Source organism: Periplaneta americana, chromosome 3 (genome assembly GCF_040183065.1).
Source record: "Periplaneta americana isolate PAMFEO1 chromosome 3, P.americana_PAMFEO1_priV1, whole genome shotgun sequence".
Taxonomy (NCBI): domain Eukaryota; kingdom Metazoa; phylum Arthropoda; class Insecta; order Blattodea; family Blattidae; genus Periplaneta; species Periplaneta americana.
The window spans coordinates 110,639,964-111,586,362 of record NC_091119.1 but is presented as its reverse complement, the minus strand read 5'-3'; the positions used below and the strand labels follow the sequence as shown (position 1 = coordinate 111,586,362).

The window sequence follows — 946,399 nt, the reverse complement described above, 5'->3', positions numbered from 1 at the left end:
TCACTTAAAATAACATTTACAGTAAATCTAATTTGTATCTTAAACCTAAGTTCGAACTAAAACCCACGAGTATGATATGTTCATATCTGCACAAGTACCTTTCAACACTACACTCATTTCGCTGTCAACTCACTCACTGCACTGGAACTACGACACATTTCACTGATTCTATCCTGCTTTCACTAACACTTCAAAAACATTTCACTGTTCAAATACTTTGCACTGCCACTATAAACTATAAAGCTTCACTGACAGGAACACGTTTCACTTACATAATACACTTCACTGACACCACATAATTCTTTACTGATACAACACTTCAATAACAAAATATCATTTATACCCTTTAAATACTGTGTATAATTACCGTCTATTAGTAAATTCCTTAAGCCTATTTTTAAATACATTTTTGGTTGTTGGTAAAGCTTTTAGTAAGTCTGCAGGTAAAGCATTCCAGTCCCTGATAGTACGATTGAGAAAAGAAACTTTCCAGTGTCCGTCCTCTGTCTTCTTTCCCTCAATTTATAAGAGTGGTCGTTCCTTGAAGAGTAATTTGGCGGCTGCAACTTATTTTTTATTTCTCTCCAGGCAGGCTCACCTCTGTATGTTTTGAACAGTGCGCATAATCAAATTCGCGTTTTCCTGTCCTTGAGTGTGTCCCATTTTAATGGTGAATTTTTCCGACAACACTTAAGAGCCCGTTTTTGAATCTTTTCCAGTGTCTTAATATGTTCTAATCTGTAAGGATCCCAACATGCAGCACCATATTCCATTACTGGACGTACTAGTGATTTATATGCAATCTCTTTGGATTTATCAGAGCCTTTTCTTAGTACCTTCATCACAAAGTGTAACGCTCTCCATGCTTTTCCCGCTGTGTCTGTAACGTGTTCCCCCCAGCCGAGATCGCTGCTAAATGTTATTCTGAGGTATTTACATTTGTTAACTTCTGGAATGGTTTCACCCCCTAATGTATACGATGCGATTATTTTATTTCTTTTCCTTGTAAAGCTGATGGCTTTGCTCTTTAGAGAATTTATTTTCATTTTGTTGGCTATTGCCCAATCGTTTATTCTATTGAGATCATTCTGAAGAAGAGTAGTATCTTCATAACTTTTTATTTCCCTGTATACCATACAATCATCCGCGAATAAGCGAACCCTAGACAAGATATTAACTGGCAGATCATTTACAAAAGCCAGGAATAGAAGAGGCCCCAAGACACTCCCCTGTGGGACTCTTGAAGTAATTTCAATTGGGTTCGATAATTCCTCCCCTACCCGTACTCTCTGAGTGCGACAAGTTAAAAATTCCTTGATCCACTGGAGTACTCTGAAGTCAATCCCCGTTGATTGTAGTTTAACCACAATATATCGTGTGGGAGTACATCAAATGCGCGTGAAAAGTCAATAATCACTGCATCTACTTGGCTACTGGAATCTATTCCGTCTTCTAAATCCTGACATACAGTTACTAATTGACTCTCACATGAATAGCCCCATCGAAATCCATGCTGACAGTTATGTAACCAATTTGATCATCCCAATGCTGCCTTAGATAAGCTGAAATCAAGTGTTCCATCTGTTTGTAAACCACAGAGGTGAGGCTGACCGGTCTGTAATTTTTTGTATCTGAGCGAGACCCTGACTTATAAATTGGCACCACTATTGCATCTTTCCAATCTCGCGGGACAGTACCATTGTTAATTGATATTTCAAATATACGCACTAGATAGGGAATCATGGCTTCCCCTCCCAATTTTAGTACGTCTCCGGCGATACCATCAGGTCCTACTGATTTATGAGTTTTCAATTTAGAGATCCTTCTCCTTATGTCCCTAGGCTTGATAGAAAACTGACCTGTATTTTCCACAGAAGCTAAGTGTGGTATTATTGTCCTCATCCCAAAAACAGTGGCATAATAGGAATTTAATTTTTCTGCTTTTTCGCTGTCCTGTACGATAAATTGATTGTGGTCATTTTTTAGGGGGAGGCTCAAATAGTTTTCCTTGCGTCGTCTCTTCACATATTTATAAAATTTCCCCCACCCGTTTTGTTCACCTTTGAAAAGTTTATTTAGGTAATTTTCCTGCGCTATCTTCTTCGCATTAAGCAGTTCTTTCGATAGTTGTGTGAATTTTGCTTGTTTTGCAAGGCATGTGACATGTGGTGGACACAATTTTATGCAGCATTTTTTCAGGCATTTCATAATATCCTTAGTGTTATATTGCTGCAAAAGTTATACTTTTCGGCCAACTTCTTAACTTTTTTGTTTGTGTTCAGTTGAAGACTTTTTTCTTCAGCATTTGAATTTGAAAAGGAGAGAATAGTCAATGTAAAATTGGTCAATTTTTTTAAGGATTAGCCACAGAGGAATCTTTGTTCATAAACATTACCCAGAAATCACTGAATTTTAAAAGTATTTAGACTTTATTACATTCACATTATGCCACTGACTATGTCACTTAGTACCTATTTGAAAAGAGGTAAAACTGATTTCCTTGGCCGAATCGAAAATGGGACTTTTGTCAACATTCAGGCAGCTATTTATACAGAGTGATTCAGTGACTATGTTACACACTCTTAGGGATGATAGAGGAGACAATTATGAACAACTTTTATATAGGAACCTCTGTCAGGAAATATTCCATTTGGTAGTTATAAGCTTAGGTAAGTTACCAGTAGAAAGTGTAACCAGTTAAAATCGAACTCAAGGCCATCCTTTTGAAGTTGGGTTGCAGACGATCTGTTCCTGCAAACGTTGGTGATTTCTCATAAACATGGTATAAGCTAGTTGGCATCGTAAATGATATTTTGGCTGATTATACCTCGCAACTTTCCTTCCATTGTCTTTTGCTCTTCCATAAATTAAATGCATACTGTACCGGTATCAGCAAGTTGCGAGGAAAGTTGCAAAATTTAATCAGAATATCATTTACAATGCCAACTAGCTTATACCATGTTTATGAAACATCACCAACATTTGCAGGAACGGTCGTCTACAACGAAACTTCAAAACGATGGCCTTGGGTTCGATTCTAGCTGGTTACACTAACACAGGGCTGCCGAGAAGGGGGGGCAAATGGGGCAAGTGCATATGGGCCCGCCAGATTAAGTGAGTCTGATTACTTTTTATTATCACGAATAATTATTCAGATACATAGGCCTACCAGTACTATAAAATTTTGTAAGAACATTTGTTACATGAATCTGACATATTAACCAACAATAGTAGAATTAATACAAATTATCACTTCATTATGTAAATTTTAACTTTTATATAATAGAATATGGGTTTCCCACGTTAACAATCATCGACACGATAATTGAGGCCTCCGGGATTTGCCTGAAATATATTCCTGTCGCTTGTACCGAACATGTTCAATTGGTTTGTCCTCTTAATTACCAACACCTGCCAGCCCACCACATATGTTAGTGGACTCTCCCAAATCCAAGCTGCAGGATCACGTTTCCTTTTCAGTAAGGCCTATATAGTACCTTTCGTGTCGAAACTTTCGTCTTTTCATTTTCGTTTTTCTAGTAAATTCTGTTCATTAGTGTTACCATTGGACAATGGACAAGTAGAAGCATAAGTCGGAAGCTGAGAAGCGCAAGGAGAGACAGAAAAATTGGAAGATATTAAGAAAGGGAGTAGAACTTTGTTTGAAGTTGGTGTGAAATTGAGCGACCTTGGAAAACTAAAAAGTAGCAGACAAATTATGTCATTGAATGTGTTGTTCGAAAACAAGAGCCTTTTCAAAAACAGTATTACAGTATTTTCTAAACTCAAGAATGGAGAATGTGTTCCCAGAGACTGGCTAGTGTGGAGTGAAAGAAATCGGGGAAAATAGTAGAATGACTGATTTGTTTCACTCCACACTAGCCAGTCTCTGGGAACACATTCTCCATTCTTGAGTTTAGAAAATAATACTGGAAAGGCTCTTGTAGGCTCTTGTTCCGTCACTTAGAAGGTTATTAGGCAGGTTGGGGGTACTTTTTAGAACAACACATTCAATGACACTTACAATTTGTCCGCCACATTTTAGTTTTCCAAGGTCGCATGTTACTTGCCATGACTCAGAGTTAGGAACTGGTGTGGGTAAATTTGTTTCACTTGCACATATTAACACATCATTTTTACTATTGTTTGCTTGTTCTGATTCAATACTACTGTTATCAGAATTTTTTTCTAAACAGCCACAACCATCCGTATTCACTTCTAAGCATGAACTGTCTTCATTTTTGACAACCTGAACAGACGGGCTTGAGACTGGTTTATTTTCTGCACCTTCACTAGCAACGCTCAATTTCACACCAACTTAAAACAAAATGAAGGAAATAAAAATGTATTCAGAGTAACAACACAGTCTAGTAGTAGACAATGTGTCAAGAGAGACAGTAACCTTGGCCTCCTTAGTCTGGAGAGCGATCTTGCTAGGTCTTTAAATTTTGATGATATAATTGATGATTTTGCATCAATGAAGTCAAGGGGAGTTGTTTGTTGATGTTGGCCTGCAAGTCAAAAATTACAGCTGTTTAAGAATAATGTTTTATGAAAACGAAACGAAACAAACGACAACAAAAAGACGAAAGTTTCGTCACGAAGCATACTATGTAGGCCCTACTGAAAAAGTGTGATGAATATAACATATTGTGCTACTGTGAAGTTTTGCTAAAAGTTTTCATTGTAACAAAAGTGTATATTTTTAGATTCGTATCTATGTATGGGATTATCTTTTATTTATTTTGCAAATAATTATTATGGCAGAATAATTGGTAACTTGTCATTTTTTAACTTTTTTTTTCAACGGAGCCCGAGCACAACATTGCACAGGGGCACATAAAACCTGTCGGCAGCCCTGGACTAACATGTCTAGGTTTGTAACTACCAAACAGAGTGTTTCCGAACATAGGTTCCTATATGAAAATTGTTCATAATTGTCTCCTCTATCATCCCTAATAGTTTGTAACTGTCACTGAATCATCCTGTAGATATCTAGAACTTTTTTTTTTTTTTTAAGAAATTATTGAAGAGCTTTGGAGTTACTTGTCAACAATGTGACGCTGAAACTTGTGTTCAGGTTACTGCCCAATGACAGTCCTGATATATTGTATTTTACATTTTTGAAGATTGGCTAATTAATATTAACCTGGCACACTCACATTCATACAAATGTCCAGGCTCGACAGCCAGGCAATTTTTCTTCTTCAAGAAAAATTCACCAAGAGCCAAGCCTGGAATCTCCAGATTTGGAAGCCAGCATGTGGATCAGCAGACCACAGAAGCAAGAAGAGCTTTGATTTAGTTTTGTAAACAGGTTTTTTCTTGGGGAGGGGGGGAATTCCATACAATGTTTAGTGTGGTGTAGTTTCAACCATAATTATGATGTAAATAATGACATGAAATGCTCATACAAGCAGTTTTGCATTCAAATGCTGCAATGGGAATCCATTACATCATTGGAAATACAAATGCTGCTGGAGCTAATTCTTCTATAAAATAATACATAGAGGTATGATTTTTTGGTATTAACGATATGTGTGAAATGTGTTAAAAACTTAATTTTATGCATGGAAAATTTAAATCCCATAATGAAAGTCCAATATTAAGTGAAAATTAATATAGCCGCGAAATTTATAGAAATCCACGAAATTACTAGTATTTTATAATCACATTTGGAAAAAACCTCTAGTTTTATGGAAAATTCGCATAAAATAAATAAAACATGAAAATTTGCTGCATTATGAAATATACATGAACATTTCTACATATCTGATCATTCAGCATTACATGTGTGTGACATCTGGCAATGATGTATGCATAGCTTCAGGGACTACTTCCAGAGCAGCGCAAGCAGACAACAATCATTTCTCTTTCCTGCAAGAACTGCCATTGTGAGATCAAGAAGGCAATGCTGTCAACCCCTTACAGTCAAATGAAATTGAATTATGAATTGAATTAATGATACAAACAATTTTCTGTTAGTTTCAGAAATAATTTAAAAGAAAAAAACGTTGTTTTATTTTCTTTAGGGTGCGAAATATGCACGAAATTCCTTTTTCTTTTACAAAATATTCACTGAAATTAAACCATTTTAATTATCAGGGTAAAATTGTTGTTGTTGTTTAGTCAACTGTCCGAAGACAGACCTGAATCTCACAAATGATACCAAGAAGGCGCCATTTATGAGGCAACTAGGCCAGGAGATAATGGGGCAGGGTGGCCAGCTCCTTTCCCCCTCCATTGCATACATCAGCAATTAGCTACATATTACACTAATCAGGCTTCAGATGCATACAAAACAATTGTTCTTCCTCTGACACATACAGTCAAGCGAGATGTACTGCCTGATAATAGATGTACATATCAGCCAGAACCTCAATCAGAGGTGTATGATTTCATCAGAGTAAAATAATCATCATAAAATCACAGCCCTAATAATACATATTGTAATTAAAAAAATCATTGTTCTGATATACTTCTCTAACACACATGAACATTCACTTACATTCAGACTTGAAGCAATTGAAGCATCATTCTATGCTTAGTCAAAATCTGTAGTAGGGACTGGAATGTTTCGTCCATAGCTCATATATCTACTGTGTGAAGTGCATTGGCCAGCAAAAGTGAGATACTGTAATACATAGAAATGTATTCATCTGCTCTATCCATACTGTGAATATGGTTAAAGTATTATGTATTTTTTTTTTTTTTAAACTTTACATAGTGTTATTTTTTAAAATCTCTATGAAATAAAATATTTTAAACTATGTTTTAGGATCCATCTGGATTAACTGTAAAATCGTTATAAAAAAAGTCACTCATTACCTTCATGTAAAATTTGTTGTTAAATGATACCAAAATCTTCTAGATCTACAGATTTGTTCTTTGAAGTTGGTGACTCTAACTACCTCTATTAAATATAGAATATAATCTAAATTTAACAGAAGAAATACTGAAATCAGAAGTAAACACTGAAATACTGAAACAATTGTCTTTAGAGACAATTAATATTAGGTACCCTCCACAAAACTGGCTTCATTTATACACCGACGGATCCTTGATCTCCAGAGAACAAGGTGCCGGTGCAGGTGTTACATGCTGTCTCTTCTCACTTTATAGATCTCTTGGATATGGAACAACAAGTTTTGATGGAGAAATCGTTGCAATAAGTGAAAGTCTCAGGAATCTTCTATTTCACATCAATAAATTTAAGAATGCAGTTATATTGTCAGACTCCAAAGCAGCTATTCTATCAATAGTCTCTAAACACACACCTTCATCTCAAACAGCAGAAATAACTAAAATGCTCTCTCAATTAATATCACTCAATAAAAGAATTGTATTCCAATGGATACCATCCCATTGTGGAATCCTGGGAAACGAGAATGCGGATGCTTTAGCAAAGAAGGGCAGCACTGCTACTTACAGACCTGTTACTAAATCTACGTATTACTCTGTGAAGAGATTTATTAAATCTACATACTTAGACTTCAACAAACAAAATTTGATAACACAATCCCAAGGGAAAAAATGGAACTCTCTGCATCAAAATCCACAGTTAATTCCTGATTTACCACGAAAATCGTCTGTAGCTGCATTTAGATTGGCAACAGGCCATGATTGTTTGGCCAAACACCTGCATAGAATTGGAATATATCAGTCTCCTAACTGCCCATTGTGCAACTCAAACCAAGAAATGGATTCGGAACATCTCAAAATCTGTGCTTCAGTGGCTGGCCACAATAATATCTTTGAAAAATATTGGAGTGCAAGAGGTCAAATGACTTTATTGTCAAACACCTGGCATTAGAAAACAACAACATTTAATAACTGGTAAAAAATAAGAAATTTGTTACAAAGACACTTCTTCAGTTACTAAAGGGTATTTCATTTTGTCACTGTTATGTTTTCATAACAAAATTTGCATGTAAATTAAGTTATATTCATTTGGGACTTTTAAATCAGTTTAAAGATATAAATACTGTGTTCAGTTAGATATTAATAACATAAAATGACCTAATTACAGTGAAAATAGAGAAAAATAATCTAATACAACTTTTCAAAATCTGATACTTTTTCTTCCTGAAGTTAGTATAGCAGAGATCCTGTGACCTTATCATGTGCCATGGGTGTGGAGGGGGAAGATAAGTTTTAATCTGAGATGAACTGTCGTGTCAATAGATTCGTATAATATTAACAATCATGAAACAAACTCTCTTTCTGATAGCTCATAGCTTCCACATAGCTCACAGGTCTCGCCTCATCATCTATACCTACAGCCCAGTGGTGAAGCTTCAGGTAGACAGGGTAAGCTGAGCTTTCCCAAACATTTTCGAAGAAGGGACAAGATCAATTTAGAATTAGTTAATTAAAAACAGGAGCGATTCCGCATTTTGTTTACCTTTTAGCGATGTAAAACACGGCCTACATCACTATTTCTGAACCCCAGCTTACCCAAAAATTGTCACGCTTCGCTACTGCTACCACATAATACTGTTTAGTAGTCATTCTGATCCAAATTTAAGAATTTATGCAATCACAAAATGCACATTATTTTAAACTTCAAAACATCAAAGTCCCTATTACAATACTTTGGCGTGATTTGATAAAATTCCATTCATCAACGTTTACATTTTATGGTTGCACTCAATTTATGTTCATAGACCAATATGACACATGCCAGTAATACCAACTAAAGCAATGTTTTCCCTTAGAAATTTACACCACATTTTAAATTGATAGGTAGAACAAGTACAATGCAATGTATACGTATTTTGGTGCAATGACAATACAACAAAAATTTTCTCGATGTCACTGACTTCACAAAGGAATTATAGTCACATTTAATGTAGTACAATAAGGTTTATTTGTACTGAACATGATGCAAAACTAATATTTTTCATTACAGACTTTAAGATTATCGGCATTTGTACGTGAATGCATAGAAAAAATCATAATCAGCTAATGTTTAAAATTGAAAATGTCACAAAAAGTTAACTGCCATAATTTGACGTAATTTTTATAGGATTATATTTAAGAATATTTAATTAAAGTGTGAGGTATTACTTTTAGGTGCATAATTTTTTCTTTATTTATTATTATATAATATTAAACTTGGCTCTGATTGACTTAACAGTGTGACTTTTGGTGTTCCAAATAAGTACTTTAGTACGATTCTTGGCATCTCTCAGTGCAGTCCCTACCCAGAGATCCGATTGAGGGACTATTTTACCTCCAGAGAATTTTACACTGAGGGTCTCCATGATTCATAAGCAGTGAAAAATATAGTGGGACTGCGTTGGTGTTAATGCAGCTTCTGTGGGTACCTCTTTGTTACTTGTTAGCTTAAACAACAAGTTTAAGCCCCCTCACCACGTCAAGGTGAGTACCCATGAGGGGGTGCCCTAATGATGGGACATCAGGAACAGGGTATTATATTCCAAAATATCAAGAAAGTTACTTCATACCATGTTCAGCCTCCTCCAGTCTTGACACTGAATTGCTAGCTATTGATGCTGCTCTTCAGTGCGTTACTCAAATTTCTGAAAAATCTATTTGCAAACTTATCGACTTCAATGGAGGCTATATTTAATATAATCAAATATGTATCAAACTTATACCCACATAGAATTATTCCAATTCAGAAACAACTAAGTAACCTAAAAAAACTCCAAAAGGAAATAACATTTCAAAAGAAGCAACATATTTGCAACCTCTTCAAGTGATACCTCTATCCAGTGCCTTTGCTTCAGTAAGGTCTCATTTTATAAACCTATCGATTAACAATTGGCTCTCTTCTGACAAAGGAAACATTTTACAGTCCGTTCAAAAGAAATCAAATGACCTGGAAATGTACAAAAACTTGCCCAGACATGTTCAAACATTTTTAACAAGAGCCAGAACAGGTCACATTGTCACACAATTGTACCTAGACCGATTTCACATTTCTGATAATCTGGTGTAATAATCATGATGAAGATCTGGAACACATTCTTCTATACTGTCCATCCATAAACCACAAAAGAAGTAAATTAAAATCATCAGTACCAGTTGCAGAAGACACGGCTCTGCAGTATATATTGACTACACCCCAACTCTGGCTACTAGCAACAGGAATATACAGAATGAATACCGATCAAAATACCCTTAATTTCTCATAAAAAGCAAGAACTGAAAAGATTACAGTGGACTTTATGTTGTCAGCAAACAGTTGGATACATTAAGAAGATCGATTGATTACATAATATTAATTTAAAAATATTTTTAAATTTGTATATACTGGAAACATCTTTACTTATTTACAAATGGCTTTTAAGGAACCCAGAGGTTCATTGCTGCCCTCACATAAGCCCGCCATCAGTCCCTATTCTCAGCAAGATCAATCCAGTCTCTACCATCATATCCCACCTCCCTCAAATCATTTTTATATTATCCTCCCATCTACATCTCGGTCTCCCAACTAACACACTATATGTATTTCTGGATTTGCCAATATGTGCTACATGTTCTGCCCATTTCAAACGTCTGGATTTAACATTCCTAACTATGTCAGGTGAAGAATACAATCCTAAGCACCTTATTCTCAAACACCCTTAACCTCTGTTCATTTCTCAAAGTGAGAGTCCAAGTTCCACAACCATATGGAACAATTGGTAATATAACTGTTTTATAAATTCTAACTTTCACCTTTTTCGAGAGCAGACTGGATGACAAAAGCTTCTCAACCGAATAATAATAGACATTGCCCATATTTATTCTGTGTTTAATTTCCTCCCGAGTGTCATTTATATTTGTTACTGTTGCTCCAAGATATTTGAATTTTTCCACCTTCTCAAAGGACAAATTTTAAATTTTTATATTTCCATTTCGTACAATATTCTGGTCACGAGACATCATCATATACTTAGTCTTTTCGGGATTTACTTTAAAATCTCTCTCTTTACCTGCCTCAAGTAAAATTCCCGTGTTTTCCCTAATAGTTTGTGGATTTTCTCCTAACATATTCATGTCATTCGCATAGACAAGCAGCTGATGTAACCCGTTCAATTCCAAACCCTGTCTATTATCCTGAACTTTCCTAATGGCATATTCTAGATCGAAGTTAAAAAGTAAAAGTGATAGTGCATCTTAAGAACAAATTATGTTAGAAAGCTGAAATTTCGTGTGGACTTTGAGAACTCGCGTAAATTAGAAGCGGACTACTATTATGATGTCAATGTAAGAATTTTAAGATTTTTTACAGGACCTGTTAATTTTTATTAGAGTGACTTTTAACAACTGAATTTTTTTTTTTTCACTATTATAATAGCCCAGCTTGAAAATTATCTTATTAAGAACTACTAATATAAAAATAGTTTTTTACACCATTTAGTTTGAAATCTATGCACTCATATTCATTGCGAATTTAAAAATATATTTTATCATAGTGTGTTATAGTCAGTAAAGGAAAACCTATGCACCTATAAGGTATGTTTTGTCATATTCCTAAATTATACATTATAATGATCTAAATAACTGCATCAATTTGTGGCTACAACTTTTTGTGGCTCTGCAGTTTAAATATTAGTAAATTTATAATAATTTTTTCAAGTGTTCATGTATAAATCCTCTTCATACAATCTACTTGTGTAGCTGAAAGCAATATTTCCATGTCCAGGGACCAGTTTCATAAAAGTACTAATATAATACACTTTCTAAATTATAAGAGTTAGTAGTTAGGAGTGTAAACATTTCTGTTCCATAAACTCAGAAGTCCCCTGCTAAAAACCTACATTACTTTAGAACTATTATATTTCTAACTACTACCGTATTTTAGATTGTTAGTTTTATGAAATAGCATAGGTACAGGGGCGGCTCTACAATAAGAACTGCAGAACCGCCATTTAAATGGACCTGAAAAAATTAAAAATATGTTGTTGTTGTTTTCTGATGCCAGGCGTTTGACAATAAAGTCATTTGACCTCTTGCACTCCAATATTTTTCAAAGATATTATCATGACCAGCCACTGAAGCACAGATTTTGAGGTGTTCCGAATCCATTTCTTGGTTTGAGTTGCACAATGGACAGTTAGGGGACTGATATATTCCAATTCTATGCAGGTGTTTGGCCAAACAATCATGGCCTGTTGCCAATCTAAATGCAGCTACGGACGATTTTCGTGGTAAATCGGGAATTAACTGTGGATTTTGATGCAGAGAGTTCCATTTTTTCTCTTGGGATTGTGTTATCAAATTTTGTTTGTTGAAGTCTAAGTATGTAGATTTAATAAATCTTTTCACAGAGTAATACGTAGATTTAGTAACAGGTCTGTAAGTAGCAGTGCTGCCCTTCTGTGCTAAAGCATCCGCATTCTCGTTTCCCAGGATTCCACAATGGGATGGTATCCATTGGAATACAATTCTTTTATTGAGTGATATTAATTGAGAGAGCATTTTAGTTATTTCTGCTGTTTGAGACGAAGGTGTGTGTTTAGAGACTATTGATAGAATAGCTGCTTTGGAGTCTGACAATATAACTGCATTCCTAAATTTACTGATGTGGCATAGAAGATTCCTGAGACTTTCACTTATTGCAATGATTTCTCCATCAAAACTTGTTGTTCCATACCCAAGAGATCTATAAAGTGAGAAGAGACAGCACGTAACACCTGCACCGGCACCTTGTTCTCTGGAGATCAAGGATCCGTCAGTGTATAAATGAAGCCAGTTTTGTGGAGGGTATCTAATATTAATTGTCTCTAAAGACAATTGTTTTAGTATTTCAGTGTTTACTTCTGATTTCAGTATTTCTTCTGTTAAATTTAGATTATATTCCATATTTAATAGAGTTAAAGGGTTTGGTTTAATTTGTAGGTTTTCTTTTAAATTCGGGATATTGATTTTCTGTTTTAATTCTTGAACAATGGATATGAAACTTTTTTGAGTTTTCAATCTACAGAGAGGATTGTATGAACGCCAATTGTTTTCTGGTAATCTGATAAGTTTTTCATATTGAATTAGTGCTTTTTCTTCTATTGTCATTTTGATGCTGTTAATATTAGTGAGGAATCTCATAGAATCTATTGGAGTTGTTTTGGTTCCACCAGTAATGAGTCTGAGAGCTTGGTTTTGAACATATTCTATTTCGTTTATGAAAGATGAAGTAATTAAAATTTCTCCGCAGTATGTCAGCACTGGCTGTATAAACATTTTGTACGTAGTGTTCAAAGTAATCCTAGAGCATCCCCATTTCTTTCCTGCTAGTCTTTTTAGAAGGGAGAATCTTTTACGAGCTTTTTCAGAAATGTATTTCAAATGGTTGCTCCATGTTAACTTACTATCGAAAATAACTCCAAGATATTTGGATTCATAAGTCCTAGGAAGGTGTTGGCCATTGTATTGGATATTGAATTCTCTTTCTTTTTTACCAAGTGAAAATATTTGGTAGTTACTTTTGCTTAAATTGAGTGTCATCAAATTTGATGTATTCCATTCGTGTAGTTGATTTAGAGCTTTAAGAACAGAATTTTGAATTTTGTCTCTATGTCTGTAAGATCCGGAAGTCCACAAAACTATATAATCTGCAAATAGTGCTGTTTTCATGTTTGATTCCTCTAATAGGGAGGGTAAGTGAAAAATGGCAAGTTGTAGCCGATTTAAGTGAACACCATATTTTAACGTTTTGGTGGCTACTTCATTCACACACAACCCCCAGAATGTCTGGAGGACCACACCTGCTGTTGGTCGACGGGTCCATTGGACCTAGCTGGGAGATCTTGTTGATCACCAGCTTTCCCTCCTTAAGCCACTGGAGGACGATTTTAGTGCCATAGCAGGTCAGCACTAGGAACAGAAAAGTAGAAAGAGGAGGAAGGAAAGGGAAATGAACCCCTAGGCCTCAAATGCTCTAATGCCGTCAGGGTCGAAGAAAGTAAGAGTTCAGTCAGAGGACTGGATAGGAAAGGGTAAAGAGGGAATTAGGTATTGGTTAGAGGAAAATTATACCAAATTCAGTCATTAACTCATCAAGCTGACCAGTGCTAATTGATGAGTAGCCCCTCTCTTTAGTTCAGCTTGTAAAATTATACTTACTAACAGCTGCACCATGGGAAGGTAGGGATGGGACATTGGGTATTTGTCCAGGTTCGTTCCTTAAAGCCTTCAATGGGAAGGATTAATGGCTCTCCCCCCTGTATCCGACAGATACCCTTTTGCAGCCAAAAATTAAAAATATAAAACGTGCTTTTATGTAATCTAGTTCATTGTTTCATTTATTTTTCCAATTTATTCTCCTTCGATTTGAGATTTTACTGTCTGTAGAAGCCTTGAACTGCTCGAGAATTTGATCTGTAGTGTACTTTTTGGATCTGTGATTGGCAGTTCCTGAAGCTCAACGTAGGGTAGTCGCAAGAGGAGTAGAATTTTACTCCTCTTGGGTAGTCGGCAGCAGAAAACTGGTTTTCTTCACCATCCCATAAGACTGCATTAGAGCTGCAACCGAAGCAGCTCTCTCCGAATATACAAAAGAACCGTCAACACCCTCATCTCTTTATGACCTGCGTTAGAACACATAGGCTTCTGGACTACCGTATATCATTACGGTTCCAGTGTGTTAAGTAGTGTGGGTGGTGTGATGTGATTAGTCAGTGTGTCTAAGGAAATATTTTATATTAAAAATAAATGAAATGAAAACCTAATCGACCAACCCTTTTCGAAATTAAAAGATAAACTGCATGTTAACTTAAGAAATTAGGACGTCCTATACAAAATTTAAATATTAAAATTTCTGGAAAAAGTCGAGGAAATCATGTAGTCTACTAGTCATTTTAATACCCAAATGTGTAATGGAAATGATTGGTTTTTTGCTGCGCTCATGAAAACGCTTTCTCCTCCACCTGTCTAGGCCTATTCTGTTTAGAGGAGAAAATACATGGACAAACATCGGAGTGAAGGATTTAGTTAATTTGACTTAAAAAACTAGAAAAGCTTGTGGGGCACATCTCCACTACGTGACTAGTTGTACCAAGTGGGAGAGTGTAGCGCATGGATGGTTGGAGTACAATTTCGGATGCACAGTCAACTTCGAGAAGGGGCTGTAATTACACACGTTATCCGATTTAGATGCAATAAACAGCATGTGTTTGCTAAATATACTATTTTTCATGCAGAACTACCAACCTTTGTAACCACGGGCCGCTACTGCATAGGTATGAAACTAGTAGCTGGTTTCATTAATGATAACTACTAATTATGAGTCTTCTAACTATTACGAAACAGTGATTTGTAAAAATACAGAGTGTCCCAAAAGTCTTCATACATAGTAAATGTTAGTTGAAAATAGAATTGCCACATAATGTGGCAGCCTTCGAGAGTCAGACATAGGTAAATGTGATCCAACCAGTACACCTTTTACAACATGTCCAGCATCACACAATAACAGAAGTCGATGATACAGGCCTGCAAATGGTGCATGTCCTGGATTTTCTCCTAGTAGACCTGCAACTTAAAGTAACCCCAGAGGTAAAAATCAAGAGGTATAAGCTCTGGGGAGTGTCACATTATGTGACATTTATATTTGAAACTGCATGAATGGAGACTTTTGCAACACACAGAGGCAGAGAAATGTATATACTGTTAAGTCTGCAATACAATATAGTATAATAAATTATTAAGTACGAAACTGCATTATATTAAAAAGTAAATTTTCTCTTAAAACTGTTATATACAAATACATCTTCAAAAGACAAGACATGGAGGTAGGTGAAGGGGAAGGAAAGAAATGAAATATTTCAATGTCAAGTTCCATAAAGATTCTTCACCAAAAAAACTCATAATAGAGTTTCATATAATATGAATTACATATCTGAAACCAAAGAAATATGCTATCGGTTCAACAATTCCATTGCTAAAGCTACAATTGTAATACATGCATTTTTATGGTATAGTATAAAATATTTGTAACATCACATGGGTTTCAAGTTACAACTTCCTAAATTACACTTCTCACACTTCCTAGTGTGTAATTGCACAAATATTCTGTACTGTATTTTCTCACAAGTCTTACATATATTATATGTGTGTGTGTTAATAAATGTGAATCACTCTATACTTGTTTTATTTTTAAGATGGGACATGACAGTTAAGCGGCCGAGCTTGGAACTACAGTGTCATGTTGCCAATATGGAGTACCACACTGCCAGCTGATGGAAGCTATAGCAATTGTCGTTAAGTAGTTGACGTTAAAATATTCACTGACAATTACGCGAAGATAAGAAAACAATACAAAAATCGACAGAGAATCAAAGACAAAATGTACCAATGCTAACATTGTGTGCACAATAGATGTCGCCAAGAGAGCTATTAAGCACACACCTCGTGGGAATGGTAAGTTTAACAACTCAACCGTTGTTACCATAGCAACAGGCCTATCATGCTATGTGACATTCAGTTGTTTTTCCCATCGCAATGCTCCTGTTATGTCCCATCTTTAAGAAAAAACAAGTATAAAGAGATGAAGTGTTTCATTTTGTCAGTGATCTGGTTGCTTACTTATATAGCTACATAACTGATTCATCTGCAGTGATAGAAATACCATCACAGTATGCATTCTTGGAAAAAATAAATATAAACGAAACTACATAAATCCGTAAAAAGGTTTCCCAGAATAAACAAAATCCTGCTGAATCAAGTGCTGAAACAAGGAAAACTTCGACACTTGACCTAAATCTGTAAACCACCGCCTGCTTGATCACATCTGATGGCTGCTAATACTGCCTTCTGATAAGACCATTCTAACAATGCTTTCACTAAAATGGTAGGTGGCAGCACCAAATATACTATGTTCATCCATATGTCTGCTCCGAACTATGAAAAAAAAAAGTTCTATTTTGTGCCAGTGTGACATATTGAACTGTGTAAAGAATAATAACCATCAGAAACTCTTGTGGATAAATTCGTAAAACCTCTACTTAGTAATGTAAGGAAATTCAACACAAAAAATTTTCCAGTTTTCTTGTTCTTTCAAGAGCAAAGAACATAATGGATTAACTCGAAGAGGAAGAAGAAGCTATTAGAGCTGCAAAACAAAGTAATGCAACTTCACTGGCCAGTAGGAGCTGCCATCTACTAACAATTTCTTTCTATTCATGTAACATGTTTGACCACTGAATGAGCAGGCAGTATAAGCAGATGTATGGATGTGTTCAAGCAGGCGGTGCTGCAACATACTGTATATTTTTCTAGGCATAGGACACAGGGATTTAACATTTTCATAAGAAACCTATGTATAAAAACAAAACAATTAGTGGACCATGTTCAGAAATTAGCAGACTGTGACAATTTGTAAAACAAGAGAACATCAGGCTTTAACTTACCAACCATAAATAATGTCGCTTGTTTTACAAATCGTCAAGCCTGCTAATTTCTAAACATGGCCCACTGATTAAGTTATTTTCTTCATTGTATGTATATATAGGTTTCTTATGGCAATTTAAATACCTACGTCCTGTATGCAAAAGAACACACGGTGTATATATATTTTCGCAAACAACATTTACTAAAGCACTGAAAAGATTCAGAACCTCTTCTCAAGAATATAAACTGCTCTTCCAGAGCTGCTGGCTTTGCTATACATAGTTACTCAAGAAATGAGTGAGAGCAATTTTGATAGCATATTATGTCTTATGGATCTGATGGTGAATATTTTCCAAAACTTTTGTTAAAAACACTGTAGAAAAAAATATTAATATCATGCAGTATAGTTAGAAAATTTAGGATTATTAATATTTAATATATATATAATTACTTATCTTTGGAATCTTAAAGAGTGTTTTTTTTTTTTTTTTTTTTTTTGCTTTTTTTGGAAGAAATGGTACCGGTACTTTACACAGCATTTCTTAATGCAGGTTTCTCAAATTTTGCATGCAGACACACCAAGGGATAGTTTATGATATATGTACACAGGTTGTTGCAAAATCATGTGTACAAATTTTTATGGGAGATAGAGGGCACCAAGACAAACCGTTGACTTAAGAATGTAAACCTGCTAACTGCCAAAAAGAAAATTTTACAAGGGAAGCAAGAAACTAAATTTAAATTAACTCTGGAACTTTAGGACCAAATCCAAAGTACAGGTGGCATTTGTACCTTTACTTTAGATTTGTTCCTAAACTTTCAGAGTTAATTTAAACTCAGTTTTTTTGCTTCCCTTGTAAAATTTTCTTTTTGGTGGGTAGCAGGTGTACACTCTAAGCCGACGAAACATTTGTTGTTAGTGAGTGTATGTCTCTTGACGTCACCTTTCGGAGCTAGAGGACTTTTACAGAAACGGTGGTGCATTTGTTTACTACAGCTGAACAGGTGAACTCACAATGTTTGATGATGAAGTCACAAGAACGAATCTACAGTACAGTCCAAGTATGTACGTGACAAGTAAACAGAGTTAGTCCAAGTACTTACCAAGACTGGTTGTTTATGGACGCAGAATAGTGGTGTACTTTGTTTAGTCAGCGGCAATTGCGGGAGAAGTAAGGATGTCAGTATTCATAACGTGAACACATTAAACTCAACATGGAGTGTTTCATGAATGCTGAAATGGCTGATATGTATATGATGTACAGGGCTGCCATGGGAATGGAAGAACTGCTAAGAGACTGTATTGACGGCAAGAGACATGTGCCAAACTACCAAAAATTTGCGTATTTGCACCAGAAATTACGAGAAACTGGAACATTCTGAGCAAACATGCATGACACTGGGCGTCACAGAACAGTACATACTTCTGACATGGAAGAAGATATCCTATGGCAGATTGAGGACAATCCAACCATAAGCATGTGAGCTATTGCACATATCCTGAATGTGCACCATACCCTTGTGTGGAAGGTAGTGCACAATTAGCAGTTACATCCCTTCCATCTTCAGAGGATCCAAGACTTGCAACCTGCAGATTATCCTCATCACGTGGAATTTGTGTAGTGATTTCTGTAACAGACAATGTTGTAACCCGATTTTCCATCCTAGTTGCTCTTCTGTGATGACTCATTTACATGTGAGGGTATGTTTAATGTGCACAATTCTCATATTTGGGTAGAAGAAATGCCACAAGGATCCATGGTCATCAACAACAGTTCGTTTTAATGTTTAGACCATATTTGCTACCTCACTGAATCAATGAGCTATGTTATCTAGCATTCCTTCAACAAATGTTCCTGGAACTGGTGGAAGCTGTACCCTTAGCTGTTGACAGAAGGAGGGAAAGAAGGCTGTAAGGACTCATCTGCACAAAACTTGAGGATGGATAGGCTGGGATGAACATGTTGTCTGGTCACCAAAATCACCTGACTTATCATGCATCAATTTCTTCTTCTGGGGACACATGAAGAACCTCATGTATGAGACTCCCATTGATTCAGATGAGGATCTTATCACAAGAATCGCCTTGGCTGCTAGAACCATTTGTAACATGCCGGAAATCTTTGCACATGTACAGATATCAATGCTTCAACACTGTTGTGCATACAGTGTTATTGACAGTCGCAACTTTGAGATCTGTGAATAAACTTAGTCACATTCATTTCCATTCGTCATTGTTTTTTTTTCCTACTACGTCCATAATATCCATTTAAATGCCCCTGGTACCAGAAGGTGATGTCAGTGGACAAACACTCATTAAAAAATATTAGCCTTGATGTTCCCTAACTCCCATAAAATTTGTATAAGTAGTTTTGCATGTACATACATATAATTACTAAAATAGAAATATTGACTTTTTGTCGAATATTATTATTTCCTCCAAGACCTCCTATTAGGATAAACATTATTAATTAAGATTTAATTACTTAATTAATGTTTCAAGGAAATCTACAAAATATTTTACCTTAAATTTTAGTATTTTCTAAAATAGGAGAAGACTAAATGATTGTATAAAATGAAATGTATAAAAAACTCTCATTTTCACTTTGGCTATATTTACATAAACCTACTAAAAGTGTTATTGATTTAAAAATAAACAAAGGAGCTAGTTGAATAAAACAAAGAATGACGGTTAAATACAGAAGAAACAGAGACAACTGAAGGCATATGTTTTGTGCATATAAAATATTCAGGATAAGAGTAAATCCAGTTTTGTAATTTTGGACACTATCCACTGGTCAGTACTTCTATTTTTACATCTTAAATTCTGGCCACTATTCATTGGCTGGTAGATCTAACTGAAATAATACAGTCTGGTGAGATAAATGCATGTGAAGCAGGCGAACATGCCTACAATACTCACCACAACAAGGGCTCACAGCAACATGGGGACAGAAGATGAGAACCATATGTGCTGGTCCCAGAGACAGCTCGCTGAGTGGGGTAGAGTCAGCAGCGAGAGGTCTGCAACTGCATTCTTGTCAAGGACAGTCACCTCCCATTGCCGTGGTTCTGTGGGCCCTTGTTCTGGTAAGCGATGCTTTCTTTTTCAGCTGTTGCTGGTGAAATCTCTCTCAATAGTACTCTTGCAGGTTGGGAATGTGACATCTATTTCACCAGATACCTGTGAAGTGTTTGCTAAACCCATTAACTTCCTTCTCTTTGGTTTCACTGCTACTGGACTGTCCTCCCTGTTTGAAGAAGCTTCTATTCTCACTTCCGCACTATCTCCACTTGTCTCACGAGATTCACATTCCACAACTATGGACTTCTTTCCTCCAAGTTTTTCTTTTGACTTCTTCTTTCCTTCAAGTTCTTCTTCAGAACTCTCCCTTTCAAGTTCTTCTTCAGTACTTCCTCCTTCATCGAATTCTTCCCTGTCTTCAAATTCTTCGTCACTGGTTTCCTTTTCCCTAACATCTTCTCCAGTAATTTCTCTTTCTTCAGATTCTTCAACTACTGTTTTTCTTTCTCCAGGTGCTTCAGAGGCAGCTGCCCAACCTTTAAATTTATTATTTTCACTCATTTCATATTCTTCGTCAGAAGTTTCTCCTTCAAGTTCTTCCTCAGCAGTTTGTCTTGTTTCAATGTCCAGCTCTCCAGTTTCTCCTCCATCAAATTCTCTTTGAGAAAGTTCACTCCTTTCAAGTTCTTGCTCTGCAGTGCCCCTTTGTTCAGGCTCTGTCTCAGTAGTTTGTCTCCTTTTATGTTGTTCTGTTGTTTCCCTACAATTGAGTCCTAGTTCTTCATCACTCTTCCCTCCAAATTCATCGTCCTCAGTCTCCCTGTCCTCCTCCTCCTCCTCTTCTTCTTCCTCCACAGCATCCTGTGTAATTGCATCATTACCAACTTCAGTGTCTCCCCCTTCTTCCTTAGGTTGCTGGATGAAGCTATCAGAATGACTTGACCTTCTGTTCTGCTGGGTCAACTGCCTGTACTGCATCAACTTAGAGCGCGCATATTGCATCATCATTTGCTCTCCACCTGCTTGATAGCAGCGAATCATCTCTGGACCCAGGCTCTGCTGTATCCAGGGTGATGCACTTAGCAGCAGGTTACTCAGATGTGGTGGCATTTGCCATTCTGGTGTCACCACTTCCTCCTCAGCTCGCTCTGACTCTACCTCTTGCGGATGGCTCTGTTTCCTCTCCAGTTCACGAATGTCAGACAAGATTTCTATAGCCATCTGACTGTCTTCTGCAAATATTTGTTTAACCTGGAACAAGAAACATATTATAACCTCAAAGTAGTAGTATAATAATTTAATTCTAGAGACAAGACGTAAATAATCTAACAATAAACAGAGGAAGAATTTAACTCGACCTACACCTGCTGAACTGTAAAACGAAGAGCCACTAATCATTCTATCAGAGAGAAAACTTCATACTAATTAGCCCCAGGCAAATTGTGAAATACTTATTCACTCTAAAATTACACAAGAAAAATCTTAGTTTTGAAGCATATTTCTATAGATAATGTTATACTATCTGTGTATGAGTTTGAGAAGTATTGAAAATTTCCTTCAAAACACACAATACTAAAAAAGTATCACACTCCAAATGTGTGGCAATGATATAAAATATTAGAATTGAATTGAATTTAACGGAGGGGGGCACTATGGCCCAGCATTGCAACTTGTTCAGATCTATTGCGCTAGCCCTCTGGTGACACATTCCCAAACCTACACTGGCCGACCACACTAAGGTTCTCTGGTCCAGGTTTCGAGCAGGCAACCCCACTCGTCCATAGGCCAATCCCCTATATGCGTTGCTGGCTGGCGTTCGGGGAACACTACGGAAAGATAATGAAATGGAGAAATGGTGACGGAATGATGTAAATGCCTAATTTGGGGAAAAACAGGAGAATCCCAGGAAAAACCCCAACTGCGACCTTGTCCGCCACAAGCGTCACTATGGATTTTTTCAATGAAAAAAACTCCAGAACTGATAGGATTCGAATCCGGGCCACCTGCGTGACAGTATGAAGGCTGACCATTCAGCCACCACAGAGGTTGATATAAAATATTTATAGCATATATAAAAAAATTGATAGCAGTTAGAAGTAATACCCACACTCACACAATGGCAGAAAATGTATAGTGATGTGAGATAAGAGTTTGGCCTTTCACCATTTATGTATATGAATGGAATTATTCTGTAATAAAGACAGATGATCTAACTCTTGTAGAATTTAGTGAAGATAATATTCAGTATTTAGTACACAATTTAAACATTAGTTGTGAAAAATATGATATGGAAATAAATACGGAAAACAAATTATGACATTCTGTGAAGAATATCCTATTTTAAGTAAAATAGGCATAAAAATAAGTGAATTGAAAGGGTAAATCGTACTCCCAGTAAAATAGTGTCGTAACTCGAAAATTGTGATTTGTAAAGATATGCTATTTCCTAGTAAAACACTGGTGTAAAAATATTTTCATAAATAGGTACCAAAACCTTTCATAATTTACTATTTTATTATTTGAATTTCATATCTCCAACTAGTAAAACGGCATTGGAAATAATTTACGAAAGTAATATGTGATTTTCGACTTACAACAGTATTTTACTGGGTGTGAGAAATGCTTTTACATATTTCGGATATAACTACAATTTTTTTGATAAGTTAGAAAGTTCTCACAAAATTTACTAAATCAATTTTTTTTTTGCTAAATAAGTAAAACATAGGAATAATTAACAGAATATTGAACTTTTCCCTGATACAACTCACAAAAATATGATTATATGCAAAACTTATACTATGTTAAGGAAGTGAGGAATAGATAATGAAAAATAAAGATGTAAATCGAATTACAGCCAATAAAATGAACACACTGGACCCAAAAGTCAATAATTAAACATATCAGAACAATATGAAATATAACATACCAGAACACACAAACACCACATGTTTAATACACAATTAAACTTCAATTTAAATACATTCTTTGATATGATAATAATAAACAACGCAAAGACATCCCCACTACCTCCCATCACCACATCCATATACCTGCACCAATAGAAGACAGTGATCTGGAAGATACAAGACCAAAGCAATAGTAAGACCGTTGACAATGAAGCATACCACTTCGAAATGGCTGTATTGCATATTTAAGATATATTATTCTTTTTTTAGCATATTTTAACACTCTTGAGTTTTAAAAGTTTTATAAATATATTCGATAATCTGCGCAACAAAAATTCTAGCTCCCAAAAGAGAATTTGTAAAATTGACTTCTGATTTTACTGGCGTCGGCACACAATATATGAGGGTGTTTCAGAAAGTAACAGCAAATTAAAATTTTGAAAAAAAAAAAAAATATATATATATATATGTATAATTCAATTAGAGATATAAATAATATATAATATATGATTTTCGATATAATCTCCCCTCCTTTCAATACATCTCTCACACCATTGCACAGACTATTTATTCCATTGGAAAGAAAAAAATGTTTTTAGTTGTGTTGTACCAGGACTATAGCGCTGTTCATCAAAGATTGGTGTACACCTGCACTTAAATACATCTATCCAATTGTACACTCTCCTCTTGCTAATGCAGCTATCTCTGTACCTTTCCGACATGAATTTAATGAAGATTCTCGGCCTCTACCCACAAATATCTGATAACTGTTCACTATTCTTCTATGGTGCACATAACCAATGGTGCCAACATCTTTTTTAAATTGTCCTTCCCATTCAGCAGGGCTTACCATCTGTTAGAAGTGACAACGCCTCCTCAAAGCATGTATCTTCTCTTCGTGAAATTTCAAATATTTGAGATGTTTATTTCGTATAATAGTGTTTTTCATTTTCATTTCATTTATTATATTCCATAGGTCTTATATGAGCAATGAACCTTTAAGATATGGAACAAGTCAAAATTTTACAATATTACAATTTTTACAATATTTTACAATTTTTACAGTGTTACAATTTTGTACAATTTTTTACAATATTTTGGCGAGATGTAGTGAGATGAGGTGAGGCCTGAGGATTTGCCAAAAGATTACCCGGCATTTGCCTTTTGGTTGGGGAATATGTTGTTACTTTATGAAACATCCTCGTATTTTGAGCATGCAAATAGACCTTGGAAAAGGTCTCAACTGCTGGGAAGAAAAAGAAGCGTGGAAGACATATTTTAGAAAAATAACTTTATGAAGTCTGTGATATGTAGAAGAATGCATAAATTATTTACCAATGATTAACCACCAACAATTCAGAAAATTTTATCAGACGCTGAAGATATTACTTGTGTAAAATTAGGTTTCATAAAAATAATGGATGAAAATTATATCTAAATTAAACATTGATTAACAAATATCACACACTTTGAAGTATGAATTGATTCTACAAGGAAAACAAATCGAAATCAAGATCTTTCTATAAAAAATGATAGCAGATATGTTCAAAACTGGATAAAAATATTATGCCAAAGTTAAACTCATACTGTGTTATTATAATACCCAAAGATTCTTTGTAAAGGCAATACATAGTCTTAACTTTGATCCAGAAAAGTTAATATTGAAGATTCTGTGGTGAAAACTGAACTTTAAGGTTTAGTTACAAATATCAGGGGTAATTTTAAAAAGTATATTGGGAACAAACTGGCAGAAAATGTAGTCATACTGTGCTAGGACCATACCACTTCATACTTCACCCCACTGAGTTAGTTGAAAGATTATGCTGCAGAGCACAATGAAACTTACAACCTGCAGTCCATTCTGTGCAATGTTGAAACACATAGGTAACAGTAAATATGCATTTATAAAATGAAATGTGAAGAAGAAAAAATGTGAGAACTGGATGGCTTAAAATATATTGTTTTGGACAGGTTTCTTGTCAACATAACATCAGTTCAAGTGGCAAATCATCAAATTTAGGATAGTTATCCACAGAACAGAATTAAATTATTTTGCTTCTGCTTAAGCAGTAAGCTTATTAACAAAAATATTAATTTTGGTTCTGGAACAAGGTTTATCAAGTATTATTTTGGCCGACTTCTAAGACAGTAGCTACTGTCATTTTCCATAACTATGGTCCTGGAACACATCTATGGTCGATGATACAACCATTCAAAGAACATTGCAGAAGTAACATAGACTGTTTGTAGATAGCTGCAATGACTTGACTTCAAATTACAGTACAGCAAAAATATAGATAAACGAAGGTACTATGTTACGGAGTACAAAATTTGAATGGCTGTATTGTGGACCACAGTTATGGGAATGACGGTACTGATTCTTTGTTATATGGCTTCTGAAGTACCAGTATGTAATGCCAGCATTGAGCACTTCCAATTGCAGACATTCTTAAAATCAAATGTTATGTAAAGTCTTTTACTGTCAGAACATCAGTCCAAATTGCAATAATTTAGCAGTTTCAGGAAGTTGTTGTCAAAGTTTTACTTGATCTTTAGCTTATCTTTTATGCTAACAAAGCATGGTTTTAATCTATACAACTATATACAGTAAACAGTGGAACAGGAATTTCTAGAAAACTAGATATCTCAATATTATGCACGAAATCATGAATGGAGGACACTTACAGTACTGTCCCACTCTATCAAAAACTTCAGTGTGTGACTAATACTGGGAAGCAAAAGGTCTTATGGGTAGAGTCCTGTGAAAGTGGTTTTATTTTTAAGAAAAATTCGTTTTAAAATTTCAAGATTTCGGTGTTATTGTCAATTTGGCAGTGCTATTTTAAAATTATATACATACAAGTTTCATAATTTTGGCTTAAAATATTAAAAGCATTAAGAGTAGTATATGCAGCATTTTCAACATATATTTTCAGTTTTTAGAATTTGAACAGATTTTGATACATGGTTGCATTCATTTAAATAGGGGAACAAAATATGCCATAAAAATTAAAAGACCTGAAATTATGAAAATATTACTGTACTTAAAATACATTATTGTTAAGATTTCACGAATAAAATAACAAGTATTCTAAAAAAATTTCACAGATCTCTACTTATGGGTCAATGATGTATTTCAATATACCTGCTTCTGGAAAAATAAATAAATAAATATTAAGCATTAGTAGTCATTGCACAATATGAAGTACAAGATTTCTGCACTTCTATTTCCCAGAGAACATTTGGACCAATTTTCCAAAGGCTAAGTGAGTTTCACTTAAAGAACTTTATTTTATGCTAGTTTTATATAAATCTACAACACTATAGGCCTAAGTTACATTTTTTTTACAATTAAGATAACATTGTATGAGCTAAGTTCCTCCAGATTACTGGACTTGAACTGGTGTAAATTTTATTTGTGGGGAATGTTACAATGTTTAAAGAAAAAATGTATATAGACAATTCACATTCTTAAAAAAGTATAACATGAAATTTATAAAATTTTCAGTAAAAACTTCAATATGTAGCAATGAACATTTTTAGATGCACTTACAGGATTATATGGCCATTTCGAGGCATTACTCTGAAATATGGAGTAACTGTTTTTTAATTTCTGAATATCTAAATCACTAATACTCTGTGAGAAAGTGTACAGTCTCAATCAAGAAACTCAGTTCAGATACCAATCATGCTCCTGGTAGTAACATTGATGATAACTGTAATTAATGATGGATGGATAAAAAAAACCCACACGTATCCACTATGCTATCTCAAAAACAAAATCTTGACCTGGGCGAGAAATGGCTAGTAAATTTTGACTGGAATCCTATCATTCAAAAACAAGGTTCTTTTATATCCCATAAATCTACTATACAAGCCTCCCTGTTTCTCTTCACTTGTGAAGGAAACTAAGCTAAATATTTTCATCAACCTTAAAAATCAATTACCCTGCTGGGTATGAGGCACGAACCTCAGAACCAGTGATAAGGAAACCACTTGAACAGCAATGAACATGAGGTTTTGAATGACAATGACTATGAAACTTCTTCATTATAATGAAATTTCATTACTTCTTCTTCCTCCATATCAAGGATTGGACAAATCTCATTCCAAACCTAAAGAGAATAACATAAATTGCTGTTCCTATATTTTCCTCAGCTGTTCCATCTCCTCTGCCTCAAGGTTTATAAAAGTAAGAGTCCAGTGGTAGTCTATCAGGGGACATTCTTTTTATATGGTTGTACAATTTATTCTGATATTTAACAACTGCTTCTAACATATTACTTTTTTTTTTTTTCTCGCTGTTATTTATATTCACTTTAATATCTCTGGTCATATTGCGAGTTTATCTTTTGGGTGAAATCCGAAGGCCTGTATACTATTGTTGAGACTGGTTCTATTGTTGTGAACTAGATGGCGACTGTATATGTATTAGTGATTTGTTATGAATATGATTTCGCTGATGAATGAGGCTGATGATATTCAGGGATGTTATGGCCTGAATTTTCTGGCATTTGCCTTACAGTTGAGGAAAAACCTTGAAAAAACCTCAACCAGAAAATTCAACCCAATCGGGAATCGAACCCGGGCCCTCTGCGTAAGAGATCAGCATGCTGACCCCTACACCACAGAGGTGGTTAGCATATTACTTGTTACCATAAGTTCTTCTCTGATTTCATTACAACACAATAAAAAGGAGATAATAAAGTGAAGGGAAAGACAGAATATTTCGCATTTGTTAAAAAAATGTTTACCTCATTCTTGTAGTCCTTCATCATGTCTCTGACGAAGATCATGAGATCAGGCACAAGCTTCGAGTACTTCTCCTGCAGCACAGCTTTCAGATGAATGACAACAGGAACAACATACTCGATCATGTTCTTCTTCATACACTGTGACACATTATACAATTTCATAAACATAAGAAATCTTTTCACGACTACTGAGATGATAGGGGAGGTGGGCTACAGGTTTTCAAACTGGATTTACTCAGAGAGAGAATATGTAAGGGGCTAAGAACAGCAATGAACTCGAGTTCTGTAACAAACGGAAATCACAAGTTTGAATCAATTCATTAATATTATACAGGGTATTAAAAAAGTATCCAATATTTTAGGAGGTTATAGTATGCATCAGAACAAGAAAAAAATGTCTAATAAACATGGGTCCTACAACACATACTTTCTGAGATCTGAACACTTGTTCATAGGAGGTGCTCAATGTGACGTCCATTCATGGCAATGCATTTCTCTGCCCTACAATACAGCAGACTACCAGATAATCATACCATAGTTGACACTCCTGGTATGGAATAATGATAAGTTGCAAGGAATACTGAAAACAAAAGTTTGGTTACGGATATGAACAGAGTTCAGCAGAGTCGTGAATTTTCGTAATCAGCATGTATGGGCTGATGAAAATCCCCATGCAGTTGAAGAAACAAGGCATCAGCACCGATTCTCAATCAACATATGGGCAGGCATTCTTGGTCATAGATTAAGGGTCACACATGCTATCACAGAGATTAACTGGGGCTCATTTTCAGGACTTTCTTATTAACATATTGCCTACCTTGCTGGAGTATGTGCCATGTCAGCAAAGACTACAGATGTGGTTCATGCATGATGGCACACCAGCACATTTTTTTCGCAGTGAGTGTGAACACCTGATGCTGACATTTCAGGAATGCTGGATTGATTGGGGAGGCCCCACACCTTGGCCTGCTTATTTCCTAGACTTTTGGTTATCAAGAACAACCAGGTAAATTTCAAAGAGTGCGTGATTCCTTACGTTGAAGGGCAGAGGAATGCATTGCCATGAATGGATGTCACATAGAGCACTTCCTATGAACAAGTGTTTAGATCTCAGAAAGTATGTGTTGTAGGACCCATGTTTATTAGACATTTTTTTCTTGTTTTGATGCATATTACCACCTCCTAAAATATTGGATACTTTTTTTAAAACCCTGTATATGGCTATAGTGTTAAATGCTGAACATTTGATATGTTTCTACTATTAACAAACTAACCATCGAAAAACACTCTTCTGTACTGAACTAACCTCTGCAATGGCTTTGTTCCTCGCCTTGATAAGTAATGTGGTCGCCTTCTCCACATTGTCAGCAGCAGGGTCCTCATCACGACCCTGGTCCAAAGCAATCAGCCGAATCTCCTTGCTGTTCAGGACATGCAAGGCATCTAACACCACACTCTCACCATCATTATTCAGTTCTATCTTGCCCTCTGCTGCGCCATCTGCAAGTTGGCAAATTATTAAATTGCTGTCAGGTTTTCTGACAGGAAAATTTATATTTAATTGGATCTGTAAATTAAGCAGCAGGGACCAGTGAAATCTGAAGAATCTACTCACAACGAGAATAAGCAATCTTTGCCTTTGCTAAAGTGCAGATTAATAATAATGATGATGATGATGATGATGATGATAATGATCATTATTATTATTATTATTATTATTATTATTATTATTATTTTTATTATTATTATTATTATTACTGCCCCTGCACCCGCTACCACTTCCTCCATCAACCACCACAACTACTATTACTGTATTTGCTCGATTATAACATGCACTCATACCAAATATACACATAAGGTCTACTGTAAAAAAAAATGTTGAATTTTTGTCTACGCACCACATTCTGTCCTGTCCCATTTCCATGCTTCCATGTGCACAATCTGATGTCTCTGACATCATGTCCAAGTTGAAATCTCTTTGAATGTCATCTATTCAAAGCTGGCTGTCTTCACTACCATTTAAAGCATTGGAAATGCAGCACTTCTTTAAAAAATAACACGCACATAAGTTTCGATTTTACCACAAAAGGTGTATTTTTTTTAATAGGTTATCTTACAATGCTTTATCAACAGTTTAGGTTATGTAGCATCTGAATGAGGTGAAGGTGATAATGCTGGTGAAATGAGTCCGGGGTCCAGCACCAAAAGTTACCCAGCATTTGCTCATATTGGGTTGAGGGAAAACGCCAGAAAAAACCTCAACCAGGTAACTTGCCCCGACCGGGAATCCAACCCGGGCCACCTGGTTTCGCGGCCAGATGCGCTAACCTTTACTCCTCAGGTGTGGACCAAAAGGTATATCTTATAATCGAGTAAATACGGAAATCTAGACGAGAAAAAATTAGAAATACTGAGATCTGAAGAATGGTGCAGGCAGAAAAGATTATAATGGATGAAACTGAGCAAAGGAAATTGAGTTGGTATGACAACGTGAAAAGGATGGAGGACATAGAATACTGAAGACAGTGCAGAAATTGAAGATTGGAGGAAGGAATAGAAGAGTTGGGACCATAATGTGGAGAAATTCGGGATGACAGATGAAAATGTAGATAATAAAAACAGAAAACAATGTTTAATTGATGGACATGTACGGGCTATAACACAATATATTTCTCTGTCATATGTGGAATATTCACGTGAAAGAGAAAATGTATTTTTTTTTATATAATATTTGGTTGGTGAGAATAGAAAGGAAGCTATGGCAGCAGTTAGACTGACAACCAACAATGAATGTCTGCAGCACACCTTGTGTAAATGGCAAAATACTCAACATGTGATTGCACCATTTGCCATATCCAAATTCCATCATGGATGCTGACCATCTCCTACGCTGCACTGGACTCAACTGTATTCATAAAAAATAAAGAAACTTAGCTATAGTTTATTGGAATGCCAGAAGTAAAATGAAATAATTCTTCATGGAGCCATAGGAACAACAGGTATTTGGTTAGAGAGAAATCTCAGAATTGAATAAAATTATCAAATCATCATCATCATCATCATCCATTACTGTGGCTCAAGTGATATTATTTCTAGCTACAAATCTAGCAGATTAGGGTTCAATTCCAGGTAGGAAAATGGAAATACATTTCCTACACTAAGGAACAAGTGTATGTTCCTCATCTTTTGTTTCGCCTGTAACTTGTGAATAACTAATGCTGGTAATAGTTATTTACGTTACAGGAATGTAACGCTGTCGCTTGTTTAGTTAAATTCCATGCTCGCATGTTAAGTTCTTATAACAGTCGTGTACTGTATAACATTTTATGGTATTCTGAATTGTATATCTTAAGAGAAAATAAATTAATAACTGTATTTTGTATGTTGTTGGGACATAAATTATTGAGAATTTGTAGATAAAATACTTGAGAAACGTCTTAATCAGTTACTATGATAGGGAAAACATTATAATCGGTTACTATGGTATGAAAATAAAACAAAAGTGTTTACTAGAAATGGTTTTGTCTGAGATTAATTTGTAGAAATGGATTGCATTGAAATTCCTAACGAAATATTGGTAGAAGCAGAATAAGCAAGCCAAAATACCAGGAAAATCGCGGATCAATATTATAAGAAGCTATCACTATTTAATGAATGGCGAAAAAAGAAGGCAGTGAGTGAGATGTTGAATGAAACGATTGTGTAGTCTGTTAAGTGTAAAACAAAAGGTGCTAGCCCATTAGGTCGTACTTTACTTACATAGATGCACCTCTGTTAAACAATCTTTACGATTCAAAATACCATAAAATATTTTTACAGAACTGTGAATGGAATAGGTCAAAAAACCTAAATCTTGAAGTTAAATAATAATAATAATAATAATAATAATAATAATAATAATAATAATAATAATAATAATAATAATAATAATAATAATAATAATAATAATAATAACAACAACAACAACAATAATACAGTAATTTTTACTGTTTAGTACGCCTATTTTTGGAAGTCCCAGCCCCAATTCCATTAAACATACATTAAAATTACCCGTTTACACGTTTGACGTTTTCCACTTACTGTATTCAAACTTGGTAGTCGGCGGCCATATTGATGAACAATCACACATTGCATGTGTTCCAACACACATGACTTTTTTCTCCCACTCTCACCTGCGCCGCCTATGCCAACACAGGCACACAGTGAGCTGTTACTTCGTTTTCGTTAAGGAGCATATACATGTAGTGAAAGAATAACAAACGAATGACGAAACGAACCTTTGCCATTTGGAGCAACATACAAATAATCAGCAAATGGTCAGAGAACATTTGCATTTGCTGGTTATCCACAATAATGACAGACGAAGATTTATTATAGCAAGTTGCCAATATTTGCATAGTACAGGTATTATTTTGCTTTGAGATGGACGAAAAGAAAACGATCTGAAGTTACTGCAGAATGTATGGTACATACCAAGAACCTTGAGCACAAGATCTGTCCTTGTGAGCATCCGATGTTCATCATCCATGTTCTCCAACATGAACGCATATATGAGTTCTCTGCTTTTTCTGAACTGTTCTCCTTTCAACACAAAGTTCTCCCTTTCTTCTTTTGCCATTGAACATTTGCCGTATACTTCATGACCCTGTTGACAAGAATTTAAAATCAATCACGCTTACTATGGACAGTAAAAGAAATGATTACACAGCATAATTATCTTAAACCACGACTATAAAGTTTGCAGTAGTAAATGACAAAGAATAAATCAAACTACAAATTGAAGAGTTAGGCCCATATAATATAAAATTAATAGGGTTCTCACTTGGAGTCTACTTAAAATTGTAAAAATTAAAAAGAAATACGCATTTCACACTATCCCTAAATTAATTATTCTACCTCTTACGCATCATAGTGTTTGCAAGAAAAGAAGTTGTGACAACTCTACACTAATGGGTTGTGTCCCATTCTCTTATATTGATTATATTCAGAAAATTCAATATAGAAATGATGAAGTATTTTCATTAAAAAATAAAACTTGAATTGCAACAGGAGCAAGCTATGAATTAGTGTCCAAGAATCCTAATATCATGTATTTGGTGAATATACACACACATTGATATTTTTCGTAATAGTATATAATAAATGTATACCCGAAAAAATTCAGAGAGAGTGGAACCCCGTTCATCCAGATTTCATTAATCAGGATTTCTGGTTTATCTGGACTGATTTTGTAAAATTTATTAACTATTTTATTATGCCTGTCTAAGAAAAATAGACACATTCCATAAGCAAATGTGTTTTTCATGACGTATTATGCACTGAAGTATTCATTGTAGCACAGCCAGCAAATGTCATGCTAAGAGGAAACAAAAGAAACTCTGAGGTACACAACTGAAATAATGTACAGCTGTCAAAAGAAAAAGTGACCACTCTCTAGAAGCTAAGTTCCCTGCAGGTATCTTCAGCACAATTTGGAGACAGGCGATGTTACATTTGTTGGACCACATGGCCTGATGTCTACAGTTATATATCTGCATGCTACTATTGCAGCATAGTGGTAGCATTCCAGCCTGGTATGTATGAGGTTGTGCGTTCAAACTCAATCTAGTGCTTTTTTATGTTCTTTTTTTTTTTGTTTTTAAGAGAGAGAGAGAGAAAATATAAATGCTCCTGCCTCTTCATGACTCTTTTAGTAATTAACATCAGGTTCATGAATATATTATGCCATGATTTTATAATTATTTATTATGACATTATGGCTGCAAATGGAAAGAAAGAAAGAAAGAAAGAAAGAAAGAAAGAAAGAAAAAAAGAAAGATTTTATTCTCAAGAAAAATATCTTTCGTGGCACAAACAAAACATACTTACTGGCACCTACCTTAGAAAATCCAAACAATTAAAAGTTCAAAAAACAAAACATAAAACCACGATTCAATACTAAGTTCATCTTCCTTCCATCTCAATCACATTTTGCAGCTGAGTTGGCATGAAATCGACTAGTCTTTTCAAATAGTGACTGTTCTCAGCCATAACATCCCAGGCATTCTGAAGAACGAGCTTCCACAAATAATCAGGACATCTTGGAGGTGGATTGGGCCAATTATGCCGCATATGCTTCTTTACTTGTGCTCCTGTAGCTCAGTCAGAAGAATGTCAGAATTTTGATGTCAATGTCTCAGGTTCAAATCCTCGTCACTCCTTTTCATTTTATTGCGTTACAGCATAGTATAATGTAATAATATAAGAAGAAAAACTTAACACTAGTATTATGCAGTTGTATTGTTTCAAACCTAACATTAAATTTATATTATTTATATCACTAAAGAACAATAACAGAATATAAATGTTAACTTGAATATTATTTTTATTGCTAAAGAACAATAACAGAATATAAATAATAACTTGAATATTATTTATATGGCTAAAGAACGATAACAGAATATAAATGACTTGAATATTAGCCTATTTATACCACTAAAGAACGATAACAGAATACAAATGATAACTTGAATATTATTTATATCGCTAACGAACGATAACAAAACAAAATGAGAACTTGAACATGGTTCAAACTCACAACCTTTGAATCACTAAGCCAGCACGCTACCACTGCTCAACGAGACGCAGATATCAAATGATTCCTGCTTAAACACAGTAGTTCTGAAACTGCTTCAAGTGCAATTCTACAAGCACATGCATCATGTAACATTACCATGATCGGAAGTGGATTTAGAATATATTCACTGTTCACGAGTGCGGTCACTTTTTTTCTGACAGCTGTACAGTGACATAACTGAACTCAAACTTATATTGTATGTACTTATTACAGTTTCAATATACGTGTATCACCATCATCATATTCTAAACGGCTTGGGCCTGATGACCCATTCCGGCATCACAACTGGTCTCTCCATCATCTCCTTGGGCAACCCATGCCTCGTTTTCTGTTGGTGTGGAGTTGAAAAGTTGTATCGGGAGATGGCTTGGGGTTCCATCCTTAGTTTAGATGATTATATCAGTTCGATCTGTACTGATGAGTTTCGTCAATTATGTTGTTCATATACACATATATGTAGATAATTAATTTGTTCTGTACTGTATTTTAATAAATAGTGGTGCATTGTGAAATGCAATAACATGTATGCAGACAGTCTTATTTATGTTATTTAACCTGTTTTCTGGATTATCCTAATTACTCATATCAATAATCCAGATCATGCCTGGTACCATTTGAACTGCATAAATGGGGTTCCACTCTATACTGATTCTATTGTGGCATAAACAAACCCATCAGTGAAATAATTTCAAGTGTATATTTGTTGATTAAACTCCAAGAGCCCCTTCCTACAGAGCCACTGAGAAACACTTGCGCTATTTTGTGGCTTCATTTTTAGTTCTATCATGTATTCTGAGGAGGATGCCTTTCTTTTACTTATGTTACTGAACACGAAAACTAAAAGAAGGAAAGTAATAGTTAATTTTGGGTGCATCCTTTGTTAGAAGGAAGAATAGCTGAAGTTTTATTTCACATAATTATTATATGATGATCTTCTGAACAATGATGAAAGTTTTTTTTTTATTTCCAAATGTCACAACAATCATTAACGAACTTTTAACCCTGATACATGATCAGGGTGGATACAGATGTGAAGTACTTTGACTATATACGGTTTGCCTGCCTGCCAACCCAACACAGGAAGAAAAAAATTGGAAAGTATTCGTGAAAAATTAGCAGATTACTTTATGAATGCCAAGGGTTAACTACCATGCCAACTACAAAAAATCTGAGATCAAGTAGTCCAACATCTGAATGCTATTAAAATATTTGTTTTATATATATATATGTAATACCGTATATACATGAATACTCCGTGCACCCTAATTTTAGGAGAGAAATTAAATAAAAAAATAATAAAAAAAATTAAAAAGAGGCGAAGTGGTACAAACTTTATTTCAAATAATGCGTACACTCCAGTTTTTCTTCACTAAATTTCGAAAAAAATATGTGCAGAATATTCGCATATATACGGTATTTAATCAAACATTAACAATGGCGATGTAACAGAAAATTATAGTATTTGCTTAATCTGTTAATCGCTGATTATATGATTCACTTATGTGAAGGCAAACAATAATGGATACTGATGTTGTTGACAATAAATATCATATGAGTCACTTATGAACATTGGTATTGCAAGGAATAGTGAAGTGCTTTCCATAACCTCTCCTACTCAAATTCCATCCTCATCTTCCTGTGGCACAACCTGTTTTTAACAAACGAGGTTCTGGCAACAGTGCACAAGCATCCCCCTACATAATGAAGAGAAGATATAGTCGGTGGAGCTGTCTGACAATCCTTCTGGCTAGGTCATATGGACTTGCTAACCAAAGGCAGGTGTGGTCCTCCAAACAGTTTGGGGGTTTTATGGAGGTGATATAACCAACATAATATAAAAACATGATGCATAAGTTAAAACAGTTATATTTTTTGCTACAGATTGGAGAACAAGATAGTGAATGGCTTTATTACCAAGAACTCAGCATTAGTTAAGAATACTTATGAACACTGTAACATACTATTTATAAAGCATATTTAATTGCACGTTGTTTTTGTTTCAACAAATACATTGTTAAGAATGTGTGTGTGTCTAATGCCTACCTACTTCACTTATGTGATTCGGGTTCCACATATTCCGAATAGAGGTAGGACTATTACCCATTTTCAAGTTGCAGACCATTTCGGCAGGCCACATTATGCATGATGTGTATCTGTGAAGAGTTATGTCATGTACTAGGTTGATAAGAATGTTGTCTATTACAAAATGAAAGGAAATTTCAGAGGTAAAAATACAAGTGAAAAATTATGCTCACTAATTATTATTTCTATAAGGAAACTTGCAAATTACTGCCTCCCATGCTTTCATCGTCTCCAGTTCATTAGAATAGTCTTCACACTCCATATTCCATATTGATGGATGTTTTTCTATTCTAATAGTAAAATCTTCTGCATTCACGTCCATTATGCACATACAACTCTCTCTCAATAATGTAAAATTCCACGCAGATCATATACTTGGAAATGTTTACAACTCAGTATGTGGCACCTATTTAAAACAATGATCTGCTAATGATGGTGCAGCAGTGCTTTTCAGTTGCTGGTGACAAGAGTGCACTAGTAAGTACAACTGCAGCTCATTTGAGATGCACGTGTGAATACCACCATTCGAACTAATGCTTTTCAACAGAAATGCTTTTGAGAAGAGCTACTCAGTGGCTGTGTGTGAAGGGGCTCAAAGAGACAAAGAAAGTTATTCATGAAGAGTGAAGATTTACGCACCTTATACTCATTGTAGTGGAACAGGGCCTCAATGAGGTGTTCATACATGATGTTCTTGTTAGTTACAGCAAGACAATCACGCAGGAAGCATTTGGCGAGCTCAGTGATAGCTTCATCCTTGTCACAAAGTGCAGTCAGCAAGTGGAAGAACATGGCACCACGCAGCTTGACATAGTCCCCCTGCAGTAACTCCACCAGACACGTCAGTGCTGTCAAACGTACATCCGCACTTATGTCCTTAAGACACAGCCATAGCCGTGGTAGGTGGGGCTCCATTATGGCACCATATCTGCAGCAGAACAGGGATAGGGATGTGGTGAGAAGTAGAACTTATGGAAGAAAAATTGCAGGAATAAAGTGCATGCTATGGGTGTGAAGCATAGCCTGTGGCATAAACAAATCATCTTTCTTCTTTGTAGATGGGTCTGATAATAATCATTAGCACATAATATGAAATTCAGACATATGTGGAGCCATGATTTTTACTCACGACTCTATGTTACCGAGGCTTCACTTTTACACACCACAGGACACTACTACAGGAGCCACTGGCGCAGTTCAGGCAGCAGATATTTGTCTACTGATTCGAGGTCACGCTTGAGTGTGGGTTCGATTCCCACTTGGGCTGATTACCTAGTTGGATTTTTTCCGAGGTTTTCCCAACTGTTAGGCGAATGTCAGGTAATTACATGGTGAATTCTCCAGTTCCATCTCATCGGATAGCATCTTGCTATCACCAATTCCATTGGCGTTAAATAATAAAGCAGTTGACAGAGCACAATTAAATAAGTGACTTAAAAATTACCAAGTGTTAGCCAGAAGAACACTGTAGGTACATGACTATTTGAGAAATTTTGTTATGGTATTAGTTTGTAAAGGATTCTACAGTACTTACTTACAAATGGCTTTTAAGGAACCCGCAGGTTCATTGCCACCCTCACATAAGCCTGCCATCGGTCCCTAGCCTGTGCAAGATTAATCCAGTCTCTATCATCATATCCCACACTCCCTCAAATACATTTTAATATTATCCTCCCATCTATGGCTCAGCCTCCCAAAGGTCTTTTTCCTCCGGTCTACCAACTAACACTCTATACGCATTTCTGGATTCGCCCATACATGCTACATGCCCTGACCACCTCAAATATATGGATTTAATGTTCCTAATTATGTCAGGTGAAGAATACAATGTGTGCAGTTCTGCATTGTGTAACTTTCTCCATTCTCCTGTAACTTCATCCCTCTTAGCCCCAAATATTTTCCTAAGAACCTTATTCTCAAACACCCTTAATCTCTGTTCCTCTCTCAAAGTGAGAGTCCAAGTTTCAAAACCATAAAGAACAACCGGTAATATAACTGTTTTATAAATTCTAACTTTCAGATTTTTTGACAGCAGACTAGATGACAAAAACCTCTCAACCAAATAATAACAGGCATTTCCCATATTTATTCTGTGTTTAATTTCCTCCCGAGTGTCATTTATATTTGTTACTGTTGCTCCAAAATAATTTAATTTTTCCACCTCTTCGAAGGATAAATCTCCAATTTTTAATGCCAGAGAATCAGTCCCATTCTGAGGCTTATTGTACTGATTTGTAACAAGCTGTTTTTTATGGTGATGGGTTGTTAGCCATTCGCCCAACCCCCAAGCTGGAGGACCACCCCTTATTGGCTGTCCAAGACTGCTTATTCAATATATTCGCAGCTACTCTCCATATCTGGAGTCCGTCTCTTCTATCCGCAACCTGAGGATGCACCATGCCGTCGTGATAGGGACCCACAATACATGATTCTACTGTATGCCGCAAAATTAGTGTGATATAACAATCTCAGCTTTACTTCCCTTCCAGAGGAAGCCATACTTTGGATTTTTCCGCTTTCTGTTGGGTTTGAACCTGTAATATTGGGGTCCAGAGCCAATTAAAACAATAACAAGGCTACTAAGAATGAAATGACATACTGGATTTCTTTGCTCACTTTTATAACTGAACTAATAAACTGTAATGCTGGGGTCCAGAGTTAAGTACAATGGGAATGGGATGCTATTCTTGCTGCTGTTGTACACAATCCTAACTAAAGAAGACAGATTTCATTAGAGTTATGAAATATCAATCACTAAAAACATAAAACCGATGCCCTATTTTGTTAACCATAAATCAAAATTGTAAGTCTTTACACTTCGAACTTGAGGAAATGTATTGAAAAAAAGTGTAAGAAAACAGCTTGTAAAATTTGCATGGAATTAAAATTCAAGGGTGCTGCCATTTATATATTGCGTAATTTTTATGCTTTCGAGCGCTGCAGAGCATTAAAACTTGCTCAACATATAAATAAGATATTGCTGATTTATTTTCATAAGGAAACGAAAATGCTATTTATTTGATTGAAAATGACCAAAATTTCACTTGTCTTCGCCCTTAAATAGTATAAATGTAACAGATTTACACTTTTCTCTTCCTCTAGCATTGCCCCACCACCATCAACCAACATATGATCCTTAGATTCATACAGAGCCAAATAATTTAAATGCTTACACTTGGAGTAAGACAGAACTATATTAGACAAGGACATCCCAGAATCCTGTTCATGTGATGAACGGAACTTCTATTGAGCGTATTCAACCGTCAAAAAAGAATCTGTTTGAAGTATAGAAAATACCAATAACCCTTCTGATTACAATATATTTACTTCAGATTCCAGATATGACATGTTTGCTAATGAATGTCCGGTTGAAGACCCAGTCATTGAGAATCCATGAAAAATTAGATACAACAAAACCGGACTTTGCTTAATCCAGAAAGAAACGACCACTCGAGGCACCTCCGCGAATTATTAGCGAAGGAAAATTTCAAAGAATCCCAACAGAATATAAATAAATATTTTAAACCAATTTCTGCAGCAAGCATTTCGAGTGATGCAAAGACAGATCCATCAGACACGTTATCATAATTATCACGTATATAGTGTACTGTATTGCATTACTTTACATGTTATGTGTTTTAGGTCTATAATTTTAAATGTAGCTATCATAGATGTGAACTGTTGCTGTAAACGGAGTTTCAATGCACTTTCTACTGCTCTTTTAGATTATTTGAGTTAATCCGGATTTTCGTTAATTTGGACAATTCATCACCCCAATTAGCCCGAATTATCGAGCTTAAACCATGTAATAATAATAATTATTATTATTTATTTATTTTCCAATGACAGGTACTGAGATTTACATCTTTGACCTAAACACAACTTTAATATAAAAAAAAACTAAACTAAAATAAAAAAAATAAAAAAAGACATAGAATGCAACAAGAGAAGAAAATGTCCTTCATTGTCTCATTAAGTTCCTCGCCTCCCAGTATAGATCACACTCTTTTAATTCAGTTAAGGTTGGACAGTGAAGTAGGTGGTCCCTGTACAAATCTTCTTGTAGATCACACAAGGTACATTTTGGGTCTGGTAGTAACCAAAACGATGGAGGTGTTGAGCTAGGCAGTCATGTCCAGTGCATAAGCAGGTATAATAATAATAATAATAATAATAATAATAATAATAATAATAATAATAATAATAATAATAATAATAATAATAACAATAATAATAAATAATAATCCACCTCACACACAAGTCCCTGAGCACATATATGATGTTCACAATGGTGGGCAGATCCTGGGTCTTCTGCAGCAGCTGGACAAGGGGCTTTGCTGACAGGTGGGCCCAGACCTGGTTCAGAATGCATAACTTCCCCATCGTTACCACTGCAAGTGCTTTGGCAAATGGAGACGTGAACTCACCTAAAATACAAGAATAAATCACTTATTTTAGTTCAAATCGTCATGTCATGATATTTTTCCAAAATACCATATAATAATAATAATAATAATAATAATAATAATAATAATAATAATAATAATAATAATAATAATAACAACAACAGAAAGCCAAGGCATAGTCTAGTAACAAATGAATGAATAAATACATATTACTGTGTAGAATGGCCTCACATCTGAACAAAACTTACAAAATATGATATCACAAATGCGATCAATAATTTTCTGAGTAACTGTGCAATATTTACAGTTAAACTATTGAACATTTATATTTAATATTCCTTCCTCTTGGTGTATTTTTGAGTCTGGAGTTCCTCAGGAATCTGTACTAGCACCACTACTATTCACTATTTACATAAATGACGTTTTTGAGAAATTTGCACCTGTGCCATGTGTTATACATATTAATTGTACACATATATACTTATATATGTATACATATGCCGGCCACATGTGGAACATTCTAGTTTCGATTTGGAAGTCCAAGTGGAGTTGTTGGCACAGCATATAATATTAAATTTAATGACATGTTTATGCATTCTCAGTAATCTGGCACTCTCACTAATCAGGCACCCCTCTGTGCACAGAATGGATGGATTAGTAAGAGGCTCACTTACTTACAAATGGCTTTTAAAGAACCCAGAGGTTCATTGCTGGCCAAACATAAGACCGCCATCGGTCCCTATTCTGAGCAAGTTTAATCCAGTCCCTACCCTATCTCACCTCCCTCAAATCCAATTTAATATTATCCTTCCATCTATGTTTCGGCCTCCCCAAAGGTCTTATTCCCTCCGGCCTCCCAACTAACACTCTATATGCATTTCTAGATTCGCAATACATGCTACATGCCCTGCCAATCTCAAATGTCTGGATTTAATGTTTTTAATTATGTCAGGTGAAGAATGAAATGCATGCAGTTCTGCATTGTGTAACTTTCTCCATTCTCCTTTAACTCATCCCTCTTAGCCCCAAATATTTTCCTAAGCACCTCATTCTCAGATACCCTTAACCTCTGTTCCTCCCTCAAAGTAAGAGTCCAAGTTTCACGACCATACAGAAGAACCAGCAATATAATTGTTTTATAAATTCTAACTTTCAGCTTTTTTGAGAGCAGACTGGCTGATAAAAGCTTCTCAACCAAATAATAACACGCATTTCCCATATTTATTCTGCGTTTCATTTATTCCTGAGTATCATTTATATTTGTTACTGTTGCTGCAAGATATTTGAATTTTTCCTTTTTCTGATTTTTAGGATAAAAAAATTGGGATACGTATTATATTCGAGTAAACACAGTATATTTCCAATACATCGTTACTACATTCTCAATACTTGATATCAAATGTCATCCCAATAATGAATGGGAAAATTTCTGATAGAAAGGAGTAGAACATGTCAATGCATAATCTCTCTGGTCCAGCAACAATTACTACTTGTCTACATATTAGTACGAGTTGCACAAATTAAAAATGGGATAAATGAAGCTATACCAACTGAGAAGAGGCAATGACTTAATGTGAAGGGGTGGGCAATATTAATCAACCAGACATGATTAGGAATGGGTTTTGTATATCGTACTTTATTTTTTTTTTCATATCAGTTTAATAAAATAATACCAGCACACAGCTGAGATCAATTCTCACCATGTCTGTCCGACAGGAAGAGGAACTGATGCAACAGGACGAATGTCCTCTCATTCACTTGTCGTGGGTTATGAATTGCCACCTCCCCTAGCATGTGCACATGCCGCCCAAACAGGTCACCATCCAGTGCCTTTGTTGCATTATGTTCAAACTCTTTCTGGAGATACGTTTCACATTGCTGAAAAAAAAAAAAAAAAAAAAAAAAAAAAAAAAAAAAAAAACACAATGAAAGTACCCATAACTTAAGTCAATCATACAACACATACAGCACATAACGAAAATAGGCCTACAAAATATTTATAATAATGTTTAATTCACTAATAATAACGTTATTTGATTATAAATTAAAACTCCAATCTACAGCAAAAAATGTTTAATTTTATTTATAACAAAACGTAACACAGGATTACCACTAACCTGCTCAAATATGTAACATGCAAGGAATGATATTTACAAAATATGATCAAAGTAACAGAAGTAGCATGAGTACAATGCCATGGAACTCCGCACTGCAGGATGGGAGAAGGAATAAGGAAGTCCAGCACACAACTATTAACAGAATAAATAAATTAATTAATACATGGAAAACTCTATATAGACACAAAAAGAAAATCTCCCTTGAATAAGGGAGGTTATTTTTTATTACAGGTACTTACAGGTACTTCGATTATGCGCAATGTACAAAACATACAGAGGTGAGCCTGCCTGGAGAGAAGTAAAGAATAGATTGCAGCCGCTAAATTACTCTTCAAGAAACGACCACTCACATAAATTGAGGGAAAGAAGACAGAGGACAGACACTGGAAAGTTTTCTTTTCTCAACCGTACTAACAGGGACTGGAATGCTCTACCTTCAGACTTACTAAAGGCTTTACCAATAACCAAAAATATATTTACAAATAGCCTTAAGGACTTTACTAACGGACGGTAATATATTATGCACACTATTTTGTGGTTTTACAAGTATAGTGAGTAAGCAGAGAAACATAGTGAATCTCCAGTGATTTATATTGGTTGTGCAGTGTGTTGTTGTGAAAGCGCAGTGAGCTCAGTAAATTCTGAGAGTTGTAGTGGTAGTGAAATGAGACAGATTTATGGTGAACGGGTGTGAGTTATAGCCTAGATCACATATACCCAGATTGCTCAGCGTTATAGGTTTTGATGGTAACAACTTTTGTCAGGTTTACTATGCTGCCATCTAGTTGTTACATAAGGAGTCACGTCATAACTCCCATTTGAATTGTATTAGCGAATGTACTGCCATCTCATGTTCATTTACGGTGAACTGTTGGCGATCCTGGCGGTTGTTCTCTTCAAAGTGCAACTGATTTTACTCTAAATGATAACTTAAAGCAGTTGACCATCAGACATGTCGGGGCCCTTTCCTAAAGTTGAATTCAATAGAAGTTTTCCTGACATCACTTCATGTCATATCTACATCTACGGTCCATGGAAGGGGAGGAGGATAAAGGGGTAAATAGAACAATGGAAAAACGAACTCGATTTTGAAGATAATTTTTGGTGTCAAGTTTTAGACAGGTTAATCAACAATACTCCCGCTTGCAAAAAAATTAATTTATACTGAGGGACAAGTTCATTTGCTTGTTAGGCGTAAATATGTTATGAAAAAATTCCAGAAGGACATACACATAGAAGAATATAATATCAGTTGGTGCAGTGTATCTCCAGTGACCTACAGAAGAATGTACTAGTGAAGAAGATAAAAGAGTTCCCATTTTTTTTACAATAATAATACATATAGCTCAGAACTTCTATTTTAAAAAAATCAGATAAATGCTATTTGTCATGTAAATATTACTAATAAAATGTCTCGAGAAGATTTGAAGTCAATATTAATGAACTTTTCTCTTTTCTTTTTTTAATTTATTTGTGTAAATAATCACGGGAGAAAAGGGCTGAAAAATAACATTTTAGATAAGCAGAACAATAAATAATAGACTTGACATGAAATACTACAGAGGTCAGAATTGGGATGGGGATTCAATGATGTGCGGAGTAGACAGAGGTGTTCAGGAAATATTCTGGCGATTCAGCCAAAAACACTGTACACACATTGTGCTATATTATTAAAGATTTAACTGATGTGAAACCAGGAAGAATTTTTTTTTTTATTTTCGATGTCGTAGTTTTCAGTTCTAACGAAGCCAAGTATAATTTAGTTATTTTCCAATAAATGTTCCAGATTTAGATATACCATGCATTTTTTTTTCGGAGTTACTAATGATAGATTGCAACAAATAAATAAGTAAATAAATGAGTCATTAAATGAGTGAATGAATGAATAAATAAAAGCAGATGCATAGAATTAGCTGATACAATCTAAATAACTTTGGGACAAAGGTCCTTAAAAGTTCACTGCAAGAGGGCCCAAAAAGTCTGTTCGTAGTTACACTACTGCTCAACAAAACAGCTGGTTGATCAGTACATTTCTCTGTTACATAAACTCTGACAGCTACCTTACCTTCAAGATCTCGCCAGTCCATGATTTCACCTTCCTGGCTGCATCCTTCTTTGAATTTGACAGATGATATGTGAGCTCGACAGCAATTTCAACATTGAGTCTGATCAGCTCGCACTGTACAGTGAAGTTACAGAGTTTATCCAAGAATTCGTCCAACATGTCCTGCTGTATCTGGCGAGGCAAGTACGAGCAGCAGGACAGTAAGACCTCGAGTACTATTACCAGCAATGACGTGGAAATCTGCCAAAATAATACGAACTCACTGAGGGTCATGGCAGCAAAAAATTATCACATATTCACAAGGAACCCTATAAGATGAAAATAAAACTTGTTAACACGGGTTTCCATAAGAAACAATGCATATTAGGTTTGTTTCTATAAACAGTTGGAAACTGTTACAGAAACGAACTATTAGCATGGGACTCTATAAGAAGGAAGCAATATAGACTGACATCAGTGTGTACAAAAAGAAAACAATACATATTGCCATGAGACCCCACAAGCAACAATACAATTACCATAAGTCTCGTAAAAAAATTTTCATACTGAACCCTACCAAAAATAATAATACATAACACTTAGAATTTAACAGCCGGAAATAACATATATTCATATATAGTAATCTGCTAATAGGAAACATATATTCACGTAGAAGAAGAGAAAATGAAGAGAGACAATGCAAATAATTTGGCAATTCATATGTATCAAGTAAAAATTCCTTAGTCTACAGACTCAAGAAGACTATTTCTACCTGAGCTGATTCAAAACAGCCAGTTCAATGACTTCCCTATTGTGTGTATGAGAGGAAAAAAGTGGAAATACATAGTTAATATATTTTTCCTGTGGCATTATTCAGCACTAGATTCAAGTAGTCATGAGTCATGCAGGAGCAGTTATGTACACTGCTACCAAGACAACTCTTTCTCTTTGACATTATAATCTCACAATCAGATTGATTCACTTTTACTCTTCCCATATTTTCACCATTTGCTGAACATTCAAACGTTGATGTACGTATCTTCTTTCTAAGAAGAACAGCAAACTATAATCTAACCATCAACTATATTTAAGTCGTCGTTGTTTTTTCTCCACTATGTCAGCTATTTAAGTCTGTTCTATGTAGATAGTGAAATTACTTTGAGACTAATGATATAGAATGTGCAATGGAAAGAGTCTATGGCATAGATATACAGACCTTAACTTCTTTTGAAGCCACAGCCTCACGATAGTATTCAACAGCAAACAACGGCTTCTTTAAATCCATATGAGTCGACAGACAGTACAGAACAATCCAAGCAGGCAGATTGTTCTCGGTACCCACGTGGGTACACAATTCCTTTACCAAGGTGCTCCTGCATGCAAAATGTACGTAACAATAAGTTAAATAAAACAAGTAAATTCACACATAGAATAGAATGTTTTATTTTCGCTGGCAGAGTTAAGGCCATAGGGCCTTCTCTTCCACTCAACCAGCCTTAATCAATATAATAGTTACATACATATTTAAATTATGAATATTTATAATAAACTTAAAAGATTCTCCAGCAAAATTCTTCAGTAAGTTTTAACGACTAGTACATGTTATTTAAATTGAGATAAACCTATAAGATAAAGTAGTAATTTATGAGCTAATTTAATTCAATCCAGTCTATATGCAATATGTAAAGAATTATAATTAAGTTGAGATAGCTAGTTTGTTAAAATGATGAGAATTAATTTAATATAAGTTTACTGGAACTATGTTATAGGGAGAAAAAAATATAAATCACCTCATCTCACTACATCTCGCCAAAATATCGTAAAAATGTAATTGTAATATTGTAAAATTTTGACTTGTTCCACATCTTAAAGCTTTACTACTAACGTAAGATCTATGGAATATAATAAATGAAACGAAAAAAAAAAAAAATGAAATATATTTATATAACGAGAATATTAATATAATGAAATTTTGCCATTAGAGGTTTTGTATTCTATTTAGAGAAATTAATGATAATAATAAGAATGAACAGATGTTAGTTTCATTATATTAAGTACCGCAACAAATATTAATCAGTAATTAATCTGTTAAGTAAGAATTTATGTAATTTTGACCTAAATCAAGTTATTGTCCAACCATCACTGGGAAGAAAGTTCCAATTTATAGCAACTGAAACTGTATAGGATGAAGAATATAAAGATGTCTTGTGGTAGAGTATAATACACATAATACTCTTGTTCTACATGTAAGTATGTGTCTGTCCAGACATCCATCTGCTAGCCTATATACTTACACTCCAATTGAAACTATTTATTATTTCACACACTGCTATAAAAATAAACACACGTAACATAATACCTGCAATAAAAACGACTTTCAAAATTGCAAGAAAATACAGCAGAACTCTGTTTATCCGAACTTCGATCATACAAAACCCAGGTTAACCAAAAGGCTTTTTTTTTTTGTTATACACAAAATACATACTGCACTCATTCTTTAATTTGGGAAGGTCTAGGAAACTATAATATCTATATTTTATTACAGATTGTTGATTCCTTTACTTGTTCAGTTCAATGTACTGTAATGTAGTGGAAGGTTTGGGAATACCCAGCAACCACAGGGTTCCCAGTCAGTAACAGTACTCTCTAAAGGTTGCGGGTTCGATCCCGGCCCAGGTTGATGGCTTTTAAGTGTGCTTAAATGCGACAGGCTCATGTCAGTAGATTTACTGGCATGTAAAAGAACAAATTCCGGGACAAAATTCCGGCACACCAGCAACGCTGATATAACCTCGACAGTTGCAAGCATCATTAAATAAACAATTTTTTTTTTTTTTTTTTCTTGACCGTCCTATATTTCATCTTCCAGTAGGATTACAATACAGTGCTTGCCTTTGGAGGTGATTAGGTGGTATCCTTTTTACATGACTGTATTTTTTCCTCTGGTAGGTCCTAGTTTTCTCAAAAATAGTTGTCTCAGAATTTAATTCCCTTTTTAATGTTGTAACTTCTTACTTTCTCTCTTAACAATCAACCTCAAGAATGATCTCACGAACATCATTTGATCATTTTTGCAGTTTCTATTTGTTGGACGTCTCTTTCTGTCAATGTATAGATTTCATTGACGCATAAATGAAGCTTGTTCTGCTACAATATTATGAAGCCATAGCTTTATATCCTTCCTCACTGATTTTCTCAGGTATGTTTTAATACAAGTATTCATTGCATTACTGACCTATATTATATTTCATATCTCGATTCATTTTATGTATATAAATGCCTCATCCCAGATATCTAAGGCAGCTTATTTGCTCTATTATATTATTAGTCATCATTATTTTTGTTCTTCTATTGTACTTTCTCTCCACTGCCATAACTCCCCCTCCCCCTTCAACTCCCCCCAGTAGACATTTTCATGTTATAATCCTACAGGACTTTGTTTAATTTTGTTACATTTTCTTGTAGAGCATTTTTCTGAATCTGCAAGAAGCACTTCATCAGCTACTAAAACTGTATTAATAAATTTGTCTCTGCTGAGGTATATATAATATTCTCCTAAGATTACTTCATTTTTACTCTAATACAGCTTTATTATGTGCATATAGAAGAGAATTTGTGACAATTCGCATGCTTGCCTTAGCCCTTGACTTACATTAAGGGGAACTCCTTGATTGAAAATAATCTGAGTATCATCATATAGTGCTTTAATAGCATTCACCAAGTTTGAAGAAATATTGTAGTTAGTATAACTTTAATGACTTCAAAATTTTATAAAGTTCTGGTAGTCTCAAGATTATGTATGGATTTGAAAATTGGATTACGACTAGGACAGACAGAAGATTAAACAGAATCATCTGAAATTAAGTTCTAGAGATATGCCTCTCAATATGCCTTGTGACATCAATTTCATTGTCATGCTGTAAGACAGCATAATAATAATAATAATAATAATAATAATAATAATAATAATAATAATAATAATAATAACAATAATAATAATAATAATAATAATAATCCGTGGCGCTATAGCCTGTGAAGGGCCTAGACCGACCAGCCGGCTGCTGGCCTCACGCCCACATTCGAAGCAGAGGTGGACGATCATCCAACCAGAATGGAGGTATCGTGTGGTTAGCACGATGATCCCCCAGCCGTTATAGCTGGCATTTGCAACCGGATTTCGCTACCTATTGTAGCTCCCCAAGTGCATCACGATGCTGGGTGGGCACCAGTCCCATACACTGGCCGAAATTTCATGAGAAAATTTCTTCTCCCATGAGGACTCGAACCAGCGTGCATTCCGTAACGCGAGTCCTAGGCAGGATGCCTTAGACTGCAATGCCACGGCGCGGGATGCCGTAAGACAGCAGCTCAATATTTGTTTTGATTTTTACAGTAAAATAAAAGACAATAAACAGAAATGATTGAAACAAATCAAAAAGAATTAATGATACAGATTAACGAAAAAATCTATCAATACAGACTGATGCAGAAATGGTCTTCGATGATATGATGATGAAATATCTTTAATATTTACTTCATTAAATACAAATACGTTCCCTGTACAAATGCCATTTTCTTATATGTTAAATAATTACAAAATGCTACATATCTACTATCAGTTGTCAACTGTTTCTTTCTACCATAAGATGGAACCACTTACAAGTCTCAAAAGACTGTAGATAATACGCACTAAAATCTAATCTCAATTGAAAGTCTTAAATCTCACATCACAGTTCATAATCTATGGCAATGACAGAAAGATTATTCCAGGAAATAATTTTATTTGTGAATTTATTTCTTAAATGATTCATTTATATTTGCATATGTGCGCCAAAACATGTTAGGTGATTCCCTCCTTACATGAAATAAATATAAAATTTCATTACAGATAAACTATCTTGACAGTTTCAATTTTAAAAAGATTGAATATCTTCAGAATACCATAGTCTGGACATGCAAGGTAAATCAGACCTGATTTCTTTCGCCTTGACCCACACCTCGCAGGCCTTCATGAAACACATATGATGATTAAACTGGACAATGTGGGCCAGTAGCTGCCAGGGTAGAGCAGACCATACATCATTCTCCTGCTGACTGTACTCCTTCAGATTATCCAGGATCATTTGCCGCATTGCCTGGAACAAATTAAGAGTCTATCATTAATCCAAATGGAACTCACGAGGCCAATAAGTCAAATAGCATTCCTCTGCCCTCAGCATAAGTTGTAAACACATGTGAGATGTAATGTCCTTCCATGTTTAATGTACACCACCATTACCCTGTTACCTTCCCGCGAAAAAAAGTCTCAAACTTCAAGGGCATTGTTTTTTACCTATATTTATTTTAAGATGTGAATACATCTTTAAAATCAGACTGAGATACAGGGTAAAAGGATGGAAACTGTGATGTAACGATGTAATGTTTGCAGGGTGATTCATTCCAACACCATAACTTCGTGACTAATAACATGACTGAAATAAATGTGGTCTCTTTCGATCGGGTATACTATTATGATGCGAGCATGAACTTGGTGGGGCCCATGGCGAGCAATTTTTGGCGTGAGCGAAATTTTCGGGCAGTAAACCTACATCTAGTGACTCTAATGTCCTAGTGCCCTGATATTGGTGCCAAACGAAAGATCTCGTCTATATCTGCTAATTTAATACAGACATATTCACGCAAAACCTCCAGCTCTGTCCCTGACAAATTCAGCAATACAAAAAAGAAATTATGTTAATTAAATAAATAACCAAATATTCAAACATTCTATGATACAACTAGTTAAATCATACACCTAACTTTCAGACAAGCTAATATTATTTTCTGTGCATTGAATTACAGTTTAATTTGATTTCAATTAATGTTAAATCAACACTTGAGAAATTTTACTACAGATTTACTTACCTAATCATGAAAGGAATATCATGAATTAAACCTTTTTTTGTATATTTCTCGAACATCGACTTCAAGTTTTAAAAGCTAACTACAATACAACTTTTGTGAACTTACTTTCAGAACACATTCCTGAAGTTTTCCTTCTTGATCCAAAACCAATGGTACAACACATTTGGCCCAAATTCGTGCAAGTTCTTTGTCATCTGGATACTTCTGTAGTAAATCAGAAAGAATCTGCACCATCTCCTTCCGAATAGAAACAGAAGGGTCTCGACAACCTAACCCCATCATCTGTAACAGAGTATACCATGTACAGATACAGTAATAAAATTTGGAGCTCCCTTATTGTATAAGTTTCGCTTACAACACACTGCACGTGACCAATTCTCCAAAGTGGTAGTCCACACAGCAGCGTTTTGTCAGCAATTGAAATATATAATTTTTCTTTGATTCTTGTCACAATCTGAAAGGCATTTGAAATGATGTGATGAAAAGTGATCTAATATTAAGAGTAGATGGGTATTTATAAACATTGCAGTAAAATAGAATGACAGTAAATTAAATTTGCCTATGTACATTATGAATTAAAAAAAAAAAAATCGACATCACAATCCGAACACAGAGCCTTGTTCTTAGCAATCAAGCACGATGTCACAGAGCTATCAGAATGCTTGGAGACGAATGTCATAATCACGATTATCTTACCGTGTTCGTTTACTGAACGACTTTCAGTTATTAGTTTGAGTAATTTCGCGAGTTTATTAGTAGGGAAAACATATCTTCCTCTAATACCAGTAAAATAATACTGGATTGAACTATTCTTAAACCATGTTGTTGTCATCATTATTAGATGTGTATTTTGATTAATAGTAGCTATATCGATGTTTGTGGTGAAGCCATGTCTCATTAACATGGCAGACTGCAGAGAACTGAGATTTCAGCTGATTGCTCTGATCGAAAATGGTTTTTCAGTCCCAAAGGCAGATTGTAGACTGGAATTCCTTGTTCTATGGCTAAGGTGTGGGCTCGCCATTTTCGAAATCATGGGGAGGTCAGCAGATGTCCTGGTTCTGGACGTCTGCGTATTTTTACAAGGGAACAGAGCGGTTTCTGCAGATGCTTTCTGCTCTGCTCGTCACTGCAGGCTGTGCCTGGCTTTCCAGGTTGTTCTCCAATGGTTCATAACCATCTGAGAATAGATTATAATATTAGATGCTACAGGTAGCGACTAAAGAGAAAATGTCATTAGAACAAGCTGTAGACCTTCTTGCTTTTGTAACTGCCCTAGATGATGATTTCAATTGGGGGAGAGTTATTTTCTCTGACGAGACCAGCATTTAGACTGATTACGATGGGCCTGTTAAAGTTTATAGAGAGCCAGGTTCGAGGTATGATCCGCAACATGTGAACTGATGTAGCAGGTCAGAACGCATTAGCATAACATGCATGCTGAGCCTGGATGTCTCAAGACGGGGCAGGTGTCAAAGAAAGGGTATATGGCCACTTAGATTCAGCGCAGTACCAACACAGTTTGGAGAACGTGTTCCTCTCATCCGCTCGAGACATTATCCCGAAGGAACATTATTGTTTCAGCAGGATAACTTTGCTATGCATACAGTGAGAGATGTTCAAATCTGGTTTGCTGGGAGACTTGAGATCGAAGTGGTCAACTGGTCTCCTTTGTCGCCAAATTTGAAGGTAATAGAGAATGTGTGGGCAGAATTAAAAGAGAGGAGGCGCGAGAAATTAAAAAAACAATTCCCCTTGGAATCAGTGTGACCCGTGGAGTCAAGTTCTCGAAATGTGGGAAGACCTTGCCATGGATCGAGAACCCTTGTTCTGCAGTCTCGTCGATCAGAGCAGTGATAGAAGTAGATGGCTGGTGTTTTTTATTTTATTTTCTTTATTAAGATTAACCTCTTTTTTTTTTTAATTTTTTCATTAGGGAGACATCTTCCAATATATATTTTTATACTGTTCTTTCTGCAGGGTCAAGCCAAATACCGATGTGACTTGGGAAATAATTTATTCCACATAAAAAAACTAACTGAAACATCTGTCACAGTTGTCCGAAACAATATTATGTTAAGACAAAACAATTTGCCATCCATGGTGACTGAACCCATAATCTTCTGCATGTCGCTCAGACAACGCAAACAACTGAGCTATTCTGATGAGACACAAACTCTGTCATCTGCGTGGCGTGTTGATCTCCTGATGACAGTCAAGTTACAGCATTACATAGACAGGGAACATAGTAGTGTGCATCTGGCACTGTAAGCATCATCAAAAGTAGCTCGAAATTTAATTCCGTATCTGTACAATCTTAAAAATCATAGAAAACTTAAACTTCCTTCTGCAAACAAATAGATTACAAGATTACTGGATGGTACAAAGTTGTGCGATTTTGAAAAGCTTTTTAAAGGCATTGCTAGAAACTTAAAATTGATGTGAGAATTACAAGTAAACTTTTAGGTATTCCTCCATGTGTTAGAATCTAACATCCACAATATTTTGGGACTGTATATATAGGCCTTATTTTCAGGGTCCAATATACCTGGTTACTCCAAATAATTGGGTCCAGTTGAACAGCTGTCTGAAGCAGACAGGCACAACAGGTCAAATAAAGTACAGTAGATTTCCAATTATCTGGACTAACTGGGGATTGGAATGATCTGGATATGCAGAAATCCGAATGATTGCATCAAAAATGAAAATCAGTCTAGCAAGATGTTACTGTATTATGAAAGTGCAGTTTCTTTCTTCCAATAAGTTTATTCCAGGTCCTTTTTAAAGGCTAGGTTTTTACTAAATTCCAAGTATCAGCGATCATGTAGTAACAGTCCTTCAAATTTAGGGCTTTCTGAAATGCCCTGCACAACACAGCAGTAACTGGACCATGAGTCGTAACTCACAGTGTTCTAATAGAAAGTAGGGATGCTCTGCACCTAGCAACTGCAAAAAACAATCATATGGGGGTGAATACGTTCTGAAATATATTGCATAGGCCTAGTCTTTTGGAGTAAAGAAAAGTATTTTCTGTCACTATTCAGTGACCAATTTCTAAATTTCCTGTAAATTGATCTGGAAATTGGTGATCCAGATCAATTTACAGGAAATTTAGAAATTGGTCACTGAAGATGCAACCTGCGCGCAGTTCTAAAACATTAGAGATGTTGAAATACCCAAAAGTCTGCTTCTGAACACTGCCACTGTGAGAGCCAAAAATCTCATATGATTTGAGAATGTCATGTGCTTTGCTTACAAGTGAAGTGCGCCAAAAGGAAATGTAATCTATATCGAACTAAAGAGCAAATCTAAACACATAATGAATTATTAGGCATAGACAGTCACTAAACAAAACAGTAGGGCCTACTGCCATCAGGTATCATAACTTCCTATCAGTTACAGCTTTTTTGCTAATGTCAACGTAGCTGAACAGATAATAATGCAGACTGGTATAAGTCTTATATTTCGAATTTGTAGATTATTATTTTTCACAATTAAACACTTTAGGCCTATTTGTATTTATTTACTTGATATTCTTTTACAGAACACATTTCTTGCAGATACAAATCTATAAATTTCATAGGTCAATACAGAGAAATCTATTTATAATAATTTGAGAGCAGGTTTGACTAGTTTGTGAACATATTTGTTGCATTATTAAATTTAATTCTTTGGCATAACAGCGCAAGAAATGAGCTGTAGGACACACACACACATACACAATTAATTTATGCAGTTCAATAACTGCCTGAATTTCTGTTAGGCCTATATTCCATTAAGATAATTTGCACCAAACTTTCAGCATCATGTTTTGGTGGTAATAAAGAGAAATGTCCATAGCCGTTCTATTGGTACATCTTTGATATAACGGATGATAGGTAACAGAGAACTAAAACCATTTCATTTTAATTTAATTTAATTGTGATTTTGTGGCAGTGTCAGTTGTTACGTCGGCCATTATTGCAAGATAACGAGCTTCTTTAAGTTCCTTCCATAATTTTATTGCTATTCAGCAATTCATTTTGAATTGTTCTTGTAGTTCCTTTGAACTGTGAAGAGCTCTATAAATGATCTTTGAAAGTTTAATCCAAATGTGAAGTAAAAGCAGCTACTTGATGTCTGTTTTGAACAAATGAACAAAGTAAATGACTGAAGAAACTAAATTGGTCAAAGAAAACATAGGCCTACCCAACATTAATGTCACAGATCTCAATAATTAGACGATTGAATATTTCAGTAGGCCTATATGCCTCCTACTAATGGTAGAGAACAGTAGGGAAAATTAAGCTAAGTTAGGTTTGGTTAGGTTGGTCTAAGTGATGCTAATGAAGTAAATTAATAACAATAATAACAACCTTGAGTATGCTCCCTGTAAGCCAGCTTCTATTATGCTTGACAATGCTCTCCAAAGCTTGTAGAGCTGTCTTGCGGACGTTCACCTTGCTGTCACAGGCAAGTCGTTTCAACTCTTTAATGATGATGCCAGCACTCGGTAAAGGGTCCATACAAGTCTTCTCATTCAAAGCCCTAACAATCTGCTTGTACTTCAGAAACCCCTTCTCGTTCCTGTCTTCCTGCTGTGAGTTGAGTAAGAATATCTCATTCATAAGGCTGCGTACTACCATTTTGTCACTTGCCATGCACTGCCCTATGAGTGACAATGCCTTTGCCTTCACGCTCCCTGACGAATCACGAAACCGTGCGAAGATAACAGCCAGCATGCATTTGTGTAACAGAACATCTTCCCTGGCTGACAGTTCTGTCTCGCCAGAACAATTATCAAATGAGCATTCTGATTCTCTCTCTGTTGATTGTCCTGGTTCACTCGCTGTTGATTGTCCTGGTTCACTCCCTGTTGACTGTCCTGGTTCACTCCCTGTTGACTGTCCTGGTTCACTCCCTGTTGACTGTCCTGGTTCACTCCCTGTTGAATGTCCTGTTTTCAGGATGGAATAATTTCAATATAAATTACACATATCTCCCATTACAACAACAACAACAACAACAACAACAACAACAACAATAATAATAATAATTACGTAGTATTTATCAGCTTATACACAATTTCTTGTTGCATTAATATTACCATAAAAGCCCGAAATTTTCTGATATTCAACATTGAAAAATAAAAATATCTCAATAGTGTATAATACGACCTACACTTTGAAAATATCACAGAATGAAAATAATTATATTATTTACATTACAAGACCATTATGTAGAACTTAACATGCGAGAATAAACTATAACTAAACAAGTGACAGCAAGTTTAGTTAGGCCTATCTATGTGAGTATGTTGAGTTATATCAGTCGTGTATTGTACAATGTTTAATAGTATTTTGAATCGTGTATCTTAAGGGAAAATAAATTAATAAGTGTATTTTGTATGTTGTTGGAACATAAATTATTGAGAATTTGTAGATAAAATAACAATTGAAAAACATCTTAAGCAGTTACTATGATAGGGAAAACATCATAATCGGTTACTTTGGTAGGAAAATAAAACAAAAGTGTTTACTACAAAATGGTTTTGTCCGAGATTTGTAGGAACGGATTGTATTGAAATTCCTAACGAAATATTGGTAGAGGCAGAATAAGCAAGCCAAAGAGCTATACAAAGAAAACTGCGAGATCAATATCATAAGGAACTGTCACTATTTAATGAATGGCGAAAAAAGAAGGCTGTGAGTGAGATGTTAAAAGAAATGGTTGTATAGCCCGTGAAGTGTAAAATAAAAGGTGCTAGCCTGGTAAGTCGTACTTTACATACATAGTTGCAACTCTGTTAAACAATCCTTACGATTCAAAATACCATAAACTTATAAATTTAAAGCTATTTTCAAACTTTCAACTCCAGTATTTAGTAACATCCTATTCTACTTCTACAGGGTAAGTTAAACCCAAGAGACCAGCACTACTCCCATCTCACAGCGCTACTGAGACTAGTGATTCTATGTATAACTAGTAAATGATTGATTTAAGGACAGAATGTTATCTGAATTTCAGAGCAGTTCCTCATCTGTACTCCATTATGTTCTACGTACACAGGGTTCAGCGATATATGAAGTTCACATATATTGAATAATTTAACAGTACAATGTTTTGAGATTGTGTAGTTTCTGGAAAAGTGCAGCTAAAACTAGCATAAACACAACTTATACCGCTTGTTCTTCAGTAAAAAAGTTTCAATGAGAAAAATTCATTCTGTACTGTATACCTAACATCTCTCCTCAACAGAATTCAGACAGCTAAGTGCGAGCATGATGCAACAATTGATAAGGAAAACAAAAGCACTGAGTCTTGGATGGACCTTAAATTTATGTTGCTGACATTCTTACCAAGTTCCGAGATTGCTGTGTGGTAATTAGTGCATTTAGCTTTCCTGACTTCACAGAGAACTTCATACATGCTGCAACTTGAGTAGCATAGAACGTAATGGAGATATTTCGAACAACTGATCTGAAATTCAGAAGATATTCCCTTCATTTCCATAACTAATTTACTAATTAGGCAAAAGGTCACTTGTCACACTCTAGTGCTGTGAGATGGCAAAAATGTTATCCACTGTCGGAAGACAGCAGGAATACCAGTTCCTTAGGTTTAATTCTAACAACCCATCATCTTCATTTCTTCCTCCCTTCTATCACTTCACTTCTGAACTAGAATCTTCTTCAGACTGGTAATCCTCTCTCAATATGTCATCCCCACTGCCATCCATGTTATTAGAAACACAGCACTTCTTGAAACCCTTCACAATTGACTCATTGCTGATCCTGTGCCATGCTAGAATTATCCACTAGGCCAGCAACTGCACACTCTTTTTTTTAATTTGCTAGGGTCAGACTACAGTCCCCTTTTTAAGCACGTTCTACAAAGTAGGCCTAGACTTCTTTACAACTGAAAATCTGAGTTAGGCTGTGATTATAGCATGGATACAGTATTCCCACACCAGTAGCTATTCTTATGCAAAAGCGTACCAGATTAGGTCAATATGGTAATTTCAAATTTATTTAAGATACTAAATGTGTGATTCAAATTTAAAAACTGAAAGGAATTACTTCAATAAAATCCACTGCCTTATTCAACAGTGGTTCTTTACATAGTCTATATGAATATACTAGTTACATTCAAGAGGCTTAATTATTTTCTACAAAATCTCATTTACTTTATCACATCTACAATCCACAAAATTCAAATAGGGTAATTCCAATTTTCAGAATAGATTACCATTGTAGTCACACTCTTGAACGCAATCATTTACACGTTTCTTGTGGACAATAATTTCAACATATAAAAAGTAAATATTGCCTATATGACCGACGAATGTTCTCATATGGGTCATTCCATGTCAAATCAACACAGGTCATAACCCAACAGCTCTTGAACAGTCATGAAACTTTGCAGGTTTAAGGAAAAATATTTTGAAGTGTAGGATATGCTGAATGGTATTTTTATGTTATATTTCACCAAAAAGTCCCATGTGATGTTCTGATGAAACAATGGAACGTTTAGCTAGTCTACAAAGACCATACAGTAACATATTATGACTTCCCTTCAGCTGTATAACTGGAGTCTAGAAAATGTAAAATCATGTGACTTTGAATATTATAATTCACCTCTCAAAACAATGTAGAACAGCTAATTCTACAAGAAATATTCAGCAAACCAGGAACTCAAAGGCTTCATGTTCTCATTTCCATCAATGCAAAGAATGAGTTCCAACAATTCAAGGAAGAAAATATTGTCCTTAATGATGAGTTTGATTAGGCTAGGTATGTAAATTTATGGTCTCTCTTTGAAAGGGGCAACTGGTGGATTGGAAGTGTGTTACACAGCATGCCATTACAATCTTATACTCATCCTGCAAGACCTGACATCAGATATATAAGACTATCTAGGCTGTTGGTATTGATGCAAATTGATTTGCAAACGACTACAGTGAAGAACTTATAGTCTCTAATCTGCAAAAGTGAGAAAATAAAGATGTATCATCATTAAAAGAAACGGGATTCTTTTATTATAGGATATCGCTTAATTTTCGTCAAGTTTGACAAACGATGACGTTACAACATGGCGGTAGTTATACGTCACAACGCAGTGACGTCACATGGCCAATGTAAACTAACACGACAAGTAAATAAAACTATCTAAAAAGAATAATCACACAAATTGACAATATCCCATTCTGGAACAGAGCCCATCCGCTCTTATCCAAAATAGGATATCAGCAAAACAATTTCACAACATCCCATTCTGGAATACAACCGATCCGCTCTTATTCAAAATAGGATATCATCAACATGATCCCATTATCTAAAAAGCAATAATCACACAAATTGACGATAAGCCCATTCTGGAACAGAGCCCATCCAAAATAGGATATCAGCAAAACAATCTCACAACATCCCATTCTGGAATACAACCCATCCGTTCTTATTCAAAATAGGATATCATCAACACGATCCCATACATGAAATTTCGGCAATTCGACACTATACATGGCAGAGAAAACGCACTTATATAATTGAATTTACAGTATTCGACCTCATGTCACTGAGATATCACCTCAACTAACCCACTAACCTTCTCACATACGTCGACCTCATGTCACTGAGATATCACCTCAACTAACCCTCTAACCTTCCCACATACGTCGACCTCATGTCACTGAGATATCACCTCAACTAACCCTCTAACCTTCTCACATACATCAATCTCAAGGCACTGAGATATCACCTCAACTAACCCTCTAACCTTCTCACATACGTCGACCTCATGTCACTGAGATATCACCTCAACTAACCCACTAACCTTCTCACATACGTCGACCTCAAGTCACTGAGACATCACCTCAACTAACCCACTAACCTTCTCACGTAAGTCAACCTCATGTCACTGAGATAGCCTATCACCTCAACTAACCCTCTAACCTTCTCATATACGTCGACCTTGTTCAGCCCTCCGTTTCACTCCTCTTGGGCCAGCAACGCACTCCATAGCCAAACAAATCACCAGTAGCACAACTGCTCACGAATTGAACAAATAATAGAATGATTTACACACCATCCAAACACATGCTTTACCGGTACGCCATTCAAACCTCATCAGTACCAACCACCAATAAAATTTACACTTATACCAACCTACCCACCGGAATGCACAGCGACCTTTATATTTTTACCCGCAAACACAAACTGTAACCCTACTAACCGATGACGTCAATCTTATGACATCACCCCATTCCCCAATCTAGCCAACATATATTCTCAGAAACATACTACCGATATCCTATAGTCATATAGACCCAAAGAAACTTGTATATTTAATGTAGGCCTATAATATAAAAACTCCAAAAATAGTGAGTTCCAAGATCAAACTTGTATGGTGAGCTTATGTAAAACATATGTACTGGTAGAGCAATAATTTTTTTCCTTCAAAATTTTAAAATTGTACCTTTCTTTAAAACCTTGCGAAAATGTTTACAGTATTTTTCATGAGCACACTGTATTTTTTAGTGACATTACCGTGTATTTATATATTGAAGAAAGCTAGTTTTATAGGCTATGCTTTTCGGTAAGACCATCCATGTCTGTAGGCTATATTCACTGGTTTGGAAATTATGACATTTGTCAAAAGTACGTTTAAATTTCACTTTTTTTTTCTTTTCCAAGCATTAAGTAACTCAAAAACTCTTACATGTAGAACTCTATTATTTTGTACATGTTCATTTCTTACATAAAGTAATATGTTCACCAAACTTCACTGGAATTGAATTAAGATCTGGTTGAAAATTACGCATAGGCTAAGAGTGTTGATGTTCACTGCTGTGGAGTAGGTCTAATGGTTAACACGTCTGACCATGTAAAGAGTGGGCCCAGGTTCAAATTCTGTTTGGGTCAAGTTACCTACCTGGTTGAGGATTTTTTTCCGGGGTTTTCCCTCAAATCATTAAGAGTAAATGTTGGGTAGCTTTGGGTGCTGGACCGTGGATTTACTGGCAATATCATCTTCATCTCAATCAGACGCTAGATAACCATGTAGCAGTTGATAAAGCGTCGTAAAATAAAAAAGGTATTGATTTGACATACTTATTCCATAATGTAGATCTACCGGTAACAGACAGCATGCATTGTTGGTTTATAATATTTAAAAAATCTCAGACTACAATGGAAATCTAAGCCATGATTTCATAAGACAGTCTAATGAAATATTTTTCCACCTGCCTGGTTCACCATTTGCAGAACATCTTGGATCCCCCACAGAGTCCCGATTGACGACAGAAGATGGAAACTGAGGATTTTCGTGCAGGAGCTGGGATATCACCTCAAGCGCGAGGAGTCGGTATGATGGCCTGTCACTGTGGGCACAGTCGCACATCCATTTCACCAGATCCCTGTACTGCTGATAGGGCAAAACGCCCATGATACTCACAATGGTCTCCTTCCCTTTCTGCCGAACCTCAGCCTTCTCGCCTATCCGTGTGAAAACATGATGGACCAATATCGTGAGACCTCTATACATGATCGGACCCAGCTTGGAAAACATGAACTTTACGAAATGCAACGAATGCTCTTTGATCATACACTGTTCGCGAAACGAGAGGTCATGGTCAGACAGAAGAAAACTCGGTAGGAGATGTTTCAGCATCATAATTACTATGTCTTCTACTTCGCCGTTTAATGGAGAACACAAACACTCCAAAGCATCGTAACATCTTAACGCAAGAGATGTGACTGCTGCAATCTCTGATCTACTCGTCACAGGAAGTGTCAATAGAGGTGTGGTCACTTCCAATCTTGTGGTTTCTATCAATCTTTCAATAATTTCCTCTAGCAATTCTTCTTGAGACTCTAATGAAAATTTCAACAAAAATAATTTCAGTGACCCCAATAATAAATATAATTCTTCTGCGAGAAACAAAGCTTCATGTGAGCTCAACTGTACATTGTTCCAATCATCTGATGAGTCTAGATTATTCTTCCTAGATTTCTTTCGTTTCGGAGTAAGCATACTTGCAAATTTCAATACACTCATACATTTGAAACATAAAAACGGATGAAAAGCATTATACACTCGGCTTCCAGACACTGTTATAAGTTTGATATACAAACATGATGCTTTCGTAGCAAGAGTCCTAGAAACTTTTTCACATTTGTTTTTTTCTCCATCATTTATGAAATGCCATATAAGAGAAAGTAACGCCTTGTAATTCAAATTCAAATCAATCAATTGTTTCCAAGATCTACCTTCCTCTTCTTCATTAAGCCTACATTTAGAATCCGATGGTACAGTAAAATCATAATTTTGCCACTTGTCAACTGCAATAATAATTCTATTGAGAATCTTAACACCATTTTCCTGGTAATACTCTTCGCAGTAGTCTTGCAATAAAACATCGCCCATAAATTCCTGAGCCCACACAGATTCAACATAATCAGAATCCAGTGACTCTAAATTCAATTTATCTACAGCATTTACCACTTCCATTTTATACACACAATTTATGCATTGAGGTTATAAACATATCACGCAACAAAATAAGTGAATCTAATATGAGGAATAAGGATCAACTTCAATCATTATGATGCAACAGTAAAGAATTTAAATCACTTAATGTCAAAAATTTACGGTAACACAAATGTAATAGACATTATTCCACTTCTTTCTTTACATTTTTTGCGGTCATGTATTTTGAAATTCTTTGCGCTCGTTTGTGCTAATCTGTTCATGTGATATACAAACAGTCAGCATAGCCAACTGAAGTGTTCGAAAAATCGCTAGATTCCTTATCATCAACATTATCACCTAGAGTCTGATCATACATAACTATATACTAGTATGATCAAGGATTATCAAAAGATAAAGTATTATTTTTGTCGCTAGAGGGTGTTGAGAAAGTTGCTAAATTACAATTTAAGCAAAAGAAAACATATAAGAAATTGTCGCCGAAAACAGCTAAAAATCGCGATTTAGCTACAAAATGGCTATAGTGGCTACACTGCAAAGCAGTCCAAGTATCCATTGTAGCCAACGCAGCAAACTAAAAGTTCCAGCCAAAAAAGTTCAAACATTTCATTTTAACCCAGACGTTGTTATATGTATACCGTTGCTTACGTGATTACACAAGCTGGCGCATAGCACGATCGAGAGTAGGTCTCTGTGAGTCATGACAATTTCTGCCGCTAGGTTCGCCTCTCTGCCCTATGAAATGATGAATAGTACCATTACAAAGCATTGTGCATCGTGAAAATAGTTCGATTAATTGTGCATTACTCATTGAGTACGAATATTACAAATATGCCAAGCATATTACAGTGTTATTTGAAGTTTGTTCAGCTAAGTTATATTCGAAAATTGTCTGTGTTTTGCTATGTGAAGAACTCTGTACCAACAGGTCGTATATTTATAGGTTAAGGTAAATGTCAAAGTTCTCTCATATAACAAGCAATGCTATGTTAAAAGTGGCGAATTGCATTTTCCGATTCTCGAATGATGTGACCCGAAATGTAAAATAATTTCATGCATTGTTTCACTTACCAAGCATTACTGATATAGGCCTAATGAAAATGTGAACGACGTGATGTAAACATTGAAGATAATGTTGTTACTGTTTTCCCTTTCTCTTTTAGAAAATACCGACAAAAGTAATGAATTATTTTCATGCTGTACTTATTAGGTAATTAATGCGTATTTGTCTGTATTTTAGACCTGTGTATTGTTACGTAATTATCAGTGAATTAGGTAAGAGAACTTAACAAGGTTAGTATGAGATTAGGTAATGCACCTCAAACTGGCAACTAATGGCTGCTGCGAAATAGGCTGAGTGGTTATCGTGTGAATCAAATTATATCTAGTAGAATATCTAGTTTTATTATATACGGATACGTGAAGTTTTTTTTTTGTGTTTTTTTTTTTTTTTTTTGTTTTAGCATGTGTTTGTAATTTTGTGAGGTTATGTCTAGCCTAATTTCTTTTTATTCTTGTATCATTACCAATATATTAATTTATTTTATATTCATTTCAGGTGTTACGGAGGTGTTACATCTATGGTGGCAACTCTACTTATGTTAAGATATGAAGTAACAGTATATATTCAACTCCTTCATTTGCTAAAAATTAAAGAAAACTGTATGTCTTCGACTCATTCCATTGTCATTTCTTCTTATGTATGTGAACCACGTTCATTCTAAAAGTGCTACATTAAATGAACACTATAGACAACGTGATGGAACAATTTACAAGTTACTGTTAAAGTGCTCAACATTTTCAAGTGGTGCTATACCCATTGTTTCAAAATGTACATATATATTTTTACATTTCTATAAGAGGTGTCATAAATTATTTGAGCATATTTGTAAATTCTTCAAAATTAATTCTTCTAATTAAGACCATAAAGTAATGAAATAATATAGCCTAGGCCTGTATGTGATTTTATACTACCGGTATTGATGTTTATCTTGGTAAATTAATCCAATTTCACAGTGTTGTCTTTTGTATTGTGGTTCATAACAATTATAACAGTATGTACGTGGAAATGTTTTTAAAATAATAAATTCTAGCTCATGATTTTAAGTGGTCGTTTCAATGGGAGGTTATATTGGAAAGATGATCACAAATGGATCATTTACTGCAAGATACAAGAACTGAATATAAGTGAGTGTTCCGTTGAAAGTGAAAGTGAAAATTTCGTTTTACAAGAGCTAAGTAGGCGTAATATTTATTTTAGAAATTATTTGAAAGCTACAGAATATGAAGAATAGACCTGTAACCATAGAAATCAACTGCGAATGGTGAGTGGCCAGGTTTCATTAATAATTGAAAGGAAGTAAAAATTATTTTCTTCTTATCACCCTGTTTTCAATATTTAAATTTAAGCACCTTTCTCTTCCTTGTTATTTCGTGAGAGATTACTTTATACTATCACGTAAGCTAAATTTTTACTGTACAGATAATAAAAATTACATACACAAGTAGGCTACTTGAATACTGACGATACAAACTTCATATACATACCTCATCAGGTATATTCAAGAAGACATCTAATGTACTGTAACCAGCACATGATTAAAATACTGATCAGATGTCCAACAGTTTCTTACTGCACTCTTCACTTCAAAAGTTTGGCACATAGTTAATGAAAATCTTGATCAGGAAATCATTCATAAAAAAGTTAAATGTACACGTTTAAAACTTTCCTATATCATAGGGCATCCTCATTGTTACTTTTAAATTTTAGGAATGTGCGCTTATAACTGTATCACAATCTGAAATAATCATAATATTTATAACACGAGGGTCCTTGTAGATAGTCAGTTCCAGTGTTCTATATGTAATTAAGAAATGGCCCAGTTTATTGCACTTTCAGCACTTTTCTATTTAGGGGCTTCTGATTAAATTTCCTAATCACTTCGTATTTACTGGAAATATCTTTGGCAATATTGTCCAGTAGTGGCTTCACAAGTTTTCCCAAAAGAAAGAGGGACATTTCCTCATCTTTACATGTGTCGCACTTCAGTTCTTGCGAAAATCTTGGCTTCAGAAAAGAATACTACAGCGTTTACTATTACTATGCTCAATAGATTAATCAGTAGGCCTATAGAAATGTTTTCACCACTGCAAGAAAAAATCGCGTAATAATTATACTTCTCAATTATTGTGACGTTCGTATTTTTTTAAAAGAGAGGGAAAAGTTACGCCTTCTTGCAAATGCTTAATTATGAATTCAAGGAAATTAAAGATAATGCAGTACCTTAATTAGTTGCAATGTCTTAATTAATAACAATATTAATAATATTAGGTGAAAAGGGTAGGCTATAGTGCGTATATGTAAGATGTCAAGTTAATTTATTTCCGGAAATGTTTGGTGTATGAACTGAAGTACAGAGCAGACAGTCCCTCAGTTTATATGTAATATGTTTTAATATCAAGAATGACAGCCTTTTATTGTAATATAATTGAGGAGTAGAAGTTTGCAAATTACGTCTATTGTCCATAAAATATTGTACGAAGCATTTAATAAGCAATTGTGAGTCCTTTAAATGTCCCAAATGTCAATGTCTTTTAAGTGTTCTGCTATGAATATATAGGGCAGAACAGCGCTCCGAGCGGCGGAATTGGCATTACGAGGGAACCACTTCAGACTCGTTTTTCAAGCTCTATGCGCCAGCTTGTGTAATCTCGTAAGCAACAATGTATACATTAAATAAAATATTAAAAGATTTTGGGATGGAAATTTCAGCACAAAAATCAAAAGTTCAATTATCTGGGTTGTGAAATATCTTATCAAAATGAAAAAGATGTGAACAAGAAAATTACCAAATTTACACAAATTCTAGGAATAATAAACACTACATTAAAAGCTAAATTAGTACAAAAATCTACAAGAATAAAAATATATAACACATTAGCATTACCCTCCCTTTTATACGGAAGCGAGATTTGGACATTAAAGAAAAAAGACATGAACAGAATCAAAGCAACAGAAATGAAATTTTTCAGGAGGACAGCAGGATATACTCTTTTAGACCGAAAAAGGAATGAAGAAATTTTAGAACAATTAGAAGTAGAGTCAGTAGAAGAAAAAATCAGCAGATACAAATTCAATTGGCTAGATCATGTAAGAAGAATGGAAAATTCAAGAATCCCAAAAATTATGATGTAGTATAAACCTAGAGGACATCGTCGACCAGGAAGACCTTTAAGAAGACTACTAGATGGGGCCGAAATAGGTCTACAGAGGCCTAATTCGTGAAGAATGATGATGATGATGATGATGATGATGTTATATATCTAGATCATTGAGCTCTATACTAAAATAATATAATATAATGTTGAGATCACTGATCTAGACACACAATTGGCGCTGGTGTGCTGTACAAATTTGAACACACTCGCGCAGGTTCGCATGACGCCATGTTTTGGGAGCACAAAATTTTTCTATAAATGTGTTTCTATGTATAAAGCATTCGGAATTTAGAAAATATCACTGAATATATAGGCGTCTTCTTAGCGGACATCCTCCCTTCTTTATAATATAACTAAAGTAATTTATTTACATATTTTCTAGCTTGTATAAAACAATAGAAATACAAATAAATGTAAAAATTGTAACTATGATAAGCATTGCTTCTGATATCGCTTTATATTGCTCATAAATAGACTTATGTATTAGTTTATATAACGCATTTCCAGTAACCGAATACATGGAGTAGATTTACTTCTGTTATTTTTTATATACGTTAGGAAATACGTAAATAACTTACTGAAGTTATATTACAAAAAGCGAGTGTGTCCATTCAGAATATGCCCAGTGGTATTTTCTAAACTCCGAACTCACAATAATAATGATCTTCAGTGTTTTGAGAATCAGAGGCGATATGACTGTTTTTAACTTTCAACTGTATACAACAATTACAGCTCCCTCATTCTTACACCATTCTCAATGACAGAATATTCCGAGAATGTGACTGTATACATTGCTGATTTCGTTATTATATTAATAGGAAAATATGTTGTAATACATCTGAATAATCAATTTATGGTACCAGCAGAGAACAAAATCTCATTATTTTGACGAAAGAGTACTAGGAGTCTTGTCTTATACATCTGAGATTATAAAAATATGCTGCTTAAATGAAACAGCGATTGCGCAGATATGGATAGGTACTGGTAGAGAACAATGGTCTACCTCTCATGGGTTCTATGTTACATCGTGTGAAAAATAATGTGATCCAACAGTTGAACATTTGTACAATCTTTCCACAACACAGGAATATATTTTAGGAAACGAGTTCCTATAGAAAGACTTTTAAACTTGTTAAACTGACCATAAATATGTACATAAAGAACATATGTCAACACACAGCTAAAAGAACGCAAGTTTACATAAAAAGCAGTTTTAAGACAACTTTAACGAAGTCAATCTTATTAATTGTGAATCAATAGGGAAGATATTGTTTTGTACAGTAGACTTGAAGTCCATTATACAGAGTGTAAAAAATACAAGGTTCGGTAGTAGGTAGATGGGTACCATGTGATCATATTTTGTTAATAAACCCATGTCCAGAAACGCTTTGTTTACGTGCAAGCATCACTGAAATGTGGAGGAGGATGTAGGCAGTAAGAATCAAAAAAGCTAGGAAAGAAGTAAAAATGACAATTGAAATTGCACCCATGTCCAGAGACTCTTTGTTTATGTGCTAGAGCCTCCAAAACAGCAGGGGAATGACTGTAGATAAACAAATCATTAGACTCCGTGACAAGCAGTAGAGGTTGCATTCATTAGTTAAGAGTTGTTTACCAGTGGTACTGCATCAGGTGTTATGTGATGCACAGCAGTCCTTCGCCATATCCCACAGCCTCATACCTCTGAGTCTTAATGGTCCCAATTACCTAGTATTTCTGTGACAAGTCTTACCCAAGTTGCCTTTGGAAATCTGTTGTGCGATGTGGTTCCAGCATGATGGCTCTCCAGCACACTTCGATCATGAGGTATGTGGCCACTTGACTGACACCTTTGGCAACAGATGGATTGGATGTGGAGGTCCAATAGTCTGGACCCCTTGCTCATCTGACCTGATAACATTAGATTTATTTTTCTGGGGTATATGAAAACCCTGGTGTACGAGACTTCCGTGGAGACACAACAAGATCTTGTGGCACGAATTCAAGTAGCGGCTGGAGTCATCCGAGATATGCCGGGAATCTTTCCAAGAGTTCGACATGACATAACCAGGCGATGCACAAAATGTATCGAAGTTGGTGGCAGTCATTTGGAGCACCTTCTGTAGTTGATTAAAATGCTATTTATTTACAATATTTCAATTGTCTTTTTTACTTCTTTCCTAGCTTTTGTGATCCATACTGCCTATGTCCACCTCCACAATTCAGAGACACTAACTCTGCAGTGGCTGAATGGTCAGACCTTCAGACTGTCACGCAGGCGGCCCAGGTTCGATTCCCGGTCGGGTCTGGGATTTTTTCATTGAAAGAATCCATAGTGACACTTGTGGTGGACAAGGTCGCAGTTGGGGTTTTTCCCAGACTTCTCCTGTTTTTCCCCAAATTAGGCAGTTTCATCATTCCGTTACCATTTCTTCATTTCGTTATCATTCTGTAGCATTCCCTGAACGTCGGCTGGCGACACACGGAGGGGGCTGGCCTAAGAACGAGTGGGGTTGCCTGCTCGAAACCTGGGCACACAGAGAACCTTAGTGTGGTCAGCTGGTGTGAGTTTGGGAATGCGTCACCAAAGGGTTAGTGCAATAGACTTTAACAGGTCGCAGTGCTGGGCCATAGTGCCCCCCTCCATTAAATTCAATTCAAACAAAGCTTTTATGAACATGGACTTATTAATAAAATATGATCACATGATACCCGTCTATCTACCACCTAGTCTTGTAACATATATTTTTTTAGACCCTGTATGTGTTCAGGTTTATTTGACGGAGTAATTCATGCATGCTACTACTGTGATAATAAGCTAATGAATGGTCGGTATACCTATATTTTCAAACTGAAACATTAGGCCTACATTTATTTTATAAGACAGTGTATTATAATTATGTGATATGGAAGTAGATAAATAATGTTCGTTTCTCGTTCACATCAAAGTGAACATGTGTTCATAATATAATATACTGTATTGCTTTATGCTGGCAGTGTTTTACTAATAATAGGAAATACTAATAATTTTGTTTTCATCTCAACTATTGCTACAATATGCATTTGTATTTCTATTCACTCTGCATGTTATCAAATAACTACCACGTCTCTGGTTATCAAATTGTTCCAGTCTTCTTTAATTTCATGTATAAAACTAATGGTAACTAAGCTTTAATTATGTCCATAACATTGTCGGTTTGAATGCTAACAGGATTTGTTTCATTTATCCATTCAGACTGATTTATAATATACACCAAACATACTTCAACTTTGCATAGTACAAATGTCTGCTAGCCAGTGCTTTTCCCAAATCATGGTGGCAGGCGCAACCAATTTGTCCCGACTCTAAACTTCTGCACAGCCTCAGCTATAGGGGCTTGATTTTAATAAGGTTTTTTCTACCTATAAACGTATTTCCATAGCAATATTAAGATCAAAAGAAGCGGGAAAAAAAATCATTATCCTGCCAGTAATTATCGCGACACACTCATTAACATTCGGAGCACAGATCACAATCAGCAAAGTGGCAGGTGAAGGAAATGTGAAATTACTCGAAAGAAATGCCGAAATTCCCCAAAATAAAAATATTCTAGACAGTTTTTCCAAAACACTTATCCTATTATTATTATTATTAAGAATAAAGTGCTACCGGTGTAGCTCAGTCGGCTAAGGCGCTTGCCTGCCAATCCGGAGTTGCGCTCGGGTGCGGGTTCGATCCCCGCTTGGACTGATTATCTGGTTATGTTTTTTCCGAGGTTTTTCCCAACCATAAGGCGAATGTCAGGTAATCTACGGCAAATCTTCGGCCTCGTCTCGCCATCTCCAATTCCATCGACGCTAAATAACCTCGTAATTGACACAGCGTCATTAAATAACCAAGCAAAAAAAACGAATAAGGTTACCAGATTTTTTACCAAAAATCCGAAGACAAGTGTCAACTCCACAGTACAATATATCTACTACAGCATTGCTCGTATTGTTGTTTCTGTTACTACTGTTTTACTATTATTATTATTATTATTATTATTATTATTATTGTGAGGTCCTATTATTATACTTTTGCGTGTATGTCCAATGCCTAGACCGGCATTTTTCAACCTTTTTCAACATGTGGCACACTGAAGTTGTAATTTAAAATTTTGCAGCACACTCACATAATTTGAACCAATGGTTTCTAACTATGGGAGAGATTTTTTTTCATAAAAACATGTAAAATACCGTGCGATACTTTTTAACCTTGGTCCATAGTGACACTAGTGGTGGACAAGGTTGCAATAGGGAATTTTTCTAGGAGTTCTTCTATTTCCTAATGTTAGGCATCTAACAGAGATTAGGATGTTTGAAAATAAGGTTCTTAAGAAAATATTTGGGGCTAAGAGGGATGAAGTTTTGAATTTATGAAGGATGAAAGTCGCCATACAGCCAACAATACAATCAGAAAGTGAGCATTTATGAATCATAGCCAACTACACCAGATAGATGTGTGTCTACCAGTAGCAGCCGGTGACCGAAATTCTCGGTGAAGCCAGATGAAATAATTAGTTTAAGTGCCTCCAATAGGAAATGTTTATTCATGATATTAATTAGTATTGTTATTATATTATTAATATCATAAATAAATAAATCTTTCTCAACTTGGTGAGGTTGCCAAAGACAAAGAATGTTAAACAGTAACGTTTAAAATGACATTAAAAATTTCTTACAAGAAATTTGTTTAACAATTTCATATTGTGGTATGCCGATAAGCTATTAATATTTGACTATAATTATTTATTTACTGTGCCACCTTTGCTTAAATAAATAATTATAGTCAAAAAGAAATTTGTTTACAAGAAACTAAAATTTGCAATAGATATATTTCACATAATGAAAATTTATAAAAATACAGACAAAAAAATGGACTGAGAAAATTCAACTGTAATTTGAATTAAAATACAAATGTCGCCGTAAAATCTGCAGAGAACCCTTCAAAGCTATAATAGAAATTTCCTTAATTGTTGTTATTGAGACTCCAAATTTATGACAGAATGACACAAATTGTTTTGTTATGGTCCCTCTAGCGCCCACCATTAATCCGATGACTTCTATATCCCTGAGTTTATATAATGTATTATTATGATTATTATTATTATTATTATTATTATTATTAATGAAAAATAATAATGTCACTCACCAAATAAGTTATGCTGTGAATTTGTTTCAATGATTGTTTGAGTGTAATGAAGCAACCCATATTATGCTCAGCTGAAGAAGTATATGTTGAAATTCTCTTGGAAATATTTTTCAGATCGCTGAAGCTCTCAGTAGACACACTTTTCTTTCTTTCTTTCTTTCCTTTTTATTTTTTTCCTTTCACAGCAACAAACAAGGTTTATTTTTATTTAAGTTTGTTTTGCACCACATTACTACTTAACCATTTATGTAGCCCATATCAGGATGCAATAGAAACTTGCGTTTTAAGATTATCTGCTAGAAAAATTGTCAGTGATGGCGTAGGTTTCTAGGTAAGCTATATCTTTATTTAAAACTTCCTTTCTTTCAGTATCATTTCTTCTCGAAAAAGGACACTCTAACAATGGATTAATTACATCATTATTTCTCGCATCTATTTCTGTTTATAGTTTCCCGAAACACATAACATTGAGCCACACTCACTACTGTACTATGAAGTACAATAGTACAACACCCTCACTTAAGTCATAAATTAAACATACTGTAAGGGGAGAGAACAGTGTGGGTCTCTGCCTGCTAAACAGCGGGAATTTTTATGTCATTTATGGACTATCTAGGAAGATAAATCACCACTGCTATACCCACTCCATTCCACCCTTGAGACCGGTCCATGGATGAGAGGAGTGAAAGCTGACCAGGCCACGAGGCCAGACGAATTGTGCCTCAGCTTCAACATTTCAAGCACAATCTCAAAGCCCCTCGAAAACATACGAAATGCAGAAGCCAGACCTAGCACGAGCAATCCTGGCCTCAGGAACAAATTTTACTGCAAAACAGGTCTATATACATCACAAAGTTTCCAAATACTTCTACAGCGATATATGCTTCATTCAAATGACTAATATATTATATAAAACACAAAATTTGATTTCAGTTAAGCCAAGTGACCAAGGCCTGGCCTCACTTGCCTCAGTTAATCAGCTGCCACTGCTGTCTACACATGTGTGCTTTAATGTCACATCCATTTCCAAATTCCTCAGAGAAGTAAGAATTAAAGTACACCACCATCTGAGAGATTTCGATTACACAATGAACCTTTCCCCTCTAATTAAGGATAACAGATTCTATTTAAAAAAAAAAAAAAAAAAAACATATATTTCCCATTCCAGCATTAGTGTTGTTACCATCCCATGCATAAAGTGCCGTTAGAAGGAAAGGACATTAGGAGACTTTGTTCATAGGTGACAAGAGAGAAGTACATTGCTTGTGTGACAATTTATTATACAATATTAATCTGCCTTATAATCGGTGTAAAATAAACTATTCTACACCACAATACAATCATGAAGTAACATTCTTTGGCAAGAAACATACTTTCAACACAAAGTTACATCATTAATACATATACAGTATTTATAAATAATAAAACTGAGGCAGAAAACAAATGAATGCCTTGCATTACTTGAAAGCCTGTACAGTTCCTTTCATACGGTGCATTATCTGTCCCACATATTATTATTATTATTACTCTACATAAATATTCCATCTTTCTTATTTTACATTCCTTATGCATCCAAGAGGCAGCAGACACGTCAACTTATCTGGATGCATAATATATATTTCATGAGGCATGAGTTAAGCAATAAAATATAAGATATTCATAAATAATTATTAACTTTATTATGGAATAGACAAACATAAATTAAAACAATTACTGCTCTCTTGACATGCTCATCTGTAATCTTAACATGATGATAATAATTGATTTCAACAATTGCTGGTATGTAATGACTATACGGAATGTAAACAAAGCATATACCACTGAACTTGGTCTTGTGTTAAAAGACAATTACGAAGAAGAGAGGAATTTACTTTTTTACAGTGAGAATTGCAAAATGTCTAAGGCAGTGGCAATGTAACATAAAAGCGATGACTTCTGTATTAACTTATTATCACAGAGGCTGTGGGGAAGAAATAATCGAGATAAAAGCATCACAAGTCACCTACCAGTCCCTGGTGCTTGCGTGGAACTAGAGGGAAGGTGGTGATAGAAAATCTCTTCACTTCTTCTTGGTCTTGGGTGAGGTAGACTGAAACACGCTAGAAGCAGACATCAGGTTCTCGATGTATTGCCCCAATACCTGGTTCTCAGAGCGCAACTTCAGGTTTTCCTCTTTCACACTATCAACTCGTTGTGAGAGATCTGCAATACCAAGTAAAACTTGTCAAAATATATGACAAAGAGCACCAACTTTTTTTTATAGGATGGGTATTTTCCGGGCTAGAGGGCCATGGTCTGTTGATGTTACAACCAAACGTTTCGTCCACTACTCCGGTGGACATCTTCAGTGGCGTGGTACACGTGTGCGGAGAGATCTGCTGTGTGTATCAGGAATTGGCATTGAGACTGGTAGCACGTCGATATTTAAGGCGTGGGACGGTTGTGGCTTGTCATTGTCACCGCAGTCCGCACCAGTGCACAGTGGGCCAGAGTCGACTCAAAATGGGACAAAATTATTTTATATCTCCATTGTTTTCTTGGATGCATAAAATCAATAGTTATTCAATAGTTTTCACTTTTTCTTTAAGTTAAAAGCACTTTCACAACATAATAGTTTTTTTTATTCAATATCTGAGTCCTCATCATTACATTTTCATTACTGACATTTTCTTCATGAATGACACTTTCTTCTTCTTCCTCACTAGAGTCTTTCAATAGCTGTAATCCTTTCTTCCACAAGGGAGTTTTGTGTTTTTATGTGACTTTCTGATATTTGAAATGAGAGGATCGGAAGATATGAGAAGGTTGTTGACTAAATCTGTCATTGTGTTTTTGCGAGAACTTTTCCTTGTGTGGGGCTCTCGATATATTATTTTAATATCTTTATTATGAGCCTCGTGAGCTTCCTCAGATAACTGTGCAATTGGAAGCAGAGCTGAGTTAATAATCTGAGACCCATGGATGAGAATTTTGTGTACACTAGCTAGGAGGTTAAACTAGGGATACTTCTGAATGAATAATTTTGCATTTTCTAGCGCATATTGATTGAAAGAATCAATTTTACTGTCTCTTCTACTAGAAATTACTCGAAGAACAACTGCAAAACGTATAATTAAGTCTTTATCTATCCCGGTTATGGATATGTTAATTCGGAATTTGAGAAAAATCTTCTAGGAGTATTCCCGTTGTTTGAGGTTCCACTCTCTCCTAGTTTAGGTTTGTCCACAAGAAGTCCCATCTCATTTGGAAACAGACTCTGAATTTCTTCCTTTCTCCTTTTCATAAATTCGTCTGGCTGTATGATTTGACAGACTCTGTAACTTCACTTCTGCACTTATTTCTGTCAGAGTAATATCACATGGATAGCAATGCAGCTTTGCTTCTCGAACTTCATTGTATGCTGATATAAATCTACATTTCTACATTTTGCTTGTAGTCTCAATAAAGTTTACTGGGTACTTAGATAATTTCGTATCCATTATCAGGGCTAAAACGTCATCACCACTATATTTTTCAACATTTTTGCAGGAACCACTATGCTCATTATATGCAGTTGGAATTTTTGCCGCACGGGTTGGTGTACTTACAGCATTTTCCATTAGCTTAGCTGCTTCTGTTTACCAGAAGCCTTCAGACTTATCTGAGTAGCAAGAACAAGCGCAGTAGGATCAGCAGCTTCTCTATGTTCAGTTTTCCTCCTCTTGGTCTTCTGAGATGATTCAGAGAACAATTTTCTTGGATGACCAGAATGACTATACAACTATGAACATCCAGCCACATGTTCAACATGAAATTTATTATATGGGAGCAGCTTAAATTCTTGATCCAATGAACTGCCGTATTTTTCTTCCTATTTATTTTTCATGCTGTAGCAATTCTGCTATCTTTTATTCAAATTACTGCAGAATGAACTATTTTTTTTCTTTAGTTCTGAGAAAAATCTTGTCGACAATTTTCAAATAATCCTAATTATGAAATAACAAACTCATGAACAGCTGTCTTATCAATATTATTTTGTAGCAAGGCTTCCATGATTTCACAGTGTAAAAAAATAGCGGTCATCTGGAATAGTAATGAATAATACTGTACGTAGGTATCTGAATTTTCACACATTAAGCAGAAAAGTGCAAGTAGCTGCAGCTGAATAAGACTTTTCTGCAATCTATAGGGTCTGTTTAAACCATCGACACAAAAGTTTTCGTAACATCGAGTGACATGCTCTTTATAACCCTCTTTAAATATTGAAAACTAAAATATATTAGCTTAAATTGCATTCCTCCGAGTTATCACAAATATTTACACTCTATATAAACCAATTCAAAATTACATGTATTCCTAATAAAACCTACCCTTTGTTCTAACATTCTCAGCCATTGTTATTTCTTTATTCACGAATATGACCACGTAACACACACCACTGTCTCAAGCGCACGGCCTAGGACTGACTGGTGCGCTATCGTCTGGTTACAATAGCTCTCTTTCAAGGCTGTAGCCACAGCTGTTAAAACATGTTATCGATGATGCATCATGAGTTTAGTGCTCACCAGGATCCCTACTATGAGTATACACTGTCAAAAGTATTGTAAAAAAAAAAGTTCATTTTTTTCAATTTTGTCCCATTTTTTACTCAGTCTGGCCCCCTGTGCAGTGGCTTCGGTGTTCTGATTGTTTGTCATAGTTACAAACTCTTTCCCCGATAAGGGTTTGATGTGTGTGCTTCTGAGGGCTGGATACCAAGCTTTGTTAACCGACAGACCACGGCCTTCTAGCACGGAAAATACCCATCCTATCAACGCCGGCTGTGAAAGCCTACATTCTAAGATTTTTTTATAGGTTTTCCTCTGCAGACCACTATGAAAATAATACAAATTAAGAAGTTTTGGACATTCACAGAATCTGGTCGTCTTGGTAACCAACATTGTCACTATGAATGATGGAAGATGGGTAAGCATGGAGATTCAAAGACAGATATAAATACTTTGTGTCACTGCGAGAATAATATCTGCTCATACTTCCCTGCAGGCTTAAAAATGTCACTACTAGATTAAGCTGTGCATTACTAAACTTTGGCAACATCTGCTTCTTGCTTAAAACAGATATACATTCTTTGCATCCATGTTCTGCCATGTTTACACTAACACTAATATTTTACACGCTGTATAAAAAAACAAATATCAAAACATACTTAAATCTTTAAATTTGTTGGCATGTGGCATAGAGATGCAGTTTACAAAGAGCACTTCAAATCTAATGACACTGATGGGCTGTTATACGCAAGTTATTCTCACAAGGGAAATACTCGAGTTGTCAGAAAGAAGTATTGGATATTTCTACATCATTAGCAAGAACTACTGACGTAATTATCGAATATAAAAAGAAACATCTGATTTTTTACTTTTACTTTATACTGAAATCATACTTACACTTTGGCACGTTTTGTATACAATTATGCTATGTAAATGTTACAATAGTGAGACGTTAGGTCAATCCAAGTATCATCATCCAGAAAATGTTTCAAACAACCAGGAACATCGAATTTGTGCCAGTGACTCGCAATTAGGGTGACCAGACGTCCTCTTTTGTCCGGACATGTTCTCCTTTTTAGGTCTCTGTCCGGGGTCTGGGCGGATTTAAAAAAAATAAAGAAATGTCCTCCTTTTCGTAACTTGTATGCCTGATATTTTGAAATTATTTGATTTGACGCCTTTTTCAAGTAATTTGCCTGTGGGTTGCAGCAGCATCGATGGAATATACTCTTTACGAATGATCATAACCATCTTTGCTGCTCCTTGTTATGGTCGTTGCTGGAGGTAGCTAGTAAATCGAGAGATTGAAGTGCGAATATAAATCTAAATCAAAGATGTTCTGATCTAAATAGATATTTTCTATCCTCTTTAATAATAATTATACTAGTTTTCTTGACTTTCATTTGTAGCTAATTGTAAAATCATTATTATTAATTTTTTTCATAATTATTATTTTGTAATAAGTAGATATTAACATAGTTTTAACTATGCTATAAGCATAAATCTGTACTGTAAATATTTTGTAAAAAAAAAAAATATTGACGCAATTTAAAGTATAATAAGTCCAAATCTAAGTACATATTTTCTGACTTCCTTTTTCGAACAATGTCCTCCTTTCTGGAGCTTTGTGTCCTCTTTTTTTATCAATGTGAATCTGGTCACCCTACTCGCAATGAATACATTCTCGCAAACCAAATCGAAAGCCGAACTTGTTTGGCAATTCGAACACAATATAGTCCTCTGACCTCATGCCTCATTTGAAGAACGAATACTGCTGATTGGAAAGATATTCGACGAAGACAATGAGAAAGCAATAGATACAAGACCATCTTCACAATCAGCCAAGTCTGTTGAAGACAAATGCAAATTGTCCCAATTACAATATGTGTCCTCGCTGGAAAAGAAATATAGTTTCATCTAGATATATTTTATGTTTATAATTTTCTTGGTTTATTATATATTCCTTTATTAGTAAATAACTTTTATATTAATAATTTGTTTTATTAAGGCCTAAAATGGTGACAACAATTCAAGCTCAATTCAAATACAGTAGCTTGCGACAAATTCATTGCTGGAAAAAGCAACTCCTCGTTCAAGGTGACAATAGAGGAGATTTGTTGAACAGGTTGCACTATTTGGTACTCTCGGACTTCTGGGTCATCCAATTCACGAGTCCCACATTCAAATTTGGGCCAGAGAATGAATGTAGTGTAGACCAGTCTCCTATGACGCATCCCAGGCAAAGACTCTTGTCGGTAAACTGGAGTATTTAACTGGCTTGATATTGGTGAATGACGAATAGTTTAGTACCTGCCATGAGTATAAAAATAAGTAAGTGTATTTTATGACAGCTGTCGCAAATGATGACCTTTTCAATGTTTGGAGTCCTATGTTGAAAGCATGGATGTGAACAAATGGAAATTCTTTATACGGTATATTACGATTTATTTTGTATGTAATGTAACAAGTGTAAAGGTCGCCTCTGCTTAAACACACTGGAAAATCAGACGCTTCTTCTTAGGTTTGATAACTACATCACTAGTTCTTGCTAATGATATAGAAATATCCAATATTTCTTTTTGACAACTCAAGTACTTCTCCTGTCAGTAGTACACAGCATATAATAGATCACGTTGTCACTTGTGGCAACGAATATATTGGTTACTATTTGTCTCTGAATCCAAGTATTGTGGGTTCAAACCCAGCCTAGAACAGTGCATTTTTGAGACAAAATTTTGAAGAATGACTTCCTTTAGAAGAGAAGTGAAGTTTAAGATCGTGTCAGACTATGTTTGTGATACATAAAAGAAACATATAACATTCAATCAATTAGTGTTGCAATAAGAAATTCTCAAACTGGTACATATTTTTAATGTCAAACTACAGTTCTTACTCTCAGATGCAGGTACTATATGAGCATACTCGTAAACAATGTAACATTTCTTTACTAGTAATTCTCCTCTATTAGAGAAAAATTAATGTGTCTTTATTAGAAATCATAACCAAACAATAGCACTAAACTTCAAGAATCATAGTGTTCATATTTTTGAAGATGCAGAAAATTCAAAGAGGTACCATACACAAATACATTGTTTTCTGGCTTATTGTCAAATAGTGAAAAACAATATCCATATTTTCAACAAGACTTTTTCACAGGACGTACTGCTCAGGATTCATAAGGGAGGTTTTTTATGGCAGAATTATTTCTAAAGGATTATGGCCCACGTTCCCCAGACCTTACCATGTGCAATTATTATTTGTAGGAACCATAAAAAATATAGTCTTCAGAAATAATCCTCACACTACAGAAGAACTTCAAGATAATATAAACACAGAAATTATACGAGATACAACATGAAATTACTAGAAGAATACAGTATAATGGTAGATGTTACCAACAAGTGAAAGTTTTACTATGGAATGGAGACATCTGAAAAGTGCAAGAAAATAATGTATAATTCATACTTAAAACCAGTCTTAATATATGCAGCAAAAACTTAGACTATGACAAAAAAAGATCAGAGCAGAATTCAGGCAACAGAGATGAAATTAGAAGTATAGTACAGAAAACACGAAGAGAGAGTTAAAAATGAAGCTATAAGATATATTTTTGGAATTGCAAAATTGTAGGACAACAACAGAAAAACAGACTTAGATGATTTGGACATGTTATGAGGATGGGTGAAGAGAGATTACCAAAAAAGGCACTAAAACTTAAAGTAAAAGGGAAAAGCTAGAAGACACAGAACAAGATGGGAAGATCAAATTAAGGACATTGAAAAAAGAGGAAAAACGTGGTGAGAAGTAGTGGAACAGAAGAACTGAGAGGACCGTGACAGATGGAGGATGCTATCTCATACTTGACTCCATAGCCACGACATGAGTCTAGCTGAAGAAGACAGAAGGAGAATGTGCGTACACAAATAAAAATTTTGTCAAAAGATGTCACGAATATGTGAATGCAGACAGACACCACTTTGAACAACTCCTATAACACGGATTTGTACTCATTATGAAATAAAATATAAATGTGTGCATGCTATTATCAATCGAAGTTACATGACTGTATGCAGCAGATTGTTGTTTAGTTAACTGTTCGAAGACAGGTCTGAACCTCACAAGTGATACCAACAAGACACCACTTATGAGACAACTAAGCCAGGAGATAATGAGGTAGTGTTGCCAGTTCCTTCCCCCCTCCATTGCATACATCGCTGATTAGCTACATACTACACTAATCAGTAGGGCTATGAAAAATGAGCAGTTAAAGCTAGTGATGGTACAGAGTATAGCTGCAGCAGGTGGAAGGGGGTGAATTTCCCCTACAATTTGACATAAGCAGCAGTACAGACTGTACGCTGCTCGCATCAAGTTGCAGGGGAAATTCACCCCATTCCACCTGCTATATTCGGTACCATCACTAGCTTTAACTGCTCCCTTTTCATAGCCCTACTAATCAGATTTCAGATGTACAGTATACAAACAATATTGTTTTTCCTCTGACACATAGTGTCAAGTGAGATGTACTGCCTGATAATAAGTGTACGTAGCCAGAACCTCAATCAGAGATTTATCAATTGAAAATAGTGCAACCTAGGCCAGCCACGCATACATGGCTTATGCACACATTCCCAGCCAGGAGCTGAATGGATGAATCACATTTCGTTAAAACGGATCATGCACTTAGAAGTAACACACATGAATGGTCATCTCTGCTTCTTTGAACGAGGTTCGAGAAAAATGATACTAGCAGTCAATTTAATTCGGAATAAAAAATCCAAAAAGCTTTGGATATACTGAAATATAGTATTAAACACAGTTTTTAATTTTTTTTCGAAGATTACTTCTTACAGTATTGTCTAATTGGCATAGGAAATAATCACATGTCTAGAAGTAATGGTCCATCTTATAACATTTACTTTTATTTTGGGAAGTGTTCAATGGTAAACTCCTACAGTGTTTGTGCAAAAATCGGTTTATGAGAAATATACTATAACATTAAAGAAAGAATGCCTTTACAGTATATTTAAAGGCTAATCTGATATGGAACCTCAAAGTCTCTTCTTTCTAGTGAGTAACTGTCATACCATCCAAAGTGTTCTGCAACTCCAGCACCTGTGAGATGAGGCGAGCTTTCTCTTCCTGCTCGTCAGGACTGATATCAGGGTCAAGACCTGGAACACACAATACATGCCTGCAGCCAGCGTAATGCAATTCATTCACAATTTTAATTTAATGGAACACAACATAGAACTTGCTAAAATCTTGCTTTCAGCATTTCTTAAATAAAATTTCTGGAAAATTTACGTGGATGTATGTAGAAATTTTTCTCTATAAGAAACTTTACTGAACATTTGCAGCAGAACAAGTAGCATTTTCCAATTCATCACCTGGCATAAGCTGTAATGGTAAAATATCTTTGAAACAGACGAATGACATAAAAGTTATTACAGAAAGTATGTTGTATTATGCAGAGTGTATAGAAGTGATTTTACTCTAAAACTAAAAGAAGTGTAAATGAAAACTAAATGCACTGTAATTGGTTATAATATAATACTGTAAATTTTGTTCTACTTTAACCACCATACACCCGACAACAATGTGACTTTTATTCTTAATAATTCAACCTACAACAATGGGTATTCCACTCAACACAGCAACACAATAGTCGTTATTGCACTTCACATAGAGACAATGACAATATACGATGTGTATTATAGAGAAGAACATGTACTCCTAATTTCAATTAATGTTCGCAATGCACTATGTGCAGAACAGAACTGTCAGTTATCAGTTCACAGTTTGCTTGCCTTAACTAGTTCTTCTAGCTCACCGCTCAAGTTCACTACACGTCAAACTCAGGTCTCCCGAACTGCATCACACTAGTCTGGTGGACATGGTCACAGTCACAGACTCACTCACTCCAGTTCACTGCACGTCGAACTCAGGTCTCCCGAGCTGCGGTCCAATGCACATCAAATCCAGATTTCCCACATGCGATTCACTGCACATCGAACCCAAGTCTCCCAAATGCGGTTCACTGCACGTCGAACTCGCCTGCTGTCCAAGACTGATTCTCTGTTAGCAACTCTCACTTTTATTACTACACCACATATTCTGGAATCTTTGATTCGTGTGGTTTTGTAGATTTTCGAGAGCAATCTGCTTCTAGATGTTTCCCTTGCTCTCTCTGCTCTGCGCCGTCACAGTAGCCTTCTCCCCTCGCTCTGTACCGCGATAGCGTCAGGGGTTCGAGTTTCCATTTCCCCGTGCCTTTCTTCTCGCTAGATGTGCGCGCACACTCCTGAGGCAACCAAAACAATTCAGACTGGTGCCACAATATAAACTATAACACACATAATATTTCCGTCATTATTGTGTAGAAAATCTGGAGGTGCATTAAATTAATAGAGAATGAAGCAAGCTGGAATGTGTGAATAAACCACTTACACTTCTGGTCTTCTGTTTCCATGGCACCATGAGTGATGTCAGGGTAAACTTTTCATATCAAAACATTTTAATTTTCTAGTATTAACACACATATCGACATTTCCTTAGATAATATTAATCAAATAATCATTTAACCTTTCGACTCCTAACATCGACCTTAATCAACAGTAAATGTATCACAAAAAAATAAAAGTCGGCTTTAGTAGTTACACATGTCTATTAAAATGGGATAATACGGCAGTTAAATCCTGGTCAGCTACTTATCACAAAGGTGTTTAAATTCTGGCACCAAAGGGTTAAGTAAAACTCTTGGATATGTGACAACTCTATCAATACATAGTACACGTACTGTTTGGTCCTGGACTGCTGCTGCCATTGGTGAAGGTAGAGGGAATGGAATCCAGACTACGACCATGAATCATTGCATCAGATGCATGTGACATATCTGTTGCTTCAGTATCATCTTGAATAATAACTGTAACAGACCAAGATTGGGTGTCAAAAGGTATACAACAATTTAACAGGTACTATGCTCCAAGATGAACTCTGCTATAAAGAAGGCTACAGAATGATGTATCTGAGAATTATAGTGCAACCTACTGTAACTGTATTAAATGTCCATTGTAATATTTCTGTCAACATAGAAACAAATTTATCTTCATTCTCAAGACATGTGGATGAAATGTGTAAGGAATCATACTGGAATTACCAACAATGAGAGTGACTTGAATAATTTCAAGGTAAAAATTGTTCCAGGGCCGGGTATCAAATGCTCTACAAACTGAGCTACCCAGGAACTACACCCAACACCATCCCAATTTTTCCCTTTATATCCACACAACTCAAGTGAGCTGACAAGGCGCCAGAAACCCAATTTTGAGTGCACACAAACTCTGTGGGACTTGAATTGTGGTTTTCTGTTAACATATCTACAGTGACGTATTTAGAGTATTCGTGTGCTAAGTGATGGGTCGGTACCCGACCTCGGAACAATTTTTCTTTTGAAATTATTCAAGTCTGCTTCATAGAGAGCTTTACCTGAAAGCCAGATTTGCAATGAGAAAGACTGTTATCCAAACCTGTGATTAGGATAAGTACTTGTTATACTTATACAAAATGTGCAATGTCATCTGTCAAAAAAAGAATCGAAGAGGTAATTGAAAATTAAATTGATAATAGATGTGAAGTGTTGATGGCTCTGTTAAAACAAAAAACTATTTTCCAATAATTTCTCTGCAAATTATTTAGGCCAGACTTGGTAATTACTCGATCTGCATCTGGTTAAGGAGAATGTCTTATTCTTCTTCGAATGTTTCAAAATCATCTTCTTCTTCTTCTTCTCCTTCTTCTTCTAATTTAAGGGTGTATATTTCAACTGTAGCAATTTGACACAAATGACCCATTGTGCACTCTATGAGCTGGAAATCAGCCCAGAAGAATACAATGCAAACTACTGGCTTTAATATGTTAAAATCAATAATACAACAAATGAATATTTATGCAAATGTGAAGTGCAAACATAAAAAAACTTACTCTTTAAATGCCCAATTTTATAACTAGAACATTATATAGGCGACTTCTCTGGTCTTACCTTGATGATGCAATCTGTATGTAGTTCTGAAACATTGGAAATGTCAAGTTCCAGGACACGGTGAATTAACCAAAAGCCTAATTCTAATCATAGTCACTGTGAAAGTTTAAAAACTCATACAGAACGTTAAGTGTTAAAATTTTATCTAAATACCATTAGCAGTTTCTGTGGAGAAAATTATAAATCCATGGTATGACAGTCCATGAAGAGCTAAGGTTAATCAGCTAATTGCTGACATGATGTCCACATGCCACAGCAGAGTTAAATAATCATCCAACCTGTTATGGCAGTAATGTGTAGTTTCCCTAGACATTACAGTTGGTGTGCGAAACCATATTTTGCTACTCACTGTAGCTCTCCAAATTCTTAACTACTGTATGCTAGGTGGCACCAGTTCCATGCACTGACCGAAATTACACGAGAAAATTTCTTCTCCCATAACGACTTGATCAAGTGTTCATTTCATTAACTGTACACAGTCATACATAAATTTATTATGATTAGTAACTACAAATTACAATCTTAACACCTCAAAACTACGATATTTCTGGTTTTAAAATAAATGAACAGGTCAACAAACTACAGCAATTAAGCTGCGATATTTCTTCTTTAAAATACAGATACAGAAGAAAAACTAATGTGCATGAAACAATACCGATAGGTGTCTGCAAAATAAAAATGGTGAAACAGCCTAAAAATACGTTATAAATACTGCAAATGACAACACTCAAGTCTATGTATAGTGCAGAGATAAGGATATTAACAGAAATAAATAAAAGAATTCAAGCTCCTCCCGAAATAAACTACTCAAAAATGAATAGGGATACTTACAACTTACTTTTAAGAAACCCGCAGGATCATTGCCGCCCTCACATAAGCCCGTCATCGGTCTCTATCCTGAGCAAGATTAATCCAGTCTCTATCATCATATCCTACCTCCCTCAAATCCATTTTAATATTATCCTCCCATCTACGTCTTGGCCTCCCCAAAGGTCTTTTTCCCTCTGGTCTCCCAACTAACACTCTATATGCATTTCTGGATTCGCCCATACGTGCCACATGCCCTGCCCATCTCAAATGTCTGGATTTAATGTTCCTGATTATGTCAGGTGAAGAATATAATGTGTGCAGTTTTGAGTTGTGTAACTTTCTCCATTCTCCTGTAACTTCATCCCTCTTAGCCCTAATATTTTCCTAAGAACCTTATTCTCAAACACCCTTAATCTCTGCTCCTCTCTCAAAGTGAGAGTCCAAGTTTCACAACCATACAGAACAACTGGTAATATAACTGTTTTATAAATTCTAACTTTCAGATTTTTTGACGGCAGACTAGATGACAAAAGCTTCTCAACCGAATAATAACAGGCATTTCCCATATTTATTCTGCGTTTAATTTCCTCCTGAGTGTCATTTATATTTGTTACTGTTGCTCCAAGATATTTGAATTTTTCCACCTCTTCGAAGGATAAATCTCCAATTTTTATGTTTCCATTTCATACAATATTCTATTCACAAGACATAATCATATACTTTGTCTTTTCAGGATTTACTTCCGAACCTATCGCTTTACTTGCTTCAAGTAAAATTTCCGTGTTTTCCCTAATTGTTTGTGGATTTTCTCCTAACATATTCACGTCATCTGCATAGACAAGAAGCTGATGTAACCTGTTCAATTCCAAACCCTGTCTGTTATCCTGAACTTTCCTTATGGCATATTCTACAGCGATGAATAGGGATATTGCAATCAAAATAAAAAATCTTAATTACATGTTATTTATTCTTACATGTAATTAAATAATAAACTAAGTTGAAGGTTTTCTAGGGTATTTGTTACACAATACTACCAGACAGCAAAAAAAAAAAAAAAAAAAAAAAAAAACCAAGGACAAAAGTTGGGATATATCTGTGTTAAGTATTTATTACAATAAGAACAAGACTGACAGGTTTTTTTGTCACATTAGTAAAGATCCTCGGACATTTGCAACAGCTTGACATCTCTCTGGCATGCTTCGAATCCAATTATCAATCTGGTCTTGTGGTATTTCATTGAATGCTATGAGTATTATCTCTGCAAGTTCTCTGATGGTAGCTGGGTGTGGTAGATGGTTGTCAAGTTACCTCTGAAGCAAATGCTAGACATGTTCAATTGCATTTAGGTCTGGTGACCGAGGTGGAAGTGGAAGATGATTTATCTGAAGATCTTCCATGATTACTGCAGCTTCATGTGGACATGCATTATCATAAAGAAATATAAAATTCTCTTGACCAACAGCATCACGTCTGTTCGAAATGCACTTCCTCACCATCTCCTCTGCGTACCTTTGACCTCTCAGCACTCCATTGATTATATGAAGCTCAGTTCACCAGCCTTATGGACACACCTCCCCAAACCATAACACTTCCTCCACCATGAGGAACTACTTGTTGGACATATTGCGGCAAACTGAGATTACCAGCAGACCTTAATACTCTCTGACATCTGTTCTCATTAAAGAAGCAGTATCTGGACTCGTCAGTAATAAGAACATTTCTCCCAAAACATACCTTCTTCGATCCTCTGATTGACCCATGCTAATCTTTATCTGCAATGGATTGGTTCAAGTGCTATGCATTACAATGGTCTATAGGATGTCAAACGGTCTATAGGACGTCAAACCTTCTTCCCAAAGTCTATTTCTAATTGTATGATCAGATACCAAAAGGTCAGTGGCGTTCTGAAGGTCTTGTTATATATGTCTAGCTGTAGCAAATGGTGTTCTTCTTGGTTGAATTGTGATGTGATGGTCCTGTTGAGATACAGATGCCTCAAACTAGGAAGCTGCCTGGAAAGGGGAAGTAGTAGAGCTAACGGAGGGGGCCCACCTAGGCTCCGTTACCCAGATATAGTCATATTATCTGAAAAGTTGACCTCTTGACAATGTATTCAAGATGTACCCTCCCTATGAAGCCTTCTCAACTGTTATTAGAATTGAGCTGTACCGTTCTAGTCCACAGTGCACAGCAGTAGGCGGACAGTGGTAGGGGAGAAGTGCTCTATGCGCCTGCGCGAACGAGGCAGCTTGCTAGTTTGAGGCATCTGTACAGTCTTATGATTTGATCCACTACTAGGTCTTCTGGTTACCAAACATGTCTCCCGAAAATGAGAAAGTACGCTAGAAATCACACACTGTATGAGAGATGATGTCCTGCACTATTGCTGTGTGATCTAAGATATACCTTGGACTAGCAAACGAAATGCGAGCTAGTTCGAGTCTTCATGTGAAGAGAGATTTTCTCATGAACTTTCAGCCAGTGTACGGAACTGGTGCACATGAAGCATCATTATGAATTTGGGTAGCTACAGTGAGTGGCAAAATCCAGCTTCGTAAGCCAGGTGTAACAGTTGGGGGAATCACTGTGTGGTGCTGACCACATGTTACCATCATACTGGTTGATGTTCATCTCTGTTGTGACATGTGGACGTGAAGCCAATAGCTGACTGTTCTGCATGGGCTGTCGTGCATATGATTCCATTTTTTTAAAAAGAAATGATAGCTACCTACAAAACATCAGTTCATCAAGTTTCGTGATTTCCTCTAAGGTGTGCTTGCTTGTGTGTGGTCATGCATTGTGATGGTGGAATAATTTTTTTTACATCTTTGTGGGGACAAGCGTGCAAAAATATGTCTTCAGCTTCCTAAGAGTGGTGACAAACTTCTGATTTGATAATTTCACCACAAGCCAATTTGTTAATCAGAATTACTCCTTCAGAGTCCCAGAAGGCTGTGGACATGACATTGCCAAGTAAGGATACCGTCTTGAACTCTTTCTTCTGGGAACAATTTATGTAATGCCACTCCATGGATTGTCTGTCTCAGGTTCGAAATGATGAATGCATATTTCATCCTCTGTGACAATGTTGGATAAGAAATCGTCACCATCAGCCTCATAATGAGCAAACTGCGTTAAATAGATGATTCTTCTTTGTCCTCTATGGTCCTCAGGCTTCGAGGGACCCATCTGGTACAATTTTGGAATATCCCAGCTTGTGGATAATTGTGTTGACACTGCTCGTGGAGACATCAAATTGTACAGCGAGTTCTATGGTTGTAATTATCAATTGCTCTGAATAAGACTATTGGCACATTCCATCTGCAGGTGTTACTGTTGTGTGCAGCCAGCTGCATCATGGAGATCAAATAAATTGCCTCGCCCTGCTTCTGATGATAACAGATCCAATGACTCATGGTGCTTTTATCCAGTACCATAACTCCATAGATATTTTTGAAATGCCTGTGAATGATGGTCTCATTTCCAGTCAAAAGAAATTCAATCACTACGTACTCTCGGTTTTGCATGCACCTCACTCACATACTCATTTCTGAAAATTAACTATACTGGCTGCCACATAATGGAACATAATGAAACTACATGAGGTAGCACAGGAAGGTTGAAAGATGATCTACATAAAACGTAATTATTGTTTTTCAACAGAAGTTGAAAGAAAAAAAAAAGTGTTGCGTTGGTGTTTATTGAAAGCCCTTTGTATTACATAAATAAGATTTTCATAATAAATCAGATTTACGATATATTCAGCTTTTAAAACCACCTGTTCCTAGACTCTGCGTTGTTCCTTAGGTAGCATTGGGTCTCTTCAATATTTTGTTCATTCAGATAAAAGATTCTAATTTACTTACTCACATACTGTGTTTATATTGCTGTACTCACCCTGAGGATCGTCATCAGCCAGGGGGATGTTATTCATTTCCTCCTGGATCTTGGCTCCAGCCATGACGGACATATTTGATGGGATCTGTAGACTCAGCTGCAACAGAAAACTGTTTGTCATCATAGGATGGAGTCTCCAACATCGACAAATACAAGTTATTTTCAGGACTAGTATTTCGAACAGCTAAATTTCGATCCCACACTGACTAGTCTATAATCTTTTCACTGTAAGAAAAATCCTAATGTAAACAATAGCACGTGACTGAAGTGAGGCTTCACTGGCCACTGTTTGGCGCCATAGATTCTTAGTACGTGTTCCCGCCTCCTGTTGTAAATTCTGTTTCATGTTAAACAATTACCGTTCTCATCAAGTAGGCCTAACCTCACTACTATGCATTTGTTTGCTTAGGAAACATTTACTTTATAATTACTGCAATTAAATCATTTTTAAATCTTATGTCTTCACAATGGACAGTTGAGGATACAGAAGCCATACTTCAGTACCACGTGCTTACGTGAACAACTACGAGCTCAAGTGATGCCAGCTTGTTACAAGAACAGACTACCTCGGTATTACTATTGGTATTCATCCGCGTTCATAGTACATAACAAAATATAAAAGTAGCTTTTCTTTTACATAGCATTTTACACATGAGTGAAATTAAATGTTTCATCATGTTTAACAACTAGAATTCAATTTTTTATTTTCAAATAATACAAGATTGTGGTTTCCAAATACGAACTATATTTTCCTGCGTCATGTGAGTGTTTCGACTGGGAGCCAATCACGAGTATGACAGCAACGTGCTTATGTTTACATTAGGATTTTTCTTACAGCGAAAACAGTATATGTTGTGCTCTACAAGAATGGGCTAAAAATATCTTTCAGCTGGCCATAATTACATGTTTTCATATCTCTTTTTGGTCATAAAACAAAATCATCTTGTATTACTCCTGTGTTTGAGTTACAGTAATCATAAAATAAATATGAAAAATGTACCATTTACAGTACAACGACACACATACTTACTGCAACTGGCAGTATAGCAAATCTATATCTTTCAAGCAATAACTATAATACTACAATGTAATTATTTTCAAGATGTAAACAGCATAACATTGGAAACGGTTCTCTTCATGTTTTGCAGACATCATCCAGCAGTTTTCAAACTTAATGTGAGTGGGTGATCGGGTCAAAAGGGGGGGGGGGGGAGGAAGAAAGTAAAATGAAGAGAAAAAAGAAGAAAAGAATAGAAGTGAGAAAGAAGAATAGGAGAGAAGAAAGAACGAGTCACAGAAAGGTGTAACAGAAAGCTAACCCACAATCCTTTTAGCACACCATATGTATTACTCTTACTTAAACGGGCAAGTGCTGCACCTGATGCTGATTGTCAGTTCTATAGATACATCACAGTGGCAGTACAACTTGCTTATCTATTTAATTTTATAAGCAACAATGCTTAAAGTAATAACCAATAAAATATACACTACGTAACTAACAACTGTCACTAATTTAAAAGTTGCATCTGATATGATCATCGGACCTGTGCCTTGCCAATATATAGACCAAGATTATTTTCGGACAATGTAAGAAATAAATACATGAATTAATTCCTGACAAATCAACAACCAGAAGTTTTGCAAAATAACTAATGATTGATGTCCCCAAAAATTTCAATTCTGTAATTTTGTTTCAGAAATATCTTTAATTTCTAACTCCTAATTTGGTGTGAATAGACATGAAATTTTAATTTAAATTTTGCTGACAGTACAGTCCAGTTGAATGTTTAATCACCTCGATTAAGAATGTAATCCTCAGATTCTATAAACAAAGCTGTTTTGAAACGTATTTTTCTTATGTGTTTATCAGTAGAGGATTAGGTGGGTGGAAATGTTAAACAAAAACACGTCTTCACAGTGGCATGTAGCGCTCCAGCTAACTGGGCAACAGTGCTTAGAGGTAATTGGGTAAAACAGTTTTCCTTATACACCTTCACATGTCATTGTACAATCCAGTATTCTCCAAAATTCTTCTCGAGAGTATGTCCCTAAATTTACGGAACTGAATCCAAGATATAATGTACTGAGTGCACTCTATCTCACCCATCCCCGTCTGTACATGTTCAATGTTCTTATGTAAAGGGAGAGCAGCGGTGGACTGACTTCATCAGTGTGTTATTCAGAGTGTTCAAACATTTTCACAATGTCTTCCAAGCATGAAAATAGTCTTAGAAAACATAGATTTAGCAATGGATGGGAAGAATGTTACAGTTTTAATGTGTTTTAAGATTAGTAACGGTGTCTCACAATATAATATGCGACGACATTACAGTACTTGTCTTGTCACATCATACAATTAGTATGTAAATCAGGTAGCCTATGTTCTAAATTAATTTATTTTGAAAAAAATGTATAAAACTGTTGATTACATGTTACTTACAAGCGGCTCTTAGAGAACCTGGAGGTTCATTGCCATCCTCACATAAGCCCGCCAATGGTTCCTGTCATGAGCAAGATTAATTCAGTCCCTAGCATCATATCCCACCTCCCTCAAATCCATTTTAATATTATCCTCCCATCTATATCTCGGCCTCCCCAAAGATCTTTTTCCCTCAGGTCTTACAACAAACACTCTATATGGATTTCTGAATTCACCAATATGTGCTGCATGCCTTGTGCATCTCAAATGTCTAGATTTAATATTTCCAACTATGTTAGCTGAAGAATACAAGGCGTGTAGTTCTGTGTTGTGTAACTTTCTCCATTCTCCTGTAACTTCATCCCTCTTAGCCTCAAATATTTTCCTAAGCATCTTCTTCTCATACACCCTTAACCTCTGTTTCTCTTTCAAAGTGAGAGTCCAAGTTTCACAACCATATAGAACACCAGTAATATAACTGTTTTATAAATTCTAACTTTCAGTTTTTTTTTTAAAGTAGACTGGATTACAAAATCTTCTCAACTGAATAATAGCAGGCATTTCCCATATTTATTCTGAGTTTAATTTTCTCTCGAGTGTCATTTATATTTGTTATATTTGCTCCAAGGTATTTGAATTTTTCCATTTTTTCAAAGGATAAATTTCCAATTTTTATATTTCCAGTTCATACTATGTTCTGATCACGAGACAATCATATACTTCGTTTTTCGGGATTTACTTCCAAACCTTTCTACTTACTTGCATTGCTGTGGTTGGGCCAAAGAATCAGCCCCATTCTGAGGACTATATTGGGGTTTTGTAACAAGCTCTTTTTTATAGTGATGGGTTGTTAGCCCTTCACCCAACCCCCAAGCTGAAGGATCAAAACTTAACAGCTGTCTGCGACTGCTTATTAAATATATTCACAGTTACCCTCCATAACTGGAGGCAGTCTCCTCTATATGCAACCTGAGAACGCACCATGCCATAGTGATAGGGACTTACAATGGGCTGGTTACACGTAATTCTATTAAACTTAATGAGTTTGAACTGTAATGTGTTTCCAATAAGAAGTGCATATATTGATACTATAATTATTACAGACCTTGTTTTTTTTTTTAGCCTATTTTAGGACAAATGATGCGTGCTAATGTATTGAGAAGTTACAAAAAAAAAATAAAAAATAAAAAAAAATAAAACGACACAAGTGTCAAACTTTTAAACAAAAACAGTTTCTTAAAAGATTTTCAATATTTTTTTGTCTGAATTCCTCCTCCCTTAAACAAACATGCACAGAGATACCATAAAAGTGCCAAATTATTCTTAAATTATCACTTCGTTGAAAATGCTTTCTCCATTTCGAATTTTCATAACAGATAATGTGGCAATAACTGTACCCAGAAAACTTGGGTATTACAACAATGTGCCGGGTAAATATAATGCCCTCACTCTTTTCTTCGCCCATGCTGCCTCAAAAGACAAATTGTTAGCATCCGAAATTAAAATAGACTATAGCCTCCTTATAAATTGAATCAAACTTCAGGGCAAAGAGAAAACTATGGAGAAATGATAATTATAGTATGTAAACATTCTCCAAGAAACTTGAACTCTGGAAGAAGGAACTCAGTAGAGAAGATTTAAAACAATTTCCTTGCTTTAAAGAACGTACTGAAAATGAGAATGCTTCTAATTAGCACACTGGTGTCAGTAATCTTGAGATTCTCTGCACTTTGAGAAGATAGTTTCAGCATCGGGTTTCAACTCCTTTAATGAACATTGATGTTGAATTTTCTAATCATGTCACAGAGATGTTTAAAGAAGACATCACAACCCTGGAAATGGAATTGATAATGTTTTAGAGTGACTTGTCACTGAAGAGAGTGGCTGCGTCAAGTTCAGCGTTTGTCTGGTCCCTTGTGGCAAAAGAAAAATATCTCGTTTTAGTGCGCGTGACTTTACAAATAAGTAGTGTCCTCCATAACCTATGTGAGTAATCTTTTACTACCACGAAACACGTCAAAAACAAGTGCTGAAACCGATGATTCTCACCTGGACAACTACATCAGAATGGCAGTCATAAGCTCTAACCCACATAAATTTAGAAAAAAATAGTTAATGAGCAGGAGTGTCATTCCCACTAACAAGGGCATGTTCATCTTAAAAATTTTTCATTTTCCTTACCAGAATGTTCATTTTCCTGTAATCTAAGGGAATAATATTTTTTCTAAACCCATTGTAATTATTATTTGTGTTTTCAGAACATTTTTCTGCAGTAGATCACCAGTCAGATGAAAGCTTTCAAAGTAAGCTAGGTCAAGACAGTCTGGGGACCACTGCTCTGTACAATAAACCAGGAAGAAGAATCTTGGTAGTACTGATGATGTAACTAAGTAGGCTATATGAAATTAATTACAGTAAAATAATTTTAATTTCTAATTTTTAAATATGAATCATCATCTCCTAATAATAGACGACATTAAGATAATATGGACAAAGAGGAAAGCAGAAAATAGAAAAGATTGGAGAAAGCTGGGTTTGCAGTGAAAGACCTACACTTGGGCAGAACGCTGAATGAATGACGATATATGGATTATATGCAGAGACTTAAGAGGAAGGCAGAAAATAGGAAAGATTGGAGAAAGCTGGATCTGCAGTGAAAGACCTGCCCTTCCATCAATGGTGTAATTTTCACCAGCCTTTATTAAATTGAATAAGTCGAATATCGATCATTCAAATGCTTCTAACATTCTTCTTTAACAGTGTCCAGTAAGGGAGTAATAAGTTTCATTCAGTTGATGTGTATGTATTTTTACATTGCACGTATAAAGAATTTCGTCTTTGATATGTACACCAAGTAAATTGCAGTAGTCTACATTTAAAAAGTCCCCTTTGTCACAATATTTACAGTAAATTAATATGCCTAATTTTTTTTCATTTATAGATGCCTAAACCACAGTATCAGCAGAAATTTTGTTCTGATTGGTTGCATGATCCGTTGCTTAAAAGAATAGTTAGATGTGTGTCAGAGTATGGCTAGTGAAATAGCAAGATGCAAATTCTTTGACAAAACACAATCCAATAAATTAAATGACTTAAAGGCACATTCGACTTGAAAGAAACACGCTGAATCAGATAATATTCTGAATTCCACATAAGAAAAATATTCAGTGAAACAAGAGGATCAGAATATAAACAAGTTCAAGGTGTTATAAATTCCGCAAAGACTTCAGCCATTGAAAAGTCAATTGAGGAATGTTAGTTCGATATTTCTGAATAGTGACGTGGTGTCAGGGTAGACATCATCTACTACATGTTCTTTTAAATTTCTAAACAGATTTCTTTTAACTTCTGATAAAGTTAATAAAGTTCTGCTTAATCTATTTTAGGCTTCTCAGAAAAGTTCCTACAGCCATGGTGCATGTAGAATAGACAGAACACGATTTGTCTCTCCCACCCGCTTGTCTCTTGTAGCTGCACCAGACTAGCGGTTCTGACTATGCTTTAAAAACATGCATGCGCAGAAAAAAAAAGCACGCACGTGCGCGCACACACACACACACACCCCCTCCCCCCTACTCGCAGGTGGCTAGACTTGTCTATCCTGATTCCTTCCTGTGAGTGTTTTTTTCTTGTGATGCAGTTCTAACAATCTCTATCAAGCATGTAAAGAGATCAGGTGATGGTTGGCATGAAAAATGTGACTTCTCATTCTGTTAGTTTCCTTAAAAGCAATTCTTTGTTGTCTTCTGTTGAACAGAAGCTGACCTTAAGTCTAAAATAAATAATTCTCAATTAAATTTGTCCCTGAAAGAAGGAAATGTGATTAGAAAATGTCAAAGTACTCTTTGGTACTCTAAAAAGTGGCTATGTGGTTCTGAGCAAGTGAAGAATCTTAGAGACGTACTGGTGTTCCCGCAGTAAAAAAATTTTGAAGTAAAAGCTATAAAGTATGCAGAAAAAAAAACATATTAAAAATGCAGAAATGGTCCACATGTTGAGAAGAAACAACAGAATACTAGCGGAAACATCATTAGGAATTGTTAAACGAATATTTGGTCACACTGTTGATGTAGTAATGACACTTCGGATGACAAGAATAAATTAGGCATTAGAGGAACTCAAGAATGCCAAGGATCAATAAGTAAATACAGTTTATTAGAAATCATAGACTTAATGGCAATAGAAGAAGCCTTCCATGAAAGACCAACTTGAAAGCATTTCTGTTTTCTGAAGACATATAACCAGATATTCAGAAATATTTGATCCAGTCTGTCACTAATGCTTTAAGGGAAGAGATATTATTGTCCTCAGAATGATTCAGATATTTTGTGTCTACTCATACTTTTTTTGTTACCCTTTGCTATTATTGCTGAACATGGTAATATTCAGAATACTGATCATTTTACTACAGTACAATGTGCAAAAAATATTCCCTGGTCAAGTAAATGAAAACATTCAGCCTAAAAGACAAAATGCTCAGTAATTGTTCAAAATGTGTTAGGTCCATTCTTTGTACAATTTTTTTTTCTTTCTCCCCCCCCCCCCACCACTTTATTATACTTTCCGGCTCTAAAAGCATTACAGCAGTACAAGAATTGACAGACGATATTCGTCATATGTAGTCCATATAGTCTATTGTTGGACGAGTCAACTCAGTACATAAATGTAAAGTTTCGTTGGTTCAGGTTTATGGTATGCCTACCAAAAAATGTATAATATGCAAGGCAAACCAAAAACATGAACAAACAAAATCTAACCTGTCACTGATCCTCAATGATGTCCGCCATATTGACCAACGCTCAATTTTGCACAGAAATAAATAATTAGGCCTACCAAAAAAGAGTTGTGTATACAACAAGACAGAATTTTCTAAATGTGGCAGATATAATAACAAGTTTGTAAGATTAATCTGGCAGGTAGGGCACTGCGAGAGTTGGCAACATTGGCTATTCCTGGTAGAAGGCTATCCCGCACAACATGGCAAGGCACGGTCACTAATGCTGGTGGAGTTTGGTAATCTGTACTTTGCAGTAATTTCTAAATATTTGCCTTGACTATGCTTCTTGTCTATGCAGATGACGTGAATATGTTAGGAGAAAATCCACAAACAATTAGGGAAAACACGGAAATTTTACTTGAAGCAAGTAAAGCAATAGGTTTGGAAGTAAATCCCGAAAAGACAAAGTATATGATTATGTCTCGTGACCAGAATATTGTACAAAATGGAAACATAAAAATTGGAGAAGTGGAAAAATTCAAATATCTTGGAGCAACAGTAACAAATATAAATGACACTCGGGAGGAAATTAAATGCAGAATAAATATGGGAAATGCCTGTTATTATTCGATTGAGAAGCTTTTGTCATCTAGTCTGCTGTCAAAAAATCTGAAAGTTAGAATTTATAAAACAGTTATATTACCGGTTGTTTTGTATGGTTGTGAAACTTGGAGTCTCACTTTGAGAGAGAAGTAGAGATTAAGGTGTCTGAAAATAAGGTTCTTAAGAAAATGTTTGGGGCTGAGAGGGATGAAGTTACAGAAGAATGGAGAAAGTTACAAAACGCAGAACTGCGCGTATTGTATTCTTCATATGACATAATTAGGAACATTAAATCCAGACGTTTGAGATGGGCAGGGCATGTAGCACGTATGGGCGAATCCTGAAATGCATATAGAGTGTTAGTTGGGAGACCGGAGGGAAAAAGACCTTTGGGGAGGCCGAGACGTAAATGGGAGGATAATATTAAAATGGAGGGAAAAAATGTTATGTTTTATTTAATGACGCTTGCAACTGCCGAGGTTATATCAGCATCGCCAGTGTGCCGGAATTTTGTCCCGCAGGAGTTCTTTTACATGTCAGTAAATCTACTGACATGAGCCTGTCGCATTTAAGCACAATTAAATGCCATCTACCTGGTCCGGGATCGAACCCGCAACTTCGGGCATACAAGGCCAGCGCTATACCAACTGCGCCAACCAGGCCAACTATTAAAATGGATTTGAGGAAGGTGGGATATGATGATAGAGACTGGATTAATCTTCCACAGGATAGGGACCGATGGCAGGCTTATGTGAGGGCCGCAATGAACCAGTGGGTTCCTTAAAAACCATTTGTATGTAAGTAATAAGAATTTACTCTCATAGCAATATTAATAGTGTAGGGCACAAGAAAGATGGGTTGTCCTCATTAATTTCCCTCTCAAAATTAAAAATGACATGAATAGCCTATAGCCTACCAACTAACTTAAGAAATACTAATAAAACTATAGGCCTAATAGCTTACATGACTGCTGATTGTGTACACCTCTGAGCACTGATTGAAATTATCATCACAGGATATCCTATCGAATGAGTATGCATGCTGCAGTAATATGAGTTAATATTTATTCAAGCATTATGTATTAATCTACACAATCTACTGTTTAACTAGGCCTAGGCCTACATCAAGAAGTTATCTCAGCGGAGATAATGCAAATTCACTTCAAGTCTAGAGTAGCCTGATTTTATTGCTGTTGTACAGGAGGGCAAAATACATGCAACTCACAAAAGTCTAGAACTCTTAAGCACAACCTGCTGCCGTCATCCAGACTGTAGCGAGCTTGAAACACTTGGACACGTGCTTGGACAATGACCTAAAGGCGAGCTGCTGATCAATGGTAGACATCATCGTGTACGACATGCTTTGGCGACATTGTTAAAAACTTTAAATTGGGAGATTCATGAGGAAGTACATTGTGTATCATCAGATGGTTCTTTCAGATGGGCAGACATTATTGCTATTAATGGACACTTAAAACGGGCTCTTGTTCTTGACCCTACTATCCATTTCGAAAGGAACCTAAATCAAGCCACCGAAGTTGATACTGAGAAGAAGTCTATTATATGAACCCTATCTGCCTTATCTTTCTCAAAAGTACAAGGTCCCTCTTAAACAATGGTCTGTCATTGGTTTGCTGTTTGGCAGTAGAGGTTCAATTACAAAATTCACATGGAATTATCTTAAGGAACTTCACATTCCTTTTGATTATGTAATGTCTATTCTTATAAATATTATCAAGGATTCTCTTCAAATATTACTTCATCTCCATTTCAGTTAATCCACTTATATTATTTGCCTTCAACAATTAACTTTCTTTTTTCTTTAATATTTCAAATCACATTATAACTTACTGTACATGTTTATTGTATTCAGGACCCTTGTGGTCACTCAAATTCTTTGAGCTGATGTCTTTAATGAATAAATAAAAATATCTCGCTTTTGACTAACTATGCAAAATTCAACATCCCTTTCTTAAGATATTATCCTATTACAATTTCCCTAGTTTCAATGCTAGAACATAAGTGAATCATCGCTGTGACAATGGAAATTAAAATCATCCTTATTGTGTCTACATGATTCCTATTTCTACTTTCTAACATTGCACTTCCCGTGTAAATTATGTTCTTATATTCTATCAGATACATACAACATGTCTACTTTATAATATTGTTCTATCTGTTTTTTGTATCGTCTGACAAGGGCTGCAGCTACTGCTATTACAGGAGACTCAGGAGAACTATAACCTATGCAATCTTGGACTATTAAATGCAGGGTATACCCGCAGAGCTAAGACAAAACGTAAAAAATTGAAACCAGTATGATATATCAAGTTCAATCGTGCTCTACATTAACATACGAAGCAAAGTAATTGCTTGAAATGTCATCTGAAGTAAGCCATTAGGCAGAATACATAGTTTCACTGTTAATATCTAAAATACCAAGGGCCATGCACATACACGTATTTATTGATTTGTAGAGTTCAAGAAAAGCGTTTCCGTCAGGTCATCGAACACTAGAACGACACATTCGATCTAGTCTTTATACTCACATTTACTCTCCACGACTATTATAGTGCTATTTTCTAACTCCGTACAATTTGTACAATTGAAATATTGAATTCATCAGTGCACACAATCACAATACAAATTCTAGCATTAGTAATACATTTACCATGTTCACGGTCTTCTGGAAACTTGCTGCAGCTCTACGTCAATTTCTCTAAAATACTTTTCCACTTCCTCAGCCTCTTTGATACAAACATAAATTTAAAGTTTTTGAATACTATACGTATTATTTTACTCCAAAATATTTCATAGACCTGTTTGTAATTAGAACATCTCGAAAAAATAAACTAGATACATCCCACCAGTATGTTAAATTCACAATGCCAGTACGTGATGGAAAATTTTGTTACACTACGCATGATCAACGACAGACGCAGTACGGGATGCGCAACTAGGAGTGGGAGTGTTCGTTTTTCGTAATAAAACTCCCCTCTACATTTTTTTTGTCATTCTGTGAATTTATTATTATTATTATTATTATTATTATTATTATTATTATTATAGTTTATACACAGTAATTTATTCATATTCTGAAGTTAGGCATAAAATAACTCCAGAAAAGGAAATACATTTTGTAAAAAGCATAAATGCAGTGGTGTCATTCAGTTGATTTTCACCAGTTCGCCCAACCGCTTGTTAAATTTGTTGCAGTTTGTAGAATCAATCTTTTAAGATGCAGGTTTTTCACTGCAACCCCAGCTTTCTCCATTCTTTCCTATTTTCTACCTTCCTCTTCGTTTCCTCATATATCTTAATGTAGTCTATCATCTGATATCTTCTTCTACCCCGAACTCTTCTCCTGTTCACCATTCCTTCCAGTGCATCCTTCAGTAGGCAGTTTCTTCTCAGCCAATGACCCAACCAATTCCTTTTCTTTTCCCTGATCAGTTTCAGCATCATTCATTCTTCACCCACTTTTTCTAACACAGCTTTATTTCTTATTCTGTCTGTCCACTTCACACATTCCATTCTTCTCCATATCCACATTTCAAATGCTTCTATTCACTTCTCTTCACTTCATCGTAATGTCCATGTTTCTGTCCCATACAATGCCACACTCCATGCAAAGCACTTGTTGGCCTGGTTGGCACAGTTGGTGTAGCGCTGGCCTTCTATACCCGAGCTTGCGGGTTCGATCCCAGGCCAGGTCGATGTCAGTAGATTTACTGGCATGTAAAAGAACTCCTGCAGGACAAAATTCTGGCACACTGGCGATGCTGACATAACCTCGGCAGTTGCGAGCATCATTAAATATAACATTTACAAAGCACTTCACTAGTCTCTTCCGTAGTTCTTTTTCCAGAGGTCCGCAGAAGATGCTTCCTTTTCTATTAAAAGCTTCCTTGGCCATTGCTATCCTCCTTTTGGCTTCCTGGCTGCAGCTCATGCTATTGCTTATAGTACACCCCAAGTATTTGAAGCTGTTCACTTGCTCTACTGCCTCATATAGAATTCGTAAGTTTATCTTCTGTATTTTTCTTCCTATGACCATGCTCTTCGTCTTATTTGCATTAACTTCATCCCATACTGCTCACAGCTGTCATTTAGCTCCAGTAGCATATTCTTTACTATCATTTCCTCTTCTGCTAACAACGCCATATCATCAGCAAATCTTACGCACTTTATTCTTCTTCCTCCTATCATGCCTCCCATATTCTGAAAACAGTTCTTTACTAAATCCTCCAAGTAGATGATGAACAGGGTAGGTGATAAAGAATATTCTTGACGTACTCCTCTCCCACTTTCACTTCCTTCTGACATTTCTTCTCCTATCCTGACTTTAACTCGTTGTTTCATGTAAAGATTATTGAACAGTCTTCTCTCTTTCCAATCCACACCAATTTTCTTTAGGATCCCAATCAGTTTATTCCAGTCCACTCTGTCAAAAGCCTTTTCTAAGTCTACAAATACTACATACACTTCTTTATTCTTCTCTAGGTATCTTTCACTGATTGTCCGTAATAGCCCAATTGTATCTCTTGTACCTTTTCCCTTCATGAAGCCAAACTGCTCTTCTTCCAACTACTGTTCTTCCATCTTAGAATATAAACGCCGATTCAGTATTCACAAGAGAATCTTTGCCGAGTGCGATATTAGACTGACAGTCCTGAACTTGTTACATTTCTTGGCATTATTTTTCTTTGGTGTGTGTATGATATATATATATATATATATATATATATATATATATATATATATAATTTCAACACGAAATTCTCCATCTTTTTAATATCGAAGTAAACATAATGCAAACATGAACAATACACCTACAGTAAGTGATCATAAATATTATGATGTTATTTCCTGCCCAAGTGTGCAGGGACAGGAATATAATTATACATGCAACCTTGAAACCCATCTGCGATTACTTCGGCAGTCGTCTAACCCTTTCCTTTCTAATGTTAATACCCCGTACATGGTCCACGGCTGTGGTGTAATGGTTAGTACGTCTGACCGTGCAACGAGCAGTCCCAGGTTTAAATCCTGGTTCGGATTTTTTCCAGGGTTTTCCCTCAACCAATTGAAGCAGAATTACTGGGTAACTTTCGGCGTTGGACCTCGGACTCATTTCGACATCATTAATCCAATCATTATCATCATTATCATCATCCTTACATACAATAGCCTGGGTTAAGTTCATGGTGCAGCATGCTGTACTTGTACAAGAGCACAGCTGTTCGGTTACCCAATCACTCACAGAATAGGAGTGTAAGCACAATAAGCCTCAAGCTGCAGAGCAAGCCTTCAAGTCCATCCTCCGTACAAAAGAAAAAAAAACAGTAGACTGCAGTGGTTCCCAAAGTGAGGGTTGTATAAAGAGCTGTGGGGGATCGCAAAATGATTTACAAAATAAAACAAAAAAAAAAATGTTTCAACATACATTTATTTTGTATTTAAAAACTTAAAGATAACAAAGTTTAACATAAAAATAAAAAATTTCAGTAGTTTTAGGCTAAAGTAAAAAAAATAATTGTGATAAATTTGCCTGCTTTTCAGAAAGTTGCTTCTCATATCTGGATTAAGTATTCGATACACACATAATTATATCATTTTCAAGTTCAAGGAGATTTCTCGCTTTTGTTTTGATGGCAATTGTAGACGAGAAACTTAGGTTTTACATAAATACGAGGTTGCAAATGTTATAAAAAATATATGAGCTTTTTTTTGCAAGCTCGAAGTATTCTTTTATCTATTGCTACAAAACTTGCCTATGTTCTGCGAAAAGGGTTTAGTTTCAACATTCTATCAGTAGTTACTTGTTTGAATGGGTTTTTCCTTTCCCTTTTTTTAAAATTCAATTAGTTGAACACAACTGTCTAAAAGAGTAGTAGCCATTTGGACTGTCACATTGTTTTGAGTTTCTTCCGGAAAATACTCAAAAACCTGTTGTTTAAATCGTACTTTGGGTGGTATCCAGTTGCAGTTGTTTGCAATTTTACATGTAGCCTATCTGCATTTTTTGAATGGGGTCAAAGAACTGGTATAATAGTAGGGGGTGGGTCACAAAGAGAAGTCTCGCTCAAAAGTGGGTCACACCTTCCAAAATTTGGGAACCACTACAATAGAAGATGTAAGTGTGTGTACAGATGCATATTCGGATGTTTCAGACAAATGTCGGTATGGTGAGATACTCAAAGCTATTAGTTGGTATTGTGAATATTCCGTACTTCTCTTCTTCTTGATGCAAGTCAGCATTAATGAGTTTTTAAATTACTCTACAGACATTCTGCAATAGTATTTGCATTGCAATTTCCCTTTGTAGCCGCTTATTATTTCCTTATTTAATACATCTGATATTAAAATTATGAAATTTCAGTCATTAGCAGACAGAAGCTGTTGTTGAAACGGTAGAATGACACTGCTGTTTAAATGTAAATATTTTATTAGTGAAAAACGAGAAAGACTTTCTTGAAGATAATTTGAACTTAACACTACTCTTATAATACGTTTCTGGATTATTAATTAATGAAAGACATGTTTCTAAATTTGGTATTTAATTAAGTTACAACAGAAAAATACAATCGAAACTGCATGTAATAATATAAAATCCCTATGCCTAACATAATTATGCTTAATAACAATAAAGCAGTTTTCTTTTGTAGAAGAGATGAAAATAATTTTCGTATTTTTGGAAATTATAGTTCTCCTTCCTTAGAATTTCCTGTTGTTTGGTCTTTTCTTTATTTACACTGTTAAATTATTTTATATTCATTTGACACTTCTTTTTAAAGTACCTAGCTGGAATTCCTTTGCATCTTCTTGCTAAGAATGTAACACGACCATTACCTATACGACACCTCGGATTTCTTCTCAGATAAGACATTATTATGGTCCTGCACCTGCGTCTAATTATGACATCCAATTCTTTGTAACATTCTCTTATTATCTCCAGTTTCACAATGTCTTCCTCCCCCTCCACATTCATCTCTTGCCAAGCATCTTGGAATTTAGAAGTGCGTAACTCTTCTATTTGTTTTTCAAAATGGTTGGTAAATTCTCTTTCATTTTCAGCTTTGTTTTCATGAATGGCATGGTTCGAAGATAGTGCATATTGAACTTCATCTAAAATCATATTCTTAGCTTCCGAAATACAGATTTCCTGGTATGGTAATTCTTCATCAAGAAATTCTTTTAATGCATTTTTATAAAACTTTGACTGTTTTTCACGAGATTTCAAGATGTAAAGAACGTGGTTAAGATCCATATTAAAAGAATAAGCTAAATGAGAACTGTAAATTTTTATCCGAATTTGAAGTTGTCATGGTAATAATAACAATCATGCTCTATCATTTATTAAATTTTTGTTAACAATCTAATACCTGTGAAGCTTACAAGGTCAAAGAAGTATCTACTATGCTTTAAAAATATATGCACTGATATCACGTAGGTAATCCATGAAAGGAAAAATGAAATACCTAGGAATAATGCTGGACAGCAAGATGGACTGGTAGCCCCACACTTAGTACCTAGAAGACAAAGTATTACGCCTTCGAAACAACTTAGTTTGATACTCCAAAGCCACATGAGGTATCTCCTACTATAATTTGATGACCATCTACAAATATACCCTCCTTCCAATCATCACACACACACCGCAGAAGCCTGTTATAACTCAATAGTAGGTTTTTTACGACACTTTATTAACATCTTAGGTTATTTAGCACTTGAATGAGCTGAAGGTGATAATGCTGGTGAAATGAGTCCGGGGTCTAGCACCGATAGTTACCCAGCATTTGTTCATATTGGGTTGACGGAAAACCCCGGAAAAAACCTCAACCAGGTAACTTGCCCCAACTGGGAATCGAACCTGGGCCACCTGGTTTCGCGGCCAGACGCGCTAACCATTACTCCGCAAGTGTGGACTATATATAACTCAATATCCAGAAGAACAAAACTCAAAGTGAAATAAATCCAAAAAGCTGTCCTCACCTTTATAACAAAAGCTTACAAAAGTCTCAAATGAGGCTCACAGCCACAATGCCCTTAGATCAAGCTTTACTTTTATATGAAGATGTTAAAGTCAGCTATAGTGGATATCAGTCATCATAGAATTAAAACACATAGAACTCCCTACAGTAGTGAAGAAAACCCATCCAAAAGAAAACAATCTAAAGGTAATTATGACAGGAGAAGAAGGAAAAGCAAATATCATGATCTACACTGACGGTTCCAAAACAGAAAACCATGTTGGAGCAGGAATGACAGTTTTAAGAGATTCTAGAGAAATCCACATTGATTCGCGATGTCTAAGTACGGAATGGACAGTTTTTCAGGCGAAACTCTATGTGCTCAACTGGATACATAACCAAGTGAAGAATTTTTCATCCTTCGTAATTTATGTCTACTCCAAGGCAGCCTTGTTCGCCATTAAAACAAAGCATACAACCTATCATCTAGCGTGTTATTACGAACTAAGGCCTCTGAACTAAGAAACTCAGCTCGACATTTCACTGGGTCAGAGGACATGCTGCCACATACAAAACTGACATCGCTTAGGCCTACCATGTAATACCAAGATTTCGAGGAAATCAGATGAAGACTACTATGTAAGACTTTGGAATGCTACTTATATTAATTCAAATAATGCCATTCAGACCAAACTATTCATTCCCACAATCTACCATCGACTTTCCTTGTCTCTATCACCAAAGCACATCATCATTCAGATCCTAACCAACCATGGCCACTTCCATTCCTACCTGTACAAAATGAAAATAATTCCCTCGCCAATCTGCAACTGCTCAGAGAACTCTAAACAAACAGCAAGTTGCCTGACGGAATGTACCTTGTTCTCGAGAGATCGACCAGCTGTGCTTCAAAAGCTTCTCCTGCATCAAGTGCTGAAACATCACTTCCACATCATCGACATAACAGACTTCCTCTAGAACATTTTCTGGAAGCTCCAGGATTAAAAAAACTTAAACTCTATAAAAATATTGTAACGGATGTTTTAACTTAGCTAATTCTCAACATATATTCCGCCAAATTCAGGTTCAAGAAGTGTTATACTGTTTTTTTTTTTTTTTTTAGTACCGTATACCAAACTCTGTAAATACTCCGTGATGTACCTTTAGGTAAATCACGAGTTTATAACTCAACTTGTTAAATAAAAAAATCCATAAAAGGAACAGGACTTCATCCCCTGCTAACATGAACTCTCACGAAGTTATTAATTTTTAAACTAGCTATTACTTTTTGTTCAACATAAAAATTTTAAATTATGGTTTATTTAACAACGCTCGCAACTGCAGAGGTTATATCAGCGTTGCCGGTGTGCCACAATTTTGTTCCGTAGGAGTTCTTTTACATGCCAATATATGTACTGACATGAGCCTGTCGCATTTAAACACACTTAAATGCCATTGACCTCGGCCGGGATTGAACCCGCAACCTCGAACATAGAAGGCCAGTGCTATACCAATTATGCTACCGAGGGTGACTATTCAACATATATGAGTTAGAATATAAAAATATATTGTCGTGTGACACTAGTGCAGACAGTTCTCGACTTCTCAGGAAAGGAAAGGAGGGTGGAGTTTGAACTTGGACAAATCCTAAGTAACTAGGGAACTTCGATTTCCTCTGCCATTCCTGTTCCACTATTGCCATATATTATTATGATTTCATGGTCCCTGATTAGTTTCTCTCGTTGAAAAGGAACATTATATACTGAATAATCAATAAAAATATTAGTGACTGTGGAAGTACTGGTGCCTACCAGCATTTAAAGGTTACCAGTATGATACGAATTTATTTTTATCTGAACTATTCTTCTTTGTGTATTCACCTATGAAATACATATTATGGCTTGCAAGCAGAGAAGTGGCATGCCAAAAATCATTAGCACTAGTTTGTTGGAAACTCATCTTCGTCCAACTTACCTTATGCTGTTCTGAGGAAATCTTCGTCTTGTTTCATCTTATTTATAATTTTTATGGTGAAATTGTAAGAATTGTCATTAATGACAGGAAACAATATAGGTGTAATAGTTATGCTAGTAATAAAAAAAACTAGAGATCGATTATGTCACTAATAAAAAACAAGAAATAAATTCTAATCTTTGAAGCAAGAACAGCAGTGGTATCATTCAGCCGGTTCACACTGGATCTCCTGAACTGCCTGTTCTATTTGTCACAGTTCATAAAATTGATTTAGTAAATGTTTTAATTAATTGATGAACTAGTGGACTTACTCGTGTTAAATATGTAATATTTGTCCGGCTTAATTATATTCAAGTGTTAAAAGTGGTGTACGCAAGATTCAAAATGGATTAAATGCTTTAGTTAATTTTTTTTTTTTTTTTTTTTTTTTTTTTACAGAAAGGAAGACATTAATTTAATACGAAATTCTGTAGCTGTTGTAGTGAATATAATGCAAAAATAAACGACAATACAGCTCGAAGCAATCATATTTATTATTAAATTATTGTTTCCCTCCAAGTGTGCAGGAAGTAGTCAGGACAGGAGTATGGTAAGCCTACAACCTTGACACCCATCTGCAATTAGGTCTACTTCAGCAATCATCTACCTTTTTCCCATTCAGCGTTAATGCTGAATACATAAACAATGCAACATAGTATTGAAAGACATAATTAAAAAACATGGAGTTTCAACTATGAAATAAATTATTGAACACATTAATTAAATACTTCGTCTTCCTCTTTTAAAACTTCCCTACAAATTTAATTTAATTTGAATTGAATAAATTATTTTTCTCATTAAGAGTATTGACTGTATTGAATGCATTCTTGGTCATTGGGTCGGTAGCCTTCGGTATCATTTAAACTGCGCTTATGTTTGAGTCTAATTTGCAGGGAACAATCTGTGTAGTGAAATGAAGTATTAAACATTCAATCAAGTTTTTTTTAGTACTGGTAGTAGTAGCAGCAGTATGTCTAAGAAAAGTAAAATAGATGGCACAGTGATTGACATTTCGGAAAGTGAAAAGTTGAATTGGTAAATGTTCAGTACTGTACATCACCACTACTTCGTAGCAACGACATATTGTACTTTTGGTCAAGGGAAAAGACTCTTCTCAATATTTTTCTAGCTTTTGTTGGAAAAAGGTAAAGCTTTACAATCAGATGGCAGAGATGGCTGTGTCACTGTTTCATTCAGTGGCCATATAGCAGATGTTTCTTCCCTTACCCATCATTCCAAAATATGTGCCAAGAGGTTATGGCAACCATGCGTGCAAGTGAGAAAGTGAGTATTTCTTTCTTTTTCTAAATATTCTGTGCCAATTTAAACCAACTGGACTTTAAAAAATATTAACTATGTAGGTATTAGTAAAAAATAATTTCGGAAAACGTATTATGTGTCTTTCTCGTGTTAAATTTTACATTGCCTCGTTAACATGTTTCAGCCTGTTATCGGCCATCTTCTGAACTAGTTGTTGTTGGTCTTGGCGCCAAAAATAATTGTTTGTAGGTACTAGTATCTCTCTTTTTTATAGAAATTTAAAGTTATTTATATTTTAGAGTAGATTTAAATTCATACTTCAAAATAGGCATGGTCAGCACGGGATTTTCTAGCCTTTAAACAAGGTGCAACAGTGATGTAGAATCTCAGAATCGCATGCAGACATATGCTTAAAAGATATTCTACTTCACTGTTGCACCTCGTTTAAGGCTAGAAATACCCACGCTGAACATGCCTGCGTTAAAGTATGCAAAAGAGAGGCACATCGTTAGCTGAATGGCTAAAGCATCAGCTTTCCATTCTGGTAATTCAGGTTCGAATCTCGGTGGGTCCAATTGGAATTTGTAGTGGACAAAATCTGTACTTGGTGGTAGGTTTTCATGGGGTATCCTGTCTCCCATACCGGAATTTCACTATAATGTGGTGCTATACAGTTCGCCTTCCATGTTGCACCACTATGGTTGCTAAAAGAATACAGTTTTGGTACATCATTCCTACATGTGGAGTTTTGGGTGAATGATGCAGAACCAAGTATCCCCCTTGGATAAAAAAAATTGCAAAGAAAGTATTCTTGAATGTAGATTTTGTGAAAAATAATATGGATTCCACTTATATCAAATAATAAAGTTCATTAAATAAATGAGATTTCTGTGGAAAGTACAGTGTGTACATGACGAATCATTACAGAAGAGAATGTATTTTGCAAGGAATTGTAGGGCAATTAGTGAGAAGGAAGTATTAGACACCATTATTTTGGGGAAAATTGTATTTAATTAGATGTCAGTTATGGTATACTCTGCCTTCAGTCCCATGTACGGGCAATTATAAGTCTGACTGAGATAATAACTCTAAGAAAACATATTTGAATAACAGTTTCTAAAGTATATGAGATTAAAACAATAACAAAATGCATTTTAACTTACATTATTTTAATTGAACTATGTGCATTGTTAGGACATAATTATTACACTACTCTTACATCAGAAATTATTGTGTACTGTTTCCTGTAATGGGCGGTTACATTTAACTTGAATATACGGAAACAAATCTCGAGAGGTACAATAAGTGAAATTATGGTAAAAATAAACATGTATAAAACATGACTTCGATATGTCGGTTTCAATGTAATAGAAGGGCCTAAAATTACAATACTCTAATTGGCAATCCGTGAAAAGAGCCACTATTGAAATAGTTGGCAGTCTTATAAATATTACATCAGTTTTGCAAAACACGATCCTCGAAAACATCTTCCACTAGGTAAATTTTCTCTCTTCTATTTACCATAACGTAATCAAGGAGCATGGTTGTTCCACTTTCGCGGTTTTCTTTGGAAAGTCACAGGAGAGCCAAGATGCTTGCTAGAATATATAATATCTTGCTTGCATGATAATAATTTAGGAACTTTTCTTTGATGATTTGGTCATGTGATAGCATTTTCATGAGGGAATGGTAAGGTATAAATTACAAACATATTGGCTTGTGCACAAGTGCTTAAAATTTACAAAATGGTCTTGGCTCTCCCTGACAAGAAATAATGACATAAGACATCAAAATGTAATGTTTTTAATGTAATGAAAATGAAATACTCGGGTTATCACCGTAAGTACAATGAAATCTCCGTGCTTGCAATATCACTGAAATGAAACCATGCTCGTTAGATTCAACAATTTACCATTACTGGTAATCATGCGGTTTTGTCATCAGTCTTTGATTTGGTCTCTTTTTATATGTAGATATGTACCACACACAGGATATGTTACAGAACTGCTGACAACTCACACTTTTACAATTGACAACATGCAAATTCCACTCAAGTTTTCTGGGCCCCCTTAATCAGTATACAATTTAGTGCCATACATACAGAATCTACTGACGTTACAACGCAATCTTTGTATTACACTATAATCAGCACATTCTCTCAAATTTGCTTCAGTAACAATTACAATAATTCCAATTAGTCCATTGTTATATCAACCAAAAGAGCCAATATACCAGTAGTGTTGTCTACGTTATTATACACACTGTATTACTATTATAGTGCATATAGTATAATAAGGTAGACAACGAATGAGAAAAAGAAAAAAAATCAATTGAAATACGTAATGGAGCTATCTTCATTTGCCTTCAAAACTATTATTAAAAGTTTATAATATCCACATGACTTTGTTTACGAGGAATTTACTAGACATCTGCATTGTTTTAATAGGTAAAGATTTATGAGTATAAACTTTCTAGCATGCTGCTCAACATAGCAAATAGAATATGAAGTTGCTAGCTCTAAAAATTGCTATTAAAACCAGTACGATGACGTTACTTATTATTCAACCTTTTAATTTCATCTGGTGTGAAAATTACTATTTCATATCTTGTCCAGCACTGGAATGGATAAAAATAAATTAAAAATTAATGAAGTGTACAATATACATATAACATCACTGTACATCATATTACTGTAGTATAACTGCATTTTGGGTAACAATACTAATCAACGAAAATTTGCTTGAACTCTCAGACATCTATTCATCTGTTTCAAGATTGGGATTTATGTTTTCGGAAGAACTAACATATAAAGTTATGACATGGATTATTACTGCATAATGTAAATTATAATTTCTATTATAAACAAATGTCAAAGGATAATCTACTTTACTAAGAGTTGATAAAAATCTCCAGAGAATACCAAATCTATTTTAATAGTTCACGCAATTCAGTATTCCATTTAAAATAGCTTATTTAATTATATTACTTTTCAATTTAGTTATAGAAATAATATAGTGAACTAACACGATCATGTACCAGATTATTTCCATGCCACATTAATATATTAGCTCTTTGAAGAGAAACTGAATTGGAACATCTAGGCATCGCTGCTGTCATGTTTCTATGGACAAACATCGAAGCTTAAAAACTTTAAGAAGTGCACGTCATAGTTGAAGAAGGTTGAGTGGCTGTGGAATTTGTCACCGAAATTAAATTACATCACTTGAGACTTCTGGAACTGTCATACAGCAGCATTCATTCGAAATAAAAAAAAAAAAAATAAAAAGATTACTTTATTATAGTATTTATCAAAATACATAAACACTCTACAGATATGTTATATATATTTAAACTACGACTAATCCAGACTTGCTGTCATTATTTGACAATGGCTTTTATATATCTCTGTTGGTATCAAGAATGCATACCGTATTACAGTTTTTCCTCATTGTGAACCATGCCATGAAACACATAGTCGATCCACAGTTTCTAGGATATGAAGATCAGCTGGGGGAAAAAACTGTTCTCCAATCTGTCCACTATGAAATAATGGTATTGTGTTATTAACCTAAGAAGAGAAACCACACAAAGTCTATTTTATTAAAAACGAATTCTGTGTTAAAGTTTAGTTTTGCAACTTTAATGTTCAATTCTTTATGTAGGGTATTTTAAAGTCTAATTTATTATTTATCTTTAATTTATTACTAAATAGAAAGTTACTAGTCAGAATTGTTGAATCTGTAGAGCGGCTGGTTATGGACTGGATGGGTACAGGTCAATTCCAGGTTGAGCCAAAAGATTTCTCTCTTCGCTATAGCTTCTAAAATAGTTTCGAAGCCTGCCCAGTCTCCTATAAAATAAGCATCGAGAATTATTTCCCAGATTTAAGGTGGTCAAAGCAAAACATTAACCACCCATCTCTCTCATGTTTCAAAGTCAACTTTCTGTATCCAGTATCTTTTAATATATGAGAATACTCAGGAATACATCTTGTTTTTGTAGTTCGGTTTGATTGCATTGTAATAGATTAGAGAAGATATTGGTATAATTTGCATTCATTGGAAAGAAAGTGACGGGGGATTCACAGAATCATATTATTTTATTTTGATACTGAAAGATGTTTCCAATATATAAACATTTGTATATGAAATAGGCTATTATACTTCTATGCACATTGCGGCATCTAGTGGAGTCTTTTTGAACTTCGTGTTACTGGTAGGTATGCTAAAAAATGTTAGATTTTCTCATCAATACCTCTAACAAGGACGTATTCACGTCAAAAAGTTTATTTTTTCATTTGAAAACTACTTAAATATTTATACAGTATTAGTACAGTACCGTACCATACACTCAAAGAATAATCACAAATCCACTGTTGATTTGTATGGAATATAATGTACTGATATGGTACCGGTACCTAGTATAGGCAGGATACATAGATAAAGTGTATAAGATAGGGTACATAGTCCTATCTAAGTATTTAAAGACAAAGTTTCTGTAGAATAACTTGAAAACATAATAGAAACATGACGTGGTTTTTAATTATTTGATTACTGTTAACCAAGCAGACAAATGCTTCAAGAATGTGGCATATCCAGATATCAGATCGATAAAAGGAAGTATGGAAACTGTAGAATATTTTAATAAGTGACACTCAAACAACGTGCAAGATTTATTGCCCCAGAACAGCTGAGATTCCCTGCCTTCCCTGCGGAGCTGACAGAAGGAAGACTGGAAATTTACCTCTGTGCTATAGCAACATGGCGGCTAGAGTAGTAAGTAATGAAAGTCGCTACTCTCCAATATTTGCTCAGAAAAGATGTGAAAACGTAGGCAAGAGATGAAAATCATGCGTATTCCTGGAGGGAGAAAAGAAAAGAAGTGAAGCTCAGGTCAGTGTGGAAAATTATAAGAATGCTTCAAGATGACGCAAAATCGAAAACTTACGCCACACTACTAACTGAGCTTCTCTGTGTTGAACAGTGAAGATACAGAAAAGACAGAAATGGTGAGAAGACCGGAGAAAAAAGTAGGCCTAAACGGAAAATACTGGCAAACAGGAAAAAAACACAATGTCATCATAACTGGAGATAGCCATGCCAGAGGAATGCATCTGATCTTCTACAGATTATCGATGATAGTGAAGTGTGTACGTTCTTTTATGCAGCCAGGAGCATCATTGAAGGAAATAATCAAAATAGCAGAATAGGAAATTAAAACACTGACAAGAAGCGAGTAGTGACAATATGGAGGGGAGTAATTGATATTAGCAAGAACAATACAGTAAGAAGATGGACAAAAGTGTTTAAAAGACTTTGTCGAAAAAATCGTCAGGTAAATGTAGTGATAATGCGTGTGCCTGACAGACACAACCTAAATAGTAACTAGCATATCAGACAAGAAATAAGTATTCAATAGGAAACTTAAAATACGAAAGAAACTGTATGACCATGTTAACGTTGTAAATTTTTTGTTTGAAAGATCACATTTCACCAAACAACAGACTAAGCTTACTGGTATCTAAACTACACAGGGAAGGAGTTAATGGCAAAGAAAATTGTTAAAGAAATTGAGACTTAATACTGGATTTAAGATAGTTTAAGTGGAAAAACTAACATTTTCGAATAGGGGTTAGAAATTATGGCTGGATTACCGAAGGGATAAAGATCTCTAGTAGAAAAACCGGTTCAATAGGAATCAATCAATCTTCTTAATGTATCCAGCTGTTTGCTGACAATATAAAGTCCACTATAGTCCACTGTAGTCTATTCAGTTGTTTTTCATGAGAAATGAGGGGTATTTTGATGCCTGTTGCTAGTAGCCAGAGTTGAGGTGTAGTCAATATATACTGCAGGGCTGTGTCTTCTGCAACTGGTACTGATGATTTTAATTTACTTCTTTTGTGGTTTATGGATGGACAGTATAGAAGAATGTAACCTGGTAAAGTGTGAATTCGACATAAAGCAGTAAAATAAGTGGACAACTTCAAATGCTTGGGGTGTACCATAAGCAGTAACATGAGCTGCTGCCAGGAAGTCAAAAGGAGAATAGCAATGGCCAAGGAAGCTTTTAATACCAGGTGGACGAGACGAAATGCTACCGAAGCTACAGAAAACTAGTCGCTGGAGTGCCACTACCTGTTCCCGGGTTTATGGCCCTGTTATTCTCGGACTATATCCCGCGCAAAATACATATGAATTAGTTCGCAAGATCTAATTGAATGGTTAACAGAAATATAGCAATAATTCATAATTTTTTAAACCGTTCTTGTGCGTAATAATGAGTCCGCCAATTTACTCAGACGTGTGCAACAATCAAGAGAATATTCTCGGACTACCAGATCCTGCGCAACAAAATATTGCAGAAAGCAGTTTTCAGTTTTGTGCTGAGTGCCGAGTGTGTAAGTTGTGTCATGAGGTACAGTACAGAAATGAAGAGACACGACTATGCTCCTTTTCGAGTGACTTAATTCATTGAGGGCGCGGCTTTCTAGCCATACAGAACAAGACGAGCCATTCACGCATATGCAACGATGTATGGTTGTTTTGTTAAGACTCAGTGCTGTCAGTGGTGGTAATTTAATACGTGTCCAGACAAAATACTGTAGGCCTACCGACGAAGAAGATGGGACATGTGAACTAAGCCACATGAAAAACATTATAGAAGCATTTGAAATGTGAATATGGAAAAGAACAGAGCATGTGAAATGGACAAACAGAATAAGAAATTAAATTGTGCTAGAAAGAGTGGGTGAAAAAAGAATAATGCTGAAACTGATTCTGGAGAGAAAAATAAATTGGCTGGATCACTGAAGGATGGACTGGAAGGAATGGTGAAAGGAAGAAAAGTTCGGGGCAGAAGAAGATATCAGATGATAGACATTATTAAGATATATGGATTGTATGCGAAGACTAAGAGGAAGGGAAGATTGGAGAATGCTGGGTTTGCAGTGAAAAACCTGCTCTTGGGCAGAAAACTATGAATTAATGAAATAAGAGGTGTTGCAAACTCTTGGTTTGAATCATATCTAATAGGAAAAACAAATCATTTGGCACTGCCCATCAAACATTAAGGAACAGGATATTTACATTATCACCAAAGGAAATGACACAAGGTATTCCACAAGAAGCAGTCGTCGGCCCCATTATTTTTCTACTTTATATAAATGATCTCCCCACAATTAGTCAGGAAGCTGATGTACTGTATGCAGATAACACCAATATTCTGCTAAAGGGAGAAACTGAAGAAATCATACAAAAAAGAGTGGATATAATAATGAGAGATTTGACAAATTGGTCTGATGGAAATAAATTAATCATAAACAAGGAAAAAACATAGCATTGTCCTTGGACAGTCAACAGAACAGAAACTCAGCAAAACCAGAAATAATGTGCAAAAATATAGAGGTGCCCTAAAACGGGCACAAAATTCTTAGGTGTCCACATTATATAAAATATTAAATAGAGTACTCATATTCAATAACTGGCTTTTAAATTAAGTTTAGTTTGTTGCATTATATGCTGCCTTAGAGAAACAGTCAGTCAACAAGTGTTAAAAAACATATATTACACACATTTATAATTTCATTTGAAATACAGAGTGATATTTTGGGGTGGAAACTCAGAAAGCCAGGCAGAATTTCAAATTAAAAAAGAGAAATTAGAGCAATATGTGGGGCTAGTAGAGAAACATCATGCAGATCTTTATTACAAAAGCTTGATCTGCTCCTACTTACCTGCAACTATATCGAAGAATTGATAACATTCATAAAATGTCACGAGGAAATCTAACAATTCAGAATTATATGCTTACAGTACACGACAGAAGCATGACCCACATATATAATACTGTAGAACAGAAATTGGCAAGAGTAGTGTAATTAATTCTGATACCGGATTATATAACAGACTCCCACAACAGATTAAAAAATAAAAAACATTTGACAAATTCAAACAAGATGTAAGATTCTTTCTACAGTTACAGTACATACCTTTTCTACAGTAAGTGAATAAATGTGTAAGACTAGTTATAATCAAAATATAGTTATCTAAATTTCATGATAGATTCCAAGCTATGTCCATGTAATGCCTTGTAAAATGACATTATTATTATTATTATTATTATTATTATTATTATTATTATTATTATTATTATTATTTTAACAGGAATTATTCATAAATAATGGTTTTCCTTCACCCAAACTTAATTTTAGTTCTCCATAAATCTCTGTCTGCCATATCTTTCTCTCCAAGCCCACGATTGTGGATGCTTTTCTTTACTCTGTCAATTCATTTTTCTTTTGGTCTTCCTTTTCGTCTGTTGCCTTCTGGATCCCAATTTAACATTTTCTTTGGTATTCTCTCTTCTGACATTCTCATAACATGTTTATTATTATTATTATTATTATTATTATTATTATTATTATTATTATTATTATTATTATTATTATTATTATTCATAAGGATTCTTGTTTAAGTATAGGAATAGACGTAAAACAAATATATGCATTAGTAGTCTTTATTATTATTATTATTATTATTATTATTATTATTATTATTATTGTTGTTGTTGTTGTTATTATTATGTTTGTAGTCTTAATTAGTCTAGGTCTTCATACTAAGTGATGTGTCTGATATCAATGTAAATTGATTCAAAGAATGAAAATAAATCTAATCTAATAAAGATTTGTTCTTTTTTGGAAAGGAGATTAATATTTTCCCGCAGATCTTGCATTCAAGATAGTTTATAGATCGGAACCCTATGAAAGGAGTGAGGAATATTCGAACTTTTGCTTAAGTGAGCATATACATTCTGCGCCACGACACCAACTGGGATATGATTTCAGCACCAGTTCCTCTGCCACAGCAAAATCACTGTATGAAAAATGTCTTTCTAAAATCCAACTTGCATTTTTAGTTAAACATTAGTGAAAGCTCACAAAACAGTGCTGCCAGTTGTTGAGGATATACCATTTCAATCATTCATGCTAATCTTTTGTGAATTCGTGTAAGAATTTGTAAAGAAAATATCTGAAGTAACTTGCAACTCTATGTTCCGAGTAGATATAGCTAGGGATTTATCCTGTTACAGTAATCGACTTTCTATGGTTTATTTATGCCTTTTCATTGCGTGGTTTCCCAATGAGTTGAAGGATAGCGTAATGTTCATCAAACAGATGGTGCACTGGTTTTCCTTACTGCAGACTTAAGTTCAAATCCTATTAAATTAAGCTGAAATTTGTGACAGAAAAGGATTGTGTTTATTTGGGATATTCCCTTCTATTGTCGGACCATCGGATCTATGCCCCTTCAGCGCTGTCGTCGTTCTTGGAAAAGTTAACGTCTCTACTCACCCCATTCCACCCGTTTCTTTCCCACTACGTCAAACAGCAGACCACGAACCTTGCCGAATAGGGATGTTGCCAAACTTCCGTCAAACAGTGTCATGTCTCTTGAATATTGCTTATAATAATGTAAGGTTAATTATTACTTATTCATAATTTAATTTAAGTAGGTCTAATGACGCTGATTGACTTATGGAAAATGCTATTACTTGCTTAATAATATTTCTTTCACCACTCCGTACTACAGTATCATGTTGAGTTGACAACACTGGACTGCAAGTGTAAATAAACTGTCCCGCAACAAGGCTAAAAATTGTGAGTAGTGGGGGAGAGAAAGAGAGAGGGATAGAAAAAAGAGAAATAGGAATACAGGGAGAGAAATTAATTGCCGAGGCTGAAAAGGAATTAAGGTTCAGTTCGCATATCTTACGGGGGCACAGATCCGATGGTCGGACTATACTGTACAATTGCATCTGTTCTTCTAAGCATCTTATTATCATCCCATAAGAAAGCGCAAGACTCTGCAGTCAGAGCTGGATTATATCTTCCATAATATATCTGACCAGCTACGTGAACTAAACACAGAGTTAGAGAAAAAGAGAGTTGGGATTTTGTATGTAGCATGAGACAATATTAAAATAAACTGGAAGTAATATGACATTAAGACTTTTAACTTCTAAAAGTCTTTGAAGAATTAGAAGGTATGATAATAAAATTAGTAACTTTCTTATATGTAATGGTTCACGATTTACAAACTTTTTTTCTCGCCTAGTTTTTAAAGTCGGCAGCCTCAATTAACAAGCCATCACTGAGAACTGAAATCTTGCTTACCTTGCTCAGAATTCCATTTGAACTTCAGTTCGCAGAACACAAAAGAGCTGAGACGTGCAGTATGGACAGACAGCACACAGACAAAGTGAAGAAGTCAAAGAGTTAGAGCACTACAGCACTAAGAGGAACACCAACGTCTGAGTAGAGTAACGCTAGTGCAACACGAATGAAGAACCGGTAACACCTCTATAAATAACATATCACTTGGTTCTCCATAGCTGCTATCAAATCTCATTATAATTATATTAATATAACTATCAATATGGCAAATATCTACTGTCTCAACAATCATTCAGTTAAACTCTGCAAGCCAACAAACCAGAGCCTCATTCAACTCTATTTTTTTTTCATCACAGGTACCAGAGTCCCTTCTCGATAAAAGTGAAAGTTTAGCGGATTCTATATAATACTTCTTTGGACTGTTACATGCATTAGTGCATAAGTGTGTTTGTTTGGGTGCGAGAATGTGCAAATGTATTGCAGGTGGTATAAAACTCGGTTTGATGCAATGTTCACATATTTACTCTATAGCCAACTGCTGCTGCCGATAACTTGATAAGCATTGTGTTTTGTGATGATCACAGAAACCTGTGTTTTTCTGCATTACAGAGTTTATCTTATTACTTTATCTACCAATACCCTTGAACTTCTGAGTTAATAATATGGACTGTGAATGACAGAGAATGTGGAATAATGGGAGAAACTCAGTCCCATGGCTTTGTCCACTACAAATTTCTAAGGAAATGTCCGGAATCAAACTGCAGTTTCTTTTATGACATGTTGTCAGCCAAAAGAGCTACAGTTGGGCCTAACACAATGAAAGTAACACGCTCGTCATGAAACTGGCAGACGAAACAAAATTTTAGAGAAAATCATTCTACAGTTGCTTTGCCCTGCCCACCATTCTCTCAGGGTTTCCCTCCCTCCAGTTTGAGGACCCATCCACTATCCAGCCAAGCATATCCAGCAGCTTATCGATTTGTTGTGCTTGCCTGCACATATTCTACCTTTCTTTCCTACTTTGTTCTTCAAAGCCTTTTTAGTATCTATGAGACATTGGCCTGCAGACATTTCTCCGTCAAGTAGAGAACTGTGTGGGAAATAGCTGGTTGGTGAATTTTGCCTGAATCCACTCGGTTCTCTTTTATGTGTCATAAATCTACAACACAGGCCCCAGAGTCCCTTCCTTTCTTCGAAGAAATTCTTATTGGCCATTAAAATGCATATCGTGGCTGGCCTTGAACTTGCGAATCTCAGATCTAAAAGCATAGTAATGCTCGGCCAACAATGAGGGCATCTCACACTGAATCCTGATCTCTCATGTGAGGAACTATTAATTAGCTGGGGTACTTACAGCTTGGTCACATTACTCTCCTTGGTAAAAAAACATATCTATGGTGAAAAACAAAGAAGCTCTGTGATGCAGAAAATCCCAGACAACTGAAATCTGTACGGAAGTGGCTATATAAATTTAAGCCAACATTGAGCTTGCTTCTGAAGCCATTAAACTGACGGCTCATTAATAAATGATAACGGGATAGCATGGCAATATTGATCATTGTTGAAATGACTAGTGAAAACCCGTAGATATCAAATGTGGTGTTTTCAGCTGCTATAGAATGATTAAATTTAATTATTGCTTCAAATAATCACGATATTTATACATGATCTAGCGTTAGTGACCAAAGAAAGATTATATTCTGCATATGTAATAGTATAATATATTACATTATTATTAATATTAAATGAAATGATTTGTTTATTAAGAGTCGTGGTCATGAGAAATGATACTGACATTGTCACCAAAATGCACTGTAGTGCGACAGACATGAATACACGATATTTTTCTGTCTTCAAACAATTTTTTGTTTCATAACTTATGGCTGTGTAACAGATACACAAGGGAGAATGAATTTCTTTATATATTTTCTCAGTAAATGACACGTACTGATAAGTCTGCATGAGCTATAACATAGAGTAAACATGGAGATATTGTTCAACAGGGTCTTCCATTAGGAATGCGACTGGAGCCTGCAGTCCACATAGTCTTTCCATGTTATATCGCGGCTCCCTTTCATTGGTAACTCAAGTCCAGTTGCATTCCTAACAGAAGACTCTGGACTTTTAAAAGTGAGAAATTTTGAAATAGCTGCAAACACTGCATTTGTGGTGTAATTTCTTGGTATAAAAGCAGTGTTTTGGAGGATACTTCACAACATTTAGGATCTCCTTACTGATTCTATTTTTACCAGTCATATCTATTACAATTACCACATAGGGCAATGGCCTTCTGAGTTGGATTTACAACATAATGTATACAGCACTACCAACTTTTATATCTTGGTAAGATTATTTCCTCAAGATGTAATTAAAAAAAAATTTTCTTAACTGTCTGTATAATTTGGCTCAAGGCGATCCTATATTTGTATATTACCTGTATGCATGTCATTCTCCTACGAGATTTCACATGTCTAGCTCACATTTTACTATATTATGGTACATACCAAGTATATACATAACCGCGGATGCTGGCACAAATTTTACCAATAATAAATCAAAATTACCAAATCAAATTCCCCTCATCGTGCAGTTCCAGTACCATAATCGTGTATAACAGAAATTAAAGTTATTTTTAAACCCGTCTATTAACAGGGTTAAAATTACAAGCTATTATTTAGAAAAATTACGAAAGTTCAAAATCTTCTTAAATCTGTGTTTAAGAACTGTGAAGTATCACTCTTAAAGTTATATAAAAACTATTTCAGAACAGAAAGAGTAGAACAAAACTTGTTTATGTAAAAAAAAAAAACTGTAAGTTATTACTCTGTAAAAACAATTATTTATCAATGAATTAAATACTATTATAGTCACAATCATGCCATGGTATGAAAGAAAAATTTCATAACCTGGAGCGGGAATCGAACCTGCGACTTCCTGTTCTCCGGTCAGGCGCTCTACCACTGAGCTATCGAGTTCGTCTCACGCCAAAGGCTCGGAATTATCCTTTCATACTGACGACTCTGTTATAGAGTACTGTCCATAGTGTCTGATCTAGTCAGCACTGCTTATGGGTGGAAAGAAACTTTACAAATGTAATCTTCATCTTACGATGTTTGGATGACGTATATACGTCCGTTGATGTGACAGTGCTGACTAAGATCAGACGCTATGGACAGTACTCTATAACAGAGTCGCCAGTATGAAAGGATAATTCCGAGCCTTTGGCGTGAGACGAACTCAATAGCTCAGTGGTAGAGCACCTGACCGGAGAACAGGAAGTCGCAGGTTCGATTCCCGCTCAAGGTTGTGAAATTTTTCTTTCATACCATGGCATGATTGTGACTATAATAGTATTTAATTCATTAATATGTCACATCAACGGACGTATATACGTCATCCAAACATCGTAAGATGAAGATTACATTTGTAAAGTTTCTTTCCACCCATACGCAGTGCTGACTAAGATCAGACGCTATGGACAGTACTCTATAACAGAGTCGCCAGTATGAAAGGATAATTCCGAGCCTTTGGCGTGAGACGAACTCGATAGCTCAGTGGTAGAGTGCCTGACCGGAGAACAGGAAGTCGCAGGTTTGATTCCCGCTCGAGGTTGTGAAATTTTTCTTTCATACCATGGCATGATTGTGACTATAATAGTATTTAATTTATTAATATGTCACATCAACGGACGTATATACGTCATCCAAACATCGTAAGATGAAGATTACAATTATTTATCGTAGACATGTCTGTCACAGAAAAGTGCACAAATAACAACATAGCTGAAAGCAAGCAAATAAATCACAATAGGTCCTGGATTTTCCAACGTTGATTCGTTTTGCTAAGTGTGAATTATACATTTAATCTTACATTTACTTGTAATATCTCATACAAGGAAGATGAACGAAATTAAATATAAAGTAAAGTATCATTCATCGAAAATTCCTTCATTAAGTGAGACTCATCACATTTACAGAATTTTACTGACATGTTTATTCGACCAAGTATAAATGTTAAAACCAACACAATGTGTGAAGTATTCTAGTAGAGTAAATGTGTTAACATTACTAATACTTAATCTATTTTGAGAATTAAAAAAAAAATGTTATTAATGGCAAGTGATGTTGATATTACAAGCTTTCATCATGGTTTGGGCGAGTCACACTGGAGTGAAAAGTCGTATGTCATAAAATGTTTTAAAATGGAGAACTGGCAAGTTGGAGGATTTAAGCATAAAATAATACCAATATAAGAGAGCTCTAAAAACTTAACCCTCACTTCTCTGGTGTGAGAACGTATGAGAAGAACTACAGGTTACTTATTGTAGTTTACACAACTTAGAAGAATTACAAAAGCAACTGGTTTTATAATTTATTCAAAATTACAGATTTAATTGGAAGCTTTCTATCAAAAGAAGAGGAAACTACACATATACTTATTTTTAAGAAATGGTAAAATACACACAAGGGGACGTAAGTTTAGACCAATTTAATGGATTGAAACCACAATTGGTGATTCCAAAGACAGTTCAGTACTTGTACTGTATTGTACAGCTGTACTGTAAATGTGAATATGCCTTTCCTCACCTAAAATTTTTACATTTTTTATGATTTTCAGAATATGAGACGTATTGTGGAACAAAATTTTCAGATGGTCAGATATGATGTGTACCGTATTTTGTATGGATATAAAAACCTGAGAAGTTTTTCATATTTATGAAATGATGTTATCAAAATAGCTCGATCAGCAATTCACAACGTGAACTGTCAGTTTTAATGACATTAATCAATCTTGTATGCATTACACAAATCGAAAAATACGAGTATATTAATGTAATATTGAAATTGAAGGAACAAATTTAACGCATTTGAATTGTAATGATTCATGATTCATTTATGAAATTTATTAAAATTATGCCTTATATTTCTCGATAAATATATATAAATTCTTTGTAAACAATAATTAGAAAATATTATACAACTCATAACCTGTGGCATTTAGTTTCCGAGATACAAGTCACCATCAAATGAAGCAACACATTTCTTAACAGGAGAGCCTAATATTTGTAGAGATGTCTTTAGGTTGTGATCGAACAGTCTGGAGTGCACACAAGAATGAGTGATATGCTCCAGATAAGTAGTTGAATGTGACACAGTTAGAAGGTTGGAATGGACGTGGAGGACTGGTCACATGGACTCCCAGTTTGCCATATGTAATTGCAATGAATTTTTTTTCTGTGATGGCACCTAAGAGGTATTCGTATGCAGTCCATTTTACGACTGTCGAAGATCTGGTGAAAAGGCTTGAAACAGCTGTAACACCAGCCATCACTGTCAACCTGTGACTATGTTTTCGAAAGAATTATGTGGAGATCACTTCTTTCTGCCTTCAAATGAAAGAGCTCACTTTGAACGCCTACTTAACGGCAAGGTATTCACAGTTTAAAAATTTGCTCCATTTGATGGATATTTATAAATTGAAAACTACAGCTCATTCAACATAAGTTGCTTAACGTTTTCATTTGCTGTTGATAAACAAGCTACTCAGGCCTTGTGCGCGAATTTGTAGGTACTCGCTCTGTATATACAATAACTAAGATAGAATATGTTTTTGTATATACTGGTATTTCTGAAATGTCCCTTGAAACTATGGCTCAGACAATCATTTATAGCAGGAAAAGTTCTCACAGATTCTGATCCTGATTATTAATACTGTTCCCCATTTGAGAACTTCGTTCTGTGTAAATGAAGCAGCAAAGATATAGATTCAGAATTACTGACATATAATTAAACTGTGGTCTGCGGACCCCTGGGCGTTCGAGAGTTAATAGTCAAGGGTCCGCAAATGAGTTTTCAAATTAAAATTTTATTTATATTATGAAAAATATAATAAAAATACCATGCAATACCAATTAATAATTTCGTTACATTAACTGACTGATCAAGGAATGCATTTCATTGCCAAGAAACGCAGGACATCAAAACCTTGATTTCTTCAGAACAGGATCACCTTGCGGAAATATCCAATCAATTTGCTTTCAGGCAGAATAACCTTTCTGACTTTTAGTTGTGCATGAGGACTATATACCCACAACTGGTAGAAAAATCTGTCACACTATTACGTCCTTTCTGTGCAACATATTTGTGAGAAAATAATTTTTCTAGCCTTACATACATTAAAAACAAGTACTGTATCATATTTAAAATGTTGTACTAGATATTGCACATCTAGTAGTAAGAAAACAGCACCATCTTTCCCATAACAAACAACAATAAATATATCAGAATTTTCGTGAAAGAATGTTGTAATCATAAATATTATTATTATTATTATTATTATTATTATTATTATTATTATTATTATTGATAGGGACTGATGGCGGGCTTATGTGAGGGTGGCAATGAACCTTCGGATTCCTTAAAAGCCATTTGTAAGTATTATTATTATTATTATTATTATTATTATTATTATTATTATTATTATTATTATTAACAAATCTAATATTTGTAAAGTGTATAAACTGAACTTGAGTTTCTAATAATTTGTATAGTGAAAAATAAAGAGATTTTAATACCGTTCATTAAAAGTTTTTTTTTTATTTGTATTAAGCAAAAGTATAAAAAGAATTGTTCCAGTCTTACATACATGAAAAACAAGTAGTACTGTATCATGTTTCAAACATTGTACAAGGTGGACCAGAAAAACGGGAGATTTTAAACCTCAGTCCTTTCCTGCTAAGCTCAGTTGGGTTTGGTTTGGTTGCAAATATTCTCGTCGTGTCCAGGAGTTATACTATTTAGTCAGGATGGAGATTTGGATGGTAGACAACGTGCATATGCAATCAATGCTTATTACAAATAGCGATAGTTTCCTGATTGCAAAGCACTTGTTTCAGCAGAATTACAATATCTGTCACAATGATCCACTGTCATCTGTGCATGCTATCGAAATATGGGTGAAAAATTCGAAGAGACTGGATCTATTCTAACGATAAACCTACAGAGAGAATAAGAAGTATGCGAACATCAGAGAATATCATTGCTGTAAGAACTGCATTTGAAGGAAGCCCTAAATGTTCCGCTGGACGTCATTCTGTTTTTCTTGGAGTATCGCATTTTAGTGTGCTGGATAAAGACTTAAATTCTATTCACAGAAAATCGAAATGTTCCGTGCATTACAGGAAGATAGATGTCCAGATGGCACTGGATCATTACGGTGGATATTGTAATGTTGCCAAAAAAAGCACTGTGCAGTCACGAAACTGTCGTCATTCGATGTGCACCACTGCAATTCTCCATCTTAACTAAATGGTATACACTTCTAAACACAACGAGAATGTTCACAGCCGAACTCAACCGAGGTTAGCCGGAAAAAGCCAAGGTTTAAAATCGCCCGTTTTTCTGACCCATCTTGTACTAGATATTGCACATCTAGTTGCAAAGAAACAGCATCATCCTTCCCACCTTCCCATAGCAAACAACAATAAATCATAATTTTCATGAAAGAATGTTGTAATTATAAAATAATAATAATAATAATAATAATAATAATAATAATAATAATAATAATAATAATAATAATAATAATCAGCATCATCATCATTATTAACAAATCTAATATTTGTAAAGTGTGTAAACTGAAATAATTTGTATAACGAAAAATTAAGAGATTTTAATACCGTATAGTAAAAGTAATTTCTTTTATTTGTATTGAACAAAAATATAAAAATATGCTAATGTAATATGGGTCTGGCAAAATGCACATCATACGAAAGGGATCGTCCAAGTTACAAAGTTTAAGAACATTGTACTAAGTTACGCAATAGTATGTTATATATATTTATACATACTTTTAATAACTTTGTCTAGAAATAAATATAGATAAAATGACTAATCCAAGAGAAGTATACGATTTTATCACCCATACCATGATGACAGCAAGTATTAAAACAATGGTAACATTGCCGTGTTGTTTCATGTCACCTGCATCTCTCGTGTGACGAAACAATACATCGAGACTATATAAACATATACAACAAGTGTAACTAATGACTAGGAAAACAAATTCCATCCAGTAAAAAATAAATCCAAAATTATACAAACAACAATTTTACCTATGTACTGTTATGTCACATTGTCAAAAAACGTATGTAGCAAACTTGGTGAATATATTTCTTCTTCTTCATCTTATTCTTTATATGTTGTTATAAATGAGGTTGTAATTTATGACTAAAATATTCTGTGATCTCTATAAAAGGATGGCAGTGGAAATAAATAGACTATGTAAAAAAATATATATAGACCTACATACATCATCAAGACCTAGACAGTCATCCGTCTCGAAAACAGTATATTTTACTTCAAATTATTTTTCTCTCTCACCACAGATAACTAGTTAACACTCTATCAGTAGTTGATTTTATTATATAATTTTTTTACTTCACAAAATAGTAAATACAAATAATTTATGGTCACATGTAACAACACCAGAAAGGAGTGATACCAAAACTGGAATATTTGCTGACTTTGTTTATGGTTAAGCCATTCTCCTTACACCTGTGCTACATAGCAATCGGACAGTAAATGTAAAATGGTTTGTGTGTTCGTCGAGTCACCAGAATAGAGCCACAAATGCATACGAGTACAAGAACAGAAATATGGAACATGTAATTAACGGCAGCACCAGCACTTGTAGTTAGGAGGAGGAGGGGACGGGCAGAACGTAATAGAGGAGAACAATCTCTCCTTTCTTATAATCTACATCAGTGAAATCATTATGGAGTTGATTACTATATCTTCTTCTTCTTTCTTTTATTCTTGGGGTGTTATAATGTCATATAGATGGTTTGGCCTTTCTCTGGACCAACATTAAACTCTCTCACATGGAAGGCCCCCCTAACATTGTGGTCAGCAGGATGCATGGCCACTATGGGATACCTAGGGTGGCTGAATGGTCAGATCTTCGGCATATCACTCAGATGGTTCGGGTTTGAGTCCTGGTCTAGCCTGGAATTTTTCATTTGAAAAAATCATAGTAAAACTTGTGACGGACAGATTATACAGGTTTTAAAATATGTAAATACATCTTTCTGTGCCCAATCTTCATAGAGTTTATTGAAATTTTCTTCTGCCATCTATTTCCATCTTTACAGTCACTATCCTGGTAATCCTCTTGCTTCCATCATACCAATAACATTCTCCAGTCTTCTTTTCTTTACAGTTGGAACTCATTCTAAACTTCTCTTTGGTAACCTATTTGCATCTATTCTTTTCGCATGTTCAAACCATTATACTTCTCTCTTCCAAAATATGGTATAGAAAGATATTATTTATTCCGTTCCAAAATACGGTATACGTTTGTTAAAGTACTCAGTAATATAATGTAATTTTAATACATCTTCTAGATAATGTACTTATTTGTTTGATAAATTAACATATGAAAAACTAGCAAATAAAGTACAAATGTGATCTTCATCTTGCGATGTTTGGTGACGTATACACGTCCGTTGATGTGACATATTAATGAATTTAAATACTATTATAGTCACAATCATGCCATGGTATGAAAAAAAAAATTTCACAACCTCGAGCGGGAATCGAACCTGTGACTTCCTGTTCTCCGGTCAGGCGCTCTACCACTGAAACAGAGTCGCCAGTATGGAAGGATAATTCCAAGCCTTTGGCGTGAGACGAACGCTATAGCTCAGTGGTAGAGTGCCTGACCGGAGAACAGGAAGTCGTAGGTTCGATTCCCGCTCAAGGTTGTGAAATTTTTCTTTCATACCATGGCATGATTGTGACTATAATAGTATTTAAATCCATTAATATGTCACATCAACGGACGTGTATACGTCACCAAACATCGCAAGATGAAGATTACATTTGTAAAAAGTTTCTTTCAACCCATAAGCAGTGCTGACTAGATCAGATGCTATGGACAGTACTCTATAACAGAGTCGCCAGTATGAAAGGATAATACCAAGCCTTTGGCATGAGACGAACTCGATAGCTCAGTGGTAGAGCGCCTGACCGGAGAACAGGAAGTCGTAGGTTCGATTCCCGCTCGAGGTTGTGAAATTTTTCTTTCATACCATGGCATGATTGTGACTATAATAGTATTTAAATTCACAAATAAAGTACGTTTCATCCTATGTAATGTCAAATTAATAAAAGAAAAAACAAACTTTGTTTTGAGAGAGGCAAATTAACACAAAACTGCAATAAATTATAACCCGTTTTTTTATGACTGTTGTGCCTTAGACGTTCTATTCAAAATTGTCTGGGTTGGTGTTACATTTTCTGCAACAGGAGTACTACAATGGGTGCCCATTTGATTTCTGTTCATAATGAACTATTTAAATATTATTGTTTGATGCACTACAGAAGACTAAAACATTCACAACTGGACTGTCTGATAGTCCCTTCACTACTGAACAATATATCACATCATGAAACATTTCGTGCGTGCATTCGCAATAATCAAACTTGTTTTGTTTGTTACTCTACCATATTTTGGAGCGGAGGGAGTAACTGTTTAGTTTCCACAAACTGTATAACAGAATTTTTGAAGTTAATCTTTTCTGTTATCGTATCATTTCTAATTCTATCTAGTTTACAGCATCATGTTGACCTGACCTTCTAAAGAATCCTTTTGTTGACTGAAATTTTTATTTTAATTTTGCATTCATAGTCCATGTTTCTGCACCATACATTACTAACATTTTCACTATGATTTATAAATATGTATTTTATTTTATTTAAATATTTTTTACCACAAAATTCCATCAAGCATTACTGTTACAGAACGACCCAAACAACTACTTATATTTAGTAATATTTTACAAAACTAGTTTGTGGTTTGCCAAGTCATCGCACTCTCCATAACCAGCATGTGAGAATGTATAAGCCTAATAGTCATGTTTATGCTTCAGTAGTTAGGGGATAATTACTCATCCAGTATAATGCAGTGTTTCCTGTTGCTTATGACCTCGTGACAATCTACAGTGAATTATAGAAACATGATTGCAAGGTTATAGTGGAAATGGAAGCATATAAGATCTATATTCATCGCTAATTTCAATTCCTGTCCAAAAGAGAATCACTAGCATGTAAAGCTATTCAAGTAACTGTAGCATTGTGTAAAGGTAGATATTTTAGGTAAATAATTAATTTACACTGTAACCCTTTAAATGACACTGTTCATGATAGATTTTCCAATACTAGTGCCAATATTGAGTTTGATACGTTACTTTGTGTAAGCCTGGAAAAATATGGAAATAAATTACTATCGCACAACAGAAAATGTATGTCTGGCATAGTTCAATGTAAAGTCAACTAAAGAATATGAGCGCAATTGATCGTGGAACTGATACTGTGTATTCACCAAATTGGCAGAAAGTGTTCGCTCATATTTCTATGGTGATCAATAAGCTGTTGCCGTAAATGCTGACGTTTCACATTTGACAGATATACCTTTTTCTGCAGTCGAAAATTACTACGATCTTAACATGCTGATAACAAGCAGTTACATCGACATACTAAAATGGGCCGCCAGTTTATTCGTCATATGGAAATTATTGCAATTCGCTCATTATAACAGACTAATTTAATCAGATGAATGAAATAAAGTTCTTACGTGAGTTGTTCCCTTCAAACCTTTTTCCACACAAAAGTACATCATCGAAGGACAGTAGTCACTCAGTCGTCTATCACTGAACAATGCTTACAATTTTTTTTACTATCAATGTTATCTCATGTCTAAGCATTTAGTCCTCTGTCTGTGTATTGTGGAGTTATGGTGATTTATGTTATATCATTTATCTGTCCATTACAACAGGAATTAGATTAAGTGGGGCAAGGAATACTACATTATTCCTTTTGTTTATGTTATGTTTTATTTAACGATACTTGCAACCGCCGAGGTTATATCATCATCACCGGTGTGCCAGAATTTTGTCCTGCAGGAGTTCTTTTACAGGCCAGTAAATCTACTGACAGGAGCCTGTCGCATTTAAGCACACTTAAATACCATCGACCTGGCCTGGGATCGAACCCGCAACCTCGGGCATAGAAGGCCAGTGCTATACCAACTGCACCAACCAGGCCAACTTATTCCTTTTGTACTGTCTCATTAGTTACCGATATGTTTCGAAACCGATTAATATTTAAAAAGTTTATCTGACAGTAACTGCTGCACCAGTAAAGTGAAGAATGTCATAATAGCAACGCAATCACAGAAAGGATGTCGTACACATTTTCATATTCTGGCGAACCGAGTTGCAGTGAAACCAAATGCATTTGTCTCTAGCTGCAAAATGAACTGAATATTCTGCTCTTATAATGACATCTACTGATCAAAGTCCGGAAAAAAAGCTGCTTCTTTTACGCTGCATAGCTAAGAGAGTTGCCAGGGAATGTAAACTAGCATTCTGGTTATGAATTTAAAAATTATCAGTACAGTCCAGTTTTTAGAAGATTGAGTAGGTCTTCAAGTAATGTATGTAGGTTTATGTAAAAACAGAAAAAATGTAATGATGACAGAAGAGAAATCATTTACACAATGACTTTGTACTTATTGTAACTGCAGATTCATCGTGTTGAGCGTCATCAGGGGGAGAAGACGCGGAGGCTCCTGAGCAGGGCAGCAAGTACACTGGCGAGTCCCTCGGCCCTCTGGAGCAGCACGGCCTCCTGCACATCGCGGTCCAGTGCAGAGGCCAAGGTCTCACGGAACACAACAGCCACGTCGCGCACCTTGAGCACCAGGTTGCGGGTGTGCAGTGGAGCTGTGGTGTGGGCAGTCATGTCCGCTGCGAGCTCGCTCAGCCGGTGCAGCAGCTGCAGACAGCTGGCCAGGTTGCTCGGCAGTTCGTGCCGTGTGCTGGCATCTGTCGCACTCTTCACCAGCAGCTTGGATGCCGTCACCAGTTGCCGCGCCTCGTTTGTAAGTGCCTCCTTTGAGGCCTGGAAGCGTGTCTCGTCCATATGGGCGCCTCCTCCTGCCGCTTGTGCCCTCGAGCACTGTGCTACCACCTGGTCGAGTCGCTCCAACAGCCCCACCATTGTCGCATCTGACTTGGAGCTCAGCACCTCCCTGCTATGCTGTGACGATGCTGGGACCTCCGAGAAGATGTGCCCATTCCTTAGCAGTGAGCCCCCATCTACCAAAACTTTCTGCTGAGCGGTCCTTCTCAGCACGTCCTGGAAACACGAAATCTCGCCGTTTCATTTTTGCGGCCTAAATTCATGAGAAGAGTCTCTTGATCTAGAGTCTCATTCCTGAAGGCTGAACTGTTTTGAAACTCTTAGATCACGTTTTTTGTGAGACAGTGAAATTCATCACTTAAAAGAACAATAGGCTAATGAACTCTGTTCCGTGGAACTATTATCACTTTAACACCAAGAAATAGGAGATCCTTGTGGTGAAGTGGGAATATTACTTGCCGACAGATCCAGAGGCTCAATTCCAGATGAAATAATGGATGTATAAAAGTGAGTAAAAGATCTTAGCATAATTTAATTCGAAAGAGAAACATCTATGGTCGCATACCTTACATTTAAAAAACCTCTTCGAAATGATAATCTACAAATGTTTGCTACCCCTGAAGCTAGATCTAGTGATTTTGAAGGTACAACATTTATGTTTAACATCACCGAAGCTTGGTATAAGTTCAATTGAAAAATAGAAGGGAAAAGAATATAACTCAAGCTCAACTGGTCCATCTGCCAGTATTTGGCAGTAGGCCATCCATCCAGGGTTACGTAGACGGACAGAAAGTTTATTACTTGTGGTGAAAGTAGTCCCTTTTTAGGAGATTCCTAAATTAAACATCTGGCTCTTCCGGTTGGAAATTTTGCTTTGGATTAATTACTATACTATGGGTTCTATCACATCTCGTGCCATCTCTTTCTTTGGACAAAATATCACATCACTCAGGTCTGTTGGCTCTCATACAGCCCAGATTTGGCTCTCTGTTACTTTTGAATTTTCCCAAGCTAAAATCGTCGTTGAAAGGGATGAGACTGCAGACTGTGGCTGAGATTAAGAAGAATGCGACGGGGCAGCTGAAGGCAATCCCGAAAGTGAAATTTGTAGACTGTTTTGAAAAGTGGAAGAGCACTGGGATAATTGAGTCAGGTTTCAAACGGAGTACTTTGAAGAAGACTAATGCCCCACTATCTTATAAGCTATTTTTTTAAATATAAAATGGCTGGTTAACTTCTGGATAGATCATATGCAGGAATTAAGTGTGCAGCCATAAAACTGCGTGGAAACCACATTGTGGATTCGAATACCACGATAACAGATATTTGTTGTCAGTGTGATCTCCTGTATTTTATTGTCTTAAGTGGAGACTTGGGACTGTATTGAACCCATGTCATGGAAATCCTACCATGTGTTCATCTAATGTGACGTCGACAGGGATATACAAAGCCTAGATTAGATCAATGATAATGATAATGATAATAATAATGACGATTGTCTTAACTGTGGCAGGAGGACATAACCTTGGTGATCCTGATCCGGATTTGCTTGGCGTAATGAGCTCAACAGAATAGATGACATCTCTGGTCTTACTTATCTGCCCTGATGATGGAACCTGTATGTAGTTCGCAAGTGTTGGAAATGCCAAATTCCAGGACATGGTGGATTACCCAAAAGCCTGTTTCTGAACACAGTCACCGTGAAAGTCTAAAAACTCATTTAGCTTCACGAGTTTTGAATGCTACATGAAGAAACCTCAAAAAAGAAATGTTGATGATAACAACAATAATAGCAATATCAATAACAACAGCAATAATAATAATAATAATAATAATAATAATAATAATAATAATAATAATAATAATACTGATGATGATGATGATGATGACGACGACGACGATGATAATGATAATAAACCTAATACAAGAACATTAACACTACATAGAGATGATAATTGCAGCCTGTTCACCTGTGATGGTACTGGAGGCAATGGAGGCTTCTTGTGTGGCAACCATGTGTGGGCGTGGATAGAGTCACTTCGAGGTGGCAGCGACGGGGGTTGGCAGTCCTGCTGCACCCCAGTCAGAGAGTTGCTCCGCTGATGTATGGTCGAAGCATGGAGATGTTCAGCAGATTTTGGTGGTCGCGCTGGCGGTTTCAAGCTCTCTATACCTGCGCGGGGTGGTGGTTGAATTCCCTCTGCTGTGCTCTTCTCGGGGCTCTCTCGGTACTTCCCACAACACGAGAAAGTTCCACCTTTCCTGTTCACAGTCGGGTACTCTATGACTCTCGATGAGCCACGGACACTACCTGGAGCTTTGCTGGGACTACCCATGCCTCGTTCATTTACAGGCGTGTTGTCGAGCTCACCCTGGAAAAGAAAACGTCCATATGTAACCAGATGCCAACGAAGAGACAAAATTAATATGGAATTAGAAAACTGCATTACATCATACTCTATTCCAAACTGAGGTTCGCAAGACTACTTATGATTTACATAGAGGCAATGGTAGATAGAACTTCTGTGCTCTTGTAATTTCTACACTGGAAATAAACAAATTACGTCATAGCTTCGTGAAAATTGTCACGTCTTGCTAGGGATTAAATCTGTTTCCCTCCATAATCAGTGCTCTACCGTCTGATTTATCTTGTCATCCGATATTATAAATCATTTATATAAGCTGGCAGCTTCAACTCCAAACACTATTTAGAATCAGTGTCCATCTAATAATAATCAATCTGACTCATCTTGTCATCTGATATTATAAGTCATTTATATAAGGCGTCTTTAACTCCAAACACTATTTAGAATCAGTGTCCGTCTATAATCAATCTGACTCGCCTTGCCATCTGGTATTATAAGTCATTTATATAAGGCGTCTTTAACTCCAAACACTATTTAGAATCAGTGTCCGTCTATAATCAATCTGACTCATCTTGCCATCTGGTATGATAAGTCATTTATATAAGGCGTCTTTAACTCCAAACACTATTTACAATCAGTGTCCGTCTAATATCAGACTCATCTTGCCATCTGGTATTATAAGTCATTTATATAAGGCGTCTTTAACTCCAAAGAATATTTAGAATGAATGTCCATCCATAATTGGTAGCTCTACCATCTGACTCATCTCGCCAGCTGGTATTGTATACCGTATATGGCTGCTTTAACTCCAAAGACTCTTAAGTTTTGGTGAAATTATTAAGAATAATAAATTAGTTAAAATAAATGAATTTAGAGGAATTCTAATGTGGTGTATTTTGAAGTACCTTCGAAGCAGATACTTGGAAGGATCAAGAAAAAATACAAACTACTCGGTCACATTAGACAGTGCCAGAATAGGATCCCTTACCTCCAGCGTATGAAGCCTAATATTATCCTCTAGCTAAATTATTTGGGTCAAACAGTCCATGATCAGTTCTTGCTCCAACAATGAAAGTGAAATATTCGAGGTCTGATTTTATCATAAGTCGACTTTTAAACGTAAGATTATAACGAATATAATAAACTAAATAGCAATAATAATGTGTTCTTACTGGCCCAGCAGTTATCATGACTGTCATTAGATCAAAGGTTTTCGGCTTCAAATCCAGCCTAGAGCAATGGATTTACAAGGGAAATACAATCCGCAGCACAGCTTCATTCAGAAGGGAAAGAAATATCGTTTGTTATACAAACGTAAATTTACGGCACGTAAATCAACTCTTGACCTAAAGGAGAGGGCTCCAGCAAAAATTTACTGGCAGTTGAATTCTGCTAGTTGTCGCCTAACTGTCATTCTATCTCCACCTTACAAGCACTCCAATCTCAGAAATAGAATAAAACTGTAATATGGAAAGTACAGATATCAAACCAGAATAGTGTGAAGGAATGATGATCAGCATTAAAATATAGACTACGTACTGAGTGTAAGTGCTTGTATTGGATCTTATAAGTTTGGATAGATAAGAAGTTTCACTCTGCTAGCGTGTTTAGAACACTACCATGATAAACAGTTGTATGTACACTTTATCCTTTTCTGGACAGAAAACCTGAATTTATTGAAACAAGATAGAGATAAAGCAAGAACCAAAGCAAACATAGCAAAACACCAGAAGATACTCAAGATTGGAGGAAGAAGATTGCCATTCTTAAAAAAGCAATCATAACAGCAAAAAAGAACAGTTTCAATAAATTTCTTGAAAATATTAATTACAGAACCGATAGCGCTAAAACATATAAATTTCTGAAGAATATTTCCAAAACACAGGAAAATACTAGCCAACCTATTTTTCATAATAACAAAACACTAACAGATAGTAGAGATAAAGCAAACACATTTAATAAACACTACTCAAACTCTCACAGATTACATCCCAATATCAAAAGAACTGACAAATTTATCAAAAGAGAATTACATAAAAATAATAAAAACAATATTACTAGTACAAAACCTGAAATATTTCATCAAAATTTTACTTCCAAAGAATTAACTATAGCTATACAAAATTTAAAAACCAAGAAATCTCCTGGCCCTGACAACATTCATTCCGAATTTTTAAAAAATCTGGGAGAAAAAGCCAAGTCTGTACTCTTATCCATTTTCAATTTATCATGGAACACCTCAATTCCTGCAGCTTGGAAAAAAGCAATCATTGTACCAATTCACAAAAAAGGGAAACTTGCTCATGATGTTAATAGTTATCGACCAATAGCACTATGAAACATGATAGCAAAAACCATGGAGATCTCCAACAGATTAACTTGGTGTTTAGAATCCCAAAATCTTTTATCACCAAGACAAGCCGGTTTTCGACAACTACACTCTACCAATGAACAAGTCATACGCCTCGGCCAAGAAATAAAAGACAGTTTTAACAAGAAAGAAGATACCTTGGCAATATTTATTGACTTTCAGTTAGCATGTGACTCTGTTTGGAGAAATAAATTATTACTAAAACTCCACAAAATTAGGTATCTCCAGCAATATGTTCAGATGGATATCAGAATTCCTTAGTCAAAGATTCATTGCCATTAAATTCAATAACTCACTTTCTAGTTACAGACAAACATATCCAGGTCTACCTCAAGGCACTGTCCTCAGCACAACTTTATTCAATATTTATATAAATGACTTAACCTCCCTATTAGAGGAATCAAACGTGAAAACAGCATTACTTGCAGATGATATAATTTTGTGGACTTCCGGATCTTACAGACATAGAGACAAGCACTGATTCAATATGAAAAACTTATCAGATTACCAGGAAACAATTGGCATTCATACAGTCCTCTCTGTAGATTGAAAACTCAAAAAAGTTTCATATCCATTGTTTAAGAATTAAAACAGAAAATCAATATCCCGAATTTAAAAGAAAACTTACAAATTAAACCAAATCCTTCAACTCTATTAAATATAGAATATAATCTAAATTTTAAACAGAAGAAATACTGAAATCAGAAGTAAACACTGAAATACTGAAAAAATTGTCTTTAGAGACAATTAATATTAGGTACCCTCCACAAAACTGGCTTCATTTATACACCGACGGATCCTTGATCTCCAGAGAACAAGGTGCCGGTCCAGGTGTTACGTGCTGTCTCTTCTCACTTTATAGATCTCTTGGATATGGAACAACAAGTTTTGATGGTGAAATCATTGCAATAAGTGAATGTCTCAGGAATCTTCTATGCCACATCAATAAATTTAGGAATGCAGTTAAATTGTCAGACTCCAAAGCAGCTATTCTATCAATCGTCTCTAAACTCAATAAAAGAATTGTATTCCAATGGATACCATCCCATTGTGCAATCCTGGGAAACGAGAATGCGGATGCTTTAGCAAAGAAGGGCAGCACTGCTACTTACAGACCTGTTACTAAATCTACGTATTACTCTGTGAAGAGATTTATTAAATCTACATACTTAGACTTCAACAAACAAAATTTGATAACTCAATCCCAAGGGAAAAAATGGAACTCTCTGCATCAAAATCCACAGTTAATTCCCGATTTACCACGAAAATCGTCTGTAGCTGCATTTAGATTGGCAACAGGCCATGATTATTTGGCCAAACACCTGCATAGAATTGGAATATATCAGTCCCCTAACTGTCCATTGTGCAACTCAAACCAAGAAATGGATTCGGAACACCTCAAAATCTGTGCTTCAGTGGCTGGTCATGATAATATCTTTGAAAAATATTGGAGTGCAAGAGGTCAAATGACTTTATTGTCAAACGCCTGGCATTAGAAAACAACAACAACACTTTATCTTTTGGTGGCAACGTCGATTCTTTTTCTTGGTAGGAAAGGTAGAATCTGGAAGGAGAGCGCTGAATAACAGATATATGTGAATAAAGCTTGTTTTTTGCGTCTTGTGAAAAGGACAGAGATAGTACATATCGATGGCTCAGAACGAGACTGTTACAACTCAAAAATAGAGATTTTTCAGTAGAGCCATTTAAAGTTTTCCATTGTAGATGGTAAATCAGAGAATCATGGTACAACAATGAAAATTGGTATATATAATCATTATTGTTATAGAAGTTTATTAAAATATTAATTTTGTCGGTATTTGCTTTATGTAACTTGTATGTGACATTTTTTTGAGTTGTAACAGTTTCGCATTAAAATATTGTGACAAAATTTCTCAGATATAACTGTATTCCATAATATATTATTACTTGCAACAGATTTTTCCTTACATCACCGTATAATACATTTAGATAATACAATGGAAAAGTATGTCAAATGTAGATAAAGAAACACAAAATATTGGTTGATATCGGGATGACTACAACAGTAAAAGAAATAATACTGTACATCTTTATTACACAACTTTTAACACTATATCACTTCGGAATATATATCATATGCCTTTCTCGTGTTAAATTTTAACACGAGAAAGACATATAATACATATTCCGAAAAGAAATAAATTACACCAACCAGGATGACTACAATAATAATAAGAAATAAATTGCATCATGTAGCTTAGTTGCCTCTTGAGTGATGCCTTATTGGTGTAACTTAGGCCTATGAGGTTCAAACCTGTCTTCGGACAGTCAACTAAACATCAATATGTAGTGAGAAAAAACATGTTTGGTTGTTATTGAAATGTAGCATTATTTTCTTCAACACCAATGCAAACTTTCAAACTTTTACACAGATCAAGCAAATTTTCCCCCCACATCTATCCCTGGAGGCGAAGAAAATACTGGCTTTCGTATTGCTAGAGAAGACTTGCGCTTCCTTCTCTGTCGACTACTTATTTTTTCGAAATCATCTTGTTCATAGAAGTGCTTATTGAAGATGGCGAAAGGATCCTGTTTTCTGACCTCCACGACCTTCATAGTAGACTAGTTTATATTATCACCATTTTTGTTTCTGGAAAAATTATTTCCCATTTGTTGTGTTAAGACTTTCAAATCTAAGATACCTGGTGTATCTAGTTAATTGACTTTGTATATATTGCCTTTTATTCTTGGGCAATTTCAGTACTGGTACCCATTCCGTTGGCAGTAATATAGGTCCTTCTTTAATAACTCTTTTTTCCACCCGTTCAACAGTAGAATGCATAGAGTCATTCTCATTCTAGGTATGACTTGTGACTAAAAATTTCTGTGTTATGACATAAACACAGGTTAGTTACGCAGTACAGAAGTAATGAGGCATTGAATTTGTTCTTGTTTTGCCCAACACAATTGTCTGAAAACATAATTACCTAGTTTGTTACTGTGTTGGGCAAAGACATAAGAAATTATAGAGGCATGTGTCAATCTCATTTGAACCTCTTTTGGCCAAGCCCTCGTGCCAAAAATAACAATGGCCCTGGCTGTTTGCGATGTCATATATTGTGACATTGTAACAGGACAGTTTTCTTTTACAATATTAAGAGGAACACTCACCACAAAGTGAAGGAAGAACTGCCTGAAGATCAAAGTAGCACACAACTTTGCTTGGAACCTGTTTTCTGATTCAATATATTTAGTCTTTGTAATTCTTGATGTTGCTTCTTCTTTTATACTGTATGTCTATTATAACTTTCTTGCAGGTTTAATTTCTCTGTTTCTGTATTATTCTTACATCCAGTATATATACAATATTAATCTTTCTTAGAGATATAAAATTAAATATTAAGTGAATTGAATACTGATGTATAACATTCACGATGATTAATATTTCAATACTACGTTGATGGTGAAGACAAAATTAATAATAATATTGTTTTTAAATAATGCAGCCAACATTATGCTATCATTATTGTATGAACTTATTATCAGATATGCCAAATCTAAACTCGAAGCATGGATATTTTCAATGCGAAAGTGTTACAAGTCAAAATGGAACATTGCTTGTAGCAACAATGTTTGCAGTTGAGAATGGAAAACTGTTACAACGCAAAATATAACACTTTCCAATTGAAAAAAAAAAGACTAAATATCATAACTTTAAAACTGTTATATGTGCATTTATGTTCCATTAGGAAATTTTTAGAGTTGTAACACTTTCACATAGCATAGTTCTCAATTCAAGTGTTCAAATGATGGTAATAACTGAGCCCTCGATATATTAGTAATTTATTTACAGACACTTTAGACTGATGAACTTATTCGTCATCGAAATTCAATGTCGGGGAGAAATGGCCAAAAATTTTGTCTGGAGTCCTCTATAAGGGACAGAATCGTTTTACATGTCGTAAATCTACGACACGAGCCTCCCAGATTTACTGTCATTCCGAGGATAGGTACGCTAAAGATTTTATCACTTTTAAAATCTATCGTCCTGTGAAGCATGCAGGGAAGACAGTATTTACAGATAATTGATTTCACTGTTAAATCCCTATGTGTAGTAAACTGTTTATATACATAAAAAAGGATATGCGCTGGGAACAAACAAACAAATAAAATACTGCTTAACATTCATTCTAGTATGCAGTCATCAGTCGTCAGAATCTAATACAGCATCTAACATCCTACTCATTGAGTCTTAAATGCACAGCTCTTCACCCTTCATACATTATGCCAACACTACCGCTCACTCCTACCACTTATAGTGCAGGATACCTGTTTTAAATGATGGCAAATACTTCCCTGACGTGTTAATGTTAGTGAGTGTACACATGACAGACATGAATGAAAGGAAAATCTTACACAGAAATGCATAACCCATTTCTGAGAACAAAAGAGGAGGCTTAACAGGGAATTATATGTAAATTAGGAGGAGACTGTAATCAACAACATCAATGAAATCATTATGATTAAGATGGGTCATGTGGTCAGAAAATATGATGTAAAACACATGAGGTTTTATTAAGGAACCTGGGGAGACAGAGAGGACGTAAAAACAGAGAATGATATGGAGAATACTGAATATTGAAACTGGAGTACTAAAGCCTCCAAAGTAGAGACGAATGGTGAAAAATTATGAGGAAAGACAAGGTCCACCACCACAGACTGTGGCGCCAATGAATTGATATGTGCAATATGTGTAACATTATCTGAATTTATTTGCAATGAGACATTGTTGCTACCTGTATATTCAAGAGAGGAATTATGAAGGTTTGAAACAAGAAGTCACATCGCATAGGAGGTCCTGGCACAGTGTTACCCGTACATTCAAGGCGTCAGTCCCACTGGCAGGAGGGGGTGGAATGATGAACGAGGAGATTTCCTCGGGTGTTAGCTCCACAGATGGGGGCGCTTGCTGCGTGGGTGGTGGGACTGTCACGGTCGCAAGGAATGCTTCGAAATCCAGGTTCAAGTCAAGGCCCGGCATCAACAACGCGTTGGGCTCCTCCCCTGTCGGAGTCTTGTTTAACTCCAGACCCAGAAGCTCGTCTGAAACGCAGATAAGCAAGATATCATCGAGCTATGTTCTTACAATAGACTAAGAAAAGAATGTATTTAATAATATAGCTATGTACGATAGTGGCAAAAAAAACCGGACCGACCCTTGTAGCTGATTTCAGAGCCTTGTTCACTCCAGAGCACGATAGACTGATAAGTAAGACTTTCGTGGTTTGATATTTTACTACTTAATTAGCTTATTATTCCCAGAACATGAATTTTACCAGCAATCAAAAAGAATTGGGAATAAATTTGAATAAGGAAGAAAAAAAAGTTTCCTTCCCAAGCAGGATTCGAACCACGAAAGTCTTAGTTACCAGTCTATCGTGCTCTGGAGTGAACAAGGCTCTGAAATCAGCTACAAGGGTCGGCCTGATTTTTTTGCCACTACTGTACATACTTCTTCATAGCACTTACGTTTTCTATAGCTTCTTACTGATATTTTTTACCTACCTTTTCTTCAAGAAAAATTAAATCTTATAAGTATAACAATGTAATGAGCTTGAGCTTCGATTTGTTGTTTACGGCAATGATTGTCAGACCTGTTATCGATCATGGTTCCTAGAAATTACATTTAATGAGACTGTTTTTTCCACATTTAAAAAGGTCAGCGCAGATTGCTAGTTTCAGTGATCATTGCTCTTGATCTGAAGTAATTTCACGACAGTGTGCTTCACGTACTAACCAAATAGATGTGATCATGTTGTGAGAAAGCCATAAAAAAGACTACGCTCAAGCATTCCTGAATTAATACCAATTGAACATGTATTAAAGCACAGCACCCATCACGACAAGGCTTCAATCAGTACAAACACGACATTAGAAAAGAATTTATCTAGTAAATAGTTGCAAAATTCAACGATAATAATATTGTAATAATTTTTTCATATATGGATTTACGTAATATTTACAACACGACTTTTACGAAATATTTTAACAACAATATTATTTCTAAATACTATAAAAGTTACTAGTTCTTCTAATTATGGAAAGCTCTTTGGCAATTTATTACAAATTAAATGCCATTACTTTAACAGTATATTTCCATAATGGCACATAAATATACAGAGTCTTTCATAAGTAACGAGTCTATCGAAAAATTAATTATTTTGGATAATTTTTTGAAATTATGTTCATCCTCACGAAAAAGAACCCTTCCCGGTGCCGTACAGTCGATTTGGAAACAAACACCCCCTCCCCTCACCGCCAGAGCTATTAAACGAAAGAATGGTTAGTGTTTTAACCTTTATTAAAACACATAAATGTAAAAAACAGTTTCAATTGTTGAAAAATTATGGTGTACAGTTTTCAAAATGTCTTCCATTCTGCTGAATGCACAAATGTAAGCGATGTATCAACTCTTCATGGACTCTAGTGAGCATAACATTTGTATCATGTTTTCAATTCGTTCCACTAATTCAGGAATGGTGCGTGGCTTAGTCGCATAGACACGATCCTTGATGAATTCCCAGAAAAAGAAGTCCAGAGGAGTCAAATCAGGTGATCGTGGAGACCAATGGACTGGGCCTGTGCGACCATTCCACCTACCTGGAAACACTTTGTCTACGGAATAAACGCTTAATTTGAGCGACACTGTTTCCACATTCAAACCAGGCAGCAATTTTTCTCTTCTGCAATAACGTTAAGTGACTGTGTGGCATTTATCATTCCAGTCTATCACAACAATGCATATAGGTATGGCCGTGTGCCATTATGCTTGGCGTATAGAAGGCTATGCTCCAGGTCATTTTAAGTTGGCATCAAATGCACATTACACATGAATAAATAGCTTCCTCTGGTGGTGGGGAGAGGGAGTGTTTGTTTCCAAATCGACTGTACGGCACCAGGAAGGGTTCTTTCTCGTGAGGATGAACATCATTTCAAAAAATTATGCAAAATAGTTGATTTTTCGATAGACTCGTTACTTATGAAAGACTCTGTAACAAAAGGGATAACAATCATCACCATGAACAAACCAAAGCTTTACTGATGGGCCACCATACCCCTGCTCATGTAGAAAATAGGTAACAGGATGAGGCTTTATCAGGGAAATCCTTAACACAAAGTGTAATCATTGTGGCTCAGAACAAGAGACCACATAATAGGCCTATGTATGTGAATCATTAAGTTTTAGAAAACATACCATAAACTTGTTCGGTAAACTTCTGAAGATGATTAAAATTTAATTAATTTCACACTTTTAATGTTAAAGAGTTAAGTCCAATGGAGTCACCAGTGTTGAATTGCTCACAGCTAATCTAACCCACTTCTAAATAAATTCTAACTCTAATATTTTCTTAAAATCTATTTCACTTTATAGGTGCTGGATCTATTAATATGTTCATTTGAAAAATCATATTTGAATCAGTTTTCATAATCGTGATGTCTTATCAAAGATCCGACAAGAGTGTCATTAAATCTTAGATAAAGATTGACAGGTCCTATTGCAATAACACATTTGAAGTTCCAACATATTTAATGACTCATATGGAGGATCATTATATGAATATAGATAATGTAAGTATTTGGAGAAAACTTTCCCCCAAGAGTCGCATTAATAACTTACCCAGCAGAGAGTCTTGCTCCAGGTCCAGGATGCAGCTGCTCATGGCGTTCCTGTGGTTAATCAGCTGCTCTGTGTGCGTCTGTAGCTCTGTCTCTAATGGTGACTGATCGGCAAATGGAGTGGGGGGAAGGCTCAGCTGGGGAGGCAGAGCGTAGACACCATCCTGCAGCAATATGGAACCACAGTCGAAGCTTGCTCATCATATCTCAATGGACTGATTCTGGACGGACTCCAGACAACCTCAGTGAAGAAAATAACCTTGCCAGATTGCCAGTTTCTAATTTTTACTTTCAGTATAAAAAAGGCATAAAATGAACTATGTAACGTAAATATACTTGCCAAGTATAACAGAGGTTTTTTTTTTTTTACCTTTTTATGATAATGAAAATTGGATAATAAACCAGACTGGTAGGGGCGTAGATTAGTTTTGTAGAAGAAGCAACGGTTATTTCACTTTTAGAAACATACCTTCGTGATAGAAAGATGTTAGAAATGATTACAATATATGAATAGCTATTTTATGTGTGTTTGTGCAAAGTTAATGGCATACATTTACTCAAACCATATAATCTTTTAATAAAGTCAAATATCTTAACTTTTTGGGATTGTAAAAATGCCTTGCAACAAGAAAAAAATCACCTCATACCAGAATCAATACAAAGTTTTAAGACATAAAAGGCGGCCACCCAACACCAACCACCATAAAAAGCAATCATCCAACACCAACCTCTGAAGGAAGCAAAGAGAGAGGTTTAGGGTGCTCTCTACAAGATAATTCACATTATGAATTTGCAGAAGTGTAAATTGAAAAAAGAAGAAGGTAGTGGAAATGTAATGGTGGTGGTGTGAGGCGGCGATGGTAGGGTGGCGGTGGTGGTAGTGGTAGATGGTTGAGATGGTAGCAGTTGAGAAAAAGACAAAAAAAAAACACCCATGTTACGAAAATTAATATACTTTCTTTCTCATTACAAGTTCTGTTGAGTTTTGCAATGATACAGTTTTTTATCATATTTTATGGTTACCGGTATGTCTATAGGACGACGTTGTACCAGCTACTGTCCAAATTTCACGAGAAGATACCTGTGAGGGGGTATGGTTCTTGCGGGTTGAGAGGAGAGTTCAACTAGTAACTCAGCTCCTCTGAAGGGCCAGGTGGATGGAGATGGTGTCATTGGCCGGCTGGTTCCATGTTGGAGAGTTGGTTGTACGAGAAGGGGAAAAACTCACATTCCTTGCTCGGATCTTCTCCTGAAGTGCGGATTGTATACTCCTATTTAGGTCCATGAAATTATGGGTAATAGTGAGATGGTATTTTGGCGAGACGAATCCGAAAGATTCGTTATGGAGTTACCTGACATTCACCTTATAGCTGGACAAAACACAGGGAAAAAAACTCAACCAAGTAATCAATCCAAGAAGAATTCGAACTCAAGGCCGAGTGCTACACACAAACCACATTGGTGGCATTATCATGTTCTGATGATGCAAATAATATCCCGTCCATTGTTCATTTTTTAAACTATCAATCAAAAGGTATAAATTAATTAATTTACTAGCACCCAAATAAGATACAGTTTTGCTTTCTGAATTGCACAAAATAATGTATAGGCTAATTCCAAAATGCAAATATCTAATTTCATTTGCAAATTGTATGATTTTAATAGATCTATGGCAGTAAATTTAAACAAATTCACAAAAATAACCATTTATATATTGTAATCATTTTAATATAAATATTTCTATTTACAAAAACCGTTGTATAAATACTCAAGAGAGCATATTAGTGGCTTACAAAGAAATTCTAAGTATATTTCTTTCTAGTCGAAAAGCTGTGAAACTACTTCTATGAACATTCGTTCACTCTTGCTAACTAGTTATCATCGATCTCTCAAGAAAAAGACTCAGAATTATTGTTAATCTGTCTGTCTTTTCTTATCTTCACATCACGTGGACTTTTGTGATGATTCTTTCGTGGTGGAAGCAGTGGAACTCTTAAATCACAGCAGAAGAATATAAATAATTCTTGTTATTGTTGTTCTTCTTCTCCATTTTTTGGGCAGTCTATATCCCGTTTACGAGCAGGGTAATAAAATATGCTTGTACAGGTAGACGTTCCAAGGGTATTCTTCTTGGGTTAAATTACTAATTGTTCTGACATTCTTTCATGTATTCTACAATATTTCTTACTTTCCATATTTCTCGTATATCAGTACTTTTTATTTTGTCCAATACTCTGACAACTGCTACAGATCTAATGAATCTCATTGGTGCTACCTCTAAACTATTTTAATCTTGTTTATTGTAAAACTCGCGTCTCATTACCACATAACAGCACTGGTTTTGAGAGGATACTGTGAAATCTTATTCGAATATCTTTTTATATGGATTTACTTTAATGTTTTCTTATAAAGCCATATATAAATACTTAAATTCTCTGAAAAATAATTCTTCGATATGATCCACGCTGTTTCGTTCTCCAATACAAAAAGCGGGGAAAAAATCGTTCTATTTAATTTGGTATATATTGCCACAGTTTGTTGTCGTTTTAAAATAAATATTCATCTTTTTTTTTACTAAAAGCTATTACATTTCATGTATGTAAATCATTCCCAAATAAATTGATGCGAAGGTACCAGTACTGAACATTAACAAAATCCGTCCAACAGTTTAGGAAAAATCGCTGTAGACAAAGAAACAGACACATAGATGGAATCAATATCAAAAATGTTGAAAACTGTATTTCTCTAAAAATCTCGATATGTTTTTTTAGCAACATCACAATACTTTCTCCTTATACTTGTTATAAAGAGAAAGTAAAGTAGAAGAAGGCGAGGGTGAAAAACGAGGAGAAAGAAGTTTAAGAGGGAGAGGGAAATGAAAATGAAGAGTAGAAGCCTTGATTATTTCGAAGTATAAAGGATGCATTACTTCGAATTCTAAAATCGCAGGTATGTAAAACGTCTGAGAAATCCAAGAATCGAATGCAGATTCTAAAAATTCTGGATAGTATGGAACCAGGACCAGAACCCACCTCATCTGGTGTGATAGGTGGAGGGATCATTGTAAGGTCGATTATGTCAGGATCCAAGTACAATGTCCCTTCTGCGAAGTTGTATGGGAGAGTGCTGTCCTCTTGCAGTCTTTTAAGCAGGTCCTGCAACATCACATGCATTTTAAAGATAATATCACGTCTTTCGAGCAGATACTTTCAGCAACGGATCGACATATAGTGTATTCTTACCTGTATATTGCGATCACTGGGACGGAAGCCGACAGGCAGTAGACTGTCTGGACTGTGCAGTCCAAAGCTGGAACCGCTGGGCTTGAGGACTGAGCTGCTGTGGTATGGTCCACCATGGTCCCTGCCTGCAATAGAAACCGACAGAGGAACATCATTATGCGTCATTCTCATCTTGAATTATTTGGTACTATGTTTTGCTTATCACATTAATTCGAGAGAAGGTAAGAAAAAATGATTACTAAGCCACATTTACATATGCGTCTATGCAGATGATATTGTAATCATTGCCAGAAATATCACTGAACTTAAGCTGACTTTCTCAGAAATGTATTCAGCCGCCAAGAAAATGGGCTTAGAAGTAAACGAGACCAAAACTAAGTACATGATAATGTCAACAGATGAAAGAAGAAGACGGAATACTGGTGTCACCATTGAAGGGATGAATTTTAAAAATATCGAAAGATTTGTGTATCTTGGTACAGAAGTTAACAATTGTAACAAAGTGAACAGCGAGATACAACGTCGAATAATGGCTGGCAACAGAGCTTACTATGCTAATATCAAGCTCATCAAATCACGATTTCTGTCAAGAAACACTAAGCTGAAAATATACAAAATGCTTATTAGACCTGTGGTAACTTATGGTGCCGAGACATGGAATATATCAACTAGTGACACAAATAGACTTCGAATTTTTGAAAGGAAAATAGTAAGAAGTATCTATGGTCCAGTCTACGAACAAGGTTTTTGGAGAATAAGAACAAACCATGAAATCAACGAAATCCTTGATAATGAGGATATAGTACATTTTGCTAAAGCACAGCGCCTTAGATGGATTGGGCACACAGAAAGAATGGCTGAAGATCGAATGCTCAAGCGCATTTATAAGTCGAGCATGACGGGAAGACGACTAAAAGGTAGATCACGCAACCGTTGGAAGGACGAAGTCGAAACAGACTTGAGAATTCTGAATGTTAGAGGATGGAGGAATGCTGCATCAGACCGAGGGAACTGGAGGAGCGTTGTGAAGCAGGCTAAAACTCACCCAGAGCCAGAAGAAGAAGAAGAAGAAGAAGAAGAAGAAGAAGAAGAAGAAGAAGGAGATGAAGAGAAGACACATTTAGCTCCTGGACGTGAACACGCACACGAGCCATGTATGAGTGACCAGTGTAAGGAGCGCAATTATCAATCCATAACCTGCTTCACATTTCTACTCATATAACTTTGATTAAAAATAGTATGCACACAATTATATTTTTATTTCATAATGAGTAGAGTACTAACCTGTGTTAAAGTAGTTGTTCAGAGTAGTGTTTGTCTGCATTCACAGTCCCGACATTTTTTATAACATTTTCATTGATACGCGAAAGTTCTCCTTCCATAATTCTAATCATTTTCTCGGTTTAGGCATGGTTTTATTTACGCGATCATGTTGCGACACAAAAACGACAGGATATATGGAGGCACAGACAATCCCCGGTTAATACAAGAAATTCGTAGCACGATAAAAAAATTGGCTGTAACTGCTGGCAGAATAATAGGATCTATCTTTTTTGAAGATATGGGAAAATTCAGAGAGGTACCGCACGCAAATATTCGCACTATTTTTTTAATTATTGTCAGATAATGAGAGTAACACCTCTGATTGAGGTTATGATTCATACATACATGTGTCAGAGAAAGAACAATTGTTTGTAAATGTCTTAAGTTTGATTAGTGAAATATGTTACAAGTCAGTGATGTATGAAAAATGAAGGAGGGGAAAGAAACTGGCTACCATTCTATCTCCTGGCTTTGTTGCCTCATGAGTGATGTCTTATTGGTGTCACGAGGTTCAAACTTGTCATCGGACAGTTGACCAAACAGCAACAACAATGAGATCAAAAGCAAATTTTCAATAAGATTCTGTCACAGCACACATTGCAAGGAATGTTTTTGGAATTATCAGGGAAGGTTTTTGATAACAGGATCATTTCTAAAGGGTTATGGCAAGTATGTTCCTCAGATCTTAACATGTGCGACTATTACTTTGTGAGAAACCCTAAAAGATAGGTTTTCAGCAATAACTCTCACACTACGTACGATATATAAAGAACAGAATTACGGAAAGAGAACTTCTGCGTGTGAGTGAAAATTTTATGGAAAGATGTCGGAAATGTGCGTCTGTAGATGGACAGAACTATTAACAACTCTTGTTAACACCCAATAAGAAACAAAAATATAATTGTGTGCTTACCATTATTATTTAATGTTAGTTATATCATATGTGACTAGAACTACACAGAAGGTTTTGGATCGATAATGGGGCAATGCAGGCCAGCATTATTTTAAGTATGAAAATTATGTACGAAAATAAATTTTTCACCATTTGGCAGGAATTCAAACTTAATACAAAGAAAAAATTGTCAGTCAGTGAATAAAACATTAATATCATGTTATATATCATTATATCAAATATCATTATATCTTATTATATCATGTTTTAAGCTCTACGCAAAATGTTCTTCATTAATCATGTTGCAGGTGACACTTGAACTATCATCTTCAGAACGTATTCAAATTAAATAATTTAAAACACACACAAACTAAGAGATAATAAAACTCGATATCTGTATTGCACGCGAAAGGAATTTCGTATGTTCTTTCTCAGTTTTTCACAAATTCAATTCGTGTATTGCAATAATGCCTAATATTATTCTTCTATTTACGAACATCAGTACGTTAAAGTGATATATAATGTCAAAGGAGTTAGTGGGTTTTAATCAGATACCGTAAGTAGCCTATACCGGTATTAAGTATATATATATTTTTTTTCAAATTCAACAATACTGTCATCCAGACAGACCTTTGAAACGTTAATTGTTTCTGTATAAATTAACCTATGCCTAACAAATTTAATTTAAATTATTAATTATAATCGTCAATCCTTTAAAAAGGAGGGAACCCATCTATTATAGGAGACTAATCTGGCTGGAAAGCATGTAAACTCAGACTAAAATCGCAACGAAGAATATAAATCAAGTCCACACCTGTGGAGTAACGGTTAGCACATCTGGCCGCGAAACCAGGTGGCCTGGGTTCGATTCCTGGTCGGGGAAAGTTACCTGGTTGAGGTTTTTTCCGGGGTTTTCCCTCAACCCAATATGAGCAAATGCTGGGTAACTATCGGTGCTTGATCCCAGACTCATTTCACAGGCATTATCACCTTCATCTCATTCAGATGCTAAATAACCTAAGCTGTTGATAAAGCATCGTAAAATAACATACTAAAAAAATATGTAAATTAATCTGTATAATAATAATAATAATAATAATAATAATAATAATAATAATAATAATAATAATAATAATAATAATAATAATAATAATAATAATAATAATAATAATAATCCGCGGTGCTACAGCCCGTGAAGGGCCTAGACCGACCAATCTATATAGGCCTACAATAATTTCTCTTAGGAAAACATCTTGGTATTAACAGACGGTTTCATTCACCAGTTTATTCTATGTAATACGAATAATTATGAAGAAAATAGTTGGCTTTGCTTTGAAATTGATCGCCATTTTTTTTCGATTTGTAATAAAGACCCTTAGGCTAATTTTCTATTAAAAGTTATTTTATTTCATATGCATAAATTCAGAATAAATAGACTTGTATATATCATATATGAACAAAATTCTTCCATTAGTTTAGAAGAAATCACTGAACATATATATCATGATCAAATCAATATTTTCGGTATCAGGGATCTAAAAACTTGTATATAGAAGAAATCACTGAACACATATATCATGATCAAATCAATATTTTCTCGGTATCAGGGATCTAAAAATTTGTATTTCCATGAAACTCTCGAAATCAATTTTCTGCAGCACCAATTCCTTTACATTATACTTTGTATAATGAGAAAGTAAAAATAATCACTTTAAAATTAAATTTATAAAGCAATAAAAATTCGTTATCTCTGCACTGCAATCAGTACAACAGAAGAGAGAAGAAGTTGCCGTCTCTGTAAGGAAAATTGTACTTTCGCACATCTAGCGCCTTGCTGAAGTAGCAACCAGTGATACAAACATGTCAGTGAAGTGGCCGTCAAACAAAGGAATATCGTAGTTCAGAACCTTTACTTTTAGTTTATTCTCGTAGACCTACATAACAGTCAACAATATGACAATATGACTTTCAAATGTGTATTGGTAAAGTGCAGAAGATACGTATTTCTTTTAGATACCAAACACTGAAAGCTACAAGTTGTACCATTTTAAAGCACAAACAAAAATTAAAAAGGATGGATCAGCTGATAAAACTGCACACTATCTCATTCAAGGATAAACTTTCTTTGCATACCAAGAACCCACAACGCGGGAACTTTTACTTTACATTGCGTTCGGGGCAAACAATAATAAGAATTTTGCCACCTTTAAAATACCATCATTGGAGATAATAACCCATGACTGGTACACAAAATGGAAACTTGACACGAATAGTATTTGATGACCAGAGAAGGAATCATAAAACGAACAACAAATGACATCCTTTGAGCGACAGGCCATCAAGGACCAAGGTCTATCAGCTGACTGCTGGGCTCATGTCGGCATATTCTAGCAGAGATGAACGATCATCAAACCGATATGGTGGTGACATATAATTAGAATGATTATTCCCCCAGCCGTTGTAGCTGACTTGCAAAACCGGATTTTGCTACCCACTGTAGCTCCCCAAATTAATCACGGTACAGGATGGGCACTGATTCCATGCACCGGCAGAGATTTCATGGGAAGATTTCATTCCCCACAAAGGCTCGATCATTCCATAACTCTAGCCCAAGGCATGACGCCTTCGACCACACAGCTACAGTGTGGAACAGTGATATCATATACAAGGTGCAATCAATGTATTTCCGAACTGCACTTATATTTATCGTTAAACATATAAGTGCATGTCACTGAAGATCATTGCTTCCATGCCTGTTGAGTCAGCCTATCAAACAGCGTCACATGTCTTTAAGAACTGAGCTTCTACACGTGATTTTGTTAAAACATGTGAACCTATTGCGATTTTTCCTGGAATCTCTCCATATACACCTTATGGCTAGTCTTCTTTTCTGCCTTTCAAGTGATGCATTTAGTACAGATTCCAGGCGTTTCCCTGGTTCCAGATAACTTCTCCGTTTCCTATGTCCTGTTTGTTGCCTACATTCAGGTCAGTCCAGGAACTCATTGATTGCGCCTTGTACAATTAAAAATACAGTAGTTATGTATTACCTGTCGCAGGGCGGTGAGAAGGGCTGTTGGTAGGAGTGCTCATGGAATCTGTGTCACTCTCTGATGGCTCATTATCGCCAAGATCGATGCCACGAACAGCATCGTTAACAGCTTCACTTATCAATTTCTGTCCCTGCAAGTAAGATGGGTAATCTGTGTTATTATAATAATCGAACAAAGGAAAAAAAAGTAAGTGACAATATGTTTATTATTCAGAATTTTATGTGCAAGTGTATAAATTACCCAGTGTTCAATATCGAACTAACAGAGTGATAACAATAGCAATAAGAACACTAAGGCAAGATAAGCCTGACATCGCGTCTTTGTTAAGCTGTACAATAATTACATTGCAGTGTTGGCTGATGACCAGGCAGCACATTTTTGTTTCCAAACAAGTTAGGGAAGTTATCGGTTAGTACATCCTGGAGGTTCACTGTTCAAACTTTGATTCTAAATCATGGGTGTCCAAACGCCTACAGAACCAGGAGATATTGCACCCCAAGCTTGCTCTGCTAAGGTCAATAAATTTCCATATAAAATAGGAAAAACAACCTTAAAGAATATGCGCTGTAGTTTGCTTACACCAGGGGTTACCTCGTACGAGTTACAATTGGACATCTATGCTCTAAATGCTTACGTCAGGACACTATACTTCGGTACATAATAATAATGGCGCGTAACAACTGTAAGTGGGATTGCTACTAAATTGAAATGATCTGTCCAGCTACTTTTTAACCACATAAACGCAGTAACACTTCGAAACTAGCACTCTACAAAATATCAGTGCTACATATGACAGAAAATATAATTAGATCGATAATAATACTGAACTAGTATACAGAATATATATTATACAACATAATAGTAAATATGACACACATTAACTGTGTAAGATACTCTATATACAATATATACAAATAATTCATTTAACAAAACAAGTTCTGTTTCGGTGAACAAAAAGGAGCAACAATGCGACAAACTGGCGTTCAGAGACGATCCCACTTACAAAATTATAAAAAAAAATACAGATCAAAATGAAATACAATATAACACAGATTGATAAATTAAAATAATATTAACACAAAAGTCTGAATGAAAATGCAACTTACTCAGTGTTAGAATCAGATCACAATGTAGTAGTAACTTGGTGTTTTACATAAACAACATTGATGATGGAGAGCCCATATTGTATTATGATTCATAGTCTATACGTATCTGCTTGCAATTCTATCCTGCTTATGAATTTACGTGATGTATGATAACAGATGTACCAGAAGAAACTACTCAATCTCACTCGAGTGAGTGATTAGTCTGAATTTCATATTAATAAATATTTTCCCCTCCTGGACATATCTCACTTGTGACTCTGAGTTGTTACTCACATTTTATCGCCTAGACATGGCTGTGTAAGTTATCAATGTTTAGACTAGAGCTCCTTGCAGAGGCAAGTCTTCGTCACATTCGGTTTGTAAATATACTTTTGTTTCGATCATAGAGGAGGAAAGTGTGCAGTTTCAAACTTCATTTGTTAATGGTGTGTGGATAAGCTTCAGGGCTTCTACCGCGTTGTCTTGGTGTTATTGGCTGACGTTTCGACTGCTGTGTTGTGGCCATCTTCAGAGCAGCAGTCCAACAACTGCTCTGAAGATGGCCACAACACAGCGGTCGAAACGTTAGCCAATAACACCAAGACAACACGGTAGAAGCCCTGAAGCTTATCCACACACCATGTACACCAGCCGCGGAAGCCTACGCAAACGCTTCATTTGTTAATATTTTGAAATAACACCACATATTATTCACTAAATCAGTTACCGGAAATGAGAAGTAGGAAGTATTTTCCTGTCATTGAAGACTTGAAGACAAATGCAAAGGAATTTGCAACATGATATTCACTGAAGCACAAAAAAAAAAAAAAAAATCTTATGAATGTGTAACATAATGTAATGATAAACTTACCTATGTATATGTGTACGCTGTATATTATTATTATTATTATTTCCTTTCTAATGACTCGTCTGAGTGATACATACAACCTGTTCGGTAATTCTACTCTATCTTCCTCCACTTCGTCGTCCTACAGTAATGAAACTTCATAATCTTCAAGTAGGTGTTTAGTTACATTGTGCGATATAACGCAGCACAATATGATCAAAGACATTTTCCATTGCAACTCTTATTTTGCTTCGGAGAATTGGAAATTGTTGCTTCACTTGGCCGAAACATCTCTATAATCGCACTTTCTTTCGTTACCGGTATATATTTATTGTAGGCTCTTTGCTGTGGAGTGATGGTAAAGTAATAAGCCAAGGAGCAATTCTGTGGCTCCAAGGCAAAATGTGTTAGGCCTCTATGTCATTTCTTTCACTTTTCAAGAGCGAGCATGTACAGATATAATTTGAACAACCTTATAAAATCGTAGGAATCATGTTTCATAACAATAGATTAGACAAAAAATAATAGAGATATACATGTTACCTTTTGCCACAATAAAGATACCAGCAGGATGCACACCATATCGCAAAATCTCATTTTCAACAAAAATTTAAATATCATGTTTTGCCTTGGAACCACAGAATTCCATAGTCTATATCACCTAGAAGAAGTGCATTGGCATTATTGCCAATCATTACTCTAGAAATATCCGAATTTCTCCATATAGGCCTAATATAGAAATAATTATCCACACTTGTGACTTCTTCCTTGACATTGCAGGTAGTTCGTACATTAAGGCTCGCAACACCTTTTTGTTTTGCTAAAATACTCATCGGCATGTTCATTTTTTTAAATAAAAATATTGGTATAATTCACAGCTTCAATGGCATCAGGAAATGAATACTTCCTTTTTGCATTCTGTAACTCTTGGACAGTTGTTGGAAATTGAACGCAATTAAATGCTTTTAATTTCAAAGAATCTGCAAATTCCCAGCAGTTAGAATTTGTTTTATAAAAGAAAGCTATAAGGATAATGACTGGGGTACATAGAAGGACATCATATAAAAAGATATTCCAAAATTTAGAAATCTTTACTGTACATTGTGAGTAGGTCTACACTCTTTCACAGAGTCCACACCTGTGGAGTAATGGCTAACGCATCTGGCCGCAAAACCAGGTGGCCCGGGTTCGAATCTCGGTCGGGGTAAGTTACCTGGTTGAGGTTTTTTCCGAGGTTTCCCCTCAACCGAATTTGAGCAAAAGGTGGGTAACATTCGATGCTGGACCCCGGACCCATTTCACAGGCATTATCACCTTCATCTCATTCAGATGCTAAATAACCTGAGATGTTGATACAGCGTCGTAAAATAACCTACTCCAGGGTAACTTACGTTAGTCGGCAGACTCGATAGCTGTTGATCAGGAGCTGCACTGGGCTTGGGTTAGATTTTTCCTTGGACTGATTACCTGATTGAGTTTTTTTTCCGAGGTTTCCCCAAACGTAAGGCAAATGCCAAGTAATCTATAGCGAATCCTCGGCCTCACTTCATCTCACCAAAAAGTTGTTTAACTCTTGTTTCATATCTTGAAGCTTTAATGCTAACACAAGATCTATGGAATACAATGAAATGAAAAGTGACACGGTAGCATGGGAAATATCCCATTTGAAAATCTGGATCCCCCACATAAGAAAATTCTCATTTTCAGTTCATTATCGAGAGCTGTTCCTCTTCTCCCATTTGAATCTTGCAAGAAATTCCGCGCTAGTCACTGTACATTCTCCTTCTTAAATTTGTACAAATCTTTGTAACTATGTTACAAGCTTCTCTGCGATGTTTATACCTTTTCTTCTGCGTTATACAACAATAATATACCTCGTCATTACGATTTTTTAACTTCACTCAACCGCTTTGAGTCACCTATTCAGTTAACTCAGAAAGTTGATAGTATAAACTCAATTATATGAGTGAGTAGTAACGTTTATTAATATAGAATAGTGACTTGTCTCTCGTCTGTTGCGTCATCGAGAGTTGTTACTCAAGGATCAAAGGTCAGTACCAGACTGATTGAGAGATAAGTATGTTTATTAATACACAAGCGAGTTAGAACTCGGAATTGTCGAGTGATAACTAACAACTCAACATTATTAATATCTCCCATTGTAACCAAGGGATTTACAGCTGTAGCTATCTCAGCCAAAGAAGCAACTTCTGACGTCTCTAGCAAAGCACGTGGAATGTACATGGCAGAGTGCAGCATTCTCATCCTCTCCCTTCCCCTCCACAGAGGCAGACAGTAGCTAGCATTACATAGAAGAACCACCCCTCTTACATTATCTTCGTCACTGCTGTCAATGCTCGAAATGGGCCCGAATGAACCAATCAATTTCTTTCCACTTCTGAATTTAATACTAGCATTTTATATTAATGAAAAAGTGTATTAATATACTTAGAAATAACTGCTTTGGTAAGATTAAAAGTTACGGCCGTTAGTTTATATCAGACAATTAATTATGAAATCATGCACTCACCTGGGTGAGCAGGAGCAATGAGTCACTGTGCTTGAGCTGACCAGGTGCATCTGAATCGAGAGAAGAAATGTGAGAACCTTCGGAGTCACTCTCCTCCTTGCCATGCTGCTGCTGTTGCTGTTGTTGAGTTTGTTGCTGCAACTGCTGTTGCTGGTGCTGCTGCGTCAGATATTGTTCCGAATTCTGCACCAGCTCCTGCATCTCCGCAACTCTACGCAACACCTGGAATAACCGTGCCACATTATAGTCTTCACATAGAGATCTTTCATGCATGGCGAATCTTGGCCATGGATGTTAATCGTGCTCTATAGATGAGGTTGGGATGGTGTGATGAATTCATGACTGATCTTTCGAGGGTTTTCCATTACCACAGCAGAGTTTATTCTAAACTCATATTTCAACTTTCATCGACTTGAGATTTCTTCATGGATGTTCTCCATGGAAGTCTTGTAAACCCTTACTTAAACAATTATCCATATTAACTCTTCATAGTTTATATATTTGAATATATAAAATATTTAGGCCTACATTTGAATAATTTGATGTACCAAAGAACTGAAGATATACATAATTATAACACAAGAACTAGAATTAACTTGACAATTCCTGCTTGCACTTGATAATATTGTTTTTTTGGGTGTTCAATTTTATAACAAATTACCAAAACACTTAAAAGAAGCTATTAATTTTAGTAATTCTGTTAGGACTTTTCTAATTGAAAATAGTTTTTATAGCATAGATGAATTTTTTAATACTTAATGTTTGTTTGTCATGTAATTCAATAATGACGAAGCCTATTATAATTGTATTGTTTAATGGCTAATAAAGATTATTATTATTATTAAAAAAAGAAGAGATTTAATCAAACTAATCCTCCACACTGCATAATGAAGAAACTCAGAAAATGTCGAACGGAAAAAGACCCTACATCCAATGTATTTCTGATATTTACTGTCTCGCTGATGTAATCTTGAATGGAAAAAGCTAATAATTATGTCGTAACTTAACATATCTAGCTCTAGAATAATGTTGATGTATCTGCAACAACTGCTTTCCTTATTTTAAAGGCAATAAATAATCACTAAATATGATATGAAGTATGTAAAAATACATCTTTCAGAAATCTCCAAAATCAAAATTTATTTTTCATAATTACAATACGGTATATAGCCTATAGCAAGAAAGCGAGATTGACAGAAGGGGGTATAAAGATAAGAGAACAAAGACTGAGGAAAGAGGGATACTGAAAATCTTTGTACTTGTTTCATCCCAATCTCATTGAAGTTAACGAGTTTCACCAACCTCTTCATTTCTGGCCTCAACATAAGCCAAGTCGCTCTCCAAGATCTCCATGGACACAACGCTCTGCAGGTCAAACGTGGCTGCACTCAGGTCCAGCAGTTTCTGGGCAACTGTTGCACGTCGGTTGTCGTCCAGGTAACCATTGCAGTCCCGAGCCCCTGCACTGCCATTCAACAGTGCAGACCTATGTGTACAAATAAAATGTTAGCTGTTTTCTGGTCACATCAGGTTAAGTCACTATTTTGCGAGATACTGCAATTGCTGCACAAGTGGGACCGAATGTTTCCCAGTGCAGAGAGGTGTAAGTTAGAGCTTATGAAAGGAAACTGCAGTTTTGGGCACGTTTCCTTCTGTTACTCTGCTTTCTCTTTCAACCTCAGAATACCAAAAAGGGCAGTAAATATTGTGAAATAATGTGTCATAGCATATTATTAAACAATGCCATTATCTGGAAATGGCGACAACTCGTCTGATGATACATTTCCAGCATTATCACATAAGAAAAAAAAAACATGGTCATAGGAAGAAAAATAAAAAGGTAAACTTGAGAATTCTAAAGATACAGTAGAGCAAGTGGACAGCTTCAAATACTTGGGGTGTACTACAAGCAGTAATATGAGCTGCTGCCAGGAAATCAAAAGGAGGATAGCAATGGTAAAGGAAGCTTTTAATAGAAAAAGGAGCATCTTCTATGGACCTTTGGAAAAAGAACTAAGAGACTAGTGTAATGCTTTGTATGGAGTGTGGCATTGTATGGGGCAGAAACATGGACATTACGACGAAGTGAATAGAAGTATTTGAAATGTGGATATGGAGAAGAATGGAACGAGTGAAGTGGACAGACAGAATAAGAAATGAAGCTGTGCTGGAAAGAGTGGGTGAAGCAAGAATGATGCTGAAACTGATCAGGAAGAGGAAAAGAAATTGGTTTGGTCACTGACTGAGAAGAAACTGCCTACTGAAGGACATTGGAAGGAATGGTGAATGGGAGAAGAGTTCGGGACAGAAGAAGATATCAGATGATAGACGACATTAAGATATATGGACCATATGAGGAGACAAAGAGGAAGACAGAAAATAGGAAAGATTGGAGAAAACTGTGGAGCAATGGCCTCAAGGAGCACTGCAACTCTTTGCAGCATTGCAACACGTTATATTTCGGATTATCAAAACTATTGAACATATCAAAAACTTATTTGACAAAACTTGTTCGCATTGACTTGATCTATTACCTCTGTGAATTAATGTAATATGCGCGCGCACGCACGCACGAACGCACGCACACACCCCTTCTTCTATTTTTTTACAAAACAAAGTCCAGTCTTCTTGGCTAATTTTTTTTAGTTTGTTAACAACATCTTAGGAAGAAACTGATATCACGATGGATGTCAAATCAAAAGTGTTATGTACATGTACGTGATCCATTTCGGTGAAATTATAGATAACGGAATTATACGCTATCAATGCTTAAAAATTCAGTAAAAATGTTACAACTTATCACTTTGAGAGGGGGGTCCGGATCCGACGGACCCCCCCCCCTCCACATCGGTGCGTCCTTGTAATACACTACTCTCGTCCACACCTGTGGAGTAACAGCGCGTCTGGCTGCGAAACCAGGTGGCCCGGGTTCGATTCCCGGTCGGGGCAAGTTACCTGGTTGAGGTTTTTTCCGGGGTTTTCCCTCAATCCAATATGAGCAAATGCTGGGTAACTTTCGGTGCTGGACCCCGGACTCATTTCACCGGCATTATCATCTTCATCTCATTCAGACACTAAATAACCTGAGCTGTTGATAAAGCGTCGTAAAATAATCTACTAAAAAAAAGACACTACTCTCTTAAATTGACTGAGCATATTGGGAATTAATTCAATAGCTTTCCCAAAATATGCTATGAAATGTTTCATATAAAATAATTTTTTCCTTCAAAAGGAAGCACAAACAAGCAAAATTGTATGGAACTTTTGGGTTTTAAATATCTCAAAGAATAACCCCTTGAAATTAATTACATTACTTACGGTTCACTCTGTATATGAAAGAGGAATATCATGATCCTCGCAAAGGGTTAAATTTCGGATCATTAATCAACCCTCTGAACAAACAAAAAGGCTCTAGAACTCAAACTAAGCAATTTGGATGAGAAACACTGTCCTTGATGCTTTGAAACAACATATTTAATGCAATGTCTACATAAACAGTATGTATAACAGAAGAAAAGTGCGTTATAAGAAAGTAACTTCAGATGTGCTGTACGAGTAGTAATGAAAACAGTTCAACTCACATGTTGTTCATGTTGCTGTCCACTCCAAATGCTGATCTGTTATGGGCGTCTAATGGAGCAGACTTATTGCGGGGAGATGTGAGGTGACCATTTGACTTCGCCTGCTAACAATACACAAGCCATAATGAAGAACATGTTGCAAATGAGACATGATGAATAGTTCAGCCAAATAAATAGGAAAGTCACAAAGAAAACAATTACATTCCCTGCTGTCTCCTCATTCATGACACACTACAGCACAATAGGTAGACTGAGTCCATGTTAGGCTTAATTAGTTATGATTTATACTTATAAGAAATTTATGAAATTGATACCTTTTCCGACTGCAACTTTATCTTTTACACACAAATTAAATTAATCATCTAGTCACGTGATCCTATTTCATTTCCTCATTCTGCTCAATAACACTTTATTGCTTACAATCTTAAATCATTAAATCATTTATTTTAAGGTAGCATAGATACTTTTTCAAAACACAATTGTGTAATAAAAAAAGAACATTAACAATTGTATATAAGTGGACAAAGGTGTAATTTAGGTGGAAATAGGGGGAGTGGTTACACAAATTTAGGAATCTCCCTCAAACTTCCAAGTGAATAATTGGACATTTTATTAATATGAGGAAACTTATCGGTATGTTTTGGTAAGCATTTCTGGAGTACATTATATTTTTAGTCACACTCAACTGGTGCTCTTACCGAGCATTTTCACAACAAATGATTTAAGAAATATATCTAACAAGAATACATTACCATTTAAAGAAAGTTTTACATAATTAACATTACCGGTATACATTTGGGAGAATGTCATCCAAGGTTATTCCAAATACATGGTCAAATTCGATCGACAATACAATAGTATCACTAGCAACAGACATCGCCAGCTGCAGCTGAACATATTACTGTATATTGTTAATTTTGTTTCACAGTTTCTCCTTTGCTTCTCTGATCTTCCTTCTTTTGACTTCAGCCAGTTATTTTTGCACATTCATACAATACGATGTGCGAAAGTTTCTTCGTAGTTAGAAGTGTGATAAATATAAGAAAATGTAAGATATTCCTATTTTATTAAACAAAAATTGGTGTTAGTGGTTGTGAACGAGAACTGTAAGTGTTAAAAACGACAGAGATTGGGGAGAAAAATGAAATCTGCATATTACTGTAACAAACCGTGTCACAATCAAGAGAATATCTTAAAACAATTCCAGTGTTATATAACAAAGTTTACATATCAACACTATACAGTACGTACATTAAATTTAGATTTTTATTCCAATACAGTATTGTTATCACACACACAAACACACGCACGCATACAAAGTGTTCTGCCCAAGAGTAAGTCTTTCACTGGAAACCCAGCATTTTCCAATCTTTCCTATTTTCTGCCTTCCTCTTTGTCTCCACATACAGTATGATCCCAATATCTTAATGTCGTCTTATCATCTGATGTCGTCTTCTGTCTCGAACTCTTCTACTGTTTATCATTCCTTCCAGTGCATCCTTCATTAAGCAGTTTCTTCTCAGCCAGTGACCCAACCAATTCCTTTTTCTTTTCCTGATCAGTTTCAGCATCATTCTTTCTTCATCCACTCTTTCCAACACAGCCTCATTTCTTATTAAGTCTGTCCATTTCACATGCTCCATTATTCTCCATATCCATATTTCAAATGCTTGTAGTAACTTCTATTCATTTTGTCGTAATGTCTATGTTCCTGCCTCAATACAATGCCAATGGCTTATTAATTCAATTTGCATAATTTCAGTATTAGTATTTACGGGGAATATTTTCAGTAGATCTACTCAATTGATCTGAGTTTTGTGATGCAGCAAAGATAATATGGTATACATATTTTACGATCTTCAGGAAAAATATAGTTTTGTGTACAGTAGCGTGCAAATTAACCCGAACACGACATATTTTTACATTTTCTGTCATTTTTGGCCTCACAGCTGCTCATACCACTTTAATTGACATCTGTAATACGTGTAATTACATTGTGAAAGGTCTGTCATTATTTTTTTTATAATATGTGACATTTTGCCTGTCGTTTTGTACTTATAAGCATTTCAGTTGTTTTGAAGACTTAATATTGTAGTCCTGTGTACATTCTGTCGTCTTCACAAATGGATACAACTCCACGAAAACGGTCTAAAATTATAACATTAGCAGAGCATTCTTCTATGACACAGAGGTAAATTGCTGCAGAATGTCACATCGGTTTGGCTACTGTTAATTCGATCATAAAACGATACAGGGAGATTGAATCCATCACACCCCAGAAAAAAGGAAACTGTGGCCGGAAAAGGAAGACTTCACCTGCAGATGATCGTTTAATTGTCAGGAAAAGTAAATTAAATCCTAGACTAACTGCTGTCGACTTAACCCGCGAGTTAATGGCTACCACTGGGGCGAATATTCACGTCACAACAGTGCGGCGTAGGCTTTTGGAAGCTGGACGAAGGGTTCGTAAGCCTATTAAGAAGCAACTGCTAACCCCTGTTATGTGCAAAAAACGCTTAATGTGCGCAAAATTACATCAACACTGGACAGTGAATGACTGGAAGAATGTACTTTTTTCCGATGAGTCTCATTTCGAGGTCCACGGCCACCGTGTTTCTTACATACGGAAAGGATCCGAAAAAGTAACAGCAGCTCATCTCCAACAAGCACCCAAATACCCCCCTAAAGTAATGTTTTGGGGTTGTTTTACACATGAAGAGCCTGGAGCATTAATACTGTACATATCAAGGGAATGATGAATTCTGACAAATATATCCACTTATTGGAAACCAGAATCGTACCCGAGCTGCAAAAATCATTTCCAGATGGCAGAGGTGTGTTCCAACAAGACCTGGCACCATGCCATACGTCTCGAAAAACTACAAAATTCTTCAACAAGAAGAATATTCAGGTACTCCCCTGGCCAGGCAACTCACCCGACATCAACCCCATTGAGAACTTGTGGTCAATTTGCAAAAGAAGAATGCAAAAAATGGACTGTTCTACAAAGGAAATGATGATTTCTGCCCTCATTGGTATATGATTTCGCGATGAAGAAATGAAGAATATTTGTGGGAAATTAGTGGAATCCATGCCAAATTGTCTCAGAGCTGTTATTAGGAACAAGGGAGGCCACCTAGATTACTGAGGTATGTCTTAGATCCTTTTTTTTATCCCGTTTGAGTGTTTTTGCATAAGTAATTACATTGTTCGGATTAATTTGCACGCTACTGTATGGTTACTGTAAAATTAGCTCTTCCCAAAATTTTGCTCAAACTGTGCTCATGTAGGTAGGAAACAAATAAATTCCATTCGGATTCCAATTTTCGTTTTTAGTCTGCCAAATATGATAACGTTTTCGCCAAGTTGGCAGTCACTTACAAACAGACACCACTATAGCAAGAGTGGCATATGGCATAAGAGGAAGGAGGTTTGAAAGTGGAAAAGCCCAACTGGGATTTGTGCTGTGATATCAACACAAAATACAGTTCTTTTATTGGTTATCAACTAGCGAAATGATATTTGGTAAGATGAGGCCTGAGGATTCTCCAGGAGATTACCTAACATTCATCTTATACTTGGGGAACACCTCGGAAAAAACGGGTAATAAACCCAAGTGGGATTCGAACCCACACCAGGGCACTGTTTTTGAACATGAGTCCCACTTGTTACCCATAAATTACATCAATGGCCCGAAATGCTGCATTGAAACGAACACTGCTTACATGGTAATTTTTTTTTTCATTCTTATAAATAAAAAATATCCTACCATTCCGAAAAAAACGAGATAATGAAACTGACACTGAATAAGCCTACTTGCTTATTTTTCACTTTTGCCCTATTTCGGCGATAAGTTTCTTAACTTTTGGTTGTGGGCTGAAGACTCAAGATTGATCACAAGGAAACATCAGAGATGAGTATTCGGTCCTTCCTGTTACATGATTTTCTTAACTGAAAACCTGCAACAATTGAAGGGTTCAGAACCATAGTGGGCCAAGCGCCATTTACTAAATCCGTAGAAAACAAGGGTTAAAATCACCATAATTCAATGGAAACATATAGCAAGTAATATAAAGTATACACATACAAACTAAATGATATATCAATCTTCATTAAACTATAGTATTCACTTAACTTTAACCCTTGCTTTTTCTGTTTTTAATAAATGGTGCTTGGCCCACTATGGCTCTGAACCCTTCAATTAAGTCGATGCAAAAACATACAACATTTTTGCTTCTCTTATCTCGTTGTCTATCTGCATCCTACAGGAAAGTCAATACTCTAATTTCATTTACAATGACTATTGCTGCGGAAAGAGAGCTGTTTGCACTTACAAGTTCCATTATACCATTCAAAATGTTTATATTTATGTATTAAATGTAAAATATATAAATAAAAAAAGTAAAGAAAATCACAACTCACGTGTATTGGTTGATACGGAGGCGGCATTGAGAACGTAGCATAATGCTTGCCATTGTCTCGACTCATGTAGCTCCACTTGGCAGGCAAGACCTGATGCTGTGAATGATATGGTGGTGCTGAAACAGGCATCAGAGTGTTTTAATTTACCACACACATCATGTAATTTCAAATGGGGGGGGGGGGGAATATGATAGGAAAATATGGTAGATTTTAACAACTTAAAATAAAAAATTTAGCACTTTAAAAATCAGATGTAGCAATTTATAATACTTTTAATGTTAAAATCTAGCATTTTGTAGCATTTTGGGGTGGAAAAATTTTTATCAAAAGTTGTTGTTTTATAAAGCCAGGCATTTGATAATAAAGTCATTTGACCTCTTGCACTCCAATATTTTTCAAAGATATTGTCATGGTCAGCCACTGAAGCACAGATTTTGATGTATTCCGAATCCATTTCTTGATTTGAGTTGCACAGTGAGCAGTTAGGGGACTGATATAAGATGTTTGGTTGATTCTGTACCATTAAAGTAGTTCCCAACCGGAGATCCGATTGGGGGACTATTTTACCTCTGGATAGCTTTACTTTAATGCTACTCGTTGCAAATTGGAGTGGTTAAATGGCAAGGTATAGCCAATTTAAGTGAACATCATATTTTAACGTTTTGGTGGCTACTTCATCCACACACAACCCCCAGAATGTCTGAAGGTCCACACCTGCTGTTGGTCGACGGGTCCACTGGACCTAGTTAGGAGATCTTGTTGATCACCAGCTTTCCCTCTTTAAGCTACTGGAGGACGATTTTAGTGCCATAGCAGGTCAGCACTAAGAACAGAAAAGTAGAAAGAGGAGGAAGGAAAGTAAAATGAACCCCTAGGCCTCGAATGCTCTAATGCTGTCGGGTCGAGGAAAGTAAGAATTCAGTCAGAGGACTTGAAAGGAAAGGGTAAAGAGGGAATTAGGTATTGAATAGAGGGAAATTATACCAAATTCGGTCATTAACTCATCAAGCTGACCAGTGCTAATTGATGAGTAGCTCCTCCCTTTAGTTCAGCTTATAAAATTATGCTTACTAACAGCTGCACCACGGGAAGGTAGGAATGGGACATTGGGTATTTGTACAGGTTGGTTCCTTAAAACCTTCAATGCGAAGGATTAACGGCTCTCCCCCTGTATTCGACAAATACCCTTTTGCAGCCTTTTTATGAAAAGTTTGGTAGTAGAAATTCAATGTTATCAATGTGTTAACAGGTGCATTTACTACATTTTTCTCTGGTAGAACTAGACAATGGCTCTGCATTAGTCAATTAATTAAATTATTTATCAAGATTCTTAGTTATACCTGCGTCATCTGTCCAAGAAAGGTCTCTGTCCTGTTCCACTGCCAGAACCTCGCCTGTCAGCAGCCGGTAATAGCCCTGCAACACCAGCACCAGCTCTTCTGCATCTCTGTCCTCCATGCTCAGCACCAGTTCCTGCATTACAACATCCAATCATACAATTACAATCCAGTTCACATTCAGCATAATTAGTAGAAAACAATTGAAAAACTAATAATATTAGGCAACAGAATATCTTCCGCATTTTTAGACTTCTGTCACGGTGATGATCACTCAAACAGTAGATTAATTAACTGAAGCTATTCTCCTTTGAAATATTTATTCAAATGTTTGGACACACTATTTTTATTAACATAACGAACATATTGAAAGATCTAAAGCTTGAAGACACCACAATTTCAATAGTAACAGACCAATATTATTCCGATTCAAGATAATGTAATAAAATTTACATTAATTGTGGATGCAATAATCTGAATATTAACTAGTGGCGCACGCATAAACCTGTTCCTGTTATTCTTAGGGCTTTTATATTGTATGTGTGTTTTACAGTTTAAGTGATTACTCAATTCCAAACCAAGAACTTTGTGTTCTTGTGCTTATAAATTATTTGAGATCACTTCTATTTAATCTAATATAGAAGGAAAACTGACTACTATTACGTGTATTAAATTTGATTATACACTTATTATAGAGGTAGAAACATCCACACTTCAAAACTAAGGGTCAACTTCGCAAAGGCAAAGAATTGGAAACTTATTTATTCGGTATCTTACCAGGAGGTAGACTTCAGAAATTCGTTTCTTCATCTATACTGTATAAAAAAAGCATTATTTTAAGATTATAGGGGAACTGAATAATTTTTTTAGTATGTTATTTTACGACGCTTTATCAACATCTTAGGTTATTTAGCATCTGAACAAGATGAAGATGATAATCCCAGTGAAATGAATCCGGGGTCCAGCACCGAATGTTACCCAGCATTTGCTCATATTGGGTTGAGGGAAAATCCCGGAAAAAACCCCAACCAGTAACTTGCCCCGACCAGGAATCGAACCTGGTTTCACGGCTAGACGCGCTAACCGTTACTCCACAGGTGTGGACACATTGAATATAAAAAAATATTTTTTCATACATTGTAAACTCAAAATATCAAATAGTTCTCAATATATCAGCGAAAGAATTTTATCCACCACTGCTGCTGACGTCACACTATTACACCCATGGCTTGTGTTGTGTAAACCCGCAGCTGCTTAAAGCTTTGTTATGAAAAGAAAGGTATTTTTCGTGATTTGGACATGAATTATAGTGAACGCAAAGTGATTAACTAAAGCAAGAATGACTTGCTGTGGTGCAAAGCAGCAGCATCGCCAGTATCCACGTTTAGAAGTATGTTGCTTGGGAACCATTAGTCGTAGAAAGGTCTAGTTTGCGCCACTGTGTGTATAATTAAATGCGTGTTGTTTAGAACGTATCATCCCAGAATGTGATTTTTAGTTCAATACCCTTTTAAATGATCCCACGCTGTGGCGTCGTGGTCTAAGGCATCCTGCCTAGGACTTGCGTTATGGAATGCGATCTGGTTCGAGTCCTCGTGAGGAAAGAAATTTTCTCATGAAATTTCGGCCAGTGTACGGGACCAGTGCCCACCCAGTATCGTGATGCACTTGGGGAGCTACGCTAGGTAACAAAAATCCGGTTTCGCAAACCAACTATAAAGGCTGGGGGGATCATTGTGCTAACCGCACGATACCTCCGTTCTGGTTGGATGATCGTTCACCTCTGCTTCGGCATGTGGACGTGAGGCCAGCAGCCGGCTGGTCATTTTTTTATCCTTTTAAATTAACTTAACTTCTTTCGCATATTTAGATTCTATAGAACCAAGTTTAATCTTATGAGTTACTTCAGAGAATAATCTAAACTTCATTAAAATGGTAAATATATAACATGGAGAATGTTCTGGAATTGTTACTTTGCTGTATTATTGTAACTCACAGTACCTTCTCATCTGAAGATGGAACGTGTATTCGGACACAACGTGATAGTTCATCCTCTCGTGTCACAGTGACTAGACTTGTCTGCTCTATGTCAGCTAGTGGAACAGGCTGAAAAAAAATTAAAGGAAGTGCGTCAGTGACATTATTGTTCAACATCCGCTGAAACAGACGTTTGTTACGCAACATCTCTTGAATTCTATTAATCAGACTGAACAATGATTCACAATAGTAAAAACTAGTAAGCCTACCGAAGTGCATACAAATGTTGTACAAGAATTAAATTTGAAATGTTATGAGTGCCTTTGTTTCTTGATCCCTTACCACACTGTTGCGAAGTCCTGTTATCTGGCTGATACCGAACTTAGGGCTGACCAGTATGACTCTCTCCATATTGCTGTCCTGCAATACAAAAGACATAACTCTCTAAGAACTTATATTCACAAATATTCTCAAAATGGCGTGTTTTCCTTTGTGTTACTTACTCGTACTGGTACTGTATTAATAATGAATTACATATTCCTGACAAATGTCCTTAAACATTGTAATAATATCGTCCTGAAACGGTATCATCAGGGTCACTGTCTGTGGGAAAACATTCTAAGCCTTACTGTTGTACTATATTGCATATTGCAGATGGGCCCAAAATATGCCAGAATAGAATTTGTGCCAGGCTATAATGATTGTTACAGTTCCACCATTTCTATTTCCAGTGTGACCCCACGTATGTCATAACAGAGTATGTGTCCTGGTATAATGGCTGTTACAGCTCAGGGATTCGTATTTCCGGTGTGACCCTGTTCATTGCATTTTTATATTTTGACGCGACTTTCCTCTATGTGGTTGAATGTTGACATATTCTCAAGAGTTTAACTGGTAGCAAAATTCATCAGTGAACGTTACTGAGTCTTCAATTTGTATTGTCTTCTATTATGAGTGGTTATTAATGGAAAAAAATTCGCTTCGGTGCTAGGGATCGAACCCAGGACCCCCAGTTCTACGCACTGGACGCTCTAACCACTGAGCTATGCCGAAACTCAATCCGCAGTATCGGATCGTATCTTTCTCCTTTGGTATTTTCTCTTACTGGCCTTACTCCATATTCGACATACTTATATAATATACTGTATTATATTGACACGTTTAGTGTAATGTTAATGCCCGGTACTTATGCAACTCGTCAATCACCAATGTACGGCGTGACGCCTGTATATACGGATTGTCTTGAACTTTCAAAACTAGAATGCTCTGGTGCGGTTGCAATTGCGTTACTTTACGGTAGGTCTGTAACTGCTAGACTCTCTTGAGATAGGCCTAACAGTGTTTACATAAATGTGCAGTACAGCTATGGCTCACTGACCACACCGGTTACAATCCCTTCGCTATTGTGAAAATTCTGAAGGAGAAAGTTTGGCATGATTTTCAATTCGTCATTTTGACAGACGCACTGCTGAACAATTGTTTGACATCTTTTTGCGTTATATACAAATGAACGGGGAAAGGAACTGGCCACCCTACCCCATTACCTCTTGGCCTAGTTGCTTCATAAGTGATGCCTTCTTTGTATCACTTGTGAGGTTCAGACCTGTTCGGACAGTTGACTAAACAACAACAAGGTAATTGCGCTGTGAATGAGGAGCAGAGCCTTTGGTGTGACAGTAGTGTAACAGAGAACGGCTCTTCAAATACAGAAGAAACATGCACAGAAACAACTTCCGGGGAGGAGTAGCCAGATAGTTCAAGTTCTTACGATATCTTCTTCTAAACATTCATGGCGAAGTATAAGTGAACAGTTTTCAGAAAACAATAAATTCTGTATACATAGCTGTAAAAGAACAAAAGAAGACTATAAATGCGACTATAAGGAAATATAAAATTTCGCGAGAAAAGGTGCGTCAGATTATAGACTTTATGGATAAAGGTGGAAACAAGACAAGTAAATACAAAAAAGAAAAACATTCACGTTTTCGAAGTTCAGGGAGGTACGTGATGCTGGTGGAACGGTCCATAATTGGCATTTACGAAAATAGGCCCCTTCTTTTCAGTGTTCACTTATACTTCGCCATGAATGTTTAGAAGGAGACATATGGTAAGAACTTGAACTATCTGGCCATTCCTCCCCGAAATTGTTTCTGTGCATGTTTCTTCTGTATTTGAAGAGCGTTCTCTGTTGCACTACTGTCACATCAAAGGCTCTGCTCCTCATTCACAGTGCAATTACCTTGTTGTTTAGTCAACTGTCCGAAGACAGGTCTGAACCTCACAAGTGATACCAAGAAGGCGCCACTTATGAGGCAACCAGGCCAGGAGGTAATGGGTTAGGGTGGTCAGTTCCTTTCCCTATCCATTTGTATATAAAGCAAAAAGATGTCATACAACTGTTCAGCAATGCGTATGTCAAAACTGGATGACTGTATAACGACGAATTCAAAATCACGCGAAACTTTCTCCTTCAAAATTTTCACAATAGCGTAGGGATTGTAACTGGTGCGGTCAGTGAGTCATAGCTGTACTGCACATTTATGTAAACACTACTAGGCCTATCTCAAGAGAGTCTAGCAGTTACAGACCTACTGTAAACTACCACAATGCAACCGCACCAGAGCATTCTAGTGTTGAAAGTTCAAGACAACCCGTATATACAGGCGTCACGCCGTACATTGGTGACTGACGAGTTGCATAAGTACCTAGCATTAACATTACACAAAACTTGAACAATTAAAACAAATTAATGTGTCTTACATATGACTGCGAAACGTAATACGCAACATATCGTCTTTTCCTACTAATTGTTACCTTCTGTGAAAGTGGAAAGTGTTATAGTAATTGGAGGCGGGAAAGTGACAGAGTTCCCTTGTAAGATAAGGTTGCTATATTTTTCTCATAATTTCCGGGGACAGATACCGACATAATTATGGAAAAAAAGATTTCGATGCTGTTGAGGTAAAAGGTTTAACCCTCAATTTTTAAATGAGACTTCTTTTTTTCTGTAATTAGTGTAATTTGTTAAAATTTAATTACAAAACGTGAAGATAAATTTTTTGACAATTATGTTTACATTCTTTCATATAACTTACAGTAACAAATAATAATGTGCTAAAATTTAGTTATAGCTGTTTCTGAACAATGTTTCTTTTGTGGAGCAAGCCCTTTTACCTGAACACCGTCGATTTGTTAGTTTGCCATTCACTTGTGTTGTTTTTACATACTTTAAAGAATTAAATGCTCATTCTACGAAAAATATTCATTTTGCTTTACTACTAAAATTACTGATACTTTTCAGAAGAGTGAATTTTTTTAAGCAGGTCTTCTCTGGTTTCCAATTTTGCAACAAATTCCTGACAGGTTATGTTTGAAGTTGTTTAAGTTAGCAAGCATGGCTCTAACAGTTTCTAAACTCATTCTGGATTTTTGAGCTATCCACATTATTTTAACTGAAACATTACTTCTAGGGAGACACAGAGCTAATTCATCAACTTCTGGAGCTTCTCAGAAAAAATGTAAAACTTTCAGTCGATTTTGAGCAAATATCAGCATTTTCTTCATTCTACTTTGCTATGTTCTCTGGTCAAATATTTCTTCAAGGAAAAAATTTCATAAAATAAATTATTTCATCCAGGTCAATTTCGTCTACATTTGAAGAAAAATAATGGACTGTCAATTTTTTTCTTTCTGGAGATCTCAGCAATATACTTTCCACAGTAATTTATCTTACAAATGAATACCCTAAGCAGTGAAATATTTAACAGCATTTTCATAAAATTATAATTAACACTGAAAATCCTGGGATCACTAGGAACAAATTATTACATTTGGTGACATTCGGCAGAAGAATTTTGTATGGGAATAAGAAGAAAAATTAGGAGAATGTCCCCAGAAAACTGGTAACTTTATCATAAGACAGAAAATTTATTATTAACATTAGATAACAGAGTAATTCCAATCGAGATCGTACTTCAACACTAAAATTCTACGAATCGCTGAATATAAGAAGTGTCGGGCAAACTTGCCCAGTACAGTCGAATTCTTTCATTTAGGCTGCTGTCAAGTTAACAACGCACCCTGATGTTGGTGCTGAAGCACTTTGCACCGTAGCTGGGAAGCTCGCTGATGATGTTGAGGTAGTACAGCTTGGCCTGCAGGCTGGTCAAACTCTTCTGTCCAGTAGGCGACAGATTGTGGTTCAGCTTCAGGAAGTGACCAATCAGTTTCCTCAGCTCCTTTCTCTTCATTGTGCTCATCAGAGACACTGGCACAAACCTCTCCAGGCCGAATTCCCGCCTATAATGTAACATATGATTACATAAAACAAAAGAACCGAGCAAATGATTTTTACGTAAAAGTTTGACTGCATAGTTTGTTTGTAGATGCTAATAACGAAAACCTGTCTGGCCCTGTTTGCCTTGCAACGTACAAAATTCCATTTCTGAAGTTAAAGCACTTGTGAGATAAAATTCGACAGCCCCAAAGATAGTAGACCTATTCTGTTTAGAGTTTAGTTCTTCATGAGAATCTCCTACGATTAAAGGCTGGTTCACAATAAACCGGGAACGGAAACGACAACGAGAACGAGAACGGAAATAATGTTAAAATAAATGTATTTAAATGTGAGCATTCACAATTAACTATTGCCAATGCTCACATTTAAATACATTTATTTTAACAATATTTCCGTTCTCTCTCTCGTTGTCGTTTCTGTTCCCGGTTTATTGTGAACCAGCCTTAAGTCTCTTCCAAATACCCACTGGTATTATATTGCAAGTATTTCTGAGTGAAAGGGTTTCACACAAAATTACCAGTCATTTTGCCAGGTGCATCTGATTCATAAGTGGATGTCTCCGCAGGGTCTTTGAGAATACAGAGTCCTAGTGTCCGAATCAGGGGGACGGAAACACAGAAAAATAATGAAGAATTACAAGTAATGGTCCCATTCGGAATTAAATGGTCACAGTGAATCTAACTCACCTCTAGAACAAGTATACCATTCTATCATATACAGTAGTCTTAGATAAGACGTAACATTAAACTCTTCACATTTCATTATAAAAACATCTATGTATAAAGAATTATCAATTTTTGACTCATGAGCCGTCAAATTCAATTCTGTTAGAATAGAGATTTTCCTCCTTGCTTTATAATGAAAAACAAGGCCTTCGTTAAGATACTATCACTATATAGCAGTTTTTTTATAGTTTCTGCCCATCTTGAATTTGGTTATCACAATTTCTGACTAGACCATCGGCAAGCTAGGGTTAACAAGCTGGACTCGTGTTACGCTCAGGAGTGGGTTCGAATCCTTCTTAGGCTGGTTTGGTTTCCAGAGGATTTCCCCAACTGTAAAGCGAATGCTTCGGCTTATGTAACCAAAATACTATCTCCCTATAACCAATTCCGATGCTGGTCAACAGCGTAATTTATACAGCGTCGTTAAATAACCGATTAAAAATCTGACGACTTTGCAGTACACGGATTATAAAAGTACAGCAAGTTGCGTTCGGATTACACTTCTACTTACTCTATAGCTTTGACTGTCACTTTGCTCGTCATATTGTTGGATATGGCGTGCTGGTGAATGTGCAGTGCTGCCAACCTCAAGGCAATATCGTACTTCAGTTCTGGGGCATAACGTTCCTGCACAACGTCGTTACAACACTGAAAAGAATTAACATTAAGATGAACCATTAATTTCACAGAATACTAATTGTTTGTTTGAGGTTAAAGGTGACAAGCACCTAGGGCTGACAAATCCTACTGCTACCAATGTAGTTGTCTGCAAAGATGGGGACCTTATCGTCCTGTCATCCTGTTGCCCTCTCTGGCCTACAATAGAGATGACCAGTGAAGTTTAATGGTAAGTACAGTAAATTTTGTATCATACAATAAATGCACACGTTTTAACTGGTTCAGATATAGACTGTGTGTGTATGTATGTGTGGGAGGGAGGATACAGATGACAAAAGTAGGTCAGTTTTATAAGACCGTGAGTAGGCCTACCTCTAATGGACGGATAATTGTTAAGCCTATTGTCAGTCAGGAGAATCATGGCCACAAGATATTGGCAGTATGATTTTACCCATCTATTTCACTTCATAGATAAAAAAAAAAAAAAATGTGAAATTTTGGAAGATAAAACGGGATAACTCCGACAAAACCTATCATAATCTATTCTGCCCACCACAAAATTTTCCTGGTCGTGATGGAACACGAATATAAGTCTTTACGAACAGTTGAAGTTCTAGGGATTTGGCATGTGGTGAACGTGTATGTTACAATGGGTCCACTAAAAATTCTTACGGACACACAAATACAACATTGATATTACAAGGAACGTGAGGTGTATACTTAGAATTTATGGATAGAGTAAGCAAATTATTAGGAATTTTCTTCAAAGGTACATGTGGTAGTCTCCTTCACTTTAGCTAACTTACATTCATTGTGATACACTTCAAATAATTTTGAACTTATGTTCATCTGTATTACTTTAAGGGACACTGGACTGAGATTTGAAACTTCTAAAGTTTTTGACCAATTGCTTTCAAATTCGATGGGATTGTTGTGTCTGTGCATTTAAGTAGCAGTGCCAAATTTCATAAAGTTTCATGTATTAGTTTCTTAGATATTAAAATTTTCACTTGTTTTAATACTATTAAATTAAGTGTAAATTCAAAACATCTCTGACGGCTGCAGAATTGTTACTGAATTTTAAAATGTTCTGTGAAGGACTTACATCTCGTGATTAAAAAAAAAAACTGCGCATGCATTTTTAATTTTGAGCATTTCTTAACGAGATAAAAATTTTCGTATAGATCATAAATTTTGCTTGATAATTTTGTGTAATTTTTAGAAGTTAAACATTGAAGACATGAAAAGTTTTCAATGATGAGCTGATTCCATGCACTATTTTTATATTGGAGTATGCTGAGTATTCTTGCAAAGTTTCATTTAAATCAGAGCAAATGGAAGCCACTAGAGACCTTTTTATTGACCAAAAACGTAGTTATGAGAAAACGCAGAAAGGTAGAATTAAAAAATTTGCCCCCACACCTTTAAAAACAGCGGGCGGGCGCTAAATATAGGACAGAATTTTAACAAATGTTTAAGGAAACTATTTAGAGAGAAAAAAAAAAGTTATTTTTACTATTTTGGCCAAAAACTCTGTCCTAGTGTCCCCTAAATCAAAATAAAATTATTACAGACATATGGACAAATAAAACTTATTACAAATTCCTGCATTTTCTTGGAAGAAAAAAAGACGCAAGGGAGAACTGGAAGGCTAAAGAAAGGAAAGAAAACAATACTGTGAGACTGTAAAACGAAAATTTCATTATGAGGGTTTAAGTTTGCTAGTGTCTGTAACAATTTCCCACGAATAATCTTAATATATAAAATTGAATGTGGGTATGTATGTATGTATGTATGTATGTATGTATGTATGTATGTATGTATGTATGTATGTATGTATGTATGTATGTATGTATGTATGTATGTGTGTGTGTATGTTCTCTATACAAATCTACACGCTTTGACCGATATGTGCCAAAGTTTGCACATTTAACCTTCATAACCAGGAGAAGAACATAGGCTACATTAAAATTGTGCAAATGGAAGTTGAATTAATTAAAATTATAAAAAATAAAAATAAATATATCAAATATTCATGTATAATATTAAAATGCAAAATCTTCTACAGTCAATTGTTTTTTATTATTGTCTGTTGTATTCAACATCGACTTTCACGAAGCCATGGAAATTTTAACACGAAATTAAATTACATTGTTGTTACACATCATGAAGGCTAAAACTAGATAATTCATGCAATAAGTATCTTTACTCAGTCTAGGACCGTATTATGAATTCCTCGATGCAGTTTTGTAGATAGTGAGCAGACTGTTTTATACAACTGAATTCTAGAATTCTTTGAAACTACAAGGATTGCTACCACATAATTTATTTAATATTGAATAACCAATAGTACTACTGCGAAATATTGACCCACCAAAATTATGCACGAAAAGAATTGGTGTGAAAAATTCATACGAAACATAATAGAATTGGCAATATTAACTGCTATAATAAAAGGAGATGTTTTTATTCCACATATTGCTAGGATACTCATTCAATTTTAAGCAACTGCAATTTCAATGCCACTAGCATTTGTAATGGCCATATTAAAATTAAGCTTAAGGACAGTCATTCAAAGTTGCAGACATTAACTTAAAAACTGCGTGTTTTTCACATCCTCGACTATATTTCATACAAAGAAGTGAAAAAAAAAAAAAGATTTTACACATATCAATAAGCAATTCAATGATGTCATGTTGATAATGTAGTATGTGAATGTACAGTTACCCTTAAAAAGAATGAGACGATTCTTGGTCGTCGGAAGTTAAAGTTCTACAGCGCGGTTCACTCGATATCGACGTAACGATACATACCATGACAAATAGTACAAGAATTGTTACAAGGACCACAACAAGGACAAGGACCAGAATAAGGATCACGAAGAAGACTGCCATTTAAGGCCAGGATTTCACAACATAGCTCGAGTCACAAAATATCATTGCTTCACTGTACCGAATGGCAAATGCCTGCTAAGGGATCTACATTCTGGACTGTTGCTGTCACTGTCTTGTTTCAGTAGCTCATATAGTAGCGTGTTGGTTCCACTGTATAACCGAAACGTCTCGTGTTCGATCCCGGGTAAAACTTTTTTTTATTGAGGTGTAATTAATTTGTTCAGAGTTCTTCGACTGTCTAATTTGTCGAAAAATATGGAATAATTTATGCCCAATTTCTGGGTTTTACAAGTTGGCTGAACCTCATCAAAAAAAAAAAAACTTACTTGGAAGTTAAAAGTATTCTTCCTCAAACAAAAATCATAAGAAACAAAAAGAGACCTGTTAACTTAAAATCTTGTCCACATGCCATCAGCTTCTATTACAGCTCTAAGTCGATCCGGCATGGATGTCACGAGATTGTGGAATAAGTTCTGATCCCCGGCGAGATCTTCCCAGGTGTCAACAACTTGATCCCACAATTCATCTCGATTTCGAGGGCGTCGGTGGGCATAGGGGCTATCCTTCTCTTTTTCAATTCCGCCCATAAATTTTCGATGACATTCAAATCAAGTGACTTCGGAGGCCAATTAATGATTTCGATCTCGCGTCTCCTTTGAAACCATCTTTGAATGCTTGCAGCATAGTGCACAGGATGGTTATCCTGCTGGAACAGCAATGTTCCTTCGGGAAAATGTTCTCGGGCGGAGGGAAGGAATATATTTTCCAGAATGTGCTCGTAAGTTCCCGCATTAAACCGGCCATAGATGCGTTCTATAACGCCAGGTCCATCGTAAGACATCCACCCCCAACACGATATGCTAAAGCGCCCCGATCTTTCACGTCGGTGCACATAGCGCTGGTCATGTCAGAGAGCATCCTCGCGATAGACACGGACAGGACCTTCGTAATCACTCGAGATGGTTGTTTCGTCGGAGAAAATTACATTTCTCCAATCGAAATCCACTCGATTGGTAGCAAAGGCAAGATGGTCGACGGCTTGTGCTTCCCCCAATATTTCCATTTGCGCAGCTCTCCGGCTCCTAATACGGCGGTTCCTCAACCTTCTGATCACAGTCTGTGAAGAGCCGGGAAAGTTAGATACTGCTCTTATTTCGTTAGCAGTCAGAAAGGGGTCCTGTCGAACTGTCTCGAATAAGAGAGCATCCTCTTCCAATGAAGAAATCCGCGGATGCCCAGGAATAGGGCGATTTTCGACCTCCCCTAAATTTTGGTAACGATAACCCACCTCGCGGCTGTACTTCCAGGAACACCGACCAAACGGCCAGCAGATCTAGCCCCATATCCAGCCTCAACTAGAGCTATAACTCGCTGTCTCATGTCACGTCGGTTCGCCATTACGATGAGAAATGAGGGATGACGATAATACTTTAGTGTAGACAATGACTATTTAACGTGATATAGAATTATTGAAATAAGAGGCATCTTGCATAGTAAGAGTTAATAAATCAACCCTAAATTAAATATCTAAATAACAGGAAGTCCAATTGTTGCGAAACTAATCAAATTAAATCTAAGCTGAAGTAGCACAGCCATTGATAAATGTTTTGCACACAGAATTAGACTGAATTTCTATTCGACAGAACCTATAATCAATGGCTTGTCTGAACATGATAAACAAATCCTAAGTGTTTCCAATGTCACTGAACAATTTCAAAATATTAATTTAAAAACTAAGAAAGGATCGTAAATGTTGTATCTAGTGATTATTTACATTTATGTCTACAAAATGAATCTTGGAAAAACGTATATGATACTGGTACTACTGATATTAAGAGTTAATGTATTGCATTTTTCACTTAATTTCATAATCACTTCAGTGGATGTTCTCCACTCAATGTTGTGAAAAAATTCAAAAGTTAAAACATGTAGATAACGCAGGGACTTCAAAATCTCATGTATTAAAAAGAAGAACCTATATGTAATGAGTTGCAATGTAATGATCCTCATGTTCTTAAATACTGCAAGGAGTACAGTGTAATTTATCAAAAATTATGAAAGAGGGAAATAGAATATATTTGAATAGAAAAGTACAAAATTCAGATAATGCAATTGAACCTATTCGGAATATTATTAAATTTAAACTTGTAGATATCCTAAGAAAGAAAATATTTTTTCATTAAAACCAATGATTATAAAGTAGAGGATCCCAAATCTATTGCAAATTCTTTTAACGTATTACAGTATATAGTACAGAAATATTATTGACAACTTAAACATTCAAGATTTTGCAAAAGATACTGCAATTGGTAACTTAACAGATGCATTTAATAATTAGTATTAATATATGTAATTAGTCAATAACTGCAACAGTGCTTTTCCATTCAATCATAACATGAATAAAATTGAATGCATACTAAATTAAACACTATTGCAAACACGTAGATAACATAGTTAAAATTAACTGAAGGTGTGAGAATGAAATAATCCAAAGCCATACTTTTAACAAAAATTGTTTTGTGCGAGTGCATTTCTTACACATATGGGAAAGCTATTAATAAAATATTGTAATAATTACTCAACAAATGACATAGCCTAAGGACTCTAAACCTTTGTAAAAGTTTGTCTATTATTATATATATATATATATATTTTTAATTTCATTTTAATTGTTAGTTTTTAATATATATGCATTTACATTGTGTATGTGTGTGTATAAATGCATTCATTAGATTAACGTTTATAATATTATAACTTGTAATTTTGTATTGTTTGCGATCATTAACACTTAATCTCAGGACTTTATAAAACTCTATTTCAACGTTACTTAGCTATTTCAACGTTATTTAGACAAAAAAAAAATCGTTGTGTAGACTAAGAATCGAACTCGCACTCTTCTACACAACACGCAGAAGTCTTACCGTCTGAGCTATTGAAACGACATGAAAGCTTTCCTTTCTGTGTGGAGTGTCGATCTAGTCATGAAGGTCCATTGTCGATTTAACTACACGATTTATGTATATATTTATCTTTCATTTACGTAATATTATCATATTTTTTGCAGTTTTTGAAGTGAATTTCGGAACGATGCTAGTAACAAACCAAATAGCCTGAATTTAAATAACTCAATATTCGTTATCTTGTGTATCAGTGCTCTGGTCTCCGATCATGCGCAGTGTCTTACATCTGAGACTTAGGAATATTCAATCGTCTCATCCTTTTTTTAGGGAAACTGTATGTACATAAGCCCACTGAAAATAACACTATTAATTCTCAAAATATTGTTGTTCACGTCCGAAAATGTGTTGCTGCGAAATTATATCTGCATAATCACGTTGCAAATTTACTATGTTAAGCGTTGTGGAAATAAAAATCTCTTAATTTCTAAAATACCGGTAGACCTATATGTTACTCAGAATATTAGTCTTTATGTTAAAAAATGACTTATTGCGAGTTTATATTATATCTGTATTCTGTGTATAAAATTAGAATTAATATACAATGTTCTGAATTTATGAGATATAGTTTCAAGTTATATTAAAAAAAAACTGGGTATGATATAAGTGGGTGTACAGCAGTCAAGAGGTAAAAAATCTTCCAATATAAATTAAATTATATATGTAAATAATTTGGTTCGATGCTGAAACTGATCGGAAAGAGGAGAAGAAATTATATTTTCGTTGGGTTTTACTTTGTTTATAGTTTGATTTTTCTATTACTTTATTTGTATTTCTGGCGGTGTGGAAGAAAAGGCCTAATGACCTTAACTATACCAGAATAAATAAATCAATAAAAACAAATAAATAACAATAAATAAATAAATAACAATAAATAAATAAAAACAAATAAATATATAAATTTAAAACAACAGTTTAACGTCAGACACATGATGAAATGTTTTCTTTTCGGTGCCTGATTTACAACCCTGAGTTAACCCTGGCAGACATTTGGCTAAGGAGTGCATTAATTCATGTAAGTGACATTAAGTAAAGATTCATCTTTATGGGCGAGGAAAGCTTAGTAAAGAAATTCGTTTTGGTTGTCTATAGTTAGGTTTCCGAGATTTCCGAAAATTTAATAACCAGTTTAATTAAAAATAGAAGCAGAAAGGAAAACCTGGGCAATGCCGGGTGCTTTCAGCTAGTACTAAATAATGTAAAATGTGCAATAACTTTGTTCCAACATGAGCAGATCTCGTAAGATCTAATCTTCCAAAAGACTACAAGCTACCAAAAGATTGTCATTAGCAGAAGACAAACGAATAAATATAAACATTCAGTAATAAAAATTAACTTTCTACTTCGGCGTAACAAATTTTGAATGTAATTCATAACCGTAACTTATTACACATAATTTCTTATGTTGGCATTTCCATAGTAGTATTTGCCACTGAATTTACACAGTAATTAAAATTTATAATTCAACTATATTTGCTTCAGAAATAAACCTACTTTAAAATGATTCCTTTTCATTGTAAATAGATCACTTAACGTGAGTTGGCATATTTGTGGCAAACATACAATATATTCCGCATATAATACACTAACCTCAGTCTTCGTTATGTGAATTTCTAGCCCAATGCTCACCTGCATGTAGAGGTACTCAAATGCAACCAGATCTCTTTGTGCCAAGTCGCATGCATCTTTGGGTACGAATGCAACCCTGAAGAGACATCTCAAGTTATGAGAACCTGGCCTCGCAGCTATCTGTAAAATTAAATAAGAGAATTCAGTTGAGAGAGAGAGAAAAAAAAAAGAAAGAAAAATGTTTGACTCAGGAGAGTAAATTTTCTATCTTGCTTTATGCTATGTTCTACCCAAATCGTGACAGATGTAATGTTCTGTATTTATCATGTGTTGCAGTGTTAATCATAAGACGTCAGACTACAACTACTTACTAACTTCTTAATATTTCAAATGTTAGCGCAAAAGTTTCAATTCTTCAAGAAAATTAAGAACAAGATTATGATGATGATGAGATTGATGCTGGTGGTGATGACAGTGAAAAAAAACGTGAGGAGCAGAAGGGAGAGGAAAAGCAACAGGATGAAGAAAAAGTAAAGTACGAGGGAAAACACTAAGAAGTGGGAGAGAAGGACGAGTAGGAGTAACAGAAGCAGTAGGAGGAAGAGGAGCAGTAAGAAGAGGATAGGAAGAAGAGGGAGAGAGAGGAAAGGAGGATGAAGAGAGGAAGGGAAAAAACTGAAAGATGAGGGAGAGGAGAAAGAAAAGAGAAAGAAGGAAGGAGAGGAGAAAGATGAAAGGGATAGGAGGAGAAAATAAGAAAGGAGAGAGAGAGGAACAGTAGAAATGAGAAGGGCGAGGAGGAGGGAAAGTAGAAGGCAGAAGAGAGGAAAGAAAACTAAGTGGGAGAGAAGGAGGAAGTAGAGGAAGAGGGATACGAGAAAGGAGTGACGAGGAGAAAGGAGAGAAGGAAGAGAAGAGGAAGAAGTGAGAGGAAAAACGAGTGAAGAATAGAGAGAAGGGAGAGAAAGGAGTGAAAGAGAGAAGGGAGAGTTGAAGAACAGGAGAAGGGAGAGGAGAAAGAAGAGGGAGAGAAGGAAAAGGTGGAGTGGAAAAGAGAGAGATGAAGGAGGAAGAGAGAGGAGAAGGAAAAGGTGGAGTGGAAAAGGGAGAAAAAGGAGTGGAGGAGAGAAGGAAGAGACGAAAGGGAAGGGAAAGGAGAAAGAAAAAGGAGAGATGACGGAGAAGGGAGAGGAGAAAGAAGTGGGAGAGAAGAGAGGTGGAGTGGAGTGAAGAAGGGCGAGATGAAGGAGGGGAGAAGGGAGAGGAGAAAGAAGAGGGAGAGAAGGGGATGTGGAATGAAGAATGGAGGGAAAGAACTGGTGGAGAGAAGGGAGAGGAGAAAGAAGAGAGAGAGAAGGGAGAGGTGGAGGGGAGGGAGAGGAGAAAGAAGAGAGAGAGAAGCGAAAGGTGGCATGGAGAAGAGAGAGAAAGGAGTGGAGGAGAGAAGGGAGAGGTGAAAGAGGGGAGAAGGGGGAGGAGAAAGAAGAGAAAGAAGGGAAACGTGAAGTGGAGAAGAGAGAGAGATGAAGGATGGGAGAAGGGTGATAAAGGAATGGAGGAGAGAAAGAAGAGATGAAGGAGGGGAAGGGAAAGGAGGGAGTGGTGGAGTGGAGAAGGGAGAGATGAAGGAGGGGAGAAGGGAGAGGAGAGATAAGAGGAGGAGAAGGGAGAGGTGGAGTGGAGAAGGGAGAGGAGAAAGGAGAAAGAGAAGGGAAAGTTGAAGTGGAGAAGGGAGATAAAGGAATGGATGACGGAGAGAAGAAGGGAGAGGTGTAGGGGGAGAAGGAAAAGAAGAGATGGGAGGGAAGGGAGAGGAGAAGAAGAGAATGGAAAAAGGAGGAAGAAAGTGACAAGGAAGAGGAGGCAGAGGAGAAAGGAAGAGGAAAAAGAACTGATGGAGGAAGAAGAGAAAGGAGAGAAGGAAGGAGACGAGGAAAAGAAACTAGTGGAATAGGAGCAACAGGAGTAAGAAGATGAGGACGAGCAAGAGAAGAAACGGAAGGACGGGAAGTAGACGGAAGAGGAGATTATCAGAGGCAGCAGGGGAACGAAGGACTAGAGCAAAGACGGCGATGATTTTTACGGTATACTAATGAAATAATTTGGAATGCTGAACGTCATATTTACCCTGGCAAGAGGCTCCTGCGGGTCGAGGAGGGTCAACTTGTTCCTGCGCAGGCTCTTGACATGCTCCACGACCAGCGAGAAGTGCTCCATGGCCTTGATGCACAGCTTCTGCTGCAGAGACTCCACCACGTCGCGCACTGTCGTGTTCGAGTCGTACTTGAAAGACTTGGTTTGTCCATTTTCCAGGAACACCTTCAGAACATTCGGCATGAACGGCACCGACGAGTCGCCCAGCGAGAATGTCGATGGCTGCGCACATAATTACATCCTTTAATTAATTTTCATTTGTGGATGAAATAAGCATAGCTAACAAGGAGAAAACCATACGGGGCTAACAAAATCCGACCTAATGGGTGCTCCAACCTCAGAACAGGGTTATTCATCATAATCACCAAAAAGTAAGCAGAGACGCCAATGGCTACACGTCAATATGAGCGGGTTAGCAAAAAAAAAAAAAAAAAGTTTCGAATTTGAGGTATTTAATCCGTGTATTGTCATTATGTCTCGGAGGACACAAAACACTACTACACTATTCCAACTTTCTATCAATAGTTGTTCGCGAAATTATTGTAATTTAAATATTTCACGTAAGTGTTTTTATTTAAAAAAAAATTATGACAGTTTTCAGAACTGAAACTTGGAAAAGATTTGTCCCAAAACTAAGAAATCCCAATAGTCTTAGCTCCTGTTACCTAAGTACCTGGTAAGTGTTAATGACTTTTAAGAATGTTTAACTGAAGGGATGAAGTGTAAAATCCTACTAATAAAAAATGAACGGTTTTCTCAATATCAAGGAAAAATGATACATTATTGAAATAATTTCGTTTTTCTTTTTCTCGCATAAATAAATATGTCACAACGAAACATCTGTTTCGCGAAATGGAGAAAAAAATTGTATATTTGATATTATTGCACACATTTTACATTTTTTTAATTCGCGATTTAATAGCATTTATACGTATATTTTCTAGGTGTATTAATTTCGTTACAATATATTGCGGGGACAGATAATCAGCACAGAATGTTACTAAAAAGTTTAAATGACCGAAAAAATGACTTGTCCCTATTGAGACAAAACCTTCGGGCTCTCCTGATTGACATGAAGTTATAAGTTTTTAAAAATAAGTGAGATGTAGAACTACATATATTATCCAGTAAAACTATGGGAAAATGAATAATTAAATTGTATGATCTGTGGACTAATAAAGAAAATTTAATTAAATATCTATGGGAATTCAATAATATTGGAACAAGTTTTACAATAGTTTGGCATCATGTAACGAGCGTTATTTCTAACAAAACAATCTTTAACAGCTCTGACTATGTGTGGATTGTGAACGTTTTATGACGTTTTACTTCGGTTTCTAATAACTTTATTGTGACCAACAATCAGTATGCTATTAAATGGGGTTGGTTGTTTCCAACTCATATTCCGCGTAGTAAAATAATAATTAATTCCTGTTTCACCAGGAAGTGTGTGGGTGGCAATGAAATGTACAAGTATGTCCTTTGTTTTGAGTGAGCTGTTCGAACAAAAGAGCGAAAACGTTTGGATATGGTATGCTAAAAGCTATTATTGCAGTGAATATAGAGTTTCTGTTGAAAAATTGCAAGCTATGAAGCCAGATTCATGAATCTGCAAATACAATTAACAGTTTTCACAATCTGTAAAGGAAAAATCCTTGTGTGCCCAGTGTTACAAATAGCAGAACCATTTGAAACGGTAAATGTTGTGTTGTGTTGTATATACGAGTATAATTTCGAATTTTTTTTTAAATCTGGAAACTCGATGCTAATGTTGGTAACAGATGACACAAAATATGTATATCTAGGCTTTACCAGTTTTTTGCATTAGGTATTTACCTGCCTATGTAATAGGTATTACGAGTTCTTAATCACATACCCCATACTCAATTCAGGGAGTGGCCCGTGTGAAAATTCCATCTACTTTAAATTAGTTATTGCAAGTTTAAGTTCAAAAATCAAAATTAAAAATTAATTAATCAAATGTCATTTTGGTATTTAGATAACAGTTTAGCCGAAAAAATAATTTGTGTCTGAAGTTTGAATCCCATTTATGGTAAAACTATTGGGTACTGAGACGTATCAGTGGTAAGATATCAACGCGAAGAACAAGCCGAAAAAATATAACGTACAAAATTAACCGATTAAAAACGCATTTACAGTGTGACGGAAATTTAATCAGTTAATTTTGTACGTTATGTTATTACACAAATAAAATGTTTTTCGAAGAAATGACAAAGGAATAATTTTTCGGCTTGTTCTTCGCGTTTATATCTTACCACTCATACGTCTCAATACCCAATAGTTTTGCCATAAACGGGAGTCAAACTTCAGACACAAATTTTTTTTTTTTCCGGCTAAACCGTCATTCAAATACCAAAATGACATTTGACTGTTTGGTTACTTAGACCTATAACCTAAAGATTCTGTTCTTAAAATTAATGCGGTTATACCCCTTTCACCATGATAAGTTAAACGGTGGTGTAAGATACTTGAAGAGTAACTTTCATAACGGTTGTTACACATTAAAATTAGATTGCTATATTTATGACATTTGCTATGGGGGCACTTATAAAATACTGGAAGCCTAAGGAGGTATGTTTACCCAGAGATTGGGAAACACTGCTCTAAAACAGAGTATTAGATGTAAAAACATCCAACGTTTCGGAGCTACATTTCGGCTCCATCGAATGGAGTCTAACTCTTGATAACAAAATAACGGACCAAAAAAATATGTTTTCCTTTTTCTTTTTCCTTGTCGTGATAATAATGCGACACATAGCTCCGATGATTGAATTTTCCTATATGTATGAAAAGGTTAAAACAAATTCTGACTACGCTACATACTGTGAAAGTATTACCAAAATCTAGTATACGAGTATATAGTCACGAAGCTTAATACGTAGTAAATATGCATCCACAGATAGTTGCTAACCACTAGGATCGCTAATATCGCCTCATTACAGACAATGCGAAATAGTACCTGCACAGTCTATTGTTACTAGCACCCTCAACAACTCAAGCTTCGTGACTGTATATACTAGACTGTGAAAGTATTACATAATACGCAAAATAATATACACTGCGTTCTGATGATATATGTGGAGATACTTACAGGGAAGAGGGGGGAGCCGTTGACCACAACGCCTTCTGCGAACCTCACGCGCGACGGGTTGGACTTGAGCTTGGCCTTCTTGGCGGCACTCAGCAGCGCTGACTTGCGGGCCGACTGCAACACAGGAGTCCGTCATTTGCAAATCGTGGCTTTCGTGACTGTTAAAATGTCAGATATGACGGCGATCCAGTTCTGAGCACTGATAATCACGTTGCCTCATGAATCTGTCAGTAATGGTCAATTTTTTTGGCGCTGAAGCAACTACATCGGTTGTATTCTGGCATAAAAATATGCACGCCATTCTTCTAACTAGCTTGTATATGTACAGTCTATACTTCATACGTTGGCTTTATTTCAACGCAATTTTAATATAATAATCACAATTGTTGTAAAAAGTGATATGGGATTTGAGAAAATTCCTATGATTATGTATAATGTCTATACAGGAATGAGGGTAAATAAATGCTATTTGCTGTAAAATTTAAATGTGTCTAATGATAGAAATGAAATAAGCTATGTATAACAGTCAATTCTATAATAATAATAATAATAATAATAATAATAATAATAATAATAATAATAATAATAATAATAATAATGCATTGAACAATGTATTATTAACAGGACAAGTAAAGAAATCTTTTTGAGCCATAGAAAATTAACAATGTACTGATATATTGTAGCTATTTAACCCTTAAATTGACAAAGTATCCTATAGGATACAACAGGTCAATAGGCTATCTTAATATATAAAATTGAATGTGGGTATGTATGTATGTATATATGTATGTGTGTATGTTCTCTATACAAATCTACACGCTTTGACCGATATGCGCCAAAGTTTGCACATTTAACCTTCATAACCAGGAGAAGAACATAGGCTACATTAAAATTGTGCAAATGGAAGTTAAATTAATTAAAATGATAAATAATAAAAATAAATACGATCAAACATTCATGTGTAATACTAAAATGCAATCTTCTATATTGTCAATTGTTTTTTATTATTGTCTGTTGTATTCAACATCGACTTTCACGAGGCCATGGAAATTTTAACACGAAATTAGATTACATTGTTGTTGTTACAGATCATGAAGGCTAAAACTAGATAATTCATGCAATAACTATTTTTACGCAGTCCAGGACCGTATTATGAATTCCTCGATGCATTTTTGCAGATAGTGAGCAAACTGTTTTATACAACTGAATTCTAGAATTCTTTGAAACTACAAGGTTTGCTACCACATAATTTACTTAATATTGAATAAGCAATAGTACTATTGCGAAATATTGACCCACCAAAATTATGCACGAATAAGAACTGGTGTGAAAAACTCATACGAAACGTAATAGAATTGGCAATATTAACTGCAAAAATAAAAGGAGATGTTTTTATTCCACATATTGCTAGGATACTCATTCAACTTTAAGCAACAGCAATTTCAATGCCACTAATGGCCATATTAAAATGAAACTCAAGGACAGTCGCTCAAAAGTTGCAGACATTAACTTAAAAACTGCGTGTTTTTCACATCCTCAACTATATTTCATACAAAGAAGTGAAAAAAAAAAAATTACACATATCAATAAACAATTCAATCATACTTTTGTCATGTTGCTAATGTAGTATGTGAATGTACATACTCCCACTGAAAACAACATTGTATTAATTCTCAAAATATTGTTGTTCACGTCCGAAAATGTGTTGCTGCGAAATTATATCTGTATAATCACGTTGCAAATTTAGTATGTTAAGCGTTGTGGAAATAAAAATCTCTTAATTTCTAAAATAACGATAGGCCTATACGTTTCTCAGAATATTAGTATTTACGTTAAAAAATGACTTATTGCGAGTTTATATTGTATCTGTATTCCGTGTATAAAATTAGAATTAAAATAACATGTTCTGAATTTAAGAGATATAGTTTTAAATTTTATTAAAAAGAACTGGGTATGATATGTGGGTGTACAGCGGTCAAGAGGTAAAAAATCTTCCAATAAAATTAAATTATATATGTATATATTGATTCGATGCTGAAACCGATCAGAAAGAGGAGAAGGAATTATATTTTTGTTGGGTTTTACTTTGTTTATAGTTTGATTTTTCTATTACTTTATTTGTATTTCTGGCGGCGTGGAAGAGAAGGCCTAATGGCCTTAACTACACCAGAATAAAAATAAATAAATAAATAAAAAATAATAAATAAATAAATAAATAAAAATAAATAAATAAATAAAAATAAATAAATAAATAAAAATAAATAAATAAATAAAAAATAAATAAATAAATAAAAACAAATAAATAAATGAATAAAAACAAATAAATAAATGAATAAAAACAAATAAATAAATGTAAAACAACAGTTTGTCAGGCACATGATGAAAAGTTTTCTTTTCGGTGCCTGATTTGCAACTGTTTTAAATTAAGTTAACCCTGGCAGGGATTTGGCTAAGGAGTTCATAAGTTAAGTAAAGATTCATCTTTATGGGCGAGGAAAGCTTAGTAAAGACAATTCGTTTTGGTTGTGTATAGTTATGTTTCCGAGATTTCCGAAAATATAATAACCAGTTTAATTAAAAATAGAAGCAGAAAGGAAAATCCGGGCAACGCCGGGTGCTTTCAGCTAGTATGGTATAATTTTAATAGAATAGAAAAAAATTGGCAGGAAAATTAAAATTTCACAATACTAATATTGTACAATATGTAAAATATGGACATTGCGATAGTTGTTTTCTTTACAGTCCGACAAGGTTTAATAAACTATAGTCGCGACGCTGTTATTCCCGGCGTGACTCCTCCTCTTTGCTTACGTCTTAGGAAGTGAAGGCTCTATAAAGACTAGGTAGGTAGTATCGTTCGCCATTTTTTGTTCTTTTGTTGCCGAGCTACGAGACGAGGAATCTATTTGCCACACCGTTAAACATTATCATGTCGTAGTTCCTATGATAATAAATCAAGTGCACTGTAATTCAGCAAATAATTGAGTGGCAAATAACGTCCTCGTTGCTTTCTGCGATCGCCAACGAAAGAGCTAAAATGGCGGGCGATTATATTAAGTATTTATAGAGCCTTAGGAAATGCATAACGTCATCATCACAAGACGCACACGTTTAAATATAGCCGACCTGCAAGTGATTGGCTGCCGGAAATACAAGCGACGGGACTATAGTGAGAGAAATGAAGTTTTGCCAATTTAAGGGTTAAATTCCGTAAATATTATTGTTTCATTCATTTGTGTGCGAATAATAGTGCGTATACTAACTCGCTCCGCAGGAGAAGTGGCAAGCAAAACGCGGGGACTCGAGGACTTGTGTTGGTAACAGTGCAGATAGTGAGTCAATGACCTTGGCCGCATTGAATGGCTTAGGGAAGGAGCCAGTGGAAAGACATGTAATATTCCTTCGTTCAAATCAGGCGCTTCATAGTACCATCTTTACATCGCTGCCGGATCGAATATTGCCGCTTGCTTCACTACGGAGCCAGTTAGTATACGCACTGTACCAAGGTTGTATTAACTTTCTATATTGCGCATATATGTCAAAGGGCAACTACATAGCACTTTTAAAAATATATTACAACCCCCTCCCCTACGGGTTAATATAATAAATTCTTCCAAATAGGTTATGTGTTATGCGGACTCCCATTGTGTATAGGTATGGAGTCGTTTATACTGTTGACGTAAGTACTATTTCTATGGCAACCGAAGTCGAACGACATCAGTGTAATTTAAATTCCACAAAATTCTTTCATTTGTTCTATTCATGTGGACGAAACAGGCGTTACACGTCAAAAAAAAATAATGAAGCAGGACTAGAGATAGTCGCCAGAAAATTACTTTTTGTAGTAGACAGAATAATTACCTCTGAACCCTATCAATTTTATTATTTTTTTCCGCTTTATTACATTAGGTATCCCACTATCAAGGTTGTTTGATTTGTAAACTGAATTATATTTATTCTTCTGTTATTTTAATTCTTCGTGCTTTCTTTTTAAAATGGTCTATTTTGTATACAAAAATGCTGCGGGCAGGCATAACAGACATGAAGTCGAGTACACCGACTGTTCATTCCATCCACGTTCTGGCCAGAAGTTGTGTAACTTCACCTTGAACAAATATGTACCATCCAAGGTCCGACCACTCGATTTACAGCTTAATCCGGAGAAGAGCCTCTCTATCTTTGCATTAACTTTGAACAGACGTACAAACGTCCGTCCATTCCTTGACCTTGAACAACGTGCAAATATCCAAGCAGTAAGCATGGACGCTGGCCATGATGTCCTGCTGATCCATTTAATAGAGTTACAACGTATCAACCTACTTTCAGATTAGAAAATACCTCTAAAAATGATATAAGCAAATTATTACTGATTAACATTAACATAAAATCGATAGTCGAGCGCAATACAATCGATGTGGTTATTTCATTAAGCAACAACACTGTCTAAAGCTGAATAGCTTCAGGTGACTGTTCTGAAGGCGTAGTTCGTATCTGACAGTCTTTGCACTAAGAAGGCTACTTCAAAGTCGGTACACTGGCGTTCAAAGATATCTGATCTCTAATTTTATGATCGTGTAGACTGTAGACAAACTTTGAAATAGTTCCGCTAGTTCTCAATAGGTGACCCCATTATTGGGACGGGCAAAAAAGTATTTGGAAAAATGTTCATGTAGATTAAGTATACATTATTTTCATAATTATTGACAGCTGTTTTCCGCTAAATCTAGTCTTTTTTCAAAATCTTAAGAGGGGGATGAAATTTTGAATTCTGTAATGCGGGTATATCTATGTAGGCCTACTATTGGCGACACTGACTTACCCTCGCCATCTATTCATAGAAGTAATAACTAAAGAAGCGATACTTACACGAACAAATTATCGAACACTATCTATCAGTGGGGTCAAGATCTTTGAACGTCAGTGTACATTCGTCATACGTTAAAAATGGAACAATAGTGGAATGCCAATGGCTGGGGAAATTGATGTGCTCGGAGGAATTATTCTTCGAGACTCCTTTACTTATCTAGAATGCGCTGTGGATCTAGTTTATTTAGTGAAAAAGCTGACTGAGTCACACGTAGATCACATTATAGAATTATATTGTATTTATCGCATTTCAATATGAATTCAATATGAAGTTCAAAAGTTAGTTTTTTAACACAACCTTTTTCTTGTTATGGTGAACAGAGATATCGCTGGTCGGACAGAGCTATTTCCTTATAATACAATACGTACAATACATACACTAATGCTGATTACGTCTTTCTCAAATCCAGGCATGGCATCTCGAAGCTTGAAGTGTCTAGGTTTGCAGATCTTCAAGCTTCAAGTGTCTGGGTTTGCAGATCAAGACTTTCACACTGTATTGTCTGTGACTTACATTGTCGAGAGGAGGTTGGCACACTGTGAGCCGCACAGTCTCCTTGCACGAGCGCACCAGCTGTATCACATGGTCACGGGGAGCCTTCTTAACATCCTCTCCGTTTATAATGAGGATCTGGTCTCCGGGCTGAAGCTTGTCTACGCTGGGTCCCCCCTCGGTGACAAATCTGCAAAGTTACACTTATAAAATGTCAAGCCAACAACCATCACAATTCAAGTTTCCTCGTATAAATCATGTATTTTTATTACAATCATTGTTTATTTCCTCAAGCCAGTGATTCTAAATTGGAGGAAAGACGCAAAAAATCTTACAACATATGATAATATAAACTAAACCAATAATGAAAATGAAAAATAGAAAAAAAAAGTCTAATTTTCAGGGTTAAAAAATTGCAACATTGATTACATTCTAACCAGGCCTTTGTTTTCTAAGCGCCGACAGTATGGAAGCACTTGTTTTAATTGGTACTGAGGTTTGCAGATGGCGACACTGACTTAAGCAAAATAGGAAGTAAAACAGCCACGCTATCCCCCCTCCGACCCGAATACTATTGTCGGATACTCCAACGCTAAACATGTGTATATTAGGGTGGCCCTTAGCTATAGGTAATTTTCCGAAAGTTAAAATTGTGCTGCTCCCATCCCCTTATCCTGTTCCAATCAACAAAAAAAAAAAACGATCTGTGCAAATTTACAGCTCAATCGGACAACTGCTTGGCGATCCTCAAATGCTTTGAAGTTGGAACATAGTATAAGCAACGATTAATTCCATACAAAAGCGGTATGTTTAAAACTTTTCTGAACGAAATTTCCCAAAAGTTAATTCGAAAAATTCCTGAAATAAAATGAAAAATTTAAGAAATATTAGGTTTTCTTAGTAACGCACACGACTTCTATAAGAGAAACACATTTTTATTTACAACAATAATTTTTACAGAATCGCAACATTATGTAAACGAACGAACATTGAACATTACTTTTTCCTAAAGGAGGATTTAGTAGCAGTTGGGTATTTTTTACAATGTCAGGTAACAATCTGTAAAACAAATTGTTTATCAGTTTCATCTTTTGTGAGAATATTATTGTAATCCTGAATGAGTTTGACTTCTCTTTCTGCAACGTCATTCACAACTACAGTATCTTCTAAAGTGTTTCAATTCCACTTTTGTAAACAGGATCATCCTTCCAAGTTGAAGGGTCTTTGTCGAGGAAATCAGTGCTGATAGAAAATCTCGTGAAGAAAATTTTAGTACTAGGAGTTACAAAAAGCGAAAACTCAATATTTGTAAAGGAAGAAAAATCATTTTGGTGCAGAATGTAGCTATCTCTTCAGTTGATTTTCTTCTTTTTTCTCTTCTTCACCTTCGTCTGCTTCCCAGTATAACTTGAGCGATATTTGCTTTAACCGCTGTTGGAACATAGTCATCAAATAAGGACAGAACCACAGTTTCGGGAACTAAGTACCAGAGATGGTTGGAAAATTTATTTGCAGCAGCCTGATTTCTGGATCAATATCCTGGTAATTTATCAGTTCACGCATCATTAGGAAATCATGATCAAGTGCTTTAATTGCTTCTGATGACAAAAACGAGGCTTCAACATATACACGAGCAAGAAAAATACATATTCTTCTTAAAGAGGTATTCTCCTTATGAGGTAACTGAAATTGATCTTGAAACAAGTATATCTTGAATGCAAAAATTGCTTTTGCACAACTCCTAGTATATGAAACGATATCCCGGTCTTTGGAATGCTGCCAAGAAAAATCAGCGTTAAAAATTTGTATCCTCTTCATTTCTAATCTGCCCCAAAGCATTTGAATGGGCTATGTCAAAGAGATCGTCCATAATTTCGGCAACAATATCTCTTTTTTTCTTTTTTCCTTGCCTGCAGTTCTACTCAAATATTTCTATAAACCCTTTAATTCATCATAGAGTTTGAATAACTTATGAACTTTTTCTAGTAGGGATTAGTACTTTTTGCCAAAAAATGAAAACTTCTTGAATCACCAATGCTATACTTTCCTTTGTTGTAATATTTACAACTTATACATTGTAGAAGAGAATGCTTAAAACTTGCCGGTTTGAAGGTAGTTTGATTTGATTGAAGATGTTGCCAACAAGAGAAACATAAATGTATTGTCTTAACTTGTGTGACGACCTACCTGAAGAGGTTGATGGCATTTTACAACTCTAGGAAAAAAAAGTCTTGAAAGTCACTTTACACGAGCAGTCAGCAGACAGTTCTGAATCAATAATAATAATAATAATAATAATAATAATAATAATAATAATAATAATAATAATAATAATAATATAGGTTTATCTAATGATATTAGAAAAAAATATTTTCCGGGCTAAAATTTCAAAATTTCATGGTCGATGAGGGTCACCTTGCAGTTGTCCGATTGAGCTGAAAGTTTGCACAGATCGTTTTTTTGTTGATTGGAATAAGATAGAGGGGTGGGAACTAAACTCTTAGAAAGTTGAAAAATAAGGGCCATCCTAGTGTACATTCACTATAAAATGGCATTCGTAGCAGGTAAAAGTCTTTCTACGTTCTGCTCGCACATTAAGCTCCTACAAATGATAACGGTTATTCGAATTTTATCTAAGATATATCTAAGGGACCGGCACTCTTGCTGCCTCTTCGTCTCTCGGCACTACAGTTCTCGCCGATAATTAGTAGCAGTAGCAGCAGTAGTTTTATTTTGCCTGGCAGAGAGTTAAAGACCTCTTCCACTCAACCAGGTTTGAATCTTAGGCAATACATGAAATACATAAGCAGAATACAAAGCAATATAGGAGTAGACACTTAAGAGATTACATACAATAAAGCAATTACATAATATATCAATATCAGTTACATAATATAATACAAGGCGGATATATAAACTTAAAAGACAAGGGAAATGCTCTAGACTACACTTGATGATTACATATACCAATAATAAACGCATAAGACACAAAATAAAAATATGAACAAATTCGATTATACAGAAATAGCTTGAAATAGACTGGAAAAATTATATATATACAGGGTGTTAAAAATTATCCAATATTTTAGGAGGTGCTAGTATGCATCAAAACAAGAAAATAATGTCTAATAAACATGGGTCCTACAACACATACTGTCTGAGATCTGTAGACTTGTTCATAGGAAGTGCTCAATGTGACGTCCATTTATGACAATGTATTCCTCTGCCGCTCGGCGTAAGGAATCACGCACTCTTTGAAATTTGTTTTACTACGTTAATAATTAAGTCCTGATAACGATCCCCAGTTAATCTCTGTGGTAGCACGTTTGGCCCTATTAATCTATCACCAAGAACGCCTGCCCATAAATTGATTGAGAATAGGTGCTTATCCCTTGTTTCTTCAACTACATAGGGATTTTCATCAGCCTAAACATGCTGATTACGAAAATTCACAACACCATCTCTACTGAACCCCGCTCATATCCGTAACCAGCCCATTGTTTTCAGTATTCCTTGCGACGTATCATTATTCCAAGTCAGAGGTGTCAACTACGGTATGATTATCTGGTAGTCTGCTGTATTGTAGGGCAGAGAAATGCATTGCCATGAATGGACGTCACATTGAGCACCTCCTATGAACAAGTGTTCAGATCTCATAAAGTATGTGTTGTAGGACCATGTTAATTATAAATTATTTTCTTGTTTTGATGCATACTATCACCACCTAAAATATTGGATACTTTTTTTTAACACTCTGTATATGTATGTATGTACAGTGTGTATGTATGTATGTATGTATGTATGTATGTATGTATGTATGTATGTATGTATGTATGTATGTATGTATGTATGTATGTATGTATGTATGTATAATACCCTACATAGACAGAATATGAACAAGTTACTGGATATAGGAATTACTTGAAATTACTTGGCCATTCACGTGCCCAGTGAAATATTTTTTTTTAAGAAACTGGAGAGAATCTTACCTGAATTTCCGAACAGTTCCTCCTCTAAGTGTTCTCCATTACGTAATATACACATGGTTCAACAATGTATGAAGTTCTGTTACATTCGCTGGAGCTCATTCTCACTAATATTGCGTATTATTATTATTATTATTATTATTATTATTATTATTATTATTATTATTATTATTCTTGTTACTGCGATGAGTTTTCCAGACGTGTATAGAGCGTCGCTAAAACATGTGTATAGAAGATAGCAAAGGACATTTTGAGTAATTGGTCCGGAATACAGGTGAGATTCCCTTCATTTCCATATATACATAATTAATTAGTTACGTGAAAGATCACTTGCCAGACTGTAGTGTCGTGAGACGGCAAGAACGTTATCTGCGAGAACTGGCTATCTGCTTGCCAGACTGCAGTGCTGAGTTATAAGTCGTTCTTGGTAGTCTAAAGGTTACCATGTTTGCAAATAGACCCGATGATAGCGGACTCAAACCCAGTGAAATCCGATAAAAATTCTTACAATGCTAGTTTTCGATAGGAAATCAAAGCAGGGAGTCCCTTAGTATTACTTGCATCACGTAAAGAACATCTACAGGGTTGTTTCCGATCTCTGATAACGAATTTGAATGACATCATGTGCGTCAGGAGTCACACGACAGCTTAACTGTGGCGCGAGGTGACAGACTAATAGTGAGTGATCTCATAGTCAGAGTGCACGGCGGCTCACAGCAGAAATTCCCAAGAAAATCGAGCCTTTTTGGGATGGGCACATAACAACCCTTTTCGATGCCAAGTACAGTTAAGTGAAAATAAAAGAAGCCTGCAATTAACGAGGTTTCGTTATTTCCAAGAAAGGTATCTTCTGTGTACTTAATAGGATTGGTAAACCTCGAATGGAATTAATTTGCATCATTTCGTGGGGTGCGGCGACTTGTGACGGGGAGTGGATTGTTTGCTTTTTCCACTCTGGAATTAATTCCATCTGAGCTCTGCCAGTCTTATTAGGTACACACAAGATGCCTTTCTTGGAAATAATGAAAGCACGGTTTTTTGCAGACTCCTATGATTTTCACGTAACTGTAATTGACATCGGAAAGAGGTGGTATTTACCCCTCTCAAAAAGGATCGATTTTCTTGGGCATTGCTACTGCGATACACCGTGCACTCTGATTATGAAATCACTCACTACTGGTCTGTCACCTCTCGCCGCAATTCAGCTGTCGGTGTGATTCCTGACGCACATGACGTCATTCAAATTCGTTATCAGAGATCGGAAACAACCCTGGGTGTCCTTCAATGACAGGGCTTTAGGAAAACCTTACCGGAAAATTTTAGCCCAATCAAATTCAAATCTGCTACATATCAGTCATATCAACCTATCATTGATGGTAACGAATTTCACCTTATAGGTGCTCCCATCTCAGAAATGAAATTACATTCTGTTATACTATAGGAATTAAGGAAAGATCTGATGGCAATGAAAACCAAATAGCTGTTACTTTATACATACAAGACATTCTGAATGTAAAAGAAAAAATGCATAGGAGCTGCACGATGAAAAGGAGCTTTATCTTTGAAAGTTTTACAAATATTAGCTTAAACTCGGGCTGCTAAAAGTAGTGCAGAACACAAGTCGGTTGTTCTCTGTTCTATATAAAAACAGTAACTTTTAGAATGAGTGCTTTACTAATGGTATTCACATCATAACAACAAACTATTTTAGTACTTAGAAATACAAATAGATCCAATGCAATAGTTTGATTGCAGGAAAATGCTTTATTACTAGCTTACAATAACATTACTTCGCACAAACTTTATAAAATTGAAATGAACGCTGAGACATAATTAGTTAGTGGCCACTTAAGTGAAATGGATACTAAAAATAACAACAGACCAAATCTTTTGTTTTTGATCTTAAAAATTCAGCATTTTAAGTAGTGTATGTACGAGTTCATATTGTTTCAAGTATTTTAAGTCCTAAAATTCTGTCCATTTAAATGACAAGTAAGGTAGTTTTAAATTACATTGTTTTCCTAATACTTTTAGAAACGAATGTTATCAGGATACTCGTATGCGATTAGGATCAGGGACTGAGGTAGGATGGTCCACCTGTCAGCGTCAGATTCACGAATGCCACCCAGTTACCCTGTCGGACTTCGGGGCGCACAATGGTTCAAAGTATGCCTAAATGTAAGAACCCGTCCAGGATCCAGCCCTCTAAAATCCAAGCCAAGCCAAAGCTTGTAATGCTGGCTGAATTGTTTCGTCTATTACAAGTCGTCCGATATGCGACATGTTTCTAACGTGAATGTAAGACATGAATGCTGACCTCGATCCTTTCCCTCCACTGATCCAAAAGGCTGAGTATAGTATTATCATTTTCGGATGAATTGATTGTAGAATACTGAATACGAACCAAATACTTGCAATAATTGAGGAGAAGTTGATGTAGACAGGAAAGACAGGATATCAAAAACCAATATTTCGGTATCAGGAAAGAGAAAAACCTGCAATTTCATGAAAATATGGAATTTATATTTTGAAATATTACAATACTTTCCCTTTAAATTTCGTATATTAAGGAAGTTAATTAGAAACTGCAATCTGACAGCAGACTGAGGCACAACTACATGAACAAATCCATTATCTCTAAGATAACAAGAAATAGCTAACTTTCTGATTTTTCTCTTTCACACTTTCTCTCTCTCTCCCCTCCCTCACTCACTCATATATACACAACACATAGCAGAAAATACGTAGCAGAAAGTATGCCCTACTACTAAACACGTAGCTATGTACAGTAGTGTCGTGCATTTCAAGCGCTATGTTCGGTTCAAGTTTGTCGAGCGTGACAAAAACCGAAGAAGAAGCGGATCTGTCCAGCTCGTTCGAACTTGGCCCTTCAAGTTCTCTGCCCTCTCCTACCCTCCCCATCTCTCCCCTCCTCTCCCTTCCGATTCCTTCATGCTTTTAGCTGCGTTAGGATTTTAGAACAAATCTTGTAAAGTTTTATTTAGATGTAAGGGCAGGCAATTTTTATTAAGTTACAAAAATGTGATTAAACATCCACAGAAATATATGTAAATAGCCTATAGATAAATCACATTATGTTTTGAAAATACATGACAGTTTTTACTACGAGTATATCAATTACTGACAGAAATTAGCTATAATTACATTCTTCACACAATATCCAAATAAATCACAGTTGCTCGTAAAAATAGATATGTAACTATACGGATGGTGAAAGTATTAGCGTCGTGCCTTACAGGCGTTAGTTCGGTTCAAGTTTGTCGACGAAGTTGGATAATCGCTAAGGTTCGCTCTGTAGAAGAAGGCCTGTTGTGATTGTTTCACCTTGTTATACAAATATTCGCTGTCCTCCACTCCCAGCCCTTCATGTTTTAACCACTTAAGGATTTTAGCACAGATGTTGCGATTAGTGTTTCATATGAAATAATACCAAGTTTGTAATGTCTTGGTTGCCGTTCTCATGTTTGAACGTTTGAACCGCTTAAGGATTTGATCACATAACTTATGATTAGTTTTTAATATTGAATAAGACGAAGTTTGTAATGTCTTCGTTTCCTCTCTCATGTTTGAACATTGCACAATATTGGGTACTATGAACATATATGTTTTTAAATATATTTTGTTTGATTTATTTATACGTATATTTTGTTGTAAATATTTAGTCATATTAATAACAACAAAAATTACCTATACACATTACTGTGCGTAACTTCGCAAGATATGTGCCTGACATCGTTATGCAGCTAAATCATAAAAGCGCAGGAAGAGGAGAAACTAAGGAGAAAGGCACCGAACATATGTAAGGAAGGGAAAGATTGAACAGAAGCAAAGGGATCTTCGGTTCTACAGAAACTCGAAAACATGAACCGAACATAAGGTCTCTTACCGGGTTTCTACGGACTCGGTTATTTTAGTTTACATGCTTCACTTCCACGTATTGTTGGATGCCTAAGGAGCAGGGCGAAGTTTGTAGTATCTTGATATCCCCTCTCATGTTCGAACATTGCACGACACTAATGTACAGCATAAATTTATCAAAATGTTTCTGTTTATATATTGGTACTGGTATGTTAACATTAAGAATAATATCGACTACGTAACTATGAGTAATTATTCTTCGTAACTTTACCTCACTATGACGGGTTTCTCGCTGCCGGCCACAAACCCGAATCCCAATTCCGGGTGTCTGGTGAGCTCCACCTGTCGGGGCTGTGGAGGTTCCTCCGTCCAGTCCTTCCGTGGGTCCTCATAAGTGGTCGTTTTGTTGAGGTGACTGTGACAGAAATATGTCCAGTTTAACAAGGGTCAAAATATAACTGAAAACTTTTGCCATTACTGGAAATAACATGGCGATCATTTTGTGTAAGAACGACCGTAAGCAGAATACTAAGCGCAAGTGAAAGCGTGTTTGATTCTTGTCTGCTCAGTTATAGGTGGTTTCCTCTTTCATTCCTTCCTGAGCTAACACAATCTAGTTACATCAATAGTTAGCCAATAAGGAGACAAGTTCACTCTTTAAGGAAAAGTTTGATTACTTATGTAGGCTACTATTTAATTTTCACAAAATGATCTTTTCTGTTACATATTCCACGTAACTAATAAATAATTTTAAATACTTAAAGACCTGAAAAATACTGAGACTTCACGTCTTTTTTATAAATGCAATTTCTTTATATTTAACGTTATATACGATATTGCATGTTTGGTACGGAAAAGAGAATATGGTAAATGCAGATGAAAATGCATACCCATACTCTTTATGTTTATTTCATAAATTACATTTATTTATACTATAATTACATGAATATTTCTCCCATTCGCAAACCGTCTGAGAGCATGGGACGGTTTGAAACAAACTTCTATTACATTAGAACGTCAGTGCGTGGAAATAAAAACATACCTAATTTTGCGCGGAATTACGAAAATAATATGGAAACAATCTCGTCAGATAGCTTTCAAAATTCCAATAACTTCAATTTTATGAATACACGCTCCCGATGAGACTAAATGTTACAGCAAAGGCATATTACGATATAAAATCGTCCTGTTCACTTTATCTCCTGATAAAATTTCAAACACGAGAGTTTCATTTGCGTAAGTATTCCTTCCTGCCAAAGTAAAATATGTAATAATAGATAACGCTGACATGCAAAAATTTCTTAATCAGATCTATACTACTATAAAAGACGCAAAAATTCAAAGTGTTAAGTAAAATAAATAAGCACAGAACAGGAAGAACGTATATGAATAATATTTTATGTATTAATATAAATAAGTTTATTTTTTTCAACATAACGTTCTAGAAAGAACAGAGAAGACTGATAACGTGCAAACTATTGCACTATAAACAGAATAAGACCATTGAGTGCTTCTACGTTAATGGGTGATACAACAGTGAAACAGAACTAATACACTTTTTTTTATCTATGTAGTGGTTTTGTTGAAAACTGTCGTTTTGTAAAACAGCCATATTTTCTGTGCACATAAGATATTCGTATATTTTGTTAGTAGAAATCGCTTGTTCAATCTATCATTGGTATTAATATAAGAAAGGGACTGCGACCTCAAAGAACTTTCATGTATCCCTCCTACTAGTCCTAACCCTATTAAAATTTGTCCCGATAATGCTTTTGATAGGTCACTCAACGTTGGAAAGAAAAATCCATAAGAATGGCCTCTTAGATGTGAGAGTTTTTTGCAGTCACATAGTAGTCTATATGGAAGACAGTTTCATCTGTTCTGTTACAACTCAGACAAGTTGGATCAAGTACAGTACAGTACCTATCTTGTATCGATGTTCTTTCAGAAGGCAGAATCCTGTCAAAAAGATCCACTGTCCATGATAATTGTTTACTATTTGAAGGGTTCAGAGCCATAGTGGGCCAAGCGCCATTTATTAAAAACGGAGAAAGCAAGGGTTAAATTTAAGTGAATACCATAGTTTAATGAAGATTGATACATCATTTAGTTCTAATGTGTATACTTTATATTACTTGCTATATGTTTCCATTGAATTATGGTAATAACTTCATTTTAACCCTTGTTTTCTACGGTTTTAGTAAATGGCGCTTGGCCCAATATGGTTCTGAAGACTTCATTTAGAGTAAGTAGTTTCCTAGATCTACTTCTGCTAGATCTCTCCAAAAAGTCTGAGTAATTACATTCAATGACAGATTTCCAATACTCATGTTTCCTGAATATTCATGCATTGATTGCTTTCTTTATTGGACCATATTAATGGCTTAATGGCTTATTTCTAGCAGCTATCATATGTAAATCATATTCAGCCTATCCCACCACGGGCGAAGGTATGTCTTACTGACAAATGGCTTAAGACCAAATGATTTCTACCAGCCATTCTCTTTATTCGATCAGTGAATGCCAATCTAAAGAAACAGTTGTTGTTCAGTCAACTGTCCGAATACAGGTCTGAACCCCACAAGTGATACCAACAAGGCACCACTTATGATGCAACTAGGCCAGGAGATAATGGGGTAGGGTTGCCAGTTCCTTTCCCCCCAAAGAGTATGTAGTATAATTTCTGTAATGGAGTTTCCCCTAATCGAATTTGTTAATAAAAAGAAAATATGAAAACATTACTGTTTTGGTTCTTGAAATGAAATTTAAAAATACATCAATATATTAAAGTTTTTGTTTCAAATATCATCCCCTACCACTTTTTAACGTAAATGCACTCAATGCACTTGCAGATTGTATAGTTCTTAGTCCAAAGCTTCGTGATGCGAAGGACATTTGTGTAGTAAATTGTATCTTGTACTGGTATATAATGACTATAATGCCATTCCTAAATAATTTACAGTGCTGGGTATTATCTCATTCAAGCTATACTCAGAACAGTAATGAATATATAACAATGTTAATGAAATCCTAAATTATTACAATATTGGAATCCTTCTCTAGAAAACATGACTTCAAATTCTAATTTTCCGTTGGCTAGCTTCTTCAAGAAAATGTATTTTCTGGAATAGTAACAATAACCAACAAACACAGAAAGGGAAGGGGAGAGTTTATATTCATGTAAATACAGTACATACATCGCAGACAGTAAGAGGAACAGAGCTGAATCGAAACCATAAAGACAGACGGAGAAGAGGACACAAATTTATGCTCCAAACAAAAGAAGGCAAACATGCGTCGTGCAAATCAAACATACTCTTTTGTTGCAGAAACCAATCCAAATGTCAACTAAGTGAGAATTAGCACATAAATCAGATCGCAGCCTGGACGACGGTGTTTACCAGTTTCAAGGAAATAAAACTGATAACAACAATGGTAATACAATTCTGAATATTGTAAAATTGGACATTTTCAATGTTAGTGGTAATATATTTAATTAACATATTTTAATTTTACAACACTATGTATCAATATTACCCAAATCTATAAATACCAGTACAAGATTATTAATTCAATCTGAAAAGATTCGTTATAATTACATCGGATGCTTTATTTTATCAGAAAATAAAAGGTATAACGCATAAAATCAGCCGACTTCCTATTTAGGGTCCCTTAAGTATGGTTACAAATTATTAATTACTTTTAAGGTAAATCCTTTATATTTATTTGTATTAAACTACTCTCATTTCAGAATTACTAGTGATTTTAACAGTATTCTCTTCTTTATTTACAACATTTAATTGTATTCAATGAGAAGCACTACTCTGTATATATTAAAACGTATAATGTTAAAGTAATTTAATATATAATAAAAATAAGTGCTGCATTACAAAGAGAAACAGATATAAATTAAGACAAAGACTGCAAGAGAAACATCACCAACATTTTAGAAAGTTCTGATAAAAATAATTGATGCAGAAAGAAAGTTACAATTATGTGATTTTTATTCTCTCCCTCATGTTAATTACGAAAAATTAATCCCTTTGATAGCATGTTACTTAATTGATAAAGAAGCATCAGATATAATCATAACAAAGGGTATTTTAAATTTTACACGCAGGAAGAATTCATAACATAATGACTGCATTTTCTTACACATGGCAATATTTATAAAAATAATTACTACGAAAGTATTCACGCCAAACAAGCTTCGGTAAATACACCTAGTCAACACGCGAAATGAAGAGACTCTCTGATGTTGCACTTTTTGCCGGTTGTGTTTCGTCAGAAGAATAAACAAAAACAACTTCAAGTGTTCAAAATAGTTCCAGAAGTTGTGTAATCAAACAGGACTTTCCAAGTCTGGGCCATTACCCTTTAGGAAAAACAAGCACACAAAAAGATCTGCAACTGTGTGTGCTAGAACATTGTTTGAAGTGTTTACTCTTTCACGTAAAGAGAACATTTGTACGCCAGTTAACATTGAATAATATATTGTTTCTATAAAGCAGACAAGATTACAATCAGAAAATTACTTCGCTTAACGTGTTCACATCAAGGGCATCATCCCAGGAGGATGTATCATTATTAACACATAAAAAGCTGTTATAATTGGCGTCTCAAGTTGAGTCCATAAACGCCGCAATCCTGAGGAAAACTAGAGACATCTGTCAGGAATTAATATCACGCAAAAGAATACGGTATCAGGAAAAACTGTTAATCGACTTTACTGTTTCTTACACTACAAAGAAGTCTCAATCGAGACAACGAAGACCTGTGTCGAAAAAACACGAAAAAAATATATATGCCCAAATGACACACAACTGCTGGATTAAAACACAGCAGAAATTTTGGGCCCAGAATATATAACGCATTAATTAGAGCTTATCCTGAACTAAGTACATTGAACACACATGGATTTAGGAAACAAATTAGATTAATTATTTAATTGTTTTGTCTTTTATTGAGTTGTATGAGTTTAAAATAATTGTAATCTAATACTAGCGTACTTTGTATTTTCTATATTCGTATATGTCATTACATGGTCTGTATTTTACTGTATATTAATATTGTAGTGCTGAATGAACACTCTTCAATTTTATATAACTAGATTGAACTGCGCCCGAGCACGAGCTTCTGCTTTTTCGGGCTGCGATGCTTAACGTAGTGTAAACCTTGTGCACTAAATAAATTTGAATTGTAAAATTTGAGATAGATAAGTTCGAACAAAGGTTTCGTCGTTGAATGAACCTAGTAGATCAATATTATAATTTATTCGATTTGTATGACAGATAAAATAAATAAATACACAAGAACCAAATTAACTGTGTGGTCCCTGGGGCGGCTGCGAACAGATACAGAAAATTGTTGCGCTATTTTTCAACATATTCCAAATCAAAATTAAGACATTTGTCATACCGTGGGATCAACAGAGATGCACAACACGACACAAGGATACAAATATTGATCCCATATGACAAATGTCTCAATTTTAGTGGGGAATATGTTGAAAAATAGCGCAACAATTTCTGTATCCGTTTCAATAAATCTTTCCATGAAACGACCCCAGGGAAAATCACTTTCTGGAACGGCCTCGTAATTTGCGGTGGAGTGGCCAAAATTTGTATATGCACTTGTTTTGACATTATTAACATGGTGGAAGGAAAAAATCCAACTTTTTTTATCTGCCCCCGTGAGAATGTTTGTTTCTTAGAGGCAGTACAACCGAAGTCAGACCAGGATAAAATGTCTCAGAGAGAAGAAATAAAATCAGAGCTAATGCGAGGACGCTGAATTTGAGAGTCTCTTCTTCACATGATGACAGCTGTATTATATATTTCTTAGTATTAATTTTCAGAATACTATCTTTCACCGTAACCTACAGGAAGTTTATTTAGTGTCTATTGCATAATCTATTCAAAACACAATATTCAGTTATCAGATATATATATATATATATATATATATATATATATATATATATATATATATATATATATATTAGTACTACAATACTGCATGCAGTAATGTCAGGCTTACCAAAATACAATTCGTCCATCACTGCACCCTGATTTATGTTTTCATAAAAGAAACAAGCAAAACAAGAGATGAGGTGTTAATAATTCAAGCCGCATGGTCTCCCAGTTTCACAGTTTCTGTACTTATTTAACTGGAAACTGAGGCACCGTGGGGCGTCGTGGTTACTACCTTGGTCTGTGAAGAAAGAAGTGACGAAAGGCATTCTGATTGGCGCAAGGCTGACGCTTGCCACCCTCTACTCTAGACATCACCATGTGCGTGCGCCCAATACCTACAGTCACACCAATACCATCACACCACACAAGTTACCCTACTACGGGCTTGACTGCACATGGCACATGACAAGTCATAACAACAAGGCAGTATCCTTTCACTGTGACCACTTCACCAATAGAGTGTAGGAATCCGTTGAATTTCAACAATCACTGCAATATTGCTGACTTCTTATTGTCACTTTTGTCTTATAGCCGACGATTCGCAATTATTATTTCCACAAATCAATGAGGAACACTATAAGATAATTATCAATAAACTCAGAAATAATCAATTTTCTCAGCATCAAGTACACCCAATAATTTACTTTTATAGAATGTCACTTTCATAAGTTTGTTTTACATTTAATTAATTAAATTTCCATGTATTAACATTTAATTGTGTTTATAACAAAAACGAATATTTCCATTATTCCGTTTTACTTTTAGTTAGAATAACTGACACTAGATGGCGCTAGTCGTATCTGTAAATACGTATGTTCATTTTTCCTTTACAAATTCTAATGAAATATGATGTTATGTACAGTACTGTACGTTGACCTAAATAGCAGCCTAAGCGTATAAAGACCCGATTTTTGCGATTTTTTTTCAAGAATTTCTGCTGAGTCAGAGTTAAAATTGTTATAGGTATGAACGAGATTCGTTCTGTAGTCTCGAGAGTCTTGTGAAAAAATCATTCGCGAAAATCGGGTATCCCTATGTATGCGTCATTATCCTAATTTATTTATTTATTATTTCATTCAAGAAAATTTCTTATTAAATATCACGTGAGATTTATATTTACTTTGGTTAAATTCTCTCGCGTTTAGCGCTCGTCAATTAATCGACAAAATGAAAACGGCTTATGATATAACCTATGAGTGACTATTTTGCTCAAGTATCAGTTCACCAATGGAGTGTAAGAATCCGTTAAATTTCAACCAATCAGAAACATCTACTGTATCACATGAATACAATGGATTTAATATTACCAATTTTGTCTTTCGCTGACGATTCTCAATTGTTTCTATAAATCAATGCTGGACATCACAACCTAATTATCAAAACTTCAGAAATAATTAACATTATTTCCCCAGCTTCAAATACGCCCAAAAATTTAATTGTAAGCAAATGTCACTTCCATGATAAAATTAAAAAAGCAAAGTTATCCGTGTCACAAGCTAAGGAGATCCAATGGATAGCAGGAGGTTGAGGTTCCCATCTTTGCAGACAATCGACATTACTAGCAGTAAGGTGTCAGTTCCATGTGTTTGTCACCGTCACCTTCAGTAAAAGAACACTGGTACTCATTTACGTCGTTGGCTGAGTACCAGGACCGCAGTGCGACCAGAAGGATTATATCAAAGGAGAAAATCTACAATCCCATCGAGAATCAAACTTGCTTGGAACATAACGCCTTATCTCCGCGACCCCGTTCCATATTTGTAAATTTAATTACATTTCTATATCTTAAATTAATTGTGTTCATAACTTAATAAAGTAAATATTTCTATTATTTCATTGTTTTTTACTTTTATTTTACTTGGTTATTTAATGACGCTGAATCAATTGCTAAGTTATTTAGCGTCGATGGGATTGGAGATAGTGAGATGGTATTTGGCGAGATGAGACCGAGGATTCGCCACAGATTACCTGACATTCGTCTTACGGTTGGGGAAAACCTCGAAAAAAACCCAACCAGATAAATCAGCACAAGCGAGAATCAAACTCATGCCGGAGCGCAACTCTGGATCGTCGACAGACAAGTGCCTCAGGCGATTGAGCTATGCCGGTGTCTTATTCCGTTGTAGTTAGAGTAGTTAACACTAGATGACTGTAGTAGTACTTATAAAAATATTTTCTTTCGTCAAGAATTAGAATGAAATATGGTACGAATAAGTAAATAGTATGCGTTATTAACCTAATCGATTTATTATTCTATCTGTGTAATACAGTATATCGTTTTATTAAATATCATGCGAGATTTTAATTTTTTGGATAATTTTTCTCGCGTTTCAAGCTGGTGAATTTATTGACTAAATGAATTTATATCTTATGATATCTACGACAATCAATTAAAATGCTATTTATTGACATATAATGTCTCAATTGACAAAAAATAATACACTCCGAAATCTGTTTTTCGCATATGTTTAAAAACGATATCCGATACAGAAGCTAATTCACAAAAACGAAAACATAGTGCAACCACAGTCTAGTATATACAGTCACGAAGCTTGAGTTAATGAGGGTACTAGGAACAATAGACTGTGCAGGTACTATTTCGCATTGTCTGTAATGAGGCAATAGTAGCGATCCTAGTGGTTAGCAACTCTCTATGGATGCATATTTACTACGTATTGAGCTTTGTGACTATATACTAGACTGTGGTGTAACTAACAATAGTTGTATAGAACAGAAATGGAATGTCATAGACAGGATCCGATGAGATGAAGTATTATGATAAATAGTTTTAATAATCCAATGACAGGTACTTGACTTTTCGTTATTCATCCAAGTGTCCCCATTTAGGAATGACGCGCCGAAACTATAGTTGTTTTTGTCTCCGTAGTAGGAGCACCATTGGAAACGAATTACATAGCACCGCATGATGCTTAATTGGGCATGGGTAGAATGCCGACCTAGGAGACAAGGAAGTACTCTGCGAAAACCTACCACCAATCACTTTTTGTTCTCCACAAATTTCATTTGATACTCCGGAATTCGAACTCAGGTTATAAGAGTGGAAAGTCGACGCTGTAGCTGTGCGGTTAACGGTACACCATTATGATAAATTGAAGAATGAAATAAGTTCGTTTAATTAAGACGTTTGATTTTATACGCGAGAAAAATGGGGAACTATTCAAAAGTAAGCAATTTTATTTTAATAATAGTATATTGCGATACAAGCGAGATAAGTGCATTATAATAGAATCGAGGAAAAGTTAAAGACGAAGTCCAGTCTTCTCTATTTCCAAGATTCTGTTATGCACTTAACACATGTAGGCTATTGTATACTATTTTTGGACCATCTTAATAAAAAATGGATTATTATTAATCATTTTAAATTTAAATAGTTCGTTTTTTGACGCTAATATTTTCGTGTGTCATCGCCGTTTGTTATTTTGTCGATAGGTGTCATTCATTTGTTATTATTCGTATTTGTTGATAGGTGTTATTCATTTGTTATTATTCGGCGACGATTGTGAAAATGTTGTAATAAAATAAATTGCAGAGAGTTTAGTTTTGTCTTCAAAGAAGTAGGTAGGTGACACATTAATTATATATCAATATAAATAAATAGCATATAGGAAATGTTTGTAGGTGACAATTATACATTAGTGTAAATAGATTGCATACCGATATAGGTTAATGCTTGAATACGTATTTTATTTCAGGGATGTTTTCGCGCTCAGCCACGATCCCACGAGTGAAGCTTAGAGCAATAACCGGAAGTCGTCAGAAATGGTTTTCACGCTTACATCTTACCTACATTAATCAGTGGCGGCTCGTGATCATTTTTTTTTGGAGGGGTCAGATATTTCACAAATTTTGCGTTAGCCGTGCGATTGTTTACCTCTTTGAAAGAATCTTTCCACTAGTTTACAACCTTTATGTACCTCAAAATAATAACAAATTGGCTTTTGGAGGGTATGTCTGTTGTTTCGTCAGCCTGCACAGCAACAAAATCTGTACGATTGTCCTGCTTCAGATCTTCGATATATACCTCATACATACTGTCTAATAATTCATTTTGTATAGTGTGTGGAGTATATTTAAAAAGACAAGTACTGTTTAAGTGTTCATCCAATACATTATCAAGACTGGCAAGTAAAGATAACAAGTCTAACAAATTTCCCGGATTTGCCGATCCCTGATTTTCGTTATGATCTCTTAGTGATAATTTGTGAGTTCAGCAAAATACTAAAGAATCAATTAGCCTAGTATATGCCTGTTTTTGTACCTGTTCTTTGTGTTTCTGCATTGAAATTTTGGCTGCGATATTTACTGTCCCAAATATTTTAAACTTACAAGCGTTTTCTAGAATTAACTCACTGCGACTCACAGAATAATAAATATCTGCGACATTTCTTTCAGTCCGTCAGGCGGCCCAGCTTGGACGGGCCCCAAACGACGCATATATACTCCTAACGGTAACTTAGTAACACTTCGTGAATTTCCGTCGGTAGCAAATGCGGCATTGCACGCCACGCACCATGGCAGTTGAGTGCTAAAGTGATTCAAGTTGTGGGGCCCTTTAACGCAAGCCCAAGCTCACAATATTTAGTATCATACAATCTTTGACGTTTTACTGACACATCGCGTAATGTGATGGAATTTATTGAAACAATTATGAACCCAGTACACTGTCCTGAACAAAATTTATGCATTTTAAATGCGAAAATAAATTTATGGGGGATGAAATATTGGTGGGGCATGGCTCCGGTGGCCCCTAAGGACCGGCCGCCCCTGGCATTAATTCCTGTTTTCTTACAAATCTCCACTCCTATAAATTAATTTATAAAGAGTACAGGTATAATAAGACATTTAGTTATTTCTTCATAGCACATAGTGGTGCGCGACACTGATAGTTCGTTACTTTTAAGTAAATAAATAAAAGTTGATTTGATGTATTTACTTACCGCACGTGTGTTATAAGTTTAACTTACAAGGCTTACCAACAACATCGGTAAGGTTGTTAAAAAAACACGATCGGCCAAAAAATAAATATACCTGACGTCGAGGTTTAAAGAACACTGGGATTAAAATTATCCAACACGCTCGCTTTTTCTAATCTTTTATATGTATGAAACGAAAGTAAAAGGTTACCTACCTAAAGGTAGAAGAAAATGAAGATTGATGAAGCGGCTACTGGAGTTCTGATGTGAGACCGGGACGGTTTAATGAATGAGTTTATCAACATGATGTTAATATTGCTTTCCTATTTGCTCCTAATCTTCGAACCTCTGATGGAACTATCCTTTTAACGCCCTAATGCTAAAATGTCAAATTATACACAAAAATATCTGCGGTTTTACTTGCAATCTTTCTTTATAGGCCTATATTATGTCCTCCTCTCTGTGTGGCATTATTAGAACCAAAGTCTGACAAGCAATGTAAAGCCCAGTCACTTGTGTTCACTGCGTCCAATTTATGTTCTCCATCCCTTTAATAATCTTCCCTATATACACTATCCACTTTTTCTTTGGCATAAGAACGCATCTCTTTCCACCTGGCCTTCCTTTATACACCGTTTTCATTACGGATGCCTCTTCACTTATCTCAATATCTAAGTCAGAAACCTTTAATCTCTTCGACGATCTGTAGACGTTCTTAGAGCTCATAAAGTTTTTGTTTTTGTTTTCTAATATTATATGTTTCCCATTTTGAATTTAGTTCATTCCTAGATTGGAAACTGTATTGTTCTGTATTCCTTGTAAATTAAGTTCTTTATCATTTAGTCTAAAGTTTATGGTAGAATTTTATGCATTCAAGAAAAATGAGTGTTATTAAGACGTCACATATTTTCTCATTACGCGTTTTGTATGTTTCACTATAATCCAGTTTTTATCATACGCGAATGATATTAATACTATTACCGTTTAAGTTATAGTTTAATTTCATTAACTAAGTATGATTCGAAACACACAGACACACATATAGACCTATATATCATTTAATATGTACCCGAATAAAAACATGAACTTTTGTTTTCTGGTTTATACCTGAAAGGCACTGTTATCCAAAAAGTAACACATTTGTTTCATTTATATATTTTTCCATTGAAATAGGTATATTATGATTCATTTTGAGTCACCGGTGTAGCTCACGCGGCAGGCGATGCTTTCGAAGAAAAATAACAGTTGTTTACATAAGACACTCATATTCCAGTATTACAATGAAATACAGCTGTGGAATGGTATGCGGAAGAAAAGATTAGGGCAGCAGAAGATATCAGATGATAGACAACATTAAGATACAGGGATCAAATGCGAAAACTAAAAGGAAGGTGGAAAATAGGAAAGATGGGAGAATAATGGATGTTCAGTGAAAGACCTATTCTTGGAATGAATGAATTAGCTCCGTAGGTCCAGAGTTCAATCCCGGGTGGTGATTTTTCTCGTTGCCAAAACTTCACAACGGTCCCAAGGTCCGTTCAGCCTCCTGTCAAATTGAGTACCGAGTCATTACCGGGGGTAAGGGCAGTCGAAGAGCGGTTCCGATCACACCACCTCATTCTACAGACCGATTTAGTCCTGACAGCTCAGCGACGCGAAAGAGGGGAAGTAATAGGAGCAGTGGGCAAGCTACGGAGTAGAGATAAAAGCGAGCGGCCAGTAAAGAAATGCAGTATAGCTTAACTCCACTGAAAATACACCGCTCTACCGCACGCGTGACATCCGATCGCTCTGAATGCAAGCGACTGACTAACCCGAACACCCGTTGGTATAACTTAATGGACTCGCCTCACCCAGGCGCACATTGTCGGCGACTGTCAGGACTAAATAATCGTACTGTACTTAGACAATGAGATCATGAAAGCATGGAGCCTCCCATACGCCTTCATGGTCCTTATCAATTCCGTGATTAGTCAGCGTTAATAGAAATGGAGGTAGAATGATAAGTGATAGGATTCCCTTTAAAGTTGGGGAAAGCTTCGAAATAAATGTAAACAATCAATGCGGGATTCAAACCCATGCCCGAACAACTTAGCCTTAGAGCCAAGACCATTCCGGTGGCCGTATCGATTGTTATTGGATTATTTCTGTGGAGAATAAAGAGATACGGCTGTGGGATGATTCTAATCATTCATTTCTTTGTTGTACTGAGATCAGATCAGGAAACAATGCGATATCTTCTTGTAAGCAGAGTAGCTTTACCCTTCCAGAGGGGGGAGACCAACTGATTCAATAGGCCTACTTGGGGTTTTGTATTCAAACAGTATTCTGCATAAGACCTAGGCAAGACTCACACTGCGGCAAACAAACTGTTTCCGGCTGCTCGAAACAAATTGTTTGTTGCTGTTTCAGACATCTTCAATACACATTGCAGCAAACAGATCATTACCAAACACACAGTCCCTGTAATACTTCAAGATAAAATTGTAATTATTTCTTAAATTTACTATATAAACAACTTGTTATTAACACAAGGAAGTCCATCGATGTGGAATAACAGAATATATTTGACTGTGAAACGAGCGGGCCCGGGTTCCAATCCTGGTTGAGACAAGTTACTTGGTCGAGGTTTTTCTCGGGGTTTTCCCTCAACCCATTAAGAGCAAATGCTGGGTAACTTTCGACGCTGAACCATGAGCTCATTTCGCTAACATTATCGTCTTCATTTCACTCAAACACTATAACCATAGCAGTTGATAAAGCGTCGTAAAATCACCAATTACAAAATACAAGCTGCGTACATCAATTAACGGAGATGATGGGCAGAGAATATCTTCGGATTAATACACTCATTAGTGAACCATTATATAAATTTTAAACATGTTTTTTTTCAATATAACATTTAACTTATTGAGCCAAACTTTAAAAATAAAATAAATAAAATTGTTAAAAATAGAAGTATGCAAATTTCAGAAAAATATTAAAGAACAAGTTAAAATGTTGCTACAAAATTTAGAGTAAAATATCGCGAGGTATTAATGGAAATAAAGAATATTTATGACCTGGATGTGCCATGTGTGTAGTCAAACTTGAATCAACAGCAGCCCTCCTAACTGTGTGTGGGTGAACAATGCAACAAGCAGTGTTATGTACACCTCGTCCCCAACACACTCGCACAACTTCATGCAACCATTCAGGACGCAAGATACCACAACATTGCTGCACACAGAGCTATCTTTCCACGTAGTCCTCACTCGTCCAACTGCAAAGATTCTTTCTTCTTCACCAGATTTCTCTGCATGCACATCCGGTTTCTGTGCGTGAACGCAATATATAATACCTGCTGTAACTGCACTCGTTAAAATTTCCGAAGTATTCTTAAGAAAATTCCTCTTACAGTCTATCTGTTTTCAATCCTTATAAATGTAAATATGCACATTCAATATGTAAACATTGTCGCTGTAAAATAATGCAGAAACGATAATAATCATAAAGGCATTCGTAGACAGACAAATGTATGACAGGGTATCTCTAAGAACTTACAGAGAAAGCGGCACATGTGATTTAGAGTTTACACTGTGGTTTTATGTTTATATTGTTATGTAATATATTTCAATTTCCCATCAACTATTATTTATTTTGCTCAAATATATTGTCGTATTATATAATTATGTATACACAAATCACCTAGCATAATGTGGTAATTACTTTCAAGTATTCTTTTCGCAAATAGAGTTAACACAGTTGGCGTTCAGAAGCGGACTTTTGAACATTTCACTGTGTGCTGTAACTTAAAGTCACCAAAGTTCCAAAGTATATACGCAGGTTCCATCTTCGTCGGATATTAGTAGGTCATGAAGGGTCACCTACTCTGTTGTGCCAGGTGGCTTGGCTGGCTTGGCCTTTTGAGGATGGATCCATGCACGTAGGCATTCACTGGCCCATTGTGCGCTCTATATATGCGATGATTGTTCCATGTCCGACGGACGGTATCGGTTGGCAATCGTGAATATTATGCTGACAGATGAGCCATACTGCTCCATACAAGCATATGATAAACTCCAGAACATCAAGTCCTTATATCCTACATCAGTATCAGAGACCCGTACTAACCCTAAGATTTCACCCCAGACTGTCATTAACTACTGCAGATGACAGATGAAATGAGGAGAGAAACGGGAGTACCTCGAGAAAAACATCCTGCAACGTCTGCTCTGTCCATAAAAAATTCCATCACGACCAGACACGGGTTCGAATCCGAGACAGCTAAATAGATGACCAATGCTTAACGTTGAGTCACAAACGTGGTGGACGGGCCCGGTATGTCCGCCTATTCCAAACAACTGAACATGAGGCCATACACTCCCTCTGAGGGCCAACGACACGGAAAGAGTGCATGTGACCTTGCGTGTCTGTTTACATTCTGCAGATATCCATTGCACCGAATGTACATGCTACCCCTCTATATAGTATTGGTACACAACTATTGAGATTGAACAAGCCACCTGAAGAAACATGAAAACTTTTATATTATGAATGTTTGTAATAAAGAAAAGTATATTATTTATACGATATTAGCACAGTCTAGTATATACAGTTACGAAGCTCAATATGCAGTAAATATGCATCCATAGACAGTTGCTAACCACTAGGATCGCTAGTATCGCCTCATTATAGACAATGCGAAATAGTACCGGCACAGTCTATTGTTCCTAGAACCCTCACAACTCAAGCTTCGTAACTGTATATACTAGACTGTGATATTAGATTATATTAGACTGTATATAGAAATATTTGTTAATACAAAGAAGAACAATTTGAATCTTTAAGTCTCAGTACTGATGGAATATCCAAACGTCTGCTTCTGAACACAATCACTGTAAAGCCCTGCACTGCAATCTTATATACAGGTCATTCAGCTCGACTGCCAGCCTGGAACACGTGCATCAGACATGCTTGCATTGTCGGCATAGTGAATATCGATGCGTAACCTTCTGAGTAGGCCTATTTCCAGTAATGTGGTGTTGTTTAATCAACTGTCCGAAGACAGGTTTGAATCTCATAAGTGACATCAATAAGGCATCATTAATGAGGTAACTAAGCCAGAAAATAAAAAGAGGTAGGTTGTCCAGTTCCTTCCCCCCTACATTGCATATATCTCTGACTAATAAAATATTACACTAATCAGACTTCAGATGTACACAAACAATATTGTTCTCCCTATGGTACCGCACTGCTAGAAAAGGTGGGTGGGGTAGAAGGGGTAGTAAGGCAGTCGCTCTGAGGAGCTACAGTTCTGCAGGTCTGGTATAGGCGAACTTCGAGACAATATAAGAACAGAAATTTAAAGCATTACGGAAATAAGTAGAATCTTTGCGTTTAAATAACGATTACATCAATTATCGGGTATTTGTGAATTCAGATGGACACCACTTTGAAGAACTCCTGTAACACAGGTTAATACTCATTACGGAATAAAAATATAAATGTGTCCATGCTATCATTAAACAAATTTGTATGAGTAAAAACACGCGGGAGTTTACTTATCGATAATGCGCAGAAGACACCGGCCATGAAAGCATGTCTAATACGCGTTCTCAGCTGGAGCCAGCTGGACTTATTCAAATGAATTACAAGCAATGTTTGGGAGGTATCTCAATAGGAGCCTTCCTGACTGTTACGACTAACATTCCACAGTGACCTTTGATTTGTTTCTGTGAACACATTTAAAATGTGTGTCTTATGATATTGGAGATTTAATCAAATCGAGAAATGGTAGCTAAGTGTATCTGATGTGCGCAATATTAAGCAGTTAGAGCAAGTTGTCTGTATGCAGATACCTCCTCTCTAATCACTGGTCATTTGTTTCACAGGATAAACGAATGCCTTTCAGAAACTAACTTAAAATCGCCCGGCGAAACACTGCTGCCATGCTCGTAGCATCCGACAGACACTAGACATCGTTGAGGAAGTGAAGAGATCCATGTTTTGATTAGGTATTGTCAGATATGAGTTGAGGCCAATGGTGGCCATTTAAGCACTTCCTGCAAACGGAGGCATAACAAAGATATCGCTGTACGAATAACTTTCAAACAAGACGAAATGAAATCAACGTTTATATATGAACTTTTGGCTATCCTACAGTGAACCGTGGTAATACTGTAAAACAGTAAATAAAAGACGAGTGCTCTCGTAAGAGACGAGTATTTTCCATGGACCAAATTTGTGATAAAACGGTTCAAGTACACATTACCGTGGCTCACCTCTATTCCGAACTCTTTTTTCTGACCCTCAAGTCATATCTGAAGTAACTACTTCAGATTATGACACATCTTTATATAACTATAATATTTTCATTAAAATGACACAATGACAATACGTGAAGTTTTTTTTTTTTTTTAGATTTAATTCAGTATGTTAAAATAGGCCTCAAAGAAATGAAACCTGAAAAGATAATTATTAATCCAATTACTTGTCCAAATACATACTCAACAGAGGACAAAATATAATTTTATTGTACAATAGAAGGCACAGACTACATTGAAAAATAACCATGATTACAGCAATGTTACGGCGACTCCTGTGTGTGTGAATCACATATTTCAATTCACTAGAGAAAATGAATTAGCAATTACGCATCATCATCATCATCATCATCATCATCACAATAATGACTATTATTGCTATTATTATAAGATATTTCAGAAAGGCAAAAGTAAAGTGTTTTGAAAGGAAAATGTGGTAGCACATCACTGCGTTCTTTCAAGAACTTCACATTAATAAATTCATAAACACTCTAAGGTTGTACTTAATTCGTCTAGAATTACGTGTGTTTTAAATCTATATTATTAATCTTGAAGTAATAATTAATTCTGTTAAAGAGGACACCGGCTATCGAATGACATTTTGAACCAGTGTGTAACAGAATGCTTTCGCACCTCAGCTTCCACTCAATAGAATCGTATTTCCATACCCTCAGTCTGTATTTTTAGCTTCCATGGAATCATGTCTAAAAACAGGCTGAAGAGTCGTTCAGTCTTTTACAGGATTGTCTCTGTTTGAACGAAGTATCCAGTTATACAAAAAAAAAAAAAATAATAAAACTGGACACAAAAGAAAAATATGTTCTTCATCAGCGCTGCTTCGTTAAAAGCTTAAAACTCATTCTGGAAGTCCCTTTTGTCAAAGCTAGTACTAGTCCAGTTATGGACTGTTCTCTGTACCAACCCACTATGAACTGGGGGGAAGTTAAGTCTTTGCCTTGCTCCAACCTTCAAAGTGGTGCTATTAATAGTAACAATAGCTCGTTGTGCGAAACTTCTGTGCATAAATTTGATTACAAGAAGGACGAATCACTTTTTAAAAAATGTGTTCATCTATGAAGTGCAAGGCATCAGGAACTCAACTCAAAATTATATAAACATCCGCGACTAAGAATACGGGACTGACTGTTGTACATTAAACTTCACAGATAAATGAATCTTGTATACTATGTAATTAATTACACACTTTACTACTTTTCATCTACTGATTTGGTCCACACCTGTGGAGTAACGGTCAGCGCGTCTGGCCGCGAAACCAGGTGGCCCGGGTTCGAATCCCGGTCGGGGCAAGTTACCTGGTTGAGGTTTTTTCCGGGGTTTTCCCTCAACCCAATACGAGTAAATGCTGGGTAACTTTCGGTGCTGGACCCCGGACTCATTTCACCGGCATTATCACCTTCATTTCATTCAGACGCTAAATAACCTAGATGTTGATACAGCGTCGTAAAATAACCCAATCAAATAAAATCTACTGATCTGAAAGCATAAATCTTTATCAATCAGAATATTATCTTTGGCGTTAACATTTCATATTGCAAATTTTTACATGATTATATTATATAAATTACACATTCTCATGGAATTATCCGTAATAGTAGTCTATATAATTTGTTTTTTTTTTTTTGTGTGTGTTATTGATTTTTAAGCTCTTAATATAATTATAGCATATAATTTAGTAAAGTTACGCGAACATTTTCTAGATATGAAAAAAGAAAATGAAATGCTTAGTACAGGGAAGAAAAAGTTTCTGTTCCTTGCAATAGTATATATATGTGGAAACCATCTGATTTCGAATGGAAATACAATTTAGAAATTTTAAACTATGATAATAAGAACAAGTTTCTGCGTTTATATCGGAAATTAAATATACAGATAACAATATGAGAAGATAGGCCTATCTCGTTTTCTTGCGAATTCGAAGTCAATATATTTTACTATTAGGTGATAGTGAAAATTCTAAAGTTGCTTTTAAAAACTCATCTTCAGAGGCAAGAATTTATGGTGATACTTATTTTAAAAATTCTCATTAATTTCACGCTAATTTTCGGATAAAACGAATAAAGGCTGGTCCACAATAAACCGGAAACGAAAACCAGAACGAAAAAGAGAAGCGGAGGATGTGAACGTGAAGGTTTTTTTTATTGATAATAAACCGAGAACGGAAACGGCTATGCATATCGATATGAATGTCAATAACGATATGTAAAGTCTATATTACGCATTCTGATGTTATTAGTACAATTGACCAATGGCGTTCTCTCATGAGTACAAGCTAACCAACATGAACACAGGTTAACCAACTTCAGAATTTATGGCAAGGAATATTTAAGAATTGAATTCACGTGGTAATCTGGTCATATATACACGTAGCATATCTATTGTAAGTGATTCTACTGAAGTTGTCGGTTAGTTGCAAGCAATGAATGAAGAAGAAATTATGTCACGACCTCCTTGCTACAAAATTTACGACGAAATAGCTTTTTGATGACAACAGAATGAATCTAGTAGGTTGTGATCGAAAACGAGAACGGCAAAGTTAAAAGTTCGCTAATCTTCAAGTTCACATTTTCGGGTTCCGGTAAGCTTCTCGTTAATTATAAATGCTCACATTTAAATATATGTATTTTAACAATTTTTCTATTCTCGTTCTCGTCGTTTCCGTTCCTGGACCAGGCTTTTAGCCATTTTCGTTTCCGATCACAGCCTACTAGATTCTATCTGTTATCACCATTAAGCCATTTGGCCGTCGTATACGACGAGCACAGAATACATAGAGTAGACACTAGCATCTTAATACCATTGGACGGAGTGAAGCCGGTTTGATGGACCTGACGCCATCTTGTTGCTACCAAAACATTGAAAAATAGCTATTACGTTATAGAAGATCTTATGATAATAAGAATTCCATATGTTCCTAATTTCCTGGAGGACTCACACTTTCTTGTTTGTTTCGTAATACAGGATCGCTAGGCACGTATTTTTAGCAAAAATTACAAAACTATCATCGATAAATCACATATATACAGGTCATTTAAATTGACAGCTCTTCAAATTGCAGTATGGTATTAATAGGTAATCTGGAAGGTTAAACAAACAATAATGATAAAAAAGGAAGCTAACAGTTTGACCTTATTTTGTTACTAGTCCAATAAAAATGCTACCCTATAATAATTACTTTTATAGGTTGATCCATTTGCTTCGATTTAATAATGCAACTTGCTTCTTAACGCAAATTAGCATTCTCTTCCTTTTGCCAGTATTTCGTATAGATGTCCCGATTTTGTTTAGAGAAAAAGTGGAATGCTCTTAACCATAAAATATTTGATAGGCTCTTCGTTTATAGTATATAATTAGATTATAACGGCGAATAAAAGTGAAGTTTTATTACCAAGTGGGTTCAGTTAGTTCACGACCGAGTTAATGAAGCTACTAAGTCTGCAAAGCATAAGTCTGATTTCGTGATTATAAAAATTAATTACAATAATATTAATACACTATTTCTTTTTCATCAAACGAATAGGCCTACGTGCATTCGGTTGAAGAGAAACCTCGGTACACCCATTTTCTGTAGCATGCGACATAAACTTCCAACTTGGGTTGTTAGGTTAGCTTCGCTCGTAAATGCTAAGTTTACAAAGCGTGTCTGATTTAGTGATTATAAAAATTAATTACAATAATATCAATACACTAATCCTTTCTCTTAATCAAACACATACGTGAACAATACGAATCTAACCGACTAACCTAGGCTAAATCATTCATTATCTACCGGTAATAAGTACATTTCACACATGCATATTTACCTGTGAAAAGTTATTCCAGGAATTTTTTTGAAAACCTGTTTGTTCAGCAATACGCAGCACATGTAGGCATATTGAAATTACTTCATTTATTAATTAAAACAACGATGCAACATCACAATCAACTGTCCATATGCTAACCGGGAGCCCAATGTTTTGGTAGCATCATAATGGCGACGGTCTACAAAAGCGGCTTCACCTCCAAGCTGTTCATGTCTACTCTATGCATTCTGTGCTCGTTGGTCGTATATTTTGTAGCAGGAAGGCCGTGATAGGATTCCTTCATCCATCATTTCTAACTAACCCAGAAATGTAGTAGAATCACTTTCAATATAATGCTACGTGTATGTGACCAGACTGATACACGTGAATTGAATTCTTAAATATTCTGTGTCACAAATTTTTAAGTTGGTTAACCTATGTTTATGTTGGCTGACTTGTACTCACGGGAGAACGCTATTGGTAAATTATACACAACTAACATCAGAATGCATTAAATCGACTTTATACATTGTTATTTACATACATGTCGATATGCATATCGTTTCAGTTCTCTGTATAATGTGAATAAAAAATCTTCACGTTCAGGTTCTTCGTTTTCCGTACTCTATTCGTTCTCATTCTGGTTGCTCCCGGTTTTGTTATGGGCCAGCCATAAGCAATGACTGAAATGAAAGGTGACATATTAATTAGGTAACAGGTAAGTAAGGTAACTCTGATGAGTGGTGTTCAAAACCTTCAACGCCGAATTGCAAAATTTATTTTACGTCACAGCAGTATCACCAGGCGTATCACCAAACTGCAACATACAAGTTGTGACATTTTTGTTCATCATAGTATTGGCCTCCTGTCCGTTCCAGGTCATTATGTCCGAAGCAAAATGTCCAAAACAAAAATGTCCGAAGTGTAAAATGTCCAATACAAAAATGTCCAAAGTGCAAAATGTCCAAAGTGTAAAATGTCCAATACAAAAATGTCCAAAGTGCAAAATGTCCAATACGAAAATGCCCAATACAAAAATATCCAAAGTGCAAAATGTCCAATACGAAAATGTCCGAAGTGCAAAATGTCCAAAACAGTAATGTCCAAAGTGCAAAATATCCAATGTGTAAAATGTCCAAAGTGCAAAATGTCCAGTACAAAAATGTCCAAAGTGCAAAATGTCCAAAGCAATAGTGTTCATCACAAAACTCTCCGAAGAAAAATTCTTTGAGCAAAATGTCCAATGTGTAAAATGTCCAATACAAAAATGTCCAAAGTGCAAAATGTCCAATACGAAAATGTCCAAAGTGCAAAATGTCCAATATAAAATGTTCAAAACAATAATGTCCAAAACAATAATGTCCAAAGTTTAAAATGTCCAAACCATAATGTCCAAAGTGCAAAATGTCCAAAGCAGTAGTGTCCAACACAGAAGTCTCTGAAGAAAAAGTATTATTCTTTAAGCGAAATATCCAATGTGTAAAATGTCCAAAGCAATAATATCAAAAATAATAATGTCCAAAGTTTAAAATGTTCAAAGTGCAAAATGTCCAATGTGTAAAATGTCCAAAACAATAATGTCCAAAGTGCAAAATGTCCGTACCAATAAAATCCAAAGCGCAAAATGTCCAAAGCAGTAGTGTCCAACACAAAACTCTCTGCGAAACCAGGTGGCCCGGGTTCGATTCCCGGTCGGGGCAAGTTACCTGGTTGAGGTTTTTTCCGGGGTTTTCCCTCAACCCAATATGAGTAAATGCTGGGTAACTTTCGGTGTTGGACCCCGGACTCATTTCACCGGCATTATCACCTTCATCTCATTCAGACGCTAAATAACCTTAGATGTTGATAAAGCGTCGTAAAATAACCTAATATAATAAAATAAATAAAACAAAACTCTCTGAAGAAAACTGTATTATTCTTTAAGCGAAATATCCAATGTGTAAAATGTTCAAAACAGTAATGTCCAATTCAAAAATGTCCAAAGTGCAAAATGTCCAATACAAAAATGTCCAAAGTGCAAAATGTCCAAAGCAATAATGTCCAATACAAAAACGTCCAAAGTTTAAAATATCCAATGTGTAAAATGCTGTAACTGTTCTAGTTGCATCTACAGTAAGTTATTCCCTTCATGCAAATGTGCCACAGTCGCATCGTATAAAATACTTATTAGCTCAAAATTATCAATTGTGCAGCGCGCATTGCATTCATTCCCTTTATACTACGCCAGTAAATGTTGTTTTTATAATGAGATTACTTGTGATATAAATATCTACGGTAATGATTGAACTTTTTGAGACAATTATTTGAACCAACACTACTAACCTTACTCTGATAAGAGTCAAGAGTCAACAAATACTGTTAAAAATTTAAAATGTGTAACTGCAACTGTTTTGCGAGAATTAAAAATTACTTTGTTCCACTGTTGAAGAATTGCCTCAGAAATTTCATTCACAGCTGGTGTTAAATTTTTGTTGGTGGTATTTAAGTAGTATACCGTAAATTTTCGTTTCGAACATTTTTGCTTTGGAAATAGTTTTATTATATTTGGACATTTTTGTTTTGCAACTTATTATTATGACCGCATTTCATGATAGGCTACTTAATCACTCGTGAATGGCTCAACCGAGTATGTAACATGAATTACTTCTCAAGTTTGTTTATTTGGACCATTTTCGCTTGGAGGTTTTTGATTTGGACATTTTACACTTCGGACGTTTATGCTTTGGAAAATTTTCAGTTTGGACATATTTGGTTTGGATATATTTGTATTGGACCTTTTTGTGTTTGGACATTTTACCCTTTGGACATTTTTGCTTCGAACATTTTCATTTGGACATTTTTGGTTTGGACATATTTGTGTTTGGACATTTCGTATTTTAGACATTTTCAGTTTGGACATATTTGTACTGGACAGTTTTGCTTCGGACATTTTCATTTGGACATTTTTGAGTAGGGCATTTTTGTATTTGGACATTTTAGTTTTGGACATTTTTGTGTTTGGACATTTTAGCTTCGGACATTTTTGTGTTTGGACATTTAAGCTTCGGACATGTTTGTGTTTGGACATTTTTTGGTTTGGACATATTTATATTGGACATTTTTGTTTTCGGACATTTTACACTTTGGACATTTTTGCTTCGGACATTTTTATTTGGACATTATGACTGTGGCTCCTTCTGTCTGTTACAATTGAGCTATATTTAAAGATAAATCTCTCGCTGTTAGCATTTGATATGGGTAACCAAACACATTGAAGGGAATTTTCACAAAAAAGTGGTAAAGGCCACCTTTTGCATTCAATGCTAATTGTGCTGCTACAATACCAAATTTGTTATCTTCATTATGATGGCTTAACTGTTCAACAATGGTACAAAGTTCTTTGTAACAAAGAAACAAACAAAATTAGCATTTTAAAATGCATTTGGTTGAACACTCTCATTATATTATATAAATAGCAGATACTTGATTTAGCAAGTACTCTTGAAGGCTCAAACAAATTATCTAAAGCTTTAATTATTATTATTATTATTATTATTATTATTATTATCATCAGTGTTTTTCATCATCATGGAGTTCAATTTAGATAACATCATGCGACAGTTAATTTCATGGCATGAAACAATGTTTAATTTAAGTTTCATTTGTAAAGTGCTGATCTTTTGCAACTTGAAAGAACTGTATATTTTTTTCTAGCCAAAATGAAAAAATATAGAGATTTCTAATTTATCGCTAGAAAAAACAATACTCTTGAAAAAAGGCAAAACACTAAAAAAAAATTTGCGAAAAAATCACGGGTGCTCGTGTAAAGGGATTTAAGTATGAATTGGCTAAAGCGGGATAAGTAAAGATTTGAACCCTCCACGATTACTTCTGTCTTGTGTTAAAACATTCTTCCATCCATGATGCAGTTACAGTGCTCCGTATTTTGTGACAAAGGGGTTTTGTTCAGTACCAAAGGAGAGAAGTTTACATACCTTGCAATTTGACTTAACCCCCTTTACACGAGCACCAGCGAATTCATACACCACTTCAAAACCATGTTTTTTGAAAAATGAACAACTTTCTCATTTATCGCTATTAACAAAAACTCTTGTCCCTGCTCATCATATTAATTCAAAGTAAGTTACATTAAGTCAACTTTCGTTACAAATTTACAAATATAATTAGTGCATTTTGAATGCTACCTACATATTTTGTTACAGAAATCGAGAATTTTTTCTACATATTTATGTATATAATCCCACGTTAAGATATCTCATAAAATCTGAGTTCCACTGATAAAATATGTGCCCCGATTTTTATAAAAAAAATACGTTTGTAACCTTTACGCGCGACAGAAGTGAAACTTCTTTGGCTGTAAATTTAATAATAAACTTTTTAAATCTCCGTGAAATGAGACGCAATGAATTTGGGTTAAATGTAACACTTTTATGCTCAATAATCTTCAGAACTTAAAAATGAAATAATTAGTTCATGATAGGTCTAAGAGGAGAAGATAATTTGCCAACGCCTTGAGAAGCTTCAACAATTCACAGGGTATCCACCTGAATACTATACAGAGCCTCGAGAAGCCATGAATGATTGAAGAACAAAACAACGTTAACATTTGAATTTTTTATTATTTCCATTTTATATAAGTAAACCTTATTTTTCTATTATGCAAAATATTTTTAGCAGTTTAAGCTACCTCAGAAGTACCCGGCGTTTCAATAGCCCAATGTATTCATATTAACTATGGTACTAGTTTTCTATTTTTTTTTTTCGTGCAGAATGAAGCAAATCTCTTTCGGCAGGTGTCAGTGGGCAAATTTAAACAAACGCTGCAAGCGCAGGTCTTAATTTTAGCAAAGAAATACATAGTTTATTAATACATCTGCCTGTCATAACAGATGACCATACAGGTCCGGAAAACAATAAAAAAATGCTTATATATGAAATAGAGAGATAAATCAATACAATAGAAATCGTAGTACAATATGCAATTAAACATTATATAAAAGATTATGTAAAATGCCTATGGATTTCTTTAAGATATTTAAACAAATATTTTAATATCTTGGGATGTCATATCATATTGCTTCAAAATGTCAGTAGTATATTTACATGCCGATCCGCGGGCACCAAAAAGCGAACTCCTCACCTCCCATGTTTAATCAATAGCATTATACCTCTCACTCAAGTGAGGAACACATAGGAGGTAAATGACTTGTTTTTCTTGATGAACCGCTAAGGCTTGGGACACATCCTTTTCGAACCATACAGTTGGGTCCAATATTACAGCCTTTTTCGTCTATCTATTAAGAGCAACTACAGTATATCCGCTTGTCTGTTACTGCCTCCCCAGATATACAATGTACCTCTTCATGTACTTCAAGATTTTTATTTTTCCTTAAATGTGAGGCAATATAAGAGCGAACACTATGATGACGTACACTGCGCAATAAATCTCCTTTAGGACATAATCCTAGCACATGACCAAGAGTCTCAGTCGCCTCACATCCTGGAGTTCTATACTGTCGTGAAGTCGTTATTCGCTCCGGTACTGATCTTACTGCTGCAGTATTGCATGACATTTTAATGGCAGTGGTCCATTCTGATGACGATAATCCTTTTCTGTCACTCATCCAAGAATTTACATTTGGTTCATCTTGGAAAACTGATACTCATTTTCCTTTATCCTGAAGACTAGCCCAAGCATTAAAGGCTTCCTTTTGTAAATGTTTTCTAATTTGACGTCGAATTTGTGGAACAGAGTTGTTGTTATTATATTGGATTGCTAAATTTCGTAAAGATTCTTCAATCTCAGACATTAAATTTCTACTAATATGAAAATGTTCATCAACAACTTGGAGTAATGTCTTAACAATATTAACATGCTGAATATCAGTCTCAGTTTCCTTGCCGTACTACAAACCGACAACAGAATCACTAGGTATTTTCTCGAAGGTACAGCCCGACTAAAGCGTCCGTCATAGAATTTTGTTTCACAGAGTTCGATTTATACCATGCCTAAAGAAGATTCTCTTCCAAATGAGTACTCAGCATAAAATGACGATTTTTCCTTTCTTCGTCAGGTATTATTTTTCATCTCTCCCGTTCATACAGACTTGCAATCCAATATGATGTAGAAGACTATATATACCGGAACTATATATCTGTGAACCTCACTTGACAGGTACACACTGCGTGGGCGTACGGCACAGGACCACCGCTGAGACAATATAGGACAGCACAATATGACAAGGGATATAAGCTCAATCTCGTCGACGGAAGATGAGTATTTTCCATTGCCCACACCGGAAATTGAATCACAGACCACTTGAATAGGAAGCATGCGCTATTCACTGAGCCAAGGCGACGGAATGATGCTAATTTTCACTTGTTAATATTAATTAAACACTCCGCTGTCTGTAGCTCAAGATGTGGCGTTTATAGCGGATTCTAGTTCTAATTCTGGCAGAGAAGTAGAGATTTGTCTGTTCCACAGGAACGAGATGTGTGTCCCTTGTCTTCTGTTGTTTTAAGTGGTGGCCTTGCGCCATGTTGATCATACGACCAGGGTGTCAGTCCAGTTACTTGCGAATGAATGCCTAATAATTCATAATTCTTAGAATAGAATGCGAAAGGACTAAATATTTGAAGGGGTGAGAATGATATAAGCCACAGAGACAAGATTTTGCAGGAGAGCGTACTCAAAGTTCAGAGTTCAATGCTATTAAGTGCGGTGTCATAATTTCTTCATCGTATGTCTTTATTGGGGCGCGCGGTTAAGGCGTAACGCTACAAAGCGGGAAGGTCGCCGATTCGTTTCGGTCATGGATTTTTTCCATGGATCTAATCCTTCCAGCCGCACTATGGCCCTGGGGTCTACTCAACCTCTAACAGAAATGAATACCAGGGACATTTCCTTGAGGGTAAAGGCGGCGACACCCCTACTGCCATTAACTTGTCGATTGTCTGTAAAGGAGAAAACCTTATCCTATCGCCCCCACTCTCTGGGCCGTTCTGGCCTGTAATGGGGTTGCCTTTATCTTTATGTCACTTATTGAGTAAATTTTATAATATTTACTAGTAGCTTTCCCATATGTGTAAGAAATTAATTCGCTCAAAAATATTTTTGTTAAAAGTATGGCTTTGAACTATCTCATTCTCACCCCTTCATTTCATCATCACCTATCTTCAATGATAAGATGCAAGTATTTCCAGTTACGCATGAAAATGTCAAGTCTAAGTCAGGAAACTCCTTACACACATTTATAAAAAATTACAACTTTTACAAAATATTGAAGTGTTCATATTTTGGTGCTAGCTTTCTGGATCTCTATGCCGAGCCAAAGATATAGGGTGTGGCAGTGGGATAGGACGGTTTTTATAGCCCTGTGGTGGGACACTCAGAACGAATTAAAAGAAATCCCGTATACTGGAAGTAATTTAGTACAATGCAATGTATTAATGTCTGATTACTTTTTAAAAACTACGAGTACATTTCGTAAGAAGCTTCCACGACAACGAATACATTCCTGCAATCTGCTATGAAAGTTTTGCATAACTCGCCTCAACAAAATAGGTTCGATGACACTATTTTCGTTCCTTATGTTTTGTTTCAGCTGGATGATGGTGCGAGGCTTGTTGCGATACACCCTACTTTTGAGACAACCCTAAAGGAATTAATCAGCGCACACTGCTCATGGTTCAATGAACTGTCTGCGAAACATGTTTCCAGGACGAATAATTTCACGATTTGGAGACACTGCCTGGCCGCCAACATCTCCTGACCTGACTGCAGCTGAATACTTCCTATGGAGTTATCTCAAAAGTAGGGTGTATCGCAACAAGCCTCGCTCCATCATCCAGCTGGAACAAAACGTAAGGAACGAAATTAGTGCCATCGAACCTGCTTCGTTAGGACGAGTTATGCAGAACTTTCATAGCAGATTGCAGGAATGTATTCGTTGCCGTGGAGTTTACTTACGAAATGTAGTTTTTAAAAAGTAATCAGACATTAATAAATTGTATTGTACTAGACTATTTCCAGTATATGTTTTCTTTTAATTCGTCCTGAGTGTCCCACAACAGGGCTATAAAAAACGTCATATCCTACTACCGCAACCTATAGCAGTTGCACATTCAACATTTCAGAGCTGTACTGGCTCCATCATGAAGAGAAAGAGGGGCAACGTATCTGTTGGATCCGTTATTAAGAGCTATTCACCAGGATTGGACAAGTCTAAGAGATAGGTTTCCATTTGGCTTGTCTTCCGTGATGATTGCGCTATACATTGCACCGGAAAGTTGACTATATCTTCATCTATGTCACTGTAGAAACACCATAATTCTCGCCCCCATACTGAGCACCGTGAAAGGCTCAAATCATAAGTTAGTTAATACTTTATTAAGAAGCTTAAGTTTTCTGTTTTAGAACACATTTTATTTCTAGTTAAGAAGCTGAAGCAGTAACAAAGCATTAGGCATCCTAACTTCGTAACACTTCATATAATATACGAGTAATTCACTTTTGAGTATTTTGTTTAGCCTATCAAAAAGTGATCACATGGAGTTACGTGAACAACGTAGTAAAAGTCCATCAATAGTATGCTTGCTACTCTTGTGGATTTCTTTGTTGTGTCTTATACAAAGAGAAGAAACATCCCATGCAACTACTAAATTTAAAAGAGAAAGAGATAAATAAAAAAGTAGCTTATTGAACAACCATAGGTTTGAAATTAGTCCTTCAAATGGTGCAAGTATTTCCGAAAGTACCTGTGCGTTTGCTGCCAAACTTGGCGTTTAGCAACGCCTTGTATGGTACATATGCATAAGCCGCGTTTTCGCATTTTTCGTTTCTGGGAGAATGGTCTGACTTGGTCTGAAAGTTCTTAGAATCTCTCCGTATTCAACTTCTTCCTGTAGGGCTACATGGAAACTTTGATTTATTTCACGTCGGTTTATTCGGAGATGAATTTTTTTGAACGCATAGCTAAAGTACTCATACATGCAACTGTCAAGGAGGCGCTTCACACTGTCCATCGAACACAGTATCAGTTGTGTCATTTCTGTCTTTGTAAGGAGATTATGGCGTTAATTTGAACATTTATTGTAAAATGTATAATATTGTGTATCTCACTTACTTACAAATTACTTTTAGAGAACCCGGAGGTTCATTGCCGCCCTCACATAAGCCCCCTTCGATCTCTATCCTGACAGTGAGCAAGATTAATTCAATCCCTACCATCATAACTCATCTCCCTCAAATCCATTTAACATTGTTCTCCCATTTACGTCTCGGATTCTGCAAAGATCTTTTTCCCTCAGGTCTCACAACCAACAAGCTATATGCATTTAAGGATTCACCCATACGAGCAACATGCTCTGTCCATCTAAAACGTCTGGATTTAATGTTCCTAATTATGTCAGGTGAAGAATACAATGCGTGCAGTTCTGCGTTGTGTAACTTTCTCCATTCTTCTGTAACTTCATCCCTCTTAGCCCCAAATATTTTCCTAAGGACCTTATTCTCGAACATCCTTAACCTCTGCTCCTCTCTCAAAGTGAGAGTTCAAGTTTCGCAGCCGTACAGAACAATCGGTAATAGAACTGTTTTATAAATTCTAACTTTCAGTTTTTTTTAAGACAGACTAGATGACGAAATCTTTTCAACTGAATAACAGTAAGCATTTTCCATATATATTCTGAGTTTCATTTTCTCTCGAGTGTCATTTATATTTGTTATACTTGCTCCAAGGTATTTGAATTTTTTCACCTTTTCAAATTATAAATTTCCAATTTCTGTATTTCCATTTCATACTACAAGTGGAGCAAAATGTATGGTACACGAAGAACAATGAATTACAGAAGGATGTTTTCAGACCTATAAATGCAGTTTATTTGCCAACAATGTAGGGTAAAGTTGCCTAATGCCGTGATATCCCTAATCCCGTGATACTTTTTTTTTTTTTTAACTGAATGTCAGTCAAAGCTTTGCCGTTCGATCATAGCGCCAGACATCTTTCTCGAAAGGGTGCATCTTTCAGTTACTTTTGAGACATCGGTGAACTTTCAAGCAAAATACCCAATCCCATGATAGTAAAAAAAACGTATCACGAAATTAGCGGTATCACGGCATTAGGCAACTTTAGCCTATATATTTGGCCATTTACTTTAATGCCAAATATTTATTTATATTTTTTAAAATTTCATCCGGTAAATGCCCTCCTTCATCACTTCACAAGTGTGTAGTTGACTCAGGAAACTATCCATCACGTGTCGGCATGTCGCGCGGAATGGCTGCAATTTCATCTTGAATGGAAGCCTGTATTTCCGTAATTGTCTCATGCGAATGGAATAGACCTTCTTGAGTTAGCTCCGAAGAAAGAATTCTAGAACTGATAAGACCGGGGATCTGGAGGGCCAGTGGATGTCACCAAAGCGAGAAATGAGTCGGCCCGGAAACAGTTGTCGCAATCTGTCCATGCTGATATTGGACAATAGCCCCATTTTGCTAGAATCATGAGTCAAGATGTCCTATCCTTCTTAATTCAGGTACCAGGAAGGTGTTGTTGAGCATTTGAAGATATCGTTCTGAGTTAACAGTAACGGGTCTGCCCTGGGAATCCTCGAAAAAGTACATGGGCCAATAATTCCAAATCTGGCTACATTGCACCACACTGTAACTTCAGGTCTGTGCAGTGAGGGTTGGTATCTGACCATTACCGGAAATTCTACTTTTGACGAATCCGGTTAAATGGAAATGTGCTTCATCCGACATCGGACATAAGCAAATTAAGCAGAATATTGTTGTTCTCAGCAATCATTTCTTGAAGATGGGCACAGAATGCTATTCTCGTCTGCCGGTCAATTAGATGTAACTAAAAAACATGCAGCTTATAAAGATGGAATTTCAAATCTGCTTTCACTATCCGGTGAAGCGATCGCCGTCTGATTTGCATTGTCAGCGAATTTCGACGGGCTGAGCGCTGTGGACTTCGCTGCATTTCTGCTCGAACACGATTGATATTCTCAGGCGTTCGGACGGTTCTTGCCGTACCTGACGATTTCTTGTTTTCCGCTTTTCCATGTTCCCTCCAACACTGGACCCATCGCACAATTGTCCGTCTGTCAGGAACACGATGATGACGATGTCCTTGGCGAAAGAAATGTTGAACTGCATTTACACTATTTAAACGAATAAAAGCTTCCACAACCTGAATGCATATTTCTATGGACCACTAATTCATCGCGAATGAAATGGCACATCTCCTGGAATAAACAAACAATTCCAAGGCTGCCGTTGCTATGCTATGCATTGTTTTACAGCGTTGTATTATGTAAATGTGCCATATATTTTGTTCCACCTTATATGTTATGGTCATGAGACATAATCATATACCTACTTTGTTTTTTTTTCGGGATTCATTTCCAAACCTACCTCTTTACTTCCTTCAATTAAAATTCCCGTGCTTTTCCCAATCGTTTGTGGATTATCTCCTAATTCACGTCATCCATATAAACAAGTAAACAATGTGTATCACTTGTTTGTTTTCTGATTCCCAATCATAACATGTGACGCGTGCCTCATACCACAACAAACAACAGTCAAACGTAGTGTGAAGTAGGCTACAGTTCGAAATCAAAATTGAAATCATTAACGTTTTTCATAATCGTGCATGTTGTTTTTCAATGGTATTTGGTACTTTCTTGTGTTTTATTTTACATTTTCTGTTACGAGGATTTAATAGTAAGTGAGCGATGACAAGATTCGCAATAGGCGGCGTAGTAGAAATATATTACTGCGCTGATGACGTCTCCAATGATAATTATGGTGACTCTCTTCATCGCTCACTTATCATTAGTTGTACACAACAAAAGATATAAAATAAAACACACGAAAGTACATATAATTAACAAACAACATGTACGATTATGATTAGATTAAAAACTTCAATTATTTTAATTGCGAACTATACTTCACACTACGTTTGAGTTCTTAAGTTGTGAGGCACAAGTCACGTGACTTTTGTTTACATGAAGTTCGGTTCTAAACGTGACTCCAGTTATAGTTGGTCCTTGCCGGTTCAATGGTCTGTAGGGCTTCAAGGGCGCATTTGATAGGCCTATCTATTATTGTTTAACAAAAACTTCGTCTTGGTCTCTTCTATTAGTCCTGACAGTATGCGCTAAGTAAGACAAGTTATTAAAGTCTTTAAAACGCTAACGAAGTAATTTCGATGTGTATCTACAAACAAGAGGAAACGTTGTAATTGCAGTTGTCATTCATATGCATTAAGGCAAGGTAACATAACATCTAAATAATTACACACATAACACCTTGAAAAACAATACAGAAATACACAAAAGTATTAAGTCACAGGTGGTACCAAAAAGTACCGAGTGTGCTGTAATAATGCAGTCAAATGATAAAAGAATAGTCTTGATTTTAATTTTATATTCATGTCTTAAAAGACAAGAAAGCAAGTATTAATATACAAGCCTTTGAACTAGATATTAAAAACCTTTCATGACACTTCAGTGTCTTTGAAAACATCCTTCCTCAATTCCACAAAACTTCTGATTACTTAACAATTTCCATTCTTTCAGCCTATGACTCTCTGCTTTTCTGTTATTCTATGTTATGCGATCATGAGTTTCTTATTGTTTATTGTCTTCTTTCCTAATTGATTCTTTGTTTTGCATCCTTTGTTAGATCTTGCAACAGTAAATAACACACCATTACACTTGCACATATAACAGAGAACACTCTTTCTAGAACACACAATAGTTATATAATATTTACACACACAAAACTGTCAACAATTGAGCAACAAATGGAAACGTCTCAGTTTTAAACGCTACACATAACAAGAACCATAACTTATTACTTTAGATTCTTAATCGCTAAATTAAGAACATCAAATCTTGAGGCATGCAAGATTTCACAAAATAGGATGGATCGATATTTACACTTCTCACTTGAGGCATGATTTCTGAATCTTCTACATCTCTACAGACAATTTCTACAGAATGCAATTACAAGGGAACTAGTGTATTATAAGAGTTGACAAGAATCTAAAATACAAATAAATCGCTTACACCAGTTAATGTGTACCCAATGTAATAAGTATTTAATTTTAACAAACAGATATCTAGTACCTATAAATTTCTCCGACTTTCACGATAACTGAGATAAGAGAAATTGTATGATTTTGAAATAAAAGTTGAGATTATTTATCTCTACGTTACTTGGGAAATAGTTCTGCTGAATGGGAAGAGTTAAATCTCAGCATGCGGTTGCAAAACTGAAAATCATCTTCACAAATTATGCTAGTTATTCTACACACTAGGAAGTATTCGATAACTACAATTACTATTACAACAATATAATTAATAACAAAGAAAAGACAGCTTAGTAACGTTAGTTATTTGAGTAATCAATAAATCAGCAACTGACTGAACTTGGCAAATATCTTACATGAACGCTGCGACAAAGATTTAAAAGCGTTTACGAATAATAATTTTCCAGATTGTCTCAATACCTAAGAAGGTTTAAATAAAAATATTTTAATGATAATATCGAGATTATACGAATGACATTTTATATAATAATCTTGGGCGAGACAGCCGATACAGGCCAAGGCCGACGAGCCGATTGCTAGTTTCACGTGCACATGCCTCAGCAGAGACGAACGATAACATAACCAGTGCGGAGGTATCATGCGGTTAGCATGATGATTACCCCCAGGCGTTCAAACCAACTTAAAGATTTATCATGTGGTTTTAAACTATTTAGGACTAAATATAATATTGTCATATGTTGAATTAACAATTTTAACTATAGATCGGAACTCTCAGCTAAAATGATATAGATTGTAATGTAAATCTATATTTAAAGTGATTTCTTTGTTAAAGGTCTATGTATGCATTAATAAATTTAGATGAGGTAATATAAAGCAAATTATTCCGCTACAACACTTTGTAATAATTTAAAATTATTTTTGGTAAATTGTTCTGAAGTATCCTGCAGCAGGAGTTCATATTGCAAGTTCTGATTCGAGGCCAAGTACAAAGAATTGGGAGCATTTCATTGTTGTATATGTTACTTTGGAAACTCTTTAAATCGAAAGTAACAACATAAACAGACATCAGCACTGATGCAAGGAAAAAATAATAAACTCGAATTTAACGGTTTTTGTATATACTGTAGATTAAATTATTAATTATAGTCAAATTTTTACTGTATGGGGTATTTGATTAATTTTTAGAAATAGTCTTTGTGTTGTACTTTGCGTATAAATTTATTAAATTACAGTATATATTTTTTGTTACTAGATTTTAAAGAATTTAAGACATTATTTTAGTTATTGAATTACTGTTTTATAAATATTAGTAACATTTATTCAGTAGTAAAATATTGTTGTTGTTTAGTCAACTGTCCGAAGACAGGTCTGAACCTCACAAGTGATACCAAAAAGCACCACTTATGAGGCAATTAAGCCAGGAGATAATGGGGCAGGGTAGCCAGTTCCTTTCCCCCTCCATTGCATACATCTCAGACTACATATTACACTAATCAGATTTCAGATGCATACAAACAATTGGACGGAGTTCCGCAATAAGAAACCAAGCGCCAAAAACCTGTTTCGAGATATTGGGCATTGAAATAAATGTTTTTTTTATAAAACATTTTATGCAAGAAGTATTATAACATTCATACTATTACAAAAAAAAATAGCACAAATAATACCAAAAAAAGCAAACCGATTTTTAATAAGAGACCAGAAGTTGAATTAATATTTCAAAGCAAAATAAATAAATTAATTTTTAGCAATAAACGAATTTTTGCTTTTAAATAGCGGCAAAATTCAGATATCGCATTCTTGATTTTTTTTTCCGAGTTCAATTAGCTTGCCATCAACAGATTTGTGCAAATATCTCATTTTTTTCTAATTGTCGGTTAGTCTATTATTGCGTAACTCCGTCCACTTGTTCTTCCTCTGACATATCAGTGAAATGTTATTCGGGTTTAATTGTAACTGTCTGTGTTACGAGAAATATCAGCCTTGATTTACACGATGTTTAAAAAATATGCTAGAAGCTGCGTGTAACGAACGGCTATAGGGTCAGTATTCATTTTCACGTATTCTATGTTATTTTTATATGTGATTTGCAATGGAGATGACTCCAAGTTTTGGGAATCTATAAGAACACAAAAGTTTAAAATGTTTGACAAAACATAATATCTAAATAAAATTAAGCAAATGTTTTTTTATATATTTTCTTATAAAATAGGAACTTACGAAATTTGTTATAAGCAGAGTCCATGACAGTTATTTCGGTTGGAAATAAAATTCTTGAAATCTAGTTCCTCAACGTATCAGAATTCTTATGGACTAATTCAGATATAAATTATAATAAAATTCTTAGAATGTACTTTTTCTCTGCGAATTACAATTCTAAAAATCCATATCCTTTAACTATTGCAATTCTTCACACTTTCTGAAAATTAGAATTGTTGAAAGTAGCTTCTGTGGCAATATATAGCTCTTAAACTTCATTTTTTCTTGCAAAATTATAATTCTTAGAATGTACCTACTTTCCGTGTAAATTAGATTTCTTAAAACAAATTTTCCTGCAAGTAAGAATTTCTGAATTTATTCAAATTAGAATTCCTGCAATCTATTTCTCTGCAAAGAGATTCTGGGATTTAATTTCCTTGAGAAATATAATTATTCGCATCTTTTTTCTTTTCTCTAGTAGTTGGATCCTACTTTTCCTACAGATTAAAATTTTTCTCACTTCCCTCGTAAATTATAACTCCTGAATGATCATTCAAAATTGCTTCTACACATCTCTTACTAAGCCCCTTTTACATTTTTTGTGACGTAGAATAAGATGTGTTTTAATTCATACTGAGTGTAACAGTAATTCACCTACAAACTTTGGGGAATGATAAATCACAAAACGAGGATCATTTTTTTTTTGTAACGAAAAAATGTTCGATTGACAAATCCTTCATGAGTTATGCGTCTTTTCCAGAAACGCATTCCACATCACGCATATTGAATACCTGTGCTCCTTATGTCCTTATCGTCTCTCTTAAACTGCAGTAGTTTGCTTATTGTCTGCGTGGCACACCTTCAGTCAATCTTATCATTCCTATCACACTGTTGTACGTATTGGACATTTAATTTGAACAATTTACTGTAATTGTCAGAACATGCATGGAGAATTAAATTTGATTTGCGCAAAAAAAATTACCGGAGATCTGACTTTTTTATGCATCGATCCTTAAACTGACAAAACTTCATTTCTCACATTAGTTTATTAAACCGTGTCGGACTGTAAAGAAAACAACTATCGCAATGTCCATATTTTATATGTTGTGGAATATTATAGTATTGTGAAATTTTAATTTTCCTACCAATTTTTTTCTATTGTTCTATTAAAATTATAGCATATAGCCTATTAACCTGTTGTATCCTATAGGATACATTGCTAATTTAAGGGTTAAGGACGTATCATCGGGATTATGTCCCTTAACAAAGAATGATTATCTTTGTGTGACGTATCTTTCCTCTAATTTGTCTGTGAGATCCTATCATATAGTACTCTGTATAAAGATTCCATGATTCTTTGTACTTGGCCACAGATCAATACGTAATAGAGACATGAGCTGCGGAAGCATATAGCCTAGTTTATGAAAGTTCAGTCACATGGAAACCAAAGATTAATTTACACCAACTTAATTACCGTACCTTAGAGCAACAGTAAATTCAACAATTCGGTTTTGTATATATTTACAAGAAAGAAGTACAATAATATAACGTAAGGTGACGTGAAAATGGTAAAATTTGCCTTAAGACACGCAGTTATTTTCGGAATCAGAATTGTTTGTCTCCTTATGGAAGCAGTCTACTGTACTGCCAATATTCGATACAATTAATCACGACTGTATTTACGTTAAGATCACTGTGAAACACTCGTCTTACAGCTCCGATCTTGTACACAGTAACTTTGAACCTCTTTCTTCAATTTTGAATACGGAGTACAAATCCAAAAGAAAGCTATGTTGACCTCAAACCACCTGTTAAGAATGGCGGCAGATATTTTTGTCCAGAGGTTTGAAACAAGTAGGCTACTTATGCAGGGATATTGCGTGTGTTTCAGTTTAGAGAACGAATATTTGGAAAAGAAGCTAACAGTGTGTGTAAACTTGCGGTAACAAAATAATATTGAAAATTAATGCAAAATAGAATTTAAGTACATCAGAAATTATTATTACAATACATAGTAAGGAGCAATACAATATATTGTGCTATAAATTCGTTGTTATTTCATTCATTCTGTACTTATTAAGTCCTAGGAATTTAGATATGGCTTTAATACAGACTTCTGTTGGCTGAAACAAGATCTTAACTCGGAATATCTTAAGGTAATGCTATACTAAGTTAATACAAAAGGATATTAAGAAACAAATGTAGCATAAAATAATGTTAGGCCTATAGTCAGTGGTGTAAGCTGTGTTTATATCGCCTACCACCAAAATAAAGCCGGTGCATTTGTGACATTTTAAATCTATGAAGATGCCGCCATTGGTGATTGATTAAACAGGGGACAGCAAAGGATACACGACAGTGCATCACTACAGAGTTGGTGGACATGCGTCATAGCGTAAGGTAACAGTGGGGGAGAGGGATAGTGTGAGAAGTGACATAGCTGGGCACTTACTTGATAAAATACGGCTTGCCATCACTGTCGGCAGCTTGTTCCCAGCCATAGGGGAATCCTCCACTCGTGTCTGCCCAGGTTTCGACCGGCGGCAACCAAGATGACGTCTGGGTTAAATGGCTGCAAGCAGAAATAAATTACTCTTACTCTCCAATGATACACTTACACAGAAACTACTAGACAGTTGGCTTTGTAGAATTTTTTGATGGTTAACTGCAAATTTTGTAAACGGTAGAAGCTACTTAATATCTGAAATAGACCATATAGTATGAACTTTGTGGTTATCATTTCAAGTCTGACAAGCAAATATTCTCATGGGGGAAGATAAAAAAAAAATATATTTTTTTTTCTTTCACCATGTTAATAATATCAAAACAAATGCTTATACAAATTTTGTCCACTCGATCGCAATTACGAGGTCGTCCAGAAAGTGATTTTCCCTCCGGCCGTTTACAAAAAAAGCACAATTTCATGGAAAGATTTATTGGAGCAGATACAGCAATTGTTGCGCTATTTTTCAGCATATTCCCCATCAGAATCAAGACATTTGTCATACCGTGGGATCAACAGAGTTATTCAGCACGACAAAAGGATACAAATATTGATCCTATGATATGGCAAATGGTCCACACCTGTGGAGTAACGGTCAGCGCGTCTGGCTGCGAAACCAGGTGGCCCGGGTTCGAATCCCGGTCGGGGCAAGTTACCTGGTTGAGGTTTTTTCCGGAGTTTTCCCTCAACCCAATACGAGCAAATGCTGGCATTATCACCTTCATATCATTCAGACGCTAAATAACCTAGATGTTGATACAGCGTCGTAAAATAACCCAATAAAATATGGCAAATGTCTCAGTTTCAGTGGGGAATATGTTGAAAAATAGCGCAACAATTGCTGTATCCGTTTCAATAAATCTTTCCACGAAATTGTGTTTTTTTCTGTAAACGACCCCAGGGGAAAATCTGGATGACCTCGTAATTGTGGTGGAGTGGCCAAAATTGTATATGCACTTATTTTGACATTATTAACATGGTGGAATGAAAAAAATTAACTTTTTTATATGCCCCCACGAGAATGTTTGCTTGTGAGTTAAGAAGAAAAAGACATGGGATTTAAACCGATCAACAGTCACAATGAGAGCTGTTGAAAAGTTTATGTTGAAAATAGGCCAAGTTTATGAAGATGTTACAGTAGAGGATAATGTAATTTGAAGGGTTATTTAATAAATTGTAGGCCGTAAAATTTGTGGTCACTATGATCTCAATATTAATGCACCAAAATCCTTCATATTCGGCAGTCTGTGGAAGACTATACTTCGTTCCATAAAGTCTGACAGGAGAAGAAAACACTGCCGACAGAGGAGGAGAATCTCCTGTCAGATATTATGGAATGAGGTATAGTTTGATGATCACTCTGTGATTTTGGCGCTGATTTTATAACTTGGAAACCTGAGCATAAATTTCGGCTAAATGTTGTCAACAAAGATGGTGTTGGTCAGGTTTCATTCAGAAATTTCCTCTTTCTCTGAGTACCTACATTCAACTGTTTCGCCAGAAATCATAACATCAACGGTTCATTTAACTACGTTATTTCTTCATTTAAAAGTTCACTTTAAATTAAATGGCCATATAATGTCAAGATTATGTAACACAGTGAAAACAGAATAATGGTGGTTGACAAATTATTGTAGACGAAGTGAAGTGTGCAGTAGTGACAAAAAAAAACCGGACTGACCCTTGTAGCTTATTTCAGAGCCTTGTTCACTCCAGAGCACGATACACTGTTAACTAAGACTTTCGTGGTTGGAATCCTGCCTGAGAAGGAAACTTTTTTTTGTTCCTTATTCAAATTTCTTCCCAATACTTTTCGATTGCAGCGATATTTTACTACTTAATTAACTTATTATTCCCAGAACATGAATTTTACCAGCAATCGAAAAGTATTGGGAATAAATTTGAATAATGAACCAAAAAAAAAAAAAGTTTCCTTCCCATGCAGGATTCGAACCACGAAAGTCCTGGTTACCAGTCTATCGTGCTCTGGAGTGAACAAGGCTCTGAAATCAGCTACAAGGGTCGGTCCGGTTTTTTGTCACTACTGTACACCACAGCCACTATGTCACATACTGTACGTATAACAGGATCTGTCCGGAATCTAATATCGATTCCTTGGTGAGAAACCGTCATATGACGGAGAAGAAAAGACAGAAAACAATACGAAATTATTGAACAGTATCACATCTCGAGGATGCTGACATCACTAGTTTCAATGGTAAAATACGTCTGCAGATTTGACACAGATCTTTTAAATTTGACGTATCGTATTATGTAAGAGTTATAAAGAAGGAATTTTATGAACATTATACTCCACTATATAGGGCTATAAATAGATTTTTCAATGAACTCGGTGGAATTGCGGGGAATACCTGCTTTGTACTTGTTCATATTAGTCCAGAGGAGAAACATCAACCACACACACACAGACAAAGCGACTGGTATCACTGCATATAATTTCTGTGCTATAAATAGTAATTAACTTCCAACTTTTATGTTCTGTGCTGCTCCGCCTTCTATTAAGTACAGAACTAATTTATTCTTTAAACAATAATTAAGTAGGGGGGAAATGAGTGCGTGAACTTTCGAAGTTTTGAGTTGAAATATTCCCTCGGCGGTACAAAAACTTCCCATTTCATACAATTAATTGTAGTGCTGTCTCCATTTATGGGACAGCGTACACTCTCATCCATAATGGTAATTAATTTAATGAGCCATAAGCATTACAACTGCAGTTGTATGAAAAACAGAGTTCTCATTATACACAAACTCTTGAAAACTACTTCCCTGCATACTAAAATCATTGCAACTTCATTTACAAAATTATGACTCTTGAAATATATCTTTGGATGCTAGTAATCCTGAAGGCTACTTCTTTTCTTAATTCAATATTGTAGTAAACCAGAATTTATAAAGTCTACTTTCTTTGAAAATCACAGCTCCTCTTTTCTATTTTGCTTGCAAGACAAAACCACTGAATTCATTGTTATACTAACTTATTTCAATTTCAGCTCGATTATTTTATAAGACGAAGAAATAGATAACAATACTAAGATACAGTAAATATGATGCCTTTTAATAGAGCAATTTTGTCTCGCAGGCATCTTATCAGCCGTTACGTCATGACATAAAGGATCACGAGACGTATTTGAAATACTATTATCTGTGCATTTCGAACTGGCGGAAAATGTCACGTACAAATGTACATAAGTACAAATCACGCATGAGTCACTAAACTGATAACTGTGAACTGAAACACTGGTAATTCCAGCTGTCCCAGCTGACTTTAGTTAAGAAGAATTGGGCAAGTGCAATCCATTGCTTGACCTAGAGCCGCCAGTTCGAAATGCACAGATCTCTCATTTTAAAAGTAATTAAACTATATATTTTCATGCGATAAATTAGTGTTTTACTTGGAAAATAGAACTGTACAAACAACACTGTTATATACTGTATGTGCTAACCGGTCTAAGTAACATTGTAGGGAATGCTAGCATGATGATGTTTGGAAACATTACAAACTTCATGCGAATAGTTACGAAGCCTTATTTACAGGGTACATAAATAAAGCCATCTGGCATCGAACTCAAGGCCAGTGCACTGAAACCTAACCTCTGTTTAAATGTAGCTACCCTTCTTGCATGATATTAGACTTATTTGGGTCAAGCATTATGTACAGACAATTTTCGTTTCTTTCGTATCTTATCACGAGAAAACTCATATCAAGACAACTTATTGATGTGCAACTCACTTATGGAAGCGCAATGGGAACTATAAAAGCATTTATAAAAGAAATGCTACAATTTTAGATAAAATATCATTTACGATGCAAACTAGCTCAAACAATGTCTAAGAGAATTTACCAACGTTTGCAGTAAAGAGGGAGTTTGTCATCGAACTTCAGAAACATGACCCTAAGTTTAATGCTAGCTGGCTACACTGACTACACATAATATTATGAAGGCTTGTAAGTACTAAGTAGAATGTTATCAGATATGGGTTCCTATAATGATGAAAACTGCTCATATTGATTACCTCTACTACACTTAAAAGTTCGTAACAAAAGCACTGAAATACCGGTACTCTGTATATTGTACTACATGGTTTTGGAACATCAGTGTTAATACCAGTAAATTAAAAAATTCGAAATACCGGTATTAAGATTCTGGTGGATAATGAGGTTAAGCTGCAGGTCCTGCAATACGGTTTCTTTTACACTACAACTGATAGCCATAACTTCTGCTGATAATGAAATTCACTTTTGTTCGGTCTAAATCCGTACTACCAGTTTACTATTTTTCGAAAGCAATTTCCGCCCCTACGAACACAATATAAATCACTTTCAGAGCGAGTTAACTTCACACCACGATCCCAGGATTAAGTGCGTGGCCACAGCATTTGCATGCATTAGCATAGCGGTGCGGCAGTCATATACAGACACACTCCCTTCCGCCTAATCGAGAAACATTAACTCAAGTCTTATTTTGAAACCAGACGGTTGCCTCTTGAAACAGGGAACGGTCGAATGCACTTCAGAGTCACGGAGCAGTATGCAAGCAAGATAATACTGAAATCTATGTTAATAATTATATAGGGTTGTTAGGATACGAAGTCGTGTCAATACTAAGGTGTTGAATTCATTTTATGTACTACGTTATTAATTAAAACTAAGCCCTCTAGTCTATATTAACTCTATGCGGTAGCTACGCTATGAAAATGTGGTAGCAGGCTACTAAAAATGTTATGAAAAACTTACTTTGGAATATTTTCTTCAAAGATTGTATTCTTTATCAGTCTTGCCGACATTGATCATGTGCCATGTAAGGATTTAGGCTATACAAAATAGTGTCGTGCATTTCATGCTGTATGTTCGGTTCAAGTTTGTCGAGCGTGACAAGAACCGAAGTCTGCTTTGAAGAAGCGGATCTGTCTCGCTCGCTCGGGCTTGCGCCTTGTATGATCTGTGCTCTTGTAGTTCCTCTCCCAACCCTTCATGCTTTTAGCTGAGTAAGGATTTTAGAACAAATCTTGTGAAGTATTATTTAGTTGTAAGGACAGGTAATTTTTATTACAAAATATATTATTAAATTTTGACAGAAATATACGTACATATAGGTACATCACATGTTTTTCAAATACATGACAGTTGTTACTATACCAATTACCGAAAGAAAATAGCTATAATTACATTCTTCACATAATATTCAAATAAATCACAGTTGCTCGGTATCAATATTTGTGTGACTATACGGATCACGAAAGTATTACAGGCACTATGTTCGATTGAAGTTAGTTGAGTCTGACGAAGTTCGACATTCGTCGATGTTAGCTCTGCAGAAGAAGGCTTGTCGTGTTTGTTCCATTTTGTTATAAAAATATTGGCTGTCCTCCACTCCCACTCCTTCATGTTTTAGCAGAGACCTTGCGATTAGTTTTTCATATATAATAAGACGAATTTTGTAATGTCTTGGCTGCCTCTCTCATGTTCGAACATTGCAGGGCACTATTTTAAACCGCTTAAGGGTTTCAGCTCATATCTTGCGATTAGTTTTTTTCATATGGAATAAGACGAAATTTGCAATGTCTTGGTTTTCTTTGTAATGTTTGAACATTGCACGTACTAGTCGGTACTTTGACAAATACTTTTTAAAATATATTGTTTGATTTATTTATACGTGTATTTGTATGAATGTTTAGTCATTAATAATAAGAAAAATTACCTATTCTCATTACTATTCGTAACTTCGCAAAATATGTGTCTGATATCCTTAGGAAGGTAAAGCATAAAGGCGCAGGGAGAGGAGGAACTAAAGATAATGGCACTGAACATATGTAAGGAAAGGGAAATACTGAACAAACGCAAAGGGCGCTTCAGTGCTACAAAGACTCGGCAAACATGAACTGAACATAAGGCCTCTTACCGGTTTTCAATGGACTCGGTTATTTTAGTTTACATGCTTTACTTCCACGTACTGTAGGAATGTCTATGGAGTAGGGCGAAGTCAGTGCATAGTCAAGACGTCATGAGAGGCAAGTAGTAGGCTACAATCTAGTCGGGTGCATTACCTAGTATTGCATACTGGCGTGTTCGGTTCCTTTCGATGACGATACGTGGTTAAACAGGAATAAAAAGGGGCAATATATTCTCTTCCTCAAACAAGTAGCTAAACACAACTGTTTTTACCTTTCTTTAAATACTTTTTGCGTACTTTAATTGGTTGATTGGAATTTCTCCTTACAATGGCGAACATGCCGATGACACGAAATGCAAAACGTTCTGCGATCACTACAGTTGAAGAATAATTCCGTAAGAAATATTTTTTTTAATGTTCCATGCAGATATGAGAGAGAAAAAAATACATTTAATCGAAAAGCACTTTAACAGCAAAAGACACTAGCAACGTTAAGATCAAAAAGAATAATGAAGACATAGTCTCAACTTCAGGATGACACTCATACAGCAGAGTAACGCACGGTAGCTCACAGCTCAGCAATGCCAGCCCGCACGCGTCACCATCCCAGTCCATCCAAGACCAACATTGTTTGGCGCGGTCGCTTCCTAGCCCATCGCATTGGGCTTCGAAGCCCGCCGTAGCCCATCGCACTGCTCAGCACTGCACTGACATCACTCTACCAGTTGGTTGAATTCTATTGCTTTTCCGTGTGTGCGCATCGGTTGTATTACTTTCGCTCTGCATGTGGCATGAGCATACAGTTTCCCGCATACCAGACAACATACAAAATTAAATTATTTTCCACAGCTGTCGAACACAGATTTAAAAACTGTCTCAATGGTAATTTTTTAAATTTCTGATTAAGAGCAAATGCAGCTAACTTTCGGAGCTAGACAGCGGACTCATTTCTCAGGCACTATCGACTTCATATCATTCAGACGCTAGATAACCACAGCAGTTGATGAAGCGTCGTAAAACAACCAATAAAAATAAAAATAACATATGTATATGTATATACATAGTGAACCGTAAGTAGTGCCATTAATTTAAGAGGGTTATTCTCTGAGGTATATATATATATAAAAAAGAAAATAGTTCAATGCAATTTTCCACGTTTTTGCTTCCTTTTCGAAATAAAAATTGCTTTATATTAAACATTTTATTGCGTGTTTTGGGAAAGCCATTGATTTAATTCCCAATATGCTTAATCAGTTTAAGAGAGTAATGTATTACGAAAATAAGCGATTGAAAGAATTTTAGCTTTGTCCTTTAAATGTGGAGAAATTTTATCCGAACAAATGTAACTTTTCGTTCCAAAAAGGAATTTTAAAATGTTACATTTGTTCGCATCAAATTTCTCCACATTTGAAGGATGAAACTAAAATTCTTTCAATAATTTATTATCATAATACATTGCTCTCTTAAACTGATTGATCATATTGGCAATTATATCAATCGCTTTCCCAAAAGACGCTATGAAATGTTTCGTTTGAAACATTTTTTCTCAAAAAGAAAGCAAAAGCGATCAAAATTGTATTCAACTTTTTTGTTTCAAAATGTCTCAAAGAATAACCCCTTGAAGTTAATGACATTAGAGAGCATTAGATGTGCCCAATCTCTGAACATTGTTCCAGAAGATGCCTTATTTCATAAGAATGAACATTTCTTAAATGTTACAAAGATTCGTAACCTTCTGAGGAACAGAGAATTTGATATTTGGTGTCGTCATCATCCACAGAAAGGGAAAGGCGTAGTTTTATTTAAACAATATCCTGGTGCCAACAAATGGATTTGTAAACAAGAAGGACTCTCCAACAGCGAATGGCGCGATGGCATTAAAATAGTTGGAAATGTTGCTGCAGTACGTGCTGTGCCGGGAAGATCTCAGGACAACCGTTGTAGGCATTGCCACAACGAGGTTGAAACTCTTGCACACGTCCTGGGATCCTGTCCGCACGGCGAAGCTCTGCGAAACGCTAGACACCACCAAGTACGATCAATTATAGCCACTGCCCTTAAACATGCCGAATACAACACCTTCGAAGAAGTACATGGTCTCTTCGTCACTGGCAGTACACGGCGCATAGATATAATAGCTTTCAAGGAATCTACAAGATCTGGATACATAATTGATCCCACTGTGCGTTTCGAAACGGATGAGGAACAGCCAGCAAAAGTGGATAATGAAAAAAAAAAAAAGAATATTTACAATCCTGCCATTCCCTATTACCTCAAAAAATACCAGCTTAAAGAGCTTGAAGTAATCGGACTTCTGGTTGGAGCAAGAGGTACCGCTACTCTCTTCATGAAAGATATGTTTAAAAGGCTTGGAATACCCACATGTATTATTCCGATTGTAACCTTAGCTGCATTGAAAGGATCAATTGCTCTCCTGAAGAATCACCTATATTCGAAATCAAACTAAGTTCAGTAGCATTCTTTACTTTTTTTGTAACACTTACCTTTCTAAAAATAGGTATATTTTCACTAATCTCGTCGACCTGGTTGGCAAGTTGGTATAGCGCTGGCCTTCTATGCCCAAGGTTGCGGGTTCGATCCCGGGCCAGGTCGATGGCATTTAAGTGTGCTTAAATGTAACAGGCTCATGTCAGTAGATTTACTGGCATGTAAAAGAACTCCTGCGGGACAAAATTCCGGCACATCCGGCGACGCTGATATAACCACTGCAGTTGCGAGCGTCGTTAAATAAAACATAACATAACATTTCACTAATCTCAAAAAAAAATGTAATTATGTACTTGTAGGAATTTCATTGTTAAAACAAAATCAATGGTTTTTCATGAACTTGTAAAAATTTCTATGGTTAAGTACTTTTTGACCCTTGTGGCAGCCCACGAATGGTGAGAAGATATATATAATTTTTTTTGTTACTTATATCACGTTATACAAACTATATCTTGTTCTATTAAAAATAACTAAAAATAAAAAGTTCTTTGTATGAAAGAAGTGTAAGAACTGACTTTCAAATCCCATATTGAATCGCCAATGCTGTTTCACATATTTGAACACTTAGATTTTATAATATTGCCTATGCAGTACGATACTGCTATTAAATTTTATATTGTTTTGAATACAAAAATCTAATTGCTATGTTGAATCACCCTGTATAATATATTTTATTTATATAACAGTTATCCAGTATCCTGTTACTAACTCAAGCAGTGTACTGTAACGTTTCGACATATCTTTCTGAAAGCAGTCGCTTATATTCTTCACGACTATCAATAAAGACGCCAATATTGAAACGGACAAGCTTTGTTGTATCACGTGTGAAAGACAAAAGGCGGAGTTTTATTTTTTTGTAAGTGACAGATTCTTTCAGTCGCAAATGAAAGTTGAATATTTACACAAACTATCGCACCGTTCGTCCCTCCGGACACTGCAACGAAAATCTATAAAACACACGTTGGGAGACAAAAAGTCCTCTGGGACCGAAGAAGAGCTCTCTGAAAGCAACACCATTGATTAAACTGCACAACTGAACAAAAAGTCTACATCCAGCCGGCGCTATTAATCGTTAGTGGTGCCGTATTACCCATGAAACAGGATATATGGAGCACTCAGGGGCAGAGCCTTCCGACATTTCAGCGATTGTGGCAGAAAATATGTCTGTAGCCACGCATTAATTAAAACTCACCGGATGACTCTGTTACGCAATACCAATTTGTTCCCTCTTTGTTAGATGGCCTTGTATTAAGAATCCATTGCTATGGTATCTTCCCTAGCTTTTGTCTTCCTGTTGCTGATGCATCCACAGTAACCATACATACTTTGCGTTGTCAGATATTATTGCGTAAGACTTAGTTGCTATGCCTACGATATAAAATTAATTATAGACAGAAACCAACCTGGCTCTCGACGGTCTGAACTCAGAATCATGTACGATTTTAAAGGTCGAACAGATCTAAACAAATTGAAATTCTACACCCAAATTAAATCTTACTTTAACAAGAAAATATATGTATTGTAATACATTAACAATGAGTGTCTGGTGTGGGTAACAACTGTAACGTTAACTCTTCCAAAACATAGAGTCTATTTTGTAATAAAAATTGATGATGTGATAGTTTGGAGACAATGAAAAAGAGATAAGAATAGGCAGGGAAACTGAAGTAGGCTACTGGAAAAAATACATAGCCTATACATGCATACATACATGCATACATGCATACATACACGCACAGAGTGGAAGTGAAATAGCCTTGCAGATTTTCAGAGCGAATAGCTCAATTTGTATGTAACAAAAAACTGTAATTTCAAGGAAAAATTGTTCCGGGGCCGGATATTGATCCCGTGACCCTTCGCTTAGCGCACGAATGCTCTCCCAACTGAGCTACCCCAGGAACTATACAATTTTTCCTTTATATCCACACAAGTCAAATGGGCTGACAAGATGCAAGAACCCAACTTTGAGTGCATACAAATTCTGTGTGACTTAAATTGTGGCTTCCTGTTAACGTACCTTCAGTAACGAAATATATTATGCAAATCTGGCTTTCAGGTAGTAGCTCCCTGTAAAGCAGGTTTGAATAATTTCAAGGAAAAATTGTTCCGGGGCCGGATATCGATCCCGGGACCCTTCGCTTAGCACACGAATGCTCTCACGACTGAGCTATCCCAGGAACTATACACGACACCGTCACAATTTTTCCTTTATATCCACACAACTCAAATGGGCTGACAAGACGCAAGAACCCAACTTTGAGTGCACACAAATTCTGTGTGACTTAAATTGTGGCTTCCTGTTAACGTACCTTCAGTAACGAAATATATTATGCAAATCTGGCTTTCAGGTAGTAGCTCCCTGTAAAGCAGGTTTGAATAATTTCAAGGAAAAATTCTTCCGGGGCCGAGAGCTACTACCTGAAAGCCAGATTTGCATAAAAACTGTAATATCATATTGGTGGAAAGTTCATAGTTTTTTCAGATTTTTTTCCAAATGTTTAACACCCTCTTTTTCGATAACTACTGCGAGTAGGATCTTCATATTTGCCCATATCGATAGGAAATCTAATAAAGAATAATTTATCTCTCTGACGTATTTTAATAGCGTGGATGATTTTCGTGTAAATTTAATTAAAACAAACTAATTTCAAGCCACTGCACATGCGAGAAAATTGCAACGTTATGGCGCCAGAGAGCTGCTCACCTACCGAGACAGATCTAATTAATTTATCTCTTACATCTGTATTACGAGAACAGTGTGTTAGCGGCGATGTTACCGGAATGCTGAAGCTTCAAACATTACCTTTAATCACAAAATGTAATATAGGTTTTTTAATTCATTTAAGTGTACACTATCGTTCCTTTTAATCCGGAAGGTTATTTCACTTCCACCTATATACACATATTTATTATTTAGGGTTATTAAAAAGTCAAATACTATTTTACTTTCACAGAAACTTCTGTTTCAACTATTGTTTTTCTATTGCTAATACAGCAAATGAAATAAATAAACAGTAATTTAAGCTATTCTTGAATGACTTAATTTATTGTTTTTAGCAAATTCATACGAGATAATAATAATAGTTTTGCCTCTACAAATGTGAATTTGCTTTAGAGCCCGCGAGCACTAAACTGCCAGGTCGTCGCGACACCTATTACTATGACAAATAAATGGCAAAACGCGCACCGCAGGACACCACTAAGCGGTCGCAACGGCCAATGAGAACCCGGTGAATGCACGACGACCAGAGAGTCGCTGCGACCAATAATTTACACTGTTTGAAATTGGAAGTAACGCATTTGAACGGCCAGATCATTGTGTACATGTCCATAAATACAAACAAGCTGCTACTTTAAAGTTCATTTTGCAAATCAGAAAAAAGTGTGACTGTACAACTGGTCGCAAAAATAACCGCCTCTTCCTTGGCCGCTGTGATGCGACGTGATCGTTGCGATCTGGCCGTCTAGTGCGCGCGGAGTTTGTTACTATGAATGTATACTGTTCCCGCGCACTAAGAAGATTTAGAACTCTAAATGAAGGGTTCAGAGCCATAGTGGGCTAAGCGCCATTTATTAAAAACGGAGAAAGCAAGGATTAAAGTTAAGTGAATACCATAGTTTAATGAAGATTGACATATCATTTAGTTATAATGTGTATACTGTACTTTATTTTACTTGCTATATGTTTCGATTAAATGATGGTGATAACTCTATTTTAACCCTTGTTTCTAAGGTTTTAGTAAATGGCGCTTTGCCCACTATGGTTCTGAACCCTTCAAATGGACTGAGATATGATGGACCCTGGAATTTCTTGTTATTATTTTGAGAAGCTTATTATAAAACTTTGAAGGTATTCTGTAAGATTTTCTTCTGAATGTTGTTCATTATTTAGAAGAGAGGCTGTTAATAATACAGGAAAAAATGACGACCATTCATAAATGTTTTGAAATTGGTTCATACCCAAATAATTCCTGTTTCTATAAAGAAAACTTTATTATTTTTATATTATCTTACTTCTTAAAGTTAGAAGACTTCAAAATCTTTCATGTGTTTTTAATAACTCTGTACACACATACACAACTCCTATCAGGATAAAACTTCAGGCCGTACTGAAACCAATTTTTATTCGAAACACGACATAATATTGAGATCTTCTGGTCTTCCACAATGTCGGTTGTATAGGAGGTTGATAACCTCTCTACATAAATATAGTGTGCAAAGTCCATTATTACTTGAATGCGCATGACAGGCAAGTGAGTTACTCTTGCAAAACAATCGCAAACAGGTACAGGTTTCACAAACAGAATATAATCATTACATTTGCTAAGAAAATTCGCCAACGTGTCAGATGTCGACATATTTCTATTGTGTAACATATAGGTCATCCGTTATCTCGTGAAACCAAATACTTGCATGCGCCGTAGCTTATAGTAAGAACTTTATGGTGGGGATACTACAAATAGAAGCGTAGCGAGGGAGGGAACCTACTCAATCCACTATCTTTTTCCCCTGACGCGCAAGTAAGTTTCACGAATGGCCTATACATGCTGTCCTTTCTCTGTGCCCACAATATCCGCATAGTGGTTGTATACACATTAGAGCCGCTGAGCTTTGGCACTCGCGTCAGATAACGGTAGACTCATAAGATTCTGAAGACAAAAATCTATTACCTTTCTTTGGATGTGAATCGTCGAAACCCGCATAGTAATAGTAAAATAAACAGTCGACAATATTACTGAGGACCAGTATTAGGTTTGATGCAACACTCCTTTGGATAAAGACGCTGTTAAGATTCTGAATTTACGATGTAGTATGGCTCCATCTGCGAGCTCTTACCGGTGTCAAAGCGACGTAATACATCAGAAACGAGTCTGTATAGAGTCTAGCCTCAGTGCGAGCTTTTCTTTCCAAGGGCTGAGTACGATTCCAAACTTTTCCCCTAAACTTTTCCCTTTCTGCTCCGACGAACATTCTCTCTCTCGTCTCAACCCCACTTTTCTCTCTCAAAGCGAGGGCACTTTCGCCTTGTAACTTTGCAAATTCTAAATCATTTCCGAGGCCCTACACGGGCGCATGCGTACTTCAGTTTATGTTAAATCGCTCGTGAAATCGACTTCTCCAAGCTTTGAACACCGGCAGTTTCCAGTAATGACTTGCAGGTAGAGGAAGAGCTAAAATAAGACAGGAGACACTAGCTGTGGTCGTAGGTTCTATTCCTGTCACGAGCTTTGTGTGGGCATAAAAATTGTTCGAAACAGTTTAAACAGATATTTTTATGAATAATTTCGAGGGAAAAATTGTTCCGGAGCCGGGTTGCTTGACGGTTGTCAGCCCACTTTGAGGTTTGTGGATATAGAGGGAAAAATTGGATCGGTGTCGGTTAGAGTTCCCGGGTAGCTCAGTGGTAGAGCGTTGGTACGTTAAACCAAAGGTCCCGGGTTCGATACCCGGCTCCGGAACAATTTTTCCCTCGAAATTATTCAAATCAACTTTACAGGGAGTTATACCTGAAATCTTGATTTGCAGATATTTTTATGTTACTAAGCAAATCTTTTAACTTATTTATTTTGCTAAGTTTTATAATAGTATTGATACAATTGACTGTTCGCGAAAAAAGGAGCTAACCCGATTTTAGGAGTAACTCCCTTTTTTTTCACTGACCCTTCTAATTATTATTTTTTTTTTTGTTAAACATGTTCTCCTTATTAGAGAATGTGTTTTAGCCTCGTCTATTTGCTACGCTTTATAATAAATTGTACTGATATGTTTATAAATTTTCCTGAAAATATTTCTCCTTATTAAGTATTTCTTTAGCTTACTGATTTTGCTAATCTGGGCCTATAGGCATAAAGTTGTATTAATATAAATATAAAATTGTACTACCGTAATATAATTATACAATTTTGTGAAGCTTTTCTCTTTATTAAGATTTTTTTTCAGTTTATTGATTTTGACGTCTTAAAATAAAACTGTATTGTTATACATTTTACTGAAAAGTTTCCCCTTATTAAGCAATTTTTTAGTTTACTGATATTGATACAATTTGTAAGGTAAATTTACAATTGTACTGATATAAATAAATTACCCTGAAAATTTTCCCTTTATAAGTATTTTTCTTTTAGCTTTTTCTAAGTTTTATATAGTGCTGATATGATGAATAATAAATTTATTGCTAGCAGAAAACACTTAATATACAAATATGGACAAGAACGCATGTTCTAGCGTATCCCTGAAAATGTTCCCTGATTAAGTAATTTTTACATTGATTTTTCTAAGTTTTATAATTGTACGGATATAATATAACTTTCGTTTGTTAAGCGATTTTAACGCTTCCTTATTTTGATTTCATAATAAAATTGACTTATAATTAAACATTTTCTTGAAATTTTACCCCTATTTAAATTTTTTAAGCTTATTGAGTTTCCTGATTTTATGATTGTATTGATATAATTATCAGTCACTTCTTATCCTCATTGGCAGATGCAGTAATTGCTGCTCAAATAGCTACGATTTACACAACACATTTTTGTTGGAGTCTCATGAAAACTAAACACGCGCAAATCAAAATGGATCAGAATTTCAAACCAAATTATATCTGGAAATTAGCTACACAATACAATCACAGTTCACTTTCAATACAACGCAGAATTTCGCATTTGCTATGGATATAGGTGGTTGATTGGGCTGTGAATGCGTTATATAAATAAAATAGTGGGTCTACAGACGTAATGAATTTGGGGAGTCACGAATCACGTACCATAATGTTGTTTCCCTCGGACAACAATAACTAATTATTTTAAAATGACAGGCACACGTCAAGCCCATGCGGAGCAAATACTGTTGTGGTAATTTAGATTATATTAGAGATGGGCGATAGTCTCTTGCAGTAGTATCGATTGTACTATCGACTGTAGTTCCTACAATCGGTAGTCCTATCGATAGTCATTATCATTTTTTTTAATTGGTTATAAACTGCATATATATTTAGAATTAATATCTGTACAGGTACTAAACTATTAATTTTATAGTATATACTGAATTGAATCTGGATTACAGAATTCTTACATACCATTTACATACAATTTTACGATTCTCCTTCAATTAAGTCCCAACATTAGGCATCATTATATGTTTTAAACATGTGACCAGAGTGCGAATTAAGATTTCTGATGTGGGTGGATAGAATCCTAGATAGGGAATACCATCCATAAAATTATTATTATCCTCATTCGATACGGCTCAAAGCTTGGTCGCACTGAGTTGCTTGTCTTGCATCTTGATCGTAATAATAATAATAATAATAATAATAATAATAATAATAATAATAATAATAATAATAATAATAATAATTATTATTATTATTATTATTATTATATCCGTGAACCGGCTTAAGATAAAATGTGTAATTCCTAAGTTATTGTTTGTTGTCAGCTTGCCAGTGATGATAATACAGAAATATTATTTTCTTTGCTTACTTTATACTTTATAAAGTACGTATACTCGTATTAAAACAATTATATTTTGTGAGGGGGGATAAAAGTTATCCCTGACAGGGATGTTAATATGAATTTATGAGAGAGGGGGATAACTTTCCAACAGGGGGGAAATCCCCCCCCCCGTTAATTTGCACCCTGCATGTGACTATTGCTCCATGGATAAGTTTCCCATTAAAATAATCATTTCCAATTTGTTGGCATGCAAACAGTTTCGCTTTTCATTGACTAAGTTTCCAGTTTTGGATAACAGTCTTTCCGAGGGAACTGAAGATCCCAGTGAACACCGATGCTGCCTAGCCAAATTACTTAGTTGTGGGTGAATGGTGTATCATAAAAGAACAAAATACTGGATTTGTTTAGTTATGAGAACGTGCCTGAAATTTGCGTAGTAATTAAATAGGGATGTAATGCAAAATATGTCCTTGATAGTAAGGTTGAGTTTATAAATTCTAATTAAGACACACTATCTTGCACAATTGTGTAGATTAATGAAGGTCATGAAAACTAGTTAAAGCTCAGAAAGAGACCGTCCAATGTCTCAACTCATTGTAAAGGGGCTCTATCCTTTCCGAGCCTACTCTGTCATCTATACGTTTGTAACAGCGTAAAGATGTAAAACGTTTTTATTCTTCCCTTGATAGCAAAGGGAAGAATCGTGAGAGTTGTTCGTTTAAGATTCAAAAGAATACTTTAATTCATAGACTGGGATGAATTGTGAACGATGTCTGGTTGAATCGTTGGAATCGACTCCTGGAAAAGAATCGTGTTGGTTAGCTCCAGTTTGAAACCCTTATAATACAGGATTATGAACTTTTTTTGATACCATCAATAATCGCCTGATCTATTGATAGTATTGGAAATAATTTGACAATCGATAGTTTCGATACGTGAAGTCGTAACTATCGACTATCGCCCATAACTAGATTATATCAGTAAAGATCTCAGCGCTTGATTCTTAATCAGTATGAAGTACGTTATTTTACGACGCTTTATCAACATCTTAGGTTATTTAGCGTCTGAATGAGATGAAGGTGATGATGCCAGTGAAATGAGTCCGAGGTCCAGCACCGAAAGCTACCCAGCATTTGCTCATATTGGGTTGAGGGAAAACCCCGGAAAAAACCTCAACCAGGTAACTTCCCTCGACCGGGAATCGAACCCGGGTCACCTGGTTTCGCGGCCAGACGCGCTGTTACTCCACAGGTGTATACTAATCAGTATGAATGTTATAGTAAAGCAAACATGATAATGGCGCATTTAGGAGTCAGTACTGACGCAGTTATCAAAGAAAGATTGGACGACTTATAATTTACATTTGATAAACCGGTGGCTAATGAGAATACTGAATGAGCAATAAATGTGCAGCTCTTGGGGCTAAAAGCAAGGGGACGAAAAAAATTCGGTTAGGTGAAAAATCTCCCGGAAAAATAAAGGAGAATATTTTCCTTCTCACATCAGTAGCTCAGAGTCCACTCAGCCTTCGAGGGATAAAACGCGCGAAGCGTGACAGTAAAGCCTTGGTTTTTATGAACCGACGCATGCGAGGTGCGAGACCCGCCTTGCACAAATCCGGACTACACGAGAGATAGTGAGTGGCTCGCAGACCTCGCATCTCGCAGCCATAGAAACCACTCACTATCTCTCGCGTAGTCCGGATTTGTGTGAGGCGGGCCTCGCACCTCTCACGTCGCATGTGTCGGTTCAGAAAAACCAAGATTTTATACTCCTTTCTATAGTTACTATAGTGCCGTGGCTCTGAAATGGCAGCTTCACCTCCGTGTTTTTCATTGATTTCCTAGTGTAAACGGAACATCTTCATATTTTCTTTACGCATTATGAAAATAACCCTCATGCATTCGGAATGCAGGAAATACTGTATTTGCATATTCCGGAGTTGCTGAGAAAAGAATTTATATCTTTCTTTGTTTCCATCGTCTACCTTGCTTACCGCTCTCGTTTTTTCATCCTTTCCCTTCCTATTCTTTGCTACATTTTCAGTTTTTATTTCAATCTACAGAGAGCATTATAAGCTACAAGAAAGTATTAAACCATGTAACATGAAAACCTCTATCAATAAAACACAAGTAATGTCGTTCAAGGGAAGATGGATAGTAAGAACTAAAATTTTAATAAATGATCAAATGATAAAGCAGAAAAGTAAATTTCAATGTTTAGGATATTATGTCATATATGATTTTGATGTGACATTGATAGCAATATTCGTAAATTTCAAGCATTGTGTTGAGAAATTAAGAACACTTCAACAAAGAAAATACTAATAGAGAGATAAATGGAGTTTTGTAAAGTAATGGCAATTCCAATGTTATAATGTTTGATCTAAAACTAGGATATGCCTACTTACACAGAAATATTTGAACCAAATTCTATCATTTTAAATGGGAGTTATAAGATATGAAGAGTCCACTGCAAGAATGATGGATGTCACTTTCTTGTCAAAAATGAACCAAGACTGTCAATGCATAGCTTAAGACATATAGAATGTACATAGAGAATTATATGGCATTAACACTGATAGTCATTGTCCAATAATAATCAGAAAATCACAGTTAAGCTTTGAGCGCTAAGCATTTCAAACTTTCAATTGCTTCTCCTGAAAAATGTATTCCAAATGACATCCATCATTCTTGCAGTGGACTCTTCATATGTTAGGGGATGCACGTTAGAAGAGCATAAGAGAAAATAAGATCACTAGATATGAAATAACATTTCTACTGTTCCCTGACAAAATATAGGAATACAGAAATAATTGGAGAATTATGCAATAAAGCATTCTGTCGAAACAAATAATTACAGACCAAAAGGAAATACAGACATAGGAAGACAAAAGAAGAGATTGCTTGACCAATGAAATCGGAACAGGTGCATAATCCAAACATTAGAAAAAATAAGGAATTGGTTTTGGATTTGTAACTTATTTTCTTGTAATTGATTCATTTTCATAATACATGGTATACAACCAAAGCATTGTAAGGATGGAAAAAATATATCTGGATATTTTTAAAGAATCAATCAATCAATCAATTGTTTATTAATGTTTGTTACAGTAGACATAAAATATACTAAATTACAAAAGGTATAAAATAATATTTGACATAAAATGTAAAAACAGATGAATAAAAACCATACTTAATGAAATAACAATACTGGCAATAATAATAACAATAAAAATACTAATAATCATAATACAGGCCAATGCAGCTTAAAAATTTAGAATACATTTACAGTGGTGTCAAGAAATTCACTAATGCTATAGAATGGATGGTTGACTAAGGTAACACACATATTCAGTACCCCGAACACCGAAAAATTGTTTGTGGAATATCGTGTGTTTATTCTACTGTAACCAGTTTTCTGCCAACCTAACCTATTTTAATTGGTTTATTTTACGACGCTTTATCAAATGAATGATATGAAGGTGATAATGCCAACGAAATGAATCCTGCGTTCAGCGTCGAAAGTTAGCCTGCATTTCTTCTTAATGGGTTGAAGGAAAAGTGCGGAAAAACTTCAACCAGGTAACTAGCCACAACCAGGATTTGAACCCGGGCACGCTCGCTTCGCGGTCAGATATGCTAACCGTTACTCCTCAGCGGTGGACACCTAACCTATAAAACGAATTTTGTTCACAGACAAATGTAATATTTCCAAATCGATCTTCACTATGTACTTTTCTTAGATCTCACCTCTGTTTAATTACTATGATTATTTATTTTCTTTTACTCTTTTCATACAACTCCTGTGACCAATAAAAAGGTCTGCTAGTGAACTGTGGTCACCCATCCACACCTTGACCACATACCTCGTTGTTGCACTGTTCTCGCTAAAGTCGAATCAAGAGAGACAGAGCCAGAGTGATATATAATGACAAGCAGAGTATTATCTCATGCCTCCATGTTAATTTTTAAAACCGTGCATTCATTAGAATCAGGTACCCAGCTGCTGAAGTTGTTAGCTCTGTGAAATTGCAGTTTATTTAGTTTCCCTATGCATTAAGTTGCTTCAATATAAAACACCAAGCTTTCGTAATATAGATGTAGTTAATGAGTAAACACGTGCGGAACAGTCCGCTTTTCTTAATTTATTATGGTAGCATTTATTAAGTGAATTATTATGATTTTTGTAATTTTAATACAATTTGCGTCTACATTTTGAGCACGTATAAGAGTCTAGAGAGGACAGGAAGTCCAGTAGACATCAAGATTCACAGAGGAGATCGGTTCGAAGAAGTGAAAGCCCAGCGAAGGACGTGAACTTCAGTAATTTAGAAAAATATGCTAAGAAATGTACCGTTCAGAAAAACTTTGAAGGAAGGGATTAGGTACGTGGCCCACTTAATTTTCATCCCGACAAATTGTTTTAGTGCCCGAGGGAAACCCCGGAAGTCACCGGCGCTTGGTTACCGATCAGAAATTGTGCTCGGCGCGGCTTCGATTCCCGCTTGGGCTGATTACCTGGTTGTGTTATTTCCGAGGTTTTCCCCAACCGGAAGGCAAATGTCAGGTAATCTATGGCGAATCCTCGGCCTCATCTCGCCAAATATCATCTCACTATCACCAATTCCATCGACGCTAAATAACCTTGTAGTTGATACAGCGTCGTTAAATAACCAAGTAAAAAACACGGAAAAACAAAGACCCGGATGAGTTGTCGTAGTGACGACAAGGCAATAATTTTCTTACTGTGTTATTCTGGTGATTTCTAGGGGATGACATCAAATTGGCCCTTATGAGGGATTTCTCATTTTATTATCAAATAGTACTACAAAAATGTACTTTGTTGCAACGACGCTTGATGAAGATCTGAAATATATAGACGGAAAGTTATTTTTTACTGAAATGCACTACGCGGTCCATAGCACAGTGACTTTATGTATACCCTTTGACACGGAAAATGGTCACTCTCCTGTAGCATGGATTTGTCTAGGTGTCGTTCGGGTTAACGCGAGTTTCACATGGGGAAACATTAAGCGCCGAGGTCCGAGGATGAAATAAAATCGTAGCACCGACGTATCAGTATGTCACGAAAGACATATTCCCTACGAAGCCTTTATGGCTTAGTGATAAGAGTTTTTTCTTCTCGTTACAAAGACCGGGCTTCGAACCTCTCTATGTAAAATTAGCGTGTGTAAACATAGCGCACATGATGATTCTCGAGCTATTCCGAGGTGGGACTCTGCATTTGTGCGCATTCATGGACGTTGTCGTTCCATGCTAGTATGTGCAAGGTACTTTTTGGCCGGGTCTTCATCCCACTATGTTGCCGCATTGTTTTGCGAGTAGGACCGTCGCGCGTCGTGAAAACAAGCTAGCCAATGATATCTTCTCAAATAATGATGGATTTACATGATATTTTATGTACAGAGGTTATTAACCTTCTACATATCGCCATTGTGGGGGACCAGAAGATGTGAATTCCGCATAAAATTGGTTTCTTTGTGGCTGTGAAAAATCTATCCTGATAGGTTTACTCTCGCCCTCTGTGTGTGTGTGTGTGTGTGTGTGTGCGCGTGACGTACGTATTCAAATATAGTTTTCATAGATATTCTTTATTTCATATATTATTTACCATTTTTTCCCACATTTTAATCAATTGATTTTATTAAATAGGCTATACCTATACCTTTATGTTTCTTTCCTGTTAACTTAATAACTTTTGTTTTGTTTAGTTACGTCCCTTTATGTAGTCAAGTATTTACATTCTTGTATTAAGTTTTGTTATTTACAACCTTCATTCAATATATTCCTTTATGTTTCTCCCTTCCTTTTTACCCAGCCTTCCTTCGTTTTCCTTATTTGAAGGACTAATTTACTTTTGTTCGGTTTCATAGCTTTCCATTATGCACGAATAGTTCAATTCTTTGTATTTTTATTTATCTTCTACCTTCTCTTTTTTCATTTATTCCTATTTTTAGTTGGTTATTTAACGACGCTGTATGACCTACGAGGTTGTTTAGCGTCGATGACATTGGTGATAGCGAGATGGTATTTGGCGAGATGAGGCCGAGGATTCGCCATAGATTACCTGGCATTCACCTTATGGTTGGGGAAAACCTCGGAAAAACCCAACAAGGTAATCAGCCCAAGCGGGGATCGAATCCGCGTCTGAGCGCAACTTCAGACCGGCAAGCAAGCGCCTTAACCGACTGAGCCACGCCGATGGCCTTTATTTCTATTTATTCCTATTTAATTTACTTATTTCCCTTAATTTCTTTTATATTATTTCTTTTATATTTAGTTGCTCATTTTCCCCATATTTCTTTAACCTTCATTCTCACTTTGATTTGTTTTTCTTATCTCATTCTTTTCTTTCCCTTCGTTTTTTTTTCTTGTTATATTTCCGCTCTTTATTAGTTTTCTTGACTTTCCACCCTAACTGGTCAATTGAGTACGTTATACCTCTTCATAAACTGTTACGCGTACTAGTCATAATAATTTGTACCGGTACTATTAAATACCTACATGAGATACAGGTTATTATGTGGAGAACATCACTTCGGATTAGCCGCAGCCACTCACCAGCCAGCCCCTCTATGAAGTCGTCCCTCCACTCCCTCGCACCTGGGACGCGTCTCGCCCTCCCTCGAGTGTAATAGCACTCTTACGTCTTGATGCCAACTTGCAAATTACAGTTTGAGTTTCAAGCCACCCTGCGAGAGACCCGCAGTATCGACTCGCCGCTTTTTGGTGAGATGTCACAGGTACCGCGCCAAATTAAAGAGGAGGGGGGGGGGACCCGCAACATGTCCATTTTCTTGCAGTTTTCTGGATATAGACTTCTCTAGCACTCATTCAAGTACAGCAGTGGCAAAGAAAATGTGAACTGCTTTGGCAACTGAAAGACATAATCTTGGAAAGAATTAAGATGAAAGAGTAGTGGAACGGAGAAAAATTCTCTCCGGCACCGGGATTTGAACCCGGACATTAGTCCTACGTTCATAGACATCTATGACGTAGTGCAGAGGGCGGCCACCAGAGGGAACCCAAGAGGTAGAACTTAAACTGAGAGGATTCGATCCGACACCGGGATGGGAATCCGGTGTGGCTTAGTGGATAAAGCATCAGCACGTAGAGCTGAAAACCCGGGTTCAAATCCCGGTGCCGGAGAGAATTTTTCTCCGTTCCATTACTCTTTCATCTTACGATGACGCAGAATATCTACATGGAAACATCATATCGTCACCTGAATGCAAGAACTAGGTAACTTGATTTTTCATATTTTGAGATATTGCCTATTTACTTATTTATTGCACTAAGGAATATGTCTCGTTTTCTTTTACCTATTTGTTACATTGGAAAATAGATGTTGCTGATATCGTTCGATCAGTTACCTAGCTCTTGCATTACATTCTGTGCGATTTTTGTTATGCTATAACAGAGATAACTAAAAAAATGCAAATATCGAGTTACCTAGTTCTTGCATTCAGGTGACGATATAATCTTCGGTACATTAAATAATATATTGGAAAGAATTAGTTTCCGTAGCAACTTATAATTATATTATTATTATTATTATTATTATTATTATTATTATTATTATTATTATTATTATTATTATTATTATCGTTAATAGAAACCTTTATTGTATAAACTCATGCAGTACAGTTTTATTTAGCAAGATAAAAAGGACATTAAACATGTTTTCGGGAGCTATCCAAATTCAATACAGGTTATATTCATATGTGGGGTTTTTTCCTAGATGGATACATTGGATGATTTTCAGGAATTTAACATAGTGGATGTTTAGCATGACAGTTAATGTGCAGTAATATATAGCTCATGCTAACATGATGATGCGACAAAAAGCAACTAAAAAGTACGCGAATGCTCATCTTTGCAAGGGCTTTTGGAACTGTTAGGAAGAAGCTAAATGAGCTCCAAGACTATAGGTTCAAACTGTCTCACTCCATGTGTAGCCGTTCCATTGAAGGAACCTAAACAAATTTTTAACTTCAGGACGGACGTACCATCTAAAAAGAGGCATGCCGCAGAACACAATTAGAATTGAGATTTTGCAGCAGGAGAGTAACGTCAAAGGTGTCAGTCGAGACTTTGCGAGAAGTAGCATCGCGATGGTCAATAGTCAAGGAAAGTAAGTCCTTAGACTGAGTGAAGACCAAAACTAGTTCGCTCAGAAGTAGGTCTACTATCGAAAGTAAGCTTAAATTAGGAAAATGTCAAAATACGTATATGATGGGGTGGACTACATAGGTGCGTAGCTCATTTCTTTTAGGGACTCATCCCTACGTTCGTCTTACAGCTTTAGGAAAACCACAAATAAGATGAGACTATCGAAGTGGCCGTATGGCGACTAATAAAATATGACCCAATCGATTTTGAGGACGTAACAAAGCAAGGTTGGATAATATTATAACCATAGTGAAGTGGTTATGAGTGATTCTGGCTTACGAGCGTGATTGAGGGTGGGACATATTTGCTACCCTGCTACAGAGTGAAAGGAAAAGTACTATATTAATTTCTTTAATAGGTTATTTAACGATGCTGTATCAACTATTACGTTATTTAGCGAAATGAGACCGAGGATTAGCCATAAGATTACCTAATTTTGTCTTACAGTTGGGAAAACCTTGGAAAAAAGCCAACCAGATAATCAGCCCAAGCGGGTACAGAACCCACATCCGAGACAAGCTCCGGATCAGCAGGTAAATAAATAAATTCATATGAGTCAGGACGTTGTGAGAAAATTTTGTCGAATAATTTTGATACGAGCAATAAATCTATTCGGAATCTCTATTTTACAGAGCGGTGGGTGTACTCTAGCTGCAGAGTTGCCGACTTGCCATAGTCATGTTACTAGAGCTGAGTTAAATTTGCAACTGATTTTTAGATGTTTAATGAAACTTGTATTTTTATGACTAAATTACTATTAAAACTTGGGCATTAACAATTCATGTTAAAACCATCATACAAAAACAATTCGTATATCAGACAATTTAAGGGATTCAGCAATCAAAATTTAACACAACATGATTTTACTTTACGAAAACCGTTCGCAAAGAAACAAAATGTTATACATTTCTGCTAGTCGTACTTTCAGACAACCATATCTGAGTAGGAATGTAATACATTCCATTCAAATCTGTATGTGACTCAGTCGCTGATAGCAACATCCGTGGCGGGTAGGGATGCCGGCTAGCCGTGCTAATTTCAGCATGCAAGACGGAATTTTTCAAGTACCAAGGTATGTCTGTTGTTAGTCTGAGGCATAACGATGGAATAATTTGCTCTTTATTTGACAGTAACAATCATAATCTCATATAGAATCATAAAAGTCTATTGTAGCCTATTACTGGTTTCATATTCCCCCAAAAAGCCTTAGTGAGTACAAAGAGCTCTGAATTAATTTTCAAAGGTAATACATTCCCGATAACATGAGAATTGGTTTCATGCAGACGACACTCATTACGTCTTCTATAACGTGCTTCGTCAATTCATACGGATCTAATCACCGCCGTTTATACGCAGTCCAAAAGTGGTGGAAGTGACGATAGAGTAGGCTATGGCTTTAAAACTTCTGGAAACTCACTCTCCCAGTTTGGTGGATATAGCCTCATTCTCTAGAACAGATGGTTTATCTTCAAAGCTTAGGTTTCCATCACTGAATAGCTTAAACCAGTTTCATACTGTAACCTGGTTGAGGTTTTTTCCGGGGTTTTCCCTCAAGCCAATATGAGCAAATGCTGAGTAACTTTCGGTGCTGGACCCCGAACTCATTTCACCGGCATTATCACCTTCATCTCAATCAGACGCTAAATAACCTAAGATGTTGATAAAGCATAGTAAAATAACCTACTAAAAAGTTTCATAGTGTACACTTGTTATTTCTTCAGCTGCTGATTGTGCACTCATGCCTTTTATTTTAAAGGAAACACAGAAACACTCTAACTGCGACTGAGTCGTAAAACATTTGCAATAAGTAACTTCCTTTCCTCCCCTATCATCTTTTCATTCATCATCCCGTTACTTGCAGTCCCAGTATGCAGTTTGAAATATTATAGGCTTATATTATAAATTATATGAATATAAAACCAGTATGTGCCATACCTGTCCCAGAATGCGGTAAGGGGTTAAGGGAGTCTTGAGGGGGTTGCCGAAGGAGTGGTACATGGACTCTGTTGGCTGTAGGGACCGGTCGTTAAGAGAGTCAAGTGGTTAGGTCGGTGCGCGTAGAGGATCGGTGGGCACGCAACTCATCCTATATCGGGGGGTTGTACAATAGACCTCAGGTCGTAGTGCGTGGGATGTTCCCTCCCTCCCTCCCTCATAACAAGTACAAAAAAAAACTGAAGTTAATATGGATAGTGTTGAACAGCAACCTCAAATGTCAAAAATTCAATTTTACAGGAGAGTGAATATCTTGAAAACTAACAAATGTCTCATATAAAATGATATTTAAATATCTTCTTCTGAAGTTTATATCCATGCCTTACTTAAAATGTATTTGCAGAAGATTCAACAATATTTATTTGATAGGAATCAAGTGAAGTCTTATTTCTTTCATATTTTTTATATAAGATGTTGCTGTTCAACACCATCGATATGTAGATACTATATAGGCCTAGCCTACCGCAACAGCAGTGTAATTAAATGTTTCTGGAATAATGTGTTTCAAACAATAGCAACAACAGATATGAAAAATCTGTCCGTTGTCTTAAAACTCAAAGCCAAACGAGAATAAAATTAATATAGGAAAAAACTTCTGAGATGATCTAGTACTTCGTCTCCAAAACTGTAAGTTCTGCTCTTACAGCTAGCATGTTGGTTATTCTTTGTGAACCTACATCTATATCTACGTATGTTTTGTGGCGTGTTAAGAGTAAGTTACATACTCGTGAGCAAGTCGAAAGTAAAACGTACAATCTCCAATTAAAACGCTAATGTATTAAGGTTTATATAAGCCCATTCCTAGAATTAGCAGAAAGAGTAACAAGTAGGCCTACTGGGTAATTATCTTAACTTGGCTCATGCAATATACTCGTCTTAGAACACAAGCTTATCAGCGTTTCTACGAATAAAGGAATTCAAAATATCCGGAGAATTACCGTTGTTACAGGTAATACATTGGTTCCACAGGACACACCAAGTTCCCAAGTTCCGCATGAAGTTGATAAATTACGTCATGTAGTGTATTTTCTTCAGGATGGAAATACCTGTGATCCAACATGGATTTTTTGCTGCTAAAGTCCCCTACATGTTTGTAATCAGTTTTAACTTACTGTATTATTTTCCAATAGCCTGATACTATGAGTTTATTTATTGGTACTTAATAAAAATGTTCATTTAGAACATTATTACAATATAATTTAAATTGAATAAGAGGAATTACTGATGGGAGATCACGATGAACCTAATACCTTCTTTTTTGTGAAATACTGATGAGTAGGTCAGGATTTATACGCACAAAAAAGTCTGGTATATGCAAAATAAAACTAGAAATAAACAAAAACATGCAAAATCAATTTATGTAATATATCAAGTATCGGTAACAATTTTGTCGAAGTTCCAGATTCAACACTGTGCGCATGTGCAATGGTTGTAGTTTGGCAATATGGGAATATATGTTTGGTGGTAATCCCGGGAAATGATACTGACAAGAGATATTACGCTTATAAGAAAGTTTGCTAGAGTCGTCACCAGTCAATGTCGTCTGGAAGAAGAATTACTTGCAATTTGACATGTAAGGGACAATTTTCCTTATAGTTGACAGTATGATCTTCTTCGCAGTTTTCATACATTGGGGTTTCATTGGTAGGCTTAGTGAAACGAGCAGGTGGATGTCGTCCATGACATTTAACTTAGCGGCCTCACAACAATTTCTAGTTATTTCCATATTCTTGACAATTAAAGCTTGCCACACAAGAAGAGATCTGCCTCGAGGCATATGACAAGACTGTCTTATATAAACATTTCTCCTATAACATGAAGTTTACAGACGGACGCTTCAGTATATATCAGCATATTAGTACAAAAATAATGTTTCAGTGTCTGCACAAGAAAAAGAAATATTTAAATTCATATAGCAATTGCTTTGTGAACTGAAAATGTAGAAATAGTATCGGGTAAGAAATGAAATTGGTGAAATCAATATTGAAGAAAGGAAGAAATTTTGCGCCAAAAATAGACAAGAAAATTCCTTAAATTACCTACGTATGAAGGAAGAAAATTTCTACTTTCTTGAGGCATTGAACTACTGTTGGGCGTTATGTTTTAGGGTTAAATTTTGACAACAGCGTAATACAATCTTCTTCATTGGTTTATAGATGTACTCCAATTATTATGGTTTGGTTTCAAGTGTACTAAGAAGATAAGTAGTGACATTTTTTTATATCTGAATGGTAAACATAAATAATTTGTGTTGGTTCACAGCCTTTCGTTTATAATGTTTTCTTTACAGGATCTGAATCACATAAGAGGGAAGTAGACTTCGAATAACTTCGAATTTATGTTCTAGTTTAACTTTGTAGGAATGTTTTTTTTTAATTAATGGCGGACACTTGACTTCCGTCATTCGCCCAAGCGCCGAAGCTTGTAGTTCTTTCAGCCGCCATGAAGGCGTTATCCTTGGTGCACCATAAGGCGAATTACGTAACACCGTATGGTGATGATCATGGTTGGTGGAATTCCGATAGGGGAAAGGGGAGTACCCCGCCAAATACTACCACCAAAGCACCGTCCTTGCCCATCAGAAATTCCAATTGAAACCGTCGAGATACGAACCAGGGTTACCAGCGCGGAAAGCTGAAGCTCTAGTCGTTTGGCTAACGGTACGCCTTTGTATGAATATTACCATACATTATTAATTTTTTACAGTTACTTGCTTTCCCACATCTCTCAATGGATTCAAAACAAAATATTACTTTATTTTCATCTTACGATGTTTGGTGATGTATATACGTCCGTTGATGTGACATATTAATGAATTTAAATACTTTTATAGTCACAATCATGCCATGGTATGAAAGAAAAATTTCACAACCTCGAGCGGGATTCGAACCTGCGACTCGTCACCAAACATCGTAAGATGAAGATTACGTTTTTAATGTTTCTTCCCACCATAAGCAGTGCTGACTAGATCAGACGCTATGGACAGTACTTTATAACAGAGTCGTCAGTATGAAAGGATGATTCCGAGCGTTTAGCGTGAGACGAACTTGATAGCTCAGTTGATAGAGCGCCTGACCGGAGTATAGGAAGTCGCAGATTCGAATCCCACTCGAGATTGTGAAATTTTTCTTTCATACCATGGCATGATTGTGACTATAAAAGTATTTAAATTCATTACTTTATTATTATCTATTGTAACGAATCTGTGAACGCAAATGTTTTCTGTATTGAGTTCATTCGAAATTAGGTTTATATTGGTAATACTATGTAGTCTACATATTATATTGGCGGTAAAAGTTTCGAACATTTTTGGTTATCGGTGCTTTAATTTATTTCACTCAAATTTTGTTCTGCTACTTCAAAAAACTTGTAAAAGCTTCGAAAGATTTCACCACAGTTATATTCATTTTTGTTACAAATATGCTTTCTTCATTATAATCCATGACAGAAAGTCTGGTTCAGTAATTGTAAGTCAAATACATTCTAAAGGCAATTAAATTCTCCTACCAATCGTGTAGAGAAAATAATAATAATAGCAATATACTCAGAATAAAGTGAGAAAAGATAAATTAGCTGTCCATCTCAAAGGAAATACAAGCTTCGAGGTTTGCTGGGCGTATTTAAGGGATTATCTCAAATCCTTAGAGGTCCTATTTGTGTGTACCGGTAGCCGAATTTTATTGCAAGTGGTAGATACATGATAAACCAAATTTTAAATTATGGGATTTTGAAACTTCAAATAGATTGTCCACACAAAATTAGTTGAGAGTGAACTCATGTTAATTTCAACAAATAACATGTTTCTGATTAACGTAAATAGCTAAATTCTAAAAACTACAATTTCTTTAATTGAATACAGTTAAGTTTGAATGATAATAATTTGTTTCTTTTAGTACAGATTAATTCTAAATAATAAACACTTTTTGATGAATACAAGTCTAAAGACTGTTTCTTGCAAGCATAATATGTCAATTATGAGAAATAATATTTTTGTTTCTGGTAAATATTTTCAAGCGAATGCTGATCGGATATAAACACATTTTTTGTTAAATATTCGTACAAGTGAATTATAAAAGTTAAACTTTAATTTAGGCATGTAATTTCCATGCGTTATTTTTGTTAAACACAAGTGAATTCTAAGGACTTTTGTAACTGGTCATTTTACGTCTACTTTTTATTTTTAAATATACTATTTAATGACATGGTACCCCATACGAGATTATCCAGCGTCAGTAGAATTTATGATCGCCAGACGGTAATAGCCCAGATGACACAGAGAGTTCGCCATGAGAATACTGACATTCGCCTCACAGCTCGGGTAAATAGCGATAAAATCCAGCCACGTAATCAGTTACGTAGAAATCGGATTCATGCCTCATCGCATAATTAGACGAGTTCAGCTCGCTATCCCCGAGTTATTTTTCTTTTTTGTTAATTGGAGGCGAATTTTGATGACTGTATGTTCTCTTGAACAGAGATAATATTCTCAGAGCACTTTCTATAACACAGGTTACTTTTTACTTGGTTATTTAACGACGCTGTATAAACTACTGAGCTATTTAGCGTCAATGGAATTGGCGATAGCGAGATATTTGGCGAGGTCGGAACGATAATTCGCCGTAGATTACCTGATATTCGCCTTAGGGTTGGAGAAGACCTCAGAAAAATCCGAACTAGGCAATCAGTCCAAGCGGGAACCGAACCCACGCCCGGGCGCAACTTCGGATCAGCAGGTGGCAAAAACATAGATTAATTCTAAAGGCTAAAACGTGTCAACCAATTATAAGGAATAAAAATATTGTCTTCTGTTTTAATATACTTCACCCGGGTCAATTCTGAAAACAGGTGAGTTGTATGATTTGATCTTAAATATTGTTCATCGAGATGTTATGTTTATCTTAACAAGGATGTTCAATTTTCAAGACAGTGGAAAGAAAGCATTCAATGGAAAGACGTCTGTTTATACAAATATGTCATATTATGTTTACCAAGAAAATATATAAAGCACAAGCAGACAAACAAGGAAATCGTAAAAGTACTTGTTACAAAAAAAAAAAAAAAAAATCAGACAAGAACAGGGGGATCGATTGCAGGACTGCACGCAACCCGCAACAGTTTATTTTATTCTCTCTCTCTGAATTTCACAAATTTCTTCCAGACAATTACCTCAAATCATTTTCCTTTAGTCACGACATAATCCTGAACTCGCTCGTGCTGCAATCTGGATTACACTAGAGTCGGACAAGTTGCCTATGCATCGCGGCGCCAGCAGATATTGCAGACACGAAAGGCCTGAACACGTCAGGAACTTGGTTGGCTAAGTCTCGACAGCGCAACGCCAAGGGCACATTATAATAGCGATTCTCAACCACTGTGCTACGATGGAACCTCGTATGTGCCATTGGAGTTTGGGGAATGGCCGAAAATAAAAGTAAAAAAAAAACAGCAATAATAATAATAATAATAATAATAACAACAATGATAATAATAGGTATAATAAATACATAAATAAAATAAATTGATTTCTGTACGGACAATGGCGACTCATAGGATAAAGGGAGGTTAAGGCTTCCACCTTTGCACATAAATCGTCACACTTATCCCAAGGAAAGCTTCATGGTATTCCTTTCTGTTAGACCTAAGTCACCTGGAAAACTCCATGACTGTCGGGAATCGAACCCACGATCTTCAGTTTTGCAACGTAGTGCCTCAACTACTACCATACTGCAGCCTCCAGGGATAGAGTCAGGAAAATATTTAGAAAAAAAAAAATAAATTAGTCGAAATGAATTTCAAAAGCAGTGCATAATTGACATAAATCGTATCAAAACCATAACTTTTTAGCGAAAAATAGCAAAACATGCCATCAGTAGCAGTCGTAGTATTTTATTTAACGATGAATTAAACTGCAGAATTTAATGAAAATCTAAATTCAACGTGCGCGTGAAGTAACATGGCGTTATCAGGGATATACTTATTTTACGTGTCATAAATCTACAACATAGGCCTCCGAGCTTTAATTTTCTACCGCAAGAAGTCATGTCTAAGGATTTTTCGCCCTTCAAAATTCACTGCCCTTGGTTGGGATTAAGCCTGAACGAGGCCGACGAATTACATGCCATCAAAATTTGTAATTGTAGCGTAATGTATGTATGTATTTATTCACACTGCAAATGGGTATATACCCGGTGGCGGAGGTAACTAATTACACTCAACAATAACAATTAATAATAAACACAACTAATAAAAATACAATTAATAGTAAATTAATAATAATAATAATAATAATAATAATAATAATAGTAATAATAATAGTAATAATAATAATAATAATAATAATAATAACAACAAGGAGCATCCTGAATTAAATGAAGAAATGAAGCACGATCACTTGAAATAACATTTAAAGTAAATCTAATTTGTATCTTAAACCTAAGTTCGAACTACAACCCACAAGTAGGATCTGTTCATACATGCACAAGTATGTTACCTCTCAGCACTAAATTTATTTCGCTGTCAACTCACTCACTGCACTGAAACTACGACACATTTCACTGATTCTATCTTGATTTCACTAACACTTCAAAAACATTTCACTGTTCAAATACTTTGTACTTCACTTACACCACTTACACAACACACTTCTTCACTGATACAACACTTCAAATAACAAAACATCAATTACACCCTTTAAATAGCGTGTATAATATACTGCCGTCTATTAGTAAAGTCCTTAATCCTATTTTTGAATACATTTTTGGTTATCTGCAGGTAAAGCATTCCAGTCCCAGATAGTACGATTGAGAAAAGAAAACTTTCCAGTGTCCGTCCTCTTGTCTTCTTTGCCTCAATTTACATGAGTGGTCGTTCCTTGAAGAGTAATTTGGCGGCTGCAACCTATGTTTTATTTCTCTCCAGGCATGATGCTACAATGTAAATTTTTTAATCTTTAAACTTATTCTGTTCTATCTTAAACGCATAGAAATTTTAATATTATTTTAGAAACTGCTATTAATCAAAATGATTGGATTAGGCATGAGCTACACAGTACCGTACAGTAGTAACCTCTGCTGGTCAATAAAATTTGTTAACAACAGGAAAGGCGCGCCGTGATGAGAAGCAACACAGTTTCGTATACATCGAGCGAAGAAGAACACTAGACAAACATTCGGAAGGTCCAGGGTTCAAATCCGGTGGTCGGCCAATCTGATCGGGGTTTTTAGTGGTTTTCTCGATGATAAATAAGTAGGAATCTTGTTATTTCAAAAGGCAAATGCCGAATTGGTTCCCTCTTGCACCACAGCAAAGATACCAATACTGATTCATAAGACCTTAATCCATAGTGTTGTACTCAATAGCACGTACATGGCAGCAAAACGAAAATATAATGTATCAACAATATACAATTCTCAACAGATCTCACAGATAAAGCGACCATAAACATACGGCTTGGAGCTAGATTTTCGTATTTCAATTACTTTCGTTTCAAGAAATTGTACATGTTGCAAAATTAAAAACGGATCTAGTCCGCCACCTTGGTTGTTAAATGAATCTTAATAATTGTGTCCTTTTTGTCAGATATCAAAAGACATTTTTGTCCTTTTTTATTTTGCACATACAACGATTAGAATTAAAAAAAACGAATTTTTATACTCTATCTCAATACTAGTTTTCGGTAATAAAATCTACAAAAGTAGAGACCGGATTCTAAGCCACTACTCTTTGAAGTTGAGTACGATGTTTGTGCAAAGATCGCGGCGCCTTATGATGTAAACATTGTAAACAGACTACTTCCGCATCAAGGACAACAACCACAGTACACAAATAAAAGAATGATTTGAAGAGTAGGGCCGTGTCGTGTTTTACTAATGAACGAACATATAGTCTTTGCTGTGAACTTTAAATTAAAATGTTACTGTTTCACAGGCACTACTCTTAATAATACTGCAACAATCTTTGATATAAAATTTTAACTTTAAATGTTACTGTATCAGAGACCCTACTCTTAACAACATGTTTAAGGCTATACTTCAATCATCTTTGATGTAAAATTTTAACTTAAAATGTTACTGTTTCATAGATACCGCTCTTAATGCAATGTTTAAGTCTATATTACGATAATCTTTGTTGTAAATTTTCAACTTAAAACACAGGTATAGGCCTAAATGTAACACAGGTACTGCCCTGAATGAAATGTTAAAACCTTTATTAAAATAATCGTTGCTGTAAAATGTAACTTAAAATACCGGTACTACTACAACACGGATACTGTCCCTGTGTACGAGTGTACTTAGGTAAAGTTAGGTTAAGTTAGGTTACGGTGGCTACGGGCGACCCTTTGCACGTAGGCCATACTGAGGCCTATTGTGCACCCCGAAGTGTATGGGATGAATGAGAACGAGGGTATACCAGCCCACCGGGCGCATGTGACCCCTTATCCGCTCACCCAATGGGGGCATCCTACCCTTCCCCGCTCTAAGTTCATACAAGTGTACTTTCCAACAACATTTTTAAAGTGCTTGTCCTCAACTTTGTTGAATGTTGGCATGGACCACCATTTCATACAGATCTCTGCTAAATTCGTCCGCTGACACTGAATTACTAATTGAAGGTAGATCGTCAGACTCATTTTCTTCTATAAATTTCAAACCATTTATATACTTCTTTAATTACAGTGCTGCTGTAAACACCTCTTTTAGAACAGATTATGTCAGCCTTACAAAATTTACATACAATTATGTCACCGAATTCCTCTACTCATTCCTGTACTTTCGCACTTGTTTTAGGCACCTTTATTTTAACTAGTAGTACATAATATCATAAAAATTGCTAAACTGAAGCACACTGTACTTGTTTAGGAGTAAGGAACTTGTTTTAGAGTGACCCTGTAGAGAGCGTTACTTGTGTTTGTGAGCATGGTGTCTACTAAAGAATACGTGACATAATGTATACCGCGTGAACACTTATACTCATTTCAATGTTGTTGGCCTAAGAAAACGGTCTTTAGTAATAAGTTATAGGGGATTTGTGAAACTCTTGAATTTCGTGAAACGTCTTTTGTTCTTGGTATGTAATTTAGGTCTACGGTAAAGATGAATTTAAGGAATTTGTATACTAGCCCACAAGTACGATGAGTACACCTTATACAGTAATGAGATAATGGAGCGAGTTGAACCATGTGGAAAACTCAAGGCACATTAAATAGATAGGCTAATGGAGCAAGATCAATCGTGTAGAAAATCACGAGGCACCAAGTTTATCTTACACTTCTGATCCCACGGTAATTATTACGTTACGTACATTTTCGGCTTTTTCCCCTTCAAAATTTCCTTAAATTTCTTCGACGTAACGATGAAATACGGAACGAGACAAGTGTCCAACAGGCTTAGAGCTCACATAGATTCCTCTTCATAGTCCCAAATTTCCTTTCAAGGACGTGTGGCCGCGTACTCTTTAATTATTTCTTTTCACATTTTCTCTTCTTTCACTGCAATTCATTGCATGATATCACAAGTGACGTCAGAGATTATAAACAACTTTTACGTAAAAACGCTACAAGTTCTCTCTCCTTGTGGGCCTAGTATAGACGTTTAACGTCAAAAGATGCTGATTATGTGCCTTGATGATTTAGTTCCTTGTTCAGTATGTAGTTAGTTGAGAGAGTGTAAAGCGAGAGATGTAAAACAATTTGTAATCGCACCATTACCAAGAAATGAATAGGTACTGTTAGTTCATTGATGTTTTAGCTAGTGGGAAGGGTTAGTATCTGTTCAGGTTGGAGTCAGTGAAGCGTATCGTCACACGACAGTTACAGAAACCAAAGCGCAGTTGTAACACATTACTTGAAGAGGAGGCTAGTTAGTATTTTTCGCTCACGAGTTGAAACTACTGTAAGTTTCGTGTTGGGATTAAAGTGTAAACAGTTGTTATTTATCATGTGGCATACTTGGAAGTCTGTGTCTCGAAATATTGATAGCGATGATGAAAATGAAAATTGTATGTCACCAATTGGACGCGGTAAACTCATACCTACACAGTCAGATAAAATCATTTAAAATGTATATATAATTTATTTTGAGTAGGGAGGAAGATAATGTCATGATCCACTTGTAAAAATATTGGCTGCGACAGGAGTATCGCGCTCAATGTGTTTCAGTGGTTCTGTGGTTTGGCAACTCATGGTTGTGCTGTGGAGAGCATTAAGAACTCGGTCTACAGACTGGGCGGTTTGATTTAAACACTGATATTCGAATTAAGTTACGACTAAATCGATTCTACATAAGTCTGTTCTCCTGTATTGTCCTTACCCCAGCTTAAAATATTTCCTATATATTTTTTATGATTTTAGCTACTGTTTAACTGTTTTCATCACTAAAAATATTTCGAGACACACACTACCAAGGACGCCACATGATAGGTAACTGTCTTACACTTCAACAACGAGTAATTACAACACAAAACTCACAGCAGTTTCAATACGTAAGCGAAAAATATTAACTAGCCTTTTCTTCAAGAAACGTGTTACAACCGCGCTTTGATCTTTGTAAATGTCATGTACCGATACGCCTCACTGGACAGATATTATCTTCCCACTGGCTAAAACATTAGTGAACGAAGAGTACGACGTGAAGGAATATCTCGTACCCGCTTTGAAGACATATGGAAGATAGGGAGATAAATTTCTCATACCGTCTTAATCCAGGCACTAAGAAAAAGTGGTTAGAATTACGTTCCTAGTCCCGTAAAGAAATTGGTGTACTTGTCATAAAGGTATTATTTTTTTTTATTTTAGTAGATTATTTTACGACGCTTTATCAACATCTTAGGTTATTTAGCGTCTGAATGAGATGAAGGTGAAATGAGTCCGTGGTCCAGCACCGATAGTTACCCAGCATTTGCTCATAATGGGTTGAGGGAAAACCCCGGAAAAAGCTTCAACCAGGTAACTTGTCCCGACCGGGAATCGAACCCGGGCCACCTGGTTTCGCGGTCAGACGTGCTAACCGTTACTCCACAGGTGTGGACTATAAAGGTATTATGGGGAGGCAAAATCGTCCTCGGTGGTCTAATGGTTACCATGCTTGTATACTTACTTAGATCCGAGCGCGTTCAAAGCCAGCGATAGCGATGAATTTTTAAGGACGATAAAAGTTCGTATAGTTTTCTTCGGAAGTTTAAGTAACGGTGAGGGGCCTGTGCCATAGTTTTATGGCACGCACAAGGATCCTGTCTCTGTATGAGAGGGCTCCAGGAAAAATTTACCGACCATTTCTCGACCATGTTCAAATGTTGAGATAGCGCAATCACTCCATATTAGTGACTTAACGCGCGTGGACTTACCCACCCCCATCTAGATAGGTGAGGCAGGGATATCGTGTCAGTGTTTACTGGAATGAAACCATATTCAAAGCATAAGGCACTATTAGGATATTCCATTATTTTGATTTGCATACCTCGAAGAAGTGGTATAATTGAAAAATTTACATAATTATACGACTCGACCCCACATAAAATCCTGTGCCTGCATTCAGTGCTACCACAGCTTTATATATCTTTGTCATTTTGGATTGAAATATCAATTAAGGCATTGAAGGGCCGCAAATGACATTATGTCCTTATCAATTTTCATCAAAACCGTGTTGTTGGTTGAAGCTTTGCTAAAGAGAGTTCCATGCAGACAAAGAGACGACGTGAATGAAGGCCTAATATGGATCTCCAGGTTTGTACGAGCAATTACAGAGTCTTTTCTATTCGTAATTTTCACTTTTCATTTATTAAAACATGTCAGAGTAAACATTTGGTTATTACACGAGTGAAACCAGAGAAGCGTCAAACATTTCACAGTTAGCGATTTCTCCTTGTCACTTTCAACGAGCACAGATGCAACTCGACTGGATCTTCTAGTTTCCATTCAGACTCCGTTATCAAACTTCGCTCTGAAATAGTTACAGTTCGTGCAGCCGTAACGAAATGCGGAGCAGGGAAGGTACGCAGACAGAAGCTTGTCTAGCAATGCGGGAACAAGTGTACCTACTTAAAAATAACTGCTTAATTGTAGACACCAACAGAGCGTAATGAGAAATTAAAGTGATCGAAATGTAAATTTATTAACACGTTCTCATTCACTTTCTCTTAATGCACATCATTGTTTAGATAGTCTGCTACTGCACAGCAAGGATTTCTAATGAAAGAACGTTAAAAATGCTGAGACAATTCTCAACATTCGTTACTAACAAATATATTCATAGCAAAGGATTTGTGTTATACGTAAACGCTCGCTAAAAGATAAACAGCCAAATTTTCTGTCGATTTCGTGGAAGTGCCTGGCCATCCCTGGAGTGTATCATGCAAGCTGACGGCCGAGACATCAGCTGTCAGGTCTGGAATTATTGAAAGATGGAGATGGCGCGGGCGAGAGCAAAAAGTGGCTCGGGAATTTATTACTTAGAAGAGGACTGGATATTGCGATTTGATTTTCTCGAAAAGAATCTCTGTCGCTCGTTATTACTGCATATATAAACAAAACGAGAGAAGTGAAAACATGGCAGCCGATCATTCGAGACACGCACACGAAGTGTCACTCTCACCAAGATTTACCTAATAGCTATGCAGTCTTATACTGCAAGACGTAGCAGAGTACAAGGAAGGAAATAAGGTAAGGTTACAAAGAAAATAACTATATACAGTAGAACTTGGTTATAGCGACCTCGTTTTGTGCGACACCTCGCCTATAACGTCAAATATTCTGTGGTTTCAACTAATTCCCCATAAGACATATGCTTTTCTACCTTGCTTATTACGACAAACGTACATGCGTCTACCTCGCATATAACGTCATTTTCAACTTCAGTTTAGAATACGATTTTCTAGGAACCAAAGTATTTTAAGAAATATTTTGTTGAAATCTAGTAACCTGGCATATGCTTTACTCTCTCCTTCTGTCATAGATTCGGAAGATAGGCAGGTTCCCCATCCCACTGCAATCTGTCCAAATTCTTGCGGTATTAACGGTATCTGTGTGCGGTCAGTTTCGACAGGAAGTTTTCACGAAGTGCACGTATTTTAACGCAGTATGGCACTAAAAGAAAAGTTTTAACGTTTGAAGAAAAAGTCGAAGTAACTCATCAAATTGAGAATGAAATTAAAAAAGCTTAAGTCTGTCGTGGGTTTGGCCTAATTAATTTCACAGTCCAAATGATTTGGAAGAGCAAGGATAAAATTTGAACAGAATGGATCGAAGCTAGGGGAGGGAGCAGTGAAATTGTAACTGAAATAATGAACATACTCGTAGAACGTAATTTATAAAGTGTGTATTGGGCAAGTAGGAGACAACAGAGTAAAATGACTGATTACTTCACTCCTAAGTAAAAAAGTTTGGTGAGTACTGAACAAACAATTTTAATACACAATACTGTATTTATAATTGCACGCGTATTTTATTAAGTTCATGGTAGGCTTAAAAGCGAATACATAAATCTGAAATAAGCCTATTTAAATTTGTAAGTTTTCGTTTTCCACCTCATTAGACTGATAATATGAATCTCGGTTACTACGACACTCGTTTATAACAACATAATTTTTAAGGTCCCTTGGATGTCGTTACAACCAAGTTCTACTGTAGTTTTATTATACAGAAAGTAAATACCAGAAACAACGCAAAAATAAAGGAAAGTTATAAAAGTAGGAAAAGAAAGCAAGGCAGAGAGGAGAGAATGATAAAGTAGAGAAATAATATGTAAAGACCGAACAGGAAAAATATAATATTGAAATTAAAAAAGAAGACTACAGAAGAGAAGACAAAAATAATTAATTGGGAAAGAAACGAAAGGAAGAGAAAAAAGAAGCACAAAAAGAAGTGGCAAGAATCCCTACGATTGCTGAATATGTTTTTGTTTTATCATTTTTATTTTATTGTTATTTTTCAATATTAGAGATATGGGTTTTAGTTGTTTATTTTCTACTGTATTTTCTTTTTAGGTTATTACGAATATGATTGAGGTTCTCTTTTGTAAATATAAATTATTAACATATTATGCCTGTACTCGTAGTCTTTTATTTTACATAGACTACCCAAAAATGTTTTCAATACATAAACGTTTGTACAAGTAGATTACACATCATTCGACAGATGACAGCACGCGTATATTACATGTGCAACATCTAGCGGAGACTCCCTGAACTTAATGTTATGCTAAAAATGTTAGAATTTGTCATCAATTGTACCTCGAACAAACACGTATTTCTGTCAAAATACAGAGTGAGTAAAAAGTATGGAACAATGCTTGTAACTTTATTTCCAATTTTATGAAGAAACTATTTACACAAAAGTTGTAGAGTATCATAGAAAGAATATTCTGAACATAGTTTCAAATACTATGCCTTTCATTTATAGAGTGTGTGCCAATGAGTGTTTTTTTTTAAATGGCACCATGTACTTCTTTCTCCATTTTTGGATTCTTCAGATCTCAGTACGTATAAAATCATTTTTTTTGCCATTTATATATAAAGAAAGACACTCTTTCAGCTTTCCCAATAACGGGACTGCCTCATTGCACAAAGCATAACACACAGAGTGAAAACAAAAACAGACCACAAAAGAGAAATGTGGGGAACGAACAAAAAAGGGAAATTAAGTACAGGAAGGATAATAACATACATATAACAGGCCCAAACATAATAAACAAACAGATTAGATGTTCAAACAAAAGTTCTTCCTTTTTAGGAAACAAAGTGCAGGTGGTATTTTAAAATGGCAAGTGATCCTCTTATAGCAGTAAGGGAAACATCACGAATGAAGTCGTTGTTCAGCTGGAACTTCTTGCAGAAACTGACAAAGAGGCGAGGTATTGTGCCCCTAGCGCCAACCATTAGCCCAGCTACTTCAATGGAGGTGAAGTGATATTTCTCCAAATAGAATGGAACTGTGGGCTCATAAATTTACTGTTTTGTAAAAATTACCTCTTTTGATGACAATGTATGTGTATTGAACGAAAGGAAATTTTAATGTTTCGTAGTGAACTGCTAGTATTCTTATGACATTAATTTCTACCTACAAGGGAAACATAACATCATTTTTATCACGTTTGATTAAATTTCATCTTCAGAAATGAAAGTAGAATTTTGTAAATCTTATGCAGAAATGTAAAAGTTAGGCTGTCTTCCTACTACGAACGAATTCATGACAAACAAAATCTACTGTCCCCGACGAATTTGAAGCAGCAGCTTACAGCACATGTACGAGACTTGCAGATGCCCTTACCAAAATATGTTCATATGAACGGTGAAGACAATTTCTTGCGAACAAAAACCATTCATAATTACTGTACGTTCAAGTCTGTCAGTTTTACTATAACTTATCATGAAAGTCTACAGCAGTGGTCTCGACTGATTTGCACTATGCATCTCCCTAGCTCGCTCGCTTGCCCCGAGTGTGGTAACAGAGCAGAGGTTCCGTCCAGTGGCGGTGTGCCTGTTTTTTTAAGCGCTTGATTTGAATAAAGAACATTAACTTTATTATTGCATTAGAATATTTATATATTACATATGCAAACAGAATAACATATTAAATAGCAGCAGCACAATTGTTATATATTACTGGCACAATTTCAATTAAATGCTTAATATTCAAATTAATACAAAACCTTGCATGTATTTCTAAATTAAACACTGATTGCCACTACATGCATAAATATCCATTAACTGAACCATGAACATAATGAATGCTACTATTTCAGGTTTGAAAAGAGATAAATAATTGAAATGGGAAACTGTAAGTTGTTTATGAAAGAAACCATGTAAAATAAATATTGATACTATTTGTATTACTCGACCGAGCCGAGTGGAGCCGCGGGCGAAATGTGAACTAACGCGATGCGGTATTACGAATGCAGGAGCAGTAGCGCCACGGCTCCGGGCTGCAGGACTCCACTGACCTCGGTCGAGTAATAAAACACGAATAGAAGTTCACTCAAGAATGGCAGCGATTTTTCGGGATTTTTGGATCCTCTTTTCACTCACCAATCATAACAGTTCCGGCCAAAGTGTTGTCCTTGAATGTACAGTAATTTCTTCACAGGTGAGTATGATGAGGGAAGGGAAAAATTAACTCCAATAAATTTGCAGGACGCGTTTCATTATTAAACATTGAGTCTGGTTGGCTAATCAGTTTCATTTTCATCGTTTGTTATTAATATAGTAACAAGAATAAATAAAATTTCAAATTGTAAGATTGTGTTTATTATTATTTTTTCCAAAACCATTGTCTTATTATATCCAATTAAGAAAGAAAATTATACAAATTTATACAGCGAATCGTATTGTATTGTGTTACAAAATTTGTATATGGTAACATAACAGTGCAAATGTGACCCAACTAACCTCAATGCTTATTACAAATAAAATAATGAAGCTTTAATACAGACTAATATCACGTAGTACTGCAGTAATTTCCTTTCTTTAACAGAAGGAATGATCAAACCATTGCGATGTTTTATAGTATGTCTAAATTACGACACTTACTATAACAGCTGCCGTGGTTCGAATTGCATTATGGTCTAAGATTTTTGGAAACACAACTAGTTCCGAAACAATATAATATTTTGGTGATAATTATGTTGTGTCAGACGCTTGCTGTTATTTCGGAATTGTTCCGGAAATAGAACGACTTTTCCCAACACTATGTTATGAAAATCTTAAAATCGACTCCGTATGTTCAAGTCTTAATAATAGCGAAATACGCGCAAATTGCGCGGGTGTTTGATTTGAATCACTTCACTTCACTTCACTTCACTTCACTTCACTTCACTTCACAGAACTCGATTATTGGTTTTCCGCGTTTTTTGCAGGTAATGACGTGGTATCTCTCGCAGGCCTGTTTACACAGTTCGCAGATGCATTGTGTTCAAGTTTTGAAATCGTGAATGAAATTCCTCCCGAAGGAGACGACGACATACTACTTCTATTCAACACTGCAGCTAGCTTCTGCCAATAGTCGCTACTGAATGGGAGATAGGGTTGCATAATTCCCAGGATGCGGTAATACCCGCTTGCTCTGCACGGGAGCAGTGTTGAGCACCCATGCTCGCTTTCGGCCGAGTTGATGATCACTGGTCTACAGTAATTGACTTGATTTCTGATCATGATATAAAGCAGAAGTTCAAAGACCTTCCTCTGAATGATTCTGGTGCAGTCTAACATAAGAGTATATTAATACTGTTTAACAAGCGGTACAAATACTCCTTCCTTTATAAAATCTATTTATACGAAACAGGACTTCCATATTACGATGGAACAAACACAAAGTATAGAAATAGATTTGATGCAACACCTGACTTAAGGTTCCAATAAAATTATCATCCATAAGAATATTAGAGAAATATATCAGAGTGAATAGCAAGAGCGTCAGTCACATTACATTTGCACGTTTATTTTTAAAACTGTCGAGAAGTTTGTTGTATTTGTTTTGTTATTTGTATGTTATTTGTTTAAAAATGTAAAATATGTTTCTGTGCTGTTTAATATTGTGTTGATAGAAAGCCTAAATCTTGAGAGACATCATCATCATCTCATCATCATCATCATCATCATCATCATCATCATCATCATCATCATTCTTACAAAATTTCGATCAGTTGGTCTGTTTCGGCTAGCAAATTAAAGTCATCTCTCAAACGCTTTAAAGATCTTCCAATTTTTCTCTTCCCTCTCGTCTAGTGATTCAAAATTTGTAGAGATATTCTCCTTACATATTGCAACATTTTGTGAATGATATTTGCGTACATGTATAATTATTCCGTTTATATTTCCTTAAATAAAAATGTTCCGGGAGAAAACAATTTTGGGATATGTTGTTTCAACCAAATAAGGCGGAAAAACTAAACGAAATAAATAAATAAAGTAAATAAATAAGTATATATAGATAAACAAAATAAATAAAACGAAGAAATTTTCTCTCCGTTTGGCCTCCAATATTTCTTCTTCCGAATTAAATACGAGGACTACAAAGTGGGATGCCATCGATTGATTACCTAGACATGTGCTAATGCTAAACTCTTATTTCTTGATAACGGTTACACAAAAGTATCGGTTAAAAGTAGCAGTTATAAGTAACGTCTATCATTTAAAATCTTCGATTCAACTGATTAAACAGTATTAAGTCGATTGTAGAGTTGTGATAATTTCACTCAAAATACGTTCGCTGTCTTTCGTGCTTTTAGTCCACAAGGATAAAGCTGCAACAAGAATTCTCTCTTTAAACTGCATTACAAGACTGAGTGTAAATGTTTAATGAAATTATTGTAAGACACTTAAAAGTTGGAAAAATTGATTAACAGTGCATACAATTATTTAAATCACTAATTAGTGACTTCATTTGTGAATTTGTTTATGGTTACACAATTAATCCCAAAATTATTGTTATTTCTAGCATTTTAATAGTAGGACCTACATATATCTTAATGTCACGACATTGTTAACTGAATACTTTATTACCCATAATTGAATAACATTCATCAGTCTTCAATCAATAAAATTCATTCGATGATTTCTAACCATATTTTGTGTTTCTTTCATTAGGTATTCTATTTAAAGTTGAATCTGAGGAATTTTTTTCCCGCTTGTAATGTCAATAGAAATGTATTTAATATACTAAAATTAGTAATAATAATAATAATAATAATAATAATAATAATAATAATAATAATAATAATAATAATAATAGTAACCGATTTCATACAAATAATTATTTGGAATATTCACCGGTTTAAGGAATTATTACACTCGTGTATTGGGTTTTTCCTTTCTATTTCAAGCACAATCGACGGACGTAAGTTCGGATGTACTCTGGTATTGAATAAAATCGTTTCTCCTAAGAGAACTCTGCAAATGACATGCCAGTTCTAGATGGAATTTATAGTGAACAAAGCCTACAGAGGGCTTTCACGGGGTATTCCAGTTTCCCCTCTTTCATTCCACCAACACTCCAACGCCCCTCCATTTCAACTATCATATGCAATACGTAATAGATTGGGATGAAGACTAAAGCGGTCGTATGAATCTCCGATGTTCATATAGGATTTAAGGGCTAAGGACTTAGGGCTTAGGGCTTAGGGCTCTGGGGTTTATCAGGTACTCGTCCGGAAATGTGACCTAGCTCTGTCAGGGCTAAGGGAAGATGACTCGCATGTGACAGTCGAATTCACGAATGCCAACCATGTTTTAACAATCACAGCATACTCTTAAATATGGGGCGCAATAAGTCAATGTCAGCCTAAATACACGGCTCTAGCCCGGGTCCGGCCATTGAAAAGCCAGCAGCAAGCAATGACATGCAGTACAAAAAGAGAGGAGTCTGTACGTGCTGAAATGTCTAACCGAATCCCACACCATGTATGAGTATGCGCGATATATAGCCTATGTACGCTCCTAAAAACTTCTACAGCTTAAATTATGAAGACGTTACTCGTTATCAGTTCCTGTCTGCGTTATTTTATGTAGGCCGTTATAAATAGTACTATTAATGGAGAAAAATTTGTTTCGACATTGGGATTCGAACCCAGGACCCCTCAGCTTGGCGCGTTGAGTGCTCTCAATCATGATACGAAGGATGAGAGTTCGGCCGGATACACAATGTTCAATAGAGGTCGGCGAGGTTCTCAAATAAGGATACATAGGTTACATATAAGTGAATCGGACAAAGTACCTGCTACGTTATATCTCGCTCATCATAATGACTGAGATCGACGCATTCCGGGATTCCTCACAATACAACAGGACATCATATTGATAATGATCGTAGGTATATGCAAGGTAGAAGTGAAACAGCCTTGCAGATTTTCAGAGCGAATAGCTCATGTTGTATGTAACAAAAAAAAAAAAATGTAATATCACATTGGTGAAAAGCTCATAGTTTTCTTCCAGAAAAAAAAAAAATTCCCCCAAATGTTTAACACCCTCTTATTGCGAGTAGGATCGTGATTTTTGTCCGTATCGATAGGAAATCCAATAAATAATAATATATCCCTCTGGCGTATTTCAATAGCATAGACGGTTTTCGTGTAAATGTAATTTAAAACAATCACTAATTTTAAGCCACTGCACGATGCAAGCAGATTACAACGTGTTGAGCCAGACAGCAGCTCACCTAGCAAGACAGACCAAGTTCATTTACCTCTTTCATCTATATTACGAGAAGAGTGTGTTAACGGCGTTGTTGCCGGACTGCTGATACTTCGAACTTAATTTTCTAATTAACCGTGAATATAATCACAAAACGTAATATTGGTTTTCTGTTCATTTAGGTTTACCGTATCGTTCCTTTCAATCTGAAAGATAATTTCACTTCCACCCTGTATATAAAGACACGCATACAGATGAGGAGGCAAGACCTAGCATGTGAGCTGCGCGAGAGCGGAAAGAATGAGCATTCAGAAAGAGAGTTCGTTTCAGGATGGTTGATTTTATACGAATCTACCGACACGGAAGTTAATTTCAGACTGAAACATATCTCCCCCCTCCATACCCATTAGTGATATAGCCACGGCACATAAGGACACAGAAAAAGTCCTGCCTCCTCTACTATACATGCATACAAACATAGATGCATACATACATACATACATATACATACATACATACAGTCGGCCTGGTTGGCGCAGTTGGTATAGCGTTGGCCTTCTATGCCCGATGTTGCAGGTTCGAACCCGGGCCAGGTCGATGGCAGTTAAGTGTGCTTAAATGCGACAATAGATTTACTGACATGTAAAAGAACTCCTGCGGCACAAAATTCCGGCTCACTGGCGACGCTGATGACCTCGGTAGTTGTGAATGTCGTTAAATAAAAGAAGAAGAACAATAATAATAATAATAATAATAATAATAATAATAATAATAATAATAACAATAATAATAATAATAATAATACATACATACATACATACATACATACATACATACACACATACATTACATTACATTACCTACATTGTATCAGCTGGGTTCGAGCCAACGAAAACTGCTATACAACGCACTGCCTGCATCCAGTTGGCAAATAAACAGGACAGAAAACAACTGGTAATTATTTGAAGAAAAGCCGCAGAAATCAAAACATCGGCTGTGGTCATTGCGTCGCTGTGGTTGTGACTCGCAATATTTCTGTACGACATCCGCCCTCATAATTCGAGCGAACAGCGCTGGCCGCCGGGGAGCTGTTCCATTAACAGCCCTGATACCGCACTTACATTAAACGAGCACCACTTTCAAGTCCTGTGAAAGGGACGAGTGTCCCGTGAATCATAATGGGGCGGCGCACCCCCGGGATGCTGTCAGCAGCCCCGCCTCGTTCAGACAGAATAGCGTAAAGGAGCTATACGCCCGGTACATAGCCCACTCTTACTTGACGGTCCTTCAATAGACTTCAACATGACTTTCAGGCGTTTCAATAATTTATATTTAACATAAGAGTTGATTTTATTATATCGCTTATCTAACTTCGCATCACGGTGGGAGCTCGTTGCTAAGATACAACTGAGAATATACCTACCTTATTTCATCATTTAGCTACTTTCGGATTCTTAATTTTTCTTAATAAGAAAAGGCTTCTCTATCAAATCACGAAAGCTGGTAATCCAACCCAAATACTGTAGTTTACGAGAATCTCTTTGTACAAGTCAATGTCATTCTTGGAGCACTAAGAGCGAATGTGGATATCAAATTTCAGAATTCACAATAATGTTATTTTCATGGACAGCCGCCTAGATAACATGGACGACCGCCTTTATGGTTAACAGTTTTCTTCACGTACATAAGATGGTAGTCCATAATCAATTTAATTATTTTTTTTCCTTCCCTGAAGACCTTATAATTATTGTGACAATTGCCCCTAGTGAAATAAGGTATGGTTTATTTCAGTGGACTACGAATAATAGCCTACAACAAAAGATCTCTGTATACACTGTATTCCATTACCTTTGCACACTCCCATAATTAGGGTATTTTAGTGTATCTAAGAATAATTCTGTGGTGTTGGGATAAAGGAGGTTAAGTCATTTTTATGCAGATGGAATTTTGTTTTCCAGATGAACACACAAGTTAAATTATACGAGTGTGCAAAAATAAAAAAAAAAAAAGAATAGTAGCACTTGATGTATTTTGTTTGTTTAGAAAATTATTTGCAATAAGGGTCCGAAGTTTAATTTTCATTATATATCAAAACTCATTTTCATGACTTGTCTCTATTTACCCAAACAACACAGAATTATTTATTTACATTATAGAATTGACCAAATCCTACTGTTTGGAGCAGTTGGAACTTATACACGTATTACAGAAATTCAATGGGAACCGTAAGCTATATTTCATTCCATAACTTTGTTGCAATATTCTGCTTGACTGAATTGATATAACTACCACAGCTTTGTATTCAGATCATTAACAAAATAAAAACAATTTAAAGATCATATGTACATTTTACCTATTTCGTGGAAAACATCTCTAATACAAATCCTGGGTGGGAAATGCCATGATGTTGCTTTGGCAACAAAAAATTTGTTTCCACAGCATTTTACTGTTTGTTAGGGTACTTAAGGATGCTGCAACTTATTTTCAAGCAATTAATATGTGCATATGATCCTTATTTATGGATATCGCAGGAAAAATTCACGAGATAGTTGCAGACTGTATCTTGAACGTTATCACAACAAAGATAGCCTTTAAAAAATCTTTAATCATCAGACTTGAATAAAAACTTCGTCGTAATAAAAATGATCAAATAAACAATCAGGATAGAAGAAAAAAGATTTTTATGATGACTATTACACTTTTACTACGTCACACTACTTTCGACCAATAAAACGGTATGAAAGGACGTCTTTCAACCAATCATGGCTGCTTATCGCACAATTTATCGCGTCCCTAGCATTTGTTTAATTTTATCGCGTACCTAGCATTTGTTTATTTTTATCACTACCCTAGCATATGTTTCTTTGTTTGCCAACATTTCAAACTGCACTGATCTGGACGTCAAAAAACAGAAAATTACAAACCACTCCAGTCGATGCACACCACTTTCAAATATGACTCGCATTGGCATTCAAGAACAAGAATTAATAAAGATCTCTGGTAATATATGAAGAGCACCATTCGGAAATCCTGAATAAGTTGAGGGATACACCCCATGTACAGCTGTCAAAAAAAAAAGTGGCCGCACTCGTGAACAGCGAATATTTTCAAAGTCCACTTCGGGTCGCGGCGATGTTACACGATGCATGTGCTTGTACAAGCAGTTCCGGAACTATGAAAGTGTTCCATATCTGCTCCTCGCAGACCAGCGGTAGAGTGCTTGTTTAATGATGTAAAGGTTCTGGGTTCGCGCCTTCTTCAAGTTTTCATTTTATTTTTTAATCGTTCTTTAGCGATGTAAATGATATTCAAATTATCATTTATATCCAGTTATCGTTCTTGATGGATATCACGTTATTTATATTTTGTTATCGTTCTTTAGAGATATGAATAAAATTCAAGTCATCATTTGTATTCTGTTATCGTTTTATAACGATATGAATAATAATAATTATTATTGTATCTCCAATGGGGGGTTAGCCCTATTTTACATATGTATGTTAGGGCTATAGTTTTATATACAAAAAAAGATAAGCATAAAGAGAAATGGAAAAGAAAATTAAATTAGCTTACGCGATGTAAACAAAACATAAACAATCCGTAAATTAGGCATTGCGATTGCAAAACAAATATCAGTTATCAATTTGAAACATACAAAAACATTAACAACACACATACATAACACTTCTATAACACAAATATGCAGCTTTCCGTACCATACATAATAAATTAATACACAATAGTCACACAAACACAATCAAACTATAATTACGACATTGCGACGACATCAAGCATTCCATAACTGACTCACATACATAACAAATCAAGCATCCGTTGCAACACATACACTTCAACATTGTAACCACACTTTTAAAAGTTACAAATTTGGCTCCAAGAAGAATAAATAGGACACTGTTACTAATTACTATTCTTCTACAATTTATTAAATACATCTGTAATAAATCTGTGAAATTCCGATATGAATAATATTCACGTTTTTTATATTGTTATTGTTCTTTAGCGATATAAATAATATTCAAATTATCATTTATATTGTTTTCCTTCATTAGCATTATAAAATAATATTCAAGTTATTTATATTGTTATTGTTCTTTCGCAATATAAATAATCTGTATTTTATGTAAGTAATTATTATAACACAAATAAACATCTTTCTTTGTAAAATAGGTTATTTTATTTAGATAATTAAATACGTATTATATAATATCTTATATTAATTAAACAAACCGATATTTATCATTTATATTGTGTTATCGTTCTTTAGTGATACTATATAAATAATATTCAAGTTATTTATATTGTAATCGTTCTTTAGCGATATAAATAACATAAATTTAATATTAGGTTTGGAAAAATCCAGTTGCATAATACTGCTATTAGTTTTTCTTTTTGTATTATTACATTATACTATCTTGAACCACAATAAAATGAAAAGGAGTAACGAGGAATTGAGCCTGAGACGTTGACATCTAAATTTCGACGCTCGTCCGCTGAGCTACGAGGGCAAAAGTATGGAAACATTTTCGGAAAAATTGGCCCAATCACACTCCAAGATTTTCTGATGATTCGTAGAAGCTAGTCCAGGATGCGGGGGGCAAAGGCTAATTGAGATTTCCCGATCTCTGATAGGGTCAAACATCCTGATAGAATTAATATTTAACCCTTGCCGTGACTTTCGGTGAAGTCCGGAGGGCCCAATTAGTCAAATCCACTCTCCTCATCTCCACGCTTGGGCCCCCTGGAATTTAATAAGATGCGAAAGAGATAGTGGTGTGCGGAAAGCAACGGGATGTTACCGCATTTAGGCCTATCCTTCCCAAGAAAAACTGCAAACATGAACAAAGGAAGCTTTTAATAGAAGAAGAAGGATATTCTGCGGACCTCTGGAAAAAGAACTAAGGAAGAGATTAGTGAAGTGCTTTGTGTGGAGTGTGGCATTGTATGGGGAAGGAACATGGACATTACGACGAAATGAAGAGAAACGAATTGAAGCATTTGAAATGTGGATGTGGAGAAGAACGGTGCGTGTGAAGTGGACAGATAGAATAAGAAATAAAATTGTGTTTGAAAAAGTGAGTGAAGAAAGAATGATGCTGAAACTGATTAGAAAGATAAAAAGTAATTGGTTGGGTCTCTGGTTGAAAAGAATAATAGACGACATTAGGATATGTGGAACATATGCGGAGACTAAGAGGAAGGCAGAAAATAGGAAAGATTGGAGATTGCTGGGTTTGCAATGAAAGACCTGCCCATGGACAGAACACTTATGTATGTATGTTCAGAATGCCTGGAATATCGTGTCTAAAACAGTCGCTATTTGCAAAGACTAGTCAATTCCATGCCCACTCGACTGCAAGATGATCGAGATAAGAGGAAGATAGACTAAATATTGAATTGTGGCTTTTTGTTTTGTTTTTTGAACGCTTAATTGTTTGAATGTTTTAAGGCCGACGCCAGTAAATTTGTTTTGTTTATGCCACGAAAGATATTTTTATTGAGAATAAAATATTTTTTCTTTCCATTTGCAGCCACAATATCATAATGATAAAGTCATGGCATAATATATTAATGAACCTGATGTTAATTACTAAAATAATCGTAAAAGAGAAAGGAGCCATTATGTATAGTTTGTCTCTCTCAAAAACAGAACAAAAAAGAACATAAAAAGCACGTGGTTGTAGTCGAACGCCGGACCTCATGAATAAGAGGCCTGAACGCTACCATTATGCTATCGATAACACACAGAATGCTTCAATTATAACTGTAGATATCAGGCAACGTCGTCCAACAACATGTAACATCGCCTGTCTCCGAATTGTAGCGAAGATACCCGAAGGGAACTTTGTTTCAGGAGAGCGGCCACTTTTTCTTTTGACAGCTGTACATCAACGAGTTCACTTCTTTTACGCACACGTTCAATATAACATCAACTGAACCACCAACCACTAAAACATTCAAATTTGAAAATTGTACTTTCAATAATTGTTTTTTTTAATTATTCATGTTTATTTTTTATTTCATCATCGTTAATTAAAACGTTTCTTGTTTATTTCATCATCCCTAATTAAAACTGTTCTAAAACTTGTTTATATTATTTAGGTTATGTTTGTTATAGGTTCTGCTATATGACATTATGGATAGTCACGTATCAGAGATTGTTTAATACTAAGATTTATTGAAAATCATCTGTCAAGTGACGTTGATTACTGGGATCCGGATGATTGAAGTGGAATGCAAATGTTTTAACAAAAATGAAACTGAATCAACAAACCCTTCTTGACTAGTAACAGTCCACAGAGTTCAATGATGATTCCATAGTTGGCACAACTGATGCCGGTTAACAAGAAAACATAATCATAAAACACTACTGCCATCTAGCGTAATGTTGAGATGATACAATAATATATTTGAAGACAGTTGTATTTTCGTAAGCCAATTAATATTTTATTGTATTGGAGTACTTTGTTACTTCTAATCTTTATATACTTTCTTCTAATCGTGTAATAGTCAATTAAATCCAACTCGAGTTTTGATTTTCTCTAGATAAATCAAAACCTCTAGTGAGATTACTGTTGATAATTCAGTAGCAGTACTGCATATGTTAATCCAGAGGTCTCCAAAACGCGTATAGTCATTCGTGATCCCGATGCTGCCTGCCGAACACAGTGTGTTGTAGAGAAGGGGGAGAGACTCGTACCTCAACAGATGGGAGCGGTCAGTGAGGGATTGCGGCAACGATCTCCCTTATGTTTACAAATAATGACATCGAAAAGATAAATATCATACGTTTGTATATTATTTTGACATACTAGGAAGCTTCTACTTTTGACTGGGGAATATTCAATAAAGGAATAATTCATTCCGCATTACATCTAGAAGACATTCTGTATGCATGATTTTACAAATGCTCATTCTGTAAAGGGCTTCATTGATTTTCCAATATTCCAAGTTAGAACATAGCTAGCAAGAAGATTTTTTGTTTAAGACTGAGGATACGTGTGTGATTTGTGTTTGTTTTTTCTTGTTTCAAATTTATCAAAATATTTGTACGTATTTTACCTAAAATGAAACGAAAACTGTAAGTATATCGTGCGAAACTGAGTGTAAACGTATCGTAATATACTTATTACTATGATAACCAACAGTTATACAGACGTCCCAAAATAAATCATTTTCACATGTTGAATTTTAACACAGTCTTAAGATTTTTCGAACAAATTAAATATTTCATATTCTTCCCACTAACACTAAAATATATTTCTCTTCCCTTTCATCCTTCAATGTACTACGTCCATGATTAGAAGACATTGTGAAACGGTCGAACACTCCGACTAACACAATGATAATGGCAGTCCACCACTGCTCTTCGTTTGCGCATAAACATTGAGTACAGTACAGGTAGAGATGGGTGAGGCGGAGCGCGCGCATTACGTACTGGCTTCGGTTCCGTTCAGGGGTTTACTCGCGAGTACGCTTTTGGAGACGTCTGTGTTAATCAGACAAAGCCCATAGGTATCCGTAAGGGATACTTCAAAAGAATAAGGTATATCTAAAAATTTAGTATCGGTACATCGAATTTGGAACAACATAAACTGCATTTATTCAAGTTGCATTTAGTGCAGGGCCTTAGAGATATAGAATAATATAATACTTTAATAATAACACTTTATTAACAGATACAAAGATACATATTGTTTATATATATATATATATATATATATATATATATATATATATATATATATAAGAACTCTCCAGCATCTCCAGAAAGAGTAAGTTACATACTCGTGCTCAGGGGGCATTACACGTAAGTTAATGTAAGAATATAAGAGACGTTTGAATTTTGCTTTTGAAGTGATGGTTAAAATGATTATGACCCCAGTTTTCTATACCGGTATTGATGTATGGTGTGGGATTTTAGATTCAAGCTTGTTAGGTCCACATTTCATCGAGGAACTGTAAAGGTCGCTATGTATCTATTGTTTCTTGAGAATTCTCTAGTTGATTTCTAAGTCAGAACTACCTCTTCAATACATACTTCAAATGTTCTTCCAGCAAGATTGTGCGCCAGCACACAAAACAGCAGTTACCGTATTAATAAATATCTGGGCAAGGATTCCCGCAAAGATCGATTGGAACCAACGGAACAATAAGATGACTAGTAAGCTATCCAGTTATGACATAATTCGATTTATTTTTATGGGGACACTTAAAATCAGAGGTCTGCGATACATAACCAGAAAATGTAGAGAATCTGAAAAACAGGATTTTAAAAGCATGCAGAAGTATTCCTTCCCCAACTATTGTGTAATGACACAAGGGTACCTACACATAAAAAATAATTTTGAAAGGTGTACTGCAGAAGAGGGAAAGCAATTTGTATAATATGAATTGAAGTTTACATTTTCAAACATATTTTTTTATGAAATAGCTAAAAAATGTACACAATACATGACCTGAATACTGCTTTTGTTTTGCTATGATACTTCACGCTTATATAATAGAAATTAGGCTGATGAGGCAAAACATTTATGGAAGGAAGTATAGGGTGTCATATTAAAAAAAACATAACTTTGTATTACTGCGAATTTTTGTAACATCTGTGTATTTGGCAACTACTCCAAACGGTAGGCTTTGGTGAACCCTATAACATAAATACAAAATTATTTTGTGCGAGATCGTGCGTATTTGCTTGCTTTCCGCACAAAACCAATACGCGGTAAGTGTGAAATACTACATTCAGTATTCCCAACGTAACACACGTAACAATTTCACTCTTCTTACCGCTTAAGCGCCATATTCATTTTACTGCTTTAGGCTTTTAACATATTATTTTTAGAGACGTTTAACGTAGTAATAATTATAAATTGGAAACTTACCGCTGCAATTTCACCTAAATTGCACTGTTAATTATTGTTTTTAAATATTTGCAAAAATTAAGTAAACTCTACAACACCACAAAAGTTACTGCATTTGTAATGCAAGTAACATTAAGGAAGCCGTGAAAAAATCAACAAGATTCCAGATGCCGATGTTATTACTGCAATATGGTATATAAATAATATTGTTAAAATATTAAAATGAAAAATAAATCATTACATAACCTTACCGTTTGTTTTAAGTTCGCATTTATAGACTGGGGGAAAAAAAGACAGACGTATATCACGGCCTGCTGGAATATAGTAAACACAGAAAACATTTTATAGCAACAATGTTGAAGATAGATATTTTAGTTTTTAAAAGTTGCCGTCATTGAACAGAAACCAAGATGGAGATTTCATTGCAATTAATCAGAAATTCCTCTTTCAGGTATGTAATAAACGATCTTCGCACAAAATAATGTACGATACACGAGCGGTATGTTTGTTTTCATGTTCTCGGAAATTAAAAAATCTCAACTACGTTTCGCTTTTTCAATCTTTTCCTCGAAGATGAAAACGTCAACATACCGCTCTTGTAAAGCATATTGCTATTTAGGCACACTTAGATACGCTAGTTACGGAACACCCAGTCTATAGTGTTCCAGACAGTTAATCATCTAATTGGTTGCTTTTTTCACGTCAGAGTCTAAAGGATGGTTAATGCGGGATTCAGGAGGAGGCAAACCGATAATATAGAAAATGTAAAGTTATCTACGGTAACTATTTTCGTAAAACAGAGTAACTGCCTCGTGTTCGCAAAATTCAAGAAGCCAAGGTCATAATATAAGCGGCGCTAGTGTGAACTATTCCTGAACCATTAATTTTTATTACTGATGTGATTTATTTAAACGTTTATTTCCAATTAATTCTAAAGTGCTGGCAAAGAAAGATAACCGGCATTGATTGCTATTGAATGCGTCCAAGTCAAGCGCGAAGATGTTAAGTGTCTTGCGAAATGCAAAATGCGTCATAAGCACATATAACAAGAGCGATATATTATTGCACTATAGCACAGTACACTCTTACACATAAGATTTCTTCACGTTCAAATTTTCAACAAAGAAAGGTGTCACAGTAAATTTCTATAAGGAATGACGAATAAGCAATTGATAAGAATGAAGAAGGAGAACGTAGAAAAAAAATTGATCCACCGCGTCCAACATGAAAACAGCTGTTATTATTAATAATACTGTAATGGTCACATCAATGATATAGTGTTTTCAAATGACGAGATATTAAAAAAATGCTGATTGCATTTTTATAGAGGAGGATGAAGTTTCTTAAGTTTCTGAATAGGCTACGTATTCTGCGGTTATACAGAGTGGAAGTGAAGAAATCTTTCAGATTCAAAGGGATGATAGGGTGGGTACATTTAAATGAGAGAAAAGCTTCGTATATTACGTTTTGTAATTAAATGCACGGTTAATTAGAAAATTAAGTTTGAAGTTTCAGCAGTCCGCCAACATCGCCGCTAACACACTCTACTCGTGATACAGATGTAAGAGGTCAACGAATTCGGTGTGTCTCGGTAGGTGAGCTGCTTTTTACCTCGACGTTGCCACTTTTCACATGTGTAATGGCTTAAAATTAGAGATTTTAAAAATTAAATTTACATGAAAACCGTCCATGCTATTGAAATACGCCAGAGGGATTAATTATTCTTTATTAGATTTCCTATCGATATGGACAAAAATCACGATCTTACTCGTAATAGCTACCGAATAAGAGATTGTTAAACATTTGAAAAAAAAAAAAACAACTTTTTTTCTGGAAAAAAAAAGAAACACTATGAACTTTCCAGCAACATATTAGTTTCTTGTTACATACAAGAACTATTCGCTCTGAAAATCTGCAAGGCTATTCCACTTCCACCCTGTATAGTTGCCACTAAAAGAGCCAACTTTCGACAGGAAATAGGCTAAAATCAATGCATGTTCCTATTCTCAGTACTTCGATTGTGTGTTAGAATCACTTTGCGTGTCGTATAAGGTATATTATGATAGATAGCACACTTGTAAATACAAATACATAGATTTTATTATCCATCCAAAATAGATTCTTCTAATGAAAACATTTCATATATTATAATCTCATGAGTATTCGAAAAAAACTTTTTCCTTTCTTAATAAAAATGGAAACAAAATACAATAAGAACCAAAAGACTGACATGGCTCGAAAACGCAATTTCATTGTTTGGAAGTCATAATATATGATTTTACAACAGCTTAATGAAGCTGTAAGCATTTGGTGCTCTTAGTTAACTTAATCCTGCTCGTTGCTTCTTAGTCATCAATCGCAGAAATTTACTATGATGTACCTTTCTGCACATGAAAAATATATGAATGGGGCTGCTAACGAAGTCGCTCCAGATCAGGGGTGGTAAGATAGGAAAGTTAACTGAAGTCACTCCCACGCGGAAGTTGTTTACCTTCCTGAGGCGTCCCAAACTGTTTATGAACTCACTCCAGCCCCCCTTCCTCTCGAAGGTCGTGGACCTGTTAAGCCACTCGTCACTGAGCTTGTGGTACGACGGAAAAATGAACCCTATCGTGTTTAGTCAACGTGGAAGAAATTTGTTAGTGATTTCAGGTTTCAAATTCAGTTTTCAAAAATGTCTCGCAGATGGAACTGAAATACGGACTTGTTGTAATGATAAATGTGTTTCGTAAAGGTAAGTGGAAAAAAAGGAAGTGATAGACAGTTTTCCACAAAATAACCATGACAAAATCAGTGAAAGTGTACTGAACAGACAGAAGTTAAGCAACTCTGTGAAAAAAGAATCCATACATGATTCATGTGAATGGCCTATAAAAATTTTACAGAGAGTTGATGAAAGCAGGCGTATCTACACTGACATCATATGACGCCACTCTGATAAAACGTATGTCGAATTATTTAAACATACGGTGAATGAGTGCTTGAAATACGGACAAACGTTTTCACCAACATATGTTTTTTGTGACTTTGAACAAGCTATTCATACTGGTGTGTCTAGAGTTTGGTCTAACGCCAATATTAAGGGATGTCGATTCCATTTAGCTCAGAGTTGATGGAAGAAAATTCAACAATTGGGTTCAACCAGTACGTACAAATAAAATAACAGTGAAATTAGTATTTTTCTCAAGAGCGTTATTGGATTGCCACTGTCGTAACCCGAATAAATAGATAACAGTTTTGCTGAAGATTTTTGTTCCACAATGCCAAATGACAAACGCGTTGAAGCTTTCTGTGATTACATACTACAAAATGACATATTTGAAAACATTACTTTCCCTTCAGAAATGTGGGCACAGTTCTCAGAAAGCTCCGTCCGTACTACAAATAACTGCGAAGCGTTCCATGCATAAAATGGGAAGAAAAGTATTTATACGGGAGCGAGCTCATGCGGGCAGTCTTAAGTCTGCATAAAATGGGAAGGAGAATGTTTATACTTGGACGGGAGTGAGCCCATGTAATCAATGGAGATGGCTTCATGTATAAAAGGAGTACTTAGGACCGACTTATGAAACCCCATGTATGGCACACTGCAGCAATGTGCAAAAACACAACGTTCTCTTTACCTGTACTCAGGAGATACTTTGCGTTTTATATGTATTCGCGCCTGACTTTGACACATACAACAGTATTGTTCGCATAATTTTCCCTAAGAGCACTGTTTAACTTTAGAAAAACACAAATATTTAAGCAAAATAACATAGCAAAACAAAATCAGTGAAACAGTCCATACTAGTGCTTACTTTGTGGCTTTGGTGCCAAGGATTTCGGTGGACTGAAGCTGTCTTATCCTTCATTAAAGTAACTACCATATAAATTTACACGTGGAGGTAGATAATCAGCGCTTCTTCCTAATTCCTTCATAAACCATCTATTTAGTTTCCCTCGTAAGAAAAATGAACAACAGCCACGTATCAAACTAAACATCCTACACATTATAGACTTCTGTGTGCCGTAACGTCACATCCGTTTTCTGATGCCTTACAAAAAATGAAATATATTATTTTCTGCAATAAATAGACGTTTTAATTAAACCATGTAACTTCATGCTCTAAATAAGGACAATAGATATATGGATAGTTGAGCTCGGCTCCTAGCAGGGAACACGCGCATCAGACGTGCTTACGTTCATGTAATCGACATGAAGCGTCATTCTACGCTCAAGGTCAGAGTAGGCAGGTGTTTAGGTCAATTATTGATTCCAGCTTGAAGCCTAATAAGTTGATAATTTACATTTAAAGCACAATTGTGTGTTCGTTAAATTTTACGGTAATTAGCTAGTTGATATGTCACCCTGCTAGTTCACACTAGAACACAGAATTATGTAGGCCTATGAATGTAGAGATAATATGCAAATATAAACCCCAATAATAATAAGTATAACTTCTACGTGTGAACAACAATTTCATCAAAAGGTGTCGGGAATGTGTGAATACAGACGAACTCCACTACCAACTACTATAACTCGAATTGACACTTATTATGAAATAAAAATATAATTCTGCGCATGCTATCATTAATGAAAGTTACACGAGTCAAAACACGCGACAAGTTACATATAGATTATGGCATAGTGTACGCCGACCATGCAATTGTGTCAGATGCGCGTGTTCTCAGCCGGGAAACGAGATGAAAGCTCTACAGCAATGGTGGTGAAAATGAAACTTATGTCCGATACATTCGAACGCAACCTGTCAAGTAGCAGAGCGGGATCTACAGCAAGAAAGTTCTCCGTCAGTGGCGGATTTTAGAATTTTCCGTAAATATAATACACATACTTTTGTTTTTATTTTGCGAAACTTTTTATGTACAATATTTCACTTCCATAAATTATCCAGATTCTAGAACTGTCACTGCTACTCTCTAAATCAACTAATGGCATTAATAAATTTGTTTTACATATTTTATTGGCTTTTTTAGCTTAGGATAATATTAATATGCTTTCATCTTTATAATATGCACAATACACGATAAGAACACAGGGAGTGACATGAGAGTAAAGTGAAAGACTATTGAAACTTATGTAGGGCCTATACATAATTATGTAGGTTGTATTGTAAAATTAGGTATTTTATTTATGTTTTATTATTATTGTGTTAAATTGTATTGTGTATTCTTATTGTATTGGGTATAAAATTTTATATGTATTGTAAAATTGTACTGTGTACTGTAAATTTTTATTGTGTATTGCTTATAATTTTATTGTGTATAGTTTATATTGTGTATACCACTGCCACCGGGTGCTTGCCCACTTGCAGTGTAAATAAATACATACATACAAATTAATATATATTAATATAGGCTATTTTAGTCTCTCAGAATCAGTGACTGAAAATCGCAATTACATCAGTTACTGCAAGAAAATGATTGTTTGTCAGTCGAAATCTATATCTGGATTTGACATGTTTTCATTGCACTAATAGTTGCTCACAAACATACGTTTTAGCGAACATAGCTTCAATGGAATAGGCAAAGTAACGAAGCTTTTGATATTTGTTTTAACACAAACTATTGACAATTTAAGCACTAGTTAATTCCTTACATCTAGTTCTAGTGATAATACCATGTTGAAAATCAGTAATTTCTCTTTGAAGATCTATTCTAGCCTTTTTTAAATATCTACAGAGAAATAATCAACATAAGTTAGAAAGAAATGCCGCGCTCCAAATGTCTTAGTCTAAGTCATAAAATCTGTGCTCACAAAATTTATCTCTTAGAATTTACAAGGACAACACAATTATTCAATTTATTATAAGATATGTTAGGAAGAAAATTCAAGCATATTTTAAGTGTTCCAAGAAGACAGTTTGTTTATGAATGCCTGAATTATACTAGGCCTATACATTTCGATAATATCTAACATTTTATTTGTTTTAATGCTAAAAAATCATATAAAAACTGATATATACTTACTTACTGGCTTTTAAGGAACCCGGAGGTTCATTGCCGCCCTCACATAAGCCCGCCATTGGTCCCTATCCTGAGCAAGATTAATCCAGTCTCTATCATCATATCCCACCTCCCTCAAATCCATTTTAATATTATCTTCCCATCTAAGTCTCGGCCTCCCCAAAAGTAAAAAGTAAGTAGGCCTAACTGGTATATGCCCATATAAAAATAAATAATTACTCGTGAATAATAATAATAATAATAATAATAATAATAATAATAATAATAATATGCCTAATTGTAACAACAAACCTTGAAATTTCCCATACTTTATACTCGTATGAATTGTAATGACGTTTTATATTGCACCATAACGCTCTAAGTAACACTTCTGAGCAAATTAGGTAGGTACTACTTTATGTTTTCGCCATATTCAGAACAAAAAACTCGTTCCCTCTCTTCATGAAATGCTCACTTTTTAGAGGCACATAATTTGAAAGCGACATTGCAATTCGTCACGTATGCAGCTAATAAGCAACTGCAAGCGCTTAGACTCTGCACGGCCAGCAGCAACCACAAATTTTTAACGTCTTCATATATTTCTAAGTTATCTAAATATCGACTTTGTTTTCCCCAAGGCCTGCGTGCATGTGGTAGTTTTTCCGAAATTCTCTTAATTTTGTTTCTTTCTGGGCTGTTACTACATGTCCTACCACTTTAGCATTAACTTCGATTTTTACAACAATGTACAGTTCCTTCTTCATTTCAAAATATCTCAGTCGAATACTGCACCAAATATTTTTTTCTAAAAATTTTGTGTCCAATGCTTTGAAGTGTCTCTTTCATTTCTTTTCGTGACTGTTTAGGTTTCAGAAGCATAAATCAGCATGGAAGCAATGAGCGATTTGTATATACGCAATTTTCCTTTTCTTGACATTAATTACGAGAAAATGGGTCCACAGCCTCTTTGTCAGTAGCGAAACTCGGGATTAGTCCAAGTTCTCTTTACGAGAGGGAAGAAACAAATGGGAACCCTTGGATTTGGCGCCGAGGCCCAAATCAGGCAGAGTAGGCACTTGAAGCTTGTCGAAGATGCCACAGCCTCCAATAGCTCCCAAGATCGACATCAGGGAGGTATGGACGCGCCCGTGGTGATGAACTCTTGTCGCTTCTGCACTGAAATTTAATGACGCTATAAGAATGCAAATTCCTTTAAATAGTTTAGCAGCTTCGTTTTAAAATGCTCGGTTACTTTGTGACCTAATTTGCAACACTGGGCTCCTGCTTGCGCTTTGGAAACGTGTAGACTGGCTCTATGGGATCCTGGTGTACCACAATGCTCCTCCGCAGTGCTTTCGATGTACTAATTTATTCACATACTACACCAAGTTGGCTCTTGTTTCTCAGAAAATGTAAGAAGGTTATCTGCGTTGTCCTGTAACCAGTGTTGAGTCCAGCCAATTTAAGAACTATTTGTTTTCTTCAGTATAAAGAATTCAATTACCTAATTGTTATATCCAGGTAAGGATTTCGTAATGTTAAAAACATTGCTTAATATGGCAGATTTATTATATTTTACTTGGCAGCATATTTTTTAGTGGATTATTTTACTACGCTGTATCAACATCTCAGATTATTTAGCGTCTGAATGAAATGAAGGTGATAATGTCGGTGAAATGAGTCCGGGGTCCAACATTGATAGTTACCCAGCATTTTCTCACATTGGGTTGAGAGAAAACCCTGGAAGAAACCTCAATCAGGTAACTTGCCCCGACCGGGATTCGAACCCGGACCATTTGGTTTCGCGGTCAGATGAGTTAACCGTTGCTCCCCAGGTGTGGACCGGTAGCATATTAAAATACAAAATGATTAATACCTAAAGGCTTATTTTATAAATAATGATATAAGCCTGCTCGAAAATGGTTTAGGAACGAAAGTAGGCCTACTTTAGTACTGAAACATTTATTTCATATTTTAATATTCTGTCAAAATAAAAATCATATTTTGGCAAATTGTTCTTCACATTGGGTCGGTCTCTGCACATAAGTTTATTCATGACAATAAGAAATTCAAGTTTTGCTGAAATACACTGGTTAGTTTCTGAATAGTCCGAATTTGTGCGCTCATACATACATACATACATACATACATACATACATACATACATACATACATACATACATACATACATAACATTACATACATACATACATACATACATACATACATACATACATACATACATACATACATACATACATACATACACCAAAATCATTTCATCGTGTCAAGTGCTGTATTGAAACTCGTATATCTGTCAACATCTGTAAATAGATTTCACAAACGTAACAGTTTCTGTAAACGTCATAAACCGAAGAATAAAAAGGAATAGGAAGGATATGGTGAGGAGAATGCTGCAGAATAACTCCTGCCTTTACTGGCACCCTGGAGATGCAACCCACTGCGCTCGGGTTGTGACGTCATGGAGACGATAAACCTGCCTGAGGATGTGTGAAAGGAATGTGGCAGAAAATGTGTCATAAACGGTAGAGGTCGTATAAGAGATTTATACTTCCCGACCCACGAGTCTTTTTTATGGTCATGTCTGTCAGCAGGTTTAATCTCCGAAACTACTCGAGAGGTTCCGATTGTGAGGTTTCCCATATCTACTGGCCGTCCGTCCGCCTGTATAAATCATTGGTATTACCTCGAGAGCGCATGAATATGCTTCGACAATATTGTTACCATAGCCACTGTCACAACAATGGAATCTTTCATTTATTCTGAGATGTTGCTCGAGCCACGTTCTAACAGTTTCCAACTCGGATCATAGCTAGTTGCGCCAGTTAAAATTCATGTCTGATCGATATTTTACCACCAACAGCACTATCAACTGCGGCGAGACGACTATTCGACGTAGTGAATGAATTATGCGTCATAATATACTCCAATGAATTAACCCTTTTGTTTGATTCCTTCTCATTTTCGTGCCACATTGCTTTTCGTTCTCCATAAATTATACTATTTTGGGACTGTATAAATCTGCATCGACATTACTGTCCACAATTTTGTTTAAGGCACGTTTTCCTTGATTGATAAATAGATATTTTACACGCAGTTGTAACATGATTTTAAGGGGTTAGGTACAGCTTACAGGAGTAAAATTTTGGAAATATTCAACATTTTTTTCCTCAATTACTGTATCGTGTACAATAATGAAAATTAGTATGTGTAAAACACTGTCCTTCTGCTATATGACAAAAATATTAAGCATCTTATTTGTAGACATTACAAAGAAGTTGTTTTGTATTCAATTCAGAAAGCCAAAATGAGTCATGTTATTTGGGAGAATATTAAATAGGTATCTTATTTGCATATGCCCACATTATAAAGAACTACTTTTGTGTGCAATTCAGAAAGCCAAGTGTGTCATGTAATTTAATGCTGCGTAATGTGTGAAATGCATGACATGAGAGTACGTGCCAACTTCATAACACTTATTTTTTTATGAATGATTTCAAAGTGAACAATGTTTCTGAGCGGAATCTACCTTTCGTAAATTCATTTTGACACTAAAATAGAAAACATCCCACTTGTGTTTTCATTATTTCATTTCAAATTCTACTGCATAATTAATATTGTCTTTCGGATTTCCAGATACCCCTATAATTTTCAACATTTTATATAGGGATTACTATAGGTATAATATATTGGTTCTCCATTGAACAGGAAGAGTAATAATAATATAATTTAAAACGTAAAGATAAAACTTTGGTTATTGATAAACGTAGCAATACTATCACATAGCAATGCCATACAAAAACAAAGCAGAAAAAAACTATAACATAAAAGACAGAGTATAAAAATTCAACGAATGTGGAATATGAAATGTTTTGTGTTATCAGTAATTAACATTGGGATCACAGTACGTGTTACTCAGTACTGTGCAGTTCATTGAAAGCGTATCAGAAAAACGATGAATACATCCACTATAAAAACACATGTTGATAAAATCGCACAAAATAAAGAAAACACTAACGGCACTGTTTGAAATTAAAGTCTGATGCGGTACACTGAAAGTTCATAAAGTGAAGTTCTAGAAAAAAATTATATAATGAAATGATGCCGATAATGATGCTAAGAAGAACACGGACAATTACATATAGGCTACACCGACTGAAGTAAGTAGGCCTTTATGGAAATACTCTACCAAGAAAGAAATATATTGAATCGTAATGTCAGAACCGGTAGGACCATGAACACTAATAGCAGTCTGGGCATTCTGCTATACAACAAGAAGAATAAAATGCTTAAGTGTCTGGTGCCTCAGAACCATAGCATACACTCAACACAAGCTACAAAAACTAGCAATGTATGCTTAATTCAGTAAAGAAATTAAACAGATGTGTGAAGTCAACGATGTACATACACGTCCCAAAATAATTTCAATCACAGACGTAATTTAAAATTCACCATTTCGGCACCAAAAATACTGGATTTAAGACACAAGACTTATTGATAGCTGCCCTACTAAGAAAAACATTGCGTAACATTATTATTATTATTATTATTATTATTATTATTATTATTATTATTATTATTATTATTATTATACGGCGAATATCATTTTGTAAGAATGAGCAAATAATATAATTCTAACGGTGAATGAATAATATAAACAAACAAATGAAGATCACAAAAATCAATAACAAATACAGATCTATTTTCTATTTTTAACGTCGTTTTCAAATATTGAGTTATTTATCGCTTGTGTGGTATAGGTAGTATTAGTAACTATAAAAGTAAGATATAATGACATGCTTACAGTCTATTTCAAGTACATATAGGCCTACCTAATACAGCTCAGGCATTTTGTCAAGACACTCGCGATGTGCAGTACGGGAATAACGTTTCTGTGGAGGGGGTAGTAGTAGAAGGGAAGGTCGGACGTGTGTCTACCGAGTTAAAGGCAAAGGCTAATCCAATCATGTCAATTAATGCCCATAGGCGCAAGCGCGCGCTTTAGAGCTCAGGAGAGCCTGAGCGCTTTACAGCGGAAAGGAAAGAGACAGACGAAAAAGGCAGTATATACCGCTTGCTCGGGCTTTATACAGGGATGGCCAGCACTGATTCAATGGATAAAGGGAAGAGAACTTATTAAAATTGAATCCATGTTAATTTTTAGATTTATCTGAGAAGTATAAGCGCATTATAAAAATGTAAGTTTTAATGTTAATGCTCATTTTTCGCAAGGTTGCTTTTTTTTATTCAAAAGGAATATTTTCTCAACTTTTGTTTTTACAGAAAAGTGAAATTTTCAGATATGTTTATTTTGTAGCCTTACAGGTACTGAAGCAAAGTTTTCGTAAATCTAATATATCGTAAATACGTATTACTGAAGATACGTAGTATATTGAGAAATGTTATGGTCATAATTATTACAGTGATCATAATGAAGGTAGTGTATTAAAATTTTTGAAAATATTTGCATGGAAAATGTTTGTAAGGAAATGAATTAACAAAGTAACTACTGTTACATCATACACAAAAGATATATGCCGATGTGTTGTAAAAAGAAGTCAGTTCTATAGCTTCAGCAGATTTCGAAAAAAATAATTTAATATTCCGATGATAGGAAGTTGCGCATCACCTTAAAAGCATAATGCGATAAGAGTTTTGTTACGTAATGTTAGTTACAGTTAAAACATACAGTACCTAGGTAAACTTTGCCTTGTACTGTAATATTGTTTTGATTAGTTTATTGATTACTTTTATAAGGCTAAAGATACCATCAATATCAATTCCAACTTACCATGTCATACTCAATTTCTTTCTTTTGAATATCACTTTCTTTAAGAATGATGTGTTTCATTCACTTAGTACAGTATAGTTGTACTACTATGGAATTTGTGTGAATATTCCTTCTTAATTCTTTATTATGTTATTAACGTTTAAAACACAATTGCAATATTAAGAAATTGGTATTAGTAAGCTACTTTTGTTTTACATATAATATAGAAAATAGTTTGTACACCACTGTTTTCATCATGCTTATTCATACACGTCAGCCGTGGCGAAAATGTGATCGTGCGCCGAGCCACTGTCTAACCTGCAACGTGCATAGCACCTATAGAGGGAGGCGGACACTCGAAGGGGAAGTGAAGCAACTGTCTGACATTAACGGATTTTAATTTTCCTCACGTCAAGCACTTAAATATAATTTTATACTGTATAAGGTTACAAACTAATGTTTAGTACGTGTAACGAAGAAAGAAATGAACAAGAAAACATAGGACACATTATCACAACCTACTAACTGACTTCAGAATGTCTCTGCGACAGAGTTTCAAAATCAGGAATTATGTCACTTACTGTCAGTCGTAGTTGATCACGAAGGTATTTATCTATCAGTCGTGATCTAAATTTGGTTTTTACTATTTTCATTGTTGAAAATATTTTTTCACAAACGTAAGTTGTAGCGAACATGGTTTCAACAGAGCAAGCGAAAGAACGAAGCTTCGGATATTTATTGTTTGGCAAAGATTTGAAAAGTACAACATTTGTCAAGTCCTTACATCTAGCTTTCATGTAACATCACATTGTAAATCTGTGCGTTTAAATTGAAGATCTAACCGCATTATTCGTACATCTGCTAAAAAAAGGATCGACGTACAGAGATAATAATAATAATAATAATAATAATAATAATAATAATAATAATAATAATAATAATAATAACAATTAATCTTTTAATGTTTCATGAGTGACATGTAGTATAATGCCGTTTTATGTTACACAATCGTTTTCCTCGTAATACGTGTGAACAAATCATACATTTAATATTCTCATCATATTGGCAGCAAAAAAATGCGTCCTCCCATCCTACTTGAAACTTTCGTTTTTGTAGAGGTACATGGTTTCGAGAGACACATTGCGCCGATGCCACTCGCAGGTCAGAGACAAATATAAATGGAACGGAGTTTGACTCCAGTGAGTGAGAGGGTGGGGGATGGGGGAAGTAGGAAGCAAGAGAAATGCACAGCTATCATTGCGAGCCATAATGTGCTCGTGAGTCACATTTTCGCCACGGCTGATATATGTAATCCTTCCTCCTTCTATATCCAGCGCTTAATCCCCGCGCACGACGTCAAGGTCAGAAAAATCCGCTTGCTTTGACATCACTGGGCTAACCCATTCCCCTTTAATTCGTAAGTAGACTCATCCGATCTAGTGCGCAGCTCTGTAGGAAGAGTGGGGGAGTGTCTTGACTAAATGCATGAGCTGTACATGTGCAAACATATTCCGGCAATGTCCAACAATTAAGTACCGGTACGGTATTCTAGGTTTTCTGATCGCAGCCTTTATGCTACAGCAGTAACTACATCAGATAAGTCTGCCAAGACACGATTTCCTGAACATTTTGTAAGGCGACGTAGTGTAGACCGGTGGACCGGGGCCTTTTCGGGGGGGGGGGAAGAGCAGTTAAGGAAAGAAATGGGAAATATTCTATTTCCTACATTTTTTTAAGCTAAATACTTTTTTTTTCTATACAGAAACTTCGTGTTATATATTAATTTACCCAACCTTCTTTAGTATCAATTTAATACTTTTTGAGTTATTACGTATGTCTTTTAATTTGACTTTTCGAAATGTATATCTACTCCCACAAAATATAAGTTACAGATCTGAAAAAGAAATTGTACATCATTAACATGCATATAATTTAACAGCAGAGCCATAATTTAAATTTTGAATGTATAAGTAACTTACAAGTCAGTTAAAAATTAATTTCTTTAGTCTCCGAATAATATATTTTATTTTTACTTGTTAAAATATTTACTTTATCCAAAAAGAGGCTCTGTATTTTTAACCACGCTTTTCAAAACATACAGTAAAAACGTGTACTTCTTAGCTTGAAATCTGTTACGAGCCTATTGTATATCAATTAGGGTAAATGTAGCAAAAATAAAAGTGTAGAAATAGACTATTACTTTAAAATGTCGATTTTCCATCACGACAACCTGATTGTAATTATGAAATATAACTAAAGCCTAAATTTTGAGGACGATTATGTTGATAAAATTGATCAACATGTGGTGGTGGTGGTGGTGGTGGTGGTGGTGGTGGTTGTAGCAGTAGTAGTAGTAGTAGTAGTAGTAGTAGTAGTAGTAGTAGTAGTAGTAGTAGTAGTAGTAGTAGTAGTAGTAGTAGTAGTAGTAGTAGTAGTAGACTAGCAGTAGTGATTTACTTAACCTGGCAGGGTTGACGCCATACGGCCTTCTCTAACACTCCACCAGGATGAAAGGTCAATGATTAGACCTATAGACCGGGTTCGATGCCCGGCCCCGGAACAATTTTTCCCTCGAAATTATTCAGACCTATTTCTTTTTTCTGCAAAAATCGAAAATGGGCTTTTTCTCGAAAAATGACCAGTTTCATCCGCTCTTCTCCTCCCATAATAGGGTATTATTGCAACTTTTAAATTTTAATATAACATTGTTTAATTATTTAGATGATTAACGATTTAAAATACAAGTTATTCCAGATGTACATTCATTAACAATATCCTAATGACCTAATCCTTTTACATCGTTGTAATGTTTTTAAAACAAACCAAATTTCACACTACTATGTTCTACATTCTACATCTCAAGCCAGGGAGCCGCTCTAAAGTAATGCGAGGAAAAAGACGGGGGTGGGGAAAGCTCTTCCAAAGGGTTGAGAAACAGTGGAGCAGAATGTAAAATGAGTAATATGAAATTTTGTATCACTTTAAAAAAGAAAACAATAATTTAAATTATGTCTTTTTTAATGAAAAATAGTCGTATGTTTAAATTCTCATAGAACAACCTTAAAAATTATATTATTATTATTATTATTATTATTATTATTATTATATAATTTTATTTTTGGTCCCTTGTTAACTGCTCTGCGGACTCCGCTTGAGAAACACTGGTATAGACCATTCAAACGAAAATTAATTATTGCGGTAAGACCAGCATCGGTTCACGAACCACTAGCATGCGACCTGCGGCTAGTGGGGTGCCAAGGACTAGATCCGCTCTGTCTTTCAATAAATCACGACGTGTGCATTTTTTAGACGATATCCCACGGACACGCGAGGGCTTGCTGTGTACAATCGATTTATCGAGATGTACCGCCGCTGCTTAATCCAGTCGAGTGTACAGACCGATAAACAGATGCTGGGGTTTTCTGTGCGGTTCGACTCGAGGGCTAACTTTTCGCGGCCATATTGAATCGGAGTTACAAGAGGCATTAACAACTGAAGAGAAGGGAATGTTCTGGCCTATTCATGCCTCCCTTCTTTAGTTGCCGCTCTCCTCTGCCATTTCTCTTTCGCACATCATTCTTATTTAGATTTACAATATTTTTCGTTTTCATTTTATCTCTACATGTTTATTTTTTTCCTCCCATTTATTATGTTTAGTTTCTTTTCCTCTTTTTCAGTATATTTTTGGGGTTTAGCCGCTTAAGTACGAGGTTACATCGCGACTATTTTAGGTAAGACACACTGTTGATACACTATATTTTATTCTGCTGCCATCTACCCGCCAGTTCATAGATGTGTATTTCCGACGTGTTGACGTCTATCGGCATGTGCAGTACTTGGCGTCTCAGCTCATGGCTCCCTATTAATACAATGTCATCCAGTGACCATACCTGAGTAGTATGCAGATATGTCCACCATGTGTAACTATGGATTCAGATCTTGCGAATGAGCATCTGTACCTTTGTTTGTAGTGGAAGTGGAAACCAATCCGGCATTTGCTTTCCTAGTTATTTATGAATGAGGAAAAAACTAAAAGCCATAACCAGATTGATCGACCCCAGGATTTGAATGTGCGACCTCTCGAATGTCAGTCTAGTGTTTTACCGCTAAGCCATCTAGCTCAGTTATTTATTTTTATTCACCTTCTTTTATTTAATCACATACACATCATGCCTTTTTTCTATTACCTCAACCCAGTAACTTGTCCCATCCAGAATTTGAACCCGGGCATACTAACCGTTAAGGCTGGTTCACAATAAACCGGCAACGGAAACGACAACGAGAACGAGGACGGAAACAATGTTAAAATCAATGGATTTAAATGTAAGCATTCACAACAGTTAATTGTGTATGCTCACATTTAAATACATTTAACATTATTTCCGTTCTCGTTTCCGTTTCCGTTCCCAGTTTATTGTGAACCAGCCTTTACTCCACAGCGGTGGACGATTTCCCTTTTAAGCATGATTTCCTGGAAATTTTGTACAGTAACAGATCATCCAAATGAAAATTACTGTTGTCGAAGTCACTCGACTAACGAAGGAAACCAGAAGACCCCAGAGCAATCAATTCTCTTGGATTTCGAACAAATGTCAGGCGACGGGAAGACGGGATTCCCCTTTGCTGTGGTTACATAACGACAGCGGGGGAAGTCCGGAAATATCTCCTCTCATTTCACGAGTTCTCACCGTTGCATGGCACCCCTCTAACCTAACTTCTACTTCACGATGTCAATGCCACTTACACAATACAAACTTTCACACCGGCTTATGCTAAAACAAACGCCATCAACTTTCTTCGTGATGTAGAAAATATTGCGGACTCAGCCGTCTCTGTGCCATCTGACGACTTCTCATGAAAGAGCCTAAAGTTCAGTCCCCGGCAAATAAAGGATGAATTATTATGGTTGTTGCGATAATAGCTGGAACGTAAGGAGTTCAGAAAGGGAAACGAGTTTAAAAGCGCAATTAAATAAAGAAACATTCCACCTGCCATCCCAGAAACATACTTTATATTCATGAGCAAATAGAAAGGTGTAAGTCGACCATTTCTTGATGCGTGGTATACTTGTTTATTTATTTATTTTTTTATTGGGTTATTTTACGACGCTGTATCAACATCTAGGTTATTTAGCGTCTGAATGATATGAAGGTGATAATGCCGGTGAAATGAGTCCGGGGTCCAGCACCGAAAATTACCCAGCAGTATACTTGTTGTAATGCAACAGAATTCCGTGATGAGCAGGTACAAACAACATAGACAAGATGCACTCATTAGGATCAATAATTCAAGCCGTTATTAAGCTAATCGTTAACCACGTATAAGCTTCCCCCGCAATATTTTTACAGTGGACGTAAACACAGCAGTATCACCACTGAGATCAGGAGCAATTAAAAGTTGGGTAACTTTCACTAGGAATCACTAAAACCCGCGTTCTGAAGACAGAATACGAAACCTTCGATTCGAACTCCACCGACTTGGTCACAAAATCTAATCATTTTTATTAACAACGGTAAATCAACGACAACGAATAATCTCTTGAGTCATTAAATAATATGAAACTCTATAATGCAAAACTTTATCTCTACAACTTTTCCAGTAAGACGAAAACTTACTTCGCTAAACTCTAAACAGTGGTCGTAAGTACTAAATAAGCGGTATACATTTGTTACTTAATTTAATTGGTTCTATTTCATCAATGGCTTTCATTTTAATTGTATACAGAAACCTGCACAAGAAAAATTTGACGCCACTTTTAGATCATATATGTGTTTTGTAATTTCTGTTGGCAAACGATTTTAAACTCTTCCAATCTTTCCCCTTTCTAGAACAGCTGCGCTCTATTAACTTCGCCCCGGTGTTACCTAAGCCAATTGGATTTTGATGTAGAATTTTCAACCATTCCCCTCCGGACCAGCTTGATTTACTGCTGCTATTCAATTCAATCGGAACTCCTTTATTAAATTACTCTCATTTTAATTTATACAGGCGTCAGAGGCTACTTGAAAAGAAAATTCTGTGAGTTATATTAATCAAATTAATTAAAACCGCATATAAAATAAAGAATTCGGTTCAAAAATGTTTACACTAAACCAATACAGATCTTAATCAACACAGAAGGCTCTGTGATCAACGTTGCAGATAAGAATTTCATCAGATTATCTCGTCAGAAAGCATCATATTTACTGCTTCCATCCCATCATTATCGCTATCAAATGTATTTATTTTTAGTTCTTGTTTGAGGTTAGGAAAGAGCAAATAGCTTGACGGAGCTAAATCTGATGAATATTTCGTATGGCGACGACAAAAGTTCTGAACCGCAATTTTACAATGCCACGTGAGTTGCAAGCGCTCTGTTGAAGAACGAGTCTTCTACTCAGCTTCTTGAGCCTATGAGCTCCGACTCTTCCCGCAGTCATCTTAGAAGGATAGAATATTCGGCATTGAGCGTGGTACCACAATCTAGTATATACAGTCACGAAGCTCAATACGTAGGGAATATGAATCCAATGACAGTTGACTAAAAAGTTGCGAGCCAATAGGATCGCTAATATCGCCTCATCACAGACAATGCAAAATAGTACCGGCACAGTCTATTGTTCCTAGTACTCTCGCGAAATGCAAAAAATCACCTCAAGCTTCGTGACTGTATGTACTAGACTGTGGTGATACTGTGTTTCAGAAAATTAATAACTATAATTCCTTCTACATCCGAAAAACTGAAGCAAGAACTAATCTCATAAGTTATGTCGGCGCCTCATGGCGAAAGAGGCTTAAATATACCAGAGCAATGGTTTTCAACCTTATGATGCAATCAGAGGCTATTTCATTTTGGCGCACCCCTAAAGTCTTTTGTATAGTTGAGGTTGATACTCTTGTTCTACTCATTAAACATTTGCATTATGTATTAATTAAATCCCTTATTAAACTGACAACGATATTATATTTAATTGTTAGCTTTTGAATATAATATAAAATTCATTAGTACAAAGTTATTTTACATTATACTGTATCATGTCTTTTCTGTGAAAAATTAAACCATTTTTTTAGACCTACCATAATATCAGTGGAATGGTTGATGTTGCTTTGCGAAGTCTAGCACAATTTGTAGACAGACTATCAAAGTCGCAAGTCTACCTCAACATTACGTTGTCCACATCTGTGGAGTAACGGTCAGCGCGTCTGGCCGCGAAACCAGGTGGCCCGGTTTCGATTCCCGGTCGGGGCAAGTTACCTGGTTGAGGTTTTTCCGGGGTTTTCCCTCAACCCAATATGAGCAAATGCTGGGTAACTTTCGGTGCTGGACCCCGGACTCATTTCACCGGCATTATCACCTTCATCTCATTCAGACGCTAAATAACCTAAGATGTTGATAAAGCGTCGTAAAATAACCCACTAAAAAACATTACGTTTACTTCTGTATTTGTTCTTCAAGAAGACCAGAGCAGAAAGTGTACTCTCACACAAGTATGCTTATGCAAATGTCATTAAATGTTGTGCTGCAAATTCGGATAACATTGGGATAAATTGGTGGTACCGGTACATGAAATCAAGATTGCAACAGGAACGTTGTAGGAAATACGACTTTAAGCTCGAATCAGAAGATACTCGTATTTTAACATGTAAGTAAACAGGCATGTAAACAGTGACGAAGGGATGGTGAAACAATTTCTGGCAACTAAAGCGCACAAATTTTCAGGTATCACAAGTTAGAACAAACAGGAACAAAAATTCGAACAATATTGATAACGCTATTAGATTAATAATTCTATCTAATAGCTTTCCATGATGATGATGATGATGATGATGATGATGATGATGATATAATAATAATAATAACAATAATAATAATTTACTTAACCTTCCTATCGTGAATGGGTCTAACTGACCCATTGCACTTACTAAAATTAACACAAAACGTACAAAAACAGCGATAATGTGACAGGGCTTTGAGTAATCCTAAAAAAAACATCATTACGAATATTTCCTATTACTTTTATCCAGAAAAATATAGTACTTCGTCATATATTTCACTTTGACACATCTATTGTGATTGGGTCATTTAGACCCAGTCACGGATTTTGATTTTAATTATGAGTTACGTACTGTTGTTGTGTTCTGATACATTTCCGATACACGCTCTCACCCTCTCACACACTCTCACACACAGTCACACACTCTCACACAGTCAATCTCACACACTCTCACACACAGTCAATCTCACACAATCTCACACACTCTCACGCACTCTCACACACAGTCACACACTCTCACACACAGTCACACAATCTCACACACTCTCATACACTCTCACACACTCTCATACACTCTCACACACTCACTCACTCACTCACACTGATATTAGCCGGTATGTACAGATCTGTTGGATAATTACTTCAAGAACTGTGGGACAGTATGTATGGTAGGCCTGTTTTCTGTGCAACAGCATCACTTCAATTTTTCCATACTAGTAGCAAGTTTCTCAGGTTTGACAACAAATCAGTCCGACCAATTAGATAACGTCATGATAAATTAGCTGCTATTATATATTTTTTCTCCTGTGTTTGTGGAACAAATGCCAAAAATGTTCTTACCCTACCAAGATGTCACAGTATGTGAGCAGTTGGAGCCATTTCGAGACAAATATCCCTTCCGCCAGTACACACTTTCAAAACCCAGAGGGTAGTATGGTATAAAATTGTGATGTAAAAACAGCATAATATGTTTGTGCAGCAGAAGTTTACAAAGCAAAGCCAGAAAGTGGACCACGAGAAACAAACCAAGGCAGAAATGTTGGTAGCATTGAAAAGACTGATCGAAACATCACCACGGGCAATATTTTCACCGGCTATATTTTGGCATTTCCCACACATTGGCGTCGTGGTCTAAGGCATCCTGCCTAGGACTCGCGTTATGGAATGCGCGCTGATTCGAGTCCTCATGGGGAAAGAAATTTTCTCATGAAATTTCGGCCAGTGTATGGGACCGGTGCCCACCCAACATCGTGATGCACTTGGGGAGCTATGATAGGTAACGAAATCCGGTTACGCAAACCAGCTATAACGGCTGGTGGGATCATCGTGCTAACCACACGATACCTCCATTCTGGTTGGATGATCGTCCGCCTCTGCTTCGGCATGTGGCCGTGAGCCCAGCAGCCGGCTGGTCGGTCTTGGCTCTTCTGGGCTGTAGCGCCACGGATTATTATATTTTGGCCGAGGAACTTCTCAAGAGGAAACTAACGTTAGTCAGAACTCTGAGAAAAAGAAAACCATAAGATATGCAGCTAAACTGTACGAGACCAGGATGTCCAAGCATTTTCGGATTTCAGACCGACGTAACTATGGTGTCGTATGTGTCTTAGAAGAATAAATCAGTGATTTTGCTGTCCACAGTGCATCACGAGTGCAGTCCATCATCAGAAGAGCACAGGAAGCCTGAAATCATATTACATTACAACAAAACGAAGGGAGGAATTGTCACCACACATAAACGTGCCAGTACCTACTCTTGCGAAAGGAGTACCAAAAGATGGTCTGATTGTATGTTTTATAATGTACTCGATATTGAAAGAATAAATGCTTATGTTTTCTATGCTCATGCGAGTACAATCCATATAAATTGTACAGATGAAGATTGTTCCTGAAGGAATTGGACTAGGCCTACAATTAACACACGCAATGCGAGAAAAAAAAAAAAGGATGACAAGAAGTCTGCCTTAGAAGATAAACTAAGTTTGGAAAATGTTCCAGGGACGAGTTCAGGAGAAAGTGCAACAAAAAGGAATGTAGACCGAAGAAAGACCAAAAGACTGTCAAAAATGCAATAGATGCAAAGCATTTCTCTGCCAAGATCATGAAAGCATTTTAGGCCTAATGCAACATTTTCATAGACTAAATTGGTAATTATTTTGTGTTCACACATTGGAAAATAAGACATTAATTGCTTTTTTTGAAACAAGACATAAATAAAAGTAGATGTTTTACTATTATATCCATTTTTCAAATCCTGGGTCAAACTGACCCATTCACAACATGTGTGACAAAGTTTCGAACATAATAGGAAGGTTAAAGAATTTGGTTCTTTCGTTCGTTTCTTCCTCACTCATTGTGATTTGAATTAAAAGAAATACTTACAAATAGCAGAACATGTTTATCAGATAATTAACATAGAACAAGGCCACTGAATAAAATAACACAAAAATCCCAGCATGAGATAATGTCCACCCACTTCCCTGTTCAAATGGAATCCAGGTCCACTATCTTTGTAGAAAGGAGAGAGCACTTGATTTGGCTTTTTGAAGAACGGATCCTGTACGAATCAATACACTTAGGCTTACAATGACCCTTTGTGTTCCCAATATATGTGATGACTGTTGCAAGACCCAATTGTGGCCTATGTGGCATTTGTTAATCCGACACTGACAGGTGGGCTACCTTGCCTCAGCTCTGACAGAGCCATGCTCCATCCCTAGACGAGTATCTGATAAGACCTAAAGTCCGAAGTCCCAGTATATCCGTATGGGAGACCCGTACTACTCTCAATAGTGTCCTGCAATGTTCGAACATGACAGAGGCAACCAAGACATTACAAACTTCGTCTTATTTCATATGAAAAACTAATCGCAAGATCTGTGATAAAATTTTTAAGCGGTTAAAACATGAACAGCTGGGAGAGCAGAACAGCGAATATTTTTATAACAAGGTGGAACAAACACGACAAGCCTCCTTCTGTAGAGCGAACATCGACGAATATCGAACTTCACCATACTTCGCGAACTTGAACCGAACGTAGCGCATGTAATGCACGACGCTAACTCCCAACAGTTCACCTCAGCCTATTTCAAACTATTACAGATGATAAAAGAGATGAGGGGGACGTAAAGTGTGTTGGTAGAATGAGAGAGGGAAACGGAAGAAACCCGAGAAAAGTCCTCTTCGACATTTGATTTATCCACAACAAATTCCATCATGATCATTTAGGGATCGATCCCGGATCGGCTGGATGAAAGGCCAGCCTGGTAGTGGCAACGGAGAGATTAAGGATTATTTTTCATGTCGTTCCAGAGAAAATGTTAATTTGCTCACAAAAGACAACACTGGTTCAACATCCTTGCAACGCGACGTATCCCAACACCTAGCAACACTAAACGATTTATATTAATTACGACTAGAGAGCGTCGTGCAATGAGTAATTTCCCTTTCTTATTAAACTGTTTAGCTCTGACGAAATTTCGCTTCGCGAGATGTGACGGTGGATTACTTCCTCAAGAGACCGCCCAGCACGGATTACACCCCAACCCCGTATTACAGTAGATGACAATCTTACTCGTACTTCTTTGAAGTGGAAAAGGGTTTCCTTGGCGGGATCGATGGGGGCGATGGTATCGAAATCAAGACCCTCTCGCGTGAAAGGAAAGGATTCAATGACCCCGATCACGAGAGCCAGTTAGCGTGAGGTCGCCGACTACAAATTTCTGTCATCTGCAGGTTGGCATGACTACCGACCGGCACGATTGGCAACTGTTTCGTGAAAAACTCTTCCTCCAGAAAGTGACTGTGAATTGTAGCACACTTTCCTTCGGAAGGTAGAAAAATTAAGGTAATGAAGTCACATTCTTGTCTGCATGTCTGTTACAGACAACCTTCGCAGCCTGAGGCTCATTAACGTAGGAAATTCTATGCCATCTTTTCTTGCAACTAATAACAATGCGGGTCAGCCACTATCCTTTTCACGTGAGATTCAGGAATTCATATTCACAGAATAAATAAAATAGCCTTTCGGAACAGTGTATTGACATCTCATTTGTCCAACTTTGAGAATAAGTATACAAACTGCATTCTCAGGTTAAAATCACTATAGATCAAATATGATAGACCTACAGAGTAGATGATCCCTCCAACATTCAGGATACTATCTTCAGAAATGCACACGTCAAACAGGTACAAAACGCTGAGAAATATTCAACATACGATTGCAAAGACCAAAATCTTGATAACATTTTTTTTCACGTTTATCATTATAATGAGAAGAAAATGAATGAATGTATATACTGTAGGTACAAGATGATTCACGAAGATTGTGCAAAATTCTAGGAACTGATTCATACCAATTTCAAGACAATAGTTCACATACACGGTGGAAGTGAAATAATCCTACAGAATGAAAAGGAGGATAGAATGTACTTAATGAACAGAAAACCTGTACTATGTTTTGTGATTAAATGAACGATAAATTAGAAAATTGAGTGGAAGTTTCAGTAGTCTGGTAACATAACCGCTAACACACGCCTCTTTCTTCTCGTAGTACAGATGAAATGGTCAACGAACTTTGCTCTATATGCCTTAATGAATTACCTCCCATCTCCCTTTCTAGCTACAATCACAGTCTACTATATACAGTCACAAAGCTTGAGTTTTGAGGGTGCTAGAAACAATAGACTGTGACGGTACTATTTTGCATTGCCTGTAATGAGGCGATATTAGCGATCCTAGTGGTGAGCAACTATCTAATGTTTGCAACATATTTACTACGTATTGAGCTTCACGACTGTATATACTAGACTGTGCTACAATGTTGCAAAGTTGGTCGCATGGGTCAGTAGCTTAAAATTAATGGTTTTTAAATTAAATTAACCCGAAAGCCTTCTAGGCTATTGAAATAAGCCAGAGGGATAAGGCCAATTCACACGGGGATAGTTTACAGGAATCAAGTACATGGAGCAAGTCGACTTTCCTCCAACTTTCCCCGTGTGATATAGTCGAGACAGTCAAGTTGTGACTTGGTGGTCAAGCAGAATTTGAGTTGAAGACTCGTCAACTTTTGTGTCCACTTTCCCGTCACGTGATCAACTTGACTTCACCACTTTCCTCATGTGAATGCCAACTTGTAGCAAGTAGCAACTTGCAAACGGATATTGTGGCTAGTGTGTGACTGTTTAAATCAACAGCTAATTCATTTAGGTATCTAATTTGAGATTAATTTAACTTTCAAACCCCACATTTTAACAATTACTAATTCTGCTTACAAATCACTTGGATTTGTAATTCGAAATTATTCAAGCAACCACCTGTTTTTAGGTTAGGCCTACACCTGGTTAGAAGCAAGTGGAATGTGCTACATTAATTTGAAATACTCGTTTCAAAAACAACGTTCATTCTATCGAGTTGATGCAGAATAAATTCCTTTGATTCCTATCTTATAAGATATTCAAAATACCTTGTCCATTCCCGATCCCAACTACGAGTACTTATATTATTGAGATGAATTTTTGGTTTACATACGTTCAATGACAGAAGAACGACTTACTCGATGATATTTATCAGAAAATTAAGAACAAAAATAATACAGATTCCACTGAAATACTCTAACTTCCAGTTTATATCCCTCCAAATATATATAGAATAAATTTGGCATTTAATATCTCTAGATCGAAAAAAATATCACAATTTTGCCCTTCTTTTGGCCCTACAATTTATTACCAGCTTATAAAATGTCTTATTTTTTGTCAATACCTGAATAATTATAAGCTACATCTCTTTCATGTTTTCACTTCTTTTATTTCTATTGCTAATGAGTTGCATATACCTATTTTGTAACTGTAAATAAGTTAAATTGTCCATGTATATTTTATGTGAAGAAGGTGTTTCGATGGGCATCTAGCCTTAAAAACAAAACAAAACAAAAAAAAAATATATATATATATAAATAAATAAATAAAAGATTCAGTATATATACACCTCATTGTAACATTTTTAGAATTGCATGAGATGTACGAGCTTCCGTGAAATATATACAGCAAGAGAAATACTTCAATAATGATAACAATTAAAATTAAACAAGAGGGAATTATTTCAGAAACTTGTTACTAAACTTAAATAACAAAGTGTCCATAACATTAATGTAGAAGTGGTTCCCAAAAAGGTAAAAAAAAAAAACTTAAAAACATTGTACCTCCAACTATACAACATTCAGCGCGCGTTTTTTACGTGTCTCCATGTGATCACAAATATGGCGTCAAGTTTAGAGGCTTCAAGCCCTTGACTGCTGTATACTATACCCGTGTGAATCAGGTAACAAGTTAATTTTTATTAGATTTTCTATCGACATGAACAAAAATCACGATCCTACTCGCAATAGTTACCGAATAAGACAGTGTTAAACATTTCGGAAAAAACATTTTTTTTCTGAGAAAATTATGAACTTTCCACTAATATGGTATTAAACATTTTTTTTTTGTTAAGAGACAACATGAGCTATTCGCTCTGAAAATCTGCAGCGTTATTTCACTTCCACCCTGTATACGTGCCAGATTTTGAATATTTTTTTTTTATCACAGTTCTTGCTTCCTTAATACAGGCCTTGTGGACTTTGCTCGAGCGTTTTAGAATTATACTGTACTGTAATAACTCACACTGCTTGGAACAATGGCCAGAGAATTCCATAAAAATTAATATTTCATAGCAAACTGCGAATTAGACCCACTGTTGACAATTTTGTGTGATTTATTACTAATATACGCACTACAATGATGCGCGCACTTCACTCCCGGATGACTACGTGCATTGCTGAAGAAGGTGAGGTTCTTTGAAAACCAGCTTTAATATAAATTGATAAATAATCAAATAAATAATACATCCGGTACCATTTTCTTGTGTATTTTTACCTTCATAATTTCCACTTCAATGTTCAACTTTCAGAAGCCCGTACCTCAGTCAATTTTAAAATTATGACATACGTTTACATTAAATTTTTATCACAATTTTATCAGAAATCAGTTTTTAGAGCAATGCACGATCTTCGCGAATCATCATGCATGTATGGATGGATGGATGGATGGATGGATGTATGTATGTATGTATGTATGTATGTATGTATGTATGTATGTATGTATGTATGTATGCAAGCATGCATGCATGCATGCAGTTATATTGGTATGAATTTTAAGTGATTTGCAATAGTTCAGTTCCTTTACCATGTTGCAAATATTAATGTTCATAGTTCACTTTTCTGAACTATCTACCATATAAAACAGGAATTCCTAAGCCTTTTTAGCCTAGCGCCCACTTCTGACGTGACAAAAGGATGCTCCCCACTGCCTCCCTCCAAAGCTAAATTCATAAGTAAAGCACGGTCTTCGTTGCCCGCGTTCATAAGTTACCCGCGTTTGGATAATGTGGCGTATGCCTATGCCTAGCTTGATGTGTGATGGGAGGGGAAGATACGGACGTTCCCTCCGTTGTACTGGTTCAGTGCGGTGAAGGACAAAGTTGCACCTTCTTTACATGACAGCGTTGTTGTAAATAAATGCATTGTAACACATCCTTAGAACTTTAATAACATTATATTATTAAGAGAATGCAATACTGTACAACAGATTTCATTTATGATTCACCTATTGATGCGTCCACAGTTCCATTACAATAAAGAACAATACATTTCCGTAAAGTGTCGAAAAAAAAAACCTCTTCGCCTATCACTTAGAAACATTTTGAACTGAGAAAATGTGCGTTCCACATCGCAAGACGTGAGTGGTGCGAAACGAAAATATAAGCTGACACATGTATCATCTGAGGGCTCGCCATTAACCGACAAAATATCTCTTATTTCACACATTGCTGAAAATCCACAGTTCTTTTTCAACACGGTCCCAAATTTCGTCTTAACCGGTTCCAAACTTGGGTGTGGTTTTGCTTCACACAGACTTTGGTATAAATGTTCTACGAGTTGGAGGCCACTGGACATTTCGAGGGTTGACGATTCTAGTTGTTTTATTGTTGTGGGAACATCTTTGTAAACATCTTTTATATACAACACATCTTCATAGAGTGCTTCCGAAAACAACGACTTTGCACTCTTTATTGACGTACTCGCTTCATCATCAAATGTTTGTATTACACCACGGACTTCCTTGTAGTGTTCACAATAGTACAATGCCGCCTTCAACCAAGTTCCCCACCGAGTTAAAATGGGCTGTGGTGGCAAAGAAATTCCTGGTATGATATCTTTGAATTTCTGTTTTCGAGACGGGGACTTCAAAAAGATTTTCTTTCCGTTGGAGATTAAGCTGTCAATATCAGGGAATAACGACCTAATTTCTTCAGCTACCCTATGCAGACCATGGGCCAAGCAAGTTAAATGTAGCAGGTTTGGATATCTAGTCCGGATTTATCGTGCTGCTTTTAACATGTATGCTGTAGCATCGGTCACAAAAAGGACATTTTCTCTTTGTATTCCATCAGGCCACAAAAGATTCATAGCAGTCTCAAAGAGAGTGTCAATTGTGGAACTGTTTACTGCAGTAAGCACCTCGGTTGTTAACAAGTATTTTTGTGAAGGTTTGTCCGGAGATAATATTCCAACAATAACATTGCCAATAGACCTTCCTTCCACATCTGCCGTTTTGTCTATAGAAACCCATATTTTATTATTTGCGACAGATTTCCTAATGCTGTTGATGACATGATCATAGCACGGGGATAAATATCTTTTGCGTAGAGTTGACTCGCATGGAACGTTTCGTCCAGTATATTTCTGCAGAAATGATTTGAAAGTAGCATTTTGTAACTTGTGTAACGGAATATTGCAACTTACCATCATATTGCAGAGGTCGTTACAAAACTCTCTCTGAGTAGGCTTATATGAATTTGGACTCGATGGTGTATCATGTCTGCCAAACAGCGTTATACTTTTTTATGTTGTTTAGACTTACAGTGCTTCTGGATGAAAATTTTTCTATGGCCTTTAAACTGTATATGGCATACTTTGAAAAATATATTTATTCCTTGTATAGTGAAATACTCACGGCCAAATTCCTCCACATATTGTAACAACTTCTGTTTCTTTACGCCTGACATTACTGGCACTCTTGTTTACAACTCTGCACGGTCTACACGTGCCCGACCGACTGCTGTACGTATTGAGAATGCGTCGAGACGCCGTACCCATCGCGAGTGATGTGACGTGACGTCAGACTCTCGGTATAGCCTTTGTGCAGATAACTTATATCGCGGCAGCAGGCAATGAAAAGGCAACGAGGTCCGCGCTTTATTCATAAGCATGTTAAAATCAGCAATCAACCTTCAATTCATGTTACGCTGTACTTTAATTGTAGTTATTTGAAATTAAATATGCCCAAATAAAAATGAAAAAATCAATTGATAGAATTTTATTAAATAAAACAGAAGAACTAATATAAATTTATTATCCGTCACACATACAGTTTTAGAAACAATTCACACCAGTGCATTTGTATGTGTGCTTTCTCCTTTGAGTTCAAGTCGGGCAGATGTAAGCCTCTCTTCGTGCCGTCGCCTCGGTGAAACAGTCAGTAACATGCTGATTTGCGACGTCGGGGGCTCCGATTCAATTCCTTAAGTGAAACACCTCATACCCAAAGCCTGTGGGTTAATACTTGGTTCGACTTGGAGAATAAAAACCAAATATATATATAGCGCCTGATTCCCATGCATTTGGTCGACTCTATGCCTGAAAATACCAGGCTATTTAAATGCCGGTGACATGTGGACAAGGTATTACATGTTTTTTTTTTATTTGTACATTAATTTGTTTGTTTGTCTTTATTTTATTTCTGGAAAGAAATTTATCTCCCAAGCAGTACTTTATTATATATATATATATATATATATATATATATATAAATAAAGACAAACAAACAAATTAATGTACAAATAAAAAAAACAAGTAATACGTTGTCCACATGTCCCCGGCATTTAACATAGCCTGGTATTTTCAGGCATAGAGTCGATCAAATGCATGGGAATCAGGCGCTCTCTCCACTAGACTAAAATCGTCCGTGATAGAAATGGTCTGTATGAAGCAATATAATACTTCATGACTTCCTTAAATAATGGAATTGGATATTAACTTGATCCAGTTTGAATTAATGAGACGCGTTTTGCATTAATTGTGGAAATAAACCATCTTGCTTTTATTTATCTTTTTCTTCTCTTTTTGTTTTATTTCATTTACAGTATTTATCATACTACTTATTTACGCTAAATTCTTTTCCCTGGCACTTGTTCTAGCTACTTAAGGACAACTTACAACTAAACAAAACGAATGTTATTACCTCAACTAGTGATTCGCTTGTGAATCTGGTCGCTTGTCCTCTGATCATACGCAGTGCTTCCTTTGTGGGACATAAAATATCTGTGTGCCATTAATTGTTTCTAAAACTGTACATAATTTGTCCGCGCTTCTAATCAAAGGCTGTCTGATCACATCTTCGCGCAAATGCTATGTTGACAGATGGACAATAATTACATTCCGGCTTTTCAAAAAACATGACTATAAAATAACTGCAATTTATTGGTGGTTTAAGGTATAATTCACATGAATCAAACACATGTTAAAACATAACCTATGTTGGAAGTTTATAAACTTAAATAGTTAAACGTACTTACTATCAAAATTATATAACAAACAATTTTTTTTAATAAATTCAACCCCTATGTTCGATATTTCGTAGTCTACTATTTTAAAATAAAATTATTTATGTAACATCCATACAAAACAACGCACCCCGTCTGCCACCTTACAACACAGAAACGAAATACAACGAAACAAAACAATGTTATTACCTCAACTAGTAGTTCGCTTGTAGGCCAAGAAGCCCTACTGAAGGATGCATTGAAAATAATGGTGAACGGGAAGAAAGCTCGGGGCAGAAGAAGATATCAGATGATAGAAAAATACAACATTAAGATATATGGATCGTATGCGGATACGAAGAGGAAGGCGGAAAAGAGGAACGACTGAAGAATGCTGGGTTTGCAGAGAATGCATCTTGGACAGAAAACTATGAATGAATGAATGAATATTTACAAAATTATGTATCTAAGAGACAACTTTTTCATGCAAAATTGAACACTTAATTTCCATACGTAAGTGGAAAATATTAATCTGAACTGTCCAGAGATACCGCAAATGCGGCATAAGGACATAATGCTAGGAGTGTTATAAGTACCACAGACTGCTTCACTCACAACATTCTCATGCCATTAGTAAACAAGATTGTCAACACTCATCACCAAGACTAGGTAACAGGCTTGTTGTCCTGGAGACAAGTGTGGTGCAGCTCAAATTGCTACAATCTGCATGAGGACTACACTCCTGTTGTTACATGCAGCAGTAATAGTACTTTCATTTAATGACGCTCTCAACTGCAGAAGTTATTTAGCATCGAAATTAAATGTAGGCTAGAAATTTCCGACAAATTTTGGTGTGAGTACTCTATCAGGGAAAGAGTTCTTTTACGTACACACAGTAAATATAGGACAACTTCACTCCCGAAGGAAGAATTTATTCTCTGCCGAAGGGAGCCTTTATTTCATTGCCGAAGGAAATCAAGCTAAGGATTTGATAAATCTTAAAAATTCATCGTCCTGGGTCGGATTTGAACCCGCGACCCTCAGACCCAGCAATGAGCACGGTTAAGACCACCGAGGACGAATGCTGTGTTATACATAATCTAATATATGGTCATACAATAGGAAGAAATCTTGGGTATTTGACATTTGAGAGTTTAAAAAATAGAGACGAATGTGTAAAAATACGACTGTGAATAAATCGTTTCATAAAACTACCTTCCCCCCCCCCCTAATGGCGAGTATTTGACTTTTCATCACTCACCTATATCCAGCCAGTTGTGTAGAGGCTGATCTACGCTACACCCACGATTAGACGAGATGCTGATGGAGATTTGTTGGGATGTCACAGGAGAACCAGAGCTCCCAGAGAAACCTCTATTACCTGGACCATGGGTTTTCCCAACACAAGTTATAAATCAGGGGTACAATGGGGATTGAACCCCAGTCCAAAGGATTGTACGTCAGGCGTTCTAGCCACTAGACCACCGTAGCGGCTCATAAAACAACTTACACAGTAATTACTTCAATGGGTAATATGCGAGGATTAAATTTTTCGTCAAAAGTAGCTTCTGTTAGAGGGAAATAGCCTACACAATCTCGGAATATATATTCGTACACTAGAGAAATTATTTCTCTGTGATAAAAATTTAATAAAAGCAAAGCAAAAGGAAAAAAAAAATCCAAAGCGACTTTTCTTTAATGTGATGTGATGCTAAACGTTATAGTCCAACAGCATTCATCATTTTCAGGAGAAGTGAACTTTTCCTGCACTTTTTATACAGGACCGTCCTGCCAGTTGCTTGTTCGTTAACCCTATAACAAATTTATTACGACATTATGACATCTTTCTGTTGAAAATACGCAATTTAAGAAATCTCTGTGTACTGTGCCAAGGTGCACCATACCGCGTGGTATTTATTACGATTATTTTGCGAATTAAAGTAATACTGTAAATCAATTACTAAATAGGAGGTAATATGAAAATAAGAAATGTCAGTTATTGCTTAATTTACCAATATAGTATTATATTTCACTAGCTGGCATGGCCTAATATATACTTAAAGGAAGAGAGGAAGTAATTATACATTATAAATTTATAAGTAGCTATAAAATTGCTCGGCTTTTGTTTCTATTATATAGTCTTGCACTTTCAATAAAATTGTTCTGTGAATGTCTTCCTCGGAAGCTTCATCGACTCGTTTTGAAACTTCAGCATTCTGAAAATATTAATTTTATGTAAACCAGCCATGATTTCCTTAAATTATCTGACAATACGTAAGAGAAAATAACTGCTAAGCAATACTGATAAAACAAAATCGGTTAGATGGCTCTGGCTGGTTGAAATTCAACGGATTGTTGCACTCGATTGGTGAATAGGTACAAGAGTGAATCCCTATAATATGTCAACTGATCATCCTATCCATTATCTCTTGGCTTAGTTGCCTAATGAGTGGCGCCTTGGTATCACTTGTGCGGTTAAGACCTGTCTTCGGACAGTTGACCAAACAACAATCCTGTTTATGAAGTTAGGCGAAAACAAGTTTTAATAGCCTCTCATTATAACATTACCTCTGATTTGCCTCATATGTAGGCTACATCTATTATCAGGAAGTTGCTGTTGTTGTTTATTGACATTTCTGGCTTTGAGCCAGAGGCCGATTTAGTGTCTTATACGCGCAGGACGCCCTCTCCAGCCATTGTACATAAATAACCATATAAATATATTTACACATATGAAACTATTTCTGGCATAAGTGCCAGTAGGTGTGTGAGTGCAGTGACTGATTCCTTTTATTTTGTGTAGGCCTAATTTGTTGATTTGCTATATTTGTAGGGGATTAGTTAGTATTAATATAATATACATATGGTACATATCAGGAATTACATCTCACTTGATGATATGTATCAGAGGAAGAATTGTTTGAATACACCTGAAATCTGATTAGTGTAATATGTAACTAGTCAGTGATGTATGCAATGGAGGGAGAAAAGAACTGGGCACCCTACCCCATTATCTCTTGGCTTAGTTTCTTCATGAGTGATATCTTATTGGCGTAGAAGGCAGCGAGCTAAACCTAACGATGTGTTCTGGCGAAAGTGCGGATAATTTTTTACTTTCCCTCGAATAAATTATATAATCATCACAGTTGATGTAAATACTGGTTCACCATAGAATAATTGACTAATTGTCTTATCCTGACAGGAGGAAATACCAAATCTTATTTTCTTAACTTTTGATTTTACTGTAATCACATTAACTGCAATATAATTTCAGAAGACATGTCTACTCTGTAGCCTATCTTTGTAGTAGAAATGGAAACTAGTCCTGGAGTTACCTTTTAAATAACTACATCTTAGTTACTTTATAATTGAGGAAACCGCTAAACACCCCGATCAGATTATCCGGCCTCAGGATTTGAACGCATAACCTCCCGATTGCAGGTCCATTGTTTTACCACTAAGCCTCCTCGCTCGGAAAATATGAAATCTTGTTGGGATGAAATATAATTATATTTATACAAGTGCTCCGGTATGATAAGTGCAAAACCATAAAACAAATTTCTAGTATAAGTTAATTTACATGGCTTTGAATGCTAGAGTAGCCTAAAATAGTGAATTTAAACGGATTAATAATAATAATAATAATAATAATAATAATAATAATAATAATATGTAGAAAATTAGTGAGATCTGAAAATGAAATGTACATAAGAAACAGACATAATAGCGAACATATTGGACAATGGTGTAGTATGTTTTAGTAACAAGTATTAGTAGAAACAGTGTGTGTTCGATAAAGTCTAAGTGAACTGAAAATCTAGAACGGAGTGATAAAAATGTCAATTCTGAATGAATTAGAGGAGTGTAATAGGAAGTTAAGTAGATCGATAGAGATAATGAAAATAGGTGAGGAGTATGGCGGGGGAGGCTAGCTAGGATAGTGAAGTATAATATGTAGAAAATTAGTGAGATCTGAAAATGAAATGTACACAAGAAACAGACATAGTAATGAACATACTGGACAATGGTGTAGTATGTTTTTAGTAACAAGTATTATTAGAAACAGTGTGTGTCCGATATAAGTGTACTGAAAATCAAGAAGAGTGTAAAAGTGTCAATTTTGATTGATCTTCATGGGGTCGAAAGTTAAATTATAAGAGCGTCTACAAAAGGTATATCTGTAATGATTGTAATTGTTGCACCGGATACAAATTGTGAGGTCCACATTACATGGATGTAAATGTTGACAGCAAATATATAGTAATAATAATAATAATAATAATAATAATAATAATAATAATAATAATAATAATAATAATAATAATTGGTACAACATTCAAGTTTGGCGTCGGCATTCCAAAATGTTTTATTCCTAACTCCTGCACAGAAAAAAAATCGATAACACGCCGACGAATGAAGTAGGACAGTCTTTGCTTTTAATAAATAAATGCTCAACTCATCATAATTTAAAATATGAAATAATTCAGATTCCTTCTCGAAAAAGTCTAAAGAAGTGCGCCTGGTTTCAGCCAAACGTATCACTAATCCGTCCAACACATTACATTACATCTATAAGCGCATCAGAAACACAGCAAGCCGCTGAAAATACACGCAGGTCGCAGTGGGGTTGCAGTATAAGTCCCTCCCCTTAAGTGTTGACTGTTTATCTTCTCTCGCTGCAGGCGCATAGAAAATACGTGCAAAACAAGAACCTCGACAGTTGCACTACGTGAGCAAGCAACCAAGCACAGAATCGCAGGATTACTAACTACAAAATTAACGTTGGAAAAATTATATAAAAACATGGTGTTCGAAAAATACAATTCAAGAAGCACAGGACATAATAGAGGGGATCATGACATGTAAAATCATCATCATCTTCTTCTTCTTCTACTTTATTTTAAAATTTACCTTAATTAGTATTTTAAAACTAGGCTAAACGTCTGTTGAAATCAGTCAGACCATCTCTTTCTCGGTCCACCCACCTTTCTATGTCCTCTAGGCGATCTATCTCTTGCTGTTTTTACTAGCCTGTTATTGTTCATTCTGCTTACATGTTTGTCCTATTCATTCCTCCTAACATTTACCCCATCAATAATAGGCTGAATTTTACACAATTCCCTTATTGTCTCATTTCTAATTTCTAATACGGTCGAAATATTTCTCTGAACGAAGTTCCTCGCTCCTTCTGAAATTGCCTTCGTTATGTTATGAGTTGATTCTTTAGAAGTTAGATAAACACAACTGTTGCCCGGTGGTTCATACACTACACTGTGGGAACAAGTACAGCAGAAGAAAACAGTGTTTTACCAGAGCATGACAAAATATAAGGATAAGCAAACGTCAAAGTTTGACTTGGCTTGGCTTGGCTCGGCTTTTTGATGCATTTCGGCATGCTTTGGCCCATCGCGTACCCTACACATGCGACGATTGTCCAAATCTGACAGGTAGTCTGGGTGGCATTCCTGAATCCGAAGCTAACAGGTTATCAAAGACTGGCAGGCAGGTAAAACACTCCCGGAACCACAGTATTAAATCACTTGTAGTTGTGAACAGAAGTTCATTAAAATAAAATAGCATCGTAATGCAAACCGCAATATAGGATCAACACTATCTCCTATAATCAATTTTTCTTTGTTTCCACAAGGTGTCTCTTTAGACTAACAGATATAACCACGATATATTTCAAAAGAGTGATAGTGAAGTACGATGAAAGAGTAATGCAACGGAGAAAAATTCTCTCCGGCGCCAGGATTTGAACCCGGGTTTTCAGCTCTGATATGGGTAAATCACTTCGTAATTTAAGACGGCGCTTATTCCGTCGGATCCCGGCCAACTAGTCACTCATAACGAGTGCACCTCAGCACATGTGTGGACTTCAGTCCTGCGTTCATAGACATCTATGACGTAGTGCAGAGGGCGGCCACTAGAGGGAACCCAAGAGTTGGAACTTAATCTGAGACAGTTCTGTTGGAACTTAATCTGAGACAGTTCTGTCCGACGCCGGGGTGTGTATCCGGTGTGGCTTAGTGGATAAAGCGTCAGCAGCACGTAGAGCTGAAAACCCGGGTTCAAATCCCGGCGCCGGAGATAATTTTTCTCCGTTCCATTACTCTTTCATCGTATGATGACGCAGAATATCTGCATGGAAATATCATATGTACTTCGGTACATTAAAATAATATATATGATAGTGAAGTGTTAATTTCTATACTTATGTTAACAAGTATTCTGTTCTTTAGCTTCAAATTATGTCCTTGAATGACATTTTTCAAACACCCTTTACACTTCGTGGAATTGTCAAAGAAAGTCGTCTGAAGTTGCTCTCGGATGTGGATTCGAATTCTTCTTGAGCTGACTGAGGCTTTGAGAGGTTTTTCCATACTTAAACTGCCATTGACTGATGTACATTAACGTTCAAAGGTATGTTGACCTACGATTTTATGATCGTGTAAGGTAACGTTCTACTCAAAGGATAAATCAAAGATATAAGAAACTGACAAACTTTGAAACAGTTCCGCTATTTCTCAATAGGTGACCCTATTATTGGAACGGGTAAAAGTATTTGGGAGAATGTCCATGTAGATTAAGTATAAATTATTCTCATAATTAGAGCTCGGATTCGTATGTAGTAAAAGCTAATATTTTTAGTCGATATAGTTTATAAACATGTAAGCCATGCCCCTCACTCCTTATACTTGTCATTCTTGTCATTCTGTACTTCCATTAGCGCTAAAGGTCTTTAATCCTCTTAACCACCACTTACAAAACAGCGGGGGGTTTAAAAACTGCATTGTCTAGTCCTCATGTTTTTTCTTGCATTTCGAGTCTTGTGAACCAGGCTTAAAACCTTCTTAACCGGCATCACATCGACTCAACTATACTCGGCGTCATTCTTAACTCTTACTACGTATAAATCCTAGCTTTACTCATAACTGACATTAATTATCAGCGGTTTCCCGCTAAATGTAATGTTTTTACACAATCATTGGGGGGGATGAACTTTTGAATTTTACACTGCGAGTATATTTATGTACTATTGGCGACAATGACTGTTACCTTCGCCATCTATTCATAGAAGTAATAATCGACACTTACACGAACAAGTTATCGAAAACTATCGATTAGTGAGGTCAGATACCTTTGAAGGTAAAACAGAAGCTAGAATAATATGAATTACTTGAATAGGACTTGGGGAAAAAAATCTTATATTACCGAAAATAAAATTAAACCTAAATGTTCACTGTTTTGATGCCTTTGAAGCAAATGAGAGATTATTCTCAACTTTAGTCGTTGCTAGGATACCCATTCCAAGTTAAATTAAACGAGACATAAGAAAGAAAGTCGTCGCCCACGCTGGAATGTCGTCTCATGAAATATTTACTGAATAAAGTCGAGTACAGCGAGACAGTCTCGCTTTAAAATTACATATTAGTTCTCGTTATAACAACAGATGGCGCTGTGCATCCTGAGAACAATACTCCTTGGGAAAGAAGAGACAACTTGCATAATGCCAACACATGGTGCAAGAAAACAAAAGAACGGATGCGAAGACAGCGGAAAAGTTGAAAGAAGAGTACTATTCTTGGCCTACTTTCTTACTCAATTACCAATTAACATTTGATCATCATAATCATTACAGAAAACGTAAATTTCAGAAAACTCTAACTTTTAGCAATATCATTGATTTCTATGCGATATTTCTAGTGTAAAAGTCGGAGGAAAAAATACATAATTAAACTTAATTTAATGATCGTCCAGTAACCTACATGGAAGCGTGATAGGCCTGCTATGAAGAAAATCGGAACATAGGGCTATTATTATGATTACCATATTATATTAGTTTAGTGAAATCTGGACAAATTTTAACTGGGTTGATCTTTAAATCTGTTATGCATGAAGAAGGGGATAATGTATACTAAATTTGACATATATGTCAGTTTTAGTCTGTTATTTAACGACGCTATATAATCTACTAGATTATTTAGCATTTATGGAATTAGTTGTAACGAGATGAGACCGAGAATTCGCTATGAGATTACCTCATATTCGCCTTACAGTTGAGAGAAGTCTCAGGAAAAACCCAATCAGTCCAAGCTCAGCTCCGTCTCAGCAGGCTTCGGTAATGGCTTACATATTGTCAAGTAATCATTTTCAATTAATGGAGAAGAGGAAACACGTATTCTACGTAAAAAAAAAAACAAGAAATGTTAGGTGGCCAAGAAAAATGCGTAAAAGAGAAATAAAGAGGAAAGTAAACAAGTGTCAGACAGGGAAATCAGAACAAAAAGGAGGAAAGAAAAATACAACACCAAGAAGGAGATAAGAAAGAGACCGAGGAAGAGGCAAGAAGGGCAGAGAGAATTAGAAATGAGTAGAGAGACTCAGAGAGCAGTGTTAAGAAGAAGAAGAGGGAGAAACAACGGCATTGTACGATATGAGAAACAATCAATAAATGTCAAAAGCGGTTTTACCCTTGGACTCTCTTCAGTGGCAATTCTCATACATTTCTAAACCAGTACTGTTGTTCAGCAAACAGTAAGGAGGCGTAATCAACACGATGGTGGTAGGTTTACATTTTCCAGTAATATTTAACACGCATTCGTATTCAGTCACAACTTTCATATTTAGTATCATGGCATGATATTGATTTCGCAAAGAACATAGCCATATCTGCGTAGTTGGCATTCCGGCATTCTTGTTACAAATCTCAAAATAACACAAACTGAAACTGATGTCATGTACATGAGATTCGATTCTACAAATCCTGCCCCAAAAGAGATATTACTTTAATATGACGTCGTAGGTTTCTGTTAACGGGAACGTTCACAATATCAAGTCGAAGCATCATTTAAAAGTTTTTACACAGAAAATACCGAAATCTACAAAAAAAAAAAATGCAAACTATAGACCAGAAAACATTGCTTCGAAAATAAAGTAAAATGTGTTCTTGTACCAGTACTTGAGTAAGCTTCCTAATATCGCTAGCGAAAGTACATCTTAAGATATGACACAATGCAATTATTATAGATCAATCACTGCTAGGAGTTATGTGTTGTGCTCCAGTTCAACACTTGTAGAGAAATCCCTCGTTCCCGGACAGTTTTCCCAAACCATTTTTCCCAATCTGATAGTCCCAATTATGCATTATCCCAATGTCCATTTCTCCCAAAACATTTGTAACAAGGACAATTTTTCCAAACCAATTTTCCCAATCTAATATTCCCACTGTTAAATTGTCCAAATGGCTATTTCTCCCAATCCATTTTTTCCAAGTACATATTGTAGTGAGTATCCATGGTAATGCTATTTAGGTGTAGGTAGTATTAGGGGAAACTGGGCTAATTCCGCAGTACGGGTAATTCCGCGGTAGTTCATATATGATTTTACTGCGGCTTTACAATAGCGTCAACGTAAGTTTTGAGAGGCTGTCAACAGGAGGCATGTCCTCTGCAGTAGGCTACTATAGAAAAAAAATCAAGGATATTGGTAGACACTTCTGTCGGCAATACAGTGAAACATCGAAAGTTGGCTGTTTTTCGTGTTTTGCTACACAGCTGTGAAGAAAGTGAGCATTGTTACATATAAATTGTTCCTTTTATGTTACTTTCATAATGTACTCGTATTTCATAATTATTTACATACAGATAATACAATATAATATTTGTTTTATTCAGTCTTATGACAAATCAATTATTAAAACAATGACATATATTTCATAACATGTAGTCATTGAGTTTTATACAAAGTAAGTTACGAACGTTTTCGCCCATTCAGGCATCTTCAGGTTCTGTGTACAATATCTCATTATTAATCTGTATGATAATTACAATGATAGTCGATGAGATGGACTGTTTAAAATTGATTTTGATATACATAAAATGTATAAACATATGCATAATATGTAATCATGTTACAAGGTCATAAAATTGTGAAAATTGTGAACACGTAGTGTTTTACATTTTAAACTTCATAATACTCAGTGTAGGTCTTGTTTTGTAGATTCCATTAAAATGATGAATTGTATCTGAAATATATAATTATGAAATAGAAAAGAGCAAACCTTCAAACTTAAGAGTGTGATTGGATTGAATTATCAAATGTACTCACGTTATTAAAACGTGGCAACTGCACAGGCTGTTGTGATATGTCATTATGATCTGAAGTAGTGTTTATCTACAAGACCTACACTGAGTATTATGAAGTTTAAAATGTAAAACACTACGTGTTCACAATTTTCACAATTTTATGACCTTGTAACATGATTACATATTATGCATATGTTTGTACATTTTATATATATATCATAATCAATTTTAAACAGTCCATCTCATCGACTATCATTGTAATTATCATACAGATTGATAATGAGATATTGCACATAGAACCTGAAGATGCCTGAATGGGCGAAAACGTTCGTAATTTACTTTGTATAAAACTCAATGACTACATGTTATGAAATATATGTCATTGTTTTAATAATTGATTTGTCATAAGACTGAATAAAACAAATATTATATTGTATTATCTGTATTAACATTGACAATCTGAATATTTACAACATGCTTTCTAAGTTAATAATTATTTACGACTGCGGAATTAGCCAAATCCTATTGCGGATTTATCCGCACTGTTGCGGAATTACCCGAGTTGTTTCTTTCAACTGTAATGTATGTAGAAGTAAATATATTTGCATTTTAATAGATCTCTTTATCTCATTTGGTAATGAAAGATTTCGTCCATGTCTGCATACCTTGATAATATTTTTCAACAAACATTTTGATAAAAATATGATAGATTTACTTCTTAATATGGCGGAATTAGCCGAGGCTCCCCTATACAATATTTCAGTATAATTATGGCACAAATAATAATTTCACCTGCAGGAGAAAAGAAATTACTACTTAATGGACACATATACTATACAAGGTACACAAAAAAATGACAAAGATTACTGGTATTGCTCTCGAAGACAGGAATGCAGAGATACTGTCCCTACACAAGGGGTTGGAGAACAAATTACCGTACTGAAAGAAAGTATTCATTCTCATGCTCCAAACCAAGAAAAGGTCAATGCAGAATTGGTGGCTCAACGACTGAAAAGAATTGCAACTGAACACCCAGAAATATCTCCTGCACAAATCCTTCGTACAGAATTTACAAGAGTTGAACCGAGAATTTTAAGTCAGCTTCCAGATGGAGAAAATCTCAAGATATCTTTACGCCGTGTTAGGAGAAGGGAACTGCCTACAGAACCAATTAATTTAGAAGATTTAAGGGAAATTGCAAACTGTTATAAGATGACACCAGCTGGTGAGTTTCAAAAGGAACAGGCAGACAGCGAAGCATCCGTTGCTCAACTGTCACTGGGCCAGTCTGTTAAGGTAAAGCCTAAGCAAACGTGGGTTCGTATGAACGAAAGAATAAGAAATATTGTGCTTGATTACAATCAGTATAAAGAAGATAAAAAAAAAAAACTTTGGAGTATCTAAGATCCACTGGTCACAACTTCTGTTTGTAGCTGATCATCTTTCATTTCTAAGTAAACAATTTCGGAAAATTGTATGTTGTTTGAATTTTTTGGGAATGAAAATGCAAATTACTTTTGGGGAAAGTGGCCAATTTAAGAATTTGGAACTTTAGTCTTGGGAAATTGCTGTTTGGGAAAAATATCTTTAGAAAGAAAACACTGGGAAAAATTGTCACTGGGAATTATAGATTGGTAAAAACGTACGGGAATCGAAATTCCTAACCTATGTGTCAGTATACATTCAGTACGATAGAGAAGGTCGAAGACAGAAATTTGGTCAAGCAAGTAGGTCCTAATTGGGAGAAGTATCACGGAAAGGTATGATTAGCACGTGTACTCCAACAGTCTGATAAAAAGGCACCTGAAATGCACATTTTAAGTTATTTTGGAGCTTTTCTTGTGCTTTACCGCCCTTACTGTCATTTAATTCTTTGAATATAACTCTTCCTTTGCAACGAATGACCATGTACCATTTCTCAAGGAGGAAGGTATTTACTTGATGGCTTTGAAAGTACCTTTTATTAATACAATGCGATAGTAATTTTGTAAACAACGCAACTGATTAGCAGCAGATTTTTGGGTATTCTACCGTGTGCTGGAACTCAATACGCCAAAGTTTTGGCACCGCAAGCAGGTTCCATTTTCAGGGCAAATTAGTACGACCTGCAACTTCACCTACTCGAGCCCGTTATGTTTTCTTTTTTTTCTCTTTAATTGGTTATTTAACGACTTTATACAAACTACTAGGTTATATGGCATCGATGGAATTGATGACAGCGAGATAACATTTGATGAGATAAGGCCAACGATACGCTATTATATTACCTGATATTCGCCGTATGGTTGAAGAAAACCTCGGAAAAAATCCAACCTAGTAATCAGCCCCAAGCGGGAATCGAACCTACGTAGGCAAACGCGCTACTGTCTGAGCTACGTCGGTGGCCGTCGTTATATATGGCTACTTTGAGAAAATAATCCTTTAAAAAAATATATGATTTATTTAACGACGCTCGCAACTGCCGAGGTTATATCAGCATCACCGGTATGCCAGAATTTTGTCCCGCAAGAGTTCTTTTATATGCCAGTAAATCTACTGACATGAGTCTGTCGCATTTAAGCACACTTAAATGCCATCGGCGTGGGTCAGGATCGAACCCGCAACCTCGAGCACAGAAGGCCAGCGCTATACCAACTGCGCTACCGAGGCCCCGACTTCTTTTTTATGTGGTTAAGAAACAGATTCAGTTTCTCCTAACAATTTGGTCAAACTATGTATGCCTGGACTTCTAGGTTTTCACGGTGAATGTGTTCAGAAGTACACTTTCGGATGTTCTACTTGTCCTGCAACATAAAACTTAAAATGTTGAAACTACATATAGGTTTCATTACAAGAGCAGATAGGTATGACCAGACAGGTTACCTACACTGTTAGGATAGTCATATCTGGCTACTTCAAACATATGTGTCGTCTACACATCGTAACCAACAACTGGATATAATTTTATTGTAGATGAACGAAAACACATGACAGTATGATCTGTCTGTGCACAATAATTTTCAATAAACGAGGGAAATGAAGAATAACTAAGACATAATGAAATAATAATTGTATTATGATAATATTTTCTGGTAAGTTTAGAGTTTTTGTATAGGAAACCTGACAAATAGCCATATATCGTCGAAGCTAAGCAACAGACTAGATTATTTTAATTTAAGTTTATTTCAAGACGAGTTCTTCGAAGTGGTCTAACAGAGTAGGTGACGTATTAATTAGCCCTGAAGATAGAACTTGTATGCAACAACGAAACGTTGGAGATGTTAAGTTCAGCATATGGTGGATATTAAAAAAGTCTATTTCTAAACACAATCACCGTGAATGTCTAAAATCTCATAACGCTACTGATATGTTGGTTACAATTGGTAAAATAACACAATAAAACCGTGATATAAATTACGAGTACATTCAATCTAAGAAACCCTGCTTACTACTCGTACAATACGCCTCATTTCCTTTAAGTGTTTATTTGAATTACATTTATCATAACCAGGCCTGAGAAATATATGCCGTTATACAACCAGTGCGCTTCGTGCGCCTCTAACTTTGAGTACGTCTCAGAGTTGGGGTGAGTTAACGCAGTGTCTTTCGTTCGTTTGAACTCATGCTTATCATCACGGTAAGTTAGTCCTCAGCATTTGGGTGGTTGAAAGCCACTCCTTTGACTTCGAAACACAACTACCTTCTAAAGAAAAATTTAAAGACATCATTTTCTTTGTTAAGAAAAATTACACTGCACTATTAAAAGACATTTTATTTTCTGTCTGTAGAAAATACACCTAATATAACATTGACAAGTATCAGCCTTATTATTTCACTATGTTAATATGATGATATATTATACTTTTGTTTTACATAATTTTTCATTTCATATATTTTTGCAGTGAATAACAAACCACATTTTCAAATTTTCAAAGGAGAATGATTGCCTGTTGCTAGAAAACACAGCCTTACATCTAGAAAAAAAACTTCGTTCCACTTCTGCAGAAACAATAAAGACATATTTGAAATATTTTACACAAGCATTATTTATCTCAAAATCTGTATCATTATTATAAATTTCCTCATTTGAAATTGTCAAAAATTTTACATAGAGCTAAATATCCATAATATTTATCCCGTATTTTTTCACCTTGTTTGCTAAACTTTTGTCCTATTTCGTGTTCAAACTATTCGGTTCGTCACAATATCATTGACTACATGCTATTTTATGGCAGTAGAAATTATACCTAATATATCATTGACAAGTATCAGTCAGCCTTATTATTTCACTATGTTAATATGATAGTGTGTTTCGTTTTTGTTTTACATAATTTTTCATTTCATATATTGTTGCAGTAAATAACAAACCACATTTTCAAATTTTCAAAACAGGATAATTGCCTTTTGCTAGAAAACATAGCCTTATTTCTACAAAAACTTCGTTCCACTTCTGCAGAAACAATGGGGGGAATATTTGAAATATTTTACACAAGCATTATTTATCTCAAAATCTGTATCATTATTACAAATTTCCTCATTTGAAATTAAGTCACAAGTTTCGTCCTCGGCATCTTGTTACTATTCTTCTTTACAGGACGTTGAATGTTGCTTGTTACGAATAGCAGTATTCGGTCGTAATGTAACCGATCAACTATAGTTCACTGCTGAACGAAACACACTGAAATCCCCCACCCCAAAGCAATTACGAGTACGTACCGGTACCTAAAGTCAGAGGCGCAATGTAACAGCATACAATTCTTAGCCCTAATCATAACTATCAACTAAGAATGTTCGAAGAATTCGAACATTGAGCTTTTTATGTTCTTACTTACTGTAGGTCTATGTGATGTTATGAACTAACTAAATTATTAAGCCTACATATACACAGATAGCTGGACTCTCTGATAATCATTATGTAAAGGAGGACAACAAAAAGAGAAGGGACACATATCCAATCCCTACGAAGAGATAATCCCTCCAATACCATGTCAAGAATCGAACAGAGGTCCGCTATACTTTTAGACAGAAAAATCAATACTTAAATCATGGTGAAGGACGAAGCACATTTACAAATAAATAAATAAATTCAAATTATTTGATATATCACTCAATGAAATAATCCCAGGTATCATTGTTGCCTGTAAGATAGTGGGCTACACGGGTAAAATTAGAACACGTCACTTTAGAAACTAACGGCGTGAGACAATCGGCAGGGCTTGAATATTTCATTCTCCAATTGGAGTGGGAATTGAAATGATCGATCACAGATGGAACCCACACGTGTCTACTTTTCATTACCATGAAGAATAACCAAAGGAGGCGACATTGTGGCTGGAAATCGTATAGATCGTTTTACGTGTTGAACAAGAATTCGTACTAATACTGAAACTGAATAAGGATATCGTTAAGTTCATTTCTCTAGATTATTAATTACAATAGAATCTTGTTCTGTGGCATTAGCACATTATGTCACTGTTAGGAAATACATAAATCGTTATTTACGACTCAAGTGTAAAAAAATTAATTTGATTTTATGAGTGGGGATATTTGCGAAACAAGATAGCAGGCAGCAGGCCGAGTATAGCAATCCTACGAACAAAATAAAAGAATTTTTAACATGTGCGTCATACAGTGGTTTTTTTTTTTTTTTTTTTTTTTTTTTTTTAGAGAGACGTTCGTCCGTGCTGATATAGAAACTATTCCTTCGACTTCTCCACTGCTATACGTCATCTCTCATTGTAATAGTTAAACTTTATCGTGTTAAAAATTGGTGGTGGTATAGCTTACTGGTAGAGAATTCGACTTCAGATTGAGAGGTCCCCGGTTCAAATCTGGATGCACTCTAATTTATTTAATTCTTATTCCATGTAGTTATCAATAAAGTAATTCTTCAAACTATTTAATTTGTGTAAGTTTCTTAACCAAAGCAGCCAATTTTTAAATGGTACCCAGCGTTAAAAGATGCACTTTTAGGAATGACCCTTTAAAAATAATATATTATTAAAACGACATAAGAAAATCGCTATTAAATTCACTTAAATGAATCTTCACTTTAAATGTTACGTGGCGCTTACACTATCTCAAGTGCAAGTGCCTGATCGGAGAAGGAAACGTTTTAATACTATACTGCAATATGGAAATCGCTGTTTTGTTTACAATCTGTACATTAACTACAATTTAACTTTAAGAATCAGTCTTCTAATGGAGTTAGCATTATTATCTGTGTTAATTATTTTAAGTAGTTGCTATGATATGTAAACGAATAAATACTTAAACTGACGAAAGAAAATCGCTATTAAATTTATTTATGTGATGGAGAAACCAATAGTGTTGTTTGGCAGAGGCGTCAATTCGAAATTTTCGATTGCTAATAAAAAATACGTTTCAAAGATTGAAAGACGAAGATGCAGACATTCTTCAAAACGATGTTAAATTCATTTTATGTGCATTATTAATAGCAAACGAATCTTATAATCAGACTTGTTATTACTCATTTGATATATTTCTTCAAACGGACGTTAATGCAACTAATCCATCGCTGTGCATGACAAATTTTGGTCGCCTTAGAAACACACTGTTCGCACTCTCCTTGAAAAGTACATTCATGTATCAAATGACTAATATGAGGCATTAGCACAATCTATGTTGGGAAACGAAAATATATTAATACTAAAACTGACAGAAAGAAATCGCCAATTAATCATTCATAATATTATGAGCACTATAATTACAACAGTGGTTAAAATTTGACTTGAACTTCATTCTTCTTTGGATTAAAAATAACACTCATAATTAAGTCAATTATATAAGTTTTTATTTTCCATTATCCAACTTTCGGTCCTGTCGAGAATTAGCGGGACAAAAGAAACATGGAACATTTCTATGTCTCGAATGCTGTTGGACAGTATATTATCAAGTTACTCAGTGTGGAAGAAACCGGTGGTGCTGAAATTTATAAAAGGCTTCTAGCAGAGTTCCGGGAAAACTGTCTCATTCGGTAGTCTTCGTGTGGTGTAATTAGTTCAAAGGGGAACGCTATAGGTTCTAGGACGTCACATACTGCACGTCCCTCCATTTCTATCAACAAACAAAAGATTCAAATGCACAATTTTCTATTCAAAGGCCGTCTAGGCTTATCTACCTTATCTTACATTAGATAAGCATACAAGGCCTTTAAATAGAAAACTGTACATTACGGTAATGGCTTATCGGAAAACCCAAAATGTTTATAAAAGATTCAAAGCTTCAAGAACTTATTAAAAAAAACCGACGAATAAGTATCTTTGAATTGATCAAGAAACGAAATATCAAGAGTAACAGGATGGAACAAATTATTCCTCCACATCTGAAGTTTTCAAAAGTGAGTCCAACAAAGTGCGCAAAAATCTGGCCGAAAGAGAAGCAAGACGAATAGATTTTTGTTCACGAGTTACTGGACTGAATTATTGTGACAGCCGATGAGACGCTACATTTAAACGTGTGCGTCTTGTCATTCGCTGCTGATGACGTTATGGACTTCCTAAGGCTCGCTAAATACTTAATATAATCGCCCGCCATTTTGGCTCTTTCGTTGGCATTCGTGAAAAGCACACGAGGACGTTATCTGCCGCTCAATTATTTGCTCAATTACAGTGTGTCTGATTTATTATCATAGGAGCTACGACATGGTAATGTTTAACGGTGCGGCAAATAGATTCCTCGTCTGGTAGCTCGGCAACGAAAGAACAAAAATGGCAAACGGTACTACCTACCTAGACTTTATATACAACCTTCACTTCCTAAGGCGTAAGCTAAGAGGAGGAGTCACGCCGGAAATAACAGCGACGCGACTATAACTTTATGAATCGATCATTCAGTCGCGATAGCGTTACGCAATTTATGTCAATAATGTGATGTTGCGAGGGTACAGGGTGTTTCAAACGGTTATTTAACGATGTTGTATCAACTGGAAGATATGTAGCGTCGGTGGGATTAGTGGGAGTCAAATGGTTGGCGAGATAAGTATACGATTTTCCATCTGATACTTGACTGAGTTAATTAGTTAGTGGGGTTTAAAAAGGGCGCGTCAGCTACTATGGCTATTTGCGCCCTTCACTAGACTGAAAAAATCTATTAAAAAAAAAAACAGAGATTCGAACCCACGTCCGAGTAGTCTCAGGGCACGATATCGCCTAAGCTAGGCCGATAGCTTTGATCGTGTTAATAGTGCGTATGAAACAGACATAAATCGCTGTTTCATCTTATTCTTCCATCATGTTTTAGGCTACGAGCCTCTAGCATTAGATATTGTTCTCTCACCTATTCTGTGAGAGTCCTATGTTTTGTTTATCCCTGATGATCTTTAGTTAACTACGAGCGTAGGTAGTCTAGTGTTTGCTATTCCTTTCATGTGCGCTATCCATTTATTTCTGTATTCCTGTATTCTTTCACATAAGCTAGTCGTTATAAGCTCCCGCCTAATTTAATTATTGAGTCTATCATCTATTCATGAGTAAACAGCTACTCTTCCAAAGAAAATTTATTTCATTTGCATGGTTTCTCTATCATGAAGTAAGTATAAAGAACTTATTTTAAAATTTTCACGTAAATACGTGTTTTCATCATCTCTGATATAGGATGAAATGTAATTGGGCTTGCAATCTATCTGTGTACAGCGATTTCTCCTCAACTACTGAATGGATTTTGTTCATATTCAGTATCCATGAGTTAGTTTATTCTGAAATGATGCCCATGAAATATAATACAAATTAATGGACCCTCATTTGAAATCAAAAACATATAATAGCCATCCATTCCAATTGAAGTCAGAAGATTTTCACGTTTTATTTTAAATTCCTTAGAATAAAATGACAAACAATACTGTCGGTTTAGCATAAAGGAAATAAATGATAAGTTTCATTTATCGTTGCAATTTAAGTCCAAGATTTTACTTCCTTCGGCCAGGAAGAGATTCAATATTTCTTAGAGAATTAAAGACTACCAAATGCAAACCCCACTCGTTTGAGTGTGTAAATCTCAACAGAAACAATGTGTTACAAAAGGTTGTCTGCTCACATAATCCGGTTAAATCGTATAATTTATAAATGAAATCAAATATCTGACTTCTGGGAATATAAAGAACACCGTTTGTGTGAATTTAACAAAAAATAAAGTGTACAGAACACGATGGATTGCCTGCATGTAAATAATGCATGTAAAATGGCTATTGTGGACGATAGATCAACAAACAGAATATGATGGATTGCCTGCATGTAAATAATACATGTAAAATTGCTGTTGTGGACGAATAGATAAACAAACAGAACATGATGGATTACCTACAGGTAAATAATACATGTAAAATGGCTGTTGTGAACGATAGATCAACAAACAGAACATGATGGATTGCCTGCATGTAAATAATACATGTAAAATGGCTGTTGTGAACGATAGATCAACAAACAGACATGATGGATTGCCTGCATGTAAATAATACATGTAAAATGGCTGTTGTGGACGACAGATCAACAAGCAGAACATGATGGATTACCTACCTACATATAAATAATACATGTAAAATGGCTGTTGTGAACAATAGATAAACAAACAGAACATGATGGATTACCTACATGTAAATAATACATGTAAAATGGCTGTTGTGAACGATAGATCAACAAACAGAACATGATGGATTGCCTGCATGTAAATAATACATGTAAAATGGCTGTTGTGGACGATAGATCAACAAACAAACTATGATGGATTGCCTGCATGTAAATAATACATGTGAAATGGCTGTTGTGGACGAATAGATAAACAAACAGAACATGATGGATACCTACATGTAAATAATACATGTAAAATGGCTGTTGTGAACGATAGATCAACAACAGAACATGATGGTTTGCCTGCATGTAAATACTACATGTAAAATAGCTGTTGTGGACGATAGATCAACAAGCAGAACATGATGGATTACTTACATGCAAATAATGCATGTAAAATGGCTGTTGTGGACGACAGATCAACAAACAGAATATGATGGATTGCCTGCATGTAAATAATGCATGTAAAATGGCTGTTGTGAACGATAGATCAACAAACAGAACATGATGGATTATCTGCATGTAAATAATACATGTAAAATAATACTAAATGTAAATAAATGTAAATAAGCCTACTAAATGTTGATAGACGTCATTTTGAGTAGTATCTGTTGTGAGGTATAAAATTGTACGCTAACTCAGATTTGTAAATGATATGAAAATAATCCTACTGTAGTTACTACCTGAATTGCTGAATTGGCATTTTATGTTCATTGAATATTTTTCAAATTGTTCGTACATTAATTTTGTCAAAAGCTTTTACATAACCGAAAAATAAAATTTGTCTCTTTATTTAATTCTAGAATCTCCACTTGTTTTCATAGTGTGACAGTCTACTAGAAACTTTATTCTGTCTACTATTGCACTGAAATATATACTTTTGCAAAACTTGATATGTACTGTAAGTTAATTATTTTTAACATATATTTTTGGCAGTGAAAGTAAAATTTACAATTAATTTCTTAATTTCCATGGCAACAATTTCTGAACAGGTCTGAAATACAGTACGAGTTGGAAATGACGTAACACCCAACAGAATAGTAACCTAACAACCAAATCTTGAATTAATGGATCTTTACCAAAATCTACAAATGCACTGATTACTGACTGTAATGTGACATGTGCAATTTGACATGTTATTAACATTAAGAACAGATTTAATTTAAAGAGATAGTTAATCATAACATTGAATAATCGCACCATAAGCTTGTTGAAGATATAATTTTTTTTTCAGATTTCTTAAGAAAAATGTCAATAACACAGCCTCACTGGTATGAATATTAACGTTTTTATCTAAACACCACTTTCGAAAAACATTGTAAGCTACTTCATAATTTTCTTTCATTTTTCCGGTAAAAATTATGCATATGCTATACCCGTAGCTTCTTCAATACCAATTTCATTCATTTCTTCATTATTTTAGTCAAATTTTACTGCTTCATAACTATTAAACATTCTAACATTAAATTCCGATATATAAACAAGTAACATAGCAACCAAGTCATGTATTACTTGAATTAATGAATATATTGCAAAATTTAGAAATGCAATTTTAATTTACTGTTACCTTTACATTTTTTCAAGTATTGCAAAAAGTTATTCACTAACTGCAAACTGTAAGCGACTTATCTGATCTCGAATGCTTGGAAACCGAGGCCCGAAACCGAGCATTCTCGACCGGATAAGTTTCACAGTTCTCGGTACGTAATATACTATATATGCAGAAGTTTATTTCACGTACAGTACATTATTAAATATGTTAAGGGTGTTTGAGAATAAGGTGCTTAGGAAAATATTTGGGGCTAAGAGGGATGAAGTTACAGGAGAATGGAGAAAGTTACACAACACAGAACTGCACGCATTGTATTCTTCACTTGACGTAATTAGGAACATTAAATCCAAACGTTTGAGATGGGTAGGGCATGTAGCACATATGGGCCAATCCAGAAATGCATATAGAGTGTTAGTTGGGAGGCCAGAGGGGAAAAAGAAATTTGGGGAGGCAGAGACGTAGATGGGAAGATAATATTAAAATGGATTTGAGGGAGGTGGGATATCATGATAGAGACTGGATTGATCTTGCTCAGGATAGGGACCTATGACGGGCTTATGTGAGGGCAGCAATGATCCTCAGGGTTCCTTAAAAGCCAGTAAGTAAGTAAGTAAGTAAGTAAGTAAGTAAGTACATTATTAATTAGGACTACAAATGAAGCTTAGAGTCAGTATTGTTACATTGCAGTAGTACAATCTGTTATACGATTGCCACTAAACGAAACAACTTAAACTGCGCTGTTGAGCTCACTTATATGCTTTATTAATCGCACTTTAACCTTAGGGTAAGTTTTTATTATGTTGAGCTCCGTAATACTTCGAATATCGTTTGACGACCGTCTAGGAACAAGGAAGCCGGTCTGAAGGATCCTGACGTGGGGGACTGTGACATGGCTTAGCCGCCGGTTACTACAACTCGCTGACAGACGGAATAATGAACTTGTTGCTGCCACGCAGGCCCTGCAGGTGTGGTGTGCGGCGTCCAAATTCTGAGCATACCAAAGGATAGAGCTGATGCTCGTCGCAAAGAAGGCTTTGTGCGGCCTGCACAGGGAATGATGGACTATACAAAGTGTCCTACAAATTTGACGACACAGATTTAGCCGTTGTCTAATCTCATAGAGTGCAATGCATAGACATTTCGCTAGCCCGCGCTACGAGCATGCTAAACTAGCTCCTGCTATCAAGTGATTACTTGTACAGGATTCATATCATATCGCTAACACTGGTTTATGAATATGAAAAACGTTAGTTCGCTGATCATCCACCGGAAGCCCCCGCTAAGAATGTCTATGAATATAGCCCATAGAGTCCACAGAGGCCTACAATCGGACTTTTTCGAAATACTTTGCTTTTCACTCACTACAACCATTCCAGCATTGCTTTACTATTGTCATATCTTTGTAATCGACTCTGAACAAATGTTGTGTCAGATAATTCAAAGTACTCTGTGACAATATAGAAACTTAAAGTGTGGCTCTATTCATTGCAGTAAACAGCATCAGCTGCTCTATTAAATACCATAAAATCAAATTCCTTCATTTGCTTCTCAATATATATAGGCCTATATATATATAGAAATACCTGTTATTATTCGGTTGAGACGCTTTTGTCATCCAGTCTGCTGTCAAAAATCTGAAAGTTAGAATTTATAAAACAGTTATATTACCGGTTGTTCTGTACTGTATGGTTGTGAAACTTGGACTTTCACTTTGAGAGAGGAACAGAAGTTAAGGGTGTTTGAGAATAAGGTTCTTACGAAAATGGACAAAGTTACACAACGCAGAACTGCACGCATTGTTTTCTTCACCTGACATAATTAGGAACATTAAATCCAGACGTTTGAGATGGGCAGGGCATGTAGCACGTATGGGCGAATCCAGAAATGCATATAGAGTGTTAGTTGGGAGACTGGATTAATCTTGCACAGGATAGGGACCGATGGCGGGCTTAAGTGAGGGCGGCAATGAACCTGCGGGTTCCTTAAAAGCCATTTGTAAGTAAATAAAAGAAAGCTATAAGAATAATGGCTGGTGTGCATGAAAGAATATCATGTAACAATATTTTCCAAAATTTAAAAATTATGACCTTACCTTGTGAGCACATTCTTTCTCTAATGATGTTTCACATTAAAAACTAAGATACATTTAGTACTAATCAAGACATTCATAATTTCAATACAAAACATAAACCAGATCTTTATCTACCCCTCTGTTAGTCTAAGCTGTTATAAAAAATGGAGTTCACTATACATCTATTACAATCTTCAATGCACTGCCTAATTATCTTAAAGCTTTGAAGGACCATGAGAAAAGGTTTAGAACAGACTTAACCAAATGTCTACATACTCATACCTTCTACACAACTGGGGAATTGTTTATGCTTGTAAATTGAATTAATGTAATGGATATGAATTGCACAATTTTGTATAGTTCAACTAAAATATGCTTGTAAATTGAATGATCTGTTTACTATGCAGTGCATATTTTTGTATAGCTTGGCTGATGAATTGTATATGCTGTAAATTGAATAGTAATCTATATAGCTCAACTGATGAATTGTTTATGTTTGTAAATTAACGTAATTTTCATGGTATGTATTATCAGTTTTTGTATATCTGAACTGATTGAATTGTCTATGGTATTAAATTGAATTAATTTTCTTGCTATGTATTATATTTATATAGCTCAACTGATGAATAAATGTTTAGGTTTGTAAATTGAATCATCTGCTTGCTATGTAGGCCTACTGTATATCTTTAGGAGAGCCACCAGCGTGGCTCAGTCGGCGGACTCGTTGATCTGCTGATCTGGAGCTGCGCTCAGACTTGAGCTGGATCCCCGTTTCCGCCGATTATACCTGGTTGGATTTTTTCCAAGTTTTTTCCCAACCGTAAGGCGAATGCAAGACGATCTACAGCGAATCCTCGACCTCATTTCATCTCGCCAAAAAATTGTAACCTTGTAAAATGTTGACATGTTCCACATCTTAAAGCTTCAATGCAAATGTTAGATCTATGGAATACAATAAGCGAAATGAAATAAAATGAAATCATATATATCATTAGCCGATACATTTATTCGTAGGTACTGAATATAAAGAAAATATTCGGAGGAAAAAAAAAATTAGTAATTTTTCGAAAATCTCGAATTTCAATTTTTGCAGTAACATACGAGTTTCGTAGTTTCTATAATTTTTTTAGACGGTTACTAAAGGTATTATAACACGTCGCTACGTTTACTGCAGCTGAAAAGTTGCGCGCCGTGTTCTCACACAAGTCAAAAGTAGTGTGCAGCGCGCTACTTTTCATGTTGCGCAACCTGAGAACTGCAAAAGTTGCGGCATGAAGTTACGATATTTTCTGCATACAACGCGCTATTTTGCAGCCGCAATTTTACGCAGCTTTGCATCTCTGTGTGCAATTTATTTTTATCATTATCTTCTGCCAACTGCATTGCGCTGCATTATCTATTTCAGCTAAAGCCGACCACCTTTTATTTTTTTTGTTATAACAATTGGCATATTTTACAAATTCTACAAGCACTGTCTGGTTTAAGTATGTCTACGAGTATTGTTTATTTGTCTGTCGTAACTAGTATACAAAATTAACATCATTTTTGTTATAAAACCGTCAGAAAAAATGCCAATATACTTTAATAATAATCAACAGTACTATTTTAGTAAACAACGTTAGCAACTTGATTCCATGTCCTCTTCCCACTGTCGTTTGCCTCCTGCAGTTTAACTACTCGTCACTTTTGCATTGCACTATTTGAAACTATGTTACGGAAAGTTAAAAAAATTAATAGAATATCATCACCACCTATCCTCTACCAACATTGTACATTTAGCAAATGCCAAACATCGTTAATTTTCATCACGTCAAAAGCTAAAATACATAGAAACAATACTAAGTAGGCCTACGCTTAACAGTGACACATTTGGGTGGCAACACTACTCCCAACTGCTGTAAAAGTTTCAACAAAACCATTACCAAAACTGCTGCGGCTGCAGCTCTGTTCACACGTCGCTATTTTCAAGCTGCGCTCAGCATGAAAAAGTTGCGATCAGCTGGTTCAGTAGCCGCCACTTTCCGAGCTGCACAATTGTTCACATGTCCCAATACACGAGTTGTGCGGTATGTCGTACTGCAGCGCTACAAAAGTAACGACATGGGACCGTAATTTAACTACGCTGTATCAACTACTAGGTTATTTAATGTCGGTGGAATTGATATAGCGACAGATGCTATTTGGAAATATGAGTCCAAGTATTCGTAAAGAGATTATCTGAAATTTGCTTCACAGTTGGAGAAAACAACGGAAAAAAAACCAACCAGGTTTGAGTCTAAGCAGGAATCGATCCCACGCCCAAGGGGAGTGTTGCATCAAGAGGAAAGTGCACCTATCGTCTGAGCTACGTCGGTGTCACTTTCTCTATTGAGAAATTAAAAAATGTCTGTAATTCAAGCGGAAAGTGTAATAAGTTATCATTATAAGAAAGAAAATATTTCACTGAAGAGAAATAAAGGAAAAGTCTCTTCTTCCAATATAGAAAATAGAGGATAACACATTGACAGTTGTTTTTTAACAGAAAAACATACGCCACGTAGGTTTATTTACGAAAGCAGTTCAGAAGTCGCCGTTGAATTTATTTCAGATAGCAGTATTCCGCCTTCGACGAAGCGAATTCTCTCACCACAGGAAAAGTCACGGCCGTAAAAATCTGTGCACATAACGAAGTGTTGCAGTGCACAGCTCTACCAACAACAGAAAGATTAATATGTATGAAGTTTATGTGGAAATAAATATTTCTTTACGGCGACACAACAAGCCTTCATCCACCTCCATCCCGCAATTCATTACACCTTTTAGACGCACCGTATACACCGACTGAATGGAAAATTCCCGCTTTCCACCGAGGGAAAAAGCTATGCGGGTCCCGTATCTAACAGGCGTGCAGTCAACCGTATTATCCGCGGTTTTCGGTCACTTCCATGGAAAAGGGTTTCACCCCAACCCTCGTCGCACACAGGAATGTGTGCGACCTCAGGCACGGATATTATTCCGATAATATTCAAACGAACGTATGAAATGCGTTTACGTAATTCAGTTACTCAACAGACGGCTTCTGACTAGAGGTAACGAGGTTCAATCGCCAGCAAAGGTATCAGATTGTTTATGTATAAAAAAATATGATCTAGGTTCTCCTCGGGTACTTGTTTCTATTGTCATTTTTGTTTTACCGTTGCTCCACCACTAACATCTTATCAAGTAATCAACACTGAGTACATCAGAGATCAATGTTGTAGATTTTGCTGAATATGCAGAGAAGAAGAAAATGTAATATAATTCACAAGGGTTAATGGATAAAATAATTACGAACAAATGTTCTTAATGTTATTTTTACCTACTGAGAAATTTCGAGTTTTCTTTTAACGTGGAAAGTTTTTCTGCGTACCACTCGAGAAAAATTGTAATTAATAAAGATTACAACATTGCATTATTCCACCCGCAATGCGCAGCCTGTACTTATTATGTTGGCGGATTCACCCTAATTTATTTCTGTATTTTAAGAGGTTATGAAGCATTTCCTAAAAAAAAAAAAAAAAATATCCGAGCTGTCTCTTTATATAGGCGTTTCCAACAAGAAATATGACGTATTAATTAATAAATAAATAATATATTTTGCATTTTCTTTATTTTAGTGATTTATATATTTATACAGTAGAGGGGAAGGTGTTACAAACAGTTGCTATAGGTTTGTCATTTCGGTATCAGATGGACTTGGTAAAGATTTACGTGAATTGTTTCTTAACGTGTAAAAACTTACTTTAATTCAATAAAAAAATATTATTCGTACACAAATGGGAGTGATTAATAAATACGAGGAGTGTAAAGACAAAAACAAATAATTTAACATCGTATAATTGTATTCTAAAGTAGTCAACTATAGTATTAATTTCCAAACGAATCTAATCCTCTGTATTAACATTATTCATTACGATAATATTATTTCAAGCAACTCATTGGCGACTATCAATTACAATGTTACTTCGAAACTAGGCCTGATGGAATGAGGAAGAAATTATGAAGTGCGTAGTTACGAGAAGGCTTTATCTTGTTAAATTTAAATGCGGGAAGTATGAATACAGAAATGAAAATAAATATCGAACTTTTATTTCACATCCCAAAATCCTTACAATCCCAACAATGCTCACAATAATAATCACGAAGAGCATACATTTTTCACGTAATTAATAGGAATTCGATTAATCCCCTGTCAGTTTCTAAGAAAATCAGATACAACATGTAGTCACGCTGCAGAGGGGTAAATACATATAATTCTACTTGCGTTACCCTGGCTACAGCGTTGTCGATTTTCTACAGCCACGTTACTACAGATGAAGAGTGAAATTTCTCAATTCCTTTGTAGGAGATTAACATTAATCTGTAGGCCTACTTTTAATGACTAAATAAACATGGTCATAATAGCTTAGTCTACATTACCCTACAAAAACAATTCGTATTTTTAAACAATTTCACAGAATCCGCAATAAAAATTCTGACACAGAAGTCTACTTTTTTTACGAAAACCGTATGAAAAATACTAAAATCTTGTTATACTTTTGTTCGTCATAATTAGTTACAGAAAATATTTGACAAGTAATGCCATGTATTCCTTTCCGTGTTGTATAACTAGTGGTTTTGATTCCTGATATTCGTGTGAATGTCACCAATCTCTAGACCCATAGGATCATGTCCTCAAGCATCCCTCATAGACGGATAGTTTGGGTATGGATAATATTAATTAATTATTATAAAGCTATTATGAGTGTAGGAAAAATTTATTGCTGATTATATTATGATTAAAAGATGGGAGTTTCCATAATTATATGACAATCAACAATGAATAACCTGAAAGGACAAATGAAAATCGTAGATAATTAAAATGGCAACTACAAATCAACAGCGGGCACAATGTGTTCTTTGGTATGCTAAATTTGAGAGTATTAAAAGAGTTCAAAGGGAATTTCGACGTGAGTATGGTGTGTGTAATGTAACTAAATACGATTCCATAATGTTGTGGTATCGAATATTTGTAGAAACAAGTTGTGTTAAAAAAAAAATGCAGGAGGTCGCAGGCGAAACTCAGTATGAGAAGAAACTATCTCTTGGCTTGGTCCCCAAACTCCTCAGATCTAACCCCTCCCGACTTCTTCGTGTAGGGTTTTGTTAAAGACATTGTCTATTCACAGAAACCCAGGTACATTGATGAACTGAGAGTAAAAATTACTCAAGCTTTTCAACAAATCACCTCTCTTATGTTACAACGGACATGGGCTGAATTGCATCACCGTTATGAGTTGTGCAGGGTGCGCAATGGGGGTCATGCTGAGCTCTGAGGAATTTCCCATCTTTCAGAGTTGTATGCACAAAGTTTCAACAAATAAAGTTCAGTAGTAAATGTTTTACGGTGTTTTTATTTCATCCATACCAAAACGGATCACCCTGTAGATCCTATCGTTAGGCCTAATCGTCAGATCCGCCACACATCAATGGCAGTACAACTTTGTCATTGTATTTCACTTCATGAATGATAGCGAATGTGGAAATGGTGCAATGACGACATAAAAAGTGAAAGTAATCCATGATACCCTGTTCCAAAACTGCATTAGTTCATCACAAATTTCACTTGAACTCTCAGTATTTGAACCTAGGACTCCTGAATGATAAGCGAACGCTGTAGTTGTATGGCTAATTGTATACAGAAATACAGACATCCTTCTCTGTTTAATAGCCTATATGGATATAATAAAAATGAAGACGGTGACCATAATATGAATGAAGGGGAATGAAGGTGATGATAATGATAGTGGTGACGATGACAGTAATAATGACAATGACGGTAGTGACAATGAGAACAGTGGGTATGGAAATAATGATGGTGGTGGTGGTGATAACTGGAATAAATACACCTGAAATGGAGATTGATAAAAAAAATAGCAAATAGATTTATTAGTCTCCTAACAAGATGCTACACCAAATAACCCTCACTAGGATCGCTGCGCACAGGTTGCCAGTCCTAATTCTCTTATCGACTACCCACGTGATTTGCCTTTTCAATATACGTCATTTGCTTCATGCAACAAGATGAATATAGCTTGTATGTAGTATCATAGCGAAACTGATTTGGAAATTACAGTATTGGTAGAGAACAAGCAGTAATGAGGGAATATTACGTTTCAGATACCCACACGACGGACATACGGTTCCAGCTATGCATATTTATGATGTCCATATCGTCTCTCACAGGAGTATCCTAGCAACGAGACGCAAACCTTGATATAAAGTTTCGGTAAAGTGAAATAAAGTTGTTTCGGGTTTCAGTCACAGACACATTTGTAGCATTTTCCTACTTGACTTCTAAAAATGCGATTAACTTTCAATGTAAATGTGCAAAAATGCGACAACCACATTGAACTTGAGAAAACTACGAAGATGATTATGGAGAAAATGAAATCGGAGATATGTACGAATTAACTAGTTCTGGAGAATCTGTAGATTTAAATTAAATGTTAACAGAATAGGAAATGCTAAGGAACAGGCAATGTTCAAGAAGGCATTGAGCAATAATGTTCTGAAATGGATTTCAGAGTTGGTACAATTGATGTAAGTTAAGAGAACAGTTTCCCTAATCTAATGGATTTAGTTATACAGTATGCTACAATAATAGCATACTGTAAATTGTGAGCGAGGATTCAGTTGTATGAATTTTGAAAAAGTGAAATTAGAAATATTTTTCCAGTAAAAAAGAGTTAGCACTCTGCTAACAATAAATCTTGAAAGAATCTTGCCAAAGAATTTGATTTTCCAAGTGCTTGGAGTATTAATGAAAATATACGTACTTTAATGTGATATAGGACATTCAGTACTAACTGATTCCAAACACAGGTGTAATGATTTACTTACATATAGGCCTACCTATAATATGGTAAGATGAATTCAAAAAGTAAAACAACTCCAAGAAACAAATGACGTATTTTTTTGTTTATGCAAACATTATTAATTTTAACTTTCTGTACAATTATTTAGAATATTTCAGTAATCTGCACAAATATAATTTGTTATTTGTGCATTTTTGCGACAATTATCTAATTTATAGCTTAAATCTTGGTTTCAGTATGCATAAATAATCCTAACAGACAATTTAAATGCTGACAATTATGTGTTATCCATAATGTTCTTCAATAGGACACAGTCCACTTATAATTCCCAGTAATAATGACTGAATCTTTAGCCCATATTTTTTTTTACCTTCATTTGACACAAAATAGAGACAAGAGTTAGCACGTAGAGCTGAAAACCCGGGTTCAAGTCCCGGTGCCGAAGATAATTTTTCTCCGCTCCACCAATCTTCATCATATGGTAATGCAGAATTCCTGCATGGAAATATCATATGTACTTCGGTACATCACAATAACTTTAGTAGGCAGTTTTTTCTCAGCCACTCAAGGTTATCACTTAAATATAGGCCTACTCTTACGTATTTGAAATTTTTTCATGAGCAATACTACATCTTCAATCCTGTAATTAATATCGTTTGTTTCTCTCTTTTTAATAAGGCTACCGCTATACCGTGTTTAATTTCATTTTGTTTACCCTGGCCCATTTACCGACTTCAACCAGAACTTTTATATTTCTTTGTTTGCTCGTCAACATCGAACTTTTTGTTCCAGAAAGTTACTGTTGACGAAATATGGTGGCATTATATCAACATCAAGGACAGAAAAGAATAGCTGAGTTCTAACAAGAATGCAGCTCCCCATGCAAAAGCTGGTGTCCATCCACGCAAACTCATGCCGTGCATCTAGTGGGACAAAGAAAAGTCATCAATCATGAATTGCTTCTGAGGAATGCAACCATCATTGCTCAGATTTATTGCCAACAACTCAGTCGCCTTAAGGGCGAAATTCAAGAAACAAAACGGTTATCCAAGAGCTCGATTGGGAGGATACTCTACATGTGTACATCCATCCTATTCTCCTGATCTTGTTCCATCAGATTTTCTTCTTTTTCGCTCTCTATCCAAGAAGCTCCGGAAAATATCCTTTAATAACAAAGCTGTTCTTCAAAATTGGCTCGACGATTTCTTCAACTCCAAACTACCGGAATTCTTCAGGCGTGGGAATCGACATGCCACTCAGTCACAAACAATGCATAAGAATATCGTTGGCTTACTTTTAAAATCTTGTAATTGCATTTGAGGAAACTGTACACGAGAACAAAATAACATTCTTTTTATACCCCAACTAACAACCGCTACGGATTTGTTATTTACAAAATATAGAAAAATTTGCAGTTACGAGGTGTTAACAACCGACGCATTTTTTAAATATACACAGATTTGGACATTCGGAAAAAACTGGACTTACAGAGTTTTAGGAGTAAGCCGACGATATATTATTTATTACTTATATACAGTAGCCTACTGGCAAAAAAAACCGGACCGACCCTTGAGCTGATTTCAGAGCCTTGTTCACTCCAGAGCACGATAGACTGGTAACTAAGACTTTCGTAGTTCGAATCCTGCCTGGGAAGGAAACTTCTTTTTTTGTTCCTTATTCAAATTTCTTCCCAATACTTTTCGATTGCAGCGATATTTTACTACTTAATTAACTTATTATTCCCAGAACATGAATTTTACCAGAAATCGAAAAGTATTGGGAATAAATTTGAATAAGGAACAAAAAAAGTTTCCTTCCCAGGCAGAATTCGAACCACGAAAGTCTTAGTTACCAGTCTATCGTGCTCTGGAGTGAACAAGGCTCTGAAATCAGCTACAAGGGTCAGTCCGGTTTTTTTTTTGCCACTACTGTACTTTGTTTATGTAAAATAAATAGTTTTGGATTTAATAAAACCCGCTAGGAATTTATGTATCAATCTATTCTTTTATTATTATTTACTTGGTTGCAGTACGTTACAATGTTGAATAACAGCATTGCCATCAAGCATTCAGCTAATTCACGTATCAATATACAATAAATACATATATACGCAGCTCCACTTACATTTTATACATACATTTTAAACATTACTTTACATTTCTTTTAACTTGTTTATTTTATTCATTCGTTTTTCTCGTACTTTCCGGAAATATGTTCCTAACGATTTTATTACCGGTATCTGTTCATTTGTAAGTCTTGATCTTTTGGCTAATATTATTTCATTACTAAAACGTAGCCATTCCTTTTTCGTGCAAATGCGTTCACTTCAATTTGTTTTAACACAAATGTTAATATACGCTTCGTACCTTCTACTTTCACAGAGGCCAGTGGTCGTCAGCACTTGCTGAAATGGGTAAAATGCAAGTAGTGCAATGAAATATGCTCCGTCGTGCAGAAGGGATAGGGAGAAGCATACCCGCCAGCAGCCACGGATGCACCCTAGTGCAATGTCATATCCGCGGGTAAGAAACGCTAGCCCGAGAGTGCACTGTACTGTTGACCGCTGACATAGGCCCTTATACACATGACATCTTCTATTACTCCTAAAATATTTTCAATTTCCACACTCCTAACCTAATCCATGCAAAATAAATTCCAGTAATTCTATCGCATATCGTTATACAGTATATTATATAGTTCTTGACTCCGCATAGTTTTACAAACTTCCCTGCAAATTTGTTGTGAAGTCTTGTTACTGATGTCGCTACACATAAGACTTACTTGTTCTTTTCTATATCGTTACTTCTTCGTCCAATAATATTTACAACATTGTTTTCACTTTCGTGATTTTCTCTCCACAGTTGTCCCAGTCCAATTTTATACAGTTAACTTTTATAAGCGGACGCCAAGGTGGTATAGTGACTAGTGTGTTGGACTTACAATCTTGTGGACCCGGGTTCGATCCCCGGTGTACCGATTTATAACGTGTTGGAGAAACCCGTGGTCCAGGTAACACAGGAGTTTTCTCTGGGAGCTCTGGTTCCCCTGTGGCATCCCAACGAATCTCCAAAATAATCTCATCTCAACGCGGATGTAGAATAGACCAGGCTCCTATGGCGCACCCTCGGCAACTACTCTGTCTGTAAATTGGTCTACATAATTGGCTTCATATGGGTGAATGATGTAAGTCAAGCATGAAAAAAAATTTAAAGCGGTAGCCCAATTTAGTATATTGCAATCCATTACCAAATATCTATAACAAACCTTAATAATGACGTCATCTTCCATTTTTAAAATTATAAACCAAAATTTGTTCCCATAATTTCTTCTCTACCACATTCCAGTATTGCTGTTCTCTTGGTCGCTGAATTAGGGAGCTGTAAAATCTGTTTTTGTACGATCGTGTTTTTTGTTATATTTACAGCTATTGTTGTTAGGTCTTGAAAGTTAGAATTCCCACACAGGAACTTGTTGCTGGGGAAACTATTCTTCATAACATAGAATTATAGACACATTACAGTGCATTTATTATTACTTAGTTACCATTACAGTGCAGTTTTTCGAGAGTTTTGGAATAATATTGCTCTAAGTTTTCAATGCAAAATATATTGTATTTATTTTAAAAATATGATCGTGCAAAAAATTTTGTACAATACACGTTTGTGTAGTGCATTACAAAATCTCGGAAACTGAAAAACTCGTTCTGCTCGTTTTTCAAACTTTTCCTCGATTTTGTAGAAAGCACTTCTGACTTTGTATCGTAATATACTATTACAATATTTATCCTGTATTACATCAAAATTGTTTCCCAAATATCATTAAAATGCCTCCATATCTCAATTACACAGAACAACCTGGATTCCAGCACTGAAATGTATATAGTGTATTTATTAAGTATGAAATATTGCTAATAACTCTTTATATATTCATTTTATGAAAAAAAAATAATAAAACTTGTTGGAGATATCTACCTAAAACTTATGGCTGTGATCTCACTAAAGTATTGATTCATGTACAGGGTGTGGCAAAAAATTACACTTTTTTAAATGGCACCCTATATTAAATTTTACATATTTCAAATCTCCATTCAATTTTAAACACAAATAGAAGTTTGACTCAGCATCAATGATGAATACTCTCTTGTAAATGTTGTGGGTCTTTCAAAAATGCTTTGATAATGTAACACGAAATAAATGTGTGTATTCATATGGAGTAGGCCATGAAACAAACAAAACAATAACATAACTGTTTCAGAGAATGTTTAAAATTATAACAAATGTTCAAAATGATAAACATACCGCTTGTTGATTTCTCTTTCTGTCACCATAACCAACCATCATTAGGATTTCTATCCTTTCTCTTTCGGAAAGGTCTGCCATGATGGACAATTTTAAAATCAGGAATGAAAAGGAGTCATTGTTGGTTTATGTTATTATTCTGTTTGTTTCATAGTCTACTCCATATGAATACACACATTTCTTTTGTGTTACATATCAAAGCATCTGAAAGAACCATAATTTTAAACATTCTCTGAAACAGCTATGTTATTGTTTTGTTTGTTCCATGGCCTACTCCATTTGAATACACACACACATTTATTTTATGTTACATTATCAAAGCATTTGAAAGAACCATAACATTTACAAGAGAGTATTCATCATTTATGTTGAGTCAAACGTCCATTTGTATGTAAAATTTAATGGATATTTCAAATATATAAAATTTAATATAGAGTACCATTTAAAAAAGTGTTATTTTTTTCCACACCCTGTATATGAATCAATACTTTTGTGAGACCACAGCCATAAGTTTTAGTTCGATATCTCCAACAACTTCTGTTTTTGGTTCTTTTTTTTCTTAAAATGAATATATAAAGAGTTATTAGCAATATTCCATACTTAATTAACACATTGTATATTATTAAGATTTTATGTCAATGTTTGGTCTTTGTACTGCTAACAATACATGCCCACCGTTCGAAGTTGCTTTTCACAGTTGTGAATCTAGTACTGTATTACGCTCAGATTACAGATTTCACTTTCTTATATATTCCAAAGCAGTATTGTTTAGGAATAATTTTTCTTCCTCCTTTAGTTTTATAACCTCCTTAAAACACAAGACTTTTGTTTCCTTTACGTTTACCCGTAATTTCCATTCATTACAATATTCTTCGCTATCATTTAGTAACTTCTGCAATCCCATTACTGTTATCGCACCACATATCAAATCATCGCACCAATCTAATACAATATTATATTACTTCAAAAAATGTAGGTAGCTACAAGAACATTAGGCGTTGCTGGGATACGGCGAGAATTATGAGTATGCTACATCATCCGTGATATTCTCAGTTATATTTTATAAGTAGTATCTTAGCGACGAGTCTTTCCCTTAAAATGATAAGAAAATCGACTCTCAGACCTAATTAAATTGTATAAAAGTGTTGGTAACAAACAGAGGAAGGGCTGGGGATGTAGATGGCGGCGCAGCCCTGCTGTCCCGGGGCAAGGTGTGGCGACGGCACCAGCTGTCGGCAGGCTTCCTTGGAAATTCGCTTCCGAGACCTGCATACAGATTACGCCGAGCCGAGCCGTTAATACCCGGGATCAAGCAGAATTAATGGTCCATCGCGATGGACTAATTGGGAACTGTAATTGAAACGCGGACGAATGGAAGGCGATTCTTCTGCAGGGTTAGTAACACTAATCAAAGCGACTGCTCTACACATCAATGGTTCGTGGTGAGGAAGGTCCACACATTTGTTCTCTGTAAGTCTGAATTGCTCCCAGACAAATTATTTATAATCACGGCAATTGCTGCGAAGTATGACAACGCAGAAGAAAGAAGATTGTAATTCTGTCATCAACCGAGATAAAAACTGGGCAATACAGTGAAAAGAATTATATATTTCATTGAAGGGAAGGACTCTACAGAATCCTAGTAAAGCCGTGAACAACAATGAAACCCAATGAGCCTTTAAGGCCACAAAGTATTAGGGTTCAAAAAGAATATCGATATTTTTTTGAAAATGTTGTTCAAATTTCCTCCGTTATCTATATATATAATTTGAACTGGTAATGGAAATTACGGGAAAACGGCTGAACGGATTTTAATGAGTGACCCCTCATTTTCATGCCTGGCATCCAAAGTTTTTCGGAAAAGTAGTAGTTTTCAGTGAAATGTGAATTTTCCTACATAATTTTCCTATTTTCCAAAATCCATCTGTTGACAATTTTGAGAACTAATTTTATCGAATCACGGCCGACTTGATTGAATTTCAGATCAAAACACACACTACAATAAACAATAGGCTATTACACGAAGGCCATGACCTGCAGGATTGCCGACATATTTAGAGCTCAATTCAATTTGTTATTAAAAAAGTGATTCTGCAATGTATAATTTTCTGAGTACAGCTGTGTATTGGATAATCAAATCTACGAAACTTGAGGTGGTTTGATGACATTATTACCATTAGAAATTAAATATTATTATAGTTAATATCATGATGCATCTATTTTTCATTAATTGTACATAATATTGATGCTATATTGATGACATAAAAGTGTAACGTTTTATGGTTATGTAAGTAAATGTAGAGAATATCTTAATTTAGATCTTCATTTCTATTACCGAGTGGCTGCTATATACAATTACAAAACTTAAGTAAGATAATAATATTGTTATTAAAAATCAAATATTTTTATAATTATTAACCCAGTGGGGTTGGATCTTTTTCATATACTTAATGGCGGTGTAGTGTAGATATTGATATGTGTCATTGTCTTCAGTATTGGCTCGAGAGAGCGCAAAAATTACAGTTCCTAAGGAAAGATCAAAATGTATTACTTACTGATAAAATAAGAGGCCTAGAAAATTTTGTAGTCTCCAGATCATTTCAGCAAGATCTCTTAGTAGGATAAAATGATTTTACGCTCTACATTTCAAGTTCTACATGCAGCAGCTATACGAAAATGCTATTGTTCGAAAGCTTAGCAAACCTGACATTTTTTTAACTTTTGCCTACAATCCACAATGACCTGAAATAGCTACTGCTATCGTCCTGACATTGATACTTGCGTTTTCGCGTTGAAACTCAAAAACTGAAGTTGGTTAGGTTCAAGAAAAAGTATTTGGCCTAAAAAAATCCATTCAGAGGGAGTATGTTTCATTATTATGGAAGCAAATAACTATCAAAAAGACAAGTATTCTTCATTGAAAATAAATCTGAAAAATTTTTATTTGAACGTCTAACGAACTTAGTTTGCAGCAGTATTTGCTGCACAAGCCACTAGTTAATAACTAAATGTCTCCCATATAATAAGGAGTCTCATTAGCTTCTTTTCTTTACACTAGGGAAATTCTTTAACGAAAAGGAAGTACTTCAGGATAAATAAACAATAAAAGTGTTGAGGTCATCAATAGATAGAAGGGAAAGTGTTAAAGAGGTTAGACAGTCAGTAGAGGGATAGCCTATATTATACAGAGCTATTATTATCATAGGTCCCAGAAAAGAGCGGCCGGCCGGCCCTGCGTGGTTTCCGCCGCGCTCTAACCGTTTGTCCCGCGCAATCGAGCTCCAGTAACCATATGGCATTCAATGTGCTTAGAAGTCGTGTAATGAAACTCTCGATATTTCAAGTATACAATGTTAGTGTATAAAGTTTAGTGATTATTGTGTATTTAGGTAATGCCTAGCAACAAATTCTCATTGTGTGAACTTGTGTATATGTACAATACGTACATAAAAGGCAGAAGGTCGTGTGGTGCGAAAACAAGACGAAAATTTCGAATAAAGTTTACAAACAGACCTGTGCCTTCTGCCAAAAAAATTAGACAACTCACTAAAAGATTTAAAGGAACAGGCTCAGTAGAGAAACGAAAATCAAGCAGAAAACGTAGTGTTCTGAAGCGGAACGATTGTAAGTTTATTTCCAACAAGATTCCGCTACTCCTCATACAGCTGCCGTGTCAATTAGGGAATTGAGACCTATTTTCGGTAGGACACTAATCAGTAATAATTTGAGGCATTCACGAAGCCCGGATATAACACCCTGTGACTTTTATTTATGGGGAACACTAAAAGGTAGGGTTTATAGGAAAAGTCCTCATTCTACAAATGAACTAAAAGAATATATACGAGAAGAAATCCAAGGGCCATTCCATGTCAAATCAACACAAAAAGCGGACTTTTCAACCCGACCACCTCAGATTTTCATTAAATTTGGTGGGATGGTAAAGAACCTTAAGTTAATTAATTATGTAAAATTTTAGTCCTCAATAATGCACGATATCCATACAGCAATTCTGTCAATATGAGTAAAAATGTAAAAATGTCGCATACTACGTCAACAAAAATAATTCATAACTTCTCTTCTAATTGAGGTAGAATCTTAAACTTGGGCTTATTTTAAAGCTAAGGGATGATACGTTTCAATAAAAATAGGTTTGCATCAAAGTAATGAATTCTTTATTCAATGGTCACGTGAAACACATTTTAACATTGAATGTCTATAAATGCGGGTCATAAATTATTTCGCGAAAAATGTATGTTATAGAGGTATGAGTATTCTCCCCTTGGTGTAAGTTTCATTTTGGAAACGTTTCAGGAATATCAGTAAAAAAAAAAATATATCAGTGTATTGGTTTAAACCCATCTTACACCAACACTGCATGCGCGCGAGTTCGTACTTGTCTGATTATCTGCGTCGTCGGTCTGTCAGGCCGTCATGAGTAACAGTTTATACAGACTTCAATTTATACAAAATGTTCGATCTGTTTCAAGTGCAGTGTCGTTAGTTTTTGTAGTATGTGGTAGTTTTGTGCAATGTAATGGAGTCGCGTTTTAAGTTATAGGCCTATGTTTTCTGCAATCCCTTCGAGAAATCAGGGCATTGTAATTAGAGGAACAATTTAAAAAGTGTTATATTGTGGATACTTAATGTACTTCCTGATTTAAAACAGGAACAAAAGGTGTGCCCTATGTGTCGCAAAGAAAAAAAAATATAATATGATGCTATTACGCAGAATCCTCAGAATGACTCTAGTAATGAAGAATACGTCGATTCTACAGCAAATGTAAGTTAATTAAATACAAGTCTTTTTGACCAAGATGTGTTCCTTATTAAACAAAAAAGGCTACAACAAGACAAATATGAGAGACAGAAATTTGAAAATATTGTAAAAGATAAAGTCTTCGATATTAAAGACGCCGAGGAACCAGGACCTTTCTGATTCTGAAATTTTGTCTCAGTTGCAGGAAAATTTCCAAAATTCAGGTAAAAGTGAGAAAATCATCATTTTAACACTACTACCTAAAAGCTGGAGCGTAAATAATATAAAAAAGAGTTTCTTTCAGCTTTCGAATATATAATTCGGAAAGCAAAAGTCCTGGCAAAGGGAAAGGGAATTTTGTGTTCACCAAATCCGAAACCTGGAAAACCCTTGCTCGCGGCTCTTGCCGGTAAAGTTAAAGAATTCTGTTGTTCTGACGAGATAAGCAGAATGATGCCTGGTAAGAAATATTTGTTGTGATTAAAGAATCAGGGAGTAAATCACATGAGCAGAAATGAATTAGGTATATGCAGTGTTTAAAAATTCTAACCCTGAAATGAAGGTAATATTCTCCAAATTTTCAGCTCTTGGACCAAGAAATTGTATTCTAGCTGGAGTTAGTGGAACTATACTGTCTGTGTTTGTGTCCTTATCAGAATGTAAAACTTATGCCGGAAGCAATTTATTAAAGTTTCAGGTCTACGTGGATTTCTAGAAAATTTTTCTTTATACCTTCCAAATTATCAACATTTGTTGGCTACTATGGTGTGCAATCCTCCTCATATAAATTTCTTCTTCAGGAAATGTACAGAATGTCCTTAACCATTCAAAATAAGAGAGGGTTTAGAAAAATGTTTCGAATAAAACTTCAGCGAATCAGTGACCTACAAGCAGTGGATGACAACTGACCGATCAACGCTAGAGACCATAATGAAACCCACAGACAAATTTTTCGACTGTCTCTTGGAGAAACTTGGTGATTTACTGACTCACTCATTTATATCATCTGAACAAAGTAAGTTTCTACGTGATATGAAATCATTTCTACAGCCATGCCAGCTTCTTGTGTTATGCGACTTCGCTGAAAACTATTTCGTAATCGAAGATGAAATTCAGTCATATCACAGGACTAATGTGCAGACAACCATTCATACTTTCGTAATATATCATAACGAATCGTCATCCGATACAGTCTCTATTTAAATCTGGTAATAATTTCACACTGCCCGAAATATGACACTACAGCTGTACATCTGTTTCAAAAATATCTAATGGAGTCATTAAAACAAACATCTGTAATTCACCACAAAAATTATGTATTTCTCCGATGGATTCTCTGCTCAGTATAAAAATAGGAAAAAATTTCCTGAACCTCACATTACATGAATAAGATTTTGGATTTCCAACAGAATTGCATTATTTTTGCATATCGCATGGCAAAAGAGCATGCGACGTTGTAGATGGGACCTTAAAAGGTTTGCGGCTTGTGCTAGTTTGCAGAGACCATCCGATAAACAAATAACTACACCTAGGGAATTGTACGACCGGACAAGGGATCATCTCCCAAACATTACTACCGTTTATGTGACTGAAAAAAGCTATACTGAAGAGGAAAAAATGCTTGCTCTTCGATTTGCAAAATCCACCGCAGTGCCTGGAACAGAAGTTTCATACAGTCCTGCTGTTTAGGATGGGTATTATACTTGCTAAGTAGTTTTAAAATGCAGCTGAATCAACGCAGCATCCTGTCTGGAAAGATGATCAGGCTATTTCATCTCAGCAATGAAATATAAGCATTTCTTACAGAACTTCAGGTTTAACAAAATACATGTGACAATAATTTATTTGAGGTAATAATTAAAAAAAATCGAATTATGTACTACATGTTAAATTACATAGTGGCATTCAAGAATATGATCAAATATAATTAAATACAACTAATGTGTGGGACATAATTATCGCGACTTATACGGTTAGCTTACGCTTGCAGTGACATAATAATTTTTATCTTTGTAACCTATGATGATTCCAAGTTGAAACTTATCAGTTCATTATATCACTAATTGAGGCGTTCTATATATATTTTTTTTCCTTAAAATAGAACCCCCGCATTTTTAAATATGAATATATGAAAATTGTTTCACCATGTTTTTTTAGTATAATTGAATAGATGCAGAAAACAATATAAGCAATAAAAACTATCACATATTAAGAATGTATCACCCAATTTTTGTAAATTTATCTGGAGACGTTGTTGAGATATATAATTTTAATTGAAGCGGCGTGCTTACAAAAATATGATTTTTCTTCATGTTTGAAACGCCACTGACAGAAAACGAAAAGCACAGGACATATGAAACTCGGCAGTTTTAGTTAGCGTGGCAGGTAAAACAAACTCTCAAATTTTGAAAGAAATCTGAGTCGGTCGGGTTGAGCGCCTTGTTGATTTGATATGGAATGACCCCCAAGCTATCAATGATGTGGAACTTCAGAGTGTTGTTCATTCGTTTATCAGAAGATGTCATTATGTGTGGCGGCAAACGGGGGCTATATTCAACAACGACTGTGAGCATAGTAAGTCCAAATTATTAAACATTTATTGTTAGTACTGTTATATACTGGAGAAGCGCCGGAGAAATGGTTATGCGCTCGGTGGAAACCATGCAGGGCGCGGCCGACCGGCCGGCCGCTCTTTTCTGGGACGTATGATAATAGCTCTGTAGTAGTACGAGTAGTAAAGGAAAATAAGCAGACTGCACACGTCGATTAAAGTTACAGGAATGTGAATATTGTAATTACAAGATGGGGGATGCCGAGACGTAGATGGGAGGGTAATATTAAAATGGATTTGAGAGAGGTGGGATATGATGATACAGACTGGATTAATCTTGCACAGGATAGGGACCGATGGCGGGCTTATGTGAGAGCGGCAATGAACCTGCGGATTCCTTAAAAGCCATTTGTAAGTAATACATTGCTCTCTTAAACTGACTGAGAACACTGGAAATTAATTCAATAGTTTTCCCAAAATACGCTATGAAATGTATGACATAATTTTTTTTCTCGAACAGGAAGTAAAAAGGAGCAGAACTGTATTAAATTTTTTGTTTGAAATATATAATAGAATAATCCCTTGAAATTAATGGCATTATTTTCGGCTTTATATATATATATATATATATATATATATATATATATATATATATATATATATAACAACGCATTCAATTGCAGCGGTTAGGTATACTCAGCGTCGAAATTTAATGTGAGAGAAAAGTCTGACGAATTTCGTCTCCGGTCCCTTTATTAGAGAAAGGGTTCTTTCATCTGCAATAAATCACATAAGATTCACAGTTTTATCGCCCGTTAAACTCCATCAACCACGGCAGGATTTGAACCCGCGAAGATCGGATCCAACGGCCAGCATGGTAACAGCACAGTCTAGTATATACAGTCATGAAGCTCAATACGTAGTAAATATGCATCCGTAGATAGTTGCTAACCACTAGGATGGCTAATATCGCTTCATTACAGACAATGCGAAATAGTATCTGCACAGTCTATTGTTCCTAGCACCCTCACAACTCAAGTTTCGTGACTGTATATACTAGAGTGTGGTAACAGCAAGAGCATTGAAGATGACGCGTCGTGGTGTGATATTTCTCTGAATGAATGAATGAATGAATGAATTTTTAGTAGGTTATTTTACGACGCTTTAACAACATCTTAGGTTATTTAGCTTCTGAATAAGATGAAGGTGATAATTCCGATGAAATGAGTCCGGTGTCCAGCACCGAAAGTTACCCAGCATTTACTCATATTGGGTTGAGAGAAAACCCCGGAAAAGACCTCAACCAGGTAACTTCCCCGACCGGGAATCGAACCCAGGCCACCTGGTTTCGCGGCCAGACACGCTAGCCGTTACTCCACAGGTGTGGGATGAATGAATGAACGACGATGAATGTTTGCAGCTTATAGTTGACTGATTGATTTAATCTGGGTGTGTGGTAAATTAGGCGAGTGCAAGTTTTTTTCTTTCCATGTCTGCTGTTGCATTACTGATAGTCAAAGTAACGTGAATGCCCAGTAAAAAAAAAAAAAAATCCCACCCGTCATCTTTCCCAGCCGAAAATTTCACTCACCCGGATTTCAACGTGAATATGCATTAAGAAAATACAGCGCTTTAGCCGTTTAAATAAAAGTGTGCATGAATGAGTGGAGAAGTACTTAAAACTGTGTAATCAGCATTACGCTTCAGAGGCCGGAGGTCAGAGATTTTTAACCCTTTAAAAAAAAACTCTTGATATTCGTTCTGAAAGGCTGATAACCAGTGCCAGGTATTTATGAAGATCGCGAAAATCACGACATAATAGATATACAATAGATTTTTGCTGATCTTTACGAATTAAATGGTTCTGATTAATAATATGCCGGTAAAACAATAGCGACAAATCGCGAAATAGAGTTCTAATAGCGAAATATGAACACATTCGCGAATTATTACTCTTGCGTCGTTTTATAGCGAATTTCACGTTCTGAGGTCTTTTTTATTTTATTTTTTGCCTTGAATTTGTTATATATCCAAGTAATCTAAATTACATAGTATTCCAGTATTCTGATTACGTTAGTGAACTCAAAAGACGGAGAATTCAACATTTCACTAATATTTTGAAAGTGTTAATTTGAGGGCTGCAAGTTTTTTTTTTTTTTTTTTTTTTTTTCGTTTTTAATGAATGTGTGTTAAATACAGTCTCAATCCAACAAATATTGTTTATTGGCCATAGCGCACCTTTACCAGAATCCAACGAACCTTTAATGTTAATTATTTGGAAAGTAATAATTCATACTGAGTTAATACTCGAATTCCAAAATAATAATAATAATTTCCAAAATTTCCATTAATCTCCGCTAAAAGTACAAATCAGTCTCCAACAAATCTCCGCCGACAACAATATTAAAAACCACAAATAATAAAATTAATGTCCATAAATACCTGTCCTGCTGATAACGCTGCAAAATCCAACTTTAATCTACAAAGAAGAGAAATTTCCTTACTTCCTCCTAGTACCGAATCGTTGTTCTTTCATTTACTATAGCCTACCAACTGAGGTAACTCGGCTCTTCACACCGTTTGGGAGAGTCTGCCTAGAAATTTCAAAGCTCAGCATTGTGTAACTTTCTACATTCCCCTGTCAATTCATCCCTTTTCGCTGCGTCTTGTTTTCAAACACTTCCTTCCACCCCTATCTTCCCTCCCAGAGACAGAGCCACTGCCGTGTAGAACAACTGCCGGTCTAACTCCATCTTCTGAGCGTTGCTAGGATACGGAACTCCTGTGTAACACTGATAAATGTAGTGTAAAGGAAAAGTCTAAGTTTGAATATACTCAGTAAATCCAATGCAACTGGACTTACTGGGAAGCGACTTACACCAGTGTATCACTAAATCCAATAATTGTCCAAGAAGAGAACAGACCTGCTTATAAATTGTGTTAGCAGATTTTCACTTCAATAGTTGAAAGAAAGCACTGTAACAAGTGGGTCAGACATAAGTACTAAAACATTCTGAAATATGCACTATATTTTACTATGCAAAGTTTCCGAAAGTGTACTCCATAGAAGTACAATAAAAATTCGTGTAATTCTGTTAAATTGATTCGAAAGTAATTAAGCTTAAGTTGAGTATGATTTCTGAAAGACTCCTGACCTTTCACAAATCTAAAATCTCATATTTTATATGGATATTTATTATTTGAACCAGGTCAGTCACAGTCTTGTTGCAACAAAAATACGATTAAATTTGAATATCTGGACCCTAGAGCTCATTTCACCAATACTGTATTAATTTCAAGTTTAATTACAATCATTCAATAGTGTTCCAGGTACATAGTGGTGTATTTCTAAAATAAAAAAAGAAACATAAGCAACTGGGCCATTCTGTTTGAACAGAACCGGTTGGTAACATATAAGAAAAAAATTCTGGCGACATCCTGATAGCAAAGACAAAGAGGCGAAGTTGACTTCACCATGAAATTGTTTAAATATGAATGAAATATGACTTTTTATAAATAATGTAAAATTAGACAATAATACGAAAAGCAGAAAATTGTCCTGGCCCCGCGTGGGCTCGACAAAATAGTATTTTGGCGTCACCATTGAAATACAACCATGACATGGAATATATACAGGTTGATCCGTTTGAGTATGGATAAAATAAAAAACATTTACTACTGAACTTTATTTGTTGAAACTTTATGCATACAACTCTGAAAGATGGGAAATTCCTCAGACCTCAACATGATCCCAATTGCGCACCCTGCACAACTCATAACGGTAATGCAATTCAGCTCATGTCCGTTGTAACGTAAGAGGGATGATTTGTTGAAAACTTGAATAATTTTTATCTCAGATCATCAATGTTTCTAGATTTCTGTGAACAATGTCTTTAACAAAACCCCACACAAAGAAGTCAGGAGGGGTTAGATCTGGGGAGTTTGGGGACCAAGCCAAGAGACAGCTGCTTCTCGTACTGGGTTTCGCCTGCGACCTCCTGCATGTTTTTTTTTTTTTAAACACAGAACCTGTTTCTACAAATGTTCGATACCACAACATTATGGAATCGTATTTAGGTACATTACGCACACCATACTCACATCGAAATTCCCTTTGAACTCTTTTAATACTCTCAAATTTAGCATACCCAAGAACATACTGTGCCCGTTGTTGATTTGTAATAGCCATTTTAATCATCTACGAGTTTCATTTGTCCTTTCAGATTATTCATTGCTGATTATCATAATTATATGGAAACTCCAATCTTTTAATCATAATGTAACCAGCAAGAAATTGTTCCTATCATAATAGCTTTATAATAATAAATTAAAATTATCCATACCTAAACGAATCAGACTGTATAATTATTCATCCATGTCCTTGGTTTCAGATCGAACAAGAATGCAGCAGAAAGTAGTACTGTTAACTTGCATGCAGACAGCATAGTTTTCTGATGAAGTTGCAGAACTCTCAGGGGGAAAGATAAGCATTAAACGCGGACTTGTCTGAATTGAGTGTTGTGTAAGCTGAATCGATAAATGATAGCAAATCGTGAACGATACTTACAGGAATGCGGTCCTACGGACTTCAACAATCATCCTTATCATTGATGTGGTAAACACAATTATAAGTCTTGAGCTACGGTGTAAGCCATCGGGTTTCTCCTCTGTGCAGGGAAAAAAATGAATATTGGAATTTCTGAATGTGTGACGAAAAATGGAAATTCTTGTGTTTTTGTGATATTACTATAAAAAACAACATTGAAGTACAAAAACAACTGCATAAGACGATTTCGTTTATATGACGTCATTTCATTTTCGGCCAGTGAAGTGTAAAGAAATTTTGAATTCCAACCAATCACAGTCATACATCGCGATAATTTCTGCACCTCGATTTATCACTATCAATTTATCGCATGGTCATTCTTTTGTTTAGTCAGTGTCGCCAACTGTTTTCCACGTAAATCGATGAGCATTAATCCATGTACTAAATACTGTAAAGTGCGAAATCCTACTTCCACATCTACATGATCTAATTCTATGTTCATTGTATCTAAAGAAAATGACACTCCTTCATAACAATTGTTCATTTAATTAATATATTAATCAAGTTATTTATAATTATACTATAAAATGTTCAAATTAAATTATGTATTCAGCAGATAATTAAAAGGTATTTTTGTTATAAAAACAAGAGAAAAGCGCAGTATATGTAATTAACATTTTTATACCTGTATTTCGCTTTTCTCAATTGGCATTACTGAATAACATTCAATTTCTTTCTTGCAGTAATCGTTATTCATCTATTTCGACTTCACAATGTCTGAATAGTTTAAGTATTCATAAATATACAATTATTAACGTTTTGTGAGCGAATTTTAGGGATACATTTTTTAATTTGAATGGGTTATTTATGAAAGGGCCTAAGTCGCTAATTTTGTGAAAATGAGTTTGTAATGTAATACTGCTCTTTGGGTGTAGATACATCGATTTAGATATGAAGAGGATTAAGTTTCACACTCTATAATGCTTAGTAGAATTTATGATACAATTTTTATTTCAGCCTTAATTTCAAAATTTCGGCCAGTAAGCAGTTTTTCTTAAACTGCTAACAATTTGGTATTCAAGACTTAGACCCTTTCATAAATAACCCATTCATTTATTCACGAAATAATCCTAATAAAAGTCACTCGAGGTCTGAGATTACTATAGAAAAGTTCCTAACCAATCTTTCGAACTTTATACGCCTGCGTTATCCCAGTAATTTCAAATTCGTTTCTTATACTCTCATTACGAAATGTACCATTCATAAAGCAGGCTTTCATAAGTCTTAGAAATAGCATTTCTACTGCTGTTGGAGAACTTCGTTCATGTTTTATTTGCACACGTTTTGCTGGCATGTAGCAAGCTAGACGCCATTTTCACTCCGTAGTCCCGTAGAACTTCATTTCAGTTTATTTTCAAGTCTTGCCTTTCAATGTGCTTGCTATTGTGCGACATATAAATGTTACAATCTCCACCTATTCTGACTGCGCCTACAGACATGCATAACTTAACATGCCAGCCGTAGAGGGTTGATATGCAGCTCCCCGTTTGAAAGCTTTATTCACAAAGACGACAAATCATAAAGCTGAACTGTCTAAGCACTCTAAGCTTCCGTATCCACGCGGCGGAGCAGCCTGTCCTCGAAGCAAGGACCGCTGATCATTTGCATCGTGGATGCAGTCTTCCATATCACGGATCTGTGTGATATCCAGCGTGAGTGTTTACTGACCTTACACGAAGGGGCATCCTACAGTGAAAAAAAAAGAGTCAGCTGGCTGTGGCGTTACGACAGTGATTCAACACGCATCCAAGCAAAATATAATATCAAGGACGTTCAGAAAAACTCGCAATTAAAACGATGGGTAGTGTGTGAAAAGGAACGAAAACATTGCATCCTGCTTTGACTCTCGCTTATAATTCTAGTGATCTGGATGCGATGCACGACAAGGAAATTTACCTCTTTTCCCTAGAGAATGATTATGTCTTTCTTTTGTGTTTGTGCTATGTAGTCTTAAGAGGGTGACCTTGAACGATGCTAATCAGGAAGTTACGCTATTTGTAAATGTCTTGTGTTTACTGAAAATCCTTCCAGAAATAAGAACGGAAATGGGTCGAAAGTTTAATTCTTTTAAGATGATGTTGCCGTGACGACGAAGCTATTCATTCTAATACGTAGAGCATCGAGAACTTCATTCCTTCGAATTTCGTTAACGAACGTAAGTCGGGTTTTTGTATGGACGTCTTGCCGTAATAGAGGGACAGTTAATGAAAACCAGTTATCAGACAAGCAGGAACGCAGCAACGACAATTTTCATGGCCCCTCACTACCTGCATTTACATAACTTCCCGTTACTAATTATTTTACACATTAAATTTATTATTAATTAGGTTTACTTAAGCAATCGTTAAATAATAAAAAAGATAATGATGTAAGGTTGATTAAAAACCAATTTTCTTTTAAATGTCATATAATTATGTCTTATGTTTTAAGTAGCCTATAACAGGCCTATTCCATCAATACTCATTTCATATTATATTAGTCCCGGCGAACATTTCCGAAACTAACCTACCTCTCTGTATGACAGTATTTGGTCGCCATAGAAACACGCTACTGCGCCCTTCTCTGAAAATATTGCATTTGCATATATACAAAAATAAATAAGACACTAATTTAATCAGTGTCAAGCGAAGAAAACTTAAATACTTTCCACGTGATTACCTTATTTACTTTATTACATTATTTTGTACATAGTAGGCGTTTCATACTTGTAACCAACTACTCGAGGTGAACACAGTTGATTTTTTCCCCTCTAAATCAGTGGTCGTCAGCACTCGCTGAAATGTGCAAAGGGTACGCGGTGCTGTCCCGTGTGCACTGTCGTGCAACAGGGAGAGATAGAGAGCATACCCGCTAGCAGCTACGGAGTGCACCCTAGTGCACTGCGTTTTCCGCGGGTAAGAGAGACTAGCCCCAACGTGCTCTGTGCTGACGACCCCTACTCTAAATGATTCAAATCGACTTTACAGAGAGTTATACCTCAAAGCTTGATTTGCATAATATACGTCACTGTTCGTTAACAGAAAACCACAACCACCACAATTCAAGTCACACAGAGTTTGTGTGCTCTCAATGTTGGTTGCTTGACGATTGTCAGCCCATTTTGAGTTCTGTGGATACAGAGGGAAAAGTTGGATCGGTGTCTGGTAGAGTTCTCGGGTAGCTCAGTTGGTAGAGAGTTGGTATGTTTAACCAAAGGCCCCGGGTTCGATACCCGGCCCCGGAACAATTTTTCCCTCTAAATTATTCATATTAAGGGAATGTTCGTGGACAAGTTTCTACACAAAACCCGTCCTTCTCTCGCTCAGTAAAATTGCAATAAATTCTCAAAAAGAACTGTCACAATATTACTCGTATCACAATATTATGGACTGCATAATATCGCTTGAATACTTGTACACTAATTACCAAATCTCTCATAAAATTGCAATGTAGTATAACATAGAACATGAAAGAGGACAATATCTACAATATTAATTAGTCCCCAAGGCTAGAAGATGAGGGGAAGTAAATGACCATAGAAAACCATGTCACGTATACATACTTATGTTCAACATTTTGACAAAAAGCTAACTCAAACAAAAGCTTCATGCTACTTTTCAAAGATTTTTTTTGTACGTTACAGTTCGTATTCAAATATATATGTATATAATTTAACTTTTCCTTTACGGTATTACACATAGTACACATTTTTAAGGCAGGTTTCCACCCGAGAGATTTCAAAGATTTTATCGTAAGGTAGACAAAAATACATTATCGAATGAAATGCAACCAAATACATTGCCGATGAAATATAACCGATGCAACACAGTGCTTTTTAAGCGATGAACCAATCTTCAAACTCAGGAATGATGGAAGAGAGATAAAGGTGGTCACAAAGTACAATTAATTCTGGTTGAAGTTACGAGGAAAGATAAAACCTGGAAATAATTGTATCATATTGATAGTACCATATTTCCAGTGATAAGGCACATACGGCAACATCAAATCGCTTCTGCGAAACAAGTAAGATCTCGAAGTATTTGTAGGAATTTTTAAGTTTCAACCAATCAAAAAAAATTTAATTATGTTTATTCGCCTGGCAAGAAGAACTATGCCAGAAGAGGCATTTGTGTAGATTATTTTGTATTGTATAGTGTTAAACTGGTTTCTCAAACATGGCTGTTCAGTCCACTGTCCGAAGACAGGTCTGAACCTCAAAGGATACCAATAAGTCATTATTCATGAGGTAACTAATTCAGGAGATAATCTGTACTCGAATAAAATTACATAGTAGTCGTAGTCTAAAGAACCAAAATAAAAGAATACTTTTAAATACGACTTTAAAATATGTTTATTATTAAGTTGGGCGAAAATGAACTTACAGCAGTGACTCCATTAATTCCTATTACATCGTGCAAGTTATGCTCGAAAATTAATGAAAACTAAGGCAAATTCTTTTCCCAGTAACAACATGCTTCTATGACAACAAATTCCCAAGACACGGTAAAATAAAAGGGGAAGAAGTATTTAACTGAAACATAATGCAGAATCGATAACAGTATACGTACCGTACTGAAAGTTGCAAACAACACGCAACCTTTATTATTCTTGGGCCAAGAGTTACTGTTACTGTTATTATTATTACCATCACAATCATACACATCATCATCATCATCATCATCATCATCATCATCATCATCATCATCAAGAATTAGATGTTCTTGCGCTTGTCAGGATTCTGAGTTCGATCCCTCACATTAACTGGAATGATAAGATCAGATGAGTGCTTTCGATATTTACATTTTTCTTCTGAACTTTTAATATTTACATTTTCAGTCACTCTGCATTTCGCTCACCTGTCATTTTATTTTATACACTCACAATTTATTCAAATGTATTGAGCGTATTATGAAGATTAAGTTAATTAATATCAAGCCCTGTTGTAGATGATGCTATGTTACATACAAATAACATACGTAGACTTACGTATATTAGAGCAATAAATATGCTTAGTTAATTTATATTTTAATTACAGAGCAACTTGAACATTCTTCCCACGTATGAGATGGACTCGTCCTATACTTTCATTTGTTTTTGACGATACTCCGTATGACATGAACTCGTTTTACTGAAAATCATGATGATGGTTACTGTTGTACGTATAGACTCTACCTCCAATAAAGACCTAGGTAGCCATGTTTATAATATTGTTAATACGATACACAGTGTAATGACTTGGTGGTGCCTATGATGTTCTGTAAGATCTGGTGACCAGTAGAAAGTGTAAATCCACCTACTCAGTTTTCTTATCTTATCTCTTTTTCCTACTTATAGTGATAGATTTACTGATATTTGTTCACAAAAGTACGAAACTTAATAATTTTAAAAAATATATACAAAAGTAGTTATACATAATAAATATACAATTTCCTAAATTAATCAATTTTTTCCTACTTATAAGATAAATATTAATAATAACTGCAGTACGTAAGAACTTCCATCCGTTTCATTGTAGACAAGAAAGGCATTCACAAATACCGGGAGTTATTGACCATAAGACCGCCACTAACGACATGGGCCAAACTTGAGATATACACTCAATCCATGTGCAATGGAGGTAAACCCACATTTTTCTACCAGGAATCGAATATGGATTCATTTAACTACTTCAGTCGACATAAAGAATATGGCAGATAGTGATAGTCCTCGGCTTTTTCTATTAAGACTCCTTCATTCTGAAAATGAAAGTACATAAAGAAATAACCGTGTAGAACTGTATATAGTCTGCCACTAGGTTACTATGCACAAAGAATCAGATTCTTACGCAAGGCCGTCTAACAATGCGGGAAAAAGTTATAACGATGCAGTTGTTTTCATGGTAACGCCTCCGTGGGAATAGTGGAACAATGAAAGAGTGACACCGTAATTATTGCAAAGGATACAGAGTATGCGTCTACGAACTTCATGCGCTGACTTTTCGACACAGACGAGCTGGTAGAAAAAGCCGAGAGAAGTAACAAGATGGAAATGTGTACGCATTCATGTGAGAAATCAGATGCGTTCGCATTTATCACACGTAACTCAAAGCACCGTTCTTTTTATTTCATTAGATAACCATGCATAATTTATACCAAGTCTGAGAATAATTTATAAAGTTATGATTTCAAGTGCCTCAGTTGTAGCTTACACAGCCATCTGCTGGTTTCTCACCAAAGGAATCGGCACATTCTACGAGATTTTCTACGTCGTCAAAGAGGTTGTAGAATGAATTTTCTTTTGACTTTATCACATAATTCTGCGAATGCATCTTCATCAACACAAAGCTACCTTTGCCGACGCCCTACAGCCTCTTCAGTTGAGAAGAGATTTTAATCAAATAAATAAAACTTGTTTTGCATAAAATAACGACTTCCTAAATTGGCCACCATTAAAACGACAAATTATATAAGCCGCATCGCTTCCTAGAAATTACAAAATGTTTCAGCGTTTTGAGCATAACCCCATTTAAAGGGTTTGATTTTACGGTATGCAATATTAAAACATGAACATTACAAATTCGAGCGAGTAAACTGGACATTTATGCTTCGTCTACACCGCGTCTGTGGTTCAGGTAGCGTGCTGGTCTTTTATCCAGGCGGTCCGAGTTCGAACCCCAGCCTGGTCATGATGGAATTTGTATTGGACAAAGCAACGTTGCAGTTTTTCTTAGGGTACTCCTGTTTCCTTCTCATTCCACTAACACTGTCCACCGTTCTTTTTATTTCATTAGATAACCATGCATAATTTATACCAAGTCTGAGATTAATTTATAAAGTTATGATTTCAAGTGCCTCAGTTGTAGCTTACACAGCCATCTGCTGGTTTCTCACCAAAGGAATCGGCACATTCTACGAGATTTTCTACGTCGTCAAAGAGGTTGTAGAATGAATTTTCTTTTGACTTTATCACATTAATTCTGCGAATGCATCTTCATCAACACAAAGCTACCTTTACCGACGCCCTACAGCCTCTTCAGTTGAGAAGAGATTTTAATCAAATAAATAAAACTTGTTTTGCATAAAATAACGACTTCCTAAATTGGCCACCATTAAAACGACAAATTATATAAGCCGCATCGCTTCCTAGAAATTACAAAATGTTTCAGCGTTTTGAGCATAACCCCATTTAAAGGGTTTGATTTTACGGTATGCAATATTAAAACATGAACATTACAAATTCGAGCGAGTAAACTGGACATTTATGCTTCGTCTACACCGCGTCTGTGGTTCAGGTAGCGTGCTGGTCTTTTATCCAGGCGGTCCGAGTTCGAACCCCAGCCTGGTCATGATGGAATTTGTATTGGACAAAGCAACGTTGCAGTTTTTCTTAGGGTACTCCTGTTTCTTTCTCATTCCACTAACACTGTCCACCTCCCTCCATTTCATATATCATCAGCAATATTGAAATCTTGGGGGCAGTACGGGTCTCCGATGCTGACAGAATTTATGGGCTTGGGGCTCGGGACGCTGGGGTTCACCAGGTACTCGCATGGGGATGGGACCTTTCTCTGTCAGGGTTGAGGCAGCGTGACCCACATGTCAGCATCGAATTAGCTAAAGTCACACATATCGGATTCGTGGCTAACGAGAAAGACAGGCTTCGGCACGAATTGGAGTCATGTGATTATCATGGTCTAGTCATGGCCATCTTGACAATCGCTAATATAAATACATGTTCAAAGTTCTAAAAAACAAAGGAATTGCTATATTAAACTCATGTTAAACGTGCATTTATATATAAACTTGTTCAATGTTGGCCATGTTATGACTAAGAATGTGACGTCACGCCGTAGCCTGTCTTTCTCGTCATTCACGTGTCGGACTAGAACAATCATCGCCTATAGGGTGCATAATGGGCCAATGTAAGCCTAAATGTATAAAACCATTCCGAGTTTAGGTCTCAAAAAAACCAGCCGGCCAAGCCTCATGTACCAGCGAAAAGCGAAATGGTCAATTCAGGATAGGCCTACATATTTATCTCACATCATTCAATCTTTAAATGTTTTCAAGTAGATGTTGTGTTTAAGGTTTTTATACTATGTGCAACTCTCAACGGACTTTCTTCATGTGGATTAAGTACTACGGTCGCATCTAACAGCCATTCTACCGCTTATTGCTGATTTGAAATTCAAATACTGAATGGCAGATGCAAATTTTCATTATAGAATGTCGAATAGTTTTTGAGTTATGAGGGAAACGCTTTATCACTGCACAGTGAACTGCCAGCATTTTTAATTTAAAAAAAAAATTGTTTTTAATCGTAAAAATATTTTTATCATGTAGCAGAAGGACAGTGTTTTACATATGCTAATTTTCATTGTTGTACAAGATATAGTAATGGAGGAAAAAATGTTGAATATTTCCACAATTTTACTGCTTTAAGCTGTACCTACCCTTTAAGTGTGCATGTAAAAACCCATTTAATAACTAACGATTTCGCCATTGAGATTCTTTACTTACCGCCTCTTAAAGACTTCAGAAACGATGAGACAATGATATGGCAAGGGAACCGAAGTATTCCGGGAGGGGGGAGGGTGTGAAAAAACAGAGTCGCAAATTTTATACGACCACCCGGGAATCGTCGAACTTCGGTTATTCTTTGTGAAACTTAAGAGGCTTTTGAAGCTCAGTGACATGGTGAAATGTTTAAGGGGAGGAAAGAGGATATGAAAAAAAAAAAAAAAACTAAATAATCGGAGAAAATCTTTCCTACATCACCAAAAAATGTTTTTTTTTTCTGGATTAATTCTGTGGCGTTTGATCAAAACATGATAACTCCAAAAACCTGTTTTGAGATACAAGCATTTTTATTTTCACTTTTCCTATCCAAATCATAATTCTACTTTAGATACAAATGTGAATGAAAATAACATAATATTGGATGGAGCTATCACGGCTATACCAAACTAAAGGGAACTGTTTTTATATAGAGCTGCGCTTTCAGCTAAAAGAGGCCATTTTTGGAGTTAACATGTTCTGACCAAATACCACAGAATTTATATTTGCAAATACGTACAATGTACACACAGTTTTCTGTGCCAAAAGTCTAATCTTTCTTCTCCACTCGTCCCTATCTATCCAATTCATTCGTCCATTCCTCTTTCTCTCATCCCTATTCCGACCTCTTGCATCCATAAGCTTCGAGGCCTACCTATATTTCTTTTACCCAGGGCACCATTCCAATACCTTTCTGTGTAACCTTCTCTTCTGCATTCTTCTCACAAGTCAATTAAATTCTTACAGGCTAACTCACGTAACTTAATCCTGCATCTGCATAGAATCCTTAACACTCATTTTATCGCTTATAATTGCATTTCTCTTTTATAATTTCGAATGTCTCGCTGATCGCCATAAAATCCATTTCCATTGACAGCAGTTGTAATTTTAAACTGTGATTTGGTTTCAATGTTTTAGCCTCATATATGTAAATATACTTCTCACTACTGAGTTGCATATTCGCACTTAATTTTTCTGTTCATTTTTAGTAGCAGCAGCACCAGCACCAGCAGCAGCAGCAGGAGCAGGAGTAGTAGCAGTTGCAGTAGCAGTAGCAGTAGTAGTAGTAGTAGTAGTAGTAGTAGTAGTAGTAGTAGTAGTAGTAGGGTTTAAAAAGGGCGCGTCAACATCTATGGCTATTTGCGCCCTTATCTAAAATTCTTTACAGAACAGAGACTATACAATAATCAGAATGCTTAAAGAACTAAAAAACGTTGTCACGATTAAAACGAGGTATACAAATGCAGTTTCAACAGGGTGATGCATAAAACATTATAAAAATCTCAGACCTTAACTAGTATTTAAAAAGAGACAAAATAACAATACAAATGCTACCATAAATAAATTATCTGGCGTATTTCTAAAATACTCGGATATAAAAGGTCCGAATGTCAAGTTTGTTAAAAAACTTATATACTAAATAACAAGTGTAACCTCCGGATGTAAAGGGTCCTGTCCAGTCCAGTACTCGATAAAAATCTCAGAACTGCATTTGTACAATTAAAATCATTTCCAAGAGCGTCACGAAGAGTCGGCCGAATTCCATATTGCCGACGGATACGGACATACTTTCTACAATGCAATAAAAAATGTTCCACCGTAAGTGGAACACGGCACATATCACACTCCGGCTGAAGCTCGCCACGTAGCAGATGGCCATGTGTCAGATAACAGTGGCCAATCCTCAACCGGGTGAGTAAAACTTCTTCGTGTCGTGACGCTCTTGTGGACGAATCCCAAACTCGAACAGTATTCTTTATTCTTCGTAATTTGTTTTCCTCTTGTGCAGACCATTCTCCTTCCCATTGCCACCATATTCTACATTTCAAATAATTTTGTAAGTCTTGCCACCTCTCGCGCCAATATACCAGAGTGCCATTCGTGGCACCATCTTTGCCTGCAGCATCTGCGGCCTCATTCACACGAATTCCGACATGGCCAGGAATCCACACTACTCCAATCTCAAAGTCAGAGCTTAGGAGTGTGTGGAACAGCTGCTGAATTCTTAACACAAGGGGATCCTCTGAATAGAAAGACTGCAAAGATTGAATGGCACTTAAAGAGTCGGAGCAGATTAGATATCTGCCCCGAGGTTCTCGAATTAAAAACAATAAAACTCTGTAAAAAGCATATAATTCTGCAGTAAAAACACTGGTATATTCGCTCAGTTTATATTTAAATATCTGTCCATTGCAACGAAGGAGCAACCAACACAATCATTAACTCGGGATCCGTCAGTAAAAACTAAAGAATAATTTGGATATCGGGATAAAAGTTCACTAAAACGAAGTCTATAAACAAAAGCTGGTGTAAAATTCTTAAAACTTTGGCTCAGGCTTACATCAAACATGGGGCGTCGCATAATCCACGGTGGATTCGTGGTGTATTCTAGTGTGCGAACGGATGGTAAATGGACGTCGAGCTCAGAGAGCAGTTCACGGAATCGCACACCTGCTGGACGAGGTCTCCGTGGATTTTCACTGTATCGGCCGTAAAGAGACGAATGATGGAAAGAGTCGAAAGAATTGTGCTCAGGCTGCGAGCGGAGTTTAACCGCATATGAGCACAACAGGGCATTACGTCGCCGATACAGTGATGGTTCCCCCGCTTCACAATACAGGCTCGCTATCCGACTCGTTCGGAAGGCACCTGTAGCGAGTCGTATCCCATGAAAATGGATAGTGTCTAAGAAACGTAGCTTAGATTGATTTGCTGAGCCTTAGATAAAACAGCTATAATACAGCTTTGAACGGATAAGAGCACGATATAGACGTAAAAGCACTATGCGGTCTGCACCCCAGCGAACCCCTGACAAAAGGCCTAAAATGTTTAAAGATTTTTCACAACGCTTTCTCAAATCACGGATATGCGCCTCCCACGTTAATTTATAATCAAAGATAAGGCCCAAAAACCTCGCAGTGTCTGTATATTGCAACTCCACTCCATTAAGACGCAGTTCAGGATGTGGATGGAATCCACGATGGTTGTAGAAGTGGACACACTGCGTTTTTGAGTGGAGAATTTAAAACCATTGCGAAGAGACCACTCCGAAAGCACATTGATGACCAGTTGCAACTGTCGACCGATAGATGGGAGGTATCGGGAACTGTAATATAGACTGAAGTCATCAACGTACTCGGTTACCTACACAGTGGGTAATGCCATTGATCGCAATGCAGAAAAGAAGAACACTTAATATAGACCCCTGCGGAACGCCATTTTCTTGAAGATGTTCGTTAGAAAGTGTGGTGCCTACTCGAACTCGGAAATACCGCTCTGCCATGAACTTCGCAATAAACGTTGGAAGACTGCCACGAAGTCCCCAGTCATGCAGGGTTTGCAGAATTCCATAACGCCACGTGGTATCGTAAGCCTTTTGTAGATCAAAGAAGACCGCCACAAGATGTTCCTTCTTAAGGAAAGCATCTCTAATGGCGGTCTCCAGCCGAACAAGATGGTCTGCGGCGGATCTGTGCTTGCGAAAACCACATTGGATATTAGATAATCGGTTTCCCGATTCGAGTACCCACATCAGGCGTTTGCTTATCATCTTTTCCATAACCTTGCATACACAGCTGGTGAGACAGATTGGCCTGTAATTTCCAGGTAAAGAAGGGTCCTTTCCCGGTTTCTGGACTGGAATTACAATGGCAGAACGCCAAGCAGATGGAAATACACCCTCAGTCTAGATTCTATTGTACATAGATAGAAGAAAGGATTTTCCAGCTGGTGGAAGATGACGAAGCATGCGGTTATGGATGTTATCAGGGCCAGGGGAGGTGTCAGGGGATGTGTCTAGTGCCGCCTCCAGCTCCTCGGATGTGAACGGTGCATTGTAGTCTTCAGTGTTGTCAGATTGAAAATTTAGGTTTCGTTTTTGTGCAGTGTCTTTGATTTTCAGAAAATCCGGGTCATAATTATTTGAGCTGCTTATTTGTGAAAATGTGGTAGCAAATATTTCAGCAATGTCTATTGGACTGATGGTCGTTATTCCATTGTTTAGAAGGCCCGGAATTACAGAACTACGTTTCCCCATTATTCGACGGACTTCGTCCCATATGGTGTTAGCTGGGACGTTGTGTTTCAATGAACTGACGTAGTTTGTCCAGGACATCTTCTTAGCATCGCACACAATGCGACGAGCTTTGGCTCGAAGACGTTTAAACTGGACAAAATATTCTTGGGTCGGATGGCGCTCAAATTGGCGTAAAGCACGTTTGCGGTCACGGATTGCATCTCTGCAGGCATCCGTCCACCAGGGGACAGAGAAGCGTTTTGGCCTGCAGGACGACCGGGGGATAGATAATTCCGCTGACTTTATAACCACATTTGAGAAATGTTCCACTAAGGAGTCCACATTTTCTTGTCGGTTATCATCGAACGATATGGACTCCGAAAATCCGACCCAGTCCGCCTTTTTAATAACCCAGTTTGGAGAGCGAGATTCCGCAAGACGTAAAGCGGACATACGCTTTCTGATGGGGTAGTGGTCACTACCATGTAGGTCGTGAATCAGAGACCATTCGAAATGCGTGAACAAAACTGGGCTACAAATGGAGATATCTATCATGGAGTATGTACCGTAAGCTAAGGAGAGATGTGTTGCTTCCCCTGAATTCAGGGTAACAAGATTTAGACGGGTACATACCTCTGCTATTTTATTTCCTCTGTCATCATCGGAATTTGAGCCTCGTGAGTGGTGGGATGCATTAAAATCCCCCACTACCAGATATGGAGCAGGTACCTGCGAGAAAATGTCTTCAATGTCATGCACTGTGAAAGGTGTGTCTGGGGGTATATATACAGAGACTATTGAGAACTGGATGGAAGGTAGAGTGACTCGAGCGGCTATGCATTGATGTGGGCTGTTGATGTTGATAAAAGAGGAAAATATACTTTGGCGGAATAGGAGGGCACAACCTCCGTTGGCACGAATACCGGCAAGGTGATCGTACCGGTGAACGTAGTATCCCGAGATGCTTAGGGAGTTTTCGGGCCGAAGGTGTGTCTCCTGGAGACATAAAATAGCAGGGTTTTCATGATAGATCAATTGCTGTAGTTCTGTATATCTGCTGCGTACACCGTTCACATTCCATATCAGTCATCAAGAGGAGCTATATCATGTTGGTGGCTTAACAGGGGATCTTCTCTTCTTTTCCTTTCTATGGGAAGATGCTTTTGCCTGCGACTGCTTTGTCTTCGACTCTGGCGACTCACTTGCAGTTCGTCGCACTCCTGATCGCGATCTTGATCGAGGACGTGATCGAGAACGTAATCTCGACCTGCCACCCGAACTAGGAGTGCGACGTTCTGGTGTTCTACTAGGCCTACAATCCTTCTCTGCTGTCATAGCAATAATTTTCTTAGGGACGTAAGGCCTGATCTCAAGTCTACAAGTGTCGTCTGACTCAGCAGTCCGAGTAGCGGCGTCTACATATGTCTGGGTTGCGATCTCAATTCGCTTCCTAGGTATGTTTGTAAGAGGTGGCGTTTGTGTGGTGGCATCGATTCCCTCTGTTGCTCTCTGCAGTACAGACGCATATGACTTTTCAGTTGCCTTCTTTTCTTTAACTAAAATACGCTTACGTGCCTCAAAGAAGCTAATAATTTCCCGGACTCGAAGCTCTTGAATCGTCTTTTCCAGCATATACTTTGGGCAGTTTTTAGAATTAGAAGCGTGGTCCCCAGAACAGTTCACACAGTGCTCGGCGCCGCTACATGGGGAATCCCCATGGTCAGCGCCGCCGCATTTTTGCACAGATGATATTGTTTGTGCAACGTTTTTGCGTATGTCCGAACCGTTGGCACCTAAAGCACCGCATTGGGTTTGGCACATACGCACGCACAGGGACACGCTCGTAGCCGACAAAGATATGTTCTGGTAAAAGAGACGTCTCAAAAGTCAGAAAGACTGTGCTTAGGGGTTCAGTCCGTCCGTCCCGCTTCCGTAGTAAACGGTAAGCCTTGGACACGGACTGTTCCGCCAGCTCTAGTTGGATCTCTTCATCTGATAGACCATCTAGAGAATCTGTATGCACAACTCCTCGCGTGGTGTTGAGCGAGGAGTGACGTTCGACTCTGATGGGGTATGACCCCAGCAACTTTGCTTTCAACAGCGTCTCACTCTGTTTTGCAGATGCAGTCTCAACGAGGAGACTACCGTTACGGAGCCGAGTTGCATTTCTGACCTTGCCAACGAGTCCATCGAGCGCACGTCTCATGTAGAATGGACTAATGTTTTTCATTGTTTTTTCCGTTCCATCCAAGGTGATACTGATGAACTTCGGAGGCGGCACTTTAACTGTTACTCTCTCAGGGTCCAAAACCATTGCATTGTTCAGCATATGACCACCAGTCGCATTGTCTTTTCCTATCTTTTGTTTTTTGGGTTGTTTCTCTAATGGAGGGGAAGAAGAGCGCGAAGACATTTTGAACTGGCCCCCCCTACGGAACCGTCGGCGTCAGCCTGCCACCGGGGGGGGCGGAAGAAAAAGACACCTAAAATTCTTCTCGGTCTGTGCCGGCCGTGGGGACCCCCCCCCCCCACAGCCCGATCCCAAGCAACCCACTTCACGCAACTTACCCTTCAAACTGGTCATTACACACCTAATGGCAAGTCTTACACCAGAGGCGTGTCGCAGTTTTATGCCCCTACCACGGGAATAACCGCCCGTGGCTCCCCACTCTACATTGAATACAACCGCTAGACCACTCGGCTAACTCCGACCGACCCTCCTAAAGCCGGAGCAATCCGAGACCGCACGCAGCTTCAGGGGACTTGTGGTTGATTACACTGCGACACCCATAAGCGAGCGGTAACACGTCGGGGCGATATATTCGCCCCGGCGAGCAGAGTCGGTCACCGGGACGTTTAAATCGCCCCGGGCCCCATTGGGGCTCTACGTGAGTGTACTTGACTTCTGGTCCGGGCTCGGCACCTAAACTTGCATATAGGGGCAGTATGAAGGGTCCACTATTGCTTCGTTGCTGGGCGCCATGTCGGGCCGCACAAGTTGGAAGTCGCGCTCGAAACCGTGGGACAGGACCACGGAGATAGGAAAGATCCCCGTTGGTGAGACGGGAGTTGTAAGCCTAAGATACTTAACCTAATAATGTATATAAAAACTAGAAGAGGAAGAAGAATGTAACCTAGCAAGGCATCCTTAACAAATCAATCCCGTCATTATGGCGGACGTGGCAAAACAAACAGCGGGGATGGAGAGGTGAAAATGGCTATGATGATGTGGTGGGCGTTCCGCATGCAATGGTAGCCGGCGAGGAGAAATACAGCGATGAAAAAGATGAGAGAATGAAAAGGGCTGGGTGGTGATAAGGCGATTAATGTTCGAAAAGAAAAGCACGAGAGCCACCATTGCATCCCCCGGTCACCTGTTCATTTTTATACCCCACAAAATATTATTTAGCATTGCTATTATTGTTTTACCTTTATTACTTTTATTCTTATCATAATCTTTTTGTATATCTCCTTTATCAATTCGAACTTCGAAAAAATTAAATTCTTTACCGTCACTTAAGCTTAATACAAATCTATCTGATCTTCCAATTTTAAATCATCAGCAGGCCTATCTGTTCCACATCTCATATAACACGTCTTATTCATATTTACATTCACACTTCATTTATCAAATTCCTCAAATAATTTTATCAACTCAAATTCTTGCGCAATTACCAACTGATTGTCTGTAAATAACAACGTACCGGTATATACTGATATATCTTCAACAGGTATTTCCACATCTAAGCTTTTTTACATCCAACATTGTAACGTTCTCTGTAGATATATCTTACAAAATACAAGGGACGTCCTACAATCTTGACGAAGGCCCTTTATGACTCTAATTTCCTTCGATACAAATTTTCCAATTTTTACTTTGGATACAGCGCCTTTGTATAAATTTGTACTGCAATTATAATTATATTATCTATTCCCATATCATGTAATGTTTCCCCCAACTTTTAGTGGTACAATGTCGTAAGCTTTTTCTAAATCGAGAAATGTAAAGTGAAGCTAATGTGTCAACTTATTTGATTTTTAATCAACTGTTACATCATACATATATGATCTACAACAGATTGCCCAGATCTAATACTTGTCTATATTTAATTCTCTTCGCTTTTGTAATCCTCTTCTAGATCCTTCTCCACAAGCAGTTACATTTTTTAAAGAGCCAATTGCCATTTTCCTGTATGACACAATTCAAATAGCCCTACTCAAAAATCTCACACACCGTTATAACCTTGATAATGTCAAATCATACTTAAATAGAATACCTACTTTCTTTCATTCCCATTTTTTTATTTGAAGGCGAACGTAAATTAAACCTTCTAAATGTGACATTTTAGCTGTAGCTATTTCATAATTCTGTTTTTTCAGCAATGGAAATCCAAATCGCTTCCGAATAATTCAACATTGTTTTTTCCTCCATTTACGATACTAATAATGTCATGCCTAAAAGTGGCTAATTCTGAAATGCAAAACATTAGTGGACTGGAATAAGCACCACACGAATTTTTTTAAAGTATGATTAACTATAGGCCTATAACGTCCAACGCATAATGAAAAGCTGTGGCGATGATGAAAAGCGTGGAACCATGAGACTGTGACAAATTATATTTAATTACGTGGGTCGTTCAATAAGTAATGCACCACATTATTTTCTCATTCATGATTTGTTTCATTGTAATGCATGGTCCAAAGCCCTTTATTGCAATACAAGCACTGCGTTAGAAATTAAGTGAGCAATTACAGAGAAAGAAATTACAACTGAACCTGTGGCGAGTTACCCTAAAATTGTTGAAAACGTGACAGATCTGTGTAGTAACAAATGGACACAAACGCTGAAACGGTATGGCCAGTAACGTGGAGTGTATAAAGTCATCAAATTAGGACTGTGGAGAAGAAAAACAATGCAGATAGTTACAGATTGCACACAGTAAAAATGTGTCAAAAAGATGGCACATATGAGCTTTACTCTTCTCGGAATAAGTCAACTCCATTATGCTGCGATTGATATTTGTAGTTTATTTTCTTGAAAAATTACTCAGTAAACATATCTAGATGAAATCATTTACTACGCTCCGAGATAAGAAGAATTTTTGTTTTCTGAATCACACACTAATGGCACTGTCTACAACACTTAAATTGAAAAATCTAACTTCATTGTATATTGCTTTTTAAAAAACTTAAGTACATTAGACTAATAATTCAATTCAATTCAATTCAATTCAATTCAATTTATTTGGCCATTAGACATACAGTTTTAGGCTTCGTCAGAATACATTGAAAAAACATATAAATACATTTTAAAAACACTAATAAATGAAGCAGTAAAATTTAAGTAATACAATGAAAACATGAAATAATTTGAAACTTTTAAATTGAAGAAAACTAACTAAATTGCAATTAAACTTATTTATTAAAATACAATTTCATACAAATTTGTGTTGAAAAACTCAGCAATAGAAAAATAATTGTAACTAATCTAAATAACTCTATTTATTAAAAAACAATTTCGTGTGAATTTATGTGAAGAAACTCATCTACAGAGTAGAAAGAATTAATTAAAAGCCAATTATAAAATCTAGCTTTGAAACTATTGGCTGGTAACTTATAATATTGACTGGGAACCTCATTATATAATTTCATCCCCATGACAGAAAAATTTGTACTAGTTTTATGTAATCTACAGTATGGAATATTAATTTGTTCACTATTTCTAATTTCATGATCATGTATATTGGCTATTAATGAGTAATTGTCTATATTTTGTTGAGTGTAAAGGGCTAGGTCGTATATATATAAATTTATGACAGTTAATATCTGTGATTGTTTGAAAAGAGTTCGACAATGTTCAAGATAGTTTGATTGACATAGAATTCTAATGGCTTTCTTCTTTTGTGCATTATAATAATTTCTAATATTATTTTGATATTTGTGAAAATCAGCATTTAAAAGTGATGTATGTACTGGATATGTATGTTAGTCAGCAGTCCGAAGGCTGGTTTCGGAACTTCGTGACTACTCATGAGTACACATCGGATTTATATGCAAATGCATATTTAGTTTGTTTTTTACTTGTGATATGGAATTAACTTTTGCATTATGTTTCATGTTCTCTTGTTTCCGTTTGTGAAGTTGTGCGTATAATTGCACATTTCCGATGTTGCTGCTTATTTCATCATTTTTCCATGCATCGAGCATATAGGCCTAATACATGTATTTTCTAATTTTTAATTATAAAATTAATATTTAAACACATTTCATGAGCAGGGCCGGGAAACAGCCGCTCTCGGAGAGCTTAGCCTCTCCCCTTACCTTAGATACTGTTATGCAGACTCCTCTATTTACAATATAAGTTTCCTGCCCCTGCTCATGAGGCAACTAAACCAGTAGATAATAGGATAGGGTGGCCAGTTTCTTTCCTCCTATATTGCATATAAATCTGACTACTAACATATTACACTAATCAGACTTCAAGTGCATATAAACAATTGTTCTTCCTCAGACACATATCGTCAAGTGAGATGTACTGCCTGATACCTACATATCGCACGTCCAGTAAAATACTATCGCATGTCGAAAATCACATATTATTTTCATAAATAATTTCCAACGATGTTTTACTAGATGGAAGTATGAAATTCTAATAATAAAATAGTAAATTATCAAAGGTTTTGGTGCCTACGTATTAAAATATTTTACAGTAGTATTTTACTAGGAAATAGCATATCTTCACAAATCACAATTTTCCAGTTACAACACTATTTTACTGGGAGTCCGATATCAGCCAGAACTTCAATCAGAGGTAAATGATATGAATATTTTTTCCTAAAAGTTATGAAAGTATTGAGGGATTGCACTTTTTTTTTTAAGTTATAAAAGTATTGAGAAATTGCAGATATAAAAACCATTATTTAAGGGAATCAGGTAGTATGAATCATAGCCAGACCGAATTTGTAAGTTAAACAGTCATATTTCATCAACTCCTGCATGGAATTTGATAGAATGTTTTACACATGATCCTAAGAGTATGAAAATTAAGAATTCAAATTTTATAATTTTAGCGACTACAGTTTTTTTTTCAGAATCAAAATTTTATAACAAAATCTTCCATTGTTCCTATCTCTACGGACAAGATAACATTTATTCTATTTAGATTTTAATCATATGTGAATAAATAGGCCCATTCAAACATCAATGAAGGCTTGTCCACATACGTATTGCAGCACTTAAGAGATAGGCTATACAGTATGTAGATTTAACTATGGAGCGGGTGAAGGGTCACATGCGGCCGGTGGGCTGGTACACCCACACCCTCATTCATCCCATAAATTCGGGGTGCACAATAGACCTCAGTATGGCCGACGTGCCAAGGCGTCGTCCTAACCCGCCCGTAGCCACAGTGACCTAACCTAACCTAAGTGACCTAACTATGTCTGAGAAAACGGGACATAAGTTCCTAAAAATATTAAATAAAAATATATAATTTAAAATTGCTTATAATAGCTTGAGCGTAAATGGACACGTTATCTATTAAAAATACGTGTTTAGGTCTAAAATATTCGTAAAATATAAACTCCATGGCTGCGTGGTCTAGGTCTAAAGTAGACATGATCAGTGCGGGCACTACTAACCATTAAATAAGGTTCAACAGTGACGTAAAATATCTTTCAAGCGTATGCCTGCATGCGATTCTGAGATTCTACGTAACTGTTGCGCCTCATTTAAAGGCTAGAAGTGCCCGCGCTGAACATACCTGCCTAGGTCTAGGCGGTCCAGGTTCGTAGGAGGACAGAATTGCAGTTGGGGTTCTTTCTCGGGGTCTGTATAATTTATTATGAAACAAGGTGTAACTTCTAAAGACCGCACTTTAAAAAAAAAAGTTTCAAATAAAAATTGTCAGATTTGTTGGAATCAGAATATCCAAAAACATTTCTATCATGTCATTCAAAATTTCAGATTTGACGCCTATGCCTCATGAGCGGGGCCCAACGGAATGCCGTCCATGACGCAATTTAAGAGAAACTAACTTGTAACACTTTATGTGGGCCACTTTGTGTTGTTCTACAGAAAATACTGCATATTTTAAGGCCATGTATAGTACCTATTTCCTTCAAAATTAACTAATAATACGAGTATGCCTAGGAAGTGACCAAATTAAATTTTATTGTGACAAAACTATAGTTTCCAAACACGTGATAAATAGGAATATATTAACATCAACAAAGAGGAACTTGTGCTGATAACAATGTGAGCAATAAATAATGTGTCGACTACTGTATAAGCGACTACGTATAAGTGAGACGGAAAAGCTAGCGACGAGTTCTGATGTAACTGCGAATAGAGTGATCGGAATAATTGAGAGTTATCTGCATAATGGGGTGCGAGAGACAACCCCGCCGCATTAAAGGAAGCCGCCGCTCTGGAGGCTGAATGGAGTCGTCATAATTGCTATCGATCCAGCCTTCAAACGTTTCCTGTCTCCGCATAAAGACGATGCATCGGTGACTTCGAATCGAAGGTGCGGGGTTCGACTATAGCATGTGATACCTTGTCTCACTCGTTATGTTCTGAGAATCTGTATAACAAGAGCAGACCTACATGAACTGAACCCAATCATTTATTCCACTGTCACTCCTTCGAGGATTATGAACCAAACACCAACTCCACCACCGCAGTCATAACATACCTTCTTATTTACGTATCTGAAGTTCTTCATGCTCCCTGAGGTCTTATTGTAGGCTTAAATTTTGAACATTTTAAAGCCTACATTTGTTCAACACATAACAGGACTTCCGTCACATGGGGTCCACTCGATGCTGGGACACCCAACACTACAGTGCACAACATCACGTTGTTAGGAGGCAGACTTCCACATACTACGCGAGATTCGCACCACGATCGTGGTTTACATGTAGACTAGCGTTAAAGCGGTAAATCTTAGTGATTATGGTAACTGCAAAAGTCACTATAAATAAGCACCAATTTCAAGGATCTTCCTCCTCCTTCTCTCTTGCCTCACAATTTCTCACTTCTTTTTTCTCTTCTCGTAATATTTTCTTCAATCTCTTCCTTTCTTTTCAACTTATTATTTTGTTTTATTATTTATTTCTTTGCTTAATCCTTCCTTTTACATGTTTTATCCGCTTCCATTTCTTTTCGTTTCCATTCTTCTTTCACTATTATTTATCTCTTCCTTCCTTTCTTTTTCTTGTTCCCTTTCTTCTTCATTCCTTTTTCATTCCCTATTTACTTCCTAATATTTCTCCCTCCATTATTCATTCATGCCTCATTTATTTCTCGTTTATTTCCTGCAATTTTAGTTCCCATTCCTTCCTTTCCCCTTCCCTACCTTTCTACTCACCACCTTACTTTCCTTCCTCCGTACTTTTTCCCCACTCCTTTCCTTCTATCCTTCTTCCTTCTCTCCAATCCCTCCTCCCTGTATTTCCTTCCCCTTCCTTCCTCCTTTCCTTTGCCCAGTTTTCCCTTCTTCCTTCTCTCCTCTTCCTTTCCACTTTCAATCCTTTCCCTCCTCCCTATTCCCTTTCTTTCACTTTTCGTTCCTCATTCCCTTATTTCGTTCCTTTCTTCCTACGTTCCTTCTCCTTCCTTCCTACGTCCATTCTCCTTACTTCACATTTCTTTCCTTACTTCCTCCCTTCTTGCCTCCATCCTTCCTTTTCTCCTCCTTATTTCTCTCCTCTTTCTTTTTATTTTCCTTCTTATGACCTCCTCCTTTCTTCCCTCCCCTCTTTTCTTCTTCCCTCTTCCCCTTCCTTATTCCCTACCCCCCTTCCTGTTTCCTTCCCTTCTACCTTTTCTACTCCTTTTTCCCTCCTCCTTCCTATTTCACTTCTTAACCCCTTCCTTCTTTCTTCTCTCTTCTTTCCCTTCACCTTCCTCCTCTTCCTCCTTCCCACTGATTTCTTGCCTCTTTCCTTCTATTTCACTCCTTACCCTCTTCTTTCCTCCCTCCATTCTCTTCTCCTCCTTCCTATTTCAGTCCTTTTCACTCCTCTTCCCCTCCATCCTTCATTCCTATCTCATTCTTTACCTTCTTCTTTCTTCCCTTCCTCCTCTTTTTCTTCTACCTATTTCACTCCTCCTTAGGTCTCCGTCTTTCCTTCTTCCCTCCGTCCTCCTTCGTTCCTACTTTCCCCCTTCTTACGTCCTTTCTTCTTTCCTACTTTCTCTTCTTCTCCTTCCTCCCTACTTTCATCCTCATCTCCTTCCCTTCCTCCTGTTTCCTTTCTCCTTCCTTCTTCCTCTCTTTCGCTTCTTTCTTCTTTTATTTCTTTCCCAACTTTCTCATTACTTCCTTTCGTTCTTACATGCTTTCTCCCACTCTTCCTTTCTTTCTCTTTTCTGTCCTTTCTATCATTCTTCTTTCCTTTCTTAGACATTTTACTCTTATCAGGACTTGTCTTTTAGGGCAATTCGAACTTCGTACATCGAACAGATACAGTCACTTAATTCCCATGATATGGAATCTTCATTCAACACATCACAGGACTTCACTCTGTCAATTGATAACCACCCATACTCGAGGCAAGATTGTTGCTCCAAAGCTGTCACCGAACCGATGCGTTATCATTCCTTGTGGTGCCCACAACAAAGTTCTCTCGATTCGCAACACTAACATCCCTTTTAATACAAAAAGCTACTCAGAGACTGAGATGATCGAGAAACAGTGAAGCGGTAACAGCGGGGAACACTGACGTATTCGAGCGAATTGCGTACAACAATCACTCATTATCTGCAGGAATTTAACCTTAGTGTTACAGTAAAACCCGGATGAAGATACAAAACAAGCTGGCATATATGTAATTTGCCTAGCACACAGTGACCGCGAGCCTCCCAAGACACCTGCCTGTTCCGCGGACGGAAGCAGCATCTTGAGAGACAGGTCCCACGACGAGAAACCGAAAGTGGTGAGAGTGGAGCCGGCTAATTAGAGCGGTGGGGAGGCTTCCGCGGATGCGGGTGAAAGTCTCGGGGAACAGGCTCTGCCTGCAGGGAATCCTCTGTTCACGGTCCAGCGTCTGTTTCACAACTCTTCCTCACCAACACCTTCAAACAGAGCTGCACGCATCCACGCCCACCCTCCCTAGCAAAAGCAACAGCTATCTCATTTTATTACTAACACGATTTCGTATTTAGCAACCACAACATTTAAAAGGGATTGTAGCAACGCCCCATAAACAAGAATGACTCCAAGGTTCAGTGAGAACACATTATATATAGGCTAGCTGTTTATTTATTTTACCTATTCACTTATTTATTTCTGTAAAACCTTATTAAGCCGAAAATAAAATTTAATACATAAAACATTGAAATATATCTGCAATCCCTCCAGGCGAGGCTTACGCTTTCGTCGCTACATCACCCCAACATACACTTCGGCCCACCTTCTCCCGTCACTCCCGTTTCCCCTCTCTATACCTGTGACCACAGCATTCAGCAGAGGGATGTCAACGCAGACGGACGCACGACAATTGGCGCCCAACGCGGGGCCTAACATCGTTCCATCATCACCCCCCTAAAACTTCGGCTCATCTTATCCCGTCACTCCCGTTTCCCCTCTCTACACCTGTAACCACAGCAAGCCGAGGGACGTCAACGCAGACCGACGCACTACATAAGTTCAGATATAGTTATGTATAATTTGAACTAACAAATTTGAAGGTACAAGCTTGAGTGGAAATGTCTCTAGACCAGCAGTGACCAAAGCGGGTTTCGTGATTGCATCGTGTAATCACAGACATTCAAACGGGTACGAAGAGTTTCCCGTACATTGTTGTGTGTTTCATTCACGTACTGAAGGCAAGCAGTGGCGGTATCATGTCGCTCTACAAACTTTGTCTCTACAGCAATAAGAGTTGGTTTCGTAAAGAATGAGAAGGAGAACTTTTTTGTTTTTCTGTTGGAAAAATGTAATATGTTTACTTTGATCAACGGTTCAATTAGGAGTAGGCCTATATAGAAACGTTAATTGCCACGCTGAATAAGGTATTATTATTATTATTATTATTATTATTATTATTATTATTATTATTATTATTATTACTGACCACTGTGTGTTTCTATAATTCTTCTATTCGTGCATGAATATTGATATTTTTAGATCTTCTCCCTAAAAGGATAAAATTATTAGGTTTTATCTCAATTTTAATCTTCTTAATCTTCAGATGAGGGTAACTATTTATCAGTTATTCCTTTAATAATGATATTGTAGAAAAAACTGATTTAATATTATGTGCCATCGAACTGTTAAACGCCAGGAATTGACATGTCTTAAATCATAGCCAGGAAGAGAAAGACGAGATAAATAAATGTAAGGAAATCAGCTACCTAATGGGGTTTGAATTTCTCAAAATAGTAATGACTAAAGTACCTTAAATAATTTGTCCATAAGAAGTTTTTAATTTTGAAAAACTACGAATTTCTCGACCAAGTATCGAGAGAGAAAATTCCTGATTATATTCAAGAAAAAAAAAAAAAAAGAAAACAAGCAAGAAAACTCGTATATTATTCACTGGCTCTTGATGACAGCAGTGACATTACTGATACAGCAAAGCTTGAGATTTTTATTCGCGGAATTGATCAGATGTTATTACAGGAATCACAACTGGTTGTAATTTTCATGACAAGTACCTTTCCTACGTCTCCTTACTTCATAGGCTGTCTGTCGCATGTAATCACTGCAGCTCAAGTTTTGGTCACCGCTGCTCTAGAGGCACGTAGAGAATAAAGGTTGAATACCACTGTGTAGTTCATACCTCCAAATCAGAAAAAAACTAAGAAAATTGAAGTTAAAGAAAATTGCAAGAATGTTACACTCTTTGACGCGAAAAATGATCGCTCTGCTGTAGTATGAATTTGTGTGTGTCCTTCGGATTAACGCGAGATTCACATAAGGAAATATTAAGCATCGAGATCCTAGGATGAAATCAAGTCGTAGCAGGGACGTATCAGTATATCACAAAATGACATATTCCCTACGAAGACTTTACGGCTTAGAGATTGAGATCTTTCTTCTCGTTACAAAGACGGGACTTCGAACCTCTCTATGTAAAACGCACGCATTTAAACAGAGCGCACATGATGATTCCCGAGCTATTCCGAGATGGGACTTAGTCTTTGAACAGCGACCAATTTCCGTGTCAGAGGGTGTACATAATGGTAATGCAGTATGTTGTAATCTCTCTTCTCTCTCTTATGCGGATACTTTGGTCTACACAAGTCACAATAAGGGGGATGATAAATAAAAGATTTAGATCTGTATTAATAACATTTTCTAATTAGTTTAGGGTTATAGGGTTCTTGCACTGAACCACAGAATAAAGGTCGGTGATATTCAATTTTGCGGCTGAAGTGACCGAAATAGCACCATCAACATTGGTCAATGCATGGAAGAAAATGTTTATAACAATGTTAAAGTCGAGTGTGCAAATACTGAAAACAGAGATTACCATAAGGGTGTTAAAAGATCCGTCACAGCAGAAGAAATCGAGGATTGGCTCGAATATGATGATGATCCAGGCTCTTTGAATGAAAAAGATATGAACGAGACTAGAGACTTTGATGGTGCATCTGAAGACGAAAGTACTCACATCCGAAACCCAAAAATTGAAATTGAGGTTAAACAACAATAGAATTTACTATGTGATCGATTTAGTGAACAAAATTACAATAAGGAAATTTATGAATATACGGTTATATTATTTTTATTACGAAAAGGACTGTTTGCTATTCCTGTTAGTCCGGACTTCTGCTAATCCGGACAATTGGTTCGGATTAACAGGGTTATACAATATTACACTTAAATTCAAATAGATCATATGATCCTTGATTACAGAGAAGAAAGTACATTGTTTAATCAGAACATCACTTCCTTGCAAAAAAGAAAGAAAAGGGAGAAAAAAAGGTACTGTAGTCTATCTCTCTTCGTCAACTACATAAAAAAGATGTGACGTCACAGCACACATTAAGGTCTGTGAAGGCACAGCCAACTAGAATCTGGCCAATTTAGGTTCTAGTTGGCCGTAAGTCAGGCTGTGCTATTTTAATGTATTATTGGCTGCATCAATTGTTAATGAAATTATTAACGCACCCGAAACCAGGATAAAGGATTTAGGATAATTTATCTGTAGTAATGTCACGAGAGGTCTGAGATCTGCCGATAAATCCACGAGCGAAGCGAGTGGATTTATCTGGGAAATCTCAGACCTCGAGTGACATTTATTAGGACTATTTCGTGAATAAAATAAAAATTTAAATAATATATCCCTAAAATTCGATCACAAAATGTTAATAATTATATATTAACGAATACTTAACCTATTCAGACATTGTGAAGTTGAAATACTCGTAGATGAATATCGATTACTGCAATAAAGAAATTCGATGTTATTATTCAGTAATGCCAATTACGAAAAGCAAAATACAGGTTTAACAATGTTAATTACATGTACTGCACTTTTCTCTTATTATTAGGCCTATAACAAATACATTTTCATTATCTGCTGAAATCATAATTTAATTTAACAGTAACAGTGGGGACAGCTATATACCAATGCTTATGTATTCACAGCGAGACATGTTGCTACACAGTGAAGCCATCTCTGTATAGATAGGCTTAATTAAAACACGAATTTTATTACACCATACGAAAGGCAGTTTGATCAAAGACATTATTACTATGCAAGGTCTATGAGTTTGATATGCGATTATGTTACATAAATTTGAACGTCTATTAATTGTTTAATTTCAATACAAATGTTATAGGATACAATTTTATAGGTTATGTTACCTGTGGAAGCAGGACCAATGTCAGCTGTGACTTGTTTCGACTGTTACTTACAATCAGTGCTACACGAAAGCATTTTTTATAGCTCGACAAACGCATTCTCGCTGTAGTGTGTAACGGAACTAAAGCTGCATCTACACAGTTCAATATTCCAATCGCGTATACGTGCAATCTGGGAAGAATATTGAAAGAATCAAGTTTAAAAGGTACGTTCAATTAAGATGCATAAAGATTTTGTGTCTACATGGTGCGCCGTTTTGAACGTGGTCTTCATTGCGTAAATATATTAATTAATATTAAATATCAATCTTGCATTCATTACTTTAAAGTTGAAAGAAAAGTTTAACCGTGTAGTTGCATCTTAATGTATTCATGATCATCAATTTACGGGGAAACAGTTGGCGACAACGACTAAACAAAAGAACGACCATGCGATAAATTGATAGCGATAAATCTAGCTGCAGAAATTATCGCAAAGTCTGACTGTGATTGGTTGGAATTCAAAACTTCATTACACTTCATTGGTCGAAAATGGAATGACGTCATATAAACGAAATAGTCACATGTAGTTTCATTCTTCTGCGTAAAAAAGGACAACTGCTTCTGCTTCGTAACGGCCGAAATCCAAGGCCACAAAGTAGAACTCGGTTTGGTTTGGTTTCTTCTTATCAGAATGTCCTGATATAAAAAAGAATTATTTCCTTTGATTTTTAAACAGTGCTGGACAAGAAATTTATGAAGACAATAATGTAGACACGATACGTCCAAGTCAAGCACGAAAGTGGCGAGTATAATGAGAAGTGAAAAGTGTACCCTGAACAAAGCTGACGATAACAACCGTGTTTTTGCACACTAACATAATACGTCAGACAGAAGAATTCGTGTACATCTTTTCAGCAGGAACTGATGTGACAGCAAATTTGTACAACGGATAACGAAGAAGCAACTGACAGGAATATAAATATGAAGCGCACGATAGTCTCACCACAGCGAAAAATGCTGTAGTAATGTGTGCTATCATGTCACAACAGTCAATTTCGCTCTAGTTACGACAGTACATTTTTTTGTATTTTATTTGTATTTCAATCAGCAACAATAAAAGCTTCTTAAGATACTAAAAATCCATTTTAAGCTAAGAATAAAATGCAAGTATGTTGTCCTTTTCTTATTAATACACAAAAAGCTGACATAACGGCAATTCTTACGAAGTTTATAATTAGCACAATTTCGTAACATAATAGCCTCGTATTGATATTACATAACAAGACTGATAACATTCAACCGTAACCCATAACGTAAACAAAATGAATTTCAAAGTAATTTCCATGCATTAGCTAATTCATTTCATTCATTTAATCCATAGTTTCGGAGTTGGAACATAGGTACCTTCTTAACGAAGGTTTCAATACTACAAGGAATTTAGTTACACTTAATTTTCGACAGGGGGCAGAGGGACAAGTGGTCATATAATGTGTATACAATATAATAAGTAAATCAAACTCAGAAATAGTTTTATTTATCGTAAGAAAGATACAAATCCAATAACAACAAACCGTTGCCCAGGAGAGCTATAATTTTCATGGCCCACTCAGTTGTGTATTGAACACAGGCGTAGGCCAGTCAGTCGTAAATGCAGAACTCAAAGAGTCCTACAGTAAGTTCATTGCCTGAAACGCCACCTACTATGCAACTTAGGTATTACTAGGACGCGAGATAGGAGAAATTTAGTCCAGAGACCATAATTTAGATTTGGAGATCTTTAACGTGCCAGAAAACTCCCACACGCGACACACGACTTAAGTTCTTCCCGGAGGATTAATTAAAAATAAATTCACATTTACTAAATGTGAAATTCTTACTTTGTATAACTTTAAGAGTCAAGTGTCTTTCCTGCACATTGACAATAATGTGATAGTTGTAACTGGCAACAATCAATCTACGACTATCGCCTGGTCAAGTCCATTTACCATTGATACAGGGGTGTTCAGGTTTAAGAGTTTATCTGTAACATATTCTGCTCTGTAGTTCAAGAATCACCAACCGTCGGGTATAAGCTTTAAGTGCGTCTTCAGTGTGGTTTATATATTACATTTATTCATTCGGAGTATTAAGCAGTTAAAATGTCACCAGAATGTCAGTAAAATTACAATCTTAGCCTATGTAAGTATGAAAGATCTTATAGAAGCATGAAAATTTGATACAATACAGATATTCTTTACATTATTTTACATCATTTTTATAAAATTTTAGTGCACATTTTACCTCTTCCTTACTTACAAATGGCTTTTAGAGAACCCGAAGGTTCATTGCCTCCCTCATATAAGCCCGCCAATGGTCCCTATCCTGAGCAAGATTAATCAGTCTTTACCATCATAACCCACCTCCCTCAAATACATTCTAATATTATCCTCCCATCTACGTCTCGGCATATTTTACTCCAAATTTTGAAAATGTTTAGCTCATACACAGTATATGTACATATTTAGCCATTTTATTACATATAAATCCTAGCTCTAGTGATAAGTCTTAGTTTTATGTAATTATGTATCTGTGTAGTTATAAACTACATTTTACTGAATGTTTTGGGATAACAATTTTACTAGAGTGAATAGTAACCGGTAAAAATAAAAGAAAAACTGTAAAAATGTATTTAATGTAAGTGTAACTTGCTCGAATAATGCATAATACATATATTTTACTAAGGCAAACATATATATTTTATTGTACTCGTATGTTCTTTGATAATGATTTTATTTGTGCGAAAGTAATAGGTGCAAACAGAAAAACATCTTAAATAGGAATGATACTTGTTGAGATAATGGGTAACGCATTTGATATTTTTAATATGGGTAGCATAGGAATAAGGCGAAGACTAAGAGCACAGGATATGAAAGAGTGAGCCGGATTAAAGGGAGGCTAAGACAGGCTATAAAACCAAAGAAACAGCATAGGAATAATTAACTACTCTTGAAAAAGTTTTAATTGCATCCGCTTATTAATAGTCTATGACGTCCCTTTGCTTCAAATCATGCAATATCACATTCTATAAACCACATAATACATAGTATAGGTAGTGTGATTTGTGCAAATACTGTATAACTGTTGTGTTTTTTATCGTGTCGTTCTTAGTAAGTATCGACATGAAACAAACTGTTATTGCAGTTATTTTACGCAACTTACTGTCGACTCTTTCAGATAATGGAGTTTCTGAAATTCCATTCCGATATTATACTGCAAGTCACACCACATCGATATCAACATGCGGAAGGACGCTTCGGAATCTCTAGTCAATTGTCCAACTGCCGGGAAATATCAGCTCTTATGCTATAAGTAAACCAATTGTTTATTTGGCGGCCGCTTCTGTGGTGCAGCGCTAGCGTACTGGTCTTCCTTCCATGCGGGCCGAGTTCGATCCCGGGTCTTGTCGTCATGGAATTTGTGGATGACAAAACAGACGTTGCAGTGTTTTTTTTTTCGAGGTACTCCCGTTTTCCTCTTCCGTTCCACTAATACTCTCCATTTTCTCCTAATTTTATCTATTATCTGCTATAGCCTAGTTAAAAACTGGCTGGAATTGTCCTGGGGATAGTCGGGGTCTCTGATACTGATACAGTACTGGGCAGGAGCGTACGCAAGGGGCAGGAGGGCGTTACCGGGTTTAAATCTTCCTTGAACTTAAAAAAATACATATATTTCAATATATTTTATTGTTTCCATGGATTTTTCTGTTATGTAAAGTAACTGTTGACTATACTGTATATATACACAGTGGGCCCAAAAAAAGGCACAAAATTATAAATACTCTCTTTTATTATTGGATTATTTTACGACGCTGTATCAACATCTAGGTTATTTAGCGTCTGAATGAAATGAATGTGATAATGCCGGTGAAATGAGTCCGGGGTCCAGCACCGAAAATTTCCCAGCATTTGCTCATATTGGGTTGAGGGAAAACCCCGGAAAAAACCTCAACCAGGTAACTTGCCCCGACCGGGATTCGAACCCGGGCCACCTGGTTTCGCGGCCAGACGTGCTGACCGTTACTCCACAGGTGTGGACTACTCTATTTTCGGACATACATAACATTAATTTATAATGAATATACTGTTGGAAAGAGTAGACTTTAAAGACGAGCAGGACTTTTTATGATGTTTTTTGAGGCTCAATTAAAATCTTATGGCGCCCAATACAAAATGATGCGAAAAACGTGGTTTTTGAAGACAATCTATTAGTTCAAAATGCAGAAACTGAATGTTGGTAAAATTAATAGTCTAATAATAAATTAATGATCTTTCAAATAATCAAAATTAAAAATGATGTTCTATGTGACCGCCATTTGCCCGCACAACCATTTGTAGGCGTTTTATCCATTGTCCAGAGGCACTGGATATCTGTCTTTGATCAAGCCGGTCCCAACATTAACGAAGGCGTTGTCTTAAATGTTCAATATCACGAATTCTTGTTTTGTAGTAAACTACTTTTTGTAGTTGACTCAATACAAAAAGTCTATAGGATTAAGATCTCCTTTGAAACTCCAGCGAAAACCATTAGAGAATCTGAGAAATGCGATCTTTAATGCAATAATCTCTTAGGAGGGATATTATATCCGTATCTTGCTAATCAACGGTTGTATACATGAAACAGACCATTCTCGCTGAGCGTAGTTCCTTACAATTTAACGGGCAGATAAATTATCATACTGGTGCAAATGTTTAATGAAATTCTTGTCTTCGTTCGTTAAGCGACCCATTATTCAGAAAATGAGAACTCAAAACAGAAGAAAACAAATTATGATAGCACAACAAATGGCTTGGCCTGCTGAACTCGTAAGATCATAATGCTTAGTTCAGCATAAACGATCGATTTTGCACTGCCTTACAAAAAATAAACAATGTTTAATAAATGGCAAAAATTAAATATCACAGTACTTTCATGGTCTACAATGACTATGAAATTTGCCTGTGAAATAAACTTTCAAGTGAAATCATTAGCTACTGGAATATAACCATTTAAATTTTGTGCCTTTTTTTTGGCCCACTGTGTATATATAGTTATTATGTGAGTGTAATAATGACACAAGCATTTTTTTTTGTTATACAAAATTAAAAACAAGTTAAAATTTGTTAAAAATTGGACTGTGATAAAATTACGTTTCAAAGGTTTTATAAAGATATTAATGAATATGTTCTATTAGAATATAGGCCTAGTATAATATTAATAAAACATATAATAATAATAATAATAATAATAATAATAATAATAATAATAATAATACACAAAATTTAAAATACCGATAACGTAAATTATAACCAATTTTAATAATGACCCCCCCCCTTGACAAAATTCTGCGTACGCCACAGGTCCTGGGGTTTATCAGGTACCCGTCTGGAGATAGCACCTGGCTCTGTCAGGAATGAGACTAGAGAGCTGCAGAACAGCGCTTAGAACCGGATTATATTCGACCGATCAGAGAAAAACCGGCGAGGTTGAACATCCGACCGAATATCCGACTTTCAAGCGATTGCTCCTATGTTTTGCAGGCTAGACAGAACACCAGGCGCACTTCACCACACAAGAACTCTAATGACAATTTCTGACTACATAACAAATGAGTAACAATTGAAGGAAATTTACTTTTCCTAATTAAAAAAGTGTTAGCTTGAAATAGGCCTATAATTGATTGGACACTTTGATACATTTATCTTCATAACTAATAAACAAATTAACTAATGGACACCGGTAACAACGAAGAAAATAAGCGTAACGCATAGATGAAATCTGACATGTAAACAAATACAAGAATAAAATAAATTACAATTACTTACAAAATAGAATAGCAAATAGGTACACACTTACTATTGTAACGTTCATACTTCAAACTCAAAATGCATAGGTTACCTCTGAAAGAGTAGTTGTTAATATAGCCTATGTATTTTAATTATTCTAAGTGGATGTATTATTATTTCATTAATAAATTATTTTTAAGGAGCTAAACAGTTATTAACAAAAATAAAAAAACACTCTCCAGCTATAATGATAGTAGCTTCCTAATGCATGCTGTTGCTTCTGACGATACCTAACTGCAATATCTGAATGAATGAATGAATGAATGAATGAATGAATGAATGAATGAATGAATGAATGAATGAATGGGGAGAGAGGAGGAAATATCAATTGAATGGTACACGATGATAATCGCGTCCTTGCAACGATTCTTGAAACTCTTGGATGGCTCAATATCCTCTGCCTTTCATGACCCAAATCCGTCCACAGGAGAAAGACTTGGACATTCGTTAAACCGAACATTAGACCATTCTGCGAGGCGGAAGAGCTTTTCATACTGGCTATAGCGCCAGGCGTTCTGTAGCAATATATTATCATTTCTATTTTTCGTAACCTGTTGTGCACGATTCTAATTCAGACACGATGACACAATTGTCAACATCGGATTCACGAATGACACCCGTGCCATTCGTCGGATTGGAACAATCATCGCATATAGTGCGTATAATATGTCAAGTGAGAGAATCCATCCCTGATCCGGATCATGAAGAGTCATATAGTAAATGCCATTTAGAACCAATCAGATGGTTGGTCGTACAACAGTATTATTAAGATAGAACGAAAATAGCTGTAAAAATAGAGATTTCAAGGAATTTTCCAGGAATCGAACTCTGCCTACTTCTGCGGCATCATCTTTTTCTTCCTTCTTCATTTGCTGCTTATCGGTAGTCTGTTCTAAACTCACTAACTCACTTGAAAGGTTTTGCAGGATCTTGTCTTCCTCTAGACACACAATTAAAAGCCGTTTTTATTAAAGTCTGACGTAATCTCGAAACGACTTATCCATTTACTTCTGCATTAATTTTATCTTTAATGAAGAACATGTTCATTTCTTTTGTTGTATCGTCATTTCTTAACTTGTCAAGTGCAGTACAGTTCCCAGTTTTGCAGACTCGATAAAAAGATCTATGCTTTCCTAGGGTTGAGGCTAAAGGACGGCGCCTGCGAAACACGCTATGGAACACGTTGGGTTACAGTATACAATATCAATAACTGATCTCTCAGTCAATGCTTCTAAAACATGGTAATATACCATGCAGACAAGTGGGTATGATAGAAAGACAAATATTCAGAAAAGAGTGGAGTTTTTTCAGAAGCAACAGGCAGTATACTCGTAACTAGAGACCGTATTTTTGGCAATAACAATATGCGTTCAACTTTCCACAATTACTTTCTTTGTTACATATACTCTTCTAGATGTCTAAAATGCAGCATTTAAGCAAAACAAACTCGCAAAGTTACGCTAAATTTGGATCATGACAATAAACACGAAATATAACTTACCCCCGCTAACGCTAAAACTACTAAATATACATCGTAATTTTATTCAATATTGTTAAAAAACATGTTTGTGACTTCTATTTCAATTAACTTGTCGATCTCTTGGTAACGCCAATACTGTATTTCTGTATTTTGTCTATGGTTATTATTGGGCTAAGAATTGTATGCCGTTACATTGCGCTTCATGCGCCTCTGACTTTAGGTACCAGTAAGTAATTGAGTTGGGGAGGGGGATTTCAGTGCGTTTCGTTCAGCAGTGAACTTTAGTTGATCAGTTACATTACGACCGAATACTGCTATTCGTAACAGACAACATTCAACGTCCTGTAAAGAAGAAGAATAGCAAGATGCTGAGGATGAAATTTGTGACTTCATTTCAAATGATGAAATTTGTAATAATGATACAGATTTTGAGATAAATAATGCTTGTGAAAATATTTCAAATATTCCCCCATTGTTTCTGCAGAAGTGGAACGAAGTTTCTCTAGATATAAGGCTGTGTTTTCTAGCAACAAGCAATCATTCTCCTTTGAAAATTTGAAAATGTGGTTTGTTATTCACTGTAACAATAGCCTATAGGAAATAAAAAATTATGTAAAACAAAAACGTAATACACTATCATATTAACATAGTGATATAATAAGGCTGATACTTATCAATGTCATATTAGGTGTATTTTCTACAGACATAAAATAACATGTAGTCAATGATATTGTGACCAACCGAACAGCTGGAACTCGAAATAGAAAAAAATGTAGCAAACAAGATGAAAAAATACTGCATAAACATTATGAATATTTAGCTGTATGTAAAATTTGTGACAATTTGAAATGAGGAAATTTATAATAATGATACAGATTTTGAGAAAGATAATGCTTGTGGAAAATATTTCAAATATGTCCTCATTGTTTCTGCAGAAGTGGAACGAAGTTTTTCTAGATTAAGGCTGCAACAGGCAATCATTCTCCTTTGAATATTTGAAAATGTGGTTTGTTATTCACTGCAACATTATATGAAATGAAAACGTAATACACCATCATATTAACATAGTGAAATAATAAGACTGATACTTGTTAATGTTATAATAGGTGTATTTTCTACAGACAGAAAATAGAATGTCTTTAAAACAGTGCAATTTTTCTTTAACAAAGAAAATGATGTTTAAATTTTTATTTATCAGATAGTTGTGCTTCGAAGTCAAAGGAGTGGCTTTCAACCACCCAAATGCTGAGGACTAACTTACCGTGATGATAAGCATGAGTTCAAACGAACGAAAGACACTGCGTTAACTCACCTCAACTCTGAGACGTACTCAAAGTTAGAGGCGCACGAAGCGCACTGGTCGTATAACAGCACATATTTCTCAGGCCTAGTTATTATATACACTCACTTGTACTACCTCTATGGCTGGAAAAAGATAGATTTCTCTAGTCGACTGCAGGAAAGATTAAAGAATGTTCTATGTAGCAATCATTGCTGCAGTATGTTATGCACCGGAGGCTAAATTTTGATGCTAAGAGATTAATTAATAGAGGACCACATTGAATTTGGTGTAATTGTTTGCAGGCAGTACGGTTCCCTACATCTACTCTATGTGAACAGTGAGAGGGGCTTTTTTGCGTAAACGAAAATACTCAAAATCGCATAAATCTTCGAGCGGATAATGTAGAAACCATGCTTAGTTCATATTTAGATGATACTGTTTTGTGTTATGTACATGCAAAAATAAAAAGTTACAAACATTTTATATTAAATATAACATAATTCATTTAATTGAAAAATTATTGCACGAAATACGTATCGAATAGGTAACTTATTTCACGAAATACCCACTGGAATATTGACAATTTTGACATCGAAATGACCCATTTTATTTCACCAAAAAATACGATCCCCAAGTACTACAGCCATATTGTTCTGACGGTGGTAATCAGAAGCGCTGCAGTTTTGAAACTTTATCAGAGAATGCGAATAAGCAAGATGGCACACATATGATGTTGCTTGCATTAATCCTTAGGAGCCGTGCGTCCATTATAGTGGCCAGCTAGTATTGTGGTGACGTGATGTAATATGTTATAAATTGTACGTTATATATAAAATACGTTGATATTATTTAATTTTATGTAACATTAAGGACATTGCACTTGACTCAAATAAAAAAATTGTATTTTTTTTTCTTAAAAAAGGAGCAAAATCATTTCAACTGCAGTCAACTGAAACCCCGTCAGCTTCCAAGCGTACCATTACACCGATTGTTTTACATGGGCCCTCCCCATCCTTTACCACAGGCTCAATTGACTGCAGTTGCAGTGGCCCGAACGCGAACCTGCGATCTTAGACACGATATACTAAACCTATCGCTAAAACTATTAAATATGCATCGCAATTTTATTCAATACTAGCCGTACCCGTGCGCTCCGCTGCACCCGTTAGAAATAAATATCAAGTAATTACATAATTAAAATAGGACGTTTGATCCAGGGAACATTCGTATTTGATAGAAGGATAAATCGTTTAATATGTTACTTAATTTAAATTGTATTTAAAATATTAAAATGCGATCATTTTGATCCAGAGACCACTCATTTGGTGCAATGACAATTCCTTTAACATGTTTCTTAATTGTTATTACCAATTATTTTTGGAAAAGCAAAAATTAACAGAAAAATTTTGGCTACAGATTTATTATTATGTTTATATTATATTATATTATGAAAAAGTGTGTTGATAACGGATGTACTCAAATTAGAAAATTTTTAATTTGTTGTGGGAGCTCTTGAATCTCAGGAGGAACAACTTTTACAACAGCGCAACATAATCTGCTTGGCTCATTACCCAATTTATTTGCATTGCATTTATTGCATATGTATTTTAACACGATTCAATTGAGCATAGTTAAAATTTGAATTATAAAATAATGCATTGCTAAGCTAACGCACTATTACTGCATACTAAATCAATACACTCTCGTTGTTCGTTAATTCTCTGAGATAAAAATGAATATGTTCATAAACATTATTATAAGGAATACAGGAAATGAATATACAGAATAACCTATCAAGTTTTCTGTGCATAAGAAGCTATTTTAATCTTACCTGTCCTCAATTCACTCAAAAGTTACTGTAATAACATTACAGAATTATGTCCATCCAGAGAAACTACACTTTCCAATGATGAAATAATGATTAATCATGCAAATCGGTTAATTTAGCTTCCGATATTACCATACAAACAGAGAAACATTGTCTGTAGGCTATGTTTCATAGCTTTCGATTGTTGTGTACAAGGCCCCTTATAGACGAAGTCATTTGTTTTTTTATTTCAATACACCGCCTTAGATGGCAGTTATTTTAATATTAAAACTCATTTATCTCATTAAATATCAGTCCTATCAAACTTTTTCAGAGAATAGAACTTATCAGAAATCATTTTTAAAGAAACTTTTGTTATGTAACATATTTCACAAAAATCAATAATAAGCGAGATATTTCGATTTATTTAATTCAGGTCCCCTTATAAACCCCCTTTTAAATAACGTATTTTGAATGTAATATAGCCTATAATCTAAGTTACAACGAACTTAATTTATATTCCAATTTTCATCGAAATCGGTTCAGCCATTATCGCGTGAATAGGTAACAAACATACAGACAGACAGACAGACAGACAGACATACAAACAAAAATTTCAAAAAAGCGATTTTCGGTTTCAGGGTGGTTAATTATATATGTTAGGACCAATTATTTTTTGAAAATCGAAAATTACCAGAAAAATTTCGGCTACAGATTTATTACTAGTATAGATTGTTAAAAAAACATGTTTGTGACTTCTGTTTCAATTAACCTGTCCATCGCTTGGTAACGCCAATACTGTATTTCGGTATTTTGTCTATGGTTATTATATACATTCACTTTTAATATCCCTATGGCTATCGAAAAAAGATGAATTTCTGTAGTCGAATGCAGGAAAGATTGAAGAATGTTCTATTATTATTATTATTATTATTATTATTATTATTATTATTATTATTATTATTATTATTATTATTATTATTATTATTATTATTATTCTGACGGTGGTAATCAGAAGCGCTGCAGTTCTGAAACTTTATCGGAGAATACGAATAAGCAAGATGGCATACATATGTTGATTGCATTAATAATATATCTGGCTCATCCTTTTCCACAGCGAGCCAATTATACCCACTCTTGGAATCTCTTTCGGTGATACATACCAAAATAAGTCAAGGAACCCAGAACTCAGAATCGGACAGTAGAGAGCATTTTTATCATTACTTTTGTGAACGTCTGCCCTTATGGCACAGTGGGTAGCCCGATGTAACTGAGCGGTCCTTGGTTCGATTCCCAGTGTAGGCAGAGATTTCTCTCTATTCCACGGGAATGCGTGTTTGTCCCTTGTCTTGCTCATACCTAGTCTCTGAAGTCCTGCATCGAGGTGACCGTACGAACAGGAAGGCTCGCACTGTGAAAGAATCTGGTGTCTATACAGAAATATGCTCTCCTCTAAACCGCAATGGAGTTTTAAGCGGAGTTTACTAGTTCGGTCCCATGGTCAAAATATATACTAGTTCGGTCCGGAGCCAAGAAGTAAACAATACTAGTTCGGTCCCGGGTCACTAAGTTAACAGTACTAGTTCGGTCTCAGATGGAAAATAGAGCAGTACTGGTTGCAAATAAACATTTTTCTTCCTATTCTATGCAGGCTTAGGACTCTCACAAGGCAGGAACGGATAAATTCGTGACTCGAAACAACAAACTACAAATTTACCTGTCCCTTCCTAAAGGCATTGGGTTTCCCTTCTCACTACAAACAACACTTTCTTCTTGTTCGGTCATCGTTATGAAGATTACTGAAAGAATGTTTACCAGTGACTGAAATGACAGATACAACTACGCCTAATTATGAAAACAAGTTCGATTCGGTATTACTACAACATCAAAACAATTCAGGATCGATATCATACCAACATGAAAACATGTCGAATCTGATACGACAGCTAGCTACATGCTGTACCAACATCAAAGCACATCAGTATCGATATCATACAAACGGATTCGATACGACAGCTAGTTCATAATATATACTGGAGCATCTCTTTGATATATATATATATATATATATATATATATATATATACTGTATATATATTATATACACACATACATATATAGGCTATATAAAACTAGTCTCTTTGAAATATATATAACTTTCCTATACCTGCATAGTTCGGACCGAATTAATACTGTATATTTCAAGTGCGTATCTGACGGGACCGAACTAGTATGCACATGTTTTAAGCTGGTTAAAAAAAATTCTCATCTAGGACAGTTTATTTTCGCGCTCATCCTTTTTTTTTATTAGAACCCAATTTCCATTGCTTAAAAATTGTTAAAAGACTGTACCGTCTCTCGTGCTGTCGTTTAAGATCCAATTAGCATTTCCACAAATAGATCGGTATTCAAGTGTTTTGTACTGATGCCACTGTTACAATTAAATGACACGCTACGACAGAAATGATTGAAGATTACTTTTAAGTGGCATGTAGGATAATTGTAATTGTACAAATTCAGCAAAAGTTTATGCTGGCACTATACAGTACTAGACATAAACCTTACACGATGCTTGTCAACCAGCATGAGTTCCGACAAAAATACTACTAATTTTATGAATATGGGCTCGAATTTTGCTCCCAGCATGGATCTGTCCCTACGAGATTAGCTCAAGAATTTGTTGTGGAATAACATGGCATTAGTTTTACAGTTAGGAAAACTCGGAAGAAGTCAACTAAGTGATCAGCCCAAGCTGGATTCGAACTCATGCCCGAGCGCAGCCTCGCTAATCCCTGGAACACGCTGGTAGTCCAATCTGGTGTCGCGTTAATCTTAAGCCATGAGAGTTAGGCCACTTTATCACTTATCGGTAATATGTAAGGTTGAAAGAGCCTGAAATGGCAAAATAGTCTGACAAAAGAAAACGCCGAGTATATAAGAATAGTTGTAGAGTTGAGAAGGTTCGACAGCATTACGTAGAAACGATATCTTGTGTCATTCAGATTTAGGTCATTAATGTAATATGTCAGACTCGGGCGGCAGAGTCCAGAAGTGGACTTTTTTCTATTGATCTTCAGTTACAAACAAGTAATTGAGAACATATCATACGTATACAATAATCCCACACTAATTAGAGCCCAATCCCGTATTTACTCTGCATTGATCCTTGTATTCTCTCAATAGCCCGCTTCCCCGTTCTCCCACATCCCTTCTATCCCTCCAGTATGCATCGCGAGCAAACGGGTCACTGTTGGCTTCTCACGCGGCAAGTTCTCTGTTCGAGCCCTCTGGCTGATAACGAGTGTTCATTTAACGTATTTCCAAACTACTAAGCTTTTCAGAATTAGTATTACTTGTAAAAATGCAGTAATAGGAGAGAATGGCAGGAAAAACACGACGAATAAACGTCCAGATACATATATAAGACGTGCTATTCTCTCATTTTTTTCCAAATAGCAGGAGACTTAACTTGTTATTCACCCCGATTACTCTACGAGCGTGGCTCATAGCTGTCGCCAGTACAGAGAAGCGCAGACCATTTGTTCGTCGTAGGCTGAGTGTACCACAGGTGGTGGATATGTAAAGATTAATTTTTGGTCCTACAGAATATTTCTGTTATGGTAACAATAGTTATTAGAGGAGAAAAATTCGCTCCGGCGCCGGGGATCGAACCTGGGTCCTTGATTCTACGTACCAAGTGCTCTAACCACTGAGCTACGCCGAAGTTCAATCCACAGCTCCGGATCGAATCCCTCTCCTCTAGTGTTTTTTACCTTGTGGCCTAGGAGAGGGATTCGATCCGGTGCTGTGGGTTGAACTTCGGCAACCCTACCCACAGCGAGCCTTAGTAAATATATACTGGTGTCGGTGAGAATGCGCCTAGCTGGAGATTAGTACAATGGACCAGAGAATTACTGAAGTGCTCAGTCATCATAACTCCCCACATCAAATAAATCCGTTGCACAACAGCCCCTGGTAGGCGTAGGGCTACAAGCAGACTGCTGACCTCACACATCTCAGTAGAAGTGAACGATCACCCAACCAGTACGGGGGTAATGTATGGTTACCATGGAGATCTTCCCAACTGCTAAAGCTGACTTGCGCTACTCACTCTTCCCAAATTTATCACGATGCTCGTTGGACACGGCACTACCCAGTCCTGTAGATGGTAAATACATTTCTTCTAGTGCCTATGCCGGGAATTGAACCACGGACCGCTTGGATCGACAGTGCGCACGTAACCTCAGAGCCACAGCAATGGAGCCTATTGAAATGTTGAGATAATACTTTGATTATGAAAATTCTAACCCTAAACGTTTATTACCTAGCTATACGACGAAGTTGAAGTATTAGATTGACAGAATTTAACAGAGGTGAACTAGGGCACATAAAATATGTATCTGCTAAACACACGACACTTCCCACACGAAATATTATTTACCGACTAACTTTCTGGTTGAAATTGATTTAAATTATTGGTACCTGCCAGCACTGGAAAAACTTTCAGTAAAAAAAAAAAAAAAAAATCAATTTTATCTTTCATTAGAAATACTTCCAAGGTGAAAGTAACTGTTGGAGAAAAGCTATATGTTTGCAGTAACGAACTTTTGTCCTTTTTTTTTTTTTCAGAAGACTGTAGCCTGATTACAAAACTATACGTATTAGAGCGCTTCACACTGGAACTTTTCTAATAACATCGCTATATATTTTCACCGAAATAACATATAGGGCACGAAACATGTAATTTACAATGCTTACAGCTTGTACAGTATATGAAACTTTTTCCGGTCCGATAGACATTCAGTGAAACTGGATTTGGTCGATAACTCTCACGGAATGGATACACACTGACACTAAATTTACTGGTTGGGTTTGCATCTCGCGCTTAGTAAATAGTAGCACGCCTATCTACTTAATTCTTCCCAGTAAAGATACCAATGTTCGAATCTTTATAAGATTTTTAATGGAACAATGCTGTTACGAAACAGATTTTTTTTTTACAAGTAAGCCTACTTCGGCTTCCCTCAAATGGTATTACGCCGACTCTTCAGAAGCGTCTTCTAAATTCTCTTCGCTTTGCAATAACTTTCGGGGATACGGATTCGGTTCGATTCTCGGTAGGTTATCTGAATTTTGTGAGGGTCAAAAGGGCTGTACGATAGGCTTAAACCAAGCACTTCGTTGTCTCTTGTTATGTTTGTAACCAATATTGCGTTAAGACCACGTAGCACTTCCATCAAATCTCTTCATGCCGGATTCGATCTCGGTAGACATTTTATGTGAGCAGAGTTGCTATAGGGCAGGTTTTCCAGGTTTTCCTGCGGGTGTTTCGGTTCCCTTTGCGGTTCTGATTCCCCAGAAATTTTTCATGTCCATATAAAGTACAGTATCCTCAGAATATGAATATCATCTAGGAACATGATTAGACCCTTTGCAGGTCATTACAAAATGTAAAGGCCAGAAAACTGTTCCCAAATTATATCGCATACAATAACTCTGCGCGGAGACGGCCTCCAGATATGGAGGGTAGCTGCGAATATATTGAATAAGCAGTCGTGGACAGCCGATAAGGGGTGGTCCTCCAGCTTGGGGGTTGGGCGAAGGGCTAACAACCCATCACCGTAAAAAACAGCTTGTTACGTATCCCTATAATAAGCCTCGGAAAGTCGAAATTGCGATAGAAAATCTGAAAAAGTACAAGTCTCCAGGTATCGATCAAATTCCAGCAGAATTAATACAAGAGGGCGGAAGCGCATTATATAGCGAAATTTATAAACTTGTACTTGCTATTTGGGAAAAGGAAATTGTACCAGAACAATGGAAGGAGTCCATAATTGTACCTATTTTTAAAAAGGGGGACAAAACCAACTGTGGTAACTTTCGAGGAATATCACTTTTGTTGACGTCGTACAAAATTTTGTCCAATATTCTTTTGAGAAGATTAACTCCGTACGTAGATGAAATTATTGGGGATCATCAGTGCGGTTTTCGGCGTAATAGATCGACTATTGATCAGATTTTTTGTATTCGACAGATAATGGAGAAAAAATGGGAGTATAAGGGTACAGTACATCAGTTATTCATAGATTTCAAAAAGGCATATGACTCGGTTAAGAGGGAAGTATTATATGATATTCTTATTGAATTTGGTATTCCCAAGAAACTAGTTCGATTAATTAAAATGTGTCTCAGTGAAACATACAGCAGAGTCCGTATAGGTCAGTTTCTATCTGATGCTTTTCCAATTCATTGCGGGCTAAAGCAGGGAGATGCACTATCACCTTTACTTTTTAACTTCGCGCTAGAATATGCCATTAGGAAAGTTCAGGATAACAGGCAGGGTTTGGAATTGAACGGGTTACATCAGCTTCTTGTCTATGCGGATGACGTGAATATATTAGGAGAAAATACACAAACGATTAGGGAAAACACGGAAATTTTATTTGAAGCAAGTAGAGCGATCGGTTTGGAAGTAAATCCCGAAAAGACAAAGTATATGATTATGTCTCGTGACAAGAATATTGTACGAAATGGAAATATAAAAATTGGAGATTTATCCTTCGAAGAGGTGGAAAAATTCAAATATCTTGGAGCAACAGTAACAAATATAAACGACACTCGGGAGGAAATTAAACGCAGAATAAATATGGGAAATGCGTGTTATTATTCGGTTGAGAAGCTCTTATCATCCAGTCTGCTGTCCAAAAATCTGAAAGTTAGAATTTATAAAACAGTTATATTACCGGTTCTTCTGTATGGTTGTGAAACTTGGACTCTCACTCTGAGAGAGGAACATAGGTTCAGGGTGTTTGAGAATAAGGTGCTTAGGAAAATATTTGGGGCTAAGCGGGATGAAGTTACAGGAGAATGGAGAAAGTTACACAACACAGAACTGCATGCATTGTATTCTTCACCTGACATAATTAGGAACATTAAATCCAGACGTTTGAGATGGGCAGGACATGTAGCACGTATGGGCGAATCCAGAAATGCATATAGAGTGTTAGTTGGGAGACCGGAGGGAAAAAGACCTTTAGGGAGGCCGAGACGTAGATGGGAGGATAATATTAAAATGGATTTGAGGGAGGTGGGGTATGATGATAGAGACTGGATTAATCTTGCTCAGGATAGGGACCGCTGGCGGGCTTATGTGAGGGCGGCAATGAACCTTCGGGTTCCTTAAAAGCCATTTGTAAGTAAGTATAACTCTGCGCTAGAGTAAATATTTATTATTGAGTGAATTGGTTTCGATCCCTGGCGTTGACCCTAATGATTTTCTTGAGATTCTCTTATTTCTCTCAACAAAACTGCCCAAAAGATAGTCTTCATTTCAAAGTGCGAGATATTTTAGAATTGCATTAGGTTATAGATGCAAAAATATCTAACTATGCTTTAGTTCCAAGAGAAGACAGGAAAAGAGATTAGCTCTCTTGTATTCGCCATAAAGAACTAATCTCCAGGACTCGAATGAAGTGTTAAAGTATAGGCTTAATCATCATTTCACTTGCTTTTTCCCCACATTTAATTTTGAAAAGTGCATGGTACACAGAGTGGAGTAAAGTTTAAGTCATATCAGTTGAAGATGTTTAGAGACAGACTCAAAATTTTCTGCATGTAGCGTTCAGGACCAAGGTGCGGGTAGCACAGGATCCGTCGAGGACGCCTAAGTGGACGTCTGTAGATCTGGTGAATTTTAAGTAACTGACTAATGCAATTTTCGTAGTATCTCCGAACTGCATATCCACCCATTACGAGTAATTTTATCTCGTCTCAAACGTTTCTCCCAGGAAAACGACGCATAACAGACTTATACAGTGTGAGACTTTCCTTTCTCCCTCCACAGACAGAAAAAAATTAAGGCCCATTGACAATGAAAATTAAGCGTAAATGTAAGGACATAAAACTCAAATGCGGAAAATTACTGGGACGTAGGCATTCACAATGAAAGACGTAAACGTATTAGCCAATCAAAAAAGAGAACAAGTTGAATAATGACAGCTGATTCAAAATGGCTACTTGTATCCTTCTTGTTACAGTTTCATTCTTGACCGATAAACATCAACTGTAAGAAAATACAGAATTTCATTATAAAATAAAAGTTACAATTTCAAAGTATTTTCTGATTCCACGACATTTATGATAGACGCAATAATAAACATAAATAATTAAATCGTTGCAAAATGTTACAAAAAGAAATTAGTGCGTTATATCCGCACATTAATAGAATTCATTAATCAACATTGATGTAAAATATATTTTTATTTACTTTGACAGTTAAATTCAAGTGAAATTGAATCTCATAATACATAAGCTTTAAAGCTGCATCTTTGTAATGACTTGATTTTCTTGTCATACAAACAGGAATGTGTCTGATAAAACGCAACCAAACATTTCATCCAACGACGCCATTGAGCAGCTGCGAACAACAGCGGTGTGTTCTGATTGGCTGATTTCTTACGTTTCACATAACCGTAAACGCAAAATCAAGCTTCTATATTAACGTTTAATTGGACGTTTATGTTTATATTTATATGTTCCATAGTAAACGGCTCCATTATATTAAATTATCATCTAGCTTTTATGTTTACGTTTAATTTTCATTGTGAATGGGTCTTTAGACTTAAAATAGTCTCTGCGGACAGAGATTCGTTTCCCATAGGTATCGTATGATATAAGGAAAGCTATAATGCTATCGATTTTCTGAGTGCTTCCACCATCTTTCACATATTCTTTCTACTACTGTTAAAATAACACCATGTTTATCTGGCTCTGAACCTCATCAGTGTGCCGGATGCTATTACATTTATTCTGGATATGTTTTATTAGGCTTTTCCTGCCATTATCTTTATCGCTTTCTCAAAATATATTCGATATATTCGACTCTACAACGTCTCTGGGGATTATAATCCGATTTTAGACAGTTCCTTTGAAATGTATGGCAGACATCCGGGTTGCCCCAGAAAAGGTTGGACAGGCAGCTGATGGAGATGGATGAGATGAAGATGATTGTGACGACGGTATATTGACTTACGTATCGATTTTCGATTCAGATGGGTTCAATGAGATTTGTGGTGGACAGAGTCGCTCAGAGGCAGGTTTTCTGCGAGTGCTTCGGTATCCCATACCATTTGTTTAAAAATTCCGCTCATTGCAGCTATGTAATCTTCCCTCAACAATGCTATCAAAGGGTCTACCTTCAAAAATCGATAAAATGAGGATGATATTTTGAGCCCTTTTGTCATGAACTTCAAAATCAAGGTAGATGCAGAGGAAGGAATTCTTTATATAGAGATCTGTCATTTGTATATTTCTGGGAATGCGTATAGATTAGAGATGAACAACGATCGAGAAAGCAAGACAAACAGCGCCCACAAAGTCGAAAACCCGCACGACAATGTTCTATACTCGCGTCCTTGACGTAAAGACTGCTTGTGAGTATTTCGAAACGTCGAGATTGATCACTCCCGAAGTCCCGAACGTCAAGCAGCCTGAATTGCCACAGTTGTTTATACCTGACTGAACTTTTGTCTACTTTGGCAACTGTTATATATGTATAAACAATCAACTAGCCTATTTGAAACATCATCTCTACCTTTCAGCGTAGGCTATAATAATACGTTCCCCAGTCTTTATTTAGTTACTAGGCCCTTATGAAAAGAGTAGGAATTTTCTTTTCATATGTTTAAGATAAAGTGTGCAATCTGAAGTAAAAAGATATTAATGTTATGTTTTATGTTTCTTAAAAATGCAAATTTATTTGAGAATTTTTTTTTTCATTTATATAACCATATGTAATACCATATAATAGAACCAGAACATTTTGGTAACTAAGATACTGTTCTGTTTTGTCTTTTTGTCTCATTTAAACATTTATAATGTTATTTATTTCAGTGATGTATGTTATTCAGAGTTACGAAATCTTTCCACGCCGATCAAATACTATTTCGAGAATGATGTTCGAGATTCGAAGCGCACGAGAATGACGAGACTCGAAAGGCAAGTGCAAGGAACACAGAGGGCGAGAGCGGCAGTTAGTTTTTGTTCATCTCTAGTATAGAATTTCATGTCATAAATGGGGAAGAATATCAATTTCATATCCCTCGCACAACTTACCCCTCTGCCTAGAACACTTAATTCTTTCTTAAAACCGAGGAAACTCTCCAATCTTTGTTCGGCAGAAAAGACAAACGCTTCACATACGAACCGCTTGTTTTCTAGTCTCACGCTTGCCTGTCGTCTGAACAGTAGGAAGATACTGAAAGGTTCAATGTAAGGCTACACAAGCCTATAACAGATAAGAAATTGTCTATGATCGCCAGTATTGCCAATCTTCTTCTTCTTCTTCTTCTTCTTCTTCACTTCAGGTATTAGACATTCCAGCCTGTTCATCTTCGCATTTTGTCCATTGCTCCCTTTTCTTCTGGGACGTCCGATGTTTGCTTTTCGAATGCGAAGATTATGACTTATGAATCATATTGATTTTACATGGTGGGATACCAGCCCGTCGCATGTGACTCCCAACTTGGAGGATCACGGTTTTTTTTGACAGGATTCCATTTTTTGCGTCACAAATTCAGAATCGCCTCATAATTACATCAATATTTTATAACCAATGAAATCGAATAATCGCCACACGATTTCTTTGCTTATGTCATGTAATTCCCATTTGATGAAAATGAAGTTACGGGGAGGCCTTATCTCCAAACACGCAATCTTTCAAAACTCGGACCATGAGGCAATAATTAAGTAACTTTCCAAAACGTAAACAGCAAGTATTGGATTACAAAATTACGTGTTTATGACAGTCAGCTGTGGGAGAGATAAGAAATTCACATTCATTTTCAACCGAAATCATGAAGTACGAAAAGCATTTTCAGGAATAAAAAATGTCAGTTGAGAACATTTTTTGAACCTCACATTAATTTTCAAGGCTCTCTTCACGCATAAATACTGTGTACCGTATGCACTACACATGTAAGCATATAGTGTAATTTAATTTCCATTACACACATGCATACTAATTGAAAAATAGTAGTTACGAAAAAAAAACAGAACAGGAATACAGTCGAGATTTTAGATATTTACAAGCAGTCTTGCAATTAGATAGACGTTGGTAAAATAATGTACACAGTAGGCCTAGTATATTTGCTTCCTCGAAATTCAAGGCTGCCTCTTGACAAACCTTGACAGTCAATTTGATTTACGAAATTATTAACAAATGAATTTATGTAGAGATATCAATAACAAAGGTATAATCGACATGAATATCGTACTCGAAGACAAAAGTCTACTTTCCCATTAATTCAGCCTAAATGTTCCACAAGTGCAGCACTTAAACATGGTGTTAGCTTCGGCCCAAGACTTTAGAATACAATTACAAACCATTTGCCAAATTTGAAATATTTTAAAATTGAACCTTTTAAAAAAGTAATTTATAAAATTATTCATGATATACAGTATAATACTAACAAATGTGTGTATTTTTTACCTTTTTATTTCTGTAGACTATATTCATGTTTTTATTGAATATCATTGGCTTCTGTCTGATTATCAATATATATTATATGTGTTTTTTCCTCTCTTTTTCTTTTTTTTTTTTTTTTTTTTTTTTGCTCTTGTGTGTTACCGGTTTGAATTAAGTTAATTACTGTATTTAGTAAACTGTCTTTGTAAATTTTATATTATATTGGCTAAGACCTCATCGTACACGAGCCTGGCTCTTACGGTAGTGGCTAGAAACATTTTTGTTTTATAAATTTAATTTGTACTCACTCACTTTGTTAGCAAAATAAATAAATAAAATAAAAATAAAATGGTCAAGATTGTTGGGATTAGCGAAAATGTTGTATGAAACAAAAAATATATTTTATAATAAACATTGTTGGTAAAGAGAAAATGATTTTCTAGTTAATGAGAGTATAAATGATTTTTAAAATATTTAGAGAGCCTTCATACTCCGATATCAGAACTTTTGTGGTAGCAACAGTTCAGTTATATTTGCGTTCCGCCATATTTGTTTCACGGTATAGAAATCTTTTATCAAAGATAACAAGCTGCACTTACATTTTATAAAAGATCTTTTATCAAAGGAACTTTTATAAAAAAAACCATTACACTGTCATATATTGTATAATATGTATTTTATGAAAAGATCTTTGCCAAAAAATTTTGATAGTGTAATAGCAGCCTGACGAAGGTTTTCCGGGCTGAGATGCCGTAGTCTACCAGTCTACCAGTAGACCACGGCATCTCAGCCCGGAAAAACTTCATCACAGACACCGGCCGAGAAAGCATACATTCTAAAATATAATCTATCTAGAGAAAAAGTAGTGAAGGAGAAAATCGCTGCTAGACAGTTTAAAAATACAGAGTCAAATGGAAATTTTGAAAAAGTACCAAAGGGACAGATTTTAAATCTGTGTTCGACAGCAGTGGAAAATATTTTAATTTTGCAATGTGTCCGGTATGCTCATGTCACACGCCAAGCGAAAGGACAACCAATGCGCGCAAGCAGGAAAGCAGGTAGAATGCAATTAACTGGTTGGATGAGGTCAATGTAGTGCTGAGACGAGTGCTGAACAGTGCGGTGGGCTAAGGTGGGCCCAGCGGGATGGGCTAGGAAGCGGCCGCGCCAAGCAGTGTTGGTCTTGGATGGGGTGGGCTGCTTACGCATTAGGACTGATAGTGCTGAGCGGTGGGCCAGCCTGCAGGACTCTGCTTGTACCACTCTCATCCCTGACCCATATCATACCACGCCGTCATTTGATGTAACTTGCAAACAAAATGTATTATCGAAAGTTTGATGAAGAAACTGAAGATGTACAACTAATTAAATGTGGTGGAAATGCCATCAATATTTATTCCAGTGAATAGGATGGAGCATTAACGACTATTATTAAAAGCTTCTGAATATGGATTACATGTGAAGCACTAGCTAGTAGGTTAATACATTTAGTCATTAAAAATTCCTGTAACATGATGAAGAAGATGATAATAATAATAATAATAATAATAATAATAATAATAATAATAACAGCGAAAGTAGCTACAGGAACAATTACCAAGACTGTAGTAATAGAGACAATCATTCCCCCACGAAGGACAGCCGATAACCAAGTGTAATCCGGCCTGGTACTGCAGTGCCCGAAAATCGCACTTGTTATGCGAGTCTGGCACCAGCAGGTGACCCAATGGCCGACATAACCGTCACGGTAGAGCACTAGTCCGTGACATCGGCCGAAGCATCCTCCTCGCTAAGCACCGATCCATCGATCCATGTGGCCACAAGGTAGTCAGCTGACGCAGCTGTTATACTGCAACATCGCTAATGGACAAAACCTGGTTTCCTCAGAGAACTTCGGTTACTCCTCAATGTAACATTACTCCATGTCAACGTCAGCAGTCCTAGTTCGGTCAACTAAGGGCACACTTCGAATCCCGTCAGATCTTCGGAGATTTATGAACAAAGAGGCTTTGTTCTACAGTGTGAAATAATCTGCCGCTTCCATTCTCATACCGCTATTGTTCTACAATCAATGGCATTGTTGTGTCCGTCATATTGGAGGACGGACCGTAGAGCTTCAGTGCGTTTGTTCATATGATGTTTCAGCTCCGGCCTTAGGAATGACTGACTGAAAGTAAAACTAGAGTAGAAGGTTTCCAGGCAATTGCAAGCGCGTACAGTTACAAATAAACAAACACATACAGGGGTGTGCTCGTGCCAGGGCGCCGCCCCGTTACTTTTTTCTACAACCTGGGAGCGCCTTGCTTCTATATTTTTACTTCTTAAAATAAATAAATAAATAAATAAATAAATAAATAAATAAATAATAATAATAATAATAATAATAATAATAATAATAATAATAATAATAATAATAATAATCAACTCCATCATCAGACATTGGCAACTAACAATTCATGGAAACATCCCGCTCTTCCGAAATTGTACTCTAGATACATTATTATATGGAGACGATCAGGTTCTTTTTGCTACAAATGAAGACGAGCTGCAATACTCAATATATCATCTGAATATAATAGCACAAAATTTCAATATGAAAATTTCCCCAAACAAAACAAAAATTATGGCGTTCCAAGGTAAACAGCCAGTTAGGAGTAAAATTTGCATTGGAAGCTATACGTTAGAACGGGTAAACTTATTTAAATATATATAGGTTATAATTTGACATATTTACCTGTTACTGATATATCTGAAAATATTCAACACTTTAATGGAGCTTTAAGAACCATCAACCAGGTTTTCACAACCACGAAAACCCAAAAGCATACCAGGTTAAAAGCATATAAAGTTCTAGCAAAACCTGTCCTCATGTATGGTAGTGAGGCCTGGACTGTCCGAAACTCATATGTTCAACGCCTAACAACTGCGGAAATGAGATTTCTAAGGAGGACTGCCGACTACAGCTTGCTTGACCACAAAAGGAATGAACTAATTACAAAAGGATTGAAAATTACACCTATTTATGAACATCTCAACTGCTATAGACAAAAATGGCTTAACCATGTCAATAGGATGGACCGTTCCAGACTCTCAAGGCAAATTCTCCGGTATACCACATGGAAGACGATCTTAGGGATGCCCCCTGAAAAGATGGACGGAGACCTTAACAGGCCACTAGGCCTAATACCTGCAAGGACGATGATGATGATGATGATGATGATGATGATAATAATAATAATAATAATAATAATAATAATAATAATAATAATAATAATAATAATAATATAGTATTCACCTGCTCACTTAAGTCTACACAAAACATCCCACCCTCTTTTCTGGCCCTTTACTGCACGTTTAAACCTACATACAGGTAGTTACATACCCTTTTCCTACACCCTCCTCAAACAACTTTCTTCAGTTGGCTTGGTGGAAATTTTTGCAGCTCAGTTTATTTTCTTTGGTGTTTCGAAGTCTCTGTAACTGTGATTCTGTGAATGTCCCTGACGTATTGCATAATGGGGTAATATTATACTACTGTCCATAGTAGTTGTAATTCAATAGGAAAACGATAATAGAAATACTTTATATGAGTACAAGTCAAAATTAGAATAATCGCCTAATATGCAGTCCCTGTAAATACGCGATTATACGCGGTTCCTTGAAGAGCGTCTTGTCGGCATTTAATGGTAATAGTATTTACTTACTTACAAATGGCAGGTTCATTACCGCACACCCCTGCACATATACACTGTTCTACATCCCTTCGTCCACACCTGTGGAGTAACGGACAGCGCGTCTGGCCGCGAAACCAGGTGGTCCGGGTTCGATTTCCGGTCGGGGCAAGTTACCTGGTTGAGGTTTTTTCCGGGGTTTTCCCTCAACCCAATATGAGCAAATGCTGGATAACTTTCGGTGTTGGACCCCGGACCTTCATCTCATTCAGACGCTAAATAACCTCAGATGTTGATAAAGCGTCGTAAAATAACCTACTAAAATAAAATAAAATACATCCCTTCCAGACACTTGGTTCGATTTTTAGAATCAATATTTTACCAATAGTTCTGTATTAGACGAATATTTTATTTCATGTATATTATGCCTTTTATGCATATTATGTCTTACGTCAACAACTGATCGTAATGTTCTATCACCTCCCTGTTTTACCGGCCTCCTCTCGTTCTTATGGCTTGCAGTGTTACCAACGTTAGTTGTTTCCCCCGTGATGTGAGTATACCCTCACGAAATCTGAAGACTTTTAAGTTTTTAAAAATAAATCCGTCATGAGACAGCACATGAAGAGTCAAGACCGAACAGCCGACTGCTAGCCTTACAAATCAGCACAGATATAACGTTACGAAAACAGATTTCGCTACTCACTATAGGCTACCTCCCCAAATTTATCATGATGCTGCGTGGGCATCGGTTCGGTTGAGATTTCATGAGAAAATGTCGTCTTCCATGCGAACTAGAATCAGCGCTCATTCCACATCACTAATTCAAGGCATGACGCTTTAGGCCATGCAACTACGGTGCGGAACCTTTGAGTTGTTAATAGAAATGGAGAGTTGTTCTTCCTGAATTTTCCTTTCTTTTTTCTTTATTTATTTCTAAAATGTGTAATATAGCTTATGCTACATGATGTAATCACGTGAGCGAGCGAGTGAGTAAGTGAATGTGACATTTAAATCTGAATTAGAGCTATTGAACATTAACATTGCACTGTCATGAAAATTGTAGAGGATACTAATTAATTGCTTTCGATTTCTCAGTAATTAGCGATCTTAACTTGTAATACAAAACTCATATGGTTACCTATATGTAAACATAGTTTTCTTAGTCCAACAACATTTGACTGAGAATAAGTGTGCACGGGATATATATTACGTCACGTGTCCTTCAGCAGACATTCTGCTCACAAACACAAGTAACGCGCACTAAAGGTCACTCTAAAACAGATTCCTTACCCCTAAACAAGTACAGTATGCTTCAGTTTAGCAATGTTTACGATATATGCACTACTAGTTAAAATAAAGGTGTTTAAAATTGTGTGTAATTCATGTAACACCTGCATAATCTGTTCTAAAAGATGGTATTTACAGCAGCATTGTAATTAAAAAAACATATAAACCATTTGAAATTGATAGAAATTCAGTGTCAGCGGACGAATTGAGCGGAGATCTGTATGAAATGGTGATTATTATTATTATTACCATAAGTAAACGGGGAAAGGTTGGCTTAAAAGAGTTTCATTCCCCTGAAAATGCACAAATACCGAACCCGACCTTATGCGTGACCGTAAAAATATCTGAAACGCATACGAGTGTTGTATTTCTCTTTAACATGGTGTAGGCGTCCCAGAGAATTATATAACTGAATAAATGAACATCTAGACGTCTCAAATAACAGCCGCTAGGTTCCGCGAAACCCGAGTTGGGAAGCAGAGGTCGCGTTGGGTATATTTTCAGAGGAGAACAATACAGAGAAGATTTCTGCAACGTGAGGGAAATTTTATGAGGGATAAGCGGGATACAGACTGACGGGGATATCGGTATCAGCGCGACACAGACGCCGCAAATCCGAGGGACTCTGTTCCCTGAATCCTATTGGTGAAGGAAGGTTTTTATGAGAAGCAAAGATACAAGCACGGGAATGCATATGTTTTCTCGTGCGATAAACTGTACAAAATATTATGTACTTTCTCGCTATAAAAATGTATACAGAATGAACAAGTATGGAATATTACTAATAACATCTTAAATTTTAATTTTACAAAAAAAAGTTTTATACAAAAGCTTTTGGAAATAAACCATATAATATTATGCCAGTGTTCGAAAAAAGTTAATCAGGCATACAGGGTGTGACAGCGCTTTATTTTATTACATGACACTTTATATTAAAATTTACATATTCCGAATCTCCATTATTTTACGAATGTATGTGTAGAAATGTTATCAATTTCCAGTTTCATGTCTTTTAACTATTTATTAAACTTGTTTCGTGGGCTTCAAACTTGGGATAAGTTATATAAAATCATGTTGAGTAGGCCATAAAATTAAACAAACACTATAATTAACCACAGTTTACCACAGATCCTCAAAATGACAATCATTCACAGCCAAACAATGTCCCAGTCTACTACGGAAACAGACCACTGTCTTTCTCATAATTACATGACTGATCTGTTCCATCTCGTATCTACAATGGACTGTTTTCGTGACAGGCTGGGACTTTGTTTGGCTGTAAATGGTTCTTATTTTGAGCATCTGTGGTAAAGTTTGGTTAGTCACAATGTTTTGTTTACCTTTATGGCCTACTCAACATAATTTTACATTGATCTGAATGAAGGGGGGGGGGAGAGCAACGGTGAATTGTTCAATGGTATAGTTCACGTTACAACAGCTTATGACATCGTGTGTTCCATCTTTATATTTCGCACCGACCTGACCGTCGTCGATTAGTCAGACAGGCTAGCTGTTTGTAACGATCCCCACAGTAGGTTTTCACCTGACGAGAAACGTTGTGCTAGAATTTAGCAATGGAAAACGTCCAAACAGCTCAATCATTGAATAATTTTACATACTTATTCGGAATATCTCAATTTTAATATAGAAGTCATTTAAAAAATGAAGTTTGCTGCTACACCCTGCATGCCTGAATAACTTTTTTCGAACACTGGTATCGTGTTGCATGGCTTATCTTCAGTAGCTTTTGTATAAAACTGCTACCGGCTACTGGCCTCACGCCCACATGCCGAAGCAGAGGTGGACGATCATCCAACCAGAATGGAGGTATCGTGTGGTTAGCACGATGATCCTCCCAGCCGTTATAGCTGGCTTTCGCAACCGGATTTCGCTACCTAGTGCATCACGATGCTGAGTGGGCACTGTACCCATACATTGGCCGAAATTTCATAATAAAATTTCTTTCCCATGGGGACTCGAACGAGCGCGCATTCCGTAACGCGAGTCCTAGGCAGGATGCCTCAGACCACGACGCCACGGTGCGGGACAATGTGTCACATTAATTGCGTAAATATCGACATTCTTTCTTCTATTTATACCCTACGACCTTCTCTTTTTTTCTTCTCTCGTTTCTTCTCTACCACACATATTCTTCTTCTCCCTACTTCTTCTACCGTCTCATTACAGAAAATAGTTACGTACTACTACTAAAATCGATTTCGAGATTGTGACGGAAATACGCGTTTTGGCATCACTGATACCGAAAAAGTAAGTTTTAAGCACGCCGTTCGCATTAATATCTGTGTGCAGTGATTTCTTTTCAACTATTTCACTATTTTTATTCACATTCACTATCTACGAATCAAATTAGGTCTACCCGATAATGTTGCCTATGAAATACAATAATTTTCAGTAAGAAATTAATAAATGTTTATTTGAAATCAAAAACACAAAATGTGGTTTAATTAGAAAAATCTTGGTAGCCGGTGGTAATGGTGATGGTGGTGGTGGTGGTAGAGGCAGTGGTAGCAATAATAATAATAATAATAATAATAATAATAATAATAATAATAATAATAATCATAACGATAATAATAAATTACATGACAACCTATGCCAAATTGTCTAGCTTCGTTGATAACAACGTATTAGAATTGACGAAGTGAGTTTTGACTTTTCTCGTACATCGTGCCGCACAAGTCTGGACTTATTCAAACGTGAACACGTCCTATTTACCAGTGCCTGAAATAAAATAAGCATTGAAAACAATAATTACTCGTATTTTAGCGACTTATATGTAGAAAGAGCTTTTCGTCTATGCAAGCACTGAAAACCTAATACAGGAGTTGTCTGTTATCGTTTGAAAACAATTTGATTTTGTGATTTTTAATATGGAAGCACGTACAGACACATTTTAAAAATAAAAAAGGATCCATCACATTAAAAATATGAACTTTAGACTGTAGCTTTTAATAAATGTGTTTTATGAGGACAAATCGAAAAGTATTTGTCCACTTCCTCCCCCCCCCCCCAACCACAATAATAAACATACAAGAAAATCAAAATACAGAGTTCCAAGTACCTTTGATTATTTTTCCACGTAGTCACCAACGCGGTTTAGGTATTTGTCCCATCGCATCACTTGTTTTGAGATGCTCCTGTTGTAGATTGTAGAATTCGGTCAGTCGAGCGCGGAACCATCGCCGGACAGCGGTCTTCGCGTCGTCGTCTGGTCTGCCAGGAACTTCTTCAGTGACTGAACACGTGGTAATCACTGTGGGCGAGGTCTGGACTGTACGGTGGATGCTCCATAATCTCCCATCCGAATGAGTGCAGTTGGGCGGAGGTCCTGTTTGCCACATGAGGCCTGGGGTTGCCATGGATGAGAACCTCACTGTTCATTGTTCCTGGCAGGCCAGAGGTTTATTTTCGACGACGACGCGAAGACCGCTGTCCGGCGGTGGTTCCGCGCTCGACCGGTCGAATTCTACAACAGCAGCATCTCCAAATTAGTGGTTCGATGGGACAAATGCCTGAACCGCGGTGGTTCAAAGGTACTTAGAACACTGCTCTGTATTTTGATTTCCCTGTAGGTCTATGTTTATTATTGTGGCTGAAAAAAGGCAAAGACTTTTCAAATCGCCCTCGTATTATTAGGCCTATGTGTCTAATAAAATGTGTTTTAGTTGGTTATTTAACAACGCTGTATCAACTAATGGTTTTTTTAGCGTTGATGGGACTAGTGATAACGAGATGAGGCCAAGGATACGCTACAGATTACCTGACATTCGCCTTACGGTTGGGGAAAACCTCGGAAAAAACCAACCAGGCAATCAGCCCAAGCGGGAATCAAACGTACGCCCGATCGCAACTCCGAATCGGTAGGCAAGCACCTCAGCCGACTGGGCTATGCCGATGACCTAAAATGTATTTTTAATATAGATATTCGTTTTTCTCAGAAAATGTGTTTTTGGCAATGCCTTTTATACACGTTAAGTTATTGTTAGTCCACACTGTGGAGTAACGGCTAGCGCGTCTGGCCGCGAAACCAGGCAGCCCGGGTTCTATTTCCGGTCGGGGCAAGTTATCTGGTTGAGTTTTTTTTCGGAGTTTTCCCTCAACCCAATATGAGCAAATGCTGGGTAACGTTCGGTGCTGGACCCCGGACGCATTTCACCGGCATTATCACCTTCATCTCATTCAGACGCTAAATAACCTAAGATGTTGATAAAGCGTCGTAAAATAACTAACTAAAAAGTTATTTTTATTTCGCAATCCCGTAAATGACAACACGACTCACCTTGGAGGTCGTGACCGCCCAGTTTGAGAACACTGCTGCAAGTTATTGGTCTCGAAACAGCTAAAACTGGGCACAACAGGCTTAAATAATTTACTGTCAGACGGAGATACTGAAAGTTTTTCTTACATCTTCATGTGACGTCAGACAGCACTAGATTCGAATTGCCTGACGTCACGATGCTCGAGCAGCTATTAATTTCAAATAAGAAATTATTCTTTCGTTCCACAAAATCCCGAAACTGAATTGATTCACTTCTTTTTTTCCAGAATTTTTCAATACCTCTTGGGTATTCAAGCTGCAACGTAGGTTCAACTGAACAGATTAAATGTCAATTGATATTCAAAGTTGAAAGATCGTCTATATACGGATCGGCCACCTTTCTTCTCCCCTACCCTCCTATGGTTGTCTGCGCTCATGTACAGGCACACGAAAAACTTCGAGGCCAGCGCTTCAAGGTATAATATAGTTTTAATATGTATTCACTAAATGTTATTAATTTAAGCAACGTGTAAAGCTCAGGTTCAACTGAAAATCATGGTTTTGGGTCTGAATCCTGCTAGAGTATACACATTTATACTTTCAGAAGTAGACTTCTGGGTATTTACCCGTGAAGTGAAATTTAACATTTCCAACGCTTCGGAACTACATATGCCTACAAGTTCCATAACACGGTTCGACAATGAAATATTTGTCTTCAAATAAAACGAAGTGATTCTATGTATTTCGATGCGCTGATCTCAGATACAGGTATGATATCTGTTTTGCGATATCACCTAATGTTAATAGAAATACACATTATTTTGTAAGTATAAAGTACTTCCGGTCGAAGCAATCAGTCGGACGAACTCAAACAAAACGACTATTCTACTGAGTCTGGGAATTTATAGCACTTCAACATTACTGTGCAGGAGTAAACATCTTTCACTTACAGGCTATGTAGGCTATAAACAACTTTCATCAGTTGGTAAATATCGATCTTTGAGAAGGTCAAAAGCAAAAGGGTATAAATGCACTTTAGTTACTTTTGAGAAAATGTGCTTGAAAATGTTTAAACTTTCGTAATTCCGTAAAGTTTTAATTTTATTTTAAATTTTAGTGTGTGTTGTTAAAAGATAATATCCCTTTGTAACTAATTTTTTTTTATACTTTAGTTTGCCCTGGATGCACTTAACTCATTTTTTTAGAAACATCACTTGTACTCTAATAATTTCCAGGGAAAAATTGTTCCGGGGCCGAGTATCGATCCCGGGACCTTTGGCTTAGCGCACCAACGCTCTACTGACTGAGCTACCCAAAAACTAAACTACACCCGACACCGCCTCAATTTTACCCTTTATATCCACACACATCAAGTGGGATGACAAGACGCCAGAACTGTGTTTCCAGATCGCTGGATTGGCCCTGGATCACCCTTCTTACCAGCTCCAGCCCTGACCTCACACTTGTGACAATGCGCTGTGGGGTTTCATCAAGAGCATTGTTACACAAGAATGGTACGACACCATTGATGAATTGAAAGACGTCGTGCGACGCGCTTTCCAACAGATTACACCAGCAATGCTGATTTGAATAGCACACCGAACCTGGCGACGCATAATTTTGTGTGAGGAGAATAATGGGAGACATACTAACCCTTTGAACCCTTAGGACACACAGTTAGTGTAAAGTGGATGTATGTCTGCATTATGACCGGAATTACATAGTGTCTATACTTGAGGTATTTATAGGGGGTAACGAGAATTTGTGCCCACTCTGTACATTGACATAGTTTTTTTTAGTTGGTTATTTAACGACGCTGTATCAACTACGAGGTTATTTAGCGTCGATGAGATTGGTGATAGAGAGATGGTATTTGGCGAGATGAGGCCGAGGATTCACCGTACATTAACTGGGATTCATCTTACAGTTGGGGAAAACCTCGGAGAAACCCAACCAGGTAATCAGCCCAAGTGGGGATCGAACCCGCGCCTGTACGCAACTTCAGACCGGAAGGCACGCGACTTAACCGACTGAGCCACGCCGGCGGCTTTGACAGATAGACATAAAGTATATCCTAAACCACTTTCTCAATTTCTTGGTTACTGAACGCCTTTATTTCTGCAAACAATCTCCAAATCGAATGTTTTCAGTATAGGATCACTTTCTCTTTACAGTTTGTATACAGGGAAAAGTAAGAAAAGGGATATAAGCAGAAGACCTAGCAGTGATACAAAGTCCTGAAAATTATTGAAGGAACTAAATAAACTTGACAAGTTTAAGTATCCATAGAGATAAAAAAAAGACACCAAAAGGACTTACGAACGAATAAACTAAGGTTTACCCTGATCGTAAAATGGAATCAAATGCAACACAGCACAGGTCTCGAAAACCACCTCCAGTTCATATTCTGCACTAACATATTTCTCTTGTACGTTTCCTTCTTTTCACTTTCTTCTATTTATATTTTATTTTTAAAAGAGCTTAATAACAGAAGAATATGATTATTTGGTTTTATGAATCTTACTCCTTCTCACTTTGGTATCTCTAAAAACATGGCAGAGAGTGTCGATGCTTGAATTCAGAGGGTCTTTTCTAGAGCAAAGAATGTTGAATTATGCATAACGCATACTGTACTAGACAGAGGTTTTGAATGCGGGTCACACGTACGCCCCTAGCTGTTTGCTCTGTTTATAAGACTGAAAAATGAAAGAAAAACAATTTCAAATACCGCTTTCGGAGGAAAGCCACCAATTCAAATCAAAGCTCGTCTCCAAATACGAATCTCACACGCATACATGCTACGACATTGCTCATTCTTCCTTCTTAAAATAATAAACAATTTTATCTTTAAATATAAATTACACCTTCAATAATTATATCGTATTCTTTTTTAGTTTAAGATAATATGTATAAGACCGTAGTGGATGCTTATGATTAGGTCTCCTTTAAAGACAAACGACGTACCAAAATTAAGTGCATTTGAAGGAGAGATGTCAAGAAGAATTGGCAGTCTCATATCCAATAGTAAAAAAATGTAGAATTAAAATCAAAATAATGAATTTGTAAATTGCATAAATAATCATTTTTAAATCAAAACGACTTAATGTCTTCTTGTACAGCCTTACACACAGAAAATGACCGTTCTCCTCCTGTAACGTGCATTTGTCTAAGTCCACCTTCGGACAACGCATGGTTCATATGACTAAGGAAAGGATGTTTATTTTGCACCTAATTTTATGGCAGCTGGTCTTTTTTTGTCTAAGACGGTACTGATAACTGATGACGTGGTGACATTACCATAATTAAGGAAAATGAAACTAATCTTGGACGAAAGGCTCATGGAAAAGGCCATGCTAAAACCCACATTAAGATATACAGGCAATGCTGAAATAATCCCAAAACTCTATGGTAGCGGTCATCAGCACAGAGCACCCTCGGGCTAGCGTCTCTTATCCGCGGAGAAGACACTGCACTGTGGTTCATTCGTAGCTGCTGGCGGGTATACTCTCTACCTCTTCTTGCTGCACGACGAGGAACAACATGTTACTCGGCTTACCCTTTACCCATTTCAGCGAGTGCTGATGACCACTGCTCTATGGCTTTTAAAACTAATGGTGATGTAATTATATTACTGTATACAAAACAGTACATAGCTTACTTCCCCGTTACTAAGATATTTTGTCTTTGAATTATAAATATATAGTTATCTCAATTGTAGTCCCCGTCATATTAAAAGACAATTGGCGCACAGAAACAGGGTAGAGATACAAAATGTGCGATTACAAAAAAAAAAAATAAATAAATAAAAAGAAGAAGAAGAAGAATAAGGAAAGAAAACTTTAAGACTCATTCCAAAAACTTCAGTTGTAGATTCCTGTACTCTGACAAAGTTGGTAGAACCTACATACTGTACATAGTGTTCTGCCAAAAGCAGGTCTCTCACTGCAACTTAGCATTCTTCAATCTTTCCTATTTTCTGCCTTCATCTTAGTCTCCGTATATGACAACGTTGGTAAGAGAATAAAATAAAATTAGTCTATGAACTAATTCCGCAGACAAGCGAAATTTCACAAGCGATGTACGCGAGATGAAAACTGACAAGTGGCTACAGTTGATTGCGAAACAACTCCACTTCATCACATGCACAGGAACGTTCTAAAATGTGAAGTCTCCCAATGTTAACGGACACATCAAATGTTCTAATAACTTCTTTTTCTTCTCGACGTGTAGCTACTATATTCCATCTGTCTTGTTATGGTATAGTCAAACCCTAGTATATACAGTCCCGAAGCTCAATACGTAGTAAATATGCACCCACAGATAGTTGCTAACCACTAGGATCGCTAATATCGCCTCATTACAGACAATGCGAAATAGTACCGGCACAGACTATTGTTCCTAGCACCCTCACAACTCAAGCTTCGTGACTGTATACATATATAGACTGTGGTATAGTCTCTCTATTGTTGAGGTTTCGTAAGGAGCGTTGTCAATGCGGTAGTAGATGAAGGGGTTATGTTACAAATATTACCATAGATAAATGACACTTTCATACACAAAAACCCACTTGCATCTGTAAAATATGTTCTTCATTCTCTTTGTATTTCTATATACTATTAGGGGCTTATGCAGCAAATGCTGCAGAGTAAGTTCGTTAGAAGCTTAAATAAGTATGTTTCAGATTTATTTTCCAGGCAGAATACCAGATATTCTGATAATTATTTGCTTCCATAATAATGAAACGTACGTAAAAACTCAATGAAGTGTAATCTTGCCAAAAAAAATTGTCTTTTTAAAAAACTTCCTCTGAATGGATTTTTATGCCATGTATTTTTTCTTTGACATCCATCTTCATTCCTTTAAGTTTCAATGCGAAAATGCAAATAATAATGTCAAGACGATCAGCTGTTTTTTCATAGCTATTTCAGGTCATTGCGGATTGTTGCAAGAATATGACATTTTGGAATGTGTTAGATATCAATAAATGCTGGACATTATTTGGCCACGTAAAAACGTTAGCATAATATTATGTTCAATCAATGACGTATTTATTGGCCATAAGCTCGTACTGCACTACTACCTAGGATAATTAGAAAATCACACATAAATATTTACACTGCACCGCCATTAATATTCGAAGAAGATTCACACCACTTGATTTATAACAGCTATAAAAGTATTTAATTTTTTTTAAACGATGATGTCTTACGTAAGTTTTGTAGCTTTCAGTAACATTACATGTATAGTCGTTAGGCCTACTCAGAAAATTATAGAAATGAAGATTCTAATGTAAGATATTCTCTACGTTTAGGTACTTACATAACCCCAAAAGATTTCACTTTCATATCATCAATAATAGTATTAGGCCTAATGAGTATCAATAGTGACAAATATTCACACCATGAAATTACCTGAAATATTTCATTTTTAATGGTGATAATGTCAACACAACTTCTTGAATTTCGTAGTTTTTTAACAACCTATTACACAGCTGTACTAATAAAATTACACAACAGAAAATCAGATCTGTAAATTCATGATAATATAACCTTCGTAATACGTTTTGAAGTTGAAGCTCAGAAAATGACACAAATGAAGATCGGCTTACTTGGCATTATGATGTCAGAGAGTCTGTTGACAATCCTGGAGTCATGGCCTCCATGATAATGTTTATTTTATTCTTTTGTCTTATGCTGAAAAGCTTTTAGTTCTCAAAATTGACGACAGAAAGATTTTGGAAAATAGGAAAATTATGTAGGGAAATGGATATTTCACTGAAAACTGCTACTTTCCCGCACATCTTTGGATGTCAAGCTTCAAAATGAGGGGCATTCATTAAAATCCGCTCAGCCGTTTTCCCGTAATTTCCATTACTAGTTAAAATTATATACATAGATGACAAGACAAACTGACATAAGGTGCTATGTGAAAGAACATTACATAGCTCACCACCTTCATTCACCAAGAAAACTCAAATGTAACATACCCTTTCATCCACTAATGCTTTCATTTGTAACTTTGGCTTTAAAAAGGTCTTATAGAATCGTCCTTGTGAAGCGCAAATCCCAAAGCGTCATTCAGCTCACAGTAGTATAACTTTTAATTTTTGAAGAATGTTTATATTTCTTTAACCCCTTATATAGGCATAATGCTCTTTTACGGTACTCAATTTTATTTCATTGACGAAAAGCATTTTTCAACTGACAAGAATTATCCAAGTTCCACTTGTTCCACTTCCAGAAGTCAACGAAAGTCAATAATATTTAGAGAACACTCATATAGTATATTTACTGATCTACTTTAAAATTAATGTTAGTTGGTCTCTCTTTATTTCCTTAATAAATAAGGAAACGTATACAATACGTGAATGTTTCTAGGTAACTCCATCACATTACAAATCTCCATAATAATTATACATCCGCAGACGCTATTTAAGTATTTATGTAGTACAAACGAGGTTTTCATAAAACAAGATACGCATTGTTTTCAGTGTCAGCAACTCTCTCTACATTTAAGACCATCATATTTCTATTGGTTCTTCAGTAACGGTATCCGTAACGTTTAATATTGTAGTACTGTTTTCAATCGAATAATGAAGGACTATTATAATTCACAGAATTTATTTTCCTTTAACGTCAAACGTTTATGCGCTTGACATTCGAGAAATCTGGTCACACTTTCTGTTAATATGGTGACGTTATCTAAGTATAAGTTTTATGTGTAACAACATGTGAGGTGTCTCGTGGTTTTCCATTCGGTTCGTCTCACTGAATTCTGTATATAATGTGTCTCGTGGAAATGAATGGCGAAACTCGGAGACAAGTGCCTACAGATTTGGAGCTCATATATGCAGTTTTCTTCATCCCAACATTCCGTTGCAAGGACGCTTTTCGCGTACGTTTTAATTGTTTAGCCTTCGATTTCCCCATTCACATTGACATTGATGCGGGGAGTATAAAGACAGAAATGAAAAGAAATATCAAAATTGTATTTTAAATTCCAAACATCCCCACAATTCCAAGTTCCAACCATACTCACAATAACAATCACGAACAGCATAAACGTTTCGCATAGGGATTCGATGAATCCCCCTATCACTTTGTTTGTAAACAAAGATATGAGTAAGACGTCCTAGGATTATGTATTTCACTAACTAGTAGTAGTATTGGTAGTAGTAGTAGTAGCAGCAATAATACTAGTAGTATTATTACTAGTATGAGTAGTGTATTAGTGCAGTTGTAGTAGTAGTAGTAGTAGTAGTAGTAGTAGTAGTAGTAGTAGTAGTAGTACTAGAAGTAGCAGCAGCAATATTACTAGTACCAGTAGTGTAGTAACAATAGTAGTAGTAGCAGTAACAGCAGCAGCAATAGTACTACTACTAGTAGTAATAGTAGTAGCAGTAACAGCAGCAATAGTACTACTAGTAGTAATAGTACTACCAGTAGCAGCAATAGTACTAGTAGTATTATTACTAGTATTAGTAGTAGCAACAGTAATAGTACTAGTAGTACTATTACTAGTACCTGTAGTGTACTAATTTAGTAGTAGTACTATAAGTAGCAGCAGCATTACTTGTAGTACTATTACTAGTACCAGTAGTGTACTAGTGTAGCAGCAGTAGTAGTGGTAGTAGTAGTACTAGTAGCAGCAGCAATAGCACTAGTAGTGTACTAGTTCAGTAGTAGTATTATAAGTAGCAGCATTACTAGTAGTACTATTACTAGTACCAGTAGTGTACTAGTGTGGTAGTAGTAGTAGTAGTGATAGTAGTAGTAGTAGTAGTAGTAGTAGTAATAGTAGCAGGAATAGTACTAGTAGTATTATTACTAATACTAGTAGTGTACTAGTGCAGTAGTAATAGCAGTACTAGTAGTAGCAGCAGCAATAGTACTAGTAGTGTATTAGTGCAGTAGTAGTAGTAGCAGCAGCAATGTACTAGTAGTACTATTACTAGTACCAGTAGTGTACTAGTGTAGTAGCAGTAGTAGTAATGATGGTAGCAGTAGCAATAGTACTAATACTATCACTAGTACTAGTAGTGTACTAGTGCAGTAGTAGTAGTAGTGATGGTAGCAGTAGCAATAGTACTAATACTATCACTAGTACTAGTAGTGTACTAGTGCAGTAGTAGTAGTAGTAGTGATGGTAGCAGTAGCAATAGTACTAGTACTATCACTAGTACTAGTAGTGTACTAGTGCAGTAGTAGTAGTAGTAGTAGTGATGGTAGCAGTAGCAATAGTACTAGTACTATCACTAGTACTAGTAGTGTACTAGTGCAGTAGTAGTAGTAGTAGTAGTAGTGATGGTAGCAGTAGCAATAGTACTAATACTATCACTAGTACTAGTAGTGTACTAGTGCAGTAGTAGTAGTAGTAGTAGTAGTAGTAGTGATGGTAGCAGTAGCAATAGTACTAGTACTATCACTGGTACTAGTAGTGTACTAGTGCAGTAGTAGTAGTATTAAAATTTAACGACCATTGCAACTGGAAAGTGTAGTCAGCCTCGAAATTCAACGTGGACAAGAAATGACTAATTCTTCCCAGAGCTCTCTATCAAAGACAGGGTTCTCACATGTCGTATCTACAAAACTGTACACACAACTTTACTTCCCTCCCAGTGGAAGCAATGTTAATAATTTTATCGTCCTTTAAAATCTATCGCTCTTGCCCGGTTTGAACCCGCGAATCCCAGATCAAACGGCTAGCACAGTAACCAATCACCGAGAACGACACGTGTTTCAGAATATCCCATTAGAATCAGAACAGTAATACAGGGCATTCGATAAGTAATGACAACAATGCTGTAAATCAGTGCTCCTAGCGGTGACCATTGAAATATTGTACTACGTAATAGAGCAGCGATTGTTTCATAAATTTGCAACATTGAAAGTTTCGAAGTACCGGTAGTCATATTTTGTAAATACAGTGGCTATTTCTGATTTATAGTAAACAATACAGCCCTAAAGGTACGAACAAAGGTGCTTCATAAAAATCCAAGTTGTAAGAGAAAAACATGCAACCCAGGCTTTAGAGCATTACAAGAAGCCTGTGGGAGAGAAGTCCTACCATACTGAACTATTGCAAGTTGGGTGGAAGCGAGGCATTCGCTTTCAAACAAGAGCTGACATCCGAAGAGCTTTAGATTGATCAGTGAGGGAGATATCCAGCAATGTTGCTGCAGATGAAGTCTGCCGTCTTCCAAGAATTTGGCAATGTATTGTTGACATGGCAAGAGACTATATTTGAAGTATGTAATGTCAAAAGTAATCTAAATAAATTTAGTGTGAAGCAGTAACTATGTTGCCGTTACTTTTCGAATGCCTTAGTATAAAACAATGCACAACTTGTTCAATTAATAATAAATAATACTTGTTTATTCAGTTAGGTACTCTTTTATTGTTTTACTTACTTTTATGAATTTTGTTACTTGCATTATTTTAATACTTGCCTGGATTGGTTATGTTGCCATTTTCTAACAAGTGTATATTACTTTACAGCTTGGCGCTAAAGTCCGTAGCACTTACCTGAAATAAAAGAAAATTCATTGTTATTACTTATCTACGAATTATAGACATTAGAATAAATAAACCTGAAATATATTTACAATCAACAGAACTAAAATTAGATCGCAATAATTAATATTATTATAAATACCAATTGAGCTTATTATTTTCTGAAAATGAGGTTACAAGTTTTATATTGTTCACAGATACTGCATGAAAAGGGCCATCAAGAATATTCTCGTTCATCTTAACGGCTGTTTTAATACATTTCTTATTACGCCTGCCCTTTCTTTCTTTTCACTTTCTCTCTTTCTGTTCCCCTATTCTACCCCCCCCCCCTACAAGGGGAGGAAGTCACAGGAGAGCAGATTTCATTTGCTCAATACCAGACATTTCCGTATCGCAGGTCTCAGTGGCCATAGGATCTGCACGATGCGGAACCGACGGGGAGATATTACAGAACGATCACAAGTCAAGGTACAAACACCCAGTCCCAAGGAATGGAGACAAATCTCCACCCACGCTGGGAATCGAACCTTGCGTATGCTGTTCACAGAGTCACAGCGGTGAACTTCTTTTATGTATTTGCCTCATTTAACGGCAGCGCCGAGTTTCAGAAGATATACGTTGAGAAAGAGAGGGCAGTGACTGAAACTGATAGTCTGAGAAACTATTCTGTCACAATAAAATTATTATATCTCCAATTTCTGTCAACTTCGTTGCTGATATTTTTGGATGTTAAAATATGTTAAGGCTCGACGTCGTGCTGATGCCATGTTATGGGAGTGCCACCGAGTCTATATGGTATAGGTGGGAAAAGTTGAAATTGTGAATTCAGGATAAACAACGCAAGTCATCTGATAAAGTCTTTACGGTAAGTAATCACAAGAATTCAGAAAAATCTGATAGTACAGGGTAAATTGATAGCGTAGAGAATGATTTCAGAGAGGGATGGTAATATGAAGAAAACTGCTGAGTTTGCAATATATGTCCAACAATATTTGTACAGATTTCACGAAATCAAACGAATCAAAGAGAAAACAAAAATGGCCTGGAATAGAACAACAAGGAACAACATCTAATTACTTTGAATCAGAAGGCATTCAATAGTCAAAAAAATGGCGCTAATGACTAGGAAAGCGGAATCAATCTGTAAGTCCCAAAGTTGATAAGCGCTACTGCAGTGCTAACTGTTAGCATTTTCGAAATTATAAGTATCCACCACAGCCGGTAAGTTTATTAAGACATAACTTTATACCTTAATTCGATAACAGGACTATCAGTCAGTATTTATAGCTAACATACGAGGCCTGTCTAAAAAGTATCCGACCTTTAGCCAGAAAAAATATTTCAAATACCTGACGGGGTTGGGACCCTAATCCCCTTCAAAGTAGGCCTCTTGTGCTTGCACACACTTAGCCCACCGATCCTTCCACTGCCGGAAATACCTCTGGAAGTCTCCTTTTGGAATGGTGTTCAGCTCCGTCGTCGCGTTCCGCATTATCTCTTCTCTACTCTCAAAACGGGATCCTTTCAGTGGTGTCTTCAATTTTGGAAACAACCAGAAGTCGCAAGGAGCCAGGTCTGGAGAGTAGGGAGGTTGGCGAACGTTTGTAATTCCATGTTTGGCCAAGAAAGTGTGGATCAATTGGGATGAATGTGCGGGGACGTTGTCGTGATGCAAGTGCCAGTTGTTCGCCGTCCACATGTCTGGTCTTTTGCGCTGAACTGCATCACGGAGTCGCCGGAAAACATCGTGATAGTACTCCTTTATCACCGTTTGTCCTTCCGGTGCGTATTCGTGATGCACAATTCCATGGACATCAAAGAAAACAGTCAGCATCACCTTGATTTTTCTTCGCACCTGCCATGCTTTCTTCGGCCTTGGAGACTCGGGATGCTTCCATTGCGACGACTGTCTTTTTGTTTCTGGGTCGTACCCGTACACCCATGACTCATCTCCAGTTATCACGGTGTTCAGAAACCCAGGATCAGTGTTGGCGGTGTCCAGAAGGTCCTGTGCAATGTCACGACGGAGGTCTTTTTGTTCCGGGGACAACAACTTTGGCACGAATTTCGCAGCCACTCGGTTCATGTTCAAATCATCACGCAAAATTGCATGTGCAGAATCTTTACTCACTCCAACCTCTTCGGCAATCTCCTGCATGGTCAAACGACGATCTGCCATCACCAAATTTCGCACCCTCTCAACAACAGCTGCACTCCGAGCAGTTTGGGGCCTGCCACAACGCTGCTCACTCTCCGCTGATGTGCGGCCATCTTTGAATCGGTTGAACCACTCCTTAATTTGTGTTACACCCATCGCATCTTCCCCAAACACCTGCTGAATCTTACGAATTGTTTGACTTTGAGAATCATCAAACTTTTGACAAAATTTGATGCAGTATCTTTGCTCAATTCGTTCAGTCATCTTGCGAGAAAACTAAATCCGACAAACACTTAGAACAGCACCTTACTTGGCGACCACCAGCCAGTGACTGGCACAAGCGAATGCGGTGAAAAAATTCAAGCATGCGCATTACGGTTCCTCCTTCCACCGTGCACAGTGGCGCCACCTTAGAGTCACTACTTTGCGCGGGAAAATTTAAGGTCGGATACATTTTAGACAGGCCTCGTACTTCGAAATTACGAGTGCCAACTACTACTGATGCGTTCCGGTATTGCAATTATCAGCTATACCTGATATATTTCGATATTGCGAATATCGGCTATACCTGGCATGTTCTGATAATGCGATTACTAGCTATACCTGACATATTCCGATATTACGAATATCAGCTAAGACCTAGTATGTTTCGATATTGCGATTGTCAGTTATATCTGGCATATTCCGATATTGCGAATATTAGCTATACCTGGCATATTCCGATATTACAAATATCAGCTAAGACCTGATATATTACGATATTGCGAATATCAGCTATACCGGTACCTAGTATATATTCCGATATTGCGAATATCAGCTAAGCCTGGCATATTCCGATATTGCAAATATCAGCTATACCTGACATATTCCGATACTGTGAATATCAGTTATACCTAGCATATTTCGATACTGCGAAAATTAGCTATACCTGAAATATTCCGATACTGTGAATATCAGCTTTACTTGGCATATTTCGATATTTTGAATAGCTGCTATACCTGGAATATTCCAGTATTATGAATATCTGCTATACCTGGCATATTCTGAAGTTATAAATGAGCTATAACTGACATTCCTATATTACGAATATCAGCTATAAGTTAACTGGCATATCCCGATGTTACGAATTATTTAGCTGGTACAACCCGTTATTACGAATATCAGCTGTAACTGGCACATTCCGGTATTATGAATATCGCTATAGCTAACATATTCCGATATTAAAAATATCAACTATAGCTGGCACATTCCGGTGTTACGAATATTAACTATAGCTGGCATATTCAAACATTACAAATATTTATAGCTGGCACATTCCAATATTGCAAATATCAGCCTATAGTTAACATATTCCAATATTACGAATATCATGTATAGCTGGTACATTATATTCCGATAACTTATTACGAGTATCCATGATAGCTTGTATACTCACACATTTCTATTATATCCGCTGTACCATTTATTCTGATCAGATTTGTGAAAAATGCAGATTTTTTTAAAGAAGCCCAACTCAGGTGGGTTTTATTTTGCGGTTATTTTTTTAAACTAATCCAATTTATTTTATATAGACCTTTTTATAGTGTACTTGTGTGTGTGCATTGTACATTGTGTTCTACTGCAATTACAAATGAAAAACTGTTTTCTCCTACAGTGAACATCAACGTTATTCCTGCTTAATTTAGTCCAATAATTAATTGTTGTTTAATTATATTTTTTTATATTTTTGGTTGCAAGGTGGGGAGATTAGGTACTGAAATACTTTTCTTTTGGTCAGTTTGTAACATTGCACTGATTAACTTGGTCTGCATTCATCGCAAATTACAGTTAACAGAATTTATAGAATGATAGTGAACAAAAAACAGGGGAAGTATGTTATTATGCATAGTTGTGGATCATATCAATGAATTTTGAAATACATGTAGGCCTAAACATTTTTTATAGAACAAAAATTACCAGAAATGTGTTATTAAATTACAATGTGCTTGTTTGTGTTACTTTTGTAACTATCACTTTCGTATATTATGAATAACAATTGGTATCACAAACATAAGTATAAACTGAAATAAATAAATAAATAAATAAATAAATAAATAAATAAATAAATAAATAAATAAATAAATAAATAAATAAATAAATAAATAAATAAATAAATAAATAAATAAATAAATAAATAAATAAATAAATAACGACATAAAGCTGTAGCTGGTTTCCTTTTTTTATTCCTTATTTTACTTGTTTCAGTCAAAAACTAAAATAATATTACTTTGGTGTTTTTACCATTTGTTTGACATTCAAGATTTGACATTACATAGTGGGTTTTCATGTGGGTTTTATTTTTTTAGCCAAGTTTATTTAAACAACCTGAGCAGGTTTTTTTAGTTAAGAGTTAAATTGGAAGATTCTGAAATGACTTGTACCTAAAGTAATATAAATTAAGAGACACTGCGTTTCCTCCAAATAGAAGTCTTCTGCCAAGAATGTGTCCATTCTAGGAGTCTCGTAATTAAGGAAGCAGATTTCTCAGTCTCTTTTAGTAGTAGGCCAAGTTCCGGTACGATAATGTGTGCTTGGAGGTCATATGACCTCGCGGAAGTACATTCCTGCACACAGTAGCGATAGCGTAGCGGTGTCTCCCGCGATAACCAAGTCACAAGTCGCGGAGTCCGTTACATAATTGGCAGACAAGTGAAGGGCAAGGAAATGAAGAGCAACTTGAGGTGTTGCTCAAACACTGGCAGTGAGAAGTTCGTCCAACTACAAGAGAACTGCTCTGCCCTCTCCATCTCCTTGTGATTCTATTGTACAACGGCTTATTTTGTGCTCTACTTTTTTCCTCTTCCTTTCCATTTAACTTTCATTCTATTCCACTCTCAAGTTTATCTACTTTCATTAACTTTTTTCCTTCCTTTGATCACTTTTTCTTTATTACTTGCTATTTGTTTCTTCTTCCATGTACTTCTTTCATTCATTTCCACGTCATTACATCCTTTTCACTGCAATTCTTTCCTTTTTTCTCTTCCCTTTCTCCTTTCTGTGCATTCTTCTCTCCCCTCTTTCATTGTTTCATCGCGTTTTCCCCTCTTACTTTCTTTTCTTGTTCTTTCCTCTAGTCATTTTCTTTTTATGTATTTTGTAATTTTAAATTCCTTCTTTCCTTTTATTAATTTTGCATTTTACCTTTCTTTTTTCTTCCTTCCGAACTTTCGTCCTTTCGTATTTTCCTCTCATAAAATTATTTTCTCACCTCCTTCCATTCATTCTTTCTCCCCATTTTTAAATTTTCTCTTCATTGTTTATTGCTTTCCTTCCTCACTTGCATTCTTTCATTCTTCATTCATTATCTCATTTCTCTTCCATGCATTCCTATCTTTCCTATTTTCTTTAATATTATTATTCCCTGTCTCTAATACTCTCTTTCCTGCATTCTTTTATGTTTCTTTGTTTCCTCCTTCCTTTTATATTGCTTCACTTCCTCTTCTTTGCTACATATGTTTATCGTCTTTCATTTATATAGGGTTACCATTCGTCCGGCGAAAGGAGAACATGTCCTCTTTTTTAATCATTTTATCCTGTCTGGCAGGCATTTAAAAAAATTTGAAATGTTCGGCATTTCGTATTTCAACTGAATTAATGTGAATATTGAATAATGTGCGATATTATGCATAGAATATCTAAACAAATGGTGAAAACCTATGAAAGAATTTAACTGCTTTCAATGGTTGAAGCTGGAGCAATAAAAAAACATAACATATGATGACCTATTGACATGCATTGAATTCTTAAATTTTAAAAATGTCACTAGTCATGATTCTAAACTATTTTATCAATTTTATTCTTCAATGTACAAAGATATGCCAATCAAGTTAATTTTGACAAAGATTTAAGTTTAGATAAACAATGGTGCAAATTCTTCAATTCCAATAGTTCTGCGAGCACTGAAACTTTCTCAGAACTCTTAAAAATATGTCAATTCTATTCATTTATCCCAGTCACAATGGAAGTGCTGAGAGAGTATTTTCCTTAATATCTGCTCAATGGACAAAAGAACGAAATCGCATGCTAACGGAGACAGCAGAGGTATCATAATAGTGAAATATAATTTCAAAGACATGTCCTGTGAACAGTTCCATAGTTATTTGTTACAAGATAGAAGTTTGTCTCTTCCGGCTCTTGTGTACAAAGTGGGCTCTACAGATAAGTAGGGTATAGATGTAATACTGATCCAGCAACTAGTGAGAAAACTAAATTGAGCCAATGTTTTTATCTTTAATTTCGTTCATACCAATTTTTAAAAAGTCCTCCTTTTTTCAGCAATGTACTCTTATTTTAGTTTCCATGTCCTCCTATAGAATTTCTTCTCATGGTAACTCTACATTTATATATCTTCTATTTCTTATTTTCTTCTACCTTCAATTTTAACTTTCTTTTTTTTTTTTTCCTTTTATAGGCATACATATTTCCACCGTTTCTTCCCTCTGTTTTTACATTCTTTTGGTCATTCATTCATTCATTCATTCATTCATTCACTTCCTCATTCATATTTCATGTTTCGAGGAAGGTATTGCGGGAAAGAAGAAAATATATTTCAAGATTTTCTTTCTTTCGTTCTCTAGCTCATTCATTCATTCATTCATTCATTCATTCATTCATTTTTACCACCATTTCTGACGACTAATGATATCTTGATGGCTTATAACCAAGGAATCTGAGCACACCATGTCATCAGCTTTAGTCTAAATTATTGCATTTAAGTGGGCATTTTTCCCCTGACAATTGAACAGTCTCAAAGTTCGAACTCGTGACCACAGTGCTGGCTACATGCTCGGCGTGAATTTCCATTTAATTCAATTTGTTCTCTGCTCCTCGAGGAACGCAAAAAAAGAAAAACCGTCCAAAGTTGCTGTTAATTGCAGAGGGAGTTCTTCTGTTCGATTGGTGCTGGAGGGCGGCCAACCGGGGGAGTTGGCAACAACTATAAATTAATAAAGCGAATATCAGATGCGCTGCTGATACAATGTACCGTGCCCGGAAGGAGGGGCTGTGCCCTGCAGTTCATTAAACAACTTGGGGAGGACCAAGAATATACAGGGTGTTAAGTTCTCAGTCTCTCTTTTTAAAACAAGAGCAATAATTCAGCGGAATGACGGTCATAAATTATTCGAGATGCACGTTATATTAAACACTGCGGAGCAAGGTAGCATTCTGGTGCGTCATTAACAAGCCCACTTCTGAATAGAACTCACAGCTCACACTCCTAAAATACCGACTGCCACATGAACAAGTGCATGGACAAACCACCTTTCAGTCAGTTACTGGGCGTTCTTCTAGCTAAACGGGACTGGGATTCGAAATCTTGCAGACCCTTGCACGCTTTCAGCATACAAAACCGCTGCCAGGCAAGTTTTCTCAGAGTGCTTCCGTTTCCCTTGTCATTCTTATCGTCGTATTATTTCATCGATTCTGAATTTCTCCTAAGAATTTGGAAGATGAATGAATGAATGAATGAATGAATGAATGAATGAATAAAAAATTAATTAAATAAATTAAATTTAATTTAATTTAAATTATCTATACTAATAATAAATCTGTAGCCGAAATTTTTCTGGTAATTTTCGATTTTCCAAAAATAATTGGTCCTAACATATATAATTAAACACCCTGAAACCGAAAATAGCTTTTTTGAAATTTTTGTTTGTATGTCTGTCTGTCTGTCTGTCTGTCTGTCTGTCTGTATGTTTGTTACCTTTTCACGCGAAAATGGCTGAACGGATTTCGATGAAAATTGGAATATAAATTAAGTTCGTTGTAACTTAGATTTTAGGCTATATGGCATTCAAAATACATTATTTAAAAGGGGGGTTATAAGGGGGCCTGAATTAAATAAATCGAAATATCTCGCTTATTATTGATTTTGTGAAAAATGTTACATAACAAAAGTTTCTTTAAAAATAATTTGCGATAAGTTTTATTCCTTGAAAAATTTTGATGGGACTGATATTTAATGAGATAAATGAGTTTTAAAATTAAAATAACTGCCATCTAAGGCCGTGTAATGAATTAAAAAACAAATGACTTCGTCTATAAGGAGCCTTGGACAGCAACAATCGAAAGCTATGAAAGATAGCATACAGAGAATGTTTCTGTGTTTGTATGAAGTAATATCGGAAGCTAAATTAACCGATTTGTATAATTAATTATTATTTCACCACTGGAAAGTGTAGTTTCTCTAGATGGACATAATGCTATAATGTTATTACAGTAACTTCTGATATAATATAATATAATATAATATAATATAATATAATATAATATAATATAATATAATATAATATAATATAATATAACATAATATAACATAACATAATATAATATGTAATATTATATTATATAATTTAAGTTATTTGAAGGGTTCAGTACCATATTGGGCCAAGCGCCATTTACTGAATACGTAGAAAACAAGGGTTAAAATTAAGTTATTACCACAATTCAATGGAAACCTATAACAAGTAAAATAAAATATACACATTAAATCTAAATGATGTCAATCTTCATTAAACTATGGTTGCATGTAATAAAAATTAAGAAACATGTTAAAGGAATTGTCATTGCACCAAATGAGTGTCTCTGGACCAAAATGGTCGCATTTTAATTATTTGGATGCAATTTAAATTAAGTAACATATTAAACGATTTATCCTTCTACCAAACACGAATGTTCCCTGGATCAAATGTCCTATTTTAATTATGTAATTACTTTATATTTATTTCTAACGGGTGCAGCGGAGCGCACGGGTACGGCTAGTATATATATATATATATATATATATATATATATATATATATATATGTTTTAACTGTAACTAATCTATACTAATAATAAATCTGTAGCCGAAATTTTTCTGGTAATTTTCGATTTTCCAAAAATAATTGGTCCTAACATATATAATTAACCACCCTGAAACCGAAAATCGCTTTTTTGAAATTTTTGTTTGTATGTCTGTCTGTCTGTCTGTATGTTTGTTACCTTTTCACGCGATAATGGCTGAACGGATTTCCATGAAAATTGGAATATAAATTAAGTTCGTTGTAACTTAGATTTTAGGCTATATGGCATTCAAAATACATTATTTAAAAGGGGGGTTATAAGGGGGCCTGAATTAAATAAATCGAAATATATCGCTTATTATTGATTTTTGTGAAAAATGTTACATAACAAAAGTTTCTTTAAAAATAATTTGCGATACGTTTTATTCCTTGAAAAATTTTGATAGGACTGATATTTAATGAGATAAATGAGTTTTAAAATTAAAATAACTGCCATCTAAGGCCGTGTAATGAATTAAAAAACAAATGACTTCGTCTATAAGGGGTCTTGGACAGCAACAATCGAAAGCTATGAAAGATAGCCTACAGAGAATGTTTCTGTGTTTGTATGAAGTAATATCAGAAGGTAAATTAACCGATTTGTATAATTAATTATTATTTCACCACTGGAAAGTGTAGTTTCTCTAGATGGACATAATGCTATAATGTTATTACAGTAACTTCTGATATGATATAATATAATATAATATAATATAATATAATATAATATAATATAATATAATATAATATAACATAATATAATATAATATAATATGTAATATTATATTATATAATTTAAGTTATTTGAAGGGTTCAGAACCATAGTGGGCCAAGCGCCATTTACTGAATACGTAGAAAACAAGGGTTAAAATTAAGTTATTACCACAATTCAATGGAAACCTATAACAAGTAAAATAAAATATACACATTAAATCTAAATGATGGCAATCTTCATTAAACTATGGTTGCATGTAACAAAAATTAAGAAACATGTTAAAGGAATTGTCATTGCACCAAACGAGTGTCTCTGTACCAAAATGATCGCATTTTAATTATTTGGATGCAATTTAAATTAAGTAACATATTAAACGATTTATCCTTCTATCAAACACGAATGTTCCCTGGATCAAATGTCCTATTTTAATTATGTAATTACTTTATATTTATTTCTAACGGGTGCAGCGGAGCGCACGGGTACAGCTAGTAAATAAATAAATAAATAAATAAATACATACACAAATAAACAACACTTACATAAATAAATAAATATATATGTAAACGAATAATCTTCATTATGAACTTACAGGAAAGACTTCTGGAAGATTTCTGCCGCAATTTCTCTACCAGGAATTGCGTTCCGTAACATTATTTTACGTTTTCCACTATCATAATTAAGTAGGCTATAGCCCTATCACTAATCAATTACTTTAAATTTGAATTGTTTTTAGATCGCAAATAATAGCAAAATAGTTAATTTGTAAAAATGTTTCTTTTGTATAACAATTCTATATCTGGAACACATTACTTGCTCTAAGAACGGAAAAGATTATAGGCCTCTACAGGGCATTAAAAAGCATTCAATATTTTGAGAGATGGTAGTATTCACCAATACAAAAAAAAGTTCAATAAACTTGGGTCCTATAATTAATATTTTCCGTGGTACGAGTACTTTTCCATTAATAAGGGAGATGTTCAATGTGATTTTTAAAAAATTCAATATTCTGAGAGGGGTGTAGCAGTCATCAGAACAAGAAAAAATAGTCTCATAAACATGAGTTCTAAAATTAATATCTTCCGACATATCGGTACTTGCTCTTCAATATCACAGGAAATTCTCAATGTTATTTCCATAAAAAAAAAACAATATCCTGAGAGATGGCAGTGTGCATGAAAATAAAAAGGTCTAATAAACATGGGTCATAAAATTAAATTTTGCATGAAACAAGGCCTTTGAAATTGATAGATCTATTGTTACAACAGCTGCATATCTTCTAACGGTCCACATCTGCGGAGTAACGGTTAGCGCGTCTGACCTCGAAACCAGGTGGCTCGAGTTCGAATCCCGAAGGGGCAAATTACCTGGTCGAGGTCTTTTCCGGAATTTTCTCTCAACCCAATACACATCGATTAAAAAAGAGGACACAAAGCTTCAAAAAAGAGGACACTGTTCGAAAAAAGAGGACAGAAAATATGTACTTAGATTTAGGTTTAGGCTTATATTACACTTTAATTTACATCAATATCTATTTTATTACAAAATATATTTACAATACAGATTTACGTTTACATCGTACATTAAAAATATATATATATATATATATTTACAGTACAGATTTAGGTTTATATCATACTTAAAAGTATGTTAATATCTATTTTATTACAAAATAATTATGACTATTTCGTTTATATGACGTCATTCCATTTTCGACCAATAAAGTGTAATGAAATTTTGAATTACAACCAATCACAGTCACACTTTGCAATAATTTTTGCAGCTAGATTTACCGCTATCAATTTATCGCATGGTCGTTCTTTTGTTTAGTCGTTGTCGCCAACTGTTTCCCCGTAAATTGATGATCATGAATACATTAAGATGCAACTACACGGTTAAACTTTTCTTTCAACTTTAAAAGAATGAATGCAAGATTGATATTTAATATTAATTAATATATTTACGCAGTGAAGACGACGTTCAAAACGGCGCAGCATGTAAACACAAAATCTTCATGCATCTTAATTGAACTTACCTTTTAAACTTGATTCTTTCAATATTCTTCCCAGATTGGACGCAAACGCGATTGGAATATTGAACTGTGTAGATGCAGCTTTAGTTCCGTTACACACTACAGCGAGAATGCGTTTGTCGAGCTATAAAAAATGCTTTCGTGTACAACTGATTGTAACGATCGAAATAAGGCACAGCTGACATTTGTCCTGCTCCCACAGGTAACTTAACCTATAACTGTAGCCTTTAAATTTGTATTTTGTGAATGAAATGAAACAATTAATATAAGGTCAGATGTTCAAATTTATGTAACATCATCGCATATCAAACCCAAAGACCTTGCATAGTAATAATAAGGTCTTTGATCAAACTGCCTTTCGTATGGCGTAATAAAATTCGTGTTTTAATTAGGTCTATCTATATAGAGATGGCTTCACTGTGTAGCAACATGTCTCGCTGTGAATACATAAGCATTGGTATATAGCTGTCCCCAGTGTTACTGTTAAATTAAATTATGATTTCAGCAGATAATGAAAATGTATTTATGTTATAATAATAATAATAATAATAATAATAATAATAATAATAATAATAATAATAATAATAATAATAATAATAAGAGAAAAGTGCAGTACATGTAATTAACATTGTTAAACCAGTATTTCGCTTTTCGCAATTGGCATTACTGAATAATAACATCGAATTTCTTTATTGCAGTAATCGATATTCATCTACGAGTATTTCAACTTCACAATATCTGAATAGGTTAAGTATTCGTTAATAAACAATTATTAACATTTTGTGATAGAATTTTAGGGATATATTATTTACATTTTTATTTTATTCGCGAAATAGTCCTAATAAAATGTCACGCGAGGTCTGAGATTTCCCAGATAAATCTCAGACCTCTCGTGACATTACTACAGATAAAACAATAATAATGATTTTACAGTTAGCTGCATATAGAAGTCAAGGAAACTATAATTATTAAACAGGACAGAAAATATCTAGTTAGATTTACATTCGCACCTTGATTTCTCGATTTACTAGCTACCTGTGAGCAACGACCATAACAAGGAGGAGCAAAGAGAGTTATGATCGTTGGCAAAGAGTATATTCCGTCGATGCTACTGCAGCCTACAGGCAAATTAGCTGAAAAAGGCCTTAAATCAGCGGTGACCAAAGCGGGTGTCGTGATTACATCGTGTAATCACAGACATTCAAACGGGTACGAAGAGTTTCCTGTACATTGCTGTGAGTTTCATTCACGTACTGAAGCCAAGCAGTGGCGGTATCATGTCGCTCTACCAACTCTGACTCTACAAGCAGTAAGAGGTGGTTTCGTAAAGATGAGAAGGAGAACTTTTTTGTTGTTCTGTCGGACAAAATGTAATATGTTCACTTTGTTCAACGGTTCAATTAGAAGTATATAGAAACATTAATTGCCACGCTGAATAATATATTATTATTATTATTATTATTATTATTATTATTATTATTATTATTATTATTATTATTATTGTTATTAGGCCTATTATTATTACTGACGACTAAGTATGTGTTTCTATAATTCTTTTATATGTGCATGAATATTGATATTTTTTTATCTTCTCCCTAGAAGGATAAAATTATTAGGTTTTATTTAAATTTTAATCTTCTTAATCTTAAGATGAGGGTAACTATTTATTAGTTATTCATTTAATAATAATATTGTAGAAAAACTGATTCAATATTATGTGCCAACGAACTGTTCAACGCCAGGAATTGACATGTCTCATATCATAACCAGGAAGAGAAAGATGAGATAAATAAATGTAAGGAAGTCAGCTACTTAATGGGGTTTGAAATATCTCGTGCCCTAAAGACTTTTAATAGAACAGAATTTCTAAAAAAAATTAATGATTAAAATAGCTTAAATAACTTGTCCACAAGTTTTTAGTTAAAAAAAAACAACGAATTTCTCGACCAAGTTCGAGAGAAGAGTCTAGAAAATTCCTGATTATATCCAAGAGAAAGGTTAAAAAAAGAAGCAAGAAAAATCGTATATTATTCACTGGCTCTCGATGACAGCAGTGACATTACTGCTAGGCTACAGCAAAGCTTGACATTTTTATCCGCGGGATTGATGTTAGTACAGGAACCACCACTGGTTGTAGTTTTCATGCCAGCTACCTTTCCTCCGTCTCCTTACTTCATAGGCTGTCTGTCACATGCAATCACTGCAGCTCGAATTTTGTTCACCGTTACTTTAAATCATATAATTTCAAAATATCAAGCATACATAGAAGTTACGAAAAGGAGGACATTCCTTGATTTTTTTAAAAATCCGCCCGGACCTCGGACAAAAGTCTGAAAAGGAGGACATGTCCGGACAAAAGAGGACGTCTGGTCACCCTACCCAATACAGTATGAGTAAATGCTGGGTACCTATCGGTGCTGGACCTGGACACATTTCACGGGCATTATCATCTTCATGTCATTCAGGCGCTAAATAGCCTGAGATGTTGATACAGTGCCGTAAAATAACCCACTATATATCTTCTAATATGAGCTCTATATTTATTTCTTATTGTGTAGGCTATACAAAGGTGTGAGTCCCTATAAGACGTAGGACAGAAGACGAGTTACAATGAATGGAAATCACATTGAATATCTCCTATGATGTTAATAAATAAATAGCCTACTCATCTCGGAAATTATTAACTTTAGAACCCTTTACTAGACTTTTTTTGTCTTGTTTTGATGAATATTAACAGCGTTCAAAACATTGAAAGTTGTTTTAATACTTAGGCTACTTACAAATGGCCTTTAAGGAACCCGAAGATTCATTGCCGCCCTCACATAAGCCCGCCATCGGTCCCTATCTTGAGCAAGATTAATCCCGTCTCTACCATCATATCCCACCTCCCTCAAATTCATTTCAATATTATCCTCCTATCTATGTCTTGGCCTTCTCAAAGCTTTTTTTCCCTCCGGCCTCCCAACTAACATTCTATATGCATTTCTGCATTCGCCCTTACGTGCTACATGCCCTTCCCATCTCATACGTCTGGATTTAATATTCCTAATTACATCAGGTGAAGAATACAATGTGTGCAGTTGTTTTAATGTCCTGCATAAAAATGGTCGCAGAAAATTCATTTCATACAATTTTCAGTACAAGAGCAGTTTCGAATAACTCTTCTCGGGTTCTCAGCCAGGTGAGTTGGAGATTAGCTTCCAAGCTTTCGACGGCTAGCTCTGCCATCTTCTTCAGGGATGAAGAAGATGGCAGAGCTAGCCCTCGAAAGCTTGGAAGCTAATCTCCAACTCACCTGGCTGAGAACCCGAGAAGAGTTATTCTGTATCAAACGCCGGGAAAGCCTCAAGTCATACAAGAGCAGTTTCGTTTTTTAGTTACTACGTAAAACATATTATGTTCTATATTCTATTACCTAAAAGAATTGCACAACAGACGTAATAGGCTAATATTCTTTCTTTCGCAACTTTCATTTATGAAGACGTCAAAAATTGTCGGGAAGAATGCGTTCCAGGAATAACTGTTAGGAAAGTAGCTATAATATGTATGTTCCATACATAAATCCCATACATAAACGAAAATACTCGTTATGAAATCCTTACAACATAAATTTTATGAGCATAACCGGCACGGTCACTAGAGTTCAAAAAGTAAGCAAACTCTTCAAACTGTGCATTGAAGTATTTTACTGAACTGCCTGGACTCGATGTTGGTGAACCGAGTGTAAGTCAAATCTGGTGACCCTAGCCCTAAAGTATATTAAAGGACCAAACATTTTCGGCAACGGTATTTCAATATTAACACATGGGTATCAGCCAAATACATTTTTGTACGGTCTTATTTTTATGGTGCGCGGTAAAAAGAGGGTAAGTCAGAAATTGGTGGTTCTGAGTTATGACCTCCATGTGAATACAAAAAATGAAGCCTACTTCTTCAGATGGTATAAAAAGCATAATATGTCTATCCTCTTTCATAATGATGTAGTGTCTAATTTCAAGCTCATCACAATGCTATTGGTCCTCATTGCTAACTTTGCTTTTGTTCTACTGAAATAATGCAATTTTTATGCAATAGTGCAATACCATGCACCATGCTATTTTCTCCACATTACGGACAATGTCTATACGCCATACATGTAGATATTAGAAAACAGTACCTGAATTTTATAGGAACTCAAAAAATAACAGTCCAGTTATAGCTTACAGCCCAACATAGGCTAACATTTAAGTTTTAGAATTGCCTTAGCTTACATAATTCCGTAGCAACAACACGCAAAGCACTAAAACATTGCTTAACGAACAAAATATAGGGGAGAGTCGGGTAGTATCGGACATCGGGTAATATCGGACAGTGAGTTTCTTTCATCTACCACACGATGATAGTACCTGATTGACGTGGTTACGTTTCTGTGATGTCGCATAGAGAAACGTAACCATGTCATTCAGGTACTACCATATGGTGGTAGATGAAAGAAACGCACTGTCCGATACTACCCGATGTCCGATACTACCCAACTCTCTCCTAATCCTTCAATTTAATGTCCAATGCAAAAAAAAATACGATAGTAAAAAAAAAACATTACTGTATATCACATGTTTATAAGTGCTTAAAACAGAATCTAGGAAATACAAAAAGCTCGACTTTGTTTTCCTTCTCCCTCCTCCTTCGATTCTGTTATATGGCAGCTACTGAATTTATAGTAGGCCTATAATATACTTACGTTTTAAATTAAAGTATCTGGGGACTTAAGATTTCATATATGGAGATATTTCGGAATAAGAATTTTAATAACTTTCTGGATTGAAAGAATTAAAAAAATAAAACGCCAATCGTGAATTATTACAACATTGGTAGTAGCATCAGTATTAGGAATAATAACAGTAGCAGAAGCAATAATAATAATAATAATAATAATAATAATAATAATAATAATAATAATAATAATAATAACAGTCTAACGCTGTGAAGTAACAATTAGCATATCTGACCGTGAAACGAGAGGGCTCGGATTCAAATCCTGATTGGGACAAGTTACCTGGATGAGGTTTTTTCAGAGGTTTTCGCTCAACCCATTGTGAGCGAATGCTGGGTAACTTTCAGCGCTGGACCCTGGATTCATTTCGTTGGCATCGCCTTCATTTCAGTCGGACGCTAGGTAACCGTAGCAGTTGATAAAAAGTCGTAAAACAAACCAATAATAATAATAATAATACATTTATGTGATTATGCCGACCAACTTATTTCACTGCAAACCCAGCTTTCTCCAATCTTCCCTATTTTCTGCCTTCCTCTTAATCTCCGCTTATGATCCATGTATCTTAATGTCGTCTATCATCTGATATCTACTTCTGCCCCAAACTCTTGTCCCGTTCACCATTCCTTCCAGTCCATCCTTCAGTAGGTAGTTTCTTCTCAGCCAGTGATCTATCCAACTCCTTTTTCTCTTTCTGATCAGTTTCAGCATCATTCTTTCTTCACCCACTCTTTCCAACATAACTTCATTTCTTATTCTGTCTGTTCACTTCACATGCTCCATTCTTATCGATATCCACATTTCAAATGTTTCTATTCGTCTCTCTTCATTTCGTCGTAATGTCCATGTTTCTGCTCCATATAATGCCACACTCCACACAAAGCACTTCACTTGTCTCTTCCTTACTTCTTTTTCCAGAGGTTCGCAGAATATGCTCCTTTTTCTATTAAAAGCTTCCTTCGCCACTGCTATCCTTCTTTTGACTTCCTGGCAGCAGCTATTGTTACTGTTTATAGTACATCCAAAGTATTTGAAGTTGTTCACTTGCTCTACTGCCTCATTTAGAATTCGCAAGTTTACCTTTTTTATTGTCCTTGCGACAACCATGGTCTTCGTCTTGTTTGAATTTATCTTCATCTCATATTACTCACAGCTGTCAATTAGCTTCAGTAGCATATCCCTTAGTATCGTCTCCTCTTCTTCTAACACCACCATATCATCAGCAAATTGTATCCACTTTATTCTTGTTCCTCCTACCTTTACCCCTCCCATGTTCTAAAAATAGTTCTTCACCAACTGTTCCAAGTAGAGGGTAGATGATAAAGGGCATCCTTGTCGTACTCCTCTCCCTATTTCACTTCCTTCAGACATTTCTTCTACTATCCTCACTTTGACTCATTGTTTCATATATAGGTTACTGAACAGCCTCCTGTCTTTCCAATCAACACTTATTTTCTTTAAGATGTCCATCAGTTTGTTCCGATCCATTATGTTAAGCGCCTTTTCTAGGTCCACAAATATTATATACACTTCTTTATTCTTCTCTAAGTATCTTTCGCCGATTGTTCGTAGCAATCCAATTGCATCTCTCGTACCTTTTCCTTTTCTGAAACAAACTGCTCTTCTTCCAACTGTCCTTCCATTTTAGAATATAAACGTTGATTTAGTATTCGCAGGAGAATCTTCGCCGAGTGCGATATCAGGTTGATAGTCCTGAACTCCTTACATTTCTTGGCATTATTTTTCTTCGGTATTGGTAGCAACACCGTCTCCGTAAATTCTTCAGGCCATTCACCTTTCTCATATAGGCCTATTTCGTTGCATAATGATAGAATTTCCTTCTGTCTTCACCCAAGCATTTCACTAACTCAATGGAGATTCCATCAACTCCTGTCGTTTTTCCCATTCTTCATTTCCCTAAGCGCTAGTTCAACTACTTCTCTTAAAACAGAAAATCCTTTTTTGTCTTCTGATACGGTTGCTTCGTCTTCTATGGCTCACTTATCTGGATGATTCCCTGTACATAATCAATAAATACGTATAAGTAGTTTTCGTGATTCTGTTCGTCCATCTGGCCATACCATAGCGCCAAAGTTATTCAAATAATTTCATTCATATTTACAAGCACATCACGGATATTTTAACTAAAAAAAAAGAATACGTAAAATGTAACATTTTGAAATAGACTCCAAAATACTTCTTCTCAGGTATTTTGTAGAAACATCAGATGAGAACAGGAATTGAGGATCGAACCCGCAACCTCGGGCACAGAAGGCCAGTACTATACGAACTGCGCCACTCAGGGCGACTCGTGTATATGTAGCTGCTCAAGCCATTAGCAGTATCTTGAATGTAATGCATAAATGATGATATTCAAACTTCATTTATTTTTTTCAATAATGATATTGTGGGTTGCATCTACTTGCTGCTGCTAAGGAGCAATGATATACTGCGGATTATATCGGCGTGCTCAGACTAAGATGTAAGAGGCGCGTAGAATAGGGGAAAAGCAGGCACATTTGAACATAATTTTCATTAAGTTGCCGGTACTGACAGTAGAAGGCAGCCCTTCTGATGTACTGGCTGCCATTTTCCTTCCATTTAATTTATTGGTGTGAATTCAGTGAATGAACTTGTGTTGAGGTGTTTATAATTTTTTCCCCCGAAGTTCGTAAGGATATTCTGACAACATGAACGTTTCAGAGATGAGTTTCATCATGTAGTAATACTATTAGAGTCTAATGAATTCACTTTTCGAAAATTACTGTAGATCACTAATATTTACTTCTTGTTCCTTTTAATGGATGATCGTACTTGATAGGGTAATGTGGGGCACTTTTAAACAGTTTCTTGGGGGAACATATGAACACTGTTGTAAACTGTCCCACAATATGAATTTAACAACACTGTAAAAACGTTTTAAAAGTTTTATATAACGAATTTATTGATGATATTATATTTGTTTTTAGGGCGTAAAATTGTTCGGACATATTACAAAGAAAAGAACAAAGATTAATTATCCGATGTAGTTATTCAGGAAGCAGCAAGTCTGCCAGTGAAGGAAAACTCTAAGAGATGCAGCGTCCAAGTAGGACATGTCTCACACGTCATTTTATCAAATGAAATTTAAGAAGGCGATGACAGAGGTCAGAGCTGGGCATCAAGAGCGAATTCTACTCTCTTACGGGAGCCATATGACTTCTCTTGAACCCCTTTCACTCCGCCGAACACCGCGTAGCGTTGATGCCGTGACAGATGAATTTTAAGCATCCCCGTTTCGAGTTTGGATTCGCTCCCGGTGCCCAGTCCTGACATAGGTGGAAAATATGGTTCGCGACATATGAAAAAAAATGTTATGCCAGTAAACCTACTGACATGAGCCTGTCGCATTTAAGCACACTTAAATACCATCGACCTGGCCCGGGATCGAACCCGCAACCTCGGGCATAGAAGGCCAGCGCTATACCAACCAGGCCGACGCAATATACGAATCCAACAGCAAGAGTCCCAATTAATTAATTATATTATTAAATGCACTAAGATTAATAAAATTATGGTAAGACTTACACAAATATAGCTACGTCAATTAGCATATGATTTTTGTTTAGTCAACTGTCGGAAGACAGGTCTAACATGGTACTACTTATGAGGCAACTAGGACAGGAGATAAAAGGGTACGGTGACCAGTTTCTTTCCCCTCCATTGCATACATCGCCGATTAGATACATATTACACTAATCAGACTTCAGATGCATACAAACAATTTATTGTTTTTCCTCCGACACAAGTGAGATGTATTTTTTGATAATAGATGTACATATTAGCCACAACCTCAATCAGAGGTAAACATGTGATTATGCTCGTATGCTTGCAAGTACAGGGACATCACTTTATTTTTACCAACATTTTTAACATTAACCTGGCTATACTCGGAAACACTGTTGCCCCCTTCCATTACAGGAGTTTGATGTTACTAGTGCAATATGTAAACAAATCATTTTACTAGGTATAGGAGGAGAGAAAAGTAGTATATCCATTTATGTTGTAGGGAAATACGATATTACGATTTTCAGTTTGATCATCACTTTTACGGAATTTATCAAAACACAGTAGAGTAGTAACATTTTTTTTTTTTTCAAAAACTCAACTTTTCAGGCGGCTATGTTCGTTATGTAATGTCTACTTTATTGAGCATATTAATTATTGATGTTAACATACAATATAGAGAGTGCATTTAAATTGAGGGGCTCATATGTAAAGGGCTGTAAGTGCACTTAAGTTACTTTTGAGAAAATGGGGTTTAAATATTTAAGCTTTCGTAAAATCGGTGAAATTTTTATTTAAATTTTAATGTGTGATGCGATTAAAATATCCCTTTGCCACTAAAATTTTAGATACTTTTGCTTAAACTGGATGCACTTAATTCATGTTATTACAAATGTCACTAGCATTCCTTTGCTTCTAGCCACCTCAATTCAAAAAAAGCTAATCTGAATTTTTAAACAAGTTGCTGAAAATGGTTGCCGTTCATTACAATGCAGGCTTCAATTCAGTACGCACATTATTAAAAACATTTTGAAGCATATTCTCTGAAATTGAATTTATCGTTTCTTGAATATAATTTTTAGTACGATATTATTAATATACAGTAGGTTCTTTCTTCTATAGAAAACGCAATCATATTTATGAAACACACTATACACTGCAGTGTTTACTTCACTGCTTGAAGACTTCGAATGCAAAAGCGGCCGTAAGTTTGTGTGTCTGACGGGAGCAAGGACATTAGTGAAGGGGTGGGAGTGAGGTACATTCTGAAATGCAGGTACAATAAAAATGCAAGTAAAAATAAAATGATGTCCCTGTATATACATATTGAACTATTAAATTATAAGGAAACTCGCGTGTTTCGATGGATATTGTGATGGATAATTATAATTCAAAATAAGAATGTCTATTAAAGAAATCATTTTAAAATAATAGATTGTGCATTATAAACGATAATGTAGGACTGTTAGCAGAATATTACTATTATTTGTTCAAACAACATGATTCTTAATTCCTGTTGTAAAATTTTATAAATGAAGTATAAGAATAATTATACTGAAAAACAAGAATTTTGCTCCAACTTAAAACAATGTGTCCGTTATGGTTTGATGTGCGCTGAATCCGAAAATGCATCTATTTTCTTCGTATCACGGAGTTTTTAAGATATACTATGATTTCACTTTTCGATAAGCGCTCTCCTAGGAAACATCTAGCGCGGGTTGGGGTTGTAAACCAAAACAAAAGCTAATGCATTTTATGAGTTTATGACCTATTTACGGTTTTTATGTGTTGTTGGCATATTCTTTTGTACTTCCAATAAATAAACAGATATTGGTCCATTCTATTAAATAAATTTCATAACAGTTCAAACAGTTCATTCTACGCAATGAACAAACAAGGATGTGGTTTTCAGTATTTAAAAGAAACATTTACCATTTGAGTGAAGGAAAATTAAAAGAGGGCATTTTCATCGGTCCAAAAATTCATAAAGTTATGGCTGACTATTTGTTTGAGGAAAAACTTTCCGTTACAGAAAAAATGGCATAGCACGCTTTCAAAGATGTTTGCTCAAATTTCCTTGGAAATTCTAAGGCAGACAATTACATCGAACTTGTGGAAACCATGTTAAGTGCATTTGACAAAATGGGGTGCAAGATTTCTCTCAAATATACACTTTTTACAGTCTCATTTGGATTTCTTTCTTCCTAACCTTGGAGCGGTAAGCGACGAGCATAGAGAAAGATTTCATCAAGAAATATCTGAAATGGAAAGGCGATATAAAGGAAAAACATCATCCAGCATGCTTGCAGACTACTGTTGGTTCCTTGTAAAAGACAATCTAGTTATAAACGGAACTCATCCAGGAAATTCTTTTAAAAGTTAAGTTCAAATTCTGAGATTTTTCTCATTATATGTATGAAATACTTTTATTGTTGTCGTGTTTTGTTGTGTTTTAAACTATGTAACATCATTTTTGTATCCAGTACACATTTTTTAAATATTGTTAGGCATTTTGAATCCCTAGTGTGTTGTAGTTTTATCAGTAGCAGTGAAAAATGAAGAAAGAAGTAGGTTTTTCATAAAAAAAAATTCAGTTCACTTTCCCCGAAAAATGGTGTGTGATGGGACAATTTGGATTTTAAATTCAGATTTAGGCTACACATATAAGTAATATTCACCTATTTTTATTTCGGAGCAAGACAAAAAGTAAAAATTTGTTGTTCAGTTTTACCACTAACTTAACCTTGGTTAGGTTGCTTCCCCAGTTTCGGAAGCCACACTACACCACCGACAGGCAGATAGGCATACATACGTACAGTACATACATACATTACAATACAATACATTACATACGCCTACAACTTTGTATTGCTATATGCAAAGACACGCTATATGAATAGAAACGCTATACTCGGGCAGACTTCGTATTTGACGGTTACTATAATATTAATGGCATAGGCCTATTTATCTCGCTTCCAACGGAAAAGGGAGTAGTTTGTAATAGAAAATGATGGCAGTGCAATGTTTCCATCGTTCTGAATCTGTGCGGGCCACATATGAGGAAATATTATGTGACACGCTACGCACTGTTTATTCAAGGCATTTGTACAATGTTTCAGAATCCCAGTGTTTATTTCAACACAACACAGCTCTCATGAAAATGATACTGTGAGACGAATGCTATATATCACAGAACTGGGGAAGGTAATCCCACAGTCACTGGAGCAGCACCATTACAACACCGGAAAAATCGAAACATCTGACAGTAGAGGTACTCTATCTTCCCGAAACACAAATGTCGGCTATCTATTTCTCTCGAAATATGACTAATTATATTTGAACGAATATGTGACACAACGCAAGGAATATCATGAAAATAAAACCAGAATATTTAAATTTTACACATTTCAAAAATGTCAGAGAGACTATTAGTTTTCTTTGACTCAGAAACATATGTAAACTGAAACGTTTGCATTAAACCCAAACAGTAGAAATGAAGTTTTAAGGGCGGTAAAAGAGTGTACAAAATGAGATACAATAAGGAATAAATTATTCTGCATTAATTAAAACATTCTTTTAATGATATAACAGATTAATATAAGAACTGAAACTACTATTGGCATATACGAAAATGGAAACGAAAAACTGGTTAAAGAAAATCCCAGTTGTCAAAGAGGAGAAGAGACTGGACTTCCGAGGAAGGGATGAGGGAAATCTGGACAGACAACAGTCTAATAATAATAATAATAATAATAATAATAATAATAATAATAATAATAATAATAATAATAATAATAATAATAATGAAGACTTTTGTTGATGAATGAAAATGTTAGATTGTTCTATTAATACACAATGTTTATCAATCCTTTATGTCTCTCTCTATAGAGAGTTCGGAATATCACTATGTACCTACATATGAGCCGTTCAGAGCAAAAGTGGTGTAAGTCAAAAATGGGTAATGAGGGTTAAAGTAAACAACCTGTAAAATACAGTGCATAGTAGCAATTAATATTCAATTTATTTAAACTATTAGTAGTCAGTGGATAACAAGAAAGACATATTAATTGCTAATTTGCGCTGTATTTTACAGAATTTTTACTTTAAACCTCATTACCCAATTTTGACTTACACCACTTTTGCTCTGAACGGCTCATATATAAATCAAGCCAGAGACTTCTTCTTCTTCTTCTTTTTTTTTTTTTGCTACTTTTCAACAATAACACTGTCACATATCGAGTGAACGCCATGGGTCTTTTTTGACAACTTGTTTTTCTTGTCGAATATGTGCTTCTGGAAAGCGTTAGGGAATAGAGCAACAGAAATTTCCTGACGAATTTCCAGAAACACCAGTTCCACAACGCAATGCAGTTCGTGCACTTATCAATAAATTCCGTGAAACAGGCTCAGTGGAGGACTCAGAAAGGAGTGGGAGACCATCTCAACTGACCGAGAACAAGCTACTGGACATTTCTGACTTCGATGCAAGACCCGTCAAAATCATTACGTAAGTTAGCACAACAGAAAGTCATTCAAAAATATTTAAACCTTTTCCCATATAAAGTAATGGCAATACCATGAAAGGCGATTAAGCTGTTGGGAATGAATAAGGTTGCATTCGTCAGAGTAGTGTTAATTTGCCTGATGTTACTTTCTACACGAACGAGGCCTGGTTTTGCCTTTCCAGCTACATAGATTCATAAAACACACGGTAATCCTCACAGTTAAATGCCACAACACCACATAATCAGGAACTTTAAGTTTGGGTTTGCATTTCCACACGTCGCATTGTTTGTCCTATTTTATTTCATGAAAAAATGAACAAGGAATATTACTCTGATATTCTGTACGATTTCATTGTTCAACATGAAAAAGATGAAATCAAGTACGCATGGTTGCAATAAGATTGCGTCATTACACACAAAGGACAGTTCTCGAGAACTTTTGACCGAGATTTTTGGAGAAAACATCTCTCAAATCTATGGCCCCCACGATCCCCAAATCTGATACCACAAGACCTTCATCTAGAGGTAGCAGCAAAATGTGCAGTATATGGAGATCGCCCACATTACTCTTGATGAACTGAAAGCTTTAACAGTCTCATATACGGGGAGTATTCCACAATAAAATAAAACGGATCCACACCTGTATTGAAGTTCATGAACATTACTTTCAAAACATCTCGTAGTTTCATATGCTTTTCACATAGGCCTAAATAATTGATAATATATCTTAATCGTGGTCTTTGACATTCTTTTTCAACAGAAGTTCTGACTCTAAATATTTAATTTTCTTTGCAATTGACTTTACTTTAGTGAGTCACATGATTCCTGTAAAAATGAGTAACATTTATTTAAATAGAGCATACGACGTCGATGGAGCAACAGTGGAATGACAACTGAAGCGGGAACGTAATTAACCTGAAAAGAAAAAGAAAACTTGTCTACTAATCCCTCTGCTCATGACGAATCTCATGGGTTAATGCTTGTAACAATCGGTGCAGCACTGAATAGAGGATTGCTACTGGGAAACTGTGCTAAAAAGTTAGAGCACGCGCGTATATCACCTCGTAACAAGCCGCTAATAGAGTAATTTGCAAGTGGACGGCCATTCGTTCCAATGTTTGCGGTGGGAAGAGGGAGAACGTGAGAGCCCAGATATTGAAATTGTAATTTCAGTGAGTGGCTAAAAGGGTGCTTGTCAGCCACATAAGGGGTAAATGCGTCAAGTACGCAAACAAACGGAGGGAGCCTGTTTCAAATTATGCAGCTTTCAAGGCAATGCGAGTTGTTTCTATGTTTGTGTCCCACTGCAAAGTTTATGGAAATTATGCGAAAACAGAAATGTTTACTAATAGTTTTCCATATAGCCTACATTGTAAAATATATTTCTGAGATATACAGTAAATAGTAAATAATCACAGAATCAAAATAAAATAGACGGCAAAAAACTGTAGCTAACAGACGCAGATCACTGTTAAGTTCATTTTGCATGCATTATTAACAATAAACTAACATAAGGGATTATTCTTGTTGACTGGGAGTAAATGGTTGCTAGGTAACGTAAGTGATATAAGGAAACATCGCATCTATGGCTCAAGTTCTAGCGCGCTGGTCTTCCATCCAAGAGGCCCGGGTTCTATTCCTGATCAAGTCGTGATGGAATTTGTGGAGGGAAAAGCAGATGTGGCATAGGGTTTTTCTCGGGATACACTCCCGTCTATCGTTACACCAACAACCTCCACCTCTCCCTAATTCCATCTATCTGCAATAGTCGAAATAGACTGGGGTGAAGTCTTCGGGATAGTACGGATTTCAGATGCTGATATAGGAAAGTCTAAGGTTCCGGGCCCTGTGGCTATTAGGATACTCGTCTGCGAATGGAACCTGATAGCCCACCTGTCAGCGTCGGATTTCAGAATGCCACCCAAGTCATCTGTCGTACTTGGACAATCATCGCATATCTAGGACGCACAATGGGCCAAAGCATGCCTAAATGTACGGACCAGCCCTCGAAAAGTCAAACCAAAATGTAAGGAAATCGCTGTTCACTTAATGCAGTTGAACCTTCCATTTACTCGCGGGTCTCCTTTCGACACACAACTACGTCCTTCCTCGAGTATGGGTGAGGGGGTACAGTCTTAGAAAAAATGTTTTGTCGCACAGATAATTTTTACATGCCAGAAAGTAGGCAGTGCGCATGATTAGACATACAACGAAACAAAACTAATTTTATTATCTCAAATAGTCCTCCTCTTGTGAATCAGGTCGCTCATCCTCAGATCATGCGCACAGCCTCCTATCTGAGAAAGTATCTGTGCGACAAAACGTTTTTTTTAAGACTGTACATCATAATATTATGAAGTTTCGGATGTCCCAAAAGAAAAATGCAACATTTGAAACGCTTACTGCACGGAAACTATAAGACCTAGGTGAATTATTTATTTATAATTGAGTAGAGGACAGATGTTGCTTCTTAATAATATGTACCCATGGGATTAGATGTGTGAAGAGCTAGCGGAGTGCGGCGAAAATGGCCGTCTTTAGCGACCTCGGCGTGGAGCAGCGGTGTGAGTCAAGGCCATTGTGTTAGTGCGACTTGAGATACGGAAGCAGTCAGTACTTCGCTATCACTGGATAGAAATATCATTTATCTTCAAATTAACCCTGTTGTTCTGTTCGGGTCTATATGACCCGAAGTGAATATTGTTTTCTTAATATTTTCTTGAAATAATGAGATATGCTTATAGGACTCAGTGACTTTGTCTAATAATGCAATATGCATTTGTGATTTAAAAATAATTTAAATTTTTCGAATAGATTTGTCATAATCTGTAATTGTTACTTATGTAACGTTCGGATCAATATGACCCAACATAAGATTTTATTATTTTCTAATGTGGTATTAACATTTTTCAAGAATTTGTATCATGCTTTTATTATAATGAGTAGAAATTGAATTATTACCAACAATCAGATACACTAATTTACAACAATGGACTGGTTTCCTGTTGTTTTTCTGAATGAATTTCTTCTAAACTCTTACATTTTATCTGGATAAATATTTCAATGTTGTTTCTCAGTTTGAGGTCGGACACCATCACGGAGAGACCATTGAGTAATGCTCAGTATCAATTGTGAATTTCTCCGACAGTGAAGAGTTTGTTTCAGAATTTTAAAATAATGTAAGTTATGAATCTGAAAGTGAAAATGATGACGATTTTGACAGTCAACAACCAGTCAATATTGTTCAGTCAATTCTTTCAAGAATAAAGCTATAGAATGGAAGTTGAATCCACCTCCACAACAGGGCCATCTTTCTGCCTCGAACCTCATCAGGATTACACCAGGATTTACAAGGTGTGCCACCATAATATGCCATATGCCAAACATAGAAGGACGGCGAGTTTATGGCCAGCAATGGGCAAATATTGACTGTATTGTTTTCCAGGCTTATGTGGGACTCTTGCTTCTTGCTGGTGTTACTCGATCTCATGGGGAGTCAACAAAAAGTTTGTGGGATCAGAAAACGGGCAGAAACATTTTGTGGGCAACTATGTCACTTGAAACCTTTTGAAAGATATCACGTGTCTTTCGATTTGATAAGAAATCTACTAGAGAATAACGAAGACGCACTGATAAACTTGCTGCTATTCGTTGCATTTGGGAGAAATGTCTGGAGGTCCTTCCTAAATTCTTCAATCCTGGCGAAAATATAACTGTCAAACAGTTAGTAGGATTTTGAAGTCGCTGTCCATTCAAGGTGTATATTCCCAGCAAACCATCGAAATACGGAATAAAAAATATGGGCGCTTTGTGACAGCAAAACTTCATATGCATTGGTAGCACAAGTTTATACAGGGAAACAATATGGACCATCAGAAAAAAGTCAGGGTATGAGGGTAGTGTGTGATCTTTCCAGTAACCTAAGGGGTCAAAATGTAACTTGTGACAAATTTTTCACTTCTTACAATTTGGAACAATACTTAAAAAAAATGACAATGTTGGGGACTATACGGAAAAATAAGCCAGAACTTCCACAGCAAATGAACAACAAGGAAATACACAGTTCTTCATTCTATTTCACAAATGATACTACTGTGGTTAATTGTGTCCCAAAGAAAAACAAAAATGTTGTGCTAATGAGTACACTGCATCATGTCAATGAAGTCAGCAACAGGAATGATAAGAAGCCTCAAATGATTTTAGATTATAATACATCCAAAGAGGCTGTAGACACACTGGACCAAGTAACATATACATATACTTGCAAAAGAAAAACAAACAGATGGCCAGTGATATTTTTCTACAACATTCTTGATGTATCTGCTTACAATGCATATGTCTTGTAGACTTCGATAGACCCAAATTGGAATGAAAATAAATTGACTAGAAGGAGATTATTCTTAGAGGAACTTGAAAAATTACTGACAAAGGAACATATTTCATCAAGAAAGCACTTTTCAAGAACAGAGGAAGCAATCAGAATTGTCAAGAACATTCAGAAACCTAAAATTGTGACTACAGTACCGGTATCAGAGTCTACAAGAGGAAAAACTGTAAAACATGAACGCTGTAAGTTCTGTCCATCAAGCAATGACAAAAAACGAACATGTTGTATGGAAACTACAGCAAACATATTGTAAAGGTCATGTCACATATTTGTGTCACATAATTGTAAGCAATGAGAAAGAATTGTGATTAAGTACATCATGAGTGTTACACAAAACATAAGACAGAAGTTAATCATTATAACATAGCACAAGCGTTTAGTTCAATCTATAATTATTTCAAGGCCTATTGTTGTATTATAAGTTAAACATTTCATTCAAACAAGTATGTTTCTTCAATTTGTTGTTATTAATTTTTAATAAGAATGTAGAAAAAAACAAATGAATAATATAGCAAAATAAAATATCACAAACGAATAATAGTAAAAAAAAGCAAAATAACGTAAGATTATAATAAAATAAATAAATAACAGTAATATTAATAACAATAATGATAAACTATGTTATTGTAGTCATACAAATGTTCACAAACATGATTTTGTAATTTTATATGCATTTATAATAGGTCGGGTCATATTGACCCGAACAGCACATTCGTATAGTAAAATGTAACAGAACAGCAGGATTAAATTATAAGTGTTACGAGACCCAGTTTATGTGAATAGTAGTGAAAATTTGAAACATGCCCAAAAACTTTGGAGCAAAATACCATAGCGACCGGCGAAACGCACTGAGAGGAGTGGACGAGGGTACAAGGATTTAGAAAAGACCATATAATTATGTCAAAAGTGAAAATAAAGGGATAGTACACAATCCGGTTAAGACTGTGCGCGAGAGTGGAAATTCGCTTCCGTAAATGTAGGTGACTTTGACATGACGTGATATTCAGATGTTTCTGTGATTCAGATTTTTGTAGTTATTGTTTTATATCAGGCATGTCAAAAATCAGACACTGAAAGTGCAGTGTATGTGCGCGGAACGCCGGTCTGTGCAGATTGCGTCATTCACGTGTTGCTCTTACCAGTTCTTAGCGGGAGGGATGTATAAGAATCTATTCTGCGCTTCTAGTGTTCAATTAAATTGACATTTGGACATTATAAACATACTTAGCAGAAGGAAAAACACAATTATTGTCAGTTTCTATATCTGACAATAATTGTAACACAAGAAACAATAGACTTACTCAGTTACAATTCACAATGCAGTCGTTTGTAAAGAATAATTTATTTACATGATTTGTATACGGTATTTGAAGAAAATATAAATATTGCAGTAATTTCGGAACAACAAAAAAGGACACAATATTTCATTTTACGTAGTAGGTACTGATTATTTCAAAGTAATACTCTTTCATTGTTCCTCAAGCATTATTGGGACCATTGGTGCACAAATGCTAAGAAAGAAAATATTTTACTCCCAATTACATGCAATAGGACATTGTGAGGCTTTTACACTGGAATCATTTCCTTGCTGTATATTAATATAAATTCACATTATTATTAATAAATTGGATAAATTAAGCTTGAATTTAAATTTATATATAGTTTATTTGGAAAACGTTGAGAGCAAGTATTAGAAAGTTGGGAGCATTATTGAATTGAGTGAAGCGAGGACATTTTCTTTATGTCAGGTTTAAAGATTTATTAACGTAAGTATATTAGATAATATAGTAACGTGAGGTGGAAAATTAGCCATTATGTATTATTTTTCCAGAAAATTTTTCCGCCTTACAAATAGTTGCTTTCTTCCTTCCCTTACAACCTCAAGAGCCTCACATGTATTACTCACTATATTCTCATCACTTATCAGCTTATCAAATAAAAGTTGTAAGTCGTCTAACCATTGATGGCTGTGTTAGTACAGACTCCAAAACAACATCATTTTCATGTTTATCTTGCCGTGAGAGTACTAATTAGGAAATAAGAGCAGGCGAATATCATATTTTGAGAATTTTACTAATATGATTTAAATTCTCATATCACTATTAGGTCCAGATGATATGATGAAAGCCTTTCATTTTTAAATAATTACTATTGGCTGAGGAAAACATCATAACAGTTATGTTATATGAATCGTGATTTCTCTTCTTCGTTATATCTGTGGATTCCTCACTTTATTTTCAATAACGCATTCACAATCACAGTTCAATGAGCACCCGTATTGATCTGTGTTACTGAAACAAAAGCTGATCTGCTACTATAGGTACTGTACAGCCCTGTCACGTTCCCCTCCAAGCCGATTCACTCCCTCCAGGTAGGGGAATTGGAACTGCACGTTGCACGCAGACCAGTGCACAATGTGCGCGACTGCACAATGTGCAGGGTTTTGATATGCCTGTTTTATATTATGTAGCTTTCATTCCACCTATACCTGTAGAAACCGTAACTAAGAATAACAAAACAAAATGAATGTATAATCTATAATAAGTTGGCATACACATACTATGTAGCACCAGATGTAATTCTCCGTTCAAAAGCTTGCAGCACAGCATAGCTATGATTCGGAAATTTTTCAGCGTTATGATAATAGTCTATATGTTAACTACAGTGGTTGTTGTTAAGAAAATGAAAGTGACATATATGGAAATTGCTGTTTATTTTATTTTATGCTCATTAGTAACAGACGAAACTCAAGAGTTAGTCTTACGATATGATGTCTAAAAAATTTCAGTTGGAAATATAGACTGTATGGTTTCTAGGATATAAAATTGTATAATATTAAAACTAACACAGAAATGGCTGTTTACTTCATTTTATAATTCGGAGTAGTCTAATATTAGAGCAATCTATGTTTGCAATAGCTCTGTTGTCGCTAAGATGCAAAATCATGTAAATTCCGCAATCAACATATAGAAATAGTTTCTCACTTCATTTTATGTGTATTATTTATTACAGACGAAAGTTAGTGTTAGCTTTTGTGCGTCGCGTCAGTACATTCTACATGAGGTTGCTACGATACAAAATTGTGTGAATTCAAGAAATGACACAGAGAAATAGCTGTTCATTTATGCGCATTATTAAATAGAGACGAAACGCACAGAGTTAATCTTAATGTGTGGCGTCAGTACAATCGTGCTCATAATACGAGCAGATCCCACATACTGCAATATAAGGTGTTCAGAAGCCAAATCGACTAACTCCACTTTCTGTGTAATTGAATTACGCGGTTGAACGCATCCTATGGACAAAATTGATCAGTTCCAAACAGTCTAACTTCGGCTACAATCATGCAGATCGAGCATCTGTTTTGTTTATTGATTACTGTATCGAAACTTAAACATTTTCAACTTTAGTTTCTATTGTGTTAGAAAACGTAGTCGAAGTAATCGGTTTGGATTCTGAAAGCCTCAATTGAAAATACGAATCAATCTGAATCCGAATAAATGAGGGAAAAAAGGGGTAAAAATAAACTAAAAGGTATATTTTATATATATATATATATATATATATATATATGTCAATCTATGTGAACTCCAAGCCAGTAGGTCACTTGTCTCACCCCTTTTTCGCCGTTGTGTTCAAGAAATCTAGAGAAATTTTGAAAATAAAATGCCGAAATAGACTAACCCAGTAGGTTAGACAGATGTAGCAGAGCACTATCTGAAACCTGGCTCAACAGCAGCATGACAGGGTCGCCTGTTTACTTCATTTTATAAGCTTTAACACCGCTTGAGCTTCAGAGTTAATATCCTCATGTAGCATTAGAACAATCCACGTCGACTACATGCGGTTCCTAGGATACAAAATCGTGCCAATACTGTAACTGAGAGACGCAAATAACTTAACTCTATTTATGTGTATTATTAATTTCAACTGAACCTCAGAGTAAAAAGAAACACGCATAATCTAAATCGCGGTTAACACAAAATACATCGAATAATAGTGTAGTGTGCTAACTTGCCGCGCGATTAAAATAAGGTTATCATTTTTTTTTTCCAAAGTTAAATATATATGCTCGACAGTCAAATGAACGAAATGTTACGGAAATTTCAACATCTAATGTCACTTGCTTAACAAAGGCAATGAGTTACGCCACACTCTTCTGACACACTTGTTTAGCAATGGTTCAGAGTGTTACACTGTTATGGTGTTTGGAAGAGGAATATACTTACTTTCTTGCATGAATTACTTTATTACTGTATATTTCTTACTTCTTTTAACATAGCTCTACAACAATGGTCGGCATTTTATACCTTCAGCTGTTCTACAGTGATCGCAGCAAACTAGAGATGAACAACGATCGAGAAAGCAAGACTAACAGCTCCCGCAAAGCCGAAAACCCGCACGACAATGTTTATACGTCCCGTCGTTGACGTAAAGACTGCTTGTGAGTGTTTCGAGACGTCGAGTTTGATCACTCCCAAAGTCCCGAACGTCAAGGAACCTTGAATCGCCACAGTTGTTTATACCTGACAACTTTTATCTACTTTGGCAACTGTTATATATGTATAAACAATCAAGTAGCCTATTTGAAACATCATTTTCACTTTCAGTATATAATAATCCGTTCCCCAATTTAATTACTAGGCCCTTATTAAAAGACTAGAAATTTTCTTTTCATATGTTTGAGGTCAAGTGTGTAATCTCAAGTAAAAAGATATTAACGTTATGTTTTATGTTTCTTAGATATGCAAATTTATTTGAGAATTGTTTTTTTTTTTCGATTTATATAACCATAAGTAATACCATATAATAGAAACAGAACATTTTGATAACTAAGATACAGTTCTGTTTTGTCTTTTTGTCTCATTTAAATATTTATAATGTTATCTATTTCAATGATGTATGTTATTCAGAGTTACGAAATCTTTTCACGCCGACCAAATGTTATTTCGAGAATGATGAGAGAGACTCGAAGCGCACTAGAATGACGAGACGAGACTCGAAAAACAAATGCAACGAACACAGCGAGCGAGAGCGGCAGTTAGTTTTGTTCATCTCTGCAGCAAACCTACTTAGCTCATTCACCTCGTATGCTAGACCCTGTCTGGTGAACTAGAGGGTGTGGGTTGAGAAGTCGCGTTCTACTTGTACTAAATAAGCTAATTTGCCAACCGCTGACCTACAACATACTAATTCAAATGGTATAGTAATTCCATTATAAATACTTGTGTATATATATATATATATATATATATATATATATATATATATATATATATATTCAATAAATAAACAAATAAAAGAAAAATAATACCACACATAAATTGCATTAAATTTATTTCATTTTCAATCACAGCCACAATCGATAGGCTACTTATAAATAACAACCAATTCCTTGAAAAATCTAAATATTATAATAAAATTCAAGCGAGAGCTTAAACATTTTACCTTATTATAGGGATCCTATGAACCCCTGTCCTTTTTTAATATCATGTATTACCGGTTCACCAAAATCGTATGTGAGACTGACTTCATTGCACTTCCTTACCCACTTTTTTCAGTTTATCTGATGTTGCTAAAGCAACTATCTTACGTTTTAAAGGCACTGCTTTCTATATAAGGTTGTAACACTTGACACCTATTAACAAACACGGTAGCAAGGGACGAATATCTACGATATGTACGTACTACCCTTCCATTTTTCAAGATAGGAGTGATCGGGGATGAAGAGAAAGCTGTTTGCAGGAGGAGAGAAAGAGTCCTGTTGGGACATGTTATCTGGAAGGAGAATAAGGCAATACTTGTTCTCTGTCATAGCAGTCAGAGAAACAATGTAAGACTATTTAAAACTCAGATATATATATATATATATATATATATATATATATATATATAGAGAGAGAGAGAGAGAGAGAGAGAGAGAGAGAAACTACGGCTAATCCGCAACACGGATAATAGAGAGAGAGAAACTACGGCTAATCCGCAACACGGGTAATAGAGAGAAACTACGGCTAATCCGCAACACGGATAATCGAGAATGAACTGTGTGTTATAAATATTATGTGCATTAGGCTTAGACATGAGATAGAGAATAGAGTTTCTTCTGTTCCTATGTAGCCCTATAAAGTGAATTCAAGAGAGAAATTAAGCCATAATACTGAATAATAATGTACCTTACTGAAATTTTTAACAGTTAATTCGCGGACTGTTATACCGGATTCCCGCAATCTCCCGTAAAGTGGCCGTAATTCTTTGCGGAGGTTATCCTGGGTAATGTGTTCTCTTTACAGGAGGAGGGGCCCGAACCCAAGACTGCGTGACGTGTGTTGTCTCGCAGAGCTCGCAGTATCGACCAAAGAGCCGCCCGGGCCCGGAGCGAACCGCTCTCCCAGTGTGGCTAGTGAGTGTGTGATCACGACACCCTAGAGGCGCGAAACACATCGATGAATCAAATAAGCCCGGAGGAGTGTCAGCTTCTTAATATTATGCTGAAATTGTGAAATTATGGATGAGAAACTGCGTCATTCCGAAGAAACATGCCGCAACACATTCCGCAACTATTAATTCCAGCCGGGATTTGCATCTGGACTTCCGACTAAAGATCGAGTAAATGCAGAATATTTATTGTTAAAAGAAATGTAGTGATAGTAGCCAATGTAAATAAATAAAATATTGGACAAATAATTAATTAAGGTGAAATAAATAGTGACAGGAAATGAAAGAAGATACAATCAATATAGTAGACACAAGACAAATTGTATTGTATACTTATTAATTTCAATTCAGGAATCCGCCCCTGAGCACGAGTTCTACTCTTTCAGAGGCGAGCTAATGTTTTTTCTGTATATATTATATTTTATGTTACAATTATTAGCAAAATAAATAAATAAATAAATAAATAACATTCATGTAAAAAATATCCGTAGCACGACAGCCCATTATTATTATTATTATTATTATTATTATTATTATCATCACCATCATCACTATCATCATAGCTATTTTCAGGACTGCGTCCTTTTTCTTTCCCACTTGTATGAGAATTATAAACATTAGATATTCAAATGTAGAAGGGCTCAATCGTCATGTAGTCAGAATTGAAGACCAACGCTTGAAATAACACAAGACAAACACAAAATAAAGGACAAGTGTCCAGTTTAGAAAGAGGGTTACGTCTCAACGGTTTTTTTTTTTTTCTTGCCGAAAATGTAATTCAGGTCTTCTATATTTCTGGTCATGTATAGATACAGACATACAATTTTGAGCTCCCTTATTGTATAAATTTCGCTTACAACACACTGCGTATGTGCAGTAAACAAGAGATCCTGTATATAGGGTAAAGTTACCTAATTCCGTGACATCTTTCTCGAAACAGTGCATTTTTCGCCTACTTTTGAGACATCGGTGAACTTCCTAGCAAGATATCCAATCCCGTAACATTCAGTGAAAAAAATGTATCACGGAATTAGGGGTATCACGGAATTAGGCAACTTTACCCTATGCTATATTTGTGGAAAGTCATGCGAAATTGTTGCTTACATACAGGTGGACTCCCATCAAGACTTGCTTCAAATTTTAATTCCGTATCTGTACCATATATATATATATATATATGATTGCAAGTGTTGGTGACGAGGAAAAAACGGTGTTCATAACCCTCACAATCTTGACTTTTCTAATACAAATATAACTCCGCCATCGACGGGATCTGAACTCGGGTTCGCGGTTGACATTAAGTCAGCACTCTGTCAATTAAGAAATGAACTATCACGGCGGCTTGTGATCATGAATGTCACTATTAACAATATGTTACGACACTATTTTACAAAAGGAACATAACGTCGGCTTAGAGTGTAAACCTGCTAACCGCCAAAAAGAAAATTTTACAAGGGAAGCAAAGCACTAAGTTTCAGAGTTAATTTAAACTCAATTTTTTGCTTCATTTGTAAAATTTTATTTCTGACGGTTATCAGGTTTACACTCTAAGCCGACGATAATGTGTGATAGAAGAAGAAGAGTAAAATCCACAAATTGTGGCGTAAAATGGTCCAGGAATGCAAAGAATAAAACAATTATACTTGGTTTCTCATTATACGTTTTAAGCGTTTCGCAACAATTCAGTTCCTTTATCCGGTTGAGAATGACAACACCGTTTATCAGCAATTTTTCTTTATTAATCAAAGACACAAATGAAGTAATGTAGTGTCTTTGCATGCCTTGAAGACGCATGGATGATATATGTAGATAGAGGTCCAAGATTTTAATGACTTCGGCAATAGACTGGAGTGGTGTGGTCGTCAACGCGCTTTGATTGTCTTTTACCAACGAGAAGACCCGGCACTCAATTTGACAAGAGAATTAGTACACTCAGGGACGTTTTGGAGGTTTGGAAATGAGAAAAAGTCCGCCGTCACCCGGGATCTTCCAGTACGTAACTGTTTGTTCTATAAACTGAGCTACCCGGATATTCAAAGGACATAGGCCTACTTACTTACAAATATATTTTAAGGAACCCGCAGGTTCATTACCGCCCTCACATAAGCCCCCCATCGGTCCCTATCCTGTGCAAGATTAATCCAGTCTCTATCATCATAGCCCACCTCCCTTTAATCCATTTTAATATCATCCTTCCATCTACGCCTCGGTCTCCCCAAAGGTCTTTTTCCCTCCGGTCTTCCAACTAACACTCTATATGCATTTTTGGATTCGCCCATACGTGCTACATACCCTGCCCATCTCAAACGTTTGGATTTAATGTTCCTAATTATGTCAGGTGAAGAATAAAATGCATGCAGTTCTGCGTTGTGTAACTTTCTCCATTCTCCTGTAACTTTATCCCTCTTAGCCCCAAATATTTTCTTAAGAATCTTATTCTCAAACACCCTTAATCTCTGTCCTTCTCTCAAAGTGAGAGTCCAAGTTTCACAACCATACAGAGAATCGGTAATAGAGCTGTTTTATAAATTCTAACTTTCAGATTTTTTGACAGCAGACTAGAAGACAAAAGCTTCTCGACAGAATAAAAACAGGCATTTCCCATATTTATTCTGCGTTTAATTTCCTCCCGAGTGTCATTTATATTTGTCATTATTGCTCCAAGATATTTGATTTAAAGGACTTACCTAAATAAAATCATTTAACAAACGTCTGAATAATATGAACTGCATTGCAGACAAAATACAGTCTTTATAAATTTTATTTCAAACGAAGTCGACTTCATTAATGCAATAATAATAACAATAATAATAATAATACTAATAATAACAATAATAATAATAATAATAACAGTAATCATCATCATCATCATCACCACCATCATAATCCATATAGTGCAGTAGGTACAGTCATGATTCCCGTCCAATTTTCTTCCTTCATGAAGATGAAAAAAAATTATGCGAAGTAGTTACACATTTATTGAAATTAATTATCTATATTTTTATATTTATGAAAATTGGCAATTTAAAAGTGATATGATCGTTAACATAGTTACCCTCTTCAGTGGTTCATTTACAACGAATATTAATACAAGAACGACACTTCCTCTGCTATGCTTTGTATCTTAACTGGTGTGACCTGAGGCGTTTGACAGACATATGGCCGGTTTCACCAACCTTCGTTATCATTATAACGTCTCGTTAAATAATTTAATGACACGTTAGTCATTTTTTGTGTTTCACCAAGTATCATTATTGCTAACGCATCTTTAAATTCATCGTTAATTTATTAGGACCTATTCGTCGCGTTAAAACAGTGACGATGCGTTAAGAAGTCAACAACATGGCGGACGTAATTATTCGGTGATGAAGTTCTTTATTTAGAGCTTAAACATAACGACGAACTTATATGTTGTAATAACACTCGGAATAATCATTTTGAAGATTTAAGTGATAAAGAATTCCACGAAAGCTACACATTAAGGAAATAAGTAGTAAGAATGATTCTAGAAGAAACTGAATACCACTGTATAGGTTAGAATACGACAGATAGAAATCACCCACTTAACGCCTCTTCAACAGATTCTTCTTGCTTTAAGATAACGTTGCGGGAAGTTTTGAAATAATAATTGATGATATGAACGGGGTATCAAAAGCTGTATTGTCTAGATATGTGAATAAAATATCAGACGTGCATCAACATTACAATAGTCATTATTTCTATAGGCCTAATAAGCTTATAGCTAAATTTTCTGTTGTCACAGACAACATAGATTGTGTACAGTACATGTCTCAATCGTATATTCTGGCAGTAATATAGCCAAAAGATTCTGCAATAGAAGATCCTGTTTTTCCTTCAATATTCAAACAATTGCATAGGCCTATGTAAAGCTCCGCATAGAAAAATTGTGGCTAAACTAGCGCTGAGGTAGTTTCCTTCGTACTCTGCTTATACACCTTGCACATAAGAATCTGTGACAGGTTACGTTTGATTAGTTTAGGTTTTTGTTGTGCCTTGCATATACGATCAACTGCATTACCACACACAAAAAAATCCCTTATAAATTCAACGATTTTCACTTCTGAAACCAGCAGAACTACCTCAGCGCTAGTTTAGTTGTAATAGGTTAGAATACGTCAGATAGGAATCACCCACTTAACGCCACTTCAACAGATTCTTCTCGGTTTAAGATAATGTTACGGTCTACACGGATAGCACAACATTCCAAAGGAGGATGCCTTTTAAATGAAAAGGGTGCAAAGAGATTTTCTTTTAGGAGACAATGGATACCCTTTAAAATCCAATTTAATGACACCTCTCCTGAATCCTGCCACATAAGCATAGCAAAATTGTTACAGGGTACTACATAAATCTGCATGAAATACAGTGGAAAATTGGTATGCAATTTATGGAAGAGCGATTTCCCGTCCTAAATTTAGGCCTAATATAACTGCTTAGAATGCTTTGTATATAATTAATTGTGCCATCAGTTTGAAGCTGTCGGCCTTATAGTCCGCTAAATTTTCTTAGATTTCCTTTAGAAGTTACAATTTAACTGCTCTACATTCCTACTATTTACATTTGGAAGCATCTGTATTTTTGTTTTTAATTGCGGTATGACAACATGTTGTATTTAGGAAGATGTTCTTAAAATTACTGCCTCTTACCGGTTTGCTTATGATTATTTCCTCATACCAAACAAAGTCAGCCATGATCATATGTAACCAATGAAATTCGCGATTTCGAAGCCATGGTCGTATGAAAAACAAAACATGCAAGATACATGTACAAAATCCCCTCGTTAGTAAACGCCTGTTAATTTTAAAGATACGAGGCTTGGTGAAACCGTCAACTTTTAAAGATCCCGTTAAAATTAAACGATCCATTTGTTGACAAGTCGTTTGTGCTGATTTAAAGAAGCTTGGTGAAACCGGCCAATAGAATATTCGCAATGAAACGTAGAAATAGGTCTAATTCTGTGAAGGTAAAGGTATCCCCGTAACTTGCCATGAAGGCACTTGGGGGGCATGGAGGTAGAGCCCCATGCTTTCCATGACCTCGGCACTAGAATGAGGTGGTGTGGTCGGCACCACGCTTTGACCGCCTTTCACCCCCGGGAAAGACCCGGTACTCAATTTTATAGGAGGCTGAGTGAACCTCGAGGCCGTTCTGAAAGTTTGGCAACGAGAAAAAATCCTGTCACCACCTGGGATCGAACCCCGGACCTTCCAGTCTGCTGCTCTACCAACTGAGCTATCCGGCCGCTGTACCGGTACATAGGGCTTTGGGGACACATTGCCTGCCGTATTTCGCTTCTCAGTCCAGCGCCGTAACTACGTAGAGTGTCATGCCTTGGACTAGCGTTAGTTCGAGTCTTTATGGGGGAAGAAATTTTCTCATGAAATTGTGGCCCGTGCACGTGGGACAGATGGCAATTCCAGCCGGAATAAACTATGATAGCCTACAAGTAAAAGTCTATTAAACTGTCTAGATTTGGCATGTTTGATTCAAGTAATTATGAAATATGAGTAATTAAATTACAGTTGTTATGTAGCACATTACAGAAGCTGTAAAAGAACGAATAATAAAAATACATGCAGCTACTATACATGGAGAAATTCAAAGTAGTTCCATATACGAAAATCTTTTACTACACATATATTGAAATTATTAGATATAAAACAAAAATAAAATACAGAATAAAAATATAAATTTCTGATATTTTGCTTAACGTACATCGCATTTGGAAATCTTTGTCGTTCACTGTACTAAATAATCTTTTCTTGGGAAATTATCCTCGCCCGTATTGGTAAGAAATCATCTTCAAACAAGAAATCAGCATCTTTAAATATCAAGTCCATCATTCTCCCTGCCATGATGAAAATTATCGTCGTTAATGCAGGATTATTTAAATGGCCAAATATTGACCAATTAACTTAAAATGCAGTTTAATGAGAGCTTAAAGCCCATTTTGTGTTGGTGAAATGCATGTCCTTTTAAGTGTCAATTAAACTTAAATGTGTTTGGTGAAATCGGCCCTTAATGGCAAGAATTAAGGATAGGCCTAAGTGTTAATATTTTTATTTAGGCCTACTTATATGATTCGCAAGAAAATCGCTCATTTTATTGAAAAATGTGCATTCATTCCGTTTCAGTTTCTCTGATTATAAGAGTAAAAATCAGCATCATTCGGACAGTACTTACCGAGCAAAACATTTTAACATTAAGGGAAAAATTCTATTTTTTTCTGAGAGAAATATTAATTTCAGACTAATATGGTATTAGAATTTTTTGTTGCGCTCTATCCAAGAAATAAGCTGTTAAAAATTGTACAGTTATATTACATCCATTCTGTATAGGTGCAGGGTATAATTTGAAAATACTTCGACGTCCGTAAGAAACACTGCATGAGACTACGAAGAATTTTTGTTAATAAATTGCTATTGCTTAATCAACTGTCCGAAGAGTAACACCGGTAAGGCTCTTCACTGGAATTTAAAGAATTAAAAAGATATGAATGTCAAATAGGCAGGCAAAACTTGCAAGCCAAGGTAAATCCTTAGGCGATTTCATTACTGAATAATTTCAAGGAAAAATTGTGACGGTGTCGTGTATAGTTCCTGGGGTAGCTCAGTCGGTAGAGCGTTCGCGCGCTAAGCGAAGGGTCCCGGGATCGATACCCGGCCCCGGAACAATTTTTCCTTGAAATTATTCAAACCTGCTTTACAGGGAGCTACTACCTGAAAGCCAGATTTGTATAATACATTTGTTACTGGAGGTACGTTAACAGAAAGCCACAATTTAAAGTTACACAGTATTTGTGTACACTCACAGTTGAGTTCTGGCGTCTTGTCAGCTCATGTGAGTTGTGTGGATAAAAAAGGAAAAATTGGGGTAGCTCAGTCGGTAGAGCGTTCGCGCGCTAAGCGAAGGCTCCCGGGATCGATACCCGGCCACGGAACAATTTTTCCTTGAAATTATTCAAACTTGCTTTACAGGGAGCTACTACCTGAAAGCCAGATTTGTATGATTTCGTTACTGTTAAAATATGCGTTTGGAAAGTCTGACATAAGCAAAACCTATTCCAACAATCTGAGAAAAAATCAGAGAATAATAAAAGTTCAGCTTAATTAAAATATAATTTGAAAACACGCCTTGGTTCCGTGGACCTCTTTTGAATCACTCGCAGACCCCTAGGATTCCGTGGACCACAGGTTGAGAACCGCTGGTCTAGACCAATCAATGCCTTGTGTGTACAAATAAAGCTAAAAGTTGGGGATGACGATATCCCTTTGGGGGTTGTGCAGTCTAAAGTCAATGGACAGCAGCATTTAAAGTGCAAGCTTTATCAATTCGCCCTCTACTATCGTCAGCGAGTGTCTATCTGATAGGAAACATCACAGTGTGATATTCTATAATTTCTCATGACAAGGTACTCTGATTCTGCAATATATCTATTTAGAGGTTTTCGCGGAAATAAAAGTTTACAGCATCTCTGATTCTTCTCTCAAAAATTAGAGGCCGATGAACAGCGTTTGTATCGACTCGCACAAACTCAGTTATGTTTTGGGTGTGATTTTGTGGTATTAACGATATACGCGAAATGTGTTAAAAACTTAATTTTATGCATGGAAAATGCAAATGCCTTAATGGAAGTACAAAATGAAGTGAAATATATCCACGGTTTTTACACGAAATTGATATAAATTCACAAAATTACTTCATAATCATGCTATTGTCAACAAAAAAGACAGGTTTTATTTTTATTTGTTATTGAACATAACAGGCAAAGCCCAATTACAATACGCAAGAAAAACGACTCTCTCTTGCAAATAAAATGTAAAAATTTCCTTCGTTACATTAACATTTCTACAGATCTGATCGTTCAGCATTACATGCGCGTAACATTTGGCAACGATGTACGCATTGTTTCAGGGACTAGTTCCAGAGAGCAGCGCGAGCAAGCAATGGTTATTTCTCTTTCCCGCAACAACTGCCTTCGCTAGATCAAGAAGGCAGTGCCGTCACCCACTCACAGTGAAATGGAAGTGAATTATGAATTTAAGTAACGATGCAAACAATTTTCTGTTAGTTTCAAAGGGATTGTTTCAATAATACAGTAATTTTAAATAATGTTATTTTATAATTTTTATGTTTCTTTAGAGTGCGAAATATGCATGAAATTGCTTGTCTTTTAATGAAATATTCACCGAAATTAAACCATTTTAAACACCGAAATCAGGATACATTAACTCCAACACCACCATTTGTTTCGGTTCACAGTGAACGAAAAAAACCACTAATATAAAATCGTGACATCAGGTTTCACTTCATGCACCCAGTACGGAAGTGATTTTAAAGACTTTTTTTGTTAAAAATGTTTTCGGGTATGTCATTTATCCCTAATATGTATATACAGCGATTTCTCCTAAATTACTGTATGGATTTTGTTCATATTATGTATCTGCGAATCGGTTCATCCGGAAATTATGAACATGAAATATTATAATATTAATAAAAAAATAATGGTCTTTGTTTGAAACCAAATGATGATAAACTCAAAGTGATCTAAAAGTTCTTTTCCCCAACATAGCATGATGATATAAATGAAATGTGTCTAGATTCCTATGTATTATAATGCAGAATCATTTCTACTTTTCGTTGCGAATATTATTTTAAGTCCCACTAACCTTCAGGTCAAGATATCTTTCACTGTCACAAACACATTTGTATTAAGAGAGTGGATCAAAGCAAAGTGTAATGTATTCTGAGATTCATGCCACTTTTAAATGTCTATTTTAACAGAAACGTGTTACTTTAAATTTAATTATTACAATATAGCCTACATATATGAAGACTTGGGAAAAATTAACTATATTACATTATACAGGGACATCATTTTATTTTTACTTCAATTTTTATTGTACCTGAGTTTTGGAATGTACTTCACTCCCACCCCTCTACTAGTAAACTTCCAACACTTCACGACACAGAGCCGAGACCGCGTAAGCAGTACTGAGTTATTGAGTATAGTACGTTTCAGAAAAATGTTTGCGTTTTCCAGTGACGAAAGAGCTTTCAATATTGAATCATATTTTCGTACGGGTACTGTCGTCCGTTTCTCTATGTCGCATCCCGGTTTCCCCCACCTGCTTCTGTTCGCCCCTCTGTTAAGTCTAGTAGCTGGGCTATCTTAGCTCTTTTCTGAAAACATTAATTTCTGTTAGGAATTGGACGTCTACGTAATATTATACAAGTGTTTAAAATAACTTTAATAAAAAGGCCTCCTTAAGTAATTAACTGTCACGTGATTCCCCCCCCCCCTTTCTACAAACCTGCCACAAAACCACTTGAACGGACAATAGATAGCATTTCTGAGTGATTTTATCTTTTCGGATCGGGCAGAAGTGAAGATTGAATTTACAGTACGTAAGATACTCTTTTATAGAGTAGGTACAGAATTATTTCAACATGAGTTACTCGTACGAAGGACGAAACTGGTAATTGGAATTAGGTACAATAGTCTATAGTGCGATAATATGCAAAAAAGAACTGAAGCCTGTATCGAAATGAACGGCCACCATTTTCTAAAATGTGTTTAAATATCCATATTATGATTATTTTTTCAATTTAACTTCATTCTCTATATTGTACGCTAATTTGCTGTAACAGTACAATATACAGTACACTGTATAATTAATACTTCCGAATGGATAGCTGAATTCGTGTGTAAAAACACTAAGTGTTAATAAGTACTGTATTTTGATTAAACAAAAACCTAATGAAAATTATCAAACTCAAAATTGCGATATTTCCTAGTTTACATAAATGGATGAACTACTTTTCTTCCCTCCTATACCTAGTAAAGTGATTTGTATTTTACGCCAGTATCATCGAACTCCGTCGTGGAAGGGGTAGCAAACGGTGTTTCCTGTTTCAATCGTTAATAGAAAGGTATAGCCAGGTTAATATTAAAAATGTTAGTAAAAATAAAATTATGTCCCTGTATAATCCATTACCCTGACGTGGCGCTCCAGCACGAAGCTCCTTGTGGTAGTTTTGAAACCCAATCTCGCGTTATCCTGCATGAAGACAAGTGCAGAAACGACACCATAATATATAGGGCGTTTCAAAAGTCAGTTCAAACATTAAACCGCTATAAATATTATAATATTTGAGATAGGGGAAAAACAGAAACATCACAGTGTTGGGCAAACAACGGGATTTACAAAACATTGCGAAGATGTCCGCCGTTCTCTTGTTCAACGTACAGCATTCTGTCTGCGACACCATGCACAGCATTTTGCAGATAATATCTTGGAATAATGACAATTTTTTTGCGAGATGGCATCTTTCAGTTGCAGTAGGGTTGTTGGATGTGTCAGGAAAACTCGTTCTTCAAGGTAACCCCACAACCAAAAGTCTGCCGGATTGAAATCTGGAGACGCGGAGACCACATTGTTGGAAAGTGCCTACTGATGACACGATCGCCAAACATTCATTTTTAGTAGGTTATTTTACGACGTTTTATCAACATCTTAGGTTATTTAGTTTCTGAATGAGATGAAGGTGATAATGCCGGTGAAATGAGTCCGGGGCCCAGCACCGAAAGTTACCCAGCATTTGCTCATATTGGGTTGAGGGAAAACCCCGGAAAAAACCTCAACCAGGTAACTTGCAACGACCAGGAATCGAACCCGGGCCACCTGATACAGAATGCTGTACGTTGAACAAGAGAACGGCGGACATCTTCCCAATGTTTTGTAAACTCCGTTGTTTGCCCAACACTGTGACGTTTTTGTTTTTTCCCCATCTCAGTTATTATAATATTTATAGCGGTTTAATGTTTGAACTGACTTTTGAAATACCCTATACATTGTACAAATTATAATTATGTGAAGTTAAATGTAATTTTGTATGTAATCCGGGGATACGAAAGTTCAGCTTCTTATTCGGGTACATATTAAATAATAACTTAGTATTTTGAATAGTAGTTCAAGGAGATAAACTATAAACAGTAACAACATTCGCGCACTATATACATAATAAAATTGTTGTGAAACACGTAAACTTCGTGGGAAATTGAAGACGAGACTTATAGTTAATGAAGTTAAAGTTGCACGAGATGTCTGGCATAGTTAGGTGACGGACGCACCATGTGTTACTTCGCAAACGAGTTTCACGTCAGTTCCTCTGTCACCTACAGGCTCTGTAAATAATACCAGGACACACTGGTACCGGTATTCCAAAAGACTTGGACAGGATCGAAAATAGAGTAATGTTTCATCCTGTTCGGTATATGGTCACATCAGCCCTACGTAAATGCTGCCACCGCTAGAAACCTGTAAAATGACCTTAAAATGACAAGACACTGGAAATTTCTAATCAAATGACCTGCAATAAACTGAAGGATAATAATATGCGATCATGTGGTATTTTTCTTTGAATCTTTAGCAGTTTTGAGGCAGTTTCAAACCTGTATAAGTTGTATGACTTGTAAATGAAAATATACATTTACGTTCACACAGTTAATTTGTTTGTCGTGAAAGACTTTATTAAAAACCAAACTCTGAATATGGGTTTGGTGCTCGATACGTGTTACATTACACCGGATTACAGTTATAAGTAAAGATACACGAATGCTGATATTTCTGGACAATCTCTGTTACAATATTGTGGAAGCCTCAAGAAATATTACATGAAGGAACGGTATTTCTGAATCTTCATTAATTTCAACTCTTATTGTGAACCAGTCACTGCCATGTTTGATCCGAAGATTCTGTTTGCAATTTTTGAGAAGTATAACGGTATAAGGGCTGAACTTGACGCATAGAATGACACTGAGTACGCATATATAAATATCGATAAAATCAACTGATCAAAGAGTGATCTTTCTAAGTTAAGAACTGAAGACTTCAGTAAGGGATGCAATCACTAGCAGTCACATTGATGTGTTTGTCAGAATAATCTTTTGTCTATGTAGGTTGGCTCTATCTTGTTAGAATAACAAATTATCTGTCTATTCCAGTGATGTCAAAGCAAGCGAATTTTTCTGACCTTGACGTCGTGCGCGGGCAGCAAGCGCTAAGTATGGAAAGAGGAAGGGTTGTGTATATGAATAAGCAACCTGTTGGATTAAGAAAACAGTGGTGCACAAACTTCAAACGAAACGTGAAATTTTATGTCGTTATTTTTATATGGCTTCTTTCTGTTTAATATTATCTATATTGTCTGTAAAACAAAAGTACTAACACTGATTTCTTAATATTGCACTTGTGTTTTAAATCTTAATAACATAATAGAGAGTTAAGAAGGAATATTCACTTAAATTCCATAGTAGTATAATATTATACTGTATTAAGTGGATGAAACACTTCATTCATAAAGAAAGTGATATTCCAAAGAAAGAGATTGAGTATGACATGATAAGTTGGAATTTATATTGATGGTATCTTTAGCCTTACAAAAGTAATCAATAAACTAATCAAAACAACATTACAGTACAAAGCAAAGTTACCTAGGCACTGTATCTGTTTTAAGTGTAACTAATATTACATAACAAAACTCTTATCGCATTATGCGTTTAAGGTGATATTTGTGAGCAACTTCCTATCATCAGAATATTAAATTATTTTCTCGAAATCTGCTGAAGCTATAGAGCTGACATTTTTACAACACATGGGCACGTATCGTCTGCTTATGATGTAACAGTAGTTGCTTTGTTAATTAATTTCCTTACAAACAATTTCCATTAGAATATTTTCAAAATTTTCAATACACTATCTTCAGTAATACGTATATAAGGTATATTAGATTTACGAAAACATTCTGTAAGGCTACTAAATAAATAGGCCTATACCTGAAAATTTCACTTTTCTATACGAAAAGTTGAGAAAATATTTCTTTTGAATAAAAAATCAAACTTGTGAAAAATGAGCATTAAAATTAAAACTTACATTCTTATAATTCACTTATACTTCTCAAGCAAATCTAAAAATTAACATGGATACAGTTTTAATAAGTTATCTTCCTTTTATCTATTGAATCAGTGCTGGCCATCCCGAATATAGCTCGACCAAGCGGCATATACCACCTCTTTCGTTTGTCTCTTTCCTTTCCGCTGTAAAGCGCTCAGGCTCTCCTGGGCTCTAAAGCGCGCGCTTGCTCCTGTGGGCATCAATTGACATGAGTGGCCTATTCAATGATACAATGATAAGTTTTATTTATAAATTTGGTTCAATAAGATATTTTGTTATATATAAAGACCATGATCATACGAAGAAAAAATAAAGAAGGTAAACTTGAGCATTCTAAATGACGCAGTAGAACAAGTGGACAGCTTCAAATACTTGGGGTATATTATAAGCAGTAACACGAGCTGCTGCCAAGAAGTCAAAAGAAGGATACCAATGGCAAAGGAAGCTTTCAATATAAAAAGGGGCATCTTCTGCGGACCTCTGGAAAAATAACTAAGAAAGAGACTAGTGAAGTGCTTTGTATGGAATGTGACATTGTATGGGGCAGAAACATGGACATTACGACGAAGTGAAGAGAAGCGACTAGAAGCATTTGAAATATGGATACAGAGAAGAATGGAGAGTGTGAAGTGGACAGACAGAATAAGAAATGAATGAAAGAATGTTGGAATGTTGGAAAGAATGAGTGAAGAAAGAATGATGCTGAAACTGATCAGAAAGACGAAAAGGAATTGGTTGGGTCACTGACTGAGAAGAAACTGGCTACTGAAGGATGCACTGGAAGGAATGGTGAACGGGACAAGAGATCGGGGCAGAAGAAGATATCAGATGATAGACGGCAATAAGATATATGGCTCATAATATGAGAGAAAGAAGAAGGCAGAAGATAGGAAAGATTGGAGAAAGCTAGGTTTGCAGTGAAAGACTGGCCACTGGGCAGAACACTATGAATGAATGAATGAATGAATGAATTAATTAATTTAAAAAAGTTATATTTTATTTAACGACGCTCACAATGCCAAGGTTATATCAGCATCGCCGGTGTGCCGGAATTTTGTCCCGCAGGGGTTCTTTTATATGCCAGCAAATCTACTGACATGAGCCTGTCGCATTTAAGCACATTTAAATTCCGTCGACCTGGCCCGGGATCGAACCCGCAACCTCGGGCATAGAAGCCAGTGCTATACCAACTACGCCAACCAGGCTGACTGAATCAATGAATATATATTATAAATTGTCGGATTTTGTTCTGTATTAAGTTGTATTCTCCAGCAAAAGATATTACCTATTTCCAAAAACCTGTAGGCCTATATGAATGGACGCTACTGCATGATTAGGTTCTAAGGGCCGCTTTAACGCGCTATAAAACAATTAGCTCTCCATATGTTAGCTGGAAATCATGTTTAATAGTAGCTTCGAAAATGAAAGTCCGTAGTCTTTACAGGAATTCCGATTTCGTGTAGAGCGCATAGAAAATGGAGCCTGCGTGTGTACAGACGATCAGATCAGCAATATACAGAAGCAGTTAGAGGAAGGCAACAGGTTAGGAGGTGGTTCCGTGACAGTTTGGACAGGAACTATCCCCCAGTAGTCGCATTGATCTTGTCCTTCCCGAGCGTCCATGCCCAGTTTATACTCGTACTAACAACATATTGGTGCATCAATGGCGCACCTGCTAATTATGGTATCGGACCTGCACTTGTCTTCATGCAGAATAACGCGAGATCGCGTTTCACGACTATCAGGAGGAGCTTCGTGCTGGAGCGTCAGGTCAGGGTAATGGATTAGCCTACCATGAGCCGACCTGAATCCCTTAGAGCACGTATGATGGACAACGTGTTCGCTAACGTCCTGCTATACCTCTGACACTGCAACAACTCACCGAGATTCCTCCTGGACAATGAAATGAGATACCCAGCAAGGACTTCGAAGACTTGTGTCAAATATTGGCATAGGTGTCAGACTGTCATTTCTGCTGGTGGAAACACACCTTTCTAGACGTGAAAATCAGGACGGTAGCAAAGATTAAAATGTTATTTATGCTAATGGAAACACACCTTTCTAGACGGTAGCCAAGATTAAAATGTTCTAACTATACTTTTTTCTCCGCACTGTTCTGAACATTCAGATTCTTAAGAAAACATTGTAAATATTGCATTGTCTTTATAAATAAAGAGTACTAGTATATGGATAATTAATTTTCGGTAATGGTTTATATCCCATGTATTTGGGTCCCTATCGCCACGGCATGGCGCGTTTTCAGGTTGGGGATAGAGGAGACGCCTCCAGATATGGATAGCTGCGAATATATTGAATAAGCAGCCGCAGACTGCCGATGAGGGGTGGTCCTCCAGCTTGGGGGTTGGGCGAAGGGCTACAACTCATCACAGTAAAAAAACAGCTTGTTACGTAACCCCAAAATGAGCCTCGTAACTTAGGGTCATATTCTTAGACATTCTTAGCGCGGGCTTCCGGTGGATGATCAGCGAACTAACGTTTTTCGTATTCATAAACCAGTGTTAGCGATATGATATGATATGAATCCTGTTCAAGTAATCAGTCGATAGCAGGTGCTATCGTAGCGCGGGTTAGCGAAATGATTATGCAAAGCACCCTTAGACTCTAACTTTGAGAGAGGAACAGAGGTTAAGAGTGTTTGAGAACAAGGTGCTTAGGAAAATATTTGGGGCTAAGAGGGACGAAGTTACAGGAGAATGGAGAAAGTTACACAACGCAGAATATTCTTCACCTGACATAATTAGGAACATTAAATCTAGACGTTAGAAATGCTTATAAAGTCTTAGTTGAGAGGCTGGAGGGAAAAAGATCTTTGGGGAAGCCGAGACGTAGATGGGAGGATAATATTGAAATGGATTTGAGGAGGTGGGATATGATTATAGAGGCCGGATTAGTCTTGCTCAGGATAGGGACCGATGATGGTCTTATATGAGGGTGGCAATGAACCTCCAGGTTCCTTAAAAGCCATAAGTAAGTGGTTTATATCTGACATATTTAAAAAGTGACAGGCACTCAAAATATAAGTTTCCCTAGTTCTTTTAACCAGTGAGACTTACTTTCTATCCTCTCAAATTCTATTTTCGTCATTCTAATCACTTGTTCATTCATTCACATTGATGTTTCTTAAATATTATATTTCTCACAGACTATGCGGTAACCAGCGAAGAATTCATTCATGTAAATTAAATTAATTAAATATTTTAAGATAAGATCTTTTCTTCTTTCATATACGGTACAGAACAAACGTCATTTCCTTCCTAACATGACAAACATACGATTAAGTAACAAAAATACATTTAATATGAATATATTAATTACTTCTGTCTGTAATAGTGTTCAGTGTATAAATACTTTCTACACTCACTGTATATTAAAACCACTAGTAAGCACTGTAACCTTGTTTTAGGGACAGTATTACTTGCACTATTTGTGATCACAATACCGCATAATCTCCCGAGGTATATGGTTTACAATACTCAGACATTTTAAAGCAATTTTTCTTCTGTAATTTCAAATCGGATAGAACAGTACGTTTCATTTAAACAAATGTATCCTTATGGTTTTTACATAACATTTTTCCAGTTATTTAAGAGTTTAAGGGACGTCATATTTTCATGCCTCTTCAGGTGTTTAAAATATGTCTAAAAACAACATCGTGATGTGCTGATTCATATGGAAAATACAAGTTGCAAAAAAAGTTACTGTACTAGTCTGTAGCTGTACACGTAAAAACGCCAGTTAACTTGCGTGACATATTAACAGTCTCAAACAGTAAGTTTCCTTATTCAATTACCGCAATCTGTCCAGAGTCAATTTTCGAACAACATTCAATCCACACTAGCCTAATAGGATGCGGGGTTTCATGACGTAGGCTAGGTGAAATGACGGCTCCCCTTCAAACCACGGCAACACGGGGTTGTAGTCTATGACCCTGAGTTCCACTTAAAGGCCAAGTTACGCCTTACCTCTGTGCGGACGATAAATGAATTCGGCATCATACTGTGATCCTGGTAGTCTAAATATATACAAATACATAATAAATATCATTATATTTTTATAGAACGATGCTGATGCACTTAAGATGGTGTTTATCAGGTAATTATGTAACAAAAAGAATAGAAATAGCGATCGTGTTAGTAGTATTAAAAGTGGTATATTTTATTTTAGTAGGTTATTTTACGACGCTTTATCAACAGCTTAGGTTATTTAGCGTCTGAATGAGATGAAGGTGATAATGCCGGTGAAATGATTCCGGGGTCCAACACCGAAAGTTACCCAGCATTTGCTCATATTGGGTTGAGGAAAAACCCCGGAAAAAACCTCAACCAGGTAACTTGCCCCGACCGGGAATCGAACCCGGGCCACCTGGTTTCGCGGCTAGACGTGCTAACTGTTACTCCACAGGTAAAAGTGGTATAAAGGTAAGCGTTCATTACATCGTATCGCACTCATCGGACGAATAGCATGGATCGGAAAAAGACAATCTTTACTGTAATTGTTATGTAACCGCGTTCACTACATCGTATCGCACGCATCGGCTCTCGGTAAATCCGTCTACGTTTCTCGGATGAGCAACTTTTCCGATGCGTGCGATCATGGCCTTCTTTAATAAATCAATTTTAATTGATCAACTGTTACTATTATGTTGTTCCATGTTCAATGTCGCGCCAAAATGGCAGACGGAAAACTTATTTCGCTTGTAGAAAACTGCGAAGAATTATATAATTTGAGGCATTCCTATTACAGTACTCAAGTCGTTTCTTACATATATAACCAATATTTCTTTCGTTTCTTCCTCTTCAATTAAGAAGCATGAAACAATTCCAAATTCTTATTCGCTAACACTCATGATTAATAGACCTAACCTCAAAACTCGCTGTTTTCAACAATGTCAATATCGTACGTCATATGTTTTAAACAGCTGATAGAGAATCCGATGAGACGATGAAGTAGAGCCGTTACAGTAAACGCACTGCACTTAAAATGTCCGTTGCGTGCGATTCGTACGAGGAGTGCGATACGATGCAGTGAACGCTTACTTTTAATCGGCCATTATTTCAGTTTGCATATATGAATTCCGTATTAATCAGATACAAGCAACATTCAAACATATAATTTTCAGGATCAACAGCTGAGCTGTGGAGATGTTTGAATAACTGTACCTGGAAATCTTTCCCATCATCTTTTTCCCCGTAATAGCCATGCAATGGACGTTAACACAACACTACAACTGCGATTGGAGACACCCAAATGATATTATTACTAACCAGCTCGCCGATGTATGCAAGAGGGAGAAAGGAACTGACCACCCTACCCCATTATCTCTTGGCCTAGTTGCCTCTTAAGTGGTGCCTTGTTGGTATCACTTGTGAGGTTCAGACCTGTCTTCGGACAGTTGACTAAACAACAACAGCACGATGGCGTATTGATCATCGCTACTGCCTTATATTCGGGAGATACGAGGCTTGGTCCCAGGGCCTGGCTATCCTAGCTTGGGCTTTTCGTAGTTTCCTAAGTAACGTCAGGTGAATGTTGGGGTAACACCATTTAGAAAGGGCCACAATATTCATCTACTTTCCAATAATTCTGCCTAACCATCATCACATGCCATTTATATAAAGTCATCTAGTTAGGAAGTAGTGCATGCAATATTTGAAGTTCCAATGTGATAAATTTTCCTACAAAGCTTCATTTGAACCATTACATCAAATTCACATTATTTTTCATCACTAAGAAACTGGCACTATAGTTTCTTCTTCTATATTTAAACCTAGTTGATTTCAAGCTCAGTTCTCCTCTAATTTTGTCTCTTACTTTCATGGTCAATTTTCAGCATTCAAATATTTTTCCTGAACATAAAATTGGAAACTTACCTTTATACCTTGATACGGAGGAGGGGTCGGAAGGCTTGAACCGAAGCTTGAGGCTTATTGTGCTTACCACTTCTTTTGTGGGAATGGTTGTTGAATTCCGAACAGTCGTTTTCCTACAAATATACTGACTCAGCTGTGTGGTGCTATTTGTCGATTTCAGCCATGTAGGCCCAAGGTTCCTCTAGCATGTGCCCTTTCACTCCCCGAGTAGCATAGCTACTAAGCCTTCCCAGACTGATGTCATCTATACGTCAGTCACAATATAATATATCCAGCTGCACCATGGCAGCAGATACTATTGAAATGATAATGAAGAATACTGATATGGAGAGTGACGGTGGAATGAAGGGAAATGGGAGAGCCCCGAGAAAAATCTCCACGAACCTACCACAAATAGAACTCCGCCATCGTCGGGATCTGAACCCGCGTTCGCAATCATAGTAAGTCAGTGTTCTACCAAGTAAGCTACCTAGACGGCAAACTGGAGACTTGCTCTTAGGACATCGTCAAAATTCGTTTTGGAATATTTTTTTGTGATCAAGTAAATGTCTGAAAATCCTTTTCTGAGAAAACTTTGCTTATCTACATATTCGTTCCATTGTACGTCAGTTCTTGAGGTTTCGAAAAGGCTATTCTCTCACGAATTTCCTTTGATGGAAGCTATTTCATAAATGAATGAACTTTATACATGATATTCCCGCCTAGTCCTTTTAAAACTCTCTGATATCATAATTAAATTGTGCTCGCACGAGTCAAAATGAGTTTCAAAATTAAAACCACACGCACTTCGGTCAGAAATCGAGAGAGTTCAGAAAATGTCGCCCAAAGCAAAATATTAGTCTATTCTACAGGAAATAAGAACATGTAAAAATATGGGAGAGGAATTATTTTGCCAATTTACCCAAAAGTCAAATGGGGTATATCATATTTCTGCTCGTTAACGTAATCTTAACCAAACTATGGTCAAAATATCACTCCAAGTTACCCCTGCGGTGGCTGAGCCGTCAGAGCTCCGGTCTGTCACGCAAGCGGCCCGGATTCGAGTCTCGGTCAAGTCTGGGATTTTTCCATTGACTATTACACTTTTACTACATCATATTACTTTTGACCAATAAAACGGTACGAAAGGAAATGTTGCAACCAATCACGACTGTTTATCGCTACAATTTTATCACTTCCCTAGCATTTGTTTGCTTTTATCACTTAGGCCTACCATTTATTTCTTTGTTTGCCAAGATTTCAAACTGCAAATTTTTTACGGTACTATAAAACATGTTTTGCGATCGTTATTTGATTACCGCATAGTCAACTGAAAATGGCGGCTTCATTCAAACTTTTGGTGAAGCTAAAATAGTGAAACATAATTTTAACAAGTCAATTAATATAGTACTTTATTTCTTCTAATCTTTATATACTTTTTTTCTAATTGTGTAATAGTCAATTAAATCTCACTCGAGTCTTGATTTTTTTTAGATAAATCAAAACCTCTAGCGAGATTACTGTTGAAAAATCCAAGTGACACTTGTGGCGGACAAGGTCGCAGTTGAGGTTTTTCACCATTTCTCCATTTCATTATAATTTCTATTCTTAAAATAAAACGCCCTCTCATACTTTTGGTCGGTATTTTGGGAGGTAGCGAGCTAGATAAATTATGCTTTATGCATGAGGACATGTCAGCTGTATTTAGCCATGTGAAATGTTATGCACTCTACATTCAATCTTTGCAGAATATCCTTCTTTCATTTTGAAATCTAATTTTGTATAGTGGAGAACATAATTTGCTGAGCGGACTAAAATGTTTCTAGATCTGTAGCGCGGTCCATAAAGAGCTACGGTTTTAATTCCGCCTCAACAAAGATGCAGCATGTAATACTTATACAGAAAATAGCAGTGAATATTTCATCATCGTAGAAAATACTCTAATCGCTCAACTATTATGTCCTCCATTTTACATTCCTCAGTCTTTCTTAAAAACTCGTCTCACTGGTCACGATGTTCCATGTTGTCCCACTTACGTATGGTCTTCCATAACGTTATACATTTTCATTTATGTGTATTTCTCAACCATTAAGGTTTAATACTAGAGGAGTAATATCTGCCTTTAAATTTAACGAGTCGGATATTGTAATTCTTAATTTAGGTAAGAAATCCTGCCAACTTATCGATGTCGCTATTCTCGATATTTAAGGAAGCTGAAACTAACTAAAATATAAGAAAGCTGTAAGTGAGGTGCGCCGAAGTTATGCTAATTAATTATAAATGGATCGCTTACGAACAAAGATTATCGCAAAATTTGTCAAAACGGCCGGTACAGGGGAGAAACTAGAAAAAATACGTCCTATTTGGAACTGACCATAAAAGAGTGCTGTAGAAGAAAGACAAGCTTTCCGAATCTCCTCCTGAAAGAGCTAGACACAACTCGGAGAGGACCTTCGATACATAAATCAACAAATTATACTTGTCAAGAATAAGAAACGATTGTTATAGATGATAATGATAGAAAACAAATCTGCCGTCTGCTTCACGTCAAGTGAAAATGGATATTTTTCTTCTTCCAAAGGCCGTAAACTTCTGCTAAAGCACTTCGGCATGAATGACTCATTGCGCGTCTCATAAACTACTCCAGAAATCATCCCAGGAGATCGCAGTGGGTGACAGTTTTACGATGCCGCTGGGTTTGATTTTCTGAATTCATCGGGAGACACGTTTCTCTCGATGGTTGATTTGGCTTAAGCCTGGACAAACCAAAAGAATGATGATGTGATGACGCAACATCCATCCACATTTTCTACAAGTTGGGAGATCCATTATACAGTATGTAGAATCTTAATTATATATCAATGTCCGCTCACAAGGCCTGTTGCCCATCTTAAACTTGTCCTTTCTAGGCTAGGAGTTGTTCGGTTAAGGTTCTACAACGGCTTTGGCCTACCCCATAACTGGTGTAGAACTCCAATCTTCCAGTGGACTTCTCATCAGATTGGAAATTCTGACACAAGGTTCCCAGCCATAGCATTGTATAGGCATTGTCTGTGCATTTCGAACTGGCGCGGCGGCTCAAGGTCAATCAATTGACTGCATTTGCCATGCATGCTTACTTCATTCCTGGACCATTCTCCTCAACTAAAGTCAGCTGGGACAGTCGGGATTACCAGTGCTTCAGCTGACAGTTTTCAGTTCAGTAATTCGTGTGTGGTTTGTACGTAACCTTGAGCCGCAATTCGAAATGCACAGACAATAGTAATAATAGTTCTAGTTCCATGTGTGGTCAATTTATCGGATTGTTCATTATTACATTACAGGATTGACAGGATTTCCAGAGTAAGGAAAGGAGGATTACTGGGGAGGATTAACACCGTCCAAAGGTTCTGGTGACCCGGCTGACCGTATCCTGAAAGAGGCTCCTCCTAGGATACGCCCTCATGTTTTCTTATACTTTGGTATTGGTTACCCAAAAGTAAGACGAAGAAAATATCTAGGCCCTAACACAAATGATGTGGTCATCCACGTTGGGAGGCTGGAGCAATGTGTTAGTGTTCTATCGGTTTATAAAATATATTAATGCTGAAGAAGTTAAATAAACTACAGTAGATGGAATGTTTTAAGATTATCCAAGAAACGAGCATGGTCGATCAATATTGGATTTTTATTGCATAAGTTATAGCAAAGAAACGCGTATACCAGCCTTTCAAATCGAAAAAAAAGAAAAAAATAGGATCTAAAACTTTCATACTCTTTAAATATTAGAGGAAAGAATGTAGGGAAGAAGTCCTCGAAAACTAAGCTATTTACTTACACTTCAGAAGCCGCAAGAGCTAAATCAGAAGTATCGGTAATACTTACTAAAGTAAAATTAGCTTTCCGTAAAGAAAGCTATTTTCTGTAGATATGCCTTAATATAATAATAATAATAATAATAATAATTATTATTATTATTATTATTATTATTATTATTATTATTATTATTATTATTATAACAATAATAATAATAACAACAATGAAATTATGATAATATTTTTCCTCCAGTATTACCACCACCACCATCATCATCATCATCATCATCATCATCATGTCCTGTAGCCCAAACGGTACCAATTCTTGCTACGATGGTGAGTCAGTAAGTTACAAACTGAAGTAGCGACCTATTTTTTTTAATGAGACGTCTGGAGCTATCAGTACTAGATGGCAGTATTTTCGATGTGCGTAAAAGCGAAACAAAGAAGCAGCAGTTGCAAAGTAGCGGTTCCTCTGCACGGGTGTACCATTGGCGACTTGATTCGAGTATTGAGGAAGCTTTGTAACAAGCTGGTATCAATGCATGTGTGACCAAGGTTGCAACCCGTCCCAATTCTCGTGGGATAGTCCTGATTTAGATTTTGTTCTCCCAAGTTCCGCTATGACGTCAATCGAGACTGTTATAATCTCATTTTTTTTTAATTTTTGTAATTTAATGTACCACAGTAATTTTCCTCGATTTAACATACATAATTTATTTTAACGCATATTTGAATATTCTTCTTTATAGACCACACGTACTCAACGGCAGAAGCAAAGCCGACTCCAATATTATAAAATCATCCGAAATGAAAATGCCATCTTCTACCTTCAGAGGAACTTTGATTTCTCTGAAAGAAAAGCCCCTCAACAGAAACTTGAATCATCATCTCCATTAAACGGTGAGATTTCTTTCAAAAACGTTCAAGAAGCAGTTTCTGCGCTTGGATTTAGTGTCAATGTGGATGCTCTGTTTGTAGACTACAATGTCTTAAAAACATATTGCCACAATTTTTATGGAGTCAATAAAAGTGTGAGCTTGAAGTGGGTGGGGATTTTTAAACAGTGCAGTCTGCCTGTTTTGACAGAGGTGGTGCCATATGCCCTGGCCATGCCAATCTTCATTGCCTTTTGTCTTATGACTTTAAAGTGAACTAATGTTGGAAACAAGTGTTCTGTTAATTTGATCAAAATATAACTTCTTATCAATATGAACATTAATTTAACTTGTTCAGAATTTGTATATAATGTATGTTAAAAATGAGAAACGAATATTGAAATCTGCTATGAGCAACAAAAAGTACATATAAATGGAAGCGCTTTGAAATGGACATAATATTAATGTCTCTCATAATGATCTTTGCATTTGTCATTAGAATTATTTTGGCGTATGCTAGGTAACTTTCATTTCATTTATTCATTTATGTTACTAAAACAAGGTTAATTTAATTAGGTGTGTGAGTATAATATCGTACTAAGTGTTATGGTACTAAGATTTGTATGAAACAGCAGGCTGTATTAAATATTTTGTCCCAAATTCTGAAAAATGAAATATGGTAACCCTTCTAGTGACTATCCGGCATAGTATATCGTCCCCTTCATCCTGTCTGCTAGAGTATAGTCACCAACCTGTTGCACATTTGCCTCCGTGACAATCTCCACTGGCCGACCGACTCGGTATTCCATACTTTCCACACTTCTGTTCTCAATTATACGGCTTGACGTGGCAGGCAATACCCACCATACACGGGCAGCATTTCTATATGAATAGCCTGTGCTGCCAGACTTTTTATCCAGAAAAATCACACAACGGAGCGCTGTTCGACAATGGTACAATCGTACATAAGTGCCGCCATCCTGCAACTGCTGCTTCTTTGTTTCGCTTGTACTGCTTGTGCGCACATCGATTACCTTGGCACTTGGATAATACTGTCATCTATCGGTGATAGCTTCAGGTTCTTCATTCAAAAATATTGATAGCTATTTCGAGTTTTAACTTATTCACTAACTCAACTATGTATAAATAAATTCAGAGAACACAGTTTCGATTTCAGGAAGAGAAGTGAAAACTGATCTCGCTCGCATAGGGACTTGTCTTGTGTGTATCTTGCGTTGTCTTAAGCGGTGATCTTATGTCATAATGACCACATGGCCAAGGAGCGCCGCTACTTTTGAATTCTATTATCTTTGAATGCAGATATTATTATTATTATTATTATTATTATTATTATTATTATTATTATTATTATCATCATCATCATCACTGCTATGTAGTTCTACGACGTTGCAATTATAAAAGCTTGGCGATCTGAATAGAGAAGTCTGAATCTGACTGAGAATGACAGTCCTACATAGACTGAAAAGTATTGGTAATGACATAATATAGTCTGACACTGACTGACAGGTTCAGAGATATATTGATTGAAACTGAATGAGCGATATACGGATTGAAACTGACTGATAGAATGACAAATATAGAGAGTAAAACTGACTCTCAGAATGACAGATATAAAAATTGACATACATACATACATACATACATACATACATACACACACAGACTGTAGCTGATTGACAGAAAGACAAACTTATTGACAGAACGACACAAATACAGACTGAGAACGACAAAAATAAACTGTAACTGACTGAAAATTACAGACATACAGAATGACGCTGACTGACAGAATGATACGAATATAGACTGAAACTGACTGAGAATAACAGAAATAGGCTGAAATCGACTAAAAATGACAGAAATGCAGACAAACAGAGTGAGAGATACGACCGAAATTACTGACAGAATGACAGATATGACCGAAATTGACTGACAGATTGGCATATATAACTGAGAATGACAAAATATACCTTATACACACTGAAACTGAGAATGACAAAAATAATACAGACTCAAATTGACTGACAGACAGAAATGCATATACAGACAAACTGACAGAGGATAACAGAGAGATTGTCTGAAGGAAACAATAAGCAGTGCGCCTTTTGTAGCAGTGTTGCGGGATCGCATAAAACTTCAAGTCGTGTCCATGCTGCAGTATATCTATAGATTAACAGATACATGATGCTGCCCTCCATAACGGAAATCCATGCAGAGATCCCAGGTGCGGTTGTAGTAACAGATGCGACTGCATACCCGCGAGTTCGTTTCAAGATACGAGAAATATACATCACGTTACCATCAGCAATACAGGCGTGTCCACAATTAAAAAAGTGAAGTTTAGATAAAACGACTTTCGGGTTTTTTTATTACTATTACTATTGTTTTTGCTATTGTTGCTATTATTACTATTAGACCTATGATGATGATGATTATTATTATTATTATTATTATTATTATTATTATTACTATTATTGTTATATAGAAGTGATCCTGAGAGAAAAGTCACGAACTGAGAATTATTTTATTTTTTGTTAAGCTTATTTATACACGCTTTAACATCTGTGGTCATATCGCGTGTTCAGAATCTGTGGGTATACCAGTAGGTTGTTTTTACTATTGTTGAGTTCCTGTTTCTATTGTGTGTTGTAGATGGCTTGTGTTCAAGTACAGTAGAGAAGGCAAGACCTGTCCTGTGACCTCGTGTGCCGTGGCACCTATCACAAATAAGTATGGAAGATAGTTTTAGTCTGAGACGAATTTCCGTGTCCTTTAAATTCGTATAATATTAACCACCATGAAACAAACTCTCTTTCTGATAGCTCATTCTTTCCCTTCTCGCACAGATCACATGCCAAGTCTCGCCTCCTCATCTGTAACTCATTATAGATTTGTATTAGACCTAATGTTTATGATATTGGTGACTGAGGCGGTGATCAATCATGGCATGTATATTCTCAATCCGGAATGTGTTTGTGACTGAGGGAAACCAGGAAAAGCTCGAGTCAGATTGACCGGCCACGAGGTTTGAACCCGAGACCTCCTGAATGCGAGTCTCAAACGCTACCATCTGAGTCAACTCGCTCGGTGAGAATTACTGTCTGTTAACCAGCATGTTACTGAATACGACAAAGCCCACTTACACTTCTCAGTAGATCCTAGTCACAGATCTTAATAATAGAGCTAAATAAGGCGACACAAGAAAATTATAACCGCACAAAAGTAATTCGTTGGAGATAATAACTGAATAACTACGTACAGTAGTGGACCACAATTCCCTTACGTGGTAATCTTACTTCATAATAAAAAAATGTGAAGCACACGGCGATTTTCAAACAAAAACCCAAGGGATGGAGATTACGACGCTAATTAGCAACAACTTGGCAACTACGAAACAAGAATGAAGGCAGCAGTTGTGAAGTTACGGAACAAATAAGCAGAGCAGACGGCGCTACCAGATCGTCTTATTTAATATTGATTAGCAACTACTATAGTGCCTTCGCGTGATATGAATCGCTCAGTGGCGGCTCGTCGACCGGGACGAAGACGTGCAAGGTACAGAGAGATTACTTTGTTTACTTATACTGTTACATATCCCCAGCAACACAAACAAGCGTAGGCCTACTATGAGGAAACTCCAACATATTCGAAGATAAAAGGTTTCTAATTACAAATTCGCGGATATACGTTTTTAATTACGATTTAAACATTCAAGAATACAGCTTTTTAATTACGATGTCAATACTCACAAATAGCCCTTTTTAATTACACTGTAAATACCCGCTAATAACCCTTTTAATTACGACGTAAATATTCACTAATACCCTTTTTAATTACAATGTAAATACCCGCTAATATCCCTTTTTAATTACAACGTAAATACTCACAAATACCCTTTTTAATTATGATGTAAATACTCGCTAATAGCCCTTTTTAATTACGACGTAAATACTTGCTAATAGCCCTTTTTAATTACGATGGAAATACTCGCTAATATTTCTTTTTAATTACGATGTAAATACTCGCTAATAGCCCTTTTTAATTATGATGTAAATACTCGCTAATAGCCCTTTTTAATTACGATGTAAATACTCGCTAATAGTCATTTTAATTACAATGTAAATACTCACTAATAGCCCTTTTTAATTACGATGTAAATACTCGCTAATAGTCATTTTAATTACAATGTAAATACTCACTAATAGCCCTTTTTAATTACGATGTAAATACTCGCTAATAGTCTTTTTAATTACGATGCAAATACTCGCTAATAATCCTTTTTAATTACGATGTAAATACTCGCTAATAGTCCTTTTTAATTACAATGTAAATAGTCACCAATAGCCCTTTTTAATTACGATGTAAATACTCGCTAATAGTCTTTTTAATTACGATGTAAATACTCACTAATAGCCCTTTTTAATTACGATGGAAATACTCGCTAATATTTCTTTTTAATTACGATGTAAATACTCGCTAATAGCCCTTTTTAATTATGATGTAAATACTCGCTAATAGCCCTTTTTAATTAAGATGTAAATACTCGCTAATAGTCATTTTAATTACAATGTAAATACTCACTAATAGCCCTTTTTAATTACGATGTAAATACTCGCTAATAGTCTTTTTAATTACGATGCAAATACTCGCTAATAATCCTTTTTAATTACGATGTAAATACTCGCTAATAGTCCTTTTTAATTACAATGTAAATAGTCACCAATAGCCCTTTTTAATTACGATGTAAATACTCGCTAATAGTCTTTTTAATTACGATGTAAATACTCACTAATAGCCCTTTTTAATTACGATGGAAATACTCGCTAATATTTCTTTTTAATTACGATGTAAATACTCGCTAATAGCCCTTTTTAATTATGATGTAAATACTCGCTAATAGCCCTTTTTAATTACGATGTAAATACTCGCTAATAGTCATTTTAATTACAATGTAAATACTCACTAATAGCCCTTTTTAATTACGATGTAAATACTCGCTAATAGTCATTTTAATTACAATGTAAATACTCACTAATAGCCCTTTTTAATTACGATGTAAATACTCGCTAATAGTCTTTTTAATTACGATGCAAATACTCGCTAATAATCCTTTTTAATTACGATGTAAATACTCGCTAATAGTCCTTTTTAATTACAATGTAAATAGTCACCAATAGCCCTTTTTAATTACGATGTAAATACTCGCTAATAGTCTTTTTAATTACGATGTAAATACTCACTAATAGCCCTTTTTAATTACGATGGAAATACTCGCTAATATTTCTTTTTAATTACGATGTAAATACTCGCTAATAGCCCTTTTTAATTATGATGTAAATACTCGCTAATAGCCCTTTTTAATTAAGATGTAAATACTCGCTAATAGTCATTTTAATTACAATGTAAATACTCACTAATAGCCCTTTTTAATTACGATGTAAATACTCGCTAATAGTCTTTTTAATTACGATGCAAATACTCGCTAATAATCCTTTTTAATTACGATGTAAATACTCGCTAATAGTCCTTTTTAATTACAATGTAAATAGTCACTAATAGCCCTTTTTAATTACGATGTAAATACTCGCTAATAGTCTTTTCAATTACGATGTAAATACTCACTAATAGCCCTTTTTAATTACGATGTAAATACTTGCTAATAGTTTTTTTAATTACGATGTAAATACTCACTAATAGTCTTTTTAATTACGATGTAAATACTCGCTAATAATTCTTTTTAATTACGATGTAAATACTCGCGAATACACCATTTCAATTGTGATGTACATGCTTTCGAATACACATTTTCAATCAGGGTATAAATACTCGTAAATATACTTTTAATTACATTGTAAATACTCGCGAGTACACCTCCGTTGTAAATATTCACAAATACATCTCCGCTGTAAATACTCGGAAATACATATTTTTAATTACACTGTACATACTCGCGAATACACCTTTTTAATTATCCTGTAAATACCCGTGAATACACTTTTTCAATAGAGATATAAATACCCGCGAATATACCTTTTTAATTGCACTGTAAATACTCACGAATTCACCTTAGCTGTAAATATTCACGAATACATATTTTTAACTACATATACGGGTAAATACTCGCAAATACACCTTTTTATCACACTGTAAATACTCGCGTATACACCTTTTAAATTACGCTGTACATACTCGGCAATGCACCTTTTCAATTGCGATATAAATATTCACGAATACACCTTTTCAATAGCGATATGAATATTCACGAATACATCTTTTCAATTGTGATGTAAAAACTCGTGAATACACGAGTGGCAGTCCCGATTTTACTTCCCTGTTAAAGGAAAACCACTGCTCTCCCACTCGAACCTTGAAATCAATTGCAAGTACGCATAACATCAAACATTTTCAGTAAGTGAAATCTCCCTGCAGCATAATACAAACCTTTTGACAGATAGGCTAAGTCTTGTGGTTGAGCTGTCACGTCTATGTTCCATGTCTCCATATATCTTTACCCGTTAGTCACGTTTCAGAGTTTCAGAGCTTCTCTAAAATCTAGGATGATTGCAGCCCATGAAATGTCGACAACGTATTTTTTATATATAAGTTTACTCTTACAAGCCAAGAGGAAAAATAAACACCACGATTAAATCAAATTTATCTTCGGAGACAATTTTTGTATGTGACACGATAACCTTTCATTTTTCAGTTTATTTTATGCAATACTAGTACAAAAAATCACGAGAAAATTATGTGATGGTTCTTGAAGTGCATTTTCATTGTGTTTCCGATTTAATTAGTTTTTAAATAAAATTATTGTATTATTTGTGAATAATTTCCCCTCCCCCTCCAAAAAAAAATGACTCCTAGATTCTGAATATGAAAAATATACGTCCAAAATCCATATTTTTTCGGTAACATGGATCTCCGTGAAATTGCCAAGATCAGTTTATCTTTTGCAACATCGCAATACTTTCCCGTTTACTTCGCACATTGGTTGGCATTTCCGAGTGCCAGACACGGATGGATCCATTTACTTAGCCTCAATACTGTGCACCCAATATGCATGATTCTTTCAGTCCAACAGGTGCCTTGGGTGGCATTCGTGAATATTATATACCGACAGGCGGACCATTCTGCCTCAAGTTGTGTAGGCAAGGTTCCATCCCTAGACGAGACCTTAGAACAGAGGTCTCCAAAAAGCGTATCGTCTTTCGTGCTCTCGATGCTGCCCGCCGAACACAATGTGCTGTAAGGCTAGAAAAGGGGAAGAGACTCATACCTCAACAGATGGGAGCGATCAGTGGGGGATCGCGGCAACGGTCTGCTTATGTTTACAAATAATAACATCAAAATAATAAGAAATATCATACGTTTGTATATTATTTTGACATATATGAAACTGGGGTCCCGTCTGTTGCTATTGGCACAAGCCATTGCAAATTCAACCTCTTCTGTTCTATGGTGCCTTTTCAGTGCCTGGAAAAGATCTTCTCCAGTTGTATTTTGTAATTACATCTAGAAGACATTCAGACACAGTAAAATGTTCATTAACTCCTCGGATGAAAATGACTAGGTGAGCTTTGTCATTTCTATCTGTGCTTTCGTCCAATGCAAGTGAGTAAGCTACAAACTGGTTAATTGTGGTTTCGACTTCAGATTCAATTACATTTACAATCTTGAAATTCCTTCTCTGAACTGTAATTGCAAACATTTTAATTTTCTTAAACTTTGACTTTGTTATTTTAGTAACGTCCTGTATGCACAATTTTATAAATTATGCTTCTGTAAAGGGCTTCACTGATTTTCCAATATTCCAAGCTAGAACATAGCTAGCAAGAAGCTTTTATTGTTTAAGACTGAGGATGCGTGTGTGATTTGTGTTTGTATTTTCTTATTTTATATTTATCAAAATATTTGTAGGATACGCACTTCACCTAAAATTATACGAAAAACTATGTTTGTCATGCGGAATTGAGTGTAAACGTTTTGTAATATACTGATTATTATGTATAACCAAAAGTTATACAGATAGCCCCAAAATAAATTATTTTCACATGTCCAACATGCCTGTAATTGTATGATATTCTTTGTGAAGTGTAGTCGCATGTTGAATTTTAACACACCGTTAAAAATGTTCGAACAAACTAAGCATTTCACATTCTCCCCACTAACACAAAAATATTTCTCTTCCTATTCATCCTTGAATGTACTACGTCCATGATTAGAAGACATTGTGAAACGGTGGAACACGCCGACCAACACAATGATAATGGCAGTCCGCCACTGCTCTTCGTTTGCGCATAAAATTGAGTACAGTACAGGTGGAGATGGGTGAGGCGGAGTGCGCTCATTACGTACTGGCTTCGGTTCCGTTCAGGGGCTTACTCGCGAGTACGCTTTTGGAGACGTCTGCCTTAGAACCTCAGAGTCCGGAGTCCCAAGTCCTTGTAGCCTCTATCAGCATCAGAAACCCCATGACTTCATCTCAGCCTATTTTAACGTTTATAATATGAGTGTCAAATGAAAAAATTGTATGTAACTTTCAACTGATTGTCACTTACTTAGCAACGGCAATGAGTTCCGCCACATTATTCTGACACCATTGACGACGCAACGGATTAAATTCTCAAACTGTTATTGTGTTTACTGAAGAGGTGAAGAGTAGATACACAGAATGTTACTGGAGACAATTACCTGGTCGGAGAAAATGACATTTCTCCAATCGAAGTCCTGTCGGAGAGTAGCATACGCAGAATAACCTATGCGAACCAGGACAATGAGTTATTGTTTCTGTGCCATTTTCAAGCGTAATGACGAGACAGAACGTTATATTAACAGACAGCAGTATTGCTTGAAAGAGAGAGGGAGGTTTATTATTTATTACAGTTTGGGCATATTCTAAGAGATATCGCTACATAATTATAGCTTTGCGATACACACATGATGGCAATTTTGTAATAAAAAAAAGAAGATTTGGGGAGATTCGAACTTTGAGCTACTACTACTAACTTGTTCAATATACCAATACCGTAACAACTTACGCTACTGTAACTGTTTATGTCGCTTCGCCATAATACATGGTTATCCTGTTCATATTCGCACCGGTTGATTTTGTATTTATCAATTTTATTACTATTTCACTCTTCAAGGGCCCTGATGTATCTAGAATCAACCCACCATTCGATTTTATTACATATTTTAGCCTCTTAAACAAAATACAGCAAATTTAAATGGTTTCATTATGTGTTACCTAGTGAACTACAGCGTTGACGAGACGAGCATGCGCAATGTATGTCTCTGGAACTTAGAAATTGTCGGCCGGCCCATTCTTTTTGCCGCTAAGTGTACATGAGACATAGTTTTGAGATAATAGGACTTAAAGTTAACTTACTCTAGTGGATTATCTAATTATTTATTGCTCCATTCTCAAATTCCAGATATATAAAATATAAACAACTGTGATGTTAATTGATGCAACGCTTTGGTAACTTGATCCACTATGGCTCAAAACATCGTGAACAAATAATCTGAGCCGAAAGTGAATGGTGACACCTACCGGCGAATGCTTGGAATTAAGACTTGATCCATTACTGCTCGGAAAGGATCCAACTTCAGATAATCAGAAAATAAATTAAACTTAATTTATGAAAACTTGTGACTTGATCCACTTTAGCTCTGAACGTTCATATATTACTTATATAACGACCCACGTAGGTACTACATAGACATAGACACACATACACACACAGAGGGACAGATACAATACACACCGCATTTTTTTTCTCATTCAAGGCTTATATTATTGCAATTGCAAATATACCACGTTATTCCCCAATACTTCGACTAAAAATACCTATTTTTTCACTTTCTACATTAAAATCTATGATCTTTCTCCACCTATGTGATAGAGTCTGTATGCAGTCGAGGTACCACTCTGCTGATCATCCTCTCAATCACATCTTTACCTCGGCTACGACCTCCTCGTTGTCGTATCGCTACCCGAGGATTGCATGTTTCAGACGACTAAACAGATAGAAGTCAGATAGTGCAAGATCTGGGCTGTAGAATGGGTGAGAAAGGATAATCCGTCCAAGTTTTGTCATTTCTTGACAAGTGTGCAAACTTATATGTGCCCTCGCATTGTCATGCTGAAGCAGAATTATTTTTATATCTTTATGGGGACAAACACGCATAAATCGTCTCTTCAGCTTCCTTAGTCTTTACGTAAATTTCTGAGTTCACTGTTCTACTAGCAGCCAATGTGTCAGTCAGAACTACCCCTTCAGAGTCTCAGAACACTGAAGTCATAACAAGGCCTTATATCCATGTACATTTTAAAGCGCCTGTCAATGTTTAAAATTGTGGTCTTCTCCGCTGAAAGAAATTCAATCAAGGTTATCTGCTGTGCACATACTTCATGTGCAGTAGCAAATGTGAACACCAACTGCAGCACTGCCACCTAACGGAAAATGATACTAAATGGAGTTACTCAGGAAGATTCCAAGATGCTGTGTATAAAATTTTGTTCTCCAATGAGAGGCGGCCGAAAAACATATGTGGTTAATTATTTATTGAACCATAACATGTATTCAACCAAGATATAAAATAATAATAATAATAATAATAATAATAATAATAATAATAATAATAATAATAATAATAATAATAGTAATACACAAATTGCATTAAATGTATTTCACTGTCAATCATATTCACAATCTTATAAATAAAAATCAATTCATTAAAAATCCAAATATCACAATAACACGCACCCGAGAGCGTATACGTTTCACGCAATTACAGTGATCCTATGAATACCCCTGTCATTTATTGTTTAATATTCCAAATTATAAGTGAAATGAGGGGAAATTGTGGAATGAAATAATAACTAGAATGGAATGAAATAATACCCCGAGAAAACTCCTCTCCAACATCTTTTATTCACAACAAATTCCATCACGACTAGGTCGAGGATCGAACCCAGACCTCCCAGATGGGACACCAGCGCGCTAACCCTGAGCCACAGATGCGACAAACATCTACATCAGACATGGTATACTGAAATCTGAAGTCGAAACAAAATTTTCCCAAATCCTGAGGTGGTGGTGATATGGTGGCCACTGACCACTATTATGGCCGTGGTGGCAATGGCAACGACAGGAGAAATAGATTACCTCCCAATGCAGCCTTTGACCAACACAAATCCCATTTAGTTTCTCCGGGTTTTGAACTTCTGTCTCCAGTATGAAAAGACGATGCTTTAGTGTCTAGCGGTGCATCTACATCTCGTACATGACACAGCCCACAGAGATCGTTTTCACACATTTGGAGAACAAATGAATGAATGCGTAGAGCTTCACTCATACACATACACATACACATACACACAACGCTTGGTCTTCATGAGCACAAATAGGCAACTAAGCTCGGTTGCTACGTCTCGCTTCTCGGTAAAGAGCACACAGGAGGCCTTGTGCAGTTCTGTGTTTGCAGAGAACCAAGCAAAAAGGAGCAAATACTGTTGTAGAATGACGAATGATCCTATGGAGCTCTGGTTAACTATGTCAACACGGGAGTCTAACGTAATTAAATAAGACCAACTCTACGGGCAATTTGTAATTAGCAATGCATACAAAATGAAAATTTTCTTGTGTCAGTTTCAGTAATACAACAATTAGTATTCTACCAACGACGTATATTGAAGGTAACGAAAAGAAAAAATATATATTTCTTGAAGGAATAGGTAAAAGATCCTAGACTATGTTGTTGATGTAGATCTTTAAAACATTCCAGTAAATGACTCGTGTAGATATTTAATTAATTGTGTATTTTATTATGTAAATGCTTTTACGGTTGTAAAAAAGTTATACAAATTTGATATTATTCTTAGAGGTAATTATTAGCTATTTTAATATTCTGAATAGTGTTTTATAAAGTGTAATGTATGTACTCGTATATTAAGCATGAAAAGTTTTGTTAATTTATATTTTTATAGTATGACAGCTGAGATATAAAAAAAAATTAACTTCATATTTTTGCAGGCCAATGGTGTACCTCCCTTCTTAAACAAACATTTATGTTGGCGAAGAGCAGCGCTGTGGAGTCTCGCTACTAACAACGATACCAGCAACGGAAACTCGGGACTAGGTTTTCTTCGCTTGACTCTCAGATTCAAGTTGGAAAAGAAAACATGGACGTCGACAAATTAATTTCCTCAGTTTTCGTCCGTGGACCATTATGAAACCAAAAAGATTAAAATCATTATAACAAATTGTGGGATGAAGTGGCAATGGAATTGAATTCTATACGTGAATAAATTAAAAATATATGATTATGTTACAAATTGGCGATATGTTTATTTTTTTATGAAGGTTGACGTTCATTTTATAATGAAGGTCTACATTATTTTAATAACTAGTTATTATTTGTTGTTGTTTCGTCAACTGTCCGAACTGTCTGAACCTCACAGGAGATAATGAGGTAGGGTGGCCAGTTCTTTTCCCCCTCCATTGCATACATCGCCGATTAGCTACATGTTACACTAATCAGACTTCAGATGTATACGAACAATTATTCTTCCTATGACACATACAGTCAAGTGAGATGTACTGCCTTATAATATATGTACATATCAGCCAGAACCTCAATCAGATGTGAGCTATTATTTATTAATAATTAATTTAATTGTAATTGCTTTATATAAACATATTAACAAAATTGGGATATCAACAATCAAAATCTTTATTCTATATTCTGTGCAGAATAATAGTAATATAATATCTATTTAATAACAACATTATTATTTTATTACTACACTGAATTTCATAACTTGTTGCACAGGAGGATAGTCAGTGAGATAAATTTTAAATGCATAATTTACATGAGCTGCAGCTGAAAGACGTCTGTCACCCAAGTTTCTTTCACTGGCTCTATCTGGGTATGTTGTAACATATCTCAAATTATGATGCATCCCTTCTTTATCAATAATTACGTTGTGCAACACACAAATTGCTTTTACTATGTCATCGGCAGTCTGCACATTAGTTTCTATGGCTTTGGATAATATTCTCCATTTGCTATAAATTATTCCAAAATCACATTCTGCCATTCTTTTAGCTCTTAGAATATCACATGTTGACATATTCTCTCTGAGAATTCAAATTTTGACTATTGTATGGTTTCAGAAGATTCAACATAGGATATGCTTCAGATCAGTAGCTGAAAACTATATAAATATTACTCATCCTCGCGCTGCTCCAACTTAAACATACCCAGCTATTGTGGTATCGCGTTGCTATATCATGTTTTGAGCCATTGCTGGTATCGTTTATCATTGCTCCAACATAACCGTAAAGTAAGACATATTGCTAGCGAAATATGTAAGTAAACATGAGCTTTTCAAATCTGTATTCAGATTTTAGCTAGCTTTTATGTAGGTCTTGATTACATAACTTTTAACACTATATCACTTCGAAATATACTGTATGTATTAGGTATGTCTTTCTCGTGTTAAATATTACTGCAACTGGTTAACATGTTTCAGAACTGGTTGTTGCTGGTCTTAGCGCCTTTTGTTTTGTTTCCTGTGGGGGTGTGTTTGTGTAGTGTAATGTGGAGTCAAAGAGTGTGTGTGTTCTGAAATTGAATTGTGTGTTGAGAATTTCATTTTGGATGTGTACAGGCACAAAAAACCTATTTCGTACCTTTTATGGTTTAAGAGTCTTGGTACAATTTGTTATGAAGGTTCATTATATGGAATAAAACTGTTAGGCCTACGTAGTCCTCTGTGATGTCAAATGCAGATAAAATATCATAGCTCGAAGCAAGCGTGCCGAGTACAAACACGAACATACTGTAATATAAGATTATTAAAAAATAAGTTCTCATTTTGAAACAGCTGTATCTTCTGTGCATATCAGCAGTTTGGTTTCATATAAATACCATTACTGTTTAGAAGGTTTGTTTTTTTTTACCGATGCGTGTTTCGTTGCTATGGTAACTGTGTCACGCTTATATAAACCGTATTGTTGTTCAGAATACAGACGACAATAGCAGAGTAATTTTAATACTTTTTACAATGGTTTTACCTTTACACGATATCAAGGTTACTGTCTGGTGTGGTTTTAGATCAGATTTCATAATAGGACGGTATTTCTATGAAGAAATTGAAAATTGACAAATAAAATCAGCGATATTTTCACATGTTACAAGACTTTGCATGCAAGACGGCGTTCCACCTCACATACACAATGTAAAAACACTATTGCGCAACACATTTGGTGACCGTGAAATTAGTAGACATTTTCCAAACAGTTAGCCTTCTAGGTCACCAGACATAAATTCAGCTGACTACTGGTTATGGGATTATCTAAAAGAAAAGGTATTTCTTAGTAGACCTACTACACGGAAGAACTGAAAGAGTCAATATCGGATGTCACTGAAAACATGCTTAGGAATGTGGCTACTAATACCGTTTATCGCATAGAACAGGGCTGGGCACCGAGAGCGAATCTAAACTCTAAACGGGGACGCTTAATATTCATCCGCCACGGCGGGGAAAAAAGGGGTTGAAGAGAAGTCATATGGTTCCCCGTGAGAGAGTAGAATTCGCGTTGGTGCCCAGCCCTGGCGTAGAAGAAAGACTATTTCTTATTGAACAACACGGTGGTGATCATATTTAATTTTTTCGTGTTTTAATGAAATCCCATTTCTTTACGAACAAATTGGTGTTTTTTTTATAGAATCTAAAAATTTGACAAACTTATTACCATTTCACAATGGGAACTTACTTTTGAATAATTTTATACATTACATAACGTTATTCAACGGTAATATTGTAATAGAGGTTTTCCCTTTCCCTTTTTATTATTCTTCGAAATCTCTCACATAGATTTTATACTAAACTTATGTTGTTCTTGTTGTTTAGTCAACTGTCCGAAGATAGGTTTGAACCTCATAAGTATCACCAATAAGGCATCATTCATGAGGCAACTAAATAACGGGAAATAACGGGATAGGATGGCCAGTTCCTTTCCGCCTCCAATGCATACATCGCTGATTAGTAACATATTATACTAATCAGACTTCAGATATATAGAAACAATTTGTCTTCGTCTGGCACATATTGTCAATGAGGTGTACTGCTTGATAATAGATGTTACAGATACGGAAATAAAATTTGGAGCTCCCTTGTTGTATAAGTTTCGCTTACAACACACTGAGCATGTGCAGTAAACAAGAGATCTTGCATATATGCTACTTGTGGACAAACGTGCGAAATTGTTACCTTCAAGACTCGTTCCAAATTTTAATTCCGTATATGTACATATCAGCCAGAACGTTAATCAGAGGTAATCTAATATTGAAAGAACTAATTTATATATTAAGCACTAATTTTACATTAAAAACGGTTCTAAAATTTTAGGCTTTTCGGTTAAATTTCTCGTAAGTTATGTCACTTTCAATGGCTTGTTAAGCATAAAATGGAAGTTCTTTCATTAAATCATTTTATACAAACTATTTTTTGTTATCCATTCATTTTAGTCACAATCAAGTAAAATTTTTAATAGGTTATTTAACGACACTATATCAACTACAAGGTTATTTACCGTCGATGGCATTAGTGAAAGCGAGATGAGGTCGAGGATTCGCCAGAAATTATCTGAAATTCGTTTTACATTTGGGGAAAAACTCGGGGGAAAAAACCCTATCAAGCAGGAATAACAAGTTGAAAAATATAGCATACTACAGCGCTACGCGGAAATTTTCCAGTCTATGGCAGTGCCAACACAAGAAGCATAAAACCATAAGTCGCACTCCCAGTAAAATAGTGTCTTGATTCGAAAATTGTGATTTGTAAAGATATGCAATATCCTAGTATAATATTGCTGTAAATGGTTATTTATGAGAAAAGTTCGTAAAGGTTCTCTTTTTTGGCACAAGTGTAAAGTTTGTGAAACAAGGCGAAGGCAAGTTTCACAAACACACGAGGGCCAAAAAGATAATTTTACGAATGTGTGTAATACAATATTTTTTCTACGATAGCACAAATTTACATTGAATAAATATTTTAAGTTGGAGAGATTATAAGATCACAATGTCATAACCGTCTATACTCAAAACCATTAAGAAGTACTAAGAATCCATGATATGGCAGCCTGTTTTATTCATGTTCACGATTTCATGGCCATCTAAACCGGCCATATAATCTATAAAGCGGTTAGAAACAGTTGAATAATCAATCTCGTGGCAATGAGTACTACATGTAAATTCAGAATAATAAGGGCTAAAATATAGATATGACTGTTAAATTTGTTACTTATTTGTGTTACATGATTTAAGTAATGAAAGGTCGAGGTAATGCATTAATTTCTTACAAAATTAAGTTTGTAGCCTATACTGAATATTACATTTTCTTTGGCAATGCGTAAAATGAATAGCAGTACCTGAAGTGATTACTTACGTTTTACGCATTAGTGTTTTAAAGGCTCATTTTAGGCACTGATAATAGGAGGTAAAATGCAACTTTACGCACTATCGCAGAAAAAAAAATAATAAATAGGTACCGGTACCAAAACCTTCGATAATTTACCATTTTATTATTAGAACTTTATACCTTCAACTAGTAAAACAGTGATGGAAATTATTTACGAAAGTAATATGTGATTTTCAACATACGACAGTATTTTATTGGTGGTGCGTAGTGTTCTTTGTTCACCGCCTTGGCCATTGTTATAACAGAGCATGTCTTTACGAGCGTTTCCATCGAATCCAAAAATTGAGCGCTGCGGTATAAACACTTGTTGCAAATAAGTAGGTGTAGATCAGAATTTTAATGCTAGGGAACTCGTAAGGGAAGTGTTCTGATACTGATTTCAGACTATTATTTTATATTAATGTATATTTTTATTCATAGCATTCATAAAATGCATTGTTTGCACAAAATAATATTACCAAAAGATGGGAAGGATCATATTGTTAGTAGAGATATACTGTTACCTCAACCTAAAGGAATTAACTGCCTTTTATTACACTTACATTTTTAGCTACAGAATCCGAAAGGTCCGCCGCTTTGGCTCTGTGGATAGCATATGTACTTCCCACCCAAGCGGTCTATGGTTCGATTCCCAATGTGTGGGCATTGAAAGAGATTTATCTTCCGTTCACGGGACTGAGTGTTGTCATTTGCTGCCCTGTGTTTTCTTAGTTTCCCTATACCACATTGGCTTGTAAGTCGATTTGAAAAGGAGGTGAAACGTGCCACAGAAGAAGAGATGGCAATACGACGATAATGGTGTATCGGCAGAATTCTAAACGACAGAAAAAGAAATGTTTGGAGGAAATCTCTATCCCCTCCTCCCCCACTCTTTGCTCACCAATAATCTCCGAGAATCTGCCCAGGATGCTCCTTTTAGTGAAAGCCTTCATATGAGTCGTCTGGTCTCAAGATGATTTTCATTATTAGTGTGACAAAATATTTCGTATCTTATTACTATTTGTAATTTTATAAAATTCTATAATCATACATAGTGTGTCACGTAACTTGGTTTTCAATAACATCAAAACGTTAACAGCGACTTCATCATGTTGTTTGTTTCAAGTTTTCTAACAAATTCTTTGAAGAAAATGTCGTTTACTTTTACTGATCTATCAACCTAGAACATAGAAGGTTCTGCAACTCTATATCAAATGAAAGTGTGACTTCCATTGCATAAATGAAACTATTATTTAAAAACACACAAGGATACAGGTTTTAGGAAACAACTGTGGATATATGATGCATTGCATGCAGTATGTTCTCTGTTCAAATTTTGATTATTTTCACTTCTGATTACTCCAAACCCATTTACTAAAATACAGTTTATTATTATTATTATTATTATTATTATTATTATTATTATTATTAATATTATTATTATTGGGTGTTTATTGTTAAAGTCCTCAACACTCCATTTACAGTAAAAAGGGAGTGGCAGGCAGAGAAATATACTGGTTAGAAACAGACGACTGGCGAAAGTATAAAGTGAGATAACTATTTTCAAACAACCCATATGTTCCGCTTTGAGGGTGACCAAAAAGGTCGAAGCACTTAGCCATATTAAATTGGTCCATTATGCGAACCACACACAGGAACAGACAATTCAAAGGTAAGCATGAACTTGCATCATATGTTGCCTGTCTAATCCCTTTTAAATCCCATGTAGATGAAAGAGAAGTTCCAAACCAAGATATGTGAGAAACACTCGCATCTGTTCCTCCGCTCTTTCACTCACTAGGTCTGTCTACAGTTTCGTTCATGTAGATTATTTCTTCAGAAGTGGAGGGGTATAAAATGGAATCAGTTTGAGTATTTTAACTCAATAAATATTATTCGTTAATAGTGTTCCGAGTAGGCCCTAAGTTAATAATTATTTTATCATTGAGAGTATGCAAACCAAAAATTTATCTCAATAATCCAGTAGGGAACTTAAACAAATAAATAAATTAATTAAATAAATAAATATTGCCGACAACTTGCTAATTTACCAGTGTAAAGACTGTAACTTTTTAGGAGAAGTACGTATGAAATTTATTACCCATATGATAGGATGAGGGAACCGAATATAACTGGCAGAGTTGAACACTGATTCGACCAAGAAACAGACTGTAAATCTTGGTTAGAGTTCTCTTATTAAAAGGCAGGATTTATTAACGTGCTGTAAATCGTCCAGCTTCGAGAATATATACATATATATACAGGGTGAGCAAAATAAAAATGGACTGGAAAATCTGTAATATTTACATGTATTATGGATCTGTAACAATGAATATTCTTTGAAGAATATTAATTAATATCTAATAACCCATTGTTGCATCGAAATCACGGTTTTCTGCATTGTCAGGGTCATTTCCGCGTCAGTCTTATACATATAAATTCACATATTTCATATATATTTTCCGCGGGCCAGTTTTATTTTGCCCACCCTGTGTGTATATATATATAACAAGAAGTTTTCATATTTTGACTTAAATAGTCTACGTCTTTGTTCTAGGTACAATTCATGAGAAAATTTAACATTTTCAGCGTAACTCGAAGTTAAAGAAGTTTCCGCTAGATGCTGCACATGTCAAAGCGCACGCGTGCTGCCATCTGTCCAGTGTTGATTGATCTACTTGTCAGGGGATAAGCAACGAGTTCTAATTAACAACAAGAGTTATCTGCGTATAATCTCTTATTGTAATGGAGGTTATGACATTACTGGATGAGTCCATGTAAAAGAGGAGTGTCGACAGGAAAGGGAAGAGTTTATTATTTGTGTGAGCAAGGGGACATACTAAAATATAGGGTATTAATTTAACTAGTATTATTTTGTCATAGACATAAGACAGTTAAGAGAAACGTACACCCTTGACACAGAAAATGGTCGCTCTCCTGTAGCGTGAATTTGTCTAGAATCGTTCGGGTTAGCATGCGATGTACACGGGGAAATGTTGAGCATCGAGGTCCAAGAATGAAGCCAAATCGTAGGAGCGATTTATCTGTATATGTCATGAAACGACATTTTCCCTACGAGGCCTTTAGGCCTATGGCTTAGCGATAGAGCTCTTTCTTCTCGTTACAAAGACGGGGTTTCGAATCTCTCTATGTACAACGCACGCGTGTAAACACAGCGCACGCGATCATTCCTGAGTTATTTCGAGGTGGGATTTAGTCTCTGAACAGCGACCAATTTCCATGTCAAATGTTGTATGTACAGACACGGAAATAAAATTTGGAACTCCCTTACTGTATAAGTTTCGTTTACAACACACTGCGCATATGCAGTAAACAAGAGCTCCAATATATAGATTACTTGTGGACAGTCGTGTGAAATTGTTGCCTACTTATAGGTGGACTCTCATCAAGATTCGCTCCAAATTTTATTTCCGTGTCTGTACATGTGTAGTATCGCAAACGAAATACAGAACTTAAAGACAGTGCAAATGCAACCTGTTTTCCGAATGTCCAACGACCTGAATGCATACGCTCAGTTAAAAAAAAACGGCCAACCTAATTCTACTAAGTTCCAGATACAACGCATTGGGTACGTGCAGTAAAAAATAGCGCCTATATATGTGTGTGTGTGTGTGTGTGTGTGTGTGTGTGTGTGTGTGTGTGTGTGTATATATATATATATATATATATATATATATATATATATATATATATATAAGTATATATACAGGGTGTTTCAAAAATAAGGGGCATAATTTCAGGTATGTATTTCCCACATGTAGACAATCAAAATAGTTCATTACAACATGTGTCCGGAAATGCTTCATTTCCGAGTTATGGCCTTCACAACATTGAAATTCACCGGAACGTTTTTCTTTCCGCAGGTCGTTGTCATTACAGAAGATATTCAAAATGTCCACCTCCTGCTTGAATACAGACCTCACATCGATGTATCATTGACCTGCGAACACGATCCCAAACTCCAGGAGTATTGCGTATGTCCTCAGAACATGCCACAATTCGATTACGAAGGGATTCCAAATCAGGCACCGGAGACGAGTAAACCAATGATTTTCAATGGCCCCACAAGTAGAAATCGAGAGGGTTCAGATCAGGTGAGCGTGGAGGTCAAGCAATTGGGCCACCTCTACCTATCCATCGATCAGGAAACCTTCGATCCAAGTACCGGCGAGCCGTACGACTGAAGTGTGCAGGAGTGCCATCATGCAAGAAGTGAATGTGTTGACGATTGATCAGTGGAGTGTCTTCTAAAACATGAGGTATGGTGTTTTCCAGGAAGTTTGTGTACGCCTGCCCCGTAAGTCTGTTTACAAGTACATGGGGTCCAACTAATCGATCACCAATGAGACCGGCCCAATGTTGAGGGATAACCGCACCTGGTGATGAGATGGAACAGTTGCCCGTGGGTTTTCATGCTGATTGTGGAAATTTGTTATGCCATCTCGTGTGAACTGTGCTTCATCTGTAAATAATACTAAGGCAGGAAAGTTCGGATTTACACCACACTGCTGCAAGAACCACTGACAGAACCTAACTCGTGCAGGGTAATCTACTGGTGACAGGGCCTGTACACGTTGCAAATGATAAGGATACAATTGATACTCTTTCAACAGTCTCCAGACAGTCGTATGAGGAACATTGACTTGCAACGCTACCCTTCGTGTGCTGATAGAAGGAGTCATGTTCACAGCCTCCAGAATCTCCTCCTGTACTTCTGCAGTTGTAGATCTTGGTCGTCCCCTTCCCAAACCAGGAGAGTTAAATTTTCCATACTCGCACAGACGGTAATGGAGACGTACGTCTTCCGATCTGGACATTGTCGCTGTGGGTACCTCTCCTGGTACAAACGACGAGCCAGCGCAGCATTGCCGTCCGCCTTACCGCACATGAAGTGTATCTCTGCCAGCTCTTGATTTGAATATATGTCGCACAGTCTAACGCCTACACAACACTGAATGTAACCTTCGCCTCGGAATGAACTGTCAGAGTGCCCTCTTAATGTCTCCTTTGACGCCAACGACCTGCGGAAAGAAAAACGTTGCGGTGAATTTCAATGTTGTGAAGGCCGTAACTCGGAAATAAAGCATTTCCGGACACATGTTGTAATGAACTATTTTGATTGTCTACATGTGGGAAATACATACCTGAAATTATGCCCCGTATTTTTAAACACCCTGTATATATATGCCACTTGTGGACAGTAATGCGAAACATGTTGCCTACATACCATCAACACTAGGACCATTATTTTTTTCTGGAACTGTACTTCTGAAATTTGTTGCCAGAATGAAAGCCAGGCAATAATTTTATTATTAACAGTGTTGTCTTTCCTTGGTAAGTACAGTTCGTTTATCTACAAGATCAACATTTACAAGATGGACACGTAACAAGAAATTAGTCCTATACTGGTACTAAATTTTTAAAATGTACAGGGACATCACTTTATTTTTACTTAAATTTTTATTGCACCTGAGTTTTTAAATGTACTTCACTCCCACCCCTTCTACTAATGAAATTCCAACTGTCCTCCACACAGAACCAATGCCGCATATAGTAAACAGTATTGAGTTAGTGAGTATAGTACGTTTCAGAAATATGTTCGCGTTTTCCAGTGACGAAAGAGCTTTCAATATTGAACCATATTTTCGCACTATTTTCGCACAGGTACTGTCGTCCGTTTGCCTACGTCGCATCCCGATTTCCCCCACTTGCTTCTGCTCACCCCTCTGTAAAGGCTAGTGGCTGGGCTGTCTTAGCTCTTTTCTGAAAACATTAACTTCTGTTCGGAATTGGACGTCTACGTAATATTATAAAACTGTTTAATAACTTAAATAAAAGTGCCTCGTTAAGTAATTAACTGCCACGTGATTTCCCTCCTTTGTACGATCCTGCGACATAATCACTTGGACGAACAATAGATAGCATGTCTGAGTAATTTTATCTTTTCTCATCGGTAGAAGTGAAGATTGAATTTACAGTACATAAGGTACTCTTTTAGACTAGGTACACAATTATTTCAACATGAGTTACTAGTACGAAGGACGAAACTGGTAATTGGAATTAGATGCAATAGTCTATAGTGCGATAATATGTACAAAATAACTGAAGCCTGTATCGAAATGAACAGTCACCATTTTCAAAAATGTGTTTAAATATAAATATTCGATTATTTTTCAATTTAACTTCATTCTCTATATTGTAAGTTAATGTGCTGTAAACCGTATAATATACACTGCATAATGAATACGTTCGCATGGATAATTCAGTTCGTGAGTAAAAACACTTATTGTTAATACTGTACTGTATTTTGATTAAACAAAAACCTAATGAAAATTATCAAACTCAAAATTGCGATATTTCCTAGTTTACGTAAATGAACTACTTTTGTTCCCTCCTATACCTAGTAAGGTGATTTGTTTGTATTTTACGCCAGTATCATCGAACTCCAGTCGTGGAAGGCGGTATCAAACGGTGTTTTCGGTTCTCAACCGTTAATCCAAAGGTATAGCCAGGTTAACATTAAAAATGTTAGTAAAAATAAAATGATGTCCCTGTACTTCTTCACAATGGGTATATACACAACAAAGTAAAAACGAACCTCTAAGTAAGGTTTATTGGGATTGTCAGAAACAGTTTAAGCTCTGTGTGATCACCGAAAGACGCGGAAATAATAGTATCGTCATAAAAGGCGATTCTCATCTACAACACTTATTTGCGCAGTACAGCTCAAGCGAATATTGTTAAAGCTAATCTTAAAAAGGCTATTCATGAAAATCGAGGACTAAATCCGGGCGAGCTGCTTAGATATATGAGTAAGTTACAGAAGTTCTGTCAGAGGAGCCACGGAGAGAAATTTAATTTTTTTATGAGAAGAGAGAGAAGGGCATATTTACTACCAAAGATACTATTAATATATTCAACTGCTATGATTTAACATTCCACATTCGGAAAAATAGATTCAGGACACTTTCCTTTCAGAGAAATGGTCATTCAGGATTTTGTACAGGAATCAATGAAGTATCAACTACACGGTTATTAGCGTCGATTGCATTGGTGATAGTGAGATGCTATTTTGGCGAGATGCGTCCGACAATTCGCCACAGAAAGAAAGAAGTCCACACAAAATTCAAACACACGCCATCATAGTAACCAGTCGACCACAGAGGATGGATGATAGTTAATATATTACAATTCTGACATGACTTGAAACATTTCGAGCCAGTTGGTAAAACCAATTAAATTACTCTTATTCCAAAAGGTTTCTCTTGAGATCTATTTAAAAGAATTATGGAGCGACCTTCTAGATTTCGGCACGCGAATCGAATGACGCAATAAAGTGCGTGTTATTTGGATCAAACATGGCAGCAAGGGAATGCAAATGGGAGCGAGCGGCCGGCTGGGATGAATGACATCAGCAACAGCGGTTACTGAGGCAACGATGCGACTATCACTTTTTGTTTCGTAAGAAAGCTCTGGGAAGAAACCATGGCAACTTTCCTTCCATAACAGAGAGTCTTTGAGACTGGTAGGACCGGGCTGCAAGGTGCCAGGTTCGATTCCTTGTAAGGAAAGGCCACTTTCTTCTTTGCCAGGATGGCTTGTCATACTATCGAGTGGTTCATCAGGTGATCCCTCTTTCACTGATTAACTACAGCATTCCTCTTTTAGAGACCATGCTAATTAGGATGATGTGAGAAATTAGAGAATTTCTTCGCCATAGACGTATAAAGGTCCAACATATCGGAGATGTTATAAGGAAAAGGAAGGAGAAAAACATATCTGTCGGTCCTCTACCGACAGCTCTGATCCTGATGACAATCTCTTGGTAACGGACTTCTCTTATAATCCCACGCAAATATTTCTCAGCCAATGAACGAGCTCACTGATCGAATTACATTGATAGTTAAAAGCCTGTTGGTCAAAATAAAAAAGTGATAGTTTTTTTCCTCCTGCGTTCATTTGTTTTATTTTTATCGTCTCTGCTTCGATGAATCAGTAGTCAAGTCAGACTCACAGCAACAATAATTAATTACAATAATTGCACAATTAATTATTTAAGTAAAAGTGGTTTGCAATAAAATTATAAAATTAAACAAGTTCAAAATTATAGCTACGCAATGATAAGAGAGTTCAAAATATTTTTTTTTATTCTATCATCTCTGCTTCGATTCGATTATGTTTCTGAATCTTATTATTATAACCTCGACTGTTTAGTTGTTCAGAATTATAGTTGTTCACGTTGGGATTATCTTGCCGAATGTATTTCGTGATAAGTTATCATCAGGTAACTTAATTTCGCTTTTTAAACTCATGTTTGTTGTTATTAGATAACAATTTCACGACCTCAAGTCTAGAAATAATTACCACGACAACAAACATCGTTAAGTTCAATTAAATTATCGGGAAACTAACAGCACTCTTTGAATTACAGAAGATAATGAAACCGGTACGTAAAGGCTGGTCCACAATAAACCGGGAACGGAAACAACAACGAGAACGAGAACAAAATATTGTTAAAATGAATGTATTTAAATGTGAGTAGTCACAATGGACTTACACGTTCCCATTCCCGGACTCCGGCAAGCTTCTCGTTAATTGTGAATGTTCACATTTAAATACATTTATTTTAAAATGTTTCCGTTCTCGTTCTCGTTTCCGTTTCCGGTTTATTGTGAACCAGCCTTTACTCTGAAATGTTCCTCCAACATCCAAGACAAAGTGTATTTTATTTTATTTTAGTAGGTTATTTTACGACGCTTTATCAACAGCTTTGGTTATTTAGCGTCTGAATGAGATGAAGGTGATAATGCCGGTGAAATGAGTCCGGAGTCCAACACCGTAAGTTACCCAGCATTTGCTCATATTGGGTTGAGGGAAAACCCCGGAAAAAACCTCAACCAGGTAACTTGTCCCAACCGGGAATCGAACCCGGGCCACTTGGTTTCGCGGCTAGACGTGCTAACCGTTACTCCACAGGAGTGGACAAGACAAAGTGTAAAAATTAAAAATCTTCGCACCACATTAAATATTATAACCTTAAATTGCACATTTAATCATACTGACTAAAAAGTACAAACACCCTAATCCAGGCGTGCAGAACTGTAGCTCTTGAGAGTGACTGCTTTCCTCCCCTTTCTTACCCCACCCACCTTTTCTACCTGTGCGGTCAAGGCGTTCTAGTTACGCTCGGCTGCATCAACATTCATTCTCGGGGCGGAATTCGATCATCCCCAATAGAAGTGGAGTGAGGCTGACGTCAAAGTTCCCCTACTTTGCGAGTTCTGCAGGCCTGCCCTAATCACATGACTATCCGTGACAATCTGTCAATTCCATTTGCAATTGACATAAAGGCCTACGTCACAGGATTTTTGCCTAACAGATACGTACCTATCTAATTTGACCCAAGAACATCGCAACGCAAGTTGCATTCTTTAAATATAAAGAAATAGAGTTTGGGAGAAATTATCAAACTGTCAATAATTCTTATAACAGACACGCAATCCACATCTGTAACCACAATTTATGGTAAGTAGGCTAAATTCACAAAGACATGAAAAGATAAAGAACCGCATATTTATTCTATCAGAAGAAATCTGACATGTCCCTCAGCTGAGCCTAAATGTTACATACACAACCACTAGACTAAATCACGGGCCAAGGTTATACAACTCCATACCTATAATAAATGCAGATCTAGGTAATTTTAATTTTGATTAATTTAAGAATAAAATTAAGTAAATTGTTTAACATTCATGCCTTTTTCCCTTTCCTTTTCCTTATCCTTATCAATATATCTACTCACTGAAACTTACATTTTGTTTTTGATTTCATTCGCTGATTTTCATATTAATAATTCCTGCTTTGTAATTATTGTATTAAATATTGTCATTTTATTGAATTTTTGTTGCACTTAAATTTAATAAAAAATATTTATATGAATTTTTTCCTGAACACGAGCTTGTCCAGACGGATGTGCACTGTTTATTCTTTGACTATTAATACTGCACAGTAGCATGTAGCAATAAAATGCAATACAATAACAATACAATTTTTTCTCCTCCAATCAGATGGTTGTGAAGCAGCGAGGACGTGCCGGCGGATATATTACACAGTTGTATGGCAGGCACATCCTTGTGGAGCAACGATGAGGTGATGATCGTGAATTGATGTAATGACGCAGGGGATAGCTACTTAGAGGAAACGCCATATTCCAACATCTCTTTGTCCACCACACATTTCATCTGGACTGGACCTGATTTTAGCTAGAGCAAGACGACCTGAAGGGTTTAATATGGACATGCTTATCCTACTTATACCTCACCTATTCAATAATGTCTCGAAACATAACGGACCTACTTTATGCTAGAGGAGTAATTTTGTGAACAACATTGATGTTGAATAATTTCAAGGGAAAAATTGTTCCAAGGCCGGGTATCGATCCCGGGACCCTTCGCTTAGCGCACAAATGCTCTACCGGCGGAGCTACCCAGGAACTACACCTGACACCGTCCCAATTTTTCCCTTTATATCCACACAACTCGAGTGGGCCGTATATCGTCTTATGATTAAATTTAAATCAAATAAAAACTGGATTTTATAAAAAAAAACATAATGTTCCACTTTTTCCCTAAAACAACTGATTAAAATCCCACTTTCACCCAAAGGAATTATGGTCACCCTTTGGATAAAACTTTTGGATAAAGATGGAAAAATATCACAACGGTAATCAGTATTTAAAAAGCTGCAATTCAGCAAACAAACTGAAATATGTCACACTACAAAAATATATAGGGCTACTTAAATTCAAATTAGGTTTATATTATAAAATGAAATATGAATACAAACGAACTGAATAATGAAGTGGAAATAAAAATTAATTTCTAAAACTTCTGAGAAGTTCCAATTTTGTAGAAGATCTTCGATTTTCTTTTTGTTTGGCTGGATTTCAAATAGTAATACCTCTTCAGAGTGAATCTATATCGAGTATTTTGATTTTACAAACTTTAGAGTTGTCAGTAATACTTGCTTATATTTTCGTGGAGCCAAATTATTAGCGAGAAGAGTATATATGTATATAAATAGGCCTATATTCTAAAATTTATGAAGTTAATTTATAAAATTTAATATTTGGAAAACTCAATGTAAATGTATTATTTTTCCTCGCTGGTTTAGAGGTACGGCTTACTAAAACTTCAAAATGTTCTTCTCTTTTAGGTATGGATTTTCGTTCTTACTATTTTAGGAAATTCCGGACATATTTTTTTTAGAAGTTTCATGCAAATGTGAAATTTGCGCGTTCATGTTATCAAGTATCAAGCTTGTGGATAGACTTTAGAGTTTAGACGAACTCTCGTGAGCAGGTGGATTCGAGTCACTTTCACTAACGCATTAATTCACTGTGACTCCGTAGTAATTTCATCTTCACGGTTGCACTGGCGGTTTCCAACTGTCTCAATGCCACTCTGTCATTAAACTTGAAACAATAGCTCATAAATGTCATATTGAAGATAAACATAAACGCAAAGTGTTGTATTATATATATATAACAAAAGCACGAAATGGGATCACTTTACAATTTTATCTGGTTAATTCGTAAGTTTTATTTGAATGCATTTTACACTTCTATTTTTTATTAAAATGTTTTAAATAAACACGCAGCCTTTCAGAATCCTATAATACGCAGTACAGCATTGCGAAAAGACTTAAGAAGTACTATCATTGATCAATTTGTTCGCTTACATCGGCAGCATACTACATCGGATATTCTGTCTCTGACAAAACCGCCCTGTCCCAGACGGTAAGCTGCCGCGGCCGGTTACCGTGCTTTTAGCAACGAGGCAGCTGATGCTGCTGCTGGTCGGCGAAACAGCGGCGTGACGATCAAAGAATGGTTCATAAGTTAACTGCATTATAATCAGTCTTCGGCCTAGGGACACAGAGTAACCAGTATGAGGTTTAGAGTAAACAGAGTATAAATGACGTCAGTAAAGCGCTTCATGCCTTTGCTGCAGCAAAATGAGGATAGAAAAAAACGTAAGTAGGTCAACTGACTGCAAAATGGTGGACAATTAATATTGGCTTCTATTTCTGCCGTAATAAATTTAACCCTAAAAGAACCGAACATGTTAAATAGTTTCGACTTCCATGATAATGACACGGAATTATTATTACTAGACGATTTTGACAATAATAAACGTTGCAAAAGACCAGCAAAAGGCCAAAACACACATTCCGCTATGATGGATCGTGCAGCAAACTCGTAAAGCGAAGTTTTGATTTGCTGCACGCTTGCTACAGCGCTGCTGCAGCGACGGTGAAGCAAATGTAATAAAAGAACGGTCTTGCTGCAGCGCTTTACGTCTTGCTTTAAAAAAAAAAAAACGCACGGATTACCGTTGTGTGTAGACCTATTGCTGCTTGGCTGCGGTACGTGTAACAGGCTTGGCGTAGGGACACCTGATTGAAGGTTACAACTCACGTTAATACCTTAATGGTAGACATTTATTGTCTACACTAGGAATGTACTGTATGTACTGCATCCGTACAGAGTGAAATATATTTTGTGTCGTACTGTGACGGACTATTTAGCCTACATGTTGAGACACGAAGTAACGGCGCGCTCCATCTCCCACTCCACTCGACCAACACAGCACTATCGTCCGTGTGTTCTGAACTTCATGCGCTTCTGTGCCCAGGACCGAAGCCTGATTATAATATATCACTGTTGTATTAATAATAAGCGACATTCTCAGATAATTACATGCGGTGAATACTTGAAACATAACATTTATATTGTGCCAGCCGAGGGTCGATCACGCGTCCCGCAAGAGGGCAGGTCCCGCGGGAGTCGGTACGGGCTCCACGGAGCTCTGGGGAGCGGCGCGCGGCGTGGAGAGGAGAGTAGAGGAGGCGACACGCTGTTCCGCGGACGTGACGAAGGGAGAGGGGGAAGTAAAGCAGCTAGTGACTGAGGGGGAGAAATCCAGAGAATTCGAGAATGCCATCTTCTGGACATCCGTCGAAATTTCTAGCATCGTACTTTCTCGTAACTATGGTTTGATTATAAAATACGACACGCGAGTGAACTTGAGTTAGTTGTTGTTATAGTCGGTGGACAGCAAGCCAGCCAGTCTTGTGTAGCACTAAAGCCAGCTTCGAGACCGGAGTTCGACTTGAGTGTGTCCGCAGCTGTGTGAGCGTCCGAAGTCCTGAGTTCGAGTGCAGTGGACCGCAGTTGGGAGACCTGAGTTCGAAGTTCAGTGGACTGTCTCTGAAGGTTTGGGATTCGAGATACTGTGAACTCGAGTGACTGAGCTAGAAGAACTAGCCAAGGCAAACGAACTGTGAACTGAGAACTGACAGTTCTGATTTGTAAATAGTGCTCTGTGAACGTTAGTTAAGATTAACAGTTCATTGTTGTTCTCAATAATCCAAGTAAATTGTCATTGTCGTCGGTGGAGTGCAATAACGAATACTGTGTTGCTGTGTGGAGTGCAAATCCCATTGTTGACGGGAGTAGAATTAAATTGTAGAAAGTGATTATTATTGGTGTGAGAATAAAATTACATTATTGTTTTGTATAAAAGTTACAATATTTATTAACAGGGTTGCCAGATTCTCTTGTCATGAATCCTGGACAGGTGATGATATTGCGTACCTTAATGTGACTACATATTTCAGTTAATTCAATTTGTAATACAACTGATTTTATTCGTTTTATGTATTTCAACTAATTGAAGAGAGTAATACCAAAATGCGTTAAGTCCAATTTTATGAAAGGACTGGGATAGTTTTTTTTTATCTACTGGTCTACGGACTGAGCGAGTTTTCAAGTAACATCCACAATAACAGAAACTTTTAGACAAGGACTGGCGTTGTTTCGAAAGAAAATAAACTTAAAATATAAACATAATTATATATAAACAACAAATTCCACAATTTGGGACATCTGGCCGAAATCTACGGCTGACCACTAGGATCCAGAATACAAAGCAGAGGTTAAATGAAAAATACAATATGATTGCGGTTGGTTTGGCATTTAAGCCATTAACAGTCTAGTTCTCCTCCAATATTGGCGGCAATGCAGGTTTCTGCCGCTACTGCTGACCAGACTTCCAAATGGACTGAGCGAGTTTTGGGATACATTCCTCAATTATATAGGACCTAAACATTTAATTTTGTTACATTTTTACTAGATTATGAAATTTCCTTCGAATTAATGATAATGTCTAGAAAAATAATGTCATATTACAGCCTAATCTATACAGAAAAAATGCACAATAAAGTGTTTAAACTGTATCAATAATAAATCAACTTCTAAAGAAAGTAAAGAATGTAGATACTGTATAATACCTAATACATACTATAGTATTACCATTTTTATTTCAATATAAGCTGATAGGAGGTGCCAGGCGGCGTTGACGACGATGTTGAACATAGGTTGGACAGGGTCTCGAAAAAATGAATAAGGAATTTTAAAAATAATTTTATAGAAGTGAACAAAAAATTGTATTTTTTCAATTTGTTTGGCATTCCGAGAGAAATATAACTCAATCCAGGACACAGGACACACCATTAAAATCCACAACAATCCTGGGTAATCTATTGCGTATATCTTCACTTTTTTGTTTGTCTAATAATGTGAGGCCTGCAACACTTCGAAGAAATTCCATTTCGCTGCTTTCTAATTTTCTCCTGTTATTTATGTTTAATGTCCAATTTTCGAGCCATAAGTGAGTAATGAGACTGCAAGTATTTTTATAAAATTTTAGTTTTATTTTTCAATGTTCTTATAATTGTTCCACACATACTCTGAAATCTATTTATTTTTATATCCATGTCTTGTTCTTTCAAATATGTATTAGTGCAGCATAAGTATTTGAAACATGATACCTGTTCTATAATTAAAGTCGCATATTCTAAGGATTTGAAAATCAAATCCATAAACCGACCCAGTAATACGAAGGAAAATATTCACAAACATAAAAACACTGCGAAATAATTGCAGCACGCCTTGCGTATCTTATTTTCTTCGTTTTGCAAACGGCTCTGTTTCACGATTTCCGCTTTCGGATCTGATGCATGGACAGAACAAACAGCAGCGGTTGAATTGCGTCGCGTACGGACGACGACGTAACTCACGGTCGTTACTAGGATACGAAAGAAGACACGGAAATCGCCTCTTACGCCCAATTGTAATTGATAACGTGTATTAAATTGAATCTAATGGGCAGTTCAGTGGGGACCACTAATACATGTCCAGTGCTCTGGGTCGGGGCTTAACTTGAAGCTTCTCCGATTCCCTTCACAATATCGAAAGCCTACAATGGAATCATCGGTATTTGTCTGAGTTTATCTATATACATATAGGGCCTACACATAATTTAATGTATACGGTTTTTCATGTTTAGAGAACATCATTGATCTTATGGAGTCACTTCTGACAGAGTGAAAGACGCATATGCCTAATATATACCCTAAGTAGTAATCATAATTATACAATATTGTTATATACTTATTTTTCCAAATAAAGTTCTGCCGTACGGTCGATATGCAATATATCCCTTAAGATCAAGGTTCTTTTTTCACGTGAAAACCTCTAGAGCAGGCCTGCACAAACAGCGCTCAACGAGCGCGCGCGCTCCTTCGGAGCGGGAGAGCGGTACAGCTCGCCGAAACGTCAAATTGGCATAGACTTGCTATATGTAGAGGAGAGGGAAACGACCATTCAGCTATCTAGTGGAGTGCAGTGTGTAGGCCTATTCTCAGTAACTGTTTCACGTTGCTTACCTACTGCTACAGTACAGTATGGAGGTATCTAAAAGACGGAACATAACATTTAACATTTAACGATTCACAGCTCGAACTTATTGATCTTCAATGTGACCTAAGGGCTAAAGATCGTTTGAATAATACTACTAGCCTGGTTGAGTTTACAAGACTAAACATTAGCAATAATATCCACGACTGCACAGGCTGGCTGTGAAAATGATTGCTATGTTTGGTTCAACATTTATATTTGTGAGGAACTGTTTTCTATAATCAACTTTAATAACGGCAGACATCAAACATCTGTAACTGATGTTTCATTATGATCAGTAGGCTACTGTTCCTTTCAGCTGCCAACAGCAAAAAACTTCATTTTGATGTATTGGTAAATAAAAATATAACAAAATGATATTGTACATTTAAGTAGCTATAGAATTTTTATTACTTCTGTAAAGTAAATATTTCTTTATTAATTAATAATAGTCCAAGATAGTCTTGCAAACACTGAACGAGAATTCATTTCATAAGCACTCGTAATAGTACTTCCTTTTGTGTATATTTTGTACGAGATCACCCTTTCTTCCAGTCCACCCTTATACAGAGCGCAGCTAAAATCTGCATTCCGCTCATGAGCTGTGAGCCGGCTCGGAGAGCGCAAACCTTGTGCAGGCCTGCTCTAGAGTAAAAATTCATGAATAAGAAAAACAATGTTTTAATTGTAACAATACAAACAGAGCAGTCTTTTGCTGTACATGTCTGACCGTGAAATGAGCGGGCCCGGATTCAAATCCTAATTGGGATAAGTCACCTAGTTGAGGTTTTTTCTGGTGCTTTCCCTCGATCAATTAAGAGCAAATACAGAGTAACTTTCGGCGCTGGACCCTGGCCTCATTTTTCTAGCATTATCACTAGGGCTAGAATTTTTATGCCCTAAAATTCGCCAAAAATATCCAGTATAAAATGTGACTTATGACCTAAAAATTCCAGAAATATGCTCTATAATATAACAAATTTCAATATTTGTATAGTGTACTTTGCATGTACAAAATAGATCTAGAATGACAACCAGAAGAAAAAAAATGAAATTAAGGGATTTCAAGGCATGTAAATTTTATTCAAAACAGAAAATTCTACTTATTTTCACAAACTTTCATTGTATCTATATTATGAGACCTCAGTTGCAATGTAACAATAAATACCTCGTGAAAGTTTTCAAATGAAAATGATTGTATATTGTCACCTAACAAAGCTTCTTTACATAGAAAAGCTTTTTCGACTTTTACTGACAAAATGGGAGCAAAATTTAAAATGAACAATATCATATATATTTCTTTCTGAAATTTGGCAACAAAGAGGTTTTCCCTGCTTCCACATCCAGCTGTTTCAAGTGAGATGCCCTCTCTCTACCTACGTGAAAACAATAGACAAATATCTGCCGTCACTCATGACCATTTAGGGTGAAGTCCATTTTGCACATCCCACAGAATAGTGGAGGAAGAAATATTAAAATTTTACCACAGGAAAATGAAAGAACATACATACTTATGGCTTTTAAGGAACCCGGAGGTTCATTGCCGCCCTCACATAAGCCCGCCATCGGTCCCTAAACTGAGCAAGATTTACCCAGTCTCTATAATCATATCCCACTTCTCTCAAATTCATTTTAATATTATCCTTCCATCTACGTCTCGGTCTCCACAAAGGTCTTTTTCTCTCCCTCCTCCCAACTAACACACTGTATGCATTTCTGCATTCGCCCATAAGTTCTACATATCCTGCCCATCTCAAACGTTAGGATTTAATGTTCCTAATTATGTCAAGTGAAGAATACAATGCGTACAGTTCTGCGTTGTGTAACTTTCTCCATTCTCCTGTAACTTCATTCCTCTTAGCTCCAAATGTTTTCCTAATTCTAAGAAGTTCAAAGAATGAAGGAAACGAACGTTGGGCATAGACAAGTGTATAAAAAAGCTTCAAAAGGTAAAAATATGCTGAATATGATTAACAGATCTGTAAAATATGCCATATCAGGATCAAATTTCCAAATACGCACAAATATGTTGTAACAAATTACCTTGATTTTTCTCTCTCAGAAAATGGATTTCTGTATATTTTAACAACTCATGCTAAATCATGAAAATCCTAGCCCTAATTATCATCTTTACTTCACTCAGACGATAAACATAGCTGTTGAAAAAGCATCGTAAAATAAACCAATTAAAAAACATCGGAACAACTTTCTTTGGTGCTGAGACCATGAATAGGATCAATTGGCACAAAAGTGAGTTGCATTTTATTTCGCAGGAATTAACGGACTCACGAAAGCAAACACGCGAGAATTGTATACATTGTAATGTATGCGTGAGCTGATTTTGAAATCTGTAATACAATATACCTATAAAACCATAACAACGCTAGACACGTCTGGTTTTAAATTGCAAACAAAATAACTTTGAAGAATTTATAAAATCTGACCAAAATCATCATTTCGGTTATATATTCCGTTGTTTCCCTCGAACCGCAGTTCATTACATTGTGTATGCACGTGGTGCCATATTAACACATATTATTGCAAATCCAACATAATTTTAGAAAACCATCCAATTCACATATGAGGAATCCAACCTCAGTTAAAAGAATCACGCTGTGTCAACTACTAGGTTATTTAGCGTCGCTGGAACTAGTGATAACGATATATTTGACCAGATGAGACCGAGGATCCGTCATAAATTACCTGACATTTTCCTTATAGCTGAGGAAAACCTCAGATAATAAGACCAAGAGAGTATCGAACCACTCCAAGCGCAACTCCAGAACAGCAGCCAGACGTACTACTGACTAGGGTACGCCGGTGGCCTTACTTTTTCTTATTTTCGTCTCCATAAACACGTCTAGTCATCACTATCTACAGTATACATCTTCATCATTTCTTTCTTAACTAAAATAAGTTATGTACAAAAAAAAAAAAAAGGCCAGACTCTTGAAGATCCTTACAGAACACGATTCACACCATAACGATTTAACAATGGTTAATACTGTGGTGTTCGGGTAAAGGGGGGTAAGTCTGTTTTTTTTTTTTGTGCAGATGGAATTTTGTTCCCAGGTGAACACAAGTTAAATTATATAAATGGGTGCGCAAAAATCAAAGGAATACTAGTATTTGATATGTTTTATTTGTGAGAAAATTATTTGCAATAAGGATCCGAAGTTTAATTTTCATTAATCTCCAAACTCATTTTTATGACATCTCCCTTTACCCAAACACAGAATTATTATTTGAATAATATTACAGGAAGGTATTTCACAACTAATGCAAAAAGCACGAAAGTAATCTGAAAATAAGATCAAATTAATACCTAATAATAAGAGTCAAACCTCTGATTGAGGTTCTGGCAGATATGTAGGGTAAAGGTTGGTAATACTGTTATATGAGTAATATTGTGATAGTTCTTTTTGAGAATTCATTATCATTTTATTAAGCGACAGTAAGATCGGATTTTAGCGTCAACGTATTAAGGGAATGTTCGTGGACAAGTTTCTGCACAAAACTGGTCCTTCTCTCGCTCAGTAAAATTGTAATAAATTCTCAAAAAGAAGTACCACAATATTACTCGTATCACAATATTACCAACCTTTACCCTGCATCTATTATCAGGCATTACAGCTCACTTGACGATATGTGTCAGAGGAAGAACAATATTGTTTGTCTACATCTGAAGTATGACTAGTGTAATATGTAGCTAGTCGGCGAAGCATGCAATGGAGGAGGGAAGAAACTGGCCACTATTATCTCCTGGCCTAGTTGCCTCATAACGTCGCTAAAAAGACGAAGTGGCGTAAGCGACAAATGTGTAATTTTACAGGAGACCTGTTGAAAGAAAAGTGTATTTATATGCGGACTTACAACTCAATAAATTGGCACGTCAAAGATAATACATTGATTCAGTTCGTTTATTGTTTCTCTTAATAAGGACTAATGGCAAACTCTAAAATTTTGATACCTTATAGGCCAAGAAGGCCTTAATTGGAGATACGTCTGTTCGAAAGATTTCACTCATAATAGGAAGGCACTTACGCCATACACATGACTGATCGTATAATACTAATTTATGCTATTCTTTGAGTTATATTATTCTTTATTTATTTTTTGACTAATTTTATTTATTTTTTATTTTTATTATACATTATAATTATTTGAAAGTCTAGGAAATAAAGAGGATTATAAACTTACTTTAATAAAGCAAAATCAAGAATTTTTTTAAATTACATAAAATTAATGAATAATGTATTTATTTGCAAAACTAATCTTTCAGGTAAAGCTCCCTGTAAAGCCGATTTGAATAATTTCAAGGGAAAAATTGTTCCGGGGCCGGGTATCGATCCCGGGACCTCTGTTGAACGTACCAGCGCTCTGTCAACTGAGCTACCCGGGAACTCCACCCGACACCGTCTCAACTTTTCCCTTTATAGCCACATAACTCGCGTGGGCTGACGAAACGCCAGAGACCCACATCGAGTGCACACAATCACAGAGATTGTGTGCACTCGATGTGGATATAAAGGGAAAAGTTGAGACGGTGTCGGGTGGGGTTCCCGGGTAGCTCAGTTGGCAGAGCGCTGGTACGTTCAACAGAGGTCCCGGGATCGATACCCAGCCCCGGAACAATTTTTCCCTTGAAATTATTCAAATCGGCTTTACAGGGAACTTTACCTGAAAGATTAGATTTGCATAATATATACGTTACTGTGTACGTTAACAGAAAACCACAATTCCAAGTCACACAGAGATTGTGTGCACTCGATGTGGGTCTTTGGCGTTTCGTCAGCCCACGCGAGTTATGTGGATATAAAGGAAAAGTTGAGACGGTGTCGGGTGGAGTTCCCGGGTAGCTCAGTTGGCAGAGCGCTGGTACGTTCAACAGAGGTCCCGGGATCGATACCCGGCCCCGGAACAATTTTTCCCTTGAAATTATTCAATGTATTTATTTGTTTACAAACAATTTTAAGAAACACAAACAAGTATTGAAAATGTTCATGGGTTAATAATTATTGTACCCTAGAATTAATGTGGGAGTTCCTTGTAGAACGTTTTATAAACAACATCTCTTATTACTGGTGTTGACCCTTTGCATAGCTGCTGCAAATCGTTGTACTTCTCAACCGAAATCTTTGGAGAAGTGACATTAAGAAGAGGCAGAGGAAGCTTCAAAATTTCAGAAATATTCCGTGATTTCAGAGATAGCTGCTCATAATGTTCGTCCAAATGACTGGTTTTTACAAAAACGCAGTTAGAGTCGTCTTTGGTCACTCTGACTTCCTGACTGTAGTCCATTCAATCTGTTTCTTTTTTTGCCAATTTCATACTCTAGACAGCTTAATAATGTTGAAATAGTTAGTTTGCTCGAATTTATAAATAAATTATCATTTCTGGCATCACGTGGCAATCCATGGATTATAGGGAGCCTAGCAATACACTGCACACATAGACGTAACGACCAATTTTAAAAATGGTAATACCTAACGAAGAGACGTAAGCGACTTGCGAGTCTGATACGCCAGTTCGTCTGAAAAAGAATGAAAGAGCGATGGCGTTTACGACGATAACACGATGTTCACTGCCAAGTAACCATTAGAGATGGATGTACGCCAGTTCGTCAGAATATAGATATGGTCCAACGAAGTGTGCTGGCGAAGTATCTCCAAATTTTTGGTTTTTGCGCTTACGTCACTTCGTCAGTTAAGCGACGATAAGTGGCTTCTTGGTAACTCTTGTTAGGTTCAGACCTGTCTTCGGACAGTTGATTAAACAACAACAACAATAAGAGTCATTATGCAATAAACATTATGAAAACCCCGATTATGACAATTCATCGCAAGCATTACTGTAGCTTTGTGCTAGTGTACGTACTTGCTCGCAGACTACAAAGCTCAGAGTTCGGATACTGTTGAGGAAAGAGTTTTTTTAATGAATTATGCAGGTTAATTTCGTTTACCATCGTTATACATGTATTTTACTGCACGATTTATCAATATTCATCTACCAATATTAAAAATATCCTCTGATTGAGGTTCTGGCTGATATGTATATCTATTATCAGGCAGTACATCTCACTTGACGATATGTGTTAGAGGAAGAACAACTGTTTGTATGCATCTGAAGTCTGATTAGTGTAATATGTAGGTAATCGGCGATGTATGTAATGAAGGAGGAAAGGAACTGGCCACCCTATCCCATTATCTCCTGGCCTAGTTGCCTCATAAGTGGTGTCTTCTTGGTATCACTTGCGAAGTTCAGACCTGTCTTCGGACAGTTGACTAACCAATATTAAGAATAGTGGTCAGAGTTTCTGACTACATTTCATGAAGTCCCAGGGTAACAACACAGTAATTTTTTTCTTAAAGGGAACTGTTCCTGTGTTCGTCCACGGTCTGGAAATTAGGCTAAGTTTAAGTTTAAGACATCTCCTGGCGTCACATATTCATTCTCATTCTATCATATCATCAGGGCAGCGTAGCTCAGCCTTCCAGGCGCCCGAATCTCAGAAGTGGGTTACACTTAAGCCATTGCCAAAAGAGACCAGAAATGTCGAGTGACAAACTGGTGGCATTGAAAATATATTTATATTAAAAATAGCTCATCTTTTCACATGCCTTTATCGACAACAATAGAACTGAAATGAATTGCAATAACGGCCAAAGCGACCACGTGTGTATACTGTTTTCGCTGTAAGAAAAATCATAATGTAAACATAAGCACGTTGCTGTCATACCCGTGATTGGCTCCCAGTCGAAACACTCACATGACGCAGGAAAATATAGTTCGTATTTGGAAACCATAATCTTGTATTATTTGAAAATAAAAAATTGAATTCTAGTTGTTAAATACGATGGAACATATAACTTCGCTCATATGAAAAACGCTATGTAAAAGAAAAGCTAATTTTATATTTTGTTATGTACTATGAACGCGGATTAATACCAACGGTAATACCGAGGTAGTCTGTTCTTGTAACAAGCTGGCGTCACTTGAGCTCGTAGTTGTTCACATAAGCACGTGGTACTGAAGTATGGCTTCTGCATCCTCGGTGTGTGTGTGGTTATTAATCATACGAGTGGAAACCCTCTCAAAAGCGGAGAAAAACAAATAGTCTTAAATGTATATAATAAGTTAAGTGAGTTGAATCCAACGTTCCAGCCGGAAGGGTTTACTGACGCTGTTGTGGACCGTCTCGTCATAAATCCTGCCGACGATAGTTCTGACGACTCCGATTGGAAGGAATAACTCCTTTGTCTGCCAGCCATTAACCTTACACCTAAGTTTAAAATAATTTAATTACAGTAATTATAAAGTAAATGTTTTCTAAGCAAACGAATGTATACTAGTGAGGTTAGGCCTACATGATGAGAAACGGGAAATGTTTAACATGAAACAGAATGTACAACAGTAGGTGGGAACACGTACTGAGAATCTATGGCGCCAAACAGCGGCCAATGAAGCCTCACTTCAGTCACTTGCTGTTGTTTATATTAGGATTTTTCTTACAGCGAAAATATTATACTTCGGAGCAGTAAGCATGCGCAATGCGTTGAATCTGAAGCAAATTAGGCAAGCAATTTTTTTTAGAACTGTACTTTTAGTAATAATATTTTATTTTATTTAACAACGTTTTCAACTGCAGATATTATTCAGCGCGGGCAAGAAATGGCCGAAAATTTTGCCTACAGTCCTCTATCGGGAACAGAGTCTTTTACGTGCCATAAGAATACGGCATGGGATCAACAGCTTTACTTGCCCCCCGACGTTATATTGAGGATTTTATCGCCTTTCGAAATACATCGCTATCAGCCGGGTTTGAACATGCGAACCTCACATACAACATGGCAGCTACTAGACAACCGAGAACGACAATTAGATATGACAGCACCTGTTCTCGGTACTATCACTCTTTTCTATCATCACCACCAACACCACCATTATCATCATCATTTTCTACATTTCTCTCTTTATTATTCTACAGTAACCTGAGGCTTATTGTACCGACCTACCTCCTTACATAGGGATGATGTTTAAAGTCCACAGGACCGCATTCCTATAAGCATCATGATTCACTATTTGGTGCCATCTATCGATTCAGTCACACAACACCCCCACCTGATCCGACGGAGTCCGCGATGAACGCCCCTCCGTCCCCCTGAGAATTCTGTAGCGACCTCAGATCGATACCATTTGTATGCGAATCACGTTACTATAATCTTTTCGATGTTAGAATAATCCTACAGTATACAATAGCACGTGACCGAAATGAGGCTTGATTGACTGCAGCTTCGCGCCATCGATTCTCAGTACGTGATTCCGCTCACTGTTGTACATTCTGTTTCATGTTAAACACTTCCCATCATTTATTCATACATTTGTTTAATTTATTTAAAAGATTTATTTCTACTGGCAGACTTAACACCATAACGCCTTCTATTCCACTCAATCAGTTTAAGAACACATAGCAAATAATAATAATAATAATAATAATAATAATAATAATAATAATAATAACTCGTCAAAGTAGGCCTAACCTCACTATCATGCATTCGTTTGCTTAGGAAAGAGTTTTTAATTAACTGAATTATTTACACTTTCGTGTAAGGCCAATCGCTGTCGGACAAAGATGTTATATTCTTCCCTTATGTTTACATATACTGAGGATGCAGAAACAATTCTACAACTTGCTTACGTGAAGAAGGGTCTCAAGGTCAAGTGACGCCAATTTCTTACAAGAAAAGACTGACCTAGTAATACTTTCTGTGTTCATTCGCTTTCGTTGTACATAGCCTTTTATTTTACATAGCGTTGTACGCATGAGTCAAAATATATGTTTTATCGTATTTACCAAATAAACTTCAAGATTATTTTAAAACAAATACAAGGTTATGGTAGTCAAATATGGAACTATATTTTCCTGCGACGGGTGAGCGTTTAGCCTAGGAGCCAATCACTGGTATGACAACCACGTGCCTCTGTTTACATTAGGATTATCCTAACAGCGACTACATTATAGCCTACATCCTGCTACATCCTCTCGGTTGACCTGAAACTATTGAAAGATTAGGGATGAAGCGAAACGAGTCCGAGATCCAACGCTGAAAGTTACCCAGAAATTTTGCTTCAGTTGGTTGAGAGGGAAAACCTCGGAAAAAACCAACTAGGTAATTTGTCCCAACCAGGCTTTGAATCCGGGTCCGCTCATTGCATGGTCAGATATGCTAACCGTTATTTCACAGCGGTGGATTTACATTTTTTTGTTGCGTTCATCATCACAATGATCATTTTCTTCTCTTTTTTCTTCCAATATTATATTTCTACTTTCTTCATTCTAGTTCTCCCCGTTTCCTATTCCTCAGCTGCTAACATTGTCACTGTCATCACAATCAATCTTCACCATCATCATCATTCTATGATCATGATCACAAAAGTGTAATATATGTAGTTGTTTTATACCAAGTTTTTTTCCTGGTTTTCTTTTTTGTTTATTTTACGACACTTATCGACTGCTATGGACATCTAGCGTCTGAATAAGATGAAGGTGATAATGCCAGCGAATTGAGTCCAGGGTCCAGCGCCGAAAGTTACCTAGTATTTGCTCTTAATTTGTTGAGGTAACTTGTTCCAAGCAGGATTTGAACCCGGGCCCGCTAGTTTCACTATCAGACATGCTACCCGTTATTTCACAGCGGTGTGTTCTACTTTCATGTTTTATATGACATATGCTATGTGTCCCGCCGTTAGTTTCAGGAGAGAGTAAAAGCTAGACGTAAAATACGTGCAATATAATTGCACCATTTATTTGTGGGAAGCCGCCGCATGCGCGATTGTTACATCGAGATCTGGTATGATTGTTGCAATATACGTTCGTCTCCCACGAGAACCTGCGTAGTGGAGTATTTCGAAAGAAAAATAAACACTACGGTGACTGTGTGTATCAAGTCGAGAGATTCTTCTGTTCATGTGGACTGTACTGTCAATCAGCACTTCCGACCGACCGAACGTTGGGGATTCCTGCGTTGCATCAGGAAGCAAGGGGTGTACACTGCGCTGCAACCGTCTGGTAACACTGCTACGTTTAGATTAATAAAGAGAGTAGAAAGTGATATTAAATGTAACGTCCTTAATACTGGGGCCCCAAAGTGTACTGTATTCTCGTACTTAAATTACATTATGCAAATTGTTACTTCTCTGAATCACGTTGTTCAGATTTTTCAGGAGCCTACCCCTTTTATTGTGGGGAGGGAGTTTTAGATCCGGTCAGTGCTGTAGTTGGAAACAAATTTTAGGGAGTACTGTCGAAATCTCCTTGGTCAGACTAGACTCTGTATGGACTCGTACTGCACTTCTTTTCCATGGTTACTTCTCCGTCACGCAGACCTCCTTCCAGATCGCAGCCACAATTTTTCATATAAGGCAAGAAATTAAACGCTGATACTGATGGCACAACACTTTTCAGGAACAAAAACCTAAGAACTCTTTTACTGGAAGAGTATTCCTTTTCTTAGTGCAGATATCGTTCATTACCGTAACGCTCATTCACATTCTTTAGTTGAAATTGGAATAGAATCAATAATATGTAACTGGACTCAAGATCATAGGCGGAGTTATGAGGAGGCATGGGGGGGCACTGCCCCCCCCCAAACTTGTCTGAACTCTTTTTTTTTCTATTAACATTAGAAAATACTGAATGCAAAAGACTTTTCTTGCTTTTGTTTATGATTTTCTGTGCTTAAATTGACGAATTAATGTCTTTAGATCATGTGTATAGACTATAATATTCATTTTAAATTTCTGAATGTATAAGAATTTCTATACCTCGTTTGAGGAATGGAAGCACTGTAATGTTTCTTTTGTAATAGCCTGTACTCCTGTGTTAGAAGTCTGAACGGCCATCTACTGAATTAGGTGTTAGTGAAAACAAAAAACACCACAGTCCCATGTTAAAGGAATGGAAATTTTCAGTAGTTTTCATAAAACAATCATAGTCCAAAGATTTTTTTGTGAAAACAGCCATTTTCCAGGAAGATGGTACGATGGTAGCATTTACATATAATATCCTATTCATAAACAAAAGCAAGAAAAGTCTTTTGAATCCAATATTTTGTAATGTTAATAGGAAAAAAAAAAGAGTTCAGACAAATTTGGGGGGGGCAGTGTCCCCACATACCCTCCCATAACTCTGCCTATGGTTATGCCCTATTACAATTTGTAGCAGACCTACAGTTGAAGTCCTATACAACTCGGTCCGAAACATCGTGGATATGGATGTAACACTGTAAGAAACATGCAGCCCAAAAATACTTACTTACTTACAAATGGCTTTTAAGGAACCCGAAGGTTCATTGCCGCCCTCACATAAGCCCGCCATCGGTCCCTATCCTGTGCAAGATTAATCCAGTCTCCATCATCATATCCCACCTCCCTCAAATCCATTTTAATAGTATCCTCCCATCTACGTTTCGGCCTCCCTAAAGGTCTATTTCCCTCCGGTCTCCCAACTAACACTCTATATGCATTTCTGGATTCGCCCACACGTGCTACATGCCCTGCCCATCTCAAACGTCTGGATTTAATGTTCCTAATTATCTCAGGTGAAGAATACAATGCGTGCAGTTCTGCGTTGTGTAACTTTCTCCATTCTCCTGTAACTTCATCCCGCTTAGCCCCAAGTATTTTCCTAAGCACCTTATTCTCAAACACCCTTAACCTATGTTCCTCTCTCAGAGTGAGAGTCCAAGTTTCACAACCATACACATGAACCGGTAATATAACTGTTTTATAAATTCTGTCAGATTTTTGGACAGCAGACTGGATGATAAGAGCTTCTCAACCGAATAATAACACGCATTTTCCATATTTATTCTGCGTTTAATTTCCTCCCGAGTGTCATTTATATTTTTTACTGTTGCTCCAAGATATTTGAATTTTTCCACCTCTTCGAAGGATAAATCTCCAATTTTTATATTTCCATTTCGTACAATATTCTGGTCACGAGACGTAATCATATACTTTGTCTTTTCGGGATTTACTTCCAAACCGATCGCTTTACTTGCTTCAAGTAAAATTTCCGTGTTTTCCCTAATCGTTTGTGTATTTTCTCCTAACATATTCACGTCATCCGCATAGACAAGCAGCTGATGTAACCCGTTCAATTCCAAACCCTCTCTGTTATCCTGAACTTTCCTAATGGCATATTCTAAAGCGAAGTTAAAAAGTAAAGGTGATAGTGCATCTTCCTGCTTTAGCCCGCAGTGAATTGGAAAAGCATCAGATAGCAACTGACCTATACGGACTCTGCTGTATGTTTCACTGAGACACATTTTAATTAATCGAACTAGTTTCTTGGGAATACCAAATTCAATAAGAATATCATATAATACTTCCCTCTTAACCGAGTCATATGCCTTTTTGAAATGGTTTTGTTTTGCCCCCCCCCCCCCAAGGAAACGGTTCTCTCTCCTTCGCCTATGCTCAAGATTCATGAACGCACGAAAAGTAGGCTAACAATATTTTTCCTCCTCTAGCAAACTGCTAGCATTACATCTGAGCGAGTTTTAAAATTAGCGAATCAGTGTAGCAGAATTCTTGAGGCGCCACATAATAAAATTAGTGTTATGCGAAGGCATCTACGCAAGTTTTCAAATTAGCGAATCAGTGTAGCAGATTTCTTGAGGCGCCATGCCATGAAGTTAGCGTTAATTACTTATAGAAATATACAGCGGCATGCAAGCTTGAAATTAACAAATCATAACTACTCCTGAAGTGCCAGACCATGGTTTTCGATAAAACAACAAATGGATAAGCGTTTACGCAAAGGATACGAGATGCCAGCCGCTACTTTTATGCATATCAAAATCAAAATGTTTTTGAAATAGCTAATATCGTTCATTTCAAAGTATATTAAAGACTATTTAAACATAATTAATATATTTTCGAGTCTATATTTTTTTCCGGTACGGTAACAGCGAGTTTTTATTTTAGACCAGTGGTCGTCAGCACTAGCTGAAATGTGCAAAGGGTAAGTGGTGCCGTCCCGTGTGCACCGTCGTGCAGCAGGAAGAGGTAGAGAGCATACCCGCTGGCAGCTACGAGTGCACCATGGTGCACTGTGTTTTCCGCGGGTAAGAGACGCTAGCTCCAGAGTGCTCTGCGCTGAGGACCGCTGTTTTAGACGGTACGGCGTATCGCCCCGTACCGGCCCAACTACAGCACTGCATCAGATTGTTATGTTCTATAAACTTAATATCCACACTCGACAGTGAAATAAGAGGATGTTTGTTTGTTCCTCATTAGTCATTTCATTACATAACATATTGATTGCGTCTTCTTTGAAAACATCAATTATTTTGCAGGTGTTTTCCCAAGGTGGAATGTTCTGGAAGTAACCAGATACGAGGTGTGCTAAGCTGCACAACCCAAGTTAAAAATTCGGAGAACTGAAATTAGATTTGTGATGGACAAAGACCATGCATGGACGGACGGATGGATGGATGGATGGATGGATGGATGGATGGATTACAATCGGAAGATGAACAAATGCACGCACACTCAGGCTACTCATAAGGCTCATTGTATTACCCCAAAACTGAATTTTTACGTGAGCGATAAATGATCCGTAAATGTCGACTCAAGCCCTCTCATTCAGAGACATGGTTCATTTACGTGCCATAACTATTGATAGGAAGTTCGTACCAAAACAGTAGATTTCAGTTCATTAAGCGAGGAGTATACATAGATTTCATCCGCGCCTCGCTCTGCACCCACTCGCTACAGATGATACACAGTATGTCCACATAAACAACGCATTGTGGTATTCTGTGGAGCTATGTAGAGTCGTGAATAGTATGAAAAATATTGTTAATTTATATTCATATTTTAGGTTCCGAACAAAGTGAGCTATTCTGTTATTGTATTATTTATACTGCGTAATATTAATATTATGCATTATTCCACAAAAGTAAACACAACTGTTATTAAATAATTATGCAAAGAGGAGTGTTTAACATGTTTATTCTTTCCCGGATTATTCTTCGTTAAATACTGACGTCTTGTGCTGCCATGCATTCGGTTACGTTACAGTCCAAGTTCAACATCGGAATTACGATACGCACTTCCTACCTGTCAATACAACAGAAACGAAAAATTTTCTTGGAAACAATTATGGGTTTAATATAATAATAATAATAATAATAATAATAATAATAATAATAATAATAATAATAATAATAATAATAATAATAATAATTATTATTATTATTTATTTATTTAATCTGGCAGAGCTAAGGCCAGTAGGCCTTCTCTTCCGCCCAGCCAGGCTCTAATTCTAATTAAATACATTTGCTTACATAGTTATTACATTAATATCTAGATCATAAAACAACATGAAAGTAAATAATGAAAATTGGATAACTAATGTTAGTGTGATAATAATAAACATTGGTAAGAAATAGTTATAATAATAATAATAATAATAATAATAATAATAATAATAATAATAATAATAATAATAATAATAATGAGATAATTTTGATATTTAGGCCTATCTGTGATATATATAACAATTAAACATTGTACCACACACGAGATACACTATTAGATTCACAAAGTTTTTGTTCACCTGATGATAGTGAGAAATACTGTATCATATTTCAGATTTTCTCCAGTAACGCCTTGTGGCGTAGAACGAATATTTTCAGAGTACTAATACTGTATTATTTTTTTTCTGAACATGCAATGAAAATGTTATTGTTATTTGTTATAATGATGCTACAATCATAATTGTATACTTTGTATATTATATATATATATATATATATATATATATATATATATATATATATATATATATATATATATATATATATATATATATGGGTAAACTATTTCAGATTGGGAGTTTTACAATTTTTTTTTATATCATTTTCTTTTTCTAAGGCCATGGACGATTGAAACACATGTTTGGTTACCACCCGGTTGTACGTGTTTGTCGTTCTGGTTCACCGATATTGAGAGTTGCGTTAATACTTTCCATCAAAGCTCAATTGTAGATCGACCTGATTCTACATCTCTGGAATACTCTGCGGTTAGCTGTCCAGCATCATTTGCCTGGGATCAAACCCAGACCACTCTAGTGAGAAAGCGCCAGCTGACTAAGCTGCAATGCAGTGCTGAACTGTTTCTGGTCTGTAGTCCGGCCGGGATCCCGGAGCTGTTCCGGACGTGAAGAGGAGCGGTCCTTCCACCCGCCTCTGACGGAAATCTTAATTCTTCCAGCAAAGGCTTGGAAATCCGTACTGCATGTCAGAAGTGATAAAAGTTCACAAAAAATGTGGGTTGTAAAGAGATTTATAAATGAAAGTATAATGTATTGCATGTAGAAGTTTATAAGGGAAACGGTTTTAAAAACTTTCTGCCTGGTTTAAGAAAATTATGTCGCACAATATTACATAATTCCAACGCAACGTAGATAGGTGATTTCAACACTAAAAAAGACAGGAATTAGGTCATTCGACAAACCAAGAAACAGACAGACGACAAGCCCAAAACCACTTGTCTTGGTATCAGAGATTGTGAAAATGTATATCGTCCAGATTCTTTTTTTTAAGCGTCAAAACACTTTCTATTCATATTTCGAATAACGGGAAAGAAAAATGAAGAGTGGAATCCAGACATAACATGACGCGCAACAGACTAATTCAATGGATAAGATCTGAATAAGAATCTTTGAAGACATCGGAACACGTGGAAAATGTAATCTGAGGCGAGGCAAGGCAGGAAAGTGTAAAAGTCTGTGAAGTTAAACAAAATGCTGAAATGCTTTACCTGCAGACTTACTAAAGGCTTTACCAATAACCAAAAATGTATTTAAAAATAGGCTTAAGGACTTTATTAATAGACGGTAGTATATTATACACCTATGTAAAGGATGTAATTGATATTTTGTTATTTGAAGTGTTGTATCAGTGAAGAAGTGTGCTGTGTCAGTGAAGTGTGAAGTGTGTTGTGTAAGTGAAGTGTGTTGTGTCAGTGAAGTGTGTTGTGTAAGTAAAGTGTGTTTCTGTCAGTGAAGTTTTATAGTTTATAGTGGCAGTGCAAAGTATTTGAACAGTGAAATGTTTTTGAAGTGTTAGTGAAATCAGGATAGAATCAGTGAAATGTGTCATAGTTCCAGTGCAGTGAGTGAGTTGTCAGCGAAATGAGTAGTGCTGAAAGGTACTTATGCAGGTATGAACATATCATACTCGTGGGTTTTAGTTCGAACTTAGGGTTAATATACAAATTAGATTTACTTTAAATGTTATTTTAAGTGATCGTGCTTCATTTAATTTAGGATGCTCCCCGTTATTATTATTATTATTATTATTATTATTATTATTATTATTATTATTATTATTATTATTATTATTATTATTAGAGGTATGGCCACATACGTAGAATGCCAGAAATAAGATTGCCCAGACAGATTTTGGAATGGATTCCGCCAGGAAGAGGAAAGCGGGGAAGACAAAGGAAAACCTGGATGGACGATACTATAAGAAGTGGAATGAAGGAGAGAGGCTTGGAAGAACAGGATTGGGAGACAAGAGAATAATGGAGGAAGAAGATAAGAATTTAAACATTTTGGATACAGGAAGATGTAGTTTACATTGTAACCCTGTTAATGAATGAATGAATTATGATTAAATATTATTATTATTATTATTATTATTATTATTATCATTATTAATTTATTATTAATTGTATTTTTATTAATTATGTTTATTATTGTCATTATTGAGTGTAATTAGTTACCACTGCCACCGGGTATATACCCATTTGCAGTGTGAATAAATACATACATACAAAAAAAAAACTGCGATATAATCTTTTTAATCTTAGTTTCAAAAATATTAATCTGTCTATAGTACAACATACAAGAAACCGAAATTTTGGGACACTACTAGCACTTGAAAATGTTACATACCAAATAAACAGCCCAATTTGTATAATGTTTACTTTTAAAGTATTTTCCAAATGCTAAGGATAGAGGCCGCATATAAAGCATCTGTCATGTACCAGATTACAATTATTATGAAAATATTCATATATTCTCTAAGCTCATATGTGGAGTGTCGTTTCAAAACGTATTAAATACATCCTCGGTCGAAATTTAGTTTGAAGCGATTTCGCATAGCTGAGACGGTATTCTTTAAGACCCTGATCTCATATTGGAGCAATTCGTATTCTTTCCCGCCTTTTTTCTATGATGAAAATTGTGTGTTGAATCAAATCGTATTATGTACAACTTCCATGATGTGTCGGATCAAATCGTATTATGTGCAACTTCCATTAGTTAAAATCTTAAATGGACAGCGTTGGCCAGCGTGTTGTATCTTCCCACCATTATTGAGTTTCCCGCTGTTTTACAACATTGTGATTATCAAGGTATGTACAATAGCAAAATCTATTAAGAGCAGTAAGGGAACCAGAGAGAAGAGGTGGTGCCCGAAAGAGAGCACTATATGTAGCTAAGAAGAGGGAAGTAGTGTAATTTATCTCTAAATTAAGAGCAAGTGGTCCACACCTGTGGAGTAACGGTGAGCACGTCTGGCCGAGAAACCAGGTGGACCAGGTTTGATTCCCGTTCGGGGCAAGTTACCTAGTTGAGTTTTTTTCCGGGGTTTTCCCTCAACCCTATATGAGCAAATGCTGGATAACTATCGGTGCTTGACCCCGGACTCATTTCACCGGTATTATCACCTTTACTTCATTCGGACGCTAAATAACCTCAGATGTTGATAGAGCATCGTAAAATAACCTACTATAAGAAAGAGCAAGGGAATCATGTTACAATAGAAGTAAAAGTCAGAGACTCTATTTGGCTTCCGACTTAAATATTACAAAGTTCTTCAAAATGTACAATTAAAGTGTTAATACCCGACTTAAGAGTAAAAAGATTCTTCCCCCCCCCCCCCCAAATATTTCTCGGACAGAATTCAATAGGCTATAGGATTTTGTACACCGGCCAATGATGAATGCAGTTATTGCGCAAACATGCTGTTCCCAATAAGAAACTGCGATGATACACTGAAAAAGACTAGGCTCTTAGTCGATTTAGGCGCACATAAGCTTCGTGCCAATACGTTCCATAAAATTATGAGAACAGAACCTAATGAGACACAGTCATTTTGTTTCGACTTACAGCAACTGTAACTGCTCTCGAAACTCAACATAAGTGAAGTATATTATTCAAGAAAATTAGCTTTCTATACTCTCTTTGTAACTGATAAAACTTCACAGAAGCCAAATTTCTTTACATGAAATGAAGCACAGGCTGGGCGGGAGCTATTGAAGTGGCATCTTGTGTCACTACATTTATCAGTGAATTTAATTTCGACAGTTCATCAAATGTATTAGGCTGTTCGCCGATGAATGATATATATATAAGGATTGAAGAATAAAATATACAGGGTGGGCAAAAAGTCTCATTAGTCCCATATTATTTTGTGTCACGAGAATAATGGGGAACATACTGCCTCTTTAGATACTTAGGTATACACAGTTAGTGTACAGTGGTTATTTTGTTTGTATGTTTGAATTATGACCAGAATTACATCAATAGTGTGCATATTTGAGGTATTTCAGATATTTAAGGGGATAACGGAACTTTGTGCTCACCCTGTAGATGCCATAATTATTTAAAATTTATATTCAATGTGAGTTAGAGATCGACCCGGGTGGCCGCACGATCCAAAGTATGTCTCTTTAGGCAGCTCCGTTCGAAGGGTTGCAGGTAAGAAACTCGCCATTCCTTATCACTATTTTCCAGCAGAAAGCAATAAAAACTATTAATATATCGTCCTACGTAGTATGCTGCTGTAAGAACCACATAAAAACTGACAAATGACAGATGGTTTATAGATGCAAATCGTATTATGTGACAAAATCGCTTCAAAACGTATTAAATACACTGTGTCGGTGCAAAACGTATTAAGTGCAAACTTCAATTGACAATATCGTGCAATAGATTAAACAATCAGTGTCAATGTTTATTACATTTGGTGTCATTTCACAATGCCTAAAAAGTGACATTAAGATATTTAAAATTTTTCCAATATCTTAGCCGTGAAACGTTTTTTACGTTTCCTGTAAAATTTGTTTTTCTGCATTTAATACGATTTGAAACGACACTCCACATATAATACAGTGCATGGCATACATACAACTTAGTAGAATTATAACCGGTGGTAGTGGCCGTGTTTAGTGGAGGGATCCGATCGCTCTCTCGCACGGGAGGAAAATGAATGGCGGTGATCTAGACATATAGTCCTGTACAAATAATGCGCCTGTAAGATATTAATAAGAAAGCGTTTTGTTGAGCTTATCTTTCATCGAAGCATATGATGAAAATGTTGTTCACCTTTCTGGATGCAAGAATCACATCGAAAAAAAAATTGCAGATATTCAGCAAGAATACAGCTAAGTCTCAGGATATTCTCAAGGCGATTAACGACGATTACAAATATCAGTTTAAGAGGACAGAAAATGTTGCACTTTTATCCTTTAGAGAGTGACAGTGGTTCATCAATTACAGCAAGAGAATCCAGCCACTCTACTCGCGTGAATTTTTGTGACGGTACCGTTGATCCATCTCAATTAATAATGACGGATGAAGCCTGGTTCCATTTAAACGGACATGTTCACTCTCAGAATACATGGCACTGGGACACTGAAAATCCTCATTCAGTGCACGATGTTCATGAAGTTCCTCTTCACGATCATAAAGCGGGTATGGCATTACTGCACGCAGGGGAAATTGGTCTCATTTTCTTTTACGATACAATCAGCTCACAACGTTATCGAGACATTGAGGGTTTTTATTATTATTTTTTTTTTTGCAATATTGACTGAAAATGAAAAACAGTATGCTTGCTTCCAACAGGATAATGCCACTGCACATACAGCCGCTAATCGTTAGAAGCATTAGAAAAATTGTTTGATGATCATGTAATTAGTTGCGGACGTTCGCCAGCTCGTTCTACGAATTTGTTTTATTTTTGTTAGAAATTTAAAACAGAAAGTTTATGCGAACAATCCACACATTGTTGAAGAGTTGGAGAATGAAATCAGGCGAGTGCTGAGTGAAATTACAAATAGAGAGTTGCAGAAGTTGTTTCAAAATTTTTTACACCGATGTGATTCTAGCATCCCGAAAGGTGGACATAATTTTCATCATACACTTTGATAAAAGTGTAAGATTAGCATAACTTTTCCTTATTACTTCTTACAGTTGCATTATACGTACTGGACTATAGGCCTAAATCACCGTCGATTCGTTTTCCTCCCGTGCGAGAAGAGTAGTCGGACTCCCTATTAAACACGCGCGTTAAGCCTAGTTCACACTTTTCAAGTAACTTGAATTCTAGTTACTTGATTTCAAGTAACCTGAATTCAAGTTGCAGTTAAAACATACTCAAGTGATTTTGTTTTCAACTAGAATAAAATAGTGTCGATGAAAGTTGTGAAATTGGAATTTCTGTAGTAGCAAGTGTTCTTGCCAGAGGGAAGGAGCGTTTTTCAGTATGGGTTAGGAACTGTATTAGGAAAAGAAATACATGAGTAGGGAAATGATTTCTAGTTCCGTACTTATTTTATTTGCTACATCCTAGACTAATTTATTCTGTTAAAATTCTGTAGGATTTAAAACGCATAAATGAACCATTAAGTCCTATAAATTCCTACAAATTGTATGTGTCTGAAAAGTATCTTTTTAGTATTTTGTATGTATTTATTTACACTGCAAGTGGGCAAGCACCCGGTGGCAGTGGTATACACAATATAAACAATACACAATAAAATTACAATACAATTATACAATGACGCAATACAATAAAATTATACAATACACAATACAATAAGAATACACAATACAATTTAACACAATAATTATAATTAATAATAAAACATAAAATAACCTAATTTTACAATACAACCTACATATGTATAAGCCCTTCATAAGTTTCAATAGTCTTTAACTTTAATCTCATCTCACTCACTGTAGTGGCACTATGACGCATTTTCACTGACACTTTAGGACACATTTCACTGACACTTTATAACACATTTCACTGACACTATAGAACACATTTCATTGACGCTGTAAATTATCACTGATCGGAACTATTCACTGCACTGTAAAACCATAACTTCATTGACTCACCTCGCTTCACTGATACAACAGTTCAAATAAGACAAATAATTACACCCTTATGCATACTTATAAACAGAACTACATTTAAGCTAAACATTTCTAATCTAAGGCCCTCTTACACGCTATTTTTAAATAATTTACAATTCAAACCAAGGGAATAACTCGTCAGGCTAAATAAATACATGTCACCTTAAAAAATTAAATGTTAAATATCACCTTAATTTTAATTTGCACTTTATACACAACTTTTTAAGTTATTCTTGAATCTCCTTAAGGAAGGACAACCCTCAAAGACCGCTGCAGGTAGGTCATTCCAATCATTTATAGTTCTATTTAAAAATGAGAATTTACGTACATCCGTTTTCTGTTTCCTACATTTGATTTTAAAATCATGATCGTTCCTACCAATTTTCGTCATGACCTTCATTAACGAGAAATTCCAAATTAAAACTAGTTCACTTAAGGGGTTAGGTACAGCTTACAGGAGTAAAATTTTGGAAATATTCAACTTTTTTTCTCCATTACTGTATCTTGTACAATAATGGAAATTGGTATGTTTAAAACACTGTACTTCTGCTATATGAAAAAAAAATATTTTTATGATTTAAAAAAATTATTTACATTTTTTTTTTTTTTTCAAAATTCAGTTCACTGTGCAGTGATGAAGCGTTTCCCACATAACTCGAAAACTGTCCAACATTCTGTGATGAATTTTTTTGTATGTACTTATACATGTCATATCAACAATATGATGCAAGATCACTTCTCTACCTTTGATAGATTGTCTGATAAAAAAATGGTCAAATATCAGTATTTTCTTCTAACACAAAATAAAAAAATATGATTTATTAAGGAATGTAGTTGAAAGAGCATGATATTGCAAATATGAGTTTCAGCAATAAAATAAAAGAGAGAGAACATGAAAAAGTTAACAGGTTTATAAATTATGAGTAGTGCCGAGGATACGTTACAAATGGGACTATTTGAATTATATAATATTACGAAAGATATGAATCTAACTATTACGAAAGATATGAATCTATTTCGAAAGAAAAAACAAAAGTAATGGCATTTATGGGCAAAAGGGTGGTGAGATCAAAGGTAGTAGTGGAAGACTATATCATAGAACAAGTTAATACTTTTAATTTCCTTGGCTGCCATCTATCATATACTCATGAAAAAGACAGTGATTATAAAATTTCCAAATGTAATAATATATGCGGGACCATTAGAAGAACACTCCGAAATAAAACAAGGAAAGATACACAGATTAAACTATATAAAGTCATGGCAATACCAACGGGCTTATATGCGAGTGAAACTTGGACCTTAAAAGAGAAAGATAGAAGCCGACTACAAGCAGCTGAAATGCGATTTCTTCGAAGTATAGCAGGAGTAACTCGATTGGATCACATCACGAATGAGGAAATAAGAAACAATCTAAAAGATAACAGCCTGTTAGAAACTGTAGATGAGTATAAACAGAAATGGTGGGAACACGTACAACGCATGAGCCAAGATAGAATTCCGAAAATAATCGCTGACTATGTACCCACTGGAAAAAGAAGTATCGGCCGACCAGCAAAAAGGTGGATGCAAGAAATAAAGGAGCCGCAACGGGCTTAAAGCCTACAGCTTGAAGCAGAAGAAGATGAATTATGAGGAAAACGCTTCATCACTGCACAGTAAACTGCCACCATTTTTAATTTTGAAAAAAAAAAAACAAGTAATTTTTTTTTAAATTGTAATTTTTTTTTCATATAGTAGAAGGACAGTGTTTTACACATACCAATTTCCATTATTGTACAAGATACAGTAATGGAGGAAAAAAATGTTGAACATTTCCAAAAAATTTACTGCTGTAAGCTGTACCTAACCCCATAAATTATTCCACCTTGTATAATGCATATACCGTGGCTCAGTTGGTAGAGCAACTGGCTACGAAATGTTGGTATCCTGGTCCACTCAGCCTCCTGTCAAATCGGGTACGTACCGGAGCGACACGACGGCGGTAGGAGCGTCTATGGTGCTGACATGTTCTGCAATGTTCGAACATGACAGAGGCAATCAAGACGTTACAAACTTAGTCTTATTTCATATGAAAAACTAATCGCAAGATCTATGATAAAATCCTTCAGCGGTTAAAACATGAAAGTGTGAGAGTTGAGGATAGCGAATATTTTAAAAATAAAGTGGAACAAACACAATAGGCCTCCTCCTGCACAGCGAACATTGGCGAATAATGAACTTCGCCATACTCGACAAACTTGAATCGAACACAGCGTCGTGCATTACAGGCGCTATGTGTATAATGCCGACCACACCATCTTATTCTAGCGTCATGGTCATAAAAGCATGGGACTTTACCTCTATCCTCCCCATGTGCCTCCATGGCATCTGAAGAGGATATCTCCTATAGACAATATAATAATATGCCTTACGCATACATTACCATGTATTATAATGGAGACGAGCAGTCCAGTAGAGATTAACAGATTAAAGGAGGAAATAAGCAGATTTATTGCACGACAATATATTCAGCTTCCTTTGTTGTTTAATGAATTTAACTATTTCTCAAACTGGCTCGCTTTCATTTGATGGAGACTTATACAAACAATCAGAATTCGAACCCACGACTTACTCAGCTTGAACTTGGGTAAACTTAAGACGCAGTGATGACGTGCGTTATCGCACAAACCCCAACTCCTGCAGAAAGGAAATATAAAAGCGTAGTTCACCCCTATCTGAAACGACAACACCTCAGGCAGTGTTGTGTAAACTCAACGAGTTGCCCCTGTTAACGACACACTGTTACGAGTTATCTGCACACAGCGGTCTGCTAGGGGTGGTTACGCACCCCCTAGTGGAAAAATAAAGCTTTCAAATCATGCTCTTAGTTAAGGGTGCAGTATCTCAGTCTTTACAGAGATGAAAGACAAGGGTACCCTTATAGCGTGCTATCTACCATGCTAGTGAATTTACAATATTCTAAGTAATAATCTTACAACGAGCAATATAAAGTTGTAAAGCGACATAAAAAGGCCTATTATTCGGTTTAATTATTATAATATTATTAAATTGCATAACTATAATCTTAGCAGACAAATGGAGTGCTGAGAATTATAAATGTGCTATACACTTTTTTGTTTGCATTTATTTATACGCACTGTAACATCTACGTTCATATCGCGTGTGTAAGATCTTTTGGTATATCAGTAGGCGGTTGACTTGTTGAGTTTCTGTTTCTGTTGTGTGTTAGAGATGGTCTGCACGACCAGTCCTGCGCTATGGAAGTGAAGCATGGACTCTAAGGAAATGTGACATAAGTAGAATCAATGCTAGTGAAATGAGACTCATGCACCGAACAGTTGGCTATAGACTACTATGTGGAACCATAAAAGAAATGAAGACATCTTAAAGGAACTTGAAATGAACTATATACTAGCAGACATAATATGTCACTATTAAGATAACTGGCGTCAGCATGTAAGGCGTATGTCTAGCTGGACTAGTGCGAATTATGAATATATGTAGTAAAAATCACCTTCATTTCGGGTTAAAATAAAATAACGTATCTAAAATAATGTAAATCAATTATCAATCAGATAAAAAATAATTAGTTGACCCCAGATTCGAGTCTGGGTCCAATTACACCCTAGGACTAGAATCTCTCGTGCAATCCTGCATTACCAACCTAGAGGCAGGAGATCAACTGGACTTCCAATCAAGAGATGGGCTGAAAACTTTTGTGGACCGTAACAGTCCTTCTGAGACTATAACCTGTATGGGTGGTGATGATGATGATGATGATGATGGTGATGGTGATGGTGATGGTGATGGTGATGGTGATGGTGATGGTGATGGTGATGACGTATATACATATACACGTGCCGACCGTGTGTGAAACGTTCAAGTTTCGATTTAGAAGTGCAAGTGTAGTGCTTGGCGCACTTATATTCAATTTAGAGACATTTTAAGCGCTCTCAGTAATCCGGCATCCCTCTATGCAAGGAATGGCCGGATTAGCGAGAGTCTACTGTACTTTTTATCTAATGGTGGGTACTTGACCCTGCGTCATTCTTCCAAGTGTCAGCACATATGTATAAAAGATGTGCCAAAGTTGTGGTTCCTTTTACCGCCTATCTGTATAGATGGGATAAAAACCGACATTAGATAACTGTGGGGTTGATATAGCGTCGTTAAATAATAGATATTATGTATGTATGTATGTATGTATGTATGTATGTATGTATGTATGTATGTGGTGTGTGTATTCAAAGTTAATTGAAGTGACGTAAACAAATAGATTATTGATTTAACTATCATTATTAGTTATTACCAGGGAAAGGATTTATATGTAAATACATATTTACTTATAAAGCTAATATAATTTATATTTTGCATTATCTTTATGTTTCACAATGTGTAGGGTTGAAAAATCCTACTTTTATTTTCCATATTTTTCCATATTTTAGAGTTTAGTACATATTTTCGTTAATTTCCATATATTTTCCATATTTCATATAAAACAGTCCATATTATATTAGGTTTAACAATAAAACAAAACAAAATTCCATTAACTTTTAAAAATACATTTCAACAATAGAGATTTAAACACATGTTCAGTAATCCCTTTAACATCAGAGTTATTTGAAAATTAGCAGTCCTATCAACAATGGGAAAGTAAGTTACAAAACTGTATTAATTTAATTTAAAATTTTTAACAGACTTCAGTTGTGCAGCTCAACAGTTAAATGCCAGTCAGAGTACACATAGGTTCAGTTTTGTAAATCATACTATAAAGACGGTAAATATGCCAAAAGTACGTCATTCAGTCAATTTAAAATCAAAACTAACAAGTTACATTTCAGAATTTAAAGAAGATGGTTTATCAACTGACAATAAAATATTATTTTGTAATTTGTGTCAGTGTGCAGTATCATCTACACAAAAGTTCCTGGTGCAACAACACATTACAACTAGTAAACATCAGGCCAACAAACAACTAAATTCCAAGCAGAGACAATTGTTTTTAACACAACCAACAACATCGAATGTAAGATCTGAGTTTAACATCGACCTGTGCCGTTCTCTCATCTCTGCTGATATTCCTCTCTACAAACTAAAGAATAAGGTCTTCAGGGAATTCCTTGAAAAATATACTCAACATACAATCCCGGATGAGTCAACACTTAGGAAGACGTATGCTCCATCCATCTACGATGAGACAATACAGAAGATAAGAGATGAAATTAAAGATAGTTCAATTTGGGTTTCCATTGATGAGACTCCCGACAAAGAAGGTAGACTTGTTGGTAATGTAGTTATCGGTTTGTTAAGTGAACAATATTCTGAACGAATTCTTTTACATTGTGATGTTCTAGAAAAGTGCAATAACAAAACTATAGTTAAACTGTTCAACGAAGCTATGGGTATCCTGTGGCCAAAGGGTATTATGTACGATAATGTGTTATTCTTTATTAGCGATGCTGCCCCTTATATGGTCAAAGCTGGACAAGCATTATCTGTTGTATATCCTAAATTGACTCATTTTACTTGTGTGGCGCATGCATTTCATCGTGTGGCAGAAGTGGTCAGAGACAATTTCCCTAAAGTAGATTTGTTGATTTCATCAGTGAAAAAAGTATTTCTCAAAGCTCCCAGTAGAGTTAACGTGTTGAAAGAAATGTACCCTGAAATTCCATTGCCACCAAAGCCAATTTTAACTAGATGGGGTACATGGCTAGAAGCAGTTGAATATTATGCCGAACATATAGACTCTATTAACAATGTTCTCCTTGCATTGGACTCTGAAGATGCAGTCTCAATTGATACTGCGAAAACAGTTACCTGTGACATAAGTGTGAAGAATGACTTAGCTCACATTCAGCATACATTTTCATGCATCATAAAAACGCTCAAAAGTCTCCAAAATAGGCACCTTTCACTATCTGAAAGTTTTGAAATTATAAATAGTACTGTGGAACAACTGAATCGTGGTAGAGGTAAAGTTGCAGATGCAGTAAGAGCTAAGGTGGACACTGTACTTTCAAAAAACCCTGGATATGAAGAACTACAAAAGGTTGTTGCTGTGATGAGTGGTGAATCAACAGTGAAGATTAACTTGGACTTATCCCCAGCAGACATTGTGAAATTGAATTATGTACCAGTTACTTCTTGTGACGTCGAACGCTCTTTTAGTCAGTATAAATCTATCCTCAGAGACAATAGAAGAAGATTCACTTTTCAGCACTTGAAAGAAATGTTTGTAACCTATTGTTATGGTAACAGACAATAAAAATTGTGTTTTGTTGAAACTACATTGGAAGATAAGGTACGTCCATTATATTTTTTGTTTAGTTTGATTAAAATGTACCAATATTTAACGTACATAGTCATTTTTTTATAATTTTAAGTCCATATTTAATTCCATATTTTGGTAAAAATCCATATTTAATTCCATATTTTGGTAAAAATAACTACATATATATTTACATATTTCATATATTTTTAGTCCATATAAATCCGTTCCCTGGTTATTACTTATACATTACATAAAAGCGATCCTAACAGATAATTAAAATGCTAAGAAATATAGGTATGCTATCCACCATGTTAATGAACAAGACAACAGCTCATTATGATTCTCAATAGTATCCTAGCAACGAGTCACACACCTTAATATAAATTTGGTAAAGCGACGTAAGATGATAGATTATTAGACTTAACAATAATGTCAACAATACTAACAAAATGAAATTAATCCACCATGTTTCTTTGTTGGACATCTACACACAACCCTTACGATGGAACTCCTTTTATGGCACCGCAACTGGGCCAAGACAGTAACCAGCTTATTGGTTTATCAAACATTCAGAAAACAGCGCTGACGTCAACGATCGATCACTCAATTACGCGAGGGTTTTGATTCCAGAGCCGAAAGAAACAGGGAGAGAAGAGAACGAGTTACAGCGAAACAAACTTCCCCACCCACAACTGCTGACTGGTAAAGTAAAGTACTTCTAGGGAAAACGCCATGAAAAAGGTAGGTGGTTCTTTATTAAATTAACGAGAATATCGAGAGCCAGTGAACTGATTTTAGATCGGTGAATAAGTAATGACGGAATGGGAATCGCAGCGAAACAGAAATACTTTGAGAAAGCCTGTCTTTCAACCACCTCAAAAATCGCAGAATATACGGGAAATTAAATTCTAGTCCTCTAGGTGGGAAGCCGTCGGTTCGAGTCACACTTCGTCTAACGCCGTCTTTTAACGTAAAGCGTCCATAGGCTAAAGAAAAGGAGACGCTTCATTACCCCTTCCTTGGCCAACCCGAAACTTTACTTTAAACATCCATTTAATTGACCCATCGATTGCTCTATAACGTTTATCTCAAATTAGGTGAACAGCAAGAGAAAAATAATTGAAGTCACCGGTGTAGCTCAGTCGGCAAAGGCGCTTGCCTACCGATCCGGAGTTGCGCTCGGGGGCGGGTTCGATTCTCGCTTTGGCTAATTACCTGAGAGTTCTCTCCGAGGTTTTCCACAAACCGTAAGGCAAATGTCAGGTAATTTATGGAAATCCTCGGCCTCACCTCGCCAAATATCTCGCTATCATCAATCCCATCGACGCTAAATAATCTCGTGGTTGATATAGCGTCGTTAAATAACCAAGTAAAAAAAAATTATGAACTACCCGGTACTGTATCATGATTATTATCTACTATGCCAGTATCCTAAAAGCGCCTCTCTTCTCATAAATGTAATCTTACCAATTCAGCACAGTTGTGCTTTTAGGTTTTGCGCATGTGCTGAAGAAGATTAAATGCTGTTAGAAGACAGTTTTAGACTTATGTTTGTAAACTGTAAATTATGTTTTATTTAACGACGCTCGGAACTGTCTAGGTTATATCAGCATCGCCGGTTAAGGGTGTTTGAAAATAACGTGCTTAAGAAAATATTTGGGCCTAAGAGGGATGAAGTTACAGGAGAATGGTGAAAGTTGCACAACGCAGAACTGCACACATTGTATTCTTCACCTGACATAATTAGAAACATTAAATCCAGACGTTTGAGATGGACAGAGCATGTAGCACGTATGGACGAATACAGAAATGCATATAGAGTGTTAGTTGGGAGGCCGGAGGAAAAAATACCTTTGGGGATGCCGAGACGTAGATGGGAGGATAATATAAAAATGGCTTTGAGGGAGGTGAGATATGATTGTAGAGCATGGATTAATCTTGATCAAGATAGGGACCGATGGAGGACTTATGTGAGAGTGGCAATGAACCTCCGGGTTCCTTAAAAGCCATAAATAAGTAATATCATTGCAAATAATTTTCTACGCAAATAAAACAAATGAAATGCTAGTATTATTTTGTTTTTTGCACACCCACTTGTAGACTTCAACTTATGTATTCACGTGGGGAACGAAACTCCATTTGCACAAAAAAAAAAGACTTAACCCCCTTTACCCGTACTGTATATTGCATGACGAATGTTTTATTGTTTTGCTGCATTTGTTCTGTTTAATAAAATCTCAAAGTAAGAAAAATAATTTCATTGCCACAGAATTTCGTTATACGACATACGACTATATTAGGAATACAATGTCTCTTTCAGGACTCCTTATTAATAGGGCCGATTGTTTCCCACCCGAAAAACTGCTTTCAAGTTAGACATAGCTGGTATCCCTGGTCAAATATTATAACAGATTGCTCAGTCTTATAGGCTTTGACGGCAACAACTTTTATCAATTTCACTATGCTGCCATCTAGCTACTGCAAAAGAAGTCATGTTATAACTCTCATTTGAATTACATGGAACAACTGTACTTCCATCTAGAGGTTGTTCCCAATCGACGGTGGCGATCCTAGTGGTTGTTCTCTTCCACATGTTACCGTTTTTAACATGGGGATGGCCAATCTGTTATATATGTGATCAGAGTTGGTATGTTGTTCTGATAACACGCACACGCATAGTCGGGTTAGATATTAAGGCATGAGGTGAAATTCTTATTGGTTCATAATCCACATAGTCGCGTTGTCTGACATTGTTTACTTTGCTCTGATTCGTCTGTTTCGGCACAGTACTGATATTAAACTGTATTGTTTCTGTTCCATCCTCCTGTTTTCAATAGTAAATATAACAGTCATCTTCTAGGTTCAGAAACCTCCAGCCCTACTTATTAATAATGTACCATACTTCCTTTGCCCAGTCTCAATTAATGCATTAATGTAGTCAAGCATAGCGGTAATTAACCTCACCTTAGTTACTCTGGTGACAGTATTAGAAAGCGGGCTTACTCATATCATTCTACGCAAACGGCTCGATCCCCGACTTTGACTGGATAGTATCTGTGGTGAACAAGATCGAAGGATGCGGTTTTTTCGAGCTTCTTCTCATTTCCTCAGCTGTAAAGATTTTATTTCACACCACTCTCCACTTCACTTATCTTTCCACCATTTTTTAAATATGTGCACAGGATGACGTAAGACTTGGTCGATGCCAGTGTCGCGGGAAAGCATGTCACAAAACCAGCAGTGGACACCTAGTCGAAGAGACCAGCTGATATACGAGGATTGTATGTAAGATCTGGTGATCGTTATGGAACTTTCTGAGCCTATTTCGAGGGCTTAATGTGAAACTAACGTAACTACAATCGATGTTTTATGCACAAAAAAATTCTTAACAGACAATACACTTATTTCACATTAACTATACCATCATGTTTTGTAGTTACGAATTGTATTATATAGGCTTACAAGACCGTTCTGAACTAAGTTACGATTTTTTGTGGCCCAGTATAAGAACGAATTTGATATCGATTTGTGTAAAAATCTAAAGATGTTCATTTTTGGAGTTACGTTAGTTTCACACTAAGCCCTCGATTTCTGTGATATTTTGGGCTGAAAATTTACCTATTTTATTATTTCATCTCACCCGTCACTCCCAAAGGGACTGTGCACACAATAGATCAACGGACATACTTCAACCGTCACACCTTCATAAATGGTAAACAACGGGTATCAAAAGTTCCCCGAATTTCGCATTACGAGAGCAGTAATGAGTCATAAAATATATATTTTCATCAACACAGTAAATAAACCAAATAGGTCTCTGGCAAAATCATACAAACTTCAGTCAGTTTTCTTCGAGAAAGAAAAATTGTCTTCTGTTTGTGCACTTTCAAAATTCTGAGCCGATATTGTGATTTTTATTAAGTTGGGTACAGACATGACCCTGTTGGTGGATATCTTACAGCATAATAGGTTACACTTGTGGACGGTTAGATTATTCTTAAAAATGGCAGTCCCAATAGACACATTATGTCAACGTTTTCAACTCCGAATACTCAATATTGCAAATCCACACTCATTCTTTCCCACAACTTTCAACGACCTTGCATAAGTCTTCAGAATCTCCACAATGATACTGGGAACAGATTTTTATATTTTCCTTATTCAACCACGAGAGACCATAGCCTGTTTCGTACACATCCATCTGCAAAGCAAAGACCTGGGCTAGGATAAGGTACGCAAATTTGCCTGGAGCCTCTAATTCAAGCTCAACGTTACATTACGCGCCGTAAATCTACAATTCAGAACCCCTAGTTTTACCTCTCCATTCCAAGTAAAGCCATGCTACGAGACACTACCTTCAACTGAGTTTGAATTTGCTAACTTATGGCCCAATGGCAAGTGTGTTAACCACTATATCAACGAAAAGGACTTAGTATATAGCTGGTTAAAATGCAAAATCTCGTTAAGTCCTGAGAACCAAAATTTCGGATGTGCAATGAAACTATTTTATGTTTAATCTGCCTGACATACGAACAAAAGTGTGGACCATAAAATTATCCCAAAATCATTTCACATAATTTTATGAATCAGACTTTTGTTCATATGTCAAGCAAATTTAACAAAGAACAGCTTTATTGCTTTTCTGAAAATTACAGTGTACGTACACGTAAGTTTTAATCCGGCAAAGCGACGTGAGTTCGCGTATGCAAGCAGCGGCGGTAGCGGAGGACCTGCAGCTGGTCTGCCGACAGAAACACAGGGAACGTTCCCTGGGACTCACTGTACTTTTCGTTGCGAATTTTCTAATTTAAAAAAAATCGTTAGGCCACAGCAGGATAGGTAGCAGCAAATAGAAGAGAAAGTTTAACTGTTCAAGAATTAATAACGCTTTTATATCGTAAGTGAACCGACAAAGCAAATTCTTTCAACATTCGTATCACCTTTAAATGGAAATTTTCTTAGATAGAGAAACCATTAAAAGTGATACAAATATACTGTAGCCACTTTATACAGTATGAATGTGTGCAAAATTAATTACATGCACAGTACCTACTTTAATCGTACAATATACGAGGGATGCTTTTAATCTCCATACTCAATGCCAAAATGAAAAATGTATTTTCTCCACCCAGGATCCAATCTATGTAGACGCTCTACCTATCCAACCAACCCGGCAAAACTTCTATCACATGATGTTCGCAATAATGTTTCATGGAACAGAAGAAACAAGTTAGTGAGCTCCAAGCCCGTAACCATTTGTCTCATTCCGATTTGGCTTATCCAATGAAGCGACTTGAATTAAAATTACAAGGAAAACGGCCCAAAATTAATGTAACTATAAAAAGGATGTATTTTGTTTTGCAACAGTCTGTCACGACTTAACACAAAACCACGGGCGCATTCAAGTACATCAGCACTGGCAGAAGTGTACGATAGCTGGAAGAGAGTACTTGGAGTGAATGTGCAAACGTACAACTAATGTTACCGATGTTTACAGTAACCGCCTTCCATAAAAATACAGACTCTACAACGCACATCAACAAACTACAATAGTGAATAAAAGAGATATTTGGAAGCAAGCAGTCAGAGATTGTTTGAACACATTATTAAACCATTCTTTGGCCAGAATGAAATGCATCAGCATAGCCAACCGTAAGGTTGGTCGCTAGATAGCATGAATATACCGTAACGAATTTTCTTTGGTCTTTAACTAGTCCGGAAGAGCATTCCAACTTCTGTACACAGGACGAGACGGGTGACAGGTGGCCTCCCCTCAATCACAGCCACTGGACAGCCCTGAGATGAGCAGAGACAGACTATTTCTGGTCCGCACACATTTCAAAACCGGATCTATGCATAAGTACCACAAAAACTACTGGCGGCAAGCTGCCAGCTGCTGCCCGCGCGCGTATTTTTATTTCCTCCAGTTTGTGTTGTGGTGGGTGGTCTAACTTCCTCCTAAAGTCCTGGTGATTCGGAAAGTGTCGCGGTTATCATAAGAATCGTTCAAACACTGCAGACCGGTGAAGTATTAAGACGACTCGGCCGTCGATCCCTTAGACCGACAATTTTGAGATGGTAGTAGTAGTTAGCAGAAAAAAATAAAAGTAATAAAAATTATTAAAAGGAATTATATATAAAAAAAAAAGAAATTAAAAGTAAGGAAAGAATAGAACATGTAGGAAACAAACAAATATAAAACAAAAACAGACTGTAAAAATGTTAATAAAACCAGAGAAAGAAAATTAAAAAAGAAAGGTGGAAAGAGAAAAATGTGAAAAAAATTGAAGACATGGTAATTAAGCAAAGTAGAAAAAAGAAAGTAAAATAAAAATAAGAACAGTATCGATTGTCATCGGTAATCAAGTAGTTATGATTTTTTAATAGTGGCGCTACAGCCCGTGAAGGGCCTACCCAGACCAGCCCGCTGCTGGCCTCATACTGAAACAGAGGTGGAAGATCATCCAACCAGAATGGAGGTATCGTGTGGTTAGCACGATGATCCCCCTCAGCCGTTATAGCTGGCTTTCGCAACCGGATTTCTTTACCTATCGTAGCTCCCAAAGTGCATCACGATGCTGGGTGGGCACCGGTCCCATATACTGGCCGAAATTTCATGAGAAAATTTCTTCCCCCATGAGGACTCGAAGCAGCGCACATTCCGTAACGCGAGTCCTAGGCAGGATCCCTTAGACAACGACGCCACGGCGCGGGACACGTAGTTATGATGCTTATTATTAAATCGCGGGTTCAAACCGTGCCGAAGTCAACAGGTTTTTAAAGGGCAATAAAAATCCTTAGCATGACTTTTTTGGAAAGATTAACGAAGCTAGAAATCCCTTGCCGCAAATTCAAGGCACTTAAAAGAATACTATTCTTGAATGAGAGGGCTCCGGACAAAATTACTAGCCATCAGTTTCTCGTCCTACAAAGTTTCCTGCTCAGCGGACGAACGTTCCTGCTGCCATACATCTAGATTGAGACCACAGATCTCTGAAGGACGCAAGGTCTCAAACGCCTATGGTGTAGGCCTTATAACTCAAGAAAGAAACTAAACATAAGGAAGGGCATAAGAAGTCAATAATAGACTGCAGTGTATCCGTAGATGAGATCACGGACGGGTTTCGAATAAAAATATTGGGATAAAATAGGTTATACACATTACAATTTAAAGTATTTCATTCTTTCGCTTCAGTTTATAACTAATCTTTATACTGAATACACCATTGAACTCGGAAGACACTTGCAGTAATAGACACCGTTGACTCCAAGGAAGTAATATTCACAATATACCAAAAGAATTAATCTACTTGATATGAATTGTACAATTTTGTATAGCTTAATGAAAATATATTTGTAAATTGAATTAATTTGTCTACTATGTATTGTATATGTTTGTAGAGTTTGGCTGATGAATTGTATATGCTTCTAAAGTGAATAATAGTAGTCTGTATGGCTCTACTGACGAATTGTATATGCTGTAAATTGAATAGTAGTCTGTATAGCTCAACTGATGAATTGTTTATGATTATAAATTGAATTAATCTACTTGATATGAATTGTACAAATCTGTATAGTTTAACGAAAGTATGCTTGTAAATTGAATTAATCTTTTTACTTTGTATTGTATATGTTTGTATAGTATGGCTGATGAATTGTATATGCTTTAAATTGAATAGTAGTCTGTATAGCTCTATTGATGAATTGTTTGTGTTTGTAATTTGAAGTAATTTGCATGATATTTATTATTAATTTCTGTATATCTCAACTGATTGCCTTAAATTGAATTAACTTGTTATGTATTATATTTTATGCTCGACCATGCCGAAATGTAGTAATTATACACCTGGTAGCAGTCCTTTAATGCATGTCATTAAAGTTCAGGTGTTTTCAGCCAATGACAACTCAGCTTACAGGTGTTCAGCCGATAACGAGTCAGCTTTGTACCGTTATAAAACCGCAAGTATCGATTATTCTCGGATATGCAATCGAAAGAGAATTAGCGAAAAGTCACGGAGGCTGGAAATCCAATACTGTCGCAGAAGGTTATGTTCTGTTACTATAATAATTAGCGTTAATTGTAAATAATATTCAAATAAATTCAATTTGTCATCTCGTTTTTCAATGTCGAATTCAATAATCAAAGTTGTACCAAGTTTAACGGATTACACAAGGTCAATGACATTATTGTTCCTCGGAAAAAATCAATACTTTCGCGTCTGCGCACATCTCACAATTCACGACCTAGAACAAGGTCACTTCCGATCTTGTCAGATACAAATAAAATGTATACATCTGAATACTGTAATTTCAAGTTAGAAATATGGTCGAGCATAAAAAGTCGTATGAAACTCGTTGCATAATGTACTATTATAACTCAATTGATGAATAATCGTTTGTGTTGTAAATTTAATAATCTGATTGGCTATGTACTGCATATTTTTAGTAGAGCCATCGATGTAGCTCAGTCGGCAGACTCGCTGGCCTGCTGATCCGGAGCTGCGCTCGGGCTTGGGTTGGGTCCCCCGTTTGGTCTCACTGGTTTCTTCCAAGGTTTTCCCCAGCCGTGGGACTGATGCCGGATGTCTATGGCGAGTCCTCGGCCTCACTTCATTTCACCCCCTTTGATCTGATTACCTGGTTGGGTTTTTTTCGAGGTTTTCCCCAACCATAAGGCAAATGCCAGGTAATCTTTTGGAGAATCCTCGGGCCTCACCTCATCTCACTACATCTCGCCAAAATATTGTAAAAAATTGTAGAAAATTGTAAAATTGTGAAAATTGTACAATATTGTAAAAATTGTAATTGTAATTATTGTAATCTTGTAAAATTTTGACAGCTTCATTGATAATGTAAGATCTATGGAATATAATAAATGAAATGAAAAAAATGAAGTTGACTACATTAACTAATACAGTGCCAATCTTTCAAGTGGACTATTAGTAATCCCACAGTGTGAGTGCCAATGTCTCCCCCCTTCCTTTGCCCTTCCTTTGTCGCATATTTTGCAAATAGTAGGTGAATTTCTACAAATGTCTTCTTGAAGCATACTTCTCCTTGAGATATCATCTTGACCTTCTGGAACATAAGCGATTCCAGTGTTGATGTGTTTAACTTAGGCCTAAATTCCGTCTGGTTATTTCTCACAACGCTGAAGACTCTGTAGAAGAGTCAATGTGAGGCTAACAAGCACTGCAAACACAACTTCACTTAATGTTTTATAATTTACTTGTCCACTTTTATTTGTGAAATCTGCAATTTTTGTCAATTTTCATATATTCTAGATCCATTTATAATGAATTCAGGAAAAGTATCGCATTGGTAAGCTGAAAATTCCTGTTCAAGTCTGTCACGTTCACCTTTATTAACCAAATTTCGGAATCTTTGAATAGAATCAATTAATTAATAAATTTATGTATTTATTTATTTATGTATTCATTCATTTATTTATTTGTTTATTTCATCAACCAATCATGGCGGATTAGATGTGTTCCAGTTCTTAATCCGCCATCACACTCTATATAATTATTACAAAAAATAATACATATTGAACCTATAAGTATCATCATACATTCACAACAATAATAATAATAATAATAATAATAATAATAATAATAATAATAATAATAATAATAATAATAACTATTGATGCTCTCAACTGGTCAGGTCGTAAAATTCGTAAACACTTAAGAAATGACGCATTCCAAACTTGGACAAACCATACCTTGCGTGGTAAAGGGGTTATTGTTTATAGTGATCTCCCCAAGGCTAACTCATGGGTAAGCAATCGAAAGGGCCTATCTTCCTCAGAATGGACCAATGCTTTAAAAATGTCAAGCAATATTTCGGCGGTTCGCGCAATACCGGGCGAACTCTAAGCACAACCTGCTGCCGTCATCCAGACTGTAGCGAGCTTGAAACACTTGGACACGTGCTTGGACAATGCCCTAAAGGCGAGCTGCTGATCAATGCTAGACATCATCGTGTACGACATGCTTTGGCGACATCGTTAAAAACTTTAAATTGGGAGATTCATGAGGAAGTACATTGTGTATCATCAGATGGTTCTTTTAGACGGGCAGACATTATTGCTATTAACGGACGCTTAAAACGGGCTCTTGTTCTTGACCCTACTATCCGTTTCGAAAGAAACATAAATCAGGCCACCGAAGTTGATATTGAAAAGAAGTCTATATATGAACGTCTGCCGTATCTTTCTCAAAAGTACAACGTCCCTCTTAAACAGTAGTGTGTCATTGGTTTGCTGTTTGGCAGTAGAGGTTCAATTACAAAATTCACATGGAATTATCTTAAGGAACTTCACATTCCTTTTGAGTATGTAATGTCTATTCTTATAAATATTATCAAGGATTCTCTTCATATATTACATCATCATCTCTATTTCGATTAATCCACTTATATTTGCCTTCAACAATTAACTTTATTTTTTCTTTAATGTATCACATCACATTATATTGTACATGTTTACTGTATTCAGGACCCTTGTGGTCACTCAAATTCTCTGAGCTGATGTCTATACTTTAGAAATATATATAAAAATAATAGTAATAATAATAATAATAATAATAATAATTATTATTATTATTATTATTATTATTATTTTTTTTTTCGAACAGAATACGAAACATTTTTTCTGTGTAAACTTCTGTATGCTTCGAAAATTCATCCTCAATTGGAAATTTCTTTACACATTATTCTCCTTTTTTTTTTTTTCAGAATATAATAATTTCACTTTTCCGTAGTAATATTGCCTTTGGTAGTAAGGCCGTAATTGTGGGGACAAATCTATAATAATTACGGAGAATCAGTAATAGTTGGTAGTTGGACCTCAGCTAATAGCAATTCGTGCACTTATATTCTCTGCTATGATATTTCACCTCAACCACTGCGTTTACCGTACTCCTGTCCAAACGATAAACGGTACTCAGAAGAGTAAACAAAGGTTCGACTTTATTTCATTATTCAATTCTCGGCGTTTCTATTGAATAATTCATATCAATATCAAGCACATTACGTGTTACATCACAGGCCAATGAATACACGATAAAATCACCACACAATTAATTCTGCAGGATGGTTGAGTAGATCATGACCATGAATTTGCAATCCATCTTCACAGGTATGCTGAATTAAATTATTTAAACAGATCCGAATAAAAATTTTTAATCGACATTCTTAATATTCCATAATAACAACTCATACATCTGAGGAACTACCTAATCTATTTGCACTGAAACTCTGCACTTGAGGTGGACAGTTGATTTGTCGATAATGTTATTTTTAATCAGATATTTAACTACGCTGTATCAACTACTGGGCTATTTAGTGTCGATAGAATTGGTGATAGTGAAATGATATTTGACGAGATGAGGCCGAAAATTCGTCATTAGTTGCCCGACATTCGCCTTGGAGTTGGAAAATTTTCATAAAAAACAATTAGGTAATCAGCCCGAGCGACAATCGAACCCACACCCGAGAGCAGCTCCAGATAAATACGCAAACGCATCGCTGGCTGATCTATGCCAATGGCTGATAATATCATCCTGGTATGAATGTTACTTCAATTAATTAACTGACATATTAGAAGCTGGATTTTAATTTTGTCGAACATCCACATTTTTAAATCGTTTACTGGAGTTCAAACATGCAAAGAAAATTGCATCGTCAATGTGCATTTTATTCCGAACTTCAATAAAGACATTATTTACACTCATCTCTTGATTTCTCATTTCTATGTCAATTTATTTGTGCTACACGCTCTTCATCTCTGCACTGATTACAACACTTTACATTATATATAACATGTGATAGGCTATTTTTAAATTGAACTATTTTAAAATTGATTTAACGTTTCTTGCAAATGAACATTATCATCCCTTCGGCTTCTATGAAAAGACAAGTAAATAGCCCAGTCGATTCGGACCAACGTTGGATTCGCATCACTCGCACAAGATTACATCATGTTTACTGATCGTACATCGCGTTATTGTAAGTATACATTGTGATGTCACAAAACTTAATCATTTTGCTATGATCGCTGCCATTCTGATTACCCATTGCCAATAAGTAGGGCCGGGTATTTATGGTGATCGCGAAAATCACGACATAATATACATACAATAGATTTTTATTAATATTTACGAATTAAATGATTCTGATTAATAATATGCGGATAAAACAATCGCGACAAATCGCGAAATAGACTTCTAATAGCGAAATATGAACACAATCGCGAATTAGCACCATTTCATAGTTTTATAGCGAATTTCATATTCTAAATATATTTTTTTTCACTTGAATTTATTATATATCCAAGTAGCTACATTACAGGTATTCCAAGTGTTCTGATTACATTAGTGAACTCAAAAGACGGAGAATTAAAAATTTCACTAATAATTTGAAAGTGTTAATTTGAGGACTGCAAGTTTTTTTTTCTAATGAATGTGTGTTAAATACAGTCTCAATCCAGCAAATATTGTCTATTGGCCATACCGCACCTTTACCAGAATCCAACGAACCTTTAATGTTAATTATTTGGAAAATAATATCATACTGAGTTAATATTCCAATTCCAAAACAATTCTACTTTCCAAAATTTCCATTAATCTCCGCCAAGAATACAAATCAATCTCCAACAATCTCCACTGACACCAATATTAAAAAACACAAATGATAAAATTAATCTCCATAAATACCTGCCTCTGCCAATAAGTAGTCTCAGCACAAGTCTGATCTAACCCATATCGTGGAACAACACACTGAAAACACTAGGACCTGAGCGTCCCGACGGGCAGACACTTGGGCATCCGCCCACCTACACATTCACTTGAAGTAGAGTCGGAATAACTAAAAAATGAACTTCACAGTTCAGAGGCACAAAAGGACAAGGAGCGCGCACGGTTGCCATGGAAACGCTTTAAACAGCGTCGCCAAACTTCTTGCCTGCCTACGCCAACGCATTCAGCTGTTTTATCTGAGAGGAGCGTGAGTGAGATGTCGGCCTTCAAACATGGGCAAGAGGATTACAGAGGTGTGGTTCTGAGGTTGTCATGGGAACACTTCAAATAGAACACTAAAAAACAATTTCGTCGTTTTGTCTGAATAGAAGAAAGACCGAGACGTTCTGCGAACATGTACAGAAAGATTACAGTGATGGAATGCTAGAGTTATCATAGAAATAATTCAAACGACGACGCCTGTTTACCAACGCAATGCTTTGAGATGCTTTATCTGAATTGAGAGGACTAAAATAACGCTTTCAAATAAGAACAGACGAACTAAAGAGATGTGATGTTGGGGATTAAAGAATTAATTTAAAAAATGGCAATCTCGTCATGACGGAATAGAGAAACAGAAAGAGAAATATATTGTTACATCATCACGAAAAAAATCACATTCTTGTAGGTGTACTTTGGGCATGAAACTACATGAGGTCAAGCTTAGAGTTCGATTTTCATTATTTCACTGAGGGAACCTAATAAATTTTGCAGGGTAAGAAATCATAAACCCCATCTAAAAGTATTTTAGACAGGTAAATATTGTGGAGGAGTTTTCTTTCTATTTTTCATTTTTAAAATCGGTTATCCATTAATGCTATATGAACTAGATCATTTAGCATCGATGGAATTGATAGTGATAGACAGTATTCAGCAAGATGAGACCAATGATTCGTCATGAGATTATCTGAAAAAATAGAGGGGTAAGAGGCTATGAAAGACCAAGCAAAGTGACAGACATGACAACACCTCTAGTTTTCTATCTGCCCATCAAATCAATTTAGAATAGAAGCATTAAAACATTCACACACGCTCGTAAAGAAGCTGTAAGGCATCTGTCTCGTGGGTAATATCTGCAGAAGGGATGAATACGTTGAAAATTAAGAAGGAAGACATTTTCAACAAGCAATTTGGTAACGATGGCATCCTCAGCAACATAATATATGAGACTAGCAATATTAGATGCGTCACTCACTTGCAGTAGTATAGGCGGCCGTCCTGCGCTGCGTGCACCGTCCAGCCGGGCTTCAGGGCCTGCTGGAGCTCCTCCAGTCTCGTGGGGGTGGCGCGGGGCGAAGCAGCCTGGTCCGCGGCGGCAGGAATGACGTCATGCCAGCTCGGCTGCAGCAACATGGGCACCCCAGAAACTCCTCATTCAGAGCCTGCGCATAAACAATTTGCGTTACTTCCTTCTTCACAACACAGCGCGACTATAACGTTTGGCTAAATTTCAATTCAAAATATTTTTTAAACTTTTATTTTTTACGTTTTTAGCTTTTCACGGTGAATGTGATGACAATTATACTCGTACTTTTAGTTTTTCAGCCGTGTCATGGAAAATTATATTTCCAAAGTTCCGGAACTACATACAGGTTCCAGGCCTCAATTTACTGTATTCAGACGTAATGATTTCAACAGAGTAGACGACCTCTCAGGTTTCACCTATCTACTCTCTTGATGGAATCTGTATGTAGTTCCGAAACGTTGGAAATGTCAAGTTCCAGGACACGGTGGAAAATCCAAAAGTGTAATTCTGACCTTCATTTTTATCTTAAATTGCGTTACATAATACAGTTTTACTTGTAAGTTATTAATAAACGATAGAGTTACAAGCACAATTATACAGGTAGTTGCCCATTGTAGACACACAATTTCAGATGATATACTCTATAAACTACATTAAAGGTAATGGTAATCTCTTCACATGCCATCAAGACACTTGGGGGAGGGGTATGGAGGTAGAGGCTCGTACGTTCTTGACCTCGGCATTAAAGTGAGGTGATGTGGTCGGTACCACGCTCCGACCGTCTTTTACCCTTGGAAAAGATCCGGTACTCAATTTAATAGGACGATGAGTGAACCTCGGGGCGGTCTGGAAGATACAAACTCCATTACATGGAGTGAATTAAATTAATAGCCTTGTGGAACATGAATCAAAACAATATCACTTGCAATAATTAATAAATTTACTGTTAATTTATGTACAGTTTCATTTTATAAATCACAATCACATACCAAATTACGAATTTTAAATAAAACTCTTCCTACGACAAGAATTTTGTTAACATTAATTTGAAAGATTTTATATCAGAACATCAGAAATAAATTAACAAATTATAAGGAAAATAATTTATTTCATGTTAGTTTTAAAGAAATCACAAAAATCTTGTCAGAAAAATGTATTTTCTTTCAATGTTGCGACAACAAATGTATGAACAAAGATTGATATAGACAGCACACATTATTACATTTCCAAAAGTGACAATGTAAATAAATTTGTGTTCCTGCACAAAAAATCTTAAGGTATTACTCTAAATTGGCCGAAAGAATGAACAAGGGCAAAACTCGCTTTCAAAATGCAAACTTCGGGAGAATAAACAATGAGAATGCGCTTTAAAACAAAAAGAGGATAAGCAGAGGTTGTATGGTGTGTATCGCCCCATAACCTCGACGGAATCACTGGTTATCGACTAGAAGGACGAGGGTTCCATCCCGGGAGGACACAAAAACTTTAAGAACTGCGTTGAGCTCTACTCTTGTCTACTAATAAAATACGTATCAGGCTTCTCGAGTGGGAAAAGACTGCAGGAATGCGAATGAAACCTTTCCAGAATCGGTGTAGAAAACATGAAAATTCTACCTCTCTCAAGTACAGCCGTCAAAAAGCACACAATACAAATTTTACCTTCAACACACTTTAACTGAGGAAATGAAATAAATGTATTATACTCGATTTCAACAAATAAACTGCAGCAATGTCACATTTTCAGAATGATACTCAAGCCCAAATTGAATGTACGATGATGATTGAAAAACTAGTTTTGGGGAAGGTTTTCTGCCATCATTACAGAGTATAACCTTACTTTACAATTATTTCTATATCGGGTGGAAATTTATAGTGAAATCTACCTCAACAATTAAAACTGCCTATGCCAAAACCTGCTCGTGAAGCAAATTTTTCATGACTAGTCGTGAATTTACAGTTTCTACATTGTTTCTTATATAAACCTGCACATAGCGGAAATCTGTCGATAACGGAAATAAATTCTGTTCCGTGGAATTCTGCTGCAGGTAAGTTTTACTGTACCAAACAATCCATGCAGTGAATGTTTCAAAGGCGCAGGTAACCATGTGCTGACAGCGACACTCATTATAGCACGCACATATACAATATATAACAGTGTTGCAAATCTGGGCCGGGTATCGATCCCGAGACCTTTGGCTGAACGCATCAACGCTCTAACCGACTGCGCTACCCAGGAACTTCACACGACATAGTCTCAATTTGTTCTTCTATATCCACATAACTCGAGTGGGCTGAAAAGATGCCAGAAACCCACATCCAGTGCACACAAATTCTATGAGACTTGAAACTGTTGTTTTCTAGTAACGTACCTTCAATAATGTATATATTATGCAAATCCAGTTTTCAGGTAAAGCTTCCTGTGAAGCAGACTTGAATAATTTCAAGGGAAAAATTGTTCTGGGCCGGGTATCGATCCCGGGACCTTTGGCTGAACGCATCAACGCTCTAACCGACTGCGCTACCCAGGAACTTCACCCGACATAGTCTCAATTTGTTCTTCTATATCCACATAACTCGAGTGGGCTGAAAAGATGCCAGAAACCCACATCCAGTGCACACAAATTCTATGAGACTTGAAACTTTAGTTTTCTAGTAACGTACCTTCAGTAATGTATATATATGCAAATCTAGTTTTCAGGTAAAGCTCCCTGTGAAGCAGACTTGAATAATTTCAAGGGAAAAATTGTTCCGAGGACGGGTTATTCTATAACAGATTTGTTCGTACACCTCATATATTGGTAAACTAACCTTTGAAATGACATTAAAATTCAAAATATATCAATAAAACTAAATTCATTATGTTTGATGAGTTACACGCGAACACAGTGACATGAATAAAATTAATTTACACACACTTCCTACTTATATAAAAATTTAAAACTACATATTCCATGAAATTCATGTAACACTGTTGTTCGTATACTTACCCCACGGAGAGGGGGTAGTTACGTTCAGATGCATAGTAAACAAGCATGCAGTGCGCAAAGGGTGGAGGTTACTTGCTGTTAGTCTGTCATTCAGAATTGTATACAATAGAGCGTCGTAGGGAGCTCAGTTCCCATATAAAGGAAGTTATTGTCCGCCTGGCTCTGAAAGGCTATTCCTATAGAAAAATACGTAAAGTAGTGCATAAAACACATTCCACAGTACAACACATTGTAGAAAGATTTTCAAATCGTGGAACTTGGAATATGTTGGCAAGAAAAACCAAGCAAAATTGCTAAATACACGTAATGAGAGATTCATAGTTAATCAAGTTGTCAAAATCAAGAACAAGTGTTCCACAAACTCAAGTCATAATTAAAGAGTCTTCAAACACGAAGATCAGTAATCAAACTATCCGGCACGTGTTGTGGAAAAATGGTTACCGTGGCAGAAGACCACGAAAGAGGCCATACGAGGTCTGACTAAAAAGTATCCGACCTTTAGCCAGAAAAAATATTTCAAATACCTGACGGGGTTGGGACCCTAATCCCCTTCAAAGTAGGCCCCTTGTGCTTGCACACACTTAGCCCACCGATCCTTCCACTGCCGGAAACACCTCTGGAAGTCTTCTTTTGGAATAGTGTTCAGCTCCGTCGTCGCATTCCGCATTATCTCTTCTCTACTCCCAAAATGGGATCCTTTCAGTGGTGTCTTCAATTTTGGAAACAACCAGAAGTCGCAAGGAGCCAGGTCTGGAGAGTAGGGAGGTTGGTGAACGGTTGTAATTCCATGTTTGGCCAAGAAAGTGTGTATCAATTGGGATGAATGCGCGGGGGCATTGTCGTGATGCAAGTGCCAGTTGTTCGCCGTCCACATGTCTGGTCTTTTGCGCCGAACTGCATCACGGAGTACCCAGAGAACATCGTGATAGTACTCCTTTGTCACCATTTGTCCTTCCGGTGCGTATTCGTGATGCACAATTCCACGGACATCAAAGAAAACAGTCAGCATCACCTTGATTTTGCTTCGCACCTGCCGCGCTTTCTTCGGCCTTGGAGACTCGGGATGCTTCCATTGCGACGACTGTCTTTTTGTTCCTGGGTCGTACCCGTACACCCATGACTCATCTCCAGTTATCACGGTGTTCAGAAACCCAGGATCAGTGTTGGCGGTGTCCAGAAGGTCCTGTGCAACGTCACGACGGAGGTCTTTTTGTTCCGGGGACAACAACTTGGGCACGAATTTCGCAGCCACTCGGTTCATGTTCAAATCATCACACAAAACTGCATGTGCAGAATCTTTACTCACTCCAACCTCTTCGGCAATCTCCCGCACGGTCAAACGACGATCTGCCATCACCAAATTTCGCACCCTCTCAACAACAGCTGCACTCCGAGCAGTTTGGGGCCTGCCACAACGCTGCTCACTCTCCGCTGATGTGCGGCCATCTTTGAATCGGTTGAACCACTCCTTAATTTGTGTTACACCCATCGCATCTTCCCCAAACACCTGCTGAATCTTACGAATTGTTTGACTTTGAGAATCACCAAGCTTTTGACAAAATTTGATGCAGTATCTTTGCTCAATTCGTTCAGTCATCTTGCGAGAAAACTAAATCCGACAAACACCTAGAACAGCACCTTACTTGGCGACCACCAGCCAGTGACTGGCACAAGCGAATGCGGTGAAAAAATTCAAGCATGCGCATTACAGTTCCTCCTTCCACCATGCACAGTGGCGCCGCCTTAGAATCACAACTTTACGCGGGAAAAATTAAGGTCGGATACTTTTTAGACATGCCTCGTACATTAGTGAGACAAATCAAACTCGAAGATTGGACTTCGCTAAAGAACATGTCGGTAAGGATGAGGAATTTTGGAACAGGTTATTTGGTCAGATAAGACGAAGAGAAATCTTTATGGTTCCGATGGCATTCATAGGATATGGAGAAAGTCCAATACAGATAATGACAGAAACAACACATTACCTACAGTGAAACACGGGGTGCATAATGTTGTGGGTATGTATGTCTGCAAATGGTGTGGGGAATATTGAGTTCATAGATGGGATTATGGATAAGTGTGTACAATACGATTTTAAGGTCAAATGTTTAGGCAGAGTGCACAAAAAATGGGATGCCACCTGTGTATATGTTCCAACAAAACAATGACAGTAAACAACCTGTTCAAATCAATAAGGATTGGCTCATATAGAACACACCCCAGCAATTGCGAACACCTTCTCAATCACCATACTTAAACCCAATTGAACATTTGTGGCGAATTTTTAAAATGAGTGTGAGAAAACAGAAGTGTACAACCACAGAGGAACTGAAACATGTAGTGAGAGAAAAAGAGATTAAAATCAAACCAGAACAGCATAAAAACTTGATCAAATCAATGAGAAGGAGATGTCAAGCATTAATAAAGTCGAAAGGTTATGCTACAAGATATCAATTGTTTTTCACAATAATTGTAAAGAATCAAAGTGTACGAACAAGATTGTTACGTAGAAATTTGACATGTTTTTGTTTATTTTGTTTTGTTTAATGTATTCAGAAGTTTATATTATATATTTTTTTTATTTTAATATATTCCAAAGTCCGTGTGTAATCGTTCTCTCATATGAAAAGAAATTAAATTATACATTTTCATAAGATAAATTAGCGTTTTATTTGGAAAATAGAACTGTACAAACAACACTGTTATACCCAACTGTAGATACATATTATTATGTTCATTATATCCATGCACTGTCACCAATTTCTCTAAAATCTCAAATAATCATGAACTATCTTTCTATCATCTCTGAAATACTATGATATTCGTCGCTATGTCCACACGACTTCCATTCATTCCTATTCCGTAAAAAGCATGTTACATGTCCTATAACGGCAAGTATGTTCACCAAGCATTATTTTCCATATCCCTATTGACAATTTCCTTAAGTCCAACTCCTGTTTGTCTTGATGTAACGCTACGCAAGACACATGATTGGTTTCCTTTGACGTGATGTCGCTACGATGCCGTATCTCCGTAATATACTGAAAATGTACACTCACGGAAAGAAAAAGAATATCGACTTGACGTCTTCATGGCGACCGTGCAGTACAGGTGTATCGAAATTTTGCATCATACTAGCTTTATGGTTTCACTTTACTGTTTTCCCTCCCACGTCATTAGAACGAATCTAACTCTGTTTTTTGTCGTCTGTTTCTAATATAGATAATGATATCTCACGAAATGTCCAACTACACGAACATAACAACAAATAATTTTCTAGGTGCTTGCAATATTCATCACACATAGGTTTACATATGGAAAGGACACTGACAAAAGCTCATGATCAAAGTGTATGGTATAATGTTTGACTGCGAAAAACAAAAAGTTACTGTGACGTGTTCGAGTCCTGCTCATTACTTGATTAATTTTTAATTACAAATTTGTTGGCCTATTTAGTTTCACGTGGTATTTAATTTATACCATTGTCGCTGTTGTAAAATTTCGGCCGTATTGTGTCTTATTAGTATGGCGAGTTACGTTTCTAACTACGTATTTAATATTAGAAATGCTACTTTGACTGACCTACTCAAAACAAAAACACTCATGATGTATTATAAACAATCTCCCATTTCATATACACTGTATCAGTGTGCTTCTAAGCGACCAGTTTTGTTTTATGGTGCATTTGTTGTTAACAATCAGCTGTTTGGTCATAGCTAGAACACTAATTTATATCGCGATTTATTACGTAAACCATATCTCACAAGTTATTTGTCTATGCTTCACAACGAGCAGTCCGTTCGTGAACGGATGATGACCGCACCGGTCGACTTTGGGTAGACAGTACAAGACCTCCGGGATTTCTACTCAACGAGGGTCGGTATTGTGGCATGTTCAATCCATGCTCAAGACGTCGTGCTGGAGGGTCTGGCTTGGGAAAATCCATTCCTCAATTTCACCAAACTGAAACGCATCAGTAATTTTCCCTGGTGTTCGAGAACTGAGAGGAAGGAACAGTCTGAAGGACGCTGGCCTTAATAGATGCAGAAGAGTGAGCGTAAAGGAATGGCTCTCCAAGATCACAGACTCTGCCGGTTCACGATCACTCATGATAATATCGATGGAAACTTGGAAAATGTGTGAAGTTTCCATCGCAACTTTACAACCTGGCGGGTTATTCGGATATCAATGTATTTCCACGAGTGTAGGTAGGCCTACAAGTCTTAGAAAAAAGTTTTGTCTCACAGATACTTCGTAAGGCAGTGCGCATGATCAGAGGACGAACGACCTGGTTTACAAGAGGACTAGTAGAGGTAATAAAATTAGTTTTGTTTCGTTGTATGTCTGATCATGCGCACTGCCTCCTTTCTGGGACTTCCGAAGTATCTGTGCGACAAAACTTCTTTCTAAGACTGAATATACGAATCTGCGACTAATAGCTTTCAAACAACTTCTGAACGTGTTTTAACATTATGCACTCAGGTTTTTTTTTTCTTCAGGAAGTTGAGGTGCAGCAAAAAAGATACATGTTACAACTTTTTTAAAAACATTTTAATTAAAAGCAATACAAATACACTCTTGGATTAAATTCGAGAGATTTGTGGAGAGGTGATCTCCTAGCACTTCAGATTGCCCTGTTATAATTTCACTAATATTCCATTATAGTCATATCTCAATTTAAATATTTCTGAATAATTTCTTGCATACCTGAAGAGAATATTAAGACTTGCGCAGTGAGTGGATCACCCTGTACGTGACCTGAATTCTACTAAAATAGAAAAGAGCACAAAGTCAACTAATTTAAATTAATTACCCTTGCATACACGAAAATGAAATAAGAAGGCAATTGCAACTACTGGAATAGCTTATACTGGCAAATGATACCATTTTTTACAACCAAGTTTCCCAAACTTCCTCGGTTCAAAGTGTCTTTTAAAATTTCAGCGAACTTCTCACGACATATGTAGGCAAAATAAATAGCTTTTGTACAGAGTGATTTATATAGAACTGACACATTTCTTTCTTTAATTATTCCGTTGGAAATTCATTCAATGACCCAATTTTAGCACCAAATTAAGCAGAATGTTCTGGAGTTTCGAATCCTTGTCACTAGATGCGCAGATGTTTATGTTTTATTCCTATTGTTGGCAGCTGTTTTCGACATTTTGTGTCAACGTGAAAATGCAGTACACATTAAATCAACGACTCTTCCTTGTGAAGCAATACTGGATTACGAATTCAATTACAGCTACTCAAAGGGCATACCAGAGAGAATTTGGTGTTCGCAATCCTCCCGAAAGAAACACAATACTGGGACTGGTAAACAAATTGGAAACAACTGGATCTCTGGTGAGTGAAAAGGGCAAGCATCGTTCGTCTAGGCTTCCCACGGTTGTTGTTGACATAAGAGCACGACTGAAGCAGTCATCCAAAAAATCATTAAGACGTTTGTCGCAGGAGACAGGGTACACCTACTCAATGTGTCAGAGAGCCTAAAGCCATATAGGGTTACGGTTGTTCATCAGCTACAGGAACCAGATAAGGATAAAAGATTGAATTATTGTCGTTGGTTTCAGACGTTCATTGTGCAAAATCCTGCCATATTGTCCATCACATGGTTCACAGATGAAGCATGGTTCCATTTATCCGGTTATGTGACGACCGAATAATTTCCAGGAACCTGTGGCCACCGAGATCTCCGGATTTGAGAACGCCGGACTTCTTTCTATGGAGTTACTTAAAAGACAGGGTTTACGCCACACGTCCCCAGACATTGGACGATCTGAAGCACAACATCACACAGAAGATTCAAGCTAACAACAGAGTCCTCCAACGAGTGGCCAGTAACATGGAACGACGTGTTGAGTTGTACCTTATGCAGGATGGAGGACATTTTCAACATTTGCTATAGAGGTAAATAATCTCCCAAAATTCCTCTACATTTTAGGTATAATAAGTTGTCGCTAGCACAATTCGTTTTGAAACAATTAATGAAAGAAATGTGTCAGTTCTATATAAATCACTCTGTAGTTACACTCATTAAGTAGGTAGGGCGTAACAACTTAAATACTCTCTTAAGAGCAGTCGCTACAATAATGATGTCAATATAAGAGAACAAAATTTTATTTCATGTTTAAGTAATAAAAATTACTAATGTGAGGAAAAATAAACATTATGTATGTATGTATGTAGGCTATGAATGAATGAATGAATGTATGTATGTATGTATGTATGTATGTATGTATGTATGTATGTATGTATGTATGTATTTATGTATGTATGTATGTATGTATGTATGTATGTATGTATGTATGTATGTATGCATGTAACCAAATAAATTTCTAGGGGCAGTGACGGTTTTAGTTAATGGACACAATAAGCCCCGCGCAACCCAGAAATCTTCAATAAACTTTCTCCCCCGTTGTTAAAGCCTTACGACTCCTTGAGAAAAATAACTTACATGAAAATGCAAAGCAAACTATGCTCACATGAATTTTGTAGTATATACAAACCCCAACTTATTTATATTTCACAAACGTATACTGAAATAAAACGTAAAATAGGCTAATCCCTGATATATAGTGAGCTTCATTTATTTATTATTATTATTATTATTATTATTATTATTATTATTATTACAGTATTATTATTATATGTTCTACAGCAGTCATCGGCAGAATTGTACTCACGATGACATCAGGCAATGCAACCAGCAATACACATGACGTCGCATGGTTGTGGGTAGGATTGAGGGCCCGCTCAGACATCAGTGGCGTGCAGCCATCACAATCTTCATATTTACTGTACCGTAACTTTCAAGGTGCCACAGAATTCTAAGTTTGTCACAAGTAGCCAATCTCAAGATAGGGAATAAACTTTCATCTTTCAGCCGCGATCTTTGTTTTGATTTTGCAAGTTTCAATTTTGAAAAAAAAAAATGTTCGCAGCTGTAAGTGGAACCAAACATATCCGCTATTATTGGCAGCAAATAATAAGGGAAGCATATTTTTCCGTAGACAGAATTTTAAAGAAATTTAAACCACACGTCATGTCTTTGCACCGTGTTTGTAAATATGTATCACTCTGTAAATCAGCTACTACTTCTGCATTTCTGGCTTAACCTTGTTTATGTCTACAGTCAAAGGATTCGCAAAAAGTAAGAAATCATTTGCAATATTTTTAAAATCACTGAATCTCCGTTGTTGAAATTCTGTTTTTACATTTAGAGGAGCATAATTATTTAAATTTGATTCAGATATATCAGAAAGAGATTGTATGCATGGGAAATGATGCAACTGTTTTTCCCTCATACAGTACTTTATTTCCAGATATCTATCATTGTAATGAATGATCGCACCATATCGTACATATCTACTACGTTTTGCTATTGCCCTTCGTACTGCAATTTGGATTTAAAATGTTCATAAATACCTGTGATTTTCTGATGCTCTTCATGACATAGGCTACATTAAAATGACGTTTAATATTGTGTTGATAAATGCCCTTTAAAACTTTCGAGCACAATAAACCTATATTATTGTTTCCATAAGCACAAGAAAAATACGTCTCCTCCCATTCTTCTTTAAATACACGTTTCCTAACTTTGGACAGAGCCATGCTTAACTAGATGTCTGTTACGCCACTGGTAGCTGCTTGTACAATGTACCTCAAAGGGTTGGTTGGGAGGGGTGATGGGTATTTCTTGCCTGCCCCTGCAACGTCACATTTCTGTCGACGGCTGTTCTACAGTATCAATACTGTACTCTACAATACACATACAGCATTAAATACTTTATTCATGTTTATTTCTCAGGGTAAATTTCTTAGTTTACGAATCTGTCACTGATGAATAGTACGATTCGAATATGAGTATCGACGTATCGTCGCTATTATTCTAAAACCTCGTAAACCCAATGACCGCTGAAATCGAGGTTTCGGACTTAACATTTGCAAAATATCGATCTTAAATAATTTATGAACGCTTATACAAGAATAAACAAAATATTTTTCGCAAATAACAAAATACAAAACCACGTACGTTGGAATGATACCATACCGGTTTCTGTTAATACAAAACCGCGTATAGTTAATCTTTAGATATAGCTATACGAGTTTTTGGGGTTTCATTCTGTTAATACAAAATGGTCAATGAAAGTTTTGATAGTCAGCCCTACATTTTGTGAAAGTATCTGCTTAATCCCCATTGACGTCTGTTCTACCTTAAAATTGTTCGTGTTCTGGAGTTACAAAGTTTTGGAATAACAGCGACGGTATATATTGACTTACGTAGCATTCTACGGAACGGTCCAGGTACGTAAGTAGGGGACATGTGTGCGAATACGTAATATTTTACCTTTTTCATTGCTGGTGATGAAAAAGAAAATCTTTGGCCAGTCAGGCAGATTTACCCGTTTGTAACAACCATAACGAGTAGGAACAATGTAGGAAGATAGAACCAATCTTCGAAACGTTGTGATGGAAAAATTTCAATCTATGGTACTCCTCTCCTAAACAATTCACCATTCCTTTTTTCCTCATTATGATCAGCACTATATGAGCCGTTCAGAGCAGAAGTGGTGTAAGTCAAAAATGGGTAATGAGGGTTAAAGTAAACATTCTGTAAAATACAGCGCAAAGTAGCAATTAATATTCAATTTATTTAAACTATTAGTAGTCAGTGGATAGCACGAAGGACATATTAATTGCTACTTTGCGCTGTATTGTTACGGAATTTTTACTTTAAATCTCATTACCCAATTTTGACTTACACCACTTCTGTTCTGAACGGCTCATATATGTATAACACTTTGAATTCGCGTTTTCTTTTATGTCAATGAATGATTTTAAACACAAAGAATATTACTTTAAATTTCTGTTAACAGAATTTTTTTGCGGGGGGGGGGGGAGGGGGAGAATCAACATTGAGGAAAACATTATACCTTATGATAATGTGAAAATCTTTGTTTTAGCATACAGGTAGTGTCTATAATGCAACAGTACTGTCAGACAATTTAACTTCAATTGTCAAATAATTACATACGAGTTTCATTTAATTACGATGCAGCATGAGGTTCATTGTAATTGTAATATTAATTTCTTTATTATTTATATCTCATTGTAACTCTTAAGAGATTCTGAACAGAATAAAAGTAGTATATCGAAATGATAGCCGTCCAAATCTTGGATTTAAAATATCGGCATCCTAATCAATTCAAATGAACAAAAAAAAAAAAGTAAATTGATGTTAGAAAAATACATAATGAAATTAAAAAAATAATAATAATAATAATAATAATAATAATAATAATAATAATAATAATAATAATATTCTGCGACAAGATGTGGTAGGTATCAAAACGATAAAAATGTATTGAAAATAAATAATATACACTGAATATTATAAAGATGAATAGAGATGGTGATTGATGATGTTCAATGAAGATTTTAAAATGGTTGATGCAATTGTCTGAAGTCTTTTCAGGAACCTTTAATTTTCGAGGATCTCCAATGTAAATTTGGGAATTGTTCCTCGCGCACCAAACATAAGTCAATGACATTCCAATCTTGAATATTATGTTTATGAGTGAGATCATCACAGCATGGAAGGTAAATAGCGCGCTTCTCTTGGCCCAATTGTATAAAACTCCCTGACTAAAGATGAACTTTGATCGAAGATCGAAAAGTGAACCGAGTTCAGACACTTCTATTGTATAAAACTTTTCTGCGATCAAATCACCTTGGTTCAAATGCAATCTAAGTTCACGTGAAAAGGATTTGGCAACATCGCATAAACAGGTGAAATACGTGATGCGCGGACCATGTTATACAGGTTTGTTCAGTGTTACCAATCTTGCGACTTTAACTCTTTTTCAACAACAATTTCTTTTAACTTTTATAATGCTTAAATAGGGATTTAGTGACCTTTTTAGCACCCCATAGTGACAACATTTAATCTTTCTTTGTTGATAATGAGAAATCTAGCGACTTTACAACTACTTTTTGGCGACTTTCCGTATTACACTCTGTTGGAGACACTGGTTTTTTGTGCAATGTAAATAATGGCGGACAATAAGAAGAAGGTTGACTGTTCACCAAGTTGTTATAATATTATGGTGTTTGATACTGCTAAACATAATAAAGCTTTATAAAACGACAATTTTCGTTCAGTAATACAGTTAATTGAACATTTATGAATGTACCTATCATATCCATTAATAATTAATGGTTGTTATAAACATAATTATAGGTTATGTTATTTGATACTGTTGAACACGATAGAGCCTTATAAAATATAAGAATGTATGTGTATTAAGGCAAGAAATTGAAAGAAATATATATAAATGTACCTAACATATCTATTAATATTAATAATAATGGATATTTTATTTGCACAATCTGTCACTCGTATATTTCAAACAGAAAAGAAATAACTGAACTTGGATCATCTAACTTAATCGGAGAAATTTCTTCAGTCAAAGTTGACTTAGTTTCAGACAAATTAATCCCAGCAGTCAAAGTTGACTTAACATCAATTTAACCTCTGATCTAAGATTAAATGGTTTATACAATCGGCCCTTAATCGGATAAATTTCTTCAGTCAAAACTGACTTTAGTTTGAGACAAATTAATCTCAGATTAGACTTTATACAACACAAAATTCCAAGTTCAGCTGAAACAAGGATCAATTTAACCTCTGATCTAAGATTAAATGGTTTATACAATCGGGCCTTAAAGTTCTAGCAGGCGTAATTAACCCTTAAATTGGCAAAACTTCCTTTCTCACACTAGTTTATTAAACCGTGTCGGACTGTAAAGAAAACAAACTATCGCAATATCCATATTTCATATGTTGTACAATATTATAGTATTGTGAAATTTTCTTACCATTTTTTTTTCTATTGTTCTATTAAAATAAATAGCATATAGCCTATTAACTGTTCTATCCTATAGGATACTTTGTGAATTTAAGGATTAAGGCACAGAAAGATTTTTCTCTAACCTCTGATGTTGCCTATAATAAATTACAAAATATGAATACTACATTATTCTTTCGTTACAGAATAAAAAACTGAAGGTGTAAGCCTAAGCACTGAATGTTTGTTAGCAAGCCTTCCTTTTTCTCCTTAACCTGTTCGTAGTAATTTACTGGTTCGCAGTTTTTGCTCTGTGAATAGCGTATGAGCTTCCCATTCAGGCGGTCCATGGTTCGATTCCCGGGTTGGGCAAATTTATCTTCCGTCCACGGACTGCCATGTGGTATCCGGTATTGTCTCAACGGTGGCCCTGTGCTGTGCTGGCCATACGACCAGATGGACCAGCAATGTCTGTCTAATTCTGGTCAAAATATACAGAGTGGAAGTAATATACACTAACTCTGCAGATTTTAACAGCTTATTTTTTGGAGAGTACAAAAAAAAATAATAATACCATATTAGTCACAAATGAATACTTTTCTCGGAAAAAAATAATTTTCCTTTAAATGTTAACACTGTTTTACTCGCTAAGCACTATCCTTATGTGATTCTTATATTTACTCTTAGACTATCATTAGAGAAACTGATAGGGAATGATTTATCCTTTACGGCCTTACTAATAAAAACTCTATATACAGACGTTTAACTGTCTTATACAATGAGTAGCTCGTTTATAAGTCGTGTGTAAATTCCTTACTAATAATCAGTACATACGTCGTATATAACAGTATAACTGTTACACAGATACGTCATAGTTTCGTCATTACTTCCTTACGAAAGATAATAGAATATCTGAGATTCTCTATTGCACCCGGTAGAGCGCTCTAGTGTGGCGTGTTAAGTATCGATAGTACAACTGGCTCTAATCGATTACCATACTATATTTTGGTCAAAGAGTACAAGCTACAGTAATATTATTCTAATTATTCTGTGCTCTTTGGTTTCTTCTTCTTTGGTTACTAGGCAACCATAATCATAAAATGACTGTCGATACGAACAGCTGTTAGAGGGGCGGCCATTTTTCTCTATATACAACGCTTAAACAAGGGGTTTCGTGTATATAACTACTGCAAAGCAATTCCCATTGTATAATTACAGGCTGTTTATACGTCCATCGCTTCTGTATGGTTTATTAGTAAAGTTATTACACTTTTTGAATAACTTAGACGGTTTTCTTACAAATTACGTAAATAAAAATATTAACGAGTATCGTTACTTCCAGTCATTAAGTCTGGCTACTCTACTGAAGTGACTAAGGGCCGTATTCATAGACATTTTTAGCGCGGGCTTCCGGTGGATGATCAGCGTTTTTCGTATTCATAAACCAGTGTTAGCGATATGATATGATTTGAATTCTGTACAAGTAACCAATGGATAGCCGGGGCTAGTTTAGCACGCTCGTAGCGCGTGCTGCGAAATGTCTATGAATAGCACCCTTAGAGACGTAACTCTGCTATTCGGACCGAGCACGTGTGTGTTTTCATACATGGGCCGGCGACATGCTATTGGTCAAACTACGGAGACTTTCAACTTAATTTTCTAATTAACCATTCACTTAATTAAAATGCATAATAGGTATTTTATTTATTTTAATGTATTCTAACGCCCTCTTCAATCTGTAGAATTTTATCACTTCCATTCTGTATACAGAATCTTTCATAATTCAACCGAAGAAATTTAAGATGTTGTAGAGGGGTCCTAGGTAAGTGCAGTGAAACCTCTTCTTAAGGACACCCCCAAGATACGGACATTCCTCATACACGGACAGACTTTTATGTCCCAACTGAAATAATATAGTAATAATGATAAATTTAAATCTCGTTTACAGACGCACTCAGACATGGACATGGACAGCTGTTTCACAGTCCTAAAGCTTGCTTTACCTCCTGACTGCGGACAGAACTTGGATTTCAAGACCCAATATGTTACAAAAATGGAAAATTTAGTACAGAAATTCCTTAACATGAAAGAAGACAATAAAGGTCTCGTAGGCTACCACTAGCCCAACCGGCTACCCCTTGTTAGCTGGAAGTGGGTGGATAAACAAAGTCATTAAATTTAATCTGTCTGATGAGTCCAAGGTTTCCGCGATCGTGAAATTGTATTCAACACACGATAGAGATTATTCTCTTCACTTCAGTCAGTTGTACTGTTTCGAGAGACATGGCACCTGAACGTAAAGATTAAGTTAAAAACTGTAAATTACAGTACTGCATAACTGTATACTAGAATAAAATTGCATGGCACAGTAATGTATTTTCCTTTTTCAGTCTTATCTACTGTAGTTCAAAGTTGCAAAGAATTTACTGTAGTATACTGTATTTAGAATTAAACTACAGTAATACATTTAATTTAAAGCGTGAAGGGATACATAATGCATATTAAAAATTTACTGTTAGATTGGGGGGCGTCCCTCCCAATAAAGGACTCCTCCCAGATGCGGACAGATTATTACATTCCTCCGGTGTCCGTAAATGAGAGGTTTCACTGTATTTTGAAATAGGGTACTAGGAGTCTGCGAGTTCAAACCTGCACGTAATGGCGTGAAATATTTTTTGAGCCAGTACGCTACTGATTGAATCTGCACGTGGCATAGCGATACATTTGGCAATGTGTCGGATACAATATTGCTATGTCTCTGTGGCACAATCGGTAAACGTTGTAGATGGTTTCTCTCAGAAGATGAGGTCGAAATTTTACAGATTCTGTAAAGACTAAATTTTGAAAACGGAGTTGATTAGTTCTTAACAGTTGGACTCAATGCAATCCCTAATAAGGTTCGAAACCTTCGCATACCATTCTACACTCTATTTTATTTTAATACTGGAATATGAGTATCAAATGAAAACAAGTTTAACAGACTGATAACTCAGATATTTTTCTGCCAGAGATCCTGGGTTCCTTATATGAAATGGCTTGTCTACAATTCCTCTATAACCAGATAAATTTCTTCAGTTGGATTCTGAAACACCCTGTATGCCCTCTCCTACACTGCATTGGACTGTAAATCGGTGCGAAAGAAAAGGTGAAACGTGATGTAGAAAGAAAAAGTGATTTACTAACTTAACACGAGATGATATGAGAGAGTTCATATTTAACATGACGTTATTAGTGTCATAGTAAGTTAATTTACAATCCTCACAACAGAATCTTACATGTCTTGTATTCCAAACCAGAGTCTTGGGGTAACCAACTAAACACCTACACAATAGTAACAATGCAAACGCACAGAAAACATACAATTTCATACAGGTAAGGTATCCCATTTAGATACCACGAAGGCGTATGGGGATGTAGAACTCAATGCTTTCATAACCTCGGCACTCGAATGAGTTGATGTTGTCAGCATCACGCTCTGACCGCCATTTTACCTCAGGAAATGATCCAGCACTCAATTTGACAGAAGGCTGAATGAACCCTGGGGCCGTTCTGGAAGTTGGGTAACTAGAAAAATCCAGTTCGGAGCCAGTTTTTCTCTACGAACTGATCTATCCGGCAGCCATATAATTGTCACAGATATAATTAAGGAAGAGTAGGTATGGTACAGTACACCGTACGTAGGTGAAATAGGTAGGCAGGGCAGATATAAGCCTACAGGTAGAGTATGTAGGTAAAATAGGTATGTTAGAATAAATTTAGGTATTTCAGTTCAGTTTAGGAATTATATAGTAAGCATTGGCCAGGACATCTTCCCTCAATAGAGGTCCTGGGCACATACATTACTATATATATTGCATATACAGTATATACAGAGTTAAAATGAAATAACCCTGCAGATTTTTAAAGCGAATAGCTCCTGTTGTATGTAACAAAAAAGTGTAATACCATAATGATGAAGTCCATAGTTTCTTCATAAAAAAAGTCCCTCCCTCCCTAATGTTTAACATCCTCTTATTCGGTAACTATTGCGAGTAGGATCGTGATTTTTGTCCATATCGATAGAAAATATAATAAATAATAATTTACCTCTCTAGGTTGTTCAATAGCATGGACACTTTTCGTGTAAATTTCATTTAAAAATCACTAATTGAAGAAACTGATCGATGCGACCAGCTTGCAACATTGCAGCCAGAAAGGAGGATGGGCGGTAGTTCCCGGACCCGAGTTCGTTGACCTCTTAAATCTGTATTACGAGAAGAGAGAGCAGTGTTTTAACGGCGATATTGCCAGACTGCAGAAACTTGCAACTCAGTTTTCTAATTAACAGTGCATTTAATCAAAAAACGTAATATAGGTTATTTCAGTTCCACCCTGTATACAGCCTACTTTAATTAAATGTTTAACGTTTTCTTATGATTGGCATATTGTCAGCCTCTTTACATTCTAACAGGAAAATGTATGCCTTGGGAGGATGATGGTCTGGCCGATGCGTACTACATATAATTATTCAATTTAGTGAATGTCGTTTATTTATTGTTTTATTAATATGTTGGCATTCCTAAACAAACCATCCATATCACAATGTCAGTTGTAGCAATGACTGTCTCCTCGTTTTACATTGCCAAGATTTGCTGCATAGAAGACACTATTTGCAAAGGGCAAGTACGCATACAGTTTCGAAACCGTTTACGTTGTCTCTTGTGAATCTCTTCCTCAATTTTGTGAAACTATTAAAAGTAACCTGTGAAACGTTTTTGAAAAGGCATATCTATTGTCCAACTTTGATCCTTTAAGTATGTGCCAGGGCAACCCAAAATAATTTTCCAAGAATCGTCACTGCTAGGGAGCTCCTCTGATTACAGCTCGATTTGGGAACCTTTGTCTTGTTGGATTTTCCATTACCTATCAATTCACAGTAAGACAAAAGCAGTTATTTATTTAACAATTTTCTAATGAAAAGTCGGTGAGGTGATGGTACATTAATAAGGTAGGAGAGAGTGAAATGGAAATCTTACACGTAACTTAAGTAGGCCTGCTGGAAGATGTGTCCTCAGCAGTTTTGTTCACCGTTGAGTGCTAGAAAATCTGATAGAATTCAATATAGATCTCTTTCATGAGGTTCTGCCAGTTTCCTGATCGAAATAAAGAATAAATTCAACAACTCTCTTATCACAGATGAAATGAAATGTTATGTTTTATTTAACGACGCTCGCAACTGCAGAAGTGATATCAGCGTCGCCAGATGTGCCGGAATTTTGTCCCGCAGCAGTTCTTTTACATGCCAGTAAATCTACTGACATGGGCCTGTCGCATTTAAGCACACTTAAATGCCATCGACCTGGCCCGGGATCGAACCCGCAACCCTGGGCATAGAAGGCAAGAACTATACCAATTCGCCAACCAGGTCGACTCACAGATGAACAATCAAGTTACTGAAACAAAATAAATAACAATTTCACTATGTTAATATTTAAATTGTGGTGTTTTTAGTAGGTTATTTTACGACGCTTTATCAACAGCTTAGGTTATTTAGCGTCTGAATGAGATGAAGGTGATAATGCCGGTGAAATGAGTCCGGGGTCCAACACCGAAAGTTACCCAGCATTTGCTCATTTTGGGTTGAGGGAAAACCACGGAAAAAACCTCAACCAGGTAACTTGCCCCGACCGGGAATCGAACCCGGGCCACCTGGTTTCGCGACCAGACGTGCTAACCGTTACTCCACAGACGTGGACAAATTGTGGTGTTATTTTACCTAATTGACTAGTTTCTATGTTATTTCTATCATTCTCTGAATTCAGAGGTAAAATATATATATATAAATAAAAGGCAATTAACTATAATACACCATGGAGTCCTATCCCAGTTTTATACTTACCTTATTCGTGTTCACAGTCTTAGTTTCCAGACGTGTTTTTATAAAGTCTGCAGTGTATTTCTTCGCTTTTAACGGTGATTCCGTACATTGGATATACACGACCTACATCCTTCATAAATTCCTTAAACAGTTCACCCGGTGTTATAATGTTCATGAATTGCATTTGTAGGAAATTTTTAAATGATAGTTTTAATCAGTGGATTAAGTAATTGAAAATGTGGCAATAATGATTTTATTATTTTACATCAGAAACATGGACATTACGACGAAGTGAAGAGAAGTGAATACAAGCATTTGAAGTGTGGTTATGGAGAAGAATGGAACGTGTGAAGTGGACAGACAGAATAAGAAAGGAAGTTGTGTTGGAAAGAGTGGGTGAAGAAAGAATGATGTTGAAACTCATCAGGAAGAGGAAAAGGAATTGGTTGGGTCACTGGCTGAGAGAAACTGCCTACTGAAGGATGCATTGGAAGGAATGGTGAACGGGAGAAGAGTTCGGGGCAGAAGAAAATATTAGATGATAGACGACATTAAGATACACTATCTACCAAAAAGTAATTGGGCACTGTTTATGCCCCTTTAGAACCTCGTGGTACCATCTCTTGTTGCTATAACAGCAGCCACCCTGTCTGGCATGCTCTCCACTAGTTTGTGTAGAATATCCACTGGAATGCGTCGCCATTTCTCTTGCAATATGGCACTCAGTTGGACAATGGAAGTTGGCCGCATCTCTCGAGACCTCAATCGCCGGTCCAATTCTTCCCAAAGGTGCTCAATGGGATTGAGATCAGGACTCTGTGAAGGCCAATCCAACCGGTGAACAATATTGTCTGCATACCATTGCATAGTAGCCGCCGAAACATGGGGCCAACTTCCATTGTCCAACTGAGTGCCATGTTGCAAGAGAAATGGCGACGCATTCCAGTGGATATCCTACACAAACTAGTGGAGAGCATGCCTGACAGGATGGCTGCTGTTATAGCAACAAGAGGTGGTACCACGAGATTCTAAAGGGGCAAAAACAGTGCCCAATTACTTTTTGGTAGATAGTGTATATGGATCATATGCAGATACAAAGCAGAAGGCAGAAAACAGGAAAGATTGGATAATGCTGAGTTTGCACTGAAATACCTGCTGTTGGGCGGAACACTATGAATAAATCGTGCGTTTATTCATTAAATCAGTCAATTTTACTTATGAATTAAAATTTTTACCTCTCACAGATTCATTCTGTTCCACTAAATCTTACTGGAAATACCACTTGTCCCTACATGTTTCATTGGTTTTAATTGTTTTTTTATTATTATTATTATTATTATTATTATTATTATTATTATTATTATTATTATTATTATTATTATTATTATTATTATAAGCTAGTGGAAGTTTGGGGGCGATAGTCCCAATGGAGATGGGGATACATTTCGAATTAGACTGAGACAGCTGACACGAAGCAATTTCTACTCACCTTAGTTCTAGGATGTGACCTTTAACCTGGCGTCATTTATTGACATGTAGGCTATTTATATACAACAAATAGTATTATGTGGGATATTTTAAAAAGAATCTTCCAAATCGCTTCACAGCGCAGTGGTAAAGAGTCTGACTATATATCGAAAGGTTCTTGGACCGAATCCCGGCACATAAGGTGAATTGACATGAAATATATTTTCTAAAATTAAATGTTAAATGAAACATTTGGTAAGGAGTAGGGCAAGCCAGATAAATAGCCTTAAAGATAAAAGAATGAGAAAAAAGATGAGGAGGGAAAGGAAGAGAAAAAAGAGAAGGTAGATAAAAGGAAGAAACGATACTTACTTACTTACTGGCTTTTAAGGAACCCGGAGGTTCATTGCCGCCCTCACATAAGCCCGCCATTGATCCCTATCCTGAGCAAGATTAATCCAGTCTCTACCATCATATCTCACCTCCCTCAAATCCATTTTAATATTATCTTCCCATCTACGTCTCGGCCTCCCCAAAGGTCTTTTTCCCGCCGGCCTCCCAACTAACACTCTATATGCATTTCTGGATTCGCCCATACGTGCTACATGCCCTGCCCATCTCAAACGTCTGGAATTAATGTTCCTAATTATGTCAGCTGAAGAATACAATGCGTGCAGCTCTGCGTTGTGTAACTTTCTCCATTCTCCTGTAACTTCATCCCTCTTAGCCCCAAATATTTTCCTAAGAACCTTATTCTCAAACACGAAAGAAACGATACAAAATTATATTGTAATATCTTCCGAAAGAGTAAAGTAAACCTCATATTTTCACGTATATCACAATGTGAGTGCAAAAGCGGCATATGTGAGGCAACGGTGTATTATTGTTAAGCATCAAATAAATATAATATTATAATATGTTGTTAAAACAGTGTAATCAAGAATGAAGAATTTGTCTTCACTATGCGTGTTGTTATTATTTGGGGCACGGTGCGAATTAAGATTTCTGATGGTGGGGGGAATAGAATCCTAGATATAGACTTAAATGTTATGTTTTATTTAACGACGCTCGCAACTGCAGAGGTTATATCAGCGTCGCCGGATGTGCTGGAATTTTGTCCCGCCGGAGTTCTTTTACATGCCAATAAATCTACTGACATGAGCCTGTCGCATTTAAGCACACTTAAATCCTAGATATAGAATATCATATATAAAATTATTATTATTATTATTATTATTATTATTATTATGGCTCAACGCTTGGTCCCTCTGAGTTGCTTGTCTTCCATTTTATATAATAATAATAATAATAATAATAATAATAATAATAATAATAATAATAATAATAATAATAATAATATCCATATAATAATAATAATAATAATAATAATAATAATAATAATAATAATAATAATAATAATAATAATATCCATAAGATAAGATGTGTAATTCCTAAGTTATTGTTGTCAGCTCGCTGGTGATAATACATCAATATTATTTTCTTTTATACTTTATAAAGTATACTCACAGTCTACTATATACAGTCACGAAGGTTGAGTTTTGAGGGTGCTAGAAACAATAGACTGTGACGGTTCTATTTTGCATTCCCTCTAATGAGGCGATATTAGCGATCCTAGTGGTGAGCAACTATCTAATGTTTGCATATTTACTACGTATTGAGCTTCGCGACTGTATATACTAGACTGTGGTATACTCGTATTAAAACAATTACATTCTGTGAAGGGGACAGAAGTTATCCCTGACAGAGATGTTAAATATGAATTTATGAGAAGGGGATAATTTTCCAACAGGGAGAAAATCCCCTCACCACTCATTAATTCGCACCATGACCCCACATATGTGTAAATAAAATCGGCTGCTAATTTATTAGTGTTAATTTTGATTAAACTAGCGCTGAGCCAATTCCAGTGATTTCGGAAATGAAAATCCTTGGATTTACAAGGGATTTTTTTTTCTTTTTTTTTTGGAGATGCAGTTGATCATATATACCTAAAATAACCAAATCTAATCTGTTACAGATTCGTACATGCAAGGTGTATAAGCGGAATACGAAGGAAACTACCTTAGCGCTAGTTTAGCTTTTTTTTTTTTCACTTCAAAATATAGTTTATGTAAAATGATTAATTACTGATTGTTGTTCCTTTTTATTGTGTAACTTCAGTGTCACATACTTAAATGACTAAACTTATCAGCCTTGGATATTTCTTAAAATAGGCCTACAATACTGTAAGGCCCATATATAAAGATTACCTATATTGTAGGCCTATATGAAAAAATATACATCCACTAACTTATGTTTATAATATCTCAGCACTATAACCATACTTTACAAAAAAAATAATCAAACCCATTAAATTTAAAATAAATAATAATTACAAAATTTAACAGATCGTATGAATACACGCTAATATATTTCCATCACATTCATGCTCAAAACAGAAGGGTAGCTTTTAGCTATATTTATCAAGATTTTTTTAATCAGAGCATGTCTGTACCCCTGACAAGAGCTTGTCTACAGGGTAATCTGTCTGGAATTGAGTGACATGTCTACTGCTCTCTAGTTAACTTTCAGCATAGTAAGCACTCAAACTGAGTCCTCTACCCCACTACACCAATCTGCAACATTAACCACAGCTACAGTCCTTACCAACACCAAGTATCCTTGTATTGGCACAATGCCCAGTTGGTAGGCCCTCCATGCGAGATAAGCCTAGGTTTGAATTCTATCTACGATTACTAGTCCATGTGTTACATTCAAAATTACACCAGACGTTCATATTATCTATTCTTCGACTGTAATTTATTTTTCTAATATTAAACATATTAAAAATACTCCAAAGGGGTGGGGTATGTCACCATAAATAGAAGCAAAACACAGTTTCCTTACTCATGCAAGGAAAGGTGTGATTCTTTAGTAAAATATATACTGAAGGCCATATGACAATAGTTGTATATGATTCGTTTTTTGGGTACACATTACAGATTAGTAAACACACAAATGTCAAACAGATGAAAAGAAATTATCTTACTTTTCATTCTCCTCTGCACAAACAGCAAATCATGTTGTCACTAGCTTGAAGTCAAATACCAGGCACACGAATACCTCTAAACATAACAAACCTCACTCGATGGTTTATTCCTTGCACACGTGACAATGAATCCAAACATAATTAACAGCAAAGAAAAATTCACGACGTCAACACAGAACACATTCAACACGAAATATGTATCGCACAACAGCTGTCACGACTGTCACTGAAGGCAAAATAAAACCTCTCTCCCGTCCATTGATGTCGCAGACAACCCCCAGACAACTTACGAAACTTACAACAGCGCTGCAGAGTAGCAAAATTAGGAACTACAGTACCACAGCCTTCGATAATACTGTCTGACAATATGCCAGACATAACGTATACAGTGCCATCTACTCCAAAGAACAAGAAATACATAATTTATAATAATCAGTGTTGCCAACCCTAGAGATTTATTCTTAGTCCTAGGGTAATTTGAGTGCCATCTGGGGATAAGGCATAAATTCATTGTTTCTAAACCTGTTGTTTGAAAGATAGGACACGACAGGAGCGTTGCGATCGGAAAAACAATTGAATGTCACATAGCGTGGTAGTCCTATTGCTATGGTATATTATGCACACAATGCTAGCATCGGTACGTTTCGTTTTTGATTCTCTGTCGATTTTTGTATTTTTTCTTACTTTCGCGTCAATTGTCAATGAATATTTTAACGTCTGCCATCTTAACGTCAATTGCTGGTTTCCATCAGCTGGTAGCGTGGCAGTGCATACTGGCAACATAGCACTGTAGTTCCGAACCCGGCCGCTGAACTGTCATGTTTCACATTGTTCGGAGTACTTTAATGCTCGAAGGATGCATTTGTAAAAGAAAACTGAACAATTTACAAATTGAAACAATTTGATTATGTTCCGCCACAGAAATATTACTTTATAGTAAAGACAGCAAATAATAACAAACTTCTGGTGAAGGATATCTTCAGTGATAATTTTTCTACTGAATTGACAACATTGGTTACATGTCAATTATTTATGTTGGTACATCATCTGGAAAGAGTTTAAAAACAAATGAAAGAAATTGACGATAAATTTAAAGAAAGTTCCGAAATAAATAATTATTTAATTGACCATAATAGTTTTTTTTTTGTTTATAAATGTGACTAATGTCTTAGCTAAGTAAATTGACATAACGGAAGTCCGCAAAGGAATATTTATTGTATGTACAATGTAATTTTGTGAGTAAACATTAATTTCTTCGGTTGCTGTAACCAATATTGCTCTCGGGTCATTTGCTTTCATAGTCATTTAATAAGGCAAAGACTTTATTGTTAATATAAAGTCTTTGGATAAGGTTACAGGCTATCAGACTGTGACATGGATTATCTATTATTAGAGATAATTATTCGTGAAAAACTCTTGTATTCGTTTTGACTTTTTACCTCTGTAGGCATTAGTGAAAATAGTTTCTTTTAAATATACCGGTATATATATTATCTACGAATTTATGACGCAACAGTCAGTCATCATGTATCATTTGCCGACATCAGCAATGACACAAACCTAACCTCATCAGTGCTAAACTATGTTGTGGTTGGCTTATGTTGTATGGAACCGTAGTGCTATTGCAACTGTATGCGTGTGCTTATCTGCATTATTGGGTGACTATGTGGTGGCAATAGAAGCATTGTCTCAAGATCTGCGAGCCGTTGCTGACAATGCTACACATGGTATAATAGGGTTGCTTACCTGGTACATTGTTACAAACAAAGTGACCAATATGTCAGTTGCAAGTCGCTTCTGGGAGATAATGGGTTGTGGATTGATAGCTTCAGGCATTGATTTGGATCACTTTGCTGCTGCCAAATCTTTTAAAATTGAGGTACTTTTATTATGTTTTACTAGGTAAGTTAGACATAGACCTACAGAAAGAAACATTGGTCTTAAGTTACTAGGATTTTTTTTAATTCACAGTGAAACTTAAGAATCTGTTGGACAATCTGTTTTCTTTAAAAAACTTCACTTATGAGAAACATTTTGATGTTTCATATCTTCACGATTGTATTTTATTATTTAATACAGTGTGTCTGAGCAAATGATGACTTAATATATGTCATCCTACCTGTATTAAGCCCCCCCCCCCAAGCTACTGCCACTGTTTGTCTCCGTGAACTCTCGGCTTCGCCAGATTAAAACTTGGGTACTACATATTAAATGTCAGAATTCGGTACTCACCTCTCTACAGTAGCTGCTGGAAGTGTTGGCTATTTTCTCAATAATTATTCTTTTGTCTTTCACAGAGGAGGGACACGAAGGCTTACACTGTAGCACTCTTGTTCTATGAATGATATTTGTAGTCGAATGGCCATGCCATGAACTTAACTAGGGCTATGGTATGGATGATAATATGTGATTTAATAATGGCGAAATAAGTCAGAGGTCCAACACCGAAAGTTACGCAGAAATTCTGCTTCAATTGGTTGCGGGAAAATCGCGGAAAAAACCGCCAACTAGATAACTTGTCTCTATTAGGATTTGAACCCGGGCCCGCTCATTCATGGTTAGACATGCCAACTGTTACTCCACAGCGGTGGACTCCACAATTATTTAAGATAAGGCTTTAGTTTTAGCAATTTTAATTTAGAAATTCCTGTCTCCTGTGCTAGACATCTCAGGGACTTTCGAGGACAAAGCTGAAGTGCCAAGATAACTTTTCTTTCATCCAGTTTTTCTTAAGTAGTAACACGAAATTTTCGTTGGCTTTTCCAGTTATTAACAGAACTTTTTTTTTTAATGAAATTGGACTGTTGGGGAACTTACATCTAAATATTCGTCTTATTTGCCACACAATTCTTTATGTAGGCCTAAATTATGTTTTGAAAATGAATACACGTTGACACAATGAATATGTAGCCATTGCACAACACAATAAAATAGATGAAAATAAACTGCACTGATTCACAACTGACTTGCTTCTGCATATCAGAACTAAGCTATATCATGTCGTCCACACCTGTGGAGTAACGGTCAGCGCGTCTGGCTGCGAAACCAGGTGGCCCGGGTTCGAATCCCGGTCAGGGCAAGTTACCTGGTTGAGGTTTTTTCCGGGGTTTTCCCTCAACCCAATACGAGTAAATGCTGGGTAACTTTCGGTGCTGGACCCCGGACTCATTTCACCGGCATTATCACCTTCATCTCATTCAGATGCTAAATAACCTAGATGTTGATACAGCGTCGTAAAATAACCCAATTAAAAAATAAAAAAATATATCATGTCAATGTTTGCTGAGACTCTCTGTAGAAAATATGGTAACTTAATTATCCAGACCAATTTATAGAATAAATGTTAAGGGCTTATCACCCATTCACCTACATACAGAAACTAACCTAACCTGATGTATGGTGGTATTTTGCTACATAATTTCAAGACCAATGGACAAATATTTCGATTCTATCGATCTAAAATTCTGAAGGGCATAACATCTACCAATCAAAGAGTAAAACTTAACATATGTACAATGTGTTAGAAAACTCCCTCCACAGTGTAAAACGAAGTTCATTTACCGCTGGTGCTTGGAATGTTGGTCTGTTGGCTTTGACGAAATACTCAGTGAAGGTCACACCAGTCTGTGAGTACCCAGACAGCTGCCAGTGCTACCATCCGCTTTTCATACTTAGATTTCTGAACATTTTACTCACTGCAGAAGGAGTTTTCTAACAGACTGTATAAAGCATTCATTCATTCATTCATTCACTACTGTATGCTTCACCTATATGGGAATCTGCTGCACTCTCATGTTCGTAAGCTACAGTTCATTCAAAACCAGGTGAATTTCAGTTATATACCTGTAATGAATCTCAAGTCACTCAGAGAGAGAAATTCCACCTGATGAACTAGCCTAAATTTGTTAACATCAATGAATTCATCGTTTGAATGCCTTGGATACTACATGCTGCTGGTCGAAATCCCAACCTGCTTAGTAGACATAATCACAAGCACATGATAAAAAGGCCAGTATGGCTCTTCCATTAAGGTGGGGATCATCTTCCCCTGATTACACGGAATATTGTTCTAAGTATGTGTAGTCTGGACAAGGGTGAACATCATTACACATGATGAGATGGGACTGAATTCAGCTGCTGGCAGCCTGAAATACAGTGTTGCGGATGAGAATGGATGATTTGAAATAGAATATCGTTGAAGCAGTTGTTCTGATAACACCTCAAATACTGGTAAACAATTGACAAGAGCTTGAGTATTCGGGAGAAGAGTTTGGGGCAGAAGAAGATATCAGATGATAGACGATATTAAGATATATGGATCATATGAGGAGACAAAGAGGAAGGCAGAAAATAGGAAAGACTGGAGAATGCTGGGTTTGCAGTGAAAGACCTGCCCTTGGGCAGAACACTATTAATGAATGAATAGGTATAAAGATAATGTAGGCTATGTATTTTTGAATAACTCTAGCCTGGACACCATGTATCACATACTATGGAAAAGTAACTACACTTTCTTTCATCAGTTCTCAAATATACCATTTTCCGCTTAGAGGGATCGAGAAATAAATGCTCACCATTTAAAATCAAATGAATATATTCTTGTGATTTACATCTGACAAGATGCAGAAACAGCTGCATGTTCATATGCATGCGCACCAGTGTTTAGCACGATACAAAGCCTGGCACCATTCAGTAGAGCATTCCGTCATTGGATCATTCTTCTTCATCTAGGCGACAGTCATAGGGAATGCATATCTGGACATGTTGCAGAACTTTTGTTGTTGACCAACTTCCCCCAGGATCGAATTTCGGCAACATGAGACTCCATCCACCCCATTACTATGGAGCAGTAAGTGACTTCTTGGATGCAAACTTTCCCAATAGGTTGTTGATCAAAAGAGATGACCCCTTGCCTGGCCACCTAAGTCACCCGACCTGATTTCCCATTGAGTTTTTTCTGGGGCTTTGTGAAGGGTGTTGTGTACCAAGTGGTAGAGTTCACACTTTAGAAGAACTGAGGCAATGCGTTACAAATGCAGCTGTGCTAGTCACTACTCAAATGTTACAGAACATTTGGCAGGAGATTGAGTATTGTTTAGATGTCAGCAGGGTGCACACATCGAGTTGTATTGACCATTCTCCGAAATTCTGAGAGTTTTTACATCAAGTTATGTAATAAGTTATGTTATAAAACCATTATTTATACTTGAAATTATAACTTATTTCTCGATCTCTCTAAGCAGAACATGGTGTATGTATTACAGAAGGAACTTTGAAGTCTGCGTCTGCCAGATACTTCTGCACTGAGGCAGAGGAGGGGAACAGTGGTTCATTATAATTTAGGGCATGCACTGGCTATTCCATTACAGGCTGCACGGCAGCTGTCTGCCCGTCCACTTCTGCACTGCACATCTCTTGTGATGGCAGGCTGCAGCTTCATCCTGCTTCTGACCCATGTCCTCTGCTGGCCGTACTTGCAGCGTGTGGCGTGGATCTTAACAGCTGCTGTGTTGAGTCACCATCTTCGAGATGCCACCAGACGCGGCTTCTGGTTGTACCCCTTTGGTTCAAGTCCACCTGTCCCATATGTGGGCTATATACTGGGTTGCATGTTGCTGCCTCATGTGCTGCCATTCCTTGTGTGTTACACTGAAATTACTGAGAGTACACCCTCCAGGAACATGGTCATGACACTGTAAAAGGATAATATATAATCGTTCTAATTCCAATACCATGTATCTTCATTTTACACAAAATTCAATTATACGTGTTTCTGGTACAGTTTTTCAAGCTCAGTCCAATGGTTTTAATATATCATAAGAGAAAAAAGTTACAGCATTGAAAACATTCCAATTCCTCGTATCTGAAACGTCATTAAACTGAATTCCAATAACACATATGTAAACTTTCTTATTTCCAACAAAACATATTCAACGTAGCAACGATAATATTATTTTTAAACAACGTAACCAAATGATTTGTATGCTACAATTGATGTTATTTTTACTATCTAGCGAGTTTCCTTTATAATTATAATATTTTCCTTGTACTGTTAGCAATTACAGTGAAATCTGTTTAAGATGGAAGTGAAATTTTCCTCTTTTTTTTTTTTTTTTTTTAATATACAGGTTTCTGTATTATTTAGGTGTGAAGTTAAAATGGAATATTTTATAATTTATATAAATGAAAAACAGAATGGCATGCCACAAATGCAAATAGTACAAAATATTCTGTATAACAATGCTGACATTAAATCAGCTTCCTGTCACTTATTCCATAGGTGAATCATCTTGATGAAAATATAGTTTTCTCTATAAATGTTGTCGTAACTCACTCATTAAACACTATTGAAGTTTACTAATTACACTACATTTAATATACTATAATACTGTACTGTGTATCACTACACATTATTAATTTAATTGGACTAGAAGCTATCCATTAGAAGCCTTGAAATCTGACTTATCTCATTTCTTTGCCAGTTCAAGGGTTTGCTCTGCAGAATAGATCCAGAAATTGGCATGGTCTTTGGAAGGGCATGAAGAACCACTCCCACAACAGTTAATTTATTTCCACATAAATTGATCTCTGTTTCCTTTTTATGTCACCATTATTGACCACAAGCCATTCACTCATGATACAGCCTTTATTTTTCAAAGTGTTACACCTGAGTTATCCACAACTCAGTTTCAACATTATTTCCCATAAACTTCGTTTCGCATTTGCCTTTAACGCGATAACTTATACTTCATCACTTAATGATATTGCCACATTTTTACGCAACTTTTTTTTTATCACGAAATTCCTACACGTGAATTCTGCCCAGCTACTACAGTATACGGGTGTGAAGCATTGAAAATCTTTGCAAGACTTGTCTGCCTAGTCAACAGAGTAATAAAATGTATGACCACTAACCCACACATCTCACATCCTCTAAAATTTTGCAAAGAAAACTTGTTTCTATCTTAGTGACCTACATATTTCGTACATTCTTTGAAAGCACACACTGTTTCAAAATATAGTTTACATTGAAGTAGTGTGTCCAAAATATTATTTCCGTTTTGAACAGTAGCAGATAGTTTCTGTTTCCACATTGGATAGTTTCTGTTTTATTCAGGAAAATTACACGTAATACATATGAATTTCGCTAGGACCAATAAATTGTTCCAAAATAGGATTCCAGATTATTCAGGTTTCGATTTGAGCACTGTATATTCATTGTTAGCCCTTTGTATCTGATGGTACTTGTCAGAACCACCTTTATAAAAATGGATTTAATCATAATATTTACTCTACAAGATATGAATGACATTGTAGGTGAGTATTATGTAGGGTTGCCAACTTTTTTTGAAGAAAACACGGGAGACTAAGGAATCGACAAAATTTCACATAGAAAATAGACAAACTATTCGGTTCATTTACTAAGAAACAACTTTATTCTACATTTCGACAGCTAGGCTTAAATAAAAGGTATTTTGAGACATTTTGTCTCGCATAATAGTTGAAGTCGACAGGAATTTTAAGCTCTGATTTAATTAGGTGTGTCATGCTCATGCTTTAAACATCAGTCCAATTATTGTTCATGAGGTGAAACACCCTCTTTGTATGAGCATTACTACTTGGTATGATTAGAACAAAACTAGCCAGTTTTTCTAAATTTATAACATTAACACTGTTTGATTTTAAACGGGTGAGCATTATTATCCATTCTTGGCTAGCATCGCGTTTTATAAAGACTATGCATCTCTTGAACAACAAAACTCATCATATAAAATAATCATCATTCAGAGCAAAATCGAATGTTTAGAATTACAATTAAGGGAGAAAAATGTTCGAAGAGAAGAAAAATACAGGAGCCGGGAGACTGTTAAAAATTCAGGGCAAATATACAGGAGATCCCAGAAAATAAAGGAGGGTTGGCAACCCTAGTATTATGTGACAGAGTCTCCAGTTAATTAACGAGGACATGAATAAAACCCATTGAAATGAATTCAACATAGAAGAAAAATTAATTGATAATGCCATTCCAGAAATTACAAATGAAGTTTCAGAAATTATAGATGTAGCAATTGACATTACTGATAAAAGAAAGTGGTCCAAAAAGTTAACCCAGTGGAATGGGAGAAGAATTAAACTAAACATCTAAGGACGACCGAAAAAGTTTATCAAGATTATACACAAGAAAGAATGGTAAAATATCCCGAATGTCAGGGCATGAAGCTAGAAAATTAGGACTGACATGTAACTTAAAAAAATGTGACAAAGTTAGCAAGTTTTGTAATAAAATACCGGAAGATACCAAGAAAACGATTTTGACTTGAAGCAAAAATGAATTTTTCATTGCCCCTCTGGTGTATATCCACAGCACAAAAACCTCTACAATAACAGATGAAACAGACTCTCAGAGTTTTTCGTCTGCAAGTTTGAGGCACTAAAGGAAATAAAAGACAGTAACAATCAAACAAATGGGGTAATTTTCATTGTTACAGTTAATTATACAAGATGGATGTCCAAAGAAAAGTGCAATATGTTTAGTGGCTGGAAAAATTTGAATCTGTGACTTACGTGAATTTCGTCACGTATGTAACGAAGAACCACCACACGAGAATAACATTCGTCATTGGAATAGACAGTTAAAAGAGACTAGAAGTCTATTGGCATACTGGAAAACCATCGACAAATAATGAAATGGTAAAATCCATCTGAAGAGCATTTGTTCAGAATCCAAAGAAATCAGTTCGTAAATATGCCTGACAATTAGGACTTCCGAAAACAACAATTCATAGAGAGTAAAAGAAACGTCTTGATCTGACTCCTTATAAAGTTCTATTATTACATGCACTTCATGCAGATGATTATCACAAAAGATATGAGTTTGCTGTGGATATGCTTAATGAAGCACAGATTCAAATTTTGCAGCCACAAAACACATTGCACTTTTCTTTGGACATCCATCTTATATAATTAAATGTAACAATGAAAATTATTGCATTTGTTCTATTGTTGTAGTATTTTGTTTTCTTCAGTGCCTCAAACTTACAGACGAAAAACTTTGAGAGTTTTATTTTCATCTGGCACCAATATTACCTACATTTTTACTCCTATTCATTAAGAAAATGTAATCCTCTGAAGCCCACCATGATTTTTGGGACACAGTGTATATTCTCTCAAAGTCAATACTGTTACGAGACCTGTATGTAAAACAACATTTCTCAATACTTTTGGTATTAAACAATGGACGTGTTTGAATTGGGTGAATAAGAAATATAGTTCTTATCTACCATCTGAAACAGTTCTTCCTTATCAAAATGGGAAGGAACAGTCAGCCGAAAACTGAAAAGGACAAGTGAAAAGAAAAGAGAAGATTTAAAGAAAACGTGGAAAGTAAGAGTTATCTGTTACATAGATTTTTGGAAGATATCTCTAAAGTATCTTCATATTACTGTAGGCAGTCATCAAGTAAACTGTACTTAGAGCCACTGTTCACCTCCAAGAGGCACCTAGTCCAGAAATATATAGAGAAATTCACTGACTCAGGAATAACACTTAAGTCTACCTGCCATTTTGACAGAATACTGGTATTATTGATGAAATAAATCTTTCAATATACCAATGTACGAAAAGACCAGCGTGACATGTGTTATGAATAAAAAATGGGAACTTATATGACTGGGCCATTAATAGAGCTGAAAAAGAAAGGGCAAGACTGGAGATAAATGATGATAAGGATGAAACCATTAACAACAAAATTTAAGGTCGTTCATGTTAACTATAGATTTGCAGGCTGTAAAATGTTGTCCTATGCTAAAGGTTGGTGCTGTATACTACAAAACCAAACTGTGTTGTCATAATTTTACATTGTATTAATATTGAAAGTCACCAGGTAACCAACTATTGGTGCAGTGAGACTGAGGGAGATCTAGTGACCTCATCTTTTGTATCCTGTTTGGTAGTTACCTTAAAGACCATTGCTTGAAACAAAAGCACCCTGTAGTTATATATAGTGATGGTTGCACCTATCCGAATTGTAACACCATGTCAAATGTTCTCCTTCTGTTTTCAGTGCTGCATGATGTGCATGTAATTCAGAAGTCCTGGTACGAGGACACACACAAATGGAGTGTGATTTTGTCTATTCTACCATAGAGAGAAAACTAAAAAGTCGAGTTGTGTACTTTGCAAGCCAATATGCAAGACTGTAGCTGTAAACAGTTACAATATATTATGACTCCATAAGACATGGGCACAAACCAAGTTTGTGAAGTGAGAGCATTAATGTACCAATCCTCAGGAAATATTCTCTTCAAAACACACTTCGATGACGATTTCCAGCAACTTCCAAGACGCAAGAATTTTGTTCACAAGAACAAAACTCCCCCTCAACTACGTCAAAAAAGAATTTCAGTACCAACTAAAAAGTGGCAACTTGTCCAAAAATTAAAACAAGTTATCCCTTCTGACTGCCACGATTTTCACAATAGTTCCTAAAAATAAACAGTTTTGCCAATTGCATAGAGGTTCTGGAAAAGGAATGACTTGTGACAATGGTTACCACCTAAGTGATATTTTTATTTTTTAATTTCCATGTTTCAAACAATAATTCACTAATGTTGTAACTGACAATTTACATAATCATTCTGTTGCCTGCAAAACTCAAATTGTAAAAATTTATTGGGAAATAATGGATATTCAAAGCACAATACCATGCATCAGCACACAATCGTATTTATAATACCATGTAAGTGGTAGTTTTCTTTTATTTTCGATGTTTCTCACAATAATTATACACAATTTTGTATTCAATATTGATATAATCAGTTTGTTAAATTTTGTAAAACTCAAATTGTAATAGTTAATATTAGAAAACCTAATAAATTGGAATGGAATTAGAACGATATTTTTCACGCAATACTCGTATATTCTGTAGTCAGGCTACACTAATGACTTCATGTCACTGTCAACAGGGATCTGTTTAATGGTTGTGGGCCATCAGTGATGAAGGATTGTAAATATTTAATAACCTTGTTTACTAATTATTTTTGTACTTACTGTACTTATTTATAATACAGTTTACAAAATGGCAATTTTTTCATGTTTCTGATAATTAATTTCACTGAAATGCAAATATGGACTCTTTCCACAACATTTGACATAATAATTTGTCAATGTTACTGACTGTAGGACTGAATATATGTTATTCTTGAGTTGCTGGACTTTCTAGGGCTCATTAACACATATAGTATGCTCTTTGAGGTGCCATAAAATCTGGTGAACATGATAGTCAATTAATATGTGAATTAGGTTATTTGCTCGCCAAATATGAACAGTGGTTTCATTCTGCTGAAACCACATCTGAGGCCTGTTCTCCAGTGAAGGGCAAACTCAATTTTCTATCATGGCTCAGTATTGCTCAGCAAAGACAGTTACTGCATTACCATCTTCGTTTTAAAGAAATTAAGGTTTGATGACCCACCCTGATGTAATATCACAAGAGATTGTACACCGTAAGGGATGTAATTAATACTGATGAATAGTTTTCGGGTTCTTGGTAACCCTAAACCCGCAGTTCTTCTATAATGAACACAGATCAAAATGCCTCTCATTTGTGAAAAGAAACCATAACTGAAGGCTACAATGGATTACAATGGACTTCATGTTACTATTATCCTGCTGGATACATAAAGAAGATTGAGTTCTTGCACCAGTAGCATCCTATACAGGTACACATGCAAATCTCTCATCAAAATGGACCTCGGTAACATCCAAGTCACACAACTGACCAGAAATTTTTCGTATGAACATTCGTATTTCTCCTTAAATACTCACCCACAACTGCTTCATACTGTCCTCTGTGTAGATTTAACATGTCGTCCACACCTGTGGAGTAATGGTTAGTGCATCTGGCTGCGAAACCAGGTGGCCCGGGTTCGTTTCCCGGTCGGGGCAAGTTACCTGGTTGAGGTTTTTTCCGAGGTTTTCCTTCAACCCAAAATGAGCAAATGCTGGGTAACTTTTGGTGTTGGACTCCGGACTCATTTCACCGGCATTATCACCTTCATCTCATTCAGACGCTAAATAACCTAAGCTGTTGATAAAGCGTCGTAAAATAACCCAATAAAATAAAAAATTTAACATGTCTCCCACATTGTGGCAAGTCATTTATTGCACTCATTCACTTGATACACTCAATTGAGCTGCGAATGATTCATTCTGAGAGAAAATTCCGAACATTCAAATGGCGACAGTAAATTCTTTGCATGACAATATGGAGTTCTGATTTTTTAATAACAATTCTGCAATTTTTGTTCGTTGTCGAGTTGTGAATTTTTTCATGATATTTTCAAAACTGTTACATACAAAATCTTAAACATACATGCAAAAAAAAAAAGTTATTAATTTTTATAACTCCTTCGTGACTAATGGCCTACTCAGACAAAATTACAGGTTTACAAAAGGATGAGATCATGTTCTGATACTTACAAGTTACCGGTATGTAAATTAAAAAAAAACCTGAATAGTATGTTGTTGCTAGAATGTTATATTTGTAATAACCGATACAGTAGTTTACAGAAGCTTTTTATTATGGCTTTTCCTGATAAAAATAAAATTGTAATTTTATGAAAAATGTTCTGAGATAGAGACCATTTCTTTTAGAATTACTCTGACAATTTTGAAGCAACACATACCAGAAAATTGGTTGGTAAAGCCTCATGAAGACATAAAATTAATCTTCGTCATGCCGAGATATGTTCCACGCAAGAGACCCATTCTGGCTACTCACACTGTTATTGTATTTTATAAATTCAACACAATATGACAATTTTCACTTAACAAATATAGTAATTATTTAAAAATGATATTTTTTTTACTTGATTAGGAACTTGTGATTCAATCAGATCATCCAAGGAAATTGTTAAAGCTTCATATGACAATCTCTCAACCTGTACCCATGTAATTGATCAATAATACTGGTACTACTGATGGCACCTCAAATACATTTTACAATGACGGGCTATTATATAGGTGACTCAGTGACTATGTTACAAACTTTTAGGGATGATAGAGGAGATAATGAATAACTTTCATATAAGAACCTATGTTCAGAAATGTTCCGTTTGGTAATTACAAGTTAGTTATGTTAGTCTGTGTAACCAGCTAGAATCTAACTCAAGGCTATTCTTATGAAGTTTGGTTGCAGACAACCTATTCCTGCAAACGTTGGTGATTTCTCATGAACATGGTATAAGCTAGTTGCCATCATAAGTGATAGTTTGACTGATTAAACCTTGCAACTTTCCTTCCATTTCCTCTTGCTCTTCCATAAATGAAATGCATATCAGCAAGTTGCAAGGTTTAATCAGTCAAAATATAATTTACAATGCCAACTAGCTTATACTATGTTTATGAGAAATCATCAACGTTTACAGGAACAGATAGTCTGCAACCAAACTTCAAAAAGATATCCTTGAGTTCGATTCTAACTGGTTACACTAATATATCTAGGCTTGTAACTACCAAACGGAAAATTTCCGGACATAGGTTTCTTTATGGAAGTTGTTCATAATTGTCTCCTCTATAATCTCTAAAAGTTTGTACAATAGTCAGTGAATCACTTTGTATTAATTGAATTGATCATCATAGTAATGACGAAAATGCATTTGTTGAAACAGCATTGTTTCATTATGAATTTTCACTAATAATAGAATAAAGTTGTTGACAGTAGGCTTTTGAAGGATAATACGTTAAATGAATTAATATTATTATTTATTACCTGTTTGTGGAGACACTAATAGCAAATATCTAAGTTAGAACGCAAGTATTTCAAACTACACATCTGTATTTCACGGTGTAATTTATCAACTTCATGTTGAACTAATGTACCCTCTTGAACCAATGCATTCCAATATTATAGTGGTATTACTCCGGATATTGCAGATTTCTTTATTGGCAGTGAGGCATCATTTAGGCATCAATTGAGTAGTAGTAGTAGTAGTAGTAGTAGTAGTAGTAGTAGTAGTAGTACTACTAAGAAAAAAAATGTGAGAACTGTACTCTCAGCATTTAAACATTCCACTTTTATAAGTGCTTAAGAAATAAAAGACGAGCTAGTTAATGACTGCTCAAATGAAACCAAGTCATTACCTTTTGCTACACTAGTGGTTGTTACCTATTGTATATAAAAGTATTTTGGTAATTGAAATAAAAATTTGTTTATCTATAAAATTGTGTGTTTATTTTATGCAAATCTGGATTTCAGATAGTAGCTCCCTGTAAAGCAGGTTTGAATAATTTCAAGGAAAAATTGTTCCGGGGTCGGGTATCGATCCCGGTACCCTTCATTTAGCACACGAATGCTCTCCCGACTGAGCTACCCCAGGAACTATAAACGACACCGTCACAATTTTTCCTTTATATCCACACAACTCAAATGGGCTGACAAAATGCCAGAACCCAACTTTGAGTGCACACAAATTCTGTGTGACTTGAATTGTGGTTTCCTGTTAACCTACCTCCAGTAACGAAATATATTATGTAAATCTACTGAAAGCCTATTGTGTGCGCTCAAAGTTGGATTCTGGCATCATGTCATCCCATTTGAGTTCTGTGGATATAAAGGAAAAATTGTAACAATGTCATGCATAGTTCCTGGGGTAGCTCAGTCAGGAGAGCATTCGTGCATTGTGTGTTCATTTGTTCGCACCCACGTCATAATAAGAGCAAGTGCATGTAAATTACCTGTGGTATGGTGTAAGTTGGATAGGAAGTTAAAATTAGGCCATGTGTGGAAACTGGAAGTATACAGTAAAGTGGGGTAAATTTCACCATAAAAAAAAACAAAACAAAAAAAAAACCATATTAATCCTATTTGTGACTTCAAATAATAAAAAAAAATGGAGAAAAAATAATGAATATGTTCACATTTCATACCAGGATTTAAATTGTTTTCATGATCAAGTGTACTGCAGTTTATGGTAAGGAAAATAGTTCCTTTCAGAGAAAATAGGAAGGAAGTATGCCACGCCATATGCCTTATAAGGTTTTCCCCAAAAGATCATGCCCCCCACCAAGCAAAAAGTGAACTGATACCCCTGACTGGCAGAAACGTTGCTAATCATGTTCTAAAACAGGGACAGGCACTTCCTACATTTTGGAATGATAATAATTACAATTCTCACGCCATTTTTTATTTCTGGGAAACTCTATTAACATGGTAAATGTAAACATTGTATAAGGAAACAGAATTAAATACTTTGGAAATAAATTATTACAAAGAGGCCTAGTAAACGTTTTATGAAAAACTAAAATTACGATGCAATTATCTTTTCATGTAGCCTAGTATTAAACTTAGGAGGAACTTTCCTTAAGAATAGATTTGATGTTTGGTGAATAATTGGTCAAACTGAGTCGAATGCATAATTCCAGTGATCGCCAGCCTACTTTTTTTTCTCACTTTTTATGAAACTTCATTTTTGAAAATGAAGATTCACAAAGGTAAGTTGAAACAAACCAAGGCATCCACCCAAAGTGCAACATCAATCAAAATAGGATACCAGTATTTCTCTTGAGAAATGACAGACCGAAATTCATTTCTACATATCATTAATTTCTTAAGGAGATAATTTCAAGTTCAGCAGCTGGTCCACCTATATGGAATAATCTGTCCATTATAGAAGATAAATTTTCGAAATTTAAGTATTCCCATGGAAAAAAAAACAAACAAACAAACTGAAATATCAAAGATATGTTCTTTAAATCTGAAAATCTACTATAAAAATAAATTTGAAAACCATGTTGGTTCCGATAAGCTGTACAAAGTATTGTGACAGCGACGTGAGATTCGAACTCACGACCAGCGTCCCGCAAGAAAGCAGATCGCGCGGGCTTCACGGAGCACTGAGGGATGGCGCGCGGCGGGGAAAGGGCCTACGGTGCGAGAGAGTGGAGAGAGAGATCGCGCGCGCAGCTGCTTACGGAGTAAAGGGGGAACGGACCTTCCCGACTCTTCCAGAAGCCCGTCGAAGTGGAAAAATCGCGAATTCGAAGTCTCTCGGTTACGTTGCTGCGGTTATAAATTACGGACGCGAAGGAGTGTGTGTGTCATTCATGATTAGTTCAGTGAGTAAGCCAGTGAACAGAGCAAGCTAGCCAGTCTTGTGTACCAGAGTTCGACTTGAGTGTGCGTCCGCAACTGTGCCAGCATCCGAAGGCCTGAGTTCGAGTGCAGTGGACCGCAGTTGGAGGGACCTGAGTTCGAGTACAGTGAACTGTCTCTGAAGGTCTGTGGTTCGAGATACTGTGAACTCGAGTGACTGAGCTAGAAGAACTGTGAACTGAGAACTGATAGTTCTGATTTGTAAATAGTGCTTTGTAAATATTAGTTAAGATTAACAGTTCATTGTTGTTCGTAATAGTCCGAGTAAATTGTCATTGCCGTCAGTGGAGTGCTATAACGAATACTGTGTTGAGTGAAAATTCTATTGTTGACGAGAGCGTTTAAGGTGAATTGTAGAAAGGAATTATTGTTGGAAGAATAAAATTCCATTGTTGTGAGTTAAATAAATTCACAGTATCAAGATTTTTATTGTTAAGAGTGTCAGACTTATCAAATCACAAATGTGATAAACACAAATATGCTGTTTTTACATAATAGAGTTGGAAGACACAATGGTCATCCCTGAACTGGTCTTCGATGGTAGGCAGCATATTTTTTCTTCAGATCCCTATAAAAAGTATAAATTAAGTTTTACTGTGTATGTAATAGTATATATATATATATATATATATATATATATATATATATATATATATATATATATATATAGGTGTGTATATATAATTTCTTTGTATGTACTGGTATGTGTGTTCTCCTAAATATGTGACCTACTACTCCATATATTATAATCAATAAAAAGAAGTCCCAGTATTGAGTCTTGTGGCACTCCATGGGTTATATCAATAAGATTTGAATTGTTGTTCAGTGACACAAAGTGTTGTCTTCCTAACAAATAAGAATATAACAATTTTAAGCTATTTTCATTCATGTCATATTTCAGGTACTTACTGGTCTATCGTACAATCATATACTTTTGCTAGGTGACAAAGAATGAGTGATGCATAACTTTTATCCTCTAAATCACTTACTATTATTTTATATTTAAAACCGTACTGTGCTGGTGAAAATATATTACAGTTCATATTTACTTTAAAGGCAACCACTTTTATCAATTTCACTATGCTGCCATCTAGCAACTGCAAAAGAAGTCATATTATAAGTCTTAATTAATTGCACGGAGCAATTGTAGTTCCATCTAGCGGTCAGTACCAAAAAAATGCCTTTTTGATGGTGGAAGCTCTGGTGATTCTTCTGATTTTATGTTGCCATTTCATCCTGCTCCTGCCTAGTGCATTTTAAACCTGTAATACAAGGAATGGAATTTACGGGAGGAGGACACTAAAGCCCAGCATTGCGACCTGTTTCGATCTATTATGCTACCCCTCAAGCTAGGCGCATTCCCAAATCCACTCCGGCTGACTACACTAAAGTTCGCTGCATAACCCAGTTTCGAGCAGGCAACCCCACTGTTGCCCCCTCCATGAGTCGCCAGCCGGCGATTGGGGAATGCTATGGAATGATACGAAATGGAAAAATGTAGACGCCTAGTATGCCTAATACTGGGAATTTTGAAAAAAAAAAAAACCCAACTGCGACCTTGTTCGCCACAAATGTCACTATGGATTTTTCAATGAAAAATACCAGACCTGATTGGGACTCAAACCCGGACCGTCTGCGTGACAGGCTGGAGGTCTGACCACTCAGCCACCGCAGGGGTCCATTTATAGTATAAACTTTACATCTATGTTATGTCCTATTCCTATACGTTTCGAGAAATACTGTCTTATGTCTCTAGAAGAATACGTTTTCAGAATATTCTCGTCGGGTACAAAAACGATGGTTCTCTCATATGAGGGCGTCTTACAACATTAATGTAACGAAGATGTATACAAACAAAGAATGCACAGCGATTGTACAAATAATTGGGCGAGGCCAGAGGAAACCGTTTTGGTGCACGAACACTAGGCAACAATGGTTTCCGTGACGTCATTTGTCTTACCATCATGTCTTCTGACACACTATTGAGCGATTGGAGACATGAAACTCTACGACCAGTCCGTGCACTACGAGTTAGGCTGATTGGTAATGGACGTCAGGAAGATGTTCTGATTTTATTTCACGAAAACCTCCACTCCCACATGAGTATCAAACAAGCCGCAGTCGATTTAGCAATCTCCAAGACTCTAATTAGTCTACTTCTTGGAGTACTCCAAAGACAGAAGGGGTACCCATACAATCTTCAGTTGGTTCAAGCGTTAGCAGAAAATGACTTCCAAACAGAATTACCTATTGCAATGCAATAATACGCTGTGTTCAACAACAACCGGATTTCATCCGCCAAGTTCTTTAGTCAGATGAAAGTATCTTCACCAATACTAGCGTTGTAAACCTGCACAACATGATGTACTGGGCAGATCGCCATCCTCGATGGTTCCGTGAACATAATACCCAGATTCAGTGGAAGCTGAATGTATGGTGTGGTATTTTAGGAAATCATATTATTGGACCAGTCTTTCTGGAAGGCTATCTCAATGAAGAACGTTTCTTGGACTTCCTGCAGACTCGTCTAAGGGACGGTGATTTTTTAGAGGATGTCTCGCTGCAGCTGGCAACACATCACTGGCTACAGATGGATAGCGCTCCGGCACATTATGACCTCATGGTACAGGCTTTTCTCTATCCACAGAGATGGATTGGCCAGGACGAGTCTATATCTGGCTCCCTTGTTCGCTGGACCTCACACCCGTAATTTTTTTCTATTGTTCTTTATGGTTGTGAAACTTGGACTCTCACTTTGAGAGAGGAACATAGGTTAAGGGTGTTTGAGAATAAGGTTCTTAGGAAAATATTTGGGGCTAAGAGGGATGAAGTTACAGGAGAATTGAGAAAGTTACACAACACAGAACTGCACACATTGTATTCTTCACCTGACATAATTAAGAACATTAAATCCAGACGTTTGAGATGGGCAGGGCATGCAGCACGTAAGGGCGAATCCAGAAATGCATATAGAGTGTTAGTTGGGAGGCCGGAGGGAAAAAGACCTTTGGGGAGGCTGAGACGTAGATGGGAGGATAATATTAAAATGGATTTGAGGGAGGTGGGATATGATGATAGAGACTGGATTAATCTTGCTCAGGATAGGGACCAATGGCGGGCTTTTTTTCATGAATTCCAGACATCAAATAAGGAGGCCCGTATTGTTTTATTTCCACAATTATTAGTTATTTGTGTAGTTAAGACTATTTTAAATTATGCGGGCACTGTTACATAAACTCAATTGGAACTCTGTGTCTACATATAATTGAGATTTTGGGTTTGGCGCATTTGAAAGACTAAATACAACACTTTTTATTACTTTAGGCTTATCACAAATAAATTTCAAATTTGGCCTAATTTTTTAATGATTTATTTTTCAAAGCAAAATTACTACGTTGAATAGCCAAGTTAAAAATCTTAAAAAATATATAGACTTGTTCCCTGATGAATTATCTGTAAAATACTGCATTTAGAAATGTGGGATCTGGACACATACATTTGTAACAATTTATTTTCCGGAGGCATGCACGCGCTCGCAATCCCCAGCTAATGAACTGCTTGTGGCCGTGGGCTAGAAGGCTGCATTCATTCATCAAATAATTAATACCTTAAGGAACAGTAAATATCTTATCTAAAGTTATTTTATTATTGTTAGCTCACAATGCTGTATGTTTATACTGTAATATAGTAAAATGTTTAACGATAGCAAGGCAGGGTAAGGCAGTAAACGTTATGACAGTAAACAGATGGCAGGAGACAAAATATAGAAGAGAAAAATAATCAGTCAGGGTTTGAATTTCACGGAGTGGCGTGACTTCTATACAACATCAATGACAGCAAAGATCGCGTAATATATATAAAGTGTTTAAATCCATTTGACCTTCCTAATCACGCTTTTAAAAAGAAAAGTACACTAAGACGTGTAAGTCGCGATTTATTGATAAAGCTCAATTTAAAGGAGTCTTTGAATATGCGAATATGTGATTCGTTCCGTAAAAAATCTATCAACTTCCAGATAGGTCAGGTGAAATGATATGTGAAGCCGGTAGTTCTTGTAATATTAATAAACATGAATCAAATGAAAGTGCGGACAGAGAAAGTGATTATCCCAGTTCTTCTTCTAGCAGTTCTATGGATACAGCGCTAGAAATTAGTAATATTGAGGAATTAAACAAGAGTTTGATGTCAATAGAATCCCTTATCAAGAAAATAAAACTACAACAAAAACGATACCCCCGTGAAAAGTTTAAAAAAGTAAAAGGCTCCCTAGCAAGTAAGTTTTTCTCGTAGAATATGCATCGTCATCCCTTCAAAAGTCGGCCATATTTTATTTTTGACGGAATGCAAAGAAAATGTACAACCTGAAAATTACAAAGTTATTGCAGACTTTTCTGAAAATGATTCATTTGTAATACAAGATTCAGTACAAGGTGTGCATAGAAACAAATGCCAAGCCACAATACATCCTTTCGTAGTATATTTCAAAGAAGATACAGAAATTCGTCACAAAAGTATTGTTGTCATCTCAGAAAGCATGAAACATGACACCGATTCCATTCACTTTTTTCAATCCGAAGCAATCAATTTCTTAAACCAAGAATTCAACAATATGAAAAAAATCATCTACTTTTCCGATGGATCAAGTTAACAATGCAAAAACAAAATAGTACATTATGCAACGAGCCTATAATGATAGTCATTAAGACGCAAGTATGTTTGTTTATGAAACGAGCGCAAGCGAGTGTCATAATTTTCATACGAGCGTCTTAATTACCATTATAGGCAAGTTTCATACGACTTTTTATGCTCGACCATATTTCTAACTTTAAATTATTCAGAAGTATACATTTTATTTGTATCTGACAGAAGATCGGAAGTGACCTTGTTCATAGCTCTTGAATTGTGAGATGTGCGCAGACGCGAAAGTATTGATTTTTTCCGAGGAACAATAATGTCATTGACCTTGATGTAATGCAGAGAATGTATAACCTGGAAATTGATTTAGAATTGAAAAACGAGATGACAAATTGAATTTATTTGAATATTATTTTCAATTAACGCTAATTATTATAGTAACAGAACATAACCTTCTGCGACAGTATTGGATTTTCAGCCTCCGTGACGTTTCCCTCGTCTTTCGATTGCATATCCGAGAATAATCGAAAACCTGAACTTTAATGAATAGGTGTACTTTAATGACATGCATTAAAGGACTGCTACTAGGTGTATAATTAGTACATTTCGGCATGGTCGAGCATTAAGAATTTTAAAAATAATTGCATACATGAAGACGATTATGGAATTAGCGCCGAATGACACTTCTTTGCAACGTCGCATGGTAAAGGTCCATGTGATGGCATTGGAGGAACTGTTAAAAGACTTGGCACGAGAGCCAGCCTATACATTATACAAGATAGGGATGTGACAAACGGTTATTTTCTTGTAACTGTTATAACTGTCTCCGTTACTTTTGATTAGTAGTTATAAATAACGGTTATAAGTAACGGTTATAATTTCCTGACGGAGACAAAATAGCAGTTATATTTAAGAAGTTATATTTAACGGTTAAATAACTAGCAGAGGCACAGAAGCAGTTATCCACGAACAAGTTATATTTGAATGTTAAATAACTTACATTGTAAAAATGATTGAAAACGTTGACAAGTACATTTGTAGCAGAAATACTGTACCATAAAATATTGGTTTGATTGAACTTCAAAAGTAAAAATATTAACAGAAAGGACAGTAATGAAGATTTCAACACTCGTAACAAACACATAATAATAATAATAATAATAATAATAATAATAATAATAATAATAATAACAATAATAATAATAATAATAATAATAATAAATCATCAATACGCCACAGAACCGACTGTTATTTAACAAACACAATCATGAATCATATTACACCTCAAATATTATGTACATTATGAATTTATTTATTATAATAAATACGCATTTAGCGTAGATTAGTGACTTTCAACCAGAGGTCCGCGTCCACCTGAGTATCCGCACAGCTATTAATGGGGGATCGCGAACAAAATAATAATAATAATAATAATAATAATAATAATAATAATAATAATAATAATAATCATCATCATCATCATCATCATCATCACCAATACGCCACAGAATCGACTGTTATTTAACAAACACAATCATGAATCATATTATACCTCAAATAGGCCTATTATGTACATTATGAATTTATTTATTATAATAAATACGCATATAGCGTAGATCAGTGATTTTCAACCAGAGGTCCGCGGCCACCTGAGTATCCGCACAGCTATTAATGGGGGATCGCGAACAAAATAATAATAATAATAATAATAATAATAATAATAATAATAATAATAATAATAATAATAAATAATAATAATAACTCTTGATCTTCAAAATAGCTCCACCGATGCGATGATTTCTCAAACAGGATAGCACAAACTGGAACCTGTCCCATTATTTCATAGGTTTGCCGATAAGTATAATTATTGTCAATAAACTGGACAAGTGGGAGATTGTAAGCTACTTCTTTCACAGTGACAATGTCATTCATTACACTGAAGTCTCTTACAGCTTCCGCACTGATAATGGTGATGTAATTCGTGATTTATTTTGGCTTTGGCTGTAGTGAATGACAAAAGGGCAATTTTTTCCTATTAAGTTATCCACGAAATCTCGGAAATCATAATTAGCTATAGAGAGTCTCTAACAAGCAGTGCAAACGCCACTAAATTTCTGTATTTTCAATGGATCGCTTTAGCAGAATGCAGAATAGTAGCTGGTTACCTAAATTAGAAAAATGCGTTTATTTGATTGATTTTTCCTTGCGAGTTATTTTAACAAAGATCTTGGAACCAATATAAATATTTAACAAAGGGCTTGCGCGAGCCTTTGCGAGTGCCCTCCATCACATCCCTGGCTGTGGTACAATGTTGGTGACTTCAGAACGGTGGGGGGGGGGGGGGATAGTAACTGAATAGCATGGCTTTGTGTCATATAGTTTCATTTTAATATTAGACAGGTTTTCTAAAATGTACCTTGTTATCAGTTTACTTTTTGTATTTATTCAGTGCTAACATATATTTTTTAAATTTTCTTTTAAGATTTAGGAAGCCAAAGCCTCTCCCTGGCCTACCCACTTGCTTACGCCCATGAAAGCATTGTAAAAGGATAAGATATGACGACTTTATAGAAGTGTAGACAAAGTCTAAGAAATTATTTAAAGTAGTTTTATCGGTACCTATATAAACAAGCTCAAACTTTCTCCCCCCCCCCCCACGATATTGAAAGGCTAGACCCACCTATGAAATTAGTAGGCCCCTAATGCGACAAATCATGCAATAATAGTTTATTTTAAATATTTGAAAACTTTATATTATTACGAAGGACATCAATAGCTTATGATATATAATAAACTAAATTGATTTATTCATCATGACTAATTTTTGTGATGGTTTAGCTTGCATATACACATTCCACTTCTGGTGGAAATATTTTATGAAGAATATAGCCCTTTTTAATACATTTTCTTAGAGATTTAATAACAGTAATATTGTGAAATATCACATTCTCGGCTCTGATTGAAACCATGCTCTGTGCTCTGCTTTAGGGAACAGACTTAGTTGATATTTTTGTAACCAGATGGTGAAACACATTAGTAATGCCGCGCTATCTCGTGGACCGGTTGAACACTACGTAATGACTAGACATCGGATTTTTAGGCACTAAAAATTGCAGTTTTAGGCGCCTAAAATAAGCTCAAAATTTGTAAAATTAGGCTCTATTTTAATGAAAATAGGCATTTCAGGCACATCAAGGCATCATACTTATTTCTTTCACTGAAATTTTTAGTTATACACTAAAATACGCACAAAAAATATGTTTAAACATTAAAAAAGAATACTATATTATATTTATAAACAGAGCTGCACAAATTTAATATATTGAAACTAATGAAATAATGATTATTGATATCAAGATTACTCATTTTATGTTATTGAAATTCAGTTCCATGCTCAGACTTTATTATAATTATCTGCACAGTACACCACCAGAATTTTTTCTAAATTCTCCACAGTTAACCTTTGCCTTTTGTCACTGAGAATCATTTTGAAAGCAGAAAAACTTCTTTCAACCGAAACTGATGTGAGAGGCGCAAATTTTAAATTAGGTACAATAGAAACATCAATACTTACTGGAACATTTACACTTTCCCCCGATATCACTCTTGATACTTTTTCCAACAATGAAAATCCTACATTCTTATTTAATACGTTGTCCCACTTATTTTTAACTTTTTTCCCAGTTTCGCCCAAAGCAGAATGTATGTTCACTTGAGCTTCCTTTACTATTGCTATTTGGCTACAAAGAGATTGTTTTTCACGTTCTAATTGTTCAATGCTTGCAGGTATGAAAGAAAAGTTTGATGTTATGTAGGCAATATCGTTTTTCACTCGTGAGTCATTCAGACAATCTTTCACTGCTTTCACACACGCTGCACTATCAGTTTCAGGTAATTTATCAATAACTGTGACCACTTCTTTAAAATACTTAGAATAATACACCACTGACTGAATCCAGGTTCCCCATCGTGTAACAACCGGCTGAGGTGGGAGTGGGATATCTGGAAAGTTCTCTCTGAATATTGAAATCCTGGATGGGGCTTTACAAAAACATTTTTTTGTGTTAGAAATAAACGAATTGACAAGAGGAAATTCATTCCGGATTGTTTCAGAAACCCTGTGAAGGCCATGTACTAGACAGGTTACATGCGTGAGGTTAGGATAAAATGTTTTAAGAAGTGGAGCTGCAGCAACCATGTATGAGGCAGCATCAGTACAAAACAACAGAACTTTAGAATCGTCTATATTACCTGAGTATGAAGACTGTAGGCCTTTATTTACAAAATAAGCAATGGCTTGGCTATTCACTTTCGAAAGTTCCTTAACACATACGAGGTGTGGAATCGAAGGTCCATCAGGACTAAGTTTCCCTACTACCATATTTGCTATATAGGCCTACCTATTCATAGGATCTGAGGTTTCATTCACAGAGACCCATATGTAAGAATCACCTATATCCTCCCGAATGGAAGCTAAAGTTTCATTGTATATTCTGTCTAAGTAATTTTTTCTTAGGGTCGACTCAGATGGGATATTTTGTTTGCAGTATTTTTGTAAAAACTGTCTTAAAACCGGATTTTCAATTGCATTCCAGGGAATGTTAGCAGCAACAAACGCTCTGGTTAAATCAGCATAGAAATTGCTGCTGAGATTGGATGAAGTAGGCTGTGTTAGTAAAGTTTGTTGCAGTTGATTTTTCTGCTGAGCTTTAGCCTTATGAGCCGCCCTTACACATGCTGCTTTAGGTGGCACTTCTTTTCTTGCGAAATCTAAAAATGTAAAGTAAACTGAATTAAAATAAAATCCTAATTGTTGTATTGCCGTATTTCTATCACAAAGTTAGTGGGTTCGAACAATCAAAATTTTAATGACCTGCAAATACTTTAACTATCGGAATTTAAAAGGTTAAAGTGTAGTGGTCTTAAAAAGAATTATACCTCAGGATAGCTCAGTCAATGTATAAATATTATAGGCCTACTCATTAAAATTAATAGAATTTATATATTTCAACTATTGTTACATACCTGTTTGCTACAAATCTTGCAGAATATTATTTTTCCATCATAAGTGAATTCTGAATATTCTGTTAGCCATTGCCGGATCAATGTAGATTTTGTACTTATATTTTTCGGCATTATCGCGTTAAACTTCACAGGAAAACGTCCTACCGCTCAAAACTTCTCAACACAAATAAGGTGAGGGAAAGAGCAACTGTTAACGAGCATTCAAATGAACCGTTGTTATTGAGATTCAATTGGACAAAAATACAAAGTTCCACTTATTGTTGCATTTCCTGGTAGTGTTAACACTAGGAGGGCCATTCTTTTAAATATTTTGTAACGGTTTACCCTACTAATTCGCAGTTTTACGACTTTTCATAAATATTTCAAAAACACTCTTTCTCCAAAAATTGTGATTTTATGACACTCTGAAGGGCAGTACAGCTAATCGGTTTCAGACCGAAAACAGTATAGTATAGTATATCTCTGAATCGGTAGCAGCACATGTTGTGATTGTTGCCTGCTTCAAAACTAAGGTTGGTTCTTTGTCGGCATTTATGCCTCCAAACATGTTAAATTCGGTGAAATCTATTGCGAGTGTCGTGAGATTCAAAACATTTTGTTTCCTTTATCAATGGTTTCATGGCCGGTGTGAAGCAAACTTTCCACTTTTTAAATGCCTTAAATTTCGCAGTGAATGCATGTATAAATTATAAAAAGTAAGAGTAAAATGCGAAACTTTACAGTGAGTTAGGCATTTTTAGGCGAATATTAACAAATTAGGCTCTAATAACCGTTTTAGGGCATTTTAGGGCACTATAAAACTCTTTGAATACCTTTCAATTTCCATGAAACACAAATATTAATAATTATTTTTACTTTTCTCCTAAAGAAACAAAATAGGCATTTGCCCTAGAATCCGATGTCTGGTAATGACGTTATTATAACTAGTTTCTTTTGCAGAACCAGACGAAAGTAACAGTGTAACAGCGAGTAACTAGTTATTTCGTGTCCAAGTTATTTTTGTAACCGTTACAATTAAGTAACTGTTACAAAGTAACTGCTACGTTATTTTTCGCCCATCCCTAATACAAGATCCTATAACAACATAAAAAAACTGTTTTGGTTGGTCACAAAAAAACATTTCTAACGTGTCATTTATATTTTGTCCATTGAACAAGCACAAAAACCACTCTGAAAATTTGCAAGTCAGATACCACAATCTAAAACCAATAACTGGTACATTAAAATTACATTCTTTCATTCCGTTGTCAAAAACTGAAGATTTAGTAAAAAATTTTCTTTCAAGAAAGAAAATAGGCGAATTAAAATTTAAGTGTAGTGTGAATGAAAACAAACGTTTAAAAAGCATTATGTTCAAATATTTGAAGATATCATAACAAGTAAATTAGCAGTGTTTCCTCGAGTGACTTGATCCGTACTGGGTGTAATGTTGCAACGTTTACTCGATCATCCAGCTCCGATAACCTACCAGCGCGCTTCAACGCTTCCCGTCCACTGCTGCTACACCGACCGCTGCACATTGTTTCGTAAGTAATTAAATTTCCATTAAACCATTGGAGATTCCATTGTCATTTTTTTCTGGAATTATTAAGAATACTTCAGTGCACCTAGTAGGCATTTTTTTTTTTAGATTTTTAATAGGGCTATTTCACATTGATATCTAACTTTTAAAAATTGAATCATAAAAAAATATTTGTAATAATTATATTAAAATTATTTAGTAAATATTTAACAAAAGACAGTACTTTAAGCTTTTAAATGCATTTTTCAAAAAATTTTTAACATCAATATGCTCAGAAATATGACGCTTTAAATGTTGCATTGTGCGACATTTTTAACGAATTTTAACATGCAATATTTTAAAAACATGTGAACTTAGGAGGAAATGAAAACACATTTGTTGGTTTATTAGACCCATAGAGCTGATAAAAAATATAATCACAATCAGAAATATGAAGGTCAAAATTTGTATAATTTTGTGCGATTTGACGTGGAATGACTCATATAGAGCGGTGTCTTTACCACTGCATACGCTCCGAGGGAAGGTCAACCGAACTCGAGAGTTAAAAAAAAAATTATGGTTTATTTAACAGCGCTTGCAACTGCACAACTTATATCAGCGTCGCCGGTGTGCCGGAAATTTGTCTCGCAGGAGTTCTTTTACATGCCAGTAAATCTACTGACATGAGCCTATCGCATTTAAACACACTTAAATGCCATCGACCTGGGCCGGGATCGAACTCGCAACCTCGAACATAGAAGATCAGCGCTATACCAACTACGCTACCGAGGCCGACTCGAGGGATAAAGAACGACAGCATTGAGGCCTGTTTTATACGTAGTAGTACGACATTGTTTAGCAAAGTGAAAGCAGAGCGAGAGACGGAAGGTCCAACGAAAAATGCTTATTAATTTCTTAACATACATATCAGTAATAGTAGAGTATTAGGCAATAACACAGAATTTTTGTTTTGTCAAAACATTAATGCAGTTTCAATTTATAGCAAAACCCATCTTTAATTTGTATCGTGTATAGAGGCATTATATGATATCGTCACATCCCTAACATTTTACATTTTAATAAGGCGGAAATCAGGAAAAATCATACTAAACTACTCAAACAAAGAGAACACACCATAGGCCTACATCTTCAGTTTACTAAAACTCCAAATTGTACCGCCACAGTTACTTCAACAATCCGATGACACTGGTCCTTTAACTGGTAAACAGTCTTATGGCGACGCACTGGAAATAAGCGGAAAACCGAGGCCGGTGCAACTTTTCAACATTATTAATTCTTACGAGATATAATTAGGAAGAAAATAAACTTTAGAGATGTGACATTAGTAATTCAATGGAATGCCCCTATACTAACAAACCATTTGCACTGCCTGTAGTATACACAATATTAATTAAATTCGACGAAATTTAACGTATTTTTATTAACCATATTCAGGATCATCACATCGTTTTCTGAAGAACACACATTACTAGACAAATTAAATCCAGTTACGAATTGGGGACACTCTGTATAAAAACTTAGTCAATTAACGTATTACGTTGCTGACCTGTGAAAGAACAGAATAAAATGCACTGCACTCGGAAATGGACGTGAAATTCAGCATACGATCCGATATGATGAAACATTATTTACACTATTGTACACAATTTACAAAATAAGTAGGCTATAATATTATGAAATGAAATACCTTGCATTACAATACACAACATTGTATTTAATAGTGTAAATAATGTTTGATGTTGGTCCATGCGTAAATATGGCCTTAATTATTACTACAATTATTATTGTGAACTTCATATCAGTAGAAGAGTATGTGAAATAAATTTTGAATGTTCTTGGTAACTCAATTCCTTCCTTATGTTTTTATCATTTTTATAAACCGTTGTCTGTTATTGTTATTATTATTATTATTATTATTATTATTATTATTATTATTATTATTATTATTATTATTATTATTATTATTAGGTACTATTATTGTACACTTCATATCACGAGAAATAAAAAAAAATGTTCAATTACAATGTTGTGACTTACCTCAGTCATCTGAAATATTCATAAAAGCGTAGACCCATGATTGCCAAAAGCCATGTCGCGACACATGCCAAATTCCGTTCAGAAAGTGTTAATGCCCAATATAAATAAAGTACATATAATTTCTGTAATAAATAACATAATATGCATTAGGCCAACTCCTCGACATAAAATAAATATGGATTATTTGCTCTACAATCTTAATAATACGATCACAAACATTTCATGAATATTTAATATTAAATATAAACACATTTACTCTAAAACAACATTGGACATAATGCTAATGGAAAACATAAATATATATAGACCTATACACATTTTTTCAAAAGTAACGCACAACTGCAGTTAAAATTGTACCTTCACTCCCGTCCCAGTTACTGTACAATTACAATGTTAGGGTTGCCCAAACCTTTCACTTGCATCCATTTGTTTTATCGTTTTATTTTGGAAAGTGTTTTAAGAAACCACATTCAAATTCACTTTAATTTATCAGCTATAAAAGTCTTCACAAATCTAGCTGTTACAATTCTTGAAGTAACTGCACCTTAACATTATAAATGTGCCGACACGGCAGTCCAGTAGCTAGAGCGCTGGTTCTATCTCCGGCGTAATCCCTATTTATAACTTGTGTTGGGCAAGTCCGTGGTCCAGGTAATGCAAAAGTTTTCTCTGGGATCTCCATCAGTAGCCTATTTCAGCTTATCGCGGGTGCAGCGTAGACCAGCCTCCTACGGCGCACGCTGGCTGTCGGTAAATTGGTGCACACAACTGACTTCATCTGGATGAAATGCGAGTACCCGGCATCAGGCAAAAAGAAAACATTAGAAATGTATTGTCATCACAGGTTGTTCGATTTGCCTCAGAGCACGAGACTGACATTACGATTCCCAGATCTTGGTACTTCGGACAAACGGAAAGTATGCAAGCAATCATAAACTTACCATATGAAGACTACAGGGGAAAAACGTGATGTCACGTTTCACTATTTTTACAGGAGAGCAAGTTAAAAGTCTCAAGACTCATTACATTCTATTGTTTTTGGGTTATCATTCTTGAAATTTCTTTGGACTAATGAGGTTGTTATTCTGTACAGTTAAACTACGCAAATCTACACTGGCTGACATCTAAAACATAAAATCAATAATTTTGTACTTATCAAGTGCTCTTCATATTGTCTCCATGAGTTGTGCGAACCACTTCCTCTGACGTCTGACCAGACACAGTGCCCACTATATGATTGACGGATGCGGATATGTAGATAAGAAACTCAGTGTCAGGACATGTTCATGCACAGCGTACGATCTTCAATTATTTATTGTATTCATTTCAAAGCGACAGATTTTTGTGATTATAAGCTGCACACTTCAATTGATTTGTTATACAGGCCTACTGCAAGGAAGAGTAAGCTAAAATCGTAAGTACGCACTTCAAAAGAATTTGAAATGCAATATATTTGAACACTTTCCGTATACCAAATTACCTATGAAACTAAATCGTGTAGCACCACTGGCTACCTGAATTTCAAGTCCAGATATATGCTATTTTAGAACACGTTTGTTAGGTAGGCTTACGTCTTTGAATAAGAGGATAGTGATTTCATTAGTTATGTTAAAGCTATTCAATCAACTTCATTGAAATTATACATATCCACTCTCATTAGATGAAGTACTGCGATACTGCGAAAAACTGATTCCGAGATTGTCGTGGAAATACGTGTTCTCATCGTCTCTGACTAGAAAGAGTGGTTTTCGTTATATCATCTGTCTGATAACTGTTGCGATTTCTTCTGATCTTGGCTCTACGAACCAATTTATCCGAGAATGATTCAAATGAAATACAATAATTGAAATTAATAAATCTTTTATTAAAATAAAAGGCGCTCAAATTCAAGAACAGGCGCTCAAATTCAAGAACAGTCAAAAGAATTTTTGTATTACTGTACGCAGGGTGCGAATTAAGATGCCTGATTAGGGTGGGGATAGAATCCTAGATAGAGAATATCATACATAAAATTATTATTATCCTCATTCGATACGGCTCAATGCTTGGTCGCACTGAGTTGCTTGTCTTGAATCTTGATCATAATAATAATTATATCTATGAGCAGGCTTAAGATAAGATGCGTAATTCCTAAGTTATTGATTGTTGTCAGCTTGCAACTGATGATAATACATCAATATTATTTTCTTTGCTTACTTTATTCTTTATAAAGTATATTCGTATTAAAACAATAAAATTATATTTGTGAGGGAAGGGATAACAGTTATCCCTGGCAGGGATGTTAATATGAATTTATGAGAGGGAGATACTTTTCCAACGGGAGGAAATCCTCCCCATCCCCCCCTTTAATTCGCACCCTGACTGTACGTAGAAAAAAAAAATACGAATAAAGCGGCTTACTTAGGTAGGTTCGACGGAAAAAGTAGTCTATCTACGAAAAGCGTTAAGTCAAGAGAAATTAATTATTATATGCAGCAGGAGCAGTTCGTGGTATAATTTGTAGATGGTTGTAGTTAATTTATAGTAAACTTCATATTCTTAAAACGGCCTTCAAACCTTGAAAAATAGATTTAACATCGACAGAAAGAAATAAGTAACGAAATATGAAGAAGAATGTCCCTTTATAAGTGAAATTACAAAGAAAAATGACATAACCATGTACAGAGTCAGCTGTTATGGGGATCCAGACGCGACTTTTCTACATTTTTCAACGCACAAGCACACGCTCACGCACATACACACATAGGCCTATAATTATTTTTGTTTATTTTTTCCCTGGAAATATCAAAGATATCTGCATGAAATTTTTAATGTAGGTCTACATTGATCATAGTAGAGTGAATAAATATTTTAAAAAAATATTGAAATTCGTTAAATAGTTTATTCACAATAAAATCTTAATTTCAGATAAAGATTTATACAAAAATTAAAACAACGTTACATTACAGTACCAATATCTCGAAAACCCCAGCAGCTACGGCTATAACATTTTGCATGACAGTAAATGTATAAATGTACTTAATTGACATTGATAGTATCTTCATTTTTGCTAATTTCATATAATGCAGGTGCAAGAAGTTGCATTCCGGGAGCAATTTTATTGATTAAATTGATTAATAAGATTTAATTAATTATTTCTTCACGTAAAATGAACTCAATAGTAGTAATTTTTAAGTACAGCAGTCGCAAAAAAAAAAAAACCGGACCGACCCTTGTAGCTGATTTCAGAGCCTTGTTCACTCCAGAGCACGATAGACTGGTAACTAAGACTTTCGTGGTTCGAATCCTGCCTGGGAAGGAAACTTTTTTTGTTCCTTATTCAAATTTATTCCCAATATTTTTCGATTCCAGCGATATTTTCTACTTAATTAACTTATTATTCCCAGAACATGAATTTTACCAGCAATCGAAAAGTATTGGGAATAAATTTGAATAAGAACAAAAAAAAAGTTTCCTTCCCAGGCAGGATTAGAACCACGAAAGTCTTAGTTACCAGTCTATCGTGCTCTGGAGTGAACAAGGCTCTGAAATCAGCTACACGAGTCGGTCCGGTTTTTTTGCCACTACTATACAATATAATTTCCTCTTCATTCTTGATACAAAGAAATGATATACAGTATTCTCCCATGTGATTAATATAAGCAGAGATTTTGTTACTTTAATGCAATGGTTGTACAGGGACATCATTTTATTTTTACTTCAATTTTTATTGTACCTGAGTTTTTGAATGTACTTCACTCCCACCCCCTCTACTAGTAAACTTCCAACTGTTCTTCTCACAGAATCAAGCGTATACAGTCAAAGTCTCCTTAAGGTCGTAGTAAACACAAACAGTATTGAGTTAGTGAGTATAGTACGTTCTACAAATATGTTCGTGTTTTCCAGTGACGAAAGAGTTTTCAATATTGAATCATATTTTCGCACAGGTACTGTCGTCCGTTTGCCTACGTCGCATCCTGATTTTCCTCACTCGCAACTGTTTAAAGTAACTTAAATAATTGCAATTAACTGTCACGTGATTTCCCCCCTTTCTACGATCCTGCGACATAACCACTTGGACGGACAGTAGATAGCATGTCTGAGTAAAGTTATCTGTGCGGGTCGGACAAAAGTGAAGATTGAATTTACAGTGTACGTAAGGTACTCTTTTATATAATAGGTATAGAATTATTTCAACATGAGTTACTAGTACGAAGGACGAAACTGGTAATTGGAATTAGATGCAATAGTCCATTGTGCAATAATATGCACAAAAGAACTGAAGCCTGTATCTTAATGAACGACCACCATTTAAAAAAAATGTGTTTAAATATCCATATTATGATTATTTTTCAATTTAACTTCATTCTCTATATTGTACGCTAATGCGCTCTAGACAGTATAATATACACTGCATAATGAATACGTCCGAATGGATAGCTCAATTCGTGAGTAAAAACACTTATTGTTAATACTGTACTGTATTTTCATTAAACAAAAACCTAATGAAAATTATCAAACTCAGAATTACGATATTTCCTAGTTTACGTAAATGGATGAACTACTTCGCTTCCCTCCTATACTTAGTAAAGTGACTTGTTTGTATTTTACGCCAGGATCATCGAACTTCAATCGTGGAAGGGGGTAGCAAACGGTGTTTCCGGCTATGAACCATTAATCCAAAGGTATAGCCAGGTTAATATTAAACATGTTAGTAAAAATAAAATTATGTCCCTGTATATACTTTTTAAATTTTTATCCAGAGTTAAGTGTTTTATTGTGAACAAACTCTTCAAAACCAATTACAATGTACTTTCAATATTAATTCACTCTACTACGATAAATTTAGCCTACATGAAAAATTTCATTCTGATATCTTTGATGTTTCCAGAGAAATAAATTAAAAGTACATAGCCTATTATGTTAAAAATGTAGAAAATACTCATCGGAGTCCCCTTAAAGTCATGCAAACAATTACAATTCAAAATAATACTGAATAATGTATATTCATTTACTCAACCATGTCACGCAAGGAGATCCTGGAACTGCTTGCAACCATCTTCCATACATTTCTGGCATCTTCTTATGAAATTAACCATTACATTACACAGTTCCTTGTGAGAAATGTGTATTAACATATCAACGTAGGTGCAATCATGCTTCGTTCGAAAACAAAATGAGATTGAAAAGACAAAGTGTACAAGACAAATCCACACGCTTCAGATGAAGAAATTCGAAAGACGCCTGACTGAATTTTGGGGGGATTTTTCAGACAATATCAAATGATATCTAGAGTTTCTTCTGTGAATACAGCACGTTGCTTTCTAGGCTTCTTATTTTGAACAGTTCCCGATTCATGAAATTTATTTACCACTCTATGAATTGTACACTATCTACCAAAAAGTAATTGGGCATTGTTTTTACCCCTTCAGAACCTCGTGGTACCATCTCTTGTTGCGATAACAGCAGCCACCCTGTCAGGCATGCTCCCCACTAGTTTGTGTAGGATATCCACTGGAATGCGTCGCCATTCCTCTTGCAACATGGCACTCAGTTGGACAATGGAAGTTGGCCCTATGTTTTCGCGGCTACTATGTAGTGGTATGCAGACAATAATGTTCACCGGTTGGACTGGCCTGCACAGAGTCCTGATCTCAATCCCATTGAGCACCTTTGGGACGAATTGGACTGGCGATTGAGGTCTCGGAAGATGCGGCCAACTTCAATTGTTCAACTGAGTGCCATGTTGCAGGAGGAATGGCGACGCATTCCAGTGGATATCCTACAGAAACTAGTGAAGAGCATGCCTGACAGGGTGGCTGCTGTTATAGCAACAAGAGATGGTACCACGAGGTTCTAAAGGGGACAAAAACAGTGCCCAATTACTTTTTGGTAGATAGTGTATTTTGATCTGAAACTTTAATACCTCGGAATCTCTTACGAAATAATCCCCTTACAGCCCGAGCTGCTTCTGTACTACGCACGTACGAATCTTAAATAAATATTCTTTGTGGAAGAAAATATCTGAATTCAGCCATATTAACTTAATTAACATACAGACTCTGAATAACGTTGCCTAAAGAACACATCCTGCGAGATAATAACAGATTGATGTCAGGCAGCGGGCTTCACATTCAGCCGTATGAGGGCGCTATCGGATTGACTTGCTGCAGACGGATTGATTGAGCGTGTAGATTCAATACTTATTGTTCATCCAGCATATAGGCTATATTGGTTTATTTTACGGCGCTAAACATCAAATGCGATGGTTATGTAGCGTCTGAGTGATAATGCCAGCGAAATGAGTCCAGGGCCCAGCGCCAAAAGTTACCCAGTTACCCAGTTAATGGGTTGAGGAAAAGCTCGAGAAAAAACCTCGGTTAAACGAGCGTTGAGGGACTTCCGCCGATTTTGAAATAGACACCGACGCACTTAGGTTAGGTTAGGTTAGTTTAGGCTTTTATTATTCCGTCAAGATGAAGGTGAAAGCGATTGAGTGTGATTTTTTGTTTTCTACGTTGGCAGTTCAAGTGCATCGGTGTCTATTCCAAAATCGGCGGAAGTCCCTCAACGCTCGTTTTACCAAAACCTCAACCAGATAACATGTCCCAACCAGAATTCGAACAGGGCCCAGTCTTTTCACAGTCAGATATGCTAATAGTTACCCCACAAGCGGTGGACTGTAGTCTATGGCTAAGAAGTGATACTTCGTATCTGCAAAAATGATCATTTAGTTTAACTATTTTATTATTATTATTATTATTATTATTATTATTATTATTATTATTATTATTATTATTATTATTCAGATTAACTACACTATTTTATTAAGTTTACAAAATTGAACAGTTAACTAATATTTTGTCTTCGAGTAGAAGATATTGCAAAGCAGAAACATTTAAAAGTTTGTGTATTTTAAGAAAAATTAATTTTAAAACAGTTTTCTGATTCGAATGCAAATTTACAGATACGAGGTATCACTTCTTAGCCATCGATATACTATAGATCCCTACTGGAAACACAATTTCCGATACAATATAGCCAAAATTGCCGCGCCAAGCCAAATGCGTTAGTTGTTTTGTGCAGCAGTGATCAGTTCGTATGCTAATAGCTGTTATTGCGAGTGTAAAAGTGTTAATAAAACTGTGATTAAAGAGAAGCATTTTGTCTCGTGAGTACTACTGTATGAAAAGGAAACGAAAAATATTTAAGAGTGGGGAAAGAGAAATGATCTCACTCGCGTATAAGCATTTCCGTGATTGGAGGTACACGTTATCACACTGGCGAAAGCAGCAGAGTGAGACACAGCAGAGGCGAGGGGTGTGTTATATTCTACAGCGCTCTCACAAAAAAAGAAGTTAAGGATGGGAAAAACTGTACTACTGCAACATAATAGGGGAATATGATGGTAAATATTTATGATAGACATTTAAAAATAACCACCTGTGAATGATTTTAACCGAACCGATTTCTATTATTTGCATGAACTGCATATAAATCGTAAGCATGTAAACATTTTCAATATTCGAAATACCCATACCTTAAGATTCTGGTGAAAATGGAAAATAGCTTAACTCAACTTGGACTCGCGCCACGATCAATTACTATTTTTACAACTAGACAATTAAATCGAAGTAATAGATTCGGAAAAATGGGCCGAAATTGCTTCGAAAAATTCTTCTTCCCAAAGTCTCCTCGTCCGCACTCGCCCTTTGAGCATATTTTATTCCAAATTTAAACATCCATGCAACGGAGCGCACTAAAAATATAACAACAAAAATGTATCCTTACGTTCATTTTCCTGCACTTAATTTAACAAAATTAACTAATTATTATTGTGGTCGGAAATACTTTCGTTTTTTTGTTCATGAGTACCGGTTTGTTGCAATCCGCCACATGGTTGTGGTTGGATCATGGAGAGTCATTCAACGATCAACGCCCTTGGACTGTGGAAGCGCAACAATGCTTTCCCCATGCTTTCACCCCTCTCTCTGTCAGTTCTGAATCCCTGATCTAGTGTATACACTCATATTTTATAGACTCGCATTAAATTAGCCTGATACACTAATTTCATATACTACCTACCTACGGTGCTAGAGATGAACAACGATCGAGAAAACGAACTAACAGTGCCCGCAAAGCCGAAAACCCGCACGACAATGTGAACGTCGCGTCCTTGTCATAAAAACTGGTTGTGAGTGTTCCGAGACTCGATATTGATCATCTCCCGAAGTCCCAATGTCAGCAGTTGTTTATACCTGACTGAACTTTCATCTACTTTGGCAACTGTTATATACAGTATGTATAAATAATCAAGTAGCCTATTTGAAACATCTCTCCTTTCAGTGTATAATATTTAATTACTAGGCCCTTATTAAAAGGCTAGGAATTTTCTTTTCATATGTTTAAGATCAAGTGTGCAACCTCAAGTAAAAAGATAATAATGTCATGTTTTATGTTTCTTAGAAATGCAAATTTATTTGAGAATTGTTTTTTATATTTATATAACCATAGGTAATATATAATAGAACCAGAACATTTTGATAACTAAGATACTGTTCTGTTTTGTCTTTTTGTCTCATTTAAACGTTTATGTTATTTATTTCAATGATGTATGTTATTTCGAGCGAGACTCGAAGCGCAGCGAAAATGACTAGCCGAGACTCGAAAAACAAATGCAGCGAACACAGCGAGCGAGAGCGGCAGTTAGTTTTGTTCATCTCTACTGCCTACAACTATGTGTACAAAGGTTAAATGTTTGTTTTTAATGTTAAAAATAGCTACACTAGAAAGCATTGATTAAATATTCAATGAACTCTGAACAGTTGGTATTACTGCGTTAATGAATGTAGTACTAATGACAAAGTTGTCCTTCTTAGTTGAATTAATTACATTTACTTTTGCGGTTGGAAACATTCTGAACAATATTTTCCAATGTAAAAAATTAGAATTTGGCTTATTCGAACTTGGGTACCAGGTACGTAATCAATGTACATTGATGGTGTTCTTGGATTAAAAAGTAATTGTTTCTGTTTTCTTTTCTAAGATTACATTGTTGGGCACCTGACGGACATCTACAACCTGGACAAAATGAACGCGATAGAAGAAAAGGAAAAACCACCTGACTTATCAACACCTGCTCCATTAGAAATGCAGACAAGTGACGAATGCGAACGTGTGAGTAGCTTCAACTGTCACAAACCACAGTTCCGAACTTCTTCTAATACACAGTGCAATAAGTTAGTGAAATCCGATGGCAGATTAATCACTAGGTCAGCCTAAGCCATGGCCTGCAACGTGGTCGTAGCCTAAGGAAAGTTTCGCTATTGAGGAAAATTTTTACCAGTTAAAACTATCAACTTTGTAACAGAAACCATGTTTTGTTTACTTTTCTATTTCTCGAGACGCAATTATTACATAAATAGTAATATTACAAGATTTCTTAGTGCACTATCAGCGAAGAATTGAAGCTTGCATTATGTTTCGTAGAAATTCCACAGCCTTTTGAGGGTAGCGGCTATGCGTAAAGGGAATGTTGTAACGAGATAGGCAGGTGATTTTCTGTATCTCTGTCTATTTACGAATACTAGCCGTGCTTTATTTAACGATGCTTCCAACTCTGGAAGACATTCAGGGTCGAAATTCATGGCTGAGATGACTGACAATCTTAGCCTGGAATCCTCTGCCAGAAGACAGGATTAGTTCTGTTCAGGAAGAAGTTATAAAGATTTTACAGTATTTTAAAACCATCGTTATCTGCTGCGAACTTGGGATCTAATAACTATCAAGGTATCCGTTACACCACGGAGGACAAATCCTCTCTTTACAGGAGCTGTGAGAGTCGTTCTTTGATTTATAAGTTCATTGCAACATTCTGGCTTCCACATTTTCGGATTTTACTGATGAGAACTTGTGGTTAGAAAGCATTGCCACAGTTTCATGGGTTACTTAAAGAACCACCAGATTGGAGATCAGTTTGAAAATACTGTAAAATGGTCAACAGATAAAAATACCGATGTAAGTGAAGTTCGTTATTTAATTTAATATTTAATATTATATCATCATCATAATCATCATTAGGGACCGTACTTTGTCTCAGGAGGCTACAAGATTAAGTATTACTGGAGTTTTTTAAGTGGACGACGTACGTGCATCTAGCAAACGAAGTAGTTAACTAACGGCTCACGCGATTCTTGTATCGTAAAATGGGGCTGAACAAAACGTGAATCACTTTAACAAATACACTAATATTTACAGTTTAAAATATTTACACTATGTACACTAGAATACGCTATTTTTACTATTTAAACTATGATAAAGAATGTAAGCCTACATTGATCAAACATTATTTACACTGTTAAGCTTATGTACAGTGTTGTGTATTGTACTGCAAAGTATTTTATTTCATAATACTATAGCCTACTTATTTTGTAAATTGTGTACAATAGTGTAGATAATGTTTGATCAATGTAAGCCTTCATTCTACATGTTAGTGTAAATAGAGAAAATAGCGTACCGGTATTTTAGTGTCAGCCTATATATTATAAAGGGATGTCAGACATTGACTACTTTCAAAAACCGATCGTCAGAAAGAGTGCTTTTTCTCTCTAGAATAAGATCTTTATTCAAATATTACTTTTGTAGAACATTTATTTTTAATATATCAATTTTACTTCATTATGTTAATCATTCCTTCCATCCAAATTGTCTTATCTATACTAATAATAAATCTGTAGCCGAAATTTTTCTGGTAATTTTCGATTTTCCAAAAATAATTGGTCCTAACATATATAATTAACCACCCTGAAACCGAAAATCGCTTTTTTGAAATTTTTGTTTGCATGTCTGTCTGTATTTTTGTTACCTTTTCACGCGATAATGGCTGAACCGATTTATATGAAAATTGGAATATAAATTAAGTTCGTTGTAACTTAGATTTTAGGCTATATGGCATTCAAAATACTTTATTTAAAAGGGGGGTTATAAGGGGGCCTGAATTAAATAAATAGAAATATATCGCTTATTATTGATTTTTGTGAAAAATGTTACATAACAAAAGTTTCTTTAAAAATGATTTCCGATAAGTTTTATTCTCCACAAAATTTTGATAGGACTGATATTTAATGAGATAAATGAGTTTTAAAATTAAAATAATGCCATCTAAGACGGTGCAATGAAATAACAAATGACTTCGTTTATAAGGGGCCTTGGACAACAACAATCGAAAAAGGGGCCTTGGACAGCAACAATCGAAAGCTATTAAACTTAGCCTACAATGTTTCTGTGTTTGTATGAAGTAATATCGGAAGCTAAATTAACCGATTTGTATAATTAATTATTATTTCACCATTGGAAAGTGTAGTTTCTCTAGATGGACATACTGCTATAATGTTATTACAGTAACTTCTTAGTAAATCGAGGACAGGTAAGATTAAAATAGCTTCCTATGCACAGAAAATTTGATAGGCTTTTTTGTAAATTCGTTTTCTGTATTTCTTAAAATAATATTTATGTACACACTCATTTTAATCTCAGAGAATTAACGAACAACGAGAGTGTATTGATTTAGTATGCAGTAATAGTACGTTAGCTTAGCAATCCATTATTTTATAATTCAAATTTTAACTATGCTCAATCGAATCGTGTTAAACTACATAAAATATACTATATATGCAATAAATGCAATGCAAAAAAATTGGGTAATGAGCCAAGGAGATTATGTTGCGCTGTTGTAAAAGTTGTTGCTTCTGAGATTCAAGAGCCCCCACAACAAATTAAAAACTTTCTTATCGGAGTAAATCCGTTATCAACGCACTTTTTATATAATATAATATAATATAATATAATATAATATAATATAATATAATATAATATAATATAATATAATATAATATAATAATAAATATGTAGCCGAAAATTTTCTGGTAATTTTCGCTTTTCCAAAAATAATTGGTGTTAACATGTATAATTATTCATCCTGAGACCGAAAATCGCTTTTTTGACATTTTTGTTTGTATGTCTGTCTGTCTGGATGTTTGTTACCTTTTCACGCGATAATGGCTGAACGAATTTCGATGAAAATTGAAATATAAATTAAGTTCGTTGTAATTTAGATTTTAGGCTATATGGCATTCAAAATACTCCATTTAACGGGGCCTGAATTAAATCGAAATATCTCGCTTATTATTGCTTTCTTGTGAAAAATGTTACATAACAAAAGTTCCTTTAAAAATGATTTCCGATAAGTTTTATTCTATGCAAAATTTGGTAGGTCTGATAGACTTTTAAAATAACAATACAATACGTTTTCACCGCCGCCTCAGATTGTAGCGTTGTTGTTCCTGCAGTAATTCCCATGTCCAAAATATAAACTTTTTGAGTGGGAAGAAAAAACACATTTATTCATTCCATGGCAATGGTACATAGGAGATCGTGAATTCTTACATTTTCGAAAGAAAGAAATATAATTACATATCACTGTTTATGCTGTATCACTATTTAAGTTATTTGAAGGTTTCAGAACCATAGTGGGCCAAGCGCCATTTACTGAAGACCTAGAAAACAAGGATTAAAATTAAGTTATTACCATAATTCAATGGAACCATATAGCAAGTAATATAAAGTTTACACATTAAAACTAAATGATATGTCAATCTTCATTAAACTATAGTTGCGTGTAATAACAAATAAGAAACATGTTAAAGGAATTGTCATTGCACCAAATGAGTGTTCTCTGGACCAAAATGATCACAATTTAATTATTTAAATACAATTTCAATTAAGTAACATATTAAACGATTTATCCTTCTAACAAACATGAATGTTCCCTGGATCAAACGTCCTATTTTAATTATGTAATTACTTTATATTTATTTTAACAGGTGCAGCGGAGCGCACGGGTACGGCTAGTTTAACACTAAAATTGTAATTCTTTAACTCATAGAATTACATGTAACTACTAAACGCATCTGCATTTTGTTCTTACTATAATAATAATAATAATAATAATAATAATAATAATAATAATAATAATAATAATAATAATAATAATAATATTATTATTATTATTATTTATTTCATTGTTTTCTATATTGATGTTATTCATATTTGCTACGTATTTTATACTGGTTGAGTGAAAAAAGGTCTTATGGCCTTAATTCTGCCAGTAGGTCTACCAGTAAAAAAAAATAAAAAAAAATAATTGAACAAATAATTAAAATGGTAGAACATGTCATCGTAGTACCAATATTTATCACTAGAATGCATTTTCAACAGTCTTAGAGGTCTAGTTTTGAATCATGAATAGAACGTCAACAGCATCAAAAACAAGTGTTCCCTGATAGTACCTGTGCCACGCGCCAAACATGACGTCACGCCAATATAGTCTAAGAATAGCTAACCTTATCTCCGTATGCCCTGGGACAATATAATCCCTAATCATCATCATCATCATTATCATCATCACCATCACCATCATCATCATCATCATCATCATCATCATCATCATCATCATCATCAAATTCTGTATGGATTAGGTCATTGGATTCAGCTACCTTCCCAGCGTTTCTTTGGTCTGCCCACATTTCGCCTTCTTTTTAGCGTCTATTCTAGGAGTTTAGCCTTTACAGTTTGGTATTCTGTCTGGTTGCAGGATCATACCAATTTTTTCTTACAAGTGTCAATATCGGTGACAATGTTTTGCGTTTAGGAGTGACATTTCTTTTGCCCCTAGTCTCTTAATACGTGATGATGTGAGTGTTCATGTTTCGGACCCATATAACAATATTGATATAGGTAGAAGCATTTGAAATGTGGATATGGAGAAGGATGGAGCGTGTGAAGTGGACAGACAGAATAAGAAATGAAGTTGTGTTGGAAAGAATGGATGAAGAAAGAATGATGTTGAAACTGATCAGAAAGAGGAAAAGGAATTGGCTGGGTCACTGGTTGAGAATAAATTGTGTTCTGAAGGATGCAGTGGAAGGAATGGTGAACGGGACAAGAGTTCGGGGCAGAAGAAGATATCAGATGATATACGACATTAAGATATATGGATCATATGCGGAGATAAAGAGGAAGGCAGAACATAGGAAAGACTGAAGAATGCTGGGTTTGCAGTGAAAGACCTGCCCTTGGGCAGAACACTATGAATGAATGAATTTATCAGTGTTCTATTGAATTTCAATATGGTTTTCCTTTTAAAATTCTTCTGAAGAGTCCTTTTAGTTGTGATCATGAGTTGTTGCTATTTATCAAGTTTATTGTCAAAATCGTTGGGGAACATATGTGAGAGACTGCATCGTAAAAATTAAATGAAGTGACTTGTTCTAAATAATACCTGGCTGTTTATTTCGATTTTTGTCCTAGGGGAGCAAAGACACTTTTTTCTAACAATTTTGTAATTGTATTATTGTATATCTCTTTAAAATTGTTTCTATTTTATTTGTTGCTCTCTGCAACTTGTCATCAGCGTCAGAAAAAAACTATTTTATCGTCTATATTCTGTAGTTTCTTCCGAAGAATGTTATTCAATGAATAATGTGTTCGTGTCTGCACTTCCTTCTCAATTCATTTATACATGGTGTTAACTAATATATGGAGAATCTTTGGAGAAAGGATATAGAACCTAAGAATAAGCAAAAAAGTTCAAGCAAATATATAATCGATTTCGTTTTGTCTTTAACTACATGTACATTTTATTTCCAAAACCCAAACAGAGGCTATGTTCCCATAAACAGACGGACCAGGTTCTATTGGCCACTTCAGAAGATGATCTCCAAAAGTCAATATATTCATTAAACAAAGTTGCAAAAGACTAGCCTATAATATGATCATTTCTGTAGAAAAGTAAAAAGTTATGGCGTTTAAAAGTAAATGTCTAATAAGAAGTCAAATCTGTATTGAAAACAGGACACAGAACAAGCGAACACACTTAAGTATTTAGGGTACCGATTTTCATATGAAAAAGAAAATGATATCGATTCTAAAATAACTAATTTTGTAAAAGTTATCGGCATTATCAATTCAGTTTTCAAACCTAATTTAGTACAGAAACATACAAGATTAAAGATATATAATATTTTGGCACGACCTAAAAAAAAAAAAAAAAAAAAAAAAACTTCAACGTATAACCACCAACGAAATGAAATTCATGAGAAAAACGGCGCGATACACACTTTGGCATAGAAAACGAAATACAGAAATTTTGGAAGAATTGAACTTCCAACCTATATTAAATTTTCTTCAAATCTATAGAGTTAATTGGAAACAGCATGTTGAGAGAACGCCAACAGAAAGATAGCCCAAGGCAGTGCTACATTACCGCCCTTCTGGACAACGACCTGTTGGAAGACCATTAAAAAGATGGCATGAGACTGCAACAGACCACTAGGTCTAGTGCAGGAATACAGAACTGGCGAGAGAGGGGTGGAAAGCATGGGGAAAGCGTTGGTTCCCCGTCCACAGTCCACCGGCGTTGAATGACGTATCTGTGGCCCGTACGCAATCACATAAGACAGACACTGAATACAAATCCCCACACCTACCAAGTCAATGACGCGGGAGTGGAAGGAAGAGGTGAGTGACGTATTCCGATGAGTGACGTAACGCTACAATTGGTTTTGCTGTTGGGTATGCTTGTCATTGTATGCTGCCTATTATTTCGTGGCATTGCTGTCCAATTTGGCATTCGGGTTTATTTAACTGAAATTAGTTATATTCAGTCGAGGAAAACAACTGAAAGAACCTCGACTAGGTTCGTCGGAACAGGAAATTGAACTCGGGACCTTCCGAATGTAAGTCCAGTGTGTTATCACTGAGTTAGCTCGGTCAGTAGTTTATTTCTTACATTAGTTTGTTTGCAATGTTTATTAGATCAGTAGGCATTGTTTGCCATGTTTATTAGATCAGTAAGCCTTGTTTGCCATGTTTATTAGATGAGTAGGCCTTGTTTGCCATGTTTATTAGATCAGTAGGCCTTGTTTGCCATGTTTATTACATCAGTAAGCCTTGTTTGCCATGTTTATTAGATCAGTAAGCCTTGTTTGCCATGTTTATTAGATCAGTAGGCCTTGTTTGCCATGTTTATTAGATCAGTAAGCATTGTTTGCCATATTTATTAGATCAGTAAGCCTTGTTTGCCATGTTTATTAGATCAGTAAGCCTTGTTTGCCATGTTTATTAGATCAGTAGGCCTTGTTTGCCATGTTTATTAGATCAGTAAGCCTTGTTTGCCATGTTCATTAGATCAGTAAGCCTTGTTTGCCATGTTTATTAGGTCAGTAGGCCTTGTTTGCCATGTTTATTAGATCAGTAAGCATTGTTTGCCATATTTATTAGATCAGTAGGCCTTGTTTACCATGTTTATTAGATCAGTAGGCCTTGTTTGCCATGTTTATTAGGTCAGTAGGCCTTGTTTGCCATGTTTATTAGATCAGTAAGCATTGTTTGCCATATTTATTAGATCAGTAGGCCTTGTTTACCATGTTTATTAGATCAGTAGGCCTTGTTTGCCATGTTTATTAGATCAGTAGGCCTTGTTTGCCATGTTTATTAGATCAGTAAGCCTTGTTTGCCATGTTTATTAGATCAGTAAACCTTGTTTGCCATGTTTATTAGATCAGTAGGTCTTATTTGCCATGTTTATTAGATCAGTAAGCATTGTTGCCTAATTTATTAGATCAGTAGGCCTTGTTTGCCATGTTTATTAGATCAGTAAGCCTTGTTTGCCATGTTTATTAGATCCGTAAGCCTTGTTTGCCATGTTTATTAGATCAGTAAGCCTTGTTTGCCATGTTTATTAGATCAGTAAGCCTTGTTTGCCATGTTTATTAGATGAGTAGGCCTTGTTTGCCATGTTTATTAGATCAGTAGGCCTTGTTTGCCATGTTTATTAGATCAGTGAGCATTGTTTGCCATATTTATTGGATCAGTAAGCCTTGTTTGCCATGTTTATTAGATCAGTAAGCCTTGTTTGCCATGTTTATTAGATCAGTAGGCCTTGTTTGCCATGTTTATTAGATCAGTAGGCCTTGTTTGCCATGTCTAGTAGATCAGTAGGCTCATTATTACCACCAGGTAACAGAGAAAAGGGGATATAGAAAGCTTGAGATTAATGATAGGGCACACAACATTTTTCTCTTACTGCTCGTACGACTCTTAAGTCAGCGATTCCCTATGGCTACTTGGTAGGGAACCAACATCCTGGTCTGCTCGTTCCCCATACACTATCAATTGAATTTTTAGCTATGGGGACATTTAAAACCAAGTGTGTATTAAACGTTGCTTACGAGATTACACAAGCTGGCGCATAGCACGATCGAGAGTAGGTCTCTGTGAGTCATGACAATTTCTGCCGCTAGGTTCGCCTCGCTGCCCTAAGAAATGATGAATAGTACCATTACAAAGCATTGCGTATCGTGAAAATAGTTCGATTAATTGTGCATTACTGATTGAGTACGAATATTATAAATATGCCAAGCATATTACAGTGTTATTTGAAGTTTGTTCAGCTAAGTTATATTCATTTGTCTGTGTTTTGCTATGTGAAGAACTCAGTACCAACAGGTCGTATCTTTATAGCTTGCTTTTTAAATTACATATTGTCTGTCTTAGTTTTCCAATAAGCTGATTTTGTTTCCGAATTGTCCTAGTAATTTTATTACGTTGTAATGTAATGGCTTTGGGAATTTTTTTACTTTCAATTGAGCACTGTGTGGCTATAGTTTTTATGTGCTTCATAGATTTCTTCAATTGAAACATTTGCTTCATTGAAAGCTGATGTACTATGTTCAACATTGGGTTTATTTTTCTTAGCAGGATGGATGTTATTCACCACTTCTGTTATCCTTCTTTTGTTGCGTCTACTTACGTTTGAAACATTTTGTTTATGTTTCGGAAAATCATCAAAGACGGATGGTATCACATTAGGAAGCAAACGTTTTAATGTTGTGCTAATGCTAAAATCAGCTTCTTTGAAATGTCTGCTGCAGACACGCGATTTCTTGTTTTGCGTCCAAAGAGTTCTTGGTTTGTCCCCTTCGCGAGAAATGGCTACACACCACTTCTTTCTTAGTCCTTCATCTTGTGGAAAACAATGAAACGAAAAATCACATTCTTTATTCTGGTTCGATTTGCACAATGGCACACAGCAGTAAACCATTTCAATCACACAAATTACAGGCTAACTTCCTAATTTAATAAATGCTAATTCAAAATATATTTACACGCGCTAAAATACTACAGCGTTTACTATTACTATGCTCAATAGATTAATCAGTAGGCCTATAGAAATGTTTTCACCACTGCAAGAAAAAATCGCGCAATAATTATACTTCTCAGTTATTGTGACGTTCGTATTTTTTTTTTTAAGAGAGGAAAAGCTAGGCCTTCTTGCAAATGCTTAATTATGAATTCAAGGAAATTAAAGATAATGCAGTACCTTAATTAGTTGCAATATCTTATTTAATAACAATATTAATAATATTAGGTGAAAAGGGTAGGCTATAGAGCGTATATGTAAGATGTCAAGTTAATTTATTTCCGGAAATGTTTGGTGTATGAACTGAAGTACAGAGCAGACAGTCCCTCAGTTTATATGTAATATGTTTTAATATCAAGAATGACAGGCTTTTATTGTAATATAATTGAGGAGTAGAAGTTTGGAAATTACGTATATTGTCCATAAAATATTGTACGAAGCATTTAATAAGCAATGGTGAGTCCTAATGTCCCAAATGTCAATGTCGTTTAAGTGTTCTGCTATGAATATTTAGGGCAGAACAGCGCTCCGAGCGGCGGAATTGGCATTACGAGGGAACCACTTCAGACTCGTTTTTCAAGCGCTATGCGCCAGCTTGTGTAATCTCGTAAGCAACGGTATTAAAGATGCATTCGGAACATTGGAATTCTTCGCCAGCGTGTTGAAGGATGTCAGCCAACGAGCTAGATATGTCAGCAGATACAACAAACACCTGGAATAGGGAGAATGTAGAACAGTGCATGGTGCGACGTTGTATTGTAACTCAGGGCAGACATTTTCAGCACAATCTGTAGAATTATGCACGGAACTCGTAAAGAATGATGTAAGAATAAAGTTGTAATAAGCAAACATACATTAACTAAATAGTACCTTTAATTAAAAAGCAAAGAATAATTGATTATAAGTATACGTATTTAAATTAATTTTTTTTGCTTTCTTTTAGGTCCTTCATCCATTCCTGAAATGTTTTCTACAAATGTGTTAACACTCTGTATAGAAATGAAATAGTATAGTGGGCATCCGTTCTTCAAAACTGTGTAGTTTTTTTCTGAAGTTTTATTTCTTGGTGTTACTTTTGTTCCAGTACCATCTGGAGTTGGACAATTTACTATTTATTGTTTTCACAGATATTTGAGTAGTGTAATGAAATTGATAAAGTGACAGTAACTAGAATGTTTTGATTCTTGTTCCGTTCAAAATTGAGCAAAAACATAGGTCTATACGGTAATACAGGCTGTTCGGAAAGTCACTGTGCACTTATAACAGACGTTGGAAATGACGTCCGCGAGAGGCTATACAAGCCTGAATCCGCTTAATTTTATCGGAAAACACTGCAGATCTACTTGTGATATGATTCTTATCTACGAAGAGGGCTAGAAGGTTATAGCCCTCTTGTTATGTACGCATCTTCCAATTCTCGCACCATTGTTACGTTTTCCGAACCGCTTTATATACGCTTGCAAGCCCGATATCTTCCTCTTGTGTCAACTTATGCAATGATTTTGATGTGCTCCGCAGCATAAAGTCAGAAATGTTCAACAATTTCGCGTTGTTTAGTTACGGTGGCCTCCCAGCTCGTTCGCCATCTAACACTGAGCCTGTCTCTCGAAATTTCTTAGAAAGTCAACGAACTGCATTGCGATGAGCTACAGTTGTTTCTGGGAATTTTTCAGCAAATGCCTCCTGCACTGAATCTGTGTATTTATCGCCTTGTCGAAAGACATGTTCAATAAAAAAGAACCATAATTAAAAACTTAATCGAACAACTAAACACTAGACCAGTATCGCTTTTTCAATACTGTTTACCAACTAAACTAAAACAGTTAAATGTCACATTACATTGGAACAAATAATGAATACAGAAAAAGTACATAAAATGAACACTTAGTTCTACGAATATATCTTGCATTACTATGTAGGAAAACCTTAGTTTGATTCGAACTTACAACCTAATCTACATCCGTACTAAGTGCATAGCGACTTTCCGAACACATTGTACATTTTTACTTCTATTTTTATTGTGCCTGAGTTTTTGAACGTACTTCACTTCCACCCCCTCTACTAGTAAACTTCCAACCGTCCTCCACACAGAACCAAGGACGCGTATGCAGTCAAAGTCGCCTTACGGTCATAGTAAACAGTACTGAGTTAGTGACTATAGTACGTTCCAGAAATATAGTCGCGTTTTCCAGTGACGAAAGAGCTTTCAATATTGAATCATATTTTCGCAAAGATACTGTCGTCCGTTTGCTACGTTGCATCCCGGTTTTCCCCACCCGCTTCTGCTCGCCCCTCTGTAAAGGCTAGGGGCTGGGCTGTCTTACCTCTTTTCTGAAAACATTAATTTCTGTTAGGAATTAAACGTCTACGTAATATTATACAACTGTTTAAAATAATTTAAATAAAAGGACCTCGTTAATTAACTGTCACGTGATTTCCCTCCTTTCTACGACCCTGCGACATAACCACTTGGACGGACAGTAGATAGCATGTCTGAGTAAATTTATCTTTTCGGATCGGGCAGAAATGAAGATTGAATTTACAGTACGTAAGGTACTCTTTTATAGAGTAGGTGCAGAATTATTTCAACATGAGTTACTAGTACGAAGGACGAAACTGGTAATTGAAATTAAATACAATAGTCTATAGTGCGATAATATGCACAAAAGAACTGAAGCCTGTATCGAAATGAACGTCCATCATTTTCAAAAAATGTGTTTAAATATGCATATTACGATTATTTTTCAATTTAACTTCATTTTCTATATTGTACGCTGATGTCCTGTAGATAGTATAATATACAATGCAGAATGAATACGTCCGAATGGATAGCTCAGTTTGTGAGTAAAAACACTTAATGTTAATACAGTACTGTATTTTGATTAAACAAAAATATAATGAAAATTATCAAACTCAAAATCTCGATATTTCCTAGTTTACGTAAATGGATGAACTATTTTTCTTTCCTTCTATACCTAGTAAAGTGATTTGTTTGTATTTTACGCCAATATCATCGAATTCCAGTCGTGGAAGTATGTAGCAAACGGTGTTTCCGTGCATAATGAATACGTACGAATGGATAGCTCAGTTCGTGAGTAAAACACTTATTGTTAATACAGTACTGTATTTTGATTAAACAAAAACCTAATGAAAATTGTCTAACTCAAAATCGCGATATTTCCTAGTTTACGTAAATGGATGAACTATTTTTCTTTCCTTCTATACCTAGTAAAGTGATTTGTTTGTATTTTACGCCAGTATCATCGAATTACAGTCGTGGAAGTGGGTAGCAAACGGTGTTTCCGGTTCTCAACCGTTAATCCAAAGGTATAGCCAGGTTAATATTAGAAATTTTGGTAAAAATAAAATGATGTCCCTGTACAAATACAGCATTGGATGAACTTCTTACTCCAGAAGTAATGACTGAGAGAAACTCAAAATACGATAATCTGTATATTCATCCTTATACCTATCTATCCAGGCATCTATCTCTAAGTTTACTGGGGTCTCTGTGTCTCTCCGTGTAATACATGTCTCTTTCCATTTTTCTGCCGATGTTCATACATTTCTCTGTTTATTCCTTCTGCTTTTTTCTGCATTATCTGTAGTAAGATATTGTTTAGTAAACTATACGAAGACAGCAGTGGCGTATACTGGTTTAAGGGCCTGGGCTACCACTGACCCTATTATTACACAAAATATATTTTAAAGTCCCTATAATAAAATTCCTTACCTATTTATATATGAATTCCAGACGTCTTGATTGGGACGAAAATACTTTGATGAATTCGTCATTGAAATTACAGTTGGGCCGCTTGCGAAGTTTCTGTAGAAATGACTTTTCAATGGACATCAGTGCCAAGCCGGATAAACATTCTTGTGTATGAGTTGATCTACAGTAGGATTTTATTCTCTTCAACGCAGAAAATGTTCTTTCTACCGATGCTGACGTAGCTGGTATTGTCACAATTAATGTTGCCAATTTAAGGACTTCAGGAATAACTTGGTTCAGCTGGTTTTCATATATGGCAGATAATATTTCATGGATAGGTTTGTTCGAAAAATCAAAGACTTCTGCTGAATATATTACATTTAATTCATTTTTCAAACGTACTTGATCAAAGTGACTGTTATAGGACTGAAATAATTTGTTTAGTGCCTCATTCGGGAAGTTTTCTCTATAAGCAGAAAATTTTTGAGAATCTAGAAGATATGTGAACTGAAGCTTTCCATAATTAGAAAATCTGTCAGTAATTTCCATGTGCATACGATCTAGTATGCTGTAGTACAGCTGCCTGTATTTCAATTCATCATCTCCTTTTCTTCGCTTTAATGGTGGTTCCATTGTATTGGCTGAAGAATTTTCATTTTCCATATGGACGGAAACCCACTACGTCTGAACTCGAATATAGTATTTTTTAACTTTGATACCTCTTGCAAGCAGTATGCTATGTCTAGACTTTTTGTCTGAACAATATTGTAGGGCACATCTGTATGTGCGAACACTCTAGCATAGACTTCAAGAAGAAATATATTCTGAAACTGTGTGAAAAAAATACAAATATCCTTGAGCCTGCACAATTACATCATCAACCCAGTTATCTTCAGAGTCATTACAAATGATATTTTCAAAGAAAGCAGTCAGTTGTTCTCTGTATTCCTTTACTGTATTTACAAGCCGAGATGTAAAATTGCATCTAGTTGGTGCTACTTTTGAGAGTTTCTTTTTCATAAATTCTTGAGTTTTCTGATCTTTTAGGAGATGATGAGAAAAATGCAGCTAAACCCGACAGTGTTTTGAAAAAAAAAAATGCGGCATTCTGGAATGGATGAAGTAGTTTGTTGCAAAACTAAATTGAGAACATGGCTGTAACAATGGACAAATAGTGCTTGAGGATACTTTTCTTGAACTTTTGTTTTTAAGCGATTAATATTTCCCTCCATAACTGTAGCACCATCGTATGTCTGTGCAATTAACTTATTGCCGACATTGTATTCTGCTATAACACCTTCCACATACTGAAACCAAGCAGCAGCAGTTTTGCCCGAACTGACATTTGTGACTCCTATAAACCGTTCTTGAACATTGGCAGTACTATCGACGTATCTTAAAACACTGGACAATTGGCTCTCATTAGAACAGTCACTTGTTTCATCAACAACAATGGCCGGAAAAGGTGCTTCTTCTATTTCAGATTTTATGTTCTTTATCATAACCCCACTTATAGCAAATATTAAGTAATTCTGAATTGCGGGAGAAGTACCACGAAATAATGTTGAACTCTCAAGATGATTGGCCAGTAAATGGTCAAATTCACTTAAGGAACTTAAATATCCAATATAATTTCGCCTATTATCTGATTCCACACTCTCATTATGATCCCGAAAAGCCAATTCTTGTTTTCCTAGAAAGGAGACTGCGTTAATAAGACGCAGTAAAATCTCCCGATTTTTTTTCCACAGGAGCATTGTGTTAGTTGATATGTAGAGCTTTTTGCTTATCTAGCTGTAAATCAATTCTTGTCTTCCCAAAGTTTGCAAAGTTCATGCTACTACAAATATGAGCTTTTGATTTGTCGTGTTTTAGGACTGCCGTTCGAAGGGAGTTGATATTAGAAAACCCTCTTTTGACCACACATTAGTTTCGCGGCTAAATAACAAACATGGCCAGCAAAATAGTTTAGACAGTTTAGAACTACCACACAACCAATTCCACTTACCATATGATGTTGAAGTGAAATGGCGTGTGTACTCACGCTGTTTTTCTTTTACGTCCATGGACAAATTTAACTCAGGAGTTGGTCTTTCCATTTTCACAATTTCAACTTCCTCGTTGTATGTACGACGGTTAAAAGGCACTTAATAAACCTTCTATTACACAGTCATTTTCAACACAAACCTCTCCAGAAACTTGTTCTGCCATATTTTTCACAATATCACTTAATTGGGAAATTAAAAACTTAATAATTAACAATTAATATAACTCTTAGACACTCGAACAAATCACAAATTTAGAATACTGTACTGCAAGAACACAATCACATTCATGAGCTAGCGTGCTAAGCGTATTGCTGCTTCGCGCCTGCGAAAAAACCGATCACGAGAGCGGCAACTCACCCGTCTACACTGCACGATGGAAACAGAAGAGAGCGGGGGGGATGGGCAATTGTGCGAAGGACAGCGTGCGCGGTACGGTCACAGGCTACCTCACGTAGCAAGCGGTTTCTCCAGCGATGCCGCCTTGACAACTTGTTTCTTTTCGAGAGCAGAGAGCGCATATAAATCTAACAATTACTTTAATTTTAATTACTGTGGTAAAACTAATAATATAAAATTATTACATTATGTTATATTATAAACTTTTTCTTTTGTAATTTCCTTGGGCTACCGCCGGTAGCCCCGGTAGTCCGCAAAATACGCCCCTGGAAGACAGGTTTGAACCTCACAAGACAAACCAACAAGACACCACTCATGAGGAAACTAAGCCAGGAAATAATGGGGTAGACTAGCCCGTTTCTTTCCCCTCCATTGCATACATCACCGAATAGCTACATATTACACCAATCAGAGTTATGAGTTTTAAATGAATTGGTACATAGATATGCAGTGTGTGTCTAATGCCTATCCCCTTCACTTGCGTGATTCGGGTTCCGCATACTGCGGACATATGGCAGGATTGTAACCCATTTTTCAAGTTGCACACCACTTCGCCAGGCCACGTTATGCATATAGATATATAATGTTTAATTAATTTTATGACGTAGTGAGAACACTTGAGTAACAACATCATATAATCAAATTCATGTAGTTAACTTCGAAAATGTTTTTACATAATTAACTTGTATCATTTTCTCTCTTTTGCTAGAAATATACAGGATATATCGAAAGGTAAGGTCAATCGTTATGGCGGTGATAGAGAACCTGATTTGCTGTAAAAATATTTCTGCCATTTTTCTGAATTCGTCCCCGTTTTCGAGTTGCACGATGATAAACTTTACTATGATTGTCATATTCTGTGGATCCATTTGGTGTTTCATTTCGATTAATGATATGTTAAGTACTTGAATAAGCACAACTACTCTGGTTATAATTAAAGTCTATCGGAGCAGATATTGAAAATATCTCACATAGTCTAATCTAACGTTATAAGTTCCACACTCCCTGCTGTCATCTTCGCTATAGCTGTGTGAATGGTTGCGACAAGATTATATACATTTGTTATCTCAGAATTGCAAACATGTTCCTTCACAGAGTTTCATAAATAGAAGTCCAGTGGTGTTAAGTCTGGAGACCGCTCCGGCCAATAAACTGGACCATCCCTAATCACAAGTTGGGAAAACCGAATACAGGCTGTAAAACTACAGTACAATAATCACAACAGAGCATACTTAGCAAAATAAAATTATAAATGGGTTCACATATAATGACAAACAAAAGGACGTTTATCATTGTGCAACACGAAAACGAAAATTCAGAAAAATAGTATTAACATTTTTTTTTCTTCAGAAAATCAGGTCCTCTATCACCTCCATAATGGTTGACTTTACATTTTGATACATTCTGTATACGTGAAATAACATGGTATTATTTGGTGGTGATTTTTTATGTTATGCACTTACAGACGTACCAGAAACAAAGTTCATTTGCGAAAATGTCTGGACAACTATATGAAGTAAAACTGGCAGCCCTATTGTTACTTCGGAGCATCAGAGAGAAGGCAAACATCCACATCGCCAGCAACATGAAGAATGCTGGGAAATTCGATGATTTAGTAGTGAAAGTTCCAGGTAAAGCAATATTTCTGCAGTTGAAACACAGGCAAGGTGTACACAAGACTGTAACAGAGAGACAACTAATGGCAGATGACGGCGATTTCAGCTTGCTGAAGTACTACCATTCCTTCTGTGAGCTGAAGGAGAAGTGGGAGCGGCACCAGGACTTGAAAGACTGTGGTCCCTTTAAGGACGCGTGGTTCGTTGTTTACACAAGTGCTCACATGAACAAAAACGTGGACAGTAAAGTTGACGACGCTGACTTCCATATTGATCTCAAGACAGGTGGAAAATGTCTTATCATTTCTGACAGCGCTTTCCACTCATTACAAAATGTCCCTGACTTCCAGAAGTTTCTGCGCCAATTACGGTTTCTTACCGGGCAAGCGAATGAGAAACGACTAGATGATTTCATTCGGGCTGAGATAGAGGCTTTACTTGGCGCAGATTCTCAGTATGACAGGTTTCTGAGTGATGTTACAAAATGGTGGGAGAATTCAAATCATTACCTTACGGAAAGATCGAGGATTTGGGTGGACATTATGGAAGAAAGTGTTTCCGACGTCTCTATATCGAAAATAGATGAGCTGTCAAGATTAGACGTAACGTTCGATGAGAGAGAATTGGAATCATTGAGAGCAAAGCTTCCAGCTAAAGGAGAAGTTTTATGTGTTAGTAACGTAAACTCCTTAACTTGTTTGAAAATCCACCAGAGTCTCGAGAAAAAAATTATGGTGGACATCGATACATTTCGAAAACGTATGAAGGAGATTTTAGCTTTCTGGGGTCGCTGGTCGGGGAATGATATACTTGTCATTCATGGTAGGACTGAAGATATAGAAACATTATTTTCGCATTTAGATTCGAGAAGGATTCTAGTTTTTGTAACTGACAATGCTGATAAAATTATGGTAGATAAATATAGACTTTATAGAGATAAATTCTTCTTCAGCCACCTAGATATGGCGTCACAAAATAAGATATTGGACTGCACAGTAAATTTTCAGGGCTCTCCGATAAAACTCAAGTCTCTGGGTGATGCAGATGCTTTTAATTCAGCAATGACTGCTGAAATTGTAGTAGAACTACTAACTACGAAGTGCGAAATTACAATTGGCCATAGACTCGAAAGTGGAAGAAAGTTCTACATATCACGGACATTCCTGAGGAAAGAACATGCTCATGAAGGTATATTTTCAGAACCTTGTCACTTTGTTGTAAGTGGAATATCCGTAGATGAGCTTCAGAAATTAATCCCAACCGGTGAACGTGTAGAAGAACTTGTTACTGAAAACCATTCTAAATCAAATACCTGTCGGTATTTCGTCATTGATGGCAGAGAAGGCTTCTTGAGGGCGAGAAATATGTTCAGTGCTGTTCACTGGTTTCACAAAGAAGAAGAATATTGTTTTTTATGGAAACAATCCAAAGGTAGCGTGGCATTTATTTCGAGTTACCTAACAGATCACATCTCCAACAGAACCTTGCAAGAAGTTAAGCAGCTTCCTAACGAGGCAGTTATACTTGTATCAGAGCCTGGAATGGGCAAGTCGACGGAACTCGTGATGTTAGCTCAAGAACTCAAAAAAGAAGATCCCGCCTGTTGGGTGGTACATGTGATCCTCAATGATCATACGGATTTGCTTAACGAGAAAGACGTGTCTGCAGTTGCGTTACTACTGAAAGCAGGGAAATTCAATACTGCATTTGAGACGTCACTATTTCAGTACCAGCTTCAGCATGGAGGAAACATCACGATACTCATTGACGGTGTTGATGAGGTCAGCCCAAAATATACTGACAAGATCCTAGAGATTATGAGACAATTTTGCGAAAAAACATATAAGAAACTGTGGATTACAACTCGTCCTGTAATGAGAAAAGTACTTGAAAGAGAGTTTTCCTCTCTCCCATTTGAGTTGAATCTCTTCACACCATTCGATCAACACAATTTTCTCCTCAAATTGTGGAAGAGTATATGTAAGGACCCTCATGATATCAACATGTTCATCAACGGATTATTAGAACTTACAGAAAAATCCTTGAATGACAAGCTAAGAACTTTCACGGGGATTCCGTTACAAATGTTGATGCTGGCTGAAGTGTTCGAGAATGAAGCCTATCGATACTCTGAGTCAGGGAAGATGTCACTGCCTCACAAGTTGGACCTCTTGCAATTATACAACAAATTTGTAGACCGGAAGTGGGACATTTATGTAGCCGAAAAGGCACGAAAGAACATGTCAAACGTGATGGTTGCTGAAGAATGCAGACAGTTGAGAGACGTGTTTGAGGAGAACCATATGGTTTGCGCCGTACACTCTTTATTTGGGGATGATGATCTTCCGCAACTGCAAAGCTTCCAGCATGTTTCTAGACATGCCAAGCGCTTTTTGAACTATTTGAGTGCGGGTCATGAGAAGAAGGGCATTATAATGGATGTAGTAAATTCCAAAGCTGTGTTCATTCACAGAACGTTTGCAGAGTTTTTTGCTGCGAAGTGGTTTGCACAGAATTTCAAATGTGAGAAAGAGTATTTAAAGATACAAATATTTGAACCCAAGTTTAAATTAATTAGAATTGTATTAGATCGCATTTTGGCAGAAACATTCCCATTGCATATGGCCGTACTGAATGAAAATAAAGATACTGTTTTATCTTTGGTGTCGTCGAAAAATGGTGTTGTGAATCAGAGAGATAATGGTGGAAGAACACCTTTACATTTGGTTGTGATCAACCACATCGATAATGATTTTGACAGTTATAAATATGATTACTCTCCTGGTTTATCTTCACAGATAATGGAAATACTTTTGAATTATGGTGCAGATCCCAATATTAAAGATGGTATATTGTCGTTGAGACCTCTACAGTTGGCTGACAGCATAGGCGCTTGGTCAGCTCTTGACCTACTAATAGAAAATGGAGCTGACATGAATGACATCGTGATCGGTAGAAAGAAGCTCTGTGATAAAAATTTTGTGCGAAGTATTTTATATTTGGCTGCCAGACGAGGATACATCAACATTGTAAAGTTATTGCTTGAGTGCGGTGTGCATGTGGATGATCGTACTTATGGAGAATATCACGGGATTATTATTTCTGCTACGATGTTACATGTTGCAGCAGGACGCGGATATACAAAGATGATAGAGTTCCTATTAGACAGTAGTGCAGATATAAATGCAGAGGACGAAATTGGAAGAACTCCACTGTCATACGCTAGAGAGAGAGATGATAATGACACTGTGAAACTTTTAGTAAAGAGAGGTGCAAGGATTAATAAAAGCGACAAGCATAAAACCACATCTACGCAGATAGCACCTACAAGCACACATTTGAAAATCCTCGAATTAGCCGAGACTGGTGATATGAAAAAAGTGGAAATTTTACTGGACAAAGGGATTGATGTTAATACACGTGATAACAGGGCCAAAACACCAATTCTTCTAGCAGCCACTCACGGCCACTTGCAACTTGTCGTGATGTTGCTAGAAAGGGGTGCTGATATTAATGCGACTGACAAAACTAATAATACTCCAATACTGTATGCCACTAGACAGGGTCACTGGGATATAGTGAAGTTATTAGGCAAGAATGGTGCTGATATTAATTCTCATGACAACTTAAATCAAACTTCAATACATATTGCAGCTATATCGGGCCATTATGAAACTGTGAAGTTCCTAATAGAAGGAGGTGCTGATGTTAATGCATGTAGTAAGGATGGTGATACCCCATTAATTTTGTCATCTGCAAATGGTCACGTAGAAACTGTTAAGTTACTGATAGAAAATAGCGTTTATGTTAATGCCTCTAATAAGAATGGAGATACAGAACTAATTTTGTCATTTGAAAATGGTTATGTAGAAATTGTTAGGTTACTTATAGAAAATCGCGTTCATATTAATGCCTGCAATAAGAATGGAGATACAGCACTAATTTTGTCATCTGCAAATGGTCATGTAGGAACTGTTAGGTTACTGATACAAAATGGCGCTCATGTTAATGCCTGTAATAAGAATGGAGCTACAGCACTAATTTTATCATCTGCAAATGGTCATGTAGAAACTGTTTGGTTACTCATACAAAATGGCGCTCATGTTATTGCCTGTAATAGGAATGGAGATACAGCACTAATTTTGTCATCTGCAAATGGTCATGTAGAAACTGTTAGGTTACTCATACAAAATAACACTCATGTTAATGTCTGTAATGAGAATGAAGATACAGCACTATTTTTGCCATCTCCAAATGATCATGCAGAAATTGTTAGGTTACTCATACAAAACCGCGTTCATGTTAATGCCTGCAATAAGAATGGAGATACAGCACTAATTTTGTCATCTGCAAATGGTCATACAGAAACTGTTAGGTTACTCATACAAAATGGTGCTCATGTTAATGCCTGTAATAAGAATGGAAATACAGCACTAATTTTGTCATCTGAAAACAATCAGGTAGAAACTGTTAGGTTACTCATACAAAATGGTGCTCATGTTAATGCCTGTAATAAGAATGGAGATACAGCACTAATTTTGTCATCTGCATGTGGTCATGTAGAAACGGTTAAGTTACTGATAGAAAATGGCGCTCATGTTAATGCTTGTAATAAATATGGTAGTACTTCACTAATTTTGCTATCTGCATATGATCATGTACAAACTATTAAGTTACTGATAGAAAATGGCGCACATGTTAATATCTGTAATAAGGATGGAGATTCGGCACTAATTTTGTCAGCTGCAAATGGTCATGTAGAAACTGTTAAGTTACTGATAGAATATGGCGCTCATGTTAATGCCTGTAATAAGAATGGAGATACAGCACTAATTTTGTTATCTGCAAGTGGTCATGTAGAAACTGTTAAGTTACTGATAGAATATGGCGCTCATGTTAATGCCTGTAATAAGAATGGAGATACAGCACTAATTTTGTTATCTGCAAGTGGTCATGTAGAAACTGTTAAGTTACTGATAGAATATGGCGCTCATGTTAATGCCTGTAATAAGAATGGAGATACAGCACTAATTTTGTTATCTGCAAGTGGTCATGTAGAAACTGTTAAGTTACTGATAGAATATGGCGCTCATGTTAATGCCTGTAATAAATATGGTAGTTCTTCACTAATTTGGTCATGTGCAAAAGGTCATATAGAAATTGTAAAGTTGCTCACGGAAAATGGCGCTGACATTAATGCTACCAATGAAGTTGGTTGTAACGCATTGACTTTATCAATTGTACATGGTCATGCAGAAATTACGAAGTTACTGATGGAGAGGGACACTGATTTTGATAGTACTAATTAAGACAATGGCAGCCAACTAATTTTTTATATGGAAATAGTCTTGTAGAAACTGAAATTTCCAACAGAGGATATCAGAGACAGTAGGTCTAATCCATGATCTGTCGACAAATAATTTCCCCACTAATCATGATTTTTTGTGCAATGTAGGTCCTTTTCTTTGTGTTGCACTGTGAAAAATATTCAAGACGGCAAAGCGATAAAAATAATAGTTTTGGTGATACAGGACACATGAGCATTTTGAATACAGTAGTTGGAGCAGTAATAATAGTATATAAATGTTTTGGAGCTATTCACACAGTGTCATTCATGTTAGAAGTGCCTTTTCTTACAAGCCTTTAGTTTCAGCTAGGTCAGAAAATTTGTTTAATGATAAGTAGAACCTGGATTTTCATGCACTATCAAATCTTAAAACATGCATTCATGCACTATTATAATGACAAAACATGCAAAATGAAGAAAAAAAAAATAGTAAACATATGCACTATCAAAATTGAGATTTTCATTACAACAATCACAATAAACTACATCATCGTCCGTTTTTAGAAATTCTTTTCCCTCAATAAGTAAGACATTAGATCTCTTCTTGAAGTTCTAACAGGAGCCATAGCAACACTTCACAATTCGACACAATAGTAATATACCTTACAAGAGCGGTATGTTGACGTTTTCATGTTCGAGGAAAAGATTGAAAAAGCGAAACGTAGTTGAGCTTTTTTAATTTCCGAGAACATGAAAACAAACATACCGCTCGTGTATCGTACATTATTTTATGCGAAGATCGTTTATTACATACCTGAAAGAGGAATTTCTAATTAGTTGCAATGAAATCTCCATCTTGGTTTATGTTCAATGACGGCAACTTTGGAAAACAAATATATCTATCTTCAACATTGTTCCTATAAAATGTTTTCTGTGTTTACTATACTGCAGCAGGCCGTGATATACGTCTGTCTTTTTTTCCCCCCAGTCTATGATGAGTCTGGAATCTTGTTGATTTTTTCACGGCTTACTTAATGTTACTTGCATTACAAATGCAGTAACTTTTGTGGTGTTGTAGAGTTTACTTAATTTTTGCAAATATTTAAAAACAATAATTAACAGTGCAATTTAGGTGAAAGTGCAGTGGTAAGTTTCCAATTTATAATTATTACTATATTGAACGTCTTTAAAAATAATATGTTAAAAGCCTAAGCAGTAAAATGAATATGACGCTTAAGCGGTATGAATAGGGAAATTGTTATGTGTGTTACGTTGGGAATACTGAATGTGGTATTTCACACTTACCGCGTATTGGTTTTGTGCGGAAAGCAAGCAAATACGCACGATCTCGCACAAATGTATATTAAATTGCAATTTGCAAGCATGCTGCTTCTGCCTTCCTTTATTTCAACATTTTGGTTCAGCCTTGTAATGAGCGAGAATTGGGCATTGGAAATTCCACTGTACAAGTCTTTACAAAAATAGTCAGGTATTGACAGTTCTCTCACAGTCTAGTATGTACATTCACGAAGCTCAATACGTAGTGAATATGCATCCAGAGATAGTTGCTAACCACTAGGATCGTTACTATCGCCTCATTACAGACAATGCGAAATAGTACTGGCACAGCTATTGTTCCTAGCATCCTCAAAACTCAACCTTCGTGACTGTATATACTAGTAACTAGACTGTGGTTCTGTCTCGCACACGCCAAGGTCCGTGCGCACACGCGGGAAGGGAGCGACGAGGACGTTGTGAAGTTGTGCAGTAGTATCACAGTCTACTATATACAGTCACGAAGCTTGAGTTTTGAGGGTGCTAGAAACAATAGACTGTGATGGTACTATTTTGCATTGCCCGTAATGAGCCGATATTAGCGATCCTAGTGGTGAGCAACTATCTAATGTTTGCATATTTACTACGTATTGAGCTTCGCGACTATATATACTAGACTGTGGTAGTATAGTGCAGAGTCCGTAGTGCAGTGCGGCTCCATAGACTTAATAACCGCGTGCGGCTCTTTTCGCCTACTGTCTGCCGTGTCGGAACTAAAGCAGTTGACACGAAATCGTAAATTAATAAATTTGTATCATAGTAGTCTTTGACCAGACTAATATAATAATAATAATAATAATAATAATAATAATAATAATAATAATAATAATAATAATAATAATAATAATAATAATACAGCACAGTCCGTATAGGTCAGTTTCTATCTGATGCTTTTCCAATTCACTGCGGGCTAAAGCAGGGAGATGCACTATCACCTTTACTTTTTAACTTCGCTTTAGAATATGCCATTAGGAAAGTTCAGGATAACAGGCAGGATTTGGAATTGAACGGGTTACATCAGCTTCTTGTCTATGCGGATGACGTGAATATGTTAGGAGAAAATCCACAAACGATTAGGGAAAACACGGAAATTTTACTTGAAGCAAGTAAAGCGATCGGTTTGGAAGTAAATCCCGAAAAGACAAAGTATATGATTATGTCTCGTGACCAGAATATTGTACGAAATGGAAATATAAAAATTGGAGATTTATCCTTCGAAGGGATGGAAAAATTCAAATATCTTGGAGCAACAGTAACAAATATAAATGACACTCGGGAGGAAATTAATTGCAGAATAAATATGGGAAATACGTGTTATTATTCGGTTGAGAAGCTTTTATCATCTAGTCTGCTGTCAAAAAATCTGAAGGTTAGAATTTATAAAACAGTTATATTACCGGTTGTTCTGTATGGTTGTGAAACTTGGACTCTCACTCTGAGAGAGGAACATAGGTTAAGGGTGTTTGAGAATAAGGTGCTTAGGAAAATATTTGGGGCTAAGCGGGATGAAGTTACAGGAGAATGGAGAAAGTTACACAACGCAGAACTGGACGCATTGTATTCTTCACCTGAGATAATTAGGAACATTAAATCCAGACGTTTGAGATGGGCAGGGCATGTAGCACGTATGGGCGAATCCAGAAATGCATATAGAGTGTTAGTTTGGAGACCGGAGGGAAAAAGACCTTTGTGGAGGCCGAGACGTAGATGGGAGGATAATATTAAAATGGATTTGAGGGAGATGGGATATGATGATAGAGACTGGATTAATCTTGCACAGGATAGGGACTGATGGCGGGCTTATGTAAGGGCGGCAATGAACCTTCGGGTTCCTTAAAAACCATTTGTAAGTAAGTAAGTAATAATCGCCGAACACGGTCGACTCTACTAGAGACAACCGTGTGTATAGTAAGAAACGGTCTAAATACTTAATAATTCAAACTTAAGATTATGTTCTTTGGAAAGAAAAAAGACAATATATTATCACTAGAGGGCAGATCTGTGTGCGGTTAGAAAACGAAATAGGTAGGCCTAAATGTAATGTTTATTATAAAAATAACTTTTTCTTATTCAATGTACGAATATGGATCTGATGTTTTATTTCACAAAAATAATTGGGCTGTGTTTATTTAGGTCTAAAGGTTTATGTTTAGTACGCGACCATACAAACGTAGGTCGGAATATAAGGACAGTTTTCGGTAACATGACACCCCTACACCACATTGCACATTAAAATTACATCCATCAGTGAAATAACATTCTAAAACTATAATCTTTTTCATTTTTGCAATGTTTAAATTTACTGTAGTTTCAAAAAATGTCTTCAAGCCTATCTTTCTCAAGTATGACCAATGTTGCAATTTCTCTGTTTTTAAATAGGTAGGCCTAAATATTTTCGTGGAAGATGGCTCTGCACTCAGAATGTGTGCTGACAATATAAATCATTTCAGCACTTCTTGTACCTGATTGTTTTTAATAAAGAAAGGCTTATTTCACAGCATAGTCTTAACAAATGCATAACATAAAAGCCTGCCTATTATAGGCACATCATCAATAATTAATAATTATTATGCTGTTGTGAGGGCGGTGGTACGATCATCCACTCCTCCTCTTTATCTTTCTTATATTGGCTGCTTTCGCCAGGTGGACGGCACATTGAAAGGATTGGGTGTGCGCAGTGGAAGACTTTTAGAAATGAATAGTGTGAATTTGTAAAACAAATATAATTAACAATAATAAGTAACAATGTACATAAATGAAAAATGAAATAACAATAAACATGAAATAGATGAGTGAAAATAGGACAAACTAATCTGAAATGATATCCCCAGGATATGTAAATCATGTAAGTATCACAAGGCTGAGGTCAACACACTTATAAGTGATTAAACCATCTAATATGGCCGTCTCTCGACCATCAGTGACTAACCTATTAACCATATGTTCATGAACCACTCTCTAAATATATATATATATATATATATATATATATATATATATATATATATATTAACTATCTGAGTATGAATCTGAACACAACACCCAGCCAGCACATTAACTTAATACATGATCCATTCGACCATAGATACCACTCAGTCTGACTAACCAAACTAAAAATACCTGTACAGCTGTCAGAAGAAAAAGTGGCCGCTCTCCTGAATCAAAGTTCCCTTCGGGTATCTTCGCTACAATTCGGAGACAGGCGATGTTACATGTTGTTGGACCACGTTGCCTGATATCTACAGTTATAATTGAAGCATACTGTGTGTTATTCGATAGCATAATGGTAGCGTTCAGGCCTCTTATTCATGAGGTCCTGCGTTCGACTACAACCTCGTGCTTCTTATGTCCTTTTTTGTTCTGTTTTTGAGAGAGACAAACTAGACATAATGGCTCCTTTCTCTTTTATGATTATTTTAGTAATTAACATCAGGTTCATTAATATATTATGCCATGACTTTATCATTATCATTTGATATTGTGGCTGCAAATGGAAAGAAAAAAGATTTTATTCTCAATAAAATATCTTTCGTGGCATAAACATAACAAATTTACTGGCGTCGGCCTTAAAACATTCATCAATTAAGCGTTCAAAAAACAAAACAAAAAGCCACAATTCAATATTTAGTCTATCTTCCTCTTATCTCGATCATCTTGCAGTCGAGTGGGCATGGAATTGACTAGTCTTTGCAAATAGCGACTGTTCTTAGACACGATATTCCAGGCATTCTGAACATACACACATAAATGTTCTGTCCATGCGCAGGTCTTACATTGCAAACCCAGCAATCTCCAATCTTTCCTATTTTCTGCCTTCCTCTTAGTCTCCGCATATGATCCACATATCCTAATGTCGTCTATTATTCTTTTCAACCAGAGACCCAACAAATTCCTTTTTATCTTTCTAATCAGTTTCAGCATCATTCTTTCTTCACTCAATTTTTCAAACACAATTTTATTTGTTATTCTGTCTGTCCACTTTACACGCACCGTTCTTCTCCACATCCACATTTCAAATGATTCAATTCATTTCTCTTCATTTCGTCGTAATGTCCATGTTCTTTCCCCCATACAATGCCACACTCCACACAAAGCACTTCACTAGTCTCTTCCTTAGTTCTTTTTCCAGAGGTCCGCAGAAGATCCTTCTTCTTCTATTAAAAGCTTCCTTTGTTCATGTTTGCAGTTTTCTTGGGAAGGATAGGCCTAAAAGCGGTAACATCCCGTTGCTTTCCGCACACCACTATCTCTTTCGCATCTTATTAAATTCCAAGGGGCCCAAGCGTGGAGATGAGGAGAGTGGATTTGACTAATTGGGCCCTCCGGACTTCACCGAAAGTCACGGCAAGCGTTAAATATTAATTCTATCAGGATGTTTGACCCGGTCAGAGACCGGGAAATCTCAATTAGCCTTTGCCCCCCGCATCCTGGACTAGCTTCTACGAATCATCAGAAGATCTTAGAGTGTGATTGGGCAAATTTTTCCGAAAATGTTTCCACACTTTTGCTCTCGTAGCTTAGCGGACGAACGTCGGAATTTAGATGTCAACGTCTCAGGTTCAATTCCTCGTTTCTCCTTTTCATTTTATTGTGGTTCAAGATAGTATAATGTAATAATACAAAAAGAAAAACTAATACCAGTATTATGCAACTGGATTTTTCCAAACCTAATATTAAATTTATGTTATTTATATCGCTAAAGAACGATTACAATATAAATAACTAGAATATTATTTATACAGTATCACTAAAGAACGATAACAGAATATAAATGATAAATATCGGTTTGTTTAATTAATATATTGCGAAAGAACAATAACAATATAAATAACTTGAATATTGTTTCATAATGCTAATGAAGGAAAACAGAATATAAATGATAACTTGAATATTATTTAAATCGCAAAAGAACGATAAGAATATAAAAAACCTGAATATTATTGAATAATTTCGAGAGAAAAAAATGTTCCGGAGCCGGGTATCGAACCCGGGACCTTTGGTTTAACGTACCAACGCTCTACCACTGAGCTACTCGGGAACTCTAACCGACACCGATCCAATTTTTCCCTCTATATTCACAGACCTCAAAGTGGGCTGACAACCGTCAAGCAACCAACTTCGAGTGCACACTAACTCCGTGTGACTTAAATTGTGGCTTTCTGTTAACGAACAGTGACGTGTATTATGCAAATCAAGATTTCAGGTATAACACCCTGTAAAGTTGATTTGAATAATTTCGAGGGAAAAATTGTTCCGGAGCCGGGTATCGAACCCGGGACCTTTGGTTTAACTTACCAACGCTCAACCACTGAGCTACTCGGGAACTCTAACCGACACCGATCCAATTTTTCCCTCTATATCCACAGACCTCAAAGTGGGCTGACAACCGTCAAGCAACCAACTTCGAGTGCACACTAACTCCGTGTGACTTAAATTGTGGCTTTCTGTTAACGAACATGACGTGTATTATGCAAATCAAGATTTCAGGTATAACTCCCTGTAAAGTTGATTTGAATAATTTCGAGGGAAAAATTGTTCCGGAGCCGGGTATCGAACCCGGGACCTTTGGTTTAACTTACCAACGCTCTACCACTGAGCTACTCGGGAACTCTAACCGATACCGATCCAATTTTTCCCTCTATATCCACAGACCTCAAAGTGGGCTGACAACCGTCAAGCAACCAACTTCGTGTGCACACTAACTCCGTGTGACTTAAATTGTGGCTTTCTGTTAACGAACAGTGACGTGTATTATGCAAATCAAGATTTCAAGTATAACTCCCTGTAAAGTTGAAATCTTGATTTGCATAATACACGTCACTGTTCGTTAACAGAAAGCCACAATTTAAGTCACACGGAGTTAGTGTGCACTCGAAGTTGGTTGCTTGACGGTTGTCAGCCCACTTTGAGGTCTGTGGATATAGAGGGAAAAATTGGATCGGTGTCGGTTAGAGTTCCCGAGTAGCTCAGTGGTAGAGCGTTGGTACGTTAAACCAAAGGTCCCGGGTTCGATACCCGGCTCCGGAACAATTTTTCCCTCGAAATTATTCAAATCAACTTTACGGGGAGTTATACCTGAAATCTTGATTTGCATAATACACGTCACTGTTCGTTAACAGAAAGCCACAATTTAAGTCACACGGAGTTAGTGTGCACTCGAAGTTGGTTGCTTGACGGTTGTCAGCCCACTTTGAGGTCTGTGGATATAGAGGGAAAAATTGGATCGGTGTCGGTTAGAGTTCCCGAGTAGCTCAGTGGTAGAGCGTTGGTACGTTAAACCAAAGGTCCCGGGTTCGATACCCGGCTCCGGAACAATTTTTCCCTCGAAATTATTCAAATCAACTTTACAGGGAGTTATACCTGAAATCTTGATTTGCATAATACACGTCATGTTCGTTAACAGAAAGCCACAATTTAAATCACACGGAGTTAGTGTGCACTCGAAATTGGTTGCTTGACGGTTGTCAGCCCACTTTGAGGTCTGTTGATATAGAGGGAAAAATTGGATCGGTGTCGGTTAGAGTTCCCAAGTAGCTCAGTGGTAGAGCGTTGGTAATTTAAACCAAAGGTCCCGGGTTCGATACCCGGCTCCGGAACAATTTTTCCCTCGAAATTATTCAAATCAACTTTACAGGAAGTTATACCTGAAATCTTGATTTGCATAATACACGTCACTGTTCGTTAACAGAAAGCCACAATTTAAGTCACACGGAGTTAGTGTGCACTCGAAGTTGGTTGCTTGACGGTTGTCAGCCCACTTTGAGGATATAGAGGGAAAAATTGGATCGGTGTCGGTTAGAGTTCCCGAGTAGCTCAGTGGTAGAGCGTTGGTACGTTAAACCAAAGGTCCCGGGTTCGATACCCGGCTCCGGAACAATTTTTCCCTCGAAATTATTCAAATCAACTTTACAGGGAGTTATACCTGAAATCTTGATTTGCGTGTGAATATTATTCATATCGGAATTTCACAGATTTATTACAGATGTATTTAAGAAATTGTAGAAGAATAGTAATTAGTAACAGTGTCCTATTTATTCTTCTTGGAGCCAAATTTGTAACTTTTAAAAGTGTGGTTACTATGTTGAAGTGTATGTGTTGCAACGGATGCTTGATTTGTTATGTATGTGAGTCAGTTATGGGATGCTTGATGTCGTCGCAATGTCGTAATTATAGTTTGATTGTGTTTGTGTGACTACTGTGTATTAATTTATGATGTATGGTACGGAAAGCTGCATATTTGTGTTATAGAAGTGTTACGTATGTGTGTTGTTAATGTTTTTGTATGTTACAAATTGATACCTGATATTTGTTTTGCAATCGCAATGCCTAATTTACGGATTGTTTATGTTTTGTTTACATCGCGTAAGCTAATTTAATTTTCTTTTCCATTTCTCTTTATGCTTATCTTTTTTGTGTATAAAACTATAGCCCTAACAAACATATGTAAAATAGGGCTAACCCCCATTGGAAATACAATAATAATTATTATTCATATCGTTATAATACGATAACAGAAAACAAATGATGACCTGAATTTTATTAATATCTCTAAAGAACGATAACAAAATATAAATAACGTGATATCCATAAAGAACGATAACTGGATATAAATGATAATTTGAATATCATTTACATCGCTAAAGAAAGATTAAAAAATAAAATGAAAACTTGAAAAAGGCCCGAACCCACGACCTTTGAATCATTAAACAAGAACTCTTCCGCTGGTCTATGAGGTGTAGATATAAAACACTTTCATAGTTCCGGAACTGCTTGTACAAGCACATGCATCGTGTAACATCGCCGCGACCCGAAGTGGACTTTGAAAATATTCGCTGTTCACGAGTGCGGCCACTTTTTTTTTTTGACAGCTGTACACTCAATAAGAGACAAACTCTACCCAGCATAAGGCATTACATGACAGATCACTATACATTACTCATTGCACATATTGCTCACATAAACTGTGCAAATAGCACTAACACCAATCTCTGCACTTTACAAAATGAATACCCAACGGAGAGAGAGAGGGATGGAGACAGATGCACGTAATAAGTAACGGACGATAATTCCAATTTCAAGGATCATTTAAATAGCAATTAAACTCGACGCACATGATAAGAAAATAGCGGCGAAGGAAAGCAACAATCAAAATGGAGCAGGGAAAACACTAAAACCATATGTGAGACCGTAAACGCTGCCTTATCACTCTAACCGTCTCGGAACATGAACTCACATTTCAAATCATATCTCCTTACATAATTCCCAATACAATTTACCTCAAACACATATATCTCACAAATATGTTACTCGATGCAAATACTAAAACTTGCCCCCAAGACATATCACTAGCAAGCGATATTGCAAACTACGATCCACTAAAATCCCAAACACACACGACGCAATTTAACTACTCCACTGATCTATCTCCAGCACGTACAAAGCCCGAGTCACGTTGTCTATATCTGCCGCGTACCAAAATGCTAAGTCTTGTTAAATGTTTCTGTCGCGTACGAGAGCTTGAATCTCAGCCAATTGTTTCCGAATATCTCCCGCGTACGAGAGCCTAAATCTTGTTAAGTGTATCTGCCGCGTACCGGAACCCAAAGTGACGTTCCGTGTATCTCCGTTAAAACAGGTAAACTCTCTCCCCCTCTATCCTCGTGAGACGTAATGACCCGGCCAATAGGATTATTTGGAAAGAACAAATGAAGGGATTGATAGCGCTATCTATTCTGTGACGTCTGAGAGCGCTCTGACGGATGAAAGTGACGTACTAGGTAAAACGGCCGTGGCAGTAGGCACGGCTCACTGTAAACATTACACTTCGATTTTAAATCGTTTGTTCCTGACTATAACATTAGCGAATCATTAAAAATTGTTAATTCAATTTGGAATTCATTTATAAATTTGTCAAATGTAGTTTTATTAATTACTCGTAAATAAACTAATAGTAATTTTAATTATTTCTGAGAAATCTGAATTAATGTTTACACAAGTATACTATTTAGATTCCTGCCGATAAGAGGAGTCATTTAGTATAACATGAAAAAGAACAGCAATGCATCAGGAAAACAAAAACAGAAACAATCCCACAAACAAATTTTGCTTACACAACCTGTGCTTTCAGAAAGGAAAAGTCAATTCTATTTTGACATGTGTGAAGCACTTGCAGCAAGTAACATTTCCTGGAACGGATTCTAAAACCCAACAATGAAGCCCTTTTTTTTTTTGGAAAAGTATTGCAAATAAACAATACCATCCGAGTCCACCCTCAGGAAAAATGATCTCGAAATGGTTTATGAGTCCAAACTAGGACGGAACATAGCAAATTTAATTGTAAGCAAGGTGGATGAAGAGAAACCTCAAAATTCTAATCTTATTATATTGCAAGGTGCTAGAGAAAACAGTCCACACCTGTGGAGTAATGGTTAGAGCGTCTGGCCGCGAAACCAGGTGGCCCGGGTTCCATTCCCGGTCGGGGCAAGTTACCTGGTTGAGGTTTCTTCCGGAATTTTCCCTCAACTCAATATGAGCAAATGCTAGGTAACTTTCAGTGCTGGACCCCGGACTCATTTCACTGGCATTATGACCTTCATCTCATTCATACACTAAATAACTTAAGATGTTGATACAGCGTCGTAAAATAACCTTAAAAAACCAGAACTAGAGAAAACAAATCCTGAATCAGTTGCTTATTTCGTGAACTCTTGTCTGAAGGTGTAAAAGATGAAAAGGTATTACTGCTTCACACAGATTCAGCAGCATACATGTTAGCAGCTGGTAAGTTGCTAAAAGCGTTTTTCCAGAACTTGATACATGTTACTTGTCTCGCGCATTCACTTCGCTGTGTAGCAGGAGAAATTAGAAATCAGTTCCCAAAAGTGAACGACTTGATATCTTCAGTAAAGAAGATATTTTTGAAGTCAAGCACAAGAATAACAGCTTTTAAAGAAAAGTGACCAAATCTGCCCCTGCCTCCAGCACCAATTTTAACTAGATGGGGTACATGGTTAGAAGCTGTGCAGTATTACAGCGACTCTATAGACAAAGTTGTCAATAGTTCTTCGGAAAATGACTCTGTGTGTTAAGATGGCCCAGAATGTACTGAGAGAGAATGAATGAAGAAAGGATCTGGCGTAGCCCTATATTCGCGCTCATTTCACATTCTTGGCAAAAACTATAAAGCAATTAGAATCATCAAAAAGCAGTCTCACTGAATCAATGTCGATATTTAGAAAAGCAGAATGTCATCTGAAATAAGCTTCAGGGAAAATAGGAGAAATCGCTTCGAAAAAAACCTGAAATGTACTTGCCAGAAATCTGGGGTATTCAGTGTTGAAAAATATGTCGGATATTTTGAATGGTTGATTTAATCCCGTTACAGTCTTTTTGTTCAAGCATGTTTCAGTTACTTCAGCAGATGTTGAAAGATCCTTCTCTACATACAAGTTAATACTCTCCAACAAAAAACATAAACTTACATCACAACATTTGGAAATGATGTTGATTTATTGTGCAAAAAATTATGGCAGTGACAATGACAGCAAGGATGAGGCATGAGAGAGAGAGAGAGAGAGAGAGAGAGAGAGAGAGAGAGAGAGAGAGAGAGTTTTGTGATTTTTTCAACATATGTGTCAATTGTCGGGACTTAATTATATCTGTGTTTTGTATAAATTTAACTAGCTAATTATTTCTATTTGAAAATCTGGCAGCAAACATTTTATCTATATTTTGTATAAATGTAACTAGCTAATTATTTTTGTCTGAAAGTCTGGCAGCAAAAATGTGTTTGCCTCAAGGACATGAATACACTAGTTTTAAAATATTAATTAAAATGTGAATAATTAGAATATATATGTATATACAGTTGAATAATAAAATGTGTATATAAAAGTCTGAAGTTCTTCTTTTGTACTCGTACTTACGTTTATGAGAATACGAATGTTAAAATGTTATATGAATCGAACCATTTTAAGTATATAACACACTGTATTAAAAAACTTATATCCCTTACGATGTATTTTCATAAATATTATTGTACCTATTTTAAAACAATAACAACTTATTTTACATACGTTTCCAACCTATATAGGCACTTAAAACTTAATCTTTAGGGCCTAATGATCCGATATGAGTATGACAATAAGGGAACTAACAATGAAAGAATCAGAGTAACTTTTATTATGAAAAGTGTTGTCGGAAATTTTCGCCGACGTTGCATAATTTTCATTATGTTAGGCTCGAATTAAAAAAAATGGAATGCAAGTATAATGTTGCAACCTTGGTTTTTGCACGAGTGTTGGCTGCGAGTACTATCAGTTACATATTAAGATCCTGTATTTATATTGGATCTGTTCGTGTAATTGACAATTGTCGCACTATCAAAGACTTCGCCGGTTCTTAAGGTGGAAATCGTCTCTATATTGAACTATGATAAAAAATAGAATATAAAATATATGTATGTGTATGTATGTATGTATATATATATAATATATATATATATATATATATATATATAATATGTCGTCAAAATTCACGTTTTTCGGGGCAATTATCGCCAAAATGGCGATAGTCGCATTAAAAAAATTCGCAGAATTTCATTTTACATAGCCCAAAAGGCTACATATTGCCCAATCCGGTCACCCTGGTTGAGTTACTGAAATAGCTGCCATGTGATAGGCTTTGTGTATTCAGCAACAGCACTATTGTTCAAGGAAGTTGATAGGAATATTCACAACTAGCAATCAAATACAAAGCAATAGACCTAATTTCATATTCGGCGGGGATATATTTTTAAACTGAGATTTAAGTTAGACAATATTGATGATTAGAGATCTTGATTACACAACTTTTAACACTATATAGTACCGTACTTTATATTTCGAATTGATGATTATTGAAAGAGAAAAACCAAACTGCCGATAAGTTACAAATTTAGGCACGGGCATTCAACTTGTGCGTTAAAGCGCCAAATACATTAATTTTGAACCTACATTTTTAAGTAAGACACTTAACCGTTTGGACGACCCCTGTATTTTATTACTGAATACGTGCTTGACTATTACTTGTTCGTTCCTTCTTCAAAAACAGTATGTAAAAAATGTATATCCGAGCCTCATGGGAAGTTTAAACTCAAAACGATTTTTTAAAAAGTTTTCCTTAACTCTTCAAAGAATGACTGCAATCAGATGAGGTTGACTAAAATTTCCGTCAAGTTTCCCCTTCCCCCTGTTTCGGATTAACTGGAATTTCGGACTATTGGTGTTCGGTTTGGAGAGACTTTACTGTATATTACATGTTATCATAATCTCCAAAAAGGTGCATTGTTACGTTTTATTTACTTACTTACAAATGGCTTTTAAGGAACCCGAAGGTTCATTGCCGCCCTTACATAAGCCCGCCATCGGTCCCTATTCTGTGCAAGATTAATCCAGTCTCTATCATCATATCCCACCTCCCTCAAATACATTTAATATTATCCTCCCATCTACGTCTTGGCCTCCCCAAAGGTCTTTTTCCCTCCGGTCTCCCAACTAACACTCTATATGCATTTCTGGATTCGCCCATACGTGCTACATGCCCTGCCCATCTCAAACGTCTGGATTTAATGTTCCTAATTATCTCAGGTGAAGAATACAATGCGTGCAGTTCTGCGTTGTGTAACTTTCTCAATTCTCCTGTAACTTCATCCCGCTTAGTCCCAAATATTTTCCTAAGCACCTTATTCTCAAACACCCTTAACCTATGTCCCTCTCTCAAAGTGAGAGTCCAAGTTTCACAACCATACAGATGAACCGGTAATATAACTGTTTTATAAATTCTAACTTTCAGATTTTTTGACAGCAGACTAGATGATAAAAGCTTCTCAACCGAATAATAACACGCATTTCCCATATTTATTCTACGTTTAATTTCTTCCCGAGTGTCATTTATATTTGTTACTGTTGCTCCAAGATATTTGAATTTTTCCACCCCTTCGAAGGATAAATCTCCAATTTTTATATTTCCATTTCGTACAATATTCTGGTCACGAGACATAATCATATACTTTGTCTTTTCGGGATTTACTTCCAAACTGGTCGCTTTACTTGCTTCAAGTAAAATTTCCGTGTTTTCCCTAATCGTTTGTGGATTTTCTCCTAAAATATTCACGTCACCCACATAGACAAGAGGCTGATGTAACCCGTTCAATTCCAAACCCTGCCTGTTATCCTGAACTTTCCTAATGGCATATTCTAAAGCGAAGTTAAAAAGTAAAGGTGATAGTGCATCTCCCTGCTTTAGCCCGCAGTGAATTGGAAAAGCATCAGATAGAAACTGACCTATACGGACTCTGCTATATGTTTCACTGAGACACATTTTAATTAATCGAACTAGTTTCTTGGGAATACCAAATTCAATAAGAATATCATATAATACTTCCCTCTTAACCGAGTCATATGCCTTTTTTAAATCTATGAATAACTGATGTACTATACCCTTATACTCCCATTTTTTCTCCATTATCTGTCGAATACAAAAAATCTGATCAATAGTCGATCTATTACGCCTAAAACCGCACTGATGATCCCCAATAATTTTATCTACGTACGGAGTTAATTTGTCAAAAGAATATTGGACAAAATTTTGTACGACGTCAACAAAAGTGATATTCCTCTAAAGTTACCACAGTTGGTTTTGTCCACCTTCTTAAAAATAGGTACATTTATGGACTCCTTCCATTGTTCTGGTACAATTTCCTTTTCCCAAATAGCAAGTAGCCTACAAGTTTATAAATTTCGCTATATAATGCACTTCCACCCTCTTGTATTAATTCTGCTGGAATTTGATCGATACCTGGAGACTTGTACTTTTTCAGATTTTCTATCGCAATTTCGACTTCTGAAAGCGTGGGTTCGGGTATAAATGGCTCAGCAGCTTGTATTTCAATTTCGTCCCGATCATTTCTATTTGGCCTATGTACATTTAGTAGTTGCGCAAAATAGTTTTTCCATGTGTTTAGGATTGATGGAGAGTCTGCAAGCAAGTCACCATTCTCACCCTTGATCACGTTTACCCTTGGCTGATATCCGTTCATAAATTCCTTTATACCCTTATATAAATCTCGAATGTTTTTATTCTTACTATTTGTTTTTACCTCATTCAGTTTTTCCTTCAAGTAATCTCTCTTTTTATTCCTAAGTGTACGACTTGCTTCCCGTCTTTCATTGAAATAATTATCTCTCTTCTCCTCAACTGGATCCTGTAAGAATTTCAATTTTGCCTGTTTCCTTCTTTCTACTACCATGTAACAATCTTCATCAAACCACGGTTTCTTTCTCTTAGTTTCATAATAACCTATGCTCTGCTCAGCTGCAATTTTGATACTATCTCTGATATTTTCCCACACGCTATTAACATCTAATTCTTTCTCAACTTCGTCGGAACTTTCTAAAGTGGCAAACCTATTCGAAATTTCGACCCGATAATTTTGCTTAGTTTCCTCGTCCTTTAATTTAAAAATATTGAATTTAGTAATATTAACTTGTTGCTCTACTCGCTTGGCTACTGATAGTCTTTCTCTTAATTCTTCAATTACCAAATAACGGTCAGAATTACAGTCTGCACCCCTGAAAGTTCGAATGTCTACTATACTAGTATGTCTCCGTTTATCTATCAAGATGTGATCTATTTGGTTGTGTGTCAATCCATCTGGAGATGTCCAAGTATATTTATGCATATTCTTATGGGGGAATGTTGTACTTTTGACAATTAAATTTTTCGATGTGGCAAAGTTGACTAATCTAACTCCATTGTCACTACTAGTTACGTGTAGGCTCTCTTTTCCAATAGTTGGCCTAAAAATATCCTCCCGTCCTACTTTAGCGTTGAAATCCCCCAATAAAATTTTCATGTGCTATCTAGGTAAGTGATCAAAAGTGTGTTCCAATTCCTCATAGAAGCTATCCTTTATATGGTCGTCTTTCTCTTCTGTAGGGGCGTGAGCATTTATAACTGTGATGCCGCACCATCTACCCTTAAGTACTAAATATGATAACCTGGTAACCTGTCACTGATAAATTCGACCTTTTTTACTGCTGATTTTATTCTTTTATGAACAAAGAATCCTGTTCTAATTGGTGATTATGGTTTCCTTCCCCATAATACAACAAGTAATCTCCTATTTGTGATATGCCATTCCCATCTAACCTAACCTTTTGTACTCCCACGAAGTCTATTCTATATCTAGCTAGTTCTTTTGCTACTAATGTTACCCCTCCTGTTCTATAAAGACTAGTTACGTTCCAAGTGCCAAATCTCAAAACCTTATTCCTTTGCTGTGGTCGTGCCAGAGAATCAGTCCTATCCCGAGGTTTACGTTTTATTACAATTAATTTTAAAAAGTGCCCCTACGTAAGGCCTATACAGAGTGTCCCATTTATCTTGTGCACCTATTATAACTTCTTTGTTTGGATAGGTATTGGAATTTTTGTTTTTGAGAGTTATGTTAGAACGAGACGCTAACATGAATGTAGAGATTTGTTGTATGTAACTACATTATCGTACAAGATACACGTGACGTCATCAATTTTTCAAATAGCACTACATACATTAGTCATGTTACATCGATTAAACACATTAAGACGAGTTAAAAAATGTATCAGAATGTCACCTTCCCAATCAATAACAACAAAAAGCAAAATGAATGCCATCAGAATGTGTCGTTTGTTGTGGTGCACCATTCATCTTGTGCATTAACTTACACAAAACGAAAGACGACTGACGTCCGTACATGTCGTGTGTTTGCTGTCTAACATGTAAACAAACCACAACTGCCGACGCCACAACCCACGTACAGCAGCCTGCAAGTCCTCTAGACCTGTCGCCACTCGACTTCTTCCTGTGAGGAACTATAAAGGACAGTGTGTACCAGAACATTCTGACAACACCAGACGACATGCAGCAACGCATTCGACAGGCTTGTGTGTTCATTCAGCCAGCAACATGCCGGGCAGTCATACAGTCTTTCGGGGAACGCCTTCGAATGTGCATTAATGTGAATGGTCACAATTTGGAACATCTTCTGTGATTCTCAAAGCATAACATTATCACATTGGACGTACGTTATTGTTTCGTTTTGTTGTTATTGATTAGGAAGGTGACATTGTGATACATTTCTGAACTCGTCTTAATATGTGTAATCAATGTAACATGATTAAAGTATGTAGTGCTATTTGAAAAATTTATGACGTCACGTGTAGGCATCTTGTATCATAATGTACTTACATGCACCAAATCTCCACACTCATTTTAGCCCCTCGTTCTAACATAACGTTCAAAAACAAAAATTCCAATACCTATTCAAACAAAAAAAAAGTTATAATAGGTGCACAAAATAAATGGGACACACTGTACATTTCTCTTGGCCGCAGAGCAATTTCTTAACAAAATTAAAATTGGAAACATTTAATTGCAAATTACATATTTATTCATGTACAGTATTTATACAAATTATCTCTCACACTAACATGACAAACAAAATGTTTTAAAATTGTTAGATGGCTCATGTCTCATCCGTCCCCGTTCCATCTAATGCTGAACTTAAGCTGCAGATACACGATAAAATTTTTCTTCAAATTCTTTACGAGAAAACTTGCCAAAATTGATCACTATTCAAAAATATTTATCAAACTGTTTCATATTACTACTAAATATTTGACAAGACTTCAGAATGTGTTTCAGGTTCATTGTGACCTATAGGCCTATAACTTACTGTAGACCTACCTAACAAATGTTACAACATAGGCTAAATATGTAAATTCTTTGGAGAATAACTAGGCTATACAAACCAAATTTTGTATTACTTAAGTACGGTACAGTACCTTAAAGCAAAGAATATTACGATTGCATATTCTTTTAAAACAAAGTACTTACAATTAGAATTCGCCTAGGTTATAGGTTAGAATCTTCTCCATTCATACATGTAATGGTATCGAGATAACTGCCTTGCATTTTCCTCATAATATACAGGTTTGAGTTTAATTCATGTTAAGTCAATTAACTCGCAGACAACTTCTCTGAGTCAGGACGCCATGCTTTTGTGGTAATTGGAGCCATGTGCTGAAATTGATCAGGAAGAGAAAAAGGAATTGATTGGGTCATTAGCTGAGAAAGAAACTGCCTCTGAAGGATACAATGGAAGGATTGGTGAACGGAAGAAAAGTTCGGGGCAGAAGAAGTTATCAGCACAGTCTAGTATATACAGTCACGAAGCTCAATTCGTAGTAAATATGCATCTATAGATAGTTGCTAACCACTAGGATTGCTATTATAGCTTCATCACAGACAATGCGAAATAGAACCTGCACAGTCTATTGTTCCTAATACCCTCACAACTCAAGCTTCGTGACTGTATATACTAGACTGTGGTATCAGATTATAGACAACATTAAGCTATGTGGATCATTTGCAGAAACTAAGAACAAGGTGGAAAATAGGAAATATTGCTGAATGCTAGGTTTGCAGTGAAACACCTGCCCTTGGGCAAAAAAAAAACTATGAAAATATTTTCGAATCTCAAATTCTTCAAAGAATCGTCAAGTCTTTGATAGATTACAGCATGTTCTTATTTACTCCCAAGACAATCAAAAACTTTTAAAGTATTGTAAAAAGTCTTTCAAGTCTTGTGAAGCGTGAATTTGAAGGAAATTTGATCGTGTATAAGCAGCTTATGATCATCAGTCCGTCACACAGGCAGTTCAGATTTGAGTCCTATTCAAGCCGGGATTATGAAAAATCCATTAGGGCACTTGTGGAAGACAAGTTTTTCTCAGGGTTCTCCAGTTTCCTCCATGTTGGAATTGACATAATCCCACCAACATTCTCCAGTCACCTGTCGGCATATAATATGAAGGAGGTTGATCCAGGGACATGTGGGATTGTCTGCATATCCCCTGGAGGGAAAGCCCATATTGTGCACAAGGTCAAGACAAGGTAGATGTGGAGAATATTGAAAGCGCACCAACTATTGATATAGTCAAGGACAAGACCTATGAGAAGGATCACAACATGGACCACAAGGATCACGATAAGGACGAAGACATGATAAGAATCATAACAAATACAACAAATACCACGCTAGATGCCATGACAAAGACAACAAATACCATTACAAGGACCATGACAAAGACAACAAGAACGAGAACAATTATTAATAAACAGGGCCATGATAAGGGCCAGGACAGAAACAACAAAGACCACGATAAAGAACATGACGAAAACAAGGACCAATCAGCACCAAAAAAAAAACAAAGACGAGGACCACAATAGGGATCATGATAACAATGACATGGACAACGATAAGGTTCATAACAAATACAACAAATGCCACAAGGACCATGGCAAAGACATCAAATACCACAACAAACACAAGAAGAAGAATGATGAGGACAATTAAAACAAACAGGGCCATGATAAGGACAAGAACAGAGACAACAAGGACCACGATAAGAAACATGACGAAAACAAAAGGATCACTATCACGACAAAGAAAAGAACACATGAGGACCACGATAAGGATCACGACAAGCACAACAAGGATAACGATAACGACATGGATTACGATAAGAATCATAACTAGGGCCAGGATTTATTTGCACAAAAGAAGTCTGATATATGCAAAATCAAACCAGAAATATGCAAAAACTTGCAAAATCAATATATTTAACATATCAAGTATTGGTAACAATGTGAATGGCATTTTCTAAATAGCAAACCTACAGGGAGACGACGTAATATGGACGAATTAACAAAATTCACTGTTGCTATGCAAAATAAAAGACAGTGGAAAGTGACTTGGTTTCAAGACCTGAAATGTTTACAATTATCATGTACCTACTACCGGTACAGTACGAACATAAACAACATACAGCATTTCTCAGAAAATACCATTTTTGTTGTTTTGTGAGTAAACAATAAAAGTTAGAAAAGAAAAAGTTTTAGTAAAAGTTGTTTCTTTTTAAAAGTAGTTTCCAATGGTACCGGTACCTTCAATGACCTTATGTTCTCATTTGAAATTTCGAAGTTGACAACAGGTACCCCGGTTTGTTACAGGAAATGGTACTACCACCAATCGATTCTTTACCTAAGTTTTGGTCATCAAAAATTTTTTATGAACAAACAGTATCATATGGTTTTCGATAAAAAAGGCTGACACAGATGGTCAGAAAAGCCCGGTTATATACAGAATTACCCTCTTCATTAATAAAATTATTACTCGAGTAATTACATATTAAACAATTGAATAAATAATATAACTAAACAAAATACAAACTAAATTATGTAAATTGGATCTTTGCAACTTTGGTAGACTCATAAATTCAAAGTCTCTAAACAATATGTGCTTCAATAATTGTACAAATGAAAATCTGATATACCGGTAACAATTTATGCCTTATCCTTAATGAAAAGACTGCGGCTGAATTTTAGATGGAGGAAAATTGATGACTGATATACGTAAACAGTTATTCTTGAGCTAAATTTTGATTTTACTCATCCTTGAAAATGTCTGCTCACATAATATATAAGTGCTTCCGAAAACTGACAACATTTTAGCTGCAAGTTTTTTTATGTTAGGAAACTGTGTAACTGAGAGACATTGTGTAAAATTGTACCCTGGTATTTGAATGAAATATTTCTTTCAGTTCGTCATTAGTCTGCATGTCACTGAGTTGAAGTTGATACATTTCATATCAGTGGCGGCTCATGATAAAATGTTACGTGCGTTCACAATTTTGTGTTCCAAAACCGAACAGAATTTGAAATCGTACATTTAGCCTAATATGAAATGTCATGATTCCAATGTTTCACTATCGAAAAACTGTATATAAATTTAAAACATACAATAATAATAATAATAATAATAATAATAATAATAATAATAATAATAATAATAATAATACCCAGTCTTTTTATTTCCAATTTTTCCTGGTAAGTCAGTTTGCCCAGTTCTTTACTGTTCAAAATTGCTTGAACGGAGTTTATTGTTTACTTTTGTTAAAAATTAATACACACCACAGTGCCGTTTTTTTTTTACAAAAGTGTGTGTTCAGTAATACATTTTGGTTCACAACACACTGATACACTATAGCCTATACCAGTACTGTAATCCCATTCACTTAGATTGATTACTATAAATACATGCCAGTAAATAATTATTCTTAAATAATATACACCACCATATATATACTTAAATTCATACCACTATCACAGTCAGCCAGCACGTGTTTGAAAGCCAAACTATGCTATTATGCTAACACTAAAGTATAATAATTCACAAACTACACTCTTGTAGTAGCACTGTACACACATCCATACAAAAGTAAACGTTCCGACAGTTAGAAATGCTGCCACCTACAGACTAAAATACAGACTATTAAATTTCCTCCTTGATATGTCTTTGCTCGAGATATAGCACGTGAATGATAGGCATCGATGCACCTGACATATGTAGGATAGATCCACTGTTCACTTAATGCTTTGTGCTCTTGACGAGTCATAAGCGACCAGCGAAAGGCAATTTTCTCCCGCGCATGCGTGAAATTCCTGTAACCTTCTTAAAAAGAGCATGGTTTGTACGTGAACGCATGTTGCCAAGTTTACATAAGAAGTTTATGCAAGATGTGGGAAGTTTAAAATACTCGATTCTGATATTATACATCCCCACTGCATCAATACGGTATTAAATAATAAAACTAGTCTTGCATTAATGGAAACAAGGTGTTCACGTGCTCTTATTGACGCACCGCCACTGTTTCAGATACTGTCTCTAATTCAGTGGCGAAAGGATTCTGAAATAAGCGAATATCGTTGGAATATGTATCAAAATCCTGTAATCGTGCATACAATTCCTTCTCCAACAATTCTAATATTTCACAAAATATTTTGTGCAGAACTGTGGTACTTCCTTGTTTTGATGGGTGGGTCAATTATATAATGCAGCAGGGACATAGTGAAGGAGCTATTTGTCGAGTTAATTTTAATACAGTATATAAGAGAGAGGGAGTGTGTCTCTCTCTTACTAATCGATTGTAGCAGAAGTTCTAAGTTCTCTAAAATAATAATTTATTTTGAGGTTGAAAGAAAATGTAGTTAATTTTTTTACATCAATTATTTTATTTATATATTATTTGCCTTTCGCCAGTGGGCCAGATAGAAGTACATTGTGGACAGTACAGTCACGGAAGAAAAAACTGGCCGATGTGCAGCAAAAATCGTAATGTTACTTATGCCGGTTTTGTTGTGATTATCACAGTACAGAGCATTGGTCCCCAACTCAGAGCACTGTGTCGTCATCAAGCCTTGCCCGCTCGCCCGCGGAAAGTCGTAGCAGGGCAGGTAAGACGTTCAGCGGCGAGACCACAATATGAATTTACTGTACAGGTTTATGATTGTTTCTGATGAAAAAAGATACGGGCTGAATAGAAATAACTAAATGAACTATCTTAAGCAATTTGAAAAAAAAAAAAAACATTGTAGCCTATTTTCAACAAAGTTAGAAGTTAATAAATTTATAATTACTTTTAGAAATGTAATACACATTTCATGTTAATTATTCGGATAATGCATGACAATTACTGTAAATGTGTAAACTGCTTCTGTTAAGGAAAATGTTGAACAAAACACATAAAAATCCTAGGAATAGTAATGCAGAAATTTAACCCCATTCAGTCCACTCAACACTGGCATTAGCACTGAATTTCGGGATTTGTTTAATTCTCTTTTCCCTCAGCAATTTCTCAACGATTGGAACTATTGTTTGTATAGTGCATAATGTGACAGCACATTTTAAGTTGTAATCCTATAATTGGCTTCCATGACATGGCTTGTTTATCTTCATCATAGGAAAAAAATTACTGTTCGCACAGATAGCCTACGTGAATCCGAAAAAGGATGTCTGTACAATCGGGGAAATCTAAGACATGGAAAGTTCATATAAAAGTCAGATAACTTCTTTTGTTTTGATATTTATCCTTCAATTCACTATCGTAAAGTAAATCAATAAGTTCTAATTACAAATACTAATTGAAAATCAAATTGAAAATTTTCCTAGTCTTTAAATCTTGAATCAAATTCCTAGCGCAGATCGTCATGATTTGTGAATATATTCTTCGAAATCCAAAGTCTTAAGAAACTAGTATGCCTATATCGTTGTTAATTTTGAAAAATGTGCTGTAACTTATCCTTTTAGTTAAGCTAACGTTCCATAATTAGAGGTGGTTTCATATTAAACACCTTCACTCTGTCATATAACTGTGTAATAATCTTGTTGTTACCTTGTAGAAAACAATTTAAAGCATTCAGATAATTCCATTAAGAAGGCAAGTTCACAAATCCATTTTTTCATTTTTCACTTATGATACAGACTTTTCTTCTTCCTCCGTGAACGATGATGTTTCCTCCCTCAGTTCAAAGAACCTATTCAATAATTTGCCACGACTTAGTCACCGTACTTTACTATAATATGACAGATCGCCTTACTCGCTATTGCATTCATCAAGAAAGACTTAAATTGACAATGAGCGAGACTTTTCGATATAATTGTGTTGGTGGTTTTTCCAACTGGACTACTTCTATAACACCATTTTGATTTGTTTTGCACATGAATTCTGTAGGTGTATAATGCAGTGAATAGAAATAACTTCATGCGATACATTAACGCTTTTCACTTCGTCCCTTAGAGAGATTGGCTTTCGGAATGGTTTTATTTACATTCTACAGTATTCTGTAGGTTATGCAGGGCCGGAGTTAGGTATAGTGCCGCTCCTAGGCAGTGCTAGATTTTGCCGTCCCCAAACCCCACAAACAGTTTATGGAGAGCTATTATACAGGTGACGTTCAGTTAAAGTTATTTTTAAATGAAATGTTACAATTCAGAAAACAGTAAATTACTGGAATCAAAATGCATGCATCTTACTTGTGAATTATAAAGACTTTCTTCACAGAGAAAGCAATGATGGTATTATCAAAGTCGATCTGATGAAGCATATCAGACTCGAAGCAAAGAAACATAATACTCAAACTTATTCATTGTTGAAACAAAATTGATTTTTGAAAGGCAGGCTGTGGTTTATTTTTAAGCATGGTTTCTGTTGGTGTATAATTATTACGAGTATTTCTTATTTCGACAGGAGTATAAAATAAATTGAAAAATAAACTCCAACTCTTTACAGAATAAACCTTTCAAATCGAATTATATAGTGAACATACTGAAAAGTGATTAAATAGTATTGGTGATGATATAGGCCAGTGTTTCTCAAACTTTTTTGAAGTGGGGACCACTTTTTTAAGTCAGAACAGTTTCGAGGACCACCTTACTCTTGTTCCCTTTGAAAGAAAATTTTTCATTTTTGTAGCATATTTTAATACCAGTATATTTTAAAACTGAATTAATTAATTAAAATTAATTTAATTCGTTTAACTTTATATTAGTATTGACTAATTAAGATAATGTTAATAGAAAAAAATTCATTTTAGATTTTTAATAAATTAAGGTATTAGAGTTTGGACAATCTTTAACTTATTAACTAAACAAAATAAATAAATAGATAAATAAATAAATAAATATATATAAACAACAATATGCAATTTGATTTTCAACACTGCATTCTTGTTCATACAAGCAGTTAAATTTAAGCAGGTTCATAGTATAATAGTGTGATACCGGCATTATAATATAACTATGCAGCTGCACACTTTCCTTTCACTCTTGCCACGACCACGACAATGTGATAACAAAACAATATCTGACTTCCACAAGATGTTCAAGAAGAAACTTCAGAAAAGATTTACCAACATGTGTTTTAAAAATAAATTTCATTGTAAAATAAAAATGAAAAAGGGAGAGAAAGAGAGAGAGAAAATGCCGCCCCCTGGAAATTGCCGCCCTAGGCAACTGTCTAAGTTACCTAGGCCTGAATCCGGCGCTGAGCCTATGTGTATATTTGCAACGTTTGTTGTGTTTTAGTCAAAATACAGAAAGTTGTTTTGCCATTGGTTTTGCCATTGCGGGTATGAGGAATGTTGTTAATGATATTTTCATCCCCTCTGTTCGTCTCTCTTCACTCTACAGACATACTATGTTTATGGTTTATGACTACTGTATATTTCGTGTTCTTTCTAGAGTCCTAGGCACGTGACCCTTTCCAGCCCTACTAACAGAATTTGTCTATAAATAACCACAACCACTACGAAAATCATCATTAGTATTTCAGTTCCATAGATATGGGCATCAAAGCCAAAGTAATTGCACTGATCGAAGAAGGGCGATTTAGCACGGCTCGAGCTGGAGAACGCTATGGAGTTGCAACTAGAACAGCGTCCAGGTGGTGGGCACACTATCAAGAGCGAGGTTACATAACTCGTAAACCTGGTAGCGGAAGACCCAAGGCATCAACACCACAACAAGATCTTATGTTAATAGAACGTTCGAGGCGCTTTCATTTTATACTTCTAAAATATTTGTGGCCGGCAGGGAATTTCCTGCTTCCAACAGAACGCTAGTAAAAGGCTCAATAGTGCCAACATTGTGCTGAGAAGAACAGCGGTGAAGGAAGTTCTGACTGAAGACCATCAAATTGATCGTGTCACATTTTGTCGAATTCATACAACTATCCATGGAAAGAGGTCATCTTTTTGGATGATGTGTTTATGAACTATAGCAGGCCAGTGCACGTATATCGACCGAAACAATCCAAGAGATTTGACCCTGAATATGTGGTCCAGAGACAACACAGTGGTCGTTTGTCCATGTCGGTGTGGTATGGATTTCTGGTTATGGTGGCGGTGCACTATGGAGGATTCATGGGCATATGAATGAGCATCAGTACACCAATAAACTGGAAAATGTGATGCTACCTAGTGTTCGTGTGTTTAAGCCCGAAAATAAAATAAAATTACAACATGACTTGTCTTCAGTACACACATGCATCGCCGTGCAGCGGTGGTTCAACATTCACAGGGACGATGTCGAGAGGTTCCATGGGTGCCAAGAAGTCCTGACTTAAATTCCATAGAAAATGTGTGTACGGAAGTGCAACGCAGTGTTAATGTGTAACTACAGAGTCAGTGTCCTAGGATTGCAGACGAATTGTGGAATCTCGTTGCAGATGTTTGGGATGATGTTGCATTGTCAGATAGATACAGTAGGTCTATATCCAAAGCCTTGTTAATTCTGCAAGTAGAAGAATGGATGCAGTGATCAATGTCAATGGTTTATAGACAGGCTATTAAGTCCAGAAGAAAAGTGTTGTATATAACTAGAACTACATAGGTAGAAGAACATTTTAATTTGTGATATAAAGAACATTCAGTATTAATTATTTTACTTCAGGAATGTATTTTTCTTTTCTTTTTTTAGAACAAAAATAAACACTGTAGCTTTAATAATAGAATAAATAAATAGGTTCTAGTAAACACTAGAATCACTTATATAATCAAACGTTTTCCTAAATTGCACAAAAATGATTTCTAACTAACAAATCTATTTGTGTTTCTCTTCCCTCATTACTAATTGTTTACCGAAATAATTTATAGGTATTTATTTATTTCAATTTAACTGAATGTTCACTTATATAATTTGTACTGGATTACCTTAATCAATTTATATTTATTCTACTTTATCTAACTGTTCACGTCTATATCATCTTACCACTAAGTTCGTATGTATTGTATCTATCTCAATTTTGTTTACGCTTCGTCGCCTGTTTTGCCAGGAAGATATTAAAGTAAAAATAAACCATAAATAAACGAAGTACCGTATGTCTATAGAGTAAAGACAGACGAACAGAGGAGTTGATAATGAAATCAATAAGATTCCTCGTACTGGTAAAAACAATTAAATAACAAATTTCTGTACATCGACAAAAACACGAGAGTTTCAACATTATAGAATGTGAACAGAAACAGTACGAAAGCCTTTCTCTCCTAGTCCAGCAACTTCGAGTAAATAGTATCCCTCTTAGACACTGTGTACTGTGGTAATCACAACAAAACCAGCATAAGTAACATTACGAGTTTTGCTGTTCATCGGCCAGTTTTTTCTTCCGTAACTGTACGTTGCCGACCTCTGCATTAGAGGAACTTCAAGAAAATATTCAGACCGTGATCTCCAGCATTTCAAGGTAGGAATTGGATCGCATATTTCAGCATCTTCTTTGCCAGTGTGAACGATGTATTGAAGCTAGTGGAGGTCATTTTGAACATCTTATGTCTTAAAGTAAGGAAATAAACACCATTCAATTGTTTTTACAGAAGACAAACTAACACTAAGTATGGGTAGAAAGAATGCATGTCGGGCCCCTTAGCAGTTCAATTACAGCACAACGCTGCTGGGTGTTACCGCTTCATAGTACAGCCCGCATGCCTGTGCCTGGGTTGCGTCTTAGATTGAAGGCGCTGTATCTTCTTGCATTCCCCTCTTTATCATTTTTTTTTAATTTAAACTATTTAAAAATACAGTAGTATTTTATTTCAAGGCATCTACGTCTTGTGAATTGTATGGAATATCGAATTGTATTTTAAAGGAGACTGTTCATGAAATTTCAGTTCCAGTTTCCAGATTAATTAACAAGTGTTTTGAAAGTGAGATTTATCCAGATGTTTTAAAAGTAAAGTTATTCCTGTTTATAAAAAGGGAAGAAAGGATAGTGTAGAAAACTAGACCTATTTCTTTGGTATCAGTGTTTTTCAAAATTCTTGAATCTATTATGAAAGATCAATCAATTGGACAAATTTTTAGAGACACATAAGGTTTTTTCTTCTAAACAGTTTGGTTTCCGAAGAGGTAAGTCTAAAATTACTGCTATGGAGACTGTGGTTAGCAATATCGTTCTGGTTTTCGAAAGTAAATAATTTGCATCTCTCACAATGTTAGATTTCAGTAAAGTTTTTGACTGAATTTCACACCATCTGCAAAAACTGGCTCTAGAAACAAACAATACGAAATTTCCACAACAACAATGAATCCATATTTACACTGATCGATCACTACTTAATAAAGAATCTAACGCAGTAGCAGGAATTTATATATTTTAAATTATTCTCATATCACATCAGCCTAGGATCAAACACTACACACTTAGGATAACTAGAAACCATAAATATGCCACTGAAACAACTTTTTACCAATATTGGTATAAAATCTTTCAATATTGCAGTATTTTTAATCAAAAGCAGCAGCGAAACTCTCACATAAAAACTGCAGAATAAAATAATGTAGTAAATCAATCTGTAAATCACCCACAAAATCTAGAAAAATAATTTTCTTTTGATGGATTCCAGCTCACTGTGAGTTAACTGACAACAAAAATACGGACTTTCTTGACAAAAAGTTATAAATATTTTGCAAACAAATGAACACTACAGTAATACTTAACGCAGCAAAATTAAAAATCCAAAGAACAATGAAAGCAAAATCAGAACAACACTTTGAGTTGAGTGAAATTTTGAAAAATAAACACATGATTCCAGACTTCCCCAGGGCAGCATTAGTGGCCTTATTCCATGTCCACATAGGACATAACTGTTTGACAGCTCAGCTCAAGATGTCACTATATCCATCACCTTACTGCCCCCTATGCCGAAATCGGGGAATTATGAATAAAGACCATCTTTTCACGTGTCAAGCCATCACAAAGATTGATGCTCATGAAGATTCTCAAAAAAATTCTATTGGAATGCAAGATAGCAAATGGAGGAGATACAAAGCCAAAGCATTAGTGAACAACAAAAACAACATGTAGTCACAGTACTATATACAGTCACGAAGCTTGGGATGATTTTTTGCAAATCTCGCGATAGTTGCTAGCCGCTTGGAGTGCTGTGAGTACAAGGAACAATAGACTGTGCCACAGCCATCATGATCTAATACAGGCCGTAAGGCAGACCACGTAACTCCTTAACCCGATCTGAAAGGTGGCATTTCAACCATATAAATTAGTTGGAATGCATAAACAGTAACATGTGTTTCTCTAAAATTTAGTGTAATTCCATTAATAAAATTTAAAACAATGATTATGAGACACTTCAGACATAATTCACTTGCAAGTAATATTATTTTTGCTGTGAAAATTACGTTGTTCGTATGTGTAATACCTGCCTTTATTTCGATTAAATATTGCGAAATTCTTGTACATTCATTTATGCACGATTCAATAATTTTCAATTGCACCACACGGATATTTAGATATGTTGAAATTATAGGTTATGTTTACTGTACCAGTTGCCCCTTTCTGTCTAAATTTACTGATCTCCAATGCCTTGCCATTCATATGAAAATTATAGGTATGTTTACTATATTTAACTTATATTCCTAAATTCACAATCATACATTATAATTAAGCATAATGTCATGTATGACACCCCGGACATTCAATTTGTCTGTATTTTAGTACCTACTACAATTGACTACTGAATTACTGTATTTATCTACTACTTAAGAGACGAAGTAACACAATTGTACGTACACTAATTTCATAGGAGTGGTATGGTAAATGTTTTGTCTAAAATTAAGGAAGGTAGATGTGCTAAATTGAAATCACAATATAAATTCTTTTTTGTTAAACCTCAAAATAGCTTCCATTCTAAACTTGAAATGTTGACGCGAACAGATTATGTTAATTCTCTTCACATTATTATTTCTGCAACATATTATGCAACAAGAAGTAAATGGAACTTATGGACACATTACACTAAATAAAGCTACTAAATGATAAACAATAAAGTCATAATATAATATTTCACTGAGCTCCATACACTGAAATAGAAAACCCGAACAAACATTACGGCCTGGTCTAGATCGAAAAAGCATTGACTGTGACGTATTTCGCATTTTTGTGAAAAGTTATGTAAACTGTGAAATGTTCGTCATTTTTTTTTTAGTAGGTTATTTTACGACGCTTTATTAACAGCTTAGGTTATTTAGCATCTGAATGAGATGAAGGTGATAATGCCGGTGAAATGAGTCTGGGGTCCTGCACCGAAAGTTACCCAGCATTTGCTCATATTGGGTTGAGGGAAAACCCCGGAAAAAACCTCAACCAAGTAACTTGCCCCCACCGGGAATCGAACCCGGGCCACCTGGTTTCGCAGCCAGACACGCTGACCGTTACTCCACAGGTGTGGACTGTTTGTTATCGGTTGTAATAAATGTAAATGGCTAAACTACAATAATTTGAAAAATAATATGGGACAAGGAGACGTTTGTAGTACTATAAATTGTAAGAAAAATAGGTTAAAGTTATCCTTCTTCCGAAAGATCCAGGAAGGTGAGCTTATAGAATGTAATATATATTTTATGAAAATAATAGATAAACCTTATGTATTTCATATTTCAATAGTGGAAGGAAGGTGTTAATTTTTTCAAAAGAATACGATATCGAAAGTACAATACGTTTTATGGTCTGCTAGGGAAAGAGTCTGTGATGAGGCGATAGTAGCGATCCTGGTGGTGAGCAACTATCTATGGATGCATATTCCAACTGTCTATGTTTGCATATTTAGTTAAGTATTAAGCTTCGTGACTGTTTATACTAGACTGTGATGTAGTGTTCGAGCTACTGTATTAGGCACTTTCTCTCTCGCTTGTATGCAGCAACAATGAGCAAATACTGCATTGTATATTCCAGTGTGTGCCAATACAAGATTATTTCCATTATGGGTACCCTTTTGAGAATAGAGAAAGCATGCGGCATGCACACAGAGAGTTAGGAAACTGAGTCATGCCAGATAATCTGTAACATTAAAAGAAATATCTACTCCCATTTTAATCTGAAAAGCTGAAGAGTCAGGATTCAGACAGGTAATTAATTTTCATTACCTATCATCATTATGCTATATTGCCATTTTAGAGTGAAATGCTTCATAAAATGGCATTCTCGTCATCTCTTTGAACTGTTGTGTTATAGTACAACACTAGACTACCTTATACCTCACAATATAGCATGTCTGATTACCAGAGAAGTTTTCTTTTACAGGAAAAAAAAAAAAAAAAAAAAAAAAAACATAGGGTAGCTTCCAAACTCCACTTTATTTGGTCTTCAATTACATATCAAAGCAATACACAAAAGTTATTTAATAATATAGTTTCATTCAAAGCTGAACAGTCTTATGATTATCACACTTCATTTTCAAGTTAAAGCTTTCAATATGAAGTCTGAAAGCCTTTAAGTTCCACAAAGATATTCTGTTACATCTTCTGCCAGAGCTTCATTGATTCTTAAAATATAATATTCACATTAACATACAACAGAATGTCTGCCCAACAAAGAAACAGTGGTAACATATTTATATCGGCACCAATTACAAAAAAGTAAGACATATCTCGTATTTTAATTAGTGTATTTACGGTATTTGAAGATTTTCTGATATGCTGTGTTAAGTGTTGTCATGTGCGAATGAGAAACGATAAAAGTAGGAAGTGCTCAATAAATATGTCAATGCATGTCTGGTTTCCATTCCTATTATTATCTACACTTTAAGTAAATTAAAAGCAGTCTCAACTGAATCTTAATATAGGATACATGTAACTATTTCGACATTTATAACAAATATCGCATATTTCATTATACCTCTTCAATATGTAAGAATAAGTCTATCACGGAAAAAAAGAAGAAAACAATAAAATTTGGTTGCAAAATTCATACACATGTTGGTTGGTGAAAGCAGGCCAGAATGTCTTCATTTCATTTTATACTGCATGGCCTGCCTGATTTAGCGATCGATATCAAATACAGTGTCAGCATTGGTAACTTTTATAAGCCTTCACAGTGCAGTAATTTCAATTGTATCCTACAATTGTGATGAGTTATGTAGCAATGTCAAGATCATAAGCGGAGAGAGAACAGTTTCCCGATATAACGAGATTAAGGGGGACATCATTTATCTCCTCCCCCCATTATAGCTTGACCTTGTTACAGTATATTGGAATATGATCATTTAATAAAGGTACTGTAAAATATAGTAAAATTGTAACAAAATGTATGGACAATTTTACTTTCTTTTCCTCTAGTATGGAGGAGGGACCCGAAGGCTTGCACTGCAGCCCGAGTATTATTGTGCTTACCACTCCTAATCTGTGAATGACTGGGTACCGGTAGCCAAACGGCCGCGTTCTTGTACAAGTACAGCATACCGCACCGTGAACTTAACCCGGGCTATTGTATAGATGACGATACGTGAATTAATGATAGCGAAATGAGTCCAAGCTCCAACACCGAAAGTTACTTAGCAATTCTGCTTCAATTGGTTGAGGGAAAACCCCAACCAGGTAACTTGTCCCAACCAGGATTTGAACCTAGACCCGATTGTTTCATGGCCAGACGTGCTAGCCATGAGTCCACAGTGGAGGACCAATTTTACATTTAATTTATCTGTTCGTTTAAAAAAGCAAGATATCGTATGAAATGTAAATTCTAATTATTTTATTTAATCTCGTCTTTATGTTTACACATTATACCGAGATCATTTTTCTTTTTCTGCATTGTTGTGCAGTATGTTATTCATATGTCTCCAAGTGGCTGCTTGAACATCTTCAGAGTTCTAACACATAAGTATAGGCTGTTACAAAAAGAAACATTACAGTGCTTCCATTCCTCAAATGAGGTATAGAAATTCTTATACATTCAGAAATTTAAAATAACTATTTTAGTCCAGACACATGATCTGAAGACATTAATTCGTCAATTTAAGCACAGAAACTTAATCATAAACAAAAGCAAGAAAAATGTTTTGAATTCAATATTTCCTAACTTTATAGAAAAAAAAAAAAAAAGAGTTCAGCCAAGTTTGGGGAGGCAGTGCCCCCCCCCCCCCCATAACTCCGCCTATGGTCGAGATAAATTAGGTATCATGTGAAAATGTAGCATAAAAATGCCTGTTTAATATTATATAGGCACCATTTGGTCTCACCAAAAATACAACTATGTACTGGTAGCCTACTGTTCACCAGTCACAAGAAAAACTCTGAAAGGTGTCACCATACTTAGTGAGGGTGGGACTAAGCTTTACCAGCCTTTGACATCTAGGTCTACAGTTCATGATACATCACTGTTTCATTTTAATATGCCCAATTGAAAAATATCGTTCACAGTTAAGATACGGTACCAGTACTGTATATATAATTATGTTATTCAGTGTACAACACAAACATACTGCAGGCTACGTGTTTAACTTAAAGTATGGGATGAAATGTATTTATAATTGTTTTAAGTAGTGTCCAGAGTTGTATGCAAAATCAAAAAATAAAATATGCATGAACATTTAAAAAATGCACCATTGCATGCAAAACAAAAATAGACAAACTTAGTGATCTTTCTTTTGTGACAAAATAACCTTATTCTTGACTACTGCAATACACAAAGAGGTCATTCATGTCAAAAAAACATCACACTATTTCTTCGGTTTAACTACTCTTATTTTACACTTCTTCACCAGACAGCTTCTTAGCAATTTCAAAGTGTTTTTTAACTAGAACTTTTTTAACCAACACTGCACAGTTTATCGAATAAACGCTAATATGTCAATACCATGGGTTTCTGTAGATAGCATTAGTGAAATATGGTCTGCAAGAGAGAATTGAAGTTACAAATTATTATTATTATTATTATTATTATTATTATTATTATTATTATTATTATTATTATTTCGTGTCTCCAGATCTGTTATAATCTCGGTTATGAGAAGGGAATCCAGCGGATTCATCATAAATTACATGTCACAAGGGGAATTCGTCACATATTACATACTCGTCACAATACAATTCGTCATACATTACAACACTCGTCACAATACAATTGGTCACACATTACATTTTCGTCACTGCCCAATTAGTCACTTAAAAAGCATAATCTGCCTAACAAAGTACAACAGTGTGAAATTAATTAATGTAATATTTCCATATAGTTGTAACACACATTTCGATTCAAAATTTCTTGTGGGTAAATTCTTAAATGTGGCTGAGGAATTTAGATTTACTAAAACAGAACGTGGAAGAGAAAAATTAATTTATCTTGGATATAAAGTTCGGAGCCGAAAAAGATATCAGATGATAGACGAAATTAAGATATGTGGATCATATGCAGAGACTATGGGAAAGGCAGAAAATAGGAAATATTGAAGAATGCTGGGTTTGCAGTGAAAGACCTGACTATGAGCCGAACACGTATGTATGTATGTATAGAATAAGCGTAGAAGGCAAACAAACGGATTCGTGGGGAGTGCAATTCATTACTCACAATGTCGCATAATCAACAAGAAATCATCAAGAGCCTATTCAGTAACTCAAACCATTCTCAGAACTGGGGCGAGTCCAGGCTAAAGCATGTATGCAGAACATGAAAGAAGCTGCTCAAACTTCAAGAGAGTCGACATCGTCTATCGTGCACTAACACCTACAGAATATGCCAAGGGAATGGAATGTTAGACTTCCAAAAAAAAACAAACACCAGAGAGAAGAATATGCCTTATACAAAGACAACATCTTCCCCCAGAACCTTATCGCACTGAAGATCTCCAAGACATCGATGAAATGTATATGAAAAATTTAGAGGGCGAAAGATGGCTTCTTCAGTTTAATGCAGAAGCCAAAGAGAAATGAGCAGTTTTCAGTACAGACCAGTACTTAAAATATCTATCGTAAGGTGAGTTTTCGATAATGGATGGCACATTCAGATCTTCTCCCCGAGTATTTTTACAGCTTTGCGCCATCCACGTTAGTATCCATGGGCGATAATTTCCTGTAGTTATGGTGCTTATGACAGGCAATCGAAACATACCTATAAAGCAAGGGTATGCGACAGATTAAATCGAGAATTAAAACCTAAATATGTTTCCACTGATTTTGAATTAGCAAGTATGAATGCTATCAAAACAGTGTTCTCTGAAGCTACATTAGCAGGGTGCCTGTTTCACCTTGGCCAAGCTCTCTGGAGACGATTGCAAGCAGAGGGACTGATTGTAGAATACAGAAGGGAAGACAATGTTGGATTGAGGGAAAAGTTTCATTCTCTTATTGAGCTAGCATTCTTCTGGAAGAAGACCTTGAAACAGTATTTGATGAACTGAAGGGAACTGTTGACGAACTTTTAGTCATTTTTGACTATTTTGAAGATTATGTGAAGGGACAGAGAAGAGGAAGAGGAAAGCAATCTTCAATGTTTCCTCCACATGACTGGAATTGCTTCGCATGCACTACACAGAATGCACCAAGAGCAATAAACACATGCCAGACATGGCACAGAAGAATCAACACTAATAGGAACACATCACCCATCATTTTATCATGTGTTACAGGAATTAAGGAGTGAGGTATTGGAGATTGACAAAACTATCAAGAGACTAGAAGCTGGCTTTTCTCCTCAGAAAAGAAGAAACGTTACACAGATACAGATTCAAGAATTTCGACAATAGTTTCAAATTATAAGGTGTAGAGCTATAAAGAAGAAGGTGTCATACTTCAGTATATACGAGCTACAGGGCACAATATATTAGGAAATTTACTGTGTAATTAGTTAAAATGTAATAAATTAACTAGTGACAGAAACCTTGTGGCTAATATCGATATGTTACGTGGCCATTCACAAGGTGATGGCTTTACTGCTTATGATGAGTGATCGATATGTGACCAATTATAACGATGACTAAAAGACCTGTGGCGAATTCCCTTAAACTCTTTGAGAAGTAATTATAGATTTACGAATAGGCCTTTTTTTTCTCAATGCCATTTTGAGCAGCATTGCTGACCTATGGCAATGCTGGCAGCATCAAAGAACCTAACACTATTGTCTCTTCACAGTGATGTTCTGTAAAATATGTTACAGCTTCTAGCTATGAAACCTATAAAGTCAAAACTGAAGAGGTAAAAGTAAAGCTGAAGAAAATTAAACAATTTTTAAATTCGAACAAGTGCCTAAACAAATATTTTCTCCACATTGCTGACAAGAAGAGACATTAGGTCAATTGAATTAAAACTGGCACTACTTTGGAATTTATTTTCTTACATCGTATATTATGACAATGACCAAGTGGGACAAGTGATAATTTTGTATTGTATTACGAGCAAAATATGCAGTTAACAAAATATACGTACAAATACACATGCATTTATATGCACTATTAAACACCTGCACAATAGTTGTTAGTAAAGGTGTGATGTATAAAGATCACTTTTGCACTTTTGCATACAAATCCAACTCTAGTTACCGTTGTTCTCATCTCATAACATCATGCTCAGATCACATTCCTTCTCGGATTTTATTCAGGACGGCACAATAGCTCTTTAGCTAATAGCAAGTAATTTCAAACTTAAAGACTGCAAATGTATGCAGACTAGGTTCATAATGTATTATGGTCATATGTGGTTCACATTGTTGTTCACCTTCATACAACCTGAATCTTCGTTTCAAGTATCACTTTCCTTTAAAGAGAGCAGCTTTACTTCCAGCTATTTAATGACAAGATGGCAGGAAAGCAGTATGTTGTGACGCTCTGCGGATAAGTACAATCTTAGTTACTCTGTAATGGTGACACAGAAATCTGATTTTTATTTTCACATAATGAGTTGAATACTTTAGTTTTCATGTGGTATATAACAACAATAAAATTTTCTTATATGTTGCTAGGTACAAGGTGAAATAAAGTGCTGTCCCAAAAATAGTAGTGTATATTGTTAATGTTATTTTGGTTTTTATTTTTATTTTAAATGTATCTGTTCTATCTTGGTTTTGTACTTATCTCTGTTGTTATAATTCATAACTACAGCATCAATCTTGATGTTCATGGCATTAACCTATTACTGCATATCGTCCTAAAAATAGGATTTGCGTAAAATACTGATTTCTATGAAACTTTTTCTTGTTTAGTGCAACTGGATGCATCATTTAGAAGGTATATTATTATATCGTATTATAATGTTAGCAGTGTTTGAATTCCGCACGAACATTTGTTCATACCAGCTATTTATTGACAAGATGGCAGGAAAGCAGAATGTTGTGATGCTCTGCGGATAAGTATAATTTTAGTTACTCTGTAATGGTGATACAGAAATCTGATTTTTATTTTCACATAATGAGTTGAATACTTTAGTTTTCATGTGGTATATAACAACAATAAAATTTTCTTATATGTTGCTAGGTACAAGGTGAAATAACGTGCTGTCCCAAAAATAGAATGCCATGCCATGTGCATTCCTGAGTATTCTTTGCAATACACATATGGTTTCCATTACATTCTTTTATATCCAGTCTAACCGTGAATGAAATTCTAGGGTTAGTTGAAAATCAAAATAATAATATATGTGATCCCTCAGAAAATTCCCATGATATAAAGACAGTAATAAATCGGACGACGAGCATGAGGGTAATTTAATAATCTTGGCAGTAAAATGCTACTTAGTAAAGCAGAATTACAAAAAAATATGTAATGATAATAATGAAGGTGAGATTGTTGATGAAAGTACGCCAGAGTTTTCTAACACAAAAGCTGCAACAATTGATTTTGGAAACACATTAGACAAAAATGAAGCTGGGGTTTATTATTGTCGTCTGAAGAGAAAGAAGCTAATATATGAACATTTCCAAGGCAGCGAAGATAATTCCAAGCTAGAAGTCCATCATACTACTACAACTAAAAATAATATTATACTTCGCACGAAAACATGACGACCTTCCCTCATACCCTTCACCAGTTAACTGCAGGCACGCGCAAGGGATAAACCCTTAGCCGAGTTGCCAATTCTTGAAGTCATTGTGATTTGCGAACGTTTTTCAAACTGTGTTCCGTGAAACCGCCTTTTTCAGCGAGACTATGTTATTTTTGTAAATATACCTTAATTTATAATTACTAAAACAAAATTGGTATAAAAATGAACAAACTTATTTTAAAAACACTTTATATTTATATTTTCACTAACATGTTTTGCCTAAATAAACAAAGAAATGCAGAATTATATAATAAGTGTTAAATTCTCATGTTACCAGTATTGAAGTTCCAGAATTTTATACTTAATTAAGGATGTTGCGCTGGTAAAATTTTCGGAAACTGTGATCATTGAATAGCAATTTATAGTACAAGAGAGTAAAATTAGACTTTATCCGCTTCGCCTTGGGTGATAATTTCCACGAGCGCATAAAATCTGTTTACTCTAGTGTGGTATACAATATTTTATTCATTACTGATATGTAAATTTAATTTTAAATTGGTCTTTTATTTGTAATGTGTTGTTGGCGCAGAAGTTCATATATATTCATTTTAATTAATGCTAACATGTTGGTTGTTGTGTAGAGAGTGATTTAAAAACATTTAATTCACTCCTGTAAGTTAGAAAACTTTTAAGCACTGCTGTGAATAATCTCATTATTTAGGTTGCTAAGGACGGTGAAATAAAGACCAGTTTAGATACCAGTCATGGATAAATGTATTCCTTTTACATAATTTTTTCATAACACGAAAATCATATTAAAGCACAAAAGAATATATTATTTTGTTTCTCTGCCAGTTTAGTCGCTGATTCGATGCAAATTTTCTGTAGGCCTAAGGAACGTTATAAGATACGAAATATGATTGAATTAATTAAGGGGGCATGCACACTTCTTATACCTTAAAATTCTGTTATGTAAAATATAGGCCTAATATAAAATTTAAATTTCTACACCAACTATTGAAGTTCATTCAGGTAAAACAACCTGTATTAGTTTTTTTTAGTTATTTAACGACACTGTATCAATTACTAGGTTATTTAGTGTCGATGGGATTGGTGATAGCAAAATGCTATTTGGCGAGATGAGGCCGAGGATTCGCTATAGATTACCTGACATTCGCCTTACTGTTGAGAAAAACCTCGGAAAAACCCCAATCAGATAACTCAGCCAAAGCGGGAACTGAACCCACGCCCGAGTGCAACTTCGGATCGGCAGTCAACTCAGCCAACTGAGCTACGCCAGTGGCTCTGTGTTAGTTCTGAAGTTATGATTTTTAATGTAAAGTGCGGCATTGACTATAATAGCTGTTAAGTGGAAAACGGCATGAGCTTTTTTTTCTTCTTCGCAAACTATATTCCTTAAAAACCCTTTTCCTGGTAATTCCGAAAGTGCTGGATAGAATCGAATGAAATTTGTTCTGCATTCTTAAACATAATGTACAAATCAGGCCAGAATATTTTCGCAAGTTTATTTGCTGTTGGCGATATCTCTTTCGCGTACTGTTCACATACTGTTCGACGAAGTAAATCACGCATAAAATCGTCTATCTTACCGAATTCTGTTTCAGTTTATTTTCTCTTTAGTTGGTGAACTGTAATTCTTAATTTCTATGCCCCATATATTATTTTTTACCAACTCCGCCGGTTGTGTCCAATGTTAAGTGATTAAGATTTGTACTTATCAAACTGCCTCAAGTTTCGATTACTCTATGGATAGAATTTCTAACGTTAGACACAATTTTAACACTTCGTTTGCTTAGCTACGCTCCTCTGCAAATAAGATATTCTGTTTTCTTGGACGGTGTTATTTGTTCTTGTCGTGATGGTCCTGGATCTACAGGTGAATCAGGAGGCCTGGCTGAGGATCATCTGCTCCAACACTCAATCATGGCCGGAATAAATTAGACATATTGAAGCGCACGGTATAAAACAACACGTCGACAAATGTCTAAAACAACACTGAGAACGGATGAAACCCAACAAGTAGAGGCAATTAAATTTGGCAATGCTGGGATCTATTGTATTTCTGCCATGCAGCTAGGGGTTAAGTAGAGGATGGGGGTTTATGAGGGATTACCAATTCCAAGAAGAGAGGCCGTCATGTTTTCGAGGCAAGTATACTACTACTACTACTACTACTACTACTACTACTACTACTACTACTACCATCACCATCAGCACCAGTGCTAGCAGCAGCAGCACCAGCTCCAGCAGCGAAGATGTGCTAATTGTACAGGGAAAGCAAAGTTCATCTGCAGCAAGTGTCAAATTGGACTCCACCCTAAATGTTTCTACCCTTACCACACAAAATAGTGTTTACAATGCTTAGGCTTGTGTGAGAAAGGCAGCTGAACAACTGATTCTACAATGTATAACTGTCTGCTGCATAATAAATACATAAATAATTTTTTAACTACCAAAAAGGGGTTATTCTTTCAACTTCTGATCACTGACCATTATGCATAGCATCCTATTTATGGGATGGTCCTTAATTTTTATCTCAGAAAGTAAATAAAGTTAAAATTGATATGAAAGCATTCTTAAGTCACCAACTAGCAAACTTCAACTCAGAAACCCATTTTTGAAGTCATTAATAACTTTATGTAGTTATGAGTTAATACAATAAATAAATAATACAATGAATCTGTGCCTTTGAAGTCCGTTATACTTCAAAGGCAAGGGACAGGCAATTAGGTAGTATCTTCAACAAAACATTCGGACTGGCTGTTGTCCAGCTGTCACATGCTCTGTTCAGTGTGGTAGTGAGTGAAAGTGAAAGTTAACTCAGTCATGACCAACATTTTCAGTTTAGTTAATGCTGCTAGTGTACATATGCACGGAGAAGTGGCGTAGCTGTGACGTATGCAAAGTGCACAAATTCATCCCTGCTGTACATTTCCGAATACAGACGCCTAAGGCAATCGAAAGAGCAAAAACCGATATTTTCTGGAAATTTTCAGAATAACAAAATAACTCTGTATGCAATGTGGATCTGTTATGAAATTAGTATGTCCTTATTTTATGCAGATGTTGATAGATGCACGCACACATATGGACATTAAGTGCAATTCTATTTCAGTAACATTTCCAATTTTTCAGAGAAACTATAATATGATTCCCACAATCCGCTCGTGACTCAATGTTTCAAGAATTACAATATAAACACTGATTTTGAGAACTTAGTTTATAAGACCACCTATATCCCGATGCTAACATAGGGTGCAATTCCTGGACACTGATTGAGTAGAGTTCAAACCGCAGGCGTTATATATCTTAGAAAAATAAAGAACGAAATTATGGGGAATAGAAATAAATTAGAGGAATAGAATGCAACTATTAGAACAGCATTAAATATGAAGTCACTGGTGGAGATTATTCAAGAACAATAGTTAAAATGGTTTGACTAAGTATAATAAGTGAAGACAGATCGCCTACCGAGGTTAACAAAAGAGGTTATAGTTGAAGAAGTGAAGACTACAGGAAGACCAGAGAAGATGAAATTGAAGAGGCATTACAGAAGAGGGGACTGTGTGAGAGAGGAAGTCACCTCAAATGCGGATATACAGAGCCAGGACTAGACCAGCATCAGCGAAAAGTCGTATATGTAGTAACTGCTGCACCATTGCTGTAATCAGACCTCTTGCTCGCGTACGTTTCGTGTTTAGTTACGTAAACACTTTCACGCAGTGAGGGTGCAGCTGTATACCGTACATTTAGACTCGGCTACAGTAGTGTGTCCATTATGAAATATAGCCTTGAATAACGAACGTTTATTCACGACAACTTTGTGAAATACGAATCTTGGAGAACAATTGTAACAAACTTCCGTCAGTCATTCCCTGATTCGTCAGAACCTTCTAAAACAATTATTTACAATTTAGTGAAGAAACTGGATTAGTATTGGATAAGAAACGAACATGTGTGAAGTTTGTTCTCACTGAGGAGATGTTAGACGAAACTGACCACCAACTAGAGAGAAGTCCTACAACATCATCCAGTCGTGTAGCTCAGCAGGTAGGGGTGTCACAGTCTTCAGTGATAAGAGATTCGAAACAATTAAAATTAAAACCTTACAAAATTCGTGTAGTTCAGAGGTTAACAGAATCCATTTGCAGAACAGACTTAGGTTTTGCATGTAGTTTCAACAGTCAGTGTATGATGGACTACTTGACCCCACCTTAATTTTTTTAAGTGACGAAGCATGGGTTCCACCTCAGTGGTTACGTGAACACTCAAAACAATCGTTACTGGAACAATGAAATTTCACACCATTTTCACCAACAACTGCTACATGACATAAAAATTAGGGTTTGGTGTGCAATGAGAGGACGAAGGCTGATTGGCCCCATTTTCTTCGAGGAAACAGTCATCACACAAAGATATACACAGTTCATACAGTCGAATTTTTAACGAGGGAGAGAGAGGGAGGGGGAAGGAGGGAGGGGGAGAGAGAGGGCGAGGGGAGTGGGGGATTTCTTTTAGTAGGTTATTTTACGGTTTACCAACAGCTGAGGTTATTTAGCATCTGAATGAGGTGAAGGTGATAATGCCGGTGAAATGAATCCGGAGTCCAGCACCGAAAGTTACCCAGCATTTGCTCTTATTGGGTTACGGGAAAACCCTGGAAAAAACCTCAACCAGGTAACTTGCCCTGACCGGGATTCGAACCCGGGCCACCTGGTTTCGCAGCCAGACGCGCTAACCGTTACTCGACAGATATGGACGGATATATATATACGGTGAGGGTGTGGTGCTGCCTCATGAAAGACTGGCATCATTGGATTGTTGTTCTTTAATGAGCCCACAATTACCTTATAATACATATCTGAATATGCTGCAAAATTACGTACGATATTCCACAACTGTCACCGAGAACCGTTTTCCGACTGGACAGAGCCCCTTCACACTATGCTCCATTCTTGATGAAATGTTTCCTGACTGTTGGATCTATGCGGTGGCTGCCATGATCGTCGATCTGTGGAGTTTTGTAAAGGATACATTTTCTCGCACTTCTGTGGCTGATATTGTACATTTACGTGGTCGAAACAACGAAGCAATAGGACTGGTCAAACTGTAGTACTTCTGCCATGTGGCAGGAGGTTGAGTTTCGCCTGGACATAGTCTGTGCCACAAATGGTGCTCACATAGAGGGTTACAAAAGCTTATCCAGTTTTTCTTTATAACTCTGTACACACTGATGCAATATTATTTCAGAGATATAACTTTATTATTTCCATTACCTAATTTTTTTCTGGATGCAGTGCATGCGCACTGTGTATCAGAAATGAAATTATGTTACACAGACCAGAAGTGAGTTGAGCGGGGTAAAAAAAAAATTCTCCACATCTAAAACTATAGTCTTTTAGGTCAACAACCAAGTAAACTGACTTAACTACCTAGGATAGCCATTTTCAATGTGGCACAGTAGTGTACTGTGAATGATCCGCCGGTGTGTTGCAAGAAAATGAAAATAATGAAGTTTTTTTTAGCAAAATTGGAAAAATAAATGTGAAAAGTAGTAAACAAAAGCAACCCACAAGAGGCAACTTTAGCAAAAGTGGCACAAGTCAACATTCAGTAAACAATGTATGTAGGTGTGCGATCGGTGGAGAAGAAAATGATTGAGCGTGCCAGGATTGCCAGATCAGTAAAGTTAGAATATTGTACCATCTCTGAATTGAATTTGAATTAAGGGAGGGGGGCTCTACGACCTTATTAGAAATAATTGCTCTGACCCTCAAGCTAGGTGCATTTCCATCCCACACCAGCTGACTACACTAAGGTTTGCTGTGTACCCAGGTTTCGAAAAGGCAACCCCACTTGTCTCTAGGCCAGTCCCCTCTGTGTGTTGCCAGCCGGTGTTGAGGGAATGCTATGAAATAACAAGGGAAAGGAGAAATGTTGACAGAATAATGTAGATGCCTAATATGGAGAAACGAGAGAACCCCAAGAAAAATCCCCCACTGCTAGCTACCTCTTCTGCCATGCCATAAATGTCACCATGGATCAATAGCATATTTTATTGTTTTTATGAAAAAAAAAAAAAAATCATCCGTAATTAGGAACTACTGGTTTAGATTATATAGGTGTGCCGTGGGATTTCAAATTACATAGTGTGCCACACGTTGAAAAGGTTGAAAACACTGATCTAGGATATCAATTATTGTTACTATCATATATATATATATACACATATACTAACAAATATTAGGCTTATTGAATCAAATGTTCAAACTTAATCAGAGTCAAAACAAAACAAAATTTAAAGTACCTATACAATAATTGATCAATTCTGGTTTGCTGTATGGTAGCGAAATTTGGATACATACAAAATCCCTCTATGAACTTTGAATTACTGGCCAAGAGGAAAAAGAAAACTAGAAAAACCTCCAAAATGCCTAGTTGAGGATTTCATTTTGTGCCAAAGGGGTCACCTGGTCCAGTATTATTACAGTATACAAATTGTTGTGCATACAAAATATGAGTTACTGATAGTTCTAATATGCATTTAGTATTATAAGTACTCTGACAGTTGGTTTCACCAGTAAGCCGTGGAGTGCAGTTGACACAAACACTTAACTGCAACAACAGCAGTGTGAGACAGTGACTTTATCCTAACTAGTGTTCCAAAACCTGCCGTACCATCCCTCTCTTCCCCCGCCATGTTCAACTTGATCCATGCCTCTTATAATGCTAGGAGAGAATGAAGTAAAGTGACATTTCCACTTATGCAGCTATGCAAGCAAAATAACGCTTGCATTGGTTGCTTATGTAAAGGCAAGTAGAGGCAATAGTCTGCAAGAGAGTCTTGTGTAAAATGGGTACACAAGGGACAGAAGCAAGGTTATGCAAGGCAGTGGCGTAGCATGACATTTTAAGCAGAGGAAGCTAACTCAAGTTGTCTTTCCTGTATGAGAAAACGTATTGCAAAAATATAGTCTTAAAATAAATAGTAGTCCATGTCAAGTCAGCAGTCCGAAGATTGGTTGGAACCTCATAAGTAATACCAATAAGGTATCACCTCAAATGGTAGTAAAATGATTTCATAGTTTGCACATAAGCTTACGTATCTCTAACAAACTGACACCTATACGAATAATTTAACATTAGCTCACTCCCCGTCATATTGAGAGAAATCACAATATTAACGGTCAATAGATACAGTGTTAGTATAATTACGTCAATCAACGTTAAAATCTTTATCAGAAGATTATTTTTGACTACATAATTTTACAAAATCAGATGCCCTTTCTGTAGAGCTTCATTCTCAGCAGAATAAAATTATGTTTCCCATCATAATACACACATAGCAGTAATTCTGTTCTTCACTGCACACCCTGTAAGCCACTTGTATTTCGTGTGCCATAATGGTTGAAAAGTACGCGTCTGTCTTTTGATTGTGTCCTTTATTCACAGCAATGGAGTCGGTCATTTGTTTTTTTTAAATCACACTTTTGTTTGTAAGTCAGTCTTGATAATGGAATTGTCCTCAAAAGTTCAAGTAAATTAGTGTCAGGAACTGTTATTTCACTCATGATTTATTACATCATCCACAATGCACACTAACACATCAACTGAACACAACTCACGAAAGGAATAACTCGGAAACTAAATTCTTTTCAATGTCAAAGCTAGCTTCTTACGAGCATTGCGACCAGGGTAGTTTAGTTAGAAAGGGATGGAAAATCTGCGGGGTGGGTTACACAGAAGAATGTGTGAAAGAAACTAGTCTGCTTATAGTGCAGTGGAGGGAATTGGAAGCTGGTGTGTGCAGGTTTCATGTTTACTGCTGCATCACAAATCATCCTGAGCTGCCGCATCACAACATTTAACATATAAATATAAATTATATTAAAATTAATAAATACTTTTGTTCATAAACTGTAGGTTTATTATGAAATTATTATTTAGGAAAGCTGAGCTTTTAGCTTACATTGACGCTACGCCACTGATGCTAGGCTCCTGCGGGAGACAAGTGCATATATGTGCAACTCTCTGGCTGGTGCATGCTTCCAGTGTGATTGTGACTACTACTGTAGTTACGAACATGGAGTGGTTGAATGAAAAAACAATTGAATTTATTGAAGATTATAGAAGCTTCTCACGTCTGGAGGTTATGTGATCAATATTACAAGGATCGAATTACATGAGAAGATGCTCAACAGTATTTAGCAGAGAAGTATGGTCTTGGCACGAGAAAAGTGGTCAACAGAACTCCTGTTTGCTGTCTGCTTCTGTAGGTACTGGTATGTGTTTACCCAGCACGAATGTCTTCTTTTTCTCCTATGTTTCTGGTCGTCATTTACAATAATTGAAACAGCAGCAGGTATTGCAATGGCAACTTCTTGCTCAACATTTTCACCATTGTCTCCTCAAGCATTACAGCCAATGTAGAATGCACAAGATGAAATGAGGTACCTGCAACATGCAAGTTTCATCTACAAGACTTGCGCATAACAGCATCTGTCTGCATAAGTAGTGGCAAGCCTCAACAGCGTAGTTGTATAAGTGACAATGCCAATCAGGAATGTCCTCTATTATAGATTTCCAACAATTTTTTCTTCTAAATTTTGCAGACATACAGTAAAGTTGTAGACGTTTTCTTCAGAATTTTGCCACTTTTCTATTTAATATTATATCATTATTACTTTAAAAAGATTTGTATAAACTTAAGTATTTATTTTAAAATTCTACTGTAGGATGATCCTCACACACTTATGATCAGCAATTCTGATAAAAGAAATATTTCATATTTCCCCTCCTAAGTTCTTTAGCTTCTTTAAATGTGTGTTTGAATGTTCTGTTACGTTTTCAACAAAAACTATTTTTTTAATCTTAATTTCTCTTTCAATTAATGTAATATTTACACAACATATTACCACACTTTTATTTCTTCTAAAAACGAGGTACTTTCAGGATGATGATGATGATGATGATGATATGACTATGTACCAGTCTCTAGCATTTTTTCTCTTCCAAAACTTCACTTTCTCTTTTAACATCACTATTTTTAAATTCTTTATCCACATTTCCTTAAGATGCTGACTCATGTACTTCAATTGAGTTTCAAATACGTGGATCCTTTCTTGCAGACGTCATGCTTTTCGTCTTGTGGGGATTTGGGTTTTGGAGGCATACGTTGATGATGCCATCTTTGTGAGCCTGATCAATGTAGCTGTTGGTCCGTGTTTGTCTTCTATTGTTGCTGTTTCAACTACTGGTGTCTCAGAAACATCAACCACTGGTGTTTTTGACGCAGATGTTGTTGGTTCATATAGTTAGGGGACTATTATCGTGACTGGAAGCTGCTGCGACTTGCATCGTCCTGATTCACAATGTCATATTGATGTCGTGTCGATCATGGGGATTCCTTAACGACATTATAGAAGACCCCATTATCTTCAATTTAATAGATGACCTGGTGAGACGTAAAATGTAGAGAAACACCATTTATTTTTCTCTCAAACTTTCGGGTTAACAGTAAAAATATATTTAAAATATTATTGTATTTGTTATTATTTTTATTGAATGTAGTAAAATTGCTGCAGCATATTACTATGTGAATCTTCAAACATAATAAAAATGTAACTCACCTAGTGTGATATTAAATTGTGGCTAACTTCAACCATATAGCTTGTTTTTGTTTCAGGAAACATTTGTCGGTCTTCTTGTTTTCAAGAACGTTGGTTTAAGAGCCATCTAGCTCTAAAAGAATCCCTATTTCATGATCTAAAAAATTCAGGGTCCTCTTTTTGTTCTCCATACTCATTTGTCTATCTGTAGCATTATAAATAAATGAATCAAACAGAATGGTCTAACAAAATCGAAGTGCGTAACAATTGGGTACAATCTGTTTTATCTTTGCTATCTTATGGATGCTTTCTTTTGTAAAAATAACATACGATCTCAGAGTTAACCCGGGTGAATAGGACAGTCAGAAAAATGTGTTTCTGTGACTGAGGATCGTATTTTGATCGATGTTTTCTTTTCACCTTGTTCCCGTGACCCTTGATCATTATGTTTTTTGATCGATATTGTTGCACTCGGTCATGACTGTATCTATAATTGTGTACATGAAGTAATAGACTTGCCCCCAGGGTCGGCACTGTGTGGAGGTGTGGGTGGGAACTTTTACCATCAATATTTGAAGCTTAAAGAGGAGGAAGCACACATGTCCCAAAAGCCTGAACATTTTACCCAAGTGAAATATTCCTCACTGAAATCGTTTAAAGTTTTTTGAACACCAGCATTATAAACAGTCTTTATTCTTCAAGCAAATCAAGATTTCAGGTATAACTCCCTGTAAAGTTGATTTGAATAATTTCACAATTTAAGTCACACGGAGTTAGTGTGCACTCGAAGTTGGTTGCTTGACGGTTGTCAGCCCACTTTGAGGTCTGTGGATATAGAGGGAAAAATTGGATCGGTGTCGGTTAGAGTTCCCAAGTAGCTCAGTGGTAGAGCGTTGGTACGTTAAACCAAAGGTCCCGGGTTCGATACCCGGCTCCAGAACAATTTTTCCCTCGAAATTATTCAGTCTTTATTCTTAGTCATAATCGAGCATAATATGCCACATTATTGTACCAGTGCCGTAAAATATTACTAAATGGTCAGGAAAGCGTGAGCTTCAGACAGTTACTTAAATAATAAATCATATCTCTCACATATATCAAGCAAACACTTCAACAATTTCAGGACATATAAAGAATATTGAAAATTTCTTTTCTCGAAACTTGAAATTTCTTGCTATAATCAAGTTGGAGTTCTAATCTATTAAACTTTAACTACAAAATTCTCTGGTTATACTTATCCCACTTGATCTTATTAAAAAAAAAAAAAAAAAAAAGTTTATATGTATTTTGTCTCATTTTTACTCTATCTATCCCGAAAACAATTTTATTTCAGCAAATCAATCTCACATTTCATGTAACTGTTGTATGCCATTTTGATATAGACTCTTGATTTTCATCATGTTTCGATAACAAAAACACTATATACATTTTAAATTTAAACATCAGACCACAAGGATCCTGAATTCAAAAAACAGAAATTTCTGAGTGTTTGAACATTATTTAATTACCAAATTACATTTCCTTCAGAATGGTGCACTATAATGATATTCAAATACCCTAAACTTGTAGTTTCTGTGGTCATTCTGAACTTGTGAGGAAGTCGATACAGAATTAAAATTAATTTCATTAAGATTACTCCTTCAGAAATGCTTCACTTCATAGATGCTTTTTCATTGGCCTAGTCTTGCGCTTACTGCGATTGTGCAGAATGTGTGGCGCCATTTTTTAAGAAGCAAATTAGGAATTAAAATGTATTTAATTAAAATTAAATTTCCTTCAGAAATGTTTCATTACATTCACATTTCAATGGCCTAACCCTGTACTTATTGTGGCCATGCAGGACGTGTAGCACCATCCATTTCAGTGGCTACTCTGTTACTGGACAATAGCCTATGGCCGCTGCCACCGATTGCAGCTCCACACTCGGGACATTTGGACGTCTGCATTGCACCACCACACTCTGTGATGATATATATATGACCATTTGGACATTTGTACCAGTGACCTTGCTTGTAGCCCATGGCACTCACAATCTCCCGTTTTTCTGCATCAGTTATCTTGACAGTGCTAGCCAGCAACCTTGCAAACCCTTCCAGTGCCATCTTGAGAGCCTGATCACGGGCTTTAGTGAACTTCTCAATAGAGTACGCGATATTGCGAGCATCCTCGTAGCTCTTCTTCACCTTGGGATTATGCTGGCTGTTGCGGTAAGGTGGCTCACTCACTATCTTGTAGAGCTGACAAAGACGGTAAAAGCGTTGTATCTCCAACTTCATGTCATCAATTTCCTGTGCACTGATCTTCTTCTCGCGCTTCCTCACAGTTCGCAACAGTTTGTCCATATATGCTACCACTGTGGCTCTCGCCTCTTGGTGCAGAGACTCACGTGACTTCGCGTAGCAATCCACTATCTGTGAAAATATCTCCACCTGGATTCTCAACGTGCCAGTGTCTATTGCACTCAGCACGTTTAACTTCTTCCAACGGATTGGCTGCAGCTGATCCCACAGCTTATTGCACAGGACTGAGAATTCCGATGACTCTGCAAATGCAGACAAATACTATTATTTCCGAAAAAAAAAAAAAAGATAAGTGATTAGTATCATGATTGAGCTGTACTTCCGCTCTTACATTCATTTTATGACACACACACATACCATTGTGAATGTTAAGTGGTTATGACAAGAACGGAGTAGCATTATGGGGTAGAATCAATTTATGTTGTCAGACTACACTATTAATGTAACATAATTTAATGATATGAAAGACACAGAATATCTCACTATTACAAGCCATATTTTACAGGAGTTGCCTGGATATCACAAGAAGTACAACCTTCATGTACTTGTATACCCTACGTAACAGGTTGCAGCAATTTACATTTAAAATGTGGGTTACAAGGAGTAGTGAAGTGCATTCCATAACTTCTTCTACTCAAATTCCATCTTCACTTTCCCCACAACCTGTTTTTAACAAACGAGACTCTGATGACCGAGTCATAGTGGTATAACTGTTCCATAAGAAATGAAGAAAATGCCATTTCCGCATGCTGACTTGTCATTGCATGTATAAGCATCCCCTAAGTGGAGTTGTCTGACAATTCTCCAGGCTAGATCATATTATGAACCTGTTAACCAACAGCAGGTGTGGTCCTCCATACAGTTTGGGGGTTGCGTGTAGATGATGTAACTGCCATAACATACAAATATGGTGCCTACATTAAAACAGTTGTACTTTTCTACATTGGAAAGCAAGAGATTTAATGGTGAAGAATCAGTAGAACAAAGAAACTTTCTCTCCAGCACCAAGACTCGAACTCGGGTTTCCAGCTTTACGTGCTGGCAATTTTTCCACTAAGACACACTGGATTCAAGCTCCGTTCCTGGAGTGAATCCCTCTCATTTTTAAGTTCTATCTACTGTGCTCTACTTTGTTGGCCTACCCTTGTATACTGTGACACAGTATGTGTGATAGTAGACATAACCTCCACCCACAAGTATAGAGGTGCACTCATTACGAGTGACTAAATGGCCGGGGTCCAAAGGAACACGGCGCCGTCTTGAGTCACAAAGTGATTACTAATGCTTTATCATATTACTATGATTTACTGAAGTACATATGGAGTTTTAGTGCAGTAATTCTGCATTTCCATATGGTGAAGAGTCGGCCACTTAGTCATTCGTAATGAGTGCACCTCTGTACTTGTGATTGGACATTGTCTACTGTCACTCTGTTCTTAAAGTAGGCCCACAAAGGGGAACACAGTAGGTAGAACTTAAAAATGAGAGGGATTCAATCTGGCATCGGAGCTTGAATCCGGTGTGGCTTAGTGAATAAAATGTGAGCACATAAAGCTGGAAACTCAGGTTTACGTCCGGGTGCCAGAGAGAATTTTTCTCTGTTCTAAAGATTCTTCACCATATGGAAATGCAGAATTACTGCACCAAAACTCCATATGTACTTCGATACATCATAGTAATAAAGAGAGTTAATGGCTTTATTGCCAAGAACTGAGCATTAGTTAACAACATATTTCAAATATCATGGGCACATAATGTTATATCTCACATGAAGAAGACAAACAACTATAATTTCGCTGCCAGGAATCGAACCTAGGTCGACTGAACTTTTACTCAGACACCACTTGAGCCAAAGCACGGTGTGATAAGTTCATTTTATGTGTATTATTAATTACAACTGAACCTTACAGTCATTCGCTCTTAAGTTGCATTAACTAAATCTATGTTTAACTATATCTTGTTCTATGTGAACTGAACTGCATTACCTGTCATGAAGGGTTTGTATTCTTTCAGCAAATTCATTCTCTCCTTCAGCTCGTCCCGACTGGCTTCAATTTCCCTTAGGTTTCCAAAGCAACGTTTCTTCACCTTACTCACATCTTGGTACACTTTCTTCACTATGTTCATATAGCGCTGTGTTTTGGCAATGGGAGTCTTACAGACGGGACACTCCTTAAGTTTAATTTCGTTATCATTCTGACTCATCCATTGCTCCAACCCAGTTGCTTCCAGAACATGCTTGCAGTCTTCCAGGCAAATAAATCTGAAATGAAATAGGAATATCCCAGCATACAATTAAACAACCAAAAAAGTCGTTAATATCTATGAATGAATGAATGAATGAATGAATGAATAATAATAATAATAATAATAATAATAATAATAATAATAATAATAATAATAATGTATGTGTATCAAACAAGGCCCAGCTTAACAAGGTCCACCCTTTTTTGTGTTAAAAGTATACGCGATATCTGCTAGATGACAACAGTGATTGGATCCTCTACTAGTTCGCATTTAACAGTGCTAATATCACAGTCAGCTGTAACTGGTTGCCGCCATTGTATGTTGCTATGTTTGAGTTGTTTGTCTGGTTAATTATGAAAAGTGCAGTTTTTACTTATTTCTGCAGCCATTTGTAAATAATATTTCAGGTATTATATATTTTTCGGTAGCTGTTTTATTCCTTTTGAACATATAATTAGATTTAAGATATAATTGGTGGCGAGGGAGTAGTGCACAAGGGACTGAAGAAAAACTGCAGGTCTCTACTAAGGCCCGGATGGCCTTGTTTGGTGCATGGAATGTCAGAACGAATACACGTTCAAGATTTGGTGAACTGTTTTCATCTGCTTAGCTCAGAGCAATGACTCCAGCTAATTTGATTGCAAGGTTTCGAGGAACAGGAATTTTTCCTTTCAAGCTATTTCTGAACCAGCGATCTATTGAAGGAAACTCAGATTCAAATGCAGATGTACTAGACCTGTCATCCAGCAAAGAGGCAGAAGTTGATAATCCTAATGATGCCACTGATCTAACATCAGCAGTCATTAACAGTGAAAAATCTCCAAACACTCCTGTGATCAACAACGATAAAGACAGTCCTGGGCATTATTTAGAACCTATACTTTCAATAAAGCCCACATGGAAAACTAATTTTGAAATAATTACCATGGCCAAAATCTTAAAAACATATAGGTATTTAGAACATTTTTTTCGAAGAGAGTACTAACTCAACTGTGAACACAAAAAATAACTATTCTCCACATTCAACCATTAAAAACATAGATGGTCCCAAACTTAAGGTGGGCCTTGTTTGATACACCTACTACTGGGTGTTCATTTCAAAGTGTGTCATGATGTCACTGTTGTGAGTCAGCGATTTGAAGCGAGTTTCAGCTTTTATGTCAGAGAAGTTGCCTATTAATCAAGACGTTCAATCTGAACTTGAGAACGTGTACAGTATAACTTGAATGTCGTAGCAACAGATGGCGGTCTGTAAAGTCTGTGTGCTACCATAACCTCTTTCGAACTGTGTTTTGCGCGGGCAAGTCGTACGCAGGGTATTTGTTATCATCGGTTGCATATGGCAACATTCCACAATACAAATCAAATGCTCCGTGTCCATGTTGACTGTCGAAGTTAATGTCAACAAATATTGTACGTAAGTAATCATCTTAACCCTCTCCCCATATCCCGACAGTAAGAAAAAAAATTCACCTCAGTACGTGTTTCCAAACAGTTCACATTCCTGCCACTACAGATGTTACCATACATATCGGTAAGTACTCTTCAGAACGAACGCCGTACTTGCTAGGCAACTTCTCTGGCACATACATAATATGCCTCTGCGGAAGTGTAGGAAGATTGAATTCTCTAGGCTCAACGACTAGCCACATGACGGCATACAGTGAGCACTGACACACTTTGAACTGAACACACACTACTACTACTACTACTACTACTACTACTACTACTACTACCGGTACTACTAATAATAATAACAATATTATTATTATTATTATTATTATTATTGTCCAACATATTTAATTTCATTAATCACATTACCTTATTTAAGAAATAGTTACAAAAAAATCGCTTTTGATTAAATCATCATTCTGCGTTATTTTTTAAAATTAAGATCTATTAATTTTTAGTCATACGTACAAGGTGTAGCAGTAAATTGTGTCATTATGAAAACGCTGTTAAGTATTGAAAATCTATAACTTTGATTTAGCATGTGCTACACGAAAAAAATATCCTTAAAAGTATTTAAAAATAACGTCACGAAGATTGTTTCCATTTCTTTTCACACATAATGTCTGTCTTTTGTGTAGGTTATCCAACACATTGTGCAGCTTGGTCACGAAAATTGAAGCCACCTTTTCCCAGATTCATTCTTCAGATCCTGGAAGTTGCATGATGGTGGTGATAGTTGGAAGACGTGTTCTTTCAAATATCCATACAGGAATTAATCGCACACAGACAGATATGATGATCTGATGGACTACAGAATATTCCCTGTCTTCGATTTTACATTATTAAGAAACAAATTCCTCACAAAATTCATGCAAACCCTTGAAGTACACCTCATAGAACCACTATGTTGGAAATTATCTCTCATTAACAGGATTATGAGCTAGTTCAGGCACAAACAAGTTTTCTAACATGTTAATATAGCACAGTGAATTCACTGTAACAGCATTACCATAATCGTCTTTGAAGAAATAAGGTCCTGTAACTCCAAGGGATAAGATGACATAGCTGTTACTTTGATGCTGTGGAATAGCTTTTCATGGAGTCTCTCAGGATTTCCACTTCTCCAAAACAACATTTATCATGTTCGGTTGATAGTAAGGAAATCAGTTTGCGTGGTCGCTATCATTCATTGCATGCACTATCTGAATTCTGTATGTATTATAGTGGAGATTCTTGTGTAAAATCCCCTGCACGTTGTCATCAGAAATATCAAGTCACATACGTGGTGAATGGCTAGCTATACTTCCACTCTGGCATATTTACACGTTTTACACTACCAACTGTCTTCTTCAATGTAGAGCCCATTTCCTCCAAGTTTTTATTTATGTTCCAATGACGTGAGCGCAAGGAACCAGATCATTATGTGGAACACTAAAACAATCCTCAAATACACGCTGCATGGACTATGACTGTTTTTTGTCATACTCTTTCACGGAAAATGCCTGATGCACACTGCTTCACGACTACATAACAACTGAATGGTAACGTGGGAACTGCAAAAGAGCAGTAGCTGCATTCTTTCTACTACTCAGCAACTACGAGGCGCGTCCATAAAGTAACTTTCTCACTCGTCCCACAGCTAGCAAACCATATGTTGCTCGAAACGACTGCGTGTATGTGATAGAGTAATGTCCTGGTATGGCGCATGCGCTAGCGGAACTTCCCGATTGGTCTCAGGAGCTTCGTTGCATTGGTTGAAGACGGATGTTCCTTTTCCAGCTCCCACCGAGCGTGAAGTGCGGTCAGTGATAAAGTTTCTGAAGTCTCTATCACTACCAAAAGCTATTCAGATGTACAGTCTATTATCGGATCCAATGGATAGACTTCCCTTTATTTAGTCTTCCCTGATAATGGAGCCAACAAGTTGGAATATTATATAAAGTAAAACCTGAATATTTCCATTTCCATAACACAGTGCAGAAACCTTAAAACGACACACAATGTTTAAAATACAATTACTAATTCACAATTTTATTATAATCTTATCATCTCTGAACAGTCTCTTTGCTTAAAAGGAATGTTAAATAAAGAGTTGTATAAGACATACCTGGCATCAGGCTCGTCCTCAGTACCAAAGAAAACTGCAGTAACTTCGTCTGCATTACAAATTCTGCATAGAGGGGGACATGGTTCCCCACAGAATCCAATGCATGGATGTTGGCATGGAAGCAACTTGCTGCAAGGTTCATTGCATGGTTCTCTATCACACAGTTCATGGCACAGCTTCTTGCAGCGACGATGACTGCACGCCCAGTCACATGGCTCCTGCAAGGTAGAGCAAGTGTTGTTTTCTCTCCAGTGAATCTAATTCTGTGATGAATAAACGTTAATAAAATTATACGATACAATACTTTAAAAGCACGGACCTAACCATGAATTACTGGATATGAGATGGTAATGAGAGAAGTGGTTTCATGCCAAATGCTACAACCTGAGCAATCTATTACAATACACTGTGGGTACTACTTCAGGGTGAAGTTGTTTGTGATGATCTAGAGCAGCGGTTGTCAGCAGAGAGCACCCTGGGGGTAGCGTCTCTTACCCGTGGAGAATACAGTGCACCACGGTGCACTCGTAGCTGTTAGCGGGTATCCCCTCTACCTCTACCTGCTGCACCATGGGGTGCTCCGCTTACCCTTTGCACATTTCAGTGAGTGCTGACGACCACTGATCTAGAGTCTATCATGCTCGCCATTAGACCACTGGTTCACAGGTTAAAACCGACAAAGAGAAATGGAATGCTACCACTGAAATGAATGAAAAACTGGAGTGTGATGTTGAAGATTGATGGCACGTTAAAGAACTCTTGTGTCTGAATGATATATCCAGGAAAAATTTACAGGTACCTACTCAGTAGGCAAGTATCTCTGTAGCTGTTTTTTACTTGTTATAAAAGATCGTTAAAATTTGAGTAAAGTATGAAACTGGTTTAAACTCAGGTATCCAAGAGTCTATAAACAGTCAGCAGACTGATATACAAAGAGTATGTATGTATCTAATGCTGAAGAGTTAACTGTGAAGTTATCTTTCTTGCTTCCCAATATTTGGAGGTGATATCTTAAAAATTCTGGAGTGCTGCGCAATTCTTCAGATGTTCTACATCCATTTCTTCATGTTTAGGGCATGGGGGTAATGTGGTGGTGAAAATATACCAATTCTTTGGAATTTATGTGCAGTAAAAAGTCGAAACATGGCAACAGCAATTTTAAGAGGCACTTCAGGAATTTGATTAGGTTTCTCCAAAAGTTCCTTAAATTTACAATTTTCAGTTATGAACTTAGTATAATTTTCATTCATTTTCTTCTTTTTTATTCGCTTTATTGATTCATAGGGAATGCAGCAGTTGTTTTCTGTTTATAAGCCAGCCTTCAGTGCCTATCCTGAGCAAGATTAATACCGTCCCTACCATCATATCTCACCTCTCTCAAATCCATTTTAATATTATCCTCCCATCTACATCTTGGTCTCCCCAAAGGTCTTATTCCCTCCGGCCTCTCAGCTAACACTCTATATGCATTTCTGAATTCGCTCATACGTGCTATATGCCCTGCCCATCTCAAACGTCTGGATTTAATGTTCCTAATTATGTCAGGTGAAGAATAAAATGCATGCGGTTCTGCATTCTGTAACTTTCTCCAGTCTCCTGTAACTTAATCCCTCTTAGCCCCAAATATTTTCCTAAGCACCTTATTCTCAAACACCATTAACCTCTATTCCTTTCTCAAAGTGAGCATCCAAGTTTCATAACCATACAGAACAACCAGTAATATAATTATTGTTTGATAAATTCTAATTTTCAGCTTTTTGAGAGCAGACTGGATGACAAAAGCTTCTCAACCGAATAATAACACGCATTTTACTATTCATTCTGCGTTTAATTTCCTCTCGAGTATCATTTATATTTGTTACTGTTGCTTCAAGATATTTCCATTTTTCCACCTCTTCAAAGGATAAATTTCCAATTTTTATATTTCCATTTCGTACAATATTCTGGTCACGAGACATAACCATATACTTCGTCTTTTCAGGATTTACTTCCAAACCTCTTTACTTGCTTCAAGTAAAATTTGCGTGTTTTCCCTAATCATGTGTGCATTTTCTCCTAACATAGACACGTTATCTGCATAAACAAGGAGCTGATGTAACCCATTCAATTCTCTGTAATCCTAGACTTTCTTAAATAAAAAATATAATATAATATAAACAACATATATAATATATAAATACATTTAAATAATACAAGCGACATTGAAATTATAACAACAAAAAATATATATGTAACTATTAATTTCAGAAAGAACGAAGAAAATACACCAAAAAGAAGGTACGCAAAGTAATGTCTAATCTGCAATCAGGGAAATGCAATATCCAAAGCAGACATCCTCCACATATAACATCAAATGAAACTGACCTTTTGTGAAGAGTGATATAACAGAGATCTGATTGTTTTCACAAAATATAATTTTAATTTCTGTAATTTATTAAACGTCAATTGTTATCCAATTATAAGTTAAAAGAGAACAATTTTTTTACAAGTTTAAGTTAATGTTTTATGTACCGAATAATAGACAAATGTTTTAAGTAATGAATAAAAATAGTTTGACAAAGTTCTGTCAGCACTTAGAACCTTGTCTCACCCTGAAAATTCATTACGGAAGGACATAGTTCTAACTGCAAAATTAAATATTCTAAATGAAATGAATAAGTGGTCAAATTAGGCTATGAAAGTATGTAATTGTAAGTTCAGTGCTTTAAGATGCTATATGTAACATTTCACAAGTATAAAAAAATGAATTTAAACTTTGAAGCTCTGTATCTCAAAAGTATGGAAAAAGTAGTTAGGACCTTGTCAAACCAAGGCCACAATATACACAATAGTTCCACTTTCCATCACGAGTGCAATGGTGAACAGGTATGGAGGATCTGGAAAGCCTTCTTTTGTAGAGATGAATTTCTGTTCAGTTGTAAAAACATTTTTTACGTATGGGTGAACACCACTGGAGGAATGTTAAAAGATTCAGAAAGAGAAAGGGAGGATTTGTTTTATCGTAAACTACTAATATATTGTAACATTTATATTACTTTAAAGTGATTTCCGCAAGCAGAACAGTGTAAGGAGTAATTGAGGACCGTTTTTGCAAAACTTGCTAACTGCAAAATTGAGACTTTGGTGGATTCGTTAACATAAAGCACGCCTCTACACGATGTTAAATTTATCTTGGTAAAATTGAATTATTTCTCTTCATTATAGTGTGTCAAAGTGTGATGGTTGCACTTCTACCTACTTGTCTCCATTCAGTTTTTTTGTCTCTCCTGTAAAATTTAGTTTTTTCAGTTAGCAAGTTTTGCAAAAACGATCCTCAATTACTATACATACTATATTTATTATATGCAAATTTGTGAGACAAACCCTGGAACTTACTTTGCATGGAATGCAGGGCTGTCCACACTGGCGGGAACATCTGGAATGCTTGCACCTGTATGTGCATTTTCGATTGCAAGGAGGACAGCTTTCTGCACAAGGAACATTGCAGCTGAAACATAAAAAATTCTCACTAAGCCTCTAATCTTAAAAATTAAATGATAAATGAGGATGAGTTCATCTAAACAAACAACTTGTACGCTATTTGAAGTTGTCGAAGAGAAAAACAAGGGGGGCCTATGTGGTAAGAAATGGTTTAAGTCACTGCAGAAAGAGAAAACCTTCAAAGATTGTGGTGGACTCCAACGAAAGTCATACAACTTCTTCAAGAAATGCCTGTAGTTCATATTTATGATGATGAAGAAAAAAAAAATTATGGAGTATCATCTGTTAAATTCATTAAAACCAAAATCAATTCTGAATCAACATTTGAATGGTTAGAAACCGAAGCCTGTTGTATTATCAAGGAAGACTGGGTTATAGGAAGCTTGCATCGTTTGCATCTCCTTCGAAAAGACCCCATGAAGTTCAATGTAATTATTAACAAATGACAGTGAATGAATGAATGAATGAATGAATGAATGAATGAATGAATGAATGAATGAATGAATGGATTTCCCGTGAAGGGCTATGGCCTCCTAAAAAGGGGAGCTCTTTAGAGATCATGCGGTGAGCTAATCCGCATGACGGTCAAATGACAGTAATATGCTATATTCAAGTTTTGAGTTTTTTTTATTTCAACAAGTTTATAATAGCCTTTAGTTTCAGTTTTAATTTTCTTTTCAATTCATTTGTAATGTGTTAACATAAGCTTAGAAATAAAATTTACAAACAAAATACATCTTGATACGTTTTTATATTAGAAAGAAACTTGTTATATTGTTTCTTTTTACCCTACAGAAGAAAAACAGCAGGGAACAATATGTGCTGTGCCTATTCCTCCAAACTGTGGGGGTAAAAGGGGACACAACTTTTTGAAAAGAATTAAGTACATATTGTTTTTAATTTAAAAAATCATAAACTCTTAAACTCACTGCAGATAATGTTGAACATAAAATGGAAAAGAAATTAAGTCAATTATTTCTAAGTTAAGGAATTTTAATACAGAGACTATAAAAAGTGTTGCTTTTTACTCCTTCCTATGGCACCGTAAAGTGGGGTGACTTTGAACAGTAATTTAGTGCCTTTCTAAATTAAATGCTGTACCCAATTGCGAAAAAACTGTTTAAGTGTCAATAAACTAGTTCAGTTTTTTTCGCAATAGGGTACAGCATTTAATTTAGAAAGGTGCTACATTACTATTCAAAGTCACCTCAGTGTTCAAAGTCACCCCACTTTACGGCACATCTTTAAACTTTCATTTGCAATGCAAACTTAACCATAAATATAATGTTCATAAGGAAATTACAATGTGGCCATTCATAATATCGTCGCCTGAATACAAGAACTAGGTAATTCGAAATTTGCGGTTTTTAGTTACCTCTTCTATAGCATAGCAAAAATCGCACAAATTGTAATCCAGGATCTAGATAACTGATCTAACGATACCAGCGACATCTATTTTCCAATATAACAAATAGGTAAAAGAAAACGAGACATATTCCTTAGTGCAATAAATAAGTAAATATGCGATGTCACAAAATATGAAAAATCAAGTTACCTAGTTCTTGCATTCAGGCGACAATATGTTCACCATGATGAAACTATAATGACGTTAAACTAATGTATAGGCTGAGTAACTAACACTTATAAGTGTGAGCTCAGGTAAAACACATGTGCCATTCATAAGGCTGGTAGTATTGGAAGATCAAGAATCAAAGAGCAGGATAAATGTATCGATCTGATTTTCTGGCACGTTTTTTGCACTTGAAGGTACCTACAAGGTATACAGCAGCACTGCAAAAGCAGTTTCCAATATCACAATTAGCACCCAAAGTATGTCAGAAGTCGTCCTCAGTGATCAGTCTGCTTTTTGTTGCTGTGGTTACAGGACTGATTTAATTGGGAAGAGCGCCTGCTTCAGCTGAGGCAGCATATTCTTCCTAATCACTGCATGACTTGGAGAATCTATCTATCTACCTACCTACCTACCTACCTACCTATCTATCTACCTAGCTACTGGTCCGTCCGTCCGTCTGTCCGTCCATCCATCGGTATCTATCTATCTATCTATCAATTGGTATCTATCTATCAGTATCTATCTATCTGTATCTACCTATCTATCGGTATCTACCTACCTATCTATCTGTGAATTATAAAACTGCATATGATAGCACTGATAAACAACAGTTAATTAATATGCGTTTGGTTTTCATGGTGAATATGATCAGAAATAGACTTCCGGATATACACTACATCCTGGAACTTGATACCTCCAAAGTTTCGAATTTGCATCCACACAGATTCCATCATCAAGAGAAACAGGTATGACCAGAGATGTCGCTTGTTTATTCTGTTGGGCTCGTTATGTCTGGCTTGTCTAAACAACAGGTTCAATATTAACATTAAATATCTTCAGAATTTATCGTATCATTAAAAAAATCGGCCAAATAAATAATCCGATGTTCAGTGATTGCAAACCATGTTCCTATTTTAATAGAAAGAGAATCAAAACTGCTGACATGGATTGTCAGCATTCCAACGACGACTATTTTGGCTGTAAATGTATCCAATAAAATTAAACCAAGACTCGACTAATTCATCATGAACGAACTAATGAAATCTACAAAATTAATTCTTTGTTCAAGGTCTGGTTGTGCTAGTTTGTACACTACAGGAATTTTATGTCTTTAAAATGAATAAGTTTTAATACTGCATTATGAGCTTATGTTTTTGACACCCCCATTTCATCTAATTTCTCCTAGTTTAAAATATACACTATAATTTTTTTTAAATTAAAATAGGTCCAGTTGTTTTAAATTTCGTCACTGATCTATATATTACTTTCTTAGTGGAAGATGTAAAATTCGGGAATTTTCTATCGAATTTCTGGGCGACATTCCTCCATTTAGATCTCTTAATAAAAGCATAAGAATTAAAAGATTCTTGTTCAACAGTGGATCTCATTGTCAAAATCATGATGTAACCTTCACTTAATTTCATACAAAAAAGTATGTGCTTCACTATCAATATTCAAATAAACTAATAATTAATACAGACTACACTGCACCTAATTATATTAATATACAAAGAAGAATGCTTCTTTTTTCCTTTCACGTTTGCACACAATAAGACGAGCAGCCACGGAACACATTCGTGTGATGCAGAGGGAAGCCAGCCACAGTTGAGGATGCATACTGAATTCAGTCAAGGACGAAAGAAAAAGAACATGTATTATTTTAGTTACCTCTTCGTAGATTAGAAGCTCTGACAGAACAAGAGAAAGTCTAACTCTGGGGAGGGGGAAGCATAATGTGTCTCAATGTCTTCCTCTCTATCTCTCTGGGTTACAGCAGTAGTGAAAGTACTGCCAACAGTACTAGTAATGGGATAGTAATAAAATTAGCAGTATTAACAGTAATAGTTGTAGATGTTATAGTTCTAGAAGCAGCAGCAGCAGTAGTATACTTTAAACTGAAGAATTAAGGGAGATATCAGCTGGAATTTTATCATTTTCATCTCCAGTCTATTCAGTGACTCACCTATGCCCACAGATGAGAGTTTTGCCACACTTCTCCTTGCACGACTTGTGTATGCGTCCTTGCAAGCACTCTCCACATGTTCCAGCACACCTGTGCTCGCAGCTCAGGAGGGCACCACATGGCATCTCACACCGAGACAGAAGCTCATCTGAATCGGGACTCAGGGCTGAGGCATTAACAATGTAAATAAAATGTTACAAAAAATTAAAAATTCCATGATATTTAATAATGAGTCCTATTGGGAAATGCGCCTAATTTTCACTCTATTAAATATACACTCTGAAACATTTTTATATTTACTTATAATAATTACTTATCACTTGATATCAGAAAATATTTTGCCATCCCTGTCAATGCAGTTTTCAAGTACAGATAAAAGCACTATTAGATTCTTAAACTAACTCATGGAGACCAATTAGTGGTGTGTGTGTGTTTATGACTTGCATATACTTTGCAGAAATGCTCACTGGGTTGTCCCATGAAAAGATGACATGAAAATCCCTTTTTCAGGCTGTAACAGTTCTTCTAGGACTAACATATGGCAGTGTGGTGATGCACATGCTTTGAAGAAGTGAAAATATTTCATAAAAAGATCGCGGGATTAATATATTCCACTTTATAAAATTTTCATTTCAATTAAATAATACTCGTAATGTATAAAAAATAACATGCCCAAAAAGTTCAAATTGTACTTTTCGTGCATTCTTATTTCCTTATTTGTCAGCAGCAATTAGTAATTCTCAAATTTTAACATTACTCCTTTTCTACAACTAAAAGCCTATCCTGAGTCAATGCCGATTTTAAACCTTTTTTAAATATTTAAACACTGAAGTAAAGTTTCACTTTTCTAAACAAATAAAGGTAGAAGTCTGAAATTTTGTAGTTATTGTACTACTTATAAATAGTGTGTACACCAAATTCCATCTAATGTGATTTAAGAATGTGTGAATTATTAACATATTTCTTTAAAGTACTGTTACTGGTATCAGATCACCCTCACTCATTCTACAGTGAGATAATCTTTCATGTGCCAGTTTTCACACTAGTCACTCACCTACAAGCAGTGTTAGGCAAGGCCATTTATAAGAGTGACTTACCCATGCATATCAAAGGTTTATATTTAAGAAAGCTAAGCTTATTTTTACAGCAGATACTGAATATGATCTTCATCAGCACGCACAGACTCATTGTCTTCAACTGGTCGCAAAATGCAGTGACAAAAATTTAATCTACTACCCTTATCTCTAGGAACAAGTTAGTGTACTGAAGCTGCTTTAAATGGTTTTAATTTAAGTGATTTTGTGGCATTTCGTACTGATGATTTAATTTACACACTACTAATTTGGCGAGATTTAAACTGCATTCCTTTAGTAGATTTTTAGTTTGTTATTTAACGATGCTGTATCTACTATTAGGTCATTCAGTGTCGATGGAATTGGTGATAGTGAGATGGTATTTGGTGAGATGAGGCCGAGGATTCCCTACTGATTATCTAACATTCGTCTTAGAGTTGAGGAAAATCTCGAAAGAACCCAATCACAGCTCGGATCAGCAGGCAAACATGCCAGCCGCCTGAGCTACACTGGTGGCATTTAGTAGTTATAAGCAGAGTAAAGTATATGCATGCAGCAAAGTATGCTACTCACCATTATGCCGCCAATGGCAGGGGATGAACACAGAGTGGCCACATACAGGTCTTATAGGGCTGTGGATTGGATGCAGACATTTTGTGATGCATGGGGCACAGCACACAGTTGTGCATTTGTGGCCACAGGATAGCAGCCGGTTGCATGGGCTCTTGCATAGTTCTGGATCTGGATCTTCACAACATTTCACTTCCATCATGTGGCCACATTTAGAAACTCGTTTTACCACCTGCAGTACCACAGGTTCAAACAAATCATTAACCAGGAACTACATGTGAGTGCACTAACGCAAAAAAGGCATTAAGTTAAGGCTTCTCACACAATGAAAGGTTTCTCTACTATGCCAAACGTGATTTATAAGCCACTTCCACCTCACACCAATTAATTTACTCTGCATGAACTAATTGCAATGAGATTTTCAATATGAACATAATGCAACACCATCTTTTATAATTATTATTTACCATCATGAAATCAATAAGGGAGGAGCACGGTAGCATAACTGTTAAGATGTTGCACTGCAACCTGGAAGGTCGTGGATTCGATATCTGATGGGGTCATGGATTTTCTCTATTGACCTAATCCTTCCGGCTACATTATGGGCCTGGGTTTCACTTAGTCTTCAACAGAAATGAGTACCAAGAGTATTTCCTTGAGGGTGAAGGCGGAAAGCACATAGGGCTGACAATTCCACTGCTACTAATGCTGATATTCTAGAAAAAGTGGGAGCCCTGACCTGCTACTCTGCCTCCATGAAATATAATATGGATACCTGGATACCTTTACCTTTGCCAAATCAATAAGAAGTATAATAAAATTAATTACCTGTAATGTGAAAGTGTTTTAAAACTGTCAATAGCTTTAGAGGAGCTTTTTTTTTTTTTTTAAAAGAAATATGAAACAAGGCTATCACTAGCATTTCAGGTGATAAATATGACTCCATCTAACACTGAACAAAGTTTTCAAAATTTTGCTCCAGTGGTTCATGATGTAAGTGTGTATAAGTAATCGGCCCAAAAAAGTTTTCTGCTTCCCACCAACCAACTTATGCAAATCGTAGTCAAACTGTAAAAAAGTGGTAAGTGACAACAATGTAACATAATATGCTATTACCTAAAGCAAGATATCTGCGATGTAGGAAAATATCACAAGTGAAACACATTGAAGTACGGGTGACTAACCTTGAAATCAGAGTAGGAAGATTATTCTTAATTGTCATGCCGGTTGCAGTATGTCTAAAATTCAGAATAGTAACACTAAACATTTAACCTATACTTATCACCATAAACAATAGAATACAATAGTACCTAAAATGTCCCTGTCACAAATAAAAATTTCTGCTATCATGTGCAAATTTCTTTTAGCTCAATTTTTTCTTTTCAAAATTTTGCCAGTCATAAGAATTTGCCACCCTGGGCCTTGGCCCATGTGTAAATATGGCACTGTATGTAATATACAATACTTATTTTCAATGTCGTCGTCATCATTATATCTATAATCTCTTTCAAAAGCAAAAACCTCAATACATTTAAAGATATTTTCCTCGTTCAGCAGCTATTCCATGATTGCCTAGTCCACACAATTCTATGACGTACATGGCGAAAAAAAAGTGTTTTTACAGAGGGGTTGCAAAGTATTTTGAGACGTCATCTGACTAAGAAAAGTCTGACAAACACTCCTCAGACACCAGAAATGAAAATATGTGTATTTCCGCGAAAATATCGCAATCGATTTTTTTGTAGCAAGGCAATACTTCCTCTTTATATTATTGTATAAGAGAGTACAAGTATGTGTCATCTGTGTGACATTAATTTTTTTAAGATTCAAAATATTGTTGCAGTGCTCTAATTACTAAGAATCGGATCCATGTTTACATAAACACGATCCCAACAATAAGCATTATAAGTGTGGACAATTTTCGTGAATCACTCAGTATTGCCGTGTTATGTACCATACAATAAATGTATTCAAATGATTGCAAAGATATTAGGAAACAAAAGTTGTTAATGCACTTACCCTGACTTGGCAATTGCCACACTTGGCAGAACAGACATTGGGGCATGGATGACCACACGGAAGTGTTTTGGTACAACTTTTCTTGCACAGATACGTCTCCAGATCCTGGGAGCACTTCATACGGCCTGTATGCTCACAGTAAGGAAGGTTGCGTATCACTGGCACTTGACAATCCCCACATTCTTCATAGCACTGCTTCATGCACTTGTGGTTCTCCTTGCAGCCAGCGTTGTTCCTTGTGCAAGGTTTGTTGCACTGGTACTGAGGAATAAATAAAGTAATGTCACTTCAATCACAAATGTGAACACAACAACAAAGTGACTAATTTTACCAATACATTGTCAGTGACAGTCTAGTTCTGACAATCTCGGCATGAAGCATTACAAAAGTCAATTACCGAGCAATGATTCATTTGAGAATGTTGCCACTTCATAGCACTGATACTCAAACAAAATATGATCGCGTAGAAATCTCTTTTGTGGGTTTATTTTTGCATCCTCCTTTGTACGAAAGAGAAGCCCAAAAGTTAACACGGCAGCCTTGCATGAAATTATTGTGTTTTAGCACTCCTTTACTTAGAAATATTTATTGAAGTTAGAAAGATCGCTTTTCTTGTAGATATTGTGACTCAACTGTGTGGTGTCGTCTGTCGATTCAGCCATGTAGGCTTAAGGTTCCGATGAAGTCCCATTCCTTTCATTCCTTTAAAAGCATACTATGCCCTCTCAGACTGATCCATAGTATACCAATCACAATATTATATCACGTCTACAACATTTGGTTAATGCCACTGTAATGATAATAATGAATAATAAAATGGAGAATGACGGTGAAATGATGAAGAGAACAGAGAGAACCTCGAGATAAACCTTCAGAAACCAAGCTTTGTCTACCATAAATATAACTCTGACATCATCAGGATTCGAACCCGGGTCCGCAGTCATCATAAGCCAGTGCCCTGCCAATTGAGCAACAAAGGAGACATTGTTTTTCACTATCTGAGGTTGTAGTAAGATACATTTTTGTACTGCAGACCTCTTTATTGTTAATTGCTGTAAATGCAAAACATAAAAATACTGTAGGAGTTTCTGTTATTACGAGGTAAGTGCCAAATGTGCATGTGATGGGATCGGTTTATAGTGGTTCTCACGTGAAAATAGTGCAGCAAACTATCAAGATTTCTTGCTTTTCGATCACTTCACAGATATGAATATTGTGTTTATATTGTGGCTTAAGCAGTAGTGTTTCTAGTTGCAAATGGAAGAGAAATGAATTAGGATCTATGGCAGGAGTGTGAATATTTATCTTCCTTCCACAGGGACTGAGAATTAGTTCCATGTCTTGTGTTTGTTCTATGTTTACAGCTGGCCTCTTATTCTTTTCAATAGATGCTACCTGTAGGCGTATATGCCTATCTCGATTCATAATCATCACAAATTTGAGAAAAGAAGAGTCTATTCAGTCTAATTTTTTAGGGTGGACGAAAAATACGAAAATAACTACATATAGCAGCATTAAATTTAATTAGAAAATTGTATAATTACCGGTATTTAAACTATATGGATCTGATACATTTCGAAAATCACTCTACACTATAAACCTCGGAAAAAAAAAAAATCAAGAAAAATTGAAAAGTCTTATGAAGCTGAGACAGAAAAATTGTTTGAATTATAATGTTGAAATAAATGGAAGATAATGATGAAGACTATTATTATTATTATTATTATTATTATTATTATTATATTAATGTGTATCATATGATATAAAGAGTGCAGAAAAATTCAATAAACCTTGTAAGATAATAAATGTGTCATGTCAAGTAATTTATAACAATACACAGATGTTGGAAACGTCAACATTTTTCATTAAAAAGAGTCGAATACGATGATATAATGTTCCTTCAAAATGACAATTTTCTGCAACGTGGTTCCCAACCTATGCTCTGCGAAATCCAGGAATTCTGTAACCCTATGCTAATGGTTGTACAGATATTCCAACAAGATTACAGTACAATGGAGAATAACGGGAAACTTGCTCTGGTATAAAGAGTTCAAACAAATATGTCGAGGACAAGATGTGCGAAGGAGTCCTACCCCGACTATGTCCATCATCAAAGTCTCTTCTCCCTGACCATGTCCACAACCAGTCTCTTCTAAAAGTGTGCTGGATATCAGTAAAGCTGTTGGTTCTTATTAAACACTTAATGCAAAATATATGCTGTTACACTGGCCACCTAACCATTGCTACATAATTCTAAAACAATGTCTACACAGCAATTATTAATGTGTTTTTACTAATTCTGATCAGACATGGCAGAATTTCACACCAAACACTTCAACAAACGTTCCTTACCTCAAAGTTATGATTATTAATGTGCTTTTATTAATCCTGATCAGACAGGTCAGAATTTCACTCTGCACACTTCAACATAAGTTCCTTACCTCAGAGTTATGATTATTAATATGCTTTTATTAACCCTGACCAGACAGGGCAGAATTTCACTCTGCACACTTCAACATGAGTTCCTTAACTCAAAGTGATGATTATTAATATGCTTTTATTAATCCTGATCAGACAGGTAAGAATTTTACTCTGCATACTTCAACATGAGTTCCTTACCTCAAAGTGATGATTATTAATATGCTTTTATTAATCCTGATCAGACAGGTAAGAATTTTACTCTGCATACTTCAACATGAGTTCCTTACCTCAAAGTGATGATTATTAATATGCTTTTATTAATCCTGATCAGACAGGTAAGAATTTCACTCTGCACACTTCAACATGAGTTCCTTACCTCAAAGTGATGATTATTAATATGCTTTTATTAATCCTGATCAGACAGGGCAGAATTTTACTCTGCAAACTTCAACATAAGTTCCTTACCTCAGAGTTATGATTATTAATATGCTTTTATTAACCCTGATCAGACAGGGCAGAATTTCACCCTGCACACTTCAACATGAGTTCCTTACCTCAAAGTGATGATTATTAATATGCTTTTATTAATCTTGATCAGACAGGGCAGAATTTCACCCTGCACACTTCAACACGAGTTCCTTACCACAAAGTTATGATTATTAATATGCTTTTATTAATCCTGATCAGACAAGGCAGAATTTCACCCTGCATACTTCAACACGAGTTCCTTACCACAAAGTTATGATTATTAATATGCTTTTATTAAACCTGATCAGACAGGGCAGAATTTCACCCTGCACACTTCAACATGAGTTCCTTACCACAAAGTTATGATTATTAATATTGTTGTTGTTTTCTAATGCCAGGCGTTTGACAATAAAGTCATTTGACCTCTTGCACTCCAATATTTTTCAAAGATATTATCATGACCAGCCACTGAAGCACAGATTTTGAGGTGTTCCGAATCCATTTCTTGGTTTGAGTTGCACAATGGACAGTTAGGGGACTGATATATTCCAATTCTATGCAGGTGTTTGGCCAAACAATCATGGCCTGTTGCCAATCTAAATGCAGCTACAGACGATTTTCGTGGTAAATCGGGAATTAACTGTGGATTTTGATGCAGAGAATTCCATTTTTTCCCTTGGGATTGTGTTATCAAATTTTGTTTGTTGAATTCTAAGTATGTAGATTTAATAAATCTTTTCACAGAGTAATACGTAGATTTAGTAACAGGTCTGTAAGTAGCAGTGCTGCCCTTCTTTGCTAAAGCATCCGCATTCTCGTTTCCCAGGATTCCACAATGGGATGGTATCCATTGGAATACAATTCTTTTATTGAGTGATATTAATTGAGAGAGCATTTTAGTTATTTCTGCTGTTTGAGATGAAGATGTGTGTTTAGAGACTATTGATAGAATAGCTGCTTTGGAGTCTGACAATATAACTGCATTTTTAAATTTACTGGCATAGAAGATTCCTGAGACTTTCACTTATTGCAATGATTTCTCCATCAAAACTTGTTGTTCCATACCCAAGAGATCTATAAAGTGAGAAGAGACAGCACGTAACACCTGCACCGGCACCTTGTTCTCTGGAGATCAAGGATCTGTCAGTGTATAAATGAAGCCAGTTTTGTGGAGGGTATCTAATATTAATTGTCTCTAAAGACAATTGTTTTAGTATTTCAGTGTTTACTTCTGATTTCAGTATTTCTTCTGTTAAATTTAGATTATATTCCATATTTAATAGAGTTAAAGGGTTTGTTTAATTTGTAGGTTTTCTTTTAAATTCGGGATATTGACTTTCTGTTTTAATTCTTGAACAATGGATATGAAACTTTTTTGAGTTTTCAATCTACAGAGAGGACTGTATGAATGCCAATTGTTTCCTGGTAATCTAATAAGTTTTTCATATTGAATCAGTGCTTTTTCTTCTATTGTCATTTTGATGCTGTTAATATTAGTGAGGAATCTCATAGAATCTATTGGAGTTGTTTTGATTCCGCCAGTAATGAGTCTGAGAGCTTGGTTTTGAACATATTCTATTTCGTTTATGAAAGGTGATGATTATTAATATGCTTTTATTAATCCTGATCAGACAGGGCAGAATTTCACCCTGCACACTTCAACACGAGTTCCTTACCACAAAGTTATGATTATTAATATGCTTTTATTAATCCTGATCAGACAGGGCAGAATTTCACCCTGCACACTTCAACATGATTTCCTTACCTCAAAGTGATTATTATTAATATGTTTTTATTAATCCTGAACAGGCAGCGCAGAATTTCATCCTGCAAACTTCAACATGAGTTTCTTATCTCAAAGTGACGATTATTAATGTGCTTTTATTAATCCTGAACAGACAGCGCAGAATTTCACCCTGCAGACTTCAACATACGTTCCTTATCTCAAAATGATGACGATTACTAATATGATTTTACTAATCCTGATCAGACAGGCAGAACTGCACCACGCACATATGAACATGAGTTCCTTGCCTCCAAGTGGTAACAATTATTAATGTGTTTTTACTAATCCTGATGAAGCAGAGCAGAATATCATTCCACACACTTCAACCTAAGTTGCTTACCTCAAAGTACAGAGAGAACCAAACAAGACTTTACGGCATTTTAGTGCATCACTGATATTATGTTTACCATGATATGGAAGATGCACCACCAACATTCATTTCACACCCGGCGGAAGGATCGCGGCAACATAAATTAAAGATAACTTCTCTTCCTCAGTCTTACCTGAATGTCATAGGAACTGCTGAAAGTGATGTCCGCTTTGGTCTAAGCACTCCTGGCATCTCCAAAGAAAGTTTTGTGACACTTGTTGCAACTCTTCTTGCGAATTTCATTTATCACTCTCCAGATTTCATTCTCCAGGTTCTCAAGTGTTCGTGGATTTCTTCTATACACTTTTAAATTCGCCCACAATAAAAGTTGATGGCCTCACAGTATCAGGAAAATGTATACGAAATTTTCCTAAATAGCTATTGTAAGACTACTTCCTTAACAGGTAAGTTTCGACAATAAACACTCTCTGTTCAGTGGTGTATGTATAACCATGATTCTAATCCTAATCCTCTTCACACTATAAACACAAAATAGTAACTGACTTCTAAAGCTTCTCGTCAACAACCCCAAGTGAAGGACAAACAATACGCAGCCAATGACCCACTGCTTACCATTAACCACTCTGCAAACCCGTGTGCTAAAATTCCGTATAGTCTTGTTTGGTTCTTTCTGTAGTAACAATTACTGATGTTTTTACTAATCCTGACCAAGCAGAACAGAATTTTACTCCATACACTTCAACATGAGTTTCTTACCTCCAAGTGGTCAGGATCGTCATGTGTGTGGCACCGGAGCATGCAACTATGCCCACAAGGCAGACGTTCCTCACATGGATGGGTGCAACGAAATGTTTCTACTTTGGCATGACATGGTTTCATGACTTTGTGGCCGCATGCTGGCAGTTCAGTCTCGATTTCTACAGGGCACTTATACGTTTCAGGATCTACAAAGCAGTACAGGTTCATGGAGTGTTCGCATGGAAGTTTGCGATACACAAGTGTCCTGCAGTCACCACAATCCTCCCAGCAGGACTTCCTGCACATGTGCCTCAGCACACATCTGTTCGGTATCCTGCATAACACAATATACACATTAACAAACTTTCTTGATTAAACAATTAGTCATTCTTCATGGTACAGCCACTACCATGTTCACTACTAAATTTTATTTTCATGGATTCAGCCCCAGCAAAGCAATGAGCTTGTAAGTTTAAATGGTAATAGCATTTCTTAGCGGTTTTTAGGGAAAAGAGAGAGAGAGGGAGGAACAGAGAGGTGCAGCTGCAGGTTGTGTGCTGTGTCGCAGATTTCTGGCATGTCTGTTCATTTAACACTGACGTTAAAATTCAATTCTCTTAGTTATCACCCTCGCCTACTATCCCACTTAATAGGAATAATGAATTCTGTCTTCCATTTGATATGCATTTTTTTTTTACTTTTATTTTTCTTTTTCTATTTCTATGTCTAGTAATCTTTGGTCCGTTTTTGTTTTCATTGTTAATAAGTTTTATTCTTATTTACTCACTCAGGATTTGAATTCAATTGTAACAAGTCACCAGAATTTCAGAAAGTGGCAAAATTTGGAGGCAATGAAAATCGACAGATTGACTAAACGACCGACTGACTCAGCCAAAATTTAATTGAAGGGTGGGTCAAAATTTTTCTGATAGAAATTTGGTTTAATCCTCCAACAAAAATAATAATAATAACCCAACAGACTGGCTGACCTATCAACCAACTGCCAAAAGACTGACTGAATTAGGTGATTCGTTTACGTTTCATAACATGAAGTTAGAATAAGTACTGTGATGTAAAAAGTTCGGTTAAAAGCCTGACCGAGATATAAATTTTCAACATCAACTATGCTTTACTGACCTGGCGTCCATTAAGTTTGTTCATATTCAAGATATATAATTAATCCAGGAAATATACATATGATACCAGAATTTTATTCAAAAATATTTTGAGACTTTGGCAAAAACAAATAAAACCATAACTGAAACTGACCTGAGAAAGTCGCTTCATGATTTCTTTTACATTACAGCATAAATAATCCCAATACAACTGCCAAATGTTCCTTAAAATATACCTTTCAGACTTACAATTTTAAGTATGTGCAAATATTTGCAGATGCAAAGGAAGAGATGGTGGAGAAGGATAAACAAAGGTAAAATATTCACTAATCATAGAAATAAGTTCGTTAATTTGTAGTTAATATGTATTGGTTACTTTTATCTATATTGTATCGTACTATGTATGTGTGTTAAGAGATCAATTTCTTGCTTTGTATAAATTAAAAAAAAAAAATTATATATATATTTGTTTCATTTATACACAGTGATTCACAAGGATTTACCGCCACCTATGGAGCTTATTTCCGAAGACATTCTGAGCAAAAAATGTCATGTAAACATGTGTCCTAATCTCAATATTTTCAGAGTTACAATAATTTGAAACTGTTTGTAAAATACCTTTTTTCTTAGTTTTAAGGGTAAAAAAATACTACAAATAGAGAATGAACTATTCAGTAGTATCACTTCTTTAATTGGCTAGTGTTCTGAAGCTAAAGATATGTTAATTGCTTTGTACAGATTTTGTTTTCCAATTTTTAACTAAAAATTACATTATTCTTATGCACTTATAAAAACTGTTACAAATCACATTTTAGGAACTTGATTCTTTACACTTTATTATGCATCTTAGTTTCTTAGCATGCACTCTTAAAGAATTTACAAGAGTGGCGTGATTTGTAACAATTTGTTGTGAAAAATGAGTAAGAAAAATTTAATTTTGCAGTTAAAATGGAAAAAAAAAAAAAAGTTCTGTACGAAGCAACTATGGAATTTACAACACATTTTTAGCTTCAGAATACTATTAATATTTGAGTAGAAAAATTCGCTTTGGTGCCGGGGATCGAACCCGGGTCCAGTGTTGCCATACCTACTGATTTAGCAGGAGATTTCCTGTTTTTCCATTGAATCTACTGCCCTACTGATTTTTTTGTCAAAAGTCGGAATTTCTCCTGCTTTTTTGCATGCTGCAGTCATCAATGGTTCTATGCCTTGATTTTCAATTTATTACTTTAGTATACATATATTATGTCACCATATCTTATTTCTGCATCTTATCCACAAGTCAAACAATGTTTTTATTTGTCTCCCTGCTCATAACGCGTCGACACAATAATGCTTACAAGGAGCAAGGTGTCGCCTCTTGCCTGGAGTCCAGGCGACAGCTTCCGCCCTGTAGACTAGACACTATTCTGGCGATGGTATATATCAGTAGGGAGCGGATTTTTATGTGCTAAAAAATTTAAATATATTTATTTTTATGTGCTAAAAAGTACGAAAATATTTGCTAAAAATAAAAAAATATATATATTTTTTTTTAATATGACAAAAATACCTTACTTAGCTTGAAAAAAAATGTTAGTAGGTACTCACCAACCACACTTGAGTGCTAGTAGTTGGCCGAGAATCGCAGTGAACAACAAAGACCATCTCCAAATTCTCCATCACAAATGCATGCCAATTATCTCTGAACAACGACTTATACCGTTAAAACGATCTTTCCACATCACAGGACGTCAGACGTGCATATTTAAAGAGAGGAATGTCACAAACACAAACACCGTCAATTTTACCTACAGGGACACCCTCCAATACTTGAGCTACGCCGAATTAAATCCACAGCACCGGATCGAACTTTCCTCCTTCAATGTTTCCCTTCATGGCCTAACTCTAAGTTAGGCATATATGTTGACATCATATTCAAGTCAACTGCCAATATACAAGGGGTGCACTCAGCTGAGTGACTTGTTTGGCTGGGATTCCGCAGTTAAGTGCACAGCAATCTGTACAGAAATATACACTGCTAGCTATGAGAATATTAAGTTATTTTTTATTATTTTATTTATTTATTTTCTTATTAATTTCTCCTCAAATATTAAATTGTCAATATTACTGATGTTATTCTGTAGGACAAATTAATAAAAAAAATAATACTAGCTAATTAAAGAAATGATACTCCTGAACAGTTCATTCTTTATCTGTAATATTCGTTTACCCTAAACTAAAGAATAAAGGTATTTTACAAACAACTTCAAATTAGTGGTAACTCGGAAAATATATGTTTATATGACTTTTTTGCTCAGAATGTCTCCAGAAATAAGCTCCGTAAGTTGTGGTAAATCCTCGTAAATCACCCTGTATATACATAAATAATTTAAAAGCGAGCTTATATAAAACTTTCTTAAAATTAAACGTTAAAAGTATTAAAGCTAATATACTTTAATGACAGATTAATTTAATTTTAACAAGTTTAATATATTAATTTAAGTGTTAAAGTGAATAACAAAATAAAAGTGAGCGTTTGTAATAAGTGGGAAATGGCATTAGACTGTCACTTTTAGCAATTTAACTTTAGTACACTTTCGATCAGCAAACGACTACATAAAGATTGGAAGAGTGTGAGTTGACTCTGGGCGATGACAAGGGACTTTCATAATATCCTGGTAATTTCCAGAAAGACTCTGAAACTCCTCATCAGCCTCCTAACAAATGATACTGGAACCGAAGTGTAGTACTTATCATTTAAGTTACAGAAGCAAATTGTACTGTTATTTCTATTTAGTATTATTTCAAATGCTCTTAACTACAGTAGTCATTCAGATTTTTGTAACATGATAAGAGAATTGTACATGTTAAAAGAGTAGAAAAAGAAAGAATTTCTAATTTAGTTGTAAAAAAATAGCAAGACTCTTAGAAGAGTTCAGAATGTCCCAGGAAGAGTTTAAAATATTTCAGTATAATGTACTTTAGGATGAAATACATCTACTTAACTTGATATACCTATTGTATGTCCAAAGTCTGATGGTTGGGGAGAAATTTACAGGCGAAATATTAGAACATCTTCTGATTCCGTGTACTATACTTGACATGCTAAGTCAGATTTTTGCACATTGGCCCACAATGCAGCCTGTGTAAATTCCAACTTACCATACTGGTACTGCACTGTATTATTGTTATCCTGTTTTATCCAAAATTGTGGAAAAATGTAATTGTACTGCAGTACCATGGTACTCTCATAAGACTATAGTGATGGAATTTGTAAGCACTCAGTATGTTTACTGTATTTTTTTCTGTGCTTATCCATCTGGTAATAAAACCTGTATCCTTATCGCAGATGTTTCTTAGGCTCTAGTATGGTCAATGGTCACATAAACATGAATACACTTCTCCTGCAGCTGTGGTACAGTTCGTAGAATCTATATAATTTGCCTTGTGTAATTATTTTACTTTCTTACCAAGTCTGTGCTTAATGTGAAATAAATTCATTAGAACAGCACCAAGATACAGAATTTTAAAAAAATGTATCATATCACACCATTTTAAAATGTAGAAATACATGTATAATGCCTCTCTCCATTTAAAAGTTCGCCTATCAATATCTCCCCAACCGTTAGATTTCGGACATACTGTAGGCACGGTATGTCAGGTTAGATCGATATCATGTTAACCCAAACTACACTATTCTACAGTATTTTTGTTTCTCCTGAAACACTCTGTAGATCAAAAACATGCAGTAAAAGTAGAAATTAAATATTCAGAAAGAAAAAATATGACATGATGGAGCTCTCTGAAAGTAGTTTTGTTCGAAGAAGACCTACAATAGTGTGGTGATGGTGTTGGTGTGAGTGGGAATGGTGTTGGTGATTATTGATGATTATGATGAACTTGTGGAGGAAGAAGACCACAATAAATTTGATCATTATGATGACGAAGATACCGATTCTTAACTGCTAGGAAAAGTAAAAGTGTGCAGCTGTTCCAAAGGAACTACAGTAAAACCCCATTTTAATGTTACCATTTTTAAGGAATAATCTGTTAAGAATAATGTAATTAATTCCCACTCTTAAGGAATACTTTTCAAATGATTCTGTGATAATGAATCTCGAAATATCGACTCGTCTTTCAATATTCAACATTACCAACATATTCAACAGTGCATGTCAATTGATAGTAATGTGGTTCCATATGGTGACGTTATTTCTTATTATTATTTATGGTCTAGCTTTGCTTTGTTTTCACAGAGAGTTGTTTTGCTTGCTTTGTTCTCTCGAGTTGTGTAGATCCTGTTTCCAAGTTTTTTTGTCAATTTATGATGTTTATGCATCTTTATAATGGCGAATAAATGGAAGAAATTAATCATTGGACAGAAAGAGAAAGTAATAAGGGATGTCGAGCTAATTCTCAAATAATACTATCATAAATGGCAAAAAAGCATGGTCTGACAACTACTTCATTACGAAGAATAATGAAGAAGAAAGAATAAATTTTCAATGCCGACTTTCAGTGTGGTTCGGGTTCAACCAGACAGAAAAACATTTGCACCACACCATTTGAAGAGCTAGAAAACATTATAATGAAAAGTAGTGTAAATAATAATTGTAGGTCTAATTAAATGGTTATAATAAAATTTGATACATGACACACGTTAGTACTACATATTTTAGCCTTCCTTTTCCATTTTCTGTAAACCTCCTATTAAGGAAAACCCCTATTTAGGAAAAAAAAAGTAATCCCCAAAAAATCCGTTAAAAACGGGTTAGTTATACTGCAATTATAATTATAATTTGTATATTATGACCATGAGAGAGACTTACAAACTTACAAGCTATGGCTACAGTGATGCATATTCTCACCTGTTACAAGGCTCGAAGCATCTGTAGTCCACATGTTGTCTGTTTCGGATATGACACACACTTTTGCAATCATGTCCACAAACCAGAAGGGCTCCACAAAGCTGGGAGCAGCCTCCTTCTGGCACCTGGTTGAAGTCTTCAGCAGTGGCAACGCTGGTGAACTTAGTAGGATGTACCTCGCATCTCAGAGTTAGGTGTGGCCCTATAGCATCCTGCTGCTTCAGCGTCTCTCTTATCTTTGGCCAGATTTTGCTGCTCCTCGTCAAGTTGTCCATGTTGCCTGCAAAAAGTATAGTGAGATTGAGAAAAAGATGACGGCTGTTACATTATTATTTCATTGCAGATCATTTTAAACAAAATTACAGGCAAATCACGGGAAATATTAAGAAATTCTAAGAAATTGCACATGCATCACGAAAATCTGCTATTGATTTGTTTAGATTGGTGACAGATCATAACTTTCATCAACTATTCTACTCAGAATAGATGTGCAGCTGTAGAGAAATTAGATACCTTTGTGAACAAGTGTTGAAATGGAGTGCAAGAAGACTAATGGCTTCATTGCCAAACGTCTTAGCAATGGATACTTGCATGCACACATATGCAGGCACACACATTATTTGTACTTTTAAGAGTCTGTAATAGGTTAACTACCTACCCACACACCTAAACCTAGAAAGTCAGTATGAATACTTCTTACCAATAATAAAGAATCCCATCTTGGCCCGGGACAGAGCTACACAGACTCTATTCTCGATTTTGAGGAATCCTATCTTGGCCTCTTGATTGCTACGGACCAGAGAAAGTAGAATGATGTCGTTCTCCTCTCCCTGGAAGTTGTCTACTACAGTTATCTTCACCTCATTAAGCATAGCATGCTTCTTCCTAGCCTGTACACATATAAACCCACCTTATCAGCAACAGGGAACAAACAAATGGAAGTAAGAAGTGTGCTTACTCCTCTCGTCTGTTGTTTTCTTAGTAGTGCAATGTTCGAACATGACACAGGCAAGCAAGACATTACAAACTTCGTCTTATTTCATACGAAAAACTAATCGCAAGATCTGTGCTAAAATCCTTAACCAGTTAAGACATGAAAGGGTGGGAGTGGAGGACTGCGAATTTTTTTATAAAACAGATGGAGCAAATACTACAGGCATCCTCCTGCAGAGCGAACATTGGCGAATACTGAACTTCACCATACCCAACAAACTTTGAACCAAACATAGCGCATGTAATGCTCAATGCTATTTCTTAGCAAAGCAGTAAGTAGTGTTGCAACGGATTATAAAAAAAAGTAGCAGTGTAACAGCTGGCACAATTGGTAAATTATTATACAGGGAAGTTCAGACCGGGGGGGGGGATATACGAGATGTGACTGTAAAGTTTTATGACAGGAGCTGCCACTGCTCAATAGGAAGGGGTAGGTTTGCCTGCAGATGTGAAAGAGAAAGCTTATTTTTTGTCCTTGAAACGCCCTGAAAAGATCACTGCGATATCTTTGTTCAATAAAGTGTGGCAGCCTGGTGAGTGAAGACGTGTTTTCAGTTCTCAACGGATTTATCTATTTCGCAAAAGGATGAAAAAAGGGAACGAGTAGTTTGTTTTAAAACCGGGAAATCAGCTTCGGAGCCTTATGAACTCTTAAAAACATCTTTCGGGGATAAATGTCTGAGGTGGTCAAATGTTTTCATCTGGTTCAACAGATTCAAAGATGGCCGCAAATCAGTCGAAGATTACTCCTGGTCCAGCCGGCCTTCCACTTCAAAAACCAACAAAAACATTGCGAAGTTCGCGATTTAGTATGCTCTGAACGTCGACTTACAGTTAGGGAAATGGCTGATGAACTGAATTTAAGTTTCCACACGGTTCAGGATGAATGGGACACACTATATATATATATATATATATATATATATATATATATATATATAACAAAAATGCATGTGCTATTGTGCTGCGATATAGTTACTCAGCAAGCTCAAGAAAGATTTGGTGCTACTAAACATTTGGAGTATTTCAATTTAGTTGATCCCACAAAATTCAGTGACTGGAAGTCCGTGCTTCATGACATTTTGTGTAACAGTTGTGCCAAATATTATATCTTCATAGAAGGAGAAAAATTAAAGAGCAAACTGCGAGTTCTTTATTCTAGTGAGGTGTTTAAGGACATAAATTCTGTTAGTGTACTGTACTCTTTTTTTTCATTGAAAACAATTTAGACTAGAGGATACCTTTTCAGAAGTACTAAAATTGTCAAACATAGTTCTCACAACTCCAGTAGCAAAAGGTGAATCTGACCAATGCTTCAATACACTGGCACTGAAACGTGTTAGAACGTGTTTAACAAAAACAGTTGGATGGATAGACTCAATGTTTTGGAAGTGTTTACAATAGAGAAAGAGTATATTGCTAATATAATGGGCTTCAACGAAAAGGTGATAAAAATGTTTGCTGAGCAGAAAAATAGAGTTCTTATTTAAATAAGTATGAACTTTTATTGAAGGTATGTTTCATTATAATATTTTTTGCATATTTCATTATAGCTTGTCATCTAGATGAAGATTAACTACTTTTTTCATTAAGTTATTGAAAATATTCTAGCCCTGGCAAAATTTGGGGCCAGGAGTTGCCACAGTAAACATGAACCCTTAACATTCTTTACTTAAATAAACTTAATGAGCAAAATAAAATTAGATTTCATATTCATCAGAATATAGGTACAGATCGTCGAGGTCCATCCATTAACAAGCTGCAAAATTTTGCTGAAAGGAAAAGAGATCAATAAACCTCTTATCTACAGGGAGAAGAAATGCAGCAATTATTGTTTTTCGCATAAACAGACACTTTTGTGTTGTTACCCTACAACTACATTAATTGACTTATCCTGTTCCTATTACGAGGAGTCAAAATTGTATCTCTCACATGGCGCAGGTAGAACATCTGGCCGGAATAAGTTGCTAGAATAGTGATGCGCTCTGGAGCATAGCCCTGCAGGACCAAGTAGCGACACAGGGCAATCAGGAAGTCAGCTTCATGAGGATTCCGGTGACTAGAGGTGTCATCAACCTGTAACACATTCATCATTTGAATTTCGCTCGTATTTATTCTAAATAAGCAGAGAGAGAAGCAGGCCATTTCACTTCAAAATAATCATTTCGCCACCTTGGAAGTCACTGTTGGTGTATGAATGGCTCTCATGCCTCACATCAGATATGAGGTCTGCAGGTTCAAACGCAGACAAGTGTGATGGACTGACAAACTTTTTAAGGATTAAGAGGTAAAACAAGAAGCCAAGGATCTCATGTTGCAGAGCAACGATCTGAAATGAACTCTATCCCCAAATAGGTCAGCTCTAGCTTTGTCGCCCATGTCAAAACTTAAGAGAAATGGGTTGTGTATATGACCAAAAATCACATTTTCGAAATTGAAATAAAACTAATTGCTAAATAATTTTAAAGGCATATTTGTTCCGTTAAGTTCAATGTTAATTGATAAATGAGTTCTATTCAGTCAATATTTAACATAAGTATTGACTGAATAGAACTCATTTATTAATTAATTGCTAAATGACAAGTGCAGATAAAAAAATCGATTAGCTATCCTATGGTGAAAGAACTGAAGCTCCACTCGAAGCTTTTAAAATAATTGTTTTCGATGTATTGCTCGATATAATGATTCAACAATTATCCAAATGTTTCACTAGCATTATGAATGTTAATTAACATTTTGCAATTATATATATATATATAAACAGACCTCAAAATTTGTGGATAAATATGATTCAGATTTATGTTAATTTCATTGATTAACTAGTCAGTTCTAAGACAATTTATGACCGCCAAAATAAGAAGGAAAAAGATATCATCCATAAAACATCTCGCGACATTTTTGTTCATGCATAACAGTTGTGTTCCTGACTTGTGCACCACAATTCAGTTGTATCAAACTATACCCATTACGTCAGCAGCAGCTGGAGGATCTTTTTCTAAACTGATACTGATCAAAACATTTTTTAGTCGAGAATAAGTGCTTTAGCTGTATTAAGCAAATAATAAGAAACTTACCATAATTTCAATCTGGACGAAATGGTGAAAAAATTAATGAATATCAAGCAAAGACGCTTTGGTAAAATAAAGTACTAAAATATGAAATACGAAATCAGTGTATCTGTCATCAACCATGTTCTACAGAAACAAGTGATTTCTGTTATGAGGCATTCCACATCAAATCGAATAGGCTTGTAACTTTGATGTTTCGAAACAGAAAATTTTTGTTTCTATTTGAGGGTTGAAAAAGGAACCCCGTATATTTTTATTTCAGTAAAAAAGTGTTTGGAATATAAATCAAAATTGAAGAAATTATAAATGCGCGCACATTGATAGACATAAACACTTATAACTTTGGTTCTGTGTGTCACACAGAACTCATCTTAGGCCTAATTGAAAGTTTAAGAATTGTAGTTTTGTTTTACATTAATGAATGTAGCTATTATAGGGAGTACTAGTTTCCTAAAAAGTTTAATAAAAATCGGTATGGTTTTTTTAAATCTAATAGTAAAAATTAAACACATGAAAAATAAGTTATTGAGGGGGGATTAGACGCATTACATTACATTATAGTAGAAATGCGGACAATTAAAGTAAAATAATTGTTTCAAAATATGAATGTATTGATCTTATGGCACTACGGAGTTCGTTGAACACATTCTCATCAATTCCTAAAATTATTAAATGACCGAGAATCTTCCAATGCCACCTCTCTCAGTAGGAATAAAAAATATTTACAGTATAAAGGATCTGCTTTCACTTTCATTTCACTATTTTCAATTATTTATATGTGCTGGAATGGTAATTCATGTTATGAGGAATTCTCAGGATATTCGTTTTATAGGTAGGCCTAATTTATCTTTTCAGATCTCTTTAACTTCTTGTTTCCGATACACTTACTATTTTTCTACATAGACTCTACTTTCTCATCCAAATTTATTTCTTTTTCTGTGTGTTCTATTCTCCAGAACAATCAGTTCTTTGCAAATACAAATTTATTATTACATTTCAAAACTCACGATTAACTAAAAAAATTTAAGCGATGGAAATATTTTGTAAGTAGATTTGAAATCGGCGTGAAGATTTCTATAACAATCTACCTTTTCTTCCCTTGTAACAGACAAAAGGTTGTCTTGAGTTCCTCGCCAAGCACACACTCGCTTAACTCAAAAACCAGTAAAGATTTTCAATAGCAGCAATTTTTAAAAGTAATTTCCATTCTTTCTCAATATTTCATTCACTTTGACCGCTATCTGACGTGAAAAATAAAAAAGTTTACCGCTCACCAACTTTTGAACGTGTAGCCTATATGTCTATTTTGAATAGCTCACTTCGAAGTTAGTATTTTTTTTATCACATTCAAAAACGATTTTGATTTCGGATTTTTTTTCTATGCTTTCCTCAGACATTAACCTGCCAATCATAAATATAATAGTGCAAATGATTGACTATCATAGGAGCAACGACATGATATGCCACTGCATACGCGAAGGCATCTCGAATTGTGCATAACTAGGAGAACACATTGAACACATGTTACGATTTCCCTATGGTTCCAGACTTATGGGACTCCCTATACATATTATGAATGGTGTAACAAAGATAGGTGAAGCCATGAAGGATTCTAGAAGGACCACGCAAATTAGTCTGCAGGGATCCCCCAAAGTATTAGCGACTTCAATGGCCTACAGCAAGTCTTAAAATACACTTAAATGTCTAACCTTTTCCTCCGAGTGATTGTGTGTGATGAAGAACAGGCTCTTGAGCATGCCACGTATCTTCTCGAACTGCATCACAGAGGCATGGTTCTCTAGTTCTGCATAAATGGACGGCACAATGAGCTTGGCTATTTCTGGTCGCATGCGATGCTGCACTTTAAGCACTTCGCAGTGCATATTATTCTTCAGCATCCGCTCAAAGAGAGAGATGTCAAAGTTGTAGTCACGTGCCAATCTGAACACTGCAGGTGAAGGCCTCAGCTGCTGGTGATCACCTGTGAGCGCATCATAGCTTTATTTTTTCAGGCATTCTTTTTATAAATTACAAAATATTTACTACATGGTCGAACTTTGCTGAATCAGAATTTTTTTTTTCAAGAGCTGACAGAGGCCCCTTAGCACTGCGACTATAGGGTCTATAGTACATAGTAAACCTTCTAGAAGGGTGAATTTGCAGTTTCCCAATGATCATCAAATTTACCAGAATTACATTTCAACTCTGATTGACAAATCACATCTCGCTGTAAGGGTTCCTGATGTTATTGGTCTCAAGCCATTAAAGAGGATTAGGCTATTGAAAGCAGGCCCTGACACTAATATGGATGACTTAAAAATTCTGATCAACTTACTGACAATACATGTCACCTTAGAAAACAGCACAGTTTAGAGTTCTTATAACATACATTGACTTTTTGAGTTAGTAGAGCAGACTACGAATATGATTAATGAAATCTCAGAAAATATCAATTATTCAATGCCATAAACGGACTGTGAAGAAATTTCTGACAATAATTAAAGTTTCAAGTCAGTTACATTATCTCCATCCATTTAATGTGAAAGAGATAGGCACTATGGGTTCAATAAGGATAAGATTGTCAGGACTGTTCTAAGTTATATACTACTTCTATTAATATTCTAACACGCACTGAAATATTGTACGAAAATATTTTGAAGTCAAATAAGATTTATTTGATTAAAAGTATGTACATGTATCTAATAATTAGGATTTAACAAAAAAAAAAAAAAATCATTATTCTTCTTACTATCCGAAATTTAATAACAATCCATCTTCAAGGCTTGACAAGATCTGATGTGTTCTCAGTCCATATTTTCCTTTTCAAAACATAACAAATATCGTGGTGATGGCAGTAAATCAAGTTTATGAAGAATGGCCATCTATGAGTCTAAAGACAGCAACACCAATATGTATGTTAACTCAGGAATAATTTTAGGAATGCTGAAAATAATTTTCCATTTTGAATTTTCATTCTCAAGCATTATTTTCCTAGAATAATTAATGTTGACCTTTCTCAATATTAATTTATTCATAGTTTTCTGTCCAAGGGCAGGTTTTCATTGCAAACCCATCATTCTCCAATCTTCCCCATTTTCCGTATTCCTCTTGGTCTCTGCATATGATCCATAAATATGTTATTTATCATTTGTTATCTTTCTTTCTCAGTACAATTCTTTTAATTGATTCATAAGAGATCTTTTGTGTAGTATTTTTTTTTTGGTATCTTACAATAATATCAGCCTTCTCAATGCCATCTATTCCGTACTAGGCTGGAATCCACTGTATTACATTCTTCCCAATATCTTTGATTTGGTGAACCATAATTACCCCCTTGAGGTATGTTTCAATATTGCTTGAATAACTGCCCTAGAATATAATAGTATTACAATCTGCTTACATTTATTTAGTAAAATAAGTGTTGGAGAGATTAATACATGTCGTCAATTTATCCGTCATTATGTTCTTTTCAACACTTTTTATAGAAAAAGAACTGGCAGATTTCACCTGCTCCAGTCCTTTCATCATGCTATGATAAGAATCCATCTGTATAAACTCATGTCCAACCATTTATTGAATACTTTGTATTAAAGGTTTCTAACGTAACTCTTGATACTTCTGGAGAAGATATTTCTTACTAACATTTGCAGTTAATTGCAAAAATATTCAATTTGAATGCAGTGTGCTCTATTGCATTATTGTGCTAATTACGAGGGCAATTCCAAAAGTAGTTCTTCTATTTTCTAAAACAAATAAAGACATGTTTATTTTCAATCCTGATTACATCATTTCAAGCTTGAACATTTATTCATTTTCCTACATAATCGATGCATTTTTGTAGGCACATTGGTATTTTTGTATGCCCATGTCATACCAGTTCACCGCCATGCTGTTGAGGAAGAGTTGAACTGCATCTTTTGTAGGCATATTGGTAGTTTTTGTATGCCCATGTCATACAAGTTCACCACCATGCTGTTGAGGAAGTGTTGAACCGCATCTTTCACCTCATTGTCATTGTTGAAGAAAATTCTGGATAAATGTTCTTTCAACTTCGGAAACAGGTGGTAGTCACTCGGTGGCAAGTCCGGACATAAGATGGGTGGGTGATGATGTCCCATCCAAATTGTTGCAGGGGAGCAACGATTTTGTGGGCAGTGTGGGGTCGAACATTATCGTGGAGAATGCTTACGCCCTTGCTCAACATTCCTCTTCTCCAGTTCTGAATCGCCCGTCTGAGTTTTGTCAGTGTCTCACAATACCTGTCAGCGTTTATTGTGGTTCCAGTAGCGATGAAGTCGACCAACAATACCCCCTTTCGATCACAAAACACAGCTGCCATGACTTTACCGGCAGACTGTGCTCGCTTGAATTTTCGCGGCTTAGGTGAAGAGGAATGCAGCCAGTGACGTTATTGTTGTTTGGCCTCAGGTGTGAAGTGGTATGCCCAAGTTTTGTCGCCCGTGACAATCGAATCCAAAAAGTTATCCTTTTCGTCTGCATAGCAGAAGAGAAATTCACAGGCAGAGTCCACTCATTACCGTTTGTAGTCTTCTGTGAGCATTAGTGGGACCCATCTTGCGCACACCTTCTGATATTGTAACTTGTTCGTCAAAATCCAATAAATGGTGGTTCGAGAAACCTCAGGGATCGAAACGCAGAGATCATCCAGAGAGACCCGCTGATCTTTAAGCATGGTTTGCTCAATCTTCGCGACTGTCTTGTTGCAAGTTGACGGTCTCCCACTTCGTTTTTCGTCGTGAATGTCAGTACGACCAAATGCAAACTCCCTACACCACTTGCGGACGTTTTTGATATCCATGCACGACTCACCATATACTTCCGTCAATTGACGATGAATTTCAATCTGTGTATTGCCTTTTGCGTTTCTTCCAGTCATATGAAGAAAATGAGAGCAATACAAAAAAAAAAAGAGGCATATACTAGCCTTATGCTTAACCACTTTTAAAAATGCCTAAGAGGAGCTTTAAACATGGTAGATTGGCAAAATGACAACATTAAAAAAAAATTAAATTATTTTTTGAGGTAAAAATAAAATGAAATAAATATTTTTTTTAATGAAAATTACGAAATGTCGGTCCTGATCTAGTTTTAATATTAAAAATATCTTACCACTAAATATTAGAACTGTATTAAATACACAATATAATTTAGACTATTATTTATATACGAAAAAATCAGGAAAACCCATAAAAGTTCTGCTATTTTGTAACACTATTCAACTTTTGCTCACTCCTATTGTGTCTACGTACCTATGAGGATGAGATGCTCGCAGTGGGATGTGAGGGATACGACGATATGGCTTTCCATCACTTCTGCTGCCTCCTCTACTATTACTGTAACAATAAGATAATTTTATGAAATCTGGCTTTCAGGTAGAATTAATATTGAAGGAGAAAAATTCACTCCGGCGCCGGGGATCGAACCCGTGTCCTTGGTTCTATGTACCAAACGCTCTCACCATTAAGCTAAGCCGAAGTCCAATCCAGTGCATATTTCTGTACAGATTACTGTGCATATTACTGAGGAATCCTGGCCATAACTGAGTGCACGCCTTGTATAATGGCAGTTGACTTAATAAAATGTCAACATACATGCCCAACTTGGAGTCAGGCCACAAAGGGAAAAACACTGGAGGAGAGGAGTTCGATCCGGTGCTTTGGATTGAACTTCAGCGTAGCTCAATGGTGAGAGCACTTAGTACGTAGAGCCAAGGACCCGAGTTCAATCCCCTGCACCAGAGAGAATTTTTCTCCTTCAATATTAATTGTTACCATAACAGATATATTATGTAGGACCAAAAAAAAAATAATAAGTAAATTTCAGGTAGAAGTTCCCTGTAAAGCAGGCTTGAATAATGCTCAGATGCTGACATCCGACCTACAAGTGGACTAGGACCATGCTCAATTTCCACGAGTATGATCGGATATGAGTGTGAATTAAAAATGGCAGCAGATAGCGAAGTGTTGAAAGATCTTGCTCAAGAAAATGGACAAAGCGTGAAACTGTAGTTTGTCGAGTTGTATCTAACAGAAGACGTGATTTGGGACTTCTGAATACAAAAACAAGGGCGGACAGACCTCTGCACTCTGCAGTGAAGCATAAACCTCACAAAGAAATTTGAGGTTAGGTTCAGCACCAAAACAAACTTAACACTACAGGGTGGGTGAGAAGTCACTCCCTATTTTTAAACACCTATTTCTCAAAAGGTTTACACAATAGAAACCCCCATTTTTGCTCACATACTGCTCACACATTGCCATTGCATGTGTGAAAGTCACAACTCAATATGTGCTCCAGCATTTTCTAGGCTTTTCTCAAACGGACAGGTACATTTTTCACAACTTTTCTTAAGTACTTGGTGAGAGTAGCAGCCAAGACTTCACAGATCCTATCTTCAAGCTCATCAAGAGTTTGAGGTTTGCTCCAATACACTTCTTCTTCTTTGATCCATCCCCATAAAAAGAAGTTACATGGGGTCAGGTATGGACTTCTTGCTGGTCATTCTGTGGGTCCCCGACGGCCAATCCAGCATCCTGAGAAGTGTTCACTGAGCCACGCCCGAACAACAAAGCAAAATGCGTAGGAGCAGCGTTTTGCATAAATAGCAGTTCATGTGCTTCGTCTCATGCAGATATTGTAGGCCAAACAAAATTTTGTAACACTGCTAAGTAACGTTCGCCAATCATGGTCTCACAACAGATATGATCCAACAACACGAAGTCCAGCCTGAACCCATGTGACTTCTTTTTATGGGGATGGGCCAAAGAAGAAGTATATCGGAGCAAACCTCAGACTCTTGATGAGCTTGAAGATAGGATCCGTGAAGTCATGGCTGCTACTCACCCAGAGTATCTAAGAAAAGTTGTGTAAACTGTACCTGTTCATTTGAGGAAATGTCTTGAAAATTCTTAAGCACATATTGAATTGTGACTTTCGCACATGCAATGGCAATGTGTGAGCAAAAATGGGGCTTCTATTGTGTAAACCTTTTCAGAAATAGGTGTTTAAAAATAGGGAGTGACTTCTCATCCACCCTGTAATTGTTTGTATGCAACTGAAGTCTGATAGTGAAATACGTAACTAGTCAGCAATGTATGCAAGGAGGAGCAAAGGAATTGACCACCCTAACCCATTATCTGCTGGCTTAGTTGCCTCATTAATGATGCCTTATTGGCGTCACCGATGAGGTTCCAACCTGTTTTCAGACAACTGACTAAACAACAACTATTTTATTTTACTATTCTCATGTATAATAAAAAAATACTCTTTCCTTACCATTATAACACTATATCCAAATGAGTGGATCGAATCAGGAAACTTCAATAATGTAAATTTAATTAAGCTGCCACAACACATGTAAGCTGTGCAGACACTTCCCATCACTCACCAGTAGCTACATTAAAAGGAAAGATTCCACAGAAAAGTAATTTCATTTTTTCTTCATTTCTGTAGCGGCTTGAGTTGTGATAATTTTGCAGAGTAATTCATGTACATATCATTAAACTTCAAAACTTTTATCGTAACAAGTCTTTGATTGGAGACATAATTACTTACGTATGTACGTAATAATTAATTTCTCTTAAACTGATTTTGGGGACATACAGGGCATAAAGTTTCATGTGTCATTTCATCTTATATAAGACGAAAATTTTCAGAGCCTAATTTTAGTAGACTGTCATTTCGTGTTATTTTTTTTCCAAATAAAGACGCATTAATTTTTAGTAAAAAAAAAAAAAAAACTGTGGAACCTTGGTTGCACGACTGAAATTAAATTAGCAGATGCAACCAATTCATTGTGCCTTAGAATCTATTTGCAAGTCTTACTTCTTCTGTTTGCTGCATGGGAAAGAGTTTGATGTATTTTTTTTACTTGTTTATTTAAGGACGCTATATCAACTACGAGGTTATTTAGCATTGATGGAATTGGTGATAGCGAGATGATGAGATGAGGCCGAAGATTCGCCATAGATTACCTGACATTTACCTCATGATTGGGGAAAACCTCGGAAAAAACCCAACCAACTGTGTTACAGTACACCAGTGGCCAGTTTGATGTATTTCTAGCTCTTTAATAAAATAAATACATGCAACAACTTCGATACCTTGCAGGACCAGATCCGTCATGTTTAAAACGATTCAATTGGGGATACATGTCAACCACATCTAGATGTGTGTTCATATGAGCTGGTTCGAAGACTGTACTTGGTTCGATTGTACTAATATAGTGTCAATGCGGCTTAAACAGAGCAAGCGATATTGGAACTGGTTGGTTAGAGAGCTTCAGTCTTTTGAAAGGTAAGCCAATCTTGACCAAGTATAACAGCTGTTTTGCATGGCCCTAACCCCTACACTATTCTAGTAGCCATAATAGTAATCGTAATGATAGCGGTAGTTACTATTTATTAATAATAATGAGTTGTGAAAGGCAGCATTTAGCAGGAGTATTTTTCTCACCTATTTTAGCCTTCAGTGCCTGCAGCAAGGTCTGGAGTCTTGCTGCTCCTGTGGTCGTCATGCCGACAACCAATGAGTCCTTAAGCACCTCCAGATCATTCATCTGCTGAGCCTCTTCAAACATCCTCGCTTCCATTCTAAACCTAGTTTCATGTCTTCGCAGTTCACCAAGCAGAGCATTCCTGAGTCGGTCAATCCAATAGTGATAGAGAACCCAACGGTCCCTGGCTGACAGATTCCAGAGGTTTGCTGTCTGCAACAATCGCTCTATCATTCTTCGATCGTACACGTCATCACGTGACAACTGCCGTTGCACATAATTGATTCGCAGTCGCAGGTCTTCGCAAAGGTATTGCATGTTTTGCATCCTGTTTTCAAGTTGTGGGTCCTGTTGGACCTGTGTCTGAATGTATTCCAGCTGCAGCTCGTGCCATTTCACTTCCTCATCCAGGGCATTCAGGTCCAATGCGAAGCTGAGGTTGGACTGTGCAGTGTCCACCTCCAAGTTGAGGTCCAGCAAGTCGTCCAGCATGTGGCGCTGCTCCTCATCCAGGTCGACATCATCTGCAGAGAATTCGTCATAAATTAGAACAGTTCAGGTGAAGGTTTAATAAAGGTGAAGGACTAAGAGATGCTTGTCTACATTCAGACTGCGTAATGGCATATTAATTGCACTTCTGATTGACAACAAGTGTAGCAGAATTGAACTATACAATTATGTTATGAACATTTTACTACTAAAGAGAAATAAATGAATGAGTGCTATATAAGAGAAACTAACAGTCTTACTGCAGTGTATAAATGTATAGGAATAATTAAGATTCAAACACGGTGAAATAAAAGTAACATTTACTGTACTGTTACGAGAGAGATTTACTGTTAGAGGGACAGTATCAGGTTTTCATGCATGACATGGCAAGTAATTTGGCAGTACTAATTTTGTTGTCATGTTTACAGAAAATTATCTTTGAAATGTTTTGTATATAATAGTGACATCTAACAAAATGTAACATGAGTTCTATGTAATTAACATTCATATTCTATAATTATAAAAATTTTATATTTTACTTTTCGGCAAGTCGACAAATTATACAAATTAGTCAAATTGAGCATTTCCCAATATAAGAATTTCATTACATATAACTCATGATTAATTATTCAACTATTGTTATGCATATTACTGTGTACAACTTAATGGACTTATGTTTAGATTTCGTCAACTTTTTGAATATCTGATGATGCCATACACGCGAAAACGTTCATAAAATTTCTTTTATAAGATGTATTAGCAAATAATAATTTTGCAAAAATTGATAAATCATATGATTGAAAACTTTAATAAATTAATAAATAGCCAAATTTTACTCTGTAAGACTGTTAATGGCATATTGAATAACTGTGATTTTCTTAAATTCCTTCAGTTCAATGTAAAAAGAACGGAATTACATCATAGAAAACCTTTTGTTATTCCGATTCCTAGAACTGTTTTCTTCAAGAACTCTCCACTGTTTGTTACGTGCAATACTTACAACCCTCTGTCTTTAAACTGTGATTCTCAATTAGATTTCAGTTTATCAATTAAAACATTTCATACAATTTTAAAAAGAACTATATTTCCTTAGGTATTTAAATGATGAATATGTGTATTGTAATGTTTTTACTCTAATTTTGAAATAATTCTGCATTATTATATTGACATTTGGCACTAATATTAACTGCAATATTATATTCTAGCATCTATTATGTATTCTTCTTTCTTTAGTTTGTGTTGCTTATTTTTTTTCTCACTATTATGTATTTTGTATATAAATTGTATCAGTGTAAGCCACTTATAATGGAAGCTTGCTTCTGTTGGTGGTGAAGTTTAAAAAAATAAATAAATATTGTAACATAAATTCTGTAGGACCAAAAATTAATCTTTACGTAAATAAATATTATTTGTAAACTATAATCTAATGTGAGTGGGAAAATTATAAGTTATAAATGTGACAAGAAAATAGCCATTATTGTCACATTCCTACATGACAACACCAAGCTGTAATGGTAACACCATCTGTGTCAAACACTCTCCGGACAAGGACCTACAGCAGCCAAGCATCTAACTAACACGTGCAAATGGAGCAATTCCTATTACTTTACAAGTTCGTTGTACAAATCAGGGAACTCATGAAGCGAGTGGGGTTAAAAATTGAAAGCCTTTAGTTAAATGATTAAACAGATCATTTTTAACATCCCATTCGACATTAATATGGCAAGATTTTTAAATCTGGAATATAGTAATTCCTGTATAATATGAGATGCCTGGCAAGTCTAAGGATTACTGCTGTTCACAAGGTGCAAAAGAGAAACAAGTTTGTTACCACACGTGGCCATAATTGTGGAGATACTAGACATCCTAAACATCCTGTAGTTCACATACAAGGCCTGTTCCACTTGCCTGGAAATATGAATTTCTAAAACAAAAGCATTTGGGCTTCACATAACCCACACGGAATTCATGAAAGGCCCCTGCACGTGGAGATTGGAATTTGGGGTGCAGTTCTGACAAGCCATAAACTGTGAGCCATTTTTTTTTTCCAGATATGGTGAACAATGACCAGTATAAAAGCTATTGTTTCAGAGATACTTTACACTTAGAAAGTAGCTGAATGTCGTAGCTGACATCAAACACAAATAGGACATTTTAAAAACCGTCAGTTTGATATTAATCACTTTGTATCAATCAAGAAAGGAACTATCTGATTTAAGGAGCATGTAATTCCACATGCAAAAGTAGTCCTATTTTTCATGCAAAGATTAAAGAATGAAAAATATAGTTTAATCTTACTCTTTGGCTTCTTCTAATAACTGTTATAACAACACAGAATTATACAGCACACTTACTTTTTTCTACAAATAAACTGCCCACATTAAAATGCGAAATACAGGAATACAATTTGTTTCAGAGTAGTCAACATTCGTTATCTCGTGAAACCAAATTCATATGTGCGCTGTAGCTCATAGTAAGGCTTTTATGGTGGGGTTAAGTGAGCTCGCTAGCTGCAAATGGAAGGTATTGAAGGTGGGAAGCTTCCCAGTCAACTTTTTCTTCCCCTCACGCACAAGCAGGTTTCACGAGATAATGAATGACCTATAATCAAGATAACATCATGATTTCAAACTACCTGTGTGGATGATATGTAATCCTGCAATTTTACAACACTTCCATCATGGAACAATCAACAAAGCAATGGATTAATATCAATAATAAATTATCAAGAATTAAAACACGGAAGTCATAGAACTTCCGATAGGACTTAGTCACAGAAGAAACATCTAGATCTATGTGTAAAATATGTATAGGTTTAGTTTGTATGAAGGGTGGAGGGAGGAGGAAAACAATTCAAGAATTTTATGCAACTGTGAAAATTATTTTTCTCATAAGCATTACAACATATTAGGGAATTCAGCAGAGTAAAGTAAGTTAGCAACTTACAATTCAAGGACCTATACTATCTTACATAATGTGTGCGATAGCATCACGGTTAAGGCATAAAACTGCAAACCGAAAGGTCGCGGGTTCGATTTTCAGTGGCATCATGGATTTTTCCATTGATCTAATTCTTCCAGCCTCACTAAGGTCTTGGGGTGTACTGGGAGTAATAACAGCGAGCACATCATACTGACATCCTACTGCCATTAAATGCTGATTGTCTGTAAAAGCCTTAGGGTACGGACACGTTGACGATGGTACACTAGCTGGTAGAGTAGCTGGTAGCGGTAGTGGGGGAAATGAATCGCTAGAATCATATGACACCGCACACGTTGACTCATGGATGGTCGCTTTACTGCTAGCTTTCCAGCACGCTGTAAGCTCCAAGAATGGTTTCAGTCATTCTTTCAAGCTTGCAGCACAAGTCTCGGCATGGAGTTACAGAGATATTGGAGAGGTGGTCTGTGGACCAGATGTCAATGATGACTTTTGTAATTAGTAGGGACGACTTTTATCAATTATTTGTGTAATTCGTGCTTTTTATTTTACACAAATTTGTATTTTATTTTAAACTACGCGCGTGTTTTTAGTTTTGACGTTAATTGGCCGTAACTCGGTAACCAGTAAAGATTTTGAGCAGCAATAACTTTTAAAACAAATTTCCATTCTTACTCAACATTTTTCTCGCTTTGACCCCCCATCTAACGTGAAAAACAAAAAAGTTTGTTGCTTACCGAAACATTTTTTCTTTAAACAGATCACTTCAAAGTTAGTATTTTTTTTTTTCTCACTTTTAAGAACAATATTTTGATTTCGAATTTTTTCTATGCTTCCCTTGGACATTGACCTAACAATAAAAAAAATTGCAGCGCAACTGTTTGAATATCATAGATGGTACGACGTGATATGTTAAACGGAGCGGAGAATATGTTCTTGGCTACTCATTACCCACAATCAGCTAGCGGCCTGTCAAGCTCTGCCTTGTGCATACCGTCACTAGTGGCGGGAATCCTACCCTCTTGATAGGCGTTTATTGAAACATTCACTGTCTTTTTCAAGATTTTCACCACTGTAGGGCTTTAGCAAATTCTCCAGAAGGGGATAGGCTTCATCGCCAATGAAAACAAATGGTACCAATGTGTTTGTTGATGGCAGATACTCATTCAAAGGAATATTAAGTTGCTTATTTTTTAGTAACTCATACATATCTGAGGAGCGGAATGTGCCTCCGTCGCTCTGCTTTCCATAGCCACCAACATCAATTATAGTAAACCTATAATTTGCATCTATCACTGCTTGCAGAACAATAGAATAGAAGTGTTTATAATTGAAATACATCGTACCCGAATGTGCAGGGCAATTGATACGAATGTGTTTCCCGTCAATCGCTCCCAAGCAATTAGGGAAATTCCATACATTGAAGTACTCTTCTGCAATCTTCCTGAAAGTATCTGATGTTGGAACTGGCATATGCAGCGGTTGTAAAATTTTCCATAAAATCTCCACAGTTTCCTTTACAATTAAGCCAACTGTAGAAGACCCCATGCGAAATTCAAAAGCAAGGTGCTTAAAAGAAGCCCCAGTTGCAAGGTACCTATAAGTATGAATCCAGTGTTAGCCCATGAAAACATAAATAGGCTGCATATTCAAAATATGTAATTTAAATCAGATTTTGGTAGTAGGCTGCAGGAGCTCTTATATCCGATGATATTCCGTGAATTTTCATTGAAATGATGTTTTAGTCTACAAAAATATGACATAAACTTTTCGTATAGATTCGTAACTGGAGCTGAAATTTAATCAATTTTAAAATTACAAATACTAGTGAATTCGGACAAACGAACATCACCAAACATGTGTAACGTGTTCACCAATAGGCCTAATTGATATAATGGAAGTCTTCGATCTCATTTTAAGAGTTTAATCGCTTTCTGCATATATCTTAATGCCACGATAAATTAAGAAAAAGAAAATAAATAATAACTGATGTCAATAAAATTATTGAGAATGTTCACTAGGCACTATTTTGTAAAATAAATAACTAATAGACTATCAATCAAATTATTGAGAATGTTCACTAGGCAGCATTTTGTAAAATAAATATTAACCAATATCAATCAAATTATTGAGAACGTTCACTAGGCACTATTTTGTAAGAATTGTACAGTATTTACCTCAGTGTGAGTACAAGGCGTTCTTCCTGCAAAATAGGATTCCCGTGGCAATTTTTCCAAGTCTTATGCGTGGAATTTTTAGTTAAATTGAGAATAATCGAAAGTTTCGATTTCCATTCTCAGGTAGCTAAAGAATTTTTCTGGGAAGTTCTGCAGATTTTTAAAAAGATGATGATATTCGCCAAACGCACCTCTTTCATTATTTATAGGGTGAATGGAACACTCTCGAGAAGAGGATTCTTGTAAAATTAACCAATTTATTAGACAGGATCAAAGTGGTTAATATTACAAGAATCCTTTTCTCGAGAGTGTTCTGTTCAAACTATAAATAATGACAGGATTGCGTTTGGTGAATATCATCTTTTTAAAAATCTGCGGAACTTTTCATTAGCTTACCTGAGAATGGAAATAGAAACTTTCGATTATCTTCTCTATTTAACCATATATTCCATACAGAAGACCTGGAAAAATTGTCAGGGAATCCTATTTTGCTTATACTCACACTGAGATAAACTGTACAATTCTTACAAAATAATGCCTAGCGAACATTCTCAATAATTTGATTGATATTAGTTATTATTTATTTGTTTATTTTTTTTTCGTGGTATTAAGGCACATACAGAAGAAAGTGATTAAATTCTTGAAATGAGATTGAAGACTCCAAATTAGGCCTATTGGTGAACGACCATGTCCATTTGTCTGAATTCACTAGTAGTTTGTAATTTAAAAATTAATCAAATTCTACCTCCAGTTTTGAATCTATACGAAAAGTTAATGTCGTGGCAGGTCTTTTGAACACGCGAGCAATCAGTTTTTCTACATCCATTGTGTGCAGTGTTTTAAAACTTTACAACCACTCACACAGAATTTCTGCCACGAGTGAAGCAAGAGGTATGCTCAAGGTGGAGCTTGACAGGCCGCTAGCTGATAGTCTGAGTAGCCAAGAATGATACTTTCTGCTCCATTTAACATTATCACGTCGTAGCATCTATGATATTCAAACAATCGTGGTGCAATTTTTTTTTTATTGATAGGTCATTGTCCAAGGGAAGCATAGAAAAAAATTCTAAGTCAAAATATTGTTTTTAAAAGTGAAAAAAAAAAAAAAATACTAACTTTGAAGTGATCTGCTCAAAGCAAAAAATTTACAGTAAGCGGTAAACTTTTTTTGTTTTTCACGTTAGATGGGAGTCAAAGAGAGCAAAATGTTGAGTAAGAATGGAAATTCGTTTTAAAAGTTACCACTGCTCAAAATCTTTACTGGCTACCGAGTTACGGCCAATTAACATCAAGACTAAACCAAACGTGCGTACTTTAAAATAAAATACAAATTTGTGTCAATTAAAAAGCACGAATGCTTAAGTTACACAAATAATTGTTAAAAGTCGTCCCTACTAATTACAAAAGTCATCACTGACATCTGGTCCATAGACCACCTCTCCAATGCCTCTCTACTCCACGCCGAGACTTGCGCTGTAAGCTTGAACGAATGACTGAAACCATTCTTGGAGCTTACAGCGTGCTGGAAAGCTAGCAGTAAAGCGACCATCCATGAGTCAATGTGTGCAGTGTCATATGATTCTAGCGATTCATTTCCCCCACTACCACTACCAGCTAGTCTACCATCGTCAAAGTGTTCGTGATCCTTAATCTCTCACCATCCTCTGGGCTGATTTTGTGTGTCAAGGAGTTGACTTTACCTTTATACTATCTTATATACAATAACAAGGATTTCTGAATGGCTTAGCTGAGCAAGTATATTAAAGCAAGCATAATAAGTCAGTAAGTTGTGGCGCATCCCAGGCCGAAAGGCTTATTAAATTATATTGTAGACCCTAGATAAAATTGCTGGTAAATACATTTTTTAAAGGAACAAAAGTCAGCACACACACAGAGCGAGAGAGAGAGAAGTGAAGGGAAAAGGAAAGTAAAGAGGAGTTGGAAGAAAAGAAGCAGAGACAAAGAGAAGTGATAAACAGTGAGAAGAGGGTTGCTTTTGGAAACTAATCCAAAAACATGTAACAACTGCAAGTGGAAATAAAGTTAATTGATTTAAATCACAGTTACCTTGTACATCTGCTTCTTGTGGAGCATTCTGATCCTCGTTTCCTCCCTGGTTCTGTTCAGCTTCAGCCTGGGGAGGTTGATTGTCATCATACATGCCATACTCGAGCCAATCAGTGAAGAGTTTGTTCGTGATGCGTGGATCATGGGAATCAAAGCAAGCAACATGTTGGTCTAGTATGCCCACCCTCTGTAGCACAGACAGCGAAATGATCCCTCTGTGGCCCGAAATCATCTCTAGATCTCTCTGAATGCACTGGATCACCCTCATGACGTCACTCATCCTGTATCGTATGTCACGTACCAGATCAAACAATGCTCTCTTCTTTTTAGTTGCCCTGCGCCTTTCTTTCAAGTTGAATTCCTCCAGTACCTTGCTCTTAGACTGCCCACCAATCCGCACGATCTTATTCGTCACTCCTATCAGCCCTTCAAGGAACTGGTCCAATGCATGATTTGTGTAGCACACCACAAGTAGGGGTTTGCCAGATAGATTCCATACTGGAGCATTCTTAAGAAGCACATGGGCAACTTTCAGTCCCAGGAAAGTCTTGCCAGTACCTGGAGGACCCTGCACCACGACAAACTCCTTGGTGAGGGCAGACTTGAAGGCATTGTACTGAGACATATCCAGCTTCAGTTCCCTTGCTTCAGGCCATGAGCTATCCTTAAGGACAGACACAGAACGCCCATCAATATCCAGCACAACTCCTCCCTCTGCAGTCATATACTTGGGCGATGCATCAGACGTTTCAGCACGAATGATGTACTTCTCCATTGGAAATTTGTCAGTGGGCATATGTTGCAAAGCCCGCAGCACGTGGTAGTACGGCTCGAAGTAAACCTGAGATTCAGCCATGACATATTCGTCATTGAACAACTCTTGTGATACCTCCATATTCTCACTAAGCTGAACAACAATTTTGCCATTCTTGAGTTCTTTTAGATCCCTATCCATCACTGTTGCGAAGATCACGTTTGTGAAGTTGTCTCTGGAGAAAAGCAGCAGTGACCCAAACATGAACCTCTTTGAGTGCTCCCACACAACTTTCTTGAATTTCTTATCAGGGTCAAAACAAACTACCAATCCCAGCCGATCCTTGATAATCTTTGGATTCACAAAGTACACCTTACGATAGATCCTTACGTTATTGATCTTAATCTTCTTCACCTTATCACTCATGTTTATGTAGTCTGATATTCCTTCTCTCAGGGGTGACACAAAATCCTCTCTCAACAACCGAAATTGGATATCAAGATAATCATCGACACTGTCATATGCTGCATCAACAATGTTTGGCCTTATAAATTCTGGCCCTTCAGCAAGAATATCTTCAGGTGTCGGAAACAGGCTAATGTCCCGAAAGTCATCATCTGGCATTGGAAGAGAGGTGACGTTGGAAGCCTTTTCATGCTCCTTTTTCTTCTGTTGTTCTTCAATACACGTCTCATGCTGCTTTTGCAATTGTTTATATTTCACTGTCAGATCCTCACTGATAGCAACATTCCCGTCGAATATTTTCATCATTGTCATTATCATGAATACCTTTTCGAAGCTTTCAGCTGCTACACTTGGCAGAAGATTCATCCCAGCTTCCATAAACGTCAAAGTATCTTCAAGAAATGAGCCGATATTCTCTTTTCTTTTTTTGTTGCTTTCCAGAGGTAACAGAGCAATGTGCTTTGACAACTGATCTAGAAAGTCTGAGCGACATGCATATGATAGGATGCCGACCTTGGTCTCCTCAAACTCTGCTCTACAAAGCTTCGACAATACTTTCACAATCAAAACTAGCAAATCCGGCCTCAGTTGCTGTTTGAGAAGACTTTCAAATCCCGACCTGCTGTTGGCCAACACCACAACAATGTCACATGCTTCTTGCTCTGCTAGATTCTCAAGCTGCTTATAACCGAGGTAAAACCTTCGTTCCCCACCTTGTTGCTGCTTTCCTTCTGCATCTGATTCTTGCTGTCTATTCCGTATCTGTGAACTCACTTCTGGGTAAAAGCTATGATTTCCTTCACCTCCAACTGGTCTGCTTTGTCTGGACATTTCTTCTACAGTTTGTGCTGGTCTCATAGACCCCACTCCATATTGCTGGTTGTGTTTCTTCTTATTCTTCGTATGTTTAACTCTTTCCCAACCTTCATCAGACTTGCTTTCTGTTTGACTATAATTACGTCTCCTGTCTCTATCTGGATGTGGCTTATCAATATGTGTAGAAGCCAAAGTATTTTCATTTTTCTTAGGAAGATCCTGACCTCGAGAATTCCTGTTTTCATCAGGTCGCATGTTCTCTGCTTTTTTTCCTTGCTGACTGCCATGTTTTGGAATAGTAGATTTTTCTTTTCTCTGAAACTGATCGGGCTTTTGTCTGTCATAGCCCGCTGCACCTTCAACTTTACGTGGCCTTGAATTACTCCTCTTCTGTGGTATTGTATAAGCACTGACTACATCCTTGTTGTGTCTTTTCTCTGGTGGTTTGTTTTTGTCTTCAGAGGACTTCTTCGTTTGTATGTTTGACAGAGTGGCATAAAAATCATCTGCTAGACTTTCAGACATTGTTTATCACGTGTAGTCTTTCTATTTAAGAGCTGGAAAATGAAATAACAGAATTATTATGTGATGTTGTACAGGAAAACAATTAACTACGAGACTGTTATTGTAACTATTTCTAAACATTACAAAGTTCACTTAACAATAAATTCGGTGAAACAGCTCAGTGGACATTGAAGAGAGTGGGAGACTATCTAACCTGACTAAAGACAAGCTACTGAATATTTCTGACTCTATGACACAGAGATCGTCAAAATCATTATGTAAATTAGCACAACAGAAGATATCAGTCTTGCAATTTTGCATAAAGTCATTACAAAAAAATTAACTCTTCCCATACAAGGTAATGCCAGTACTAAGACTGAAAGCAGACAACCACTAATGGAGATTATGCTATGTGAATGGTTCCAAATTTAATTTGAAATAGAAATGTTAATGTGCTTGACAATCAACACAGTTTACAAGTCCCATCGCTACATGATCAGAAACTTGGAGTTTGGACTGGCATTTCCAGACGTCACATTCTTGATTCTGCTTTCTTTAATGAAACAATCAATAAGTAGAGAACATTATTGTTCTAACGCTCTGTACAATTTCACTGGCCAACTTGAAGATGATGAAATCAAATACACGTGAGTTCCAACAAGACAACTCCACTGCACACAGAGTTGACAGATCTCTACAACTTTTGACCGAGATTTTTGGAAACACATAATCTGAATAACTTTTCCCTTGAAATTATTCGAGTCAGTTTCACAGGGAGCTATACCTGAATGCCAGATTTGTATAGTACATGTTACTGTTCATTAACAGAAAACTACACATTTAAGTCACATATGAGAAAGGCAAATGGCCTGAAGATTTTAAGGAGCCAGTGTTGCTTCCAATACTGAATAAAAATAATGCCAAGAAATGTAACGAGTTCAGGAGTGTCAGCCTGATATCACACTCGACAAAAATTCTCCTGCAAATACTGAATCGACTAAGATGGAAGGACAGTTGGAAGAAGAGCAGTTTGGCTTCGGGAAGAGAAAAAGTACAAGATACAATTGGACTGCTACGAACAATCGGCAAAAAATACCTAAAGAAGAATAAAGAAGTGTATGTAATATTTGTGACTTACAAAAGGAGTTTGACAAAGTGGATTGAAATAAATGGATGGGAAGAAAATAGGCGTGGATTGAAAAGATAGGAAGTTATTCAGTAATCTTTATATGAAACACAGAGTCAAAGTCAGGATAGGAGAAGAAATGTCAAAAGGAAGTGAAATAGGTTGAGGAGTACATCAAGGATGCCCTTTACCATCTATCCTGTTCAGTATCTACTTGGAGGATTTATTGAAGAACTTGTTTTCAGAAATGGAGATGAGTATAGTGATAGTAGGAGGAAAAATAATACAGTGCCTAAGATTTGCTGATGATATGGCGCTGTTAGCTGAAGAAGAGGCAATTCTAAGGGATATGTTACTGGAGTTAAATGACAGCTGTGAACAGTACGAGATGAAGATAAATGCAAAAAACACCAAGACCATGGTTGTCGGAAGAAAAATAAAGAAGATAAATGTGGAAATACTAAATAAAGCAGTAGAGCAAGTGGACAGCTTCAAATACTTGGGGTGTACTGTAAGCAATAACATGAGCTGCTGTCAGGATATCAAAAGGATGATGGGAATGGCAATGGCAAAGGAAGCTTTTAATAGAAAAAGGAGCATCTTCTGCGGACCTCTGGAAAAAGAACTAAGGAAGAGACTAGTGAAGTGCTTTATGTTGAATGTGGCAGAAACATGGACATTATGACGAAATGAAAAGAAACGACTAAGTAGCATTTGAAATGTGGATATGGAGAATAATGGAGCATGATGTAAAATGGACAAACAGAATAAGAATCGAAGTTGTGTTGGAAAGAGTGGGTGAAGAAAAAATGATGCTGAAACTGATCAGGAAAAAGGAATTGGATGGGTCATTGGCTGAGAAGAAACTGCCTACTGAAGATGCACTGGATGGAATGGTGAACGGTAGAAGAGTTCGGGGCAGAAGGAGGTATCAGATGATAGACATTAAGATATATTGATCATATGTAGAGAATAAGAGGGAGGCAGGAAATAGGAAAGATTGGAGAAAGCTGAGTTTGCAATGAAAGCTCTGTCCTTGGGCAGAATACTATGAATGAATGACAGAGCTTAGTGTGCACTCATTGCTGGATCTCTGATGTCTTGTCAACCTACTTGAGCTATGTGGATATAAAGGGACTAATTGAGCCTGAGTAGAGTTCTTGGATAGCTCAGTGGGTAGAGCATTGGCGCGCTCAATACCGGCCCACGAACAATTTTTTCCTTGAAATTATTCACAGGGAGCTATACCTGAAAGCCAGATTTGTATAACATATAATCTCTAAAAACAATCTATGGCCCCCACGCTCCCCAGATTTGTTACCTTCAGACTTTTATCCATGGGGAAAAGCAAAATTTGCAGTGTATCGTGATTTTCCATACACTCTTAATGAACTGCAAGATGTAATAACCACATTTATTGTAAAGGGACCATTTCACAGCAAGAACTAGTGAGAGTGCTTGAAAATGAAATGAAATGGAACCAAGTCTATATCAATGCTAACTTTCAAAATCCATCACTCTGTATTAGAACTTCTAGGAAAAAGATTTTAGACTAGCCCAGATGTTTGCTAGTGTTAAACTGGTAAGCAATTTTAAAGTATCTTGAAATCAATTGGAATGAATTTCAGAAGTTTGTTAATTATTAGATAGTTCTTAAACCATATTTTCAATAAACTCTGGCAAATCTCCCAGATTTAGTAATTCACTTTATGAGATGAAGCATGCTAGGAAAACATTAAGGAATGAGGAAACACTGACTAGCAGAGGTAAAAGTACCCACATCTATACAGTGGTGTACTTCTAAACGCGAAAGTGCCCTAGCTCTGGGATTTTGACAGTACTGGTGGTAGTTGTCTTCTTCACTACCACCACCACCACCACCACCACCACCACCACCACTGCCACTGCCACTGCCACCGCCCCCGCTGGCGCCACCACCACTGCCACCACCACCACCACCACCACCACCACCGGAATACTTATGGAATATCACACGAAAATAATGAGTTAGAATCTAGATATAGAAGTTGTTAGGTCTGTGAAGTAGGCCTTATTATGAAATTGATTAAATATGAATAAAATATAACTTTTCCATAAATGACAAATTTGACAATAATATGAAAATCAGAAAAGTTCCTTGGCACTGCCCAGCCTCGAAAAAGTAGTACCCTAGTGTAGCCATTAAAGTTCACTAGATTCTTTCATAGTCACTGTACATGTACAACAGAGTCCAAAAACATGTAATTATTTTTCTCGACTTTGCAACAATGTCACATTTTGTCAGTCATTGAGGCTCTTTCTAGCGTATTTCTGAACTGGCACAATCTCGTCAAAGGAGGCTTATTTCAGGAACATAAAAATATTTTGGCTGCCTAAGCTTGCGACTGCACTGTGTGTTGGACAGCATACGAGTATAGCTGTCTTTAACAAAAACCAATAAATCTCATAACTTGTTTGTGATATAAACCGAAGTTCATGTTTGATAATTGTCATTTCCTCAATTTTTTATTTGTCTGAAGAAAAAACATTTGCAAAATCTAAGAACCAGAACTAAAAGTATTAAGTATTCCAAAATAAAATTCGATATTGCTAAGTTTCCAGTTCCAAATTACATAAAATATTAATAAGTCTATCGACAATTCTGTGTGAACTGGTAATTTATTTATTTATTTATTTAATAATAACATATACATAAAAATGTTACATTAAAATACCCCGAAAGAGCAAAGCTCGTGTACTGACAAAAACAAAATTATTTGTGTACCGGTAAGTAGGCCTATTCAGTTTCATTGTCAATGGTAGACAAAAGTCTTAAACATTGTGATGAGTTATTTTGAAAAAACTTTTACATGTTTCAAAACCAAAATGAATGCTGAAGTTCTTTCTTAAAAACTGACATTTATTTAACATATGAGTTCAGCTGATAAATTCAATCTGATAAAGTCAAGTAAATTTATAAATTTTATGTAAAACAGTTAATATGACATTCACAGGAGCCTCAGAAATACACTTAGTGAACTTAAAATCAAGAGTGATGCACTAAAACAGTATTTATGACTAAATACCTTTGCATGGTATTTATCCCCATCTGGAAAAGTTACAGGTAAGTATGGTATGTCTTAATAGTGGTGAATAAATATCACAAAGTTAAACAGATTTCAGCTTACAACAAAGCAAATGTGATCATTCACGGTATATACCTCAGACAACAATGAACAGTCGTTTATTAACATTGTGTACAGTCTTAGAAAAAAAGTTTTGTTGCACATACTTTGTACGTCCCAAGAAGGAGGCAGTGTGCACGATCAGAGGACGAGTGACCTGGTTTCTAATAAAATTAGTTTTGTTATGTTGTATGACTGATCATGTGCACTGCCTTCTTTCTGGGCCTTATAAAGTATCTGTACAACAAAACTTTTTTCTAAGACTGTATATAATCACTTTCTCTAGTTTTACTGATTACCGAGATTTTAAAAGTTATGTAGAGAGCAACAATGACATGATTATATCAAATCGCATTATTATAGGCGACTTTAATTTAGATAAATGTAATGACATAAATTACAGTTTATGCACTGGCTCAATATAATAATAGGGTGTGATTTGAAGACCTGTGATTCTGTCACTGTGACAGGTTTGTCATTGGTTCCAGTTTGACAATAGTTTGCAAATCAGAGCTCCGAGAAATCGCCATCTCCAATTGATATGTGACTCATAGCAATGCCGAGTGGTGACTGATGTACGTATTTATGACAGCTCCTGACAACTGCAAGTCAGAAGATTCATACTAACTTGAAAAACAACATCACTGGCATATAATTATTGTCCCACTCAAAAGGTTAACGTAGGCAACTCTTTCATACTCCACCGAATCATTCATAAACATTCTTGGGTGAATATACCCGCCCACACACTGTGATAACACCAATTACTGATAATCAGTATCATTGATAATACTTAATTTCACATGTGTATCAACTCACAGACTAGCGATAAACACAGACATCTGTCGCCTTGTAATGAGAAACATTCACAATTGCCAGGAATCATTCCAACACAAAAAAATTCAGTGCTGTGACGACAATCTGTCACACTCCACCACTAGTTCAATATCTAGTCATTATATTTCAAATTTAATAACCCTCTTAGGATTAACATCATTCAATGATATTTTAAATCTATATATGCAATTTGAACTGGTAATGGAAATTACAGGAAAACGGCTCGACAGATTTTCCTCATTTTGAAGCTCGGAACCCAAAGTTTTTCAGAAAAATAGTAGTTTTCAGTGAAATCTCAATTTTCCTACATCATTTTCCTTTTTCCACAATCCATCTTTCGTCAGTTTTGAGAACTAATTAATTGCATTTCAGAATAAAACAAAACACACACTACAATAAACAATAGACTATTACACGAAGGCCATAACCTACAGGATTGCTGACATACAGCACAGTCTACTATATACAGTTACGAAGATTGAGTTGTGAGGATGCTAGGAACAATAGACTGTGCCGGTACTATTCCGCATTGTCTGTAATGAGGCGATATTAGTGATCCTAGTGGTTAGCAACTACCTATGTATGCATATTTACTACGTATTGAGCTTCGTGACTGTATATACTAGACTGTGATTAGAGTTCAGATGGCTCAGATTTTTTCACATCATAATGCCAATATGTCGATCTTCATTTGTGTAATTTTTTGATAATGTATAACAAATAATTTACAGGTCTGATTCCCTGGTCTGTAGTTTTCCGAGTACAGCTGTATATTGGATATTAAGAACTACAAAACTTAAGAATGTTTGATGATATTATTACCATTAAAAATGAAATATTATAGTTAATGCAAAACAACATAATGCTATACTGGTGATATGAAAGTGAAACCTTTTGGGGCTTTATGCAAGTAGACGCAGAGAAAGAATATTTTATATTATATCTTCATTTCTATAATTTACTGAGTAACGGCTGTATATAAACTTATGTTACTGAAAACTATAAAACTTACGTAAGGTAACAATAATGTCATTAAAAATGAAATACTTTTATAGTTATTAATCAAGTGGTGTGGGTCTTTTTCATATATGTAATGGCAGTGTGATATAGATATTTTTATGTCTGATTCTCTAATTTTCCTTGATAGTAACTGAGTCATGCTTCCTATTTTAGCTGCGTCTTTAAACTACATCAAAATTAGTTTCATATTTCTTTGGGTTAATCGATTGGATTTGTAATCGCTGCCAAGCATATTTTGTTGTAGGGAAAATAGCATGCCATTTCACTTCTTTCTACCATGATGAGTAAGTTTATTTCCTGCAACCAGCAACAAATGAAATACTGAAACTGCTAACGATTTACGATGGACAATTTTATTTAGGGCTCATATAAAATTCTACAACTCTTACATATCATTCGCCTCATTTTCCACATCTCAGCAATAAATTCCTCACAACAGCCTATATTACAAAAAAATATACGGAATAACATTCATTGTTATACAAATTAATCCAGCAGTATTTGGTAGATCAGTATTGTCTGGAGGAAGCGCAAAAATTACAATTCCTAGAAACACCAAAAGGTATTACTTACTGATAAAATAAGAGGCCTACAACATTTTGTTGTTTCTTGATCACCTCAGCAAGATCTCTTTGTGGGAAAAAATGATTCTGCCCTCTACAATTCAGGGTAGTTCACGAAACATGCAGCAGCTATACCAAGATGCTAAGTTTTTTGTTCAAAGCATGACAAACTGCCTGGTATTCTTCATTGAAAATAAATCTGAACAATTTTTATTTGAACTTTTTATGGACTTAGTTTGCAGCATTTGCTGCACAAACCACTAGTTTTAAATTATAATTACAAGTGTTAGATTTACTTGTATTTGACAGTCTTACTGAGATTAAAAGATAACACTTCCTGCTTATACAAGAAGACTTACACCACCCCTCACTTACTATAACAGGGGTGTAGTCGTAAATAAAATAGTACCATCATGAAAACTTTATTATTATTATTATTATTATTATTATTATTACTATTATCATTATTATTATTATTATTATTATTATAGTTGTCATTATTATAGTTATTATTATTATGCCGCTGCCATTTACTACTAATCCATACTTACAAAATAGAAAGTTGAGTACGAAGCAAGTAAGAGAATTATTATTTAAAAAAGCAGAAATAAAGAAGCCCGTCGCTTCCAGGCTGCAGAAAAAAGTACTGGGGCAGCGGCCTGGTACAACTACACCGCTGACTGTAACAATAACGTTTATAATTAGACAACCAATTCCACCATTGCACTTTAATAATACAAGAATATTATAACTTTAAAAATGCTGATTTTAAGAAACTTAACTTTTGTATTCGTAATTTTAGCTGTAATGATTTGTAGTTATTTCAAAGTGTAAATCTAGCTGTCTGGATTATATATATAGCCTACTTCATTATATGAATGTTTTAATACATGTATACCGAAAAGAAAGTACATTACAAAATGAAAATATTTTACTGTAGACCTACTTGGTTTATTTGGTTTACTAGAGAAATCATACAGCACATTAAGAAAAAATGTGCTAGGAAAACGAAAATATAAAAATATTGTAATAGGTTTAGACAAATCCAATCTCATTTGAAACGCAAAATTAATGAAACATAATACAGAAATGGAAGGCATCAAATAGGATAGATTGGAGAATGGTCCATTTGCAGTGAAAAGGCTTGCCCTTGGGCAGAAAACTAGGAATGAATGAATGAATGAATGAATTAATTAATTAATTATAGAAATGATATTATACACCTGGAAGAAGGAGTAAAATATAATATAAATAATTTTCATCATATGTAAGAAGCTAACAAATAGCACGTTCAAGTGAGACTCATTATAAATGAAATGGTAATAAGTATTATCCCAGACATATTTCTAATAGATTTGACCAATATTTTTCATATACAGTGAAAACTCTCATTTATGGACATCGAAGGGACGTAACAATCTGTCAGCATTGGGAGGTGTCCTTAATTAGGAGGGAGGCTCCCCAATCTAACAGTAAACTTTTAATATGCATTATGTATCCCTTCATGCTTTAAATGAAATGTATTACTGTAGTTTAATTCTAAATACACTCTACTGTACTAGGCCTACAGTAAATTCTTTGCAACTTTGAACTATAGTAGATAAGACCGAAAAAGGAAAATACAGTACTGTGCAAGATAATTTTTTTCTAGGTCTACAGTTATGCAGTACTGTAATTTACAGTTTTCAAATTAATCTTTACGTTCAGGTGCCATGTTTCTGGAAACAGAACAACTGATTGAAGTGAAGAGATTAATCCTATTATTCCTATCATGTGTTGAATACAATTTCACGATCGCGGAAACCTTGGACCCATCAGACAGGTTAAATTTTATGATTCTGTTTATCCACCCATTTCCAGCTAATAAGGGGTAGCCAGCTGGGCTAGTGGTAGCCTACAAAACCCTTATTGTCTTCTTTCATGTTAAACAATTTCTATACAGTTCTCAAAACTAAATTTTCCATTTTTGTAACACATAACGTCTTGAAATCCAAGTTCTATCCATACTCAGGAGGTAAAGCAAGCTTTTGGATTGTGAAACAGCTGTCTGTGTCTGTGTCTGAGTGTGTCCGTAAACGAGAGTTAAATTTTCCATTATTTCTATATTATTTCAGTTGGGACATAAAAATCTGTCTGTATATGAGGAGTGTCCGTATCTTGGGGGTGTCTGTAAGGAGAGGTTTCACTGTATTTTTGAGAAAAGTAATTTTGACTATAACAATTCTCAATAAAGATTTCAAAATAGTCAGCTTTATCTAGCTTAGATCTTCTAATATAAATATTGTTGTTGTTTTCTAATGCCAGGCGTTTGACAATAAAGTCATTTGACCTCTTGCACTCCAATATTTTTCAAAGATATTATCATGGCCAGCCACTGAAGCACAGATTTTGAGGTGTTCCGAATCCATTTCTTGGTTTGAGTTGCACAATGGACAGTTAGGGGACTGATATATTCCAATTCTATGCAGGTGTTTGGCCACATAATCATGGCCTGTTGCCAATCTAAATGCAGCTACAGATGATTTTCGTGGTAAGTCGGGAATTAACTGTGGATTTTGATGCAGAGAGTTCCATTTTTTCCCTTGGGATTGTGTTATCAAATTTTGTTTGTTGAAGTCTAAGTATGTGGATTTACTAAATCTTTTCACAGAGTAATACATAGATATAGTAACAGGTCTGTAAGTAGCAGTGCTGCCCTTCTTTGCTAAAGCATCCGCATTCTCGTTTCCCAGGATTCCACAATGGGATGGTATCCATTGGAATACAATTCTTTTATCGAGTGATATTAATTGAGAGAGCATTTTAGTTATTTCTGCTGTTTGAGATGAAGGTGTGTGTTTAGAGACTATTGATAGAATAGCTGCTTTGGAGTCTGACAATATAACTGCATTCCTAAATTTATTGATGTGGCATAGAAGATTCCTGAGACTTTCACTTATTGCAATGATTTCACCATCAAAACTTGTTGTTCCATATCCAAGAGATCTATAAAGTGAGAAGAGACAGCACGTAACACCTGGACCGGCACCTTGTTCTCTGGAGATCAAGGATCCGTCGGTGTATAAATGAAGCCAGTTTTGTGGAGGGTACCTAATATTAACTGTCTCTAAAGACAATTGTTTCAGTATTTCAGTGTTTACTTCTGATTTCAGTATTTCTTCTGTTAAATTTAGATTATATTCTATATTTAATAGAGTTAAAGGGTCTGGTTTAATTTGTAAGTTTTCTTTTAAATTCGGGATATTGATTTTCTGTTTTAATTCTTGAACAATGGATATGAAACTTTTTTGAGTTTTCAATCTACAGAGAGGACTATATGAATGCCAATTGTTTCCTGGTAATCTGATAAGTTTTTCATATTGAATCAGTGCTTTTTCTTCTATAAATAAATATAAATGTATATGTTGAAGTAAAACCTGTCATTAAGAAAAAAAATTAAAAGCTAAAAAATCAGTTTGTCCAAATGGCATACCATCATACATCATAAAAGCCTGTGGAGAAATATTATCAAACGAAGTGGCTTTTATATTCAATCATTCATTAAAGAATTTTCAGGATAAATGAAAACTTCCATCTATTATTCCTGTCTCGAAAACTAGGAATTACGAAGACACATACCGGTATAATTATAGGTCTAAAATTCATATTCGATCACGTTAATCATATTTTATCTGAACATCAACATAGTTTCCATGCTGAAAGATCCACTTTAACGAATTTATTTTATTTCACATAGATATTATACAACAATTTGGATATGAATATAAGGAAAGGTGTAATTTATGTGGATTTTTGGAAAGCATATGACGAAGTTCATCACAAAATTCTACTATATATACAAAATATAAAATGATACAATTTGCATTTTCACAAAAAATAATACAATTTTCTCATCTTATTAGACAAATAGACTACAGTGTGTGAGCGACCTGAATATTTTATAAGCCATTGTGAAGTACCACAAAAAGGATCAAACTGAATTATTATACTCAATGATTAATCTAATGCTGTATCTCATTCTGAATGCTTATTATTTGCTGATAATTTTAAATGATATAAAACAATAACCAGTATTAATGACATTGTATGATTACAAGGAGATATCAATAATATCTTATCTTGGTGTAAGTAATAATAATCATCACGTGCTTTAATATAAATAAAAGTAAAGTGATGACATATTTCAAGAAAAAATAATTTATTTTCACATCTTATTCTATTAATGGCAAAAAATGAGTACCGTATACACTGAAAGAATAAGACATTTAGGTATAGAAGTTGATAATAATTTAACTTTAAAACCCTACATTAGAATAATTATTAATTCGACTTACAAATCACTGGGATTTGTAATTAGAAATTCGAAATTATTCATGCAACCTTCTGTTTCTATTTTACTTTATAGTCACTTAGAAGCAAGATGGAATATGTTACATTAATTTGGAATTCTCTTGCAAGAATAACGTTCATTCAATTAAATTGATACAGAATAAATTTATTAGGTTCTTATATTATAAAACATTCAAAGTACCTTGTCCAATCCACTTCCCACTAGATCAATTTTTGGTTTGCATATACTCAATTACAGAAGAATCACTTGATATTTCTAAGAAAACTATTTTTATATCCCCCCCCGTTAGATCCAAAAGAAAGTTGCTATTTAAAATACCAAGATCGGGAAATGTATTTCACATGAACTCCCCATTGATTAAAATGTTAAGCAACTTCAATACACTGAGTGAGGAAACTGATTTATTTTCTTTTTATTTTTTATTTTAATATCTAGTATCTGATTGGTTGAATATTACATTCAATTTCTGATGTGGTTTTTGGTACTCCTAGGCACAATCTTAAGGCTGAGTTTTGAAAAACAGAATTTTTTTGTAGACGAGTTGCTGATGTCCCTTCCCATATTTCACATCCATAGGTCAATTTTAATCGTAAATAAGCATTATAAAACAGTTGTATTGTCGTGATATCTGATCCCCATTCCTTATTAGCTACGATTAGCTATTAATTGTGGTAGACATTGGTTAAATGTGTTTTTCATAAAAGTTTTTCATCAAAAATTAATCCTAGGATATTAGGAGTTGGATTGTACTGAATTTCTTGATTATTCAAATAAATGTGAGATTCATAGTTTTTAAGCTATATCTTATTGTGAAGAGAGTATATTTATTTTCTGATTGTGAGATAGATTTTATTTGGATGCCCAATTACTGATATTATTTACAGTTGTTTGTATAACCTTTAATGTTTTATTTGGATTGTTGTTCGTAGCTCATATCGTAACATCATCTGCATAGATACTTATTTTTACCTCAGGTGGAACAACATCAGGAAGTCATATAACATTAGGAAGTCATGTAACATTATATTAAATAAATTTGGGCTTAAAACAGAACCTTGAAGTATACTACCTGCAGGACATGACTGGAAGAAATTTATCAGCATCATCACTGACGGTGCTGTTTTTATGATGGGTTAAAAAATGGTGTTGCAGCTAAATTTAGAGAGAAATTAGTAGGAATGGAGGTGCCCGCTGAAAACTTCACAAATGTACGTAATACATCAGGAAGCACTGTGTGCAAAAAACATTAAAATGGATCACATTATGCAAATTGTGATACAAATTGTCATTATTATTCGTTCTCCTCTTAGTAACCACCATCAGTTTATAACTTTTTTTGGAGAAGATTAATGAACAATACATAGAGCTACCATATCATTTATTTTTTAGTAGGTTATTTTACGACGTTGTATCAACATCTCAGGTTATTTAGGGTCTGAATGAAGTGAAGGTGATAATGCCGGTGAAATGAGTCTGGGATCGAACACCGAAAATTACCCAGCATTTGCTCATATTGAGTTGAGGGAAAACTCCGGAAAAAACCTCAACCAGGTAACTTGTCCCAACCGGGGTTCGAACCCGGGCCACCTGGTTTCGCGGCCAGACGCGCTAGCCTTTACTCCACAGGTGTGGACTTATATCATTTTAAAGTTTAATGGTTACATCGTGTTTTCGGTTACTGGTCCCAATGTACAATTACAAGAATGAACACTTCCTGGTTAGGCCTACTGGTAATCAGTTACATACAGTAACTATTACGGAAATAATTTTCTATCCAACTGCATAACCCTCAGTTAAACGAGGCAGTTCCCTTCCCACTTCGCTTTCACACCTTCAGCTATTTTCTCTGTTATACCAACATAACTTTGGTGACATTACGAAATTTTCACGTTAGTGTACCTCAAGCTATGTCTTGCACATATAAATATGTGACAGGTTAGGTTAGTTTAGGCTTTTGTTATGTCTTGTATGTACGAATCTGTGACAGGTTAGGTTAGTTTAGACTTTTATTATGCCTTGGACATACGAATCTCTCTAGGACTTTCAAAGCCTAGTGATTTTTGTTTAGTGATGACAGCGTAATGGCCTATGTGAAAACTAAGTTGCAATCTTATAGGAATTTTGTGTCTATTTCATTATTATTTGTTATGCTTCACTATATTCCAGTGGTTCTTTACATTACATCGTATCGTGTGTTTTATGTCTCTACTAAATTTGGTATGAGAATGAATTTATGATAATTTACCTCCATCTATAACAAATGCAGCATGTAGAAACCTAAATATGATTTTCTGAAAAATGGTCAAAGTTTCCTCTGTGTTCAAAGTAACCCCAGCTTACGGTACGTTCCTTTCCTTCACCAGAAATCACGTTTGCACTTCCATTACCAGGCACCTCTCATTTCATACGCAATTTATACATTCCCGAACAATTTCCCTTTCTTGAAATATTTCCCTATAAAATTCTTTACTTGTGAAATCCACCTCCGCAAGAAATCCCTTACAAATTCGAACATTTTCACTTTCAAAATCAAAGGAACTACCTCAACGATCGTCATGATCTCCTACTATTACACCCAACATAGCCTAACAAAATTTAACCTTCTTACAAAAGGAAGGTGCACAAAAAAAATCCTTGGATTTTTCAATGTAATACGAAATCACTGCAATATTGCAATTTCTTAAGACTAACAATGACATAGTACTGCATAACAGAAATAATGTCCAATTTTTTTCTTTACTGCATATTTCTACTACGTTTGGCCTACTTTTTTTGCAACCGATTGAAGAAAATATGAATTGCAATTCTAAATCTAGATTCTTGGAACCAACATCCAAGATGTGCTTACGTTAACAAACCTACCTCCAGTAATATTTAAAAAAGAAAAAAATGCAAGGTCACACCCAAGATATTGCAAAGAAAAATCACAAATGTTGTAATAATAATCAAGGAGACTTCATTCATTTTATACACTAACAATTTAACCATCCAACGATATACACAACATTTACCGTCCCAAAATTTCACACTTACCTAAGGCTTTCTTCTCATCGTCCTGAATTCGACTGCGGGGAACTCCCTTCACCATTTTAGGACACAGACACTGTCCTCGTCAGGATTGCACACGTAAACACGAAAAACAGGGCAACCAACTTCTTGTATGATTACTCAATTCTTTCACATTGCATCATCTCCATACAATTTTAAACTTACGAAGTCAAATACAATCTACGCTAAAAGAATAATACACTGTTATGACCTCTCGTTATAGAGGCATTATCCAGAAAGACGTTAGTCGCAATAATCTCATTTATAATGAACGACGAAACCTGATATAACCAGGTCCCATCACAGAGATGACAAGATTATCCAGTAAATTTAGTAGTGCCATCTGCCTACGAAGAAAGAAACTATTAAAGAGAAAGTTTTTGTGGTTTTTATTGCTTTGTGTCTGTAGTGTTGGTAGAATTGTAATTACGGAAATTGGGTGTAAGGTTATGAAACATATTATCGTGGTAAAAGTTACCGTACTAATTTAACATGTCACTTCAATAAAATATAACGCTACATGTCACTTACGCCTCTCAAAACATACATTACATATTAATTTCACTTCGTAACTATATTATATAAAGATTACAGTGACTTCAGGTTTACATTGTCATACTGGCTAGCATTGAAAATACATTCATGACTACTTAGATGAATTTAACTTTAAACATAGAATATCCTACAACTTCAGAAACAGTACAAGGTTAAATCCAGTACAAAATTGAGCAATCTGTATTTATTTCGATTACCTGATGCAATGTTTATTACACATGTTGATCAATAAACGCTTCTGCCATCTCGCGATCAGTATTGAAATGAGAACTGTATCACATTCCGGCCTCAAAAGCACTGCGCTCATGATTCATTCCGTCAAATACATCACGTGACTCTCTTAACAGCTGATCGCGAAGCGCGGCCTTTCAATCAGATGAATTGGTTGGAAAGCAGAAATAGTAACATAACTATACTGCTCTGCAATGTAACTGCATTAATGAAATTGGACAAACTAGTTCACAGATAGGCCTATTTCTGGCGATTTTTGGAAGTGGAGATGAAGTAGAAAATGTAAGGATTTTATAGGAATTTATTTGGAGAAAGAAAAATTGTTGGAAAATGTAGTAAATTATATTTGAAATGAGAGGTGCGTCGCAATGGAGGTGAATATGTTGTGGTTTTTAGCGAAAGAAGGAAACATAAGGATATAAAACACTACAATAGCTCCTCACTGATCAGTACCGACATCACTAACAAAAAATTACCAGCCTTTGCACAGCACTTGAAAATCCTGCACTCAATCGCTGTCAGTTTCATTTTCACGTATACCGCCAGGATAAAGGGCCTTGATGTCTTCTAAGCTAACTTAACCTAAATAATAATAGTCTTATGTTGAAGACTTCGATGAAATAGTCTACAGACATTTTTGGCAAATCTTCACCATAGTGTACCGTACCAAAGGAAGGCGAGGAAAAAAAAGGGGGGGGGGGAGAGATACATTCTCAGGCAATTTTGAATAAATGCAATGCATATCGAAAGCATAAACTAATTTAACTTGTCTAGGGTTACCGGCACTACTTGTGCCCAGTAATTTTATTAAATGAGTTTGAGGACTTGTCATTACAGCTTTTATCATATATGCTAAATGGGAATTTTTCTCTATTTCGTGGGCTATTTTAACCTTTAATTCTGAGCAGTTTAAGATAAAATGGAATTTTTAAGTATCCTTTAGTCTAAATACTTGTTGGATGTACACCAAAAGTGGAAGAAATTTTAAGTATTAGACAAAAACTAAAGCCCAGTTTCCACGGTGCTTGTTTCATTGTGTGTTTCCTTGCTGGCCAGCAAGCTTGGTTCTATGATGGGTACGCCAATGGCTCCCGTGTTTGCTACAATGGGTGGTTGTTGTTCCCACGGAGCTGGCTCTTTTCATAGTTTAAATTGGAAAATCATGTGATTTCATCTGTTGCCAACACTCATGATAAAAAAGAAACTAAACCGTGAGTATAAAAAATTGCTTTTTCTTAAGCCTGGTTCAGACTGTGCTTGTTTTCGTGATGGATTCCAAGGTGGCTGCACTGATGACTAGCCTGCGTGTTCACTTGCTGGAAGTAATGCGCTCTGGTGACTGCTTTGGTGGCTAGCTTGCTGGATTTCGAGGGTAGGTTCCTTGCTATTTTTCGTGCTGGTTTGCAGGCTGGAACTAACGATGATGATATAGTATCACCACTGAAACCATGTCGCCATGTTCGTTGTTTTCCAACTAAACCTGTTTTTCTATATTCTCTAGTTTCTAAGAAACAGCAATTAAATATCGGACTTTAGCTGTTTTGCACTTATGGCTTAATTACCTTATTACGACATTTATTATTGTTAATGTAGAACTTTAGTTGTTTTTCACTCAAGGTTTAGTTTCTTTTTGACCATGAGTGTTGGCAACAGATCAAACAGCAGGTGATTTTCCAATTTGAACTGTGAAAAGAGCGAGCTCCGTGAGAATAACAACCATCACCGTACCCACCATGGCACCCAGCTTGCTAGCCAGCTAGGAAAAACGCAAGAAAACAAGCACCGTCTAAACCAGGCTTTAGAAACTAAAGAATAAAGAAAAAACAGATTTAGTTGGAAAACAACAAACATGGCGACATGGTTTCAGTGGTGATACTATATTATCATCTTTGGTCCAGCCTGCAAACCAACACGAGAAATAGCAAGCAACCTAATTTCGAAAGTCAGCAAACTAGTCCCCCCCCTTGTAAATAGATATAGGCCTATACTCACAATACTTTTGAAATTTTATAAAAATTTAATATAAAACAGAAGGCACATTCCTAGATAACAAGGAATACAATACAGCATTATACTATGTTTTATTCAATTCCTGATGCTCTTTGTGCTTGCGAATGAATTCTCTAGAACGCACATCAGCTTGTCGAACTGGTTCTGGAATTCTAAACTTGCTGCAATGGCACACAATCCAGGCTGCAGTGACGAGGCTTATCTTGTGTCCCACAGACACATACACAGGTTTAGTGGAAGAAGCAGAAGTTTTCAAAGCCTGCAAATAAGTGATAAATATATAAACTGCTTTCACTGCAATATCACTGCAAATTTCATAGTATTTCAGTTTCAACTGCTAGTTTTATACTATCCCAAACATACTTAAGAGCATCTGTTGTTTAAAAGCAATTCTTTCTTTGACAAGTGACGACTAGAACATTTACTCTGGAACAGCATCGATGTTGTCATGATGGAATATTTCCTTTTCGTTACATTCCTTTTTTCATTTCCTCCAGTCTATTTAAAGTTACAACACTGACCCAACTGCAGACTGTTCAACACCGATTAATTCTGTCCTCTGTAACAAACAAGCAGTACATTTTGCACTGGCTTCCTCATTCAGGGACAAGGTTCTATTAACTTTTCGACATATTGAGCGACGGTGATTATCAGAGAAGTGGCAGGCAGTTGGGATTTTATGGGCTAGAAAGCCTATGCTCATGACTGACTGCAACACAAAAATCTGCTGTTCATGATTCAGCACTATACCGGTAACTTGCAATACTTGAGTATCTAATAATATACTACTTATTTTCACTTAAAAAATTATGTACTCTGCCATTCACGCAAAAAGATGCTGGAACTGCCTACCTTCATTTTCTACACATTTTTGGCATCAGCTCATAAATTACTCACTACCCTTCTTGGTTCTCTTTGATAAATTGAATTAATCTCTTGATGATGTTATTCTTCAGTTCGTCTAAATTGTGTATGGAATTGTCCTGTACGCATTATGTTTTAATGTTTCCCAGTGATGATAAGAGGTTAGATCAAGGAGGACCCTATTTTGATACTGTTAACTCGTATCGTCAAACAAGGGGGACCCTATTTTGATACTGTTAACTCGAATCATCAAACACTTTGTGAATTGCCTGCAAACAAACACTACTGCATGTGCTATCGCAGGGCCCTGCTACAAAAATGTGACACCAAATTCTCTCACAGTTAATGCAGCAAAAAAGGGTTTAAAAATTATTTGCACATATTTTACTATTAAATGTTCCCTAAAAATGGACTTATTATTCTGTCACTGCTAACTGCATACCACACTCCAATTTTTTAAACATGAAGGGGTGGGGTTCCTCACAGAACAGATCACGTTTTTCAGAACTCCAGTATAGGCTATTTTGTGAATTAACATATCCATGTAAGTGGAACCAAGCTTCATTCGAAAACATGAGATGAGGATCAATTTCTCCTTTAGGCACTTTAGTTAAAACCCATTTATAAGATGTACTCCTAAATACAGGATCTTGCAAATTTATAGGGTTTTAAACTATGTAATTTCATAGAGAAGTGTTGTTGAGAAAGATGGTTAAAAGACTTTAGGGGATTTTCCAGGCAGTATCCAATATTATCAAGAGTTCCTTCTGTGAACACTATATGTCATCTTCTTTGCTTCTTATCTTGAGCACTTCCCATTTCCAAAAATGTCTTTACTAAACATGAATGTGTACAACTTTCAGCCATTTTTAATTTGTTTTGGAGGCCTGGCTCGGAACTCTCAGAGTGAGGATGACTGTGGAATATTGGTGAAAAGATGATAATGATGAGAGGAAATGAGAAAACCTCGGGAAAAAAAACCCTCGTGCCTGCTATATTCATTACTAGGGCTAGGATTTGGATGACATAAATCATGAAAAGATGGCCTAAAACAATGCATTTATGACCTAAAAATCTTTCAAAAATGCCCTAAAAATTGATCTTACATAACTGGCTTAGTAGGAAAAGAGGTTTTGTACTACTAAATATTTAGACTAGTAATTAAATTAAATTCTAGTACGCACATTTAAGTTTATTTAATTTTACATAATTTTTTCTAAGTAGTACACTTCAATTAATTATTTTACCTGATGTAGTTTCCATGTAGTCCACCACAAGGTCACTCTTATCCGGAACTAGCAGGTATAGAGGAGTCTATATTGAAGGGGTGGTTGAACTGATCCATTACACGGAGTGTACTACATTAAAATGGCAATATTTGTGTAGAAAAACGATAAAAATATTATACAAAATAATGGGTATTACTGGACAAAATATGTACAGAAAATATCAAAAGAAATAAATATTTTACATTAATAATTTAATTTTTTTCATTTATTTATTTAGGATTTATGGCCAAAATTAAATGAAAATGCCTCAAAAATAACCGAATAAAACAAAAAATGCTTTTATGATTGAAACAGGCAAAAAAATGCAAAAATATGCCCTAACAAATATGTCTTAAAACACTTGGTTTATCACATAACATATAAATACTAAAGCAGCTATGTTTCTGGCTTACTAGGAAAAAGGTGCAATTTCATCAAAATCCTAGCCCTATTCATTACAAATTTCTTCGTGACCTAGATGGGGATCGAACCTGAGTTGTCACAGCAGTAGAAGGCAAAAAGACTAACCCACTCAGCCCGAAATTTATTAACCAACTTACGAATCATTGTATGACCTGAGAATTTCTTCAAATAATCTCCTGACAAAATGAGTGGATTCATCTCCTGATAACATGAGTGGATTCTGTATAGACATACGAATTATAAACAAACTCGTTGTGGAATAGAATAATTAGGCTTATTATTTGAGATTTGAGTTTGCTTAGCAAATTGTACAAATCAGTTAAGAAATGTGCAATCAGTCTAGAGTTTAGTATGACACTACATACTGCACATCACTTTTGGCTATTATTGCAGGAGATCATCATGTTGGTCAAGGACAAATCACCTGATCATTTGTTTCTTCAACTTTGGAAATAGAAAAAAAAAAAAAAAAACACATGGTGCCAAGTCCAGACTGTAGGGAATATGGGGCTGTGCGTCATTGTAATATAGCATCCATGCTGTTGCATAGAGATGTGGCTGTTTTCACCTGTCATTATCGTTCACTGTTATAGTATTATTCCGTCACAATTGTGTATACTGGTACAAAATGCTGATAAACCATTTCTTGAATGTTAAAAAATGAGATGACCATGATTTTTCCTACAGATGCCACCACTCTGACTTTCTCTAGCATTCATGATGACGGAGATTTTTACACACAGCTTTGTTGTTTGCTTTCATGTTCAAAATTATGCAGTCAAGTTTCATATCCAGTTATGATCTTCGAAAGAAACTCTAACGTCCTTTTCAGCTCTATACAAACCTGTATGTGAACCTCCAGTTGTTTAGGATTAAGCATTAAGCAATCTTGCAACCCACCGTGCACCAACATGTTTGATATCAAGGTTTTCTGTTACCAATGTATGAACGGCACCTAATGAAATTATTTCTGAAAGCTTTATTAAATTTTATTTCTGTAATAGCTGAAGTATAATCCTCAAGGCTAGTGCTTTCTGATGATGATCCATCTTTGAACATTACAATAGAGTAGAACAAATTCTCCACAAGCCTGCTGTAACATTTACTAGTTTATTAATGAAAAACAACCCATTAAATATCATTCATATAGAACACAGTTTGGCCCTCATGGACATTAAAAAAATTTGAAGCAGATAAACTAGTTTTGAAAACTCTGGCTATAGAAACAATTGAGACAAGAGATCCGCATAAAAAAGAGTGATTACAAATTTATATAGATGGATCTCTTATATCACATTCAATAGGAGCAGGCACTGGAGGAACATGTCCTCTTCTTTCATTTTACCATTTTGTAGGAGAATGTACAATAAATTTTGAAAGAGAAGTTACTGTTATTAATATATCTTTGCAAAACCTCTTTATACAGATTAAATAAATTCCAAAACATTATCATATCAGTCAAGGGCAGCCATAAAAGCTATAATTTCACAACAGAATACAAAAGGTGCTAAAATTCAGGATTGTAAGAAAGTCATCTATTACTTAACTAAACTACATAAAAAATAGTTTACAGTAACAAATTTCACGAAACTGCTGTAGGTTTGGAAAATTCATACCAACTTTTCTAACCATACAAACTTTTTCCCTTACTGCCCTCCTTATAACCCATCACACTTAAAATACGTGCATGCACACATACACACACATAAACAGAGAGCACAAATACAGAAAGAGAAGCAAGAGAGATAGAGATAATTGTTTATATGGTCTATCCAATTTATTGCATTTCAACTTGAAATTCAATTTTTATATCACAGCACAAATACAAAAAGAGAAGCAAGAGAGAGAGATATTTCTTTGCATGGTCTATCCAATTTACTGCATTTTACCTCCAAATTAAATTCTTATATCACCTAGCCCTCTGTTAAAAATGTTCCCTGGAGTACATCACATGATTAAGGTTGATGATGATAATAATAATGATGATTTGCTAATGGAAACATGATCTATCTTGTGAATATAACTGCACTGAAAGATTATTTCAATAGCTGTAAGCATAGTTACATGAAGACTTACCAGCCCAAGGGTTTCTCCTGCACTTGTATCAAGAGCAAAATGGTCACCAGGCTTACACAGCTGGCTTATCTTTTGCTTGTGGTCGTCATCACGTACAATACCGTCCATGTGGTACAGGTTTTTAGCAACTCCCACTGTGGGTATGTCACACAACACACCTGAAATAAATATTACACTCCGTAATTATCTGTCCACACTCTGGTTAACAAATAAACGGATTTTTACGCAAATAAATATTTTGCTTATAAATAAATAACTGTAAGTAGGACAAAAATTCCGAACCAGAACACGATAATTTGTATATTAAATTTTATTTCACACAAAAATACATATTTTTGTAATATTTTATGTACAGCTCAATTCAGCTTTATTGGCCCCTGTCCTTGGTTGTTTGACTAGTGAGCGAGCTGTGTGTTGCGTCATAAGAAAGAAACTGAATCACAAATGTGCATAGGAGGGGAAGAGGGAAGAGGAAGATTGAAAATAATATCTATGCCCGTAGCTGAAGGGCACTCCATGTGAAGAAAATTAGTCATCATGATATTGTTTAGTCAACAGACGTAGTGGCTAGTAATGGGACGTGTGGAAGAATATTGTGTTTTTAAGACGGAGTGTACTGCGACATGATATGAAGAAAGTGTTAGGTGTTATGACTGCACGGCCTGACCTGTGTGACCCAGCCCACCAGTAACTCACTCTTAATCTATCTACTTACTTTTTGAAAGAGCCAAAATCACTGAATCAAGCTGTAAATACATATTTTAAATAATTTAGCTATAGTTATTTATTCTTTGTTATAATTTTTTAATTTAATCCAAAAACTCATACATACTACATATTAATGAAAACACAATGTGAAAAATTCCTTTCTTAAACATATTGGATCGTGACCTTGACTGCATGTGCTGACTCACTCTCTCGAAGGGGAATCTCTTATCTATGAAATGACTGCTGACATAATGCATTAGACTCGATGTTCTTCAGTCAAAGGTATTGGTTTGATTCATTCAGACCATTTATACAGCATGGTACCGGTACATAAGTGAAGTGATTGGTGATATAATGCCGAAAGTGAAGTCAAGTGTTTATTCTCGTTTGCAGGAATATGTTGCTGAATTCAGTGGAAATTTTATAAATGACGGAAAAATTCTATTCTGTCAAAAATGTGGGGAAATCAGTAAATGTGGATGAGTGACCTCAAATCTTGCAGCATTTAGCAGGTAGTAATTTTCTTTTTTTAACTAATGGCAGGTACTATTCTTGAGGTGCCAGACCATAGCTTTCGGCAAAACAAATGGACAAGCGTTCAATCAAAGAATATGAGATGCCAGCCACTACTTTTTTTGCCAGATATAAAAATCAAAATAAATGTTTTCCAAACAGCTAACATCCTCCACTTCAAAGTATATTAAATAGCAGTTAAACATAATTAATACGTTTTCGAGTCTCTATTTTTTGCCGGTACGGTAACGACCTTTTATTTTAGATGGTACAGTGTACCGTCCTGTATTCGCCCAACTACAGCACTGCACATAAGACAAATTGTATGACATTTAGTGTCACTCTGTATCTTTATCTTATTTTAATTCAGCACAAAAAAAATTAAACTAAATAAATACCTATGTGTGAAGCAAGGCCGAAACCTCGAGGGTGCAGTGCTCCATTGCCATCAACCAGCAGACATTCAGGCACAAGACTTGGCTGAGTATCACAGAGCCTAAAGAATGCATCAACGAGTGATGGAGCCTCCCGAAAGCCAAGGAATCCTAAAACACCATTCCGACCAAGTAAACTTCCATGAAAATACTGTAGATTCTGAAATGTATGGAAAGTGGACTGATCTGTATGTCTAATTAAGAAATCAGTAAAACCACCAGGTCTGGTTCCCAGTGAGTCATCTATCTCAAGTGCAGGAATATACTCCTTTACTCACAGTCTTTAGTTCAGCTTCAGTTTGTTTCCAAGTCATTCTACTACTACATCTGCAGTTCTTGTAAACAAGAAGAGGTTCATTCTGTTTCCATACATTGTCAGGAAAAGAAATGCAAATATTTTGACAAGTGATAGATAAAACCAATACGAAATGAAAACTCTTCTATAACTTGTTTCTTATTGAACAGTTTATCCAGTAATTAACAGTATAGGCTTTCGAACTAGGATTTTTCAAACATCTGCAAGATTAGACTACCCACTGACAGGGATAGCGTTCTTTGTTTTCTGAAGACTTCCAATGAATCAATCATTGTTTACCTGGAAGACCAAGGAAGATACTATTTAAGCTTTAAGTAATGGAATTCTGTACCTAATGCATAAGCGCACTACCAGATATGTCAAAACCGCATATAAGTGCTTTTTGTTCTTTTCACTGACGTCTCTGTATAGTTATTATAATTAGTCACTCCACATCTGGAAAAGCATAACAATGAAACAACACTGCCTAAATAAGCCTCTTCATGACTACATCTTCAACTTTACCGATTTACATTTGTCTCAGCACGACTTCTTTAAATTTCAATAAGTACGGTACTGCATGACTGCTATAGTCGTCATCATCCTCGTCATCTTCATCATTATCATCGATAATTTTATTGCAAAGTGGTCTGAAGACAATGACATCAAAATTAATGTTTCCAAGACTGTTATAACCTTTTCGAAGAAAACTCTTCTCTTAGGTCTATATTCCACTTACTTATGGTTTTTAAGGAACCCAGAAGTTCATTGCCGCCCTCACATAAGTCAGCCATCGGTCCCTATCCAGAGCAAGATTAATCCAGTCTCTACAATCATATCCCACCTCTCTCAAATCCATTTTAATATTATCCTCCCATCTACGTCTCGGCTTCCCCAAAGCCCCAAAAGTCTTTTCTCCCTCTGGTCTCCCAACTAACACTCTACATGCATTTCTGGATTCGCACATACATGCTACAACCCTGGCTATCTCAAACATCTGAATCTAACTTATTGTGTAGTTTCGTCACAAGCTGTTTTTTTTTATGGTGATGGGTTATTAGCCCTTCGCCCAACCCCCAAGCTGGAGGACTACCCCTCATCAGCTGTCCTCGACTGCTTATTCAATATATTCGCAACTACCCTCCATATATTCAACTATATATCACTTAATATTCAAGTATGGTCCTGCATGCCTGCTATCTTCATTCAATAGTGAACAATAATGCATTTAATGTACATTACATATACAATAATATAATTAATGTATGTACATTACACATACAATAATACCATTAATGTACACTACACATACAATAATGCCATTAAAATGTTGGGGATCTCCGATTGAGGTTCTGGCTGTTATATACATCCATTGTCACGCAGTACATCTCACTTGACGATATGTGTCAGAAGAAGAACAATTGTTTGTATACATAGACTATGAAGTCTGATTAGTGTTATATGTAGCTAATCAGCAATGTATGCAATGGAAGGGGAAAGGAACTGGTCACCCTGCCTCATTATCTCCTGGTCTAGTTGCCTCGTAAATGGTGCCATATTGTATTGCTTGTGAGGTTCAGACCTGTCTTCGGACAGTTGACTAAACAACAAACACAATGTTGGGACTAATTTGGTCAGTAACTTATTCAAGTGCGATCAAAATTAAATATGCACCTGTAGTCTGGAATTCTGTTAAAAATTTATAGGCCTAGTCCGGTTTCCTTTTGATAGCAATTTGTAGAGTAGTAAAAATATACACAGAAACTAAAGACTGAAAATAAATTATGAATTTATATTTCGATTTCCTGACTTTGATGTTACAGGTATATGACTTATGTCTTGTTCTACCAGCCAAATATTTGCTGTGAAGGACTAGTGGAATAGTAGTATTTCATTTAATGAACTTTCAACTACAAAGGTTGAAAGAGTGTTGAAAATCAAAGTGATGAGAGAGAGCCGAAAAATTTTGTCTTGAGCACTCTTATAATAAAAAGAGTTCTGTTACAAGCCGGCCATCTACAACACAGACCTACCAGCTTTATTTCTCTCCTAGAAGAAGTCATGTTAAGAATTATCACCATTTAATATCTATTACCATGGGTCAGGTTTGAACCTGCAAACCTTACATTCAACAGCCACTATGGTAGCCACGAGACCACTAAGGTCTGCTGTTAAATTAAAAATGATTACATTTAAATGTCAGTGTAATGGTTATTACTAAATATAACACAATATAGTTTAGTTCTTATTAGTACCAAAATAAAATCTTTTAAGTATTGGAGATTATAGGATATATTCCTATTTTTGTATTTTAACTTCTTTTCCCAGGCATGGATTCAGATAGCTGAAAGGCACCACCACGTCAAAAATTATATGTTCACCTTCTTCCCATCAAAAGCCATTGTTCCAGACAAGCTGATCTCGGGTTTGAAAGATGGCAATAATAATATACAGTATACAAAGTAGTTAGTAGCATTCAGTGCCGTCAAAGCACGACTCCCTCTTGTGAGAATTCAGGCATAATTGTGGAGTGAAATAGACATCGATAGGCTGTAAGTCATGCCAGTCAGTTTGCTTTAGAGTTTGTTGGTGAGTCCATGTGTTAAAATTATTAGCATTGTCCTAGATCATATATCTAACAGATAACTCATCGCTATGTTAAAATCGGCAGCATTTTGAAGAGAACAACCGCCAGGATCGCCACCTGTCCGCCTTAAATGAACACGAGATGGCAGTACAGTCGCTAAAGCAAATCAAATGGGAATTAAGACGTGACTCCTTATGTAACAACTAGATGGCAGCGTAGTAAACCTGACAAAAGTTGTTAACCTCAAAGCTTATAAGACCGATTTATCTGGGTATATATGATCTAGGCCATTGTGCATTTGGTTTAGAATTTGTTAGTAAGCTGACGTGTTACTTAATTCTGTGTTACCGGGATAGGTACAGTTTAACACCTTAAATTTTTTTTTTTTTTTTCAAAATTATATTTAAAATATACACTAACTTTTCAAGTTTATTTTGGTAAAACAATTATTTCAATATCTATATAACTTTTAAAGTTATGAACTTTAATGCAAGACACTGCACATGATAAAATACATTGAATATTATATCTTTAACTCTCTTTTCCCACTAACTACATTCTGAAAATTCATTTAGCCTACATGATAATTCTGAAACTATTTGTGAAATCTTTTTTGCATGTTTACATACATATTATCTACAAAACTGACCGGAATGAAGCCCCTCTATTAGATACTTTGTCTAGAATAAATAATTTTGAACCGAAATCCCTTGAAAATTGTTACATTTCATTAAAATATTACTTATCTAAAAAAAAAAAAACCTGATTGTGGCCAGTTTTGTAGAGCTGTATTTTAGCTTTAAAACGAAAATAACTGAACACTGAAATGTGATTGAGTTGAGGAGGAAACTTTAGATTCTGACAATGCGAGAAACCACCATTTTGAATAATTAAATTATGCATTTAAATTCATGTTAGAAAATTGAGACTCATTTTAATATAGGCCTATTGAAAAAAAAATAGGGTTCCCTGTGTGTTAATTTGCAACTGTGTAAATTCTTCAGTGCCCAGAGCTATACCTACCCCCTTAAAATTGTTATCATTGTGTGTAAGTTATTATTGTTCATTGTTACTTATATTATGCCATAAGTAAACTCTAGAATAGGGATGCTCAAGTAGATCGCTACAACTTCTCAAGTTAATCTTCAATTCTCGAAGTTCTCAGCCATCCTTAACCTCACTTTTGCAGGCTGATCAATCCTCACAGCTTCTCAAGAATCGATCTTTAACTGTCGAAATTTTATGCAGATTTCAGTGTCAAAGAGGACTTACAATTCTGACTTTGAATGATATCACAGTCTACTATATACAGTCACGAAGCTCAATACGTAGTAAATATGCATCCATAGATAGTTGCTAACCACTAGGATCGCTAATATTGCCTCATTACAGACAATGCGAAATAGTACTGGCACAGTCTTTTGTTCCTAGCACCCTCACAACTCAAGTTTCGTGACTGTATATACTAGACTGTGATGATATTATACGAGAGGAAGACTTCTACATGCATTTTAATCCATTATCTCTGAAAAGGATTTGCCGATTGAGAAGCTAACATCTATTATTCCTGATGACATGGTAGGTAAACATAGAGGGTATATTAAGTTGTGTCGTAATAAAGACGGTTTTACACCATTCTTTAGCTATCACTGTGTCTTGCATCAGCAAGCTCTTTGTGGACAGATTATGAAAAAGACACATGTTATGGGTGTTGTCATTAAAATTATAGGTATTGTGAATTCAATTCGCTCCAAATCACTGCAAAGAGTATTATTAGAAGAGTTGGATATGTAATATGGGGGTCTACTGTTGCACACTGAAGTCCGAGTAGAGGTAGGGTTCTAAGCTGATAATGGAACTTCTACCAGAGATAGACATTTGTGTCTGAAAAACAGGAAAACTACCCAGAACTATATAACTTGAGATGGTTGTTGGATCTTGCATTTCTAACTGACATGTCAGCTAAATTAAATTACTTAAACAAGAAACTTCAAGGGAAAAACCAAACTATCATGGTTCTTTTGTCATCTCTATAAAGCTTCATGCAAAAACTCGAGCTTTGGATAGCACAAGTGCAGAAACGTAACGTGAAACATTTCCCTCAAACTACTGTTAACTCGCAAGTCAGGAAAAATCTTTGCATCATGAAGCTGTACAAAAGTATGAAGCTAATCTCATAGCACTGAGGACAGAATTTTGAACCAGTTTTTCAGATTTCAAAGCAATGGAACGAGTTATATCTTCCATAGCCCAGCTTTTCTAACAAGTAGCCTAGATGTGGAAAATGACTTGAGTAAAATCAGCTGTCAGTTCTCCTGCAGTGAATCTGAACCAGAAAATGAAATAACTGGATCACACTCTGATATTTCATTAAAAGCAGAACACAGACAACTTCTGGAGTTTCGTGAATGCAGAAAACTACCCTAACATTTTGCAAGTGGCATCTTATGTCTTGTCATTTTCTGGATCAACTTATCTGTGCGAATCGGCATTTTCTATAGTAAAAATTGTGAAATCCAAGTGCAGAAACAAACTAACTGATTCTCACCTTTCAGACAAGGGTTAGATTGGCCCTGGCAAAGACTTCACTACATTATAATAAACTTGTCTGAATATGCAAAGCCACTAGATTATGTTGAGGATTATCATGGACTTTATTTTCATTTTACTATATTACTTTATTTTGTGTGAAAGAGGGTATGTAACATTTTACTATTAACAGTGTATTTGTGTTATTAGTGTTCTTTGTTTATGAAGAGCCCACTATACAAACAGAAAAAATTTCAACATACAGTATACCGGTATTCGATTGTCAGGAAGAAAAAACCAAATTTCTTAAATACTGGGCCTATAGGCCTAAGTTATTCCCTCTCTTTGCCTTTTCAACAGATCATTAGAAACCTATCTTTCAGTGAGTTCCACTAATAACAAAGTACAAAATATCTTCCTATTCTCTGTACAAACAATACAAGGGCTCTCAAGATTTTAACTTCATACTCAGTCTACACTGATACAATATATAATCTATTATTTACAAAACAGTCCCGGTATTTACGGCAAGCATTAATCTGCTTCGTACCTGGAATGTATGGAACAGTCAATGGCACCATTGTTATATCTTCGTACACGACTTCAAAGTCGGGAAGTTCACAAACTATAAGTGCTGCACAAGCAACATTATCATCTCCTTTGATGAATGACAAATCCATACCACCCACTCTTGAAACACATCTGTGTAGCATGTAAATTACGTATTAATTCAATTGCTGAAGGAGGAAAATCGGTAAATCTTAAATGTCAAAATAAATGATGAGCTATGTTTAAAAATAATTGGATTTTGGCTGAAGAAAATACGATACAGCCTAATTTCTATTATATAATGGATTAAATGATATGTTGAGAGCCAGATCATTTATGATCATTTTAATATGACAAGAATACTTAGAATTACCAAAATGATAAATGACAGGCTTACTGCCAAATCTAAGTAGCGCCTAAGTACCTTATAGCCTCATTTCTAATTTAGGCCCTGCAATCAGGTCGATTTCTTGTGCAACTTCGAAGTTTATAAACTGAAAATCTTGACTATATGTATTTCATATAGCCTAGTACTTTCAATATAGGCTATTTTATGCCAAACTAAAAAGGTATAAATTACATATCACATAGACCTATGTCATTCCATAATTTATCAAACTTGGTGGTTAGGTTAGGAATTGTCAGATACTACTGGCATGCTAACCTTACATGTTGCCAGTCATACAAATCATTAAAAATAACTTTTGATTTTAATTCCTCTTGTTCTGTTATCCAGTTTTCGTCGACTTCATCACCATGTGCCATTTTCGTTTACTGTGTTAATATTCAAGTCAAAATAAAGTCCAATTCAATACATGCCAAAATCCCCCTTCAGTTAACTTCAGTGTTGCCAACAGTTGTTCGTATGATCCCGCTAGATGACTTTCGAAAACCCGCGATTTTCTAGCAAATATCTCTAGATTTTAATGTATACTTATTATTCAATAATAATAATAATGGTCAAGATAGAGATCCACCCGCCAATGTAACGAATATTGCATACTTTTTTCATTCCCAATGTGGCGCTATAAAGCAATTTTGAACACTTTTATCGCAGACACAACATATTAAAATTCTTATTGCACTATATATGTTACCGTTAAAGCCCAAAATCCGACAAAACCTGTTTCAACTAGCAAAAAGTAATTTTAAAATATAGATAGATAGAAAGCGAATTTTCGTAAGATCTAGAATCAATGGCAGGTTAGGTTTGGTTTCTATAGGTTTTCTTTAGGCTTTTAGCAAACAAAAACCTAAACAAACCAAATCTAACCTGACATTGATTTTAGATTATACGAAAACTCACTTTCTATTTTTATTTTGCTTAAACTAGTTTTTACTAGCTGAAACTGGTTTTGACGGAATTCGGGTTTTAACGGTAACATATTATATACTATGGAATTATCACTACATTAACACATCCATTATTTCACAGAACACACACGTAATTTTGAAAGCCGCTTATAATGCTAATATGAATTTCATTTCAGAAATTTTAAAGATTAAAAACCGCTAGTATTCCCGCTAAGCGGGATACTATAATCATCGCCGTCTGCTATCTTTATACGCCTTCCCACTTCGACCAAAAGCGCGTACATTGAAATAGTGCAAAGTTTCTCCACTACCTACCTCAGAGCGCTGCATTGATGTCCCTCACAGCTCATCTTGACGGTGACGGCATGGAGGCAGGTTACACTCGCAATATTTTCCGACTTGTTGGTTTTGAATTGAGAAATTTAACACGCTCAAAACGTTCTGTTGTTTCTGAAGCAATATTCTTCAGAAATATGGGAATTGCACATTTACACACGAACATGCTCAAACTTTGTATGTGACTGTCGTCTAAAGAGGCAGGGCATTTGAATAAAGGAGACTCGCTAAGCACAGGAAGAATAAGTTTAGTTAGCGTTTCACATGTCCTGACTGTCACCAACTTCGCGGCCTCGCAGACAAACTCGAAAATTGTGCTTAGTAACCACACTAACATTTCAGATGGATAGTGCATCTTATCGGAGATATCCATCTTGTAGATTAAGTCCATCATAGGTGAACTACACTTTTCTTTGCTGACCAGCTGACAGCATAGTATACATTCGATTTCCTTCTGTAGTTGCTTTACTACGAAACCTCCAATGTAAGTCAGAGACGCTAACTGCATTGTCACAAATCCAAGGCCTGAAAATTAAATTTTACATACCTACAGTTATAATAAGTTAAAGGATATTGTCAATCTTTAGTTAACGATTTTATTTAAAGCTTTATTGATAAACAATTTTACTTACATGGAGGTTGGTGAAGTTTGCTTAATATAGACATCATACTTTCTGGAATCGAAGTCTCGTCTTCCTGTTGGTTAGTTCCAGACGAGAGCATCACTGTAGGAGTTCTCTTGTTATTTCTAGTAGTTAATCCAGTGTTCAGTATTCTGTTCATGCTAAATATAACTGCTCTGCAGTCTGGCATGTCATTGCTCCCAGATATCTGTCTCAGCTTACTGAAGAAATGCTCTATAGGATACTATTAAATGCCCTTGTGAGAACGAAATGGAAGCCAGATGAAAGCAGATACTTTGTGCACTGGACAGTGGAGGAAGATGTCAGGAGAACAGCTTCGTAGGTGTCTTTGCTTAAAAATTCCATTCCCTGCTCATTGCTTGCATTTCTAATTTCTGCTAGATATGATGGAAAATCATTTTCTAACCATTCCAGTCTCTCATCACTTATACTAAAAAAGTGCATTTTCTCCGGCATTAAGTGCTGCAAAGAAGTGCTTCTCACATCATGGATTTCGAACCACTTCTTTATCATTTTCAGAAACGTGATTGTGGCACCACAGCTTTTAAAATCCTGGGATTTGAAGTGGCTGCTGTTGTCTTTAAAACATTGCAGAGCGGTTATTACCTCCGAAGAAAATATATCTTTAGCCCTTTTCACATTCATCTTTTCGAAATTAGTTGGTGCTACATGTTTTCTACTTAGGAAAGGGACTGGCTTAACTACTTCTTTCGACTGCATTTTATATAAGTTTTTAATGTGACTGCCACTAATTTCTTCCTTTCCAACATACATTGTCTTTTCTAAAAGAGCTGTTCTTAAGTTTTTCAATATGTGGCACTGGTCGAAAGCTAAGAAGAGAGGCCGTTCTGGATTATCTGGGTGACTAATTCTAGCCTTTATTGTCTTCCCGTTGGACAGTCGTCTCATCATGTTCACATTTGTTTTATGATTATCTGTAACTAATCTTAAAATCACAAAACCAATAGACTCGACCTGTTTTATCACTGATAGTGTGAGACTGTGAAGTTCCACCCCAGAAAGTCTTTTAGAAAAAAAATAAGCAACAGGAATTCTATAACAGGTGGATATGTGAGAAATAAGAAAACATAACAGACTATTTGCAAGAACTGGCTCTTTATCAGTTACAGCTTTCGAAACAGAATTGTTTTCACATCGGAGAGCTTCTACACGAGAAGAAGTGTCCTTATGACCAAAAAATGTGTCTAGTTTCTTGTCATACAAAAATTGCTGTTTTATGGCCATTTCGTCAATAATTAGGGAACATAATTTTTCTGCTCCATTCAGTCTTTCAGACTCTGCAAGTAGTCTCTCTCTCACGAGTTCTGTCACTCCTGTTTCGCAAGATACGTCTCCTAGATAGCGATTCAAAGTGCTTATAGAAGGCAGTTTTAACAAATTGTTTCTTGCGTAACTATACCCCTTTGGAGAAATGAATTGCCATATTACACACTGTTTTATGCAATTTTCTGACCAACGGGGCGACTGCTTATAATAATTTAGAATTTGTTCTAAAATAAATTAAGATTTGGAATCAGTAGGATCATGTTTATTAGACTCTATTATTGCTTCTACATTGCTGTGGTACTTATTATGAAACTGGTTCATCCGTTCTTTCTGTACTTACAAATCATTCTCCAACTTTTTGATTTTCTGATTGGCACGCCACAATTTTAATCGCAGTCGTGTTTTTTCTCTTTCGGCTTTATAATATTTTCCAGCTTCGGAGTCTGTCTGAACTTCAACAGACCTGCTGCAATTAATTGTATTTTCAACGTCGTCTTCGTTGTTGCCGTCAGAAATAGGACATTCATAATTATCTCCAAAAGACTCATCCCTCTTTCGTTTTTTTGTTGTTCTTTATTTCATGCTTTATTAATACTCGCCTCTGCGGTATGGGTTTAGGTATCTTATTCGGAGCATAACCTTTAAAAACTGACGGGATAGCATTTTGCTTCAATTTCTTTATTTTCAGGTCTGGACGGTAATCAGATCAAGAAAATGTAGGCCACACACAAAATATGTTCTTGATTCAAAATTAGGCACGAAATTATCTCTAGATATATTTTTTAGCCATTTTTGTTTCAGTTCTGGATCGCAAGGAAATTCATGAAATGAAATCCCCTTGACTTTTCCGCTCTTGCTTGTGCAGTGCGGCACACAGCAATACACCATTTTGTAGATGATATACCTAGCAGAAGTAAAAAACAATATATATATATATATATATATATATATATATATATATATATATATATATTCATTGGATATTGATCCCAACAATTATATAGGCTACTGTAAATTGAAATGCAATAGATTTTAGATTAGGGATGACGCTGAAAGGAGGTAAGGGTGGGCTAGAGTCTCTCCAAAGAATTTCTGTCCCCCCCCCCCCAACTGCTCACGATAATATTGGTTAATGCATTTGATTTCATTATTCCGCATTGTCTTTATAATAGCAAAATAAATAAAATTCACAAAGAACGTGGAAATATTTAAGACATTGTGCCGGGTAGTATTAGGCCTATATTTTTTTACTATCTATTGTTTTACATTAATTGACATTTTTTCTTCTATCTGAAAACAGGCATTAAGTATTGTAATGGATAATCTGATACCTTGGACGCGGTTCTGAGCTATTACTTATTAGTTCGTTCTTGCCACTGCTCTTTCTTTAGTCTCAGTTGAGCCGTTGATTACAAATTGGCTATGAGCAATAAATCAGCTACTGGTACTACTCGCTTTCATCTCAGAATTACCCGCCATACCTCAGCAAGGTTTATTGGATGTACCGCCGCCCCTGTTTAAAACGGTTGATTATAGTTTCCAATAGTTTGGAATGTAATGGACGTAGCTTTATCAGTTTGACATGGAATGAGCATGCATATATAAACCTGTAAATTGTACATACCTTTCTCCATAAAATCAAGATGGAAATTTTCTCAAAGATGTTTGTTTATTAGTTTATACACACTTATATTCTAACGGCCACACAAATCACTAAACAAACAGACATAAAACATCAGCACCAACTCTCTGAAACCACATTTTTTCTGTCTTTCGCGTAGGCATAACAAGTGATGCTATACGCTGTTTGGACTGCGACACTGGGACATCCTACTAGCGCTCCTGCGGCAAAGTATTTAACTATCTCGTGTACGCTTGACAGCATGGGCATTTAAGGAAGTGGGAAGGCGTGTAAGAATAGCAGACGGCGATGCTATAATTTTACCCGCGAGATGGCTATCCAAAAAAGCTACATTTAGCGGGAAAACCGCTGAATTGGCAACACTGGTTAACTTCACACTTTACTTCGAGTTATTTCTCGACGTTCGATCAGTTGTACCAACAGATATTAGCGCCAGAAGTACAGTGCGCCAGGGAAGTCTCTCCGCACTGGAGTCAGCGGAGTGTATGCGCTAGCAACTGCAATTATGTTGGTAGTTGCTGGAACTTACGCTATATCACACGAGACGATAAAAGTCACCCTCGGCTCTCTTTTTGCGCATGCGCCATCGGTGTAGTAATTCCGCTTCCGGTGTGATGCCGGGCCTCGTTGTAAACATAAAAATTGTTTTATTCACCGCATTCTAGATTCACCTTCGTCACGATCATATATTATTTACATTTCGGTGATACAAGTTACGTAATTATAATAATAGTGCATTGATAGATTTCACAATTATTACTCCAGCTCCTGTTATCCAAGTCAAACGTTATTTTCGTATAATTGTATTCCAGAATGTTTCCTCATAAGTCTTGATAGGCTATATGTATTAAGAGTTAATTTCTGGTGGTAGTATTGATATTAAACTTGGCTAACACAATATTCCATCTACAACTTCAGAGGGGCGGCAAGAACTAACGCTGAGGTAGTTCTGGATATTTCAACTGTAAACCAACTTACGAATCTCGTGATATGCAAATAAATATCACTAAACGTAAGTGCCAACTTCAGAGGGGCTGCAAGACACTTTGTGTCCAAATTTATAAAACCAGGGGCATCACATCCAGTAAAATTAAGAGTGATCTCAACCTTGTTAACAATTCGAAGATATATTCTTATGTAAATAAAGCGGCGAAACTAGCGCTGAAGTAGTTCTGGTGATTTCGGAAGTGAAAATTGTTGAATTTATAAGGGTTTCTTTTTATGTAGATACAGTTGATCGTATATGCATCATAGACAAATATATGCATGGCGTAACAAAACCCTAAACTAACCAAATCTAACCTGTCACAGATTCGTATATGCAACATGTATATAAGCGGGGAACTACTTCAGCACTAGTTTAGCCAAAAATTGAATTAATTTGTTTGAAAGATGAAGTAGGTTATAGGCCAAAGATTATTATTTGAACTCTATAGAGAGTAGTGGTTTGGTTCGACTGGAACATCTCGGAAAAAAGAAGATATATATATATATTTTTTATTATTACCGGTATAGACCTATATTCATTATTATTTATTATTCCACAGTTGAGTAACAAAATGGACAAGGAACCATCCAAAAGAATAAATCGGGACACCCTTAGAACAATAGCATTTTAAATATCATGGTAAATTAGGAAACATACCACTAACTTTATGAGTTCCTGTAGGCCCTAAATGTTTTTATCCATCTAAATCACTGATAGAGGAGGTCAGCTGTCGAACATGTTAGTAAAGCAATTCACAATGCCGCTATCTTTCCTGAATTTGAGATCGGTGAATCTTCACACATGCAACAGAGTGACTCCATTGCTCTATCCATGATCCACATTTTTGTAGTTCAGTTCAAATCTATGAACTATTGGGAACGAACAGTAATGGTCCTAAGTCTTACCAAGCGGAAATAACACAGAGCTAACAGTTAATTAACAGTGTATGGTAATTATGTAGTAATAATCAGCCAGGCCTCCATATTCTCGCAATAGAGGTCCAGGGCACCTTCGTTATCATATGTATTTTCTTTTATTAAATTTCGTTTGTATATGTATGATTAACTTGTCATCCAGTATCCACTTTACACCCTGGATCTCTGTTGTAGTAAGAGATGGCCTGGCCGATACGACCTGTCGATGGTTTGTTTCTACACAATTATTAAAATATATGTATATACTTGGTAATGTATCTATCCTGGATCTCTATTACGGGAAGATGGCCTGGCTGATGATTACTACTTAATTACCCAAAATTTAAAACTAACCATTATCAACACTCGTTTTTAGGTTGATTTTTTTTGTTATGATCGTCGTCGTAGGTGTGTGCTCGTTAATTGATTAGCAACGGCTATATAACTACTGATAATGGGTAAATGCTTAATAAAGAAAATTGTTCCCACTGAAAGTGCAGTGAACGGGAATACAAAGATAAATTGGGTTATATTAATGACAGTGAAACTAATGGTTCGTCGTCGGGTGGCGATCAAAACCTTGTAATTCCAAAACTGGAAATTTTACAAGAGAAAGATATAATATTACTGATACGATATCATGTTCACGTGCTCTATTTTATGTACATGTCTTAAATGTCTGTTTAAATTCGACTGTTTACTAAATATGGTACTGCAATGTTTGCATACCACAGGCATTATTACAGAAGTTTGAAAACTAATCCATCAATCTCGAATGAAAGTAAAAGAAATCCAGTTCACAATTACTGCGGTAAATAAAACATTTTTATGCTTACAACGGGGCTCAGCGTCACACCGGAAGCGGAATTTCTTCACCGATAGCGCATGCGCAATAAAGGGAGCCGAGGGTGACTTTTATCGTCTCGTCTATATCACTGCCATCGTGATCTAAACCAGGCCGTAATGCAGGATGTGTGACGTCACTCGATGGGTCGGGCTTTTCTATTTGAGTATACGGAGCTGAGTGAAATATATTACTTTAATGCGTGTCAGTGCTCAATTTTATTTAGTGTAATGTGTGTATAAGATACGTTCACTTCTTATTGCATAATATGTTGCAGAAATAATTACAAAACTGTGTTATTTTAATGTGAACGGAGTTTTAAATGTTAACATAACCTGTTTGCATCAACATTTTAAGTTTGGAATGGAAGCTATTTTGAGATTTAATAAAGAAGAATTATTTATATTGTGATTTTAATTTAGCACATCTGTCTTCCTTACTTGTAGGTAGAAAATTTACCACAGTCCCTCCTATGAAATTAGTGTAGGTACGTACTGTTGTGTGTTACTTCATCTGGTAGGTTAGATAAATAGAATTCAATACGACCCAGTATAGTGGGGAACAAATAAATAATACAATTAAATTGTTATTCAATGTAATGTGTGCATAAGTTCCGGCTAGTTCCATTTATTTGTTGCATAATGTGGCAGGAATAATTATAAAACTGTGTTATTTTTATGTGAAGAGAATTCACCATGTTAACATAACCTATTTGCGTCAACATTTCAAGTTGAGAACGAAAGCTATTGTGAGATTTAATAAAGAAAAATATATTTAGGATAAACTTCAGAACACGGTTATCTTCCTTACTTATAGGTAAAAAATTCACCACAGTCCCTCCTATGAAATGTACATTCGGTTATATTACTTAACTAGGGTTAAACGAGCGCTGAGGTATAATTCCGGTAACTTCTGAACTGAAAACAGTTGAATTTATTTTTTGTGGAGATGCATTTCATCCTCTAAGCAAGGCATAATAAAAGCCTGAACTAACCGAACTAATTAGTATATGCAAGGTGTATGAATACGAAGGGAACTACCTCAGCGCTAGTTTAGCCCTGGTAACATATTAAACTAATCAGACTGGAGTACCGTATGAAACGAATAAATACAATTGAAGTGTAGACAAATTGCATTTACAAGTTATACGTAGCGTTATGCTAAATTATGATGCATAATTGCGAATCTAGAAATAAGGCAAGTACTGATAGAGTAAATATAACCTATAATGTCAGTAAACATAACCTATAATGTCAACACATCAAAATATGCGTGCGATGCAATTGAAAATTGTTGAAACGTGCTTAAATGAACGTGCAAGAATTTCGTAATGAAGCGAGCGTGCTTTATTTCAATTAATTACAATACTAGACACTGTAACAGTAATGAAAACTATAAGGTATAATTTTTCCTAATATACTATATGTATCTCGCTTTTAGTTCAAATTGTGTATATTATCAAACGTATTATTTATAATGTAGATTATTCACACATAAGAAGGGCGCAATAATTTAAATTTAATAAAACAAATACGGTAAACTAACAATAATGGATTAGACAAGAGTAATGTCAGTAACGCTGCACTTAGGCCTAATCATAATTTACTTTACATCCCAGTCAATGTTTCACTTTCACGTGTATATTATTACACATGTTTACTGTTTATAACACCAAAAATTCACTTAACCACATAAGGGCGCAATATTTAATCGAAATAAAGGCAGGTATTACACATACGAACGTTGCCTGCAACAACATAATTTTCACACCAAAAATAATATTATACCTTACGTTGCAAGTGAATTGTGTCTCAAATGTCTCACAGTCACTGTTTAAAATTTTACTGACGCGATTACACTACATTTCAGAGAAATATATGTTATTTTTCATGTACTGCAACTAATTGATATGGTTGAAAGACCGCCCTTCGCGATCAGCTGTTAAGCGAGTCACGTGGTCTGCCTTACGGCCTGTATTAGATCACGACGGCAGTGGCTATATCCTTCGATTATCTTCTCAGGCTATACCTGTATTTTTTTTTAAGATGGGACATGACCAGGGGCGTAACGAATGTGATACGAGCCCGCCTGCAAAAATAAAATTTCGGGCCCCCTAAAATAAAGTGTATAACTTATCCATAACTAACAATAACATAAATATAATTACTGCAGGTACAGTGGCAGTTCTAGATTCTTAAAACTGGGGGGGGGGGGAGGGGGACCGGATTGGAACAGAAAGCATAATATGATGTGCAAGTGCAAGAAAAATTTTATATTGAAAATCGCACCCGAATGGGCATTTTTAAAACTGTAGCTTATTTCTGTTCAGTGGAATACTCTTTCAGAGATCTCACTCTCTTTACACACACTTCGAAGTGGTAGGTCTCACACTTTCGTCCACATAGTCACATACACATTTGTCTTTCGGGTGGTGCCATCTCTTTTCAGTGCACAGCTTACCACTGCGTGTCTCAGGTCGAAATTAGCCTTCTCCTAGCTTCTCTCCACTATCCCTGCTGTTCCATAGAAAGCTGGATCGATTTCTTCTCTCTTCATTTTCCTCTCCTGTATCGCTCTTTCTGGCCAAAGTGAAAAAAAAAAATCAAGAAATTATAATTTCACACTCACTCGCAGAAACTCTTATATTTCGCATTTTATACTCAATTTCGCATTTTATCGCGGGTTAGAAAACCACCATAAGATATGCAATTCCTTCTCTAAAGCACAATTACGTGATTACGTAAGCATTTGGAAACTTTTCGCATTTATCGCGACTGCGAAAATCTACCATCTCTAATAATAATTGATTATTAACGACAAATATTCTTTGGGTCAAAAAAGACCCCAGGTAAGTAACATTAAATTCTAGAGCAGCTAAGTTGTGAGGGTTAATAAGTTGTAATTCAACAAAATTCGCTTTATTATTATCTATCATTATCGTCATCCGAGACAGTTCGCGATGACCTCTAACAAGCAAACATTCTGATGGAAGCGGATAAAAAAAGTTATATTTTTTCTTCCACCATGTCAAAACAAGTGCTTAGGCCTATACAAATTTTGGCCACTCGATCGCAATTACGAGGCCGTCCAGAAAGTGATTTTCCTTGGGGCCGTTTACAGAGAAAAAAAACATAATTGCATGGAAAGATTTATGCGCTATTTGTCAATATATTCCCCACTAGAATTGAGATTTGTCATACCTTAGGATAAATGTTTGTATCCCTGTGTCGTAGAAGCAGAGTCGTGCAGAATGGCCCACAGCTCAGCACTGCGAGTCCTAATGCACTAGCAGCCCAGCCCACCCAAGACCAACACTGCTTGACGCGGCCGCTTCCTAGCCCAGTGCACTGGGCTTCCAAGCAGTCCTGCAGACTAGCCCACAGCTCAGCACTGCTAGTCCTAATGCATCAGCAGCCCAGCCCACCCAAGACCAACACTGCTTCACGCGGCCGCTTACTATAGCCCATCACTCTGCGGCGTAGCCAGCCGCACTGCTCAGCCTGCACCAGTTGATTGCATTCTACTCCTTTCCTGCTTGCGCGCATTGGTTGTGTTTTGGCTTGGCATGTTGCATGAGCATACAGTTACCAGCATACCGGACACATTATAAAATTAAATTATTATCCACTGCTGTCGAACAGAGATTTAAAAACTGTCTCTATGGTACTTTTTTAAATTTCCAACCGACTCTGTTGTTTTAACTCTCTAGCAGCGATTTTCTCCTTTACTACTACTACTCTAGAGAGACTGTTTTTTAAATGTATGCTTTCACAGCCGGTGTCTATGATGAAGGCTTTCCGGGCTGCTTTTACACTATCAAAGTTCTTTGATAAAGATCTTTTATTATATATATATGACAGTGTAATGGGTTTTCTTTTATAAAAGTTTCTTTGATAAAAGATCTTTTATAAAGTGTTAGTGCAGCTTGTTATCTTTGATAAAAGATTTCTATACCTTGAAATAAATATGGCGGAACGCAAATATAACTGGACTGTTGCTACCACAAAAATTCTGATATCGGAGTATGAAGGAAATAAAATGTTGTAAATAAATAATTTGTATAGCATAATATTAATATTCTATAATAATATTTTGTAATAATTTGTATAACTTTTCAAGTCCTCGCATAGTAGCTGTTTCAATAAGTTCTGATGTATATATCTCTTATCACGTTTTGCAATCCATGGTTTCACCCCTGATCACATATTTGTATTGTGATCAGGGGTTTAACTCACAGGCGTTTCTTTTTCAATAACATGCATATTGACGATTCTTTTGGGTTTGCATTTCTCTGGATGTTTTACTAAACAATTCCCGTATTTAATCTTTTTGTCTTTCTAAATTATTTCTGTAGTGCTTTTATTCTGGATCCTTATGGTCACCCTCATTGAGGGCAGATTATTTTGTTTAAAAATAGTTGTTGTTTGTTTAAAAATAGTTGTTGTTGAACTAATTGTAGCTAAACAAGCATAATACTGTTCTTCATTCATGGTGTTATAAACTTAACGGTCGGCCTCGGTAGTGTAGTCGGTATAGCACTGGCCTTCAGTGCTCGAGGTTACTCGATCCCAGCCCAGGTCGATGGCATTTAAGTGTGTTTAAATGCGACAGGCTCATGTCAGTAGATTTACTGGCATGTAAAAGAACTCTTGCGGGACAAAAATCCGGCACACCGGCGACGTTGATATACACTTGCGAGTGTCGTAAAATAAACCATAATTTAAATTTTTAAACTTAACGCGTAAATATTAGTATCAACAAATCCTCGGAACACGTAATCAGTAATCACTGTTGTGGCACAAGTATTGGGAGAGCTTTTGTTCCTAAAATCTTTTATAAAAGATTTTATGTAGTGTAATATACAACAAGTCCTATCTTTTCTCAAAGATCGTAGATAAAATATTGTATCATATTCTTTGTCAAAGAACTTTGATAGTGTAATAGTAGTCTCAAAGAGATAATATTTTCTTTGCATGTAGGCCTACCATAATTGGACTTATCTTGAAAAACAGAAATCAAAAACGAAAACGTTTGAAACAGTAGCTGACCGTTGATCGAACCGCACAAGCCCGCGCAAACTAAATTCATAAGTAACTGATAGAAGCAGAAACTTGAGCTCGAGCCATCATACAAGCCCACCGCACAAAACCGCTCCTCAAGCAGTCCGCTGGGGGGGGGGGGTGACGTTTGGCGCGTGGTCAGTGGATCAGAGACCCACTAAATACCTTTGTGTTGTATTTCCTGTCGTCTTTACCGATTCACGTCTATTGTAATATTCACTGAAAATGTGGTAACGGGAGTTGTATAAAACTTTTAACACTATTTATGCTCTTCAATAATGATGTGAAAAATAACTTCTATTCTCAGAAAAAGTAAATAATGTAAAAAAATCTACATTTTGCGACATTTTATTTATGCCGAATACCTTATAGTTCCCCGCATATTGAGCAACAAACAAAATTGACTGTATTTCCAGTACTGTCGATCACAGGTTTGAAAACAGTCCAAATGGCACTTTTTAAATTTACATCTGGCTCTGCTGTTTTGAACTCTCCGGCAACGAGTTTCTCTTTCACTTCTTTTTTTCTAGAGAGACTGTCTTTTCTTTTCGATACACCACTACTTGAACTCATTATAAAAACAACAAATAAAAAGCTAAACAAAAATGTTTTAAATAGTAATTTGGTGTTGATTGAACAGCGTACATAAGAACAAGCCCGCTCGAACGCAAATAAGTGACTGATTACAGACGAGACTTGGGTTCGATGCTTTGATACCAGTCTACGGCACATATACGTTACGCGCGGTGCAGTTACCGGCTTATTTCGTTCGAGGCTGTGAAGCCAGTGCATCTAGTAACGAGGCAGCCCGTGGGCTGGAGTCTGGCATTAGCATACAGTTTCCAGTATACCGGACAACACGCAAAAATTAAATTATTTTTCAGTGCTGTCAAACACAGATTTAAAAACTGACCCAGTGGTACTTTTTAATTTCCGTCCTGGTCAGTTGTTTTAAACTTTCTAGTACGATTTTCTCCTTCACTACTTTTCTCTAGAGAGACTGTATTTTCTTTGCGATGCACTATTATTTGAGCTCATCTTGAAAAACAAAAATCACAATCTAAAACAAAAACGTTTGAAACAGTAGATGATCGTTGATCGAACCTCATAGAATAGAATAGAATAGAATAGAATAGAATAGAATAGAATAGAATAGAATGTCTTATTTTCGCTGGCAGAGTTAAGGCCTTTAGGCCTTCTCTTCCACTCAACCAGCCTTAATCAATACAATACAATACAATACAATACATATTTAAATTACGAATATTTACACTACACTTAAAAGATTCTCCAGCAATATTCTTCAGTTAAATTTTAACGACTAGTAATGTTTATTTAAATTTAGATATACCTATAACCCCTTCAGACCTGAATTTATATTTAAAAAAATTGAAAAAAAAAAAAAACAGGTCACATAATCATTCTGGGGATCGAAAATTCCCAAATCAAATCTTCACAGAAAATCAAAATTTGGGGACAATTTTGACCCCTGGGGCCCCAAAATTTTAAATTTTATTTTTAATTCAGGTATAGAAATGTTTCAAAAATAATATTCTTCATTTCTATCACATTGAATTTTTCAAATTATTTAAAAGTATGGAAGACATTAAAAAAAAAGCAATGTGCACTATAATGTACAGCTGTCAAAAAAAAAAGTGGCCGCACTCGTGAACAGCGAATATTTTCAAAGTCCACTTCGGGTCGCGGCGATGTTACACGATGCATGTGCTTGTACAAGCAGTTCCGGAACTATGAAAGTGTTCCATATCTGCGCCTCGTAGACCAGCGGTAGAGAGCTTGTTTAATGATTCAAGTTTTCATTTTATTTTTTAATCGTTCTTTAGCGATGTAAATGATATTCAAATTATCTTTTATATCCAGTTATCGTTCTTTATGGATATCACGTTATTTATATTTTGTTATCGTTCTTTAGAGATATGAATAAAATTCAGGTCATCATTTGTATTCTGCTATCGTATTATAACGATATGAATAATAATTATTATTGTATCTCCAATGGGGGTTAGCCCTATTTTACATATGTATGTTAGGGCTATAGTTTTATACACAAAAAAGATAAGCATAAAGAGAAATGGAAAAGAAAATTAAATTAGCTTACACGATGTAAACAAAACATACACAATCCGTAAATTAGGCATTGCGATTGCAAAACAAATATCAGGTATCAATTTGAAACATACAAAAACATTAACAACACACATACGTAACACTTCTATAACAGAAATATGCAGATTTCCGTACCATACATCATAAATTAATACACAATAGTCACACAAACACAATCAAACTATAATTACGACATTGCGACGACATCAAGCATCCCATAACTGACTCACATACATAACAAATCAAGCATCCGTTACAACACATACACTTCAACATAGTAACCACACTTTTAAAAGTTACAAATTTGGCTCCAAGAAGAAAAAATAGGACACTGTTACTAATTACTATTCTTCTACAATTTCTTAAATACATCTGTAATAAATCTGTGAAATTCCGATATGAATAATATTCACGTTTTTTATATTGTTATCGTTCTTTAGCGATTTAAATAATATTGAAGTTATCATTTATATTCTGCTTTCCTTCATTAGCATTATAAAACAATATTCAAGTTATTTATATTGTTATTGTTCTTTCGCAATATATTAATTAAACAAACCGATATTTATCATTTATATTCTGTTATCGTTCTTTAGTGATACTGTATAAATAATATTCAAGTTATTTATATTGTAATCGTTCTTTAGCGATATAAATAACATAAATTTAATATTAGGTTTGGAAAAACCCAGTTGCATAATACTGGTATTAGTTTTTCTTTTTGTATTATTACATTATACTATCTTGAACCACAATAAAATGAAAAGGAGTAACGAGGAATTGAACCTGAGACGTTGACATTTAAATTCCGACGTTCGTCCGCTGAGCTACGAGAGCAAAAGTGTGGAAACATTTTCGGAAAAATTGGCCCAATCACAGTCTAAGATTTTCCGATGATTCGTAGAAGCTAGTCCAGGATGCGGGAGGCAAAGGCTAATTGAGATTTCCCGGTCTCTTACCGGGTCAAACATCCTGATAGAATTAATATTTAACCCTTGCCGTGACTTTCGGTGAAGTCCGGAGGGCCCAATTAGTCAAATCCACTCTCCTCATCTCCACGCTTGGGCCCCCTGGAATCTGGTTGAAAAGAATAATAGACGACATTAGGATATGTGGATCATATGCGGAGACTAAGAGGAAGGCAGAAAATAGGAAAGATTGGAGATTGCTGTGTTTGCAATGAAAGACCTGCCCATGGCCAGAACATTTATGTGTGTATGTTCAGAATGCCTGGAATATCGTGTCTAAGAACAGTCGCTATTTGCAAAGACTAGTCAATTCCATGCCCACTCGACTGCAAGATGATCGAAATAAGAGGAAGATGGACTAAATATTGAATTGTGGCTTTTTGTTTTGTTTTTTGAACGCTTAATTGTTTGAATGTTTTAAGGCCGACGCCAGTAAATTTGTTATGTTTATGCCACGAAAGATATTTTATTGAGATTAAAATCTTTTTTCTTTCCATTTGCAGCCACAATATCATAATGATAATGATAAGGTCATGGTATAATATATTAATGAACCTGATGTTAATTACTAAAATAATCATAAAAGAGAAAGGAGCCATTATGTCTAGTTTGTCTCTCTCAAAAACAGAACAAAAAAGGACATAAAAAGCACGAGGTTGTAGTCGAACGCAGGACCTCATGAACAACAGGCCTGAACGCTACCATTATGCTATCGAATAACACACAGTATACTTCAATTATAACTGTAGATATCAGGCAACGTGGTCCAACAACATGTAACATCGCCTGTCTCCGAATTGTAGCGAAGATACGCGAAGGGAACTTTGTTTCAGGAGAGCGGCCACTTTTTCTTTTGACAGCTGTACATCAGGCCTGAAGGGGATAAGATAAAGTAATAACTTAATTTATGAGCTAATTAATAACTTAATTTATGAGCTAATTTAATTCAATCAATTATAATTAAGTTGAGATAGCTAGTAAAATGATGAGAGTTAATTTAATATAAGTTTACTAGAACTATTTTATAGGGAGAAAAAGTATAAATCTAAAATATATTTATATAATGAGAATATTAATGTAATGAAATTTTACCATTAGAGGTTTTGTATTCTATTGAGAGAAATTAATGATAATAATGAGAATAGACAGATGTTAGTTTCATTATAAGTAACAAATATTAAATTAATCTGTTAAGTAAGAAGTTACGTAATTTTGACCTAAATGAAGTTATTGTCCAACAACCCCTTACATCACTTGGAAGCGAGATCCAATTTCTAGCAACTGTAACTGTATAGGATGAAGAATATAAACATGTCTTGTGGTAGGGTATAATGAGTAAATTGTTATGATGAGACCTGGTACTTAGCTGATGATATGCGGATAAATTTTGATGTTAATGTTATGTTTATTTAACGACGTTCGCAACTGCAGAGGTTATATCAGCGTCGCCGGATGTGCCGGAATTTTTTCTCGCAGGAATTCTTTTACATGCCAGTAAATCTACTGACATGAGCCTTTGCATTTAAGCACACTTAAATGCCATCGACCTGGCCCGGGATCGAACCCGCAACCTTGCGCATAGAAGGCCAGCGCTATACCAACTCGTCAACCAGGTCGACGATAAATTTTGAAAACAAGAAGTCAAATAGATTGGGGTAGCGGTGCGCAGAATTTGAAATAAGAGAATAGGAGAATGCAGGGCTCGTCGATCGCTTAGCCTTAGCCAAGACGAAGTTTGGAAAGACGGGGAAACATGATCATACTTACGAATATTGCAAATATAACGGACGCACGCATTATGCACACGTTGTAGCCTGCTGCTCAAATTTGCATGTATGTTACTTAATATAATATCGCAGTAGTCGAAGTGTGGTATCACGAGTGTTTGTGCAAGGATTAATTTTAATTTATCAAGAAGAAAGTGCTTCAGTCGCTTTAATGAGTGAATAATAGAAAATATTTTTTAGAAGTGTGATTCACTTGTATATTCCATTCCAGGTGACAATCCATATAAATGCCAAGGTTCTTCACAGTCGAGCTGTATGGAATAGTAGTATTATTTACAATTATCGGTGGCAAATTTTGTTTCACACACTTCGATCTTTGATGTTCTATTAAGATAGCCTGCGATTTGCTTGCATTTAAATTAAGTCTATGCGTTTTCGACCATATGGATATTGAATTCAAGTCATCATTAACTTTAGTTATAGCGTCATTTGTGTAGTTAGGTCGAGTATGCAGATAGTTTGTATGTCGTAGGCATAAATATGCATAGGCAAGCAGAAGCCCGCGAAAGCTCAATTAATAAGCTGATAATAGAGGGGACTCGGATTCGATGCCTTCATATCAGCCCACCGCACAGAACCGATTCGAAAGCAGCCCGCAAGGCCATTGCAGTGACGTCACGAGTTTGTTCCGTGCGACACTGTGGAGTCCAGTGCGCTGGAGTGCAAAACCAGCCCATAGGCTAGGCCGATGTACAGGAATCTGCTTCATATCAGCCCACCGCACAGAACCGATTCGCAAAGCAGCCCGCCCGGCCAGTGCGGTGTCGTCAAGAGTTTGTTCCGTGCGACACTGTGGAGCCCAGTGTTGTAGAATGGGGAAGCAGCCCATGGGCTGGGCCGCTGTGCAGCTCTCTGCGTAGAAGTCAGCCGCCTGAGATCGGAATCAGCGTTTGACAGCCGTCTGCACCTTTCTATCGATCCCAAGATATGACAAATAACTCAGTTCCGATGGGGAATATATTGAAAAGTAGCTCAATAATTGCTGTGTCTGTTCCAAACAATTTTTCCAATGAAATTATGTTTTCTTTCTGTTGACGGTTCCTGGCAAACTTATGTTTTTACGGCCTTGTAATTGCATTCGAATGGGCAACATTTGTATAATCACTCCTTTTGAAATCATTAACATGGTGAAAGAAAAAAATTAACTTTTTTATCTTCCTCCATCAGAATGTTTGCTTGTAAGCCCAATATCTTGCCGAGCACAAAGTAACACGACTATAGCTGAGCGGTTACGCAATGTCATCGTTGTGTTTCTCGCTTAGTTTTGAAATCACTGTGACGCTATGATCACTTTCCAGAAAGCTGTTCCATTTCACTACTGAATATTTATGACATTCACTATCAACATACTTTGCAAGTTTTTCTCCAATTTTTTTTTCAACTGAAAAATCCATATTTAGTGAAAACATGTTCAGAATTGCTTGAGTCAGATTGAACGAAATGGCAGCAAGGAAAACTGCATATTTCTGCTCAGAATTTATAGTTATCAAATCGTTCACTGTTAAAACTTCTGTTATTATTATACAATAACGTTTGTTTGTAAACTGACTCACGTGGTTTGCATGAAATATCGTAGATCGATGCACTAATATTAAATGGTTCGTCTATATTAGAAACCTTTACGGCACGGAATTGGAGAGATACCGATGCATTTGTACCACATGGAGGTTTGTCTACATTAGAAACATTTGAATTTGCCTTTAAGTCACAAAGTTGAGTGGGGGAGAGTAAGACATTTCCGTTCACTGGGTTCACAAACACTTTCATGGCACTTGCGTTTATCACGGGAAAATAAACTTCAAAATATTACATTGTTTAACGAAACGCAACTAATAATAATTATAAGAACACTACTAGCATCAGCGACTGAACATTTGCTAATACTGAAAACGACGAATAATTATTTCTGTGATTATTAGAATAACACACAGTCGACACTGTTAGATATACCACATTTTGAATGCAGACAGCATTGTATCTAAAAATGTTGATTGTGGTGTGCATGTACTAGATATACAATACCATGCATTTTAAAAATATTACGTTTAAACTTTATTTCATGTTATATTTAAAAAAAATAAATAAACTATGTTAAAAATAACATATCGTTATCTTAATTCCAAAACCTCGTAACTCGCTCGGACGTCGATTTTCACTTTTTGTGCGTTTTTGAGAGTATATCCACAGATCAATCTACTGACAAAGCACTAAAGCTTAATTTAAAATGCCAGCGCTAATATTGGACTATTACGAAACCATTTAATTTCTTTCTCTGTGAATATACTTTCAAAACGAGCAAAAAATGAAAATCGACATCTGAGCGAATTACGAGGTTTTGGAATTAAGTTAACGATAAAAAGAATAAATGAAACTAAAATTAATGTGAAATTAAGTTAATTAAATTTATTAGTTTGCTTTATATCAAGTAAATAAGCTATTTACTCAGCAATAATGAAGGAATTTTAAAATAACTATTTAATTAAAACTGGGTGGCCCGGGCCCACCCAGCCCTGGGCTAGAACCGCCTCTGAGCACGTACAAGTTCAACTTTAATGCAATATATTTTAACGTTATAAGAACAAAAGGATTAATCGTTCTTTATTGTAAGATTATTAAAATAGTAATAATAGTTATTAATAAATTTTATTAAAAAAAAACAAAATATTTAATATATACTATACAGTGATTGAAATTAAGGCGGGTGGGCCTCTCAATAAGTATATATTTCTATCTGTTATTTGTTGTAGCTACTTATGAAACTTTACTGTACTCACATTGAATTCTAGTGAAACTGGTCGTGCTTTTTGTGATGCGAAGGTATTGATAATTTCACTGACATATTGATCTAGCACTTTCACATTCGATACTGAGGAGGCTGAGTTCACTAACAAGTTTGTCTTGGGTCATAGAATTCCGCAGATATTTCTTTATAAGTTTTAGCTTCGAAAATGTTCGTTCGGCAGAAGAAACAATAACCGGAATAGTTAGAAATAGGTAAAATGCCGTGCATAAGCCTGGAACGCTAACAGCTACGATTGAATTTTCTATTACTAATAGATTTGTTAAGCCAGTTACAGAGGTTAATGAGGCTATTTCTTTTTTCAGACTGTTTCTGAAATCTATTACCTGGTCTGGAAATTCACTGGATAAATCTTCCTCATATTCATTTTGAAGAACTACTGCTCTATTGTGAATCTTTTCGTCGAAAGTAGAATTTAGACATTTTGGGGAAATAATTTTGAAGAAATGGTTAACATTATGCATACCCTCATATACTGTAGGTATTCCGCTGTCTGCAAACCATCGTTAGTCCAATGAAATAGCATAGTTGTTTGTAACGACTCCTAGTAGGCAACCTCAAACCCTCCTGACCTCGCTCCCTTACGAATTTCTTTCTCACTATCGTCAAATTTTCATTATACTGGTCCTTAAATTGGTGAAACTAGCGCTGAGGTAGTTACGATGATACCTGAAGTGAAAATAGTTCAATTTCTAAGGCTGAATTCAAAATTCATTTTTGTAGCTCCTCCTTGACCTTAATTGGAAATCTGAGTAACTTCATATCACTATAATATTTATTCCTTCTTCTGCAGTTAAATAAGGAATTGTAAGTAGCCTAATTTAGGCCTAATAATCGAATCGTGGCCTTTGATAAGGATTTGCAGCGCAAATAATTTTAATTGAAATTATCATCCTTCTTTCTCTCACTGGTCTCTGTACTTTGAAGGAGGAGACAGAACATTTCAATAAACGATTATTTCGATGCGTCCTAACTTTGTAATAATCACTACATCGATTCTCAGAATAAATATTAAACGTTCCCTAGACTTCGTACAGCGAGGAAGAAACTAAAGATGGAGTTTTTGGTGTCAGGAGAAGACTATGCAAAACATTCTGATGTAATATTAAATTTATTCCTGTCGTTAACAGATTTTTTTGCACAATCGTGTTTTTGTACAGGCAGGCCTACTCATCTCTATCATTGTCAGACTTTGTAAGTTGAATTTCCAACGCGCTAAGTGGTTGCTGGAGAAACATTATTATTAAACTATAGAACATAACATTACTAGGGGAGATTTTTCAGGAAGCAATGAATCACAGTTAATTCTAAAATTTTACACTTTCAGTCATTAGAGAATTATCTTATGACAAGTTGTCAAACTAACTTACTATTATGACAAGTGTTGTATTGCATGTTTCCACGTGTTCACATTTTTAAAAATATGTTCTAGTGATATTTAACTTATTTTATCTTTTTGTTTTCATATTTTCCGATAATAGTATATCCATAATGTGATAACTTGAGCTATATATATATATATATATATATATATATATATATATATATATATATATATATATAGGGTGTTTAAAAATATGGGACATAATTTCAGGTATGTATTTCCCACATGTAGACAATCAAAATAGTTCATTACAACATGTATCCGGAAATGCTTTATTTCCGAGTTATGGCCTTCACAACATTGAAATTCACCGGAACGTTTTTCTTTCCGCAGGTCGTTGCCGTCAAAGGAGACATTAAGAGGGCACTCTGACAGTTCATTCCGAGGCGAAGGTTACATTCAGTGTTGTGTAGGCGTTAGACTGTGCGACATGTATTCAAATCAAGAGCTGGCAGAGATACACTTCATGTACGGTAAGGCGGACGGCAATGCTGCGCTGGCTCGTCGTTTGTACCAGGAGAGGTACCCACAGCGACAATGTCCAGATCGGAAGACATTTGTACGTCTCCATTACCGTCTGTGCGAGTAGGCCTATGGAAAATTTAACTCTCCTGGTTTGGGAAGGGGACGACCAAGATCTACAACTGCAGAAGTACAGGAGGAGATTCTGGAGGCTGTGAACATGACTCCTTCTATCAGCACACCAAGGGTAGCGTTGCAAGTCAATGTTCCTCATACGACTGTCTGGAGACTGTTGAAAGAGTATCAATTGTATACTTATCATTTGCAACGTGTACAGGCCCTGTCACCAGCAGATTACCCTACACGAGTTAGGTTCTGTCAGTGGTTCTTGCAGCAGTGTGGTGTAAATCCGAACTTACCTGCCTTAGTATTATTTACAGATGAAGCACAGTTCACACGAGATGGCATAACAAATTTCCACAATCAGCATGTATGGGCGTATGAAAACCCACGTGCAACTGTTCCATCTCATCACCAGGTGCGGTTCTCCCTCAACATGTGGGCCGGTATCATTGGTGATCGATTAGTTGGACCCCATGTATTTGTAAACAGACTTACGGGGCAGGCGTACACAAACTTCCTGGAAAACACCATACCTCATGTTTTAGAAGACACTCCACTAATCAATCGTCAACACATTCACTTCTTGCATGATGGCGCTCCTGCACACTTCAGTCGTACGGCTCGCCGGTACTTGGATCGAAGGTTTCCTGATCGATGGATAGGTAGAGGTGGCCCAATTGCTTGGCCTCCACGCTCACCTGATCTGAACCCTCTCGATTTCTACTTGTGGGGCCATTTAAAATCATTGATTTATTCGTCTCCGGTGCCTGATTTGGAATCCCTTCGGAATCGAATTGTGGCATGTTCTGAGGACATACGCAATACTCCTGGAGTTTGGGATCGTGTTCGCAGGTCAATGAGACATCGATGTGAGGTCTGTATTCAAGCAGGAGGTGGACATTTTGAACATCTTCTGTAATGACAACGACCTGCGGAAAGAAAAAAGTTCCGGTGAATTTCAATGTTGTGAAGGCCATAACTCGGAAATGAAGCATTTCCGGACACATGTTGTGATGAAATATTTTGATTGTCTACATGTGGGAAATACATACCTGAAATTATGCCCCGTATTTTTGAAACACTCTGTATATATATCATAATTTTCTTTACTGTGTGTACCTAAAATATTGTATTCATTGTATGCTTTGTACTTCACTATTTTATTGCTATTATTGCTATTATTATTATTATTATTATTATTGCTATTATTATTATTATTATTATTATTATTATCAATAATTGTCTCATTTTTATACTTTGTATGTCTCATTTATTTTGATCTGCTGTTCACATTTTATTATGCTTTTTCCTTTCTTTCTATATGTTATATATTATGTCTGATTTCTACATAGACCTACTTGTTGTTTAGATTATATTATTATTATCTTATTCAGTTTTGTGTGTAAAGTTGTAGTGTACTTTGTAAATTTGTAGTGTTTTTTGTAACGCAGTTTTACTCCTGGTTGAGTGTTAGAGAAGGCCATATGGCTTTAACTCTGCCAGACTAAATAAATTATTATTATTATTATTATTATTATTATTATTATTATTATATTATCATCATCATCATCATCTTAGTTGCCATACTGTATCAGATATAGGCTATCTAGAGTATTATAAGTTTATAACATCAACTTTTACTAATCTTTTTAGTAACAATCCATTGAGTGTACGCCTACACTCTATTCCATGAATGTTATCGCTTTTTGTTTGTTTATACCCAATATTTCATTCCCCTCCCACTGGCTATGCTAGTAAATTGTATAGGTACAACAGACACATTGACAGCCATTCGTATTAGCAGTGGCGTGACGTTTCACCTCTGAAATGTTGGCATACATCGCAAACCAATTCTAATTGTATAGCTACTACCCTAGCATGAATACCACTGAAAATCGGAATACAGAACACAGACGAGTCAGCCGCGCTTAGCCTACACGGTGCGGGTCGGGTTGGAATACGGAGACGAGAGAAAGAGACGGCATTAATGGTATTGACTAAAATGGCGGAGCGTCAACAAACTCTATTCTTGGGCTTACGTAGCTAACTACTGGCGTACAACGAAACAGTAGACATACGCAAAAGCCCTCCAAAAATTAATTTACTGTATATTTTCAATGCAAAAATAATCGTAAAAATATACAGTATTTGCAATTCTAAAAATATGTTCGTGCAGAAGTAGTATGTAATACACATATGATCCGTTCAGAGCAGAAGTGATGTAAGTCATAATTGGATAATGAGATTTAAAGTACAATTTCTATAAAATACAGCGCAAAGTAGCAATTAATATGTCCTTCGTGCTATCCACTGATTACTAATAGTTTTAATAAATTGAATATTAATTGTTACTTTGCGCTGTATTTTACAGAATGTTTACTTTAATCCCCATTACCCGTTTTTGACTTACAGCACTTCTACTCTCAACGACTCATATGTCAAGTGCGTAAAAAAATCTCGGAAATAGTAGAGTCGACTGTCTCGTAGGCTATTTCAGACTTTTGCTCGATTCTGTTAACTATAAGAGTGTATACTTAGGTCTGCCACCCTTGTATCACAGTACACTATAATAAGCTTATGCTCAGAAATCATCCAAATTTAAATATATTCATAGTACAAACATTTTAAACGAACGAAATTTGTAGTAGTTGTTTGCTTGCCAATCCGTTAGCGACGACTTCCATGCACTGTACGGACCGGACGTTCTCTCGAAGTCTGTGCAGGCCTACTGTACATGTTCTTCTTGAAACTGTTCTCAGTCTCCCACGAATAAGTATGTGAAATATAGTATTTTAAATGAAGTTACCTGACTTTGTACGTGAATGTTTCATGATTCCATATGTAAGCTTAAGTTGTAGTTTTGTTTGTTGTGATTTTTTTATTTTTTCACTGGAGAAAACACTCTTATTGTGAGACTACAAAACAGATTTCGAGATTTTCGCGTGAATATACTTTTCAGCATCCTAAGTGTAATTAAGTATTGTACCTGTGTCCTTTTAAGGTTTATAGTAGTAGTTAAGATATACCTTGAAAATATTTACATTTAATTAGGCCTATAGGAAGAGACTAGTGAAGTGTTTTGTGTGGAATGTGGCATGGTATGGGGCAGAAACATGAACATTACGACGAAATGAAAAGAAGCGACTAGAAGAATTTGAATTGAGAAGAATGGAGCGTGTGAAATGGACAGACAGAATAAGAAATGAAGCTGTGTTGGAAAGAGTGGGTGAAGAAAGAATGATGCTGAAACTGATCAGGAATAGAAAAAGGAATTGGTTGGGTCATTGGCTGAGAAGAAACTGCCTACTGAAGGATGCACTGGAAGGAATGGTGAACGGGAGAAGAGTTCGGGCCAGAAGAAGATATAAGATGATAAACGACATTAAGATATATGGATCATACGTAGATACAAAGAGAAAGGAAAGATTGGAGAATGCTGGGCTTGCAGTGAAAGACTGTCCCTTGGCAGAAAATTATGAATGAAAAAATTATGCAATAGATTAAAACACCAGCTTTTCTGGTGTATTTCTAACGGGGAAAGGCATTGCCGGATGACATGCTATTGCCACAAACAATTTCCTAAATTAGCCCCAACAAATCTCGTATTTTATTTCTTAAGCGTTTGTAGACCCTCTAAAAGTGAAATAAGTGTCTGTATTGTATTATAACTGTAGCCAAATACTGGAATTTTCTATTCAATGACAATAGAGATTATTATTATTATTATTATATTATTATTATTATTATTATTATTATTATTATTATTATATAGACCTATTATTACTATTACTATTATTATTTACTAATGGCGGGTAACCTCTATGAAGCCAGTTGTGTAGACCAACAATTTACCGACAGACTCGTTGCCTAGGGTGCGCAATAGGAGGCTGGTCTACACTACACCCGCGATGAGATGATAATGGAAATTTGTTGGGATGTCACACGGGAACCGGAGCTGCCACAGAAAACCGCTGAGTTATCTGGATTGCTGAAAACAAGTTATAAATGGAGGATACACCGGGGATCGAACCCGGGTCCACAGCTACGTGCAGCGCTGTAGCCAGTAGACCACCGTTGCGGCTTTTATTATTATTTTTTATCTTTATTAAAATGAACATGAAGATCATTCAGCCTACAAAAAGTTTTTATATCTACTTCATCTGTAGTTTAGTAGATTATCGACAGATGGCATAAGATTCACTATACGAAACATTCGAGGTCAAGATAGCTTATATAGTCATTAAAAATACTGAACTATATGAAACTGTCGAGGTCAGGGTAGCTTTGTTAGTCATTAAAAATACTCATGGGTTTTCTACTCATTCTAACAATTACTGTAAGAATATTGTAAAATTGTTTTAATGTCGGGACCTTCACAGGATGGTTCCCTGAACACATGTTCCATATTATTATTATTATTATTATTATTATTATTATTATTATTATTATTATTATTATTATTATTAATATAAGCTGAATTATAATGTATATCTTATACAATAACATTTTCTTGGATTAAAAAAATTCTAACGATATTTAAATTCAAGAAGGCATTGGTGCCAGAATGGATAATATTAAATGGATTTGAGGGAGGTTGGATATGATGTAGGGGCTGGATTAATCTGGGTCAGGATAGGGACCGATGGCGGGCTTATGTGAGGGCGACAATGAACCTCCGGGTTCCTTTAAAGCCATTAGTAAGTATTAAGTAAATATTGGTGCTGGTGCCCAGATATTGAGAATAATTTCCAAACGTTTGGAGTGAAATAAATCATTCGTTAGCCTGACGTTTTGGCCGATAATAGACTAAAACACGAAATTCATAACGCTCTTCAGATAGATTAGATTAAACAGATAGGCTAGAAGATAGATTAGACAAATATATTAGACAGACATAGATAAAACAATGAGTAATTATGTAAGTAATTGAGTAACTAGGCCTAATAAAATAAAATGAAATAAAATAAAATAAATTACATTAAAACAATTAAATCAAAACAAAAAAATATAAAATAAAACGAAATAAAATAAACCAAATTAAACCAAACAAACAAAATCAAAATAAAATGAAACAAAATGAATTAAAATAAAACGAAACAAAATAAATTAAAACAAATTACATTAAAAAATTAAAACAAATAACCTGAAATAAAGTTAAATTAAAACAAATTATATTAAATTAAATTGAAACAGAATGAAATGAAATAAAATAAACAAATAAAATAAAATAAAACAAAATTAAAATAAAATTAAATCGAAACAAATAAAATACAATTAAATTAAAACAAATTAAACTAAATTAAATTAAAACAGTATAAAACAAAATAAAATTAAAACAAATAAAATTAAATAATTTCAAGGGAAAAATTGTTGCAGGGTCGAGTATCGATCCCAGGATCTATGGTTGCACGTACCAACGCTTTACCAATTGAGCTACTCAGAAACTTCACCCAACGCCGTCTCAATTTTTCCCTTTATGTCCACATAACTCAAGTGGGCTGACAAGAAGCCAGAAACCCACATCGAATGCACACAAACTCTGCGTGACTTGAAATTGTGGTTTTCTGTTAACGTACCTACAGTAACGTATATGTTATGGAAATCTGGCTTTCATTAAAGCTCCCTGTGAAGCAGACTTGAATAATTTGAAGGGAAAAAATTGTTCCGGGGCCTGGTATCGATACCGGAACCTTTGGTTGAATGTACCAACGCTTTACCGACTGAGCTATCCAGGAACTTCACTCGACACCGTCTCGATCGATACCCGACCCCGGAACAATTTTTCCTTTGAAATTATTCAATTATGCTTCACAGGGAGCTTTACCTGAAAGCAAAATAAAATGAAGTTAAATTAAAAGAAATAAAATAAAATTAAAATTAATTAAATTAAATTACATTAAAACATATTAAATGAAATTGAAGCAAATTAAATGAAATTAAAACAAATTCAATAAAGTTAAAACAAAACATAAGAAAACAAAAACCAACCAACAAATAAATAAATAAGGTAAACAAACAAACAAACAAATAAATGAACAAACAAACAAACAAATAAATGAACAAACAAACAAACAAACAAATAAATGAATAAACAAACAAATAAACAAACAAATAAATGAACAAAAAAAACAAAACAAACAAACAAACAAAATAAGTAAATAAATAAATATATAAATAAATAGTCCATCGAGTTAGTTCTGTGGTAGTGCGTCTGCCTCCAAAGAAATCGGTTCGGGTTCAATTCCCGACGGTGTATATAATTTTCCTTAAGGACTGGGAAGTGGAGAGGGTAGTTGCGAATATATTGAATAAGCTAAGCAATCGTGGACAGCCGATAAGGGGTGGTCCTCGAGCTTGGGGATTGGGCGAAGGGATAACAACCCATCACTGTAAAAAAAAACAGCTTGTTACGAATCCATACAATAAGAGTACATATGGGCGAATCCAGAAATTCATATAGAGTGTTAGTTGGGAGGCCGGAGGGAAATGTACCTTTGGGGAGGCCGAAACGTAGATGGGAGGATAATATTAAAATGCATTTGAGGGAGGTGGGATATGATGGTAGAGACTGGATTAATCCTGCACAGGATAAAGACCGATGGAGGACTTATGTGAGGGCTGCAATGAACCTGCGGGTTTCTTAAAAGCCATAAGTAAGTAAGTAACTAGGAGAAGTGGCTCTGCACATCATCACTGTTGGTAGTGATTCTTCCGTCGGACGGGGACGTTAAGCCTTGCAGTCCCCTTAGTCCTATTCGACAAGAACAGGCTACTTGCCGACACCGGATTTCCCCTACTTTCTTACTCATCTTCATCATCATCACCATTCCCTACACTACACTTACAGGAACGCTAAAACATACACTCACCTTAGTACAAGACATAACTCTTCACACAGATATACATCATGTACAGCATGACCCGCCAAAGTGGTGTGCAACTTGAAAATGGGTCATAGTTCTGCCATTTATCCGTAATATGCGAAACTCGAATTACGCAAGTGAAAGTGGGTAGGCATTGGATACACACGTAACTAAATAAATACATAGGTGGATAGATAGGTAAGTAGGTAGGTAGGTAGGTAGATAAGTAGGTAGAATAGATGAATAGACAGAGAGATAGATATATCAATCAGTCATTGAAGTCAACAATCGATACATTAATCCATCCATTGATCCACAGAACCATTCATTCTTCAAACAACCAATTCATCCATCCTTTAATAATAATCAGTTCTGCAGTGCTTGAGAAAAGTGACGTAAGTCAGTTTCCACAAACCTTTTTTGATAATTTATTGACAACTTACACTGGTTTATGTCGATTTGATTTTTTTCTATATGAATTATTGTAATGGGAGGAATACCTATGTATTTTTTTCCAAGCGAACAGATGTTCCGTAAGTTGTCAATAAGTTATCAAAAAAGGTTTATGGAAACTGACTTGTGTCACTTTTCCCGAGCACTACAGAGTTAATCATCTCAACCATAATTACATCCGCCAATCATTCAATCCACTTGTGCAATTCTATGTACTCAGGAAGCTAATTAGATTAATCCAAATGACATTAACAAACAATAAAGGAAAAGTGACAATTCAAGGAGAAATTGCCGATGAGTTTGATATCAATCTTGGTGTGAGGCAAGGCGATGCGCTTTCCACAATATTATTTAATATTGTGTTGGAAAGAGCAATTAAAAAAATTGACATCAATCCTGGGGGCTCGATATATAACAGAATGGTTCAAATCTTGGCATATGCTGATGATGTTGTACTGATTAGTAGATCTGTGCAAGAATTACAGTCGAGCTTTACCCAACTAGAACAAGAAAGTATTAAAATGGGTTTGAGAGTGAACACTAGTAAAACTAAATATATGATTGCTACAGAGAGGAAGGTAGATGTTATGTTATATGTTATGCTATGCTATGCTGTGCTATGTTATGTTATGTTTTATGTTATGTTATGTTATGTTATGTTATATTATGTTATGTTATGTTATGTTACTACGCGACCAAGGCGGGAACCGTTTTGTTTAGTGGCGCTGCGATTCGCTTCACAACACAGGCCGTGTTGTAAAGTCCGCATCAGATGCAAAATGAAGCACATGCTGAACTGCGCTCTTGTTTCATTATTATTAACACGCTTTATATGTTATACGTTCGTATATGTAGTTAACTTTATTGCTTAGTTTTATTTTATCATATGGTTACACATATAGGAATCTATTCAGAAAACACACTACAACATCGGTGTTCATAAAGGAGCGGACATGAATCGAATGTAACGTAAATTAGTGTAAATACTGTATTTTATACAATATTTTATTTGATATGCATTTCTTACCTTAGCATTTTAAATGGTCGGACTCCGGACATCATATATGAGGAAAGCACCCGGTATAAAACATCACTACCACCAGCATGGGCTACTATAAGTCGTTGACCTGCACTGATATTTGTATAAACTCCTGACACGTTTACTTCTTGCCAACATTTGTGGACAGTGTAATGGGTATGGAACCATGTTTCGTCCAGGTAAATAACAGGCTACTATATCAGAGAGTTCTATTAGATATTTTCTTTTATCTCTAGCTACATTTTTTAATGTAAACCCCATGGACAATATGACTTTTCGTAAAATTTCCTTGCATCCTTTAAAACCTATCTCTCTCTTACAAAATTTATGCAACTTTCCTAATGTTGGAAGCACATTCTTTACTTTCCTTTCTAATCTTACTATTTTTTTTCCTTATTTAACTTCACAATAGCTGCAGCACGCTCTATTGTCTTCGATAGAGGTAGGAATAAACCAGTTGTCTTTTCTTCATCACAAAACTTTATGGCATTATAAATAATGCTCCGCGCCTGGCTACGAAACACACGTCTTCCTACATGCGGCATTGCGACCAGATTGAAAAGCTAGGCGTTGGATGTGACGACACTCCAGCAGTAAACATACGCAGTGAGCACGGAGTTCCTCATTCTGCCACGACGGGTCCCGCCTTGGTCGCGTAGTATGTTATGTTATGTTTTATTTAACGACGCTCGCAACTGCAGAGGTTATATCAGCGTCGCCGGATGTGGCGGAATTTTGTCCCGCAGGAGTTCTTTTACATGCCAGTAAATCTACTGACATGAGCCTGTCGCATTTAAGCACATTTAAATGTCATCGACCTGGCTCGGGATCGAACCCGCAACAGGAAGGTAGATGGACACACTGTAATAACATAACAATTGGAAGAAACAATTCTGAAAGAGTAGCCTACAGAGCTTTAAATATCTTGGAAGTGTGATAACTGGTAATAATATAGTATTGACAGAGGTTAAAGAAAAATTACAGGCGGGAAACAGATGCTATTGGGCCTTATTTCCTTTGTTACGATCTAGGGAGATCTAAAGAAATGAAAAAAAAAAACATATATATAGAATAATAATCAGGCCATACGCCTCTGAAACTTGGTCTTTACTAATAAATGAGGAAAGGAAAATTGCGGCATGGGAAAGGAACATTCTGAGAAGAATACATGGGTCCAAAATGGAGAATGGAAAATTAGAACTAACAAGGAACTTTATGAGATATATGGTGAACCGCTTATAATGGGTGTAATTAGGAGCGCAAGGTTGAGATGGGCCGGCCATGTTGAAAGAAGTGAAGAGGGATCATTACTAAAAAATATTTATAGAGGGATGGTAGAAGATGTGTTGGGAGACCTAGGAAGAAATTAATTGAATGCGTTGAAGAATACATAAAGCAGATGGTTATAAGGACATGGTTTAATTATGTAAATCCACTTAATTATAATCTAATACTAATATGTATACTAATGTGTGTTTTTTTTTTTTTACTTTTACTGTGTACATTTTTTTAAATTGAATCATCGGCTTCTGTTTTTATGTGATTCGTTTTTGATTCCAACAACATTAATATGTATTTCACTATGTTTATTTTTATTTTATGAGGTAAATTTTTATGTAACTACCTCTTTTGATCTCATTATGTACGTAAATTGTATCAGTATGTAATTACTTAATTCCGATCCAGTTTTATGTTCAACTATGTAAGCAAGTTTTAATCCTGGTTGAGTGTAAGAGAAGGCCTTACGGCCTTAACTCTGCCAGGTTAAATAAAGCCATCATTATTATTATTATTATTATTATTATTATTATTATTATTATTATTATTATTATTATTATTATTAAGAACTCAAAACAGAAGAGAATGGGCTTCTATTGCTAGGCAGGCTCTGTTCCTTCAAGGAATGTAATCGCCATGGAGTGAGTAAGTAAGTAGTAATCATTCAATCCATGCTTAAATAAATCGAGCCATCTTTCAGTCTAACAATTTATCAAATAATCCATCAGCAAATTTTTTAAACTCCTCCTTTGCTTTTCAGTGTCACCAAGGATCATAATATAATACAGTGGATTAATACGTAATATGCCAACATCTTGTGATAAGGTGATTTTTACACTGCCCTGTTCAGGCTAGGGCTCCACTAGCTGTATTTGACGGCTGCTGTGAGCTGCATTCTACTGCCTAGATTTTTACTGCAAGAAGGTGGCTCCACTTAATGTAAATTTTCTACATGTGAAAATGTAGTTCACTGCTCCGCTGTGCTCTGGCCGGCTCCACTCCTGTTGTTCAGCTGAAAACAGCGTTGTGATGTTCTTTGTGTACTACAAGATCAAGCAAAAATTGCAGTGAAAATGAGCACACTACAAGTATTTAGCAAAGTGATTGTATGTTTGCTATTGGTTCGCTGTCGTCGAAGATTGCATCAAAGAAAATGGTGGATACATCCAATATTAAGCAACAGAAAAACACGAAGGCATGTTTGCTGCAGTGCATCACAAACTTAGGGAATATCGAGCTAAATTTGTTTAGTTCTACCGGATGTCGGAATTTTGTTCTAGGCATACGAAGTAATTGTTCTGTATGGTTGTGAATCTTCGACTCTTACTTTGAGAAAAGAACGGAGATTAAGGGTGTTTGAGAATAAGATTCTTAGGAAAATATTTGGGGCTAAGAGGGATGAAGTTACAGGAGAACGGAGAAAGTTACTCAGCGCAGAACTGCACGCGTTGTATTCTTCACCTGACATAATTAGGAATATTAAATCCAGACGTTTGAGATGGGCAGGGCATGTAGCACGTATGGGCGAATCCAGAAATGCATATAGAGTGTTAGTTGAGAGGCCCGAGGAAAAAAGATTTTTGGGGAAGTCGAGACGTAGATGGGAGGATAATATTAAAATGTATTTGAGGGAGGTGGGATACAATGATAGAGACTGGATTAATCTTGCACAGGATAGGGACCGATGGTGGACTTATGTGAGGGCGGCAATGAACCTGCGGGTTCCTTAAAAGGCATTTGTAAGTAAGTAAGTGAGCATACCAAGTAATAATGCTCATACATAAGGGATGCTTCGCCTCATGGATAATTGGAAAGAGTAGGACTATCACGGCCAGTGGAGCCAGGCTTCGGCGACAGATAACGGCACGAAAATGGAACATGTTCTATTCCCCTGGCAGTAGACCTTGGCACTGCCGCCGAAATTCTGTTAGGCGCAGTGAAATACTGCCCATATAGCCACCTACACTTGTTTTGCGTGTATTCCATTTTCAGGCAGTAGACTGCAGTTCACAGCAGCTGTCAAATACAGCTAGTGGAGCCCTAGCCTTATGTTCACGGCATTAATGAGGCGCAGGTTTTTCTTTATAGTAAGAAGGTCGGCGTCGCCCTGGTGACACTCGGACAACTATGAGATTGCTCACAGACTATATTACCGTCCCATTGTGCAAGCTAAATTTAAGTTAATTTGGCAGTCCACTAGCCTTCTTGTGTTGCGATGACCACTAGAATCTTGGCTCCAATTCAACCCATTCTCACCGAACTCTAGAATGAAACTGTAAACACTGAATCAGTGGCGGTTCCGGAAATGTTCACTGTCGAGGATGAAGGTTCATTTCATTCATAATGTTCTGCCCAAGGGGAGGTCTTTCACTACAAATCCAACATTCTCCGATCTTTCCTATTTTCCGCCTTCCTCTTAGTTTCCGCATATGATCCAGTATCATTTGATATTTTCTTCTGCCCCGAATAGGATGGAGATTGTTATAGTATCTATATTGCAATACAAGTGTGGTAAGTGCGTTATTACAGAACCGCGGAAAAGTTGGAAAAAAAGAGACGAAATCGAGATTTATTGTTTCCGAGATTCTAGAAATTCACTTACCACGTGTATTGCATACCACTTTTTACACGATCGTCAATTAATTTAATTAAATAAATAAAATGTAAAAATCTATTTCTTAAGCGACAAATGTTTAAGTAAGATTTGGATTTTGTTATTAGGCTTACGACATTACATACGTTCCTTTGTGTGAATGTAAATAAAGGTTTTATTTTTGTGACTCTGCATTATAATCAATAAATCATGGATGGTATCGTGCTCAAAGAATCAGTTTGGAAGAAATACAATAGAGTGAATTGAATGTCGTTGATTTAGAAAATTAAGAAGGTCAAAATATTGGAGCGGCATGAAAAATCGGCTGAACATCAGTACTTCTTGAAAATCTACATTGAGGTATGAAAATACACAAATAGGCATACTAATTTCAGAAAATAGCTTAACTTTTTGAATTATTAGAGTAGGCCTAATTGTTTTCAGAAATGCAAGTTATGTGAGATTTAAGTGAATAAACATGCCGATTCGGTTGTGATACATGTACTGTACATATTTATTATTACACTTCAGGTACCGTTATTTAAATGTATAAGTTATACTTCAATAGATTTTTATTCATTTTACTTCCCACACCCAGTATAAACAATGTCATACTAACAAAGTACAAATTCCCCTTATGCATTTATCGCTTAAAATAACAGCACTGTTTTCTTTTCTTCGTATAACAACCAAGCAATGGTGGCATTGTCAACTTACGAAACGAGACGTGTAAACAGAATCGGTAAGTACAATAGAGTTCGATCGTCTATTTGTAGAGTGTGACTCATTGCTAGGCCATTACTGGAGTTTTAAATGGGCAGTGAGCTATTCAGTGAATTTGTGGTTACCTCACTTACATTATTTTAGACATCACCAATTGGAGTACATTTTTTTTATCGAAGATCAGGAAATGAACTGAACTATTTTTTTTTTACTTATGTTGTATAACATTCATCTTAGATTATATTATGTACTTAGTTTAATGCTGATCTAAGGCTGGTATTCATAGTCGACACTTTCGATTAAAGTGTCCTTTGGAAGACGCAAAGTAACACTTTTCCGTTGCACAGTCGACACTTTGGTGCAAAGGAACACTTTGGATGAAAGTGTACTTCCGACCACACTTTGAGCCGAAAGTGTCACTTTGTAGAAAAATGGCGGACATCTTGGAGGTTGTCGAATTATTTATTAGAACGTGCGGAAGAGGTGGCACAATTAGTGAACAATGTACTAAAGCGCTACATTAGGGATAGGTCTAAAGACAATCCCGTTGAATTTTATAATGATATAGAATTAAAAAAAAAGGTTTGGATTTGATAAAGAAACTTATTGAGATTGCTCATCTTTTCGATGACTGGTTGACAAAAACGAATAATAGAGGTTTGCCAGTGCCTCCAATAATACAGTTATTGACTGCATTAAAATTCTATGCTACAGATATGTACCATAGGCCTACATTAATATCTATAATCATAGTTCAGGTATTTCTATAGTAACATTCGTATATTTATAACCTCAATTCGATGAAGTGATATGTAGGTAGATATGCCTATATAAACTATTTCTTATTACTGAAACGAATTTTTTTAACTTAAATAATATTAAACTAACTTCAATCTAATGTAGGCATAACTATCTTAAATTAGCATTGAGAGACCTCACGTGCCTGCCTTCTAAGCAGATTCCATAATTATATTGGGTTTAAAATGATTTTGATTTTTGTTGACTACCTGTATTTTGAGATAAGATTTATCTTCATGTTGACTGTTTTGATAATATATATTTCCACGCCGGTAAACAATACATCAGATATGGCTGCTTCTGCTGAGATACTGTCTCTAGTTCATGTGCAGTCATAACCTCACCATGAAAAGAGAGCTCATACTATTAGGCCTATTTTGTTTTGCATTGTAGAAAAATTTGGCATTCAAAATATTCCTGAAGAGCAGGCAATAATGGAAACGAGAGAGAGAGAGAGAAAATAATAATAATAATAATAATAATAATAATAATAATAATAATAATAATAATAATAATAATAACAATAACAATAATAATAATGATAATAATAATAATAATAATAATAATAATAATAATAATAATAATAATAATAGCAGTAGTAATGTGTTTATTTCATTCTTTTTTTTACTTCTATTCACGAAAAAGACAAAAATGAAAATAAAAGAAATAAAACGATATATCAATGAAGCAGATACGTATAAAACCTAACATAACGATATAAATTTAATGATATATATACAGTATATGTATATATATACAGTATATGTATATATATATACAGTATATGTATATATATACAGTATATGTATACACAAACACGCACGCACGCACGCACGCACACACACAAAACTTAACCTACTCAGTCCAACTTAACCTAACTATATAAACTAATAGAAGATATGTACAAAATATAACCGAACTATATAAATCAGTGGAACGGATACATACAAAACCTAACTCAGCGACATAAATCAATGAAAAAGATATGTACAAAACCTAATCTGACTATATAAATTAATGGATCAGCTATGTACTGTACAAAACATAACGTAATTTCACCAGCAGTATCACTACCTATTTAATAAAATATTATATATTTGAACTGACTGAAATACTCTAAACTATCGGCAACGAAAACTAGAAACTGAAATGAAACAAATTTAAATATTTATTTTCTTTCTCGCGTGATCAATTAGGCTCCCAATTCAAATCACAAGCATTGTAATTTGTAGGTTACACATTAATTTGTTATTGTTTGTTCACTTGTTTTGAAAGGCATTGTGGGACTTCTGTTACCAACCAAAATGTAACTCTACACTTTGCTGGCGTAAAGTGACACTTTGTAAAGTGCACTTCTTGAATCGTCTATGAATACCACTAATATGAAAGAGCCACTTTCGTCAAAAGTGTCACTTTGCAAAGTGGTGATATAAAGTGTCGACTATGAATACCAGCCTAAGACCACAAAAATACTGTACATGTGACAACAACGCGAAATAATTAAGGAAAATCGTGTTTATATCGACATGGTTTGCAACATATTATTCGATATTCGTCTCTCGTTGGTAACACGCCTAACAAAAATGAATAGTTATGGAGAAACACAAGAACAGAATGTGTGCGGAAAATTTAAAAATGAAAGGAGGAAAGAGATTTTCATTGAAATTTAATTGTTAAACATAAACCTGGTACATAGAATTAAAAAACATAGATTTTGTTACCACCAAACAACAGAAGCAGGTTTGTAAATAAATTACTGCATACTATAATTCCATGAATGTACTGTAATTGCAAGAAACTGAAAAAGTCTGAATTTGTGTTATGGAAACAGATACTTATGAAAACTGGAAATAACATAACCTACAGTTCTACAATCCAACATATGTAGACTACACTACCACTAATAACTATAGGTAGGTAAGTGGGAAGTGTTATATCCAGTAATACTGTAAAAGAAATTATGGTGGACAGCACATTTATTATTCTCAGGCTTCAATTGTCTATTAAGATCAAAGTTTATTATGCCGTGATGTGTCATGGCCACCATGGATCGAACTCCAGACCTTACTCCAGACTCACCATGTCGTGACTAACCGGAATTCCTCATTCTCTAAGGGAAAATCCGCATACACCCTGCTACAGGTACTGAATCTTTTACAACCCACTGCATTTGACGTCGAGTTGTATTTCATATACCGCATCTACAAGTGTTGTTTAATTTCACTTCTTTACCACAAAGAATTACTATTCTATCACTATATCTGATTATTAGGTTTTTCATATAAAGTACAATAATTACTATATTGCTATCATCACCTTCAGAAATGATTATTATTAGTGATGAGAAATATATTATTCAAATCTACATTTGTATCGAAGCTGCATATTATCTTAATGAAACTTAGTATTTACATGTTTCAGGTTTAATTAAGATAATTGATTTATGGTTGTTCGTGCATAGCCTATGCTACTATATGTGCATATTTCGACATTATGAGTTTATTTCATGCATATATTTTTATTTATTTTTTTTTATCAGAAACTGTTTTATAGTTTTCTGGACTTTGGTAAAATATTTAATTTAGCTGATAGGGAGTTTTCTCGACAATATTTATTCAGAACTCCTTGATTAGACTTGGGGAATATGTACGAATAACTAAAATTGAGTTGAAAGCAATAATTTTCACTTTATCTTCTATGTTGGCACTTACGACTATAAGTGTGTATTTTTGGATATACTTCAAGGTACGGTGTAGTTGGCAGGGGGCGACTCTAGTTTGTATGTTTGTTTTGATTTTCCTTGTATAGAGGCCGTTGTGATATGCTAATTAGTTGGTCTCCCATTTTGCCTTGTGCAAAATAAAAAAAACTTTTACGCTCAATTTTAGTAGTTTGTACGTTTTTCGCAAATCAAATCAAAGAGTTCTCAATAAATTTTGTCGAGAAAACGAGTCGTCAACTGAAGTAATGAATGATGAAAACAAGAAAATTAGCAAAGTACTTCAAGGATACAATAGTAATGTGGACGTTAATCCTATTGTCTTACCAGTTTATAAGCTCTGTCTTCTCACTCCATGTTTATTTTTACAGACTGGAGAACAGAGTGCTGCATTGGAGTTAAATCGCTCGCTTGAACTCGGTCGAGTGTCGCACCCTCGAGTGTGATACGATCGGTCGTGATACGCTCGTAATAAATAGAAGCACAGTACAAGGTCATCTCACCGACATGTCTTATCTTGTGTGGAAGATGACAGATAAGATACACATATGTTTTGCTCACACGGTAAAAATAAGGCTTTATTTTCTGCGTTTATGACAAACGTTTAATGGAACAGTCAATGGAACGTACCAAAACAGGAACATGAAGTTATAAATAAAATAGTATGAAAAACTTCGATATACAGTTATTATTGCTAATTAATAATTATTCACTATTTGATTTACCACATATATAATATGATAGATCCATACATAGTGTTCCGCCTATATACTGCGACAATGTAGAAACGTTTTACAAAATATTATTGATATAGCAGTACATTAATAACAATATTAGTACAGAGATAACGTCACAGAAAATATAATAAAACGAATAATCATGCTGCACAACTGTTACAAACGTAAAGATTGATAGGCCTACACTAATTATTAGAGATTATTATTATTATTATTATTATTATTATTATTACTAGAAAACTTGATATAGTTCTTGCATTATCGTGATTGTGTTTATAATAATTACATTTACATCCAATAACATCTATCAGATTTGGCAAAAACAAAATCACTCCTGTGGGGGGGGGGGGAACATTTACCTACAACATTTATATTATATTTTAAAGAAAGTTTTGTAGTTGTACTATGGAGAGGTTAGTTAAACACTGCAAAGTTTTGAAATGATAAACATCTATGATGTTACTACACAGTTCATCACTGTAACAAGAACGAATGTCTAACGCTCGGCTTATACCGTTCGAGGATTTATCGCTCGTGACAATTTTACCCATCATGCATGTGCGCTATCTATCGGATTATGCTATGAACTACTTGGCGCTCGAGCGAAAACGTCCGATGCAGACCTCTGCTGGAGAAATAAGACGGGTATTGAAAACATAGAAAAAATTATTGTGTCACAAAGTTTCAAACAGTCATGAAAGAAAATGAATTGTCTGTATCAAATTCATTTTAATTAGGAATAGCCAATAAGGCAAAAACTAAGAAATTAAGTGACTGTGTTTTGTATACGCCCAATAATTGTAAGATTTTCCATTACATGACTAGTGTTCTGTTATTTCGGCATTTTTAAGTACGTATTTTATGGTTTTTAGTGTATTTAATTCTCAACACTATCATTCGTAGTTTTGCAATTCTTTTCAGGATAGTACCAATTAAAAAAGGACCACGACCTACTTGCTTCCCAATCCTATAACCATTCATTAAAAATTTAGTACACTGCTCCGTCGATATAGGTGAAAACTAACGCTTATCTACTTAGATAAAACACGCGGAGCAAGTCCCCTGCAATCGGCAAGCATCATGTTTAGGTAAAGCAGGAAAGTAAAGGAATATTGTGGACAGCAAAAAAAAAATCTATCATATGGGAATGGGTATTTAAGTGTTGTTAATTAATTACAGACATTAATATACAACGTTAATACAAATTTATTTTATTTCCTAGAATATATCTATCCATTCATTCATAGTATTCTGCCCAAGAGCAGGTCTTTCACTGCAAACCCAGCTTTCTCCAATCTTTCTATTTTCAGCCTTCCTCTTAATTTCCACATATGATCCAAATCTTAATGTCGTATTTCAACTGATATCTTCTTCTGCCCCGAAGTTTTCTTCCGTTCACCATTCCTTCCAGTGCATCCTTCAGTAAGCAATTTCTTCTCAGCCCATTTCTCTTCCTGATCAGTTTTAGCATAATTTTAAGATAAATAAATAAATAAATAAATAAATAAATAAATAAATAAATAAATAAATAAATAAATAAATAAATAAATAAATAAATAAATAAATAAATAAATAAATAAATAAATAAATAAATAAATAAATAAATAAATAAATAAATGCATTAATTAAATGCATATTATCTTAAACTCTCCAGCCATATCCTTAATATTTGCGCCGTTTTCAAGGCGTTCAATAATATTTACTTTACCGATGTGCGGAGGCGTGGACTACGTTGTACTGTTTTGCTGCTTTCTTTGGACTCAAGTGCATTCTACTAAATCGGTGGAGCAGTGTATACTGTAGTTCGAGCTGACTAATTGGCCATTATCAAGATTGCGATTTACACTGATCTGATAGGTGGAGATGCAAATGAAGAATTACCCAGGATTGCTCGATTGCATTCGCGGATTTTTGCGGAAAAGACTAGCAGTGGCGTGCAGTACATGGAAGGCAAAGAAGCAGAGCGCCTGTTCTGGTTGAGGCGGATTCGTTATTTTATTAATATTCTACAGAGAAGAAATTACTGGAAACCATTCACAGCAATGAGAACTTCTGTGCCCAGATCATCGATGATTTTGCTGCTAAACAGAGGAAAATTGCTTTGGCCTTCGAATGTATTTAGGTGAGTTGGCTGCTATTAGTTTTGTACTATACATATACAAATTTGTATTATTGCTGCCCTGATATAAAATTGCACCGCACGCCACTGAAGACTAGACAGGTGCATTCAAGTGCATGGTCAGCATTTTGAATGCCTGCTGTTAAATTCTTTAGCATGTTCATACTGTACTATACCATGTTTATCCATAAACTTTCCTGTTGTTCAAACAAAAAAGTTTCTTTTGTGTATGTTTAAATCACATTTCTGTGGTGTTGAAGCCAAAATTACTAATTTTACTGTCTCATGATTGATAAATTAATAAAATTGTCATTTTGTTGGAATTAGTACTTAGTATTCAGCGGGCCCCAACTAGCACAAAAGGGCATTATCTCTTAAAATTTGCGAATTCATGTTTACAGGAACTTTTTTGCTTTTCTCTGTTTTTACTTCTCACTCCTAAATTTTTTACCATCATTTGAAACACCCTGTATAGGAAAGTTCTCACCGCAGTTTTAGGATAATACGCCATTTATACAGAAAAGTACGCACTGCAATTTTATACAATTATGGATAATAAGCCTATGGCATTGTCGATTATACCACACATGACGTACGCCACTGTAAGAATTTTGCGCTTGGGTACGTGTCATTGTTTATACAGGAAAGTGCTAACCTGAAGTTTTGTACAAAACAGATAAAACGCTATCTAAGATGTCACATCATCAGTGAGCAAGATGACTGAGTGGGAGATACCGGGCTCAAATCCCGAGGCCTGTCAGTAGATTCCTCGGTATAAAAATCACAAGGAATGTGGTTATTTCAAATGGTATATGTCGGATTATACAGATAATGTTTCGCTAGATAGCAATTTATTTACTGACTGTAAATAGTTCTCAAACAGCTCGATAGATGGCAGCAATCCACTGTAAGAATAGGCATATTGTTGACAAGTTGCATAACGATCTGGCAGTTACGGCGACTATAAATAAATGTATTTTTTATTTTAGTGGGTTATTTTACGACTCTTTATCAACATCTTAGGTTATTTAGCGTACGAATGAGATGAAGGTGATAATGCCGGTGAAATGAGTCCGGGGTCCAGCACCGAAAGTATTCCATACCCAGCATTTGCTCATATTGGGTTGGGGGAAAACCCCGGAAAAAACCTCAACCAGGTAACTTGACCCAACCGGGAATCGAACCCGAGCCACCTGATTTCGCGGCCAGACGCGCTAACAGTTACTCCACAGGTGTGGACAAATAAATGTATTAAAATAAAATATGTCACATATGATGAAAGATGCACGTAGATGCAAGAAAGTGCGACACTGCAGTTTTATTTTAAAATGGATAAAACGAAACCAGATATCACACGTGTGATGAAATCATTATAAGAATGTAGTGCGTTTGTATAGGAAAATGCGCAAATTGCTGTTTGTTGTAAATGAAGGTTAAACGCCACTGCAGATGTCACACGTGAGGTGATCCACGCCACTGCAGGCATTTAAAGCGTGGGATGGACGCCACTGCAGTGTGATGTAAACACGACAGGCACGCCACTGTCGCTGCCGGTGTTAATATGGCAGCATCTGTACAAACATTTACTCGCCTGTGTCTCATAGGTGCGAGAGTGCGACAGTCAACCACGGCGGGACACGAGAGATGGAGGAGCCCACAACGGCTGACCAGGCAGGTGAGGAGATTTGACAAGGTATTGCGTGCGTTTCGATGCGGATCCCTCGTGGGGAGTCAAGGTTCGAGACTGCGGACTGCCGGGTCATGATATTGCGGCAGAAAGAGAGGTTTTTTGTGAGTGCGCAGGTGTCATATTGTTGTCGTTGCTATTGGTTACAAGGTTGTGACAAGATCTTGTTAATGTGCCAATGTCTAATTTTATTATGTGGATTCGATTCAAGATTCTGAGTATTTCATTGTAAGGTTAGATATCCTTTCTTGTAGCAAAGATAGGTTAAAATTTCTATAATATTTGACATGATTAATTGACGGCTGGCAGTGAGTGACTTATTACAGTGTCTATTATTTCGATTCTATATTTAATTACGAAATTAGATAACAAATAAGTATTCATTATTTTCTTTTCATTGCCATAGTTTTCTTCCGGGTTTGGGTTACATTAATTTTGTTAATATTCATTCATCATACGAAGTGCATGTGGATTCGTTGTCATGGAGATTTAAGTGCTGTATCAGGTTTAAAACTATTTCCTTTTAGCAGAGAGATTTTAATATTTTTTTAATTTTTTACGTTATTAACCGACGTCTGAATGACTGTATTACGTAATTTTTCTTTCGATTTCGTATTTTGTTATTAAATTATAAGAAATAACTGCACAAATTACTGTTATTAATTTGTTTTGAATTATCATACAAGAGGACTATAATCTATTTTAGACATCTTTTTGCCATAGCTTTCTTCGTACAATCGCGTTTCAGAAATTAAGAAATGAATATTAGGTACGTATTAATAACACATGGATTTATTCCATGAAGATTTAAGTGTTGTTTGTTAATGTCATACATTATTTCATTTTCCTCTTTGATATTTCTAAAATATTTGTTAAGAGACGTCTGAGTGACTATAGTGCGTGTTTTTTTTTAATTCGATGCTATGAGTTAATTATAATATTTGCCTTATAAAATTAGGCTGTAACAGATGAATGAAGAATTACTGTTATTCATCGGTTTTGTATTGCCACAGTTTTCTCGTACGATAACATTTCAACAAATTAATGTTTTTTTAGTTGGTTATTTAACGACGCTGTATCAACTAGGAGGTTATGTAGCGTCGATGAGATTGGTGATAGCGAGATGGTACTTGGCGAGATGAGGCAGAGGATTCGCCATAGATTACCTGGCATTCACTTTACTGTTGGGGAAAACCTCGGAAAAAAACCCAATCAGGTAATCAGCCCAAGCGGGGATCGAACCCGCGTCCGAGAGCAACTTCAGACCGGCAGGCAATCACCTTATCCGACTGGCCGGTGGCTAAATTAATGTAGTAGCGATATCGATAAGATGACATATAGCTTGGCGCTCGTATATTCAGTTTTTCTTAGTCCCAAATTTCCTTCCAAGGACGCATTTTCGAGTAGGTAGTTTTTAAATGTTTCTTCTCTCATTTCCCCATTGACATTGCCTTATAACATGTAGGTTCGTTTCTATGTATTTCAAGGTTAAAAAACATTTCCTCCTTGCAGGAAGGAAATGCTCATAATTTTAGATTTTTTGATATTTTTAACTGACGACGTCAGAGCATATTATATATATTTTTAAGGAGTTAGGTACAGCTTGCAGCATTAAATTTTTGGAAATATTCAACTTTTTTTCTACATTATTGTATCTTGTACACAAATGAAAATTGGTATGTGTAAAACACTGTCCTTCTGCTATATGAAAAAATATTTATATATATATATATTTTTTTTTTTCAAAATTCAAAATGTGCAGTTCACTGTGCAGTGATGAAGCTTTTCCCTCATAACTCATAAAATTTTTAACTTTTCCACGTTCTCTCTCTTTATTTTATTGCTGAAACTCATGTTTACAATATCATGTTCATTCAACTACATTCCTTAATAATGTTTTTTTTATTTTGTGTTAGAAGAAAATACTGATATTTGACCATTTTGTAAAATTAATTTGTTTTTTATCAGACAATCTATCAAAGATAGAGAAGTGATCTTGCATCATATTGTAGATATGACATGCATTAATACACACAAGAAATTTCATCATAGAATGTTGGATAGTTTTGAGTTATGTGGAAAACGCTTCATTACTGCACAGTGAACTGAATTTTGAAAAAAGAATGTAAATAATTTTTTTTAAATCGTAAAAATATTTTTTTTTCATACAGCAGAAGAATAGTGTTATACACATATTAATTTTCATTATTGTACGAGATACAGTAATGGAGGAAAAAATGTTGAATATTTCCAATATTTTACTGCTGTAAGCTGTGCCTATACCCTTAATTCGATGCTAGGCTGTATGTTCTTATAAAATTACGACATGTAGATGGATAAATATTATTAATTTATTCTTAGTTATCATGGGTTTCTTTCGCGTTCATAATTCAACAAAATAAACTGCTATTGATAAAATGTAGGCTACGGATTCGTTTCTGTGTATTATGTTTTTAGGTCGAACATTCCTTTCTTGTAGCAAAGACATGTCCATGTTTTTAGAATTTTTGCTGTTATTAACCGACTTTTGAATGACTATTACGTATTCTTCATTTCGATATTACATTTTCTTATGAAATCATGACAAATAAATGCATAACCATTATTATTCTTTTGACTTCAATTGCCGCAGCTTTCTTCTGCGTTCGGGTTTCAATAAACAGGACATCATTATCGATATAACACGTGGACTCGTTTCCATGGGGATTTAAGGGTCGTATTTTCAAAGTTAAACATTCTTCTCTTGTAGCAAAGAAATTCTTATTACTTTTTAGATACTTTGATGTTATTAATCGACGTCTCAGTCACTTTATTACGCATTCTTTGTTTCGATGCTATATTTTCACGTGAAATGATAAAAAGTGAGCCTTGGTTGTGAATCGCCGTCAATTTGTTTTGAGATTGTTAAGTTTTCTCTCGTTTTCAGATATAAATAAAATAATGTCATTATTATCAATATTTATTCATCATACGAAGTTACTAACCATATTTTTTTCTGCCTAGCTAGATTCAAGTATTTCGGCGAAATCAAGATTTATTCTAGGGCTACGCGTTGCCCGCTATGGTAAATACTGTTCTGGAATACACTACCTGTTGTGGCTATTTTGGTGACGAAAATTGTGGCACTGTCCTATTTCTAGACACAAAGGAGTTTTATTTTTAATGGAGATTAGAATATTCTTTTTAGTAAGTTTTCCCTCTACTGTTCATTTACTAAGTTGGTAGATTTCGAAACAGACAGTGGCCTATTTTAATGTTTAATGTTCTATCCAAGAACAGATCCTCGTATCTCCCAGCTGTGAGCCACATCGGGACGCTATAACGACGGCCTATACTATATCATCCTTGTTATAGTTCGTGTCAAGTGATGAATTAGTCGTAATAAATTTATGAATGATGTTGCTGCCGTACATAACGGCAATATTTTATGGCATTTTACAACATTTCCCTTATTTATCGTGAGATTGAGGTATAAATCCGTTATAGTGACTTTTTGAAAACAACTAAAACGTAATGATAGACGTTACTTTTTTATAATTTTAATTTTGTTGTATTTAATATTTAACTAATCATCTTGAATGAATTTAGTTCTGTATAAAAATTATACCAGTGTTCCAATAATGAGTAGTGTATTTTAATTTATTTTCTCTGACGAACTGTAATTGAATTCAAAGTTTTTTTTATGGGAGGAACATTTGATATGAGGGTTACACGTGTGATTATTTTTGTGACCTTGCCATACGAAGAGTAGCTTTTATGATCCAATAAAGCACAACATACATTCAGTTCGTGATGGGTTCCTACTACATTTCACTTGTACTTGTAACTTAGATCAGGTACCATATCCGTTATAATCTGTAGGAGGGAAAAGACAAGAAAAACAGCTGATATATATCTCCATTTTGGGAAAATTGGGATTTCTTTGTTTGGTTAGTTACTCTCAATTTGTACGGATGACAGTTCTAACTGATTTTACTTATCCTGTCATGGCTGAGAAACAATAAAACTGTTCCAACGACAAACGAAAACAAGAAATGACTGTTAAACTCGAGAAGATTGCTAAGCTTGCGGCAGGTTATCCAATAGGAGCAACTAGGGATGGAGGTAAATTTATTTTCTAAAATCCATTGTACTGACTACTCACACTAGAGAGCTGTAGAATAGGGCTTACGACCGGTTTTCATTCGACCGGTCAAGGTAGATCATCGGACCGAATGTTCGAATTTCAACCGGTTGTCCCTGATGTTTTGCATGCTAGATAGAACACTCACATTTTCTGAGTCCACAAACGAGTATCAACTGAAGAAAATTTACCACATATAATTAAAAATATGCATTTTCCTAATATAAACCTATAATTTATTGCACAATTACACTTATTTTCATAACATGTACATGGACAAATGGGCACCGGTAACAACAAAGGAAATAAGTGTAATGCATAGTATGAAATCTGATGTGTAAAGAAATGCAAGAATAGAATAAATTACAATTACTTACTAGATAGAAGAGAAAATAAGTGCATACATTTTATTGTAACGTTTACATTTAAAACTAAAAATGGATGCCACTAAAACACGAGTTGTTAACGCCTTTTAATTACTCTAAGTAGATGCATTATTTCATCAACAAATAATTTTAAAGAAGCTATGTTTTGCTCTTGACAATACCAACTGTAATTCCTGAATGATTTTTTTAAATAGGTTATTTTACGACGCTGTATCAACATCTTAGGTTATTTAGTGTCTGAATGAGATGAAGGTGATAATGCCGGTGAAATGTTTCCGAGGTCCAGCACCGAAAGTTATTCAACATTTGCTCATATTGGGTTGAGGGAAAACCCCGGAAAAACCTCAACCAGGTAATTTGCCTCGACCGGGCCATCTGGTTTCGCGGCCAGACGCGCTAACCGTTACTCCACAGGTGTGGACTCCTGAATGAATGAATGAATGAATGAATGAATCTGTCAATGAATCAATCAATGAATACATGGATGAATGAATCAATGAGTGGATGGATAGATGAATGGATGGATGAGAGAAGAAGAATTATCAATTAAATAGTAGGCCTATACGATGATAATCGCGTCCTTGCAGGGGCTTTTGGAACCCATGCATGGCTCAATGTAGTCTGTCATTGCCGTCCACCCACAAAGAGTGAGAAACAACTCGAATATTCGTTAAACCGAACCTGAGATACTCCAAGAGACGGGAGAGCTTTGCATACTGACTACAGCGCCAGGCGTTTAATAGCAATATAATATATAATTTCTATTTTTCGTAACCGTTAATGCACGACTCTCACTCACACACTACTTGGTTGTTCATACGTAGATACGACCCTGAACATGCAATATGGTAATTCAAAAACGTGAGAGGAATTAAATCCAAATACATTACTATGGTATATTAATATATATCGAATTCATAAAATAAAACCATCTGCCCTTCAATTAGGGTGACCACAAGGATCCAGAAAACAAATACAATATTTATAACATGACATAACATGACATGACATGACATGACATAATATAATATATGATGATTCAGCAGAAGTGTGCAAAAATTAAACAGGGTGTAGGAGATGCTTTACAGAACATTTTGAGAGAGGTTTGGGGTCTGCGAAGTCAGCTCAAGGAGATCGCTATCATTTACCGTTTTTAATATTACCTATATTTATTATTTATATTATAGGCATTTAAAATTATTAATTACATTTATTTACATTACTATTTAGACCTACATTTATTTACATTTTAAAATGTATTTTCATATAATTTACAAATTTGAGCTAACAACTTACCATTTTGTACCTCAGAAGAGGTACTCGAAATGACGGCCACCAACATTTAGTAAGTAAGTTACATTCATTACTTTATTTAAATTGAGCATTTACATTAAAATTTACATTTATTATTTATATTTACTCGCGTACATCTATTATGCACATGTAAGCAATCCATCATGTTTTGTTTGTTCACCTGTCGTCCACAAGGTAGTTGTCTATCGTACTGTCACATTACAAAACATGGCATGAGTCAACAACGGACTCTTTCATACCATTCGAAGAGTTGTTAATCAAAGTAGGTACAGTACCTTGTTAACTCATATTTGTAAATGACATGAAAATAATTTAAAAATGTAATCAGTGTAAATAAAAATTGTAAATAAATGTAAGTGACAAGTGTAAGTAAATGTAAATAATAAATGTAGATAATGTAGAAAAGAGTAAGCGATAGTGATATACATGTTTAAGCTCGTAATTATTCTTGATTTGACTTCGCAGACCCAAAGTTCGCTATCTAAAAATGCTCTGTGGAGCAGTGGTTCCCAAACGTTTTGAAGGCACGACCCACTTTCGGGCGAGATATTCCTTTGAGATCTCCCATTATAGTGCTGGTACTTAACCACATTCGAAAAAAGCACACCCCTGTAAAATAAAAAAATAACAACATTGGCTGGAGCAAGTTACCTGGTTGGCGGTTTTTCCGGGGTTTCCCTTAATCAATTGAAGCAGAATTGCTGGGTAACTTTCGGCATTGGACCTCAGACTCATTTCGACATCAATTCACATATAATAATAATAATAATAATAATAATAATAATAATAATAATAATAATAATAATATAATAATAACAATAATAACAATAATAATATCATCATCATAATCATCATCCATATTGTAGCCAGGGTTAAATTCACAGTGAAGCGTGCTGTACTTGTACAAGAGCGCGACCGTTTCCGTTACAAGTAGTCTATCATTCATAGAATAGGAGTGGTAAGCACAATGAGTTGTGCTGCGGTTTAAGCCTTCGGACCTCTCCACCGTAAAAGAGAGAGATAAAAACAACGATAATTTTACTCAAAACCAGTCGTTACCGGTACCTGAAAGACGATAAATCGGATCATGCAAACCTATTTTACAATTCTCTTTGCCTTCTTAGACTAGCCTACCTTGCTGATATATTTTTCTAATATATAAACACTTGCATGGCCAAGATGATAACACAATAACAGTGATAGATAAAATCGACGGATTTATAAGGAAACTTAATTTCTGGTCGATATGAAGCATCGTGATGCACTTGGGGAGCTACGATAGGTAGCGAAAATCCGGTTCAGCAAACCAGCTATAACGGCTGTTGGGATCATCGTGCTAACCACACGATACCTCCATTCTGGTTGGATGATCGTCCACCTCTGCTTCGGCATATGAACGTGAGGCCAGCAGCCGGTGGTCGGACTTGGCCCTTCAGGGCTGTAGCGCCATGGATTTACTTTTTTACTTTTTTATGAAGTGACAAAAAGAAATTTCATTCATTACAGTGCATTAAAAACTCGTGGAAAATTTAGGTAGGCCTATGTATCGTATGATACGATGAATACTGAGTTTGCTTTTGTGGACATGCAATTAATTTTGCACAATTTTAAACAACAGCTTTTTTAGTATTTCCTGAAAAAACGCAAAACAATTATGATACTGGATACTGAATCCGTTTATATATATTGAGGAGATACTCATTAGAATATATTGAGTAGTTTAATATCAAAGACGGACATCTGTCGTGACCATAGTTTTGATCTAGAGGCATTTTTTGTTTCACAGTGTTCTTTGTAATATTTTTAAACAATTTATTTTTATAAATGTAGTGTTAGAGTTTGTATATAGTTTCACCATAATTGAAAAAAGCATGAAAAAATATATAAGAATCCACATTATCTAAATTTCATCTGAAGGTCAGATTTTCGCCTTTGATATTAAGCTACTCATTATGAGAAAATCATCAGCTCAGAGCAGCCTGTGGCTAGCGTCTCTTACCCGCGGAGAACACACTGCACGATGGTGTATTCGTAGCTGCTAGCAGGTATGCTCTCTACTTCTTCCTGCTGCACGACGGGGCACACGGGACGGCTCCGCTTACTCTTTACCCATTTCAGCGAGTGCTGACGACCACTGGAATATATCATCATAACTATCACTACCATCATCATGTACCATCACAGGAGCCATCGCCATGATCACCACAATTGTCACCGTCACTGTCATTAAAAATAGGTCAATTTGCTAATTCAATAGATAATGTAGTTTTATCCCCGAAACTGGGTGACATGTTCTACGGACCGGTGTATCCTTGATATAGCGCAGATTTTTTTTGGCGTAATTCGGAAATTCCTAAATGATATTTTTCCACAGAAATGGATCGGAATGGGCGGATAGATCCGATGACTATCACGATCTCCGGATTTCATTCCTCTGGACTTTTAGGATGTACAGCATCCATTAATGACATTAACCATTTAAAAGAGATGATCAGAGAAGCTATTACTTCTGTTCTCAGTCGTATGCGGCAGGAATTGAAGTACTGTTTGAATGTCTGCCAGGCTACGGAAGGAACCCACATAGCTATTTTCCTGCTCTGCCCAAACCCTTCCTATCAATTATTACGTCCGTCTCAATACCCACGGCTCGCTCCAATATTCCTCCAATAAATCCTTCATAGTTTCGAAATATCCGGCGACTCCGAATCTGTAATGCTTTTAATCCTGTCTTCTCTTTTCGATTATATCATCAACTCGTCAACACCTTTATAACTCGTCACGTTGGCAGCATTGCTCTGTTCTTCAGAATGTTTACACACAATCGACAGCTTGTTTTCAATTACAAGAGCCTTGTGACGTCATGACTCATCCTCGTGAAACAAAGACACGCTCTGATGCAAAATATAGATTGAGATTGAAATATACGTTCTCATGATGCAGCAAAAGATGGACCATTTCTCTTATTGCGTTACAAGACAAATGTTTGGCAGAATTTTGTGGCGTTACAAGTACGCACATTTTATGTTGAGAAATATTGTTTTTTTTAATATTTTAATTTGGGTTTATTAATTTATCTTTATCACTTTGCTATGTATTTATTATTTCTTGTAACATTCATTCATTCATTCATTCATAGGCTTTGGATTTGTTTAGCTTTAGGAGGGCTGGACGCTATACGAGTTCGTATATTTAGGCAACCTTTGGCTGATTGATCAATTGATCACGGAACGGGGCGAGGAGGAGTTGGCTGGTGTTTGCCGTTAGGATGGCAAGACGCTGTCATCTGTTGTTCGATGACAAAGCAGGTGAAGGCCGTCGGAAGAAGCGCCGTGAAATCTAAGCTGCAATTTGAGGTCCCTGTCCTTTCAATTTGCGACTTATTGAGTGACCTCGTATGTTTAATAGACTATTAATATTATCTGAACTAGGGCATACATAATTTATAATAAAGTTGGGAAAATATATGGGGAAGGGCATATAGGTCCGTGGCCCATTTCTTATAGGGCTCATCCCGACATTTGTCTTACGCCTGAGGAAAACCACGGAATACCTTAGGCAGGATGAGTTGTCTCATATAAGAGACTAGCCAATTTGGCTATTATGTAGGAGGTCATGAGCCTTGTTGATTTGTCTCAATTTCGAGACCAGCCATTTGGCTATATGATGGCTCAATTGCGAAGAGGGGGGAGAGATGTAATTGTTAATTAGGGAGATTCATGGGGATATGAGTGCAGGTCCGTGGCCCATTTCTTTTAGGGCTCATCCCGACATTTGTCTTAGCGCCTTAGGAAAACCACGGAAAAACCTTAGGCAGGATGAGTTGTCTCAATATCAGAGACTAGCCAGTTGGCTCTTAGGTTGAATGACTCTATGAATCGATGGATATATACTAGCCAATTGGCTCTATTAGATTTCCATCGATCAACAAAAGTAGATAATGTTATGGAGGGATTTTGTTTAGCCCAGTTAAGACAAGGTCATTTTAAAGCGGTTGCACTATCCAAGGAGTCTCATGGAGTTGAGTCGTAGCTACCAAAACCTGGGAGTAACGCCAGCCTCCCTGTCCTCCTGTCTCAATAGTATAGCTAATGGACCTGTCTGGTGTCTACGCCGTAACCTAGGATCATACTGGCCGAGGCCAGATATGAGCGGGTTGGGGTTAGCACGAGCTTCCGCATACAGGTTCCTAGCCAGTCGAGCAATGAACTCGTCTATGGTTGGCAACTCTAGTTCATCATGGAACTTTCTTCTCGAGGCGACTCGGGGGAGATGGGTAATGAGTCGAATCACCTGGTTTTGGACAACTTGGAGTTTACGGAGATGGGACACTGCCGCAAACCCCCATGCGGGTGCGGCATAGGTAATGACAGAGCGAATGAGGGCCTTATACAGCAACCTTTGGCCCATTGTGCGTCCTATGTATGCGATGATTGTCCAAATCCGACAGGTGGCCTGGGTAACATTCATGAATCCGACGCTGACAGTTGGGCCATCCTGCCTAAGGTGGGCCATCTTGCCTAAGCCTCTAAAGGTCCCATTCGCACACGAGTAGCCTTCTAATCCCCAGAGGCTCGGAATCACAAGCCCTTTCTCTATCAGCATCGGGAACTCTTACTACCCTCAAGACTTCTCTCCAGCCTATTTTTACTATTGTAGATGATAGATGAAATGAGAGGAAGGTTGAGAATGTTGGTGGAATGATATAAGGAAACGAGAGTACCCCAAGAAAAACCCTCTGCAACTTCTGCTTTATCCAGAACAAATTCTACCACGACCTAGCCGGAAATTGAACCCGGGCCACCTGGATCACATATAAACCTACTAATTCATTGACTCAGAACTCATTGGTACACATTCATATGCCTAAATCCATGTATCTAGTATTTGAACTAATGAAAATTTAGTACGAGGCAACTTTTCGTTCACATATCAAGATTTTTAATAATAATAATAATAATAATAATAATAATAATAATAATAATAATAATAATAGTAATAATAATAATAATAATAATAACAACAACACAACAGAATTCTATGGACAGAGTACAAGTCGAATTGCTACGGGATTGTGTATGTTACTATATTAGCTCATAAATAAAGTTAATGTTTGCAATTTTCCAACAATTTACAAAAATTAATGTATAAATTAGTGGGAATGGGGCTGCTGTCGGGGAGTGTGTCTTCTGTGACGTCATGTAATCGAAACCAGTGAGTGAAGTGGGAAGTTTTTTGCTAGAAAATATGTCGAAACGAACGAGAGCTTGGCGTGAAAGAAAGCGTGCAAATGAACCGCCGAAAACTGAGCCAAAAACGAAAAAGAGTAGACTGGAACGAGTGCGAGAATGCAGGGCAAGGAAAAAGGCATTTTCTAACCTCTGTTCTGCAGTTCAGTTACAAAGTGTCAGTGATTTAGTAAATGTTTTGATAAAGCCAACAATGAACGAACAATCAATGAATGCAAAGTCTGTTTCAGCTGATGTCAGTAATTTATAATTAAATTGAAGTTCACCATATAAATACTTTAAACCACATAAACGTGCTAATCAAATATTTGGAACGATTGCACAGTAGAGTTTCCATAATATCGTATTTTAGATAACACAAACCAAATGTTTCAGTTTTCAATTTTGAAGAGTATTCGAGTGTAGACTTTCACGGTCGGCGTCAATAGGAAAAAAGTTTTTCGGGCTATCAGGCCGTGGTCCGTTGGTTGAGTGACCAAACGTTTCGTTCACTGCTGCAGTGAACATCTTCAGTGGTGTAGAGTACTGGTGCGGCCGGTTCAACGGCACGAGCAGCAGAACCAGCCGCACCAGTAGGCGTACTCCACACCACTGAAGATGTTCACCGCAGCAGTGAACGAAACGTTTGGTCACACACACGGCCTGATAGCCCGAAAAACTTTTCTCCTACCGAATAGTATTGTGTATGAAAGTGTTGAATTGAACTATAACTTTATCATCTTTCATTGCACGAACATTTAAAAATATTTATTTATTTTTTATGTATTTATTTAACCTGGTAGAGATAAGGCCATCAGGCTTTCTCTTCCCTTCTACTACACATTTACAGCTTAAGAATGTTTTACTTCGCTTAGAAGCGTTACAATTCTATTATTATTATTATTATTATTATTATTATTATTATTATTATTATTATTATTATTATTACTATTATTGCTGTTGATAATGATGATGCTGATGATGATTATGACGATGTTGTTTACCATCCCCATTAATAAGTTAATAAGTAATAATTGTGGCACCAGAAATTTTATTATACTATGATTTTGTGTTTACAGTGCTATGATAACTCATACGTACCTTAGTAGCTTACCTAATAACTAGTAGATACTTCACAAATCATTTCCAATTAAAAGAACAATCCCCGGTTGGGAATGAATACTGGTATGCAGAACTTGGAAAAAAAAAACAGCTAGGTGTGAAGTTCTCGGCTTGCCATCCTTCAGTTCGAACAATGAATAATGTCCAAGAATTCCTCTGTTCTTCAGATCCATCTTTCGTTCATTTACCTTCTTTTTGTTTCTTAATTTTCTCTCTTTCCACAGTTCTTTATTTCCTAGTTTCTTATTTTGCTTCTTCTTGTTGCCTCTTTATTTAATAGAACAATTAGTTTGTTCATGTTCTCTTTATTTTCTTTGTTCTATTCCCTAATTTTCTTCCTTTCTTCTCTTTTTTCTTTCTGTCTTCCTTTTCCTTATCCCAATCGTTTACCTTTTATACTTCTTTCATTTTTGTATCTTTTTTGTTTCCTTCTTTCTTTTAGTTTTCTTTCTTTCTTTTCCTGCTTACTGTGTCTTTTTTCCTCTCACATTTATTTTCTTTTCTTTATGCTTCTTTAGATGTTTCTCTTTTTTAAGTTATTTTCTATCCGTTATTCCCCTTTCCCCTTTTCTTTTCATGTTTCGTTCTGTTTTCATGTCTGCCCACGTTTCACTTTATCTTTTCTCTCAGTTATTGCACCCACGTTTGACATACACCTTACGACACGGAATTCTGAATAATTCAGGCTTGGTTGTAGGTCTGTTAAAAATACTCGAAATGTTAGCGCATCTCGTGCGGTAAATGACGTCAGGCCCGACAATAAAAATAAAAGACCCACGCCTTGATTCATTGTTACGTCATCATCGTTTTCGTGACGACAAGTCCATAGATTCTTGAAGACGGTTGGTCATTTACAACGGTTTTATGTGCTCTAAGAGTCCATTTAAAAGTCATGGCTACCAATTGCCGTTGATAGATTTTAACGATTTGTACTCTTTTTCCAGAATCCTCAGGCCCCACGCGTCATGTCTTCGACTTCATCGTGCCTACAGCCAAAAACACGGTTTTCACGACCATGCTGAATTCACCACTAATAAAATATAAAATATTTATTGGAAATTGGTTCATCTGTCACGAAGATTAGCCACTAATAAAGAACGAGTCAAACCTAAGGGACCGACACACTTGTCGTCCTTTGGCACTACAGTCTAGCAAGGAGAATGCCAGCTCTCGCGGATAACGCTCTTTCCGTCTCACGATACTACAGTCTGGCAAGTGATCTTTCGCATAACTAGTGAATTATTTATTTAAGGAACTGGAGAGAATGTTACCTGAATTCCAGAGCAGTTACTTAAAAATTATGTTCTGTACACAAGGTGCACCAAAGTATGAAGTTCTGGAACACTCGCAGGACCTCATCACGTATTAGTCATGTACAGCATTTTTATTCTTATATAAAAATAAAACATATTTCTGGACACTTATTAGATAATTTAATAACTAGACATCGGATTTTTAGGCACTAAAAATTGCAGTTTTAGGCGCCTAAAATAAGCTCAAAATTTGTAAAATTAGGTTCTATTTTAATGAAAATAGGCATTTTAGGCACATCAAGGTATCATACTTATTTCTTTCACTGAAATTTTTAGTTATACACTAAAATACGCACAAAAAAGTATGTTTAAACATTGAAAAAGAATACTATATTATATTTATAAACAGAGCTGCACAAATTTAATATATTGAAACTAATGAAATAATTATTATTGATATCAAGATTACTCATTTTAAGTTATTGAAATTCAGTTCCATGCTCAGACTTTATTATAATTATCTGCACAGTACACCACCAGAATTTTTTCTAAATTCTCCACAGTTAACCTTTGCCTTTTGTCACTGAGAATCATTTTGAAAGCAGAAAAACTTCTTTCAACCGAAACTGATGTGAGAGGCGCAAATTTTAAATTAGGTACAATAGAAACATCAATACTTACTGGAACATTTACACTTTCCCCCGATATCACTCTTGATACTTTTTCCAACAATGAAAATCCTACATTCTTATTTAATACGTTGTCCCACTTATTTTTAACTTTTTTCCCAGTTTCGCCCAAAGCAGAATGTATGTTCACTTGAGCTTCCTTTACTATTGCTATTTGGCTACAAAGAGATTGTTTTTCACGTTCTAATTGTTCAATGCTTGCAGGTATGAAAGAAAAGTTTGATGTTATGTAGGCAATATCGTTTTTCACTCGTGAGTCATTCAGACAATCTTTCACTGCTTTCACACACGCTACACTATCAGTTTCAGGTAATTTGACCACTTCTTTAAAATACTTAGAATAATACACCACTGACTGAATCCAGGTTCCCCATCGTGTAACAACCGGCTGAGGTGGGAGTGGGATATCTGGAAAATTCTCTCTGAATATTGAAATCCTGGATGGGGCTTTACAAAAACATTTTTTTGTGTTAGAAATAAACGAATTGACAAGAGGAAATTCATTCCGGATTGTTTCAGAAACCCTGTGAAGGCCATGTGCTAGACAGGTTACATGCGTGAGGTTAGGATAAAATGTTTTAAGAAGTGGAGCTGCAGCAACCATGTATGAGGCAGCATCAGTACAAAACAACAGAACTTTAGAATCGTCTATATTACCTGAGAATGAAGACTGTAGGCCTTTATTTACAAAATAAGCAATGGCTTGGCTATTCACTTTCGAAAGTTCCTTAACACATACGAGGTGTGGAATCGAAGGTCCATCAGGACTAAGTTTTCCTACTACCATATTTGCTATATAGCTATTCATAGGATCTGAGGTTTCATCCACAGAGACCCATATGTAAGAATCACCTATATCCTCCCGAATGGAAGCTAAAGTTTCATTGTATATTCTGTCTAAGTATTTTTTCTTATGGTCGACTCAGATGGGATATTTTGTTTGCAGTATTTTTGTAAAAACTGTCTTAAAACCGGATTTTCAATTGCATTCCAGGGAATGTTAGCAGCAACAAACGCTCTGGTTAAATCAGCATAGAAATTGCTGCTGAGATTGGATGAAGTAGGCTGTGTTAGTAAAGTTTGTTGCAGTTGATTTTTCTGCTGAGCTTTAGCCTTATGAGCCGCTCCTTGCACATGATGCTTTAGGTGGCACTTCTTTTCTTGCGAAATCTAAAAATGTAAAGTAAACTGAATTAAAATAAAATCCTAATTGTTGTATTGCCGTATTTCTATCACAAAGTTAGTGGGTTCGAACAATCAAAATTTTAATGACCTGCAAATACTTTAACTATCGGAATTTAAAAGGTTAAAGTGTAGTGGTCTTAAAAAGAATTATACCTCAGGATAGCTCAGTCAATGTATAAATATTATAGGCCTACTCATTAAAATTAATAGAATTTATATATTTCAACTATTGTTACATACCTGTTTGCTACAAATCTTGCAGAATATTATTTTTCCATCATAAGTGAATTCTGAATATTCTGTTAGCCATTGCCGGATCAATGTAGATTTTGCACTTATATTTTTCGGCATTATCGCGTTAAACTTCACAGGAAAACGTCCTACCGCTCAAAACTTCTCAACACAAATAAGGTGAGGGAAAGAGCAACTGTTAACGAGCATTCAAATGAACCGTTGTTATTGAGATTCAATTGGACAAAAAATACAAAGTTCCACTTATTGTTGCATTTCCTGGTAGTGTTAACATTAGGAGGGCCATTCTTTTAAATATTTTGTAACGGTTTACCCTACTAATTCGCAGTTTTACGACTTTTCATAAATATTTCAAAAACACTCTTTCTCCAAAAATTGTGATTTTATGACACTCTGAAGGGCAGTACAGCTAATCGGTTTCAGACCGAAAACAGTCATTTTTATAGTATAGTATATCTCTGAATCGGTAGCAGCACATGTTGTGATTGTTGCCTGCTTCAAAACTAAGGTTGGTTCTTTGTCGGCATGTATGCCTCCAAACATGTTAAATTCGGTGAAATCTATTGCGAGTGTCGTGAGATTCAAAACATTTTGTTTCCTTTATCAATGGTTTCATGGCCGGTGTGAAGCAAACTTTCCACTTTTTAAATGCCTTAAATTTCGCAGTGAATGCATGTATAAATTATAAAAAGTAAGAGTAAAATGCGAAACTTTGCAGTGAGTTAGGCATTTTTAGGCGAATATTAACAAATTAGGCTCTAATAACCGTTTTAGGGCATTTTAGGGCACTATAAAACTCTTTGAATACCTTTCAATTTCCATGAAACACAAATATTAATAATTATTTTTACTTTTCTCCTAAAGAAACAAAATAGGCATTTGCCCTAGAATCCGATGTCTGTTAATAACACAATGTTTCGATAATAATTATTGTATAATCTTTGGCAAGCGCCGCTGACGCTTGTGTAAACACAACTCGTACCACTTCTTCGATAGATAGGATTCAACGAGGAAAACGTGTTGATGTACTGTGTATCTAACCATGTTTAAAATACGCATTTCTCAAATATTCCTAGTTCAGACAGTTAAATAAGTGCTAGCTGTACAGCAACTCATGTGTTCTGGACCGATATTAAACCTAAGTTGCCAGCATCATTACCGAGCTGCGAGATTGCAGTGTGGCAATTAGCGTGTTGAGTTTTTGCGGTGTTATATGAAGTGACCCAGAACTTCATTCAACATGTGTATAGCACGTAATGCAGTGTATTTTGAGCAACTGCTCCGACGTTCAGGCAAGATTTTCTTCATTTCCGTAAACAAATAATTCATTGCGAAAAGTCACTTGCCAGACTTTAGTGCCGTGAGACAGCAAGAACGTTATCTGCGAGAGCTGGCGATCTGATTGCCACACTGTAGTGTCGAGGAGTGCCAACGCCAGTCCCTTAGGTATGACTCGCCCTATATAACAGACTTCTTTGTACATACCTTCTGCTTTAAGCGTAATAATAAACCCGTCAATTAAGTAATTACAAGGCATTAAACCCATTGCAGCATGGTGGTTCTTCAGAAGAACCATAGTTTTTTTTCTTTCTCTACAATTGTATCAAAATTCCTACTGTAACATAGTGGTCGATAAGAGTGACCATAATTTTTTTGAATTTGTGTGCACAGTTAAAATTAAAAAGAAAATTAATCGAAGCTTTGATATGATTCATGATGTGACAAACATAAAATATCACATTTTGTTTTCATTTTTTGGCTTACTGTGCTGCAAAGGGTTAAGTACGAGGGAGACCCAGGAAATAACGACCGTTTTGTTGCAATAATTAAAAAAATATATAATCTATTTATTTGAAAAAAAAAACAAAGTCTGTTACATAACTGAAGCTTCCTTTACTTCTCTACATAATCACCACCTACATTTAAACATTTGTCGTATCTGTTCACTAGCTTTAGAATTCCCGTGTTATACTCCTCTGCCGCCAGTTCATTAAGCCAGGTGTTCACTGTCTTCTTCAACTCTTCATCACTTCCAAAACGCGTACCACCCAGAAAGTCTTTCAGCTTAGTGAAAAGGTGAAAATCGCTAGGAGCAAGGTCTGGACTATAGGGCGGTTGATCAAAGATTTCCCAACCGAATTGATCCAGCAATTCTCGAGTTGAAGCAGCAGTGTGCGGGCGGGCGTTGTCGTGAAGAAGCACAACTCCTCTCGAAAGCATTCCTCGCCTCTTGTTTTGGATGGCTCGCCGTAGTTTTCGTAAAGTCTCACAATAACGATTTGCATTGATCGTAATGCCTTTTGGCATGAAATCCAGCAAAAGAACACCTTTGCGATCCCAAAAGACAGTAGCCATGACTTTTTGTGTTGAGAGAGTCTGTTTGAATTTTCTCGGTTTCTTGGGTGATGAGGGAGATGCCACTGACGTGATTGGCGCTTGGTCTCTGGGATGTTGTGAGACACCCAGGTCTCATCACCAGTCACAATTTGATCAAGAAAGGCGTCTCCATCTGTGTGATATCGCATCAAGAATGTCAATGCTGAGGCCATTCTCTTTGTTTTGTGTTGGTCACTCAGTTGCCGTGGAACCCATCGTGCACAGATTTTGTGGAAGCCAAGATGTTGCGACACAATTTCACCAAGCAAAGAACGAGAAATGTCAGGAAAGGCAATATGCAATTCGTCGAGTGATGTGCGCCTGTCTTGCAAGATTCTGTCGTTCACTTTAGTCTTCAGGTCTTCTGTGATGAGTGATGGACGTCCGGGTCGAGTTTCATCGTGGACATTTGTTCGCCCATTGTTGAACATTTCGCACCATTTTCTCACATTTCTTTCATTCATTACAGTATCACCATACACTTCTTTCAATTGCCGGTAAATTTCTGCAGGTTTCAAATGTCGGGCATTCAAAAATCGAATCACACTCCTCACCTCACAGTCGGCGGGATTATCAATCACGTCGTTCATTTTGAAGTAACACATAATGCACAATGGCGACTTGTTGCAACCAGTTCTCACACATTATGAGAACACATGTTAAGGAAGCCAGTTGACCTTCAAACAAGGAAGGGGAGTCAGCTGCGCGGCGGGTATGCGCGAACGGTCGTTATTTCCTGGATCCCCCTCGTACATTATATAACTCACATATAATAGGCTAACCATGGGGTTGAGTTTTAGGTCCTTAAATATAAATAATCTTAGTTCATCAGAATATGAGCAGTGTTGATTAAATTCTGATATGTTTATTTAAAGATATGTTGGTGTGAGGTTTTGGGATCTACAGATTTGAAAGCCTTCGATTTTTAAATTTTACCGATCCCCAAAACAGTAAAGTGACCATAATATTCCAAAACTAACGTTCTGCAATACACTAGTTAAATATTTTCATTTCGCAAACTTAAATTCATTTTGTACATCACCTCAGGCCAATGATGTTAAAATTGTATCAGCAGATGGTAAACCTAAGTTGATCATTTTGAAAAAAAAACAGTTTCTGTTGGAGATGCATTCTAAATAGGCCTAATCTCCGAAATCTTTAACCTTGGAGGTGAAGTACACACTTATAAGTGTTAGGAATATTTTTCTGTCAGTTTTTTTATTATCTCACAAGTTTTGCGGGCCAGCGTGATATTTACAAAACTTTTCTGACTTACACTACTAAAATTGGCGACCACCGACAGTGACGGAATAGAGAGACTTACGAAATTCTATCTTAATTTCTCATAGATTTTTGGAGTGAGTAATACGACGTCACAGATTGGATCCTAGTAAACTTCTCACTGTTCAGTAAGATTTCATAAGCCAACTTCATATAGGCCTACCTTTCTTCGGACCCTATACCTACTTTTTTTGGGTTCAATAATGCCTTGAGATGCATCTTTCATCACAGAAGCTCTATCTAAAAATACTAAAGGGTCGTCTACCATCAGCGCCGACGCCAGTATTTTCAATTATGGGAAGTTCGGATGGATATAAACTATTCAGGGCTGAAAATGCTCAGTGATGTTGCGGTAAATCTTACATTTATATTTCTATGACACCACAAGTAACATCAGAATTTACAGAAAAACCTTTCATATCAAAGTGTTACAACTCTTCTCTCTTTGTAAGTCGAGTTTAAACTTTTCACTTCGAAATAAAATTGAATTAAGAAATATCGAAAACTCAGCAGTCCTTCTTGTAAGCCTTCTTCCAGCTTTTCGGAAACTGCTAAATATAACAATAATTAAAGTAATGAATAAATAGAGTTGAATTATTATTCTCAGATGACCAAAAAGTTATAGCCGACGATCATGGTGATTTAACATGTGTGGCAAGGAAATAGAAAGAAGACTACAGTAACTAGAAACTAACAATAAATATGGAGAAAACTAATTATATGATAATTGGAAATGAAGAAGTAGATGATATAGTTTTGATAGAAAATGGAAAAATAGAATTGATTAAAGAATGTGATGAATTCTGATATTTAGGAACTAAAATTACTAATGATGGTCGGATTGAATCTGAAATTAGAGAAAGGATTATAAAAGGAGGATCAATGATAAAAAGATTACACGGAATCCTATGGGATACACAAATCTTTAAAACAACAAAAATAAACATATACAAATCATTAGTTCGGAGTGTGACAACTTACGGAGAGGAAGTGTGCGTATTACATTCAATTTTGAATCCATTTCTGTGGATTGTAATTTATATTTAAAAATTTATATTAATTAGAATCCAGAAGATCTGCTCTATGTTGAAAATTGGATAAAGTGAGAAATGAAGAAATAAGGAGAAAAGTGTAATATGAAATTATATAGTAGAGTATATCCGTAGCAAACAGTTAATCTGGTACAACCATGTTCGGAGGATGGGGGAGGATAGACTGCCAAGACAGAAGTTGGAAAGGATCCCTGAAGGCACAAGGATTGGAACAAGTTTTACCTGTAGGCCTACTTTCAATATTTGTGTAGAATGGTGAATCTCACTGAAGCCTCCCAACTGACGCATCCTGCCTGTATAATTTTTCACACCGTTACTCTGGATCACATTGTAGGTACAGACCGATTATTTAGTCCTGACAGCTCAGCGACGAGAAAGAGGGAAAGTAATGGTAAGATTACAGGACCGAAGATATATCCATTCACTAATTTTCCTATATCGCATCATCAATACTTCTTCGCCTAACGTCGACCTGGTTGGCAAGTTGGTATAGCGCTGGCCTTCTATGCCCAAGGTTGCGGGTTCGATCCCTGGCCAGGTCGATGGCATTTAAGTGTGCTTAAATGCGACAGGCTCATGTCAGTAGATTTACTGGCATGTAAAAGAACTCCTGCGGGACAAAATTCCGGCACATTCGGCGACGCTGATATAACCTCTGCAGTTGCGAGCGTCGTTAAATAAAACATAATATTAATATTCTTCGCCTAAATATCTCTCGGTGCATTTTAATTTCTTGTCCTCTTATCACATCCTGGGTACTCGTTCTATTATCTATGCCTTGCCATAAAACAGCTCACTATTCTTCCTCTTTCACAGTATTAGCAATTCGTTTCTGGAACTCCCTACCCAGCTCCCTCAGGAACTGTCGAACGATATTGCAATTTAAAAGTAAATTGTTTGAACACATGACCAGTATTCATGTTTAATTCTCCTTTGTATGTATATGTAATTTTCCTCAGTGTTGTATAGTTATAATTTACTTTGAATTTGTTATTCTTGTAATTTGTAACATTGGTTCACTTACCGTTTGCATATTCATTGAATGTAACTTCGAGCCATATATTATTTTGTAATTATTATTTAGTATGTATGTATGTATGTATGTATGTATGTACGTACGTATTAACACTACAATTGGGTATACACCCGGTGGTAGTGATATATAATATACAATAATTACAATTACTATACAATAATTGTGCTTGTATGACTGTATAAATTTTTTATTAGTGTTCTTTAAATATTAGTAAAATTGTATCAGCTTCTTTTGTTTCTGGCTAAGTGGAAGAGAATGCCTGATGGCCTTAACTTCGCCAGAATAAATAAATTATTATTATTATTATTATTATTAGTATTATTAATATTAATAGGAGTAGTCGGGAACGCTCCGGAGTAGAGATAAGGGCGAGCTGTCGGTATAGGAATGCAGTACAGCTTAATTGTACTAGAAACATACCGTTCTACCGCACGCATGACACCCGATCGCTCCGAAGACAAGCGAGTGACTAACGAAAACACCCCTTGGCCTAATTAAATGGACTCGTCTGACCCAGGCGCACATCTCCGGAGATTGTCAGAACTAAATAATCGTACTGTAGTGTTCTTTATTTGATAGAAGTTGGATATTTTATTTGGTATTCGTGTAGCTATATACACAACACATACTGTACATCCAATATGTCCACGAATATTGTATGGAAAACCTAAAACAAAACTAACAGCATTTAAACCAGAGTGAATTGTAATAGCAGAATTATCGTGCCTCCCTCCATGTTAACTATACTCGTAGAAGCAGTGCACGTAATAGAATCAGATATCCAGCTGCTGAAGCCGCTAGCCTCGTGAACTTGTAGTCATTGTGAATGGGAAGAAATGGGAGGAGAAACATTTAAAAGATACGCAAAAACGCACCATTGCAAGGGAATTTGGGGCTGGGAAAAACTGAATATGTGAACTTCAAGCCTGTTGGGCTCTTGTCTGACTCCGAGTTTCACCGTTCTACTGAGGCAATGTTAGAGAATTTTGAATTTTTATGTCTGAGGCACATATGAGGGACTACAAAGCACGAAGTTCATCTTACACTTGTTTCCATGGTACCATGAGTGACGTCAGAGTAAGCCTTTCATGTTAAAATGTTACAATTATTTTTCTCTCTTGCAGCTCTAACATTGACGTTTAACATAAAAAATCATTGAGCATTTCTGGTACCTTAAGTTTCGCAACATGTCAGCGAAATTTTACGAATAGAAACGAAACTGCCATCGATTTACATATTTCTAGACATGGATAATTTTTGTGTATACCGTCTATAATTAGATCTGTGTAAAAATCACTGGGTTGTTGGCGTTTTCTGGTGGTTGGGAAGCCGGACTCACACTTGAGGCGTCGTTTGAGCATAGTTTCGAACCCCGCTGGGTTGATTACCAGGTTGGTATTTATTAAAGATTTTCTCTAACTATAAGGTGAATTCCAGGTAATTCATAACGAATCTTTAAACTCGTTCAAAATATCATCACCCTCACAAATTCCGTCAACTTCAGATGACTGGGCAGTTGATACATAGTCGGTCAAGTAACTGATAAGGGTGTCAGAGTAGTACGATCTCGCACATCTATTTCCTTTCAAAGGATGATATTGTATGAAAAAGTGACGAAACGTTGAAAAGGAAGATGGGCGTTTGTTAAGCAAATCCTCCAAACATTTTTTACACTACAAAGTCGGTTAAATAACTGGTAACAGAGTCCCAGAGCAGTACGACTTTGCACATACGCTTCCTTTCAAAAGGTGATATTGAACGCAAAGGTGACAGAACGTTGACAAGAAAATGGGAGATTCTTAAGCAAATCCTCCAAACATTTTGCCTAGTACAAAGTCTACTTGAACTCGCTGAAATTTGAACCTCGGTCTCTACTATGACGATTCGGTTCACTGACCATTGTGCCGAAAATAAATATATTTCATTAAGTGAAATAATAGACGCGACTCAGGTGTTACGCAAACACATATATTTCCCTATCTTGCTTTATGAAATATCCGCCGCAGTTAATTTAGCATGGAAACCACAAGGAGAAATCCCTCGACTCCGGAAGTAATGTTACTGTCACAGTTAACGGATGTTTCGCGTCCGTCTGCGCCAGTTTTGCAGCGATAGACGAATCGAGCAGACAAATAGCAACATCGCGCCAACCAGCATGGATTCAAAACTGTGTTTTTGGACAGCAAAACATAACATTTCCAGAGTCGAACACAGGAAAGAATGGTTCATCGGACTTGTTTTAGCAGTTCTTCTTGCTATAAGTGGGGTAGAATCGAATCCAGGACCAAATATCCACAAGAAACTCTGCAGAAGGTCCAGAACGAGATCTCTTACAGACGCTGTCGTTAACATGAGAGAAGAAATGAGGGAGTTTTATTTTAAATTTGACACAATGGCTGACGATATAGATTACATGAAAAATAGTTTCTTTTACATGGAGGAGAAGATCACAACTCAGGACCATCTGAACCAAATCCTGGACGTCCAGTCGAGAAGAAACAATCTAGTGTTTCACGGAATACCAGAAGCTGAGAAGGAAACAGAAGAGGACATTGAAAGACTTGTGTACAATGTGATTGTTGAGGAAATAGGGGTGAGTTTGGAAGCATGGAGTATTGGAAAGGCCTATAGGGTTGGTAGGCATCAGGAATGTCGACCCATTATTGTCCAGTTCTTGAGAAATTCGAAAAAGATGGAGGTACTGAAAAAGGGAAGGAAATTGGCTAACGCCAAGATTCGAGTTAGAGAAGACCTTCCTCTCCATGTTAGACAAGTACGGGGAAAGCTCAGGTACCATCTTCAAATGGCGAAAAAGCAAGGACAGGACTCAGCGATACGGGGGCAGAAGTTGGTTGTAGATGGCGAGGAATATGAGTTAAACGAGCTGGAGAGAAGGCGGGAAGTTTGCGGTGCCAGCGCAGATAACTCCCAGCTGACCAGTGTTGCCGGAAGTAGCAGGACCAGCTCCATACTGAGCGATACTGGGCGAGTGGAAGCACCAGAAAATGACGTCAAGGACATTGCATGTCCAGTAAGGATTATCGTGCACAGTGCCAAGGAGACGGAACAGGAACTTCTAGAAGAATGTAAGCATTACAATTATTAAGACATACGTACTTACAGTTTTCAGTGGTAACCTTAGCAATGAATATAAACATACAGGAATAGAGATATAAAAAAATCGACTATTGGCTTTAACATTTCATGTTTATTTATAGTCGCTTTAACTGCAAGGTCGTATCGCGACTGTCTGTTGCGAACGACACAATGTCAATACTTTGGACTTTCATTTTTGCTGTCGTCCACTTGTCCGTCAGAAAATGCGTGTACTTTCGACATGTAGCCATCTACTGCGGTTTATGCGTAGAATACATCACCCAGTTTCGGGATTGAAACTACAGTTGTATTGATACGAATGTTTTATTTTTGTTTCGATTTACAAATAGACAGAACTGATCTGTGATAAGAGAAGTAATTAATGAAGCTCATGAAATATATTCTCTCTTCATTACGAAGCCACATTCCGCAATTAATCCCAGCTCACAGCACATTTTTCACTACATTTAACTCAAAGTGTATAGCCTATTATCACTTTAGCATTGCTGAGCTTGCGATTGCAAGTCAAACGAGTGGTCGCAGGGATCTGTAGCTGCTATCGATGCCGAGATATTACTGAAACAGCAAGACTAATTTTATACCTAACTTCGAGACCCTGATGTCCGTAGCAAGGGAAGATGGCATCATTTGTATGGCACACAAGTTACATTTATCCATAGCCTAACTACTAACAACATTAGCATTCGGCTTTGTCTCATAGGGTTACAATAAACATTTTAAAATTCTGCAATTTTTGCATTTCTCATTTCATCACGAATCCCGGAACTGATGCCCATAGTCGGTTGGAGGAAAAACGTAGGGAAGACTGTTGTACCTTCAGCATAATGTACCTTTGAACATTTTTTGTTTTTTAATTTTTGCTGCTACCTAGAGGACTCAAACTGAAGTAGATTGTAGAGAAAGCCGCTAAGTAGCTCTGGTCTTAATTTTGGTTTGATTTATTGCAAAATGTGAGTTCTGTGGACAAAATATTTTTTTTTAGTACCAAAAGTAAACACTTCGTTCATTAATATATGTTTTCTAACACAAAACCAGATTGTATTTGTTACTATCAATCAAGTACAGTGTGTTCCCTATCATCTGGTGAGTGATAACATATTTTAATTTCCATGATTTATTCGAATCCCTAGTTTTGGGAGCCATATTTGTTTAAACGTGCACCCTCTTGTACCTTTGAACACAAAACATCTTGTACCATGGAACATGTTCCAAGATAGATGATACTATCGGTTTTTGTTTCTATTTTGTTTTAAGATCATGTCACAAAATGAGACTGGAGTTAAGAGGATCCCAATTGATCCAGATGCCTTGAAGAAAGCTGTTGAAGCAGTTATTGCTCCTCCAGGAAATAAAATCTGAATCAGAGAAGCCTGCTCTGGTTTATGATTGCAAATACATTTTAAATATGATTGTCAGTTTTTACAGCTATATCCCCACTTATATTCTACTTGTTCCAACTTACAAGAGGGTATGTTCCAAGGTACATGGATCTGTTGTACCTTTGAACACATAACATATCCCTTCATTTTATTTTTTCCATCCTTAATAGATCTGTAGAACAGGAAAATACATATAGGAAGTTGTAAAGGAATCTTCAATAATTATTTCAAGAATTTTTTTCATTTAAATAATTTAAATTCTCAAAATTAAAAAAAAAATGTGAAAAGTGTTTCAAAGTACAACAGTCTCCCCTAATCTACATCAAATCAATGAGTCAAAACCGAAAACTCAACCCAGAGTCTCCCGATTATGAGTCTAGTGTTTTACCACTGAGTCTGTTCACGCGGTATTGGTTTTAATTTCAATTACTAGATTACATAAAAGTGATCCCAAGAAACAAAAGAAATACTGAAATTATTATAAGGAACTCTTTAATGTGAAGCTAGACAAACGACAAAAGAAATTTTACCTAGGCTAATTATAATTTTATCAAATTGCGTAGGAGGAATCGTAATAACTCAAAATTATGCATGGACGACAGACTCATCTATCGCGCTAGTTTATTTGCTATAATACTTTTATTTTATTTTAAATTACAGCATTTGGTTATATAGAGTAAATTATCGGTATAACGAAGTTACTTAAACTGAAAAGAAATGTGTTAATTGGTGGGTCCTGAGGGTTTTAATGTTCTTCGAGATAGATCTCGGACATGTAAACCGCTGCCCTAGCAGTACAGATACTGAAGCCTCTTATGTAATTATTTATTTATTTACTTATTCCTTTATTCATTTACTCATTCATTCACTCTATTTATTTATTTATTTATATTTTTTACTAATTTTATGTGTTATTTATTTATTTGAAATCTGTGTTTCAACAGAGTAGAAGCTCCAATTTACAGAGCTTAGCAGTTGACAGCGAATAAAGTTGTAACAATAAATTAATCTAGTAGCGCAAAGGAATATATTATTAGCTTGAACTATCATGAACATAGCCTACATATAATCAAAACGAATTATTGGTACAATTCATGAACTATTAAAATGAGGAAATCGAGATCAGTGACCCTTGCGACTGTTTAACACTCTCTCTCAAGCAAGTACTTCCAGTTTGATCGGAACATACAATGTGAATGCGTGTAATATTAGATAAATTAAATTAATATATTAACTTTCACAAAAAAACACTTTGGTTAAATCGTGAGATTTACTACATATTTTTAGAGCATGAATGCATGTATATACCTGAACTTCCGCAATCAATTTGTAACAACACACCTGTTGTAAAAGTAAAGTTACCCCTATTACAGGCCATGGAGGCCCACAAAGTAGCGGAAGATTGACTTTGATCTTTGCAGACATCGGCACGAGTTGCAATAGGGATGTCAGTCCAACGTGCTTGTTGTTTTAACCCCAAGAAAGAATACCTCTGGTTCTCTCTCTCTCTCTCTCTCTCTCTCTCTCTCTATATATATATATATATATATATATACACACACACACACACATACATACCAGTGTTTCAAAATGAATATCGTGGTTTTAAGGCTTTGTAGTATTTATTACATTTAACTTACAATTATAAATGATACACCAAATGAAAGAACGACTCAAACAGTTTTGTACGCGAATGCACTGTTTCTTCTGTCTGCCATTAGAAAGTGCGTTGACCGAATGAGAGAGTCTTTCACGCGTAGTCCCAAGAAATCTGTTCGGAAGGCTAGTCGTGAATTAGCAATTCCAGCGACGTCTGTGTTGAGAATTTTAAGGAGACACATGTACGCGATTGGTTAAACGACGTTGTACCCAACCGCTGGATTGGCCGAAAGGCGCCGAATGAGAGAGCTTGCTTCGTATGGCCTCCACGTTCACCAGATCTTATGCCATGTGATTTTTGCCTTTGGGGATTCATAAAGGATCGTGTGTATGTATCTCCGCTACCAGCTGACCTACCAGACTTAGGTACATACATACATACATACATACATACATACATACATACATACATACATACATACATACATATTTTAGTAGGTTATTTTACGACGCTGTATCAACATCTTCGGTTATTTAGCGTCTGAATGAGTTGAAGGTGGTAATGCCGGTGAAATGAGTCCAATACCGATAGTTATCCAGCATTTGCTCATATTGGGTTGAGGGAAAACCTCGGAAAAATCTCAACCAAATAGCTTGCTCCAACCGGGAATCGAACCCGGGCCACCTTGTTTCGCGGCCAGACGCGCTAACCGTTACTCCACAGATGTGGACACACTCTCACTCTCTCTCATACATACATACATACACATACACACAGGAGTACAATAGCCTATATAATATAGTGATCATGTAGTGTAGATGCGGCTGGAGGGAATGGTTCAATTAGAAAAATCCGCAATCTCTTCAGGAATCGAACTCGCGATCTTCGGCTTTCTACCGTAGCAACCCTATGCTACCGTGCGCCTCACATAGTGTTATAAAAAGTTTATTCTTTACAGTTACGATTAAGTGAAGTGTTGGCTCGCAATTTCTCAAGAGCATGGGACTACAACGGTTCAAAAAGTGCAATCTTTGCCATCGGAAATATGACCTTTTTGGCAATGATGGTAATAATACTGATCATATATTATGTTTAACTTGTTGATTTTTAACCTGCATGATACATCAAAGCTCCTTCGTCACTTAGTGTCTCAATAAAATTGTCTATAAAAATTATAATAACTCACGAACTCGGCACCTTTAATAATTTTGATTTATGTTATTCGACAGATGACTCTGCGGAACTCTTATCTGTGCTGCCATCTGCAGAGACGACGGCGACTCAAGTGCTGGCCAAGAGTGTGCTTCAGTTCAGTAGTATCTCCGTGCCTGCTGTCGTCGCAGCCACGTGAGTTGCTATGCCAACATCTCAGCTCAAATTTACTTCCCAATTCATATACCTAATCTTAATTACCCTTACTTTCTATCTACTGCTTTCAATTATCTTTGTTCTGTACTGCGGTAAACATTTTTAACAATGAAATTGTAAGATATGGTGATGATATTATCATCATCATCATCATCATCATCATCACAATGATTAACGAGCGCGACTTTATAGTTGCGTGGAAGCCCAGATCACATTCAGGGATGGACGCCACGTTCGTAGATTCGAATTCCACCTCGAGCATCGATGTTTCTTCGTTGTGAATGTGTCTTATGTTGTCTTCCGTGAAAGCTCGGTGTAGTGCTAACCTCACGTCATGGGAGTTTAGCCGCACCGCATATTTGTCTAGGTTCGGTTGATAACACCGAAGAAAAAAACTTTGTTAAACTTTGACTATTCCAAACACAGTAATGCAAAACAAGTGCTTACATAGGTATACTTTAGGTGTAGCTGCTCTATCTATTTGGACCGGTCACATCTCTTAACATGAACTGCTTATACTGGAATTGTCACGGGAATCGTAAGGTTTACTGCGCACGCGGTATGGACTGTATGAGAAGGGGGCTTGCAAAGGATTGAGTATGCCTCTGATGTAAACACTGAGCAGTATACTGCTGTTATAATAAAACCTGTACCCAGCATTCAAGAAATATAATGAATGATCATTGAATTAGGAAATGTCTAAACATGTAAATACACAATTATTTTATAGCGAGATATATTATATCTTAAAATTTAATGTTAGATACGCACATCATCCTTGAATATGTGCATTGCAGTGAAGAGTTACGTACATTTTGAGCGACTATCCTCCGATAGTCACTTAAACAGTTTTTATATTGGGAAATGTACGTTCAACATCACACGATGTAATACGTGCATATTTCAAGAAGGGAAAGTCACTACTTTTTAGTACACCAACTTCAGACGTCTTGTCATGACCTGATAGTACATCAAATACGAAATTGTGAATAGGCAGAATTTTTAGCAATAATGTTTCTCAACTTACATTTCACTTTTTCTGAAATTAGTAAATTGTTATTTTGGATAACGATTTGTGATACTTTATCCACTATATTAAGGGCTTCTGAGAGTTGTTGTTTAGACGATTCTAACAGGATGATGCTTTTGGACACGATTTTAAAATTAGAATCAATGAACAGAATATCTTCCAATAGCTGTTCAGAAGGCAATGATTTTACAGCTGCAACAGCGGAACTGTCTGTGCTATCCAATGCATCAATTACCTCCATTATTTTGCTGTAATGTTCTACATAATAATTAACAGAATCCAACCACGTTCCCCAACGGGTCAAGACTGGCTGCGGAGGTAAGGGTATTCCAGGGGCAATTGTTTGTAACAGCAACACTCTCATTGTAGTATGTTTGATTGAATTCTTGTCTGCACTGAACAAATGTTAAACTTTGACTATTCCAACCACAGTAATGCAAAACAAGTGCTTAGATAGGTATACATTAGCTGTAGCTGCTCTATCTATTTGGACCGGTCACATCTCTTAACATGAACTGCTTAAATAAGAGACCGGGAGGTCGCTCACCTCTTCTATACTACCGTACATCGGCAACCTGATTGCATGCTGCGTGTGGCAATTCAACGAAGTCTAGTTAATAATAATAATAATAATAATAATAATAATAATAATAATAATAATAATAATAATAATAATAATAATAATAATTATTATTATTATTATTATTATTGTTTAGCCAACTGTATGAAGACAGGTCTGAACCTCACGAGTGATACCAAGAAGGCACCACTTATGAGGAAACTAGGCCAGGAGATAATGGGTTAGAGTGGCCAGTTCATTTCCCCTTCCATTGCATACATCGCTGAATAGTTAAAAATTACTACTACTACTACTACTACTACTACTACCACTACTACCACTACTACTACCACCACCACCACCACCACCACTACCACTACCACTACCACTACCACTACCACTACCACTACTACCACCACTACTACTACTACTACTACTACTACTACTACTATTGCCAACTTTATAAGCCATATAGCCTAGTATTTTCATTATTGGATAATACTATTGCAAATTATTCTATCATTACACAATTTTACCCAATTACCGAAGAAGCATTGCCTTTTTTGTGAAGTAATGATAGTCAGTCAATGGACAAAACTTCTCAAACAATTAATAGGCTTATTGCTTTATACAAATTATATCTAAGCAATATAATAACTAGGTTTACGAAGTAATCATGCATTATTTGCCTATTTTTTCCAAAGATTGTTACTGATATGTTGATCAATTATCTATCCGAATCACACATTTGCTACTCTTTTAGATGAATTATATTGTGCTTACAAATACACATTTTTGTATCTTTAAATAACTACATCATAATATTATAAATGTATTCTAATATATAACATTTCAAAATAATTGATCTTGTAAGATAAAAAAAAAATATATCGCAAACGGCTTTAAAATTAACAATTTTTGTACATTGGCATTACGATTTAAAGTAGTTTGCTAACGAAATAAAAATAATCAGATTTCCTTACGGTTTAACCCTTAAATTGACAAAGTATCCTATAGGATACAACAGGTTAATAGGCTACAAATGCTATAATTTCAATAGAAAAATAATTGGTAGGAAAATTAAAATTTCACAATACTATAATATTGTACAACATTTAAAATATGGACATAGCGATAATTGTTTTCTTTACAGTCCGACAAGGTTTAATAAACTAGTGTAAGAAATGAAGTTTTGCCAATTTAAGGGTTAAGACATACGTCGGAATTTTGTGACTCGCGGGCAGCCCCTGAAAAACGAAGCAAGTGAAGGGAGTAGTAGAGACTATACTCCCACCCACAACGTAACTAATATCACTGGTGACTTGGCTTTATAGCATCATGCCATTATCAAGACCACTGAAAATCCCACTGAAACGTGAATTTCGACCAGAATATCGATCCTTGTAAAAGATATATAAATTATTATTACAATTATCATTATAACATCAATGTACATAAACTACGACAAAATCTTAGGAAACGAGAGTACGATAAATGGTGTGCGCTTCCACACTGGAGAGTTTACAACACATTTAAAAAATATCGCCGTCCGCTTGAGTACACTTGGCCGCACGCTTGTGAACGACACTCGTCGCTCTACGTAACTGCATACGGCTATCTTTGATTTCCGTAGCGCTCGCGCTGGCTGCTGACTGCACGCTGACCAAGATCACTCGTTCACAGCAATGCGTTCCAATAACGAAACGTAATACCGGTGACAGACTACAGTCGCTAATCGCGATTAGCATTATTGCGATTAGATCCGATCGCGATTACCAAAAATGTGGTGACACACTAGGTCACGCTTGGTCCCGTCTGGTCAACAGCTGAATTACCATAGAGGAAACAATTTTCTCTATGTACATACATATATGTTTGTTTCCCTCCTGGACAACACCCAAAGTTCATACTTTCTTTTGATGTTTGTTTGTTTTTTTTTTTCCTTTTTTTTTTTTTTTTTTTTTTGCAGCTTGATACAGGAATTTATTTGTTAAAATTGTTATATGCTTTACAATGTAAACTGATAAATTTATATCATTACTATTTATATTATTTTGAAAAGAAATTTTATAGCCTATAAAATTTATATCATCATGCCAAAAATTTATAGACTATTATTTTGTAATAAAATATATTTTTAAAATCAACTCTAACCTCAACGATAGCGTCGTAATGGAAACTGAAATTGAAAATCTGGAAAAGAAACCAGTTCCAGTTTGTAATCCATTATTTATAAAATGAAACATCTTTCAGCAGCCTTCTATCTACCTATCTGTCTATATATATATATATATATATATATATATATATATATGAATAATTCGTCTGTTATTTGTTAATATATTTCTTTTTACTTTTCCCTCATCTGCATTAAATTTCTCCACTACGTCTAATAGTAGCCAAATTCATTTTCGTTTCTATTTCATACAATACAATGGAAGGGGTAACAAAATTCCACAGCAGAAGCTATCACGACTTCCTAAATAATATAAATCAAGGTGATTCGAAACCAAAGATTACCAGAATGTTACTTTCGTCCACTGGGCCGTGCCTCATCGCAATTATCTAGTTCTGGGAACAGAATTTAGCTCCTGATCGCGATCAGGACGGTGACACACTGCAAACCCGATCGCGATTAGGTCGATAATCGCGATTAGAGACTGTAGTCTGTCACCAGTATAACTCTGTAAATATTGAGAATAATACCCATGTTTATATGACTTTTGCTCAGAATGTCTTCGGAAATAAGCTCCGTAAAGGACGATATAATACGTGGGAAATATTGTCAGAAACAAATGACAGCAGAGGACTATAACCAGACAACACTCAAAACCTAGCGCTTCCGTTGTCTACTCGCGCATGACGTCATTGTTGTACATAACTTAATCCCCAATCCAGTCTGACCGGTAGGAGCATTTGGTTTCTGAAATGTATGTTGCCGAGCTATAGTCCATCTCTCACGAAAAGAAAGGCTCAAGGTGCTCAATAAGCTAAATGGCCGGAGGTCAATGTTGTCTGTCATTCAACATTGCAACGCATTTCAAGTGAATGAATGAATGAATGAATGAATGAATGAATGAATGAATGAATGAATGAATGAATGAATGAATGAATGAATGAATGAATGAATAAAACAAAACAAAGAAATGTGTTGTTCAATACCTAAAGTATAAATATTATTAATGAAACATAGTTCGTTCATTATATCTGTACAATTATAACACTTTGGGAAGCTTGAAATTTTGGCAAGTGCATGATCTCTATCAGATACCTAACAATGACCGGTAGGTGACAGCAAAAAGGAAACTCAATGTATCAGCAATGTAAAATTCCAAAAGACAGCCGAGGAATGACCTCAAACGAGTTACGTAGTTAAGAGACTGTGAACAAAATCTGAATGAAAAAGATTAGTGCATACAATCAGGAAATGGACTCGCACATACGAAGTGGAAAACTTAACTTTTGAGTGTTCATAATAATTCTAATATGTTCGTAATTGAGGTGTAATTTTTGTTAATTAATTACCATAGTCTAGTTAATAGACGCAATGTTAGCGATATTTGTGTGTCTGCGATTTTAGCTTCGGCTCATGGAGCTCTGAATTTCGTCAAATCTACTCTCTCCAGTCACAGTGATGAAATCAGAATCCTTCATATGTCTCCGTTACTCATATTGCGGATCTTCCAAACAGCCCAGAGTCTCAAAAATGCTGGGATCTTGTTCTTGCTTCCAAAACTTTTGACAGTCTTTTTGCGTCTTCCTCCTCAGATTTTGACAGAGCTCGTTTTCTTGCTTTACGAGAAAAAGAATCAGGATGCTGGCTTCAAGCCTTACCATCTTCCAACATAGGCACCTTAATGGATAATAACGTCCTTTAAGATTGCTATTACCTTAATGCTTGGCGTTAAAATTTATTTTCCACACAAATGTATTTGTGTGCAGATGTCGATTCTTCCGGTCTTCATGGATTAAATTGCCTCAAACATTCTGAACGATTTTCCAGAGACGTCATGATTAACGACATCATTAAAAGGGCCCTAATTTCCGCTGGTTTTCCTACCATACTGGAACCTAATGGCATAAATCGTTCCGATGGCAAACGTCCAGATGGCCTAACTTTAACACCATGGTCCAAAGGCAAATCACTTTTATGGGATGCCACTTGTTATAACACCTTCACTTCTTCTTATTTGTCCAAAACTTCCAAACTCGCTGGATCAGTCGCTGCATCTGCTGTGATAATTAAACGCAATATATACCTCGAACTTCTGGATCGATATAATTTTGTCGTTTTCGCCGTAGAATCTATGGGCCCATGGTGTTCCGAGGCGAAGTTGTGAACTTCTGATATCGGCAAGTATTTATCAGAACTTAACGGTGACTCTTGCTCTACGGCTTTCCTCCGCCAAAGAATTAGTATTGCCATTCAACGAGGGAACGCTATAAGTGTTATGGGGACTTTTCCAGAATCTAAATCATTGGAAGAAATGTTTTATTTCGTGTAGAGCTGTGGTCAGTTTTTCGAATCCTTTAGTTTTGTTGCATATTTCTAGTTTGTCCCTTACTCAATTGTTTAATTTAAATTTCAAATTAAAATTTTATTTTGTGTAAGATAGTTTGATGTGTTTTTATATAATATTGTTCTAAATTAAAGCACTGCGTAAAAAAATAGACGAAGGAGATGTTACATTTACATATAGCCTGACTATAAAAAATGACTAATTGTAAGTAGAACGGGTGTAAGTGGACCAGTTCACTCCTACTCACCCGGATGTATGATGACGCAGATTCCTTCAATTGTCATCCTTATGTCGAAATACATAGGAAATGTTTATTTGATAACGTCTTCTTCAAACTCCAGTGTTTAAATTTGCGGAAACCATTCTACAGGGAAATATCTCAGTTTAATCACGTTCTGACCCACTTTCTGCTGCATAATAATATTTTTACCGCGTTCCTCACCCAAACATCTGCAAATTCCAGACTTAAAAAACATAGAAGTGTGCCAGCGTGAATCATTGTTGTTAGTCAAACTGAAACATACGGCGCGTGTTTATGTTCTGAAGAGCTACGTCTTACGACTCATAAAGGCAGCTAGGAAACACCTGCCATTAACTCAACAACACTTTGTTTCCATAGCTACAAATTCAGAGGAGAAGAAACTATCAATCTTGCTTGTACATTTTATAAAGAGTTGTTATGGCCGTCACAACACGAACCTGTATCGAACTCCAGAATGTTGCGACATAATATCTTATATTTATTATTTTATTGGATTGATGGAAAAGTTCGTAGTGTTTTTTCGCTGTGGCAAAAGTTTTTAAGATGAAGAGGAGACAGAAATTAATCAGCAACATATTCTACATTATCTGTGACTCTACACAAACGCTGGGGTAGTTTTTCCATTCCGCGTCTGAATAAATCTGCTGGTTTGTAGTTAAAGATTTCGTCAAGCCAGGTTTGTAAAGCACCTTCGTTATCGAAGGAGTTCCCTTGAAGATTGTTGGCTAGAGAACGGAAAAGGCTGGAAATCTGAGTGTGCAAGGTCGGGAGAATATGGTGGATGTGGAATCACCTCCCAACCAAGCACCTGGATAGTTACTTTCGTCATGTTAGCGAAGTACGGGCGTGCATTATCGTGTTGCACCAGCACTGTTACAGTCATCCTAGTCATTTTTCTTCAATTGCGAAAGTCATCTGAGTTGTTGGCAATAATGTCAGTAGTTATGGTTACATTCTTGGAAAGCAATTCGTAGTGTACGACGTCAGACGCCATCTTTATCCCACCAGACGTGTAAAATCATCGTCTGTGGATGGTCACTATCTTTTGTACGGGGTGCTGTTGAAATGACAGAACCATTTTCTTGCAGTTATTTCTGCGATGGCATTCTCCCCGTACATGGCTCAAATGTTTCGAATCGCCTTCGCTGCCTCTGCTCCTCTATTAAACTCAAACAGAAGAATATATCGGAAGTGTTTTTTTTTTTCACTTAACATTCCATCTTCTTTAACTCGCAAATAGCACAAATTTCCTTCAAATCTACAATATTCAAGGCATATTTACAAACACAACACTCCAAATGACAAACGATAAACAATCTCCTAAGAACGCAGTGTTGTGATGAACAAAAACACTAAAAACTTATGCATCAACCTAATATACAGACTGAATCAAAAGTCTGGAGTCATAGTGTTATTTACTTCAGTTTGTATTTTTAGCTAATCCCATAACATTTTATTTTATACCATTTTAATATATTTCTGAGATAAGTTTGCTTGTCTATATGATATTTGATATGCTCAATATGGTAACATCGTTCAGCAAGGCACATGTTCAGGCGAAGTTTCCATTTCTTCAGGACACTGAGAATTGTGTCAGACGCTATTTTCGCGGCACATTCCATTATTCTCCCTTGCAGGTCACGAATTTTGATAGAATAAACCATTGTCTTCAGGTGACTCCATAGGTAAATAATCCATTCATGTGAGATCAGGGAACCTCGTGGGACACTCAACGGGATCTTGCCGATCTGTCCACCTCCTCGGAAATTGATCATCTAGCCCTTAGCAGGGCACCATCCTACTGAAACATTGTACGGATCTCGCTGTCCTCATTCAGAACTGATGGCAAGGCACACTACTTTTAGAGAGTCTTGTACTCCTCGGCGGTCAGGGTACCTTTGATAGAAAATGGACTAATGATCTTCTCACCCCACATTCCACACCATACCATTATCTTCTCCGCACCCTGTATCTTGGACGCACCCTGTATCTTGACTGCGCAATTTCACCACTAAATCTAGCATTGCCTGAAGAAATGGGAGCATCGGTCGTCAGAACATGTTCCTGCTGGGTAACTTACGGTGTTGGACCCCGGACTCATTTCACCGGCATTATCACCTTCATCTCATTCAGACGCTAAATAACCAAAGCTGTTGATAAAGCGTCGTAAAATAACCTAATAAAATAAAATAAATAAATGTTCCTTGCTGAGTAGGGTCGCCATATTGAGCATATAATGTAGACAACAGAAATTGAAGGGAATAACACTGTGACCCCTGACTTTTGGACTCGTTCTGTATAACTGAAAACGCTGACCATTAAAATAATTTCCTGTTTACATCTATACAGGATGAACCGTAAATAATGTCAATTTCAGAGAGTTATTCTTTGAGATATTTCAAAGAAAAAAGTTTAGTTTTGCTCGTTTCTGCTTCCTTTCCGAGATAAAAACTGTTTTATACGAAACATTTAATAGCGTGTTTTGGGACAGCCATTGAATTAATTCCCAACTGCAAAGCTATAAGTAATCCCCATCATTTTCTCTAATGAGACGAGTAAAAATCAGAATCATACTGATAGTACTTATCGAGTAAAACAGTGTTAACAATTAGGGGAAAATTATTTTTTGTGAGAAAAGTATTAATTTGAAACTAATATGGTATTAGAATTTTTTGTACTCTATCCAGGGATATATGAGGGACTCAGCCCACAAATGGCCCAACCCACAAAATTATATTTCCAATTAACCTCTTTGTAACAGTGGGCGAAATGCGATACACAAATGAAAATTGTGCTGAAATCTGACGGAAAAACTGAGACTGATGATTAGCCGATTTACACTTTGAAGAGAACACTATGAGAAGCTCATTGAAGCAAAATATTCAATATGAACATTTTGTGAGTTGGGAAATTTGTGCGCTGAGCGTCTCATATACATTTGGTTCTATGGTGTTTGACTTACAAGACGTTTGTCTTTGGTAGGAGGATTGTTATTGAGCAACATGACTAGAAAACAATTCTGACTTACTTGAGGTTTACTTTGGCTAAATGCGTAGAGAAATCCTACAAAGGCGTCTGAGTATAACCACAGTCTAGTATATACAGTCACGAACCTCAATACATAGTAAATATGCATCCATAGATAGTTGCTAACCACTAGGATCGCTGCTATCGCCTCATTACAAACAATGCGAAATAGTACCTGCACAGTCTATTGTTCCTAGTACCCTCATAAACACAAGCTTCGTGACTGTAAATACTAGACTGTGGTAAACTCCGTAACTCTGATAGTATAAAGTTACTAGAGTTTTAATTGCAAGTCACTTCGCTCGATGCTACGGTGACCTATTTAAGAAATAATGTGAGCATTATCATGCGGGTAATCGAAACTTGATACAAGCTGTTAGCCAAATTGTAAGGATAGGAGTAACATATACAATGAACATTAACTCTGCTCCATTCGCAGCGTAGTATAACACGACTGCAACAGACGTAGGCCTATGGTATTTCACTTTCTCGCGCCGTAGCGTCGTAATCTAAGCATCATACCAGCATCTTCATGGGTTAAGACACTTTCTCATTAAATTTCTGTCAGTGTAAGAAACCTGTGCCCATCCAGCATCGTGATGAAATTGGTGGAGTTACATTAGGTAGCAAAATCCGGTTCCTCGAACCAGCTATAACGCCTGGAGACACTATCGAGCTAAGTACACGATACTCCCATATTATTTGGTGATCGTTTACCTCTTCTGAGGCATGTAAGCGCGAGACCATGGTCTTCTATGGACTGTCGCGCCCACGATTGTATTTTACTAGTTTCTATGATAACTCATTCAGAAATAGATAATTAAATATTTCTTTATTGAATCATTCTGCGTCAAATCGCACGAAATGAAACAAATTCTTACTTTCACATGTTTGTTTCGGTTTATATTGTTTTACTAACTCGATCCGTATAATAAATTAATACGTGTATTTTATTTTCACCTAAGTTCATATGTTTTAAAAATATTGCATTTTATCTTTTCTCGCTTGTGGATGTAGAGCGGAAGCGACAGTGCTCAGCGCATTTGTACATATGCGATTGAGGGAAGATAAAATGTATGCACTATAAGTTATGATTGTTATGAAACCGCCACGGTGGCTCAGTGCTAGCTTATAAGCCAGGTGAACCGGGTTGAAAACCCATGTAGATCGAGCCCTGAATTTTTAACTTATGTCCATGGTTCAGGCAACACAGGTGACATCCCAACAATTTTCTACCACCATCATCCATTACGAGCGTTATGTATGCCGACCGTCTGTGGTGCACTCTGGAGTAGTCTCTGCGAACTAAGTGGTATACGTTTCTCTGTACTAGCGATATCTATGAGATACACACACAGAGCTGAGGCGAATAACGACAAGCTAAGCGCCAGTAGTGTCAGGCCCAATTGTATAAAACTCCCTGACTAAAGATCAACTTTGATCGAAGATCGAAAAATGAACCGAGTTCAGACACTTCTTCTATTGTATAAAACTTTTCTGCGATCAAATTACCTTGGTTCAAATGCAATCTAAGTTCACGTGAAAAGGATTTGGCAACATCGCATAAACAGGTGAAATACGTGATGCGCGGACCATGTTACACAGGTTTGTTCAGTGTTGCCAATCTTGCGACTTTAACTCTCTTTCAAGAACAATTTCTTTTAACTTTTATATTGCTTAAAAAGGGATTTAGTGACCTTTTAGGACCCCATACTGACAAAAATTTAATCTTTCTTTGTTGATAATGAGAAATCTAGCGACTTTACAACTACTTTTTGGCGACTTTCCTTATTACACACTGGTTTTTTGTGCAATGTAAATAATGGCGGACAATAAGAAAGAGGTTGACTGTTCTCCAAGTTGTTATCATGTTATTGTGTTTGATACTGCTAAACATAATAAAGCTTTATAAAACGACAATTTTCGTTTAGTAAAACAGTTAATTGAACATTTATGAATGTACCTATCATATCCATTAATAATTAATGGTTGTTATAAACATAATATAATTATAGGTTATGTTATTTGATACTGCTGAACACGATAGAGCCTTATAAAATATAAGAATGTTTGTGTATTAAGTTAAGAAATTGAAAGAAATATATATAAATGTACCTAACATATCTATTAATATTAATAATAATGGATATTTTATTTGCACAATCTGTCACTCGTATATTTCAAACAGAAAAGAAATAACTGAACTTGGATCATCTAACTTAATCGGAGAAATTTCTTCAGTCAAAGTTGACTTTAGTTTGAGACAAATTAATCTCAGATTAGACTTTATACAACACAAAATTCCAAGTCCAGCTGAAACAAGGATCCATTTAACCTCTGATCTAAGATTAAATGGTTTATAAAATCGGGCCTCAGAGTTGTAAGCTCCAAAACTGGTTGTGGAGCTGGAGACTGCAGTCGGAGCGTGAGCTCCCTCTACGTACATTGGTGAGCTCCATTGTTTACGTTCTCCGCTTGGGTATCCTGAACATCAGATGCAGCTGTATGCGGCATTAGCTTGATTTCTGTTTTTATATCTTTCTCGTTCGTAATGAAAGTATGAACTTACATAAGGAAGGAAAACAGCTAAGCTTAAAAAACGGAGTCAAACAGAACTGCAGTGTTCAGCAAATATATTTTCAGATGCTCATATATCAATAAGAGTATAATAATAATAATAATAATAATAATAATAATAATAATAATAATAATAGAATACAAAATACATATTTAACCAGTATTCAAAGTTTTAATAGTAAACATTTGGTTAGGAACAAATAAAATTAACTTCATAAATCCTATTTTTATTATAAAACCCGAAATATTGTTCTATTAATTCTCACAGACAACTATCAATGTTCATTCACTTTCCAATAACTGTGCGCTTACTGCTTGAAACCTGACATTTTCTATTGCCCACTAATATTTTTATGTTAGCTGAGATAATATATGCCAAACAAATTCGAAGGCTGTTTTTCAGATTGATGTGAGAAATCCTTTCTCTATTCTTGTTTTTCAACTGTTTCAACACGGAAAACCCCTGCTCGCAAACATAAGTGCTACCAAACAGAAATAAGTTCAGCGGCGTTCTTATGTAACTGCTGAAATTGTGTTTTATCAAGATCTTTATAGAATTGCACCATATTAATAGCATTTGTCTTCAGTATTTCACAAAGGCGACGATGTCATTTAAGTTCAATGAGTTCCAACTGTACAGCAGGGTCTCACACAGTTTTGATATCTACTGAGAGTGGAGTTTCGAATATAGCTAATTCAGTGACAAGGCTGCCTAAGTTTGCTATATTCGTGAAGAAGATCAGATAATATTGTAATATAGTATTCTCCAGTGAAAAGAGTTTAAATACATTGCATTCATCTTCATCACTTTCCAGTTTCATACGCTTTACCAGATCAGCACGTTCCTCCCCTCCTATATTTTTGTAACCGTTTTGATGCTTTCTCTCGTAATGACGCTTCACATTGAGTCTTTTCATTGACAGGAACTGTTTACAAATTAGACACTGTACATTATTCCTCACTTTTGTGCACAAAAACACGTTCTCCCAGCTTGGGTCAAAGAAGGAACTAGAAGTTAAGCTCGATTCTTCCAGCGCTCCTGCTGTAGACGCAGCCATGCTTTGGACTTTATTGTCTGTGGAAACACCGGAGCACGCAAGGAGTCATAGTGGAGCGCTCCGCTCCGTTTACTCTATGCCTGACAACACTGAGCTAAGGATCTGCCATTGGACAAAAATATTTGTTACGAAGTGTCTTACTTACAAATGGCTTTTAAGGAACCCGGAGGTTCATTGCCGCTCTCACATAAGCCCGCCATTGGTCCCTATCCTGTGCAAGATTAATCCATTAACTTAGAAAGCATGATGGAATATTCAGATTGTCAATTTCTATAAATGAATACAATATAATATTTTATTACTCAGTCAATGACAAATCAAAGTAAAATAATGACTTAGTTTATAGTCATTAAGTTTATATACATGAATTACGTTTTCGCCTATTCAGGCATCCTCAGGCAGAGTTATACAATATCTCAATGTCATATACGTAGCTATTGGTGGTGAGTACTATTTAAAATTAATGATGTATAGGACATCTCCATTATTAAAATGTAATATTACAGGTAATAAACTTAAATAATGTTAAAAAATGTTAAAAACCATGTAGTAATTAAACTTCATAATATGTGGAACACTTGTTCAGTCCAATGAGTGGTGAATGTATCTGAAATATATAAAAAAATACGAATAGAAATGGGAATTATCAAATGTAAATTGTAATCGGATTGGATATTTAAAAGTACTCACGTCGTTTAAAATGTGACAACTGCATAGTTAGCAACTGTATGGATCACTATAAACATCCTGTGTTTTATGTAAATTATCTATAATGAAATAATAATTAATATCAATTTTATAAGAATTCGAAAAATTAATTGGAGGGTTAATTTATGGACGTACTTACGTAGACGTGAGGCGACCTGCTGCTATTAGGACTGTAACTGGTATGACGTGAGGGAAGTGTGTATTCGTGTAAACAACCACGCGGAAGGATATTGTGTGGTGACGGGGTTAGAGGTTGTACAGGGGATTTCGGATTTGGGTTAAATTTTCATTAAGAATGCTGTTCTCTATTTGAATCTGTTTAGCAATGTAATATTCTTCTGCAGAATTTATCAATTTAGTTTCTATTCCTGATTTTAATATTTTTAAGGTTTTATTTGCTGGGCCTAATTCATGTCCAGTATCTATTAGATGAGATGCATATGTAGATTTCTTACGATTATGTTTGAAATCAGAAATGTGCTCATTGTATCTAATTTTGAAATTTCTTTTGGTTTGTCCTATATATTTCTCTTTACATGTAAAACATTCCAATCTGTAAATACCCTTATTATGGAGTTTGTTAACTTCTTGAAGTCTATTGTTTAAATTGTTATTGAGTTTATTAGTTGGTTTGTGCGCTATGGAAATATTTTCTTTTTTTTAAAAAGTTAGCTAATTTGCTAGATATATATTTATTATATGTTAAACTGAAGTATTTTTTGTTGGTCTTGTTTTGTTTTGTTTTGTTAATGTAGATATATTGCTTAGTTCTTTTTTCCTTTTATTCTTGTTTATTAGTTTTTTAATCAAATTAGTACTATAGCCATTTTCGTTGGCTATCTGTATTATTTTATTATATTCTTTCTTGTAATTGTTTTTACTTAGTGGAAATTGTATTACTCTATTAATCATGTAATTGAAGTTACTTAATTTATGTGCAGTAGGATGTTCTGAATTTATGGGGATACTATGGTTAGTAATTCCAGGTTTTCTGTAAATATTAAATTCTAATTTATTTTTATGTTTTTTTATCATAATGTCTAAAAAATGAATCATATTATTAACTTCAATTTCTTGTGTGAATTTTAGGTTATTATGCAAATTATTGAAAGATTCTAATATTTGTTTACTGATTTGTTGGCTTTCATAAATTATTAAAATATCATCTACGTATCTATTGTAAAATTTAATATTGTGTGTTTTTAGAATATTATTGACTTCTTTATCTTCAATATCTTGAATAAATTATCCGGTTTACTTGCCGAAACATTTATTCAAGATATTGAAGATAAAGAAGTCAATAATATTCTAAAAACACACAATATTAAATTTTACAATAGATACGTAGATGATATTTTAATAATTTATGAAAGCCAACAAATCAGTAAACAAATATTAGAATCTTTCAATAATTTGCATAATAACCTAAAATTCACACAAGAAATTGAAGTTAATAATATGATTCATTTTTTAGACATTATGATAAAAAAAACATAAAAATAAATTAGAATTTAATATTTACAGAAAACCTGGAATTCCTAACCATAGTATCCCCATAAATTCAGAACATCCTACTGCACATAAATTAAGTAACTTCAATTACATGATTAATAGATTAATACAATTTCCACTAAGTAAAAACAATTACAAGAAAGAATATAATAAAATAATACAGATAGCCAACGAAAATGGCTATAGTACTAATTTGATTAAAAAACTAATAAACAAGAATAAAAGGAAAAAAGAACTAAGCAATATATCTACATTAACAAAACAAAACAAAACAAGACCAACAAAAATACTTCAGTTTAACATATAATAAATATATATCTAGCAAATTAGCTAACTTTTTAAAAAAAAGAAAATATTTCCATAGCGCACAAACCAACTAATAAACTCAATAACAATTTAAACAATAGACTTCAAGAAGTTAACAAACTCCATAATAAGGGTATTTACAGATTGGAATGTTTTACATGTAAAGAGAAATATATAGGACAAACCAAAAGAAATTTCAAAATTAGATACAATGAGCACATTTGTGATTTCAAACATAATCGTAAGAAATCTACATATGCATCTCATCTAATAGATACTGGACATGAATTAGGCCCAGCAAATAAAACCTTAAAAATATTAAAATCAGGAATAGAAACTAAATTGATAAATTCTGCAGAAGAATATTACATTGCTAAACAGATTCAAATAGAGAACAGCATTCTTAATGAAAATTTAACCCAAATCCGAAATCCCCTGTACAACCTCTAACCCCGTCACCACACAATATCCTTCCGCGTGGTTGTTTACACGAATACACACTTCCCTCACGTCATACCAGTTACAGTCCTAATAGCAGCAGGTCGCCTCACGTCTACGTAAGTACGTCCATAAATTAACCCTCCAATTAATTTTTCGAATTCTTATAAAATTGATATTAATTATTATTTCATTATAGATAATTTACATAAAACACAGGATGTTTATAGTGATCCATACAGTTGCTAACTATGCAGTTGTCACATTTTAAACGACGTGAGTACTTTTAAATATCCAATCCGATTACAATTTACATTTGATAATTCCCATTTCTATTCGTATTTTTTTATATATTTCAGATACATTCACCACTCATTGGACTGAACAAGTGTTCCACATATTATGAAGTTTAATTACTACATGGTTTTTAACATTTTTTAACATTATTTAAGTTTATTACCTGTAATATTACATTTTAATAATGGAGATGTCCTATACATCATTAATTTTAAATAGTACTCACCACCAATAGCTACGTATATGACATTGAGATATTGTATAACTCTGCCTGAGGATGCCTGAATAGGCGAAAACGTAATTCATGTATATAAACTTAATGACTATAAACTAAGTCATTATTTTACTTTGATTTGTCATTGACTGAGTAATAAAATATTATATTGTATTCATTTAAAGATTAATCCAGTCCCTATCATCATATCCCACCTCCCTCAAATCCATTTTAATATTATCCTCCTATCTACGTCTCGGTCTCCCCAAAGGTATTTTTTCCTTCTGTCTCCCAACTAACACACTATATGCATTTCTGGATTCGCCCATACGTGCTACATGCCCTGCCCATCTCAAACGTCTGGATTTAATGTTCCTAATTGTGTCGGGTGAAGAATACAAAGCGTGCAGTTCTGCGTTGTGTAACTTTCTCCATTCTCCTGTAACTTCATCTCTCTTACCCCCAAACAGTTTCTTAAGAAGTTATGAAGTATCTAATGAAAGAAAACCCTGATCATTTCATTGATGTCTTATCTTACACTGTAACTAAAGTTATGGGACATGTTTAACGACATTGTACCAACTATGCGGTTATTTAGCATTGATGGAATTTGTGACCGCGACATGAATCCGAGGATTGTTCACGGAGTTACCTGACATTATACCTACAGTTGGAATAAACCTCGGAAAACCCCAAATTAGGTTATTAACTCAAACGTTTCCCGTTCATCAATTCTAAACTACGCGGGCTGCTACTTCGTCTATTATTGTACGACACATTCATGGTGCTTCTTTTGCATAAGATATGCAAAGAATACAGAATGAAGAAATATGGGAACGAAGCTTCAGAATCTACTTAAGATGTCTTGGTAAAGACAAAGTACAAGTTAATTAGGCCAATGCATTTTGTGATTCCAGTGAAAAAATGTTTGGCCTTCTTCTCTAAGCGGTTTTGCGGATTTTGTTCTCTCAAGGTGAAGTTCCTTCTTCCTCATTTACATGTAATTGCCTTGCTACAGAAGAGCTTCCGTGTTATTAAACCCGAAATAGAACTGAACTCCACACGAACGCAAGAGGAAAGTCAGTCAGAGCTATCCACTGTGTTACTGAATAGCACACAGCCAGCCCATTTATAACTCTGCAGCAGAGCAGTAGCATCGCGAGTGGCAGTAGCGACTTAGTACAGTAGGTTACTGCCGCTAGTGCTAGAGCGCTGGGCTTTCATCCAGGCGGTCCGGGTTCGATCCCCGTCCAAAACGTGATGGAATTTGTGGTGGAAAAAGCAGATGTTGCAGAAAGTTTTTTTCTGGGTACTCCCGTTTCCCTCTATCATTCCACCAACACTCTCCACTTCCTCCCTCGTTTCATGTGTCATCCGCAATAGTAAAAATAGCCTGAGGTGAAGTCTTAAGGGTAGTATACATTTCCGATGGTGCTATAGAAAGGGCTCCGGGCCCCTGGGACTCATCAGGCTATCCGCATTCGGACGGGGCCTGGCTCTATTAGGAACTGAGGCAGGATATCCCACCTGTCAGCGTCGGATTCACGAATGCTAACCAGGCCACCTGTCGGACTTGGACAATCATAGCATATAAGGGTGCACATTGGCCAAACCGTGTACAGACCCGTTTCGGGTCCAGCCCACGACAAAGTCAAGCCAAGTATAGCCAGTGCCAGCGTTTTTGGCGCATGTCCTTGAGTAAAAAGCCAGTCAGTGAGCACTTGTTGCCAGTGCAGCTGAGAACGGTACCACCCAACACGTCACGTCAGCAATCTGCCCACTGCGTCAAAGAAAGGACACTCGCACTTCGCGTTTCTGGGGTGTGTCCTTGAGTACTTTGTCCAGACAGTGGCATTTGTTGCCACTTCGGCTGAGAGTGGTACCACCTCCTAAACAGATGTGATGTCAGCAATCTGCCAATCACAGTTGTCAGCTTTCTCGCCCACATTTTGTGGCAAAGATAAGATACTCGCTCTCAACGTTCCCATTACTTATTTCACATGCCAGAAACAGTGGCACTGGCTGTAGTTACTGTGCGACCAAGGGACGGGCCGTATCGGAAACAAATCGCTGCTCTAGGTTTGTTATTAACACTTTGTGATTAAGTCACAGACCTACCAACTTTATGAATATTGTGCGAGTCGCACACTATCAACTCAACACGATAATCTCAGATTTAAAGATGATCGCATAAATTTTCGTGTTTAATGTTGTGTTTTCTTTATTGCTATTATTATTATCATTATTATTATCATTATCATTATCATTATCATTATCACTATCATGATCATGATCATTATTATTATTATTATTATTATTATTATTATTATTATTATTATTATTATTATTATTATGTCCATCACTGTGGATTGACGGTTACCATGTCTGACCGTGTAACTAGCGAGCCCGGATTCAAATCCTGATTGGGACAAGTTACCTGGTTGAGATTTTTTCGGAATTTTTCCCTCAATTTATTAAGAGCAAATGCTGGGTAACTTTCGGCACTCGACCCTGACATCATTTCACTCAGACGCTCGTAGTTGATAAAGCGTTGTAAAATAAACCAATTAATTAGGTCTCTTGTTAAAAAGGATATCAGTATTAAATTTCCATCTTCCTCATAACACCTCTCTAGGTTGTCAGGTCTGATGTTACATGCTCTCAGCAATTTTATTGACGAGAAATGATGTAAGACGCGTAATTCAGTGTTCCGCTGTCGCGCAGTAGTAACAGCTTCGGTGGCGGCGGCGGCAGTAGTAGTTTATTCAACGACACTTTCAACTGCAAAGGTTATTCATACCAGATTTCAACATACGCGAGAAATGACCGACAAAATATTTCTGGAAATCTGTATCCACGACAGGTTCTTTTAAGTGACGTGAATATGTACGACGAGAGACCGCAGCTTTACTTCCCTCCCGAAGTCATGGAAAGGACTTCATTACCCTTTAAAATCTATCGTGCGCATCCGGAATAATAATAATAATAATAATAATAATAATAATAATAATAATAATAATAATAATAATAATCACCACAACAATCAGAAGTAGGGGTTTGGGACAACTTAGTTGTCGTCGTCGTCATCATCATCATCATCATCATCATCATCATCATCATCATCATCATCATCATCAATGAGGATTAGGATTGTCCCATAAATATCTCATGTGTTACTGTTACCTTCACTTTCTTTTGCCTTATTGTACTCTAGTCTTTAATGTAGAAGTGTGTTGGGCTAGTGCTGTCGAGCGGAGCGAACACAACTGTCGGAGGAATCGGAGATTATGAATAAAGCTCTCATCTGGTGATCTCCAGTACTATCATAGGTGGTATATGGGGTATACTAAGAGATGCGGAGATTCGTAGGAAAGCGACAATCGAAAGACGGAGTTCTCAAGGACGATCGGCTGGCAGACCGACCGACGGGACTGGCGGTAGTTGTCAGAGAGATAAAATGACACTGAAGCGGGTATCCGACACATGAAAATTCTTTCATTCAGTTTAAAGTAGCAGAATTTTGTCAAGGAGAGTTATTATTAAAATTCTTTACAACTCACATTATCGGTATTTTAAATTTTGAGTGCTAATAATAATAATAATAATAATAATAATAATAATAATAATAATAATAATAATAATATTATTATTATTATTATTTTAGGTATATTTATTAATTTTATACTATGTTCTAACAACATATTCATGAATATTACGTAAAGGGGTTTTCAAGAGTTAAAGGTAACGAAGAGCCTGAATAAATTATTTTTAAACAGTAAACCTTAAATTCATACCACACGTTCTTCGGTTTCATTCTGAAATTCTATTTAATTTATTTTACGTTAAATTAAATCGACTAGACTAACTGGCAGTAACTATTTGTGAATAAACGAATGTTTATAGGAGAACTAATTGTTAGAGATAGTAGATTTTCGCAGTCACGATAAATGCGAAATGTATTCAAAGCTGTTAAAATAAATCATTTTATATTTAAAAACATATTAAGTATATTAACGTAGTGTTTTAATCCACATAAAATGCGTAATTGAATACAAAATGCGAAATGTATTTCTGCGAAATAGGAGCGAAATTATATTTTATGAGACTTTTTGTGTGTTTGTTTTTTTAAATATATAATCTTAAAGGCCCCGTCACATATTGGTTCTAACATATAAAAAAATAGTTGTTCACACCTCCATGTTAGCCTCTACAGTATGCACAGCACAAGAATGTGACTTACCTGATACCTTCTTCATTGTTATCTGTACCGAAGTACCGTTATTTAGAGTTTTCAACTAATCTGTCTGGTATCGGTGGCAGAATATTGGCCGCCTATGCGACCTCTTTAGGCCCAATGATCACTCAAATAAGTTGTATGTGGTAGCGGATGATTGTGATTGAGTAATAACATGGTTCGAGATAAAATCACACCATATATTTTGGCATGTGTCACTATGTTATGTATGAAGAGTACAGGAAAAAAATCTGTTAAGTCACATTTTACTGTTTTTACAGGAGAGCAAGTTAAAAGTTTCAAGACCTATTATATTGTACTGTCTTTGGGTTATCATTCAGTTTTTTTGTACTAATGAGGTTGTTATTCTGTACAGTTAAACTACACAGATCTACATAACCTGAGCTACTACATTATATTCTGAAACAGAAATTCGATAAATAATTTTGGACTTATCAAGTTTTTCCCCTACGCTCTTCATATGTTCCTTTATATAAGCCTATTTATTATTTTTAAGAATTTCAACTGGAAAATCTAGAATATGTACTTGTATACACATTGATGACATTTAATTTCTACCACCAAATGTTCGATAAAAATGTTCCATCCAAAAATGCTATAAAATGCTAAATTCTAATATTAAAAATACTATAATAAGCTAAATCTAATTTCTAAAGTACTAAATTCGTATTTTGAATTTTATTGTTGTTGTAAATTTAATATTAATTGTAATTATAATTGTAATTGTATTCTTAATATTGTAGTTGTAGTCCCCTGGTAGAGGGGAAGAGAAGGCTTAAGGCCTTATCTCTACCAGGTTAAATAAATATATATAAGTTACTGTATTAATTTTTTGTTGCTAAATTCTATCATATCTAGTAATTGTTTACATTAACTACCGAAAAACTTTACTTTTGCTGTAAATTTCGCAATAACTGAATTGAATGACATTAATTTGATTAATAACATAAAACTAACATGCTCTTTCACAAATACTATGAATTTCAAATGTAGAAAAAATCTGTCGACTAAAGTAGTACTTCAAGAAAAGAGAAAAAGAGAGAGAGGGGGGAGAAAGAGAGCCAAAAAACAGAGATAATAAACAAAAAATTACACACTTATTAAAAAATACTCGGATTCGAACCACTACATGATCCGATTAAAGGAATGCTCAGCGGAAAGTGTACGTGTGCGCCACAGTACATAATATACAACCTACTGTCTTGTCCATAGGAAAGTTGTTGCGGTATAAATAAGAGGTAATCGGAGGTCTCCGATTGAAAACGCGCGAACAACTGCACCGGAGACTACTTAATCGTGCGCAGCACTATGTTGGGCAATCGATATGCTTTCATCCTGCCAACATAGTGATTTCAATAAAATTGCATTGGTATTTTGATAATTTTAAAATATTAAATGTTATGTTTTATTTAACGACGCTCGCAACTGCAGAGGTTATATCAGCGTCGCCGGATGTGCCGGAATTTTGTCCCGCAGGAGTTCTTTTACATGCCAGTAAATCTACTGACATGAGCCTGTCGCATTTAAGCACACTTAAATGCCATCGACCTGGCCCGGGATCGAACCCGCAACCTTGGGCATAGAAGGCCAGCGCTATACCAACTCGCCAACCAGGTCGACAAAATATTAAATGTTTCATGTTTGACTTATTATATATGTGAAGTGGGTCTATGTATTGTACGCGCAATTTCATTTGCACCGTTTACTTTTTTGAACTTCTGCTAGATATCCTCCTGCGAAGTAGGTGGTGAATACGAAATTTGCCTGTTAGTTATTATAAAATATAAGATTTTTGGGTTGCCATGGAAATTAGCGTAGGGCAGAACTGACGCTCCCGCACAAACACCGTGACACGGAAATCTGTATTGGGGCAGTCGCCAACCTACCGTAACACATCGAAACTTCTGCACGATGGAATGTTGAGGATGGAAAGCGCAGCCGGCCTGCCGACCTGCCGCGGCGCGGCGCGGCGCACCATGGCAACCAGCGTGCGGAGCGGAGCGGAGAGCAGATCAATACGCGCGCCGCGGCGGCAGTTCCGGGGGTTGCAGCGCTCGTCAGCTGTCACACTGTGCGCCAGCAACCGAACAACCGAGCGTCGCGGTAAGATGAGCTTCAATTGCCGCCCGTTAAAAATGTCCCCGTGCCCACTGTTCATCCGCGGACGTGTGTCTGTTGCCTGGCAACATGGCGGAAGTTCACGCTGTTGAATCGTTCGCACAAGTTTTCTAGTTCTCTCTCAACGACTTCATAACCTGCAGCTACGTTAAAGCGGTACAGGCGCAAAAGGAGGTGAGTGTGTTTCATGCTGTGGCCGTCTTTACCTTTCTGGCAACATTAGATTGTACACTTAGATACCATATCTAGTTTTCCAAATTCTGCTAAAATATTGCTAAGAACCCGTAGAAAACGCTTCATATTATGCCTTTTAAACGTGATAATTATTATGAGTATGTTTGTCGTCCTTAGAGTAATTTAGATGTATCCTCGAACGTCCTTGACCTACTTTCTAGTAATGTCAGCAAATGTCGACCATTGCTTGGCGTAGTCCGTACTTAAATCTGATTGGCTGTCTCTCAATGGGCCAAACCAAGCAGGCATTTTTATTTTTAGCACATGGAAATATTATTTTTGTGTAAACTTAATGTGTTTATTTGTTTTAGTTAATAGAGGTGTGAATATTGAGCAAATTTTTTATTTAAGTTTTCTCGCGTGATACTTTTTATAATTTTAAGATATGCGTTTTTATAAATTTTATTTATAGGATTATATGGTGTCCTTTTTTTTTTTCAAAATTCTATTTATAGGAATATTAAGGGGTGCTTTTTTTTTGTAAGAGTCATGTGTACTATTTGCTTCTCTAAAATGGAGAAGGCTTCATCGAATACATATTATACGTTGAAGTAAACTCTTACAAGCTATACTGTCCAATGCAAACTGTTAATAGTTTCTCGTTCTACGTTATTTATTTTTGTTAATCATTCATAGTAGGCAATTGTATTTACGGCAAGTTTTTATGCGATGAATTACATGAATTTTATTATGATCTCTACTTTTTCCTCCAACATTTTCCTTCTGCAACCTAACTAGATGTCGCTTAACAAAATTTTATACACAGTGTCAATTTTTTAAATATTTATTAGGTAAAACAAATGTTTTTAAATAAGTTTTCAGAAAATCGAAAGATTGGTAAGAAAGTGGCGATAGTAGGCGAGTTTTACGTCATGTGTGGGTACAGCCCTCCTAAAATAAATACCTATTACAATTATTATTATAAATTAAACACTTTCAGTTTTTGGGAACTGGGCATCATGAAAAAGTCAGAGCTATTGTATTAAAAATAAACCATTCCTTAATTTCCAAGAACTTAACATAAAAAGGGTTATAACATTTAAATTTCGAAGTTTAATTTCTTCTTCTTCTCTTTGTTTACCATCATCATCATCATCATCATCATCTTCATCAAGCTTTCATTGAGTTGGGCCACTTGTTGTTGATCTACTCCGTCTAGCTTTTCCAAAAAGTTGTTTCATAGATCTTCGCTATGTTCTTTCTTTTCAAACATATGCTATCTTTTTCAAAATGTTTGTAAGTTAGTATGTTTCGTATCATTTTGTCTACATGTTGAAATAATTTTGTTTCAATTTTTTTATAATACTGGAATTATTTCCAGTTCTCAAACAATCTTTGTAGTAGTTTTGCGGTCCAATCAAGAGAAACCTGCTCTTTCTGTCATGTACTCCATTTCTATTATTATTATTATTATTATTATTATTATTATTATTATTATTATTATTATTATTATTATTATTATTATTATGCATCTACTGCTCAGAATGTCCACTTTTTACTGTCTTGTAAAAGTGTGGAAGAACTAGTGTTTTATCTACATACTTTTAATCTAGATTCCTTCAGAGTTTTCTGCGGTTGCAACACATTATTTATTATGCCTGTTATTTTCATGTAACTTAATTGATTGTTTTGTGGTTGATATATTTTTCTCGCTCATATGAAACAAAATTTCGGAAACAGTTGAAAGTATTGTTCCACTGTTTTGTTATTTACGAATAATTCACTTATTATACGAGTTTTTGAACTTTCACGGTGACTGATCAGAATTAGGCTTTTTGGTCATCCGGATTAGTCTTGCGTAACGAGACAACAGAGTAGGCGATCCCTCTGGTCTCACCTATCTGCACTGATGGAACCTGTATGTAGTTTCGAAATATTGGAAATGTCAAGTTCCAGGACACGGTGGAATACTCAAAAGCCTAATTTTGATTTTATTTATTTGTTTAAATAAATCATATATAGTTAACAACGTATGTCAATTGTAAAACATCGAAATTCAGAAACCATAACTAAAAATTTCGCAACAAATTGGATGTTGTCATTTTGGGTGACATAACTATTTTTTCACAGCTTTCCGATTTATTTTTCTTCCTTTTTTTCAATTTTGACATCACATGGTTATGGCTATGAAAAATAGGAACGCCATTTTAATATTTCATCAACACTTGTCTCATGAAATCTGTCTCTATTTATGATAGGTAGTTAATTCTGTTTCAGTTTTACAATCCGAGAAATTACTTTGCAATATTTCATTCCTATCTGAAATCTTTCTTGTTCTTACGCAGGTTATAAATTACCCGTTGACATCACAATTTTAGAGTTACGAGTCTTTTGAAGAAGACGGACCTATATTCGTCGTGGTATTTAACGGCTGGAAAAATGACATAATTCGAGAGTAGTTTCATACAAAATTATCTGCAGAGCGAATTGCACGAAAAACGAGGACTGTAAAGAAGTGATGACAAAATACTCAGCTTTGACTTATTTATTAACGCTGAATCAACTACCGCCATTAAGTTGTCTGGAAGAATAATTACTTAAGAGGGTTTGGAATGCCCTATTCCTGTGAAGCTAAATTATATCTCATATTCCATCAAATTTAGAACAATGAAATGTTTACTACGTGTACCTTACTCATTGTTCTCCATTAGTTTTCTTTTTAATTAACTAGTAGACTATTTAATTAAAATCATAATATCAAAATATCAATAATATTCATAAATGTTGACACGAGATTTTTATAAAATTCCGTTGAAATATTTTAAAGAAATTCCAGGTTTGTTCACATAGTAGACACTCAAGGAATGGACCACGAGGTGAATCGGACTTACCATTATAGGGATGGGGCGTTCTGATCCTCCTTAATAGTGACAGATCAGGTCGACTAAATTTGTGGTATTTTCTTTATTTTCGTGTTTTTTCCTTTTATCCTAAAAAGAAAGAACATTTTTCGACGAAACACATTTTTCATTGGTATCTCGAAAATAATGACATAGACTAGTTTCAATCGAGTTCGTTCGTTTGTTCCTTGCCTCTTCTCTTCCTTAATCATAACGATCGTAATCGCCATCACCACCACCTACATCAACTATCTTAAAATGAAACATTGAGATATTGCAGGACTCTCTAGTCGTTGGGTTGAATTTACACAAGGCTAGTGCCGAAAAAAACACAGGAAAGTGACGAGAAGGAATACATTCTCGCAATCACAATTAGAGAGATAATAATGTTCATTTTCCTATTCGTAATCAAACCCTGATTCACTGGATTCATACCTAAAAAGCTATGACTTGGGAGTTCTTATTTAAAGACACTAAAGCGTGATATTCAATTATTCTTCGAAACTAATTGGGACAGTTCACGAGACATACGATTCTAAGAAATGATTAAGGGAACTTGGTTCCAGAATTAACGTTAAATTAAATTAGATATTAGGTTTATTATTAAAGCAACTTTATATTGGCATTGACATTAATGTTTATACTCGCGTTCGTACGTATTCTCTATTAGTCTTTCTTCATTGGTTACATTGATATAACTCGACCGAGGCGAGTGGAGGCGCGGGCGTAATGTGTACTATCGGGATGTCGCTATACGAACGCAGGAGCAGTACAAGTGGCGCTGCGGGCTGCAGGACTTCCCTGGCCTTGGTCGAGTAATACTAGGTTAGGAATGATCGTTCTCTTCACGTTTTCTTTTTATGTCTCTTATTCGTGCGACTGTTTTCTGTAGACGTGTCTATCTGTCCGTGACGTCACACGCTTGCAATTGTTGAGGTTATTGCGTCATGCTCTCAGCATAGCAGTTGCGTAAGCGAAACAAAAATAGTCCTAATTTCTATATTTCACTCGCAATATATCTAGATGCATCTTTTACGATTTAGCCGTAGCAAGTGGTTGAAAATCTATAAAAATAAAAATTTATTTTATTTTAGTAGGTTATTTTACGACACTTAAGCAAGAGCTTAGGTTATTTAGCGTCTGAATGAGATGAAGGTGATAATGCCGGTGAAATGAGTCCGGGGTCAAGCACCGAAAGTTACCCAACATTTGCTCATATTGGGTTGAGGGAAAAACCCCCGGAAAAAACCCCAACCAGGTAACTTGTCCCGACCGGGAATCGAACCCGGACCACCTGGTTTCGCGGCCAGACGCGCTAACCGTTACTCCACAGGTGTGGACTAAAAATAAAAAAGCCTACATGTTTTTAGGTTATTGTTTAAACATTTTTGGGACTAAAACATTTTTGGGTAGATCAGTCTTTATTCTTTCATTTGCATATAACATTTTCCTATAAATACGCCATAGTTATGAAGTTATTATCATCAAAAGGAGTCACCGGCTTTGTTCAGTCGGCTGAGGCGCTTGCCTGCGTTCGGGCGTGGGTTCGATTCCCGCATGGGCTGATTACCTGGTTGGGTTCTTTCCGAGGTTTTCCTCAACTGTAAGGCGAATGTCAGGTAATATATGGCAAATCTTCGACCTCATCTCGCCAAATACCATCTCACAATCACCAATCCCAATGACGCTAAATAACCTAGTAGTTGATACAGCGTCGTTAAAAATTAAAAAAATAAAGCCTCAAAAGACGGAGTTGCATCAGTGTTAAGCGAAAATTTCCCGTTTCATTCCTAATAACTAGGGACCGTACTTTGTCTCAGGAGGCTACAAGATTAAGTATTGCTGGAGTTTTTAATTTGACGACGCGCGTGCATCTAGCAAACGAAGTACTTGACTGACGGCTCACGCTATTTTGTTTCGTACAGTGAGGCAAAACAAAACATGGACCATTTTAACAATTACACTAATATTTACAATTTACATATAACCTACAGTACATACACTATAATTAGCTATTTTTATTATCTACACTATAATAAAGAATGTAGGTCTACACTGATCAAGCATTATTTACAATATTAAGCTGATATACAGTATTGTATATTGTAACGTGTTTTATTTTATAATAATGTGGCATACTTATTTTGTAAATTATGTACAACAGTTTAAATAATGTTACATCAATGTAAGCCTTCATTCTTCATGATATTGTAAATAGTAAAAATAACGTACTTTAATGTGCATATTGTGAAGGACTGTCAGACATTAGACAATTTTCGCACTCTCTCGGTACTCTAAACGGTTAACGCTATATTGACGTCATTGATGAACGAGTCAATCAGAACCATTCTCCTCACGTTATACCAATAGCGGACCCGCTGTCTCTAGATGGATAACGAACACGCGAACGAAGTTTACCGTAAGCCCAATTCAGTGTTAAAACATGGCATCTTGTTTGAGATTTACCACTGTGGATGATAATCATCTATTTAGAACAGCTCAAGATGGATATATTATTGAATCAGAAGTACAAGAAGGCTCGGGAAAGAATTTTTCGTTGAGATTCCAACAGACAAAATGTTGAGTCATGACTACTCCGTCAAACGAAAGAACACCTTTGTTGAAGTCGCCGTAACTTAGACACCAGTAAATATTTTGAATAGCGACCATTTTTAAAAGTGATTTCCAATTTTTCTCAACATTTCTCTCGCTTTGATCCCTCATCTAAAGTGAAAAATAAAAGAGTTTGCCGCTGACTAACTTTTGAAGGTGTAAATTTATATCCTGAACAGATCACATGGAAGTTATATTTTTTCTCATTAAAAAAAAAAAAATATTTTTATTTCGAATTCTTTTCTATGTTTTCCTTAGACATTGAACTATCGATTAAAGAATTACAGAGCGATTGATTGACTAACATAGGAGCTATTACATGATAAATGTTAAAGGAGCGGAAAATATCGTACAATGATTCTTTCCGAAGTTTTACGAACGTTAACATATGTCACTATTGACGTCAACATAGCTTTAACAATTTAGCGTACCAGGAGGGTGCGAAAACTCTCTATTTACTATTTTCAAAAGCCGATTATCAGACAGTTTGTCGTGTCTAGAATATGATATTTCTTCATATGTTACTTTTGTGGAATATTTATTTTTAATATATCAATTTTCCTTCATTGTGTTAATCATTCCTTCGATCCAAATTGTCTTGTTTAACACTAAATTGTTATTGTTTAATTATTTGAATTATGTAACTAAACGCATCTACGTTTTGCTGTTATTATTATTATTATTATTATTATTATTATTATTATTATTATTATTATTATTATTATTATTATTACATTTTTTCTGTATTGATGTCATTTACATTTGCTATGTATTTTTGTACTGGTTAAGTGGAAGAGGAGACCTTATTGCCTTAACTCTGCCAGTATCAGTCAAAATAACTTAAATAAATAAATGAACAAGTAATTTAAATTGAAGGAGAGGTCATCGTAGTATTAATCTTTATCAATAAAAGACATTTTCAAGTCTCCGAGGTGGTCAAGTTTTCAACCATGCAGCAAATGCAGCACACGCAAGATGCAAATGTTCCATCATAGTACCTGTGCCACGCTACAGCATGACGTCACGCCAATATAGTCTATGAACAACTAACTTTTTCTCCGTACGGCTTGGGACAATCATTGTGCTGACCACATGTTAACCCCGTACTGGTTGGTTAGATCATTCACATTTACTAAAGCATGTGGATGTGACGCTAGCAGTTGGCTGGTCAGCCTCTACTCTTCAGGGGCTGTCGCGCCACGCATTATAATAATGATTATTGACAGTGAACTTGATTCTCCAAAGCTCATTCTTTTGTTGAGCATCATAAGCAAATAATCCGAATATATTAGCTACGTCCGATTCCTTCTTGGGCTGATTTACCTGGTTGTTTTATTTTTCTGAGATTTTCCCCAACCGTAAGGCGATGTGAAGTAGACCTAATCTCGTGAAATCCTCTGCTTCTTCTCACTATCATGAATTCCATCGACGCTAAATAACCTAATATCACACTAGAAAGTTTCAAATACTATGAAACATAGGCTATTACGTTATCACCAAGTACGCGTTGTTAAAAGAGACGTAAGACATGTGGTTGCTAATGTAATTGTGGGAAAATGTAGCTCTACTCAACAAAATGAAAACTAATTTGACTGAAAGAAGGTGAGGCCAAAAAACTTCTGATTATTTTTCAGCTGGGCGTTGGTCCTTTGTGCGAAAACACGCACGTCAACCATTTTCTGCATCTCTTGGATTCCTATGTACGAGATTAGTACGAGTGTATCTCACGACACAAACATTTCTAAACTAAAATATTAATATTTTCGCTGCCTAAAGATTGAAAACAATTATTAAAAAAAATCACATAATTTCTCTTTATATCCTATTAAGTGTTATTTTAATTCTCAGGATATGACCTTCCTGGATTTCTGGTAATGTGGCAGAGTTGAATTACATTTCTTGGAGGCACTTATGATGTGAAATTTATTATCTTTGACGATATGATTATCAAGAGAAGGCCTGCAGAACTGTAGCTCTTGAGAGCGACTGCTTTCCTCCCCTTTCTTACCCCACCCACTATTTCTACCTGTGCGGTCACGGCGTTCTAGTTACGTTCGGCTGCATCAACATTCATTCTCGGGGCGGAAGTCGATCATCCCAATAGAAGTGGAGTGAGGCTGACGTCATAGTTTCCCTACTTGCGAGTTCTGCAGGCCTGATCAAGAACATTAACGTCAAAGTAATTTCACACTTCAAACTTCTGATCCATGTATCCAGAGAGTTTTTTTCTGCATAACGTTTCAGTTTGTTTACCAAAAAGTGGAATTACTGCCCATCGCCGATGGGTTATTATATGCTTGACCTTGAAATAATGTTACAAGGGTTAGCAGTAGAAAATTCGAAGACAAAGTGGTTTTCCTGAAAGGAAAGAACATGTTCTTGACTACACACTGAAGAAACTAGACTTGGTGAACTGTACTGATGATATTACGCCATTGTAAGGATTATTAATGACAATAAGTTGGCTGACAAATATCAAATAATATATCATATTAGTACATGTTGTGATATTTTATCACCTGCATTGAATTTGGAGACTCAGTTACAAATGTTTATAATCTTACATTTGTGACAGAATATCAGGATTACACGGCAACATAGAAAAATCGAAATATGTAGAAGATTCGTGTGTATTAAATTATATTTATGAACAAAAGTATTGGTCCTAAAGATTAAGTCCGCTCCCTGACGGGTCTGTAGAGCATTGGTACGACATCAACTCGATAAGCCCTCTGCATGCCCGGTCAATGTCGCAGCCATATATTTGAATTGACTGCCTCACACGGGTCGGCGCGGCGCAGTACCGATACATGTTTTCGGCATGCAGCCTTGCGGCACATTTCTCATTCGGCAAGCAACATTTACAGAGTGAAGTTGTGAATATTTCTATTTGTAATAAAGAACATTTTACCATTATGTCAGTGGAATACAGTTCTTGAGGAAGAGAAATATCCATGTCTTTACCATTTCAAATTGGCTGAATATTCACGAAAAGACAACAGAAAAGGCGTGGGGAGAAGTTGGCCAAACTCTTGAAATGTCCTCTGTCATTCTGTACAGTGACAGGGATTTTTCATCATATAGTGTCAATTCTCGTGCTGCTGCAAACAAGCTACAGTTGATATTCCTTTCAATGTACGGATGTACCCAGTATCGTTTCCTTTTCCTTCTTAACCTTTAATACACATAGAACGCAATATCTTCTTCATCACTAGACGACATGGCCTTTAGAAAATGAGCAGTGGAGTGATGCAGAGAAAAACACATGTATGCCGCAGACATACCGTACCGTGAGGAAGTCCAGTGCGGTACAACATCGTTCAAACAAATGTTGCACCGCTGCTGTACCTCTGCTACACCGACCTGTCAGGGAGCGCCCTAAGATTTAGACTATCAAAACAAATTTCAACACCAATTAACTCACTCCAGTTAAATAATTATAACTACTTCCTGCTGAAATTGAAGAGTTTTCAATTGTGACATGTTAAAATAAAAAAATGCTACTATTACAATGTTAATTTCAAAATTCAAATTCTAACATTGGATTATGTAATGACCAGACATCGGATTCTAGGGCAAATGCCTATTTTGTTTCTTTAGGAGAAAAGTAAAAATAATTATTAATATTTGTGTTTCATGGAAATTGAAAGGTATTCAAAGAGTTTTATAGTGCCCTAAAATGCCCTAAAACGGTTATTAGAGCCTAATTTGTTAATATTCGCCTAAAAATGCCTAACTCACTGTAAAGTTTCGCATTTTACTCTTACTTTTTATAATTTATACATGCATTCACTGCGAAATTTAAGGCATTTAAAAAGTGGAAAGTTTGCTTCACACCGGCCATGAAACCATTGATAAAGGAAACAAAATGTTTTGAATCTCACGACACTCGCAATAGATTTCACCGAATTTAACATGTTTGGAGGCATAAATGCCGACAAAGAACCAACCTTAGTTTTGAAGCAGGCAACAATCACAACATGTGCTGCTACCGAGTCAGAGATACACTATACTATAAAAATGACTGTTTTCGGTCTGAAACCGATTAGCTGTACTGCCCTTCAGAGTGTCATAAAATCACAATTTTTGGAGAAAGAGTGTTTTTGAAATATTTATGAAAAGTCGTAAAACTGCGAATTAGTAGGGTAAACCGTTACAAAATATTTAAAAGAATGGCCCTCCTAATGTTAACACTACCAGGAAATGCAACAATAAGTGGAACTTTGTATTTTTGTCCAATTGAATCTCAATAACAACGGTTCATTTGAATGCTCGTTAACAGTTGCTCTTTCCCTCACCTTATTTGTGTTGAGAAGTTTTGAGCGGTAGGACGTTTTCCTGTGAAGTTTAACGCGATAATGCCGAAAAATATAAGTGCAAAATCTACATTGATCCGGCAATGGCTAACAGAATATTCAGAATTCACTTATGATGGAAAAATAATATTCTGCAAGATTTGTAGCAAACAGGTATGTAACAATAGTTGAAATATATAAATTCTATTAATTTTAATGAGTAGGCCTATAATATTTATACACTGACTGAGCTATCCTGAGGTATAATTCTTTTTAAGACCACTACACTTTAACCTTTTAAATTCCGATAGTTAAAGTATTTGCAGGTCATTAAAATTTTGATTGTTCGAACCCACTAACTTTGTATAGAAATACGGCAATACAACAATTAGGATTTTATTTTAATTCAGTTTACTTTACATTTTTAGATTTCGCAAGAAAAGAAGTGCCACCTAAAGCAGCATGTGCAAGGAGCGGCTCATAAGGCTAAAGCTCAGCAAAAAAATCAACTGCAACAAACTTTACTAACACAGCCTACTTCATCCAATCTCAGCAGCAATTTCTATGCTGATTTAACCAGAGCGTTTGTTGCTGCTAACATTCCCTGGAATGCAATTGAAAATCCGGTTTTAAGACAGTTTTTACAAAAATACTGCAAACAAAATATCCCATCTGAGTCGACCCTAAGAAAAAATTACTTAGACAGAATATACAATGAAACTTTAGCTTCCATTCGGGAGGATATAGGTGATTCTTACATATGGGTCTCTGTGGATGAAACCTCAGATCCTATGAATAGGTATACAGGGTGTATCAAAAATACGTGTACAAACTTCAGGCATGGGTTTCTTACACCAAAAGAAGGAAAAAAGTTCATATGAACATATGTCCCATAATCCTTTGTTTCCCCGTTATTCATTTATTACTAAAAGTTTGCGTTCAACGGCCTTCGAGGTTCAACCTCAAAACTTCATTTCTTTATGCTCTCATTCATAGAAGGCTGTGACTCGTTGTATCAGAAATGGACTGCAGATGGCGAAGTGTTGCCATGGAGACTTGTTTACATGTGTCATTTGTCATTAGTCTGTCTTCAACGTTGCAATTGTGAACGTGGAGTGAGTTAGCGTGTTTCGTTCAACCATGGCAGGACGATATTCATTTCGTGAGCAGGCTGACATCATTTTTATGTATGGTCGCGCGAATGGTAATGGACGCGAGGCTGTACGGCTGTATCAGATGGCGTTTCCAGACCGAAGACAACCGAATCATCAAACCTTTGTTGCTGTGTATCGTCGCGTTGCTGAGACAGGAACCGTTGCACCACAGACTGGTGATCGAGGAAGACCAGCAGTTGTTCGTACGCTGAACCTCGAAGAAGACATTTTACACTGTGTCGAAGACGATCCAGATATCAGTACAAGACAATTGGCTGTGGCAACTGGTACATCACACAGTACAGCATGGAGGGTACTTCACGAGCAGCTCTTGTATCCGCAACGTGTGCAGGGCCTTTCGCCTGCCGATTATCCACCACGGGAGAACTTTTGCCGATGGTTTGTAGCACAAATAGCCAATCCATTGTTTGCCTCATCAGTTTTGTTTACAGACGAGGCAACGTTTGGGAGAGATGGAATTACCAATTTCCACAATGAACACGTATGGGCAGATCGTAATCCTCGTGCTGTATTTCAGGCTAGACATCAGCAACAATTTAGGATTAATGTGTGGGCTGGAATTGTAGGTGACTGTCTGGTAGGTCCATACGTTCTACCAGCACGTCTTACAGGTGCTATCTACAGGGACTTTATCCAAAACACTCTTCCAGAATTACTGCACGAAGATATGCCTCTGAACATAAGACAAAGCATGTAGTTCATGCATGATGGGGCTCCAGCACATTTTAGTCGCCTTGTTCGAGATACACTGACTGGTGTCTACCATGACAGATGGATAGATAGAGGACCAGCAGTTCAATGGCCAGCACGTTCTCCCGACCTCAATCCTTTGGATTTTTATCTTTGGGGGCACCTTAAATAATTGGTTTATGGAGCAGACATCCCGGATCAAGAAACTCTTCATCGACGTGTCATGGAAGCCTGCGAAATCATTCGACATCATCCCGGAGTATTTGAAAGGGTGCGACAGTCCATGATTCGACGAGTGCATGCATGTCTAGAAGCAAGAGGAGGACATTTCGAGCATTGGTTATGAGTTTTGTGTGTTGGCACATTATGAGTGTACCAATGTGTTGAATAGTTCCTAACGGGGAAACAAAGGATTATGGGACATATGTTCATATTAACTTTTTTCCTTCTTTTGGTGTAAGGAACCCATGCCTGAAGTTTGTACACGTATTTTTGATACACCCTGTATAGCAAATATGGTAGTAGGAAAACTTAGTCCTGATGGACCTTCGATTCCACACCTTGTATGTGTTAAGGAACTTTCGAAAGTGAATAGCCAAGCCATTGCTTATTTTGTAAGTAAAGGCCTACAGTCTTTATACTCAGGTAATATAGACGATTCTAAAGTTCCGTTGTTTTGTACTGATGCTGCCTCATACATGGTTGCTGCAGCTCCACTTCTTAAAACTTCATGCATGTAACCTGTCTAGCACATGGCCTTCACAGGGTTTCTGAAACAATCCGGAATGAATTTCCTCTTGTCAATTCGTTTATTTCTAACACAAAAAAATGTTTTTGTAAAGCCCCATCCAGGATTTCAATATTCAGAGAGAACTTTCCAGATATCCCACTCCCACCTCAGCCGGTTGTTACACGATGGGGAACCTGGATTCAGTCGGTGGTGTATTATTCTAAGTATTTTAAAGAAGTGGTCACAGTTATTGATAAATTACCTGAAACTGATAGTGCAGCGTGTGTGAAAGCAGTGAAAGATTGTCTGAATGACTCACGAGTGAAAAACGATATTGCCTACATAACATCAAACTTTTCTTTCATACCTGCAAGCATTGAACAATTAGAACGTGAAAAACAATCTCTTTGTAGCCAAATAGCAATAGTAAAGGAAGCTCAAGTGAACATACATTCTGCTTTGGGCGAAACTGGGAAAAAAGTTAAAAATAAGTGGGACAACGTATTAAATAAGAATGTAGGATTTTCATTGTTGGAAAAAGTATCAAGAGTGATATCGGGGGAAAGTGTAAATGTTCCAGTAAGTATTGATGTTTCTATTGTACCTAATTTAAAATTTGCGCCTCTCACATCAGTTTCGGTTGAAAGAAGTTTTTCTGCTTTCAAAATGATTCTCAGTGACAAAAGGCAAAGGTTAACTGTGGAGAATTTAGAAAAAATTCTGGTGGTGTACTGTGCAGATAATTATAATAAAGTCTGAGCATGGAACTGAATTGCAATAACTTAAAATGAGTAATCTTGATATCAATAATCATTATTTCATTAGTTTCAATATATTAAATTTGTGCAGCTCTGTTTATAAATATAATATAGTATTCTTTTTTAATGTTTAAACATATTTTTGTGCGTATTTTAGTGTATAACTAAAAATTTCAGTGAAAGAAATAAGTATGATACCTTGATGTGCCTAAAATGCCTATTTTAATTAAAATAGAGCCTAATTTTACAAATTTTGAGCTTATTTTAGGCGCCTAAAACTGCAATTTTTAGTGCCTAAAAATCCGAAGTCTAGTAATGACACAAGATTAATTGTAACTTCCTTTCATTGCATTTATATAAAGGTAACGCAAGAGGGGTTTTATACCACGGACAGACCTAGCCCTTAGTGATATAAATTTACCCTTCATATTAAAAATATAGTTTCCAATAAATCCAGTTTTCTGCTTAATTGTAACAAGGCACAAGGTCGAACTATCAAAGTTTTATTTTCTTTTTACCGCAAATAGTTTTTACACATAGACAATAACATTTAGGTTTGTGAAATATTGCTCCTAATTTTTTACCATGAATTTGTTGGTTTCTTTATATTTTACATTCAATTATGTGTATTCCGTTATTCTCAACAGACTAATTAATAATGCAGCAATAAATGATCGTTTCGAGCTGTACTATGTACTAATGCATGTTTACTGCAATATTAAAAAACTACAAAACTTCGTGTTAATTTAATGTTCTCTCTTTCCATAGAAAGTTTTTTTTAACTTATGGCAATTAATAACCAGCTTCACGAAATGCGACAAATTCAACAAGCGGTTCGGGCGAACCGACTGACACTACTGCTTATTGTATTTATTGCTTTAAGTCGAGTATATACTGTGCGTTTCACGCAATTATTGGGATTTCCTGAAATACACTTGTCAATTTTCTGTCATGTTCACAAATTCTTGTCATAATTTTGATCCATTTCCGCCAAAATAACCACTTCAGCTCAAAGAAATAAATAACAAGATTTTCTACGTTTATAGTAAGCTTACACTCCTTTGGAGTGATAAACTGTAATCTGAATAAAACACGGATTATACTCCAAATATAAGTCTGCTGTATTCCAAATTATCGCTCTGTATTATTTGCACGATTCATCACGAGCTTCTCTACTTCTGTCTAATGCAGAAACATTATGTACGTATGAAATATTCATGTAAATATACTGCCATCTCGCTATGTTTTAAGCTTCTTTATAATGTGTCTGCAGAAAATCGTCCTACATAGAGTCTTGATGTCATTTAGTTATTCTCATATCTACATCACAGTTCGTCATCGCTAGCCATTGCATTTAAGGTTCGTTATTTCAAACCCGACCAATGATGAATTTTAAAGGGCAATAAAATACAGTAGCATAGCTTCAACTGAGAGGGAATAATGCTGTGATTTTAGTGTGCCAGGTTTATGGCACGTAGGCCAACGACGAGTTAACACTTTGAGGCACAGAACTCTTAATTAACAAATTTGAGGTGGATATTGATGAAATTAAATAAAATATATAAAATAGATATGAAATTTGCAAACAATTTGTATTTTCATAAATTTACATATAAATTAGGAGGTGGCTTTATTTGAAGCCACTGTGGCACAACTTCACGACATTAAAACAATTCAGACTTTTACCTAGAAACAATATCAGAACTATTTGTGGCAAAGAATGGTTCAAATGAAACCGCTATGCCTCAGAGGGTTAATATACGATCGCGCGAAGCAGATAAATTTTAGGTACAATTTTGCTATACAATTGCGCACACCGAAAGCAAGTAAGTTTGAAATGATTTCGTAATGAGGCAGCACGATTGCACACAACGTCATACCTTCTGCATTGAAGAAACGGGTTCGAGACTAGAAGTCTTGTTTGTTGGGGTGTGCGCATTGTCAAGTCAACACGGACGTACCTATGGAGGAGTGGGCGTTAACTGGAAAGGGTAAACGTTGTTCTCTTATTAGCAATTTTTAAATTTAGCAAAAGACAAGGATGGCACAGTACTATTTAGATGTACTAAAAATAAATGTTCTGCTAGTGTGAATACTAAATGAAATGTAGAGAAAGTTACAAGTTAGTAACGCACATAAGCACACTGCCTTACCCAAACATTACTTCAACGACAAAATCTTAGCGCCAATTTCAAAAGAAATGTGGAATAACATCTTTATGAAAAGCCTAACAAATTAATTCGATCTGAATTAGGAAACTCATCTTCCTCCAGGGTTCATTCGGATGTGCGCCTTCAAAGAAGAGTAATGTAGGATGTACGACGTAAACATTTACTCATCCTGCAACTTTATGAACACCAAACTAAATTTACACTTGGGAATGAACAATTTTGTTTCTTGAAATCGCCATCAAGGATTCCCATTTTTAACACAACATGTAATGCAGACCCTTAGAGAAAGATGCTTTGAGGTCCATGAAGAGGTGCACTGTGTTGCGTCTAAGGGCGGGGGAATCAGAAGAGCGGATATCGTGGCTCTGGACAAGATGAATAGTAAAGGCTTTATACTGGACTGAACTGTTAGATTTGGTAAGTCAGACCCAACCACCCGAGGTAAAAAAAATATGAAACTACTATTCCGTATGTTCGATGAAAATATCTGATGGAAGGCATCTGGGAAGTGCATGGTTTAACGATCGAAACGAGAGGTACCATCCCACAACTAACTTAATATTTTTAAAAACTTTGGAATCCCTGACATCATTCCTAAAACAGCCACTCCAACCATTAAAGGATCTCTGGAAATCCTCAAAAACTATTTTCATCAAATATTATAGTTTCCCTTTTTCTTTAGTTTGTGTTTGTAAAATATATTATATATAATTTGTCTGAATTCTAAAATTCTTGTTTTCTGTTCACGTAAAGTTGTCTCAGTTACCTTTTGTAGGTAGTCAATTACTATTCTTGTGTTTATATTATTCAGTGTTTTTTGCTACTCAGAATACATGAGCAGACGATTTTTTGAAAACAATTTATATACACACATATACACACAGGTTTGTGAAAGATTTTCAGAAGCAACATTTACATATGCACCAATTCCTTTAACCAATTATACACGATTTATGTTTATAAAATGAGTTATATTCCTGTGAAATTCTGCTTTCTTGAAGCCGAAACTTGAACAACATACAACGAAATGTGGGGCAGTATTTTTCTTTTTCTTTTTCTTTTTCTTTTTCTTTTTCTTTTTCTTTTTCTTTTTCTTTTTCTTTTTCTTTTTCTTTTTCTTTTTCTTTTTCTTTTTCTTTCTCTCTCTCTCTCTCTCTCTCTCTCTTTTTTGTACGGAGGTGGTACCCGAAGGCTTATACTGCAGTCTGAGGCAAACATTAGCGGGGAAAACAGAAAAAAATGTGTTCATATATGGATTTAGAAATTGCTGCTCATGTTGTTGCAAGACAAACGTTCCCCGATTGTATTATATCTGCATGTCGTTTTCATTTAGACGAAGCTTTGTTTAGGCGCATTCAACGGGAGAACAAACCACAGAAAGAATACCTAAACCATGAATCAGAAATAGAATATTGGTTGAAGTGTTTTTTCGCTCATAGTTTCCAACCTCTTTTGTCACTAACTTGTAAAGTGGAAAGGGATGCACTACTTTTTAAAACTCACAGAATCATATTAGGCCTATATGGCAAACAGTTATACAGACCAGAACAATAACTTATAATTGCCAACTATAACATAGGACTAGCGTTATCACTGGGGACCATACTTTGTCCTAGGAGGCTATAAGGTTAAATATTACTGGAGTTAAGCAGACGGCACACGTCCATCTGGGAAGCTAAGTACTTATCTGACGGCTCACGTGACTCTTGTTTCGTTAAGTGGGGCAGAAAAAAACAGACCACTCTAACAATTACAATAATATTTACAATTTAAATTATTTACACTATGTATACTAAACACGCTATTTTTACTATTTACACTTTAATAAAGAATGTAGGCCTACATTGATCAAACATTATTTACACTATTAAGCTTATGCACAGTGTTATGTATTGTAATGTAAAGTATTTTATTTCATAGTACTGTAGCCTAGTTATTTTGTAAATTGTGTATAATAGTGTAAATAATGCTTGATCAATGTAAGTCTTCTTTCTTTATGATAGTGTAATAGTGCGGAAAAGACACACTGATTTGTTGATGCTTTGAGGAACGTTAATGGACGTCACCCTCTCCACAAGTCTCATATTGTTGAAATGTTAATTATTTAAGCACAATTGATAGTACCAATATACAAAAATTGTCAAATAAAAAAAGTGTAATAGTGAAAATAGCGTATCATAGTTTACATTGTGTAAATGGCTGTCAGACATTGACTACTTTCAAAATCCGGCTGTCAGAAAGACTGCTTTTCGTCTGTAGAATACGATCTTTCTTCAACAATTATTTTTGTATAATATTTATTTGTAATATATTAATTTTCCTTCGTTATGTTAATCATTCTTTCGATCCAAATTTTCTTATTCAACACTAAATTGTAATTGTTTAACTCAGGCCTGCAGAACTCGTAAGTAGGGGAAATATGACGTCAGCCTCACTCCACTTCTATTGGGAATGATCGACTTCCGCGTAGAGTTGTTCACATTCTCTGGCCGCCAGAGGTCCATCAGTGGCGGCATGTAACTTTAAAAAAGGATTGTTATAAATTCAATGTTTTTATAATGCGTTATCTCGTTTCAAGATTTACAATTATGCTAGATTTCCTGTTGGTAGTTTCTTTGAGATTTCTTTGCAATTAACCTGCTTTAGATTTTCGAAAACTTTCCTCCTATCATCATCTACGGAAACATAAATTTATAGCTTTTAAGTAATGAACAACTAATCTTATCTCCGCACGCCCTGGGACAGAATATGGTACCTAGTTATCAATATATATTCTAATCTACAGGGTGTTCGGTTGCGTGTGTGAAAAACTTTGATATGTGATAGGTAATATCAAATGGAACAATTTTTGCTTATAAACCCATATCTGGCGACGCTCCAGTACGAAGCTATATACCGTTTAAAGCAGCTCATTTTTGTCATTACAATTTTGACTCATCCCTTTTTTATATTAAATGCCTGAAATTATAGCAACCTGTTAAACGTTACTCCATCTTTGGTTGCGTAATACTAAGGGGTTTCAGTAGGCCTACTTTGTGTAAACATTATTTACTAGTTAGTTCTTACACGTACCATTAAGTTACGTTAAAGGAATGCTTTACGTACGTATCTTTGTGTGAACATTAATTCATTTGTCTACTGTACCACGTAGCTGTTAAACTTGCTGTTAGTTTAAAATGTTTTCCTTTTTCTTTACAAGTTGCAATGAAGTGTTTCACAAATGCAGAACTTGCAGACTTCAATGTATGCAACGAGCTGGGTGGACGCCATGTTGAGAACCGCCTTTAAACCACCATTGTACATATATTCATTTTGTAAAGATGTACTGACATGTAATAATTTGGAATTTGTGTAGTACATTTGATGTGAAAACATGTACTTACTTGAGTTGTAAAGAGTTACCTCAACAAAACAGTAGTTATTTTCTCGTTCCACGCATGCAATCCTGCAAAAGAGAGAAAAAACTACCGGCAATTGAATAATAGTCATAGGTGAAACTGTTTTTAAGGTTATGTAGCTTTGTACCGGAGCGTCGCAGGATATGGGTTTGTAAGTAAAAGTTCTTCCATTTGACACGACCTATCACACCTCAAAGTTTGTCACATACTCAGCCGAACACTCTGTATAATGAATTAACGAGAATACGGATGAAACACTTAAAACGTTCGAGTTAAATAAAACAGTAAAACTGAATAATTTTCAGAGTCTAGCTAAAATTTGTTTCTCTCTAAATGAAACTCAGTCTTTTTCGTATTTTTCACATCTGGAATTATTGCACAACATTAATATTATGAAAAATTTAATGATGGGAATCAAAAATAAATCAAAATAAAATGTGTGTAGAAAGTTTAGGCTACGCAAGCTTAATAACTAATTTTTTTTAAATAACTTTATGAATGAAGGGCAAAATATAATTCATTAACACTCTTATCCTCATTGTTCTATAGTGATGGAATTTACTAGGAAAGTCTTTTTTTATCAAAGTTAAAATCTCATCGAGTCGAGTACAAAAGAAACTACTGATTGCCAACAACTAATGCACCATAAAAAGAACGGGTCTTTCAGAAGCACACCGATGCAGTGTTATCCAAATAAGATTTTTAAAATAATATATCATATGTATTTTTGTTTTCGGTAGATTAATAAGTTGTCATACTAGTAGGACTATATGGGAAAAATATTAAAACAGCGATAGTGGAATAAAATTAATATTACATGAAAATACACTTTTGAAAATATCAAGCAATGACCGGGAACTTAACGCGGTAACTTGTGCTTCGTAGTAGAAATATTATAAGGCGTGGAGTAGGACTTCTTCACTTTCAGGAAATTCCAAATTACTTCGCTAGTAATTCCAAATTCATAGACAACCAAACCGTACTACAGAGCAGCTCAGTGAACATACACAAAGTGGATCTGTAACGCGTAGCTGTGATTTGAACAATGTTACAAAGTCAGTATATTCTGGTAAAAGTCGTGCAACCAGCTGAAAAATTACGAGCGACAATTTTATGCAGAAATTTTTGTACGGACTTTGAGTACTAATTCGAATAATGTGTCCATTTACTGCGTTTTATGATAGCAATAAAGTGCCAGTTATACAGAGTGATTCAAATTCTCTGCGACAAAATCTGAGGGGTGATAGATCTAAAAATATGAAACCCTTTTTCCTAACAACCTATGTCTTTTGACGCGTCGTTTCGAAGTTATCATTGAAAATTTTTTGCGCGGGCGTATGTCAATGTATGCGAATGTGTGCACCCTGTTTGTTGAGATGTTTGTAAGAGACGACAAGGGTTGTTGTTATTTGTTTATTTTTTAATGTTTAATACCTTTTCCTTTCAGTTCAGTGTAATCATCAATTGAGAATGGTTGTCTACACTTTTCCCGAATTAGCAGACGTGGTAATGTGTTATGGGGAGGCTCGCGGAAACGGAAGAAGAGTTCTCCACATGTACCAACAACAGTTTCAAAACAGAAATAACCCTCACCACACAATGTTTGCTCGACTTTATCAGCGCCTTCGAGACGATGGGTCTCTTCATCCCCGGCGCATTGGTGGAAGACCGCGTAGACATCCATTCTCAGTTGATGATTACACTGAACTGAAAGGAAAAGGTATTGAACATTAAACGTAAACAAACATCTCTTACAAACATCTCAACAAACAAACAAACAGAGAGTGCACACATTCGCATACATTGACGTACGTCCGCGCAAAAACATTTCAACGGTAACTTCGAAACGACGGCGACAGAATACATAGGTTGTTTAACAAAACGGGTTCCTTATTGTTAGACCTATCACCCCCCAGAATTTGTAGCAGAGGATTTGAATCACCCTGTATTTCAGGAAATAATTGGACGTCTAGTATATTTCCGTAAACTTCATTATCAAATTTTATATACTGTATAACAATTTTTTCAATTTTACTTAAACAGAACTTTGCCATGTAAGTCATAATATTACAGTAAGTGATAGAATGACTGAGAAGAACACTGAAATGATCATTACAACGATAGTTATTTTCTCTAAAGAAATGGAAACTACACAAAAATAGTAATAGAAATCTTCCTCTTAAAAATAGACACATAGGGTGCTATGGATAGACATTTCGCTAGCCCGCGCTATGAGCGTGCTAAACTAGCCCCGGCTATCGAGTAATTACTTGTACAGGATTCATATCATATCTCTAACACTGGTTTATGAATACGAAAAACATTAGTTCGCTGATCATCCACCAGAAGCCCGCGCTAAGAATGTCTATGAATATGGCCCTAAATAGCTTACGTTCTGGAATCAAGAACTAATATTAAGCGCTTCATGGAAATGTCGAGAAAGTAAGCATTTTTGGACAAAGTGGATAATGCGAGCAGTACAGCAACACCGAACCGATCACGCTCGCCACTAGTGACCGGACCATACCGAGTCTCGTCAAGCAAAAAAGAATTGAAATGTTGCTAATGAAATTCGTGACTATTCTTTAACAATATACTACAGTAGTCAAGTGAAGAATTTATTAAGTATTACTTCTGTTTCTTAAATGCATCAAAAGAAAATGAATGTTTTCGAAGATATTAACACGTTGTCACAGCGAGATGAAGAAGAAATGTGACGTGGGCGTGGGAATATCTTCGAAATCTACTGTGCGCTGACACTAATGCCATCAAACATCATCTTCTCATTCACAGTGCGCTTAATTAATAGCCTATCTCAACAAACACTATCTAACCTTGTCAATAATTTTTCAGTCTGAGGGAGGAGAGAAAAATGACCTTGTAACGACGTCACAGGCTAAGTCACACCCTTATGATAGCGACATTGTTGACTTCGTTATTGCAACAGCACGATTGAGAGCTACGGTACTTAATTATCCAGTTTAGCGGTATAATTCAACTATTACAGTTTGCTTGCTTGATTATCGTAATTATTAATTACCGCCGTTTTGGAATTAAATTTAGAGAGATTCACTTGGATAACAGGAAAAGAGCTTTATCTGGAAAGAAAGGTTGATCTATACATGAATATTTACAGAGAAACAAGAATTTTACAGGAACAAGTCTTGGGATAACTGGTATTTAATAGTCAACATAGAGCAGGAATGGTAGAAAACCTCAAAATATTCATCTGCAAACTTTATTGAGAATGATTGTACAGCATTTTGGGTGAAGGCTATTTTAATATAATATGCAAAATGATTCCATACCAATTACAGTCTCATTAAAGAGCCGTTTAAAGCAAACGAGAACTCAGAATTGAATAAACTATTCTACACTCTCTGAAGTCGGGCAAGATTTTCCAATTAACTTCGTTAAATGCAATAATAGTTTGAACTTGTTTCCATGTATTTAAAACTTTTCTAAATCCAGAATAACGCTTCAAAACATATCTCTGCTTTTATCTTTCAGACTATACGTTAAAGCGTGTTGGTAAATTTTAATATGAAGCTGAGTGTTTTTAAGGTTTTAAGGGAATAAAGTTTGGTAGGAGGGAATGTACAGTGTTTTTAACAATACATTTTAATAGTAATGCCGCCATGTACATAAATACATAATTTAATTCTGAATTTACATAAAATTTAAAAAATCTAAAAATGTCAGGAAAAAAAGTAAAATTTACAATACGAAATCACCGATATTTGAAAAGATGCTAATATTCATATTCATTTGTTCAAGAACGGGGCATTATGTATGCAGTCATACTGTAATATTTCTTAATACAGGGTGATTCACGAGGATTTACCGTCCTTTACGGAGCTTATTTCTGAAGGCATTTTGAGAAAAAATGCCATATAAACATAGTTCCTATTATCAATATTTTCAGACTTACGCTAATTTAAAGTTGTTTGTAAAATAGCCTACGTCTTTTTCTTTAGTTTGAAGGTAAAAGAATAATACAAATAGAGAATGAACCATTCAGAAGTATCATTTCTTTAATTGGCAAGTATTATGAAGCTAAAAAGTGCTGTGAACTCCTTAGTTGCTTCGTACAGACATCTTTTTCTATTTTTAACTAGAAAATTACATTATTCTTACGCACTTATCACAACAATTATTACAAATCACACCACTTCCACCAACTTAATTATTTTCTGTTCAATTTTGCACCCTATTTACAGTCTTGGAGAGTTTACAACACATTTTAAAAAATGTCGCCGTCCGCTTGAGTACACTTGGCCGCACGCTTGTGAACGGCACTCGTCGCTCTACGCAACTGCATACGGCTATCTTCGATTTCCGTAGCGCTCGCGCTGGCTGCTGACTGCACGCGTTCACAGCAATGCGTTCCAATAACGAAACGTAACTATGTAAATATTGAGAATAGGATCCATGTTTATATGAAATTTTTTGCTTAGAATGTCTTCGGAAATAAGCTCCGTAAAGGACGGTAAATCCTCGTGAATCACTCTGTATATCATGAACAGGCATTAGCTTAATTTTTTTATTGACTTCACAAAACTACGGAGAAATTTCAGATAATGTAATATGTAAAAGTAAACCACAACTTCAGGTTTCTTTCTAGGATTCACAACATACTCATAATTGAAGGGCTCAGAGCCATAGTGGGTCAAGCGCCATTTATTAAAAACGGAGAAACCAAGGGTTAAAGTTAAGTGAATACCGTAGTTTAATGAAGATTAACATTTAGTTTTAATGTGTGTACTTTTATATTACTTGCTATATGTTTCCATTGAATTATGGTAATAACTCCATTTGAACCCTGGTTTTCTACGGTTTTAGTAAATGGCGCTTGGCTCACTGTGGTTCTGAACCATTCAATTCTGCGTAAAGCCGGTGGTTGTAAACTACGAACGTGAAAACTAAACATTTCTGCATAAAGACTACCTATTAACTTACATGATATTTATTTACGCAGAATCAATTTTAAAGCTGCATTTTTATTCCCTCTAAATATTGATAAACGTCATATACGTTAACACTAAAATTTCGAATCAAGTTTTATGAATAATGATGCAGGGTGATATTCGAACGTAATTCCATTACACAACATTAAATCTACAGTTAAATACACTAGCTAGTGTTACTTAAGCAAAGTTTGATCGCGGACAAATATACGCAGCATTAAGTTCGGCCAATCACAAAATAAATCTCTTAATATTAACTACTTACTCGCAATACGAAATGGTATGTGAAGTGTAAGATTGATCAACTTTCGTTCCATCAAGTTCCATTTCACCTCTACGCTGTGGCGGCAAACCGTGTTGTTTGAGTTGCGTAAAGTCAAGTTCAGTATTGGGGAGAAGTACTACACAGGTCCACTAATATGATGCGAAAAATTACGTATATGAAACTTACGGAGACATAAAACTAGCTATTATTTAACGAAACACGAAATTTGATCTCTATATCTATATCTAAAATTTGTTTCACATTTTTTAAAGAAACGTATTCTAGAACTGAAATATTTTAACTGGATATTTCGTTTTCTGTATATTTGATATTTTCGAATATGCTAATGTTTATATTTATAGAAAGCTACTAATGTTAATATTTCGAACAAAGCAGTCTTATGAACTGAGCGCAGACAGGTAGGCAGGCACTCTTCTCTAAACAACGGCACTAATAGAAATGATCCGCTGCTTTAAGACGCAGGTGCTAGAACCCTTACGCTTTTCTTGTAAATGGCGTTCGATTCGCAGGTGTTATCCCCTCTATTTATATATCTAGTACGATACTTACTTACAAATGGCTTTTAAGGAACCCGGAGGTTCATTGCCGCCCTCACATAAGCCCACCATCGATCCATATCCTGTACAAGATTAATCCAGTCTCTATCATCATATCCCACCTCCCTCAAATCCATTTTAATATTTTCCTCCCATATATGTCTCGGCCTCCAAAAAGGTCTTTTTCCTTCTGGCCTCCGAAATAGCACTCTATATGCATTTCTGGATTCGCCCATAAGTGCTACATGCCCTGCCCATCTCAAACGTCTGGATTTAATTTTCCTAATTATGTCAGGTGAAGAATACAATGCGTGCAGGTCTGTGTTGTGTAACTTTCTCCATTCTCCTGTAACTTCATCCCTTTTAGCCCGAAATATTTTCCTAAGACCTTATTCTCAAACATCCTTAATCTCTGTTTCTCTCTCGAAGTGAGAGTCCAAGTTTCACAACCATACAGAGCAACCAGTAATATAACTGTTTTATAAATTCTAACTTTCAGATTTTTTGACACCAGACTAGATGACAAAAGCTTCTCAACCGAATAATAGTAGGCATTTCCAATATTTATTCTGCGTTTAATTTCCTCCCGAGTTTCATTTATATTTGTTACTATTGCTCCAAGGCATTTGAATTTTTCCACGTCTTTGAAGGATAAATCTCTCTCATATTTCCATTTCTTAGAATATTCTCGTCACGAGACAATCCTATACTTCGTCTTTTCGGGATTTACTTCCAAACCTATCGCTTTACTTGCTTGAAGTAAAATTTCCGTGTTTTCCCTAATCGCTTGTGGATTTTCTCCTAACATATTCACGTCATCTCTGTGTTATCCTGAACTTTCCTAATGGCATATTCTAGAGCGAAGTTAAAAAGTAAAGGTGACGGTGCATCTCCTTGCTTTAGCCCGCAGTGAATTGGAAAAGCATCATATGTTGTACGATGCCTTCACTAATTAGAATAACACTAAATCATTTTGTTATGAATAGAATATTTATTACATAATGATAATTAAAACTATTACTATCGTAATTCGTACTGTACAAAGAATCGAACTCGCGCCCGAGCGCAACTCGGGACCTGCTTAGCCGACTGAGCTATGCCGGTGACTACGTTGCAAGTTCTTGTATATCACAAGATGAGGATTAGTTTTAATTTTGTTATTGTACTTTATGTGTATGGTAAATTGATGCCGGAAACTGTAGCATTTGGCGCTCAATTTAAATAACACGGTCCGTCTTTTTACTTTTCCATGAGTGTACAAATAAAGAATCCACGGCAACTAGACAGTTCAAGGAGCAGGGTCAGCCACTTCCGGATTAGGGGGATATGCTGTCGGTAGCTGAATGACCAGGTCACCCGGGGGCGCTGTCACGCAATCGTGACGTCATGGGGGCAGAAATAAGCCAGGCTACTCTATTTACATATTGACACGATGTGCGGCTGACCCAAGGACGAATAGAGCCATCTCGTGGGGAAGGTCAAGGTCTCTAGTTTATTGGCAATAAAGAGCTCGGACACGCAGACAGCACTCCGTGGCTCTTATCTCGACTGGGGCTGTTCAAACACGAATGTCGGATAACTGTGCAGTAGTAGAAGTTTCGGAGTTATGATGCGTTCTGATATGTTAAAGTTTTTGAGTGAGATGCATAAAGAAATCTATCATATCAGCTCTCATTTTTTAACAGTTGATTACAAATTGAATGTCATGAAGATGTCAAAATTCCGTACTTTCTCATAATTTATAGTTACGCGCTTCTAGAATATTATTAAAAAATAAATGCATAACTTGAGTAGTTTAATATGCATCCAAATGTCAACACGAACTTTCGTTTTCTGGTTTATACACGGAATTAAAACATTACTTCATTTGTACAGTAGTGGCAAAAAAACCGGACCGACCCTTGTAGCTGGTTTCAGAGCCATGTTCACTCCAGAACACGATAGACTGGTAACTAAGACTTTCGTGGTTCGAATCCTGCCTGGGAAGGAAACTGTTTTTTTTTTTGTTCCTTATTCAAATTTATTCCCAATACTTTTCGATTGCTGGTAAAATTCATGTTCTGGGAATAATAAGTTAATTAAGTAGTAAAATATCGCTGTAATCGAAAAGTATTGGGAATAAATTTGAATAAGGAACAAAAAAAAGTTTCCTTCCCACGCAGGATTCGAACCACGAAAGTCTTAGTTACCAGTCTATCGTGCTCTGGAGTGAGCAAGGCTCTGAAATCAGCTACAAGGATCGGTCCGGTTTTTTTTGCCACTACTGTACTTCATGCACATATTTAAATAGAAGAGCTACAGTATACGTATATTTTCTAATCATTATAACACTTTTTTCATTTATGAAAATTTGCATTTAAAAGTTAATGTGAATGTTTAAACATATTGGGCCATATTCATAGACACTCTTAGTGCGGGCTTCCGGTGGATGATCAGCGAACTAGCATTTTTCGTATTCATAAACCAGTGTTAGCGATATGCTATGATATGTATCCTGTACAAGTAATCAGTCGATAGCCGGGGCTAGTTTAGCACATTCGTAGCGCGGGCTAGGAAATGTCTATGAATAGCACCCATTACGACTTCCCTCAGTAGTCCAGGATTTATGACAAGGGATGCTAATCCTTGGTCATTACGGCGCTCTTCGCTTACATGTCTTGTTGTTCTGAGAGGAATTTTGAAACTTACAAAAATTAGTAAGGAAATGCACAAATAATTCTATATAGGGTGAGTCAGGAAGAAAGGTACATGGTTTGATGGGTGAAAATATTGGTGATTCTGAACAAAAAAGTTTATATGAACATATGTCCTGTTCTTAATGGTTTCGGAGAAAACTAATGGAGACATTGAGAAACATGAAAAGTGCAGGTGATAGTAAATTAAAACACTGTTATCTTATGTTCTGTTTAATTGTATATTTTGCTTTACAGAACATGTTTGAAAAGTCCACCTCAACTTCAATGCACTTTGCAGTTCTTGTAGACAGCTGCTGTGTTGCTGATCTGAGCTGATTCGGACATTCCTTTACTTGAGCAAAAGCATGTAAAATACGAGCGAGAGGTTTCCACTTTGCGCTCGTAGACTTCGTTCTTAAGCCAACTCCACGCACAGTAATCCAATCTAGTAACGTCGGGTAGCCAAGATATGACTTCACCGCGACCGACCCAACGCCCAGGATATGTTTCATTGATCCTACTACAACATATTGTCGTTTTGGTCGTGTCCGCATATGAGTGCTGATGAAGGACATGAGACTGACGCCCATGATTTTCAAACAGCTGTATGTCAGATACTGTTAAGAACAGGACATATGTTCATATAAACTTTTTTGTTCAGAATTACCAATATTATCACCCCTCACACCATGCACCTTTCCTCCCGACTCACCCTATATGTACTAATTACTGTAATTTCACTTTGGAATGCGACATGTCTATATTCGACCTACAAACCGGAAAAATATGCAATAGTTTTATGTAAAATGGAAAGATGAGATTCCTTAAGTTGATTATAGGGACATCATCGCTTTCGTTATTGGATCGCCGATAGATCGCAGTACACTTCGTATATAAGGGAGGTTGGGATCCATTACCTATGTAGACATATGTAGAGGTTGAAATTTATAACATTTACAAGCGTTACTATAATTGCCTCATAAGTGGTGTCATGTTGGTATCCTTGTGAGGTTCAGACGTGTTTTCGGTCAGTTGACTGAACAACAACTACTGCTTTGTTAAGGAAGCGAGAAAGTCGCATGCAGAGTACACGTGTGCTTATCGCAAACGGGAGGAAAAAAGAGAATAAAAATGGTGAATCAGTAAAACTAAAACGTGCTGAAAATAAGAGTGGAAAAGAACGTGTGAGGAAGTGTATACAACGCAAAACAAAAACGACAAACTATTTTGGAACATGTACGGGTAGTATCTATAAATAATAATGCAGCTACATGAACTCAGAGCCTGATTTAGAGTTTCAGATGGGCAAAGGATAATTTTCTTCATGAGGTCCCTTCTTTTCATATATGAGGCATTTATTTGCAAAATCAGATACATCACTAAAACATAATTTTTCAGTATGAAGGAAAAACGTTTGCAAGGAACCAAGGATTTGCAACCAATACTATTTTTCATCATACAAATCCATGTGATGTATCTGGCTTTGCAGCATAACAGTGCTATATAGTTGTAGAATCATAGATATGAAATATAACATTAACTCATTTTCGAAAAAAAAAAAAATGATGTATCTGATTTTGCAACTACACGCCTCATATGACAACTAGATCAATCGTATTTGATTTGAACGTAACTAATGAGCTCACAAAGTGACCTACTACGGTTTCTCCTGCTAGAAAAACAATGGTAACAAGAAGAACTAAACATATTTTCTAGACATATATATATATTTTTTTTTTAATTCGTCACCTACGGATACATCTTCTAAGTCCAGTGTTCTCGTTAAATCTTTTTCAATACGCAGAAGACTATGATAATCCGGTTTCTTCTGAGACGCTATTTCGAAGTCAATTGAGGCGGTCAGAAGCAAAGGGGTGTAAGTGCTCTTACCTTATTTTCGAGAAAATGCGATTAAAAGTTACTACGCTTTTGTAAATTCCGTGAAGTTTAATTTTAAATGTTAATGTATGATGTGGTTAAAACATATATTTATTTACCACTGAAAATGGACTGTGACAATGAAAATTCCAACCTCGGAAAAACCACAAAAAGGTTGGTCGGTCTGGGAATCGAACCATGAACCTCCCGAATGCGAATCCCATGTCATACGCATGAGCCAACTCGCTCGGTACACCAAACTCTAACCTGCTCATCATACCACTGATGGCTTTGAAGGGGTTCGCGAAAGTAGTGACCTATGGAAAGTTAGTCCGCAGTGCTAATAAGTGTGAGAGCCACTACACTACACGATTTAAAAACTGTTCGCCATTCTCATATCAATAACATAACAGTAACAATCGAAAATAATAGATCGGTAGGTAACCATGGCGACAAAAACTTAGAGAACTACCCCTAAGGACACTTTGTTTATGTGTAACTACAGGATATGAGGTATGAGGTAACCAAGAAAATTCGTTCAATTTTTCTCTTAAATTGTAGTGTGTAAAGTGTAAGTGTGAAAAGGTCTTGTAATATTGCGTCAACATATGGTGTAGGAGAACAACTTGAGTTGTTATTTCTAGAAAAGAAAAAAAATGGCAGTCGAACTGTGATTTGGTAACAAAATGGTTGCGTGAAAAGATGTTATACGAGCTTGTTTACTTTACGAGTTCAAATTCTGAATCAAAGCGGCCGATGCTGCTCGAAGATGTCTTGCCTTTGATGAAGGATCAATAAGTGGAAGAGCAGTACAAAAGTAGTTCAAGAAATTTAAAGACGGAGATGAGTCACTTCAAAATACACAACGAAAAGGACGGTCTGTTATCAATGAAGCCGAAACAGACAAACGAACTAAGAAAGGTTCTTTGTAAATGATCAAACAATTGACGTACGCTGAAAAGTCTGGGGAAGGCATATTAGGTTATAAAGGGTTTTCACACGAGTTAACTGATCATCACAAAGAACAGCGGCTGATAGTTTGCGTTTCAGTGATTTGTCGTTACAATCTTGATATTTTCTGTACTTTATGTTAACGTATCACGAAAAATGGGTTGTCTATAACAGTCCAATGAGACGTTACTATTGCTGACTGTAGAAGAAGTAGTCTCGTACAGACCAACACATTCTCTGTGTAAAAATATATTTTTGCTTGTCAGACTCGGGGTTGGCCGCCTAAATTACATGATACATGTTTTACGTAAATTACGTAGTGTATAAAACTAATTTTATACGTTTTTCTACCTGGTGTAATACCCTATTCTCATGGAAATAAATTAATATTACATACTCTTCTTTCTATGTGCTTGAAGACACTGTTGTTGAGTCAATTGTCCGAAGACAGGTCTGAACCTCACAAGTAATACAAACAAGGCACCACTTATGAGACAACTAGGCCAGGTGATAATGGGGTAGGATGGCCAGTTCCTTTCCCCTTCCATTGCATACATCGCCTATTAGCTATATATCACATAATCAGACTTCAGATGCATACAAATGTTCTTCCTCTGACACATACCATCAAGAGAGATGTACTGCCTGATAATACACATATCAGCCAGAACCTCAATCAGAGGCACACACTGTGTTGTGCTATCTTTTTAATTATTGTGCCACAGAACGTTCATTTTGAGCAGTTTTATTTTCATGTTTTCTGAGAATAAAACCAAATTCGTCATACTTCCCATGCCAAGGTTTTCCTACGTACAACATGTAGTCTTCAATTTTTGGTTTTAATACAGGATCTTACTAACTTCAAAATCACTGATTATAAACTCTTACTGAGCTTCGGAAATATCCTGGAAACTGCAGTTAATTATATAATTCCTTCGTTTTAAAATTTCTAGACTATAGATCACAATATGACCACGAACTACCTAGATGAGCGTAATAAAGTCAAAGGAGTGTCCACAGAGTTCTCAAGAGGACAACAAATTTTGTGTTTTCTCTGTAAAAAGGACGACTTCTTTGGTCAGCGGGGAAAGGAATTCATTCATTCATTCATCCATTCATTCATTCATTCACTCATTCATTCATTCATTTATTTTATTCCATAAATCTTACATGAGCAATGAAGATTTAAGATGTGGAACAAGTCAAAATTTTACAAAATTACAATTACAATTTTTACAAATTTTTATAGTTTTACAATTTAGTAATTTTCTACAATTTTGTGCAATTTTTTACATTTTTTTTACATTTTGACGAGATGTAGTGAGATGAGGTGAGGTCCGAGGATTCGCCAAAATATTACCCGGCATTCAGCATTATGCATAAAGACACTATCCATTACCGCAATGATATAAGGACTTTGGCAAAAAAAAAATACAGCAAAACATTGGGAAAAACAATGACAAAATGCACATGATGAAAAGTGTCGGGAGCTTTTGATTATTAGTAAACTCTGGGATCTGTGTCGGCGCGGCGAGTGTCCGGAAGAACTCGCGCGGGGTATATTTGACCTCAAGTAGAAATATTTCGTCATATTTTTTAGGTTGGTACCACTGACTTAGCCACAAGAGAAGTAATTAGGAAATTCTCCTCATATAAAAATCTAGTATTCCTTGATAGGCGTTGGTTATAAAATCGAACGAATTTTCTTCATTCCCCTATAAAAAATAATACCACAGGCGTACCTTAGGCGTTACCGCGATTTTCTGCTGATCCGAGACTGTGCTTGGTCGTGAGTTGGACTGATCACATACTATGATTTTTTCCGAGGATTTTCCCAACTGTAAAGCGAATACCAAGTAATTTCTGGTAAATCATCGACCTTATCTCGCCAAATACCATCTCGCTATCACCATTTCCATCGAAGCTAAAGAAGCTAGTAATTCACACAGAGTCGTTAAATAAACCAATAAAAATATAAATGACAGAATACCGACTAATCACAGACGAAGAAAAATTCCGAAGAGAACATTCCAGTACAACTGGAAAGTTAATGTACGAACGTGGGAATGCCCCTAAATGTGCGTGCGTGTGTGTGTGTGTGTGTGTGCGTGTGGCGGAGACATATTAAAGTCCTTCTGTGTGTCTACCTTTAGGTAAGTCCATTATGCATTTAGCTAACTTTCGGAGGGTAAGGGTAATATAAGTAGGAAGCTCTAACGGTGGCTTTTCAGCCCTGGAGATACTGCAGAGATAACACAGGAAAATTTCTAACGGCCACTAGATATCACAAAGCAGCCCCAAATATTAGCGAGACTCAGTTTGGACTGCCCTGACAATATGTGCTACTTTTAATTGTTCATTGTTGGATACTAGAACGTATAGTAGGCGCGCCCACACATATTTCGACGATATGGTAATATACTCGTATATCAGTATTTTGTTAAGAGAACACGAAAAACAAAATAATTTCCTCCTTTTTCAGACCCCAGAATTATTATTTTGCCACTTGATCAATGTTAAAGCTCCCTCCTTCCTCAGACTCCAGAATTATTATTTTGTCTTTTGATCAATGTTAAAGCTTTCTCCTTCCTCAAACCCCCAGAATTATTATTTTGTCTTTTGATCAATGTTAAAGCTTCCTCCTTCCTCAGACCCCCAGAATTATTATTTTGTCTTTTGATCAATGTTAAAGCTTCCTCCTTCCTCAGACCCCCAGAATTATTATTTTGTATTTTGATCAATGTTAAAGCTTCCTCCTTCCTCAGACCCCCAGAATTATTATTTTGTCTTTTGATCAATGTTAAAGCTTCCTCCTTTCTCAGACCCCAGAATTATTATATTGTATTTTAATCAATGTTAAAGCTTCCTCCTTCCTCAGTCCCCAGAATTATTATTTTGTCTTTTAATCAATGTTAAAGCTCCCTCCTTTCTCAGACCTCAGAATTATTATTTTGTCTTTTAATCAATGTTAAAGTTCCCTCCTTTCTCAGAGCCCAGAATTATTATATTGTCTTTTAATCAATGTTAAAGCTCCCTCCTTTCTCAGACCCCAGAATTATTATATTGTCTTTTAATCAATGTTAAAGCTCCCTCCTTTCTCAGACCCCAGAATTATTATATTGTCTTTTAATCAATGTTAAAGCTTCCTCCTTTCTCAGACTCCAGAATTATTATTTTGTCTTTTAATCAATGTTAAAGCTCCCTTCTTTCTCAAACCCCAGAATTATTACATTGTCTTTTATTCAATGTTAAAGCGTCCTCCTTCCTCAGATTCCAGAATTATTATTTTGTCTTTTAATCATTGTTAAAGCTTCCTCCTTCCTCCGACCCCAGAATTATTATATTGTCTTTTATTCAATGTTAAAGCTTCCTCCGACCCCAGAATTATTATTTTGTCTTTTGATCAATGTTAAAGCTTTCTCCTTCCTCAGACCCCAAAATTATTATTTTGTCTTTTGATCAATGTTAAAGCTTCCTCCTTCCTCAGTCCCCAGAATTATTATTTTGTCTTTTTATCAATGTTAAAGCTCCCTCCTTTCTCAGACCCCAGAATTATTATATTGTCTTTTAATCAATGTTAAAGCTCCCTCCTTCCTCCGACCCCAGAATTATTATTTTGTCTTTTATTCAATGTTAAAGCTTCCTCCTTTCTCAGACTCCAGAATTATTATTTTGTCTTTTAATCAATGTTAAAGCTCCCTTCTTTCTCAAACCCCAGAATTATTACATTGTCTTTTATTCAATGTTAAAGCGTCCTCCTTCCTCAGATCCCAGAATTATTATTTTGTCTTTTAATCATTGTTAAAGCTTCCTCCTTCCTCCGACCCCAGAATTATTATATTGTCTTTTATTCAATGTTAAAGCTTCCTCCGACCCCAGAATTATTATTTTGTCTTTTGATCAATGTTAAAGCTTTCTCCTTCCTCAGACCCCAAAATTATTATTTTGTCTTTTGATCAATGTTAAAGCTTCCTCCTTCCTCAGTCCCCAGAATTATTATTTTGTCTTTTTATCAATGTTAAAGCTTCCTCCTTCCTCAGACCCCAGAATTATTTTTTTGTCTTTTGATCAATGTTAAAGCTTTCTCCTTCCTCAGATCCCAGAATTATTATTTTGTCTTTTGATCAATATTAAACATAAGGTTCGTTTCGAAATACATTATTTTGAAGCTCGATCAGATGGTAGAGAGTAGACGAATTGTCTGTTAATCTGTCTAGCCCAGTTAGGTTGGCCCTCGTCCAAGTATCTGCCGTGAGAATGTAAATCTGCAGGTGCCGTCCAGCTTCCGGCTGATAAACACATATTCCCACGCACTGAGAACCCTCAGAATAATCAATCTATCTTTATTGTGTATATGGGCGGCAAGTCTCCCTAGTGAGAGCTATTCTTAGAGCATATATCCCTCTCATAATAACATAAACATATTCAGAGACATCAGCCATCAAAACCGCTAGCTTACTGATCCAAAATTATCTCTCTGGTAACGCATGCAATGTCACGGCGAACTGCGTTGTCGCTTGTTTTTAAGTCGCTACAGGAAACGTCGCTGTGAAACCATAATTGAAATAATTGACTCGAAGTGATAATAGATGGCGAAAGAGGTATTGTTTGTTGGTTTCTGACGTCATCAATATTGTTCAATTAGATCTGCCCTGCTTCTGCTAGTCTAATTTCACTTCTAAGATCTTTAAGGAGGGGATTCATTATCCATGGTTATAGGATGTCAATGAAGGTTATGGGTAGCAAAGGTAAATTTTGATTCGGACAAGAAAAACATGTTTACATTTTATCTCAGAGTTTAGAAAAGGTTCCGTATTCTTTGACACGGAATACCCCCTGCCTTTACTATCGTACTGGAAAACGTTAAACATTCCATCCATTCTTGCAATTCATTACTCTCTTCGAGGACAGAACTCGCGAAACTTGAGATAAGCGAAAGCACAGCATTTCAAGAGTATTAGTTTCAGCGTGGCACTAAAAAGCTACGCGGATGATCGTAAACCAATTTCTTGTAGGAAAGTTTCAAATAAAAAGTCAATATCTGGACTCATGGTATGGTGTCCAAATGACGAGAACTGACGTAATTAAATTTCGACTTCTCTGTGTTTATTTCGAATGACTTGTGAGATATGAAGCTCTCCTTGTCTTCTAGAGGAGTGGTATTCAACTGGGGATACGAGTACCTCAGGGAGTACGCGAAGACTTTGTAATGAGTACGTACAATTTAAAATAAGCATATACGTTTCATGAATGATCAGAGCTAATAATTGGATTACAAATCCGTTTACCACCACCACCAACACCTTCCCTCAAAATTGAAAAATAAGTCTGCTAGAGATGTCCGTTGATAGTGCACTGAAAATAAGATAAGAAAACTTGCCAATTTGTGACTTGGTTTTATGCTTGATAAGAGTATATGGGACTTACTGACACTGCCATTTGACACGTTCTGCCATTTCCCTGTAATTTGTGTGAGCAGGGTTTCTCTGTATTGACATCAATCAAAACGAACCACAGAAATCGTTTGAATCCAGAATCACCTCTGATACTTGCACTCAAGAAGATTCGACCAGGAATCGACGAGAAAACATCTAGATTTCATTAACAGGACAAAACAACTTAAGTTAATACAGGTCATAAAAAGATAAGTTTTCTTTTCTTTCCTTTTCTATATCTGGGACATTGTTTCTTTAACTATTTATCAATAGCATGATTCTCTCTTTTATAGTTATGGTCTAGATGATTTAATAATGGTAAATTGTCGAGTTTATTTAAATTTAGATACAGTTATGTATAATTTGAATTTTAACAAATTTGTGGGTACAAGCTTGAGTGGAAAAGTATCTCTGGGGTACGGGAAGTAAAAAGGTTGAATACCACTGTTCTAGAGGATGCACTTATACAGGGATATCATTTTATTTTTACTAACATTTTTAATAGTAACTTGCCTATACCTCTGGATCAACGCCGTTTGCTACCCCCTTCCACGACTGGAGTTCGATGATACTGGCGTAATATACAAACAAATCACTTTACTAGGTATAGGAGGGAAGAAAATTAGTTCATTCATTTACGTAAACTAGGAAATATTGCGCTTTTGAGTTTGATCATTTTCATTAGTTATTTTGTTTAATAAAAATACAGTACAGTATTAACAATGAGTGTTTTTACTCACGAACTGAGCTGTCCATGTGGACGTATTTATTATGCAGTGTATATTATACTATCTACGGCACATTAGCGTACAATATAGAGAATGAAGTTAAATTGAAAAATAATCATAATATGGATATTTAAACACATTTTTTAAAATGGTGGCCGTTCATTTCGATACAGGCTTAATTTTTTTGTGCATATTATCGCACTATAGACTTTTGTACCTAATCCCAATTACCAGGTTCGTACTTCGTATCAGTAACTCATGTTGAAATAATTCTGTACCTACTCTATAAAAGAGTACCTTACGTACTGTAAATTCAATCTTCACTTCTGCCCGATCCAAAAAGATAAAATTTCTCAGACATGCTATCTACTGTCCGTCCAAGTGATTATGTCGTAGGGTCGTAGAAAGGGAGGAAATCACGTGAAAGTTAATTGCTTAACGAGGCCCTTTAATTTAAGTTATTTTAAACAGTTGTATAGTATTACTTAGACGTCCAAATTCCTAACAGAAATTAATGTTCTCAGAAAAGAGCTAAGACAGCCCAGCTACCAGCTGGCGAATAAAAGCTGGTGGTGGAAACCGGTATACGACGTAGGCAAATGGACGACAGTACCTGTGCGAAAACGATTCAATATTGAAAGCTCTTTAGTCACTGGAAAACGCGAACATATTTTTGGAACGTACTGTTTTCTACGACCGTAAGGCTACTATGACTGTATATGCGGTCTTAGATCTGTGTGGAGGACGGTTGAACTTCATTAGTAGAAGGGGTGGGAGTGAAGTACATTAAAAAACTCAGGTACAATAAAAATTGAAGTAAAATAAAATGATGTCCCTGTATAAGTAACATCCATTCACCTAGCTCCTTATTTCAGTTAATAAGTGCAACTACTGTTAACCCAAAAATATATGACAAATTAAACTTATTCCTAGACTACAGAACATGGGTTAAATGAACTAACCAAACTGTCTATAGGATTGTAGGTTAAATTAAACTCCCTGACAGTTAATACAGGATTACTTTAAGTTGTTGGTTAGGTAATGATGCCCGTAGGCAAGAGAATAAAGGTTAAATTAAACTTTTTATTAAGCTACAGAATAGGGGAAACTAGTTATTTGGCAAGAGAATGTAGGGTAGACTATGGGATTACAGGATAAATAAAACTCATTTCTGGGCTACAAAATTGGAGAATGAATGCTATTCTTTGCAGGACTACTGGATACAATAAATGAAATACTTTGCCAGGATTACAGAATAAATTACATGCCTTGCCAGACTACGGGGTACATGATAAAAGAAACTTGTTGAAAGGGTAGGGGATATATACCCATAAAATGAATTATATCCATTCCTAGACTAAGCGATGCAAGTTAAAATGAAATTCGTTGCTAGGCTACAGCATTAAAGAATATGTTCTTTACTATACCACGGGATACACAGAAAATGAAATTCGTTGCTAGGTTACAGGATTACAAAATAAATTATGTTCGTTTCTAGACGAGATACAGAATAAAAGAAACTCGTTGCTAGGCTACAGGTTTTCCAAATAAATAATGATTTTTAATAGACTATGGGCTGCAGTGTAAATGAAACTCATTTCTAGACTACAGCATTATTAAACACATTTGTTCTTTTCTAGATTATGAGATACAGAATAAATGAAATTCGTTGCTAGGCTACAGGTTTACAAAATAAATTTGTTATTTACTGGACTCTGGAATACAAACTACGAGTATATGAAACTCGTTGCTAGACTGATTGTTCATTGTTAATAAAATACATGTACAAAAATACAGACCTAATTCTTCCCTGAAGGAGTAAACACTCGATTACAAAATAAATTATATTCTTAACTAGGCTATGGGACGCAGATTAAATGAAATTCATTGCTAGGTTATATGATTACAAGTGAATTAAATAAAATAAACAAAATAAATATGTTCTTTACTAGACTGCCGAATACAAAGTAAATGAGACTCGTTGCTAGATACAGCATTACAAGATAAATTATGTTCTTTACTAGACTACGGGATACAGTGAAAATGAGAATCGTTGCTAAACTACAGGATACAAGATAGATTTATTCTTTACTAGACTGTGGGACACAGAGTAAATGAAACTCGTTGCTAGTCTACAGGATTACAAAATAAATTATGTTCTTTACTAGACTACGGGATGTAGAGTAAATGAAACTCGTTGCTAGCCTACAGGATTACAAAATAAATTATGTTCTTTACAAGACTACGGGATGCAGAGTAAATGAAACTCGTTGCTAGGCTACAGGATTACAAAATAAATTATTTTCTTTATTAGACTACGGGATGTAGAGTAAATAAAAACTCGTTCCTAGCCTACAGGATTACAAAATAAATTATTTTCTTTATTAGACTACGGGATGTACAGTAAATGAAACTCGTTGCTAGCCTATAGGATTACAAAATAAATTATTTTCTTTATTAGACTACGGGATGTAGAGTAAATGATACTCGTTGCTAGGCTACAGGATTAGAAAATAAATTATTTTCTTTACTAGTATACGGGATGTAGAGTAAATGAAACTCGTTGCTAGCCTATAGGATTACAAAATAAATTATGTTCTTTACTAGACTACGGGATGTAGAGTAAATGAAACTCGTTGCTAGCCTACAGGATTACAAAATAAATTATGTTCTTTACTAGACTACGGGATGTAGAGTAAATGAAACTCGTTCCTAGCCTATAGGATTACAAAATAAATTGTGTTCTTTACTAGACTACGGGATGTAGAGTAAATGAAACTCGTTCCTAGCCTATAGGATTACAAAATAAATTGTGTTCTTTAGGGATGTAGAGCAAATGAAACTCGTTGCTAGCCTACAGGATTACAAAAAAAATTACGTTCTTTACTAGACTACGGGATGTAGAGTAAATGAAACTCGTTGCTAGTCTACAGGATTACAAAATAAATTATTTTCTTTACTAGACTACGGGATGTAGAGTAAATGATACTCTTTGCTAGGCTACAGGATTATAAAATAAATTATTTTTTTACTAGACTACGGGATAAAGAGTAAATGAAACTCGTTGCTAGGCTACAGGATTACAAAATAAATTATTTTCTTTATTAGACTACGGGATGTAGAGTAAATGATACTCGTTGCTAGGCTACAGGATTACAAAATAAATTATTTTCTTTACTAGACTACGGGATGCAGAGTAAATGAAACTCCTTGCTAGGCTACAGGATTACAAAATAAATTGTGTTCTTTACTAGACTACGGGATGTAGAGTAAATGATACTCGTTGCTAGGCTACAAGATTGCAAAATAAATTATTTTCTTTACAAGTCTACGGGATATAGAGTAAATGAAACTCGTTTCTAGGCTACAGGATTACAAAATAAATTATTTTCTTTACTAGACTACGGGATGCAGAGTAAATGAAACTCGTTGCTAGGCTACAGGATTACAAAATAAATTGTTTTCTTTATTAGACTACGGGATGTAGAGTAAATGATACTCGTTGCTAGGCTACAAGATTACAAAATAAATTATTTTCTTTACTAGACTACGGGATGTAGAGTAAATGAAACTCGTTGCTAGGCTACAGGATTACAAAATAAATTATTTTCTTTACTAGACTACGGGATGTAGAGTAAATGATACTCGTTGCTAGGCTACAGGATTATAAAATAAATTATTTTCTTTACTAGACTACGGGATACAGAGTAAATGAAACTCGTTGCTAGGCTACAGGATTACAAAATAAATTATTTTCTTTATTAGACTACGGGATGTAGAATAAATGATACTCGTTGCTAGGCTACAGGATTACAAAATAAATTATTTTCTTTACTAGACTACGGGATACAGAGTAAATGAAACTCGTTGCTAGACTACAGAATTACAAAATAAATTGTGTTCTTTACTAGATTACGGGATGTAGAGTAAATGATACTCGTTGCTAGGCTACAAGATTGCAAAATAAATTATTTTCTTTACTAGACTACGGGATGTAGAGTAAATGAAACTCGTTGCTAGGCTACAGGATTACAAAATAAATTATTTTCTTTACTAGACTACGGGATGCAGAGTAAATGAAACTCGTTGCTAAGCTACAGGATTACAAAATAAATTATGTTCTTTACCAGACCACGGGATGCAGAGTAAATGAAACTCGTTGCTAGGCTACAGGATTACAAAATAAATTATTTCTTTACTAGACTACGGGATGTAGAGTAAATGAAACTCGTTGCTAGGCTACAGGATTACAAAATAAATTATTTTCTTTACCAGACTACGGGATGTAGAGTAAATGAAACTCGTTGCTAGGCTACAGGATTACAAAATAAATTATTTTCTTTATCAGACTACGGGATGCAGAGTAAATGAAACTCGTTGCTAGCCTACAGGATTACAAAATAAATTATGTTCTTTACTAGATTGCGGGATGTAGAGTAAATTAAACTCTTTGCTAGGCTACAGGATTACATGGCAATTTGCATTTATTGGTAGACAATATAGAGTAAATTACAGTTGGTTACGCTACGATTTATAAGTAAATGAAACAGGTGACAAAGCTACTGGCTAAATTAGAAAATATGTAACTCGTTTGCCTACAGTACTAAATAGATACAAGTTAAGTTAAACTTATCGGCTAGATCACGAGATACAAGTAGACTAAAATAAATTGTATTGAAAAAGCTATGGAATAAAGGATAAAAGAAACTCTTTCCGAGGTGCAGGATTGTAAGATAAGTTACACTCATTGTCAAATTACGAGTCATAGGAAAAATTAAACTGGTTATTAGACTATATAACTGAAACTCGTGATAGACTACGATATAAGCCCTACATGGCAAAAGATGCTCTGCAGTTACTATGGTACGAAATACAGAATAAAAATGAAATTCTTCGATAGGCTTCGATGTAGACTCCGTGTGACGTAAGAATCTGAAAGCCACTGCATAACAAGAGCTTGACCGACCTCGACTGGCCCGCGGCCAGGTCAGTGCGCACAGCTTCCCGTGTCAAGGTCACACAGTGCGTATCGTTTCACTTCACACAATCTAGCAGCTAGCTGCTTCTCACGGCCAGATAGCAGGGTATTCACAAGTCCGTGAACCACAAGCGGTTCATCGGTTTCTTCGACCTCGAATGAAAATTGTTTGACTCGTCTGTCAGGCTTTATTTACCTATTGTGATCTTTATTTAATATATGAACAGAATGGAAGCAGGTATAATTGTGCAGATTTTAACAACTTATTCCTCGGACAGGATAAAACGGAACATTTCAATACCATTCTTTCATTCATAGTGTTCTGCCCAAAAGCCAGGTCTTTCACTGCAAACCCAGCATTCTCCAGTCTTTCCTATTTTCTGCCTTCCTCTTTCTCCGCATATGATCCATACATCTTAATGTCGTCTATCATCTGATAACTTCTTCTGCCACGAACTCTTCTCCCGTTCATCATTCCTTCCAGTGCATCCTTCAGTAGGCAGTTTCTTCTCAACCAGTGATCCAGCCAATCCCTTTTCTTCTTTCTGATTAGTTTCAGTATCATTCTTTCTTCACCCACTCTTTCCAACACAGCTTCGTTTGTTACTCTGTCATTCCATTTCACACGCTCCATCCTTCTCCATATGAGTCATTCCATGTCAAATCGCACAAATTTAACCTGGAATTGACTTTCATGTCTCTAATTTAGATAAAACAAATTTTGCACATTCTATGGATTGAAAAAATAAATACGTGTTTTATTATTGTTGTCTATATCGATTATTGTAGTAGATATGTGTTATCAAAGATTCTGAAATAGTTCGCGCATCATTATTGTTAAACGTGATTATCTCCACTAATAATCATCACAGAGATTTGCTCTTTGTCTCAATTTGAAGGTGATATTACATACTTTATTCTTCGCATAATAATATAAAAATATTTGTTTGTTAACTTTTTTTAACATTTAAACACATAAAAATATGTTTTAATGGCAGCGACTTACTTTAAATTACAGAAAAAAATCCTTAAATAAATTGAAATTATTTTAACTATCCTTAAAAAAATCAGAACGCTACTCTGAGGCGTTGAAGAATAATTAAATGGTTCACCAAGCTGCGCGTCTTGAGTTCGCGGGCTGCACAAGTACTGTTGCAAGATGATGTGCAAGTGCAGCTCTCGATGAGAGTCGTGTGACCACTTTACACTGTTCTACGGTCAGAATATCACTCTTTGACGTAATTTATGTAATATAGTACTGTATTTAAATATTGTTTTTGTAAAATATGTGTACGCATTAAGAAGGATAACTACAGTTTACACACGCGGCACTTTTAAAACTAATCACCTACAACCAATTCTATTTAATGTCCACCACTTTACTCTCACTTTGAAGTGAATAAGTTCTTTATTATGGCCTGAGATTGTGTCAGTAGAACAAAAGAATGAAGTTGTAAGATACCTCGTACCACTTTTGCTTGTTGGTACCTTGAGTAGAAAATATAGCTAAGTTATTTGTATTTGCTAATGGTAAAAATTTAAAAGGAATATTATAATAATATTATTAATTCCATCAAGCATTAATTTAACATTTTCATGATGAACATAGACACAAACTGAGTGCGTGCCACTTGTTCCAGGGAGTACACATTCCTTTCGTCTGAGTTTGAAAATTTTTGAAAATAAAATTTTGATACACGAATATTGCTCTTTGAAACACTAGTAAGTTTTCTTAAGATTACATAGTGTTAATCTTTTCTGTTTGTGAACTTTCTTTCCATCTTCTTTAACTGAAACACAATTCTTTCTGCCAGCCATAACCCTGCTCACATCATCAGAATTATAAAATTGAACAACCTTCTCTACTATAAATGTTCCCAAACTTTTTCCCGATTTAGGATTAGGAGTAGCCAAAATCCCCTTTTCTGCTCCTACTTGTTTAGAAATTCATATCATGTGAGTGGTGATATTAAAATGTTGTTGAATTTTACTGTAGGACCAACTTAAAAAAATTGTTAAGATATATATTTTGAGATTTCTTTCGTCTGTTTCATGAAAGAAGTTGATCAATTTCTGTATTATATCGGAATTATTTGAATTTTCAACTGAAGTTGCGTCTTCTGTATTATGAAATATTTCATGTTTAAGTGTATCTGTAACTTTCTGAATTTTTTTGTTTTGGATACTTTTTTAGATAATTTTGTCTCCTTTATTGGCGATTCTCAATCATCACTAAGCTCTCATACATCTTCAATATATTATTTTTAAAGTTATTTCTTAGTCGAAAGCAACCTGAAATCAGCGTAGTTCTATGTAAAATATAATAGATTACTTTCTTTTTGCATTTTTAAAGTACCGAAAAGCTGTTATAAAAATAATTGTTTAAAAAGTGACCCTCCAAAGCAACCCCATCAATAAATCAATTAATATAATATTCCATTTGTTCCCATTTCAAATGACACCAACACTCAACGTCTATGATGCATAGAATGTTAACAATGAGCATTTTCATACTGCGTCGTGCATGAATTTATCATATAATTAAAAGAGTATAAATAGTAAATTAAAGTATGATCCCAGAAACAATTACAGACATCTTATTTTGATCTGCAGAACATATTTTAGAAGATTTAAGCAAATACTAAATGGTCACGTTTCATATACAGGTGTTTGATTTTGTATGCACACAACACAACACAACACAACACAACACAACACAACACAACACGATACCTACTCCGAAAGACTTAGGAATTATTTTTTTTATAAATTAAAGGGAAACTGCTAAGTGCTGAAGGGACATTACGTGCTTTTAGAACTAGAGGTTATCTGTTTATTTACGTAAAGTAACACCGCACCACTGATAATGTATTACTCACTCTCGCTGCGGCTATCGCAGCTGCATGCTCCGGCGCGCGGTCTCACTCAATCCGACCCTTCCGACCCGAACACACCATCAGTAAATTATTTGCACAGCGACTTCTTATTCAAATAGCGTTCTAAAACCAACGTAGTTCTACGTAAAACATTTCAAAGAATATAATGATATTTTTTCCCTTTTTAGAAGCAAGTACCTGATATATAAAAAGGTACTTTAAAAATATAACCCCCTAAAAGTTGCCCATTTTATATTTTTATTGAACACTAAAAATTAGTATATAATACTGAAATTATTGCACTTTAAAATGATGTAAATACGAAATTTCTACGGTTTATAGAATCTTCAGTATAACCATTTTCATAATACGTTGCATCCTAATTTACGGGAAAAGTAACATTTAATAAATAACTAATTAATTGTGTCAGCCCGAAAAAATTACACATGGGTTATTTAATTTAATCAATAGAATATATAAAAAAAAATTGAAGCAAATACTAAGTTGTCATATTTCGTAGGTGTTCGATTTGACATGGAATGAATCATATCCACATTTCAAATGCTTCTATTCGTTTCTCTTTTCTTCGTCGTATTGTCCATGGTTCTGCCCCATACAATGCTAAACTCCACACAAAGCACTTCACTAGTCTTTTCCTTAGTTCTTTCTCCAGAGGTCCGCAGAAGATGTTCCTTTTTCTATTAAAAGCTTCCTTTGCTATTCCATATCAGTCCCAAAAGCATATTTTTCTCAGAAAAAATATTTTTCCTCTAAATATTAACCCTGTTTTATTCGGTACGATTCTGACTTTTACTCTTACCGTTAGAGAAAGCAATAAGGAATGATTTATCCCTTTACAAGAAAACCGTCCATTTTATTTAAAAACTGCAAATTAAAATAATAAAAAGATTAACATGTATCGTTATTTCCTTTCATTAGGAAATCTGGCAACTCTGCTGCAGTGACTAAGGGGCATAATGCTGCTATTCAGACTAGAATTCATGTGTGTATTAGTAGGTGGGTCGGCGATGCGCTGTTGCCAAACTACGCAGACTTTCAGCCTAATTTTCTAGTTAACCAGACACTTAATTGCAAAACGCATAATAGGGTTTTATTTATTTTAATGTAGTAATCTATTGTCCCTTCAATCTGCACAGTTACTCCATATCAATTCCGCCACGTATACAATTAATATGTTTTCTCCAAGACAATTTTTTATCAAGAGTAAGTTCAAGAAGCTTAAATTGCAAACCTAGACATTACGACGAAGTGAAGAAAAACGACTAGAAGCATTTGAAATGTGGATATGGAGAAAAATGGAGCGTGTGAAATGGACAGACAGAATAAGAAACGAAGTTGTGTTGAAAAACGTGGGTGAAGAAAGAATGAAGCTGAAAATGATCAGGAAGAAAAAAAAAAGGAATATTTTGGATCACTGGCTGAGAAGTACCTGCCTACTGAAGGATGCACTGGAAGGAATAAAGAACGGGAGAAGAGTTCGGGGCAGAAGAAGATATCAAATGTTAGACGACATTAAGATATATGGATCATATAGGCCTACGGAAATTAAAAGGAAGGCAGAAATATAAAAAAAAAATAGAGAAAACTGAGTTTGCAGTGAAAGACCTGCCCTTGAACAGAACACTATTAATGAATCTATTAAAGTGTTTGTTAATGAAAATAATATCTGTTGTGTTTTACTGGTAGGCTACTGAGTGTGAGTCCGTTTGCCCGAAACCAATGGAAAGTTCCATAAAAGAATTGAGCATAGTGAAATACAGAGTGTTAAAAAAATATACGGTAAAAAGGCAGAGTTGAATTCCTCATATGTATAGCGTGGTGAATTCGGAAGGCGCTTTCAAGAATCCAGTCCCAACATTATCGTACTTGTATGAGAATAAAGAGCAGTTGAAGCAGTTAATGATTAAATATTATGCATAAGCGACAAAGTGCCGAAGTCGATAGGTTACGAAAATTTAATCCGGAAGTATAGTAGGAAGAACTACATGGCTGTGACCAGAAAAATGCGTTTTTCTGTTTTCATATGCGCTTTTCTGAGAAGACTGTTCCTGATCAAACGATAGTGTTACTTGTGGATTTTAGTGGGGCCAAAAAAAAAAAAAAAAAAAAAAAAAGAAACATAAATGAACAACGCAATGATTTGATCTATGTATATTGTGGAACATAAACGTAACCACATGAACTCTTAAAATAATATAAACATTTCGTTATTCTTCCTAAAAATGAGTTGCATCTCAATTTAAAACGATGGGCAATTACACGAGTAAATACCGTATGTTGCATATATAAGATTTTATAAATAAAAAAGGTCAACTTAAAGTTGGCCTATTAGACATTCCTTGAGACTAATACGCTTTTGAAAGTTTGTCGGCAAATGCGAGATGTTTTCAATTTATCCATCATGTAATCAAAATTTTCCACTGTGATTCTTCTGTGGGCCTACTCTGAACTTATTTGGACACTTCCCGAGAATAGGATAAAGATGATTAAATTCTCCATTCTCTTGTCTAGCTATGTAGATTTTGTGAATTTCTCTTCTTCCTTAAAACAAGAAATACCCAGTAACAAGAAATCCCTTCTTCCCTAGTTCGCCATGATTAAGAGAAATCTGACCAAACATGTGTGCCGTTTCCCGCATTTGCAAAGCGGACATCCTGAGATGCGAAGTAGCATGTTGCTCGAATTCTCTTGAAGCAGTCGCACGCCGCCGTTCGCCCCTGCATCCTACTTGTTGGCTGTTTCAACTATATAGTGTTTACAACTCGTTGCAAGTAATGTGTTGCGTTGGTGTGAAATAGTACCCTAATATATCAAACTCCTTCACGGTACACATCGTTAATAAAACTTATTTTTCGAAACATCAAATCTAGGCTGACCAGATTTTTTATGGTCCAGCAGGGGACATCGGCAATTTCAAGAAAAACCACAAACGCTTACCTAGTCACTCTCCATTGAATTGTCAAAGAAAATACATGTAATAGTAGATACAGCGATAGAACTTTGCACATTAAATTTATAGAGTATCTTAAAGGTTTGAATTAAATGCATAAACACGCGTTACTCCTGTATGTAGAATTATAGCTACTAAGAATTCAATTTCAGTACTGATGCATGCATGGAAATCTTCCACATGATAGGCCTATTGTACACACTGAACTCTAACACACACATTTTACAAGTACTTGTCTGAAGAATGTATCTTTTTAAGGATCTGTTCATTCCTATACAGCTTCACACTAAATTCTTCAAATGAGGAATGAAAGAGTTTTTTTTTTACTTTTACACCTAACAAAGCTTTAACTATTTCAACTTTTTTTCTAGCTTTATATCAGTACAGATTTAGTTCCCTGTGGAGAAATGTCTTTCAACTGATGAATTACTGACTGGAAGACACATGATTAATGACACTATTTTGAGAAGATTTTCAAACGGAATGAATTTTTTCTTGAAATGTTGAAAAACATCATACCACTTTTCAGCTGTTGGTTTGTCACAAAATTTCTCATTTTGGAACTAATTACAAATGGACGCTGCGGCAGTTCTAACCAAAGACGTTATATAGTAGTAGTTCTAACGCTTCCACGCAACGCGAATGCTAAGATGACCAAAGATAAAGATGCTATGTTCTTCTCGAAGACTGCAGAATATTTCATACTGTATTCGCTGGTTCTTCTGTCTGATACTGAGGAGCATTCAGAAATGTGCTTGAGTCTCAGCAGTTCCATCATGATCCTCAAATATTTATGTGTAAAATTTTATTGAAACAAAATCAAAGCTTCTGAGGACAAAATTAAATTCCGGGTACAGATCGGGGACATTTGCTCCCCGGGGACAGCAACTCAAAACAGGAGACTGTCCTCGGAAATCGGGAACGTCTGGTCAGCCTAATCAAATCTTGCTTTTCCTAAAACATTGTCTTAACATATGAAGAGTTTGCGGGAAAAACGATGAATGTCACAGTTTTCTTAAGGTTGATGTCATTATCTAATTCAATGGATCACTGCGAAATTTAATGTTGTTATTATGAAACATGGTAAAAAGGAGAATTATCGCCACGAATACAGTAATCCTTTCCTTTATTTTCTATAGAGAAAGCACTACATCTTGCAGTTATAGACTCAATTGATCTTTTGTTATATTATTAAGTTTTGTACTTGTGAACTATATCAATAAATCAATATATATAATCCAATATAGACTCAATTACATCATTATGTAATCCTTAACAGAAATGTGACATTCATCGTTTTTCCCGCGAACTCTTCATTTGTAACTTCATCATATATTTAAAGTAAGTCGCTGAATGACTACTCCATTTGCATCCTCTATTTCTGCCCATTCAATCTATTCCTTTGTTTACATATCCTTCCAGAAGTTCTTGAACAGATAAGAAGTGGGAAATTCTTAATCAACATCCCTTCACAATTACAGACAGTATGTAGCGATAGTGTGTGTGTGTGTGTGTGTGTGTGTGTGTTAATCTAGAGGAAAGTAGGCCACGGGTGCCACTCAGACCTCGGTTCGTACGACACGCTCCTAATAAGCGCCCAGACGCCTTGCTCCGACTTGTCGAATGACGTCAGAAACAAGCGTGTGTCAGGGCTTCCTGAATGGCTGCCTGTCAGGAGCTCGTCTAGCACAGGGATTTGGGAGGCCGTGACAAAGCCGATTAGTTAGCTTCTTCTCAGAAGCACAATCCTGCACCTGCACACTGGGCTGGAAACGTTGTTTCTAGACTTGTAGAATATTTTAGCGAACTTTATGTATGTGTAAAAGGACGTAACAAAAAAAAAAATCTGTTGATGAAATTCGAAAAGAGTTGCATCCAAAATAATTATAAAAATGTAGATAAAAGTGAAGAAAGGACCCATAACGGCCCTATACGATTTGGAAAGACCTGTTTAAATTTTTAAATTTGGTTATTTAACGATGCTGTATCAACTACGAGGTTATTTAGCGTCGATGGGATTGGTGATAGCGAGATGATATTTGGCGAGATGAGGCCGAGAATTCGCCATAGATTACCTGACATTTGCCTTATGGTTGGGGAAAACCTCGGAAAAAACCCAACCAGGTAATCAACCCAAGCGGGAATCGAACCCGCGCCCGAGCGTAACTCCGGATCGGCAGGCAAGCGCCTTAACCGACCGAGCTACGCCGGTGGCTGGAAAGACCTGTTCAACGTCAACTATCAAGATTTTGCAAAAGGAAATTAAGTTGTATGCGTAAGAAAAGTTGTCATAAATGTAGCTATAGCAATTCAACTACCTACGCCAGTCTCTCCAATATTTGTCAGATTTTGTTTGGTGAATGTCTACTTTACAGACATCAATAATTTCCTAGAAATACCAATTTCATAAAAATCGACACTAACTTAATAATTGACAATTCGATAATTTAACGATAGCTTTGATATTATGTAGCTTATTTAGGGAGAACAGAATAAAAATGGGGATATAGGCCTACAAGTTGAAACAAAGCTTTTTACATTTATGAAATAATAAAACGTGTGATTATGACTAAAGCAACACAATTTAAATCTTTGTAGATGCTAGATTGTTTATGTCATATGTTTGTTTTACCGTAAAATTAAATGAATATATACAAGACCACAGAACAATGACAGCACATCTCAACACGGCTGATGCGTTGTAACAGAGCCTTCTTTAGTTACAAGCCGGGGCCATACGTCGGCAACACTGTAATTAACTGTCACCCGGAGGCTGACCGTACAGTACACGTGTTTGTGCTAATGCCGATTTTCAATGTAAATTAATGTTACAATATAAGTGTGTGTCGATAGAATTATGTTTGCGGTCGTACCAAACGTTAATTGTTGATGTATTATAAACTAAATGAGTGTTGGTGATAAAAAACAAGACAATAAATGAAAATAAAATGGTTGCAGTCTTTGGGAATTTTTACGGTTATGGATGACAAAGTAATTGACTATTCTATTAAATATTGTATAATATCTAATAGATTGTATTAAATATTGTATAACCACATTTTTATATTCTTATTTGTGGTTTGCGTGTATCAGATTCTAGTCAAATTGTTGGGTCTCGCCTGCTATATCAATAAAGTTACGCCGTTGGTTTTCAAAGTCATTGTAAACAGCTGTTTTGTGATCCCATAAAATGTTGCAGTTTTGTTGAAGATTCGGAATGCCTGCTATACGTCAGAACTATCTATAATTTGTAGATGCATATAATCACTTCGTATTTACAGGATTTAAAGTCCACTGAGTTTACGCTAATTGATACATACATGTACTTAATAGATAATGTTGCGTTTTGTTACGTATTATGTTGAAGGGATGTGTGTTCATTTTTTCATAGATTGTTTTACTTGGCTTAACTGTATTTACATCATCATACTTTTATTATAATAGGAATGTCAATAGTTTCTTCTGTTTACATTTTATTTTAGGCCTATTTACATAATTCACATTCTTAGCTTGTTTTCTGTAGTTATATTTATTTAAAATTATATTTTAAAAAGTTTATAACAAATAATTTAGGATAACAGTATTGTTATGGTGATTGGCCAGGTTCAAACTAAAACTGGCTTCCTGGACATCTGAAATATTTATAGAAAAGCACGACATAATCACATGAAATTAAAATGCCTATGATATCCTACACCTTTCATGTCAGAGGTGAAACAACATTAAGCGGCAAAACATTGTCAATTTACTAGCCACATAATGGTTAATTGATTGGAATAGGGTATTGCGAAAGTACATCATTATTTTATTTATTTTTGGTACAAGTAACATTTCTTTAAGTATTTATTTATTTTCCCTTGTACCATCAATAAAAAAACAAATATGTTTTTATTTTTTTTTAATTATAAGTGTAGTTGCTACGACACATAGGCACACAGCACTTTCTAGGCATCTGAAATATTTGTAGAAAACCACGATAGATAATCGCATAAGATAATATTAAAATATATCCTAAACCTTTCACAGATGAAACACCATTAAGTCGCAAAACATTGTCAATTTGCTAGCCACAAATTTGTTAACTGAATGGAACTTAAGAATACTGCGTAGGAACTTACGTCTTTATTGCATTATTGATTTTATTATTTTCGGTGCAAGGGATATTTTTTTTATTTATTTATTTATTTACCTTCGTACTATCAATAAAAACATGTTTTTTTGTAATTATTTTAAGTGGCAGCCTTTGTATGTAAGTAGCCTATTTACGCCGTATTTTGAAGTATAGCTAATTGATTGCAATAAAACACTATTTTCGAACCCGTAATAATTTACATCACTACTCTGAATCTTGATCTTACCTTTGTGCATGAAAAAATACGCGTTACGTATAACGAAAGCAATGAGCAAACACAATGTCACTCTAAAATCTCCCGCGTTGCCAAACCTACCCATGCCCCGGCTTGTAACTAAAGAAGGCTCTGGTTGTAACCATTACATGTCTACGACCCTCACTTAACCTGCTTAACTTATCAGAGTATGCAGTGATCAGCGGTACGCAAACCAGTTGACCCAATTGAACTTGAGGTCAGTTTTCAGCCTATTGAAATCTTCTTCGTTCCACAATGAAAGCCGACTGAACCGGAGGATATGAATTTTGCTATAAACGAAAATAATATGTTAAATGATAAGCCGTAGTCTGAATATATAAATTACACAATGGCCGTCAAAAGCTTATCATAAATAGAATGTTTTATTTGAACTACATAGTAATATTAATGATAGGCCTACATGATGAATGTTTTCGACTACATAGAGCAGTCATCAGATCAAATAACCTTCACGAGTTTTATGAATATATTGATAAAATGTAATTAGAAAGAGACCTGAGTGCGAGTATATAAATACTGTACAAATGGATGATATAAGACGTCAATCAAATATTATAAATAGGTTAAGAGTTAAAATATATGATTTATATATATATATATATATATATATATATATATATATATATATATATATATATATAATTGTTAAATTATAAAATAACGCAAAACATATTCAATTCAAGAGTACAAACATAATATCATGTATGTGGTTACATACATAACATCAGCATAAATTTATTTATTTAAATTTAAATTTATTTAAATTTAAGATACAGTAGTATTAACAAAAGATACAGTAGTATTAACAAAATTTGAGACCGAATGAGCAGCGCTCGTGCTCGGTCGCAGTTCAGATATAATATTAAAATAAAAAAATAATAATAATATAAATAAATAAGTAAAATAAAATAGGAACTAAAATATAATTACAGCGGCAATGGAATTATATAATATAATATTAACACTAGAGAAGAACAATATCGCACGTGAAAAGTAGGATTAATATATATTTCAAAATTACAGAATATAAATATAATATAGGTTGATTAATTCATACACATAGGCTATAAATTTATTTAATCAAATTGAAGATATTAACACGTTTCTAATTTTCTTGTTTTATGTTAGTGGGTTACATGTTAGAAGTTCTGGGTGTAATTTAGTTAAAGCATTGTACAACCGAGGGCCAAAATTTATGCTACGCTTTAGACCAGCAGATGTGAGACATTTAGGTTCTACTAATGTTGAATTAATATTTCGTCTTGTGTCATAATTGTGTGTCTGTAATACAAACTTATTACGATTTTTATGATAAAATTTTAACAGCGTATACTTATAAATTTGTTCAATATTAAATACATTAAATTCAGAATAAATTAATTTAGTTGGATAATCGAAACGTTTCTTCAAACAAATTTTAATTATTCGTTTTTGTAGTAAATTTAACGGACTAAGATTAATTTTTGTACTTCCACCCCAAACAATTATACCATATTGAATGATAGACTGAATAATGGTCAAATAAACATTTCGTAGAACTCTAATAGGTAAATAGCATCGAAGATTAACGAATTTATAAATTGTTTTACGAAGCTTCTTACAAAGATAAGTAATGTGATGAGGCCATTTTAAATTCTGATCAATAATGATACCCAGATATTTGACATACGTGGCTTCTTTCAAAGGTGGACATTTACAACTTTTGGGATCTAAACAATTTTCACTGTGTATTATTAGTCTATATTTATCGCTAAATTTTAAATTTTGAACACTGGCAGCTGTTAACGAAAAAGGAACTAAAGTTGATTTAGATATATTTAAAGAAAAGAAGTTGGAATTAAGCCATTTTTTTTAACAATGTTAGCACCTATATTAGCATTTCTATATGCTTCCTGCCAAGAAAAACCACTGAAAATAACTACTGTATCATCCGCATATGAATATATAGATCCATTAAATGTTTCTAAATTTATATTTAGCAGATCATTAACATATATTAGAAATAAAATAGGTCCCAAAATTGTTCCTTGCGGTACATCTATATCAATATATTTGTATTCATTAAATTGATCTTCAATTTTGGTCATTTGCCTTCTGTTACTAAAATATGATTGGAATAATTTTAAAACTATACCTCTAACTCCAATAGTATGTAGTTTGTCCAAAAGTAAATTATGATTGATAGTGTCAAAAGCTTTCCGTAGATCCAAGAAAATACCCAAACATTTGTTTCCGATATCTAGTTCATTGATAATTTTTCCAGTAACATTAATAAGAGCATCATCAGTAGAAATATTAAATGGTACAATGTTTTCATAAACAGAGGTGTTTCTCATATTATTCGTGTCAGCATGTACCGTTAATTACTGGAATTAAAGATAAATAAAATTATGAATTAGAATTGCCGTTCATTATGAAATTAAGAATTGAGAGTTTTAAGCCTTGCTATATTGATGAGGCTTATTGAAGTGTACTATTAGACACATACTGATATGAATGCAATGTTCACGAATTGCTTGCATTAATGTACGTCAACTGGCAAGGAAGAGAAGTTTGAATGCGCAGACGCGTGCTGTGGAGGTACGTGAACATTGCTTATTATTTAAATTAAAGAATTGATTAAGTACATTAACTATTTGTTTACTGAGGAGAGGTGTCCCTTGATTGTATGCTTTTGCAATATAATATTCCTCAGCTATGTTTATAATATTGCTGTTATTCTTAGTATGTAGGCCTACTATTTGAAATTAAGTTGATGTTTGTAAGTTTTTGGCCATGCTCAATAAGATGGGTTAGAATTTTGATTTATTTATATTAAATTTAAAGTCCGAAACATGTTCATTGTAACGTATCTTGAAATTTCTACATGTCTGTCTTATGTATTTTTATGGCAGTTGTTATAATTGAGTATATACCCCCATTCAAACATCTCTGATGTGTAATTTATTAGGAGTAACGTTGCTTAACTTATTGTTTGTACGGAAGGCAAAGTTAATGTATATATTTTTTTAAATTATATTGTATCCAATTGGATACATTTCCAAAATATGTCATACTAATCGAAGTTATTTTCAGTGGTGGGGTTTCTGGTTCTAAGGCGGTAAACCTTTTTTGCTGAATAAATGTTCTTCCTTTTTTTTTAAGTGTTTATAATATGTTTTCCAAAACCGTTGGCTTTAGCTAGATTGATAATGTATTCATAAAGCTCATGAAGGTTATTTGATCTGAAGATGGCTCTATGTAGCCGAAAACGTTTATCATGTGTCATTAATACTATTATGATAAGCTTTTGACGGCCATTGTGTAATTTATATATTAAGAATAATATGTTGCTAAGAAAGCTATGTTTCTTTCTGGGATTATAAAGGATGTCTTGCTTGTGCAATGTAGAACACATTTATTCTCTTGTTTAGAAGCACAGTAAACAATTTCATTTTTATGTCTTTGAAGCGATAGTTCAGTAATATTTATTACAAACAGGAATGCCATTGCTAACCTAACCAAGAACTGATCTCTTGCGAAACGAGAAAATTCGTGTTATTTTATTTGTGACACTGTTTTTATAAATATGAATGCATAATTAACTTTTGTAACAGTTTCGTATAGGCCCTACTTATTCCTCTTTAAGTGGCATAATAACTTATATTTTCATTTTTTGCAGTTTTTCATTCGTCCTGTATAGAAGTATATCGGGCAGGACACGGACCATCTCTAAGCAAATCAGTGCAAATAGTTATTTTGCGGATCCATAATGGAATGAGTTGCGTGCCAACTCTTCTGCCCTTCTAAGCCGGATCCACAATTAGTCACACTACGTATTTCTTTCTAGGCATCAAATTCATATATCATATCTGTGGTTGTGGTACGTCGTAGGTACTTTACAGATCTACACGAGTAGTGACGTCCCCCTAGGGCAACCAAGACCCTGGTGGGGGAGTCCCCGTGCCTCTTCTGCAGATCTAAGAGTCTAGTCATCTAGAATCCACCACCTCTGACATCTACCAATCTTCTGACAAACCGCTAGAAAAATTCTGCATGGCGGACGATCGATTCGGTATCGCATTAACATAAGTGATGCCCTATTTTTCGAAACAGTTAATAATGAAAAGTGAGTTGTGTGGTGTTGATGCAATGACGAGCGAAAAACAAGAACAAGGAGAAAACCCTCATAACCTTGGCTTCTACGACAAATACATCTCCGTCATCGTCGAGAATTGAACTAGAGTTCGTGATCGTCGTAAACCAGCTCTGTACCAATTGAGCTACTAAGGCGGCGTTCGTCCGGCCTAGTCTACAACACTGAAAATATACTGCCAGTATAAAGCAATTCAAGTGTTGCTTAGCAACATGTCTGGGTTACATTTCACAGAAAAGTACTGGAGACTATTTTATTCATTCTTTATATAAAATCGATGAAATGGCTATATTAACATACATTATGAAATTGGTATAATGATGTAGAGAAGATAAGAGGATGTTTCCTACTCTCTCTGTCCGCCCCGCAGGATACCTCACACTGCGCCATTCCGTTCTTTCTCCGAGCTCGTTTCAGTTTGTCGTTTCCTTCTAACGTCTGCTGCAGGTTTCTACTCGATCCCACGCATTTTTTCCTCTGCAGCGCTATGAAAACTTGATATGTTTTTCTTCGTGTGCTAGCCGCATGGAATATTTAGATTGCAATCAAGTCGGTACAAAAACCGCAGTTGGAAAAGTTTTGTTTCCCACCCAAATACATTTTTTTTTTTAGATTTATTTGTGACATAAGCAACTTTACTTTTGCTAAATGAGTGGTTTATCGGCACTGCATACGTCTGTTTAGCAAGCGTCAGTATTTTTGAGATATGAAATTCTTCTATTGAAAACTTGAATGCGAGTTTACATAAGCTGTGTTGTCAGAAGATGAGAAACTCCTCTAAAAAGGAAAGTTCATATTTCTAGAGGGAAAAGGAAATTTTTGCTTAAAACGAGAAATTGCTATTGAATTTCTCTCTCTCTCTCTCTATGAGGCGGGAGGGGAACATCCCTGTGCACCGCGACCTGAGGTCTATTGTGCGCCCCTGGGATGAGTTGCAAGCCCACCGACCACACTCACGCCGAGCCGACCTAACCGCTAACACCCTGACAAACAGTCCCCACCACATTCCCCCCTCCAACGGTCTGAGGTGTAAGCTCCTCTCCCGTCGGGAGGGGAGTAGGTTCCGCTGCCATAGCTTGTCATATCCACGGAGGCCGGCCGAGAGAGCCAGCGGCTTCGGAGGGCCGCCGCAGGCGCGATCTGAAAACCATGTAAGACAACCAAAATGATAAGGAAAGGATGATGAGGGAGCAAAGAAAATGGCGAGAATGATTAGGGTTCCATACGTCTGATAAAGTTACCTGATATTCATCCATAGGAGTGAAAGAAAAACCCCGAAAAACCTCACCCATGCAACTCGTCCCAAGCGGGGAATTAAACGCATCTAACCCCGGCTCGTATTCAGGAGCGAAGACGCTACCACGAGACCACAGCGGTGGACTACTATTGAACTACTAAGCGTATATTAATAGCCTATTTTATGATTTTTTTTTTAATGGGGTATTATTACAAATACGAAAGTACTATCCCGTTTTTTTAATCATAACGCGCTTAATAATTCAATAGCAAAAATGTCTTTTCCCTCTAGAAAATCACTATCTGCAGCGAATGTCAGAAGAGATGGCCCAAAAGTGCCATCAGTTGGGATGTGTCTGGTAAGAGAAAGCGCGGAAGGGCTCAGAAGACTTGGTATGAAGGGATAAGCACAACCATGGTGAAGAGGGGTTTGAAAGTAGGACAATAGGAGGATAGGAATATCAGGAAAACAGGAATTAAAGGCAAACTACTGTAAAGTGGAAAATCTCTAAAAACTAAAAAATGGGTTATTATTTACAAATACAAAAACATATCTTTATAAGTAGGCCTATTTCTCTTTATTAACGATATAGATGCAGATGTCGAAAGATGAAGCACCCAAGAATTGTGTGTGTAATTTTTTTATTTACTTATTTCAGACAGTATTGAATGAAAACAGTTACCTTCGTCATTTTCTAATATCTTAATCGTTGGTTATTAGACTAGTGGCCCTGAATTTTGAAATACAAATGAGAAATATTATGACATCACTAAACTGTCACTAAATGAATGACAGACTCATATCTAGTAGAATATAGCAACATATTTGTACATATTATGTGACTATGTAAAGACTTACAGAAGAAAAGCAGTATAGGCCTAAGTTGAGAATTATTCTGCCATCAATTTTTTTTTAAATTTAAAAGGAGTGAAAAATATGTTTATAATTATGTACTGTAGTAAGGTACCGAGAATGGGCACCCATTCCGGGATCCGTGGTGAAACAGAATATGGCAGGATTTCAAATGCCTACTGTAACAACACTATGAGCCACAGCCGAACGCTAATGTTATTAGTAGTTAGGTCTGAACTAATGTTACGTGTGTGATCACGATCACGCCCAATAGCGCCACCTCCTCTCGCTATGGATATGAGGGCCCCAAATTTGCGCATAAAATTAACTGTGCCGTGCGTTCCCTCCCCGTAATACCCCGGCGTCGAGAGCTGCTACAGAACTGTGCGACCACTTGTTTGATTTGTAATAGCGAGTTCTGCAATATTATTGTGTTAGTAGACACGCGTCTTATATGTACTTTGAGTGAAAACTTTGTTGTGAATTGGGACTTGTCGTTTGATATGAAGAGTAAATATACTGCATGTCCTTAATTAATTTCTTATCAACTCTGAGTTAGTAAGCCGCAACAAAAATAAAACATTCGAACCAACACAATTGTATTTTCATTCCCGAAACTGGATGATGTATTCTACGTCTATGTGTAATCATAATATGGAGCAGAATTTTTCTCTCTTATTTGTTTATGTTCGTGACCGCCTTCGAGTGAGTTGTGTGGCTTCTATGTTAACCTAGTTAGTAGTCCTGATCAGTTCTGTTCCGTCGCCCGTCGCGCATCGTGTCACCTCTTCACTTCGTCCGCTGAGGGCCTTCTATTTCGATTCATGTCGAGCACATCTAGACTGAGACTGGATTCGCTTGCTAGCAGGTATAGTTGTGACGTCACACAGCCCAAATTTCGTAGCAATCAGTCTCTCCGACATCAGCAGAGAGTCTCAAGTAATACGTGGCCGTTTTGAGAACACGGGCTATCATGGTACAGCAGTCAAACCCGCAGATTACACGCCACTACTCGTTTGCAAGTGGTTTTGCTGCTACTTGGGGGTCTGCTGCTGTTTCATGTAGATATTAGATTAATACCACAGTCCGTGGTTCGATTCACGGCGTGGGCGGAAATGCAACTTATTCCATGAGGCTGGTGTTTATCCAGAGCATGTACAGCTGTCAAATAAAAAGTGACCGCACTCGTGAACAGCGAATAATATATTCTAAGTTCACTTCGAATAACGGTGATGTTACACGACGCATGCGCTTGTAGGATCGTACTTGAAGCAGTTTCGGAACTATGGTCTTTAAGTAGGGGTCATTCATTTTTTGCTTTTCGTAGAGCAGCGGTAGAGTGCTAGCTTAGTGATTCGAAGGTTGTGAGTTCGAACCTTGTTCAAGTTATGATTTTATTTTGTTATAGTTCCTTACCGATATCAATATTCAAGTTATCATTTATATTCTGTTATCGTTATTTAGCGATATAGGTAATATTCAAGTTATCACATATTCTGTTATCGTTCTTTAGCGATACAAATAATATTAAAGTTATCATTTATATTGTTATTGTTCTTTTGCGATATAATTAATATAAATTTAATGTTAGGTTTGGAACAATACAGCTGCAGAACACTAGTGTTAGTTTTTTCTTCTTATATTATTACATTATACTATCCTGTAAAAAGGTAACATGCCATGAAGGCATTTGGGGGGCATGGAGATAGAACCCCATGCTTTCCATGACCTAGGCACTAGAATGAGGTAGTGTGGTCGGCACCACGCTCTGACCGCCTTTTACCCCCGGGAAAGACCCGGTACTCAATTTTATAGGAGGCTGAGTGAACCTCGGGGCCGTTATGAAAGTTTGGCAACGAAAAAAAATCCTGTCACCACCTGGGATCGAACCCCGGACCTTCCAGTCCGTAGCCAGTTGCTCTACCAACTGAGTTAAAATGAAAAGGAGTAATGAGGATTTAAACCTTAGACATTGACATCTAAATTCCGAAGTTCTTCCGACTGAGCTAAGGGGGCACACGTATAGAAGCATATGCGGAAAAGTTAGCCCAATCCTCCTCCAAGACATCCTGGTGATTTGTGGAAGATCGTCCAGGACGCCTGGGATGCCGTGGCTGAGAACAGTCGCTATTTGAAAAGACTAGTCGAGTCCATGTCCACTCGATTGCAAGATGTGATCGAGATGAGAGGAAAATGAACTAAATATTGAATCGTGGCTTTTTGTTTTGTTTTTTAAACTTTTAATGGTTTAATTTTTTAAGGCAGACGCCAGTAAATTTGTTTTGTTTATGTCACGAAAAATATTTTTGTTCAGAATAAAATATTTTTTTCTTTCCATTTGCAGCCATAATGTCATAGATAATGATAAAGTCATGGCATAATACATCCATGAACCTGATATTGATTATTAAAACAGTCATAAAAGTGATAGAAGCAATTATATTTTCTCTCTCTCTCTCTTAAAAAGAAGAACATAAAAAGCACTAGGTTGTTTTCGAACGCACGACCTCATGAATACCAGCCCGGAACGCTACCAATACGCTACATTGGTAACATGCAAAACACTTCAATTATATCTGTAGATATTAGGCCACGTGGTCCAACAACCTGTAACATCGCCTGTCTCCAAATTGTAGCTGAGATATCCGAAGGAAACTTAGGGTGCTATTCATAGACATTTCGCAGCACGCGCTACGAGCGTACTAAGATAGCCCCGGCTATCCACTGGTTACTAGTATATAATTCAAATCATATCCTATCGCTAACACTGGTTTATGAATACGAAAAACGCTGATAATCCACCGAAAGCCCGCGCTAAAAATGTCTATGAATACGGCCCTTAGCTTCTAAAGAGCGGTTACTTTTTCTTTCGACAGCTGTACTTGTTCTTCTGAAACTTATCTGCGGTGGTCCTGCATTGTGCTAAGCACACAGTCAGGAAGGATCGCCATGTTACAGTGTCTAATGTTGGTTCAAATGTAGGCCAAAATATGTAGAGCGCATTCAGAAAGAAATAAATTGACAAGTTGGAGCGATTTTTCACCAATCATACATAATACAGATCACCAATCGTTTCGCTAGTTCGAATTTAAGGGAAGAGGATACACAGAAATTTTTTTTTTTTTGTTTTAACACTTAGGATTTTGAAAATTTATGGGCATATATAGGTCCATCAGCAATAAAGATTCCAGTATTTGGAATTGTAAAATTTATAAAGGGCCCAATTTTGGGGGGCAATTAGTCATTAAAAACACAATTTTAGATAATCGGATATAACTCTGTCACTTTTAATGCTACTGACTTAATTTTTTCACCAACATATTGGCAAGTAAATTATCTTACTCCTCAAAGAAGGAAATTTCAATATATTTTATATTAATGCTAGAATATATTTTGAAAAGAGAAGAAGACATTTTAAAAATTTATTTTTTGATACTCAATTTTTTTTCTGGTGTCAAATAGTATGTACAGTAATTTGCTTCTAGAGAGAATTTTTACAATTTAATGTAGAATATGCTGTAAAAATTTGATCAAGATACTCCAAATATTTCCAGAGATATACAAGTATTATTAAGTGCTTGCGTATCAAAATCTAGTTCTGAGAAAATTGCATTTTTAGATTTCCACAAAAATTTTTACCTCATGTTGGTTTAGAATGCTCCAGCTTGGTAAGTGGGACCCTCCTGCTTCTTTCTGCCTTCCTCCAGTTTCAATCTGGCTAGCTTCACAGATTTTCTATATTTCTTGTACATTTCAGACTTCTGGGAGGTACGCTGGTACTTTGTCTTGAGGTCTTGCATGTGTGATATCCTTGATGTGTGTCTACCTTGTGAAAGTCCTAATTTGGAATGAATTTTGTACTGTGTTGTGCTTCTACCTAGATTGTATTCAACTACAGCTCTTGCCACTGCAATATCTACTCTTCTCTTAGTAACAGAGGTGCTTTTGGGACATTTTCTCCAAATTCTACTATGTAGAGACTCATTTGCATTTTGTGTGCGACCAGATGCACATCTTTCTAGAAGGCTGTCTGAAGCTAGCCTCTGGAATAGTGGAAGCATTTTACATACAACCCTCTCAGAGAGTGGAGTATGCAGATGTGTCATATGGGATCCAGGAGTTTCATTTTTAGCCAATGCTCTGTTATAAAAACACCATGACTGTTCACCGCTAGGACATTTTGAATGCTTGGGCTCCCTGTCAGTTGAACGACAATGGTCTAAAATGGCATAAATTGCATTCTTCATACCAGGTACATTTCCAGAGTGTTGTAATATGGCATTTCTATAATATCTGGCTATCTTTTCAATTTTTTGTGCTGTGAGGTTACCATGCTTTCTGCCACCAATAGTAGAACTACGTTTTTTCTCGTCAGAAACAAGATTTCTCAAAGCAGTTCCCATTCTCTTGTGAATATGATTGATGCATTCCTCTTTTACAAGATCTACATTATCACCATATACCTTACTCTGCTGCAGGTGTGAAAATGTCTTAGCATCGCCATCGCTCAGCATTGTGGTATATCGCAGTCCATATGACTTGGATCTTTCACACAGTATTTTTGCAGCCTCCATTTCCATTGCTGGAGATGAGCCTGTATAATTATATTCACAGTCTGGAATGTGTCTGTCATGCCATTCCTTGAAAGCTTTCGACTTTGCACCCAATTTTTTACTATAAATGGAACATTTGTGGCAAAATTTAGACATTACTTCAAAGTCTATTACATAGCCTGTGAAGACATCGACTACACAACCAACCCCATAGTTAGAGGTGTGGCCTCTTTTTTGCCATGTTCCATCATAGCTGACTGTAATGTCTAAGGTGGGATTATTTGCAATAGCTGGGTCAACTTCAAAATATGCTTCCTTCACCGATTGCCTAGTCTGACTCAGAACATTACTGACTACTTCTCTGCATACAGCTTTGATTTTAGTTATGTGCATATCAAAGGTCTTATGAGTCATAGGCTTCATGTTCATGCTTGAACAAAATAATTGTAAAGAAGCATAGCCCTGTCCCATATCATTGAATGCATTTACTATGCGTTTGTTTACATCATATGATTGTGAAGCCTCAGATTTCTTACTTGTGAAACCACATGTGATGTAGCCACAAGAAGTGCAGGACAATTTCAGGTTGTGAGCAAATTCATATGAGTCACTTGCACTCACCTTCAGTGTTTGAGAGTGACATGCAGTACATGCACACTTAGAAAAAAGATCCTGAAGACAGGTTATATCAACTATAATGTTGTCAGGGGCATACACACACGGAGTAAATGGATCATCGGAAGATTCTATTATTTGTATTCTTTTATTGTCTATTTTAGGCCTACTTACTTCTGCATTTGGTGATTTGTTTTCAGTGTCTGAAATGAGTTGAGTTGATGGTATAGATATGAAAGATTTCTTTTTTGCCCTTTTTTGAGCACATATCTTGCAATTAGTTTTTTTATATGGTATAAGACGAAGTTTGGAATGTTTTGGTTTCTTCTCTCATGTTTGAACTTCGCACATACTAATCGGTACTCTGAACATATGCGTTTTCTAAATATATTTTCTTTGATTTATTTATACGTATATTTATGTGAATGTTTAGTCATATTAATAACAAGAAAAATTACCTATACTCATTACCAGGGAAAGGATTTATATGTAAATACATATTTACTTATAAAGCTAATATAATTTATATTTTGCATTATCTTTATGTTTCACAATGTGTAGGGTTGAAAAATCCTACTTTTATTTTCCATATTTTTCCATATTTTAGAGTTTAGTACATATTTTCGTTAATTTCCATATATTTTCCATATTTCATATAAAACAGTCCATATTATATTAGGTTTAACAATAAAACAAAACAAAATTCCATTAACTTTTAAAAATACATTTCAACAATAGAGATTTAAACACATGTTCAGTAATCCCTTTAACATCAGAGTTATTTGAAAATTAGCAGTCCTATCAACAATGGGAAAGTAAGTTACAAAACTGTATTAATTTAATTTAAAATTTTTAACAGACTTCAGTTGTGCAGCTCAACAGTTAAATGCCAGTCAGAGTACACATAGGTTCAGTTTTGTAAATCATACTATAAAGACGGTAAATATGCCAAAAGTACGTCATTCAGTCAATTTAAAATCAAAACTAACAAGTTACATTTCAGAATTTAAAGAAGATGGTTTATCAACTGACAATAAAATATTATTTTGTAATTTGTGTCAGTGTGCAGTATCATCTACACAAAAGTTCCTGGTGCAACAACACATTACAACTAGTAAACATCAGGCCAACAAACAACTAAATTCCAAGCAGAGACAATTGTTTTTAACACAACCAACAACATCGAATGTAAGATCTGAGTTTAACATCGACCTGTGCCGTTCTCTCATCTCTGCTGATATTCCTCTCTACAAACTAAAGAATAAGGTCTTCAGGGAATTCCTTGAAAAATATACTCAACATACAATCCCGGATGAGTCAACACTTAGGAAGACGTATGCTCCATCCATCTACGATGAGACAATACAGAAGATAAGAGATGAAATTAAAGATAGTTCAATTTGGGTTTCCATTGATGAGACTCCCGACAAAGAAGGTAGACTTGTTGGTAATGTAGTTATCGGTTTGTTAAGTGAACAATATTCTGAACGAATTCTTTTACATTGTGATGTTCTAGAAAAGTGCAATAACAAAACTATAGTTAAACTGTTCAACGAAGCTATGGGTATCCTGTGACCAAAGGGTATTATGTACGATAATGTGTTATTCTTTATTAGCGATGCTGCCCCTTATATGGTCAAAGCTGGACAAGCATTATCTGTTGTATATCCTAAATTGACTCATTTTACTTGTGTGGCGCATGCATTTCATCGTGTGGCAGAAGTGGTCAGAGACAATTTCCCTAAAGTAGATTTGTTGATTTCATCAGTGAAAAAAGTATTTCTCAAAGCTCCCAGTAGAGTTAACGTGTTGAAAGAAATGTACCCTGAAATTCCATTGCCACCAAAGCCAATTTTAACTAGATGGGGTACATGGCTAGAAGCAGTTGAATATTATGCCGAACATATAGACTCTATTAACAATGTTCTCCTTGCATTGGACTCTGAAGATGCAGTCTCAATTGATACTGCGAAAACAGTTACCTGTGACATAAGTGTGAAGAATGACTTAGCTCACATTCAGCATACATTTTCATGCATCATAAAAACGCTCAAAAGTCTCCAAAATAGGCACCTTTCACTATCTGAAAGTTTTGAAATTATAAATAGTACTGTGGAACAACTGAATCGTGGTAGAGGTAAAGTTGCAGATGCAGTAAGAGCTAAGGTGGACACTGTACTTTCAAAAAACCCTGGATATGAAGAACTACAAAAGGTTGTTGCTGTGATGAGTGATGAATCAACAGTGAAGATTAACTTGGACTTATCCCCAGCAGACATTGTGAAATTGAATTATGTACCAGTTACTTCTTGTGACGTCGAACGCTCTTTTAGTCAGTATAAATCTATCCTCAGAGACAATAGAAGAAGATTCACTTTTCAGCACTTGAAAGAAATGTTTGTAACC

The 946,399-nt window shown here is 35.9% G+C and overlaps 8 protein-coding genes, 1 long non-coding RNA gene and 2 other non-coding genes across 21 annotated transcripts in view; 6 read left to right on the top strand and 5 right to left on the bottom strand.

Moving 5' to 3' along the window:
* Positions 1-19,568: 19,568 nt before the first annotated feature.
* Positions 19,569-62,898, bottom strand: LOC138696388 (condensin-2 complex subunit D3-L-like). The gene is made up of 13 exons (XM_069821281.1): positions 61,412-62,898; positions 55,544-56,124; positions 51,294-51,470; positions 50,256-50,419; positions 46,501-46,657; positions 45,306-45,545; positions 42,824-43,001; positions 40,967-41,144; positions 37,357-37,645; positions 32,493-32,664; positions 29,326-29,519; positions 28,020-28,157; positions 19,569-21,610 (listed from the first exon to the last, which is right to left on the bottom strand). Exons 1-13 carry the CDS (start codon positions 62,673-62,675, stop codon positions 20,444-20,446), a joined length of 4,899 nt encoding a protein of 1,632 aa, XP_069677382.1. The 5' UTR covers positions 62,676-62,898; the 3' UTR covers positions 19,569-20,443.
* A 337-nt stretch (positions 62,899-63,235) lies between these two features.
* LOC138696387 (uncharacterized) lies at positions 63,236-65,034 on the top strand. Its single transcript, XR_011331366.1, has 2 exons — positions 63,236-63,603; positions 64,213-65,034. It is a non-coding gene; the product is annotated as an uncharacterized lncRNA (long non-coding RNA).
* Positions 65,035-73,283: 8,249 nt separating this feature from the next.
* Positions 73,284-99,945, bottom strand: LOC138696385 (short coiled-coil protein B). Of its 3 annotated transcripts, none has more exons than XM_069821278.1 (5): positions 99,708-99,945; positions 89,299-89,395; positions 83,350-83,475; positions 81,638-81,724; positions 73,284-74,226 (listed from the first exon to the last, which is right to left on the bottom strand). In XM_069821278.1, exons 1-5 carry the CDS (start codon positions 99,708-99,710, stop codon positions 74,084-74,086), a joined length of 456 nt encoding a protein of 151 aa, XP_069677379.1. In that variant the 5' UTR covers positions 99,711-99,945; the 3' UTR covers positions 73,284-74,083. The 3 variants fall into 3 exon arrangements, with proteins under 3 accessions (XP_069677379.1, XP_069677380.1, XP_069677381.1); XM_069821279.1 differs by having other exon boundaries at positions 99,586-99,724; XM_069821280.1 differs by having other exon boundaries at positions 89,299-89,408; positions 99,586-99,712.
* Positions 99,946-109,430: 9,485 nt separating this feature from the next.
* On the bottom strand, positions 109,431-595,239 carry LOC138696384 (uncharacterized). 3 transcript variants are annotated; one of them, XM_069821275.1, is made up of 24 exons: positions 594,963-595,239; positions 570,699-570,885; positions 238,410-238,529; positions 199,946-200,089; positions 191,831-191,999; positions 186,451-186,564; positions 183,312-183,560; positions 181,245-181,364; positions 173,658-173,794; positions 172,204-172,423; positions 168,467-168,544; positions 168,149-168,253; positions 166,151-166,283; positions 164,811-164,926; positions 160,389-160,492; positions 158,110-158,293; positions 156,808-157,029; positions 152,343-152,475; positions 147,078-147,202; positions 146,868-146,990; positions 143,837-143,999; positions 141,038-141,261; positions 133,410-133,811; positions 109,431-131,655 (listed from the first exon to the last, which is right to left on the bottom strand). In XM_069821275.1, exons 2-24 carry the CDS (start codon positions 570,854-570,856, stop codon positions 131,062-131,064), a joined length of 4,137 nt encoding a protein of 1,378 aa, XP_069677376.1. In that variant the 5' UTR covers positions 570,857-570,885; positions 594,963-595,239; the 3' UTR covers positions 109,431-131,061. The 3 variants fall into 3 exon arrangements, with proteins under 3 accessions (XP_069677376.1, XP_069677377.1, XP_069677378.1); XM_069821276.1 differs by having other exon boundaries at positions 160,389-160,489; XM_069821277.1 differs by lacking the exons at positions 238,410-238,529; positions 570,699-570,885; positions 594,963-595,239 and adding an exon at positions 205,882-206,000.
* TRNAS-GCU (transfer RNA serine (anticodon GCU)) lies at positions 479,991-480,064 on the top strand. Its single transcript has one exon. It is a non-coding gene; the product is annotated as a tRNA-Ser (tRNA).
* Positions 595,240-595,587: 348 nt separating the features above from the next.
* On the top strand, positions 595,588-608,972 carry LOC138696383 (transmembrane protein 267). Its single transcript, XM_069821274.1, has 2 exons — positions 595,588-596,841; positions 600,332-608,972. The coding sequence occupies exons 1-2, from the start codon at positions 596,545-596,547 to the stop codon at positions 600,659-600,661; spliced, it is 627 nt and encodes a 208-aa protein (XP_069677375.1). The 5' UTR covers positions 595,588-596,544; the 3' UTR covers positions 600,662-608,972.
* Positions 608,973-624,366: 15,394 nt separating this feature from the next.
* On the top strand, positions 624,367-660,601 carry LOC138696382 (uncharacterized). The gene is made up of 3 exons (XM_069821273.1): positions 624,367-625,748; positions 633,360-633,490; positions 650,194-660,601. The coding sequence occupies exons 2-3, from the start codon at positions 633,404-633,406 to the stop codon at positions 655,651-655,653; spliced, it is 5,547 nt and encodes a 1,848-aa protein (XP_069677374.1). The 5' UTR covers positions 624,367-625,748; positions 633,360-633,403; the 3' UTR covers positions 655,654-660,601.
* A 2,889-nt stretch (positions 660,602-663,490) lies between these two features.
* Positions 663,491-663,562, top strand: TRNAK-UUU (transfer RNA lysine (anticodon UUU)). Its single transcript has one exon. It is a non-coding gene; the product is annotated as a tRNA-Lys (tRNA).
* A 23,449-nt stretch (positions 663,563-687,011) lies between these two features.
* Positions 687,012-771,602, bottom strand: LOC138696380 (NFX1-type zinc finger-containing protein 1-like). Of its 3 annotated transcripts, none has more exons than XM_069821267.1 (17): positions 771,411-771,601; positions 770,644-770,843; positions 754,011-756,602; positions 746,298-746,861; positions 743,093-743,176; positions 739,532-739,803; positions 736,687-736,830; positions 734,462-734,651; positions 733,762-734,041; positions 727,815-728,130; positions 722,053-722,313; positions 720,037-720,265; positions 718,391-718,556; positions 714,750-714,861; positions 711,375-711,592; positions 707,554-707,831; positions 687,012-705,810 (listed from the first exon to the last, which is right to left on the bottom strand). In XM_069821267.1, exons 3-17 carry the CDS (start codon positions 756,568-756,570, stop codon positions 705,092-705,094), a joined length of 6,393 nt encoding a protein of 2,130 aa, XP_069677368.1. In that variant the 5' UTR covers positions 756,571-756,602; positions 770,644-770,843; positions 771,411-771,601; the 3' UTR covers positions 687,012-705,091. The 3 variants fall into 3 exon arrangements, with proteins under 3 accessions (XP_069677368.1, XP_069677369.1, XP_069677370.1); XM_069821268.1 differs by lacking the exon at positions 771,411-771,601 and adding an exon at positions 763,811-763,939 and having other exon boundaries at positions 770,644-771,303; XM_069821269.1 differs by lacking the exon at positions 770,644-770,843 and having other exon boundaries at positions 771,411-771,602.
* A 1,836-nt stretch (positions 771,603-773,438) lies between these two features.
* LOC138696381 (endonuclease V-like) lies at positions 773,439-786,668 on the bottom strand. 3 transcript variants are annotated; one of them, XR_011331365.1, is made up of 6 exons: positions 786,365-786,668; positions 785,702-785,853; positions 779,705-779,851; positions 778,086-778,243; positions 773,818-774,013; positions 773,574-773,713 (listed from the first exon to the last, which is right to left on the bottom strand). XR_011331365.1 is itself a non-coding variant. In XM_069821271.1 (5 exons), exons 1-5 carry the CDS (start codon positions 786,463-786,465, stop codon positions 773,519-773,521), a joined length of 753 nt encoding a protein of 250 aa, XP_069677372.1. In that variant the 5' UTR covers positions 786,466-786,648; the 3' UTR covers positions 773,439-773,518. The 3 variants fall into 3 exon arrangements, 2 of the variants coding, with proteins under 2 accessions (XP_069677372.1, XP_069677373.1); XM_069821271.1 differs by lacking the exon at positions 773,818-774,013 and having other exon boundaries at positions 773,439-773,713; positions 786,365-786,648; XM_069821272.1 differs by lacking the exons at positions 773,818-774,013; positions 786,365-786,668 and adding an exon at positions 786,125-786,348 and having other exon boundaries at positions 773,439-773,713.
* Positions 786,669-829,265: 42,597 nt separating this feature from the next.
* Positions 829,266-946,399, top strand: part of LOC138696378 (GRAM domain-containing protein 2B-like) — a 787,676-nt gene continuing 670,542 nt past the window's right edge. Inside the window, exons 1-2 of one of the 3 annotated variants that reach the window (XM_069821266.1) lie at positions 829,266-829,377; positions 858,009-858,126. In XM_069821266.1, coding sequence (XP_069677367.1) covers positions 829,347-829,377; positions 858,009-858,126 — 149 coding nt within the window. In that variant the 5' untranslated portion in view covers positions 829,266-829,346. Of the gene's footprint in view, positions 829,378-852,818; positions 853,770-858,008; positions 858,127-946,399 lie in introns of those variants that run through there. The other 2 variants (XM_069821264.1, XM_069821265.1) reach the window with 2 other exon arrangements.

Coding starts and splice junctions, on each gene's coding strand:
- LOC138696380 (XM_069821269.1), bottom strand. CDS start 756,570: ATGTCTGAAAGTCTAGCAGATGATTTTTATGCCACTCTGTCAAACATA. Junction 743,177..746,297: donor GGCACTGAAGGCTAAAATAG/GTGAGAAAAATA, acceptor TTATTGTTACAG/TAATAGTAGAGGAGGCAGCA. Junction 718,557..720,036: donor CTGCCATTGGCGGCATAATG/GTGAGTAGCATA, acceptor TTAATGCCTCAG/CCCTGAGTCCCGATTCAGAT.
- LOC138696381 (XM_069821271.1), bottom strand. CDS start 786,465: ATGGCACATGGTGATGAAGTCGACGAAAACTGGATAACAGAACAAGAG. Junction 785,854..786,364: donor TATGACTGGCAACATGTAAG/GTTAGCATGCCA, acceptor CATGCTACACAG/ATGTGTTTCAAGAGTGGGTG. Junction 779,852..785,701: donor GACTGTTCCATACATTCCAG/GTACGAAGCAGA, acceptor ATGGTGTTTTAG/GATTCCTTGGCTTTCGGGAG.
- LOC138696384 (XM_069821275.1), bottom strand. CDS start 570,856: ATGTTGCTGCAGCCGAGCTGGCATGACGTCATTCCTGCCGCCGCGGAC. Junction 164,927..166,150: donor TTCTTGGACAGATGACGCAG/GTATAACTAAGA, acceptor TGCCTGTTTCAG/CACCACCATATCATTCACAG. Junction 146,991..147,077: donor CCAGTGATCGCAATATACAG/GTAAGAATACAC, acceptor GTGATGTTGCAG/GACCTGCTTAAAAGACTGCA.
- LOC138696388 (XM_069821281.1), bottom strand. CDS start 62,675: ATGGAAGTGGTAAATGCTGTAGATAAATTGAATTTAGAGTCACTGGAT. Junction 41,145..42,823: donor CTTCCTGTCGGACAGACATG/GTGAGAATTGAT, acceptor CTTGTATTTTAG/GTGAGTTCACGTCTCCATTT. Junction 32,665..37,356: donor TCCACTACAATGAGTATAAG/GTGCGTAAATCT, acceptor TCTTGTCAACAG/GGTCATGAAGTATACGGCAA.
- LOC138696383 (XM_069821274.1), top strand. CDS start 596,545: ATGTTGTGGTTGGCTTATGTTGTATGGAACCGTAGTGCTATTGCAACT. Junction 596,842..600,331: donor CCAAATCTTTTAAAATTGAG/GTACTTTTATTA, acceptor ATTCCATTACAG/GCTGCACGGCAGCTGTCTGC.
- LOC138696385 (XM_069821278.1), bottom strand. Junction 83,476..89,298: donor GGCTGATGACGATCCTCAGG/GTGAGTACAGCA, acceptor GGTCTGTTACAG/TTATTATTCAAGATGATACT. Junction 81,725..83,349: donor CAGCAGTCCAGGACCAAACA/GTACGTGTACTA, acceptor TGTGTGTTCCAG/GTCTTGACCCTGATATCAGT.
- LOC138696382 (XM_069821273.1), top strand. CDS start 633,404: ATGAACGCGATAGAAGAAAAGGAAAAACCACCTGACTTATCAACACCT. Junction 633,491..650,193: donor CAAGTGACGAATGCGAACGT/GTGAGTAGCTTC, acceptor ATGCACTTACAG/ACGTACCAGAAACAAAGTTC.